At 39.6% G+C, this 1,142,897-nt stretch overlaps 4 protein-coding genes, 8 long non-coding RNA genes, 1 other non-coding gene and 7 pseudogenes across 69 annotated transcripts, besides 32 other annotated features; 12 read left to right on the top strand and 8 right to left on the bottom strand.

The window, feature by feature from the left end:
- Positions 11,456 to 11,654: a silencer, noted in NCBI's record as "fragment chr1:244250689-244250887 (GRCh37/hg19 assembly coordinates)". NCBI's record gives its function as "represses an EF-1alpha promoter that drives an FKBP-Casp9 reporter gene in an ReSE screen in K562 erythroleukemia cells {active_cell/tissue: K562}" and the evidence as "EXISTENCE:reporter gene assay evidence [ECO:0000049][PMID:32094911]".
- Positions 21,563 to 22,063: an enhancer, noted in NCBI's record as "H3K4me1 hESC enhancer chr1:244240280-244240780 (GRCh37/hg19 assembly coordinates)". NCBI's record gives its function as "activates a minimal SCP1, AML or CMV promoter by ChIP-STARR-seq in naive H9 embryonic stem cells {active_cell/tissue: H9 hESC(naive)}" and the evidence as "EXISTENCE:reporter gene assay evidence [ECO:0000049][PMID:30033119]".
- Positions 24,176 to 24,225: an enhancer, noted in NCBI's record as "active region_2833". NCBI's record gives its function as "activates an Ori minimal core promoter by ATAC-STARR-seq in GM12878 lymphoblastoid cells {active_cell/tissue: GM12878}" and the evidence as "EXISTENCE:reporter gene assay evidence [ECO:0000049][PMID:35858748]".
- Positions 30,880 to 31,174: a silencer, noted in NCBI's record as "tiled region #3339; K562 Repressive non-DNase unmatched - State 21:Repr". NCBI's record gives its function as "represses a minimal TATA promoter and a strong SV40 promoter by Sharpr-MPRA in K562 cells {active_cell/tissue: K562}" and the evidence as "EXISTENCE:reporter gene assay evidence [ECO:0000049][PMID:27701403]".
- On the bottom strand, positions 31,131 to 35,377 carry LOC440742 (uncharacterized). 5 transcript variants are annotated; one of them, NR_188394.1, is made up of 3 exons: positions 34,740 to 35,377; positions 34,172 to 34,322; positions 31,131 to 31,962 (listed from the first exon to the last, which is right to left on the bottom strand). It is a non-coding gene; the product is annotated as an uncharacterized LOC440742 (long non-coding RNA). The 5 variants fall into 5 exon arrangements; NR_188393.1 differs by having other exon boundaries at positions 31,131 to 31,721; NR_188395.1 differs by having other exon boundaries at positions 31,131 to 32,843; positions 35,076 to 35,377.
- ZBTB18 (zinc finger and BTB domain containing 18) lies at positions 41,565 to 50,550 on the bottom strand. Of its 9 annotated transcripts, none has more exons than XM_017000060.2 (3): positions 47,597 to 47,758; positions 45,841 to 45,941; positions 41,565 to 45,253 (listed from the first exon to the last, which is right to left on the bottom strand). In XM_017000060.2, the coding sequence occupies exon 3, from the start codon at positions 45,237 to 45,239 to the stop codon at positions 43,671 to 43,673; it is 1,569 nt and encodes a 522-aa protein (XP_016855549.1). In that variant the 5' UTR covers positions 45,240 to 45,253; positions 45,841 to 45,941; positions 47,597 to 47,758; the 3' UTR covers positions 41,565 to 43,670. The 9 variants fall into 9 exon arrangements, with proteins under 9 accessions (XP_016855549.1, XP_005273063.1, NP_001408495.1 ...); XM_005273006.3 differs by having other exon boundaries at positions 45,841 to 45,870; NM_001421566.1 differs by lacking the exon at positions 45,841 to 45,941 and having other exon boundaries at positions 41,565 to 44,453; positions 44,566 to 45,253.
- Positions 46,482 to 46,983: an enhancer, noted in NCBI's record as "NANOG hESC enhancer chr1:244215360-244215861 (GRCh37/hg19 assembly coordinates)". NCBI's record gives its function as "activates a minimal SCP1, AML or CMV promoter by ChIP-STARR-seq in primed H9 embryonic stem cells {active_cell/tissue: H9 hESC(primed)}" and the evidence as "EXISTENCE:reporter gene assay evidence [ECO:0000049][PMID:30033119]".
- Positions 48,430 to 48,519: a silencer, noted in NCBI's record as "silent region_2012". NCBI's record gives its function as "represses an Ori minimal core promoter by ATAC-STARR-seq in GM12878 lymphoblastoid cells {active_cell/tissue: GM12878}" and the evidence as "EXISTENCE:reporter gene assay evidence [ECO:0000049][PMID:35858748]".
- Positions 48,700 to 48,749: an enhancer, noted in NCBI's record as "active region_2832". NCBI's record gives its function as "activates an Ori minimal core promoter by ATAC-STARR-seq in GM12878 lymphoblastoid cells {active_cell/tissue: GM12878}" and the evidence as "EXISTENCE:reporter gene assay evidence [ECO:0000049][PMID:35858748]".
- Positions 50,670 to 50,789: a silencer, noted in NCBI's record as "silent region_2011". NCBI's record gives its function as "represses an Ori minimal core promoter by ATAC-STARR-seq in GM12878 lymphoblastoid cells {active_cell/tissue: GM12878}" and the evidence as "EXISTENCE:reporter gene assay evidence [ECO:0000049][PMID:35858748]".
- Positions 50,800 to 53,358, top strand: LOC124904570 (uncharacterized). Its single transcript, XR_007066975.1, has 2 exons — positions 50,800 to 51,030; positions 51,444 to 53,358. It is a non-coding gene; the product is annotated as an uncharacterized LOC124904570 (long non-coding RNA).
- Positions 50,960 to 51,119: an enhancer, noted in NCBI's record as "active region_2831". NCBI's record gives its function as "activates an Ori minimal core promoter by ATAC-STARR-seq in GM12878 lymphoblastoid cells {active_cell/tissue: GM12878}" and the evidence as "EXISTENCE:reporter gene assay evidence [ECO:0000049][PMID:35858748]".
- On the bottom strand, positions 51,724 to 181,639 carry LINC02774 (long intergenic non-protein coding RNA 2774). The gene is made up of 12 exons (NR_033883.1): positions 181,515 to 181,639; positions 120,522 to 120,631; positions 95,541 to 95,658; positions 93,883 to 93,983; positions 88,949 to 89,020; positions 88,121 to 88,344; positions 73,972 to 74,075; positions 71,607 to 71,805; positions 57,486 to 57,614; positions 55,492 to 55,618; positions 53,750 to 53,813; positions 51,724 to 52,149 (listed from the first exon to the last, which is right to left on the bottom strand). It is a non-coding gene; the product is annotated as a long intergenic non-protein coding RNA 2774 (long non-coding RNA).
- LOC105373258 (uncharacterized) lies at positions 119,527 to 138,924 on the top strand. The gene is made up of 3 exons (XR_949337.2): positions 119,527 to 119,737; positions 132,771 to 132,899; positions 138,726 to 138,924. It is a non-coding gene; the product is annotated as an uncharacterized LOC105373258 (long non-coding RNA).
- Positions 159,500 to 159,794: an enhancer, noted in NCBI's record as "tiled region #14056; HepG2 Activating non-DNase unmatched - State 22:ReprW, and K562 Activating DNase unmatched - State 5:Enh". NCBI's record gives its function as "activates a minimal TATA promoter and a strong SV40 promoter by Sharpr-MPRA in HepG2 and K562 cells {active_cell/tissue: HepG2 | K562}" and the evidence as "EXISTENCE:reporter gene assay evidence [ECO:0000049][PMID:27701403]".
- Positions 174,085 to 174,733: an enhancer, noted in NCBI's record as "H3K27ac-H3K4me1 hESC enhancer chr1:244087610-244088258 (GRCh37/hg19 assembly coordinates)". NCBI's record gives its function as "activates a minimal SCP1, AML or CMV promoter by ChIP-STARR-seq in primed H9 embryonic stem cells {active_cell/tissue: H9 hESC(primed)}" and the evidence as "EXISTENCE:reporter gene assay evidence [ECO:0000049][PMID:30033119]".
- Positions 247,962 to 610,808, top strand: AKT3 (AKT serine/threonine kinase 3). Of its 13 annotated transcripts, none has more exons than XM_047422391.1 (17): positions 247,962 to 247,992; positions 255,759 to 255,916; positions 356,998 to 357,083; positions 357,234 to 357,273; positions 359,428 to 359,518; positions 403,325 to 403,450; positions 434,158 to 434,269; positions 453,004 to 453,148; positions 461,299 to 461,430; positions 483,880 to 483,945; positions 485,302 to 485,370; positions 525,993 to 526,115; positions 535,193 to 535,321; positions 546,098 to 546,312; positions 553,444 to 553,531; positions 586,615 to 586,717; positions 593,707 to 599,317. In XM_047422391.1, the coding sequence occupies exons 7-17, from the start codon at positions 434,169 to 434,171 to the stop codon at positions 593,790 to 593,792; spliced, it is 1,257 nt and encodes a 418-aa protein (XP_047278347.1). In that variant the 5' UTR covers positions 247,962 to 247,992; positions 255,759 to 255,916; positions 356,998 to 357,083; positions 357,234 to 357,273; positions 359,428 to 359,518; positions 403,325 to 403,450; positions 434,158 to 434,168; the 3' UTR covers positions 593,793 to 599,317. The 13 variants fall into 13 exon arrangements, with proteins under 13 accessions (XP_047278347.1, XP_047275142.1, XP_047280288.1 ...); XM_047419186.1 differs by having other exon boundaries at positions 357,234 to 358,328; XM_047424332.1 differs by adding an exon at positions 415,731 to 415,844 and having other exon boundaries at positions 357,234 to 359,518.
- Positions 249,389 to 249,889: an enhancer, noted in NCBI's record as "H3K27ac hESC enhancer chr1:244012454-244012954 (GRCh37/hg19 assembly coordinates)". NCBI's record gives its function as "activates a minimal SCP1, AML or CMV promoter by ChIP-STARR-seq in naive H9 embryonic stem cells {active_cell/tissue: H9 hESC(naive)}" and the evidence as "EXISTENCE:reporter gene assay evidence [ECO:0000049][PMID:30033119]".
- On the top strand, positions 304,641 to 305,836 carry AKT3-IT1 (AKT3 intronic transcript 1). Its single transcript, NR_046761.1, has 2 exons — positions 304,641 to 304,781; positions 305,461 to 305,836. It is a non-coding gene; the product is annotated as an AKT3 intronic transcript 1 (long non-coding RNA).
- Positions 358,215 to 358,716: an enhancer, noted in NCBI's record as "NANOG hESC enhancer chr1:243903627-243904128 (GRCh37/hg19 assembly coordinates)". NCBI's record gives its function as "activates a minimal SCP1, AML or CMV promoter by ChIP-STARR-seq in primed H9 embryonic stem cells {active_cell/tissue: H9 hESC(primed)}" and the evidence as "EXISTENCE:reporter gene assay evidence [ECO:0000049][PMID:30033119]".
- Positions 384,450 to 385,876: an enhancer, noted in NCBI's record as "VISTA enhancer hs545". NCBI's record gives its function as "enhancer in: neural tube[5/7] | hindbrain (rhombencephalon)[5/7] | midbrain (mesencephalon)[6/7] | forebrain[6/7]" and the evidence as "EXISTENCE:transgenic organism evidence [ECO:0001131][PMID:17130149]".
- Positions 473,923 to 474,659, top strand: FABP7P1 (fatty acid binding protein 7 pseudogene 1; annotated as a pseudogene).
- Positions 476,740 to 477,034: a silencer, noted in NCBI's record as "tiled region #1428; HepG2 Repressive non-DNase unmatched - State 23:Low". NCBI's record gives its function as "represses a minimal TATA promoter and a strong SV40 promoter by Sharpr-MPRA in HepG2 cells {active_cell/tissue: HepG2}" and the evidence as "EXISTENCE:reporter gene assay evidence [ECO:0000049][PMID:27701403]".
- SDCCAG8 (SHH signaling and ciliogenesis regulator SDCCAG8) lies at positions 598,950 to 843,000 on the bottom strand. 6 transcript variants are annotated; one of them, NM_001350251.2, is made up of 21 exons: positions 842,801 to 843,000; positions 828,784 to 828,936; positions 827,978 to 828,063; positions 824,385 to 824,498; positions 812,644 to 812,769; positions 805,822 to 805,950; positions 805,547 to 805,642; positions 794,264 to 794,328; positions 793,753 to 794,029; positions 791,158 to 791,254; positions 790,864 to 791,052; positions 782,148 to 782,286; positions 768,349 to 768,501; positions 757,868 to 758,002; positions 754,710 to 754,826; positions 720,178 to 720,320; positions 683,212 to 683,339; positions 680,965 to 681,073; positions 672,483 to 672,614; positions 609,901 to 610,027; positions 598,950 to 599,285 (listed from the first exon to the last, which is right to left on the bottom strand). In NM_001350251.2, the coding sequence occupies exons 11-21, from the start codon at positions 790,887 to 790,889 to the stop codon at positions 599,256 to 599,258; spliced, it is 1,239 nt and encodes a 412-aa protein (NP_001337180.1). In that variant the 5' UTR covers positions 790,890 to 791,052; positions 791,158 to 791,254; positions 793,753 to 794,029; positions 794,264 to 794,328; positions 805,547 to 805,642; positions 805,822 to 805,950; positions 812,644 to 812,769; positions 824,385 to 824,498; positions 827,978 to 828,063; positions 828,784 to 828,936; positions 842,801 to 843,000; the 3' UTR covers positions 598,950 to 599,255. The 6 variants fall into 6 exon arrangements, with proteins under 6 accessions (NP_001337180.1, NP_001337175.1, NP_001337177.1 ...); NM_001350246.2 differs by lacking the exon at positions 805,547 to 805,642 and having other exon boundaries at positions 793,918 to 794,029; NM_001350248.2 differs by lacking the exons at positions 791,158 to 791,254; positions 793,753 to 794,029.
- Positions 602,237 to 602,888: an enhancer, noted in NCBI's record as "H3K27ac-H3K4me1 hESC enhancer chr1:243659455-243660106 (GRCh37/hg19 assembly coordinates)". NCBI's record gives its function as "activates a minimal SCP1, AML or CMV promoter by ChIP-STARR-seq in primed H9 embryonic stem cells {active_cell/tissue: H9 hESC(primed)}" and the evidence as "EXISTENCE:reporter gene assay evidence [ECO:0000049][PMID:30033119]".
- Positions 608,155 to 608,678: an enhancer, noted in NCBI's record as "NANOG-H3K27ac-H3K4me1 hESC enhancer chr1:243653665-243654188 (GRCh37/hg19 assembly coordinates)". NCBI's record gives its function as "activates a minimal SCP1, AML or CMV promoter by ChIP-STARR-seq in naive H9 embryonic stem cells {active_cell/tissue: H9 hESC(naive)}" and the evidence as "EXISTENCE:reporter gene assay evidence [ECO:0000049][PMID:30033119]".
- Positions 608,679 to 609,202: an enhancer, noted in NCBI's record as "H3K27ac-H3K4me1 hESC enhancer chr1:243653141-243653664 (GRCh37/hg19 assembly coordinates)". NCBI's record gives its function as "activates a minimal SCP1, AML or CMV promoter by ChIP-STARR-seq in naive and primed H9 embryonic stem cells {active_cell/tissue: H9 hESC(naive and primed)}" and the evidence as "EXISTENCE:reporter gene assay evidence [ECO:0000049][PMID:30033119]".
- Positions 614,392 to 614,950: an enhancer, noted in NCBI's record as "H3K4me1 hESC enhancer chr1:243647393-243647951 (GRCh37/hg19 assembly coordinates)". NCBI's record gives its function as "activates a minimal SCP1, AML or CMV promoter by ChIP-STARR-seq in naive H9 embryonic stem cells {active_cell/tissue: H9 hESC(naive)}" and the evidence as "EXISTENCE:reporter gene assay evidence [ECO:0000049][PMID:30033119]".
- Positions 616,273 to 616,888: an enhancer, noted in NCBI's record as "H3K4me1 hESC enhancer chr1:243645455-243646070 (GRCh37/hg19 assembly coordinates)". NCBI's record gives its function as "activates a minimal SCP1, AML or CMV promoter by ChIP-STARR-seq in primed H9 embryonic stem cells {active_cell/tissue: H9 hESC(primed)}" and the evidence as "EXISTENCE:reporter gene assay evidence [ECO:0000049][PMID:30033119]".
- Positions 622,740 to 623,034: a silencer, noted in NCBI's record as "tiled region #5448; HepG2 Repressive non-DNase unmatched - State 13:Ctcf". NCBI's record gives its function as "represses a minimal TATA promoter and a strong SV40 promoter by Sharpr-MPRA in HepG2 cells {active_cell/tissue: HepG2}" and the evidence as "EXISTENCE:reporter gene assay evidence [ECO:0000049][PMID:27701403]".
- Positions 623,055 to 623,228: a silencer, noted in NCBI's record as "fragment chr1:243639115-243639288 (GRCh37/hg19 assembly coordinates)". NCBI's record gives its function as "represses an EF-1alpha promoter that drives an FKBP-Casp9 reporter gene in an ReSE screen in phorbol 12-myristate 13-acetate-treated (for megakaryocytic differentiation) K562 erythroleukemia cells {active_cell/tissue: K562(+PMA)}" and the evidence as "EXISTENCE:reporter gene assay evidence [ECO:0000049][PMID:32094911]".
- Positions 644,074 to 645,273: an enhancer, noted in NCBI's record as "BRD4-independent group 4 enhancer chr1:243617070-243618269 (GRCh37/hg19 assembly coordinates)". NCBI's record gives its function as "activates an origin of replication core promoter dependent on BRD2, P300/CBP, MED14 and CDK7 cofactors, and independent of BRD4, by STARR-seq in HCT116 cells {active_cell/tissue: HCT116}" and the evidence as "EXISTENCE:reporter gene assay evidence [ECO:0000049][PMID:35650434]".
- On the bottom strand, positions 734,877 to 738,249 carry LOC124904569 (uncharacterized). Of its 2 annotated transcripts, none has more exons than XR_007066973.1 (2): positions 736,706 to 738,249; positions 734,877 to 736,648 (listed from the first exon to the last, which is right to left on the bottom strand). It is a non-coding gene; the product is annotated as an uncharacterized LOC124904569 (long non-coding RNA). The 2 variants fall into 2 exon arrangements; XR_007066974.1 differs by having other exon boundaries at positions 736,763 to 738,249.
- Positions 752,786 to 752,865, bottom strand: MIR4677 (microRNA 4677). Its single transcript, NR_039824.1, has one exon. It is a non-coding gene; the product is annotated as a microRNA 4677 (primary transcript).
- Positions 782,380 to 782,674: a silencer, noted in NCBI's record as "tiled region #8354; K562 Repressive non-DNase unmatched - State 16:ElonW". NCBI's record gives its function as "represses a minimal TATA promoter and a strong SV40 promoter by Sharpr-MPRA in K562 cells {active_cell/tissue: K562}" and the evidence as "EXISTENCE:reporter gene assay evidence [ECO:0000049][PMID:27701403]".
- Positions 813,484 to 814,220: an enhancer, noted in NCBI's record as "H3K27ac-H3K4me1 hESC enhancer chr1:243448123-243448859 (GRCh37/hg19 assembly coordinates)". NCBI's record gives its function as "activates a minimal SCP1, AML or CMV promoter by ChIP-STARR-seq in naive H9 embryonic stem cells {active_cell/tissue: H9 hESC(naive)}" and the evidence as "EXISTENCE:reporter gene assay evidence [ECO:0000049][PMID:30033119]".
- Positions 830,007 to 831,206: an enhancer, noted in NCBI's record as "MED14-independent group 3 enhancer chr1:243431137-243432336 (GRCh37/hg19 assembly coordinates)". NCBI's record gives its function as "activates an origin of replication core promoter dependent on BRD2, BRD4, P300/CBP and CDK7 cofactors, and independent of MED14, by STARR-seq in HCT116 cells {active_cell/tissue: HCT116}" and the evidence as "EXISTENCE:reporter gene assay evidence [ECO:0000049][PMID:35650434]".
- On the top strand, positions 830,868 to 831,420 carry FCF1P7 (FCF1 pseudogene 7; annotated as a pseudogene).
- On the top strand, positions 843,256 to 974,613 carry CEP170 (centrosomal protein 170). 27 transcript variants are annotated; one of them, XM_017002942.3, is made up of 20 exons: positions 843,760 to 844,001; positions 873,720 to 873,865; positions 877,228 to 877,317; positions 887,077 to 887,155; positions 898,206 to 898,264; positions 898,361 to 898,523; positions 899,847 to 899,981; positions 907,547 to 908,023; positions 912,619 to 912,782; positions 912,969 to 913,262; positions 926,195 to 926,344; positions 929,287 to 929,413; positions 932,925 to 934,757; positions 942,694 to 942,820; positions 956,578 to 956,674; positions 958,934 to 959,104; positions 962,810 to 962,898; positions 969,588 to 969,681; positions 970,741 to 970,792; positions 972,303 to 974,613. In XM_017002942.3, exons 2-20 carry the CDS (start codon positions 873,761 to 873,763, stop codon positions 972,590 to 972,592), a joined length of 4,596 nt encoding a protein of 1,531 aa, XP_016858431.1. In that variant the 5' UTR covers positions 843,760 to 844,001; positions 873,720 to 873,760; the 3' UTR covers positions 972,593 to 974,613. The 27 variants fall into 27 exon arrangements, with proteins under 27 accessions (XP_047291439.1, XP_016858431.1, XP_016858427.1 ...); XM_017002938.3 differs by having other exon boundaries at positions 956,578 to 956,725; XM_017002937.3 differs by having other exon boundaries at positions 956,578 to 956,755.
- Positions 922,230 to 922,928: an enhancer, noted in NCBI's record as "H3K27ac-H3K4me1 hESC enhancer chr1:243339415-243340113 (GRCh37/hg19 assembly coordinates)". NCBI's record gives its function as "activates a minimal SCP1, AML or CMV promoter by ChIP-STARR-seq in naive H9 embryonic stem cells {active_cell/tissue: H9 hESC(naive)}" and the evidence as "EXISTENCE:reporter gene assay evidence [ECO:0000049][PMID:30033119]".
- Positions 922,929 to 923,629: an enhancer, noted in NCBI's record as "H3K27ac-H3K4me1 hESC enhancer chr1:243338714-243339414 (GRCh37/hg19 assembly coordinates)". NCBI's record gives its function as "activates a minimal SCP1, AML or CMV promoter by ChIP-STARR-seq in naive H9 embryonic stem cells {active_cell/tissue: H9 hESC(naive)}" and the evidence as "EXISTENCE:reporter gene assay evidence [ECO:0000049][PMID:30033119]".
- Positions 924,569 to 925,214: an enhancer, noted in NCBI's record as "NANOG-H3K27ac hESC enhancer chr1:243337129-243337774 (GRCh37/hg19 assembly coordinates)". NCBI's record gives its function as "activates a minimal SCP1, AML or CMV promoter by ChIP-STARR-seq in naive H9 embryonic stem cells {active_cell/tissue: H9 hESC(naive)}" and the evidence as "EXISTENCE:reporter gene assay evidence [ECO:0000049][PMID:30033119]".
- Positions 976,726 to 977,229: an enhancer, noted in NCBI's record as "NANOG hESC enhancer chr1:243285114-243285617 (GRCh37/hg19 assembly coordinates)". NCBI's record gives its function as "activates a minimal SCP1, AML or CMV promoter by ChIP-STARR-seq in naive H9 embryonic stem cells {active_cell/tissue: H9 hESC(naive)}" and the evidence as "EXISTENCE:reporter gene assay evidence [ECO:0000049][PMID:30033119]".
- Positions 984,497 to 985,248: an enhancer, noted in NCBI's record as "OCT4-NANOG-H3K27ac hESC enhancer chr1:243277095-243277846 (GRCh37/hg19 assembly coordinates)". NCBI's record gives its function as "activates a minimal SCP1, AML or CMV promoter by ChIP-STARR-seq in naive H9 embryonic stem cells {active_cell/tissue: H9 hESC(naive)}" and the evidence as "EXISTENCE:reporter gene assay evidence [ECO:0000049][PMID:30033119]".
- Positions 997,297 to 1,042,727, top strand: LINC01347 (long intergenic non-protein coding RNA 1347). The gene is made up of 18 exons (NR_029401.1): positions 997,297 to 997,655; positions 1,001,742 to 1,001,851; positions 1,002,919 to 1,003,050; positions 1,006,346 to 1,006,562; positions 1,006,847 to 1,007,000; positions 1,007,445 to 1,007,510; positions 1,009,662 to 1,009,720; positions 1,010,809 to 1,011,331; positions 1,016,916 to 1,017,151; positions 1,019,989 to 1,020,053; positions 1,029,337 to 1,029,460; positions 1,031,319 to 1,031,416; positions 1,031,754 to 1,031,950; positions 1,032,800 to 1,032,968; positions 1,038,504 to 1,038,622; positions 1,039,373 to 1,039,563; positions 1,041,620 to 1,041,677; positions 1,041,771 to 1,042,727. It is a non-coding gene; the product is annotated as a long intergenic non-protein coding RNA 1347 (long non-coding RNA).
- On the bottom strand, positions 1,016,909 to 1,017,151 carry LOC124904568 (uncharacterized). Its single transcript, XR_007066972.1, has 2 exons — positions 1,017,036 to 1,017,151; positions 1,016,909 to 1,016,956 (listed from the first exon to the last, which is right to left on the bottom strand). It is a non-coding gene; the product is annotated as an uncharacterized LOC124904568 (long non-coding RNA).
- On the top strand, positions 1,017,782 to 1,017,885 carry RNU6-747P (RNA, U6 small nuclear 747, pseudogene; annotated as a pseudogene).
- A 265-nt stretch (positions 1,042,728 to 1,042,992) lies between the features above and the next one.
- On the top strand, positions 1,042,993 to 1,044,208 carry LOC102724236 (nascent polypeptide-associated complex subunit alpha, muscle-specific form-like; annotated as a pseudogene).
- Positions 1,044,209 to 1,044,258: 50 nt separating this feature from the next.
- LOC105373249 (putative uncharacterized protein FLJ44672) lies at positions 1,044,259 to 1,045,472 on the top strand (annotated as a pseudogene).
- CICP21 (capicua transcriptional repressor pseudogene 21) lies at positions 1,047,472 to 1,049,304 on the bottom strand (annotated as a pseudogene).
- Positions 1,051,164 to 1,051,541, top strand: SEPTIN14P21 (septin 14 pseudogene 21; annotated as a pseudogene).
- Positions 1,079,738 to 1,079,938: a silencer, noted in NCBI's record as "peak4110 fragment used in MPRA reporter construct". NCBI's record gives its function as "represses an SCP1 promoter by STARR-seq MPRAs in K562 erythroleukemia cells {active_cell/tissue: K562}" and the evidence as "EXISTENCE:reporter gene assay evidence [ECO:0000049][PMID:32103011]".

Raw genomic sequence — 1,142,897 nt, 5'->3', positions numbered from 1 at the left:
CTACATGTGATAGACCTGAAAGTCCAGGGACAATAAGAAAAGCCATCAAAAGAAATTTAAATCTTAATTAATCTAAATTGTTTGCAGTATTATCTCCAGGCTACCTGAACTTCTGGATAATTCCAGGTTTACCTGGAAACTCCTGACTGTCCTAGTAAGTACAGAGGACTGAATATAGTTAACTCTTTCCTTAAAGACTGAGGAATTCTCCTTGATGTCAAGTCATCGTGAACTTCAATTCTTAGTTTTGCTGGATGCCCGTTTTCTCAACTGAGCACAGTGTTGAAGAGCATGGGCTCTGGAGTGAACCTGAATGCAAATGCTAGCTCTGCTCTTTCCCAGTTGCAGGACAGTAATAGCAACTTATTCATAGGATCTTGTGAGGATGGACTGAGATAATGGATATAAATCAATTAGCACAGTGTCTGGCACACATTAGCACTCAATAAATCTTCATTGTTTTATTATTATCACAATCTCCTATTCTACATTAGGAGCTAGAAAAGATCTGTTCATTAGCCTGAATATGGTTATCATACCACCTCTCGCAATCATACCTTTGTTTTCTCAGGCTCAATTCTCTCTGCCTTTAAAATAAGATATATTGGGAGATGGATTAGGCAGGCCAGGAGAGGATGGGGAATTTTACCAATTGAAGATTCCAGAAAGGTGAGCCACAGTTCATTTTTGTTGATATCACCAGTCTGATGAATTATTATGTATTTAGGCACAAAGTCATATTTGTGAATTTTCTGCCATTGCACTAATCATAAAATGGAAATCCACCACTACCTTCTGTTTGCTGTCTCCCAACGCTGGGGTTCTAGTTTCTAAATTAACTCCACATGCAACTAATTATCTCTGGTGGTGGATGAGATTTTTAGATTATTTTTAAAACATTGTTTAGCCTTAAATTACTTTCTAAAAATAGTACGAAAGCAAAGTAAACAAACCAAAAAACCTCGAAAGCACTGATTTCCATGGACCACCGACTCAGGGGCAGTTCCAGACACTAACTCAGGGTCAGCTTCCTAGGGACCCAGGAGTCCCCTCTCCCTACTGCCTGGAAATGGCATTTGGCATGTGCATACTCAACAGGGGCCAAGAAACGGGAAGCTGTGGGGCAGACAGTGAATAAGAAGTTTTCTGATGAAATCAGAGACTTACATGAACTGCATGGAAAAACTGTGGGCTAGGAAACTGACTCCCCACCTCAAACAGGATCTCAGGTAAATCTGATGGGTGAGTCTTAGAACAGATAGATCCTCACAGTCCCCATTTTATGCTTCTTTTAGAAAATGACATTTAATAGCCCAGAGACTTGTCACGTGATGCAGAGAGCATGCACCATCCAGGCCCCTCAGGTACATCTTCCTTCCCCAGGACAAACCCTACCTGGCATGGAGGGGTTAACAAAATCACAGCCCAAGATGGTATGACAGCAGCTTGATTAATAACGATTATCACAGCAGATGGAAAACTGTAGACAAACTTTCCATAGAATGAGTCTACCACAAAATTTCTTGATGAGACAGAAGGATGGTTAGCGACCACAGACTTATTCCTTTACTGAACGGAATAAAATTGCTGAATTTCTACTCACCCCTTTTGATAATTTTCACAGATCTCCAGTGGCTTACATTTGAGATTCAGACCCCTCATTCATGTGTGAAATGTACTGCTTACTATGCGGACGTGTGATACTTCGCAGGGCAGCGAATGGCGCATTCCTCCTTAAATGTATGCGTGTGCATGTGTCTCAGCAAAAGTGACTACAAAGGTGTTCTGTTCAGCACTTCAGCTTTCCAGTGGGTATGTATACTTGGACCTCTGCTGCTGAGAGAAAGCGAGTTTTACACCCACCACCCGAATGGTTTTTGATCATTTGGGTTGTTTTGCTTCATCCCTGCTTTTTGTTGTTTAATTTCGATTACAGCGCAAATAGCCTCAGCAGACGCTAACCATTAATTCTGGAACACAGAGCCAGAGTCTCTTTTTATTCCCTCCCTCCCGCCACAGCCCATCTCAACATGGAAGAGAAAGGACCTTGCCCTCCTCCTTGTGCCACTGTTGGAAGGAGAAAGAGCCCTCCGTCCCCTCACGTCTGCTGCAGGACAGGGGGCCCAAGAGGGCCTCAGCACACTGGCTGCAAGACAGAGACCAGGGACCAGAGCCAAGGCAAGCAGAAAGCAAGAAAAGGCTCCTCTCTTGGATCCAAAGAGCCTCCCGGTGCTGGGTAAAGATGCCAGTCGGTGCGCGAGTCTTCAAATGCTGCTCTGCTCCTCCTGCCCCATACCAAGGGGAGCCCCCTCCGGCAACTTTGCTTAATTAACCTGTTCAGAGAAGCTAGAAAACCCCTTCAGCTGAATAGTCCACAGATTGAGCCTCAACTGCCAGCAGATTCCTGTCATGTGTACTATTCAGAGTATTAATTATCCTATCAAATACTCTGTGTTCCTGCCCCACTCTTAAAGAACCAAAATCCAAAGGAGAATGCATTTGCTAAGCAAACCCCGACACACGCACCTGCACTGTATCAGTGAGAGGCGTTCGGCAGGGGAAGATGTGGAGCTGAGGCATTTCCGTACCGTGGTTTTAAACCACTTGCCACCAAATGGTCCTGGTGAAGGCCGAGGGGCCGAGCCAGAAGAACATTGGCCAGGAGCTTGCAGGTCTGGGCTCCGGTTCCCGCCTTCACTCCTCGCCTGCCTGCCTGCCTGCCTGTCTGCCCCTTGGCCTAGTCACTTGTCCTCCCTCACAATCAGCTTCCCATCTGTAAAATGTGTCAGGAATTCACGGGACTGTTGCAAGAACCTGTGAGATAATGAAGGTGGAAGCACTTTGTAAACTCTAAGGAACTACACAAGTCTAAGGGCCCTGGCCATGTCTCAGTGGCATGACCGTTTCCTTCCTCAGAAACCAATAGGATTGGGAAGTAGGTTAGGGTTGGAGGTACCCTCTCAGCCTCACCTATCCCCTCTGAGATACAGGTGTGCTTACCTGGCCCCACTGATAGTGAGACTACCAAAGATGGCTCCATTAAAAAACAGGGCAATATGAGTTGCCTATTAAAAAGGGAAATATGGTCTGATGAAGGTTCTAAGTAAGTTTGGGGGCCAGAGGGTCAGGGTTTAAACCGTTCCTCTGCCCCTGGCTGTGTGACATTGGGCAAGTTGCTTAACCTCAATAAGCCTCCATTTCCTCAACTGTAAAATGGGGGTGGCCATGACATTGGCCTTCTTAGGGTTATTGTAATGATTAAATGAGAGAACGCATGTTAACCATTTGTCCCAGGACCTGGCTCGTGGTCAAGTCAGTAAGTGTTATGCAACCTGTGTACCATGGAGTTCACAGCAGGCCTCCAGACTTGTTTGTAAATATGGTGGGCATTACGTGAATTGGTGGTGTTCAGCCATTCATTTCAGCCACTTTCTCAAGCCATCCAAGGCTTTGTTCAAATGCTACCACCTCCAGAAAACCTTTCTTGGTCCAGTCCCCAGGTCTGCTCCCCACACTGTACTCATGTCACTTGGTCCAGTCCCCAAGTCTGCTCCCCACACTGTACTCATGTCACTTGGTCCAGTCCCCAAGTCTGCTCCCCACACTGTACTCATGTCACTGTTAGGTCGGGGCCAGCTTCCTTGGTACAGGAACTGCAGTGGTAAAGGGCCCTCACTCACAAAGGCCCACATCTGGCTTCCTGCTCTGCTGTCTTTTGGATCAAGAGACCTTGTATTTTCACTTGGCACTGGGCCCTGCAAATTATGTAGCTGGTCCAGGTTACAATATTTCATTTTTGCCCCAATTCTGTCTTAGAAATTGTGTAATTTGTTGTTCACATGCATTTTAGAATACACAATTTGTCCTCATTATTCATGAATTCCAGAACTGTGACTTTGCCCACTTGCTGAATTTATGTAACCCCCAAATCAATACCGTGGCACTTTCACAAACAAGCGCAGATGTGTGCAGAGTGGAGAAAAACGAATCGCTCTCCACACACGTCCCCACGTGAGGTCAAACAAGGGGACGCTCTGCCTGCTTATTTTAATTTTCAACCTGTAAACAAGTGTCCTTTTTGTGGTACATTTAATGACACATTTTTTGCACCTTTGTGCTTTTTTCGATGCTATTGCTGTTTAAAATGGCCCCCAAGGGTAGTGCTGCAGTGCGTCTAGCATTTCTAGGTGCACGAACTCTGTGATGTGCCTTGAGGAGAAAATACGTGTGTAGATATGCTTCGTTCACCCATGAGTTCTGATGCTGTTGGCCATGAGCTCAATGTTAATGAGTTAACAATATGTGTTAAATGTCGTGTCTGTAAACAGACACACACACGAAGACAAGGTATGTATTGATCAATGGACAAAAATGTTGGGACCAGAGGCTCACAGGAACATAACCCTGTGTTTCCCCTAGGAAGAGTAGTTCAGTATTCACTTGATTCAGTGTTCACAGAGACTTTATAGAACATTACTACCATGAATAACAGGAATTGCCTGTAACTCCTTTAAGGTTGATGACCCATTTTATTTATTTTCTCACCTTCCCATCGTCACCTTGGCCCTCTTCTCAGTGCCTAGGAGAGTGCTATGAATATACTGGTATTCAGAACAGTTATCTGCAGTAAGTGACGATTCAGTCTTCGAGGAAATATTAACAGTTGCTTGTTGATTCCGAGATTGTATGGTTTGTTTCATACTACATCACGTTCCCTTTGTGAAACTGGATATTTGAAAGGCTATTCTGCAAAACCTATAGGGTACTCTCAGTTTTTTCCTTGTTGAAATGAAAAAGTAGAGCAGGAAGTGGTCATGGACTAATGCACCTAGATTCTTTATAGTCCTAAGACAAAATATTGAAGACCCAGACTTGAAACATGTTAAGGAGAGAGTTGTCATAGAGTTCTAATGGGATCGGTAGCAAACTAAGGGGTCTGTATCTTGAGGAAAATTCTGGGTAGGGGAGAGTGCCTACTCTGAGTTCCTCTTGAATGAACCATTTATAAGGGTCACTTGGAATAAATAGCCTGGCGAGAAATGGCATCCACTACTTAGGATAGGAGTTAAAGACTTCTAGAATAAATAACCTACTTAGCATCTATCTAAAGCAGATGGGATTATGGGATCCCAAACCAGGAGTGACCCAGCGTCTGCAAAATGCAGAAATGGATGAAATGAGTTTTCTCAGTTGTCACTAGGATGATGCTCATGTCCATTATATCATAGGCGAGCCACAGGTGAGTATATTTTATTTTCTTTTTTTTTTTAGAGATGAGGTTTTACCATGTTGGCCAGGCTGGTCTCGAACTTCTGTGCTCAAGCAATCCACCTGCCTCAGCCTTCCAAAGTGCTGGAATTATAAGTGTGAGCCACCACACCCGGCTGGTGAGCCTATTTTCTAAATATGAAAAATGTCTATTCTTTGTTGGCTGAGTCCAAAACCTGCTGAGGTCTATCATGATCCCCTTTAGGAAGAAGAGAATTTGACTTGGTTGTTTTATTCAAGGCATTTGAGGAATAACAGGTGTGTCAAACGGAGTCAAAGGAATGAGCACCCGGCACCTGGACACAATTGCTCCTCCCATCCCATCTCAGGTCATCCACCTCCAGGTTCATGGTCCTGGCTGCTGGCTCTGCCTTCCCTCTATGGAGGCATCTCCCATAGCTAGGTAGGTTTCTTCCAAAGTGGCCGTCTTTAGAAATAATCGGCACAGACTATGAGGTAAACAAGTAAGGCTGAGAGAGACCTGCCCCTGAGAAAGACAAAGTTCAGATTTGACAGACAACCCATTGACGAGGCCGACATAAAAGCACAGCAGGTAATAAAGAAGCTAGGCATGTGTCCTGACGGCTGATGAATATAATCTGCTAGACAATGTGTCTTTTGAGAAGAGAAATTAAAAGAGCCTCACCACCCTCAATGACGTGTCTCTTTGGGTTTGGCTGGTAAAAAGCAATAAGCTTATGTGAATTGAAAGGCAGGCAGGAAATAGGAGGTTTCGGCTGAAGGAGCGGCAGTCCATAAAGACCTGGCAGGAGGGAAGAGCAGGTAACATGTGCGGGTCTAGAAATAGTACACTTGGGTTAGAGTGGAGAGTGTGAACTTGAATGTGGGATGGGAGGCAGGAATAAAACCTACATTACTCAATTGAGTGATATGATAAAAGCCCCATGAATTCAAGGTAAAGGACTATGTACTCCAGCAGGAGTGGGGGTTTACTATATATCTTCCAGGAGGAGAAGGATATACTAAAACTGCAATTAGAAAAAGATAACAGCAACAGTGGTGCATAGATGATAGAGGAAAGATGAGAACAGGCAGAGAGGCTGGTCAGGAGACTTGGCAGGGAAGGAGGAGTTGGGGACCTGTGGGCATGATAAGGAGAAGGTTGAGTCTGTGGTCTTGGAGACTGGGTAGATGGAGGTAGGGGAGAGAGGCACAGGGAGAAGGAGGATTCAAAGGCGGGATTTTGCGCCGCAGTGACTGGGAAGAAGAAGTGTTGGTGAGTGAGGTAGAGGGAAGATTTTGGCATGTGGTGTTTGAAGATGCTGGAAGCAATTGAAAGTTGGCAGAGTCTGGATATGACTTCATCTGAATTGCATTTCAAATATTAACTCACCAACCGTTCCGACTTTCTTTGTTACCTATTAACATTTCTCAGAGTATGTCCAGGCCCTGATTTCTCAGACCTGGGGTCATCTAGTCATGGTTTAGCCTGGCTCTGATACACTCGTATGTGTTAAAGATGTTTACCCCCAAAGATTCTGAGTAGAGATTGTAACATGTTTAGACTTCAGGCTACTTTTGGAATTAGTAAAATCTTTATCTTACTCTTTTTGCTACCTCCCTCCCTCAATCTTACCTTTCCAATTACACACACACACACACACACACACACACACACACACACACACAGAGTTGAGTTTCTGTTACTCAAAGCTCAGTGCTAGCAATGGTAAAGGATAGATACAGAGGTAAACAAGACACCACACTGTCTTCAAAAGAGCCTACAATCTGGTGGGGACTCCAATGGTTGGCTGGATTGAGCACCTGCCATGCAATGAACACTAAGCTGGGAGGCATTAGAGGCGAAGTGACCTAGTGGTTAGGCATGGATTCTAGTGCCCTGGAGCCAGATGAGCTGGGCTCAAAGTTTTGCTCTCCTGCTTATTCATTGTGAACACTTCAATCAAATGTCCTGGTGCGTCAGTTTTCTTATTTATAAAATGGGCGTAATAATAATTACTTTGTAGGGTTTTATGAAGATTAAATAAGTTAATAAATATAATCAATCGCAATGTATGCTAGGAGCATGTATGAGTTCTCATTGATGAGTTATTTATGAACTCAAACACATTCCTAGTACATAATAAGCACTCCATAAATGTTTGCTATTATTATCTTTGCTCCAGGTTGCCATGGAATGAAGGAACTACGATGGGGATCGAGGTAAAATCAGTGCTAACTCAACAATATTGCAATACATCTTGTTAGAGGGTAGAGTGAACTAAAGAAGGATGTTGTAAATCTCAATCTGATCCATAATCTCAAAACTGGAGATGATTTTTAAATGGCCGATAATTAAATAATCAGTAATGATTAGAGCTGCTAATACAATTTCTTAATTTAAGCTTATCCCACAAAGAACCATTTAGCACTATTTGATTGTGATAATGAATTAGATTGGCCAGGTATTCTTCCTTTTGATTTTGTGAACTATCCCTGGAGACGTGGCTTATTGAAAAATTCATTTCTAATTTTCTGTGGCTGAAACCAGTTTGCTATAATTAATAAATAAACTGATGGATTGTTAGAGATGTCAAGTTACAGTCAACAACTCACAGCACTGGATGAATTAACAAGAGGTGTATATATGCAGAGTCACATGAAGTCAGCTATGAGGCTGCAAGGATGAGCTCTGCGTTGCACAGAAATGAATGACAACACAGGAGCTGGCTGCTTTCTGTCCACCAAGCCACTATGGTAGAGTCTAGGCCAGGCTGGCTCCCCCTTGGGCTCTCCACAGCACTTTGCCATTTTTTTCTTGGAGATGCTTTTCAATCACTACCTTCAATTTGCCATCTGGTGGACCCCTAAGGACTAAGCTCGGATCAGGCTCCTGCTCAGGCTAGGTCAGGTAAGATGTTTGCCTAGAGTGGCCCTAGATCACGTAATCCAAAGGGAAAATATCAGCCCTAGCCAAAAATGAAAGCCAGAGGTCAGTACCAATAGAGTTGTATCAAGCACCAAGACAAAGAGACAAAAGTGAAACTACAAATGAAAAACCAGAGATAAATCTGAAATCAAACAGATTTGAAGTGGTCCAAGATAGCAAAAGTGTGTATCCCAGGGAAAACAGTCCTGACGTGCAGGAGGCTTCCAGGCCCAATCTTACTGGATACGAGCCTAGCTCTGGACGGGAAGGTAGCTACTTATATATGTGTCTTCTCTACACTAAGCTGTAAGCCTTTTGAAAGGCTTCATGTACATATTGTCATTTTTGTGTCCACCATGGAGTCTGAGATACGGCAGACACTTAACAAATATTTTTTAAATGAATGAAGGAATGGGCAATATAGGTGAGAATGCTACTACCAGCAATACTATTACTAACAATCACTAATAACACCTGTCACTTATTGAACATTGACTACGTGCCCAAAATAATGCTAAGCACAAGACATATATATATATATATTTTTAAATTTAATCCTCAAAAACCTTCTGAAGCAGATAATATTTTCACCCATTTCATGAATGAGTAAACTAAGGCTTAGAGAAGTCATCTCTTCCAAAATTGCACAAATAACAAGTGGCAGAAATAACAAATCTGCAAATAGACATCTCAGTCCATGAGCTTGATTACTCCATTGTACCATTTTGGAAGCCCAACCTTGTTTGAACCTGAATTAGATTCCCAAGGTTGTATAAGAGACTTTCCTATTCTCCTCTTCAGCTTCCCACCCAAACCGAGCTCACCCAAACCGAGCTCACCGCCCCCCTTGTGTACTCTTTGGGCACGTCTCCACCAGAACACTCAATACATTGCCAAATCATTGTCTGTTTAGACGAGCATCTCGACGGCAGGGGCTCTTGTTCACTTATGTTCTCCCATTGTGAGTAGCATAATGCCTGGAATACCGTAAGTGCTGAAGAAAGGTTTGTGGGGTTGATTAATTATTGAACTCTGAATAAACAATGGTCATTTCGAAGACTATGTTCTCTGGAGACTTTTTTGATTTTGATCCATGGATTCCCTCATGTACGGCCTGAATGGTATGAGAGATAAGATAACAGCGCTGTTTCAGCGCCTCTCAGCAGCTGCCTTGGGGGCTGGATTTATTGCCTTCTTGAGTGAAATGTTGGCCTTCAATTTTGCTGAGCTGTCAAGAGCAGTGATTTTAGGTGTGTGGCTGTTGGTTGTCCCACAAGCTAACTTTTTAAGTCAAAATTACCACCCGGCACTGAAATGGAGGTTGGTTATGAGGTGTTAACAGGACCTCTGGGCCACCAAGGAGAAAGGGCTGGGGAAGCCAAGAGAAACACCCAGCTCCCAATTTTAAAATGAAATTAGTAAAATAAAGAAATAAAATAAAATAGTAAAATAAAGGAAGAAATTTGAAACTGTAAAAAATTTAAAGCTTTTAGTGAAAAAAAAAAGGAGGGGATAATGATTAACAGAGCAGGCTTTGGAATTAAACAAACTAGTTTAAAATTCTGATTCCTCAGACTGCCTTTGCGACACAGGGCAAGTTCTTGATGGTGAGCCTCGGCTGTCTTGTCTGTCTTGTCTGGTACTGGGGTCTGTCTCTCAGGTAAGCATTAGCTAATGCATGTGAAGTATCTAAAACCACTCCAACTATATAGCAAAGGCTCAATAAAAGGTCGTTGTTATTCAAACAGTTAAATTGTATTCATTTACTTAATGAAGATTTATTCAGCACCAACTCTATGCCAGACACTGTGCTTTACTCATTGACATAGAATGGTGAGCGAGTACGTGCAGGGTCTGTGCCCTCGTAGAGCTTCATGGTGAATTGTAAAAATAGCCATAGGTTTAGTGGGTTCCCTTTTGGTGCCACCCCACTTTGATGCTGAACTCAGCCATGTGACTGGCTTTGAGCAATGGGATGTTAGACAACATACGCAAGCAGAGGCTTGAATAATGTTTGTGCTCTGTCCTGTCTGGCCACTCATAGAACCCCTGTTGCCACTGCTGTATGAAGAAGCCCAAGGCAGCCTGATGGATGGCGAGAGACACATGGCCTAATTGCCAGTGTCTCACTGGCCAACAGCTACCACCTTCTAAAATGTGGGTGAGGCCATCCTAGTACCATTGTTGTCACTTGACCCACCAGCTGACCATAGACACTTTAGAGAACTCAGCAGAAATCAGCTGATCGGGCTTAAACCAGAAAAGCTACCCAGTCGGCTCATAGAATTGTGAGCTACATAAATTCAAAAAATTTAGTTTTGGGTAGTTTCTTACCCAGCCAAGCTAACTGATACAAATGTATAGCCTACCACAAGGGCCAATAAACGTTTTCTGTAAGGGACCGGGTAGTAAATACTTCTGCTTTGCAAGCCATAAGATCTTTGTTGAAACTACTCAGCTCTGCTACTGCAGCTCAAAAGGAGTCACAGCCAATACGGAAATGAGCCATTGCAGCTGGATTTGGCCTGATGGCTGTTGTTTTGCCGACCCCTGCTCTAGCACAAAAAACAGACATTACTCAAATAATCACAGAAAGAAATGTGTGCATGTAAACTGCAATCGCATCTGAGCAGCCAAGGTTCCTCGTGCTGTTAGAAAGAATGATCAGAGAACCTGCCCCAGGCTGGTAATTCAGTTAAGGTGTCTTGGTTAGATTTCCCCAGAAGCAGACCCTGAGATAAGGATTTGAGGATGAGCAGGCTAATCTCAGGAGCAAGTTAGGAGGGTAAAGAAGTGAGAAAAAGAAGAAAACCAATATGGGGGTAGTTAATCAGCAGGTTACCCATGGACAAGGGAGGCTTAGTCCCCTGGGGCCTCCAGGAGACAGGCTAGGTCCCTGGTCGGGGGCGAGGAAGCTGGGTTATATATTCTGCAACTCCCATCCATTGTTGTTGGAGGCTGATCCTGGAGGTGTCAGTTCTCTGCCGTTCTGTTCTGCCCCCACGCACTCCTGCAGCCAGAGAAAGCACTCGGGCAGAGAGGAGCAGCTTGCAGTGAGAAGCTGAACTGGGAGTGAGGCGTGCCAAGGAGATGTGGGTGGGCACCAGCAGCATCTGCCACAGAAGGCTTCCCTGTGGGAGGAAGGTCTGAGTTGTGCTCTAAAAGATGGGTAGGATGTACAGGTGAGAGAAGCCCCAGCTGAAGGGTAGATGTGGAGGAGGTCGCCTAGGAGGGAAGATACATAGAGAAATTAATAGAAGTCTGGAACTAAGCATTTAGGAAAATCCACATGTAACGTAGGTTGAGCCTGAAAGGAGACTACGGCTGTAGTAACAAAGTACCACAAACTCCATGGCAGAAAACAACCGAAATTTATTCTCTCACTTTTCTGGAGGCCAGAAGTCAGAAGTCAAGGTGTTGGCAGGGACGTGCTTTCTCCGATGGCTCTAGGGGAAGATGCTTCGTGGCGTCACTCCAGCCTCCGGTGGCTCCCCGTAGTGGTTGGTATTCCTGGTTTTCTGGACACATCTCTCCAATCTCGGCCTCTTCACCACATGGCCGTCTGCCCTCTGTGTGTGTCTGTGTCTCAATTTTCCTCTGCTTATAAAGACACCAGTCATCAGATGAGGGCCCACCCCGATCCAACAGGACCTCCATTTAACTTGATTACATCTGCAAAGATCCTGTTTCCAAAGAAGATCACATTCACAGGTGCCGGGAGTTAGGACGTGAACTTATCTTTTGGAGGGAATCTAATTCAACCCGTAACAGAGATGGAGAAGGAGCAGCCACAGATGGGAGGAAAGTCAGGAGAGTGTGATGTACTGGATGCCCCCAGGAAAGCAGCACTTCAAGGAAGGAGCGAGCGTCGTAAATAAGATAAAGAGGCCAGGCGCAGTGACTCTCAGCACTTTGGGAGGGCCGAGGTGGGAGGATCGCTTGAGTCCAGGAGTTCGAGACCAGCCTGGGCAACATAGTGAGACTCCATCTCTACAAAAAATTTTTAAAAATTAGCCAAGCATGGCCACACACACCTGTAGTCCCAGCTACTCAGGAGGCTGAGCTGGGAGGATTGCTTGAGCCCAGGAACTCAAGGCTGCAGTGAGCCAGAATCATACCACTACACTCTAGCCTGTGTAACGGAGTAAGACCCTGTCTCAAAAACAAAAACAAAAACAAAAAACAAAAAACAAATAAATAAGATGAAGACAGGAAAGTGTTCACTGGATTTAGAAACAGTGAATATTCAACTCCATTAAGTTGCTGGGCAGTGAAAGGGAGAAATCGAGGCAAAGGTTTACAGGGTTGAGGGAGGATATTTTTTAAGATGGTGGAGATTGAGTGTATCAGTGGAAAGGAGCCAGTTTTGAGGGGGATGTCGAATACAGAGGTAGCAAGCATAGTGCAGGGTCCTATGACACAATAAGACAGGAGAGGGTGGGTTCCTGGGACCAGGCATCTCTGTAAGAGGAGGAAGGAGGAGTGGACGGGTGTAGGCCCCGGAATTCTCCCCTCTGTGCTTTACATTCCCATTCTTCCTGCCAAATGGTCCCCATTGCCAGTCTTAGAATGAAATCCACCTCGTAACAGCTACCAACTGATCTGCCCCCAGGGAGAGCTGTTATTCCATATTTTCCTAGTATTTCCCTTTTGTGACCCTTTGCCAATGTTTATCAATACATGTCTTTTGTGTCTACCAAGGGCCCTGCCTAAAAAGATTGCACTGACAGGATGAAGCATAAGGCTGCAGGGCTATGGGAGATACATGCATTATCCTATTCATCTTGAAAGCGTCCCCATAAGGAAGCCAAGACAGAATTATTATCTTCGTTTTACACAAGAGGAAATGGAGACTCCAAGTAGTCAAGTGCTCTGGATAAGATCACATGGCTCTAAACCCACATTCTTGGATATTTTGTTGGGGCTTTTTCCACTAAAAAAAAGAAAGGAAGAAAGGAACAAAAAAAGCTGTCTTTCTTAATTTGATATTATGAATTGTTTAGAAGTTACATCAGAACAGGAATATTCTGGTTTCTTGGCTTTCTGGAATTTCCAGGAGGGTCATTTTTTTTCAAGACTGGTAGAGTAACAAGGAATATGTATGGCCTTGATGTCCTAGAAATAATAAAGAGGTCTAGTGTCTTGGAAACTAGACTTGCCTTTCTTAGGAAGACCACACAACCAAAGTCAGATGAAACCAAAGGGGCCAGATGAAATGATCCAAGAACTATTTTCCCATCACCTGAGAGCATTTTCTATCCAGCAAACATTTACCAAGCTCCTATTTTGTGCCAGGAATCGTGCTCAGGACTGAGGGGTAAAAATGAATCTGAGGAACAGGCAGACACACATACATGTCTCATACCACTTGGTACAGGCTACCCTGTGGTCTAGGAACACACTCATGTGTTTGGGGAATGATGATACTTCAAGGAAATTGGTGGGATATAGAGTCTGAGAAGAGAGGGTAAGGAGAGAGATAAGGCCAGGAAAGCAATAATAACAGTGATAATAAAGAATATTTATCTGGCATTTACAGTCTACAAGGAACTTTTACATTTTTTTCCATCTAATCTTCACAACAGCCCTTTGAGAAGTAAACAGAAAAGCAGTTTCCCCCATGTGGGTACCTCTGGGAAATGAGCTTTTCCTAAGCAGCAATATATTCAAAATGCATCCGGTAAGAAATCTACCCATATTATGCTACATATTCATTACACTTGTCTTCCTGAATTGCATTTGACAGCTTTTGCCTAGTTTAGGGGTACTCCAATTTATCATGTTTAACCCAAGCAGCACTCCACAGACTGTCTTGTGCTGAAGGTTCCTAATATCACCAACTAAACTCTGAATGCTGTTGAAGTCTCCAGCCCTGACTTCTCCACATTCTGCCTCCTCAACCAAATGTGTGTTATCTGTTAAGACACAGCTCCAGTCCTTCCTGTTCTTTTGTTAACTGATCCCCGACAACGTGGACACCAAGAATTGATAGCCTCAACTGGAAAACTCATTTAGGCGAATTTCTAAGCAACTCTCCTAACAATGAACTTCCTTCTTAATGAAGTGATTCATACTCTCCATTCATTCATCCATCCATTCATTCAATAAATTGATTGAATACCCACTGTATGCAAGACACACTGATAGACCTTATGAAGGACTCAAAAATAACAAGACATGCTCAAGGTATTTGGAGTCTAATGGGAAAGATAAGATGAGCATGCAGATAACTAACATGTAGGTCAAAGTGATAAGTGAGGCCAGGTGTGGTGGTTCGCTCCTGTAGTTTCAGCACTTTGGGAGGCTGAGGCAGGAGGATCACTTGAGCTAGGAGTTTGAGACCAGCCTGGGCAACATGTTGAAACCCCGTTACTACAAAAAAAATACGAAAGTTAGCCAGATGTGGTGATGTGCACCTGTAGTGCCAGCTACTTGAGAGTCCAATGAGGGGGGATCATTTCAGCCCGGGAGTTTGAGGCTGCAGTGAGCTACGATTGCACCACTATACCGCAGCTGGGTGACACAATGAGACCCTGTCTCAAAAAAAAAAAAAAAGCGATAAATGAGAAAAGAGAGTTAGGTTCATACATCCCTTTATTTCTTCAGCAATCATTTTGTATGCACCAATTATGGGAAGGGAACTATGCCAGGTTCTGTCCATATGCTGCCTCACTGAATCCTCAGGACTTGGAGATAGAGGCTCTTAGCTCCATTCTCCAGATGGGGAAGCTAAGGCTCTCCTTATTTAGTTCGAATGGGAGGAACTTCAAGGAGGAAGTTTTTTGGTTGTGTTGGGGTTTCTTTCTTTATTTTATTTCGTTTGCTGTTGTTCAAGTTTGAGGTTTGGGTAGGATTTTCACATTTAAATGGAGGAAGACTTAACATAAAGCCAATGAAGCTTAACCTTCAGGCATCCTAGCTTACAAGGATCCATTTCAAGGTCCCAGGAAGGGCTGCAGAGCTGTGTTCACATCTCTGTGGATTTTTGTAAGATTTGCCAAAGTGATCTATTTTAGCATTCTTTTTGTTAAAGAGACTGTCCCAAATTGTGTACACTTCAGGTCCCACAAAATCTGGATATGCCTTTGCATTTAAAGATGGAATGAAGCACGTGCAGAAAAAGGGGAACTCACTGAGCAGATGTAGAGGGTGACACGGAGAAAGGTCAGCACATGTTGGGAGGAGTGCGTGTGGCCCTGATGCACAGGAGCAATTCAAGGCTAGAAAGGATGAGGAGATGACTTTCCCAACTCCTGGCCCCAACCACCAGGCTCATCTGCATCTGCCCTCTCCTTTCCTCCTCTTGGCAACAGTGAAAGAGGGATCCCTCCTCCTGCACGGCCAACCTCTCCACCCATGCTGGGAGCCCCTCCCCTACAACTTTCCCTATGGATCATTCCCTCTCCTTCCTGAATCTGGAGCTCCACCTGCTCCAGCTCCTCTGGCCCCTTCCTTGATCCGCCTGTTGAAAGAGAAAGAAGTGGGGAGGGAGGGCAGGGAGGAAGGGAAGGAGAGAGGGAGGGGAGGAATGGGAGCGGGAACCTCTTTTGAAGATTGTCCCTCCCAGGACTCAATCCTCTTCTTTTCCTCCACTATTCATGGCTGAAGTTCTTGACAGACTTGGTCTTCACTTCCTGCTTCCACATTCTCACCTTGAACAACTTGTCAACCCAACCTGGATCCTCCCCATACCAGCACCAACTCCTGGGACACTGCTCTTGTCAAGGTCCCTGGATCCTCCCCATACCAGCACCGACTCCTGGGACACTGCTCTTGTCAAGGTCATTAACAATCTTCTGACTCAGGACAACCAAGAAGTGCTTTTCTGTCCTGACTTTACTTGGTGTCCTGCCTTGGATTACCCACTTCCCTGGGTTTTCCTCCTGCCTCTGTGTCTCTTCCTTCTCCGTCTCTGTTGAAGACTTTCCTTGGCGCTGGTGTCCTTTGGCTTTTGTCTCAACCTTTCTGTTTCTGTCAGTCTCAATCAGTATTTCTCCTCGTGTGTCTCACAGGCACTGACTCTTAGTATGTCCAGACCTGAGCTCACCCTCTCATGCTTCCCCACCCTCACCCAGACCTGAGACCTGCTTGTCCTATGCTCCCATCCCAGAAAACGGCACCACGACCTGCACGCATACCCAAGCCAGAGACCTGTGACGTGGGCTTGTCACCTTCTTCTCCCTCACCCTTCACATCAAATAATTGCCAAGACCTCCTCCCTCAGCACCTCAATGCCTCTTACCTCTGTCAACTCTTTACGCCACCATCCCCAATGCCACAATCGCCCTCTGCCTGAGCTCCTGCAGGGGCTTCATAACCACCTCCCTGCCTCTCTTCTCCCTCTCTCCAATCTTTTCTCCAAACTCCAGACGGAATGATCTTTCTAAAATGCAAATCTATTCATAGCGCTCTCCTGCTTAAACCCTTCCATGGCCTCCCACTGCTCAAGATTAAGCCTGAACTCCCAGACAGGTTCTTCCAGTCTGTTGTAATAGAGACCCACTTCCTCCTGTCTTCACTTTCCCTCTCACAGGCGATGGCTATATTGAACTGCCCGCACCCCCTTATCCCTGGGTAAGGGGTACCTGCTCCATTTGCCTTCCCGTCCCACACCCATTCCATCTTTTCTTGGCTCCCTCCTATGCCTTCTTTGGGTGACTTCAAGTGACTTTAGATAAGTCACCTTTTCCAGGATGCCTTCCCTGACCTCACAGGGGCTCCAGCTGGGCAAGTCCTTAGCACCCTGGTGTGACCCCCTCCACCCTCTGGGGTCCTTGAAAGAAGGACGAGGACTTTGTTGGCAGCACTGTGCACACAGAGGGGATGCCAATGCCTGGTGCGTGGAGGAATTCGGGGAATACGTGTTGAATAAGTAGTGAGTGAAAGATTGGATGGAGCTAGATCACCCAGTGTATTATATGCTAGGCTGGGGAGTTCGTGTTTTATTCTGTAAGTAAAATGGAGCTACTACAGAATTTGGAACGAGGGAGTGAGTTGACCTCGTCCATGCTTTTGAAAGTTTGCACTGGTTTCTAGAAGAACGAGGTAGGAGACTCTTGCAATGGTCCATGCAGGAGGTAATGAGGTACTGCACTAGACACAGGCAGGTAGAAGGCAGACAGAGGAGAAGCAATGCAGAAATCACATTGATGGATCCCATCAACTGATTAGATTTGGGGTTGGGGGAAGCGGGGGCATGCACAGAGCAGGGAAAATGGTTGTGGATGGCTCTGGAATTTAAATCTAAAATGGGGCCAGATGCGGTGGCTCATGCCTATAATCCCAGCACTCTGAGAGGCTGAGGTGGGAGGATCACCTGAGGTCAGGAGTTCAAGAAAAGCCTGGCCAACATGGTGAAACTCCATCTCTACTAAAAATACAAAAATTACCCTAGTGTGGTGGTGCACGACTGTAATCTCAGCTACTTGGGAGGCTGAGGCAGGAGAATCACTGAAACCCAGGAGACGGAGGTTGCAGTGAGCCAGGATCACACCACTGCAGTTCAGCCTGGGCAACAGAGGGAGACTCTGTCTCAAAATAAATAAATAAAATAAAATAAATAAATCTGGAATGGCCAGGATATGATTATTCTCCTACTGCCAACCATCAGAGGGACGGCCTTTGTATCATTTACACTCAGAGACTTTCCAGGAGCCCCCTCAGTTTCTGCCTGGAGCTTCCCTAAGATCTGTACCCTTTGTTTTCTGAAGTTTGAGGACCCCAAGACTTCATGCTTCTACCATAAACCCTTATGTGGAGAGCAAATATTTGCAGAGCATGGGGTAATTATTGTTGTTTTTATGGTTATTTATTCAAACAGAATTTGAATTATAAAATTAACAGTGGCTTGCCCTGGTATCTCATCATACACACACAGAGCATAATAACTCCAACCTCGCCCCCACCAGGACTTTAAAGAATATCTACGGCAGAAAGTTATGGGTTTGGCTTTTTATTTTGTTTTTCAATCTTCAAAACTCTCTTCTCACCCTGCCTCGGTGGAGCTGTGTCTTTGCACACCTGTCCTGGGCAGCTGCACCGGCCATCACAGGGAGGGACATTATGCCGCACTTGCCTAGGAAAAGCAGCCACCGTGCCGGTCAGAGACAGGACCACAAGTCAGGAGGCCTGGCAGGCTCTCCACCAGGTGGAATTGGCAAGAAACTCACGTCTTCTCTGCCTCTTCCCACCAAAGGCAACCTTCAGGGCACAAGGTTAATGTGAACACGATTTGTCATCATCCGGCAGAGTCTCACCGGGGTGCCTGTGTTTAGCAGGTTCACTGAGCTCAGTATTTCTGAAGCACTTACTCCTGCCGGACAAGCAGTTACTGATGAAAGCAGGAAGAATAAAAATGGGAATGTTTTCTCGAAGTGAAGTGGGACTTGCCTGTGGGTGCTGCACTCACAGGTAATGGATCAGGACACACAAGTGACAGTGTGGACCTGGAGGTCAGACCACTTGGAGTCAAAGCCCAGCTCGGCCTCTTACTAGTGTCCTGATGACCACTTAACCCCTCTACAGCTCAGTTTCCTCATCTGTGAAATGGATATGATAAAAATAACTATTCCCAGGGTTCTGATGAACATTCATTGAAATAATCAACATAAAGAACTTAGCGTTTAGCAGACTGTAACCCTTAGCTAGTGTGATTTTTCAACCTCCAGACCCCTTTGGTAGAGTAAATAATTCCAATGGTCACCTGTTCCTATGCTGTTTTTAGAGTTTCCCATCCCCATGGGCTGCTGCTGCTGCTTTTTCTGCATTCATGAGATTTTTTTTCTCTCTTGAAAAGAGCTTCCTGCCAGGCGCGGGGGCTCACACCTGTAATCCCAGCACTTTGGGAGGCCAAGGCGGGTGGATCACTTGAGGTCAGGAGTTCGAGACCAGCCTGGCCAACATGGTGAAACCCCGTCCTACTAAAATACAAAAATTAGCCAGGCGTAGTTGCACATGCCTGTAATCCCAGCTACTCAGGAGGCTGAGGCAGAAGAATCGCTTGAACCTCGGGGGTGGAGGTTGAGGTGAGCCAAGATCACACCACTGCACTCCAGCCTGGCTACATAGCAAGATCCCATCTCAAAAAAAAAAAAAGAAAATAAAATAAAAGAGCTTTCAAAATATACCTGCCTCCAGAAATACTCAGTAACAGCTTAGTAACAGGTGGGCAGATCACGAGGTCAAGAGATGGAGACCAGCCTAGCCAACATGGTGAAACCCCATATCTACTAAAAATACACAAATTAGCTGGGGGTGGTGGCGCATGCCTGTAGTCCCAGCTACTCAGGAGGCTGAGGCAGGAGAATCGCTTGAACCCGGGAGGCAGAGGTTGCAGTGAGCCAAGATCGTGCCACTGCACTCCAGCCTGGGTGACAGTGCGAGACTCTGTCTCAAAAAAATAAAAGAAAAAAGGAAACACTGTACCCATTAACAGTCACTCTGCATCTCCCACCGTCCACCCCACACCCTGGAAACAGCAAATCTGCTTTCTGTATCTGTGGATTTGCTGATTATGGATATTTCATATAAACAAAATGCTTCCTGTATTCTTAAGACAAAACCCTTCTCTTCCACTTGGAAGCAGTAAGCTCCACAGTCAACAGTAGATCTTGGGAATCAGGCCCACCAGGGTCTAAGCCCCAGCTCTGCCACTATGGACTGGATGACAGCAGGTGAATTATCTAACATTTCTACAACTTGCTTTTCTCCTCTAGAAAACAAGGATGATAATCACAAGATCCTCACCCAGGGTTATATGAGGAATCAGTGAGCTGACACTTGTCCAGGGTGCTGTCAGAGATTATTAATATTATTTCCTATTACAGCACACAAGTAATGCAAGCTCATTGAAAAAGATATGGTCAACACAGAAATGCATAAATAAGAAAGTCGAGCCCGGGCATGGTGGCTCACACCTGTAATCCCAGCACTTTGGGAGGCTGAGGCAGGTGGATCACTTGAGGCCAGGAGTCTGGGACCAGCCTGGCCAACATGGTGAAACCCCATCTCTACAAAATACAACAATTAGCCGGATGTGTGTCGCGCACCTGTAATCCCAGCTACTGGAGGGAGCTGAGGCAGAAGAATCTCCTGAACCTGGGAGGCAGAGGTTGCAGTGAGCTGAGATCTCGCCACCGCACTCCAGCCTGGGTGATGGAGTGAGACTCTGTCTCGAAAAAACAAACAAAAAAAAAAAAGAAAAGAAAAGAAAAGAAAATCACCCATATCCCCCAACTGTGCTGTGGGTTGAAGGTCTGTGACCGTGGCTCACCTTAGGGCTAGCCAACAACAGCTGCAGCAATAGCGAGTGTTGAGATGCATGGACAGAGCATGGGCTTTGGAGCTGGACAGACCCAAGCCTGCCTCTCTGCCCTGTCACTCTATGGTGACCTCGGACAAGTCACTTAACTGCCCTGAGCCCTGTGTCTTTATCTGTCATGGTTAATGGGAAACATCTCCTTCCTAAGGTTGATGTGAGAATTTAAAAGAGATGAATCCCAGCAATTTGGGAGGCTGAGGCAGGAGAATCGCTTGAGCCCAGGAGTTCGAGGCCAGCCAGGGCAACATAGCAAGAGTCCCCATCTCTACAAAATACATTTTTTTTAATTAGCTGACCACGGTGGTGAGTGCCTGTAGTCCCAGCTAGTTGCGAGGCTAAGGTGGGAGGATTGCTTGAGGCCAGGAGGTCAAGGCTGCAGTGAGTTGTGTTCATGCCACTGTACTCCAGCCTGGGAGACAGTGTGAGACCCTGCCATAAATAACTAAATGAATAAATAAGATGTTCAATGTCAAATGCATGACACATAGTAGGGTCGCAACAGCCACAGGCATGAGTGGGCCCTGGAGAAGGCAGCACACGAGAAGAGCCATTCAAGTTGCAAGTACCAATCCCAGTGGCGGTGCAGAAACAGGGGAGGAGGTGGGAGACTCGTGGGGCAGTCAGGATTTCCAGAGATGCCAGGAAGGACTTTGCAGGCAGGGAGAAGGTGCTGAGTGCAGCAGGGCTGTGGGCTGTTTTATTTCCCTCCCTAACCTTCACACTCAGTCGCTCCCATCCCACTAGCTCATTCACTCTTCTCCACATCCCCGTGTTCACAGCAAAGCAGCCTGTGGGTGGTGCAGAAGATGGAGAAGTCGTGAGAATAATAGCAACAATAGCAATAGTAATAGCTGGCATTTTTACGGAGGGTTGCTGTGTGCCAGGCACCAAGCCAAGCCCTTTCTCACTTCCTCCTCAACTACGAGGGGGTGGGGAGGGGGCCGAGGGAGCTTCTGCTGTAATAGCCTCTCCGTGAGGACGGGAGACCGCAGAGGGGCTGCTCACGTGCCGACGCGCAGGGATCTCTGGCCCGCACCGGACCTGGGCTCTCCCAGCCCCACCGCCGTGGAATCTGAGGGACTTCACGCTTCTGGGAAAGGAACAACAAAGAAGGCATACACAGAGATTTTGTGCGATTCAGAAAGACTCCAGAGAGTAACAGGCCAGCTTCCCTCCGGTATTGGAAGCTACTCTATGAAACTCAAACTCATAGGCCAAAACTGCATGCTTTTTTCAGAAGGCCAAAGCAAGTCCACCTCAGCTCAGAGTATGCCAAGCTTCAATTAAATGTAAACGGATCCCTTAATGCATAGAAGAGACAAAATAGGGCTGAGGCTGCATGCTGCATTGAGTCCACATGGCACCAGGGAAGTCTGACCCCTGGGAAAGGGCACGTACAGGTTGGCTGCAGGTGCCCGGAGCATGTAAATAATTGGAAATAATGGGGCTCCAGTAGGTACCATCAAATGCGTGAATGGGATTATTCCTAGCACTTCTGCGAGCCACAGATGACTTGCGCCATCTCCTTTACTGTGCTGAGTAGCGACAGATGGCAGAAGGAGAGTTGGGCAAAACCAAGTCTCGTCTCCCCACCATTAACAAGCTGTGTGACCTTAGGCCAGGCACTTAACCTCTCTGGGTCTCAATTTCCATGCTTTTATAAGGCTGAGGAAAGCTCAATTCCCTTCTGGCTCTAAAATCCCTCTTCACCCCTTCTCACATGAACTTTTGGAATTGGCCACGGAGGCCAAAAGAAGCCGTGGCTGCATGCTGGTCTAGACTGAACAACAGACACCCCAGCAGGCAAAGCCTCGTGCAACATGCCAGGGTGTTCCTGAAATCGTAGAGGTAAATCAGCTGATTGAAAACTATATCATAAAAGTTATGGAAGTCTCACTCTGTCGCCCAGGCTGGAGTGCAGTGGCCCGATCTCAGCTCACTGCAACCTCCACCTCCTGGGTTCCAGCTATTCTCCTGCCTCAGCCTCCCCAGTAGCTGGCATTACGGGAGCATGCCACCACGCCCAGCGAATTTTATATTTTCAATAGAGACAGGGTTTCACCATGTTACCCAAGCTGATCTCGAACTCCTGACCTCAGGTGATCCGCCCACCTCAGCCTCCTAAAGTGCTGCACCTGGCCCCTTTAATCTGTTTCTTAACTTGATTTTCCACAGGTGGATTTAATAAGCTTCAGAGTCAGCTGATCTAGGTTGGAACCCTGGTTCCTGGAAAAATTACTCTCTCAACTTCAGTTTCCTTATCTGTAAAATGGTGTTAGTGCCTACCTTGAAACTTTGTTAGGGAAGCTAGCAGGAATTTATGTCGAGTGAAGCAGAGTACGTTAAACATGAGGTGCTCGCCTCATATCAGCTTTTTTGCACGATCCTCAAAGCAAAACACATGTTCATGTGTACTTGCCTTTTTCTCTGTGGTCTCTTTTAGGTCCTCCAGGACAGGGACAATATTTTTATTCTTGGTAAACCCTATAGTGCTTTGCACAACACTTAGTAGAATAAGTGAATTCATCAATGAACGAAATTACTCTTTCGTTTTTCCCTAAGGTTCTGGTCTCTTTTAGGTCCTCCAGGATAGGGACAATTGTCATTCTTGGTAAACCGAGAATAAAACTTTTCTCTCTGATCTCTTTTAGGTCCTCCATGATAGAGACAATTTTTATTCTTGGTAAACCCTATAGTGCTCTGCACAATACTTAGTAGAATAAATGAATTCATCAACGAACGAAATTACTCTTTCGTTTTTCCCTAAGGTTCTGCCTTCCAGAGTTCACACCATCTCACACTTCATTGTTTCTCCCTTCCTCACAGCCAACATCTCTTCCGGGTGGTAGGTTTAAGTCAGTCTCCGGTCGCCGTTTTTGCAAGTCTTAGAGACTGGCCCTTTTAAAAGAGGATTCCTGACATTTGCATCTTGTGTCAGAACACATGCATTTGCATACGTTGGAGAACCTTGAGGCTCCAGACAGCCTGAAGTTAGAAAGTGCTCAGAAGAGCAAGGCAAGCCTCCCCCAGGAGGGTAGGAAGTGGTAGGCACTTACAGTTAGTGCCAGCCAACTCCTTAATGTCCCAGCCAAATTCCTGGGATGGCCAGTCCCAGGAAACCACATGTTTTTATGCTCAAGCTTGTAAAACATTGTCGTAAGTAAATCAAATTTTTGTCCTGCCCTCTCTGCTTACCAGACCAAGAGCAGTGATTATGAATGGCAAGTGGCAAGAAACGGGGTGGAGAAAAACATCACCAGTGAAGACGGAAATGTGTCTGAGAGGTAGGACGGGGGTGTCTGCTTTCTCAGGGAAGCTCCAGCTTCTGTTCCACCTCCTGGGAACCTGCCTGTGTGTCCTAATGTCCACCTAGCCCGGATGAGACTGGACAATCAAATTCATGCTCCTCCCGCTCTCCCTCACTTTACCTGTGGGGGTGTCAAAGCCAGAGAGTGAAGCCATTAAATCAGTGCAACCAGAAAATTCATGAGCTCAGAGAGGGCGGGTTGCCTGGTAGAATTAGTAAACTTCATGAGGTGAGAACCACATTTCCGTTCAGCTCAGTGTTCGCGGTGCGAGACAATGCCTCGCCCACTCGAAGTGTTTGTTGAGGGAGTGGATGCATAGATGCAGGAATAAACCAGTGAACGAACACATCGCAGCCGGCAGTAAACTCAGCAAGCCCTTCAGGTTCCCTTTCAAGGCGCTAAGACTACCCGTTTTGCAGCCTGGGCTACTTAGGGGTAACAGGTGAGAAAATATCTGTTGAAGTTTCCAGGACAGTGGAGAGGGCAATGCGTGGGCAGGTCCCAGGAGAAAAAAAAGGCTGCAGGTGGGGTGGAGCCAGCCGTGCAGGAAGCAAGTGGGAGAGAAGTAGGAGGTGGGTGCAGCTGAGCGCCCGGGGAAGCCCCTGCAGGAAGGGACGTTGGTCAGGCAGGAGGAAGGAGGAGGAAAGAGCACATCACATCTGTGGTGCCCAGGTGGCCACCCAGAGCCCACTACGCCACATAGGCTGTCATTTAATTCCTTCAAGAGCCCTGTGATTTCAGTATTATTATCTCCATTTTATGTCGGAGAAAACTGAGGCTCAGAAATAGTAAGAAACACAACCAAGGTCAAGAAGCTGGAAAGTGGAATAGCGTTGGGAATTCAACCAAGGTTTCGCCAATTTCAAAGCCAATATTCTTTCCATCCTCCTAGCACTGTCTCCTGGGAAAAATTAATGTGAGGGATACGTATCACATTGATACACATCATCCAATGATACCCTGCCTCCACCCTGCCGCCAGCCACCCAGCCCCATCAGTCCCCAAGTCCCGTTGACTTGTTTTTTCTAAGTTTGACTGGGACCCAAACCCTTCTTTCCATCCCTGGCTGGGCTGCTGCCTCAGCCCATTCCTCCATCACCTGTCACGTGGACCACAGCGGTCCTCTCCTGACAGGCCAGCCACCCTGCTTGCATCTCACATGGCACATCCACAACCACAGTGTTCTTTCTGGAGTGCAAAATGGAATGTTTTTCTCCTGCTCTAGGATGAGGCCCAGATCCCCTAGGTCCTGGCCTGGCTGACCAGCCCAGTAGCATCTCTCTCAATTGGATGGTGATCCCCAAAAAGATATGTCCACACCTAACAACCGGACCCTCTGAATGTGACCTCATTTGGAAAAAGGGTCTTTGCAGATGCCATTAAGTTAAAGATCTTGTGATGAGGAGATCATCCTAGATTACCCAGGTGAGCCCTAAATCCAATGACAAGTGTCCTTTAAGAGGCAGAGAGAGACCTGGTGCGGTGGCTCTCACCTGAAATCCTAGCACTCTGGGAGGCCGAGGCGGGAGGATCACTTGAGGTCGGGAGTTCGAAACCAGACTGGCCAACATGGTGAAACCCCGTCTCTACTAAAAATACAAAAATGAGCCGGGTATGATGGTGGGTGCCTGTAATTCCAGCTACTCGGGAGGCTGAGGCAGGAGAATTGCTTGAACCCAGGAGGCAGAGGCTACAGTGAGCCGAGATCGTGTCACTGCACTCCAGCCTGGGTGATTGAGTGAGACTCCATCACAAAAAAAAAAAAAAAAAAAAAGAGGCAGAAGAGAAGACACAGAGAGTAGAAGACCACGTGAAGATAGAAGCAGAGATTGGAGTGGTGCAGCCACCAGGAACGCCTGGAGCCACCGGCCACTGGAACTTCAGGGACAAGGGAGGATTCCCGCATGGAGCTTCTGGCGGGAGCATGGCTCTGGCAACCCCTTAATTTTGGGCTTCTTGCTTCCAGAACAATGAGAGAATAAAGGACTGTTGTTAGAAGGCACCCAGTTGCTGGTGATTTGTTTGGCAGCCCTGGGAAACTGATACACCTTTCCCATCGTGCTCTAGCCAGACCCACTGGACTGAGAAAGATCTGACAGTTTCCTCAGATTTGCCCAGTTCTCTGTCTGGTCCTTCGCACATGCTAACTCTCTGCCCAAAACACTGTTCCACCCGCTTATTTACAGGCTGACTCCTCTTCCCCTGCCACTTTCTGAAGAATCTTCTCTGGCACATCAGCCAGGTTGGACTCCACTTACAGCGCGACCCCTCTTTCGGTGCACTTCACTTTTATAACACTCATGATACTTTATGGTCATTTTTGGTTTCATTGTTTCATTGGCTGGTAAGTAAGTTCCATGACGGCAGGAACTGCTGTATCCCCAGGCCCAAGTGTGCAGTAGCCACTTCGTCAACATTTTCCCTCTACCTTAGTTCCATTTCCACCTCTGGCAAGCTTCCCCCATTATGTGAGGAAAGCCCATTTTCAGCTGGAAATACAGGAGCGAACCCATGAAAATGGGGTGAGGAGGGCAAACAGAGAATGAAAGAACTTAGTGTCATCTTCAGCCCTGTGCCCAGTCACCCCCAAGGCCAGCGCTGCTCCTGGGCTTCCTAGCCGTGTGAGTTAATAAAGTCTATTCTTTCTTCACACTAGTCTGTGTCTGTTTTCGGTCACTGAAAACAGTGACTGAAAGGATCCTAGCAGAGACGATGCTTCCACTGCTTGAAAGGTACCAACTCACACGTCCCCATGGCCTTTCTAAGAGAGAGTTGCTGAAATCCCTATGTTAGTGAGGAACTGGGGTTCAAGGGACCCTGTCATGTGCCCAAGCTCTCACCATCGTGAAGTGGGCAAGCCTGGATCTGCACCCCATCCACGCAGCAGGCAGGCAGGAAGATCAACAAAGGCCTGAAGAGAGGCAGCAGCCCAATGTCAGGCCCGAAAGCCCTCCAAATACAAATCACAAGAATTGGAGTGCAGGCCAGGCACAGTGGCTCACATCTGCAATCCCAGCACTTTGGGAGGTCGAGGCGGGTAGATCATGAGGTCAGGAGTTCAAGACCAGCCTGACCAACATGGTGAAACCCCATCTCTACTAAAAATACAAAAATTAGCCGGGCGTGGTGGCACGCACCTGTAATCCCAGCCACTCAGGAGGCTGAAACAGGAGAATCCCTTGAAACTGGGAGGTGGACATTGCAGTGAGCCGAGATCGCACCATGGCACTCCAGCCTGGGTGACAAAGCAAGACTCCGTCAAAAAAAAAAAAAAAGAATTGGAGTACGAACAGCAACAACAAAACCCATGGTGCCTGAAATGTCCCCCTTTGTTTCCTCCAGAGTCCGTGACACACTGAATCAATGTGTCTCCACATTGACCTTGAGGACTTAATTCTAATCAGGAGCTTCGTTCAATCTCTTACAAGTCTGATTCTGATTATGTTGCATCTTTAGTGATGGGACCATGAGTACCTAAAAAGTGATGAGCCACACGTCCAGACAATCTGTGTTTAGCATTTATTTATTTATTTATTTATTTATTTTATTTTTGGAGACAGGGTCTTGCTCTGTCGCCAGGCTGGAGTGCAGTGGCTCCATCTCAGCTCACTGCAGCCCCAACATCCCAGACTCAAGCGATCCTCCCACCTCAGCCCGCTGAGTAGCTGGGGCTACAGGTGCACACCACCACACCTGTCTAATTTTTGTTTTTTGTTTTTTGGCTTTTTTTGTAAAGATGAGGTTTCACTATGTCACCCAGGTTGATATTGAGCTCCTGGGCTCAAGTGATCCTCCTGCCTCAGCCTCCCAAAGTGCTGAGATTACAGGCATGAGCCACAGAGCCCAGCCTGTGTCTGCCATTTAAAACAAACTATGGGCTGGGTGCCGTGGCTCATGCCTGTAATCCTAGCACTTTGGGAGGCCGAGGCTGGCAGATCACCTGAGGTTGGGAGCCCAATGTCAGGCCCGAAAGCCCCCCAAATACAAATCACAAGAATTGGAGTGCAGGCCAGGCACAGTGGCTCACGTCTGCAATCCCAGCACTTTGGGAGGTCGAGGCGGGTAGATCATGAGGTCAGGAGTTCAAGACCAGCCTGACCAACATGGTGAAACCCCATCTCTACTAAAAATACAAAAATTAGCCGGGCGTGATGGCACGCACCTGTAATCCCAGCCACTCAGGAGGCTGAAACAGGAGAATCCCAGGCAGGGAGACCAGCCTGACCAACATGGAGAAACCCCGTGGAGAAACCCCGTCTCTATTAAAAATACAAAATTAGCCGGGCGTGGAGGCGCATGCCTGTAATCCCAGCTACTCAGGAGGCTGAGGCAGGAGAATCACTTGAACCCAGGAGGCGGAGGTTGTGGTGAGCCAAGATTGCACCATTGCACTCCAGCCTGGGCAACAAGAGCAAAAACTCCATCTCAAGAAAAAACAAAAACAAAAACAAAAACAAAAAACTGTGTGGGGCTGGGCATGGTGGCATGCACTTGTAATCCCATCTACTCGGGAGGCTGAGGGAGGAGGATCACTTGAGCCCAGGAGTTCAAGGTTACAGTGAACTATGATCACACCACTGCACTCCAGCCTGGGTGACAGAATAAGAGTCCATCTCTAAAAATACAAAACAAAAGTTAAAAAAAATTTAAATAAATAAAAAATGAAATAGTGGTTCTCTGCTCTTGGCTCAGGAAAGCCAGGTCTCCCAGGGGCTGGAAAGAGGGACCTTCTAAGGGACAACTTCATTTTCAGACAGTGGCACTGAAAGCACGGGAGAAGGGGAGTGTGACTTTGTCAGTAGCCAGTACCCTGGCTGATGCTCCCGGGTGCTCAGTCTCAGAGGGCCTGGTTCCCATTAACCTGCACTGATGCTCTCGACGCCTCCATGCCCTCGCCTCCTAGATTCCGGTGTTTCTACGTGGAGAACACACATTCCACACCTGCTGTGAATACAGAGCTCTTCAGTGACACGAGTCTCCTTCCTCCGTCCCGAACACGGGGAAAGGGGAGACATCTTCTTTGTTCATGGGTGCTGTTGTCTGATCACCCTCTGTCCCACCCACAGGGCATCTGGATCAGTATTAAATAGCTGAAGGGTCGGCTCAGCAATTGAGTCACATGGCCTCCGCAGCATGGATCAAGTAAGGGTTTCAGAAAAATGTATGTGAACATGCTCCAAGACTGTAAGGTCATAAGGGAAGAAGATTAGATAAGCCAAGTTAAGTGAAAAGTAATTGATATTTTACTGTACTTTTTTTAAAAAAAAAAACAACATTATTTCACTTAACCATTTGGCCATGGGTTAGAAATGAACTCTGGAGACACCAAAAGGGAGAATATACTATTCTCACTTCCAAAGAAATAATATTTTCTCCTCATTTCCCTTTAATTTTCGTTGAGATATGTAAAGAGCCCCCATTGCTTCGTCAGCTCAGCACCAGCCGCATTCTGGGAAACTGTCTGCCCTGCTCCCATGCCCCCTGTGCATGCATATGCGGTGCCTTCAATATGGCACCATGGGAGACTAACTTTTGCTACAACGGGCCTCACCCTTGGCACCGACCATTGGTCAAGAGGTGGGCACCTGATCCAAACGGGCCAATCATAGCCCTCCCCCCAGGATTTGGGAACTGCAACTGACAAAAGAAGTCAGTCTCTCTCTGGGTGTCTGAAAATGAAGGCATGTAAATGCAGAAGCAGTTGGCAGCCCTGTTCCACCATGTGGACTGAGGAATAGAAAATGCCAATCAGCAGAAAGAGAATCAGAGGCAAGGAGAGGAGAGCAAATCCAGACGGCATTTGAGCTTCTAGTTCTAGCTGCTTGCAAGGCCTAGCCATATTCCTCTTTTGGATTCCATTGAATCCAAGTAGCCTTATAATAAAATTCTTTTTTGGCTTAAACTCACTTAAGTTGGATTTCTCTTCCTTGCAACCAAAGAGTTTTAACTAATATGAGAACATAGTCCTATTTCAGTCTCGCTTACATGCTAATCTTAAATTCCTCAACCATTTTACTTTGTGACTTCAAAATGAAAAAAAAAGTGAAAATATTTGAGTTAGACTCTTATGCAAATTAGACTGCAATCATTCTCTTGGACTGTTTCTTCACAGAACACTGATAGCGTTTTGCTCCATGCTGGAATGGATTAAGTACAAGCTAGAAATATAAAAAATGACTAGGTTGGTGGTGTGGCTGTCCATGGTGGATTGTGGCATTTTTATGATTGTCACTAGAAATTTGATTTTCTCTCATTTTAAAGTCCATTTGCAATTGTGTTGTGTTCTCTTTTGACAATCTACCGAAGTCAAATGATCTCTGATCTTTAGGCCTATCAGCATCTCCTTGGACACTCCACATCCCATGAACCACATCCAAAAGCGATGGTCCTTGGTGTGCCACTTCCTGTTGAAGCTGCCTGTCTACCAGAATTAGCCTTTTCAAAGGCAAGGCCCTGTCGGGGAAGGTGACGGGGAGCTGTCCAACCAAGACTCTGTGAAGGAGCTGAACAAACAGAAAATCACTCTGCAAGACTCATAGGAATGACTCCTTAGGAGTCATTCTCTCTGATAGACGGCAACAAAAACAAAGGTGATATTGCCTCATCATCTTTCTTAAAGGTAGGTGTTTAACATTTTTAAAATCCATGGAAGTGGACTGGGTTCGGTGGCTCATGCCTGTAATCCTAGCACATTTGGAGAACAAGGAGGGCAAATCGCTTGAGCCCAGGAATTTGAGACCAGCCTGGGCAACATGGCAAAACCCTGTTTCTACAAAAAAAAAAAAAAAAAAAAAATTAGCCAGGAAGCGCACGCCTGTTGTCCCAGCTACTCAGGAGGCTGAGATGGGAGGATGACTTGGGCCGGGAGTTCGAGGCTACAGTGGGCCACAATTGCACCACTGAGCTCCAACCTAGGTGACAGAGCAAGACCCTATCTCAAAACAAAACATACAAAACAAAACATGGAACTAGACAAGCTCTTGCCTGATATCTACTTAGGATCTCTCAGGTTTCTCCTGTTAAAAAATACAAATAACCCAAAAGCCACTAGACTTGAGCAAAGACAAGGAAGCGTGTGTCTAGCACATGGCCAGCATGCATGGGCATAACTGTAGTTAGATATTAAAACCCGAAGGCTGGTGGAAACAGTCAGCAGCCCGGTCAGTGCCCTCCCTTATCAGAGTGAGTGTGTCTTTGATCCCAATGAGCCTCAGAAGCTTGAGCAGTATATTAGTCATCATTTCTACTCTAATTAGAAAAGATTTCTTTGTTCCCAGCCCAAGTTCAATCAGCATTTCTGTTAAACAGTAAAAAAAAAAAAAATGAAGTTGGAAAAACATTCGAGTCATTTGGCCCAAAAGGTTTATTTTAAAGATGAAGAGATGAAGTCACTTGTTCAAGACTGCACAGCTGGTTATCAGAGGACTTGAGGGCAGAACTCATGTCACTCCTCACTCATAGTTCCAGGTTCTTAGAAACAAGCACTTTTCAGAAAGTGCTCAGGCCCTCACCCCAAACCTCACTGCTCCTGGATAACCCTGCACGTGTCGAAGCTGTAGATGTCTAAGAAATCAAGGGCACTGGCTTTTCTGCATTCTCCAGGGAGAAAGTTCCAAGGCACTGGGGAGCCAGGGCAGCGGGGTTTTCAAAGGCCTGCAGCGGGAGCCCTGCTCACAGGGATGCCATCCAGATGTCCTCATGTCCCCTCTGCACATGAAAGCCTCACACTGCTCCCGTCCCCTCCAGTCCCCCCTGCCTCCCACAGCAGCAGAACTGCACGAGGCTTCCCCCAGCCCCGGGGCACACATTCAAAACACCTAGGAACGCCGCTGGGAACTCCCGCCTGAAAGGACAGGCCGCCGGCTGCAGGGCGCTGAGATGGATGCAGGGACCTGCCCTTTTCCTCCGTCCGCTGGTTGCCTCCACTGGTCATTTGCTGTGGCAGGGCAGAAGAAAACAACGAAATCGCAGGGCACACAGAAGTCAAACTGACACATAACCACACTCAGAGGAGAGGACCCAACTGCTAAGCAGCTTGAATGGGAAAGTGAGAAAAGCATGGGGTTTTCACATAGCAGGTGGAGTTCGATGCAAACCATCCGGAGCGTCTTGCTAATCATTAGCGATGGCACCTTTGCTCGGTTTCAAGGAGTGCAGTTTCAGGGGCAGTGTTCCCCCTTGAGAAAGAGGCGGTAAAAACAATATACATTTGTTTAAGCTTAGGATGTGAAACACACTGATGTCATGTCTCCTTGGCTTTCCAGGTGAAGGATCGCGGTGTCACCTTTAGGATCCCTCGCCTGAAGTCAGGACTCACCTGAGCAGAATGATGGCTTCTCAGTGAATCCCACTTCCCACTTGCATTTCCAGAGACAAGTCTGGTTCCTCTAGATTCACACACACATAAAGAAATAGTTATCCTTCTCCTTGCCCCTGATCTCCCACTGAACAATGCCTGGGATATGTGGGTTTTGGAGTGTCTATCAGGAAGGATGTGTGGAGGATTTCTCGACCCCTATTATTTTCCTTTCTGTGTACAAGGCATGTGTCGGTTGCTACCTGAGCAGAGGTGGCAGCTCCATATAGGCTGGCTAAGAGAAGAAAACTGTTCTCACTCAGATTCTATAAATTACTCGCATTCTCACTTTAATATCAAGTATGATATATATTAGAGTGCATGGTTTTGGCTAGAATCAATTTGGAAGGCTGTCAAATAAAACACAAAATGGGAAAATAAATCCAAAGGAAAATTGATGACATGATTTTACTCCCATTACATTCCACTTAACAAATGCATATGTTTTACAATATCTTTAATAATAATTATTAAACATAGTAAAATACTTCCAAACTTGGCTCATTGCATAATTGTACTTCGAGTGAAAAAAAAATTATCTGAAGTCTTGTCAATATGCCACTTCCTCCTCCCCCAGCTTTTAACAGAAGCAGCCTCCAGTGGAATAATCCAAGCTGTGTTCAAGAAGTTGGCAAGTAGGTCCAATTAAATGTGGTTTTACTGTATTCTGGCGTTTGCATATCTAGTTTGCCAAGAAGTAATCTTTCACAAAAAAAAAAAAAAGAAAGAAAGAAAAAGAAAAAGAAAAAAAATCTGTACTGGCCCAGACACAGCCTGGATGGTGCAATGCTTCACATAACTTTACCCCATGACTAAGATAATCGTTTTTTCTTAAATAGCTGTGGAAAACGTATCATACATCCATCATACTCCTATATGAATCACAGAACACCATCCTTTATGGAGCTTCTTACATTTATGCATGACAAACTGAAATTCATCTTCATAGCTCTGTTTATTTTAATTATTAAACTCAAAAGGGGTTAGCTTTTAGCCACCTGAACTTGATGTATTTATTCAGGTGTACTCCAGTTGGATTATCTGAACGAGGCTATAAATGATCCTATTGACTATTAAAGACCGACCTGTCAAAGCTGCAGTCATACACATTCACAACCCTGGCTACCTGAAACTCAGAGGATAAAATGCTTCTCTAAGCTTTGCAAATGAAATCCCAGGCAGTTCTTTCCTGATGTTTTACACACCCTTGATCCCTTAAGGAGGAGCTGACTCGCGTAGCCCCTTCCAGCTAACCACGGCTCTACATGAACGATCAGCCGTATCCAAAGTCCAGATGGAAAGCTGTCAACAAAGAGACTCCTTCCACTCTGCCTACTACATGATTCATCCCTGGCGTGAAGACAGGCCCGGAGATGGCCCCACCACCCCGACTCCCATAGGTGAGCCAGGAGAGAAGCACAGGTGCCCACTCCCCAAGTCAGCAGGGAGGAATCAGGTCAGAAAGTGCTGGAAAACACACAACCTGGCCTTTGTTAGAAACCATCATGAGCTCATTAAAAACACATGCAGAAATGGTTAAACAAAATTCTCTAAATCTTTTACAAAATTGCCAGTCTATTAGAAGGACTGAGCTCACAGCAAACTCTCCCTTCCAATGTGTGCAATGGAGCAGCTAATGTCCTTTGGACTCTTGTCTATGGCATCAAGCAGAGGGAAGCTTGGGGCGGGGGGTTGTTTGTTTTTGGTTCTTGTTGTTGTTTTTTAACTTTTTTTAGAGACCAAACTGTGAAATATATCAACCAAAAGAATTATTTCACTAAACATGAATTATTATAGTCATTGCCTTAAAAAACTTACAAAAATTACAAAGTAAAAACGGAGATTTGGGTCATTATAGCAAGGGGAGAAAGAAGGAAAAAAATAGATGACTGTGGCTTGAATGCTTTTGTGAGGTGGCATTGCATCAAAGAGCAAAGTGGACACGCTGAATGGGAATTCTGAAGGCATCCAATACGCGGCCCTGTTACGTGAAAAAGTTGGATCGTAAGTTTGACCCGTGCAATATTTACCCAAAGTTTTCTTGTAAGCAGCATTGCACATAGCAGCATTGCATTCCATTGCACTGTGGCCTTTCACCAGGTGCCTTTTTCTCCAAATGGATTTATTCGCTGTGATACAGTATAGCCATAGATTTGCATTACACCACAACGTGGGCTGCACCTGCACATAAAAGAGCACATAGATGAGGCAAGGCCTGAGATTGAGATGCTCTGAGGTGGGCTCTGGCATGGGCCACCTTCTCCTGGTGAGAGTGGAGTAAATCATTTAAATCTCCGGGTAAATCATTTTAATATGTGTGCCTCCCAGGGGAGCTGTGCTGGTTTGTTATTATATATATTAATCATACTTTTAAAAATACTTATGATACAAGAGTAAACATGAACCAACGCTTTCAGTCTTGATTTCTTCAGCCTGAAGAGAAAAAATATCTGTATCCAACTTAGCCTTTGGACTAGTTAATCAGATAGAAATTTGAAAGGGCTTTGAGAGATTTGGGATTTGAGAAAAGAATCACAAGTACAATGTAAGTGATATGAGATGTGTATAGCTAAACACGTACACACCTGCAAAACCCACCTGAGGATGCGGAATCTTTTTCATTACTATGGTATTTTAGTTTTCACATTTCATGCAGAAACTGCTTTCCTGCTTAATACTGAAATAAACTTGAAACTATCAGTGCTTGGTGAATTTAAATCACAAAAACCCACATTGAAAAAAGTCTACCTTGGTAGGAAGGCTTTAGGATAAGGAAAAATTTCGTCTTAGTGCAAAAAAAAATTATTATTGTAATAGTGAGGTCACCTCAAATTTGCATAGCATCTTTCCTCTGAAAGCTTAATGCTTTTGCATATTCATTTTCATGTTATTCTAAAGAAAAAGGTGACACGGGTATGAATATGCTGGTCTTACAAATGGAGAAATGAAGGTATCAGGGTGGGTTTCCTCGGGTGTTTCATTGATAGATCTTCCCCAACTTTCTCTTGAGCCTTCTTTCCAGTAGATGATGCTGAGAGGAGGTGAGAAACATTCCAAGAAACCAAGGCCAATTTTTAGATTAAGTGGAAAAATATTCAATTCTCCCATTTCAGCAGCAAACAAGTTTTGAGGATCCCGTTTGGCTGCCGCCCTCGGTCCATGTTTCATCTCTCCCTTCTGCACGTCCAGCAACAGCTCTGACAACCCTGCAGTGACTAGCTGCAAGGAGCAGTGCCTCGTTGTGGTTGAACAAATAACATGTTTTGGAAACCCAAGCAACCCTTTCGTAGCTGGAAGCAGAGAGGGAGAGTGTGTTGGTCAGGAAGATCCTGACAGGGTTTTAGCTCTTGGTGAGCTGGAAGGAGATGGGCCAAAACATGTCCTCTTTGACACCATCAGAGAACGTTCTGCTGTATGTATTTTTTAAATAGTTGATAGGGTCAAAGTCAGGAAAAGAAATAGTATCATTCCAATCTTAGATTCCATTGGTAAACATAGATCGCAGACAATGGTACATGTAATCATGGTAAATAGATATTTGCATAATGCAAATTTTATCACCTAGGCATAACCAGAATGTTGATTTCAGATTCAGACTTGATCAAAGATGTGCCCAGAGCAAGGAGTTGAGCCTTTGTGAGCCTCTAAGCAGAGAAAAAGTCATCTATAAAATGATAGTACCAAAGGTTTGGGGAAGGTATGAAATGTTTGTAAAGAGCTTTGAGCCGCTTCACCTCCCCATGCCTGCTCCTCCACTTTCAGGATGAATGAACCGGAAGTCACTGTTGCCCCTTCCAGCTGTAAGTTTTTGTGACTTTCAATCAATCACTCTCTGTGGAAAAGCACGTGATGCGGCAGTCTGTAAGCGGGGATGATCAGACATATACTGTAGGTCTACAAATAATGGAAAACAATTGGGCCATGCTGGCCACTGGATTTTTATCATTTGAATAACAGAATTAGTTCATTATTTCAAAAGGGACCAGGCCAGAATGTAAATTTTAAAATTCAGGATACAGATGTAAGCTTGGAATTGTTTTTGGTTAGAAGGCTTAAACGTTCTGTTACGTTAGGAGAGAGAAAAAAAAGCATATATGTACTACTAAATAAGAATAACAATAGGAGGATTGATCGCCTTAGTCTTTGAGGGTGTTACTTGACTGACTTTTAAACAGAAACACTCCAATCATTTAAAATCCTTCCATACTGGTCAAGCCTACAAACCGCCTGTCATACTTTGACTAAAATATTATTTTTACTGCAAGATAAGCACCTTTACAAAGCAAACTGAATACATGATGACAAACCCTCCTTTCCTCCCCCTTTTGCACAGAAGTGATTCTAGTACTGCTTTGAGGCATCCCTCAAGTAAAATAACATATAAATAGAATGTGAGAAATCACCACATTTTCTAGACTTCACACTTACTATGAAAAGCAAAACTTCATTGTGACCCAACATATTCCCTAATTTATTTTTTTCCTTTAACCTAAGGATTTCATCCAATTCGATGTCGTTTATTGTCATGAGCCCCTGGAAAATGCCTCAGCTCTTTCATCTGCATGCTCAGCCCTCCCTCAGTGGGAATATGCAGTTTGCTGGTACCCAGTGGTAAATAGGGCCCATTTCAAATACAGTGTTCATTTTAAATTTGTTTCGATTTTTTCAGAATGGTAGAAAGTCAGACACAAAAACAAACTTGGCTTGAAAATTCAGTTGTGCAATGGTGTCAAAATCACTTGATGCATAAAATTTACCCTCCTATAGTAAATAAAAGGACATTGAGAAACAGAGAGAACTGACTATAAAGTATGAATTTTAGTTTTCATCTCAACAAAAATCAGAACCTAAAGGAATATTCCATCTGCCAGACTTCAGTTTCTTTCGGTTTATTCAGTTGCAAAGTCTTGGAGATTTTGAAGAGATCTTAAACAAATTTTATGCGAAGGGCTCGTGGATAATGACTATGCTTTGAATATAAACCTGTCCCATTCTCCCTCATCACATGCATAAGCATGAGACCTTCTTTCTCAAAAACAGGTAGTTATAAGAATAACTTTTATAAATTAGGTTTTCTTGAGCTATGGTTCTATGCTCAAATTTCTTCTACTTCATAAAGCTTTTAAGTGACACTCAGAAACCATTATAATTAGAAAAAAATAGATTTTTTTAATACACTAAAAACAAATCGTTGGCACCAACGTCTATGGTAACTATGGTTCACAAACAATGACTATTTTTCTTAAATGTTTTAATTACCTATTAGTGTACTATTGTGCTTTTCCAAAAATTATCCAAATACACATCCTTAGGAAGCATTGCTGCCTAGTAAACATGCAGTTGGCATTTCAATATTACCAAACAGCTAATTTACATGATATAGTTCCAAAGACATGGTCCACAGAAAAGGTATGTTTATATTTTGAGGCTGTTTTCAAAAACAAATTTTAAGAGAGTCAGATGAAAAATCTAAATGCTCTTACTTTGATCAAAGATCATTTCAGAGCATTAGACATACAAAAATATTTGGGTCTTTAAAATCCTCTCAAAGGTAAACTGCATTAAATATGATTTTTAAGATAAAATGAATGTGTCCTGTTTTACAGTTTTAAGTAATATATATTTATAAATCATACACGATAAAGATCCATCCTTGTAAGCTGCCACATATCAAAAGTTAGCTCTGGTTTGGCATATAGCATCCATAAATAAGGTTATGCTATTCTTTCAGGTTCATACCACTGTAGATGCATTATGTATTGAAACAACACATTTAATCTGTCCTATAAATGTTTACCAATATTCAAATACGTTTTCCAAGCTCCACTTCATATTAACTACAAATATACCCTTTACAAACATGAATATTTGGGGCAATATGACTTTTTAAAATTCCTATGTAGTCATATTAACCATACATATTGACATTTAATAAAAGCTACTTGATTTAATGATTAACTAAAGAGATTATAACAAACTGTAAATAAGTCATTTCCGTGAATGGACTCTCTCTGGGTGTCACACGGCCTCTCAAAGCCACTCTAAATATCCTCACTGAAACTGTTACTGACTAATGTGCTACATTTTAAAGCCAAATTGGGTTTTCACTCCTTTCTTGCCAAACTAACTAGAGAATGCCTCCTATAGCAAATTGCAAGCTTGACTGCAAACCCATTTCCAAAGATTAGAAAAGGGAGATACCTTATTTGGCCATATGTGCCCCAAAAGTCAAGAAAAATTTTGGTTTTCAAAGAATATATATATACATTTTTTGTGAAGTACCTACAGCTAAAGAAAAGTACCATGATCACATAAACCTAGGAATTATGATGCACAGTACATTAGTAAATGCTAGAATCAAATCAGGAAATTTACCTGGATAATTCATCCCTCTCAAAAAAAATGCTGATTTATTGCAAGTACTTAAATATTTTTAGACAAATACTATCCTATAAGCCTGAATTACCTGGATGATTAATTCAACAATTTATTTAGTGTAAGCAGATACATTATAAAGTATTTAGACTTAAAAAAAAAAAACAACTTTTCATGCCATTGTTCCATTTATATGACCTCATCCTTTCTGATTACAGTGTTTTAAATTTGGAGTTTAGCTTCTTTCACAAGAAATTACAAAAGTTAATTAGTAAAGATTTTTTTAAGGGGTTGGTTCACAAAAATACTGAAAGTCCAATTTCTAAAGTGCCTCTGAAAATGAATTTCTAAAAACCTCCCGTGTCATCAATAAGATCTGATTACTTTAGCTATCCTTTTATAATATTAAGGAAATGTAAGCAAGGGCGGAGGTCCTAGAAGCATAAAATGTTTCTTTTTTATGGAAGTAAACCTACTCGGAGTCAAAAGATAAACGGTTCTACATTTTAAACCAAGGGATTATATACAAAGATATTTTGCCGTGTTTTTGTAGGCAAAGGTACAAAAATTTTAACATAAGGGACAAAATCCTGTCAGTATAATAAACTTGGACTACAGCCAAAATGAAACTCCTAAAAGCTATTCGCTTTTAAAAAATAAAACTATTCCTTTATTTTTAAAGATGGTATCTTTAGCATTTTAATGTCAAGTAATTTCAGTGAAAAGGACGGAGCTTTTCTTTGCCGCATTTCAAATTCACACTCAATTCACTGTACCTTATCAGCAAATTCAAGCATTGCAACAAACAATTATAACAAAAATTTAGGTCAGTATCTACAAATTAAAATATAAAATTATCTCAGTTTCCTAGTCAGAGCATGTGAAACTTTCCCTCGTTATAGTGGAAATCAAAGAATGTTTTAAGCTTTATAGGAATAAAATAGTCATGCCATGCAGGAAATTTTGAGGTCTTAAGACCATTAAAAAAAAAATCTTATATGTACAATGGGATTTCTTGAGTCAAGGCTTCATGGAGTCAGTGAGTCGGTGTGTGTTTTATACGTAACACTTGGAAGTTCGAGATTTTTTAAGTAGTGCCACTTCTTGGTAAAAAAAAAAAAAAAAAAGATTTTTTGATGGTAGTTAAAAAGATTTACTTGGAAAATGATTATTTTGGCCATTTTAACTGTTCTAAAATGTTAATATAGTATTCCCCTTTTTCCAACCTTTCAATAACCTATTTGTAGATATTCATAACAAATGTTAAAGAAAAACTCTATTTGATTCACCTATTAATCTGATAGCATAATTAACCAGAAAGGAAATCCGAAACTAGTATCCTTAACACTTTATACTTCTTGGATCTTCCCTAGGGTACCCCTAGCACACAATGCTGAACCCACATCAATCCAGTGCATAATTGATTATCTAAAGGAAAAAGAAGTTTTCTAAAGTAAATAAAACTACATATTTAAAATATACTATGTATCAGCCAGATGTCAAAGGAGGGATCAGTTTTAATGGTTTCCAACATGATCACATGACAAATTAATTTCCTTTTTTAAATGTGGCAAATAAATGATTCCTTCATTTCACTTACCAAATGTGGCAGTTTGTGTAATTAATATTCTGTTCTAGTTTTGCAAAGAATGTTTTAAGAAGTTACTTCTTCCAAATCATGTCAAAATATTATTTTTATAAGTATATCCAGTTAAGATTGTTAAGATAATGTTCCTTACTTAAAATTAGATGTTAGTCCACAGAACTAAATTCAAGTAAACGCTCAGCATCTTCAGGAAGCTTTGAGATACTCTGACCAGTTACTATAGGAACTGAAAATAAAAAGTCCCCCTCCCTCCCCTTTTTGTAAGCTTGTAACTGCTCAAGAAATTATTCTATGGGGGTCAAATGTACATTCCCCTTTCATGTGAAACAGTATTTGGCTGGTTAAAACCAAGGATGAGTTACATACTTTAAAAATTGTTTTAGAAAAAAAAAAAAAAAGGCAGGGGGATGGAAATTAGGATTCCAAATTATGTTATTATACTTCATGACAAAATCCCTGTGGCTTCCTATCCAAAGCCACCAGGTAGTTGGTAAATGGTCCATTTTCAAACTTCAGACCTTATATCCCACTTCTGTAGGTTAAAAATATTGACCTTACTATAGGCCACTGAATATAAACATAGTTTGACAGTAATAATGTAAAATTTCATAGTCATATTTCTATTTAAGGTTGGAAGTTAGAGACAAGCACGGTTTACAAAACCTCTCCATGCCTGCACCTGACTGCTTGAGCTTAGGGTTGTTTGTGACAATTCCTCTACAGTATCATCCGCATGTGTGAGTGTTCTGTCAATTCCCTACCCAGGTCAACCAGCAATGTTTCTCACCCTGACATGTACCCAACTAGATAAGCATGAAGTTGGGACAATCATAAAAAGTAGGGAACAGAGTTCTTTTAATGGTCCATGTATTTAATTACATGTTTAAATTAAAACTTGAGAATTAAAACCTAGAAACTTTCGAGTTCTCCCAGCAACAAAAAGGATGTATATAGCTAATCGTGAACAATTGCATGCCTGCTAATTCAATTGCCTAGAATTCCAGTCATTAGCCAAGCAGTCTTCCAAATTAAAACATCCGGTCTCCTTCAATTTTCCACTTAAACCAGAACACAGGAGAATAGATTTGACCGATCAACTTAGGATAAAATTACACACGAAAAGTGACTTACGGTATATGGATTAGTAGTTGTACAGTGTATTTTTAACAACCTATGCTGCCACGTAGTTTCATGATTCATGAGTTTCTAGGGAATTACCTCAACATTCTTGATGTAGATTGTGAAAATGGGTCGCATTTTTTAAATGTGCATTTAGTATCTTCTTAAGTGACTAGAATGCTTACACATTTTCCACTCGAGTGATTTAAGGCATTCTAATAATTTCATAAACTCCGAATAGAATTGATATTAAAGATGCCAGGTATGATACATATTTAGAATCTATACACTACATAATCACAATAAAAAATACACACAAGAAATTCTCAGTTCATATAATTTATTGCAGTTAGCACACAGTTTAAAAATTCACCAACACACCAATAGTACAAAACTAAACAGCATTATAAGTTATTCCCCCTCAGGAAAATAAAACATACTATGATTGTCAAAGCTAGATGTCAGTCTAAGTTTTAGAACAAAGGAAGAATGTGAAACTAAGAAAAGGAAAAAGCAATCACTCACAATGACCACAAAAAGAAAATCCAAAAGAAAGTCCGTTTTCTCACAGACATTGATTGTCTTCTCTAAATTAATAAAAATTATTTTAACATAAACTGTATTTTAAAAAAACTAGAAACTCTTCAAGTAACTAAAGATAATGCTCCAAGGCCATTTTCACAGCTTTTTTTGTTTGTTTGTTTGCTTTAAATGCCATTACAGCCAAATTAACACACATTTAACCAAATATTTCCAAAACAGTCCAGCAACACACAATGGAGTTTTCCATTCAGTATCTTAAGCACAAAAATAGGCTATGTTTACAGTAGTTAAGGCGATCAAATTTTAAACAAAAGCAATTAAAAAAAAAAGGGAAAAACAGCAAACGTTTTCCATGCTACTCCCATAGACCTTATTTGTAAGTGCAAGACAGGAAAACAAACACTGTGCAAAATGCTTTTGCCTTGCGTGCTGGTCATTAAAACCACACGTTAGGCTGCAGCCTCTGCTGCCGCAATCCACATAGTCTACTAACCCCCTTCCCCATGTCAATCAAGGCAGTCCAGTCCTTTCAGCCTGGGGCTTTTTCAGTCCATAGAATCTTTTCATGAGTTGGGGGTGGAGGGTGGTGGTGGGGGGGGAGAGTAAGGGAGGGAGGGTAAGGAGGAAGGGGAGAAAAAGAAAAAGGGAGCAAACAAAAAAAAAGAGAGAACGACCTATTGTCAACTTGTGCAGTAGTTATTCTAAGAACGCTCAACTGGGTAAATGTGTACACCTAAACTCTGAGCTGGCATGGGTTTTGTGCAATTAGAAGTTTGTTATAAATGCACACTGCACATGCAAATCTTTAAGCTGTTTGTAAACATTTATATTTTCCTTGTTATGTAGCGAAGTTATCAATTTGCAGCTTAAGTTTTTATTCAGCTTAACAGTTTCAACTTAAAGACAGTGGGAAAGTCAATTTAAATTATATAAAATAAAAATAAAAACAGTGCATTTACGTTCTTCATAACACCAGTTTTTTTTTCCAAATGGTGTTATTTTTCTAAGGAAATTAAATAATTTTAAACTCACTCGTTAAAGTTATACAATGCAAACAAAGACAAAAAATATATTGAAACTCATGCATTTCTGTAGCGTTAATATTTACTTTTCAAGACTCAACTAAGAGCATCAACACAACCTGTCAAGTTCTTTGACACCCCCCCAGCCCATGTAATCAATTACAGTATACAATAACAGTAATTCACATTTTTAAACACACAGTTCAACACTGCTGAAGCTGCAATATCCTTTTTCATCCCAAGCAAACCTTCATAAGACAGTGTCCCAGTGATCCCAGTGTACTTTCAGCATTTCTCTCACTGGGAACTGTCAGAAAACCAGAAGTTGCCACAGAAAGTTTTAAGTCAACTGCTTGTTTAAAAATAGATAATCCAGCATTTCAGAAATTTTCCATTTGGGTCTAAAAGCATTCAGGTTTCCAACAGCCAGAAAAAATTCATGCAATTTGAGACATATAAAGAGGCTAATAAAACTGGAGGGAATTTCTACTTAAAAAAAAAAACAAAAAACAAAAAAACTTTGTTGGGGGGGAAAAAAGAGCTCAAAAGACAATGCAGTGTTGACAAAATTAAGCCATATGAAAGCATTTTGTGACAGGACGATTTGTTTAAAAGGTTCTTATTGGCTTACTTCCCCTATCCCCTCAAAGGAAAAACACCTCTCTATTCTGACTTGCTCTAAAGTTTCTTTTATCAGAATGCTAAATTAGTGAGATTCTCATGCTATTCTAAAGTGCAAAAACAAGTTAATATCCCAACTTTTTATTTCCAGGAAACAAGACTGCTTTTAGACCGTACCACAACTATATAGAGATCTATTTATATATATGTATATATATATATATTATTTATATATATATAAAATTATTTCCAAAGTTCTTGAGAGCTATCTTCTAAGGTCCAGTCTCTGACAGTAGGCAAGCTCAGTGCTTCGCTTTTGACCGACAAGGAGTTCACCAACTCACAGTGGAACTTGCGAATGTGTCTGTACAGGTCCCCGGACTGCGTGAACCTGCGCTCGCACCACTTGCAGGCGTGCGGCTTCTCGCGGGTGTGCACCACGGCATGGCGGCTCAGGTTGTGCGAGTACTGGAAGCTCTTGCCGCACTGGGTGCATGTGTAGGGCTTCTCCCCCGAGTGAGTCCTCTCGTGGCGCTTGAGGGTGTACATGCAAGAGAAAGTCTTCCCACACAGCGAGCACGTGGGCACGTTGACATCGGCGGCGGGCTTGCTGCGGATGCCGTCCTGCTCGCGGAAGTGCGTGCTCAGGTGGATCTGCAGGATGTGGGGGCTGGGGAAGACCTTGTTGCACAGGGGGCACATGAAGATCTGGCCCGCGGGGCTCAGGATGTTGGAGACGTAGGGGAGCAGACTGCTCTCCATGCCTCCCTCCACCTGGACACGCTCGCTCTCTGGGGTCATCATCTCATCATCACTGGCTTTGTCCTCCCGGTCCAGCTCCCTCAAGACCGAGTCCTCCCTCAGGGGAGCCAGATGGGCCGGCTCATACTGTACCCTGTTATTAGTGCTCACACTTTCTTTCACAGTGCTATGTTCCATGTCATAGTCATTAGTGCCAACATCACTCTCATCACAGGAAGCCTCTTTCTCCACCTTCACCTGCACCAGGTTGCTTCTCAGCACGTCCTGTGAAGAGAAATAAGAGCTGTTCAGATTTTCAACTCCTGAAAGGCTGGACTTGACAGACAGGTCCAGCACACAGTCAACATCTGCCGAATCCCTCACGGAGGTGACAGACCTCTGGGACAAAGACTCTGTTGAGCTGCAGGGGCTGGCTACTGTTTTTCCAGCTGCTGTGGCGTGTGGCTCTGCCTCTCCGCCAGCCTGGGGGATGCCTGCTGAGTCTGAGGGCAATCGCATCCACATGTTCCCAGGCTCGGCCGCCAAGTCCCTTTTGCTGGGCAGGATGTTCAATTTTTCATCTTCTCCTTCATCTTCATCACTGGGCAAATCGCCTGCTATGTGGCTGCTGCCATCGGAGAGACTCTCGACTTTGTCCGAACAACTTGAAGCATCTTCTTCCTTTTTGGTGCTGTCTGCCTCCGTGGTGGCTTTCTCTTTCAGCTTCTTTTTGCAGACTTTGACAATGTCATACATGTGGAGATAACTGGCAGCTGCTAGCACGTCTTCAATGGGCAAGTCTTTGAACTGGAGTTTCCCTTCATACATGAATTCAAGCAGGAGAGCGAAAGCGGGGGCTGTAACAATGTCGCTGTTCAGATGAACAATGTCTCTTTTGTCCAGCTGGTCCTTGTAAAAGAGGTGGAAATACATGCTGCATGAAGCCAGTACAGCTCGGTGCGCTCGGAACTGGGCATCTCCCACCAGAACAGTGCAGTCACAAAGAAAACCCTGGTGTCTCTGCTCGCTCAGACACTGTAGCAAATGTCTACTATGGTCTGGAAACTCCATACTGTCTTCATAACCTGGGGAGAGAGGAATTTCTCATTAGAGCCTGGTCAGGAACAACTTTTCAGCGCTCCAGTCCCCATATAAAAAAATTAATTCCGCTTTGGCCGCCGTGGTACATGTCCCTGAATTTTAATCAGGCTTATGACCCAAGCACCACCAAATCACACGGACAAGACCTAAATGCCAGAAGGAAAATGCACACTTTCTGAACTTCCTCACCCCCGCCAAAGAGCTTCCGACGCATCTCCATCTTCCTTGAACCCAAGTTCTAAAAGCCTTCCTTTAACTACAGTCTCTCACTAAGAATAAGAATTTAGATCTCTTCCAGAAGAAATTTAATTAACTCTACTTATCAAATTATGTCCCACAAAACCTACAAAATAGCTTTAATTTCAAAGGGAACAACTCATATAATAAACAAAGAAAAGTCCCAAACATATCCTGGAACATACAAGAAAACTTGTTCAACCATCCTTTTTATTACTTTTGCTACCTGACTGTGCTTAGAAAGCACAGTTTAAACACACACACACACATTTGGCTGAATCAAGAAAAAAAAATGAAATTGCATAATTAGTCCAGAAATTAGCAAACAACTTACTTTTAAAGTCAGGGTGTTACAACAAAAGCCCTGTGTATAAAAACAGATGTTAATGCCTTCAGATTTGCAGGTATAGCACACATGTACGAGATCAGAAGGAGCTGCACCAACAGATGGAAAAGATCATCTTTACTATGAACAAATCCAAAGATTTTTCAAAACGAACTGAGAAAAAAGTAGTTACATTTCTTTGTAGAAACTGTACTTTCAGAATATTAGGAACCAGAGGGGCTTTACTGAACTCCGAAAATTCTCATCTAAACTTTGATCCGTTGCAAGGCAAAATGAGTTTCATATTGAAATTAATTCAAACTTTTAAAAATAAAGGCATACAGCGCTTAAATAAAACTCAAAAGCTTTACAGGTTCAACGTTTTTTTTTAAGCCTTTTTAGAAAAAGAGAACCTTTTTTTTTTTCCTGGTTCTGCCTTACCTCAGCCAACAGAAAATACTTTGTTTCAATATAATTTGATATATTTCTGTTTTCCCACTAGCTTCTATTCTTGCAAATATTCATCATTGCCCTTGTTTTGTGATGAGGGAAAGTGAAATGGAGGGAGGAGAAAGGCAAAGATGTACAAAGGGTCAGAATTCAACTGCAGTGGGTAAACTCCTGAAAAATAAAGAAGACCCGACTTCCCCTTTCCTGTGACCAGAAGCAAGCCTCCACACCACCCATCTCAGCAAGTGCATTTTGGGAATAGATACACTTAATTTAATATTCAGAAATTACTTCCTTTCTTCTTGTTCTTCTACACTTTGCCCAAGACAGACTAAAACTTTATCCTAACCCCAGACACATTCTGCAAGATGCCACTGCTAGAATAAACTAAGATTTACAATACAATCACTTTAAGTGCCCCACAGCTAACATCAATCCTAATCCTTGAGAAGGCTAAAAATAAAGATTGGAGGGCAGCTCACAAGGTAGCCGTGATCAAATTAGGAGGCTGAGAGGACAGAGAGGGACGAAGAAGGAAGCTTATAAACATCTGATCCAGCTGACTGTGGCCATATGGCAGCTGCTGCCCAGATAAAGAGATTAAGAATAGAGGAGTGCGATTACAGCTGTCTGGCCAATTCAGGCAGCTCAAATCTACAAGTTCTAAATTAGTCGCTAACACAAAAACTCCTGCAAATAATTATTGTTATGCTGAAATAAAAGATCTCTTAAATATATATTTGAAAGAGAAATGAGGAAACCAGTCAAACTATTCTCCTGGGGACAAAAGTTTGGTTTTTTTTTCTTCTTCTTAAAAACCTGCAGTTTCAACAGCACTACAGCTGTATGTTTCAGTAGTGCTGCTCAATGTTTTGAAGAATAAAGTTTCACAGAGGAATTAATTATACAACAATCTAGCTGCTTAACTAGAATAATCTTCTCATATAAGTTTGAATGCTGGATTCCAGTTTACTATTTCCCCACCACCACCACCCCAATCAAATCTAAATAGCAGTGAACAACAAAAAAGCATTTTAATCCAACGTGATTTCCAAAAGCAGCATTTTAAAGCCTTTCTTAACATTTCAAAACTTGAAATATTTGTGTATTAAAGTTATTTACTCGCTCAAGTAAAAGGGATAAAAAATTAAAACTAAACAAGCTCAAGACTTTCAACTCCAGTAAGATGTTCATTTAATACTCAATTTCATATATTATTCCTAAACTGGGTTAGAAAAGTAATGTGATTTTTAAAATTAAATAAACAAAACACCAAAACAGAAATATGCTCAATCTAATCTCTTGCTACTCCTACCTTTAGGACACATAAACCTGATTAAGTCCTTTCCTCTGAGTCCTGCTGGCTCCAGGTCTGTTACATCGGTGGAAAAAAAGCAGACTAAGAGAGACAGATGCAAAGTGGAGATGATGTTAGAGAGGAATGAGATACCTTCTCCACCACAGATCCGCACACACTAACTCCCTGTCTGTGTGTTAGAATAAAAGGCTGAGGGATGGCAGGCTGTCAGCTGCTCTGACATCATGTTCAGATGGAAATGCTACCTCCAGCTGTGCTCCTTTTAATGCCATATGCTACTCCTCTACACTCCTGCCACCAGCTTTTTCTTAGGAGAACTTTTCTCTTCTGTTAGTATAAACAAAATACTTCAAAGTCTTCCTTTTTTTCCAAACTTTCTAACAGAAGAAATTGAAAAACTCAGCATATGGAGTTCTACTGTATTTATGGAATAGCAACACTTCTGTCTTAAGTTGGTGGACTGGCTTACATACTGACAGCACACTCAAGCCACGGTGCTATTCAGGAAATCCAGATTCACTTTTATTCAACTCCAACGTTTAGTTTCTAAAGCAGTTTAGGGATATTTTTAAACCAACCCATTTGACATCTCCAGTCCCATTTCAACATTATTACCGCACTTTTTTATTTTTTTCTGCTGAGATAATGGTATACATGTCTCAAATGTTGGCAGACTTGTTCAGAACTATTACTTCAGACTGGTTCACCTTATTATTTCACTCTTATGTAATTACTTATCTACAACTACCTTCTCAGAAAAATTTCTTACACTGCCACAGTCAATGCAAATTTCAATTCTCGGTACCAACAAGCTGAAACTGCACTTTCTGAAATCCTGGAAAGTACTTCAGTTCAACGAGACCAATTAATAAACTGATACAACCTGCTCCAGTCACTTAAAATGAATGCTGCACCTGCATATCTGATCTTTCTGCTCAGAAAAAGCAGAACCTTGCCTTCCCCTTGATCTGTGTCCCTTAACAATCTTTTTTTTCTTTGGGGGGGGGTCACTCTAATGTTTATGATCACAAGAAAATCTTTGTGTGGGGGGAAGCCAGGTCTAGTAAGTTTGAGAACTTTTCAGCCAGTTTGTGGGTCTTTTCTAATAGCTGATGAAACTGTAACGCGACCCGGGCTGGGCTGACCGGTACCGGGCAGGGTGCTGCGACATCTCTGAATGTCAAATACATCTCCTCAGACTCTTGGGAGGGCGAGGGGTAGAAAAGGAACTGGGGCCTGAGGCGCCAGCGTCCCAGCCCTGGTGATAACCACTTCGTTCCCATTAGAAAGCCGTGGCGGAGAGTTAAAGAGTAACAAAACCCGACGACTCCGTCCTGTCCTTCTCGCTTTCCCAAAGTCACAAACCTAACTTTCTCCAACTTCGCGGTGAGTGACATAATTATGAACACTTAGTCCAGGAGACATCCTCGGGAGATCAATTTCTTCCCAGCCACACCACCTATTCTCCACAAATGCCCTCGACCCATTCCAATATATCAGACATTAATCACCCCATTTACCCAGTGGGGTGGGGGGTGAGTGACAGTTTAATGAGTCCCGGGCACCGCAATGGGCCAGCAACTCCCACTCCACAAATCAACCCCTTCACGTCTCGCTACCGCGGATCCATAGAGGTTTTGTGAGGTTGGGGTTTTGTTTTTCAGAGAGGTGGGGGCGGGGGTGCCGAGTGGGGAAGCAATGCAAATCTTTACGTAGTTCGCCGTGCATAAAACACACGGGGAAAGAGGAAGGTTAAAACCACAGGGAAGGAGGTGGAGGGCGCAGAGCCGGTGCAGCAGGAAAACACCTTAAACAACAGAGGAGAAAACAGACCCGGGTCACGGCAACAACAAAAGAAAAGTCGTAAGAAGCAGCCAGCGGGAGGAGAGTGGTTGCTACCGCTTCCCCGATGCCGCGACGCGCGAGCCCCCGGGGCCTCCGGGCAACTGCACCAGCCCGGGAGGGCCCCCTCCCCCGCCGGCCCCCTCCCCCGGGCGCCACTGCAGCTGCACCGGTCCCCGGAGCCGCGGCCGTCCCGGGCGCCACTGCAGCTGCGGCTGCTCCCAAGCCCCCTCCCCCAGCCCGCCGCCCTCCGCACCCGAGAGGCGCCACCGCAGCTGCACCGGCCGGGAGCCCGCCCCGCGCCGCAGCTGCACCGGCCCGCGGGGGCGCGGCGCGGAGCCGGGAACCCGCACCCCGCCCGACCCCGCAGCTGCAGCGGCCCCGTCCCCGCGCCCGGGCCTCCCGCAGCTGCGCCGCCCCCCGCCGCCCCAACAGCTCCAACCACACAAACTAACTCCACTCGCGGGGGCGCCCCCGACCCGGCCCGCCCTCCGCCCGCGCCGCCCAGCCGGCCGGGGCCGCACAGCTGGCGCCCCCCGCCCGCCGGGGTGCCGGGGCGCGGAGGGGGCGCCAGGTCAGGGGCCAGGGGCCGGCGCCGGGACTCACACGGAGCGGCCCTAAGTCACCGCGTCCCCGCCGCCGCCGCGTCCTCCGCCTCCTCCTCCTCCTCCTCCCGGCCGCCGCCGCCGCCGCCGGACTTGGTGGGCTTCCTCCGGCTCTTGCCCCCCTCCCTCCCGGCCCCCCCACCCCCCAATCCCGGCTCCGTCGCCCGCTCCCCCCCGCCCCTCCCTCCCGCCCACCCCCGCTGGCAGCCGGAGGAGCGCGGCGGAGCGAAGAGGGCCCCACTCTCAACGGCTCCCCATGGCAGCAGCCCAGCGGCGGCCGCAGCCTGCCAGACACAGCGAGGGAGCGAGCGAGGGAGCGAGCGCGGAGCCGCCGGGCCGGGTGGGGGGGCGGGGGCGGGGGGGGGGCGGGCGCGGGGGAGGGGGAGGGGAGGGGGCGGGAGGACGCACCACGCACGCACGCGGCGGCGCCGGCCAGATGTTCCCCCCACCCTCAGTCCGCCCCTCTCCTTCCCCTGCCTCCCTCCCTCCGGGCGTTGGGCTTCTGCGATTGACCGAAAGCGGCTGGACCGGCGCTCCCCGCCCGCCCCCAGCCCTCAGACTCCTCCAATGGGAAGGCGGCTCTTCGGGAAGGCGGAGGGGGTGGTGGGCAGTCGTCGGACTGACAAGGGGGCCCAGCCAATGGGGGTGGCGAGCCGTAGCTGCCCTCCCGCGCGTTCCAATCGCAGGCAGCAACTGTTGGGGTGGGCGGGGCTCGGGCGGGCGGGGATCCGGAGCGAAGCGGCGCGGGGCGGAGTCCTCGGGCGCAGCGGCGGTGGCAGCAGCGGCGCCCCTCTGGGTGACTTGGCCGTGAGAAAGTGAAAGGAGCCCGCAGGCGGCGGCGACAGCTGCGCTGGGAGGGGCTTGTTTCCAGGCTCAGAGGCCCCGCGCACTCTGCGGGTGCGGAGCGAGCTTTTCGGTGTGCACTGTGACAACCACAAACACACTTTTGAACGTAGTGGGGCTTGGCTGCTGCGAGTTACGCAGGTATCCTGGAGAGGCAGGGCACCCGGGGACACGGATGACTCGAGGCCGACTTCGGGTGGCTCTCTCTGCTCCTTCCTGTGGGGGTGAAGACGCCCGGGTCCTCGCCGGCCCGTGCGCAGGGGAGCGGGACCGAGGAGCGCTCTCGCTCCGTCCTGCGGCGTCCCGCGCCCAGGTGCACATCGGGGAGCTGGGGACGCAGGCGACTCAGGCAGTTTCTGGGAGTCGTTCTTACGTCATCATGTCACGGGCAGAACAGGGCAGAGCGCCCGCCTTTCTCGCAAAACCCTCCTGTCCCTTGTGTACTTACACTGTTACAAGTAAAGACTTCCCCAAGTGACCAAATTTTAGAGCATTACAGTAAAATTGGTACTTGCAGATGCCTCAGCTTGATTCCTTAATTGATACGTATCTAGCCACAACTTTAAACTACCGAGGGACGATGTAAGACTGCTGTGTCGCTTTTCTTTCCTTCAAATAAACTTTTACTCGGTACCTGTTCTTGGCAATTAGACTGCGTTAATCACAGCCACAAAGACGTGGAAATGTCTGCCGTCAAGAAATTGGAAATCGTATCGAGGCAAGAATTACAAGTAAAAAGTTGAATAACAAGTGGTGGGGGAGGGGGAATGGCTGAAGAAAATAAAATAGAAAAAAAAAAACAACTTCATAGTGAGGAAGTCAGTCCACTAGTCATTGTCTAATGAAATGTGTTTATTCTTTGCTAACAGAACCCAGACTGGCAAGCCTGTTGCTAACCAACCTGCCAGGAGACCTTTCAACTGGGCAAAATGTGCTTTCACTTTGTTCCAGGTCAAATGGGTAAAGTAGCTGGAAAGTATTGTGTGGGCAAATCAGACATGTTGAATTGCTAATGAAGTAAAAACAGGAGCAGACAGAATTCCTGGAACTGAAATAGCTTCGAGATATCTGGTTAGAAACAGTAGTGATGTGCCTACTTTTTTCTCAACCCTCTACGCCCTCATGATTCATCACTGAGGTCAAGGATATCCTATGAAAATTGGAGTTTTTGTATTCCATGAAGGCTTTTGTTGTATCTGTGCTGTCGATGAATTCTAGGTCTTTTCAGTCTAGTGGTAGAAGGCCCAATTTCAGTCTGACCTGTTTCAAGGTAAGGAATAAATGTTATTCACGAATGAAATATACAGGCACACAAAATGAGATGTGAAAAGTATATGTTTCACCAACTAATTCAGGGAAAAAGAAATGTTTGCGTTATCAAAGCTGTTTCTCATCTACTAAAAGTTAAAATTAAGGAGAGTGACAGATCTCTACATGAGTAGACAGAAAGTAATTGATAGTGTCAGGATATTAATTCATGAAAATATTAGTACACTCGGATTATCTACAAAAAGCTTAGAAACTCAGCTGTACTGCATCTAAAGCCAAGGCATAGCTCTAACAAAATGTTTTATAGAATGTACCTGCAAGTAGAGTAACAGCCCCAAAGATATGGAGGAGACATTGATACATCAAAAATTGTAACCTGTGTGTGTATGTGTGTGTGTGTGTATTGTGTTTCCCTTACAGTCATTACTAGAATCCATTTTGGGAACTGAGCAGTGTGGCCAGGAAATATAGATTAAATGGATATTTAAGGAAGCAAATCTGTTGCCCCTCAGTTGCTACAACCATTTTATCCAGAGTCCCCTAGTGTGACTGTCTTTTATGCCCTTTTTTTCACATTTAAATAAATTGTTTTTACTCTCTTGTCTTAAACTGTTTTATAAACTTATCGTACAGATGATACTTTCAATCCTTTGGAAAGTTATCACCATGAAAATTGTGAGTAAAAGTAGGCTGATATCGGAGGAGTCATAATACAGAATGAGTAGTATTTTTATTTAATACCCATTGGAACCCTGGAAGGTAATAAGTCAAAGTCTGAATATCCGCCTCAAGTAAGCACCTCAAAGTAGGGTGTTTACCACTATATAACAGGCTGAGCAAATTACCAAGACACACAGCTACTTGACACCTGTCGAGTTTGTCGGTTTTTTTGTTTGTTTTTTAGCTAATAATCTATACTTCTCCCCAGCCCCCCATAGTGGGGGAGAAAAGGGCAAAAAGTATACATTCTAAGCTCTTGGGAAAAGATACCATACTTTCTTTCTGGAGGAATCCAGTCCTGTATAGTTCTAGTTAATCCATACTTTTCTAGGTGTCCTGAAATTAAAAGTGATACAAATGAATCTTTCTTGCCAGGGAACAAGTTTTATGTGCTAATAACATATTCATTTCAACTAATAACAATGTAATAGTATAAAATGTTGATGGATCAAATAAAATTTAATTTGATGAGCAACTCCATAAAATGAATGTCTGACCTTTAAGTGTGAACCACAGCTCAAATCTCTGAAAAACCTCAGTGTTTTTATTACACTTTATGCAATAGGTCATATTGAAAAAGTTATCTTGGAAACTAGTTTTTGGATATTGATATTTTATAAATGTATTAATTTCCTACAGGAATGGAATGTTTCTTTAAAAATTAGGGAGGCAAGCAACAGTAAAATACTAGGTGTTTGAAGGTATTATATTGATAATATAATAACTATAAAATCTAACAAAACGTAAGTAGAGGTCAACCTGATTTTGAACCTAGAGAGAAAAAATACACTAAACTGGGAAGTGTGTTCAAGCTTCTATGAAGCCCACTCACTTTCAATATTAGAGCATACATGGAACTCTATGAACTTACTTAGTTTTTTTTCTCTCTGTCTCATCTCTCTTCTGGCATTTAGAAATGAACAGGTTGATATGCTCTAAAGGGAAAAGGAAACACTGAAACACAGTTGAGACAGTGATTTAAAAAAAAGTAAATGAACAAACCAGAACACACATCACAACACATTAAGGAGAGTGACAGATCTCTACATGAGTAGACAGAAAGTAATTGATAGTGTCAGGATATTAAACAATTCATGAAAATATTAGTACACTCGGATTATCTACAAAAAGCTTAGAAACTCAGCTGTACTGCATCTAAAGCCAAGGCATAGCTCTAACAAAATGTTTTATAGAATGTACCTGCAAGTAGAGTAACAGCCCCAAAGATATGGAGGAGACATTGATACATCAAAAACTGTAACCTGTGTGTTTTTTTTACAGACAGAATGAAGTGAACAGGGAGCATATTTTATATAGCATCATTCTTAAAATACATATTTTACGTATTTATAATTCTCTATAATACAGTCTAATCTTATCTGTAAAATATATTTATAATTCTGCAAAGCACTTTCTATGTCAAATCATTCCCTGGGTTATAAATTCTGTGATACTTGAATCTATTAAATTCCTAAACTATGGTAAGCCCTAAATTGGAGATAATTCAGCCTGATTCTCAGCCCTGAAGATAGAAATAATGTCATAAACTCTTGAGAAGTCCTTAGCAGATTTGCAGCAGGCATTGGTGGTATGCCAATGAAAGCAGAATGAACCTACACCAGTGATTCAAACCTGCTGAGGCTTAAGGGCAGAGGGGAGCAAAGGATAGTCTCCCTAAAACTCTTTTTCCTGTGTAGCCAGTGTTTTGTTGCTTACTGTAAATCAGTGCTTTTACAGACAGCATAATGGCTGAAGGAGGCCAATACTTCTGGCTTGGTTGGGACTAAGACAGGCCACTTCAGAGAATTTAGGAAAAAAGCAAAGAGGTGTTTCAGTAGCCACCCAACTCACAACCCTCTTCTCATTCTCTCTCCCCCCTCTATCTCCTCCAGTCTCCCCATAAAATACATTATACGTTACAGCATATGGAAGAAAAAAATGCACACAATGATGGCTTTTCTTGTTAACTTTGTACTATAAATATATTCATCATTCACTTTGTATATAATCCCAGGCCACTTTTGAACCCCAGGCTGGCTGGCTTCCTTGCTACACAGGATGCCTTTGTATCATTCACTGGTGGGAGTTTAATCAGTTAAAAATTATTTAAAGGCTATCCTAAACAAAACAAATTTCTAAAGGCAAGTCTACCATCCTTAAGAATCACATGCCTTCAAATACCAGATGTTGGAGTTAATCTGTGGGGTTGAAGGCTGCATTACTTTGGATAATTAAAAGATACACTCGTTTCATCTGTGGGCTTTTTAAGATTTACCATTTAAAATAACCCAACTAAACATGTGACTTCCAGATGAGTAAATTCTACTAAAGAAAGATTTAATATGAACCTATGATATTCAGAACCCCTTCTTCAATGATGGAAGTCTTCAGGGGTATCAATTGTGCTAAAATGTTGTACAATATTAGTAAATAGAAGTTGTTTTATTCAAAATGAGAGGATAAGACTTCTAAATATTTGAATGCTAATATTCTCACTTGTATTACATTGCTTAAATTGGAGTTTGTAGAAATTCGGGTTGCAAATGAACTTAGAAAAGTTGAAATGAACAGAACAAGAGAGGTTACCAGGTAATATTGATGCCTCACACCTACTGTGTGTTAGCTGCTGTGCTTCGGACGCAAAGATACAAATAGCGTCTGTCTGTCTGTCTGCATTCTCCTCCAGGGAGAGATTTTTCCTTTCCTTTTGTGCTTGCTTCACTCTTGAATGCAGCACCTTCTTGGATTTAAACAAGCAGAAAGGAAAATGATACATCTAGAAATTATTTACTAAGAACTTAGTATATGTTAGAGAAACACGAAACTGCATTATCATGGTTCTTGTTAAGTTTCCACCATGTGCTGGGTGCCAACAATACATGAAATAATATCATTCCCTCTTATATCTTCATTATGTATATATAAATGTCATTGTGAATCCACTGGACAAAGATGAGATTTCATTTTTCTTTCAGAGACTAATATGTTGCTGATGCCTAATAAGTGTTTACCAATCTTAACTACTGTAACAAGATAAAATTGTCTTAATACAACTCTTTGGTTATAAAGAAATTCTATAAATTTAACACAAAAGTCTTGATACATACCAAATTCAAACTATTCCCGGTAATAAGAGCAGACAGAAGGTTAAATTTCACTCCAGAAATTTACTTCGCCCTTAGCAATAACATGCAACTCAGGAAGTTACTTCTCTTACAAAGAACTAGCATTTATGCCTAAGACTAAAATGATTATTTTTAAAGTACCCATTTTACAATGCAAATGTGTATCTAAATTAAACTCAGTAAAAATAAGCATTTTAAATTGAAGCTGCAGTAATAGCTTTATGGGAGACAATAGGAAAAGTGGTTCTTGAATATGAACTCAGAGAACACACATTTCACATTCCTTCTAGGGGCCTTGAAGCTTTCTTTGTTCTCTGTCTCTGTACATAAATGTCACATGTTTTAACTGAAAACCCATTGCTCTGAAGTAACTTTACACAACTGAGGCTGTTCAGCAAGGTCATGGCAAAAAAAAAAAGTTTGGGTTCAGAAAAAGAAATTGGACTCACAACTGGTGTACAATGCCACGCCGTACCTTAGCACTTGGGATATGGGACAGATGCAGGAACACAGGCTCACTAAAACAGACAGTGACAAGAGACTGCATAACAAAGACACATGCACAATAGGGCATTTTAGAGACAAATGACAGACAGAGTAGAGCAATATATGGGACAACAGCTTTACAGGGATGGGAGGGCTGTAAAGAATGGTGAGAAGATGGTGACAGTGTAGAAGAAGGATAACGGAAGAGAGGTAAAGAGAAGGAAAGATCCCACTGGGAAGTGGTCTATGGTAGAGGCCATGGTGGTGGCAATGGTGCTGGCAGAGTTGGTGGTGGCAGCAGCAAGGTAAATAAAGCAGAGATGTGAATACTTCTTCCTGGGCTCTGCTGATGTATGCCACTATTTTTTGTCTTGCAAATTATTCTTAAATAATACTTCATGAAATAGCTGGCCCCAAAGTAAAGAAGACTAGAATATACTCAGTTGATTTTGCCAAGAGAGCACTTGATAAAAGAATAAAGAATTTTAAAAAAATAATGTAGACTATACTCAGTATTTAACTCTTTCCAGACATGAGGTTGCTACGATCAGGGCAAGGCGTGTGTGTGTGTGTGTGTGTGTGTGTGTGTACTCACATGCACACTCATATACCTAAGTTACTAGTTTGGCTGGTTTTTCTGGTAAGATTGGCTTAATATGAACTAGATTTTTCTTAATAGAGATAAGAATTTCATAGCACATTCATTGCGTAGTTTTAGGTTGACCTTATAGGGAAATTGTAGGTATGTATTGACATTTCATTGAGTAATTTGAACTATTTGTTAACCTAACTAATCACATTTCAGAAATAAATTCATTCCTTCAACAGCCACTGAATCCCTATCATGCATCAGGCCTGGTTGGAATTACATCAGCCTCTGTACAAAACATCTGGCCTGGCTCATAACCAGATGCACGAACTAGCATTGGAAGGAAACACTCTTGAACTACTTTGATAAAGTGAACCAGGAAAATTCCCATTATCAAAGATACCCACCTATTTTTTGTTTCCTATCTTCCTTGGTGGGATGTAAGCTTCCTCAGGATGGGGACTCTTCTATGATAATAGCTGTATCCTTAGCACCTAGAATGGTGCTTGGCACATAATACGCATTCAAGAAATAGTCTAGAAAGGGAGGGAGGGAGAGAACAGAAGGAAAGAAGGGAGAGGGCAGAAGAGAAGGAAAAGAAAGGGGAAGGCGGGGAAAAGGGAAGGGAGATAATGAAAAGAAATAACTTACACCTTTGCATTTTTCCAAGGCCAGCGGGATTAGCAATGCTTTACATGTTCAACTGCTCCCTTTAAACTTGGGATGAAGGACAGCTTATTATGTAGACTACCAGAAAAGCATCTATTTACTTTTTGGGGGTGCACTCTGACCCAACCTAGAAATATCCCAGATGGATGTGGTAGAGACTTTACTCCTGGGAGAAGCATAGCGATTCTTTAGGATATAGAAGAGATGTTTCATCCTTGAGGCATTTTAGAGGTGAGTTATTCCTCAAACATCGCTTATAGGCATAAGATGTGTTGTTATTTTCATTACTTGGAGGAGAATGTTGAAATGGAATGGCTAAGTGACTTGTCCAAGGCCCCAAATTAAGATTGGTGAGTTGCAGAGCTAGTTCATCAACAATTCACTAAGTCATTTTTCTTCAGATATTTAGGCCACTCTGAAATCAAAAGAAAAAACTCCATTGTTTTTAAACAAATTAGAATCTGCCATGCTTTGAAAACACATAGTCATTTGGGTGTTTATCCTTGAGGATACATCCATGATCTCAATCGAACCACATAAACAAGCTAAAAATATAATGAAAGGAATTATTCCTGACTTTTCAAGTGTAGCTTCAACTACAGACATATGCTATTGGTGGATATAAACGAAGATACCTCCAAGCAAGAAATGTTTTCCCTTTCTGTAGGTCCTATTAAGACAGTAGGGTCCTAGTAGCAGTAAATTTGGTGCAGAGGAACTGATAAAATTATATATTTGGGTGCATCCGGTGACTATGAGAGAGAAAAGATTATATTTTCATTTGCATGGTTTGCTGGGTTTTATTTGGCAGATATAATAACACAGGCTACGCAGAACCCATAAAACAAAGTGAGAACAGCAGCTCATTTGGTGGCAGAATGTAATGGTTGTAGCTAAAGGGCTTACATAATTCATCTCAAACCCTTATGCCTTTATTTATTGTTGTTTAAATGAAAATTAAACTCTTACGGCCATAAGGAGGGATCTGGTCAGACATTTGATTGAGATCCCTTCTTCTTACATAGCTTCTGAGATGATCAGTCTGTGACATTTACAAACAGCTACAGAAATATTCTAGAATGAACATACTTTACCTAAGCATGCTAGGATGTCATTCTTCAAATCCTGCTTTCCTAAACAACTCTAAAACTCCCACAGAATGAGAGTGAGTGGAGAGGGAGGCCCTGTTTGTCATTCTGCCTTGGAATTTCTAGTTCAACTCAGGGCAGTTGTAGGCTATGGTTAAGAGTTAATGTTTAGTATCAGATAATATTTGGTATAATACTTTAGCAGGAGGTGGGGACTAGAGGAACAACACAAAGGAAGGACTGAGGCATGTGATATTGGCCCAGACCACTTCACACAAGTATAATGTCTTTTAGTATTATTTAAAGTATTCATATTATATCATATTGTTAAAAGAATATTTTTAAGGTCATGTTTTTTTATCACTTTATTCTTATGTTAGAAGAGTGGAAATTTTGACTGTCAACTGTGCATACTCTATGGATTTTGCTATTTGGGGGGAGGAATTTTTTTTTTTTTTAGAGACTCAGACTTGAAATATAGTTTGTTAAAGAGAAATCTGTACTGTATTATTAAATGTACATCTGGATAAGTTTTAAAATATCAATGATTATCACACCAATTTAGAGAAAATGGAATGATGTGGCTTAAAACAGGTGTGTAAAATATCATTACATTTTTATTTTCTGCAGATCTCATGGAGGTAACTAACAGATATAATATTAATATATAAACATATAATGTTAATTAAAGTTAATATTAATGCTAGATACAAAAGTTTAGTATTATGGGGCTATTGGAATATTTGGAATTAAATTAGTCTTAAAAGTGATAAATTAACTCTTAATCATTTTTTTAAATGACCAACATACCCTCTCTATACAAGTTAAATAGGTATGAAAATAAATAAATACATATGCCCTAAATTTTATCCGCCATGAGCAAATACACATGTGGCTATTTTGGAAACTGGGTTATCTCTTTTGATTTTAGAACTTCTTCATTATTTTTAGGTAAGTCAATATGGATATTAAAGTGATTAGCTCAAACTTTCCAAATTTGAAAATTTTATGCCATTCAGGCTATTACTGTATACATACATGAACCAATTTTGGAAGGAAAGAGAAATACAACAAGAAAGTTATTTTAAACCATAATTTAATGCAAGTAAATAACTCATTTTCTAAATAATGAGATAATTGACAGAATTCATTCTGCTTTGGTAGTAAGCCCAAGCAGTTTGTGTGCATGAAAAAGAGAGAGAGAAAGCATGAGAAAGAGAGAAAGAGGAAGCAAAGCTTTAATTGTATATTCCTCAAGTTTAATAGGAATAAACTATGAGCAAAAAAAAATCAAGGAACATTAAAAATCAAATAGACTACTATACATTTCCACTTGAAACAAAAATGTTCTTTTCATATATGATAGTCTTGCATATTTACTCTGCTCAGGGAGATGTTTCTTAGCTAGCTCATATTCATCTTTCAATCAGCTGGTTTGATGGCCTTCCACAGGCTGCAGGGAAGATCTGACAAGTGGAAAGAAAAAAAGGCAAGCAAACCCTGATGAAGAGAATTTCAGAAAGAAAGAAAAGAAAAGATCCAAAGGGTTGGGGGGAAGAATGGAAGAAACCAAATAAAATTAGACAATGTTTTAGAAATAAAACAATTATACTAGTTTTCAGTTAGTTCATTTTCCCCCATGCATATTTTGTTTAACTGGAAATGTGTTCTATTATTTTAACTTTTTAAAAAATCTGCCTTCACTAAACTAAAAGCAAGGGACCTAATACGTGATAAAGATGAATATTCAGTAGCTAAAATCTTGATAGCCAAAGGAGGCTGTGCTACTGGCTGTCCCTCCACGAAGAAGTCTGTGGACTTCTGAAGCAAGAGAGTACCAAGAGAACAAATATTTGTTTTCTTTCAAAGACAATCCAGCATGAGGAAGCATCGCTTTCAGAATCGCCTATTATCTTATCAAGGCAACTAGATGTTAGTTTGGTCAGAGTGAATATCCAGCTTCTATTATGCTGAATGAGAGAATGGAATGATTTCTGTTTCACCCCCACCTTCAAGCCACATATCTCCAAAGCTCACCTCCAGCCCAAATGTTTTTCTTTATGCTTTTTACTTCTGAGTTCTTAAAGCGTGTTATTACTATTATTTATTTTTAGTGTTGCAATCTCCAGCAGTCCTTATTTTCACTCAAAATTACAATACAGGGGACTATGGCCAATGCTATGCAGATGGCCAAATAGATAATAAAGACTCAGTTCATGAATAATATCCACTCAGAAAGAGGACAAAAGCAACAGGAAAAAAGAGCCCAAATTGGACAAAATGTGCGTGCTATATTTAAAAAAAAACACACGCGATCATTGTCAGAGATCATTAAGGGTGCCCTGTAGTTTTAATTATATGCCAGTGGCACCAATTTGATGTGACTGTTTGCTCTTATAGTCAATAAAAAAAGTCATAACTGCCATCAAATTTAAATTTAATTTATTTTCTACACAGCCTTTTCTGTTTTCCTTGTTTTTTTTTCTTTTATAACATGAACACTTTTTTGTTAAAAAATGTGTGAAAGATTAATTTGTAGAATGAGGGTGCACAGCACAGGACAGATGGAGCGGGTGGGACATGACAGTTTTCGTCTGTGGCATCATTTTGTTGTTGCTATTGCAAGTGAGCAAAATAAAGCTACTGCTACCGCGATCATTTTTTGGGGGGCCCCTCAGAGAAGGTGTGTGGCTTTTCCCTCTTGCTGGGCCCTGCTGTTTGGGGACGCAGCCACCCTCTACCCTCCACAGCCAGCCGACTTATGAACAGTGTTCATAAGCCCGAGAGCACTTTAATTGTAAAATTGCATTTCTATACAATTGCACCCGACTTTTGTATAAAGCAGAATGAAACACACTTTTTCTTGGTAAGCTGACTGTGTTGAAATGAATTAATGATCTATTCTCTCTGAGATCCTGTAATGTAAACCCAAACGCATGAAACTCTAGATGCAGAAAAGAATTAATTTTTTTTTTTGGCACAAGACAAACATTCTCACATTCAAGGGGATTTTTTTTTAATTTATCAAAAATGACGACGTGCAAGTTTCAATTTTTTGCTTTGGAACAGCCCTAATTTACACATAAGTATTGTAGGAGTTTGCTATTGTAAAGGTTCTTATTGAAGAATAAAGCAATTACCACAGAAAATCACTGTCATATGGCACACACAGACATTCCGAGAAAAAGTAAAACTTTGAGAAGAAGGAAAAGGGGAATTCAGGACAGCATGTGGGAGGGAAGATGGGAGTTCTTTTTATGCACAAAGAGATCCATTAACAATATCTTTATCAGTTTCCTTCTTCCTTGTTAACTGAACCAACTTCCAGTGCCCAGAATATGCGAACGTGATTGCAAATAAATGACTGGGGTGGCAGGGGGATGAGTGAGTGCACATGAAGAGGGTTGGTGGTTAATTCATGGCAAGACACGATTTGCCTGAAAACAAAACCCAAAAAACCTTTGCCTCAAACTAGTTCAGCTTTTATAGTGAGGCAAGGTGGTCTGCAACAATATGTCAGCAGCCACGAATCCCCCACGATTCTTAATTCTCCTACAGTCACGAGGCCGCCTCGGCCTGGACATCAGTGGTTTCTTGTGGATAGGGTATTTGGTATTCCAGTCATTTTATATGATAACGTTATTTTCCGAATTAGACTGTAGGCCTTCCCAGGGAGGGATTGTGTCTCCGAGCAGAGCACGCTGTATAAAGCGGTGCTCCCCAAACGTGCGTTGTTTGGCAAAGCGGCTCTGTGGGGACCCTGGATACCGATCATCAGGGCCATGCTGATGATTCGAATCATGGCATCGTGATTCGAATCATGGGCTTTGGGGGCAGACCATGTGCAGTTGGCGTCAGGTTGCCCCTCGCTATGTAGCTGTACTTTAACTTAGGCAAGCCTTAGTTTGCACTTCCGTAAAAACAGGCATGACGATGATAGCATGCTCTTTAATTATAGGGTTAGTGGGAAATTAAGAGATAGTCCTTTGTGAAGCGTTTAGACAGTGTAAAATGTAAACCATTTAGCCCTAGTTTTCTAGAGGTCACTTTTTGGATGCTTCCAACACCTGATCGCTGAATGTACTGAAAATCCTAAATCTTTGGTATGAAACGTTCCTTATTCTGTTATATTAGGGGGGTAGTAGCATGGACAAATACAATGTTGGAGTGTACCCAGATAGGTGGGTGGGGAATGAGGGAGAAGGATAGATACGATTTTAAAACAAAATAATATAATATTACATGGGGGTGGGGCATGGTCCTTGATGTCATAGAAAATAGGGAGGAAATTTGGTGTATGTATTATGTGCCTGTGAAATAGAGTACACAGGAAACATGATAAAGAAAGGTATCTACCACACATCCAATGTAAAGAGAGTTATCTGTTTTATATTTATTCTAACAGAATGTCTCCACAATTCTATAAAGTAGGAGGCACTATAGAAATGGAAGGTATTAGCAAGTTCTTGCGATTCGCTCAAACACATGCACTGACATAAACAGACTCAGAATAGGGAATATCCATCTCTAAGTCCAATGCGATGAGCACAATACTTGCCGTGCTTACATTGAAACAATAGCAGAGCGTGTTATACTGACACATGCATGTAATTACTTACAGCCATGAATCACTTAATGACAGGTATACGTGCTGAGAAATGCATCGTTAGGCAATTTTGTCATCGTGTAAACAACATAGACTGCACTCACACAGACCTAGATGCGATAACCTACTACACACCTAGGCTATAAGGTGTAGTAGCCTGTTGCTCCTAGACTAAAAATCTGTGCAGCTTGTTACTACGCTGAATAGCGTAAGCAATTGTAACACAATGGTAAGTGTCTGTGTTTCTAAACATAAAAAAAAGTACAGTAAAAATAAGGAATAAAAGATATAAAATGGCGCACCAGTATAGGAGACGTACCATGAATGGAGCTTGCAGGACTGGAAGTTGCTCTGGGTGAGTCAGTGGGTGAGGGCAGGTCAATGCGAAGGCCTAGAACGTCACTGTCCACTACTGTAGACCTTCTGTGAACATGGTACGTACACTTAGGCTACACTAAATTTATTTAAAAATTTTTTTTCACTAGTAAATTAACCTTAGCTTACAGTCACTTTTTTACTTTGTAAACTTTTCAATTTTTTAAAAACTTTTTGTCTCTTTTGGGATAACACTTAGCTTAAAACATAAACATATTTATTGTACAGCTGTACAAAAAATATTTCTATCCATATTCTATGAGCTTTTTTCTATTTTTAAAATTCGTTTTTTACTTTTTAAACTTTTTTGTGAAACGCTGAGATGCAAAGACACACATTAACCTAGGTCTACACAGGGTCAGGATCATCCATGTCACATCATCTTTCACTGGAAGGTCTTCGGGGCAGTAACACACGTGGAGCTGTCATCTCCTGTGATAACGGTGCCTTCTTCTAGAACACCTACTGAAGGACTGACCTGAGGCTGTTTTGCAGTTAACTTTTTTTTAAAAAAATAAGTAGAAGGAGTACACTCTAAAATATAATAATAAAAGTATAGTGTAGTAAAAACATAAATCAATGACATCGTTGTTTAGTATCATTATCAAGTATTATTTATTGTACATAAATGCATGTACTGTACTTTTATACAACTGATAGCACAGGTAGGTTTGTTTATACCGACATCACTGGAAAAATGTGTAATGCATTGTGCTATGATGGTACAATGGCTGTGTCACTAAGTGATAGGAAGTTTTTAGCTCATAATCCTATGGGACCATCATATTTGCAGTTCATTGGTGACCAAAACATCATTAGGTGGCACATGACTGTATTTCTATGCATGCTGATACACAAAATGTAAAGTATCCTTATTTTTCTTTTGCCATCAGGTAAAGTTACATTTATGCCCAAAACACTGGAGAATAGTTAATTCACTGACTACAGAGGAATTCTGATGGGCTAAGACTAGGGTGAAAATGGCAAGCTCTATATGTTACATATGTTTAAGTGTAAACAAAGAAGTGTATACATGAACACATGTGTGTGTCTAAAATTGCATTTTGTATACGCTAATTTTTCCCTCACAGTAGGAAGCTTGCAGTTATTAACTGTAGCAAAGTCTTCTGGTCCCCTACCCCAATAGCTGTTCTCCCCTTCTTCTTTAGTGACAAAACTCTCAAGTACATGACTGCCCCCAAGTAAAGCTTTCCCAGCTTTCTTTGCAGCTAGATAGCTCCCTATGACAAATTCTGGACAATGAAATGCACGTGGAAGTGTTTTGTGCAGTTTACAGGAAGCTTCCTTAAAAGACCATGAATATGCCTTTTGACCCTTTCTTCTTGGTTGCTTTCTATTGTCTGGAATATGGACGTGATGGCTGGAGCTTGGGCTGACATGATGGACCACAAGGATGAGAGCCACATTATAAGGAGGCTGGAGAGGAGAGCTGGAGGAAGTTTCTTAATTTAATGACTTCCTAAAATTACCATACCAGCCCAGGACTGCATCCTTCCCAACTTCGTTTCCATAATAAATAAATCAAGGTTGGTGGAGATATACATTGGTGCAGCCATTATGGAAAACTGTATGGCAGGGTGGGGGGGTTCCTAAAAAAATTAAAATAACACTAATATATGATCCAGCACTCCTATTCCTGGGTTACATCTAAAGGAAATGAAGTCAGTATGTTGAAGAGATATCTGCACTCTCATATTCATTGCAGCACTATTCACAATAGTCCGGGTATGGAATCAATCTAAGTGTCCATCGACAGGTGAATAGATAAGGAAAACATGGTATATGTACAACGGAATACTAGTCAGCGTTTAAAAAGGAGATCCTGTCATTTGTGACATGGATGAACTGAAAGGCTGTCATGCTAAGTGAAATAAGGCAGACACAGAAAGACAGATGCTGCGTGATCTCACTTATATGTGGACTCTAAAAAGTTGAACTCATAGAAGCAGAGAATGGAATGGCAGTTACCAGGGGTGAGGAGAATGAGGAGATGCTGATCAAAGGGCAGAAAGGTTTATTTCTGAGGATAGACTAGCCCAATGTGTTCTGGTTGGCGGGGAGAAGAATGTGGGACCCTCTTCCATGCAATTATTCAGAGACCAATCTTTTTCCATCTCGGCCACCGGAGACTCCAATCATCTTCCATATATGGCCTCCCAAGTCCCCACAGAATAGAAATAGATATCACATAGGATTATACAAGGAGATTTAACATGGTCCATGCCTAGGGTGGCATTTGACGCTTCTACCAACAAGCTATTGGCCAGAACTCTGTTGTATGGCCCAAAATTAACTGCAAGAGAGTCTGAGAAATTTAGTCTAGCTGTATTCCCAGAAAGAACAAACAAGAGCATAGCCTTCTCTTACCTAGTAAATAAACAGAAAATATAGTTTCCAATATCCCTGTTTTAAATTTATTTTCTAAAGGCCCACTTAACAAGGTCCACATGCTCAAGGATACAACTCACTATGTCACAAAATCGTCTTCTTATGTCATCTTAATATTGAAGCATCTAAGACTCAGACATTTCTAATAATGGAAGATGAGCCTCCAGAAATGGTGTGGCTTTGATCTCAAGCCCTGGCCAGCTACTGTTCTTCTTATTCCTACTGTTGCCCTTCTTCCTTGTTTGTGTGCTTTCCCATGATGAGGCATAATTTTTGAACATCTATAGAGGACGTTAAGGAAAGCTTCCATAGGGCTTTATATCCCAGCACTTTGGGAGGCTGAGGCGGCTGGATCATGAGGTCAGGAGATTGAGTCCATCCTGGCTAACATGGTGAAACCCCGTCTCTACTAAAAATACAAAAAATTAGCCGGGCGTGGTGGCGGGCGCCTGTAGTTCCAGCTACTCGGGAGGCTGAGGCAGGAGAATGGCGTGAACCCGGGAGGCGGAGCTTGCAGTCAGCCGTGATTGCGCCACTGCACTCCAGCCTGGGTGACAGAGTGAGACTCCGTCTCAAAAAAAAAAAAAAAAAAAAAAAAAAAAAGAGGCAGGGCATGGTGGCTCACGCTCATAATTTCTCTATTCAGAGTTCAGCATCATTGTCAAGTATTATTTGGGAGGCTGAGGCAGGAGGATCACTTGAGGCTAAGAGTTTGAGACCAGCCTGGGCAACATAGCAAGACCCCATCTCTACAAAAAATTTTTTTAAAAAATTAATTAGCCGGGCATAGTGGTGCACACTTGAGGTCCCAGCTACTTGGGAGGCTGATACAGGAGCATCACTTGAGCCTGGGAGATACAGGCTGCAGTGAGTGCTGATTGCACCACTGCACTACAGTCTGGGAGACAGAGCAAGACCCTGTCTCAAAAAAAAATTCACTTAACTTGTAGTCTGGGAGCATATTGCTAGAGATAACAATGGATCATTGAGGCAGATAGAGCTTTTTCATTTCCTTTTATACTACTGTTGTGTATTTTATAGGCTATTGTTATAAAAAGCTACCTGATACTTGGGCAAAATAAGATCATTTAGGGTATTTTTTTTAACAGGGTGAGACACTTCAAAAACAGACAGTCAGACAGACAGATATATAGATAGAATTCTATTTTCCTCCAAAAAATCAATCACGATGGTTTTATTGAACCAACGTTTCCCACAAATTCTGGACAATTACCAAAGACAATCCATTTCAGGAAACATGATTGAGATAAAAATGATAGATGCAAAAGGAATAATGTTTAAAATTCCATTTCGGCTTAATAATGAGTTTGTGGCCTGCATCATAAGGCAAGTTATTATCCATCACATTTTATCATGAGACTCTTTCTTGCATTTTTATAAAAATTTTACAGCCTCTATTTTCAGAACTGTCCAGAAGATGTTGTTACTGTTCACTGTTGTTTCCTTTGATGGTTTGATTTTTGAAGTTCAGCTTTTTTTCAGAGTTTTGAGGCATATGATAGGCAGAAGGTAAATTTTAGGAGATTTGTCTATTTCTTAGGGGGAAAATGAAGCAAGATTTAACTCTTTGGCTTGTTCACTGGAAATACAAAAATGAATTTAAAATTTTTCTATTAACTAAAATCTGAAGTATTGATGTTTATTTAGGGTACAAGAGGAAATTGTACAAAAATACTTTTCTAAAACCAGGAAACAATTTGAAGTTAAAAATGAAAAGACTTTTGATTTGTTTTTGGTATGTTTCAAGGAAGCCCCATTTGGGGGTTATTTGGGTTTAGAATAACTGGGGTCACATGTCTAACAGTCCTGGCACGTAGCAGGCACTGAAATAGTTTTTGAACCACGAATGTGAATGACGAGGACCCCGCAGGACTGGGAGAAGAAGATCACCAAGAGGGAGACTTGAGAGGCGGGGCGTGGTCTTCGTTTCTGGTAAAGAATGAGAGGTTGCCTGAGAATGCCTAGCCCTGCAGCCCACAGGGAGCCCTAGCATCTCTAAAGAGATGTAGAGGATAAAGTTCCTAACATGTAATTATTCCACTCTCGTCTACCATAAGGAAATCACCAAGTATCTGCCAGAGGTTTGTGGCTTAGAGAAGGAGGAGGGATTGCTCAGCTGCCTGACCGTGGCTCTGAGCTGTAGGAAAACCATCAGGAATTCTTCAGCCCTCCTGTGCCTTCTGGTATGGAGCCAGAACTAGACTAATCCCTTCTTTCCCCCAAATCTTTCTCCATGTGTCCAGGCTTGTAGATCTGACCACGGGCCTCGGTCACTAATTCACGACCTTTAATGCTCATCAGAATCGCCTGGGGGCTTTTCCCACAATACTGGTACCAGGGTCCCACCTCAGACTTACTGAACCCAAATCTCCAAGGATAGGGTCTTGGCATGGGATCCGAGGATATGTGCCTTTTAAAGCCTCCCTGTTGAAGCCGTTGCTCGTCAAAGATCAAGAAACCCTGGCCTGGCTTACCTCTGCAGTTGAACGAAGCATATTGTTACTTGGGGCTTTGAATGCAGTTGTCACAGCCTTTGGTCACCAGCTTGATCTGAAAAGACTAAATTCATGTCCTCAGTCACCGGTGACTGTGTGATCATGAGTGAAATGCTTAACCTCACTGCAGTCTCTGTCCCCACCCCTAAGATGCAGGGACTAGTCTGGGTATCTTTATAACGTGCCACCGTCTTAAACAACTTATCCAATTCCTAACCATCTGGACTGAGTTTCTGTGAACATATGAACACTCAAAAAAAGAAAGACTGAATAAGTGCAGGTGGACTATTAACAACTACAGAAACCGTAACAGTCTGGATACTCATTTAACACCATTAAAAGAATTAATGCATTCCTTGGTAAATAAGTGGTTAGAGTATGATTAAATATGCCTAATATTTTTTTTCTTTAGAAAACCCAGAAAGTACATCATTTCCAGTTCAGAACAACCTGGTCTATAACCAAAGATACTTTCAAACAAGAGGCCAGTCAATGTCAAAACATTGGATTACAGTTGTGAGACTATCAAATAACTAAAAAATGAGATTATCATTTTTCAGATTCCTTTATTATCTCCAGTGCTCAAGCTACAGACAGAAAGGAAAAAAAAAAAAGACTACTTGGGATGAACATTGTGTGGAATTTTTTATTTAGCCTGCTGTCTTTTTGAAATACCGATTTTCATCTATTCTGAGTCTTTTGATATAGATAAGTTAAACTTGAATGAACAGTCTTTTTGTCTAGCTTGCCTCATCCTAATAACAAGAATGGAGTGTGCTTTTTTCCCCTTCAGTAGTTTATAAATAGTCCTTATAAAACTGCCCATTACCTTTTTATATATGCTAAGCTCATTACTGAAAAATTACACCTCCTCACACCTCCAGGCCTTTCTACGTCTAAATGAAACTCTTTGCACTTAAATGTATATGGCAGGAAAAATCAGCAAATACTAATGTTGAAACCCCAAGGGGGCAGCCTGCACACAGATGAAAATATGACCGTGCACATACACAGTTTTTGTTGCATGACACCAGGCCTTGAGGAGAAAACCAAGCCAACCCCTGCATAAGAGATTTCACAGGGGTAAGTAAAAGAACCCAGGGCTCTGGTATACCCAGATTCAGATGTCAACTCAAAAAAGTCCATAGAAACCCTGACGTTGTTTCAAAGCACAGCGTAAGATTAACAGTGCATAAACCACAGCACACTTTTGTTAAATTCACATTTACTTAATAATACATAGCACCAACTTTGCAGTCAGATGTCGAGGCAGCAGGCAAAACAAGTTATTTTTAGGAGTCTGGCCAAGGACCATTTGCTCATTCATGAGAGTGTGCTCTAAGAAGTCCAAAGCCAAGATATCAAGATAGGCCATTATCCAGGCAAAGGCTGCAGGGCCAAACCGCCTCACAAGGGGAGTGCCATCCGCCACCCAGGGAACCAAAGGAGAGACAATGTGTGGTTAACACAGGCCCATTGCTATTATGAGAAAAATAGCCAGGAGCATAACCACTGATGGTGATCAGGGCATTTGCTATTCAAAGGATGGCTTATTGGTTGGTTTGGCTAAAGACTTGGCCAAGGAATCTAACAGGCAAAATTTATCTGAAGACCAATTTACTTCTTAGGAAAGAGAGTCAGGTAAGGGACCAACTATAGCAGCAATTTCAGCTAACACTGAAATGCACCTTGCTTAGTTCCTACTGCTTTGCTGGCAGTTTCCTAACTGTTACCAGAGCTGCAGAACCACAGCTTCCCATTTCATCAAGATGAATTGCAGCAAATCAGAAGTGATTTGGACACACAGAATGCCTTTTCGATGTGATATACCTAGCATGGGCTGGGAAGGAAGAGCAATAAGAAATACCTTGGGGCCAGGTGTGGTGGCTCACGCCTGTCATCCCAGCACTTTGGGAGGCCGAGGCGGGTGGATTGCCTGAGGTCAGGAGTTCGAGACCAGTCTGGCCAACGTGGTGAAACCCCGTCTCTACTAAAAATACAAAAAAAATAACCAGGCGTGGTGGCATGCACCTGTAATCCCAGCTACTCAGGAGGCTGAGGCAGGAGAATCACTTGAACCAGGGAGGTGGAGATTGCAGTGAGCCAAGATCGCGCCACTGCACACCAGCCTGGGGGATGGAGCAAGACTCCGTCTCAGAAAAAAAAAGAAAAAAAGAAACGCCTTGGGAAGTGAAGGATATAGAATACCTTATTCATTAGCTTAGTTGTTAAGGCTTTGTTGAGCTTTTTTTCACATGCCATGTACTGTGGCAGGCAGGAGGGATATCAAGACGCACAGAACACCGCCCTGCCTTCTAGCACTTCCATGCATCCTGGCATCTATGAATAATAATATTGCAAACAAATACGCCACTCTCACTACAGTTCCTTGAGTTTACCCTAAGAGAAAGGGGTTGGAACCTATTCATTTTTGCATAAATGATTCTCTTTCTGACGAGTGTGACAGTGTTGCCCACCCCACTTTCCCTTAGGTGGAGCCTTGTGACTAATTCTGTCTGATGGACTGTGGACCTGTGAATCCTACAGGTCAGAATCGAAGAGGCAGCGCCCAACGCTCCAGCTGTCTCATCCCTTGCCCAGGCAGTCAAGGAAACCTCCTGCCGAGACGGCAGAGCTGCACCGGTTACAGCATGAAGGGCGGGTGCCAGGGAGGGTCACCCAGCCTGCGGCGGACCTCAGGAGTGAGAAAAGGCACTGAGACGTGGAGGTCGTTTTTCGTTTTGTACTGCAATATAGTGCCTGTTTCATACCATTAATAAATGTCTGTTTTGCCTAGGACTTTTAGAGAAGACAAGAAATCACAGACTCTAGAGATGAAGAGGCTTTATGGATTAATAGACTTACCTAGTGCAGATCAATCTCCCAGTGGAAAGAGATCAACTTCTCCCGCTGTGCTTTTTCCTCTCAATCAGTGTGGCTGTCACAGGGACTGTTCCCAAGGCTCTAAGGTGTTGGAGCTGCTGCCTCCCTCAAGCCCAGCTTCTCTGGACACCCCGATGCCTTCGGGTAGTCCAGCCTCAGCGCATCCCTATCTCTTTTCTTCCTAATTTAGTGGAGGCAAGATTGGGATTTTCCAAGTGAAACTTCATTAGTAAGAAATGAAGATAAAATAAGTACAAATGTATAGAAACAGATGGATTTGCTGAGTATAGATTTCTAATCAAAATGGATTTGATCCTCCTTTTCCATAACATTGGGAAGATATGTTTTGATCGTTGCATCCTGAACGCGTTCAGTTCAAACATACCTAAAACAGAAAGGGGAGTCTGAGGTACCTCATGACTTGGACAGACACTGGCTTTGCTTATCTACCCAAGATTACAACAACATAAGAGACACCATCTTTTCTATGGAACAATCATATTCCCTCTGAACAATACAACTCTTCAATAGCAATATTCTCATTAACAATTAATTTGTGATGTTAGAGCACTTCGTATGTTCCAAGTAACAGCTATAGCATTGTGAACAATAATAGTCATTGCTGTATTTTAAGCCTATTCATGCACAGAAGAGAGTAAGGAAGTTCTTTATAATGTAAATGATTCCCAAGTTCTAGAAATTCAGTTTATCCTTATAAATATGACTCAAGTTCAAATTATTCTATTACAATATATAATTGTTGGGGCAACAAGTTTTTATTTAGTTTTCAATTCTTTAAAAATAGAGAATCTATATTGAATCTTATTTTGAGGTAGAAGTGGCCACAGATGGAAAGTTAATGCTTTCAAGGTACAGTTTAACTCTCTGGAAGGAGTAAATCATATTTATTTCTGGTTCAAAAAAATTAAAGAAACTTTCTCTTATGTGTACCTTTTTTTTCCTTTTTTTTTTTTTTTCTTTGAGAGAGAGTCTCACTCTGTTTCCCAGGCTGGAGTGCAGTGGCATGATCTGGGCTCACTGCAACCTCCACCTCCCGGGTTCCAGTGATTCTTGTGCCTCAGCCTCCCGAGTAACTGGATTACAGGAGTGTACCACCATGCCTGGCTAATTTTTGTATTTTTAGTAGAGGTGGGGTTTCACCATGTTGGCCAGGCTGGTCTCGAACTCCTGGGTTCAAGTGGTCTGCCTGCCTTAGCCTCCCAAAGTGCTGGGATTACAGGTGTGAGCCACCGTGCCCGGCCATGTGTACCATTTTTTTAACCTTCTGTAAACCCAGTGTTTCATAGGGGAGTATGATATAATGATTAAGAGCACAGACTCTGGAGGTAGATTCGTGGATTTTAATTCCTCCTCCACCACTTAAATACCTATGTGACCTTGAGCAAGTTCCTCAACCCTCCTGGGCATCATCTAACCTGTAAAATGAAGATCATAACTGTCCCTGTCTTAAAGAAGTACCTGACATACTGCATGCAATTAAAGTGTTTGTTAAATAGAAATGAATTGCCAGATGCAGTGATGCACACCTGTAGTCCCTGCTGCTCCGAATCTCTTGAACCCAGGAGTTCAAGCCTGCGGTGTGCTATAATTGTGCCTATCAGTAACCACTGCTCTCCAGCCTGGGCAACATTTTCCTCTTAAAAAAAGTAAAAAAATTCATGAACTACCTGGGAAGCCAAACACCAAGAATACAAATACTTTATTCTCCATAATACTCCAAGGTAGAAGGCAGAAAAGAAAACATTCCTAGGCCGACCTCCATAAGAGCGATGGGTACAGGCTGTTTAGGGAACTCAAATTCAGAAGACTCTCAGAGCCTTTGGCTAACTACATGACAGCAAATGACTCAGATATGCCAAAGTTAGAATGAAGATTTTCTAGGGCCAGCAGGATCCACTAGAGCACTGCTAGTGGGAGTAAAGCTCATATTGGCATGCCCAGCTCAGCTGAGCACCAACAGAGCCGTGGCATTGGTAGCACACCCACATTTGCACCTCTGTATTAGGGAATCCAAGAGCTCTGACAATCAAAGAGATTTGTTTGTTTGTTTGTTTTCGTAAGTGAAGAACAAACTCATATGGCATCAAAGCTTGTCCTGAACTGAGATGAGGCTATTTGGAGTCTTTATTTATTTCACTGAGTGAATCTTCGTATGTTTCACTGCAGAAACATCGATGAGTTTGCTTATGAGTGCTGCCCCAAGTCTTCCTAGGATGTCATGTTATAGGATTTATGCACCATGTTACCTTTCTAAAATCTGCAAACTCCTGAATTCCGAATCCCTTCTGGCCCCAAGCATTTCAGATGAGGGATTATGGACCCGTACCTTCTTACATGTGACGATTTCTGCTTGGAAGTGGGGAGGTCACTGACAGCTCCATGCTGTCTCCAATGTTGGAATGTGAGCTTCATGGAATCTTCTTCTCTTGCCTCAAAGCCAGAAGGTAGAAAAAAGAATGGAGCCTCCAATGAGAGAGAGAGAGAGAGAGACTTTGACAAAATATTTGAATAGTTCCAGGAAGTCTTTTCTCCTGAAACTACTGCTGTGTGAGTGTGAGGCTTGCTGTAAAAATGTGTAACAGGTGTCTGGATGGGAACTGAGATACAGAAGGCATGGGTGATCAAACCCTAGGGTCTCAGCAGCAGCAATATTTTCCCTCCCTCAATAATCCATGGGTCGAGCGTTAGCCCTAAATAGCAGGAGGGTGTCGGGGATGAGTGTGAAAACATCAGCTCTACACAGGAGGTGTACAGACCACAAACTGCTCTAACAGAAAGGCTCTGCTGCCTCCCACATCGCATTTATGTTTGCATTTGGTCACTAAGTCCTTCCCCAATCTCATCCACCTTGCTTACTCAGAGTATCCCAGAAGTCAGCCAATAATAGATAGTTAAAGTGATGGGCAGACAATTCCTCCCACTCATCATGGGGGCTTGGATCCTGTCGTCGCTGATCTTTCTTATGGATTAGACCAGGTGCCTTCTAAACTTCTCACCTATAAACTTAACAACTCCTACAAAACGATGCCACCCAGATGGCTGCAGGAGCACTGCTACCTCTTGACACTTAGATGATTTTGGCTCAGAGCTCCAAATCTTCATCCTGCAGAAGTTAAACCCCCCACCAAGGAACCTATGAATTCCTGGTATAGAAAATCTGTCTTTCTCATGATCACCTCGTCCTACAAGTGTTGTCACTGGACTGTACCAGAGACCCAGAGGTGAAACTTAATTTCTGCTCCCAGAAAATGCACTCACAAAGAGCAAATTAAGTATGGAATAGACTTATGCAAAGATCTGGAGGGAGGCAAAGAGGATGTTTACATGGCTATGGCTCAAAACAAGTTCAAATTGAATATTAGACATCACAGTGCTTTAAAAATAAAATCACCCACTCTATTATAGGGCACATTTGACTCTTCCTTTTATTAATAACTGTAACCCAGACCATCCAACAGAAAAACAATCTACGTATGCAATTTAATATTTCCTGGTAGTGGTATTAAAAATTAATTTATTGATTTTAACCTTCCTTATTTTATCCAATATTGGGAATTTGAATTTCAACATGTAATCAAAATTTAAAAGTATGAATGATGGTTTTAACATTCTTTTTTCATAATGTCTTTCAACACTGTGTATATTTTACACTGACTGAGCTCATTTCAAGAGCTCAGTAGCCAAACGTGGCTCATGGCTGCCTCAGTGGCCAGCCTGGTCTTCTCTCCACCCCAGCCTCCCTTCTTGAGCCCTTCCTCACCATGCCCACAAATAGTCCCAGGAAAGTTCAAATTCCTCTTGATTTTACAAGCCCCTCCCTGGCATCCGCTCCTATATCCCGGGCCTATTTGTGCTTAGTCAATTTCTGTTTTTACAGAGCCATTTTCCTTAGAAGTGAGTTGGACTTTGAATAGCAATTTCTTTTCTTCTCTTACAGTAGAAACCATTATTATCATCTCAATCCCACAGAGGGGGAAACTTGAGCCCCAAAGTTAAAGACATCACAGCTAACACGGTACGATCATGGCAAGTGCAAGGTCAGCCACAGCTCCTCCGGGGTTGCCTTTCCGCTCCAAAAGGGTGAAAGCACAGGGCCCAGAGCTGTGGACTGGCTGTGTTGTTCCCCTGATTTACTCTCTGGGTCCATCATGAGCCTGTGTGGGGCTCCCAATGTCCTAGGCTCAGTTGGACCTTTGCTCTTTCCTCTCCCTATACTCTCTCTGACAATGAAATCTTTACCTCAACCTTCAGTCCCATATCTCCAGCTGCCTACTAGACACTTCTCGATATTTGCATGTAAAACAGAATTACCTGCCGCCTCTCTCTCTCCGCCCCCACCACCCTCCCACTGTCCTATGTACACAATCCAGCTCTTTGTAAGACATAAGACATAGTCTCTGTCAACCCACAACCCAGGTCACCTTGGCCCTGCACCTCTTTCGTGCTCCACAACCTGCCGACTACAATTTTATAAGTGTGATTTTGAGACTTTTAAGTGGTAAACTGAATGTTATAAGTTTACTAACTTTTAAACACTATTAGAATACTTGATAGAACTTGAGAGTCACAATATTCATAACTCCCAATTTAACCAGATTTATAAAACTTTAAAATCGTTGGAAGGTTTTGTTTGTTAGGGTTATTAACTTAAGCCAGATCAGATATTTGAGTTGCTTAGAAAGCTAATTAAGTGTATTAAGTTTATCACTGCAGTTTAAAATGCTTAAAGGAAACTAATAATTAACATAAATGGCACTAATAGTTTAAGGGGAATTTAGTCCTTTCAACTCAAGCCAGTCAAAAACTACTCAAAGGGCTGGGTGAGGTGGCTCATGCCTGCAATCCCAGTGTTTTGGAAGAGGCTGATGGGGGAGGATCCCTTGAGGCCAGGAGTTTGAAGTTACAGTAAGCTATGATTGCGCCACTGCACTCCAGCCTGGGTAACAGAGAATTTGCCTGAGGCCAGGAGTTGGAGACCAGCCTGGCTAACATAGCGAAACTCTGTCTCTACAAAAAAACAAAACAAAACAAAACAAAAACAAAAAAAAGGCTCTAGGAAACTGGGCTTTTACATTTGTCATTCTAATAAATTAAATATTACACTAAAACGCCCAGGTCTGTTGTGCCCCTTGAAGATGTGGGGAGGTGGCTTCTCAACTCTTTAAGCGACCATGAGGTCCACTGTTGGGCGGGCATCTTTGTTACTGAGTTTGTCAAAGAAGACCACAGTCAGGTCATTTTCCAGTGGTGGCTCAGTGGTGCCACAGCAGGCAAGGAGAGGGGCCGGCGGGGCAGGCAGGATGGGGCGGAGTGGAGAAGGCCCATCAACCTTGAGGGAGGCTGGAGCCCCAGAAAACAGAAGAGCCCTTTGCACACATGCTTCAGCTTGGTGCTATTCCCAGAGCTCTTTTGAGGGCACCTTCTCATCTGCCCTCAAGTGCATTCATTATTCCCAATTGTTCAGCCATGGCAGCTGACACTCCATGAGGGTTGGTGACAAGTTCAAGTCCCAGGCCTACAGGCAACAGAACCTGAGGACCCCTGTGCCTCCTGGGTCCTGGTTCTCAGGTTGTCACCACCACACTCCACTGTCCTGAGAAATCAAACACAAACTCTCATGGAGAAGCAGAGAGGTCCCATGGAGCAGATCAATCAAATCTGTAAGCACATATTACATGACTGTCTTGAGATAAGGCTGAAAAATACTTGCCATGGCTTTCATGCTTCTGTACAGTGTGACTATTGTCTCTCTCAGTGGACTCCATTTTAATGACACAGCACTGTCCCCAGCAGGAGCCTGTCTGGTGAATGCAAGTGGGGCCCGCAGTATTTAAATCACATTCAACACTGTAGGCACTCCAAGATGGAAGGAGAATTCCCTAATTAAAGTTTTGTTAGATGGCTGTCTTCACTGTTATTAATTTTATCAAAACAGGGCTTCCTTATAGTGTTTCAGGGGCACCATCTTCATAGTTAAAAATCTGCTTTTGAGGAAAATCGGGGGAGGGGGACCCAGCACAAAGTAAAGGATATTTCACATATGCTTTAATAAAATAAGAGGCAGAAAAGAAAATAAGGCAGTTAGCCCATGTATATTTTTGTTTCAAAGCCATTATATCTAGGAGACGAAATAAAAGATCAATATATCAGACCCGTTATCAGTTACCATTTTAATCATCAAGCCATATGCCTATCATGTTTCTTTGATAATAGCCAAACACAAACATTGGGACAAGAATGAAGAATTGCTGTACTACTAAAAAAAAAAACCTAGATATTCCTCTTCCTTAGAGCTAACTTTTGCCACTTATTTGAGCTATAAAAACAATAATGTTATATGTAGGGTTGTTAGATTTAGCAGACAAAATACAGGACACTCAGTGTCTTAGTCGCTTTTGTGTTGCTATAAAGGCATACCTGAGACTGAGTACGTTATACAGAAAAAAAGGTAGATTTGGCTCATGATTCTGACGGCTGGAAAGTTCAAGACTGGGAATCTGCATCTGGTGAGGGCATTAGGCTGCTTCATGATGGAAGGTGAAGAGGAGTCAGTGTGTGCAGGGATTGTATGGCAAGAGAGGAAGCAAGAGAGAGTGGGAGGTCCTAGGCTTTTTTTTTTTTTTTTTTTGAGACCTCCATCACCCAGGCTGGAGTGAAGTGGTGCGATCTTGGCTCTCTGCAACCTCCGCCTCCTGGGTTCAAGCGATTCTCCTGCCTCAGCCTCCAAAGTAACTGGATTACAGGCATGCACCACCACGCCCGGCTAATTTTGTCTCAAACTCTTGACCTCAGGTGATCTGCCTGCCTTGGCCTCCCAAAATGCTGGGATTACAGGCGTGAGCCACCACATCCAGCTGGTGCTAGGCTCTTTTTAACAACCCACTCTCATGGGAACTAAGAGTGAGAACTCACTCACTCACCACTCTCCATCACCCAGGGCATTCATCTATTCATGAGGATCACCCCATGACCCAAACACCTCCCATTAGCCCCACCCCCAACATTGGGGATCAAATTTCAACATGAGGTTTGGCAGAGACAAATATCCAAAACGTAACACCCAGTTAAAATTTTCATATAAGTATATTCCACATACTGCATGGGACATGATGCAATAGTTAGGACATGACTTAAACTAAAAAATTGTTATAAAAATGTTCATTGTTTATGTTAAATTCAAATTTAATGAGGTGTCCTGTGTTTTACCTGGCAACCATAGACGTATGGTCATTGTGGTTATGCATGCCTAGCATCTGTGAAATGTCCCCCTCCCTTCATTTCCCTCAAAAGCAGATTTGTTTGTTTGTTTGTTTTGTTTTAAGATGGAATTTCACTCTTGTTGCCCAGGCTGGAGTGCAATGGCACGATCTCAGCTCACTGCAAGCTCTGCCTCCTGGGTTCAAGCGATTCTCCTGCCTCAGCCTCCCAAGTAGCTGGGATTACAGGCATGCACCACCACGCCCGGCTAATTTTGTATTTTTAGTAGAGATGGGGTTTCTCCATGTTGGTAAGGCTGGTCTTGAACTCCTGACCTCAGGTGATCTGCCCGCCTTGGCCTCCCAAAATGCTGGGATTACAGGCGTGAGCCACTGCACCCGGCCCAAAAGCAGATTTTTAATTGTAAAGATAGTGCCCCTGAAACACTATAAGGAAGCCCTGTTTTGATAAAAATTAGTAACAGTTAAGACAGCCACTTAACAAAACTTTAGAAAAAAAATTAAACAGGTAGCACAGGCATAGTCTTCTTTAGTTATCATTTCACTGTTGGATAAAGCAGTCTTTCCTAACCTGATAGAGTTTCCATCTTAGAAAAGTGGAGTCTGGAGGAAGTTGACCAGGGTTACTTAGCTAGACTGCAGTGGAACAGAGTTCAGATCCAGGTCTGTGGAAGTCCAAAGCAGCTCTTCATCATGACCCTGTATCACCTCTCAGACACAGAGCTAATAATGCAGGCAACCATGGCTTTAAAAAAAAAATGTGGTAAAATACACATAACAAAATCTTAATTATTATTTTTTTTTTTGAGACCTAGTTTCGCTCTGTCTCCCAGGCTGGAGTGCAGTGGCGCAATCTCAGCTCACTGCAAGCTCCGCCTCCTGGGTTCGCACCATTCTCCTGCCTCAGCCTCCTGAGTAGCTGGGACTACAGGCGCCTGCCACCACACCCGGCTAATTTTTTTGTATTTTTAGTAGAGACAGAGTTTCATCGTGTTAGCCAGGATGGTCTCGATCTCCTGACCTTGTGATCTACCCGCCTCAGCCTCCCAAAGTGCTGGGATTACAGGTGTGAGCCACCATGCCCAGCCAAAATCTTAACGATTTTTAAGTGTACAGTTCATTAAGTGTTAAGTACATTGACATTACTGTGCAAACAATCTCTAGAACTCTTGCAAAACTGCAACTCTGTTCTACAAAACAACAACTCCTTGTTCTTCCTCTGGTCAGTCTCTGGCAACCACCATTCTCTTTTCTAACTCTGTAAATTTGACTGCTGTAGACACCTCATAGAAATGAAGTCATGCTGTATTTGTCCTCTTGTGACCTGCTTGTTTTTCACTTGGCATAATGTCCCCAAGGTTCATCTGTGTTGTAGCATGTGTCAGAACTCCCTTCCTTTTGAAGGCAGAATAGTATTCCATTGTGTGGATATAGCACATTTTAGTTGACCCAAAGATCCACAGATGAACACTTGGGTTGCTTCCAACTCTTGACTATTGTGAAGAGTATTGCTATAAACATGGGTGTACAAATATCTGTTCAAGACTCTGCTTTCAGTTCTCTTAGGTATATATGCAGAAGTAGAATTGCTGAATCATATGATAATTCTGTTTTTAATTTTTTGAGACACCACCATACTGTTTTCTACAGTGGCTACACCACTTTACATTCCCACCAATGGTGCACTAGAGTTTCAATACCCAACATCCTCACCAACACTTTTATTTTCTGTTGTTTTAAAAATAGCAGTCCTCCTAATGGATGTGAGGAGGGCTCTAGGACGAAATCCGTCTCCATGACAAAATCAAATAAACCATTAGAGTTGATTTTGTTTTTATTAATCTCATTATTTGTTTTGTTGGAATCTGAAGAGATTATTTTACAGAGTCATTTATTCCATTACTATTATAATGAACACTAACATGGTTATTACTAATAGTAATGAGCAGTGTATACTGAGCACCTACTGGAACCAGGCATTAACTGGGTGCTATGCAACCATTCTCATTCAGTCCTTGCAACAACCCTACAAAGTAGATGCTCACCAGTATTGTTTTCATGTGACAGATGAGGAAAAGGCTGCTTAGAGAGAAGTTAAGTAAGTTGTCCAATGTTATGAAACTTGTAAAGCTGGGATTTCAATCCAAATATTCTGACTCCAGCAGGGAATGGAGGCTCACACAGGTAATCCCAGCACTTGGGAGGCCAAGGTGGGGGGATCACTTGAGGCCAGTTCAAGACCAGCCTACGTAGTGAGATGGGGCAATGTCACTACAAAAAAAGTGAAAAAAAATTACACAGGCATGGTGGTGCACACCTGTAGTTTTAGCTATTCAGGAGGCTGAGGAAGGAGGATCATTTGAGCCTGAGAGCTCAAGCTGGCAGTGAACTATGATCACACTATTGCACTCCAGCCTGGGAGACAGAGTGAGACCCTGTCTCTAAAAAAATAAAAATTAAAAAAATAATGAATTATTGTAAACTCACTATTTAAAAACCCAAATATTCTGATTCCTACACATGACCCTTTCGATGGAGCTTCATAAGAAAACACCACCCTCCCACTCAAGATGATCAATTTGAGGGTCATTAAAAATGTGTTGTACCATGGGACCTTTTGAATACGACTCCTTTCAGAGAACTTGAAAGCTTCTTTTTAAAACCTGCTTTATTAAGCTATAATTCACCTATCATAAAGTTCACCCATTTAAAGTGTACAATTCAGTGGTTTTTAGTATGTTCACAGATACGTGCAAACGCCATTATAGCCAATTTTAGAACATTTTCATCACCTCAAAAAGAAACTTTGTACCCTTTGGCCATTGCCTCTCATTCGCCTGATTCCCCCTGCGCCTAAGCAACTACTAATGTACTCTCTGCCTCTGTTGATTTTCCTATTCTCGACTTGCATATGAATTGGATCACATAGTATATATTTTTTTTGTGATTATTGCCCTTGGCATAATGTTTTTAAGGTTCATCCATGTTGTAGCATATATCAATAACAATACTTTATGCTCTTTTATGGCCAAATGAAATTCCACTGTATGGATATAGCACATTTTGTTTATCTATTCACCCATTAATGGATATTTGGGTTGCTTCCACCATTTGGCTACATGAACAATGCTGCTCTGAACACTCATGTTTAAATGTTCGTGTGGACGTGGGTTTTTATTTCTCTTGGCTATATACTGTCTTAGTTTCTTTGGGCTTCTATAACAAAATACCATCAACTGGACAGCATATAAACAACAGAAATTTATTTCTCACAGTGCTAGGGGCTGGGAAGTCCAAGATCAAGGTACTGGCAATGTATTAGTCCATTTTCACACTGCTATAAAGATACTACCTGAGACTGGGTCATTTATAAACAAAAGAGGTTTAATTGACTCACAGCACAAAGCGCAAGTGCTGCACTTTCAAACCATCAGATCTCATGAGAACTCACCCACTATCATGAGCATGGCATGGGGGAGCCATCCCCATGATCCAGTCGCCTCCCACCAGGTCCCTCCCTCCACACGTGGGGGTTACAAGTTGAGATGAGATGTGGCTGGGGACACAGAACCAAAGCATAGCAGGCAGATTCCAAGTCTGGTAAGGACCAACTTTCTGGTTCATAGACGGCCATATTCTTGATATAAACTCACATGGCAGAAAGAAAAGGGAGTTCCATGGGGCCTCTTTTATAAGGACACTAATTCCCTTCATGAGGGATCTGCCCCCATGACCTAGTCACCTCCCAAAGCCTCACCTTCAAATATTGGGCATTAGGATTTAACATATGAGTTTTAACATATAAACATTCAGTCTATAGCATATACCTAGGAGCGGAATTACTGAATTCTATGGTAACTCCATGTTTAATCAGTTGAGGAACTGCCGGACTGTTTTCCAGAGCAACTGAAACATTGTACATTTGCACCAGAAATATATGAGGGTTCTGACTTTCCCATATCCTTCCAAAACTTGTTATCTGACTTTTTTATTCTAGCCATCCTGGTGGGTATAAACAGGTACCTTGTGGTTTTGATTTACATCCCCTGTGATGACTAACAATGTCAAAAACCATGGTATTATTATACTTCTCTGTGAAATCCTGCACACTCTCCTTGCCTCTTGCTGCAGTGACAGACCTGGGTTCAAGTCCAAGCTCTGCACTTAAAACTGTGACCTTGGGCAAATTACTTAATCTCTCGGTGTCAAGGTTTTCATCTGTAAAATGAGAAAAGGCCTGTAAAGCATTGAGATGTGCACCTAGCAAACAACATTCAATACATATGAGCAATTATTATTACAAGGCAGTGAGATAATATCATACATGAGAGTGATTGGTGCTTAAAACACTTCAAATGCTTTCTCATTGCCTACAGAGTAAAACCCAAGGTCCTCAGTATGGCCCACAGGACAAGTCTGATTTGTATCTGCTTCTCAAGTTTTATCTCCCAGTGATCCGCATCAACCTCTAGGTTTTAATAACACCACACTACTTGTAGTTTTTCCAAACACCATGTCTTTTCATATCTCCATGACTCTGTTTATGCCATTCCCTCCGTCTGAAAGCCCTCTCCAGTTTTCTTGGCGCAGTTAACATATACAAATCCTTTAGGACTCAAAGAGATTGGGTTGGGGACTCTTCTACAGACGTTCATTGCTTCCCTTACCTACTGTTTTATATTGAAATGATCTGCTAGGTGTCTATCTCCAATATGCAGAAAACACCTACCATGTACCAGATAATGTGCTATGCTTTGTGCTGTGCAGAATGGCATATATGATTCCCGCTCCCACTAAGCAGAGTTTGAAGGCAAGAAGGGATCAAACTTTTTGAGCCTTGTGATATCCTTAAATCATACTAGCTTGCTGCATAGTAGGTGCTTTAAAATGTTGTCAAACCAACCAGAATCGGATGTGTACAGAAAGGACAGCCCAGCCCAGTTCTGAACTTCCTCCTAATACATGTGTTTTATTGACTGTTTTAAAGAAGCTAATGGGCAGGGCAAATTCCAGGTAAAATTAAGTGTAAGTGTCTCTTAGGCTCATGTCCACCCTTTAAGCTTTCTCTTGTAGGGCCACCAGGCATCAGATACCCAGCGTTGTCTTAGCTATGCTTGGGCTCCTGGCTCCCTCTGCCGTCACTGTTATTTCCTCCTTTCTTTTGGCACTTTGGGAGGCCAAGGCAGGTGGATCACTTGAGGTCAGGAGTTCAAGACCAGCCTGGCCAGCATGGTGAAAGCCCATCTCTACTAAAAATACAAAAATTAGGAGGGCGTGGTGGTGCATGCCTGTAATCCCAGCTACTCTGGAGGCTGAGGCAGGAGAATTGCTTAAACCCAGCAGAAGGAGGTTGCAGTGAGCTGAGATGGTACCACTGCATTCCAGCCTGGGCAACAGAGCAAACTCCATCTCAAACATAAATAAATAAATACATAAAATAAAATCTCTCATATGCTCCTTTCTCTATAGTGTTAGCCTTTCTGACACAGAAGCCCAAATGTGAGATTCTCCTCTCTTATACAGCAAGGAGCTCTTGCTGTCTGGGACACACAGATGACACCACTACAAGGAGAGACATAGCCACTCGACCAGCGCAGAAGCAACATCTAGACTGGCAAATTTCTACCAGAAGTGCCTGAAAGTGCTGATGATTTAAAGTTAATCCAGTTAATATAAAGTTAAACTGGTTAAAAGGATAAGCTCCTTAAAGAAGATTCATTTAAGAGGGAATTTTAATGCTGGCAATTTCTACAAGGCCTTATGAAGAGACACTCTGAGGGCTGAGGAACGTCATCCTCCATTATCAGCATCCTCAATTACAACAATTTGTATTTGTCCTGATGGACATTAGTGGATCAGTTTATACATGTAATATTATATCAGATATGCAATAATATGTAACATAATATTGGATAATATGTTCTGACTAATAAAATTCAGGAGTTCAATCCAGCAAATACAAAGTAGTCCAGGAAGTAAGATTATTTCCTAACGACTATAGCCACCCAACCTCTGGGTTTTTCCCAGTACATGGCCTAGGATCTCTATCAGGGATGACAAGTCTGTGCCCTGTTGGATAAGGATGCGTGACTCTTCCCTACCAGAGTGTGAATCCACAAAGGCAGGTCCTCTGGCATACTCGTCTCTGGTTCTACAGTGCCTAATAGATTCCTTGGCCCAGAGAAAGAACCAGAAACTCTTGTGGAATGGGAGAAAGAAGAAGGCCAAGAAAGAAGGAGAGAGGTAAAATAGAACCCAGAGTTGCCTCTGGCCCCATAGGGCCATAGATGGTCACTATCCAGCAACTTAGAAAGTTAGGAGGAGCAAATGGTATCGTCTGTGCCATCAAACCACAAATGAGATTCCCTTTAGCCAAAAGGTACAACAGTTGCATTAAGTCAGTTTTGCCAAGAGCTCTGTTCTTTCATTTAGTTATCACTTCAGAAGTTACCTAAACTTTTTCTCAGCTACGGGAATGATTAATGCTGTTATGACTGAAGAAGTTACCATAATAACTCCTTCACTGTTCGTAACTTTCTAAAATTTCAGTGTCTTTGGCCAGTGGCTCACACCAGTAACACTTTGGGAGGTCAAGGTGGGAGAATTGCTTGAGCCCAGGAGTTGGAGACCAGCCTTCGCAAAATAGCAAGACCCTGTCTCTAAAAAATTGTTACAAATTAGCCAGGTGTGGTGGCATGCATCTCTAGTGCTGGCTACTCAGAAGGCTGAAGAGGGAGGATTGCTTGAGCCTGGGAGTTGGAGGCTGCAGTGAATAAAGATTGTACCACTGTACTCCAGCCTGGGCGACAGAGTGAGACCTTGTCTCAAATAAATGAATAAGTAAGTAAACAAATAAGTAAGAAATAAATAAATAAATAAATAAATAAATAAATAAATTTCAGTGTTTTGGTTAGAGTTTTCTCCATTTTTCCCCAGCCCAAAGGCAGCTTTTGGGAGTTTGGGAAATAACTCTCACATTACTTTTAATTTGGTAAAAATTAAATCCTCATTCTTTCCCCCTTACGGTAAAACACAAAATGGAAATAAAATATAGAACCAACCATCTTCCCAGGGTGAATCAAGAAGAATTTTGGGTTCAAGTTAGGAAATACTAATTATTCTCTTTTTTCTGAGTCTTTAAAAAATGACGTCTTTTATTACAAATATTGCTTTGCCTTTTCCACAGGCATAATACATTTTACCTTCAAACAACCCAAAGCCCCGGTGCTAAATTATGTTTTCCTTCAAAGAGGATATAATTTCATATTCCACCAGCACAGCATTTTCAGGCTTACCAATTAAGGCTGTAGAAGAAATTATCACTCTTCTAGTTCCAATCCCTCTTACCTAGCAAAAACCGCAGAATGAAATGGAAAGTCCCGCGTAAAGGTTAGGGAAGCACTCCAGTAAACTGAATGAATGAACATGGATGCTAAATTTTGAGAGCACCATGAATGCTGGCTGTGCTTTGCATTAATAATTAGCACAGTGTTCCCTCATAGAGAGGAGATATGTCCAAACTTGGACTTTCATGACAATTACCCTCGGAGTTTCATTTTGCCTTTTCATCTTTGTCAGTGCTGGCACCAAGCTTGCTGTTGTATGTCTGGCTCTATCAAACAATAAAAGTAACCCATTCAAAAAGTCAAACAACAGGAGTGGTTTTTAGGAAACCAGAAGCCAAACTGATTCACCAGGTTGGCCTCCTTCCCAGGGAGAGAGATAATGCTAGCTAGTCGTCGTAGCCGTTAGCCTGGGCAGGAGCAGAGTGATCGCACTTCAGGATTCCCGACTACATGGCTGGCCAGGCGAGTTAAAGAATGTCTAGGGTGAGAGTGATAATGGAGGTGACTCTGGGTTGGAGCAAACCCTGAATTAAGTTGGTACATTCAAAGTTGCCATAGAAACCCTGTCTGAATGTCCTCGCTTCAGCAGAATTGATTTTATGTTTAAACGTTAATATGCCTTCTTATACTTAATGATATACAAAGTAGAAAGAAGATGAATATGGAAGAAAGAAAACATACTCTAACATCTGAAATACTTAAGCCATTAAATAATTTTCCAATACTAAGTCAGCCTTTGAAACTGATTGACCAAAGAAGAGGTAGCGTGGGTTGCCACGACTGGGAGCTGTTTAGGAAAGTCTTTACGCCTTTATGTCAAATGCCGCTGCACTCTCAAAGGCACTGCTGTAATTCAGCGAACCCAGCTTGTACTTGAAGCCAAATGAAATGCAAAGTTGCCTTTCAATAGCAAACCTCACTGAGGAAATGCCAGTTAGCAATTGTGAGAAGTTTCAGCTACTGTATTTTCACAGATTGCATTTTTCCACTCAATGTCCGTGAGAAAACATTTGGAGGCTCTTTAAAAATGGTTACATTATCAATTAATCTATAGTATGTTTTAAATAAATATTTCTATTAAATGTAACAAAAACCGGCATTTGTATTGCTTGCACCTAAATTATCATCATCATTGCAAAGCAGATGTGGAATGCAAGCCGAGGCGAACAATCGGCACTGTAATTTGCCCAGTAACATTGTTTTAGATCTAATTAGTGCTTATGCAGATCCTTTACAAAAATGTGAAAACTGCACCAGGATGTAATTGTTTAATGAATTTAGTGCAAAGCACATCTGCATAAATTCCATTTTAGCTGAAAAAACTAAGTTCAACTGCTATTTGCTCCAGAGCCAAAACATTGTGAATTGTGCCCACTGTGCTTTAGCCCTGCTCTGCTGGCTTGGATATTTCAAATAAATACTACAAAGTTAAAGCCTCCAGCTGCAGACCAACCCATCTGTAGATGTTTGTTATATTTGGCAGCATTGTAGAATGATTGTGCCTTCCTGCTGGAAAAAAAAAAAAAAAAAAAAAAAAAAAAAAGGGAAGGGGGAAAAAACAAGGTTTTGTCAGCAAAAAAAAAAAAAAAAAAAAGTAAAAGTTTGAAATATTCATTGCTCGACAAAAGTTCTGAATTTGAATCTAGTTTACCTAGCAGTGAGTTTTAAACACCTGTTCACATGGGGTCTACCATGCAAACCAGAATACTACCCTTTTTTCCCAGTTCTCCCCAACATTCCATTTCTGTTAAAAATCACAGAAAATTGAATTGGACACAAGTTTACTAAAATTGGAATTTAAGCACTTCCCTTAACTTTTCAGAGATTTTACTAGTCACTTTTTGTGGTCAGTGTTTAAACACAAAAATCCATAACTTCTATAAAAAGACATAAGTTAATTACGGATACTTACATGATTGTCTGGAAAGGGAACACTTCTCCATTTCTGGTTTTTTGTTTTTCCTTTTTCTTTCAGTTTTGGCTTCTCTGTTTTTTTTTTTGGTGCAGCACAAATAAACTGCCAAACGAATACTGTTTGCTCTATTAAATGGCTCCTGTACAAATAGGGGTGGGGTGGACAGCAGGGCTTGAGGATGGGGACAGTGTGGAGATGTTTGGGCCTGAGTTAGAAGAATTCTGTAAAACGATAAACAACAAATATCATTCTTCAGCATCGAGCGCAATGTTCCAATTTAGCCTGAAACAACCCTGAAAAGTATGCCATCGATGTTCTGATGGAACCAGGAATTGTTGTTCTGTTTCGGTTGGTTATCCACTGTAGATCCATCTAGTCTCAGGCTGTCTTAGGTTAAAGTTCCCTGAAACCAGACTCTGTGGATTCAGAGATGAGCCCGCAGCACACTTAAGTGAGGCGTGTTGGTGAGTCACACCTGTGACGGAGTTAGGGCACAAGAGTGGGTGGAAAGAGATGTTGACTTCTGGTGCACCTGCAGCAGGGGCCTCAGCCAACCACACGGGGTGCTCCGGAGCTGGGATGTCCCTTCAGTGTTGGATGGAATTGAGACATTGGGGCTGAGTCTTTTCACCCCTGCATCCATCAGGCATTGGACATGCCACTGGGGAGGGGTGCAGGCTTGGGTGGGGAGTTCCCTTTGGCTGGGGGACATCTATGAGCTGACTGCAAACCCTCCCAAAGGCTGGGGAAATGGTGCCTGGGTCCTGAGCAGGGATCTGGACTGTAAGTTGCCACATCCACTCTCATATGCTTGAATCTACTTACTCTGTATTAACTATTTCACCCCGTCTGGGAACCATGCCTTCAGGATTCTCTTTTTCTCTTGTCCTGGAGAAACTTCAAAAGGAAGGTTAGTGGGAGGAACTATAGTCCCTGTAGCTATAGCTGGTCTTGACTCTATAACTGCTACCCATCCCCTCACTCCACCTCTACCCATTCCATATTCCCCTCACCTCCAGCTAGCACCTCTGCTGATGCAGGTGGCTTACAGAGTGGGGTGGAGCTGAGCCTCATCCCTAGGACCCTGGTCACCTGTGCTTTCAGGCTGTACATACTGCACTTGTCTGTTTATCATCACAGTTTGCCAAGGGGCACCAATAGACACCAAAACAATATGCATAGCAGGCATATCGTTTCCTGCCCCATTGTATAAATAGCAGCCCTACCTCCTCCTGATGATCAGAGTCAATTATTCCCGCCAGGAGGGAAACTCTTTTCCTTGCCTGATAGTTTCTAGGCACAAGGGTGCTGGAAGACCCAGTGGCAGCTATAGCTTAAAGTTTTTTTTTTGTTTTTTTTTTTTTTTTTTTTTTTTTTTTTTTTTTAGAGATTGGAGGTCTTGCTCTGTCTCCCAGGCTGGAGTGCAGCGGTGCAATCATGGTTCACTGCAGCCTCAAACTCCTGGGCTCAAGGGATCCTCCCTCCTCAGCCTCCAGAGTAGCTGGGACTATAGGTATGCACCACCATGCCTGGCAGCTTAAATTTGTGTGTGTGTGTGTGTGTGTGTGTGTGTGTGTGTGTGTGTGTGTGTGTGTGTGTTTTGAGGTGGTGTCTCACTCTGCTGCCCGCAGGCTGGAGTGCAGTGGCGTGATCACAGCTCACTGGAATCTCCACCTCCCAGGTTCAAGCAATCCTAAGCCTCTCGAGTACCTGGGATTACAGGCGTGCGCCACCACACCTGGCTAATTTTTATATTTTTAGTAGAGACAGGGTTTCATCATGTTGGCCGAGCTGTTCTCAAACTCCTGACCTCAAGTGATCCACCTGCCTCGGCCTCCCAAAGTGCTGGGATTACAGGCATGAGTCACCATGCCTGGCCCCTGGCAGCTTAAAGTTTAATGGGACTCTTGCTCTGCCCCCTGGTTGAAGCATTCCCTTCTCAGAGCAAACCCTCTGACCCCACAGAACCCAGAGCAGAAGAGATGCGAGGCACAGATTCCCTAAGCGGGTCGCTGGGAGGGATGGTGAGCAGGACTGTGCCTCCCTCTGTGTTTTGGTTCCCAGATGTGTGTATTCTACCTACCAGGGACACAGTACCATATAATGGTCACTGACTTACGGTCCTGGAGGATATGCAGAGTATCATCTTCAAGCCAGTGCCTGAACCGATCCTTTACAAGCCTGTTTCATCTCTTCACCAGGCCAGCAGCTTCTGGGAGATAGAATATGGGATAGGAGGAGCAGAGCCCATGGTCCAATGCTCCTGCTGCACCTCCTTTGCTGTAAAGTTGATTGCTTGGTCCCATGCATGTGATGTGGGCTCCCATGTCAGTGGAGCAAATACTCTGTGGGCCTTCACATAGTAGCTTAGGCCCTGTAGGCAGGAAAACTAAACTCATACCTGGTCTATGTATCAATTCTCATCAAGATAAATCATTTCCTCTTCTGGAGTGGAAAGGATGCAAGGAATCAACTCCCTGCTAAGTGGCCGTTTGGTCCCTCTGCGGGATGATGCTCCATCTTGGGCTGCGCATTTGTCTCAGTGACTTGCAGTTTGGACATTCAGAAGCAGTAATGACTAAGTCAGCCTTAGTGAGAGACAGCCCATGCTGCTGAGCCCACACGGACCCTCCATCCCTGAGGTAGCAGCCACCATGTTTATGCACCAGCTGTACCAGCACGTAGGCGGCCATGAGAGAGGCTAGCTGACATGGGCGAGTGAGTCGCTTTATAGCGAAGAAGTTGCAGCAGGGAGCATTTGACCGTGGGCTCTGCTCATCCTGTCACTTATTATATCTCCTAGAAGCTGCTGGCCTGATGGAGAGATGAGATGGGCTTTTAAAGGAGCAGATTAGCTACCGGCTTGAAGATGAAACCCTGCATTCTTGGGACACCATCCTCTAGGACCCTAAGTCAGGGACCATTATGTGGTACTGTGTCCCCATAGGTACAATACATGGGCCACTAGTTTTGTGTTCTATTTGGTTGTTCGGTGCTTCTCCTGTAGTAGATGCCCTCTGGTAGGCATTAAAAGGGGATGCAAGGCCTCTGCCCAGTGTTCTATCCACATGCCTCTTCCCCAGAGTCCTTGTCCCTGATATTCCCATTCTTGCTCCTCCCAGGTCCCTGGCCTAGCCTTTTCCATCACCCATGGATCTCTCTATAGGTCACTTTTTTTCCTCAAAAGTGAATGATAACACAGTCCAAAGCTCCTCCTATTGGGAAGAGGATTTTCCCCTCCCTCTGTCTTTCAAGGACACTCAAAGGAGGGACGGCATGCAGTCACTGTTCACTTTTGGCTTGCACCCGCAAGCAAATCTGACTCTTCCATACACTAAGCTTGGCCTTTTTCTTCCTCCATCAGTTGATCAATAAGAGGCTCTGCAGCCCTCACAGTCATGCAGGTGGTCATCATAAATATGAATGGCATGAGAGGGGCTATGTGGCAGGGGTGGGTGACAGGAGGGTCTGGGCCACCTGCTTATCCAGCTCCCCTGTGTCCACCTGCCCTGCTGATGCTCGATTCTGGATGTGCTACTTCTATCTTATGACGGATTGCTCCTAGGCCCACCTGACCTTATGACTTGATGGGTTGAATAGAACCCACATCATCACAGGCAGTCTGGCCACATGGTCACCTGATGTCCCACGTTCATTTCAACCAAGGCCCATTGGCACGCCAGGAGCTATTCTTTCAAACGGTATATAATTCTCTGCTGCAGATGGCATGGCCTTGCTCCAGAACCCTAGGGGTCTACATTGTGCATCTCCTATTGGGCTTGCCATAAACTCCACATGGCATATTTTCCCACTCAGATACTTCTAATAACAGAAGGTCTGCTGATCATACGGTTCAAGCAGCAGGGCTGCCTGCATCACAACCTAGACCTGACGCAGAGCCCTTTCTTGCTCTGGGCCCCACTCAAAGCTGACAGCCTTCTATGTCACTTGGAAAATGTATCAAAGTCATATTTCCAAGGAGGAAAATGCTACCTTCAGAACCCAAAGAGGCTTACCAGGTGATATGCTGTCCTCTTAGTGAGGGGAAATATGAAATGCAGTCAACTGTTCTTTACTAAATGTTCATAGATATGATAGACACCTCAGTGTTTGTGGGGTTTTCTCACACCCTCTGAAGCACATATGTTAGCAGGTCTCTAATTACTTGCCACATCTTGTTAATGTGAACCTATTAACTTGACGTCATCAAATTAGTGGACCAATGTAATGTTCTTCAAGTGTCCAGACAGTCCAAGTTCCCTTTGGACTAAATTATTGCAAGGAGAAGAGTTGATATATGTTTGGGGAGAGATGGTAAATGTATACTGTCATCCACTCCATGTGAATGTAACCTGCTTCTGGCACTCTGTTCTGACAGGAATAGCAAAGAACACATTTGTCAAACCAAGGCCACACACCATGTACCTGAGGATGTGTTACTACGTTCTAGCAAAAACAACTACAACAACAAAACTGTGTCTGTAATGACATCAGAAATTGGAACTTGGAACTATTACTCGGTTGAGTTTGAGTCTGCATAGTTCACATCCTCCAGAATCTTTCTGGTCTTTGTGGGGCCCAGACTGGTGAATTAAATGGGTACTATGATTAGAACCACTACTCCTAGGCACTTTAAGTCTTTGTGGGTGGCACTAATCTCTACCATTCTCCCTAGGATGCAATATTGATTTCATTTTCATTTACTCTTTTGGCCAGGGTAGAGGGGCAGTTTCAGAGTTTTGTTTGTTTGTTTGTTTTTTGAGACAAGGTCTCACTCTGTCACCCAGACTGGAGTGCAGTGGCATGATCATGGCTTACTGCAGCCTTGACCTCCTGGGCTCAAGTGATCCTCCCACCTCAGCCTCCTGAGTAGCTGAGACTATGGATGCATGCCACCATGCCCAGCTAATTTTGGGGGAGCTTTTTTTTGGTAAAGATGGGGTTTCACCACATTGCCCAGGCTGGTCTCTAACTCCTGAACTCAAGCAATCCACCCACTTGGCCTCCCAAAGTGTTGGGACAGCAGCCGTGGGCCACTGTGTCCGGCCAGAGTTTTCCTACTTAACCTTCACTACTACAGTAGTTATCACTCCACAAACTCACAAACCAAGAAATCAATGTGGGGTTCTGCCAAAGACCAAGTATATCCATTCCGATGATTCACTGAGACTAAGAAAATTACCATTTGGTAGGTTGGAAGACCCAGGGGACCCACTGTGAATCAGTCCAGGTCCAGGTCTTTATTAATCACGTGATGCTCATGTACCCTGTTCTAACAGGAGGAGCATGATGATGCTCCAGATCCTCAGGTATTAATGTGAACACAGACCTTGCATCCAACAATCCTGAACATGTCCGAGTATCCCTCTTCCCCAACCAGATGATTACCTCAGTAAAAGGCTATAGGTTCCTTTGGAGAAATATTGGGCAAATCATCATCATATACAGTTGCTATGGTGATACAGGATCCTTCCTCCTAAGGACCCAGGTTATCCTTCAGTTAATGGATTCCAGGTCTGAAAACTGGCGCACATGTAGAAACTAATAAGGGATCATGATGTTTTAATGGGATGGCCGCCCTTGGCCTCTTGATCACTCATTCTTAATTTCTTTTGAGGTACAGATTGAGCAATACCCTTGTCAGCTGCAATCTATCTTGCTCCTAGAAATACCAAGCTCTATTAACCATTACCATAGCTCTCTGCAGAGCACCCCTTCCCAACTCTATCCTAGATGCCCATTATAATAATTGTACCCACCTTGATTCTGCTGGTTAAATCTATTGTTTTGGAATCTTTTCATCCTCATTGCTATCAGGAAGCCCAGTTCTGTAACAACATCTCCCACCATCAGTCCCTGCCTGCAGAGGACAACCAATAGTGAGCTTCTCCACCATATCAGAAGCCCCTTTTATCAATAGATTCCATATTGCTTTGGAGGGGATGTTTTAGGATCCCTTAGAGTACTGGATCCCTATATATTCGTTGACAAATCAGAGAAGTACAGGTGCCCCCATAGTTTCTCTCTGTGTGTCTCTCTCTCCTCTCTTCAGCTACACACACAGATACACATGCACAAATGCACTCAGGCACACACACATGTGGATCAGGATCCTCATGGGATTTCTCTCACTTTCTGTAGCATGATCAGAGGCCTCTCATGTAATATAGTCAGCTGGTAGATTTTCTGGATTGAATAGTATTCCCAGTCTAGCATGCCCACTTATCTGAGCCTTTCGATCTCTTCCTCCATCATTTTCCACAGAAGTTCTAGTAGTCCTGGTAGCTCATCACTCTTGCTATACTTCTGAGTACCAACCTAACAGTGTATTCCCAGAGTATAATCTCCCAGGTCCTTGCCAGGATGTATAATTCTATAGCATGGGAGAGACTTCCCATATCAACAAACTCCGTTGTCCGACTTTATAATCCTTTCCCTCTTGATCTAGCACTTTCAGGACCCAGCCCCATACATACGTTCCCAACTTTTGCTGTTGTATGTTTGCTAGTTCCTACAGATTCTTCAACATATAGTTCCCTTCTTCCCTCACCAGGCCCAACATTTCCCCAACCAGGTTATGCTCTGACTTGGTCCTAGTGGTTGATCTGACAGGGAGTGGATGTTGGGGCAGATCCTGAGGTGGAGAGGGGCATGTGTTGCCTTGCAAGGTGAAGACCTCCTCATCATTCTCATGGAAGTGGGGGTGGGGGTGCTAGCCTCTAACAGGGAGGAGTGGGCCACTTCTGCAGGCCCGAGGACTGCGGAGAACCCAGCTTTTCAGGGCTCACGCAAGAGTGATCAACCCAGATATCCCCATCCCAAGGCTCAGAGTCCCACTTCTTCCCAACCAGGGCCATGATTTGGGTGGAGAATTTGCTGGGATTGAGGATCCCATCTTCTCTGGAGCTCCACTAACCTTATAATTGAGTCCTAGGCATGATCCTCAATTTATTTATTCTTATTATTTGCCTCTGACTTCAGGAGATGGGGAACTCTTCATGTGCTGCCAAGGAGGTCCTCCAACTCTCACACTTTGCCTTAAATTAGTGGTTATTCACTCGCAGCCTTTCATTGTCTTTCTCCAGTGTATTGGTGTCACTCAGAAAGAGCTATCTGATGTCACTGTACTTTTCATTACTATTCCTCTCCATACCCTAAACTCAAGCACCTGAGGACACCTCAATTCATCACTGGCGAATGTTAATAACTGCCCACTAACTATGCCAGGGGATTGTGGATGATCTAATTCCCAAAGTCCATTTCAGAGTAGGCACACTTAGACCTGCCCCCTGGCACTAACTGTCTTACACCGGGTGATAGATCTGAGACACATTTCCATACAAGAAGGGCCTTAGGGAGCATCTGAAGAACAATACTTGGGAGAGACTGAGGGGAGAGCAGGATTCTCAAGCCTCACCTTGGCAATCAGGCACCTGCCGATTCCTAGCACCTCCCGTCTCTTTAAGTTGTCCTAACACCTTCATCTTGCACCCTTTGTAGAGATGATCCAGGCTTCTGTGGTTCTAAAGCAGCTTCTAGATGAGGTAGAGATTAAATCACTTTGGCTCAAAACATTATCCTTTCAAATCAGACAAGTACAGGTGCCCCCATAGTTTCTCTCTCTGTGTCTCTCTCTCCTCTCTTCAGCCACACACACAGGCACACATGCACACAGGCACACACACATATGCATGCATGAATGTGTGCACAAGCACAACACACACACACACACACACTTGCACACATACACTCCTCCCAGAACAAGTTCATCAGCTATTATAAAACTCATGTCCACACCATCGCTTCTCTAGAGATTTGGGTGAGAAAAAGAGGCACAGAAGGCTCTGAAATGATCATTAGATAGCGGTTTCTTTGCTTGTTTTATTGTTGGCTTATTATCTACATTGGCAGATAAAGGGAAGAAGTAAGCAGTGTGGGGGCTGGGAGGAAGCACCAATTTTCCCCCAGGGGTTGTCTTGAGTCCATATTCCTTCCCCCAATTCAGCTTACACTCTTCGCCAGGAAATAATGTGGTTTTAAGTCTCTTCCTCTGTTTTTGTTTGGTTTTGCTTCTTGAACAAAGTCTCCTTGATATACCCCTTCTCAGGAGTGTAGCCAGGCTTCCAAACCTGTTGGATTTATTTTACCATAGGACTCACCACTCTCTGACAAGTACATTTGTAGAATCTAGATCTTTAGTTCACTCTTATTCTCACTTGTTTTTCTTTCTTTCTTTTTTCGTTCTTTTTTTTTTCCTTTTCTTGGTTTTAGGAAAAAAAGCAACTGTGGTTACTGTCAATGTTTATTCTCACTTGAAGATATAAAAGGTTTACCTATTTTATTTTGAAGGATTTTCTCCTCTCCTGCCTCTGAAAACAAGACTGTGGGACCCAGATTACTGATCATAATTATTTACAAAAATTATTCCATAACCTATTAGAAACCACATTACTGCAAGTAGAAAATCTAGCATCTTAATAACATATATTACCATTTAGAGAGAGTGAGAGTGACAGAATGCAGTAGCATAATAGGGCTGGAGCACTGGAAAAATGTTTAGGACTCTGATGAAGGGTCTGTTATATAGGCACTTGTCATCTACACTTTTCTGATGAAAAGCAGGGGGGAAATGACTTTCCTTAGCAGAGCTCCATATGAGCCCTGAAAATAGAGCACAGATATGAGAGCACTGCAAATAAGTGCCTCCAAACTAACCCAAAGCAGGGAACTGAGCCAAGCAGCTTTCTCTATTCATGTTGAGAGATGGGAAGAGTTACAGTGAGTAGCAAAGCCATTAGGCAACCACTGGAAAGAAAAGAGAAAAAGAATATGCCCGCAGCTTAATATAGAATATCTAAGCATTAACCTTCAAAAAGACTCACACAAGTTGGAGAAATGGACACACAAAGAGGATGGGGTTTAACAGGGACTGGAGTGGTGTGTCCAACCTGGGGAAGCAGATACAACCACAACCCTTCCAAGTAGGAAGGTCATTTGCTTTGCTTCAGCTTGCACAGCAGCGTGGCCAGTTCCTCAGCCCCTTCTTAGGGGCTGGAAGAGCCCAGTTGGTTCAGATGTCCCCACTATGAGACCCAAGGGAACTCCTGTTCCTGTCAGATGCTGGGGTCATCTTATTCCCTTGTCAGTGATGGTTCAGGAGCAGATACGGCACCGGTTCTATCCAGCGGTCTCGAGGGGAGACCTCCTGGGGCCTTCTAGGGGAAGGACCTTCACACTTACAAAGAAACATAATGAAAAATGGTTTCTGCCTCCTGTCGGATGTTGTTGTGCCTGCCTGTGTCCTGGTAAGTGCAGTGGTTCTGTTACAACCATGAGACCCACTAACTGAGATCAGCCCACATCAGGTGAGCAGAGCAGGCAGGCGGAAAGCACCTGAGCTTCCAGGATTGCTTCTCTGCTTAATCAACTGACTCTGGCCATGTCCTGTGAGTATTCTCTTTTAGGTAAAATAAGACTTTTTTAAAACTACATTTGTCTGGGCATGGTGGTTCACACCTGTAACCCCAGCACTTTGGGAGGCTGAGGTAGAAGGATTGCTTGAGCCCAGGAGTTCGAGACCAGCCCGGGCAACATAGCAAGACCTCACCTCTACAAAACATTTTAAAAATTAAAAAATTAGCCAGACGTGGTGATGCACACCTGTAGTCCCAACTTCTCAAGAGGCTGAGGTGGGAGGATCACTTGAGCCCAGGAGTTCAAGGCTACAGTGAGCCATGATCCTGCCACTGCACTCCAGCCTGGGTGATAGAGTGGGATCTTGTCTCAAAAAAAAAAAATTTCACTTTTTTTTAAGAACAGTTTTAGATATACAGAAAAATCGAGAAGATGTATAGCAAGTTCCCATGTATCCCTCACCCAGATTCCCTATTGTTAACATCTTGCATTAGTATGGTACATTTGTTACAATTAACAAATGTACCAATATACTGGATATATTATTACTAACTAAGGCCCAGAGTGTATTCAGATATCCTTAGCTTTGCCTAACGTTCCATTCCAGGATCCCACCCAGAACACCACATTACATTTAGTTGTCATGATACCTTAGGCTACTCTGGGTTGCGATAGCTTCTCAGATTTACCTTGACAGTTGAGGAGTAACGGTGATGTATTTTGTAGGATACCTCTCTATTGGGATTTGTCTGATGTTTCTCTCACAATTATACCGGGGTTATGGGGTTTGGAGGAGGAAGACCACAGAGGTAAAGTGCCATTTTCATCACATATCAAGGGTACACACTTTCAACATGATTTATCACTGCTGATACTGACCTTGACCTCCTGCCTGGGGTAGTGTTTGTGAGGTTTCTCCACTATCAATTTACTCTTCCCCCCACCCCTCTCTATACTGTATTCTTGAGATAGAAGTCACTATGGGCAGCCCAACCTGAAGGAGCGGGAAGCGTGGTCCACCTCCTTGAGGGCAGGGTATTTACATAAATTATTTGGAATTCTTCTGCAAGGATTTGTCTTTTCTCCCCGATTTATTGACTTATTTATGCAATCATTTATTTATATCAGTATGGATTCATGGATATTTATTTTATACTTTATGTTGCAATCCAATACTACTTATTTTGTTGTTAAAATTCTTCCAAGTTTGGCTGTTGGGAGAGATACTATTTTTTTTTACAGTTATAGTCAGTTGGGTTTTCAGGTTTTTGTAGACAGAAAATTCCCAATTGATATAGCTTCCCCCAAAGAAGAGTTTGCTAGATCATAAGTTTGCAATAAGTTAGTAGGGTAATGCTTTAAAATTTTTTAGCAAGGTATACACAAACAAGAACATTGCATGAAAACTCTACATTCACCCTTCTTTCTGAACTGCTTGACCCAATCTAATTAGAAAAAAACCAAACAGATCATCATAGTCAGAAAATGAAAACTGGTCTTTGATCTCCTACTAATTGGCTGAGTGGCATCATAAATACAGTGATCAAATTAACAAAACCAAAAACTGGGACACCATAGTCAACTACACTATAAATATTCAATCACCTGTGTAGTTACCATTGGTGACGAATCACTTTTGTTAAAAAATAAAATAAAATCATAGGAAAAATAAAACCACTCACACAATTCAGTGAAAATCCATGTCATCCCTTGCCATACTTTAATATTTGATGTGGCCGGGCGCAGTGGCTCACGCCTGTAATCCCAGCACTTTGGGAGGCCGAGGCAGGTGGATCACGAAGTCAGGAGTTCAAGACCAGCCTGGCCAAGATGGTGAAGCCCCATCTCTACTAAAAATACAAAAATTAGCCGGGCATAGTGGCATGCACCTTTAGTCCCAGCTACTCGGGAGGCTGAGGCAGAGAATTGCTTGAACCTGGGAGGTGGAGGTTGCAGTGAGCCAAGATCACACCATTGCACTCCAGCCTGGGTGACAGAGCGAGACTCCGTCTGAAAAAAAAAAATTGATGTCCAGATGTCTTTGGAGACGCTCATATGTCTGATCACCCAGTGTCATCAAGCAAACCTCTGAGCCTTACTGACAAGTCTTCAAATCTGTTAAAAAAGGGACAATATTTCACTACTGGAGCCACAGGGTTTATTTGTAAAATTTAAAATGAAATGATAACTGCAAAAATGTTTAAAAAACTTAAGTACTATCAAAAAGCAAGGTGTAATTCAACACTATTAACTCCCGATTACACACACTTGTGGACCAATTGGAGGATGATCTAACTGAGCACATGCCACTTCTTCAGTCCTGTTCACAGCATTGGAAATCCCAGACACACCACATTTTTTGTGGTTAAATCAAATAAAAATGAACATCAAGAGCAGCTGAGAAGAAAACAAATCAGGGCATGACAGTTCTGTGTGTGTGTGTGTGTGTGTGTGTGTGTGTGTGTGTGTGTAGTCTGGATGTGGATGTGTATATTTTTGTGTGTGGATGTGTGCGTGTCTCCCTGTGTGTCTATGTGTGGATGCATGTATCTATGTGTCTGTGTGTGTGAATGTATGCAGATGTGTATGTGTCTATGTGTGTCTGTGTGTGTATGTGTGTAAGTGAATGTATGTTTCTGTGTGTGGGTGTGTGTGTCACCATATGTGTGAATGTGTCTCTGTTTGTATGTGAATGTGTCTCTATGTCTGGATATGTGTGTGTCTATGTGTGTATGTGAGTCTTTGTGTGGATGTGTGTATGTCTGTGTGTGTCTACGTGTGTGTGCTGTGTGGGGGTAACATGGGGTACACAGGATGAGCCTGCATCTAGCCTCTCCTGGTGTTGACAATGGTGGCAGTGGTGCTGGATTAAGAAGGGCGGAGGGAAAAGTACCAAGTGATTAGAAGGGGAAGTGGACAGATGGAGCGCGGAATCCAGGTGGCTCTCTGAAGGGCAGAACCACCTCTTTACTGACCACCAACTACCTCCTCAGTCTCTGTCCACAGGCCAGTGGCAAAGCTCCACCAAGAGAAATTGGTCCCAATTCACTCTTTCCTAGGAAGAGCTCTGGTCCCAGTGCCTGAAATAACCAGCAGGGGAGAAGCAGGACCCTCGTCATTAGATACTTACCAGGTTACTACTGCAACTTGTAAAACTCTGGCCCAACTACTAAGGAGGTGAGGGGAAGAGTAAGAATTAGTATGGCCTAGGCTGGGCGCGGTGGCTCACGCCTGTAATCCCAGCATTTTGGGAGGCCGAGGCGGGCGAATCACGAGGTGAAGAGATCGAGACCCTCCTGGCCAACATGATGAAACCCCGTCTCTACTAAAAATACAAAAATTAGCTGGGCCTGGTGGCACACGCCTGTGGGCCCAGCTACTTGAGAGGCTGAAGCAGGAGAATCGCTTGAACCCCGGAGGCAGAGGTTGCAGTGAGCTGAGATGGCGCTATTGCACTCTAGCCTGGGCAACAGAGCGAGACTCTGTCTTAAAAATAAAAAAATAAAAAAAAAGAGTATGGCCTAATCAGATTTTAATGGAAGTAACTTTAGTGAAAGCATGGAGCAATCATGAGTAAAAGAATTTCTAGTGTCTGTGGGACGTGTACAGGCTTTGGGTCTTAAAATTTTTAAATAATTGACTATTTCTAAAACTGCAACATTTCACACTAAAACCTAGATCTCTGGTTTCTCTTGGAAGTGTACCTTCTGGCAATCTTGCCGCTGATCATCTCTTATGGGGACTCTTAGCTGGCGCTAAATGGTGGCAACCTTCTCCTTAGTCTAGTATCTCTGGTTTCCAGAGTTCCCATATACTCTTTGCTTCCTTTCTGTCATTCCCAACCTATTTACTCATTTAAAATACCCTATCTGACCTCAGCATTTTGAGTTTACAGTCTCTGCTCTATGGAGGAGAAGAAAGAAAATAAGGAGAGGTCAGAGGGACAGGCATTAAGATTTCAGATTTCACCAAGGAAACTGGGCTCATGGAAGAAGGTGAAAGGCTAAAAAAAGGAAAAGAGTCTTTTAAAAGATAAAATATATTAAATGAATAACACAAGTTAGATATTGGGAAACCATCCTGACTAAAGATTTCTGAGGCCGGGAATGGTGGCTCATGCCTGCAATCCCAGCACTTTGGGAGGCCGAGGCTGGTGGATCACCTGAGGTCTGGAGTTCAAGACCAGCCTTGGCGACATGGTGAAACCCCGTCTCTACTAAAAATACAAAAAATTAGCTGGGCATGGTGGCAGATGCCTATAATCCCAGCTACTAGGGAGGCTGAGGCAGGAGAATTACTTGAACCCGGGAGGTGGAGGTTGTGGTGAGCCGAGATCATGCCATTGCACTCCAGCCTGGGCAACAAGAGTGAAACTCCATCTCAAAAAAAAAAAAAAAAAAAGATCTCTGAGAAAAAAATTTTGGGGAAATCCAAAAACTATCTTTCTGTGGTGTGGAAACAAAACTACCATAAAAAAATGAACTGGGTTTTCTTTATCATGAAGGACTTTGAAAAGCACATATTTACAAAGGGTTAATTATGCTCAGAAATCCAGGAAACTCTGGAATAATTCCCCCTACGTTAGGATATTATAAAAAAAAAGTTTTAAAATTACCCTGAGACCATTTTCCTATACACAGTTCAATAGCAGATTCAAATCAATCCATTTGGTGTGTATTTTCCCATCTTTAAAAAAGTGACTGAATGCAAATTCTAGGTGTTAGAATTTAAAAGAAAAAACATAAAGAGGGAAATGAGCTTATATGGAGGTGTCTAAGTAAAATAGCACCATTTGATTTAAAATATTCCACATATGCCCCCCCAGAACTCTTAATATTTGAGAATAAAATTAGTGCATATGAACCAGAGACTCATGTGGCCAGAGAGGCTCACAGTGAAATCAGCAAGAAACTGCTTATTCAGCCTCTTCCAACAAAAATGAATTGTTTTGATGAATGAGAATTCTTTAATGAATTACCATATGACATGCCAGTAATTTTTTTAATGTCAAGCAGAGAAAGTTTTTATTTGTCTTTTGTTCAGCCACAGCTACTTAAAAATAATAGAAGGTCATGGCCAGAGACAACACTTTCATTATGGCCCTTGAGAGACAGGATGTGCCTACACTGAACCCAAAGGGAAGGGGATGGGGTGGGTAGAGTTCCTGAATTTCCAACTCTTGGCCTTGTCCTTGTTTTTCTATGTAGAGATGTGTGGTGGTGTTTTATGAATCCAGTGGATGACATTTGGATTCCAGCAGAATCATGTTCAGTTTCTTTCTTTTTAGTTTTCAAAAAATTTTGTGGGTACGTAGTAGGAATCACATCATGGAAAATGGGGCATTCATCTCTTCACGTACTTATCCTTTGTGTTACAAACAATCTAATTATACTCTTTCAGTTATTTTAAAATGTACAATTAAGTTATTATGGACTATAGTAACCGTGTTGTACAATCAAAGAGCAGCATGTCTTATTAATTCTATTTTTTAATGTACCCATTAGCCATCCATATCCAGATTTCATACATTCTACTCTGTCAGCAGAAGTGCTGGGTTGTCACATTTGAGACTCTAGGCATATGGTCGGGGATAGCGTGTGGACAACTTGTGGGATGTTGCCTGAGTGGGGGTGGCTATTAAGGTCAGAGTTGGAAATGAGAACAGGAGGGTACCCGAGGGTCACAGTGAAGTGGCACCCAAGGGCCACTCTGTTATCACTACACTCACACTTCTGACACCAAAGGAAGGAGGGTTATCCCACACCCACCAGTCCTTCAAGTCTTGGTGAACACTGCATGTGTTACAGTTTAACTCAATTCTGATGCTAACTTCCTGGAGTTGGTATCGACCCCTTAGGTTAAGGACTCAGTCCCACAATAAGACAAACTATCTGACTGCACAACAGGGTGATTATAGTTGATAACTTCATCATACATTTAAAAATATATGTACGCCACCAATACGTATCCCCACAGCAGACGCCGGTCACTAACCCCATCTGGTCTTGGCCTCCCAAACTTCTGACTGACTGACTATAAATCAGCTGTTGCCCTGATTCCCCTCCTTGGGTTTGATAATTTGCTAGAATGGTTGACAAAACTCAGGGAAATATTTACTTATGTTTACTAGTTTATTATAAAGGATACAACTCAAGAATAGCCAAATGGGGGAGATGCATTGGGCAAGGGATAGGAAAAAGGGCACAGAACTTTCATGCCCTCTCTGGGCACACTTTCCTCTCAGCAATTCCATGGGTTCACCGACCCAGAAGCTCTCCAAACCCCATTGTTTAGGGTTTTTATAGAGGTTCCATTACCTTCATTATGTAAGCATGATTGATTGATAAAATCTTTGGCCCTTGTTGATTAAGTCAATATCTAGCTCCTTTCCTTTTCCTGGGTGGCGGGGCTAAAAGCTTCAACCTCTAATCACACGGTTCCCCTGGAAACCAGCCTTCATCCTTAGGGGTTTCATAGAGGTCACCTCATTAACATAAACTAAGGTGTGGCTGAAAGGGACTTGTTATGAGTAACAAAAGACGCTCCTCTTACCCCTAACACAATGGAAATTCCAAGCGTTTTAGGAACTCTGCGCCAGGAACTGGGGACAAAAAACAAATATATACTTTTCATTATATCACAGTGTTATGCACGGCAAGGGTACAAATGGAAGAGCACCATCAAAACCGAAGGTCTGGAGCTAAGAGGGCAACATGCACCTGAGATGCCCGACAGGAACTTCCCAAGGGCTCCAATGAGCCAGGACTCAGCATGTGGAAAGACACAGCACTGGCAGATTTGCAAGGAGCACCCCTCTCAGGCCTCACCTTTGAAAGGCATCAACCGTGGCCCCCTTTTACTGCTCAAGTGGACATCTGCGGTTTTTCCTGCCCCGTATCTACCCATCTTCTCACGCTCGATCCACCAGGGTTTTGTGGGGCTAGCCTCATTCCTGGCCCAAGAAGTGGATGTGAGACCTAGGCTGTTCCTGCAGAGCACCAGGTGCAGTGGCCACAGTGACATCTGGGTGGTCAAGCTATCCAGGCGAGGACAATTAGAACAAATGAGACTCAATTCAAAGCCTTTATTTATTTATTTTTTGAGACAGAGTCTTGCTCCATTGCCTAGGCTGGAGTGCAGTGGCTCAATCATAACTCACCGCAGCCTCAGACTCCTGGGTTAAGCAATCCTCCTGTCTTGGCCTCCCAAGTAGCTGAGACTACAAGCGTGCACCACCACACCTGGCTCATTTCTTTTTTATTTTGTAGTGATGGGGTCACAGTACGTTGCCCAGGCTGGTCTCCAAGTCCTGGCCTCAAGAGATCCTCCTGCCTTGGCCTCCCAAAGCAGTGGGATTATAGGTGTGAGCCACCATGCCTGGCCCAATTCCAAGGTTTTTATTGGAACTGTTGGGGAAGGGAAATTCTTTCTGTGGGCATCCTGAGAAGGTGAGAGTCGGTAAGGCCACAGATACCAACATCCACTTGCCACCGTGAAAAGAGTGCTTCCCCAGAACTAAGCTGACCCAGGGGAAACGTGAGCAGGATTCTTAGGAGACCATGTGGGCGCCACACCCCACCAGACCAGATATCAACCCTCCCCTCTCTCAACTCTGCATTCCCATCTTTCTCCAGTCATTTGAGTTGGGATTTCATTCACCTGCAACTAGGAGTCCTGATACTTATCTTAAAGCTGTGGAGTTCTAGGCATGAGTCAAGAAACAGTGCTAGAGAAAAAGAGAGAAAGGAATAGTGAGTTTGAGAGATAAATGAAAGCACAGGTCTTGGGTGCCGCACTGCCATCTCCAGTGAGTCTGCCTTCCTGCCAGAGGGAGTCTTGACTGTTGCGCCCCTTTACAAAACACTTGCTCTACACTTCATTAGGCTGATCAAATCACCTGAAACCCATCCGTTTCAACAGCAGATCTGCATATTATGAAGGTTAATGAGAAGCAGCCACCGTGGAACAAGACACGGCCATCATTTAGCCATGAATTATTTTCCTATTTATTAGAAACAAAGTAACTGTTTAACCAGATAGGTGTTCTGGCTAATAAAATACTGTGATTAATAGAAAGTTAGATGTTACTGTCCAGTAAAATACCCTTAAACTGGACTTGAGTACACAATTTCGTATCTCTTATTTATTTTTATTTTTTCATTTATTCAATAAATATGTCGTGGTGGCTCATGCCTGTAATCCCAGCACTTTGGGAGGCCGAGGTGGGTGGATCACAAGGTCAGGAGATCAAGACCATCCTGGCTAACATGGTGAAACCCCGTATATAAAAATATAAAAAATTAGCCGGGCGTGGTGGCATGTGCCTATAGTCCCAGCTACTCGGGAGGCTGAGGCTGGAGAATCACTTGAACCCGGGAGGTGGAGTTTGCAGTGAGCCAAGATCGCACCACGGCACTCCAGCCTGGGCAATAGAGCGAGACACTGCCTCAAAAAAAAAATAATAAATGAATAAATAAAAATATAATAAAATAAATATGTATAGAGAACCTAATATGTGAAAGGCATTACTCAGGGAGCTGGAGATATAGTGAAGAAAAAAAGAAATGATAATTCTTCTGCCCTTATGAAGCTTATCTTCTAGTGGGAGGAGATCAGTGATAATTTAAAAGTACTTAAGTGCTATGCAGAGAATTAAAATCAATCAATGAAATAGACAGTGACTAGACAATAGTAAGATATTTTTGTAGGAATTGACAAGGTGATTTGAATGGAAATGCAAAGTTTCTATAATCGTCAGAAACATTTTGAAAAGGAATAAAATGTAAGGACTTAACATTACTAGATTTCAAGAGAGTTTTTCTTTCTGGATGTCTAATTTCATCTAGAAATAATACTTGGAGAAATAAATATCACTTTTCAAAGTGTAGCCTACGGATTACTTAAAAGAGCTTTTCAGACAGCGTAGCTTCCTGAGCACCACCCTAAATCCACTGAATCAGAATCTCTAGAAATGGGATCAAAACATGCATTTATACAAACTCCCCAAATGTTTCTGTTGCACAGTAAAGTTTGTACCTAGCAATGTGCACAGGGATGTAAACAAGAATGATTAACCTGCCTCTCAAATCTCAGATGTTCATAGTGAACCCTGACAGTTTCTGGATTTCTTTTCTTTTTCCAGGCTGGAGTGCAGTGGCGCGATCTCGGCTCACTGCAAGCTCCGCCTCCCGGGTTCATGCCATTCTCCTGCCTCAGCCTCTTGAGTAGCTGGGACTACAGGCACCTGCCACCATGCCCGGCTAATTTTTTGTATTTTTAGTAGAGACAAGGTTTCACCGTGTTAGCCAGGATGGTCTCGATCTCCTGATCTCGTGATCCTCCAGCCTCGGCCTCCCAAAGTGCTGGGATTACAGGCGTGAGCCACCGCGCCCAGCCAGTTTCTGGATTTCATTAATTCTTGAATAAATTTTTAACCACTGACTTGATGCAAAGATTTGGTGTTATAGGTTAGAATGAGAACCATGTGCCCTAAAACCAGATGTGAGGGAGGCAATGTTGTCATCCTGTTGTGAAACTTTAAGAATAAGATGTATATTTTCACCAAGACAGAAATCCACTCCCCTGCATGAGCTGGGGGCCTGTGGGAACAGCCAGTATCCCTGAGAGCAAAGCTATGACTCGTCCTTAAATATTTGCACAAGTCCTTGGTCGGCATCTGTGGCACACCTTGTAAAAGAGATGTGTAATGGGTCTACCCAGTGGTTCTCAAAAGAAGACAATTTTGGCCCTCAGGGAACATCTGGTAATGTCTGCAGACATGTATGGTTGTGACAACTGGAAGAGGGGTGCTACTGGCATCTGGTGGGTCGAGGCCAGGGCTGCTGCTACACATCCTACAATGCACAAGACAGGCCTCTTCCCCTCAACCCCAGGAAAGAATCGACAGATCCAAAATGTCAACAGTGGTGTTGTTGAATGTGCTAATTCAAAAACACACCTGCAGGGAGGTGAGCAGACTGACCCAGTGATGGGGCGATGCTCCAACACTGAGACATGAAAGATGAACAGGGAGCCTGAAGTGTCCCTGAGTGGTATTATGAGGTCTTGCCTGCACGTGCATTTTTCCCACTGAATGACGAACTCTCATTCAGTTTGCTTCATCTCCACATCCTCACAGTCAATCGCTTGCTCATTCAAAGAATATTTCTTGTATGCCTGTGTTGTGTCAGATGCTAGAAATCAAACCATAAACACTTCTTGGCTCATAGCCCACAATCTATAACATTTTGTTGAGTGATTTTCCCATTACATTTAAGAATTTTTGTTGGGTACGAATATATGATGGGTAAGATGCCATAGGCTAAATATTGCATTTTATTCTGTGGCAACACAGATGTTTATGATGTGAGAGCTGTAGGTGAATGTGTACTGATTCAATGAGAGTTAACGAACAAACAGAACTGGGAATCCCTAGTTTAAGAATCCAGAGAACTACCTTAAACTGATATGTGAGCAGGTGCTAGGAGTGAGGCCAGGACCACTGAACCCACTGCCATTTATTGACCCCTTAACCTCACAGATATGGGTTGGCTGTGTCCCCACCCAAATCTCATCTTGAATTCCCAAGTGTTGTGGGAGGGACCCAGTGGGAGGTAATTGAATCATGGAGGCCAGTCTTTCCTGTGCTATTCTCATGATAGTGAATAAGTCTCATGAGATCTGATGGTTTTAAAAAGAGGAGTTCCCCTGCACAAGCTCTCTTTTTCTGATAGTGAGTTTGGCTGTGTCCCCACCAAAATCTCATCTTGAATTCCCACGGGTCATGGGAGGGACACAGTGGGAGGTAATTGAATCATGGAGGCAAGTCTTTCCTGTGGTGTTCTCATGGTAGTGAATAAGTCTCATGAGACCTGATGGTTTTAAAAAGAGGAGTTCCGGCTGGGTGTGGTGGCTCACGCCTGTAATCCCAACACTTTGGGAGGCCAAGGTGGGCAGATCACGAGGTCAGGAGATCAAGACCATCCTGGCCAACATGGTGAAACCCCATGTCTACTAAAAATATGAAAATTAGCTGGGCGTGGTGGTGCACGCCTGTGGTCCCAGTTACTCAGGAGGCTGAGGCAGGAGAATTGCTTGAACCTGGGAGACAGAGGTTGCAGTGAGCCGAGATATCGCCTCTGCACTCCAGCCTGGCAACAGAGCGAAACTCTGTCTAAAAAAAAACAAAAAACAAAAAAGGAGTTGCACAAGCTCTCTTTACCTGCCGCCATCCATGTAAGATGTGACTTGCTCCTCCTTGCCTTCCGCCATGATTGTGAGGCTTCCCCAGCCACATGGAACTCTGAGTTCTCCATTAAACCTCTTTTCTTTGTAAACTGCCCAGTCTTAGGTATGTCTTTGTCAGCAGGATGAAAACAGACTAATACACCCACCCTCACCCTTCCACTCCACCCAGGAAGCATAGCCCTGGGCAGCTTGAAATATGACCTCCGGTGTGGCAGCTACAGACCCTGTCACAACCTCCATGATGTCTAGGGCCATAAAATGTAAAAAGAGGAGACTGGCCTTCAAGGGATGGATAAGAATGGACCATAACGATAGAAAATGTTAGCTTGGTATAGTGGGGTGTAGTGACTCCAAGCCACTTGGAAAGACATCGGATTAACCCTCAATATCTATTTTCCCTTTAATAATCAAACTTCCCAAATTTAGTGGGGCAACGGTGACCAAGCTAAGCTTTTTATTTCCCCAATCTTCCTGGCAACAGATGTGCCATATGAGGAGATTGCAACCAATGAGATGTGAGTGAAAGAGACACCTGCCACTTCTGGATTACTTCGGTCCAAGGAAGCTGCTCACTGTGCTTTCTTTTCCCCTCATCTGGGCTGGAACCCGGATGTGGTGTTTGTGAGCCAGTTTTATTGGATGGGGACAGCATCTCAAGGGATGGCAGATGGCAACAGAGAAGGAGCCTGGGCCTCTGGGATAACCCTGTAGAGCAGGGCCAGTGTGCCACCCTGGATGCCCTACTACCTCAGACGTTCATATAAAAGAGAAATAAATCTACTATCTGGTCTAACCCACTGCTTTCCATCTCTGTTAAAACAGCCACACCAAATATACTAACTAATTGAAAAGTTGAATCTGAAACCAAAAGTGCACACAAATCCCAGGTGACCCACCCTATTTCTGGCCTTTATACCAAGTGGGCTCACGTAGTATTATAGAAGGCAGCAATGGTTTCTAAATCCCAGGATCATGGCTTGGCCAGCCACATCAGAATCAGCAAGCCGAGGAGCTTCTTAGAAAATGGATTCTGGGCCAGGCATGGTGGCTAACGCCTGTAATTCCAGCACTTTGGGAAGCCAAGGCAGGCAGATCACGAGGTCAGGAGTTTGAGATCAGCCTGACCAACATGGTGAAACCCTGTCTCTACTAAAAATACAAAAATTAGCCAGGTGTGGTGGTGTGTGCCTGTAATCCCAGCTACTCAGGAGGCTGAGGCAGGACAATCGCTTGAACCCAGGAGGCAGAGGTTGCAGTGAGCCGAGATCATGCCACTGCACTCCAGCCTGGGCAACAAGAGAAAACTCCATCCAAAAAAAAAAAAAAGAAAAGAAAAAAAAGAAAAAAGAAAAAGAAAATGGATTCTGGCTGGATGCAGTGGGCCTGGAGTCCCAGCACAACCCTTTCTCTAGAAAAAAATTTTTTTTTAATTAGCCAGGCATGGTTGTGTGCTCCTGGAGTCCTAGCTATAGGGAGGCCTGCGGCAGGAGGGTCACTTGAGCCTAGGAGGTCAAGGCTGCAGTGAGCTATGATCACACCACTACACTCCACCCTGGGTGACAGAGATACACCCTGTCTCTAAAAAAATGTTTGTAATGGATTCTTTGGCCCCCAACTCTGGAGTTTGCTATTCAGTAAACCCAACTCTGGAGTTTCCTATTCAGTAACCCGTAGAAGGGCTCTAACACCTATCATTTTATCCAGATAATTCTGATGTGCAGCTCCTGGACCATAACACTTACCCCAGGCATTTGCTACTTCCCTGCTCTCAGACCTCTGGTGTTCAGATCACCCTTGGACAGCTGCATTTTCTCCTGTTTGGGGGTCCGTTCGGAGTCTTCTCTCCAGCTTACCATCTTTGGCTCCCTACCTGCTTCTCACCAAGTGTACATCTTCCCCAGGTATGGCATCACCAACAGCTTCAAATAGGAGGCCTCCTACCACCAGCCAATGCCTGGAGGAGCTTCTCCCAGAGCAGCTCGCTGTCCTCCACAGTGCCAGCCTCCCTGCCAGGAAGAGGACTCAGACAAGGTGGGAAATGTGACAAGAAAAGCTCAGCTTGGACTGCCCTGCAATGGTGAGGGTAAACTATGTTGGCCTATTTTGTAATACCTGGAGAGAACCAGGGCTGCTAGAGTCCTTAGGAAATGAAAACCGCAGGAGGTTTTCCTATGTGCAGGCAAAGATTGCAGGCACAGCCGGTCCCAGGTGGTCACTCCCTCCAGCCCAGCTCCTCAACTCATATAAACACAAAGAACCCCTAGCAGTCCCCCAGGAAGTGATCTGCCACTCATGGGTAGTTGAGCCCTGAAGAGTTCTTGGTTACTTCCCTGAATTACTCCAGAGTATTTCTTGGACATGTCCTAGTAAAGATCCCCAAGGAATCCCTCTAAGTCTCCCATTTCCTACAAATCACCTGGAGGGCTTGTTACAACACAGATTGCTGGACTCAACCCCAGAGTTTCATCTTCAGTGGTTGCTGCAATCAAATGCTTGTTGAATTCCTGACCCTCAGTGTGATGCTATTAGAAGGTGGAGACTTTGGTGACTACCAAAGCTCTATCTTCATGAATGGGATCAGCACCCTTATCAAAGAGATTCTGGAGAGCTCCCTTGCCGATCCCACCATGTGAGGACACAGCAAGAAGGTGCCATGTATGAACCAGGAAGTGGACCCTCACCAGGCACAGTGCCTGCTCTGGGACTTCCCAGGCTCCAGAACTGAGAGAAATAAATGTCTGTTGTTTAAAAGCCACCCAGTCTATGGTACTGTATTATGGCAGCCCAAACAGACTCAAACAGAAGTTCTGGGGCAGGACCTGAGAATTTAGATGGCCAACAAGTGTCAGGTGATACTGAGGCTTCAGCAGGAACTTCTTGATGTGGCTCATACGGTTCAGGAAGATTAGTTCTCTCCAAGTGGAAAAGATCAAAAGGGTGGAAAGGGAACTGGGAAGAGGAGACAACACAATATCACGGACAATGGAACCTAGCAGAACTCTTGGATCTGATTCTGTCCTGCACTGGCTGTGTGGCCAATGCCTTTGACTTTGAAATTTTTTTTTCTGTAAAACTGGGGATACAGTACTTAGTTAATAGGGTTGTTGTGACAATTAAGTGAATAGTGTCTATGAAGCTCCTGCAGTGCCTGACTCAGGTATGCAGTACATGGCCAGGAAATGGTATTTCAAGCCCCTACCTCAGTTTCCCACAATTGGGCCCTAGTGAGTTTGATGACATTGTTTAAAAAAAAAAATCTCAGGGGTCATTAGACCCCAAATGTGGATCGACTCTTTTATTATGAGTCCTAGAGTGAAGGAAAGCTCTTATCCTCATAATTTACACTGCAACATTCTATGAACATTTTCTGCTTTACCTAAATAGTTCTCTGTGATCAACTCACCCACTAGACAGAGGGAATGAATTTCATTTTCGTTGAAATTACACATAAAAAAGGGATGTTTTCCAGGAAGACGTCGTTATAACTTTGGTAATTTACATCAGCAGCTGACTTGCCCTGTAGGGAGTTTTCATTGTCCTTTCCAGTGAAAATGTGAGAGGAAGCGATGTGGTCAAAGTCTGTAAAATCCTAGCATTAGCACCCCCAAGAGCTTCAAGTGTCTGCCAGCCCTCCCTTCTAAAACAGCAAAGCTGGGAGCTCAGTTGCCTCCCTATGCTGAGATCCTAGCTTCTGTACATGGAACCTCCTGAAAAATCAACCATGCCTTTTTCTGTTTTTCAGGAGTTGGTTGTACAATTTGTGAACTACCCAGATGTTTTGCTTCTACCTTCTCTTTTCTTGGGAGCCATTTCTTTTTTACCTCTTCAAATCCCTGGTAGAGGTTGGGCACAGTGCCTCATGCCTGTAGTCCCAGCACTTTGGGAGGCTGAGGCAGGTGGATGCTTGAGCCCAGGAGTTCGACACCAGCCTGGGCACCACAGTAAAACCCCGTCTCTACAAAAAATACAAAAATTAGCCCAGCATGGTGGTGCACACCTGTAGTCCCAGTTACTCAGGAGACTGAGGTGGGAGGATCACCTGAGCCAGGGAAGTTGAGCCGGTTTACCACTGCACTGCAGTCTGGGCAATAGAGTGAGACCCTGCTTAAAAACAAACAAACAAACAGACAGACAAATAACAAATAACAAATAAAACACTAGTGGAGTGTTTTTTACACAGTTGGCTCAATAAATATCACTGTCTGGCTGAGTAATGTCTTTGGCCTGCCTTTTCAACATTTTTCTGTTCATAAGCTCCAAAGGAGTCAGAAAAAAACTAAAGGAAAGGACCACCAAAACAGGTGGCACTGATAGATGTGTGGAACAGACTCTGTGAGGCTGGGTGGTGGGAAAATCTTATGAAAGCCAGAAAGATTGACGCTAGCGGCTCAGTAGCCATATTGAAGAATTGCCAAGACTAACCCATCCAGGTTCTTCCCTACCCACTGTTGCTGCGGTAGGACTTTCAGATCCCCTTGCGGTTATTTCACCTAATGGCTTTCCCACTGTGTTCACCAACTTGTTTAGAAAACATTCTTCTCCTACAAAAGGCAGCAGAGTGGGAGGGTGGGAAGGGCTGAGAGCTGAAAAACTACTATTGGGTACAACGCTCACTCTTCGGGTGATGGGTGCACTAGGAGCCAAGACTTCACTACGACACTATATGAGCAGGTAAGAAACCTGCACTTGTACTTCCTAAATATATTTTAAAAAAATTTTTTTAAAAAGCAAACTTTCCTAGAGCAAGGTTCTGAGCAATGAGTCGATGCTCTGTGGAGGTAACAAAAGTGGCCCATTAGGAGCCCACAGAGGTAGTTAAAGTGGTCTATGATTGCAATAGGAGAGCAGGACTAACGAGAGGAAATGGCTTGACTCTGAGCATCCCAATTCATAACCTGTCTCCTTTCAGGGTTTCCTCTTGCAATGAATAGCACCATCATCCATCTAGTGGTTCAAACCAGTAATCCAGGAGTAATTTCTGGCATCTCCCTCTCTCTCAAACCCTCCCTTCTCCCATATTCAATCCAGCATTATGTCCTACCCGTTCAAGTTTAGCACATCAGTATCTCTCACATCAATCAGTTTTCCGTACCTTCTGCACCACCCCTGTCCAAGCCATCACCTTCATGCCGAACCTGTGACAGCCTCCCAGCTTGCCTGCCTGTGGCCATGTCCATCCCTTCCACTGTGGCAGAGCGGCCTTTCCACGTGCCATCTGATTGTGTTACATCTCTTCGTAAAAGCATTCAGTGGCTTCCATTTGCTTTTAGGATAAAGATGAAACTTTACGTGACCTTGCACAGTCTCGACATTGACACAGTGCCTGGTGCGTAGGGGACCCCTTAATAGGTGTTGAGTAATGAATACGCCACATCTAGCTGTTGAATACGTGAATAAATCAATGAGTGGGTAGATGGATGAGTATGCCTTAGGACTTCCCCTTAGGACTGTGCAAAATCTCTCCAGCCACCAGCTGAATCTAGAAGGAGTCTTCATGCCCCGACAACAGACACAAGGCTCTAATTAGAAGCTAAGTCCTACTGTGGCCCGGTGTTGTGGATCTCAGTTCACAAATCACTCTCCTCACACATCCCACACCTGATCCTTGGATTCCTTTTTCTATAACCCACCCTGGCAATGATTGGATCACCTCATGCGTTTCTCTTGATGCATAATCTTACTTCTCAGGACTTAGGATCCTGGCTGTCTTCTGAATATGCTCTCATGATCTATCATGGCTGCTGTGCTCCTCCAATGTTACCCATCCCTTGGGCCCCCTCCTTTCTTTTTTTCCTCACATGGGCAGCTCCTACCTAGCTCAACCTAGGTGCACGGGAAAGGCCCACACATAGCCAAGGCCCTGAACTTTTCAGATGTCTGGGTCCCTGACCCCAGAGACATTAGTTTGGTATCTCTTGGAAGGGTTCCAGAATCTGCATGTTAACCAGCACTCCAGATAATGTATTGTGCTGCAACTAGGCCATAGAACCTACCCCAGGGATTTGCCCAGGAGTGTCTTCTGCTAATTCTCTTCTCTCAGCTCCCTGTACCTGCAGGCCGGATGGCACCTTCTTCTATACCAAAGTCTGAAGGGGATAGCCTAGCTATCCCTGTATGGGCACAGTGGCTCACGCCTGTAATCTCAGCACTTTGGGAGGCCGAGGCGGGCAGATCACGAGGTCAGGAGTTCGAGACAAGCCTGACCAACATAATGAAACCCTGTCTCTGCTAAAAATACAAAAATTAGCCGCGTGTGGTGGCGCACGCCTGTAATCCCAGCTACTCAGGAGGCTGAGGCAGGAGAATCGTTTGAACCCGGGAGGTGGAGGTTGCAGTGAGCTGAAATGGCACCACCGCACTCCAGCCTGGGCAACAGAGGAAGACTCTGTCTCAAAAAAAAAAAAAAGAAAAAGAAATAGTTCTCCCTCCAATACAGTGTTTCTAGAACCATGAAGTACTACCAAACTACAGTTTCATGGATAACATAGTCTAAATTCTATTTGGGACTAGAGTTTTAATAGAACAAGAAACAACGAGACTCTTTCTTCACACTGTATGGTCATTATCATGAAACACGTGATCAGTTTATACTTTACAATTCTGAGTATCCCTCACATAAAAGAACATCTTATGAAGATATTAGCATAGGTTCTGGCACAGTACAGATGCTCAGTAAATATTATTTGAATGAAGAAATGATTTAAATTTTTTCTCCTCCACCAAAAAACACCCTCTCCAATAGTTATATTAATGGGTTGCCTTTGAAATCAGGGTTGACAATTGTACGGATGTCCTCATAAGCACTTTTCCATTTTCTATATTTGGAAGTTGAAGGTCAAACACCAAGCAACTGAATCCTATCTGACTGAAAGCAGACTTACTAGTTGGGCTCAGTGTCTTGGCTTCTGATAAGATGAAATATTAATCAGACCATTGATTGTGTTTTGAAACTGTCTCTTTTTATATCTAAAAGCTATCCAAGTACACTTAAGATACCATGGCTTTCACAGTTTACTCTGAAGGCCCTACCAATCAAATGTTGGAAGAGCTTTGGTTTAAGTCAGATGACTATTTCTTTCATGTTTGGAAAGATAAATGATAATATATCAGGACTGGAAAATAGCGAGGTAGCATGGGATGCTGACTCCCTCCAGTGACCCTAACCTGGAGACACTCCAGAAGAGGTGGGAGGCTGAGTCTGGAGGACCGCAGAGCCAAACTCAGCAACTAACATGGTACAGTGTGGTCTAGAGTGGAAGGCAGTCAGAGCCACTGGACTCCTTCTCTCCTATTGTTCCCGTTTCCCTCCGTTGTATCTGCCTGGGGAGATCCCCTTGTACAGGAACACTAGCCCAGAGCCTAGGGCAAGTGGGGCTGGAGAGGTAACATGAGGGCAACATCAGCACCTGCTGGAATAGGAAACATGGCAGAGACACAGGCAGGCTGGCAGGAGTCTGAGCATCTTCTCCCTGCCACCACCTACAACCACCTTTCCTGAGACAGAAGTCCTGGGTAGTTCCCTGCAGGGGTGGATGATGCAGAAAGTAGGGAAAATAGAAAGTAGTGGAACAAGTATGCAATGAGGGTCTGTTCAACTGTAGAGGGAGCCCCACTCCCCAAACCGAAAGGAGCCTGAAAAGCACAAGCAAGGCTTTCTACCGTCTCCCACTAAAGGCAAACACTGGAGCCAATGCCGTTGAGAGTCCCAACACAATAAAAGATGAGTTCACCGAGAAAAACAGCAAAACCCTGCTCCAGAGGAAGCAAAAGTAATGGGAAAGACAGAATAAGAATTTTAAACGAGCACAATTAATAGCCTCCAACATAAATGGGAGGACATTGGATACCTGCGAGAGGCACAAGTGACTATGAAGATAAAGCTATTAGAAATAGTGTACACAGAAATGTATAATTTTCCAAGTAAAAGATTTGCTGGTAGATTAAATATCAGAATGGATACAGATGCAGAAAGATGTAGTGAGCTGGAATATCAAGTCAGAGAACTCCCAAAGAAAGCATCAGGAAAGGAAAGAATGTGAGAAAAGCTAAGCAGTATGGAAAACAGAAGTAAAGCTGTCACTCTCTGCACAATCGGAGTCCTCAAAGGAAAGAAGAAAAGTGAACAGGGAGAAAAATCCTTGAAGAAATAATTTTCGGAATTAGAGAAAGGTTGAACGCTTCAGAGGAAAAGGTCTCACCCAGTGTTAAACAAGATCGAAAAGGGTGGGGAAAAACAAAATTAGATACTACACAGTGAAACGTAAGAATATCAGTCCTAAAGAGAAAATTGTAAAGGCTGACAGAGGGAAGAAACAGTCACCTTAAAAGGAGCAAGAATCGGATTGCTATGAGAATTCTTGACGGCAGTGGAAGAACATCTTCAAAATAGTGAAGATAAGGAACTTTGAACCTAAACATTTACATTCAGCCCATCTTTTACTTAAATGTGAGTGCAAAATGAAGATGTTTTTAATCATACTGAGTCTAAGGGAAATTTATGCCACAGTTTCATGCCCCTTTGAAAGAATTCTTGGGGGATACACTTCAAGAAGGGAAACTAATCCAGAAAGAAGCAACAAGATATTAGGAACTAAAAAGAAGTAAAGTACTGTTACATGATACAACATGAGGCGATCTTGAAAATACTATGCTAAGTGTAAGGAACTAGTCACGAAAGGCCACATAGTATATGACTCCATTTATATGAAATGTCCAGAACAGGCAAATTCATAGAGACAAACTAATTCATAGATTAGTGATTGTCAGGGACCAACGGGAGTAGGTGGGTAGTAACTACTAATAGGTGTGGGGTTTCTTTTGCAGCGTGGTGAAAATGTTCTGGAATTAGATAGTGGTGATGGTTTCACAACCTCGTGAATATATTAAAAACCACTGAGCTGTATACTTTGAAAATAATTTTTAAATAAACAGATAAAATAAATATTAGGAAAGTCAATTTAAAAACAGAAATAAGCTGGGTGCAGTGATTCACACCTATAATCCCAGCAACTTGGGAGGCTGAGGCGGGAGGATCACTTGAGCTCAGGAGTTCAAGGCTACAATGAGCTACGATCACGCCACTGCACTCCAGTCTAGTTGACAGAGCAAGATCCTGTCTCTTAAAACAAAAACAAAAAACAGATGAAATTACTGCAAATTTGATTTTGCCACAGTACCAAAAAACAAAAAAGCATGAGGAATGATTCTCCCTTCCACCTCCCCACCCAACAAAAATATCTATAGCAGACCAGTCTTAGAGCTCCAGAGAATAGTAACGTGCCAGGAAAGAGGGTGAAGGAAGATGAGACCAAAAATCATACCGTCTTAGTCTGTTTTCTGTTGTTTTTAACAGAGTACCTGAAACTGGGTAATTTATAAAGAAAAGGAATTTATTTCCTACCCTTCTGGAGGCTGAGAAGTCCAAGGTTAGAGGGAGCGCATCTGGCGAGACCCTTCTTGCTAGTGGGAACTCTTTATAGAGTCTTGAGGCAGTGCAGAGCATTACGTGGCAAGGGGGCCTAGTGAGCTACCATGTTAGCTCAGGTCTCTCTTCCTCTTAAGAAGCCACCAGTTCCACACCAGTGATAACCCATTAATCCATTAACCATTAATCCATTCATGGAGCCAGAAACCTCAGGATCTGATCACCTCTTAGCAGCCCCACCTCTCAATACTGCCACATTAAGGATTAAATTTCAATATGAGTTTTGGAGGAGATAGACTAACAATGGTACATATTAAGAGTTTCTTCTCATTCAGGGGAAAGATAAAAATTTTTATACACTTTAAGCATTGATAGGGAAAAAGAAATGTAAGTGGAAATCTAAATAAAGCTGGGGATAACCACCAGAGAAACAGCAACATCTGATGTAGGTGTGCCCAAGCATTTTTCACATATTATAATACATATTTGTTTTTTGATAAATTATTTTCCTTTTATTTATGCTCTTTATAGTCTTAACAAATTCATATACTATATATAAATGAAATATATAGTATATAAATAAAATATATTTTATATCAGTACATAAATTTAAAATATTTTTATTTGCTATATATTTACATATAATATTATATTTATAAGTACACTTTATATTTAAAGTGCATTATATTTGGAGATATATTTTCTATAAATTTTATATCCAGGTAGTAAATGGAGCATTGCAAACTTTTTGGGGTTTTTTTTTTAGAGACGAGGTCTCTCTATGTTGCCCAGGCTGACCTCGGTTCAAGCAATCCTCCTGTCTCAGCCTCATGAGTAGCTGGGGTTACAGGAGCAACCTACCACGCCTGGCTCAAACTATTATCTCTGTGTTTAATGGGGCTGATAAGCAACTAAGCCATCCTTGGATTTCTTCTTGCTAACTGGTATCTTTCTCGCTTGTTTCTCTGTTTTTTGTTAGTTTGTCTGATTCTCACCACTAGAAAGCAAGCTCCGTGGAAAGCATGCTCATTGCCTGCCTGTCATCTGCCTTATCCGGAATGCCTAGCATCTGCCCCACCCGCCACCCTCGTGGGTACCTTCCGTCCCATCCCCCCCACTCCTGGCCGATGGCCCCACACGCCACCCTCGTGGGTACCTTCCGTCCCACCACCCCCCCACTCCTGGCCGATGGCCCCTCCCGCCACCCTCCTGGGTACCTTCCGTCCCACCCCCCCACACTCCTGGCCGATGGCCCCACCCGCCACCCTCGTGGGTACCTTCCGTCCCACCCCCCACACTCCTGGCCAAGGCAGCTACGGGCTGGAAACTTCTCCCAAAAAGCCAGGCCCGTTCAGCTGGGAATCCCCACAAAATGAGAATGAGGGGATTGAAAGTGTTTTTGTTCGAAGAGCTCTGGCATGGAGGCCACAGTCCTTCCATGAAATGTAACAAAGCGGGGCAGTTCACTCCTGAACACTTACCCGCACTGTACAGCAGAAGCTGCTTGGGATGAGCGACTGCTACAGGAGGTACGGGCTTCACCTGCTTTGCACTTTAAATGATTCCCAGCACAGCCTCTTCACAACATGCATTGTCCCTTTGCAGCAGAAAGTTACGTCCAGATTCTCCCAAGCACCACCCCATCCCAGACATTCCTGTCAACACCCTACCAAGAGGGTTAGAGCCTTGCAGACAAACAGATCGGCTTGATGTGGGGAGGGGACTCAGTTCAAGCACAGCCCCTGGGGACAGAGTAGAAGATTTTTTTTCCCTTTTTTTCAGATAGTGAGCATAGTACCCAATAAGTAGCAGACTGTATCAGCAGCTCAAGCTGTGTAGAAGACCGCCTTGGAGGCTGGGCATGGTGGCCTGTAATGCCAGCACTTTGGGAGGCCAAAGCGGGAGAATCACTTGAGGCCAGGAGTTTGAGATCAGCTTGGGCAACATAGTGAGACCCCATCTCTACAAAAAAATTTAAAAATTAGCCAGGCGTGGTAGTGCATGCTTACAGTCCGAGTTACTGGGGAGGCTAAGGCAGAAGGATTGCTTGAGCCCAGTAGGTGGAGGCTGCAGTGAGCCATGATGGCAGCATTGCCTGGGCAACTGAACAAGACCCTGTCTCAAAAAAAAAAAGTGTTGATTACACAAGGATAATAATGATTCCTTCCTAGGACTGGCTATAGGGATAAATGAGAAAACATATTTCAAGTGCCTGACTGTGTCTAGCATGTTGTCAGCAGTCAATAAACAACTGATAAATAGAGTAAGAATGAATGTGCCTAGTCCAGTGTCTGCCTCATGGTTGTCACTTACCAGAAGGCAGCAGGCAGCTCTTAGGAGAAGAGAGAAACGGAAAATCCGAGTTTGAAGGAGGTGGGTCAAGAACAGCAAAGAACTGTAGAGCAGAGGGTTCTTGACAATATCTGTAAAAATAAATTTTTATAAAATAAATTCATCTGGGGAATCTCTTTATTTTGATAAAGTGATTTCTTACTTGATAAAAAAGTCATTATAGAATTGCTTTAAAAAGTAAATCTTTTTCAAGATATCATTCCACGTATCACAATTTTACTTACACGCCACTTCCCTGAGCAAATTTATTTCTTGCAGTGACTCACATCTATATTAATATTTTAAATATCTTAATAATATAAAAATGGTGAATGGACGCTCACTACTTCCCTGGGGAAGATTAGAAGAAATTAGCTTAATTCTAGTAAGAAGGGCTTAGCATAGGCATGAGGAAGAGCATATTGGTATTAAGAGCAGTCACAAACACAACGAAATTAAATTTGTTATGTGAATACCTTCATATAAATCATTAGACACCAAAGTAGCTTCTGACTTTAACGGGCTATTTCAGAATCAAGGGAGTCGATTAGTGGAGATCCCTTGATATTCACAATTTCTATATTTTGCAAATGCACTTCCCATCTCCTTATTGGACATCTTTAGATTGGAAAGGAATCCGAATGGTCATTTCATTGAATCCTAGCACTTTCACAGGTGGCACCTGAGACCCCAGGAGGTGGAGCTGATTTGGCAAAGGTTGCACAGCCAGTTGACTATGCACTTGGGGTGGGAGACCACACCTCGTATAAAAATTTATTTCAATGTTCTCTCTGCTGTACTGTGTTATTACCACCCTTTTATGCTCTTTCACTGCTGGACTTAGTCTATTCCTTCAGCTACACCCTCTATACTAAATCCCAGTTGAACCCCAAACACCTTTCTGAGCCTCGTTGCTCAGTGTCAGTGGTCCCCGGTGGTTCAACACTTTTCTCATTCTACTTTGTCGAGACCCTAATCTTAAAGCAAAGGCTCCATCTCCTTCAATGTTACCTTTGATGGAAAATAAGTTCAACATGTTTAACAACAATATTCATGATATTTGATTCTAGTCATGAGGTGTTGCAGGTGTAACTTACGACTTTCACCATTGAAACCATAATTTCTAGAAATGGAAAGAGTAATGTGAGAAAATATTCTCACCACTGGTGAAAAATCACGTTTTCACAGGGTTTGCAAACAGGGAAATATTTGTGGTTTTGTCTCATATGTTTTGCTTTTTTTGGCAAAAGCAAAAGGCAGTTTTCTTTGCAATGAAAACGGCCTTTCGTTTTCGCCAATGCCTCACATCCATTTTTGCCAAGCAAAAAGCTGTTTTCCCAGGAGAAAACAGCTCAAGCTGAAAGAAAAGTGAAGCACAGTTTGTAAAATTTCCCTCTTAGAAAACAAAAATCACTCCACTCAATGCAAATGCCACCTGAGGGCCCTTGCATGGAGAAAGATAATGAGGGAGTCATGGTTGAACATATATGTAAACAAGCTTATCTAGAAAATAAAAAAAAAAGCCCAAAGTCACATGGGTGGCAGTTTTTAAATTATGCCCAGAATTAGTAGGAGTCCTGTCTTTACCTCTGTGGTCCAAATGTGCCTGCAGAAAACTCCTAACATGCTGTTTGTTGGTTTCCGTATGTCATTTATTCTGGGATGGCTTCTGTATTAATAATGACATTTTCCATCTTGTTATTACACCATGATCCATTTTGACACTCCCCATTTGACACTCCTAATTTGGACGCTTTCCAAATTAGGAAAGGCAGGCATTATCTCCGTTTTATGTAAGTTCGCCCAACATGTAGTGGCAAGGAAGGTGTGTTGCCCACGTGGCTGGTTTACACAAGGAGACTGAGGCCCGCTTGAGTTACTTTGCCAAGGTGATTTAGCGCCGGAATCTGGACCACAGTCCAGGTCTTCCGATTCCCTGTTCTTTGTGCTTCACCCTAGTTCTCTTCATAATAAACTCTGATCAGAATTTCCCAGTGTGACCGTGGAATTCATTCTTATTTTCGTTCTGTTTTGTTTTGCTTTGCATTTCCCTGAGGATGAAATCTGTAAACCTTTTGATGTGTCATAGCATAGCCTTCAGCAGGCCATCATTGCTGCTAGAAAGATAACTTCATTGTGAAAAAAATCTAAAGTTTCCAGTAGCCATTCCCATTGCAAATAGATGATACAGCAACTGTCACCTTTATAGAAGTGGACCATTTATTATATAGAAAAATAAAAAGATTGAAACCAGTTTTGTTGAACAGCAATATTTAATGAGCTATTCCTTGAGACAGCCACTGGGGATTTTTTTTAATACCATATATTAAAACAAAAGCTGTAACCAGATTGCAAAATGACCCTCAAGTTCTTAATTTGTTTAAAATAAGACATTTTTTTTCTAAATTTCCACATCTATCAGAATTCTTGTTTCATAGCTTATTATTTCCCATTCAAGCAGCCACAAAAGATATAAGCAAATATTTTACATATATTTCAATCCTAGATGTGGACATTCAGGTAAATCTTGGTGTGTCGTAAACATACCTCCATTTGCCCCGCTATCCATTTATTCCTAACCGCCCTCTCTGAATAAAAGCTCAAGTCATAGCTCCTAGGAGAGCATTAGACTTCTCTGATCTTCCACCTTTTCCAATTTCTCCATCTGTGCTAATCTGCACAACAAAATTTACCACTTACATCACAGAAATGCACTCTTAAAAATGGTAAAGTTTATGGTAAATTTTATATGCATATTTACTCCAACCAAAAAAAATTAGAAAAAAAGTATGGTTTTATTTTAACCAAGGCCATGTTTAAGTCTAAAGAGTTTAAAAATAAAGCACTTATATAATTTTTTCCCTTAAAAAATGTACCACTTAACTGAATATTGCCTGGATTGTTTCACATGTATACATTAAATCTTTCTAACTCATTGAGAGAAACTTCCTGAAAGCTTAAACCATATCTCAACCTTTTAAGTCTCTCTCAAGACTTCTAACAGTACTGTAGCACAGCAGAGCATACATTCATAATTATTGATTAAAGAGAATTTTCATAAAACACACCTCAATTTGATGCTTCTCTTAAAGGTTTCAATAGATAGGGGGAAGGCAGCTTCATGGAAAATCATAAAATCTCATCTTACTGCATTTTATCTCAAAATTCTCAATTAATACCAATTAACCACTTTTTTTTTTTCTTTTTTGAGGTAGAGTTTTGCCCTGTCACCCAGGCCAGAGTACAGTGGCATGATCGTGGCTCACTGCAGCCTAAAGTTCCTGGGTTCAAGCTATCCTCCTGCCTCAGCCTCCTCTGTAGCTGAGATTACAGGCGCATCCTACCACACCCAGCTAATTTTTTAGTGTTTTTTTCTTTTGTAGCAATGGGATCTTGCTATGTTGCCCAGGCTGGTCTGGAACTCCTGGGCTCAAGCCATCCACCAGCCTCGGCTTCCAAAAGTGCTGGAAGTACAAGCATGAGCCACTGCACCTGGCCCCACTTTATTCTTTATTCTTCATTATGCTTCACATTTGTAAGGAGGAGATTTCACAGAAGCAAAAACAGAGCATACCCTCTGGTAGTAAACAGCAATTTGCAGTAATGAACTCTGATACCTTGGACAGCGCCTTGGCACGTTGTGTGGTTCAACATTCATTCAATTGACTGAGTGGGATATTTGATTAAGTGAGCCTTCAGACAGCAAACAACTAGGAGAAGAGGAGTGGGCAGGGATGGGAGCCGCAGGAAAGACGGCAAAACAGTGATACTCAATTAGTGCATTAGTGCACTTCAGAAACCCCTAGGGTACCACTTGGAAGCCTGAGGCTTCCTGTCTCTGTATATCACAGGAGGCTGGGGGCTCCCCAGAGTCTACATCAGCCAGATGATGGCAGGACATCTGGAGCATGTCTGCCAGTGCTGAGTTGTCCCTACACTGACAAGGGGTGAGGAGGCTGGGGCCAACTCTAGCCCACGTGGCTCTGATGCGTAGAAGCTGCTTGCCTTCCAGCATGCCCTCAGTTCCGCCAGGGCAGGGTCAGTGTCTGTCCTCCTTCCCTCTCCAAAGCGAGTGTTAAGAAGCTGACATTTATCAAAATGAACAGACACCTGCTGCCAGTGACTTGTGCCCTGAATAAGGGCACTCAGAAGAGCATCTAGAGAGTTTGCGATGAGAATCAGAGGCTCTCGATATTAGGAATCTCCACACACAAGTTTTCACTTGCTGTGCATGGCATTTATGATAACCAGCCATACCCCTGCAAGGAGGAAATCCTTATTTCCATGCTTTTACTCTGGGGAGAGGATGGTAAGAAAAAGTCTGCAGGTTTCTTCTTGAGGTATATCCCAGAGTCTCAGCTTTTTGTTCCTTATTTCTCATATACAGCAGTTCATTTGTATTCCACTGGGCTTCTGCACACAAAATTCATCTCTGTGTGGGTGGAAGTAGCCCCAACTTACTTCCGTGCTGTTCACAGAGTTATTTTCATTATTGGTACATTATGTGCTATCTCTGAAACTCACTGTACTTGGAGAAACAAGTGTTGGACTCTGGAGGGGTAAAATCTAGTTTAATTGCCTTAACTCTCTTGTTGCCATCAGGGTAAGCATTGTTCCCCATCACCCCTCATTGCATGTCTATATCACTAAACCTGGGTCTGTACCTTCAGTAATGAAACTGGTGTGCATGGCAGGGACTTAGAATTCAAATTGTGCTCCATGCCCTCCATTTCTATCATGCAACTGCAAATTAGTAAACTAATCTGGCATGTTCCTTAGCCTCTGCTGAAAAACAGTCAGACACCATGCAAGTTCCTAAACTTGATCTTAAACATAATCGCAAACACAAGTGAGGATTTGGCCTGGTAGGGGGGAGAGAGAGCTGGCATTTGTTGAATGCCTTCCATGGGCTACACATTTCCACCAGTCTTATTTCATTCATCATGCCCACGCTAGCTCTAGAAGGTGAATCTTGCTAACATTATCTGGTAGATTAGAAAATGGAGGTATGGAGAGGTGAAACAATTTGCCAATGTTCATGCAGCTAATCAGTGGCCGAGCCAGGATTTCAATCCAGGACTGCCTCCTTCCACATCTCCACCCTTTCTTCCCTGCTCTGCTGCCTCTCCTGGTGAATGCAGGACCTGTGAGACAGGGGCTGAAATGAAGCATCACTTGCAGTACAGCAAAATAAAAAGCCCAGTGGACCTGTTCAGGATGTCACAAATGCATTCCACGCTGCCCTACACATAATGCTGCAGTGTTCACAGAAAGAAGCAAGCCTCCTTTCCACCAAACCCCCGGGGAGGCAGCTGAGGTATAGCTGGGTCCCTACATACTCTTTCTATCATGTTCTCAGGCATTTTAAGGCATGATTAGCCTTAAATTATTCCCTAATATTAGACTCTGGTTTTCCTGCTTCCAGAGATAACAGGATATACCCAAGAGGGCTACAAAAAAATTAAAACAGCATTCCTTTTAAAACTAAGCTTTCAGAGTCAAGAACATGAAAGTTCTGTCTCGACAGGCTCTAGAAGCAGCCTGTCCAGGTCCAAATGTGAGCTCTGCCACTTACTACCTGATGAACCTTGGCCCAGTTGCTCCCCCTTTCTGTGTCTCAGTTTCCTCATCTGTGAGGGTGGGAATCATAACAGTACATATTTCACAAGGTCGTGGTGGGATTGCTCGAGTTAAGCTACGTGCAGCGCTAAGATGCTAGCTGACCCTTGGAAAGGACCTGTTAGCCATTGCTGCCTTATAGGCACATTTTCCCCTTGCCCTTGAGCCAGTGACCCTTGAGAGATTTCTCCGCTTCTTCTAGATCCATGACATGGTTGACAGGACTCCTTACGAGCACTTAGACTTACTGGGCTTGGGAGATTCAGTTTTTGTTTTCTGTTCAATATGCCATTGATACAGGCCTAGGGGCTGGGCATCGTGGCTCACGCCTGTAATCCCAGCACTTTGGGAGACCAAGGCGGGTGGATCACCTGAGGTCAGGAGTTCAAGACCAACCTGACCAACATGGTGAAACCTCATCCCTACTAAAAATACAAAAAATTAGCCAGGTGTGGTAGCGGGTGCCTGTAATCCCAGCTACTCGGGCGGCTGAGGCAGGAGAATTGCTTGAACTCAGGAGGCAGCGGTTGCAGTGAGCCGAGATTGTGCCTCTGCACTCCAGCTTGGGCAATAAGAGTGAGACTCTGTCTAAAAGAAAGAAAGGAAGACAGACAGACAGAAAGAAAGAAAGAAAAGAAAGAAAGAAAGGAAGAAAGAAAGACAAAGAAAGAAAGAAAGAAAAGAAAGAAAGGAAAGAAAGAAAGAAAGAAAGAAAGAAAGAAAGAAAGAAAGAAAGAAAAAAGAAAGAAAGAGAAAGAAAGAAAGAAAGAAAGAAAGAAAGAAAGAAAGAAAGAAAGAAAGAAAGAAAGAAAGAAAGAAAGAAGAAAGAGCGAGCGAGCCTGTAATCCCAGCACTTTGGGAGGCTGAGGTGGGTGGATCAACAGGTCAGGAGATCAAGACCATCCTGGCTAACGTGGTGAAACCCCATCTCTACTAAAAATACAAAAAATTAGCTGGGCATGGTGGCAGGCGCCTGTAGTCCCAGCTACTCGGGAGGCTGAGGCAGGAGAATGGCGTGAACCTGGGAGGCAGAGCTTACAGTGAGCCGAGATCGCGCCACTGCACTCCAGCCTGGGCGACAGAGGGAGACTCCGTCTAAAAAAAAAAAGGAAAAAGAAAGAAAGAAACAACAAAGAAAGAAAAGAAAGAAAGAAAACAAAAAAAACAGGCCCAGGTTCTCTCCTTTGTATCCATGGATTTATCCCTCCTTTCAGGCTTCTGTTATGTGGGAAAGGCAAGAAGGCAGTTTTCAAGGCCTTGTGCTGATAATGCCTCTGACTGAGAATAGAACCTACGTCACATCCTTCTCATTGGCCTTTCCCTGGCATCTCTCTTGACAATGCTCCATTCCATCTTACCCCCATATCCTAGGCCGTGGATGTGTTCTGTGTCCTACGATTGTCTTAGAGCCTCCAAAAGAATCACTGAAAGTTCTTGGTCTCAAGGACCTTCCAGCCTGTATCCTTTTGTTAGTCTTTCAACTTCCTTTGCGTTGACAAGAACCCTACCTGTTGACTGGCTGTCTTTCTGCTGGTAATAGTCTGGCATCCATGTATATATTCAGACAAGTTTGCTGAAGTGGGCAATGTTTATTCTATCCTTGTAGCTTAATGTGGCTGTAGTTAAGAAACATGCCTGAATGTATTCCAAGACAATGATTTGTCCTGTCTCTTTTCTCCTCCATTTTTACAAGTTGACATGTTTGGAAATGTGCAATGAGATGTTTTCTTAAAATCATGTTCAACATTTAAGGATGACTGGCCCACATTTGGGGGGCCACGCGTTGTTTTCAGCACGGCAAAAAATGCAAAGAACAAAGCAGACAAGTCCTCTGCTCTGGTGGAACGTGCATTCTAAGGGAAGAAATGGCCAATACACAGAAGAGGACCAAACAAGCAGGATCATTTGTGTTGAGTGCTGTGGGGGAACAAAGGACGAGCAGGAGGCAGAGCAGAAAGCTGGAGGAGGCTGAACAGGGGGATCTGACAGAGAAAAAGGTGGCAGCACCAGGGCGAGAGTAAGCACGTGGGAAAGTCCTTTTTGAAGCAGTGACATTTAAGTTGAGGCCTAAAGGGAAGAGAGAGCCAGCACTTAAAAGTCAGGGGAGGGCCGGGCGCGGTGCCTCGTGCCTGCAATCCCAGCACTTTGGGAGGCAGGTGGGTGGATCACCTGAGGTCAGGAGTTCGAGACCAGCCCGACTAACATGGTGAAACTTGATCTCTACTAAAAATACAAAAATGAGCCAGTTGTCGTGGTGCATGCCTGTAATCCCAGCTACTCGGGAGGCTGAGGCAGGAGAATCATTTGAACCCAGGATGCGGAGGCTGCAGTGAGCTGAAATCGCACCACTGCACTCTAGCCTGGGCAACAGAGTGAGACTCTGTCTCAAAAAAAAAAAAAAAATTGGGGGGACACATTCCAGGTAGAATCAACAGCAAGTACAAAGTTCCTAAGGCAGAGAAGACTATAATATTCAAGCCAGAGAAGGAGGGCAGGGGTACAGCACAGGATTGGAGATGTGGACAGCTGTCACATCACACAGGGCCTTGGGGACCATGGTAAGGAGGTTGCATTTGATGATGAAAACATGTCTAACATATTAGCAACTCACACCGCAGGCTGGGCTCCCCACGAAGATCCTTCCTTCCTTTCATATGGCAGACACTTCCTCCAACTTTAACAATAATTGCCTACACCAGAATTTTTCAACAATGCTAAATTAAAGAAGAAAAAGCAGAGGAAGGAAGCAAGTTTTAAAGAAACTTTGCCAATCTAGATGGAAAGGGGAAAAAATACATCTTTAGTCCCTGTGCTCCTATTTTTAAAGCTGTGGTGGCTCTCATCTGGTGTGTTAAAGATGACAAAGATTGGTCAGTGAACAGCAAATTCAGTTCCTTTGAGTAACAGTTTTAATTGCTTTAATGTGAATTCTGGGTATCGGAAAGAGAAAAGTTTATCTGTTACAGACCCATTCAAAATTCCAGACACAATTCATTAATTCTTTTAGATAAATAACGTAGTTTGTTCCTTGTTCCATGACCTGAACTTAAATTGAGATAAGACTGGGGTAGCTAATTTCTCTGTTATGCGCTAAAAAATCAGAGTCCAGTGTTAAGAAGCAAAACCTAGAGTAAGAGGGTGGCATAAATCCCTTAGATAAACTAGATATTAAATGCTTCATTCTGTATAATTTGTTAATGTAGGCATTAAATGTCATTGCCCCATTAAGAGAGTATCTATTTCTTCTAGATTGTGGTGCAAACTCTTATTTTAAATAGCTGATCAAATAGTACTTAGAAGATGAATGCCATTTAGTTTTCAAGATCTTTCATTATTTGCTTTAATTTATCTTAAGATCCTGCTCTGCTCTGTGTAACATTCAAAATGAAAAGGAAGACCACACAAGAATCTTCACTGTCCCCACCACAGTGAAGAGAGGAAAAAGAGAAACCCCTTGACTTAGGAATACGAACTTTCTCCCCGGCAGATTTAATTAAATATCTAAATGTTAATAAAGCATTTGTCAATGGACTACTTAATTACTTTGAAAGCAATTCACTCCCCCACAATTCATTTTCCAGATGAGAAAGTGGAGAATCACAATGATTTAGGAAATAATCTCTAGCACAATGCATTTTGTAATCTCTAGCCAGGAAGAAAACATCTTACTTTGTTTTCTTTCTTATAAAATTAATGCTAATCATTGTCCTTCTGCGTATTTGAAGCCTGGAAGTGAAGATCTCCTCAAATTTAGAGAAAAAAAAATCACTTTCCTAACAGCTCCTCTTAGAACAGGCTCCAAATTGCAAAATAAAAATTACAGCATATATCTCTTCTCTGTATTTATATCTTCTGTATTTACATCAGAAGTGAATTTTAATTTAAGAGGCACAGCAACTTGTATTTTAAGAACAAATTAGCCTCATTAGCTAGTGCAAAATGCTGCTCCTCCAGCTATCATTTTGAGATCCTTAAAAATTAGATTTATCTTCCCTTTGCCATCAGAAGCCAATCCTCAGATTAAATGACAGCCTTCAGCCACACATAGAGCTAATATTGGCAGATCAGTTGTTGCTTTTGGTCACTGCCTTTGCAGACATCCAAGTACTAAAAAGGAGGAAAAGCGAAGCCATCTGACACCAGCATTTGTCTGGGGAGCGTTACTAAAACCAAATTTTAAAATGGCTCCTTCTGAGAGGAACTTTGCAGAGGAACAAGCATCCAGGAAGCTTTCTGGGGTCCTGACAGATGAGCAGTTCCACTTAATTCTTCAGTGTTGAAGGGTCGTGGTCAGGGTAAATCTAACGGCTTTGGAATGAAAAGTATGAGAACAATGTAAACTCATTTGTTTTTTAGCCATGGCCCTTCTTTCACTCCCCTAAAAAGACACTTTAATAATCTCATAGCCAGTTTCCCTCCTTGCAAATTTTAGTTCTCCCTTGTAAACTACAGTATATACTTTCACGCTAATTACACTTCAATAATTCTTGAGTCTCCTAGAAAAAAGATCAGGAAAACCCTCTTCCATTTCAATGCTCCATTCCTGTTACTTTTAGGCCCAATCACACTGTCCATTTTTCTCATAAATCAGCCCATCGTGTTAATCACTTTTGTTGCTTTATGCTGATTTCCCTCTAGTTCTTCTACGTCTGTCTGCTTTCAGGATACGCAGATCTGAACACAATATTCCAGGTGTGTCTTTGCCAAATGCACTAAATTACTCCACCTTTCCCTCATGACGTGATGTCTCTACACATACAGCCCCAAATCACATTAGCTTCTGTGGCATATTGCAAACTCGTCTAATTTGTTGTCCAGTCCCTGGTCCCTCTGGCATTACTGTGTTCTGGATTTTTCCCTCTCGCTGGTTACCTTTACAGCTTTTCCCCTCTCTAAATCATTGAGGTTACACCTGTCTGACTTAATTCTCATTTCGTTTGATCCTTTCTATATTTTTAACCTCAGAAACCCTGTGTAGCATTTCTCTTTATTCACTGGTGTGTTTCCAATACTTCCTGATTTAATTTCATCTGCAAATCTAATTAACATGCTGTTTACTACATTTTTTTTTCACGTTAGAAATGGACATGCTCAGGAAAAAAATAGCACTAACAGGGATTCCCGGGGCCCTTCTCAGCTCCTCTCCTACTGGGATAGCCTCAGAAAGTGCAATTAACTTTCTCCGGCCCAGGGGATGACTGTTTCAGCCACTTTACACCATTTTGATGGACAGCTGTGTCTCTACCCTAATCAGCCAATTTGGAGATAGAACAATTACAAAAGACAGCAATTACGGAATGCAGTCTGTCATTGTGAAGATGGAGGTTGAGAGAAGGAAGAGGAAAGAAGAAATGACCCAAATTCAGAGTCAGATGCTAAAAAGATTTCAACCCTACTGAGGGAGTGGACCCAAACAGGGGACTCTGAGAAGCAAAGAAACTCCTAGATTCAGGGAGGGGAAAATGCAGACCTGCTTTTCTAGTAAACCTCCAGCCCATCTCCCAGATTCCCAGTAATCAAAGACCAATGATTGTTTTTTGTTGTTCTTAAAGATTCCAAGAGTTTCTTAAAATCATGCTCTGCTATTTAAACAATTACTCTTAGGCCAGGGACAGTGGCTCACACCTTGTTATCCCAGCATTTTGGGAGGCCAAGGCGGGCGGATCACCTGAAGCCAGGAGTTCGAGACCAGCCTGGCCAACATGGTGAAACCCCGTCTCTACTAGAAATACAAAAATCAGCCAGGTGTGGTGGTGCGCGCCTGTAATCCCAGCTACTCAGGAGTCTCAGGCAGGAGAATCACTTGAACCCGGGAGGCAGAGGTTGCAATGAGCCAAGTTCATGCCATTGCACTCCAGCCTGGGTGACAAGAGTGAAACTCTGTCTCAAAACAACAACAAGAACAACAAAACAATAAACAATTATTCTTAAGGTGTCGTGTTATATCTCTCTGATTTTTTGTTATAATTTAAGTATAATCCACTTTGTTTTTTAAAGTAAATAAGATGACTGGCAAGATCTGTTTCAGAATTATTACAAATCATAGGGCTTTGAAGAGATGTCCTTTTACTGTTTCTTCTTTGGGCTCAGTACTTTCAAGTTCTTGATCTTTTGCTATTCACTTTAGCAATTGTCTCAAAAGCAACACATACTTTCTCCATATCCAGTGAAAAGATCTAAAAGTGGGACACTAACCAATAAGAAAATATTATTTCCCAATTTTAATGGTTACAGTCTTATCAAAAGATTAGAAAAACATCATAAGAAACATAATATGTATCTCCATTTAAATATGTATTTAATTATAATGCTTTCTAATTAAATGTATTTTTAATATGGAAGCAGAAGAACAAAAAAGGCAATATGTTTTTTAAAATCAGGTCTCTGGCAGAAGTCATGTTGGAAACTTATGGAGCTTAATAAAGAAATCCTTCCCAACATAGATTGTACAAACATCAGGAAGGAGAGAGAAACGAACTAAAAGGATTGGTTGCCAGGGAAAACTTTTTCATATTTTGGGGGGAGAAAATCACATTACAGGATCTATTGAATATTTTAAAAAAGTCTTGTACCTTACCTCTCTCCAACTTTCTTCCCTTCTTATAAAATAAGGAAAATGAAGTAGGAAACTACATAAAAATCCAGCTTTCCTGTGAGTATAAAAAAGGAAGAAAAGGGTTATAGACAAGAGATGCCCGAGAGAGACAAGAATTATGAAGACAACCAAATGTTCTCTATCAGGTAAGCTGAAAACAGATTGTAGAAAACTTTTGACACCAAACTTTCCTGGAACCCTGAAGCAAGTGAGTGTGCTCAAACTGGAAGTTTCCACAACGCCTTGGACAGACCCAGGCTTCAGAACATCTGTAGGTGAAACGAAACTAAACATTTTCTCAAGAACAAAATGAGGTAAGTCCAAATTAGATTGAGCATTGACTGTGCTTACTGGCTTTATCCTTTCTTGGACATAAGATATCTGCTCTCTTCCTATCTCAGCTTTCTCATCTGTTAAATCTACTCAAATATCCTCTCCCACTGGATTATAATAATGATCAATTGAATTGATGGAAGTGAAACCTCAAACTTCATACAGAAATAAGACATTTTTCCTAATCAAGATTTCACAAAAAGGCCGAGCACGGTGGCTCAAGCCTGTAATCCCAGCACTTTAAGAGGTTCAGGAGGGCTGATCTCCTGAGCTCAGGAATTCGAGACCAGCCTGGCCAACATGGCAAAACCCTGTCTCTACAAAAAATACAGAAGTTAGCTGGGTGTGGTGGTGTGTGCTTGTAATACCAGCTACTCAGGAGGCTGAGGCAGGAGAATTGCTTGAGCCTAGGAGGCAGAGGTTGCACTGAGCCGAGATGACGCCATTGCACTCCAGCCTGGGCAACAGAGCAAGACTTTGTCTCAAAAAAAAAAAAAAAAAAGATTTCTCAAAAAATGGCCAGGCTTGATGGTTCATGCCTATAATGCCAGCAATTTAGGAGGCCCAGGCAGGAGGATGACTTGAGCCCAGGAGTTCAAGACCAGCCTGGGCAACATAGTGAGATCCTGTCTCTCCAGAAAATTAAAAAAAAAAAAAAAGCTAGGCATGGTGGCCCCTAATCCCAGCTACTTGGAAGGCTGAGGTAGGAGGATAACGTGAGCCCAGGAGTTTGAGGTTGCAGTGAGCTATGATCGTGCCACCACATTCAGCATGGGTGACATGCTGCCTCTTTAAAAAAAAAAAAAAAGAAGAAGATTTCACAACAACTTGAAATGTTTTATTGTTACTGAGAGTGTTTATGGTTACTATTACTCACCACTGGAAAAACATTCAATTCTGTATTTATTAATCCTAAACCAATGATATTAACACTTCCATTTTCAGACAAGGGAACAAATAAGAATTAAAAATATTTAAAATATTCAAAATGTCTATTTAATACTTCATTGCATATAATTCTGATTCTATTTATTCAGTAACAATCTATTTGGAACAATCAAACTTAGTATGCATTTTTCATAGGATTTCAATTATGAATGTTTATATTTTGGAATTATCCTATCATTTAACTGCTTCTAAGTAGTTTGCTATATTCCCATGTATTCTACTTCTTTTCTTTTCTTTTTTCTTTTTCTTTCTTTTTTTTTTTTTTTTTGAGATGGATTCTCACTCTGTCGCCCAGGCTGGAGAGCAGTGGCACAATCTTGGCTCACTGCAACCTCCACCTCCCAGATTCAAGTGATTCTTGTGCCTCAGCCTCCTGAGTAGCTGGGATTACAGGTGCCCACCACCATGACTCACTAATTTTTGTATTTCTAGTAGAGATGAGGTTTCACCATGTTGGCCAGGCTGGTCTCGAACTCCTGACCTCAGGTAATTCACCCACCTCGGCCTCCCAAAGTGCTAGGATTACAGGCGTGAGCCACCGCGCCTGGCCCATGTAGTCTATTTATGACCACATACTTATTACCAATGATGTGAAGTAAAAAGCAAGTCATGCAATACTGACTATATTGAAATTACCAAACATTTGATAGTCATAGTTGAACTGCCAAGCAATGAATGATACAGCAGTATAGTTAAGTTCATTTAGCCACTAGGATTCCTGCAACAACTGGATCAACCATTTTTAGACTGGTTACATATCAATGAACAGTTGATGAACTTTGGTTGCAAATATGACTAAAATTACCCAGACTACAAATATTTACTCTGATTACTGCAATTGTTAACTGATCATGTATTGATCTAACCTAGTATTCATTGGTTAACCTGCAAATGGCCATGCATATAGATGCACAAAGTGTGTTATAATTTAGTTTTAACCTCCAATGACATATAGGCAAGAAAAATACATGTAAAATGTGCTATGAAAAAATTCCAGATATATGTGTGTGTGTATGGAAAGTTGGTATTGCCCATCGGAAGTTTGCTAATAAAATGAATATCAAAGAATATTTGTTAACAATTGAAGGACTCCCTGGTGATTATACAAAGAGATTGAGATAAAATTAGCAATATCCATATGTGAAAAGAAGCTTGAAAACAGATGAATACAGTCTTAAGCATCAAAAATATATACCAGCTGAACGCATTGAGCAATCTTAGCACCACTAAACATGGGATGACTAGGTATTATTTGCCCCGTAATGTGTTGCAATAGGAAATACACAGCACCAGCTATGAAGTATTCTTGCCTAAAAAATTGAACTTGAATCCCAACAAGCCTAGAGATCTAAATACCAATTCACAGGAAATACAGGAGATGAAAGACCAGGTTAAATGTCTTTACAAGCCAACAACGGGCCAAACTCAGAATGCAAGGCACTCTATGGACAAATGACCTGGTTTATCTAACTAATCAGTAACAATGAAAAAAAGAGAGAAAATAAACCATAGAGCCATTATCAGAACCTCGTTTGGGTCCTGATTTGAACAAACAAACTGTACAAATGTACCACTGAGACAAACAGAGGACTCTGAGGCTAGACTAGGAATTAGATGATGTTGAAGAAATATTATTCTGGGTTGTTGTGTGTTTTTAATTGCCCTTGCCTATTAAAAATGAACATTGAAGTATTTCAGGGTAAAATGACATTTCAAATTTACTTTAAAACACTCCAGGAAAGTGGGGAGAAAATATGTGTGTGGATGGCAGGGAGAAAGATGAGACAAAGTTAGCAAAATGTTAGTAATGGTTAAACCTACGTGATGGGTACCTGAGTCTGTCTACTATCTACTTCTTTAGTATGTTTTACATTTTTTCACACTGAAACATTTTTAAATGAGTAAATGAATCTACACTCCATTTAATTGTTTATTTACATAACACGGTGATAGATATCAGCACAGTAGTTTAGGGGAATAGATGGCAGCTTAAATCTTGATTTGCCTGCAAGTTCTAAATCATGAATCTTCAGTAAGTTCAATTTTAAACTGTAGTGAAACAATAGCCCAATAATCTCCATACAGGACTACTCTGGTTTTCATTAAAAACAAAACAAAAAACACCGAATTCTTACCTATCTCTCTTTTCCTCTTTTCCCACTTCCAGCAGACTCACAAGAATGAGTTGCTTTACAGCTACATCATTGTGTCTTCATAACCATCCCACAGCCCTCCTGGTGGGGCAAGGGAGGGAAAACAGTGCCTTAGCACAAACAGGCTCATTGCTAACATGCCTAGGGGCTATGTCTGATCCATGAATTGATGCTTTTCATTCAAAAAAGAGCTGGGGCGGGGGTCTTGCTAGGGGTCTGTAGCTGGTGCATCAGGAGAATGCAGAGAAAGCGGAAGAAGATGAGGTCTTAAAATTAATATATAAATTTCCCTTTAATTTTGTTTTGCTTTTGTAGATGGTTTTATTTTAGGTAAATAGGCTTTACTTTACCACCTCTCCAACACAGTTATTTTTTAAGCCTAGGAAAAAAAATGTATTCCAGTTTACCATGGGCAGAAAAGACAAGCTGCCCCATATGAAGGTGCCCCCGTTCACATCCCGTTGCCATAAATCCCAGCTCACATAGTACTCAAAAGCCCTCCAGGGATAGCAGAGAGGTGTAATGCAGAGCAACCATTCGAAGGGTGGAAGAAAAGCACATCCTGATGTCTTGGAGCTAAGAGAAGGAAAAGGATATTTACACAAGATGAGACACCAATACATTGGGAAGTTCAATGTGCTTAGAAATAGACAGTGGCTGGGACAAGTATAGGGGAATCAAATTGCTCCAACAGATTGCATGTTTCATGCTTAATTTTCATTTAATTCCTGAAGACAGCAGGCGCTCAAGGGAATGACCCACCCTCATCCTCAATCTTCAGAAAAACTTTTGCTGACCCCTCAAACATCAAGGCCTAGAAATATCCTTATTTGCTGCCTTGGATTGGTCATCTTCCATAAAGTACTTATTGATGAGGAGAAACGTTCATTTGAGATTCAGCCACAGAGTAGTGTTTCAGACCAAGGAAGATGTACAGGGTGGACATGTCCAGCCTCTTCCTCTGAACTGATTTATCTCTCATCATCTTTGTGCCCTGAGGGAACAGGAAGCCCTCTCACCACCTCCTCCATCTCCTAGTTGATCTATGTCACAAAAGTACAATTAACAAATTAATGTATCTGTTTTAAGCAGAAACATTTCTGTCAGCTCAGTCAAGAAATGAAGTAAAGTTAAGTGATAGAACTGAAGTTCTGAATAACAAGAATAGTTTTGTTGGGTTCAACATGAGGTTATAACAAAGTAGAAGTAATGGAGAAACTACAATCAGATATGTTTAAATGCCTTTAACTTATTGGGTTTTTTAATTAAATAAGGTAATATATGCAGGGCCAACTGGAAATAAAGACAGCATGTTGCTAATGGTCAAGAACTGGACACCAGGGAGAATTAATTAACCCTTAATGTAGTGGTTCCCCAAAAGTCTCCAAATACATCTAAAACATTCACTGTGCTGCAATGATCATGAATAGAAGCTGATTTATGGTGCTGATTTAGTTCAATATTAACTGGAAAATCTAAATAATTATGAATTTCCTTGGGGACATAGAGTAGGTGACATCCAACCAGTTTTTCTCATTTATAATTTCCCTTGGGGGAAAGAAGCTAGCTAAAATATATGTATAAAATTTAAGACTTTAAGGAAGACTGAGGCCTGATTTGTTTTGTTTCTTCCTAAGAGAAGTTTAGTTATTATTAGTGAGGGTGATTTTTTTAAAATTCTGAATATTGATATTTCATAGACCATAGGTTCATTTTTTCAACAAGAATTTGTGGGGTACCTACCATGTTCAAGAGCATGTGCTTCTAGATTTAAGAACCCAATATTTAATCCCCCTTGTTTAGTTTTTATTATTTTTAACAAGGTAATCGCTTTTAGCCTTCCTGTGACATGACTAGACTTTAGTGACAATAAAAATATTAGAATAATAATTTCTAGCCACTAACAAAAAAGTTGCTTTGTTCTTTCAACTTTACATCTGATATTAAATGTCATTGCCCAAAAGATTATACTATATTGTATTTTTATTCAAGCCCAACTTACAGCATTTTAGAGGAAATTAGAGCCAAGTCCCATTGGTATTTGAAAGTGGCAATATCATGATTTCTCCATATTTTGTATTCCAGCATTTTTTCTCTTTTCCCAACCTGTTCTGTAGACAGGTTTCCAATTTTGTACCACATCTTCAAGTGTGATTCTACAGAAAGTTTTATATAATTGGGGAATACTCATGATATTTCAGAAACAAATAACCCTCTAAGTTGATAACAAATAAATTTTGGTTTAAATGCAAAGTGTACTTTCATTTCCAAAAATCTGACCTTTATTTTTCACAAAACTCCTATGAAGAAGTCCCATTCATGAATTTTATCTATATCATAACAAAAATATCTAATTGCCTCTTCTATGAAATCTGTATTTATCAATTATGGCTTTCTCGGGGAAATTCTAATTTGCAAAAATGCTCCATATTCCAAGCTTTAACAGTTGGAGGTGGATGTCCTTAAGGATGGAGGGGAAAAAAGTTCTTTTTTAAATGGCACATTTACTAATTATAAAATGCTCTTATCTCTCTGCAGCCAAAGCCAAAATGAACATGTGCCTTGTACTAAGAAATCCCAGGATTGTCACAACTTGTGCCAGCTGTTGAGGTTGTGACACCTGTGCCAGCATCGCCAGCTCTGCCCACTGTCATCTGTTCCAACTGTTCCATCTGCACTGTTTGTACCAATTCTCCCATTTCTGCATCTGCACCTTCTGCAGAAACGTTTCCAACAATGCCAGCTGTGTCATTGGTGCCAAATATGCCAGATGTTCTATTTGTCCACCCTGGGCCAAATCAATGCAGTTTTGTGCTCATTAGTTTTAGCTGGTAGATTCTATTTTACAATTTTTTGATTTGTATTTTGATTGAATCCAGGCAAAATCCCCCTTTCAAAGATTTTGTGTCTATCTATCCATCTCTTTGCAACCCCAACTTTATATCTGACAACATGAAGTTGGTCAATGTTATTCCGATCTTATTAAACCAGCCCAATATTAAGTGTGGTAGGGCATTTCCTACCGTGTAAGACTATATATCGCAAAAGCCATGCAACATAGGGATAAGTTGGCAAAGTAATTAAAAAAGAATACACTTGGTTCTGATAAACAAATTGAGAATGCTCAGAAATCAATATGTTGAGCTGATTAGAGTCATCTATGGCATAATGTCCTATTAAGCTGCCTGTTTATTGGTCTTTTAATTGACGGAGTTATACATGTGGATTAATGTTTATGTTACAGACTCCCATTTTCTGGGTTCTGCTCTAGAGAGTATTAACCAAGGGTGCACACGGGTGGTAGGGCCAGACCTCCTGCCCTTGCTGTTTCCTGGTAGAACTAAGCAAGCTCAAAATCTGGTCCTCCGGCTTGAAGCTAGCTTCTCTCTCCTCTCCCAAATGTCAACTCTGCTGCTGCCAGCACAAGCCATTCTTATTCATATGCTCTTCCAGCTTTACAGTTGAAAAAAAAAGGTACTTTCATACTCACAACCCTAATATTCTCCGTCACCACACACCAAAAAATAGCGTTTTTTTCTTTTCCTTTCTCATTCAGGGAAGTCTTTTTAAGGCATCCTAACATTCATCTCTGAATTTTAACCCAAATTCTTTCTTCTCAAATCATTTGCAGATGTGGAGGCTGAGCCCGGCGTTTGCCATTTGAAAAGCAATGGCTTACCAGGAATGCGGGGTCCAGAGGACACGAGGCTACCTCCTATTTGCCCACCCTGGATCATTTAACTTGGCTCTTTCCAATAGTGAAAGTTGCATCCATACACTAATGCTTGAAAGTGTTAATGATAACATTCTTGACAATGGATAATAAGTCAGCTTACAATCATGTCCAAAGATTTGCACGCGGTCTATGTATGTGATGACACACAGTGAAGAAATTATCTCAACAACTTCATTAGGTTTTCCAAATCCACACAGAAAACACTAAGTTTCAGACAGGCGCTGGCTCATGCCTGTAATCCCAACACTTTGGGAGACCGAGGCGGGTGGATCACCTGAGGTCAGGAGTTTGAGACCAGCCTGACCAAAATGGAGAAACCCTGTCTCTACTAAAAATACAAAAATTAGCCAGGCATGGTGGCACTGCCTGTAATCCCAGTTACTGGGGAGGCTGAGGCAGGAGAATAGCTTGAACCCAGGAGGCAGAGGTTGCAGTGACCTGAGATCGGGCCATTGCACTCCAGCCTGGGTGACAGAGTAAGACTCTGAAAAAAAAAAAAAAAAAAAAAGAAAACACTGTTTCCACAGTGAATCCCCAAGTTCCTCTAAAACGAATGAATTTATCAAGGTCTTTGGCTAAAAAATCCCGGTGATATCTTATCTTCCCAAACAAAGGTCCGTATGCTGAGGTGCCAGGCCCATGTGGCAACTGTCTCAGCATGTGCCAGTAGTCTTGTATGAGTCCAGCACCTTCCACTCAATCATACTCTTCCTTTATAGGGTCACTTATTCTTTCTTTTTCCTTTTTTTTTTTATTTTTCTTTTTATTTTTTTTGAGATGGAGTTTCACTCTTGTTGCCCAGGCTGGCATGCAGTGGTGCGATCTCAGCTCACTGCAACCTCCGCCTCCCGGGTTCAAGTGATTCTCCTGCCTCAGCCTCCCGAATAGCTGGGATTACAGGCACCTGCCACCACGCCTGGCTAATTTTGTATTTTTAGTAGAGACGGGGCTTCTCCATGTTGGTCAGACTGCTCTCAAACTCTGGACCTCAGGCGATCTGCCCGCCTCAGCCTTCCGAAGTGCTAGGATTACAGGTATGAGCCACCGCGCCCAGTCTCCGATTATTTCTTAATATACCAAGTCCTTCACTCTTCTCTCCAAGTTTTACCTGTTTCTGATCCTTTCACTTTGAACCTTTTCCTAATCTTCTCTGAATACGTAGAGGAGATTGACTAAATATCACTTAATTGAATTGGTGGCTCTCTATCAAAATGTGTCCAGCTCCTAACTTGAGAGATCCCATCTGAGCCTGCTGACCCTACTTCTAGAAATGCCACAGACGTTTCTATTCTAATTCCCTGCAGTACAAGATGCCAGGAGGCAACATCCTTATTTAGGATTAAAATAATTTGTAACTCGTTGGGAGGGCACCCTGTGCCTTCTTAGTACATTTTAATTAATATAACTTCTGCTCCCTGCTGACAAAGATGTTTCCGATGGTGTTTGGGTCCAACATATTCACCGCCTTCATTGATGTGAGTCACTTGAATCCTTGCAGGAATCCACAAACTTCCTGGTTTCATGGAAAATAGAGAATTGCGTGTTAGAAGTGCCAGGTAGGCATACAGAGCTGAGAATGTTCTTCTTCATCTATCTGGCCCCTTTTATATAAGCTCTTAATATGGTGACCATGAGAACCTTCCAATTTGCAGATAAAATAGAAAATCACACATTTTCAGGTTCCAGTGCAAAGCAGAAAAAGGCCCTGAATGTTTATAGAAATGTGAGATCATTATGTTTAGCTTCCCCTTTTAGATAGTTGTTTTTCTAGAGTGAGTAAGTCACCATGGAGAAAAGACTGTCTATTGATCCTCTGGACATCTGGAGTAAACAGAGAACCTTAGTCCTCTTAAATTTCTCAAGTACTGTTCTACCTGCTTCCCCAATCTCACTGTCCACACTTTCAAATCTGGAAAAGAATGGAAAATCTTAGCTTCTTCATTGCATCATTATTGGGTGTATTAGTATACTATAAATATCATTCTTTGAATCACAAGTATAGTAGCAGCTCTATATTAACATTCGTGAAAATAATGTAAAATGTATTCATTAAAATAGTGTCAGCACAACAACTTACACTGGGTACCATGATCCAGCTGCTACTTCAGTTACCATGTGCTTCAGTTCAGTACTTCAGCTCATTTTCATCATTTTCTCACTCATTTCTATACTGTTATTTTTTAAGGAAAATGACACTATTTGACTCACTAAAGTTCTAAGATTTGCATTTGACTCCTAAATGGAAGTCCTCAAACTCCAATGCTGATGTACATAGATAAACTCTCTACCTCTAGAAATGAAACCTATCAAAATGTAGAAGATTCTCCAGATGTTTTTAATAAGGAAAAGAATGTAGAAGACTTTGAAGGAACAGAAACCGAGGTTAATAGAAAACAAAGTAGGGTAAGGACAGACAAAGAATAAATCACTGCACCAAATCAGTAAGATACATGGGCAGAAGTGGAATGTCCTGGTTAAATGAAACAGAGATCAGAGATCATTAGGAATGAATGACTCACAAAGTTACTGAACCATCGAGTAGAAAGGAGTTGTAGAAAAGCACTAATCCAACCAGAAATCTGAGATCCTGAAAGGTTAAGTGATGTATCCAAGCTCACATAGGCTCATTAATGGCAAATCAAGCCTCGAAAGCCTCTCTTTGTGCCTTAGTTTCTTGATCTGTAGTGCAGGGATGACAATAATAGTACCTAACCCATACAGTTGTTGTGAAGATTACATGAGTTAATGGGAGTAAAGCACTTAGACTAGGGTCTGACAGATTGTAAACACTGTGTGTTAGCTATCATCATCATCATCATCAGGATATTTCAACCTGTGTGATTTAACTTCTCTAGGATCCTACTAACTGAATCTTGCAAATCTCAGCATCAATTTAAAGTCCTACTTTTGTCCTAGCTACTCAGAAGGCTGAGGCAGGAGGATGGCTTGAGCCCAGGAGTTCGAGGCTGCAGTGAGCTATGATGGCACCACTGCACTCCAGCCTGAGCGACAGAGTGAGACCTTGTTTCTAAAAAATATTAAAACTAAATAAAGTCCTACTTTTATCTTGGGCTATAGGATCATCTTATTTGCATAGTTTTATTCTGACCATCAAATTTTGCATTATGAACAAAGAAGTTGGAATCTGAGTCTGGAAGTAAGCAATGGCCCCACCACTCGATTTCCTGTGTACTCTCTGGCACAGGACGCAGACATCCAGCCGACGGAGGGGACTCAGAACTGTCCAAGTTAATGGAAGGAAGCAAAGTCACAATGAATCTAGACTGAGAAACAACACAACAACAGTATTATCTGGCTTTAGAAAGAAAGCACACTCTCCATCAGTAGCACCCTCGCGGGTGCCCAGGAAGATACTTCTCAGTTACCTCTTCTGTGCCGGTCACGGGTATGTGGGTTCTTGCTGAGCAATAGAAAGAACGAGGCCACAGGGATTCCAGGAAAAATAAAACAAAAAACAAAAAAACTCCACTCAAAATGGAATGAGTTAACCATGTTGAGAAATTAGGAGGAGAAGACAGAAAAGAAATTATAGTAGCATATCATAAAAATAATGTCTCATAATTGCAAAGCACTTTATACTTCCCAGTTGTTTACTATGAGCTTCTGATTCTAGGCTTCAGTATTTGCTAGCACACTAGAATCCCCTGGGTGGGCAGCCTCTGAAAAGTAGAATGCCAGACCAATTGACTCACAATCTCTTAGGGATGAAGACCACGTATCTGTGTTTGTCAGAAGCTCGCCAGGCTATTCTGATGCACCCAGAGGGTTAAGAAACCACTTTTCTAAGCTTGGTCTCTTCATGAGAGCAGCCTCCAAACAGATAAATTTCAATGCACTTAAATTAATTATTTAGAACTTCAGAAGTTTGAACTCCAAACATGAAATGTTGCTTCATTGAAAAGGTTGAATTAAATTGGATTAACTTTTCCTTTCTAGGCTCCTGTTCTCAGATTTTTCTTGCTTCATCTGAATCCATTCAAGTTGGACTGAATCTCAAAAGCTAGAGATAGAACATTAGCTCCTGAGTTAGCTCCATATGCTCCTGTAGGAGTCTGCATCTCTGTTAACCTTGTTACAACTCAAGATCCATTACAACAAGTCTTATGATACGTGATGATACAGACGGAAACGTGTTAGAGAGGTGGGCCACTGCACTGGTATTCAGCGCTATCACAAACATACAGTGATACCTAAACCTCATTCATAGCATCAAAGTAGGAATCCATAGTGTGTTGGACATATACTAGATAACTTTCCAAGCAAATGTTTCAAATCATAATTAAAGCAGTTCATAGCACTTTTGTGCATGTAAGAAGAGTTTCCTAACCTGTGGACTGTGGCACACTTATGTGACCCAGATGGCTCATGGGGGTGCCAAGATAGTGACCCCTTCATCCTGGGGACAGCCGGAGCTTCTGGGCTACTTGCCTTCAGACACTAGCAGTCTCACTCCATTGGCCAAGTATTACTGTTTTCTGTATGTGCCATGACGTGAAGAATGTTGGACCCCTGAATAGCACAAGCCAACCACTGGAGCAGCACCCTCTAGACATCCAGATTCCTAGACCAGAAACATGTTTAGAAGAAGGAGGAGGAGAAAGAGGAAGAGGAGGAGGAAGCAGCAGCAGTAACAACGTGGGGTTCACACGTTTTTATTTTGGATATTAATACAAAGAAACTATCACCTATGACTATAATTCCATAAAAGAAAGAGGATTGTTGTGCTATTTCAAAAATGCTTTCATTTTAAAGTACTTTACATCATGCAAGAGACTGCAGCCCAAAGATATGGTACCGATAAAATATTTCACCAAGAGGAATTGAATCTTTTCCTCCTGAATTTTATTTTGAAAACTTTTAATCCTATTGAGAAGCTAAAATAATCACGATGAATATCAATAGCCCCCTTAGCTATATTCACACATTGTTTACATTTTCGCTTTATCTCCATCTAACTTTTCTTCCTAAAGAACAATTTGAAAGTTACAGAAGTCATGTCACTTCACCCCTAAATATTTTCTCATGCATCTCTAAAGAAAAAAATATTCTCCAAAACAATCACAATACTGTTGTCTCACCTAAGACAATTAGCATAAATTATAATAATCTAATAGGCAGTTTATATGTGAATTTCCCCAGTTGTTTAGAAGTGTCCTTTATAGATCTTTTTCCTTCCAAGATTTAATCCAGTTCCATTTATTACACTTGGTTGTTATGTCGCTGTAAATCCTTCAATCTGGAATCCTCCCTGCACATTTAAAAAAAAAAAAAAAGGTTTTCATGACCTCGACTCTTTGAAGAAAGAGAAGTTGTCTTGTAGAATGTTCTACATTCTAAATTTGCCCATGTGCTCATTCAGGTCGAAGGAGCATTTTTAAAAACTCTACAATAAAGAGGAAGGATATAATCTCAGACTAAGCGAACCCGTCTATTTTAATGGAGAAGTTCTCTCCATAGTCTGTCTCCTAACTCCCTGTGAAGCCTCAATAACTTAGTCGCAGAATGGCACTTTCCACAGGCCAGCATTAGGCAACCTTCATCCTACAGAATAAAAATGATTCCACCACAGTCCATCTACCAGTTCAGTGATATCCCTAGAATAAGCCCCCAGGTCTTCAGAGGACCGGCCTGAGTTCTGCCAAAGTTTACTTAGACAGGCACTTGGGCAGTTGCTCCTTCCAATCAATCTAGTAGACTAAGATGATTTTATCTTACCCTAGATGTTGTCTGTGCGCAAAGGAAAATGTTCTGGGGCTCAGGGTCTACTGAACAGTTAATTAAAGACACTAGAATTCTGCATCTGCTGACTTGCCCACGAGCCCCATGCTTTAAAGAGGTGCAAGGCACCCGGGGTACTGCTGAGGACTGGAGCAAGGCTTGCAGATGCCACAGGGTGGAGAGGCTCACGGTGCCCTATCGCCCCCTCGCCTGCTTCCTGAACTTGCTCGGTGCCAGGAATGTCCGAATTATCATATGCCCCATTTATTGCAGACCTCTCCAGTCCTGGACGATAAAACAGAAACATTCAAGCATGAGTGGAGCTGTATCATGGCACCCTGACTTTCAGCAAGGGACTTCTTTAGTGATGCTGATGAGGAGGACAGCGCATGCACACAGAATTCAGGACACAGGACGACTCCAGGCAGGGCCATTGATTCCTCCTGGGACCCATCCACCAGTGTTTGTGGGGTGCCAGTTGTCTTCCTCTCAGAGGCAAGACTGCGGCCCCCCCAGGTGCTGTTCTCCACGCCATCTGGAGCTTTCCCTGCATCCTGTAAGGTGCATTCCATGGCCAGGGAAGAGAGAAGACTTGCAGCTGCTTCTGTTTCCATAGCTGGTCACTCCATTCCTGAAGTTGCACCTCCACCTTGCTGATGAGGACGGAATACGATGAATACGTCAAGGACAGAGCTCACCTAAGTATCATAATTCCGGTGCCAATTTCTTTCAAAGGGGCACTCATCTGCTTCTAAAAAAAGACTTGCCGTGGATTACAACAGACATTGCCCACCTCAGGCCCTCCACTTCCAGCCAGCTGCTCCTGCGTCTGCTTTGTGCCATCCCTGAACTCAGCGCTTCTCCGAGGCCTTGTTGGCTGCGTCTCAGACTAGGTTCAGCCAGAGACGGCAGAGACTGCGCTTGGTGGCCCCATCGCCCTCCCCTCGGCCGGCACAGTGTCCTTTCATTGCTTTCGTCAGCGTGTCCTCGTCATCCACCATGTCTCAACAGGCTGGAGACCGAGCACTGGGTATTTACAGGTGAATAAGACAGGGCTTCTGGTTGAGGGGTTTTAATCAGGCTGGGGAGACATAAGATAATGACCATAGAAGCTCGTGAGAATTTTAACAGAGGGAGGAATTCAAGCTGCCTGGGGGAGGTGGGGAAGATTGCTGCTCAAGCCATGTGGTGGGGAAGCACCAGGCCTTCCCATTTCAGGCAAACTAGACAGTGTGTGCTTTTTATTTCAGGGAATTGTAAGCTTGATGAGCTTGATATGGTGATTGATGAGATATGCAGAGTATCAGAGGGAAGAATCATCAACTTAGAGGTTTCTAGCTGGCAAACATTAGTGCCATTCACTAATAAAGGAAATTCTTAGCAATTGGATTTGGGGCAGGACAGATGAGCCATTTATTCATTTATCTTTCAAAAATATTTCGTTTTTTGTTTGTTTGTTTGAGACAGAGTTTCACTCTTGTCGTCCAGGCTGGAGTGCAGTGGCGCCATCTCAGCTCAATGCAACTTCCACCTCCCAGGTTCAAGCGATTCTCCTGCCTCAACCTCCGGAGTAGCTGGGATTACAGGGGCCCGCCACCATGCCCAGCTAATTTTTTTGTATCAAAAATATTTCTTTAGCACCTGCTGAACTGTGCTAGTTTGGGACATATTGGTTTTGAGTACCATCAGAGTACCGAGGTGAAATGTTAGTTTAACTCATCTTAAACATGAATCAAGCTCAAAAGGGCAATAGGGACGGAGATATCCATTAAGAAGTCATCAAGGCCAGACACGGCGGCTCACGTATGGAATCCCAGCACTTTGGGAGGCCGAGGAGGGCGAGTCACTTGAGCTCAGGAGTTAGAGACCAGCCTGGGCAACATGGTGAAACTCCATCTCTGCTAAAAATACAAAAATTAGCCAGGCGTGGTGGTGCATGCCTGTGGTCCCAGCTACTCAGGTGGCTGAGGCGGGAGGATTGCTTGAGCCTGGGAGGTCAAGACTGAAGTAAGCGAAGATTTTGCCACCGCACTCCAGCCTGGGCGGGAAAACAAAACAAAACAAAAAAAGTAATCAGTGTTTTTCCCAGGAACAAATTCTGCTTCTTCGAACCCTATTTTCTGTTTTGACCATATCCTTTCTGTGGACACATGGTCTCTCTAGCTGGGCTACTGAATATTTATTTAGCATAGTTAGTCACAGAGTGGCCCCTGTTCTGTGGGTCTGGGAGAAAGCCTGCATCTTCCTACGATTCAACTTGATGTTCTGAGTTTTGGAGGTATCCCTTCCATCCCAGCCTATACTCTCCAAATTCATTCTGGAATTTTTTTTAAAGAAGCATCTGAGTACAAGACTGAGACTTAAATAACTATATAATGCTTAGGAATCTCCTATATAAAAAGATCAAACTGTACAGAGGAGTTTATTTTCTTATCACCTGCTATAAGATTATTCATTGCTGTTTTATGGCCGGTATGTTTATCTGGTTTGATAATGGCTATTTTGGCAAAATAAAATAAAATAAATAAAATGTGGTTGTCATCTAGATCTTAGGCAAAACATATGAATTATTTCAATGATGAGACAAGATACCACCAGGCATCATGAGACAGCCTATCCGGATTGCGGGGAAGGCTCTTGCAGGGAGAAGGGGAGGCAAAAGAAATCTCCTGACTACTGAAACTTGCAAATCACAAATTATAAAACAATAAAATCATATCAAATGCCACCACCTTCTTTATGGAACCCATTAAACCATGGTCAAAACAAGGGGCTACATTTCTTGAAGATAAACAAGGCAGCCTGTGTTGTCATCACTTAATTGAACTCAAATCCTTCATTGGTATCCCAAGATGATCAGATACCTTGTAATGGAAATTCCCCAGTTATTAACAGTACAGGAGCACTATTGTGAGCCTAAGTTCTCAACTTGGGTAACAAACAGCATTGCAATCCTCCCTGACTCATCCCTCGGGCTGTTTCACTAGGGCCCAGTAAACTGAGACTTTGGCTCTTGGCCGCTAGCATTCCTCTGGGATTCTGTGTGTCCCACAAGACAAGAAGTCATTTGTAAGATCCAACATGCCTAGCTCAGAAATAAGCACGGGTGTTCACAAACCCTTCAAAAGGTAAACACTGTATTAGGGACCCAATATCTAATAGGTGAATTTAGGGGAAGGAAAGTGTGTTTGTTTCCTAGGTCTGCCACAATAAATGTGCCACTAACTGAGTGGTTTAAAACAAAAGATATTTGGCTGGGCGCCATGGCTCACGCCTGTAATCCCAGCACTTTGGGAGGCCAAGGCAGGTGGATCGTGAGGTCAGGAGTTCAAGAGCAGCCTAGCCAACATAGTGAAACCCCGTCTCTACTAAAAATACAAAAATTAGCTGTGCATGGTTGCACGTGCCTGTAATCCCAGCTACTCGGGAGGCTGAGGCAGGAGAATCGCTTGAACCCTGGAGGTGGAGGTTGCAGTGAGCTGAGATCAGCCGTTGCACTCCAGCCTGGGCAACAGAATGAGACTCCATCTCAAAAACAAAACAAAACAAAAACAAAAACAAAAACAAAAAAAAAACAAAAAACCTCACACACCAGATATTTAACCTCTCACAATTCTGGAAGATTAAAGTCCTAATTCATAACCTGCAGGTGTCTGCTGGGCCACGCTTGTTCCAAAGGCTCCAGGGGAGGAGACTTCCTTGCCATCCTAGCTTCTGGTGATTGCCCGCAATCTTTGGCATTCCTTGGTTTGTGGCCTTGTGTGTCTGTGTCCCTATGTCCAAATTGCCTTCTTCTTATAAGAACACCAGTCATTGGATTAGTGCCTACCTTAATCCAAGACAACCTCATTTTAACTTTATTTAACTTTCAAAGATCCTGTTTTAAAATAAGGTCACATTCACAGGTATCAGGGGTTAGGACTTAAATCTTTTTGGGGGGACACATTTCAACCCACAATAGAAGGGAACTGCAGGTTTTTAGCCTTTGTTCTTTGTCACAAAAGACATAAAAAATTTTATTTTTTACAAATCCTGGAGGCTGCAAATTTTAAGAAAAAAACAGTTTCAAAGTTATGTGAAGCAGAGAGGTATTTTACCATAATTTTAAAATGCATTCTAAATAATTTTAAAAATCCACAAATTTGAAAATGTTATTAGCATTATTAAATTTTATTTTGAACTTTTAACATGTGAGTAAAACATGCTAATAGGACTGATGAAGACGTACAGAGACAGAACCCCGATAGGGTGGCAGTTGTGGGGATCACTGTGCAGACATGCAAGCGGAAGTAAAAAGAATTCTTTGAGCCCCCAAAGATTAGGAATTGGCAGTAATGCTTTTAGCACCTCCATATCCTATCAGTCATTTTAAACATCTAAGATTCCCATTGCAGAAACATGGCACATAGAGTCAGGAAACAAAGGTTATATAGATATTTGCAACCTGTAACTGTCCTAGGATCGATCACAAGAAATTCAGTAGGTGCCTCACATAACTAAGCACTGATCATTGATACTAAGACCAGATATGTGATCTAAATTAGCAAAGACACACTCCATGCTGCTTTGAAAATAATCACCATAGATGTTATGCTTTTTCTTGATCATCTCTTTCAGCAACACCAAATTGCTCTATCACCCTTCAATTCAGATCTCCACAGTAACAAGTTTTTAAAGCAATTTGCAGCATTTCACTTTCTGTGGGCCAAACCCTGCCTGGACAGTCCCTTTTATAATCATGACTTTCTCATGGAGCTAAACAGGTGAGGATCAGCCCCAGGATACTAGAATCTGGAACAAATGGATTTATAGCCACTCTAAAATTGCAGGTAGGCTCTGTCACTCCCACTAATATCTACAAGTCATTGCAAATGGAAAGGACAGCAGGACTGGCCAAATCTATCTTTGGCTTTCTAAAGTCAGTCTCACTGTGCACTGCTCTCTACCAGAGTAAGACTCAAGAATAAATGATTTTAGTGAATGAGTTTTTAAAAATAAATTAATGAATTAACAATTTAAAAAGAGTAAGTGAGCAGCCATTTTTTTCTGCCATTCATCTGAGCTCCTGTGAAATAGTTCCAAGCAAGATTCTGCCCAGTTAAGAGGAGGAAGAGACCTCAGAGGTTGTCTGGACAGGCCAGGTGTGGTGGTTGACACCGGTAATCCCAGCACTTTGGAAGGCCGAGGTGGGAGGATCACCTGAGGTCAGGAGTTCGAGACCAGCCTGGCCAACATAGTGAAACCCTGTCTCTACAAAAATATAAAAATTAGCTGGGCATGACGGCAGGTGCCTGCAATCCTGGCTCCTGGGGAGGCTGAGGTGGGAGAATTGTTCGAACCCGGGAGGTGGAGCTTGCAGTGATCTGAGATCCAGCCATTGCACGCCAGCCTGGGCGACAGAGCGAGACTCCGTCTCAAAAACAAAAACAAGAACAAAAACAAAACAAAACAAAACAAAAGAAACAGAAAAGACATTATCTGGACAGGGGCAGAAAATACTTAAGACTTGTGAACTAAGCCTCCCAAGTCAGTGCCCATCACATTGATTGGCCAAGCTGCACTAGGAGACTCTCCACAGGAGAGCATGTAGAGCACATGCTAAGGTTCTCTATCCTAGAGTAGACCCCTGCCAGCTGGAACTAGCATTTAAGTTTCTCAGCAATTAACAGTCACCCTTGCTTTCTTTCCAGGACGCTCTTTCCAAATGCCCTGACTGTGCTCTGCACAGATCACTGAGTCTGCTTTTTCCTCTGGGTGACAGATTCCTCCAGGCAGGGACCTTCTCATAGTAACCCCTTAATTCAGTATCTGATGCATACTAAATGCTCAGTAAATTTTTGCTCAATGAAAAAAGAAAAACACTATTTCCAGAAAAGACAGTATATGAGGCCTGCCTTTCCAATTTGAGTATAAATTCATTGTATTAGAGTTTAATCAAAGTAGTTAGTTCACAGATTACTAAGACAGTGAGATGTGATTTGTGTGCTTATGTTTTCATAGGGACAGCAGGAGGGGTGGAGTTAAAGTTTAGGGATCTATTTTGGAAAATTACAGGTTTGATGGCAAACTCTTAATTGCCAGCAGAATAGGACGAGGGGTTGGAGTTGGGGTGCATGAGCACTAGGGGGCACTGGGGCCCTGGAAGCAAGCATTTCTCCACTTTCATAAATGACTTAGGCTGTCTCTACTGTTGCTCTTCTCAGCAGGTCGGGCCCGTTTAAGGGTAGCCTAAGGTATACCTCTCATGTGCTAATTACCAACAACAATGGCAATCTCTTTTTAGAGGTGAAGCTAGTAGAAGTTCCTAAGTGGAGAAAGCATTCCTGCTACCATGCAGCGGAGGCGCGGAAGGCAGACTCGTCACCTGTCTGGCTTGCTTCCCTCTCGTCATCCTGTCCCTGCAGCAGGCAGCAGCTGTGTTCCAGTTTTGCCCTCATGGCCTCTGAGATACTTAACTCCAACCTATCTGGTTCTTTTTTCTCCCCACACTCTCCACCATCATAGCAGAGACTCAACGTGTGATCCAAGTTTAGTGCCTTTTTTCCATGCCAAGCAAAGTGAAGTCATTTGGCCTTGGATGAGGTGTCTGGTACACAGCTAGAGGTAGCATGGAGCAAATGAGGTTTAAGATTCAGGGACCCTCACTTGAGGATTCTTCTGAGGCTCTGGGAGGGTGCTCAGCAATGTTGCATTTCTTATCGTGTAAAGTTCTTCATACATGTGTAGACAGACATACATAGACACACGTTCTATAAACTTTGGCCCCCAGGCCAGGATCCATCCCTGGTCTCGCATAAAAGCTCTTCTTGGACTAACACACTGTGAGGCAGCCTGACCTGGCCTAGAAAATTCCATTCTCCAAATCCAATCCCTTAGGCTCTTCCCAGGCCCCACCATCAACAGCCCTCCGTGTCTCCCCATCTGTTTATCAGAGATTACAACTCCTCTCTGATCTTGCTGAGCTTTTCTTGACCGGAATCTGGGGTTGTGCCGATAAGAGCTTCGTGTCTGCCTTGGCTTGCCTCTTCGTTTTTTCTAAGACTTCCTTTGTCTAGTTTTTTGTTTTTTTGCCATGGAGAATCTGCATTTCTCTCCTGTTTTTAAAGGCACATGTCATGATACAAAATACAATTCCATTTGGTAGTAAAAATCACAGAACTACTGAAAGGTTTGTTTTGTTTTGTTTTGTTTTGTTTGAAGCAAGGTTTCATTCTGTCACCCAGGCTGGAGTGCAGTGGTGCAACCCTAGCTCACTGCAGCCTTGACCTTTTGGACTCAAGCAATCCTCCTGCCTCAGCCTCCTGAGTAGCTAGGACTACAGAGGCACACCACCATGCCTGGCTAGATTTGTGCGTGTGTGTATTTTTTTGTAGAGGTAGGATCTCACTATGTTGCCCAGGTTGGTCTCGAGCTCCTGGCCTCAAGCAATCCTCCCACCTTGGCCTCCCAAAGTGCTGGGATTACAGGCGCCAGCCAGGGGGCCAGACCTGAAAGTCTTAATGTAAAACTAGGCAGCAGGATTCAAGGTCAGCCTGGTTGAGACAGATTCCTGAGCATTTGTACCTCCCTTTGAAATGATAATTTGGATTAAACTTCAGATTACTAGTTACCGTCAGTTACTCGATGAGTCCATCTTCATCTGGGCATCTCTCCTTCCACTGGGTGGTATTAGGGAAGCAGCTCTTATGACATCATCTCAGAGAAGGCTTCTCTAAGTTCATCAAAGGAGCAAGCTCTTTCCTACCCCAAGGCATTTGAACTCACTTTTCCCTCAGCCCAAAGTACTCTTATTCCACACTCATGAGTGGGCTGGTTCCTTCTCATCCATCACAACACACTATTAAACATCACTCTGGCTGGGTGCGGTGGCTTACCTCTGTAATGTCAGCATTTTGGGAGGCCGAGGCAGGCAGATCACGAGGTCAGGAGTTCGAGACCAGCCTGGCCAACATGGTGAAACCCCATCTCTACTAAAAATACAAAAATTAGCAGGGCGTGGTGGTGCACACCTGTAATCCCAGTTACTCTGGAGGCTGAGGCAGGAGAATCGCTTGAACCCAGGAGGCGGAGGTTGCAGTGAGCCGAGATCGCACTGCTGCACTCCAGCCTGGGCGACAGAGTGAAACTCTGTCTAAAAATAAATAAATAAATAAATAAACGTCACTCTTTTGAGTGGTCTTCCCTGTCTACGGTAAATTTGCTGTCATTGTCTCAGGCACATTTGTTTCCTTCCCAGACTACATAATTATATAGGTATTTGTTTGTTTACTTCTCTTTTTTTCTGAGTCTTCCTTTATACCGTAAGCTCCATGAAGGCAAGAATTGAGGCCATCTTTTCCTGCATTGTGTCCGCAGCACACACACCACAGTCTCTAGCACAGCATACGGGCTCTCCGTCGATGTCTGCGGAAGGGCTGCTATTGCCATGACAACAGGCCAGATCATTTCACTTGTCCTGGCTTTTTTCATAATCCAGACAACAGAGGCGTAGCACATTTGTCCCAGGCTCGTAACAGCGCTCTCCCTAAATAGTCAGAAACAAGGGAACTTAGCTATTATCAGAGTCTCTTTCCGAGTTCAGGAGTTTTTCTTTGCGAGGTTCCTGGTGTTAGTGTGGCATCTCCAAGGCCTCTGTTTTCTCTCCTACACACACCTTCCCCAACAAGCTGGCCTGCGTACTGACTCAGCAAGGGCAGGCCAGGGCAGATGCACAGCGTTCCGACTGAATGGTCTCACCAAGTTCCACCGAGGGCTCCCTCCACTACCTGAGACAGTGGAGTTCCCAGAGACGCAGGCGTTATTTACATAACTCTCCCCTGCAGAGGAGACAAGCAGCCGAGGTTTGCTTCAACACCAAGGACAGCTCTTCTGAAACGGAGGCAAGGAAACGGACTCGGCCCTGTGCCCCACTCCCTCCTCTGTTAGGGTTCTGGGCCCCTCTTCCTCTGTCATAGCCTCAGAGGTTCAGAGGGCCACTAGAAGGTTATACTGGGTTCAAGGCCAGGTTTCACTCAGCCCTGAGCTCAGGGGCTCTCCCTTGGAATGCTGTATCTCCGACTTATACCTGAGGACACGGAGAATGGAGTATAGGCGGGGCCTAGGGGGATGGGGTGGAGGAGGGGAATCCCAGCTTCTTCCATCAGGAATTTACAGTCTGGTCCAGTCTGGGTTAGTCTTGGCAAAATATTAACTTGGAAGTTATTTGTTCCGGCTGCCTTTTCCTTCTGTTCATTCCTACAGAATGGGGTGTTTACGTGAATGCTGGCTCAGATATCTCAGAAGCTAGAGCTTGCGTCTAAGATTAATGGGAAAAAAGTAGGGTCCTCATATGTCTTGGGAAGCTCGAGGACCCCACTCCTCTATTAGCCATTAAGGGTATGGACATCCTCAGAGACTTGAATCAAAACATGGCTTGGAACCACAGACTGTTCCCCTTGGAACTTTCCCCATGAGGCAGTCATGACATGGTTAGTGGCTCTGAGGCCAGTGCAACTCTGCAGTCCATTTGCCTTGAGAGAGCAATAGAGACAGTTCAGAGGAGGTGAACTCTCACACCCCTGCCTATTGTAGCTGGCAGGAAAAACTTCCAGCAAAGGGTCACACTGGGCAGAATGAACTGTTTCTTAGGAGTTTTGCCACTGCAGACAGAGTGCTGCAACCCAAGGGAGCCGGCAGATCCGTGAGTGCTGGGCAGTGCAGACAACGACTGCAAAAGAGGCCTTGCTCAGATGACAACACTGTGCTGTGTTGTACTTGGATTTTGGCATCCATTGATTGATTGAGAAGATATACAGTGACAAAAAGATGCTATGAATTCAGTAATGCTTTTAAATGGATCTCTATCTCATTAGATACAGAAGCATCTGTACACATTTTCAAAGCATAATGAAGATATTTCTATAAGACATTCCACATATAAATCTTGGTGGATATGTAGATGCCTAAATTCTTTGCAATGCCCCTGCACTGTCCAGGCATCTACAGCCCTCATATTCTAACCATTGGTCCAACATACTATGTCAAAGGGCCTAGCCCTTCAGGTATGATGCAGCCAGCCATCAATATGTTTTATTCAATATGGTGACAAACCCAGGCAGTCGCCATCCCCTCAGGAACCAGAGGCCAGGCAGAGGCTGAGACTGCTGACCCAGTGTTGGGGGCCGGGGCACAGGCCATGGATCAGCTCCAGGGAGGAAGGCTAGCGAGAGCCATGTACCATGCAAGAAATCCACCCGGGAGGCTGGGGCTCAGGTCAGGACTCTGCTTAATAGAGGCTATTAGAGGTAGGGGTGCTAGAACAAGGCAGGCAGCCATCGACGGATGCGGCATCACAGGGCACAGTGGGATGCAGAAATTCAAGGGGCATACAGGAGATCAGGGCTTACCCTTGGAGCTGGTTGGCAGCAAAGGACATTGGCAGGCATAGAAAGTTAGCAGACGTGGCACAGCGTGGCATTCTGAATCTGCAGGGGTATTTGATTGAATTCTCAGAGCTACTGGATGGGGAATCGGGCTGAGATTGCAGACATCTTTCTATCATCAGGATTGATTCTAGGACCTGGGGCCAGACGGAGCCAGCCAGCGAGGGTGTCAGAACAGTCAGCAAGGGGGACTGAAGACCGCGGTGTCGGAGGCCATCAGGCGCTGCTGGCAAGCCTGAGAAAATGGCAGAACACCTCAGCCTCATAAGACAGGATCACTCAGACTCAGAACGTATCAGCACATGCTCCCAAAGCTTCTGAGAACTCAAGTTATTCAGGGAAAAAAAATAGAGCTATGGAATAATTTCTGAGTTTCCCCTCTTTTTGCACTCTACATACATCATTGCATTCTGTGGGGGAAAACATTAATACTTGGGACCTCACTTCCAAAAAAAGAAAATGAGAGTGAAACAGCTTTATGGGCAGAATCTTTGTGGGCTCTCTTGATTCAAATCCTTATTGTAATTCAGGAGCCAGAAGCTTTGCCACGCCGCCCCCACAACTCAGACTGAAGCTGCCTCTCCAGACTGGAAGAAACAGCTCCTAGAAACAGCCCTCTCCCCAAGCCCTACAGAAACAGTTCCACATCCTTTGTCTATGCATCATAAACAGGATGATTAATGTAGATGATGGTGGTGCTTAAAAAAGGATCACTGAGACCCGGGGATGTTATCTAACAGCAAGTTTCTCAAAAACGCTTTTCACAAACCTCAAAGCACTCCCCGCATCAAACATACCCAATGGAGCAGCCATAGAAGGCCAGGAAAATACATTGAGATGAGTAGCGTTCAGAATAGTAAAAAGTTCTAGGGATGACCTAAAGTCAAGACAATGCGCCGTGGTGGGGAGGGAATTCTGCCCTGAGACTGGCATTCATGGACGTCATAAATAAAAACTTTAATAAGAAGGAAAAAGCACAGCCCAGGAGAAGGGCAAGCACATAGCTGGTCGGGAGTCTCATGGTTGCTCTGATAGGTGGCACACACTGCCAGTCCCATCTGAAAAGGATGACTTTTTGGCAAGAGAGGATTATAATTAATTCAAGAGGGAATTTTCTTAGCCGGGCATGGTGGCATGCACCTGTAGTTCCAGCTACTCCAGAGGCTGAGGCAGGAAGATCGCTTGAGCCCAGGAGTTCAAGGCTGCAGTGAGCTAGGATTGCACCACTGCACTCCAGCCTGGGTGACAGAGTGAGACCCTGTCTCTAACAAAACAAAACAAAGCGAAACAAAAACAAAACAGAAAGGATTTTCAGGTGAAGCTCATAAACTTCCTTCTCTTTCATGCTAGCTCAAAAATCCCGTTGAGGCAGTAAGGATTCCTACTCAGGCTAGAGTTCCCACACAGCTCATGCCCTAAGATACACACCTGCTTCCACCCTGACCCTGGCACAGGTACGTCTTCTACAGATCAGATGGGGTGCCCTCCTTATTTTCTTTCCTGCTGGCCACTCTCATTATAGGATAAAGTTTCCATAGGCAAGAGGAGGCATGGCTGGTCCCCTTCCCACTTCATCCCCTCCCTCTCCAACACAGGTAAAGTTTAAAAGGTATAGTTAGTCCCACATGTCAGCAGGGCTTAACAAATAATAAGAATGGCCCCAAGGGCTGGTCATTTACCATCTGCTGCATATGGCCTCTGTGCCGTGTGCTTCACCTGGGAGATACTGCCTACTGGCTTCTCGTGTGGGGGATACATACGGGCTCCGTGCCGTGTGCTTCACCTGGGAGATACTGCCTGCTGGTTTCTCGTGTGGGGGATACATACGGGCTCTGTGCCGTGTGCTTCACCTGGGCGATACTGCCTGCTGGTTCCTCGTGTGGGGGATACCTTTGGCTGCCCGCCTGACCCATCCACTCCTCTCTTCTTTTCTGTGAAGGGAATCCTGACCAACCTCTCCCCCGTGAAACTCAAGTGACACATGGGAAATGGACTCCAACCCATCTCCAGAGCGAGGTGCTGATGGATCTAAATGAATCATAGTGAGCACGTTCTCCCTGCCAGAGATGAGCTGGGGAATGCAGACACAAGCTTATGGCCTTCCTTACCAACTGTGTTAGCCTAGGGACAGGCACACGAGTATGAACCGAGTTGACCAATCGGCCTGAAGGACAGGACCCCTGATCCATGCTTTCTCTCACTCTCTCCATCTGGATGTAAACAGAGGAGTACATTCCCCCATTGCTGTTGGTAGTCATCTGGGTACCATGGGGGAAGCCATTCTGAGAACACAGCTGACACATGGAGACAGGTTAGGTAAGGAATCATCGAGCAGCAGAGCCAGAGCCCTAATCATCTACACCTGGAGCCTGCCCTGCCTCGGAACTTCTTGATATGCGAGATGATAAATACACAGATTATTTAAGCCAGTTTGAGTCAAATGTTACTTGCAGCCAAAAGCATCCAACTGTTGTATCTGGAGTAAAATCCTTCTCCCTCCATCCCTCTCTCTGTCCCTCCCTCTCTTCATTCCTTTCTTCTATCTCCCTCCCTCCTTCCCTCCCTTCCCAGTCTAGCTCTTCTGCTTTTCCAGCTGTGTGACCTTGGGCAAATCCTTTAACCTCCTGGTTTTCAGTGCCCTCATACTGAATGAAGGAGCTGGACTAGAGTAACCTGTAAGATCCCTCCAAACTCTAACATTTATAATAAAAAGATTATATCATATAATAATACTTCTATGAAAAAGACAAGTATCATTATTAAGTAGGTAAACCACTGAGATTACTTCAAACTAGTTCAAGCTGAAAGCAGAGAGTTGCCAAGGCAGAAAAACGAAAAACAAACAAACAAAGAAAAAGATGGCTTGAGAAGATGTGAAGTAACCTCCCATAAACAGCAGGCTTCAAGTCAATGAACACAGAAAATCAAGGAGGTGAAAACCATGTACCCCTGAGAATGAATGAGGTGAAAATAAATTGACCACAAAATCGTATGTTCCCTTTTATACTCAGCCAAATACAGTCACTCTGTTGTGCCTCCTGGCTCTGTCTACCCAAAGAAGATAAGGAGAAAGGGCCCCGAAGCCTTATTCATGAGAAAAGGACAGCAGTAAACACTGGAATGATTGGAGAAAGGAGTGTTATAGGGGTCAAGAGCCTCTGAGAGTCCATCTCCAAGCCATTTTTTTTCCCTTCTGCATTCACATGGATGTTCTGCTCATTCTGAGTCTCTGGTATTGCATGCCACAATGACGAAAGACTGTTTCAGCTCAGAATAGGTTTGCCCCAATAAATAACTGTTTGGGGAGGCTGCTGCCCTTACCTATCTACTGCTTTCAGTAGTAGGGATACGGTCAATAAATCATGAGTACAAGTAACTGGGGAATAAGAACAGGGAAACATTATCCTTAAGAACCCAGGGACAAGCAAGGCATTCTATGTCCCAGGTAGCAATGGCAGTGAGGGTCTGGGAACAGCGCCTTTGGGATCCAAATAAGGAAGGAAAGAGAATGCTTAGTCATGCAGGAAGGAAGAAGAATGCTTAGTCATGCTATCTGGGCTCCTCTAAAGAGGCCCTCCATCATGCAGCATGATTCTGGCATAAAAAGAAGTTCTACAAATAGTTATTGAATTGATGACTAAATTGGGTAAAAATACATCTAAGTGAGTGGAGATACTTTATAGCAACCAGGTAGAGGGGAAATTGAACAAAGGCAGGAGCAGTTGGGGATTGTGTGTGAAAATAATAATGGAGGGGGTCCAGTGCAGCAGCAAAATAGTTATACTAGTGTTTCTCAACCTGGTTGCCCTTAGAATCACCTGAGGAGATTGAAAAATAATAGCCATGATACTTGAACCCCAGCCCAAGAAATTTTTATTCAGCTGGTCTGCTGTGGGGCTCAAGTTCAGGACCTCTGGAGGAGGTAAAAACATGGTTCAAATCAGCTCTTAAAATTGACTTTTCAAGTACAGAGTTTTGACAAGCAGCTGCTAGGGTGTTCAGTGTGATATGAGCATGTTTCTGCTTTTGTCTCTGCCCGCCACTGAAGACCTCCCCTCCACAACCTCATGGCATCCTCTTTATTTACAGGTTAAACATCCTGGAACAGGGTGGAAGTGGTGGCTCACCCTGTAATCCCAGCACTTTGGGAGGCTGAGGTGGGAGGATCGCTTGAGCCCAGGAGTTTAAAACCAGCTTGGGCAACATAGTGAGACTCTGTCTCTACAAAAAAAAAAAAAATTTAATTAGCTGGGTATGGTGGTGGGCATGTATAGTCCCAGCTACTCAGGAGGCTGAGACAGGAGCATCACTTAAGCCCAGGAGTTTGAAGTTACATTGAGTCGTGATTGCACCACTGCACTCCAGCACCTGCCGTACAGAGACCCTGTCTAAACTAATAATAATAATAATAATTCTGGAACAAATCAATGGCTTTCTTATGCCTTCCTTATCTGCGATTCATCAACAGCAATGTCATCCTTCACACTCTGACATGTCCCAGGGAAATTTCTGAACTCCAAAAATGATGATTAAAAAGAAAAAACAAAACTTTTCAGGAAATTGAGTCATGAGCACTTGTCAAAATTTCCTTTCAAATTTGATTCAAAAGAAGAGTCCAGAAACAGACCAATTGAGAGGATTTCTCTCTTGGTAGACACACTTGTAGGGGCAAAGAGAGGTTTTTGGAAAAGAAGACCTGGTTCAAGATCATTAAATTCTTGGCTGACAGTCAATTGAGCGGGTAGAATGCTAATTTCTCAAAGGTAGGCTCTCTAAGCTCATTAAAGTCTATTTTAAAATTGCTTAAGCATTTTATCAGAAATTTTAGTATCTTCCCAGAAGGAAATGGAGACATACATCATGAGAAAAGTTTTCCCCAGACCAGGTCTGGGACAATTTTTCCTCTAGAGTAAATATCTTGCAGCTCTCAGACAAGAGGGCATTCCCCTTTTAAAGCAAAGGAAATCATTTGGCACTATCCTCTACTCAACCCTAACACCCATAAGCCATGTCTTCAGACTTTGTAGGAAAAAAGATTGTCTGATCCAAGATTTCTATACCTGACAACAAATTTTTCATATGTGAGGGCAAACTAAAAATATTTTTGTTCTGCAGGGATTCTAAATGTATTCCACTTTATTCTCTTTCTGTAAAACTCACTCAAGGAAGTACTCTAACAAAACAAAAATTAAATTGAAACAAAATTCCTAGAAAGAGGGAAGCAACCTGTAAAATAATTACAATGAAAAATTAAGTAAAATTTAGAGTTAAATAGGTGATGAAATATTTTTGTAAAATATAAAATAAGACTCCTTAAAATAGAAACTGTTGTAAACAAACAACAGTAAAAAACAGCACCATCACCTCCAGTCTCTTCTGTGACATCTGTTCCCTGTCATGTGGCACGAGAGAGTATATACTTGAGAGGCCCATGAGTCTCCTGCCTGGTAGACTGAATTCTTTTTCACTAACTGATCTTGGCTTTTAGCAAAATGCCTCTTCCCTCAAGCAGCACCAAAGGTTGAGATGTTCTAAGCTCACTCCTAAGCATGGCGGTCCTTAGGAATAACCCTGAAAAGACTATGAATAAAGCCAGAGATTATAGGAAGGGTATAAATACAAAAATGCCCCCCTAATCTCAACGCAGAGAGCAATTTTCAACTCCTCCAAAATAGCTTCTACAAAGAGGCCAGAAAAGCAATGCCTAGTACATAGTAGGCAATCCATACATGTTTTTTGAAAGGAATCAATAGAGTTTACCTGGCTGACTTACATTTCCACTGCAGTGACGTAAAAGAATATATTGGTAAGTAGCATACAACCACAGTAAGTAATTGTAACGCTATCTTGTTATGTAATTTCTTAGAAGTCAAATCATAAGATTTGAGGGCAGTAACTTTATTCCTGACTACATGTCTACATGTTTGTGGGCTCCAGAAAGCTGTCATGAAGCCTGCAGACACTCAATGAGCCAAAGGAAGAACGCTTCCCCAGATATTGTGCTGTGGAGGGTCAGGCGTGGCGTTTGATTCATGAGATTGTATTTTCAAATACATTCATTCAGCGGAACAAAGTACAGGTAGCCCCTTGTATCTGTGGGTTGCACATCCATGAATTCAACCAATTACAGATCAAAAATATTCGGGAAAAAATGCGTACTGAACAGGTACAGACGTTTCTGTCATGTCATTACTCTCTAAACAACACAGTATAACATCTATTTATATAGCATTTACATTATATTAGATGTTATAAGTAACTAGAGATGATTTAAAGTATACAGGAGGATGTGAATAGGTTATATGCAAATACCACTCTATTTTACATAAAGGAATTGAACATGCATAAATTTTGGTATTTGCAGGAAGTCCTGGAACCAATCCCCCACAGATACTGAGGGATGACTGTAGTGTGTGTTGTTCAAACACAGTTTACTTAAACACTTATTGAGCCTTTAGGCAGTGCAAGCATAGTGTTGAGTACTTGGTCTCTACATTTTCTGAATTATTGTTATGCCTTCTCATGTGACCATCATGAAATCCTAGGAAGGAAGCATGGATTATTATCACCATTTTACAGAAGAGAGAACTGAGATCCTGTGGGGTCAACTCTCTGGTCCAGAGTTAAACTCTGTAGCACCAGGATTGAAAGGTGGATCTTTCGACATATAGTCCAAGGACCAGAAGGAAAAAACAAAGAATGCAAGATGCAGCTACCCAATGACCTAGAAGAGATGTCCATGAGCACATAAGGTATGTGGACCCACCGCAAAGCCCCAGCCACTCACCATGCAGCCCTCCCAGCATCTGATTCTACTTAGTTCACATATACTATGTGCGAGGTACAATGCCAAGGAGTTTCATGCACATTTTTTCATTTAAACCAATAATCTCTGTGAACCTACGTGGCTATCCTTTCTCTCCCTTGAATGTCTCAAGCTTTTTCCCATCTTTAGACATTTGTTCTCACGTTTCCTTTTGTGCAATGCTCTTCCTCTGGGTCTCAACACTCCCCAGAAAGGCCTCCCTTGAATACCTCATTTCAAAGTTCTCAAATATTTTGACTATTTCTCAGGACTCTTTTTCTATCAAAAAGACAGAGGGATTTTGTTTATATGAGTTATATCCCATCAATATTTCCTTAATAAGAATTAAAACAGAAATTTTAAAAATTTTGTTAATCCACTTAAAATAACAACTTTATTACATGACAACATAAATCACATATTTTTCTGAGAAATGAGTAGATTTGTCCAGAGCAGTTAGTGAGAAGAGTAGCATTGGTTTACAGTTTTGCAACTTTCTTTAATGTCTAGCCTAATAGAAAACAACTCAATTCTCATCAGTATCTCTCTCATCATTCAGTCTGCTGGGATGTATTCTTTTGGTTGAAGTAATATGAAGAAAATTTGATCTTGCGCAGTTATATAATTGGAAAAAGGAGGAGTATGTTAATAGCTTTTTCAGATAGTTGTGTATATTTTTCTTTGATATTATACCAACATTTGATATGTGGGAGTTTCTAAAAGCTTAGTGGCAATGTGGAATCTGAAATTGTATGAATGAACGTTTCTACTCTATTACACTAAAATCCACTGGCACACATGCACTTAGAATGGATCTTTTTCCCATTTATGATTTTGTAACATTGTGTACTGATCATTTGAAAAATAGAAGTTGACTGAGCTATGGAGATCTCTCAAATGTTGACACATTGTATTACACAAAGTTTAAAAAATCATGTTCATTAATATCAACATTGATCTCATCAGAAAAGTATTTAAGCACTGAGATTCTGTCAAGTTCAAGGTGGAAGATATAAGATTTCTAAAATTCCAATCTTCACTTGTAAGTTCAAACTTCATTACTGGCAACAAATACTTTCAGTTTTTTTTTTTTTTTTTTTTTTTTTTTTTGAGAAAATGTCTACCAGTTATCCAAGTCAGAATAACAATAATTTTTCTGTCAATCATCTTTTAAGTAAAAGTGGTATTCCATGATATAAGCAGCTAGTTTAGCTAGCAACTCAAACAACTGCACAAATGCTTTTCCTCAAGATAACTATAGTATTCTGGTATGTAGCAGAAATACTACATGCATACTTCCCATTTTCCTCCAGAATGTTTTTTAAATGTGTATTCAAGGGTTGAGATTTAATAAAATTTAAACACTTCAGTATTTCATCAAGAAAACTCATAAATGAAAGTGGCATATTATTTGTTTGTTTTTAAGAACGTATGGTGGTAAAAGGTACAATCACTACTAGTACAGTTTGGTGGTATTGCTTCACTCTTGCTGAGGTGCAAGCAGTTTTACCCATTATGACTTTTATTTCATCAGTGCAAATGTAAATACAATGAAAAAAGGAGGCCAGGCATGGTGGCTTATGCCTGTAATCACAGCATTTTGGGAGGCTGAGGCAGGAGGATTGCTTGAGCCCAGCAATTTGAGACCAGCACTAGCAACACAGTAAGACTCTGTCTCTACAAAAAATTAATAAATAAATTTGCTGGGCATGGTGGCATGCACTTGCAGTCCCAGCTACTCAGGAGGCTGAGATGAGAGAACTGCTTGAGCCTAGGAGGTCGAGGCTGCAGTGAGCCATGATCGTGCCACTGCACTCCAGCCTGGGCAACAGAGCAAAACTCTGTCTCAAAAAAAAGGAAAGGAAAGGGAGGGGAGAGGATGAGAGGGGAAGGGAGGGGAAGGAAGGGGAAGGGAAGGCAGGGGAAGGGAACAGGAGGGGAATGGAGGGAAGGGGAGGGGAGGGGAAGGGAGGGGAAGGAAGGAGAAGGGAGAGGAAGGGAGGGGAAGGGAGGGGAAGGGAGGGGAAGGGAGGGGTAGGGAGAGGAAGGGAAGGGGAGGGAAGAGGAGGGGAGGGGAGATAAAGGTAGGGGATGGGAGGGGAAGGGGAGGGGAGGGGAGGGGAGATGAAGGAAGAGGATAAGAGGGGAAGGGGAGGGGAGGGGAAGGGAGGGGAGGGGAAGGGAAGGGGAGGGGAAGGGAGGGGAGGGGAACGGATGGGAGGGGAAGGTAGGGAACGAAAGGGAAGGGGAGGGGAGGGAGGGGAAGGGAGAGGAAGGGAGGGAGAGGGAAGGAGGGGAAGGGAGAGGAAGGGAGGGAGGGAGAGGGAAAGGAAGGAAGGGAGGGGGAGGGAGGGGAAGGGAATGGCAGGGGAGGGGAGGGGAAGGGGAGGAAAACATCTTAGCATTATTATGAAAATTATCTTGACTTTGTGGGCTCCCTGAAAGGGTTTCAACCTCTACCACTACTCCCTACCAAGAGTCTGCAGACCACATTTTGGAAAGTGCTGCTCTTTCTGAAGGGTCACCTGTGATTGCGGCTCACCGTGGTCACTTTCGTCATCGTACTCACCATAATATGTAATTCTCATTGTGTCTCTTACCTAATATCTGTTTTCCCCATTTGAATATAAGTTCCATGTGAGAACTATATCTCCAGGCTTAGTAATTGCCACATTGTAAATTTTTAATTATTTTTGGTTGATCAATGCATTTTTCTCATTTTCCGTATAAACAGGCCGACACTAGGGGGGTTAGTGCCTTGTCCCAAGCTCATAGTGAGAGGAAAAGGTAGGACCAAAGTTTGAAACTCAGTCTCCTGCTTACTCTTCTGGACTAGTCTTCAAAAACAGTAAGTTAATTATTAAAAAAAAGCTTCTACAAAATCACATTTTATTCTTAGCTATAATAAAAAGAAGATTTCCATGTCTGCAAGAACTAAAGGATGTCTTGCTGACATTTGTTTGGTCGGCTGGTTTTATTGTGGGAAATAATGCCATCATGCCCAGTTAGAACCCTGGTTTTTAGTGGCAGTGTGCTTCTGCCTATCTATGAGCTTGGAGCAGAGATGTTTGAGAGCGGAGGGCCAGGTGGGAAGGGATCGTTCATAGTCTACAGCGTGGGGGAGGAGTTACATGCCCAGACAGAGACAGTTCAGTCCCAGCTATCCCCTACTGCCCATAGCTCACAATCTCCTGCCCTACCTTCTCTCTAGCCAAAGGGAGTTTGAAATTCAGAGGACCCACTAGAATGCAGCAGCAGTGAGAGGTTACCAACTTCATACCACTCACAGACACGTAAAATGTTAAACTAAGAACCTCATTCAGACACACGCATACCTTCTCTCTCACCTAGCCACTCCCATCCGGGTTCAGTACCCACTCCAACATTCTGAATTTTCCAAAGGCTACATGGACGGAGGCACAAAAGGACCTGAGGTCCTGTGGCTCAGAGTGACCAGGCTTCAACTCACCTACTTTTGTTGTAGGTTGTTTTTTTGTTCTGTTTTGTTTTGTTTTTGTTTTTGAGATGGAGTTTTGTTCTTGTTGCCTAGGCTGGAGTGCAGTGGCACCATCTCAGCTCACCACAACCTCTGCCTCCCAGGTTCAAGTGATTCTGCTTCAGCCTCCCGAGTAGCTGGGATTACAGTTGCCCACCACCACACCCAGCTAACTTTTTTTGTATTTTTGGTAGAGACGGAGTTTTACCATGTTGGCCAGGCTGGTCTCGAACTCCTGACCTCAGGTGATCCGCCCGCCTCAGCCTCCCAAAGTGCTGAGATGACAGCCGTGAGCCAATGTGCCCAGCCTGTTGTTGTTTTAAGAGACAGGCTGGAGTGAAATCCTAGCTCATTGCAGCCTTGAACTCCTGGGCTCAAGTGATCCTCCTCCTCAGCCTCTGGAGTAGCTGGGACTACAGGTGCATCACCATGCCCAGCTACTTTTTACATTTTTTGTAGAGATGGGGTCTTGCTGTGTTGCCCAGGTTGGTCTCAAATTCCTGGCTCAAGCGATCCTCCTGCCTTGGTCTCCCAAAGTGCTGCGTGACCTACTTTAAAAGGCATAACAGGAAGCCAGAGACCCGAGTTCTAATCCTAGTCATGTAGCTATTTTCTCCACCTCAGTCCTCTTACCTGTAAACTGATAGATTATGCACATAAAAGGCCAAGCATCAAATGTTTGTTCCGTTCTAAGATAAGTCATGGAAAGCTCTGCAGCAGAGTGAAATCCCTATGCCATCAGATCTGAATCTGCATTTTAAGAAAACTCCAGCGTATGCTTGGAGTTTTCTCTTTTGCACAACCCCTACCTTTTTCATAAGCTGTCCCTCCTTAACCACCCCGCAGTTCGGCCGCATGCTGTGCAACTGGCCCGGGCGGTAAGCAATCAGAAAGAAACAAGGAATGGGCACCGCGCTCCCCTCTATTTGGAATCACGAGGAGGGCCTGGGGCGGCTAACATGGACCGAGCTGCGGGGAATCACAGGCCCCTGGGCCTCCTGGAGCCTCCTGGATGCAGAGCCCGGTGCCCGCGGGGAGGGCGCAGCGGCTACAGGTGAGGCCTGCCAGGGGCCGCGGTGGTGCCCTTCCGTGTCCACGGGGTTGTGTTCCTGCGCCACTGGCTGCAGGGAAATCTTCAAAGGCATGAGCGGAATGAGCCGAGGCTGCAGCAGTGCATTATCAGCCGGCTCGCTCCCTTTCACGGCCAGGGCCATAATCCCCTCTTTGTGCTCCCTGAGTCATTTATAATTCCTCTCCCTTTCCAGGTCCAAAGACACGCAGGAGACCAGCCTCCTTCACTCGTTAAGTCCTTCTCTGTCATGCACGGGGTAGCTCTGGGCCCCGTGGCAGAGATTCCAGCAAGTTCCTCGACCCACAGCGTCCCAGGCAGCTCTTCCCACACTCTCCAGTCTGGGGGTGGTGGTGCATTCTGATGAGGGGAGGAAGTGGCCCGGCCATAGCCTGGGGCCCGAGAGGGGGCCTCCCAACCCAGCCCTTTCAAGAAAACACTTTGGGGGCCCCTTAAAAGTTAAAGTGGCTCTGCTCAAACAAACCAACAACAACAACAACAAAAAAGGAATCCACACTAAGAGGTCCCAGGGGAAAGGATTAGAATTAGCCCTCTCTTTCAGACTCACTGGCTGCTCAGGATGGCAGGATCCGGTCCAAAATTGCAGGGTTAGGAGGAAAACAGGGCAGCTGGGACTGAATTTTCTACTCCTGGGATGACTATTGTCTCTAATATTCCACAGGATGCCACTGGGTAAAACTTAGAATAAGAAAGGCCTTCAAGAGAGAAGCAGAAAGAAAGATTCCAGCAGGGTGCATGGTGGCTCACGCCTGTAATCCCAACACATTGGGAGGCCTAGGTGGGTGCCTCACTTGAGGTCAGGAGTTCGAGACCAGCCTGGCCAACATGGCAAAACCCCGTCTCTACTAAAAGTATAAAAATCAGCCAGGCGTAGTGGCAGGTGCCTGTAATCCCAGCTACTCTGGAGGCCGAGGCAGGGGAATCGCTGGAACATGGGAGGCAGAGGTTGCAGTGAGCTGAGATCCCACCACTGCACTTCAGCCTGGACAACAGAGCGAGGCCCTGTAAGCAAGCAAGCAAGCAAGATTCAAAGGTGGAGGTTGGCAACCAGTAAGGAAAGAAACGAAGACACAATGATAGCAAACTTTCCTTGAACACCATCTAGATCTAGACGCCAGGCACAGGTAGGGCTCGAATTGCACCACATTCTCTGAGTGTGAGATACATCATGTTATTCCCATTTTGCAGATGAGGACACCAAAGCACAGAGGTATGTGTTAAACGAATTTGGGATTGAATGGAGGAACTCTGCTTAGTACCACTCCTTGTCTGTTTTGCAAAACCTGGCTAGTTGGCAGGCCCTCGGGAATTTAACAGTTTGAGGAAAATTCTAGCTCAGAAGCTTACACAGGCCACGTAATCTCTTTGAGCCCCAGTTTCTTCATCAGGAATGAGAGTGATAATTGTTGACTTTTCAGGTACGTTGTGAAAATCAAATGAGATCATGTGTTTGCATGAACTTTGCAAAGTAGAAAGCATTTAGCAAATATAAAATAATTTCCCATTATCCTAGTCCATCCCTGGAGGGAAGGCCTTAACCATATCTGCTGAGAAGGGCACCCATGTGTACTCATCATCCATCAAAGAAATTTCTACCTCCACCATTTGTTATATAGACATTGGAAAAGCCCCTTTTCCAAGGGGGCCTCCTTCTTTAACAGAATTCCTTCTTCAGTACGTTGAATATACAACTGAATTTCAGTTGCTTCCCACAGGTATTTCCTTATAACTTAGAAGCAAATTAGCAGGCATCATGATGAGTCTATGGTTAATAACATGGTCTAGGGGAAAAAAACAAAAAAACAAAAAAACAAGCCTGGCTTTTTTAAGCCTGGGGACTGAGCTAGGGAAGTCACTGACTATGTCTTTATTTGCTGCTCTGGTCACAGCTCTACAATGATTAGGGTGAGATTTTCTCAGGCCCACCCCTGCCTTTTAAATCCTGTATGAGGGCATATCTGAGAAAATCAGTCAGGAAAGCTTCGTAGAGATGCTTCTGGAAAGAAAAAGGGAGCATGCAAGATTCTGCACATATCTGGCCTGGAAAGGGAGTGAGTCTTCTGCAACATAGTTGAAGGCAAATGCTTCCCTAGAACTCTAGAACTGGCATACGAAGATCTAAGCCCATACAACAGAGTGGAAGAAATGGCTTCCGCAAGGCACACCATGGCATGGGCTCAAGAGTACTTCAGACTTGTGGATATAGCTGTATGCACACAGCAGGAAACCTTTTAATGGATTTATTGGTAAAGTTATTGCCTGTTGCCTATTACATGAGTATCTGTGGCCTATGAAGGGCAAGCCAGGCTGGGTGTGGTAGCTCATGCCTATAATCCCAGCACTTTGGGAGGCGGGCAGATCACCTGAGGTCAGGAGTTTGAGACGAGCCTGGCCAACATGGTGAAACCCCGTCTCTACTAAAAGTACAAAACTTAGCCAGCCATGGTGGTGCACCCCTGTAATCCCAGCTATTCGGGCGGCTGAGGCAGGAGAATCACTGGAACTCAGGAGATGGAAGTTGCAGTGAGCCAAGATCATGCCACTGCACTCCAACCTGGGTGACAGAGCAAGAATTCATCACAAAAAAGAAAAGATGCAAGCCAGAACTCTTTTTTTTTTTTTTTTTTTTTTGAGGCAGAGTTTTGCTCTTGTTGCCCAGGCTAGAGTGCAATGGCACGATCTCGTCTCACTGCAACCTCTGCCTACCAGGTTTAAGTGATTCTCCTGCCTCAACCTCCCGAGTAGCTGGGATTACAGGTGTGTGCCACCATGCCTGGCTAATTTTGTATTTTTAGTAGAGACAGGGTTTCACCATGTTGGTCAGGCTGGTCTCAAACTCCTGACCTCAGGTGATCCGCCCACCTTGGCCTCCCAAAGTGCTGGGATTACAAGTGTGAGCCACCGCACCTGGTCACAAGCCAGAACTCTTATGAAGACCTGAGAGTCAGGAAAAATTTGCATCTTTTTAAAAAGCGGCATGCTTTTTTCTGTATGAAAATTTGAATTCTGAAGTTGAGAATATGTTCCTTAATTTTACAATTTACCATATTTCCCATTTTCCTCTGGTAACCAAGAAACTGAGATCCAAATTTGTCAGTCCATTTTAGCAGAAGTGTAAGATTTTATGATTTTTGGATTGTGGTCCTCCAATCCTATCCATATTTTCCATAGCCTGATTCAATATTTTGTCCGGTACTATATAATATATATAGTAGATACTGTACCCAGACCATCACGGAATGTGGTAAAAATATATATATATATAAAATAAAATAAATGTTTCTAGGACCATCTAAGTGGGACCCTGGGGTTAACAAACATCTAAGAAGAGCTGGCTGGCGCTGGGAGCCTGGCTCTTCCACTTACCCATGAAGGCATTGACTTTATAGGAATTCAATGAGAATTAATGATGCAGCTGCTTCAGAGAACTGTAAGCTACTTTAGAAGCAGAGAACTTCTCAGTAAAGCCCCAAAACCAAAGAAGTTCATATTCTTCTGAATCCTAGTGATGGTCCAGCTCTTGATGAAAGCGGCCTTGCCTCAACCCCTGCCATGCTCTGCTCCTTCCCACCCACCTCAGCCCCGTGGCTCCTGTTGCTTTGTTTTCACAAGGTGGTTTGTTTTTCATATAACTTACAAAATTGTCCCTTGGACTTCTGAATTAAGAATGTCTAGGTGGCGAAGCAAAATCCAAATGATAAGACGCAATAGTACGTATTATTATCATTATTTGGTATATGAAAGAGTCTGCTTGTGTTTCATAATGGAAGACTGGCAAGTAAGGTACTGCTGTCTGAATATTTCCCATTAAGGTGGCAGGAGATGAGACAGCACCAGGGTCAGTGCCACCTGAAGCTAAATTATCACTTAATATACATAGTGAGCAGCTGATGTCCAGAAGTGAGCATCAAGCTCCTTGCTAACATGATGAGCAATGGCCATCTGTCCCCACAAAGCCAGGCAGCGTGACCTTCAGTCCCAGGCATTGCTAGCATCATTCTTTCCCATGATGAAGGACGAGAGAAAGAGCTGCTCTGGTAATTCTCTGTTATTAGCAACAAGAAAAACCAAAGTTCTTGTCCCTGTTTTTATTACATATTTTCTCCTAAAAAAAGAAATAGAGGGAGAATCAAATGGGAACCTGGACAGCAAGTTAAAGCTTAGAGCTGTGTGATTCTATTTCCTTAGAAGGACGACATATGCATACACTTAATATGCAGTCAAAGAGCAAAGCAGTGCACATGCATTATACTGGAAATTCCTTCATGTTTTATTAATTTAAACTACATGAAAATATCTAGCTGGAACAAAAGCCACAGCTCGAAACCTCAGGCCACTGAACCTCTATTGATGAATGGCGAGAGTCACTCTAATCTCTGACTACTGTTGTTGGCATAGAGAAAGTAAACAACAATAGAAGGAGGTGAGAACAAATCACTACAAAGATATAACCTTGCCAGTGAGGGGTTTGTAATCTGGATTGACTCATTAAATTCTTATGTGAGTTGAATGCATTCCCCCATTTGTGTCCTGCATTCTTTTCTGTGTCTGTCATACAAGGGATCGCTAGCATCATCAGAACAAAAAGCGAGGGAAAAGTAAGTGGCTGCTTCTCGGTGGGAATCCAGCATTTGACAGAGAGCAAGATAACCATGTCCAAGATCAACAACACCAGACATTAAAAAATGTTTCTCTAAGCCTGAGCGGTTCTCACAATATCAAGCAAATATGTATGCAGTGTGTTATTTTTGTAAAGAATTCTATTTTTCCATAACCTTTTACTTAGCTCTCAGGATTTTTTTAAGTTTTTTTTTTTTTTTAAAGAAAAATGTAAGTCATTTCCTAAGAACTTGGCTTAATAGACCATTTAAAGAAATAGGAAACATATAATATAGGGGTTGCTTGGTGCATCCGCTTAGCATGTGTTAGATCAGGAGAAAAAAACAATTAGCCATGGCTTAACGGTAAGGATTATTCACTGTTGCCCTCACGAGAGTCTGGAGGGGTGGGTGGGTGCAGGGTAGTTCAGCAGCTCAAGGGTCCCCTCACCGGCCAGACTGTTCCTGTGCCTCTGTTCCACCATGCTCTGTGGATTGGTTTTTCATTCTAATATTTGTCAGCTCAGAGTCCAAAGTTAGCTAACAAAGCTTCCGGTATCGTATTCTCTCACGGGCATCCCCAGCAAGCGAGAACTGGGCAGAGGCAAAAACATTTTGCCCTTGCTGGGCTCCCTTTGGATTCAGGAAGGGAAGCCCTCTGTAGACTTCTCTTTGCATCTTATTGGCTGCACTGGGTCTCATGGCCATACCCAGATCAATCACTTAACACAACGAAAATAAGTTCAGGCCCATCATGATTCACTCCTGGAATAAAATCTTTGCCCAATACCTGCTGGAGGTGGGGGGTGGCGGGGGAAATTATGGGCAAATGGCTATTGCATAGGCACAGAACCCTATCCCGACGTCTATCTCAGTAGGCCAGGTCACCTCCTCCTCATTCTCCAAAACGCTTCCATCCCATGGCGCTTCCTTGAAACTTCTCAAGAATGGCTCATGTAAAGTAGCTGCACACCAGGTGGGATATTATATTTCAAATCTGTTTCCTTTATGTTTCCATATATTTTCCTATTATTTTTCATTCTTCTGTTGGTCTATGTATGTAATTTTGCTTCTGGCAGCATCTGTCTCTTACTCTTTTGTTTGTTTCTGAGCCTTCTCTCCTATCACCTCTCATGTTTGATAATCTTTTACTTGTACATCTACTCATCCTATACTTCTATTTCACTAAAAGTACAGAAATGTAGGTAAGTCTGCTTATGGCTCCTATATTCAGGATTATATTGTTAAAGCTGTGACTTTGGCCTCTGGGATCAGAGCTGCCAAGAGCAAGACAAGTTCCCTGGCCAAGCGCTCTCGAGGGCAACAGAGACTGGGGCCAGAGGCCAGAGCTGAGCACTCACTATGGGGGCTTGCGACTAGGCTGGGAAGCCCAAGAGGGTCCCTTACTCATTTATTGCCCATGAGCAACCGATACACTTAGTTGGGAAACACACACACACACACACACACACATACACACATACAATCTTCTTTGAAAGAAGGGTTCCTATCAGACTGTCCAGTCAATAACAGCTACTTTCCTCCCCTTCCCCAGTGCAGGGCCCAGCTCTGTACCAAAAACAAACCTGACCTGAAGCAGGACAGGCTCAAACAGCTCAGCTCCCACACCCTGGCTCTTAGGGTTTGTCCAATCCCAATAGAACATAATAAGGAAACTGCTGATTTCCTTAAAAAAGAAAAAAAAAAAAGGAAAGAAATCCAAATCTGCCTAGGTTAACAAAGAAGGGAGGTTCTCCCTGTAGGAAGAGGCAGCAGGATTTGGAAGCCCAGGTTATTGTTCTCTGCGAAGGCTCACTAATTATCAACCGCCCCACAGCCAAGGCTGGCCTTGCCGGGGCAGGTTGGCAGAGGGGCTGCATTCCCTCCCCGTGTGCCCATGTCACCTGCTTTTTGACCTCCTGGGTTACAGCTAAGGCGAGGTTGCAACACATAAACAAGAATTTTCTAAAGAGACAAGAAGATGGCAGTAAACAGAAACGACTTCAATTTAGCTTCCTGCAAGTCTCCTCAGGGTCTGCCTGCAGCCTGGCTGTAGCTCCCGTATATCAGAAGCCATCTACCACAGAATAACAAAAGGGGGCTCTGTGGAATGCCAAAGGCCAAAAGCAGCTCAAGACACCACAGCAGTGCTCCTCAACCGGGAGCAATTTTGCCCTCCAAGAGGTATTTCACAATGTCTGGAGACATTCTTGGTTGTCACAACCGGAGGTGATACTACTGGAAATTAGTGAGCAGAGGCCAGGGATGTTGCTAAACATCCTGAAATGCACGGGGCAGGCCTCACAGCATGGAATTTTCTGGCCCCAAATGTCAGTAGGGCTGTGTTTGAGAAACGCTGCCCTGGAGGAAGACACTAGTTCACCTTTGTAAGAAAAACAGGGGACTGTGAATCTGATTCTGCTAGCATGAGCCCACCACCGTCACCAACCTGGAGGCTTCTAGGGGAGGAGAAGAAGGGCAAGAAGGACTGTGTATTAGAAAGTCACCAGTAATCACTGCAGCTCACAGGAGAGGAAGGGTGTGGTTGCCCCACACTAAGCCTGAGTAAGAGCAGACTTCAAGAAATCCATACCAGCAGCTTGACACGGGTCCTCTGGAATTTAGGAGAAAGAGGAGCTGGTAACCGGCTCTTCCAGGGTACACATCTAAACACAGGAGTCTGACTAGCATTGGCAGAGCAACCAGAGGAAAGACTTCATAGGGAGGAAGCTACACTTCTACCCACAGCACAAAAGGGCTGGCCTTGGGGTGCCATTAAAAAAAAAAAAAGACTCTACCTACAAGGACCCTCTGGAGGAACAGACATCCCCCTGCACAGGGACAGATTGCTAGGATCCCAGGGGCTGAGCATGACCCACAAACACATAGCCAGAGGAAAAGCATTGCCAGAAACAGATTCCAAGAAGGAATTTTTTAAAGACATGGGGTCTTGCTCTGTTGCCCAGTCTGGAGTGCAGTGGTGCAATCATAGCTCACTGCAGCTTTGACCTCCCAGGCTCAAGCAGTCTTGCCTCAGTCTCCCCAATAGCTGGAGAAAGGATTTCTGAGAAACTCGCAAAGGGACTCAAGGAGAGACAGTCATTTTGGACATCGGTCCCACCCAGAAGGGACCACTGCCAGACGTCAATGGTGTCCCTAACTCCCTGCACCCCACCCAGTGCCTGACCCTGGGGAGCCAAAGCAGCCAGCCAGTGAGCGTGAGATGAGGGAAAGCAAGGAGGGAAAATGAGCCGGCCGTGTTCCTCCCTGGCGGGTTTCTAAGTAGAAAGAAGGCCCAAGCTGCGGAGGAGAGAAGCTGTTGTATGATAAAAATATCACATTTTGAAATTGCACCAGGCTGAACCAGAGACATATGATTGTCAGACTGGACTGGGATTTTGGTTCTCTGAGAATAACGATCCAGGAATGTAAAATGGCACAGCTTCGGTGGAAAACAGTATAGCGGTTTCTCAAAAAGTTAAAAATAGCATTACTATATGATTCAGCAATTCCACTTCTGGGTATACACCCAAAAGAATGGAAAGCAGGGAACTTGAATAAAGACATTTGCACACCCATGTTCACATCAGCAGGGTTCACAATAGCCGAAAGGTGGAAGCAACCCATGTATCCAACGACAGATCAAAGGACAGACAAAATGTGATACAAACCTACAGTGAAATATGATTTGGCCTTAAAAAAGAAGGAAATTCCAACACACACTACAACATGGATGAGTCTTGAGGACGTTATGCTAAGTAGTATAAGCCAGTGACAAAAGGACAAACATTGTATGGTTCCATTTATATGAAGTACATGGTCAAATTCATAGAAACAATGTAGAATGGTGGTTGCCGAGGGTTGGGGGAGGGGAGAATGGACAGCTAGTGGGTCGTGGGTGCAGAGTTTCAGTTTGGGAAGATGGAAAGAGTTCTGAAGACAGGTGGTGGGGACGGCTGTACAATGATGTGAATCTACTTAAAAATGGTTAAAATGGTAAACTTTATGTTACACATATTTTACCACAATTTTTTTAAAAATTGGAAACAAAGAAACAAATAATAACCACCAAGGTTATGTGATCTGACCAAGACTTCTTCCAAAGAGCAAGTTAGAGTGAGGTCATAGAGTAAGTTCAGTGGGATCACTGGGGTGAAAATGAAGTCTGCTTCTACCTGCCTCTTGAGAAGTTCTGACCTGTTTAATAAACTAGTTACTCCTCTTTAATTCTCTGCCATTTGACAACGCCCCAGACTCCAAGCATCTTTTTGCTGCCGGCCCCTCAATCTGTCTTCTGAGCGCTAATTTGTGACCAGGACCTCCATGTCCTTGGATACTTATCACTGGTGGTGTCAAGGAAAGGAAACCACATTTCCAGAGAGGCACACCTTTGCAATGACCCAGCTGGGCTTTTTTCTTTACGTTACGTAAAATTGACTCTTTTTTTTTTTTTTTGGTACGTGGTTCTATGACTTTTAACACATGTAACAGCTTTGCTTTTAAAATCACAATTATACCAGAACCCCTCATAGTTATGGAGTGAGGAATCAGGATTACCTTACAGTGACAAAGAAAAGCCCTGTATCCCAGTCCTATGGCTGAAGTTCCTAATACTTTCTCCCAGGACTTTCAGGCGCAAAACCTTCACCTGCCTTGCCCCTTCTTCTACTCATTCCCCCATTCAGGGCTGCAGCACAGATCAATTGGGTTGTAGGGTGGGCACAATTTTCTGAGGGCTGGAGAGAGCTCCACTCTCTTCCCTCCCACAACAGAAGGCAAACACACTGGAATGCAAGCTCATGAAAGTGACTTTATGTAGGCATAGCCTTGAATCTGTCCTCACACATTTCAACGTTGGTGCTTTGTTATTTGTCATAAATTGTTTAATGGATACGCTACGCAAAAGATATCAACAACCTGATGACTGAGAAGCAATGCCAGCTATTAGAGAGAACTTTGATCTGGTTTCATATCCTAGCTCTACCACTTCCTAGCAGGGCTTTGTCCTTGAAATCTTGGTGCTTCACAGTTTTCATCTGTAAAGTAGGTCTACAGTTTTTACGGGGATTAATAAGATAAAGCACTTCACACAGAATAGGTATTCAATAAATGACAGCCTTCTGTGCACGTAGGTGTGACCTCAAATGGAACCGTGGAATTGCAACAAATAAAACCTCTCTCTACTTTTACTCGGGGTCTTATAGAAAAAAATTAAGAGACTCTTTCTGCTCCCATCACAAGACTAATGTACATGTCACAGTGCTTCCCTGGATTACATGTATCTGTTAGGGTGCTTTCAGTTCCGAGAACAGAAAACACAGCTAAATGTACCTGAAACCATAGAGCAGGTACTATCTCACACAACAAGACTATAGGTGGAACAGTTTTCGGGTTAATCAGTGACTGGACCCATATCTATGCAATTAGGGGCCTGGAGTCTTCCCTGCTTTCTCAGTGCAGTGACTTTTTCTTCAGGATGGTTGCTGCATGGTCCCAGCATGTCTGCAATAGCTCCAAGGACTTTATCCTTATACAATAACACACAGGGGGAGGAAAAGGAGAAGTGTCTCTAATGTGTTCTTTTGAAAAAAAAAAAAAATCTTTTCACAGAAGACCACCAGTCAGCAATTTTCCTTTCATATCTGGTTGACCAGAATTGGGAAATGTATCACATGCCCCTGCTTAACCAATTACTAGCAAGGGGAATGAGGCCAGCTGGAATGGCTTGGACTAATCAAAATTCACCCCAGGAGGGAGGTGGGGCTTCTTCCCTGAGTACTCGGGAGAATGAGTAGAAAAACAATTACCAAAAATAACATCTCTGAGGGCAGGGGCCAAATCTAATGTTGCATTTTTGCTTAACAGAGGGCTGTTTAATAGATGCTCAATAGACGATAATTGACATAGCCATTCAGAGCCTTACAAAAGCAACAGACTGGTATAATAAAAGACTTTAAAAGCGTAGGTATATCCCTGATTACTAATCACAGACAGCAAATGTCTGGTAAGTCCCCCCTACATCCCTTGGTAGTAAAGCATGTCTCCTGGCCTCTCGGAAGGAGTTACTGGTCTAAGGAAAGATGGTATTTCCAATTGATGAAAATCTGTAGTTATTCACTAATTTGGCAAATATTATTGAACAATTATATGTGCTAGATTTGGGGACACATTGTTGAACTTGATACATATGGTCTGCATCCTCAGGAGCTTAAGGGGGTGAAAAAGATATATTAAACAACAAACACTATATTTATGGGCAATTCAGAAGACTTGTAAGTGCTAATGAGGACCAGGATCCAAGAAAGGTCTAGGAATCAGAAAAGGTTTTACTGAGGAGGGGCTATTTAATGTAACAGCAGAAGAGGAAGTTCCCTTCATTCAATTAGAAAAAGTTCCACTGGAAGGTTACATTTAAGGAAATCTTTGCATGCAGGTGTGGAGTTAAATGTTAATGCAGACAGAAGGAATGACTTATTTAAAACATTCAGCAATGAATTAAGAATAAGGAAGAAAAAATAACCAGAGGTGACATGTATTGCCGTAGTGTTTGTCAGAAGACTTGAAGCTTTAATTATGAAACAGAAAATCAAGTTTGAATACCTCCTTAGTTGAGAAAATTTAAAAAATCTCTCCATTCTCATACTTCAACACTTCATATCACTGGCTAGTGACAAGGCTTAAAATAGAAAGGGTCAGTTGCTTTACAGTTCAGTTCTATACAACAACTTTTCCCCCACAAGCATCTCAAAGTCTTTTTTTTTTCTGTCACAGCTGATTACATGGAAAGACTTTATGACTACATATCTTATGATGCAGTTGCAAAATAATTATTTACTTATAAAATAAATATTCAGCCATTAATCTAGTTTTTAAAAATAGGAATTTACCTTTTATGTAAGACTTTGTATGAGATATCTGGCAACTCTCAGAAAAACAGGTCTCTCTCATTATGGTAACTGGATACATTTCAGCAGTGTGTTTGTGTGTGCTTGTCTTGCTGGAGAGGGGCCCTAAATCAAGCTGGCAGGTCCTCAAATACCGTCATTTTATTCAACATCTTTTCAAAATCACATTGTTGAGAAAGGCTGGGTGCGGTGGCTCATGCCTGTAATCCCAGCACTTTGGGAGGCCGAGGTGCGGGGGATTGCTTGAGGCTGGGAGTTTGAGACCAGCCTGGCCAACATGGCAAAACCCCGTCTCTACTAAAAATACAAAAATTAGCTAGGTGTGGTGACACCACCTGTAATCCAGCTACTGGGGAGGCCGAGGCATGAGAATCACTTGAGCCCCTGAGGTGGAGGTTGCAGTGAGCCGAGATCACACCACTGCACTCCAGCCTGGGCGACAGAGTAAGACTCTGCCTCAAAAAAACACTGATGAGAAAAAAGAATCACTTCCCCACCAGGGCCGCCGTCTGTGTGAGTTTGCATATTCTTCCCATGTCTATATGAGTCTTCTCCAGGTACTCGGTTTTCTCCCACATCCCAAAGATTGCGTGCATGTTAGATAAATTGGTGTATCTACAATATCCCAGTGTGAGTGTGGCTGTGTGTGTGAGTGCACCCTGCAATGGGATGGCATCCCATCCAGGGTCCAGGGAGGGTTCCCAGCTGCTGCCCTGAACAACCAAGAGGGACTCTGGCCACCCTCAATCCTGAACTGGAATAATCAGGTAAATAATTCTTACTTGTTTTTATTAATCTTTCTTAAGTGTGTCTATAGCTCACATTTATTTCAATATTTAATATTAGAAGGGCGTTGAGTCTTTATTTAGAATTTTGGTAATGTTTTTGTGACCACAAATATGCCATAAGAACTTGCTTGTTTATATCATTTAGCCTATGGTAAATATTTTTGTTATACTTCGTTTCACTTAAAGTTGCAGTTTCCAAGAGCTATCGACCACGTTCAGACTTAACTGTACTGTAACGTGTGTTTTTTCTCCATTGATTCCTACTAGGGTAATAAAATTGTCAACCTAAGGGAACAAATAAATTCTAGAAGTAAAGGCTTTCTACACAGTTGTTGCAGGAATACCAACCATAGGCTCTGGAGACGAATGGTTTAACAACTCACCATTGGCCAAATAAGGTCTCACCCCTGCTGTATTTGCACATGCTGTTCCATTAGCCCTAAACCATTCCTCTCACACCACTGTCGCTCATGCTTTCAATGGGACCAAAGGCTCAGCTGACCACCATAGAGTCAGCGAAGTCGCTTGTTAAATACAGGTTCCCTGCCCTACCTTCGAAGATTCTATTATAACTCGGTAGAGGAGGGGGGGGGGGGCAGAGAATATGAATTTTTGTCCCCTCCCTAAGTTCCTTCCAAAGCACCAGCAAACTGAGAACCAGCGCTAACACCCTCTCCAAATACCACTTTCTCTGGAAAACTCACCCAATCCTCTCAGCCTCCTCTCTGTTCTCCTAAACATCATATACTTGTAACCTGACTTTGGCACTCAGCACACCCAACCATGTACTTCCCTGCCTTTCCTCATCCTCTCCCTCATGAACCCCTCAAAAGCAGATCCATCCGCTTCCTCTTCCAATTCCAAGCACAAGGCTCAGAATCTTTGAACCCTTCACACATGGTTGTGGACTGAATCAGTAAATAAACAACTTAGGAAAAACACGTTCACTATTTCTTGAAGATAAACAGGTTTAGTTGGGGGCTGGTCCTTTGGAACTCAGGTGTGTCTGTTGGAACCCTCTAATGTTGCTCCTTTCGGGTGGGCTCTGTCTCCAGGAGCAGATCACCTCCCTGCGGCCCCACGGGGATAGCCCTTCTTCTGTGAGCTCTGACTTCAGGCTCCACTCCAGGATGCTTTCGCTTTCCTTTGACTAGGAGTGGAGTTAAAACAGTATTAAACTTTAACAACAGACGTTTAATTGCACAAATTGCAGCCTTGAGAGTCCAGGTTCTGAAAAGCATCGAATTTGAATGAAAGAGAAACATGTGTGATTTGGGGGAGAATTCTGAGTACATTTTAATAGGGTTCTACCAATTAATTTATCTCCTGGCTTCCACAAACACCATAATAAACTTGTCATTTTCTGAGAATTAACTCTTCGATTAGACGTGTCTGGACAATTGCATATTAACAATCTTCTGAACTCGTCGCCATAATGGGAGGACAAAGTGGATGAATGCAGAAAGAAGAAACAAAACAGGGGCCGGCAGCGTTGGGGCGCTCTTCTGCGGCGCGCTACAGCCGCGCTGCTGTGAGGGGACTGAATAAATGGGAGGCAACGCTGCCTCTTCCAAAAAACCGAGAAAGCAACCGGAGGACGTAGCCGCTCAGGAATGCCTGCGTCGTGATGCTTATTGACCGACGCAGAGCTTAAGTCTCGCTGCCTACGCGTTCACAATATAAACAGGAAGGATTAGGGTGACCCCACGTCCCCAAAGACTGAAGCAGTCCGAGGAAAGCTCTGGTTACCTTGCATCCTGAGCAGCCTGCCCCTTGATGACAGATGTCCCAGATTCGGGCATTCTTTTGTGGCTCATGGGAAAGCACGGCTAATCCGTGCGAGCCCGCGCGCTCGCCCCTCGGCTGCATTCAGCTCGCTCGCACAATGCGCTGGCGGAGCTCCCCGGCCTCGGGGGCCCGCGGGACGCCGGCTCCCCCCACCCCCAGCCCCGACCTCGCCGCTGGGCTTGGCGTCACCTCCACGTGCGTGCGCGCCTCGAGGTTCTCGGTGCAGAAGCGGGTGGGCGTGGGCGTGCGGGGAGAGTGAGAAGGAAAAGTGCTGGCTGCATGGAGAAAAGGGAAAAGCAAGACGGATCAGGCTGCTGTTTTTCTTCCCACCTGTTCTTGCTCGCTTCTCTGTTCTACCCAGGCTCTCCCCCACTTTTTAAGCCCTCCCTTCCCCGCCCTTCTCTCCTTTTCCATTCTCTTCGCACTTTTCAATGCACCAGGCTATAACAGCCTTGCAGGGAGTGGCTGAATTGTAAAGACTCTGTGAAGTAGGTACATTTTGCAGATGAGGAAACTGAGGCACACACGAGCCCAGGGGGCACTGGATGTGGAACCAGGCCTCCAGAGCGCGCTTTCTCCACCACTAAGCTGCAAGTTGCTGATGTCCCTAGCAAGGACTTCCCTGTTACCTGCACTGCCACCCTGCCGTAAACACATCTATGTTTCCATCTCAGCGGCCTCATTTAGCGAGAGCAACGAGTTCACACGCCAGTCAAATGGAGAAGACGTGGAAGAGACGGTTTCGTTTATCAGAGCATTTTCCACCAGCAAACCTGGCCCGGGTGGAAGTTCTCTTGCTTCAGTAAGGATGCAGGTTCAATGAGCGCTCTCACCTCCACCAGCTCCACTTTCCCCTCAAGGAACTGAGGAAGAATCCCTACCTCTGAGAAGGGGGTTTAAAAGCCAAGGTGTGAAAAACAGGGATGAAAGAGGGGGTTATTAACAGATGACAAATGATCTCCTTGGTATTCTGGAAAATACCGGAAGTAATATGCTGCATACCTGGGAATAACGTAATAATTCTGAAAACAACAAGGCAGGAAACAAAATCCGGAAAGTTCAGGGAGATTTGTAAAGATTTTAGAGCATGAGTCAGAAAACTGTGTTGAATATGTTGGAGCAGGGAGAGGGGGACGTTTCAATTTCATTACAGATTAAAGAAATGAAACAGCACAGAGATATCAGATTTCACCTATGAAACAGGGAGTGGAGGTAAGATCTAATGATGTAGAATGTGCCATGTCATATATTGCTGGTGGGAGTGCACTTAAGAGATGATTTGGAAATACTTATCAAATGCCTCAAAATATGTGTATTTTTGACCCAATAGTTCTATTTATGGAGTTTTATCCTAAGATCATAATTTACAATATGCCAGATAACTTGGATAGAAGAAGGGTCAATGTGCTGTTCTTAATACCTAAAGAATGGAAACAGATCCACATGCCCATCAATAGGGAACTGTTTAGAAATGTTACAGTAATCCACACAAACGAAAACTGTTGGCGACATATTGGTAACAGAAAGAAAGCAAATTTGCATATCACAGTACCTTTTTTGAAAAAAAAAGTATAAGGAAATATGTCTGGAAGAGCGTGTAAAATGTTAGCTGTGCTTAAAGGCTGTGAATGAGTTTTATGTTGTCCTGTGTTTCCATATTTTCCAATGTATCACCAATGAATACCTATTATATGAGTAATAAAGAAAATTGAAATATTGATTTTTGAGGAAAAAACAAATTTCTCTTTCTCCTTAATAATTGATGAGAGCAGCTTCTGACTCAAAGGCAGGACAAGTCCTCCAAGGAGGCGAGAATACTCATCCTGCTATGTGACTTTCATCATGGAATGAGAATCTTGCCACATGGGTGTCAGGTACCCATGCATAAGCATGTCCTTCAGTCAACAACAGAGAGTCCACGGGTCTTAGGTTCACACTGGGGAATTTAACTGAAAAGTGCTGTTATCCCATGCTTGGCCAATGCCTATCCAAGAGAAGTGATATTCACAGAGGACAGTCCAGGCGGTTTGCTGACCACTTGATCCTGCAGGTGTGCTTAGCACGTCTTTACTGCACAGTGGTAAGATCATTAGCTCTGCACAAACCTCATTCAACGAGCACTCCACAGAAATGCCTTTCCTGGGTTATGCTTTTATGTTTTACCCTTGACTTCCTTCTGGGTTTGAAATGAAGAGACCTTTTCTAATGGGTGCAGCACACCAACATGGCACATGTATACATATGTAACTAGCCTGCACGTTGTGCACATGTACCCTAAAACTTAAAGTATAATAAAAAAAAGACTTCAAAAAAAAAGAAAAAGAAAAACACCTTTTCTATAAATCCCTTGCTGCAGAGGTTTTGAATGTTGTACACTGTCTCTGTGTGTTGACCCTGCTGATAAAATCCCCCCAGAGCAGTGATGTTTAAACCGAGCTCCCAGAAGCTGCTGTGGGGGCTGAGGGACCAAGGTCCTTTTCCACCAGAGGACTCTACCTTTACTTGTTCTATCGCAGATGCCAAATACATGGCAACCACAGAGCTGCTTAGGAAAGACACAATCTGATACCACCTTGATCAGAGCTAGTTTGGGATGCTTTAAAAGAGGGAAAAGAAATTCAACACAGATTTAAGTCACTGCTTCTGGAGGTATGACCTCACTATTGGAAGATTCTAAATGTCACTGAAACAAGCCAAAGATCATTTTTTTAAAAGAAACAACAAAATGGCCAGACGCGGTGGCTCACACCTTTTAATCCCAGCACTTTGGGAGGCCGAGGCGGGTGGATCAGGAGGCCAAGAGATCGAGCCCATCCTGGCTAACACGGTGAAACCCCATCTCCACTAAAAATACAAAAAATTAGCCGGGCGTGGTGGCAGGCGCCTGTAGTCCCAGCTACTCGGGAGGCTGAGGCGGGAGAATGGCGTGAACCCGGGAGGTTGCAGTGAGCTGAGATCGTGCCACTGCACTCCATCCTGGGCGACAGAGCCAGACTCCGTCTCAAAAAACAAAACAAACAAAAAAAGAAACAATCAAATAAGCCAGGCATGGTGGTGCACACCTGTAATCCCAGAATTTTGGATGGCCAGTGCTGCAGGATTACTTAAGCCCAGGAGTTTGAGACCAGCCCAGGCAACATGTTGAGACATTAGTCTCTTTAAAAAATAAAAGGAATACAAATGATATTGTGAAAATCAGAAATATATACTATATTTGTCTCCCAGGACTATAGTAACAAAGTACCACAAACTGGGTGGGTTAAAACAACAGAAATATATTGCCTCAAGATTCTGGAGGCTAGAAATCTGATGAAGGGTGTTCACAGTGCCATGCTCCCCAACACAGATAGGGGAGAATCCTTCTCGCATCTTTTAACTCCTGGTGTTGGTTGGCAGTCCTTGGCATTCCTTGGTTGGTCGATACATCATTTCAGTCTCTGGCTTCATCACCACATGCCTATCTTTTCCTCATGTGTTTCTCTGCTTTTCTTGTAAGGACACCAGCCATATTGGATTAAGGGTCCATCCTACTCTAGTATGACCTCACCTTAAGTAATTACAACTACAACAACCCTATTCCAAGTAAGGTCACATTTTGATGGGCTAGGGATTAAGACTTCCACATATCTTTTAAGGGGACACAATTCAACCCATAATATCTTCCTACAGAGCTAACTTTTTTAAAACCAACTGTCTGATCTTGTGTAAATGATATTTGTATCTTGAAATAAAATTCCAACGACTACATCATACATAGATTAAAAAGCTATATCCCAATGGCCGGGCGTGGTGGCTCATACCTGTAATCCCAGCACTTTGGGAGGCCAAGGCAGGTAGATCACCTGAGGTCGGGAGTTGGAGACCAGCCTGACCAACATGGAGAAACTCCATCTCTACTAAAAATACAAAATTAGCTGGGTGTGGTGGCTCATGCCTGTAATCCAGCTACTCTGGAGGCTGAAGCAGGAGAATCGCTTGAACCCAGGAGGCAGAGGTTGTGGTGAGCCAAGATTGCACCACTGCACTCCAGCCTGGGCGACAACAGCGAAACCCCGTCTCAAAAAAAAAAAAAAAAAAAAATCAATGTTTAGTTTCTTCATATCTAACCTGAACAGGGATGGACTAGAATAGGAAAAAAAAAATAGAGTGTGCTTCCAATGAAGCCATTAAAACAAACTCCAAAGCCATGACTATGAACAGAGGGGAGCCACTGTGGGACTGTAGGCCTCAGTATTTGGGGTCCTGGAGTGCATTGTCTGTCTGTGCAGTGGCTCACTGGCCACATCATCCACTGTGAGCGCATCACCCACTACCATAAGCCTGCTCTTCCACTATTCTCCTTGACCAAGCATGGCACCACCATCCTCTAGGTTATTCAGACAAACCGTCTTGACTCCTTCCTATCCATCTCTTCTACCAAATTAATCTCCAAGACTTGCCAGTTCTCCCTCATAAGTATCTTTTGAATCAATGTCCTATTAAAAATAAAGATTGGCATTTAGTACACACTTAGCTCATCTCAGGCACAATTCAAGTGCTTGATTTGTATTAACTGTTTTAATAGAGTACAACTCTATGTAGTAGGTACAAAGACTACGTTGATTCTCAAGATGAGGACATGGAGGCACATAAGGTCATATTAAATAACATTGTCAAGGTCATACAGTAAAAAAAGACAGAGCCTGGATTCAAACCACAGATGACTGCCTTCTGAACCCATCCTATTCTTAATGACAGTCATGTACAGCCTGGAAAGCCTGTTACTCTCCCCTAAAAGTTGACATTCCCCGTCAGAGCTGAGCGTTTTATACCTCCCACCTCTTTACCCCTTTCCTCCCTCCCTACCCTCAGCTGATGACCTTGCCTTCCTAGAGAAACTAGAAGCCACCAAATCTATAAACTGGCATTCATCAGTTCCCAGCTTTTCTTTTCCTTTCCTTTTTTTCTTTTCCCTTTCTTTCTTTCTTTTTCTTTCTTTCTTTTTTTTCTTTCTTTCTTTTCTTTTCTCTTTTCCTCTCTTTCTTTTTCTCTTTCTCTCTTTTCTCCTTCCCTTCCTTCCTTCCTTCTTTCCTTCATAGAGACAGGGTCTGGCTCTGTCCCTTAGGCTGGAGTACAATGGCACAAACTTGGCTCACTGTAGCTTCAAACTCCTGGCCTCTAGCGATCCTCCCACTTCAGCCTCCTGAGTAGCTAGGAATATAGGCATGTGCCTCCATGCCTGGCTAACTTTTGTTTGGGGTTATTTTTGTGGGGGATAGAGATGGGGGTCTCTCTATGTTGCACAGGCTGGTCTTGAACTTCTGGGCTCAAGTGATCCTCCCACTTCGGCCTCCTAAAGTGCTAGGATTACAGGCCTGAGCCATTGTGCCCAGCCAGTTCCCATCTTTTCTATCACCCCAGTTATAATGGAAGAAGTATCTTTCCTTGCTCTTAAAAAAGCCAGATTTTGATGTATTTATTTATTTATTTGTGATGAGGTTGGAACTGTCACACATTGAAGACTACCTTTCTTTCTTTGTTTTTTTTTTTTGTTTGTTTGTTTTTTTGTTTTTTTTTGCCATGGCTAATCCTTTTATTACTAGTATAACATTGTTAAAGTTTTTTTTTTTTTTAATTTTACTTTAAGTTCTGGGATACATGTGCAGAACGTGCAGGTTTGTTACATAGGTATACATGTGCCATGGTGGTTTGCTTCACCCATCAACCCTTCATCTAGGTTTTAAGCCCCACATGTATTAGGTATTTATCCTAATGCTCTCCCTCCCCTTACCCCCGACCTCCCTACAGGCCCCAGTGTGTGATGTTCCCCTCCCTGTGTCCGTGTGTTCTCATTGTTCAACTCCCATTTATGAGTGAGGACATGCAGTGTTTGGTTTTCTGTTCCTGTGTTAGTTTACTGAAAACAATGATAAAAACCAGATTCTTAACCTGGGGTCCAGAGACCCACAAGAGGCTCACGGGGAGAATTCAGATGTTTTGTGAATTTAGGTGGGAAAAATATTACAGATGTTTTGTGAATTTAGGTGGGAAAAATATTACATCTCTATTTCCACTAATCCAACAAACTACAGTCATATTAGCAAGACTTTTACCTCTGAGCAATAGAAATCACAGATGTTTTGATATTGCACTATAGTTTTATGGATATCTCCAAAGAGCAAGTACATCACAATGCTCATCACAATTTCAAAATTATAGTAGTTATTAGACCCATACACATTACTATATATGGTTGTCTTTTGGGGGGGCTATTTTGACTATTAACCCCCTCCCCAATCTCTAGATTCATAAAGCCAACTCTCTCCTATCATCTCTAGTTGACTGTCTAATAAATATCTCAAAGTTAATCCGTCTAAAACAGCTCTTGATTCTCCTCCCCAAACCTGCTGCCCATATCTCAGTATAGAGGTTCCATCATCCATTCAGTGGCTTACACCCAAACCTAGGAGTCATTCTTCATTCCTTCCTCCCTTTCTCTCATCCCCCATTAGCAAGTTCTGTAAGTTATGGCTGCCAACTTCTTAGTCCACCCCCTTGGAACCACCTGCGGCCCTGATCACTCCACTCAGCCTCGCAGAACTCCTTTCTGTCCCCGAACCCTCCAGGCCTGCTGTCCCCTTGGGGTCATTGCACTCCCTCTTGCTTCCTTTTGCCTCTGCAGATTCTCATGTGTCTTTCACTTCCTTATCCTCTGGGCCTCAGCTCAAACGTCATCGACAGCATATTTTCCAACCTGTCACTGTATTTCCACACAAGTTGCTTGCTTGTTTCCTGTCTGTTTCTCCCTGCTAGAATGTGAGCTCCATGAAGGCAAGAATCTTGTCTGTCTCATTCGTTGATTACATAAGAGACCATTAACAATGTGTTAAATGAATAAATGCTTAACCAGCCACTTAATATGCAGTTCTTTTGAAGATTAATCAAAACAATGCAAGTTAATCCCTCAAACTGTCCCACCTCATGGGGAGTGCTCAGTCAGTTCTCCCCCAACAGAGTCCTCACTTTCTCATGATGCCACCACCACCATGGAGATGATCCATGCTTGGTCTGACAAATGCGTCCTCTTAGTGACACAAACACAAAACTGGAAATCAATTGAAGTCACAAAACAGAATACGGCATGCACAAATAGAAATGCCTTTAGGGAATGCAGGGTCAATTTGCTAAAATAAATGCAGATCAGAAAGAATACAAATTTGGAGGGAGGAGATCCTGCCTGGGTTCAAGTCCCTGTTCCTTTCCTTCCCACCATAGTATGTTAGCAATTTATTCAATGCCTCTGAGCCTCAATGTCCTAAGCTGTACACAAGGGTAAAAATACATACCTTACAGGTTGTGAATGCTGGGTGAGATAACAGGGTACACATAGCAAACTCTCTGTACAGTATCATTTTCATTTACCACTATAGCGAATCCCCTAAAAAGAAGCAAGCACTTACAGTTGCAAGGAACCTTACAGAGCTCCTATTTTGTCTTATTTTATGGTATTTAATTTCAGAAATAATGAAGATTTAAAAAAAAAAATCCATACACAGCTGGGCGCAGTGGCTCACGCCTGTAATCCCAGCACTTTGGGAGGCCGAGGCGGGTGGATCAACAGGTCAGGAGATCGAGACCATCCTGGTTAACACAGTGAAACCCCGTCTCTACTAAAATTACAAAAATTAGCCAGGCATGGTGGCGGGCGCCTGTAGTCCCAGCTACTCGGGAGGCTGAGGCAGGAGAATGGCGTGAACCCGAGAGGCGGAGCTTGCAGTGAGCCGAGATCGGGCCACTGCACTGCAGCCTGGGCGACAGAGCGAGACTCCGTCTCAAAAAAAAAAAAACCAAACCAAAAAAAAACAAAACAAACAAACAAACAAAAAAAACTCCACACACTTTACAGAATAGGCAGTTGCAAACAAGGAGAATTTACCAAGAATTTTTTTAAGGCCATAACAAATTTCTTTGTTTCTTGCTAGCATTGCATTTGAACGAATCCTTTCCCCAGCAATCATGCTGACTTGGATTCATATCTGTATTCAGCTTAGACTCCCACTGTTCTTTATGGGTAATTTTCAAATCTTTCTATAAAAATCGACACGCAGTTCCTATTGATAAATAACAGCCTCAGAGCTTTTACCTCCTGCACACTATTTTGACACATCACCACCCTGAAGAAGATTTATGTTTAAAAAAAGTAATTTGTCTAAAGGAAGAGGGTATTTTCAAACCATACTTCTAAAAAATGTCAAATAACAGGAATAAAAGAAGAAATGAGCTTTCGAGTAAAAGCACCTGAATAAAATAAGTCTCAAAAAGAATAAAGAGATCAAGAGATAACATAAAAAGGAAAATTAGGATCTAAACATTTATTAGAAGTGGAAAATGAAAGTGTAGCTGCATTCTTCTCCAGTTGGTCAAGTGACATGAAAATGTTCATGAAACAGGAAAAGCGACGATTTCAAACTGGTGGCTTTACCCTTTGAAAGACTCTCTCTCTCTTTTTTTTTTTTTTTTTTTTTTTTAGAATTTCAGGATTATGAGAACAAATTGCTGGAGTTAATATGCAGATACAAGTCCTTCATTATAGGTGATTTCCATTAGTAACTTTAATAAAAGTTATTACAACTTCAAATAAATACAGGTAAGAAGTCAAGTTATAGTCTAACCCTAACTACAAAATGTGAATCACTAAGGCATTCTATTCAGCGAAGAACCTAGTAATTTGAGGGTGCTCAAAGATAAAAATTGTAAGTGCCACCACAGTTATTCCTACACAATTTTGACCCATAGTCGCCTTTTTTTCCTGGCTAACAGGATTTTGTTAAAGAACCCCAAACAGCTGCTGATGTTAGAAGGGAATCTCTTATTGATCGAAGCCCTTGAAACCAGTTTCTTAATTAAAGGGAAACCTTTTTCCCCAAGAACTTATTACTTAGCAACCCTTCATTGTTTATGTGAATCTATCCTGAAGTCTCTCATTTTAATTAAAAAGAAAAAATCATTTGCCATTCTATTCCTCAATGTTTGGTTCTGTTGCAAATACTGTCCCACATTCCATCTCCCTGCCCTAAAAAATACATTCTTTTTCTGATTAGAAGCACCTTCACATGGGGCTAGGTATGGTGGCTCACGCCTGTAATCCCAGCACTTTGGGAGGCCAAGGCAGGCAGATCACTTGAGTCCAGGAGTTCAAGACGAGCCTGGCCAACATGGCAAAACCCCATCTGTACTTAAAATATATTTTAATAAACCAGCAGAGTGTGGTAGTGCATGCCTGTAATCGCAGCTACTTGGGAGGCTGAGGCATGAGAATTGTTTGCACGTGGGAGGCGGAGGTTGCAGTGAGCCAAGATCGTGACTACACTCCAGCCTGGGCAACAGGGCAACAGAGTGAGAGAAAGAAAGAAAAGAAGGAAGGAAAGAAAGAAAGAAAGAAAGAAAAAGAAAGAAAGAAAGAAAGAAAGAAAGAGAGAAAGGAAGGAAGGAAGGAAGGAAGGAAGGAAGGAAGGAAGGAAGGAGGGAAGGAAGGAAGGATCTTCACATGGGCAATAAGCTAGGACTTTCATTCCAATCAACCCGTTCCTGCAGCTGTTTAAATCTTCATGCTCCAGTTTTGTTTGTCCATATTAGGGCTTTTGCCCATCAAGCTCTTTTGGTTTGGTGGCTAGTTATAGAAAAGAGGTTAATTTGAGGGAAGACTATTGGGTACCCAATAAAACTGGTATCCCTTTGGATGCTTCTAGGCTAACACTCTAGTTATTTTCCCTTAAGTCAAGGTACTTATACAACTTCCAGAAGGTTTGCACAACTTACTACTGGTATACAGATTATAGAATTAAGTAATATAGAAAAAAATAACAGCCATATCAAACCATGAAGCAATAATTTGGACTAAAGTTTGGATTTTTTTTAAGTATTAAAAGATGCTGGCCAGGTGCAGTGGCTCACACCTGTAATCCCAGCACTTTGGGAGGCTGAGGTGGGCACATTGCTTGAGCCCAGGAGTTTGAGACCAGCCTGGGCAACATGGTGAAAGCCTGTCTCTACAAAAAATACAAAAATTAGCCATGTGTGGTGGTATGTGCCTGTAGTGCCAACCACTCAGGAGGCTGAAGTAGGAGAATCACTTGAGCCCAGGAGGTTGAGGCTGCAGTAAGCTGTGTTCACACCTCACACCACTGTACTCCAGTCTGGGTGACAGAGTGAGACCCTGCCAAGAAAGAAAGAAAAGAAAAGAAAAGAAGGAAAGAAAGAAAGAAAGAAAGAAAGAAAGAAAGAAAGAAAGAAAGAAAGAAAAGAAAGAAAGAAAGAAAGAAAGAAAGAAAGAAAGAAAGAAAGAAAAGAAAAAGAGAAAATGATGTTAGCTTCACGTGAAAGATTATTATATTAATTCTATCTCTATGTCTGTCATAGTTCTCCATAACAAAATATCCCAAAAGACTAACATCTATTTGTTTAAGCTGATTTTGACAATAAACAGTACAAAGCACATTTAGTTTTGTTAACTATAAAAAGATTGAGCTTGCATATAAGACACAAGTTCCTGAACAGAAAGGCACAAGAATAACGAGAGGCTACCACAGCCACCCCTGGAACAATGGTGAGCACTCAATTCTTTTCAGGAAATGTGAGAATCATAAATGGAGACATTTGCAAACAGGAGAGGCAAATTTAAATTCTGAATGTTTAGGAACTAGCTAGTCACAGGAGGTTGTAATAGGTGAATTTTTGAGGGTCCTCATACCTCAGCCTTCTACATCTGTATATATGTATTCGTAAATATCGAGTTGTAATTTAAAAATTCAATCAGTCATTATTATCTAGTCTGTATTTGAGATTTTAAAAAAACAGATATCTGGAAACCTCATTTAATGCCATGAAGAGAGAAAGAAATTATACAGCCTAAAGCACTATAAGCCTGCCACCTTATAGAGCACTCATATTCTCAATTACTGAAATAATTTAAAATAAAGTTGGTCATTTTCTTCCCTGTTTGAGTAGCATATGTTACAGTCAAGAGATTTGCTCACAAGTTTTGCCATCTTTCTGAATTTTCCTGTCCTCATTATTTTTTAAACATGTCAATAAGAGCAAACATAGATTGTGCACTTACTATGTCCCAGATATGATATGAAAACACTTCGTGTACACTCTTTCCCCTGCCATAGTGTCCATTTGACAGATAAGAAGCCTGAGGCATGTAAAGAATAAGTCACTTGCCCAAGGTTTTTCAAGGATGGATCTGGGATTTGAATTTCTGGTGAAGCAGTCAAGGTTCTTAGCGGCAAAAATAGAAACTGACTAGCTGGTTTTCGCGAAAAGAAAAAATTATTTAAAAGATGATATGGAATTTCCAGGAGGGCTACAAAAACAGCCATGAGAAAATGGACAGGAACGGCCGAGCAAGGTGGCTCACGCCTGTCATCCCAACACTTTGGGAGGCTGAGGCGGGCGGATCACAAGGTCAGGAGTTCAAGACCAGCCTGGCCAATATGGTGAAACCCCATCTCTACTAAAAATACAAAAATTAGCTGGGCATGGTGGTGGGCACCTGTAGTCCCAGCTACTTGGGGGGCTAAGGCAGGAGAATTGCTTGAACCCCAGAGGCGGAGTTGCAGTGAGCCGAGATCACGCCACTGCACTCCAGCCTGGGCAACAGAGAGAGGCTCCATCAGAAAAAAAAAAAAAAAAAAAAAAGGGACAGGAACAAAGGGAAGCTATGCAGGAAGAACCACAGGCCCAATCATGCTACTAAACCAGCCTGGCTGATTCCACTGTGCAGTTACATTAGACATGAGTGGCAGCGACCTGCAGCCCCAACAATGCTAGCACTGGGCACTGGACATTGATGCCAACACCACTGCTCTTTGATACCTTGGAAATCGGGTTTTACAGCTACCACTGCTGCCACCAGAAAGAATCTTTCACTCTACCTGCATTTTTGTAACACCAGATCCTAATGTGAAATCTGGAGCAGGTGAGTCCATTTGGCTGAGTCTAGGTCATGGGCCAGACACCAGCAGCAAGGAAGACTGAGAAATGAGTAGTCTTACACTTTTAGCTTCTCAATAGTGAGGGTGGGATCTAACTTGCATCAAGATTCCCATGGTGAGAAATCTCCTCCTAAGAAGAAAAAGGCCAGATATTGTTCATCACCATATCTTAAGCCATTTATGCCTAGTATTCCATTATTGGAACTTTAAGCTTGTGGGAGTTATTTATATCCTACTGCTCAAGGTCATCGCCAAGGTCTGATTTTTCACAAAAAAATTTTGCAACCTCCGGCATAAGTGGGTTTTAAGCATTTAGCGTAATACCTACCGCTAAGTAGTTGTTTAACTAATATATGTGAAACGAAAAAATGAATGTATGGTCCAGTTGTCTCGGGGAGGGACACAGGGAAAAGCAGGAAAACACTATCAATAGCTAATAACACGATTGACATGGGCAGACCAGAAAGCGCATGCAAGTGAAAGTTACAGGTAGTGGACGAGTTAGCCTGGAGCCCCTCCTCCAGCACACGTGGAAACTGCCAAGGCTAGCACTGGTCTGCTTCCTTACATCCTGGGTATGTCATCTCTACCAGCGGTCCAGATCCTCACCCACAGCAAGAAGGCAAATCTGAAGAGCCCCAAACCCGCAGTACTGGTGACTACAGCTGTTGCCAAGCAGACCAGAAACAACTCATTTGAAAGCATGGAGAAAGCAGTGAGTGCCACCTAGGTACAAAAGGTTTTCCAGGCATTATCTCATGTAATCAGAACTTCAACACTGTGAAGTAGCTACTCTTTTTTTTTTTTTTTTTTTCTGAGAGAGTCTCGCTCAGTCGCCCAGGCTGGAGTGAAGTGGCGCGATCTCCGCTCACTGCAAGCTCCGCTTCCCGGGTTCACGCCATTCTCCTGCCTCAGCCTCCCGAGTAGCTGGGACTACAGGCGCCCTCCACCACGCCCGGCTAATTTTTTGTATTTTTAGTAGAGACGGGGTTTCACCATGTTTGCCAGGATGGTCTCCATCTCCTGACCTCGTGATCCACCCGCCTGGGCCTCCCAAAGTGCTGGGATTATAGGCATGAGCCACCGCACCCGGCCGAAGTAGCTACTCTTTGCAGCTCCATTTTACAGACTAGAAGAGCTAAGGCTCGGGGAGATCAGCTTGCCCAACGTTATATAACTAGGAATTGGCAGAATCTGGCTTTGAGTCATATCTCATTGGCTCCACATCCATCCTCTTAAGCGCTACACAACACTATACAACGGAAACTTAAACTATAAAAATAGGTCATTGCGGAAAGCATTTCTGTTACAGAATTTACTAGCTTCACTGTCAACTTATCTCATTATTTCTTATTTCACATTTTTACAGGAGAAATCAGCCTACACTTGAGCTGGCTCCTGTGAGGGAAATGGAGGGCTGTGCTTGATGCTCTCCAAGGTTCTGAAAACCAATGTTTGAAATTTAAAATTTAACTGCCAGAGTAAAGGTAGCATCATTTTATATTGGCTCTTCAATTTTTACACCCAGGGCAAAGCCATCTGTGAGCGGATGAAAATGAAATAATTATGAAATTTAGGCAGTTCTTAAGAAACTAAGTTTTCAACACACCCACATCCATTCACTAAAATTAAGGGATATGAACTCTGAAAACAGACTTCCTTTATACATTTTTGGCTTTTCTCCACAGTTATGAAAGTCAATCCATGCCAGTAATGTCTAAAATCACGATGGGAATTTTTTGAGTGCCGCAGTAAATATATTCTCTTGGATATGTATCATCAGTCCTGGAATGTTGCTGAGGCCAGAGTAAGCATCTGGAACCAGGGTACCTGGTGGCATAGGCAAGAAACAGCCAGTGGGGTGAGGATCGGAATCAGAATTGGCAGCCAGAGAGTCTGGAATAAGAAAAGAAATCAAAAGGAAAGGAAGGGAGTAAAGATCTGAAATAAAGAAAAAAATACCCTAAAAGCTTGAAAGGGGCCAGGCAGAAAGGAGATGAGGCTGTGGCCAGTGGCAAGTCATGGCTTTCAATTCATGGGGAGAAAGGTATCATCTGCTGTCTCTTTACTCCTAATACCAACTGCAGCGATGCTGTTTCTTTCCAAGTCTTTCTACATAGCTCCACGGGGGTTGACATTGGGCTGGACTGACATCTGCTGCTACTTCTTGCTGCATTCTGTGCTATTTGGAGATATTCTATTGATATCATCCTTCTTTGACCTTGCTTCACTCTTCCCCCTCCCAACTCTCCTTCCGCTGTCCTATTTGTAGCAACCGCTTTAGTCCACTAACAAGGGCTCTTTTATCTATTGGTCCTGCTCTTGCTTTTGTTTCTCTTGTCTATTTGGAGTTAGCTTCTTGATAGAAAGCCAGCACAAATTCTCTCTTGTCCTTGAGAAACTGTTGAACATAGCTGACTTGTTATAACCAGCAGGTAAAAGGATAAGCTAATTCTATATTTCACAGTAGTCTGTTTAGCAGCCTTAAACTTTAGCTAAGCAAATAACCATTTTCCTTTGCAGAAATTGTCATCCTGCCCTTATAATAACAATCCCAAGCCACTGAGTTGCAGAGACCACATGTGTTTAGAATAAATAAATAAAAAGAACTGAGCTCCTGTCATATGGATTCTGGCTTAGGCTGTTTGGATCCTGCCACTGCAGCTGAAGATGGGTTGCTGCTTACAGAATACTAATTGCTATTACTATTCTGAACTGATCTCTCTTGTGAAAGAAAAAAATATGAGAGAAAGCTGATTCTAGGTTGGTCACTCGAAATCCTAATCTAAGTTGGGAGAAATTCTATGTGCCACTTATATACATGTATTCACATAGGTAGGTAGATAGATAGATAGATAGATAGATGATAGATAGATAGATAGATAGATAGATAGATAGATAGATAGATTACACACAGATGCAAATATAAATGTATAAACATATATATATATCTCCAGAATTTTTACTGAGATTCTTTTGTGGGTTTGTACCAAGTCAGAAGTATCATGTCTTTATAGTTACAAGTTTTGTGTGCTAACTTAGTCACAGCAGCCTGTCAACAATATTTACTGTGGGCTCAAGTGTACACAGAACAGTAGAGGGCTGATCTTATTATTTGCTTGGCTCTATTTAGATAGAACAAATTGACCTGAAAGTCTGTTTACCAGAGATTTATCATTGATCATGTATTCTTTGATGTACCTTCTCTTTCGTGGATTTAACATCAGATATTAGCAAACCTGAAGATAAGAGGAGAAGTATTTATCCTTGTACCTGGAGAGAGGTTTTTCAGGTTTGGTGGGAAAGCTAGGAATTTGGAATCAGGGGACCTGGGACTGAACCCTGGCCCTGCTACGTTGCTGGAGCACAGGCAAGTGACTGGCTATTTTTGAGCTCTAGTTTACCACCTATAAAATAAAGGTAAAATCCCTCTCCTGACTACATCACAGGATTATTATCAGGATTAAGTGAGACCATAATATGAACCAGCTTTGTAAACTAAAATACTCTACAAAGCAAGGGATTAGTAACTATGATAATAATTTAACACAGTGGCTATGAAATGGTACAAGCTGTCAGGATTAAGGATCACAGTTCAGAGGATGGCCACTTTAAATTATTGTCAACCTATTTTCCCAAGCACCAGTTAATACTATTATAATAAATTCAAAATACACTTCAATTTTCTCCTGCTGGGATTTCATTCCACTGGATGAATTGTTCAAAACTGAAAAATCATTAGAAGGGGAAGGAAGTAATTTGATTCAACAAGGATCTTTTCATTTTAACAATATTCTTTCTAATGCATATACGGTAAAGAGGATCATTAAAATAATCTAGAATATATCTGAAAAAAGCTTACCAAAAAGTGAAACAGTTCTGCATATTTTCTGGTTAATTACCTCCTCTCAGGTACCAAATTTATAATAGGACCATTAGGGAGATTTCTAGAGAGATACATCCTCAGTGAAGAGCATTTGAGTACTTGAATGTTCTAAGAGACATTAAAGAGCATTCTGAGAGTGTTCTCTTCAGAGGCATGCTCTTCAGGAGATGGCCCATTCCTTGTTTCTGGCAAAGACTAAATGAACTTACCACAGAAGAATGGAGGAGGGGGTTCAAATACTAGATCAAGGTTTGGGCTAGATCAGTAGTTACCATTTTAGGCTTGTCAACCTTTTCCCGCAAGTTAAAAAAAAAATCATCAGCTATCACCATCGTTTCATTTTAAAAAATGCAGAGGGTATTTTAACACTGAAAAAGTGGAATAGGTATAATCACAGGATAAACAACAATCCTCCAAATACAGATAGTCCCTGATTTAACAATGGTTCCACTTCACAATGGTGTGACAGTGATACGCCGTTTGGTAGAAACCATACTTCGAGTACCCATACAACCATTCTTTTTTTCGTAGTCAGTATAGTATTCAATAAATCACATGAGTTACTCAACATTGTCATTAAGTAGGCTTTGTGTTAGATGATTTTGCCCAACCATATGCTAATGTAAGTCTTCTGAGCATGTTTAAAGTAGGCTAAGCTAAGCCATGATCTTTGGTAGGCTAGGTGTATTAAATGCATTTCCAACTTACAATATTTTCAACTTATGATGGGTTTATCATCAGTGTATACCCCATCATACGTCAAGGAGCATCTGTATAATAATTTAGTTTTTATTGAAGAACTGACTACATTGTTCTTAGAGTTCTTGTTTTATTGTGAACCTGAAAAACTTCCTCTGAGGCCAGCACCTGTTGTTGGGCTAATATTCGGTAGTAGTTGGGAAGTCCTTTCAACCTGAAAATACTATGATCACATAAACATATTTAAACAAAATTATTTACTATTTTTCTAACACAAAATAACACTTTTCAATTAGAGTATGTGAGCAGCTATTTGTAAAGCTATGGATGACTTCAAATTTTGAGAGTCTCTGCCATCAGTGAGAGTTTTGATGAAAAACAGTTTGATACTTTCATCACTTAATTCTGGTTACTCACCATCACACAATGAATTCACTTAAATAGCTAACAGAAAGGAAACTAGAAAAAAACCGATTGCAGACTGTTCTCTATTGATAAAATTGCACAAGCTGTTCAGATATTGTAACAGAGGACATTTGACATTTTCCCCCAGGTGTAAGGAGGTGGCAAGTTCAATTTCTCAGGATGTTGCACTGGTGATTTCAGTTGCTCTTTGCCAGCGGTGTGGAATTCATCTGCGGTTTTCTATTTCTATTAGCTGTGAGTTTCTCTGCATTCAAGTTCCATCTGAGAACCCGACTAAACTTAGCTCATTTTAGAGAGAACAGCTCCCACTGGGAAGGTGTCACTGGATAAAGTCTCATGACCTAGGTGTCTGAGAAATACAAGCTCTGCAGTTTTGTTCCTTAGGAAAGAGAAAAAAATGTATGAAAATATCATCTTTGTTTTTCATACCCATCATCAGATATTTACTAGGCTGGGCCATTTTATACAGAAGCACAAGAATCATGATAAATTGTTTCTCAACAGAACAAAGAATTTTTTAAAACAACTGATGTGTTTCCTAAGTGGAATGAACAAGATTGTGGCTGTGTGATAATATTCAGAACTTTATAAACGTGCTATACATAGCCATTTCATTTCGTGTTTTAGGCATTCTCTGCCCAGTAGAGTGGCTGAAATGCATAATAATTGTTTCTGTCTAAATCAGGTTTCCTTTTTTAAAGCTCCTGGAGGGACTGAGTTGATTTCTTGTCCTTATTTTCTCCCCGTATTACAGCCTATCCTGAACATCAGCAAATGTAGGATAATGAGTTCAGGGAAAATTAACCCATACCATACTAAGGCTCATACATTCATTCAATCATTTACTTGACCATCATTTGCTGCATGTCTACCCCATGGAAGGCACTGTGCTAAATTCTGGGGTTACCAAGGTGAAAAAAAGATTTCACAGTGTGATGGGATCTAGGTTGGCATGTATCAATCCAAAAGTGGTCAGGCCAGTGTTTCTCAAAGTTGAAACTTTTTTTTTAACCACGATCTACTGTAAGAAATAAATTTAATATCTCGACCCTGTACTCGTATACATGCATATACACATCTTCATGCACAGGTACTTGTACAAACACAGGCACACCATACTCAACTGAAACAAAATTTTTACAAAGCAAACTTCCTCTTTCTATACGTGATACACTGCATTATTTTCTCTTCTATTTCATTTAATTTGTTTTAAAGACTGATATGGCCAACTAAGTTGATTTTACAGCCCACTAATTAGTCACAATTTGCAATTTGAAAAACAGCAGTCTGGGAGTCTTTTGCTGTAGCTCCGTAAGCCGCTAAAAACATCAAGAAGTATATTGGACATGAAAACAAAAGACATTACTGAATTATATTAGAGTACTTCACCTGATTTACCTTAAGAAAGATATTGCTCATCTGAAAATATGGGACATTCTTTGACATGGAAGTGGTAAGCGTAGATCTAATTAGGTACCACTTTATAAAGGGTAGTAAATTTAAGGCCTTGATTGTATAGCAAATGATGGTATATGTGGGAAAAAATGAACAGATAAAAATTCCTTAAATTTAATCTTTTGTTCTGTTTCCATTTGCCACACTTGCACATTACATCTTTTAGAGACTAAAGGGAAGATCAAGGTGATGCAAATATCTGACACAGTTAGAAGTTTTCAGACATATGTCCAAACATCACACGAAGCAGCAGAGGAAAATCCAAGACACAAATGTGCTAATTTTTAAATACATTCAGAGACTAATTGATAAATTGCCTCATCAATGTCTAAAATATTAGTGTTATAACTGTTTCATATTTTTCTCAGGTATAACTGCCTGGTTACTTCATCTCAGTCTCCATTGGATTGCCCACTGTGGCTTGCTCCCTGGATTGTTTTTGTTTTTTTTTTTCCTGCATATTCTCTTTAGGGGATCCATCCATTCTCTTGCTTTGAACTTTCTCCTGAATGCTGAGGACTGGACAGCCAACCCAGATCTCCTCCAGGCCCGTTAATCAACTGCCTATTAGGCTGATCAACCTGGGGGTTCTATAGATACCAGAAAACAAACATATCTGAAGTGAAACATCCTCTTCTCCCGTAATAAATTATTGCTTATTTCCCAATGCTTCCTAACTCACTAAATATTACTAGATCACATCAGCCTGTTCCTACCTAGGAGTCATCCTTTCTCAGGTCCCAAAGCCAATCAATCAAGTCCCTCAGTTTTGCCAATTCTACCTTTTCAATATATGCTTTAATTCACCCCTTCTTCTTCACACACATTGCTGCTGTCAGTTCTGGTCCTTGCCACCTCTCACTGGTGCAAAAGTCTTCCAATTAGTCTCCTGCCCCTGGCCTAAGCCCCTGAGCCACATAGGCCAGGTGGAGGGTCTTTCAGCTCCACTGTCTTTGGGAAGCTTCAAAGTGCCTGCCATACCCACTACCCTCCTCCTAGGGCATTCTTAAGCCAAATTGTTGTATGTTACCACAAGCCCCACACCTGGCCACAGCTGATGAAAGAATCTGCCCCAGTGGTAGCTGATGGATCACAGACCTAGGAGGAGATCCAGCGTCAGAGACCTGCCCAAAAGTGGGTAGGGGTGGGTGAAGTGATTTGGCTGTGTCCCCACCCAAATCTCATCTTGAATTGTAGCTCCCATAATTCCTATGTGTTGTGGGAGGGGCCTAGCGGGAGGTAATTGAATCATGGGGGTGGGTCTTTCCTGTGCTGTTCTCATGATAGTGAATACGTCTCACGAGATCTGATGGTTTTATAAAGGGGAGTTCCCCTACACAAGCTCTGTTGCCTGCTGCCATGTAAGACGTGACCTTGTACCTCATTCTCCTTCAGCCATGATTGTGAGGCCTCCAGCCATGTGGAACTGTGAGTCAATTAAACCTCTTTCCTTTATAAATTACCCAGTCTTGGGTATGTCTTTATTAGCAACATGAGAATAGACTAATACAGTGGGGGTGCTCTGCACTGGATTAAAAGTGGCTGCCAACCAAATCCTCCCTCTTGGAGAGCTAAGACACAAAAAGAAGCTGCAAAAAGCAGTTGCATCTCTGCATGAGGAGGCACCAGGGACTGCCCAAAGCTGAATGGGCAATAGGACAGCACAGGGGCCAGAGCTGTCTAAATAAGAAAAACGGGAACAACGTCATTCCTGTTTTTATGAGGTCTAGCTGTGCAGTGATAGACATGGTTAGATGTCTTCCCTACTCTCCTCATGAATCCTTTCAATCATCCCCCATGAATTAAGCAAGTTTCTATTGCTTAAACCTCTAAGGAGCCCAACATTGCTCACCTCTTCCAATTCATCTCCTATGTGGCTGTAAATGAGTCTCCAAAATACAAACATGGGGTTCGTTCCTGCCTTACAATTCCTTAAAACTTCTCCTCCCTTACAGGACAAATATCTCGAGTCCTGAGCATGTCATACCATCTGGCCCTGGCTTTTCTCCCTGGCCCAAGGCTTCTGCCTACACTCCAGCCCAGGTGAACTCTAGCCTATGCTGTGCTCTCTCACATGCCTGACTCTACGCACCCTTCCTTCGGCCTCAATCCACCCTCTTGTCCCCCTGATAAATTCATTTTTCAAGTTTCAGCTCACACACTCTTCCCTCGGTAACACCTTTCCCCCAGTAACACTGTTTCCCAGGCAGTGCCTTCTACAAACTCCCATGAAAGCAATCATCATGTACATCGTAAACTTTCAAAAACTTGTAGTTAGTCTGATATTGCCTCCAGCTCCAGCCTCTGATACGCTTCCAGCTGGAATGGGAAGGCAGGGCTTTGTTTAGTAATTCCTAGTAGCCTTAATTCCTTCCCTTATTGAGCAAATACTTACTGGACACTTACATGCACGAGGCTTTGAGGATGCAACTATGAACAAGACAGGCACAGTCCTTGCTTTCCCAGAGCTACAGTGTGGCAGGGACAATTGGCATTCAATAACACAATGTGGTGGGTGTTATGTTACGGGCAAAAGAGGGTATGTGGGAGGCAACAGCACAATTGGAGAAGGCTGTTGTAACCTACAGATATTCACATGAGACCTAAGTGAGGAGCAGGGCTCCACAGAAAAGTTTTGACAAAAGAAGAAAAGGGGAAAAAACAAAGAAAGATGTCAGCAGAAAAGAAGCAGCACATGTAAAACCATTAAGGTAAGAGAAAGCTTGGTACATTCATATAAAAAAAATAAGCTCTGTGGAGCTTAGAGTGTCCAAAGGTGAGTGGCAGGTGACGAGGTGGGAGAGAGGGCAGTAGTCAACCCACTGGGGGTGTTTGGGTCATGCTATTGACTTGGCATTTTATTCTAAGGGCCAGTGAGGGCTTTTAATCAGGGAATCTGATTTTATTTTTAATGATCAACTAGCTTTTGTATCAGTTAGAGGTGAGGCAGGGAGGTGAGTTAGACGGCCATTGGAATAACTTAGGTAATCTGTGGTGGCAGTGGAGGTAAGGGAAGTGAATGAAATGGGGAGATGAAGGGGCTGAATGATCAGGACTTGGTGACTGGTTCAATGTAGGTGTGGTGGCCTTGTAATGTGTCAACTTGGCTGAGCTGAACAACCTGTCCTGGAATTCCCTTCTGTGTATATTTCCCGTGAAGGTGGCCCATGAGAGAGATTCTGGTGGGAGACTTGGAGGATGGAAGTGAAGCAACAGCCGTCTTGTAACTCACACACACTTCATTGGTGGAAGTAGTGGCCGGGCCTGCTACTGCTCCATCCTCTCCTGGACCCTCCTGTGGCTTCTCCCACTGCTGATCCAGCTGTGGGTGTCCACTCTCTAGCTCACACTACCACGGTCAGAGGCAACAAGACCTGACCCGGGTCTCACTCTGTCCGAGGGGGCTCCAGCTCACGTTTATGGGTCCCAGGCTATTTTTGTTGTCCTCTTTACATCTACCTTTCCCTTTTGACTGCCCATTTAGAGGACTTTAAGTTCCAACATCAAATGCAAAGAGAATAGCCTTTCAGAGAAGCATAACCATAACACTATGTAAGATCAAGTCCCTGTAACAAGTCCTTTAACATGTGTGTATGTACGTGTGTGCTTTCTACTTAAATCTATCAATAAATTAATATATATGTAAAATACACACACACAAATCTTTTGGCGGTTCTGTTCTCTGATAGAACTCTGGCTGATGTAGTAGGGTTGAGAGATACTGGTATCAAGAATAATTTCTAGGTTTCTGATTTGGGCAACAGGGTGGATGGTGATGTTATTTTGAGAAAGAGAAATCTTGGGTAAAGAACATGTTTGAGAAGAAGATGAAGAATTCTCTTTTGGCCAGGTGAAGTATGAGGTACATGCAAGACATTCAGTTCAGCAGGTGATCAAACAAGGCAGGTCAGAGCTTGAGACTTAAGCAAACAGCATCAAACATGCCCAGTCGCAGTAACAAAATTTCAAAATAAAAAGAACCCAATGAAAAGCCTCTTTAATAAGTTTTAATAATCCTGTACAATAAAACTCTAAAGCATCAGGGTTTTTTCTTATTCAGTATACAGTGAACATTAAAAAAAAGTGTTGAATAGTTGAGAGGCAAATTTAGTGTTTTAGAACATGATAATAGCATGTGGCTTGCTAGTTGCTTATGGATAACCCAACTTTCTAATAGTTTTCGTAAGTTACTAGAACACAAGCTTTATTAAAATTATAAACATTATATCCATTTTCTTTAATAAAGAGTAATAAAGATTCTCCTCCCTAGCTCCAATTAGGACTTTGATAGTCTCACGAGATTCCCACTCCCACTTTCCCAGATTAAGAGAGCACAAGCAACTGCTTTTACAAATGTCCTCTAAAGATCCCTCCCAAAGGGAAATGCTCATGACAATGAAAAATGGAGTAGGAAGAGAAGGAGATGATGTATCTCAACTTCATTTATACCTACTAACCTATTTTCTCCCTATGATAATGTTTTTTTTAATTGTCAAATAAAAACTGTGGCCAGGGGCAGTGGCTCACGCCTGTAATCCCAGTACTTTGGGAAGCCAAAGTGGGCAGATCACAAGGTCAAGAAATCGAGAACATCGTGGCCAACATGGTGAAACCCTGTCACTACTAAAATACAAAAAATTAGCTGGGCATGGTGGCACATGCCTGTAGTCCCAGCTACTCCGGAGGCTGAGGCAGGAGAATCGCTTGAACTCAGGAGGTGGAGCTTGCAGTGAGCCGAGATTGCGCCACTGCACTCCAGCCTGGGTGACAGAGCAAGACTCCGTCTCAGAAAAAACTGTATATATTTATGGTGTATACCCTGATATTCTGATATACTTACACATTGTGCAATGACTACGTCAAGATAATTAACACATCCATCACCTCACATACTTTTTTGCATGTGTGATGAGAGCATTTAAAATCTCCTCTCAGCAATTTTCAAGGATACAATCCATCATTATTAGCTAGAGTCACTATGCTGTACAATAGATCTCTGGAACTTACTCTCTAACTGAAACTTCCTACCCTTTGACCAACATCTCCCCATTCCCCGGGCACACTAACCTATTTTTATGATGTGCGTCTGATGCTATTTTTTAAAAATTGATTGTGTCCTGAATTCTTTCAGCTCTCAGGCCTTTAGATGATGGTGCTTCTTTTTCAAATGATAACAATGACCTAGCAACCTGTGCAAATTATTAAATCTTTCAAAACGTGCTCGTTTTTCTAAGGGAATAATATATGTGCGGAGAGCCTGTCTTATTACAAAAATGCTCTTGAGATTCCTTCAACTGCTCTAAATAAATAGTTGCAGGGCTCATATTTGCACACACTCAGTTTCAATATCAGGATGCCACTATAAAAAGAACCCACCCAAACATGCCTTTAATACATTTTAAGAATTCTATATAATAAAAATCTGAAGGCCGGGCATGGTGGCTCACGTCTGTGATCCCAGCACTTTGAGAGGCTGAGGTGGGCGGATCACCTGAGGTCAGGAGTTCAAAGCCAGCCTGGCCAACATGGTGAAACCCCGTCTCTACTAAAAATACAAAAATTAGCCGGATGTGCTGGTGGGTGCCTGTAATCCCAGCTACTCGGGATGCTGAGGCAGGAGAATTGCTTGAACCCAGGAGGCAGAGGTTACAGTGAGTCGAGATCTCACCACTGCACTCCAGCCTGGGCAACAGAGTGAGATTCTGTCTCAAATAAATAAATAAATAAATAAATCTGAAGCCTAAGGCTTTTATAGAGTAAAAATATCACATGATCTCAATATCCTTCATAATAGATTGTTAAGTTTCATTGCACTATGTGAGACAGGTCAGTATTCAGTTCTCATTCTTTCCAGGGGTAAAGGAATACACAGAAATCAGGCGATATGTGGTAACGTAGAAAGCAGCTGTGTCAAAACTAGAATTTACAACTTTTAATTCTTAATACTCAGGCTATTCAAGCCACAGTCCTGCAAAGTCTGCTTTCCCGATAATAAATGTTAACTACATTATTTATCTGAATTGTAAAATGAAATCTACCATAGAATTCCATTTATTGCTTTAACTAGAAAATTGAAAAAATACAATCCAGGTGAATACAAATATTAAAACTGTAGATAATCTTTTTTTACAAATTGAAAACAGCTTAATTAAACCAACAGAGCAGGTAAGGCAATTCTGTTATTTAATGACAACCCTCATCTGTTTGAAATAACCACCTTAATAATCAATACCGTGTTGAGACTTTCACCTAGCATTTATTTTAAGGGATGTCTTGTTTTGAACAATCATTTTAAATCCTAGTAAACTGAAGAATTAATTATCAAGCACGGAGGCTCAGCAAACTAATGCTTTAGTCTGTCAAACCATCTGCTCAGGAGCACCCTTCTCCAAATCTTGGCATTATTGAGGATGGGGGAGCACACTGCTTTCGATGCTTCTGCTGGTATACAAGTTGCTCCTTGATATTTAACCATTCCATCTTCCAAATACACAGGAAGAAATTCAATCTCAGAAAGAAGTTCATCAAAGTTCTGGCTCCCTTGGCACTCACAGTTAGCACCACAGTAAAGCTAAGCTTTCTTTAAGGGCAGGGACCACATGTTAAGATAGCTTATCTATGCAAATGAGTATTGTCCCTCTCAAAGTAGGGTCTATTTTAATCCAACAATTCTTCTATTCGTGTCATTTTAAAAATTCCATTCTTGGAATTTTCTTTCACATTATTTTGCATATTTATTCTCAAACAGTGGGAAAGAATCCTAATCTATTTAATATGGTTGGGTATTTCATGGTAAAATGTTATATAATTGTACACACCAACAAGACAAAATTTTATTTTATTGTTTTTAAACTGACTCAGGAGGCAATTCAAAAAAGGACTTCCAAAAATATGTTGAGCCAAAGACAACATGATTTGAATAAATATATAGCTTCTTCTGGGGGCTGCTTATATTTGGGTGTAAAGTACTATCTCAAAAAAAAAAAAAGAGTTTCATGTCCCTAAATATACCCCAAATATTGACCAATTGAAGTGTAAACCTGTTGCTTCCCTCTTCTGATAACAGTACACTGATCTCCTTTGAAAAAAGCCCCTCTCACCCACTCTCAGTCCATTTAGCCTGGGGAGGGCTGGGGCGGGGGCAAGGGAAGTGCACAATTCAGACCAGATCAACCAGGCACATTCCATCACCCATGGCTGCAATAATTGGTTCAGGGATGGGCCCTAACCCCAAGCTAGGCTAATGAAATTTAGTTCCAGGACTGTGGCTGAAATTACTGAAAGAGATAAACTTGGTTTCTTTTACATTCTTACCAAGTTAAGAATGTAAACCTGTAACTGCTAGAAACCATTATGGGGAGACCTTCCTGAGAATGTAGCCAGTACAGAGTAAGGCGGAGCTGAAAGATGGAGAAAGAGAATCCTGATAACATCAAGTTGCTAGATCCAGCTCAGCCTGAAGCTAGCTCCCTGAGCTTTTCAATTATATGAGCCAACACATTTATTTTCTGGATTTATATCCACTTGTGTGTTTCCATATGCATGGGTTCAGTCAAGGAAAAACCAAAATGTTATAGCTTCTACGCACATATACAAACATAGTGTGGCTTATGTTGTGCCCGCTTAGCTTGTTATTGAGTTACTGCTATCTTTAAGCACTTGCGTAGTTCATTTCCAATTTCATAGCTGCACAAAGGGGTTTTAATTTCTGATCTATTTCACAGTGCTGTAGATTTACTGGTGGGGATGGGGAAGAAAAGGTGGTTAACCTTTAAGGTGATTTTCATCAATGACCCCTTATGTTTGAAATGAAATGATTTTGAGTAAGATGTATCCAAAGCCAGTGATTTTAACTTACCAGGCTAAGAGAATTTAAACCAGAAATCAACCCTGACATCTTTTACTTTCCCTGTGTGTTACACAGCCTTCCTTTTGCCACGCAGGTCAGCAGCCCTTCAAGTCTTTCTGGCAGGATAGTTTCTGGGCTATCATAAAAGACACTCCTGGTCTATGATATCTCAGCACAGTAAACCCATTACAGGCTGTTTTTCTGCAAGAATCTGATCAATAGATCTGCTTCCCCAGGGGTAGAGAAAGAACTAACAGTGAGTCCTGATAAACCTTCTCTGGCATTGCTCATTTCCTCAAGTGCTATACATGGAACACACTTATTACTTCAGTCCTCTGCTATTAATAAGCCCTTCTTGAGGAAAAGCTAAAAGCTCTAATTCCATCCAGATGCAAGCAGTATGCAATACCAAGCACCTCTTTCCTGATGTTCTAGCAAAATTACTAAGAGTACATCATGACTCATGCGTTCTCCAGCATTCCTCTCTGCACTAAAATCTGAATCCAGGGAATTTGGAGCAAGGTGCCTCTTGGCAATGGACTTTTCAGAGACTGTAACTCACACTGTGGCTCTGCCATATACGGTCTCTCCTCACAGAGAAAGGCAGTCACCATTGAAAAATTCACTCAGGAGTTCAGCTGCACATCTTTAAAGCCCCTCAGAGAAAAAATGCGATGCGGCTCACTGCAAACCCACAGCATCTTCAAAAGATTTGTAAACAAGTCCTTTGCTGCAGACTCCATAATACTACCACTCCACATGCAAGGAGTCCAAAAAGCTTTCTTCTGTTAGATTCAGTGGAGATAAATAACCGTGCACCAAGCAGCCTTATACATTGAACCGAATGCTCAGACACAATACAATGATGTGTCTAAAATTTCTACCTGTTCCTTTTTCTACCAGAAACCCAACCTCCTGAGTACCTCACTTGCTCTGTGAAACTTGCCTCTCTGTCCTTTCTCTCTCTGTTCCTTTCCACAGTGATATTCTGGATAGTAAGTGCTTCTGAGAGGCAATAATAGTATTGGATAGCTTTAGTACGGTTTTCAAGAAGAATATTCTGGAATCTTTGTGATAGAACGTTTAGGAAAAAATATTTCAACCATCAAAACTTATAGGAAGAGCTTTAACTAGAACCTACCCTACCCCACCCCATCTCACTCCCAAGTAAGGCTACGTTAAGGGGAATACCTGTTCAAAGGAAAAACAAGTATATGGGAAGCTATCGCCTCTGTCTTGGAATAAGTACTACCTGTTTGCATAAAATTATAGCAGGAAGAGAAAGAAAGTAACCCCTAGGAAGTGTGAAAAGGGCAGGGTGTTTCTAGAATACTCTTTTTCCTGTGAAGTCTATTTTGGGGAGGGCAAATGAGGGGAAGAGGTAAACGTTTTACTAAAAGTGTGGATGTTGATATAAAACGTTGTTAAGGAAGACACTACTTAGTCCAAAAGTTGCCTCTTATTCTTGGATTCATTTCAAATAAAACTTTCTGTTTAAGATCTTTGAAAGAATTGTATTTATTTATTTATTTTGAGACAAGGTTTCACTCTGTTGCCCTGGCTCACCGAAAACTCAGGCTTCTGGGCTCAAACCAGCCTCCTGCGACAGCCTCCCAAGTAGCTGGGACTACGGTTGCGCACCTCCGCACCCAGCTGATTTTTCTTTTCTTTTTTTTGAGATAGTCTTGCTCTGTCACCCAGGCTGGAGTGCAGTGGCATGATCTCAGCTCACTGCAACCTCCACCTCCCAGGTTCAAGCAATTATCCTGCCTCAGCCTCCCGAGTAGCTGGGATTACAGGTGTGAGCCACCATGCCTGGCTAATTTTTGTATTTTTAGTAGAGACAGGGTTTCACCTGTTGGCCAGGCTGGTCTTGAACTCTTGACCTCATGATTCACCCGCCTTGGCCTCCGAAAGTGCTGGGATTACAGGTGTGAGCCACCGTGCCCGGCCCACATCCAGCTAATTTTTAAATGTTTTGTAGAGATGGGGTCTCGCTATGTTGCGCAGGCTGGTCTCAAACTCCAGGCCTCAAGCAATCCTCCTGCCTCAGCCTCTCAAAATGCTGGGATTACAGGCGTGAGCCACCATGGCCAGGCTTTAAAAGAAATTTCTACACGTTACCCTAATAGTTGGTTTGAGTTTTCTTTTGTTATTATGTAATTTCCAACTTTGAGGAAACTACTAGTATTTATAGGTAGAATTCACAAATTATGCAAATTGAAAATGTAAGAAATCTTTAGTTGCAACATTCACATCACCACCTAGAGTGACTAATTTTTCCAAATTAGTAAAGGAAGTTAGAACAATGAGTCAGTGAGTGGATCACCCTAATGAATAAAAATAAAATTTATGTTTTTCCCAGATGGACTGTATTTTTAAAATATTTATTAAGGTTTATTAATTTTCTGCCTAGATCTTGTTAATAGTTTTTCTCCGTATGTGATTCCACTCTTCAGTATGCTATAATATTTATACATGCACAATCCAATATTAGGTCACAGACATGGAATGGACCTTGATAGATAATCCAGACATACAAATAGTGAAGTATATTTTGATTTACTCAGGACTACAGACAGGCTAGCACCTTCTCTTGCCACACTTGAGAACCGTTTCAATATTTAACACAACCTTTAAGAAAGAAAGTCTGTGCTGCTTATCTAAATACCATCTACTAAACTATACATACAGTGAAGCCATTTATATGTCTTTTTTAGACCTCGTCAAATTTTACACACAATTAGATTGGCGTAGCAGGTCTGACTCTATGTTAAGGAAATGCCCTTATTATAGACGGCAGCAAGTATATGAACACACTTAAGCATTGTTTCTTTCTTTATTCAGCAAAGCTTCTTGAGCACCTGCTATGTGTCCAGCACTGTTGTAAGTGCTGTGGTGACTGAAGAAGACATGGTCTCTATTTTCAGAGAGATGCCTCAGTATAGAGGTGGCTGTGTAAACAGCATCACGGTAAAGGCTTTCCAAAAGCATGAGGGAATGGCTGTTGAGTGACTTGTGCACACACTAGAAATTATAAGCCTTCAGTTTGTTTTTTGTTTGTTTGTTTTTTTGAGATGGAGTCTCACTCTGTTGCCCAGGCTGGAGTGCAGTGGCGCAATCTCAGCTCACTGCAAGCTCCGCCTCGTGGGTTCACGCCATTCTCCTGCCTCAGCCTCCCGAGTAGCTGGGACTACAGGTGCCCGCCACCACGCCCTGCTAATTTTTGTATCTTTAGTAGAGACGGGGTTTGCACCATATTGGCCAGGCTGGTCTCAAACTCCTGACCTTGTGATCCACCCGCCTCAGCCTCCCAAAGTGCTGGGATTACAGGCGTGACCACCGCGCCCAGCCGCCTCTAGTTTTAAGGGGCGAAGAGTTATGAACAAGAGAGGCAGCTGGGCTAACGATAAATAAACTTTTAGGTAAAAAACAAACAAACAAACAACAATCAACAAAAAAAACGCGAGGCGCGGTGGCTCACTCCTTTTAATCCCAGCACTTTGGGAGGCCGAGGCGGGCAGATCACGAGGTCAGAAGATCGAGACCATCCTGGCTAACACGGTGAAACCCCGTCTCCACTAAAAATACAAAAAATTAGCCGGGCGTGGTCGTGGGCGCCTGCAGTCCCAGCTACGTGAACCCGGGAGGCGGAGCTTGCAGTGAGCCGAGATCGCGCCCCTGCGCTCCAGCCTGGGCGACAGGGCGAGACTCCGTCTCAAAAAAAAAAAAAAAAAAAAGCACCAAAATTAGATTAATAGTGTGGCCATAATCTTTTCTTGAAGAGAAAAGTTGAAGTTTGAAGGGAAAGACGCTAAAAATCCTCAGGGAATCAGTTTAGTAGCGAAGCAACGTGGAGATTGAGAGCACAAGAGTCTACGGGGACTTAAACACCAAAGTTCAGGAGCTGCGTAGAAGCCCAAGTATATTTCACGCAAGCCTAAGCAGATGAGTGCGGTGGAATCAAAGAGAATGATAAAGTCCCCTCTTAATTAGAGTAGCTGAGTCTTGTAACCCAGAAACCTTTTAATGCCAACCTGGCTTAAAGTCTCAGAACTCTCCTAGAAGTGGTCCGACTCCAGAAGAGTTAAGGATCCTTGAGTTCGATTTCCTTCCTTCTATTGCTTGTTGCAAATTCTACAGGAAAATTGGGGCTGGAGGAAACCGTGATTACAAATAGATTAATTGTAAAGGTGCTGTATTTGCCTAGGTATTTATATTTCTTTACATTTTACTCTGCTGTAGTCCAACTGACTATACTATTCTTCGACACATGTGCAAAGCCCTTGCAATTGAGAAATATATTTGTATAAAAATATATGTGATTAAAATTAATAATGTTTTTAACTCAGTTAATTATGCTTATGGGATTCTTGGCTCTTCGGGGGCCGAAGTACCATAAATCTGCACCCCGTCCACACACACTCATACCTGTAAAGACAGCTTATCTTAAACGCAGGCAAGATGAAGTAACAGGAACAGCTAACATCCGTTGGTTTTTGCTATATGGCAGACACTGTATTAATTATTTTGCATGTTGTATTTTAATTAATTCTCTCAACTACCTCAGAATCTAGGAACCATAGTTATCATCATTTTATATCTCAGGAAACTAAAAGGAAATTTGCACGAGTTTGCACAGCTGGCAAGCAGCAGAGCCAGAATTCCAGGCCACAGGAGATCTGACCCCAGAGCCCACTCTGTCCAGGATCACACGGTACAAATTTACCTCCTTTTTTGAAATATAAGCAGCAGGTAGGTACTGTCTTCTGAGGAGCAAAAAGGAAAGGAAACTAACATGGGTTAGAAATGTGAAAGTGGAAAATGAATGAAAGTTGTGAAGAACAGAGAGACAAAGAGCAGAGCTCAAACAAGACACATAGAGGCAGGGCATGGTAGCTTATGCCTATAATCCCAGCACGCTGGGAGACTGGGGCTGGAGGACTGCTTGAGGCCAGGAGGTGAAGACCAGCCTGGGCAACACAGTGAGACCCTCGTTTCTTAAAAAAAAAAAGAAAAGAAAAGAAAGAAAATTTTTAAAGGCACATAACAAGAATGTCATTAAAAATAATTTTAGTGAGGTTAGCCAGGGTTCTCTAGAAAAGTAGAACCAACAGGAGATAGATAGACACATGATAGATAGATAGATAGATAGATAGATAGATAGATAGATAGGATAAATGATAGATGAGATAGATAACAGAGAGAGATTAGAAAGATAGATAGATAGATAGATAGATAGATAGATAGATAGATAGATAATTTATTATGAGGGATTGGCTCAGGTGATTATGGAAGCTGATAAGTTCCACAACTTGCCATCTGCAAGCTGGAAGCCCAGGAATGTCAGTGGTATAGTTTGAACCCAAACCCAAAGCCCCAAGAACCAGGGCAGCCAATGTTTGTCCCAGTCCAAGTCCAATGCTAGAGAACCAGGAGCACCAATGACCAAGGTTAGGAAACATGAATGTTCCAGCTCAAGAAGAGAGAGCAAATTCACTCTTTCTCCACCTTTTTACTCTGTTGGGTCCTCAGTGAATTGGATAATGCCCACCTGCACAGGTGAGGGCAAATCTTCTTTACTCAGTTTACCAACTCAAATGCTGATCTCCTCCAGAAGCATCCTCATAGACGCACCCAGAAATTACGTTTGACCAGCTACCTGGGCATCCTTTCGCCCAGTCAAGTTGACACATAAAATTAATTGTTACATTCCATGACTACCTTGCTCCCTTCCTATCTTGTTCCACATTGTTGAACTCTCTTTATTTTATTCGAGAAAGCTATCACAGCTTGTATTTTTGCTTCTTTTTAATCTTGATCACTTCCTACACTGGTAGTTCTGTTTCCCCTCAGTGTACACATAGCACAAAGCTATACCTCGCACATAATCAGCACACAAGAAGCACTTATTGAATTAGTGATTGAATCAATTGACTAATGTAACTTTCAAAACTAGAGGCTCTGTTCCCAATAATGTCTTTACCAGTCAACTATAATTTATGTTTGTTCTTCTCTAACAACAGGAGACACTACCTAGCACTTATTCTCATGGCTTTCATCTCTGCCTCTTGGGCTTGTAATTCATATTTGCATGGCAGTCAAGACCCAGGGCATATGGAAAAGAGGAGGTTGCACTTAAAGAGGGAAGTATGGATCTCATTGAGATCAAAGAGAGACTATTTTTGTTAGTAGCTTCTGTGCTACTTAAATTTGTCATTAAAATCATTTCAGAATCACCTCCTCAGAAGAGGTGAGCTTTTTTGAAGGAATACGTAGGAAAAAGGTGATGTCAGATGGATAAGAGAATTTTGTTTCCACCATCTAGGGCCATGTGGAAGCACACGAGGAGGTGGAAGTATAAGGCAAGAGTGGGAGTGTTAAGCAGTTGTGATTTAAGAGCGTGGAGGTAGCAAATGTGGGAAGACGAGGGAATGACAGCACTCAGTTTAGCAGTGGGCTTAGCAATCTGGCAATAAACTGGGAGCTAACAAGGCCCACCTGGAGTGGTTAGTGACAAAAGAAACATTTGTAGCTCACCGAGAAGATTTAATTGAGGAGAAAATAATATGATGTTTGGCTAGCATGAAACTCATGCTGTATCTTGGACCCAACTTCTTTTGGAATTTTGAAACGGGCAAGAAGTGACTGACATGTTTGTGCTTCTGGACTGAAAACTTGTTTCTTTGGTGGTATTTTAGCACCCATGCCAGCATTATCGTTATTTGCTCCATACTGATTGTATCCTGGTTTTCATGTTTCTTAACATGAGACATTTCATTATTACGATCTTTCTTATTAAAATTGTTTTATTTTATTATTCGATTAACTTCTTGGCACAGATGTACTTTTTATGCTAATCATAGATTTGTGCCTTTTTAACTTTTTATTTTCCATCTTTTTCATGATAGTTCAACTTTGCTTGGTTATTTTATTTTTTTGCTGTATACTTATAAAACCTGTCTTCCATATTTAGTCATAAAAGATTCATTCACCTTAGAGATTCCAATATTCATTTTTTTAAAAGCCTACAGTCCATCTGTTACCATCTCCTCAGATATTAAATTTTATTACCCTTTGTTGTTTCCTGCAACTTTTGGCAGAAGAGACTATTCTCCAGTAAGCTCACTTACTTCATATGGCAAGAAATATATCAAGTTTTTGTCAGCATTCGCTATAGACAAATTATTAAGCATGTCCAAAAAAATGTTTATATTTACCACTTTTTATGTCATGGGTGCAGTGTGTAGGGTGGGGGATAAGTAGATCACAGATACAAAGGAAAGTCATGGAAATTGGAGTGTTGTATTAGTTTTCTATCACACTGTAACAAATTACCACAACAATGGCTTAAAACAACATACATGTATTATCTCACAGTTTCTGTAGGTCAGGAGTCTGGCATAGCTTAGTTGAGTCATCTCCTCAGGGTCTAGGCTGCCATCAAGGCATCAGGTGGGGTGCATTCCTTTCTGAAACTCAGGACCTTCTTCCAAGTTCATGTGGTTGCTGGCACACTCTCATTCCTTAAAGCTGTAGGACTGGGGCTGGCTTTCAGCAAAGCCACTCATGACTCCTAGAGACCATACACAGTTCCTTGCCATGTGGCCCCCTCACCGGCCTTTTCACGACATGATACCTTGCCTCTCAAGGGCAGCAGGGTACCTCATCCATTCTGATAAGGTAGAGTCCCATAAAACCTAATGCATACTCACAAGAGTAACCGTCCCCAACATCTTTGTGACACTAGGAGTCGATAAAGATCACCCTGACTCAGTGGAATGAGACGCTCCTCCCTTTCTCCTCTGGAGTTATGTCAGGGGAGGCCTAGAGGCCAGTAGAGGAGATTCAGGGCTTCCATGATCATCCATCATGCTATGGACTAAACTGTGTCCCCACAAAATTCCCGTGTTGAAGCCCTAACACCCAAAGTGACTGTATTTGCAGATGAGACCCATAAAAAGGTAACTAGGGTTAAATGAAGTCATAATGGTGGGCCTCTGATATGACAGGATTAGTCTCCTTATAAAAGGGGACACCAAGCCGGGCGCAGTGGTTCACACCTGTAATCTCAGCAGTTGGGAAAGCTGAAGCAGGAGAATCGCTGGAGCCCAGGAGTTTGAGACCAGCCTGGGAAACCTAGGGAGATACTGTCTCTACAAAAAGAATCATTTTTTTTTAATTAGCTAGGTTTGGTGGCACACCAAACTTGTGGTACCAGCTACTTGGGAGACTGAGGTTGGAGGATCACTTTAAGCCCAGGAGGTCGAGGCTGCAGCCTGCACAACAGACCAAGACCCTGTCTCAAGAAAAAAGAGAAAGGACATCAGAGAACTAGCACATGTGCATGTGTCCTGCCAAGTGTCAGGTTCCAGCCTATGCTGAGGTCCGAGGGGAGTGGGTGGATGGGTAGTGGATAGCTGAAAGAACACTCAAGGGGGCCATAGGCAGGTGAAATATGGCTTTTATTATGTTCTCTCTCTGCCAGCCTTTGTCTCGGCTGCCCGATCCGGCTGCAGCCCTTCTCAGCAGCTGGCTCTGCGGCTCCTGCCACCCCTACGGCTTTTCCTTATAGGGTTAGCAGCTTCACTCCTCTCTCTGGGTGTGAGCCGTATGTACAGTGTCAGCAGGGCAGTTATACCTTTTACAGACAACAGTGGCCCAGAGTAAGTATGAGCTTACATAAACAGGTTATATAATGAGTGCAGTTGGGTGCCTGTGCTCCAAACTTGCTGAGTCACACTGGCCCAGATGTCTGCCTTGACCTATTCTTGACTAAAGCACATCTATTTTCCTTACAGCATTCTCTTTCTCTCTCTCTCTCTCTCTCTGTATCTCCTTTACTCATGTATCTGACAAAGGACTAGTACCTAGAGTATATAAAGGACTATCAGTTCTTTAAAAACTCAACAGTTCAAAACCAAACAACAGCAAAAAATCCAATTAGAAAGTAGACAAAGGACAATACATTTCATTCAAGAGGATATGTGAATGGCAATATGTACATAAAAAGATGGTCAACATCACTAGCTGTTAGGGAAATGGAATCTAAGACCACAATGTGCTATCACTACATATCTATTAGACCAGCTAAAATGAAAAATAGTGACAACATCAAATGCTGACAAGGACACAGGGAAGATGGATCTTTCATACATTTACATTACGGATGGGAATGTAAAATAGGACAACCACTCTGGACAATACTTTAGCAGTTTCTTTAAAATCTAAACATACATTTACTCTGTGACTCAGCAATTGCACTCCTGAGTATTTATCTCAGAGAAATGAAAACTTATATCCACACAAAGACCTATACATGATTATTCATAGCAACTGGATTTTTTAATAGCCCCAAATTGGAAACAATCAAAATGTTCTACAATAGGTAAAGAGTTAAATAAACTGTGATACATCCACACCATGGCATACGATTCCACAATAAAAAGGAACAAACTATTAGCACATGCAACAACTTGGATAAATCTCAAAAGCATTATGCTGAGTGGGAAAAAAATAATCTCAAATGGAATACTTCATGATTCTATTCATGAAATATTCTCAAAATGAAAAAATATTATAGCAATGAAGAACAAATTAATGGTTGACAGGGGTTATGGATAGTTGAGAGGCAGGGTGTGTGTGTGACTATAAACCAGTAGCACAAAGGAGATCTTTATGGTGATTAAATAGATCTGTATCTTGATTCTGATGGTGGTTATATGAATCTACATATGTAATAAAATGACATAGAACTATACATGCACGTTATGAGAGTGTCAATTTCCTGGTTTTGCTATGGTACTATTGTCACATAAGATGTAACCAATGGGGAAAACTGGGTGATGAATACAGAAGACCTCTCTGAAACATCATTGTAATTTGCTGTCACTCTACAATTATTCCAAAAATAAAAAGTTTCAAAATTTGAAAATATATGTGTGTTTATGTATGTATGTATGTATCTATTTACTGGTAAAATTACTACAACCTTTAGGTGTTTTGTTTTGTTTTAATGATTTTTGAAGCCACTAATTTAGGACAAGAATATTTCTGTACCTCTACTGTATTACCCAGTCTGTGTATTGGTGGGATGACCTTGAGTAAACTCCCTGAACTTCTGTTTCTGTAGTTGTAAAATTGGGATAGTTATACTTTACATGCCCTCTGAGTTTTTCTAAGGGTCAAACAAGGTAATGTGAAAACCCCAACTCTCTACCTGATAAATGACAGACACTGAGTGAAAATTAATTTCTTTCCTTCCTTCTTGTTTTTCTTTCACTTTGTATTGCATTACTTGATGAATCCTTATTTTCACCTGGGTTTCAAGTACAATTCTGGCTCCATTATATCATGGTTTTCCCCTTTCTCTTTGATATAACACTTTTCTTTGGTCAAGGTACAGTGGCTTTAACTGAGAGAGTTTCTACAATTATGAACCTTCTTGAAGAGGACTTGCTTAGGTTTTGGGGGTTTTGTAAAATTCTTTATTTTTTCCCTTTCTTGAAAATTTCAGATGGCTCTTTTCCAATGCTTTGCTTAGGTTTTTAAAGGAAATGATTTAGCTGGGTGCAGTGGCTCATGCTCCTGTAATCCCAATACTTTGGGGGGCTGAGGCAGGAGGATTGCTTATGGCCAGGAGTTCAAGACCAGCCTGGGCAGCACAGTGAGACTCCATCTGTACAAAAAGTAAAAAAAAAAAAAAAAAAAATAGCCAAGTATGATGGTGCGTGCCCAGGAGCTTGAGGTTGTGGTGAGCTACGATTGCACTATTGCACTCAGGCCTGGGTGACAGAGCCAGACCCTGTCCACCCCCAACCCCCCCCAAAAAAAATAAAAAATAAAGATAATGATTCACAGCTTAGATAGATAAACTAAAAGTCTGATGGATAAAAGGAATGGAAGCTCTTTGTAGAAATGTTCATTCAAAGACTGGAGCAGGCGATGACTAAGATAAGCCTTGAGTGTCTTTTTGTGCCATAAAGTAAGAAAACTATGCAGAACTAATGGGATCATGTCTAAAGGAAACAGAAGCCTAACCAAATGTATTTCCACAGGTTAAAAATGGCACAAATTGGGCATCAAAAAGGATTAGTAAGAAGGAGGCATCCAAGACAGTATAATCTCCTTAAATTCCCCGAAAAACATAAACAGCAACTAAGATAGCGAAACAGAAGACTCATGAGTGATCTCTCACAATAACTCTAGGTGACAAGTATTTTTGTGGTCCCCCAAGTACACAACACCCTCACCTACAGGATGTGAGCAGTATCAGTATTTGCATTGGAGGAAAAAAGTAATGACCAATGATCCTCTAATGGCCTTGAGATCATGACAGCAACAAAAGTCACCATGTGGTACTCACTACAACGTGCAAGTTCATCTGAGAACAATGGCTGAAACTGACAGGGGGGTCTGCAGGATAAAACTTATGGGCAAATTCACAGGGACCATGTTGTAATCAGGCCTAATGATAGAAAAGATCAAATGGAGCAGTCGGGGTCTCATAAACTCTCAAAATTAACAAATTAAATCTCCTCTACAAGACAAAATTCTGCACTGAGGGCAAACTACTGAAAAGAGAATCCAGGTTAGGCAGGATTTGAACTACAAGGGCAAATAAAGAGAAGATCTAGTTAAAAGTTGGAAAGCAAAGTAAGGAGAAAAAGGAAACAAATCTTAGAAATTACTTTTGGTCACTTTGGAGGAAAAAAACCCCACACAGATTTTTTAGATCTATAGAGCAAGAAAATATCTTCTGCACTTCTCCTAAAAGTATAGGAAAAAAGATTACAGTGAAATTTCTTACAAAGTTATTATAAGAAAAAAAGAAAACAAGAGTAGAATAACATGCCTGTAGATAATAAAATCATGCCAGAAAAACGAGCCCATAAAAAAACTCACGAAAATTATAATTTAATATTTTTAAAAACTAAAAAAATAAAAGCATGGTAAAAATTATTAGATGACAACACATATCAAAATCAGCAAAATTGAAAAAATCAGATAATTATTGAAAACAAATATTTAAGAAAACAGGTGACAGAACTCAAGAAAGAATTAGAAAAAATAAAAATAATTTTAGAAATAAAAACAAAACCAGAAGGAACACACATATGCTTTAAGAGAAATAGAAAATGGAAATGGAAAAGTTTTAAAAAATAATAATAAAAAAACACATTAAGGAAAAGATAAGAATTTGAAAGAAAGACAAAGAAGATAAACAAAAGGCTAACATTCATGTAACAGGAACCTGAAAGAGAAAATGAAAACAATAGAACAGAATAAATATTAAAAATTATAATTCAAGGCACAGCACGGTGGCTCTTATCTGTAATCCCAGCACTTTGGGAGGCCGAGGCAGGAGGATCTCTTGAGGTCAGGAGTTCGAGACCAGCCTGGCCAACATGGTGAAGCCCCATCTCTACTAAAAATACAAAAATTAGCCAGGCATGGTGGTGGGCGCCTGTAATCCCACCTACTCGGGAGGCTGAGGCAGGAGGTGGAGGTTGCAGTGAGCTGAGATTGCACCACTGCACTCTAGCCTGGGCAACAAGAGTGAGACCCTGTCTCAAAAAAAACAAAACAAAAAAAAAAAGTTTTCTTTAATTCAAAAAAACTTTTTGAAATAAAAAATGACTTGAAACTATATATTGAAAGGGTACACAACTAGTAAAAATGTTGGATTTTTTTTTGTAAAAACAATGCTTCAGACTTCAAACAAAAAACTAAGACTCTTGTAAGGAAGGATAAAAGGCAGATTGTCATCAGAGTTTTCTACAGCAGAAAATGTAAATCATGGATTTAATATCCAGGCAAAATTAATTTCAAGTATGAAGGTCACAGGTAAGTTGCTACAAACAGGCAAGAACTCACATAATACTATTCCCATAGGGACGTCCAGAAAAATCTACCAGGGCTTCAAAAAATAAAAAAGACTAGCGAAACATCAAAACAAGAACTAGTGTTGAGCCCTATGTAAGTAAATAGTCACATGAAGAACTGAGACCAAATGACAGGGTCTACAATCATGATCTTACAAGGTCAAATCCAGGATGAAATAGCATAAAAAGTGATGTTAAAAGCACTTTATAGTGTTAAAGGCTATAGTCACAATGAAGATATAATAGTTATTGATAGTTATATACCTAATAAAATAGCACAGATTTTCACAGAGCAGGAACACAGAAAAGAAAAGGAGAATTAACAAACATGCAAATAATAGAAAAATTTAGCAGATTCTTAAAAGAAAGAGATAGATATAGAAAATAGACAAAAGCCAATATACATATAATAGGAACCAAAAAGAGGAAACCGAAGCAATAGAATACAGCAGAAAAGGAGAATTAAGAAACATACACATTTTTGCAATCTACTCATCTGACAAAGGGCTAAGCTCCAGAATCTACAATGAACTCAAACAAATTTACAAGAAAAAAAAACAACCCCATCAAAAAGTGGGCAAAGGATATGAACAGACACTTCTCAAAAGAAGACATTTATGCAGCCAACAGACACATGAAAAAATGCTCATCATCACTGGCCATCAGAGAAATGCAAATCAAAACCACAATGAGATACCATCTCACACCAGTTAGAATGGCAATCATTAAAAAGTTAGGAAACAACAGGTGCTGGAGAGAATGTGGAGAAATAGGAACACTTTTACACTGTTGGTGGGACTGTAAACTAGTTCAACCATTGTGGAAGTCAGTGTGGCCATTCCTCAGGGATCTAGAACTAGAAATACCATTTGACCCAGCAATCCCATTAGTGGGTATATACCCAAAGGATTATAAATCATGTTGGTATAAAGACACATGCACACGTATGTTTATTGTGGCACTATTCACAACAGCAAAGACTTGGAACCAATCCAAATGTCCAACCATGATAGACTGGATTAAGAAAATGTGGCACATATACACCATGGAATACTATGCAGCCATAAAAAAGGATGAGTTCATGTCCTTTGTAGGGACATGGATAAAGCTGGAAACCATCATTCTCAGCAAACTATTGCAAGGACAAAAAACCAAACACCGCATATTCTCACTTATAGGTGGGAATTGAACAATGAGAACACATGGACACAGGAAGGGGAACAACACACACCGGGGCCTGTGGTGGGGTAGGGGGAGAGGGGAGGGATAGCATTAGGAGATATACCTAATGTTAAATGATGAGTTAATGGGTGCAGCACACCAACATGGCACATGTATACATATGTAACTAACCTGCACATTGTGCACATGTACCCTAAAACTTAAAGTATAATAAAAAAAGAAACATACAAATAATGGAAAATTTTAACATAGTTCTCAAACCAAGACAGATCACAGGGATAACAATTTTAGTGAAGCCACAGAAAACCTGAATACAAAAATCAATGAGGTAGATGTACAGGTATATATTGTGCTCTCAAGCCCGATACTAGAAACTACCTACTTCTTAAATTCTCATCAATGCTCATGAAAAATGATCATATCAAGCCATAAAGAAAACCTCAATAAATTCCAAAGAATTGTCTGACAATAATGCAATCCAACTAAAAAATAATGAAATTTTAAAAAACCAGAAATCTCTTTCCTCCAGAAACATTCAGTTACAACATTTGATTCAAAGAAGACATACAGGCTGGACACAGTGGCTCACGCCTGTAATCCCAGCACTTTGGGAGGATGAGGTAGGTGGAGCACTTGAGGTCAGGAGTTCGAGACCAGCCTGGCCAACATAGTGAAACCCTGTCTCTACAAAAAAATTAGCTGGGCATGGTGGCAGGAGCCTGTAATCCCAGCTACTCGGGAGGCTGAGGCACAAGAATCACTTGAAGCCGGGAAGCGGAGGTTGCAGTGAGCCAAGATTACGCCACTGCACTGCAGCCTGGGTGACAGAGCAAGACTCCATCTCAAAAGATAAAAATAAATTAATTAATAAAATAAAATAAAATAACACAACACAAACAACATACTTTTTGGACAAATAACTATATTTTTCAAAACAAAAATATTTAGGGAGAATAACAATGTTGTTTCACATTTTTGCAAACTTCTTTAATGTCTAGCTTCATGTAAGACAACTGGATACTCCTGTCTGTTTCTGCATTCAATTTGTTGCAATATGTTGTTTTGGTTGAGGTATGTGAAGATAATCTGGCTTCACACAGTTATGTAGGTGGAAAAAAGAGGAATATGTTAATATCTTTTTTGTATACATGTGGATATTCATCTTTGATACTATACTAAAACTTGGCAAGTGGTAGTTGCTTAAATGTTAGTTAAAATGTGGGAAATGAAATCGGATCAATTGAACTTCTCACTGTTAAGTACATTAAAATCCAATTATCTATCTAGCAATTTGAATGGTTCTTTTACCTGCATGGCATCATGCGTTCATCATTTGGAAAGTATTGGCTTGCTGAGTTTTGTAGATATATTACATTATACAATATTGAAAAAATATAGTTGTTCATATCACTACTGATCTCATCTATTGTAAGCTGTCAAGTTCATGGTGACAAGTACAATTTTTCCAAACTTCGAATTTTTACTTGAGAGCTCAAATGTTACCATTGGCAAAAAATACAGCAGTAATTTTCCTTGAAGTGTCAGGATCACCACATTGATTTTTGAGAAAATTGCTGCCATATATCCAAGTTTGAATTAACATATTTTGTTAGTTGTCCTTTTAAGTAAAAGTGGTGTTTCATTTAAACATTTAAAAAGTGGCTAGTTCAGCTTGCAACTAAAATAATCCCACAAATGCTTTTACTCAGGACGTTATACTTCAATATGCAGCAGAAGTGCCTTATATGTATTTCCAACTCAATAAATCAAATATTTAAGTGACATATATTCAATAAAATTAATATTTCACTCCTTGATCCAGAGATTTTTAAGTGAAATTTGAATTTTTTTTTTTTGCAAGTACATGTTGAATGGCACTGACTACACCACAGTTTGTTGTGAACGCCTTGATTTATGCTAAGGCAGTTTTTCTCCACCATCACTTTTACACAATTATTGCAAATGTCCCTACATGAACAAGGAAAATAAACTTCTAGTATTATTATGAAGATGGTTTTCATCTCACAAACACCCCTGAAAGGCCTTTGGATTTCCAGGGGTCCATAGACTACACATTAATGAGCACTGGTCTAAACTCTCCAATTAAAAGGCAGAGGTTATCATACAGAGTTAAAAAAAAAAAAAGCAATACCAAACTATATGCTGTCTACAAGAAAGACACTTTAAGTATAAAAACACAAATTGGTCAAGTAGATGAATAATAAAAATATACCATGCAAACACTGATCCTGAAGCAGCTGGAATGGCTATACTAATATTAGATGAAGTAGACATCATGAAAAAGTATATGCCCATTAGTAAAAAGGGACATTTCATAATGATAAAGGATCAATTTATTAAGAAGACATTATAATCCTGAATGTGTATGCACCCAATAACAATGATACTAAAGACATGAAGAAAATATGGCATAACTAAAAGGAGAAATGGTCAAATCCCCAATTATATTTGGAAATTTCAACAGCCCTCTCTCAGCAATTGATAAAAGAAGTAGATAAAAAATTTGTAAGGATATAGAAGCCTCAAATAACATTAACAACAAACCTGACCTAGCTGACATTTGCAAAACAATATATCCCACAACAGAAAATATTCTTGCTTTTGGCCAGGAGCTGTGGCTCATGCCTGTAATCCCAGCACTTTGGGAGGCTGAGGCAGGTGGATCACTTGAGGTCAGGACCCACTGGGTCTCTTCCACAACACGTGGGAATTATTGGAGTACAATTCAAGATGAGATTTAGGTAAGGACACAGAGCCAAACCATATCAGCTCCCATCTCAACAAACTGAAACAAATTAAACTCAAAGCAATTAGAAAGAAGAAAATAATGAAGACAAGACCAGAAATCAATAAAAATAGAAAATAGAAAAGCAATAGAGAAAATGAAGTCAAAAGATGGTTCTATGGTTCTATGAAAATATTTAAAATATTTTTCTTTTTGTCTTTTAAAAACATAATATTTGTATTAAAATTAATAAACTTCTATCTTGACTGATTAAAAAATAAATGAGATTCAAATTACCAGTATCGGGAATGAAAGAAGGGCTATCACTATAAACATATTGATTTTAGGAGGAGTGTAAAAGAATGTTATGATTAACTTTATGCCAATAAATCCAACAATTTACCTGAAATAGAAAAATTTACTAAAAGACATGAAATGCCAAAACTGACACAAGATGAAACAGAAAATCTGAATACCTCCATATCCATTCAATAAACTGAATTTTTCAAAGTCTTCCCACAGAAAAAGAACTCCATGCCTACAGAGCTTTACTGGTGAATTCCATTAAATATTTGAGGTAGAAATAATATCATTTAAACACAAGCTCTTTCCGAAAATAGAGTAAAAGGAACACTTCGCAATTCATTTTATGAGGACAAAATAACCCTGAAAACAAGACATCACAAGAAAAGAATACTACAGACCAATATCTTTTATGAACAGAGATGCAAAATTCTTTTAAAGAATAGCAACTCAAGACCAGCGATATATAGAAAGGATAATACAATGTGACCAAATGGGATTTATCTAGGGAATGCAAGGTTGGTTTAACATTCAAAAATCAACTAACGTAATTTACCATCTTAACAGAACAAAAATAAAAACTAAATAAGTATCCCAATAGATGCAAAAAATGCTTCGAACAAAATTCAACATAAATTTATAATAAAAATTTGTAGCAAACTAGGAATAGAAGGAATTTTTCTCAACCTTATAAAAGGCCCCAATGAGAAAACTACAACTAACATTTTACTTAATGGTGAAATACCCCACCTCCCCTCTCCATTTCTATTCAACGTTATACTGGAGATTCTAACCAGAATAATGAGGTAAAGACATAAAAAGCATACATATTTGAAAGAAAAAATCAAATTGCCTATATTTGCAGATGACAAGATCATATACATATGGAGCTTACATAAAAGCTATTAGAAATTAATAAGTCAATTTAGCAAAGTCCTATAAGATCAATATACAAGTATCAATTCTATTTCTACATGCTGACAACAAATTACCTGAAATTTTTTACTTTGTTAAAAAAGTACCATTTATAATAGCTTCAAAGACCATGGAATACTTAAGAATAAAATTAACAAGCATATGTAAGACCTGTAAATTGAAAACTAAAAAAAAAATTGTTAAGGAAAAATTTAAACTACCTAAATCAGTGAGATATGCCATCATTATGAATTAGAAATTCAATTTCTTTTTTTTCTAGAAATCTGATTTCTTTTTTGCTTTTTTTTGTTGTTGTTGTTGGTTGTTTGTTTTTTGAGACAGGGTCTCACTCTGTCACCTGGGCTAGAGTGCAGTAGTGCCATCTTGTCTCACTGCAATCTCCACATTCTGAGCTCAAGTGATCTTCCCACCTCAGCCTCCTGAGTAGCTAGGACTACAGGTGTGCACCACTATGCCCAGTTAATTTTTTTGTTTGTAGAGATCAATCTGGGCAACATGGTGAAACCCTGGCTCTACAAAAAATACAAAAATTAACTGGGTGTGGTAAAGCAAGCCTGTAGTCCCAGCTACTCCAGAGGCTGAGGTGGGAGAATCACTTGAGCCTGGGAAGTCAAGGTTGCAGTGAGCCATGATTATGCCACTGCACTCCAGCCTGGGCGACAGAATGAAGTTAAGCAAATGGCCCATATAGTCCAGCTATTGCACTCCTAGGTATTTACCAAAGAGAAAAGAAAACATACTTCTACCCAAAGACCTGTACGGGAATATGCATAGTAGTTTTATTCATCATAACCAAAATCTGGGAATAAGTACAATGTCCATCAATAGATGAATAAACAAATTTTGGGATATCCACACCATGACTCCCAGCAGTATTATGGAATAAATAACTGACACACACAGCATGGTTGACTCTCAAGAACAGGATGCTCCGCAAAGACAGCCAGGTACAAAAGAGTACATATTGCATGATTCCCTTTACATGAAATTCCAGAAAGGGCAAAACAAAGCTATAGTTACTGAAAGCAGACAAATAGTTCCCTGGGACCAGTTTCCTGGTGAGAGGTTGACTGCAAAAAGGCACGAGGGAGCCGTGTTCGGTGGGTGGAAATGTTCTTTATTTTGACTATGGTCATTGTTACACAGGTCTATACATTTGCACAAATCTCTTGGGACTGTACATTTAAAATAGCCAGACATGGTGGCACTCACCTGTAGTCCCGACTACTTGGGAGGCTGAGGTGGGAGGATCACTGTAGTCCAGGAGTTCGAGGCTGCAGGAGCTATGACTGCACCACTGCACTCCAGCCTGGGCGACAGAGTGTGACCCTGTCTGAAATAAATAAATAAATAAGATGTTGTATCTTATATAAATAATCCTTGAATAAAGTTGATTTTTTATAAAGAAGCTAGAAATTCAAATTTTTAAACTATGACATTTGCTGGGTGTGGTAGCTCACACCTGTCATCCCAGCACTTTGGGGGGCTGAGGCAGGAGGATTGCTTGTGGCCAGGAGTTTGAGACCAGCTTGGGCAACATAACAAGATGTCATCTCTACAGAAAAAAAATTAAAAATAAAATTAAAAGTTAAAAAAAACGACACCTAATTCAAACTTAAAAAAAAACCTTTTAGACTAAGGTCATGGAACTGTGACCCAGAATTCTGCTCTACAGTTTACCAAGTGTAGTAGCCAAGGTTTTCCAGAGAAATAGAACCAATAGGAGATATAAAATATATATATATATAATGTATAATATATACATATATATGTAAGATGTATAATGTATGTGTTTGTGTGTGTGTGTGTGTGTATACATATATATATAGAGAGAGAGAGAGAGAGAGAGACAGAGAGAGATTTATTATGAGGAATTGGTCCACATGATTATGGAGGCCAAGAAGTCCCACAATCTGCTGTCTGCAAGCCAGAGACCCAGGGAAGCCAGTCATGTAATTTAGTCCAAATCCATGACCCTGAGAACCAGGGAAGTGGGTGGTGTACCTCCCAATCAAGTCTGAAGGCGTGAGAAGGGGGTTTCAGGGCTGGGGAAGCGGAGTGTGGAGGAGAGGAGCACTGGTGTAAGTTCTGGAGTCCGAAGGCCTGAGAACCAAGCACTCTGATGTCCCAGGGCGAGAGATGATGGATGACCCAGCTCAAGAAGAGTGAATCTGTCCTTCCTCCAGCTTTTTGTTCTATCGGGTTTTCAACAGATTAAATGATGCTCTCCCACATTGGTGAGGGCAATTTTCTTTACTCAGTCTTCCAGAAACATCCTCACAGACACACCCAGAAACAATGTGTTACCAGCTCTCTGGGCCTTCCTCAGCCCAGTTGTGACCCAGAAAATTAACAATCACACCAAGTTTTCTGACAAGTCTCTTATGTTAACTTTACAACAACTATTGATTTAAATACTATTATTATCTCAATTTTACAACGAAGTCTCATTACATATTTTTCCCAATTTCACACATAACTCTTATATAGCAAAGCTGGGACACAAACCAGAATCTCAACTTTTCAAATCCTTTGTCTGATCCATTCCATTTTACAGTTATTAACAGGTTTTTCTAAAAAAAAAAATTAAGAATCCTAAGTCTCTTCTTCCTTAACACAATGATGAAATTAATGAGCAAGTGATCTCAAGCTACATCTAATTTCCTTTTTTCCTATTGTTCAACAGGAATAGTCTTGTACTTAGCATCAGCATAGATCCCTTGAGTCCTTAACTTATTTAATACATTTTTAATGCAGTAAGTCTCTCCCCAGTTCAAGTTTCTCTTCTTAGGAATCTCTTATGACTTCCCTCATTTTGTACTCACAGGATTAGATCTCTTTTATATCGCATACTGTTAACAAGGGTAACATGGCAGCCCAAGTCCTAAACTCCATGATCTAACTAAAGAATAGAGAAACATAAAATATTATGTAATTAACATCTTTAGTAAAAAACACTGTTCTTCCACATTATACCAATGTAAGGTGGGCTACTGGAAAAGGGGTTATCAAATGGCAAAATAATATTTAATAATAAGACAAATATAACAATGTATCTATAAATTGTTATGCTTATAAATACGTATACACACATGTGCCTCAGAGTTCCTGTACTCAAAACAAATTTGGAACTTAATAAAATGTATATTAACATTCTGAATGTATTTCTAAGTAGGAATTCTTAATCAACCTGGAACAAGAGACCCTCCTACGAAATACAAAGTAGTAACAGGAATTCCTGTTTCCAGTTGTTGTGATACAAAAAAACACAAAGTGTTTTTCCTAGTCTTTCACTCAACAATCAACATGGAATATTTCTGTGACCTCGGTCACCGAAATCTGCGGAGATTTCTCCCTACCAAGCAATCTTCATAGCTTCTCCTGTGGATACCAGCTGGGTGTCCTCTAATTCAATTCAATTCTGACTCTATCTACCTGGAGATAGCATTACATCCTATAGGTTGAGGGCTCAGTCCTACAAGACTTCCCCCAAATTCAGATGCTAATCATAAGTAGTAGGTTGTCACTTACTCTTCTGACTGGCTATAAATTGGGATTCTCACAGCCCCCTCCTTGCATTCTTAATTTGCTGGAGCAGTTCACAGAACTCAGGGAAACTTTTCACTAAGGAAAAATATTAAGCAGTGCTCCTCAAAGTCAGGTCCATGGATTAATGTCAGCCTGTGAGTGTTCGCTCCCAGTCCAGAAGACAGAAGTCCAGGAACTGAAAGGAAGCATTCTGAAAACTTTACAACAATTTGACAGAGTACTTTTATGTCTGTCGAATCCAAAAATAAACATGTGGGGTTTGTATTTTGCATGTCTTTGTTTTTTTCATTTAATTTTTTCCTCTAGTAATTCATGTTATTGTACTTTTAAAAAATACTAGGCTGTGATGATTAAAAGAAAAAAAAGACAAGTCTTTCACCACAGATAGTTTAAGAAGCACTCTATTAAAGGAGGTACTTCTGGAAGGATGATCCAAGATGCATGAAATAATGGAGAGGAAAGAAAATGGTAACTATTTGTATAAACAAAACAATTAGTCACTGTATCAACATTAATAATAATATCTTGTGGGGATTTTAAAAAATGATATTTAAAGATACACTATTGCAAAAATATATTCAATTGGTAGGTGTGGAGATAATAGGGTTCAAGCATTACAATTATGGAGACCAAAAAAGAATTTTTTTGTTGTTGGTTTTTATCCCTTCCATCACTCTAGGAAGAGGGTAAAGGTACTGATTACCTTTAGGCTTCAAAAGTGTAATTGTGTGTGTTGTGATTTCTAAAGTCATTACTAAAATAATAGACAATGAGATTAGTTGCCAAATTCATAGAGGAAAGAAAATGACAAGAAGAAATCAGTCAAAAGAAAGGTAAGAACAGTGTCAGGCTAAGGGTCATACACATGTACCACTAACAGGCCAGGACACAAATGCGAAGTCAGGTGTATTAGGGAAACTTGAAGGCAGAGAGCAGCTGCAAATACCACCCAGGCTCTCACTTGTCAGTATCACACAGGGAGGCACGCCTGAGGAGCAGAGCTCCAGCGGAAGGATCCTGTCCTCTGCGATTCTATGTATTCATAAGGGACATGGAAGGAGGCAGGGGTCACCAATGAGGCCCTCTAACAGTCAAGATTTCCTGGTCAAGAAAATGATCTTAGGTTAGGGGGTTCTGGAACTCAGCTAATAGTATTTTCCAGAAACTTTATGTGCTTTTATTGAGCTAGTTTCTTCCAAATGAGCTGCTTGTTAAGCTACAGAAAGTGAAGGTGAAAATTAGGACCAACTCTTTTAAAAGGAGAGGAAAAGGAGGCAGAATTAACAGAAAATCTCAAATAGGATAGTGATTTTTTAAAAACACAGTTTTGTCAATTGTTATATTAAATGTAAATGAACTAAATCCTCTGGTTAAAAGACAAAAATTTCAGACTTCACTTTAAAAATCCATACAAAGCATAAGTATATAAAAAGGTTTAAAATAAAAGGACAAAAAAGGGTGCTCTATGTAAATACTAACCAAATAAAAGCTGACATAGTCACACATACATACACACACACTCAGATATATATGTATATTACATGTATATACCTATATGTATATATGTGTATTACATGTATATACCTATATGTATATATGTGTATTACATGTATATACCTATATGTATATATGTGTATTACATGTATATACATATATGTATATATGTGTGTATATATATATATACTTATAACCATATGTGTGTATAGCTCTGTTGTGCTCTGTCTGTTGTCTCTTTTTATGCACACACACACACGTGTGCACACACAAACACACAGGAACACATACACTCATGCATTGTTTAATGACAGGGATGTATTTTGAGAAATCTTTCATTAGGCAATTTTGTCATTGTGCAAACATCACAGAATGTACTTACACAAACCTAGATGGTATGGCCTACTATATACCTAGGCCTACTACACACCTATTGCTGCTATGCTGCAAACCTGTACAGCATGTTACTGTGCTGAATACCATAGGCTTACTGGTAGGTATAACATAATGGTAAGTGTTTGTGTATCTAAACATAGAAAAGGTATAGTAAAAATACAGTATTATACTCTTATGGGATGACTGTCATATCTGTGGTCCATTATTGACCAAAATGTTATTATGTGGCACATGACTGTGTGTGTGTGTGTGTGCGCGTGTGTGTATATGTGTGTGTATAGTTTTCAACATGAGATGAAATAGATACTATGGTCAAAAGCATTATTAAAGAGGGTCGCTTCATAATAATAAAAGGTTCAATTCATCAGGAAGCCATAAGAATTCTAAATTTGTATGTTTCTAATAACATTGCCTTAAAATACATAAATAAAAAACTGACAAAATGTCAAGAAAAATAGACAAATTCACATCAGAGTAGAGAGATTTTAACATTCCTCTCTCAGTAATTGATAGATTATGGAGACCAAAAAAGATCAGTAAAGATATAAAAAATTTTAACAATATGCTTATAATTTTTTAAAAATTTTATAATGAACATATATAGAACACAACACCCAACAGCTGCAGAATACATATTCTTTTCAAGCACACACGTAGAATATTTACAAAAATTTACAAAAAGCTGGGACTGGGACACAAAGCAAGCCTCAATAAATTTTAGGATTGAAATTGTGCAAAGTATATTCTCATATTTTGGAGAATTGAGAAATAAAATTCTAAGGAGAAATCATAACACAAAAATTTTTTTGAACTAAAAGGTAATTAAAATATGACATCTCAAACATATAAGACATCACTAAATACGTTATTAGAGAAAAATGTATAGATGTACATCCATATATTGAAAAAGAAGGCAGGCACGGTAGCTTACACTTGTAATCCCAGCACTTTGGGAGGCCAAGGCTGGAGGATTGTTTGAGAAGAAAGGCTGAAAGTGAATAAGCTATTCATCTATCTCAAGAAGTTAGAAAAAGAACAGCAAAATAAAAGAAAGTAGAAGACAATAATAAAGACAGCAGCAATTAATGAATTACAAAACAAGTATAAAATAAAGATAGTCAACTAACCCCACATTTGCATTTTTTAAAACACTGGTAAAATTGACAAACCTCTGGTGAGAATCAACCAGGAGAAAGAGAAGGAGAAAGAGAGTGCATTAATAACCAATATCAGGAATGAAAAAGAGGATATTACAGATTCTTAGACATTAAAAAGAAAATAAGGAAGTATTATAAAATCTTTGTCAATAAATTTGAGTTTAAATGAAATAAATTCCTAAAATAATCACGATATATTCATTCAACAAAATATCACATAGCAGTAAAATGAAAAAATACAGCCACTCACAACATAGATGAAACTTAAATACATATTATTGAGAACAAGGAGGAAATAAAAAATAAACTTACATATTAACTGATACATCAGAGGAAACACCATGATGAGAACCAAAGAAATGATTATCCCAAAGATGGGGGAGTGGGTAGTGGTTACTCTTGAGGGGAGAGGGGCTATGATTGGGGAAGAGCACAGTGCATCCTGGAGTTCTGCTTACGCTGCTTTCTGGACCTGGGTGGTATTAATAGTTACATAGGCGTTTGCTTTAAAATGATTGGATTGGGCAGATCACGAGGTCAGGAGATCGAGACCATCCTGGCCAACATGGTGAAACCCTGTCTCTACTAAAAAAAAAAAAAAAAAAAAAAAAAAAAAAAAAAAACTGGCCGGGCGCGGTGGTTCATGCCTGTAATCCCAGCACGTTGGGAGGCCCAGGCGGGCAGATCAAGCGGTCAGGAAATCGAGACCATCAAGGCTAACACGGTGAAACCCCGTCTCTACCAAAATACAAAAAATTAGCCGGGCATGGTGGCGGGCGCCTGTAGTTCCAGCTACTCGGGAGGCTGAGGCAGGAGAATGGCGTGAACCCGGGAGGCGGAGCTTGCAGTGAGCTGAGATCACACCACTGCACTCCAGCCTGGGAGACAGAGCAAGACTCTGTCTCAGAAAAAACAAAACAAAACAAAACAAAAAAACTAGCCGGGCTTGCTGGTGCGCACTTGTAGTCCCAGTTACTTGGGAGGCCGAGGCAGGGGAATCCAGGGGAATCACTTGAACCTGGGGGGGCGGAGCTTGCAGTGAGCCGAGATCGCGCCACTGCACTCCAGCCTGGCGAAAGAGCGAGACTCCATCTCAAAAACAAAAACAAACAAAAAACAACAACAACAAAAAGATGATTGCCAATCTACATACACATTTTATATACTTTCTACATAAATATTACATCCCATAATTTTTAAAAAATAATACAGAACTAAAAAGAAAGTCATGTGGGTACATTATTTCACTCATTAGTTCTCTCTCATTCAAACACAATATGTTGCACACTCTAACAAAAGCATTCTTTTCTAAGTTACTAACACATGATTATGGAGGCTGAGATACCCCATGATTTGCCTTCTGCAAGCTGAAGACGGAGGAATGCCAGCGGTACAGTTTGAAGACCTGAGAACAGAGAGCCAATGGTGTAGATCAACCTTGTCCAACCCGCGGCCTGAGGGTGGAATGCGGCCCAGGATGGCTTTGAAGGCATCTGAACACAAATTCGTAAACTTTCTTAAAGCATTATGAGATTTTTTTCTTTTCTTTTTTTTTTCTAGCTCATCAGCTATGATTAGTGTTAGCGTATTTTATGTCTGTGTGACCCAAGACAATTCTTCTTCCAGTGTGGCCCAGGGAAGTCAGAAGATTGGACACCCCTGTAGATTCTAGTCCTAGTCTGAAGGCCTGGGAACCTGGAGCACCAAGGGCAGTTCCAGCTCATCAGGCAGAGTGAGAGATTCCTCCCTTCCTCCACTTCTTGTTTTATTCAGGCCCTCTATGGTAGGGACTATGATCAGCCACACCCGGGGAGGGTATGTGCTTTACTCAGTCTACTGATTGACATGCTAATCTCTTCCAGAAACCCCTTTACAGACACATCCAGAAAGAATGCTCACTAGATGTCTGGGCGTCCTCTTAAACATAATTAGCTGAGGGTGGTGGTGCACACCTGTAGTCCAAGCTACTCAGGAGGCTGAGGTGGGAGGATCACCTGAGCTCAGGAGTTTGAGGCTGCAGTGAACTATGATCATGCCACGGCACTCCAGCCTGGGCAACAGAGCCAGACGCTGTCTCTAAAAAAAATTGAAAATTAAAAAAAAAGAAAACTCTTAGCCAATAGGGCTGAAATATAATCTCTGTTTGGAGTCCAGTCTGTGTAACTCTTCTCTTTTTGTCAAAGTTCTGCTGATGCTCTTCTAGTATCTCACACTTTTTTATTGGTCTATGCTTCTCTGCCACTTCCTCATGTTTGGTTCTTTATTATTATTTGTGAGAAATGCTCCGTGTTTCTGTGACTGCTCAAAGATTACTTCTTTTGAAAGTCTTTTTGGAAGGAAAAATAGCTTCTAACTGGAGAGTTAGGTAATGAAGATGCTTTTCTATTGGATATAAATGTTGTCACCTGGTGCATCATTATCCAGCCTTTCTAGGGTTCCTATTTCATTTCCACCATGTTGTAGTCTCTACCACAGCACACTTAACTCACAATTTGGGGCTTGTTTTTACATGCATTAGTTAGATATTAAGTATCGGGTGAATTGGAGAAAAGCATCAGGTTAATTATGAAATAAATGGGGAGAAAATGTAAATGGATCTAAAAAGAATTTTTGAATTTGAGTATGTTGTATTGTCGAGATATGTCCTTTAAGTCTGAATTGAAGGATGTGGCAAATAGTGGTGTGTTTTTTTTATTTCAAAGTCAGGACATGAATCATGTAATTGGTAAATGGATTTAAAAAGCGCTCCGGCATCAGGATTTAAGAAAGGCTTCTGGTGAATGTAGAAACAAAGGAAGATCAAGTGAGGGAAAACCGAGTTCCATCTTAAAATCTGATGTTTTGGAAAAGAGTTGGGGGTAGCTGCAGGTGGCAACCCTTGAAACAGTCATTGGGCAGTCAGGGGTGGGAGTCTGAAGGCATGTTTTGAAAATTTTAAAAGTAATTCTGGAATAAGGTATCTAATGGGAAACAGACTTGCTTCCTGTTGTTTCCCATGGCACAGGGATAATCATTTAAGAATAATTGGCAATCGAATAATTGTTATTTAACTTACAATGGAGACCATTGTAAGTTTTTCTTACAGTGATTTGGGTTGATATATTTAAAAATTTACCTCTTCCTCTTTCTAAAGTCATGATGTTACAATTTGAAAACACATTGATTGAATTTGGGGCGGTCCTCAAACACGACTAGATTCAAAAGCTGAATAGATGGGTTGACAAATGAGGACACTGTTACCAGTTTAATCCCCATATGGGCCAATTAGTTTCACATAGAGAAGAACTCTGTTCCAAAGCCACAGATTGCACCATTAACCCCAGTCAGCCGTCTCCAAATTGAGTGTCATTGATCACAAGAGGCCCAGGTATGAGTGTCGATAGCTCAGCACAAACCCATCATCACCTCTGAGAGCAGAGCCCTCCTGTTATCTCATACATCCCTCATCCCAGACATGCCAGAGAATGTTACAGTAGGTTGGAGAAGTTGAAGGCCCCTCTGTGCCTCCACTTCCTGCACCCCACAATGTTATTATAAAAGGTGAAAAATTGTAGTTACGTAGCTTCCATTTTTGTATGAAATCTACATGCTTTAGAGGAAATTGATAATAGCATTATTGATAAGCAATATGACTGACAAGCAACAAATGATTTACGAATTCATTTCATTAACACTTAAGGGTACCTCAGAAATTCTACCATTGCCTCAAACAGCTGAGAAAAGCCAAATACGTGTTTTATAGCTCTTAGAACCTTATTACTTCTGGCTAGTTTGTAGAGTAATAAAATTTAATGTCAGGAGTAGAATTATATTAAATGTGAAATCTGTAAAAGATGACACCTAAAGTACTCGACTGGTCTAAAATGTAAATTTTTCTTAATCTTGTTTATTCTCAAAACAAACCAAATCATACCTAACTTCTTGCTACAGAAAAATTTCAGTGCCATCCTTAACTTGGGACTCAGCTCAGCCTGCAAAATCATCTCAAGGAGTAATTTGGGGTAAAATGAGGTCAAATTAAGGTAATTTAAAAATAGACATAATAAAAATAGTGCCATCCCTACCATCACTTCTACAAACCTATAAGAGATGTTGTGATATATGGATTCATTTAGCATACTTATCTTTTGGTAATAAAATGTAATTAACTTCATGATAAAACTGATTTTAGCAAAAAGCTGATGCAGTTTTTCTGTGTAACAGAGCCAATACGCTTGGTTTTTTTTATGAATCTTTCGAACAAAGCCAAACATTTGGAGAATAAAGGAACAATGATTTAAATCCAATGGCTGGGGGTCTGGGTAGATTTGTGATCCACTCCTTCTCAGGCAGGAATTACCTGCATACAGGACTAGAGTTCAGAGATATTTTCTAAATGTTGGAACGACTGTATTTTTCTTTATCTTCTGTCCGTGTGATGTTTCTTTTTGCATTCCTTGTCACTCTTGACTTGCTATTTCTTATCCTAAAGAGACACCCAAACACTAAACAGTTTTCCCTCCCTTCCAAAAGTACTATATAGTAAAGGTTTCGGAGAATTAAATAGCTAACCCTTTCTCCCCCTTGTAAATCTGGATCCCAATTGAGAAATACAATACAAAAAAGAATGGACACTGGCAAAGAAAATAGCAGCTTGACATTAGTAAAAGCTGGATTGGAGGATGTGTATTAGGCCCACAGACAAATGGGCTTGCAAACACTTTCCCCTAGAACCAGAACAGTACATGCCACACCCACAGGACAGGCCTCTTTTGGTATGAGGGAGCATTTGGGCCAACCCGTCTTCCAAACAGGGGACCCCAGAATGGGCTAAGTGCCCAGTACTTTCCCCCGGACTCCTCCATCAGATAAGTCTCTGGTGAGGCGGGAGTCAGGGATGACACAGGCTAGGAATGTAACTTTCATCCACATGGAAACAAGAGGGCAGAAAGAAAGGAGGTTGTCCCACCACACAGCTATTCGTTCTTTAAACTTGGATTTTCCCAAGGCATGCTGGAGTTCCTTCCTACAGTACTGACGGTGATTCCGAGGGACCTGTGCTGTCATAAGGTTGATGTGTTTTCTCAAGTTGGATTCCCAGTGAGACAGACTCTGGGATGGAGACAGCACTGCAGGAAGTTTGTGGGGTGTGCTCTCACAATCAATGACTGTCCGGGGTGAAGGAGGCAGGATTGGGCAGGGGGAAAGTGCTGTGCAGTCACAACAAAGACCCCAGCTGATCTCCTGGTAGGGGCTGTGGGGATGGGAGAGACACGCCCAGTGTGCCCATCTTTATAGGCCAGCGGACTCCTCCTGAACTGAGGCAAGGGGGCTGGACTTTCCACCTTCAGACCGTATGGTCACTGAGAAGGGGGTGTAATTTGCGGTAGAGTGGCTCTCTCAGTAGATGGCAATTCCTAGAAAAGGGGCTTAAGTGTCAGTGGCCAACAGTTCCAGCAGCTGGTGAAGTGGCTGCTTCCATCCTGAAAGGAGGGGGCTGCGGATCCCGGCAGTGACTGCAGCATCCACAACTTCAATGAAGGAAGTCGAATGCAATACATATACCACCTAACGCTCAAGGAAGTAAACTGTGTTATGGTTCTGTCTTCATCCTACATTATTTCCAACAGGCATCCAACAAGCATTACCACGTGGCCCTTCCTCCTCCATGCCATGAAGCATGAAACCTGTCACATTTCTCCCAGCCCTCTACAGAACTCTATCTACGCACATCCTTTTCACATTCACTCGTGTTCCAGAGGTGTACACCCTCCCTTCAAGGTGTATCCCTTTCTGTTGATTTTCCTCCCATATCCTTCAGAATCATTCCTTAGTATGTGACCTATTTTTCCTTCATTTTCAAGCTCTCCCTCTCAACTAGTTCTTTCTTTTCCCCCATTTATATTATCTAGTTTCTCTCATTCTTTTTTAAAAATTGTTTAAAAAATTTTTAAAGAGATGGGGTCTCACTGTATTGCCCAGGCTGGCCTCAAACTTATGGTCTCAAAGGATCCTCTCACCTCAGCCTCCCGAGTAGCTGCAACACCATGCCCGGCTCTTCATTCTTAATTTTTTTTAAAAAAAGAAGTTTCATCACCTTGGATCCCTTTCTGGCTATCATTCATTTCCCAAATTCAGGTGTGTAGGAAATGTAACATTATTTCTAGAACTCAACTCCATTTCTATTTTGGGCCTCCATTTTGCTGCGTGGTTGGAAAGTTCCTATCTGCCTGGGATTGTGATGATGCTCTGGAGGGAAGGCAGTGGGGAGAGTGACTTGCATGGGAGCAATTTGTCTGGACAGAGAAGGGCTACTTGTCTTGGTTGTCTGTTCATACTGTTGTCCTCTGAGATATTGGTCATCTTGATTGCCCCTTGATTGTTTGTCCTCAAAGTTACTTCTGATCTGTTCCTCTCTCCCCTCATTTCCATTTGCTGGTGTGCTGGAACCATGATGCTGATCCTGCACCATTGTAGGGCATGGAATCGCAGAAATCGTCCTAAATCCTGTGCAAACTCAGAAATCCTGATCACACTGGGATTACTGTGTTGCTGCCCAGGTTACACTGGGCCCCAGGATGCCCCGAGGGGCCTGCCTTCATTCACCATCAGGACATATCTACATCTGGTCCTTCCTTCCATCTAGGCTCCCTTAAGGAAAGGAAGCACAACTTCCCTCTTCTTTGGGAATCCTGAAGCCTGTCAGGTTGTTCACTCATCCTCTTTCTTGTGCTGTCCCCATGGGGCAGGTAATAGAACCAACCTCTCTTCCTCCTGCTAGACTGACATTCTTTCTAGTGGTGGTGGTGGTGGTGATGTGCATGAAACCTTGTTCTTACAGCATCACATCTTCTCCCTCATCTACTGTTTTAAGCCCCAGAGTCATTTCTATTTCCCACTGAGGGCTAGGCTTCTGAAACTACAAAGCCAGGAAAGGTCCTTTCGTCATTTCTCTGCTCTGTCATCTGCTTCCTGAGGCAAGGATCTTCTAGTTCACTCGACAGCCAGTAAGGACCATGGGGAGTCAGAAACTAGGGAACAACAGTTAATATCCCGGACTACTGTAACGTGCAGCTAGATGTAAGCAAAGTGCCGGCACAGAACTTGGCTCCCAGCAGGTTTCAATAAATATCAGTTTCTCCCCTCATCTCTCCTTGTTTCCCTCTTCCTCAATTTAAAGGCAGTTCAACGAAGCTTTCAATCCCATTACACCATGAAATTACTTCAACCAAGGTAAGCAATGACTTCCCAATTGTAAAATTCTGTAGGCAATTATCAGACTTGATCTTTTATTTCACCTCTGTGCAACATTCCCACTGCCAAACGCTGCCTTTTCTTGACATTCTGTCCCACCTTGGCTTTCATAACTCGTTTTCTCTTCCCACCTATTTGACTTTTTTTCCTCCATCTCCTTTTGCCCTCCAGTGTTAGTGCTTCCTAAGGTTTGGTTCTTATATCACATTGCTATTCGGAGCCACTTACCCCACGCTCTGATGCAAGCCTACATCCAGACCAAGTCTTTTAGTCAGATCCCTCCATTTCCATATTCAAAAGTGCTTCTGATATTAAATCAGTAGAGCGCTCAGTGGAGCACTTTGCACAAAGTAAGAACTCAACCGTGTTAGCTATAGTGTGGATTGCTCTATCTACCTGGAAGTCTCACAGGTGCATTTGCATTTTAACATGTCCAAAACGACTCATCTTCTTTTCTCTTCATAACCCGGCCTCTTGCCAACCTTATTCTCCAAAATTAGCAACAATAACCATAGTGTGTGCATGTTTGTCCATACACACACAGTCCATTCCTCCTCCCAGTGCCAGGGAGGGGAGAATTCTGGGCATCATCCTTCACTCCTTCTTCTATTTACTACCCCTCTGCCCGCCAACTGATCACTCATTCCTGTTGATTCTATATCATAAGTTATTTAAGAGTCTTCCTTCTCCCTCTCCACTGCTCCTGCATTCATATAGACAGCTCAAACTGGACTTGAATTATCGTATCACTTATGTCACTGAGACCTTCCCCCACCTATTTTATTTTCTTGGAGTCCCCAGTGTTATTCTCTTGTGTTTTTTGGGGTGCTCTTTTCACTGCAGGAATGTCCTCCTCCCTCTGCCTGATCAACTTTGGACCTCATTTTAATGCTCAGCTAAAATATCAATAACCTGTCTTTAGGTTGACCTGACTTACTCCCTCTCATTTCACTATTAATTGCTCCCAATGGTGTGTTCTCATACCCTTTTATACATATTTCTCTCATAGCACTTATTTGTTTTATAGTCACTTATTCATGTTGGTCTCCCTGGTAGCTGGAGCTTCTTGGAAGGAGACTCTGTGTTGAACTTAAATCGATCTCTAGACCTTTATCTATAGAGAGAGTCAAGAAATGTTTATGGAATTAAGTTGAAGTGAATGCCAAAATACAAACTGTATGATCTAAGGCTTAAAGCATTTTATCAGGGAAGACAATGGGACTAGGTAAATATGCAAATAAGTTTTATGATACCCTGAGTGGAGATTTAAGAAAAACAGGGTTATCATAACCACCATTAAGGAGAGAGTGCATGAAGAGTAATGAAAATTGGAGTCTTTTTCCTCACTCTTCATAAGTTTTCCCTTATGGATTATTTGAAGAAGCTTCTGCTCATAAATACGATTTCTAGATGTCACATAACTCAAAGACTTTCTCAGATATTTGGAAGAAGAAGACAGCTATAAGGAAGTAACTTTTCAGAAGATGAGGGGTAGAAAGAGACAAGGTAGGCAAACATGACATGCGTATTTATCAAATTGTTATTCTCTGAACATTGTATACTCAAAGATCCCAATAGCACTTTGAATGAAGCAAGAAAAAGTTAAGGAGTTTAAACTACGCCCCAAAGTCCAATATTTTCTCAATTTTTAATACCTTGATAAAGAACAAAGGAAGGCAAACCCTCTCTTTGGTAATCATAGACATTAAAGGGAAATCAAGGCAGTCTTACATTATTTTTAAAAATCTGGCCAGGTGTGATGGCTCATGCCTGTAATCCCAGCACTTTGGGAGGCCAAGGCGGGCGGATCACCTGAGGTCAGGAGTTCGAGACCAGCCTGGCCAACATGGCAAAACCTCCCTCTACTAAAAGTACAAAAAAAATTAGCCAGGCATGGTGGCACACACCTGTAGTCCCAGCTACTCGGGAGGCTGAGGCAGGAGAATCACTTGAACCTGGGAGGCGGAGGGTGCAGTGAGCCAAGAATGTGCCACTCCACTCCAGCCTAGGCAACAGAGCAAGACTCCATCTCAAAAAAAAAGTATGCAAAAATCCATCATTTATGATTCATGCCTGCATCTAGAGGTTTTCATAGCTCAGCATGACCTTTGTGCAAGTGACCGACTCTCATACAAATTGTACATTTATCCTTTTTTATACTTGATTTTGTGGCATCTATATCATAGCATCTTCTGAGATAAAATTTCAAAGGGTTCAACTTTAAATTGCTTAATAAAAAATTTGAGAAATTAGCTAAGGGCAAGAGTCTCTAAAAATATTTAATAGTAACGTAGGTAATAATGTATGAAAAAGGCAATTTGTTGGAACATATTTATCAAACAGAAATACAAATATGTAGAGAAGACACTATTTTAATTAATTTTGTGCCTTGAACACCTGTTAAATATCTTATTCAGTAATAGCTGATAATTTTTTAATACATGTGAGCACACATCTAAATAAGCAACAGAGAAAATAGTTACAGCATAGAGAAGATTTTTTTGTCTTTTTTTGAGATAGAGACGTGCTCTGTCACCCAGGCTGCAGTGCAGTGGTGCAATCATAGCTCACTGCAGCCTCAACCACCCGGGCTCAAGTTATCCTCTCACCTTAACCCCTTCAACCACCAATAGCTGGGACTACAGGCGTGAACCACCATGCCTGGATAATTAAAAAAAATAACTTTAGTAGAGATAAGGTTTTGCTATGTTGCCCAGGCTAGTCTTGAACTCCTGAGCTCAAGTGATTCTCCTGCCTTGGCCTCCCAAAATGCTGGGATTACAGGCATGAGCCACTGCATTTTGAATGAGGCAAGAGAATATGCTTTTTAATAGGAATTTTAAATTGAAGTTTCAACTGAGATCTCAAGATACAAAAGTATGAAATTTCAAGCTTGGTCACTATTATGAAGGAAAGAATTCAAAACCAAATCTATGACTCAAATACTCTCATCCACTTAAAACATATACAATAGTGGAGAAAATTCAAGATAGGTTTGTGGAAGGGAGACTTGCACTCATCACCTCCTGTGCAGAGAAAATGGAGGATGTTTCTTCGGCTCATGCCGGGGACTTCCACGGGTTTCCATTGATTGTGTGGAGAGCTTGGAATGTGTTTCCTGCAATGGGGGTTGGATGCAGGGCAGGGGCATTTTGTGGACTGGGATCTGACTCCCATTCAGAAAACTGGGAAACAGGCTGCCCAACTGCTTGGAAGAGAATGGCCTGCTGGGCAAAGAATGTTTCAATGTTTTCTGTAGCCCAGAGTCCTATGGGAGGGAGAGAACTTGCCTGGAGCCATCTGGAGTTGCGCCTATGAGACTTTCTCCCAGAGGGGTGAGAAGACTCCAATAGGACTGAAGAAACTAAAGCTGAGGGGCCATCAGGAGCGCCAGCTGAAGGTAAGGGTGCATTACCCACATCGCAGAGATTGCAGTTAGGGTAGCCCAGAAGCAACTCTCCGAAAAGCCCCTGGACAGCTAGCATGAAGCACATGCCGGCAGCCTCATGGGCATGCTACCTGTACGGAATACAGGCTTGTGTACTTGGCTTAACGCTCTGCTCTCAAAAAGTTTTAAATTCTTAACTCTTCTCCAGCAAGGGGCCCAGCATTTTCATTATGCACTGGGCCTTGCAAATCATGTAGCTGGTTCTGTGTGCTAGGCTGAGAGAGTGCAAAGCTGGCTGACAGCGGTACCAGCTGGGTAAGAACTGTTTTGTCCTTCACCCAGAGACTGACTTGTGGAGTGGAAGAGGAAAATAAGATAGAGAAATAGAGAAGCTGAGCCTGCCTGCTTTCCCCACTACAAAGTTTGAATTCTAAATCAAATTCAGAGCTTTGATTCAAATCCAATTACTGAATCGAGATAGTGTTTGCAATTTAAAATGGTCATAGTTCTGTCTAGTCAACAGAAAAATTCTGAGACTGATTTTCTCCTACTATAAAAAGCCAGTATTATTTAACAAAATAGCACAGAATCAACAATTGAAGGACTTCATAGAGGGTTAAAATAGTGAGATGTAGATTTGAAACTTTTCAGTTAATTGTGAAAGTGTTTTGATTGGCAGAAGAAACTGTGTTTTAAAATGGATGGGGAAACTTTCTGGAACAGGACAGTATTTACATGAGATAACCGAGGAAGAAGTTGAGGTAATTATCCAGGTGAAGGTTGGAAATTTACTGTTGTTATTTCACTGCTAGCTGTTGCATGGGAAAGTCCAATCCCCACAGAGCTGATTCAGAAACAACTAGAAATGCACACCACCTCAGGAAGTTAACATTACATACTAAAATGAGGCTGTAGGATTATAATATGTATTAATTTATCACATACCACGATTCTCCTGCACAGCCAGGAATAATAATTGTGTATGCTTGTTGCTTTGGAATTAGAACATGAATTCTAGCTCGATGCTCCACAAGCAGTTATTTATTAGTGGTCAGTAACTTTTTGTGACCCAAGTGTCCTGAAATATTAAATGTAATGTCCAGAGATTGCTTAAGTTGCTAACAGATTTAGCCGTCTGACAATGAGAATATGAACAAAAAAAATTCATTCATACTCTAATAACATAGCAAAAAAATAAAACCTGAGAACAAAATAAGAGGGAGGTTTCCACAGGGCTTTAAGTAACCCAGATTCACACAGCACCAGATTAGTGATATATCTGGCCCTTGGCTATGCTCATATGTTCTTGTACAGGCACCTGGCCTGTGCCTTAAGAAAGACATCAGGACTTTGGGAGGCTGAGGTGGGCGGATCACGAGGTCAGGAGATCGAGACCATCCTGGCCAACATGGGGAAACCCCATCTCTACTAAAAATACAAAAATTAGCTGGGCGTGGTGGCAGGCGCCTGTAATCCCAGCTACTCGGGAGGCTGAAGCAGGAGAATCACTTGAACCCGAGAGGTGGAGTTGCAGTGAGCCGAGATCATGCCACTGCACTCCAGCCTGGTGACAGAGCCAGACTCTGTCTAAAAAAAAAAAAAAAAACAGAAAAACAGACAGACAGACAGACAGACATCAGGGAAAGGGAGAAAAAGACAATTAGTACTGATAACTATTGTAATGAACTGTGTGCCTTAGTCAGTTTGGGATGCTGTAAGAAAAATATCACAGATTGGGAGGCTTAACCAACAGAAATTTAAGCTATACTCCTTTAGAAATTGTTCTATTAATCATCTAGAATATATTCACTAATTACAGCTGTAGACTTAACGTGGTTATTTCAGAACCAACTGTGGCAGAGAGTGCCAATATAGATTTTTGTATTTGTTTGTAGCAGCTATTGTTAGTTTAACATAAATATATTCACATTTATGGTAAAGGAATCTTAGCTTGCTGACCACTCACTGTGTTTTAGATACTAATATTTCATAAAATTTAATTCACATAAGTTGTTGAAGTAGTTGTAACTGCCATTTCACAAATAAGGAAATATAAGGCTTAGAAAAATTAAGTAACTTGCCTGAGATGAGACAAACTCTGCAGAGAGAGGATTTGAACTCTGGTCTGCAAGTCTCCAAAGCACTTTTATGTTCTTTCCAATAAATCACGTTACATCCCAAGAGGAAAATACTATATAAACTGTACATAGTACACAGATTTATTAGAGCCGTCATTAGAACATTAGAACATGTATTTCTTCCACAAACAGGTATTCTGTGTCTGCTTTGTTCCATGCCCTCTCCTAGGATGACACACCCTTTCTATTAAGACAGAAGAGCAGTAACTTAATTTTTGTTATGTGATGCCCTGGTCTGAATTTTTGTGTTTCCCCAAATTCATAGATTGAAATCCTAACTTCCAAAGTGTGTTAGTAGATGGGGCCTTTGGGAGGTGATTAAGTCATGAGGGTTTGAGCCCTCAAGAATGGGATTAGTGCCCTTATAAAAGAGGCTCAAGATGGCTGGGAACATTAACTCATGCTGGTAGTCTCAGCTACTCAGGAGGCTGAGGCAGGAGGGTTGCCTGAGCCTAGGAGTTCCAGGCTACAGTGAGCTATGATCATGCCACTGCACTCCAGTCTGGGTGACAGAATGAGACACTGTCTCTAAAAAAAAAAAAAAAAAAAAAAAAAAAAAAAAAAAAAAAAACAAAGAAAAAGAAAAAGAGGTCCAAGAGAGTTCCCTCACTCTTTCTAAAATGTGAAGACACAGCAAGAAGTCACCACCTACAAACCAGGAAACGGAACCCTCTTTAGACACCAAATCTGCTGGTGCCATGATCTTGGACTTCCCAGCCTCCAGAACTGTTAGAAATAAATTTCTGTTCTTTATAAGCTACCTAGTTGATGGTATTTTGTTATAGCAGCCTGAATGGACTAAGACATTAGATGCTCTGAAATTCTAAATATCCTTCCAGTTTTAGTTACTCCCAAGAAATGGGGGAAGTACCAAGAAATAGCTCAGTATCAAACTTAGTCATTGGTAGTAAAGAAGAATGAACATTTTTCTTAAAATGAATAAATAACTAATACTGAGAAATGTTAATCTTAAGAATATTTGGTGTAATAAAGAATGAAGGCTTTCTTTGCAAAATTTAGGAGGGACATTCCCAGGGATGAACATGCTGGCTGCACTCCATATTACTGGATGTGATAACAAAATAGAGAAGAAATCTGCCACACACTCTGTATGGAGTACCGACATACCACAATCGGCAGATTCTACCAAATTCATACCGGCATAGTCTAAGAGAAAGAACAACGTTATTTAAATAAATAATATCCCTAATCAATAGTAATTCAATAACAAAATCAAACATGCTTTTATTATGGAAACTTATGAAACTACTATAGTCCACAAGCAAAAATTGAACAGAAATAAAAACTTATAATTCTTCAAATACATGAAGCCGAGAGTATATAATCCATTCTCACATACTGAATTTTAGGGTTTAATCCACCTAAGATTTAATGCAATCTGACCAGACTGGGAGAAATATTTTGAGGTAGTATGGCTCATAAGACACATTCAGTTCTTGTAAATATATTGATGTTAAATTTGGGAACAAATGAACATCTCACTGATAAGAGATATCTAGTAATTCAGTAATTCCGGATACTCTGACTCTCAAAAGTTAAGTATTTAAAGTTTCAGACACTCTTTTTAGTGCTGGTGTCATAAGGGACTATTTTCTTAAAAATAAAAAGCAAGTTGGGGTACTATGGAATAAAAATATGACCTATTTTTGTGTTTTACAGCAAGAAACCTGTAACCCAATAATTTTACCAATAGTGACTGTGAGAGGTCTGATAATTATGGGAATACATTATGTATATTTTATAGATACAACGAAAATAGGACAAAGTCTGTTTATTCATCAGCTCATAGCATGCTGGGAAATATGGGAAAAGGGGAAAGGCATGGTGCAGGACTTTCTCTCAGACGGACTGTGTTATCTTAAAATGGCAAATTTTGCTCCAGGGTGGTCAGGGAGACAAGTTTCCCTTACAAACGGAGAAAACTGACTTTTTTAAAAAACCCTTTTATTTGGTTTCCTACTCCTGTCCACAATCCCAACAGATGCACAGTTCATAAAAGATGTGAACCTGGAAGTATAAATATTAATACCACACAGTACATAAATACCAGGGGGCTACAGTATAAGAAAATGACTACCATAAGAGAGTTGTCAAGACATAGAAAAGCAGAGAATGAAGTGCATGTCAGGAGGAGGAACTCTTCTGCAGAAAGAAGCCACAGACATTAACAAAAATGTTGCAGTGGGAGAAAGTAACAGGTACATCAACAAGGCTAGAGCCACGTGGCGGGATAATAGGGATGCTGCCCAGGTGTTTCCAGAAGCGATAAAACTTGTAAACTTTTATAATTTTCTGAAGTGCGCTGCATGGTAAAATATGGTCATTGTGCAAAAAAGTTGTCCCCAATGCAGTCTCAGGAGTCACTGACTTCAAAATAAAGAAACGGTCTCTTCGTAGTAAATGTAGTACCTCGTGGCTTTCCCAAAGTCATTGAAAACGAATATCCCTAAAAAGGGTGTGATTTCAAGAGTGAATTACGATCCGCCCGCAATCTGTGTACCGTGTGTGGACGAATGCTTGCAGCGAGCGGTGCGGAAGGCTGTTCAGAGAGGTGTTTTTGGTCTGCCGTGGTCTCCTGGGATAGTCAGGAATGATTCTTGCTACGGGCTGACCCGGGTTCCCTCTTCCCCGAGGTGCAGGGGGTGGGGTCGGCTTCTGGACTGCTCCGCGCTCTCCGGTCCCTACCTCATTGGGCACCGCCCACTTCGTGGGCTTCCAGGTGCGAGCCCTCGCGCCGGGCCCATCTCCCCAAGGGGCCGCGGCGGACTGGAGGAGACGCCCGGGGCCTGGCGGCGCGCGCGTCCGCGGCCAGGGCGGGTGGGCGGATGCGCCGAGGAAGCGGCTGGGCGAGGAGCCTCCGCTCCCGGGCCTCGGGTGCCCGCCAAGGGCCACGCGGGCGAGGGGGAAACCCAGAACTTCCCGCCCGGGAGCGACTGCCCCCGCTCCCGGCTCTGGCTGGCTAGGGGGATGTTCTCGCGAGAGGAGAGGGGGCGCGGGGCACCGCTGGTTTGGGGGCGCGGGGAAGCCTGAGGACGAGGGCCGGGCAGGGAGGGGAGCAGAGGCGGCGGGCAGGGCCGGGGACGCGGGGAAGCCGCTCCCGCCAGTCGCCGAGAGCCAGCCCCTGACGTCAGGAGTTTTCCTCAAAGTCAACAACAAGCCCCGCGGCGACGGCGAGAACCGATCGGCGGCGGCCCCGAGCGGGAGGAAGGAGGGGGCGGGGAGGCGGCGGGGGGTCCCCTCAGCGAGGCGCAGCCCGGGAGGAGGCCGCAGAACCCCTCCCCGCGCCGGGCGCGCCCCGGGGCCCAGAGCCGCCGCCCCGCCGGCGTGACCCGGCCCCCGCCCGAGCGGTGTTTTCTGGTGATGAATTTGTAGCCGATATCCGATTCCCATGTAGAGTCTCCGCCTCCTCCTCTCCCCGCCGCCGCCCTCTCTCCTCCCTCCCCCTCCCGCCGCCGCCGCCGCCGCCGCCGCCTCCCGCTCCAGCTCCGCGGCCCGGCCCGGCCGGCTCCCTCCCTCCCTCCCCTGCAGCCCTTCGCTTGCCCTCCCGCCGGCCGCACCGGGCTCCAGGAGGCCAGAGGCTCTGTGGGGTGGGGGGAGGACAGGAGGGGAGGAGGAGGGAGGGGGGACCCCCGAGTCGCCCCCTCTCCTCCCCCCGCCCCCCCCCGGCTCCATCCTCCGCCGCCGCCCGAGCAGCTGCGGGGCCGCCACCGCCGCCGCCGCCGTTGCAGGTAACAGCCACCGCCCCCAACTCTAGCCCCCTCCCCGCCTGGCCTCCACTCCCTCCGGGCCCCGGGCCCCGGTCCGCCCTCCCTGCCTCCCTCAGGCGGGGGATGGCGGCGGGGTGGGGTGAGGCGGGGGCTTCTGGGTTGTCACCGCGCCGGGGGCGTGGGCGGGGGCTGGGTCACCGGAGGCTTCGGGTGTGGGTGTGGAGGCCGGGGGATGCCCAGCGCGGTTGACACCGACACCCCCCGCTTTCCGGGGAAAGCTGGGGGGCGGCGGTGCGCAGCGGGCCGGGGGAGGGGTGTTCCCGGCCTAGCGGTACCGTCTGTGTCTGGGCTGCCCCGGCCCGGCGCCTGCTGTCTGCGCAACTCTCGCTCCTTCCCCTCGCCCCTCCCCGCCCGGGCCGCGCGGCGTGGGGAGGGGGCGCCCGCCTGGACCGGGGGCGGCGGCGAGGTTATATAACGCGTGGAGCGCCGGTGTCAGTGTGTTTGGGTTGGGGGGAGGGAGCCGTCTGCCGCGCGCCCTGGCGCTGAGGCTGTCTGCGCGTGGGGTGGGGTGAAGGCGAGGATGCACAGGCGTCCCCGGGGTCTCCTTCCTTCCCCCACCCTTCCCCGCCACTGGCGCGCAGGAAAAGACGGCACTGGTGGGGTGGGGGGGGGGGTGTGTGTGTGGGAGGTGGGTAACGTGCTTGTCTGTGTTTTTAATAGTAGTGGGGTTTTGATCCGCTTGGGAGTTGTGTGCTAAGAATAGAAATGTGCGGAAGATGCTGGGTTTGGCTGATCCAGTGATGCTGTCGCTGCTGGCGGCGGCGGCAGCTCTGGCTGCAAGTAAACAGACCAGCCTCTTCCTTGTCCACCTCCTCCGGCGCATCGGTCCGCATCAGCCATGATGCCGGTGGGGCCCTTCAGAGCCCAAAGTTGAAGCCTAGCTGGTTGCTGTGTTGACCCTGACGCCGAGGCGGGGTCACCATCCCTTGTTTGGGATTTCCCGGGAATCTACAGTTAGCCTAGAGATAAAGAATCTCGTTGGGGCCAGGTTTTTCCAATACCGGTATTTACTGTTTATGTTCTGAAAGCAGAGGAAATGCTTACCCACAAGTCAAAGCTGGGATGCTCACATTTCTTCCATCAAAATAATGTTGTTATGAAAATAAAACCAACTCATTTCACCAATGTGGCATTTTGGTTGAAAGCCTGGTAGTTTGCAATTGATGAAGTTTCCAAATAGAAAGTCAACAGTGAAACCTATGCATCTATATTGGGTAATTTCTAGCCATAATAAAGTGTTCACACTTTGATTTTAGTTGAGGCTAAAGTAAAAAATAATGGCTTTTTGTAGTTAATACATTGGCAGTTGTCTCAACAGTTTAGACATGTGTTCCGTATTTGGTAAAGCATGGTCATATATGTCTTTTAGTAGAACTATACATCACTAGGCAACCACTGGGTTTTGTCAGTGGTTGAAGCTGACAAATGAGTGAAACTCATTGGTTTAGGTTATGTATTTACTTAGGAAAACGAAGGTGGAAGAGTCTAATAAAGATGGTGTAGGAAATGAAGATTAGTCTTCAGAACTTGAGTATCACTTGCAAAATATGTATAAACGAATACAAACATTCCGGGGGTGGTTGTCTAAAACATGAAAATATTTTATAATTAAAATAGCAACTTATTACTAAGTTACTAGTTTTCCAAGGTTTATGACTTAATGCACAATTATATGCAAGATATATATCCGGACTGTAATTGTTTTCCTTTTGCCAGTACATTATCTTGACTTGGAAAGTTTACCAAGGAGATAGTACTTGAAAGTTTACAGGGAGATGGTACTTGAAGATCTTTTTGTTTTCCTTACTAGGGTTGACCCCAATATCTTTGATTGGCTTGAGGTTCCAGTTTTAAAGTGAGGGAGGACAAATATTACATGAATGAGACTGTTGAAATTTAGATGAATGTAGGGTTTTAGTTTTCAGTTGTGTATTTGCATTGTGGTTTTGCAGCATGTTTTCTTACAGCGTTTTAAAAATAGTCCAAAGTAATCCTGCAAAAATTGTGAAATTATTATTTGTATTCATTTGGTTTTCTTTCCATAATTATTACTGGAGTGAATTGTTTTCCAATTTAAAATTAATTTTTGGCTTAATAATCTTGACATCGACTCTAAATTGTATATGTCAGAGTACTTTAAGGTTTTGCTTTGGACTTTTTAAAAATTAATTTCATAGCTGTAAAATATTTTAAATAAGATTATATTTAACAAATACTGGAGTGTGAACTGTGTGCTGGTTTAATTAAAAACTTTTAATATTTACATTTCATTCAGAAAATCACTGTCAGAAGGAATCTGTTTTCAGAATCACTGCAAATCTAAATAAACGTGTTGATTAAACTTACTAGGGAACAAATGGACTTAGCATAGAGACTTGTGGAAAGTAAGGACTTATTTTTTAAGCTGTAGCTTTTGATGTAAACATCAGAAATTTTCTCATAAAAATTCAGTGGAAATTTCCAGCTATCTGGGTTTCTTTAAAATGAGGAACCTGTTTTACAAATTGATTTTGTAGAAGTTTAGCCTTTACTTAAACTTTGTGTATTTTCGTGAAAAGATAGCTATGTTTTCTTTTGTTATTATATCTTTTAGTTCAAGAATTTGTCCTTGGGAAGGTAAGGCAATCACTGTTAACAACTTGTTAGTTGGATGCTTAGCATGATTTGATAGGAGCTTGTCTTTATAGTGTGATTAAGTTTTGAAGTGTTAAAAAGAAAAATTTAAAACTATCTTAGATTTGAGCAACAAAATGCAAGAACTGAAAAACCATTTTCATTTTGAGCAAATCAGTCTTGTGATCTGACTGGCATTTTTATTTTTAAGTTAATATGCATTAATAATACAATTAATTTTTGTTAGAAGATTTGTGTTACTCCAGGTTTCAGCATGTGCATCAGTATTTTAAATCCTGGTCACACAGCATACCTTCTTTTGGAAAGATAGTCCTGAATCTTCCGACAACAAATACTTTGTCCTGATCTTTTACATGGGATAGGATTAGATTCAGTTTAGAGTTAATGCTAACCAATGCCTGGTAAGCAGTTGCCATGTGCCAGGCACTGTTCTATGTGCTTTACCTGTATTCATTTAATCTTTCAAACAACCCCTGCTACACTTTTGAAAGTGATTTTCACATAAGAAAAACTTATTGTGGCATTCTAAAAATACCTTTTATTTAAACTTTCCTAATTCTGCAACACTTCTAGTGTTTTTCTTGTTTGTACCTATTATTACAGTTAACAGTGATAATTCTAAATTTGCAAAATTTGGTACAATAATTTCCATAGCATCAAGTTAATAAAAGTGTATTGACTGGCCCATTAACATCACCTTTCATTTGTTTAAAATGCCAAATTAAATAACTCAAATGTTTACAGATTTTATTATAGCATCATAGTCTTTAATCAAATTAGATGTAAACTCATTTTCTCTGCCAAGTAATCTTTGAATACTAATGGGTAGATAAAATTAATATATGCTTCTTGACTTGTTGATGTGTTTTTTAGTTCTGTTTCTTTTCAGTACTCTATCACCAACTACAGGTATTTCTCATTTCTAAATATTATGAGAGGAAAGTAAAAAGATTTACTAGAAGAAAACACTAGAATTGCAAATGATAATTTTTCTTCCCTATATTAGATAATTCCTATATATATATGGATGGATTTAAAAAAATTTATAATTAGGGAGATTCCCAAGACAGATTTTAGGAGGATTTTACATGTATATTGGAATCTATATTAGAAAGCTTCTGACTGTATTTGGGGGACTAGGGGATGGGAGGGGAAGGAGGACAGTATTTTTCCAATAATGGAGCTTAGCCCAAATTTTGTCTTAGTTGAAATGCTGTTTGAATGTTTTATCTTCCAATTATCAAACTTTTGAGGACATGAACTATGTATGTATAATCATGTCTTTCACTTATGATGCCATCTATATATGAAGTAGATACTCCGTAGATTTTAACTTGCAGAATCATAAATATTAGCTCTGGAAGAGCTATAAAGCTATTCAGAGTTCATCTAATGCTATACTTTCATTTTTATGGCTCCGGAAACTGAGGCACAGATAATTAAAGTGACCTTATACAGCATCACTCTGGGTGGGGCAGGGACTCAAGTTTCTTGGTCTTTCTGGTGCTCTTCCTAATACACCATTGTGATGAACCTTGTTAGAGGATTCCATACCTATTGGGTAGCTCAGTTTAATCTGGGGGTAAATTCTGTCAAGCTGATTCTTGGTATTTAATGGACCATATATCAATTGCATTTTATATGTATGTATGGATTTTTAAAAATTTATGATGAGGCTCCCAAGACAGATTTTAAAATGATTTTACATGCATATTACAAAAATATGGCCAACTGTGCAACCAAATTCTTTTTCTTTTCTTTTCTTTTTTTTTTTTTTTGAGACAGGTTCTCACTGTAGCACCCAGGCACGGTCACCACTCAGCATAGCCTAGACTTCCTGGGCTCAGGTGATCCTCCCACCTCAGCCTCCTGAGTAGCTGGGACTACAGGTGCCTGCCACCACTCCCAGCTAATTTTTGTATTTTTTGTGGAGATGGGTTTTGCCATGTTGCCCAGGCTGGCCTTGAACTCCTGGACATAAGTGATCCTCCTGCCCTGGCCTCCCAAAGTGCTGGGATTACAAACTAATATCCCTTTTTGACACTCTACAGCAACAGACTCATGGTGATTTTGAGGAGTCTCAGCCTTACCTATAGGTTCTGCCTGTGACCTCATAATACATGAGGCTGGTGGTCTTGCATTCAGCTACATAGCTTTTGTCAGGCTATTTAGTCAGGCTGTCTAGAGAATGTTTAGTCTTGATTCCTGACTGTTAAATGGTTAAGCTCCACACTTAATTTGCATTGAAGAATGACCTGTAGTCTAATTTAGCGCTAGGTTGGGAGTCTAACACTGAACTTAACTGCTATGTATCATTTATCACAAACCAAGTTGAGAGAGTATGTTTGTGTAGTCCATCTATCCATTTTTCTAGTTATCTAAAATTTATGATATGATTCTTGACCACATAACACTGGTGTACCTGGACCACATTTTTTGGTCCCCTTCTGTGCAAATGGATTTACTAATTTTATGTTGGCATTTTCCTTTTTAGTTTGAGAGTGACAATAAGCAATGACCCTGTAAAACTCATTGCTGTATATGGGAGGGTGTTTTTGAGGACTTTCCCGCATACATCTTATGAAGAAGACCCATGGGATAAATTCGATGTTTGTCCCAGGAAAAGTTGTATTTCTTCTGAGGAACTTTTTTTGCTTTTTAAAAAAATTTGTGCAGCGTGGACAATATAGCGGGACCCCATCTCCACAAAAATTTTTTTTAAAAATTAGCTAGGCATGGTGATGCCTGCCTGTAGTCCAGCTCCTCAGGAGGCTGAGGTGGGAGGATTGCTTGACCCCCATTGGAGGCTGCAGTGAGCTATGATTGTGCCACTCTACTCTAGCCTGGATGATGGGGGGAAACCCCATCTCAAAAAAAAATTTTTTTTGGATACTGTAAATAGGAAAGCCTGTTGTGTTTTGTTATTTGCATTGTCTTCCCAAGAGCTCCATGCCAAATTTGTGACGTATCTTTCCCAAGTATGTATGCCTTTACTCTGACTTCTTTTTATCTTAAGGCAGTATAGTTTTGGAATGCAGGCTCTGGAGTCAGACAGCCTGGGTTCAGATCTTGGCTCCACATTTACTAGGTGTGTTGAAATTGAGCAAGTTGGTTTATCTGTGTGAGCCTCAGTTTCCTTGTCTGTGAAATGGAATTAATAGTATCCTCATAAGGTTATAAAGATCACATAAGAATAATAGATGTAAGTACCCGTAACAGTTCTTGGCACATCTTGAGTACTAAATATTTTTTTCTACTTTCATATTCCCTTTGTTTCACTTTACTTTATAATAAGTACATAATATGAAATCAATTATTTTTTAATCTCCTTAAAATATTTCTTGGAACAGGCAGAGTAAGAATACGTAAATGATGAGTTCTTGGTACGTTGTATTTTATATCACTTAAAGTATTCACGACTGGTTGTGGTGGCTCACTTCTGTAATCCCAGCACTTTGGGAGGCTGAGGCGGGTGGATCATGAGGTCAGGAGTTTGAGACCAGCCTGGCCAATATGGTGAAACCCCGTTTCTACTAAAAATACAAAAATTAGCAGGGCGTGGTGGCGCACACCTGTAGTCCCAGCTGCTTGGGAGGCTGAGGCAGAAGAATCGCTTGAACCTGGGAGGTGGAGGTTGCAGTGAGCAGAGATCGCGCCACTGTACTCCAGCCTGGCGACAGAGTGAGATTCCGTTTCAAAAAAAAAAAAAACAAAAAATTTACAATTGCTTCTGAAATTACAGGGATTTAGGGCAATTAACTTTCATTCTCTTCCCTCTTCACCTCAAATACACATCACCAAACAAATTTTCTCTATTATTTGGGTAGGCGTGACTGGTTTTCTTAAGACTTTTTTGTTGCAACCTCTTAGGTTAAAAGTTTCACTATCATTTGAAATTGGTCACAAGACTAGGGAAGTGCTTTCATTATAGAACTATTTAATAAATAAGTTCCCCAGTTTGAAGAGCCAGACTTTTATGTGAGGTCAGGCCAGTTGAAGACATTTACAAAGAATTAGTTGTTTGTTATTGCTCTGTGAGTTGCAAGAATGGAAAAAAAATTCTTTCTTCAATACTTCCTTCCAGGCTGAGTCATCACTAGAGAGTGGGAAGGGCAGCAGCAGCAGAGAATCCAAACCCTAAAGCTGATATCACAAAGTACCATTTCTCCAAGTTGGGGGCTCAGAGGGGAGTCATCATGAGCGATGTTACCATTGTGAAAGAAGGTTGGGTTCAGAAGAGGGGTAAGTGCTCCGCAAACCAAAAATAATACGGTTGGTAAGAGTGCTAGCAGTGAGTGGTGTCTTAGAAGTTGATCTTTTTTCTGATACTGTTAAACTGTGTCATGCTATGTCTAGTAAGAGAGAAATGATATATTTAACGTGTGTTAGGAATTTGCTTGTTATTAAGGGATTTTTTTGTAATTCTTGATTTTGAGCATTTATAATCTAGTTAAGTTAGGTTTGACTTTCTGGTATGTTGTGTGTAGCGTGTTACAGAAAGTGTTGTATTTTTCTGTGGTGTCTACAGGTTCTGTAATCTGGAGAGATATCTTTAGAATCATTTAATATATGTAAAAGTACGATCCTATATGCATTTAATCACATGTAAATATATAAATAAGAGAATTAAGCCAGTTTGAATGGTTGTAGGGGAATGGCTTAAAGTAGAAAAGGGGAAAGGGTTCACCCGCAAACTCATGGATTAATCCCATAAATTTGGTAAGTAAAGTCCTGACGTAAAAGGCCAAATGAGGACAAGGATTTTTTGTGTGTGTATGTTTATGTTTAATTTCGTATTTTTATTTTTCATCATCTAGGTTTAATACACCTTGTTCACTCCTACTTTAGATAAATAACTTAAGCACATTATTATTTTTTATTATTAAAGGAAGAACCCTTCGATGTAAAGCGGTTTATCATCTGTGAGATCACCTGCTTATGTGGTCAATATATTTATTAGAAATTTAGAGTTTAGATTAGTTGCTAGGCAACTACTGTTTACCCACATGGCCACGTCGAGTAGGATGAGGACTGTTCCATTCTCAGAACCTTTTAGTTCCTGTATATCTACTTTATGGTTACAAGTTCCCTCCTAATATTGATTTTAATATTTTTTGAAGGTCTGTAGTAAATACCTATCCTGAAAAGCTGTTGTCATAGTTAAATGTGATTATGGATTATTTTTTAAATGAGCCTTATTAAGTCGTAACTTACATAATAAAATTAAGCAATGTAAAGTCATAATTTGATGAGTTTTGCCAGAGATACACAGTAGTGTAACAAACACTCTGAAAACGATATAGTGGTTATTTTCATTAACCCGAGAGGTTCCTTTGTTCTCCCTTGCAGCCCAGTCCTCATCCCTTAACCCTGGCAACCACTTTATCTGCTGTTACTATAATTTTGCTTTTCTAGAATTTCATATAAATGGAATCATGCAGTACATAGTTTTTTTATGGCTGATTTCTTTTACATAGCATAATACTGTTAATATTCATCCATGTCTTGTATATCATTAGCTTTTTTTTTATGGTTGAGTAGTAGTTCATGGTCTGGATATATCACAGTTTATCTGTTAATCACTTGTTGGACATTTGGGCTGCTTCTAGCTTTTGGTTAGTACGAATAAAGAGTCTGGACATTAGAGTGCATGTCTTTGTGTAATGTGTTTTCATTTGTCTTGGGTAATAACTTAGGAATGATATTGCTGGGTCATATGGTAAGTGTGTGTTTAACTTTATAAGAAGTATATGTTTAACAAACTGCCCAGCTGTTTTCCGATGTGCCTGACCATTTGTATTGTCAAGTGTAATTTCTTTCAATGTCATTCTCCTGTTATAAATTACGAAAGCATTTTCAGATTTCAGTGCTTTATAAAGGCTTTTTTGATTTACTTTTTAAACGTATTTATATTATTCTACTTTTTTTGGAGGGGGATGGCAAATCACTTGAACCTTTTTGAGTTTTACTTTACTAATCTCTAAAATCTGCTTTCACAAGATGGTTTTGAGGGTTAAATGAGATGATGGTTGTGGATTTATTTTGACAGTTCTAACACAATGTAAGCTGTTGCTATCTCCACATATTTATCAAAGGTTTAGGATGATTCTTTAGTCTGTTTAATTAATTATATCTTTGAAATACCATAATAGAAAGTATTTAGTCCATGGACTATAGAAAAAAAAATGAATAAGAATTTGCCATCATTTTTCTAATAATGTGTATGTGTTTATTTTGAGATGTGTATGTGTATGTGTTTCTAATAATGTGTATGTGCTTATTTTGAGATGAATAGTTGCATAAACATAAAAATTTGAATAACACACAAAGGTATAAAATGAAAAATAAAAATCTCCCTATCTTTTCTACCTCCTTTGTCAGAGATAATCATTTTAGAACTTTTTTTCCTATTTTTAATTGTCTCATCATTATGCCAGTTTTTTATATAATATACTAAACTTTAACCTTCAGTAACCTAATATCTCCCCATTGTGAAAAATAGAAGGATTTAACTTTTAATACTGATCCTACCTTCTTCCTTTTATTTTTTGGTTGCCTTTATGATTAAACTTATAGCTGTTTAACAGTTAACTTTAGAGTGTTCAGACATTGTCTCTAAACTTGCCACTTTATAAGTTGTAAAAAAAAAAAATTAGCTTTTCTCCTCATCTTTCCCTTGAATTCCTCACATTCCCTTTCCAGTTTTTCAACTGTAACATTTATTTTATATGTCAAGGTTTATAATAGTTATACTTGCTGATTCTGAAAAGCAGTTAAAATATTACATTATATAAATAATATGACTAAACAAAGTGGTATGATGAGATTCTTAGAGAGCAAATGGATTTATTTTATTTTACTTTAAGTTCTGGGATACATGTGCAGAACGTGCAGGTTTGTTACATAGGTATACATGTGCCATGGTGGTTTGCTGCACCTGTCAACCTGTCACCTAGGTTTTAAGCCCCCCATGCATTAGGTCCTCATGCTCTCCCTTACCTTGCCCCCCACCCCCAGCAGGCCCTGGTGTGTGATGTTCCCCTCCTTGTGTCCGTGTGTTCTCATTGGAGAACAAATGGATTTCTTACGCTCTCTTTGTACTCCAGAGCTGCCATACTTTAATTTGGTTTCTAGTTTGGACTGTGGCTATTTTTCCTGGATTTTCTTTATTTTTATTTTATTTTATTTTATTTTTTGAGACGGAGTCTCGTTCTGTCACCCAGGCTGGAATGCAGTGGCATGATCTCGGCTCACTGCAACCTCCGCCTCCCGTGTTCAAGTGATTCCCCTGCCTCAGCCTCCCGAGTAGCTGGGATGCCACCATGCCAGGCTAATTTTTTGTATTTTCAGTAGAGACGAGATTTCACCGTGTTAGCCAGGTTGGTGTCGATCTCCTGACTTCGTGATCTGCCTGCCTTGGCCTCCCAAAGTGCTGGGATTACAGGCGTGAGCCACCGCACCCGGACCTTTTCCTGTATTTTCTGTTTTTTTTTTTTTTTTGAGATGGAGTCATGTTCTCCGTCTCATCAACAACAACAACAAAAAATTGATATAATAAAGTTATAATATAGTTATTACTTTGAATATTAGTCTTTTTTCGTAAGACTATATGCATCAATTGTTGTTATCTCCAGATATAATCTGATTTGTACTTTTAATGTGAGTAAGTTGCTTTTCAGTAAATATCTTCTTGGAAAATAAAAAAAGGGCTGAAAGATAAATATTCATTATTACGTAGGATAAATGCTTTCCTAACCTTGGTTATTAGTGATATATTAATAGTGATATCCTATTTTTTACACTTTTCTGGACAGTTGAAAATGATAAGTATTAATTGAGATAACACATTACCATAGTATTGTTGGTGTTAGAAATGGCAATAAAAGAAACATCACGGAGCAAACATCAAGTAAAGTATTGTCTGCGTTTTCCTCCTTGATGGATCCAGGACAGCTCCTTACAACTTGGTTGCACATCAGCATAGGAGGCATCTCTGTATATATTAAATACTTACTAAATGATCTTACTCAAAGACGAGCCTGTAGGTATGTTCTAGGTGACTCTAAATCTCTAAATTGGATTTCAGCACTTCTCTTAATTTTTTCCCTTATAGCTAGTGGTAATATTTGCTATGAAGGTACTTAGTGTATTAATAAAGTAGGAAATTTAGCCAGTTTAAAAGGTCTAAATTATAGAATTAAATAAATTGCAATAGTATTAATTAAGGGCTTATTATAATTTATTAACTTTCATTTGCTTAATAAAATTTCATAAAAACCTAAGTAGTCTTTTATAAATGTGGAAAGCTAGTTCCTTGATAATAAGTTAAAATATAATGTATAACTAGTCAATTCATAATGTTACTGTTTTGAGATTGTCATAAATCTAAGAGGTGATTTTTATCATTAAAAGCATTTTGATGAAAATGTTCCATGCTCGTGTTACTTTATTCTACTTTTTGTATTAGTATCTAACAAACTGAACTTTCATGTTGTATTCTCTATGTGTAACCAGTTTTGGCTTTCAAATAACTTTTTCCCTTAGTTTTCTTTGTACTGACTTTGTCCTTTGAATAATATTTTTCTTATATTCCATGAAATGGTTTATTTAGATGAACTACAGTGTCGGTATTTGGTAATGCCAGGATAAAGATTTTGTGTCTATGAGTTGTCTCACAAGATAGCTTAATTCTGCTGAGCAAAATATACTTTAGCAACATAAAGATTGTGAACTTGGTTATGCTGTAAGATGTGATTCTTGTTATCTAGTCAAATTTAACAAGTTGTTACAGAAAACAATTTACATTTTTGAGTGTTTATCTAAGTCCAGGGGTCTTTTCTTCTCCTTTATTTTGTGCATGCATGTGTTTTTTTTTGTTCATTTTTTATTCACAAAATGACTTTAGAAATAAGTTATAAAATGATTAGGAGAAAGAAAATGACAGTATGATTTCCTGTTTACTACCCAGCAGCAAGCTTTTTCCATAGAGAGTAAAGAGCTGTGGTAGTGACTGTGTAAACCACATGGTACATTAGAGAAGCTCACTTTGACTGTTGAGGTTATACATGGAGAGTAAACATAAGAAAATTAAATTTATTTTCTAATGGTATTGAAACTCTGAGATTTAACTAATGTATTTACAATACTGTGAAATTAGCTTTTCTTAGAGTTTCAATGTATTATTTTTGAAAGTTTCAACCAATAGAACCACATGGAGCAAACCATCAAATAAGCTTTCATATACATTTTGAAGTTATTTATAGAATTGTAAAGTTGCTGTTACACACACACTTGCTCCTTCTCAATCAACAATCAAGTTTTATGTATTGATTTTGTAAGTTGAAGTCTCATGAAATTCACTTATTAATGTTAGTTTAAAGATTTTCTACATAGATGGTCAAGTTATCTGCGAACATCCACAGTTCTGCTTTTTCCTTTCCAATCTTTATGCCTCTGATTTCTTTTTCTGATCATATTTCACTGGATAGGACCTCCAGTACATTGTTGAATAAAAGTGGTAAGAGTGGATATTTTGCTTTATTGCTCATCTTATTGGGAAAGCATTTATTTTACCACTTAAGTATCACATTAGCTGTTCCTTTTCTGTTGCTGCCCTTTATCAGGTTGAAAAAATTCCCTACTATTCCTAGTTCGGAGAGTTTTTATCATGAGTGGTGGTCAGTTTTTTCTAAAGATTTTACTGCTTCTATTGAAATGGTCATTTGATTTTTTCCTTTTATTCTCTTAATATGGTGAATTACTTTCATTGCTGGAATAAATTCCATTTGGTCATGGTGTATTTAAAAAAATATATTACCAATTTGGACTTACTGATATTTTGCTAAGGGTTTTTTGCATTTACAAGAGTATTGATCTGTAAATTTCTTTTCAGTTTTGATACAGTGGTTATGCTGGATTCATAAAATAGGTTGGGAAGCACTTGTTTCTCATAAGGTGGATTGTATTTTTTCTTCAGTGTTTGACAAAATGTATCAGTGAAGCCATGTGGGTTGGAGCTTTCTTTGTGGGAAGATTTTTGATGATAAATGAGATTTCTTTAGATACAAGGCTATCCATATTTTCTATTTCCTCTTGTGTCATTTTTGGTAAATTGTATTTTTTAAGGATTTCCTTTTCATCCAAGATGTTCGTCTAAGTTACTGGGTGCAAAGTTTTTAATATTCCCTTATCCTTATTTTTATTTTTTTAGTAGAGCCAAGATTTGCTCCATTGCCCAGGCTGACCTTGACGTCCTGGGCACAAGTGATCCTCCCACCTTGGCCTCCCCGAGTGCTGGGATTACAGGCTCCCTTATCTTTTGAATGTCTGTAAGATCTTAGCGATATCTCCTTATTAAATCCTGATATTGGTAAATTATATACTTGCTCTCTTTTTTCCTTTGATAATCTTGCTAGGAGTTTATTCATTTTATGAAATCTTTTTTTTTTTTTTTTTTGAGATGGAGTCTCGCTCTGTCACCAAGCTGGAGTGCAGTGGCGCAGTCTCAGCTCACTGCAACCTCCGCCTCCTGGATTCAAGTTGATTCTCCTGCCTCAGCCTCCTGAGTAGCTGGGATTTACAGTCATGTGCCACCATGCCTGGCTAATTTTCTACTTTTAGTAGAGACAGGGTTTCTCCATTTTGGTCAGGCTGGTCTTGAATTCCTGACCTCAGGTGATCCACCCGCCTTGGCCTTCCAAAGTGCTGGGATTACAGGCCTGAGCCACTGCACCCAGCCAACTTTTTAATGATTTTTTAAATGATCCATTATGTGGTCTTATCATTTGGTCTGTCTGTATTTTATTTTTTGGGGGTATAGTGTTATAAATATCTAGTCAAGATGATTGGTAATGGGTCATAGTCTTCTATGTCTTCACTGACTCGTTTTTTTTTTTTCCTCTAGTTCTGTGACTCAGTGTTATAGTCTCCAGCTATGATTGTGAATTTATCTGTTTCTCTCTTTAGTCCTACCTTTTTAATTTTATATATTTTGAAGCTCTATTATTAGAGGCTTTTTTGTTGTTATATCTTCTTGATGTATTGCTTCTTTTATCCTTATGAAATGTTCACCTTTTTCTCAAGTGACACTCTTTATCTTGGAATTCAGTTTGTGTGATATTAATATAGTAACTCCTGATTTTTTATGATTAGTGTTTGCATCTTGTATCTTTTCAACTGTCCTATTATATTTAGTCTTTGTTTTGTATTTAAACTGTTTCTCTCGTTGACAGCATATGTTTGGGTCGTGTCTTTTTTAAAAAATCTAATTTGACAATCTTTACCTTTTAAATGGGAGTTTTTAGGCCAGTCATATTTAATGTAATTATTGATATGATTGAGTTTTCTGTTTGTGTCATGTGTTCTTTGTATCTTTTCCCTATTTTTTTGCCTTTGTTAGGATTTAGTATCTTTTCAGTATCCTATTTTATCTCTCCTATTGGCTTGTTATTTATGTGTCTTATTTTAAAGCAATTTAAAAATTTATAGTTAATGTTATTGTTGGTGTGGTTGAACTTAGGCATACTGTTATTTTTTTAAAAAAATACCTCTCTTCATACTTTCTTATCTTCTTTTGAGTTAATTGAATTTTTTTCAGTATATTCCACTAACAGTATGCATTCTCAACAGGAGTGGTAATTCTCCTATAGGGCAATCATAGGTTCTTGGAAAAGGGTACAGAATATCCTTTTATATTACAATTGTTTGTGGCTCTCCAATCACATTATATAAACAGATATATCTTTGGTATTAAAATTTCTTGGTGGGGACCGAAGTGATTTAGAGGGAGTTTTCTAAAGAGGCTCCTTAGGTGAGCCAAGGAAAAACCTTTGATAAACAGTTCTGTCATCATTTTAGCTTGCATTGCTTTTTTAGGTATTGTTCTAAGGTAGTGGAATACAGAATACATGTACAGGTTTGTTATATGGATAAATAACATGTTGTAGGGGTTTGGTATACAGATTATTTCGTCATTCAGGTAATAAACATAGTACCCTATAGGTAGTTTTAAGATCCTCACTTTCTCCCACTCTCCACCCTCAAAATACATCCTCAGTGTATACTCTCTAAAGTACAACCAGGGTGATTTTGGTCCCCAGAGGACATTTGGCAATGTCTGGAGACATGTTTGAAATGATGTGGGGGTGGGATTGCTACTGGCATCTAGTGGGTAGAGGCCAGATATGCTGCTGAATGTTCTATAATGGACGGAATAGTATCCCATGGCAAAAAAATTTCCAGTTCAAAATGTTAGTAGTGCTGAGGTTGAGGAACTCTATTCTTGAGATTACAATATTCATTCTTAATTTATTACAGTCTATGTAGGGTTAGTATTTTACTGCTCCATATAAAATATAAGACTCTTCCAATGCTATATTTATATTTGCCCCCACTTCTGAGAGTGCCTTGTGCTGTTGTTCTCCTGTATAGTATATCACCATGTTATAAACTCTGTTATAATGTTATATATTTTTTGCCTTATTCATACGTCTTTTGAAAAAGAGCAGGAAAAGTATGGTCATTTACACTTATATACCTATTTTCAGTTAAAAAATTTTTTTCCTATAGATTTCATTTTCTGTCTGATATTTTTTTTCACCTGAAGAACTTTTCCTTAGCTTTTTTTTTTAAACTTTTAGTTTCCAGAATACATTATTGGTTAGATGTTATATGGGTAAATTGCGTGTTGAGGGGGTTTGGTATACAGATTATTTCGTCATCCGGGTAATAAGCATAGTACCCTATAGGTAGTTTTAAGATCCTCACCTTTCTCCCACCCTCCACCCTCAAAATACACTCTCAGTGTATACTCTCTAAAGTACAGTGTGTACTCAAATGTGTACTCAATGTGTACACAAAGTACACCCTCAGCGTGTTCTTGAAACATCGAGTATACATTGTCCATGTGTACTCAGTGTTTACCTCCCATTTACACGTGAGAACATGTAATATTTGGTTTTCTACTCCTTCATTAGTTTACTTAGGTAATACCCTCCAGCTCCATCCATGTTGCTGCAAAGGACATGATCTCATTCTTTTTTTATGGCTGCATAATATTCCATGGTGTGTATGTACCACATTTTCGTCTGCTGTTGATGAGCATTTAGGTTGATTCTGTGTCTTTTCTGTTGTCAGTAGTGCTGTGATGAACATATGTGTACATGTGTCTTTATGATACATGTATGATTTATATTCCTTTGGTCATATTTTCAATAATGGAATTGCTGGGTCTAATGGTAGTTCTGTTTTAAGTTCTTTGAGAAATTGCTGAACTGCTTTCCACAGCGGCTGAACTAATTTACATTCCCACCAGCTATCAAATTAGAATCCTGTACAATTTAAAAAATCCTTCAAAATGAAGATGAGCCCAGCCACAGTGGCTCAAATTAGAATCCAAACTATCAAATTAGAATCCTATATACAGTTTTAAAAATCGTATATGTGGCCGGCTAATTTTTAAATTATTTTTTTATAGAGATGGAGTCTCAATATGTTGTCCAGGCTGGTCTCAAACTCCTGGCCTCAAGCGATCCTCCCACCTTTTCCTCCCAAAGTGCTAGGATTGCAGGTGTGAGCCACTGTGGCTGGGCTCATCTTCATTTTTGAAGGATTTTTTAAATTGTATATAGGATTCTAATTTGATAATTGTGGTTTTTTTATCATTTTAAATATGTCATTTCATTTTCTTCTGGCTGCCATGGTTTCTGATGAAAAGTCACCTGTTGTTATTTTGACTTGCTGTTTCCTTATATAGTCATGTGCCATTGATATGGTTAGGCTTCGTGTCCCTACCCAAATCTCATCTTAAAAATTGTAATCCCTACGTGTCAAGGGAGAGACCAGGCGGAGGTAATTGAATCACGGGGGCAGTTTCCCCCATGCTGTTCTCGTGTTATCGAGTTCTCATGAGATCTGATGGTTTTATAAGGGGTTCTTCCCCTTTAACTCGGCCTTCCTGCCGCCCTGTGAAGAAGGTGCCTTCTTCCCCCTCACCTTATGCCATGATTGTAAGTTTCCTGAAGCCTCCCTAGCCATGCTGAACTATGAGTCAATTAAACTTCTTTCCTTTGTTAATTACCCAGTCTCTGGCAGGTTTTTTTTGTTTGTTTGTTTTTTGATATGGAGTCTTGCTCTATCACCCAGGCTGAAGTGCAGTGGTGTGATCTTGGCTCACTGCCACCTTTGCCTTTCAGGTACAAACAATTCTCCTGCCTCAGCCTCTGGGACTATAGGTGTGTGCCACTGTGCCTGGCTAATTTTTGTATTTTCATTAAGCGACGGGGTTTCACCATGTTGGCCAGGCTGGTCTCGAACTCCTGACCTCAGGTGATCCAGCCATCTCAGCCTCCCAAAGTGCTGGATTTACAGGTGTGAGCCACTGCGCCCGGCCTCAGGCAGTTCTTTATAGCAGTATGAAAATGGACAAATACAGCCATATAATGATGTTTTGGTCCATAACAGATTGCTAATGATGGTGGTCCCATAAGATTATAATACCATATTTTTACTGTACCTTTTCTATGTTTAGATATGTTTAGATACACTAATACTTAACATGTTTCAATTGCCTACAGTATTCAGTACAGTAACGTGCTGTACTGAGATCTCCCTCTCACTTTCCAGCTATTTTGGCAGCTCTGAACTCTGTCTCTTCAAACTAGTAAGACTTTCTGAGTTCTAGCCATTCCACTCTAGTTTCAAGGAATGGGAGAGCGCCTTGAGTAAAAAGCCACATCAGTGCGAATCTCATTTGTAGCTCCCTTCTTTACAGTCAGTTTCCTTCAATTTCTGCCTGCTTTTGCAGCTTTTCTACTGCCTTCAAATTGTCATTCTTTATATTTTATACAGAGTTTATAATTTTATATATAGAAGGGTTAGTCTGATACAAGTTACTATACTACTACTGGAAGTGAAATTTTGCTAGGTATGTGTTTTAATGTATAGATACACAAATTTATTTAAGCTTCATGATTCACATACTGCTGTATTCCAATTTAATTCTTAAATTATGAGGAGAAGAAGTTTGTGAGAAGTAGGAGTACAGTTTATAAAAATTTATCAGAAATTATGAGTACTACAAGTTATGAGGTGTATGAAACTAATAGTTTAAACCGAGTTTGAATCACTTATCTAGAAAGATAGCTTTTTCTTAAGCTCATATGTAGAATTTCAACCTAGAAGTGACTTTAAAAGTTATCTAGTCTTTTTTTTTTTTTTTTTTTTTTTTTTTTTTTTTTTTTTTTTTTTAGTTTTAGGGATGAGTCTTTTTATGTTGCTCAGGCTGATCTCCAACTCCTGGCCTTCAGGAGTCCTCATGCCTCGGCCTCCCAAAATGTTGGGATTACAGGCAGGAGCCACTGTTGGTGGCCTCTCTAGTCTTATATCCATTCATCTGACAGATTTCAAAACTGAGGCCATATTTCAAGTTAGGTATAGAGCCAGGATTAGTACCTGAGATTTCTTTTTTGCTGATCTTAGATACTTCAGATTTTGTTTCTTTCTTGACGTTTAGGAATAGATTGAATTTCTTCAAAAAATATTTTGTATCTTGTTGGGGGGGAGGGGCTCAGAAGTTTTGGGTGGAAAGATTTAAAATCCTCTGAGTATGGAAAAGGGGGAGTATCTTCCACCTTGTGGAATCCTCACACTGTGTGAGTAATATTATTCACTGCTCTACTTCCCAGTGGAGAATGCAGAGAAGCTGTACCTCTTGAACTTGTGTTTTCTCTCTTTGAGTAACTGTTTCCATAGTTTCTATACCCTTTGACATAGAGAAACTTTCTTTAGTTTGTGTTCGCATTTTATAATCAATCACATTACCTTTTGATGTGTGATAGCCCTGCACCTACCACTAATTTTCTGTGTTTTTGGTTATGCTAGTTTTTCGGCTTGGCATGTTTTTTCCCCTCTGTCTTTTTAAGTGAAAAATCTCCTGTGTCCTTCAAAGCCAAATTATTTACCCAGATCATGGTCTTACAAAATTAGAATGATTTCTTTTGTCTGTATAATATTGCAACAATTTCCTGTCTTGACCTCCTTATGACTTTCTATTGCCTTGTTATTACATAGATCTGTTATTTCTCCTTTCCATTGTAACCTCCTTGACAGCACTGTGTCTAATACAACTTTATATTTTGTACAGTTTGTAATTTTCCTTCTGAAATACAGTTCACCATTATTTTGAGCACGGTAGTCTCTTAATCAGTATGTGATACAAAAATGGGGAAGAAAATAATGATTCTAGAAGTTCAGATAACAGTATGTCACAGATATTAGGGCAAGGAACTAGAACTGGGACAGCTGAGGCAAGGTAGGAAACACAGACTAGATCACAGTTATGAAAGCAGCCTAATGTTCAGGAGAGAGTTTCGGTAAGGGCAGCACTGGAATTCTAGAACCATGTTGTATATCTGTCAAATTTTTGTGTAGCAAAACAGAACTGACAGGGTAGGAATTGGTAGATTTGACTGAATGGTTATTCCTGACAAAGATAGTGGGTTGTACCCTGATTGTCCCAGAATGGACTAGTAAATAAGGTATCTAAATTAGGTAAGTAGAATAAAAGATTGGGAATATTGTAGTTTTTATGGTTTGGAAGATTAATGCGTATTTTAAGGGTAATTTTTGCTTTACTCTTAGAACGGTAAAGTACCTCTGATTTCATGAAACCTAACTTTCTAAGCCTATAAGAAGAATCTTTTCTACTGTGTTTCTAATGGATCACTTATCTTAGATATTGTGGGCAACTAAAGTTGCACTGTATCTGTTTCATTATTTAACAGCTCTGAGCACTGGTGGTCTTTGTTTGCCCTCCTGAGCAATATAAAACAAGTTCTGTTTTCCAGTTTATAGGCCTTCGGATTTTTCGAGATTGCTATCCTGTCTTCCCTAAAATCCCTCTTTCTAAGCAAAGTGCTCTCAATTCTTTATTATGTTTATAATTATTATAAGACACGGTTTGCAGCCCTCTCATACACGGTACAGTTGTCCCCCAGTATCCACGGGGGGTTGGTTCCAGGACTTCCTGGAGATAGCAAAATCTGCTGATGCTCAAATCCCTTACATAAAATGGTGTAGTATTTGCATACAACCTGCACACACCCTCCTGTATGCTTTAAATCATCTTTAAATTACTTACATTACCTAATCCACTGCAAATGCCATGTAAAGATTCTATGTAAGTGGTTGTTACACTGTCCTGTTTAGGGAATAATGACAAGAAAAAAGTCTGTAAGTGTTCAGTACAGATGATTTCTTTTTCCTGAATATTTTTGATCTGTGGTTGGTTGAATCCACAGATGGGAAACCCACAGATATGGAGGGCTGACTGTATTGGTATCTTACTGTGGAAATAGCTCAGTTTGTCAATGTTTCTCTTACAGCGTAGTGCCCAGAAGTGAATCTGTTACTGCAGATGTGATCGGTGCAGGGAAAAAGCACAGTGAGACTGTTAGCCTCTTCTCATAGTCTGTCACTGTAGGGGCCTTCGGTGCGATTAAAGGCTGTAGCCACTTTTTCTCAGTTTTACTCTTTAAGGGAACTTTTATTATGTTTTGATTATATAAATCATTTATAAAGTCAGTTTATTGTCCAGATGTTACCAGTTTACATTCCTAGCACTAATATGTGAAGGGTTCTACTTTCTTATACCGTAGCCATTGCTGGGTGTTACTCTTTCTAGTTTTTGCCATTGTATTGCTGTTTTATTTTACATTTCTTTGTTACTGAGGTTTAACGTTGCTTAAATGAATTATTATTCTTGTTCTTAGTTAAGTTTTAAATATGAGGCCTATCCTTAAACATGTATAAATTTTATGTTCTTATTTATTGGTAAGAGCTTTTTGTGTATTGAGAATACCTTTATTTGATTAATCTTTTTTGTTGTGAATATTTTTCTAGTTTGAATATACCTTTTAATGTTACGGTATATTTTTGCCTTGTAAAATTTTTTAGTTGTTAAGTAGTTTAATATGTCAGACTTTTCCCATTCAAGGAGACCATTGAGGTCATACTTACAAACTCTTCACCTTTTTCCTTTGAGCATCATTATGATGAAAACATTTTGTATTATCTAAGTAATATATTCTCCTTTAAAAGAGCCAAGCAGTAAATATATAGGGTATCGTGTGATTCCTTTCTTCCATATTCTTTCTCAGAAATAACCACTGCCAAGTATGTCATGCCAATATAAAGCTAAAATTTTTAAGAAGTACTTAAGAACTAGAAGAAAATGCCAAATTATAGGTAGTATTATCCCCTTGTCAAGAGATTCGGATTGAAGAGATTAGGCAGGGATAGGAAGGGGGATAATTAAGAAAATGAGACTTTTACACTTTATTCTGTGTAAACATTGCATCTTTCTGTTTTGCCTCACATTACATAAATGATACCGTAATCACTTACTATGTCTTGGAGATTTATCCATGCCATGGGAACCTGGAACTCGAAAAAAGTGACTAGTTTGACTTAACTTGCTCTTAGTGAATCTATTCTTACTTCTTGTCCATCTACAATTTCAAAGTACATCTGATGCTTGAAACAAGACTAGAGTTAGGGGCACAGACCACCTGCACGGTCAAAAATGCGCAAATCACTTTTGACTCCCTCACAACTTAACTACTAATAGCTTGCTGTTGACTGGAAGCCTCGCGGATAACATAAACAGTCCATTAACACACATTTTATATATAATGTACTGTATTTTTACAATGAAGTAAGAGAAAAAATGTTATTAAGAAAATGTATTATTTTTCATCAAGGGGAAGTGGATCATCATAAAGGTCTTCATCCTTGATGTCTTCAAGTCAAGTAGGCTGAGGAGGAAGAGAAAGGGTTGGTATTGCTATCTCAGGAGTGGCTGAGGCAGAAGAAGCAAATCCAGGTACAAGTGGAGTCATTCAGTTAAACCCATGTTATTAAGGGTCAGCTGTACCTATATATGTCATTTGAGTGTAATGGTTAAGAGGATGGGACTGAATTCCAAATCCTGGCTTTGCCATTTATTAGTGTCTGTGGGCACAATCCTTAATCTGTCTTAAATTTCTGGTCTGTAAAATGGAGATGATAAAAGTGCCTACTTTATATGGGTATAGGAATCCAAGCTCATAATGTGTGATTAGCTCTTATCAGACTGCATGGGACATATTAAATAGTAAATAACTATTTAATAATCTGTAGAATATTACTAGTTTGACATCAACTTTACTAATATTTAGTATTTAACTCACCCATTGTTTACTTCTATATAGACAGTCGGGATACTTGCCCTTTTAAGTTTTGTTGTTGTTGTTGTTGTTGTTGTTTTTAAAACATTCTTCAGATGCTTTTACATTGATCAAAAATCACTGATGCTGACCGGAACTCAAAGTGATAAGCTACTTGCTAACTATCAATATCAATGTTTTCATTATGATATTTCTCTTTGGAGAAGACCAGTGTAAAAGAGGAGTTGATCAGTATTCCTTTCCTGTCAACTGACCTTCATGTTGTACTCTCTTCCTCAGGCTTCATCTTTCTTAATTTAAAAATTCATGTTTGTCTGTAGTAATTACAAAAATTCATTATAGGATTTCCAAGTTCTAATAGTTGCTTTCTAGATTTGGTCTTCATTATGATACTGCTCCTATATTTTTCAACACTTTTTCTTAAATGAAATAGTACTAAAGCGACAAGTACGTACATACATTTTTTTCCTCTCACTCAGGATTGGGTAAGACCAAATAGTCATATTTTAATTCTTTGGTTAAACTTTATGATTAAAAATGCTTGCTGTGTAAGAATACTAATTTCCTTATCTTACACAGTTAGGAGCTAAGACATTTCCATCTAAAATTCCTGGGTCAAGAAATAGAGGCTTAAGTGTATTTTTTTAATGTGGAATACAAACCAGTAGAAAAGCTAAAAATGAAAATGAAAGTAACAAAAATTGGGAAGAAAGGGCAGAGGGTATCTTAATTTCTCAATCTTTATAGTAAGAAGTCATTTGATGTGGTTAATAGGTGATAAATCAAGAAACATCCACAATGCCAAAAATATTAAAAGTGGCTGTTTATGAGAAGTGGAATGGAGAATGAGGTCTTGTGTATATGTGGTCCTGTGTGTATGGGAATGGTGGAAGAGATACTTTTATTTTTGAGTCTTACATGCTTTTATGTACTACTGAGTTATCACTTTCTACCTGTATTAGTTAATAAAACATCCTACAGGATTCCAGTTTATAAAGATAAAAGCATAGTTTTATATGTTGATATATGTATAAAAATGAATTGGATGGAAATATACCAAAATATAATAAGTGGTTATTTCTGGGTATTGAGTTTTTTCCTTCCTTATATTATTTTGTATTTTGTAAAATTTCTGAAATGCATGTATTTTATTAATTTATATAAAAATTGTTAAGAGAAGTTATTTAGGACTTCCTAACATTTAATTTAATTTGTCCCGGGTTTAATTTGTTGTCACACTTACTTGGCATCAGAATGTTTGCTTTTTGTTTGTACAATTACTAGAACTTTTTTAAATTAAAGGAATTGTACATCATAGTCTTTGCATGCTTAGTAAGGTTGGCATTCTGCTGAAAATAACAGAAAACCTAGCCAACAGTAACAACAAAAAAGGACATTTTCTTTTTTTCCACTTAAGGGTATAGGTGGGCGGTTATAGTTAGCAGATCAGGATAGAATCATCAGAGATTGAAGCTATCTCTGGTTCATCACCGTTAGCTTGTTTGCTTTTCATATACTTGTTGCTTCAAGGTTTCAAGATGGCTGTAGTAATGGGCATTACATCTCTGTTCAAGGCAGTCAAATGGGAGATGGCTGGTGTCAGCCACACTGTCCCTTATATTAGGAATGCAAAAGCTTTCTCCGAAGCTCGCTATCAGACTTACTTTTCCAGAACTGGGTTATGTGCCACTCCTAGCTGTTAGAAGGTGAATATTTGGCTTTCAATTTCTGTAGCGGGAGATGGCAAGAGTAAAGGGGTTTGGTAATTGATGTTGTGTTAGACAACCAGCAGTCTGCTACAAAAAGTTTTGGCAAATGTAACTAATGTTTGTACTTCAGTTCTCAATCAGATACCCAGGAGAGACAGTAGCCTTTCTAGAGGTCAGATTGAAAATTTGACATACCAACATTCTCTAAAATTTACTCTTGTCGGGTATTATTCTGAAATGTAGCCATTTTGTCTGGTCCTAGGAGTACTAGGTTTATGCTCCTTTCTTTTTTTTTTCTTTTTTGAGATGAAGTCTCACTCTGTCGCCCAGGATGGAGTGCAGTGGTGCCATCTTGGCTCAGTGTAACCTTTGTCTCCCGGGTTCAAGTGATTCTCCTGCCTCAGCCTCCCAAGTAGCTGGGATTACAGGCACCTGCTACAACACCTGGCTAATTTTTGTATTTTTAGTAGAGATGGGGTTTCGCCATGTTGGCTAGGCTGACCTCGAACTCTTGACTTCAGGTGTTCTGCCTGCCTTGGCCTCCCAAAGTGCTGGGTTTACAGGTGTGAGCCACCGCACCTGGCTATGCTCCCTTCTTAAAAAAAAGATAGTTTTGGTATCCTGAAGTGATAATGAATTATGGGGTACGTTTGGTAAATTATTTCAATTAGTTTTATTCCCCTTGTAGAATCCAAATTCCTGTTTGTAGCCGGTAATCTGAGGATTGTGAATTTTTAATGTAACAAGTCAATTATATAAGGGTTTTCATTGTTGTTTTTAAGTTACAGTGTGCAATGAAACGGATAGTCACAGGTTTTACAGCTTATGACTCCACCTCTACCAACCCAAATAATGGTCAGCCAAAAATATCCAAATTACATAGTTTGAAGTATTAGGTGTTACAGTTACTTGGATTGTCTTAAAGCCACATATTTTAATGGTTATTATCCCTTATTTTCTTATTCCTCTGTCACTGACTCCTTTTAAAATACTTTATGATGCAGATTTGAATAGTTGTCATTGTGATTTTTTTAAGTTCTGGGATTCATGTGCAGGACATGCAGGTTTGTTACATAGGTAAACGTGTGCCATGGTGGTTTGCTGCACCTGTCAACCCATCATCTAGGTATTAAGCCCAACATGCATTAGCTATTTATCCTGATGCTCTTTCTCCCCTCATCCCTGACAGGCCACAGTGTGTGTTGTTCCACTCCCTGTGTCCATGTGTTCTCATTGTTCAGCTCCCACTTAGAAGTGAGAACATGTGGTATTTGGTTTTCTGTTCCTGTGTTAGTTTGCTGAGGATAATGGCTTCCAGCTCCATCCATGCTCCTGCAAAGGACGTGATCTTGTTCCTTTTTATGGCTATATAGTATTCCATGGTGTATATGTACCACATTTTCTTTATTCAGTCTATCATTGATGGGCATTTGGGTTGATTCCATGTCTTTGCTATCAGGAATAGTGCTGCAATGAACATACCTGCATGTATCTTTATCATAGATTGATTTATATTCCTTTGGATATATACCCAGTAATGGGATTGCTGGGTCAAATGGTATTTCTGGTTCTAGGTCTTTGAGGAATAGCCACACTATCTTCCACAATGGTTGAACTAATTTGCTTTCCCACCAATGGTGTAAAAGTGTTCCTCTTTCTCCACAGCCTCACTAGCATCTGTTGTTTCTTGACATTTTAATAATTGCCATTCTGACTGGTGTGAGGTGGTATCTCCTTGTGATTTTGATTTGAATTTCTTGAATGATCAGTGATATTGAGCTTTTTTTTTTCATGTTTGTTGGCTGCATGTATGCCTTCTTTTGAAAAGTGTCTGTTTATGTTCTTTGCCCACTTTCGAATGAAGTTTTTTTTGTCTTGAAAATTTGTTTAAGGTCTTTGTAGATTCTGAATATTAGCCCTTTGTCAGATGGATAGATTGCAAAAATTTTCTCCCTGTACATTGTCTGTTCACTCTGATGATAGTTTCTTTTGCTGTGCAGAAGCTCTTTAGTTTAATTAGATCCCAGTCGTCAATTTTTGCTTTTGTTGCAATTGGTTTTGATGTTTTCATCATGAAAAGTTTGCCCATGCCTGTGTCCTGAATGGAATTGCCTAGATTTTCTTCTAGAGTTTTTATAGTTTTGGGTTTTATGTTTAAGTCTTTAAATCTGTATTGAGTTAATTTTTGTATATGATGTAAGGAAGGGGCCCAGTTTCAATTTTCTGCATATGGCTAGCCAGTTCTCCTAGCACCATTTGTTAAATAGGGAATCCTTTCCCCATTGCTTGTTTTTGTCAGGTTTGTCAAAGATCAGATGGTTATAGACCTGTGGTCTTATATCTGAGATTTCTATTTTATTCCGTTGGTCTATGTGTCTGTTTTGGTACCAGTACCATGCTGTTATGGTTTCTGTAGCCATGTAGTATAGTTTGAAGTCAGGTAGTGTGATGCCTCCAGCTTTGTTCTTTTTGCTTAGGATTTGTCTTGGCTATTCAGGCTCTTTTTTGGTTCCATATGAATTTTAAAGTAGTTTTTTCTTATTATGTGAGGAAAGTCAATGGTAGTTCAATGGGAATAGTATTGAATCTATAAATTATTTTAGGCAGTATGACCATTTTCACGATATTGATTCTTCTTATCCATGAGCATGGGATGTTTTTCCATTTGTTTGTGTCCTCTCTGATTTCCTTGAGTTCTCCTTGAAAAGGTCCTTCACTTCCCTTGTTAGCTCTATTCCTATGTATTTTGTTCTCTTTGTAGCAATTATGAATGGGAGTTCATTCATGATTTGGCTCTCTGCTTGTCTGTTGTTGGTGTATAGGAATGCTTGTGATTTTTACACATTGATTTTATATCCTGAGACTTTGCTGAAGTTGCTTATTAGCTTAAGAAGCTTTTGGGCTGAGATGATGGGATTTTCCAGATATAGGGTCATGTCATCTGCAAACAAGACAGTTTGACTTCCTCTCTTCCTGTTTGAATACACTTAATTTCTCTCGCATGATTGCCTTGGCCAGAACTTCCAATACTATGTTAAATAGGAATAGTGGGAGAGGGCATCCTTGTCTTGTGCCAGTTTTCAAGGGAAATGTTTCCAGCTTTTGCCCATTCAGTAAGATACTGGCTGTGATTTTATCATAAATGGCTTGTATTTGAGCTATGTTCCATAAATACCTAATTTATTGAGAGTTTTTAACATTAAGGGATGTTGAATTTTATTAAAGGCCTTTTCTGAGTCTTTTGAGATAATCATGTGGTTTTGTTTTTAGTTCTGTTGATGTAATGAATTATGTTTATTAATTTGCATATGTTGAACCAGCATTGCATCCTGGGAATGAAGCTGACTTGATCGTGGTGAGTAAGCTTTTTGATGTGCTGCTGGATTCACTTTGCCAGCGTTTTATTGAGGATTTTTGCATTAATGTTCATCAGGGATATTGGCTGAAGTTTTCTTTTTTTGTTTCATCTCTCCTGGGTTTTGGTGTCAGGTTGTTGCTGGCCTCATAAAATAAGTTAGGGAGAAGTCCCTCCTTTTCAATTGTTGGGAATAGTTTCAGAAGAAGTGATACTAGCTCCTCTTTGTACCTCTGGTAGAATTCAGCTGTAAATCCATCTGGTCCTGGGCTTTTTTTGGTTAGTATGCCATTTATTACTGCCTCAATTTCAGAACCTGTATTGGTCTATTCCTGGATTCAGCTTCTTCCTAGTTCAGTCTTGGGAGGGTGTATGTGTCCAGGAATTTATCCATTTCTTCTAGATTTTCTAGTTTATTTGCATAGAGGGGTTTATAGTATTCTCTGATGGTAGTTTGTGTTTCTGTGGGGTCAGTGGTGATGTCCCCTTTATCATTTTTTATTGAATCTATTTGATTCTTCTCTCTTTTCTTCTTTATTAATCTAGCTGGCGTTCTAGCTATTTTATTAATTTTTTAAAAAAACCAGCTCCTGGATTAGTTTTTTTTTTTTTGAAGGGTTTTTAGTGTCTCTCTCTCCTTCAGCTCTGCTCTGATCTTGGTTACTTCTTGTCTTCTGCTAGCTTTGTGGTTTGTTTGCTCTTGGTTCTCTAGTTCTTTTAGTTGTGATGTTAGGTTGTCAACTTGAGATCTTTCTAGTATTTTGATGTGGTCATTTAGTGCTATAAATTTCCCTCTTAACACTGCTTTAGCTACATCCCAGAGATTCTGGTACATTGTCTCTTTGTTTTCATTGATTTCAAGGAACTTCTTGATTTCTGCCTTAATTTCATTATTTACCCAGGAGTCATTCAGGAGCAAGTTATTCAATTTCCATGTAGTTGTGTGGTTTTGAGTGAGTTTCTTAATCTTGAGTTCTGATTTGATTGTGCTGTTGTCTGAGAGACTGTTAGGATTTCAGTTTTCCTGCATTTGCTTAGAAGTGTTTTACTTCCAATTACGTGATTGATTTTAGAGTATGTGCCATGTGGCACCAAGAAGAATGTATATTCTGTTGTCTTTGGGTGGAGAGTTCTACAGATATCTATCAGGTCCAGTTGATCCAGAGCTGAGTTCAGGTCCTGAATATCCTTGTTAATTTTCTGTCTTGATGATCTATCTAATATTGATGGTGGGGTGTTAAAGTCTCCCACTGTTATTATATGGGAGTCTTTGTCTCTTTGTAGGTCTCTAAGAACTTGTTTTATGAATCTTGATGCTCCTATATTGGATGCATATATATTTAGGATGGTTAGCTCTTGTTGATTTAATCCTTTTACCATTATGTAATGCCCTTCTTTGTCTTTTTTGATCTTTGTTGGTTTAAAGTCTGTTTTGTCAGAAACTAGGATTGCAACCTCTGCTTTTTACTGCTTTCCATTTGCTTGGTAAATTTTCCTCCACTCCTTTGTTTTGAGCTTATGTGTGTCTTTGCCCATGAGATGGGTCTCTTGAATACAGCACACTGATGGGTCTTGATTGTTTATGCAGCTAGCCATTCTGTGTCTTTTAATTGGGACATTTGGCCCATTTACATTTAAGGTTAATATTGTTATTTGTGAATTTGATTCTGTCATCATGATGTTAGCTGGTGGTTTTGCAGACGTGTTGATGTAGCTGCTTCATAGTGTCATTGGTCTTTGTATTTCAGTGTATTTTTGCAGTGGCTGGTAATGGTTTTTCCTTTTCATATTTAGTCTCCCTTTAGGAGCTCTTGCAAAGCAGGCCTGATAGTGGTGAATTCTCTCAGCATTTGCTTTTGTGAAAAGGATTTTATTTTTCCAAACTAAGCCTATGAAGCTTAGTTTGGCTGGACATGAAATTCTGGGTTGGAAATTTTTTTCTTAATGTTGTATATTGGTCCCCAATCTCTTTTAGCTTGTAGGGTTTCTGCTGAGAAGTCTGCTGTTTGTCTGATGGGCTTCCCTTGTAGGTGACCTGGCCTTTCTCTCTGGCTGCTTTTAACCTTTTTTCTTTGAGTTTTGACCTTGGAGAATCTGATGATTATGTGTCTTGGGGTTGATCTTCTCATGGAGTATCTTACTGGGGTTCTCTGGATTTCCTGGATTTGAATGTTGGTCTGTCTTACTAGGTTGGGGAAGTTCTCCTGGATGATATCCTGAAGTATATATTCCAACTTGGTTCCATTTTCCCCATCTCTTTCAGGTACCCTAATCAGTCATAGATTTGGTCTTCTTACATAATCCCATAGTTCTCAGAGGTTTTCTTTGTTCCTTTTCATTCCTTTTTCTCTAATCTTGGGAAGATAGTCTTCAAGCTCTGAAATTCTTTCCTCCACTTGGTCTCTTTGGCTATTTATACTTGTGGTTCCATTGTGAAGTTCTCGTGTTGTGTTTTTCAGTTCTATTGGGTCATTATGTTTCTCTCTAAACTGGTTATTCTGGTTAACAGCTCCTGTGATGTTTTATCATGGTTCATAGCTTCTTTGCATTGGGTTTGAACATGCTCCTTCAGCTCTGTGAAGTTTGTTATTACCCACCTTCTGAAGCCTACTTCTGTCAGTTCATCTAAGCGTTCGTCTAGTTGAGTGCCCTTGCTGGAGAGATGTTGTGATCATTTGGAGGAGAAGAGGCAGTCTGGCTTTTGGGGTTCTCAATGTTTTTTTCGTTGATTCTTTCTTATCTTCATGGGTTTATCCAGCTTCGATCTTTGAGGCTGCTGACCTTTAGATGGAATTTTTGTGGGGACTTTTTTGTTGATGCTGCTGTTGTTGCTTTCTGTTAGTTTCTCTTTTAACAGTTAGGGCTGGGTGTGGTGGCTTACGCCTGTAATCCCAGCACTTTGGGAGGCCGAGGCAGGTGGATCATGAGATCAGGAGATCGAGACCATCCTGGCTAACACAGTGAAACCCTGTCTCTACTAAAAAATACAAAAAATTAGCTGGGCGTGGTGGCATGCGCCTGTAGTCCCAGCTACTCAGGAGGCTGAGGCAGGAGAATTGCTCGAACCTGGGAGGCGGAGGTTGCAGTGAGCCAAGATCGTGCCACTGCACTCCAGCCTGGGTGACAGAGCAAGACCCCATCTCAAAACAAAACAAAAAAACAGGCCCCTCTCCCGTAGGGCTGCTGCAGTTTGCTGGGGGCCCGTTCCAGACCCTGTGCGTTTGGATCCCTCCCACACCTGGAGATGTCACCAGAGGGGGCTGCAGAACAGCAAAGATGGCTGCCTACTCCTTCCTCTGTGATTTCTGTCCCAGAGGGGCACCGACCTGATGCCAGCAGGAATGCTCCTATATAAGGTGTCTGGCGACCCCTGTTGGGGGGGTCTCTCTCAGTCAGGAGGCACAAGATCCAGGACCTGCTTAATGAAATCGTCCAGCTGTCCCTTGGCGGAGGGGATGCACTGTGCTGGGGATTGTCACACTCCTCTGGACTACCTGGATTCCTCAGAGCCAGCAGGGAGAAAGACTTAAGTCTGCTGATCCACAGAGACAGCTACTGCCTCTCCCCGCAGGGGCTGAGTCCCAGGGAGAGCAGAGTTCCATTCCTAAACCCCTGCTGGAGTTGCTAAAATTCCTGCAGGGAGGCCCTGCCCAGTGAGGAGGGATGGGTCAGGATCTGGCCTGAAGAGGCAGTCTGGCCACAGTCTGCCACAGCCGCTGTCCTTGCTGTGGAGAATTTCTCCTGGGTCCAAACCGTCCAGTCTCCCTGGCACCAGCAGGGAAAAAACGGCCAACTGGAGCTACAGTGCTGGCTGCTGCCCCTCCGGAGCTCAGTCATCTTAGGCAGCAGGCAGCTGCAGTGATGGCTGCTCTCCCTTCCCTGGGGAGCTTAGTCGTCTTGGACAGCAGGCAGCCGCAGTGATGACGGTGGCCCCTTTCCCTGGGAATTCGGTAGTCTTAGGCATTCTCCAGTTGAGTGACCGCCAAACATCTGCACAGCTCTGCGCTTGGCACGCAAGGCCCTGGTGGCATCGGCTCATGAGGGTGATATCCTGACCTGACCCACGGGTTGCACAGATCTGTGGAAAAAACATGGTTTCCTGGGCAGGGTAGCACAGTCACTCACTGCCTCCCTTGGCTGAGGGTGGGAGCTCCCCTTTCTCCATTGTGGCTCCCATGTGGGCCATTGCATCACCCTTCTTTTCCTCACTCTCCATAGGTCGCGCCAACTGCCTAGTCAGTCCCATGGAGAGAACCTGGATATCTCAAAGTTGCTGGTGCAGGATTCACTGGCCTTTTTTGTTCTTGGTGGGAGCCTCTGGCCACAGCGATTTCTATTTGGCCATCTTGGCGCCTGTCATTGTGATTTTTATGGACTTCTGCATAACATATTGCTGAATAAAATTATCAAATTAGACTTGTTTAAAAAATTTAAGTCTTAATTGTTTTCATCAATTGTTGGGTAAACTTTATGTTAAGTTTTCTTACCAGTTAGAGATACTATATTTATTCAACACCAAGCCATTTTTTCTTAGTCCAAAAAAGTGTTATTGCCTTATACTTTTGAGGAGTAAAAAATTGTTCTTGTAAATGAGCATGTTTGTATCTAGTTTTTGGACAAACTAATTTCTTTATTTACTTCTAGCGAAATATGTGCCAGAAACTGGGATGTGTGAGATACTGAGATGAAGAAACACTTGCCCTCATGGAGTCTAGAGTCTAGTGGGGAAAAAAGACTTCAAGATGAGTCAGTTTCCTCATTGATAAAATGGGGGTAATAGTACCTATCTACCTCATGAAGGTTATTGTGAGGATTAACTGAGTTAAATTATGTAATAATGACTTAGAATTTTGCCAGGTACATAGTAAGTGTTCCATAAATGTTGGCTGCTGTTATTATTTCTGCAAAATCGAGATTTGTATAAAGTGCTGTGGAAGTGCAGACTAAGCAGGGGTTGACTTTCTAGAAAGTTAGGGGAGTGATCCAGTTTTAATCTGCTCTCAATCCTACTTCGTAGTTTCCTTGTGCATAGTAAGTCCTCAAAAACTGTTGAATGAATGAATGAAGCAAAGAATGAGAATATACTTACCTAAGTGGGATTGTTAAGACAGCTTCTTTAAACATCTTAAAATAGATGTCAATAAAATTTGAAGATGCAATATTACAATTTAGCATTTATCTTCCATGCCTGAGTTAATTCATGGATAGAATTCAGAATATTTTTTCAAGTAAGTAAATAATGGAAGATAGTTTAAGAAATTAAAAAGCTATTACTTTCAGCCAGGTTTTTGAAACAAGCTGGGTTTTCAGACTGTTTGTTTGTTTGCTTATTTATTTATTTGAGACAGAGTCTCACTCTATCACCCATCTGGAGTGCAGTGGCACGATCTTGGCTCACTGCAACCTCTGCCTTCTAGGTTAAGCAATTCTCCTGTCTCAGCCTCCTCAGTAGCTGGGACTACAGGCATGTGCCACCACGCCTGGCTAATTTTTGCATGTTTAGTAGAGATGGGGTTTCACCATGTTGGCCAGGCTGGTCACAAACTCCTGACCTCAAGTGATTCGCCCACCTCAGTTTCCCAAAGTGCTGGGATTACAGGCGTGAGCCACCACGCCTGGCCTCAAACAGTTTAAAATATTATTTTCTAGCAGGGTCTTGAAATACAAGTATCTTATACTACAGACTACAGATATTATTCATATATTTTGGCAGTGTCGTGTTGTTGTAGATCATTATAGCTACATCAGTTACCAATGCTGTGTAATGGACTACCCCAATGTTTATTGCCTTAAAACAACAATTTATCTTTTTTTCATGATTCTGTGGTTTGAGTCCATGGTTCTCTTGGAGATGTCACCTAGAGTCATTCCTATGGGTGCACTTAGAAGGGTAGCTGCACTGAACTAAAAGATGGTAGAATGGTTTATTCCTGTATTTGGGTCCTTGGTGCTTGAATGTTGGCTCAGAGTGCCTCAGTTCGCCTCCATGTTGCCTCTCTCTAGCAGGTCATCCTGGATTACTTTAGAGCATGTTACTAACTTCTAAGAATGGAAGCCACCAGTTCTTCTAAAGACTAGTTGCAGAAGTGGCAGATCATTGTTCCAATACATTTTACTCGTGCAACAAGTCACAAGATTCACCAGCTCAGATTCAAGAGGAGGGGAAATGGAGTCCATTTCCTCATAGGAAGAATGATAAGGAATTTATGGCCTCCTGTAATCCACCATGGTAGCATAGCACCTTATTATCTTTGATTAGACATTTGTAGCCTATCCTCCTTATCTGCCCTTTCTCCCTTTATAAGTTTTATGTTTTATCTTTTTTCCCTTAATTTTCCATGAATGTTTGTAGTTTGTCTTCTGTTTCACTGATTCAGATTTCTATTCTCTTGATAGAAACTATTTCTTTCTACGGTGGATTTTTGTTCTGCCTTTGTGTTGTTTTACTTTGCCTGTATGCTTTTCTTATCTTTTCTAGTTTACTAGTCATGTATCCTACATTTTAGATGCCTTTTCTTGATATCATTTAATTTTAACTTTATGTAATCTATTTAAAAATTTTTCTCAGAATATAAATAATAGTTGCAGTAGTAGAACTAAAGGTAGTGTCAGAAACAGTAGGGTGGTGCCTACCATGTTATGTTAGTGACCCTGTGTCTTTGGTTTAGGGATCTAGTGGAACATGACCAGCTATCCCCTTTTGCCTGAGATACCCTCAGCTTTTGATCATCACTACTGAGTTTTTACATGTTTTAGTGAAACTATGAATTACTCAAATGTTGTGATTTAAAATGTGGAAGATAAGCTGTTGATATGCTAGTTCAAAAAGCAATTCAAACTGCTATGTGACCTAGAAAAACACCATCTTGACTCATCTAAAGGTGGAATGGCCATTAAGCTGCTATTCCCACCAGAAATGGAATTATAAGCCAAAAACTATCATGAACTTTTCCATCATATGAGCAAGCCATAGTAGAAACCAAGTAGGGTCTTCTGATGACTACATCCCTGGCTAACATATTGTCTGCAATTTCATGACAGACCCTGGTGCAGAACCACCTAGCTAAGTCACTCCTTTCCCACAGAAACTGTATAATAAAACCTTATTGTATTGAAAATACTAATTTTGGGGGTAATTATAGCAATAGATAATAGAGATTTTGAGCAGGGCACGGTGGCACACAGCTGTAATCCCAGCACTTTGGGAGGCTGAGGTGGGTGGATCACTTGAGCTCAGGAGTTCGAGATCAGCCTGGGCAAGATGGTGAAACCTCATCTCTACAACAACAACAACAACAACAACTAGCTGGGTGTGGTGGTGCACACCTGTGGTCCCAGCTACTTGGGAGACTGAGGTGGGAGGATCGCTATCTCTAAGTTCTTGAGCCTGGGAGGTGGGGGTTGCAGTGAGCTAAGATTGTGCTAAAAGTGACAGAATGAGATCCTGCCAAAAAAAAAAAAAAGCAATATAGATTTTGGTATCAGAGTGGTTTTGTTTTGTTGTAACAAAAATGTAGTACTGTCTTTTGAATTTGGAACTGGCTACAAGCTTGAAGGATTTTGAAACATTAGTGAAAGCATGTAGAGCCTTGAGTTGACTGTTAGTAGAAGTTTGAGTAGAAGTAGAAGCCTTTGAGAAGGCTTTGCTCGAGGGCTTAAAGGAAAGTGAGAAAAATATTAACGGAAACACGAGGAAAGGGGATCCTTGTTCTGTGGTGGCAGAAAGTTTAGCAACTCTGTCATGTGCAATAAGATGGAAAATAGAAAAATGTAACCTATGAATGAAGTGATCTAGCTAAGGAGATTTCTTATCAGAATGTTGAAGAAGCTACCTGGTTTCTTCTTGCTACTTATGTATAAAATGTAAAAGGAGAGAGATAAGCAAAATGAAATACTATTAAAGAAAAAAGAGCAGGGAACTGTAGGGCTTGAAAATTCCCAGCCTCTTCGTATGATCATTGATACTAAAATTAAGAAATGGGTTCTAGAAAAGATCCAATCTAGGACCCTCATGGGAAAACTTGATCTACAGATCAAGCTGAAGATGTGACTTTAATGTCCTTTAAGACCTTAGAAATATCCAGGTGTTTTGAAGTTGTGACTTTAAAGTCCTTTAAGATCTTAGAAAGATCCAAAGTGTTGCCTCAAAACACCTGCTGGATTTCAGAATTGCTATGGGTCAGTGACTCCCACACACCTCCTAATTGTCCTTTGTTTGAACAGGAGTGCTGATCGTAGTTTTGCTATGCCTTATGCATCACTGGTCTTGAATTCCTGACCCAACAGAAACTGTGAGATCATAAAGGCTTATTGTTATTTTAAAGTGCTAAGTTTTGTGGTAATCTGTTATGCAGTGATAGATAGCTAATGGAGTGACAGTTAAGTTGAATTTGGGAGGCTGATAAGATGGCAGCCTGGCAACAGAGGCAGGTAGTGGGGTTGGGGGAGAACATTTGATGCAGAGTAAAAATAAGATTTGTGATTCCAAAGGTCATGAATTGTTAGGATCATGGGATGACTGTGTATCATTGGAAGATGTAAGCTCAAGAATATTCATGAATATGTGTTCTATTAAACATTGGTAAGAAGAGTTTTCTGACCAATAATTATTTCTAGGAACTACAAAATTTTATATGTAGAATGAGGAAGAATTTTTTCCATTTGTTTTATTCTTAGATTGTAAAGTTATGTTTTTATAGCTTATATTCTCAGGTTAGTTTATTTATATTGTAAAAGTATTTAAAATAAATGTTAGATATAATAGGGTTCTATACTTAATCTAAACTAAATCTCTTCAAGATAAGCCCCTCTATCAATTTACTAATGTTTACAGTGATTGGAAAGAAGAGAATATTACTTTCCCTTTTAACTTTTTATTTTGAAGATTTAAAAATATATAGAAAAGCTGAATGTATTGTGTTCATGAGCACAAAAATATCCTTAACATTTTGTCACATTTGCTTTACATATATTTAAAAATTTTATTTTGTGACCTGATCTCACTCTGTTGCTTAGGCTGGAGTGGATCAAAGCTTGGTGCAGCCTCTAACTCCTGGGCTCAAGCAATCCTCCTGAATGAGCCTCCCAGGTAGCTGGGACTACAGGTGTGCACCACCACCTGGCTAATGTTTTAATTTTTAAGAGTTGGGGTCTCACTAGATTGTCCAGGCTAATCTTGACCTCCTGGGCTCAAGTGATCCTCCTGCCTTGGCCTCCAAAAATGCTGGGAATACAGGTGTGAGTCACTGTGCCCAGTCCATATACTCTTTAAAATTTTTAATTGAATCATTTGAATGGAAGCTGTAGATATCACTTTATCTCTAAGTTCTTCTAGCATGAATTTCCAAGGTTAGGCTATTCATAATCACAGTATCATTAACACAACTAAGAAAAATCATATTTCATAATTATGCCTAATATGGTAGTCCATAAAAGTTTATAAATTTTTTAAAATCCAGGGTCCTTACACTATATTTGGTTATGTCACCTGAGACTGTTTTATTCTAGAAAATAAAAATCTAACGTTATATTGCTTTCTATGACACTGATTCTAATTTTTTTTTTATTATGTACTTTTTTTCTTTTTTTTTTATTTCCATAGGCGTTTGGGGAACAGGTGGTATTTGGTTACACAAGTAAGCTCTTTAGTGGTGACTTACGAGATTTTGGTACACCCATCACCCAAGCAATATACACTGAACCCAATTTTGATTCTAATTTTTTTGAGGGTTTTATATCACTTGTTTTGTGAATATCCCACATTCTGAATTTGTCCAGCTTTTCCTCATTGTTAGATTCAGGTTGAACCTTTTTTGGTGAGAATACTGCATACATGATACATACTTAATCAAGAAGGTGACTGCTGGATCTCTTCACTGTAAAGATATATTTTTCTCTTTTTTTTTATACTTTAAGTTCTAGGGTACATGTGCACAACGTGCAGGTTTGTTACATATGTATACATGTGCCATGTTGGTGTGCTGCACCCATTAACTCGTCATTTACATTAGATATATCTCCTAATGCTATCCCTCCCCCCTCCCCCCACCCCACAACAGGCCCCGGTGTGTGATGTCCCCCTTCCTATGTCCAAGTGTTCTCACTGTTCAGTTCCCACCTATGCCACCTATGAGTGAGAACATGCGATGTTTGGTTTTTTGTGCTTGCGATAGTTTGCTGAGAATGATGGTTTCCAGCTTCATCCATGTCCCTACAAAGGACATGAACTCATCATTTTTATGGCTGCATAGTATTCCATGGTATATATATGCCACATTTTCTTAATCCAATCTATCATTGTTGGACATTTGGGTTGGTTCCAGGTCTTTGCTATTGTGAATAGTGTCGCAATAAACATACGTGTGCATGTGTCTTTATAGCAGCATGATTTATAATCCTTTGGGTATGTACCCACTAATGGGATGGCTGGGTCAAATGGTATTTCTAGTTCTAGATCCCTGAGGAATCGCCACACTGTCTTCCACAATGGTTGAACCAGTTTACAGTGCCACCAACAGTGTAAAAGTGTTATTTCTCCACTTCCTCTCCAGCACCTGTTGTTTCCTGACTTTTTAATGATCGCCATTCTAACTGGTGTGAGATGGTATCACATTGTGATTTTGATTTGCATTTCTCTGATGGCCAGTGATGATGAGCATTTTTTCATGTGTCTCTTGGCTGCATAAATGTCTTCTTTTGAGAAGTGTCTGTTCATATCCTTCACCCACTTGTTGATGGGGTTGTTTGTTTTTTTCTTGTAAATTTGTTTGAGTTCTTTGTAGATTCTGGATATTAACCCTTTGTCAGATGAGTAGATTGCAAAAATTTTCTGCCATTCTGTAGGTTGGCTGTTCACTCTGATGGTAGTTTCTTTTGCTGTGCAGAAGCTCTTTAGTTTAATTAGATCCCATTTGTTAATTTTGGCTTTTGTTGCCATTGCTTTTGGTGTTTTAGACATGAAGTCCTTGCCCGTGCCTATGTCCTGAATGGTATTGCCCAGGTTTTCTTCTAGGGTTTTTATGGTTTTAGGTCTAACATTTAAGTCTTTAATCCATCTTGAATTAATTTTTGTATAAGATGTAAGGAAGGGATCCAGTTTCAGCTTTCTACATATGGTTAGCCAGTTTTCCCAGCACCATTTATTAAATAGGGAATCCTTTCCCCATTGCTTGTTTTTGTCAGGTTTGTCAAAGATCAGATGGTTGTAGACGTGTGGTATTATTTCTGAGGGCTCTGTTCTGTTCCATTGGTCTGTATCTCTGTTTTGGTACCAGTACCATGCTGTTTTGGTTACTGTAGCCTTGTAGTATAATTTGAAGACAGGTAGTATGATGCCTCCAGCTTTTTTCTTTTGGCTTAGGATTGACTTGGCAATGCAGGCTCTTTTTTGGTTCCATATGTACTTTAAAGTAGTTTTTTCCAATTCTGTAAAGAAAGTCATTGGTAGCTTGATGGGGATGGCATTGAATCTATAAATTACCTTGGGCAGTATGGCCATTTTCACAATATTGATTCTTCCTATCCATGAGCATGGAATGTTCTTCCATTTGTTTGTATTCTCTCTTATTTCGTTGAGCAGTGGTTTGTAGTTCTCCTTGAAGGAGGTCCTTCACATCCCTTGTAAGTTGGATTCCTAGGTATTTTATTCTCTTTGAAGCAATCGTGAATGGGAGTTCACTCATAATTTGGCTGTTTGTCTATTATTGGTATATAAGAATGCTTGTGATTTTGGCACATGGATTTTGTATCCTGAGACTTTGCTGAAGTTACTTATCAGCTTAAGGAGGTTTTGGGCTGAGACCATGGGGTTTTCTAGATATACAATCATGTCATCTGCAAATAGGGACAATTTGACTTCCTCTTTTCCTAACTGAATACCCTTTATTTCTTTCTCCTGCCTGATTGCCCCGGCTAGAACTTCCAACACTATGTTGAATAGGAGTGGTGAGAGAGGGCATCCCTGTCTTGTGCCAGTTTTCAAAGGGAATGCTTCCAGTTTTTGCCCATTCAGTATGATATTGGCTGTGGGTTTCTCATAAATAGCTCTTATTATTTTGAGATACGTCCCATCAATACCTAATTTATTGAGAGTTTTTAGCATGAAGGGCTGTTGAATTTTATCAAAGGCCTTTTCTGCATCTATTGAGATAATCATGGTTTTTGTCGTTGTTCTGTTTATATGCTGGATTACTTTATTGATTTGCATATGTTGAACCAGCCTTGCATCCCAGGGATGAAGCCCACTTGATCATGGTGGATAAGCTTTTTAATGTGCTGCTGGATTTGGTTTGCCAGTATTTTATTGAGGATTTTTGCATCGATGTTCATCAGGGATGTTGGTCTAAAATTCTCTTTTTTTTGTTGTGTCTCTGCCAGGCTTTGGTATCAGGATGATGCTGGCCTCATAAAATGAGTTAGGGAGGATTCCCTCTTTTTCTATTGATTGGGATAGTTTCAGAAGAAATGGTGCCAGCTCTTCCTTGTACCTCTGGTAGAATTCGGCTGTGAATCCGTCTGGTCCTGGACTTTTTTTGGTTGGTAAGCTATTAATTATTGCCTCAATTTCAGAGCCTGTTATTGGTCCTTTCAGAGATTCAACTTCTTCCTGGTTTAGTCTTGGGGGAGTGTATGTGTCGAGGAATTTATCCGTTTCTTCTAGATTTTCTAGTTTATTTGCATAGAGGTGTTTATAGTATTCTCTGATAGTAGTTTGTATTTCTGTGAGATCGGTGGTGATATCTCCTTTATCATGTTTTATTGTGTCTATTTGATTCTTCTCTCTTTTCTTCTTTATTAGTCTTGCTAGTGGTCTAACAATTTTGTTGATCTTTTCAAAAAACCATCTCCTGGATTCACTGATTTTTTGAAGGGTTTTTTATGTCTCTATCTCCTTCAGTTCTGCTCTCATCTTAGTTATTTTGTTGCCTTCTGCTAGCTTTTGAATGTGTTTGCTCTTGCTTCTCTAGTTCTTTTAATTGTGATGTCAGTTTTGGATCTTTCCTGCTTTCTCTTGTGGGCATTTAGTGCTATAAATTTCCCTCTACACGCTGCTTTGAATGTGTCCCAGAGATTCTGGTATGTTGTGTCTTTGTTCTCTTGGTTTCAAAGAACATCTTTATTTCTGCCTTCATTTCGTTATGTACCCAGTAGTCATTCAGGAGCAGGTTGTTCAGTTTCCATGTAGTTGTGTGATTTTGAGTGAGTTTCTTAATCCTGAGTTCTAGTTTGGTTGCACTGTGGTCTGAGAAACAGTTTGTTATAATTTCTGTTCTTTTACATTTGCTGAGGAGTGCTTTACTTCCAAGTATGTGGTCAATTTTGGAATAAGTGTAGTGTGGTGCTGAGAAGAATGTATAATCTGTTGATTTGGGGTGGAGAGTTCTCTAGATGTCTATTAGGTCTGCTTGGTGCAGCGCTGAGTTTAATTCCTGGATATCCTTGTTAACTTTCTGTCTTGTTGATCTGTCTAATGTTGACAGTGGGGTGTTAAACTCTCCCATTATTATTGTGTGGGAGTCTAAGTCTCTTTGTAGGTCTCTAAGGTCTTGCTTTATGAATGTGGGTGCTCCTGTATTGGGTGCATATATATTTAGGATAGTTAGCTCTTCTTGTTGAATTGATCCCTTTACCATTATGTAATGGCCTTGTTTGTCTCTTTTGATCTTTATTGGTTTAAAGTCTGTTTTATCAGAGACTAGGATTGCAGCCCTTGCCTTTTTTTTGTTTTCCATTTGCTTGGTAGATCTTCCTCCATCCCTTTATTTTGAGCCTATGTGTGTCTCCGCACATGAGATGGGTTTCCTGAATACAGCACACTGATGGGTCTTGACTGTTTATCCAATTTGCCAGTCTGTGTCTTTTAATTGGAGCATTTAGCCCATTTACATTTAAGGTTAATATTGTTGTGTGTGAATTTGATCCTGTCATTATGATGTTAGCTGGTTATTTTGCTCGTTAGTTGATACAGTTTCTTCCTAGCATTGATGGTCTTTACAATTTGGCATGTTTTTGCAGTGGCTGGTACTGGTTGTTCCTTTCCATGTTTAGCGCCTCCTTCAGGAGCTCTTTTAGGGCAGACCTGGTGGTGACAAAATCTCTCAGCATTTACTTGTCTGTAAAGTATTTTATTTCTCCTTCACTTACGAAGCTTAGTTTGGCTGGATGTGAAATTCTGGATTGAAAATTCTTTTCTTTAAGTATGTTGAATATTGGCCCCCACACTCTTCTGGCTTACAGAGTTTCTGCCGAGAGATCAGCTGTTAGTCTGATGGGCTTCCCTTTTGTGGGTAACCCGACCTTTCTCTCTGGCTGCCCTTAACATTTTTCCCTTCATTTCAACTTTGGCGAATCTGACAATTATGTGTCTTGGAGTTGCTCTTCTTGAGGAGTATCTTTGTGGCGTTTTCTGTATTTCCTGAATCTGAATGTTGGCCTGCCTTGCTGGATTGGGGAAGTTCTCCTGGATAATATCCTGTAGAGTGTTTTCCAACTTGGTTCCATTCTCCCTGTCACTTTCAGGTGCACCAATCAGACGTAGATTTGGTCTTTTCACATAGTCCCATATTTCTTGGAAGCTTTGTTCATTTCTTTTTATTCTTTTTTCTCTAAACTTCTCTTCTCGCTTCATTTCATTCATTTGATCTTCCATCACTGATACCCTTTCTTCCAGTTGATCGAATCGGCTACTGAAGCTTGTGCATTCGTCACGTAGTTCTCGTGCCATGGTTTTCAGCTCCATCAGGTCCTTTAAGGACTTCTCTGCATTGGTTATTCTAGTTAGCCATTCATCTAATCTTTTTTCAAGGTTTTTAACTTCTTTGTGTTGGGTTCCAACTTCCTCCTTTAGCTCTGAGAAGTTTGATTGTCTGAAGCCTTCTGCTCTCAACTCGTCAAAGTCATCCTCCTTCCAGCTTTGTTCCGTTCCTGGTGAGGAGCTGCGTTCCTTTGGAGGAGGAGAGGTGCTCTGATTTTTAGAATTTTCAGTTTTTCTGCTCTTTTTTTCCTATCTTTGTGGTTTTATCTGCCTTTGGTCTTTGATGATGGTGACGTACAGATGGGTTTTTGGTGTGGATGTCTTTCTATTTGTTAGTTTTCCTTCTAACAGTCAGGACCCTCAGCTGCAGGTCTGTTGGAGTTTGCTGGAGGTCCACTTCAGACACTGTTTGCCTGGGTATCATTAGCAGAGGCTGCAGAACAGCAAATATTGGTGAACAGCAAATGTTGCTGCCTGATTGTTCCTCTGGAAGTTTCGTCTCAGAGGGGTGCCCGGCCGTGTGAGGTGTCAGTCTGCCCCTACTGGGGGTTGCCTCCCAGTTAGGCTACTCGGGGGTCAGGGACCCACTTGAGGAGGCAGTCTGTCTGTTCTCAGATCTCAAGCTCTGTGCTGGGAGAACCACTACTGTCTTCCAAGCTGTCAGACAGGGACATTTAAGTCTGCAGAGGTCTCTGCTGCCTTTTGTTTGGCTATGCCTTGCCCCCAGAGGTGGAGTCTACAGAGGCAGGCAGGTCTCCTTTAGTTGTGGTGGGCTCCACCCAGTTCGAGCTTCCCGGCTGCTTTGTTTACCTACTCAAGCCTCAGCAATGGCGGGCGCCCCTCCCTCAGCCTTGCTGCCGCGTTGCAGTTTGATCTCAGACTGCTGTGCTAGCAACGAGCGAGGCTCTGTGGGCATAGGACCCTCCGAGCCAGGCATGGGATATAATCTCCTGGTGTGCCGTTTGCTAAGTCCGTTGGAAAAGCGCAGTATTAGGGTGGGAGTGACCCGATTTTCCAGGTGCTGTTTGTCACCCCTTCACTTGGCTAGGAAAGGGAATTCCCTGACGCCTTGTGCTTCCCGGGTGAGGTGATGCCTCACCCTGCTTTGGCTCACGCTTGGTGCACTGCACCCCCTGTCCTGCACCCACTGTCCGACAATCCCCATTGAGATGAACCTGGTACCTCATTTGGAAATGCAGAAATCACCCGTCTTCTGTGTCGCTCACACTGGGATCTGTAGACTGTAGCTTTTCCTATTCGGCCATCTTGGAACTGCTCCCTATTTTTCTCATTTATAAATCTGTGGGATGATTGTTCCCAATAGCCTTTTACCTCCATTGATGATATTGCCTGAATCAGTTTTTACGTTATGAATTATAGGGAAATTGCTTTTTAATGGCCATATGTAATCCATATTTGAGATCCATATTTGCAAGGAAAGATGCATTACTACCACTGAAAGAACCCACTCTTGCCTTTTCTTTTTAAAAGTTAATATATTATTTGGATCATGGATTTGAAGGTATTTGAGTTCCATGTATGCATATTTTCCTTAATGAGTAATTTTGAAAAACTGATTTAATTTAAAACAATAAGTTAATGACAGATCTCTCAGATAGTTTTAGAACTCCTAACAATGAGACACATCAAATAGCTATGTGATATTTATTGAGACCCTACTAAGGTACAAGGAATCACACTAGATAATACAATGTACTTAACATTAAAAGTTGTAGTCTGAAAGTACTTACCCATTTAAGAAGATAAGACACATATGCATGTAAAGATGGAAGTATATTTGTGGCAGGAAACCAAAATGCTAAATGACTGGTGTAGTCAGTTAATGCTTTTGGTATTCACAAAGCTAGCACTTTCAACTTTGATGCTTGCAAAGCACTGCAGGTATATGAAGTGTCTTGATTATGCTTCTGACATTCTGAACTGGGACCTTTCAAGTGTTTTTTTTCCCCTAATAAATACTTACCAAGTACATGCCTATCATGTTATAGCAACTAAAGAAACAAAAAGAATAAAACGTGCTCCTTGCACCTGGACATAGTTATTGGGTGAGATGAAAAACATAGCAACCTAAAATCATTTAAAAAGTGCTATAGTAAAGGTATCTACTTAGTGCCATGGTTCTATAGAAGGGAGAACTAGGAAGTCATGTTCATTGGGTGATGGGTGTGTGGCAGGAAAGGCTTCACAGAGGAAGGGGCATTTGAGACTGATAGGAATTTTTTTGGGTGAGAAGGGAAGAAGGGTGTTCTAGGCAATAGAAAATAGGAAGCATGCTGAGGAGTGTGTGTGTGCATGCCATGGTTTTAGGGAAGACAAGTGATGCCATTTTCAGAAAATTTGGGAGTAGTCCTAATTTGGGAAGGAAAATGGTTATTCACCCTTTTGTATGTGTGTTGTAATTTTGCCTTATATTGGAGAACAACACAGTTTTAATGATAGATATAATTTTTCAGAGAAAGCATATGGAAAATGAACATTGAAGAATGGACTGAAGAATGAATATGAGAAACACACACTTTACTAACAGGGAATGAGAGGAAAAGGAGACCTCTTTAGAGAAGTCCAACAGCAAGAGAGCTAAAATGGATTATAATGTCATTGAACCAATGGGCAAGATTTTACAAGAGGATAGTGAAATAACGCCACATACAGCGGTGTGCATGAGGAAATGAAATTAAAGGGGCCATTGGATTTGACAATAAAAGAAATATCATGAATTCAGTTTCAGGGATTTGAGGGGAGGGAGGAAGCTAGACTTTTGGGGAATAAGGGAAGAGTGATGCTTAAATACCAGATTTAAACCATTCATTTGAAAAATCTGTCAGTGAAAAGTAGGAGAGCAATAAAGTGAGCAGCTTGGTTAAGTGAAATATTTTTTTTAAGTTAGAGAAAATTTTTGTATATGTGATGGCAGAGGGGAACGTGCTAGTGTGGTAGGAAATACTATAGCTGGCAGAGAAAGAATAAGATGGAGTGAAGGTTGGGAGGAGATGAGAACATAGGTGATGGGGTTAATCTTTGAAAGGAGGAGAGGCAAACTCCCAGTTGGTCCAGAGGGAAGGTGAGCATGAGGGATGAGCAGAGGGAAGGAAGAATTACTGAGGAACAGAAGAGGAAAAAAGAGGGAATTTCTCTGTGATGGTTGTGATGTTCTCTGTGAATTTGGAGAAGGCAGAATCATCACGGTTTTAGAACTTCCTCTTCTATTTATGTATCCCGGGAGTGTGAATGAAGAAATCTCTGCCCACCTAACATAACCTATAGTTGGTGAGTGGTATGGCAGAAGTTTGAAAAGCCAAGGGAGTAAAGTTGTGGTATGTTCTACCATTAGAAAAATGTTAATACAAACAAAATATCAGGCAATGTAACACTCTAATACTATTTAAAAATGCAGTTATTGTACAGCATGATGACTACAGTTAATGTATATTATATTCTTTTTTGTTTGTTTTTTTTTTTTGAGATGGAGTCTTGCTCTGTCACCCAGGCTGGAGTGCAGTGGTGCGATCTCAGCTCACTACAAGCTCCACCTCCCAGGTTCACGCCGTTCTCCTGCCTCAGCCTCCTGAGTAGCTGGGACTACAGGTGCCTGCCACCACGCCCGGCTAATTTTTTGTATTTTTTAGTAGAGACAGGGTTTCACTGTGTTAGCCAGGATGGTCTCGATCTTCTGACCTCGTGATCCATCCGCCTCGGCCTCCCAAAGTGCTGGGATTACAGGCGTGAGCCACCGCATCCGGCCATGTATATTGTATTCTTGAAAAATGCAGATATAGTGGATATTAAGTGTTCTCACCACAAAAATGATAACTATGTGAGGTAATGCATTTGTTAGCTAGATTTAACTATTCTACAATGTGTATATACTTCAAAATATCATGTTGTATGTGGTAAATAAGTGCAATTATTGCTAATACATAAAGATTTAGAATAACCTTATTTAGGAACACTAAATGTATTACTAGTTTAATTTTAAAAGTTTTGTTACAGTAATTTAAAAGTATATTTTAGATAGACAAAATGATTAATTGACCTAATTTTAAAATGTTTCAAATTTTGCAGTGTAGTGTTATTTTTTAACTGAGGGCTTCTCTCTGAGACTAGTCAGTACTATTAAAAATTTAAGCAGCACAAATCCAACTCAAGCAGTCAAGCAAAAAATTAAAAGACAGTGGATATGTTAGATTAAGTAAATGGGAGTCCAAGATGGACTGATCTCAGGCATGCGTGGATCTAGAACCCTGATGATGATGTCAAGGGTCTTCTTCTGCTGTGTGGGCTGGCTCTGTTTCCACCTGCCATGGCTTCATTCTCAAGCAGGCTTCTGTTGTGTGCTTATAGCCTCAGGGCAACGTCATCACGGCTCACTGTCTGAAAGGAAGATAGACTCCTTCTCACCAGTTATATGGTAAATTTCAGAGGTGACTCTGTGTTCCTCCTTATGTCAGTTTTTCATCCCTTAATGTATCACGGTAGCCAGGAGTCAGGGGGATGGCAAACTTGATTGTCTGGATCCTGGGTTATGTGCTCATTTCTTGAAGGAGGTCACTGTGGTTATGAGTTGTCGGGGAGTAGTGGCTTTTAACATTTTTGGCACATTTCCTTTCAGTCTTATGTGTGTGTGTGTGTGTGTGTGTGTGTGTGTGTGTGTGTGTGTGTGTACATGTACGTCTTTGTTCTGTAACAAACCAAGTTGTCAAATGAAAGCCTTGTGTTGAAATCACATTCCTTAGGAAGGAATTAGTCTTTGATTGCTTATATAAGTGAGTCTTCACAACTTTTTTAGTTTATGTTTTCATAAAGATGCAGTGGAAGCCTTTTCTTTTTTATAAGTAAAAGTGTTTTTCATGTACATAACCTAATATTTTTAAGTCCTTCACAAAAATGAAGTAACTCTATGTGGATAACTTCAGTAGTAACAAAAAGAAACAAAACAACCATCCTGTCCCCCACTTGCCCCACCAACCTGGATTTCTCCTTGGGATTATGAAAGCAGTATGATGGAAGAGAAGGTACAGCTGGCTTTGGAGGCAGATAGATCTGGACTTTTAATGTTGTTGGGAGGATTTGAGATAATTACATAGAATCCTTAATATAGTAGTGCTAGGCTCATAATAGGTGCTTGATAAGTGATAACTGTTATTATAATTTTTTAAAAAAAATTATTGAGACAGGGTCTCACTCTGTCACCCAGGTTGGAGTGCGATCATAGCGCACTGCAACCTTGAACTCCTGGGCTCAGGACATCCTCCTGCCACAGCCTCCCTAGTAGCTGGAACTACAGGTGTATGCAACCATGCCTGCTAATTTTTAATTTTTTTGTAGAGATGGGGTCTTGCTGTGTTGCCCAGGTGGGTCTTAAACTCCTGGCCTCAAGCGATCCTCCCATCTTGGCTTCTGAAAGTGCCAGGATTATGGGCATGAGCCACTGTGCCTGGCCTGTTAAAATTCTTACTGATAAGCATTGACTTTTTTGTTTTGCTGAAAAGCACTGGATGTGAATGAAGTCCTGGGTTTTAGTCCTAACTCTTTTGGTAACCAACTGTATGCAACCAAAATATAAAACTACTTGACACACTGGGCCTTTGTTTTCTTGCCTGTAAAAATAAATGGATGGATTAGAAATTTTGTCTAGCTCTAAATTTCTACTATTTAATAGAGTAATTTGGGTTACACAAAAATATAAAATAGAAGGAATCCTAGTATACTGTAGGAAAATTAATGATCTTGGTTTTGATGTAAAACCAAGAGTTCCAGCTTCTCTTCCCAAACTTGCTAAACTTTAAGAACAACAATAATGACTGGAAAGTTTACAGTAAAAATGCATCTTATTTATGTTCAATAAAATTTTGTTTTGATTAGTGTCCCTAAAGTCTCTTCTAGCTCCAATATTTGATATTTCCTTTCCAATAAATTCTAGCCAGGAATATTACTTTAAATTATAAATGTATAGCTATTTTCGTCACAGCTGCCTGTCATGGTTTCGTTTGCTACCATGTCATGTAGCGTAGAGGGGTCATATGGAACTTTTTGTAACAGAATTTGACTCTACCTTACCAGTAGTTAGGCTTAATAGTGTATTGTGTTGGAGTATACCTGAGGAAAGAGAAATTAAGCCAGCAAAAAAGTATACAAACTTACAAAAAGGAAAATTCTGACCAGGCATTTGGAAATGAGCTGCGGCCTTTGGGGTCTGTTAAGATTCCTACAGTCAAGCCGGGTATTATTTAAGATGATTGTGAAAACCAAAGGAAATAATGTATGCAAACTTTTTAGTGTAGTATTTTCCATATATATTAGCCCCCACTATTGTTTTTATCCTATAGGAATATTTTTCCTCATAACAGATTTCAGGAACTAACATAAGATCAGAAAGAATAAAATTGTAGTTTGGGGTTTCGGTTGGCCTTCTTCAGTTTTTGGATATAAGATTCCAGTAGCATCCATATAAAAATTGCATTAGATTTTCCATTGGATATTTGCTGTTGACTAAATGTGGCTCGATAATTTTTGCAGGTCACTACTATAAGACTAGTGCTTCAGCTTTTTTGAAATAGTAGATTAAATTGGTAAATATGCAAAACTGCCCTTGGTTTTTTGATGCTCCCTTCTGCAGGTTCTGCTTTATGGCTATCATGATCTGAATTTGTTTCTTTATTTCTAAGTAGCTCTTCTTGAACTCTGTTTCAAAGAGTTTCCCTAACCTCAGAATTCTCACACCTGGCTGATTGGCCTCTAGGGAGTATTCAGAAGGCAGTCTTTGTGCTATTATACTTTTTTGTTGGCTGGATAAACATCAGTAGTGTTTAAATGAAATAATAACCCTGAAAAGATTTTTATTACCGTCTTTAAAACTTTATCCATGGCATGGCAAGTCCTGTTTCATTGAACATTTACATATGAAATACATGGGTTGATGGAATTATTAGGTCAAAAATGGCTTTTAATGGTTTTTAAGTAGTGAACAAGAAAATTTGAATTATCTTTTTTTCTTTTAAGGATTTCATTCTTTGTTACAATCTCCATATCTCTCATAGTTCAGAGATAATAGAAATTGTTTTTAATATTCATTCATTCATTCAAGAAATGTTTATTTAATACTCATTATGGGATAGGCCCTGAGGAATAACATAGATAACATACCTTATATTTTAAAAAGCTAGTAGCTCATTTTAATTTCATTTCAGAATAACTTTGTAGCTGCAAAATAAGACTAGTTTAAGCTATAAAGTCAATTAGCACACCAGTGAGTTTTGGGTAGGCTAGATGGTAAACTTCATCTTTCCAACATACTTAGCTTTATTTAACTTGATGTTTCTGAAGTGTTTTGACCTATTCAGCCATCACCCCTACTGAACCCACTTTCAGAAATAATAGTTAAGTATTTGCTAGGTTTTCATTAACTGGAACTGAACATTATTAGGTTAATTATATGATATTTATAGGGCAGAAATGGTGCATATCATTGTATTTTATGGCTTATCCTAACTAGTTGGGTGATACTGTCTTAATTTGCCTAAGGTAGTTCTGGTTTACTCTTGTCGCTCCAGTGTGATTATTATACATAATCTCTCTTTTTTTTTTTTCCTCGAGACTGAGTCTCACTCTGTCGCTGGGCTGGAGTGCAATGGCGCGATCTTGGCTCACTGCAACCTCTGCCTTGTGGGTTCAAGCAATTCTCCTGCCTCAGCCTCCCGAGTAGCTGGGACTACAGGTGTGCGCCACCACACCCAGCTAATGTTTGTATTTTTAGTAGAGACGGGGTTTCACCATGTTGGCCAGGATGGTCTTGATCTCTTGACCTCGTGATCCGCCCACCTTGGCCTACCAAAGTGCTGGCATTACAGGCGTGAGCCACTGCACCTGGCCCATAATCTCTTCCTTAAATCTTAGAAGTGCCCTGGGTGAATTATATGGCCCTCTTATAGCTAACACTCTTAGTTAGAAAACATATTATGTGCCAGGCAGCATTGTAAGCATTTGATATATATTAACTGAGGCCTCACAACAGCCCTGTAAGGTTGGCACTGCTTTATCCTTGATTTGCAGATGAGTAGACTGAGGTACAGAAAAGTTAAGTAACTTGTCTAAGGTTGTACACCTAGCAAGTAGTAGGGTCAGGATTCAAACACAAGCACATTTGGTCCTGGAAGGTATACTCCTAAACAGTGTGCTTTTCTGGTACAGATGAGATTGCTCAATGAACATGTTTAAGAGAAGGATGAGAGGATAGCACTCTGGAGAATACTGACATTTAAAAGCAAGTAAAGGAAATAGAAACTTGGAAATAAGACAGAGAATAAGAGCTAAAAAAAAAGGAACTTTAAGTTATAGACAGAATTCAGTTACTTGGATCCCCCCACTCCCCAAGAATTGTCTTCATCCTTTTTTAACTAGAAAGAAATATTTTTCTTTTCACTATTTAATAAGTGCCCCAAAGTGCTAGATAGTTTTCCTTTGAAATATAGTAAAAGAGCATTTATTGAAAGCAGCTTGTTTATGTGTGCTTTGTTTAAAAATTAGAGACATTTTATTTTTTCTTAAGTAACAGAAATCAGACTTTCAAAAAAGCTCTTTAAACCTAGACTAACTTATTTATGACAATTTTGTCATATATTTGAAAGTTAATTTTAGGAAAATTACAGAGCCTTTTAACCACCCTATGGCCAGACTTCAGTGTTGTTCTTTTTATTTCTACCTCATTTCATGTTGAGTCTTAACTTCGCTGTCTCTCTTTATCATCCCCTACCCCTAGTCTGAATGTTGAAGAATGCTAAAGTATATTTTATTGCTTCATTGACTAAAACTATGTTTCTAAAACTATGAATTTGCTTAATGAGTCAGCAACTGTAACTATAATTAACAGTATAGTTTTTACAACCATAGTTTTGTGGTAAATGTGCAGTTCTCAGAATTTAAATGTAAACGTTCAATGAAATTAAACAAAACCCAAATCTTCATGCAATAGGTAGTATATATGTATTCAGTAAGGGTCACCAAACATTAATTGAGGTTCTATTATGGTTAACTTTTCTACTTTGTACTTAGGGATAAAAAGATGAGTAAAATTGTTTCCTGCATTTTTCCCCACCCATTCCCTCCCCATTTTCTTTCTTTCCTACCTTCCACAGCCCCATTGAGTGTCTACTTAATGTGCCAAGCACACAGTATATAAAGATATAAAGAGCTCAAGGATGTAAAGATAAATGAGGATCTAGTGCCTGCCCTAGTTCAGTTATCCCTTAGGAAGACAGACCAGTCCTATGTCAGTCAGCTCAGAAAAGTGCAATAACTGTTGAAGCCAGGGCCACACCCAGTCTTGTCTGGGTTCACTACCCCACTTTCCACTCATACTTTAGCGATGAACAGAATTTAAGTCATCTAAAAGGAGGAGCAAGATTAAAACAGTGAAGGAGGTATGATGAGTAACAGAAAGGAGCTCATTGGTGACTAATGAAAGAGCAACTGCTGTGTTAAGGGGTTGATGACCATATTCGCCAGTGTGGAGTTGAAGGTTAAGGAGTGAATGGGAAATGAGAAAGTAGACTTCAAAAAAGCTGGATGTTGTGGAGAGGAATAGAGAAAATTAGAGGTTGAACATGTAGTAAGAGTGAGTGAATATTTTTTAGAATGGGGAGATAAGTGTGTTTGTTTGCTGTCTAGGAGTGAGCTATAGAATTGTCCAGGTGAGATGGAAAGATAACAGAGAGAAGATATGAGAACAAAATCCTGTAGGAAATTAGATAATATCAAGAACATAAATAGAAGGCCTGGCACAAAGTCTCATGCCTATGATCCCAGCACTTTGGGAGGCTGAGGCAGGCAGATTGCTTGAGCCCAGGAGTTTGAGACCAGCCTGTAACATAGCGAGACCACATCTCTACAAAACAAAAAAAAAAAAAAAAAAAAAAAATTAAAAATTAGCCAGGTGTAGTGGTGCATGCCTGTAGTCCCAGCTATGTGGGAGATCAGGAGGCTGAGGTGGGAGGATCGCTTGAGTCCAGGAGGTCAGGCTGCAGTGAGCAGTGGTCATGCCACTGCAGCACTCCAGTCTGGGTGACACAGTGAGACCCTGTCTTAAAAAAAAAAAAAAAAAAAAGGGCCTGGCACAGTGGCTCACGCCTGTAATCCCAGCACTTTGGGAGGCCTGTAATCCCAGCACTTTGGGAGGCCGAGGCAGGCGGATCACGAGGTCAGGAGATCGAGACCATCCTGGCTAACATGGTGAAACCCCGTCTCTACTAAAAATACAGAAAATTAGACGGGTGTGGTGGTGGGCGCCTGTAGTCCCAGCTACTTGGGAGGCTGAGGCAGAAGAATGGCATGAGCCCAGGAGGTGGAGCTTTTAGTGAGCCGAGATCACACCACTGCACTCCAGCCTGGGTGACAGAGTGAGACTCCATCTCAAAAAAAAAAAAAGAAAAACTGTTTTTTGGTTTTTTTTTTTGTTATCCTAACTTTTGAATTACTTCATAAAGAAGTTTAGTGATCTATTTGATTATGTAGAAGCTCTTCTGATAGTTATACATGCTTAATCATTTAAGAATAATTAAAGGAACTATATTGTCATGTTATCAGGCATTCCTTTATGAAAATGTTAGAAACTCCTCTTTCATCTATACCTTCCCCACTGTTTAACCCTCCAATCAAAAGCACATATTCTGTGGTAAGAACAGAGAATATCTATTTTAAAGGTCATTTGTGTCAAATTGTCCTAACTAGCTGTTGGGATTGGGAGGTGCTATTTGGGTCATAAATAGCAAGTTTTCTCTCCCAATAAAGCAATGTCTGAGAATCCCAAGATTCTCATTTAGTAGATCTGGGTTGAGACCTAGAAGACAGTTAATTCATTTAGCCACCAAATGTGTATTGAGTGTCTTCCTATTATATATTTATTACCATATTGTGTAGGTAGTGTTAGAAGACATCCCAGGTGCCTACTCTGTAACTGGCGGAGAGATAATAAACAAACAGGATAATTTTATATAGTGCTAAGTTCTGTGAAGAAAGTATACCATGATATGTGCCAGATAATTACCTGGCAGGGGAAAGGAGAGAGAGAGCTTTGCATAGAGTGATCTTGGGAGGTGTCTTTTGAAGAGATAACTCTTATTTTTTATCTTGCTTTTTTTTTTAAAAAAGTATTTTTTAGGTTGTAGTAAAATATATATAACATAAAATTTACCATTTTAACCATTTGTAAGTGCACGTTTCAGCGACATCAAGTACATGCACATTGTTTTGCAACCATTCACCACCATCTGCCTCCAGAACTTTTTTCATGTTGTGAAACTGAAACTCTGCAGCCATTAAACAGTAATTTTTTATTTTCTCTCTCCTCTCAGCCCCTAACAACAACCATTCTTTCTGCCTTCTTAAATTTGACTGCTTTAGTGCCTCATGTAAGTGGATCGTACAGTATTTGTGTGACTGGCTTATTTCACTTAGCGTAGTGTTTTCCAGGTTCATCCATGCTGTGGCACATGTCCGCATCTCCTTCCTTCTTAAGGCTAAATAACACTCCATAATATGGATGTACCACATTTTGTCTGTCCACCTTTGAACTGAGATCTGAAAAATGAGAAGGGGCCATGCAAGAACTAGAAGAAGAACGTTACAAGCAGAGGAAAGAACATGTGCAAAGGCCCTGAGATAGCAATAAACTGGTTGGTGGTCTAGGCCAGTGTTGTCAGAATATATTAATAGTAGAGAAAAGTGCCTGGAAAGAATGGTATTAAATGGGATCAGAGATAGACATACATTGGCCGTATTATTTTAGGCTTTGAAAGACCTTGGCTTTTAAGTGGAGTGAGAAGCTGCTTATTAGGAAGTTTTAAGTGGGGGAGTGACTTAATCTGATTTCCATGTAACAGCAAAAGCAAAAATCACCCAGACTGCTGTGTGGACAAGCATCCTTGTGGATTCTAATGCAAGTCTGTGATCGGACTTTGAGAAATACTAATTTAGTCCTTAAGTCAGTATCCTGAGATAGCTGATTTCAAAAGAGCTCTCTCAGGGCTTCTGACCAAAAGTGACAGATTGGCTACACCTGTACATCTCTTCTTATTTCCTAATCCCTGCCTAAATGGAAGAAAGAAATCAGAGACTGGGAGAGGTTACAACAGGAGACAGAAGCTGCTATACCTCTTTCAAATAAGCAGATGGACAGGTAGTGACTGACTTTGCAGAGGAATCACACAGTACCTGTAAGTGCACAAAAATACCTGTAAGAAATGCAGTACTGTGTTTGTCCGAAGCTCCCAAGAGTCTCAGCATTTGGAGGCACCAGATACTAAGGAAGATAGGGGTCAGAAATGGAGCTGAAAACAGGGGAGCTGGTCGGAAAATCTGTGTACACTGACAGGTGGACCCCTACGATTTTCTCCCTATGTGCCCTTGTGGATGGGTGAGTCCCTTCACTACCAACTCCCTGGCCTCAGGAGAACAAGGTTTATTCTTTGCAAAATTAATGAAGAGCTGTCTGGACTTTGAAACCAGGGGCCGTGGATTGTTGCTTGGTTTAAAACAAGGAGATCGGCCGGGCGCGGTGGCTCACGCCTGTAATCCCAGCACTTTGGGAGGCCGAGGCGGGTGGATCACGAGGTCAGGAGATCGAGACCATCCCGGCTAAAACGGTGAAACCCCGTCTCTACTAAAAATACAAAAAATTAGCCGGGCGTAGTGGCGGGCGCCTGTAGTCCCAGCTACTTGGGAGGCTGAGGCAGGAGAATGGCGTGAACCCGGGAGGCGGAGCTTGCAGTGAGCCGAGATCCCGCCACTGCACTCCAGCCTGGGCGACAGAGCGAGACTCCGTCTCAAAAAAAAAAAAACCAAAAAAAAAAAACAAAAAAAAAAAACAAGGAGATCAAGGGAAACCTACGCCTGAACTATAGAAGTGTTAGCTCTCTTCCTCTGCTCTCCTTCCAGAACTGCACAGTCAAGCCTGTCCTATCCTTCTCCTGTGGAAGACTGAAGATAACAGCATCTTCAGATACTGATAGGCTTTCTGCTGAGAGTACCTTAAGTGAATTCTACCAGTCGTTAAGCCCTGTTTTCCCACACAGATCTTTCAGTTAGTTCTTTTCAGGGGCTTATTCTTAAATATGAGCAAACAATCTAACACCATTGGTCATCTGGGGGAAGACTCCAACATTAAAAAAAAAAAAAAGTAGACATAGAGAGGTGGAGAGGGAGTGATACTTGGAACACTGGGAGAAAACAGATACCATAAGGGATCAAAAGAAAACTTTAAAAATCTCCAGTATTATCAGAGAAGACATGTATTTCCTTCCCCACTTAAATGATAGTGAACACATATAAAAGCAGAAATCCATGAGGGTAAAGAGAACGAGATGAGAGATGACAGCAGGCAAACAACGTCAACTAAATATTGGAAGCTGAGAACCTGGTGCGTGAGTGGTAACAGAATTTAGCAGAGCTGAGAAAGCAGAAAGTCCTATGGTGTGGGTAGTTGTGCAAAAACTGGTATTCTTTTAATTAATGATGTGCTTTGCTCTATTTGGACTGCTGGGTTCTTATTTTTGAGCAGTATGCTCTCTCCCAGTTGAAGCTGTTAATGGGCTGTCCACCAATGGAGAAATCAGAATGATTAAAATGTAGTTCTTGTATTTTTATGGTTCTCTTAAGCAGTCATGCATTATACTCTTCTTCTTGTGTCTGAGCCAACATTTCATAGGAGTAGATAACACCCATTTCTGGTGGCACTGACAGCAGGGTTGAAAAGAATGTTATAAAAGAAAATATGAATAACATTTAACTTAAGAATATGTTCCAAATTTTGTTTGTAAAGTAGTTGTTTAAAACTTGGTAGTTCTTTTTGATATAATGTTATAAATGGCAGTTATCCTAGACCAAACTTTAAAATATGTTTCATTAGCAATTAAATGGGCATTTGTAAGTTCCCAGGGAAACCTAATCACATTGTATAGTATTTTTTAATGAAGAAACACTAGCTGGGTACAGTGGCTTATGCCTGTAATCCCAGCACTTTGGGAGGCCAAGGTAGATGAATAGCTTGAGTCCAGAAGTTTGAGACCAGCCTGGGCAACATGGTGAAACCTCATCTCTACAAAAAATACAGAAAAATTAGGTGGGCATGGTGGCTTGCGCCTGTAGTCCCAGCTAATTGGGAGGCTGAAGCGAGAGGATCACCTACGCCTGGGAGGTTGAGGCTGCAGTGAGCTGAGCCATGATCGTGCTACTGCACTGTACCCTGGGTGACAGAATGAGACCCTGTCTCAAAAAAAGAAAAAATGCTTTTTAATGGTAAAATGGCTACATGGATTTAGATTTAGACTTGAATTCAAGTCCTACTTCTACCATTTTTCTGCTATGTAACCATAAGTAAATTTCTAATGTTTCTGGGTCTCAGTAGAATGAGAATAATATCTAATCAGAGGGTAGTTGTGATGATTAATGGATGTTAAAGTAGATGAGCTACTCAGTCGAGCTCCTAGACCCTAGGGAGTCAATAAATAGTCGGTTTTCTTCACCCTTTTTTTTTTTTTTTGAGACAGTTTTGCTCTGTTGTTGAGGCTGGAGTGCAGAGTGCAGTGGTGCGATTATAGCTCACTGCAGCCTTGATCTCCTGGGCTCAAAGGATCCTCCCTTCTAAGCCTCCTGAGGAGCTAGGGCTACAGGTGTGCACCATTGTGTCTGGCTAATTTTATTTTTTTATAGATACAGGGTTTCACTGTGTTGCCCAGGCTGGTCTTGAACCCCTGGCCTCAAGAGATCCTCTCACTTCAGCCTCCCATAGCATGTGGGATTATAGGTGTGAGCTACTGTGCCCAGCTGTTGTTTTCAGTTTTACTCTTCTGTGGTATGTGGTAAGAGGGAGCATTTGTTTTCTAGAGCCTGCAGCATGTGTGGGTCAGTTGAAAATGTATAAAAATTTTGAGTTACGCACGGTGGCTTGTGCCTGTAATCCCAATACTTTGGGAGGCTGAGGAGGGAGGACTGCTTGTGCCAGGAGTTTAAGACTAGCCTGGGCAACATAGTGAGACCCTGTCCCTAAAAATATGTAAAAAAAATTTTAAAATAAAAATTTTGAAATGCAATTTGTGTCTTAAAATTCTGCCTTATTTATTTGCAACGTGTGTTTCTTGTCATGTATTTGCTGCTGTATGCTGGTAGAAAAAGCATAGAGAGTGGACTCAGGCAGTCCATGCTCTAGCCTCCTGTTCTACTCTGAACTAGATGTGTGACATTGTAAGTGCTGCTGCTTCACTTCGGGTGTTACTCCTGATTTGCACAGTGAAAAGTGTTTTATTACAAGATGATTTCTAGAAGTTTGTTTCTGTTCTGACATTAGATGACCTGTGATATGTGAAGCTTAAGACATCTTTTTTCATTACTGGGTTTATACGGGGTGTTGAGGCTTGTGATACATTTACTGTTATAAATTCATTTTAATGTGTTTGGAGGACTTGAGATGATTGGAGATTATTAGATTGATAGCTGATGTTTGGCTTTATTATTGGAAAATAGTTCTAGCTACGAAACCTGTTTTTGAGTGAAAGTATGCTAGGAATGGCCATTGCTTTTCTTCCTACAGAGATAAGTGATCTCTTGGTGTTGTACACATGAAGCTCTCACCTTTATTTTTAAAGTCATGGATTTTACCTTGGCTCCTATAAACTCTTCTCCCCTCCCCCATGTAGCTGTAAGCATTCCTACTCCTAGGATGATTTGGAATGTGTGTGTTTCAAATCATGTTTAGTGATTGTAAGGCTAATCTCAGCTTAATTATCACTGCCAAAGGAATCCTCTGACCCCCAGGGCCAGATCATGTTGTTTGCTTTCATGGTATATTTTTCCCTTTTCATAGTCCGGGTTATATATATAGATGTATAATTCCATAATATCTTGTCAGCAAAACTGGAAGCTCTGGGAGGGCAGTGACTGTATCTCTTTTGCTGACTTTTATCTATAATGTCGGGCACATGATTGGCAGCATTGGAGACATATTTTTGAGTTAAGTGAATAAATTGTTTCCCCACAAATAATAAATTAATAGAAATTTAATGGTAAAAGCTCAAAATGTTTATTAGAATCATGATGGTAGCCTTTGTTATTACCAGTGAATTTAAAAGGAAAGAATAACCAAGGTGTTTGTATAAATGACTTATTATTGTTTGTGCAAGAACAGTGAACGTTCCCTAGTACAGGAAGCAGCTTTAAAAAACTGCTGGCAGAACTAAGAAGTCAGACTGTCCTTGACCCCTAGATCAAATGTTTTTGAGCCTGAGTTTCCTTAAATCTTCTTCAGTTGAGAATAAACATTTTGACAAAATAGAAGATTTATTCTGTTAATTTTTGGTCTTCATAAACCTAACTAAATTTGCTAAAACAACAAAAACTTTCTAATTTTTACTAGTTTTGTTTTTTAAAAAGTTTGTTTCCTTTTAAGTGCATAACACTTTAAAATGAGCTCAGCTGTATTAGCAGATAAACATGTTGATTCATTTGGTCCAGAGCTACTGAATGAAGCTTGCAGGAGCACAGTTTGTTCTTTATGCCGCCCAGGGGCAGAATGTTTCTCTTCCTCTCCTCCTTATTGAGAGAAGGGGACTGGAATAAGTGACTCCTCTTATTTAGGTTTGCCTGAATTGTTGACGAGGGAAGGGGGCAAGATTTCTTCACCATTTATCCTTCGTCTCATTTAAATTCTGTTCATTAACATAAAGTATATGCACTCATACTGTGATATACATGTTGAATTATTAGTGTCATATATTTACAGTTTTTACAAAACCATTTTACTTAATGCTCTGGTTTGAGTAATCTGTTGTTTAAAGGTATAATGAATCAGAGTTGTTTTTAGGCGTATTGCGTTTTTGAGGATGGACTTAATTTTGGAAGCAAAGAGAAGTATGTTCTATCCAGTGGAGTGGAGTTGAGATAATAGGTATGCAGTTCGCCTCTCATACCCATTGTGGGTTCTGCATCTGTGGTTCTATCAACTGTGTGTCAAAAATACTTGAGAAAAAAAAAAAAGAATGGTTACGTTCATACTGAACATGCATAGACTTTTTCCCCTTATTTTCCCCTAAACAATACAGTGTGACTATTTATATAGTATCTACATTGTATTAGGTGTTTTAAATAATCTAGAGATGATTTAAAGTACAGGCCTAGCTTGTTTTATTGCACTTTGCTAATACTGCATTTCTTACAAATTGAAGATTTGTGGCAACCTTGAGTCGAGCCAGTCTATCAGTGCCATTTTTCCAAGAGCATGTGCTTATGTTGTGCCTCTGTGTCACATTTTGGGTAATTCTTGCAGTATTTCAACTTTTTCGTTATTATTATACCGGTTATGGTGACCTATGATCAGTGATCTTTGATGTTACTGTTGTAATTGTTTTGGGGCACCACGAACCATTACCCATGTGAGGTGATGAACTTAATAAATGTGTATGTTCTTAATGATCCAGCAACTGGCTGTACCCCTGTCTCTCTCACTCCTGAGACACAACAATATTGAAATTAGTCCAGTCAGTAACCCTAAAATGGCCTCTACATGTTCAAGTGAAAGGAACAATCACACGTCTCTCTGGAAATGAAAAGCTAGAAATGATGAAGCATAGTGAGGAAGCTATGTTGAAAGCCAAGACAGGCAAAAAGCTAGTCCTCTTGAGCCAAGTGAATGCAAAGGGAAATTTCTTGAAGGAAATGAAAAGTGCTATTCCAGTGAACCCATGAATGATAAGAAAGCGAAACAGCCGTATTGCTGATAAGGAGAAAGTTTGAGTGGTCTGGGTAGATCAAACCAGCCACAACATTTCCCTAAACCAAAGCCTAATCCAGAGGCAGGCCCTAACTCTCTTTAATTCTATGAAGAGAGATGAGAAAGCTGCAGAAGAAAAGTTAGAAGCTAACAGAGGTTGATTCATGAGGTTTAAGGAAAGAAGCCGTCTCCGTAACATAAAAATGCAAAGTGAAGCAATCAATGTTGATGTAGAAGCTGCAACAATTTATCCAGAAGATCTAGCGAAGATCATTGATGAAGGTGGTTACACTAAACAATAGATTTTCAGTGTAGACAAAACACTCTTCTATTTGGTGAAGAAGATGTTATCCAGGACTTCATAGCTAGAGAGAGAAGTCAATGCCTGCCTTCAAAGCTTCAAAGGACAGTGACTTTCTTGGTCGTAGCTAATGCAGCTGGTGACTTTAAGTTGAAGTCAGTGCTCCTTTACCATTCCAAAAATCCTAGGACCCTTAAGAATTATGGTAAATCTGTATTCTGCCTGTGCTCTATCAGTGGAAAAAGAGAGCCTGGAAGCCAGCACATCTGTTCATAGCATGGTTTACTATTTTAAGCTTACTGTGGAGACCTACTGCTCAGAAAGATTCCTTTCAAAATATTACTGCTCATTGACAGTGGACCTGGTCACCCAAGAGCTCTGATAGAGATGGACAAGGAGATGAATGTTGTTTTCATGCCTGCTAACACAACATTTATTCTGCAGCCCAGGTATCAAGGACTAATTTCAACTTTCAAGTCTTATTATTTAAGAAATACATTTTCTAAGGGTATGGCTGCTGCCATAGGTAGCAATTCCTCTGATGGCCCTGAGCAAAGTCAGTGAAAAACTTTCCGGAAAGGACTCACCATTCTAGATGCCATTAAGAACATTCATGAATCATGGGAGGAGGTCAGAATATCAGCATTAACAAGAGTTTGGAAAAAGTTGAATTTCAACCCTCATGGATGACTTTGAGGGATTCAAGACTTCAAAGAAGAAAGTAACTGCAGATGTGGTAGAAATAGCAAGAGAACTAGAATTAGCAGTGGAGCCTGAAGATGGAACTGAATTGTTGCAGTATTATGATAAAACATTAATGGATGAGGAGTTGCTGTTTTTTATCTGTTTATTAAAAAGATTTTTTTAAAGACAAAGTCTCATTCTGTTAGGCTGGAGCAGAATACAGTGGCACGATCCTAGCTCACTGCAGCCTTGAACTCCCTGGCTAAAGCGATCCTCCCTTCTCAGCCTTCTAAGTAGCTAGGACCACAGTCACACACCACTGTGCCTGGCTAATTTTTTAAAAAAATTATCTTTTGTACAGACAGGGTCTTGCTTTCTTGCCCAGGCTGTTTTCGAACTCCTCGCTTCAGGCGATCCTCCTGCTTTGGCCTCCCAGAGTGCTGGGAATACAGGTGTGAGCTACCACCCCTGGCCAGGCATTGCTTCTTATGGATGAGCAAAGTAGGTGGTTTCTTGAGATGGATTCTACTCCTTGAGAAGATGCTGTGAACATTGTTGAAATGACAACAAAAGGATTTAGAATATTACATAAACTTAATTGATACAGCAATGGCATGATGTGAGAGGATTAACTCAAATTTTGAAGAAAGTTTTACTGTGGATAAATAGTATGACACGTTACAGAGATATATTTCATAAGGAAGAGTCAATTGATGTGGCAAACTTTATTGTCTCATTTTAAGAAATTGCCACAGCCACTCTAACCTTCAGCAACTGCCACCCCAATCAGTCAGCAGCCATCAAGGCAAGACCTTCTACCAGCAAAAAGTTTATGACTTGCTGAAGGCTCAGATGATCCTTAATTAAGGTATGTGCATTTTAAAATCATAATGCTGTTACACAGAAGACTATAGTATAGTGTAAACATAACTGTCATATGAACTGGGAATCCAAAAAATTTGTGTTACTCACTTTATTGTGGTGGTCTGGAACAGAACGTGCAATGTCTCGAGGTATGCCTGTATACAGGATAATGTGTGTAGGTTATATGCAAATACTATACCATTTGATATAAGAGACTTGAATATCTGTGGATTTTAGTATCCTTAGTGGGTCCCGGAATCAGTCCCCCCCACGAATACCCAGGGATAGCTGCACTCACACATAATGAATTTATAGTGGAAATTCTATGAAATGTATATAGAGTTGTTATAATATACCTAGGATGATCATTGGTATTTCGGAATAGCTTTTAGAATATGACCAAGATACATGACATCTACTATTATATAAACCTGTGTTTGTTTCAGCATGTTTTTTTCCTATGTTTTGTTCCATGTTAGATGTCATGAGTTTGCAAAGTATAATAAGCTATATTCCCTGCCTTCAAGTAGCTTACCATCCATGTACCATTTCCCAAAGTGTACATCATTAGCAGGTAGGTATTCCTCAAAAATAGATTATTGTCTCTGATTAAGTTTCAGAGATACCTGGATTAATCAAAATTGAAAGTTTTTTTTTAGAATAGGGTTCTCAAATGCATACATTAGGGAATTCCAGAAAGCGACTGTATGTTGCAAGGTTTTCCAAGCTTTGTCGACACACTATTTTTTTTCTCATGAAACTTCTGTGGTGGGATCTGAGGGGAATGGAGGTGGGGAAGAGAGTGGCAGTGGTGTTTTTAGGAAGAAGATTAATGTAGGAGAGGAGTGGGAGGAACACCTAGGACAGTAGCTGTGTACCTGGCCTAGGTTCCTCAGTCCAGATGGTAGCAAGTCTGAAGACAGGGAGAGACTTCTTCCAGAAGATGAAATTCATAGAAACCTGAGGCAAATTGGTATACTCAAAGGAGCTTTGTCAGACTGGAGAGTCTGGGGTGAATTGGGATAAATATATAGTAGATAAGTATGTAGAAAACTAAAGAAATGAGAAACAAATTATTAATTGCAAGGGAAACAAAATGTTATGCAGGAAAAGAAAAGTAATTATTGTTTACTGCTTGGTTCAGCTCTGAATACCCTATGTAGTTATAATGACATAAGCCTCAAATATTGATCTAACCAAAGTTAGGATTGTGTTGAGACATCGGGGGTGGGAAGTGTGGAGGATGCCAGGACCAGGAAACAGCTATATCTCAAATTTCCTCAACTGGCAGTCACTGAATAAAGAAAGCTTTTGGGAAAAGGAAATATTGGAGAGGGAGCTGGGACTAGTTTTTCATAACAAGCCTTGTAGATCTAGTTAATTTAAAAAAATGTGCATGGGTAACATTTATTTTTACCTTTATCAGATATTTTTCTAGATCAAAATTTTTACAATTGTTTTAGCTTCTCATTGAAATGTTGTCTTACTAGGTTAAAGTTTCACGTGTGTAATTGGATTTGAAAAATGTAAATTCACTTTGTCGTTGCCTTTATGATTTAGCTACAAAGATCTTACTTATGGATGAGATGATGACTGGCAGTTATTCCACACCAACCACTCTGGGACCAAGGTTTTCTAGATTAACCTAATCCTACAGTCCTTTTATTCTGTGTTTCCCACTCCTACATTTTAAACTTTGTATCTGTATTATGCTCTTCTGTGCTTGTTAGAATACACACTGTGTTCTCAGGTCAGTTCTTACATGGGCCTCTTCTTTTTTTTGCCTTCTTTAATTTCCTTTTCTTCACAGCTTTTTTAGCATGTCAGTAGCAGAGCTGACTTTATGTAGTGAGAAGCTACTGTGTGCTTCTCTCTTGACCCTTCTCCCCAAACATGGATGGAAGGGCAGAACAAGAGACCTGTGGGTGAGTAGGAAGGGCTGAGGAATGCCATCACCCTCCAGCATTTCTGGTTCAACAGCTTCTAATCATTTTTACCATCTCCACCGCGCACCCCCCCACCCCGTGCTTTTAATAACTTCAAGTTTCATGATTGACTGGTTTACTTTTATTTGCTTATTACATACTTATTTGTTGGATTCAGAGCTCTTAATTGTTAGTAGAAATGAACTTACTAGTTAACTTTTGCTAATTTAAGTATAAACAGAATTAATTGAAGATATTTGTGGTTTCTTGAGCTGATGGAAAGGCCAGGCTATTAAGATTGGGGCTGCACAGCTAGGAACAACAATACCACCATTCCTAAAATAGCTGTAGAACAACACTTAAATAACTGACTATCCTGCTTTTAAAGACTGCTATTCTTTTTTTACAAACTTGTAGGTTGAGAAATTTTTACTTCTATTTTCAATTAGAAGTCTTTGGGAAAATTATGGGATGACTGGATTTGTGTATATCTATAATCCAGAGATAAGGAAAAAGAGGAAACACAGATTTTCAGGAGATGGAAGCATAACTTTGTTCTGCTTTGTGCTTGAATACCTCTTTTTGATCAGGGTTAGAGGATAACCTTAGGTCAGTGCATTTCCCTTGTGTTTTTGTTAACAAAACATAGTTCAGATCCCTTGATTAAAACCCTCCACTGGTTTCTTGTCTCATGAAGAAGAAAAAATCCTAACTGTTCTTGATGATCTTTAAGGCTCAGAATGATCTGGACAGAGGTATTTACCTTGAAGCTCATAAAGCATAGGCCTTTCTCACTTGCAGAGTATCTTTCTGAAGCTGGACTAAATTGGTTAAGGCCACTGTACTTTTCCACTTTGTCTTCTTTCCTGTCACACACCCTATCCTTTCAGGCTGTGTTGGGATGGACAAAAGCAGTTCTGGAGTCCTAAGGAGAAGATGAGTGGGATATGTTTCTGTGACCTGCAGTCATTTTAAAGTTTAGCTGTTGCTAGCTGACTCCATGTAAGAATACCTTCCAGGAATTTGATGGCTGTGCACTCTGGCAGTGCAGCTGGCATGGTTATAGGGTGCTTGGCCGAAGGTTTGCATAGCAATATGAACGCATCCTACGACACATCTAGCCAACACTGGAAGACTGTGGGTAATGGACGAGAAACCAAGATTGACTTTTTGCAAGTTTTTAAAAATAATCTTCTTGTAACTCACATGTGAAAGAAACATGAGAGGTTTTCACAAATTCAGTAATTTGAGACATTTACATAGCATCACCAATAGTTGTGAAGCTGAAACTTTAGTTCTAAACTATAAGTAGTAAAAAAAAAACGTTGATTCTCTATTGTAAACAAAAGACAACTATTTTCTGTGTTCTCTGTGTAGAAAATTATATTATAAAATTGAGGTGGGGCTGGGCACGGTGGCTCACGCCTGTAATCCCAACACTTTGGGAGGCCGAGGCGGGCAGATCGCAAGGTCAGGAGATCGAGACCATCCTGACTAACACGGTGAAACCCCGTGTCTACTAAAAATACAAAAAAAAAAAAAAAATTAGCTGGGCATGGTGGCTGGCGCCTGTAGTCCCAGCTACTCACACCTGCGGCTGAGGCAGGAGAATGGTGTGAACCCAGGAGGCGGAGCTTGCAGTGAGCCGAGATTGCACCACTGCACTCCAGCCTGGGCGACAAAGCAAGACTCCATCTCAAAAAAAAAAAAAAAAAAATTGAGTTGGACAGTGGCTTGTACCTGTAATCCCAGCTACGGGGGAGGCTGAGGCAGGAGGATCACTTAAGCCGGGAGTTGAAATCCAGCCTGGGCAATATCGTGAGACTGTGTCTCTACAGAAATAATAATAAAAAATAGCTAGGCGTGGTGGTGCACTCCTGTAGTCCCAGCTACTCGGGAGGCTGAGGTAGGAGGATCCCTTGAGCCCAGGCCTTTGTGGCTGCAGTGAGCTATGATTGTGCCACTGCACTCCAGCCTAGGGGTGGGAGGGGGAGCACAGGAGGCCGTGAAGGCCAGCCCTGCTGGCTGTGGCTACTGTGCGTGGACCAAGAGCATGTGCAGCATGAGGGCTATGGTGGTGCCCAGAGAGCAGTGTCCAGCGTGAGGGAGATTGTGGTGCCTGGAGACCTGGCAGTATCACCCGGCATGAGGGAGATGCTGGTGCACCGGCTGTGGATGTGAGCTTGCCTGGTGCCAGAACTCGGAGGGGCCAGACTCTAATTTAGTACTTTTTTATGTGATTGGCAGTTTCTAAAAATTTGTAATTTGATGTCGTTTCCTTTCTTATTCTGAATAAATATTCAATTTAGGACCTAAATTTGTTTTTATAGTTTTATGTTCCTTTTTTTTTTTGAAGAGGGCTGTTCCCCCAATTTTATAAGCTTTAAAATTCCGTTAAAACCTGGATTGACCCCTGGGTTTCCTTGTCTGCCTTTTTAATCTTGTCTCATACTCACCCCCTCATTCCCTGCAGTCTAGGCACTTTCATCTTTCTGTTCCTCAAATGGATTATGTTTGTTCTCATGTCAGGATTTCTGCACTTGCCTGGTCTCCTCTTTCCTTAGCTTTTTGAAGGATTTTTCATTATGTACTTCTCAGGACGGGTGTCTTCTCAGAGAGTCTTAGAACACCCAATCTAAAGTATCTTTTCTCCCTCCCTCATCTCTGTCACGTCATCCATTTTGTTTTCATAGCATTTATCAGCATCTTTTTTATTTGTTTATATTTTTGTTGGCTGTCTCTGCCTTTTAGAATATAAGTTCAGTGTATTAATATGAGAGCTGTATTGTTCACTGCTGTCTTCCCAGAGTCTAGAATAATGGCTGGACTTATTAGCATTCAACAGGTATTTTTTGGATGAAAAATTACTAAAAAGCTGGAATTTGTACATTTTCCCATGGGTTTATTTATAATACTAGCATAATTTCTTATTGTTAATTTTGTGTTTGTGTATGGTACTGCTTTCTATTATCAATTGTATAAACTCGTTTGATCTTTTCTGCTGAAAATGTTGACTAAGTTATTATTTACCATTCATTTTGGTTAAACATATTTTGTTATAGACTATTCAAGCAGTCAGAAGACTATAGAGAAGAATAAAGTGAGCACTAAAGTACCCATGTCCTAGCTTTGTCGTACTTTTTCACCAGATTTTTTTTAAGAATTAAAAATTTTTTAAGTTAACTTTTCATTTACAAATTTTTAAATTTTTTTTTAAAAATTCACCTTAATTAACTGAAGTTTATGCATTCTTCTCTCATCTTACTCCTCATTTTTCCCTACTTACCCAGAGTTATACCTAGTCCAGATGAAGATATAGGGTGAGGTACAGAAGGGGCCTGAGCACAGAAGCTTCTGTCCTGTGGAGTTAGGGTATGCCACCCTGCTGGCACATGGATGCCATCACTAACCCAGAAGTTCTTCAAGCCCCATGGTTTTGGCTTTTATGTGTAGACATAATTAATCAAATCATTGGCCATCGATGATCAACTCCATTTCTAGCTCCTCTTTCCTTCCCAGAGGTTGAGGGTGAGGTGAAGCTGAAAGTTCTAACCCTCTAATCATGCTTTATTTAGTCTTTCTAGTCACTGGCCATTATCCTGAACCGATCTAGGGACCCCACTCACCAGTTCACTTCATTAATATACAAAGGACACTCTTGTCACTCCAGAAATTCTTAGAAGCTCTTGTTTTAGGAACTGGGGATTGAGACCAAATTTATAATAAAAGATGCTTTATCACTCCTATTACTCAGGAAGCGGGAAGAGCTTTAGGAGCTCTGTGCTAGGGACCCAGGAGCTTGGGAGGAAGATAAAAATACATATTTCTTGTAATATTACAATATCACAGGCTTGAATACCAGGGTGTGAGGATCATTAGAAGCCATCTTGGAGGGTAGCTACCAGAGTCTCATATATTTCCTTATAAAATACCTAAAGTTCTTTCACATTTACTGCTTCTTTAATCCACCCAGAATGGGGTGTGTATGTGTGCATGCGTGAGTGCCCATACGTGTATTGTGTATGGTGTTAAAGGAATCTAATCTTTTATTCTTTCAAAGATACGCTAATCGTCCCAGTTCCATTTGTTAAATAATTCATCAGCATTGTTCCATTTATATATGGGTTTGCTTCTGGGTTCTCTGTACTTCTCTGCTATGATCTGAATGTTTGTCCTTCCCTACCTCCCCAAATTCCTATGTCGAAACCTAATCCCGGATATGATAGTGTTAAGAAAAGGGGCTTTGGGTGAGGTGATTAGGTCATGAGGGCTCTGCCTGCATAAATGGGGGCAAGAAGGTACCCCAGTGAAGTAGTTAGCTTCTTCTTCTGTATGAGGACACAACAAGAAGGGTGCCATCTATGAAGAATGGGCCCTTCCCAAACATTGAATTTGCTGGTGCCTTGTACTTGGACTTCCAGCCTCCAGAACTATGAGAAATAAATAAGTTGTTTCCTATGTTTATAAGCTCCCTACTTTATGGTATTTTTGTTACAGTTGCCCAAGCAGACTTAAGATGTTTTCCTGTAGCCTATTTTTCTATTCTTAGGCCAATACCGCTTTACAAGTTTTGATCTCTCTTAGGCAAGTCTCCCCTTTTTGTTCTTCATGTTTGGCTTGGTTCTCTTGTCTCCAAAGGGCCATTAAGAGAGACTAGTTGGCTGGGTGTAGTGGCTCACACCTGTAATCCCAGCACCTTGAGAGGCTAAGGTGGGCAGATCACTTAGCCCAGGAATTTGAGACCAGGCTGAACAACATAGCAAGACTCCACTTCTACAAAAAATACAAAAGTTAGCTGGGCATGATGGTGTGCACTTGTAGTCCCAGCTGCTCAGAAGGCTGAGGTAGGAGGATTGCTTGGGCTCAGAAGGTCGAGGCTGCAGTGAGCTGTGATTGTGCCACTGTGCAGCAGCCTGGGTGACTGAGCAAGACCCTGTCTCAAAAAGGAATGATTAAATAAATCCATCAATCCATGTGAATTTTAGAATAGTTTTCCAGGTTTCATCAAAAATCTTGTTGGAATTTTGCTTATTTTAAGGAATATAAAAATATGACCTTTTTAACTTAAAAAGTAATAGATACTTACTAAAGGTATTAGATACATTTAAAAAACTGTTAAAAAAATCCATAGGTCTGTCACTCAAACATCAACATTATTGTGGCATTAGGAATCCATAAAGATTTGATATTGTAAAAGTGAAATCATCTCTGCAACAAAAGGTATATACTGGGTAAAAAATAGGGTTAATATTCTTATACAATGTGTTTCTATAAATCATTAAGAAAAAGATAAATGACCCAATAGAAGAAAGGACAAAGAATGTGAAGAGGCATTCGACAGAGGAGGGAAGTACAAATGGCTAAGAACAAATAAAAAGAGGAGGAAAATGTGAAGTAAAACAAAATGAACCAACGCTTCCCCATTTTTACAGCATTGTATATGAAATGAAAAAAGTTGGAGACAGTCTTAAGTACTCACCAAAAGATGAATGGACAAATGCATTCATTCGTACTATGGAATTCTAACCAACCATTAAAAAAAGATTATGTGCTAACATGAAAGAATGTCTACGGTTAACTTTAAAAATGTAAAGTAAAACAAGGGTTTATATATGTGGTATCATGTTTATAAAGAAAATTATATATACATAATTTTTTCCATAGAAAAAAATTTTAGAAGGCTGTATAGCTCTATTAACAGTAGTTACCAAGAGTGTAGGAGTATGCCATAGAAGAGACTTTAACTGTATTATTTGGATTTTTTAAAAAGAATTATGCCCTACTTTGCAATTAAAACAAATTTAAAACATTTTTGGTGTAATTCCTCTTAGTGTTTGTTTTTTTCCCTAGGCATAAGTTTATTTACTTATTTTTTTAAACAGTAGTAATCTATAGAAAGGAACAATTGTGTTCTTAAAATTTTTCACTCAGTGGAAGGATTCATTCAAAGGAATATTTGAATGCAAATTGGAGTTAGAATCAATCTAGGTTATAATTCCAGATCTACTGAAAATTTTATCTTGACATAATTCAGCCCTGTATAAAAGTTAGAACAATTACAAAGTTTATATGCTCATTACTCAAATTTTAACATTTTTCCATAGTTGTATTATCTTTCTTTTTTCCTCTTCTTCCTTTCTTCCCTCTGTTCCCTCTCTTTCTCCCCTTCTGTATATATTTTAAATATATTTATATAGATTTTAAACATATTTTTAAATACTTAAATATATTTATGTTCAAATATATAGAATTTTTTCCTGAACCATTTTAGGGTAAATTTGAGACATGATGCCTCCTTTAGTCTTATATACTTAAGTGCATGTTTCCTGAAACAAAAGTGGTATCCTACATAATTATAGTTACCAAAATCAAGAAATTAACATTGATATAATATGGTTATGCAGATATTGCCAATAATTGCCTTTATAGCTCTCATTCTACAAAAAATAATCTTGAATCATATGTTGAATTCAATTGCCATGTCTTTCTAATAATCTTTAATCAGGAGGCACATCATATTGATTTGTCCTAGTCCTAGTAATGTTAATTTTGATCACCTGGTTACAGTAGTGTTTACCAACTTTCTTCTTCATTATAAAGTTATTTTTCCTTCTTTATAATTAATAGGAATCTTGTCGTATGATTCTTTGAGATTATGTGAATATCTGGTTGCTCCTCAAACTTTGGCCCACCAATTTTGGCATCCATTTAGGGTTCTTACTTGAATACATTATTAATGATTTATGGTAGTTTTCTAATTCTGACATTCCTTTTTCATTTTAGTTGGCTTTTTACTATAAGGAGGAAATTTCTTTCTCCCTCGTGAATTCTGTCTTACTCAATGGGTTATAATCTTTTACTATCATCATTTATTTTGAAATGCTTAAATGATTCTAGATTGGGCCCATGAAAGCACTTTCAGGCCGGCTTTTAAATTCTTTTGACATGTCTCCATCAATTTTTGAGGACTTGCTGGGACAACAAGATATTCCAGTCTCGTCATATACTTTCCTACCTCTAGAAGCAGCTCTCTAGGGAGCTCTGGTTCTTCTTAGTGGAAAATAGTATTAACTTTCCTTTATTTTTAATTCTTTTATTTACCTTTGTTCTTCATGCAGTATTTTTCTTTTCCTTATCCTGTCCTGATCCATTCTATTTTTGCATGAATACCGTACTGTTTTAATCATTTAGGTTTTGTATTTTGGTTAATTATTTATCTTATTAAATATTTCTGTGTATTTGACACTAGTGAGAAACCACTCTTGCTTGTCCCCTGGAACCTTATGATCTCCTGTTTCTTTTTGATCTGTTTGAATGTTCTTCTCATTCTTCTTTTGAATTCTTCCTGGATGAGATTTTTAAAGGGTAGAGTTCCCTAGGATTCTCTTTTTGCTCTGGAAAACCAGGCATTGTCACTGCTCAGGTATTGCTGGAGGAGAATCTACACTGTAGGAGTCCCTACAAACTTTAGAGACGGTTTGACAATATATATCAAACTTACAAATGTATCTTCTCGTTTCTGGAAGTGGATCCTATAGGTAAACTTAGGAATGTTTGTTATGTGATATATACAAGGTGATTCCTACAACTATTGTGTGTAACAGCAAACGATTTGAATAGTATCAACAGTAATCCAAAAAGTTTGTTAACATTTTTCTCCCTTTTTCTATTCATATCTGCATGAGGCTGGATTTTCTTCATATATGCCAAGACAACATACAGCATCAGAGTAGGGAAAAGCCCAAATGTCCATTAATAGGAAATTGGCTAAGTAAATCATGGTACAGCAATACAATGGAATATTACATAGTCGAAAAAGAATGGTAGGATGAGGTCCATTCAGTGACAAGAAAAAAAAAAGAATCGGAAGAATAGTATTTATATGGAAAATCATGGAAAAACCTCAATTTATGTAAAGGAGAGGAGATAAGATGTTATAGTTGTATTTGCTTATATTGTCATAAACTCTGGAATGAAAAACAACTAATATTTTATCCAGAAAGCAGGGTTAAACAGGCAGATGGATGGGTGTGATGAGACTTTTTACTGTATACCTTTTTAACGTTTGATTTTTGACATACACATGTACAATCTGTTTAATTCAGTTTTAAAAAATGATTTCCAGTATAACTTAAACCTAGTTTTGACACAGCACACACTTATACTTTGTACCTCTAAACCATTGGCCTACAGCACAGTATTCTTAACACAGTATGGAAAGCCTTTTGTCTGTCTCTATAGGATGATACTCTGCAACTTCCAGCTTCATCCTTTACATTCTAGTGACACTGAATTTCTGGTAGTAGTTCTCCACATGTGGTACTGTTTTATATTTGTGTATGCTTTACCTGTATCTTCTTCATATCTTTTAAGAATCAGTTTGTGTCATCTTCTCTGGGAAGCTGGCCTCAACCTTTGCAAGGCTTAGTTGAGTGATTCAGTCATAATACTCTGTATAATTGTCTATTATTGCTCTTATATTGCATTGTAATCATTAGCTTTTTTATTGTACTTAGACACAGATAACCAAAGATTTGCTTTAGTGTATTTTTTTCACTGTATTCCCAGTAGAAAAGCATTAATGTATGTTATTTGATGTCTTTTTCTGCAGGGTAGTTGCCCTGCCTCAAACAGCTTATAGTCTTTAATGGAGACATGCAGGAATGCAACTAACATAAGAGAGAGTGTACTAAGTGAGGTAATAGGCAAGGTCATACTTTTAAAGGAAGCCAGTCTTTGAAATGAATCTTAAAGATGGTCCCAGAGTCCAGATGGAAACATTCTAACAGGGCCTATTTAGGAGCCCCAGATAATGTAGGGGTAGCTTCAGTATAAAGGATACATGCCTCAAGGTGAGTCAGGGAGAAAAGGAAAAACAGGGACAGATTGTGAGAGGTCTAACATTCCAGTCTAAGGAATTTGAATTTGAATATTATCTTGTGGGTGAAGTAGGATTCTTTAATGCTTTTGAACGAGGAATCAGTATCTGTACTTTCAGGATGATTTTATGCTTTGTGTAATGTCTTCCAAAAAAGATGAGAGATGGGGCACCTGTTAATATATTTTATATTATAAAGTACAGTGTTGAATATGGGATCAAAAAAGGAACAGCCAGCCACATTTCCAAATCCCATGTTTTTGACCAGATAGTCCCTTCAACCTAGAATTATGTCTCATTCAAGCAGTGTGATTCTATTCATCTCAAGTTGTCATAAGAAAGACAACTTATATGTTACTTCCACTAGTGATCCCTGATAAATTCCTTCCAAATGTTATTAATAACTGTATCCTGTTTTGACTGCATTGTATTTATTTCTGTTACAATTTTTCTCATACCCTACCTGTTTTACAGTGCAGGGGTCCCCAACACCCATGCTGTGGACCAGTACCAGTCCATGGCCTGTTAGGACTGCCCCCTGCCAGGCCACACGGCAGGAGGTGTGCATTACCACCTGAGCTCCACCTCTTGTCAGATTAGCTGTGGTGTTAGATTCTCATAGGGATGCAAACCCTATTGTGAACTGTGCACGTGACAGATCTAGGTTGCACTCTCCTTATGAGAATTTAATGATAAATGTAATGCACTTGCATCATCCCCAAACCATCTTCACTCCCCACCGCCCCCGTCTCCCCCCAATCCCATGGAAAAATTGTCTTCCATGAAGCCGGTCCCTGGTGCCAAAAAGGTTGAGGACTGCTGTTAAAGTGTTTGCCTTAATCACAACCACAATTGCTTCCTCCTGGAAACCCTTGTTTTACTTTATTTAACCCACTCGGGTAACACTTATTACATTGTATTACTGTCTGATGGTTTTCTGTTTATTTCACCAAACATTTCTTAGGTGCCAGACCTCAAGGAAGTCATTCTTTGTCAGTTCATGTGTTTGACTATACTACTTGATTATTATTAGATATACGAATTCCTTAAGGGCACCTTATCTTTTTTTATTGCACTTAGCACAACTCATGATACATTTAGGCACTCAGACATATCAGAGACATCAGCGGAACAGTACTGGTTAAAAGTTGAGTTTAAATTCTGGCCCTATCACTATCTCTTGGATCCACTGTAGGGAGGTTATTTAGTCTGTGTAAGCTATAATTTTTTCTTCTGTAAAATGGGGGAAATAATAGTTTCCATCTGAATTAGTCTGTTCAAGCTGCCATAACAAAATTTCATAGTCTAGGTGTTTTCTCACAGTTCTGGAGGCTGGATGTTTGAGATAAGGTGCCAGCATGATGGGGTTCTGGTGAGGGCTCTCTTTCTGGCTTCTTGCTGTGCCTCACATAATGGAGAGTGAGCAAGCTCTTTTGGGTCTCTTCTGATAAGGGCACTACTCTTATGAGGGTGAGGGCCCCACCCTCCTGAACTTCATCTAACTCTAATCTTTTCCCAAAGGCCTCATTTCAAATATCACACTAGGGGGTTAGCGTTTCAACATACGGATTTTGTTACAGTCTTTAGTGGAGACAAGCAGGATTAATTAATTTATGGAAAGCATGCAGCAGTGTGCCTCTAACATAAAAAATGTCTTATTTAACCTGTCATCATCATCATCATTTTGACTTGGCCTAAAATTTCGCATATGGGCTAGTGGAGAAAAATTAGAACTAATTTGGTGATTTTGCTCTTCATTGATGGAAAGTATGTGATAACATTCATTAAGAAGGGCAATGTAGGAAGAAAGAGACAGTTGTAGGCATGCTGTGGAGAGATGCTTCCTTCACTGTATCAGTAGAGAAGAAGATGGTTGTCAACCTCAGGTTTATGGATGAATCCTCAGTATGCTGTAAATAGAAGAAAAGAGATGCTTTAGTGTTCTTTATATCTATGTGGCCTTTAAAATGCAGTCCTTTAATTTGTTTTTATTCAAATCTTTATTTTTTATTTTCTTTTCTCTGATTTAATTGATAGATCGGGTTTTTCAGTGAGCCTGGGAAAGCAGAAGTACCATTTTTATGTCTATAAATAATACTAAATTTATTTTGCTGGATTTTGTAAAGTTCTGTATTAAACATTATGGATCTTAAATATATTTTGGTATTTTAAAATTAGAGTATAATCAGTTTCTGTTCTCTAGCCTTTGGATTTAGACTTTTTCTTCTCTAAGTTAATGAGTCCAGGACTGATTTTGTTAGCCTTTCTGGAGCTGTTAAGAATTCCTATTCTTTCGTTTTTGGTAGTCATTGTCTCCACATTTGCTTTATGGAGTCCTCTTTGGTGGATCCCACAGGTGGGGAGGAGACACAGGATTCATAAGATGGCCGGTGGGTGAGTGACTTAGAATTTGGGTTAGAACTGGCCGGGCGCAGTGGCTCATGCCCGTAATCCCAGCCCTTTGGGAGGCCGAGGTGGGCAGATCACAAGGTCAGGAGATTGAGACCATCCTGGCTAATAAGGTAAAACCCCATCTCTACTAAAAATACAAAAAATTAGCTGGGCGTGGTGGCAGGTGCCTGTAGTCCCAGCTACTTGGGTGGCTGAGGCAGGAGCATGGTGTGAACCCAGGAGGCAGAGCTTGCAGTGAGCCGAGATTGAGCCATTGCATTCCAGCCCAGGAGACAGTGTGAGACTCTGTCTCAAAACAAACAAACAAACAAACAAATAATAGGAACAAGGACGGGTGCGGTAGCTCACGCCTGTAATGCCAACACTCTGGGAATTTGAGGCAGGAGGATTGCTTGAGTTCAGAAGTGTGAGACCATACTGGGGAACATGACGAAACCTCGTCTTTACAAAAAATACAAAAATTAGCTAGGCGTGGTGGCACACACCTGTAGTCCTAGCTACTCAGGTGGCTGAGGTGGGAGGATCCATTGAGCCTGGGAGGTCGAGGCTGCAGAAAGCCATATTTGCACCAATGCATTCCAGCCTGGGTGACAGAGCAAGACCCTGTCTCAATAATAATAATAATTGGAATACAATGTGAAATTTGGACATTACATTGTCTTGGTGAAATCTGTAAATACAATGTAATGGTTTTGAGTTTTTTCCTTATGTGAATTTTATTAATAATTTATATGGCAGAGCTATCATGCCATCTGTATGTACTAGGATGTTACCAAAATACATGCAGTTGACAGTTTGGGAAAGCATAGAGCAAATAGTATATCCTAAGTAGATCTTTTCTTTGGCTGTAGTGGTTAAAAAGATATCCTTAAATTGTGGTTTGGGGCTTTTCTTTTTTTTAAACAACAAAAATTTCAACTCTTAATAAATACTATTTTACTTGTGATAAGAAGGCAGGTATGCTTCTGGAACCACAGAAATCAAACTTGAGAGAAAAAATACAAACAATTATAGAGAGACAGTCTCTGATTAACATGAACATAAAATAACCATCAGGTGACAAACCTTTTCACAAGAAAAATGATCTGTGCCCAAGATCAATTTTATAGACATTAACTCAAAGCTGTGATTTTATACACAAAGCAGTATTGTAGCAATGGTATAAACACAGGAAAAATTCTTGTGAAAGGAGTGGAGCCTGCAAATGTGGAACTATGTGGAAAAGGGAAAAGTTTGTAGTATGTAGAACTATGGCAGGTGTTTATATTTCACAGTGTAAAAAATAAACTTAAATTGATATACTGGTTTACTAATGAATTTATGAATTTTCAATGAATTTATGTAGAGCTTATTCTGTTAGATGGGACTAATAGTAAGAAATACTACAAAGTAGGAAAAGTTTGTCTCTAGGACCCTTTTGTGACCTTTTTTTTCTTGCTCTTTCACACTCCTCATGTAATGGTCACCATCCATAGATCCTTCTCTGTTCACTCTGTTCAAAAGAGATCTCCAAGACCTGTAGGCTTTGTTAAGTTATCTTAAAAATGATGAATAAACACACTAGAGTATTGATGGATTGTTTCACATTTAATTGGGACTCTTGAAAGTCCAAACAGAATTTTCTTATGGTAAAATTCAAACATTGACGTCTGTTAGGGGAGATATTTATAGAGAAGAGAACTTTTTGAGTCTGCTCCTTAATTTACAACCTGTTGTCAGTTGGGAAGGAAATTAACATTGTTAAATGCTTATATGCTAGTGTCTGGGTGTCTGTGCTAGGTCATACACAGTATAATTTGATTCTCACAATGAGCTTGTGAGTATGACATTCTTATTCTCATTTTATAAAACTTTTTTTTGTGGGGGGCGATGGGGTCTCACTGTGTTGCCCAGGCTGGGGCACAGTCACTATTCACAGGTGTGGTCATGGCTCACTGCAGCCTGGAACTCCTGGGCTCAAGCTATCTTCCCACCTCTCCCTCCCCAGTAGCTGGGACTACAGCTTATTCAAGTTTTATAAGAGATAAACTGAAAGAGGCATAGAAAGATGAAGTGACCTTCCTAAAGAGGTCACAGTGGAGGTAAATCATTAAAATCAGGATTTCAGATTTCAAAGCGTCTACTTTTACCACCAAGCCAGTATTTCATAGTCATTTTACTCTTCTGTTTTACTCATACTCGGTGAACATGACAATATCTTTAATTACCCTCCAGAATTCCTTTACATGTCTCTAAAGAGATGATTCTTCAGTTTCTTTTTGTTTTATATATATATATATATATTTTTTATATATATATGTTTTTATTATACTTTAAGTTCTAGGGTACATGTGCACAACGTGCAGGTTTGTTACATATGTATACATGTGCCATGTTGGTGTGCTGCACCCATTAACTCGCCATTTACATTAGATATATCTCCTAATGCTATCCCTCCCCCCTCCCCCCACCCCACAACAGCCCCTGGTGTGTGATGTTCCCCTTCCTGTGTCCAAGTGTTCTCATTGTTCATTTCCCACCTATGAGTGAGAACATGCGGTGTTTGGTTTTCTGTCCTGGTGATAGTTTGCTGAGAATGATGGTTTCCAGCTTCATCCATGTCCCTACAAAGGACATGAACTCATCCTTTTTTATGGCTGCATAGTATTCCATGGTGTATATGTGCCACATTTTCTTAATCCAGTCTGTCATTGTTGGACATTTGGATTGGTTCCAAGTCTTTGCTATTGTGAGTAGTGCCTCAATAAACATATGTGTGCATGTGTCTTTATAGCAGCATGATTTATATTCCTTTGGGGATATACCCAGTAATGGGATGGCTGGGTCAAATGGTATTTCTAGTTCTAGATCTCTGAGGAATCGCCACACTGTCTTCCACAATGGTTGAACCAGTTTACAGTGCCACCAACAGTGTAAAAGTGTTCCTGTTTCTCCACATCCTCTCCAGCACCTGTTGTTTCCTGACTTTTTAATGATCGCCATTCTAACTGATGTGAGATGATATCTCATTGTGGTTTTGATTTGCAGTTCTCTGATGGCCAGTGATGAAGAGCATTTTTTCATATGTCTTTTGGCTGCGTAACTGTCTTCTTTTGAGAAGTGTCTGTTCATATCCTTTGCCTGTTTTTTTGATGGGGTTGTTTTTTTCTTGTAAATTTGTTTGAGTTCTTTGTAGATTCTGGATATTAGCCCTTTGTCAGATGAGTAGATTGCAAAAATTTTCTCCCATTCTGTAGGTTGCCTGTTCACTCTGATGGTAGTTTCTTTTGCTGTGCAGAAGCTCTTTAGTTTAATTAGATCCCATTTGTCAATTTTGGCTTTTGTTGCCATTGCTTTTGGTGTTTTAGACATGAAGTCTTTGCCTATGCCTATGTCCTGAATGGTATTGCCCAGGTTTTCTTCTAGGGTTTTTATGGTTTTAGGTCTAACATTTAAGTCTTTAATCCATCTTGAATTAATTTTTGTATGAGTTGTAAGGAATGGATCCAGTTTCAGCTTTCTACATATGGCTAGCTAGTTTTCCCAGCACCATTTGTTAAATAGGGAATCCTTTCCCCATTTCTTGTTTTTGTCAGGTTTGTCAAAGATCAGATGGTTGTAGATGTGTGGTATTATTTCTGAGGGCTCTGTTCTGTTCCATTGGTCTGTATCTCTGTTTTGGTACCAGTACCATGCTGTTTTGGTTACTATAGCCTTGTAGTATAGTTTGAAGTCAGGTAGCATGGCATCCAGTTTCTTTTTGAATCACCACATGAGACCATTCTGCTTGTCATTGATTAGTCTTACTTGAACCTTTTGTGGTATTTTTAGCTAAGAGTATATAGAAATGCCTTGTTAGCAGAGATGACTGACAACTACAATATTCAGTTCTAAATATATTGTTAGGTTTTTGTTTTGTTTTGTTTTTTGCAGATAGCTAACTCTGAAGTTTGTACTTAGAGCAAGTAAGTATTGGCAAGTTATGTGTGAATAATGTTTGGAATTATTACAGCAAGAATTAACAAATTTCTTGTTATCAACACTTTAGAATAGATGTATTCAGTATTATAAGCAGTCTTAAAATATCCATTCAACAAAGAGTTACAAAGTACTTACATGTGCCAGGGCTATGTTAGGTTCTGCACAGAATAGAACATGGAAAACACATGGTCTGTGCCCTCAATGAGAAGGTAGTTTAGGAGGGAGGCAAACATGATGTAATTAATAGAATACACTCTAATAATCATAGTAATGGAGGTGTGTAGTAGGAAGAGTGGGAGCAATAGGAAAGGAATAGTTAACTGCATTTGAGGGACTCTGGGAAAGATTCAGAGAAGAGGTTGTAGTTTCAACTGAGGCTTAAATATTTTGACTACAAGAACATTCGTGGTCTGCTTATACATTTTACATATACAACATTTGCACAAACAGCATTTCCCTCACATGTACATATGAATGCAGTATTTAGCTTGAACATCTAGCCTCTTCCTTTTTCCCTGAAATCATGCATTATCATGTGGATTCTCCTCCCCCCATATATCTTTTTAGAAGACTTCTCTCAGAGCTTCTCAGTTGTTTCCCTTTAGTTCTCTGCTCTCCAGCTTTTAAATTTCTCTGGCTTTTGGAAGCAGGCAGACTCTGTTTCTACAGTCTTTAAAACAGTAATGAATGAAGAATGACAACGGTGGTGGGAAATGTAGAAGAGAACAGAGTAATGGAACTAGGTCCCTGAATATTTGATCATTTTTGCTGTCCCAAAAATGTTTTTTTTTTTTTTCTATTTAGAATAATCTCCAGGCTTAAAAGTGTGACTAGGTATCTCTCAAACACAAAATGAAGTTAAGAAACAGCTGTCTGGAAAGGAACATTGTATTCTGTGGTATACTATTTTCTGGCACATTTTGGTTGTAAGGCTTTTTGGTGATACAAAGGATTCCACTCTGATTGAGCTTACATATACATGCCTATCTCTGTCTTCTCATATACATGCAGCTTCTCCCAGACAGGCACATTGGTGGATGTTAAAGCAATTAGTTTTACTTGAAAAAAAGTATGATACTATGGCAAGAGCTCTGGATTGGAATTAGGAGACTGAAATTCAGGTCCTACCTTGACCTATGATTAATTTGTTCTCTTTGAGTTAGTCAGTTAACCTCTCTTAGGTTTCAGTTTTCCTGTTTATTAAATAATGGGATAGGATAATGCCCTCTAAGGCTTTTCCTACCCCAGAAATTCTATCATTTTACTATTGATGGAGTTGGCTGTTCAACTCACAAATCTTTATTGAGTGCTTCTCACCTTCAGGCACTGTGCTAGGTGCAGTCAAAAAGAGACATAGAGGAGAGAAGTAGATCAATGGAATATAATTGAGAATCCGGAATTTAAACCATACATATATGGCTAATTGGTATTCAACAAGGATGGCAAGGCGATTCAGTGTGGAAGAATAGTCTTCAAGAAATGATGATGGGACAACCCGATTTCCACATATAAAAGAATGAATTTGGACTCCTTACCTCACACCATGTGTAAAAATTAATGCAATGTGTATTAAACACCTAAATTATAAGAACTAAAACTCTTAGAAGAAAACATAGGGGTGAATCTTTGTAATTTTGGATTGGGCAATGGTTTATTACATTTGACACCAAAAGCACAAGCAGTCAATGAAAAAGAAAGTATACTTCATCAAAATAAAAAACTTGTATGTCAAAGGCCGCTGTCAAGAAAGTGAGAAGGTCTTCAGGAAACAACAATTTTTAAGAAAGTGAAAAGAATAGAGTATGGGAGAAAATATTTGTAAATCATGAATCTGATAAGGGCCTAGTATCCAGAATATATTAAAAATTCTTATATCTCAACAATGAAAAGACAACCCAATTAAGAAATCTGAATAGACAATATGAATATTTTCTCCAAAGAAGATAATCAAATGGCCAATAATACATGAAAAGATGCTCAACGTCATTAGCCATCAGAGAAGTGCAAATTAAAATCATGTGAGATATCAACTCACCTATTAGGATGTCTGTAAACAATGATAAACAGTGTTGGTGAGGATATGGAGAAATTGGAATCCCCATACGCTGCTGGTAGGTTTGTAAAATGGTACAGCTGCTTTGGAAAACAGCAGTTCCTCAAAAACTTAAAACATAGAGTTGTAGGTCTCAGCAGTCTACACCTGGGTGTATTTCTAAAGGCATCAAAGTCATATGGTTGTACAAAACTTGTATGTGAATGTTTGTAGTAGTAGTATTCGTAATTGCCTCCCAAACCACAAATGTCCAATCAACTGTAGAGTGGATAAGCAAATTATGATTATTCATAAAATGGAGCATTATTCAGACAGAAAAGAAATGAAATAACCTTGAAAAGCTCGGCTAAGTGAAAAAAACTACACACAAAAGGCTACATATTGTATGATTCATTAATATGAAATATCCAAAATAGGAAAATCCTTAGGGACAGAAAGTGGTTTCATGGTCAGGAGATGAGGGGATGAGGGAATGGAGAATGACTGCTAATGAGTTCTGGATTTATATTTGGGGCGATGAAAAGTTCTGGAATTAGTAGTGGTAGTTGCACTGCCTTGTGAATGTAATAAAAACTATGGCTTGTATACTTTAAAATGGCGATTTTTATGGTATGTGAACTATCGCTCTCTTTTTTTTTTTTTTTTTGTGGCGGATCACTGTCTTGCCCGGACTGGAGTACACAGGCGTGATCTTTGCTCACTGCAACCTCTGCCTCCTCGGTTCAAGTGATTCTCCTGCCTCAGCCTCCTGAGTAGGTGGGATTACAGGCGCATGCCTCTACACCCAGCTCATTTTTGTATTTTTAGTAGAGATGGAGTTTCACCATGTTGGTCAGGTTAGTATCGAACTCCTGACCTGTGATCTGCCCACCTCTGCCTCCCAAAGTGCTGGGATTACAGGCGTGAGCCACCACGCCCGGCCTATATCTCAGTTTTTTAAAAGTTGTGGCACCTAACTAAAATGAACTGTTTTTGATAGGGATAGAGAAGGGTTCTGTAGGAGTATACAGAATGACATTTTGACCTACTGTGTGAAGTTGACAGCAAACTCCTGAAATAAGTAATATTTCAACAGAGACCTGAAAAATGAATTGGAGTTACTCATGTGAAAAAACTGTTAGCAATGGAAATGAGGAAACATGTAAGAATATATCAGTTAAAATTAACAGCTGAAAGCCAATTTTAGCTGTAACAGGTATAAGCTCCTACTTGTGTCACTATGTAAGATTTTGTCAAAGACTTTTTGCCTTAAGTAATGTAATTATCCATGGAGAACCATAGCAATATAATATTTGTTATAAAATATATATATTATATATATGTATGTATATCTCCTAGCTTCTGGGGAAAACAGGGCATTTATTTTTTATTTTTTGATTCTAAATATTTTTAAATTATAGTTTATGGCATTTTATAATTTTAAATATTCTTGAAGCCAGAACTAAATTCTAGAGTTTGTTTATGCTTTATTTTTTTCCCCCTCTCTATATATTTTATAAGGCAATTTTCTAAGCTTTGATCCTATGGAAATTTTACCGTTTTCATTACTTTTGACAGTTTGAGATTAGTTTCAGAACCCTGTAAGCAAATAGTAAATATAATTAGGGAAAATTAAAATATTTCTGTTTCCTGGTAGGCAATAAGACATTAAGAAAAAAATTCAGACTTATACCAAAGTAGAGGCAAGTATAATCAGCACCCATGTAATCATCACCAGCTTCAAAAATTTTCAACTCATGACCAATCTTATTTTATCTATATATCCACTTACTCCTTTACCCACTGGGTTATTTTGAAGCAAATCTCAGATACTGTATCATATGTAAATTTTTTATCTCTAAATGACAAATCTTTCAAAAAATATATACTATTGGGTATTTTTTTAACTTGAAAATACTTCTTTCTTGTGAAGTATTAATTAAAAAGTTATCTATTAGTGGAAATACTCTATATAGTTTTTTATTTGCTTATATATCCATTCTAATAAATATTAGGTATGTTTATAAAAATAATAAAATTGAGGTTATGAGAATGTGGTTCATATATTAGTCTATGCTCATCTTTGTGATTAATTATGATCAACGAAACCATAGGCATGATAAAACTCTTCTCTATAGCCACTGATTATCTCCTTTTATCATAACCAATGGCCTTAACTCTGTTATGCCTTCTGGGTGTGTCTATCATTTAATTTATTGATTGCCCCCTCCTCATTGAAACATTCATCTCCCATGGCTTCCCTGATGTTTGGCTTTCCTGTTTCATTGCTGCATTGGACTGTGCTCTTTTACTGACATACTTTCTTTTGATACCTACATAATGTGACTATAACCCATCCTTACTCTGTTCTTGAGCCTTTTCTGCCCTCTGCAAATTCTTAGCTCTTCTGCTGTCATGGCTACAAATCTTCTTTGTGTATCAGTGAATTCCAGGTACTTATTAAAATAACAAATCAAAGAACTTCTCTTTAGTGTTGTAGTTGAAAAAAACTTCCCCATGGGTATGCCATTGTCATCATAAGTTCAGATTTTTAAAAACTGAGATTATCTTCTTTTTCATTAATATCAATTTCCTTTCAGCTTTCCTCTACTGACAAATCACCAGACTAGAAACATTCATATCTTCTACCTACTTCAGTCCCCTGTGCACGTGCTATTATCTTCTACTGTTAATTATTCCTTCAAAATACATGCTATTTATGTTTTCATTTATTGCCTATTCTAGGCATTTTCTTCTTCTAGGAAACTTTTCTTCACTACTCTAGTTGCCTAAATGTTCATCTCTGTGATTCCATAAAGTCTATGTGTTCTCCACAATCAAGATAATATTTTATGTGTCTTTTCCTCATTTGAATTCAAGCTCTTGAGTGGCTGAGATTGGAGATTGGGGGTTGTTTATGTTTGTGCCATAGAACATGAGACATTGTAATGTTTGTTAAATGTTAATTGAACTCCTAATCTCTTTACCTGTATTACTGCAATATCTACCTAAGGTCTTGCCTTTCCCTGGCAGAACATTGTGTATAAAGTAATCTTAATTCTTTGTGAAGCCAATGAAGACAGTAGATTCTCTATTAAAGTACCCTGTACATTTCCATCATAGGACTAATTGCAATTTAAAATTATTATTAATTTTCTTTTTTATTTTCTTTCTCCCCCTGGGATACCCTCTGTAATGGTAGTCTTACACACAGTAGGGCCTTAGTAAATGTTTATTGAATATGAATGGATGCCCCTCCTCACCAGTTGAGAGCAGTGCACATATATGTAATACAAATTATTTAACAGTGATTACAAACCTTAAGCCTTTGCTCTATTTGCTACCAGACTGATTTTCTAAAATAGTGTTTTTAAAAGTTCACTCAAACTTACTCTGTGCCAGACTTACAATAAGTTTTGAGAATACAGGCACAAATAAAGACATAATTCCTGCATTTTATGGAATTTGGAAATAAAGAGGAAGAAATGCTTAAACCTCTTTGGACAGGCCAAGAAAAGCTTTGTAGAGGACACCTGATATCTTTAAGGTTCTTTTCAGCCAAAAAATTGTATAATTCACAGGTGCCCTTTTCTGTGGCAGTAGGTAAAAACCTTGGTAGCTGCAAAGAGAAGACAGCTGCCAGCAGGGTATTTTTGGCTGTTCCTGAGGCTGCCCTCATTCTGATTAACTTGAACGTTTACTTCGGCCTGAGGAGTAACTTTGTAACTTAAATCTAATTTCTTACTAAATAGAGATTATTTTTAGATTATCCATTATTTTGTTAGCAGAGATAATTGAAAGGAGAATTTAGTAATGTTTTCTGTGACTTTACTGAAGCCAGTTCAAACTTTATTGTTTAATTTTTGTTTGGTTAACAAGGGAATCAGGAGACATTAGCACTTCCTACTAATAATACATCATATAACTTATTTATCCTGTTAATTTTCTCTTTCAATCCCGCTAGAATGTAAACTCTATAAGAAGGGATTTTTGTTCTTCGCTCAATAAATATTTGTGAAATGAATACTTAGGAAGTCATTGGTAGCCTTACCAGGGTAGTTTAAATAAAGTGGTGGAGATGGAAGCTGGTTTACATGGTTGAGGGTTGCCTGGGTTTGCGGTTCAAAATCAAACAGTAATAGTAGTATTTTTTTTTCTTTTCCTTTTGAAAGTTTGGTGGTAAGGAAGATATTTATGAAAATTCTCTTCTTAGTCACTTCTATTTCTTTTTACTGCTGGTAACTTATAAAGGCTTTTAAAATTAACAAGTCCTCTTGTTTCTTTTTAAAATTTAAATAAGTTTTATACACATTAAATGTATTACTGTAAGCCATATAATCTCAAATACTTAGGACTTTTTAGATTTTTAGAATAAGTAAAACTTTTAGGTATTTTTCTCTTTACCCTAAACACAGCCGTGAAATGATGTATCAATAAGTGGTTTTGGATTATTTTTTAACATCAATAAATATGCACCAAAAGTAAATATATGTATAAATGAATTTACATTATTCAGAATTCTAGAATTAGACATCTGTCTAATGAATGCTGTTCTAAATGTTGCTAAATGATTAATAGTAATTAAAAGGTTAAATACAAGCTGGAGAAAGCTTTGAATTTTGAAATGTTTGCAACAGCTAGTAATCTGACTGATGCAGACGTTTTTGTCAAAGTTGAAAAAGTTAGAGCTAATTAATTTCTTGGGAGACATATGATGAGATTGTAGGTGTGATAACATATTTGAGTAACATATGGTAGTTATGGGGCACCTTTCTAATGACTGAGCAGCCAGTTAAATATAGACTTTTTTGGTTTTATTTATTTTATTACCATTCTTTGTTACTGTGTATTTTTAAACCAATTTTGTTTTCTGTAATAGAGGTCAGTACTCGGGATTTTAACAATTTATATTTAAAATGTTAATAGGAATATGGTACTTCTCTTTGAAACTGAAATAAATTTTAGTGAAAGTTTTCTTAAAAATACAGCTATTTCCTACCAACGTATTTGTGTATTATACTTTTAAGATTAAATCAAATGTATAGGGAATTGTACTCTCAGTACACAGTGTTTCACTGAGATTACTATTGAATGAGTACTTAAAAAATGTTACTTTTGATACACGGCACAAATGTATTTTTTTCCCATAAGGATTCATTATTTGCATTTTGACTAATTTTCTTCCAGCCCCTTTTACTTTATAGAGTTTTATTTCAGTTTCTGAATATTAATAATGACAAATGACAACAGATTAAAAGGGAATTAAAATTATTTTTATATCTGTTATTAAAATAGTATCTTAACACCTTGGTAGAGAAAATTTTGACATGAGAATTTTGCAAATAGAGGCATAAAGTAGCGACTTAGATGTTTTTATTTTTAAAGTTTGGAATTTTACCAAAATTTATATGATTGTAATCTGTTGTATAAGCCCCAAATTTTCTGTCATTCAGAAATATCGGCAGTGAAATCCGAGTTCAGGGTAAAAATGTTTCTGTTGTGCTGCAGAGCCAGCCACTGGAGGGTGTTCATGTTAACTTCGTAGTCTCAGTATTCTGCTGATTAGATTGATGAAAAAGTGAAGACTGTCCATTTACAAGTCTTTTGAAATTAAAGCAAAAGTACTATTCGTGTCTGAAATGGAAATAAACAGAAAAGGAGTTTTAAACCTTAAAGGAAATATGATATTTAAATTCTAAAATTAGTAAGCAAATAACTTTCTTTTGCTTTTTACTCAAAGACACTGGTCAGTAATAACTGTAATTTTGAATATACTTACAAAATTATATGCAGTTATGAGGTTCTGATAAGTACACAAACATCCCAAATTTATTTACTAAACTTTTTTGACATTGTTCTAATCGTTTTCATTTAAATTTGAGTATGCTATAGAATTTTGATGTGTACATCTGCTCTGTGACTCCTTCCTTATTTTAAATCTGTTGCAAAATTTTCCCCAATCAGTTGGCATGCTTTTAAGCCAGTAGTGATAAACAGATATCCATGAAGGGCTGGTAGAGTCTTTTGTCCTGAATGGGTTTTGAGCTCAAGCCTAAAGTAAATATTAAGGTGAACTTCCAAGTGATTCACAGTAAAGCACTAGCTTCTCATTCATTGAATATAATTGATAAAGTTTGTATTATTACATAGTTATGATAGGATTTTAAAGACAGCAGGATTCTCTGAAATATAGCTTACCAATTGGAAAATTACTTTAGTGTGATGTATTCTGAGGCTGTAAAGTTTATATCATTTTTAATTGATAAAATTGTTCTAAGTTCTTATTAGAATCTTGAGAAACAAAAATTCTACTGAGTAGGCTGTTTATTCACTTTTTAAAAATGTATGCGAATTTCAGTAGAATAAAATGATGATTTAGAAATTGGTTTTAGTTTATTAGTTAACAGTAGTAAAATAAACTTTATATTGTTTTTCTTTATTAGAGTAATAAGCCGTACAATTTTGTATAGCTAGTAGGCAATACTTAATGGAGAATGAGGGGATAATTTTTCATTCAGTAGAAAAATTTGATATTTGATTTCATAGTTGAGTAATTATACTTAGAAATATCAATTTTTTGCTTTCATAAGTTGTTAAAATATTTTCTACTCAGATAAGTCTGTCTTTATGTCATAAAGTAAGTAAATGACAGATATCAGATCCATAAGCCAACATTAAAATTCACTATAATATACTTGGCCCTAATCCTGAAAGCTCTGGTTCGTTCTAGAAATGTTTCTGGAACAGTGAGTACATGATTTTGGGAGATTAGAAGATTTACATTTTAAATACAGTGTCAATGATCTTTACCTTGCCATGCATAAATTGTGTTGCCAGATGTGCTTAGGTCAATGTTTTAACCATTCACATATCCTGTTTATTTTATGAAATTATTTCATGAGTCTTGAAGTGGGACTTATGATTGAAACGAAGGGTTTGAGAGAAAGTATGTTAATAGTCTTATTAATAGTACGGAAAACAGTCCGTTTGGAGCATGATGCGCTCTGTCACATAGAAACAGTTTTTGGATGCTTTCATAGCCATCTGTAGAGGGTGGATCATTGATTATACATCAGTCAGATAAAAAAGATAATTTTGACATTATCTCTTCTTCCTGAAATACCTTGCTTCTGAAAAATGTGTGTTAGCTTGATCAAATTATTACAAAGGAGTTTCAAAGGGGGTATTTAATAAACATATTACATAGCAAATTTATTGTCTATGATTTTTAGTATTTTCTGTTGACATAAATTTAGGAACAGATGATCAGCAATCTAAACAGAATAAATGATTATTTTTCCCCTCTAGGAATGAAAGATAACTTTAATAAACATAATTTAAGTATCCATTTCACATGATTTAGTCACTAAATACATGCCAGAAATTCTTAGACACTCAGAATTCCTAAGAAGATATTAAACGTATTCTTCAGAAATTTGGGGGTAACTGTAGATGTTTTTATTCATTTACAGTTGCCAGGTATCCTGACCAAAATGTGTTATTTTGACGTTTAGAAATTGTCCTAGCATCCCAATTTCTTATGAGGTACTCAGTTTGGATTAGTGACAGTGCAACGTTGAGACAAGAGAGATTCCAGGATAAAGGAATCAAAATTCTGTGCCTTTTTGCTTCAGTAAGAAAATACTTATTATATTTCTTAAAATGTGTACATATTTTTTAAAGTACATTCATCTTTCCTTAAAAAATTTAACATCATTAAGTTAATAGTATCTCTTCCCAGCTAACAGTTACTTCTTATTAAATATCCAACGTGGTGCTATGGGCTTTGCTTGTAGTTGTCATTTAATGTGTTTAAATGGTTAAGGGTAAAGTAACTCATGTGAGTGGGATCATACAATATTTTTCCCTTTGTGACTGGCCTATTTCATTTAGCTTAATGTCTTTAGGGTTCACCCATTTTGTACCATGTGTCAAAATTTCTTTTTTTAAGACTGAGTAATGTTCCATTGTATGTATATGCCACATATTGTTTATCCATTTATCCATTGATGGTCTTTTAGTTTTTATTTGTGCGAAAATGCATTCATTTTTTCCATATTTTTAAAGGATGTTTTTACTGAGTAAGACAGTTCTAGGTCAGGGTTTATTTTCTTTTACTCACTGAAGATAAGCATTCCTCTGTCTAAATTATGATATTTAGCTTGTCCATTGAGTCTTTATTTTTGGACATCGTATTTTTCAGTTCTCAAAATTTGTTTCTCTTCCAAATTAGACATGTCTCTTGTATAGTTTTATATTTCACTGAGGAAAATTTCAAGTTTGGCTTCTGTTTTCTTGTACATAGAGTAAATGTAGTTGTTTCATTTACACTCTGTGTCTGATACTTTCAGTATTTGAAGTCCCTGCTCTGGTGTCTTGGCTTATTAGATGCTGGTTATAAATACTGGCTGTGCTGGTTATTATTCATGTTAGTTATGTTACATAAAGGGGCCACAGATACTGACCCATTGCTCTAGGTGAAATACAGGGCTGGGTTCTTGCAAGTCTCTGGTCACGTCTTCATCAGCTGATCAATTACATAACCTGGTTTTATGTGTGTTTCTGTTTGAGGACATCTTATTTAATATTATTTATTAATTAACATTGAACTCATGGCCATGAACACTATAACTCATGCCTGAATGAAGCTTATTTAAACAAACATTTATTCTCCATAAGGCATATCATAGCCTTCTTTTGCTGAGAAACACTAGGTGAGACTTCAACACTATACATGAGGGCCATTAAACTGAAATCACCAACAGGAAGCACAAAAATGTGAAAAACATGGCACTAAATACTGTGAAAAGGACATTGTTTGTAATAGGAGAGCTGAAGGAAGAAGGCTGAGTGACACCTTGTTCAGCCTCATGTGAGAACATGGGCATCAGTTTATTCAAATTTTTTTGCTGCTCTATGCCTGCAAATGACCCCTAAAGCACCCAGATTTTTTATCACAAATAATTTTAGGTGAGTAGGTGAATTTGCAAATACAGAATCCATGAATAATGAAGATTAAATATGTTAGCTGGGCATAGTATTTGAAAATTATTTGTAGAAATATGAAGCCTTGGGTTGGGCATGGTGGCTCCCATGGTAATCCCAGCACTTTGGGAGGCTGAAGCTGGAGGATCACTTGAGACTAGGAGTTCAAGACTAGCCTGGGCAACATAGCAATATCCTGTCTCCATGACAAAAAAAAAAAAAAAAAAAAAAGCCAGATATAGAGGTACATGCCTGTAGTCCCAGCTATTTGAGAGGCTGAGATAGGAGGATGCTTGAGCCCAGGAGGTTGAGGCTGCAGTGGGCAAAGGCCACACCACCGTACTCCTGTCTGGGCGACAGAGTGAGACCCTGTCTCTAAAAAGACAAAATGAAGCCTTGAGTAAAGTTATCTTCATTTAATATCTGCTGGATGCCTTGGATAGCAATCTAGGAGTAGCCTAACCCAAGTTTAAAGCCTAAAGTTTCCTGGTCCACTCAGGTGACATGAATCTAGGGTGCAGATCTGTGCAAGATTTAGTTTATTTTTTGGTTCCCCATTGACATTAACGATCAGCCATTTGTGATTTCAGCTTAATGTGGCAATTGACTTATCAGAGTCCTAATTTTGTCTTACATTTTAAATTGTTCTCAGTGGAGTATTCATCTGAATTATTCAATCTGATATTTACAGAAGCAGAACCTTCCTTTTATCCTTCTTAATTTTAATTTCTCCTGCCTTGTGATTTTCGTATTACCATCTCCTCTTTTTCCTTCTTCTTTCCTAGGTTTGTGAAGCATTTACTACAGTTGTTATAAGATTAAATAACTGTTCTCATTTAAGTACATTTCTTAAACTTACACTAAGATGTGACCTTCAGATTGCTTTAATAATGTAAGAAATAAGTTCATTTTAAAAAGAAATCTGGATGTTGGAACAAGACCTTGAATTTTTATTTTTTTTTTCTTTTTAATTCATAATATTATTCATTACCCATCATGTTATTTTGGGAAGGTATAGCATAAAATATGATTTAGTAATTTAGCTTTCACCTAAGTTTTTATTGTACTTTATGATATAGGACTGGCTGTCATGAAAAAGTTAAATTTGATGGACATTCTCTCATCAAATTTGTCCTTGTATTATTTTATTTTATTTTTAATTTAATTTAATTTAATTTAATTTTATTTTTTGGTGAGACAGGGTTTTACTCTGTTGCTCAGGCTGGAGTGCAGTGCAGTGGTCCGATCATAGCTCACTGCAGCCTCGACCTCCTGGGCTCAAGCTCTCCTCCCACCTCAGTTTCCTGAGTATCTGGGACTACTGGTGCACACCACCACGCCCAGCTAATTTTTGTAGTTTTTTATAGAGACGAGGTTTTGGCATTTTGCCCAGGCTGGTCTTGAACTCCTGGACCCAAGTGATCCTCCTGCCTTGGCCTCCCAAAGTGCTGGGATTACAGGCATGAGCCACCTCCCTTTATTCTGTTTTTCAGGGAGCAGCCCCACTGATCCTACTTAACTTAAGTCAGAATGATTTGGCTCTTCTGCTCAGAAACCTCCTGTAGCGTCCCATATCAGTAAAAGCCGAAAGTCCTTTCAGGAATCTATAGGACTCTAGATGAGGTGTCCCCAACCCCCAGCCTGTGGACAAGTACTGGTCCCTGACCTGTTAGGACCTGGGACACACAGCAAGAGGTGAGCGAGCATTACCACCTAAGCTCCGCCTCCTGTCAGATCAGATGCGAGGTTAGATTCTCATAGGAGTGCGAACCCTATTGTGAACTCTGCATGCGAGGGATCTAGGTTGCACGCTCCTTACTAACTCTAACTAATGAATCTAATGAAATCTAATGCCTGATGATCTGAGTGGAACAGTTTCAGCCCGACACCTTCTCCCCCTACCTCTTCCAAGGTCTATGGAAAAATTGTCTTCCATGAAACTGGTCCCTGGTGCCAGAAAGGTTGGGGACTGCTGCTCTAGATGATCTGGCTCCTCATTACCTCTCTGATCTCAGTTTCTGCTACTTCCTGCTTCATGCTCTTATTGCAGCTTTTTTGTCTTCCTGGAACATGTCAGGCATTTTCCATCTTAAAGCCTTGCTATTCCCTATGTCAAGAAAACTCTTTCCCACAGGTATCTATATCGAGCTTCCTCACATCGTTTTAATTTTCCTTAAAAGTTGCCGTCTCAATGAGACTTCCCTTGGTTACTTTAGTCTTCCCCAAAGTATTATATTCCCTCCTTTGCTATATTTTTCTCCTAGCATTTTTCGTACTATATAACCTTTTTTCTCCCCCATGGAAATATAAACTCCGTGAAAGCAGTGATTTTTGTCTACCATCCTCCCAGTGCCTGTCAGAGAGTCTGGCACTTAATATTTGTCAAGTGAATAACAAATGCATGAAATTTATTACCATAACCTATTTAAGAGCTTTAAGTGTTAATTAGATAGCTGGGTGTGGTGGCTCATGCCCGTGATCCCAGCACTTTGGGAGGCCGAGGCGGGTGGATCACCTGAGGTCAGGAGTTAGAAAACAGTCTGGCCAACATGGCGAAACTCCGTCTCTACTGAAAATACAAAAAAATTAGCTGGATGTGGTGGCGTGTACCTGTAGTCCCAGCTACTCGGGAGGCTGAAGCACCAGAATCGCTTGAACCTGAGAGGCGGAGGTTGCAGTGAGCCGAGATTGCGCCACTATACTTCAGCCTGGGTGAAAGAGCAAGATTCCATATGAAAAAAAAAAAAGTATTAATTAGATAAATCTGTATCAAAAAGTAAGTAGAGACTGCAAGTGTAAGAACTTTGACATTGCATTTATTTTTATTTTGAAATAATTTCAAACTTAAAGAAAAGTTGTAAGAATAATGCTTTTTCTTCTTTATCTTTTTTTCTGAGATGGAGTTTCGCTCTTTGCTGCCTGGGCTGGAGTGCAGTGGCACGATCTTGGCTCACTGCAGCCTCCGCCTCCCGGGTTCAAGCGATTCTCCTGTCTCAGCCTCCTGAGTAGCAGGGATTACAGGCACCTGATACCACGCCCAGCTAATTTTTGTATTTTTAGTAGAGATGGGGTTTCACCATGTTGGCCAGGCTGGTCTTGAAGTCCTGACCTCAGGTGATCCACCCGCCTCAGCCTCCCAAAGTGCTGGGTTTACAGGCATGAGCCAGTGCACTGAGCACATAATGCTTTTTCTAATGAACCATTTGAGAGTGAGATGCTCCTTTACTGTTGATTACTTTGGTGCATTTTTGTAGCATTGACATGCTCTTATGTAAAAAGAGTATAACTATTAAAGCAAGATATTAATAGTGATATATCAATCACTACCATCTGATCATCAGACCCCATTCAGATTTTGCCAATTCTTTCGATAATGTCTTTCATTGCAAAATTCTAACCCAGGATCTGTGCATTTGATTGTCAGGGCTCTTTACTCTCTTCATGTGGAATGGCTTCATAGTCTTTCCTTTTATGGCTTTTATGCTTTTAAAGATTACATGCCAGTTATTTTGTAGAGCATCCCATAATTAGAGTTTGTCTAATGTTTCTTCCTGATTAGATGTAGGTTATACATTTTTGGCAGCAATGTCACAAAAGTGATGTTTTGTTCTTATTGTATTCTGAATTGATACTCAATTTTGGTTTATTCCATTATTACTGATGTTAACTTTGATCACCTGAAGGTAGTGACTACTAGTTTTCTCCACTGTAGAGGTACTCTTTTGTCCTTTGTTATTATTTTCTAAGGAGGTAATTTGAGACCATGTAAATATTATGTTTCTCTTTGACTCATTAGTTTTAGCATTTATTGATGTTTCTTGCCTAACTTAGTTGTGACTAAGATGAATGTCAAGTGGTGACTTTCTAATTTGTTGTTTCTTCAACATTCATTAGTTGGGATTCTCTTATAAGGAAACTCTCCATTCATAGATTCATTATTTATTTTTATCAATATGGGCTCATGGATTCTTGTTTTATTCAACAAATGAGTCATAGTGTTTTCGTATTATGTATTTTGATATCCAGATTGTCTCAGATGTGGCCAGCGGGATTCCCTTCAAACTTCTGTGCCCTTTAACATGTCCCCATCATTCTCTGAGCACCTTCTTACTCTCTGGCACAGTAAGATGGTCCCAGCTCCGCTTGTGATATCCCTGCTTCAGCCCTGGAATCAGCAGTTTTCCAGAGACTCTTGATTCTTTTTTGTGTGGAGAATGATATTTAGAACCCTAAATCTGGGTATCAATTGTGTTCCCTGTATTGAGTGTCACTGTTGTCAAGCTCTTTCATTAAAAATAAAATTAGGAAATAATTGTATGACATACTCACTTATTCTTACGATTTCTGCATCTGTATATTAAAAACTGAATTTGTATTGACATTTCAATTTCTATCTCACACCAAAGAGTCCATTCTAGCTTCATCCTTTTTATATTTGTAACTTCCAGTGAGAAACAGGGGTTCAGTTATCTACAATATATGACTTATATGGTTCATCTTCTGTATATAACCAATCTCTCAATCATGCTGGCCACTACTTCTTGTGGTCACTTCCTTGATTGGGCTTGACCCTTTTCTCCTAGCTTCCCCCTACAGTACCAGCAGATTCTTACTTCCTTTGGCCATGCCTAAATACTTAAGAAAAGAAAGGCCTTCACATTTTAATGCATACTTTGGGGATTCCCATATCCCACCAAAGCTTATGCTTTGATCTTTAGGTGGAATTGCTTTATGATAAAAGGGTTCTTTTACTGTTCATTTTGGATGATGTGGATGAGTCTTAGAGTTTTATTCTGGTCTTTACAAATATGATTTGCTATTTTCTAAACTTATCTAATGACTAACTTAAGGCTTGTTATGATAAGATTATAAGAAAACACTTTGGGGAATCTTGAGAGTTTTCTTTGTAATTATAATTTATAATTCTGTAACATAGAGAACATGATTAACATGAAGCTCTAAATGTATCCAATAGTTTTGCTTTCTTATCAGTGAATCTATCAGTATACTAGTAGTAACTGGAGAATTTCAAAGATATGCTTACACTTTAAACCCTCAATTTCCAGTGCTTCAGGTGGGTTTGCACATATGACAAGACAGGCAAGGAGTAAGAAGGAGCCAGTATAAGAATTAAAAAGGAGACCGGGCACGGCGACTTATGCCTGTAATCCTAGCACTTTGGTGGCCGAGGCGGGCAGATCACTTGGGCTCAGGAGTTCGAGACCACCCTGGGCAACATGGCTAAACCCTGTCTCTACTAAAAAAAAAAAAAAAAAAATTAACCAGGCGTGGTGTCGCCCGCCTGTAATCCCCACTGCTCTGGAGGCTGAGGCATGAGAATTGCTTGAACCCAGGAGGCGGAGGTGGCAGTGAGCCAAGATTGTGCCACTGCACTCCAGCCTGGGGGACACAGCGAGACTCTGTCTCCAAAAAAACCAATAATAATTAAAAAGGACTTGAGTGATACATTTATTAATTTGGCAAATATTTATTGATGATTTCCTACATATCAAGCTGCTCTGCTGGAAGACTGTAAGTCAAAATAGGGTTCTTGACTTCATGGAATGGTTTCCTCACTTCAGCATTTTTGAACCCGATCATTCTTCCTCGTCATAGCAGGCTGTCCTGTGCGCTATAAGATGATTAGCAGCATCCCTGGCTTCTGCCCGTGAGGTCAGCTGTCTCCAGCCTTCTTGGCACCGGGGGCTGCTTTCATGGAACACAGTTTTTCTGTGAACCTGGGTGGTGTGTGGGAGGGGGGACGGTTTTGGGATGAAACTGTTGCACTTCAGACCATCAGGTATTAGTTAGATTCTCAAAGGACCATGCAACCTAGATCCCTCGCATGCACAGTTCACAATAGGGTTCGCACTCCTGTGAGAATCTGTTGCCACAGCTGATCTGATAGGAGGTGGAGCTCAGGTGGTAATGCTCGCTCACCTGCTGCTCACCTCTTGCTGCGTGGCCTGGTTCCTAACAGCCACCATCCGCGGCCCAGGGGTGGGGACCCTGCACTTGGTAACAGCACCTCCTATCTCTCCATCCCTCAGCACATTGGCAGTAACCAAGAATGTCTCTATGTGTTGCCAAATGTCCAGTGAGGGTGGGGAGCACATCACTACTCCTGGTTTTGAGTACCACTGCTCACAGTAAAATCAAATGCAGATACAGGCATTCTACAGCTAATCATTCAGTGTAATTATCAACTGTGGTAAATGCTAATTATGGAAAGTACAGAGGGCCATGAGACTGTAACCAAGAAAATAATGACTCCATAATAAATTTGGAGTTCAGTCAAACAAATCAAAGTTTCCCTTGAGTGTATAGTAGGTATTTGATGTCAGAAAAGAAACTTAAGACATGGTCTTTTACTTTAAGGATAAGCTGGCTGTGTATCTTCCAAACCAGTACCCTGTTGAGAGTGAAAGCGTGCTCTATAATAAGGAAACTGGGAAAATAAATAGAGATGAGGCAAATTGTACATAATCTACTTCCAGGCTTTCATTATCTACCCAGAGAATAAGACCAGTATATGAAACACACAGAGAATAATTCAAGACAGTATATACATTAAGCGCTAACCTATGTCACATTATTAGAAGAGAGGGTTCATTGTTACTTCTCCATCTTTGCTTTATAGAAGGCTTCATGGGAAAAGATGGGATTCTAGCCCTTCAATTTAGTTCTGGAGGTTTGCCATAAAATATCTCAATGTTCCTATTCAGTTATTTTACACTCTACTACCTAAGCCCCTAACCTGTTCAAGAGTTGTGTTTGACATAGCAGACAATAGAGAACAACTGGAGAGTCTTGATGAGGAATATATTATGATGAAATGGTTACAACTCCTAGAAGAAACATTCATTTCTCTACCAACCTTGATCAGCATTGAGGTACAAAAGAACAGTATTATACAACTATCAGATGTACATACTGAAAGGACATTTCTTTCTTAAACCAAATTCTAGAAGTTTTTTATTGAAAACAGATTTCCTAGGGTCATTTGTGTGTATATATATCTAAGGGGACATTGTTGGCTTGTTTCTCTTTCAATTTTTAGGTCAATTTTGAAGATACTAGATTTTGAGAAACTATGTTTAGGGGAAAGGGGAAGAAACTGTAGGAAAGTGAAAAATCGTACGCTTTTAGGTTAGTGCTAATCTGCTTACGTAGGAACTTTCTGCATCCAAATACCTTGCTTTATATTCCCTAGCTTTCTTTTTAAAATGTTGCTTTTACTTTAATTTTTTACACTGCTTAAGACCCCATAGATTATACATTTATTTAAGTTCATAGTCATGGAACTTAATTACTTTTAAAAAGGTTTAGGCATGTTCTTTCACTTACTCCTTAGAAGCAGTTCGCATTCTTTGTGTTGCCTGTGAAATCGGATGGTGATATAGGGCTTAAATTTTGAAATATGGGACATTTGGAGAACTTAAGGCAAATCAAAATGGCATAACATGATGGAGGAAGCATGAAGACCTTGTGACTGGTAGAAACAACAAGAGGATGTAGGAAAAGACTATGTATTGGGAAAGGGGGTAGAAACTATGCCAAAATTCCATTTGCCCACTTCAGATGTCTGCTTGGGACGAAGTCTGTGCCTGGGAAAAGGGATGAAAACTTTAACTTCCTTTCCCCCCACACTTTCATCCCAAGAGCCTAGAATTAGAGCTGATTTAATGGTACTAACTAGTACTGTTAAACTAACTAGTACTGTTAATAGACCTTTATGACAGCATCCTCAGAGTTAACTATTTATATAATTGTTCTCTGGAGCAAAGCATTCAGAGTTCCCAGAAGCTACAGTGAATTTCACACCACTTATAAACCAAGGGACTACCTGCAAAGTGTTTCTGTTATTTTAAAATCTAAAGTCTATTTGAATTTGAAAAAATAAAATGAAAAGTTGAAAATACCAAATCTAAGACTTGTGTGTAATTGAAATGAGGTTGTTTTAGAAAATTAAATTTGGCAAGTGATTAATGCTTAATAAGGAGTAATTGTTTTATCTATTTTAGGGAAAAATTAATTTAACAAACCTATTATTATGTGAAATTTAGGTAATGAACATGGGCAGTACATAATTTCCGTAACATTTATAGCATCGACCACAAAAAGGCTGAATTAGTGTCATCAAATACAAAGAATGTTCATTTCAGAATCAAAGCTGTTCGGAAAGCAGTGCTCATGGTTACTATAATTAATTCAACATTTCAGGACTATTTAAAATTGTTATGTCATATCACTTTAGTAGATATACCTTTCAGATGCATATATGCCTGATTTTGGATAAGTGTATTTTTTGTACTTTTCAGTTTAAAAATTTTTTTCTTAGTTAAAAATGTTCTCTCATTTAATGATTTTTGGTTTTGTATCAAAAGCAAAGAAACTTTCAGTTATCTCTTAAATAATAAAACAGAGGTCGCCCAACCTGCACTGTTTTGGACCCTGTATACAGCATTAACCCAGCTCAACAGCTGGCTGTGATTGGCTAGCCAATCAGAGTACCAATTCTGTAGTGTCCTCCACCTTTCCCTGAAGCTAGTAGAGTTTTGGTTGAGTGGGGTATAAATGTGAATAGCAGATTAGCTAATTAAAATGGTCCTAGATAGTTGTAGGCTCCAGTGCTGAAGTTCCTGGAGGATAATCCAACCTCCCTAAACTCTCTTGATACCGAAGAACTCACCTGGAATAGCTACAGCCTACTTTTCTGTCCCCCTCCCCACCTTCCCTGCAAGCTCTCTTCCCCTGTGGGCTGGGTCCTGTTTCAGCTCTTCCATGCATGTCTCAGGAACTGTTCCTGTAGACAAAGGTCCATTCAGCACTAGAATGCTTTTTCCAGGCTGCATTTCTAAATCTGAGTCCCTGTGTATCTTCCAGATCAAAGTGCCCCTCTCCCCACAACAATGGACTAGATTTGCCAGGGCCTCATAGCAGAATATCCTGTCTGACTCTCTCTTCACTAGACTAAGGAGAAAAAATAACAAAACAAAAATGAAGAATTTATTTTAAAAGATGAATATAGCATTCCCCCCTCCCCTAAAAAGAAATGAGCAACTATTACTTACACAAAATGTAGATACAACTGTATTCCTTGTAGGATTACTTATTAAAGCTTTCTTGATACGTAAATCTAAATCCAAGCGTTTGGCATGAATGTCTGCTTCATTTATCATTGCCTTGGATATGCTTTAAAGAGTCTGTCACAGCTGGTCTACAAATGGATTTTTGCACACACCAAAACTTGCCTTGTGGCAAATGTTTTATAAAAGTTGTATAGAGGCTTCAAATATTGTTCTTCATGATTCTTTGCTGCTAATTTTCCAGAAGTCCTTCTCTTTCAGAGTCTTTTTTTTTTTGAGAAGCATTTAAGAAAATTATGTTGAGTTTGGTGTAAATTAGAGTTGTGACAAATTATAGAGCAGTTTTCACAAGTAAAATTGGGCCAGTTAGCTCAGAATTAGAAAATTAATCTTTTTCCAAAGCATTATCTCACTTTCTGTGTGTTTGTAGTGTTTATAGACTGATAGTATCAGTACCAACAGCTAAAACAAAAGTCAGTTTTTTTTCTTTTAAAAAACATTATTTCTTTTTAATGAACAGTTATTGAAGTATTGGCCTTAATTGGCTAGGTGTGGTGGCTCATACCTGTAATCCCAGCACTTTGGGAGGCCGAGGCGGGCAGATCACCGGAGGTCAGGAGTTTGAGGTCAGCCTGGCCAACACAGTGAAACTCCGTCTCTACTAAAAATACCAAAATTAGCCAGGTGTGATGGCAGGCACCTGTAGTCCCAGCTACTCGAGAAGCTGAAGCAGGAGAATCACTTGAACCCAGGAGGCAGAGTTTGCAGTGAACTGAGATTGTGCCACTGCACTCCAGCCTGGGCGACAAAGGGAGACTCTGTCTCAAAAAAAAAAAAAAAAGATTAGCCTTAATCAACAAGCATTTACTAATAACTTACCGGTAAAGAGTAGTATATTCAGATTTAAAACATTTTGAAGAAATGCCCAGAAGTGGAGGACAAAGGCATTGAGCTTGCTGTCCTTGTAAAATACCGTGTGTGCGTGCGTGCGTGTGTGTGTGTGTGTGTGTGTGTGTATACGTGCATGCATGTGAGAGGGGAGAGAAGGTGGGAGAAGGAGGCATACAGTAGTTGCAAGTTAACATAATAGAGAATTTTTAAAACCTTAGGACACATCTAAAGATGATACAAAATGTATGTTAATGCAAGATAAAATTTGGTTTATTAGGGACAGTGAATTATGATTTGAAATAATTGGGGCAAATTTAACCAAGTAGGGTTAAAGCATTACTTTGAAGGAAAGGAGGGTATTAAGCAGTACATAATTTTGAGCTAAATTCATAGGCAAATCAATTTCTATTTAGAAACTGAAGCACTTTCTTTATAAAAGCATGACTTCGCCTCTTTATTTGCTCAAGTATATATGAGGCCATATTGCATTTAGCCTATATGAGAAGGAGAAGAAAGCAGAGAAGGAGTTATGAGGGAGATTGGAAGAGAATAAAAAGATCACTTCACTTTAGATGCCAAGCAAGAGCAATTATTACAGCATTATTTCAGGATTCAAGGACAACAAGGCCTGTAAAGAGGCCACTGATAACCTCATTGGTGACTTTGTGGAGATCAGTAGTAGTGATGGTAAATAGCAAATTGGCAGGAGTTGAAGAGTGAATGGATACTGAAGAAATGGAGACAGTAATCATAGATTTTTCTTCTGAGTTATTTTTTGATAAAAGGAAAGAAAATAGATTACAGCAAGCCAAAGAAAGATGATTTTTGGATGGGATGTTTTGAGCATATTCATAGGTTGAAGGAATGGAGTCAAAATACAGAGGGAAATTCAGAAAGATCCAAGAGAGAGATTCATCATTTGACATAATCAAATCTTAGATGACAGTAAAGATGGGACACAAGAAAGAGGGGTTAGTTCTTGAAAACTAGAATGTATATGACTTCCTTTGTTATAAGTAAAGGGGGTATTCTGAATGTTTGAAGTAGAGAGCTGGGAAGTTGAAGTTATTCACGTTTAATGGTTTCCCTGCTTTCTAGGAAGTAGGGATATTATAAAATGAGAAAGATGGGGTTGGGGGAGAGGGGTTTGAAGAGGGATAAAGAAGATGTGGCATGATTCCTTTAGAAAACAATCATGATCAAGTCAACTAGAGATGAATGAAATAATTTCCCAGGTTTGCATGAATTATGATAGATTTATTTGGTTTAGTTTCGTGATTTAGTATAGCAGTACTCAGAAGAGTTCCACATAAAATGGATTATATCATATACCTAGGATGGAGACTGATAAGATGTGTATAATGAAAGAAAAAGTGGATTAGAAAAATATAGAATGATCAGGGATTCCATAGAATGAGACAAGTAGAAGGGAACTTTTCAACTGAGAAAATAGGGAGAGAATGAAGGACTAGAAGTGGTAAGGAAAAGGAAGGAGGAAGTTCAGTAGAACTGAGGAAATTATAATATTAGCTTAAAATATTAAAGTATTCATGCAACAGTGTGTGAGGGCCTGCCATATGCTAGGTACTGTTCATTTGTATTTACAACAGATGAAGTACCAAGTAGTACTTCAATGGAGTTGCCACTAGATGTCACTCTGATTCGTATGGTAAGGCTAACCTTGACACGTACTCAAGATTGGGGCTTTGAAAGTCAGACCTGTATAAACAGGCAATTTTTAATAGCCTATGCAGATCAATTATTATCCAGAAATCTTATTCATATAACTAAACTACTTTTGAGAGAATATTCTCATGAGAACAAAACCTCTCAAATTTGAAAACTTCAAGTTATTAATACTGTGTTTGCATTATTGATTTATTTTTATTATCTTAATCACACTAAATAGTATTTCTCAGTGAACTTTAACATTTTCTGAAATTCTACATTAAAGTTTGTGAATTTATTTTCTTTATATTGTTTTATTTACTTATCTGCTGAATTGGTTCTGGTTTTATAGGGACTAATGAATTTTTATAAGCACTAATAAAGCTGCTTCTTTCTAAGTGGTGAAGATTGTGCATGTGAACACCAAAGTTGTGAGTATAGTTTTACACTGTGTGGCCTTCCTATCAACTAGAAGGAAGAACACTGTCTATCCAACTCTTGTTTTTTTTTTTAAGTCCCATTCTTGTTTTCTGTTCAATCAGTATAGCTTTGCCTCTTTATCTTCATGTTGAAATAAAGGGTCATGTTTAGAAAGCTTGTCAGAATTCCTGCCTATCCACAATTTTTTACAACTTGGTTCTTTCAAAACTCTGAACAATTTTGGATAGCTATGCAATATAAATATTAAAACACAAAAAACCAGACACACCAGCAAACCATGTTGATTTCCACTGAATCATATAAACAATACCCAGGCATGCTATATGTTTTAAAAGATATATTTATGTTTGTGTATCTTTTAATTTTTTCTTCATTTGACAGGGGAAAGATGTGAGATTATACAGCATTGCTAGAACCGTTGGGCCTTAGTATAAAACAATTTACAGGTCATTATGGTTGAAAAAGCATAGCATCACATTTTTTGCATGTGCTATGCCTAGGTATATTTCAGTGCTTGCTTCAGACATCGTTTCATTACTGACTCTTACCGATCCTTGTTATTCATTATGGTGTTAAGTAATTTTTAGCCATGTTTGCAAGAAACCTATACTATGTCTTAAGTGAACTGTCTTACATTTATCCCTTTTGATTTTTTTTGTGTTTATGGATAAAGTCAGTTTACAATAAGTTTAATGTGGTTTTCTATGGTAATTCCCAATGTGATACTAAGAGTTTCATTTGCAAAGGTACCTATTTACTAAGCATGTTGTTAGGTGACATTTTGGTCTGTTCATTGAAGATATCTCCCTTTAATCTCTTCATTGTGTCTTGGGAAAGAAGTCATTTTGCTTTGGACAAGTGAACGTGAACATGCTGCATTTACTGGGCTGTACTGGGTAGAATACAAGTACAAGAGAGAAGGTCAGTTACAACTTAGCAGCAATGGCAATGTAATTTTACTTTCCCCAAATTTTGTTGAAGCAGTCATTAAGAATTACACTCTATAATAAAAAAAGCATGAAAATATGATGCAGAAATCTCCGTTAATGAAATTCCTCTTGAAATTATCCTCTAATTCCCTTTTAATTCTCAAATTCACTTTGCCGTATAACTTTCAAAATGAAACTTCTGACATTTTTGTTTGTTCTTGGAAAAAGTGTTCATTTCTTTGCAGTTTTACGGTGAAAATAATATCCTATATTTCTTTTTAGGAATATATTCCTTTGTTGTGCTAGGAACAGTAAGTTTATTTAGATAATAGCCATCTACACTCTCTATCTCTAATCCCCAAAGGCCTTAACCTCCATTAGGAATAAATGTAGATTTTTGTTTGCTTGAAATAGCTTCCTGGGCATGTAAAAACCCCTTTGACATCATTATTTAGGGGCTCCCATCCTCCCAATGGAATCACAGCCTAATACAAAAACTTTGCAGCTGGTGAGCTCCCAAAGCCCCTTTTGATGATTGTTGTTAAACTCAGCATGGCAGCTTGCAGTTGTTCCTTTCCTGTACTGCCCCCCACCCCCCATGTTCATGTTCTTCATGACAATAAGAATTCTCCAGAGGTAAAACACAGGGCTGAAAATTTCTGATGTCTCCTTCATCCTCTGTTTCTTCTCATTCATTTCCATTCTAAGCATATTTATAAAGTTTAGTGGAGATTATCAAGGGAAAGATTCGTTCTCTCTCTGTCTCTAATAAACTAATTTCTTTAAAAACAAACAATTGAATATGAAAGCATTGAATATGCAGAGGTTATGAGACCCCTCATCTTTTCTGTAGAGTATGTTAGTTTCAGGTACATTAGAAATCAGAGGTCCTGGCTGTGACTTAGTTCAAACTTGGAAGTTTCTTATGTCATACTGTGTTCTTTATTGATAAAGTGAGGGGACAAATAACCCAAGCAAGTGGTAATTAAATGATTCATTAACTCAGTGACACACTAATTGACCAGAAATTTTCTCTAAAGTTTTTGTTCTAACTTTAACTGGCTGTATCAAGTATAGGCTTATGTTGGTATTATTTAGGGGAAAAAACATTTATCACTCAAGATAAAGCATGTTTAGCTCATTGAAATGTAAAGACAGAATACATTTTAATAGAACAATTACATATGATATGATTTAGATATTATGAAAATAACAACCATAATTGAGAAAGATCTAAAAAGACCTGGGACTGATAGGCAAGTTAGAAATGGACGTTAAATTATTGAAAAAAACATACGGAGACAAACATGTTAGAAAATAAAGTACTCCCTATGTTTGAGTTTAGTAAAATAAGCATTAAAATAGGGCTAAATGGAAACAGAAACAAAGCAAAGTAAAAAATCATCGAATGAACCTGAAAGATCTTTTTGATTCCACATAGGGAATTTGTTTTTTTGAAGTTTTTGATACCTGCATTAAAGCTGAATTTTAGAGTTAATGCAGATTTTGCTACATTAATTTTTTTGAAGTTCTGAATGCATTGAGTTTTGGAAACTATTTTCAGGATGAATACTACGGGTACTGCAGATGCTCACTTTATATAATTATGTGTCTTGAATTAATTAAATCCAACTTCAAAGGCATGTATCGGAAATTCCTTTGCATAATAAAACCTCCATTCCTAGTGCCAGTGATAAAATGAGCAGCAGAATGGTTTAGCAGGGGTGTCCAGTCTTTTGACTTCCCTGGGACACATTGGAAGAGGAATTGTCTTGGGCCACACGATGAGCTAAAAAAAAATCAAAATAAATCCTATAATGTTTTAAGCTCGTGAATTGTGTTGAGGCGCATTCAAAGCTGTTCTGGGCTGCATGTGGCCTGAGGGTCACAGGTTGGACAAGCTTGGTTTAAAGGGAATAGGGACAAATTCTCATTCCAGAGAGCTGAGTACTGACTAATATCATCTATTACCACATACTTTTGTGACCCTGGGCAAATCACTTTTCCTGTTTTTGTAAAATAAGGAGGATTGACCAAAATCATCTCTAAATCCATACATGTTTTTAGTATGCTCTGATCATTTTAAAATAAATAATTTTGACATCATATCTCGTTTTCTTAAAAATTGATATGCCCAATACTCTTATTTTATTTTTGAGACAGGATCTCCCTCTGTTGCCCAGGCTGGAGTGCAGTGGCATGATCATAGCTCACTGCAACCTCAACCTCCTGGGCTCAAGTAATCCTTCCACCTCAGCCTCTTGAGTAGCTGGGACTGTACAGGTGCACACCACCACGCCGGGCTAATTTTTAAATTTTCCGTAGAGGACGGGCTTACCATATTGCCCAGGCTGGTCTTGAACTCCTGGGCTCAAGTGATCCTCTTGCCTCAGCCTCCCCACCCCAAAAAAATCCTGCTAGGATTACAGGCCTGAGCCACTGCCCCCAGCCTACTTTTATTTTAGAACTGAGAGCTTCAGTAAGATCATAACAGGAAAATTTAAAATCTCCCCCATTACTTGTAAAAGAACATCTTTTTGAGAAATTAAAACAATTTTTTTTTTTTAATGAGCCAAGGACTCATGAATACAGTGATCACAAATGAGATCCCCTCATGGTGATGAGAATAGCCATTTCAGAAATTACCACTGAACATAGTAAAGAATACTGGAACTAATAGTTGGTGGTGTAAAATGTGATCAATCAAGAGAGTCTATTTCTGTTATGTATAATAATTTTTTTTTTTTTTTTTTTTTTGAGACGGAGTCTCGCTCTGTCACCCAGGCTGGAGTGCAGGGGCGCGATCTCGGCTCACTGCAAGCTCCGCCTCCCGGGTTCACGCCATTCTCCTGCCTCAGCCTCCCAAGTAGCTGGGACTACAGGCGCCCGCCACTACGCCCGGCTAATTTTTTGTATTTTTAGTAGAGACGGGGTTTCACCGTTTTAGCCGGGATGGTCTCGATCTCCTGACCTCGTGATCCACCCGCCTCGGCCTCCCAAAGTGCTGGGATTACAGGCGTGAGCCACCGCGCCCGGCCAATAATTTTTTAAGGTAAACTTTTTCTTAAAGTATGAGATACATAAAAGTGAAAGAATCATAAGAATACGGCTCTGTAAATATTCATGAAGTAAGCACACCATGTAACACCTATATTTAAAAAACAATATTACCACTACCTTATAAGCCTTCCCTTCCTCTACCCTTACAGTCACTATGTCCCACCAAGCAAACAGGATGACTTCTACAGCATATATTAGTTTTGCCTGCTTTTGAGTATGAAATCATATGGCGGCTTTTTCAAAATTTTATTTGTGAGATTTATTGATGTTGTTGTTTGTACTAACAGTTCATTCAGGCCCATTGCTGTATTATATTTCCACTGCATGACTAGACCCTAGTTTATCTGTTCTATTTTTGGATTTGTTTTGTTTTTACATTTTGGCTGTATGTCTTTGGGTGTGCATACATACACATTTCTGTTGGCTATGTACCTAGAAGTGGGGCTGCTGGATCATAGAACGTGCATATGTTCAACTTTTGTAGATGCTGCTAGATGCTTTCCTTAAGTGTTTATTCTTTATATTCCAGCAGCAGTTTGTAAGTTTCATTTGTTCTATATCTTCACCAACACTTGGTGATATTGTTGGTAGAGATGGGCCTCTTCCTATGGTTGCTGAGGCTGGTCTTAAACTCCTGGGTGTAAGCAATCCTTCCAAAGTGCTGGGATTACAGGCATGACAGGTGTAGCATCAACCTTGGCCAGTAATGTGGTTTTAATTTGTATTCCCCTGATAACTAATGAAGTAGAACTCTTTTTCATATATTTACTATTCATTTGGAGTACTAAAAAAATTTTATGACACTTGCATTTTAAAATATTAAACTTTCCTATGTTAAGAAGGGCTGTTGTAAATTAGTTATTTTCTAAAACATTTGGCATAATCATTCAGTCTATCTCTGTATTTGATAAGTTGTGAAATTCTTTGAAAATATTTTTTTCCTTAATAAAACTATGTATTTCAAACCATGGAATTGATTTCAAATGCTACCTTCTGAGTGTTATTAAGACTATTTATTCATAGTATTTTTGAAAACAAGACTAGAAAAAATGAAGTGTTTTAAACAAACAGTGGTTTTTCCTTCCAGGGAAGTCTTCTCCAGGAAATTTCTTTGCCAGGATGGTCAAGTCCCTTATATACAAAGTTTTTCTTCCAGGGTAAAATTATTAGGCATTGTAGAGGGTATAATTAAAAGTTGATCTGCCTAATTTTAGGTTTACCGGCCAATTACAACCTTATCATTGAACACAGAGTTTGGAAGATTCTTGAGCAGTATTTTAGAGCTGTTTTTGAGATGGAGACCAACTTTTCTATGTGCTCCTACATTTTCGAGCCTTCCGTGCACTTCCTTTGGATCTATGTGACTAATTTCTGGCCAGTGAATTGGGAGTGAAAATAGTATGTGTCACTTTGGCCTGAGTCAGTTAAGAGCTACCTCCTTCTGACCTCTTCTGTTGCAGTGGTGAACATGTACATGTTCTAAAGTTTATGTAATAAGCTAGTGTTTGTTGTTGCAGTCAATGTTAAGTAACCTAACAGAGTTTCATTTTCGTAAATGGTCTACACATTAAAAAAAAAAAAAGATACCCTGGAGCCCCTGAAGTATTTTTATGCCCATAATTTTTTGTGAGGAGAGTGCTGCTTTTAAAAAAGACTAGGGTTTGGAGAATATTCTTATGAGGAGAAATCGGTTTATGATGGGAAAATGAAAAAGGACAAACGTTTGTTTTATCATTCTACCAAATGAGAAGAAAACTTTCACAAAAAGAAATGTTTAAGGTTTCTGATTATCAGAGTTTTATTTATTTATTGAGATGGAGTCTCGCTCTGTCGCCCAGGCTGGAGTGCAGTGGTGCCGTCTCGACTCACTGCAACCTCCACCTCCTGGGTTCAAGTGATTATCCTGCCTCAGCCTCCCAAGTAGCTGGAATTACAGACACCCAGCACCATGCCCGGCTAATTTTTGTATTTTTAGTAGCGACGGGGTTTCGCCATATTGGCCAGGCTGGTCTTGAACTCCTGACCTTAGGTGATCGCCTGCCTCAGCTTCCCAAAGTGCTGGGATTACAGGTGTGAACCACCATGCCTGACCTCTGAGTATATTTATTATTTACATAAAATCCGATTCTTTTTATAACATTAAAATGATTTTAACTAGTTTTGCTTTTTTAAAAAAATTTTCAATTTAGAAAGGTGGTAACTATCAGAGAGGCATATGACACAGACATAGTGGCCCCTTGGTATCCACAGGGGATTGGTTCTAGGTCCCTTGTGGATACCAAATTCCAAGGATGCTCAAGTCCCTTATATACAATGGTGTAACATTTGCATATATTGTTCTATTGTTATTTTTTACTGTTTTTTTTTTTTTTTTTTAATTTTCTATCTGTAGTTGTTTGAATCTGTGGATGAGAAACTCATGGGTTCAGAATGGCCTATCACAAACTGAGGATTATGGAAAAATACTGTAGTTTACAGGTATTTTTTTGAATACTGTTAATACACAGATTACTCATAGTCTAATTGGAATAAAAATATTGAGAAAAATAAAGTCCTTTTCATGTTTAATTTCTAATTCTTTGCACAAAAGTAATTTTTTGGAAAAGCTGTTTCTTGGTTTCATTTTAGAATTCCCAGCAACCAAAAGTAAGCCTGAGTTTGTACCAAGGTAGGAAGTATTTTATGTTTTATCATGTCTGCTAGTCTTGTTCTATTAAATTACTTAAGCAACTTTTTATTATAGGAAATTTGGAAATGTGAGATGTTTAGCGCAAGGAAATGATCTTAAATGGAACAAAGCTGGTTAAGAAATTGAAATGAATAAAAAGCATGTTATGAAAATATGCAACACTCTCATTGACCTAATTAAAATAGCTTATATAAGATTATTGTTGGACTATGTCTTATAAACTTACAAGGGAAATCTTGATTCCCTCTCTTTAACTCCTTATAGTTATTGCCAAGATTAATATTCTTACATGTATATTTTTACAAATATGTATGATAGAATGGTCACTGTAAAAAAGTTCTATTTTTAAAAACATTGGCATGAGAAAAAGGTGAATGCTTCTTAATAAAGTATTGGAATAATTATTTATTAGTGTTACTGGAAATGGGTGATTCAGTGTCACTTTTTGGGTAATGTGGATTTGTTTTGAGAGAGAAACAGAGAAACAAGGAAACAAAAATCAACAAAGACTAACAAAATTTCTGCCCAGAATACAGGTACGTGCTTGCATGAAACAAAGGTCCTATCATGAAAATACTAAAAGTCTTTGAAGAACTAGGCTGGAGTTTATACTGTTAGTGTTCTTTATTGACGATATATGGAACATACAGTTATATATGTGATGAAGTTAACATTAATGATATAAATTTCCCAGATGTAGGGCTAACACTTCTTCAAAAATCAGATTTCCAGGTATTTCATAGCTTGAACAAATATTTGATGAGACCCCTCCCCTGAAATTTTATACCCTAGAACTTAATAAACATGCCTGGAAATTTTATGTAGATGAAGGATTGGGGTTTCTAGAGGTCATGGCATAAGTCATTCTTTCCTACCTGGCCTTTGTACAATACCAGATACAAAATGAAGAGTAAAGATAGAGGCCAGAACGTACCTACTAATGATAAAAGTCCAAGTGGAGGTCTGAGTTTGAGAGCCAAATGACCTGCTGATTGAATTGCAGAACCAGGCCAACTTTTTCAAGCACTCTTCAGGTAATATAAATAAGACAGTGCCATAGAGCAGGGATCTTTATGGTTTTTGTTGCAATTGTAGCTACTCTGTGATTGTGATGCAAGAAAACAGCCATAGACAACAGGTAAGCTAATGAGTGTTCCAATAAAACTTTATTTAGAAAAATAGGCATCAGCCTTTTGTAGTTTGCTGATCTCTTGCATAGAGGAAAAAGACACATTTGCATTTTCTGCAGCCTACTAGTTTCAACAGGAAGAAAAGGGGCCCAGCAGAATCCTGCATACCAAGGATTTTTCCTCACCAGTTTTTCACCAGATTAAAATACTCCATCTTACCAGAATTAGAGGGAGTAAAGGGAGAGAAAGAAACCTGAAATAATACTAATGAGCTCTCCTTGTAAGAAGGGGGGCAAACGCTTTTCTCACAAGTCCCTTGACACTAGAATTTACTCTGTTACTCAGGTATACTGCCTTTCCAGTGGACTCAAAAGAACCTATAAAACACAAAGTATTACTTTGTACTGCATTTTCCAAACTTGAGAGTCTAAGTGTTTTGGTGCTAATTTTGGCGTAGTTTCTCTCATTTTTTGGTTAGTGATAGTAAAACCATGTAATGAGCTCCCAGGAAGACCCTTCTCTTCCGGCCACATGTGTTGACATGAGGACATGCCTTTGGCCTATTTTGGGCAGCTAAGATTACTCTGTGGATTGATTCATATTTTTTGAGTGCCTACAAAATATGAGGCATTTTGATAAATGCTGGGGATACAATAATGAGCAATAGTGATCCAGTTCTTACCCTCACAAGAGCTTGTGCTGTGTAACAGAAAGGGCTCTAAAAAGAAAAAGTGATTTCTAATTTGAAACCTGAGGGACTAGCAGCACATGCCAAAGGGGACAAAGTTCAGCATGTTCCGGGATTTGGGGAAAGCATTGTTTATCTGGGGAACAGAGTGTAAGGGGAAAATGGAGATAGATAGCTGAGGCTGGAAAAGGAGGAGGGAGCCTAGGTTGCAAAACCTGTGTAAGCACTTGGGTTTTGTCAGATCAGCAGGACGTGGTTGAGGGGCTTTAAAGCCATAAGATGATGTGAATGATCTCTGTTTTTGAATATGTTCAGTCTAGGTTAGAAGAGGCAAAAATTGAAGACCTACATTTGTACTGTTCAACAAAGTAGCCATGGGCCAAAGTGGCTGTTGAGCACTTGAAAGGTAACTAGTGTGATGAGGAGTGAGTTTTACATTTTTGTTAATTTTGATTTAAAAATTTAACTTAAAATTTTAAACAATATGTTTTCCTTTAACTTTAGTATTTTGATTGGACTACATTTCACATAAGTTATTGAAAATTTAGAGTGCGAATTGACCTATATTATAGGTGTAAAATTCACACTGGATTTTGAGTTCAAGATATAAAAAACAAGAATGTAAAATATCTCAATTTTTTCTATGGTTATATGTTGAAATGATCATATTTTGGATATACTTGGTTAAATATATTATTCAGTTAAATTTTACTCTTTCTTTTTGCTCTTTTATGTATGGCTTTTAGAAAATTTAAAATTACATGTATGTGTCACATTATGTGTCTTATTGGACTACTCCGGCCAGATTCCAGTTCAGAGGCTCTCATAGGAATCTAGATGAGAGATCACCATGATCTGTGCTAGGGTTGTGGCAAAAGCATAAGGTTTGAGAGTGATCTAGGAAATAAAACATAGGATTTGCCATTTGATTAAATGAGAGATGGTGAATTCGTTATAAAGAAGGAAAAGGGAGCCTCCAAGCACAAAAATACAAGAAAATGTATGGTAGCGGAATGGCAGATTCAGACATGTAAACAAGCAAAAACAATGCATGTTATTTTTTATTGACAAACTAAAATAATGTAGTTAAAACAATATTCTTCTACCATTGGATTTTAGCATTTTTAATGTTTGCTTTTTAGTATATACTACCTAATTGCTTCTTTAGAGTTACATAGTTTTGCATTTCTTAGATTGTAACTGAACACTAAATTTTACAGTGTGTAATGGTTTACCATCTTTATTTCCGTGTCATTATCTGTTCATCCTCAACGAGTACTAAGTGGGAAGTGGGACTGGAGACATTTATGTATACTTTTGAGCACATAAATTCTCTAAACATTTTCAAATTTGATAATATAAAATTTATTTACATTTTCTTTAAGATGAAGCTTATTCCTTCTTAAAAGAACAAGTACTTTATTTACATGTGAAGGTTTACTAGACACCTCCCTAAAGTTGAAGCCCTAACAGTATCTGATGAATGTTAAACGTTTAATACTTTCCCCCATTGTCCTCCTAAGAAATAAGATGCATTTCTAGCTTCATTTTCCAGTCTCTTAAGCTTATGAAAGTAGTCGAGACAGTTTGTTGACCCCAAAGAGACCTTTTAGTCTCTGGCTTGTTAGACAACAGGGTCTGTAGTCTTCATTGGCATTCAGATCACAGGCAGCCACTGGGCTCAGTGCAAAGCCAAGCACAGCTTTAGGATTTAGACAAAGCCACCCTGGCAAAGGAACCCAGTTGTCAGGGTAGCTGGCTGTATTGTAAAGAACTGTTGCATAATGGAGAGACCAAGTAGAACTATTAGGATGCAAATGTGAAAAAAATGGTGGAGCTAACCTGCAAAAACAAACATTTCTTTTTTGGTGAAGAGTCTAGTCATTGTTGCTTTCTTCTGTTTTAACTTCTCTGGGCCAGGGATGTAGTCGGTGCAATTTGAGTATATTAGTTATCTTCAGTCATAATGCCATCCTATATTACTTTAAAATGAACAGTTAATTTGTAGGAAGAGACCACAGTACTTCAATGTTTTGGAATCTTTTCATAATTTACAAGTGCATCCTACTTTAGTCTAGATCAATTTTATATGTGATTTTTATTCTAGATTAGATGGGAAATCCTTTTTGCTCCTGATTTTATTTCATCTGATTTATAACAAAATATTGTTCTAATCATTGCCATCCAATGACTTCTCCCTGTGGATTCTCATAGTTGTCCTATTTATTGTAGAATTTTTGGCTCAAGAGGAAAGCTACTGAAATCCTTAAAACAAGAATTGCTTTATTTTACTAATATCTTAAGGAAGTCTACCCTGTCCCTTTTCTCCTTTTCACTTTCTTTTGTTTGTTCATCCCTGTATTGAGTGCTCACTTTTTCTTTTGCTTTCTACTTCTTCATTAGTTCTTTTCTTTCTACTTTTCATCTTTCTTAGCAAAACATTGTAGAACCCACACTTTGATAAATGCTGTGGTAGGGAAAGGGAATACTAGTAAGAAGAAGAAGAAGGAATAACAGAAGGGGCTCCTAACCTGGATTTAGGAGTCAGGGAATAACAATTACACCCATGCCTTACTGAGCTGTTACTACACGCCAAGCACTATTTTAGGTGTTTTACCTGAATTAATCTCATTTAATTCTCATAGCAACCTTATGAGGAAAGCGCTATCACCCCCATTTTGCAGATGAGTATGAGGCACAGAGAAATAAAGTGACTTGTCCAAACTCACATTTTGTGTATGATAGAGCCAAGAAAGGCTTTCTAGAAGTTTTGAGCTTGAAGCTGAGATCCGAAGGTAGAGTAAGAGTTGCCTGGTACACTGTGAATGGAAGCAGGTTATGGGAAGAGGGACCAGCAAAAGTGTGACAGAAAGGACTCTTGCACCTTTCTGGAAGTGAAAGTAGATTAGTAGGGTTTGAGGGATTCTGTGAGAAAGGGACTAGTGAGAAATGATGCTGGAAAGATTGCTCTATGTTCAGATAATTTACATATGTTATTTGTGTGTGACGGTTCATTTATTCAGCAAATACTTGTGTCTATGAAATGCCAGTTGCATGGCTGTTATCTGTTGGGAAGGTGGAAAGAAAATAGCAATATAGGGGTGGCATACATCTGGATGAAGTTACGTGGACTTTGAGGTGTTTTAAAGTAGATGAATCTTAAGCAAAGTCTTAGTACGTCTGTTTTGTTTCAAATCAGCATATGCCTTGACTTTCTCATTTTGTTAGGCTTCCATTTCTTTATCTTCGAACTTAGTACTTGCAAGGCTCCTAATTTCTTTAAGATTGCTGTATAATACCATTCACTTCATTCTTGTTTTGGTTTGCCTTTGAAATAGCTTTAAGAACAAAATACCTCTATAGCTGTTATTTTTCTGACTTTTAAACCTTTATTGGTAGGGCCATTCTTTTTTCTAATTCTTGCTTCTCATTTTCTTCCAGGACTATGATTCCTTCAGCCTTCTTTAGTTCCTTTCTTTCTAGTAAATTCCATTAACAGTGGGCATCAAGTACAGCCATTTAAGGCCTTTTATGTTTTTCTTGACCCCAGGTTTTTGGAATCTGAATGTTGATTTATCACTAAGACAATGATTGGTAATTGTAATTTCTAACATTGATTACTCACTATGGTATGTGCCAGGCACTATGCTAATTGGTTTATATAAAATAACCTAAGCTTTAGAACAACTTTCTGTGGTAGGTGTTACCAAATTATTATCATCCAGTTTTCTAGTGAAATGGGAGTTTCAGAGGGATTGTTATCCAGGTTACACTGATAATAAGTGGCAGAGCCAGGATTTGAATCCATGTATTTGACTACAAAGCATATACTTTTTACCCCCATCTCAAGCTTTCTGTCTAGCACTTGCATTTTCTTATTTTTACAGATTAAAAAAAGTATGTGGCAGATGGTTTAGGCTAAATATAACCAAAGCTAAATGCATCTCCCCCTAAATTACTTACCACTGTACTTAATATTTATTTAGGATGTATTTTGTGTTTAGCACTAGCACAAGGAAGAATAATTTTACTTTTTAATAATATTTGAAATACATACTTTGAACTTCAAATTCATTCTCCCATTCTATTTATTCTTCCATGGCATTGTCTCAAATACCTGTCATTGGCTTCTCTCCTCTACAGTTTGACCCATCAGTTGGGTTTACATTTGTTTCCCACAGGTGATTGTGGTGAGCATGCACCCACTTTTGCAGCTATCTAATAAAAAGATGGAAATAGTTGGACAACTCATATCAACTATGAGAATGACTGGTGATGACTGATAGTAAGAGCTGGCTACTCATGCTAACGTTTGTTGCTAGGTATGTTACAGTAGTCTCTAATAAAAATGGTGGAAAATGTTATGAGAGGAAACGCAACGAAATATTTTTCTGGGTATAAAGTAATGTTACAAATTGCTTTTGGTATGAGTAGCCAGTTAAAGTTTCAAATATCATACTTAGATGATATTTTTAGAAACATGTTGAAAAATAGTCATGTGGTGCAGAATGATGTTTCAGTCAATGATGGACTGCATATATGACAGCGATCCCATAAGATTATAATGGAACTAAAAAATTCTTATTGCCTAGTGATGTAACATCATAGCACAATGCATTACGTTTTTATGGTGATGGTGGTGTAAACCAACCTATTGCATTGCCAGTTTTGTACAAAAGTGTAGCACATACAATTATATACAGTACATAGTACTTGATAATGATAATAAATGACCGTGTTACTGGTTTATGTATTTATTATACTGTTGTCATTTCAGAGTGTACTCTCTCTGCTTTATTTTCTTTTTTAAAGGTTAACTGTAAAACAGTCTCATGCAGGTCCTTCAGGAGGTGTTACAGAAGAAGGCGTTGTTATTGGAGATGGCAGCCCCATGCACATTATTGCCCCCAAAAGCCCTCCACTGGGACAAGATGTGGAGGAGGACAATGATATTGATGATCCTGACCCCGTGTAGGTCTAGGCTAATATGTATGTTTATATCTAAGTTTTTAACAAAAAAGGTAAAAAAAATTTAAGTAGAAAAAAGCTTATGGAATAAGGATATAAAGAAAATACTTTTGTACAGCTGTACAGTGTATTTGTGCTTTAAGCTGTGTTACTGCAAGAGTCAAAAAGCTACAAAATTAAACAGTTTATGAAGTAAAAAAGTTATAGTAAGCTGAATTTATTATTGAAGAAAGAAAAATATTTTGTTATTGTAGCCTAAGTGTACGGTGTTTATGAAGTCCACAGTAGTCTACAGTAATATACTAGACCTTCATATTCACTCACCAGTGATTCACCCAGAGTCACTTCTAGTCCTACAAGCCCCATTCGTGGTAAGTGCCCTATAGAGGTGTGCCACTTTTTTTTTTACCCTGTGTACTGTATTTTTACTGTACCTTCTCTATGTTTAGATTTGTCTAGATACACAGATACCATTGTGTTAGAACTGCGTATTCAGTACAGTAACATGTTCAGATTTGTAGCCTAAAAACTAGGTGTTTCTATGATGTTCACTCAGTGAGGAAATTGCCTAATGATGCATTTCTCAGAATGTATCCCCATCATTAAGCAATGCATGACTGTAATGGAGTAATGTGACCTGGTATTCTTTTTCCTTTTTATAGTTCACACTGTATATTTTTAAACAATACTTCAGTGTTTCAGTTTATTTGTGAACTTTGATTTGTGCACTCATTTACACATTCATACATACATTGATTCACTCCTTCATAAATACTTTATTGATGAAATATTACTTACTGGAAGTGCCAGTGAGGTACAGGAGATACAGCAGTACACAGTGCTGAAATAGTCACAGCCCTCATGGACTTGACAGTGTGTTTATCATTGGATTGGATTTAAGAGAATTAGCTAATTTTTTTCTGTTGAGAGTTCATGCCATATTTGACTTTTGGATTTTCTGAGATTTATATTAATACATTTGAAAATTTTGGTTTTAGAATTAGGCTAATGGTTACAGTTGTACCTCAGTTTATTGTGCTTTGTTTAATTGCACTTTGCACATATTGCATTTTGTACAAATTGAAGGTTTGTGGCAACTCTGTTGAGCAAGTCTATCTGTGTCATTTTTTCCAACAGCATATGCTCACTTGATTAGCATTTTTAGCAATAATGTTTTTAATTAAGATACGTACTTTTTAAAAGACATAATGCTATTGCACATTTAATAGACTATAGTGTAGTGTAAATATAACTTTTATATGAGCTGGGAAACCAGAATTTCATATAACTTGTTTTATTGCCATATTTATTGTAGAGGTCTGTAACTGAACCCAAAAGGTCTCTGAGATATAACTTGTATATAGATTTTGATTTGGTCACTACATATGTTTATGATTGTTAGCTTATACTTATTGGCATTCTGAAATTTTCCTTTTTTCACTTAATATTGTTTTTGTGCTCTGTCCGTGTGCAATGTAGTTACAGCTGTAGCTAAAGCTATTGGTAGGTTATGCCTTTTAGCTGCTGTATAGTATTCCATTTGAATATGTAGCACTACTTTTTATTTATTCTTTAATTGATAGACTTTTAGAATATTTCCCCTTTTCCTCTTCTAGTCAGTTAATACTACAATAATTGAGGTCTCTTATGAGTCAAAACTTTAAACAGCTTTGAAAGAGAGCTATCTTTTGTCTCATTAATGTAATTTTAAAATAGAAGTATTTGAATTTTGCCTTTAGTATTTTTGATATTTGGAGAAAGTTCCAGTTGACTTAGTTTAAATGGAGTCTAGTTTGTGTGCTTTTCATACCTTACCAGTAAAAGTCCTGAACTGGTCATTTTACTTGGAGTGTATGAATTGGCATAGCACAGTACTGAACAGGTAAAAGGAAACAAAGTATAGGAAAGCAGCTAATTATAGTAATTGCAGCTGGTTTCAAAGTACTTCTAACAGTTTGTGCATAATGCTTACTTGAAAGCATCAAATGGGTGCTAGTTGTGAAATAGAACACCTGTTTGTTGTTGAGCATGTGTTTATGCAGATGATTGTTGTTGTCAAAGCACCTTGATGTAGAGTAGTCCTGTTTACATTTACATTCTCCCCAAAGGATTAACAGTGTTCTCTCAATAAATTTGCAGTCTATTCTCCTCTCAAAGGCTGCTGTTTGGAGGGTGGTGTGAAAGAGGCAACAAGTGCTTGCTAATCACTTGAATATACATAATTAGCTGCAGTCTGGTGCACTGGATTCTTTGTAGAACCATAACAATACTGATTGGCAAATGCACATAACAATAGATGTGTCACCATATAGTCCTTGAGAGTGCTGGTTGTTTGTTCATTGGTATTTATTACTTATTTTTCTCAACATGAGTTAAATTTTTATTATCAGTACACAAACTCTTTTCCTGTTCTTTTAAATGAACCAGTGTGTTATATAACAACTCCGTCATCACTAAGAAGCAGTGTTGTAAATTTCTAGACTACCTAGAGTCTGAGGGTATTATTTAAAAACACATTTGCTGTATTTAGTAATTCCAAAGATTGAGAAACGTCCAGTCAGCCACCATCTCTTCCCTTTGGTAGGCTCAGCAAGGGAGTGGAGAAGCTTTTTAATGGAAGAAAGAGGCAGCTTTAGGTATGCTGTGGTTGGAAGGCTGTTGGCATGGGAAAGCTGGAAGTGTGGGTATCTTGTGTGACTGGTCTGGGGAACATCTTAGCTTTTTCTGTTTGGTCCTTGGTTGTCATTGCCCAAGTCCTGACCGTTCTGGGCTCTTGGCTGCAGAGCTTGTGGTTTGCCATCCTGCGTTGGTTGCAAAGGTTGTGGCTCAGAGTTCTGTGGTTATACATGATCTCACTGTTGTCCATTTTATATTCAGCCTCTCAGTGGGTAGTGTTGTTAAGATGAGGCGAAATTTATTTAGAAAAAATATGTAAATCTATATGAGGAACAATATTAAGTAAATAATGTAGATGGCATGTGAATATGACACAAATTGTGAAGGTGGTAAATGAAATTAGGAAGAAAGGAAAAACCGTTACATGGTAATTACATATGAGGCATTTCACTGAGTGTTTTCCCATTTTATTTCATTTTATCCTCTTCAAAGCTCTATAAGTACAATATCATAATCCTGAAATTATAAATGAAGATTCTGAGGGTTAGTGAAGTACATTGGTCCATGGTTGCACAGCTAATAAACAGGAGCTGGAATTCCAACCCAGAGCTTACTGACTTGAGCTTACTGACTTTTGACTCTAAAAAGAGGCACAAACTATTAGTTTACAAATGTGATCATTCCATGAACTGAGATCTTTCAGTGCGTCACTTCTAGTGCCTTCTATTTCTCTTCACAGAACACTCTTTTTGGATAAAGAGGGTTTAAAAAATAATCTCTCTATTGATTTTTAAATAGCTGCGGTGGCTAGCTTCCAAGTCTGCAACTATGTACTTCCTTGTTTCAAGCTGGCCTCACTATGTGTGTAGAGGACGCCTTGGCTTATCCTAGTTACTGTTGCTGTACTGAGACCATCCAGTAAGAGTGACTCAGAGCTTGCCCATTACCTCTTCTTGCCCCTTAGTTCTTGCTGTATATCAAAGCAAGTGTTTTCTAAATTCTTGCAGACTCTTTGTTCTCTATTGCCTTATTATTGGTGATATTGCATGCCATTTATCTTAAACGTATGGATGGTAGAAAACATGAGCTGCTACAACAACATAATATATATCTACAGCAGGCTATTATATATATTTTTTGCTTTCATTTTGGCATGTGGTAGATACTTACATATAAGAGTTTATGCTATGAGCAGAAATAATCGAAATGTCACGGGATCCTTCAGGTGTCACTCTGCCAGCCGGGAACCATTGTGGCCTGTGGCGCCCCTGCTTGAGTTTCACTCACTCCCACTGTGCTCGTTCCACCCACTCAGCCCGGCAGGCTGCACTCAGTTCGCCCAACCCGGATCCCACGCCTGATGAGGGCAAACCAGGCTCAGAGCACTGAAGGGTGTGTGAGAGAGCTAACACAGGGTCCGGCCAGCTGTGGTGGGGCAGGCAGCTCTGGGTGCTGGCAGAGGTGCCGGCTCCTTGCCAGGCTGCAGCTGGAGCAGGCGTACCACACGTAGTTTCTGGTGCAGGTGCTGGTGTCTGGAAAAGGGGGATGCGGTGGCACCTAAAAACTTGGGGACGCCAGCAACTGCAGAGCCTCAAGGAGTGGGTCAGGCGTGCTCTCTCATTCTCTCCACCCGCGGCTCGGCGAGCAGGGGGAGCAGGTTTCAGCTTGTTCAGTCCCACCACCTCACCCCAGCCGGCGGCTCCCAGGCTGGCCCAGCTCCACTGCCACTTCCTGTCACATGGGGCAGCTGCCCAATGCAGGCAGAAGGCAGGAAGGCTATAGTGTTACAGCCCTGGCTTGGGAAATCCTGATGTCTCGGCCCCCAGAAGTGTCACTGCTTTTCACTCCTGCAGTCCAGCAAATGGGAGCATGTCACCACCACAGTTTGGTGAGTTGGCCAGGAAAGTGTTGCAGCCCTTTTCATGCCCACTGTTGGGTGGGTCCCGAATTCTGGTCCTTTGTCCAGGAAGAATGAGGTTACGTGGACAACTGGAAGGTGAGCAAGGTGGAGAAGTTTTACTGAGTAGCAGAACAGCTCAGCAGAGAGGAGACCCAAAGCGGGCAGCTCCTAAGGGTAGTCCTTACTTACCTTGAGTCCAGCTGAAGCTGGGGTTTTTATGGGCTCAAAATGGAGGAAGTGTGTGCTGATTGGTCCCTGGGCAGGAGGAAGTGCGTGCTGAGTGGTCCATGGGTGGACCTGGAAAAAACACCATTTCATTGGCTGAAAGGCGTAAAGGAAATTCTCCCTCCAGGTTGTGGATTCCAGCTAGAAGGAGCAGCCAGGTTTTCAGGCTTCATGCTGTGTGTGCCCTGAAGGTTGGGTTTCACTGGGGACCTGTCCCAATCTGCCTAGGAATTTGTCTGCCTCCTGCCACTATCACAATTTTATTTCTGAAATACACAAATATTTAAAGCTGTTAGGAAGGTGTCAGTAGAGAGACTTGGAAAATACAGGCAAGATGAAAGTAAATTATTCTGGTAATAAAGTGACCCATTCTTATTAGGGAAAATGAAAAATATACATAAAGAAGAACACTGTAATCTATCATTTATTGTCCAGAGATATTACTAATATTTTATGTCTCCTTAATCTTTTGTCTATGCACATATTTTTATTTTTAAAATACAACATTTGGAATTTTATATCTTGCTTTTTTTCTCTTAATATTATGAACGTTTTCCCATATCATTAAGGACTTTTAATAGCATTTTATAATTATTTACCTAACAGTTCTCCCTGATCATTAGACAGTTAAGATAGATTTCAGATCTTTTTTTAAGGTAGATTTTTATGAGTGAAATTACTGGCTCAAAGGATATGGTTACTTTCATGTCTCTTTATAATCTATGAGGTACTTGATTTTTTTCCTGGAAAGGCTGTACCCATTTATGTTCTCACCATATTCTCATGCTTTAAACTCAGTGCATATGCTCTTATTTTCACTAGTATTTTGAATTCCACCCTTTTAATCTTTTCAAAATCTCAAATCATTACCTCTCTTGTATTACCAGTCTCTCCCTCTCTGCTTTATCATTCACACCGGCATATAAAGGTGCAATAGTATCTTCCATCCTAAAAAGAAAAGCCCCCTCTTGACATATTGCTTCCCATTCTGCTACTGCCTCTATTTCTGCTTCTCTTTTAATAAAATTTTATTGCATGGTTTGTCCACACTGGCATCTTTCATATTCTCACCTTGTAGTTAATTTTCTGCCCTAAACTCTAGTTTATTTGGATTTCTTACTCCTCTGAAGAGTCTAGTAAAAATCATTGACATCCGCGTGAACATTTTTCTCTTTCTTTTTCTCCATCTCTTAATATCATTCAGCACAAGTAGCAACTCAATTCTTGAAACCCAACCTTGGTTTCTCCTAACTCATTGGCTCTTCCTTTCTGATCTTGTATCAGTTCTTGATACACTACCTGATGCCTACTTATTGGAGGGCCATGTGACTCCATGGAGGACTCCTTTCCCTAAGGAAAAACTAAGTTTCCCTGAAGTCCTTTTTGTCTCTAATAACTTTTTACCTCTTCTGGGATGTCTGGCATATGACTCTTGCCTTAGAGTCCATAGACTGCAAATGAGTTTGTGCTTTTAATGACACGTACTTTAAAACTCATTGATCTTAGTTTTATTAAGTCTTTAGATTTTTGAAAATTTTCTTTCAAGTGGTTATTCTTTGAAATCGTGAAGAACTGACAGCATATGACCAGACAGTTTTTCTACAAAAGCATTGGGATTGCCTGTCCTGTCCTATCTGTTCCCATAAAGTTTTAGGTGAAATACAAAGGTTTATGATCTAAATTCACAATTGCTAGTATGATGCATTAGCACACCATAAGTTCACAGTACTCTTTGCACTATATTCCTGAATGATTAAAACTTACAGCTGGCATAGTATCAAGTGCTGGCTGCCCAAGTGTCTCCCTCACAACCTATAGATAGAGTTTATTGCCTGTCACAGAAAGGGAGTACACCACCTGGTTAGAACTTTGGCGGTTTCTTGGAGGGAAGAAAGCAAGGATAGTATGTACTGAGAATCAAAGTTTGGTTGAGGTTGAGTGAATACTGGGTGTGTGTGTGTGTTTGATTAAAATTGGATGATGACCATTATGCAACAGCAAGGGATTCAAAAAATCTTACATACTGTTGGGGCTTTCTATTGAATCGTTGATGCGTGTTTCAGGAGTTTGCTGTGATGAACAATCAAACCGTTTGCCAGGGTGAGGCTCTCCCTGAATAGTCAAGTCATGTTAACGTACACTGTGAGTTGTTTAGGGAGTTGATAGTTTTAGTCTTCAAGTTGTATGTGGTTTCTGTTAAACTATTAATGTCATAGGACTACAACATACTACTTCAAGCTCTTAAAATGGCTTTCCCTTATTTTTGAGAGATGTAGCTGAGTGCTGCTTATAGTCAGGTCAATTCTTATAAAACACCAACATCCCTCTATGCCTAAATATCAAATCAGTGTTATAATTATTTTTTTAAACTAAGATTATATCAAATTTTTTAGTTTGATACTTACAAAATAGTTATGATGCTTTTTTTTCTTGGTTCTCTTTTTTTCTTTGCTAGAAAGACTTTGAACTATAAGGATGGAGGTTCCTTTTCTGCAGACTTAAGAAAGAGGATGTGAAACTTGGTGTCATGAGTTCTAAATACCTCAAGTTATTGTTGCAAGAATAGGGTTTTCAGTTTTGCAATTTCAGCCTATAAATTACAATGAAGAGTAAGAGTCCTTATAATAATAAACTTTTGGGGCTGGGAGCAGTGGCTGACACCTGTAATCCTGGCAATTTGGGAGGCTGAGGTGGGAGGATCATTTGAGGCCAAGAGTTCTAGACCTTCCTGGGCAACATAGCAAGACCCTATCTCCACAAAAAGTGAACAAAATTAGCCACGCATGGTAGTGCATGCCTGAAGTCCCAGCTACTTGGGAGGATTGCTTGAGTCAGGAGGTCAAGGCTGTGTTGAGCTGAGATTGTACCATCGCACTCCAGCCTGGGCAACAGAGCAAGACCCTGTCTCAATCAATCAATCAATCAATCAACTAACTTACTTTTGGTATTGTATGCTGATTTATGAAGGTTGAACCTAGGATTAAATGTTGTCTTTTGTCTGCCCTTTATTTTTCTTCCCTTAACAGATGCCATGTTGAGCTGCCTTGTCCTGATTTTGACCCACAATGTGTATTCAGCCTCAGCACTTATTATGTAGGTTAGGCTCCTTTTAAATGTTAATGTTTCACATTTATGCTTGTGTGAATTGCTCATTTTCTGTCATAACCTGGGGGTATGGAAGGAATCTGTTGAAGACCAAGGAGGTGGGCTTTACCACAATACTGACATCTCTTCTCAGCTCAGGCAGGGAGCCTTGGCTAGGCCACCTATTGCCACTGCCTAAGTAGAAGGTGATTGGCAGAATCTTATCTGCTTTGCTTTGACTTTTCATTGCCAGAGTTTGTTGAAGGATGCCAGATGTTTGGGAAAACAAGTTTCTTTTTGCTTTCTATCCCTATTCTTGCCAAATTCTTACCTGTTTTTTCATGAGGATGCCCTGGCTTGCAAGAAAAAGCAAGAAAAATAAAAACATAAGTTTGATTCTTAATTTGAGCATTCTGACCCATTTTCAGCTTTATATATCCTTGGTCCATTTTTCTTCCTGTTATTTTGACAACTCTCATGGCTGTGGGACTGAGTGCTTGTTCATAGATAAATGTTAACTTTCTTTTGGGTTGAAAAAGAGAATATTGGTTGCTAAGTTGAGCAACCACAGACTGAGATTTTCAGAAAATTGACAACTTCTTTTGAGAATTTACCTGTTGTAAGTTATAGAAACTGAACTTAAATATTACCAAACAACCATATTAAATATTTGCCATATTTTAGATTGTTCCCTGCATTAATTGAGTTCACTTTATAGGTGTAAAATATTTTTATATTTAGTAAGCAGATCAAATAATATTAACCCCACAACTTTTTCCCACACGTTAAAAAACACCTGACTCTTCATCCAGATAATTTTTCCAGATTTCACCACTGGAATTTACTTATACATCCTTTAATACCTAAATAATCAGTCTTGTTCTGATATTATCTGCCTTTCGTAAATAATTGAAATGGATTTGGCTTACATATTGGGGCGTGGGTTAACCTCCAGTTGGAATTCTAAATTTATCAAACTTAAGATCTGTTAAAATGCCCAGCAACAGAATAATTAAAACAGATTTGAAAAGATGAGTAGCACCCACCAGCATACTAGACATTAATGTTGGAGGTATGAAATTCCAGACATTAATGTTGGAGGCATGAAATTCCAGAGCTGCCTGCACTAGGCCTTTATGAGAACTAACCTTTTAAAAAGGCCAGTAGCTTTCCTAGTCTTCTACGAAGTGCCAGATAGATGAGTGAATGTGTATAAACACCTTTCTGTGTGTACTTTTTAGCTATTACTTTGAAAATTGTAACAACATATATATTGCTTATCCATTTTGAATCAACTGTGACATCTTTTAGCCATGTATATGTGGCATATGTATTGTTTTCATTAAATCGTCGAAATTATATAAGCCAGTTACCACTTTTCACTAATTTTTTTTGGCAATGGTATTTTGGAAGAATTAAATATATTTGAACTGTATATTGAAGTAGTCAAAGTGACCTTCAAAAGGAATGTAATGATCTTAAATATAATATTTTATCTTATTTAGTTGTCACAAGGACCTTATTTCTGTGGTTATGCCCCCGACCCTTAACCCTTGCAAATCTCCGTATGCAGTGAGCAGTGTTACTGCTGGAGTATATTATTCTTGTCTCTGAAGTAGAGACACAAAAAAGGCTGAGTTCTGTTCTGTTATTCTGCTAGATTGGTCACATATTCCTGGAGAGTGGTGTTATAATTTTTTTTCCTGCATCTTTGCAGATAGCACAGTGCCCCCATGGAATACTTCACTCACTCTAGTCACTGGTGAAGTCCTACTCATCAACCCTTCAAGTTATAGCTCAAGTTTCACCTCTTGTATCTTGTCTTCCCTTGTCACCATTTGAAAGTAAACTCTTCCTTCTGAAACTGTCAACACTTTCCAGAACTTTTCTTACTGCCCTTATTGCAGTTTCATTTCTTTTTCTCTTTTTTTTTTTCTTTAAAGACAAGGCTCGCTCTGTCTCTGAGGCTGGAATGCAGTGGCCTTATCATAGCTCACTGCATCCTCAAACTCCTGGGCTCAAGCTAACCTCCCGAGTAGCTAGAACTACGGGCATGCATCATCATGCCAGGCTAATTTAATTTTTTTTTTTTTTTGGTCTAGACAAGGTCTTGCTATGTTGCCGAGGCTGGTCCTGGACTCCTGGCCTCAAGTGATCCTCCTACCTCAGCCTCCCAAAGTTCTGGGATTATAGGTGTGAGCCACTGTGCCCAACCCTACTTTTGTTTCTTGTGTACCTGATTTTTCTTCTATATTGTAGGATATTTTATAACAATAGTTGCCTTTTCTTCATCTTTTTTCCCTCAGAAACTGGAAAGTATTTTGTTGGCCAGAGATCTGAATGATTTAAGAATGATTTTAGTTTAAAATTCAGTTTTTTCTCCCAGGAGATACTGAGCTCTTAAATTAGTATTTCTTAAAGGGAGGGCAATAGTCCACCTGTATTAGAACCCCCTTAATCCTTGGTAAAAGTGTAGTTTTCCAGAAAATGAAATTAGAACTTGTGGGTCTGGATCCCAGAAGATGGATGCATTTGTATTAAGTGCCATGGTAAGTCATATTTACACAAAAACTGAAGATTCATTCCCTTAAATTATTATGGAAATAAATAAACATTAAGATACCATAAGTCTTATAATGTAGGAAAAAATTCCTTACTTTTGCATTTGAAAAAAATATGCTTTTGAAAACTAAATTCCTTATTGATTCTCTGTTTTTGGTCTTGATTACTGATTTGCTCACCTAATAGTTCTCTAATGTATGTAGGTTTAAGGAACTAAAAATAGAGATATTACTGACTGAACTAGTTAGTATGTAAAGTAGAAAATGGTACAACTGCATACTCAGTAACGGGTAGTTTTACCTTTTTCTGGATTCTTTTTTTTTTTTTTCCCCTCAATTTTTCTAGATTTTGGCCTACCTTGTATTATCTTGTTTGTTTGGTGTTAACTTTTTCTTTTGAGGACTGCAGGGATGACAGTCTTGTTTTCCTCTCCTGTATCACACAGCATTGTTACAGTGGCTCAGAAAAGCATTTCTGAATACTTTGAGGATTATTTATGTTTGTTATAAAATGAAATTTGTTGTTTCTGACTCGGAAAATAAGGATATAAATTTCATAGGAATGCATTTTAAATGAAGTTTCTTGAGAGAGACAGCTTTAACTTGAATTTTGCAGCAGCATCTAAAACGAAGCCAATGAAAACACCTTTTTTTCCCCAGACAGATATTACTCTGTCTCTCAGGCTGGAGTGCACTGGTGCATTATGGCTCACTGTATCCTCCACTTCCTGTGCTCAAGTGATCTTCCACCTCAGACTCCCAAGTAGCTGGAACTGCTGGCAGGTTCCACTATGCTTGGCTAATTTTTTTTTGTATTTTTTGTAGAGACAGGATCTCTACCCAAGTCTCAAACTCATATGATGTCCTCAAGCCCTCCCACCTTGGCCTCCCAAAGTGCTGAGATTACATGCATGAATCACAGTGCTTGGCGTCAGTGGAAACACTTTACTCTTGATTGTGCCATTTTCCATAGGGGTTGGTGGCTGGATTGTACTTTCTAGTTGTGAAAGTAATGGTGAGGTAATGGCTTTGAGTCTAGGGATCAGATCCTTCAATCAGTAGTAATATAAGTGAGAAGTATTAATATGACATAGTGAATTATCTATAATTTCTAGAGAACATTTAACTTGCATTCTTAGATCTGGAGATGGAGGACCGGTTGATTCAGACTACATTGGCTTCAAAGTGATAAATTCTATATTCACCTCTACTAGGACATATAGAAAAAGAAAATAGCTTTGAAAGTATGGCTCTTTCTTTCTTCTTTTTCTGAATAGTGACAGGCATCTATGAATAGTGATGAATTCAGGAAAACTCCTAGGCTAGACGTTATCTTGACAGTTGGTGGACAGATGCTCCTGATTTGAGTGTGAGACTGAGGTATTCAGAAAGCACTTCAAAACACTCTCCTATGCCAGCTAACATTATTTTCGTTATATTGTGATTGAGTTTTTAGTTGCTTTGTAATAATCCCTCAGATAAAGGGCCTGGTGTGAGCTGGGAAAAATGTTTATGATTTATTTTGAGCATAACAGCATATAGTCATTTTTATAAATTGTTTTTCAGACCTTATTATTACTTGTAAACTAATGTATTAAAACACATATTAACATATTAACAATTTCACATTGAACATTTTAAATGAAAATAATAAATGTTAATGTTTAAATGAAAAGTGGCCTTGATAATTTTGAAAATGGGTGCCCAGACTTACTGCATTTCTTGAGAAAGATTAATTGCTTCCTAGACAGGGTTCTTACGGTGATAGTTGTTTTTACATTGCTCATGTCTAATATAATATTTGAGGTATAATTTGCCATGGTATTTCTTTTTCTGAGTTAGTTGATGTTTTATTGAAGACATGAATCATTATGTGATTCTCTCCATTTAGGAAAAAATTTTCCATCTTTTTCAGTGGGGATTGGGCAGGTCATTCTCATCCAGGGTTCTCTAGTTTAGAATTTGTTCTTCTTAGTCTGAAGGAAGTTGTTGACTTTTTATGTGTATTATAAGGGCCTTCTTTAACTTCGTGCTTTGGTCTGGGGGTGTGATGATTACTAGAAATGGTGAAGTTATGTGATGGGGGAAATGCCTTTTATAAAACAAATTTTGGCAATTATGTTGTTTTCCCCTTAGCATTTTATTCATATGCATGTACTCAGAAGCATGCACAGAATATTTAGACATGTTAACATTTAGATGGAGCTGCTTTGATGGAACTTTATATTATAGAGTAAATTTAGGTTGTTGCTATTTTAATGTATATCTTTTTCTCTGAAGTTTTATAGTATAATGTTTCTTTTTTATGATAACCAGTTCAAATGTAAGCATAATATAATAAAACCTTAAGCTCGCAGTCTAGTCCTTGCAACACGAATATATATAGCAGATGTGTCAAAATATATGAATTGTTCTTAATGTTAAACTTTTGTTCGTGAGAATAACGTAACACCTGCTGTGACCTGCTAAGCTGTGTAAATTTTAATGACTGTAAAACTGAAATGTATTCATAGCCAAAATGTGTTTGGAAATTATTTGGAATGTCTTATGCTTGGCTCCTTTAGAGATTTTGTTATATAATATGTAGAAATTTAAATCTGCTATAAAAGTTGAAAATTATTATAACGTCTATGTTACTTAAAAGTTATCTAGAAAATTATAATACCTAGGTTACTTATATCTTTTCTTAAAAAAGTTATCTGTAGGGTAATCTCACCTCTGATGTGCCTTGCCTGGAAGCAACAGGAGTGTTATCTAATACTACACAAATTTGTTTCCTTTTAGCAGTGGCATTCTTTTAATTCTACAAATATTTTGATACCTTCTAAAAGTAGGTAGGATTACATTGGCATAGTAAATTTCCCAGGGTTATTAACTCCTTTTTCTCTCCATTATGTAAAAAATAGTAAGAAAATATAAGAATTATAAGGGTACTACTAGTTTATATTTGGTAGTATAGTAGTGGAAAGGGAATGATCCCTTTCCTCCCCATCATAAGGGTTATGGCCAACACTCCTATAACAAAATACAGAGTAATAAGAGAAAAGCATAACAAATCTGTTTAATTATAGTTTTACATGACACAGGAGCCTTCAGAGTGAAGACCCCAAACATATGGGACAACTATCCATTTTTCAGTGCTTAGGTTCAGTGAAAAATGGACAGCTATGTAGAAATAGGACTGGACAAAAAGGTTATGATCTAATATTAATAGACTGCATATAAAAACTCACCAAGACCTGTCTGTTCAGATTCTTCTTGGCCTCTCTCTTGTAATGTTTCTTCCTCCCAGGTATGGGACAGGACCCCTCTGATGAGGGTCTTATGACCTATATTATTGGGACAAGGGTAGGTCAGAGAATTTCTAGACAGAATTTCTGTCTAGGCCAGTTCCTAGACAGAAAGGTGAGGGGAAGGTTAGAGTAGTAATTGTAGTTTTTATGGCTGGCTTTGGAGAAGAGAGATCTAGTCTTTATTATCTGCTTTGGTGAGGAGGAATTCTGGTGTCTGTACTTGCTTTGGGGGAGAATGAGGGGCAAGAGACAGGAGGGCAGGAGAAGATGAGAGAGATCCAGGTTCTGAGGCTGCTTCTGATACCTTCCAGTGCAAAGTACTTTGTGTGCTGAAGTGCCATATTTTGGAGTATTGTTTTCTGAGCTCCAGCATTAGCCCTATTTGCCAGTAGAATATGGTGTGGCAAGTACTTTAAAAGAATGCTTTACATGCTTATTTTCTCAAGAGTATATACCGTGAGCTTTTCGGAATAGTTGGACCATCTGGGAATACGTAAAAAATAAAAGGAAAAGGACAAGAGATTATTGCATTTTGATTGGCTCCAAATTGTATTAACCCTTAATATTTATCTACTTTATAATTTTAAGATACTAATATTTGAGGAGATCTCTTTATTCGAATTACTGGTTTAAGATAATATTATGATATTAACAAGTCTCTTTTTTTCTCCTCACATCTTTTAGACCAGAGCAGACAGGCCAAGTCAGGCTGAGATCCTATTTATGATAAAAATCATAGAACTCTATGTAGTATTGATAAAACACATGAAGATTATATTATACTTAGCTTTTAATTATATTTTGACATTTGCTCATGTTTGATTTAGAACTTTTTTTTTTTTTTTTTTTTTTACTATGTCTTTTGGTCTCATCAAAAAGATTTTAAGATCCTTTTTATTTTGGCAAAAATATATGTAACATGAAATTTACCATTTTAACCATTTTTAACCATTTTTATTTTTATTTTATTTTTAATTTTTTTTGAGTTTGAGTTTTGTTCTTGTTGCCCAGGCTGGAGTGCAATGGCACGGTCTTGGCTCACTGCACCCTCACCTCCTGGGTTCAAGTGATTCTCCTGCCTCAGCCTCCCGAGTTGCTGGGATTACAGGCATGTGCCACCATTCTCCGGGCAATTTTGTATTTTTAGTAGAGATGGGGTCAGGCTGGTCTTGACCTCCTGATCTCAGGTGATCTGCCCACCACAGCCTTCCAGAGTGCTGGGATTACAGGTGTGAGGCACCGCGCCCGGCCACCATTTTTAGATATACAGTTGCTTTCATTTCTTATGTCTCTCTCTTAACACCAAGGTTATTAAGTAAGTATTTAAGAACATACAAGAGATGTTCAGTGTAGCAGAGATTGGCCAAATCCGTTTGCGCGTAATACACCTACTCTGCCCTAGCACCAATCTAGACTGTTTTTTGCAGCTGTCTTGGAGTTAGGTGTGGCCATACGACTGAGTTCTGGCCACTCACATGTGAGCAGAATTAACGCATGCCTCCTCTAGGCTTGGGTCATGAACATCTGTGTTCAGTGTTCTTTCTCTCTTCCCTTCTGATGGCAGTCATGAAACCAAGGAGATGGAAGAGCCTCTAAAAGGGAGGATTCTAGGTCCTTCAGTCACTGCCATTGAAAGGAAACATTGTTTTGACCTTACATGAGCCAGAAACAAAACTTTCATTGTAGTAAAGCACTAAGTTGTCATGATTTACCTCTCTCAGCAGCCAGCATTACCTTCACTGATACACTCAACAGTGATTTGAGTATGTAATTTAGTTTACTCAAAATATACTTCTCATTTCTTAGCAATTGGAATTGGTAGTCAGGAAAACTAAAGTTGAACTGAGGAGTGAGAAATTGGGGTGTGACTCCAGTTGGAGGAAGACTTGGTGTGGAACTCGATGAGATGAATAAAAGATAGAACAATTTGGAATGTTTTGTTAGGGAATTGATACAAAAAACTTAAAGTTAGCAGAGAGTTATGTGAATAAATTAGAGTAATTTTGGGAGTTGTAGGAGTAGGGGGGCATTATGAAATAAGAAAAGTCTCTGAGAGTTGGGATAGGATTTAAACACTATCGGTTTTTTTAAAAAGGAATTTTGCCACATTCCACATGCAGCTTGCAAATGTTTTTGCAATGACTGTCTTGACATATGTGATACTCAGAAAAAGGTGGAATGTTTAAATGAATAGAACTGCATACCTTATATATCTTGTTTGCTGGGAGTTAGATTCATTACTTGAATAATTTCCCTAATGAGTCATTCCCTTAGGGGAATTATCCCTAAGGGAATTATCCCCTTAGGGAATGACTTATCCCATGAAAATAATTGGATTATGGCTTGTTTTGTGCATATATGAAATCCAGTTTGTTGGACTTCTACAACACCTAAATATAGGTGAAATTTACCTTGTGTTTTGGACATGCAAAATATTGGATAGAATATTTAAAAAGAAAAAATTCATCAATTCATTTTGCTAGCATTTACTCTTCATAATTGAAGCTGAGGCTGGGTGCGGTGGCTCATGCCTGTAATCCCAGCACTTTGGGAGGCCGAGGCGGGCAGATCACGAGGTCAGGAGATCGAGACCATCCTGGCTAACACGGTGAAACCCCGTCTCTACTGAAAAAAAAAATACAAAAAAGAAAATTATCCAGGCGTGGTGGTGAGGGCCTGTAATCCCAGCTGTAAGGGTAGCAGCCTCGGGAGGCTGAGGCAGGAGAATCACTTGAATCCAGGAGGCAGAGATCGCAGTGAGCCAAGATCATGCCACTGCACTCCAGCCTTGGCGACAGAGAGAGACTGTCTGAAAAAAAACAAAACAAAACAGTAGATAGGTAAAATGTTTGTGGCTTTAGATAGCTTTTTTTTAAAAAAAACTTTAAAGTGAAGATTTAATAATTATAAATTAAAAATACACTACATGACTCACTTGATGTTTCCAATTTTCATCTCCTATGTAAGTAACGATACAGAGAATGCATACAATCGTTGGCTTGTGGACATCCATGTCCCCAGTTGTGTGTATGTTGGAAATGGTTATAAGACATGGGGATTTTCTTACCTCCTGTTCATAATTGCTTCAGCTACAGATCAGATTCCCTTCTAAACAAATGGTAAGAGACCACCTCAGCTGAGCCTTGGGTGGTGTTTTAGGAGCAATTGCTACTCTACTTGAAAAGGAAAGGTCCTCTGTTTTCTTATGCATAGCATCCAATGTAAAATGAATGTAGCTCTCTTCTTTGACCTTACTCTTATTTGCATACTTTAATGGGTGTAATCATAGAAATGTTGCATATTCAGCATAACTGGATTCTAACTTATAATTTATTTTAAAAATAAAAGTACTGTTAAAAGGAATTTGAGATTCCAGGATTTCTTACAAGTATAATGTACAATGTATGTTTTATGATCGAAATTAGCTGGACTTGAAGTCAAAAGAACTAGTTCAATAACATGTGTCTTAACTTGAAATCTTGGTTTCCTAATCTGTAAAATCACCAATATACTAGAATCTTGGTGTTAAAAGTAACCTATGGGGCAGTTTGATACCACCTTTAACTCAGAACTCAAATTTCTTTTATAACATCTTTGATATGTGGCCGTCCAATGATAGGGTGCTCAGTGTCTCATTCTTTAATCAGGTGCTTATAGCTTTGAAACTCTTGAGCATAGAATACTGATGGTAATATTAATATCTGACTTGTCTCTCATATGAAGTAAGGAGAATGAAAGCAAATATTAAAGTAGCAAGTAGTAGTTATACAGTGCTTTTTTAACTAATGACATGTGGGAACTAGTTACCATTTGTATTAATAATTTTTTAAAATGATAAACTAAATTTTAAATCTCTGACAATGACCATTGGAACCCAGCCTGTTTATCAGGTGGAGTCTGCCAGTGCTTCCAGTATTTTTGATACTACCTAGTCCTTGAAAATTAAAAATCTTGACCCACAATTTAAAAGCCACTGGGTATGACTCTTGGGAAGACATTTCGATTACCTAGTATACTAAAAGACTTTAATACAAATTGAAATTATATGGAAGTTACTTAAACATTTCTAAAGTAACACTAAACCACATTCTTTAATGTATTATGTGTCATGGGTAGCATTGCCTGGAAGAGGTAGCAGCAAGCTGAGTTTATGAAGGAAAAAAACTTCTGAGTGAGCTAAGGAGCTGGTGGGTAGAGTGTGGAAGATGGAGCAGACAGACTGAGATCCATCCAGGCCTGGGAGGGGAATGGGAGAGAGACCAGGGACAGAAGCCAGACTTGACACAATCCCTGAAGAAGATAAAAGAAAGTGATTTAATCACCTTCCAGATCTTACTTGCAAAAGGGCTACCTGTATTCTTTGGATGAAGTGTTAGTATTATTAGAATGACCCATTTTTACTTGTGTTAGCTTCAGTGGATCTTTGTTCCTTGTAACTGAAAGAGTTCTAATAGAGCACTAAGGTTAAAGACAAGTATCAGGGGTAAATATTTGGCTGAGGCCTGCTTCTGAATACTATTCTAGACATGACCTCTCCTCTTTTCGTTCTTTTTTCCACAACATCATTATAAAATATGAAGTAATCCTTTTTAATTTCTTGTCTTTCTGAATTTAAAATTCTATGTTAGGTATTCTCATTGCTTGATTTGTGTTTATTATAGAAATGAAGAGTTTGTTTTAAACTATGCATTACTCGAATTTCTGCTGAGGAAGTCCATATCCATATGTTAGGTTTTTTGCATCCCAAAGTCTTGGATTAGGTTTTGCCATCATTGTTAGTGTATCAATAGACCACTGCATTATTTTCTTAGTGGTATGTCAGTCTTTGACTTAATATTTGCAAGTATTTAATAATACCCCATACATTATAAATTAAATTGTATTTGGTACCTGCTAGATCTTATGAGAAATTATTCACATTTAATAAGAAAACAGCAACTTGTTACTTTTGTGGCAGATATGAGCTCTTAAAAGATGCAACGTAGGTAAATAAAAATGAGAATGTTTACCAGACCCACTAGGATCATTTGGTTCTGTAATTCTTATTTATGAACATTTTCTTACAGCTTTGTTCTAATTTAATTATCCCTATTCCCCTTTAGGTAAAGGATATCAGAATTGTGATTATATGAAGAAGAATTCTTCTTAAAAATCATGTATTCTTGGCAAATATTTCTTATTAGAAGCTTTTAAAACAGTCTTAATTTTTCCTTACAGACAAATTTTTCTGCAGTGTTGTCATTGATATAATCAAAATGGTTTCAGGTAGTTCAGAAATTGTTGACAGACTTAACTAAGAAAAACTTTTGATCAAATGGTGTAACAACACCTTTCCTGGACAAAGCCATCATTATTCTGTTAAATTTTCAGATCTTATATTCACATCCCATTTACCCTAAGTATTATCACTAAATGGAGTATTCAGTGTACACACATATCCTCAACTTGATTTTCCTAAATGGAAACAATTTTTTTTTCTCCACTAAGAATGGCTTTTTATTCATATGTGATAAAAAGATAAGTCATTTGGTAACACCTTTGAACCTGTTTTCAAAATAATGAAAAGTTTCTCTTCTAAAAATACTTTTTTTCTTTCCCTCGTTTATTTAACAAGAAGAGTTATTATGTAATGTTTTTCTGCAGATTTTTAGAAAAAGAATGATCTCTCTCCACTTTGTAGAGAATGATCCCATTTTTTGTTTAACACCAGATAGTATCATGACATTGTTAATACAGTAGGATTCACCCAGTTTGAAAGTATGCAGAATCAGACTTCTGTTGTTGGTCACATATTTCTCAATCAAAACATCTGTCTATGTCGAAACCAAAGTCGGCCCAGTATAATGAACTTTTAAGACCCATGTTAATATTTAAAAATATTTGGTAAACTGTAAAGCAGTATACAAAAGTGAATATTTTTATCCAAGGTGTAAATTGGTCATATGGCCCAATACCAGTAGCATAAAGGGAAGCCACTATACTAGTAGTGGGTGACCAAGTTTATTTCTGTTAAGCCAAAATGGAGATTTATTGTAGAAAATTATTAGTGGTACTTTCTGGATGAAGCCATTCCTTCTTAATGTAATTATGCCCAATTTCCTGGGTGGAGTCACAGTCTTTCTTCTAAAGACAGATTACTTCAAGCTTTAGTAGGGACTCTTAGTTCTGTCTTGAACTAACAATACCTTAAAATATTCTGCTTCTTCATGTCCCCAAAATATTGATCAGAAGGATACTTGTGGTCAAATGGATGCTGTAGAAATTCAAACCAGTGATTTTACTCCACTTGAAATTTAAAGGATTCATATGAGTTCTAGTTGAGTATGTCAGTTTTAGAACATAGTTTATATTGAGTAAACACAGAATATTTTACCTAAAAGGGTCACACAGATGTCATTACAGTGAATTTACTTCTGATTAAACTAATCTTGTTCCCTATATATTTTGATATATATTGTGCCATGATAACCAGTGTACTATTAGTGTTATTAAAGTCTTTCTTCAAATAGTAGATTTTTATAGAATTTTGAAGTAGACAAAATAAGTCAATTTATGTTTAGATTTAAAAAAAATGTGAAAGCTTTTCTATATTCTCCTCCCCGTGCCAGATAGGTGCTTGGCACAGAGTACTTAATAACTATTTAATAAATGACAGAATTTCTTTTCCTAAAATTTTTAGGACATATGCAAGGAAATTTCTCTTGCATCTAGGTTTACTGATGTATATGAGGAAGAGTTACATCTGCTTCAGTGAAATACAAAATTAAACCAGGTGATCTTTCTGAAAAATTATTCTTATGGTGACATATCAGAAATCTTATCAACAGCTATAGTTTATTCTGTTGGAATTTTCAAAATACACTGTGCCTTAACTTAGAAACACTCCAATGAACTTGTATTCATTAGTGTTTTGTTGAGTTAAAGAAAAAATATCTGTACAAAGTGGACACATTGTTTAATTTTGTTTTGCATTTTACTAGATTGCAGTGCAAGGCCAATAAATTAAACCTAGGCAGTTCTCTTGCTAATTACACACAACTTATCTTGAGTATCAGATATTCAAATCCATTTTATGAATATGGTAGAGAGAATAACAACTGTAAAACAAAGCAGTGTGCATGTAAGTGACTGTTAGCGTGCATTTCAGAAAGGATAAATGCTCACCATATGGTACAATTACTGTGTCCAAGTTTTCAAATTAGCTTCTCTCATCCTCCTTATTACTGTCTTTAAAAAGAGAGGAAAAAACCCAACATGATTTATCTACTCTGCAGCAGAACTCTTGACGCAAAACAGCAGCCCAGTTCTGTCCAGTTTTTTTTTCCCTTAGCATAATAGAGGCTGTCGGACTTTTTTATACTAATTACTGTGTGAGCCTCAGATGAACCCCCTTCAATTCACAGGGCTTTGTTAAGGGAGGAGCTGTCAATGTGTCTGCCCGTTTGCAGCTGTGCTGTGGCTTTAGCTTGCTTAACATTATGCTGCTTTTTAGACTTGACAGAAGGGATTTTTTTTTTTTTTTTTTTTTTTTTTTTATTAAGGCAAAGCAGCCTTGTAGCGAAATGGTTTAAGCAGCTGCATTGTAGGGAAGCACAAAGAAGTTATTATTGTGTCTGTTTAGGGGGGTAGGATGGAGGGGGAGATATTCGGCTGCTGTTGATGCCGATTGTTGACTTGCCATCTGCCAGATAGGGAGAAGAAAAAAATGACAGCTCCAGCAGGGTGTTCAAGAGGTTGTTTGGAGAGACGCATAAACATGTGCAGATGTCGAACTGAATAATGGCTAGAACTTGAGACGGTTTATGATGCTGCTGATGTTTGTGCATATACAGAATGAATGTATGTGTGGATTTGGTTAACCAAGGGTACATACTAATTATCATTGTTTTCCTGCATCCCCCCTCCCTTATTTCGTTAATTAGTTTAGGGGTTTAATACTTCCTCTTCTCTCCCTTATTCATGTCTAGTTTTAGAAAGCAACTTCTTTAAATGGCAATACAAAGTTTCTTATTTCTCCGTGTTGATGGTAGATAACCTGTTTGGCTAATGTTAGGTGTGTACTGCTAACTGCCAAGAGGAGCTTTTGATGAAGGAATCAGTCAGGTGATTTGGTGTGATCTTAATGCATACATGAACGTTTTAACACTAGTCGGCACATAAACTATTTTAAACTGAATCGATTTGTTTCATAGCCTACCACTAGGGGTGAGGTAGAGAGTACCCAGTTTATTTTGTAAGTAATTCCATAATACTTTGAACTTAAATGTCGTTAGTTGTGAAACAAAGTTATATAGTAACCTGGCCTTTTTGATCAGTACATACTCTTTTTCTCATGGTTGTCATGGATTCTATAAATGACAAGCGTGCATTTTTATCAAGCATTAATGAGTTGGTTGTATATTTCCTTCTGATACATTCTTGACATTAGGTGTTAGAGATTTGATATATCTGGAATGTTTTCAAATGCTGTGATAACATTTATATTTAGATGGAAGTGAGCATGTTTACTTAAATGTCTGGTTTATTACTTTCACCTTAAATAATTGAGAAGAAACAGTGACCTTAGGTAAAAATTTTCCATATTACTTATTTTCTAGAACACCAAAAATTTTTGTAACATTTCAGAACCAATCAATATGAATGGAATAACTAGAAAACAAAAAAGAGAAGCTCTGACTTTTCTCCTTTTTTCTTTTTTCCGCCCAATGTGGACTTAACATTTCAAAAAAAAATATGTGTGGAGAATTAAAAAGTGCTTATGTTGACTTTTGGAACTCATGCCTTCCTAAAACATTTAAGGTTTTGTTGCATAATTATCAAGCAGAAATTGCCCAAAGCATGGTTGAAAGGCCAACGTACTGACAGAGCTTCGTGTCCAGAGTAATGTCTTTCTGAAAGAATTAAAGGAAGGTTATCTGTTATTTTCTGCTTTTCATAAAGAAATAGAGGTCAGGTCTATCTAGAAAAAACTTTCTCTCTCACCGTCAGTTTTTACTCAAGTGACTCTAATCCGTGTTTGCTGAAAAGGCATAGAAAATCATCAGCCACCTTGACTTTTCCTTTGTCTCATGTATTTATTTCTTTTATATAGGTGGCCGTGAATATATCCATATTTGTGTGTAGGATTATGTCCATGTATTTACAGTTTCATAGTCAATCCTAATATCCCTACCAAGTTTGGAGGCGAGCAGTATGCCATTTTTTAAGTAGAAGGTGTTTGTTATTAAAGTGAGAGGGTATGGTTTGTCAGTGGTCAGGATATTAATGAGTGACTGGGAAAAGCAAGCTTATACCAACTTTTATACACAAGCAAACTTGCAGGTCTATGCTTTATTAATGATATGTTACTTCTGATTCTTTCAGAGCCATTTGCTAAATCTTAGTAGTACAGGCAAGTATACATATTAAGGTGATTGAAATATTAAAGGCAGAATGTCTTTGAAGTTACAAAGACCAGATTTAAATATCACTTAACTTAGATGAGTGAATTTACTCATAGTCACTTAAACTATTTAAATGTGAATTTCTTCATCTTTTGAAAGAAGGAAACAATACTTGCTATTCAAGGATCTTGTGAAAACAAAATGAGATAATATATTTAGAATGTCTTGAATGAATTCAGTAGTAGCTGTTAGTATTTTTATTAGGTGTTATGTGCAAGTCTAGAGCTCTGTAGCTATTACAATTGGAGTATTTATATAATGCTCTGACTATCATAGAATAAGAATACCAAGCTGTAGAGGCTGTTTGAGAGAATGGTCACAGATAGAAGGTTGTTTCTTGGAACCTTATGTTTATTTAGGGATATATGATTGTTTTATAAATGTGGAGGGAAATAAATTATTTAAAGAAAATATAAAGAAAACAGTTGGATAAAAGTATTTCGGATGTATGGTATTAGTGGTTATTTAGTGATGATGATTTCAAATTTTGTTCTTTTGTTTGTTTGTTTTTGAGATGGAGTCTCACTCCGTCACCCAGGCTGGAGTGCAATGGCATGGTCTGAGCTCCCTGCAACCTCCACCTCCTGGGTTCAAGGGTTTCAAGCGATTCTCCTGCCTCAGCCTCCCGAGTAGCTGGGACTACAGGCACGTGCCACCACACCTGGCTAATTTTTGTATTTTTAGTAGAGACGGGGTTTCACTTTGTTGGCCAGGCTTGTCTGTAACTCCTGACCTTGTGAACCACCCGCCTTGGCCTCCCAAAGTGCTGGGATTACAGGCGTGAGCCACTGTGCCTGGCCAGCTGATTTCACATTTTGTTCTACAAAATTATTTTTCATACTTAAAAAAGTAACCTCAGTTTATTTTGGAGCTGAACTTTTCTCTGCTACGGCCAGTACTTAAGCTGTATTTGGGTTATTATCTTTAAAATGAGACTTTGGAACACCTAGCTAAAAATAATATTTCTTCTCCTCATGGAGGTTTAAAGCATTATTTGATTGTCACAACTCTTTATTTTGCAGATGAAGAAACTAATTAAGCTCACATAGGGATGAAAGTGCTGAGATAAGCAGAAGTGTTTTCTTAGAGAAGTAAAGAGGATATGGCTTTGGTCGACATGAGGAAGTCAGTAAACCTAAAAGTATGATTAATTCCCATACAGATGTAGGTGGTGGTTCTTTACATTTTTCTTTTCAAATTGTTTTCATCCGGCATTCCACGCTAGTAAATATTACTGAATAATTTTGGATGATGAGTCAAGGGTTGTTGTACCTGGGAGAGCCACCTAATTTAGTATTTAAGAGTCTTTCATAGGACGGGGTATAGTGACTAAGAACTTCTATTTTGGTTTAAAAGAATAAATTGGTTACACTAGAAAAATAACGCTCACTTTTGAATGGAGTGCTAGTAGCTTCATATAAGGATATTTTAATGTTTAATGGCACATGGTGATGGATGCCAGTATTTCTAGACAGATAGTTAAGTGTTACAGTCTAAATTTATAAACAAATAATTTTTGTTGTTTTTTATAAAAAACAACTTACAGTACCAAAGAAGTGGAAATATCCATAGCCTATGAAATATATCACAAATGAGGATGAAACTGTAAGGACATTTTCACAAATAAATGAAACCGTACTTGGTATATTTTCAGGATAATTCAGAAAACTTCAGAAACTTCTAGCTTTAATGTATATTTGAATTGTGCCTCATCAAAATACTGCATGAATAGCAATTTTTAAAAATATTGGCCAGTATGTTGAAAACAGAGTATTTCACTGTCTGACATATTGTTTAAGGCATCTTGCTAAATGTTTTGGCTTAAATTTTTTAATGTGTTTTAGTTCAAAAAAATCTGATTAAAGATGTGGGTAAACGTGGTAGCACTTTTTAGAACAGAAGATGATTAAGATACAAAGGCAGGAAAAGCATAAATCGTGAAGTTTGTCTATTTTTTTGGCCAAGCAAGTCACTTATTTGCTTGAGACTGGAACACAGCATCAAAGTTCATAATTTTATACTTCTAAGGAAGAACGCATAGAACAGCAGTTGTTGTTTCCTGGCATCTTTTTGAAGAGATATTTAAACGTAAGTATATATATTTATTATAGAAAAGAATTTTATAAAATGACCTTCATTCCCTTCCCTGAATTTGTAGTATGTTCAACTGTTAAGCTAGTTCCTTTTACCTTTTGATTTAGTAAAGAAGGATTTTAAATAGAATTTAAATTTTTATGATCTTAAAATATCCATGATATTATATACTTTAAAAAGAATAAGACTGTTTAGTAGTTCAAATTTTAAAAATCTAATTTATTCAAAGTTATGCTAAATAATGGCATAGTTCCTGAGTGGAGAACTACTATACTTTGAATTATAGAAGCAAGGACTTTTTTGAAAAAGTAAATACAAAACCTAAATAAAACACATTTTTACTAAATGGCAATCAGTGTCATCCACGTGAGATCTTGCTGTGTCAAAGTAAATTTGCTGTTTACCTGCTTGTAATAATTTTTATCTTCCTTCAATAGAAGCTCTTTTTTTTTTTCTTTTAATGCTAGGTTTTGTTTTTTTTTTTCTATATGGGAGAAGTGGTGGGACCTGGAAAGTTGGATAGTTACTAATTAACTTGTATGTAAAACTCTGACATAAAGATTAGCACTTTTTATATTCTTAAAGTAAAGGTCTATCATACCACTGGATTATATAGGGTAAGTTACTCAGTGTTTTGTATATAAAAAAAAAACTTTGATAAGTGAATGCTAGAAAACTTTTCCTTTCTGTGAAATAGCAAAAGGAATAAAACACCCAGTGTACATTGATTGACTTAGATTCTAGAATGGATAATCCTTATGCTATGTAAAGATTCTTAGTGTAAGAATCAGTTATGAAAACTCAGTGAGTGCTTCAACTCCACATTGCCAATTTGTCATTTGCATTATATTTCATTAATAAATGAGTGATTTGTAACAAACGAGTGTATTGGTATTGGCTGCTTTTAAGAAGACACTTTGGAACTGAATTGTTATCCTCCTCAAATTACTTTGTCTTTACTGAAAGATTGTATATTTAGATGTCCTGCAGTTTTTAAAAACAAATTATTCTACAGAGAGCAAAACAGGAACTTAGATTATTTATGCAATGTAAAATTCTTATATACTTTTTTATTTTATTGTATTTTGGATGACTTCAGTGATACTGATGATTCCATGCATTTTCCTTCCTGATGCCTTGGTTTTAAGAAAATCTTTCCTTTCAAAGTCACTGGAAACATTTGAAAACAGCATTATTATGCTTACTGAGGTACAGATAATGATGAGGAAAGAAATATGTACGTATAATGAGCAAATATGCCCATTTCATTTTAAGAAATTTGTTTTTATTAGTATGATAGGTAAAGATTGTTTTCTGAAATTTCTATGTGTTAGGTAATACTGCCCTCAGAGGGCCAAGGTAAGTAAATTCATTTTTAACATTGAGAAGCAGCTTTTCTATTTATATTATCTATAAGCTTTCTTTGGGGAGTACTCAAAATTATTTATTTGAGTAATTGAATAGTGTTTGATTTGTGGTTGCATTTCTTTGATTTGTTGTGTTCTTTTAAAATGTTTGTGCCCTTCAATTCGACGATATCATTTAAACATGTTCAGTTCTAGTCTAAGAAAATGTTAACATGACTGGCCATAAATTGTCAAATTAGATGGGTTCATAGAGAGTATAAGAAAATTACCTGGAAAAGTTAAGATGATTTTACTTGGCGGGTGCGTTTTAGTTTTTGTGTCTTTGATAGCAGATATTCTAGTATTCAAAATTATTTGAAGCCACACTTTTTAATATAGAGCAGTATTCATTAAAATGGAAGCATAGATTCCCTTCAGTTTTAAAAACTTAAGCATAATCACATCTTTCAAATATAATATGAATCAAGAGTAATTTACTTTGCTGTATATGCAGTGGCTATGTATAAATATACTAGAAGTTGAAATACACTTATTCCTGTGCACTTATAAAAGCATACGTTTTTAAAGTAGAGGTAAAGACCTGATATTGATGTGTGACTTAACACTTCTTTGAATTCAGAATATTGGGGATTAGATGATGATTAATTTTTGTAATAAGAAAGGAAGAGTGGGGAAGGCCTGATGTCAAAATAATGAGGTGTTCAGCATCATGCTGTATATCCATGTAACAAACCTGCACATGTACCTTCTGAATCTAAAATTAAAAAAACCCAGAATAATGAGTTGTGTCCTTTTTTCTTTTTGTATGGAGTAACTTTCTTATAATTTGAAAGAAACATTGCAATGTTTAGTAGTAAATTCAGTGGAAGGCTTTTGATTTTTTTGCCCTATAGTTAGTTGTTATTGAATTAAGAAAGATGATTTCTGTGACAGTTGGTATTGTCAGTCTTTCACTAGAGATTTCAATGAGTTAAACATAAGCGACACTCAGTTCATTATTCTTAGTAATGAGGGATGAAGACAGGACATAAGCAAAGTGAATAACAAAAATAGAAATTTTATCCACAAAAAATCAATACCTCCTTTGCTCAGCTAATGTGCAATAGTGATAGTCTAGACAAATTAAAGAAATTCCATTTTATTTTAAACACTCTAGTTACTTTTGTGTAGTCTAACATATTGTACATATTAGGTACTCACTAAATCTCCTTTGATTGGTTTCCTTAGCCTTACTCTGAGATGTTTTATTCAGTTAACAAATGCTTACATAATGCTTGCAGTGAGCTAGATGTTGTTCTACATGCTTTACAAACTTTAATTTATTTCTCCATTATTATTGTCCCCATTTTCCAGAAGAGGAAGCTGAGACCCAGAGAGATTAAACAGCATTCACTGTCTCTCACACAGCTAGTGAGTGACAGAACTGGCATTTGAACCCAGGCAGTCCAGCTTGAGAGTGTGCGCTCCCAACCACTCTTTGAATCTTAACTCTGTCCTTTACTAGCTTGTCCCAGTGTCTCAGAGCCTCAGCATGGCTCTCTGTGAAAAGTGAGAATACTGCAGCACCAGTCTCAGTGTTGCTGTGAAGAGGGCTCTGTAAGTGAAGCCTGAGCACAGTGCCTGGCTGAGGACATTCATGTTTCCTTTTCTTCCTTGCTCTTACCTCTTCTTCCTTTCACCACTTAACATGCTGTGGTACAAGACTCAATCAGTACATTGTCTAAGGAGAACAAAGGAGGGAAGAGAGGAGTTATGAAGGGCATGGATTCATCCTCAGAATAGTGGAGCTCTCGGTTTGATGCAGTGCCATTTTAGGGTCCATACTACTAGACTTTTCTTAGAGGAAAAACTCCTTGGTAAGAGTCTAAGATAAAGTCCTATTAGTTTTTATTCTGTAGAGCATTGATGTTAGTATAGGAGTGGGATGGGTGGGTTGAACCACCTGAGAGTTTTTTCAGATGGCACAGACCACCTCCTGATGAGCAAGCACTACAGCCTGCCTTCTCTGCAAACTCCCAGTTAGTGCTGTAGTGAGGCACCATTATTGTTATTTGTCATATCCATCAGGCATGTTCTAACAGAAAAGTGGATTGAACCATACGAGGTTGTGTTATAGAGAGACTTCTCTGTTTGAGAGAGCTTTTCTGACAGGAGTATAGTCTTTATTTCAAATGGTGGTAGGTTTATTTAGTCATTGAATTAATGGTTATTGCCCACCTCTGTGGTAGTTTCTTGCGTTATGGACTCACTGCTTCCATATTTGGTATTCATTAAGGTTATTTACTGCAGTGTATATGCCATGTATGATATTATATTTAGATAATATAAGGTGGTAAAATGGGAAATATTTACAATAAGGAAGTTTTAAAGTTTCTGATGAAATTATATTTTTAAATTGGTCTATATTTATAATAGTTTAAAATTCTATGACTACTTTTTGAAAATGGTGCAAGAATGACTTTGTGTTAAATCCGGTGTGTGGAACTGGAAACTCTGCTCTAATGCAGTAAACAGATTTTTAAAAAGAAAGCTCTGCTTTCACAGCCTACAAGGGTGCAGATGTAAGCAAAATAATAACTTAGCTCACACTTAACCCAGCAGGAGGCTGCGTACAGATTGAGTAATTCTCCACAACATACCTACTGCTATGTAAACTAAAGTCACCGTTTATTCTTCATTAAATTGCCAGGATGCTTTCTGTTGGCTAGTCCGTGTGGATGCTTTGTTCTCTGTGTCTCCACCCAATGCCCCTGTGCCTTCCTTACTCACCTTGCTTTTCTCTTAGAGTAAAACTGGGTACTGTAACTCTATTAAGATGTTATTGTGTTTAAGAGAATAATTTAAAAGCATCACTTTGGTTAAAAATGTAATGTTTCCTAAAAACAAGTGGAACAAGGATTTGATTAGTCAATTTACCGAATATCATGAAACAAATACCAGAATACTTAAGGGTAGATGATAATTATGCAGTTTTCTGGAAAACAAAAGAAAATTGTAAAGCAGATAAAAGTACTAACAAACCAACCATACTGAGATCTTAGAGAAGTTGCCATTCTAACATCTTGTGGTTGGTATTCAATGCATAGGTATTTTTCTCATCATCTCATCAGCTTCAAAGCAAAACATGGACCCCAGCTTTCTTTAGGAAGCCGATATGAAAACTATACTTCATAATATTGCTTCTCGGACTTTTGGCTAAGATGAAGTGAAAACTGTACTTAATGTAAAAATGACAAGTTCATGCATTATGCATTAGAATGAGAGTTTCTTGACTATAATATACTTTTCAAAATAATCATGAGGGAACATATGTGGCAAAGCAGAGGAATGTGGGTACATCTGGAAAGCCTTTAAGACATCTCGGAAGCACAACACAAAATCACGAAAATTGTAAACACCTTCCGTGTGGCCAGCTGCAGTGGCAACATTGACCAGTCCAAGAGCAGACAAACATCTCAGTGACCCAGAGTTTACCGGGTGAAATAACCATAAAGAGAAATTCAGGTGTTTAAAAATCTGACCTTATTAATCAATATTATGCAGAAATCAGTGAGAAAGACAAGAATGGGCAATAATCTTAAAACCTGAAACGTAAAGATGTGTTATTTATTATTCTAGATGAAAGGGTAGTAAAGCTATTGCCTTGCTTTTGCTTGTGTTATTGTGAGGCTTCAAGGAGGAATGCAGGATGATGCAGTGCCTCATCTTGGAATCAACATAGCAGCAAATCGAAGAATCCTACGCTGATATTCTTCCCAGTCCCTTCCCCACAGTTAGACGTCAAACCAACAAATATCATCGACTACCTTTTTCTGAATCCACATGAGATGCTATTTAGAAATGCCAAAGAATAGGGGCTATTGCCATCCCCAGTATGACATTCTGGATCACTAAGAATGGTTAAAGAAATGGGAGAAATTTTCACTTAAAATTTTAATTAGTCAACTCATCCCCTTTTCTTCTCCACCTCTCACAGCTGCCTACTAGACTTAAAGCTCCACGAGGGCTGGGACTATGCTTGTATCATTTATTAAAGCTCCATGAGGGCTGGGACTATGCTTGTATCATTTATTGCTGCCTTCTTAGTACTTGTACATATTTTGACACTCACCGAGTATTTTTGATTGAATAACTGTTAGCCCGTTTTTCTTAAATCTAAGTAAAGATGTTTAAAGTGGCTTTTTTGATCTAGGTGGTCTTGAGCAGCAGCACCTTAAAATGAGTGAGCTGGGCAGGAGTTCATAATGCTTAGACATTGCTCAATTTTCACAGACTATCAACACACATCCAAAGCTGGTTGATGACAAGTGGTCAAAGACATTGCATAGACATCAGAATAGAATTTAACACTTTTCAGTTGCCTGAGGGCAAGGAAAGAACATGTTTCAAGACTCAATAAAAGATAAATGATAACCTAAAAATTCAGGTTTTTAGGAGTTGGAAAATCTAATCAATATATGTATTTAATAAGTACCTATAATATGCAAAATCACTTTAAAAAGTTACATTTCATATTGTCCCTGTGCAGTTGAAAACTTACGCTAGTTTATTGCAATGTAGATAATATGAACAAAATTCTTCAGGATATTTTTCTTTTTCTTTTTTTTTTTTTTTTTTGAGATGGAGTCTTGCTGTGTTGCTGAGATTGGAGTGCAGTGGTGCAATCTCGGCTCACTGCAACCTCCCGCTTCCTGGGTTCAAACAATTCTCCTGCCTCAGCCTCCCGAGTAGCTGGGATTATAAGGGCCCCGCCACCACGCCCGGCTAATTTTTATATTTTTAGTAGAGACGGTCTTGCCATGTTGGCCAGGCTGGTCTCTGACTCCTGGCCTCAAGTGATCCGCCTGCCTCAGCCTCCCAAAGTGCTGGGATTACAGGAGTGAGCAACCACGCCTGGCCCAGGATTATTTTTAAGACATCAATAAAACATGGTTATGATAAGTTGAGTGAGAAGCACATTTCTTTGATTCTCTAAGAGACATGAATAGGCTTCCACTCAGAACTAATTGTACTCCTCTGTATAAAACTGTAATCAGTAATTTTAAATACTGCAAATGTCTTATTATATTTATTGTCATGCATTTCTTCAGCAACTATAATTGATTACTGATATTTAAGATGTATCACATAATTATGGACTATACAGTATTTTTTGTGCTAATATTTATTTATGAAATCCATTAGTAGAAAAGATTTTGCCATATTCTTTTAGGTAGTTCATATGTGAAAATTTGGTGTCTGTCAACAGGCAACTAAATATTTACTACATTGTGAATGATGAAATTAAATAGATTTTATGCTGAAATTAACATTGTATCTGTTTTTGTCTTAGGTAAAAATTGGCTCATGAAGACTTTTATTTAAGGAGTATTGCCAAAGATAGTTTCTTGAAGCATGTACATTTATTTTTACTGAAAACTGCCTTTTTCTGGTTTAAAGCTGCTCTTTGAAAATTCATAAAATGTTTATATTTTTATGGTACTGTACATTTGTGTGTATCATTTATAAAAATTCAGAAGAATCTGACTTCTGCTCTTTTCTTTGGAAGACTAGTTTACCCCTCTGATATCCTGATATTCAAAAGAACTAAAAGTATTAGTCAAATTAATACTGTGTTTAGATGTTGGATAACCTCTTCATTTCCTTACATAAAATACATGTTTTATATACCTGACACTAGCCAAAGAGACTTAAAAAATTCATCGTTGCCTCATTTATGTAAATACTTCTGAATAAGTGCAGTACTGATTAGTAGAACATTTAATGTGTGGTTTGTAGTTGGATTATAAATTATATTATCATAAGTGGTATTAGTATTAGTATCACTTGCTAACAACCAAATCAAATACTTGAAATATGTCAGGTAATGTTCTAAGGGCTTTTTACATTATGTCCTTACAAAAACCCTTTGGTGGATAAAAACTATGATTTCTGTTTTTCAGATGAGGACCCTGAGATGTAAAGAGGTTAGGTTCATGCATCTAATAAATGATGTGATTAGGATTCAAACCCAAGCTGTGTGACTCCAGAGTCCTTGCTCTTAACCATTACATTGTTCTGCCTGGAGCATTTTAATGATGAGGTTGAGTGGGAAAGAAACTGAAGGCTAATTTGAGAAGTTTGTTGACCTCGTATTGATCACAACAATTTGTTGTACCTTTTGTTACACAACATAGCATTGGTTTAAATTAAAATTTCTTTTATTCTGAAAATGTGACCACATGCTTTTCACATTGACAGTATGGCCAGCTTTTTTTTTTTTTTTTTTGCATAAATTCTATGGCTCTCTCCCTCTGTAAATAATAAAGATTGCGAAAGAGGTTATTTTTTCATTAACGCATGCATTAAGTATAGATGTAATCTATACATTTTTTTCTTCAGAGATGTATAAGGACAAATAATCATACATGGTAAAAACTTTGTGACTTTGCTTGTGATTAAACATGAAAATTAAATATTTAAAATACAGCATTCTGAGGAAAGCTGAGCTTATACTTGTTTTAGCTTTATGATAAAACAGTAACATCTATTCCTGACATACATGTGAGGATGCTCCCACCGTCTTCCTTATGCAGTGATTAGCTTTGAAGACTATGTTACAACAAGTTTGAGTGAGCATTGGTATCTTAAAAAGCTAGCACCTGTATCGGAAAATTAGAATTTTTGTTTGTTATGCAACTCTTGATAATTAGGGTCTTTTTTTTTTTTTTTTGCATTTTTTCTTAGGTAAGAAGCATATTTTTAAAATGGTGATTGTGTTGTTTCTAATTAAATTCTAAATGAACTAAATGAATTTCAAATGAATTTTATGGGATTTGTGAAAAATAGTGCTATGGTTTTATAGATTTCTTTTCAATTGGATTGTATCTATATTTGTTTAGTTACATCTCAGTGAATCTACCCGATTGTGTTTTTAGCATAGTCCATGACAGTTGAAGGTAGAGATGAGTATTTCTGCAGTATTCTCAACCAGTACCCAGCTCACTTCACATCTTTCTACCTTTCATGAAGTTAGAATTAGAACTAGGTTCTGGAACACAATGTAGCCTTAAAAAGGTATCAGATATTCATCAACATGATCTATTTGTGAGGTCACAAGGCTGAATTATTTCTGAAGATCTTTTCCATTTGCATGTCTGAACAAATCTAGATATTCCTTAGTTATTCTAGATGAAAGACTATTTGCACATTTTAATCAATCACTGTTTAGTCCAGAGATGTACACTTCTAGCTTCTGCCTTGGCGCTTACGACTTCAGCTTTTACACTTACGACTTAAGCTTTTAAAAAATCAAAATGTGATTCTCAGTAGAGTGTTGATGAATAATGAAATAAAATGTTTATATATGGACTAATTTAGGTTGAAGATTATTAAGTAAAAATACAGTTTGTTGTTATCAGGTGAATGGTAGGAAGTGAACACTGTCAACTTTTTGGTGAGCTCTGGTTTGAGAGTATATAATTCATGATAAAGATGATTTATTTGAATATCCTATCCAGATCTTTTAGGTGGAAAGTGAGCATGAGTCTAAACTCATACCAGGTCCCATCTCAGGTTGTTATTAAAGACTAAGCCTGGCCGGGCGCAGTGGCTCACGCCTGTAATCCCACCACTTTGGGATGCCAAGGCAGGTGGATCATGAGGTCAAGGGATCGAGACCATCCTGGCCAACATGGTGAAACCCTGTCTCTACTAAAAATACAAAAAATGGGTGGGTGTGGTGGTGCGCACCTGTAATCCCAGCTACTCGGGAGGCTGAGGCAGGAGAATCGCTTGAACCTGGGAGGCAGAGGTTGCAGTGAGCCAAGATTGCACCACTACACTCCAGCCTGGTGACAGAGCAAGACTGTGTCTCAAAAAAAAAAAAAAAATAGACTAAGCCTGAGGTCCAAAATAATGCAGTATTTTTACTCAGCTGTGGAAATTCAGGATGTTTTCTATGGTCAAAATTTACTCAAAATCATTGAGATCGTTTGTTTTAACTACAGGGAATAAGTTATTAAGTGAAGTAAGAAAGGTGGCAAAGGTCCAGAATCTGAAGTTATTAGGACTAAGTAAAACCATGAATTCTAGCAAACAGTTTCTTCCACCCTCATAATTTACAAGTAGGATTCTCTACCATTTACAGTAGTAATGTGGATTTTCCTCTTTGCATTCAGAAGGTGCTAACTGAATCTGTACATGTCCTATGCCAAGAACTCAATGAGTAAGTAGTAGTTTTTAGCTCTGTTAGCAAGCCATTGGTCATAGTGTTTAGGAGCTGTATTTCCTAGGACTGCTGTCACAAATTAATAAAAAGTGGGTGGCATAAAACAACAGAAATTTATTCTGCCACAATTCTGGAGGCCAGAAGTTAGAAATCAAGGTGTCAGCAGGTTCACACTCACTGAGAAGGCTCCAGGGGAGAACCCACTTGTTGTCTCTTCTTGCTTCTGGTGGCTCTAGGTGCTCCTTGGCTTTTGGCCCATAGTTCCAATCTTTGCTTCTGTGGCCACGTTCCCCCTTCCTTTTCTCTGTGTGTTCAGTTTACTCTTAAAAGGACATTTGTAATTGGATTTAGGGCTTACCTAGATAATTCTCCAGGGGAAAAGTCCATCTTCTCAGAATCCTTAATTGTTAATCACATGTGTTGCCATATAAAGTAATAGTCATTCTTTTTTACCATAAGGTAATATTCACAGGTTCCTGGGATTAGGGTGCGTACATCATTCGAGGGTCCACCACTCACCTCACTACCAGAAGCCAGTATACCAGAATCCTTGCTGGGAAATGTATTTGTTTTGGTATTGATAACAGCATACTTCAACATAGGTATAGCTTCCAGCAAAAGAGTGTGAGAAAGAAGTGGAAGCACCCATGAAGATTATATATATATATATATATATATATATATATATATATATATATATATAGTGGAAGAGGTTGGGTTGGAAGTCTTAACCAGTTGTGACTGCAGTGCTTGCTGAAGGTTTATCTTGACGATACATTTACTATTTGGATGTATATTGGTGGGTGTCCATTGAACAATCTCTTTGGGATACTTGGTACATCATAAATGCTTCTTTTTTGACAAGACTTTCCATTTTAACCAGGTTGTGTTTTAAATTGGTTAAAACCTATGGGCCATAAACATAAAAGTATGATGCAATTTGGGTTTGATGCATCATGTGTAAACTTAGATGCAAATTCTGTGTTTAAAATAAAAGATTGACTTTTAGCAGTCCGTCTTAAAAGGATTGGTGGCAGGGAGTGTACTTTGTTCTGGGTACTTAGCCTCATAAAAGCTAGGACTTTCTGTCCATATTTTAGAACAACCTGACAACACGTGCCTTATCTGAACTCACACTGCCTCAACTTCTGAGCTAGAGATGAAAGTGTTCAGTTCCTTTTCGAACAGCTAGGCACCTGAAATCTGGTATAATACTGGAATTAAGCTCTATTAAGTTGTCTTTTTTTTTTTTTTTGGTCCAGCCTCTGTAACAAATTAATAATGAATGCATTCTAAGCATCTTCTCAGAAAGTTAATTCATATTATAGGTGAAAAATGACAAGAAAATAGATTTAGTAGTCTTTATTGGAAGTTTGAGATCTACTTCTGGCTTAGTATCACAGTATAATTGTTGATTAACCAAATCAATTTAAAATTATTTAAAAAGTTTGTGAGAAATAATACTTTTTTAAGGAAGAAGGGAAATTCTTTAAAATTTTTCTTCTATGTGAGTGAGTACATCACTATCTTGGTATACTGTATTACGTTTGAAGGATGCATAATACATTTATTTTTAAATAGCTTTTTGGCAACCAGAAGTCCTGCTATAGATCATAGAAAATATTTTAAAAGTTTAAAAATCTGCTTAATAAAAAAGATACAAGATTTATATAATGATGTTTTTGTGTTTTTCATCTGAGGATGTACATAGAGGGAAATTATGCTTAGAAATGAAAATTTGATTTCTTTTAATTTTACATTTCTTGAATAAGTGTATTCAGTACTATTTTAAAAGAAGAAGAAATGGTGTTATTCCGTGTTTTCTTTTGTATTTTTCAAATGGATCTGATTCATTTTATTTTTGGTATAATTATTAAACTATTGTGATTTACCTTTACAGAGTTACAGCATATTGTACCAGTATAAATCTCTTATTGCTGTACAACAACATTTGAAGTCTAAATATGTCATTAATTGGAGAATTAATACCTAATGATTTTGAATTTTATATAGGAATAAATGAAATGGAAAAATAAAATAAGAGCAATTAAGGAATTATTTTATTTTTCAACGTGGGAATTGTGTATTAGGCATTCTAGTTTTATAAATTGCCTTATTAAGTCATGTGCTTATTAATATTAGGGCCGTCTTTTTTCAGTAAAATAAAGTGAAGAGCATCACTTTTTTTTCTTTTTTCTTTAAATTTCTTTTTTGCCCTTACATACTTATGTGGAGGATACTGATCTACGTATCCTCTATTTATTCATTTGTTTAATAAATCATGATTGAGCATTAAGTGGTGGGCACCAGCTTGGGCATGTAGAGTATTATCACCTCAAGGAAAACAACTGACAGTATATGCTGTCACTGATGGAAATTGAGCTTTTAAGCAAAGATTAAATTTGGGAAAACAGATCTCTCGTTATGAGCTTGTCAGCTTTCCAATGTTTACTTTTTTCATGAGACTGGTATTGATAACAAATGTGATTGTATAATGAAATGTGTCAACATTAGGAAGATCAGCATAGCACGATAAGCCAGGGTTTTCTATGTGACCAATGCATAATGTTATAAAATTATAGACAGTGTTAAAGATTCATTCAAAGTCCAGTATAGATCAATGGATTTTCACATAATAGTACAGAAAGTTCATTGTTAAAAGTTTCAAGTTCTACATTGCAACTAACCTTTTAGAAACTAACCCTTGTTGAATTCTGGTGTAGTATCAAAGAATGATATCCATAACTATCTGAATATTTTTCCCTTTTTCAGCTTCATATCTCTTTGAGCCAGATTTTTTCCCCCTAAATTTAAACCAAAACAACATACTGCAGCAGGATGTTGAAGGCAGGAACAGCTAAGAAAATTAAGCTGTCTTCTATTAAGCCAGACATTAAATAGATTTGTAAAAATGGAAAGCAGTGCTGGTCTTTGCATTTTTCTTTCTTTAAAGAAAATAGTTATTTTTTATAAAAATATGTTATTTGTTATATGTAATAAATTTATTTTCAAGTGAAGTAAAACATTTATAAAATCTATTTTCAATTTCGAATAAAGTAAACATAGATAAAAATCTACATAATTTGTTGGTGCTCTAAGTAATATTTAAGGATATAAAGAGATTCTAAGAAGTTTAAGAATTGCTGATTCAGAGGAATGATTCCACATCTGAAATACATGTTGGGGTGAGATTGCCCTTTATAGTAAAAGATTTGGATTACATTTTATGGTAAGAGACTGGACTTTACAGTAAGCAGTAAGGAGTCACAGGATATTTTGAGCAGAAAAGTGATAAAGTGGTACACACAAGATTAATCTGGAGGTGATAGATACATTAGGATGGAAGTGGGGAATGTGTAGAGTGGGGAAAAACAGTATTAACAGAAGAGTAGATATAACGTATTAAGGGTTCAGTTGATTGGGCTCAATCAGAGAGACTTGTGATGGCAGTATTGACCTAACTGTGATAAGGAGGGGAACCTTCAGATGTTGGGTTTGAGTTTGGGTCACAAGAAGAAGCTGATTTGTAGGGAAAATTGAACTGTTTGCAATTTTTTTGTACTTCTTTGCCTAAGCATTTGAGATTTAATCAGCAGGTAGAAATAACCAGTAGAGAACTGAATCAATACCAGATAGCCTTCTAGCTCTTGTAGCATCATGGAGCACCTCTGTTGCTTAAAATTAGAAGTTGTCCTTTAGTAGGTAAGCAAATTGTAATGTAGTTGCTAAAAATGTGTATTTTGGTGGCTAGGTGGTACCTTATGTTAAGTTCTAATAAAGTATACATTTATTGACTATTATGTTCTTGACACTGTACCATATATTAATAGTTACTATGTTTGTGTATGTGTGAGTTTGCGTATCGTTGAAAGCCCTGTTAACCCATGTTCTTTCGTTTTCTTAAGTACAGCATTGCAAAAAGGTTATTTTTCTATGAAGAACAATAAAATGTTGCTTAAACAAGTTACAGTCAAGATTTATTAATGAAAATAGACTTTTTTCTTTCTTTTTTGAAAAAAAAAAGACACAATTAGTGGAAGAGAAACATCTATTTCTTGCCTCTCTTATGATAAATGTTTTTAATGGAAATTCATTGATACTGTGTGGATGATTTACCAAGGCTTTTTAAAACAGCTGAAAATATGCTCTAACAACCATCTGATAAAATGAAAAACTGAACAAAATGTGTACTCAGATGATTCTCTGAAGGAATAATGGTGCAAATGAATTATCAAAGTGTGAAATCATTAAAAACAAAACATGTTTGGGTTTTTATTGAATCTTAATTGTAGGCTTATGTATTTTCTTTTGTAAGCTAAGTTAAAAGAAAATTGAGTAACTAAATTTTTGGAGGCCAGTGTTGTAGGACATATATTGTACCATAATTTATTTTTTGCATAAAAGCTGCTGTTCATTTTTTTCAGCATTAACATGCGTGCTTTCCTCATGTAGGAGAATATATAAAAAACTGGAGGCCAAGATACTTCCTTTTGAAGACAGATGGCTCATTCATAGGATATAAAGAGAAACCTCAAGATGTGGATTTACCTTATCCCCTCAACAACTTTTCAGTGGCAAGTAAGTTAATTATAATTGTTGATTCATCTTGTATTTATTTATTTTTATGATTTTATGTGTCAGATATCTTAGGCTATATGAGAAACCTGTGAAAAAGTTTGGGTTTATATTTAATAGAGAAATTTTCAGCTTTGATAGAATTTCAGTCCCTTAGCATAGAGGTTATCGATAACATTTGGTCTTATACAATGCAATAGAGTTTAATATTTTTATGTAGAACTTGAATGTGATAAATATAATTCCCCAAATACATACTTCAAGTTTTTGTTTATAACATAAAAACAAGGACCTTTGAACTTGGTTGTTAGATTTAGCATGATTATAAGATGTTGTGGTACTTAATGCACTTTAATCAGTTTCCTGTCATAATCTTAGCTCTTTTGATTGTGTGATGAGAAACAGGTGATTTATATTAGAAATCATCTTCTGGGGAGATTTTATGTTCGTAGTTAAATTTTTCTTCCTTACAAATATCTAACAAAAATGTTTAAAACTTACTTAGAAATTTTGTATTTGCATGAACATAGCACAAAATAAACTGAAAGATGACAATGATGATAATGACAATGATTATTATTGTTATGTTATTACCAGGCTCTTCCAACTCTTCAAATATATTGATTAATCAATTAGAGAATCTTTGTGTTAATTTAGAAGTAAAGTGTTTTAAATTACGCTAAGTTAAACTTGCCTAAGATCTAGCTCGTCTGTATTATTAAGCTAAAATCTTTAACGAGACAATATCCTTAATTTTGATTTTGGTTATATGTTATCTATTAGCCATATTTGGGAAAAAAAGATACAAGGGAAATTTGAAGCTAAAAAATGCAATAATATAACAAAAAATTCAAGAAAATAAGTCTTTGAATGTTACAAATTTCATTTTACCATTATAAAAGCCGTGATCTTTTTTTACTCCTATTGTTTAATTCAGGTTAGCCCTTATTAGTGGGTTAGAATGGCTACTGTATTTTTTTTAAGAAAAAGATAAAACAATAAACCAAAGGGTTAAAAGATTTGTGAAGTCATTTGAACGATATGGATACTAACTTAAAAAAAAAAGCTTTCTCTGTTTATATTAGTGGATTCTTAATATAGATATTTTTTAAATGAGATCACTATGAAGTGTGTGTGTTAGTTAAGGAAAACATCTTTTTTCCCACCAAAATGCTCATTAGATAATAATGGTTTTCTTTCAATAGAAAATTATTTTTTAAACCCTATTGTCAACTGAAATAATATATTGTATTTTGTATTGACTTAAGAACAGATTTTCATTTTAAAGACTTTTTGAGTGAACATTTGCTTTAAAGTGATAGAAATTAGCTTTTAGAACATAAGCAGCATACATTATCTAAATGCCCTACCTAAAGCCAGTGTAGCTTTTTAGTTTATCCATTTTACCAGCAAATGTTATTGGTTTTTCTGAAATAATTTATAAAAGTACAGAATTCTTGTATCTGCTGATCAAAATGCAGCATTTTTTGACCTTATGAAATTTCACACCCCAACGAGTTTTAAAGACATACTGTATGTCACAGTCTGCCAACATCTGCTCCAACACTTCCACTGGCAGAGGCTGAAATAAATGCTGCACTCTTGGGGAAGGATCCTATTTAGTGACTGACAGTCAGCTTATTTATCCATGAAATAAATACTATCTGACATCTGTAATCTTGTATAATCAAGTAGCTGTAGGTAGTTGACTCAAACTAACAAGTAAGTTGTAGGTTGGCTCCTTAGTTTTAAAAAGTATTAGTAACATGGATCTTACTCTAAATAAATTTTTAGAAATTGATTATTACTAAAGCTTGACTTACCGCAATCTTCAATTCTGTAATAACAGTTATGTGAGGAAAGAATGAGTCTACTGAAATGGATACTAGCTGAAGAAGTAGTTCAAATTCCAACCTGGCCGCAAGCTGCAAGTAATAGGACCTTGGGCAGATTATTCTCTGAAACTCTGATCTTTATGTAGTTTCTTCATCAGCATGTTAGAAACATTTGGATTCAGTGGATTTGTAAGGCCCTTTTTGTCCCTGACATTCTGTGATTCTGTGGGGTGGACTTTGAGCAGGTCCTTGAAGAGTGAGTAGGAGTTAAGCAAATTAAAACAGAGAAGAAGAATATTCCAGGCAGAGGGCAATGAAGAATGTCTTTATGAGGAATTAAGGAAGGAACAATTGGTGCAAGAGAGGGTTACTTCACCATTGCTTTTTCCTTTGCCCTAGCCCCCTTTAGTACATTTTTAAAAAGATAATTTTACAAGGTATTTCTAAGGTATGTTGGGAAATGTTATATATATATATATATATATATATATATATATATATATATATATATATATCAAATTGTAGCTACCAAAGGGATATATATATCCCTCATTTTTCTGATAATTAAAGATATTACTTCATATTTAATCAATATGGGTTTTAATGAAATTTTACCAAAATAGGCTTTTTATTTATATGAAAAGAACAGAGTATGAGAACTGTAAAGGGGTTTGAGAACTTCCAATCTTAATTAAATTTTGAATTGCTTCCCTCCTGATTTAAATTTTTCAAAAAGATAGTGTTATACTCATTGTTTCCACTTCGTATCCCACTGCAGTCTAGCTTCCTCCCTTACTCACTTGATTGAAACTACTTATAATAAATTATTGAGTGACCACTTAATTGCTAATGTAGGGGAAAAGAAATATCTTTTCTTACCATTTCAGGTTCATGGCTGAGGCTCCTATAACAAAAGGAAGATTAACAAGAGAAAAACACACAAATTTAAGTAATAAAACTTTTATGTGACAATGCAGCCTTTGGAATTGAAGACCCAAAAAAACACATAAATTTTTTTTTTTTTAGACAGTCTCACTCTGTCCCCCGGGCTGGAGTGCAATGGCATGATCTTGGCTCACTGCAACCTCCGCCTTCCGGGTTCAAGTGATTCTCCTGCCTCAGCCTCCCAAGTAGCTGGGATCATAGGCGCACACCACCATGCCTGGCTAATTTTTGTATTTTTTTTTTAGTAGAGATGGGGTTTCACCATGTTGGCCAGGCTGGTCTCAAACTCGTGACCTCAGGTGATCCACCTGCCTTAGCCTCCCAAAGTGCTGGAATTACAGGCATGAGCCACCATGCCTGGCCAAACTTGTGTATTTTTATGTTTAGGGATGATGAAGAGGTGGATAGTCATAAGGACTAAGGGCTTATAATGGTAATAAACTGAAGGGAACTTAGTAAGGCTTGTTTGTCAGATTCTTTTCTCTGTCCCTGTGTCTTCAGGAATAAGGATATTCCTTCCCTCTGGGTATAGTATGGGCATCTCTCATATGGGGATCTTATGACCTATTTCAGGGGAAGGTCAAAAAATTCTTGCTAAGTTTTATGACCTGTCTCACGTGAGAAGGATGAGAGGAAGGTAAGAATGGCCTTCCTGCTTTTGCTGTTTTCTCAAATGCTAAGGTGCTATCTTTTGGGAGATCATGTCATGAACCCTGTCAGTAAGTCTAGTAGACATCTTTCAGTTCTTATTTTTCCTGGATTTATATCTGGGCTGCATTTTATACTGTTGATCACCATCTCCTTTTTGACCACTCCCACTGTGTTCTGGGATATACCTCTTTCCTGTTCCCCCCTACCCCTTAGGCTAATGCACAGTTCTGGTATTTAACAGGGTTCTGGTTGAAGACCCTTCACACTTTGTACTTTCTCTTGGGCGGACACGTTGACTTTTGGGGTTTCAGTTGCAACCTTGTGTGCAGCTTACTCCCACACTTAAATCTCTAGGCTAGGCCTCTCTCCTGAGCATTAGGTTACTCTGTTCAATTGGCTGCTGGACATCTCTACCTAGATATTTTTTGACCAGGTACGTCCTAAGATAAACTCAAGATAATTTTGTCTATTTCTTCCTTTGTACTCAGTATCTGAGTTCTGTCTCTGCCTGATCAAAAACATGGATCCTTTCCATGCCTTTTTTTTCTCCTTCACATCTTTACCCCACTCCCAATCCATTTCTAGTCCTGCTGATTCTGCATATTTCTTGAACCTATGATCCTTTTCTATAATCACCCCAGAATGAGGCCTCATCATATCTGCTGTAGATTCTTAACTAGCTTCTCTGTTTCTAGTTTGTACCACTCATACTCTTTCTTCACGCGGGTATCAAAGTGGTCTTTCTAAAATTATATCATAACTATGCCATTCCCCTGTGAAAGCCCTGCCTTGGATCATCATTGCCTACTGGATAAAGTTCAGCTTTCTTAATACATCATAGATCTCTTCAATCTGGCCTCTACTTTCAACTCTTGCAGGATCTCTCTTCTGCTCTACAATTATGTATCAGCAATACTGAACTGTTTATAATTCCCTGTACAACCTATGCTGCTTTTCCACTCTGAGGCTTTGTTTATGCTGTTCCCTTCGATTGGAATGTCCTTTGGTCCTCTATTTGCCTGGATACTTTTCTAAGACTTAATTCAGATTTTAATTCCCATCCCTATTCCTTGCTAAATTAGTCCTCTCTGCCCTTCTTAAATCTATTATCTTCTGCTGTTAACACATTGTTTCTTGGTTATCTTGTTCCTGTGCATGTCTCATTCACTGATCAGTAAGTTATTTTAGGGGAAAGAGCTTAGTCTTATTTATCTTATATCTCCTAGTGCTTGTATTTTATGACTTAACTTTTTAAGTGAACATCTGAAACATCTAGTCGAGATTTCTCTTTTTTTAGGTGAGAAAAATGAAGCCTTTAGAAATTCAGTGATCTTTTTAAGGTTGCCTTACTAGGTAGTAGTAGTTAAGTATCAAGAATAAAACTCAAGTGTCTCGACTATCACATAAATATTACTCCCCTCCCCCACCCCTATATTATAACATTTCCCCTAGATTTATGGTGATGAGACCTGATTTGGGGCCCCATTTCCAGCACTTAAATTACTAGGTATCCTTTGACATGGAGAATGGAAACTCCACAAGGCCTGTAGAATGTGGATAGCAATATTTGACGTTCACCCTTCTTTGGGTGGATCACATAAGAACTATTAATATATAGGTGCCAATGTAGTGCTGTAGAAATGTAAGTAAAAATAAGGTTTTTCAAGCATAGTACATCTCTAATCACAATTATGGTTTGATGGATTTCTAAGGATTGTAGATTGAGATATATACAAGAAACATGCACTTTAAAAAATAATATAGGATACATACATTGTCTCAGGGCTGCATTTTATTTTACTTTGAGTAAAACAGTTTGTCTGTCCAGGAGTCATGGTCTTGCTAACATTTTGACAATTTGTATGAACCTCTCTTGAGTTTACTAGCTTGCTCAGTTCCAGAGTGGGAGTAGTTCCCACATGGAGGACGTGTGCATTTGCCCCTATGTCTTGGGCTTATCCTACTTCTGATCAATTCCTTCTTATTCTCTGTGGTGGGATGGGAGAAGTGCCAGCCTGTGTCCTAAGAAGCCTCTCCTAGAATTCTACCTTATTCTATGCTGCAAATATTGTCCCACCCTGACAATATGCTTTTCTTCTCTGAAACCTTTCTTCAGTCCCTTCTTAAAAAATAGGTTATTTCTGCATTTATAAGCACAATTTTAAAAGATGAAATATTTACTCTTTTTTTTCTTTTTTCTTTAAGTTTTTTGTTTTTTAAGACAAGATCTCACTCTGTCACCCAGGCTGGAGTACAGTGGCACAATTACAGCTCTCTGTAGCCTCAATCTCCCAAGCTTAAGTGATCCTCCCACCTCAGCATCCTGAGTATTGGGGACTACAGCTGCATGCCACCTCATCTGGCCAGTTTTTTGTAGAGACAGGGTTTCACCATTTTGTTCAGGCTGGTCTTGAACTGGGCTCATCAAGTGATCCACACCTTGGCCTCCCAAAGTGCTAGAATTATAGGCATGAGCTACTGTGCATGACCAAAGTATTTACTCTCTAACCGACTTTTCTCTCTCTCTTTGCAAGTAAGGGAATTATGGGACTTAAACCTACTAACAAACATCTTTATCTCATCCCAGATGCTTGGGTGGCTAAGGTGGAAGGATCGTTTGAGACCGGCCTGGGCAACATAGAAGGACCCTGTCTCTTTAAAAAAAAAAAAAAAAAAAAAATCTTTGAATAAATATTATATACAGAGATTTTAAATATGTAGAAAAATCAGTTGATTCCTATTAATACTTCTAGTGGACATACATGGGGATAGAGAAAAAGCTTATGACTTGATTCTTAGTCTTGTGTAACAGATAATACAACCTAGAATAATAACCTTGTAATTCTAGAAAAACTACAGACTATGTAAATATATACTATATAAATGTACATGAATTATGAGAGATCATAATAATTCACCTTCGAAGTGTTGATTGATCATTATACCCATACCTGATAGTGAAAGGAATATATAATAAAATTTTTATATGTAAGAATTTGTCATTGACTATGGAAGACATTCACATAGAACATATAGCAGTGGGAGGAAAAATAGGATTAATTGCCAAAATGAATTCTGTAGAAAGTAGCTGCTGTAGAAGTTGAGAGAAGCAATAGGTAAGTGTTGGCGAGGTTGACTGAGAATTTACTCAGGAGATGGGGTTAACATGAGCCCTGAAGAAGAGGATTTGATTATGTTTTTGTAAGACAGAGGACAGTCTCAGGTTAACAACATAAGCAAACAAATGAAGGCAAGTATTAAGGAGTAGCTTGTTTTGTGAATGGTATAGGCAATATCCTAGATGGATGGAGAATTTATGCTGGAGGAAAAAAAAAAGCTCAGATTAGAGAGTTAGTAATCAGATTATGGAAAGTCTTAAATATCAATGTGATGAAATTTTTGAACATCCGGTTTCCAAATCAGTATTCAATTTTTTTAAAAGGATGTACCTGGTTATAGTGTGCAGTGGAGGGGATACATCCTTAAACAAACAGGCTGCGAGTCAGTCAGCAAGATACAGTTTAGTCCTCATCCTTTTCAGTCTTACTGCTACCATCCTAGCTCAGTGCTTCATCACTTCCTTTCTGGATTATGTTAAGTCTCCTGATCAAGTTCTTACCTTCAAATATTATCTTTTCTGGAATATTTGGAAACAATGCATAAAATAGATTCATCTCCAAAAAAAGTTCCTTTGCAAATACCGTTCTCCTTGCTTAGAAAAATTTCAGATGTTCTCCATTTTTGACAAGGAAAAGCTGAATTATTTTTTAATATATATCCACAATTAAACACTTGCCCAAATAATAACTGTGTTTATAGCCTATATCTTTTCATTCTTTTTTTTCTGTTACTCTTTAATGTTCTATACATTTTCTTTTTGACATACATTGCTATATTCTGGTCAGGTTTAATTACATACAAAATTCCTAACCCTGTGTTTGTTTTTAATGATTTTTAGATCATTTAATCATTTTATCACTTGAAGATTTGGTGCTTTCTTTTTTTTCTTGATTTACTTTATTTAAAAAACATTTTTAATTGATACATATTAGATGTACATATTTTCGGGTACATGTGATTATTTGATACATTCATATAATGAAATCAAGGTAATTGATAAATCCATCACCTTAGATACTTGTTTTTTTCTTTATGCTATCAAATTTTTAGACAAATGGAAAGTTATATCTGTTAACAGGTGTATCCCACTGTAAGGAATAGCTGCCTTATCTTAAGAAGTGAATTACCGTAAATTTAATCAAATTTTGCTTCTCGCTTCTATTTTCATAGGTAGTGTTATGTTCAGATATTTGCAGAATTTAACCTTAAACCAAGTTTAGAATTGGGAATGGAGAAAACCTTTGTAAAAATTATTTTAAAATGAGATCATTTTTAAGAAAACTATAATGTAACAATGTCACATATTTCCTTCTTCAGGCTCCAATTCAAATCATACTCCAATTTGAAAAGAACAAAAATTCCACAAAACGTTCATTCTTTCCTACTTTTTCCTTACGTTGTACAACAAATGTGGAAAGAAAAAAAAAACAGAAAAAGTGTATCCCATCTTAATGAAAATGACTGCGGCAGTCAAGAGTTTCAAATCCAGCTGCCAGGGGTGAAAGCAACCCTCTGCATCTCTGAAAGATTTCATCAGTGTTATCTCCTTTATAATCATAACTTTTCATGTGTATCATCTGAGTTTCTTATTAAATAATCTCACTATTTTAATAGTTCCTTCATTATAACACTACAGGTGATCTGATCAGATTTCTGTTTTAGAGCCTGCTTCCTCTTCTTTAGTAGCTTCCACGATCTCCCAGCCTTTTCCTGATTTGTATTCCCAAGCCAATCATTTTAGTTACAGTCTTTACTTTCTGAGCCTCTTTTATCAGAATATAAGGAATGGGGGGGCTTATTTAGAATCAAAGGGAATGGTAAACTTGTAGAAGACAGTGACCATGCATACTCATTTTAAAAATGTCCCACAGCATTTATTACAATATCTGGTATACTGGAACATCATTGGACTTGTAGTCAGAAGACCTGACTTTGGGACTAGGTTCTACTGCTTTACTAGCTATGTGATCTTGGGCAAATCACATAACTTCTCTGATTTTCATTTTGCTCATCTTTGAACAATGGAGCTAATGATACCTTCTTCACAGGCTTACAGTGAGGATCAAGTGAGATCATATAGCCGAGTGGTGTGGCTCACGCCTGTAATCCCAGAACTTTGGGAGGCTGAGGTGGGTGGATCACTTGAGGTCAGGAATTTGAGAGCAGCCTGGCCAACATGATGAAACCCCCATCTCTACTAAAAATACAAAGATTAGCTGGGCTTGGTGGGGCACACCTATAGTCCCAGCTACTGGGCTGAAGCAGGAGAATTGCTTGAACCCGGGAGGTGGAAGTTGCAGTGAGCCAAGACCATGCCACTGTACTCAAGCCTTGGCGACAGAGCAAGACTTTGTCTCAAAAAAAAAAAAAAAAAAAAAAAAAAAAAAAAAATATATATATATATATATATATGAAAACAATTTGTATGTTGTAAAATGCTATCCAAATAGTATTAACGTAAGATAGAAGGTACTTAGTAATGTTTGCTGAATTAACTGGCAATCATTCCTCCTTTAGCTAAATTACATTGGAGTGAGGAGGAAACCACTTTACTGAGCTTTCTTTAAAGAGTCTTAAAGGTTTTAGAGAACTTGCTTACAACAGTCTGTTGCAGTTGAGGCCAAATACTATTGTTTGGTTGGAGGAAAATTTCTAGTTTCATTTCATGCCTAGGACTTTGATTAGTCAGGGCTATTCTTTCTTAATGACTAAACAGAGTGAGGTACATTCCCAAACCCTGCTTATGGCCTCCTTCTGGCCAAAAAAGAAGACATCACTATGGCTAAAGAAGTAACACCTAATTCTGTGAAGAAAGTCAATGGTAGCTTGATGGGGATAGCATTGAACCTATAAATTACTTTGGGCAGTATGGCCATTTTCACGATATTGATCCTTTCTATCCATGAGCATGGAATGTTTTTCCATTTGTTTGTGTCCTCTCTTATTTCCTTGAGCAGTGGTTTGTAGCCTTCCGTGAAGAGGTCCTTCACATCCCTTGTAAGTTGTATTCCTAGGTATTTTGTTCTCTTTGTAGCAATTGTGAATAGGAGTTCACTCATGATTTGGCTCTCTGTTTGTCTGTTATTGTTGTATAGGAATGCTTGTGATTTTTGCACATTGATTTTGTATCCTGAGACTTTACTGAAGTTGCTTATCAGCTTAAGGAGATTGGGGCTGAGAAGAAGGGGTTTTCTAAATATACAATCATGGCATCTGCAAACAGAGATAATTTGACTTCCTCTCTTCCTATTTGAATCCCCTTTATTTCTTTATCTTGCCTGATTTCCCTAGCCAGAACTTCCAATACTATGTTGAATAGGAGTGGTGAGAGAGGGCATCCTTGTCTTGTGCTGGTTTTCAAAGGGAATGCCAAGAAAGAGCCCATATAGCCAAAACAATCCTAAGCCAAAAGAACAAAGCTGGAGGCATCACGCTACCTGACTTCATACTATACTACAAGGCTACAGTAACAAAAACAGCGTGCTACTGGTACCAAAACAGACATGTAGACCAATGGAACACAACAGAGGCCTCAGAAATAACACCACACATCTACAGTCATCTGATCTTTGACAAACCTGACAAAAACAAGCAATGGGGAAAGGATTCTCTTATTTAATAAATGGTGTTGGGAAAACTGGCTAGCCATATGCAGAAAACTGAAACTGGACCCCTTCCTTACACTTTATGCACAAATTAACTCAAGATGGATTAAAGACTTAAATGTGAGACCAAAAACCATAAAAACCCTAAAACTGTAAAACCATAAAAACCCTGGAAGAAAACCTAGGCAATAATATTCAGGACATAGGTATGGGCAAAGACTTCATGTCTAAAACACCAAAAGCAATGGCAACAAAAGCCAAAATTGACAAACGGGATTTAATTAAACTAAAGAGATTCTGCACAGCAAAAGAAACTATCATTAGAGTGAACAGGCAGCCTACAGAATGGGAGAAAATTTTCGCAATCTATCCACCTGTCAAAGGGCTAATATCCAGAATCTACAAGGAACTTAAACAAATCTACAGGAAAAAAGTACCCCATCAAAAAGTGGGCAAAGGATATGAACAAACACTATGCAAAAGAAGACATTTATGTGGCCAACCAACATATGAAAAAAAGCTCATCATCACTGGTCATTAGAGAAATGCAAATCAAAACACAATGAGATACCATCCCACGCCAGTTAGAATGGTGATCATTAAAAAGTCAGGAAACAACAGATGCTGAAGAGGATGTGGAGAAATAGGAATGCTTTTACACTATTGGTGGGAGTGTAAATTAGTTCAACCGTTGTGGAAGACAGTGTGGCGATTCCTCAAGGATCTAGAACTAGAAATACCATTTGACCCAGCAATTCCATTACTGGGTATACACCCAAAGGATTATAAATCATTTTGCTATAAAGACACATGCACACGTATGTTTATTGCAGCCCTATTCACAATAGCAAAGACTTGGAACCAACCCAAATGACCATCAGTGATAGACTGGATGAAGAAAATGTGGCACATACATACCATGGAATACTATGCAGCCATAAGAAAGGATGAGTTCATGTCCTTTGCAGGGACATGGATGAATCTGGAAACCATCATTCTGAGCAAACTCTCACAGGAACAGATAACCAAACACCGCATGTTCTCATTCATAAGTGGGAGTTGAACAGTGAGAACACAGGGACACAGGGAGGGGAACATCACACACCGGGGCATGTTGAGAGATTGGGGGCTAGGGGAGGGATAGCATTAGGAGAAATACCTAATGTAGATGACAGGTTGATGGGTGCAGCAAACCACCATGGCACGTGTATACCTATGTAACAAACCTGCACGTTCTGCACATGTACCCCAGAACTTAAAAGTATAATAAAAAAAAGTAAAAAACATTTATACAAAAAAAAGTATTCAATTAACATATATTGATTGCTAAAAAAAAAATAAATAAGATCTAACACCATTGGATCAGAGACAAGAGTTTGGGTGAGGGCAAGGGGAACGGGGTATAGACCAAATTCTTCAAACCCTGGGCTTTGGAAGACAAAGCTGCTGCAGGCTGAGAAAGACCTGTGTGACTGTTGTTATTCCCTTTTTAGTCAGAAGTTGTTTTTTCTTAAAGTAATAAAATCCTTCAGTATTTTTCTGACTGGTTGAAGAGGATCCTATCCATTGGAGGAAAAATTAAAGGTACTTTGCTTCCTAGATTACTGCTTTATTGAGAGGTGGAGGATGCAATGGGGATTGTTTTTAAAGGAAGGCAGGCAAGTAGTTATCAGCTTCAATAGTTTATACTGAGGACATAGAAGAGATTCCAGCATGACCACCTTCCTTTATTCCTTTCTTTTTCCCTCTTTCCTTTCCTCTGTATCTGCCTTCCCCCCTTTCTGTCTCACTCAACTTTTTCGAAGGTCAGCAATCAACTATTACTTGTTGATAGGTGCTTAAGTAAGGGAATACCCTACATATAATTAGTATCACTCAATTATTTTTAAATACTTAGGACTCCTTCCTTGATTTTCTTTTCTAGCCATCTCAAATAACAACCATTTGCACCTACTGTGTTTTGAAGTTTTCTACCTTGTGTGTATGTGTTTGACTTAAAGTAACACAATTTGGAAACATAGGAGTCATCAAAATTAATATTTAAATATATTTTTTAGGAAGTCTAAATTGTAATGAATATTTAGGAAGTTTTTATTGAGGGTTATTATGTTCTCAACATTGTACCAGGTACTGAGGGGAAAAAAGAAGGAAATAAGGAAACCAACCTTTCTTTGAGCGTTACTATGTATCAAGCCCTTTCACATATGTTTTCTCATTTTATCTTCACAACAACACTGTGAGGTAAGTATTATGCTCCCCATTTTAAAGGAACTCAGAGTGGTTATATGACTTGCTTAGGCCACTGTTTGGCAAATGGCAGAGCCCACAGCATGAACCCATGTCTAACAGAGTGAACCTAGAGTTTTGTGTTCATTTTCTTATTCCACAGATACAAGATCTAGCCCTTGGCTTTAAAGAATTTATAGTCTAGTAGCAAAAATATGCCACAGACCCTTGGGATTGGTATTTTGAGATGTTTTATGGCTAAGTTTTGAAGGGAGTTTTGCAATTAATACATGCAGTTACAATTTAGGAAAAAGAGGTATCATTAAAGACAGAATCATCAAGAAAAGCTTCTTTGGACATTGAGATTGTTTGGAGAAATAGTAAGATTTCAAAAGATAAAGTTACTTTCCAGGTAACAAGAATAGCATTAATTTGAAAAATTATTTCTGAGAAACTTTGGCTGAATTTCTTTTCATCTTGTCAAAGTAAGTGGGTATGAAATCTTCAGAAATGAATGAAAGCTCCAGATGGTATGTTATGTCCTTATCCCTGTATAGAGTGAAAAATATCAAATGAGGAAAAAGAATAAATGATAGGAATAAATATGGCGTTTGAAATACTTAGCAGAATGCCCTAATCATGTCAGACATTGTTTTCTCAGGGCCACAGTTAGGCACTAGCTACCCTGTTTGTTAGCTTACCTCGTGTTTTATTTGTAGTTTCTGTAGTAACATTGCTGTTCATCTTTTCTCCTGGTAGAATATAAAATAATTTTACTGACAAATAAATACTCCATTTTAAAATCCTACCTACAGAGTTTTTAAAATTTAAGCTAAAAAGGTTATAAACTGTAGCTTGGAAGGTGGTACATTATCTCTTTATATATTTATTTTTTAAAAATTTGCCTTCTTGTATGTAGGGAAGTTGGAGTATTGTGGATGGGAAGTGGAGGGTGGGGTAGGAGGATCACCACCTGCAGCCTGCGTGTGATAAGGCAACTGTAGTGTATTTACTGTATAATTTTTTTATGACCTTATTAAACGTATAGATTATTTTGGTTAAGTTGAATGTAGATAACTATTTGATTTACTTGTTGAATTTTTTTTTTAGTGTGTCATTTTAAACTTAAATTTATAGTTTCTAGAAAGAGGATTGTGCGTAACTAGTTTTTGAAATTGTAATTAGAAAGATGATTGTTTGCCCATTATATTTGGTGTTTTAATCTCATTTTATAATTAATACATCGGAAATTAGGAGGGCAATTAAGGAAGTAAAGGAAGAAAATTAACATTTTTAAAGAGCCTGCTTTTTACAAGGTGTTTTATTTGTGTAATTGCATTTTGTCATCACATGAAAAACATGAAATAAATATTATTACTTAAAGGAAAAAAAACTAGATAATGAATCTGAGACCTAGAGAGACTGAAAAACTTGCCCAGAACCTCAAAGCAAGTACGTGGCAGAACTGTGATTTGAACTCTAACACCTGGTTTGAATGCATTTAATCATATATGGTGTTCAGAGATGACAGCTCTCTTCAAGTAATACGTCGTCAGCACCCATAGAACTTTCGTGCTATGCCACGTATCACCCAGTGGGTTAATAGTGGACTCTCATTGTTGTCAGGAGTTGTATTATATATAATAGCGAGACTTCTTTCTGCTAGAGCAAAGGAACAAATATAGATGTCGTAGATGGGTGGCTGATAAATTTGATAGAGTTTTATTATGTAATGTTGAGCCAGTCGCTTAACCATACTGGGACTCAGAATTTTGTCATCTGTAGAGTGAGGGAGTTAGAGTGAAGGATCTCTAAAGTCCTTTCTTCTAATTCTAAATTCAGTGGTTTGCCTATCAGCAGCAGATAATTATTTCTTGAAATATTGAGTATATTGTGGAGTAGTATAGTAATAAATTACCACTTGTTGAGTACCTTCTGCCTCGTATTTTACATACATATATATATGTACATACATACACATATATGTGTGTGTTAGTAAGATATATTTAATGTTACTAACATCTTTGGAGGACAAACAGTCTATTTTATAGCTGGAGAAACTAGGTTCATGGAATTTCCCAGTGGCAAGGAATTCTTTCAGAGATGGAGCTGGGAGATAAACCTGCAGCTTTCAAGTTTCCAGACCAGTGCTTTTTCCATATTCCTACTTAACTAATGGATCTCTGACTACCTTACAGTAGGGCCTTGAGGTGAGAGGTTTTCCAGTGTGGGCAATTCAGAAGATATGGGTTTTCCATGCCTCTAGACTAGTCTGTCTGTCTGTATCATGGATCAGATCTTGTCATTCTTGACTAATACATGAAGATGTATTTGAGAACTTTTGGATAATTCCATTTAGGGAAACAGCAGCTTAATGTAGATGATTCACTAGTATGTGAAGATTTCAGCATTGCTTTTCCAACTAAGTCATAGAAGCCATAGGGGAGACACTGATTTTTTTTAGAGGCAGAATCATCTGAATATTTGCAGTAAGTTATATAATCATTGCATTTTTAACAAGTTGAACTTGAGGGACATGTTTTGTTGCTTCCTCTGAGTTGATACATGCTAAATTATTGGCTTTCTGATTTTTTCACCCCTATATCTTTATTTTAATTTAAAAGCGTTTATTATACTTTGAGTAAAGTTAAATGAGGCCTAAGGCCACATTGGGAGGAAGAACCTTTAAGCCTTGGAATTTAGGAAAGATACAGAGGCGTTCTTTTGGGTTGGAAATAATACATAATCAAGCAGATGCTAATGAAAAAATGAAATGCAGGGGAAGAGAAAAGAGACTAGGGTGCCTGTTTGGAAGTTTTATAGAGGAGAGTACATTGCCCCTTTATTACAATAATGTTTCTGAACTATAATAAGGTCTTTCATTGCAAGTTCAGCTTTTTTCATTCATTTGTTTTGTGCTCTGCTTCCTCTGTTACTAATTGTCAGCACAATAGTCTTCCAACTATGAAGTCTCAGTGTCCTTTTGGACCAATTTGTCATTGTCTTTCTCCCTCACCCCCCAACCCATGCACTCAGAATCTATTACTATGGTTGCATTTTTAGACATTTTTAATGTTTTAAAATGGCACTGCTTTTGAAACCTGCCAGAATAGTTCATGATAACTGAATCATCCAACCAGCAACAGTTATTGCTTCCAAAAGCACACTGATAAAGTTTCTGTCTCTATAGGGTGTTCTTATAAGATAATTAAAAATAAACATGTAATAATCTTTACAGCACTATTTCATATGCATTGTTTCCTTTGAACTTCACGTTAGTCCTGTGTAACATTTTGTTAAAATATTTTTGTTAAACAGTATTATTTACAGATTTACTGTTTGCCTCATAAATTGTTTGATATTTCTATGCCTCTAGGAAGTTCCATCTCTCTTCTTTACCTATTGATGGGTCTTTATTTTTATAGACAGATTATTTTATTATGACTAAGGAATCAGCAAAGTTGGCTTAGACTGACAAGCCTGAATAAATTCTGATATTAGACTCCAGGCAACTTTAGTTACATGTTAATTCATGTTAGGTTTTTAACATTTTGGCCAATGAACACTTTAAATGTGTTCTCAGCCTTGTTCCAATAATCTGATACTGACAGAAAGACATTATTTAAATATAACTTCTATAAAGAAGTCCTGAAGCAGTGTAATATTACTTGACAACTTATCTGTCACTTACAGAACTTTGTCTTATGTGATCAGAGCTTGTTGGTGCTTTTACATATAATGTCAATGAAGATGGCAGTTATTTTTAATGCATGAATACTAAATAAAAGATTGGTCAGTTTTCTCTGGGAGAAAACATATTTCAGTTCTCTATCACCTGTTTGTATCAATTTATTCACATAAAACTAGAAAGTGAAATACAGTTGACCCTTGAGCAATGCAAAGTTTAGGGGCTTCAACCCTTGTGTAGTCAAACATCCTTGTTCTAACTTTTGACTCCCCCAAACTTAGCTACCAATATCCTACTGTTGCCCAGAAGCTTTACCAATAAACAGTTAATTGATACATATTTTGTGTATTACATGCACTATATACTGTATTCTTATAATGTAAGCAAGAGAAAATGTTATTAAGAAAATCATAAGGAAGAGAAAATATATTTGCTATTCATTAAGTGGAAGTGGATCATAAAGGTCTTCATCCTCATTGTCTTCTTGTTGAGTAGGCTGAGGAGGAGGAGAAAGAGAAGGCGTTAGTCTTTCTGTCTCGGGTGGCAGAGATGAAGAGATGTGGAGCGGGTGGAAGGAGAAGGCAGGAGAGATAGGCACATTTGGTGTACTATTATTGAAAAAAATCCATGTATAAGTGGAATTGTGCCGTTCAGACCTGTATTTTCCAAGAGTTGACTGTGTATAAACGTTATTAGAAAGAAAGAAAACTTTACTTCCTTTCATAAACAACCAACATCCATCCTAAAAACAGTATGTGATACAAAAAGAGACATGAATTTAGAGCTAGAAAACCTGGATTTGAGACTCAGTTTTACCACATTAATGGCTTGATGATTTTGAATAAGTGATTTAGACATTAAATAGCTTCCTTTTTAAAAAATTTGTGAACTGGAAATGACCATACTTTAGAACTCAGCTGAGAGGATTAAGTGAGGAATAATGTATGTGAAATCTTAATGTAGTGAATCAACTGATAATATGCTAAGATAATTACTTAGTAGTTACTATTTAAAAAATAAATTTTGGAGAAAGATATAATAGAAAGCAAAATTTTCCTACTGATTTAAATTGGCAGAGATTTAAGATGAGATTTTCCCCCCATTCTTCTAGAGATCAGTGAAGGAGCTGATTCTTTTACTTTACTTCATATAGCTTGCTATCTATCAAACCAGATTTTAAAATGAAGTGTTTTTATTGTTTTTGTTGTTGTTGTTGTTGCTGTAGTAAATACCCAAGAGGCCTTTTTATGTCTGTGGTTGGAACCATCTTTCAAAGCCAGGCTAACTTATTTGGAGTTAGAATTCCTGAAGGCAAAGAAAACACATCTATACCTTCCCCTTAAAGTTTAAAGAAGTTAGAGAGTGCTTTCCAAAGAGGTGGTATTCTGATAATGACTGATAGGCTATCTCTATATTTGACTTTTTTTGTTTGTTTGAGACAAGAGTCTTGCTCTGTTGCCCAGGCTGGAGTGGAATGGCGCGATCTCGGCTCACTGCAACCTCCGCCTCCCAGATTCAAGCAATTCTCCTGCCTCAGCCTCCCAAGCAGATGGGATTACAGGCACCCGCCACCACGCCCAGCTAATTTTTTGTATTTTTAGTAGAGATGGGGTTTCTCCATGTTGTCCAGGCTGGTCTCGAACTCCTGACCTCAGGTAATCCACCCGCCTCAGTCTCCCAAAGTGCTGGGATTACAGGCATGAGCCACCGCACCTACCCTCTATAGTTGATTTTAATGGAATTACTTGATTTGTTTATAATCCTCCACAATTCATTGTTTATTTGGACAGTGCTTTACTCTGGATAAGTAGACCTACCTTTTTATTTTTCTCCAAGGGGGAAAAATCCTTTATTCTTTACATCTACTCCTTTCACCTTTTCCTGTGGAAAAAAAAATATCTCAAGTATTAGAGCTGTTGCTCCAAAATCAAAAATATGATTAGGATTCAAAAATATCTATTTTTTGAAAAGTATGTTTTTTGAAAAATATATTTTTTCATATATATGAAATATATAAATATACATTTTATGAGAAAAAAATAAGTTGTGAGAAATTATATTGTTTCTGAAATGTTTCCTGAAGCTTTTCCTAGAATTCAGTCTGTATGTGCTTAGATTTTGATGAATAGAAAAGAACTATGAGAAGTATTCCAAATTCCCTGAAACTTAAGGAGTTCCACTCAAAACAGTCAAATAAATCACAGCATATGATGAAGTACCACCATATGGGATACAAATAAGTGTAGTAGATCTTCAGGGATAGAGAGTATGAGTTGGAATAAGAGAAGATCTTGAGTGACTAGAATCTAAGTAAAAAGGAAGGGAGTATGTGTCAGGTGAGAGAAACAGCATGAGTTGTTAAATCCTGAAGTTAATAATAATCAGATAATTTTTAGGGGACAGTGAAGAGACATGTTTATTAGCAGAAAGTACTTATAGTTTGGCAGTGAGGAATACAGTTTGAAACTTTTTGTTTTAATTAATGGGGCTTCCTTATGAATAGCTTTGAAAGTCAGGCTAAGAAATGTATTTGAACATTGTCCTGCAGACAGGAAAATATTTTTGAAGAGAATGACATACAGTTTAAGAATTTGGGTAGGACTCATCTTACTAGTAGTATGTAGGACAACTTAGGGAGAAGGGTAGAAAAGGGAGACCACCTAAGAGGTCATTTCAGTGATGAGGATTTTGATAGTAAGTTCCCGGGTTGGGTGTCAGCAGTGGACAAAAAAAGGATGATTCCAAGAGTCATAACGAACAAACTGTTAACATGAATGTTGGTGGCTTAGCCATGAGGGCTGAAAGAGAAGGACGAGCCAGAGATGACTGAGGAAGTGTTTCTTGGGTGATTAGGAAGATGATATGGAAATAAAATAGAAAAACTGTACTGGTATAGTAATTTTCAACTTGGAAGCTGAAACAAACAAAAACAAAACCCTTTTGGATATCTTGAGGATGAGGCAGTATAGGGCATCAAAGGAGATGCTAGTTTTGCCATATGGGGATGGAGCTTGATGAGAAGGGCCGTGACTGAAGAAGCAGGTTTGAGAGTCATCAGACATCAGGTGTCAGTCGATGCAGAGCTACTGGGGAGCCTATCTATAATTAAATCCAAAGTCCTTACCAACTCATTGAAGATCTTTCTAACCTCATCTCCTACCTTTTTTCCTAACTTACTTGACTCCAATTACACTGGGCTTCTTGCTGTTTCACAAATCCATCTGTGGAATCCCTCCAGCTGTGAGTCTGCACTTAATGTTCATTCTGTGTAACTTACTCTTCCCGAAGGTAATCTGCATTGGCCTCTCATTTCATTAGAGACACCCTTTTAAATTAATCTTTCGAAAATAGTATCACCTCCCGTTCACTTCAACTCGTTGACCTGCCTTATTTTTCTTCATATTGTTTATAAGCACCTACTATGTTATAAATTAATTGTTTTGCTTGTTTATTGTTTGACTACTCATCCCCTCAGTAAAATATAAGCTTTATGGAAAATAGGCACCTTGTTTTGTTCACTGCTATTCAGTGCCTAGGTTACTGGCTGATATACTGTGGGTACCTAACAAATATTGTGTAATTAATGTCTAGATTTACTATGGGAAAAAATGTCAAAAATAAAAGCATAACAGAAAGGTCTGAGCCTTTGGAAGGTAAAGGTCTGAGCCTCTACTTTGGAAGTAGAGGCCCTAAGAAAAACTAATGAATGGTATGGGATGGTAGTAAAACCAGGCAAGTCAGTGTCATGGAGGTCAAGGAAAAGGGACTCAAAGGATAGGGAGCCAAGAACATCAAATGCTGCAAAGAAATGAAAATGAGAACAAGGAAAATATATCTGATAAAAAGGAGACTGCAGTAGAGTGGTGGAAACCAGAATTTAGCTAATTGGTTAAGGCATGGGTAACAAAGGCCAGCCTTGTAGATTATTTTGAGTGATTTACCAGCAAAACGAAGGAGAGGAATGGGGCAGTTAGCGGGAAGAGGAGCAGCATTTAATACAAGTGCTTTAAAGAGTGACTTTGAGGCTGGATGTAGTGGCTCACGCCTGTAATCCTAGCACTTTGGGAAGTGGAGGCGGGCTGATCACCTGAGGTCAGGAGTTTGAGACCAGCCTGGCTAACATGGTGAAACCCCGTCTCTACTAAAAATACAAAAAATTAGCTGGGCGTGGTAGTATGCGCCTGTAATCCCAGTTACTCAGGAGGCTGAGGCAGGAGAATGGCGTGAGCCCAGGAGGCAGAGGTTGCAGTGAGCCGAGATTGTGCCACTGCACTCCATCATGGATGACAAAGCAAGGCTCCATCTCAAAAAAAAAGTGACTTTGAATCTGCATCTTGGTCTTTGTATATGTTTATTGTTTATTTCACTGTGGTATGTATGCACTGATAAGCTACTTTGAAGATACGTGAGTAGAAATTGTCTCATTGGTACAGATGGAAATCTCGAGGCATTTAAGTTGTAAGTTACTTCTAAGTGGGACCTATGCAATTGGTACATATGGACATAAAGATGGAAATAATAGACACTGCGGACTCCAAAAAGGAGAAGGGTGGGACAAGGACCAGAAAACTACCTATTGAGTACTATGTTCATTATTTGGGTGATGAGTTCACTAGAAGCCCATATCTCAGCTTTATACAATACACCCATGTAACAAACCTGCACATCTACTTCATGAATTGAAAATTTTTTTAAAAGCTGTATCACAATCACATCTAATAAAACTAATCTTTAGTATTACCAAGTACAAATTCATATTCAGATTTCCCACTTGTTGCCTAAAACTGGTTTGTTTAGACCAGAATGCATTAAGGAGGACCACGCATTGCATTTGGTTTTTATAAATCTTTTAAGTCCCTACTAGTCCAGCAGAGTATTAGACTACCTTCCTCACCCCTCTTTTGGGTACATTCACTTATTAAAGAGACTACTTCATTTGTCCTGTGAAAGTTCTGTCTTATGGAATTCTCTGATCGTTTCTACGAGGTGTCATTTAACTTTTCCTCTACCTCTGTATTTACTGTAAAAGGAAGTTAGATCTAAGGATTCCATCAGATTCATATTCAGAATTTTTATCAAGATTGTTTCCTTCGTGAGTCTGTGTACTTCATATTGCGTTATGTCAAGAGGTACCTAGTATTTGGTTGACCAGCTCTTAGTAATGCTATCATTGTTCACTGGGTTACGGTGGTGACAGTGTCATCTCTTCATTATAAACTAAGTTTCTCTCATGTGGTTACCAGATAATCTGTGGTTTGACATGTTGGCACTATGCAATATTTAGTCTTAATTAGTTATTTACCAAATGATTTTACCATTGGTGATTTTTGCCTGAATTAATTATTTTATTAGGGGTAGATTATCTTTTAGGTATTTTTTAACATGATTTCAATTAGCCAAGGCACAGATAAATTGGGGCAGTATGTTAGTCATTCTGTTTATTTATTTGAGACCAGCCCTGTTTAGGCATAGTACCAGAAATCAAATAGTATGGACCTTCCCCTAAGGGAATTTTCAATCTAATGTACATTCTTGTTGAATTGTTTAAAAATTTTGTTATCAAATCCCAGTTTCATCATGTTTCAAATATAAATAGCTTTTCTTAAAAATAGACCGGGCACAGTGGCTCACGCCTGTAATCCCAGCACTTTGGTAGGCTGAGGTGGGTGGATCACGAGGTCAAGAGACCGAGACCATCCTGACCAACATGATGAAACCCCATCCCTACTAAAAATACAAAACTTAGCTGGGCCTAGTGGCGCACGCCTGTAGTCCTCGCTACTCCGGAGGCTGAGGCAGGAGAATTGCTTGAAACCCGGGAGGCGGAGGTTGCAGTGAGCCGAGATCGCGCCACTGCACTCCAGCCTGGTGAAAGAGCAAGACTCTGTCTAAAAAAAAAAAAAAAAAAAAAATCTCATAATTATTTTTCAGATTTTACCATGTTATGTAATGAATGGTTAAATATCCTGTGTACATCTGAGTAATTTACTTCTGTTTCATGCATTATGACTATAAATAAACTGCTTATTCTGGTGTATGAGTACAATGGAGTTTTATGCCACTATTAAATATAATGATGTAGATCTTTATTTACTGAAATGGAAAATATCCAAAACATATAATATCATCAATAATGGTCTCATTTTTGTTTCTAAAAAGTGCTTAGAATAGGTCTAAAAATGTATGTATTCAAACACTAATAATGGTTATAACTGAATGGTAGGATTATGAGTATTTTTATTTTGCCTATACTTATGTATGTATTTTTCTGTATTAAGCATGGATGATTTATACAGTGAAAGTAAATCAAGAAATATGTTTGAAAACCATCTTGCCCACACAACAATTTGAATTCAGTAATGTCACCAAACTGTATACTTAAAATGGTTAAAATGGTACATTTCATGTTATGTATATTTTACTACATTTTTAAAAAGCCCATGGCTATTATACTGCAAAAACCAAAATCAAAGCCAAAAAACCAACATGCCTAATTCCTTGAGTCCACTAGATGTTTGCATGCCTCTTATAATTCTTTTAGTAAATGCCTTATGTCATTTTTATATTTTAACTATTGTCTCAAAATGACCACAGTACGTTTATTTGGAATTTCAAGTAGGCAGAAAGTATGCCAAGAACAGTTGTTCCAGAAGACTCTTGAGGTGTATGTTTGTTTAATTAGAGGCAGGATTCGGTGGGCAAACAAGACAGAGAAATGTTGATGGGGAAAATATTGGCTCTGTAAGTGTGCTTTTGGTAAATGGTAGTATCTGTAGTGACCATATTCAAAGAAGAAAAATGTGTTAGGAGAAGTTCACATTAACATATCGTGACTTCAAATTCAACTCAAGTTCATAAATAGTATTTCATGTTAATTCCAAAGTGGTGGTTTATGATAATTAAAATGTCACAATTTGGAATGTGGATGATGAAGTGAAAAACATCTTCTAGAGGGAAATGTAATGTTAGTAATCCAGTCTGACTCCCATTATTTATTGAACCCCTTGTATTATGGAATCAAATGTAAGAACTTTGTCTTCTCTCCTATTTGCTTATGTGGAGAGAGATATGTTGAGTTTGGGTGATAAAACGCAAATGGTTCAGACAAAAATAACTAGCAATGCGGAGCTGGATTGATGTGAGTCTGCAGATCACTTTTCCATTATTAGTAATTGAACTTTTTTTAATCATTAACTTCATTGGTATTGGAGAATGTGAGAGCCAGCAGTGAAAGAACCCAAAGGCTCTCTTGCCTTCCTTTCTGCTATCCTTACCACTTTCTTTCCCTTCAGCTTCTCATTCTAAACCGCCTCCCGTTACTCCTACCTGGAGAAACGAGATGTCAAGGATCAGCATCCTGCTAGGGGATAACCCTCATTCCTGTCCATCCCTATACTGTGGAGAGAACCAGAGGCAAACACATTGGAGCCCTCTCCCGCTCAAACACTGTTATCAGTTGAAACTTATCCTGGATTTGCTTATATGAGAAAAAGTGTCATAGATGGGAGAAGGGCCAAGCACGGGGAAGGTGTAGAGAAGGTATAGAAGAGGGAACAGACATTCCTATGGCTTTGACAGATGATTACTGATTTTTAAGGCATTTTTCCTAGCAGTGTATTCTCTTCAGAAGAGCATGGGATTGGGATTGAGATAGACTTGGAATAAATCCTTATATAATGACTCACAGTTGTGTGTTTTGGGGCAAGTTATTTAGCTTGCCTGAGTCTTGTAAATTTGCTCATTTAGAAAATGGAAGATAATAACACCTTTTAGGTTTTTCCTTTGGATTAAATGAATAACATTTATGCACCACTCTTTGTGCAGTGCTTGGAACGTAGTGATCACTCAACAGTTATCTGCTGCTGGAATGCTCTCTACCAGGACACCTGCCTCACCTAAGTCACCTTCCGCTCATTGGATTAAATGAATCTCTTAAAGGTTGATGTATTGAGTCTTAAATAGGTGTTATGCTTTTTTGCCCCTAGTGAAAACATTAAACAAAAGATAGAAATGCTTTTTGTCCCCTTCAGAGAACCTCCATGGTGTATCATATTTTTAAGACCTGAAAAATAAATTTGGTTTATGGTCATCATAACTCACAGCCAGCATTATTTCATTATGTGATTTAATAAAAAATGGAATCTGGCCGGATGCAGTGGCTCACGCCTGTAATCCCAGCGCTTTGGGAGGCCGAGGTGGGCGGATCATGAGGTCAGGAAATCGAGAGACCATCCTGGCTAACACAGTGAAACCCCGTCTCTACTAAAAATACAAAAAAATTAGCTGGATGTGGTGGTGGCCACCTGTAGTCCCAGCTACTCAGGAGGCTGAGGCAGGAGAATGGCATGAACCCGGGAGGTGGAGCTTGCATGAGCCGAGATTGCGCCACTGCACTCCAGCCTGGGCAACAGAGCGAGACTCCGTCTCAAAAAAAAAAAAAAAAAAGGAATCTATTATTATGCCTTCGTTTTTCACATTGGATGTTATTTTAGAAAGAATAAAATTAGTGTTTAAATGGCTAAAGAGGTTGGTTGAAATTAAACCTTTAAACATTTTAATCTAAACAGATGATCTCTAAAAATTTTTTTTTTGGTGTATGTATTTCTTGGTCTGACATGTTGCAGTCTCTCTAATTGGGTTTCAGGTTTGCAGAGTAATTACAGCTTTGTACAGACTTTGTCATCTGTGGCTCAGAATGGTGTAAAGTAAGCAGAACATTTAAAATTCAGCTTGTGGTTCATGTTGCTCAGTAGAGTTTAACTAGTGTATAACTATCTAATATAAGTAACAGTGTAACAAATAACACTGAGAAGTAGATGTTATAATAAGAGTTAGCTACCTGGCATTTTGTATAAGCACATTTACTTTACTGATGCATATTAAATGATTCTAAAAATCGTAGATAATCATTTGGTTAATAGCTTTTTAGAATCTCTATCCAAAGTTTCTACTTCTGATTTTTAAAATTTAAATTGCCCTACCTTGCGTTGGGAATCTTTACGTAACCAAAAGGCAAATATTCTTCTAAAGAAGTATTGGCTAATCCATTTATTAACCACCATTTCCTTTAAGAATCATGTGTTTCTGATTCCTTATTGCGAACATGCAAGAACTCAAAAGTTTTTCTATTTACTCGATCACTGGTTTTAACATGGTAATTTAGAGTTTTAACTTTTTTGAATTTGGATTCAGCTTTTTAAATTACATTTGTTTTGTACAGCAACAAACCATAAGACATTGTGATATTCTCTTGGTAGTGATCCAACTACCACTTGAACATCTTGGTGTAGAGATGAAATGTGTTTGTAGAGTATTTCATACTGAGACCTAAAAAATATAGGTTTATTTCTATTATACTGTTTATTTGTAATTACACGTAACATTATTTTTGTTGGACTAGAGGGTTCACAGGACCTGATTAAACCCTTTATAGCATAAATGAAATACTACTTTATAATTACATGGGTAGAATGATCAGTAGTATGGTGTGTACCATGAGCTCATAGAGTTTCCTACTCATTTTTGTGTGCCCAGCATTTTGCATAGTGCTTGGCCCATAACTGACATTTCATATATGTCATTTGGTTCATGAATACTTAGCAAGTTTAGTAAGAACAGTGAAGTTGTGCATAACTACTTAGTCATTATGTTACTATTTTAATATTTTTCCAAACCACTCTATACATAAATACAGGTATTTTATTCTTTTCTAAGCCATTCCTTTTCAGTGATCTGCTTGAGAATGGTAATTATAGTAATATCTTTTATTGTTTTTAGCAGCCTTATAAATTATAGTAATTGATATTTGGAATCTTATAACAGCACTTCGAGTAGCTTCTAAAAGTCTAGTGTTGAGAAGTTCTTTAAATTATAGCATTTAAACTTCATTTAGGTATAGTGTTGAAAATATGCTTTTAATTCATGATAGTGCTTTTAAAGATGATAAACCTGAGGGCTTAGATATAAAGTACTTTCAAAAGGATCACACAGCTGATTGTGTTAGAGCCTGGATTTGAATTTCTTTCTGATTGCAGAGTCCATTATCTTAATTACCTTATATCACCATAATGGGAACCTGAAGTAAAACTGAAATAGTGAACCTCAGACCGGGCATTCTTTCTTTGCTTCTGTGCTGTATTTCTCTGTACCCCATAGTATTTCTCTTGGGCACGCCCCTCATTTAAGTGTCTGTCCTCCATTCTTTACGTTTAAAGCCAGCCAATCAGTTGCCCAATCAGGGTATTTATTGTATACTCCTATGTCCTGTCACTGTCCTAGGTGCTATAAGAAGAACTGTGCACACAATTCCTAACTTTTAAGTAATATAGCTAGTGAATTACTGGCTGGAAATTTAATAGGGCTTTTGAAAAGAAGGATATGGGGAGGAACAGTTGGCTTCAAAGAGAATCAGACTGATGGGCAGAGTCAGTCATAGGAATTGGTTGGCTCTTTATTAGTATAAATTAGTATAATGTCTTTGGTATTTTAAAACTTAAGTCTTTCAAATGAACAATATTTTTGCTTATTTTTTGTGGAATATATATTTTGTGTTTTTTAACTTTCATATTTCAAAAAATGTCATGCTGCTATACAAAGTTGAATTGTGATATAATAGATTTTATGACCTATTGATTCTACCACCTTTTCATTGTCTTGCACATCCCCAGGTTCTCACTTTCCTCCATACCCATTTTAAGTTTCTTAGTTGAGTATCATAATCACTCCCTTGCCTTGCATTCTTTATTCTTTTCTGTCTTCTTGCTTTGACAAACTTACTTGGTTAAAGTACAGCCTTGCTTAAATTCATTACTCTATGTTCCTCACCTGTACACATGCAGCTGAATATATCTGGGTATATCTGGGAGAAAATACACAACCATGATCTCTGTTATTAGTTTAAATTCTTCATTATTAAATTCAGGTTGGTCCTTCATCCTTCTCGGCAGTCATGGTTGGTCTCCTTAGCCTATTTGTACTTTGATTTTCCCAGAGTGCTATTTCATATCTTTTTTTCTTCAAAGCCTGATGGATCCTTTTGCAACGTTATTCCCGATGACTTTATATCCTAATTCACTGAAAAAAACAGAAGCAGTGAGAAAATAATTTCTACCAGCTTTTACTTGCTTCTGTACTCCTAATTGCATTTGGGCCCTTATATCTTCTCTTTTATTTTATTACTAAACTATTTATACTCCTGATTAGAGCTACCCCTTTACTTGTCCAGTAAATTTAATCCCTTCTTGCTTATATAGGTACATTGCTTTAGAAATTATCTTTTGGTAGCATCAAAATTACCTTCTTTGTTGGATTATTACTATCAGAATTCATTTGGAAAATGTTTATTGAGTACCTACTATGTGTCTGGCATAGTTCTAAGTGCTAAGAATATATGAATGGAGCTTACAATCTAGTTGAAAAGACAATAAGCAAAAAAGATACTAAAAAACTTCATATCAAATGTTAGAAAATGGTAACATGCTATGGAAAATAAAAAATAGAGCAGGTAAGAGAAGATGGAGGGAGAGTCCTAGGTAAGGGGTGCAGATTGCAGTATTAAATAGGATGTCTAAGAGAGCAGCTGTGCGGGTGTGTGAGGGGGGAAAGAATGTTAGGCAGAGGGCAAAAAGCTCTAAAGCAGAAAGAGTGTAGTGCATTGTTGAGGAAATGCAGGGAAGCCAGGGTGGCTGGCAGAGCAGCCTGAAAGAGAGTACTAAGGAAGTAGGTCAGAAACTTCAGTGGGGTCAGTGGGAGGGTCAGATCACGTAGGACACCTGCTGATCACTTAAAGGCCTTACTCATCTATTCTTAGTGAACTGAAACACTGCAGAACTTTTTTGCAGATCTTCATTTTAAGAAGATTTCTGGCTGCTGTGTTGAGAACAGACTGCAGTGAGGGGCAGGGAAAAGCTATTCTAAGTTTTTTGGAATCATCAGGTGAGAGACAATGATGGCTTAGTCTGAGGTAGTGGAGGTGGTGAGAAGTTATCAGAAGCTGGTTATGTTTTTAAAGTAGAAACACCAAGATTTGCAGGAGGAGTGAATGTGATGTCAGGGAAGAGAGGACTCCAAGGGAATTCTTGGGTTTTCAGCTTGGGCAATTGAAAGGATGGAGGTGTCATGTGAGATAGAGGAAGCCACAGTAGAGGTTGGCAGAAGAAGGAGCAGGGTTGAGAGAGGTCAAGAGTTCACGTTCGGACATGTTCAGATGTCTCCCAGAGCACAGTTTCTGTCTTTAACTTACATAGTCACTCAGCATCTCTAAATAGGAAGAATCTTGTCTTAGGGCAGCCGGGAGGTTTAGGCATTGGGCACACAGAATCTGAAGTAGAATTATAGCAGTGGAAAACCAGTTACGAATGGTCTCCCACTTACAGTAGTTCATGGTAACGATGTCTTACTTTACCGTGCTCCTGACAGCAGTACACACTCAATGGAGATTGTATTTCAAATTTTGGATTTTTGTCTTTTCCTGGGGTAGTGATTTGCTGTGTGATACTCCCTAGTGATGCTGGGCAGCAGCAGCAAATCACAGCTTGCAGTCAGCCACGTGATCACAACATGCACAGTAGATACTCTACAGTGTACTGTGTTGCCAGCATTTTTCTGGATGCTCTTAGTTTTTGTGTTTTCTCATCTCATCATGTCGACAAAACACCCATCTATGTGTAATATTCAATACTTTACTACAAAACAGGCTTTGTGTTGGATGATTTTTGTCCAACTCTAGGCTAATGGAAGTGTTCTGAGCATGTTTCAAGTAGGTTAGGCTAATCTATGATGTTGGGTAGTCTAGGTGTATTAAATGCATTTTTGCCTTATAATATTTCTGACTTACGATGGTTGTATTGGAATGTAACACAGTCATAAGTCGAGGAGCACCTGTAATGACAAATAGTACCAGTATCAAAAAGGAAGATCAGTTTATGTTTCAGCCTGGGTGATGGAAAATTATGAAAGCCAGGAGGAGGAATGAATTTTAGGGGGAAAATACTGAGTTTGGTTTTAGGGGTGGTCCAGTAATTCAACCAGGTAGAAATATTCACTATGTGTTTAGACACGTGTGTCTTAAAGTAGAACTGCAAGGTGAAAAAAGTTTGGATTTTGATATTGGTAAACTGAGAGATGATTGCTGAAAACATGTAAACTGTTAGAAAACTAAGCAGAGACCCTTGGGTGAATGATTTCTCTCAGTGTAAAGGGCCAATAAAGAGCTAATCTGGGGCTGGATACGGTGGATCAAGCCCGTAATCCCAGCACTTTGGGAGGCCGAGGCGGGCGGATCACTTGAGGTCAGGAGTTCGAGATCAGCTTGGCCAACATGGTGAAACCCCATCTCTACTAAAATTAGAAAAATAAGCTGGGCATGGTGGTGCACGCCTGTAATCACAGCAACTTGGGTGGCTGAGGCATGACAATCACTTGAACCCAGCAGGCAGAGGTTACGGTGAGCCGAGATCGCGCCACTGCACTCCAGCCTGGGTGACAGAGCGAGACTGTCTCAAACAAACAAACAAACAAAAACACAGCTAATCTGAGTAAAGAATTGGAACTATAAAGAGATAGAAATGGCAGTTGATAGTTGCTAATGATGGAGATAGGACACAGCAGATAAGCACTGAGAAAAGACTTGAAGTTTTCAACGGAGATAAATTAGTTTCTTCCAAAAGAGCAGAGTCAGCAGACAACCCTACCCTATTTTTTCTTGGTGTCCAATACCATTTATCCTTTAAAGCCCAGCTCAGATGTATGCCAAATAATAGTTAATGTTTGTTGAAAGCTTATAGGTCTCATATTATGCTAATATTAGATGAACTTATTATTAATTCCTACATCAATTCTATGATGTAGATACTGTTTCCCACTTAACTGTTGAAGACTAGCGAGTTTAATTAATTTGTCCAAGTTTGTGTAGTTAATGGTACGAAAAAATAATTGAATCTACGCACACCAGTGTCAGAGAATCCATACTTTAGGCTCATGTTTGTTGACATCTTCCTAGTTATTCAGTAACAGAATTTAATCATGTTTAGAGTGACTGGCTCTTGGGGCAGTGGATACTAAGAGTTACAGGCAGTTTATATTGTCAAAAAGCTTATAATCTAGGTAAGGATAAGTGATATTTGTCATTTTCTTAAAATGATAAGTAATACTGTAAGATAGTCTATGGTAAGTGACACATGAGGGATATGGTAATAAGTAAAGAGAATAGAGAGGATGAAATGGTCAGTCTAGGGCGAGGTGTTATGGAAGGTTTCATGGAAGGAATAATATTTGATCTGGACCTTCAAGGATCAGTACTATTGTGACTGCAGGTGATGCATATGGATAGAGGTAAAATAAGTGAGGAAAGTATTTCAGATAGCAAGAACAGCTGGAGCAAAGGCATAAATAAATGAAAGAGTTAAGATGTGTGTTTGGGGAAAATTATATAGTCCAGTTGAGGTGGTTAATGTGGCCAGAATGGGTGAAGGATTGGAAAGGAAGACTAAGGTCAGGCTGTAAATAATCTTGAGTGGAGAACCATAGAAAGCTGTGAGTTCGCACTGGGTTTTGTTTAAAATAGAACTCTGTAGTTCTCAATTATTTACTTCTTGTTTTAAATATATCCATATTTAAAGAAACATTTTATTTTATTCTTAGAATGCCAGTTAATGAAAACAGAACGACCAAAGCCAAACACATTTATAATCAGATGTCTCCAGTGGACTACTGTTATAGAGAGAACATTTCATGTAGATACTCCAGAGGAAAGGTAAGAAATTCACTTGTTTTCATTTTGTGAAAAAGCAACACTCAATCTAAAGATGTATTTGTATCTGACTTTATTATTTGTAAATATATATAAATATATTTTTTTAAATGCTATAGTCTCTAAATTCTTGCTTCTGGCATAATACATGAATAACAGTGGCTTACAAAATAATATTTAATATATCAGAACCTCTGGGCATGCTAGAAGATATACTTTCAGAGAAACAGAACATTTAAAGGTTAAAATATAAATTTAAAAAGACATTTTTGGCCTGGCGCGGTGGCTCACGCCTGTAATCCCAGCACTCTGGGAGGCTGAGGCAGGTGGATCACAAGGTCAGGAGATCGAGACTATCCTGGCTGACAAGGTGAAACCCTGTCGCTACTAAAAAAACACACACACAAAAAATCAGCCAGGCGTGGTGGCGGGCGCCTGTAGTCCCAGCTACTCAGGAGGCTGAGGCAGGAGAATGGCATGAACCCAGGAGGTGGAGCTTGCAGTGAGCCGAGATTGCGCCACTGCACTCCAGCCTGGGCGACAGAGCGAGACTCTGTCTCAAAAAAAAAAAAAAAAAAAAAAAAAAAAAGACATTTTTATAGCCAAACTACCTTTTTTAAAAAATTGTATAATTGATTGTATTCATACTTGAAATTCCAAGGCTAGTGATAGTAAAAGATTTCAAGTAACATGCCATTCTAAATTAGTTGTAAGTGGCTGTCTGGAGCACTAAGTTGCTAAGGATTCTGAGATTGGGTCTAAGGAGCGGGAGAGAGGATTAATTAGCATTGACTGTCATTATTACTAAAGTGGGTAGTGACAACACTGTAGTAACCAACTCATCAACTTCATCAGGTCCACATTTTTATCCTCCTGATCTATCAGTTTTTACAACCACTTCCCAATTCTATATCTGCTCACTCTGATACTGAGTTAGGTCCAGTGACCACAGTCACAAAACCACCATCCTGCACATGTTATTATATTTGATCCTAATCAGCAACTTTGTGAAGTTAAATCTTATTAGCCTTATTTTCCAAATGAATACACAAAGTTTTAACAGTCTTGTCTAAAATTTTAATAAAAGCAAAATGGTAAAGTATTATTTTAATAACACTTTTGATCAGTAGAGTAAATGGTAATGTATGATTGATTAAGAAATATAGAAAAGAGTTAAGCACTGATAATATTTTCTTTTGTGCACTTCCAATCTTACTATGTGCAGACGTAATTAGGCCTTTCATATAGATACAGTTCTGGGTATGGGTCCCCGAACTCTTACCCTGCCTGCACACCCTCCCCTCCCTGCACTGCCTCCCTCCCCGCACACCCTCCCCTCCCCACCATTGATCCTGGGCCTTTTCTCCCTTGATAATTAATACTGAGCTTTCAATTTGTTGATATGTCCACCCATAATCCATAATCACTAAGTTGGGCTAATTCCTATGTATCTTTTCAGATCTGAGCTTAAAATGTTATTTTTCCTACAAAACCTCTGACTCTAATAGACTAGGCAGGTTCCCCTGCTAGGTACTTAGATATTTTTCTTTGTACCTTTTCTATCAATCATATTATAACTGTAATCCTTGTTTGCCATTCTCACTAAACTTGAAGATTCTTGACAGCAAAGATGATGGCTTCCTTGCTCATTTAAAACATCTTTTGCACATAGTCCATGGCCCAACACAGTATTTATTGACTGGCTGGATGAATGGTACTTTTCCCATGTCAATATATATTCTTTGAAAATGTTATTCTTAGTGGATTTTTAACATCTGTTGAAGCACAATTCATTTTGCCATTTGTGTTTACAAAGCTGGATTTCTGTCAGATCTTAAGACTCTAAAATCCTCTGCTGTTCCTGTAATAATATACTACTCTTCTGAACAATCAGTTTTCATTTGCATTTATAACTATAAGAAAAAACAGTATTAATACAAATGAAAAACAGCATACTCATATTTGCCATTGGTATGTGCATTTCTATATACCTCTAGAATCTGGTGTTTGGACATTCTATATGACTTGATTTTTTTTTCTAAATTTTTATTTTATTTTATTTATTATTATTATACTTTAAGTTTCAGGGTACATGTGCACAATGTGCAGGTTAGTTACATATGTATACATGTGCCATGCTGGTGCGCTGCACCCACTAACTCGTCATCTAGCATTAGATATATCTCCCAATGCTATCCCTCCCCCCTCCCCCCACCCCACAACAGTCCCCAGAGTGTGATGTTCCCCTTCCTGTGTCCATGTGTTCTCATTGTTCAGTTCCCACCTATGAGTGAGAATATGTGGTGTTTGGTTTTTTGTCCTTGCGATAGTTTACTGAGAATGATGATTTCCAATTTCATCCATGTCCCTACAAAGGACATGAACTCATCATTTTTTATGGCTGCATAGTATTCCATGGTGTATTTATGCCACATTTTCTTCATCCAGTCTATCATTGTTGGACATTTGGGTTGGTTCCAAGTCTTTGCTATTGTGAATAGTGCCACAATAAACATACATGTGCATGTGTCTTTATAGCAGCATGATTTATAGTCCTTTGGGTATATACCCAGTTATGGGATGGCTGGGTCAAATGGTATTTCTAGTTCTAGGTCCCTGAGGAATGGCCACACTGACTTCCACAATGGTTGAACTAGTTTACAGTCCCACCAACAGTGTAAAAGTGTTCCTATTTCTCCACATCCTCTCCAGCACCTGTTGTTTCCTGACTTTTTAATGATTGCCATTCTAACTGGTGTGAGATGGTATCTCATTGTGGTTTTGATTTGCATTTCTCTGATGGCCAGTGATGGTGAGCATTTTTTCATGTGTTTTTTGGCTGCATAAATGTCTTCTTTTGAGAAGTGTCTGTTCATGTCCTTCGCCCACTTTTTGATGGGGTTGTTTGTTTTTTTCTTGTAAATTTGTTTGAGTTCATTGTAGATTCTGGATATTAGCTCTTTGTCAGATGAGTAGGTTGTGAAAATTTTCTCCCATTTTGTAGGTTGCCTGTTCACTCTGATGGTAGTTTCTTTTGCTGTGCAGAAGCTCTTTAGTTTAATTAGATCCCATTTGTCAATTTTGGCTTTTGTTGCCATTGCTTTTTGTGTTTTAGACATGAAGTCCTTGCCCTTGCCTATGTCCTGAATGGTAATGCCTAGGTTTTCTTCTAGGGTTTTTATGGTTTTAGGTCTAACGTTTAAGTCTTTAATCCATCTTGAATTGATTTTTGTATAAGGTGTAAGGAAGGGATCCAGTTTCAGCTTTCTACATATGGCTAGCCAGTTTTCCCAGCACCATTTATTAAATAGGGAATCCTTTCCCCATTGCTTGTTTTTCTCAGGTTTGTCAAAGATCAGATAGTTGTAGATATGCGTCATTTCTGAGGGCCCTGTTCTGTTCCATTGATCTATATCTCTGTTTTGGTACCAGTACCATGCTGTTTTGGTTACTGTAGCCTTGTAGTGTAGTTTGAAGTCAGGTAGCATGATGCCTCCAGCTTTGTTCTTTTGGCTTAGGATTGACTTGGCAATGCAGGCTCTTTTTTGGTTCCATATGTACTTTAAAGTAGTTTTTTCCAATTCTGTGAAGAAAGTCATTGGTAGCTTGATGGGGATGGCATTGAATCTGTAAATTACCTTGGGCAGTATGGCCGTTTTCACGATATTGATTCTTCCTACCCATGAGCATGGAATGTTCTTCCATTTGTTTGTATCCTCTTTTATTTCTTTGAGCAGTGTTTTGTAGTTCTCCTTGAAGAGGTCCTTCACATCCCTTGTAAGTTGGATTCCTAGGTATTTTATTCTCTTTGAAGCAGTTGTGAATGGGAGTTCACTCATGATTTGGCTCTCTGTCTGTTGTTGGTGTATAAGAATGCTTGTGATTTCTGTACATTGATTTTGTATCCTGAGACTTTGCTGAAGTTGCTTATCAGCTTAAGGAGATTTTGGGCTGAGACAGTGGGGTTTTCTAGATATACAATCATGTCATCTGCAAACAGGGACAATTTGACTTCCTCTTTTCCTGATTGAATACCCTTTATTTCCTTCTTCTGCCTAATTGCCCTGGCCACAACTTCCAACACTATGTTGAACAGGAGTGGTGAGAGAGGGCATCCCTGTCTTGTGCCAGTTTTCAAAGAGAATGCTTCCAGTTTTTGCCCATTCAGTATGATATTGGCTGTGGGTTTGTTATAGATAGCTCTTATTATTTTGAGATACATCCCATCAATACCTAATTTATTGAGAGTTGTTAGCATGAAGGGTTGTTGAATTTTGTCAAAGGCCTTTTCTGCATCTATTGAGATAATCATGTGGTTTTTTTCTTTGGTTCTGTTTATATGCTGGATTACGTTTATTGATTTGCGTATATTGAACCAGCCTTGCATCCCAGGGATGAAGCCCACTTGATCATGGTGGATAAGCTTTTTGATGTGCTGCTGGATTCGATATCACCACAGATCCCACAGAAATACAAACTACCCTCAGAGAATACTACAAACACCTCTACGCAAATAAACTAGAAAATCTAGAAGAAATGGATAAATTCCTCGACACATACACTCTCCCAAGACTAAACCAGGAAGAAGTTGAATCTCTGAATAGACCAATAACAGGAGCTGAAATTGTGGCAATAATCAATAGCTTACCAACGAAAAAGAGTCCAGGACCAGATGGATTCACAGCCGAATTCTACCAGAGGTACAAGGAGGAACTGGTACCATTCCTTCTGAAACTATTCCAATCAATAGAAAAAGAGGGAATCCTCCCTAACTCATTTTATGAGGCCAGCATCATCCTGATACCAAAGCCTGGCAGAGACACAACCAAAAAAGAGAATTTTAGACCAATATCCTTGATGAACATTGATACAAAAATCCTCAATAAAATAGTGGCAAACTGAATCTATATGACTTTAGTGTAATATCATTGAAGACTTAGAGAGGGTTAGTGTGAGTTAGAAAAACTCTCTATTTTTAATATTCTGCCCAGTCTAAAATTTTTACCTGTCATAAACTAAATCTGTATATCTCTCACCTGTCTTATATTTATTTCAGTACATGATATAAGGGTGGACTCTATTTTTTTCTCAATGGCGAGCCCATCATCTCATCTCCATTTATTAGATAATCCATTTTTTTCTCACTGATTGTGGATAACACATATACATATTTGCGCTTTTAGGATTTAGTCTTTTTTTCCCCTTTGACCTTTCTGTACTCTAGCATTAACACCACATGGCCTTAATTAGAGAAACTATAAAATTTTTAACTGTTAATATAGCAACATATCCCTTATTTTTTTTAACAAAAATGTTCTTAGCTACATTAGTGCATTCTTTTAAAAAATTATGGTAAAAATTACATAATGTGAAATCCTCTTTCATTTTTAAGGGTATAATAGAGTATTGTTAACTATGTGCATATTATTGTACAGCAGATCTCTAGAACGTTTTCATCTGGCATGACTGAACCTCTGTTCCCATTGAACAGTAGCTCTCCATTCCCATACCCCCAGCCCCTGGAAACCACCGTTCTACTTTCTGCTTCTGTGAATTCGACTACTTTAGACACATCACATAAGTGGAATCATACAGTGTTTGTCCTGTTACTGTCTTACTTCCCTTAGTATAATGTCTTCAAAGTTAATCCATGTTACAGCATATTAGAGGATTTTCTTCTTTTTTAAGGCTGAATAATATTCCATTGTATGTATATAACACAATTGCCTTCTTTCTTTTTTTTTTGAGACAAGGTCTTGCTCTGTCAGCCAGGCTGTAGTGCAGTGGTGTGATCATGGCTTACTGCAGCCTGGAACTCAGGCCCAAGGGATCCTCCCAGCTTAGCCTCCCCAGTAGCTGGGACTACAGCCACACACGCAACTAAGTTAATTTTTTTTTTTTTTTTTTTTTGTAGAGACAAGGTTTCTCTGTGTTGCCAGGGCTTGTCTGGAACTCCTGGCCTCAAGCAATACTCCTCCCTCGGCTGGAATTACAGGCATGAGCCACACTGCCGGCCAATACATTTTCTTTATTCATTCATCTGCTGATGGATATTTAGATTGTTTCCACCTCTTGGCTATTGCGAATAGTGCAACAATGAGCATGAGAGGGCAGATATTTGTTTAAGTTCCTCATTTCACTTTGTTTGAATAAATATCCAGAAATGTGATTGCTGGTTCATTTGGTAGTTCTACTTTTAAGTTTTTGAAGAATCTTCATACTGTTTTCTGTAGCAGCTACGTTATTTTACATTCCCAACAATAGTGTACAAGGTTTTAATTTCTCCACATCCTTGCTGACACTTACTTATTTATTTTTTATGTTGTTGTTTTTTTAAAAACAACAGCCATACTAGCAGGTGTAAGGTGATATTTCATCGTGGTTTTGATTTGTACTTCCCTGATAATTTGTAATGCTAAGCATTTTTCAAATACCTGTGTATCATTTGTATGTCTACTTTGAAGAAATGTCTATTCAAGTCTTTTGCCAAGTTTTTACTTGTGTTTCTGTTTTTTGTTTTCGCTACTGAGTTATAGGAGTTCCCTATACATTTTGAATATTAAGCCCTTATCAGACATATGGTTTGGAAATATATTCTCTCATTCTGTAGTTTTCTGTTTTGTTCTGTTGTTTGCTGTGCAGAAGCTTTTTATTTTGATATACTTCTACTCATCTATTACTGCTTTTGTCAGCATCAAGAAATCATTTCTAAAGACCAAATTATGAAGCTTTTCTCCTGTGGTTTTTTCCTAGGAGTTTGTAGTTTCATGTCTTATATTTATTCTTTGATCCATTTTGAGTTGGTTTTGTGTGTGGTGTAAAATAAGGCTCCACTTTTGTTCTTTTGCATGTTGATACCCAGTTTTCTCAGCAGCATTATATTTCCACATTGTGTTAGTTGTGACGCCCTTGTCAAAGATCATTTGACTGTATATATATATGGTTTTATTACCTGGGCTCTCTGTTCTGTTCCATTAGTCTATATGTCTTTATGCCAGTACCAATCTGTTTTAATTACTGAAGCTTTAGAATGCATTTTGAAGTCAGGAGGTATGAAGCCCTCAGCTTTTTGCTTTCTCAAGATTGTTTCAGCTGTTTGGGATTCTTTATGGTTTCCATACGAATTTTAGGATTTTTTTTTTCTGTTTCCGCAAAAATGCTGTAGGATTTTGAAAAGGATTGCATTGAATCTGTAGCTTACTTTGTGGTGTTGACATCTTAACAATATTAAACCTTTCAGTGCATGAACATGGGATGTCTTTCCATTTATTTGTGTCTCCTTTCATTTCTTTCAGCAATGTTTTGTAGTTTTCAGTGTACAAATCTTTCACCTTCTTGGTTAAGTTTATTCCTAAAGTACTTTATTCTTTTTTATGCTTTTGTAAATGGGATTTGCCTTAGTCCCTTTGGGCTGCTACAACAAACTATCATAAACTGAGTAGCTTATAAACAATAGAAATTTATTTCTTACAGTTCTGGAGGCCAGGTGTTTAAGTTCAAGGTGCTGGCAAATTCAGTGTCTAGAGAGGGCCCTCTTCACGGTTCATAGAAGGTGTCTTTCCCCTGTATTGTCACCTAGTAAAAGTGCCAAAGGAACTCTCTGAGGACTTTTCTATAAATGCACTAATTTAATCTATGAGTTCTATCATGACCTCATGAAGGCCCACTTCCTAATACCATCACCTTTGGGGTTAAGTAACCCAAAACATTTATTCTTTGTAGACCTAGTATCTGCAGACAATAACAATTTTATCTCTTCATTTCTGATAGTTTTATGTATTATTTCTGTGTGTTTTAAAGCAATGTTTAATAATTTTGATCATAGCACATATACCTTTTTTCTTAATTTATTGGATACACCACTAATTTACTGTTAAATATGATTTGTATATGTACTTTATTATGCTGCACATGACCATCCACAATATAGACAAAGGTCATTTTTCTTTCTTAACAGCTAACTACTTTCACTGTCACAACCATGGCCACGACACTCACACTCACATACAGAGACACATGTGCATGCGCACACGTATGCCTCGCCCCCAACATGTTCCAGATACATTGAACTCCTTGTTGTTTCCCAAGTACTAATGCTATACTGTGCTCTTACATTACCTGTAGCTCTTTCCTTCTTGCCCTTTTGTCCCTACTGCTAGGAACACCTCGTATCCTTTGCTTGTCTCTTGCTCATCCTGGTAAGTACCAATTCATTTTTCACATCTACATTCAAGAATTACCTTTCTTTTTGGGTCCCCATCACAAACTTTTATTATTGTTAGAACACCACTGTACTTAGCGTATACTTGTATCATTTTACCCATAACATTTTATTATACTTCCCCACAATACCAAGGCTCCCCCATCAGACTGTAAGTTCTTCCTAAGCCATTCCTTTTTTAAACTTTAGTAGCACACATGTATTAGACATTTAATTAAATATTTATTAGTAAGTAACTAATCAGTTGGTGAAAATTGATTTTTGTATGAAGTAGTATATGTACTTTTAAAAGATTAATGTACTTGTTTCATAGGGGTCTCCATTCTGTTTTTCAAATTAATTACATTTTTAAACATTATTTAGGAATAAAAAGATTGGATGCCCTCTTTCAATTAGTCAGGTACTTTGGCCTGATACTTTTTTGCAGGAATTACCCCCCCACACCCCCCCGCCACACCCTCACCAAATGGTGTAGGGTTATAGTTTAAGTATCATGAATTATGGTGAATTATGTAATTTGGGTCAGTAGTCCAGCTAACTACCACTAGTGAAGCTGGAAAAGACTTTTGTTTGTTTTTGTTTTTTAAAAAGACACCAGAGAGCTGATAAGGCTAAGATTTATTGGGCCAAAACTGTATTGAAGAAAGAAACCCAGACAGTGAACCTACTTTTCCTTTTGGGTTACCTGCTAGTTCTTGAAGTGGTATTGGAGATGGAGAGATTTTGAGTAGCTCCCAGAGCTGGGAGTGATATTTTGGAATCTAGGATCTGCCAAAGAGGAGACATGGTAAACCACTACATTTTGGTATTGGTAGCTTAAAGGACTGTACCCTGTAAGAAAGAGTAAACTGGAAATAGATTTGCTTTGAGAGGATTGACATATAACTATAAATTATTTCAGTCCTGAAATTGAGTGAAGGTGATTCAACTTTGCTAGTTTTCTAGGAGCTTGCTAAAAGCAAATGTAAACTCACTCTAACAGAAGATTATATCTTCCTAGACCTCACATTACCTCAGTTTTCATGTGTTGTGTCCAGGACTTGTTAAAAAATGAGTACACAAAAATTCAACACTATGTGGCCAAAATAATAGAGGAAAAAAAAACAGACAATAGAATCATATTCATAGGAACTCTAGATAAAAGAACTATACATTAATTAGTATGTTCAAGTATGTTAAAATTGTTTGATTCTACAGAGGGAAAGTATAAAAAAGAAACAAATGGATAATAGCTTTCATTTGTAATCAAGGTAAAATTAAAAAGAAAGAGCCCCATAGAAATTCTAAAATTGAAAACAAAACATTTGGAATTATGAGTTCTAGCAGATGGCTTTAATAGCAAACTAGACCTCACATTAGAGAAAATTAGCGAACTCAAAAATACGTCAGAACAGAACGTTTATAGTGAAACATGCAAAGATAAGAGGATAGAAAATAAAAATAATTAAGAATAGAATGTAAGATAAAAACAATGCGGTGAGCATGTCTTACATATATATAACTGGAGCCTTAGAAGGAGAGGAGAGAATAGAGCAAAAAGTATTTGAAAATATAATGATTGAAATTTTTTAAAAAATAGTTAAAGATACCAAACCATAGTTTCAAAAGTCCTATAAATCTCAAGTAGGAAAAATATGAAGAAAATCCCTAATCTCATTAGACTATTAAAAAACAAAGATAGTGGGAAAATCCCCAATGTAGACAGAGAAAAAAATGTTTGCTTTCAGAGCAGCAGCATGTAGACCAAAAGATAATGTCAATATGTGGGATGGAATAATAATGAAATATAATTGAATAATGTTCCCAAATAATGGAATATTTCCAAAGATGATGAAATGATATCCCCAAAGTTCTGAAAGAAAATGAGTGCTAAGAAACAACTATTTTCCATGAATAAAAGTAAAATGAAAATATTTTCAGTAAAAAATTGAAAGAGGCTGGGCATTGTGTCTTATGCCTATAATCCCAGCACCTTGGAAGGCTGAGGCAGGAGGATCACTTGAGCCCAGGAGCTCAAGACCAGCCTGGGCAACATAGTGAGATCCTGTCTCTACTCCCTTCACCCTCCAATAATTTGATAAGATTTGTCACTAGCACACCTATAATAACTAACCTAGTATTCTTTGGACACAATAAGAATAATCTCAGGAGGATAAGTACAGAATGGAATGAAAAACAAAATGCTTAAATAAACCAATAAATAAAAGTAAGCATTGATTTTTAAATAATTTATGTTGTGTTTTAATTATATAAGTGAAAAATATCTGAAGTAATATAAATTGAGATCCTGACAAAAATGGAGTTAATTTTTTGTGAGGTTGCTGTATTTTCTGGTAAGAGTTAAAAGTATGGACATTTTAGACTTTGCAAAGTCAAAGTTAAATATTATAATTTAAGTTACAATTACTAAAAAGACAGTGAGAGTATGATGGCTACCAGGCTAATTGGAGGAGAAATGGAATTAGAAATTATTCTGGCATATATTACATAAGTGGACCATGTAAAGCTAAGGATATATATAAAAATAATTGCAAAAAAAGACGACTGAAAAGCCAACAGGAAAATTAAAATGGAATTCTGAAAAAGTGCAAAATAATTTAAAAAACAGGCAGGAAAGGAGAAAAAGATAAAGATACAGGTTGAAAATAAATAGATTGAAAAAGATTGATCATGGAAACAGTAAGCATAAGAAGAATGGATTGCCGTATTATATCATTTCAAATTAAATGTATTACCATAGATTACTAGGATACTTTATAATGAGAAAAGTTTCTGTTGAACAGGATGATATAGCAGTCATCAACACATGTAACAGAATTAAAGGGATAAAAATGGGCAATTTCACAACCATATTTGGAGATTTAAAAATTCTCAGCACTTGGTAGAGGAGCTACACAAAAAACTAGCTAAGGCATAGAATAACATTGTCAACCACCTTGATATACCTAGTATTTATAGAACACTACACTCAAAAGTGGCAGAAGAGACGTTATTTTCAAGTAAGCATGGTACATTGATCAGGATGGAACATATTCTTATCAGGATAATGCAGTCCTCATAAAATGAGTTAGGGAGGATTCCCTCTTTTTCTATTGTTTGGAATAGTTTCAGAAGGAATGGGACCAGCTCCTCTTTGTACCTCTGGTAGAATTCAGCTGTGAATCCATCTGGTCCTGGACTTTTTGTGGTTGGTAGGCTGTTAATTGCTGCCTGAATTTCAGAACTTGTTGTTGGTCTATTCAGGGATTCAACTTCTCCTTGGTTTAGTCTTGGGAGGTTGTATGTGTCCAGGAATTTATCCATTTCTTCTAGATTTTCTAGTTTATTTGCATAGAGATGTTTATAGTATTCTCTGATGGTAGTTTGTATTTCTGTGGGATTGACGGTGATATCCCCTTTATCATTTTTTATTGTGTCTATTTGATTTTTCTCTCTTCTTTATTAGTCTGGCTAGAGGTCTATCTATTTTGTTGATCTTTTCAAAAAACCAGCTCCTGGATTCATTGATTTTTTTTTTGAAGGGTTTTTTCATGTCTCTTTCTCCCACTATTATTGTGTGGGAGTCTAAGTCTCTTTGTAGGTCTCTAAGAACTTGCTTTATGAATCTGGGTGCTCCTGTGTTGGATGCGTCTATATTTAGGATAGTTAGCTCTTTTTGTTGCATCGATCCCTTTACCATTATGTAATGCCTTTCTTTGTCTCTTATGATCTTTGTTGGTTTAAAGTCTGTTTTATCAGAGATTAGGATTGCAACTCCTGCTTTTTTTTTTTTTTTTTTTTTTGCTTTCTATTTGCTTGGTAAATATTCCTTCTTCCCTTTATTTTGAGCCTGTGTGTGTCTTTGCATGAGAGATGGATCTCCTGAATACAGCACATTGATGGATCTTGACTCTTTATCCAATTTGCCAGTCTGTGTCTTGTCATTGGGGCATTTAGCCCATTTACATTTAAGGTTAGTATTGTCACATGTGAATTTGATGCTTTATGATGCTAGCTGGTTAGTTTGACCATTAGTTGATGCAGTTTCTTCATAGTGTTGATGGTCTTTTCAATTTAGCATGTTTTTGCAGTGGCTGGTATCAGTTGTTCCTTTGCGTGTTTAGTGCCCTGTAGTGGTGACAAAACCTCTCAGCATTTGCTTGTCTGTAAAGCATTCTATTTCTCCTTCACTTACGAAGCTTAGTTTGGCTGGATATGAAATTCTGGGTTGAAAATTCTTTTCTTGCCTGTAATTCCAGCACTATGGGAGGCCAAGGCGGGTGGATCACCTGAGGTCAGGAGTTCGAGATCAGCCTGGCCAACATGGCAAAACCCCAACTCTACCAGAAATACAAAAAAATTAGCCAAGCATGGGGGCAGACACCTGTACTCCTAGCTACTTGGGATTCTGAGGCAGACAATCTCTTGAACCCAGGAGGCAGAGGTTGCAGTGAGCCAAGATTGCACTACTGCACTGCAGCCTGGGTGACAGAGTGAGACTCCGTCTCAGAAAAAAAAAAAAAAAAAGAATTCTTTTCTCTAAGGATGTTGAGTATTGGCCCCCACTCTCTTCTGGCTTGTAGGGTTTCTGCAGAGAGATCCGCTGTTAGTCTGATGAGCTTCCCTTTGTGGGAAACCCTACCTTTCTCTCTGGCTGCCCTCAACATTTTTTCCTACATTTTGACTTTGGTGAAACCTGGCAGAGACGCAACAAAAAAGGAAAATGTCAGGCCAGTATCCCTGATGAACATCTATGCAAAAATCCTCAGTAAAATACTGGCAAACTGAATCCAGCAGCACATCAGAAAGCTTATCCACCACGATCAAGTCAGCTTCATCCCTGGGATGCAAGGCTGGTGCAACATACACAAATCAATAAACGTAATCCATCACATAAACAGAACCAATGACAAAAACCACATGATTATCTCAATAGATGCAGAAAAGGCTTTCAACAAAACTCAACTCCCCTTCATGCTAAAAACTCTCAATAAACTAAGTATCGATGGAATGTATCTCAAAATAATAACAGCTATTTAAGACAAACTTACAGCAAATATCATACTGAATGGGCAAAAACTGGAAGCATTCCCTTTGAAAACTGGCACAATACAAGGATGCCCCCTCTCACCACTCCTATTCAACATAGTATTGAAAGTTCTGGCCAGGGAAATCAGGTAAGAGAAAGAAATAAAGGATATTCAAATAGGAAGAGAGGAAGTCAAATTGTCTCTGTTTGCAGATGACATGATCGTATGTTTAGAAAACCCCGTTGTCTCAGCCCCAAATCTCCTTAAGCTGATATGCAACTTCGGCAAAGTCTCAGGATACAAAATCAAGGTGCAAAAATCACAAGCATTCCTATACACCAATAATAAACAGCCAAACCATGAGTGAACTCCCATTCACAATTGCTGCAAAGAGCTTAAAGTACCTAGGAATCCAAATTACAAGGTATGTGAAGGACCTCTTCAAGGAGAACTACAAACCACTGCTCAAGGAAATAAGAGGACACAAACAAATGGAAAAACAACCCGTGCTCATGGATAGGAAGAATCAATATCAAGAAAATGGTCATACTGCCCAAAGTAATTTATAGGTTCAGTGCTATCCCCATCAAGCTACCATTGACTTTTTTCACAGAACTGGAAAAAACTACTTTAAACTTCATATGGAACCAAAAAATAGCCCGCATAGCCAAGACAATCCTGAGCAAAAAGAACAAAGCTGGAGGCATCATGCTGCCTGACTTCAAACTATACTACAAGGCTACAGTAACAAAAACAGCATGCTACTAGTACCAAAACAGAGATACAGACCAATGGAACAGAACAGAGGCCTCAGAAATAATACCACACATCTACAACCATCTGATCTTTGATAAACCTGACAAAAAGCAATGGGGAAAGGATCCCCTATTTAATAAATGGTGTTGGGAAAACTGGCTAGCCATATGCAGAAAACTGAAACTGACCCCTTACTGACACCTTATACAAAAATCAACCCAAGATGGATTAAAGACTTAAATGTAAGACCTAAAACCATAAAAACCCTAGAAGAAAACCTAGGCAGTACCATTCAGGACATAGGCATGGGCAAAGACTTCATGTCTAAAACACCAAAAGCAATGGCAACAAAAGCGAAAATTGACAAATGGGATTTAATTAAACTAAAGAGCTTCTGCACAGCAAAAGAAACTATCATCAGAGAGAACAGGCAGCCTACAGAATGGGAGAAAATTTTTGCAATCTATTCGTCTGACAAAGGGCTAATATCCAGAATCTACAAAGAACTTAAACAAATTTATAAGAAGAAAACAACCCCATCAAAAAGTGGGCAAAGGATATGAACAGACACTTCTCAAAAGACATTTATGCAGCCAACAAATGTATGAAAAAATGCTCATCATCACTGGTCATTAGAGAAATGCAAATCAAAACACAATGAGATACCATCTCACACCAGTTAGAATGGCAATCATTAAAAAGTCAGGAAACAACAGATGCTGGAGAGGATATGGAGAAATAGGAATGCTATTACACTATTGGTGGGAGTGTAAATTAGTTCAACCATTGTGGAAGACAGTGTGGCCATTCCTCAAGGATCTAGAACTAGAAATACCATTTGACCTAGCAATCCCATTAGTGGGTATATACCCAAAGGATTATAAATCATTCTACCATAAAGACACATGCACACGTATGTTTATTGCGGCACTATTCACAATAGCAAAGACTTGGAACCAACCCAAATGTCCATCAGTGATAGACGGGATAAAAAAAGTGTGGTACATATACACCATGGAATACTATGCAGCCATAAAAAAGGATGAGTTCATGTCCTTTGCAGGCACATGGATGAAGCTGGAAACCATCATTCTCAACCAACTATCACAAGAATAGAAAACCAAACATCCCATGTTCTCATTCATAAGTGGGAGTTGAACAATGAGAACACATGGACACAGGGAGGGGAACATCACATACTGGGGCCTGTCAGGGAGTTGGGGGCTAGGGGAGGGATAGCATTAGCAGAAATAACCTAATATAGGTGACGGATTGATGGGCACAGCAAACCGCCATGACACATGTATACCCATGTAAGAAAACTGCACATTCTGCACATGTACCCCAGAACTTAAAGTGTGTATGTATGTGTGTATGTGTATATATATATACACATAACATATATATATACACACACACACACCCAACATACACACACACACACACACACACACACACACACACACACACACACATATACACATAACATATTCTTGGTCATAAAATAATTCTGAGTACATTTTGGAAGATGAAAGTTATATGGTGTATGTTCTGTAATCCACAGAATTAATTAGAAATCAATAACAGTAAGACAATAGATGTCAATTACTGGAAATTAACATAATTTTTTATAATCATTGGGTCAAAAAACTCACAAGAGCCATTAGAAAATAATTTTAAATGAACAATAATGAAAATAATACATATCAAAATTTGTGGGGTGTAGCTAAATGAATGCTTAGAAGGAAATTTGTAGCCTTAAATACCTGTATTTGAAAAGAAGAAATTTCTCACATCGTTAACTTAAGCTTGTATCTTAAGAAACCAGAAAAATAAACCAAAAGAAAACAGAAACAACAGCAATCAGAAATTAGTGAAATAGAAAACAGAAAAATAGTAGAGAATAATTAATAAAACCAAAAGTACTCTTTGAAAAAAATTAATAGAATTGAAAAACGTTTTGGGGTATTGTTAAAGGAAAAAGAGGGAAGACACAAATTACTGACATCCAAGAAAACATTAGAAAACCCAATATCAATGAATGGAAGTGAATTAGTAATTAAGAACCTTTCCTCAAAGGTTCCAAGCCCAGACAGCCTTATTGGTGCGTTCTGTCAAACATTTAAGTTAGAAATTTGACCAATCCTCTACAAGCTGTTTGAGAAAATAATGAGAAGGGAGTACTTCTCAACTTATTTTATAAGGCCACTGTCACCCTCATTTCAGAAATCAGACAGAACTATTTTAAGAAAAGACAACTATAGCCCAATACACTTGTGAACATATGCAGAATTTCTTAACAAAGTATCAACAAATTAAACAATAGGTAAAAAGCATAAAAGCTTAAGTTATGTGGCCAAATGGAGCTTCTCCCAAGAATTCAAAGTTGTGTTAACATCTGGAAACTATTAAGCTAATTTCACCATATTAATATGATAAAGTTAAAAATCTGTGTGATCATTTTATAGAGATACAGAAAAAGAATTTGACAGTTTTATTTTCTTTTTCTTTTCTTTTCTTTTTTTTTTTTTTAGACGGAGTCTTGCTCTGTCACCCTCACTGGAGTGCCATGGTGTGATTTCAGCTCACTGCAACCTCCATTTCCTGGGTTCAAGTGATTCTCATGTCTCAGTCTCCCGAGTAGCTGGGATTACAGGCTCCTGCCAGCACATCCAGCTAATTTTTGTATTTTTTGTAGAGACGAGGTTTCACCATGTTGGCCAGGCTGGTCTTGAACTCCTGACCTCAGGTAATCCGCCCACCTCAGTCTCCCAAAGTGCTGGGATCACAGGCATGAGCCACTGCACCTGGCCTACATTTGACAAAAATTCAACAAACTTTCATTAAAAATATGCAGATGGCTAGAAATAGAATAGAACTTAGTTGATTAAGTAAATGTTATATAGAAGATCTACAACTTACATAATATTCAAGGGGGATGAAAACAATGTTATTCCTAACTTGTGAAACAAAGCATGTATGCTGCTGTTTACTTTCATTTAACTTTGTACTGCAGGTCTGATCTAGGGCAATAAAGCAAGAAAAAGATGTAAAAAGCATACGGATTGGAAACAAGTAAAGCTGCTCTTGTTTGCATACCACATGGTTGCATGTGTAGAAAATGCAGAAAAATAAGAGTGACTGGAACTAATAAATGAATTTAATAAAGTTGCAGTATACAAAGTCAATATACAAAAATCAATTGTATTTTTAAATACTAATAAGTACAATTAGAAAGTGAAATAAAACCCTCCACAATAGCATAAAAGAACAGTCTTGTGTCACTTAATGACAGTGATACGTTTTGAGAAACATGTCATTAGGAACATTGTGTAAACATACTACTTGGACAAACCTAGATGGTATAGCCCACCCCATACCTAGGCTATTTGGTGTAGCCTGTTGCTCACAGTTTACAAACCTGTACAGCATGTTAGTGTACTGAATACTATAGACAATTGTAATGCAATGGTAAGTATTTATGTATCTAAACATATAAGCATAGGAAGGGTACAGTAAAAATACAGTGTAATAATCTTAGGGGACTGCCATCGTATATGCAGTCCATCATTGACTGAAACATTGTTATGTGGTGCATGATTGTATGTAGGAATAAATTCAGTTAAAGATGTGAAAGATCTTTACACAGAAAATTACAAACATTGCATTGGGAAATTAAAGACCTGTATAAATGTAGAGCTATACCATGTTCATGGATTGGAAGATTTAAATGATTACGATGGTAGTTTTCCCAAAATTCATCTATAGATTTAATGTAATTCCAGTCAAAATCCAAATAGACTTTAAGAAGTAGACAAGCTGATTTTAAAATTCACATGGAAAAATAATGATCCTTGGTCTGATAACCAAATGTCAAAAAATAAATGCTTGATATAAATGCTCCTGAGACTGATTGTTCAAACTACAAGCTGTATCCTTTTTTTTAATTTTTTCTAAGAAATTTACTATGATCTGGAAACAATGAAAGGTTTTGGCTTTGAAAACCTTTCCTTGGAATGTCTGTTGGACCTCATAGAAATCTTCAGGATGTCAATGATGGACTTAAAATAGCTAAGCAAAACACTTCTAAAAACTGCAGCAAACTTTTAGGGGGTCAACTTAATAGTTAGGATTGGCCAAGTGCGGTGGTTCATGGCTGTAATCCCAGCACTTTGGGAGGCCATGGCGGATGGATCACTTGAGGTCAGGAGTTCGAGACCAGCCTGGCCAACATGGTGAAACCCCGTCTCTACTAAAAATACAAAAATTAGTCAGGCATTGTGTCACACGCCTGTAATCCCGGCTACTCAGGAGGCTGAGACAGGAGAATCACTTGAACCCACGAGGTGGAGGTTGCAGTGAGCTGAGATCATGCTATTGAACTCCAGCTTGGGCAACAGAGTGAGACCGTTTCCAAAAAAAAAAAAGTAGGATATATATATGTACAGACAAATAAAATTTAACTTTTCATGTAAATGATTTTAACTCGAGTTTTCAACAATTTTTTTCTTCTCTTTTTTTCTTTAACATACTTCCAAAAAATGCTACTACAGACTTTAGGCATGTGGTGAATGAAATGCTCTTAGGATTATTTTCACTTTGGGGTGATGGTGAGAGTGTATGCTTATCTGTGTTGAGTGTGTTTGATCTCTGAATAGATTTTATTTGTATTGATTTCATAGTTTATAAAAGGAAAATATTTAAATCATTTACCATCTTCTATTAATGGGAAATTTTACTCATTTTTATAGGGAAGAATGGACAGAAGCTATCCAGGCTGTAGCAGACAGACTGCAGAGGCAAGAAGAGGAGAGAATGAATTGTAGTCCAACTTCACAAATTGATAATATAGGAGAGGAAGAGATGGATGCCTCTACAACCCATCATAAAAGAAAGGTAGAAAATAATAACTTATTCCCAGCACAGCATTCATTTGTCTGGAAGAAACATATTAAAAGCTACCATTTGCAGAAAGATGTCAGCCAGTTTTCTTACGATATGTAAATATATTGGTGGGTCTTATTCACATGAATCTGAAATACCTGTTGTTGTTTAAAACCAAATAGGTGAACATTGTTTCAGTGATCCAGCACTTTAGCACTGAATGCTGATAGGGCTCATGTGTGACTGATGTGCCATCACACTACTTTATAATTTGCATTTTTTCCTTATTATTTTTAATACAATTTTAGAAACTTTGTAATAAAATGTTTTCCCTGATGATTTGTTCTTTTCCATTTCGCATTTCGTATTCTCCCGAAAAGCACGAGCAGTAATGGCTCGGATGTACTTCCTGATTGGTGCCCTCAGTCATAGTAAAGTCAGCAGGAAAGTGAACAATCTTGGAAACAATAACTCTTATTTAATGGCTGCTTCTGAGTCAGTAGGGAAATAGACTTTTCCTTCTCTCAGTGTTCCAGCATAATAAGTACGAATTTATATTTTTATGAGCAATATAAATTTTTTCATTGCAATAGAAAATTGAAAAGCAATTTCCTTATTACAAAAATGATATTTTCATGATTAAAGATAGAGGTGTTGAGATAAGCTTGCCATTTATCACTTTAGAATATGTTTGATTTAATAGGTTGTAAATTAATCTTCAGGGAGGAAAACACAAATTTTCAAGGTATTATCCATGAAATTTGGTATTAGCACAGTGATTAAGAACTCTTTGGAGATAGACTGCCTGAGTTCATATCCTCCCTTTTCCACGTTAAACTTGTGGACTTGGTGAAGTTACACACTCACAACATAAAGTTAATTATCCTTTCCTTATGTGAATAAGAATAATATTCTATACTTGATCTGGGCCAAATGTCTGAGATCCCTTTCTGTCTTCATTGTAGATTTCTACTCTGTTTGTTTGTTGAACTGAATCCCTCTTTTCTTTTACGTCAATTTAATCTGCCTTGTTCCTCCATCATTGCAAAAAGAAAAACAAAGTCTAGCTACACCCACCTACCTACTCAGAGATAAGAAAGCTTCTTTTGTACATGTGTAAATTATTTCATTTAAAATGAAATGAAGAATAGTGTAAATCTGATATGGTTAAGTATTTGAACCCCAAATTCAAAATACCTCTATGGATTTTTCTTTTTGGAGACTCAGTTGGAGTAAAAAATTCTAAGAGAAGATGTTTTAGAGTGATGTTTATGTTTAATTATCTTTATGTGGACAAAGAATAGTAGCTAACTTTAATAGCTAATATTTATTGAGCACGTATTACATAAACACTTTAAACATTTTTTTTTTCATTTTGAACTTCAACTATAAGTTAAGTACCATTATTATTCCTGTTTTATAGTTAAGGGAAATAAAGGATGGAAGGATTAAGAAATTTTCCCCTTAATTACACACAGGGTGGGAGCCAGTACTTAACCCCAGGCAGTAAGATCTGAACTCCTCCCTTTCTAGCACTAGGTTGTGATAGTAAAGTTCTACTGGTTTTTTCAAGAATTTACAAGCTTTATTATCAATTGAAATTAACTAATATCCAAATGTCATATAAGGACAACAGTTTTTCATAATATTTTGAGAAACAGAGTATAGTCATAAGAGAATATCTGCATAATTTTGTTTCTAATATAACTTCATTATAAGCATAAAAATTATAGAGATTAGAGAGGCTCAAGATATATGAACCAAGAAAAAGAAATAAGCTGTATATTGACGTGTTACAGTATACAATTAAAAGATCTTATATGTTTGAAGTTCTGTTAACTTTTTTGAAATAATTTAAAATAGTTCTAAATTACTGCAGAAGTTAGTGCAGAAAAAGAACATTTGTACCACTACTAACTCCATAACGGTCCTAATGACTTAGCCTCAAGTGGTAAAATATTACTGTCATTTTCATAAGATAAATGATTCTAGAACTATACCCTTATGTATATCAATTATCATGCAAAGAATTGCAGAAGTTTGGATTATTTTTAAGACTATAACCACACATTGTGAAATAAGAATATTATTCTAATAATTTATAGGATACATTTCCTTCTTTAATTTTTGCCAAATGGCAATAGGATTAAAAGAATAGGTACTGATTATGATGGCTATGGTGACAGTTGTCAGACTGCTATTTCTTGCATGAAATAGGGTTCGTTACCTCCCTTAGTGGTGGATTATCGCCACAGTGTCTGCTCTGCCAGTTAAAAACTCAATTGGAAAGGAAGGATGTTGGGTGTAAAGAGGCAAGGGCCTCACAGACAGATTTAAGTGCTCTTCTTTGTTTGAATTAAAAGAAAATGTGGTTCTATGTTTTAATTAAAAGATAGCGTTTCAGAGGAATTTGCTTAGAGAACCCAGAAGTGCCTAATCTTGGTCAGCCAAGCTACCATTCTTGTATGCCTTGTCAAGTATGTGAAGGGGCATAGCATAAAAGGATAAAAAGCCAAGTGAGAGTCAAAATTCTGCTTAATTTTTAACAGACTAGCATAAGCTTCTCTGGGATCAACTGGCTATAATCTCATGATTTACGTTTAAAGTATAAGCAGTGCCTCCTGCTTTCCCACTAAGTTTGACTCCAGTTCTTGGGATTGTATCACCTAATTCCTGGCTGTAGTAACTCATACCAGTGGCCAGTATCCAGAGAAAAAGAGAAGGAAAAAAAGAACAATGGCCAGACCTGCTGAAATCTCATGATCTCACACTGCATGAATCTGCTTATTTAAAAGGGAGAAGCGACGTAACCAATGTAGAAGTTGACTAATAACATTAGCTCCACCTCTTCCCGTGAGAAAGAGCACCAGGAGAAGTGGGCAGAGATGGAGGCAAAGGAGTGAACTTCGTCAGAGCTCTTTTCCTCTTTCTACTTACTTGGTTTTGCTGTTACATTGTAAATGTATCTGGAATTTATCTTTTTTTGACCAAATATGCTAATACTGTGGTATTCTTGGAAGTTCTTTATGTTCCTCATTGATTATATGTTTATTTTTAATCTAATTTGTGGGCTAGACAGTGTCTTATATTCTGGTGTGCCTGATTTGAACACATTTATTAAGCATTTGTTATATATGCCCATGTATCTCTTTACCTAAAACAGCCACGTAAACATGTAAAGGGAAGAGTGTAACTGTAAAGTATTTCCCCAATAAATTCTTAAGATCAGGCTTTGGAGGAGGATTATTTTTCTGGAGAGTATTCATACTCCTATATTTTTATTAAAGACTTACTGTGGCTGGGCGTGGTGGCTCACGCCTGTAATCCCAGCACTTTGGGAGGCCAAGGTGGGCGGATCACAAGGTCAGGAGATCGAGACCATCCTGGCTAACACGGTGAAACCCCGTCTCTACTAAAAATACAAAAAATTAACCAGGCGTGGTGGCGGGCGCCTGTAGTCCCAGCTACTCGGGAGGCTGAGGCAGGAGAATGTCGTGATCTCAGGAGGCAGAGCTTGCAGTGAGCCGAGATCGTGCCACTGCACTCTAGCCTGGGCGACAGAGCGAGACTCCGTCTCAAAACAAACAAACAAACAAAAAAAAGGACTTACTGTATCTTTTTCCATAACATCATCCAGAAGACCAAAACATTTTGTAATAGTGTACATTTCATTTGTAAAGACTACACAATTACTGTGTATACCATTCTGACCATGAGCATTTGATAGCAAAAATACCTTTTTAATTTCCTGAAGTTCTGTCAAAATAGATGGGAAATCTGTTTCTGATTTTATCACATACAGTGCTTTTTAACTAATAGTAATTTCCATGTAAATTCCCTTTTTTTTAAAGATTGAGAGTCAAACTGACAAGCTGTGAAGTTCAGTGAAGGCTGTCATACTTTTTTTTTAGCCTCATTGTTCCTAAGAATTGCAATTTTACTATTTACTTATTTATTTATTTTCATTTGAGACAAGGTCTCACTCCTATCACTTAGGCTGGAGTGCAGTGGCACAATCGTGACTCACTGCAGCCTTAACTTCACAGGCTCAGGTAATTCTCCCAACTCAGCCTCCCAGGTAGCTGGGACTACAGACACCTGCCACTGCACTTGGCTAATTTTTGTATTTTTTTGTAGAGACAGGGTTTTGCCATGTTGCCCAGGCTGGTCTCAAACTCATGCACTCAAGTGATCCACCTGCCTTGGTCTTTCAAATTGTGGGATTACAGGTGTGAGCCACCACGCCCAGCCAAGAATAAGGATTGCAATTCTTAAGGAATATAGTAATATTTTATAATTAAATATTGTTTTCAACTGAAAATGTCATAAAGCATTTTACAGATTGTTTTCTAATTTTTACCCCCCAATAATTCAATTTCATTTTCTATGATATTTAATAATAAGGCACAGCAAGTATTATTTTCTAGTGCTTTTAAATAAAAAAATGAGGAACATACTGTCCAAATGAAACTTTGAGCAATAAATTGACACTCTGGCCTGGTTATGAAAATAATGTTTCTGAGTTACTTGCCATGTGTATTAGGGTTCTCTAGAGGGACAGAATTAATAATATATATATATATATGTGTGTATATATGTATGTGTGTGTGTGTGCGTGTGTGTGTGTGTGTATATATATATATATACACACACACATATATATGGAGTTTATTAAGGAGTATTAAACACACGATCACAAGGTTCCACAATAGGCCATCTGCAAACTGAGGAGCAAGGAAGCCAGTTTGAGTCCCAGTGCTGAAGAACTTGGAGTTGATGTTCGAGGGCAGGAAGCCTCCAGCACAGCAGAAAGACGTAGGCTGGGAGGCTAAGCCAGTCTAGCCTTTTCATGTTTTTCTGCCTGCTTTATATTCTAGCCACACTGGCAGCTGATTAGATGGTGCCCACCCGGCTTAAGGGTGGGTATGCCTTTCCCAGCCCACTGACTCAAATATTAATCTCCTTTGGCAACACCCTCACAGATACACCCAGGATCAATATTTTGCATCTTTCAATACAATCAAATTGACACTCAGTATTAACCCTCACGCTGTGGAACAAACTACCTCAAATTTAATGTCTTAAAACAATAGCCATGTAAATATCTCATGATTTTGTAGTTTGGGCCACTCTGTTGGTCTTGCATGCATGGCTCTCAATCAGCTGCCTACAGCTTATACATGGGTGGGCTGGAAAATCCAACAAAACCTTCCTTATGTGTCTGGGGCCTTGGTGCTGACTGTTGGCTATGGTGTCTTGGTTCTCCTCCACTTGGTCTCTCTCTCGGAGTGGTAATTTATCTTCCAGGGTCTCTCCACATGGCCTCTCTCTCCAGCAGGATAATATGGACTAACTGACAGCATTAGAGCTGGCTTTCTAGAGCTTTCCAAGAGAGAGAACGCATAAACTGCCAGGCTTAAAGGCTTTGTCTGTTACTGGCATAGTATCAGTTTGATCATATTCTGTGTTCAAAGCAAGATACAGGGTTAGCCCGGGGAGAGAGAAAGTTGACTCCACCCCTTCATGGGAAGAGTGGAATGTGCATACAGGGAGAAATGGGAATTTGTGGCAGCCATCTTTGCAGACTACCTAGCACAAATAGCTTGTTATGTAGTATTCCCTGATTTTTTCTGCTCTATTAATGCAATTAAATCTAATATTACCTGTTATTTGTTCAAATGACACTAGCTGATTTACTATATTTGATATTTAGAGCTACATGTTTGATTTTTAGTTGAATTAATATATCTTATTATTTTCCCTGCTATCTCTTTGCTACTTTATCTTTGAACTAGAGATATTATTGAATGTAAGACACTTTAATTTGACATTTGGGGAAAATTATAAAAAATATGAGCAGCAAAAAATGTTGAAAGTGAACGTAGGCATTTCTAAAATTTTAAGAATTTTTATGTAATATACATGAGAGATATTGGGATGTAGTTTTCTTGCATTGTTTTCCTCTCATTTTGGTATTGTCAAAAAATTGGGGTTCAGCCTGGGAGACCACATGGGTTCTTGGCTTCACACAAGAAGGAATTCAAGAGCAAACAACAGAATAAAGTGAAAGCAAGTTTATTAAGAAAGTAAAAGAATGAAAGGGTGGCTACTCCATAGGCAGAGCAGCCCTGATGGCTACTGGTTGGCTATTTTTGTGGTTATTTTTTAATCATATGCTAAACAAGGGGTGGATTACTCCTGAGTTTTCTGGTGAAGGGGCAGGGAATTCCCAGAACTGACAGTTTCCCCCGTTTTCAGACCATACAGGGTAACTTCCCGATATGTCATGGCATTTGTAAACTGTCATGGCACTGATGGGAGGTTCCTTTGGCATGATAATATATTATAATGAATGTATAATGAGCAGTGGGGACAACCGGAGGTCACTTTCATCACCATCTTGGTTTTGGTGGGTTTTGACTGGCTTCTTTACTGTATCCTGTTTTACCAGCAGGGTCTTTGTGACCTGCATCTTGTGAAAGGAGACCTGCCAAACTCCTATCTCAGTATCAGGATGATGCTTGTCTCAGAATGAATGAGAAGTATTCCTCATTTTAATTTTCAGAAAGAATTTGTATAAAATTGGTGTCATTTCTTGTTTAAATGTCTGTAGAATTCACCAGTGAAACCATCTGGGCCTGGAGTTTTCTTTGATGAAAGGTATTTAACCACAGACTCAATTTTTCTTAATAAATATGGGGTTATCAAGTTATCTGTTTCTTTCAAAGAAAGAGCTTTCAAAGCTTGAGACTTTCAAGCAATTTGTTCATTTCATCAAAGGTGTCAATTTTATTGTCAAAATGCCATTTATAATAGTCTCTTACGTTTCTTTTAATATCTGTAGAATCTGTAGTGATGCCACCTCTGTCATTCCTGATATTGGTAATTTGTGTCTTCTCTATTTTTCTGACCAACCTGGCCAGAGGCTTATCAATTTTTATTGATCTTTTAGAACTAGCTTTTGGTTTCACTGATTTTTTCTCTACTCTTTTTCTTTCTTTTAAAAATTTAATTGATTTCTGCTCTGATCTGTATCATTTTCTTCTAACTCTTTTGGGTTAACTTGCTTTTTTTTTAAGTTTGTTAAGGTGGAAACTGAAACAATTGATTTGAAATATTTCTCACGTTTACTTTAGATAAATGATAAACAGAAAAAAAAAGTTATAAAAGGCACTAAAATTTTCAGTGACTTGTAATTTCAAGATAAAACCCAAATACTTATTTGATATTTATAAACCTCTAAACTGAGTTTAAATTTATGTAAACTGATCATATACAATTACCTTCTCTTCTCTTCAAAAACCTATTAATATGAAAGTAAAGGAATTTCAAAAGGAGGCAAGTCCACAAAAATGAAAAGCTGGGTCGGGGAGGGGCATTAGGGCACAAATGCCTTCAAAAGTTTGGAAGTTTCTGGAAGAATGTTGATAGAGCAGAGCAGGAAAAGAGTACATAGAGGGGACTGTAGAGAACAAGTGGCACGTGTGACTGGCAAAATCCTCAGGATTACCTGACTTAAGAAAGAGAAGTGAAACTGAAAACAGGCACATTAATTAAAGATATTCTTCTTAGAGCTCCCTTCCTTGCTGTTCTGAATTGCATAAAGTACTCTCTCAGGAATAACAACTGCTTTCTTTGATTTATTTTAACTGAAGTATACGAGGTTCTCGACATTTCTTATAAATATATCCTATATCTCTCTCTTTCTTGGATTTTATCTTTATTTTGCTAGAGTAAATTCTCAGATAGCTCCTTCCAAAGCACTGCTTTTTTAGGCATATTTGGAAATGTTTGTGTGGAACATTTTTGATTATCACATTTTCTGGGGGTAGCAGCACTACTAAATCCTTGAAAACTTGAGTCCTTAAAAATGAGTGAAAATAATTTTTTTCCTCCTTTGCCCTTTTACACAACTGATAATTTCGCTGAGGAATTCTAGGTTCAAAATCATTTTCTCCAACATCTGAGAACTGCTTAAATTATTTTCAGCATCCATGGTTGCTAATGAGACAGCCAATGCCAGTCTGATTCTTTTTCATTTAAATGTGCTTATAAATTGGTAAAATTTGGTTTTGAGTGGATATTGCAAACACATATATATATGCTAACAAATAAATTGCATCAAATACTTCATATTATATTTTTTAATTTGTATTTTTCAGACAATGAATGATTTTGACTATTTGAAACTACTAGGTAAAGGCACTTTTGGGAAAGTTATTTTGGTTCGAGAGAAGGCAAGTGGAAAATACTATGCTATGAAGATTCTGAAGAAAGAAGTCATTATTGCAAAGGTAACTGATTTATTAAAGTTGATTACTAAATTTTTGTTTGCAGTGTGCATGTGTTTGTGGGCTCATGAATTTACATGCTAATGTATGCAAATTCCATTAAACAACCAAAATATGGTTGTAGACTACTGCTACAGTAATTTTTGTGTATTAATATTTGTAATTTTTAAAGTTTTCAGACATTCATAATATTTGTATATTATATACTAAAGCTATTCTCTTAAGGAAATAGAAATGTTTATGTTTGCATGTTTGGGAGAATGTTTTGTGATCTATATCATAATTATACTAGGATTGCTTTTTAATAATTTCTCCTATCGTTCTGAATTTCTTATTAAGATTGACTAGTGTAGATGATTTTTACTCATAAATTCTAAAGCTTATATAACATTGAATGGAAAAACATCCTAAATAGATTTGAAAATACTAGAATGGTGAAATTAAAATAAATTATTTTAGGAAGACTTACTTCCCACCCCCATACCTTTATTCAGCTTAGACCTTTTTAAATAAATAACATGTTAATGATGTCAGTTCTCACTCAGAGTTCTGAACAAAATCCCAATTCCCTCAGGAGATACACTTTACAAATTGGTCCATGCTTTAAGTCTTACTTAATTCAACAAATGACATAAATTACTGTTATACTTTATGGACTACTTCAACTTCCAGTTATTTGCTACTATAGTTTCCTCATCTGGAGTGTATTGCCCCTTACACTTTGTGAAACTTTGTTTCCCTGTCTTTGTACATTTGTTTTGACCTCAACTCCTTTACAAGTCAATGCCCCTATTGGAAAGAACATTGGCTTTGGAATCATACACACCTAGGTTCACTACTCACCTAATAGTCTTTAACAACCAGTACTTTTTAAAGCAGTACTTTGGGGAAGTACTGGTCTCTTAGGGGCATTTGGAAATGTTTATGGGGGGCACATATTTGCTTATCACAGTAACTGAGGAGGAGGGGTACTTCTGACAGTTACCAGGTAGAAGCCGAATGTGCTCAATATCTTGCAGTGTGTTGGGCAACCAATCAGAGCCTTAGTTTTTTTCATTTAAATTGGTATAATAAAACCTCTGGACAGGAATATTTTGAGGATTGGGATATGTAAGGTATTTAGCATCCTAGCTGGCACTTATTATTAATTAAGCTGATATTTTCTGGGAGGTAGTATAATGTCAGGTAGGTTTTGCTGCTTAGTAAGTGATCCAACTTTTTATGCCTTTATTTTCTTATCTACAGAGTGGGGCTAATAGTAGTACCTGCCTCATATGGTTATTTTCAGGGTTAAATGAATAGATAAATATAATAGTACATGCCATCAGTATTAAATAAACTTAACAAATTAAATTACAAATCAAATGAAATTAAAATATGCTATTGTTATAAATATTTGCTATAATTATTATTACTATTATTACTACCTACTGTGTATTATTACTACCTACTGTGTATCAAGCATCAGTAAATATCTATTCCATTCTGTTTTTTCTTTTATATATTAGCCTCACTTGTATCCCATTATTTAATTTCTGTTCATCAGACTGGGGAATATCCTATTAGACACTGTCTTATCTCACTACTTACACTTTTCTGAGTAACTGTACAGAACTACGTATATTTCACAAATGATAGACTATTCTGATTGAAGTAGTGCCTTGCTGCTTTCTCCCAACAAATCTATTTATCGTTTCTTGAAAGAAAATATGCTCATTTATAGCAAGATGATTAACACTATGAAGATTTGGAGTGTGACAAGACCTGGGGTTTGGTTCCTGCTGTGCCCTTCTCAGAGCAACATATCAGGGAAGAAATGATTTTGATATCTTTTTACTGGTGATGTTAATTTTGATTGCTTGACTACAGTGGTGTCTACTGTGTTTCTTCACTTTAAAGTTGCTATTTTTTCCATTCATAAGTAATCAGTATCTTAGAGGAAATACTCTGGGACTATATAAATAACCTATTTTTTCTTAAACTTTTAGGTACTAATTTTAACACCCATATCAGTGGATTTTGCCCATAATAATTATTACTGTTGTGTTCTAATGGTGATTTTCTATTTCCCTCATTCCTTATACATTTATTCTTAGTTAAGCTAAGGGTTTATCAATTTTGTTAATCTTTTCAAAGAACCAACTTTTGGCTTTGTTGACTTTTCTTTGTTTTATCTGTCTTTGCTTTAATCTTTATTTTTTTTTCCTACTGCTTGCTTTGGGTTAATTTATTTTTTTCCTAGTTCCTTAAGTTATAAAGTTAGATTGTTGATTTGCAATCTCTCTTATTTAGTATAAGCATTTATGGCTTTAAATTTCTCCCTTAGCACTGTTTTTGTGGCATCCCATAAATTTTAGTCTGTCGTATTTTTGTTTTCATTCATCTCAAAGTATTTCTAATTTCCTTTGTCATTGATTGTGTCTGTTGTTTAATTTCTACAAATTTGGGAATTTTCTTGTTTTCTTTATATTCTAACTTCATGTTGTAGTTGGAGAAGATACTTTGTATTTGTCTTTTAAAGTTTATTGAGACTTTATTTGTAATCCAACATATGATCTATCCTGGAGAACGTCCCCTATGCACTTGAAAAGACTGTAGATTCTGTTGTTAGGTAGAGTATTTTGTGTATATTTAATAGAGCATTTTGTGTATATGTCTTAGATTTAGTTGCTTTATTGAGTTGTCGAAGTCTTCCGTTGCCTTACTTCTTTCTTTCTGGTTGTTGTATTCATCATTGAGAGTGTAGGGTATTGAAATCTCCAACTATTATTGTAAAATGGTCATTGCTTTCTGCAGTTCTTTCAATTTTTGCCTCATATATTTTGATGGTCTTGTTATTAGGTATGTAAGTGTTTATTATTGTTATATCTTGCTGTATTAACTTTTATTAATAATATCTTTTTTTGGTGTTTTCTGGCCTTTTCATTTAAAGTCTATTTTGTCTGATATTAATATAGCCACCCCTTTTCTCTTTTGGTTACTATGGCAGTACCCCCTTTAGCTGCAGTTTTGCTTTTCATGGTTTGAGTTACCCCCAATCAACCACAGCCTAAATATAGATGAGTATAGTAAAATAAGATATTTTGAGAGAGAGACCATATGCATCACAATAACTTGTATCACAATATATTGTTATAAGTTTTCTATTTTATTATTGTTGTTAATTTACTTTTAATAGTAGCTGTTAATCTACTTTTAATATCCATTTATAAAGGATGTGCCTAATTTACAAATTAAACTTTATCTTAGGTAGTATGTGTAGGAAAAAAACACAGTATATGCAGTTGGCTCTCTGTATTCCATATCCATGGATTCAACCAATGTGGATTTAAAATACTCAAAAATAATAATACAAGAATAAAAATATTAAAAATTAAAAAACCAATGTATTGTAACAGCTATTTACATAACATTTACATTATATCTGATATGATAACTAATCTAGAGATGATTTAAAGTATATGGGAAGATGTGCATAGATTATATGCAAATACTATGCTATTTGATACTAGGGAAGTGAGCATTTGTGGATTTTGTTATCTGCAGGGGGATTTTGAAACCAATCCCCCATGGATATCAAGGAATGACTTTATAGAGTTTGGTACTATCCATGGTTTTAGGCAAATACCAGGGTCTCAAAACATATCCTCCACTAATAAGGGGAACTGCTATATTTTCATGTAATAATTTTTTCTCTTTCACTTTTACCCAGTTTGTGGCTTTTGGAGACAGCATGGAATTGGATCATTCTTATTGTTTGTTTAATCGACTTTCCCAATCTCTTTCTTTTGATTGGAGAGTTTAGTCCATTTATGTTTAAAGTGAGTCGTGATAAGGACTGACTTCGGTCCTTTTGCTATTTATTTTCTATATGCCTCATTGCTTTTTGTCCCTCCTTTTCTACATAAATGCCTTCTTTTGTGTTTAATTGATTTTTTAGTGAAACATTTTAATTCTCTTGTCATTTCCTGTTGTGTATATTCTATAGCTATTTTCTTTGTATAGGTTATATTTAATATCCTGAAGTTATAGTACTGTAATTTAAATTTATACCACCTTAACTTTAATAACCCTCAAAAACTCCACTTCTTTACAATTCTGTCCTTACTCCTTTCAATTGTTGGTGTCTTTAAATTGCATCTTTATGCATTGTGTGTCCAAAAACAAGACTACTAATTTTTTAATGTATGAGTCTCTTTAATCATGTAGAAAGCAAAAAGTGGTATTACAACACAAACTTACAGTAATACTAGCTTTTATATTTTTTTGTGTATTTAGCTTTACCAGATCTTTAATTCTTCATCTGACTTTAAGTGACTGTCTAATGTCCTTATATTTAAACCTGAAGGGTTTAATATAACTCACTATAGCTTTTCTTGTATGACAGGTCCAGTGCTAATGAACTCCCTCAGTTTCTGTTTACCTAGAAATGTCTTGATACCTCCCTCATTTTTTGAAAGATAGTTTTGCTGGATTCTTGCTTTAGTTTTTTTCCTTCAGCACTTTGAATGTATCAACCAATTGCCTTCTGGCCTTCAATGTTTCTGATGAGAAATCTTCGATAATCTTATTAGGGTGCCCTTGTATTTGATGATAAGCAAGCAAAACAGACTCATTGCTAATATGGAAAAAGTTCGAGTGGTCTTGATAGAAGTTCAAACCAGCTGCAACATTCCCTTAAGCCAAAGCCTAATCCAGAGCAAGGCCTTAATTCTCCCAATTCTGTGAAGGGTGAGAGAAGTAAGGAAGCTGCAGAAGAACAGTTGGAAGCTAGGAAAGGTTGGCGTGTGAGGTTTAAGGAAAGACACCATCTCTATAGCCTAAAAGTGCAATGTGAAACCACAAGTGCTGACACAGAAGCTGCAGCAAGTTATCCAGATATCTAGCTAAATAATTGGTGAAGATGACTACACGAAACCACAGATTTTCCATGTAGTTGAACTTAGGACTTCCTTAGAAAGGAGAAGTCATTGCCTGGCTCTAAAGCTTCCAAGGGCAGATTGACTCTCTCAGTAGTGGCTATGCAGTTGGTGACTTTAAGTTGAAGCCATTGCTCCTTTACCATTTCAAAAATCCTAGGGCCCTTAAGAATTATGGTAACTCTACACTGCCTGTTCTCTTATCAGTAAAGCAACAAAGCTTGGATGACAAGCACATCTGCTTACAGTATGTTTTACTGAATATTTTAGGCCCGCTGTGGAGACCTCCTCAGAAAAAAAGATTACTTTTTAAATATTACTGCTCATTGACAATGCACCAGATATACAAAAGCTCTGATGGAGATATACAAGGAGATGAATGTTGTTTTCATGCCTGCTAACCCAGCGTCAGTTCTGCAGCTCATTATCAACGTCCATTCTGCAGCCCATTATTTCAACTTTCAAGTCTTATTATTTAAGAAATACATTTTGTAATAGACAGTAATTACTGCCATAGATAGTAATTCCTCTGCTGATAGATCCAAGGAAACTTAATTGAAAACCTTTTGGGAAAGATTCACCATTCTAGATGCCTTGAAAAACATTCAGTCTTCATGAATGTTCATGGAAGGAGGTCAGAATATCAACATTAATAGGAGTGTGTAAGAAGTTGATTCCAATCTTCATGGATGAGTTTGAGGGGTTCAAGACTCCAGTGGAGGAAATAACTGCAGAGGTGGTAGAAATAGCAAGAGAACTAGAATTAGCAGTGGAGCCTGAAGATAGGACTAAATTTTATCAGGCCCATGATGAAACATGAACAAATGAGGATTTGCTTCTTATGGATGAGCAAAGAAACTGGTTTCTTGAGATAGGATCTACTCTTTGAGAAGATGCCATGAACATTGCTGAAATAACAGCAAAGGATTTAGAAAATTACATAAACTTAGTTGATAAAGCAGTGGCAGGTTGTGAAAGGATTGACTCCGATTGTGAAGAAAGTTGTGCTGTGGATAAGCAGCATGGCATGCGAAAGAGAAAGCCTTTCTTGGAAGAGAAAGTCAATATGGGAAACTTCATTGTTTTCTCATTTTAAGAAATTGCCACGCTGGGCATGGTGGCTCATGTCTGTAATCCCAGCACTTTGGGAGGCCAAAGCAGGCAGATCGCTTGAGGTCAGGGGTTCAAGACCAGCCTGGCCAATATGGTGAAACCTTGTCTCTACTAAAAATACAAAAATTAGTTGGGTGTGATGGCAGGTGCCTGTAATCCCAGCTACTTGGGAGGCTGAGGCATGAGAATTGCTTGAATACCAAGATCGTGCCACTGCACTCCAGCCTGGGTGCCAGAGCAAGACTTCGTCTCAAAAAAAAGAAAGAAATTGCCACACCCACTCTCACCTTTGGCAACTGCCACCCTGATCACTCAGCAGCCATCAACGTCAAGAGAAGACCTTCTGCCAGCAAAAAGATAACAACTTGCTGAGGGCTCAGATGACCCTTAGCCTTTTTTGGCAGTCAAGTATTTTTAAATTAAGGTATATACATTTCTTTAGACATAGTGCTGTTACACACTTAATAGACTACAGTATAGTGCAGTGTAAACATAACTTATATGCACTGGGACACCACAAAGTTAGTGTGACTCGTTTTATTGCAATACTTTTGTTGTGGTGGTCTGGAACAAAACCTGACGTATGCCTGTATGGAAAAAAAAAAAAGAGGCTATTTGGTTGAGACATGAAACATTGGTTCTTGAGAAGCCCAGGTCTATTGATGTAGAGTAACCTTTCCTTCATTACAGGTCTGACCATACTATTTGATTGTCCCATGAATAATATTCATTTACTTACACCATTGGAAACACCAAATTGGCGTTCAGTTTTTAGGATTTATCAATAGACAAAGCACCGAAGACTTAAGTATAGTTACAGAACAGACTGAAAATGTTATAAACCCTGTCAGTGTAAAAGAAATGGTATAGTTGATGGATGTCAGCTGAAAGCATGTTATAATTTTTTTTTTAAAAAAAAGCAAGAATGAATTGGAGGCCAGAGACAGGGTGATGGAGCCACCAGGGTTGCAAAGGCAGAGGTTGATGGAGCCACCATGGGCCTAGAGGACAGAAATACAAATTACTGAGGATTAGTTACAGACCTTGAAATCGAATTTCCCTTGCTGGGTTTAGAACTTGCTTGGAATCAGTGATGTTTTTATTTCTTCCAATTTCTCCCTTTCTGAGTGGGAATATCTGTCCTAGGCCTTTTCTACCATTGTATTTTGGAAGCAGATAACTTGTTTTCTAGTGTGAGAGGTCCACAGATTTAGAGGAATTTTGCCCCAGGGTGGATTATGCATAGAGTCTCACCCATTCCTGATTTGGGTTATAACACTTGGGACTTTTGAGCTGATGATATTTAAATGAGATTTTGGACTTTGACTTGATACTGCACTGGTTGAGACTTCTGGGGATATTGGCTGTAAAGTATGGCGTATGGGCTATAAAGTACATTCTTTGGTCTGAAGACATGTAACTTGGTGGGGGTGCAGTACCTTCTGTTCCAGTCATCTTACGGTATTTTGAGCTTTTGTATCTACCATTGGGTATGCAAAGCCCAATCCACTGTAAACGTCTATTTCCAAGAATTACCATTTATAGCTTCCTGGGGATAGTGGCAGTAGCTCAGTGTAGTGTATTTGCCAACTATATATGGGAGTGGGGGGACTTTTTTCTGGGGAATATATGCCATAGTCATCTGCAGTCTCTTTCTCCCTTTCTGGCAGACAGGATGGCTCTTTCTGGAATTTTGTGCATCAGAGGGTACAAGAGGAATATATCAATGGCCAGCCCATCTCTGTCTGCATTGCTGCATATCTCCCATATCTTTTTTATTTTTATTTTTGGAGACAAAGTCTCACTCAGTCGCCCAGGCTGGAGTGCAGTGGCGCGATCTCGGCTCACTGCAAGCCCCGCCTCCTGGGTTCACGCCATTCTCCTGCCTCAGCCTCCTGAGTAGCTGGGACTACAGGTGCCCACCACCACGCCTGGCTAATTTTTTGTACTTTTAGTAGAGACGGGGTTTCACCATGTTAGCCAGGATGGTCTCGGTCTCCTGACCTCATGATCCACCCGCCTTGGCCTCCCAAAGTGCTGGGATTACAGGCATGAGCCACTGTGCCCGGCCAATATCTCCCATATCTACTTATTTTGGGGACCCAGATAGCCACCTCAAACAAGCATGCTGGGACATCCACTTGCTGGTTCCAGTCATCTCCTGATCCTGAAAGAAGTTCTTTTGATGACCATCAACATGTCCTACTTTAATTCACCCCTTAAATTCCCATAATGATTCTCATAGAGCCATGCCTCATTAATCACCCATCCATTTATTATTTATTTTGTTTACTTATTTATTTTTGAGATGGAGTTTTGCTCTTGTTGCCCAGGCTGGAATGCAATGGTGCAAACTCAGCTCACTGCAACCTCTGCCTCCCAGGTGCAAGAGATTCTCCTGCCTCAGCCTCCCAAGTAGCTGAGATTACAGGCATTCACCACCACACCTGGCTAACTTTTTGTATTTAGTAGAGGCGGGGTTTCACCATGTTGGTCAGGCTGGTCTCAAACTCCTGACCTCAGGTGATCCACCTGCCTCGGCCTCCCAAAGTGCTGGGATTACAGGCGTGAGCCACCATGCCTGGCACATCCATTTAATAGTCTAGTTTTTCACTGCCTGTCAGCCTGACCATATGGCCAGGCAAATGGCCACAGCCCATTCATGGGTGTACATCCACACATGAAGGTTATGTTTGTTTAGTTCATCCATCATTGCAAGGAGAACAATGTACAATTGAGCCCTTTGAGCTGATTTGTTGTTCTTTCATCAGTTTCACATCAGTCAGTTATAGTGTGACAGCCTTCCAAACAGGATGCTGGCTGATTACCTTTGAACTGCTATCATCTGTAAAACAAGCCACTTTTTGGTGGTCAGTGAGAGCTCTTTGTAAGACACTAGCATTTGAACAGTAGGATGTGGCAATAGGATCTGGTAGCTTTACAGATGGTTCCAAAGTTGATCTGGAAGAAAAGAGGAGGCCAAGCGTGATGACTCATGGCTGCAGTCTCAACACTTTGGGAGGCCAAGGCAGGAGAATCGCATGAGTCCAGGAGTTCAGACTCAGACTCAGCCTGGGCAACATAGTGAGACTCCCATCTCTACAAAAAATAAAAATTAGCCAGGTGTGGTGGCATGCCTCTGGTGATACCAGCTACTCATTTGGCTGAGATGCGGGATTGCTTGAGCCTGGGAGGTCAAGGCTGCAGTGAGTTGTGATTGCCCCCACTGTATTCAGCCTGGTTGACACAAAGTGAGACCCTGTCTCAAAAAAAAAAAGGTTTTCTTCTATTGAATATGGTAAGTGTCTTCTTGCATTCCTCAGCACATTCCCGTTAAGCCATTTTCATTTTGTTATTGGTACTCGTTAGAGTGTTTCTCTGACATTACCCAAGACATGGATATTTTAGGTTTTAGGATTATGTTATGTCCTTCAGTCATAAAGACAGTTGCAGTTAATGCCCGGGAGCAAACCAATAATCGTCTCTCTAATGATGTGTTCTATACTTTCTTGTCTGGCCCATGGTCCCAGTGGTTACTGCTGGACAGCATTCATGGGCTTTTTGCCATAAGCTCCAGTCTGAGTTGCAGATACTTCTAAAATCATATCTGAGTGTATATCGTAAGGACCCAAAGGCATTAATTGAGCCACTGCAACTTAGATAATAGCCTGCTGTTGTTTAGGTTTCCATTCATATGTGTCCTTTCAGGTAGTTTTACGGATTGGATTTAGCACTAGTCCCCAGATACAGAATTTTTCTTCGCAAAACTCAAGCAAACCAGCTGCAGTGAATGCTGCTTGTTTACTTTCATGGTTATGTAATAAGAGCAATTTAATTTTAGTTGCCTGTAGAATGTTATGGGTGGTTCCTGCCCAGGTTATTCGTAAGAATTTCACAGTTTGGTTAGACCCTGGGGTATTTGCTGGATTTATCCTCCAGCCTGTGGTATTCCTGTGAGCCACCACTATTTTCAAGTTAGCCCTAGCTTGTTCTTAGGTTTCTGATACCGTCATAATGTCATCAGTGTAGTATATTATTGTATTCTGGACCTGTATCAAGTCAGAATCCCTTCGAAACAAATTATAATGGTAAGCTGATAAATGCAGATAAACCTGCAGCACTGCAGTAAGTATAAATTGGGATCATTCCCACTAGAAGGCAAAGTGCAGTTGTTTTTTTCCTGAGATTGGGACCAAGAAAAAAGTATTTTCAAGATCAATCAGTATGTCTCTCTCTCTTTTTTTTTTTTTAATTGAAACAGGGTCTCACTATGTTGTCCAGGCTAGTCTTACACTCCTGGACTCAAGTGATCCTCCTGCCTTGGCCTCCCAAAGTGCTGGGATTACAGGTGTGAGCCACTATGTCTGGCTGAGTATGTCTCTTTTAGATTGTTTTATTTTGAGAACTTCTGAAACCATGTCAGAGACTGCTGATGCTGTAGATGATACTATATTATTCAAGTCTTGATTATCTGCTGTGAGTTTTCATGAATAATTCACCTTTTTCATGCACGACACAGAACTTGTTGGTAACAGCACTCCAGTGTCGAACATGTCATTAATTCATGTGCTAAATCTCTTTTGGTCCACCATGATACTGTTTCAAATTAACAACCTATGTGAGCTGGGGAAGTTGCACAGATTCTCATTTAGCCTGTTCTGACTGAAGGGAAAACTAACAAGCTTTCTGCAGTATAGTAGCTGAAGTTTTCCCTGGTCAAACATCATATCCTTCCCCAAAACATATTCAGGTAATGTGGATGCAAGTACTTCCAAGATTCATTCAAACATACTAATTTTCATCCAAATTTTAATTTAATCCTATCAGCCATTTCATCCTCATATCCTGTCTTTCTAGTTATTGCCTCTGCTAGGATTTTACCAATAGGTTTTGGAATCAGAGGCACTGAATTCTATGTCAGGAACCCCTGGAAGGTTTCTTTTTTACCTTCTATTGTACCTACAGGTGTGCATATGGCCTTCAGTCCCTACTAGGAGATTAGTTAAAAGAAAGCCCTGGTTCTGTGTCAGTCCTCATCCTGATTAATTTGGTAGCCCATCACCTCTGATGATTTGAACTGAGGTTCTTCATTGTCATTTTTGCTTCCCAGCTTGGTGCATTCTTTGAAATTAGGGTGCATAGAGTGTTTGTTTAGGGCCCTTCAGTGTTGGGGGACTAAGAGGCGCTCCCATTGGTAAACCTAACTTCTGATAGTGCAGCATTAAGACCTTTGTGTTAACATCAGTGTCCATTTTATTCATCCCATCTCTTAGTAACCGTTTAAAACTTCATCCTGCTTGGGACTTCGTTGACTATCTGTTTTGTGTTACCCATTCACTTGTGATTCAGTCTTATTTTCTTAGCATCTGTAAGACCCATATTAAGAAGCTGAGACAACAAATCTGACACATTTCTTGGACCATTGATAGATTTTGCAGCAGTTATATCAGATGCCTGCCTAGCGGGGCCCCTTCAGTCACAGTATTTACCATGATTTAAAGGGCATATTAAGGATGAACAAACATCCTGATGACCATGAAGTTAATCCAGCATGGTTTGCATATGCAGCTTACCAGCTATGTCATCTATGGAGGAGTGCCACTTGGCATTTAAAGGAGGGGAAGGACCATTTCCCTTTTCAGGGTAAACAAATTTTACAGTGGCTTTTACCCAGTCCACCAGACTAGCTGTCCCTTTAGGAACAATCTATTGTGTGTTTGGATCATGTACAACAATCCATGATTGTTCAGTAATAAGGTTCCTGCATCAACCCCAAGCAGACTTCTTCATTCTGCAACATTCAGAATCAAAGATACTGCTCCCAAGTTAGTCACTCTCACAATCTATTTTCTTAAATGTTTTTCAGGAACCCGATGAATACCAGTTCACAAGGCAAGATAACTCCTTCACACATAACCCCTGCTTCCAGTACTGTCTTGGTTTTGTCACCCACCATTTGGACAATGTTCCTGGTGGTCAAAGGCCATAGATATACTGTCTGTTTTTTTCAGCATAATTTTCCATTGGGTTTATCCTGGAGGCTAACAGCCATAGCTCAAGCTAACCAAAATCCAAGCTTTTTGAGCATCAGGATTTCCTTAACACTCTCTCTTACTTTCATTTTAGCTGTTTTAAAATACAGCAGACTGGGCCAGGCGCAGTGGCTCACATTGGTAATCCCAGTACGTTGGGAGGCCAAGTCGGGCAGATCACTTGAGGCCAGGAGTTTGAGACCAGCCTGACCAACATGGTGAAACCCTGTCTCCACTAAAAATACAGAAAATTAGCTTGGCTTGGTGGCATGCGTCTGTAATCCCAGCTACTTGAGGGGCTGAGGCAGGAGAATCACTGGAACCCAGGAGGCAGAGGTTGCAGTGATCTGAGATCATGCCACTGTACTCCAGCCTGGGAGACACAGCGAGACTCCCTCTCAAAAAAAAAAAAAAAAAAAAAAAAACACAAACTGCAGTGGCAATAAGACCAGCAGCTCCTCACTTCTGTCTCTAAAGTGGGGAAAGGGCAAGGGTGGAGGAGGCTTTCTGTAATACCTGGAAGCTGACCGACAGAACTTTGATGAGTACATGAAGGCTCTAGGGATGGGCTTTGTCACTAGGCAGGTGGGAAATGTGGACAAACCAAGAGTGATTATCAGTCAAGAAGAAGACAAAAGGTGGTGATCAGGATTCAAAGTATGTTCAAGAACACAGAGGTTAGTTTCCATCTGGGAGAAGAGTTTGATGAAACCACTACAGATGACAGAAACTGCAAGTTTGTTGTTAGTCTGGACAGAGACAAACTCATTCACATACAGAAATGGGATGACAAAGAAACATATTTTATAAGAGAAATTAAGTATGGTGAAATGGTTATGACTTACTTTTGGTGATGATGTGGTTGCCGTTCACCACTATAAGAAGGCATAAAAATGTTCATGATTTGGAGCTGGAAGAGCTCTTTAGTTTTCCTCTTTACTCAAGTCTCAGTGCTATCCTGCTGTTACAGTATGGTTGATTAAATGGTTATTCTTGGTGTGGAGGTGGAAAATGGTGATTTAAGAGTTTGTTATTCCAAGCAGTTAGCCTAATTTTAACCTGGAAGTTTATCATGTTTTATAATTAAATTTTTGTCTTAAAAAAAGTGGATACATTTTATAATTTCCTTTGAAATGCAAATCAAATTGGAATAAAAATCTTACATGTGGGGAAAAAAGTACACGTTACCAGTGGATTGTGTATTTAGCTTGTTTCTCATCATTTTGCATTTCTTTATGTATCCAGTGATCTAAGTCCTTGAGATTTTGGTCTGTCATTTCTAAATTCCATTGACAACTTCTATATGTAGTAACAGCACAGTACAGCTGCCGTCTCATGCCATTGGTGACTGTATACCCATTTAGGCATCAGAGTTTGTCATTGTCTGCCCTGTCATTCTTCCTTTTTTGAAACAATGTTTTTGCCATGCTTTAATGAGTCCTACTTATGATGGCAACTGTGTCAGCTGTCCCTAAGACCACTCTCAGGCTCAGTGAGTCATGACTCACAAGACTCAGAAAAGACTCATGGTTATTGTTTATGATAGTGAAAAGTACAGATTAAAATCAGCAAAGGGAAAACCACATAGAGCAAAATCCTGGAGAAACCAAGTGCAAGCTTTAAGGTATCTTCTTCCAGTGGAGTCACATGGATGATGTGGTGAAATCAAGGATCTCCAGAGAGACAGACACAATCGGATACATATACATATATGAGAGAGAATTCACTGGGAAATTGGCTCATGTGATTATGGAGGTTGAAAATTCCCAAGACAGGCCATCTGGAAGCTGGAGACCTTGGGATGCTGGTAACGTATCTCCGTCCAAGTTCCCTGGGAAGCTGATGGTGTAATTCTTAGTCTGAGGCTAAGGGCCAGGAACCTGGGTTTTGGTGGGAAACTAGGGAGTTGCTGGTATAAAGCCTGGAGTCCAAATGTCAGAGAGCCTAGAGTTCTGATGTCCAAGGACAGGAGAAGAGGAGTGTCCCCATTCCAGGAGAGTGCCTTTTCTTTGCTTTTTTGGGTCCTATTTGGGCTCTTAGTTGATTGGATGGTGTCTGCTCACATTGTGGGTGAATATTTCTCACTCAGTCCATCAATTCACATTCCAGTCTCCTCTGGAAACACAGAAACAGCTATTAGTAATGCTTTACCAGTTCTCTAGGTATTCCTTAATCCAGTCAAGTTGACACATAAGTGCATCTGTGATGGTTAATTTTAATTCTCCCAGTAGTGAAGTGTTGTCAACTAAAGAAGCTTACCTGAGCCTTGGTGTCCAGGGTTTTTATTGGAAGTCAGTCACATAGGCAAGCAGTACCTTCATGACTGCCCTGAGATGCTCAGATTCCAACCTCTCAGAGCAAAATCAGGCACGAAGTATTAATCATGCATCCTGTTGTTTGCATAAACTATCTAGTCAAACTGGTACCATGTGGCCCAAGATCTCCAGCATACAAAAATACTCTGACCAGGCAGAATATTTCAGAGGCTCAGAATTCATTTCCCAGGAGTTGGCCAACGGCGCCAGTTCTGAAGACTGACTTTTTTGGGAATGTGTAGAGTTTGGGCAACCCAGGCCTGATGTGTTACCCTTTTTCTGCACGTAAGTCCATTAAAATAACCCAATGCGTTTGCTTGATTACTGGCATCTCTTTTTCCTTGGACTCTTAAGTTCTTACTGGTGGATCTTAACTGAAATCTCTTAACGTGATCAGCCAGTTACTTTGTTCTCTTCTTTCATATTCTTTTGAACCTCTGTATTAAACATTGCATCAACGATTGTGGTTTATTGTAGGAAGCAGATAATGGTTTGATCTGCTATACCTTCATCAACTGTCATTGTTCTATTGGGAGTATGATTTCAGTGATTTATGTTCTAGAGTTATTTCATGTAGTTCGTGTAGCTTCTATTCTTCAGCAGCATGCACCAAGGTTATTCGTTATTTACTAGTTCATTCACTCATTATTTCAATAAATATATGTCGAACACCTAATTATTTGCTAGGTACTGCTCTAGGCACTGGGACCATTTGAACGAATAAAACTGACAAACTCCTCTCCTTTGGGAAATTTTATTCAAGTCAGCAATTAGAGAATAAATAATACACATAATAAATAAACCATAGAGTATGTAATAAACTAATCCATACTTACAGAGAAAAGTGGAGTAGGGAAATAAGGAATAATGATGGTAGCGATTTTGGGGACTTAATGCAGTTTTAAATAGCATGACTATGGAAGGCCTCACTGAAAGGTGAAATTTCAGCAAGCATTTGAAGGAGATCAGGAAGCAAGTCCTTTAGATATTTTGAAGGAAGAATGTTCCAGCAAGGGGAAATAGCAATTGAGAAGGCCCTGAGGAGGGAGCTTACTTAGCACATTCTAACACATTCTTTGAATAGCTAGGAGTCTAGCATGGTGTGGAACAAGAATGGTGTAGGATGTTTGTAAGGATATTGGCTTTTACTGTGAATGAAGTGGGAAGCCTTTGGAAATTTTTATGCCGTGTAGTTACACAGTCTAGTTTTCAGTATCACTTTGGCTGCAGTGTTGACAATAGACTGTGGATTGGAAGCAGATAGTTTGCTAATTGCAGCAGTAATCTAGATAATTGATGATAGTGGCTTGTACTAGGGTAGTAGCAATGGAGGTAGTGATGATAATGAGACCTTGGGTGTATTTTGATGAAGAACCAACAGGATTGCTTGACAGATTGAATGTAGAGTATGAGTGGGAAAAAAAAGGAGTTGGAGATCATTGTTAAGATGTTTGGTCTAAGCAACTGAAAGCATGGTATTGCCATTCACTACATTGAAGTTGACTGCAGGAGAAACTTTTCAAGGGGAGATTTGGAATTAGGTTTTAGATATGTCAAATTTGCTATTTTTGTTAGATACTCCAGTTTATGTCACTGATTATACATCCATGCCAAATAGGCATTTTTTAAGTTTAGGAAAGAAGTCTAGATTTGAGGTATAAATTTGGAAGTCTGTCAGCATATATCCTGTATTAGAGCCATAGTCTGAATGAGTTTACCAAAGGAAGAGTGTACCCAGTGAAGAGAATTCTGAGGACTGAGTCCTGGAGATGCTTACAGAATAAGGGTTTCAGAGCAAAGGAAGCAGCAAATGAGACTGCGGAAAGACAACCACTGAAGAGGAGGAAGATGAAGAGATTAGGATGTCCTGGGACCCAAAAGAAGAACACGTTTTCAGGAGGAAGGAGTGATCAAATGTGTTAAATGTTACGTTTATGGCTTCTCTTCTGAGTAGGAAGTAAGATCGCATTTTGAAAGTGTGAACGAGTGAGGCTGAGATAAAGAGAGACAAATAAATGAAAAGCTCCTGTGCTTGGAAGTCAGCACAGACCTGGGTTCTAGTCTTAGCTTAGTAGCTTGACTAGGTAAGGGTTAGTGTGTACATTTAAGTATACCTACCAGGCAAGGAAGAAGGCCTGGGAAAGATTTGAAACAACCATCCTGAGAAATTGAAGAGTGACCTAAGTAGCGATGGATGAAAGAGGCCTCAGAAGATTCAGCTGAGTTTTTAGGGAGATTCCAATGGTGTTAGTCAATATGTTTGTGTAAATTTATCTTTAGATGTGAAATATAGAGTTAAGAGGGTAGAGATGAACTTGTCCCAATACCGCGTATGAGAGAGGCAGAAGAAAGACTGGAGTCCAAAGTGATTATATCATGATGGAAGTCAAAGGAGTTCATTTGGCCTTCATCTAAGGAATATTTGGAACTGGAGCATCAAGAACAAAGTATCAAACACAATACTCGAGAAAGGCGCAATAATGTTTGTAGTTAACAGAGAACAACGGTGCTTTCATCTCCATCAAGGTGAGAAATCTTCAAAAAAAGGAATAGAAATCAAGGAACAGAAGACAGTCTGACAGCTGGAGAATGGAAGAAGTATTAGAAGTCATTATCTGGGCCAGTGCTCAAGTTTTCAAGAAACAAAAGTTAGAACCCAAAATTTAGAGCTTGATAAGTGTGACATGTCTCCTCTGGCAGGAAAAAAAAAAGTATACATTGCTAACATATGGCTTGTTGAGACAGTGGAAAAGTAAATAATAATCACTGGTAATCATTGTTTAATTTGTAAAAGTGTGTCATATCACTACTCATCAGGGAAATGCAAATCAAAACCACAATGTGATATCATCTGTATTAGTTCATTCTCACACTGGTATAAAGAACTGCCCAAGATTGGGTAATTTATAAAGAAAAGAGGTTTAATTGACTCACAGTTCTGCATGGCTGGGGAGGCTTCAGGAAACTTACAGTCATGATGGAAGGGGGAAGAGGCATGTCTTGTGTGGTATCAGGCGAAGAAAGGGCGAGTGTGTGAAGAGGAACTGTCAGACACTTATAAAACCATCAGAGCTCCTAAGAATTCACTCACTATCACAAGAACAGCGTGGGGGACACTGCCCCCTGATCCCAGTCACCTCCCAGCAGGTCTCTCCCTCGACATGTAGGGATTATGGGGATTACAATTCAAGATGAGACTTGGGTGGATACCTAACCATATCATCATCTCACCCCAGTTACAATGACTTTTATCAAAAAAACAAAAAAATCACAGATGCTAAAGGGAACTCTCCTATGCTGTTGGTGGGAATGTAAATCAGTATAACCACTATAGAAAACCATATGAAAGTTCCTCAAAAACTAAAAATAGAACTACCATATATATATCCAAAACAAAGGAAATCATCATATCGGGGAGACATCTACACCCTTAGGTTTATTGCAGCACTATTCACAACAGCCAAAATATGTAATCAACCTAAGTGCCCATCAATGAATGAAAGGATAAATGCGATATATGTACAGAGTGGAATATTACTTAGCCATAAAAAGAATGAAATCACGTTATCTGCAGCAACATTGATGGAAATGGAACCCATTATGTTAAGTGAAATAAGCCAGGCACAGAAAGACAAATATTGCACATTTTTGTTCTTATGTGGGAGCTAAAAAACGGGATTGCATCAAGATAGACAGTAGATTGGTTGTTCCTAGAGGCTGGGAATGGTAGGGGGATGGGGAGATGGAGTTGATTAATAGGTACAGAAGTACAGTTGTAATAAGACCTAGTGTTAGATAGTTCAGTAGGGCGACTATAGTTAACAACCACCTACTGTGTATTTTAAAATAGCTGGAAGAGAAGAATTTGAATGTCTCCAGCATAAAGAAAAGTTAAAGGTTGGAGGTGATGAATATCCCCATTACCCTAATTTGGTCATTACACATATGGAATGTGTCAAAACAACACATGTACCCCGAAAATGTATACAACTATTATGTATCGAAAAAACATGTGCCAAAGTAACATTTCTCTACCCTCTTCCCGTTTCTCCCACCTGATTCGTGTCTTCCTCTAGGTCTCATTTATAGCTCTGGGTGGATGGAGGAAATGGTTTAGACGGAATGTGTCTTGATTTCAACTAGACTTGTGGTCAATTTGGAGAAAATAATGTGAGCAGAGTACCTAGTGAAGTAGATAGTAGGTTGTTTGAAGATGGGAGGCAGTTTTGTGAAGTAGAAATGACCTTTACTATTGAACTTAGATGTGGGATCAGTTGGTGCAGGGATTAAAGGAGATGACACTCATGGTGTTCTTGATCATTAAGGGTAGAAATTTTCTTTTTCTCCTCTTGTTTGCCCTCTCCTACACCTCATTCCCTCAAATAACCTAATTACCACAAAACATCGAGAGGGTCAAATGAAAGGAGAACTTTAGATCGTGTGTAATAGAGGGTGAATGATAAATTGGAGAGGATTGGGAAAATAAAATATTAAAAAGACTATTCTTCTGCCTGAAGAAATAAAATCCCATTCCCCCTAATTCTTCTATGAAAGAAATTAGATTTAAAAGTTCATTATTTACTATTTTACCATGGATAAATATATGTAAATTTGTATTTCAAAAGCTTTTCCATGAAAAAAATACATTGTATCCCCAAGCATTTCTAGAACTCTTCATAATTATGATCAACAGATGGATTTTTTAAAAGGCATCACATTGTTTTAGTCACTGTTTTACTACTGTTATTTTTAACTTTTTGTTTTGACATGTTGCTTTTAACTGTAATTAAAAATTATTAGCATCTGTGTTTACTTTTTAGCTTGCGCATACCTTATCTTCATAGCAGAAACTAATTAGTATGTGAAATACAGTACCATTAAATATGCATTAATGGGAAGAAATTCTAATCTGATCAGCTGTAAAATATGTTAGAAAATACATTTTGGTATGTACATGGTGTTCATTCCAGTTCCATTCTCATAACAAATACTGTTTTTGCTTTTGCCTCCATACGTCTTTACTTGGTTCCTTGGATGTGGTCAGATTACAAATTTAGGGGGTAGAAAAGTCTTCCCTCATGAAAGTTACTAAGTGATTTAGAAAAATAACTATTATGCGTGATAAGCCTGTTTTAACAAAATAGAATGTAATACCCCACTGAAAATATTCAAAGCACTAGAATATCTTTTCTATTTCTAAATAAATTTCATACATACTTTTCTCTAGTCTTTTCCTAATTTCTTGACCCAGATCACTTAACATCTTAAACCACAACAGGTAGATGTTATCTTCTGTGAATTTCTTTCTGAACTGCCTATTAAAATGTCTGTGATTCACTCTCATGTTGGAGGCATGTAACTTTTATATTAGCACTGTTAACTTTATATCTCAGAACTATCCCCTTTTTCTTTTTCCGCTGCCACCATAGTAGTCCAAGCCATCCTCACTTCTCTCTTGGGGTTATGTAATGCTTTCCTAATTGATCCTTCTTAGAAGAACGTGAGTAGACTTTCACAAACATGTCACCCCCACCCCATCACTTTCTCTATGTCCCACACCATCACAATACCCAACTTACACTCTACCAATAGCATTGGTTCTCCCTTACAGCCCCGTTGACAATAGTGGATAACCTCCACTTTTTCCTTAATATCACTTATCAGAAAGAGTAATTATTTAAGTTGGATAATTTACTTGTTTGTGTTTTCCACTAGCCTATGAACTCTGTGAGCAATGGGATCTTATTTTTTTTATTAAGTTACCTTATACCAGCACTGTTCTTACCAATTAGTGAGTGCACATCAGCAGTTTTTTTTTTAAGTGAATGGACTTGGTTCAGTATATCACAAAATAGCCACTTGTATAATGCTTAATTATGTATTTCATATTCCCTCTGTGATGCTCATTAACTGTAGTATCCCCTTCTCTGGTTTTTCCCATTAACACTGATCACCATGTAAGTAGAACTAAAGCTCCATGAGAGCAGAGAATTTTGTCTATTTGTTCAGTGTCCTGTCTCTGATGTGCAGACGAATACCCAGAAGATACTTGTTGCATATGTGTTGAAGAAGTCGGTGGGTGGGTGGGTGGGTGGATGGATGAATGAACTCTTGCACACTTGACATCTTGGAATTCTTTCCTATGATACACAATTCAGTTCAATAGACATTTATTAGGTATCTGCTGTATGCTTACCATTATGTTAGGCACAGTGTATATGGAAATCAGTAAGTTCTGGTGTCATTTCTGCTTCTGATTTATTTTGTTTTACAATGTTTGCTATTCTAATTAACTTAGGAACTATAGTACGATATGACATTGGCTTTCAAATTGAGCACTTAAAACTGACTCCTATAAAACAAATAAGACTGAGATGATTTCATGTTTATGCTTTCCTTCACTCGTTGTTAATTATACTTTCTGTTCAGACACAATTGATCTTACCTTCTTTGAATGGTTGTGGGATCTTAGCTTCTTTGATTAATCTAGTTATCATTATCTTTCGAGTTTAAGGTCAAATATTTTTATAAAGATAACAAATATAATGCAGTGTCCTGATGTTTTGCTTTTCATGTCTTTCTTCCATCTAATTTTGATTTTCTGACAGTGTTAAGAAATTGATTCAGCAAGGGCTTTATTTAAGATCTTGCCAGAAGTGAAGAACAGAGATGCTGTGTTCGTTTCAGCAGTTGTCTTCCTTTCGTTTCTTCTTTAAGATAGTGTTACTTTTGAAATATGAAACATTATCTCCAGTTCTCCATATGTTGAAGAAAACACTAGTTTGCTTTTGATATCAATATGAGATTTATGCCCAAAGTTGGGGAAAACATTCTTAGTTTATTTTTGGTTTGAAATATACTTACATTTTAAAATGATCACCTACAGTAGGAGGGTTGTGAGCTTTTTTTTTTTTTTTTTTTTTTTTTAAGAAAAGCACATTAAACCTGTAGTCTCTGGAGCTAAGCTATGAGGACAAAAAAGCAAAAGAAGGATACAGTGGACTTTGGGGAGTTGGGGGAAAGGATGGAAGCAGGGTGAGGCATAAAAGACTACACATTGGGTACAGCATATGCTTCTCAGGTGATGGGTGCACCAAAATCTCAGAAATCACCACTAAAGAACTTATTCATGTAACACCACCTGCTCCCCAAAAACCTATTGAAATAAAAAAAAATGTGTAACACCCACGCCCCCAACCAAAGGAAAAAAAACAACCTGTAGTCTCTGCTACTTGGGAGTCTGAAGCGGGAGGATTCCTTGATCCTCAGGAGTTTGAGCTCAGCCTGGGCAACATAGCAAGACCCTATCTCTAAAAAAATAAATAAGGAAGCATATAAGGCTGGGCATGGTGCCTCACATCTGTAATCCCAGCTACTCAGGAGGCTGAGGCAGGAGTAATGCTTGAGTCCAGGAGTTCAAGGTTACAGTGAGCTGTGATTGTACCACTGTACTCTATCCTGGGCAACAGAGCAAGAACTTGGCTTTAAAAATTAAGACGCAAATTAAAAAGCCACAAGCAGAAAGGTATATATTTTTATACTCTGTTCCTTTCTATTTCTAAAATGTGTAATTTAGAACTAAATATTGCATGTGTATTCTGTGTTCTAATAACTAATTTATTTAAAGTAGGAGACTTTTAAATTCTTTGATATTTATTGGGAAATATATCCTTTCATCCCCCTGAATAAAATGTATTACAAACATGGAGATATTAAATTACCTCATGCAGAAATATTAGTTGATAAATTGTTCCCTTCAAGGAGGAAAGCTCAATATTTAATTTTCTGTGTCCCTGATAATTTTCTGACTGATTTTTGTATCATTATTGATATACTTTGATTAAGTATGAGTGAATTTATATGAACTTATACAATCATCTGAATTAAATCATTAATTTGAGTTTTTTTGTATTTTGGTGGAGAGAATGCTGAGTGGTAAAGGAAGCATGCCACTGTGTTTTAAAATCCTTTTCAATCTCTGGGCTTAACCTCTTCCAATTTTAGAGAAATAGTGAAATTATTATTATCAGTGCTCAAAACATATATTGAAGGTTTGCTTTTTTTCTTTTGTAGGATGAAGTGGCACACACTCTAACTGAAAGCAGAGTATTAAAGAACACTAGACATCCCTTTTTAACAGTAAGTGACTAGAGGACAGATGTTATAATCGTAACATTTGAAATTTAAGGAATTTTATGTTAGAAATTAAATTGTGAAAAATACTATTCATTTAGATATCTCATTTTCTTTGTGGAAAGAACGTAAGTCAAATTTCTTATAACTTATTAGAATGTATGGATTTTTACAGTGTGTATGCATTGATAATTCCTCCCATTATGCATTTATTACTTTTTTGAGAATTTTTTTTCTCCCATGAATCTCTTGCCATTAAAAACAAAAACAAACCATAGAGTTAATACATTACCTCTGGCATTTTAAGGAGACTATTGAGGAAATGGCTGATTTTTAAAAATTTCTTAAATGTAAAGATTTTATGTTTGTTTTATTGGCTTCTGATAAATATCTTAATGATCAGAAGCATTTCTTCAAATATGGAAGGCAGAAATGTTTATCGAATATATTTTATAGAAATGAGACTTCTTTGAGGGATAGAGTACTTTAAGAAATATGGGAATGCTAAATACATTAGAGGTGGGATAAGCCATGCTACGTTTTTTTCACTAGACAAAGTATAAACTGATTATATGGTATGCCTACAACTTAGTTGTCTTGAAAGAAACTGGATTTTTTAGTTCTGTTCTTAGATTCCTTGTAATATAGGGATAATTGGTAAAGTTTCTGTATTTTCTTGGTTCCAATGAACTATATTGAGATGAAAAATAATAGCTAGACTTTCCAAAGTGGAACCCTTTACACTGTTTGGAATATCTGAAATAGACATTTTCAGAGCTGTCAGTAGATACCTAGACTTACTTTGCTACCTTTTTTGGTGTGTTTATTGTCTAGTGTAATAAGATAGCATTTGGGTATTTTTTAATAACCTATATATAACCTACAAAATTATATAAACCAACTCTGTTAGGTTGGGTTCTGTTGTGCACTCAATATGCAAAAAGTGATGTTGTCATTGTATTAGAAACCTGAGTGTAACAACCGTAGCTACATTCCTAAGGAACTTCAACTAGTGTAATTTGTTGGCCACGCTGTGAGGTTGCATGGATGAGAACCTTGAGTACTAATGCAGCTTCAAATCAATGGCAAATTAGATTGAGAAGTGCTTGTTGCAATTAAGTTTACTTTTACTTGAAATTTTAATTTTAGTTTTTCTTGTAATAATACCTATTGTGAACTAAACATTTGTTTTATGTTTCTCATAAACTCTTAAGCACTTTTAAGTAGTAAATAAACTCTTAAACAATAACAATTCTTTTCATCTTTCATGCTTACTATTTCTATGTGTTCTATTTTTAGTACTATTATAATTATAAGAATACAGGATTATAATGTAACATTTTTTCTTTTTTTTATTTCAAGTCCTTGAAATATTCCTTCCAGACAAAAGACCGTTTGTGTTTTGTGATGGAATATGTTAATGGGGGCGAGGTGAGTCAAGAAGTAAATCCAGTATTTGCATGGTAGTATTTTCATTATTTTAAAAACATTACTTAAAATACAAGTTACAATATAGCAGTTCTCCATTTCTTGATAGGAATTTATGTAGCTCTTAATACTATTGAACAAATGGGAGCGAAATTATTTCTGATGAGATGTAATGATTGTTTTTATATAACTACATTTATATGTTGGAAAGCATAATCATATTCTTCTTTTTCCTGTGTTTTTAAATGTAAAAAGTTTTAACAGAAGTATGATTTTTGAAATCATGTTATTAAATTTTGAAAACCAGAAATACAAGATTTATTGTTTCACAAAGTTTCTTTTCAAGTAGGCTGTGAACATGGTCAAAAGTTATTTTACCCATTCTAAACTCAGTGGAACAATAGTCCATGGGCACATTATGGCTGAGTTTTCTCTTCTTTATAGTAGAGTACTATGACTATATATATATATATGTGTGTGTGTGTATGTATATATGAGGGTGTATATATATGTGTATATGTGTATATATATGTATGTATATATGTATATGTATATATATGGGTGGGTATATATGTGTGTGTGTGTGTGTGTGTGTGTATATATATATATATATATAATTTTTTTTTTTTTTTTTTTGAGATGGAGTTTCGCTCTGTCGTCAGGCTGGAGTGCAGCAGCACAATCTAAGCTTACTACCACCTCTGCCTCCCGGGTTCAAGCGATTCTCCTGCCTCAGCCCCCCGAGTAGTTGAGACTACAGGCGCGCACCGCCACACCCAGCTAATTTTTGTATTTTTAGTAGAGATGGGGTTTCACCATGTTGGCCAGGATGGTCTCGATCTCCTGACCTTGTGATCCATCTGCCTCAGCCTCCCAAAGTGCTGGGATTACAGGCGTGAGCCACCACGCCGGGCCTACCATGACTATATTTAAGAGACTGACAATATTTTGGAGATAAATTTAATATTTTTATTAGCACATTTCACTCATTCCTTTATTCCTTCTCCTTTCTCTTCCTTGGTTTTGATCACAGTCAATGTGAGGGAAAAGTAAATTTACTGGAAAAGCTAACTGGAAATATTTTTATTGTGGGCTTTCTGAAATAAATTTAATTATTAAATAGGGTCTTGTTTGTGTCTCATGAACTTAAAATATTCTTATTTTCCAAAATAAATAATTAAATATCCTTTATGGAATTTTTTTCCTGTAGAATTATCTGATTTGCAGGAATTCGTTTGTTGCAAAACTTCATTCATTCAGGGCTTGCATGGTGGCTCAGACTTGTAATCCCAGCAGTTGGGGAGGCTGAGGCGGGTGGATCACTTGAGCTCAGGAGTTTGAGACCGGCCTGGGCAACATAGTGGAAGCTTGTCTCTACAAAAAATAAAAAAATTACCTGGACATGGTGGCACACACCCAGCTCCTGTACTCCCAGCTACTGAGGAGCTGAGGCGGGAGGATCACTTGAGCCTGGGAGGTCAAGGCTGCAGTGAGCCATGGTCATGCCACTGCACTTCAGCCTGGGTGACAGAGCATTACCTGGTCTCAAATAAAAAAAAAAAAATCAAAACCCAAAACTTAATTCATTAATTTGGTAAACACATTTTGAGTGCCTAGGCAGTATGGGTTTATGAAAATGTGTTAAGATATTATCCTTGCTGTGAAGGAGTATATAACTTCCCTTAGTGTATTACAAATTAGAATGCATAGTGAAAGACCTAACTTCTAATAAAGTCATAAAAGAAAATGCTTTATGGATGATCTAGCACTTAGAGTAGGCTTAATGAGATTTCACCCAGGGAATTGATGTAAGAAGTTGTTTCAGGCAGAGAGGATGGGATGGGCAGAATCACTGGTGGATGATAGGACAAGATAATTAAATAATAATAACCCAGGAATACAGAACTGGGCCCTTGCAGTAAGATGTCTGAGAAAATACGAAGAAAATGGATGTTGTGGAACTGTAGGATTGGTACATCTTTTTTTTTTTGAGATGGGGTCTGGCTCTGTCATTCAGGCTGGATTGTAGTGGTGCCATCTCTGCTCACTGCAACTTCCACCTCCTAAGCTTAAGCTATCCTCCCATCACAGCCTCCTGTGTAACTGGGACTACAGGCATGCATCACCATGCCTGGCTAATTTCTGTATTTTTTTGTAGAGATAGGGTTTTGCCATGTTGCCTAGGCTGGTCTTGAACTGTTGGCCTCAAGTGATGCACCCACGTCAGCCTTTCACAGGGCTGGGATTACAGACGTGAGCCATCACACCTGGCCATATTGTTACATCTTAATGACCAATTAATTAGATCTTGGTAGAAACAAAAAGGTACAATGAAAAGTGATTTTTGGTTGGAATTTGGGAGCCTTAGCAGATACAGTGCAATTATGAAGAACATGTTAACCTTATAAATTTGGTTTTGAAACAGTTTTTCGTAAGCTTTTAAAGTAATGTATGTGTGGAACTATGATGGAGAGTGGATAAAGAGTCAAAACTGTGGATGCAGTTTTGGCAGCCATTCCCATAAAGATTATAATTTAAGTTATGGGGGTGGAAATGAAATTGATGAAACCTCTTACATCAGTATCTATCAAAATTTAAAATGCGCTTATACTTGGACTCAGCAATTTCATTTCTAAGAATTTATCCTACAGACGTACAGATGCACCACAGAATGATATATAGATAAGTATACTCATTGCAGCATTGTAGCATTTTAAATGAGCATTCGTAAGGAGTCTGCTTAAATAAAGTTACATTCATGCAGTGGAATCTCTATATCCATCTGAAAGAATGAGACAGCCCAATATGGGCATTAATAGAAGTTAAAAAAACTAGGTGCAGACGAGTATAAAGCATACTTCTGTTGTGTTAAAATAAAATTAGACCGTAAACATGTGTATATATGTTTGTCTATTGATCGAGTATCTCTGAAATTATGCACTGGGTATTAGTGCTTGTCTTTGGGAAAATAAACTGAGTGGCCAGGGATAAGATAGGAGGAAGACTTTTCATTTATGTATTTTTCAGTATCTTTTGTGTTTTGTGCCACATACATGTATTATCTAATAGTTGAAAGTAGACAGACAAATAAATGGTTGGATGAATGGATGACCAAGGGAAACAGTAAGACAGATAAAACAGTCCGCAGACAAAAACTTGGAAAAACACTATTAAATGTCTCTCTTTTTTAAACGGTATTGTGTGTTCATGTCTATAGTAACAATTTTCACATTGTTTTACAATTACCTATTTACTTGTCTGTCTTTCCCATCAAAGTGTTAGCTTTCTAAGAGGCTTGTTCACGGTATAACCCTAGCATCTTATTCACTGCTTGTACATAGTTGGTGCTTCACAAATATTCATTGGATTATTTGAATGAATAAGTGAACAAATGGATGAACATTCCCTCAGGGATTAGGGATAAGAGAAGTTAGCTAAAAGGGGTAAAATAGGAACTACTGAGGAGTAGGAAGAAAAATAGAAATTGATGTAGTATACAGTTTATTTTGTTAAAAAAGCTGAAAGTGTAAATTTAGGAGAGGATATCTTTTTATTTCAAAAATACATATGTATTAAGTCTTTGTGGAAGGCACTCTGGTAGATATCTAGGGCATAGAAATCTGAATTAAACATAGATCTTGCCCTCAAAGAGTTTATAGTCTACTGGAGAAAGGGTACAAAAATAATACTAAGTGTGAAATAATTATCACTTCTATCATAACAGATAGATAGATGGTGGGACTTTGGTGGGATGAGGGAAAGCTTCCTAGAGGGCGCTACCTGGCATCTGCACTTCTTTTCTAAACCCGGAGTACTTAAAGATTAATTAATTGATGATTATTGAAAAAAATTTTACACTAAAAGCAGATTTTCAGATTAGCCAGATGATTTTCTTTAGCATTAATACTCCTACATTATTTTTCTTGTTCAGCATATCTTTGTTTTTCTTCAGAATTTCTGTTTTGGATTGGGCTATAGATAAGTATTATTTAATATTTTGAAGCAAGTGAACTGATTCTCTAGGGTCTCACTCCATCACCCTGTCTGGAGTACAGTGGTACAATCTCGGCTCACTGCAACTTCTGCCTCCTGGGCTCAAGCAGTCCTCATGCCTCAGTCTCCCGAGTAGCTAGGATTATAGGTGTGCACCACCACACTTGGCTAATTTTTGTATTTTTAGTAGAAACGGGGTTTGGCCATGTTGGCCAGGCTAGTCTTGAACTCCTGACCTCAAGTGATCTGCCCACCTCGGCCTCCCTGTATGTGGTGTATAATTTTAACATGCGTAGGTAATTACAGTGTTGGTACACACACACACACACACACACACACACACACAGAAAATGAAAAGTTATTTATATTTAATAACTTTAGTAGGAAATAGAATTTTATATATTTAACCTCACAATTTTTTTTTTTTTAGATTATCAGATGTATTTTAAAATAGTTATTTAGTTCTTGGAGTATAGTAGGATTATTTCAATTCTTGATTTATCATGACTGGGGAGGAAATCTATGCTTGATGTGTTTATCCTTGTGGCAACTTGTTTAATTTTGGTTTTGCTTTGGGTTCACCTTGCCATTTATGCTGCCCAGGGATGCCTTATAAAAATGCAGAAAACGACCAGGCGTCGTGGCTCACACCTGTAATCCCAGCACTTTGGGAGGCTGAGGCGGGCAGATCACGAGGTCAGGAGTTCGAGACCAGCCTGGCCAACGTGATGAAACCCCATCTCTACTAAAAATACAAAAAATTAGCCGGGCATGGTGGTGGATGCTTGTAATCCCAGCTCCTTGGGAGGCTAAGGCAGGAGAATTGCTTGAACCCAGGAGGCGGAGGGTGCAGTGAGCCAAGATCACGCCACTGAACTCCAGCCTGGGTGACAGAGCAAGACTCCGTCTCAAAAAAAAAAAAAAAAAAAAAAAAAAAGCAAAAAACTTAATTACTGTAGAAAAAGTATTAAACATAGTAGTTATATTTTTGAAATAGGTTTAAAGTAAGGGAAACAATAAACACACGTAAACAATTCACACTAGCACAATCCACACATATACCAAGACTCAGCCAGTGGGGTAGGATCTGTATGGCATCTAAGGACTTGAGCGTGAGAATACTGGCCTTTTGTAAGCAAGCTCTGGTAAGTTCATAATACCAAAATGGCAGCACACTCAAATCTTTTTATATCAAGTTTTTGCCCTAAGATGAGCTCCTTTAGTGGCCTCGCTGAAATAACTAGCCCAATTTTTACTCAATTTATGCTTATTGTTCACTGATTTTTAATTAACAATAGCATCTTCTTCTTAGTCTATGCTCTAGAAAGTTTACCTTGAATTATAATTTGAGTTAGGGGTTTAGCATGCTCTTGATTATGCTTGTGATTTTTATGTGTTTGTCAATATAAGTCACATGCCATGTAGCAATGTTGAAGTCAATGATGGATAGCACAATGGTAGTCCGATAAGACAAACATGCACAGGTTTGTAGCCTAGGAGCAATAAGCTATACCATATAGCCCAGGTGTGTAGTAGGCTATGTTGTCTAGGTTTGTGTAAGTCACTCTGTGATGTTCACACAATGATGAAATTGCCTGTATTAGTTCTCACACTGCTGAAAAGAACTGCCCCAGACGGGGTAATTTATAAAGGAAAGAGGTTTAATTGACTCACAGTTCCGCAGGGCTGGGGAGTCCTCAGGAAACTTACAATCATGGTGGAAGGGGAAGCAAACATGTCCTTCTTCACATGGTGACAGGAAGAAGTGCTGAGCAAAGGGGGAAAAGCTTCTTATAAAACCGTCTTGTGAGAACTCGCTGACAATCACAAGAATCACATAGTGGTAACCACCCCCATAATTAAATTACGCACCAGGGCCCTCCCATGACATGGGGATTTTGGGAGCTACAATTCAAGATGAGATTTGGGTGGGGACACAAACTATATCATTCTGCTCCTGGCCCCTCCCAAATCTCATATCCTCACATTTCAAAACACAATCATGCCTTTCCAACAGTCCCTTAAAGTCTTAATTCATTTCAGCAATATCCCAAAAGTCCAAGTTCAAAGTCTCATCTGAGACAAGGCAAGTCTCTTCTGACTATGAGCCTGTAAAGTCAAAAGCAAGTTAGTTACTTCCTAGATACAATGGGGGTACAGGCATTGGGTAAATACACCCATTCCAAATGGGAGAAATTGGCCAAAACAAAGGAGCTGTAGGCCCCATGCAAGTCTAAAGTCCAATAGTGCAGTCATTAAACCTTAAAGTTCCAAAATGATCTCCTTTAACTCCGTGTCTGACATCCAGATCATGCTGATGCAAGAGGTGGGCTCCTATGGCCTTGAGCAGCACCACCCCTGTGGCTTTGTAGGGTACATCCCTCCTCCCAGCTACTTTCATGGGCTGGTGTTGAGTGTCTGTGGCTTTTCCAGGTGCACTGTGCAAGCTGTCAGTAGATTACCGTTCTGGGGTCTGGAGGACAGTGACCCTCTTCTCACAGCTCCACTAGGCAGTGCCCCAGTGGGGACTCTGTGTGGGGGCTACAACACCACATTTCCCTTCTGCAGTGCCCTAGCAGAGGTTCTCCATGAGGACTCTGCCCCTGCAGCAGACTGGTCATCCAAGTGTTTCCACACATCCTCTGAAATCTAGGTGGAGGTTCCCAAACCTTAATTCTTGTCTTCTGCACACCAGCAGGACCAACACCACATGGAAGCTGCCAATGCTTGGGGCTTGCACCCTCTGAAGCAATGGCCTGAGCTGTACATTGGTCCCTTTTAGCCACAGCTGGGACTGAAGCAGTTGGGATGCAGGGCACCATGTCCCAAGGCTGCACAGAGCCGGGTTGGGGGGCCCTGCTTTTGGGCCCTGGCCCTGGCCCACAAAACTGTTTTTCCCTCCTAGGCCTCTGGGCCTATGATGGGAGGGGCTGCTGCAAAGGTCTCTGAAATGCCCTGAAGACATTTTCTCCTTTGTCTTGGTGATTAACATCTGGCTCCTTGTTACTTATGCCAACTTTTGCAGTGGGCTTGAATTTCTCCCCACAAAATGGGTTTTTCTTTTCTATTGTATTGTCAGGCTGCAAATTTTGCAAACTTTTCTTCTCCGCGTTCTCTTCAATGCTTTGCCACTTAGAAATTTCCTCCACCAGATACCCCCAAATCATCTCCTTCAAGTTCAAAGTTCCTTAGATCTCTAGGGCAGGGGCAAAATGCCACCATTCTCTTTGGTAAAGCATAGCAAGAGTCACCTTTACTCCACTTACCAGTAAGTTCCTCGTCTTCATCTGAGGCCACCTCAGCCTGGACTTTATTGTCCATATCACTGTCAGCATTTTGGTCAAAGCTATTCAACAAGTCTCTAGGAAGTTCCAAACTTTCTCACGTTTTTCTGTCTTCTTTTGAGCCCTCCATACTGTTCCAGCCTTGCCTGTTACCTGGTTGGAAAGCTGTTTTTACATTTTTGGGTATCTTTACAGCAGCACCACACTCTCTGTGGTACCAATGTACTGTATTAGTCCATTCTCTGTTCTCATGCTGCTGTGAACTGCCCGAGACTGGGTAATTTATAAAGGAAAGAGGTTTAATTGACTCAGTTCTGCAGGGCTGGGGAGACCTTAGGAAACCTACAATCGTGGTGAAAGGGGAAGCAAACATGTCCTTCTTCACATAGGAGCAGGAGAGAGAAGTGCTAAGCAAAGGAGGAAAAGCCCCTTATAAAACCATCAGATTTCATCAGAACTCACTCACTATCAGCAGAACAGCATGGAGATAACCAGCCCTGTGATTCAATTACCTTCCAGTGGATCCCTCCCACAACACATTGGGATTATGGGAACTACAGTTCAAGATGAGATTTGGGTGGGAACACAGCCAAACCATATCTGCCTACCAGCAAGTTTCTCAGGCCATATCCCAGTTGTTAAGTAATGCATGACTGTATTTGGAGCACTAAAAATTTTTGATGAAAGTGAATTGTGAAAGAAATGTTGGCTGTGAAAAATCAGCCCTAACTTCTTACGGTCGTATTGGTACAATGGAATTTCATCATAGTTGCATGTAATTTATATGAATTCAAAGAAGTGGGCTCAATAAGATATAGCTGAGATAGACAAGTTGATTTAAATGATGTGATTATTCTGCTCTTTTTCTCAATTTCTCAATGAGTGTATTTACAGAGTGACCTTAGGATGAGAGATATAAATTTGCTATTCTTTACTCCTTGTTACTTCCTACTTTCCATGCATAGAGCTTCATGGAATATAAACTCTGGTGTTTTAAAATACAAAACTTACATAAAATGTCATTGAGTGCATTGTAACTGCAGGTGTTCATTTAAAGAAACTATTTTCTGGCCAGGCCTGGTGGCTCATGCCTGTAATTCTGGTGCTTTGGGCAGCTGAGATAGGAGGATTGCTTGAGGCCAGGAGTTTGAGACCAGCCTGGCGAACATGGTGAGATCCCGTGTCAAAAAAAAAAAAAAGTTAGCCATGTATGGTGATGTGTACCTGTAGTCCTAGTAAATTAATCAGGAAAGCTGAGGTGGGAAGTTCACTTGAGCCGAGGAACTCAGGGTTATAGTGAGCCATGGTTGTGCTACTGCACTCCAGCGTGGGCAACAGAGTGAGACCCTGTCTCTAAAGAAAATAAAAGAAAAAAGACTATATTATTGTACCAAAGATAGAAAACTGTCCTGGGTTTAACTATGTCGAGAGATGACAGTATGTTGGTCTCCAGTGTAATACCGTTCTAAGGAATGTTTGGGAGTGATTTGATTATTTTTGATACCTTATGGATTAACTTTATAATCTAGTACATTATCATTCATCTATTAAATAATGAGCAACTTCTGTGGGCTAGACCTCAGAAGATTCATAAATAAGGAAAACATACTATTTTTCCTTTGATGAGTGACTTACTGGGGAGATAGATGAGAAAATACTTGTATACACTGCAGTGACATGGTTGCTCTGATAATACTGGTTACTGTGCATGGAGAGAATGAGCACTTTAATGAACCTGAGGAGCAGAGGAAAGGAAAGCAAAGGGTGCCAGAGTAGGAAACTCTTCTTAAAAAGTGGTTGCTAGGCTAAGACGTAAGAATAACTATACATTATATCACTAAGGTTGGGAAGGAGAGCATTCCTACACAGGTAAAATGGCATGTGTAGAGTACACAGGAGCAGACAGGTTCCCCCACCCACCGAATATAGCACAGTGTGGATAATGCATAGAGTTCTGCAGAGGAAAGCCAGAGAGTCTGCACAGGTAGTCAGAATCACATTAAGACAGATCTTCACTCTCAAGTCATTTAGATGAAGGCAGTGGAGCATCATGGAAGAATTTCTTTGGGGGAAATGTTTAGAAAGAATACTTGGCAGTATAGAGGTTGAAGTAGAGAGGACAAAAGTGGAAGCAAGGAAAATACTTGGGAGGTTGCTGCAGTTAGAAGGTTTTCAGTAATTCACTTATAAAAATGATAAGGTTGTCGGATGTGGTGGCTCATGCTTGGAATCTCAGCACTATGGGAGGCTGAGGTGGGTGGATCACCTGAGGCCAGGAGTTTGAGACCAGCCTGACCAACATGGAGAAACCCCGTCTGTACTAAAAATACAAAATTAGCCAGGCCTGGTGGCGCATGCCTGTAATCCCAGCTACTTGGGAGGCTGAGGCAGGAGAATTGCTTGAACCTGGGAGGTGGAGATTGCAGTGAGCCTAGATTGCACCATTGTGCTCCAGCCTGGGCAACAAGAGCAAAACTCCATCTCAAAAAAAAAAAAAAAAAAGATTATTAATTGAAGCAGTGTTAGAAGGAAGCAAATTCTAGTAATATTTAGTTATTAGAATCACCAGGATTTAATGAATAAATATGCAGAGAAGTATCATATGATTTCCTGTTTGCTGCTTGGGGAATTGTGGATACTGGAGTATTTATAAAAATAGAAAACACAGGGAGAAGAATGAGTTCTTAAGCAGATCATGCTATATTTGAGGCACCTAGTGTGGCAGCCAAGGAGTGGGGAGAGTTAAATCAGAGATACAAATAGGCATCATGAGCAGTGTTAAAACCCAGGAAGTGAGGAAATATCCAATGTGAGGAAAGTATGTACAGTTAGAACATCAGTGGCCAAGGATGGTGCCTGGAAATGCCAGAGTAAGGCATGCTGTAGACACAGCTGTAGATGCAGTGAGACTAGTGCACAGGTGTAGAGGCAGAGAGAAGCCTAAGGAGGATCCTGGGCAGGAGGAGCCAGACAAGAGAAGCCTTAGAAGTTAAGGAGAGATTAGGTACAACAGAGTATATTAAATACTGTACAATGATAACTGAGAATTGTCCATTGGATTTGCCATCTAATAGTTCCTATGGAGACTACCAGGGATTCTTCCTTTTCTGGTTTGGTACAAGGTATGCACCTTGGCTGTAGTACAGAATGTAAAAGGGTTGGTTTGGAGCCCAGTAGAACAAGGTTGTAAGAGTGAGTTCAGTGCAATTTCAGTGGGGCATTTGTAGAACTGATTGTAAAATCTCTCTAATAATATGACCAATCACACTGCTAATATATCCAGGCAGCTCTCTTTTTATTCCTTAAATGTTACTAAATTTACATGAGAAGCAGAAAAATATCCTGGGAGAATAAAGTAGACAAAATTGACTAAGGAGGTGTTTTTGTTTTCTTTGGTTTAGGAAGTCTCTACTTAGGACTTGTTTCCAAAATCTTACTCATAGCTTCATTTATTTCAGGCTTATTTGTTGGACCTCTGCAAATCTCTCTCAAGTCTGAAGTTTCCTGAAGTTAAAGATTCATTAGGGGAGTAAAGGAAAATCATTGTGTAGAAATGCTATTCATCTGATAAATTCTTCACATTCCTCTATTTTCTTTATGTAGGTTGTAATGAAGCTAACAGTTTCAGTTATGTACTACTATTTTTGTCCATACTTAGTTCATTGTAAACTCTATATTAATTTCTTTGATAACATGTATTTGATTTTTTTGCAATACGGCTTTCAGGTTCTTGCCATTCTTGAGATTCTCATGCTTATTCAGATTTCTCATTTGGCTGGCATTTTGTTATCAGTGAACCAAAATTATCTCATTTTAAATTCACATAAGACAAAAGCACCAGTAGTCAGTATTCTAGTTCTCCTTACTAATTTACGGAGGTGTGATCTGGGTGATTTTTAAATTAATTTAATTATCATTTCATATTCATAGTGATGATTTTTAAAATTTTACAAAGTTTTCAGGTATATAAACATCTTTATTGTCAGGTGTCTGACAAGCTAATTTCTTTGCTAACTATTTTAGTTATTAATATATTATGTAGGTTGTATCAGAATTTTGTTTTTCACCCAATGCTTTTTCAAAATTCCCAAGTCAAGAAGGATGCATTACAATGTTTACATTAGCATCTAAAGGCAATGTAAAGTCGGGAAGCATTTTTAGTATATAATTTCATAATTCAAAGACATTTTTAAAAAATGAATGGTTAAACCAGTATCTCACTGCATTAAATGTAATTGAATGCATTGAATTTAGTTATTAGGAGATGTTATTACAAGCCTCAACATGTAACATGCTTGCTTACAAATCTAAAATCTCAGATCAAGTGGCTGGAACTGCAGGGGCCTGCCAGGCATCTGGGTATTTACATGATTCCTTTCCATGTGGTTATGGCAGAGCATGGCCATTTCAAGGTAGTCAAACTTCTTACACAAAGGCTGGCTTACCACAGAGTGGGTATTTCAAGGGAGGGAAAACAGAAGAAGCAACATATGTATAATTGGAAACCCTGAGGAGGAAAAAGAGGGCAGTGACACAAAACAGTATTTAAATATCAAAAACTATAATCTGAAAACATACTTACAGGCTTTTGTGTTCTCCATTTTTCACTTAGCATAATACTTTTAAAATTTATAGATACTGTTCCATATATCAGTAGTTTGTTTCTTTTTATGGCTTTGCTCCGTTGTGTGATGTACAGTCATATGTTTATATAGTTGCCCCTGGATAGACGTTTGGGTTCTTTACATTTTGGGCCTATTAGAATAAAAGCTCGTGAATATTCCAGTACAAATCTGTGTGTGAATATATATTTTTAATCTTCTTGGGTAAATACATAGAAATGCAATTTCTGTGTCATTTGTTATGATCAACTTCATTAAAAACTGCAGACTCTTTTCAAAATCAGCCATACCATTTTGCATTCCCAGGATGTTACTTGACAACATCACCACACTTGGCATGGTAGTCTTTTTAAATTTTACTCATTCTGGTGGATGTATAGTGGTATTTTTTAGCTTCAATTTGAATTTCTCAAATAACTAATGATATTGAACTTCTTTTCTTATTCTGATTTGCCATTTATACATCATCTTTTTTGAAGTATCTTAAAATCTTTTGTCTGTTTTAAAAATTAGGTTGTTGTCTTAATATTGAGTTGTCAGATTTATTTATTTCATGTAAGGGCTTTATCATATATATATTTTATAAATATTTTCTCCCATTTTATAGTTTGTCTTTTCATTTCATAATGGGAAATTGTTCCAAAATACACTTTTGTTGTAATCTATTGTAATCAGCATTTTAATGCATAGTTAGCATTCAGTAAAATTAATCAATTTTGACTGTACAATTTAGTGAGTTTTGACAGCTGTATAAAGCAGTTTCCCATCACCACAATCATGATCTAGAATGTTTCTTTCACAACAGAGCCTCGCATGTCTCTTTAAAGTCAATTCTCTCCCCTCACTCTCACCCTGAAAACCACTGATAGGCTTTCCAACCAGTATGAAGGGCAGACTTCTAAATTAGAGGAAACACAATTCATTGATTATTTTCTCTTATGATTTGTACATTTTGTTTTTAAAACATCTTTTTCTAACTGAAGTTTGTTAAGATTTTTTTCTAAAGTCAAAGCTAGACCTGTTGGGTGGTGGCAGGTCGGGGAGATTTTCTTTTATGCTTTCTTCTAGAAGTGTTAATAGTTTTAGCTCTTGCATTTAGGTCTATGAGCCATTTCAAGTTAATTTTAATGTATACTGCTACATAAGGGTCATGTTTCATTTGTTTCTTGCAAAGTGATATCTAACTGTTCCAGCATATTTGTTGAAAAGACTGTCTTTCTCCCATTGAATGATTTGGTACCCTTGTCAAAAATCAGTCATATATGTGTGGGTCGATTTCTGGACTCTGCATTCTGTTGTATTGGTCTATATCTATCCTGAAACCTATACCACACTGTCTTCACTATGCCACACACTTACTTTAGAATAAGTGTTAAAATCAGGCAGCTTGAATCTTTCAATTTTGATATTCTTTTTAAATTTGGTTTTGCTATCCAATTTCCTTTGCATTTCCACATAAATTATAGAGTAAGCTTGTTGAATTCTACATAAAAGCCTCCTGGATTTTAATTGTGATTGTGTTAAATCTGTTGATCAATTTGGGGAGAATTGACAGTTTCACAGTGTTGTCTTCTGATTCATAAATATGGTATATGTTTTCCCATTATTTAAGTCTTTAATTTCTTTCAACAATATTATGTAGTTTTTAGTGTACAGGTCTTGAAAGTTTTAAAAATTTATCCTTAGGGATACTTTATAATTATTTTATGTTTTTAAGTTATAAATGGTTTATCAGTCATTATTAAAAATTTCAATTTGTAGTTGATTCTTGCTAATATATAGACATACAGTTGATGTTTACTTATTAGCCATACTAATATTAGTTTTAGTAGTCTTTTATTGTAAATATATTGGATTTCTCTATGTAGATGATCATGTCAGGTGAGAACAAAGACAGTTTTACTGCTATTTTCTAATATGTGTACATTTCCTTGCCTTATTAAACTATCCAGGATGTTTAGAACAGTGTTAAAGAGCAGGATAAGAGCAAATATCCTTGCTTTATACCTAATTTTAGGGCAGAAGCATTCATACTGTCACCATTAACCATGTTGTTAGCTGTAGATTTTTCGTAGATGCTCTTTATTAAAAGTTGAAGAATTTCTATTAGTAATTTGATGAGTTTAAATAATCTTAGTTTGATTAGCTCTGCTTCTTTGTTCTTATGGTGGTAGCTTTAGGGTTTAGAATATGTATCTTTTCTCATCACGGTAGACTTTCAAACAATATGCTGTGTCACTTTACCTGTACTGTAAGAACCTTATAACAGCATACGTCTATTTTCTTACCTTCTATCTGAACCTTAAAAGGCATACATCTGTTTCCCTGCCTTCTGTCTTTTGTGCAGTTGTTCTCAGACATTTTACTTCCATGTATTTTTTAACCTTTACAATACACTGTTTTTGCCTTAAGCAATTATCTTTAAAATAATTTTTAATAGAAAAAATGTTTTATATTCATAAAGTAGTCATTTTAAGTGTTCTCTTTTCCTTTGTGTTGGTATACATTTTCATCTATTACATTTTCCTTTTGCATAAAAACTTCCTTTAGCATTTGTTTTTGTAGTGCAGGTCTGATAGCCGTAACTTTTGTTAGCTTTTATTTGTGTGAGAAAATCTGCATTTTGTCTTAAGATGTTTCCCTTTCTTTAAAACAGTTTTGCTGAGTTAATAACAAATTATAAATAATTTGTACATATTTAAAGTGTACAATCTGATAACTTTTGACCCATGAAATCATCACCACGATAAAAATAACATCCCCACAAATGTTCTCCTATACAGGAGATTTTAGGAGGAAAGGTGCATTTGAACTAAATCTTCAAGAACAGGTATGTTCCCCAAATAAGATTAGCTCATTCAATCAAAAGTATGTATTAAATGCTTACTGCGTTCGCTAGGATGAATAAAACAGTCATGATTTCTAGAAGGAGATGCATATTATAAAATAATAAAACAAAATAAACCCAATAAATATAATGGCAACAGAGTGCTGTAGTATGAGAGAGAATGATGGAGAACCTACTATAAATTTAGTTATCTCTTTGAGGAAGTAGTGTTAGGTTGACATTTGAAGGGTATGTGGGAAGGAACTTCCTGTGCTCTGATGAGAGAAGCCTGTTGAGCATGAGACTTTAGGGCACGGCTGTAGATGCAGTCATCTTTTTGCAAGGATGGGCTGAATACCTGTTCACTTACTAAACCGTGGGAGTACAGCTACACTCTAGTGCAGTTCCTGTTAGGCTATTATGAGAGAGAGTTATGGAGAAAATTTCTTCCTAATAGAATGATGAAATATGCTTGTATATTTAGTAGTTTGAGTTAATGCATTTTACATTACTGTATTCCTATAGCATGGCTAAGCTTAACAATAAAAAAAAACTATGTAGTCTTTGCCTTTATAAAGGAACTTAACTTGATAAAGATAAGCTCCCTATTTTAGCAGCAAATAATTCACTTTCCTTTTTGAACAAAGATAAGATTATTCAACTATTATATATGATTTTTAATACTTCCAATGAAAATATTTTACCTCAAAAACCTTAAGGATGATTTTTCTTATAATTTTTTGAGAGGTATTTCTGAATTTAATTTTATTTTTTGCAATACATATTTATGAAGAATATAATATGTGTCATATACTAGGCATGGTGCTGAAGATGCAAAGATATGGTGTACTGTCATAATTTTCTCATTTTCCTATGCCTTTGCCAAGAAAAAAATAGAGCATTAAATTTATAATAAGCATAAATCAGTACATTAATTATTAGTACATTTATTTGAAACCTTTGAATAATTTTTTTCTATTGCAAAAGTGATAATGTACATTCATTACAGAGAACTTCAAAAAGCCAAAAAAATTATTTTAATTCTGTCAAAAAAGTTCTTATTGAATGCTGCTTTCTTCAAGGCAGGCACTGTACTATGTGCTTAGTATACTACATGAGCAAGACAGATGGTCTCTGCATTTAAGAAGGGCATAGGCCAGGCCCAGTGGCTCATGCCCAGCACTTTGGGAGGCCAAGGCAGGAGGATCACTTGAACCCAAGAGTTCAAGACCAGCCTGAGCAACATAGGGAGACCCTGTATCTACCAAAATAGTTAAAAATTAGCCAGGTGTGGTAGCCAGTGCCTGTGCTCCCAGCTACTCGAGAGACTGAAGTGGGAAGATTGAGTGAGCCCAAGAGGTTGAGGCTGCAGTGAGCCATCATGCGACTGCACTTCAGCCTTGGCAACAGAGTGAGACCCTGTCACCAAAACAAAACAAAACAAAACAAAAATGCATAGTATTCTGGGGAATGGATATTAAATAATTACAAGTATTTTTTGAGGTATGAAACAGAAGATAAAAACCACTCTAAATCTTACCATCTAGAAATAATTGCTAATACCGTGTTAATATATTTTCCACTGTTTATACTGTACACATATTTTCAATTTTATCATTTTAAAATATGTTACTTGTTGCCTACTAATTATGTAGATACACTTTAACTTATTAAAACCTTCCCAAATCATTGAACGTTTAGGTTGTTTTCATTTTTTAGTCAACTTAAGTATAATTTACATATAATGAAATGAACTCATTTTAAGTATATGATTAGATGACTTCTGACAAACATATATATGCATGTAGCCCCCATCACAATAAAAATATAAAACATTCTCATTGCCTCAAAAAGTTCTGCCATGCCTCTTTGCAGTCAGTCTTCCCTGTACCCATAGTACATCCACACGTGGCCCTAGGTAGCCATTGGTCTGCTTTCAGACACTAAAGATTTGATTCATCTTTTTAAAAATGTCACAGAAATGAACTCATACAATATATACTGTCTTGTATCTACTTCTTTCATTCTGCGTAATGTTTTTTGAGATTGTTAACTTTGTTGCATTTCTCAGTCATTTATTTCTTTTATTGTGAAGTCATTATCCTTTGCACAGCTATACCACCATTTGTTAATCTCTCCCACTGGTGACGTACATGCGGATTAATACCAGTCATTGCCTAATATGAATAAAGCTGATAGGCCTGTTTCTTTTCTCTTTAATTAATACTGAAGAGTATGATTGTTGGATTTATGGTAAGCATATGCTTACATTTTACAAAAATTTAAAACTGTTGTGTCATTTTACAGTCTCAGCATTAATGTAATGAGAATTTTAGGTGTTCTGCACCCTCACCAGTGCTTGCTGTGGTCAGTGGTTTTCATTTTAGTCATTCTAACGAGTGTGTGGGAGTATGTTACTGTGGTTTTAAGTTGCGTTTCTCTTATGACTAATGATAGGAAATGTCTTCACTCAGACTTTTTGCCATTGCATATACTTTTGTGACCTGTCTATTCAAATATTTCACCTATTATTCGGTTGTTCATCTTCTTACTGAATTATAGGAGTTCTTTGGATGTTCTGGTTACAAATAGTTTGCCAAATATTTGTATTACAAATGGTTTCTTCCAGACTGTAGCTTGCCTTTTCATTTTCTCAGTGATGTCTTTTGAGGAACAGACGTTTTTAATTTTGATGTCTTATTTATCAATTCTTGCCTTTTATGGTTTTCACTTTTTTTGTGTACTGTCCAAGAAATGTTTGTGTACCCCAGGTCACACATCTTTCTCCTATTTGTTATGTGTCACGTGCTATATAATAAGTTTCTGTCAACAGTGGGCCATGTATATGACAATACCATAAGATTATAATGTAGCTGAAAAATTCATATTGCCTAGTGATGTAAATGTTGTAAGTCATACTGCAGTGCATTACTCACATGTTTTGGTGATGCTGGTGTAAGCAAACCTGTGCTGCCGGTTGTGTAGAAACATAGCACATGCAGTTAGATACATAATACTTGATTGTGATAGTACATGACTGTGTTACTTCTTTATTTTATATATTGTACTTTTCATTGTTTCTTAAAGTGTATTACTTTCACTTATTTAAAAAAAAATAGGTAACTGTAAAACAGCATCAGGTGGGTCCTTCAGGTGATATTCCAAAAGAAGGCATTGTTAGCGTAGGAGATGACTACTCGATGCCTGCTCCGAAAGACCTTACAGTGGGACAGGATGTGGAGGTGGAAGACAGTGATACTGATGATCCTGACTGTGTAGGTTTAGGCTAACGTATATGCTGTGTTTTCATTTTTAACCAAAAGTTAAAGACGTTAAAAAAAATAGAAAAATATTTATAAAGATGTAAAGAAACAATATTTTTGTATAGCTGTACAATGTGTTCATATTTTAAACTGTTATAAAAGAGTCAAGGCGTTTTTAAAAATTTTAAAGTGTATAAAGTGAAAAAGTTATAGAAAGCAAAGGTTAACTCATTACTGAAGAAAAAAATAATTTTAATTATTTTATACATTATACAGTGTTCATAGTCTACAGTAATCACCTAGGCCTTCATATTCACTCGCCACTCACTCACTCAAAGCAGCTTCCAGTCCTACAAGTTTCATTCATGGTATTATAAATGCAATAGACAGGTATATCGTTTTTAAATCTTCTATATCATATTTTTACTGTACTTTTCTAGATGTGTTTAGATGTGCAAATATCATTGTGTTACACCTGCCTAGAGTATTCAGTAGGGTAACATGCTGTACAGGTCTGTACCTAGAAGTAGTAGGCTATGCCATTTAGGTTTATGTAAGTAAACCCTAGGATGTTGTCACAATGATGAAATTGTCTAATTGCACATTTCTCAGAATGTATCCCCATCATTAAGCAGTGCATGACTGTATTTTCTTCTAAAACTTTTTAAGTTGTACCTATTACATGTATAGGTCTGTGATCCATTTTAATTTTTATGTATGCTGTGAGCTAAGAGTTGAGGTTCATTTTTTTCCCCCTACAGACATCTTGTTCTTTCACTATCTTTCATTGAAAGGGCTGTCCTTTAGTCAGACATGGGGGCTTATACCTGTAATCCCAGCACTTTGGGAGGCTGAGGCAGGAAGACCACTTATGTCCAGGAGTTCGAGACCAGCCTGGGCAACACAGCAGGACCCTGTCTCTACAAAATAAAAAATTTAAAAAATTAGCCTGGACTGGTGGTGCAAGGCAGAATTGGGAGCATTGCTTGAGCCCAAGAGGTTGATGCTGCAGTGATCCATGTTCATACCACTGCATTGCAGACTGGACAACACAGCAAGACCCTGTCTCTGATTGTGTGACTTGGGTACCTCTGTTGAAAATCAGTTTGTCACACATATGGGTCTGTTTCTGCACTGTCTTATTCTGTTTAATTGATCTTTGAGTTTCTCTTTACATCAGTACCACGCTAACTTGATAATTGTTGCTTTGGGAGTATATTTTGAAATAGAGAAAAACTTTGTTCTTTTTTCAGAATTGTTTTGACTCTTCTGTGTCCTCTGCATTTTCATATAAATTTATTATCATGTCAATTTTTACAAAAAAGTCTGCTGTAACTTTGATTATGATTGCATTTAATCCATAAATCTATTTAAGAATATTGAGTCTTCTAATCCATGGACACACACTCTGTTTGCTTATGGATTTCTCTAATGTCTATTGAAACACTGTAGTTTTAGTGTATAGGTTTGTATAATTTTTCAATTTTTCTTTACCTATTCCAATTTTTTCCCATTTACAATTGTTTGCTGTTAGCATATAAGAATATAGTTGGTTTTTATATATTAACCTTGTATTCCATGGCCTTCCTAAGCTCACTTATTAGTTCTAGAAACCCTTTTTCTAAATTTCTTTGAAATGTCTATGTAGATAGTCTTGCTCTTTGTAAATAATAGCAGTTTTACTTCCATTCTTGTTTGTATGGCATGTATATATTTGTCTGTTTAATTGTCTATCTGTCTATGCATCTTTCACTGCCTGTGACTGCTAGTGCAGTGTTGAACAAAAGTAGCGAACATTGTGTTTTTGTTCCCTGTCTCGGAAAAGATTAAGTCTTTTATTATTAAGTGTGATGTTAGTCATAAGTTTTTCATATATACCTTTTATTAGGTTAAGTTCTCTCCTATTCCTAGAATATTTTACCATCAGTGGACATTGACTTTTCTTTAAAGGTTTTTGTGCCTCCATTGAGGTGATCATATGGTTGTTTATTTAGACACGGAGTCTCACTCTGTCGCCTAGGCAGAAGTGCAGTGGCGTGATCTCAGCTCACTGCAGCTTCCAGGTTTATTCCCAGGTTTAAGTGATTCTCCTGCCTCAGCCTCCCAAGCAGCTGGGACTACAGGTGCCCACCACTGCACCCAGCTAATTTTTGTATTTTTATTAGAGTTGGGGTTTCACTATGTTAGCTAGATTGCTCTCGAACTCTTACCCTCAAGTGATCCACGCACCTAGGCCTCCCAAAGTGCTGGGATTACAGACACTGTGCCCGGCTTTCTTTTTAGTTTGTACATTTGATAAATTACATTGACATTCAAATGTTAAGCCAGTCTTCATTCTTGAGATTAACCATCTTTTAGTCATAATGTATTATCATCCTTATATGTTGTTGGAATTGAATTAGAGAAGTTTTGTTAAGTTTTTACATCTATGATTTTGAGGGATATTGATCTGTACTCATCTTTTCATGTAATAGTTCTGTCTGGTTTTGTATTGTGGCAATGCTGGCCTCATGCAACGTGTTAACAACTGTTCTCGTATTTTCTGGGAGTGTTTCTATAAAATTGTAATTATTTCTTCTTTAAAGGGGTGGTGGAATTCATCAGTAACTTTTGGGAGCTCCAGTTTTTATTGTGGGATGACGGTTAACTATAAACTCGTATTTAACTTTTTTTCCCATTTTGTGTTCCGCTTAGATTATACCATTTCACATACATCCTAAGATCCTTTCACTGGTATACTTTTATTTCCTCCTTCAAGCCTTTGTACTGTTGTTACAATACATTTTACATTTGTATGTGTTATAAATGCCACTATGCATTATTATTTTTGTTTTAAACCAGTGATTATCTTTTAAGGAAATTTAAAACAGAAGAAAAATTAATTTCTGTTCCCTGACACAGTTACTATTTCCAATATTTTCTGTCCTGTGGGTAGATCCTGTTTTCCATGTGGTGTCATTTTCCTTCATTCTGAAACATTTTCTTGAACAATTTCTAGTTCAGTGTCTCTGGTGGTGAGTTCTCTAACCTACATGTCTGATAATGGCTTTATTTTCCTCTCATTTTTGGAAAGATATTTAGCTATGTATGAAATTCTAATTTGCCATTTTTACATTTCATTACTATAAAAATGTCACTGTACTTTCTTCTGGCTTATACAGTTTCTGTCAAGAAGTCTGCTTTGTTCCTCTGTGCTTCATGTGTCTTTTTTTCTGTGGTCGCTGTTAAGCTTTTCTGTTTATTACTTCCTTTCAGCTATTGATTATGATGTGCCTTGGTATGGTTTCCTTCACAGTTCTTTGGCTTAGGGTTTTTTGTTTGTTTGTTTGTTTTTTGTCTTTTTTTTTTTTGAGACGGAGTCTCGCTCTGTCGCCCAGGCTGGAGTGCAGTGACGTGATCTGGGCTCACTGCAAGCTCCGCCTCCTGGGTTCACGCCATTCTCCTGCCTCAGCCTCCAGAGTAGCTGGGACTACAGGCTCCTGCCACCAAGCCCAGCTAATTTTTTGTATTTTTAGTAGCGACGGGGTTTCACCATGTTAGCCAGGATGGTCTCGATCTCCTGACCTCGTGATCCGCCCAGCTTGGCCTCCCAAAGTGCTGGGATTACACGTGTGAGCTACCGTGCCTGGCCAGGCTTAGGGTGTTTTAAGCCTTGTGGATCTATAAGCATATAGTTTTCATTCAATTTGGAAAATTTTTGAATATTGTTCTGTAAGTATTTTGTTACTCATTTCTCTTGTTCCATCCTGAGAATCTACTTATTTACATGTTAGACATCTTGATGTTATCCCACTGTTTACTAATGTTCTCTTCTTTTTTTCAGTCTTTTCTCTGTCTTTAATTTTGGGTTTTTCCCCCTGTGTCTTTAAGTTTACTAATACTTTCTTCTCCAGTGTCTAGTAACATCTAGTATATTTTTTATTTCAGACATTTTCATCTCTTGAAGTTTGATTTGGGACTTTTTTTTTCATCTTCATCTTATGTGCTTCCCTCTACCTTTTGAACTTTTATATTTTCAACAGCTATTTTTTATATTTTCAACGGCTAATTTATTATGGTATTCGTGTAATTATATCTTATGTGTCATTTTCTCAGTCTGTTTCTATTCATTGATTAGTCTCCTGATTATAGGTTATTATTTTCCTGTTTCTTTTTATGTCCGTTAATTTTTTATTGGATGCCAGACATTGAATTTTACATTGTCAGATGCTGGAAGTTTGGGGATTAAAAAATATATTTAGGCATTATTCTTATGTATAAACAGTATGATCCTATCAGTGCTTGCTTTTAAGCTTAGTAAGACTGGTCTGGAATATCCTTTGCTCTAGCACTAACACGGCTGCACTATTGAGGCAGTATTTTTTTAAAACTCTGTTAGATGCCATAGTTTTTAGGAGATCTTTCTATTTTGCCATGTGAGAACATGAAATATTTTTGCCTTTCTGTTAGCCTGGTGATTGTTTCATCTGGTCCTTTTCAGTGGCTCTTTCCGTAGCTTTTCCCCACATACAGGTGCTGCTCAATGAGACTCCGAGGCAATCCATTGTAGATCTCTCGAGCTCTGTCTTTGGTACTGTCTTCTGTCTAGTTACCTGTCTCATGAATTCTAGATACCTTGGTCTCCCCAGTCTCTGAACTCAGTATCATTAAATCAAGGATCCTCGTAGGCTCTTTTTGTTTTGTTTTGTTTTCCTCTCCCTGTGTTACAGCCTGGACATTGTTTCTAGGTATCCAGCTGGAGTAATCATAACTATCACCTTATTCATTTCCCTTTTCTCCTGGGCAACTGTAGATCTGTGCATTTAGTTATTTATCCAATTTTAGAAAATTTCAGCCATTCTTTTTCAAATGTCTTTCTCCTTTCAGTAATTTATATTACACATGTGTTAGATTCATTGATACTGTCCAACAGGTCACTGAGGCTTTTTTTTCCCAGTTGTAATTTATATCGATTCTTTAGCTATGATTTCACATTCAGAAGTCCTTTCTCTTTCAGTGTCGAATCTGTTAATTCCATCTAGTGAATTTTTTATTTTAGATGTTGTTTGTTTTATCTCTACAGTCTCATTTGTTTCTATTTCCCTTTATCTCTTCTTTATGTTCATGTACTATTTTGAAGTCAGTATCTATTAATTCCATCATCTCTGATTTTTAGGTATGTTTCTAATGACTGATTTTTCTCTTGGTTATAGGTCATATTTTCTTGCATCTTGTCATGTTTAGTAAACGTTGATTGGATGCTAAATCATTTGTTCTTGGGGGTTTCTTTTTTTAATTTATTTCTTCTTGGCTTTATTGAGGTATAATGAACAAATAAAATTGTATAAATTTTAGGTATACAGTGTAGTGATTTGATACGTGTATGTATTGTGAAAGGATTGCCACAATTGAATTAGTGAATACGTCTGTCACCTATCAGTTACCTTTGTCTGTGTGTGATGAGAATACCTAAGACCTACTCTCTTAGCAAATTTTAAATATACAGTACAGTATCATTAACTATAGTCATGATGCTGTACATTAAATCCCCAGAACTTACCCGTAACTGGAAGTTTGTACCATTTGACAAGTATCTCCCCATTTTACTTACCTCCCTACCCCAGCTCCTGGCAACCATCATTCTACTTTCTGTTTCTGTGAGTTTGATTCTTTTAGATTCCCCATATAAGTGGATCATACAGTATTTGTCATCCCTGACTTATTTTACTTAACATAATGCCCTTGAGGTTCATCCATGTTGTCACAAATGGTAGGACTTCCTTCTTTTTATGGCTGAATAATATTCCATTGTATAAATATACCACATTTTCATTATCCATTTATCTGCTGATAGATGTTGCTTCTTCATATCCAAGAAATCTATATATATAGAGTGTTTCCATTCTTGGAATAGAGATACCTGCAGTCCTGCCTTAATTACAGTGAATAATGCTACAGTGTATGTGGGAGTACAGATATCTATTTGAAATATTGATGTCATTTCCTTCAGATAGATATATATACCTAGAAGTGAGATTGCAGGATTATGTGATAGTTCTATTTTTCGTTTCTTATGGAGCCTCCATACTGTTTTCCATAATGGCTATACCAATTTACATTCCCACCAACAGTGCACAAGGGTTCCCTTTTCTCCACATCCTCACCAGCACTTGCTATCTCATCTTTTTTATAATAGCCATCCTAACAGGTGTGTGGTAATATCTCATTGTGGTTTTGATTTGCATTTCTCTGTTGACTAGTGATCTATCTTGAGCACCTTTTCATGTATCTGCTGGCCACGTGTATATTTTCTTTGAAAAGTATATTCAGGTCCTTTCCCTATTTTTTGATCAGATTTTTTTTCTTTTTTCTTTTTTTTTCTTTTTTTTTTTTTTTTTTGAGATGGAGTTTTGCTCGTGTTGCCTAGGTTGGAGTGCAGTGGCACAATCTCGGCTCACTGCAACCTCTGCCTCCCGGGTTCAAGCGATTCTCCTGCCTCAGCTTTCCGAGTAGCTGGGATTACAGGTGCCTGCCACCACGCCTGGCTGATTTTTGTATTTTTAGTAGAGACGGGGTTTCACCATGTTGGTCAGGCTGGTCTCAAATTCCTGACCTCATGATCCATCCTCCTCAGCCTCTCAAAGTGCTGGGATTGCAGGCGTGAGCCACTGTGCCCAGCCGAGTTTTGTATATATTTGGGATATTGACCTCTTATCAGATATATTATTTGCAAGTATTTTCTCCCATTCCATAGGTTTTTGACTCTGTTGATTGTTTTCTTTGCTTCACATAAGCAAAGAGATAAATAGTAGTCCCACCTATTTATCTCTGCCTTTGTTGCTTGTGCTTTTGGTGTCATATCCAAGAAATACTTGCCAAGACCAATATCAAGGAGGTTTTTTTGGTATGTTTTCTTCTAGGAGTTTTATAGTTTCAGGTCTTACGTTTAAGTTTTTAATCCATTTTGAGTTGGTTTTTTGATATGATGAAAGATAAGACTCCATTACATTCTTTTGCATGTGTATATCCAGTTTTCCTAGCACTATTTATTGAAGAGATTGTTCTTTCTCCCTTATGTATTTTCAGTACCCTTGTCAAATGTTTGTTGACCATATAGGCATGGATTTATTTTTGGCTTTTGATTCTCTTCCATTGATTAGATAATTTGAGTTTTACGTGAGTTACTGGATTTTGTTTTCTTCTGTCAGAGTGTTAGTTTTTATTCTGGAAGGCAGTATTTACAAATATGATTGATATTTCAGTATTGATGTTAGCTTTGTTCGTGTAAGTTCAGGTTTCACTCTGACTCTTGAGATATCTACTGAATGCCTGAGAGTTCAGTAATGACTCTTCTCTGACTGCCTAAAAATTGAATGTCTCTCAGCTCTGCGTGAGCTCTAAGAGCTACTACATATTTACAGCTTTCCTTTCCTTCTCTGCTTGTCCTCATAAAGTTAAACCCTACACATGCATTGCTTAGTATTCAACTGCAGACTCAACTGTGCAGATTCTGTATAGCTTCCTCCTCATTAGTGTTCTGTCCTGCAAATGCCATCTACCTCATCATCCTCAAAATCTGATGTTTATCTTTTCAGCAGTGAAACCCTTGAATTAGGTTTGTGATTTTTCTTCCTCAATAATGTGTCAGAAAGTGCCCCCAGACAAAAGGTGGATAATCATATGGCTCACCTCATTTGTTTCTGTTGTAACAGGTACCATCGTCATGCACTTCCTCTTGTCCAGTATCTAATGAGAGTTCTTTTATATATTTGCTCAGTTTTCATCTTCTGTTTTAGATATGCCCATCAAATGTTTAGGGCAGTTGGGTAAGTTCAGTCCTGTTGACTTTTCACTCATATATTCTGGTTCTTAACTAGTAGTTAACTAAAAAATATAAAAAATTTGAAATTTAAAATACTAAAAAATCTGAAATTTATCGTATTATATTGTGAGGTAAAAATCTAATTTTTCTTCAACCTGGTTGGAAGGCCGTTTTCACATTTTTCTCAATGTATATACTTCTGAAAATATCCTTGTGTAGAAGATGGCTTCTATATTTTTATGTATGTATGTATGTATTTATGTATGTATTTTTGAGACGGAGTCTTGCCCTGTCACCTGGGCTGGAGTGCAGTGGTGCAGTCTCGGCTTACTGCAAGCTCCACCTCCCGGGTTCAACCAATTCTTGTGCCTCAGCCTCCTGAGTAGCTGGGATTACAGCGCCCGCCACCATGCCCAGCTATTTTTGTGTGCTTTTGGTAGGGACGGGGTTTCGCTGTGTTGCCAGGGCTGGTTTCGAATTCTTGAGCTCAGGCAATCTGCCAGTCTCGGCCTCCCAAAGTGCTAGGATTACAGGCGTGAGCCACTGTACCCAGCGTATATTTTTATTTTTTAAGGAAATTTCTAGGAGAGCAACTACCGAACTTTAAAAATTATCTTGCTATCTATTGCCAGATTGTTTTGCAAAGACTGTCTGTTTACATACTAGCCACCAGTGTATAAAGATGCTTATCTCACCTCACTTTCACTGACAATACTAATTTTTCATAAATTTAAAATTGCCCTTTTTTAAGTTTTGTCTCTGTTACATTGATTATTACAAGGTGGCCTATGTTCATATACATTAATAATTTGTAGCCCTCTCAGGTTAATTGTACCTTTACCCAATTTTTTGTGTTTTAGTCTTTTAATTTTTTTTTATATTAAGAATATGAGCTTTGTCACATGTTATAAATACTCCATTTTATTTCTATCTTTGCTACTTTATATGGCTAAATCTACTGGATTTTCCCTTCATTATTCCATTTCTTTTTTATTTTTTTCAACTTTTATTTTAAATTCAAGAAGGTACTTGTGCAGGTTTGTTACCTGGGTATATGGCCATGATGCTGAGGTTTGGCATACAAATGATCCCATGATCAGGTACTGAGCATGGTACCCAACAGTTAATTTTTCCACCCTTTTTAACCCCTCCCCTCCTCTAGTAGTTTCCAGTTTCTATAGTTACCATATTTATGTCCATGAGTACCAATTGATTAGCTCCTACTTATAAGCAAGAGCAAGCAGTATTTGGTTTTCTGTTCCTGTGTTAATTCACTCCGGATAATGGCCTCCAGCTGCATCCATGTTGCTGCAAAGGACCGGATTTTGTTCTTTTTACGACTGCATAGTATTCCATGGCATATATATATATACACCACATTTTCTTAATCCGGTCTATCCATGTCTTTGCTGTTGTGAATAGTTCTGCAATGAACATGCAAGTGCCTGTGTCTACTTTATAGAACAATTTGTTTTCTTTTGGGTACACACTCAGTAATGTGATTGCTGGGTCAAATGGTAGCTTTATTTTAAGTTCTTTGAAAAATCTCAGAATTGGTTTCCATAGTGGCTGAATTAATGTACATTCCCACCAACAGTGTTACAAGCATCCCCTTTTCTCTGCAGCCTTGTCAACATGTTATTGTACTATTAGACCGATTATTGTTTGACATTTTAATGGCAGCCATTCTGACTGGTATGAGATGATATCTCATTGTGGTTTTGATTTACATTTCCCTGAAGATTAGTGATGTGCAGCATTTTTCATATTTGGTGGCTGCTTGTATGTCTTCTTTTGAGAAATGTCTGTTCATGTCATTTGCTCATTTTTTATTGGGTTACTTGTGTTTAGCTTGTTCAATTGTTTAACTTTCTTATACACTTTGGATATTAGACCTTTGTCAGATAGTTTATGAATATTTTATCCCATTCTGTAGGTTTACCCTGTTGATAGTTTCTTTTGCTGTACAGATTCTCTTTAGTGTAATTAGGTCTCACTTGTCGATTTTTGGTTTTGTTCAATTGCTATCGAGGACTTAGTCATATAATTTTTTCCAGTGCCAATGTCAAGAATGGTGTTTCTTAGATTTTCTTCTAGGATTCTTATAGTTTGAGGTTTTACGTTTAAATCTTTAACCAATATTGAGTTAATTTTTGTATATGGTAAAAGATAGGGGTCCAGTTTCATTCCTCTGCGTATGGCTCACCAGCTGTCGAAGCACCATATATTGAATAAGGAGTCCTTTCCCCATTGCTTATTTTTGTCAGCCTTGCCAAAGATTAGATTATTGTAGGTGGCTGGCTTTATTTCTGGGCTCTCTATTATGTTCCATTGGCCTTTGTGTCTGTTTTTTTACAGTACCATGCTGTTTTGGTTGCTGTAGCTTTATAGTATGGTTCGAAGGCAGGTAATTTGATACCTCTAGCTTTCTTCTTTTTGATTAGGATTGCTTTGGCTATTCTGGCTCTTTTTTGGTTTCTTGTTAATTTTGTAGTTTTTTTTTTCCAGTTCTGTGAAAAATGATGTTGGTAGTTTGGTAGGTATAGCCTTGAATCTGTAGATTGCTTTGGGCAGGGAAATATGGCTATTTTACTGATATTGATTCTTCCAGTCCCTGAGCATGGAACGTTTTTTCATTTGTTTGTGTCATGTATGATTTCTTTTAACGGTGTCTTGTAGTTCTCCTTGTAATGATCTTTTACCTTCTTGGTTAGATGTATTCCTGGATTTTTTTGTGTGTGTGGCTATTGTAAATGATTTGGCTCTCAGCTTGGATGTTATCAGTATATAGAAATGCTACTGATTTTTGTACATTGATTTTCTCTCCTGAAACCTTGCAAAAATCATTTATCAGTTCTAATAGCCTTTTGGTGGAGCCCTTAGGGTTTCCTGAGTATCGAATCATTATCAGTAAAGAGAGATAGTTATACTTTTTCTTTGCCTATTAGGATGCCTTTTTATTTCTTTCTTTTACCTGATTTTCTCTGGCTAGCACTCTCCACTAATATATTGACTAGGAGTGGTGAGAGGGGGCATCCATATCTTGTTCCAGTTCTCAAGGGGAATGCTTCCAGTTTTTGCCTGTTCAGTATGATGTTGGCTGTGGGTTTGTCATAGATGGTGCTTATTATTTTCAGGTATGTTCCTTTGATGCCTAGTTTGTTGAGGGTTTTTATCATAAAGTGATGTTGGATTTCATTGAAAGCTAATTTGGTTTATGTGGTGAATCACATTTATTGATTTGTATATGTTGAACCACCCTTGCATCCCAGGAATGATGCCTACTTGATCATGGTGAATTAACTTTTTGATGTGTTTTTCAATTCAGTTTGCTAGTATTTTGTTGAGGATTTTTGCACCTGTGTTCATCAGGGATATAGTCCTGTGATTTTCTTTCTTCATTGTGTCTTTGCCAGGTTTTGGTATCAGGATGTTACTGGCTTTGTAAAATCATTTTTTTGGAATAGTTTCAGTAGAATTTATACCACCTCTTCCTTGTACCTTACATAGAATTCAACTGTGAATCCGTCTTGTTTGGGACTTTTTTGGTTGGTAGGTTTTTTTTATTACTGACTCAGTTTTGGAACTCGATATTAGTCTGTACAGTGTGTCAATTTGTTCCTCATTCAGTCTTGGTAAATTGTGTGTTTCCAGGAATTTATCCATTTCCTCTAGATTTTCTTGTTTGTATGTATAGACACATAGCCTCTGAGGACCTTTCGTATTCCTGTGGGATAAGTTGTAATGTAATCTTTGTCATTTCTAATTGTGGTTATTTATATCTTCTCTCTTTTCCTTTGTTAATCTCACTAGCAGTCTAGCAATCTTCTTTATCCTTTCAAAGAACCAACTTTTGGCTTCATCATTTCATTATGTGGATTTTTAGGTCTTAATTTCGTTCCATTCTGCTCTGATTTTAGTTATTTTTTTTTCTTCTGCTAGCTTATGGGTTAGTTTGTTCTTGTTTTCCTGGTTCCTCTAGATGTGATGTTAGAGTATTAATTTGAGATCTTTCTAATGTTTTGAGGTAGGCATTTAGTGCTTTCAACTTTCCTCTTAACACTGCTTTTGCTGCGTCCCTGGAATTTTGGTGTGTTGTGTACCTATTTTCATTTATTTCAAATACTATTTTTATTTCTGCCTTGATTTTGTTGTTTACCCAGAAGACATTCAGGAGCAAGTTGTTTAATTTTCATGTAACTGTATGGTTTTGAGATACCTTCTTGGTATTGATTTCTGTTTTTATTCCACTGTGGTCCAAGATTATGGTTAGTATGATTTCAGGGTTTTTTTGTTTGTTTTTCTTTTTCTTTTTCTTTTTTTTTTCTTTTTTTTTTTTTTTTGAGACTTACTTTAAGGACGAGCATGTGGTCAGTCTTGGAGTATTGTTCCATGTGCACCTGAGAAGAATGTATGTTCTGTGGCTGATGGGTAGAGTATTCTGTAGATGTTTTTCAGGTTCAGTTGGTCAAGTGTTGAGTTTAAGTCCAGAATGTGTGACTTTTCTGCCTGAATGATCTCACTCATGCTAGTAGGGTGTTGAAGTCCCCCACTATTATTGTGTTGCTGTCTATGTCTTTTTGTAGATCTAGTAGTACTTGTTTTATGACTCTGGGTTCTCCAATATTGGGTGCATACATATATGTGAGATATATATATGGAAGATATATGTGTGTGTGTGTGTGTGTATATATATATATATATATATATATACACACACATATACATGGAAGAGAGAGATATATATATGGAATATATATACATACTGGAAGAGAGAGAGAGATATATATATATATGGAAGATATATATGTGATAGTTAAGTCTTCTTGTTGAATTGAGCCCTTTATCATTATGTAATACTCTTCTTTGTCTTTTTTTTTTTTAACTGCTGTTAGTTTGAAGTCTGTTTTATCAGATGAAAGAATAGTGATTCCTGCTCTTTTTTGTTTTCCATTAGTGTGGTAGCTCTTTCTCCAAACCTTTACTTTGAGCCTATAGGTGTCATTATATATAAGATGGGTCTCTTGAAGACAAGCCAGATGGATGAGTCTTGTTTTTTTATCCAACATGCCACTCTGTGCCTTTTAAGTGAGGTGTTTAGACCATTTACATTCAAAGCTAATACTGTTATGTGATGTTTTGATCCTATCATGAAGTTATTAGCTGGTTGCCTTACACTTTCTAGTGTGTGTTTTTGCTTTATAGGGTCTGTGGGCTATGTACTTACATGCATTTTTGTGGTAGCATTTATTTTTCTTTCATTTCCATATTTAGAATTCCCTTAAGGATCTCTCATAAGGCTGGTCTAGTTGTAACAAATTCCTTTGTGCTTGTTTGTCTGGAAAAGATTTTACTTCTTATTCACTTATGAAGCTTGGTTTGGCAGGTTATGAAATTCTTGGTTGGAATTTCTTTTTTTTTTTTTTTTTTTTTTTTGAGAAAGCTAAAAATAGGTCCCCAGTCTCTCCTGGCTGGTAAGGTTTCTGCTGAGAAGTTGACGGTTGGCCTGATGACATTCCCTCTGATCTGCCCTTTTTCTCTAGCTGCCTTTAAGATTTTTTTTTCTTTAGTGTTGACCTTGGACAGTCTGGTGATAATATCCTTAGTGATGTTTATTTTGCATAGTATCTCACAGTTGTACTCTGGATTTCTTGTATCTGGATATCTGTCTCCCTAACAAGATTACCAAAGTTTTCTTGAGTTATTTCCTCAAATATATTTTCCACATTGTTAACTTTTTCTTCTTCTCTCTCAGGAATACCAGTAATTTGTAGGTTTTATCACTTTCTGTAATTCCATATTTCTTGAAGACTTTATTCATTTTTTAAAATTATTTTTTCTTTATTTTTGTCTGACTGGATTAGTTTAAAATACTGGTCTTCAGGCTCTGCAAGTCTTTCTTCTGCTTGGGCCGGTCTATTGTTAAAGCTTTCAGTTGTATTTTGAAATTCCTTATGTGAATTTTTTCAATTCCAGAAAGTCTGATTGATTTCTCTTAAAGATGCTTATTTCTTCCTTCATTTCCTGGATTACTTTAGAAGTTTTTTTTTGTTGATTTTCAACTTTGTCTTGGATCTCATTGGGCTTACTGCAATCCCTACTTTGAATTCTTTATCTGTCATTTCTGAGTTTCCATTTTGGTTAGGGACCATTTCTGTAGAGCTAGTGTGATCCTTTGGTGGTATCACTACATTCAGATTTTTCATAGTGCTGGAATTCTTACGCTGCTTTTTTCTTATCTGGAGACCCTAACACTTGTAACTTCTGTAATTATTTTCATGCAGGTAGGATTTTTTCTTTCTTTTTCTTTCCCTATAATGTTATTATATATTTTTTTCTCCTTTCCCTTTTCTTCCCCTCCCTTCAGAATGTGACTATAGAGAATTCTGGGTAGGGTCTTTGACTTTGTTTCTTTAGTCCTCTGTGCTGCTTTTGGCCAATTTTATTTTGGGCTGTGGCATTTGACCTGCAAGCCTGTAGATGGCACTTAGAGGTAAGAGCTAACTGCAGCCAACATGGCTTAGTGTATACCTTGATACTTGTTTACTGGCAGAAGCTCTTTGTTGCCACAGGCTATGGCCAATTCATGGAATGTACCATGGTCTGAGCTCACTGCCCAGCCCCAGGGTCAGGGGGTTGGCAGAGGGCAGGAATGGCAGGGCCAGACCTGACAGGTCCACCTACAGGTCCCCTGATGACAGACACAGGCACTAGTGCCGAGGGAGAATGCAGTGGGTGGCCACCAAGGGCCCAGAGATGTGCCTAGTAGTGTAGCTGGGAAACCTCCTCAGCCCCAAGTTCTCTGCACAGGGATAGGGGATGGTCTAAACTTCTAGTCCAGGAGAGTAGGTGCTCAAGATGCCTAGAGCATGGAGCAGAGACCCCCTGCACTAAGATCTCTGCATAGGAGGGGTGGGGTGACTCAAACTCCAGAAGCAGGCAAGGAGGTGCTCTGAATGCCTAGGGATCTTCCTGGGTATGGAGCAGAGAGAGCTCTGCTTCACCATAACGTTATGTCCAGGAGGAGTGCGGTGGCTCAGGCTACTCAACTAGGCAAATGGTTACTCTGGATGCCAGAGATGTGCTTGGAGATGGAGCAGCAAGGGCCCTACTGCACCACAATCTCAGGAGAACAGAGTGGGTTACCCGGCAATGGCACATGCGAATCTGTTCCAGGTTGCCAAGCTGAACGTGACTGCAAGTTTTGCAGCCCAGGAGAAACTGCAGCTGTAGCGGCTCTCCTGCTGCCCCAGGCTTGAAAGTGGGGAAAGCACAATTCTAGCCCTGTTGTTGGGGTACTTTCCACAGTTTTGACTGTGAAGCCCCTATCCCATTCCAGAGCAGGTGTTTTGATCTCTGGTCCAAGACTGACATGCCTGTGCAGCCACACTGCTGGGTCACCAAGGAATGGCTGAGTTTTTATGTGCCCAAATTTAAAACATTGTCCTGCTCTTTTTCCCGGGTCTGGAAAAATGCCTTCAGCTTTTTCCGTCACAGTGACTCCAGGCCACTCCCCAAGTTAGCTCCAGGACTGGGAGAAACAAAGTGCTCTCCCTTGGCCTAGGTTGCTTGGATCCCCAGTGGAAGGGTGAGTCACAGAGGGAGGCTCCTTGCCTCTCTCATGCACTGGGGCTTCACTTAACTTTTATCAGCTGGATGCCGTCAGTGGGGCTGTTTGCTGGCCTTCTCCTCTCTGGGATCTGGAGTGTACGTCATGATTCCAGTAGATTCCTGTTTTCCTTCTTGAATTAAAGCTCACAGAGTTTATCTTTATCTGCTATCTTGCTATGTCCAAGTGGCTGAGGCGTGCAGAAAGCCTCTAACCCACCCTCTTGGGGAAAAGCAAAAAGTCTATTTCTTCCATTTCTTTTATGCTTAGAAAATTCTTCTTCATCTTGAGACTAGATAACCACTTACACATATTTTCTAGTTTTTTAATTTTATATTGGACTAATACATATAAATTTTATTTTGTTATGAGGTGAAAATTAAATTTTATGTTTCTTCAGAGTTAATTATTGTTGCACTATTTGTCATTTTCCTGTATACTTTATCATATATTGTCATGTTCAAGTATTCTGTATTAAATTTTTATAACCTAAAATAACCTGTTCCTTGCTTCATTATTTCTTTGGTGTTTCATTTGTGTACCTATTCCATATGAATTGTAGTTATATAAGTCAATTTCTTTAGACAAACCTTTTTCTTGAAGGCACTATTTAATATGTTGCACAGAAACCTTCTGGTTCAATAATACCTTGGCTCACCTCATCCATTTTTTTAAAGGAATGGTGTATTATTTCTACCTTCACATTCTCTTTTCAGCCCACCTAAATATGACAACTTACCTTTGAAAAGTAACAGATGACCTAATTCCTAAGTACAGCAAATGTTCCTGTCTTTCTGAAACTTTATTTTCCCTTCACTTCTTGTAGTCTTGCTTCCTTTTTTTATATCTCTTAGTATTCCATCTGAATGTCCTGTTCTGCTTTTTTCTGTCCTATGTATAGTAGTACCCTAAGATTCTGCCTTCACTTATCTTTTCAGTTTTTACTGAATTCCTAGACTATTCTTTGCTTTCTCAGTCTTAACAATATCCTTTCTATGAATGATTCCCATATCTACCTTCATGAACTTGCAAAGCTGTGTTATCAAATGCCTATTTAGATATCAGCATGTCAAAATAAAACCCATTGCTCCTCTGTCCCCATTCCCATTCTTTTCCTTTATATCAGCATCTACTCAGTCAGCCATAGAGAAACCTCAACATCGTTGATTTCTCCCTTGACCCAAGTGGTAAAAGCTAGTTCCCTCTGGAATATTGATTCTCTTTATATGTCTGTTACTACTACCTTAGCTGATGTCCCTCAGAAGCTCTCTGCAAGCTCAAATATAACTTCTGATATTTCCAAACATGCTTATTCTTTGAATGTCTTTTCTGCTTTATAATAATTACCGTAACTTTAGTAGAAAAGTTTATGTATCTGGCTCTTGTAACCAGATAGTGATGTCCTTGCAGATTGGTACGGTTTTCTCTCATTGTGTCTGCAGCTTTTCATAACAGTGGTGATCAGTAACTTTTTTGTTGTACTTTAAAAATTGTTTAGCAGTCTGTAGTCTCAGGCATTTTTAGTTGATTCTCTCATTGCTACCCGAATTGCCTTTTTAACATTATGCTAATTATTTTATTTTATTTTTAAGTTCCAGGGTACATGTGCAGGATGTGCAGGTTTGTTACATAGGTAAATGTGTGCCATGGTGGTTTGCTGCACCTATCAACCCATCACTTAAGTATTAAGCTCAGCATGCATTAGCCATTTTTCCTGATGATCTCCCTCCCTTGGCTCTGCCCCACAAGCCCTAATGTGTGGTGGTGTTCTCCCTGTGCCCATGTATTCTCATTGTTCAGCTCCCACTTATGAGTGAGAACAAGCGGTGTTTGGTTTTCTGTTCCTGCGTTAGTTTGCTTAGGATAATGGCTTCCAGCTCCATTCATGTCCCTGCAGAGGACATGAGCTCATTCCTTTTTATGGCCGCATAGTATTTCTTGGGTTATATGTACCACATTTTCTTTATCCATCTATCATTGATGGGCACTTGGGTTGATTCCATGACTTTGCTATTGTGATAGTGCTGCAGTGAACATATGCATGCACGTATCTTTGTAGTAGAATGATTTGTATTCCTTTGGGTATATACCCAGTAATGAAATTGCTGGGTCAAAGGGTATTTCTGGTTCTGTGTCTTACAGCAATTGCCACACTTGTCTTCCACAGTGGCTGAACTCATTTACATTCCCACCAGCATTGTAAAAGTGTTCCCATCTCTCTGTAGCCCCACTAGCATCTATTGTTTCATGATTTTTTAATAATCACTATTCTGACTAGTGTGAGATGCTATTTCATTGTGGTTTTGATTTGCATCCTCTAATGATCAGTGGTGTTGAGCTTTTTTTCATGTGTTTGTTGGTCACATAAATGTCTTCTTTTGAGAAGTGTCTGCTCATGTCCTTTGCCCACTTTTGAATGGGGATTTTTTTTTCTTGTAAATTTGTTTAAGTTCCTTGTAGACTCTGGATATTAGACCTTTGTCAGATGGCTAGGTTGCAAAAATTTTCTCCCATTCTGTAGGTTGTCTGTTCACTCTGATGGTAGTTTCTTTTGCTGTGCAGAAGCTCTTTAATTAGATCCCACTTGTCAATTATTGCTTTTGTTGTAATTGCTTTTGATGTTGTCATCATGAAACATTGCCCGTACCTATGTCCTGAATGGTATTGCCTAGATTTTATTCTAGGTTTTTTATAGTTTGGGGTTTTACATTTGTCTTTAATCAATCTTGAGTTAATTTTTGTATAAGGTATAAGGAAGGGGTCCAGTTTCAGTTTTCTTTATATGGCTAGCTAGTTCTCCCAACACCATTTATTAAATAGGGAGTGCTGGCCAGATGCAGTGGCTCATGCCTGTAATCCCAGCGCTTTGAGAGGCTGAAGTGGGCAGATCACTTGAGGTCAGGAGTTTGAGACCAGCCTGGCCAACATGGTGAAACCCCATCTCTACTAAAAATATAAAAATTAGCCCAGTGTGGTAGCACATGCCTGTAATCTCAGCTACTCAGGAGGCTGAGGCAGGAGAATTGCTTGAACTTGTGAGGTAGAGGTTTCTGTGAGCCAAGATCATGCCACTGCACTCCAGCCTGGGTGACAGAGTGAGACTCTGTCTCAATCATTCAATCAAGCAATCAATCAATAGGATGTCCTTCCCTATTGCTTGTTTTTGTCAGGTTTGTTAAAAATCAAATAGTTGTAGATATTTGGTCTTATTTCTGAGTTCTCTATTCTGTTCCATTGGTTTATGTGTCTGTTTTTGTTACCAGTACCATGCTGTTTTGGTTACTATAGCCTTGTAATATAGTTTGAAGTCAGGTAGTGTGATGGCTCCAGCTTTGTTCTTTTTGCTTAGGATTGTCTTGGCTCTGTGGGTTCTTTTTTGGTCCCATGTGAATTTTAAAATAGTTTTTTTCTAATTCTGTGAAGAATTTCCATGGTAGTTTATTGTGAATAGCATTGAATCTATAAATTACTTTGGCCAGTATGGCCATTTTCCCAATATTGATTCTTCATATTCATTAGCCTGGAATGTTTTCCCATTTGTCTGTGTTCTCTCTTATTTCCTTGAGCCGTAGTTTGTAGTTTTCCTTGAAGAGGTCCTTCACTTCCCTTGTTAGCTGTATTTCTAGGTATTTTATTCTCTTTGTGGCAGTTGTGAATGAGAGTTCATAAATGATTTGGTTCTCTGTTGTTGTTGTATAGGAATGCTTATGACTTTTGCACATTGATTTTCTATCCTGAGCCTTTGCTGAATTTGCTTATCAACTTAAGCTTTTGGACTGAGAGGATGGGATTTTCTAGATACAGGATCATGTCATCTGCAAACAAAGACAATTTTACTTCCTCTCTTCCTATTTGAATGCTCTTTATTTTTTTCTCTTGCCTGATTGCCCTGGCCAGCATTTCCAATACTATGTTGAGTAGGAGTGGTGAGAGAGGGCATCCTTGTCTTGTGCTGGTTTTCAAGGAGAATGCTTCTGGATTTTGCCCATTCAGTGTGATATTTGCTGTGGGTTTGTCATAAATAGCTCTTATTATTTTGATGTATGTTCCTTCAATATCTAGTTTACTGAGAATTTTTAACATGAAGCGATGTTGAATTTTTTTGAAGGCCTTTTCTGTGTCTATTGAGATAATCACGTGGTTTTTGTGTTTAGTTCTGTTTATATTATGAATTACATTCATTGATTTGCATATGTGGATCCAAATTATGCTAATTTTTAAGCTAAAATTCTTTCATACTTATTATCTACAGAAAAAAAATTCATGCTCTTGTCATGTTAGTAAAGATCCTAACCAATCTGATCTCATCTTTTTTTTCCAGAAGTCCTATTATTTCTCTGATTATATATTATTTTTTGGCTACATGTGTTCCCTACATGTGTTTTCTTGCCATTGCTATTTTTCCTCTTTAGTATTAATGCTTTCTAAATTTTTATTAATCACCTACTATGTGCAGGTACTGTCCTAGGCTGTGTTGGAAATACAAATGGATAAAACTTGAGTAGCACTTTTTTGGAGATTTTTCCCTTAAATTTTCCATTATGAAAAACCTATTCTTCAAAACTTAGGTAAAGCTTTTTCTTATCTATCAAGTCTCCTTACATGATGCCAGCACAGATTAATCCCTCTTTGCCTTCAAAGTACTTTTAATATCTGAGTTATAAAATGTTATCACAACCCTCTTTTTTTAAAAATCAATACCTGTGTCCTCTTCATTCATATTGCTTAATGGCAGGAATTGTCTTTTGTTTAAACCACTTTATTGAGTTATGATTGATATACAAAATGCTGTATATATTTAATCGGAACAACTTGATGGGTTTGGAGTTAAGTGTATACTCATGAGAATGTTACCGCACTCAATGCTTGGAATCATAAGAGATTCTGTCTTATCACTGTATTCCCTCTTTCTCTTCTCCAGTGCCCAGCAGTGACTTTAAAATAATTGATACTCACTAAATGAATGCTGAATTGAAAAGTTGGTTCAGAGCCAAAGTAGAAACTGAGAAGGATTAGCCAGAGAGTTAGGAGGCAAATCAGGAGAGAGTCATATTACCAAAGCCCAGAAATGTGTTTCAAGAAAGAGGGCAGTAGGTGATGTCCTAAGCTTCAGATTTGGAAGAAGCAGTGCAGACTGTAAATAGATTATTGGATTTGGCGATTAAGAGGTTGTTGGTTATCTTAACAAGTTCCATAAAGTAGTAAGGGTACACATCAGATAGCAGACTGAGAAGTAAATTCTTACCCTTAAATATAATTTTTAGCTGATATATTTATAGAAATTGGCTGGCAGACACATTGAAGATACATAGTCTAAATAAAGATCTAGAATCTTGCATATATTATATCGATTTAGGGAGGATCCATATTTTTTGTAAAGTTAAATGAGTGGGTAAGTAGGCTTGACATTCTTTTAAGAAAATTTAGAAACCTAATCACTATTTTCATCTCATTAGAAGACTACTGCAACTCCACATAGAGATCACACGATCTTTTCATCAAAGTTAGTGATATTTTGCATGGCAGAAATTATTTTAACCTGGAAAACATGGCTCCTTCTACTTTCTATCCTTGTTAGGCTGGTAATACATTGATAATATATATCTAACTATATGAAATGAATGAATTTTTTAAAATATCCCTGAGTAATTGTATAAATGACTTGATTTTTCACATACTGTATTTGATTATTTGGAAGACATACTTAACATTTCTGTAATCAGAATGCCTTTTAGAATAGATCATGTGTTATAGTTTTAACTGACAACCTTTTTTACCTTGGTGTTTTATAAAATGATGATGCAGTCCCAATTCGTAGCATATGAGATTTGATAAAATACAGTAATATAGTAGGAAGCATTAAAGTTTAGAGACTGCAAAATATTTTAGTTTTAATATAATTATTGTTGTGCTACACTTTTTGGGGCTATAGGTGATATTTTCTCTCTCTCTCTGTTTACTATGCCAATGGGTCATGCATAAAGCTTATCTTATAATATGCTGTTAAGTGAAGGTGGGGGTGGGAATGGGGAAGAATGAATTTATAGGGAACCTGTTTTATGTTACTTGAAATAATGACTTTGGTGTATGCAGAACAAATCTTAGTTAACCATAATTTTCACCAATTTTGTAGAAACATTATGAGTCAATGATCCATGTAAGGGAAAAATTTCTGATCTTGCAGTCAAGGGTACATTGGCTGATTGGTTCATTTTTTTCACAGACATGTATTGTGTATCTATTAATAACCATGATACCTGGCAATATACTCAGCACTGTAAACAATCTTTCATTGTTCTGAGCATGTTTCAACAACAAAGATTAATAGTCAATTCACAGTGCCTGAAACCTGCTCTTTCTTCATGTATGTTGTCCAATTGAGATAATATTTGTAGTTTCTTTAATGAAGAAGTGGCCTATTGGAGAGCCGTGTACTTGGTCACAGTAAGCACCCAGTGAATGTTTGTTGACTATCGAATGGTATATGTTTTAAGAGGTTGACTAGGAAATGGATGGGCTTATAGTTTTAGTGATAATATGAGAAAGGACTGGCATTGTAGCTAATTATTATTGAAAATAGAATATACATTGAGAACTGCAATAGGAATAATGGATGTTTCTCAGTTCATTTTGGGCATTACTAAAATAAATTAAAAACATAAAACCTTAAAGTTTCTCACCATAGAAAATGTCAAATTATTTTCTATTTTCAATAATAATTTGACTTTGAAAATATTTTTAGAGATATCATGATTAATCAAAAATTGTAGAATATAACAAGTTCGCGTAAATCAGTTTCAGCAAATTGACAGTCTTGTCTTTGAAATCAAATAATTAAGTGAAAATATATCTGTGCTTGTGTTCATTTATTTTAGTAATATCTCAATACCTAATCCTTGAAGAGTGAAGCAACAGTATAGTGAGGGGGAAACTGCAATCTGATGATGCATACCTTTTTCCTCTGGTAACTGAAGGTTAAATGGGTAGCAAGCAGAATGCCTTAAACAAGATTGGTATATTGATTAAAACGCTGATTTAACAGCTCGCAGTTTCCCCTTGGAAACCTGGAAAAGATAAGCCAGCTGCTGTCTAAGAGTGCTCAGTGTCCACTGAGAGTACACTATCTATCATCACAATATGGTGATGAGAGGTGTTTTATGTTTGTGTTAATTTCCCCCACTAAATCAGTAATTATTACAATCCTGTCCCTGCTGTTTACCCTGCAGCTGTTTTTCCATTTGTCGAGAGAGCGGGTGTTCTCTGAGGACCGCACACGTTTCTATGGTGCAGAAATTGTCTCTGCCTTGGACTATCTACATTCCGGAAAGATTGTGTACCGTGATCTCAAGGTAAAAAAAAAAAAAAAGTAATCAAAATTTGTTTTTGCAGAGACTATAGGGACAAACATAAAGTAATTACAAAGTTATACAGTTTTGAGAAAAGCAGATTTAGTTGGGAAAAAAGCACTATGTTTAAAAATTTAGTTCACTACATTTGAAGGAAATTTTATTCACTAACATGTATGTAGTTGATTTATGTGTGAGTTTTTGATTTGCAAAGCAATTTCTGCCCGACTGCTTGGATCAAATAAAAATGTTAAACGTGATTAAGTCAAATAAATTCACAAGTTACACTTAAAACAAGTTTTATTATGTTTACAGAAATGTTTTATGAAGAAACATAGTAAGACTATTGGAAGGAACATATTCATTTTGATTTTAGCATTAACTTTGGGTGGTTTTAAATACCTGAAGCATTTTAATATAATAACCATTTATTAATGTGCCTCGTGTTTTATTTATGAAAGCACTCTATTTTTTCTGTTGGTAATAGTGTTTTGACTGCTGTAAGTTCCATTATGATGAGACCCTTAGGGTAGCTCAGGATTGGCAAACTTTCTATAAAGGGCAGATAAAATAATTTAGGCTTTGCTGTTCGTGTATAGTCTCTTTTGTAAACTACTCAACTCCATCATTGTAGGGTAAAAGCAGCCTCAGATAGTATGTAAATGAATATGTTTGGCTATGTTCCAGTAAACAAAATAGGCGATGGGCTCAATTTAGTCCACAGGTTGTCATTTGTTGATCCCTGGAGTAACTCATACAAGGTAATAGTAATTCTCATGACAGTGTTATGAATTAGGTTGGCGACATTAAAGGAATTTGTACCACGACACATTTTGAATAAATTCTAGATGTTAGTCTTTCTTTTGTAAGAAGCAAATTGTGTATAAAATTTGACACAGAATTGCCTTATTGATCAAATACTATTTCATGTAACGTAATGATTGGTAGAAACAGAAGTTACATGAGGCTTTTATGAAATTCTGTTTTGTTTGAAATGAGGTATATAGAAGCTATAAGATGTTGTATGTAGGAAGAACTGAACTATGTACCTATAAAACATCTAGATCAGAGATGACCAACTGTCTAAGTGCCAAAATGGGCTAAAGATTAATACAAATTAATAGTTTGATTGTATTTAGCCTGAATCTTTTTATAACTAGGAATGTGGCAGAATTCAGCATTCATGTATCTGCATGGCCAGATAATCCTATACTGTCTAAATGTCTTAAATATCAATTTCTTTAAAGGAATTAGTTATGTGGCATGACAAAATGTGTTAACTTTCCAAATATACTTAGAAGTAGTTAGCTCTGCTCTTCCTGAGTCCACTTCTCGTATTCCCACTACATGTTTTATGAATCCTATTTGTAGGGGTGAAAAGGGGAAGGATAGAAGCATGGAGGCTTAGATTTAAGGAAATTATAACAATTTTGAAGTAATAGGTAACATCCAGAAAGCTTAAATTCAAAAGATTGAATTATTAGCCTAAAGACTGCTAAAGAAAAGAATGTTCATTTGATTGCAGTATTGATTATGGTCTTGGTCAGTATTTCTTCTTTAATCATTTCTCATCAAATGAATCAACATATTGAGGGTATGTGTGTGTGTGTTTTCAGATGGAGTCTCGCTCTGTCGCCAGGCTGGAGTGCAGTGGTGCCATCTTGGCTCACTGCAACCTCCAACTCCCTGGTTCTGGCGATTCTCCTGCCTCAGCCTCCTGAGTAGCTGGGATTACAGGCATGTGCCACCACGCCCAGCTAATTTTTGTATTTTTAGTAGAGACAGGGTTTCACGGAGTTGGCCAGGATAGTCTCGATCTCCTGACCTCGTGACCGCCTGCCTCGACCTTCCAAAATGCTGGGATTACAGGCATGAGCCACCATGCCCAGCCAACATATTGGTATATTGAAGCTCATTAAATGAGTTCCACTGCCCCATTCTTTCTGATGATGGAATTAGACTAAATTTGTCAAACTGCAATATAAAGTACCTACTTTATATATGAATATCAGTCAATTAGTTACCACGTGCACAGTTCACCAAGTTTACTAGACAATTAAGTGGTCTCTGCTCCCTGAGTTTATTTCTTAAAAAATATAGCCTTAACTTAAAGACCTAAGTATATAGTTAGCATAGGACAGAAACTGTAAAGGTACACCTAGAAAAATCCATGTAACATAAGAAATCAAACATCCAAAACTTACACACATGTTATTTGTATCCACAGTAACAGGATTATTTATAATACAATGACATATTTTAGGTAAGATCACAGAAATTTTGAGCTGGTCTTTAATTTATAGGTGATCTCCTTCAAACCTAGAAGCCTAGTAAATGACTTACTAAAAGTAATGACCTAAGTTGATAGCAGTCAGGGTTTTTGGAACTCATGAATCCTAGCTCCTTATTGAATGTTCTTGTCACTATATCATTCTGACTTCTAGAGTTGAAATGAAATTATAGAGGGGGGATGCATTGGATTAACTTTGGGAAATCTTTGTAAGCCTAAACTTCAAATTAAACTGCAGAAGGTAAGAGAATGAGTGTTTCAAATATATTTATACCAGATGTATTAAAGAACATTATCATGAACTGATTTAGGTACCCACTTTGATCAGTCTCAGATTTGTCTCTGTTCTCATTACTAATAACCTTGACTTTGTTCAAATGCAAATCCAATTGCTATGCCTACAGTAGCAGCACTTCTCAAGTAAATCCATACCCGTTTGCCGCTGTCTCATTCACATTGGAGGCAGAGCCTTCTTTTATGTGCAGGTTAACTTAAGATATTTTTATCAGTTCCTGTTTCCTAATAAATTAGTGTTTATAGCAACAGAAAAATTGTTGAAGCCTTTGTTGTACTTTAGAAAGTAAGTTCATTTAATTTGTCAATACACATCATGTAATGAAGTTTTATTTTTATTAAGGACCCAAATTCCTTGTGATTACTTAAGGAAAACTGCTGTTGCTTCATGATTGCCCAAAATTTCGAAGAAATCTCTTCAAAGACTTCTTCAGTAGTCCAAATTATATGTTAAAATCTTCTTTTCTGCTTAGCTCTTATTTTACAAATACAACCAATGACCATGGCCATCTAAGCACAGCGTAGGCTGAACAGGGACATTTGCAAAGGTGAATATAACTATATTGGAAATCATTAAGAATTAATTTCTTGCTAGTTTATGGGAGAAAATAATACATAAGTTGTTGCTATTTCCTATTTGTAGAACACCTAATCTTGTTTTCCACCTAATGTGAGAATAGTTAACCATTTACAGTATTAATATGAGAAAGCACCAAATAAATTTAGGTACTTTCTAACACTCAGTAATGGCACGAAGGGGTGGCTTCAGAGAGTTTTATCATAGCCCTCCTCGTCCTCATCAGCTCCCTAATGTTCACTTCAAATAAATGCAGTTTGGGTGGGGAAAGCATGCTTGCTTTGCTTGCTGAGCTTCAAGACACTTTCCCCAGCTCCCACTTCTAACTAGATGGTCACTGGATTTCCCCCTATATAGAAATCTTAAGCCACTGCTCTTCATTCCTTCCACTTCTAAAATAAAATTGTACTGGTATTGGACTATGTACCTTATTCGTAATAAATTTGTAAATAGCCTGGCAACCTATTTGGGGTCTGTTTACATGATGAGTCCTTTTCTGGATTCAGAGGTTGAAGTGAAGAAACGTTTTTCTTTTGGAATTTCAGCATTCCATGGTCATTCAGTTTCTGCAGGTTAGCTTGTGACATTTTGGCACTGGATGCCCGTAAACTTAAACTTGCAATGTGCAGAGTAGGAATTCCTTACTACCTTCTTGGGCCTGAGTGAGTCTTGGTGCCTAAAACTGAGTTTGATGTATGTGGGCTAAAATGTGGTGTAAGAGTGAGTAACAGGAATTGTTTATTTCTATTGCTGCAGTAGTCATCGGAGCCCTTAGGAACTGCTATTTTCATTCCTTTGTTTAATCACAATGTCAGTCGTTTAATTAAAATGATACCATATATATGGTGTTTTTAAACTTTCAAATATTTAGTCTGGCCTACATTCAAGCCTAGCTTCTCAGACTGGGTGCTACAAACAGGTTACAACCATGCCTCGGCCTGCAAAGTGTTCAGAGAAGCTTCCAGGCCAGTGAGTTCTGGCTTCAAGCATCTTGTCCAGTTAACCTGGTATGCCCCACAACTTTAAATTGTTATTTTACTGTGAAATGTAAAAGGTTGGGAAGCATTGTATTAAAGACAGCTAGGATTTTTAAAGTTTAATTTTATGCTAGCCATCAGCAAGAACAGGAGGAAACATAGTAATTTTTGTTACAATTTTGTGCCCACTAAGCACAGGAAAAAAGATTTAAAAATCTACCATTTCTTCATATACACACTGAATCAAGACCCTCTGTCAAGTAATGCCTGTCCACTTCAACTGGGCAAAAAATGTTACCCTTTTTTTTGGTGGAAATTCTATGATGTATTATGTCTAGTGTTTTTTTTTTTCTCTCTCCTCAAAAGCATGACCTTTTAGATAACAACCCTCTGATAGAAATAGTAAGCATTACTTAGATTTTTAATATACAATCTTGTTTCTTATGACTTCATATTTGACTTCATCACTACTTTTGTTAGTGGATGCATCCATTAAGCATAAGCATGCTGCCCTACTCTCCATCTTGGAAACTGAGATTGGCTGTGAATATTAAACAGATGCATGTAAAGTTTCATAAATTTAGAGTACCTAAGCAGTCAGTGACAATATGCATTACATATTGTCTGGCTAACAAAGGGAAGAAGGAAAGTGATCTAGAAGAGAAGACTAAAGAAAGATCATTTGTAAATATTTTTCTTCCTCCTTTACGCAGTAGAAAGATTCCTAAAAATGTATGACTACTGTAAATAATGTAAATACTACTTACATTATGTTAGTGTTAAATGAACCAAGACAGTGATTTCCAGATGTTACTGATATATCTAGGCCATTGATATGCTTTGGAAAGACTTACAGGTGTTTCTGTGCATTCTGCAGGTTTACGAATCACCCTACTAATGGTCCTTGTATTTTACAGAAACTCTGTTAATGCATCCTGAGTAAAATTATCATGTATTGTATAACAGAACTGTACATTTTATTATCTCCTGATTTATCTTTATACAAGATTAGATTTGGGGATATTATTTTTTAAGCTAATATTTTGGTGGACAAGTTTTAGTCATTCATGCTCAGCAAAACAACGTTTTAGGATGGTGAGAGAAGACAAAGTAATTGATAGAAGAATGTGGACACTACTTCAAAATAACTGGGAAATTATGAGGCTGGGCACAGTAGCTCAAACTTGTAATCCCAGCACTTTGGGAGGCAGAGGTGGGAGGACTGTTTGAACTCAGGAGTTCGGGACCAGCCTGGGCAACATGGCAAAATACCATCTCTTAAAAAAAAAAAAAAAAAAAAAAAGGAAGAAACAAACAAAAACTAGCAGGGCGTGGTAGTGGTGTGCGCCTGTGTACTTAGGAGGCTGAGGTGGGAGGATCAGTTGAGCCTGGGAGGTTGAGGCTGCAGTGAGCTGTGATTGTGCCACTGTACTCCAGCCTAGGCAACAGAGCGAGACCCTGTCTCAAAAATAAGAAAATTATAAAATATTTGTGTTTTGTTTTTTTGAGACAGGATTTCACTCTGTCACCCAGGCTGGAGTGCAGTGGCACCATCTCTGCATATTACAACCTCCCCACACACCTCGGGCTCAAGTAACTCTCCCGCTTCAGCCTCCAGAGTAGCTGGCACCACAAGCGCATACCACCACGCACAGCTAATCTTTTGTATTATTGGTAGAGACAGGGTTTCACCATGTTGCCCAGGCTGGTCTTGAACTCCTGAGCTCAAGCGATCTGCCTGCCTCAGCCTCTCAAATTGTTGGGATTACAGGCATGAGCCACTGTGCCTAGCCTGTGTTTTGTTACTTAAAATAAATTATTGCATATTGAAAAGTATTTTTAATGCAGTCATTGAGCCAACAGAAATGTTTTATGGGGTTCCACTCTTGAACTTTGTTCTTTTCTTTAAAATACAGTGTTTTTTAGAAGAGCCCACATCATGACAATTTACAAATAAGCCATTAAACTCTTCATGTTTTAAGAAAAGATGAGTTCATTTATTCAATTCTTATGGTATGTTAAGTTTGCATTTAGCATCTCATTTCTCAAAACTGTCACATTGGATTGTTACTGTTATTTACTTTTGTTTTATAGATGAAATTGAAGCACGTAGAAATTAATAATATGCCCAAGGTCACACAGTGAATAAGGGATAAAGCTCAAATTTTAATATGAACCCTCTGACTTGAACCCATAGTCTTATCCATTTTGCTCTCTACTGCCTCCCAGGCAGTATGCTACCAGTCCCCATGGCCATGACCCTTACCCCATCTCTCTCAGTCATCCCTTAGGCTTATCTTATTTCTTACTATATCATTGTAATTTTTTTAAAAGCTAATTTATAAAACAAGTAGGGTAACCAGCTGTCTTGGTTTGCCCAGGACTGCCCAGTTGTAGCACTACACGTCCTGCATTCTTTGAAACCCCTCAGTTCTGGGCAAACTGGGAGTTGGTCACCCTCAGCCTATTCCTTACCCAAACCTATCCTTGCATCTCATTTCATTCTTCTTCTCACAACCATGATCTGAGGCTCAGAGATGAGATACGAGGTTACAGAATTAGATGCAAGTCAGAATTTTACACACACGTACACACACACGGAGCTAGGTATTAAAAAGCAGTGTTTATACATTTTGGTTTTTCTGTATCCAGCCACTTCAAAAATAGCTTTGTCAAAACGTGGAGAAATAGTGCATCCTGTCTGTCATGTTTCCATGAAGACTTTCCCATGCATACAAAGCATGTGAGGAGTATTGGCACATTACACACCAAACTAGATGGGAATGGAATGGTGTAAAAAGTACATTCACATTTTGTTCAATATTTTGTATTATTTGGAACTTTTATAAGAATTGTTAATGTATTATATTAGTAAAAGAGTATTCACTAAAGATCTTCAGCATTTTATATATTTATAAAGCATATTTTTAAAAATTAATAAAAGGGCATATACATTTTTATTCAGTAAAACAACAGAAGCTTTAGTATATACTTAACGTTTCTCATTATGGCAAAGTGGGAGGGAGGAAGAAGAGAGGTTGTTTGAAAGAGGTGGAAAAAAGAGAGAAACCAGAGGCTGAGAAGAGACAGACCAAGGCAGAAAGAGAAAATAGGACAGTTGAAGACTCTTGATGTTTCTGATTGGTTTCAATATACAAGACTTATTGTCATTTGTGCAGATTGGGTTTGGTTTCTAGGTTCTGGCTGGTAGAGAAACAGGAATATACAAGATAACTGAGTTTGGATAAAATAAAAAATTTTAATTTGGTGGGGCATGGTGGCTCATGCCTGTAATCCCAGAACTTTGAGAGGCTGAGGTGGGTGGATTGCTTGAACCCAGCAGGTCAAGACCAACTTGGGCAGCAAAGTGAGACCTTGTCACTATAAAAAAATTAAGAAATTAGCCAGGCATGGTGGCACGTGCCCGTGTTCCCAGCCATTCAGGAGGCTGAGGTGGCTTGAGCTGCTGAGGCAGAGGTTGTGGTGAGCTGTGATTGCACCACTGCACTCCAGTTTGGGTGGCAGAGTGAGACTCTGTCTCAAAACAGAAATTTTTTTTTAAAGGTTCAGCAGTATATTTTATGTGTTCATTCAGCTTTCTGTAGAAAAAAATTGAAGCCAGACTTACCTCTGTGAGACATGCTATACATGAAATGTATATCAAGCATTTGGTTTAGTTAGATGGCACATTGAAGTACTATAAAAAAGGACTTTTGTCTGTTCTGAACTTTGCTTCAGTGAACACAACTTGCCTAACTGTATTTAGTGTCTGGTTTATAAGACATTTGACAATATGGCAGAGAGTATAATAACATATTTTATATGACTGATATGTTTATGTTCTAAAGTGGAGATCTGTTTTAAATTTGATATTAACTTCAGAGTCCAGGTACATTCTTTCAAATGTCATCACATTAAGGAGTAGAATAAGAATCTACTCCTCAAATAAAAGTTAACTATCATTTATCCTGTTAATATACTTTTCACATTTTGTATATTTTTTCAGTATGACAGAAGAAATACCTTTAGGTTGTGTCTACATGACTAGGCAAAGTTTTATGGGCCCTGAATACATAAGGCTGTATGATCATAACTCAGAACTCATCTGTATCTTTGTTTGATGATAATCATAATCTTAGGTTCAAATTAGCTCGAGGGGAACTGGCTGGTTACATTGTTATTTCTAATTGTGTTGGCTTTGCACAAATTCCTCCTCTCTTACATTTCATAATTTTCCGCTTGAGGCACATGATCCTGTTACTTGGTTAAATCTTTAAGATTTTCTTTGGTGTTTTGAATTAATGGGTTCAAAGAGGGTCCAACTTTATAACATTTATGCTATATATTTTTATTAACTGTTGAATGTTTGACTTTGATATTCTTTTTCTTTTTATATTTAAAAGGGTTGGTATTTCTTTATTACAAAGAACTGCAAAAGAGGATATCGCCTTACCTTACAAAATAAGATTTAGGTTTGATTTACAAGCACCACCAAAAAACATTTCTGTAAGTGAATATTTTATAATAGCAATAGATTCCCAGGAGAAATTGTTGAAACCATCTGTATATATCTAGAAGAAGATGCTCATCTCTTTGGGATTGTTTAGATCACATTTTCTTTTTTAAAAAAAGAGGATTGATGTTTGCTTTGAAAAGTTGATTAGGCTTTAATTTCAGAACTTACAAAATAATGGCTCTTAAAGCTATATCACTTATTCCCATCGGTTTAAAAATAGATAATTTTATCATCGTGAAGTATTTGATAAAACATGTTTCTTTTTACACGTGAAGCAACAGAGTTTGTAAGTACTGAGCGTTCTATTAGCTACAACTATGTCCTGTTTCCAAAATACCTTACTCAGCATTCAGTAGTTTTTTAAAATGGTATTTTCATGTTGTTGAAGACTATAGAACAAATTATGTCATTTTTCTTAATACACAGTTGGAGAATCTAATGCTGGACAAAGATGGCCACATAAAAATTACAGATTTTGGACTTTGCAAAGAAGGGATCACAGATGCAGCCACCATGAAGACATTCTGTGGCACTCCAGAATATCTGGCACCAGAGGTAGGCTTCGGTTCCATTAATAGGAAAGTAACATTGACATAATGATTTGCAAAGTAAACCATTTAAGCATTAAAAGTTAACTGTAGTATCTACTACTTTTATCTATATTTCAACCTGAATCAAAATTTTTTGGCTCTTAATTTGTTATAATGGGGTATTGTAGGATCAAGAATATACTGAAATTAAATTTTATAAACTATAAGCACAAAGGTACTAGCTATAGTCAGTTAAATCAATTTTTATTTCTTGGCCATATCCATTTTATCTTGGCTATACCCATTTTGATTCATTTATTAAAATAGAATAATTGATTTCAGCAAGAGTATTTATATTTATAAACCATCTTGGACTTTCCTTAGAAACAACAGTGGTTTTTAATTTATAGTATTGTGGGTTTATTTAAAATTATTTTATTGGGAAAATTATTGAAATGACAGTAGCTACATTTTGGAATTTATGTCAGAGGAAGCTCCAAACTGGTAACTTCCCTGTGCTAAGGGTTCCACAATAATTTATTAATTTGTTTATTCAACAAATATTTATTGTGTATCTGCTGTATATCAGGTACTTTTCTGGATGATGTGGTTACAGGCACAACACAGAAAAGGATCCTAGTCTCAGGGAACTTAACTTTCAGTGGAGGGAGACAGAATAAAAATAAATAAATAACATAATGTCTTAAGTTTCATAAACAAACAAACAAAAAAGCAAGATTAAATGTAAGGGTGTGGTGTGGCTGTTGTAGATGGTGTTCCAGTTACTAATGCTGTGTAACAAACCACCCTAATACTTAGCAGTGGAAAACAACCATTTTATATAAAATAATGGATTTTCTGAATCAGGAATGCAAATGGGCACAGCAAGGATAGCTAGTTTATTCTCCACTATGTATGAGGTCTCAGCTTGAAAGACTTTACAGTGAGAGCATGATTCTATGGCTGGAGACTAGAGTCATCAGGAAGCATCTTCACTCACATGTCCGACAGTTCTGCTGCCTGTCCACTGGTACCTTATTTGGGCTGTTGGCAGGAACACTTACATGTAGCCCTTCTCTCCATGAGTCTGGACTTCCTCATAATGACAGTTTCAATGCAGTCAGACTTCTTTGGCTCTGAGCCCTAAAAGCAAATGTCCTAGGGAACACATTAGAAGCTGCATGGTGCCTTTGTTTCCACCTAGTAAACCATCAAGACTATTAACTTTTTAAAAACTTGATTTCACAGATATTTTTATAATTGGAGTACAATTCATATGCCATAAAACTTACTCTTTTAAAATACACACTTTGGTGATTTTTAATATGTTCACAGAGTTGTACAACTATCATCGCTGTCCAATTCCAGAATATTTTCATCACTCCAGCAAGAAACCCCATACCCGTTAGCTCCTCATTCTTCCTTCCGCCACAGGCAACCACTGATCTGCTTTTTGTCTTTATAGATTTACCTATTGTAGACAGTTCATACAAATGGAATCATACAGTATGGAGTCTTCTGTGACTGGCTTCTTTCACTTAGCATAAAATTCAGTGTTCCTCCCTGTTTTAGCATGTTATACTTATTTCATTCCTTTTTATGGCTGGATAATATTCCATTATATGGATATACCACATTTTGTTTATTTGTTCAGCAGCTGATGTACATTGGGTTGCATCCATTTTTTGGCTACTATGAATAATGCTGCTGCTATGAACATTTGTTTATGCATCTCCTTTTATGGCCTATTTTCAGAAGTCACACAACATCATTTCTGTCATACCCTTACTCCCTGAAGCAGTTGTAAGCCTGCACAGGTTAAAGTGGTAGAGACAGAGACCACACCTTTACATTACAGAAGAGCATGTGAGATGGGAGATACTGCCACAGCCATCTTTGAAAAATAACATCTTTCACAGATACTATGTTCAGCGAAAGTGATGGTTGATGGAAAGTGATGGTACCTGTTGCAAAGGTAAAAGGGAAGAGCTTTCCAAAGAGAGCAGCTGGTGCTCCATTTCCCCTCAAACTCCAATACAGTTATTGTGGCTATAGGCAAATAGGGAGGTGTTAATATTTGATGTGTGAGGGTAACTATTTAATGAGCATCTACTATGTGCCACCTGCTGTGTAAGTGCATTACAGCTATTATTTCATTTAACATTTGGAATAATCTTTGATGATAGATAGCAAATGCAATTTTTTAAAGGTGAGGGATCATAAGATCAGAATATTTAAATGTTATCTGTACACAGCTAAGAGGTGGTAGAAGTGTAATGAAGATTCTAATTAGTGTGTCTGACTATAAAGCCCACTTTTACTTTTTAAACTACATACGTCCTGGCCTCAAAAAATCCTAATTTGAAGACCACTTACAAATATAAATAATCGTAATTTTTAAATGAATGCTTTGTAAATGCCCAACAGGAAAAGGTAATCAAAAGAAATTAGGAAGTAAAATAAATCCCCAATGATACTAGCATTCCTTAAACATAAAGTAACTCATGCTGGTCTATTATTCTAATACTTCTTTTCAACTAGGGATTACATTTACATTTCAACAATGTTAAGTTATTGTAAATAAGTGCTACTATTTAAAATACAATAAATTTCATACTATTATTTTCTTGCCAAAAATATAATTTTCTCTCTTTAAAAATTTGTAGTTTAGAATTCTCTATTTTTGTGGTTTAATTAGGTAAAACTTTAGTAACACTGTTTCTTGTTTATTCAAATAAAATATTTTCTAGAATAGAATTGTTTTTATAAATGTCACAAAAAATTATTTGTTTCTCTGGAGTTCAGTTACCCCTGCTATAAATTTGCTATGGAAGAAGATATGCCATATTTAGAATAACAAAATTAATTGTGTCACAATTAGGGTAAATTATTTCTGAAGAAGATGAATACATCTCATTTAAGAAGCAGATGATCTGAGAAACAAATATATTATTTCATATGCAGTGTCATCAACTGAAGAACAAATTAAGAATCTAATGCAAGAAGAGTCCACTTGTTTCTGAATGGAAAGTTTATAGTTGCCACAAAATTATCAGTTTCTCTTTAAAGACAAGAAAACATTTCTGTATACCTTTTTTAATACTTCAAAAGTCTGGTCTTTAAAAACAGTTTGTATACCCATCCTTGGTGGATACACATTGATTCATAATTCAAATCTGGACACCATGTTTTTATAGGGAAGAGTGATTATTGTTGTTATTATTTGAGTATGAGAAATCTTGAAACAACTTACGAAATTGTAACTTTTATATTTTAAATGTTGTGTCACATATTGCATTTTTAAACTTTGACTGTGTTTACCCTTAAAAAAATAAGAATTTAATTCCTTTATTCTGGTCTTCAGCGTGGACCATTTTACTGAGGGACACTCATTCATTCATCAAAGAATTATTTATTGAATATTAAGTATCAGGCATTACATTAGGTACTGGGAATACAACGATGGTAGAAGATGTTTTTGCCCTCAAGTGGCTTGCTGTTCACTGAGGTGATAAGACATGGAAAACAGTTATTACTGTGCAAGAAAATAACTGCTTTACTAGTTCCATACAGTGGAGTGGAAGGAAAAGGAAAAGTGCTTAAGCCTGCAGGGAGGGTCCGGCAGTGGAAAAGGGGAAGCAGGAAGAGAGGAGGCTGGACACATAGATAGGGATTGAAATGTAACAGTTTTAGATTTGATCCTGTGGGCTAGGGAAAATTACTTGTGAATTGAGAGCAAGGCGATACTGTGATCAGATTTACATGGTCAGTGTTAGGGAGCGATTGGCAGGAGCTGAAGCCAGCCTCTTCCTTTTACCTCAGATGGTGTCTCGCACTTTTTTTGGACCTTGAAATTTCTAGTACATTACCATTATTAATGCTGGGCTTTTCGTGACAGTACTAGAAGTAGTAGTTGTGTATCAGATCTGTAATACATTCTTGACTACTGCTTCTCTTGTGAATGACTCACTGTCAACATTTTCCCCTCTGTCTTTACAGAAGATTTGTTTACACATTATGTAGGAATCTTGCTGCAACCTATACTTCATCTAGCAATAGTGTTCCTTCGCCTTTTACGTTGTTTTAATCTGGTATAAAGACAGGTGAAGGGTATTTTGAAGATACTTCACAAAGAGTGTTAGAAATCAGTTTAAAGCCAGTTTATTAAATGTCCAATGTCAGATACATGGCAGGTTTTAAAATAAACTTGAGTTTTAAGTGAACTTAATTTGTTTCTTATGGCAAATTAGAAAAACATAAAACTTACAGTATAAATATGCCATTTGTTGAAAAAAGAATATTTTTAAGGTATTTGTTCTCTTATCTCTTTTGATGAAGAATGCAGCTTACAATGCAGTTTTCCAACTTGGGAAGCATTTAACAATACTGCTAATGTAGAAAAGGCTAGCTTTGTTTTGTTTTGTGTTTTTAACAGGTTACAGCGGTTCAGTTCTAGCTGGCATATGCACTGTGCATTTAGTGTGCTACATCTTGAAAACTGCATTTGTATGTATAGTTTTAAATGAATGTACTTTTGCTCTTTTGTACATTCGAAGGAAATAAACTTATAGTAAATTATGGACCATATGATATCTTGAGGGGATTTTGTTTTTATAATCTGTGCTGTATTTTCACACCTAGAAATTATAAAAGAAATTAGAAATCACATATAAACTCTTACTGCTAAATTTTATTATTTGATTTGGCTCCTATTGAATCCAAACCATTTTATGCAGTGCTAATTATTTAGAGTCTCAGCTTTGCTCTTGAGTTAGCAGTACCTGATCCACTTTCCAACTGTAAAACAGTTTGAAAATCAAATGTAGCTTACATGCAAGACCCAACAAAATTAAAAGTGTTAAGTGCGTTTTGGCAGTTCACTTTTATTATGCCCAGTCCTCAAATGTACCAGCAGATAATCATCTGAATGTTAGTTATTTTTCACATGCTTATGTGATCACACAAAAAGTACATGCTAAAAAGAGGCAGATGGTGACAGATGGGGAAGGTTGAATAAGGTGGTTTTGGAAACCTAGAGAAATGCACTTCTGTAATAGTGTAAAAATAAAAATTATTTGATAATCAAGTTAGAACTAACAAAGATTGCAAAAAATGACTTGATTGTTGGGAAATATATCTAGCTGTGGTTGCTATTGAGAAAAAAATGCATCTAATTTTATTTCATCTAAATGTAAAATGATTTGTTTTTCCAGTGGCTGAAGTGCAGTATTTGATGCATTCTTTTTAGTTTTTTAGAACCCCATTCTTAGAAAATGTTTTGCTTGCCAAAATTTTCCTGATTTTTTCTTTGAAACCTACTATCTTTAATATCTTGCATATAATGTAACATTTTTAAAATAGCTGAAATAGATGAGAATATTTTGACAACTATTTTGATACAAAGATTTGCTCAAAGTCATTGTGTTAGCTCATAGTACACATGGAGATTAATTTCTATATAAATTAAAAACCAAAGATATATATTAACTTCCACAAAAGGTAGTAAAGGCAGTGCCAGGGCATGGACTAGTGTTGTAGGTGTGGGAAATAGTTAGAAGCTAACTTGCTTGAAATGTATTAAACAGAATTTTCTTTATTTTAAATCCAACAAAGAATAAATGTAAAATATGTCATTTTGTGGGTGCTGCCAATGTTGTTTTTAGGAGATCTGAAGAGAAATGAATGAGGCTAAAGTTACATATGTTTGCACATTTAATCTGTAGGTAAAAATAGTAGCACATGTAGTTACATTCTGATTAGTCTTTGCACAAAGTCCTACTATATTCCAGCAGATTGTAAAACTAGTCTTAGAATCTCTATGCTTTTTGTGAAAAGAAAGAGTTGTTTTAGTAGCCTTTCTAAAATTGTGGACAACCCTAACATTTTATTTACTTATTGATAATTCATATGATATCTCTCCACCTGGGGTAATTTTGAAAACCTTCATCTTCCTGGGAATTCAGAAAAGGTCTCATCACCATGATTAAAGGGAACATTAAAGGAGTAGAGGGATGAGTTCAGATAGAAGCTGTCTGCTCTATAGTTAGAATTCATGTTTAAGAACTTCTAACTCTCATATGAGTTGGCTTACTATTTAGTTGAATATATTTAATTTCTTTCTATAGTATGTTGCTATTTTATATGATTTTCTGGGTAATATTAAAAGCCATTCCATTTTATCTCATAATTGGACATTGTTTAAATATGAACTAAAATGGAATTAACGCCTCTCAATGTTTATAAGTGGCATCTTTTACTTACTTAGAGGTCTGTCAGTTCTTAAAGTAGCTATTTTTCGCCCTAACTTCTTTTCAATGTTATATGGTCTTTTGGCTTTAACAGAATATTTGCATTCAGTACTTCGGTGTGATTCTAGTTTAAGCATGAAGTTTAATTTTAAATTCTCTGTACCATGAGAACATATACAAAACTAACCCTAACTGGAAACACTGGTGATTACCTATAGTATTTTACAATGGCTATTGTTACTTGGGTTATGAAGGCTCAGTTTCTTGGAATCCCATAATGTCTATTGCTTCAGAATAAAAAAGAAGTATAGAAATTTCTTGGAAGATATGTGTAAGTATGATCTAATCATCATTATTGTATCCATTTAGCCTTTCTCTTGTCAAAGGATTTTTCCTGTGCTAGCCAGAGTTTGCTTTTGAAAGTACGATGTTAACTGTATACAAGTATTTGTGTGTGCTAGGAGAGGTGGCCATAAAGCGTACAGCATTCTAATTCATAGCAAATGGCATTGACAGTTGCTGTCACTTAAGAACTATTAAAGCAGTTGAGAAATAGTTATAAAATATATATTTATGAAGAAAATACCAAGCAACTGTAGAATTTATAATCTTATGTATTGAAATGGATACTTTTCCTGAAGCTGCAGTTTACTTTAAAATCTGAATGAGAAGATTTATAGGTCTTTTTTTCTTAGCCCATACCTGTGATGTTAAGAATATCTGAAGGGCTCCCATAAATGATAAATGATACAGATGTATGTTTAGGTATAAAACACACATCTATCAGTTACCTGAAATGTAAGGCTACCAGAAAAAACTTTTTTTTTGAATTAGTGGTAAATTGGTTCATCCAAGTTCGCAGTTTACTTTCACAGCATAGGTGTGCAGACAGTTTGTTTAGATGTTTAATTTTTTCCCCCATCTGTTCTGTCAGGATTATTGATTGAGCAGTAAGCCACTCCAGGGCATACATAGCCTCCTTATAATTGCTTGCCTTGGGTGCATTGTGTGGCCTGGTGGGCAAGCTGAGAGAGGGGTCCCTTTAACCTCCTAGTAAATCCTCCTGGTAAACAAATATTGTAATGAATAGTTTTTTTTTTGTTTTGAAAAAGCCCATTAGCCAAATAAATATTTACATTAGTAACTTGAATTGGTAGTATCATTTAAAAATATATAGTTTCTCATTCAATATCATTCTTTGAAATTAATAACAATTCAAAAACTAATGTGTTTTAACTCACCTGGCTGTTTTATAAATGTAAGTGTCTTCATCAAATATTGATCAAATATTTCCAGGATATTTAATGTTAATTTGTATCTGCTGTAACCTCCTTGAGTCTTAGGTTTTATCGTATCATAAAGTAAAGCAGTTTCTGGCTCCTATTAGAAATACAGCCTTGTTTTCTAGACTTTGTGCTCTGTTTAAGTTTTCATTTGATGTGACCTCTCATCATTTTTTAACAATTACATTTTTTTGATGTTCCAAATCTCCTCTTTCATCTCTGTTTGGGCATTTGTGTTAAAGGTAGGTATAATGTACAACTACATCTGTGGTTACAAAGGACTGTAGGGGTAGAGGAAATACCAAATGTCTGCTTTCCTATTTAAAGTTTGGGTTTCATTTACAAGTCAGTAATGTTGGTTTTATGGAAAGGAGACAGAAGTTATTTCTTCAAGATAAATCTTTCACTGGATTTTTTCAGGAGCATATTTTGATCTGCATTTATATCCAAATTATATGAGAAATTAACCTTTTAATGAAGTTGAAATATGCTCTACCATTGTTGTACCTGTCCATTATACCACTGTTTATCATACCTTTCAGCCAGCCCTCACAATAACCATGAAATAAATTAGCCTTTTAGCTAGAAAAAAATGATCAGAGGTAGCCAGAAAGAATTTGCAATCCTTAAGTTAAAAAAATGTAAATTTTATATGTTATGTATTTATAGAATAATAAGTGCTTTGAGTAGAGGGAGAAAAATTGTCTTCTTAAAATAATGTGAAAGAGGTTATTGGATTCGAATTGGTTAATTTGGCTGTGGGATTTCCAGAGTATTTGAAAGTATTGTGTTTTGAAATAATTTAGATTCAGGAAAGAGAAAGGATATTGTTTTAATAGTGGGAACATATGTATCCACATGTAGGATACTGTAATCATTATTTATGTATGTTTCATCTTATAGCTGTTTGGAGATAGGATTTGGACAAAAATCTTTCTAATTGATAGTGAAGTCTCTTAGGTAAAGAGGGATTTTAGTTGTTAGGGTGTTTTCTTCTCAGCATTGCTTAAGTTTACATGTCAGGAAGACAATACGTTACATCAGTTTTGTTCAATACAAAGTAATACGGCAAACAGTTCTAATTATAGCATTATGTATCTGTAGATCAATTAAGGCACGTATGTTCAGAGGCAAAATCACTTATTTTAAGAATCGATATTCATTTTACAAAGCTAAATAAAATGTATTTTATTTTATCAAACAGATTTTTTTACAATGCAGTTTTATTTTTCAGTTGCTTACTTCTCTTCAAAAATAAAACCCCCCTTTTTTATGTACTCACTTTCCCTTCTGGCTGCAAACCAGGTATTTAAAAAAAATAAAGGATTGCCAGTTTTGCCAGCTGGGGATGAGAACCCGGCTGGTGAAATGTGGGTTCGGGAGGCAGTTAATCCAGCTTTTATGCTTTTTATGGTTTTATGAAAAAAAAAAGAGGTTAAAAACCACATTTGGCTCCTTTTCGTATATGCCACTGTTGTGTTGGTGTTGTAGGAATGTAGTTAAAGGTTACTTAGATATAAATTTTTGGTTGTTATTAGTTAAAATCTTGTGTCAATTAGATAAAGGCCCACCAACAGTGCATTGTACTAATTGGCCATGAGCGAGATCCTTGAATCATCAAAAGTCAGTGGTATTTTAAAATAATACATGCAGCATTTCCTTTAACGTAAATATGAAGTAGAATTTCTTCTGCTTTTTTAGGTTATTTTTTGTTTTCTATTTGTTCTCAAATTACTCATTTCAAACAAGTAAAAATATGACATTCTTTGCGCTGATGATGAAAACTAGAATTTGTTGTTCTTCCAGAAAATGTTTTTTTGTTAGTTTGTGATTTACAAAACATTTCTAGAAAAGCATAGGATCTAAACATGTGTTCATATCTTACCAGTGAAGTTTTCAGTTTTTTAGCCGTAAAACAAACATTGATATAATTGAATTAAAAATCTTTTCATAATAGAAATGCTTATTGAATAGATCTTTTAAGTAACATATTTTTTCTTATAAATTATATCCTTTGTCTTTAAATACCCTACCAAAGTGCCTTTCATAGTATTTTTAGGTAATCATAATGTAACTGTCAAAAATATCACCTGTAATTCTGTGAGATTATTGGTAAATTTTAAATAAAAGTCATGTAGGAGTAATCTTCCAGAAAATATTTAATTCGAAGCAAGAAAGTTTGGAACACAAGTACTGCTTTGTCCTTATCAAATGTTCTCCTTTGTAATCGGTTGTAAGTGTTTTTAAATTGATAAATTCATATATTTGGTTTTCCCCATCTGGTTTTCCAAAGCTGAGAGGATCAAATAAAATAAGCTTTAAGATTATCAAATATAGTTTTAAAATAAAATATTCAAAGTTGCATATAGATGAGGAATATTCCATTGGATGAAGAACAAATCTGATAAAAAGATAAAACCAAATTTTTCCTGGGGCAAATGGTAGGTTACCATGTTACCATTTGAACAGGTTGCTCCAGCATAGGCAAACGGATACTTTTGTATCATTTCTAACTAAATTTATTTTACGTGTAATATATTTTGGGAAAAATTTAAGGACATATACCACACAGATATTAAGTCCATTTTTTTTGCTGTAACAGGAATTTTTGTTGTGAGGTATAAAGCTGTGGCTATCAAAGTTTATTACAGCTCGTACCATAAGCTTTTATATTCACTTTGTCTCTTAAATAGTTCCAGAAAGAGTTGAAACATACAGGGGCATCCAAAGGTTTTTCAAAGTTATTTTAATGGTTGTCTTGCCCTGTAGACTTCTCCATTACATTGCCTTTGTTTACTACTGTCTTTCACTGTTTAATTTGTATTACTTAGTTCTTCTTAAGGCAAGAATGTACAGTGCACTTTATGTGCTCTATAATCAGCACACCCTAGCTCTGAGTTGTTACTTGAAGTCCACATGGGTGGAACCAGAATGAAAAAGTCAGTAGGCCTAAGAAAAAATATGTAAATATGCTAGCTAACGTTTTTCATTTGATCCTTATGTATATTCATGTACTTGGGATTTTTTTTTTTTTGTACGACCTGCCCCTTTTTTTGTACACTGGCCATTTGTGGATATATATTGAATATTTCACATATTTGATGTGATTTGTATTTTTTGTAGGATGCTTCACAGTTTAAATGTCAAGATCTCAGACTACCTAGGCTTTGAAAGTTAAGATTCATTTTTATGTAAAAATCTTATGTTTTATGAATAATGCTTTAAAAGTTAACATGTAATAATTAATCTTTTTACTGATTTCACTTTTAGGTGTTAGAAGATAATGACTATGGCCGAGCAGTAGACTGGTGGGGCCTAGGGGTTGTCATGTATGAAATGATGTGTGGGAGGTTACCTTTCTACAACCAGGACCATGAGAAACTTTTTGAATTAATATTAATGGAAGACATTAAATTTCCTCGAACACTCTCTTCAGATGCAAAATCATTGCTTTCAGGGCTCTTGATAAAGGATCCAAATAAACGGTAAGCCTCAAATAACGCTTAGTGAATTACTGATGAATGTGGTTAAAAATTGAGATATGGAAATTAATTCAAATATAACTAACTCCAAGAAGCAATGTATTTGGTGTAGACATCTTCCCACTGAGATCCTGACTTATTTTTAACTGCATAATATAGAACATTTAAAAATTTTTCTCAACTCTTTCCTAACTTGGAAATTTTATGCAGATTTACCAAATAAGGATTTTGAGAGTTTCATTATCCATATTATGAGTGAAAATTTCTTAATTGCTCTGTTACTTGATCTTGTGGGGATAGAAGAATCACTTTTCTTTCTTTCAGTCTCTGGGCCTTTGTATTTCTTATAAAAGGAATAGACCTATTTTTCAATACTCTCCTCCCACCCGCAACCTGTGTTAACATATCTAATTGCATTTTTTTTTTTTTTTTTTTTTTTTTTTGAGACAGAGTCTCACTCTGCCACCCAGGCTGGAGTGCAGTGGCGCGATCTTGACTCACTGCAACCTCTGCTTCCCAGGTTCAGGTGATTTTCCTGCCTCAGCCTCCCGAGTGGCTGGGACTACAGGCACCTCCACCACGCCTGTCTAATTTTTGTGTTTTTAGTAGAGACGGGGTTTTGCCAAGTTGGCCAGGCTAGTCTTGAACTCCCGACCTCAAGTGATCCGCCTGCTTCGGCCTCCCAAAGTGCTGGGATTACAGTCGTGAGCCACCGCACCCGGCCTCTAACTGCTTTTTTGTCATTTGAAAATAATCTTTTCTATGCATAGCTGAAAGAGTTGATGGCAAAAAATAATTGTACACACTTTTAATTTCTGTTTTTGTAGCTACAGCTATGAATTGAAGAACTCTATGGCTCTTGCTGCTTTGTTCAATGAGCTACAGTATTTTTATTCATGTTTATACATTCATTCATATTTATAAATTCATAAATCATATGTGAAATGACTATTAATATTAAAATGTTTCTTAATATGTGTGTTTGTATATGGATATATCTGCCTTCCCATCTAGGTATCTGTGCATATCAGTATTTCTCTGAGTCTACTCATTTGAAGCATAGATGATTTCACATATTGTTGAATATTTTATAATACCTCACATAGAGTTTTATGAAAATGTTTTACGTATGGTTGATGCTCATATATATATATATTATATATATATGAGTGGGTTAATGAGTGAATCCCAAAAAGTTGGATTTTTAAGTCTATCTGAGAAATGGTTTTCATTGTATTCTTCTAGCTTTTAACCTTGTAAGGAACATGGCTTTATCTTCAGCAGAAATAAGCAAACATAATAAAAGAGATATTGTCTTTCTGCTTTGTGAAGACTCATTCAAGAAACATTTTGTAATCCTAGCTGCAGATATTATTTATATGTGTAAAGTGATTTTGTTTTCTTCTTCAGAGCACTTTCACAGCTATTAATTCCCTTGCTTTTTCAGGAGCCTTGTTGGGTGGATAGGGGAGATACTATTCTTATTTCCATTTCATTGAGTTGAAAACAAAGGCCCAGAGAGGGTTAGGTGATTTCTTCAAGGTCTCTCAGAACATTCATGCAGACCAAGAGTAGAAGTCAAGTTTCTTGGTGCCTATTTGGTATTTCTTATGTATCTTATTTACAATGCAGCAGTTTCTCAGTTTAAGTTTTGAAATGTGTTCCGTTTGATAGCGTTCTTTTACAATTAAGTAAGGAGCAGCACCCGATGATAGGTAACTTTAAACAGAGTGGTGACTTTTATCTTTTTTTTTTTTTTTTTTTTTTTTTTTTGAGAGGGAGTCTCGCTCTGTTGTCTGGGCTGGAGTGCAGTGGCGCAATCTCGGCCCACTGCAACCTCCGCCTCCTGGGTTCAAGCAATTCCCCTGCCTCAGCCTCCTGAGTAGCTGGGACTACAGGCGCCTGCCACCACACCTGGCTTTTTTTTTTTTTTTTTTTTTTTGGTATTTTAGTAGAGATGGGGTTTCACCATGTTGGCCAGGATGGTCTCCATCTCCTGACCTCGTGATCCACCCCCCTCGGCTTTCCAAAGTGCTGGGATTACAGGCATGAGCCACCGTGTCCAGCCGACTTTTATCTATTTCATTTTTTGGTCTAATATTTGGCTTGGTATTCGAGGCAGTGAATATTTATCTCATCGTTTTCTTATTCCTGCAGGCAACTTTGACCACCCTTTACTTTGTGGCCCTCTTTATATAAGTGGCTAGTAGAACAAAATGTACTTGTGGTTTTCATGTGTATGTCTCATTCATTTTTTTTTATTTGTCAGCCCACTCCATGAATAGCACATAGTCGGTACTTAGGAACTATTGAATGAATGTGAGGCAAATTCTTAGAATGTTAACCGCCTAGTATGTATTAATAGAACAATTCCTAACTGTTTGTTCACCAGGAGGTTGATATTGATCTAATGAGAAGATGCAGTATTTTCAATGATCTAATAATTTCTTTTATAATAGATGTGTCAAGCCCCTCCACTGCTGCATCAAAATACAGAGAATACAAGGATGAGTGAGATGAACCAGTCTCTGCTCTAGATGTTCATAGAATAATTTGGGGCACAAAACATATACTCACAGATGCTCAGGTCAAACTACATACAAAGTACTGTTGAAATTATTGGCTTTGTCTAGGGGATTGGGGGACTTGAGCTGGATCAGAAAGGAGTTTGAATTTGCATTGGCACTCAAGCACAGAAATTTACATGTAGAGTATAGCTAGGATTGCAAAAGAACATGGCATTTGAGAAGTTCAGTGACTAGAGTGTAGAATATGAGTTGGGTAACACTGGGAAATGAAGCTGATATATTAGATTATAAGGATCTTAGGTTTCTTAGAAAATATTTAATCTTCATTCAGAAGAGGGTGAGATACTGCTTAAGTGTTTAAAGCAAGGGATAGTATAATCAGATTTGTGTCATGAAAAGGTAACTCTGGCAGCTTTGTCATGGACAGATTAGATGAGTGAGGATCCAGGGGCAGGCAGAGCAGTTAAAAGTGTTTATGGGGCCAGGCACAGTGGCTCACACCTGTAATCCCCGCACTTTGGGAGGCCGAGGCAAGAAGGTCACTTGAGGTCGGGAGTTCAAGACCAACCTGGGCACATAGCAAGATTCATCTCTACTAAAAAAAAATAAAATGCTGGGTATGGTGGCACATGCTGTAGTCCCAGCTACTTGGGAGGCTGAGGTGGGAGAATCGCTGGAGCCCAGGAGGTCGAGACTGCAGTGACCCAAGGTGACACCATTGCACTCCAGCCTGGGCAATAGAGTGAGTCCCTGTCTTTTTTTTAAAAAGAATATTTATGGAATTGTTCAGATAATAGATGGATTCCTTCCTGAAGCAGTAGTACACAAGTGATAGAGGTTATGATTAACTAGAAACTATGAGGAAGTAGGAGGAGTTAGGAATCCCTCTGAGGTTTCCAGCTAGGGTGATTAACAGACAGGGTATGCAAACCAAGGAGGCTTGATGGGGCTAGATGTTGATAATAACTTTGGGTACACTGAGTCTGAAGTTTCTATATAAAACCAAGATGGAAATGTCAAGTGAGCAGCTGGAAATAATAGAATGAATGCTTAAAAGAAACACAGTAACTGACTACATGGATTGGGAACCATAACTATATCTAGGAGGTAGCTAGAGCCAAGGCAGTAGTGGCAAGGGTAGTGGATAAGGAGAAGAGGGCCTAGGACAGAATCTTAGGGAACCTCAGTTTCAGGGGGAGAAAGAAAAGAAAGCTAACAAGGACCTTGAAAAGCCTTTGGAAACATAAGTAATGATAGCATTATAATACACCTCTTCATTTTTTCTACGCAGCTATTTTAAATACTACTGGAATTTTTCTGGTATTTCTTATTGAATTGCTGTTAGTTCTATCCAAGGGTCAACTATCATTTTGCTTTTATTTCTTAGTCTCCATCCTTTCTGTTCATTCTGTTAGCCCCTCCTTTATCTTCCTATGCGGAGTTGATAGGAAAAGCATGACCTCATGTATTCAGTAACATTAGGAAAATGTGAATTCTGTGATGTTCCTAATAGTAAAGGAATTTGTAGTAGCTGAGGATTTAGTCTGGCATTCTGATACTGGAGTTTAGTATTCTAGACATAAATATCTTACTTCAAAGCATATTTTGTTATTATTTTTGAAGTCTTAAATTGTATATTAGAGAGTCATTGACACTGAAATTTTTGACAGTTTCACACATTGAAGAAGTGTGTTAAAGAATTTCTCCTAGCTTCTAAAATGGAAGTCTGATTGTATTCTCAGACTTTGCATAGTATTCATAGCTGATATTTTAGTTTTATATGTATTTGATAAATATAGAATAAATGCTGGCTATGTTCAAAACCAAAGTATTGCTAGAAAACTTGAGGAGTTACAAAAATGGATAACTAAAGCTGGATTAAAACATTTTATTTACAAAATGATTATGATTCTCCACTCCAACTCCCATCTCAAGTACAATTCAAATGAAAACAGTATTGAAATAAACTACAACATAAGTGTAAGAAAATGCCATGGAGCTTTGATGTTTCTCATGCAGACTATGTTGACGCATGCTTGAAAATATTAAATGCTTTTCAGAAACGTGTTTTGGTGCTTTTGCTTCTCTGGTTCCCCAAGCACAAGCTTAGAATGCCTTTTGGATAATCCAGCACTGATCTTGCCTTCAAAGGAGTTTGCAGTCTCCTGGGAAAGAAACCTACACAACTGAAATAGAATGAAAAAGAGGGCAGGGTCTGAAATGCTGAGCTCTCACTGAACACAGAACTACCAGTCTGAAAATTCCAAATGCAAACATCGAACAGCACTATTATGATCAAACCTAAAAGTGCCATCTCTGGGGTATAGTTCATTTAGAGAATTCTATAAGGATCTGGGAGTTGGAGACCCAGCTGGTGGGAATTATTTATCATCACTAAAGATATTCAGGTATCAGTTGACTGTTTTCCATTTTAATTGTGTGTCAAAGGATACTAGGTCCTTCCCAGTCATGTGTTTCTTAGATCTAATAACCAGAATTCATTAGAATTATATAATTATAAATGATTTCTGACCTACGATGGCTTGACAATTTTTTGACTTTATGATGGTGCGAAACTGATGCGTATTTAGTATGCTCCTCAACTAATGATGGAATTGCATCCAGATAAAACCATCTTAAGTTGAAATGTGGGCTTATCTAGACATAACCCATCATTAAGTTTAGGAGCATCTGTATTTGTTTTCTATGACGTATTTGGTTTTCTTCCAACCCAGTGGTGTTTTGGAGTTAGCATATACCAGCTCTCAAGAACCAACTGTTAAATTTTCACCAATTTTATGAGCTGGTTGTATATTATAGTCATTACTAAAAATTATATAAATTTACTAATAATAGGAAAATCAAAGGTCATAAATACTAAAAAGTCATTACTCCTTAATTTGTTATGTTTCACTGTTATCTGTATTTTTGAGATTAGTTATGTCTGCTGTATCTGTTTGGACATAATATATAATGGTTTGCTACTATGCATCTCTTCCTGCCTACATGTTCAGTGACATCTTATTGGTAGCTCGAAACTGGCCACAGTGGAAGAATTTATACCGCCAGAATTGGCAAATACTATGAGTTGGGGCTGCACTTACTGTTTTGTTGACTGTTTAGACTTAAGAGAAAATATTAATAATGCAGATTCATTACATTGTAAATAGCACCAAAAAATGAATCTTCTTCCACCATCCCAAAGTTACTAAACATTTAGCAAAGAAATCACTCACATAACTGACAAGTGAAGTTCTGAAGTCTCCATTGTATCACTTTCAGCTTTGACTTTAACATAAACAAAAATGTCAACCAATATTCATGTTGGAACTAATCGTAAGTTTCATCCATTAGTGGCTTTGGCGTACAGCAGAAATTAACAAGTTTTCTGTGAGAATCAGGTGACTAATTTACAATACACAACATTGTATGTTTTATGATCTTTGTAAATTTTGTGTTTTGCATTCTTTATATCAGTAAAATTTAAATTTATATGTCTGGGGTGTGGTGGTGGCTAGGTCAGGCAAGGTTTGGTCCCAGCAGCTCCATGGCTGCTCTGCTCTGAGCATCTGGTATCTACTGTGCCTTTGAAAAAAAAAAGAAAAAAAATTATATTTGTATAAATGCATGATTGCTCACAGAGAGCTGGTTGTTAAGCACTTACCAGCACATATCATTTCTAATAATGAACAAGTCCAAATAAAGCCTACTATATAAAATTCAGATTTAAATAGGTTTATTTTATCTTCCTTTCCTTGTTCTTTTCCCCTCTTTTCCTCCTGTTCTTCCTATTTCTCACTTTTAGTTCTTTTATGCTTAGTAATATATACTATATTAAACTGAATAAGCCAGAAAACACTGAAATTTCTTTACCTATTATTAGTCCATTTTCATTCTGCTATGAAGAAATACCTGAGACCGCATAATTTATAAAGAAAAAGGGGTTTATTGGACTTACAGTTCCACATGGCTGGGGAGGCCTCACAATCATGGCAGAAGGTGAAGGAGGAGCAGAGGCACATCTTACAGGGCAGCAGGCAAGGGCATGTGCAGGGGAATCGCCCTTTATAAAACCATCAGATCTCATGAGACTTATTGACTATCATGAGAACAGCATGGGAAAAACCTGCCCCCATGATTCAGTTACCTCCCACCTGGTACCTCCCATGACACATGGGGATTATGGGAGCTACAGTTCAAGATGAGATTTGGGTGGAGACACAGCCAAACCATATTCCTATGTTGTTTCTAACCCTTGCAGTGACCCACCAGCAAACGTTATCATTCCCCACTCTGCAGATGAGAAAACTGAGGTTAAGCCTCTTTTCTGTTGTCACACATCTCATAAGTGCCAGACATGATTGCCTCTTCCAGATCTATCTCTAAAGCCTCTGCTCTTTTCCAAATACCATACTGTTCTGAAGCTAGTTCTTACAAGCATATTAGGAAAAATAGATCTTATAGCAAAAGCTTTTTACTTTTAGAGCTATTTATCCCAAGAACTGTTTATTACACAGAAAATTACACTTTCACAAAATATTTTTTGTTATGCTTTGAGCTTATGTAAATGTTTTATACTTACTTAATTTTATTTCTGTTCTCATAGCCTTGGTGGAGGACCAGATGATGCAAAAGAAATTATGAGACACAGTTTCTTCTCTGGAGTAAACTGGCAAGATGTATATGATAAAAAGGTAAGATTTCTTTATGGCATAGTGTGTATATATTTTGGCTGCACTGCTAAAATGAATTTATAGCAAAAATATTTTAAGTGAATAAAAGTTAATGATGTAATGATACTTTCCATTTTACCGACATTTAAGTGATTATTGAACTTCTGTGCACAAAATTTTACTCATGATTTTGACTCCCCAAATGCCTCTTGAGATTTTGCTCAACATGATCACAGAATTTTTCTATTTTTTTCCCATAATAATTTGTTTGCCTCTCATTATTTCTTTAATTTTAATAAAGATACCAAGTGTTAATTTTTCTTTAAGAAAACTAGTTAAAATTTTTTAATTTGCCCTTATGTCTTTAATTTTAAAGTGAACACTTCAGATTCATTTATACAAATCCTTGTTTTAAAAGAAATTTAAAGAAATTTGTTTTTAATATTTAATGAAGGTAGTAAACACAGTGTCTTACTTTGGACTTCTCTGTCATTTGAAACAGAACTTTATTGCCCACAAAATTAATACTACTAGGCCAGGCATGGTGGCTCATGCCTGTAATCCCAGCACTTTGGGAGGCTGAGGTGGGAGGATCACTTGAGGCCAGGAGTTTTGAGACCAGCATGGGCAACACAGTGAGACCCCATCTCTACAAGAAAAAAAAAAAATCAACTGGGCGTGGTGGCGCACTCCTAAGAAGGCTGCTAAGGCAGGCAGGAGAATTGCTTGAGCACAGGAGGTTGAGGCTGCAGTGAGCTGTGATTACACCACTGTACTCCAGCCTGGATGACAGAGTGAGACCCAATCTCTTAAAAAAAAAAAAAACAAAAAACAAAAAACCACTACTAATTACATATGTTTAGTTTTATTGTGATCTGCTTATTACTTTTTATTCATTTATTTATTTATTTTTTGAGGCAAGGTCTCTGTTGGCCAGGCTGGAGTGCAGTGGCACGGCACGATCACAGCTCAGCAGCCTCTACCTCCCCAGGCTCAAGTATCCTCTCACCTCAGCCTACCAAGTAGCTCGGACTGCAGGCATGAGCCACCATACCTGCCTACGTTTTTGGTACTTTTTGTAGGTTTTGCCATGTTTCCCAGTATGGTACTGAATTCCTGGGCTCAAACAATCCTCTCTCCTTGGCCTCCCAAAGTGCTGGATTACAGACGTGAACCACTGCACCCACCCTTCTTGTTCTTAGTACTGCAATTTTTGCTTAAGTTCAGGAGCAGGAAATTATTATGTCTGTCCCCCCCTCCCCCTGCTTTTTTTTTTTTTTTTTTTCCCCCACTACCTCAGATATTGTTAGTACAGACAGGGATTTTGATACTTTGATTTTCAGATGCTTGTATAAAATGTTTACTATGAAATGTTTTTCATTCAATAATCTACTCCGAATTTTTCTGTAATTATTTTTAGTTCATCCATTTCAGTTTATTCCAACATTTCATATTTTTCTCTGAAACATTTATTAGTCAACAACATTTATTTGGGGTCTGTTATGTGCCAAGTGTTCTTCTCTGTTAAGCCTTAAGGTAAACATAGAATTATGTCATATGAATTAGATGAGTTAGGAGGAAGTAACACAAGCACTTCATGTCTGTATTATGTTATTGGTTACTGGGAGTATGGTGATTTTCTGTTTCTTGTAACTAGGAATTTAAAATAGGTGCATCATATTAGACACCTCTACTCGATTCAACTCACATATCTTGAGTTTCTACTATGTATAAAGTACCATGTTAAGTACTGAATCCTTCACAACCTTTATGAGAAGCACTTGAGCATTCCTAAATGTTTATTCACTTCTTACAGACAATTTTATATCCACTTAGTATCACTGAGGATGTTCCTTATGAGTTGCATGCATATATAGGAATGCCTCTAATGAGCTGTGTACTGTTTTCATCGTGTCAGTACACTACAAAAGAACCTGGAAGGAAGAAGGGCTTGCTGTCTCTCCCAGAAATCATGCATGGTTTTATTTTTAATAAATAGCTAATAATAAGCTACAACTAAATATCATCCTTTCTAGACACCCTCTTCTAGGAGGACTTACTCCAAAAAAAAAGAAGAGGAAAAGAACCATTTCTTTAAGAGACAATGGTTGAGGTACCAATGTGGCCCTGTAAATTCAAGGAAGGGCCAAAATATGGACCTTCTTAGTCCTGTGAGGAAATAAGATTTGCTACAACGTTTCCTTATCTCAGTGTTCAGCTATTCATGTTGAATAAGAGTTTGGCCCCACCTGGAGAAAGCTCTGAGAGCCCAACCAGTATACCAGTAAGGAAGCAAGGCCTGTCCTATCTCAGCTCCACTGGGTTAGACATGCCCAGTGTAAAGGTGATAGTAAGACAGCCAGGAGCTACCATGTGGGAATGGAATTAGGGGAGCCAGCAGCTCTGGCAGGGAGGAGGAGCTGCCTAAACACCTTCTGATGACATGTAGATAAATTCGTTCAAGTTGTTATAATTATTTTTTTTTAATGGGTGCCACTTAATTTGAGCAAAGGTGTTAAATATCTTGCATAAAGAAGCACAACCCAAAATGACTGTTTCTGTAAACAATAGATTGGTCGTGGATTGGTGCCATCTACAGGCTTACTCACGGTGTCCTGTGTGACCCGCGAGGCTCTGGTGTTCTCTGCCGCCCCATATATACTTGAAGGAGCAACTTTATTATAGCAGCACTTTTAAATTTGAGTTTCTTTCTAAAAGGAAAATGTGATTGAGTCTATTTGGGTTTGTATCATATCACAGATGAACATGAAATTAATTTTGAGAACCAGCCTGGGGGTTAGTAGCTGTTTTAATGAATTCAGTTAAAATTTCAGTGTTTTAGTGTAAATTACTAAATAATTTATAAAATAAAACATTTTAATGGAGTCCTTATATCTTTAAAATGTGTAATTTATTGTAAAAGTCAATTCATTCCTAAGATCAGGGATTATTGTTACATTTTTATTGTTTTGATAAATTTATTCTTAATTTATTATCACATAATTATTGGTTATTTTTCTACTTATTGCTGCACATCGAGAGGTGATGGCACATCTAGAGATTCTGGCATCTGTTGAGGAGATCTGAATCTCTTTCTAGGCAAAGTAAAAAGTGAAAGTAATCTTAATTACAAGTAGCATGATGTACCACTCTAAAGAGCACAGTATCAAAACATGAAAGAACAAAGTTGGATCCTGGTCCTGGATTTGCTTCTTGCTTTCTTTGTGGAAATGGACAGGTCATTTACTCATGCAAAAGATATGATCCTTTAACTACCTTCAAGCTTTTAAGATTCTCTAGCAGGGTGTTTTATAGCATGAATTTATCTAGATTAATGTCTATATAGATTTCTACGTAAATTTTACACTCTGTCAGTCTGCTAAGATTTTGTGTGAGATTGTGTTGAATCTGTAGATAAATTTAGGAAGAGCTGACATCTTAACAATGAGTCTTCAGATCCATGAATGCAATTTATTTCTCCATTTATTTAGGTGGTCTTTAATTTCTCACAGTAATGTTTTGTAATTTTCAATGTTTAAGTCTTACACAAATTTTGTTAGGTTTATCCTTACGTGTGTTTCATGTCTTCCAAGGGAAATGATATTTAAAATTTCATTTTCACTTTGTTTTACTGCCAGTATATAGAAATACAGTTGGTTTTTTCATATTGACCTTTTCTCCTGCAGGCTTGCAAGAATTAGTTGTAGTAACCTTTTTTGTAGATTACTTACAATTCTCTGCACAGACAATCATATCTTCTGTAAATAAAGTTTTACTTCATTTCTAATCTGTATGCATTTCCTTTCTTCTTTTGCCTTGCTGTATTGGCTAAGACCTTCATTATAATGTTGAATAGTGGTAAGAGTGAGCATCCTGACTTTGTTTCTAGTCTTAGGGAGAAAAGCACCTTTTACCATTAAATATGATGTTAATGAGCACATCTAGCAGCCAGATCTGGGTTTCTAACTATTATTCTCCAATAAAAGGAACCAAGGCTCCTTGAGGACGCGACTGATTTCAGCACTAGTATAGGGGGAGAAAAAAAGATGAGCGTGGAGAATTTTGTGGTGTCAGAAAGTAAGGAGGGAGCCTTAAAAAAAAAAGGCAAGACCTAGAAAACAGCCCAAGCTGAAGGGTCCTGTAGCAGAAGCTGAAACAATTTCAGTAATAAAGTAAATATAGTGTTAGTTTATGATCCAAAGGATGAAATATGTAATCATGAGTCTATATTGCATAAATAAGTGATTGATTGTCTAAATAAAGTGTTGAGAGGGACATGTCTTCCTTACAGATGAATTCCAATTAATGTAAAAGAGGTGAGTAGAGTAGAAAATCAAATCACCATTAGAACTCCAGAGTGAAAATTGCTCATTCAGAATTCACCTATGAATATTAAAATTAGTAAGCAAAAGTTTAGGAAAGAGGATATTTCCATACTCTCAAGATATCTCCCTGTGAACATTTATCATTTACAAAGGTAAAATGACTAACTTTACAGTGGAGAGATCTGGAAAACACAGTTTTAACCAAGTGATCACGGTTAACATCACCAGTAAGTAAGATGTTGACTTCATGGAACCCATGATAAGATGCTCTGAGAAGGGCACAGTACTTTTGAAGTGCTCTCCTCCAAGATGCATAACCTCAGTATAATCATGAGGAAACCTGAAGAACTCACAGGGAGGGACATTCCTCGAAATACCTGGCCTGATAACTTTAAAAGTGTTAGCCTCATGATAGGCAAAGAATGATGATGGAACACTCATAGATTGGAGAGACTAAAGTGGCATGATGACTTAACTGCGATGTGGGATCCTGGGTTGGGTCCTGGACTAGGCAGGGGCATTGGTGGAAAAACTGGTGAAATTGAAATAAAGTTGGTAGTTTAGTTAATAGTATTGCACTGATGTTAATTTCTTTGTTTTGATATTCATACTATGGCTATACAAGATACAGAGGAAGGTGGGTAAAGGGCATATGGTAACTATGTGTACTATATTTTTGTAAGTCTTCTCTAAGTCCAGAATTATTTGAATATGTTATAAAAACATGATGTTATAATATAGATGTTTTATGCCTCCTTTATCAGATTGAGGAAGTTCTAGTCCTAGGTTACTGAGAGTTTTTAAAATCATGAATGGGTATTGAATTTTATTAAAGCTTTTTCTGCACTTACTGCAATGATCATATGGCTTTTCTCTTTTATGTTCTGTTAAAATGGTGAATTAACATTGATTTTCCAAAGTTGAGTGAACCTTGCATTCCTGTTGAAAAAAACCACTTGTTCATGATGTGTTATTATATATTGCTAGCGTTGGTACATTGTATTTCTAAGGATATTTGCATCCTGAAATCCTGAGTGATATTACTATGTCATCTTCTTTTCCTAAAATGTCTTTGTATAATTTTCACTTCAGGATCATGTTTGCTTTTTAAAAACAAAAGGGGAAGTACTCCTCCTTTCTCTTTAATTTTATTGAATTGTTTGTATGGGATTTGTATTATTTATTAATGAAATATTTGGTGGGATTTACTAGTGAAGCTCTCCCTAGACCTGGAGTTTTGTCTTTGTTGGTAAGTTTTTCACTGTGAATTCAATTTATTTAATAGTTACAGGGCTGTTGTGGTTATCTGTTGTTACTCAGATGAATTTTGCTCTTTGTGTCTTTCAAGGAATTTATCATCTAAGTTAAGTTTCTCTCTAAGGACTGTTAGTCATGCTTTGCACATTTTGATGTGCTGTGTTTTCATTTCAAAAGAGTTTTAATTCCCCTTGTGATTCCTTCTTAAGGGTTATTTGTAAGTGTGTTGATTAATTTCCAAATATATGGATTTTTCAGATATCTTTCTGTTACTGATTCCTAGCTTAATTCTCTTTTGGTTGGAGAACATATTTTATATGATTTTAATTGTTTTACACTTTAAAAGATTTGTTTTATGGCCCAGAAAATGGCTTATGTTGCTGTATGTTCTATATACACTTGAAAGAATCTATACATTGACCCTTGAACAATGTGGGAGTTACGGGCACCATGCTCAAAAACCCAGTAACTTTTGACTTCCTAGAAACTTAACTACTAGTAGCCCACTGTTGACGAAGCCTTAATGAACAGTTGATTAACACATATTTTGTATGTTATTTGTATTATATACTGTATTTTTATAATATAGTAAGCTACAGGAAGGGAAATATTATTAATAAAATCATAAGGAAGAGGAAATATATTTACTATTCATGAAGTGGAAGTGGATTATCGTAAAGGTCTTCCTCCTCGTTGTCTTCATGTTAAGTAGGCTGAGGAGGAGGAGGAAGAGGAGGGATTGGACTTGGCTGTCTCAAGAGGTGGCAGATGCAGAAGAAAATCCGGGTGTACGTGGGCCCATGCAATTCAATCTCATGTTGTTCAAGGGTCAACTGTATTCTGCTTTTATTGCATAAATTGTTCTACCAGTGTTCATTAGGTCAAGACAGCTGGTAGTATTGTTTATGTCTTCTATATTCTTACTGATTTTCTGCCTACTTGTTCTATTGGTTTCTGAAAAAGATAGTTGATGTCGTCAACTATGATCGTGGACTTTATCTTTTAGGTTTTGCCTCATGTGTTTTGAAGCCTCATTGTTAGTTGCATACATATTTAGATTAAGGATTGTTTTCTTGGTGAATTTACCTCATCTTTTTTTCTTTTTCTTTTTTTTTTTAAGAGATGGGGTCTTGCTATTTTGTGCAGGCTGGATTTGAACTCCTGGGCTCAAGCAATCCTCTTGCCTCAGGCTTTTGAGTAGCTGGGATTGCAAGCATACATCACTGCGCTCATCTTTACCTCCTTATCATTAGGAAATGTTCTTCTGTATAGATGGCAGCAATATTTGTTTTGACATCTACTTCATCTGATATTAATATAAGTACTCCACCTTTCTTTTGCTTTTGTGTAATATATCTTTTCCCATCATTATACCTTTAACCTATGCCAATTATATTTAAGTGGATATTCTTTTAGACAGCATATAGTCAATTCTTGTTTTTCTGTTATTCATTAGAAAATACGACTTAATGTAATGGGTAGCCCGTTTTCATTTAATGTACTTAATGACATACTTGGGTTTAAATATACAATCTTGCTGTTTGTTTTTTTTTTCTTTGTTCCTTTTTTTCTCTTTGTCTGCCTTCTTTTGGATTTGTTGAATATTTTATGGTTCCATTTTATCACTGCTATTGTCTTCTTGTATGTCTGTTTTATTGTTTGGAGGTTGTTTCTAGAGTTTGCAGTACACATGTTTAACTTAGTCTACCTTGAGTCATAACCAATTCTCATACAACAGCATATTTCTGTTTCCTCCATCTATTCTTTAGGCTATTATTTTCTTACAGTTTACTTTCACATATGTTAATAAACACCACAATACATGGTAATGGTAATTAGATTTTGCTTTAGATAATTATATTTTAAAGTGGTTGAAAATGCTACACATTAACCATTATTAGCACTCTCCATTCCTTTACATAGACTATGCTTCTACCTGCCGTCATTGTTTTCTTGATTATAAGGCTCCTTTAACTCCACTTCCACCTCCCTGGGTTTGGAAAAATTCATGGAAAAATGTGTTTGAAGGAATACAGGATTGGGAAATGAAGGAAATGGGACATTTCAGAATGGGAAAACAATGTGAGAAAAAAAAGTAGTAACAAGAGAAGTGAATGAAGATATGCTGACTGGAGGAACTGGGAATCTGTGGTGGATAGAATCTGGATGTAAACAGCGGACAGGTGGCCTGTGAATACACTGCGGCTTCTTGAAAGTCGACCTCGTATGTTTGCTTGATCCACTTAACAGAACTGTAGATGCTGAAGTAAGGAAATGACACGCAGCAACTGGATTTTTTCAAGTTTTGTTGGAATAGACTCTTATGGAGAAGAGCCTGGAAAAGGGAATCTCATTAAGAGACTACTGCAGTAATACAGTGTTAAGTGACAGAGCTCTTACTAAAGCAGAACATAGGCAACAAAGGGAAAGGAAGTGTGAATTCCATAGAAATTATCAAGAAATTGAGGACTCCTATTTTAGTCTGATAATACTGGGGAAAATACTGGGAGAAAGTTTAAGGAAGAGGATTATAGCTGGTTTTTGGTAATTAATTTCAGATAGAATTGTCTAATGGCTAGAAATATAGCACTTCTGGGAGTTAAAATGGAAATAAATATGTCTGGAAATTCAGAGTTTAATTAGAGCTGTGGAAATGATTAAGGAGGAGAGGGCTAAGGAAATGGATAGGAGAGAGGGAAGAGAAAATTTGAAAGGGAAGTCAGGAGGGAGGGAAGCAGTGAGAATGTGGAAGGTTGGGATTGAGTGCTGGAAAATATTCATGGTCAATAATGGAAGTTGGTTTGAGGACACATTTTTGCAAGGTGTATCAAGATCATTTGTGAAGCATCGTGCCAGAGTTGAAGTGGAACTTTCCTGAGTTGTGACTTTCTACTTTCTGGTTGAGATATTCAGCCTGAAGAGTTCGGTGATTGATGGCAGTTACGCAGAGGTTAATGATTGTAAGCTACTGCTTTACAAGTGAAGCAAGGCCAGAGGAGTAGAACAGATGCACCAGCGGAAGAGAGATGAAAGGCTGAAAATAGGTTTCTATTTGATACTTCCCTTATCACACTCAAATAATGGCCCACTTTTAAACTTGGGGTCAAAGAAAGATGTGTTCCAAATACCTGCTAGACATTCTGATGGCTAAGCCTTACAATTAGTGTCTTCTTTTGGTCATGAGGCATTGTACTTAGGATATAAAAACACAAACAGCTGTCAAAACCAGTGTTATTTCTGGCATAAAATGTATACAGTTAAAGCTTTAAAAGCCTTCAAATTGGGTTAGGAAATATAACTAGATGTTCCTTACAAAAAATCTCACCTAGAATAAAATTACACAGCAAACTGGAAAAAATAAGAATGAGGAAAAGCTTAATCATCAAATGACACAAAAAGTAAACAGAGGCAACAATAATAATTTGAGGCTAAGTAGATTTCAGATATTAAACGTGATAAGTAGATCATGTGTAGCATAAATGAGAAACATATTTATTTGCACCAAATAACAGCATCTATATGCACAAAACAAACACTATTAAAAATGCAAGAATTAACTCAAGATGGATTGGAGACATAAATGTAAGACCTGAAACCATAAAAAATTCTAGAAGAAAACCTATGAAAAATTCTTCCGGAGATTGACCTAGGCAAAGAATGTGTGACTTAAGTCCCCAAAAGCAAATACAGTAAAAACAAAAATAAATAAATGGGGCTTAATTAAACTCACAAGCTTCTGCACAGCAAAAGAAATCATCAACAAAGTAAATAGACAACTTACAGTTTGGGAGGAAATATTTGCAAACTTTACTTCTGAAAAAGGGCTAATACCCAGAATCTTATAAAGAACTCAAATCAGCAAGAAAAAATTCAAATAATTCCATTAAAAAGTGGGCAAGCAACATGAATACACATTTCTCGAAAGAAAATATGTGCAAATGGCCAACAAACATGGGAAAAAATGTTCAACATCACAAATCATCAGGAAACTACCAAATAAAACCACAGTGAGATACCATTTTACCCCAATCAGAATGGTCATTTTAAAAAAGTCAAAAAACAATAGATGTTAATGTAGATGCGGTAAAAAGGGAATGCTTACATGCTGTTGGTGGGAATGTAAATTAGTACAACCTCTGTGGAAAACAGTATGGAGATTTCTCAAAGAACTACTAGTAGATGTACCATTCGATCCAGGAATTCCACTAGTAGGTATCTACACAAAGGAAGTCATTCTATACAAAAGGATACATATACTCATATGTTTATTGCAGCACAATTCACAATTGCAAAGATAGGGAATCAACCTAAGTCCTCATCAGCCAATGAGTGGATAAAGTAAATGGGATGTGCACACAGACACACCTTGGAATATCACTAGCCATAAAAAAGAACAAAATAATGTATTCTGCAGCATATAGATGGAACTGAAGGCCATTATCCTAAGTGGGGTAACTCAGGAACAGAAAATCAAATACTGCATGTTCTCACTTAGAAGTTGGAGCTAAGCTATGGGTATGCAGAGGTCTACAGAGTAGTAGAGTGGACACTGGAGACTCAGAGTGAGGGGAGGATGGAAGAGGGAGGTGAGGGATGAAAAGTCACCTGTTGGGTACAACGTACACTATTTGGGTGATGGGTACACTAAAGCCCAGAGTTTACCATTATACAATTCATCCATGTAACCAAAAACCACTGTACCCCTAAAGCTATTGAAATTTTTAAAATATATTTTAAAATAATTTTAAAATATATTTTAAAATTATTTTAAAATTTTAAATATATTTTAAAATATATTTTAAAATTTTTAATTTTATATTTTAAAATTTATGCAAGGGAGCTGATAGAAATACACTTACTTAACATGTCTAGAGGTTTATCAGTTCATTGATATTTACAAAGATCTGGCTTTTGCTTTTGTTAGTTTTTCTCCATTGATTTTCTGTTCTCTGTTTCATTGATTTCCGCTCTAATTTTAATTATATCTTTTCTTCTCCTTACTTTGGATTTAATTTTCTCTTTTTCTAGTTTTGTAACCTGAAAGCTTAGATTATTTGTTTTCGATCTTTTCTAATTTGTGCACTCAATGCTATAAATTTTCCTCTAAGCATTATTTTAACTGTATCTCACAAATTTTGATGTTTTATTTTCATTTAGTTACAAATAGTTTTAAGTTTTATTGAATTATTTAATATGTGTGTTGTTTAGAAATGTGTTGTTTAGTCTACAGGTATTTTGGAGCTTTCCAGCTATCTTTCTGTTACTGATTTCCAGTTTAATTTCATTGTGGTCTGAGAGCATACTTTTATATGATTTTTAAAAATTTGTTAAAGGTGCATTTTATGGCCCAGAACATGGTCTGTCATGATGAATGTTCTGTGTGAGAAGAGAAGAGTTACATATTCTGCTTTTCTTGGATAAAATATTCCATAATGTTGATATTAAATCCAGTTGATTGATGGTGCTGTTTAGTTCAGTTATGTCCTTAACTGACTGGGGGGACATGTTGATGTGTCCAACTATAATAGTAGAGTCATCTGTTTCTCCTTCCAGTTCTATCAGTTTTTGCCTCACGTATTTTGATTCTGTTGCTAGACACATACACATTAAGGACTGTTATGTTTTCTTGGAGAATTGGCCCAGGTATCATTATGTAATGCCCCTCTTTATCTCTGATAGTTTTCCTTGCCCTACTTTGTCTTAAATTAATATAGCTCCTCCCACTTTCTTTAAATTACTATGAGCATGCCTATCTTTTTTCCATCCCTTTACTTTTAATCTATCAGTGTCTTTATATTTAAAGTGGGTTTCTTGTAGACCATATAGTTAGATCTTGTTTTTTTTATCTACTCTGACTGTCTCTGTCTTTTAGCTGATGTCTTTAGACCACTGACATTAAAAATGATAATTGATACAGTTGGATTTCTTACAGGTTTTTTTGTTTTTCTTTTTGTTTTTGGAAACGGAGTCTCGCTCTGTTGCCCAGGCTGGAGTGCAGTGGCACAATCTGGGCTCACTGCAAGCTCCGCCTCCCGGCTTCACACTATTCTCCTGCCTCAGCCTCCCGAGTAGCTGGGACTACAGGCGCCCACCACCACGCCCGGCTAATTTTTTGTATTTTTAGTAGAGATGGGGTTTCACCATATTAGCCAGGATGGTCTCGATCTCCTGACCTCGTGATCCGCCCACCTCAGCCTCCCAAAGTGCTGGGATTACAGGCGTGAGCCACCGCGCCCGGCCTTCTTACAGTTTTTTATCCATTGCCCTTGCTGTTTCTTTGTGTGTGTGTGTATCCCATTTTTATTCTGCCTTCTCTGGTTTAATTGAGCATTGTATAAGGCAACATTTTTCCCTCTCATAACATATTAATTGAATAAATTATGCTTTTTTAACTTTTTTTAACTGCCAGCCCTTGAGTTTGAAGTATACACTTATAACTAATTCAAGTCCTCTTTTAAATAGCACCATTCATTTCACAGATAGTACAATTGCCATAGGTACTTTGCTCTTGTGTAGAATATTCTATAAATGTCAGTGATAGAATTGGCTAATAGTGTTAAGTCTTCTGCATCTTTACTGATAGCTTAATGGCTTGCTTTTATCAGTTACTAAGAGAGAAGTGAAACCTTCAACTATAATTATGGCGTTGACTATTTCTGTTTATAGTTCTATCAGTTTTGACATTTTTTTAGTTCCATGTGTAGATGCACCCAAATTGTAGTATTGTTATATCTTTTTGGTAGTTTTACCTCTTCATTATTTTGGTTAACCAATTTATTGGTGTAAAGATTACAACGGAAATAAATGAAATCGATAATTGAAAAGCAATAGAGAATAATGACCGAAACCGAAAGTTGGTTATTTGAAAAATCAGCAAAACTGACAAAACTTTAAATGGATTGACTAAGGAGGAAAAAGAGAAAAATGAAATACTGAATCAGAAATGAAAAAAGATATTACTCCTGACTTGAGAGAAATAGAAAGGGTTATAAGATGATACTCTGAAGAAGTGTATGCCACCAAGTTGAGTAACCTAGATGAAATGGACACATTCCTGGAAATACACAAATCACCAAAATGACTTAAGAATAAATTGAAAATCCAAATAGACCCCGTAACTCTTAAAGAAATAAAATCACTAATCGCAAACCTCCCACCAAAGAAAAGCCCAGGGCCAGTTGGCTTTACTGGGGAAGTCTACCCAACACTTAAAGAAAAATTAATGCCAGTCCTTCTCAAACTCTTCCAAAAATTTGAAGAGGAGTGAACACTCTCTCACTTGCTCTATGAAGGGAGCATTATCCTGATGTCAAAACTAGAGGCATTATAAGAAAAGAAAACTACAGACCAATGTCCCTAATGAATACAGATGCAAAATTTCTTAACAATACTAGCAAACCATTCAGCAGTATAATTAAAGGATTGTACACCTTAACCAAGTAGATTTATTCCAGGAATGCAAGGATGTTCAACGTATAGAAATTAATCAGTGTAATGTCCCACATTAATAGAATGAAGGAGAAAACTTGCATGATCATTTCAACTGATGGGCAGCATTTGACAAAATTCACTCCTTTATGATAAAAACAGTAAAAAGAAAAAAAAGCTAGGAATAGAAGGAAACTGCCACAACATTATAAAGGTCATATATGAAAAATTCTTGGAAAGACTGTCCTTTAAGGGATCATTTCTATAGTTTGGAAAACCCTCAGCTCACATTATATTCAATGGTGAAAGACTGAAAGTTTTTCCCCTGAGATAAGGAAGAAAACAAAGATACCACTTTCAACATTTCTGTTAACGTGACACTGGAAGCTGTAGCCAGAGGAGTTAAATAAGAGAAATAAAAAGCAATCAAATTTGCAAGGAAGAAATAAAACTACCCCTACTAATAGGTGACATGATCTTATATGTAGAAAACCCTAAAACATACACACACACGTGCCACACTTGTGCTTAGAACTAATACATTCAGTAAAGTTGCAGGATGCAAAAGCAAGCTAGAAAATACATTGTATTTCCATATACTAGCTATCAACAATGTAAAATTGATCTTAAGAAGATCAATTTCATTTAAAATAGCATCAAAAAATGTCTTAGGAATAAATTTAACCAAGGAAGCACAAGACTTATACACTACCGACTACAAAACATTGCTGAAAGAAATAAAAGAAGACATAAATGAATGGAAAGACATCTCATGTTTATATATTGGATATTTAATTTAAGATGAGAGTACTCAAAATGATAATACAGATTCAGTGCAGTTTTTTCTTAATCTTATGGTAGAATACTATTCAAGAATAAAAAACAACTCAAATTTATAAGTATCAATATTGATAAATCTCAAAAAACAAACACAGAAAAACAAAATACTGAGGATATTTACAGAATACCGTACTACAAAAACTGAAAATGCACCATAAAAAGCATTGTATTTATGACAAAATATATATATGGGAGAAAACTATAAAAACTTGCATGCAAATGATATGAAGTAACTTCAGGACAATATTTGCTTGAATCATAGGTGATTGCCATTCTCACAGGTTAAAATGGTTGAACATTTCCAGGTGCAGTGACTCATTCCTGTGATCCCAGCATTTTGGGAGGCCAAGGTAGGAGGATTCCTTGAGCCCAGGAGTTCAAGACCAATGGCAAAACCCCACCTTTACCAAAAATAACAAAAAATTAGCCGGGCATGGTGGTGCACGACTGTAGTCTCAGCTACTCAGGAGGCTGAGGTGGGAGGATCATTTGAGCCCAGGAGATCAAGGCTGCAATGAGCTGTGATCACACTACTGCTCTCCAAGCTTGGGTGACAGAACGAGGCCTCATCTCAAAAGATAGAGAGAGGGATGGATAGATAGATAGATAGAATGGTTGAACATCAATGAGTAGGAAGAAGGTAGGTATTTAGCAGTAACTATTTTACATCTGAAAAAAACAGATGTTTGAAAATACATATAGTACAATGTTAACATCCATTAGATTTGGTTATCTTATTTTCTACTCTTAATGCTTAAACTAGTTCTTTTTTTATTTTCAATTCAAGTGTAAGTTAAAAGAAATAGAACACCAAGCTTAGGCTACTCAAGAAAATTGAAGAGTAGTAATGACCCCTTTGTCATTTCTGATTGTGTTTATTTGGATCATCTCTCTTTTTCAGTTATTCTAGCTAGCAGTCTATTTTGTTAATTCTTTCAAAAAACCAACTCCTGGATTTGTTCATCTTTTGTACTTTTTCTGCATTTCAATTTCCTTCAATTCCGCTCTGATTTTGGTTATTTCTTGCCTTCTGCTAGCTTTGGGGTTGCTTTGCTCTTGTTTCTCTAGCTCTTCTAGTTGTGATGTTACATTGTTAATTTGAGATCTTTCTAACTTTTTATGTGGGCGTTTAGTGCTATAAACTTCCTTCTTAACACTGCCTTAGCTGTGTCCCAGAGATTCTGGTATGTTGTATCTTTGTTCTCATTTGTTTCAAAGAATTTCTTGGTTTCTACCTTAATTTCATTATTTACCTAAAAGTAATTCAGGAACACGTTGTTTAATGTCCATGTAATTATATGGTTTTGAGAGAGTTTCTTAGTATTGATTTCTGTTTTTATTGTGCTGTGGTCTGAGAGTGTGGTTGGTATGATTTCAGGTTTTTAAAAATTTGCTGAAGTTAAACCATCCATGTTTGCAGACAGTATGGTTCTATATACCTAAACAACCCGATTTTCTCTGCCCAAAAGCTCTACAATCCAATAAACAACCTAACAAAAATTGACAAATTAACATAAGCAATATCTCAGGATACAAAATCAATGTACAAAAATCAGGATTCCTATGCAACAACAACATCTAAGCTGAGAGCAAAATCAAGAATGCAATCCTATTCACAATAGCCACAAAAAGAATAAAATACCTAGGAATACAGCTAACCAGGGAAGTGAAAGATCTTTACAATGAGAACTACATAACACTGGTCAGAGAAATCAGAGATGACACAAACAAATGGAAAAACATTCCATGCTCATGGTTGGGAAGAATCAATATTGTTGAAATGGCCATACTGCCCACAGCAGTTTACAGATTCAGTGCTATTCTTATTCAAACTACCAAGGACAGTCTTCACAAAATTAGAAAAAAAAACCAAACTATTTTTAAATCCATGTGGACCCGAAAAAGAACCCGAATAGCCAAGGCAATACTAAGCAAAAAGAACAAAGCCAGAGACATTACATTACGCAACTTTGAACTATACTGCAGGCTATAGTAACCAAAACAGCATGGTAATGGTACAAAAACAGACACATAGACCAATGGGACAGAATAAATAGCCCAGAAATGTCACACAGTTACAGACATCTGATCTCTGACAAAGTCAACAGTAAGAAGCAATAGGGAAAGGACTCCCTCTTCAATAAATGATATTGCGATAACTGGCTAGCCATATGCAGAGAAGGTGGAAACTGGACCCCTTTCTTACACCATATACAAAAATCAACTCGAGATAGATTAAAGACTTAAATGTAAAACCTAAAATTATAAAAAATGCCATATAAGATAACCTAGGAAATACCATTCTGGACATAGACCTTGGCAAAGACTTCATGACAAAGACTCCAAAAGCCATTGCAACAAAAACAAAACTTGACCTAATTAAAGAGCTTCTGCACAGCAAAAGAGACTATCAGCAGAGTAAACAGACCTCTGCAGAATGGGAGAAAATATTTGCAAACTATGCATCTGACAAAGGTCTAATATTCAGAATCTATAAGGAATTTAAACAAATTTACAAAAAAAAAAAAAAAAGCTCCATTACAAAGTGGGCAAGGGACATGGACAGACACTTCCCAAAAGAAGACATACATGTGGCCAACAGGCATATGAAAAAATGCCTAACATCACTAATCATTAGAGAAATGTAAATTAAAACCACTGTGAGATACCATCTCACACCAGTCAGAATGGCCCTCATTACAAAGTCAAAAAATAACAGATGCTAGCAAGATTGTGAGAAATGGGAACACTTATACACTGCTGGTGCAAATGCAAATTAGCTCATCCACTGTGGAAAGCAGTTTGGCAATATCTCAACTCAAAGCAGAATTACCATTTGACTCAGCAGTCCCATTATTGGAATGTAAATTCTTCTGCCATAAAGACACATGCACACATATGTTCATTACAACACTGTTCATAATAGCAAAGACATGGGATCAACCTAAATGCCCATCAATTACAGATTGGATAAAGAATGTAGTACAGATACACCATGGAATACTATGCAGTCATCAAAAAGAACAAGATCATGTCCTTTGCAGCAAAATGGATGGAGCTGGAGGCCATAAGCCTAAGCAAACTAACACAGGAACAGAAAACAAAATCCCGCATATTCTCACTTACAAGTGGGAGCTAAACATTGAGTACGTATCAACACAAAGAGAGGAAGAGCAGACACCAAGGCCTACTTGAGGGTGGAGGGCAGGAGGAAGGTGAAGATCAAAAAACGACCTACCAGGTACTGTGCTTATTATCTGGGTGATGGAATGACATGTACACCAAACCCCCCCATGATATGCAGTTTTCCTATATAACAAACCTACGTGTGTGCCACTCAACCTAAAATTTAAAAAATAGAGAAAATTGAAGAGTTAAGAAAGGAGCAGTAGCTAAAGGGAGCATGTAGAATGGGTGATATTTATTTCATACACTCAGGAATGATCCAAAAGGGAGTGTGAAATTGGAGCTACATAGAAACAAGTAATATTTAAGATAAAAACATACAGATAGTAAGATGTAAAGTGAGTAAATACAGAAAAAAATGTAAGATCTCTGAAGCATAGCTAACCTATAGAAAGGAGGTGGGATACCCTTGTAGTGACATCAATTGGAAAGAAGTAAGACGCCCACCAGAGCAGATGTGTTTATAAGCATTTAGGCAGAAAGTTATGGTATTTAGGCAGAAAGTTATGGTAGTTTCTGACTGAAGGCCTCAAATTCTCTCTCTCTCTCTCTCTCTCTGTGTGTGTGTGTGTGTGTGTGTGTGTGTGTGTGTGTGTGTGTGTGTGTGTGTGTGTGTGTGTGTGTTTTAAGAGATGGAGTCTTGCTGTAATGCCCAGGTTGGAGTGCAGTGGCACGATCACAGCTCGCTGCAGCCTCGAATTCCTGGCCTTAAGGGATCCTCCCGAATAGCTGGGCCTACAGGTATAAGTCCCACCATCTTTATGGCAGAAGTTCTGCCTTCTTATTAAGAGTGAGAAGAATGTTTTATGGTTGATATTAGAAGTTTTAAGACAGTGACTGTCACATGTAGGGATAGGCTCAGAGGGAGCTAGAGAGAAACCCAAGTAGGGACCTATAAAGAGGTACCGATTGCTGGAGGGCCCAGCTGAGGTTGAAAATCCCAAAGCCCAATTTTATGCTGACTGCTAAAGCCTTGTTCCTCGAAAGAAAAAATTATAATGATTATAAAACATAATTATATAAGTATTATATAAAGCACAACTTAGAAAAGATTTAAGAGGTATTCTAGGAAGATTGATTTAGAATGTTTGGATTATTTTGAAATGGATCTTAATACTTATTGCATTCCTACTTATCTTTCAGAGATTTCCTTCAGAAAAGAAGAAAAAATCTTGCCTCTAGAGAGTAATTTAGGTACTTTATAGTTTATTTTGGTCACTTGGTTGATACTCATTTCAATAGGATGGCAACTGATTACATAAGTAATATTTTTATCTATCATGTGCAAGGCACAGAGAGGCCTCAATGAAATAATGTCTCCTCTGAAAGGGCCTAAGTGAATCTTCCAGACCTTACTATATTAATTTTAAGTGTTTCGGTTTATTCATTAAACATCTGTGTTTCTGTTTGAAGATTAATCTTCATATCTGTCCCAGATTCTAAGTTAGGACTCTTAGTATTTATTATTTTCTTACGTATTTGCTGTTTCCAGTGTTATTCTTTTGTTAATTTTTTATTGAGATAATTCACCCTTTAAAGTATACACTTCCATGGTTTTTAGGGTCTTGACAGACTTATGCAACCATCACCGCTGTCTAATTTGAGAACACTTTCATTTCTTCATTTTTTTTTCTTAAAGATCCATGTTTTCGTCTGGAATAATTCCTGTTCAGTCTAAATTTTTTTTTTTTTTTTTTTTTTTTTTTTTTTTTTTTAACCATTTTTTGTAGTGCAGCTGGCAAAAAATTTGTTTTCTTTTATGGGATGATGTCTTTATTTTGCCTTCATTCTTAAAGGATATTTTTACTGAATATAAAATTGTGGGTTGATAGTTTAGTGAGTACATATTTAAATATTTCTTCCTTGCAAGTCATGTGGTATATTTCACTGGCTGTTTTCAAGATATTTTTGTTTGTGTGATGGCTTTGTAATATGTCAGTTGACTAGACTGAGCCACCTTTCCCAGGATTCCTTTTGCTATTTAAGATTCTCGTGGGAGATTTGGAGGATAGACGTGACGGAACAGCCATTTTGTAGCTCATTCATGTTGTCTGCTAGACCATCTTATTGGTACGTGGCAGTGGTCAGGCCTGCATCAGCTCCACCTCCTCCTGCATCCTGTTAGCCCTTGAGCCTACTTCTGGGCTGGAGTGTGTGTTTAGCTCCATGATGAAAGTCCCAGCTTTTGCAGGATATCCACACCAGCAAGGTCAGGCGGTACGAATTAACACGGGTTTCAGTCTATCCTCCTGGGCTCCAGCTTGTGCTTCTAGATTCCATTTCATCTTTCCTCTCCTGGCTTTGCTTGCATCTTCGCTTCTCAACTTACTGTCCTATGGACATGAAGCCTCAGCAGTGAACTTGGAGACAACAGCCTTACAGAGACAACATAACTAGCTCCCACAATCAGGGAAATTCAGTTACCTGTAATCTCTTTACACACACACAGAGTAGTTCTGCTTCTCTCATGGAACCGTGACAGACTCTGGTTTTAAGCCTTTTGACTATAATGTGTTTAGGTGAGGTTTTCTATTTATTCTGCTTGGAGTTGCCTGAGCTTTTTGAATCTCTTGCATATCCTTCTTTAACTTTGGAAAACTTTTAGCCATTATTTCTTGAAATATATTTTCTGTCTTATTATCTATCTCTCCTCCTCCCCCTCCCTCCCTCCCTCCCTCCCTCTCCCTCTCTCTTTCTTTCTTTCTTTCTTTCTTTCTTTCTTTCTTACTTTTGGAAGTTGTCCAACAGGTATGAAGTTCTGCTTGTTTTTTCACATTGTTTTCCTGTGCTATTCAAATTGGATAATAATCTCTGCTGGTATATCAAGTTTACTGACTCTTACATAATCTCCAATGTGCTCCAAGCCCATAGAGAGAATTTCTTATTTCAGATATTTTATTTTTTTTTATTTTAGGTTTTTCCATTTGGTCCTTTTCCTAATAGTTTCTGTGTCTCTGCTGAGATTTTCAACTTTTTTACTCATGAACATATTTTACTTTACGTCATTGAAGATAATTATAAAGTTGCTTTAAAGTCTTTGTCTACTAATTTCAACATGAGATCATCAGAGCATCAGTTTCCTTTGATGTCTTTTTCTAGTGTATGGGTTCTGTTTCCTTTGTTTTTTTAATGCTGAGTCATTTTGGAATATATCCTGGGCATTGTGACTGGTATTTTGTGCCTCTGAATTCGGTTAGGTTGCAGCAAAGAATACTGAATTTTTTATTTTCTTAGGCCAGTCATCATGGATGAACTCAAACTGCAAACGCTTTCTTTTTTCCAGTGGGTTAAGATTCCAGGCTGGTTTATTTAGACTTCACTAGGAGGCTTGGAGCCTGCCCTGTGCATGTGTGGTTCAAGAGTCAGAGATCTGGGCAGACTTTATACTGAGATTTTAGGGCTTCTTCTCTTTGGCTGCCTCTTTTCTGGAATTTCACCTCCTTCACTTAAAAGCTGCTGTACTTGTTCAAGCTCTGTCCTCTGATTGTTCATGGCAGTAGAACTGTGGGTTTCTAATTTAAGATTTTTACCCTAAATGGCATAAGCTGGGGCCCACCTTCAGGCAAAAAGCCGTAAAAATGAGAAATTCATTTGGTGCCATTCCTTATTCCTAGTGCCCACCTCCTCTTTAGTACCTGCCTGTTTTTAGTTGCTTCCCAGAACCTTTAGATTGTTTTCATGTCTTTCTCCTGAGGTTACAGTTATATGGAGGAGGGTTAATCCAATCGGAGCTGCTTGACCATGATTGTAAGTGAAACTGAGTATTTGTTCTTAATTATGCATTATTGCATGCCAGATGTACACCTTTTCTTCATGTGGCACAGCAGTGTTTTGTATTCATGCAAGGAAGTATCTCACAGATTCACGTTTGTGCAACCTTCTAAAGAGCTTGTGTGAGAGAGCTTATTTAAACAGTGTGAATTACCAGTGAATGTTATGGTTAGTTCAGTGCAGCCAAAACATAATTCATGGCTGTTCCCCTTCTCTTTTGTCCCAATTCTCAGTAACAAATTCAGACCTCTTTTTAGAGAACGTGTAATTTCATTACCTTTTGACAATGCCTTTTAGACTTCACTAGGGAGCTTGGAGGCTTCCCTGTGCATGCATGGTTCAGGAGTCAGCAGAGGCTGGTGCCTGGTATGTATGGTTCAGGAGTCAGCAGAGGCTGGTGCTTGGTGTTTGGCACCAGTGGCCAAAACACCAAAGAACCTCCTGTGAATATTTTCTTGTCTTTACTCACCAAATATTTAGTGCTTTTCTGTAAGTCATGCACAACATAATGATGCTTCAGTCAACACACCGCATATACCACAGTGGTTCCATAAGATTATAATAGCGTATTTCTACTGTACTTTTTCTACATTTAGATACACAAATACTTACCATTGTGTTGCAGTTGCCTACCGTATTCAGCACTGTAACGTGTACAGGGCTGTAGCCTAGGGCAGTAGGCCATCCCATATGGCCTAGGTGTGTTGTAGGTTACACCATCTAGGCTTGTATGTAAGTACTCTCCATGATGTTTGACAATGACACAATCAACTAACATGCATTTCTCAGAAGAGACCCCTGTCATTAAGTGACACATGACTGTAGTTTATGGTAAGTATTGTGCCAACAGCTAGCCTTGCAGAGATAGCTAAGATAAAGTCCCTGTCTTCAAACGGTTGCTTACAGTTTAGTAGAAGAGACAGATAAATAAGCAGGCGATTTACATTTTCATGTGATGCGGGTTGTGTTTCAGAGGTGGTAGAAGTATTTCAGAGGTTGCCTGACCCAGATTTTAAGAGTAAAGGACCTGTTATAGAAGCTGCAGTTAGGATTGGATTAAAATTAATTGGGTGGTGGTTGATATTGTGATGCTTTAGTATGACTTTAGTATGAATATTTAGGGGCTCAGTGTTTTCTTCATCTTAAAATGAGGGGATTGGACTAGATCTATAAGATTATTTTCAATGTGAATATTTTGTCAGTTTAAAGACACATTGAAGAGATGCTCAAAAAACATACTTCTTTTTTCTTTTTAGGGAATAGAGTATTTCAGATCATTTAAAGTCCTGTTTGAGAGTTTACCAGGCTAACAGGAAGTACTACTTGTGATTTCTTTGCCTGTTCCTGTTCTGATGTTTAGCTGCCCAGTACAAACCTGCAAGGGGAGCCTTGGATATCCAATTGGTTTCTGAAAGGTGTGTGTGTGTGTGTGTGTGTGTGTGTGTGTGTGTGTGTGTGTGTGTTCGTCCTTTTTGGAGCCAGAGCTTCAAAACATAGCTTGCATCTTCTGTGTCCTTCATAAAATTCCAGTTGGTTTCCTGCATTCACTTAATTAGTACAGCACCTGGGCATAGTAGCTCTGGATAAATACAGGTTCTTTTCTCCAATAGCTTCCTTGCAGAACATAGAAATTGCTGCCTGCCCCTATGCCTCAAATTGACCTTCTACCTCTTCCTCCTCAGCTTTTAAAGCCCCTATCTTTCCTTCTCACCACAAGTTCATCCCCCAACCCAAATGTTCCCTATCACTGGGTCTCTCCAGCATTCATCTGGTGTGGTATTAAGAGAGTGGCTGTGGCTGTCAGTGCTAGAACCTGGACAGAGAGAGAGAGAGGGTCTTGGTCACGTCATCTTTACAGAAATATAATAGGAATTTCTCTATAAAAATAATAGATACTTGTTAGAAGCTTTAATGTTATATTTTTTATTTATTTCTGGTTTAATAGACCTTAATGTTACTGCCTAGTAACCTACCTACATTATATAGCCTTTCTGTGTATGTGTGTGTATCTATTGAAACAGGTCCCAAGTTTTTTCCAGTTTATATGTAGGCTGCATTTTTCTTTTCTTTTCTTTTTTAAATTTTTGAGCCAGGGTCTCTCTCTGTCACCCAGGGGAGTGCAGTGGCGCAATCACAGCTCACTTCACCCTCAACCTTCCACCTCAGCCTCTCAAGTAGCTGGGATCACAGGCACATGCTACCATACCTGGGTAATTTTTAAATTTTTTTGTAGAGATGGAGTCTCTCTATGTTACTCAGGCTAGTCTTGAACTCCTGGCCTCAAGTGATCTGCCCAACTTGGCCTCCTACATTGTTGGAATTATAGGCGTGAGCCACTGTGCCCAGCCTTACATATATAGGCTTTTATAACAAAATTAGCTTGTAAGTTGGAAATTGCCTTTATGTCATTTCTCCCCAGTCTGCATACTTATTCAACTTTTGCTCATGTTCTTGAATATTTCTAAGAGAAATAGTGATTAATGGCTGCCACACTGCTGATGTTGGACAGAGCCTATAAAATCAGCTGAAGAAGGGAGAAAGTAGATTGTTTCACTAGGCTCTTAGTGAAGTTCTGATAGTTATAATAAATGCAACTTGTCCTTTAACACTACTAGGTGCAAAATCTTTTTGTTACCCTCTCATGCCTTTTAAAAAGGCTCCCAGTGTTTCACTAATGAGAGCCCTTTTGTTGTAATTTATAGGTGAATCCTCTCCAGGTATAACTGAGATCTTCAAATAATGTATCGTATCTATGGATGTTTGTGAATAACATCACCTGGGCATAAACCTACAGTCAATAGGATGAGTGCTTATGAAGTTATTTTTGAATGAGAAAATTTATCACAGAAAAGAAAATACAAGTTCCAGTTTCTGGGGATTACTTTTTAAAGTAATGCAAATCATCCATATCATGTGTTAACAAACCCCTCAGAATTCCAACAAGGAAAGCAGATGTATTAATTAAACATTTAATGTCTTTTATAGTTAAAGTACTCATTTTGGCAGGTCTAATATTACGATACAATAGTGGTATATTAATTTGTTATATACCTTGGGCCCCTTGGTACATTTTATGTAGGCACAAGATTAACAGCATGAACTTCAATTATTACTGTGTAGTTTTGTAAAAATGAAATATAATTATTTTAGTTTCTAGTTTTATGTCAAGAAGAATTCATTGGTATGGCACAGCTTAGCATACAAAGTAACTAAATAATGTATGCCACATACCCATTAGTTTTGTTAGAAATAAATCCTCTTTTATACTCCTGCTTTTCCAGTACATGCACACCTACATATACACAAAGCGTGAAGCCAGTATTTAGTAGAGATTAAATAAACCAGAATCTCCACCTATGATTGACTACTTTCTCATGTTGTTTCAGAGAAGTGAAAATTATAGCACCAGATTACTGTCTCTGGGAAATCTAAACATGCAATAGTGTTGGCAATTCTTTACTGCAAACATCTATGTTCACTGGATTTTGGACCCTATATGCCAACACAAAGTGGTGGAAATAACCACAGTTGTTAAGGCAATTAAGATACCACAATCACTGTCCACATCAGCTGTCCCAGAAAGTTTCAAGTTCTCCAGTCTATTTCTTAAGCCCCTGGAAGGAACAATAGAAGAAAGAATATAGATATCTGATAGTAGCACGTGACTTGTTACTAAAAAAGGTCTGTGGAATCTCTTACCTTCAGAGACCTTGGTGTTCATGCATACACTCATGGAATCATTCCAGCCATACCAGAAATACCAAATGTGACTTACTCTAACAACCTTCAGAAAATTATCTCTTTGTTCTTTCATTGACACTTTTAGGAAGATAGTAAATGGTAGAGTGATTTCATAGCATTTAAAATTTGATAAAAGATCAGTGTGGAAAGAATTTAGGGAGCTTCAACGTTGCTGTCACCATACGGACTTGAAGTTGCATATTTTCAGTGAGATGAAATTGATGTCTTGAACCCAGAAACTTTATCCTCTTGTTTAAGATCACTGAATACTACATTTTCTGAAAGCAAATTGGTTTTCAAATAAAGATTTGTTTCAAGTTTAGTGCATTTGTCAGAAAAATATGTTGTTTGCAGTTAATGACACTATAGCTGTTCATTGAGTTGATCCATAAAAGTAGCTGAGATTTACAGAAATATATATGACTATCTTTTCTAAATGGGAATTTACATTCAGTCAGTTGACAGAAATGTTTTGAGAGATGTGGTTAGAGGAAAAGAAGAGATGAAGATACTGGTTTAAAGCTGAAATAGGAAATTAATGTATTTATGTGCTAGGGCTGCTGTAACAAAATACCACAGACTGGGTGGTTTAAACAACAGAAATTCATTTTCTCATATTTCTGGCGAAAGTCCAAGATCAAGGTGCAGGCAGGGTTAGTTTCTTCTGAGGTGTCTGTCCGTGGCTTGCAGATGGCCGTCTTTTCCCTGTGTCTTCATATGGTTTTTCCTTAGTGTGTCTACTTGGGTGTCCAAATTTCCTCTTCTTGTAAAGATACCAGACTGAGTTAAGACATATCCTGATATCTCATTTTAATGCAGTTACTTTTTTAAAGACCTTATCTCCAAATAGAGTCACATTCTGAGGTACTTGGGGTTAGGGTTTAAACATACTAATTTTGGAGGGACACATTTCAACCTATAATAATACAATATTTGAAATTTGTTCAGCTGTTGTTTAAAGTAAATATGAGGGGACTTCAAAAAGTTCATGGAAAATGGTATTAAAAGATAAAAACAGAAAATATAAACTTTATTTCTCAACATAAGCTCCGTCAAGTTCAAGACACTTTTGTAAGCCATGATACCAGCTAGTTAGTTCATCCCTAAAGAGCTGAACATCCTGGTAATTTACCTATATCAGTGCAGTCTTTTTTTTACATTATTAAGTGAAGAAAAACTAATACTCTTTAAAAGCTTTTTTAAGTTTAGGGGAAAAATAAGTCAGAAGGAGCCAAATCAGGACTGTAAGGTGGATGCCTAATGATTTCTCATGAAAGCTCTCATGAAATACCCCTGTTTAATGAGAGGGATTTAGCAGGAGCATTATCTTGGTGGAGGAGGACTCTCTGGTGAAGCTTTCCCAGAAGTTTTTCTGCCAAAGCTTTGGCCAACTTTCTCCAAGTGCTTATAATCAGGTGTTATCATTCTCCTGCCCTCCAGAAAGTCAATAAGCAAAATGCCTTGAGCACCCAAAAAACTGTTGCCATGACCTTTGCCCTTGACCTGTCCAATATTGCTTTGACTGGACCATTTCCACTTCTTCATACCCATTGCTTTATCTTCAGGATTATACTAATAGAACCATGTTTCATCTCCTGTTACAATTCTTCAAAGAAATGCTTCAGGATCTTTATTCCACTTGTTTAAAATTTCCATTGAAAGTTCTGCTCTTGTCTGCAGCCGATCTGGGTGCAATGGTTTTGGCACCCATCAAGTGGAAAGTTTGCTCAACTTAAATTTTTCAGTCAGAATTCTGTAAGCTGAACCAGATGAGATGTCTATGGTGTTGGCTGTTGTTTCTGCTGTTAATCATTGGTCCTTTTGAATTAGGGCACAAACAAGATTAATTTTTTCCCTTGCAAATTGATGTGGATGGTCTGTCGCTGCTGGCTTCGTCTTCCACATTGTCTCATCCCTTCTTAAAATAAGTTATCCATTTTTAGACTGCTGATTTATTTGGGGCATACTTCCCATAACTTTTCATAAAGCATCAGTGATTTAATCATTCTTCCACCCAAGCTTCACCATGAATTTCATGTTTGTTCTTGCTTCAATTTTAGAATTCATGTTGCTCTTACAGGGGCTCTGTCCAAACTGATGTCTTATCCTTCTTAGTCCCTCAAACTTGATCCTGTACAGTCATGTTATAACAAATCAGTATGAGTTAATTTTGGTGCAGAAATTTTTTGAAATCTGTGCATGGTTTTTTCATAATACACATTTTCCATAAAGTTTATGAAGACTACTCAAGAATATTATATATTCTAGAAATTTGTAATGAAATCTGAAGTTGGGGCATTCTGATGATTTTTGTGGGACTGCTTCTGTTCAAGTACTGTGGCAGTTTTTTTTTGTTGTTTGACGAGGTCTTGCTCTGTCACCCAGGCTGGAGTGCAATGGCATGATCTCGGCTCACTGCAACCTCCACCTCCCAGGTTCAAGTGATTCTTCTGCCTCAGCCTCCCAAGTAGCTGGGACTACAGGCATGTGCCACTACACCCAACTAAATTTTGTATTTTTAGTAGAGATGGGGTTTCACCATGTTGGCCAGTCTGGTCTCAAACTCCTGATCTGCCTGCCTCAGACTCCCAAAGTGCTGGGATTACAGGCATGAGCCACTGCACCCAGCCATACTGAGGCAATTTTTTACAAGCCCTACCCGACAATGTTCCCCATATACATAATGTAGGGTCTTTGCTTCCCTACAAATGTTTATATTCCACTGAGTTGTCTTCACCTTCAGGGACAGGGGAAGTGGAAGGGGGAATAATGCTTCCTAGAATGAATATCTTGACTAATGTATAGAGAAACAATCAAAAGCAAAAGTAGTTTTCATTCAAAGCCTTCACATTGTAAATGCTACAGTAAAAAGACCTTGAGATCAAGAAACCTAGGTTTTTGCCGCTCCAGTTCTTATTCGTATAATTTTTGGCAAGCCATTTAACCAGTGTCAGCTTTAATTTCCTGATCTCTAAAAAGGTACACTACATGCTCACTGACGTCTTACTCAGCTGCAAGACTGAATGATTGATTCATTTATTCCGCAAATATTGTTGAATGCTACTATGTGGCAAGGACTGTTTTAGGAGTTGGGAATATCACATTAGTGCAACACAAAGTTCCAGAGGAGACAAGTGGGAAACAAATAGCAAGATGGTAAATTTAATCTTACTCGTATCAATAATCACATTAAATGTAAATGTTCTAAACACCACAATTGAAAGACAGAGATTAGACTTGGTAAAAAGCAAGAACTACCTATATGCTGCTTATAAGAAACCAACTTTAAATGTAAGATATAAGTAGATTAAAATTAATAGAACAGAAAATTATATACTATGCTCAACCTAATCAGAAGAAAACTAGAGTGCTATATTAAATCATATGAAGTAGATTTCAAAGCAAGTAATATTGCTGGAGATAAGGAGGAACATTTCATAATAATTAAGGGAGTCATTTCATCAAGAAGTATTAACCGTCTTAGTTATGCATCTAATAACAAAACAAAATATTTGAAGCAAAAACTAATATAAGGAAAAATAGACACATTTACAGTTACTATTGGACAGTTCAATATCCATCTTCAAATAATTGATACAGCAATTGGAGAGAAATTGGTAAGGTTATATAGCAACTTGGGCAATACTATCAGTCAGCTTGATCTAACTGACATTTATGGAACACGCTACCCAACAGCATAAGAACACTTATTTTTCTCAAGGTCACAGATCATTTATCACAGTGTACCATATGTTGAGCAAAACAACTCCATGAATTTTAAAGGATTTAAGTACTGTAAAACATTTTCTCTTTGAAGGAAATGAAATTAAAAAAACACAGATCTATGGAAAATCCCCAAGTTCTTGGAAACTAAATATTAATCCATGGATCAAAGAAGAAATCAAAGGGAAATGAGAAAGTATTTTGAATGGACTGAAAACGAAAACACAATGTGTTTAGCTGTGATATACAGCTAAAGCAATACTTAAATTTATAGTACTAAATACAATTTATAGTACTAAAAGATATTTTTAAACATTAGAAAAGAAGAAAAGTGTAAAATTAATGACCTTAGCTTCTATCTTAAGAAACTAGGACTGGGCACAGTAGCTCACAACTATAATCTCAGTACTTTTGAAGGCCAAGGTAGAGGAGTTCGAGACTAGTCTGCACAACATAGTGAGATCCCATCTCTAAATAACAAAATATTAGCTGGGCATACTGGTGTGCACCTGTGGTCATAGCTGCTCAGGAGGCTGAGGCAGGAGGATTGCTCAAGGAGGCTGAGGCAGGAGGATTGCTTCAGGAGGCTGAGGCAGGAGGATTGCTCGAGGCCAGGAGTTTTGAGGCTTCAGTGAACTATGATCACATCCCTGCACTCTAGCCTGGGTGACAGAGCCAGATTTTGTCTCTAAAAAACAAGAAAAAGAAAAAGGAATTAGAAAAATAAGAACAAGTTAAACACAGTGTAAGCAGAACAAAGGAAATAAAGATTGGGATAGCAATCAATGAAATAGAAAACAAAAAATCATAGAGAAAATTGATGAAAGGAAAACTGGGCTTTTGAGAAGATCATTAAAATTGATGTATTTCTCACCTGACTGAAAAGAAAAGTGAGAAGACAAATAATAAATGTTGACACTGCTACAGATTCTATTGGTATTAAGTGGATAATATGGAAGCATTATGTATAACTTTATGCCAATAAATTCAACTATTTAGCTGAAATGGACACATATGTTGAAAGATACAAATTACCAAGAAGAAATAGATGTCATGAATAGCCTTGTACCTGCTAAAGAAATTATAGTTGTGGTTAAGATCCTTCTGACAAAGACACCAGACCCACATATTTTCACCAACGAAGTCTACCAAACATTTAAGGAATATTATCAGTTCTATACAAATTATTCCAGAAAATTGAAGATGAGAGAACATTTCTCAGTTCATTCTGTGAGGCAGGTATTAACTTGATATCAATATGCAAGAGATTTTTTTTTTTTTTTGAGATGGAGTCTTGCTCCGTCGCCCAGGCTGGAGTGCAGTGACGCGATCTCAGCTCATGGCAAGCTCCGCCTCCCGGGTTCATGCCATTCTCCCGAGTAGCTGGGACTACAGGCACCTGCCACCACAGCCGGCTAATTTTTGGTATTTTTAGTAGAGACGGGGGTTTCCCATGTTAGCCAGGATGGTCTTGATCTCCTGACCTGGTGATCTGCCTGCCTCGGCCTCCCAAAGTGCTGGGATTACAGGCATGAGCCACCACACCTGGCCCGCAAAGAGATTTTTAAAAGAATGCTATAGACCAATATTCTTAATGAATATATATGCTAAAATGTTTAATTTAATTTTAGCAAATCAAATCTAACAATAGATACAAAGAATCACTACCAGTGTGGTCTGTTCTAGGAATATAAGATTGATTTAACATTCAAAACCAATCACTATAGTTCACCTATTAACAGAGTACGAAGGAAATGATTATATCAAATGATGCAAAGAAAAAACTAAGAAAAATCCATCCTTTTTAAAACTTATTTAAACAAAAAATGAAACGCTCTGAGTGAATTAGGAATTGGGTTTTTTTTTTTTTTAACATGGTAAAGGAAAACAATTTGACAGTTTCTGGAAAAGTCAAATGTATACCTACCATACGGCCCAGCCATTCCACTCCTTAGTATTTGTCCTAAATAAATTAAATCATATGTCTACACAAAGACGTGGACATAAAAGTTAATAGCAATTTTGTTTGTAATTGCCCCAAACTGGGAGCAGGCCCTGTGTTCATTGACAGATGAGTGTGTCCATTGTGATACATCTATGTACTGAAATATTACCCAGCAAAGTGAGTAAACTATTGATACATGTGGTGACATGGATGAATATCAAAGTAATAATGCTAAATGAACAAGCCAGATAAAGAGTACATACTCTATGATCCATTTGCATAAAATTCTTTAAAATACAAGCAAATCAGTCATGGCAGAAAGTATGTCAGTCATGGCCTGCAGGGGATGGGAGGATGGAAGTACACATGGGCACAAGAAGACATTTGAAGTGGTAGATGTTTTCATCATCTTGATTTTGGTGACAGTTTCATGGGTATATACATATGTCAAAACGTATCAGTTGCATGTTTTTTGTTTGTTTTTTTGAGAGGGTTTTACTCGTTCGCCCCGGCCGGGTTGGAATGCAATAGCATAATCTTGGCTCACAGCAACCTCTGCCTTCTGGGCTGAAGTGATCCTTCCACGTCAGCCTCCCAAGTAGCTGGGACTACAGGCGCCCGCTGCCACACCCAGCCCAAGTTGTATATTCTTAATGTGTGCTGTTTAGTGTATGTTAATTACGCATCAATAAACTTTTTTTTAAAGTCCTTGCCCTCGTGGAACTTATATTTTATTGGTGATGAACATTGACAGTAACAAATACATGTATATCATATGTGTGCATGTATACGTGCCTGTGTATCAGATGTCGCAAAGTCTTGAAGAAAAAGCAATGTGAAGATAGAAAGTGAGGGGGAGGATAGCTGTTTAATGTAAGAAGGCGGTCAGGAAAGTCCTCAGTACACGTGGCATTTGAAACAGAGACTATTTTAAGCTCCCCTATAATCTTTTGAAAACTGTGTTAAGATAGGTTTCAGTTTGTTAAAGTTACAGGTCATCATTCTCTCATCTAAAAGGACAAGTTTCCCCTAACTTGAAGGCAAATTTAAATTTTTGACATCACAAAGAACCAGATGAAAAGGATGGGGCAGAGGTGAGCAAACCTACTCCTAGTGCCCAAGAGAAGCCGATTCCAGCCACAGGAATTTCTTGTGGTTAACTTCTGATTGGAAAGATAAAGACCTATTTTGTGAACATCTGTAGAATAGTAAATCAGAAAAACCCAACCAGAATTCCAGTCTTCCCGTTTTCTGCCAGATAGGGGCAATTACCCCCTTGGTTTTCTAAAAAAAATAAAAAAAACAAAATTGTTCCAGCCTCTGTCACCTCTGGGGTTCCCTGTGCGTGTGCATGTGATATGTGAGGCTGGTGTGGAGAATTTAGCCTGAGAGTCAGAGGGAGGGTTTCTAGCAGTGGAGTGACCTGCTTGCTCATGTCCAGGGGATCCAGCAGGGCAGCTAGAAAGAAATATGGTCTGGCACAATGGCAGGCTTCTCCTTGCCACTGGTGGAGGAGTTTGTTTCAGTTTAGGGATTAGTCGCCATTACCAGCTGATCAGTGGAACGTAGAGTTGGTTCATCCCCAAAGGAGTGCTTGCTAATCATGAAGACCTTAGAATAGCTGTGTGCTGGGGGTAAACAGAAAGAATTATAAAAAGAAGAGATTAAGAATGCTTTGTAGCATGTACCATAAACTGAAATGTCCCTTATTTTGAAAACCTGCTTTTAATTCTGCTCATCCCACGATTCTTAAAAATATAGTTCTGTCTAGAGAATAATTTAAAGATTTTCCTTATTATTTAACATACATTTGGTGACAGAAAGAGTGGGAAAATGCACTGATCTCAAGCCAATTGTGTATTTGTTTTTGTAAAATTTTTATAAAACATGCTGATTTCTGTCATTCTGTTTGCCATGTTCCTATCCCCGTGAGAACTGTATTCTAAAGCAGCATCCCCTGTTCTGAATGATACTCTGCAGAGCACGCACTCTGACCCTAATGCTCTGGGACTGGGCATCCTGTGCTAGAAGGAACCTGTGGGTTCCACCTGTCCCTCAAGGCTAGAGCCCTGAGAAGCAGGAGCCTCGTGTTAGCTCCTTCTCCCTCCCAACCAGTGGAGGTTCACAGGGCTCCGGCTCCTGAAACCTCCAGTAGCCCGAGACTTTCCTTCCACCCCCACCTTCCCTAACGCCATGCCTGCCGCAGGTGCAGTGCGAATGAGATGATTCCTGCCCTGTCAATCTCAGGGGAGCTACTCTTAATCTCTTCTGGGCTGTGGTCCCCTTTGAGGATCTGATGAAAGCTGTGGGCAAGATTTTGCATGTAACGTCAGGGGCTACCAGGAAACCCTTTTCCAGAGCAGGGCAGGCATCAATGCCCATCTCTTATCAGCAAATTCTTAGCAAAGTACAAAGTTGTAGTTCTTTACGAAGGGCAAAGGCAGCACTCTCATCTGTAACCTGGTGATAGCTGTATTATTAAGTTGTATTTTTATTACTACCCTCTTCAGCTAGCACTAGAAAGAGGTTGCCCGAGGAAGAGCCCACATCCTGGCACACTGCTCCCCATCAATATGGTTTTGCATGTATGTTTGTTATTGGGGAAAAAAACCAGCACAGATTTTTCAATATCCCTCTCCCGTCCTATTCAATGGTTTTCTTTTGTTGTTTTTCGTGATCCATTAGATTTTATACAGAACCACCAATTACCCACCGGTTGGTTTAGACTGTTGACTGGGAAGCCAAATATCATGTCTCCCTTACCCAGCGACTCAGCATTGTAGACTTTTGTTCTGTTCATTTAACTACGTGCTCTCTGCTTTTTTCCTAGAAAGGAATTTTCCTGAATTGAAATCAGTTAATAAAACTCTTTTTCTTTCTTTTTACAGCTTGTACCTCCTTTTAAACCTCAAGTAACATCTGAGACAGATACTAGATATTTTGATGAAGAATTTACAGCTCAGACTATTACAATAACACCACCTGAAAAATGTAAGTAAATTTAGAAGGCAATTGATAAATTTCTAATATAATTTCTCCTAATGTAATTGAAGAAAACAGTCTTTTAAAAACTCATCTGATATTTTCAAGATCAAATTCCACAGTGACTTACTCCATTCTATTTAAGAATATTGAATATTGAATTGAATTTAAGAATATTGAGTTCCCAGTGGTAATATCAAAAGACTGCAAGAAATGCTTTTCTGGGTAGGACAAATTATATAGAGAGAAATTGTAGATGAAATTACAGACTAGCTCTTCCTTACTGTTCACCAATAGATTGTTTTGACACCAACTGAAAGGATTGTGAAATAGAGACTCCCCTCTTTCCTAGACTTCGTTCATTCCCACATAACCTTCAGAATTTTGCCAGTTTTGGTCTCCTACTTACTTAATAGTTTTAAAATTCATGTAGAGTCACTCCTTTTTACTTAGCTCTCTCTTAAATAGTATTATCTGTGAAGACATAATTTAGTTTGCTAATACTTTTGGATACCTATAAATTACATATTTATGAAAACTGTGTGTTCATGTACCACTTCAAGTCAATTCATATACATTAGTATGTCTCACACTTGGAGAAATACCATAAATAAGTGGAGCTGTAATGAGGGAAAAGGTGATCAGACATAATTGATAAACATTTTCATGCTGACAGAGGTCTGTGTGTATCATCATTAACTTAAGAATGTGGATAAGATTGCGTTTCAGGGCAATATTTGGATGGCTGCAAGAATGCTTCAAGTTACACATCTTTGGGTTCACATCATAGTTTTTCTTTCCTTTTCTTTTTGATTCCTTCCCTATATGTCTTCTCCTCTCATTCCTTTTTTGGAGGCAGATTTATCCATAGTGCTGATGTGGACTCAGTGTCCGGGAGAGGGGCGATTGGAGGCTAATGCTGTGCCAGAGATGGTCACAGGCAGCAGATTCTACTGTCGAGAGGCAAACAAGGGGTCATGTGGGCCAAGAGGTCTTAATCTTGGGACCATGGTCTGGCCACAAGGGGATTGTGAACACCCTGAAAGTGAAGATATGATGACGTGTGTGTGCTTTTCTTTCTTTAGATTCACAAAAAGTTAAGGTGCTCCAGGTCCTGAAGTTGGGTCAGCCATAGCCAGAAGCAGGGCTTACCAACTTGACCGATGTCCAGGCTAAGTTGTGAAATACCAATCCATTGAAGTGAGCTACTCATGGTCAGTCCTGTGGTGAGGCAGAGTTTCCACTCAATCTTGTGCCATTGCTAGAATTTTAGAATCACTAAGAGTCACAGACAATGTTGGAAAGCCTGTGGAGTCATGGGCAAGTAGCTCAGCGCTGAGTAGAAATCATGGGCATAGGCCTTGGCCTCTGTCCCCAGCATAGACTGTGGCATTAGAATTGTCCAAAATGCTGGGTAACACCAGTGAGTTTTCGGATCGGCCCATGGGCAGTTCCTGCCATACAGCCTTTGCTAGGCCCTTTCATTTGGATATAATCCTAACTGTAATCAGACCACATCATTCCTCTGCTTAAAACCTTCCGGTGCCATCCCATTGCACTCTAAATCCAAACTTGCTCACACTGGTTTGCACAGCACTGACTGATCTGGGCCCTGTCCACCTCTCTGACCTCTTCCTGTTCCATCTTCCCCCACTGTCCCTGGGTTCCAGCCACACCTCGAACATGCCACACGTCACCATGCCTCGGGCTCTGGGGACAGTATTTATGGTGTCCAGGCCTGGAATGCTCTTCTTCCCTGATCTTACTTGGATGGCTCCTTCTTGTCCTTCAGCTCTAAGCTTACATGTCATTCCATCAGAGAACCTTCTTTGACCTCCTAGTCTGAAGAGCATCAGTCTGACAACATTCCCTCTCTCTCTTCATTCTCTGCATTGGCACCTTGACTTGCTGGTATTTTTCTGTTTGTTTGGTTAGTGTCTATTTCCGCCACTAACATGCAGTGGGTTGGAGAGGAAGGATCTAGTTTGTCTCATTCGTTATTAGCCCAAGCTCCTAGTTAGATGCCTGGCACAGTGTGCGTATTCAATAATACTTGTTAGGTGCATGAATACACAGAATATGGTGAGGGCCTAGGAACTTCAGAGCCGGGAGGACACCCAGGCTTGCCTCCCCTCTGAATATCCAAAGCAGATATTGGGATAGGAAGGTCTTGACAGGTCTCTTTCCTCAGTCTCAGCCTCTGAGAAAGTTTCCATTCTTAAATAGAGCATTTGGCATTTGCGTACCTTTAGAGCAAGTAAATATGTTATTTTGGAAGTCATAGAAATAAGAAGGCTCTAAAATGTCAAGCCAGGAGTAGATATTTTACTTAAGAAAGCTAAAAGTGAAATCCCAATTTGGGACATGGAGTGAGGCTGAAAAAGCCCAGGACTCAGACCTGGGGAACCTGCCTTGTGTCCTGCCTGTGCCCCTTACAGTTCTGGGCGATGGCCGGTCACTTTGTCCCCTGGAAAAGCAGGGAGCAGGGCTGATAGTCTCTCAGTGGCGTTTTTGTCCTCCCGTGTGCCTGAGAAGCCGTCTCTTTAGGAGAGGCACCGAGAGTTCTGCCAATTTGAATCACCCTATTTTCAATTCTGCTCAAGCACCAGATTGGCTAGTCCATAGTGTTACTGTATGCTGTGGGCCAGTCCATTTAGGGGGATGATAGGCCCAACGCAGCAAGCACCTGGCTGCAGGGGTGGTGTAGTGGAGGGCCGGCGGACAGGGCTGACTAATGCGATGCTCAGAAATGTGAGACTAGAAAGACCAGAGCAAATCAAAATGGATTTGGGTACAAATAAGGTCAATTAGAAACTGTTGTATATGACTCTTAGGCTAGTCAGTCATTTTTTCATGATTGACTTGAATTTCAAAGCCCTAGCTTTCAAGGACCAGAATCTCTTCGAAATTCATCTTACCTGCTTTATTCCTTACTCGACACCCGCGGGGCACTTGTCCTGATGAGAATTTGTCATTAGTGTGCATTTTATTGCTCAATCTCTAGGACTTCTAAAATGAGACTGAAATGTTAGAAGGTGTTAGAAGTCCCCCAGCACAGTTTCTAGAACATAATTTGAACCTAGTTCCTTGGCTTCATTAATCAGCAATATAAAAGCCATCAAGAATGTTTTTCCTGGCATGTCATATTTTACCACTGACAGCACCTCTGTTCTTAAATAACATGTGTCATTTCAGACATGGATCATGCTGTAAAAGCCCTACAACCTTGGTGTCTTTAAATGATAATAGGTTCACTTCTAGATTGAGACAGAGATACCTAGGAAGCCTGTACATTGTAGTAACTTTCAAGATGGTTATCAAAATCCACCTGCAATTGTAGGACCACAAAAGTCTGGCTTTTGTCTAGGCGCAGTGGTGCACACCTGTAATCCCAGCACTTTGGGAGGCCAAGGCGGGTGGATCACTTGAGGTCAGGAGGAGTCTGAGACTAGCCTGGCCAACATGGTGAAACCCCCTCTCTACAAAAAAAAATACAAAAATTAGCCAGACGTGGTGGTGCATTCCTGTGATTCCAGCCACTCGGGAGGCTGAGGCAGGAGGATCGCTTGAACCCGGGAGGCAGAAGCTGCACTGAGCTGAGATCACAACATTGCCCTCCAGTCTGGGTGACAGAGCAAGACTCTGTCTTTTAAAAAAAAAAAAAAAAAAAAAAAAAAGTCTGGCTTTTGTGGGTGTCAGAAATGGGGTGTGGTCCTGCCCTGCTCCTGGGCCCTGGACAGTACGGAAACGAGAGCCCAGCAATGTCATCTGTTTCTGACAGGGCACACCGCAATTGAGGGGTGGGGAGGGCGCTATGGACTTGCTGTGTTTTTCCCTATTCAGGACCTCTGTAGCAAGGAAAGTCAGACGGAAGAGCTCAGCAGAGTATGCCCAGGCAAAGACTAGCATCGACGCATCTGCAGGCACCTCTGTTCAGCAGCCTCTCCTGCTGTCTGTGTGGCTCAGCAGAGCGCAGCGCTCAGCACTGGGGGCCATGGGGCCCTGGGCTTCCTGTCTTAGGGGAGCAGCCTTGATGGTGGTTAACTGCAGCTTCTGGGTTCTTCTAGGGCAACGGGGCAGTATTTTTAGTTTGACAGTTCCTGGATACATCCTAGATTCCCTTAAGGAGCAGATAAAATGAGAATCACTGAAACCTTGAACGGTGATTACATTCAACATAACCTTTTTCTTGCAGCTTTGAATAGTTTAACTGGTAAGAAACCGTTGCAGCTCCCTAAGTGCTAACACACAGAGGTTTTGTTGATAAAAGTCCAGGGTAGTACCATTCGTTAGCAATTGTCTTCCCACTTGCCACCTTGCTTGTATAAAACAGAATACAGTTATTGTTTAGAACAAATCAGCAGTTAGAAAGGCAAAATGTTCCATTTTCTACAAACAGCTGCAGTGACATGCCAGATTGTCCTCACTGGCGTTAATAATGGAACAGATTTGGGAATGTGTCATCTTTCGTTATCGCCATTGATGGTCCTCCTCCTTCCTCTTACAGAAAAAGAGGGTTTCTTTGAGATCTGGTCGCTTTTACTGCCATATAATGCCATTTGTTAAATGTTCTAAGAAAATCAGGCAACTGATGTTCCTTGGATGCAGGGATTCAAGGGATGTAGCAAGTAGAGTTGATCATTGTCTTCTTTTTCCAGATAAGTGTTTTTGAAAAACATAGTTCATGTTCATTATCATCACTATTCCCTATGCACAGCCTCTCACAGCAGGAACTAACTTGTGTACATTGACAGGCTCCGACTCAGAGTCAGCTGCCACTTCCTCCAGCTCCCCTCCCACCGCAGCCCCTGCCCAGGCTCTCAGCTCTTTTAGGGCCATGATCAGATGTTCACGCCTCATTGTTTCCAAGCCTGACAACAGAAAGGGGCAGGAATGATGGAGGGAGATCATTGGCTTTAAAGAATATCAAGGATTGGGGCCCTCAGGGATATCTGTGAAATTTCCTAGATTCAGAATTGTGATGAATGTGTTACTGAAGTGACAGAATGAAGGCTGTCTCTCAATTCTTAGCTGACACCAGCAAGAGTCCCTCCTCTTCCAAAAGGGTGTCTAGCACCTGCCCCTGTTGAGCATCTGGCTAACCTGGGTGCTGAACCTCGCCGGGCTGGAATGAGTCCTGGCCATGGCCCCAGGAGTCCAGGCAGCTCCTGCCCTTCCTGGCTGAGCAGGACAAGCACCAGGCTCCCCACTGCTGTCCAGAGCCAGCTGCAGGTTTGCTGTGCAGAAACACTGAGTAAAATAAAGCTGTTGGTGAGGAAAATTGTTTATTTGAAATGTGATTGGCTCATGTCAGAATCTGAACATTAAGGTTTTAGCTGCCCGTATTCTCTAGAGAGTTTTTATACTCTGGGGCTCAACCACGGGTACACCATCATTCCCAGCTCCTTCCGTTTTTACTGTAGCTAAAAATACTGCTGAAGGTATTTGATCTAAAAGATGTGTGTGACTTGCTTGGTACAAATATTGGAACCAATAACTTTATAAGGAGGTAGAGATTTCCCCAAATCTCAATACCTTCTAGAAATGCTGACTGCAGTTACAGTGGTCTATTTGCAGAAGAAGAGAGGGCCTCCGAGTTCAGTGTCTTACACAGAGCAGGGAGCCACAAATGCTTCTTGATGGATCAGTTCTCACCTAATACGAGGATATCTTCTGGTACATTAGGGGTCAGAAATTTTGGCTAATGCCAGCTTGATCCCATTTCTAGAATCTTCTGCATTAAGAGTGGGATACAGAAAAGAAAAACAGTGATACAAGAATGGAAGTGTTTATTCTTCAGACAAAGGCAGAGCCCCCTCCTCTTCGGAGTGACAGAGTCAGAGCCTCAGTGCAGTGGGATCTGGCCTGTATGCTTTCTTTGTTTACACCCACATCCAGCGGATGCTCCCTGGAGAGGTTAGAATATTCAAAAAAATTGGTAATGTACTTCCTATATGGGTTTGAGGACATCGAATTATTTTGCTTGAAGAGAAAAGGGTTGAGTATTGGAAAGATTCACTGATTTCCATTGCAGGACAGCATATGATTAAACAAGCTTAGAGGCAAGCACGGGGGATTTAAAATGGAGCACCTCCCCCAGGAGACTGTGAGGCCAGGGGGCCCTTGGGACTTTGTTCAAAGTTCTGCGGTCCTTGGGCCTGACGGGTGCTCAGCCCAGAGCAGATGCGTGGGAGCGCATGTTGACTGAGTGGCTGACCACGTGGCCACATACCAGGAAGAGCTTCCAACAGCACAGGACTGTCATCACAGGACATTTATGAGAACAGGGTGCTGATCATCTGTGATCTTTGAAATACAGGAAACCAGGAAAGCTGACAGGAGGAACACTGTGATTGTCAGCGGCCTGTTTTGATGCCTTTCAAGTCTCTTCCATTGTTTCCTGATGAGCTAGGACTCAGATGTTGACATCCTTCCCTCTTTTTCTTTCACTTAGTCCCTTCATGCTAAAGTTTTATCATAGGGAAATTGGGAAAGGTGAGTTAAGCCAGATGCTAGATGTTGAATGAAATTTCATAAGAAGCTTTATTTTGCAGTTGCACTTAAAGCATCACAAAGAAAAAATATAAGCACTTGAAGACATTCGATGATGAATTCTATACAGACTTTGGATGCTGTGGATTTCACTGACTTGCAGTTTTGATATATGTGGTTACATGAAATGAAAGGTTACTGAAGACTGCTCCTTCTTAAAAACTTCTGTTTTCTTCAATACCATTTTTTTCACTGTTTCATTGAGTCTTGAAATTTTGATGTCTTAGAGATGATTCTATAGTATTATTTCTTCATAGACTATGTATTTATGAAAATCAGATGATTTTTGAAGTATAATTACTCTACAGCTTATTGATGAACACAAGTTTATGGGAGCTATTGCCTCTGTTCATCTTTCCTATGTTCAGAGTTTAAAAAACATAGACTAGAGATAATGTTGCAAAAAATGAATGTGTAAAATTAAAATAGATGTTTCCTGCCCACAGATGATGAGGATGGTATGGACTGCATGGACAATGAGAGGCGGCCGCATTTCCCTCAATTTTCCTACTCTGCAAGTGGACGAGAATAAGTCTCTTTCATTCTGCTACTTCACTGTCATCTTCAATTTATTACTGAAAATGATTCCTGGACATCACCAGTCCTAGCTCTTACACATAGCAGGGGCACCTTCCGACATCCCAGACCAGCCAAGGGTCCTCACCCCTCGCCACCTTTCACCCTCATGAAAACACACATACACGCAAATACACTCCAGTTTTTGTTTTTGCATGAAATTGTATCTCAGTCTAAGGTCTCATGCTGTTGCTGCTACTGTCTTACTATTATAGCAACTTTAAGAAGTAATTTTCCAACCTTTGGAAGTCATGAGCCCACCATTGTTCATTTGTGCACCAATTATCATCTTTTGATCTTTTAGTTTTTCCCTCAGTGAAGGCTAAATGAGATACACTGATTCTAGGTACATTTTTTAACTTTCTAGAAGAGAAAAACTAACTAGACTAAGAAGATTTAGTTTATAAATTCAGAACAAGCAATTGTGGAAGGGTGGTGGCGTGCATATGTAAAGCACATCAGATCCGTGCGTGAAGTAGGCATATATCACTAAGCTGTGGCTGGAATTGATTAGGAAGCATTTGGTAGAAGGACTGAACAACTGTTGGGATATATATATATATATATAATTTTTTTTTTTTAAATTCCTGGTGGATACTGTAGAAGAAGCCCATATCACATGTGGATGTCGAGACTTCACGGGCAATCATGAGCAAGTGAACACTGTTCTACCAAGAACTGAAGGCATATGCACAGTCAAGGTCACTTAAAGGGTCTTATGAAACAATTTGAGCCAGAGAGCATCTTTCCCCTGTGCTTGGAAACCTTTTTTCCTTCTTGACATTTATCACCTCTGATGGCTGAAGAATGTAGACAGGTATAATGATACTGCTTTTCACCAAAATTTCTACACCAAGGTAAACAGGTGTTTGCCTTATTTAATTTTTTACTTTCAGTTCTACGTGAATTAGCTTTTTCTCAGATGTTGAAACTTTGAATGTCCTTTTATGATTTTGTTTATATTGCAGTAGTATTTATTTTTTAGTGATGAGAATTGTATGTCATGTTAGCAAACGCAGCTCCAACTTATATAAAATAGACTTACTGCAGTTACTTTTGACCCATGTGCAAGGATTGTACACGCTGATGAGAATCATGCACTTTTTCTCCTCTGTTAAAAAAAATGATAAGGCTCTGAAATGGAATATATTGGTTAGAATTTGGCTTTGGGAGAAGAGATGCTGCCATTTAACCCCTTGGTACTGAAAATGAGAAAATCCCCAACTATGCATGCCAAGGGGTTAATGAAACAAATAGCTGTTGACGTTTGCTCATTTAAGAATTTGAAACGTTATGATGACCTGGCAACAAAAAGTAATGAAGAAAATTGAGACCTGAGTGAAGATAAGAAATGATCTTTACGTGGCAAAATGAACACATCTTGAGTATTTAGGAAATGGGCAGTGAAGGCTAAGAACCTGGTGTGTTTCTTGGGATCATGGTACATTTATCACTGAATTAAGCCATCAGGGAAAAAACAACAAAAAAAGAGAACACCTCCAGCTTTTCTTTTTCTGTATATACTCATGTCCCCCAGATTCCAACATTTCTCACTGAAAGGGGGCATGTATGCAAACCTCATCTTTCTCCTTCATTAATGATGATCTTCAGATTAAACCCTTTGGTGCTAGGAGCTGACAATTTCCAAAGCAGCCTGTGAAGTCCTAGGGGCTGGGGGCCACTCTTGCGGCAAGCAGAAGGCCATCCTACTCCGCGGAGTGATCATGGAAATGTATTTTAGTTAAACTCTGACAGCTCCCAAACGGAAGACTACAGCATGACGTAGTATTATGATTGCATTGTATGAAAGAGCAAGTGACTTTCTAAGTAGGATGAATCATATTCATATGCAGATGTCTTAGCCTCTTGACGCTGGAAGTGTGGATTTATAGCTATGAAACCACTGCTGGCAGTGGGTGGGCCACTGGGACTGACGGGGGTTAAAGGGCATTTTACTAAGGCAGCTAAGACATATTCAGACATCAACGTTATCCTTCTTTTTCATATTTCTACCTGAGTGAAGTTCATCCTTAGTATTGAGTAGGAAGTTACAGTAAATGGTAGTTCATTCTTACTTACACACATAGCTAATCTTTTTTTTTTCACTTGGAATTATGTTGAATGTTTCATTTTGACAAAAAAGTAGACTAGAAGGTATGTTCTTTAAGTTGTCTTGCATCCATTATATAAGAAAGAAACAGGTGAGAGGAAGAGCAGAAAGCTGAGACTGGCTGATGTTCAGAGCACTTACTCCTCTAGAGGGAAAGCATGACACCGAACACTAAGCACACAGCTTTTTGTTGTTTTGGTTTTTTCTCCCGCAAATCTTAAAGTGATTCCCATGACCTTGGCCAAGGACACTTCTTAAAGATTAATGACTGGCACTGACATTGCCCCAGGCGGGCCACTCCTCACACTGGCTCTCAGTTCCCAGCCATGCCTGGGGCTCAGTCACTTCTATTCCACCCTCTGAGACTCCATTGGTGTCACACAAGGTGTCTTCTTGGCTTTGATTTTGAGAATCCCCTATTTTCACTTCCAGATCTGTCAGCTGCCATGGAGGAATAATAGAAAACCAGAAATGCGTGTAGAGGGAGATTTCTAAAACTTCCCTTGTGTCGCCCATAGTTGTAGTTTTGGGTTCTGGCAGGTGGAACACCCTGAAACCTGGAATCATTCTATGAGAATACAGTTCAGACTTTGCAGACTCCAGCCCATACTAACTGTCATGAAGCTTGACTTCTTGTCATAATGCAGCCATCTTGGAGGAAATTGGCCATTTCTGCTTAGATGGTTGGCAGGGTCGCGCTCAGCTTTGCTTTCTACACTAATTACATAGCATTATTCAAGTATTGTTTTCCATTTCCCATCCCTGATTTCCAGCTTCTTAAAGCTGACTGTTCTTGCAGGGGCCACTTGCTTCTCCTAGAGTACAAAAGTAAGGGCCTTCCTTACTAACTGCAGGGTCTCTCTATTACACCTCAACATACACACTTTGCTGCTACTGTTTGTACTGTCTACAGTAGAATTTCCTTATCTTGCTCCTGGTAGTGCATTACAGGCAAGCATGAAATGTAAAGTATTTATTTAAATAAAAAGAAAACCTCTAAATTGGTAATTGAATTACCTCCCTGTAGCTTTATAGTTTGTGACATTTCTTGACCTTGCTAGTTCTTTCATTAGATCTGCGCAAGATCTAGTCATCTGGTTAAGGATTTTAAGCAGATGCAACTATAAACCCAAGAAACTGTATTACTATTACTGTTGGTCATACTAAACCTGTCTATTTCCTGAAGTATATGACCCACAAGGATGTGGAATAACTAGGAGAAACTGTTTTTGTACACTGTACATCCTTAGTATTTTTACACGTATATGATAGGGATGAACATGATTTTCCTTCGTACAGACAGCTTAAATAAAGCACTATGTCAATCTGCTACTTCTCTGTTTATTGTTGTTGGATGTGGTTCTATAATCCCCCCAAATTAAATCTTCTTTAATGAAAACATGATTTTTAATAGCCCCAGCTGGTATTAACCTACCTTGTATAAAATGTGACAGGAAAATATAGAAATAATTCCTTGTAGCTCACACACACACACATAGGGGATCATTTTTACTTCAGTGAAATGGCAGTAGTGCGGTTGTGCAAACTTTGATGAACGGCTGCTTCTGAGGGGAAACGCTGACCTCTCAGCACTGGATTTAGGATGGATGTACTGTGAAGCCAGGGATGAAGGAGGTCTCAGACCCTGGGGACATTCAGACCCGAATCATCTATACAACACACGGTTTGGACCCAGAATCTGAAGGAATGTAGCTTTTCATTAACGTCTTCCTGATAATGTACTGCTCTGCATATTTCCTTTCTTAGAGTGTATTTCTAACAACATGTCATGGCAAATTAACAAACTTAGACGTGGGTGATGTAGATGGGTAGGATGGCTGGACTGCAGTCTGACTTCACGTTGAATCATTCTGGATGGGGCCTTTTTCTGATTTTACCTCATAAAGCTACTATTGTAGAAACTTGGCTTTGCTCCTGTGACGAAGCCAGACAGAGGAATGGCTTTTGGGACCAGAGTGAGTCAAGCATGTATGTGTATGTCACACGGCCAAATTTGAGGGCATTCTCACATGTGCTCTTCTCTCAAAACCACTGGGGTTGACAGATCCAGGAGGCTAAAAAAAAGTGACCTCTATAATTCTTTAAAGGTGCTATTTTTAGAATATTGTATAATTTATTCACAGTATATCTAAAACAGAATTAAGGACAATTAAAATATCTTATGTGACAGCCTTTATGTCTAGCACATTTGATGAAATAAAAAACTTCTGAATCTGAATAGAAGTTCTACTGTTTCAGGCTTGAACCTTTTACATGCTCAAGAGATTCAAATGGTCTCTGTGTGTAGATCATGCCACCGCCTCCAAAGCCTAATCCACATCACTTCTGAGAGGCAAGGCTGAGCATATGGTGACATCAGCTCTGTGTTGAGATGGTGATGAGGATGATGGCTCGCTGGCCAGGCAGGGCAGCCGAAGGTCAGGGACCTGTCCTAACTAACTGCAGCCTTGCCTTTAGTGTTTGTCATTCTCAGATACAACACGGTATGTCCAGTGTCCGTTTTTATTACTTTAAAGCATTTGAGGGCTTAATTGTGTATAGTAGAAATACTATTTTAGACAAATAATTATCTGTGTACAGATATTTGATATACTCTAAGTAAATTTTCTAATTTCACTAAGTACGTTTTTAGGCTCCTCTCAAATACTGCGTATTGAAGAAAAAAATCTGACACCACCGAGCCAAAGATGCTTTTTTGTCTGTTTTCGTTGTTTAACAGAATGGAAAGAGTAATGCATAGTGCTTCCTGGTGTCTCCTGATTGATTGATTGTGCACAAAGTAGGACGATAAATAAATAAAATGGAGTCTGATGGGACATTGATTAAAGGTGAAGGATGATTGATATATAGATCATGAAAAGAAAAATGAATGGCAGGAAAAAAAGTTTGGTCCTTAATATACTTTGGCCTAGTTAAAATATGTGCCTTTTTGGTGTGTTTTGTTCATCACTACAAGATAAAAAGGAAACATTACAACTCAAGTCTTTAAAAAGTTCATTTATTGAAAATCATATGTATAACCTAGCATACGAATGAGCAGATTTAAACACATAACTTCAAGCCATTTCTGAAAACATACACCAGGAGCTCTGCTCAGCTAGAGTCAGACTCCAGCTCCAGCCCGACTGCGTGCGGGGACAGCGCCCGCGTTGATGAGGACCAGCCCCACTGCAGGCTGAGGCGGTGTCACCCTGGGAAGGTCGTGGTGCGTTGTGGCATATTAAGTCTAAACCAGATGAATGTAAATATCTCTTTGTAAATCATTTATTTCACTCTGTTCCATCCAGGTCAGCAATCAGATTGTGGCATGCTGGGTAACTGGAAAAAATAATAAAAAGTAAGTTTCAATAGCTCATGTTCTTCAATGTTATTTGTCTTCTCATTTGCTGGTTTAGTCACCTTTTATGATGAAAACTGTTGTTGGAGAAAAAAACCTGTTGCTAAAAATGTGGAAATTATATGAAAAGTTTGTGCCTCATCTTGTCCACATCAAAGCCCTTCACATATGAAATAAGGTTAACTGGTTTAATGGGTTAAATTTGAAGACAACCTAGACAAAAGACACGCCTGCCTCTTAAATAAGGACAGTCTGGTGTTAGGACATGGCCAGAGAGCCATCTCTTCTGTCCGGGAAAGGACACATTGATTTGTGCCATAATCTGTTTACTGAAAATTTATCTGACCTTAACGGCAGGTAATTCTAGAACAAAAACAGGGTGTAGGCCAAGTGCCCCTAAGAAATTCCTCGTGAAACAATACAAGCTGAAACACCTCCAAATTTGTAACTGCAAGCAATTTATTGTAACCTATGAAAAAGTACTTTCACATGGAAACCTCACATGTGTTGGAAGAGGGGATTGGGTGTACTGAGGTCTCTTAGTTTTACGCAGATACAAATGTTCCAAAGTAGCTTCATGCAGATCAGGTTGGGGGAGAATCACAAGTTCAGAAAGTATTGAATACTGTTCCTGGCCTCTGCTGCCATGGCTGCCCAAATTAGTTTAAACCACATCAGGAACTAGAGTCAGAAGCCACTGGAAATGTTTCCACTCCACAAAGCATGTCTGGAGTTTCTACTGTGCACTGTGTGGGAAGGTGACTGGGCCACAGTCCTCGCCCTCTAGATTGTGAAGTCCAGAGAAAAGCCAGGATGGTATTTTCCAAATCCCGGTTTCTACGTCAGATAAATTGGGACGCACTGCAGGGCCAGGGGCCCAATCTGGTCCCTCTTTCTTTAGTTAGGAACCATCTTCCAAAAAGAGAAGTGGGCCTGCCCCTCTCCAGTGAGGATTTTCCAAGCTGGACTCCAAGGGAGGACTCTATCAACCTAATTTAAGCCATCATTAACATGGGGATTTCCAAGACAGGGCAATGAGTGAAACTGAATCCGCATTCAAGAGAAATATATGAACATCAGCCTGTTGCCTTTTATGAAAAATGAGAAAAAGTAATGTTTACATTTCAAGTAGATTTCCCAGTGTGTGAGAGACCCTGAGGACAACTTTTTCTTGAACAGGTCTGTGAGTAGTGGGGTGGTCTCAGCAGGGTAGTTAGAGTAGGTGGGGGGCCTGGCCTCAGGCTGAATGCAGGTGGGGCTCCGGCAGGAGGCCTCACTCCTCCTCGTAAACCTGCCATCCCATGCACACAGCCCTCCCAGGCCCGTGGAGCCAGGTGGACAATTTCCTGGGCCCACGGGATGCTTTGTTCTCCAGGCCCTGTCTGAGTGGCCCATGAGGAGTCCACCCCATGCACTATGCCCTAGAGCCCTGCCATTGCAGAGGGGACTCCCTTCTGTCCTCAGTGGGATACTGACAGCACGGAGACTGCCACCAACACGATCTGATTGTCAAACGCAGGGTTTGCACCAAGCTGACGTGCCCTCCAGGCCAGGTGATCGAACTGACCCAGCACAGTCCTGCTAAATGACTGGTTTGAATGGCCCTCCACCCCTGCTCCATGGATTGGCCACATAAGGCAGGTGGCCTGGTGGCCTCGCTCTTGACACAGTGGCTTCCTAACTTTAGAAATGCTAGGATGACTGAATACAAAAGGGATAAGCATAAATCCCAACAGATAACACTTCAAAAGAAAAACAACCCAACAGTGGCTCACACCTGTAATCCCAGTGCTTTGGGAGGCTGGGGCAATAGGATCGCTTGAGTCCAGGAGTTCGAGACCAGCCTGGGCAACATAGTGAGACCTCATCTCTACAAAAAAAATTGTAAAAATTAGCCATGTGTGGTGGCGCACCCCTGTAGTCCCAGCGACTCAAAAGGCTGATGTAGGAGAATTGCTGTAGCCCAGAATTCAAGGCTGCAGTGATGAATTTTGGGTAGAGAACACACCCACGTACACACAATACAGAATAGGCGTAAAGACCTGAAGTAAAAGTAAAATGTGTTGCGGAATTTTTTGATAAGCTCCAGGAAACAGGCATTTCTCATGATGAGTCTACATAATGCCTGTGGGCTCCCAGGCCACCTAGCAATTTATCACTATCGGAGCTGTTCCAGAAACGGGTGACCTCCTGATTCCGTGGGCCTGCATGGGGGTGACACAGATGTACGGGCCTCACCAGGAACCAATCAAAAGTCAGCCTGATTCCTTCCTGCGGCAGATCAGCCATGGCCATCTCTATGGGCTTTGTATTTCCTGCGGTTCAGGTGAGAAGCCCCATATCCATCCCCACTTTCACACTGTTGAACTTACCGTTCACTGCTCAACGCCCCCCCCCCCACCCGTGCCTACAGCCGTGCCTGACCCATGGTGAGCGTTCAGTCAGCACTGGAGGGCTGGATAATTTGTCCTAGGAGGTCACCGTTTTGTCGCCTCCATTTGCTGACTCTTTGGTAACACACATTTCTCTGACCGAGACAGAAGCCTTAGTTACTGCCCACATCTGGCTTGTCTGCCATTAGGGATATCCACGATGCTTATTTCCAGGAAGTCCTGTCATCAACACCACAGTGATCATGGTCTCGTCCAGGAGAGTAGAGCGTGCGTATGCCAGTGGGACATGAGCCCTCAGCCAGTGTCTCCCGTCCTTCTGCCCTTCCATTTGTCATCATGGCCCTTGCTGTGGCCCTCCTGTGGCTGTCCTGCAGCTCAGAGGGGGGCGACAGGGCGCCCTGGCCACTGCTCCCCTGCCGTGCTGTCCACAGGTGGTGGAAACGTGCCCCCATCTGCAGGCACACAGCTGCTAACCCATTTTCTTTGTTCTCATTTTAAATCCTATCGGAGTCATCTCTCCACAAACCCTGCCTCATTTATTTCTAAAGTTTGTTAAGTTCTGAGTGTAAGAAATCAGTTGCTCTGGGTGACCTGAACTGTTCCCCAGGCAACCACACTGTGGGGTCCAGCCAGCCTTTGCTGCTGCTTTGTTCCCAAACCAGCCAGAAGTGGCAGCCCGGGGAGATGGTGGCACCCCTCGCCCCTGCTCACAGGAGACCTGCCCGGGCTTCGCACTTCACTGTCTCCGTGGGTGGCTCTAGCCAACCCTTCTGAAGGTAACAACCCCTTCCCCCCCTGCTGTCCGCTCTGCTCACTGGCACGCTGTCTCTGTTTGGCCAAGTCAAAACGTGGTCCTGTTCCTTGTGTGTCTGGCAATAAAGCATCCATTTGTAACTGGAGAGGGCAGGCCCCTCCCCCTACCTCCATCTGGGGCATTTCAAAGCTGGCCCTGAGTTGACAGAGCTCCAGGGCAGCCCCTGCCTCGCTTGGTGGCTCGCCTCCCGCCTCCGCCTCGTGTTCTGGGCACCGGGGCCAGGGCTCGGCAGCTGTTCCAGCCAGGCCCGGCTCCGCCCGCACCCGCTCGGGTACCTGCCCCCATCCACACATCCTGTGGCCTGAGAAGAAGTTCATTTCCCTGCCCAGCCACTTCCCAATTCCATTCACTTCATTTCTCTGGGCCTTATTTTTCTATCTGTACAAAATGGTTATTTATCTCAAATGGCCCTTTCAAGCCCACAATGATCTCAGCACTAATCCTGTTGGTTTCATAATCATCTGTGCTGGGCTCTGGGTAATATGAGGCACTTCCTTTTAAAGGGAAGCTGGTTCTTTCTTTTTCTCTGCCAGAAATCAAGTGACATGAAAGCTAACACATGTCTCTGAAGCAACGCAGAGCTGAGATTCGAATCCAGGCAGTTTGACCTCAAAGTCCAGACTCTCCCATGCGAGGCTCTCCTGCTTGCTCTGGCAGATGAGGGGCAGCCAGTTTGATATCTACGGAATTAAGCTGCCAAATTGGGAAGGCAACCTGGATGAAATAAGCCACGTGAGCTCTGGCTCGCCACCAACGCACTGAGGAGAGAGGTGCCCTCAGCATGCTGGGCAGAACGTCGGGGAAACGCGGCCTTCGAGCAGGACCGCCCACCTGTCAGAAGGGAGCACTCCTCTACAGAGCCGAGGGGCAGTCAGCCACCCTCAGGCCCCTGCGGCCCTGCTGTCCCCAGCACAGCGACTGAAGTTCTCACTGAGGGGCCTCGTCCCCTCCGGGTCAGGCCTTTCCAGGAACCTGGCTCTGCCAGCTGCAAAGCAGGCGGGGGCTCACGGTTAAGGCCATCGCAGGGCAGCGGCCATTCTTCCCTCCTGGCTGCCCGGCTGGGCCCCTGATAACAGCCTCCACACCGCAGTCAGAGTTCAAAGCCCTCCTTCCCTTCCACCGCAGGGCTTGGCTTTGCTGCTTCTGGGCTCCGAGAAAGGAACAGGGCCGCAGAAACCAGAGGAATGGAAAGGTATCCACAGAGAAGGCCGCCTTGCAGACATGAAGTGGGACGTTCCGTAAGACAGCATCTCGAGCTGGACTTGGCGGGGAGAGGGAGGCGGCCCCGCACAGGCCAGGGAGGCCCCAGCACACATGAGGCCGGGGTGGAGGCCCTGGCTCTGCGGTGCCACCTGTCCTCCCCAGGGCGCACCCAAGCCCAAGGGTTCCTTCCCAACCGTGGGGTCTGAGTTTGTCATCTTCCAGCTTTCTCAAGTCCCCTGAGTCATGAGAACTTCCTCTACACACAGGCAGGTCTGTGTTTTATATGAACCATGTTTCCATGGTAAATAGATTTTAAGAATTCCCAAAGGACAGACAGTGTCACCAACAGCAGAGAGTGGAGCCTCTGGCTGCCTCATGTTTGAAAGTGTTAAAAATAAAGACAACACTGACATTTGGGGTTGTAATGTGACGGAATTACAGTCTTTTAAAGGCAAGAACCACTTATCTACACTACATGCAATATTCAGTGTTTTGTTCACTTGTCTAATTGGATTAAAATATTTAGCTCCCTTTAAAATCTTGATTGTGAATTTATATTGTGAAATGTAATGTCTGACTCAGGAAGCAATAAGTAGAGTGAATGTATCTGAAGGAATATAAAATTCAATTGACTTTTCTCCCATGATTCTTATTCTGAAAGTACTCACTCTTGGACAAAGTGAACTGTTAACGGAAGAGCAAGTCTGGCTAAAATGAAGCCCTATGCGCTTTTCAATATTAATTATACACGGGGCGCTCAGTCAAAAAACAAAAAGTTTAACTGTCTGCTGTTGGAGGTGTTTGGGGAAGTTTCTCCGAAGGTCGCGAGATGCTTATGTTAGACATGCAGCACCCAGGGTCTTGTGTCATTTTTTAAAAACACTCAGGCAGCAGGGAGTTAATGACATTTTAGCTGCATATGTTCAAGTTTATTTAAAAAAATATGCAAGTCACTTTGGTTGACAGTGTCTTGTACACAGTTTTGAAAGAATCAGGGCAAACTTTAACAGAGTCAGTTTTTATTTGAAAAATATTTTCTGGGAATGTATCAGTGTTTATTTTTGAGACTGACAATTCGGGTGAAAATCAGGATAAAAACAAAAAAACAACAATTTGGTTGAAATCAAATTGTTTGTTTTCATCTATTTAGAATTCTTTCCAAAAAATCTTGGTTCAGGAGGAGGCTTTTTAATTTATTTTATTCAATGTATTTGCTGTTCTATTCAAGCGCCATCTGTCTTACAGGTAGCTAACTTTGTGGTAGCTCCTAAGTCAGCTGGGCGAGGCCCCCAGGGCTCCTGGAAGGACCACAGTAAATTAGGTGACACCTCCAAGGCCTAACATGGGCAGCCTGCAGCAGCTCCGCCTTGCAGCCAGGCCTCCCTCGGCAGGGAGTCTTGCTCCCTGAGAGCTGTCACTTTTCTAGAACCTCCCTTCTCCCTTTGCTTCCAGTTGCAATGGGCCTTTCCTCCCTTCATCATCTTCTGTGTCTCTGTGTCCCCTGCTTGTTTTCGGCTCTCTTCTATGAGTCCTTTGGTATAATGAGATAATGTCGATGATCTTGAATATAATCACATATGGCTGCTGGATCCATGCACAAGTTTAAATCAAATTAGAAAGTAAATTCACTGCCAAGAATGCTTAAAAGTCATAGGGCCAACTGATTAACCACTGACAAGTCAGTTTCCGACTCTGTTTTCTAAACTGTAAGTGATTCATATGAGGGGACTAAAAGGGAATCACTCCCCAGATTGAACACTGCAGACAGAACCAAGCAGCCTGCTCAGGATACGACGGCTACCAGAAAATGCAAGTCAGCCAAAACCGTATTCATTACCAAATAAGAAAGCAGACACAGAAAATCATCTTGATGGTTGAGACCATCCTCTAAGTGGACAGATAATTTCTGTTTTCCCCTGTCCCAGATGCCATTCTCCCCAAGACTCATGTTTCCTCACCAGCTGGCTCCAACCTTCCTAGCCAGATGTTAGAGCCCCCAGGCTCTGGGCCGCAGACCCCTGACCCTGCTCCAAGCTGTCAGGCCCTGCCCAAACTCCCCTGAGACCCACCACCCTCACCCCGAATCCCCCTCCCCCCACCCCCACCACCAAGGTTTCAGCCTCCCCCAGCCAGGGCCTGCCTCTCAAGAGGGCGAGAGTGCGACTACCCAGCCCAGTCTCAAACAAAAGACAGGCCAGGGTGTGTGTCTGGAGGCCCTGACCCTCCCGGAATACAGAGTGTGGGGAACTGCATCTAGGCAAAGCTGGGCTAGTGCTTCAGTGTCTGTTTCTCCACAAGGACAAGTAAGAGCCATTTCATGACATTTAAAAGCTATTTTCTTGAAGTTGTTTCCGAACCCAGGTGAGGCAGGAGATCAATAATGCCATTATTTGTAGTCACCCTAAACTAAGAACAAGCCAAGAGGCCGGGCAAAGCTCATGCCTGTAATGCCAGCACTTTGGGAGGCCAAGGTGGGCAGATCACCTGAGGTCAGGAGTTCGAGACCAGCCTGGCCTACGTGGAGAAACCCAGTCTCTACTAAAAATACAAAATTAGCCAGGCGTGGTGGCAGGCACCTGTAATCCCAGCTACTTGGGAGGCTGAGGCAGGAGAATTGCTTGAACCCAGGAGGCAGAGGTTGCAGTAGGCCAAGACCATGCCATTGTACTCCAGCCTGGGCGACAAGAACAAAACTCATCAAAAAAAAAAAAAAAAAAAAAAACAGCTGGGCGCAGTGGCTCACGCCTGTAATCCCAGCACTTTAGGAGGCTAAGGTGGGCGGATCATTTGAGGTCAGGAGTTCAAGACCAGCCTGGCCAACATGGCGAAACCCCGTTTCTATTAAAAATACAAAAAAATTAGCTAGGTGTGGTGGTGGGTGCCTGTAATCCCAGCTACTTGGGAGCCTGAGGCAGGAGAATCACTTGAAGCCGGGAGGCGGAGGTTGCAGTGAGCAGAGATTGCACCACTGTACTCCAGTCCGGGTGACGGAGCAAGACTCCGTCTCAAAAAAAAAAAAAAAAAAAAAAAAGCCAAGAAACGAGCCGAGAGCTTGAGCCAGTGCCCTGAGTCCTGCCCACCGCAGACAGCGCCGGGGAGCGGGGAGGATGGGGGTTCTCGTGGCCAAAAGCATCCATGTGGCAGCTACCACTACCAGGGGCTCCCTCTGCCAGCCATGTTGTTGTGAGTGTTTCAGAATTCAAGCAGAAACAATTAGAATAATGAAGCCTGCCAACAGGCTAGACACTTCCTGTTGGAGGCCACAGGCCAGCCTGAGCCCCACCACCAGGGGCAGCGGGGCTCAGGACCCAGGACAGGGAGGGAAGGAAAGGGGTGGACTTTGCTTTGGAACCATTGCCCGACCCATTCTCTTCTGGGTATTAAGTGGACAGAGATGTTTAGAGTTTGACATGCAAAATTAAGTTAAGCTTAACTCATCCAGGCTGAGAAAACGGAAGCCTTTAGTTAAACCATCTCTAACCCGGACATGAGGACAGCTCTAACCCTCAGCTGCCCAAGATCTGGACCCACAGGCCACTCCAGGAAAACAGAGAGGGTGGCTGAGCACTCCGGAGCCCTCAGGCGGCACCGCATCCAAAATACCTGCTCGAACCTACAGCAGCCTCGCCCACATCATGGCTCAGCAGAAGCCTAACTCACAACTCAAGCTGATTCCATGACAAGAAGGCATCGCAGAGGCTGAAGCCCACTGACAGCCCCTACCTAGAGGTGAAGGCCAGGCTTAGCCAGAAAAAGCAGGCTCTGGGTTTAGATATTCAGCAGAGAGCTTGCAAACCTGGATCCCTGCCTCCTCTCTGACCACTAGTATTTGCAACTGAAAGCCAACATTCCCTCTACCAAATTTCTTTTGTCATGTTCATATTAAAATAACTCCAAGTGTAATATTTGAATCTGAAAGGCCGCTTTAGAGATGAGCCAGATGGGCCAGTATCAGATAGCACAGGAATGGGCAAATCATTGCTGTTGCTTCAGGCAAAAGAAGAAAGAAAGACCTGCTAGTTTTTCTGAGGATTTTTTGAGGTTTGGGGTTTTTTTAATGCGTTTTGTGAAAATTTTGCAACTCATTTGGCAATAGCCAGATTTTTAAAGCCCTGGAAGAAGCTTCTAAGCATCGGTGATCCATGTTAAGATCTAAGTGTGCTGTAAAGCAGGCAGATGGGGAGTTAAAAGGCAAAGCCCACGTTCTCCTGATCTAGTCCAGAGCCCAAAGGAAGCTGCCGTGTGCTCCAGCTTCCACGGAAGACTCCCCACAACCTGAGGTCTGACAGAGTTCTTGGCTTTAGAGGCTGAAGATTCACTCATGCCAGGAGTCACGGTCCCTCCCTCCTATGTGACAAGAGCCTAGTCACCTGCCAGGAGACCTAGTGGCTCCAGTGGTCCTGATCTTTGGCTGGCCAGGCCTAAAGCAGGTGCTGCTGGGGCCCTCCCTGGGGACCTGCCCACAGGGCTGGGTTCTGGGCTGGGTCTGGTGGAGGATGAGGGGGTCATCCTGAAAGCAGAGGGGAGGGGAGTGGCACTGGTCCCACAGCTGCTGCTCTGCAGGCCTCTGCCTTCCCTGAACCTCTCCCAGGACCCTCTGAAGATGAGGGAGAAAGGAAACACCCTCACACGTCCTCAGCCTGTGTGCCCAAGGGCCCGTGGGGCATCCCGCCTGCACTCAGCACTCCCAGTAGCCCGTGAAGCCAGGCGTGCACCATGCCCACTGTGCAGAGGAGAAACTGAGGCTGGAAAAAGGCTTAAGTTACTTGTCCGAAGCGGGGGCAGGGGATTCAGCACAGTGACACAACCTGGAATAATTCTCTGTTCTTTCCAGCTCCAAACACTTCAGAGGTTTTCAAAATGTAGTGTCGTCCAGAATCATCCCAACAGCTTGGCAAAATTCAGGTTCCAGGGCCCTGCCATGGAGCGTGCCAGGTGAGGCCTCGCCTCCTAGATTAGCTGTGGCAGTGCGGCTGTGGCTCGGACTTTGAGCGGCCCGCTCCCCCACAGTCCCTGGGAGCAGTCTCAGAAGCATGGGGACAGTAGAGGCATTTCCACCTCCAGGCCTTAGCTCCGTGGCGCCTGGGTGTGCTCATTTACTGTCTGTGAACACATGTTTGGCAGAGGGATTTTGGACCGAGTGGGAAAAGTCAGTACTTACAGGTTCCTTGAGCACAGGGTCATTTTGTGAGGAGAATGAGACTCCTCTTCGTTTTCATTTCCAGATGCATTTTTCATATTAATCATTCCAAGCACTTACTGCCTGAAGTCCCCAGGGCACTCACAGAGCACCTGGGTGCAATCCTAATTAAAGGCGGAGGCCTTGGTCAGCCCACGGACCACCTCATTATCCTAACAAACTGCTTGACGGGGCAAAATGCACAGCCTCTCTGACAGGAAGAGAAGCGATTTAGCAAACGAGGTTTCATACTGTGTTCCAAATTCACCGGGACACTTTCCTTCCTCCCTTTTCCCTGCTGGTGGCCCCGGATCTAACCTGAATGGGGAAAGCCTGGGCTGTGGAGTCAGGCTTAGCCTCCGTTTGCGGTGTCCCTACTTGCCAGCTGTAATGCTTGTCTGGGCCTTAGTTTCCCTATCTAAACCATGAAGACAATAAAGTCAGCATCGCCTGCTTGTTCAAGGGTAAAGGGAATTAATGCATGTTCTGTGTGTAACACTGCCGGGTGCTCTGCAAGCACTCCAGATATTAGCCCAGTAATCAGTCAGCTAATTTAGGATGAGATGCCTGCCTTCCATTCAAGACGACTTTGCTAATTGGGAACACCTCTTTCCTCAACCAATTCAAACCATACACGACCTTCAGAGGCAGCTCAAGGCCACCATCCTCCAAAAAGCCTGTTCTGCCGCCCACGGCCGTCCTCCCGCTTCTCCCTGCTCTCGCACCCTCCGCAGCCTGCACGGCGCAACTTGGCACTCGGTGTGGTTCGTTGATTCGCGGGCCGGGGTCTGTTCACCTGCACGGACTTTAACTCCCTCACCAGGACGGGCCCATGGCTCCGCTTCTCTGGGTCCTGCACTGTGCCCAGCACAGTCTTCGGGACCTCCCTCCCAGCTTACTGCTAACCGATGTGATCCGTGAGAAAGCCGGCCTGTTGAGGTGCATAAAAGATCCACCTGTAGACGCCCGCCCAAGGACTCCCACCTGCGCCGCGTTCTGCACAGTACCTGGGTCCGCAGCCGGTCCACCTCTTCCGACAGGCTCTGCCTCTCCAGGAGAAGCTGGTTCTGCTTGCTGAGGAGCTGCACCAGCTGCTGGGCTGTGGCCTGGCTGTGCTTATCCAGCTGCCTTAGCCTGGAGAAAAATCCACCGCAGAATTAAAGAGGGATAACGTCAGCCTTTCAACAGGCCCAGGGGCTGTGTGTATCTGAGGGAAGCCCCTGATAGGGAACCATGAGCAGGACGCCTAGGGTGACCCTGAGGTGCCAGGCTCTGGCTGGCACTAGGTCCTTGGTACGCACTGTGTGAAGGTAACATTCTAGCAAATGTGCGTGGGAACTGGGAGCCATCTCAGTACACTATCAATTAGAAAACACGCAGATAAGTGGGGTAAGTAGAAGGAAAAGGAAGCTTTGAACTCCCAAGCAGAGGTCAAAGATGAGGGGCCTAAATGCCGCCATTGTTCAGCTGGAAAGGTCTCTGGCAGGCTGAGCAGACGGCCGCCCCGGCTGGGGAAGTGGGTGAGGGCCGTGGAAACACTGAAGTAAGGGTTTTCCATTATTAATCACTCAGTCAATCACGAGCTCCGGCATCGCTGACCAGATGTCTTTAAAGATCCTAAATTTGTCATTCTGCTGATGGGCGCTCCTCTCCAGACTTGCTAATTCACTCAGACCATTATCCTCATCTGTCCACAGTCGGCTTCCTACAGCCAGCAGCACAGTCACCCATGGAACTGTTGGCTTTGGATTAAATGTGGAATTGAACGACTACCCAGAAGTGTTCTGGAAAGAAGCGAGATGTGTGGCCTGCCTCACCGTCCTCACCCATCAAAAGCACCAGCAGGCACGTTAACTCGAATTCTCACAAGGAAAAGGCCATTAAAGCTCAAGGTGCATTTCAAACTCCAGGCTACTGAGCCGAAGGCCTCGTGGGCCGTTCTGCGGACACCGGCCTCTGGCTGCCCTCAGTCCGGGCTCTCCTGGGACTCCGGGCACAACTAAACTTACACGGCCACACGTTTGGGCCTTCGGGTTGGGATAGGTTCCTTTACAAAAAAGGCCGCACATGTGGGCACAGGTACCACTGCCCTCTGGGAAACCCGGCGATGGTCGGTACCTGCCTCCGGCGCTGCTCGGCCCACACCCTCCCATTTCCCCACGGCTCCCCCGGCCCTGCCCCATCGCCCTGCTCAGCCTCCGATGGATTTGGCTAGAGTCTTTGGTCCAGGGGCCCGAGCCCCCAGCCCTGACCCTTCCCCAGAACGCACCATGACTCCCTGTTTTCAGCCACACCCAGCGTTGTCCGGGTCTGCGGGGCGCCCTACCTGTGCCGGGGGAGGCGGGAGCAGCAGCCTAGGACCCCGCCCAGGCAGAGCCGGCACTACGCATGCTCCCAGGAAGCCCCGCCTCCCCGGGCTTGGCACCTCCGACTGCCACGCCCACAATTCCGCACCACCGCCCCCCTTGCCTGTCCCGACAAGGGCCTCCTGCTGCCCGCAGGTTCTGGAGAAAGTGTAAGGACTAAGGGACGCCCTGGCGCCTCTTTGGAGCCTGGGCAACAGCCAGGCCCTGCCCTGCCTCCAGGATCAGGCTGGCCTCAACAGAACAGCAAAGATCCTCCATCCAAGTAGGAGTGTTTCCCTGTGTGTGTGATGTATATATATGGTGATGCTCCAACACCCCACCTCATCCTTCCCTCTGATCTTGGAGGAAAAGTAGGTTTCCTTCTGGCAATACCTAAGGCCATCGCTGCTCTGGGAAGCCTCATCGGCCCCTACCCGTCCCCATCACGCTGGGGCTGAGGCAGCCTTTCCTGGGAGCTACCCTCAAAGCCACCCAGTGGATCACAGAAGCTCTCCTGCAAGGCCCCAGGGGGGGGCCCGGGCTGTCCTGAACAGTGAGCGGCCGGGAGAGAGGAGGACGTCCCGGGCCAGCGGACTGGGGAACCTGCCTAGGCCGACCCTCTGACACAGGCAGGCGGCCACCATTCATCTGAGCACCTGCCCTGCTGTGGGGCCCAGGAGTGGGTCCCATTGAAGAGACAGAGATGGTAACAGCTCTTTTCCTTGAGAAGCAGACAATCTGATGCTTCCGTATTTAAATTAGTGGGTGGAAAGCATCATTCGCCCTTGAGCTCTGGAACCCTAAGGTGGCTTTTCCCCTCCGATGAAGGCCTACCTGTGGAGAGAGCTACTGGCTAAGAGCAACTGAGGTAGCCCCGTGGCTTCCTGCTTGCTCGAAAAGAATGGAACAGAAACGTGACAAATGACATCATGACATTGCTGCATGGCAAGAAGGTGCCAGGAAACGTGACAAGTGACACCATGACATGGCTGCATGGCAAGAAGGTGCCACGAGCAGCCATTGTCCATGTGGTCCCTTGCCCTGTGCTTGGATCAAATGAGATGATGGTCCTTTGGACCGATGGGCTCAGTATGTGGTTTTGAACTCCTGAAAAGGGATGGCAGCCCATCCAGGGCAATGGGCAGGGCCAAAGCCGCTCTCACAGCATAAACACCGGTCACGGCCGGCCACCCTGGCTCCACCTTCAGCGATGGGGCCGGTTCTGGCCTAGACCTTCCTCCTATGGAGCCCTCAGAACCTGGAGGAGGTTTAGTCCAGAGTGCTTTGCAACCTGGGGGCCTGGGAAGGCTATAGCGATTACTGGGGTGGGAAGGAGGAAGGAGACACCACCCAGACCCCGCTGAATCAAGTGCCTGGGTGTGAGCCCCACAAGACAGCAGGGGACCAGCTGACCAGGATGTCCACACACAGAAGCACCCCTGCTGTGAGAAGTGAGATCCCTAAGAAGGGGCAGCTCTCCCTTCACAGCTAAGAGCTGAGGATGGATTCCAATTGACTCAATTTTTAAATCAACTTGAACACTCCCAGTATTACAAATATTGGGAAAAGAGATTTTTTTTTTTTTTTTTTTTTTTTTTTTGGAGGCAGAGTTTTGCTCTTGTTGCCCAGGCTGGAGTACAATGGTGCGATCTCGGCTCACCGCAACCTCCGCCTCCGGGTTCAAACAATTCTCCTGTCTCAGCCTCCCGAGTAGAGTAGCTGGAATTACAGGCATGTGCCACAACGGCGGCTAATTTTGTATTTTTAGTAGAGACGGGGTTTCTCCATGTTGGTCAGGCTGGTCTCAAACTCCTGACCTCAAGTGATCCACTCGCCTCAGCCTCCCAAAGTGCTGGGATTACAGGCGTGAGCCACCACGCCCGGCCCGAGATTGATTTTTTTTTTTTTCTTGATACGAAGTCTTGCTTTGTTGCCCAGGCTAGGGTGCAGCGGTGCTATGTCAGCTCACTGCAACCTCCGCCTCCTGGGTTCAAGCGATTCTCCTGCCGTAGCTGGGATTATAGGCTCCTGCCACCGTGCCCAGCTAATTTTTATATTTTTCGTAGAGACAGGGTTTCACCATCTTGGCCAGGCTTGTCTTGAACTCCTGACCTCATGATTCACCCACCTCAGCCTCCCAAAGTGCTGGGATTACAGGCATGAGCCACCGCGCCTGGCTGAGATTTTTTGAAAGTTATTTATTTTTGGAAAAGCCTCCAACCCTGCACAAACCAGCCTACCCTCTGTTAATGGCTATTTCATTGCCATCATTCATTCAGAAGAGATTTCTTGGGGTGTCCTAGACACATAAGCTCTCTTTTCTTTTCCATGGTGGTTACTGCTCTGTCATATTTGTGGTGTTGAGTTCACCTCTTCATCCACCCACAGTTTCAAATAGCACTGTTGATGACTGCTAACACCTTGAGCCCCTGGGCTCACTGCGCCACAATTACCTATGTAAATTTCATTAATAAACTACCTGTTAAATTCAATAATTATCTTAATTAAAAGTTCACTATAGTCCTAGGAGGTACATGCTAGTATCATCCCCATTTCACAGATGAGAAAACAAGCTGAGATGTTAATTAACTTGCACAAAGTCACACAAGTAATCGGTAAAGCTCGGAGTCAAATCGAGCCAGCGCCCAAGTGTCCTTAACCATCGTTAATGGTGGTTAACTCACTGAGTTAATTCACCAAACGAACCAAGCCTTGCTAAACACCTCTCTTCTTCTGCTTCTTCTTCTTTTTTTTTTTTTGAGATGGAGTCTTGCTCTGTTGCCCAGGCTGGAGTGCAGTGGCATAATCTTGGCTCACTGCAACCTCTGCCTCCTGGGTTCAAGAAATTCTCCTGCCTCAGCCTCCCAGGTAGCTGGGACTATAGGCGCGCACCACCACACCTGTCTAATTTTTGTATTTTTAGTAGAGATGGGGTTTCACGATGTTGGCCAGGCTGGTCTCTAACTCCTGACCTCGTGATCTGCCCGCCTTGGCCTCCCAAAGTGCTGGGATTACAGGCGTGAGCCACCGCGCCCGGCCAACACCTCTTAAGGGTCAAGTACTGATTTAAGACCTGGGGGTCCATCAAGAATGACAAATGCTCCCGGCTCTCGGGCGGTTCCCGGCCAATGGAGGAGAGACTCACTTGTAAAAAAAACATGCTCAACTCAAACAGGACACTGAGGCATGAAGAGAAATGGCCAATATTGCAGATGAGAAGCCTGGGAGGGCTTGCGCCTGCTTAGACATGGCTCATGATCGTCGTATGCTGAGCACTTTTATGTCGGGCACTAGACTTACTGTTTATTTAGCACTCACAATTCCATGAGGCAGGAACTAATTATTATGCCACTTTAAGGTTAAGGAAACTGAGGCACAGACAACATGAATCATTGATTCAAAGTCACTCAGCGGGCAAGCTGGGATGGGAAAGGATGAGTGGGTGCTTTTCTGGCCAGGGCCAGGGGCGGGGCCTTCCCACTTCGGGGCCGCACTGCAAAGGCCAATGCGTGTCTGGAAACTGCAAGCTGTGCAGTGTGGCTGCACCAGAGGCTGCAGGCTGCTCAGAGGAAGGCGACGCTGGACTCTGTAGCCAAACCAGCAAATATGGACTTCGTCCTGCAGGCAATGGCAGTGCCATTTAACAGACAGAGGATGGCAGGAGGGATCGGCCTGGCGTAGAAGAGACGTTCTGGGGTCAGGGCGAGTCCGAGGTACCTGTGGAACACGCACCCACCAGGCAGCTATGCAACTTGGGGCTTAGGAAGGGCCGAGCTGGAGCTCTAGCTGGGTGGGCCAAACCTGCTGGGAGGCGAGACCATGAACGTGGGGGCAAGATTTGCCTGGGAAGGGTTGGCAAAGATTGTCAGTGTGGGGAGTTTGTTAAAAATGCAGCTCTCCGGGCCCGCACGACCCCCCTAGCTGAGAAGCTCTTCTGCAGTGAGAGGGAAGGGCTCGCCCCAGGATAGGGGTTAAGGAACCTCCGCCTTCAATGGCTGGCAGTGGACTGGAATCCGGCAAGACACTGAGAGTGGGATCCTGGAGGGAGGAAAACTGGGAGACGGAGGTCCAGGGAGGAGAGGGGTCAGGGCGGAGTGGCCGGTTTGTGGGAAATGCCACCTGGTGGCGGAGCGCCCTGCGGAGCCTCCTGGCTGGGGCAGAAGCCAGATTTCAGGGGCTGGAAGAGAAAGCCTCTTCTGGTGAGGGGCTGGGCTGGCGGGGAGGTCGCGAGACGGGGTGCGGAGGGTGGGAGCCACCGAAGCCGCTGGGGAGGAGGCACTGGAGGAGAGAGGGGCAATCTTCACGGCAGAGGACGGCGGACTTCCCAAGGGAGGAGGGCGCCTTAGGCAGAAGACTGAGACCCTCCCCCCGAGGCAAGAGTGGAGGCGGGAGCAGGGGCGGGTCGCGGAGGGCGCTCGTGCTCAGCAGCCTCCAGGATCCCCCACGTAGAGGGCACCGCTGTTTGCGAGAAAGGCGACGAGGCAGCGGGGTGGCGGCGGGGACGCTGCTGCGGGGACGAGGGCGCCGGCGGGAGGCAGGGACACGCCGCCCAGCCCAGGGGGCGCGCTCCGAGGAAGACCCGGGCGCCCGCCGCCTCCTCCCCGGGCTCCGCAGCCGCCGCCCCGTGCCCTCCACCTGCGACCTTCACCCCCCTCACCGTCGCCACGGGCCTGGAAACCTCTTCCAGCGTCCGTTTCAGGGCGACTGTCGTTTTGAGAGAGTGCAATTTCTTGTTCTGTGTGTCTTGTTTTTAGCCTTTTCTTCTAGGAGGCATTAAGTCATGAACGGGGCGAGGGGGTTTGCCATCATGGGGCCCGCGGAGTCTGTTTAGGCAGCAGCCCCCGCTGCAAGAAGCCCCCCACAGCCTGCGAACCACACACGCCCTCCATGCGGCAGGAAACACAGAATCGTCCGATTTCAGAGCTCAACCCCTAATTCAGACCCTTCTTTCCCGCGCCTTTATCTCATCTTTGCAACAGGCAGGGATTGCATCCAGGGCCCCCAGGATGTGGTTGCTATCTTCACTGTGCTGTCATGGAGCCCTGGGAGCTGTGGCCAGGCCCCATCAGGGGCAGGAAGCCAGTCCTCCTCCCAGGAAGCCCCTGTGCTCCCCGGCCCTCACAGCACAGCGTAGGGTCCGCGGGTCCATGAGGAAGGACACTTGAGGGAGCCTGCACCCAGGCTGGTGCGGCCGTCCTAATCTCAGGCACAGGGTCCATGTCCTTCAGGATCTGCAGATGAACAACTGCCACCCCTGCCTGGGTAGGACTGGGGACCCTGAGGGAGAAAAGCAGCTGCCCCATGCAGGGGTAGAATGGGCAGCACGGGCTCCCCTTCCACGCAAGGGCATCCCAGGAATTTCAGGCGTGTCAGGGGCAGCAGTTACCATGGGAACAAACACGCCCGGGTTTCTAAAGGCAGATGCTGATGAAATCACAGGGGACTCATAAGAGTGCTGGGCCCAGGCAGATCTCCATTGGTCCAACAGCGATCCTCTGAGCCACACCCTGCAAGCATGATCAGAACCAGCATTTAAAAAAATATGCAAGGCTTCAAGATAAGATGGAGCAAGTGGTGAAATACAAAACAACTTTATAGAGCTGAGTGGGCTGGGGAAAATATCTTATGCAAAACAGAAGCGGTGCAAGCTGCCAGCTCTGGTCCTATGCTTCAGACACTCATTTGCTATGAATACTGTGAAAGCAAGTGAATACATAGATTTAAATTTTTTTATGTTGTATGTGATACATACAAAATATATGCAATGTATACATAAGTCATGAGGTATAATAACCAAATGAACACTTGTGAACCTAGCACCAGCTCCACAGGGCCACTACCAATGGATTTCTTCTCCAGGCCAGCCCCTTCCTTCCCCAGAGGGGGCCTATATCCTTATGCGTGTATGTTTTTCAATGAGAGTTTTTTGCTTCACTGGACAATTCCCCCTGGGAGCTACCTACGGACTACAGTGGAAGGTTTTAGTTGTTGTTTTGGGGTTTTGTTTTGGGTTTGGTTTTGGTGGTAGTGGTAAAATCCTTTGTTCTGAAATGTTTTCAGACCAGAGCCTCCTCCCTGTGGTCACTCTGACTACAGCTAAGATTGTCCTTCCTCTTAGATAAGTGTTCTCAAAGTGCTTAGACTCACTATTTCCCTGGGAGCGGCGTCTTCCTCATGGAAATGAAGAACATTTTTCAAACAACATATGGATTTCAAAGGTGCAAATACATGAACTGTAAAATATGCACTCACTTTTCTACTCCTCCCAGTGGCCTCCTCTAATGTTTACTGAGCATTTACTAAATGCCCAACATTGTAAGCATTTTACATTCCCTAATTTAATCCTCATAACAATACTACACGTTACTTTATCATCTGCATTTTATGCATGAGAGAAGCAAGGTGCAGAGAAGCGATCATTTGCCCAAGCGCACACAAGGTAAGGCAGAGCCAGGATTACCTAAGCCACCAAGGCCACAGAGCAAGGCCCACAGTGCGACTCATCACTCTCCTTCTTAGACTCTGTACAGGTCTCTCACTCCCCTTTGGTCCCTCTTCCTCCTCCATCAGACCTTCAAATGCTGGTGTGACCCAGGGCTGGGCTCAGTGCTCTCCTGACTGGAAATGTTCCGCCTGCATGATTTTTAAAATCTACACTCATGACTCCAAGTGGAGAGGCCAAGGATCCTGAGCACTTGATCTCAGCCTCGGGCCTCTCTCTTGCATTTCCAAGCCCACCTCAAACTCACCACCTGACACACTGGAGTCACCTTCTAATGCTCCTCTCTCTGTGACCCTCTCAGTGGGTGGGACCACCCCTAGTCACCATCCCCACAGCTCAGTCTCCTGGTTCCACAGATGAGCCCTCTAGGCCTTCTGAACCTCTCCCATCCCATCCCATCCCACCCACCCATCCATCCATCCCACCCATCCATCCATCCACCCATCCATCCACCCCACCCATCCATCCATCCATCCATCCATCCCACCCATCCATCCATCCATCCATCCCACCCATCCATCCATCCCACCCATCCATCCATCCATCCCCCATCCATCCATCCCCCATTCATCCATCCCACCCATCCATCCATCCATCCATCCCACCCATCCATCCATCCCACCCATCCATCCATCCATCCCACCCATCCATCCATCCATCACACCCATCCATCCATACCACCCATCCATCCATCCATCCCACCCATCCACCCATCCATCCCACCCACCCATCCATCCCACCTATCCATCCATCCATCCACCCATCCATCCATCCATCCCACCCATCCCACCTATCCATCCATCCATCCCACCCATCCATCCATCCATCCATCCATCCATCCATCCCCCATTCATCCATCCCACCCATCCACCCATCCACCCATCCCACCCACCCATCCATCCCACCTATCCATCCATCCATCCACCCATCCATCCATCCCACCCACCCATCCATCCCACCTATCCATCCATCCATCCCACCCATCCATCCATCCCACTCATCCATCCACCCATCCATTCCATGACCTTCACTCTTGAAGTCCAGCTGCCAGCACTTCACATCCAGGTTCCTGCACAGCCTTCTCATAGAGTTGTGTGCTTCCACACGGCCCCCTGGAATCCATACTCCCCGCAACAGCTAGACTAGAAGGATCTCTCTAAACAAAACTGCAGCCCTGCCTCTCTGCTTGATGATTACTTATAGCTCTAATCCTAATCCTATGAGTGCTGAACTTGGAAATGGGGGACATCACAAGCTAGCTATTTTACCTTAAGCCTGAGACTGAGTATCTCTCTCAACCTCAGGTTCTCCATTTGTAAAATGGAGAAAATAAGATCTCCAGACCTGAACCATCAACTCTGAGGGTGGGGCCCAGCAGCATGTGTTTTAATAAGGCCCCTGGATGACTCTGATGAATTCTTAAGCATGAGAACCACTGGTACATTCTAATTCACAGTATTAATCACACATACGAAATGAGTTCTTCTGGAGAATAATTTTTGTGTGGCTTCAATTTTCATCATCAAAACAACCAACTGTCTACATGAAAACTCTCCTAGTCTGCTCCTAAAATACTCTGGCGTCAGTCATGAGAACTTAAGTAAATCCTGTGATCACTTTGAATCTCAGTTTCCTCACATGTGAAATGAGAGGAGAAAACTAGAAGTGAGGTCGGCAAACTTCAGACTACAGGCCACTGCCTGTTTCTGTATGATCTGCCAATTGAGAGTGATTTTTACATTTTAAAATGATTTTTAAAAATCAAAAGGAGTATAATATGTGAACACTGCATGAAATTCAACTTGCAGCGCCCCTAAATAAACTTTCATTGAAACCCAGCCATGCCCATTCATTCACGTTTTGTCTATGGCTGCTTTTGCACCATAACGGCCGAGTAGCTGCGACAGAGAACATATGGCCATGGAGCCTACAATATTTATTACCTGACCTTTTAAAGTTTGCCAGCCTCGGGGCTAGAAGATGACTACATTCTCCTCCAGCTCCATATTTCTACAATCCTATTACTTTACAGATTTTACTGTGTTCCTATCTTCAAATATCGCTAGCTATTTACATAGCAATACACCTAGTCAGCAAGCTGAAGTTTTGAAAATGCAATTACTGCTCTAGGTCATTAATTCTAGTGAATAAACCATGTTAATGTAAAGCTGTATTACTTTGTTCCAACACTTAACCATTGCTGCGGCATTTTACATAATTCCATCTCGTGAACGAGGTCCTATCAGTGAGAACAAGCAGTGTGCTGAGGCTTCCGGAACACGCTCTAGCCCATTATCCTTGCTCAGAACATTAAGGCACTTTCTTTTTTTTTTTTTTTTTTTTTGAGACAGAGTCTCACTCTGTGGCCAGGCTGGAGTGCAGTGGCACAACCTCGGCCCACTGCAACCTCCGCCTCCCGGGTTCAAATGATTCTCCTGCCTCAGCCTCCCGAGTAGCTGGGACTACAGGCACACACCACCACGCTCAGCTAATTTTTTTTATTTTCAGTGGAGTTGGGGTTTAACCACGTTGGCCAGGATGGTCTCGATCTCTTGATCTCATGATCCGCCCACCTCAGCTTCCCAAAGTGCTGGGATTACAGGCGTGACATTAACGCACTTTTAGTGGCTGGTTTGCTGTTTACATTTCCCGTGCCTAAATCTACCCTATTCAATAATGGTTTCAATAAAGGAATTCTTCCTGAGGATCGTGCAGTGGGGAGGGGGTACCACCTTCAATGAAGAGAATGTATGTCCTGTACTGCCCCTTTCCTGGCTCATTCTCTCAGATTCCTAATTAGCCTTGGCTGCCTGCAGAGGAAGAACAGGGGGCTCCTTGGGGATGCCCCCAAGTGATGGGGGGATCAAGTCCTGCTCTTCTCATGAAAAGAATCATATTATGTTAGGGCTGAGAGGCACCTTAGAGAACATTCAGTTCAGCCCATTATGGTGAAGCCAAGAAAGTATAAGTGACTTGCCCAAGGTCAGGCAGCCTGTCTGTAGTAAATCTGGCGCTAGAGCCCACATCTCTTGACTCTAAATCCAGTGAGCTTTGCAGCATCTCAAAATCCTTTTTTGAAACGCCCGACATTCTTCTATTCCATGTCAAACTTGAGAATTTAAGGGAAGGACCCTGAGAGAGAGAACACGCTGGGTAACCTTCTGGGCAGCAGCTGACACCAGTTCATTTTCCGAGGCCTGGGGGCGGGAGAAGAGGGAAATCCCTAGGCCAGGGATTCCCCAATGAGCTCAGTGAGGAGAACCAGACTTGATTTTAATTCTTTTAAAATTTCCAATCTATTGTAGACTAATGGTTTTGTGGAGTACAATAAAAAGGAGGAAGCAGTGTTTGATTGTTTTGAAAATTTCTGACTCAATTTCAGTTCTTGCCTCATCCCAGACCAGTAACAGTTTGAGGACCGTACTCTGGAAACCACACTCTGAGCCACATTGATCTCATCCACAGACTGGTGTTGGCACAAAGGATGCAAAAGAGGCCAGAAGCTTGGAAGACCATGTTGGGAAGCCCACAGTGCCACACTGGCCCCCAGTGAATGGGCCCATGGCCAAGGGGACACTTTCAGCTCTTCAAGCTCCAGCACAGCTGCCTCTGACAGGAACCTAAAGCCTCTGACAATATCACCGAGGCTCTTCAAAGACCAACTTCTTCAAACAGTGCTTCTACCAAAAAGGAGGCACAGCTTCATCTTAGGGCAATTAGATCTGTTGAATCACTACCTTGTAACCTTCTTAAAATACAAGTGCTATCGAACCAAGGCTGAGTTTGTAATACCTTTGGAAGACTGGGCATGAATAAAGGATCCTGACACCATGAAACAGGAGTTGACACGTTATGAATCTTAGACTTTGAAGAACCTAGAAGACCATCTGCCTGAAGTAAGAGTTACCTTAATCAGCTTTGTCTCAAGCAAGAACAGACTAATGGTGAGGATAGCCCCACTGTGCAAAGGAAATGGGACAGAGGAATGGAAATTGTTGAAAATCAGAATCTTTGCAGAGTAGTATCTATGCTGCATGTGGCTCAAGGCCATACAGAAGCACCAGCAGGAAAACCCACACTGCCACGCACACTGTACCCTACCTCACCCTAAAGCCGTCCTTAAAAATGGGTTTATTTGGAAATAATGTCAAACTTATAAAAAGTTGCAAGAATATTACAGAGAATACCAACATACCCTTTATTCAAATTCACCTACTGTAATAATTTTGCCCCATCTGATTGATTACGCTCTCCTGCCTTTCTCTCTGTGTGTGTGTGTGTGTGTGTGTGTGTGTGTGTGTACAGAACCAGTTGACAGTAAGCTGCATGCACCATTGCCCTTTTATCTTATATGCTACAGTGTGTATTTCCTAAGGATAAAGGCATTCTCTTACAGAACCACAGTATATTACCAACTACAGTCAATTTCATATTGATCTAATAGCTTCATCTAACCTACTGAATTGGATTCTAATCTTGTTGACTGGCCCAATAATGTTCCTTTCTTCCCACTCCAGAAAAGATCCTTCATACTTAGTTGGCATGTCTCTATTTAGACTTCTTTAACCCAGAGTGATTACAAGCCAGTTTTATTTTGTTGAATGCTATTTGCAACTGAATTACCAATAGTCTTAACGGAAGACATGGAACTATCAGACGCATGGAGGTCCTGTTCAGTTGCCATCTTGGGTTTGGGGGGCACACTGCTGTGTTTTCAGGAAGTTTCTGTTTGAATGGGGACTTTCTGGTGCTCCCAGAGACTAAAACCCTCCTGGTGTGGTCCCAGAGTATGTCACGTTCCACACTGTGGTGAGGTCTTCCTCAATTTCCTTCATATTTGACCATTCTTGGGATAGTCAAACTAGCCACAGAGGTGTGATGGCATAAGATTGGGCCCACAGCAGCTAAGTAACCAGATTCAATCACTACAGCCCACTTATTGGCACACATCTTAATTAGGTTTTAATGCAAGTAATTTGATAACAACTCCTGGCCGTCCGCTACGGAACCGTCAATGCTGAAAGCTTTTTATTTAGCTCCTCTTCTGTCCAAACCAAGGCAGCCTCCCCGCTGACCCTTGTCAAAGAACCCCATCTGCTGGTTGCCACGGTAACTGAAGGCGACCAATTGAGCTGAACAGAGTGACTCAGAAATAAAATCTGCAGCCAAAGGAATTCTGCAAAGAGCAATAAATCATTCAGTAAAAGGGGGTCCTCCACACACTGATGAGTGTTGGGATAATATGATGGCATAACTCTTCCAGCTAGAAGGTCCATGACAGATCAGAGTGATTAGGCCTGCTGGAGGGCTCATTTGGTTTCTAGTGGGTTCCAGCAGCAGACGAGATGGAGCCTGCCCAGTTGTGTGCCACTGTGGGGGAGAAGGAATACGCGGAGTCAATTTTTAATATTTGGGCTGCAAAATTTTGCTTTTTGAGGAGTGGCAAGAGAACCAGTCTAGGCTTCCAACACCCCTTCCTCTATTTTTCAAAAGTAGCACACGTTCACAGAATGCCCCATTTTAGCCCAAAAAGCACCTTGAGCCTTGAGGAAGGTGACAAAGAACAAATACCAAGATTGCTTTGCAATATGCCAGTTTAGCACCATCTCTCTGTCATCAATCAACTTTTAGGTGTTCCAACCAGAAACCCTCTGTGTGCATAAGCCTTGGGTCCTCGCGAAAGCAGGGGAGAGCCTGGGATTCAACTCAGAGGCCCCAGAGGATCTCTGAGGATGATCTGAGAGCGGACGAGGGGTTTGTCTCTCCCCAGGACTGGGTCAGTGTTGCTTATGGAGCCCCATACACATCCTTCCCACATTAAGATTTCCTGAGTAAGAGGCGCCGGAGGGAAGGGGGAGCAGGGGCCTTCTTCCAGGCTGCTCCCGGTTACAGTACACAGTGGCCCCTCACCCCTCACACCACAGGCCATGGGTCCCAGTCACAGCCCCCACTCCTGGTGAGCACCTGCTGGGTAGACTCGGAAACCCCTGCAGGCAATAGAAAGACCCCCGCCCCAGACATGCTAAACCATCCAGACAGTATTCACTGCTATATGTCCGTCTCTTGGTTGTGTTGGGAGAAGCAAAGCTTAGTGGCGGCGGTAGAACTGCCCTGATAGCAAATGACAACAGGAGAGGGGCTGTAGGACAGGGCTCAGGGCCTGTGCGTGTCCGGGAGGGGCTGCAGGACAGAGCTTGGGCCTGTGCGTGTCTGGGGGCGGCCTGCCCTGCCAGCTCCTCTCCTCCCAGGCTGAATGCCACCTTTTACAGAGGTGCATTGGCAGGATCCGGACATTCCCCCAATCCCTGACCCACATGGCAATGGGGTACCCTATTACTAAGTCATCCCTAGAGATAATTTTCTGCTTCAGAAAAGAGCAACTGCTAAACAGAAGGTAGATTTTTCCCCGATTCTAAATGCTGCCAATAAAATGCTTCAGTCTCGGAGTTGAGTGAAATTCCGTTGACGGAGTTAGGAGCGGCTGTGCACGTTCAGGACGAGCCTCCTCCCTTACTCAACCAGTCCGAGGAGGAGCGCATCTAGCCGAGCCCTGCGCTGCCACGCCGCGTCCCGGGAGCTCCCAGCCTGCCTTCCACCCCACGCTGGGCAATTGTGCCTCTGCAGGTGGAACAGACCGCAGGGCTCCACGTGCGCCTCCCGCACGCCAGCACCTGCTCTCGGGCCACCGCGGAGCGCTCCAGGCAGGAGACACCCCTCTCCCTCGCCGGGCAGGGTGGCCTAGGCGGCCAGGTCTCAGCGCTGCCGGGCGGTGCACCGTCCTCTCGGCCTCCCTGCCCACCCAGACCTCCCGGCGGCTGCTTCGACTCTGGATACTAGGCCCGGGCTCGGCCGAGTCCCGAAGCCGCGCGAGAGGGCCTGGAGCCCGCACCTGGAGGGCAGCCGGCCGGGGCTTGGGGAGGCTGGGTGCGGAGCATCTGGCTCAGGCGACTCCACGGGGGCTCGCAGGGCCTCTGGACTTTGGCAGAAGGAGAGGATTAAACCGGGATGACGGTTGAGAGGAGGAGATGGGTGAAAGCTTCATTAACTCCATGCTCACGTCCCAAGTTCTTTCCCCTGAGAGGCAATGAGTAAAAAGGTTGATTTCCCCGCGATGGGAAAGGTGCTGCGTGATTGCATTTGCTTTTCTTACCTTTTAATTCCTTATTTGTAAACCAATGAATCATTGTTTGTCAGTGATCATGAAGGACTCAAATTTTAATAAACAGGAAAAAAAAAATCTTGGCTAATAGGCCAAAGAAATACTGCAACCCGTTTACATTTCTATGTTAGTGATTAAGCTTCTCATGTGACTTAATTGAAACTGGCAAGGATCTTGAGAACTCAAAGAAGTACTCCCCCGGCCCCCCCCCCCCCCCCCGCCGGCAACTCTCCTCCAATAACCAAACTCATTTGTAAGACCCCTCCTAAAAAGTGCCATGGAAAATGGAGCTTCCTGATTCCATAAAAATATTTTCAGTAAGTACTGCTTCATGACAGTTGTTCAGACTTGAATTCCCTTCCTCTCTTTACAAAGTTACCGTTTAGTTTCACTTCTGAGCCCTACTTCCAATTCTTTGTCTCTGCTCACTCTCCCGCTTTCTCCTCCATATTTCAATTCCCAGACACTCTTGAACTTTTGCACACGCTGCCAGTTTGAGCCTGCACAGAATAATCAGTATATTAATTCCACTCGGAGACAGTGAGATTTTTCTAACACAATCTGCCCAACCTGAACTCTTTCCTTCAGAAACACTTCGCCTTTAAAAAGAAACTTCCCAGCATGAACCTCATAAGAAGCGACATGTAACAGACAGTGCATGTGGCGCTGGGCATGCAGCTCAGAATTAAAAGAGAATTTTTTACTTTGTTTCTTCAGTGCCATGTGCATAATGTACATGTGGATGAAACTGACATCAGACATTTAAAGCAAGAAGGGGTAGGGGGAGGGGGATGTGATGGTGGCGGGAAAGAGAGAGAAAATATGTTGATAAAAACAGTAACTTCTGTTAATCTACATTTTTCAGTCACTGTCTTAATTAAGAATGTTAGGAAATATGTTGCAGTTTAATTGCATTGTTTCAAGAAATTCTAAGACTGACAAATTTGGGACCATGTACACTTGGAAGGTAAAAGAGATTAAAGTAGGGATTTCTTCCAATTGGTGGATAACAATCAAAATTATGCTTTCTACAGACACACCCCCCACACCCCCGCAGAGATCCTAAACTCGGAAGACAAAGTAAGAATATCCTAGCACTTAACATGTTCAGCATGAAATGAGTTCTGAAAATTTAAAAACGTGTTTTAAAACCTAGGTATATGAGATAAATTTTAAATACAAAGAATTGACACAGGAGAAATAGTACTTTATCTGAAATTTCTGGTGGACATTTATGTTTGTAGAAAATATTTATGAAGGAATTTGGTAACAATCTTCAAGTGATTTTCAGATGACCTTGTTTAAGATAGTAAAAGTTGTTTGCTGGAGTCACAAATCCATAAAAATAATAACAGTTTGAAGACACTTGAGATTTCTAGACTTGTGTCCTGTTCTCCTGCTGGAGTTCAGTCACACATTCTCCAGGTTTCATTTCTTTTTTTGAGGAAGCCTTTGCATTGTTCCACAGCAAATAAATTAGAATGTATTTTCATTGCTCGAAGTACCTTTGAGGGAAGCTGCAGTAGGCATGACAGCTTCCTATTTCCCACAGTTGACCATAGGTGACTCATTTTCAGCCTGGACACAGCTGACCATAAGTGAATTCATTTTTAACCTGGATGCTGCATTTCTTACTTGCTTCCGTTTTTGGGGTCATTGCCTGTGAGAAAGGAGGAAGGGCACTCTGCCCCCATGGTGTGCAGCACAGACCAGGTACTGACCTCTTTCTCCAGCCCTGGACTTAGAAACAGACAAACAAACAAAAATGCCCACCAGGTACTGACCAGCTACTCTCAGGGACTCAAGCTGATGACTTAATTCAAACTGGTTTGATGATTTAGTCAGATAAATGGACAGGTTCTTTGACTGAATCAACTAGCCATTTTATCTTCCATTAAGCACAATGTATGACACACCTGGAGCCTCAGGCTTTGTTATCTACCCCAGAGAGGAGGCAGACCTAACTATATCAGCAGCTAAAGACACTGCACTGCATGTGCCATGACCCTGAAACATCAACAAAACAAGATCTGTTTGCCCTAAAAGGCAGCTGAAATGTCCAAAGAGCCTTCCTATGAGAAGAAACTCACCAGATCTGTTCTAGTTGTGAGGTCTCACTGCTTCTCCCGCCTCCAGCCTCCCAAAATAAGAATGGCCTGAGAACCTGACCACAGTTGAAATACTGCCCATGTGTTGCCAGCCTCACAGTGTTTCAGTTCTCCAATTTACAGTATATTCATACAGTATTTAAATTATGTATTAGAGAGTAGAATCCTGAGGTCTCAAATTGCTGAGTAAATGGCACCTGTGACCTAATAGTCCAATGCTTTCACTAGTATGAAATTAGAATAATTTTTTTTAATGCCACACATGAGGTCCAAAATAGTGATGCTACATATTTCTCATGTGCTTAACACCTAGGACGACGTAAAACTCCCAGTTAACTCATTAAGAAATGAAAGATTTTCCATCTCCTGAGGCTTCTGGGAATTCTGATGGGTGGATACATCATCCTCCCTCCACCCCCCAACCCCTGATAGCAGGGCAGCCTCCTCCGAAAAGGCCTTTGTCAAGAGGCACGAAAAGCTGGCCTGCTGAGCCTGGACCCCCCGTGGAGGGCCGAGGGAGAGGACACAGAAGAGGACTGGGGCATTATTAATTACCAGATTAGGGACAGAGTAGAGTTCAGGCAGACACAGAGGCAGACAGAACCCACGAGCGTAATAAGTTGAAAAGTTCCGAGTCAAGTCTCAGAGTTCGAAGAACATTAAATGAAGAATACATAATACTGGGGGAAAAAAGGGAAGCAGTACCCGCCCGAGGGCCAATTGCCTCTCCAGCAGCGGCAAGGCTGTTCCTGGGCTCGCAGGACCATTTGTTCCATTACACAATCTCCTGAAGCCATTTAGAGAGAGCTCAAACAACTGCCTGTACCAACACGACACATGGCTTCCCATCCCGACTCTGCTAATCCAGACGCTCCAACCATCTTTCCTTAAGATGCCATATGGTTGGCAGAAGCCTGTAGATCTAGCAGCACATCTGCTTGTACGTTTCTTCTTCCCTCCATCCCCCAACAAAAGAGGGATCGAGAGACAGACTGAGGGGAGAGCATGCTTGTGTACCTCTGCCTATACAGATATTTCTTCTTATGCACTCTAACAACAACAACTATGAAAGAGATGACCAGGAAGTATTCAGGGCTCGATCATTTTTAACTAGAGAACATAGCGATTTTTCTTTTGCTTGTTGATGCTATAGAAGAAGATGAGAAAAACAAAGGGTGGACAGTCTCCTTTCTCCCAAGGATGGTGACTTTAAAATCACTTCAAAGCTCGCTCTCTCTGGGAATCCTTGTGATGCTGTCTTGCCACAGGAGGGGGACAGCACCCTTGCCTGAATCTATTTCTTCTCTTCTTTTCGGTCAAGGAAGACAGACAAGCTGAGAAACTAGCAGATACCCAGAGCCTGCTTTGTTAGCAAGCACAGCACGGCTGTATGCTAATGAGTCGGCACCGACACAGGGCTTTTTTGGTGTGATGAGCAAAGATTGTTGACACCGTTGAAATCCTGGCTCCCCTGGCCTGTGAGTGCACGGGCTGCTTCCTTGGAATCCAGCCCCCAGTGAGACAGGCTGCAAAAAAAAGAAAAAAAAAAAAAGGAAAAGGAAAAAAAAATTCTACTCTCCTAATGACTGAAATCTGGCCATTTGTAACTTAGAGCAGTTGGGAAAAGTGGGGGCATTAGAAAAATATTCCATCAGGCCAGGGATCAAAAGACACAGGTGAAAAGTATGGGTTTCCTCTGAACTAGAAACGAAACCTGGTGAGCACATGTGAGTGATGACGGCCAGGATGCTTTAGGAGCAAAAACCCAAAAGGCGGAGTGAGGGGGATTCTGAGGCCCCAGCCCCGTCGGGGCAGCTGGAGCACTTGCGCCACATCTGGGCAGAAGGCACTGCACACATGGGACAGCCTCGTTGGTGGCTTCATCTCAGTCAGGTGAAAGGCGAAGCATCTGATCTCCTTGTAAATCTGTTTAGACCTTGTGTTGTTAACCAGACATGGTTTTTCTTGTGTGTGGAACTATGATCCAGTGAAAAAACAAAGCAAATATTCTACTGTTGCTATACTTTTTTTTTTTTGGTAACAAAGAAGGGTGGAAAGGGGAGTTACATATTTTGAGTATGGGGCATGTTATCTGAAGTACCCCTTTACTTGCCAAGAAACTCTGAGAGATAGGTATTATTATTCCAGTTTAATAGATGAGGAGACTGAGGCTTAGAAGACTAAAAAAAAAAAAAAAAAAAAACCAACACTTTCGCAAAGCCCTGTAGCTAGGAAGGGACCAAACTGAAAAGGCCATGCCTATCTCCTTACAATACGCTAGGTTCCAGATGCACACATGCACTCGCAGGCAGATACATTACCTCATGAATATGCCCAGGGTCCAATATGCCAATCTGAGCAGATCACTGTGAGCTGGTGAGCAATAAGCTAGTTATCATTAGTATGCAGGCAGGGGCATCAAATTGTAAATTCAGTTTACTTGTAATCCACAATATGAATGAAAATTCATGTAACTGAAATGTAAAAACATGAGGAGTGACTGAAAAAGCACTGAAAATTATAATAAAAATCAGAATTTATCCACTCAAAAAAGTATGCCCTTCAAATTATTCACCTTGAGGACAGCATGTATATTTCAACCACACTGCCATTGCCTAGGACTCTGCTGACATGTTCTTTTATTTGGAACTGCCTTCATAGCCAAGGGCTTAGTGGTACAAATATCTTTTGTAGGTAGCTACATATACAAGTTTGTGAGTGAGGATGTATTAAGTGCATTTCATCAAAATCATACATTTTAACAAAAAAAGCATGCCATGGATGCTATACTACTCAAAAAAATGACAAATCAGCCTAAACTAGATAATATGAGTCCAATTCGACCGTTAATAAAGTCAAGAAACTATTATTAGCAATTCTCAAGGTTATCATCATTGATATGTGGCTTTGTAGAAGGATAAATCTGAATTTAAAATAGATCTGGGTCGAAATCTGAGCATGATCCTAAGCAAATCCTTGTAAGCCTATCCTTTCATTTGCTCTATAAAATCATACTATGTCTCTCACAAGATTGTTATGAGAATTGGAGAGTATATAAAGTGACTGGTGCTTAGTAGATCCTCAGTAAATAAACATACAATCATTATTATTTTCACAGGGTGCTTCAGAGCATATACGAAGTACTTTTCACATACGTTAGCTCAGTCAACTCTGAAACCCAGCTCTGTTATGTAGGAAGTATTTCTTCTATCTAATGAATGAGGTAATTGTGATTCAATAATAAAAATAGCAAAAGCAATAAACAATATGTATTGAGCTCTTTCTATGTGCAGTTACTGTACTAAATGCTTTGTCAGCCATTTTATTTTTATTAATTAATTCTTTTAGAGACAGGGTCTTCCTCTGTCATGCAGGCTGGAGTGCACTGGCATGATCACAGCTCACTGCAGCCTCAAACTCCTGGGCTCAAGTGATCCTCCCACCTTGGTCTCCCAAAGCACCGAGTTTACAGGTATGAGCCATTGCACCTGGCCGCATTTTAAAATCTTAACATCAGGCCAGGTACGGTGGCTCATGCCTGTAATCCCAGGACTTTGGGAGGCTGAGGCGGGTGGATCACCTGAGGTCAGGAGTTCGAGACCAGCCTGACCAATATGGTGAAACCCCATCTCTACTAAAAATACAAAAATTAGCCAGGCATGATGGTGGACGTCTGTAGTCCCAGCTACTCGGGACACTGAGACAAGAGAATTGCTTGAACCCGGGAGGCGGAGGTTGCAGTGAGCCAAGATCATGCCACTGCACTTCAGCCTGGGTGACACAGCTGACTCCGTCTCAAAAAAAAAAAAAAACCTTTGAAGAAGGTATTATTGATAATATTATGATCCTCATTTTATGGACAGGGAAACTGAGGCTAAGAGATGCTACAATATCTTGCCTAAGTTCACAGGGGTAGTAAGTGGTAAAGCTGGAACACAATCCCAGGTCTGTCTTCTAAACCTATTATTGCAGCAACGGCTGGAAAATCCTGTGCCCTTTTGTCCATACAACAAGGTCCTTGGGTGGAACTCACGTAGAGCTACTGGGCATTTGATAAGGAAGTTTTGTAGCACAAAAATCCTTGTCCTTACCAAATTTCTGTGTATGCTACCAAACTTTACAGAGTTCATGGTTCAATCATCCTATGTATGTTGACATACACTCATACATGTGTATGAACACTGGGTGCTCCCTACAGCATAGTTAAAAATTAAGGCAGTGTTCTTTATAAGATGGCAGGACGTGACATGCGTTTCAATGCTTCACACACAAATACACACCAACAAAGCTGTCATTATATATGTGGAATCTGATTTAACATAACTAAAATTGTCAGAAATTTCTTATCAAGAGAATAGTCTTTCAGTAAAAATGAACTATCCAGAGAAGCCTTCCAAATCAAAATTATTTGCAAAGGATGCTAGAACATTTGGAGGTTCCTGATCAGATGCTGATATGAAGAAATGTAAACGGGTGGATCTCAAATGTGGATTTGCGGTGCACATATGTGCTTAACCAGACAACTCTCTCCGAATAAAGCCACTGGGCTTCTCTTGTGAACTCTCCTCTTGTATCTGATGATAGAAGAAAAGGATGCTGGAATCTCAGCTGGGTTGTTCTCTACCATTCTGTTCACTCCCTCACTGGTGTCTCCTTTATCTGACTGGAGCTGGACTGATTGCTATAAGCCAAGTCTCTCTCACTGGTTCTCTCCTCTGGTACCACAGCTTCCACACTCCTGATTTCACTGCTGACTTCAATCCAGTTCAAAGTGGAACATGGAACAGGATTTAAAAAGACAAACAAAAAAATGAAAGCCTTTGCTATCCCTCCAGTGCTTCCAGATTCATCAATCTTTGATCACATAATCAGTCAACGGTCAATAGCAGTGTCCAGGAGGGTCTACGCACAATAGGTTGTGAATGGAGATGTGTTACCTGGAATTTAGCGCTGTTTGGGCACAAGGTGCCCCCCAGGTTTCCAACTTTAAGGGTATAAATCTTGAAGGCATCTAGAAAGGATTCTGGAATGCAGCATGAGGAAGCAGCACTCCTATCCCTCCAGAGTGGAGACCTGCATATTAACTGCTCCACCCAGAGTGAGACCTGGTTCCCCAGTGGGAGACACTGTCAATTATCTGCCTCTCATTAATTTAATAGGCTGCAATAGTCCCGGGTTGTACCGCAAAAACAGAAGTATTGTCATATTCTAACTTTGGTAACAGTACGGGCAGAATGAACTTTCCCTGCTGGACTTGAGCACCTTCCTTAGTCAGCTTGTCTACTCTCGATAGGACCTGTGTAACATCACCTCCCAGGCATAATACAGGCTCATTTCCTATTACAGGCTGCTTCCTGTGCTGGACACTTTAAACAATTCACCTAGCTAATGTTTGTTGAGTACTTACTATGTGCCCTGCACTGTTCTTAACATTTCTGTGTAATAACTCATTCAATCCTTGAGAGAAGACTGTGACACAGGTAGCACGACTGTCATAATTTTACAGATGAAGAAGTTTACTCCCATGTTAAGTAGCTTGCCCTAAAATCGCATAGCACAGAAATAGTAGAGACAGGATTTGAACTTAAACTGTCTGAGTTCAGAACCTGCACTGTTAACTACTCTTCTCTCTAGTGAATCTCAGAGGCATTAAGTAGGAAAGGGTATGAGGCCCAGCCTACCAGCCATGGGAATCTGTGACATTTAGCCTCTCTAGGCCTGAATTCCTTCAAAGTAAAATTTAATTTTAACAATACTTCTCCTATATACATCACAAGGTTGTTAGAAGATCACATATATCAAATAAATCAAATATTGATATATATCAAATGCCAGTTCTCACCATCTTCATCAGGGCCTCATAAATTGCCATCCTTTGGGTGTTAACTGGGGCCCCCAAAATGAAAACCAAAGTCCTTTGCTTTGCCAGTTGAATACAGGAGCAAAGACTAGCTCATAGCGCATTGCTATTTCAACGCTTTTACCAAAATGGTCTCAGATGAATTGAATAGGTAATGAAATTAGCCAGCCCCACTAAGATAGAGAGTGAGAGTCTGCCCTAGAATAGGCTATGGAAAAATGAGCGGTATCTTCTCTTCAGAAAGCCCTGAGGTCATGCTAGTCATCTGCCTGTGGTACACCAGGATATTAAAAATAATACCACAACAATACGCTGGACACAGTTAACATGATGAAAAGGCCGATGAGATTATACATAAAAAAGAAATGCTGCCTTTCTGTTAGAGACAGAAAAAAGTGTTAATACAAATGAACAGCTGTTTGGGAAGAAAACATCATTTCCAAAACCCAGACAAAGCTCTGTTTATTACATTTCAGAGACATTTAAATTATAGTGTCTGAAAAACGATCCTATCATGGGTATCTGTGACACCTAAATTATCTGAAAATCTGAAAGGTTAAGCCGAAACAGAGGCTGTGTGAAAGACTAACATACAGAAAATTCTTTTTTCTCAAAGGATGAGGTGAATAAATCCTTTGCATGGGATAACTGAATGAGTACTAAGTTTCAGGACTAAACTTTTTGAATATCCAATAGAACATAGTACATTCAAAATTGATTTAAAGATGTTAATGTATGCTCTTCCAAAATTCGAAAAGCCAAATTCACGACTCCCATTGGCCTGTTGCTGTTCCTGTGTTCTTCACGCTGGTTCTCCTGGCTCGCTACTGCCTCCAGCTCCAGGCCTGTCTCAGATGCTCCACAGAAGGCCTGGTCAGCTCTCTCTGCTCACAGTGCCAGGCCAGGCCTATCATGGGAGGTGTTGGGCATGGCAGCCACTGAAGCAGGCTTGGGCAGGAATTTGTTCCCACCAGCCCCGACCCTCCCAAAAGAGACCATGACTCACCCATGCCTTTTCCATGGACTAGCATGTACCCAGCCATCTCTAGGCATTTCTAGAGAATAAACTGTCACACTTTAGTAAAAAAATTCTAGCTAAGGAAAAATAAAGGAAACTGTATTTAGTTGGCCCTAGGGAAAGTGAAACAATGATCAAATGATTGATCACACTGGGAGTCACTGTTACAGTCCAGTAGAGGTGGAATGCTGTATCTTTGTCCAGTCGATTCAATTAAAATACAGACATTAGAATGGAAAAACAACACACAGAAGAATACTCAAGTCTGTAATCACCTGTGACATGTACTGGAGCTTTCAATCTAGGTATCCTCACGATGGGGTGACCAGGACTTGAATGCCAGTGGGTCATCCAGCAGGAAGGAGTCTCACTCACCCTATGCAAGCATGCTTGCCTGCCTGCCTGCCTTTTCCCTCCATCGACTTCTTGTTTATTGTCCTATCTTACTTCCTACACACCTCACACGGTGTTGTGCAGCTTAGTTAGTCTGCGAAGGCTTGAGATTTTTCTGATGAAAGGTGTTATGGTGTTATGTAAATACACAGTATTATTTTGTCTTTATTCCAGCAATACTGGTTTGAAATAGTTCAATGTGTGTAAATATGTGTAATAATGTGTATTAATTTGATTTTTTTTAGCAATTCCTTGGCATCCCAGTTAACTAAGTGGCAGCAACCTTACTTGCCTGATGAAATATTAAGTATAGTTACAGAAAACTATTAACTGGTCTTTGTCCCTTTCAAATCAAATGCTAACTATATTAGTCTTCTAAGCACTTGTAATAATCTGCTTGAATACTAGACAGAATTACCAAGTTGTGACCTCCCATGAATAAAACAGAGGTATATGCAAAGGTTAAGGTTCATAACATAGCAACTAGCCCACCCCAGAGGATGGGAACAGGTGTGTAAGCTCCCCGAAAACAATTCGTGTAACTGGAAAACCTAAGTGAACAACATTCAGAAAAAGCACCACCAATGCCACCACATGCTTCAAACTCTAATTTACAAAAATCACTTTTAGGATCAGGTGTCAAACAGGGCCATGTTAATTGTGATAGCCACTTTTGTTCCCCTCTAGGAACAGCATTTCATCCAACCATGTTAACAATTTTGGGTCAAGAGGACATGAGCACAGCAACCCAACTTTCTACACAAGGCTCTGAATGAAGGGTTATTTTCAGCCGTCTCTCTAGCCAATGGCACCTACCCCTGCTGGCTCTCACGGGAACACCGAGAGTTCACATCCATCCCTTGGATGGGTATTTCCAAGAGATTTCATGATTTAAACAGTCTATGTGGCCATGTGCCCTACTGGCAGAACGGTCTCATTACCCTCCCTATCGAAGATGTCGGAGTACCACCCAGGCAAACAGAGTCAAAGGTGCAGGCTCTGGACTCATCACAAAGACAGGGAGAAGATGTCAGTGGATTACTAAAAACTCAAAAACCTAATCATATGGTGAATTTAATGAGTAATATTACCATGGATTACATTTTTGTTACATATATTATTTTTTCCCTCCCAAGATAAAAGTCTGGTTTTAGACCCATATTGTGAGTGGACTGTGCTATATTAGGCATTACAGGAAGCGGTTTCCATCAGGCTGGTCTTGGGGCTGGACAGACACAGGAGCAGCCCTGGCTGGCTGGGCAGTCAGGAGGTCCAGCAAGGCACAGAATCATGTCCTCATATTGGGGATGTCAGGGCTGTCAGCCAGAAGTCATGTGCTTCTTCTCATTTTGGGTCTTAAGTCTAAAATTGTTTTCTAAAGTGTGCAATCCAAAAAAATATTAGAAGAGAAAGGGCCTTATTCTCCTCTGCATACACTGCCTCTCCCTAGCCATCAAGTGTTGCCACTCTACAGAGCTCCTCTTGGCCTTCTCATGCTTACCTGTTCCTTCTTCTGTGCCCTACCCATGGCTCTTACCACAGTGCACTATGACTGTCTGCCTCCTGCACTAAAATGTTAGCTCCTTGAGAGTCAGGACTGAATCCTGCTGGTACCCATAGCATCCAGCACAGTGTCCAATACATGCAGCTGTTGAATGAAAGAATGCATTTTTAAGAACAGCATCAGTGGACTTGACTGTGTTTTGAAAGCTCCTATTGGCCCTGGATCAGATGTCACAGGGTAAGGGGAAAGATTTATTTATCTTTTAAAATAAACAGCTTTCAGAGAACCACTGACAAAACCATTTCCACCTTTGGTGGAAGCAGAGAGTTGGTTGCATGTGTGGCAGTCATATACTTTTTTTGTCTTCCAAAGAGCCTAGGGTTTTTTTTTGTTTTGTTTTGTTTTGTTTTTTGCCAAAAGATGAGAGAAGGCAAATATCTTGGTGCAGAAAAGGCCTTGGGGACTTTCTAGGTAAACAATTTCACTGGCAGCAGCTGGGGACCCAACAGCACTATGATATTGCTAAAGCTGTTTAAATGCAGTGCACACATAGGTGCTGGTGTCTTCTGGCTGTACAAAAGGTAGGAGTTTTAAGATAATGTGAAAAAAATACAATGTAAATTTGTTCTACTATTCATGCATTCATTTTTGCTCAGCAAATATTTTCTGAGCACCTACAATGTCTTCTTTACTGGGCGTTGGGATACAGTGGAGAACAAGACAGCCAAGATTTCACTCCAAGGAGGTTGCATAGTTGTTAGCAAGATGACATTTGTGAAAAGGATGTGTGTATGACAGTGTTAGGAGGGAAACCTCACTGGTTACTGTCCTTACCTTCACAGCCACACAGCCCCTTACCTAAAAAGATATTGCTTTCTGTCATGTCTTTATATGCACGAGATGACTTTTGCTATCATTTGTTTATGGAGGGTTATTTTTAGAGGCAGGGATGATAGGAACGAGAACACTGGAGCTCACCACTCCACAGGTTCCTCCTCTTCTAGATCATGCATCCCAGCTCCTGCAGTTGGTTGAGCCAGGTGACTTGAGTTCTGGCAAATGGGGAAGGGCAGAAAGTAGTGGGCTCAATCCTCGGCCTGGCCTCCAAACCTTTCCTGCAGCCCCCTTCATTCCCTCTGTGCTACACTGATGCAGGGTTGAGAAGTGGTGGAGAGAGGGTAAGGTAAAGTGAAATCTTAGAGTAAAGAACCAATGGGATAAGATCTCATTCCAAAGATGTTGTGTTTCACTTACCTGAAGTCCAAGTACCTCTTATGAGCTCTGATCACAGTGGCTACCAAAATATATTAGGTATTAGCCCTTCCCCTCGAAGAGGTCATGACCCATTTGGGCTCGGAAAAGACCTTTGCACATGGGAACAAGCAGTAAATATGTGTGTGAGGGCTGTGGGCCAGGTGGAGGTGAATCTTCTTAGAATTGAGAAGAGGAATTCATCCAAGAAAACACCTCCCTTGACGCTAAAGCTCTGTATAGTATTGAGTTTTAAAAATGTACCATGGTACATTTAGACGCACCAATAGTCCAGAAATAAGGAATGGGATGAAAATGAAACAGACTGCCTCAGTGGTAACAAAGGTTCCAATGAAATAAATGTCAGAACTCAGCAGAATGGTCATGTAGCTCAGCTCTGTCTGACTGTGCCAAGAAAGAGAAAACATCTCTCATCAGTGCAAATTTTTTGAAGATGAAGAAAATGGACTTCTGAAGCCTCTTAAAGACTCTGAAAGTCATGCCACAGATACAGTTACAAGGAACTGGTAACTCCTCAAAACCATGCTGCGGAATTAAAGCAAAGACTTCAGATGCTACTCTCCCCAAACAGAATTCATGGGGACCTCGAGGTCAGTGACACCTTTCAGAGCACAGACTGGAATAGTCAGAGTGACCCAATGTACTCTCCCTTTGATCAACCTTACATTTGACTGCATTTTAGTAAATTATCCATGTAGTTGTATTTTGACAGCTCTCTTTACAGCAGTAAAACAAAATGTGTGCATCGCAAATGGCAAAGATTCAAATTTCAGCTATGTTTATCCAAAATAGCGCTGAACTGCTTCTGTACTTCTGCTATACTGCCTACAGCTTTACGGAAGGGAAGACAGATGGGATGAATTTAGCAGGGAAACAGCTGTGGCTTGAAGAAGAGACAAGCAAAAGTTTTGCTATCAGGCTTCATTATGTATCAAGGTACCAGTAAAATGTGTACCCGTAAGGCAGCCAAAAAAGTGTTTTTCATTTGACTAGTGATAATTACCTTTTCTCAACAGCTGACAATGTTCTAAGTAGCATTAAATAGGTATAATAATTAAGCAATAAGATACAAGCGTCAGTGCCTCACTGGGAATTGTGGTTTTCTTCAGGTGTGCTGGGAGGCACAGGCTAAGAGGCCACAGACTTCCACCACCTGAGAAAGGGAACAAGCCGAACACGCTGCCGTCAGGGGTGCAACAAACAGAAAAAGGAGAAAAAGCTACACAGGGGAGAGGGAAGCTGGGGACTTATTGGTGTGGCCACAACATTACCGAAATAGAGTTAAGTCAATGCCCATCTCCAGTATTTCCATCTCTTTCTTCACAATAAACATGCTTCAGTCACACTTTGTTCCAGTCAGCTAGGGCTGCTCTACCTATAGCTTGTGAAAATGGAAAATTGGGCTTTTGGTCCTCTGAATCATCTTTATCCATTTTTAAATGTCCAATCAGATGTTCTTCAAAATGGACCTGCTTCAACTTTCTGTGAACAGGAAATGTCCAGTTTTGACATGACTGGCGTGGTGATCAGTCACACTGTGAGTTGGGTGGACTGTGAGTGACTGTTCCCTGCTGGCGCCAATTCCATTCCTGCGGGTCGCCTCAGGGAAGGCTGACCAACATGCCACCAGAATCCTCCCGGAGATCCTCCTAGAGAAAGTAGTGCTCGCTACACACACTTTGTGTTTAAAATAAGAAATCATCCATTTTGTGAAAAAAAAAATCATGCCTCTTTATCTCAATAGAGGCTTCTATATTGGGTGACCAAAAAATAATATAATGTATGAGCATTATTAACACCTGATAAATTGTTCTAATAAATAGATTCTTTACAAATCTAATGTATGTCACACTGGTGAATAACATCATGTTCCACTCAGATCAATAACATTAATATTGCCATGGTAACAGAAGGGAGAAAGGCAGAGAAAGCCTTAAAAAAGAACAAACAAAATAAGACCTATATGCAATAATCCCTTGAGTGACAGTGACATTTGGTAGTACAAATTTTCCTAAACAGCTTGGAATTACCACGTCACCATTTATTACCATTGAGTGGTAATAAAAAAAAGCATTAGCATACTCAGAAGCACGTGCAAACTGATTAGAAACTTACTAGCTTCTCGAGGCCTGGGCAGGAGGATCACTTGAGGCCAGGAGTTCAAGACCAGCCTGGGCAATGTAGTGAGACCTCATCACCAGAAAAAATAAAAATATCAGCTGAGGGTGTTGGTACGCCTGTAGTCCCAGCTACTCAAGAGGCTGACGTGGGAGGATCACTTCAGCACAGGAGTTAAGGCTGCCACGAGCTATGATTGTGCCACTGCACTCCAACCTGCACAACAGAGTTAAACCCTGTCTCTTAAAAAACAAAAACTTATTAGCTTTCTAAATATTTTAGTATCACCTTCCATTCCCACTCTTCCAAAAGGTTGTGTTTTCTTTCATTTTAGGTACAATTATTTCCACCCCCCACCCCCCAAGCCTTTCTGTAATACACCTCCGTTCTTCAGTGACTTGTTTCTGGCAGAACGTGCTGAACCTCTGGCCTCCTCCACCTTATTGAGTCTTGAAAAGCCCCATGTTAGCCACTGATTTTCCAGGTTCAACAGGACCATCTTCTCTTTAGAGGCAGAAAGATACTATGAACTTTCAGTGAGAGCACAAGCTTTCGAGTCAGGCAAACCTATTTAAATTCTAGCTTTCCCTCCTAGGACTGTGCAGCTGTGGCCACACTTCCTCCCTCCGAGCCTCCACTTCCTCAATCATAAATTGGAAGAAACCTTGAAAGACTATTGTAAAGACTATTGTAAAGTACAGTAATGTCTGAGTGAATTGTCAATAACTAGGGACTACTTTTTTCATTATGGGAAGGAAAGGCTTTACCAAATTGTCCTTTCTGTCACTCTTTTATTTCAGATTATTGCCCCTCTGCTTTTTCTTCTCACTCTCCATAGTCTGCCTCAAATTTAAGGTAACATAAACACATTTGAAACTGGTAATATTTTACTATCTCCACCACATTTTTCTCCATCTATCAGAACACAAGAATTTCCCACATAGAGATATTCATGCAATAGCTTAAGGCACGTATCTTGGGACTCAATTCAGAAACTGATCAGACGTCCCTTGTAGGAAAACAGTGGCAGTTTAGTGGCAGGAATGCCGTTTAGAGATCACTGACAATGGGAATATAAAACAATGCCATATCTGACTGGAATCACAGGAAGCGCTTCTAAAAATTTTTACTATTATGGGAGCTAAAATATTGCTAAGATTCTTCAAATCAGCATCCCTTCTTCCCAGAATTGGCAGCCACACTGCCCAGGTTCACGTTTGGCATCTATCACATAGTAGCTGTGTGACCTTCAGCCTGTTACTCAACCTCACTGTGCCTCAGTTTCCTCATTGTTAAAATGGGGATATTGCTAGTACTCGCTTCATGTGGTGGTTATGAAAATTCAGTGGGTTTAAAAGGTAAGTGCTTAGAAGAGGAGCTGGTACATAGCAAGCACGCTCTAAAGTTAGCTGCTGCTACTACAGTGATGAGAATTACAATGACGATTATTATATATTTATTATATCTTACATAATTATATATTATATAATAACAATTATTATTGCAAGAGGTGTCAGGAAATTTTTACATGGTAGCAAGAAGCTTAACACAACATTCGGTGCTGTCAAACTGTGGAAATTAGGGAATCAAGGACAGGGCCAGAACCAAGAATTCTTGAAACACAAAAGCAGAGGCCAGGGTCCCTGGCCAGGGAGGCTAAAGGATGGTTGAGCTTCTTACAGCAAAGACCTTAAGATTGTGTGTGCTGAGTAGTCAGATGTCTTCACGAGAACACTTCTAAAATTAGTAACTCACTCTGACCCACACAAAAGTCAAGATGAGGACAGAACTGTATCTTGTGTCTTCGTCATTTTGGGATGGGTCCTGAAGGTTTCTGCAGGACCTCTATCCATACCAGCACACCTGACAATTATATTTCTGCCAGAGAGTGATGCCTAACATATTATAGCCAAATTTTAAAATCTGTTTAGAAAAGAGACGAAAACACATATTAACAGACTAGCAGCAATGCTGCCTCACAGTATAAGTCAATAAAATCCCTGTCTCCTGGTTTCCTCATATTGTAAATGGTAATAACCACCCTTGATAACCACTTAACAGAGGGATTGGAGAGTGCCAGCTGAAATTTGCAAAGTACGCTTGAGGTTGCAATTATGTAAACATCGAAATGATCTCTCTTTTAAGAATGAATTTTGAGCGACTTAAATCAAAGTGTTAAGGACAAAAGCTTCATAAAATGCATGAAAAATTGGACTTAGATACTATACTTTGAAATCAACCATCAGCATTACAAATGTCACGTATGCACCGACTGTTACCAGCAGAGAAGTTCAAAAGTAAATACACCGCATTTGACAACCTAATCCTCAATGCATGATGCTAGTCAATAATGGGAAGCCACTGCAAATATGGAAACTGACAGGCCAAGCAAAGCAAATATATTTTTACTTAAACGGTGAATTCTTTCTGTACATTTTCTACAGGGCTCCTATAAGTCATTTAAAATATTCGGTTCTGAATGACCACTTTAAACAGAAAGAATGATGCTTTGGATCTAAAACCGATGATTAAACAATGCGGACATTTACATGAATTATTTTTGGTTTTGTGATAATTTTCATTGTTGACATGACACTGAGAATGAAACTTCTTTTATGGCTTCAGGATCAACAGAATAGACACATGCTATTCTGAATATGAATATTTATAAGATTTTTCCTTAAAGAAAAAAATATGAAATAATCAATAAATTATTTTTTTACAAAATAAGGTGCACTCAACCAAAAGAGAATCAAAGATCTGTTGATTCCTCAGAAAGCATTAATGTTTCTAGCATGCGTGATAAATACCTACGAGTCTTCCGCCCATTTTCCTTTTTGGAAGTTCATCACTGTATATTCTGTGACAATCTGCTCCCCTAGAATTTGGAATTTGAATAAAACAGATTTGGTTGCTTTTTCCTCAGATGAATGCACAAAGACCCTTAAAAACAAATGTTCTTTAAAAGTGTGATGCCTGTATTTAACATTTATTAAAGATATAGCATCTACCAAAAGATTTTCAAGCTGAACTCTAGGTCTTCCATCCCAATTCTACAATAGAAAGTTAAATATGATCAGAATACATGGTCCAGGAAAAGCACAAGAACGAAGAGATAAAGATGGAAGATTGCCCCCTAAATACAATAAAATAAAAAATAATCCCCTACCCCTTTACCAAAACCAAGCCAATTGCCCTCCCTCTACCCCCTTTTTAAATGCTGGGAATGACCCACTTTAACCTAGGCATATTGGTATAAAAATAAAAGCAAAAAATCTAGCTTTCTTGATGTATTTATATGAAAATAAACATATAGGCACAGCTAATAGCTCACTCTAATTTCTCTCTAAGCAGAGCCTCTCATACAGGTTTACTATTACATTCAGAGGCATGCATTTTTTAAAAATACTATTTACTCTGCCACTACATCTCCAAATTTGTCATCTGACTATATTTGTACAGCTTCGTTAAACTAATCCCCAGAAGTGTCCCACGTCATTTAGCTTTTGATAACCTGAAAAGCCCAGTGACCCTGGGTCATCTGCATGACCCAAAGCCAGCCACAGAATTAATAAGTGAATTTCCCTACCAACCAGGGCAGGCTCAAGGATGAGAGCAGAACCCGATGACTCTTCTCAGACCTAATTATGTCAGGCTTTCCTGTTCAGTAAACCAAAACAGGGAGAGAAAACTGAGGAGAAAGGCTTTCCACCAAGATAAATTCTGCATGCTCCCGGTTCATTCGATGAATAAGGAGTTGGAAGATCCAGAAAACTAGGATGATGGAGACTGAACTGACTGGGTCCATGCTCTGAGCTCCCACAGCCTGTAGACCAGCGATCAGCCCACGCCAACAGTCCTTGCTCCTGCAACACGCATCCCTTCGGTCCAGAGGCCATTCTGACCCACTTGTTTGTTTCCTTAGGGGCCACAGCGATGCCCAACCAAATATTTGGACAAATGAGAAAATAATTTGTTGAGTAACATTATCAAATGTACTTTGCACTTGAAATGTGGCACACACAGAGGGTTCTAATAAAGTAAATCACGTTTATATGCATTACAAGGGGAACTTACTATAATGAATTATGTTGCTAAGTGAAGAATGACTACTTAACTAATCCATTTTGTAAATATGGATTTAATATGTTGGGTTTGCTTAAAGTGAGATATACTGACAACAGTTTGGCTTTCTATCAAGCTGGATTTGGAGTAAGATATTTTGAATTAGGTCATTTATTAAATTTCAGAGCCTCTAGTCTCTCAACATGATCAAGTGTGATCAAGATAGATGGAAATAGGCTAGGTGCGGTGGCTCTCGCCTGTAATCCCTGCACTTTGGGAGGCCAAGGCAGGCAGATCACTTGGGGTGAGGAGATCGAGACCAGCCTGGCCAACATGGTGAAACCCAACTCTATTAAAAATACAAAAATTAGTTGGGCATGGTAGCCGACACCTGTAATCCCAGCTACTTGGGAGGCTGAGGCAGGAGAATTGCTTGAACCCAGGAGATGGAGGTTGCAGTGAGCTGACATAGCACCACTGCACCCTAGCCTGGGCAACACAGCGAGATTCCATCTCAAAAAATAAAAACAAAAATAAAGATAGATGGAAGTAAAGCAATTAACGTTTAGCAACTGGCCTACTTTTTCATGTTAGGGCAAAATAAAACTTCAAAATTCCCTAGGAATTTTTTGTTAAAGCTTTCAAAAGTTTTCATTTCTTCATTCTGAAATAGATTTCCTCCTTTCAAAATTAAACTTTTCTTTTAAAATGTGCCCTAGATTTTCCTTGTCTTATGAATTACAGCATTTTAATCATAAGTAGTGTATATAATTTCAAAATTAATATTGCTTTTGGTTATTGAAAACAAATGAACAGTTAGAAAATTACGTCATGGTGGATCTATTCATTTTGTCAAGCAGTTTATTTCCACCGTATCTGGGAAGCTTATTCCCACCGTATCTGGGAAGTTTATTTCTACCGTATCTGGGAAGTTTTCTCTGGTTACCCCAGACACCGACCACAGTGGAGGGTGCATCTGTCATGCTGACTGAAATCCTGACCAGGTGAACGGTCCACTCTTGCAAAATGCTATGCTGCTCACTAAACAAGATAACAGGGACAAACAGAAGATAGTACAGGAGCACAGGCTTTAGACATCTCAGTTGTTGAATAATGTAACTTCTCCAACTCTCCTTTGGCTCCTTTGGAGAACACGGTTATTATTATTATTAACCACAATATGTGAGATAACATATGCTTAGCTGGAGCAGATTCCTATTAGCCACTCAAAAACGGCGACCTCTTCCCTTACTCGTGCTTGTTCCGACATGCCCAAACGGGTACAGTGATGTAGGCTGTGGTGCACGGGGGCTGTGGGGTAAGGAAAGAAGTGCATTCCGAGTGGATGCATTACCTCCCACAGTTCCAAGATAACCAAACGTGAGCGAACCAGGCCTCTCTGCCTGGCTGAAGGGGTATGAGTCCCGGGAAGAGGAAACTCTGATTTTAGGCCTGTGGAAATCAGTTCCCAGATGCTCTGCTTGGCCTCTGTGTCTCAGTTTCATAGTTTCAAAGGAAGACAATACTAATAATTCATCTTGCACGGTATATATGAAAAGAAGTATCTTTTTCATGTTTTAAAGGTCATTGAATATATAACAGCTAGATAGTTAAAGCAAAATACCATATTCATCAGTGAAATAGAAAAGTTTAGCAGCATTCATCTGTTCTCATTTTAAATTTACCACAGTATGTAAATTAGAGGATTTAAAAAAGCATCAGGCAAAAATCTGAGCTAGGTGCGAATGAAAAGCACAATCAGAAGCAAATTTGTGACTGCTTGAAGTTAAGAGTTTGCCAAATGGGATGGTACTTAGATTTTACTACTAATCTGAGTTTATGTAAAGCCAATAGAAAGATCCCAATTATTGTTATATACCCAGAGTAGGAATTTGCTGCTAAACTGCTGGAGAATATAGGTCTCAGGTTGGCTTTTGTAAACATCTTATTTTATGTGCTGAAATTATCACAGGAATACTACACACTGAGCTGAACTTTAAACACTCAGTCCTGGTATTATATATACAGTCTGAAGAAAATAAACCAAATAAAATTTGGATTACTGGCTGAATTACCTGATTTTAAAAATATTTTGCTGGAGTTGAGAGAATCTATTTAGCCAGGAAGAGCAGTTATTCTATCAACCGAACATTTCAAAATACGATTGATGGCAAAATGAGATAACCTGATCATTCTTAACAGGATTTTCTTACATCCAGAACATTCACACTGTATCAGAAATGTACAGAGGCGGGTTTGTGATTCACACTCTTGTAGAGCTCAGTGGGCCAATATGTTACATTGAGACATCAGCCTACTATTTAAACAACACCCTGTCTGGTTTCTATGGCACAAACTACCTTCAAAAACAAAATGAACCATATTAAATGAAGCCCAGGGAAAGTCAAGCTCAGGAGTGCTGCCATAGTCTGTACTCCGAGTCAGGAGACCTGGACTTTTATGTTGCATTGACCCTGCAGTCTTGGGCTGGGGCCTCAAGCCCACCAAGAAGAGTGTAATTTACCAGCCACTGCAGAGTACAGCCGGTGGGATGGAGACAGATGCCCACCTGAGTGCCAAGCGAAACCTGCTCCAAATTTTGTGATCCCCAGTCTGAATTCCCAAAGTCCTAGAATACTGTTGATCACCTCCTGCACCCTCCAATAACATCATGATATCTCATCAACTCCGGAAAAGGAGAGTCATAAGATAAATGTATTTTCTACTTCACAATGCCTAATCATTCAGAACACTACACTTTTTGAGTGCCTACTATGTTCCAGGCACTGTTCTAGGCAGCAGGAAATCAGTGATGAACAAGACGGATGAAGTCCTTGCCTCGTGGCACTCACAGTTCAGAGAAGGAAAACAACAGAGTAAGAAGAGTCACTCAGTTCTTCAACGTTTTGAGAGGCTGCTAAAGGATCAGACCTAGAACCTTGCCTGGCACAACAGAAGCCCTCACAGAATAATTGGATCTGCTTCTCAGAAAAGAAATAAGTAAACATTAAGTTTTATATAAATTTTATGAAGGTTCACAGCCCATCTATGCATTTCAGTGTAAGAATCTCATTGCAGGCTGGGCACGGTGGTTCACACCTATAATCCCAGCACTTTGGAAGGGTGAGGCAGGAGGATCACTTGAGTCTAGGAGTTCAAAACCAACCTGGGCAACACAGTGGGACCCCATTTCTAAAATATATACATATATATATAGCCAGGTGTGATAGTGCACACTTAACAGTCTCAGCTACTCAAAAAGCTGAGGGAGGAGGATCCCTACAGGCCAGGAGTTCGAGGCTGCAGTAAGCTGTGACTGCACCACTGCACTCCAGCTTGGGTAACAGAGCCAGATACTGTCCCAAAAAAAAAAAAAAAAAAAAAAAAAAGAGATGAGATCATCTCAAGGGTAGGGAGAAGTCAAAAAGGTATGACAGAGAAAGAGATAGAGGAGTCTAACTCTGTTTGCAAGGGTTACTAGGGGAGGTAACAAAAAGGGGAAGACGAAAAACCCCAGCTGAGCCTGTTACTGTTTGCATTTCCTTTTACACAACTAACACATGCTTAGTGCAGAAAACTTAGAAATGGCCAGAAAGTGCAGTGGAAGAAGGCACACCAGTAATCCCAGAGAGCACTACTATATTCCTTTCTGGTGTGTGGCCTACTGTCTGTCTGTGTGTGCACACACATGGAAACGCCTGAGCATGCACACGCAGGTGTAACGAGATGTAACAAGAGGGACACAATTTTATTCAGCAGCTGTGTGGTTGTCAAAGGGCCTTTGATGGAAGGGTTTTTTAACTGTGGGTCATGACCCTTTAGTGGGTCACAAAATTACTTTAGCAGGCCGCAATCAACTTTTTATTTTATTTTTTGAGACAAAGTCTGGCTCTACTGCCCAGGCTGGAGTGCAGTGGCGTGATCTCAGCTCACGGCAACCTCTGCCTCCTGGGCTCAAACGATCCTCCCACCTCAGCCTTCTGAGTAGCTGGGATTACAGGCACGCACCACCAAGCCTGGCTGGTTTTTGTATTTCTTTTTTTGTAGAGACGGGGTTTCTCTATGTTGTCTAGGCTGATCTCGAACTTGTGAGCTCAAGTGAGCCACCCAACTTGGCCTCCAAAGTGCTGGGATTACAGGCATGAGCCATCGGGCCTGGCTTAAATTTCCTTTAGTATATATACGTAAGTGTCTGTATGCATGTGTGTACAATGTGTGCTTACTCAAGAAGCAGGCTACTCTGAATATGTCCATTTAAGACAAGAGTTGTGGCAGAACTGGATGGTTCTGCATAATAGAAGGGGGTGAAGAATGTTTGGCTCCTAGAAATATGAGAAGGCAAAGAATTAGAAAGTTATAGGGTTAAGGAAAGCGGGAGATAGGACAAAAAAAAGTTCCAAGTTGGGAATGCACCCAGGAAAGGATTATGGAGGGGAGAACTAAGTATTAATGGAGATTGTTATGTTGTTTCTAAGGGAGGTATGGCATGAATGTTTTCCATCTTACAATATCTTCAGTAAAATCCATGCTGATCAGCAGTACATTTGTGCCTATGAAATCTTTAGGGAAACTCAAGGAGATGCTGAGCTCTATGTACAAACTGACATGGGGCAAAATTTGAGTCTACATGTGTGAGATACACAAGCTAGAGTATGAAGAAGATGTGACATTTGCAGTACATATCCATCTATAGATCTATAACTATATACCTTCTGTGTATGCAAAAGATGAAATAATGTATACTACTTTTACCCTATTTCCCCTTAGGGGATATATTTTGAACATTTTGTCATATCAATAAACACTTCTTTTTCAACAAGTGATTTTAGCAGCATTTTAGAATTAAATGCTATATTAATCCTAACGCCTGTAATCCCAGGATTTTGGGAGGCCGAGGCGGAAGGATCACCTGAGGTCAGGAGTTCAAGACCAGCCTGGCCAACATGGTGAAACCCCGTCTCTACTAAAAATACAAATATTAGCCGGGCGTGGTGGCGCACACCTATAATCCCAGCTACTTGGGAGGCTGAGGCAGCAGAATTGCTTGAACCCGAGAGGCAGAGGTTGCAGTGAGCTGAGATGGCACCACTGTACTCCCAGCCTGGGCAACAGAGCAAGACTCTGTCTCAAAACAAACAAACAAACAAAACCAGGTTATATAACAAAACAAACAAACAAAAATAAACAGGTTATACATACCCTATGCTGTCCACTCATATCTCTACTAAAACAGGGGCTAGCAACGCTAGAATACATGCTTTCCCACGAGACAAGAATCCCTGGAAGTCAGTGATTGATTTATCTTCCATATCTCCAAGGTCTGCAGAATTCCTATCATGTAATAGGTATTCAATCACCTTTGTATTTTTCGCTGGTTTTCTGTTTCAAATGAACCAAACTATACAGCAGCTTAAAGGAGTTGCAAAATAGCTAATGAAGCCAGGGGAGTTCAAACCCTAATGGTGTGGTGGAAAGAACTGAGGACACATATGGAATCAGCCTATATTAATCCTAACCATTACCTAACAACTTTTAAATGAAAACAATGTCAGTTCCTAGAGAATCATTCATTAATTCAATACACTTCCATACACTGGGACTTCAGAGATTGATAACACATGGTTCACATTGAAGACCTCACAATCTAATGAGGAGAGAAGGACATCGAAGGCCATGAATACAGTGCTCTAAGTGCTGGAAAACAGAGACGTCTACCATAGGAACAAGGTCTGACTAACTGCCTAGAATCAGGGAATGTTGGCCTCTAGAGAAAGCTCATGTTTTTAACCCTGCCCCTACCCAACCTCAAAAATCCCACCCTGAAAGAATAGTTCTGGTGAGAAATTTGGCAATCAGATCCAAATACGTTTTCAAGCTCTTCCTTGGAGCCATTTATTGAAGTGGAAAAGACAGAATCCCAAGATGGGAGTGTGGACCTAAGGGGAAAGGGCCAAGGGACTGCCCGAGTTGCCACATTTGCAGTCACTGAGGCCTCCCTACTCTAGGCAAAAGGCCAAAAGGAGCCCAGGACTCCATGGTCCAGTCGGGCCTAACAGGAGGTAACCCTGCTAGTGAACACAGAGGCATAATTCAAAATGAGAACTACGAAATGCAACACTAACACTATGTGTTAAGGGCCATGTGGAAAAACTGGGGCACTTCCAGACGTCGGTCACAAAAATAATGATTTTAAAGTGGAAGAGATACAGAAGTTAAGTATATTTGGTTTGAACAAGAAATGATAATGTGTTTCCAAGGATCGTCTTCCAAGGGCTGTTCTGCCTGGCTATGTGAAAGAAGAAACGTGTTTCCCAGCCTCAAGTCTATGCTATCTCCTTCATCTATGATACAGAAATCACTAGCAATATGTAAAAAGCCAAATTTAGCTGATTTTTTAAAAACAAAACTGTCACAAATTTTGCAACTTACCAATTATTCTTTAATGTATCAGCCACTGGGGGAACCAAAAGCTTGGAAAATATATAATTCATTCCAAATGGTTATCATAAAATTTGTAAAGTCAGAGTCATTTATGTAACTGCTAACAACCTTAGCAAGTCGCTCCATTAAGCATGACCTACAAACCTTGAAAAATAAGGATCAACTAATAACACAATGAGTTGTTAAATAGCCTAAGTAGAGCCAGGCAGCCACTCCAGTTATAATGAGATCAAAGCATATTTAATAGTGTGATTAACACTTACTGAGTGTCCACTGGATGTGCATCATTATACAATAAAACTATAGATTTTTATTACTTCATAATAGTAATTAGACACACATATAGTGAGTAGGTTTTCCAAACATGAAGATATACATGAGAGGTTATAAAATATTTTTTAAATGTTGCACATACACATCAAGTTCTGCTTTTGTCTCATTTTTACCCTTCTACAATTTTAGGAGATAAAAAGGATGATAAAATATGATGATTTTTAAAAAGAAGATAAAAAGGACTACAAATTCATTTAGTAAATGCCTTCTAAGGGCCAGGATCTGAACTATAGGCAAGAGATACAAAGATGACCAGAGTATGGTTTCTGTCCTTAAGGAGTCACAGTCTAAACAAGTTGGACAGTCAAAGAATAATTATAATGTCCTGTACATTTGAGCAAACTGCTGTCTGAACGAAGTGCTGAGTAACACAGAGAGTGGCATTAAGGAAGCCTGTACTGGAGATGATGGCTGACCTGTGTCTTGGGAAATAAGAGGTCTCTAGGCAGGGGAGGAAAAGGTCTTTCAGGCACGAGCACCCGGACTGTGAATTCTGAGAGACAAGGGTTAAGTCTTACACATCTTTTCAACCCCAAAGCCTACCACAGGCCCCTGTTACCATTGTTAGAACACAATACATATCTGAAGAATGTATGTATGTAGAGTGAAAGAACTATAAATAAAATAAATACATGAACAAACACCAACCACCTCTCTACTTTTATTCACACTTGATTCTAGATTCCTGAGAAGAACGGAACAACAGAAAATCCCTTTTCAGAGCTCATGAACTATAAAGAAAAGATGTTTACTCTCCTTGTTTGCTACAGCCAGATTTAGTAATGGACATAACCAAGCCCTGGAGGACCTGTTTCTGTCTAAATCTATGCCTTGACAAGGTCCCAGAAGCCTGGATGAACCACACCTCAAGCTTCACCTGTGGATGACACCTCCCATTGTTCAGCAATGCGGGTGCCTGCAGCAGCTACAGCCATGAGCAGCTCTCCCAACCCATGAGTTAGGAAGCAAGGACTCGGGAATCCTGCTGCACACTATGCTATAAGGGAAATAAAGCCAAAATAAAAGCCACGGTTGGGACAGGAAGGGTGAAAGATGATCACAAAGCCACGCAGAAACTATTTAGCTCCTCTAAGAAATGCCACAGGAAGCCATTTACATGCTTAGTTTGGTGACATGTCTCCAAGAACCACCCCACAGGGAAGTTTGTAGCTCTTCACACCATATCCCCTTACCCTTCTTTGTAAAGTTTTAAATGTTTACAAATATTTTTATTTATATTATTTGAACTATAACTTAAATTTTAAAAATGGTTAATAATTCTGAAGACTTATCAATGCTTTTAATATCCTAATGTACATTCTGACTCTCTAAAAAGTACATAGTTTATGCAGTATGTTCCAAAACTAAGATATCATGCAAACCTTTTTTTCAAAGACTATCTGTGAAGGACGGATTGTCTGTAAAACACATTTGCAAAAGTGCTGCCCCACCCCTTTGAGTCACAGTGTAGCAAAGGAGTAAACAGGCAGTTATGTAAGATAGTGTGTGTGTGCGTGCGCAGGCACACACACACTATAATCACCATCTTGATAGATACTAAGACCTAATTAAGGAAGAAAAATAGAATGGATGCTCAGATCCCCTTCCTCCCCCAAAATAAAAGGAAAAGTGGAAGGATTATATTCACCCAATTTAGAGAGAGAATAGTTGTTCATTACCTATTGATTTGTTCATTCCTCATTTAGCGATGAGACTTAATACATTCATAATGCCTTTTAAGAATGAGGCATGGTTTTTTTTTTTTTTTTTTTTTTTTTTTTGAGACGAAGTCTTGTTCTGTCACCCAGGCTGGAGTGCCGTGGCGCGATCTCGGCTCACTGCAACCTCTGCCTCCTGAATTCAAGTGACTCTCCTGTCAGCCTCTGGAGTAGCTGGGATTACAGACACGGCCACTGTGCCTGGCTAATTTTTGTATTTTTAGTAGAGACAGGGGTTCGCCATGTTGGCCAGGCTGGTCTTGAACTCCTGAACTCAGGTGATCTGCCCGCCTCAGCCTCCCAAAGTGCTGGGATTACAGGCGTGAGACACCGTGCCCGGCCAAGCATGGGTTCTTAATCCAAGAGTTTCCTAAACCCATTTGAAGCTATTTGTATTTTCAGCCATACAGTCTCCTAAGAAAGTAGTCCTTCCATGACTTTTATGCAAGGAGTCAATCAGGTCCCCATCCGAGAAAGCCTGGCTGCAGCCCCAAGCAGCCCCAACTGGGCAGCAGGTCACCTGAAAACCTGTACATGAGGTATATTCTCCAGGCTGAACAGTGGCCGATGCTTTTATTGCCAAGTAGCTATGGATGGTTTGCTCAGTATATAAAAGCTCCACTGGCCCAGCTTCTGGGTGGGGTGAGGCTGATGTTCTTAAGCCAGGAACAGAGAAAGCAGAAAGGAAACAGATAAAGTTCCCTTTCTTCTGCCTCCAAGTTGGCCTTTCTCTGACACAAAGAAAAAAATTGGTCAGGTGCAGTGGCTCATGCCTATAATCCCAATGGGAGGCCAAGGTGGGCAGATGGCTTGAGCCCAGGAGTTCGAGACCAGCCTGGGCAACAAAGTGAGACCTTGTGTCTATAAAACATACAAAAATTAGCCGGCATGGTGGTGCATGCCTGTAGTCCCAGCTACTCGGGAGGCTGAGGTGGAAGGATCAATTTATCCCAGGATGTTGAGGCTACAGTAAGCAGTGATAGTGCCACTGCACTCTAGCCTGGGCAAGAAAGACAGTGAGACCCTGTCTTAAAAAAAGAAGGAGGAAAGATAGTGCATGGAGAATGCAATGCACATTCTTCTTAACCAGTTATTATGTTATACATCTTTACTTGTCTGACTCAGGTAGTTCCTTCCAAAGTACAGTAGAAGCTCTCTAAATGGAGCACCACTTACCCTGATCACCCAACAACTAACCCTTTCCTTTTCCCTCTGTCAAACACATGAATGATGTCCACGGCACACTCAGTGCTATGGCCAATGACTGCTACTCACCAGCACAAATGGGCGCTTGTGCTCCCAACAGTTGTGCTCTACTTCCTAAAGTCAGCCATGTTTCTTCCCAAGCCTGTGTGTGCTGCTTACATAAACGTAATTCCATGTTTGCTGAATTCAGAAGTATGATTGTTAAAAAAAGAGTTGCTGATTCTATGAAAACGCAGTGGAGTGATTTAGAAGCATTCAACAAAGCTGAATTTCCACCCCCCAACACAAAAAGTTTGTCCAATTAGGTGTGCCTGAAATAAATGTAAAAGATTTGGTGGGCAAGGGCCATTAAAATAGCAAATTCTGCATGAAGGCTGTTTCCCAAGTGTCTTTATGTCCTCACTTAGTTTGGAGAAATCAAAATTGGGTGCAATAAAAGATGTATTTTGGGTGTTGTTTATCCAGGGCAAATGACATGGCATGCCAAATCAGGTGATCCTTACACACAAAAAATATGCCTCAGCCCCACATATCCATCACCTGTCATGTATTTTTTGACCTTCCAATTAACCATCCAACTTCTGGTCTCAAGGTCACTGGACAAAATAGCTTCTGGTAAACATCTGATTATTTATGTCCATTGTATATTTTCCTTTTCATCATTAGTACTAGTCCACCTCCCTATTTCTGGAAGCATATAAGTTATTGAGTGGGTACAGTAGAAAACACTAGACCTGATGTCAGAAAACGGATTCGAGTCATTACTTGTATTCTTTGGGCTTCCGTTTTCTTATCTATAAAATGTGGTGCTGGGGATGGGGATGGGAATGGAGGGTGGGAGTAGACGACAAGAGGTGAAGTTGGACTAGATAATCTTTCAGGCCTCTTCTGATTCTATAAAATGCCATTCTACATAACTCGGGTCATATAAGACAGGCAGAGCTCCTTAAAAATTTATTAGTCTTTAGAAATACATTAGAAAATAATATTTGGAAAAATATGTTTGTTATTAATGTGAGAATAAGTAAATTTACTTGAGATAAGTAGACTTTTTTAGGAATTTTAATTTAAAAGAAGAAAATATAAAAGTAACCACATATATAAATGATTAAAATAAGATTTAAGTTGCCAACATAAAATAGAAATTGATATCCTTATAATTTGAGAATAAGAAAAGATCTAAAAGATGTTATATCTTAAATGTCCATGCTATCTATAACAAAAAACAAACTTTTAGAAGAAACTATTCTTATTAATTTACAGTTCCAAAGTGGATTACAAAGTTGCATTTCTGAGAATACCATGCAGTATAAAATTAAATAATATTCAGTATTAACTTTAATTTCACTAACAACAATTATTGATTGGTGGAAATAAATTACCCAAAGAAACAAATGCCACTTTCTTTCAGATCTTTAGATCTGGCCAGGCGCAGTGGCTCACGCCTGTAATCCTAGCATTTTGGGAGGCTGAGGCAGGCGGACTGCCTGAGCTCAGGAGTTTGAGACCAGCCTGAGACCAGCCTGGGCAACATGGTGAAACCCCATCTCTGCTAAAATAGAAAAAATCAGCTGGGCATGGCAGCATGTGCCTGTAGTCCCAGCTACTCAGGGGGCTGAGGTAGAAGACTCACTTGAACCCGGGAGGTGAAGGTTGCAGTGAGCCAAGATCACACCACCGCACTCCAGCCTGGGCAACAGAGCGAGACTCCATCCCAAAAAAAAAAACAAAACAAACAAACAAACAAAAAAACTTTAGTGCCGCAACAGAACTAAAATAAAGTTAAGCCTATGACGTAATCTAAATCACACTTGAATTCCTTTACTAGCAATGTGGCTTGTCAAAAATAAGTATTTCTAGATAAAAAGAAAATTACTGGAGCTCACTACCTCACATATTGTTTTGCTGCTTCTTTCATTTTAATTATTAATTAAAATGGTGTCTGAATTACCTTCTGTGCCACAAAAATTATACAAACTAGGCTCATATAGAAACATAAGAAGTTTAAATCTAAGTACACATGATCCTTTCAAATAACCATTTGTCATTTGTCAGTGGGAAGAATAAAAACAAGCGTAATTTTCAGTTTGTGTGCTGCCTTGGAGTCTATATCAATTTCAAGTTTTCTTTTATGATTCAGCTATTCCAAGAGTTCCAAGAGTCTGAAAATATTTCATTAAAAATTAATGTGTTATCCACACAAATGGCAAATATTGAAAACTAGGAATATAAATAAAAAATAATAAAAATAGTAAGTCTACTAATACTGAAGAGGAAGGAAGACAGGAGGGGAGGAGAGCATGTGAAAAGGAGAGAGATTTTAAACATCCGGTTTCTATTCTGGACCATTATGGAAACAGACAGACACAGCAAGCGGAAGCCAAATTTATTCTTGGGCTCTGACAGGATTTGTTTTCGATCTTGTCATTATTTTTACTATATTCTTCCTAATAATATTTCTCCAGTGTTCTAGATTTCCTGACCGACAATACCAGTCTCATTAAGAGCTTACAAATGAGAACTGTGGAGGATTCAGGCACACTGGTGGGGTCTAGCTGCCTTGCGAGGTTACCTGCTGGGGCTTTAAAACTTTCCCAGGAACTCTTCTGCACTAAGGCACACAATTATGTGTGTGCACATGGCCCCCATCCTATGCAACCTTCCCAAGTCCCATTGAGTGATTTGCCTAGGACCTAACACACAACCTCTGGCAGAGCAACAACCACCTGGTGTATCATAAACAGGTGAAGATGAACAAACAATGCCCATTTCACTAACACTGGTACAAAGGCAATAAATTCCCCATGCATCTTCTTCGCCCTTTTTGTATGAATTGTTCCAAGTTAAATAGCAAGCAAATACTTTCCTTATTCTATCTCAAACCTTTCCCTTTACATGTCACTGAGAGAAAGTTACACTGCTTATCAAACATGCAGCCATGGACACACACTTGTTCCTACATCAAAATAAAACACAATAGAGCTCCTCTACACAAAGATAATGAGGGAACTATTTTGAAAATATGAAAGATTTGTTTAATGCAGACTAGAAAAACATCTCTTTGCATCAAAATAAGTGTCCCTCTTTATTGCATACTGATTATTTTCTATAGAATTTAAATTGTACATAAAATTATATTTGTGCCTTGTTTAATGTAAATTGATTGTCTCAATTATTGGGAAAGGATTTGAATTTTAATGGACTATTTTGCTGGAGATATGCCAAGCAAATCAGCAAAAACTCTAATAGCTCTAGCTGGAGGTACACAGCCAAACATTTAAATCAGGAAGAAGATGTGGTTCCAAGAATTGACACTAAAGAAGTAGTCTGAAAAGGTTTGTAAGCTTTTCTCCATGAAGAAGAAATCAGCTTTAACTTTCAGTGTTGGAAGATTCTGTGACTGTGAGGCTGTCATTTGGTTTCTGTCTGAAAAAACTGGAAAGATCCACACATGAGTGGAAAGAACTTTTGTGGCTATACTTTTTTTTTTTTAATGTTCTTTTTCCCTACAGATTAGGTTATCTATGAAAATCAGGGCTTTACACTGAAGGCAGAACTGACGTAAAATCCAGAGGCACTGTGTCATGCAAGCACTGAGACACACTTGAATGGGACGCTTCCTTGTCTTTGGGAAGGCCACACCAGGAGGTTGGCTGTAGACGCATCACAGCCACATGCCACGTAGTTACTGCTTGACATGTCTCCTTCTTATAATCCAGAGTCTATGACGTCAAACAAATCTCCTCCATTCTTACTATCACAGGCAAGAGCCGACCTTAGCCATCTTGCTACCCAGACGGTTGCAACATTTTTATTGTTCAATTACAACCAGTGATACCAGAGGTGCAGATACACATCTGCTGCAAATTGCCACCCTTCTACTAAAATCCTTTTCACAATTCCTCAATCTCAAGAAACACTGTTGATATAGATGTAAAAATCACCTCTTGGGGTAATATGATGATCTATTCACTTACACAGCAAAATGTACACCTCATTATTAACCAACATGAATTCATTTTGAATGCTACCAATTTGAGGTATTTTGTAAAAATACGAAGTTTTATTATAATAGTTTCCATCTTTAAAGAGCCTCTTTTTGCCACAGAGAGCTGATAGTACTAATATAGACACACATATAGATGTTATAACAGCACAGAATATAAACTAAGCTTTGGGCCAGTGAATAAAGATTTCTTCTGTTATTCATCAAACTTTTCTGAATGAATTTCTATGATGTTAAAGAATCAAGCTCAATATAAGACATTTCTTTCTATAACAACATTCAGAAAGTCTAGAAAGGGTCATAAATTATGATCAATGACAGTTGTGACTCCTCCTATGTGCTGATCTGACTTGTATAAAACAATCTCAATGTTAAGATACTCCAAAGTCTGTATGATATATCTGTACCTATATTTACATATATATATTTTAACAAACCTAGAGTTTTCTGACAACTAGATTTTTGATTAAAATTCTTTGTTCCCTAATTAGTACATCTCAGATTTTAGGTAATAAAATCTAGCCATATGAATTTGAAGAAAATGCTACTCCTAGGCACACCATTTACCATTTTACTGTAGAAGAGCATAAATTCTGACCACAGATTTCCTTCTAGAAATGAAGAGAGTATTCTAGAAATGAAGAACCAAAGCAACAGGACCGTGAAAAGAGAGCAGGAAAGTAATGTAAAATTGAGGGGAGTATCAGACAAAGAAAAAGATAAAAAAATAGCAGAGAAGTACCATGGGCTGGTTAGAAAACAATTCAGCATGAACAGCACGTTTGGCATCTTAATACCCATCCATCCCCTGTACCCACATTTGCAGAGGACTGTGTGAGCTTCACTTAGCAGCCAGAGTCAGCAATACATCAGCTAGATGGATGCCTACTTTCTTTTAATGACACATTTGCCTAACATATAAATATTAAAATTTACATTTGTTGGAAAAGAGTGACTCAAAAGCCTCTTTAATGCTGTTTTTCTATATTCATACAAAATGCCTTTAAAATACCGGCTCCTTAAAGCTGACTATTTTCCATAGATAAGAAGGAGAAAATGGTTTGGCCCATGTTCATATACAAAATAAATTCTTTTATGGATAATGGCCATTTTTAAACCAATTAATTTCTAGAAAACAAAAGCCCAGAAAATATCACCAGGAATAGATCATCAAGATATTATCACAAAACCAAACATTGACTTTAATCTGCTCAATTCCCATCACCAGCAGCCTGCATGCTACACACGGCCAAAACAATGCACGAAACTGCTCTTCCCCCTTAAATATACACATTCAGCTCAACAAAGGAAAACACTCTTCAAAAGCACGAAAGGCATTGCTTTCCTTATGTAATCACCTCAGAAGTTATTTTGTTCAAAATTACCAAAGAAATGTCAAAAAGCCATGGTATCCCACAAAGCAGTTAATTCATTATGTTTGACTGAGTCTAGATTTCAATCCTTTGTGCAACATCAAAAGTGCACAATTGGAACACTGCTGCCTACAGGGCCTTACACACAGCTCCAACCCCATGTCAATGCCTTCCAGCCATTTCCCAGAATTCCTGGAATTCTTCCTGGAACTGACCCATAGGCTCTCCGACAGGCAAAGTGAACTGCCCTTCCCAAGTCAGGTGAAAAGGGTCTGCCTTGGAACAAAACCTCTCAAAGGCAGCCTGAAATTCAGTGTTTCCTGAGACAAAAGCAGGGTCCTGTCTAGCAGCAGAGCTTATTTAGTTTTAAAGGAAGACCTGCTAGTTAATGTTTTTCTTTTCCTTTTTTTTTAATTTAATAATGATATACTATTAAGTGTGAATTGCAGAATAAAACCGAAGAACTTATTTTATTTAACAAAAACATACGTCGTTTTGTACACGCCAGGCAAATGCTAAGCTCATTTAAGCCTCATAACCCTATGAGGTGGGACCTTTTCCGTTTTTCTCTCCTATAATGAAGACACTGACTCACCCAGGGGTGAAGTAACTTGCACAAGGTCAACAGCAGGTTCAGTGGTGGGACTGGCACTAGAACCCAGGCAGAAAGCTCCGGAAACTGCATATCATTAACCATTATGCACCATATGCTCCATTAGCAATTAAAAAGTCTTTTTAAAAGCTCATTTAGTCTTGCTACAACCTGGGAAGCTTTCTAAGACACATTAGCCTGAAAGGCCCCTAGTAGAGAGAGAATTTGACTTAGATGTAACAAACACTGTCACTTGTAGTCCAAGCCCCGCTGAGAGGCTGGCTTGCTGGGGAAACTCAGGTAGTTAAAAGCATGGGCTCTGACATCAGATAGCCCTGCATTCCTAGACTAACAATGCCACATATTAGCTATGTGATGTTGGGTAAGTTATATAACTTCTCAGAGCCTCAATTTCCCCCTCTAGAAACAGAAGGCAATACTACTATCTCTACAGAATAGCTCCAATGATGTGTGTGTGTGTGTGTGTGTGTGTGTGTGTGTGTGTGTGTGTGATGGAGTCTCACTCTTGTTGCCCAGGCTGGGGTGCAGTGGCGTGATCTTGGCTCACTGCAACCTCCGCCTCCTGGCTTCAAGCGTTTCTCCTGCCTCAGCCTCTGGAGTAGATGGGATTACAGGCACCCACCATCCCACCTGGTTAATTTTTTGTATTTTTAGTAGAGACAGGGTTTTACCATGTTGGCCAGGCTGGTCTTGAACTCCTGACCTCAGGTGATCCACCTGCCTTGGCCTCCCAAAGTGCTGAGATTACAGGCATGAGCCACTGCGGCCGGCCAGATGATTAAATTTAAAATGGTAAACTGGGTGCAGTGGCATGCACCTGAGGTCCCAACTACCTGGGAGGCTGAGGTGGGAGGATCACTTAAATCCAGGAGGTTGAGGCTGCAGTGAGCCATGACTGCACAACTGCACCCCAGCCTGGGTGACAGAGTGAGACCCTGTCTCAAAAAATAAAAAATAAAATAAAAATAAAAGAAGAAGCAGTCACCAGTATTGTAACACATTATCACACATTGTTTTCCATTCTTCCACGCCTCACCTTCCATTCCCTCACTCTCACTGCCCAGGGACTACAGCCAAAATAAACATTCATATTTAATCCTTGCACAGGTTCTAAGACAGTAGGAATGAAGGAATTGGCAGCATCTTCATTGAAGTCACTCACTTGGTTAGTTAACATATCTTAAAACAGATATGGAAAGATACAAACCAGAGGAATGTCATAGGAATGGAAGTAGTTGGATAATGCGAGCAAAATCACTGGTGAAAATGTCAATAAACTCAGAGATCAGAAACAAACTGCAAAGTTAAAGATAGGCCATGATCAGCAGAAAGTTATCAGGAGCCACTCTGGCTCACCAAGTATGAGAAAAGCCTCATGGTACTGAAAACGCTAACATCACAGAAATGTCTTTCCCTTGTTTAAAACCCTTCAAAGGCCCCTCTCAGAGTGCTCAGAAGAAATCCTAAACATTTTTACATGGTTCAAGAGAAAGACTCCTCCAGGTCTAACTTCTGAGGGGTCTACCTCCTACTAGGAGGTAGGCAGGTGCACGCGCACGTGTGCATAGACACACACACACACACACACACACACACAATCACTCCCACTCTAACAATGGGCAAAAGCCAGATAATCTTCAAAATCATATTTTTTCTTGAGCCAATCAGAGAGCTGAGGTTGCAAGGTAACTAGCTGATGTAAATTCCAAAAGGTGACATGACTCTCTGAAGGCAGAACAATTGAACCGTTTTATCTTTGGCATAGCAAGGAAAGGGGAAATGGCCACTGTAAAAGTAGATAAAAGGAAAGCAGCCAACCTTTTAATGGGTTCTTAAAGTGTGGGCTAGTGTGCCAGCCTGGAATCCATGGGAGCCCCAAACACAAGAGGACAAGAGAAACCTGCACTCATTATTGAACACTTTTCCACAGCCTTCCTCCCCCCGGATGCGCACAGGAAAGATTGAAGGCGGGGCAAAAAAACCCACGAGCAGCTTCCCCCTCCGAGGTGGGGCATGAGGACATCCACTGCCCACTGACTAGACTATTTTTTCATATGAAGCAAACGCCTCAAGCTCCCGGGGGAGGGGCAAGAAACCTTCTCAGGAAAAAGGCCCACTGCCTCCAGGAGAAGGTGAGAGGCAAAAGCTGTCTTCCTCTGGGAAATGGGTGGAAACCTGTTGCCCTGATCCTAGGAAAAATGTGAACTGTCACTGAGGGAGGGCAAAAGCAAAATCCATTAGTGGTGTGATGGTTAATGTTTAAAAAACAGCTTTCTGGCCGGACGCGGTGGCTCACGCCTGTCATCCCAGCACTTTGGGAGGCCGAGGCGGGCGGATCACGAGGTCAGGAGATCGAGACCATCCTGGCTAACACGGTGAAACCCCGTCTCTACTAAAAATACAAAAAAAATTAGCCAGGCCTGGTGGCGGGTGCCTGTAGTCCCAGCTACTCGGGAGGCTGAGGCAGGAGAATGGCGTGAACCCGGGAGGTGGGGCTTGCAGTCAGCCGAGATGGCACCACTGCACTCCAGCCTGGGCGACAGAGCGAGACTCTGTTTCAATACAAAAAAAAAAAAAAAAAAGAATTCCTCCATGTCATTTTAGGATTTGACGATAGATATTATTTCTCAAAAGAATTGTGCCCTGTACCTCCAAACCTGGGTGACATGCCAGTCTGATGTACACAGAGAGCATCCTGGGTTTACTCTTACCGTAGTCTATTACACCTGTATGATTACCGTATACCTCCCGCACTGGATTCGAAGCTTCTAAAGGGGAAATATCATGTCTTTTTTCCTTTTGTACCTAGTGCTGAATGCATGTTAATAAATACAGGGATACATTAATAAGTTAGAAGGTGCAAAATAAAGCAAAAGACAGGCAATCTAGGTTTTCACATTTAATATTCAATGTTTAAAATTGTAGAGTCTAAGGCAAAGCAACAAACACAACTACAGAAATGAAAAATCAGATTTAATTTAAAAGTTCTAAGTTAAATTTTAAGTCTTAAGAGTTAAGATAATGAAAATTCTAATCAGTTCTGGATCTACCAAAAAGATAAACCAAAGAGAGAAAATCAGCTTTAGAGAGTGAATTGACTGAAAGAGGTTTACATTGGATATATGGAAGAAATTTTTCAGGGACTTTCAGCACTGAAATGTACCTTTTTTCCCCTCTGATATAAGAACAGAAATTTACCTATTCTGTCTTTTTGCGAAAAGACCTTTCCACAGATAGGTGTTTAATACTCACAGCCTCTTGTGGTTCTTTGTACAATGCTAACATGGGTGTAGCAATTATTATTAATTGAATATTTTTGTATTATCCACAGTTAATTGTAGAAAAAGCAAAAATAATAAACATTATAAAAATATTAAAATTGGCAGGTTATAGATGGTTTGTCAGAATTTTTGCCTCCAAACAGGCATTAGTTATTTCCTAGTACTAATATAAAATTTTCCCTCCCAGGAGTAGAAGTTAAACTCTGTTAGCCTTTTGTTTTTCTGTTCCTAAAGACTTAATGAAGTTACAATTAGGAATTTAAAAAGAGTGTTCCTCTCAGATGAATGTAGTTAACTGATCTTTGACAAACAGCAAAAGTAGTAGAATAGAGCAAAAATAGAGTTTTTAACAAATAGTGCTAAAACAACTAGATATCCATATGCAAAAAAAGAATGAATCTAGACAGAGACTTTACACCCTTCACAAAACGTAACTTGAAATGGATCACAGATTTAACTGTAAAACACGAAACTATAAAATTTATAGAAAATAACATAGGAGAACATCTAGGTGACCACAGGTAGGACAATAGCTACAACACCAAAGGTACGACCCATGAAAAAAAGTTGGGGCAACCCGCTCGGGACCCCTTCCATGCTGTGGAAGCTTTGTTCTTTTGCTCTTCACAAAAAACCTTGCCACTGCTCAAAAAAAAAAAAAAAAAGTTGATAAACATGATATGATATCATACAGAGCATGTTCAATGGTAGAGATATATCATGTGTTCGTCCAAACCACAGAATGTACAAAACTAAGGCTGAACCCTAATGTAAACTATGGCCTTTGGGTGATTATGATGTCCCAATGAAGGCTTATCAATTGTAACAATTATACCACTCTGGTGGTGGATACTGATAATGCGGGAGGCTATGCATGTATGGGGTATATGGGAAATCTTTGTACCTTCCTTTCAATTTTGCTGTGAACCTAAAACTTGCATAAAAAAATTTTTTAGAGTGTTCCTTATTCCTAACTATGCTGAAAATACGATTGTAAAGAAGCAACTAGATAGATATATCCCTCTTGAAATTTTACTTGGGGCTCATACTGAAAATTTTCACCATCGAATAGAGGACACACACACACACACACATTCACATGTTCACAAACACTTAGAACATCATAGGCATATCCCAAGTCGTGGTCCAAAATGTCGTTCCATAAATCAGTTGTTGAAAATTCAAAAGGCATTTTGCCTTAGAAATAACATTATGTAAACATGGTATTTTGGTTCACAGACTAACTCACAAGAGTCAATTTAACCTATAATATAAATAAACAACCATTTAGAATCTAAGTCTCTGAAGTTCCTGCTGCAATCCCAGAATCCAGAACAGAGCTCAGCATGTATTAAGGGCCTAATAAATATGTTGAATGAAGGATATGAATGAATAGCAATGTGAAACATTTGTTAAGCACTAACGTTGTGCCAGGAACTATTCTAAAGACCTTTTTGTGGATTATTTTAGGCAGTTTTCACAACCTACAAGGTAGCATTTTGGAGATCAAGAAAGTGAGGAAGATGAAGTTTAAGATTAAGGAATTAGCCCATGGAGCTACAAAGCAGCTACAAAGAAGTAAACTGAGGAAAGCCCAGAGAACTTGGTTTTAGGAAGGATGCTGTTACGTACGATGCATACTATCTCTCTACTTTTGGCTTTAGGTCTTAAAAACAAAGGACTAGATCTTGAAGGTAGCTTAAAGCATGTAAGTTCCATAAGGACAAGGCTGTCTACGTGTCCTTTGATGTATCCCAAGCACATCAGCAGTGTATAAGCACTCGGTAAATATTTGATGAATAAATCAAAGGGTGTCTTTTTCTTTTTCCTGGGTAGTGGGCCTATCCCAGGCAAAAGTGTAACATCATTTCTTTGGCATTGTCCCAACTTTGTTTTGTTGCCTCCTTTTCCCACTTAATGTTCTCCCTGGTAATCAGTTATAGCAGCTGCCTTGTCCCAGCTAAGGTAAATGCACAGCCTGCTTTAAATAACTCATTATCCATTCCCAGATCAAAATTCTAACTCCCACAGAGTGGCAAAGCTCCCAACTTATTGGGAGGGCAGCAGTCTGATCTGGCCTTCCCACCACAGTATAAACAAACGTGACTTCCAGTCCTCACAGGGAGTTCTCAATGCATACAACTGGCTCATTACAAAGGGACTGTTTGAACCCCAATTGGCTTACAATTTTTGAATAATTTGAAAAGGATAAACTTTTCTATGTGATTTCTAGTATTCGATTGTCTGTTGTTAGACCCCTTAGATGAGACAGCCTCCCTAATCCAAACATGTCAGTGGTCCAGTGAAACAAACTCTAGGGATAACGGAACATTTCAAAACAAGATGTAATAAGATTCTTTTCTAGCAACATATACATCTCTTACCATTTCTTCATAAGAGTATAATTTTATATTATAAAATAATGGCATATAAATCTAATTTTGTTAATTTGCTCTTAATAGCATGTTATCAGTTACTTAAAAACAAACATTTGCAAGGAGCAAATCAAAGGACTGCCTCTCTACAGCAAATTGCTGAGGTGGTGGCAGGAGGCAGGGATCATATATCTGCTTTAGCAAAAGAGATAATGGGTGATTCATTTCTGTATTACAAGTCATACGGGACTTAAAATGTAGTTACTGGGAAACCATTATACCACTGATGCAAGTATGCAATACTGCACCGTAGGGGGTTAACAAAACAATCCAAAACAAACTAAATTATTGTGATGAAGCTAAATTAACAGCAATTTATAATTAAAAGCAAGAAGAGCAGCATTTGAAAATGAAGATGACCTCAGAACAACGCTGATAACCTAGTAATAATTAGAATCCTTTCCCCAAATCATCAAAAGTCAAACTAGCAGCGCTTATGTTACATCACACAAGCTCTGCCGGGTGTGGAGGCGGCCAGTAGAATATTGCATTAGCATTCGCAGTAAGTTGTTTTGGCTTATAAAAACCAAATTTTAGTACTTTTAAATTTTTTACTTAATAGATTTTGAAACTGTCCATAAGAATTGACAAAAACACCTATACTCGGGGTGAGTCTTCTGGTCATCACTACCCAGGGAGCTTGGGTCTACACCTTGATCACTTTTCTAAGCAAAGGATGAACAACTCAAGACTGCCCCAGGGGCAGTGGAAGTTTTTGACCATACACTCCAAATCTCAATAACAGACCTTTAGGTCTATATAAAACAGAGAGAACAGGAGACTTAAACAAATAAACACTTTAAGGGCAGCCAACTCCTGTCTAGCCTGCCAAGGGAGGCTGGTTCCTCAGGAGAGACTTTCTTCTTGCATCTGGGTTTCTGGAGGCATGGCAGCAGCCAGGAGTGACCTCCCAGGAGATGGCAGGTGCTGCCATGGCTACTCTGCACTGCAGGATTGCAATACTTAGGCCAGCCCAAACAGAAAGGAAGTCTGCAGCCACGAGAGTGCGGCAGAGTATATCCTTTTTTTTTTTTTTTTTTTCTTTTGAGACGGAGTTGCACTCTGTTGCCCAGGCTGGAGTGCAGTGGCGCGATCTCGGCTCACTGCAACCTCCGCCCTCCGAGTTCACGCAGTTCTCCAAGGCAGAGTATATCTTTTACATCTTTGTGTCTCCAGGCCTAGCACAGTGACTGGTACAAAACAGATGCCCAATAAACACAGAATAAACTAAGTCTGGCATCAGGTTACCTTTCCAGCACCGTATCCATAAGCCTGCATTTATCAGCTCATATAATCTCTTCTGCTACAGCTGCTGCGATGGCAACGGAGGAGGTGACCCTTCGCCCAGTTCACTATCATTTTCTGCTCAGTGCTTGGTATCCCAACCCACCTCTCTTCTCAGGAACCTTATACGCCGCACTTTGTCTACCTCAGCGTCTCCAAATTTCTTTTGACTCTCAAACCCCCTCCATAGAAACACATGGAATTTATTAAATCATCTCATTATTATATATAATAAAGAGGAACTTTTTAAGTAAAAGCATTTCATTTAAAATAAGCATAAGTTTGAACTTTGTAACATAAAATTTTAATTTTCCTGTGCAATAAATAATGCCACTATTTCATTTACATAAATTAAATCCATAGTGAATTAATTATGAAAGAAAAAGGCACCATTGGCTAATAACGTCTTCACACCAAAAGATACTCTAAAACATAGATTTGAAATTAAACCCATGTTATAAAATCAATAACAAATAAAAACAATTTCATGATTTGTTTTGAAATGTTTGCTTTTTGAATATAAAATTCAACTGCTACTGTTACAGCTTTCTCTCTTTTTTTAATTTTCCCATTTTTTTAAAACTTTTAAGTTCAGGGGTATACGTGCAGGTATGTTATATAGGTAAACTTGTATCATGGGAGATTGTGAAGAGATTATAACTGTCACCCTAGTATTAAGCCGAGTACCCATTAGTTATTTGTCCTGATCCTCTCCCTTCTTCCACCTCCTCCCCTCAGGCAGGCCCCTGTGTCTTCTGTTCCCCTCTAAGTATCCATGTGTTCTCATCATTTAGCTCCCACTTACAATGAGAACATACGGTATCTGGTTTTTTGTTCCTGCACTAGTTTGAAGAATAATAGCCTCCAGCTCCATTCATGTTCCTGCAAAGGACTCTTTTTGTTTTTAAATTATGAGATAAAGATTAAGATTTCAGGCTTCTATTTTCAAGCACTTTTCTGAAAATAGTAAATAGTGTTAATTCCCCAAATTAAAATGTCAAATTAGATAGAAATCAATATTATAATTTGTATTTTTAACATTGGCTTTTGAAGAATCAAATTTCTATGACAAACATAGAACTTACGGATTTGGTAAAGATCATCCTGAATCTAGTTTATAGAAGAATTACCTATTTTAAACTCATTACTAGATTGTTACACTTCGATCAGAAGCTGCATGTCTTTAGACAATGGTTTTTATGGATATACTTTAAACAATATATTACCATACAAAAGGGGGAAAAAACTCCTGTAAAACTGTGTAATTGACGAAACCCCCGGGATTACTGGGAGTCGGTGACAGTGAACGCCCAGATGAGAGGACACAGGTGCTCAGCAGTGCTCCACTGGCTCTGGGGCTTGTCCACTCTGTATACACTGGGGGATTTTCACACAGCTCTATTTTCTAGGGAGAAATAGGTGAATTGATACTTACTTTAAAATAAAAACAGAAAAAAAAAATGGCACTGCCATCTTTAACATGAATTCCCTGGACTGCCTTTGTGGACACCAGGGGTTCCAAACCACCAGTTGAAAATTTAACTTTCTTCGTTTTTACAACTTGAATGATCTTTACCATCATTTGAACATTAAATTCATGGCCAAAACGTAACGCTTGATCTCATCCCAAACCCAGGCCATCTCAACCCCAAACCAGCTTCTTTAGAGTGTTCCCTAGTTCTCAGTAAGTAGCAGCACTAGGCACCCATTGCTCAGGTCAGAAATATGGGTGTCGTCCTTGACACGCTCCTCTTCTCCACCCAGCACTGCCAATCAAGTAACTCCTGCTGGTTCTACTTCCTACACATTTCGCCAGTGTTTATTTCTGTCACCAATATTAGCATTCCAGTCCAAGCATCATCATTGCTTGACTAAGTCCAAAAACTCCCTAATCGTTTTTCTGTTTGTTTGATTTTTTAGACAAAGTCTCGCTCTATCACCCAGGCTTGAGTGCAGTGGTGCCATCTTGGCTCACTGCAACCTCCGCCTCCCGGGTTCAAGTGATTCTCCTGCCTCACCCTCCCGAGTAGCTAGGATTACAGGCGCTCGCCACCACACACAGCTAATTTTTGTATTTTTGGTAGAGACGGGGTTTCACCATGTTGGCCAGGCTGGTCTCGAACTCCTGACCTCATGATCCACACACCTCGGCCTCTCAAAGGGCTGGGATTACAGGCGTGAGCCACCACGCCCGGCCCATAACTGGTCTTGAGCAAACACGATGGCTCTGTTCCAATCTGTTATCTATTGTGGAGTTAGAATACAATTTTTAAATGCAAATCTGATCACATCTCCTCTATTTTTTAAAAAATCTTTTGATTTCTTCCCATTAGTAACAAGATAAATTTAAAGGTCCATGATAAAAACATAAAGACCAGCCCGGTGCGGTAGCTCACGCCTGTAATCCCAGCACTTTGGGAGGCCGAGGCTGGCGGATCACGAGGTCAGGAGATCCAGACCATGCTGTCCAATACGGTGAAACCCCGTCTCTACTAAAAATACAAAAAATTAGCCGGGCGTGGTGGTGGGCGCCTGTGGTCCCAGCTACTCGGGAGGCAGGAGAACTGCGTGGACCTGGGAGGCGGAGCTTGCAGTGAGCCAAGATTGCGCCACTGCACTCCAGCCTGGGCGACAGAGAGAGACTCCGTATCAAAAAATAAATAAATAAAATAAAATAAAAACAAAAACATAAAGACCCTGCCTTTAGGTCCAGCCCTTTCCTACCTCTCCAACCTCATTGTATGCCACACTTTCTGTTTTCCTTTATGTTGGACACACAGTTCTTGCTCTTCCTCCAGTACTATGCTTTCTTATCTCAGGAACTTCCATTTTATAGATTTTCTTTCTCTAGAACAGGAGTCAGTAAAATTTTTTAGGAGAGGGCCAGATAGTTTGCCAATTCCTGATCTAATCCCACTGCTTACCGATTCAAATGTCATGTTCTCATTGAAGCTTTTCTTAATCAATGTTAAGTGCCCTGCTGGGGACAGTGGCTCACACACCTGTAATCCCAGAGATTTGGAAGGCCGAGGCGGGAGGATGGTTTGAGGCGAGGAATTCAAGACCAGACTGGACAACATAGCAAGACCTAGTACCCACAAAAAGTTTTAAAAATTAGGCCAGGCATGGTGGCTCATGCCTGTAATCCCAGAGGACGCCGAGGTAGGCGGATCACCTCAGGTCAGGAGTTTGAGACCAGCCTGGCCAACATGGGGAAACCCTGTCTCTACTAAAAAATACAAAAACTAGTTGGGCGTGGTGGCAGGCGCCTGTAATCCCAGCTACTCCGGAGGCTGAGGCAGGAGAATTGTTTGAACCCAGGAGGCGGAGGTTGCAGTGAGCCGAGATCGCGCTACTGCACTCCACCCTGGGCGACAGAGTGAGACTCTGTCTCAAAAAAAAAAAAAAAAAAAAAAAATTAGCAGAGCATGGTGGTATGTACCTGTAGCCCTACCTGCTTGGAAGGCTGAGGAGGGAGGATCACTTGAGCCCAGGAGTTCAAGGTTACACTTCAGCCTGGGCGACAGAGTGAGATATTCTCTTAAAAATAATTTTTTAAAAAACAAGTTCCCTTATTAAATGTACTTGTACCACAAAATATATTTCTCCTTCATAGAACTGGTCATTACTGTACAGTTGGCCCTTGAGCAACATGGGGGTTAGGAGCATCAACCCCCTGTACAGTCAAAAAATCCATGCATAACTTTTGACTCCTCTCAAATTCAACTACCAACAGCCTACTGTTGACCAGAAGCCTTATATTGATAACATAAATGGTTGATTAACACATATTTATATGTTATATGTGTTATACACTATATTCTTACAATAAAGTAAGCTAGAAAAAATATTAAGAAAATCATAAGAGAAAATACTTTTACAGTACTGTACTGTTATATATTGATGCCATAAGTTTATAATGTCTGTTTATAAGATGAATCATCTGAAATGACAGGCGGCTGCAGCTGCAAACTTCAATCTAAGCTACATATCCTGCAATGCAACTTTTGCTTGTAACGTCATGACTTTTCTCTGCTTCTTGGAAGTACTTCCAACATCACTAGTGGCACTTCGTATGGGTCCCACGGTGTTATTCAAGGTTTATGTATTGCACTAAACATGATGAAAAATACACAAGAGCTGCAATAGATCACTTGTTATTGCAATAAGCAATTTACTGGAGAGAGAAACTGTTCACATGCAGACGATTTAGTCCACACAGCGTTTTCAGTGGATACTTACAATACTTGAGCTCCTCGCAATAGCAACAGGAGGTGGTTACAAAATTATCACGGTAGTACAGTGTGTGCTACAGTTAACTTCATGCAGTTACGATCTAATACTGCACCTTCACATTTGACATTTCTCTCAATTGCAGATGGTACCATGTATGATCTGTGTTTGTGTGTGTAAGTTTGGATAAATTTTAACTTTTTATAATAGATTTGCATATATTTTATGGTAGTCAATGATAAAGACCAGTATCTACAGATGTTTTATGTATTCATGACATACTTAAATTTAAAACTTCTTTTCATTATTTCTAGGCTACATGGTTTGTCTGCAGGTTTTTTCAAATTGTTGCAAATCTCCAAAAAATTTTCCAATAAATTTATTGAGAAGAATCTGTGTATAAATGGGCCCAAACAGTTCAAATCTGTGTTGTTTAAGGGTCAACTATAATTAATTAGACAGTTATGAAATTCTTTTGCTAATATCCATCTTCCCTATAAGGATGTATACTCCATTAGAGTGGGAACTATATCTACTTTGCTATTTTATTCCAGCATGTGGTAGAAAATGTGACACACAGCAGCAATCAATCAATCAATCAATCAATGTTGAATGAACGAACCATTAATTTGCCACCTGACCTTCATTCGGCACGTTTGTCTTTCTTAGGCTTAGTTCTCCATCTGGAAATGGAGATGATAAATGCAGCTACTTTCAAGGTTGCTTCAAGGTACATAAGGTACTATGTGTGAGAGCATTCTAGGAACTCTAAAGCAATACACAAATGTAAGAAAATAAATGGAAAGATGCCCCAGGTGCACAGGACTGGGGCAAAGGCTGGCCCAATGGCCAAATCCTCTGGCTCATTTTGTTGGTCCTCTAGCTAAGAATGGTCTTTACTTTTTCCAAGGGTTGTAAAAAACACAAAACAAGGAAGACTATGCCACGGAGACCACGTGTGGCCTGCAAAGTCCGAAATATTTACTCTCTGGCCCTTTACGGAAAACGTTTGCAGACCCCTGGCCTACAGAAGTGCCTGGGCTTAAGTAAACATTTTAATAGTGAATGAATAATTATTACTTTGCAAGTATATCCATATTTTGGTATTTTGATAACTGACAAGCAGTGCCATCATCTGACTGCCTGTCTTCATTCAATAAAGCAAGTAATCAACGTAAAAATACCTCCCCCCCACCCCAGGCTAATATGCTTACTTTACATTTAAAAAAATACAAGGAGTCTATAAATATTTTCATTTCCTTCAATTATATCAAGAACTGTTTTTGAAACAGAGAAGGCATGGATGGCTGGGAAATGGTGTGGGGATGCCGAGCTGGAGGCCACGCGAACCGTGTCCACTGGAAGGGTGGCTGCTATCATCGTGCATGCGGTTGTCATGTGGAAGTCCAAGTCTACAGAAACCTATTCACTGTCTGCTGTGAAATACTGAGATTATTTTCTGCCCAGGGAATCCATTATCACACAGAAGTGAGAAATGGCACATGGATAAAAAATAGTAAGAGGCTGTGTTTATTGCCAAAAAAAAAATCCCCATTACTGCACAAAAAGAAAAGGATTTTGGAGTCAAAAGATCAAGATTCAAGTCTGAACTCTACCACTTATTCCATCTGTCACTTTGAGCAAACCTATTAGCCTCTCTGAGCCGAATTTCTTCATCTAGAAAAAGAGAATAATAATTATTGATGACATTTAGTGGGTGGCCTTTATGAGCCATGTGCTTTGCCATATTATATTTGATCTTTCCATCAAAATGCAAAGTAGATATGATTAGCGCCAATATATAGGTGAAGAAACAGTCACTCAGAGAACTTAAGTGACTTGCTCAAAGTAACACCACCAGAAAGAAGTGAAGGTTTTGTTTGTAGTCAAGTTCTGACTCTAGCAATGCTATTAGTGCAACCTCTGATAAGATGTTTAACCTCTTTAGACCTACTATGTGCTTTACCTTACAAAAAGCATATAAAATCTAATTTCTAGGAGAGATAATTTGAAATTCCTCCATATTACAATATTACCAACTTACACCTTAAAGGAAAATGGCTTTCCTCCATTCTTCCATGTTAAATCTAATTCTATGTCTTCAGAGAATAACAAAAAGAGGATGTACTCTCCTCTTTGTATATAATAAGAACAACCTAAATTAAGGAAGCATAAATACATAAAATAAAGTATTAGATTTTGAGCATGTCACAAGTAGCATAATGATGATGAATTCTACTTATTCCGCAGCAATTCCCCTTCAGTGTGTAAACCAAACACATTCAATATGCGGCACATGAGTTGACATGAAACCTTGATTACCTTTGCTTCATCGTCTCATGTACTCTCCCATGCTGGACACACTGTTCCTCCAATTCTTCATTTCTTCTCTGTAACTTTCCCAATTTATCATATGTATACCTTTTTTCTTGACTGAGTTGAGCTATTTCAGATCTAGAGGTGAAAACACAAAAATAATAGATGTTAGAAGTTCTTATTACTAGGGCATATTGTTATTATATAACCTTAACATTATCTTAAACTCCACACTTAAACATGATAGCATAATGAAAACTACATCCTTTGCAAAAGAAAATATTTCAGAAATGGCAAGATACATTGTAGAGACTCATGTGTTAGACAGAAAAAGGAATAACAACTTACTCTAACAGAAATGGCTTCCCTAAGGAATAAGACAAACATGATAATGATCAAATCTCTTTTTTAAAAGACTGTCATTCATTTAACAAATACTTACTGAGTGCTTGTTATAGGCCAAACACTATGCTGTCAAAGAAGAAACCCTAGGCCTAATTTCTATAACAGAGTTTCTTTTAATTAACATAACCAGTTTAATGGCACACAGTTAAAATAAAAATAGTTCTTTAATGGTTAATTTTATGTGTCAACTTCTTTGGGCCATGGTGCCCAGACATTTGGCCAGACATTATTCTGGACATTTCTGTGAGGGTGCTTTTTAGATGATATTAACATTTAAATTAGTAAACTTTGAGAAAAGCAGATTGCCGTCCATGCAGGCAGGCTTTATCCAATCCACTGAAGGTCTTAATAGAAAAAAGATTGACCTCCCCTGAGCAAAATGGGAATATCTTGTTTTTCGTGTCTTAGATGACAATCCAAGTCTCAAAATTTGAAGATCAGAAAGATGTTTATCCAAGAAAAATTATATTCCTTTCCTTGTATTAAGTAAACTCTAAATTACTGCCTACTGCCACCATCTCCTCATGCCCTAATGCCTAATCAGTTAGAATGGAAAGTTTAAAACTCTTGTATATTATGAGTCGTTTTCAGGTTAATGATTGGATTGTTTTCTGAAGACTCCTGACATAAAATTAATTCCCTTCAAAGAAAGAATTCTTCCAGTAGGCAAGATAGCCTTTTCTTCCTGGTCAGAAAAGGATTTGGATTTGCTAAGGGAAATCTTACTTTACAAATTGTTCATCCCAAGGACCAGGCTGCTCACGTGTATGGAGCAAAAACTCTTGCTTTTAGTTCACCTCATTCTTCATTTTGTTTTCATCTTGGTTCAAATGTCATCCAAAAGGAAGCTTGCCCTGATTGATACCTTGCAGTTCTCAATATGTCAGCACGTTTTTTGAAGCTACCTCTAGCCTTTATGCATACATTAGCTTATAATTTATTCTTTTAAATTGTGCTCTGTGCCTTGTCTTTCCTACCATATTCTGTATGAGAGCATGGATTATCTCATTTTCAAGTTCAGATCAAGTGCTCAATCTACATTTGCTTCTCCTAATAAGAATCTACCCATATTTGAAATAGTCCGAAAGGAGTTAATAATGACTTACGTTTCTCCTTTCAGAATCACATACAATACAAAAGAATTTAGAGGCAGTTATGATAAATTTTTGATCTGGTATCCCTTCCAAGATTAGTATCTCCTATCATACCATGCACTAAAATAAATTTCAAAAGAAGAAAAAAAATCCTTAAACCAGATTAGAAAAAAATGCAGAACATTGATCTTTTCCCAGGCACTTTCCAAGCAAAAGGCACTTTTAAAAAGAAAAATCACAAAGAAAAAAATAGATTTTACAATATAAAAATACAAAACTTTTATGCATAAAAAAATCACATTTAAAATATATCATAGGTTTGTGTGAGAGTATTCATTGTAGCATTGTTTCTAGAAACAACCTTTCTTTGCAACCCATAATCTGGAAACTTAACCAAGAAATCTATCAACAGGAGCTTGGTTATGTTACTTATTATTCTGATAATGTGGCTATTTATAAGTGATATTTATTGATCTAAAACTGTGACATATTAGTAACAAAGAGAAAACATTAAAAGTCAGCATGTGTAATGTGATTTCATTTTATAATTTAGAAAAATATTTTGACATGCATACCAACTATTAATATTGGTTATTTCTGGATGGTAGGATCAGGAATGTTTTCTCTGTTCTGTATTCATCCTTTTCCATACTTTCTAAATTTTTAAAATAGATATGTATTTTATTTGTTTTAAATAAATTCATTCTGATTTTGAAAAAAATCATAATAAAACAAAATGTAGATGTCACTGGTGGGGGAGGTTGTGTGTGGAAGGAACAGGGAATATATGGGAGTTCTGTACTTTCTGTCCAGTTTTGCTGTGAACCTAAAACTGCTCTAAAAAATAAAGCTTATTAATTAAAATCAATGTAAACAACAGGAAATTATTTACAAAAATAAGACAAACATTAAAAGCATAATTTAATGAAACACTAACTGCACTCTCCATCAAAATTCCAATTAAAAAGTATAAGAAATATTGAAAATATCTACAGAAGAAACACAAATGATCAATACCATTTATAACATATTCAATTTCACTATTATTCAAAAAATAGCACAACAAAACCAGATACTACCACCAAATATTTACTGCATGCCACCGTATAACAAACAGTGAAATCCATCCTTTACATTCATGATCTCAATTAATCCTATAAGGTACTTGTAAGGGTTTCTTTTCTTTTCTCTGTGAGGTAAACATGAAGTTGAATAATTTGCCTAAGGTCATCCAAGTAGTCAAGCCCAGATATTACTTAGTCCACCTCTAAAGGGGTGGTTCCACCCACCTGTGCAATATTGCCTCTCATGCTTTTTTAAAAAAATCTCACTTCTTTGTAATGTTATTTACTAATATGGCTACATATACAGTTATTAGAAGTTAGTGTAGTACTTCAGCAAGGTAAAACACATCAACACCCTTAAAAGGATTAATCGTCTTGGACCAGCAATTAAGGAAACAATCAAAAATTTAGATTTAGGTACAAAGTTTTTGTTGTATTATTATTCATAAACGGTTAAAAATTGGAAGCATCTTAAAAGCCTAATAATTCTTATACACGCAAATCATTTAATAAAGTTTTGTTTTCAGAGTATTTACTGATATAGAAAAATGTTCATTAGATATCAAATGAAAAAGCAGACGCAAAACTGTATATACGGTATAATCTCAATCACACTATAAATGTACACAGACATACACATGAAAAATGACTGAAGGGAAATATATCAGAGGTAAGAATAGTTATCTCTAGCTGGTAGTGGCACAGGAAATTTTCCTTAATTCTTCTTTGTATTTTCCAAATTCCCTGCATTGAGGATGTCTTACATAATCCCAAAAATATAAATGTTATTTATAAAGTACACATCACTATCAAGTGTGTATTGCAACAATCTTTTTTTCTGCTTCACATTTTTGTTTTTTTCTTTGTTTATAATTGTAATTTGCCTACCAACTTCCATTTTTCAATAAAAATTTGACATATATGCCTGCACATCATCCTTTTTCTGTCTGCAGCTCACGATATGTTCCTAGAACTAGTAGTTTGCAAAGCTCAAAGAGTAAACTTACAAGTTTTCTGTTAGTTAGGAGATACATTTCTGGCATGATTATCCTGTGTCATATAAAAGGATAATTGACTCTAATCCATTTTCATAGAAAATTCAGGCAATTTCTGGCTTTACAGAAGCATGAACTTTCCCCTGTATTTTTATATACCAGTTATGTTGCATAATTGCATTTGCATGAAATATATTTTACTACTATAATTCGGATTAAAATGATAATTGCTTTCAAAGGGAAATACAATATCTTAATTTTTTATTCTTTTAGGTTCTAGTTTGACTTTTGGTAACAATTAGCAGAGGCCAATATCAGTCTCCTCTTGTAGAAAATATAATTTTTATAGTATCCCAACCTAACATCATCTAAACATGCAAAGGAAAAAAACAGTTCAACCGGGTGTGTGTTCTTCACCTCAATTAAACTCACACAGTTGGATACCTACTGTTGCCAAAACAGTAATATAATTTACACATTATAGTCCACACAGTAAAACTACACTAAAAGTCATTTAACAATATTTATAACACCATAAAGTATAGTGTTAAAATATATGAACTGCAATATGTACCAAAATTATAAAATTTGTTTCTCATCATCAGTGATTAAAACCGGGATCATTGCTCTAGCCTCAATACTCACAACCCTGGTGACAGATTAGAATTCAAATCTTAATGATCAATTTACAATTAACAAGATAGAAGTGAAACAAATTAAACCAACCATTATATATAACGAGACCCCATGGACTCCCATTGTTCCTCTTAATTACAAAACGCAAATCACAAATACACAATGGGCAGTGTTAGACATCAGTCCACAAGCCTCACAACCCAGAAAGTGACAATGACAGAAAAGAAAGAAGCAAAACCACATAGACCCTGGTTCTATGCTCTATCCTGTTCTTTTCAGTGTGCAAGAGGTGGAAGCTAAAACCTAGCACACACTTCTCTCCACTCTGTGGCTGGCAGAGGCTCACTCCCTGCCAGCACCCAATCCTTCCAGCTCTCCCAGGCCAGGTGTTAGATAGCACTGCAAACCGCACTGCAACGTTTTACTGCTGATTCATCTAAGCGCGTGGGGAGAGAGAACACTTCCTTCACTTTGATAAAGAAAAATCACAGTTGTACCGAAGATATTTAAATAGCTCCGTTTACCTCCTTCAAAAAACAACCCCATAACTATAATAAGCTCTCAGAGTACTGGGGAATACAGAAGGAAGGATAGCGAAAGTTTATGTGAGCTTCAACTAAAATCAGCCAGAATGTCTGCCTGGTGCCAATTAAAAGCAAAATGGAATTAATTCTCTTGCCTGATGGTCAAAAACAAGCTATACAACATGCACAGAATCGGCAGTTCATTTTAAGTTTTAAAATGGGACGTGCCATTCACAAACCCCGGGGTTACAGACACCACTACGTGCAGTGTGGAGTACACAGAGCGCGCAAACTACTGTGCTAATCACTATGGAGGCTTCCAGAAAACAGAAGCAGTCGTCACTGCCATAATGCGACTTACGGTCTCCTTGGGGAGAAAACACATACAACAGACACACACACGGAGGTACCATTTCAAAACATTTTCACAGAGCAACAGAGCAGCCTAGCATGAAGCTGGGGCAGAGAGTAAGGGCGTACGTGCACGCCGAGCCCATGCTCTCAGCTTTCCCGTCATTCTGCATGGGCTTCAGTCAAATGACTAGATCTGTGAGTTTAAAATCTTGTTTTAAATGGTAGGAATCTATTTGTTTAGTTGGTATTTTGAAAAACAAGACTCTTAGAGTAATGTTGCTAGTAACAGAGGAAGGAAAAATATGTCTTAATTATTGCTCAATACAAAATAAATACACTTACTTTTCAAGAAGAATTTTACTGTAATACTCTGAGGAAAAGCTGGACCAAAATTACCATATGGATTGCATAAGTATAAATTTGGAGACTGAGTTTCCACAATGACAAAACTTTAGAAACTCCAAGATTTTCCTTACCTCAAAGCACAGGGAAAATTATTTATCCCAATAGTTTGGCATGGGGTATGCAGAGGCACACTCCTGGAGGGCTTCTTCAGAGTTTACTACATTAATAATTTGTATTTTAAAAGAAGCAGTTTAAGCCCTTCAAGTTTTATAGGTGGTTTCAAAGCAGAAGGTAACATCAAAATGGAATGTAAAACTTAACATGAATGAGTTATTGAAAATGTCATAGTAAGAAGCCAGGGAGAAATGAAACTGGAACTAAAAGAAATTAAGAACAAACAACCCTAAAATCAAAATTTGTCCTATTCACTACCTTCTTGTGAGGCACACAAAATGCACTTTTCGTAAGTTTTAGGGGCGCTTGAGAGTTTTAAAAATAGTAAGTAACAATTTATCAAGTGTTTACTACTTGCCAGGCCTTGGTTGAGTCAAATTGTAAACTTAGAGTAGGTGCCTGCTTTAATTCATCAGAGTTACAAAATACAACTAGATCCACATTTTCCTGATCTGGCTGTTTTAAAAAGGCTTTCATTGTGGCATAGACTTATGTCCGTCGGAAAATGACAGTCAGACTTTCCCTGGCAAAGACAATAGCTATGTAAAGTGATACCCAAATTACCAGTCAAGACCCTTAAAAATGCCACCAGTGAAAATAATAGCAGCTACTGTGTATTACTATGTGTCAGGCACTGTGCTAGGCACTTGATACGTGTATGTATGCGTATCTATATACACAATTCTAATTCCCATAACAATCCTGCAGTGTGGCTTTAGAAATGTTTTTACAGAAGGAGAAGCTGAGGTTTGGGGAAATGAGGCCATGTACCCAAGGTTACAAAGCTCCAAGTGGGAGAGTGAGATTCAAACCTAGTTCCTCTGAATTGCCATGTGTTCTTTACTGCACACTGTCAGCCATCAACAATGGGACAGACTGGCATCAGAAGTCAGATCAGGAGGTGCGAATAGCACCACACCTATTTGTTTCATTCATTCATCATTTATTCATTAAATGCCATCTATGTCAGATACAAAAGAATACATCCAATTTACAAAGTACTGTTCAGGAGCTGGAGGAATGAGAAGCAGGAGGAGCAATAGAGGTTCTGAGTTAGACCAGTACAGGCTAAGATGACAGATCTAGAGGAGGAAAAAGAGGGCCTAGGGGCACAGAGTAAGTTAACCGTTACATGCCAAGGACGCTTACTTCTCCACGGAAATTTAAAGGTGAATTTTTCCTTCCCAAACTTTCTCATCATAACTACTGTGGCTTGAATTTTCTTTAGCAATAGATGTAAAATACTGTAATTACCATAAGAAAGAACGTATACTTTGGAACCAGAAATACCTATGTTAGAACCGTAGCTCTCCCACTCACCAGTTATTTAAACAGTTTTGGTTTCCTTATCTGGAAGATAATAATTCCTGCCTCAAGTTGTGGTGAGAATTAAATAACATACCAAGCACCTTTTTGTCTCTTTTATATAATAAATTTCCCTAATTAGGTCTCCTTGGAGAGCAAGATCACTAATCATTCACAAACCAATTTTAGACCTAATACATTTATATAAAACCCAGATTGATATCATTTTATCCCTAAATGATACAATCTTGTTTGTTTGCTTCTAACAAATTACTTTTGGATCTATGTGGTGCAAATCAAGTATTTCTGGTTAAGAATAGCTACTGTTGATATTTTATGGGTCTCTTTCATGACAAAATCATTTGGTTTTCTTGGTCAAATTTCCTTGAAATATCTGGTATTTTGGCACCTAGGTTTTCCCCTACCAAAATACAATCTTAGTATACGCTAGGAAGGTGCGCATGTCAGAGTACATTCTTGGTGGTTACAGGAGCCTCTGCCTTCCTGGTGAGCAGGGAGAGTTGGATGCACGAGCCCTCTGATTCCCCAAAAGATTCAGGGATGGGGGTTCTATCAGCTAAGACAGCTTGTTGATGCAGGATTCCAAGATGGAGCTCAGAGTGATCAGATATGCCCTGATACTCCCAGAAATCCTTCCCGAATGAAACATCTAGGTCAGTAGTTTGTTTGCTGAGCCATATTTCCTGCTCTCAATAGATCTATGTGAGTTTCAGAAAAATGCAGAAAAGAAGACACACAGGCAATTTTTTCATTGAGTTATCATATAAAGTAGTATTTGACATCTTATCAGTTATGTGAATATTGCCTTCTATAGTTCAATTTAAAGTGATTCTGTCCAATGTCTTTCATTTACAAAAGAAGAAACTATAGTCCAAGTAGGTCAAATACATTTGTCCAAGATTATTCAGTTACTGTCGGAGCTGAGATGGGGAGTCGGGCTTCTTGCAGTTTAGAATATGAAATAATTTATTCATTGAGATAATCTGACTAGAAAGTGTATAGAAAAAAGTCATTAAGATTCCAATCAATGGATTTATAAAAGAGTAGTATGCTATAAAATGAATGATGGCTGTTCTATTAAAATATAACAATTTTAGGAGAAGGGAAGAATAGTTTTGGTTTATTTATTTCAAAGTACCATCTACTTTCATTTTTATATATACACATTTCATCTGTTATCATTTAACCTAAAGACAGCTTTTGTGTTCATGGTGAATTGTAACAATAGATTAAAATGTGTTAACCATACCTATGTAAGATTTTATAACTGCTTGATTTATCTGCATGTTTATGTTATTACCATATTGATCCTTCTTTCCTGAAATTTCACAGTTTTCAATTCTAAACATTGAAATGTCAAATAATAGTACATACACATAACCATGAAAAAACATAAAAGCGTATAGACAATTAAGAAAATGTCCATATGTAGAAAATATTTTCAAAGAAAACATCAGCAGATACCTAATTTTGACATTAGACTATAAAACAGTGCAAATGATGTTTTTTAAGGAAAAATTAGAGTAATCACACAAACAGTGCTCTTGAAAGTATTCTATAACATCACCTACCTGGTTTTTTGAGAGATTTGTTCCAGTTTCTTGGCTAATGTACAGCATTCTTCCTTTAACTTTGTCAAAAATGTATTCTGGGAGGTCAGCAACAAATACTGTTCATTTTCTAGAAATAACAATAAACCCCCACCAACATAAGATGTTTATGGTTGTCGCTCTGCAGTGCTTCCATACATAGAGTGGTAAAGTGCTTAGACCCCTACACATTTCCAATAAGCCACTAGATCACCTTCAATGTCCTAAGTCAAAGGACTTATCATCTGGAAAGACACTCAATCTTGGGAGTCATTTATTTTCAACATAATTATACACCAGAAACATTTTTCATCATACCAGCTTGGTGTAACATTTTAACATGTTAATAAAGTGTCAAATACCTCAAGTGGAAGAATAGATGCTTATATCTTTGCAATATGCAAGATATTATATTTTTATTTTGACAATTTTACTATAAACAGAGTGTCAAAAATTATCACAACCAGATAACTCAAAACTAAAATCATCGAGGAATTCTCTTCTACACTGTAATTCATGCTTTGTTTCATATTTGCACACATGGTTTACTACCACCACCACCCCCAATCTTGCATACACTTCTCTAATTATGAAGGTAAAAATGTGTATTTTCTTTAGAATTTTAATTTCATTGTCAACAGCATGAGCTTCAATGGAGATCTGGTCAAAGAAATTGAAAACAGTGTGATTTTGTGTATGTGTGTACAAGACAAAAGGAAATGTTCTTAAGGCGGTTTTAACAGTTAAATACATTCTAATCTAGTGCTTAGATTCTGCCCAAGACTCTGATCACTAGGATCATGCTAGCAGTGGGGGCAAAAACAATAATTTATCCTACAATTGCCTCTTTTTGTTTTTAGAGGAAAAACTTCTACTAAACCTGGTGAATTTTCGTTTCTTCTGGCCAAATGCTGTTGGAAGAAAATCTCTACTGAAAGTGATAGAGGGAATTATGTGAGTCAATATGACATTTGCCTCTTCATAAGTAAATAGATTATTTAATGACTTGCCTGTTGGCAATTTTTCACCCATAGGATAAGAAATAATTTCTTACTGTGTCATCAAATACAATATATTAATACATTAAATCATATGAAAATTACCTCTAAGCATAAGTTTTAAGAGGCCTTTATTTCTTTTCAATTTTAGCCAATGATTGGCAAAAAGCATATAGCATACAAATCAAAATAAATCAAGGCACTAAAATTAAGCAACATTTTTCTGGAAGAGACAGGATCAATTAAACTTTTGTTTTAATAGTACAATCAGTGTGGAGTATGTGGTGTGGAATTATAATGACTGACACTGTCTTGTTTTGACTAACACTGTCTGTGAACACACAACTCAAAAGTGAAAGAAACTACATAATGCTCTGACTGAACAAATCAAACTGTCTATTTTCAAAGTGCATTTTACTTTCAAATTAAAGGTAAAGAGTTACTGGCCAACTCAGTCTGCAGAATAGTGCCAATGTGATGAAAGATGGCAATTTTTAGCCAAGCTGCCAGCTGTGGTCAGTGCCTTGTATTAGTGAATTTTAACAGCAGTTGTGAGAACTTGAAGAATGCAAAGGATTAAACATCACTCTAGATTGGGTTGGGGGAGGTGGGGAAATCATACAAATGCTAAAAATGTTCGAAGCTGCAAAGATTAAATAAAGGAACATATCAATTTGGAGCCACTGAATTACATCCAGCTGCGACAGTGAATTAAGAACCGATTAATGGCTAAAGCTTTTCTCCAGTTTGGATGCTGAAGCAAACTCATTAGGCTTTTAGAGTAGCTATAATGTGTGTACTGTGGGAACTGTTCAATGCTATTCAGGAGACTCTAACTGTAAGCTCAGAGCATTTCCCGCAGAGCTTCTGATGCTATTTTCTTTATATAACATGTGTGCCTGAAAACCCAGCCAAAAACAAGCCCTTTGTTTTTCTACTTTGTTGTGGTCTCTCTCAGCTTTACGTTTCTTGAACACAGGTAAATAAACTCATAATCCAGATGGTGCAACAGATGTGAGAGCAGCACTCTGAAATCAACAGACAGTGGGCAATACTTTCCATTTTCTCTTTTAAACGCTAACTAATATGTAATTCGGAATCTCCGGTGTAGTTAGCATCTGCTCCCTTCGGCCAGCCAAAGGTTACAGGTGTTCCTGATGTCATTTCACAGTAAGGCGTGGGCCTGACTTGTGAGCTAGTGCCCAGGCTCTAATCTTTCCCTACCACCTACCAGTTTTGTCATGCTGGGCCTCCATTTGCTGTATCTTCTGTGTCAGCTCCTGCTCTCTTTGCTGGGCCTGAAGGGCTTGGGCCTTTGCTTCCTTGCTAAAGCTCTGCTGAATGCTATCTTTTTCCTGTCTGCAAAACAGAGAGGAGACATACAGAAATTTAATCTGCAGATGCACAAACCCCCATCATGTCCCCTATAGACCAGAGAGAGCTGATACGTAGTAAATTGTTAAGCATAAGAAGACAAGGACCTTTCTAATGACCCTCCCCCACTTTAGGGGGAAGATCCAAACAACCTTCCATACAGTGTTAAATACGTGCCATGAATCCAAATGGACTAAAGTGTGCAGTGTCAAAACATCATAACAACTAAATAATGGTATTTTGTAACTTTAAAACACAAAACTTTTTTCTCTAATATTCTTAATGTTTTACACTATCAATGAATGTTTCATCTTCTGAGTGGTCAATCTTTCCCAGAGATACTGGAACTCTAGGAACAAAACTTAAATTCTTAAAACTAAGCTTTGTAGACCACCTCTGTTTTCACTCTAAACTTAAAATGGAATCTTAAATATAATGCAGGAGCCTCTATCTAGAGGCGAGTAAATGATTCTGCAGTGCCACATTCATGTTTTCACTAAATATCTTCACACATCAGGCCATATAATGTGAATATGAATACAAATATGAATACGAATAACTTCCCCCAGCACTTCATAATAAAATCCCTCGTGGGTCACATTGAAAGAAATTGCAGGATGAAAAGCTTCTGTAGTCAGACAACAACCCATCGTACTGTGATAGGACACTGACCTATCCCACTGGGTCAATAACCAAGCACAGTGGCTCCAAAGAGAGAAACTTCCTAAACAATTAGAACCTGGGGAATGCAAAGGACCTCAATGCTGGCAGCACTGTGGATACTGACAGTGTGTGTGTGCATGTACATGTGCACACACACACACACACACACACACACACATATTAGAATGGTTCTTCAAACTCTAAATATGGGTAAGTGATATTAGGGTTTCCTTCAATTAACTGACTTAGTTATTTCTAACTCCTGATCTCCTTGCGGGCATTTCTCATCCATGCTGCTTTAGTTTACTAATTGAGATATTTACTGCTTAGCCTTTGCCAAACTAAAAATAAACAATTCCATAAAGCTATCACTACTAGTCTATGTACCGCTGTGGAACTTCAATTCACTGGCTTCTAATTATAAAGCAACATAAGGAAAGCCTGTATTAAAATTGGTCAATGCATGTGGTCATGTTGTAGTATAAAATTCTGGAATGAAAATACACCCACACCTCACTCAAATGGAATCATCGGGGGTCCATGCTAAATGTGAAATAAGGTCCTGTCTGGTACTTCTAATAACAACACCTCCCCCCGGGATGTGGTCCAAGGTCTTGCGTCGCACTCGGTTCCAAACCAGTATATACAACAAATGGATAGTCAGACTAGGCTACTTTTTGCCTCCCCAGTCACACCATGTATTTTCTGGCCATGGATCACTGCACATGTCTCTTCCTCTTCCTGGAAAGCCCCTCCACCTGCCCACTCAATCCCCCTGTAAGATGTATACATACAACTACCCGCTTCAGGCCTAACTCAAAATTCTTCCCCTCTCCTTCCTCTCTCCTGAATTAACTATTCTTCCCTCAATGACCTCAATATATGTTGTGTACATCGTACAAAGATAGTATTTATCACACTTTAGTTATTGTTTAACATGTCTGCTTCGTTTGTCATCTTTATCTCTCTATACCCTCAGCCCAGCCTCAGTGCTTGGCACACAGGAAGTGGGTGGTGAATATTTCATGATTGGATGTTGTTATACTCTTGTCATAGGGGAAAGGAAGGCTGCTATCTTAACGTGTAGCTGGAGAATCTGCTTAAGTCTTACGAGAGGAGGCAAAAACTTTTCAGACGTGTTAGAAAAAGGTGCTTAGAAGAGAATGGTTCTAATGGCTCTGCCAGCTGGAGACCGTGCTGCTAAAGGAGTCAGCTAAAAAAACAAAAAGCCCTGTCAGACCATCCCCAAGTCAGACCCCCTGCCGGGGCAGGAGCCAGAGATAGAAATCTGGGGCTCTGCAACCCCTAACAATTGGGTGACATAAATGCATTCTCCAACACCAATACCCATCTGAAAGTGAAAGGGGCACTATTAATAATTATACCAAGATAACAGTCACAACTGAAACTACCCATCACAAACTGGTACTTACAGTTCCCCAATGTAAAGGGGTTGTCAATCTCACCATCATTCTTTAGAATAAGCTGCCTAATTACTGATATTCTAAATTGACTATAGGTCAGGCACGGTGGCTCACATCTGTAATCCCAGCACTTTGGGAGGCCAAGGTGGGCAGATCACTTAAGGCCAGGAGTTAGAGATCAGCATGGCCAACAAGGCAAAACCCCATCTCTACTAAAAATACACAAATTAGCTGGGCGTGGTGGTGCATGCCTGTAATCCCAGCTACTTGGGAGGCTGAGGCATCAGAATCACTTCAACCTGAGAGGTAGAGGATGCAGCGAGCAGAGATTGTGCCACTGAACTCCAGCCTGAGTGATAGAGTGAGATTCTGTCTCAAAATAGATAAATAAAAATAAAAAATAAATTGACTATAGAAAAGAACTACTGTCATAATTGAAGTCCTTTTTATAAAATAAAACAATTTAAAAGACTTCTACCAACAAATGTTGAGTTACACATCAACTGATGTTTCTCGAATCCTTCCCCAAATTTCCCTCTATTTGGGAAACTATACATTATGTTTCATTGCCTAGAAACATGACATAGTCTTGCTTTCCAACCTCCTTTCCCCTTCCACTTTCCTATGTTGCCTTCTCTCCTCTCTTGCAGGTTCTGACTTGGTAGGCTTTTTATAAATTCCCAGAATGTTAGAACTAAAAGGGAACCTCAAATGTGTTTCATCAAACCCTCTCACTTTACAGTTGGAAAAAAAAAACCTACTTAAAAATCCCCAAGGGTCACAAAGAATTTGAAGTCTGCTTATAGGTTGCATAGTGAATGATTTAAAGGCAGAGGTAGGATTAAAATGTTTTTATTTGGGGAATCCTATTTTATAATACTCTAGAGCAGGGGTATGCAATCTTTTGGCTTCCCTGGGTCACACTGGGAGAATCGTCTTGGTCCACACATAAAATACACTAAAACTAATACTAATGATTGCTGATGAGCTGGGAAAAAAAAAAGGAAAAGAAAAGAAAAGAAAATCACACAAAAAAAATCTCATAATGTTTTAAGAAAGTTTACCAGTTTGTATCGGGCTGCATTCAAAGCTGTCCTGGGCCGCCAGTTGGACAGCTTACTCTGCTTGCGGCCTGGATGGTTTTGAATGCGGCCCAACACAAATTCATAAACTTCCTTAAAACATTATGAGATTTATGCACGGGCCTTTTTGTTTTTTCCTTTTTAGCTCATCAGCTATCATTAATATTAATGTCTTTTATGTGTGGCCCACAATTCTTCTTCCAGTGTGGCCCAGGGAAGCCAAAAGATCAGACACACTGCTCTAGAGGTAATACGATAATGGATTGAAAAAATTATAAAAAGCACGTAGGCATTCAAGGAGCAACTAGAGAAGAATGTAAATCAATGCATTAAGTATTTATCATAACTCTCTTATGTGAAAGGCACTCTGCTAGGCACTGGGTCAAATAAAGATAGATAAGACATGCTCCTTGCCCCTAGCAGGGAGTTCAAAATGGCCAAACAGAAAGTAGATGGCAAAATACTTCGTAAGAAAGGTATAAGGGGAAAATTTACCAAAGCATAACAAAATGAGAGTCAAATCCAGCTGGGTGTGAGAGCCTGGTGAAGGATGGTCAAGCCAGTCTCTCCAATTGGTTTGCTTTAATTCCCACTCAAAACACTGAGTAAAAAAGAATTTCTTGGTAGTTATGGGGCTGAAAGATTTATTCACAATCACTCAAAACGGGAAACAACTTAAACGTGCATCAACTGTTCAATGGATAAACTGTGGTATAGTCTAACCATGGCTAGGAAGGGTAGAAATAACAAGGAACAATGCCACATACAGCACTTGGCTGAACCTCAAAAGCAGTACACGTAGTTTAAAAAGCCAGACACCAAAGACATATATTATGATGTCATTCACAGGCCATTCAAGAAAAGTAAACACTAAGGGACAGAAAGTAGATCCGCGTTGCCAGGATTTGGAAGTAGGAGAGGGGTACCAGGGAGCAAAAGGGCACAAGGACATGTTTTGGGTGGATATAAATGTTCTTCTATGTTATGACTATGATCTTTCCACAATTCTATATATTTGTCAAACCATATTTACCTGCACAGTTAGAAATTGGTGATATTTTATTATATTTAAATTTACCCCAATAAAGCTGATCTTTAAAAGGAGCAAATCAGTGGCTTACACCTGTAATCCCAGCACTTTGGGAAGCTAAGGCAGGTAGATCACTTGAGCCCAGGAGTTCGAGACCAGCCTGGGCAACCTGGTGCAATCCATCTCTACAAAAAAAACTACAAAAATTAGCCAGATGCGGTGGTGTGTGCCTGTAGTGCCAGCTACTCAAGGAGCTGATACAGAAGGATCACTTGAGCCCAGGGAGGTTGAGGCTACAGTGAGCCATAACTACACCACTGCACTCCAGCCTGGGCGACAGAGTGAGACCCTGTCTCAAAAAATAAAAAAATAAATAAAAATAAATAAATTAAAGGAGGAGCAAATGGTCTAGAATAGGAACATCCACCTTTATTCTCCAAGTTATTCACATCACCTGTAATCCAGGCGTATGTAGGCCATGTCAATGTTTTCTTCATAAAAATTCAGAATTAAAGGAGTGAACAAGTACTGGCTAGGCCTCAAACACAGATTACATATACATGGAAGCATAGTCATTCCTTTTTACCAATTATAGTTCTGGTTGATTGCATTTTCTAAAAATGGTCACAATGATATTTACCATCCCACTTTTTAGAAACGGCACTGAAGCATTAAGCTTATATTTTTGATACTCAACTTTTTCATATCGTTTATTATTTTAAATCTTGCAATTTAAAAAATGTTCATGTCACAGAGCAAAAATGATTTGTTAAGCAGATTTTTTAAAGTACATTTTCTAATGATGTTAAATTTAGCTCAACAATGACCCTGGGACAGAAAAAATGAAAGGCTCAAGTCTGGAACAAGGACCTGGTAGTTGTGGGGTTGAAGCACCAATCCCACCTTCCATGTTCCTACTCACCTTTTTACTGATGTCTGAAGTTCCAATGTGAGACATACAACTCTTTTGGCTAAAAGGTGTTTCCCTTTTAAGATAAAATTTTGTGAGCTTTGTGATAGTAGCATATTGGTATGAAAAAACTTGTGAGAATTTATAACATGCTTACTGGCTGAAAATCATTAAGGAATACAGACAGAAGGGGCAGGGAGGTGCTGGGTACCGATGTGAGTTTAGACAGAAAATGTACACCTGTCCCAATATTGGTGCTATTAGCTTTGATAGCTTGATTAACATCATTGGTGTGCCAGACGATATTTAACAACAGGGCTCCAGGGGACAGGAAATCCCTCTTTGGTAGTATTCACCAATTTTCAGTGTAGACACTTCCACCATGCTCTATTTTCAGCTACCAAAGTGACATCACTGAATACCAAGTTGGGAAGAAATACACATAATTGGCTCTCATGGGCTGGTACAAGTCAGACTCAGCAAAACAGCAGTTAGGTGAGCTGTCCCAGGCCTCTCTACTGTAAAGTTACTCCTTTCCTCTCTGTATCAGGTTGGCACAAAAGTAATTACTTTTAATGGCAAAAATCACAATACTTTTGCTCCAACCTAATAAGTAAGAGGTAATTTGTTGGGAGATGCCTAGACTATGCAAACATCCTATTCTTCATCGAGCTCTCATCTAATAGTTTTACATCCAAAAATGACTTTTTTACTCCATTATTCTTTCTCTATTTTTTAGTTAACATTGTATTATAAGAAAGAGCTTTCCCTTCTCTCTCATTTATTAATTCATTAATATCAGCATGGAGTCATGGATTCATATCTTATTCAGTGGGTTATAATCCATTATGATTATTATTTTTATGCTCAATTTATCCTGGATTTGGCCAGGGGGAACCCTTTCAAGGTGGTTCCTACGTGACATGTCTCTATTGTTCACGTGGCTTTCTATCTCCACAAAATGTTGCAGGCTCATCTTGTAATGTCCTTGTACCAGTCTTGGAATCAGCATTTGACCAAGGAGCTGTTTTTGTGCCTTTAATGGAGAATGGTATTTAGAAATCAGGATCTGTCACTAGGTGGTGCTCACTGCTACTGCAAAATCATTGCTTCTAGGTCACCTTGGTGGACTAAGTCTGGATATGAATATACATGTAAGTGTATAAATGTGAATATAAATATAAATATTTGTCTGTATCCTATATGAATATATGCATACACATTCATACTGGTCTTTCCAATTACAATCCAACAACATACATAGAACCTTGTCTCCCTTTTTTCCATAATTGTAATTTTTTCCTCAATAGTAAGAAACTTGGTTCCTATTATCCTCAACATACTTGTTTGTTCAAACTTGGAATACACAGAAAGTAGTTTCAAAATTAATAATCTATGGAAAGCAAATCTACTAGTAACTAGATTTCAATATTTGCTTATAGTTTTGTTTTGTTTTGCCTTGTTTTTTAAACAAATGTATAGGTACTTTTTGAGTTTATTCTCTTTGTGCTCTGGGAAGATGACACCTTGAGAGGCAATGGAGTACAGCCAAACTCACAGAGCTAGAGGGTCAGAGTATGGCATCTACCACCTTATCACCTGTGTGACTATAGACTAATAACTTTCTTCCTTTAATACTGGGGTTCTTCATTCAAGCAGAACAAAAAGAAAATCCAACCTTAAAGGACTAATCCTTTTAAGAAGCTACTAATTACTAATGTTTACACATAAGCTAAGGTCTTTACATGCATTCTTTTATTTAATCCTCATACCAACCATATAAAGTAGGTTCTCTTAGTATCTTCACTTTATAGATAAGAAAATGGGAGCCTAGAGAGGTTATACAGTATGTCCAAGTTCTTTAGTTATTAAAGGTTACAGCCAGGAAATCCAGGGCTATCTGACTCTAAAGTCCACAGTGAATCACTATGCTTCAGTCTCTTCTTTTATCAGGGATGTAGAGAAATGAGAGAAGGTTGAAAGGATAACAAGTGTCTATTTCAATTATCTATATGGGAGTGTGCCATTTAATAGCCATATTATCCATCTTGACAGCCAAATCCCAAGCTAGTTCTCCTTCTTCTTTCCCTGTTGTCCCCTAAGCTATTGGATTACTTTCTCCTACAATGACACCATCAATTAGTTGTGTCCTTCTCGAAGACATATATTCACCTTTGCAAAAACATTGAAAGGTACCACAAACACATCTCCTGCCTCAAGTGGCCACAGACTCTAGAAAAGATAAGACATGTGCATCAATCTGGAATCTAAATCCATGGAGAATAGGAACCTTTGTTTTGCTCACTAATTTATCCCGAAAATCTGGAATAGTGCCTGGTACACAGTTGTGTGGTCAATGAACATTTCATGAATGAATAAACGAATGAATGAATGATCAACTACTAAAAGACGGAAAGTACTAAGTATCCTCACAGGTGTAAGTATCATCCTGTCTACTGACTACAGTCAGAGAATATGATAAGATAATCTCTATTTTTGCAAGAATTTATTATTATTATTGAAAATAAAACAAAACAAAAACAATAATAAAATTGGTAGACAGCATGATGTCTTCCATGTTTCAGAAGAACCCAAAATTCTATGCTTATTTACAGCTAACAGGGGCTGTATTCCCTTATTTGAGCAAATGTGGAACTACTGAGAAGAAACAGAAAGGAAAACACAGGAATGAGATTCTGGAATCTCTACTTCCTTAAGTATGCAAAAGACTTAATGGCATATTTCCTGGAGTAAATTACTTCTATTTTCTTCATTGCAAAGTATGTCAGAACTTCAAGCACAATGTTGAAAGATGAGTTATCAGATCAGAGAATGAGTCACTTCTAGGGAAGAAAGCAGAAACAGAAAGGAGGTCAACTTCTTTCAAGGGAATATACACAAAAGAAAGGAAATATTTAACAGAAACATCTCTAAAAATAATTTTCCCTCCAAAAATGTTCTTACAGTATCTCCAAAATAATTTGAAAACTTACCTTCAAGGCAAAAGACAATACAGTAGACTAGCTATTGCCTGTTTCTATTACATATGCACAATTCCCATCTACTTTTAAAACAAAACCACAGACTCTATCAACTCCAGTTACTAGCGCATCACCCTTTGCATGTCTGTACTTTCTATTTTAAAAGGCACATTCAAATGCACCGACCTCTCTATTCTTCATAACATCTCTGTGGGGCAGAGAGATGGAACAGATATTCCTGTTTGATAGATAAAGTGTCTCAAACTCGGGAATTAAGAGATTTTTCTCAAAGCCATGCAGCTAGTAAGTAGCAAAGCTGGAATCCAAATCTGTCTTCTCACTCCAAGTCCAGTGTTCTTTCCATTCCATGGCACTGCCTCACATGATGGGTTTGTTTAATCAAACAGTGGATTGCGCATCCATTCAACAAATACTTAAGCAACTACTTTGTGCCAAGCACAAAAGTATGGGGATGCATCAGTGTGCAAGATGTAGACCCTGGCCTCAGAGAGTCTATTGTCTAGTGAACAAAATAAACGAGTTTTGGGGAAAAAAACAACTCATGGTACAGTAAATATTAAAGTAGGGCTAAATTCCTGCCATGATACAGGTGGAAAGGATAGGAATTGGGGAGTAGCTGGGGACAGGGAGGAAGGATTTCAGGAAGCTTAAAAAAAATCAGAAGCTTAAAATATGAGTAGTAATCTGCCATACAAAGAATATAAAGAAGATTATTACAAGTGAAGTGGACAGTTTGTGCAAAGACACAGGGTGGAGAGATAACCAGGTGCCCTGAGAACACTGCAAACAGTTTTGGCATGACGGGATGCTGGAGGATATATGTTGTGGGGCAGCAGCGCACAGTTGGTGGAGGGGAGATTATTGAAGAAAGACGAGACTTGGAGATGTAGGCAGGAGCCAGAACATGAAGCTATTTTTAAGGCCCTCGTCCTGAGGGAAATAGGGAGCCAATGTAGGGTTTTAAGCAGCGGAGTGTTGTGATCACACTCGTGCTTTAGAAAGATCACTCTGGCTGCAGTGTGGGGAACAGATGGGGAAGGGACAACATTAGAATCAGGGAAAGCACTTATTACTACAGCAATAGTAAGAGCAATTTCTGTAATGGTTTCTTTAGATACGGTAGATACCATAGGTAGATACTGAGACTGAACAGCCTCAGTGCATTTGACAATGCACACTTCATTAATTTTCAGTCTTCAAATGTTTTCAATAGCTCAGGGTGCCTGATGCATTAAGTGATTGCATGGGGCAAAGATCCTGTGAGATAGTAAAGCACTACTGTATCCTATTATACAACACCCTGAGCCCAATTCATCACCCTAAATAATAAGGCCAAATATGCTATTACCTAAAATAAATTCGATCATGATTTTGCCTTTGTATCTTCATATTTTCAAAAATTCATATTTTCCATTTCAATTTGTCTGTATAAACTAATGACTTTTATGCATTCTTGGCTTTCTTCTCTGAAAAATATCACTTGATCTACAAATTCCCAGTAACTAATCCCTCTGATGAGTAACTTCAAATCAGGTATCAGTAGGATCAATATGCATTCTAGTGGCGTTTCTATAACATGTCAATGGAAATGCATTATTAGCAAATTGTAGCATAACAGTTTCTATTCTATTCTATTCTATTATTCTATTATTAAAATGTTTTAGGAATTAATTTCTAGGATATAATATTAAATGGGGAACATGTTGGTTCCCTTGTGGCTATAAAATTTATTCAGAAATATGTATAATAGTAAGAATTATAATTTATATATTTTTTATTATATTTTATCTCATAAGTATGACAGAGTAATGCATGCATTATTTATCTAGAATGTTGAGAATATGTTCCACATACGAGAATTTTCCAGGTATTAGATCCACAGAATTCTCGCCATTTACAATAGAAATATGTCTAAAATGTGTTAATTATGTCTGCTTTCTTAAGCAAACTATACCAAATACAATAAGCTCTCCTTAATAATTAAGGTTCATAATTTAAAACAAGGTAGGCATACTTACTGTTGCTATTCCTTTTGCTAGTAAGTGCCTATGGATCGTTGCTCATTGCCAGATCTTTAAGGGCTTAATAGAGTGGCTAGAAACAGAAGGCATTCAATAATATTTATTGCAAGGAAGGTCTCAGATGTTATTCTAAAGAACCAAAAGCATACTGGTCTTCTTATAATTCTTTATTGGTTGGTTTGCTGTGATTTGCTGCCATGTTTTTTTATTTTGTTTTTAATTTTTTTCCTTTTTGCTTTTTAACACCTAAAAGTGTGTTAGGATAGTTCCACAGATGCTGCACAGAAAAGTGCAAGGGCTTTGTGATAGTTACTTGCTTCTTAAAAGTACGTTTTAATTTATACCTCAATTTACAGCTATATTTCAAACTAGCAAGAAGTCTAAGTTTGGGACAGGCACGGTGGCTCACACCTGTAATCCCAACACTTTGGGAGGCCAAGGCAGGCAGATCACCTGAGATCAGGAGTTCCAGACCAGCCTGGCCAACATGGTGAAATCCCGTCTCTACTAAAAATACAAAAATTAGCTGGGCATGGTGTGCATGCCTGTAATCCCAGTTACTCAGGAGGCTGAGACAGGAGAATTGCTTGAGCCCGGGAGGCGGAGGTTGTGGTGAGCCGAGATCATGCCACTTCACTCCAGCCTGGGCGACAGGGTAAGACTCCATCTCAAAACCAAAAAAAAAAAAAAAAGAAGAAGTCTAAGTTTGAGTAAGTGGGGAACTTCTGTAATAAAGATAGTAGAATTTTCATTATTGCTGAGATGGTGTGCCTTTGGTCAAACATCCAATGTGCATGTATACAGAAATTACGGCTGTATTCTATGGACTAGTAACCTTGACTTGGCAACAAGACCACTGTAGTCCATTTTTAGAGTTTGATTGAGAACTCTGTAACCTCTCCGTCTTTGCACACAATTCTGGAGGTAAAAAGCACTACATCTACAGAAGAAAAAAACTGACGTGAGCCCAAGTTTTCTGATTCCTACTCCACTATTCTCATTCCTCTAAATAAGAAAATTCTTTTCTTGATACAATAATTAAGTCACTTTCTTCATCAAAACATTTTGCCTTTTAGTCATTTTATGATTTAACATTATTTCTATTTGACTTTGTAATACTTGCTTATAACTATTCTTATCTACATCCTTAATTATTTCCTCTGCTTCAATAACCTGTGTCTGCTGGATCTTTCTCTTCCTCTAGCCATTTCTTAGTCTTCGTCCTCACCATTCCTGTAGCTACAGAGCGGCCCTTTCCATTCCTGGAAACCTGCTGCTTCCAGCCTTCTAAATCTATCTTCAAACTAATTTCCACAAGGTAGCCTGCCCTGACTATATCCAAACTGAGGACTTTGTGCTCTGAGAAAATAAATATAAGCAACTGAAATCCTAAAATACCCCTAAAAACAATAGGATACTTTCAGCCTTTATCCCTTCGCATGTAAGCTCCACTGCCAGCAGGGCATCTGTACACAAGGAGGCAGAAGTTTAGAGAACAGGCTTTGGTGTGTGCTAGACTTAGCATCAAAGTTGCAATTCCTCCACTTAGCAGCTGTGTGCCCTAAGTCAGTGGTCCCCAGCCTTTTTGGCATCAATGACTGGTTTCATGGAAAACAATTTTTCCACGGACCAGGGTAGGGGGTGTGGGGATGATTCGACTGCATTCCATTTATTGGGCAGTTTATTTCTATTATTATTACACTGTAACATATAATGAAATAATTATAACACTCACCATAATGTAGAATCAGTGGGAGCCTTGAGCCTGCTTTCCTGCAACTAGACAGTTCCATCAGGGGGTGACGGGAGACAGTGACAGATCATCAAGCATTAGATTCTCATAAGGAGTGCACAACCTAGATCCCTCACATGCGCAGTTTACAATACGGTTAGCGCCCCATGGGAATCCAATGATGCTGCTGCTCCGACAGGAGATGGAGGTCAGGTGACCCCGAGTTGGGAACTCCTGCTCTAAGTAAGTCACATAACCTACGACTCAGTTTTCTTGAATGAAAAATAAGGTTAATAACAGTACCTCTCCTCATAGGACTATGAGGATATTACATATAAAATACTGTTAGTACAGCACTGACATATAGTAAGTTAAAAAATATTAATTAGTACGTATTATTACTATTGTTATCCTTATTATTTCCTAGAAGATGACTACTCAAACTGAAACAATCAATATAATTATCTCAAAGACAGCCTTGAGGAAAGAATAAAAATTTTCCTCAATTTCCTGACATAAGCTACACAGGGGGAGGTAGCATTGGCCAGCGTTGCACACACAGGGCTGGGCCTCAGCCCTGGCTCCACCATGTGCTAGCTGTGTCACGTCAAGGCGGAACCTCATCTCAATCTAAGCCTCTGTTTTCTCATTAATAAAATGATATTATCAGGATTATGTGGGAAGCTCCACATGAGGCAACCGGCAACGTCCAGCCCAGATCACCATTTGAAAGGTTCCTAATTGTCTAAATCCAGTTAACAGATCGGCATCTAGTTATTTAACTGTCAAATTTATTTTCAACAACTCTTCAACATATAACGGCAAAGATGGGAGAGTAAGATATAGAAGAACTTATTATAATGTGATGCTGGTATATTTAATCACTCATCTGCTCTTCAAGTAATGGCCAGTAAGTGGTAGCTTCCTCTCTCTTCCTCCTCCTCCTCAAAGTGGCGATTCTTCAGAAAAAGACTAATCAATATGAGTCCTGGCTACTGCCTCCAAAATTCAAGAAAAAGATGACATGATTTTCTTGTTTTAATAAAATGGTTCCCATTTTTGTAGAAACAATTCAGGGTTTAAGCTCATGAGAATCTAACTTCATCTCTGCTGGGCATTGTGGGAAAGCTGGAAAACTGAGTAACAAACGTCTAGGGCTGTGACGTCTGGAGTGGCAGCCACTGGCCACGTGGGGTTAGTAAGCACTTGAAATATGGCTAGGTTGGATCAAGACATGCTGTAAGTGCAAAATACACAAAGGGGTGTGAAGACTTAGGAAAAAAATTTAAAATACGTCATTAATAATGTGTTATATAAATCACATGTTGAAATACTATTTTCTATACATTGGGTTAAATAAATTATGTTATTAAAACTAATTTCACCTGTTTCCTTTTGCTTTTTTTTTTTTTTTTTAATTGAGACAGAGTTTTGCTTGTTGCCCAGCTCACCGCAACCTCCGCCTCCCGGGTTCAAGCGATTATCCTGTCTCAGCCTCCTGAGCAGCTGTGACTACAGGTGTGCGCCATCATGCCTGGCTAATTTTTTTGTATTTTTAGTTGAGACAAGGTTTCCCGATGTTGGCTAGGCTGGTCTCAAACTCCTGACCTCAAATGATCTGCCCACCTCGGCCTCCTAAAGTGTTGGGATTGCAGACATGAGCTACCGCGCCCAGCCTCCTTTTACTTTTTAAAATGTGGTTATTTGAAAATTTTAAATGACATGTGTGGTTTACATTTTGTGGCTCCCTCTGTATTTCTATTGGACAGCACTGGTCTGAGTGCCACTCCTTTGTCTACCACCCTATAGCAAAGCAGCATTTTAAATCCTGATTCCACAAATAAAAATAACCAGGTGCCCAAAACTACTAAACGTAAGTGCCTCATGAAGATATCAAAACTCATAATTTTCAAAAACTATTAAAATGACCTTTTTTAACCTTGATAAGTTTCTCATTTAATTCAGCCACTCACCTATGATTTGAAAGGAGAAACAAAGGAGAAGAATTCTGATAGAACACTAAGAACAACCGAAGCTGAAGTAGTCACCATAGTATACCAAAATGATCCCCTTCATTTTTTTTTTTTTGTAAATCAGATTTGGTTTGAGGCAACTCCCAAAAAACATATTCACATTTAAAATTAAATTACAAAGTATTATGAAAAAGTTAATCCATACAGCCAAGCTGGCAAATTATTTTTAAAATGTTCAGTTATGTACCTGGGTCACAGACTCCTTCCTAATAAGTGAATGTAAATAAAATTGGAAAATCTTCATCATTGGATAGTGTTTCTATAATTTTTAAATGGCAAATAGACATGGATTTCTTTACTCAATCTCTAGTAATCATCCTTATATCATTCATTACTTGTTTCTAGTAAGAAACGACTAGTTTCAAAGTTCATCAAGAGGACCTTGCAGTCATATTAGCTTGTCAATCAATGTGTCAGCCAGTTTAGTAAGCTATCCCACTGCCTGGGGATTTAATCTGTTGCCTTTGTAGTTTTCGCTTATTCCCAAACATTTTCTGCACCTTGAGGAATACAAATAAGCCAGTGAATGGTTTCAAACTTTAATAAAAATTGCTGGAGTTGATTTATTGAAGGAAATGTAATTTGAGAACCCAGAAAGCAGGGCAGGTGGGAAAGCTAGGAGCACACATAGTAAGTCTTCATGAGAATCACAATTCCAGTCGTTATCATTACAAGATGGTTATTTATAGAAAACCTCACCAGTAGAAACTGCTTGACATAATTATAAATTATAGGCACCTCCAAGTGTATTTACAGAAAAATTAGCACATTATGAGTGCTAAACTTCCCGACTTCCAGAGCTTATTGCCCATGAGTTGCTCCATTTCTTCCTAACACAGGAAAGAATACACATAAAAGGGAGGAATATTGCCATATCATGGGTTGAAGGAAAATAAAATCTAGTGCAGTCTGACTTAGTGGCCCATACTTCAAATTTGTGCCAATAATTCCTGGCAGGAGATTGCCTAAAACGTTTATACAGGAGAGCATCCACAATAACATCTTATTCTATGAAATCTCATTCAGAGTCATGCTTTAAAAGGTGTCTAACTTCAATGAACTGACTGGCAATCTAGTTATGTAATTGTCAAATTTGTTTTCTAGAATAAACACATAATTTAAAATAAATAGAATTATCACATAAAGGCAAAGTTGGGACAGTAAGATATGGAAGAACTTGGAACGTGACTCTGGCACAGCTAACTGTCCAGCTACTCTTGAAGTCTGGTCAAAGATGCTTCCCCACCCCACACCCCCATTTTAGAGAAATGACTAAATGAAAATTGAAAGTTACCAACCTATCTACTCTTTCCATGAACTGTGTGTGTTCTAATGAAAGTGAAGTTGCGGGGCAGGGTGGGATGGAGTAGGGTGTTGCAGAGGCACTGATGAGATACAATAACGAATAATCCCCATATGATAGTTTTCAGCAGTCCTACTACAAATTAGTTTAGTTCAGTTTTTCCCCAAGTGTATTCCTAAAAACGTGATTCCTGGAAGATGTGTGGAGATTTGATAGAAAAGCTTCCATAAGTCATATAAATTTCGGAAACACTGAAAACTAAATTCCTTTCTAAGAGAGTCACAGTGTGCACTAACATATTAAAAACGCTGAGAAGCCCTACTGTCAAGAAACCTGGTTTAGCCTGTTGAATACAACTTTCCAAAAGGAACTGGTGACAGAAGTTATTTTTCACAACATCCACCATCAGAGGCAATATAGTGTAATGGATAAAATCGTAGTCGGGAGCCTAGCTGCCTAGGCTTCAGTGCCTACGCCACCACTTAGCAGTGCTGTGACTTGGGTCAAGGTACTAACCTCTGAATACCTCAGTTTTCTTATCTGTAAAATGGGGCTTATGGCAGAATCTACCTGGTAGGGTTATGTGGGGATTAAGTGAATATGCCTATTACAGGGTAAGCAGCGTTTATGCGGGAGGTTATCTTTACTACCACTCCCAGAGGTAGTTCCAAGAAACGGGCTGAGTGCCATGGCTCATGCCTGCAATCCCAGCACTTTGGGAGGCCGAGGCAGGTGATCGCTTGAGCCTAGTCAGGAGCTTGAGATCAGTCTGGCCAATATGGTGAAATCTCGTCTCTACTAAAATTACAAAAATTAGCCGAGTGTGATGGTGCACGCCTGTAATCCTGGCTACTCGGGAGGCTGAGGCAGGAGAATCACTTGAACCCGGGAGGCGGAGGTTGCAGTAAGCTGAGATCACGCCACTGCACTCTAGCCTGGGCGACAGAGTGAGACTCCAGCAATAAATAAATAAATAAATAAATAATAATTAAAAAAAGTTCTAAGAAGTGAACTTCGTAATTACTGTTTGCAAGCTAAAGAACCTTTGTGTTTTGTTTGTTTCAAGAACCAGTAACCGTGTGCCAAAATCCAAAAATAATTTTTTTTTCCTTTCCAAAACAGGCTGTGAAAGACTTGCACTGAAGGGTTTTAATGGGGTTTCTCAGACAAGTCATATCATCAATGAGAACAAAGAAGTATAATGTGGGATGCAGGAAGAGCACTAGACTTAGAGAAAGGAAACTTAGACTCTACTTTTTGCTGTCACTCAACCACCGTTGGTATTAGGAAAATCACTTAGCTTCTCTCAACATTCTCACACATTATAAGTGTTGAGCTAGATGAGAGTTTCATCAATTCATTTAAGATGATCATGAGTCACAGAAAGTTTATAAATTTATATACTATTTTCTAGATTTTACACACACACGTATGTGTATATGTAATTACATAAACCTTGTCTGGTAGGTTGCAGGATACTTGTGGAAAAGGATCATGGGCTCTTTATTTTGAAAATTTACATAGTGCCTAGTGCAGCTAGAACAGAACATGTGCTCAATAAATGTTGACTGAATACCTGCTTAGCAGCAATCAACTTGTTATCCCTTCATTCAAAAAAATTAAAGACTCATATCACAAAAGACACTTTACTAGGTACAACTAAATTTACATATTTCTGGGAAGCTATTGGTTCTACCTATAAGAAGTTTACAATTTAATTTGTGATATGACTATCAAATGATGACACTGATTGTTGCAGTTTCTTTTTACTGTCTTTCAATTTGAACCCCGTAGTTCAAGTGAGTTTTATGTTATTATTTTAAAAAGCAGCACCATGCTAGTAGCATTATTATATAAATAAATTTGGTAATTATGATGGAAGAGATGGCAAAATCAGTACACTATAATCAAAGCAAGGATACTCCAATCGATTTTATATAAAATTTTAGATTAATAAGAAGTTATTAGATAAAAATTCCTTAACAAGTGGGAGAAAAAAGTACATTTTGCAGATGACTTTAAAATACAGGTCATCAACTTCCTTTTACTAGAAGAAATCACTAACCATTTTTCCTTCAAAATATAGTTGTATATTGCCTCATCCAGATTAAAAAAAAAGAGACCAAAATTGATGATCTTGATATACAGCACAGGAGTAAATCAACATCTTCTATAACTGTTAATCTGATTTCAATTCTTTATATTTACTGACAAAAGCATGCCACGAATCACAGACATTCTCTCTAAACTCAAAACATCCAGCCTTAATCAAACGTAATCTATTTGATCCAGGCAGTTCTGAGAAAAGGAATGTCAATACAGTACTCATTTACTTTGTGTGTTTAATCTCTGTGAGCAGTGTGCAGAAACTTTTGTGGATTATTTACGAGATCTTTAAAACCTCAAAATAATTGTGCATTGTCATCATTTTTCCCGGTGATAGCTTCTTAATAGCTCCTCCTCTATTGGCGTCTCTTTGTCAGAAATGTAATGTAGTAAAATTTTCAAGGAAAACTGTGGTAGACAAGGGCCCACATAAGTGGTATGTATGAATTGACCACACAGAGTATTAGCAGGGCTATCTCTGGTTTGCAGTGGAGAAAGTTACATTTTAATAGGTCTTAGAAAACAAGAAAGTCCTCATTTCTTGCTCCACTGTATGCGTACTGTTCCTTTTGTAAATTGTACTTGGGTTTGCAGGTGTCTGCCCAAAGGCAGGTCACTGAAAGTCAATGAAAATCAGGTCAACCTCAGCAGCAGAAATTAACCTGCAGATTGTGGCCAGCAAATGTGTATTTTAAAGAGCATTATTCCTACTGAAACAATCAAACCGGACTTCACAAAATGAACAGAGATCCAAAACAACAAAAGCAACCAACGGCATCTATTCTAACATTGCAAATTTCTTAGATATTACAGATGTCACCCAACAGTGCATGCATTTGCTTTCCATATGTGAACAAAACTGAGGCATCACAAGATAAATTTGAATGGAACGTTAACCTTCACTTTAAATTTTTTTCTTTTCCTAGCTGACGACATAATTTTAGTATTATCATAATGGAGCTTCTGGCTGGAAAAAATTAAATTAATGGATGGATTTAAAAAAGCTTAGAAACTTAAAAAAATAAACAACTTTCAAATATCTATACTGGATGGTGTCAAGAGCCAAGATGAATGTATTTCAATCGCAACTTCCAAACTAAACTCACAAATTACTACCATTATGCTAAGTGTTAGCTACCCCACTGTGCAGTTTTGCTTTGTGAATTTTTACCTTCCTCTATGAACACTTTTAGCCACTGATCGCACAGCCTTTCAATGTTTTCTGCCTTTTCCTTTAAATAAACTGGCTCTGGCTCCTTCCATCTGGTTCCCCTTCCGTCAGCAACCCTGCACCTGTTCACACCTCCTCTCCTGTTGGATTCCACTGAACATTTCCTCCTCTGCCAGGGCTATTCTGGCACTCGCAACCTTTCTGTCATTCAATCCATCTGTCAGAAGTGAACTTTGTTTACCGCAAGCTTCTGCTTTCTTCTTCAAGAAGCAAAGCCCCTCAAGGTCATTGTCAAATGAACTGTCGGCATGGATTTAAATCCTCTACTGCTAACCAGCAGAAGATGAAGTTCTGTTGTGTAATGTACTTGTGAAAATTACTTTTGGGTTCAGGAAGACAATAATTTGGAGTCAAAGTAGTAAGACATGGTGTTTTAATGATCATTTGTAAAACCAGACAGCTGATATGTATTTTCTTCATGTGTGTCTGCACTTCTCATTATACTGAGTATGAACTATATGTCTAAGAAGCAAAATAAAAGTTTTAAAGTGAAATCAAAATATCATAAACAAGTTTACACTATATAAAAATTGCATCATACTATATAGCATTAACTTGAGGAATAAATATTTTCACTAATGAATTAGCCAAGGGAGAGAGTATTCCAATTAAGAAATTTTACACTGAAAGGCTTAAAATGTACAAATATGTACCATTTCAATTATAAGCTATATATTAACACACAGCTCCATTACTGCTTTGAAAAACTTAACCCATAATATACAAATCAATGCATGTATATTATAAATTCCATCATTTAAAAAACAAAGTTCTGTTTCACTAATGTTCAAATATATGCTGCCAAGCAAACACATAATCTATCTAAAGAAATGTAAGTTGTATCAATAGTCTAGTTCTGTGAAAAAAATAAACTCATAGAAATTAGGTGAAAATTATACTCTCAATTGAATTTATTTTGTGGCATCTATAGCTATCAAGTATTTACTCTCCCTTCATAAATCAGACATGAAATCACTCTATGTTGAATTATTTACTGGTATTTTAGATATCATATTCTTTAGGAAAAGGGCAAACCAATGACTCAATTCAAATTTCTTATAAGAAAATGGAAGATCATTTTTTAGGAGAAAATATATGGCAAAAAAGTAACACTGTTACAAATGTGAACTTAAACGTGAACCTAAATGGCACTTCATTCATAAGGCTGCTTTTATATTTTGAAGGATTATCCCAAAATTTAATCTTATGGCAGATGCTTGTATCAAGTAAAATCAATCAAGTCTGTAAAATTTTCTAAATTTTTAGAAAAAATAAAAATTAAATATTTCTTATTGATATAAAATTGAATGTCAAATTTATTAACAAAAGCAGTGGAGAAAACGTGGAATTTAAAATTTAAATCTTAAAGTTCTGACTGATTAAACAGTTATAATTTATGAAAAGGATTTTATCAAAGCAGTTTTTCAGACATATTTTTAAAAATTGTGAGGCTAAATTAAAAACAGAAACAAAATCAAAAAGATAGGTTAAAATCTAAGTACTGAGACATGCTTCTTAGCTATAATTTCAATTTTATTGCTGACCTTCAAAATACCCAGTGTCATATAAATCATTCTCATGTAATATATAATGTAATTTAATGTATGGATTTTCTACTCAAAATATGAATTCTAGGAGGTGTTTTCTTCTTCATCTTCCTAAAACATCCTTTCTAAATAATTTCTCTTCATGTGGAGGAAATTTCAAAAATATTGATTAAGTTTTCCCAGCAAGTTTGTTACTGCTTTTCTGGATATTTTTCCTTTAGTGTAATCTGTGCTTGACAGTACTTTGGTCACCTGGATCCCTGCTTCTGAATAGCAGTGAAACAATCCTGGTAATTTGATCACTTCCATGGTCTGATTTGCTGTATAAAAGAAAGAAGCATTTGCAAGATGCTAGTTTAATAGAGGCTGCTTAAATCACCGTGAAGGAACTCTTCACTCTGAGTAAACTGCGTTTCAAAAACACACTAGTAGCCTTCTTTTGGATAATTTGTATGATACGAACATAAACAAATGAAAAGCACTCAGTTTTAACATCACTTCCAGTCACACACAGACACGTAAATGCGATACACACATACACTTTTCCATAAACACGCAAGAAAAAGAAACGGGAAACGAAATCATTACTTTTATAAATGGACTAATTCAGGAACTCAGAGAACACCGTTAATATTTACCTGCTTAATGCGTCATTGCTTATCTTATCTTTCAAACAGAAAAACTAGGAAAAAGTTTAGATAGTTTGATACTAACACCTGAAACACAAATTTTACAGGGGAAAAAAAAAAAACAGAAAAAGAGGCATTGAAGCAATGTTGCCAGGTTACACTACCGAAGAGTAAAGCCGTTTCTAAGGGCGCTGCTAGGTGAAGGCGAAGAGCTGATGTCACTCACATTCTTTAATAATCAGTTTTCCTAAAACAGCATATGGACGTAGGATGGAAGGTAAAATATTTAAACTCCTTAATAAAGAACTGACCTTAATTTATCTACATTCTGAATGAGACTTGCAGTTCTGTTTTTCTAAGAACTGTAAATGATGAAAATACTGTAATTTTCTCTGGTTTATTTGTTTTTCTGCCTATATATTTATGAAGTCTTTTAACGACAGAGGATATTCATTTTTCCACCCCCTTCCTCAATTACCTTAAGGCAAGACCTTCTTTCAGATGTGGAAATATTTTCAGGGCTGCAGGACAAAGAACTGGGATATTTTCATAGAGTTGATCAAGGGGGAAAATGAATTTGCGAGATTCTGTTAAGAGTAAGAAGAGACTAAATGACAACTTTAAATCTGCCACAATCATTTACTAATGTGCTGCTATATCAAATAAGTCTAATTTTTTGACAGCACCAAATTAGATTTATTGCAGAAACTGCTGCATAAATAGCATATGGCTATGTTATACCACCTATTTCAAATCCTGTAATGTTTCCCCCTCCCCCTCCAAAATGAATAAATTGAGCCAAGTTATAAACCTTCTGCAAAAAAAAGAAATAGACAAGTTCAAAAGCAGATGTAGGAGATCTGGATTTCTTTGTTAAAGTCGTCGTTTTAATACAAACGTCCCAACTCTATACTTCAAGAACCACGACTACTTAATAAGTTATCAAATTTTAACAGGTCAGTTTTCTCTTTTATTTGCAGAATGAGTTGGTTTGATTTTTGTCTTAAGGTTTTTGGCTCTGAATTATGCTTATATTTTGATGTTCAACCCACAGTTACATGGGGGAAAAAAGAAGGGCAAGTGACTCTGAATCAAACACAGCTTAAATGAGCTTATGAAAAATTATTAAGTAGAAATGCCTGTATCACATGGTTGCTTTTAGTTTTTCATTTTGTGAAAGACATATGTGGTAGAAAGCATATAAAAAAAATCTTTTCTAATTTTAACTATAGCCTTGATACTGCAAACTTTTTGATGCATAAAATGTATAAAGTGATCATTCCATGTGCCACACTGTATACATTAGATTGCCAGAACCATACAAACAGCAAAAATCAAGGTTCCATGGTAGCTGGAACTGAAAACTCACAGGACAAATTCAGAGATGGACAATTCTTCCTTTCTCAGTCACTATCCCAATGCCCACCCCCACCCTCCAAGTTTGACACAATTCAACTCAATTTTCCTTTTTGAACAAAGTTTCAGTTCTTCTGTAGATGGGAAAGACATTGCAAGGTCTTATCTCAGACCAATGGGCACACCACTGCAAACATCATGGCACTCGGCTACCCCGCAGACTCCCTCTCTGTGGTCAGTCTTCCCAGCTGCCCTATCTGTTACTGTCTGATTAGTTCTGCTAAGGAGCCCCTCCCCTGCCAGCTTTCGGTGCCATCTGTTCTACACAAGATGGCTGCTGCCCAGCAACCTAACACTGCCCTCCTACCTGGCACCCGGCTACCATCCTTACCCCAAAGTGCTAACACAGGTTCTCACTGCTGGCAGAGTCAGGATTTCATTACTACTACTTTGACAAGTGCAGGGTTGTTTGTAATTTCTCTTTTATCCTGATTTTGATTGTACAACCACCTCCCACTGATTCAGTTTGCTTCAGTTTTGTTGCTCACAGATTTTACTCTCCACATTAATCTCCCTCTGGCATGTTACTGCATCTGTTCCCTTTTTTATTATTAATTTTCAAATTCCCACCATTTTTGACAAAAAGGAGGTAATCTACACTCTGTTTCTGCCCATTTCATTTTCTTTAATTTGGAAGATAAGTATGAAAGCATGCCAAAGAAGTTAATTCTCCGTTAACAGTTTATTTGCTGGCATCCCTCAGCCTTTGTACATGAAAAACAGATAGGAATAAATGTTGACTGAATCACAGCAACATAGTCCCAACCATTCCTGCATTTAATGAAAAGCAAACATATGAAACGGCATCTAAAAAGTTGATTAGTTACGTGAGTTGTCGCATGCTGCCATTCTTTTTCCCACTTTTAACAGATAATTCTTTGTGCAAATCAGTTTGAGTGTAGGATCTGAATTTGGGTTCCTCCACAGTTCTGATCTGGGCTCGATTTTCACTGTAGATGGATTTTATTATTCCTTAATATCATTATCATCTTTCCTCAAACCAAACGTTGTTAACTAATTCAATAGTGAATGATTCCGAACAAATGCCTGACTTCGGAAATAGGCTAAGAATAGAGAACTGCCATCACTGTAACAAAGCAGAACTTACAGAGCCCCTAGGGCACAGAGCTGCTTCCATTAGATATTGTTTTGACAAAGAGTTGATATCAGGAATGGCAAGATAGTTTGCCTTCTAAAGACAAAGAGGATCATTTAAGATGTAGAAAGAACAATATATTACTCTGTGCCCCAAATAGCCTTGCCATAAAGAGCTTCAGTCAGGTGGTCATGCCCTTAATTGCTCTAAAGTTTTCTAGACGGATCAATACACTGACTACTCATTAATTTATTTTACCTGAACTCATATTAAAATCATTGGAGTACCTGAATAGATAAGCCTCAGATTTACAAAACGCTGAATGAGTTAAAATGATTTTGCATACTCATATATATCCTCATAAAATCACAGTTAAGGTCTGTAGGAAATCAAGTACAATAGGGGATTTTCCCCAAGGTGACAAAAAATAATCAGAAATAGAACTAGGACGACTGTCAAGCTCAAGCAACGTCCAGCCTGGTGAGCCACACTTCAGATGAGCTACCAGGCAAAGGCCTGGTGAGCCACACTTCAGATGAGCTACTGGGCAAAGGGCAAATCCGGAACACTGCCCAAACCACTGCCCAAACCCACTCTGAATGCTTCACCTTGACCGCCTACCACCCCCACCTCCTGCACACATTCCAATAGTGACTTGCTCTTTATTTTGTTTACCTCTTTTGTTCATATGGTTCTAATGGTTATTTCCTCAACACTGGGTTCATTCTTTTGGTAAATCTCCTGGTCAGGAATAGGCTTCTTGAAGTTAGATACAGGAAAGGTGTCAAAGGGATGCCCTGCTTATTCACTGGTGCCCACCCTGGGGAAGGAATCCCTTTGATATTCTGAAAACCAAGCAGCCTGTGGCTCTCTCTCTCTACCCTCCATGGCTTGGTCAAGGCAGGAGATGCTCAGCCCTATCACAGGTGACCCTGCCTGCTGGGGAGAGGCCACACAGAGCCAAGGTGGAGCACACTCTTAGCTCAGCTAGATGGCAAGCTGCTTCCAAACATTTTCTGACCTGTTTGGTGCCTACTCTCATCTCCCGAGACTGACTGCATCCTTTGCTTGGTGGCTCTAACAGAGTTGCAGCATAATAAAAATGTGTTTACTTGAAGTGGGCCCTGGTCTCCCATGAGACATGGCTTGGGAGAGGGCACTGAGGAGACTGAATATTCCCTAAGCCTCTTACTTGCTCAGGATCCTTAAAATGAGCTTTAATTCCAAGATTTATCAATCAACAAATCACGATGTACTTTGTGGGTATCACGGAAACATTAAATAACAAGGCAGTAATGCCTAACAACTGATGTAAAGAACACATTCACTAGGAGGAGGTGTTTAAGAAGAAACTAAATATCAAAGGCGGGCACAGTGGCACGCACATGTCATCCCAGCTACTTGAAAGGCTCAGGAGGGAGTTCCGCTTGAGCCCAGGAGTTTGAAGCCAGGCTGGGCAATACAGCGAGACTGTGCCTCTAAAAATATATATAAAAGAATGTGAATTAATTTTAGAAATTTACCGGAAGAAATTAAACATCAAGGTGATGGGCTTTTGTTATATTCCTTTTACTTTAAAAATAATATTGGAGAGCAGAACTTTCTTTTAGAGACATACTCTGGCTTAGGGCTACTATGAGAACAATTCTATGTTTTTGCTTTTTCTTTCCTATTTTCATTGAACCTGATGCTCATTGTTGTTGAGTCAGGCAAGTGGTGTGGGCAATACATTCTCGGTTTCCTCTGGGCTTCTTCAGGAAATGAGTTGGCTGCCGCTGCCACCATGCTCCAGGCTGTGGGCCTATGTGGCAGGGGAGATGAGTGCATCCCCAGTGGAGATTTTCATTGCATTCACATTTGGGCTTCACAGAACTGAGAGGAGCGAGCCAGGGAACGTTAAGCAGAACCTGCAAACACACATTTCCTGGCACTGCCTGACTTTCGAACCTCTCCCGCCCCGGGCCACACTGAGACCAGGGTTCTTAGCCCTTCAAACAGGTGGAGCAGAGCAGGCTCAGGCAGTGTGGTGTCCACCAGAGCAAAATGAAATGCCTTTTCTTTTCTGGCTTTCTGACAGCCTGTTTTCTCTGATACTGGGTGGGGGAAGGAAAAGAGGACGCAATTTAAAACAGCACCAAGGCCATCTATTTCAAGCCTTGAAGATGTTGGTTGCACATATATCCATTTAAAATTATTTTTGACACATTCTCTGCTTAATTTATTCATGAAAGGAGTACAAGAAAAAAATGAGCTTAACTTTGAAATGGAAACTTTAGGCTAAAAATTCTTGAATAAAACTCAGGAGGAAAAAAAAGATAAAGTTCACTGTAAAATAGCAAGAATATACATCAATGTTATAATATCCTCTTCAAATAAACAGATAATGAGTTTGGCTTTTTGACCTAAGCTTGTTGTTATCTTAAGATGAGTTCCCCCCAACTTTTTGTTTTAATTTTCCCAATAATAAAGAGCAAAGGGAACTTTACTCAATGTTTATAGAAAATCTGCTAAACACCCAGTGCCTGACTTGGTGCTGGGGGCACAGAGATGAAAGAGACCTGCTTCCTGGTCTGGGTGCTGAGATTTTACAACACCAAAAGTGTTTCTATCTCAGTTTGAAACAAGCTTTTGCCCTTCATCCCCTGCCTACTCTCCTCCCTCCTGGATGCCCAACCTCAAGCTTCCCCTTCGGAGGCTCGGCTTCCTCATCTATAAAGGACTGTTTTTTCTTAGGCTTGCTGGAAGCAGTGAGAAGCATAGCATCTCAAGCTTCTTGTGGTAAATGATCAGCATATTTGTTTTAATTTCTAATCTTTTGCAAATAGTTTTTTAAAACACAATAAAAATGAATTACTAGAAAAAAATTTAAAAGATACTCCCCCAAAAAAAGCTCATTGATCATGCGCTTGAAAATTGTGACAATTTAAAATTGATATAAAATTTGCCAAATACTTCTGTAGATTCCGGTACTTATCTTGCCATAGACACTAACAAGCAGCCATCATGGGCCACAGCTGGAACAGCACTATGCAGAAACCAAGCACAATACATGTGCATGCTAGAGATTTAGCTGTGCTTCTTTCTTTTTATATTCTAAGAGTTTTCTAAGTAAAACAACAAAGAGACCCTGTTGTTGTGAAGAACTGATGATGCCTCTTTGGACTTATCACATGTTGACAATGGAGAATATCATTTTCCAACATACATGGACAAAAATGTGCACTTCACTCCCCTCTCTCCACTTGAAACCATTTCTTAGAGGAAAAATCAGGACTTGCATTTTTATTTATTATTTTTTTTTTGGGGGGGGGAGGGGGGACAGAGTCTCGCTCTGTCGCCCAGGCTGGAGTGCGATGGCAATCAAAGCTCACTGTAGCCTTAAACTCCCAGGCTCAAGCAGTCTTCCCAAGTAGCCAGGACTACAGGCACGCACCACCACGTAGCCTCCCAAATAGCCAGGACTCAGGCACGCACCACCACGTAGCCTCCCAAATAGCCAGGACTCAGGCACGCACCACCACGTAGCTTCCCAAATAGCCAGGACTCAGGCACGCACCACCACGTAGCCTCCCAAATAACCAGGACTCAGGCATGCACCACCATGTAGCCTCCCAAATAGCCAGGACCCAGGCACGCACCACCACGTAGCCTCCCAAGTAGCCAGGACCCAGGCGCGCACCACCATGTAGCCTCCCAAATAGCTAGGACTACAGGCATGCACAACCATGCCTGGCTAATTTTTTAATTTTTTTTTTTTTTTTTTGGTAGAGCTGGGGTCTCATTATGTTGCTCAGACTGGTCTTGACCTCCTGGCCTCAAGTGATCCTCCCACCTTGGCCTCCCAAGGTGCTGGGATTACAGGCATGAGCCATGGCACCTGACCAGGGATTATATTTTTAAAAAGACAACAAGGGCAACAGTGCAGATACTTGGTGTTTTACTCACCCAGGATCCCTGACACCTTTCCCCTAGTAAGAGCACTTCCCCTTACTTAGTGAAACTTTCTTCCCTTATTCCATGTGGTTCTGAAGAGGCTACCAGCCACAGCACCCAAAAGTGCGTGTGTGTGCCCAAGGGTGATCCTAACCAAAGGTTTTGAAATTGGAAGTGAAGGAGCTAGGAAGTCACATTCTTACAGTTTGAAATCAAAGGTATTTCCTTTATCATCAATTTCAGAATGAAAGATGTTTTACTTCATGGTATGAAAGAATCTGAAAGAATTAGCAAAATTCAGATAGAAATTGAGCCCTGTTCTGGAAAGTTAGAATATGATAGCATGCTGGCTCCAGGAAACCCTGAGTCCAGCTGCACCTGGATTGTACATGGTCTAGTTATAAAAATTTATCAATTTCTCCTTTTTGGATTTCAGTTCACCCAAAAAGTCCTGACTCGTATGGATAGGCTGGGAGGTCAAACAATTAATTTCAAGAAAATATCTGTACTAGAGGCCGGGCACAGTGGCTCACACCTGTAATCCTAGCACTTTGGGAGGCTAAGGCAGGCAGATCACCAGAGGTCAGGAGTTTGAGACCAGTCTGGCCAACATGGTGAAACCCCGTCTCTACTAAAAATACAAAAATTAGCCAGGCATGGTGGTGCCTACCTGTAATCCCAGCTACTTGGGAGGGTGAGACACGAGAATTGCTTGGACCTGGGAGGCAGAGGTTGTAGTGAGCCAAGACCACACCACTGCACTGCAGGCTGGGCAACAGAGCAAGACTCTTGCTTCAAATTAAAGAAACAAATAAGTAACTGTACTAGTTACTATGTGGAAACTGAAAGCCCTGGAAAGGCAGCCTCTATCACTCTCCCCACATGATCTATCCATCATAACAGGTTAACCTAGTGACTCCTCTGCTGTACCCTTTTCTCACTTTCAAAAAGACACAAATCCTATAGGTCAAGTTGCTGTCTCTCTAGGTCACAGGTCAGATCTTCCCATCTGGATCACAAAAGTAGGTCACAGTATAATACCTGTTTGGTGGACTCTCACTTAGATTCCTGCTCTGAGAAATTCTTTGAAGTACATACATATTATTAAAAAGATCATTTATGTAAAAGGAGAAATAAGAATTTTTAAGGTTTTGTACTTAGGGCAATCCGAGTTCTAAATTCTCTGGATAATAAACAAAAGAAAGCTTCCTGCAGTAGTTCCCCTCAAGATCAGATACAAGAAAAAAAAAATGCAGGATTTAAAAAAATGTGTTTCAGTACATGGGCAAAAGGTATGGAAAAGAATGTCTCAGTAAGCAGTTAATAAGAATCACATAAACGGTAAGAAGTGGTTGCTTTATTCAGCCATATCGTAAATTAACCCAACCACGTGTGTATAAATGGTAGTCATATGAGCGGCATAAGCCACCGCCCCTGGCCTAAGATGAATACATTCTTAACCTCCGAGGTGATACCTATAGCTCTTTACAGATATTTGGACATGTCAAAAATAAATACTTGAAAAATTTCTACTTTTTAATAAAAGCCTCTCTTTCTTCTTGGGTGAAAATTAAGTAAGGGAGTAAAGTAGAATGACAATGGCATTATAATATGTTTAAATGACAATGGCAAATAATGGGCCAAGGGAAACTATGTTTCTTAGGAAAAATTCAAGCCAAAATTCACCGTCACGTGTCATGCATAAGGGAGCAGCTAACACTTCTTTCCTTTCTTTCTTTCTCTCTCTCTCTCTCTCTCTCACTTTCTTTCTTTTTTGAGATGGAGTCTCGCTCTGTCACCCAGGCTGGAGTGCAGTGGCGCAATCTCGGCTCACTGTAACCTCCACTTCCCGGGTTCAAGAGATTCTCCTGCCTCAGCCTCCTGAGTAGCTGGGACTACGGACGTGTGCCATCATGCCCAGCTAATTTTTTGTATTTTTACTGGAGACGGGTTTTTACCATGTTAGCCAGGATGGTCTTGATCTCCTGACCTCGTGATCCGCCTGTCTCGGCCTCCCAAAGTGCTGGGATTACTCCTGACCTCTCGCGATCTGCCTGCCTTAGCCTCCCAAAGTGCTAGGATTACAGGCGTGAGCCACCGCGCCCGGCCGGAAGAAGCTAACATTTATTTCTATTATAAATTCATGTTACTGATTTTCTAAGTTGTCTTTTTCAGAACAACTGCATTAATCCATTTCTCTAGTAATTTACATAGAATTACAGCTTAATGGATAAGGGTACAAGCTTTGCAGGCAACTTACTGGGGTTCAAAACCTGCTTCGATAACATATCAGCTGTGTAACCTTAGAAGACTCCTTTCCTTCTCTGTGCCTTAGTTGCCTCAGCTGTAAATTACAGAAAATAGGAGTCTGTACCTTATAGAGCTATTGGTAGGATTATATGAGAAGCTCTCAGCTTGGTTCCTGGAACAGCAGGGGCTCAGCAAATGTTAGCCACTGCTGTTAGCTATAACTCTATTATTTTTTAAAGAGCTGCTACATGTAGCGTGGTACCACGCAGATACTAAGACGAATATATTGTTGTTGGTGGTGGTGTTTTTGAGATGGAGCTTCACTCTTGTTGCCCAGTCTGGAGTACAATGGTGCAAACTCAGCTCACTGCAACCTCTGCCTCCCGGGCTCAAGTGATTCTTGAGCCTCGGCCTCCCGAGTAGCTGGGATTACAGGCTTGCAACACCATGCCTGGCTAATTTTGTATTTTTAGTACAGATGGGGTTTCTCCATGTTGGTCAGGCTGGTCTCGAACTCCTGACCTCAGGTGATCCGCCCGCCTCGGCCTCCCAAAGTGCTGGGATTACAGGCATGAGCCACCGTGCCCGGCCTAAGATGAATATATTCTTAACCTCCGAGGTGATACTTGTTAGGTGTCTGTTTGATCGCTGTGTGTACTGTATTTAACTTACTCTTATACATACATGCACACCTCCCAAATACCATCGATTCCCCTACACGGAATGCCCTTCATTCCCATTTTCCTATATCCAAATCCTACCAAAATCAGTAAGAAGTAATCTGTCTCTCCCCCTGTAATCCTTTTCTAGAACCTCCCTTCTGGATCTTATCATTTATCTTACCGACTACATGTGTATGTTCTTTTTCTTACTTTTTTCTTTAATTTTAGAGACAAGGTCTTGCTCTGTTGCCCAGGCTGGAGTGCAGCAGTGCCATCACAGCTCACTGCAGCCTTGACCTCCTGGGCTCAAGCCATCCTCCCACCTCAGCCTCCAGAGCAGCTGGGACTATAGGCGCGCACCACCATGCCCAGCTAATGTTTGTATTTTTTGTGGAGATGGGGTTTCGCCACGTTGCCCAGGCTGGTCTCAAACTCCTGGGGCTCAAGTGACCTGCCCGCCTCAGCCTCCCAAAGTCCTGGGATTACAGGTGTGAGCCACCACACCCGATCTACTCATGTATTTTCTTCTCTTCCCCGCTAGCCTGTAAGCTTCTGAAGGGCAGCAGCTGAGGCCTCTTTATCTTTCTATCTCCCTTCATCCCTAGCACAGCGTCTTATGACAGAAAATGCTCCATGTAGAACGGGTGAATAAATGGATGAACATTTTTAAATGTACCTGAAAGTCTGTTATGGAAAAAGAAGAAGTTGTTTGAATAATATTAACAGTAATAACTGGAAGAAAGCAGCCTTGCTTTGTTTTCATACATGCTAGGCTAGACGTGTTTAGTGAACATGCTTACGAGGCACTTGTTTCAAATACTGTCATTTTTTTTTCCCCCAGAGATGCGGTCATGCTATGTTACCCAGGATGGCCTTGAACTCCTGGGCTCAAGCGACCCTCCTACCTCAGCCTCCCAAGTTTCTGGGACTGCAGGTGTGCACCACAGTACATGGCTTCCACTGTCATCTTTTAATTATGCGGAACTCTAGTTTAAGAGTGAGTGTGTGTGTGTGTGTGTGTGTGTGGTTTTTAAACACGTACATGTAAGTGAGAGGCCTGGTGCACTTTACTAAACCTACTTGCATTGTTTGTTAGAATGATTATCATTTGATTCTGATATACTTAAACATATATATTTACACAAAGTTAAAAATTTAAAAAAGTGATTATTACAAAATCATAATATAGTATCATAGAGACAAGTAAAATTCTCAATAAAAAATTTTAGCCTTATCACCTTCTTATACTTTGTACTCTGATATTTGTGAGAAGATATTTATTTGTATAGCAGTACTGAGCTTGAAAGAATAGTCATACATTTGGAATACAGTCACCATTTTCATTAATGACTTACTGAGCTCCAACTCTGCAAAGTGATGAGCCAGGGGCTCTGAGAAATATAATACTGATAAGACCTCTCCTCCTACTTGAAGAATAACACATTCCAGAAGCAAAAAATAGCAAGTACACAAAAAACTTCCAAATATTAATTCTTTTTTTTTCCACATTTTGCTTTTTCCTCCTTTGAGTAATTCATTTACTCAAATGCCATCAGCTCAAAGTGGGAAGAAGGATTCAAGGGGAGAAGCGCTCCTTTCTGACAAGAATCAATGGGGAGGCCTAGGTAGAAAAATCAGGATTTCAGGGAGACCTTGGTAAGAAGGTAAGATTATAATAGAGCTAGAGAAGGTCAGAGGGGTATTCTAGGTATAGAGAACAGCAAATGGAGGGAAAAAGGGGAGCTATGTGTACTGACATTTGTCTGGAAATCAGCAGGTAAGAGGGTTTCATCTTAGATGAAATAAGACTGGAAGGTTGAGAGCCTATCAGGATGACCTCACATGCCATGTTGTCATTTGCCTTTCTCTAATAGAGTGGCACCATGGAAGGTTTTCAGAGTATAGCAACAGAGTCAAGGCAGAGGCTTATGAATATTCACCGGGCAATGGTCAGCAAAAGAGACTGGAAGGGTGTTGAGACAATTTTGATAACCTTTGTGAGAGGTCAGCAGAACCTAAGTTACAATGAATTTAAGTGGTGGGTCTGAAGGTCATTTCAATGAACTTTCTGAAGTTCAAACTAAGGAAATACCTTAAACAAAAGATCATCCAAGCAATTTAAATGCCTAATGTCCAGATATAGGAACTTAATAATGGGTTGTCTTAAATCATTATTAGAATCATTGATTATCAGAACTGGAAGGAAACTTATAAATCATCTAGCCTCACCTCATTTTATAGGTACATAAGCAGGCCCAAAGAGTTAAGTAATTTGTCAAAAGTTGCAAAGAATGCCTGGAGTGAATGCCTACAGAAGATACTATAATTCAGGTTTCTTCAATCCTAGGCTGTCTGGGGACCTCCCCTAAGAAAAGTATATGGTTTTAATTGTTACTGCCCCCTGAAAATACTCTTCGAATCATTCTTCTTTATTCTTTTCTTATATATTCGAAGACCCCATTTCAGTCTTATCGGCTGGTGGCTGTTCTTCCATTGTTCTTTAAAACATGATCCTTTCTATGTGCTTTTAACCACTCCCTTAGCTACAATGAATACCTTTATGTAAAAGGGATCCAGATCTAAGCCTCTAGTCATGACCTTCTCCTCACACCAAGCCAACATTGGACATCTCCACTGGGGTTGCACAATGAAAAGTATTCTTTTCCTCTGCTACCTCTTTTAAGTTCCTCAGTTGGCTTAACAGATCCTCTAGTCAATTTGGGCTAGAAAACTTACAGTCACCTTTAATTGTGTCCTCTCTTATTCATGACTCCAAATACCTTCTGAAGATACTACTTCCTTTCCACTTCACGGGACAGCCACAGCCAAGGGCTTCATTACTCTCCCCCTGGACTATGGTGCTTATATTCTAACTGGGGTCCCTGCCAGTCATCTCTTCTCAACCCATCCATTTTTCACAAAGCTCTTCAATTACCTTCTTTAAATACATATTTGAATCTGTCATTATTCAAGCCCTCTTGACTTCTTACTTGAACTAAACAGCCTCCTGAGGAGTTGGTACACTTTTCTGTAAAGGGACAGATAGTAGATATTTTAGGCTTTGAGGACCATATTCAACTCAAGTGTGGTAGTGCCATACATAATAAATGAAGGATAATGGTAGCATTTTCCAATCAAACTTTATTTATAGATGTATAATCTTTATGTGTCAAAAAATATTGTTTCCCCTTTTTTTCATCCACTTAAAAATATAAAAACCATTCTTAGTTAATGGTCACACAAAAACAGATGATGGGTCAGACTTGACCCATGGGTTGCAATTGCTGACCTTGGGCTAACTGGTCTTCCTGTCTCCTAGATCAACTCTCAAAGCTCACTTTCCACACTGCTCTCTGAGTCCAGCTCCCAACCCAGAAAGTCAATCATGTTGACGCTCCTGCCTAAAATGCATTAAGAGTAACTCAGAATGGGCGAAACTCCGGAGATGGCCCATAAGGCTCTTCTGCTGGTCCCTGCTCCCCTTTCCAGTCTTATCTCCTACCAAACACCTAATCTGATAGTAGAGTTTCTGTTTTCTCCCATCTTTATGTCTCTGTATATATTGGTCTCTCTACCTGGGGTACCCAACCCACTTTCTTCCACTTTCAGAATTCTTACTCATGAACTCACTAATCAAGATTGCTGCCAAATATCTCCACCTCCCTGACTATCCCTTTTCACTGTCAGCTTTCCCTGATATCAGCTTTCTTTGACTATCGCCTTCACCTATGGTGTAGAATGGGCCAATCCCCCTCCCTATGTGCTCCTGTGGTAATCATCACTTTTATCATTGCACTGTTGTCACAGTCTATTACATTTGCATATACAGATGTAGCTTCTTTACTAGAGTATGCGCAATCTAAGGGTAGAAACTGAGTTTTATTTTTTCTCTCTATGCCTAGGACCAAGCAAAGTACTTAAAACATAGTAGGTGCTCAGTAAATATTTGTTGACTAAGTGAATGTTACACTCACCCATTTGGGTCCTTTAATTAATGCTAAATTTCTATTTTCCATTTTTTTTTTTTAGAGACAGGGTCTTACTCTGTCACCCAAGTTGGAGTGTAGCGGCGCAATCACAGCTCACAGCAGGCTTGAACCTCAGAGTTCAAGTGATCCTCCATCCTCAGCCTCCTAAATAGCTGGGTCTATAGGTGCACCACCATGCCTGACTAATATTTTTTGTTTTTTTGTAGAGATGGGGTCTCATTGTGTTGCTCAGGATGATCACGAACTCTTAGCCTCAAGTGATTCCCCTGTCTTGGCCTCCCACAGTGTTGGAATGACAGGTGTGAGCACTGCGCCTGGCCTCTATTTACCGTTTTAAAATCCCATAAGGAGAAACACCAAAAAAGTGGTAGGCTATTTTTCTTTTAGGTTGATGTACAGATCTCTACTACAGTTTTTAAATTTTCTTTGCCTCTAAAGATTTGGATCCTTATTTCATCATTACTTTAAACACGGTTTTCATATTCAATTTTAAACTTTGTTTAGAATATGCCATTTGAAGTGTTTAAGTTGAGACTGTGTGGTAAGGTGTTATCTGCGTGGGAGTTATGTATTTCAGCTGATCTACACTGAAAAAGAACGACACAACATTTCTCAGTCACACACCTGAGTATACTGAATCAATAAAGTATGGTGAGGGGTGGCAAACTTCAAAAAAAAACCAAAAAAACAAAAAAGTACTATATATCAGAAATAGCCCAACAACCAAATCACATTGTCAGTGCAAAGGGGAGATATACACAGTTCCTTGCATTTCTAATTGTCATCTTTAAATTTATGAATGTGGATTTTATAAAACATGAATATAGACTAAGCATAAAATGCTTACAAAAGAGTACCGCACTTAGAAAATAATTTTTATTTCCTGTAAAACTACGTTTAAATTTTAGTAGAATTGGTTTAAATAAAGCTCAACAAAAAAAAAAAGCTTTCTATGGAACCAAGCAAAACCGTTTTTCTTAAGAACAAAGGAATTAGTTACCACTCGTCCATTTTCAGCAGTTGCTGCATCTTAATATGCTCTACTTGCAAGAAATTGATCTTGTCAAACACTATAAATTGATACTATACGGGAAAACTCTCTACGGACTTTGACTTCAGAAATTAACTCTCTGAATAAGACAGAATGGCAAAAGGGGCAAAACCAGCATTAATATTTATTTACTGAAGCTCAGCCACACTGAGACATTAAAAGCTGTCCTATTTCTGAGGTTTAGCAGTGCTTAGCACACAAATGGTTGGTTCTGAATAGAAGTCTGACAGAAAAGAAAAACTATTAACATTACCATGATGAAGCTAAATTCTGAAACTTCTAAGATTAAATAGCCACAGGAATTATGCTAACGTTATGTTCTCAGTTCTACAATGACAATAGTTTAAATGAGCATTAAAAGAACAGTTATTATTCTGCAATATTAAGCAATTTTTTTCTCATATATGTGTTTCATCTATTAGGATTTTTTTCTAGATACCAGACATGTATTAATAATTTATTTTCTTTCTTTGCTTTCTCTTTCTTTCCTCTTTCTTTTATTGTTTAAAAGGGAAGATGTCAAATCATTTGGAATATTATCATAACAAAATGTTTTATACAAGGTTTGATTTTAACAGAACCAGAGGCATCTTAACACTCACCCAAAACTTTGGGAGGTTCACCAACCTCTAGAATATTTTTTTCTCCAAACGCAGGCTGTTCAAGTGGTGCTTTTCTCCATCTGTTAGCATACCGTGCTCAGAATTACATTGTCATATTTAATGTAAAAGGGATCAGTCCCCTTTCATAGTTTAAATTCAACATATTACTATGATTGGAAGACCAATGTTTTTCTAATTTATAAACCAAACCAAATATCATGAACTTACATGTTTATTTAAACAAAGTTCTCTCTAAAAACTGAAAAACTTTAAGAACTGAGCAACCCCAAAGGCTTGATGTGAACACTGCAAAATCGTAATAAAACTCAAAGTGAAAAGAAACCACATATGATAAAGTGAAATATCTACTTTCTCTTTTGAATTTTTCTTTCCATGTGTGTATTTATGTGTGTGTGTATGTGTGTGTATGTTTTTTTCCAATGCAGCAAATTCACAATGCTTACAACCTAAAGAGTCTTACTGTAATTTAGGGCCGAGCTACATATTTACTAAAGTTGATGACAATGATGATCACATCACAAAATCTCATGATGGAAATGAAGTAATTTGAAACCTCAATGGTGTAAGCCTGGTTATAATAATGATTTGAACATGAGCAGTGCCAATCTATTTCATCTCAAAATTTTACACCTCCTTAGGATGCAGATTCCTTATTTTGTATCAGTTCCATTTCAATTTGCATCTTACAATTTATTTACTTTGTCTCTCTCACCACTGACAGTATTTTATTATTTTCCTAAATGAATTCCTCACATCCTTCAGTTCAAGATTTTTATTAGACGTAGAATTAGCAGAAGAGGTAGTAGTGGTGGTAGGAGAAATATGTCATTTCGCTTATATTGATAGAGAATCACCTAAATATTTGAGCATTGTAGATGAAAGGTTTTGTAATCTATCAGTAATTCCCTGCCACACTTATCATTCACATGTCTGGGTGTTTTGCTTACCACATCTCCACTTTTCTTAATATGCCTGAAAGCTAAGTGTGAATTGAATGACTAAGACTAACTCTAACAACTGTTTGGAAGCCTGTGGCAAAAATCAGTGGAATGAAATCGGTGCTATGGCGCATAATGGGATTAGGGAGTACCTGGTGAGGTGCAGTTGGTGCTCAGATTCGCCCAGCAGTTCTGTTAGTCTCAGGCACTCCTCTCTGGCCAGGGCTGCCTTCTGCTGCTCCTGTTCCAAGTGTTGTTTGCTTTCATCCAGTTCTATTCTCAATTTCTCTATTTCCTTAGGTAGAGAGAAGGGGAAAAAGCATCCATATAAAATACATGCACTTGAATTCAAAATTAGCTCATTTTTATTTTTTGCCATGAATTTCAATTTGATAAAAAATTATTAGAAAATTTAGGCTAGCTTCCATTTTATGACAAAAGGAATTAGCACATCCAAAAATGCACATGAATGAGGTTTTATTTTGGATTGTAAAATGAAATCTAATTTTAAAAATGAAATGATTAAATGAGAGTAGTCAAAGTGGATAATTGCACTTTCATTCTAAGAGTCGTTCCCTTTAAAAAGTAATATTTACTTAAAATACCACTGCCTTTAAAAAGTAACATTTTTGTGTGAGATTCAATCAGACACATGCAGTGATTTACATCAAGTATGTACTTTTTATTCTAAAAGATAAATTTATGGCTTCATTTGGGTGTTTCAAAACCCAAATTAAAGGTAAAATAAATAAGAGAGATTTTCGAAAAATGTGAGGTGTAAAAAATGGCATGATTATGATGTTCAATATTACTTGGAAAAAATAATCCAGGAAAAAAAAAAGCATGAGAAATTTAAGCATTGAGAGTGTATGAGATTTCTGAGCTAAAATAATATTTCCATTTAAATTTGCAATTTAAAAAGTCAACAAGAACACTCTAAGACAAATATGAATATATAAAATTTATGAAGGTTTATTTTTTGGTTTCGGGATGAAATTATCCTTATCTTACTGAAACTCAAATATTTCAAAGCAAAAATATCTTATATAGGCCATAATTTTAAATAATTTATATATTAAAGTAGAAATATTTATTTATCAATAGAACATCTGTAAAATTAAGCCAAAGAAAATAAAAGATGAACCTTTAAAAATATTTAGGCTATTAAAACAAGAAAAAAAAAAAGAAAGGGCAGAAACATTTTCAAATTCAGCAGAAAGCAAGAAGCAAATTTGATACAGAAAAAATTGCAACCTCCTTTTGGAAAACAAAATCATGTGTAAGTAGAGGGATTTAAATTTAGTATTTAAATAAACTTCCAAATTTCCTCATGTCCTTATTCAATATTCTGAACAATCTCCAACTACATTTGATACATCATGGAAGATAAATTAAATAATTCATTTACATTTTTTCTTGAATTCATAACAGTATAAATATTCAGTTTATCTCCATCAAAACCATACATTAACCAACAATATAATAACTTAGTACAGTTCTCAAATATTGGCTTATTTGAAAAACTGTGAAATAATTGTATCATTTTCATTCACTGTAGATTTTCTGTATCTTTCAAATTGGAATACTAAGTTAAACTGACTTATTTCTTTAAAATACTGTGTTATTAAAGTTATACCCATATATTTCCAATTTCATAATTAAATATAATTAAAGAGATAAAAATAATAAAGACTATTAAATTTGTATTGTTTAACATTTATAAAATTAACAAAAGCAAAGAAATACAGAATTGGAATTATAGGTTAACTTTAAAACTTCAAAAATTTATTCATTAATTTTCTTACACAGTCCTATATGTAAGAAACTATACTAAATAATATGATGAATTCAGAGTTCCCATCTCTAAACTCAGTAGTTAATAATTCATCTGGGTAAATGAGACATAGATACACAAGAAGACTATCAAAATGCAAAGCATATAAAAACACCAACTGAGTTATAGAGAAAATTCATGCCTCAGTAGCCAGATGAGGGATATATTAGCATGAGCAAGAAAAGTGAGAAAGAAGTAAGGGCACAAAAGCTCCGGAGTGATACTTTAGATCACATTATGAAAGCTCTTTAATTGTAGATTAATAACGCTACATTTTTCTTATAGATAATAGGGTGACATTAATGGTTTAAACAGGTATGCAATATGACAGAGGTTGAGCTTGAGAAAACTGGATCAATGTGTACAATCAGTTTAAGGTGGCAAAGAATGGCGGAAGGGAGACCATGAAAAGATAATTGCAGTATTCCAGACATGAGGAGTGGAGGGACTTAAAACAGAAATATAAAGAGAAAATGGTGATTTTATGGAAATAAAAGGAGAGGAATCAGAAGACCAAAGATTACTCCGGAATTTTGAATTGAGAGAAGACAAAAGAATGACAGAATAGAAAATGTATAAAATTCAAAACTTTTTTAAAAAGAAAAGATACAATTTTTGTAAGCACTATGCAACAATAACAACATATGTACCTTACACTGGTAATTAGGTTTTAAGTACAAATTAGCTGCTTTCTTTTCCTCATGTAATAAAAAGTCAAGGGTTGCGTTGCCAAAACAGTCCAAACACAGAGGTAAAGAACATGGGTCTAACAGCCAACGCAAATCAGGGCTCCAGACACAGCTCTGGCACTTTTCTGTGACCTTGGACAAGTCATTAGACTATCATACAGTTTCTTCCTCCTAAAATCGGAGTGATAACAAGCTTCTAAAGCTGTTGTGAAGATTAAATTAGGCTAGGAATACTTAGCAGAGTGCCTAGCACATAGTAAAATCTGACTAAAAGACAGCAAATATCATTATTACTGATTTTTCCCTCTGTCTTTCAAGAACAGCAAAGTGACAAGAAAAAATGACCCACCTAAGAATATATGACTATCTCTAAAGAGTTCTCAATTTAATTCATAAAAGTTCCCCCTTCTCAATGAAGCAGTATTTTGGTGAAAACTGAATAAAACTTCATCTATTGTAATTTCAAAATGTGAAATGCATTTTTGTTAGGAAGATGGAAAATTACTGCCTGCTTCTGATTATCCATGCCAGTGAAAGAGCTTATTGGTGCAGATAATCAAAATCAACAAATAATCTAACCAGCTGGACCAGGGCTCAACACTTACTCCCTGAGTCAGGAAAATCTGCCATGGCACCAAGTCCAACCGTTAGAAGAGAAATCTCTTGCCAGAAATGCCATGCTCCCACTGGCAGGATAACCCTTTGCCTCACCCAACTAGGTCAGGGCTGCTTCCCTGGCTGTATATAGTAGCTTGGGGATGAAAGACCAACAACAGCCATAGGCCAATTGTACATTACTCTCAAAGCACACTATTAACCTGCATGTCTACAGTGCAGTTTGATGTGGCCATCTTTTGGCTAACTGGGCAAAGGCAGGTCCAGATAGCTTTACACCTTATCAAAAGGTATCTTTCAAGTCATGACTATAACCACCAGAACAACTCAAAGTAGAAACTGTTAAAAGTGGTCACTGCAAGAAAACAGTACTGGGGATCGAATTTGGAAAAGGGAGACTTGATGCTGTTCATTTATATCCCTCCACACTGTAGGAAGTTTTTTTCTTAATCATGGGCATATGTTAACTTTCTTTTTATTGTTGATTAAATTTGCCCATCAAAGTAATGCACCTAATTTAAGTTACATAGTATTAAATGGCTCATAACAAGGAACAGCAGTGCCCATGGTCTACCTCCCCGATTTCAAACCTAATCTCCAATGGCATGCACCATTAGTTCTTCTGATGTTTATCTTCACATTTTTAAAAGACAAACTTATACTGCTATTTCTTAAGTTTTCAATATTAGACCTTTCTTACGTGAAGAAGGGTGACAATTTAGGTCTCGCACCACCCACCCTACATACCCACCTCATGCTCCCATATAATGATTTTGGTTAAAGCATTAGTCAGTAGTTCATTTACATTATAATGATTATGAAAAATTTGCTCACTGCTGAGACAAGCATTATCTTGTTTAAATTAATTTTCTTATGTATCATTTTATTATTTCTAGAATTGTCTAGTTTTTTAATAGTTTGTTTTTCTAGATAACTGACATTTTCCCCCAAATATTCAAACATATCTGTTAAACAATCATCAATAATTTTTTTTAAATGAACATATTAGATAAAGTGTATGTTCTTTTAAGAACTGGATATATCCTTCTTGGCACCTTATGTATGGCCTGGTTGATCTCTATCTTCTGTCAAGCCTTCCCTATGCTCTTTTAGGGTTCTCTGTTTTCTGTGTCATAAGTCATCATGTTTCTCAATTTATTCCCTTTTTTGGTCGAAGTACAATCTCCAGGTAGCTTTAATAAGAAAAGGTACACGAAAAACACATTTTCGAGTATTCGCCTGCCTGAAAATGCTATTATTGTATGTGTACACTTGATTGTTTGGCTGGGTATAAAACTCTATTTTGAAATTAGTTTTCATTCAGGATTTTTAAGAACTATTCCACTGTCTTCTAGATCCTAATAGTACAACTGAAAATCCCTAGGCCATCCTGATTCTTAGTACTTGGTCTATGATTTACATTTTTTTCTTTCTGGAAACTTTTACAGTCATCTCTTTTTCCTTGTCATTTTGAAATTTTGCAATGCTGAATCTTGGAATGGAGCTGTTTTTCATTCCTTGTGCGCAGTTTTCAGTGAGTCCTTTTCAATCTGAAGGCTTATTTTTTTCAGTTTGAGGATGTTTTCTTCTACTATTTTAAAATATTTTAATGCCATACACTTTAGCTCCAGGACATTAGTTGTTGGATTGATTATCTCATTTTCTTATATTTTCCATCTCTGTCTTCTGATTGTAACTTCTGGAAGATTTCTTTGACTGATGACACCTCATTTTGAACGTTAAGAAAATTTTCTACCCATTTTGTATTTCTATGAGCTATTTCTTGTTTTTACGGACACTTTTTTACATAGCATGCTAATTTTAATCTATGAATATAATATTTTACCTATTAGAATATACAGTATTTAAATGTTTTCCTTTGCTTATTATATGTTGCCTCAGTTTCCTCCACATTCCTTTCTTGTTTGTCTGATTTGGACTTTCCATTATGTTGTAGGTTTTCCTCAAATACAGGATAATACTTGGCTATCCTTTTATATTTAAGAATGAGGCAGTTAATAAACGTGTGGGTTTAATAAGTTTTGGGGTAATATGATAGTTTATTTAGACTGTTGTTCAGCAAATATTCACTCCCATCTCCCTTCCACTGAGAGTGGAATACCTTATGTCTCCCCAGGGACTTTGGGCTTAGCCATATAATTTCATTTGGCCAGTGGAATTTGCATGGCTATAATGTAAGCAAAAATCATAAATAGATTTATGTTTAGCTCATGTTCTGGTGATTAACCATGAGAAGTGTATGCACTGGGTAGCCGCTGCCCCTTTGGCTTAGACCACAGAAAGAATACATGGAGATCAGATCCAAACCCCAACCATGGCCCAGACAATGCACAACCCACGACCTGAAGCAGAAACACCCAGTCAAATACAGCACAGATCAGCCAAAGCGTACCTGACCTGCAGACTCATAAATATAAATATACATGATTGTTGGTGCAAGCCACTGAGTTTTGTCAATATAAAATTATTACTTGAAAGGAATAAGGAGTGTTACAACTATACATCACCTTAGAATTCTATTTGATATTTGAAACAACTGCATGAAACATATAGGGCAGGTATCTCTGTTTACACATATAAGAAATTTTGGGTTGAAGACATTGAAAATTGTCTAAAGCAGTACACTCAAGCCTTGAACCAGATCTTCTGACTTCACTGCCTTCACCACATCGTACAATAAATTATGCAGTTGCTTTCAAACATTTTTTTGGCCAAGATCCATAGTAAAAAATCCATTTTAAATCACAATTCAGAGACACACACACATATAAATGTAAGAAGCATTTCAAGAAATAATATTAACTCTTACTATGTGTGATGTGCTCTGACATTTCCTATTCCATCTTATTTTATTCTACTTTTATTTTATCTTATCTTATATATATATTAAGATATATATATAGATAGATATAGATATAGATATAGATATAGATATAGATATAGATATAGATATAGATATGGTTCCCAAGTAGCTGGGACTACAGGCATGTGTCACCATACCCAGATAATTTTTTTTTAATTGTTAGTAGAGACAAAGTCTCGCTATATGGCGCAGGCTGGTCTTGAACTCCTGAGTTCAAGCAATCCTCCCACCTCAGCCTCTCAAAGTGTTGGGATTATAGGCATTAGCCACTATGCCTGTCCAATTCCACTTCTTAAAAAAAAACATTTCTTGCTTCAATCTATAAAATTGATTTCACAATCCTACAATTTGAGAAGCATTCTGTATTTCAGATAATTAAAATATATTTTTTACATAAATTAAGTAGAACCAAATAAAAAGTTTCATTAAAAGAAACTCTACTATACATTTTTCCTGATTTCCTAAGAAAAAATATCCAAAGAAATGAATGCAAAACCTATTTGAAAAATTATATAACATCTTAATTCAAAAGGATAAATTTGCCTGGAAAGAAAAAGAAGCATAAACTATAATACCTCAATGGTAGTGATTTATTCCTGCTAGTAAACATTATGTGACTTAAAAATTATTTCGCCATCTTTAATATAGGGTGACTTGTTTGTGTAACAGAAGATGAGAATGGGGAGAAGAAAAATTACAGAACAGTAAGAAGACTAGATCCAAAAATCCTCGCAAGTTAAAAGAAGGAACTGGTGGATTTGAGGCTGACAAATTTTGACAATGTGAATTTATCACTCAGAAGCCAATGGATGAATTCAAAGAATATATTTCCAAAAGTAAGGTAGTATATAATACTGAAAATTGAAACATATAATCTATCACTTGGGAGAAAATAATCATTTCTATAAAGTTCGGTGTGTGTAAAATATGAACTCATTGGAAATTTAGTATTTACTAGTTCATACTTTTATTAACTTATAGATGTTAAGATTGATTTTGTCAAATCATTAGTAAATTTTTGTCTAGAGCTGCACTAGCTTGCTTTGGCTATTTAAATTTAAGCTAATTAAAATAAAGAATTTAGTTCCTTACTTGCATTAATCACAGTATAAGTGCTTGGTATCCACATGGTGATTCCATGGCTACCATATTGGAAAGTGCAGGTATAAAATATTTTCATCATCACAGAAAATTTTTTGGCATAGCACTGGTCTAGAATATAGCAAAATTTATTTCTAAGACTCATTCTCCAAGCTAGACACTTGGGGAACCAGCCTATGTGAACAAAAGGATATTATAAGTAGAAACTCATTTTAGAAACAGCCAAAAATGATTATCCTCTTCACTGTAGCAGATGCAGAAGGTTGCTGATACCATTCTAGAAATCCTGTTCACGGTTACCATTGTTGATTGCACATAACGCTGACTTCATGCTTTCACTGTGGACTTAATAGTAACACTGATACCAGCTATCACTTTTGAGTGCTTACCATGTACCAAGCACTGTCTTAGCATTTTATATTTTAAAATTCCATTCTGTGTTCATGACAACCATATAAAAATAAGTATCCTATTCCTGTTTTACAGATGAGAAAACTGAAGCTCACAGATGTTAAGTAACTTACATAAGATTATACAGTGGCAGAGCTGAGATTCAAAACGGAGTTAGTCTGATTTCAAGTCCTATAATCTTTCTACTACACCATATTGTCTCCCTAAACAATCCTAGATACAAGAGAAAATAAAGAGGAAATGACACAGTCTGCCTTCTAAAACCTCTTGGCCTATAATGTGACATAGGTGGAAGACACAAATAGCACAGAGACAAAGGAGAAGATACAACCCAGATGACATGGGTCAAGTATCATGCTACCAAACACAAGGATCTCAATGTGCAAAGCCCTGGGCCTGGTTCACTCTGAAGAAGCATTTCTGCAGGAGACTTTAGGGCTAGTGACTTGAAGACGTCCTGAGGTTTGGATTTGCTTAGCCTCAAGTCCCACTGTCTACACCTTTTACAACATGATGAACTCCACGCCAGCCTAAGAATCAACGTGCAACTTAACCTTTCAGCCTTCCCAATAAAATATGCAACATTTTTGTGGAACTTTTCAGTTTTCCAATTGCTTCCAATGTGGCTATTTAATCAATCCTTACTCTAAGCAAATATTCTTTAAGGAATTTTAAGAAACTTTTTTTTTCTTTGCATAATGTTAACAGAAGTGGCATCAACTGATCACTTAAATTCAGAAGCACTTCCTCAGAGCTAACGTAGCTCTCAGCCAAAACAAGTGTTCAAAACAGATGAAATGGAACTATGGCAAGAAAGAAGTGCCTTTCTAAAAGTATGTGTCTAAAGAAGAGAAGAATTTCAGACATCTGATATAAAGCTGACTGTATTACATTGCGACAATACGGCAGACTTTTTGACTAAGCCAAGTTTACACCACTGTTCTGTCATGCCAGGAGATTCAGTGGCAAAAGAATCATTACAACTCTGCGGTCAGTTTACAAAAATGAGTTCAGGTGATATCTCTACTTTTTTGGGACAGGTTTAATAAAGACTTTATGTTTGCTAAAAATGGAAAAAAAATTGCTTTGCACTCTTATGAATGTAAGTTTCTAATCATCATAGACAAAATATCAGGCCATTCATTAAATCTGCAATTTTTTTTCTTTAAAATAATATAGGGCCTTTTCTGCCCCTAATCCTATCATGCTTTTTCAGTGTTCTAAATGAGTAAAATATTAACAATGTTCAAGGTATTGTATGCTGACATATTTGCATACATAGATAGAGATCTTGACTTTTTATGTCTGCTGATGCTAGGAGCAGACATAAAAGGTGTAAAGGAACATTAAGATAGCCCTGGATGAGGGAAAAATCTGAAATAAGATGTGATTGTTGGAAAGCTATAAAAGAGAGGTGAAACATTTTTCAAACGATGCATTGCAAAAGAGTTGTTAGGGTAATGTGAATATCGCCAAGAGTAACTGGGAGAGGTAGATTCAGATTACAGATTGAAATGGATAAAGACAACCCGAAATTGTGAGTAAAAAGAGATGAAGTGAAAAAAGACAATGTTGAAATAAATAGAAAAGTCTTAAAATAATGAAGGAGTCAAATATATAAATCTCCTAATTGTTGACCACACCAGTTATCATCTGTCAATGGTGTGGAGTTTTAAAATTGTCTGACAATAAGTTTTGCATTGGTTCAATACCAGAAAATGTATCAAGAGCTGAACTATAAAAGACAGCCATCAATCACAATGTTAAAAACCTACCACTTCAGAAGCACACCTGTCTCTTGCCCAGGTTGTATCCTTCATTTCTTACTTTTAAGGTCCCCTGTTTCTGCTCTTGAGTTTGATGTAAATGGCTCTCAAGAGATGCAATCTCTTATCACCCTGCTATGTGGTACATTTCATCCTTGTCTTCAAACATTACCATCATAAAATCAGATGGTTCATAGTTACTGCAATAGGAACATATAGTAGAGTTGCAACATGTAACAGAAAGAGATAAATGGAAGAAGTATGGGTGACTCCATCCACCATTCAACTCAATGAGTGAATGCCTTGGAGTGAGCATGAAGAGTGAGACATGACTCCACTGAGCCCTTGGTCGGTCACAGTACATGTGTACCTTTCATAGTATGACCATCTGACAACACTATGTGGTAATTTCATCTAAGAAACACGTATATTTTTCATACAAAGCACAAACATTGCCAAACACAAGTCAACTTGTTTATCGACTCCCCATTTGATTCAACAGCAATCTATCCCAACAATGAAAGTAAAGTGATAGGGGTTAAAATCTTTGAGATAGGGTATGAATGTCTCCAATGTGGCAGGAATATATGGCTCTAAATGCACATAAAATCAATACAGACAAATCCATGTAGACCATTAAATTATGAGGAATTTATGAGATTTTTTTAAAGTAATTTGGTCACATGCAATATTCAACCTTTTAGGCTGAACTTGGAACATAACCCCCTCCTGAAATGTCACTCCACTGGGATGAAATACACTGAGTTTATCTTAGTAGTAGGATTTATTTCACTGGCTTCACAAATAATTTTTATTCTAAGTTTATAAACATTCCAGAGGTTGAAGGGACCCGTTATACCTTACTACACTTACTAGGAGAAATTCATTGTTTTTGCCTTCACTTGTGAAGATTGTAGATTTGTCCCTACAAATATCAAGGGTCTGATATCACTGTACAGATTTTGAAAGTGGCTTCCTAATTCCGCTCTTCCCCCTCACTCAGCTGGGAGTTGACTGTTTTTAGTATCTGACTACTGGAGGACTACAATGTTTACTGTATCTGTAGGAAAGACATCCCAGGAATGGTGCTCAATGACTTACAAACCCACCTAAATGAACTATCATCCAAGAGAATGTTTCTATGTTTTGTTCAGAGCTGTATCACAAGAGCTATGTTAACGAAGGTAATAAACTCAAAACATTTTGGATATTTGGCAGTTCCTTGTTTTGCAAAGCTGGTAATTCTATGGCATCTATTCTACTGCACATACTATAAAATGCTATATTGGGACATTTAAATATGATGGTCTTATAATGTTTGTGGAGAGAACATAACTAAAAAGACTAATGTAGACCTATATTCCTTTGCTTGGTATACATATAAAAGGAATCCTTTAATATGCTATGACCACCCAAATGTTATGATTTCTAAAGAAAGAAAGGCTCAAAAAAGTAACAGTTTGGCCCTTCTTTTCTTTTCTCTTCTTCTTCTTTTTTTTTTTTTGAGACAGGGTCTCATTGTCTTAGTGTCACCCAGGCTGGTGAGATTACAGTTCACTTCAGCCTTAACCTCCCCGGCTCAAGAGATTCTCATGCCTCAGTCTCCCAAGTAGCTGGGACTACACGTCTGTGTCACCATGCCAGGCTAATTTCTGTATTTTTTTTGTAGAGACGGGGTTTTGTCATGTTGCCCAGGCTGGTCTTGAACTCCTGGGCTCAAGCGATCCTCCTGCCTTGACCTCCCAAAGTGTTGGGATTACAGGCATGAGCCACTGTGTCTAGCCAGGTTCTTATTTTCTAGAAGGAAATTATGTCAGCCATGTACTTGACATTCCAATTTAATGAAAGAAAAAATCATTTTCCACTTAAAATGTTAATATATAAGACTAATTTTATACACATGTATATTTACATATAATATTTAGATATATACATCTATTTTAAGATATACATATATATTATATTAATATTATACATGAATGCATATATTAAATATATGTAATATATTCAAGTTGACTTATAATGCTATTTAATAAAATAGCCCTTAGTACATTAGTAAACAAAAGTACCAGGAAGAAACTGGGACTCCTTCCTTTCTTCCCTGAGACCAAGCCATGATCCCTTCCTTGGCAGAAAAGCAGAAAGAGGGTGACTGGTGAAGATCACCCACTGTTTCTGAGGTGAAAGTCACCAGTGTAAAGGTACCTTTGACCTGTGTTTGCTAACAAATTGGCACAATTTTTTAAAATAGCAACTCTAAATTTACTTTATGTAAAAAAAAAACTACACCTAACCCTGACCTAATCCTTCTGAAAGCACTTCAAAAGGATTTTCTCATGCTACACTAGCTGTATTCAAATCAAAAATAAACCTGGAGTTGCTTCTTTCAAAATGAACTGCAAAAAACCAGGAAAACAATCTTTTCTGGTGGGACATCTCCATATAAAAAAAGTAGTCTTTCCAATGGCGAATAAAAATGAAAAATCTAAAAAGTATAAAAGCTGGTAGATAAAAGAATTACCAAAGAAAAATTATCTTTAAACAGTTACCCAAAATGCAGGAAAACATATCACAGCATAATAAAAGGAATATTCATTACAGTTATTGACTTTTATTACCATTTGACAATAGTTTTTTTTGCCAACTGAGAAAAATCATCCAAAAGCAAAAATAAAATATAATAAAATAATTCCAGTTTAGGAAAGCAAACTGTTAATTTATTCCCTTAAACTATTCCTTCCCAAGCTCTCAATTCAATACAATAAATATTTTTGAGCACATACTATGTGCCTGCTATGTGCAATGTGCCAGACATTATACATATATATATGATCCAGATGGCCAGATAATTTTATATACATGTATATATACCTACATATACATATGTGCACACACATATACACACTATATATGAATAATATCCAAGCTATTTCACTCTTCACTTTCTTTTGTAACTATTAAAATATTAATTGATTCCCTATCATTTTGATAAAAAACAAGTGCAAGTCCAATGACACATCTAAGGTACATCATTTCCTCCTCAAATTTACAATCATCTGGGCTACAGTAAATAACAGAAATTATTATGATACTCTTATTTAGTTTTCATAAAAATTTACAGCAGGAAATTATAAGTATTAATATTAGGGCTTCAGGACTCAGTAAGTGAAGTCTAAACATCATTTTCACATTATGTTGTTATATTTTGGGCTAATTATATTCACTTATGTCTAAACATTAAAGTTATTAATTACTCAATAGAGTAATTGCATTGAAATTATATTGAAATATAAGATTAAAAAAACTTGGTCACATTGCCCACTACTAATTACAGTGGTGTAGCTCCTGCACCATTCCCTATGTGTAGAAATATGGCTAAACACAAGTAAAAACCAAGACTAAATATAAAAACCACACTAAAGCAATTTTAATAAATAAGAGAATGACAGGCACTTTCAAATAAGATACAGATGCTTTCACTATCTATAAAAATAAAATAAATTTAAATGAACTGAAAATATTGCTATTCATAAAGTTATAACTGATTTTGCCTTAAGAAAACTTCATAAGTCAATTTAAATACAAGAAGTTTATTATTGACTTCAAGTTTAGAAAATATCTTTTTCATTATTAAATGTATTTACAATGCTCTCAGATTCTCATCATGAGGTTAAAAATACTTAAAAACCAACAAGGATGCCATTCATAATCCTAAATTAAATAAAGTTTTTGAAACAGTTTGTTCAAAATTGACACTATTACCTTAAATGAAGAGCAGCCTAAAGGTCATTTCAAAATGGAATTTCAACAATTTTCTATACTTCTACATATGCTTCAGATGGAATATTTTCCCAGATACTAAAATTACAGGAAAATCAACATACATGCAGGCATACTCTTCAAAGCCAAAAATTTTTCAGTGTAGATATAAAAGTATTGACAACTACAAAAGTCACAATTTCCAAAGAAAGCTGGATAATTAGTCTGCTACTATTGCCATAGTAAATATAGTTTTTTAGATATGGTATCTGCTACTAAAAATTATTGTGTAAAAGAAATTGGCCCATTTATTCTTAACCAGAACAAAAGGCAATTTTTGGCAAAATTATTTTGTCTCTTAGATGGTGTACACATTTTTATTACTTTTCTACTATCACAAATTAAAACTCTTATACCAAATGGTACTCTTACAGAAACTGTCTAGAAAATAATCAAATATTCTGATTGCTAAAGGGAATATAAAATGAAACTTTTGGCTTATTTTGTATCTAACTTCCAAGACTTCGATGTACAGTATTTACTTAGCAAATACAATTTCTGTTCTTTAAATACTGTGCTGCTTATATTTTTTTCTAAAGTGTACTCCTATCTAAATGGTCCCAAAAACATTTGGGAGTAAACTTCCCTGTGAAGATAAAATATTTTGTTTCATAAAAAACAAAATAGGCCTTTAGGAAAAAAACATGCAGTTAGGGACACAAGACACCTCAGTCATCATCTTAATCTATCGCCTCACTTTACAGGTGGGAACGTGGGATCCAGTGAAGTTAAACCACTCGCTAAGCCCACTCAACTGTACTAGAACTCAAGCTCCAGACTCTTCGCCGATACCCATTTCCCTTCAAATGTGGAATAATGCCAAGCCACAACGCTAACTCAGTTACAAGCATAAATAAGCTTCTATTGGTAATAATTAACTTTTCAATGCAATAAAGAAAACATATCGTCTGTTTCTCCTCAGACAACTGTTAATCAGCAAGAACTTTTTCGTTTTGCTCTTTTATTCTCTTATTAGTTCTGTCAATCTCTGACAACTAGAACAAATGTAAGACTTATTCTTTTTTTTTAAGCAGCATCTTAAAGCCATACATACTATTTCTTAATTTAGAGGAAAAAAAATGCATTTTCTTAGGTTTGGTTTTTGTCAATATTACTGTTTGGTATAGGTGCTAGGACAAAAGAAAATGTTTATTTTCTCTCAAACCAAGAAAACCTCAAATGTTTTTCCAGTTCAAACTAAATGATTTTGTTTTATAGGAAACTGTATTTTAATTTTTCGCTAAATGAACTTCAAACAACTGAGAAAAGGAAGTCATATTCTTGTAGTCTGGATCACTTAATAGTTCAGACCATGGAATACAGCTCCTCTTCTTGCCTATACAAACACACCGGCTCTGGCTGAGGTCACCTCTCTCTACCTACCTACCTACCCAGTTTCTGTTACTCCTTGGTGTACCTAATTACAGAGAACATCAGTATGAATGCTCTGGTTCCCAAATCCTAAGGAGAGTAGCAGAGGTAAAGCATTACTAAAAACATACCTAAAGCATTCTCACCTATAGGCTCTTACTAACATTTATGCTTGGATGCAAAATATTCTGACCACCCAAACAGCATGTCTGTGTTCAACTTACCTTTAAGCTGTTACTCTGCTTGTTGGTGACACAAAATAATTCCTCTTCCACTGGAAAACTGGACAATTTAACCTTATTTTGTTGGAAGGTTTTCACCAAAATTAATGACATGTTCTTATGTGAAGAGGAAACAGCAATTTTAACAACAAAACTAGGTTTATTTATAGAGACATAACTGATTGAAAAAAAAATCCTTCTGTACTGAGACATGGTGTACGTGATCTCACCTTATGGGGAGTTCTTAGAAAACTCACTTTAGCTGTGGGTTATGTAAATATTTCTGTAAAATTCTATTTGAGGAACTTAAGAATTTATTGAACTTGGTTTTAACTCAAAAATAACCTATATTTTCTAACTAATTTTAGCAAGCAGCACCAAAATGTGAAGTAGATTTTTAGCTAATATTTTGAGTGTGTTATTTTAAATTAACAGCTTCCACATACAAAGGAGTAAACTCATCTCTTCAATTTATTGACAATCCATTCTATTCCTATGTATGTATACAGCTTTTCATAGTTTAGAAAACACTTTCACATACATTACTGAATTTATATGCTGTGATAATTAGAAAACTAGCAAAATTCCTGCTTTCACCCATTTTCATAAAGAAAAATAAAATAGGCATAGAACAGAGAGATATAGGGTAAATGATTAGGACAAAAGACTTTAAAATGGAGAGTAAGTCAATAGAATGAATAGGAGAAATCTCAAAAAAATGATTTTAAGACTCAAATTTCCAATTTAGCCCATTTATCCAGGTTATCTAGATGAACAAAATGGAATTTCAGACAGCCCCATTTCAATTTTGACCTCTCATTGGGAGTTTCCCAACACGGGTTTATATCCTGCCAAACTACAAATCTGCTCCATATTTACAACGGCACTTTGATTTCTTAGCCATCCATGCCCGATTTCCTCATTGCCCACCATCAAGGCAAGCTTCTGTCACATGGTTCATCGGTATCTAGGCAAGCTACTTACACACAGTAGGCATAAAAATAATTTTTTTATTTGACTAGAATTATTTTGAAGAAGGCAATGGTCTGGTTCTTAAACAGAAAAATAAACATGATCTGGTTCTTAAACATCAATTAGAACAAATCACATGGAAGACAGAACAGCAAATATCAAATTACAAGGAAGCTGCAGGTCATAGGCTCTGTGATGCTCTCTGTGCTATACTATTTAGACCACTGACTTTAATGAGGATGCCACCGATGTGCTGATCAAATGTGTCTGTGACACAAACCTCAGAGGAAGAATTTATTATGGCAATATGTTGAAAAGAGGATCCAAGAGAGCTCGGACAAGCTGACACGACAGGCCCAAACGAAAATGACCAAGTTCCAGACAGGTAAATGCAAATGTCTATATTCACCACCCAGTTGTAGGTCAGCAGATGCGTGCCATGAGGGGTTTTAATTGAATTTTAAGCTCAATAAGAATTTACAATGAGACATATTTGATAAACAATAAGGCAAATGATAGTTGGCTCTGATGCTAGATTAACATAAGCTTAGGCAATAGCTCCACTGCTATGCACTGGGCAGTTCAAACTAGCAGTCTCATATTCAGTAATCATCACGACTCTGGAAAGCAATGTGATAAAATGGGACACAGATGGGAGAGAGATGAAGGTGGAAAAGCTAAGGATCACAGTATTAGTAAAACTAGTAATTATTAGTGTGTATTGAGCAATTATTACATGTCATGCATTGTACTATGAGGTTAACATAGATGACCTAAAATTTTACAAAATCCTATAAGGTAGGCATTGTATCTATCCTCATTTTACAAAGAGGAAAACTGAAGCTTGCACATTTTCAGTAACTTGTTCAGATTCATTGGGTAGTGGGTAGTAAAATGAGAAATTTACTTGAGGCAGTCACTTGGCCATCTCTTCACCTACCTATCCATCCAGTTACTGTGTTACTTGAGGCAGTCACTTGGCCATCTCTTGACCCACCTATCCATCCAGTTACTGTGTTACTTGAGGCAGTCACTTGGCCGTCTCTTCACCCACCTATCCATCCAGTTACTGTGTTACTTGAGGCAGTCAACTGGCCATCTCTTGACCCACCTATCCATCCAGTTACTGTGTTACTTGAGGCAGTCACTTGGCCATCTCTTGACCCACCTATCCATCCAGTTACTGTGTTACTTGAGGCAGTCACTTGGCCATCTCTTCACCCACCTATCCATCCAGTTACTGTGTTACTTGAGGCAGTCACTTGGCCATCTCTTCACCCACCTATCCATCCAGTTACTGTGTTACTTGAGGCAGTCACTTGGCCATCTCTTCACCCACCTATCCATCCAGTTACTGTGACCCTAATTGCAATCAGGGCACTGGGGCACTGAATACAAAAGAGAATAAGACAAGTAAAAGTCTCTGTCCTCAAACAACCTACATTTTAATGGAAGAAACTGATTGTTTAAAAGCAAATGAACAATAAAATAATAAAAAACTTATAATAAGCTCCATGAAGGAGGGGAATGAGGTGCTGTGAGAGAATAACAGAGTATACATTAGTAGCCAGTGAAGTAGAGACATTGAATTGGAAACCAAAAGAAAGAAAAAGAGCTGGTTAAGCAAAGGAAGAGTGGGAAAGAATATATGTGGAAGATGTTTGTCCAAAGGCCATGGCATGTCTGAGAAGCTAAAGGCAAACCACGGAGGCTCCACTGAATGGACAGGGGAAGGGTGGATGAGAAGAGGGTGGAAAGACAGGCAGTGGGGAGATTATGCAGGGCCTTATAAACTGTAGAAAGGAGTTTGGACTCATGTTTCTAAATGCAAATGGGAAGCCATTCCAAATTGCTAAATGGAAGAGCAATGCAATGCAATGCAATTCACGTTTTGCTTTCGCAAATGTGTTGAGTATGAATAAAGAGGGCATAACTTTATGAAGCTAAGGTTGTGATAAGGAAAGATGATAATAAACAAATGAGTAAGATATGGAGTAAAATAAAGCAGAAAGGGGGCAGGAGTACTCGGAAACTGGTTTACAACATAAAACAAGGTAGTCAGGAAAGTCTCACACAGATGATTTCAGCGATGACTTGAAGGGTTATTTTGTGATCCACAGGATATCCCAGAGAACCCGGCGAAGAAAAGAGCAAGTCCAAAGGCTCTGAAGTGGTCGTGGGGGCAGACTGGTTAGCACCTTGCTAACCAGTGACATAAACCTGAGAGGAATAATTTATTATGGCAATATGTTGAAAAGAGGATCCAAGAGAGCTCGGACAAGCTGACACAACAGGCCCAAACGAAAATGACCAAGTTCCAGACAGGTAAATGCAAATGTCTATATTCACTGCCCAGTTGTAGGTCAGCAGATGCGTGCCATGAGGGGGTCACTGTTTGACTTTGCCTTTGACTGCTACTGAGGTAGGAACCACTGGATGGTTTCAGAAGGGTGACAAGATCAGACATAGGTTGTTTTTTGTTTGTTTTTTTGTTTTGTTTTGTTTTGTTTTGAGATGGAGTCTCACTCTATTGCCCAGGCTGGAGTGCAGTGGCGCAATCCCGGCTCACCGCAACCTCCACCACCCGGGTTCAAACGATTCTCCTGCCTCAGCCTCCCGAGTAGCTGGGACTATAGGCACCTGCCACCGTGCCTGGCTAATTTTTATATTTTTAGTAGAGACAGGGTTTCACCATTTTAGCCAGGCTGGTCTTGAACTCCTGACCTCCTGATTCACCTGCCTCGGCCTCCCAAAGTGCTGGGATTACAGGAGTGAGCTACCTCACCTGGCTGATGAAAGTTTAACAGACTTTCTCTGGCCCTTATGCTGTGAAGGGGCTAGATGAGGAGAAGCAGGGAGCCCCAGTTAAGAGACTGTTGCTGGCCAGGCATGGGGGCTCACGCCTGTAATCCCAGCATTTTGGGAGGCCGAAGTGGGCAGATCACAAGCTCAAGAGATCGAGACTATCCTGGCTAACACGGTGAAACCCCATCTCTACTAAAAATACAAATAAAAAAAAATTAGCCAGGCATAGTGGCGGGTGCCTGTAGTCCCAGATACTAGGGAGGCTGAGGCAGGAGAATGGCGTGAACCCAGGAGGCAGAGTTTGCAGTGAGCTGAGATCGCGCCACTGCACTCCAGCCTAGGTGACAGAGCGAGACACCATCTCAAAAAAAAAAAAAAAAAAAGAGACTGTTGCAATAACACAGCTGAAGACGACAGTACCTTGAACTAGACGGTAGCAGTGGATATATGTGAAGAAGATATATGGACAGAAGAAAAGCATCTGAAAAAATGCTCAGTACCATTCATCACTAGGGAAATGAAAATTAAAACCACAATGAGATACCATTATATACTTACTAGAACAACTAAATATAAAAAAGACTGATCAAACATTTTCAACACATATAACTGCTAAAATATGAGTATCATTATAAAAGGAGTTATTCTCATCTTGATTCTAAAACTTTCCATCAGACATAGCACAACAAAGACTGACCTAGGAGTGAGAAGCTCAGTCATCTCATTTAGATACTATCACTAAGTATTCAAGGTTTGTTCTTAGCTCACTATGCATTCACTCAATCAACAGATAAATATCTGCCGTAGGTCTCCTCTGTGCCGAGTACCGGACACACAATGAAGGGTAAGTTAAGACCCTGACTTTAAGGACCTTACAGCCACTTCTGGCATGTCATTTCAGTTTTGTGGGGCTCTGTCTTTCCTTCCTCATCTGTTGCACCCGCTTGTGCCCTCCAGGTACACACAGAACAGTGCCTTTGTGACTCTGTCCTGTTTTCCTGAATGGCCTTCACTTCCCACTCTTGTTCCCTCCAGACTGGGCTAAAATATGACTTGGATGATATATTTTTTTTCTAAAATAACAACTTTATTAAGATCATCCACACACCATAGAATTCACCCACCGAAAGTATACAATTGAATAGTTTTTAGTACATTCACGGAGTTTAGTACATTCACTGTGAGGCCGCCATGACTATAGTGCAAATGGCATCTGTGGAATTGTGCAGTGCACAGCCTGTAGAACAGTATGGAGCAAGCCTGTTCATCTGTATTAGCAATGAAATCAATTTTAGAGAATGTGGCTCAAATCTATGGGTAAGTAGGCTTCCAATGATTGAACTTCAGAATTGGACTGACGTGCTAACACTCTAGTCACCAAGAGGAAGGAGGAAGGTGCTGGCTAACACTCCTCCTCCTTAGTTACTCTAGGGAATAAATCTCTACCTGGACATGAAGTTCAGGACTGAGGAAATAAAATAGTTGTGCAACTATTACCACAACCGATTTTAGAACATTTTATCACCCCAAAAGAAACTCCATGCCCATCAGGAGTCCCTCCCATTTGTCCCCAATTTCAGACCTGGACAATCACTAATCTTTCTGTCTCTATAGATTTGCCCATTCTAAACATTTCATATAAATTGAATCATACAATATGTTGTCTTTTGTGACTGGCTTCTTTCATCTAACATGATGTTTTCAATTGTAAGTCTACCATGCTGTAGAATGTATCATTACTTCATTCTTTTTTACTGCCATGTAATATGTATCTATATACACACACCCCACATTTTATTTATCCATTCATCAGTTGATAGACATTTGGGGTATTGGCAGTTTGGGGCTACTATGAATAATGCTATGAACATCCGTGTAGAAGTTTTTGAGTAGCATGTTTTGATTTCTCTTGAGTATAGACCCAGGACTGGAATTGCTGGGTCATATGATATCTCTATGTTGAACATTTTGAGAAACTGCCCGAATATTTTTCAGCCTGTATGACTTTAAATTCTACCAGCAACTTATGGGGGAGTTCCAGTTTCTCTACATCCTCACCGACACTTGTTATTATCTGTCTTTTTTATTACACTTATCCAAAGTAGATGTGAAATGGTTTCTCATCTTGGTTTTGGTTTGCATTTTCCTGATAGCTAATGATGTTGAGCATCTTTTCACATGTTTATTAATCATTTGTTAATAATATAGTTATTATTAACATATCTTCTTTAAAAAAAGTCTATTCGGATCTTTTGCCCATTTAAAAATTGAGGAGTCTTTTTATTATTAAATTGTAAATGTACCTTACATATCCTAGATACAAGTCTCTTATCAGATACATGAGTTACCAAAAATTTTCTCCCGTTCTGTGGGTTGTCTTTTTTCTTGATAATGTTCTTTAAAGGTCAAAAGTTTTTAATTTTGATGACATTCAATTTATCTATTTTTTTTCTATTGTTCTTTGTGCTTTTGGCATCATACCTAAGAAACCATTACCTAATCCAAAGTCACTAAGATGTATGCCTATGTTTTCTTCTAAGAGTTTTCTAAGTTTAGCTCTTACATTTAGTCTTTCATCCATTTTGAGTTAATTTTTGTCTACACTATGAGGTAGGAACCCAAGTTCTTTCTTTTACCTGTGGGTATCAGGTTTTCCCAGCACCATTTACTGTAAAGTCTGTTTGCTCCCTATTGAGTTTTAATATCCTTGCTGAAAATCAATTGACTGTAAATGTGTAAAATCTTTCTGGACCCTCTCCCGCCACAGTAGGCCACACCCTTTGCTGAGCCCCCAGCACATTTAACTTCCTCACCAAACTATAAGAGTTGTTAAGAGCAGTAAATATATTTTTATTTTTCATTGCACCCCTGTGCGTATTTGTTTGCAACACATAATAGGTTATCACTAATTATTAGTTAAATAAATGGCTGCATGGAAATAAGGTAATTACTCCCAGCTGACTCACAGTCTCATCATATACAGAATGGAGGAGGTGGACTAAGTTATTAAAGTCTTTCTGACCCTTGGTGCCCACCAAGCCATTGCTCTTTATTATCTGAAGCCTTTCCTTCCATCCTTTATATGTGGCCATTGAAATAGGAAAGACTAAAGACAAAAGTTACCTTCTTTTTTTTTTTCTTGGTTTTTTGAGACAGAGTCTCGCTCTGTTGCCCAGGCTGGAGTGCAGTGGCACGATCTCAGCTCACTGCAACCTCCGTCTCCCAGGTTCAAGCGATTCTCTTGCCTCAGCCTCCCAGGTAGCTGGGAATACAGGCATGTGCCACCACGCCTGGCTAATTTTGTGTATTTTTAGTAGAGATGGGATTTCACCGTATTAGTCAGGATGGTCTCGATCTCCAGATCTCATGATCCACCCACCTCGGCCTCTCAAAGCGCCGGGATTACAGGCATAAGCCACCACACCCGGCCCAAAAGTTACCTTCATAAATTCCATTGCTATGTGGGTAAGAAGCATCTTCTGAAAAATGCCAAAGTACATAAAGTTATTATTATATATTATTATTACTTTTCAGACAGGGTCTTGCTCTGTTGCCCAGGCTGCAGTGCAGTGCATGAACACAATTTATTGCAGCCTTGACCTTCTGGGTGTGAGTGATCCTCCCACCTCAGCCTCCCATGTAGCTGGAACTACAGGCACATGACACCATACCTGGGTAATTTTTTGATTTTTTTTTTCTTTTTTTTGTAGAGATGGGGTCACACCATGTTGGCTAGGCTGGTCTCAAACTCCTGGGCTCAACGATTCTCCTGCTTTGGGACACCTGAAGTGCTAAGATTACGGGAGTAAGCCACCATGTCTAGCATGAAGTTATTTTCGACAATCAGCAGTGGTTGTAGGGGAAAAGGGATTTTCATACCAGTAATGGTTTTTTAAAATCCATTATTGTGGTTCCCTTCTGAAAATCCTGATGCATTATTATACTGATGGATAGGTGGTCATGTTTGCCTCTTCTGAGTTATAGTTTAAGGTGAAACAGTATAAACAGGAAAAAAAAAGCCCAATTCTTCTTAGTATAAATGCCTTTAGAATGTCTTCCTCTAAAGTCTTTCCCATTTTCTCTTCCCACTTCCCCCACCACCCCCCCGCCACTACTTTTCTTTTCTCTTCTTGTTTTTATAACTAAAGATAATTCTAGCATCTTTCTTGCTCTCCTAGCCATTGAAGTAAGTCTATGGTATGTCAAATTCAGCATTGAGATACTTCAAACTTCAGGTTCTGCTCAAGAAAAATCATTAGTAAGTCACAGTAAGGTTATAGATTAATAAGATATATAGAAAGCTATATATCTACATATAGATTTAAAAATACATACAGATATTTGATGTATTCGTTAGTCTGTGTTGACGCCGCCTTTAAAATGAAACATGTCTGGTTCTTATTATATAAAACCTTGCATAGCTTAATTTGCTATACACATAGTGGACCTTCAGTATATTAGGGAAGAAACACTGACCCTCCTACAGTTCTACGATAAATTTAGTTGAAAATGACACCCTAAAGTTTCTAATGCAAACTAGGATATGACAATCACCTCTCCATATGAGTGAATTCAGATTTCTTTGCAGAACATTCTAAGCAAGCTAAAGAAGAATCCACACCAGGTGCGGTGGCCCAGGCCTGTAGTCCCAGCACTTGGGAAGGCAGAGGTGGAGGGATGGCTTGAGCTCAGGAGTTCAAAACCAGCCTGGGCAACATAGCAAGACCCTGACTCTACAAAAAAATACAAAAAGAATTAGCCGGGTGTGGTGGCATGCACCTGTGGTCCCAGCTACTTGGGAGGTGGAGGCGGGATGATCACTTGAACCCAGGAGGTCAAGGCTGCAATAAGCCGAGATTGTGCCACCGCACTCCAGCCTGGACAACAGAGTAAAACACCAAATCCCAAAATAATAATATTAATCATAAAGAAAGAAAGAAGAGTCCAACAGAAAAGGTAGCATTTGAAATAATCTTTCGAGTAGAACGATTCTTTCTCTTCCATCTCAAGATCTCCTTAAAAGTTTATTTTTACCTCCCTCGTTTCCTTGGCAGCCACACTTTCTTTAAAGATATGAGCGTCCCCTCGCACTTTAATGGGAATTTTCAATGACAGCTTGACTCATGAAGAAAGGCTAATACTACTACTTGTATAATTTATTACCATGGAGAGAGGGTAGGGGACAGAGAGAGAGAGAGAGAGAGAGAGAGAGAAGGTATCAGGACTTCAGTTGTAAGTAGAGAGATTTTATACAAAGAAGAATTTTCCATTCCTATAGGAAACTCCAGAAATTTTCAGGGATGGCAGAAGGCAGGCCAGAAATAAAGACCCTGCAGCTTTCTTGTCTTTTTCCTAAATGTAAGTGTAACAAATCCACTTAAGTACAGATGTTAACACCAAAAAGAGTTAAATTAACTTGACCATCTGTTAAGAAGAGTAATATGAAAACTCTAAACACCTTGCAACTCATTAACACTCAGGAGCAGCCTAGAGTTAGATCAGGAATCTCTGTGTAGGGTGATCTGTCTCACACTGTGTGTCTAACACTCATGAACAGCCTAGAGTTAGATCAGGAATCTCTTTGTAGCGTGGTCTGTCTCATACTGAACTCCAGTGAGGGTCAGAAAAACATGCCAGGGATCTGTAAAACCTCTAAGACAATTGCAAAATTGTTTTTGGTTTCATTTTGATTGATTTTAAAAAGAACTCCCAGAGCAAAATCTTAAGATGATCATATTCTAGGTCATCTGTGTCCAGAACTACCACAGCTTTTCATTCCATGCTTGCATTTATGAGGGCAACAAGTGAAAACAGAAAGTGAAAGCATTAACTATTAATGGTGCGTTTCTCTAGTGGGAATCCACCAATGTATTCCTGATCATCATAAGTTCACACACCTAAGAAACTCTGGCCGAAGAGATTTACTTTCACAGGTCTTGCAAAAGCTGGTTACTCTCGCACAATACTACCTTTGACAGTTTGCCAGTGCCTCAAATCTTTCCAGTAGAAATTTTAATTCAGAGTGGGGCTTTAATCCTTGTTGCAAATTAGATGATGTCTGTCTTGTAAGTAAACTTAACTCTTTACAAGGCTAGACATTTTATTGTTCTATTACCAATCATAACGAAAATGTCTAAAATTGCAGATGACAGTCAAAATTCATTTTTATAATCTTAACAAAAGTGTCATGTTTATAAAGTGAAAGTGAATAACTGGAAAATACAGAATAAAACTTGAGGCTCCATGCAATTTCTGTTGATTTTATGAATATTTAATTCACAATTAAGAGGGGCAAAGAAATACTTCCTGTGTTTCTAGAAATGCAAGAATTTACAGCTGGAGAAAACTTTTGCTACCACTTGTCCAAGCTTCTCACTTCACTGGGAAATAAACTGAGGCTCTGAGAGGTTTGCTCAGGAAATTAGCTGGAAAAGCTAAATCAGAAAGTCATGACTTTGTACTCATGGTCCTTAAGTAAAGTAGTACCCTGTATGATCTGTGTTTCACCTTTCATCAACAGTCATGTGCTAATCCTCCACAAATCAAGATAATTGTCAATTCTTTATTTCTAGGAAAACAATCCTATATGACTCTAACACTGTAAATAAAATGACATTTTATTTATGTTATCTGAAATTTGAAAAATCTTAAAATTTTTCCATTACATAAAACCTACTACAAAGCAAATGAAATACATATGCATACATTCCCAAACGATACCATGACTTCTGTGCCTGACTGCAGGGCATACAGTATATTACAAGGAGACAATTATATTGGGATTCTGAGTGTTACTAAAACCCATTTTCTATGAGCAATCTATTACAACAGAGAAGTGGCACTTGAAATAATGGAGGTCAGTTATACAAAAATGCTATGGAACCAAAAGACACATATGTTCTTGGATGCACCCTCCTTTTTCACCCCCATTCCTTTGCTCAAGCTGCCATGTTGAACCTTCTAACCAAATAAATTTCTTCTTCTATCCGTGCTGGGCAACATTCTTTTTTTTTTTTTTTTTTTTTTTTTTTTTTTTTGAGATGGAATCTTGCTCTGCTGCCCAGGCTGGAGTGCAGTGGCACAATCCCAGCTCACTGCAACCTCCGCTTCCTGGGTTCAAGCAATTCTCCTGCCTCAGTCTCCCGAGTAGCTGGGATTACAGGCGCGCGCCACCACACCCGGCTAATTTTTGAATTTTTAGTAGATGCACGGTTTTACCACGTTGGCCAGGCTGGCCTCGAACTCCTGACCTCAAGTGATCTGCTTGCCTCAGCCTCTTAAAGTGCTGGGATTACAGGCATGAGCCACCACGGCTGGCCCTAGGCAACATTCTAACCACCCTGCAAGGATGTTATCTTTCCCCTCCCAAATTCCCATGCCTTTTGCATTTTGCTGATAGCTACTATGTTCTCTTTGACATATATTTATTGGCATACCTGGTTTACATACTCCTTTCTGACAGAAATTGATTATAGCTAAGTAGAGTGCACATAATATATGGTTATTGAATTAAAGCAACATATGAAGTTTAGGGCAAAAGGGCTCTAAATCTGTCATAGTGGCTGTTCTCAAAATCTAACTTACTATCATTTTCCCTTACAGGTATATGTAAATGGCCACAGTAAAGTGATCACTATGAAGAATAAGGAGCAACACAGAAAAAATGCTTAAGATAATGTTAAATGAAAAAAGCAAAAACCAAAACTAGAATCTATTTATATTTGCAAATATTATAGATGCATATGTACAAAAAGTGGAAGGTAAAACAGAAAAATAAAAACAATTTACACTGTTTGGGTGATGGAACTACTGGCTTCTGTTAATGTGCTTATGTTTATACAATAAATTTTTTTAAATGTATGCATATGTAGTAATTAGTGATATTTATATTGGATATAGGTACTAATATTTCTGGACTATAAACAAAAAGAAAGCATATGTAGTTGTCTTATGTCTAATGTCTCTCAGCTTGTTGGGCTGCATGGACACATTTAAAGAACTGTCACTACCTGGTAGCTACCAGAACTGCAGAGTTGGTACCTGAGAAGGCACTTTGCAAGTTGGCAGTTGGCTGGTAAGTCAACTTTTACAGTCAAAACAAGCATGCAAAAAAATGTTCAAAGAACCAAAACACATGTCATCCACTGAAACTGAAAATATAGCAAACATTATATTTCTTCAGGGCACACAGGAATATTCTTAGAGTCCAGTTTACAGTTTTCTATTCCCATCCAAAGGCAAATATTTATTTCTTAATGTTTCTCCTATAAGGCATATTATTTCTAAGAAAGCTTGTTTTATTTCCTATTTGTACTCTTATCTTCTAAATATACCTAAATTGCTATTTTCAGATGTGTTGTCTCTGCTTATACATTTGATTTTGTAAAATAAATTATTATGTTAAACAGCATTATCATCTTTGTTGGAAAATCAAATAACAAGCAGAAATTAATAGATTCTTTTTTTGAGCATGTTAATTGAAAAGTCAGTGTTTCTATGAATGAGGTATACATACCCTGCCTCAGAAAACAACTGCCTAAATCATTAACAACGTGACTAAATGCTAAATGCCCCAATGATCTCCAACTCGGTATTATTCACTGGATTGATTTGGAACTGCTTCTTTATGCAGAAAAATTGAATTATATTTTTTTACTGCTAATTTTGTGATTTTACCAACATGATGATTTTAGATGAAGAAAGTAATTTGGCACAGCATTTTAGAAAAATAAGTTCAATCAATAACTTAGACTTTTATTAAATGAACATATTTTAAATTATTTGTATAATCCAATAAATCCTACTTGTCCCATTCAAGCATCATCCAGGACAAGAACAAAAGAGGCTGATTTATTAGACATATGTTAGGCTGAAGAATTTTCTCAGAATTCTTGGTTAGGCTGCGATAAGAACACAAATTTCTCTAAGTATGCTGAACAATGCTTTAGGGCATACTTAGAGAAGATGCTATAAAAAAGCTTTATTGCATCACACACATGGAACCAGATTCTCCCTCTCATGGGCTGTAGCCAGCATGAAGTTCACACTACATTAATTTGCACTTGTCGATATGCTGCTTTGCAAGTATTCTTAAGGCATGTTCTAATGTGTACTCTGACTCCTCAACTAGAATATAAACTCCCTAAGGGTAGGACCTGGGTCTCCTAGTTATTACCCCCACAGTGTCTAGCATACTGGTCTGGGTAAGCCAAGCCCTCTGGAACTGCTGTTGTCTTCGTAGGGAGCAGGGACAAGAATGTGCTAAGTCTACAGACTGAAAGAGGGTGTGAAGAATACTGGAGAGCAACTCTGTCATCACCAGGACCGAGTGATTACATGTACCAAAGGCAGGCCCAAATGGCCCCTCTCCCAGTCATTTTGTAGAGGGAGAAGTGAGACTGCAGGTGGTAGTTGGATAAGTTTCTGAAGTCTGGCTCTTGAGAAGTCATCCATTATCTTAGCATATTCCCCAAAAACCTTCTGAAAAAGAGTACACAGCTTTAAAGACACAAAGCAGAGAATAGAACGGAACAGGATTTTACTTTAATCTGTAAGTGCTAGGTTTCAAGTAGAAAAGACTAACACTGCTGTTACCCACTTTTAAAAGATACAACGATGTCTTTCTAGGACGCTTCCAGAATCAAATAGAAGACTGGACCTCAGAGGTCCATGAGCTGGGTCTTCAGGTAAATCATATTGCTGCTACTATTTAAAACTAAAACTTCCAGGGAAAAGGTTCCATGGCCTGTTGCAGCAATTTCAATCTCCTTACTGTCAGAAAATTCTTGTTTCAGGCTATTGTGATTTGTAGTTGCTGTAGTTAAATCCCTTTGTTCTTGTTCTGTCCATATTGAAGACTCAAATCAGGTGTTTAACTTTTTCCTTGAAATAATTTGTCAAATCCTTGAAGATGTGAAGCAATGTTGAAGTCTTCTCTAAGTAAAAGGTACAATTCTTCAACTTTTCTTTATTGCTTTTATATTTCTCTAACTTTAAAAAGGACTGACATAGGCCGGGCGCAGTGGCTCACGTCTGTAATCCCAGCACTTTGGGAGGCCGAGGCAGGTGGATTGCCTGAGCTCAGGAGTTCAAGACCAGCCTGGGCAACACGGTAAAACCCTGTCCCTACTAAAAAACAACAACAACAACAAAATAGCTGGGGGTGGTGGCGTGCTCCCATAGTCCCAGCTACTTGGGAGGCTGAGGCAGGAGAATTGCTAGAACCTGGGAGGCAGAGGTTGCAGTGAACCGAGATTGCACCACTGCACTCCAGCCTGGGCGACAGTATGAGACTCCGTCTCAAAAAAAAAAAGAAAGAAAAAAGGACTGACTTTTAGGGCTTGCAGGCAGGCCTTCTTCTCCTTACACAAAGCCATACAATATAGATGCACTTCTTCCAACAGTCTAGTTAATTCAACTGAATTTAGGCGATAATTCCTGTGTCCTTACACTCCATCCTTAATGTCAGTGTCCAAGTGCTGAATCACTGCTGTAGATATGAGCAACCCTCAAATCCTTTTTTGCCCTCATTTTTCCAGCCAAAATTTTTGGATCTATTTCTTTTGCAGAGATACCCCACCCTGAATATTTGCTTTGATTGCTCCATTAAAGTCATTTCAAACTTGATGTTTTCTACTCAGTAGTAGCCACAACTCCAAAATTATAATTTATACAATGCCGGTAAAAAAAAAAAAAGAAAGACGCTTTCTATATCAGCCTTCTTATCTCTGAAAAATAAAATTGGAACCAACCTAAAAACAAAATTGTAAATATAAAATCATACGGTATTTACACTCCCATCCAAGCCACTAGTAAGTCATGTGCCACTAATAAGAAAATGCCATGATTATCAGTGATACACTCGCTGAGTAATGCCATTAGATTTTTAAGAGACTAAAGATGTGGCACATTTGTTATACTGCAAAATACTCTAAAACCATTGTTATTATTTAAGATACATGGGTCTTCAAACTCAAAGCTCAGCATCCTAGTAAGTCAGAGGAAACTTAAAAAATACAGTTGTATTTCTATACTCAAGGTAGGGATTGGCAACTTTTTCTGTAAAGGGTCAGACAGTAAATATTTTAGGCTTTGTGGGCTATATGGTCTCTACCACAACTCCTCAACTCTGCTGTTGTTGCAGGAAGTAGCAATAGGTGATACATATATGAGTAGGTATGGCTGAGTTCTAATAAAACTTTATTTGTAACATAGACAGCAGGCCAGACTTGACCTATGAGCTGTAGTTGGCTAACACTTTTTTATGAATACTGGGCACATTAGCATATTGAATATGCATATGTGTCTGTATATGTGAGTGGGGATATATACACATATATTAGTATGCAAAATCTCCATTTGCCCATCCCCCTGGTTATGGCAGTTTCTTGGGCACGTGATCAGTGCAGTCACACATGTGCTGTTCAGAAGGGTCCTTACACTTGCAGTTTAATACTCTGTGGTCAATGTCTTGAAATTATTAGCAATTGTATCTTAGAATTGTGTTTTTTTTTTTTTGTTTTGTTTGTTTTGTTTTTATCCAAGACAGGGTTTCGCTCTTGTTGCCCAGGCTGGAGTGCAGTGGCGTGATCTCGGCTCACCACAACGTCCGCCTCCTGGGTTCAAGCAATTCTCCTGCCTCACCCTCCTGAGTAGCTGGGATTACAGGCATGTGCCATCATGTCCGGCTAATTTTTTTTTTTTTTTTTTGTATTTTTAGTAGAGACGGGGTTTCTCCATATTGGTCAGGCTGGTCTCAAACTCCCGACCTCAGGTGATCCGCCACCTCGGCCTCCCAAAGCGCTGGGATTACAGGCGTGAGCCACCACGCCCGGCTAGAATTGTGTTTTGTAGGTGTACTCTGATGGAACAATGGAGACTGAACTCCTGTATGTGGTCTCATCTTTCCACTGCCTCACTGCAGCCCTACGCAGTTCTCAGAAATATACTCCTCTCCAGCTTCCTCTATCCCGCCCTGCCCTGCTGCTGGGGTGGGTCCCTCCACCTAGGGTGGGACCAGGGCACTGGGGGAGGTGCGTATGTCACTGGGGGAGGTGTGTGTTCTCCTGTGTCTTTTGCCCCTGGCAGAATCCTGAATGTGTGTTTAGAGAGGATTGAGTCAAGTGTGCCCATCCCTGCCATCTTAGAGCTGGACAGGGAGGTAAGAATTCCCGCCCCAGGCCGGGCGCGGTGGCTCATGCCTGTAATCCCAGCACTTTGGGAGGCCGAGGCCGGCGGATCAAGAGGTCAGGAGATCGAGACCATCCTGGCTAACACGGCGAAACCCCGTCTCTACTAAAAATACAAAAAAAAAAAAAAAAAAAAATTAGCCGGGCGTGGTCGTGGGCGCCTGTGGTCCCAGCTACTCGGGAGGCTGAGGCGGGAGAATGGCATGAACCCGGGAGGCGGAGCTTGCAGTGAGCCGAGATCGCGCCACTGCACTCCAGCCTGGGCGACAGAGGGAGACTCCGTCCTAAAAAAAAAAAAAAAAGAAAAAAAAAAAAAATGCATGTCCAGCCTGGGTTGGTGAGGGAGGAGGGGCAAGGAGAGAGAGACTGAAGAAGAAAGGAAAATGTTTTATATTTTAGTTCTTTTTAATATCACTTCTTTCCTGCTTTCTGAACAAAAGGGTCCTGTATTTTCACTTTGCACTGGGCCCTAATCAAAGGTTAGCGGCTATAAAGAATCGTCTTCTCAGATTAATTTACCAAAAGGGAAGTTGACAAAAAAACTCTATTTCTGCATCACTCATTTCAGGTCAGCTCATCCTTGTCATGTTAGGGCCTCCTGCAACATGTCCAAATCTTAAATACAAGGCTGTGAAATTAATGCTGAATTTGGGGTTTCGGATGCGAGGAAGCTCCTTTTGGGATATGATTATCAGGAATGCTGCGTGGTAGCCATTTCCTTCACATACTTTGCTGTAGGATTAATTTATACCTCTTTAGAATGACAATGAGGCATTTTATAAAAATAAAGCATAATCAAAACATTATGTACAAAATTTAACAGACAACAACAAAGAAAGATGAAATTTTACTAAGAGTTCTGTTTATTTCCTATTAAAAAGGGTAACACCAGAAAATTGGACATACAAAAACATACTTGTTCTCCTAATTTGAATAAACCAACTGTAAAATCAACATTTTTGAGACAAAGAAATGTGAATATAGGCTGGGTGTTATTTGATATTAAAGAAGTATTGTTAACATTGTTAGGTATGATAATGACATAGTATGTAAAAATATCCTTCATAGATCCACATGGGTATTTATGAGTAAAATAACATAAGGTCTGAGATCCATTTAAAATACTTCTGCAAAAGAAGAAAAAGAGGTAGAGGAAGAAGACAGAAGAAGATGAAGATGAGAAGGTGGAGCAGAAAAAACATGACAAAGAAGATGAAGGTGACGATGAGGACAGAAGTAGAGAGAAAAAAGTGAGATAGATGGAATAGGATTGAGGAGGAGGACTGGCAAAATGATGAGTGATGGAATAGGATTGAGGAAGGGGACTGGCAAAATGATGAGTGATGGAATAGGACTGAGGAAGAGGACGGGCAAAATGATGAGTGTAGGTGATGGAAATGTGAGGACTCATTACAATATTCCCTATACCCTCATACATGTTTTTAAATTCCCCTGATCGAGTGTGTGTGTGTGTATAACCATTGCCTAAAAAAATTTCTCATAAAAATCAAAGAGCATATTTCACATTCTCCTCCATACCAAATGCCTCTTTTTCTGGTGCAAGAAGCATCCTCTGAGGCTGACAGGAATTCTCTAAGCTGAAGAGATACAAAGGAGTTGATGGGAAGGATAATCCGCCCATCGGTTCCTGACACAATATAAAGAAGAAAAGAAGAAAGTGGGTGGAAGCGACTGCCATTGTTACTCTCCTAACCTTTCCTTCTAATTATGCCAGAGCCAAGGCTCAGGTCACAAGGAAAATTATTTTGGTGGTTAACCATTTGCCCTATTTTGTATACATCAAAAAAGCTGTTGTTCTCACACATTCCAATCTCACAGTTTCCCACCCACTTTAAAAATGTATCAAGTGGTCAGATGAACTAAAATATGAATAAAATGACTATATTATGAAGAACACCTTGTTTGCAAACCTACAGATAGCCTGCTTGTGATGCTGAATTGTAAGATACACAACACTTAAACATTTAATCTACTTTATATTATTGTAGGTATTTCAGATAAATGCTCAACATGCCCCGCTTTTAAAAGTTAAATGTAAATTTCTCTCTTGAGTGCAGATGGTGGCCAAGCAAAGTAGTTCTTTGGTCTCACAGACAGAAGGTCAGGTCATGGCTGAAAGACCAAAGAACAATTGCTGCTTTGCTACTCCAAATCATCCATGGAATGAGACACCACGACTTCTTTTCTGAAACTGTCTGTTCAATACAAAACAGTTAAAAAGAGTACCTATAAGATTTCCTCACATTCCGTCTGGGAAAAAAAAATGGTAACAAGCACATCACTTCACAACACATCACAAACATCTTGTAACTGTTCAGAGGTTTTATTCCTAAAGCTGTGACCTCCTAAAAAGGCACATCTCTATCTAAAAACATACCACTAAACGTCATTATGAAAACTACTATTGTTTCACTATTATCAGAAAACGTTTACAAATGAAAACTGCTCCTTGTAAATCCTGCAACTTTAGCCTCCATACCATCACGGATTAATTAAAATGAGATTTAATACTGCAAATACTTCTAATATTGCAAATGCTTCTAAACAAGTTATTCCTTTACAAGTGATATTATACTCCTATTGTCCCTGATCTTTTTTCCTCTAGAAAATTATAATGGAATTTTAAATAACTGAGACTCTTTCCTGATGTATTTTTGCAGTTAGTCCAAAATATTATGCTGTCAGAATGCTGTAGAATAATACGAAAGGCCAAAAGTATGCCAATATATTGATTCCTTTTTAAAAAATTACAATATATCAGGAAAGAAAAGTTATCTGTGATAAACTTAGTAGACCTAGGCCTTCAGTCCCTGACAGAAAGCATTTTCCATTCCACTATCAGGCACGCCCCCAACTGGATGCAATAAAATGTTTCATTATTTGTACATGTTAATAATTAAAAGTCTTCTGAAAATGTAAAACCCATTACAACACCAAATATAGTGGTACAAAAGCAGAATTTTACTTTGGTTGCCAGGATTTTAATTTAGTACTAAGGATTTCAGTTATGACTTGAAAAGCTTTTTGTTCTAGTCTTCATTATCACTTTCATTTTCAATACTTTTCCCAATTGTCTTTGCATCATTTGTTGTAAAGACTTCATTGGCTCAAAAGAGAAAATATGTTGGAAAATATGATGAAAAACCTCGAACTAGAAACATATTTGAAAAAAAACTTATTTGGAGCGACCTACTTCTAAATTCTAAAACAATTATTTTAAAATATTGACACTAAGAACCCAGTCTTACTATTTTAATTGAATAAACAACCTGCTTTCATTGAATACAAAGAATGAAAACCTTCAAGGTCCTGTACTGTAACATAAAAATAGAAAATCAAAAGTCAGCCTATTAGAACTGCCTCTCTAAAAACTTTATCCATGTTGTCAACTAAAATTGGAGTTATCTACTTCATCTCAATAAAGATATAACATAAAACATCTGTTCAAACTGAAATTAAAGTACGCAGCTTTTATCCACTAACATTTCTAATGTCACTGTATTTAGGCTTCATGAACAAACGTATTCATGGTTATCTTAGTTAAAACTGGTTTCACTCTGCCAACAATCAATTTGATTGACATATTTACATATCAACTCATCTCATCTTACGAATTTTAAACTTTTTCATTTAAAATTGGATTCAAGTTGGCATCTTTCAAGAACTTTATGTATGTATATTTTAGGTTCAAACTGTGCATTAGAACATTTCTTTTTACTTTTGTAAGTAATAGATACACATATCCAAATGTATATTTATGACCTGTCAGATTGGAATTTTATATGCATGCTGTTGTATTCTCACCATTCATGTGAAAGGTGATAATTTTAGGCAACTATAAAAGAAATTTTCCTAACAGTGTAAACTGGATCATCCCATTAGTTAGAAACAATACAAATAAATAAATTAGGAATAAAACAACATCAACTTGAGAAAGAATGTTACTCATATCTATAATTGCTGCAATTATGCTGTGTCCTCTCTTACCTGATCTTTAATTTCAAGATCCCTGTTAGTTTTTGCTCTGAACTCTCTGTGCTCCTTTTCTGCCTCATCCTTCTCCATGTTGGTTTTATTCAGCTGATAGCGCATTTCTCCACACACCTGTTAGATTGTAAAAAACTGGATGATTACCTGCTGGAATCTACCAGGCAATGCCTGCAATTAGATCTTTTGGTGCCCCCTAGAGGTCATATAGATAAAATACAACAAAACTTTTCTAAGAATGCCATTTTCTATTAGACTATTCAACGTAGCTTGTTAAGATTCAGAAGCAACACCAGGGATTATTGATTCTAACAACTTGAAATTACAGATAAATAAATGCATAACTAAGGAATTTAAGTAATGTGCCCAAGATTATTTTATATAACAGTTTCAATTGCATATTATCAACCAAAATGCACTATCATCTAACCTTTAAATAGGTAAAGTTAGTAGTTAAAATGTTAAGCTATGTTATTATTCATTCACATTGATACAGTTAAATATTCACTCTATATTACAAAGTTTTCTTTTAAAGACTTCATCAGTTATGCTCTTTAAAAGGAAATGTATAAAGGAATTTTTGTCTGCTGATAGATATACTATTGATATCTAGGTCTGTAATATCCAGTATTGACTGCAAGGTTTGCAGATGTCATCTTATCATACACAATATGAGGTATTCAAGTTAAGGAAGATTTTCTGGCAAAAGCCATAGACTGGAACTAAGCACACTATGCACTTATGACTGTAACATTCAATATAAAAGGAAAATATGCATTTAAATGAAATAATTGTAATACGGCACCAATAATGAACACACATAGTATCTTAAAAGTGTTGTGTATCATCCTCTATACTTAACACTAAGAACTTTGTTTTATTTATTTTTTCGAATCTAGGACTGCTACAGAAATGGAAATATATTTGAAAAGTGTAATTAGCAGATAAATCTAAACAAGCAAATTATGGGCCTTTTGAGAGAACTGAGAACCTATAGAAAGTTCAATTAATGTACAAGTCAGCTAAGTTGGCTTCTAATTTACAAATATATGGCTCTTAATATATTATCTCACCGTTATGCTTTCTTGGAACTTTTCAAGTATTTGGTATTTCTCCAAAAATAATGATTTTGGAAACTTTAGAAATCAGTTTCATCATTACTGAGGTATTAGAATAGACTAAGGTATAAAACCTATATGCATTTAAGCTGGGTATGGTAGCGCATGCCTGTAGTCCCAGTTCCTCTGGAGGCTGAGGCAGAAGGATGGCTTCAGCCCAGGAGCTCAGGACTGCAGTGTACTGTGGTAGTGTCTGTGAATAGCTACTGCACTCCAGCCTGCACAATACAACAAGATCCTGTCTCCAAACAAACAAAACAGAACCTTAAAAGTAATTTTAAAAATAAATTAATCTATGTTTAAAAGCTATAGTGACAAGACAGAAGAAAAAGTCAACAGGCTTCTCCCTAGTAGCCCTCAGAAAGCTAGAACAATAATGAAGTTATTAAAAATTCTATTGGAAGTTCAAATGCCTTCAATGTGAGAGAGTTTATTCCTCCGATTTCAAAAATTATAAATTTATAAAAACTATTAATTTTAAACCTAAATAAAAATTACAAATTCAGAGTGACAGGAAAAAAATGAGGAGCCATACTTTATTTTCTTTCTCAATTGTTCACTATTAATATTTATGTCTATGAATAAAATGGAATAAAACCCCGAACTGATAACATCAGAAGATAATAATTATACAACCATGATGTTTAAAACCCAACACCAATACAAGCTGGTTATGTAAAAACTGTTTAAGCAGCAGGTCTTATTTAAAATTATTTTATCCCTTCATTTCACTCCTACAGTTCCCTGCTTTACTACTTTCAGTTCAGCATTTGCTATGTTTATCCACAGCACTCAAATTCTATTTCAAATAAATTAACACATTAAATTGAACCAGAACTATGTTATCTCCACGTTGGAAGCAACTTCAAGGCGATTTAGTCTAATCGCTCTTCTGATGTATATGTCCTTTCAGCTAGTTCTTGAGACAGAGAACTCTCTCTCTGCTGTACTGATTTCAACAGAAAGCTGCCTCTCTATTATCAACTGAAAACTGTCTTATCATAGCTTTCACCTATAAATCTAGGTTAAGTATTCCCATCCTTCTGAACTAATTCCTTCACTTCCACCCTATCTCCACACAAAAATTTGAGCTTCTTAAACTTCTACATTAGCTAATAGGAATTTTTAAAAGCAAATGGAGAATTATAGAAACTCAAGAAAAAGGGTAAAATGGCTCCCTTTCCTAATACATGTTAAAATTAATTTTAATTACTGAATTATAGAGCAACAATGGCATTACAAATATGTCAAAATTTAGGAAAATCCATTGAAGAATAAAAGGTAATATGCAAAGAGTATTTTAAGCAAATTATCTGTGTTTTTAGTGGTAAAAAATAAATTGATTTTATTAGTTTCTTAGTTTTAAAGCAATTAACTATTGAAATCTAGATGGACTTCTAGTATTTCTTACAATATGTATCTTAATCATTGCCAGTAAAGACCATTAAACATTTTAGTTCTTGATTCACGAACCAGTGATGCCCATAGCACAGACAATGTAGTATTTTAAAGTATAAATTTAAGCACCAATAAGATCATGTAGTATTAGAATCTTTATTTTAATGACCAAGTCTGAAAAGGAAAAGGAAGTGGAAGATTTTTTATGTCAAGCACACCTTTTAAGTTGTCAATATATGTCTTTGGCAATTATTGTAAACACCAACCTTATGCTATCTACGGCAAAAACAAAGCACTCTTAATTAATTTAGAAAAATGAGGTTTATCAAATATTCAATAATTAAAGTAATATAACTCTTATTTATTTGTAAGTCTGTCTCTGCCACTTAACCCTTAAGCTCTTCAAGGCCATGACTGGTGTCTAATTCATCCTTGCACATGCAATACCCACTGAGGGGCTGCATGTAGTAACTGAATGTTTGCTGAGTAACCATTAGGTGGCCTTTTATTATTCTTGAAATCACAAAACTTTTCTACTCCAAACTTCCTCCTGATAACAGTAAGAGTTTTGTACATTAGGAAAACATTTTTCAAAGGAAATATTTCCTTAAGTAACGATTACACTAAAATCTCTTTCTGTACCTTTGTGACATCCATTTCCCGAGAAGCCAGCTGGCTTTGAATTTCCTCCAGTTGATTAATAGCTGAAATCTTTTCCTTTGTAACCTTTTCCACCTGGGCCTCCAGTTGGGCAATATTCTGAGACAAGATCAACATCTGTAAGGGAAAATAAAAGTCCTAAACAATAATGTCATTTGACAAATCAAATACTAAAACTTTCTTGAATTAATAGCGTCTCAGCATAGTCACTGGGCTCTGTGAGCCATTTCTCTGTGGATTGGGTATGTTCATTTTTCTCCTTCCTCTATTCACCTATGCCCAGTGAACTGAAATATGTACTTCTCTCCTATTCATTCCCCTGATCTCTAACCTCATTTTGAAAAATGTATAACAAGATGATAAAGTCAAGGTTTTGGTTGAAACCCTAAAGTGACAGTTATCAAACACCCAATTAAGTTATGAAACAGAGTGCCATAAATAAATTCAGAGGAGATACAGAAGCATACAACTCTTAAACCCTTCTTCCACATGGAAGGTATAAAAGGACTGATGGGGAGAGTTAAGGAGGAAGTTCTTTAGAGAGAGCAACTGGTCTGCTATGGCTCCCACTACCCTTCCCGCAAACCAACAAAGAAGAGGCTCTGTGCAGTGCCCTTTGTTGGTAAAACCCCAACCGCCCCCCTATTATCTAGTTCTCCCTCATTTCTCATGTAGGTTTCAGCTCAGCCATTATCTCCTCTCCTCTAGGAAGTCTTCCTTGACTCCAGTTCCCAGCACAAAATAGGTGACCCTTCCCACGTTCAGGGTTGATATTCAGCTTGTGTGCACTGAGACAGTCATGCCTGTTGTTTGTAGCCTGTGTCCACTCTCACTGTTTCCCACACTGTAAAGATTAATATTTTGAATATCACTATGGCATGTGCTCCTACAATCTCAGTATATATACCTCCATCACACCACAACCTCTGTGTACCTCAACCACAGTACTCATCCCACTGTTTTTAGTTGTCTGTTTCCTCATTAGAGTAGAAGTTCCTCAAGAGGTACCAAATATTTGATGAATGAGTAAATACTTAGAATAAATGGCTTTCCAATGGACTCTATGGGTATTAGGTTCTCAGTTTTTCTTCTCAAGATTAGAAATGCTTTCTAGATCTTAGATTTATCCTTTATAGTTTCTGGTTTCCAATTATGTTTTGTTCTTTTCCAGGAAGTCACTCTTCTAGGCTCTTAATGTCATACTGTACTGGCAGTTTTTAAAATGTAGAAGCAGCAGAACATATAGGAATACCTATCAATTTTTATCTGTTAAAACAAGAACTGGTGACACATTTTAAATAATGATGCTTGAAACTTACCATTGTATGCTGACATGGGTGTGAATTCAGTTTTATAACTTAAATCAATTACTAAAATTCTATGATAAAAATCAACATTGAACCAAAGTTTTAGTAAATTAAGAACCTGACATCAATAAAACGAAGATAGGTGTCTGCCTTCGAACTACAGAACTAGTTAAAGTTGACCCTATGAAAATAATTTAGGCAGATATATTAATTAACTTTCTGAAGGTAGTGGAGAATTTCATATTTGACTTATGGTTTTTTACACATCCCTATCATCAAAGGATTGTCTACAAATCTAATTTTCACATACAATTAGCTTTACTAATAACAAACTAAAAAATATTCTTGGGCACATTACAATATAAAACTAAGGTTGAAAAGAAGTTAAATATAACATCAAAAATATCAATTTCATTTCAATTTAAAATTTCGAGTTCATGAGCATATATATTATGAATGTGTAATTATAGCTTTTCTGGAACCATATGACAGGAACAAACTTTAATTACCAGCTACTAAAAATCATATTTTACTTATTTATGTGGACATACATAACTGATGGTAAACAACATTGTATGGTTTTTGAAGTAAATATACCGACATTTATTTTGCTAATTATAAATTCTAGTCCATTTCTCTTCTAAGGCATGTCACAAATCTCTCCCCTTCCTTAGGATTCCTCCCTCTGCCACCCATCATTCCCTTCCTCTGCCCACTAGCTGTCTGCTCCCTCCTGCCGCCCACCCCACTTTCTGAGGTCCTCTGCCCACTAGCTGTCTGCTCCCTCCTGCCGCCCACCCCACTTTCTGAGGTCCTCTGCCCACTAGCTGTCTGCTCCCTCCTGCCGCCCACCCCACTTTCTGAGGTCTCCCCTCCTGTTGTCACACCTTCTTTTCCTCCCCACCCACCATCTGGAAGTCAACATTACACGGCAGGAGCTTCTCCATCCACATCTGTTGCAGAGCCAGAAGTAACACAGACACAGCTGCAACACTGCTGGATGTCCAGGACGTTGACATCAGGTGAGTCCTTTAAACTTTGACAGGGGCAAGGAAGAGACAAGGACACCCAGGTTGGGAGAGGCTGATAGAAATTTCTGCAGAGCAGTCCCTAGTGTATTGAACCTGGTATGAAGCTGTACTCCCTATGCAAGAGATACAAGAATTAAGGATTTTAACAATGGATACTGTCAAGGAAAGCAATTGAGAAAACGTGTGGACCTCAGGGGGTGCTCAATAAATAAATGATCAATGACTGAATGAAGTAACAAAGCTGAGTGCTCAGTGCAACACCAAGGACCATTATTGAAGATAACACACAAACTCACAGCAAGAACTGTTGATGGGGAATGATTCAAACCTGTCTAGGTAGAAGGCATCTGTTCTCCGACAGCTTCCCACACAAATGGAATTTAAAAAAAAAAAAAAGAAAAGTAAGGGAGGAATAAAAAAAACATAGAAAGAAAGAAAATCTATACGTTTCACAAGTATTCCTACAGTTAGGAAAGCAGAGATTCTTGTTCTAGCACTAACTTTAACTGCCTAGCACTTACAATGTTATGATTAACTGGTCAGTCATTATGTTCTTGGGCCAGGCAGTGTGATATGCATTCTCTCTTTAAATCCCCTTAGAAAGGCCGGGCACTGTGGCTCATGCTTGGAATCCTACTGCTTTTGGAGGCTGAGGCAGGAGGACTGCCAGGAGTTCAAGACCAGCCTGGGCAACATAATGAGACCCCAATTCTACAATTTTTTTTTTTAGTTAGCCAGGCAAGGTGGCACACGCCTGTAGTCCTAGCTACTTAGGAGGCTGAGGCAGGGGGATTGCTTGAGCCAAGTAGTTTGAGGATACGATGAGCTATGATCACACCACTGCACTCCAGCCTATGTGACACAGTGAGACCCTGTCTCTAATAATAATTAAATCCCCTAGAGAAGGAATTATATGGAATTAATTTTCATTTGAAAAAATGAGATTCAGAAAACTAAGTAACTTGCCCAAGTTCATTCAAACTAATAAGTAAAAGGTAAAGCTGGGCTTTATATAAAAGTCTGTCTGCTTTTACTAACATGAAGGGCCAAGAAATCTATCCAAGAAGGCTCCGTCTCTCTTTCTCTAAAACAACAGCCACAAGCTAAAATTTATTAAATGCCCACGGTAAGTCAGACATTATATTAGATATTTTCTAAACATTATCTCACTTAATCCTATCAATTCTTGATGTATTATTAACTTTATTTACTCCTCTGAAACTTAGAGAGGTTAAGTGAATTGTTCAAGGTCACAGAAAGGTCAAGCTGGATTCAACTCTAAATCCTTTTACTCCAAAACCACTTTCTGCCATTTCCTGGTGAGAGCTGGGACCTCAGTGCTAGGACCACTGTGAGCTCTTTATTCATACATCTTTATTTAGAGCAGGATCTTGAGATCAAATGTCAGCCAGGGCTTACTAGGGACAAAATCAACTTCAATGACTCTAGCTCAGATATGTATTGTATCGAATAGAGATCCAGAAATAAAGCCACACACATACAGCCATCTGATCTTTGACAAACTTGACAAAAATGTGCAATGGGGAAAGGATTCCCTATTCAATAAATGGTGCTAGGATAGCTGGCTAGCCATATGCAGAAGAATGAAACTGGGCTTTTACCCTTTACCATATACAAAAATTGACCCTAGATGAATTGAAGATTTAAATGTAAGATATCAAACTATAAAAATCCTAGCTGAAAACCTAGGAAACACCATTCCGGGTGTTTCCTACATGGGCCTTGGGAAAGAATTTATGACTAAGTTCTCAAAAGCAATTGCAACAAAACCCACCAATTGACAAGTGGGACCTAATTACACCAAAGAGCTTCTGCACAGCAAAAGAAACTATCAACAGAGTAAACAGACAACCTACAGAATGGGAGAAAGTACCCACAAATTATGTATCAGACAAAGGCCTAATATCCAGAATCTATAAAGAAAGTAAACAATTGAACAAGCAGAAAACAACCCCATTAAAAAATGAACAAAAGACATGAACAGACACTTCTCAAAAGAATACATACAAATGGCCAACAAACATGAAAAAGTGCTCAAGATCACTCATGAATGATATGGTTTGGACTTCTGCCCCCGCCCAACTCTCACATCACACTGTAATCCCCGATGTTGGAGGGGGGCCTGGTGGGAGGTGATTGGATCGTCGGGGCAGTTTCCCCCTGGCTGTTCTCATGATAGCGAGTTCTTACAAGATCTGGCTGTTTAAAAGTGTGTAGCGCTTCCCCCTGCTCTCTCTTCCTCCTGCTCCAACCACAGAAGACATGCCTGCTTCCCTTCCACCATGACTGAAAGTTTCCTGAGGCCTCCCCAGCCATTCTTCCCGTTCAGCCTGCAGAACCATGAGCCAATTAAAGCTCTTTTCTTTATAAATCACCCAGTTTCAGGTATTTCTTTATAGCAGTGCGAGAACAGACTAAAACACTAATCATCATAGAAATGCAAATCAAAACCACAATGAGATCCCATTTCACACCAGTCAGAATGGCTGTTATTCAAAACTCAAAAAACAACAGACCATGCAGAGAAAAGGACACTTCTGCTCTGTTGGTGGAATGTACATTAGTTCAGCCACAGTGGAAAGCAGTTTGGAAATTTCTCAAATAACTTAGAACCTACCATTCTACCAGAAATCCCATTACTGGATATATATTCAACAGAAAACAAATTGTCTTACCAAAAAGACACATGTACTTACATGTTCATTGTAGCACCATTCACAATAGCAAAGACATGGAATCAACCTAGGTGCCCATCAAGAATGGACTGGATAAAGAAAATGTGGTACATATACACCACTGAATACTATGCAGCCATAAAAAAGAATGGAATCAGGTCTTTGGCAGGAACATGGACGCAAGTGGAGGCCGTAGTCCTAAGTGAATTAACGCAGGAACAGAAAATCCAATACTGCATGTTCTCACTCACAAGTGGGAGCTAAGTATTAGGTACTCACGGATATAAAGATAGCAACAACAGAAACTGGGGATGACTAGAGAGGAGAGGGAGGGAGTGGGGTAGGGGTTGAAAAACTAACTATTGGGTACTATGCTTATGTAGGGGGTGACAAGATAATTTGTAAACCAAACCTCAGCATCATGCGATATACACAAGTAAAAAACCTGCACATGTACTCCCTTGAATCTAAAAGTTAAAAATAAATAAATAAATAAATGATACATAAAAAATGTGCTGCATTTCTGTCACCACCTTTATTCATGAAACAACTGTCAGTAAAAGAGAGGTTCTGTTACATATGAAGGCACCTGGAATACTGCCAGGCACACTTCAGCCTTCGTTTTTCCTTTCTTATCAGGAATTCTCATCAACATACTTCTACACAGTAGAACTACTCAGCAAGGCAAATGGTTTCCAGCAAACAACCAAAAAATACAAATTTCCTAGGCGTGAACAATAGCTGGTGTTTGCTATTGATACCATTCTCTCTCACACAACACTCAATTCGCAACTTCATCTCCCTTCCATGTCTTATTCATATTGGTTACAGGTGGCGTTCCTTCCCCCATACTCTGCGTTTCTAAACCCCATCTATTCTTGGAAGCTCAACGAAAATGCCATTTTTTCCCCAAAGCCTTCCATGATCTCTTGCAGACAATCAGTTCTGATCCTCTGAACTCTCAGCATTTTAGCCATAACTTCCCAATGGCATAGGGACTTTTTTCTTTTCCTTGTAATTCATTCCTTCATTCATCTAATATATACTGAGCACATTTTACATGAGAGGAATGTGCCAGGCATTGAGGATGTTACATGCAAGGGACTCACTGAACTAGGGGAGGCAAGCTATTCGACATGAATTTGTAATGAAGTGAGCTATGGGAGCCCACAGGAGACGGTCCCAATTCAGCTATGGGAGGCGCGGAGACGAGGTGGTACCAAGAAAAGTTCTGGGCCACGCGCAGTGGCTCACGCCTGTAATCCTAGCACGTTGAGTGGCCAAGGAGGGTACATTGCTTGACCCCAGGAGTTCGCGATCAGCCTGGGCAACATGGCAAAAACCTGTCTCTATAAAAAACACAATTAGCCAGGCATGGTGGCACACCTCTCTAGTCCCAGCTACCTGGGAAGCTGAGGTGGGAGGATTACCTGAGCTCAAGTGGTCGAGGCTAAGTGAGCTGTGAACACCCCACTGAGCTCCAGCCTGGGTGACAGAGTGAGACCCTGTCTCAAATACAAACAAACAAACAAACAAACAACTCTGAAGAATCAGTTAAAGAGGGCAGAGGAAGACTCCTCTAGGCAGAGGGCAAAGCACATGCAATATCCTGCACTGGAAAAAACAGTATGGAAGAGAGGCATATGTACATGCTTGGGGAAGCACAAGTAGGTCAGTGTGGTGAGGGTGCAAAGAAGAAAAATGAAGGAACATAAGACCGGAGAGCCAAAGAGAGGAACAATATTGTAGAGTCTTCATGCTATGATAAAGGATCCTAAATTTTATTCAAGGTTGCAGGGAGACGTGAAAGGAGTTTTAAAGCAAGAGACTGACATATTGAGAAAGATCATCCCAGCTGCAGTTTGGAGAACAGATAGGAAGGAGGTGAGACTGGAGGCAAGGACACCACAGGGGCTATAGGAACCATCCAAGGATGAGATATGGTAGCAGTAGGATAGAGAGACAAGGCAATGTAAATGCTCAGGGGCTTAAGTCTTAGAGCCTGGTGATGATGAGATGTGTGGGGTGAGAAAGACGGGGGAGAAAAGGGTGACAAGATTTCTGTGCTGGATAACTGGATAAATAGTGGATCCACTGGGATAGGAGGTGGAAAGTAAAGCTGGTTTGGGAGCTCAGTATACAGTTAAGGATCTAGAAATCAAATAGCTTTAGTCTTGAAGCTTTAGGTCCTAAGGCTATATATACATGGAATTCAAGCTATAGTACTGCTAAAGACACCTAAATCTTTAGCTCCCTGCTAAACTCCAGAACCTCCTATCAAGCTGCTTTCTGGATGTGTCTCCTTTATTGTCTCAAAGGCACTTTAAACTCAGAGTAATGTAAAAAGCACACATCATCATTCTCCCAAATCAAGAATATGAATTCAAAGAAATCATAGAGAATCTTTTAAGGAGAATAAGACTGAAAAAAAATCAGTAAATATAGTGTAAACAGATCTTCAGTGAACATAGCAATGGTAATTTCACTGGCTGTGGCATGGAAGTTGAAATGCAGTGGGCTGAAGAGTAAGTGAGAGGTGACAAAATAAAGACAACATGTATGGACAAATCTTTCAAGAAACTCGACTATTAAGAGAAAGAGTCAAAGAGGGAGATGGAATTACTGACGTGGTTTCCAACCTTGGCTGCACATTGGAATCACCTAGGTGAGTTTCAAACACACTGACACCTGGATGCTTCTCTCAGACATTTTGATGTAATGGGTGTGGGGTACTGTTTGGACAATCAGATTTTTAGAACTTCTTGCGTGCCAAAAATTAAGAACCACAGATTAGAAGAAAGATTGTTCCTTTCAACAGTAAGAGACATCTGAAAATATTTTCCTGAGGATAAGAAAGAGACTGTAGTGAAGGAAAGATTGATTCAGAAAAGTGGAACAAACAAATGGAATGAGTTCCTTGAGGGGGTGAAAGGAGACGAGGTCCATGGGAAGGGGAAGGGATTAGGAAGACACCTTTCCCATTCAGACTGGGTTGGAATACAGGTGAAAATTTATTTTAAGGCATGGACAAGAGAAATAGTTGAGGTGGTCATCACCCAACGGCTTCCATTTTCTTTGTTAGTTAAGTAAGGCTCTCTGCTGAGAATAAGAGGAAAAATGGTATTATAGAGAATTTGAGAAGAACAAGTGATTTGAAACAGTCTTTAAAGAAATGCATTTAAGATACCATCACTTCCCACCTGGACTACGATAATCACCTCCAGACCTGGACTACGATAATCACCTCCAGACCTGGACTACGATAACCACCTCCAGACCGGGACCACGATAATCACCTCCAGACCTGGACTACGATAACCACCTCCAGACCGGGACCACGATAATCACCTCCAGACCCGGACCACAATAATCACCTCCAGACCTGGACCGCGAAAATCACCTCCAGACCTGGACCGCGAAAATCACCTCCAGACCTGGACTGCGATAATCACCTCCAGACCGGGACCGCGATAATCACCTCCAGACCGGGTCTGTGATAATCACCTCCAGACTGAGACCGCAATAATCACCTGCAGACCTGGACAGCAATAATCACCTCCAGACCGGGACCGTGATAATCACCTCCAGACCTGGACTGCGAAAATCACCTCCAGAGCTGGATTATGATAATCACCTCCAGAGGGGGATTATGATAATCACCTCCAGACCTGGACTGTGAGTCACCTCCAGACCTGGACTACGATAATGACCTCCAGCTGATCTCCAGGCATCTATTCTGCTTCTCCTTCCAATCCACTGACAAAATGATTTTTCTCAAATATAAATGGCATCGTGACACTGACAAATTCAAAGCCATTCAATGGCTTTCCATCCCTTTTTGGACAAAATTGAAAATCCTTCATATGGATTTTAAAGCCATTCATGATTCCATCCCAACATAATTCTCCAAACTCATTCCCACTACTCTGCTCCTCTCTCTCTATGCTCCACCCATCAGGGCCTTCTCCAAATTCCTAGAAAGTGCGATGCTTTCCAGGTCCAGAGTCTTGGGTGTGTTATATTCCTGGGCCTGAAACCCTCTTCCCCTCTTCACCTGTCCATTCATCAATGCTTTCAGGTCTCATTTTCAACATCTCTTACTCAGGAAAGTCTTTCGTGACTGCCTAGACAAGGTCAGATTCCTGTTACACATTCCCACGATATCCTAAACCGAACCTTATGGCTTTATCACAATGATGATCGAAAACTCACTTATGAAAACATTTGTGTAACATCTACTTCTCCTACGAGTTTGTAAGCTTCATGAGGAAACTGCATCGTTCCTGTGACTACAACATTCCCAGCCCCTCTGGTTAATATCTGTTGAGTGTGGAATGAATAAGAGAGAGGAAGGCAAAAGAGGACTGCTAGAAAGCACTGAAAGGACCGTGGACACCGAAGACCTGGAGTCTACAGCCATGTCATCTGCAAGGCTGTGTGATTTTTACCAGCAGAGATCACCAATCCAGGGCAGAGAAGGTAGGTAGTAGGGTTTTGACAGACACAATTTTTAAAAATGGATAAGAAGACAAGGACATTTACAGGAAATGCCTGAGTTTACTCTTATTAAGACTTAAAACTCATAGGGCAGAAGTTGTGATTTTTCTCTTTACATATCTTTAGGCCTCCACATTGCTTTGCACACAGCACATACTCAGTATATACTTACTGAATAAGTTAATTATCACACATTGAATCTGATAACAACATAGCATTTAGAGTACAAGCTGTGAGTCCACTTTTAAAAACAAACATGTAACACAGTTGTTTTGGTTACTTGATGGACCACAACTTGCTCAATTCGAGTCTAGTTAGCAATTTTAAAGCTAGGTCCCACTCAACTCTGTATTCTAGTTTGTGAACTCCTTTTCAAACACTGCTTGTTTCATGTTATCTGTTCCTTTTGCCTTAAATCTCTCCCTTCATCTGGTTACCGTCATTATTCATCATGTAATTTGTCAGAACTGATTTCATACAGAGTGCATAATCACTTTTTCTTGGTTACTCAGTTCCTTACAAGTGTTTCATCTTCTGCATATTTAATTTAGGGGTAGGAGATAATGCAGGGGAAGTCATCTCTCCTTGATTTAGCCAAGGTTGAAATAAAATCTGGGTATCTTCATAGCACGACTCTGGGAAACACGAGAGAGGGAATCCAACAGAATGGCAGGATTTAAAGTAAATTTTGTAATTTCATTGTATGGAATCTAACTGATTATTTTATTTGAAAAGATCAGCATAAACTATTGAGAAATATATGAAAAGATAAAACATTTTTATGAATTCTAAATTATACGAAATTTAACTACTTATATAATAACGATTTTAAAATTTAAAGTTCATTCAAGAACTCCAGCCTATGGAATCATCAATGGCATCATAAAAAACCTTTCTTCTGCAATGTGGATAACAGCAGAGTCCTTAAGTACCTTTGATCCCATGTACTCCCTTTCTTTCGTTATTTCCTTTTTCATCATGTCTTTCTCAATGGCCCTTTTCTCTTGCTGAGATGCAAGTTCTTTTTCAAGTCGCTCCGCCTGCCTCTCCAGCTCCTTCCTCAACTGGTCACACTGGATTAAAGCCTGCCAGGATAGAACAGATTGAAAGAGGAGGTTAGAATTTGGAAAAAATATAGGTAAAATGACATAATTAAGCTTTAAGTATATTTAAAATAGCAAAAACTCACTATAAAGCCCATTAGAATAATTTTTTATTGTTTATCAATACCACTTATTGACCTAAAAGAGTATCCAAATGTTACATTTATTGACATATTTCAATTTTCATGATTAAAGCCATATTAATTAATCAATGACAAAATTCAGGTAATGAACCTTGATGACGGCCACAGATGAGTCAGAATTTTAAAAAAGGGAACCAGAAACACCAAGTGTTCTAATATTTTCAATTATATATCATGTTTATACTACACGAAATACGTAAGTATCCAATTTAACTGATTTCTTATTTGCTCATGGATAAAAATTATTGGAATACTTCAAATGATAGATCAAAATACTAAAATGAAATGTTGAATATATCATTACACACAGGCATCTTTTGTTTAATACTATATAATAATCAAGTTTCCTTAAATATAACTAAGAGAAAATTTAGTTCACTCCCCTTAAACATACAACTGAAGTAAAAATTATGTAATAATCGTAAGTTAAATGGAAAGACTCAAGACAGTATTCACTACTTAGTTTTATAAGGATCTTCCACTTCTGGTAAAGTTCATGATTGTCCTTTACTGTAAATTTCCCACTCTGCATTTCCAGAAATAAAAAATCTCTAACTTCATTTTGGCCACTTTTACAATATCTTTATTTATAACACCCAATAATGAAATATGACTTCAAAAATCCCAATTTGGGGAGGTCTTTTTTTGTATAAATATATGGGGTACAAATGTAATTTAGTTACATACACAGATTGCATAGTAAAATCCCAATTTTTAAAAATCCTAATAAAAGTAAGGTACTATAGTATCTTATAGTCTTATTCCAGTGGCCCTTATGTACAATATCCACCTCACACAACCTCTCTTTTCCCCTGAAATGGTAGAAAGAACCCCAGGTCTCATGTGACTTACATGCTGTATGATTAGAAATTTCATAGTCACATTTGATTTTAATGGAGATGGAAATGGCCTTAGTAAGCACTGTAAGTTTTATGCATAGTTATGCTTCCCTCTGGTGAAAGCTATAATAAATACAGACAATAAATATCTAGGATATGTGAATTTTCCTCTCTTCATCTGGAAAGCATTAAACTCCAGTTTCTTTTGGTCTCTTCTGAAAAGTTTCTATGCTCCCAGGCATAAAATATAAAGGTAAAATTCAGTTGTCTCAGATTAACTAATAAACAAATACAATGAGTAAAAAGTGATTCTTCTAGGGAATTAGTCCCAAGTCAAAATTCCAGCCGAGAATGCCTGGAAAAGGAAATTTTAAATTAGATATTAAAATAAATGAAAAGGCATACTTTTTCTATAATTTAAGCCCTTGGAGCTTGAAATATGAATGAGTTACTTTTGTGATTCAAAATGTAATTGCTCTTGTGAAAAATATTTCACATGAATTGAGTAAATGTTCATAACTCTCCCTGATATCATGAATGCTACTGGTATGAATAGACAAAACGCTTACTTAATATAAACCAATATATCCAATCAGAAAGTTTTCAACTGAACAAAAACTCAGGAGTCATCATCATTAAGTATAGGAACAGCAGAAGAGACTGAAGATCTAAAACCAGGCTACCATGAAAGGCACCTACAGAATCAATTCAAAGAACTCAGTCAACTAAAGAACAAGCAACAGTAAATAATCCTGGCAGGATAAGAGGTGTAATGCCAAGATAGGATGATACAGTGAAAAGCACAAAGTGAGAAGCTGTAAAATCATGTAAACAAAACCACTGCTGAGGCCTTGGTTTTGTGGATGGTCTTCTCTCTATTAGGAATGGCCACCACCAATGGCTGATGATGAGTAATGGGCAACAAAACACTGAATAAAAATATTAGGTTAAAAACTGGTTATTGGCTGGGCGTGGTGGCTCACGCCTGTAATCCCAGCACTTTGGAAGGCTGAGGCGGGTGGATTGCTTGAGGTCAGGAGGTTGAGACCAGCCAGGCCAACATGGTGAAACCCCGTCCTACTAAAATATGAAAATTAGCTGAGCCAGGTGGTGCGTGCCTGTAATCCCAGCTACTAGGGAGGCTGAGGCAGGAGAATCGCTTAAACCCAGGAGGCGGAGGTTGCAGTGAGCCAAGATGGTGCCACTGCACTCCAGCCTGGGCAACAGAGTGTGACTCCGTCCCCAAAAAACACACAAAACAAACAAACAAACAAAAAACTGGTTACTGATGTCTCTTAGCGTGTAACCAACAATTCCATATTATCAAATAGCTTCTAAGGCCGGGCACAGTGGCTCATGTCTTTAATCCCAGCACTTTGGGAGGCTGAGGCAGGCGGATCACGAGGTCAGGAGATCGAGACCATCCTGGCTAACACGGTGAAACTCTGTCTCTACTAAAAACACAAAAAATTAGCCGGGTGTGGCGGCGGGCACCTGTAGTCCCAGCTACTCAGGAGGCTGAGGCAGGAGAATGGCGTGAACCCGGGAGGCGGAGCTTGCAGTGAGCTGAGATCGCACCACTGCACTACAGCCTGGGCGACAGAGCGAGACTCCATCTCAAAAACAAACAAACAAAACAAACAAACAAACAAAAATAGCTTTTACTTTTATTTGCTTTGATTTTAACGTATATGTCCGGTCACAGTGAAGAAAACAGAAAAGCGTAGTAACACTTGGAATCAGAAAAATGATTTATTCTTTCTAAAGATAACTCTCTCACACTGGACCGCACATACTAAAAGATTTGGGTCTAGTAAACAATTATTTATACACTATCTCCATTAAAGCTCTCTCTTAATTCTAGAGTTTCTTCTCCTAGTTTCAGAATCCCTGTCGATTGAGTACCCCTATAACCATTCAGTAAAGACATAATAACTGACTTCTCAAAGGCTAGGTCAGTAAACAATCAACTATCATCAAATGATTATAATTTTAATTTCTACAAAATTATAAATTATAATTTTAATTTCTACAAAATTATAAATTATAATTTTAATTTCTACAAAATTATAATTATAATTTTAATTTCTACAAAATTATAAATTATAATTTTAACTTCTATAAAATTATAAATTTCTATAAAATTATAAATTATAATTTTAATTTCTATAAAATTATAATTATAATTTTAATTTCTATAAAATTATAATTATAATTTTAATTTCTATAAAATTATAAATTATAATTTTAATTTCTATAAAATTATAAATTATAATTTTATAGTAACTGAATGCTATAAACAGGCAATTACCATTAAATGATAGATCTTTATAGGTGACAAAGTTAATTTGGGGCCTGCGGCTGTTATTTCTCTCAGTAGTTCCCAAGTCCTGGCTTCTCTCCCTTTCCCTGAACACGGCCCTTTCCTTGGTGGAAATGGCTGTAGGTCTTGAGAAGTTGGGGAATTATACATTCCCCCCACCCAGCAGACTCATTCCTGAAGGTACCTTTTCTTTTCTGGGAAATTTCTTTAGCTGTGGTCATTCTGTGTTGACATATTAACACTTTTTTTCAAACACAGTTTATTGGACTTGATATTCCCAGTCCTGGTTTTATTAAGCCAAAGGGTAGGCACTACTATCTTAGGCAGTCAAAATATTTTCGAAAACAAAATTTATATCTAGTCAACTAAAATTTTAAAACAGGAAACCTATTGTAGATCATATAAAAGTCCTTCCCAACTGCTAGGGTTAGTTTTCAAGAAATCTTTGTGACAGAATAATTCATAACTAAGGAATTAAGATCTTATGAAAAATATACAGCTCACACCTTTGAACATAAACTTTAAAGCTTACAAACATTTTTATTTTTATGAATAAAGCCCACAAAATTAAAAAGATTAACACATTTCAAACATCTAACTTATGAATAATGCAAACTATTGATTTTAATTTATAAACCCTTGCTAACCAGAAATTTATCAGTCTATCCCTATGTACCATTTTTCAAGATATTTACACTTCTTTTGGGACAGATAATGTGCAAATCAAGAAGCGTTATTTTCTATCCTTGTGACTATAACCAAATAGTCAATGCTTTTCTGATTTTATTTTTAATCCAGGTTTCTAATTCCTGCCTTTCTGACTCCCTGTAATCCAAGAAACAGAATAATTTGGATATTTGAAAAGGGAGAAAAAGTCTTTGTAAATATTTGTTCAACCTACCAGGCTGCTGTTTTAAAAACTAATCTTCAGAATATCACATGTAACCCATAAATATGTACAATTATTATGTATACATAATAATTAACTTTTTTAAAAAGTTCACACCACTTACCCACAAAGATATATGGCAGGATAGGTCTTAGCAAATTGGAAATACATACTTTGTTCAAGTTGTTATGAGTAAAAAAGAAAATTTTTTTTTTCCTTAGAGGGTTATATCATTACAGATATGCTTATGGTAACTTCATGCCACAGCCTGTGCCTTCAGGCCTTTACACATACCTCTCAACAATTTCCCTTCCAACACAAGCAGGCAGGCCTAAGGCCTGGTTAACCTTTTCATCTGCTTCGTGTAGCTTTTTATCAAGGTGTGACTGCACAAGCCTCTACTTTTTCTCTCCATTTAGTCCCAGGTGAATTCTTTTCCTCTTTTAAAATTATCACCAATTGAAATAACTTCCATTTTCAAACAAAAATATTTATTGAGCACCTACTAGGTGCCAGATACTTTGCTAAGTGGTATACATGGATTATTTAACCCTCTCAATACATTTTAATTGGTTCTTATCACTCAATTGAAGAAACTGGTACTTTGAGACATTCAGTAACTTGCCCAAATCAGAGACCTAGAAAGTGGTGAGAGTAGGGAGTTTATCCAAGGTAGTTCCACACAAGAATGTTTGCATGGCATTATATACTTCTCAAGTTATATATTTATTTTCTTATAAAATCCTCAGGCATTTTCACTGCCACAAAGAATGTAAATATATAATTCCTTCTATTTAGCATGTGATACCCAAATGCCACACTAGATGGCAACAAACGTCAAGGAACTAAACCAAGTAACCATTTCATCACTCAGTAATATAAGTAGTTGGGTTTTAAATTAAAATATGTATACCACCTGGCTTTTTAATGCACTTAGAAAGCAAAAATTCTAGTGTGTTTCAACATACCTTCTAGATAAAAAGTACTAGACTTGCAATACATTTTGTCCTTGCATTCATTATTACTAATTTACTGAAAATGCTATAGATTCCTAATGAACAATAGTGTTGCTTGCTCTCAGTTATTAAATTTTTTAAAAAATTAATTACAAATTTCACATTAATAATAATTGACTTCCACTGAACAAACATTTATTGTTAATTAAGACGTAAATGGTCATGTGTGAAATACAATGATAGATGTCACAGACCTGATTTCAAGGTCTTCTGGTGGAGAAAACTGTGTAAACAACTACCAAAATTATACACCACATCAACAGGAATACAGAGGAAAAAGAAGTTAATTCAAACAAGAAGGGGCTGGGGAAAACTTCAGGAAGACTGCCACTTGAGTTGAGCCTCATAGATTGAACAGATACTTCATAGATTATTACAAGGCAGAAAAATACAGCATGTGCAAATCAATGAAAATGGCCAACTGCAGGTCATGTTCTGGAAACAGTGAAGGTGACATGAAAGAGTAGAGTGAAAGAGAAGACTAGCAAAGTTAGAATGGGGCCAGATTTGTCTTTTATTCTACTGCAAGAGGGGAGCTACCTAAACAGGGAGATTTATAACTCAGGAACTATAAATGTTATGAGAGCACTGTGAAAAGTATGCTGGAATTAGATGAAATTTGAGGGAAACCAATTAGAAAGCTATTGTAATTGTCTGCATACTTGGTATAAGAATACGTGAAGTATACCACTGGACACGGTGGCTCACACCTGTAATCCCAGCACTTTGCGGGGCTAAGGAGGGAGAATCAGCTGAGCTCAGGAGTGCAAGGCTGTAGTGAGATATGACCGCACCACTGAGCCTGGGTGACAGAGTGAGGCCCTGTCTCTGAAAAAAAAAAAAAAAAAAAAAGCATGTGAAGATGTGAAGCCTTGAACCAGGGCAGTGGTATAAGAATGAAAAGGTAGGCATAGTTAAATAGAAATTTGACTCTGAAGAGAGAGAGAAAGACCTTGGGAACTGATGGAATGTCAAGAGCAAGCATAGGGAAGAACCGAGATGTTTTAAAGAATGCAAGCCAGGACTGCGGTGAAGATGGTGATGCCTTTGTTTGAAGACGATCATAGAGAAAATGGTAGAAAGAAAAGGAGTGGTAGATGGGAAGGCGGAGCCAATGAACGGTTTGGTTGTGTAGAGTTTCAGACGCCAGCAGTGTATCATCCATAAAAAAAGATCTAGTAGCAGCAAAACACGTAGGGCTGGGGCTCAGGAGAGCAGTTAAAGCTAAAGGCATAATGTGGGTGTATTCACTGGTAATATTTGGCCACGTGAGGAGAAATGAATCCCAGGAAGTCAAGGCAACATGGGAGGAGGGCTGGGAACTAACTCTGAGGAACGTCCACACTTAAGACTTGTGGAAACCAAGAAACAAGTTAAAAGAGACTTAAGAGTAGACAAGAATGGTACAATGTGGACCCATGAGAGTAACATATCAGCTAAATCAAGGGAAAGAGATGGTATGTTATGATAGGCCAGTTAACAGGGTTCCAAATCTATAGAGTTTAAGTCCAATGAGGATTGAGATGAGGTCACTGGGTTTGGTAATCAGGAAGTGACCAGTGATCATGAAGCGAGCACTTCAGTAACATAAAATCAGGCTACAGTTTGTTCAAAGCCTGGCTGCGATGCACTCAGAAGTGAAAGGAAAGCTACCAGGGTGGACAACTGTTGTGAGATGTCTGCCAGTGAAATGAGGAATGGACGGTAATAAACGAAGTGAAAGATGATCACAGGAAAGCTGCTTTTTGTTTACTTAAACAAAGGCTGTGGGCAGGATGAGGGGGAAAAACAGTGGAGAGAAAAGGATAAAGGATGCAAGAAAAATGTGATGACATAGAAGTGGGAGACATCAAAAACGGGGAGAAAGATGTTCATCTTGGGAAATAAGAGGGCCAGAAAAGAAAGGAGAAATAAGGAGAGGAGACATTCGAGGGATGAGAAGATGCTGAGGAGGCTCTTGTCAGTTGGTCCTAATCTTAGTAAAGTGAGAAGTAGGTCATCCGAAGAAAGTGACGTGCCAGCAGTGGAGTTGGAAAAGTGAGGAAAGTGGAGTTCCTGACTAGAGTATATAAGGTCTTCAACTGCAGAGAAAAGAATTGTTCAACAGTACCTACAACCACTGAAGGTGACTAGTATTACTCTTCAGTGGAACTCATTAAGTGGCTTTTTTTTTTTTTTAAGATGGAGTCTCACTCTGCTGCCAGGCTGGAGTGCAGTGGCGTGATCTCAGCTCACTGCAACCTCTGCCTCCCGGGTTCAAGCAATTCTCCTGCCTCAGCCTCCCGAGTAGCTGGGACTACAGGCGCACACCACCATGCCCAGTTAATTTTTGTATTTTTAGTAGAGACGGGGTCTCACCACATTGGCCAGGATGGTCTCAATCTCTTGACCTCGTGATCTGCCTGCCTCAGCCTCCCAAAGTGCTGAGATTACAGGCGTGAGCCACTGCGCCCGGCTATTAAGTGGCTTTGTTAAATGACTTCCTTTAGCAATGCTTGGGAGGCTTGAACTAGCTATTAAAAAAAAAAAAAAGTGTGATTGGGCCTAATTTTCACTGGGTACTTTTGCTGGCAAAGTAGGTAAGCTGGAAAGATAAGAATAAAGGCACTGTAGAGTGCTAGTGAGAACTGAGTTGCAATTTCCTTCCTCAGTGGATATTTACTGAGTACCTATTTATTATGTGTTGAGATCTACGCAAGATGCTACGGATTTAACAGTGATCAGGGTGGAGAAATTCCGTAACACCAGAGATTTTGTAACCAAGGGACTAGTGCAGACTGATTAACCATTGTTTAAGTTGTTACAGATAGCACTGAGCCAAAATTGCAAGTCATGTAGTCCAGGCATGTGCAATGGGAAAAAGCTTTAACCTCCTAATTGTTTTTACTTTATTTTTAATTTTTGTTGAGTACATAGTAGATGCATATATTTCTGGGGTACATGAGAGGTTTAACCTCCTCATTGTGATTACCACCACCCTGGCAGACTGGCTGCACTGGTATCACCTGGGGCTACTTAGAAACACCTCTGAAACCAATCTTCCTGATCTTGCCGCAGAACGAGGAGACAGATTTGAGTGTGGCCTCTTGCCTCCTTGCCAGTCAACTTGCAATAAAGCCTTTTCTTTTCTTAAAAGCCAGTGCCGTAGCATTGGCTTCTATGTGCATAGGGAAGCAAGCCCTTGGCTTGGTGACAATTTTAAAGTTTAACAGAGATTTCTCAAAGAACTTAATATAGAGCTACCATTCAACACAGCAATCCCATTCCTGGGTATATACCCCAAGGGATATATATCATTATACCAAAAAGATACATCAACTCAAATGTTCATCACTGCATTATTCACAATAGCAAAGACATAGAGGCCGGGCATGGTGGCTCACGCCAGTAATCCCGGCACTTTGGGAGGCGGAGGCGGGTGGATCACTTGAGGTCAGGAGTTCAATACCAGCCTGGCCAACATGGCAAAACGCTGTCTTTACTAAAAACACAAAAATTAGCCAGGCGTGATGGTGCACACCTGTAATCCCAGCTACTCGGGAGGCTGAGACAGAAGAATCACTTGAATCTGGAGGCGGAGGTTACAGTGAACCAAGATCACACCACTGCACTCCAGCTTGGGCAACAGAACAAGATTCTATCTCAAAAAAAAAGACATGGAATCAACTTAGGTGCCCATAAATGGCAGATTGGATAAAGAAAATGTGGTACATATACACCAGGGAATGTATACATCCATAAAAAAGAATGAAATCATGTGCTTTGCAGCAACATAGATGTAGCTGGAAGACATAATCCTAAGCAAAGTAATGCAGTAACAGGAAACCAAACACCATATGCTCTCATTTATAAATGGGAGCTAAACATTGTGTACACATGGACATAAGCGTGGCAGCAACAGACACTGCAGACAACTTGGGGGAGGAGAGAGGGGGGCATGGGCTGGAAAAGTACCTATGGGGCACTATGCTCAATACCTGGGTCCACCATATGTAACAATCCTACACATGTACCCCTCTTTCAAAACTAAAAGCTGAAATATTTTTTTAAAAGTTTAATGAAGGATACAGACAAACAAGCAATAATAATACATTTTGATAAATGCTATATAAGTAGTGGTTCTCAAATGGAGGTAAATGTGCCCACCAGAGGACATTTGGCAATGTATGGAGACATCTTCAGTTGTCACAACTTGGGGGAGGAGGGTAAGCTACTAGCATTGAGTAGGTAGAGGCTTCTAAACATCCTACAATGTGCAGAACAGCATCCAAAGCAAAGAGTTACATAGCCCAAAATGTCAATAGCACCAAGGTTGAAAAACCCTGCTATAAAGGCATATAAAGGGTACATCGAATCTAGACAGAAGAGATAAGAGGTTTCCTAGAGGGAGTACCATGTAGGCTAAGATAAGTAAGGCTAAAGTAATATACAGGCAGTGGAGCAGAGAAGAATGCACATGGCACATACAAAGACTCAGAGGCTGGAGAGAGGATGGGATAATCAGCAGGGTTATCACCACCACCGCTATTTATTGAGAAATATTTTGTGCCTGCCTGGGTTTGTATAAGATAACCAATATACATTTTAAAATGCAGTCCTCATTCACAATCCTAGGAGTCACATATTTCTCCATTTTACAGATGAGGAAAAACTGGGGCACAGAGAAGTTAAAGTAACTCGTCCAAGGTCACACAGCCAGTGAATGGTGGGGCCAGAAGTTGAATCTAAGTCTGGCTAACTCTAGTAAGCCCATGTTCACCCCCTAAGCCCTCCTGCCTTTGACGATAGCTGAGTGTACTGGGAGACAGGGCGCGAGAGGAGGAAAAAAGCAGCAGCCTTGGAGGGCAAAAGGGAGCCACATTAGGACAGACCACGGGCATGGGAAAGAATGTGGAGACTGTCTTGAAGGCAGTGAAAATTCACCGAAGAATTTTAAATCAGAGTCACATGATCAAATGTGTCTTTAAGAAAGATCGCTTCTGGCTGCAGTGTAGGGAGTGGAACGAAGGAGGGAGGCAAGCTAGGAAGAAGTGTAATAGATAAATCCAGAGATTACTTAGCTTCCATAAGAAAAGTGTTAATGAGGGAAAGAATTCAAGAAAACGTTAGAAACTCAGATCTGTACTTAGTGACTGGTTAAAAGTTAGGGGTGAAGGACAGGGTGAAATCCAGTTTTCTGATCAGAGCATGTTAGTGAGTAAAAGTGCCATCCAGTAAGAGAATACAGAAGGGGCAGCAGATTTGGGAGAGTGAATGTGTGAGTTCAATTTGAGATGGTAAAATTTATGTTTAAATGGGAAGAAAAGAAGACCAGCCTGGACACAACAGATAAAATGAGAGATAAAAAGAAAGAATGCTGAAGAACTAGAGGTGAAAATGAAGACATGGAGTAGATTTAACTTTGATAGGGAGGAAAGAAGAGCAAAGGCCCTAGTCAGAGAGTGTGGTTTCAGAGAGATCTTAGGGGCATTTCAGTTCATGCAGGATGTTAGCGTAGAAGTAGGGGATATAGTAGAGTTAAGGAAGCTGAAGAGTATTAGTGTTTTGTGTATCAGCAACATGGAAATTCAAACATTTAAGGATGATGAAAGAGATAGAATGAAGAGGAAAAGGATCAGATGTTAAAACTTTTAAAAAGGGGCCAGGCGCGGTGGCTCACGCCTGTAATCCCAGCACTTTGGGAGGCCAAGATGGGTGCATCACCTGAGCTCAGGAGTTTGAGACCAGCCTGGCCAACATTGTGAAACCCTGTCTCTACTAAAAAAACAAAATTAGCCAGGCATGGTGGCGCATGCCTGTAATCCCAGCTACTTGGGAGGCTGAGGTGGGAGAATCACTTGATTCCAGGAAGCTGAGGTTACAGTGAGCTGAGATTGCGCCATTGCACTCCAGCCTGGGCAACAAGAATGAAACTCTGTCTCAAAAAAATGATAATAAAAATAAAAATAAAATAGAAAGGGTCAAAGAGAGCCTTCTCAATTGAGAGATTTTATTGATTAGGGAGGAGAGAGACAACACTGATTTCAAAGAGGAGTGTGATATGGTTTGGATACCTGTCCTCTCCAAATCTCTCATGTTGAAATGTGACTTCCAGTGTTGGAGGTGGGGCCTGGTGGGAGGTGTTTGGGTCATGGGGGTGGATCCCTCATGAATGGCTTGGTGCCCTATTAGTTATCCTGAGGTCTGATTGTTAGAAAGGGCCTGGCCCCTCTCCTCCTCGCTCAGTCCTGCTCCCTTGTGAGGCTTGCTCCCCTCTGCCTGCTGTCAGAGTGAAATCTTCCTGAGGCCTTACCAGAAGCATATGTTGGCACCATGCTTCGTATGCAGCCTGCACAACATGAGCCAAAATAAACCACTTACTTCTCTTTATAAATTACCAATCTCTGCTCTTTCTTTATAGCAATGCAAAACAGATTAACACAGAGCGGTAGCTTAATTTCAAAGAGGAATAGGACCTGAGAGTAAGTGCCAAAACAAAGCCCTGGAAATGGCAGTCAGGAGTGAAGTAACTGCGGTTTCCTCCATCACACCCACCTGAGACGACTTGACTGACACAAGGGCCTTCACTGAAGGTTTTGAAACATGGCATTGAGGGACAGCTAGAGCTCACAACAAATGAAGAAACAGGAGAGTCTGAGGAAACAGTATGTTGGGGAGTTTGGTCATAACTGAACCTAAGTTTCAAAAGGCATGAGGGTCAAACGGGAAGAGTTATGGATGAACTGGATAAAGACAAATGGACATAGCAATGGCTGACAAGAGGCTTAATGCAGAATTGAATAGCCCTAATTTTTTTTTAACTTTTATTTTAGGTTCGGGGGTACATGTGAAGGTTTGTTACATAGGCAAACTCATGTCACGGGGTTTTGTTATACAGATTATTTTATCACCCAGGTATTAAGCCCAGTACCCAATAGTGATCTCTTCTGCTCCTCTCCCTGCTCCCACCCTATATCCTCAAGGAGATGCCACTGTCTGTGGTTTCCTACTTTGTGCTCATAAGTTCTTATCATTTAGCTCCCACTTATACGTAAGAATATGCAGTATTTGGCTTTCTGTTCCTGCGTTAGTTTGCTAAGGATAACTGTCTCCGGCTCCATGCATGTTCCTGCAAAAGATCGGATCTCATTCTTTTTATGGCTGCATACTATTCCATGGTGTCCATGTTCCACATTTTCTTTATACAATCTGTCAGTGATGAACATTTAGATTGATTCCGTCAATTTCGGTTGATTCCATCAATTCCATCGTTTACGTTTGCTATTGTGAAGGGTGCTGCAATGACAATTCACATGCATGTGTCTTTGCAGCAGAATGATTTATATTCCTCTGGGCATATACTCAGTAATGTAGCCCTAATATTTTAATAAAACACTGAGATTCATATATGGTTTAGACCAGTGCTATCCAACAAAACTTTTCATGATAATGAAAATGCTCTATATCTGCACTGTCCAATATTTGCTACACGTGGCCATTAAGAACTTGAATTGTATGCTAGTGTGTCTAGGGAAAATACATGCAACTTTAACGGATTACGGTGTGGCCCCCAAATACAGTAATGAATCAACAGTAACCTCCTATTCTTCAAAGTGCCTATAACACCGTCCGATCACTAAGTATAAACTGTTATTCTCATTAAGTATGTTTGAGTTACCTTACAGTAAGTCCAGACTCAAAGATGCTACTAAGACCGGGCGCAGTGGCTCACGCCTGTAATCTCAGCACTTTGGGAGGACGAGATGGGCAGATCACCTGAGGTCATGAGTTCCAGACCAGCCTGGCTAACATGGTGAAACACCATCTCTGCTAAAAATACAAAAATTAGCTGGGCATGATGGCCCGTGTCTGTAATCCCAGCTACTTGGGAGGCTGAGGCAGGAGAATCACTTGAACCCAGGAGGAAGAGGTTGCTGTGAGCCGAAATCGTGCCATTGCACTCCAGCCTGGGCGACAGGGCAAGACTCTGTCTCAAAAAAAAAAAAAAAAAAATGCTACTAAATATGTATATATTATTGTCTTTGGTATATTTGGATTTTCTCAAAACTTCCCAATTATTGAGGAAAAACATTTGTCTTTAGTCATATACGAACACATACAAACTAATGCCTGGGTGTTAAGATTTTTGCAGCATTGCAAATTATCAGCAAATAAAAAGATTAAGCATATAGGTCTCTCAAAGTATTATACTGTACTACATTCTCTGAACAGTGATACAACAACAGTATTTGCAGAGCAGTAAGAATTCTCCAAATAGCAAATTTGTTTAATTCAGAAAAGTCAACATTAACAGATTGATAATTCACTTTGTGTGTTTGAAAAACAAAGTTTAGTTATAGAAGAATAACCAAATAAATACTCAGAAGAAAAAAGAAAAAAAAAAGAAAGACACTTTTATTTGCATCTTATTAGACTTGCCTTGGTTTTTTCAAAATTGGCTTCCTCAGATATTTGCAAAACTTGTTTCACCTGTTCATAAGCACTTGCTTCTCTTTGCTGCGTATCTGCCAAGCTGCTCCTTACGGAAACTAGTGCAGACATCAAGTCATCTCTTTCTCTGTCAGCACAAAAAGAACATTCAAAACAAGAAATGATCAAACGATCCTGTCCTCATAAGTCAGGGAGAGAAAAGCATTAATATGTATTAGAAGAGCCAGGGTAGGCCGGCTGAGCACATATGAAATAAAGCACACCCCAGAGAAAGACCCTCTGTCCTCACTTGGCGAGCGGCGGGCGGAGCAGCCAGAAAGGCTAAGAGCCTTCGTGGCAGGACGGCATCTGTGCGGGACAATCATCTATTGTGGAGAGGGCTGCAGGGGAAAGCCCAGAGAAGAGCAAATTAGTTTTTTAAAAGTGGGGGGAGGTGCTGAAAAGGAAAAATGCAGCAAAGTAGGGAAGGTACGAATTGTAAATCAAGGTAGCAGTCAACATTTTAAGGAAGGACTGAGGCTTTGTCCATGCAGCAGATTCTCCTCTCATTTACTTGAACAAATATATGTCCTTTCCTTTTTATCTTTCTCCACAATCCTCTTTTTTGCACTTCTCTTTCAATTACATTCTTTCAGTTACTTATGAACACTTGTTGTTGCTCAATGATTAGTACTGTTGAACTCCTCCAATCTCCTGGCTATGCATATAACATTCACAATTTAACACAATCTTATCCCACTGGGTTTGATCATTGCCAAGACCCACCCTTCTTCAGCAATTCTCAGAAGTACTCTATCCTAAGCTGTTTATTGGGAGTAGAAGTGAACCAAATGCCAAAATGCTCTGGCATGTAAAATAGCAAGGATACAATCTCATTGATTAAATAAGTCCCATATAAAATATTCTAGGATATTTGCAATTTATCAACTGAATAAAAATATCCAGTAGACAAAGAGAAAGTGAGGCAGGAAACTTTCAAGACATAAAAAGCAAAAAATGTATGCTGGACTGTTACATATGGTGTTCCCTGTTTTGTTAAAGAGTTGAAGACTAAACCACGGTTTCAAATTCATTTGAAATAAATGCTTGCAGTTTCCTTTTCATTGCCAAGGTCTAAACTATGAGAAAAGGGCCAACTATGATTTTTTTTTAATTAGCAAGTTTTAAAGAGTCATAGTGTAGAGGATTATAAACTCTGCTTGAATTACTTTCAGAATTAACCAATGATTCAATTTAAAACATCTCTTAAAGGTAAAATAAACTATTTGTGGTATTTGGAAAGCAGCCACATTTGAAGAAACATGTAATACTGAACAAAGTTACAATTATTAGCAGTTTCATAAAAGCCCTTTTTGTTTAAAAAAGAATAAGTTGCTGCAAATATAAAATTCATGGAAGCAGAGTGATCTTCACTTTAGAATTTCCTGATTTGTTTTAAATTGATAAAAATAATTTTTCTTCCAAGGAAATGAAAAAAGAAGTAAATTGTTTTAATCGAATATAATCAAACACAATTACTATGTAAAAAAGTGGAAGAATCAAGGCAAGATTAAATTATCCTAGTTAAGTAAAAAAATAAACACCAGCAAAATTGAATATGTGTCTATTTGCATTTCCATAAAAGTTCTATAACGTAAAAGGGGTCTAGCTTTATCAAGGATATGCAATCCAGTTAGGATCTATGATTCTAAAAGAAAAGAAAAATTCACTCTTTAAGGACAGCAAGTCAATATAGGCATCTTACAGTCACCTTTCTTAAATCACTAAGACTTAATGAAGAGCAAAAGTAACTATTCAATGAGATTCTTATCTGTTCCTGATACCATGCAGTCACCAAAGCCAAAGTTCCAAGGAAAAAGAATGAACAAAAAAGGCCAGGCGCAGTGGCTCACGCCTGTAATTCCAACACTTTGGGAGGCCGAGGTGGGCGGATCACTTGAGGTCAGGAGTTCCAGACCAGCCTGACCAACATGCTGAAACTCTGTCTCTATTAAAAATACAAAAATTAGCTGGGTGTGGTAGTGCGCACCTGTAGTCCCAGCTACTTGGGAGGCTGAGGCACAAGAATTGCTTGAACCTGGGAGGTGGAAGTTGCAGTGAGCTGAGATCGTGCCACTGCACTCTAGCCTAGGTGACAGAGCAAGACTCCATCTCAAAAAAGAATGATCAAAAAAGCTCAGTGTTTATAAGTATGCAAACAGACAGATCCACAACAGGATAAAAATCTAACAAACTTGCTGCTTATGGGAAACTTACGTTTAATAGACTTTATCTATTTTCAGAATATCCTCTTGTCAAGAGTAGTGTTTGTCACACAGTAGATGCTCAACAGAATAAACAACAAGAAAACAAATAAATGAATAAAGAGTCTGCTATAGGATGGTGTCAAAAGAGGTGAGGTAAAGCTCCCTCTCAGTTCTAATATTTCATGATCTAAACTGAAAACATTACCTATTTTGAATTAGAAACTAGAGTTCAGTCGTTCTGGTTCAAAAGTGTTTCAGAATATTAACTCACCAAATTTAGACTATGGAACCACAGAAAATTATCAAAGATAAAACTCCAATATACAGATGTCTTGTTAGGCCCATCATTCAACAGTGAGACCACAAAACGATTACACTCAAACTCCACGTAACCACTGGGCTGACACACTCCTCCTTTCTGTAAGGCAAATGCAACGCATGCTTCAAGGTAGCTTTGAGCCCACCTGGGAAGCTTGCAGGTAGGTAGTCATTTTGGCAATTTAGGATTATCTACTCATTCACTCAGGTGTTACTAAATCTTGGTTTTGGTTTGGTTTTGTTTTGACTCAGCCAGTCCACATAACAAATAGCAGCAAGCAACCCCACAAATAATTTTTTTAGAAAGAGCTCTGGGCTGGCAGTCCCCTCTCCTCAACACAAGGCCTTGCTTCCTACTCCATTCCTGTGGCCATCTGGCTTCATCTTGTCTGAGCTTTCATTTTTTAGCCCACTTATCCCCTGGGACTAACAGTGCTACTTATATAATCTGCCTTTCAGAAACAGCCGATTCCAGCCACCCAGGGTAACTGCCCAGTTAGCTACAGTCCTGCTCTAGATCCCGCAATCCACAGGTCCAGCCCAGAGCCACACCTGAATGAGGCTCTCACAATGGGAAGCTGTACAGACACATGTGGCATATCAATGTGAGAGTGAAAGGGCAGTTCTCCAAATTACCATCCTCCATGGCAAATGTTCTATGAGTGCTTGGAAACACCATGTGAATGTGTTGATGAATGTAATCAAGGAGCTTCTTGACGCAAAGCCAGCAACACTGTGTTAACCCTGCAACATTCCATGATCCAGATGAAAGAGCAGCTGAGGCAGAAAGATGACGTAAAGATCATGAGTGTTCTGGGGTGAAAAGCATGTACTTACACGCACTAATGAGCATGTAATATTTAAGAAACTTAGCGCAGCAATCAGGGCCAAAAGGACTGAGAAAGTCCCTTAACAATCTCAGCCAAGTGTTTAAGCAAAAGAGTTGGTCTAATGTATATGCATGAGCTCCACCTTGAAATGTGGAGTGGCTAAGAAATGTCTTATAATTTCTAAATTACTCCAGTTATTATTAATTTTAAGCATTATTAGGTATCACTAATAAGTGTTACTACACCGTTTTTAAAAAGAAAGTCTAGAAGGCTGACTACAACATTTCTTTGTTCCTCATTTCTGGGAAGTTCCTGCTGTAGTCTTTTAAAGCCAGCTATGCAGAGCAGGCCAATGATCCACTCCAAAATCACAAGCTGGACTAAAGCCCCAGAAAAGTACCCTTGGAATCTTTTCTCTTTTTTGAAAAGTATAAACTTCTCCAAGGTACTGTGAGCTACAGAAAGGAATTTAAGCAGTTCCATCTTGGTTACCATGTGAAGGTACTTTGATCATTAAGCAAGAAAAAGAGGTTACTGTTACTCTTACCTCCCTTATGGCATAAAGAGGCCAAGTGAAAGGCGAAAGGTCGGAAACAATATGAAGACTTCAAATCAACATAAAAAATATATCCAATGTCATCAATAGTTGTTAAGTATATTCTCCAAAAAGTCCTTGAGTCCTAAGAAACCACCAGAAACATATGGGTGGCCTGGTCTCCAAGTCATGCCTGATCCCCTCCTTGTCAACTGTACAAGCCATTATTTTTTTTTTTTTTTTTTTGGAGACAGGTTCTTCCTCTGTTGCCCAGGCTGAAGTGCAGTGGCGCAATCTTGGCTCACTGCAACCTCCGCCTCCCAGGTTCAAGCAATTCTCCTGCCTCAGCCTCCCAGGTAACTGGGATTACAGGCGTGCACCAACACATCCAGCTATTTTTGTATTTTTAGTAGAGATGGGGTTTCACCATGATGGCCAGGCTGGTCTCAAACTCCTGATCTCAACTGATCCACCTGCCTCAGCCTCCCAAAGTGCTGGGATTACAGGTGTGAGCCACCATGCCTGGCCATCAAGCCATTCTTGTTTCATGAATATATATTCAAAATAGTAAATGCTAAAGGATGCAACAAAGGAGCTGAAAGCTGCTGTCACAATACCACATTTACAAGGAAACTTTTGATTTATCATATTTAAGGTATCATTTTTAAACATTCCATGTTAAAGTCATTCAGGTAATATGATAACAGCTTATGGAGGGGGCAGGCTTCTAACTATACATAAAACTAGAAATCCAAACCCAAAAGGTGCTGGACACTCTTCAAAGTTAGCATAGCACTCAATATTCAGCACTCTGCATTAGTTAAGTTAGGCCAAGAGAATGATACAGAAGAAGAATTCATTGACAATAAAAGCAGAATCCGCTCAGTGTTAATAGGTTTAATATCCTTTCTGTCATTAATGCAGAACATGAGACAATGATATGCTGACAAGGCAGAAAATTGAACTAAGTAGGTTGACATTTACTTTAAGAGGCTAAGAGCTCAAATTTAGGATAGAGACAAAGGAATACATAACTGATCAAGAATCTTAATTTCTGAATGACTGCCAGGCTTGGAAGTAACCAAAACATTATAGCTTCCTTTAAAAATATTTTTTCATAATCTAGAAGGATAATATAAAAGGCAACATAATAACTTGTTATTTCTTGGCTGAGTTTTTTTTTTTAATTTTTAAATTTTTTGTAGAGACAGGGTTTCCCTATGTTGCCCAGACTGGTCTCAAACACCTGGCCTCAAGTGATCCTCCTGCATCAGGCTCCCAAAGTGCTGGGATTACAGGCATGAGCCACTATGCCTGGCTTATTAGTTTTGCTAGACTACCTAGTTTTAAGCTCTGCCTCTTTTTATTTGCAACTTTTAATATGCTTTCCTCTTTCTAAAATTAATTTTTAAATTATATTCTCCTTGCAAAATTAGTTACCAATATTGTTAAAGGCCTATTTGACACCCTTTCAATTTCATTGCCTTCGTCCACCTCTCTAGTGGTTATCTCTGTTAAATATTTAGTGTTTACACTTTCAAATATTTTTCTGTGCATATCTATGAACCTCGAAGGGGAAAAATGTAGTATGGTTGTATATGGACTTAAAAAATACAAAAGGTTTCATACTAGATTTATCTTTAGCCATTTTGTTTTGTTTTCTTGCAACAATATATTTTGGAGATGGTCCAACATTAATACACATAGAACTACTTCCGTTTTTCATACTATGCACAAAATGACATAGTTTATCTAAACCATGTTTAGTTACTCTCCTTTGAACGATATTTAGGTTGTTCACATAATTATAAACAATGCTGCAAAAAGCATTCCCTATACATACCCCATTATGCATGTACTTGAGTTTTTTCTTGAGGGTAGATTTTGAAAAGTGAAGTGCACAATTTGAATATGAATGGACAGGACTAATTTACTTCCAAAGTATTTCCACCAATTTATGAACCCACCAGCAGAGTGAAAATACTTGTGTACTCATGACCTCACCAACTCTTGAAATTATCAATCTTGTTCTATTTTGTCAGTCTGACGGGTTGTTCTTTAATTTTTTTATTGTATTTCCTCAAATACTAATAGAATAAATACATTTTCATATGCTGACATCTTCCTCTTTTATTGCTCACTGATTTCTATTCTTTACCTACTTTGCAACTAGGCAGCTTGTCCTTTTTGTTTGTTTCAAAGGAAATTTATTCTATTGGTCTTTTGTCATGTATAGTGCAAATATTTTTTCTCAGCCTTTTAACTGAATATGTAATGTTTTATTGTAAGGGAATTTATTTTTTAATAGAAACAAATGTATCTTTTTTTCCCTTATGACTTCCACTTTTCACGTCATCCTTAGGACTATAACCCACAATTATAAGATATTTTTTATATTTATTTCTAATGCTTTTATAGTCTGAATTGTATCTGAGCCTTTAAACTACCATGAATTTATTTTTGTAAGGTACAGCTCTGTTCTTGTTTTTCAAATATAAACAGGCAAATTTTTAACTTCTCTGAACCCCAATTTCCCTAGCTATAAAACGGGGGTAATAATATGTACCTCATGAACGCTTGAAGATTTTTAAAAATGATGTTCTTAAATCTCCTAGCACAGTCGTTGACATATAATAAATGTTTACTACATTTTTTAGTTGTATCTGAAAATAGTTAATACATGTTTAATAGTTATATTGAGACTATATGAATAAATTAACAACATATTGAATACTTAAAATACTTAACAAAAACAGAACCAAGCAGTATAGGTCATAAAAACTACCAGTCGGGCCGGGCGTGGTGGCTCACACTTGTAATTCCAGCACTTTGGGAGGCCAAGGCGGGTGGATCATGAGGTCAAGAGATCGAGACCATCCTAGCCAACATGGTGAAACCCCGTCTTTACTAAAAATACAAAAATTAGCCAAGCATGGTGGTGGGCGCCTATAGTCCCAGCTACTCGGGAGGCTGAGGCAGGAAAATCACTTGAACCCGAGAAGCAGAGGTTGCAGAGAGCCAAGATTGCGCCACTGCACTCCAGCCTGGCAACAGAGAGAGACTCCGTCTCAAAAAACAAAAACAAAACAAACAAACATAAAAAACTACCAGTCAGTCCACACTGGAAATTCTATGTTCATATAACAATTAGTAGGTTAGGTCAGGTGTGGTGGCTTATGTCTATAATCCCAATACTTTGGGAAGCTGAGGTGGGAGGATCACAGGAGTTCAAGAACAGCCTGGGCAACATAGTGAGACCCCATCTCTACCAAAAAAAATTTTTTTAATTAGCTGGGTGTGGCGGCACATGTCCGCAGTTACTCAGGAAGCTGAGGCAGGAGGATCGCTTGAGCACAGAAGTTCAAAGTTGCACTGAGCTATGATTGTGCCATTACATTCCAGCCTTGGCAAAGGAGTGAGACCCCAACTCGAAAACAACAGCAACTCACCCCCAACCTGAGTGAGTTAGCCATGTGTGGAAATCACAGCTAGAAGACATATTGATCATTCTTGGGAGTATAGAAGGTACAGAATGGTTTTAATATTTACTGAGCATTTACTATATGTCAGGAAGTGTTTTAAGTACTATATAGGTTTTCTCTAGTGACCCCTCAAGGTAACTCTATGAGTTAGGTACTTATGTCACCATTTTAAAAATGAGAAAATTGAGGCACAAAAAGGTTAAGTAACTTTTGCAAGGTTCCATGGTAAGTTGGCAGTAGAACCAGAATATGAACCCAAGCAGTCAGTTTCAAAAGCAGTACTTCTGGTCACAGGCTAACCTGCCTTAGTAAAATCCCAAAAAGGTCTTAAATCTGAAGAAGCAGGTATTTTCCTCCAAACAACAGAAGATGCCAGGCTCAGAGAAGAAAAGGAATTTGTTGAAGGTCAGGACATGGAGCAAAATCGGTCTGACCTTAATGACCACAGAAGAAAGGAACCTAAGTCAGTTGAGGACAAAATGGGGCAGAGCTGATGAGAGACTTCTTCTAAAAGGAAGTGATCTGGGGTTATTTAAGTGAGCACAGCAGATAGAGAGAGGTGACACTGAGCACAAAGAAAAGTAGGGGGCATGGAAGAACATACACTATAAACTGCCACTGGGTTCTATATTACATAATAATTCTCAATTTCCACAGAATAAAATTTTCACAGGAAAAGGCCTCCTCTGGAATAGTGAAAACAACAAAACAGATGTACGAAGAGAATTGTTTCACTCAGCTTAGACGAAAACTTGGACAACACAAAAGGTCATCTGTAACTTGTTCTCAGTTAACCCTCAAATATCAATAGTGGGATACAGTGGGTCCTTATAATACTCCTTACAACAGACACATGATGAAGATGTGGTAATAACTCATTCTACCTGAAGTACAGCAGAAAAATCCAAGATATGGCAAAACCAAAGGAATTTCTATTACACTCAGTTTTGCTAAGAATAGTATTAGATTTGTAATCATAGATTCATAGAACTGGACAGAATCGTAAAGAACTGTCTAGTTCAATTCTCTCACTTGAAGATGGACTGAAACCAAGAGATACTATTATCTGTTCAAAGTGGCATGGTTTCTGTTCAAAGTGACATGGTGACATGGCAGAACCCACCCATTTGTCTTCAAGGAAGCTATAATGAAGGAACCTTTTAAAATCCACTGTATTTGAAGATTAACAATAATCACATGTGACTTAGCATAGGGCTAGAAGAACACAATGCCCCTTTAAAGGCAGAATTTTCCATATTGCCAAAGTCTCCGTGCGCGTAGAAGCATACTTACTTAACCAGTCTTTCGATGGTCTGCATATGAACATTAGTATGGGTTTGGGAAAGAACAGCTTCATGCTGAGCACATTTCAAACAAAGACCACCAACACGGTTACAAGTATTAGCAGCCAGAAGAAATTCTTTATGCTTTAGTTGCTCTTTAAGATCTTCACAAGTTCTCTGATATTCAGCTAAGTCGTTCCTAAAAAGAGGGTGAAAAAATTCTAGAAAATGGCCAGGTAAAATTACATGACTTTAAAATGAATCATCATAATGTTAACTACTACTATCGTTTATGGGTACTCACCTTATGCTTTAGTTTACGTCCAATACCTTATTAATTTTTACCACGACCCTGAAACTTTGGTGTGGTGATTCTAATTGACACGTTGAATATGATGAGACTGGAATAAATTACATAATTAGCTTAGGTTCTTGTAAGATTTTAATATAGATTAGAATCCGCCTGACACTGGCTCTCTTGTCCCAGGATCCAACCTCCATTAATGTTATATTAACCACAAAACAAAAATAAAACTCCAAATATAAATCCCAAATCATTTTCCTTAAAAAAGGGGTGGGGTAATATAAGACAACATACTTGAGGTGAGGAAAATACCCTATTTCAAGCATTAATCTCTTAAAATTTTTAGAGTGTCTTAAAAGTTCACATAAAAAAACATGGATTTTTATCCTTGACTAGTTTATTACTGCCCATTTTTCTTCAGGAGGAAAACATTACTGTTAGATAGATAATTATCTAACGACAAACTTCTACAAAGATCTGTTTCAAAAGAAAGTAAGTTACAGAAGGAAGTTACATAGAACTTGCCAGTCATAAGATTTCAGGGGTAGTAGCTATTAGCTGGAAACATACAGGCTGCTAAAGAAAGGGCTGGGGAATGGTGGGGGTGGGGGTGGTGTGGGTGTGGGTGTAGTTTTTGTTTGTTTTTACTTTATCAGCTCACCTCTGGATGAGGTTTTTCTCCAAGGTGACTTTTTAAGGATTAATTGACTAGTACATGGGTTGTATTTTCCTACCTTATCCCAGTAAAGCTGCGCTAAAGTCACCTTGGCAACTGAGCTTCCTTGCCTAGATGGTTCTTTTGTACTTCAAAAAAAAAAAAAACAAAAAAAAACTTTCTAGCTGAAAAATGAGACTACTGAAGGCAGGAACTTTATCTCCATCTCTGTCTACTCTCTGTTGTCATTGTCAAAGTCTCCACGCTCAGGTGCTGTGGCCATCTTAACTGGCTCACTGTCACAGAGGAGAAGCCAACAGCCTGGCTGTCAGACAACTGTTGAGATTTTGGGGGCTTTCAAGCAACGCAGGAGAGGCATAAAAGACCCACAGGCAATCTAAGGGTTAAAAAAAAACTTTGGAATGGCATTCCAAAGTTGAGGGGAAGAAAAATGAGCTGCGTCTACCCTATCCCCAAAATAATAACACCAAGATGATAAGTTTTCTTTTTCAATATCATGTAGGGAATGTCTGACTTTCAAAGGCTTTATAAAAAGAACTTGGGAAGCACATTCCAAAGTCAAAGGGTCCCCATTACTAATTTTGGTCAGCTCCAAACTCAAAACACTCAAGTAGATTTGGTTACTAGAAATGGCAAAAGAGAAAGTTAAAAAGAAAGTTGAAAAGAAGACTGATTTTATTTATTTATGAAAATGCCTCTTTAAATAATCTTAAATTATAGTAAAAGAAAATGAAGAAACAGAAGGATTCAGAGAACAAAGTCTAATTCATTACAAGTTGGTATTTTAATGTAATTAAAGATGAAATATCTGGATTCTGAATGAGACAAAATAAGTCACATTCCCTTAAGTACAATGATCTAGAAATACATCACTTTAAAAACTAAAGAATCAAGTCGTAAATAAAATCAAAATAAAATAAAATAGGACAAAAAACAAGAAAGCAAAAATTAGAGTATTTTTTAAATGTTAACATTTCTTTGTAAAAAAGTAAAAATCTCTAAGAGAAATCCTAAAACTAATCAGGGTAATCTATGAAAAACATAAGAACATTTAAAAAATAAACAACCATGTACAGTGAAAGCTATGAGTTCCAGCTCGGTTTTTTTTTTTTTTTTTTTTTTTAGATGGAGTCTCCCTCTGTCACCCAGGCTGGAGTGCAGTGGCATGATCTTGGCTCACTGCAACCTCTATCTCCTGGGTTCAAGTGATTCTGCCTCAGCCTCCTGAGTAGCTGGGACTACAGATGTGTGCCACCACACCCAGCTAATTTTTATATTTTTAGTAGAGACAGGGTTTTACCATATTGGCCAGGCTAGTCTCGAACTCTTGACCTCAAATGATCCACCCGCCTTGGCTTCCCAAAGTGTTGGGATTACATGCGTAAGCCACCACAATCAGCTGAGTTCTGGCTCTTAGTATTACTCTAGTTATGTCTCTAGATAGGCTATGGCCTGGAAGATTTTAAAATTTCAAATTGGACTTATTAAAATAAAATTATAAACAATATTTCAAAGTTTATTTGATTTAAAATTACTTCATTACTACTATTTAAAAATAATCTTTAACAACAAAAATATTAATTCCTGCTGTCTTTTTCTACTCATTATACATAAATCACTAATGGTTAATCTATAATATATAGGTCTTACTGGGATCTCTAATAAATAGATTCTATAAAAAGTACATGAATATTCATCATATATACTCAAATTCATCATGTATACAAATACTCAAACTATTATATTATCATTGCAATTTTAAAATTAGATGAAGACTATCTACAGAGAAAAAATACTAATAATTTGAAAACTAAAGTGCTTTATTTTCATTATTTTACTTGAATATCATAATTTCTATAAGAGCAGTTAGTGATTCTTATTTCTTTTTTTTTTTTTTCTTTTTTGAAATGGAGTCTCACTCTGTTGCCAGGTTGGAGTGCAGTGGCGTGGTCTCAGCTTACTGCAACCTCCGCCTCCCAGGTTCAAGTGATTCTCCTGCCTCAGCCTCCCAAGTAGCTGGGACTACAGGCACGTGCTACCAGGCCCAGCTAATTTTTGTATTTTTAGTAGAAACGGGGTTTCACCATGTTGGCCAGGATGGTCTCAATCTCTTGACCTCGTGATTCGCCCGCTTCAGCCTCCCAAAGTGCTGGGATTACAGGCGTGAGCCACCGCGCCCGGCCGTGATTCTTATTTCTACAAGAAAACACAAATATTTTACAACTGATGAAGAAATGGGAACGTGATTTGGAAAAGAACTCAATTTTAGGCCTTTCATCCTTTAATAATCTGAGGAAATTTTTTAAAGTGTATTAAAATGTCATCAAGTAAGTCTGATAATGACTAAAACTAGAAGTTCAGCAAACATTCAAATATATTTTAAGATCATTATGCTTTTGGTATGACTATAAATGGACGATTTCACTTTACCTCAAAAACTTCAATTGGGATTCCTCAATTTCACACTTTTCCTCATAAGTAAGTTTTAGCTTCTCCTATAGAAAAGAAAAATAGAAGTACATTTTTCTCTATGTCCTGTATTTTATAAGTAAACTTTAATTTTTAATATTAAACTCAATTTTTTTCTTTTTACCCAACGTGGGGGAAACATGTCTTCTTAGAAAATATTTTCCCTAGTCCACTTGAATTTTTCTATTTTTATTGTGTGAATGCCTGCAAAGAACCGCTGAGTCATAAAATTGATTTTCTTTGTCTTTCAAAATTGCATATATCAGGTCTTATCCCTAAAAGTGTGACTCTGGGGAAAAACAGTTATAACCCATAAGGTCCATGAGGGCAAAGATCAAATCTTATTAGAATCCTTCATTGTGGCTGTTGAATATTTGACATATAATAAATATGTGCTAGATGAATGATCAAAAGTAAAGTTTTATATCACATGATGATAGACTAACTCCTACAAGCCTCTGTTGGTATCCAGTTATTCTTTCATTCAACAAATATTTATTGTGTATCTAAGATGAAGGTGGCTTGAACTGCAAGGAACTTACGAAATATCCCAGAAAGGAATAGAAAAATGAAGAATTTCAATTACAGTTGACCCTTAAATAACATGGAGGTTAGGGTCATTGACCCCTGTACAGTTGGAAATCCATGTATAACTTTTTTTTTTTTGAGACAGAGTCTCACTCTATCACCAAGGCTGGAGTGCAGTGGCGCAATCTCAGCTCACTGCAACCTCCACATGCTGGATTCAAGCTATTCTTGTGCCTCAGCCACCCAAGTAGCTGGGATTACAGGCATGTGCCACCACGCCCGGCTAATTTTTGTATTTTTAGTAGAGATGGGGTTTCATCATGTTGGCTAGGCTGGTCTCGAACCCCTGGACTCAAGTGATCTGCCCGCCTCAGCTTCCCAAAGTGCTGGGGTTACAGGTGTGAGCCACTGCGCCTGGCCCCATGTATAACTTTTGACTCCCCCAAAACTTAATTACTAATAGCCTACTATTGACTAGAAGACTTAACAATAATATAAACAATTAACACATATTTTGTATGCTATATGTATTACATACTATATTATTACAAGAAAGCAATCTAGAGAAAAGATAATGTTATTAGGAAAATCATAAGGAAAAGAAAATAGTATTTTCTACTCATTAAATGGAAGCGGGTCCTCATAAAGGCCTTCACCCTACCATCTTCACATTGAGTAGGCTGAGTTGGAGGAGGAAAAGGAGGGGTTGGTCTTGTCTTCTCAGGGATGGCAGAGGCAGAAGAGATGCAGGAGTTAGGAGGGAAGGCAGGAGAGGCAGGCAAACTTAGTTAACTTTATGGAAACACGTGGTAATTTCTGTCTCACTTTGTTATGCTCTTTAATTTCTCCAAAAATGTTTCTATATGATATCTATCCTTCTTCCATTTGCTTTAGTTTCAGTGCCTATATTATAGAAGGGTCCACGTCATAAAAGAAGTCAAAAGCAGTCTTGAATAATCAGAACCCTTCTGCCAGATTATCTCATGTCAATTTGTTTCCTGGCACTGATTCTTCTATGTCTTCTTCCTCATTTTCTGGCACTGGTTCAGGAGCACTCATCTCCATCAACTCATCTTCTGTTAAGTCCTTTGTGTGGTGTCTATTAGCTCTCGAATTTCTCCAAGATCTCTATCTTGAAACCCTTCACTCCCAACCTTTTCCACCACATCCACAATCTCTTTCATGATTTCCTTGATTGACTGTTGTAAATCTTATAAAGTCATGCACCACATTTGGACAAAGTTTTCTCCAGCAGGAATTCATTGTTATGGGTTTGATGACTTTCATGGCTTTTTCTACAACAATAATGGCATTTTCAATGCTGTAATCCTCTCACACTTTCATGATGTTCTTGCTACTGGGGTTCTCTTCCATTGTGTTGAAAATGCTTTCCATAGAGTACCCATATGTAATAAGCCTTAAAGGTCCTTATGACTGCCTAGATCTTGAGGCTGAATTAGAGACATTGTGTTTGCAGGCAAGGAGACCACTTTGATGCCTTTAGTGTTGAACTCATGGGGTTCTGCGTGGCCAGAGCCATTGTACAATATCAAAAAACTTTAAAAGGCAGTCTCTTACTGGCAAGGTACTTCCTAACTTCAGGGACAAAGTATCAATGAAATCAGTGTAGAAAAAGGTTTCTCATTGTCCAGGCCTTCTTGTGGCACAACCAAAAGACTAGCAGTTGGTGTTTATCTTTTCCCTTCAAGTCTCGTGAGTTAGGAGCTTTATAGATAAGGGCAGTCCTGATCATAAACCTGAGTACATTTGCACGAAACAGTAGAGTTAGCCTATCCCTTCCGGCATCAAATCCTGGTGCTCACTTCTCTTCCTTACTAATAAATGTCCTTTGTGACATTTTTTCCCCCAGAGTAGAGCACTTACATCTGCATTAAAAACCTATTCAGGCAGATATCATTTCTCCTAAATAATTTTCGTCCTTTTTTTTGTTTTGTTTTGTTTTGAGACAGATTCTCACTCTGTCACCCAAGCTCGAATGCACTGGTGCAATCTTGGCTCACTGCAACCTCCACCTCCTGGGTTCAAGTGATTCTCATGCCTCAGCCTCCCGAGTAGCTGGGATTACAGGCACGTGACATCATGCCCAGCTAATTTTTGTATTTTTAGTAGGGACAGGGTTTCTCCATGTTGGCCAAGCTGGTCTTGAACTCCTGACCTCAGGTGATCCGCCCACCTCAGCCTCCCAAAGTGCTGGAATTACAAGTGTGAGCCACCACACCCAGCCTCTCCTAAATAATTTTCATAATTGCATCTTGGAACTTGTCTGCTGCCTCTTGGTCAACAGAAGCTGCTTCTCTTGTTATCTTGACATTGTTAAGACCAAATCTCTTCCTAAAATTATCAAACCATCCTTTGCTGGCATTAAAATCTCCAGCTTTATATCCTTTACTTTCCTTTTGTTTTAAGTTGTCATAAAATGACTTTTTTTTTCCTCAAATTATATTAGAGTCTACAGGTATGCTTTTCTTATAGAAATCCTGTACCCATATAAAATCTGCATTTTCCATGACAGATAAAAAGGCATTGTGCAAAAGTACAAAGTTTTTGTGCGTGTTGGCACGGCTGCAGTGATGGCTCTACAAATTTCCTTTTCTTTTTGTACAATGGTCCTTATATTGGATTAATTTATCTTGAAATGGGGCAACAGACTTGAAATGGGGATGCAGACTTCAATCTATGGAACATATCAAGCAATGTAACTTTTTCCTGTAATGTCATGAATTTGCTTCATGGGAGCACTTCCAGCATCACTAGTGGCACTTTGCATGGGCCTCATGGTGTTATTCAAGGTTTACAGTATTGCACCAAACATGATGAAAAGTACACGAGAACCACCAAGAGATCACTTTTTACTGTGATATGCAATTTACTGGAAAGACAAACTGTTTATGCAGAGATTAACTGGTGTCACATGATGTTTTAAGCAGACACTCAAAACACTTGAACTCACCACAATAGCAATAGGAGGTGGTTATGAAATTCTTATAGTAGTACAGTATGTACTACATTTTACTTTATGCTGTTATAATTTAATACTGCATCTTTATGTTTTTTTGCATTCCTCCTGAGAATGACTCCGTGTACAGTCTGTGATAGTGTACATAAGTTTTGAAAAATTTTAACTTTTTATAACAGATTTGTGTATATTTTATGGTAGTAGATGATAAAATAGACTATTACCTACATATATTTTATTCATTTATGACATACCTCTTTCTTAATTTTTTCATATTTCTAAGCTACATGGTTCATCTGCAAGTTTTTTTAAATTGCCACAAATCTCAAAAAAAATTCTGGTACATTTCTTCAGAAAAATACACATATAAGTGAACCCACACAATACAAACCTATCTTATTCAAGGGCCAACTGTTCATAAATTGCTCTAGTGAAGTATATGGAAACTGAAAAATTTAGAGAGGCAGGAACTCCTAATTCAGCCAAAGATAAGTAAAGAAGGCCTCACAGAGGAAATGTTAAGATTTGAAGGATAATTTCCAGTAGAGCAGAAGGCACAGAGGTTGTCCAAACCATGTTTGGAAAGTAAGTAGATCAGTATCACAGGAATGTAAAATGTGAGGTGGAGAGGTGATTGGAGATGGGCAAAATAGGTAAAGGTGGGCCACAAGAAGAATAAAAATATCAAGACTTTTATTTGGTACACATGTCTCCTGCACTTTCCCTCTAGAAGAAACACTGGAGGGCCACTGAAAGCTTTTTATCAGAATTGAGTCTTAAATCATAATTGAAGTGTGAAGAAAGGGAAACCAGTAATTACAAATACATAGGTAAGAGATAAGCACATGAACAAAAGCAATCAAGCAGTAGGAACTAAAAAGAAAGGATTTAGTATAGAAATATTTAAGAGAAAAACTGAGAATTTTATGACAGAATAGATATAGGGGAGAAAAATACACTAAAAATAATCCTGGGTTTCTGAAGTGAGCAATCAAGTGAATACTGGTACTAAAGATTTTTTTCAGACCAACAAAAAAAAGCAAAAGGGAATCATAAAAATAATTAATTCATGGCCAGGCACAGTGGCTCACGCCTGTAATCCCAGCACTTTGGCAGGCCAAGGCGGGCGGATCACGAGGTCAGGAGTTCAAGACCAGCCTGGCAAACATAGTGAAACCCCGTCTCTACTACAAAAACAAAAATTAGCTGGGTGTGGTGGCATGCGCCTATATTACCAGCTACTCAGGAGGCTAAGATAGGAGAATTGCTTGAACCTGGGAGGCGGAGGTTGTAGTGAGTCAAGACCATTCCATTGCACTCCAGCCTGGGCAACAGAGTGAGACTCCGTCTCAAAAAAAAAAAAAAATTAATTCAAAGAAGACAGAAAAAGAGGTAAAGGGGAACAAATAAGAGATAGGTAAAGAAGAAGCCAAATAGCAAGATGGTGTATTTAAACTGAGTTGTATAAATAATCACAATAAATGTCAGTGGTCTAGATACCCAAATTAAAAAGCAAATATGGCCAGGCACGGTGGCTCATGCCTGTAATCCCAGCACTGTGGGAGGCCGAGGCAGGCGGATCACCTGAGGTTAGGAATTCGAGACCAGCCTGACCAATATGATGAAACCCCGTCTCTACTAAAAATACAAAAATTAGTCGAGTGTGGTGGCATGTGCCTGTAATCCCAGCTAATTGGGAGGCTGAGACAGGAGAATAGCTGGAACCTGGGAGGCAGAGGTTGCAGTGAGCCAAGATCATGCCATTGCACTCCAGCCTGGGCAACAAAAGCGAAACCCTGCCTTTGTGTGGGGAGGGAGAAAAAAAAGCAAATATTGTCAGATTGGATAAAAAAGCAAAACCCAACTATATGCTTTCTATAAAAACCCACTTCAAAAAAGATACAAATAGGTTAAAAGTTAAAAGTAAAAGGAGGGAAAAGATATACCATGCTAACACTAATCAAAAGAAAGTGACATTGAATCAAAATACAAAACTCATGTGTTTTTCTCTACACTAGCAATTAGGAGTTAGAAAATAAAAATTTGGAAGATATGTGTCATTTATGATAGCATAAAAAATAAAAAGTCAGGAATAATTCTAATGAAAGATGTATGAAACCTTCACTCAGAAGACTATGAAAGGTTATTGACAAAAATTAAAGATGACTCAAATAAGTGGACTGATATGCAGTTTACAAGGATTAGATAATATCATAAAATGTTGATTCTCAAATGACCTATAATTTATAATTTAAAGCCATCTCAATCAAAATCCCAAATGACTTTTGGAACTTCACAATTCTGAACTGTATTTGGAAATGCTAAAGGCCAAAGGATAAAGAACAATGTTGGAAGACTTGGTCTGCCAGATTTCAGGCTATAACAATCAAGACAGTATAGTATTAGCACAATTAACTAAAACACAGTCCAGTAATAGACCCAAATATATATGGACAACTTATTTAGGAGAAAGGTACTATCATAAAGGCAAAGGACTACCTTTCCAAGAAATGGTGCTTGGATGTATAAACACATAGGAAAAGAACAAACTATGACCCCATATACAAAAATAAATTCCAGGTAGGTTGTAGATCTAAATGCAAAAAGTAAAACCATAGGCCAGGCATGGTAGCTTGCATCTGTAATCCCAGCATTTTGGGAGGCCGAGGCAGGTGGATCACTTGAGGTCAGGAGTTCAAGACCAGCCTGGCCAACGTGGTGAAACCCCGTCTCTACTAAAAATACAAAGTTAGCTGGCCGTGGTGGGAGAATCGCTTGAACCCGGGAGGCGGAGGCTGCAGTGAGCTGAGATTGTGCCATTGCACTCTAGCCTGGGCAAAAAAAGCGAAACTCTGTCTCAAAAAAAAAAAAAAAAAAAAAAAAGGCAGGGTGCGGTGGCTCATGCCTGTAATCCCGGCACTTTGGGAGGCCAAAGCGGGCGGATTGCCTGAGGTCAGGAGTTCGAGACTAGTCTGGCCGACATGGTGAAACTCCGTCTCTACTAAAAATACAAAAAAATTAGCTGGGCATGGTGGCATGCGCCCGTAATCCCAGCTACTTGGGAGGTTGAGACTGAGGAATTGCCTGAACCAGGGAGGTGGAGGTTGCAGTGAGCTGAGATCGCACCACTGCACTCCAGCCTGGGTGACAGAGTGAGACTCCGTCTTAAAAAAAAAAAAAAAAAAGTGAAACTATAATTTCTAGAAGACTATGTAGAAGAATTAGCTTCATGATTGTAGTTGGAAAAAAACTTTTTTAAAAGGACATAAAAAACAACTACATAATTAAGGAAAACAAACTGAAGTTCTAGCCATCAAAGCAAGCAAGCAAACTATCAAGAGAGTTACAAGCGAAGCCACAGAGTGGGAATATATATTTATAATATGTATACTGACAAAGGGCTTGCATTCAGAATATATAAAGAACTCCCCAAATAAATATGTCAGATACATACCTTAATAAAAATAATAAGAAGGATATCTGAATAGGCGGCTCACAGAAGAGGCATCAAATGGACAATAAATGTATGAAACAATACTCAATCACACTAGTAGTTAGGGAAATGCAAATGAAAATCACAAGATAGCACTATAAGTTCACCAGAAAAATTGACAATACTATATGATTAGTAAGGATATGGAGCAAAGGTATCACTCATGTACTACTGGTAGGAGTGTAAACTGATAAAACCCCTTGTATGGGTAGGAGTGTAAACTGATAAAACCCCTTGGAAGGTTGTCATTACCTACTCAAGTTGAACACAGACATATCCTGAGAGCAAGAATTCCACTCCAACATACATATGCAACGTAAATTTGTGTCATACACACCAACAGATGAAAGAATGTTCATAGCAGCACTGCTCACAATAGCTGCAAACTGGAAACAACACAAACGTTCCTTGACAGCAGATGGATAAAGTCATATGTTCATATAGCAGACCCACCAAAGAAAATGAACAAACTTCGGCCAATGTAACAACATGGATGAATCTAACAAATATAATGGTGGACAACAGAAACCAGATACAAAGAATACATACTATACAATTCCACTTATATAACATTGAAAAAACAGAACTCAAAAGTGTTTAATGATGCATACTTGAGTATTTTCAGAAAATTCAGGATCATGATTAGCTTTAATGGCATGAAGGGGCAGTAACTAGGAGGAAGCATAAAGTGGTGATAATCACATAGGTGTTCATTTACAGATAAATCTTTGAGCTGTAAATTTTTGTTTTGTGTACTTTACTGAATGTTATGTTAAATTGTGTCTTAGAAAATATAAAGGAGGAGGGTATAATCAACCAATGTACATGTTATACAAAGCTGCTACTAGGTTTAGAGCAATGAGGACTGATGGCTGGAAGTCATTAATGACCTTAAAAAGAGCAGTTGGGGCCGGGCGCGGTGGCTCACGCCTGTAATCCCAGCACTTTGGGAGGCCGAGGCGGGCGGATCACGAGGTCAGGAGATCGAGACCACGGTGAAACCCCGTCTCTACTAAAAATACAAAAAAAAATTAGCCGGGCGCAGTGGCGGGCGCCTGTAGTCCCAGCTACTCGGGAGGCTGAGGCAGGAGAATGGCGTGAACCCGGAAGGCGGAGCTTGCAGTGAGCGGAGATCGCGCCACAGCACTCCCGCCTGGGCGACAGAACGAGACTCCGTCTCAAAAAAAAAAAAAAAAAAAAAAAAAGAGCAGTTGGGGTGGACTACAGGGGGACGAAGCTCAACTGAAGCATACTGAAGCAAGAATAGGAGGTAAAGAAGTGGAGACATAAATATAGACAACTGCTTGGAAAAAGTTTGGTATGAAAAGGAGAATGTAGATGTAGGGTGATAGTTGGAAGTGAATGTAGGGTCAGGAGAATATATTTTGGGTTTGTTTGCTTTATGGGAGCTATTAAAGAATATATTCTGCTAAGAATAAACTATTGGCCGGGTGCAGTGGTTCACACATGTAATCCCAGCAGTTTGGGAGGCTGAAGATGGTGGATCACTTGAGGCCAGGAGTTTGAGACTAGCTTGAGCAGCATGGCGAAACCCCATCTCTACCAAAAATACAAAAATTAACCAGGTGTGGTAGCACATGACTGTAGTCTCAGCTACTTGGGTGGCTGAGGCAGGCGAATTGCTTGAACCCAGGAGGTACAGGTTGCAGTGAGCTGAGATTGCGCCACTGCACTCCACCCTGGGTGACAGAGCTAGATCCCGTCTCAAAAAAATAAATAAAATAAAAAGAATAAACCATTGATAGGGAAAAGATACAAGAGAAAGAAAAGTCCCAGAATGAAACCCTTGGAAAAAGTGAAAAACACTTGTGAGGTAGAGCACACAAATGCAGAAATTGACCTTTTTCATAAACAAGGAAAAAAGATGAGTCTCCAATAGTCATAAACACAGTGCTAGGGGGAGGCATAAAAGAGAAAGGAATTCTAATGCAGAAAAGGGAAGAGAGAAAACATGCTATTCGGGAAAGCAGAATGAGAGGGCGCATTTCAACTATACCCTGAAGACTGGAAACATTTCAATAGGTAGAGGGTAAGAAGGGAACATTTTGGGGAGGGAGGACTGCATAAACCAAAGCCAGTTCTTCAAAGAGAAATGAAAGTGGATTATAAATTTATGAAGCAGCAACTGGTGAGTGGTCTGCATGCCTACAGATAAGATTTGTAAGAGTGACGGGAGAAGAGTGAGGCCGAGTACAGTGGCTCATGCCTGTAATCCCAGCACTTTGGGAGGCCGAGGCGGGTGGATTACGAGGTCAGGAGTTTGAGACCAGCCTGGCCAACATAGTGAAACCCCGTCTCTACTAAAAATACAAAAATCAGCCGGGCATGGTGGCGCACACCTGTAGTCCCAGCTACTTGGGGTGCTGAGGCAGGAGAATCGCTTGCACCCGGGAGGCTGAGGTTGTGGTGAGCTGAGATGGCACCACTGCACTCCTGCCTGGGCGACAGAGCAAGACTCTGTCTCAAAAAGAAACAAGAAACAAAAAACAAAAGACAGGAGAAGAGTGTGAAACTAGTTCGAACATTAGTTTGACGCAAATTGTGGATGACTTGAGACATTGGTCTTTATCCTATAGGTATTAAGTAGCTACTGTAAATTATTCAGAGAGGGAAAAAAAAGATACAATTTACTTAGTCTTTCCAATTTTCTTTTTTGAAGAAGGATACTCTTTCCCAAGTAGAATGAAGCTTGGATTAGGGACTAAGACAGGAGAGGGTGACTGGGCAGAAAGAATCTTTAGAAAACTATATCATCTGTGGATAATAATGAGAACCTGAACTATGATTCATTCTATCTTCCCCTGGAACATTCCATTTACAGTGTTAATCTCACTCTTTCATCATTGTTGATCAACTCTGACATGTCAAATTTAATGCAAAGAAGACTTCAGGTTAGCAAGAGAAGAATAAACGTCTGTTACATACATAAAAGGATTGAAAAGTATTATTTAGTCTTAAAATAGAATTGTTTTTGACGCTTTGGGAAATTAGGACGTTCAAAGGCAGCTGTGGGGGGGGGGGGGAATTTAGAAAGTCACAGTATGCCTAGGAAAGATACACACTCAGAAACATCCTGAGAAGACTGTAAGCTTTCACCTATGGCTGATCCCTAGGCTCAGAGCAAGCCTGGTTAAATGGGAAAAGAATGTCCCAGCACAGACCCAATCTGAAAAGACTGGGAGAGGTGGGTTGTTCTCTCTCTCTCTCTCTCTCGCTCTTTCTCTCTCTCTCTCTCTCCCCCCCCCCACCTTTTGGGGGGAGTGGAGGGTGTTTGTTTTCAGCTCCTGGAATTCAAGGAAATCTCTGTCAAACATTAGCTGAACATGAGCTAATAGAACAAAGACTTCAATAATCACACGATATGGAATAGTCTTCACAAAAATAGTATGGAAATGTCTCAAAACAAAAGGAGTATTACAGCCTTCAAAAGTAAAATAAGACAGCAAATTCTAGAAAAGAAGGAGTTAAAGATTTCCAGAGTTATCACATTACAATAGGGAAATGCTCAATTTTCAACAACACAATAACAAGGAATACAAGGAAACAGGAAAACATGCTCACTCAAAAGAACAGGATAAGCTGACAGAAACTACGCTCGAGAAACCACAGACATCAGACTTACTGGGGAAAGACTTTAAAATGACTGTGTTAAACACACTCAAAGAGCCAAGAGACAAACATGGACAAAGAACTAAAGAAAATCAGGAAAACACATTATAAAAAGGAACCAAACAGAAATTCTGGAGCTAAAAAGTATAATAACTGAAATAAAAAATTTATTAAAGGTATTCAAGAGCAGATTTGAGCAGGTAGAAAAACGAATTGATGAACTTTAAGAAACGACAATTAAAATGATCAAGTCTGAGGAGCAGAAAGAAAAAAGAATGAAGAATTACCATATGATCCAATAAGTCTATTTCTGGGTATATACTTAAAATAATTGAAACAGGGATTCAAACAGATTCTCATATGCCAATGTTCACAGCATAATTATTCATAACAGTCAAAAGATAGAAACAACCCCAATATCAGTCAATAGATGAATGGATAAAGTTTGGTAACATACATACAATGGAACATTATTCAGTCTTGAAATTTTGACACATGCTACAACAAAATGAACCTTGAAAATATTATGCTAAGGGAAATAAGCCAGACACAAAAGGACAAGTATTGTTTAATTCCACTTATGTCAAGTATCTGAAATAGGCAAATTTATACAGACCGAAAGTTGAAGAGAGGTCATCAGGGGTTGGCAGGGAGGGGAATGGAGATATTGTTTAATACGTCCAGACTTTTTGTTTGAGATGATCAAAAAGTTCTGAAAATGGATAATGTTTATGATTGAGTGACATGAATGTACTTAATGCAGATAAACTGTACGCTTAAAAATGGTTATAATGGTAAATTTTGTTATATATATTTTACCAGAATTTTAAAAAAGTACAAAAGAGAAAAAGAAAAAAAAGATGTATAAGAGAAAAGCACCCAAATACTCACCAGTTCTAGCTGCTCACCAGCAGATGCAGCTTTGCCAAAATCTGCATTGTCATGGGAAAATGGTCTTTTGGAGGTTTCGCCCACCCCAGAATCTTCACCTGTTGTAATCCAAGAATTGTGCATGTTTCCCTAAAATAAAATGTGCCAGTAACTGCAACTGAATTCAACTTTAAATAAACATGCATATTTTACAAATAAAATACCTATTCTTACCTATGATGAAAAGAAAAAGCATATGCTTCTACACTACAGGTCAAGAATCACTTCACATTTTCAGGCTATTAGGGTCATATTCTACAAGTGTTGCAAAGTAAAATTCCTTCAGGTACAGGCAGTAATCTAAATATGGGCAAAGAGGGCTAGATTTCAGCGCATTCAACAAATGGAATTATTCTTTACTCCTCTGAAGACATATACTCTTGAAGCACACACCTCTCTCTTAGTTTGTCTTTCATGTTCCATGTTTCATAAATGCATGGCTAATAATAATTTTTATCAAAATGCTGCTTTCTATGTTCCAGACCCTGTTTTATGTATGTCATATATATTAACTCATTTAATCATTACAGTTCTATGGGATAGATAGGTTTCATTGTTGCCTCCATTTTATACAGGAGGAAACTGAGTCACATAGAGTAGCTGAGGGTCACAGAGGTAGGAAGTGGCTAATAAGTGGCAGCACTAGAATCTGAAACCTGTCAATCTGAATCCAAATATATATGTGGTCTCTGTCCCTGGTTCCTGACACAGAATTCCTAAAACCCTGTAATTTCCTGAGTGACATGGGTGATAGGAGCATCTTTCGTTAAAATATTTGGTCTTAGTCCCGGGTTTCTGACACAAGTGCTTCTAAGACCCTTAGGATCTCCATGGTGATAAGAGTATCCTTTCGTATGCTAATAAGATGACTGGTGGCTGCAGTCCATGATTAGAAGACTAGAACTTACAGCCCCACTCCCCCACCTCAAGGGGGGAAAGGACTGGAGATTGACTTAATCGCCAACAGCCATTGATTTAACCAATCATGCCTATGTAATAAAACCTCCATAAAAATCCTATATGATGAAGTTCAGAGAATTTCTGGGTTGGCGAATGCATCCACATGCCAAGAGGGTGGTGTACCCAAACTCCACAGACAGAAGCTCTTCTACTTGGGACCAGCCTGGACCCTGCCCTACGTGCCTTTTCAGTTGGCTGTTCATTTATATCCTTTATATAATAATAAACCAGTAATAGCAAGCAAAGTGTTTCCCTGAATTTTGTGAGCCATTATAGCAAATTATCACACATTAGGAAGGGATTGTAGGAATCCCCAATTTACAGACAAATCAGACAGAATTGTGGATAACCAAGAGACCTACTATTTGCAGTTGGTATCTAAAGTAGCAGGCAGTCATGTGGTACTGAGCCCTTAACCTGTGGGTCTGATACTGTGTAGTGAGTGTCAGAATTGAATTGAATCACTGGACACCTAGTTGGTATCTACAGAGAAACAGAGAATGGCCAGGTGTAGGAGAAAACAAACCCAAACATTTGGTGTCAGAAGCATTATGAGAAAAAGGAACAGTTTTTTCCTTTAAAGTCCTTTATTATTACGATCTTCTGCCTTTCCAGAAAAATATTTATCTTCAGTAAAAAGAAACAGTGCATGTATGGTGATAAACAGAGTTGACATGCAGCCTGCATGCCAGGGATTCAAAAAGGAAGAAGAGTAGGCTCTGTGACAAACCACAGAAATGTGTACCATCCAAAGGAAGCAGCCACTACTCAATTCCAGTCAATCACTGCCATGTGGCAGTGAAAATTCATATTACCAGATATCTGGTCCTTCATGTGAAACACTATTAAACACTGGCTCAAAATTTATCAAACAAACCAAACATGCCTGAGTTGAATTTAGTGTACCCATTGTTAGTTGCAACCTCTGTCACCCTCTCAACATTCAATGTAGTAAGCAGCCCAATGATCTGGGGAATTTATGTGTACAAGAAGGATTAAAATACGTATATTAATTTAATTCAACAAATAATTATTGAGCACTTGCTAAGGGCCAAAGGATATGGTAGTAGTCACAAGACAGGACAGGTCCCCAGACACTGACCCATACTGCAGTGTCGCATCATGCTCGAACGTGGTAAACTACATTCACCTAAAGTAGTACTCTGACAGTCTATTTTATATTCTTCTGGAAGTTCAGTTTAGTGCAAACATTTGTGTAACACCTATGGTGTTCAGACACTGTGCTAAGAGCTTGGAGGACAAAAATGAGCAAGATCAATCTTAGCTCCAAGGAGTTTACAGTCTAATAAGGGAGACACACACCTAGGCAGGTAATTTCAATTTAATAATGTGAGTGCTAGGCCAAAGGTGTGCACAGGGGCCTCTGCCAAAACACAGGAGGGATACTAAGGGCACCCAGAAATCCAAGGAAGGTTTTCCAGAAAAAAATTGACACTGGTGTGGTATCTTGAAGGATAAGTAAGGGTAAGCTAGATGGAAAGGGCATTCGAAGAAGAGAGAACCTCATGATAAACATCACAGAGGTATGGAATAGCATGGTGCCTGCAGGGGGGTCTCAGAAAATTCAGCATTACTAGACGTCAAAACATAAGGTGATGAATGTCAGAAGATGAAGCTAAAGAATCAAGTAAGGGACTTGAGAGTATACCACACCATGGAATGAGTCTGCACTTGATTCTCTCGGTAGAGTCAAATCCCCTAAGATATGATTGCATTTAAAGTTGTTTTTGAGATCAATGAAGGAGGGTGGTACTAATTTTCTATGGAGAAATTGGAGGGAGCATGTAGACCACAGATCACTAACTTATGATATAAAATATTATCATTCTTTGGAAAGAATTGCTAGTCTAACGGACATTTTGTTCTTTCACAGATAGTTTTAAAAAACTTGAATGCTACTTAACCAAGATGTTTTTAAAAACCTAAGTATGTTAAATCCTTGAAGATCATTCAAAACCTTTGATTTCTTAATTGGGTGGCAGGGGATCGGGGGGCGGGAGCGGTGGTAAGACAGGGGATGAAAACAAACGTGAAAAATATTGGCCGAGAAATTTTCTCCTTAAGAAAAAACTCCTGGATCTTTAAAGAAGGACACATGACAAAATGTTGAATAAATAACATGTTTTCGTATTATTTTGATTTTGTGAACTCTAGAGAAAAGCTTTCCATGAGGAAATATTTTATGAGAAGGCAAAGTGATGAAAAATCAGGACAGGAATGAAATATACTTTGAATGGCTTGCTTCTTTAACTTCTAGGTCATAAACTAGACCAAAAGTTGAAAGTCTTACAGGCTACCATCAAAGTCCAGGGCTACAAGCAGGAGACAATAAAAAGGAGATTCTTCTCTTTTCTGCCAGGGAAAACTTCTATCCTCTGCAAACAAAGATGGTTTGGTTCAATGTCGACAAGCTCTTCCTAACTTATGCAGAAAGGCGGTATAATTTAAGGTTCTACGGGGTGTATTTAGAGAATTAGATAGTCCTGGGTTTGAATCCTTGCTTTGCCATTATCTAGCTCTGTGACATTAGGCCAATTACTTAGGTTACTTAACAGCTGTGTACCTTAATTTACTCCTCTGAAAACAGAGATAATAACACCTGCCTTGTGTGGGTACTGCAAATCTGAAGTAATATAACGTAAATAGTTTGACACAGTGCCTCGCACATTATAACCATGTAGTCATCAATAAATGTTAGTTATTACTATATGAGATGGTTAATACTGAGTGTCAACTTAACTGGATTGAAGGATGCAAAGGATTGATCCTGGGTGTGTCTGTGAGGATGTTGCTAAAAGAGATTAACATTTGAGTCAGTGGGCTGGGGAAGGCAGACCCACCCTTAATCTGGGTGGGCACCATCTAATCAGCTGCCAGCGAATATAAAGCAGGCAGAAAAACATGAAAAGGTTAGACTGGCTTAGCCTCCCAGCCTACATCTTTCTCCTGTGCTAGATGCTTCCTGTTCTTGTACCTCAGACAGCGGGTTCTTCAGCTTTGGGACTCAGACTGGCTTCCTTGCTCCTCAGCTTGCAGATGGCCTGTTGTGGGACCTTGTGATTGTGTCAGTTAATAAGTTAATACTACTTAATAAACCCCCTTCATATATATATATTATATCATATTAGTTCTGTCCTTTGAGAGAACCTAATACACCATATAAATGTTTCAATTATCTTTTTTTTTTTTTTTTGAGATGGAGTCTTGCTCTGTCGCCCAGGCCAGAGTGCAGTGGCGCAGTCTCAGCTCACTGCAAGCTCTGCCTCCTGGGTTCACACCATTCTCCTGCCTCAGCCTCCCAAGTAGCTGGGACTACAGGTGCCCACCACCACGCCCGGCTAATTTTTTGTATTTTTAGTAGAGTTGGGTTTCACCATGTTAGCCAGGATGGTCTCTATTTCCTGACCTCGTGATCCACCCACCTTGGTCTCCCAAAGTGTTGGGATTACAGGCGTGAGCCACTGCGCCTGGCCACCTCAATTATCTTTCTTAAAAGGCATTATGAAACACTGAAAATCTATATTGAAATCAGCAAACTTCAATATAGCAAGGGAAGATTTAGCACCAACATTTTAATTGACTCATTACAAAAACCCCTTCCCCCCAAAAGAAGATATTTCTTGATTTTTTATATTTAAGATATCCTAAACATTTTTATTCATGTTACAACTTGTAACACAGCACCATGCATGTATTATTGAAATGTCTGGTTTTTTGTTTGTCTTGTTTTTATTGAGGCAAGGTCTCACTCTGTTGCCCAGGCTGGAGTGCAGTGGCGTGATCAGGGCTTACTGCAGCCTTGACCTCCTGGGATCCTCTGACCTCAGTCTCCAAAGTAGTTGGGACCACAGGTGTACATCAGCATGCTCGGCTAATTTTTTTTTTATTTTTAGAGAGATGGGGTCTCACTATGTTGCCCAGGCTTGTCTGGAACTCTTGGGCTCAAGTGATCCATCCGTTCGTGTGATCATCCTTCCAAACTGCTGAAATTACATGCGTAAGACACTGTATCTGGCCTTGAAATATTTCAATTCACTTACACAGGTAAAACGTGGGGGTAACAATTCAACAACAACAAATAACAGAAGATTAACATTAAAATAGATATCAAGGTCATCTGGCATATCTGCAGTAATCATTTCAATACCTGCATTATATTTAGCTCACATGAATGTTTAAAAAACAACAAAACCTCTCTAAAACCTTATCCTTTCTATGATTCTGACTGTAGTTTTGTTTAGCACATTTTCTTTGCTCATGCTGCAAGGCATGTGTGCTCTGACCATCATTTCCTTCCCCTTTTGCATTACTCATTTCTCTTGCCCTCTGATTCACTTGTCTGCCTAATTTCCTTTCTCACTTCACTTCCCCTTCTTCCACTTCTTTGGCATTACATAAATACTGAGGACTATGAATAATTGAATCACTGCTTGCTAAGTGACCACGTGTTTGGAAGAAAAGCAAATGAATATTTTTAAAATAAGCTACTTCTAAGTATTTTCTATATGGTGATATCTTCCTCAAATTGACATTAAAATCATAAGCAACTAAGATGGAGTTTTTACCACTAATAATTATACAAATCTTCAGGAAAAAGTTATACAGTGAGGAGAAAAGAACTGATCACAAACTTAAATGCAATTGCAGAAAATTAAACTGAAATACTAATTAGCCCACTTCATTTATCAGAGTTAATACACTCCTATACTTCTCAATAGCAAACCCTAACATATACAACTCCAGGATTATAAACCAACTATCAATTCAAGTTAAAAAAAAAAAAAACTTCAAAAACGAAAATTAGAGGATATCCCAATGAAACATCAAGACTTTCATGTTTTCTTAACAGCTGATTTACTAATGACGACAAAGTCAAAACCACCAAAGTAAACTGCAAAGTGAAGCTGGAATAGGCAAGTATGAAAACTTCCACATGGAAAGTTGAATTTGTCCCAAAAAGCAGAACAAGCTGTGACTATATCTTATAGCAAAACAGTTACAAAAAGTTTAAGACAAAAGTACTCTGATAAGTCATAAGATTTAAGCACTATTTAAATGTCACCACAATAATTCTCTGTCACAGAATTATAGAGATAATCTGACCCAACGTTCTTCAAACTCTGGGCCACTGACATTAGAATCACTTAGGCAACTTGATGAAAGTTTAGATTCCTAGAAGCCAACCAGACCAAGTGAATCAGACTCACAGGGGATGGAGTCCAGGAATTTGCACTGAAAACTCCTGGTATAGGTTAATCTTCTCAAATTACCAATAAAGAAATAAAGGACATACGTGATTAAGCTATGTAAAACCTTCTAAAATTACTTGCTAAACACCAGCCTTCTTAGGGAAATGGGAAGACTAACATTTTGATTCTTGGATCCTAAGGCCAACATTTTTTCTGCTACATCATGCAGCTAATTAGACTTATTAGATTTCAGACCTCAAGGAAAATTTAGAGAAATCCAACAGAAATCTAAGTTAAAGTTCTGAACGGTTTCTAGACTTAGCAAAGTCCTTCCTGTATAACACACTTCCTGCTTTCAGACCGGCTCTTTCCATATGGTAAGGCAGAAACGGTATGCTCAGAGAGGAAACTGTAGCAAAATATCACAAGATCGTTTCATCTGAGGATTCATTCCACCACAGTGAAGTTTGATATTTGAGGTCTCAAACAAATACCAACATAGTACTTTGGCCACACTTCAGGGAGAAAATCTAAGCAGCGAAGAAGGCGAGGAGAGAGGGCAGAAGGGAATATTCACACTAAAATAAAATTTATGATTTAAAATAATGCTCACGGATGCATCCAGAAGTGTTTGTTCCCTCAGTGTCTCCTCTTGTCTTTGAGATTTTAGCTGTTGCTGGAGCCCTTCGTTTTCAAGCACAACTACTTGTATTTTATTTTTCATTCCAGAGAGTTCCTCCTATAATAAACAAAACCAAACACATTAAGCATTATTAAGCAGTGTTTTTATTTGTTGATTATTAGAGGGCACAGCATGATATAAAGTACGGAAGACTTATGTTCTCCTTTTCCTGAAATATAATTATATGTTTAGACAAACAAGGCAGCCTAACATTAGCTAGATAACAAAGAGAAGGCTGGGGTATATAGTAATGGGCCTGCTGGTGGCATATCACAGAAGTGTGTCGTTTCTGACAATTTCCTTTTCTCCAAGGAATCGAGGCTCAAAGAAAAGCCTTAATTAAAAGGGTTATCCAAGAGATTTTAAAGAATGGAGTAGATTCTGAAAAATAAGATATATTATTACTCATGATCAAATACCATCAACTTGTTAAAAACTGATGGAAGATTAAATAGAGGGAGGCTCTGAGATAGAAAGGCATAGACGGGAGTGATGATTATCTATGAAATGGTAGCCAAATAAGAGAGAATTGTAGTAAAACATTTCATGGAGAATTGTGAAAGAGTATTTCCTTGGCCTCACAGGGTGTAATATAAAGAATTACAAATCAATAACAATTAAAATTACAGGATGTAACATAAGAAATTACAGGTCAACAATCATTAGAATAGCTATTGAGTGGCACCTCAGTCTCTGGAAAAACGTTTCAATAATATCAACATATCAATCATATAATACTTAACCTAATATTCACTACTAGTGCAATCAAAAGCTATTGTACAACATGTGAAAATTCCTCTCAATTATTATTTTTTAAAAACCCAAAGCTATAATAAAAAGCTGTAATTTAAAAAATATTGTGGACTTTGAATTTTCAGTCTGGAATGTAATGAGCTTGGAACACCTCACTCCCATCTTCCCAACAGGAAAAATGTTGAACAAACTGAAAATCAACAACTCTTCTTAGATCCATCAGAGAAATGAAGTCATAGGGAAAACTGCTGCCCCAAAACTGAAGAGATGGGTGGACGCTGAGACACAGAATTTACAGGAGGAAATCAGAAACCTCTGTAGGAGGTAGAAAATCTAAATCATAATTGATGACTTGCTGGAAGCTCAGTGTCAGCAAGTTTGAGAGTTAAAAATTCCAGACCGGGCGCGGTGGCTCACGCCTGTAATCCCAGCATTTTGAGGCTGAGGTGGGCAGATCATGAGGTCAGGGGTTCAAGACCAGCCTGGCCAATACGGTGAAACCCCATCTCTACTAAAAATACAAAAATTAGCCAGGTGTGATGGCACACGCCTGTAGTCCCAGCTACTCAGGAGGCTGAGGTAGGAGAATGGCTTGAACCTGGGAGGCCAAGGTTTCAGTGAGCCAAGATCACGCCACTGCACTCCAGCCTGGGTGACAGAGCGAGACTCCGTCTCAAAAAAAAAAAAATTCCAGGAAGACCCAGTCATAGAAGGACTGCCCCACTTCCCCAATTTTATCTCCAGGACACTACCAGGTTTTCACAGTAAAAACTAGAAAAAAATCCCCTTATGCAACCTAAAGGAAGAAGAAAAGCAGCCAGTTTGAAATATGCTTGGCATGTTGCATTCCTTGTAACAGGCCTGCCTCAAGGGAAACGACTTTACCAGAGCCTAACTGACTGGAGGGCTGCTGCCACCTAACCGGCCTAAAAAAAGAGAAATCCAGCTCCAGCCCCCTCTTGCATTCCGTGTGGGAGAGGGGGCCTCCGGCTTCCTCTAGCTATCTCGTCTAACTTAAAGGGCAGGGGAGACTGAGAAGCACTTGTGAACGTCACAGCCCAAGGCAAAGGCTTTACTAAAAGACTTAGATCTAGTCATAGGACTATTGAACGCTTCCCTCTACTCCCACATCTAACGACCACATCACTATGGCTCCCGTATACTGACAGAGAAATTCAACAGAAAGAACTGCATATCTCAGACTATATTTAGGAAGAACTCACTAGGGTAATCCATAGACAACAGAAGAGACAAGACCAGGACACTGAAGGAAATTTTAGCCTCTGACATGTACGGTGACAGCAAACACAGCCTAGCTTCCAGCCAGATAAACATAAAAGCTCATGCTAAAGGCCTACTTACCTCAGTTCCTTTTACCAAATATGTCATGTCCAGCATTCATCAAACAATTACAAGACATGCTAAAAGACTGAAACACAGTTTGAAAAGATTTAACAAGCATCAGAAACAGTCTGAGATAAGGCAAAGATGTTAAAATTATCAGACCAGGAATTTAAAATAATTATGATTAAGGCCAGGCACGGTGGCTCACACCTGTAATCCCAGCACTTTGGGAGGCCAAGGTGGGAGGATCACCTGAGGTCAGGAGTTCGAGACCAGCCTGACCAACATAGTGAAACCCCATCTCTACTAAAAATGCAAAAAAAACTAGCCGGGGGTGGTGGTGCATGCCTGTTATCCCAGCCACTCGGGAGGCTGAGGCAGGAGAATCACTTGAACCCAGGAGGCAGAGGTTGCAGTGAGCCAAGATCACGCCACTGCACTTGAGCCTGGGCAACAGAGTGAGACTCCGTCTCAAAATAAATAAATAAATAAAATAATTATGATTACTATGTTAAGGTCTCTAATAGAAAAAATAGACTATATGCAAGAACAGCGGGGTAATATAAGCAGAGAGATGAAAACTCTATGAAAAGAAAATGCTCAAAATAAAAAACTATTAACAGACATGAAGAGTGCCTTTGAAAGGCTCATCAGTAGACTGGATATAGCTGAGGAATGCATTAGTAAACTTTAAGAATTGTCAATAAGAATTTCCAAAAAAGAAGTGCAATAAGGAAAAAAACTGAAGACAGAAAAATTATACAAGAACTGCAGTACAATTACAAATTGTGTAATAAATATATATATATACATGTATATATATATATATAAATAAACAGGGACACAAAAAAGGAAAGAAAGGAAAAGAAGAAACATTTCAGTCAATAATGACTGAAAAATTTCCTGAATTAATGACAGGCACCAAACCACAGATCTAGGAAGCTCACCGAACACCAAGCAGGATAAATACCCCCCAAAAATACACTGAGGAATATCATATTGATACTGCAGAAAATCAAAGACAAAGAGAAAAATCTTAAAATAAGCCAAAGTAAACAAACAAACAAAGAAAACCCAAAAATCAGGCCGGGTGCGGTGGCTCATGCCTGTAATCCCAGCACTTTGGAAGGCCGAGGCAGGCGGATCATGTGAGGGTCAGGAGTTCAAAACCAGCCTGGCTAACATGGTGAAACCCTGTCTCTACTAAAAATACAAAAATTAGCCAGGTGTGGTGGCAGGCACCTGTAATCCCAGCTACTCGGGAGGCTGAGGCATGAGAATTGCTTGAACCCAGGAGGCAGAGGTTGCAGTGAGCCAAGACCTCGCCACTGCACTCCAGCCTGTGCTATAGAGCGAGACTCAGTCTCAAATAAATAATAATAATTAAAAAACAAAAATCAAACAAACAAAAAAACAAAAACCTTACCTACAAAGAAGCAAGGATAAGAATTACCTGGGAGTACTTTGCAGAAGCCGTGCAAACAGGAAGAGAATAAAATGAATCTAATTTTTAAAGTGTTAAAAGAAAAAACCCACCAACCTAGAATTCTGGATTCAGCAAGATTAACCTTCAAAAGAGAAAGAAAAATATTTTCTTAGACAAACAAGAATTGATGGAATTTATTGCTAGCATATATGCCTTGCAAGAAATGTTTAAAAAAGTTCTTCAGAAAGGAGAAAAGGTGATAAAGTCAGAAACTGCCATCTACATAAAGAAAAAAAGAGTATTAAAGAAGGAATAAGTGGATATAAGATAAAATATTTTCTTATTAATTTGACAGATGACACTTTGTGTTCAACATCATAATTGCAATAGTGTTTGTAGTAATTTTAGTTTATGAATAACTGAAGTTAATGGCAGAAATGTTATAAAGGATGAGAGAGGGCTTGGGAATTCTGTTATAAGCAATTTATACTATTCAAGAAGTGGCATAGGTTTACTTGAAAGTAAACTTAAGTTAGTTATAAATATTTACTGCAAATAACAACAGCATCAATCAACGGCTACCAGCAAAGAAAAAAAAAAAGAAGTACAATTGATCAATTGATATGTGAATTGGAAAAAAATGCAATCATACAAAAATTAGCTGGTTGTGGTGGCTCACCTGTAGTCCTAGCTACTAGGAAGGCTGAGGCATGAGAATTGATTGAACCCAGGAGGCAGAGGTTGCAGTGGGCCAAGATGGAGTCACTGCACTACAGCCTGGGCGACTGAGAGAGACTCTGTCTCCAAAAATAAAAAATAAAATGCAATCATATAAAATGCTCAATCAAAGCCACAAAAGGGACAGGTGCAGTGGCTCACACCTCGTAAGCCCAGCACTTTGGAAGGCTGAGGTGGGAGGATCACTTGGGGCCAGGAGTTCGCCACCAGCCTGGGCAACATAGTGAGACCCCATCTCTGTAAAAAAACATAAAAATTAGCCAGGCATAGTGGTGCATGTCTGTAGTCCTAGCTACTCAGCAGGGAGGCGGTAGGAGGACTGCTTGAGCCCAGGAGTTCTAGGCTGTAGTGAGCTTTGATTACGTCACTGCCTAGGTAACAGGGCAAGACTCTATCTCTAAAAAAAAAAAAAAAAAAGCCAGAGAAGGCAGAAAAAGAGTGAATTTTTTTTAAAGAAACAAAAAATAAAGACAATGAAGATAATAGTAACAAATGTGTTATACATTGATCCAATCATAACAATAATCTCTTTAAATATAATGGTCTGAATATACCAACTAAAAGATAGAGACTGTCAGAATGGTTAAAAAAAAGAACAATAAACTATATGTTGTCTACAAGAAGCCTATAATAACTGGGCAAGGTGGCTCATATCTGTAATCCCAGTTACTTGGGAGGCTGAGATGGGAGGATCCCTTGAGCCCAGGAGTTCAAGACCAGCCTGAGCAATATAGTGAGACCCCATCTCTAACCAAAAAAAAAAAAAAAGAAATCTCAAAACAAAAAAAAAAGCCAATTATAAATACGAAGACACAGATAGATTTAAAATAAATGAAGAAAGATGTATCATGTTAACACTAATCAATAGAAAGTTGGAGTAGCAATATGAATTTTAGACAAAGCAGACTTCAGACCAATGAAAATGATCAGAGATAAAGAGGTACATTACATGATGATAAAGAGGTCCATTCACCAAGAAGACGTTACAAGTCTTAATGTATATGTGCCTAATAAAAGTGTATCAAAATGTATGAGGCAAAGGAAAACACATGAATCCACTATTACAGTTGGAAATTTCAACATCCCCTGTCAAAAATTATAAAAATCACAAAGGGCACAATTGAAATGAACAACAGCATCAATCAACTGGATCTAACTGACATTTATAGACTACTTCATCCAAGAACAGCAGTACACACGTTTTCTTCAGGCTCACACAGAACATTCACCAAGACAGACTACAATGTACAAACCTTAACAAATTTAAAAGAATAGGAAAGTATGCTGTCAGACAACAATGGAATTAAACCAGAAATCAATAACAGAACGATAGCTGGGAAACTCCCCAAATACTTGATGATGACACAACACTCTTCTAAATGACACACATGAATCAAAGAAGTATCAAGAGCCATTTAGAAATATTTTCAACTAAGTAAAAATTAAAATACAACTGATAAAAAGCTATATACTTATTAAAAGGATGCAGCAAAAGGAGTGTAAAAAAATTAGAAAAGAAGAAAGATTTCAAATAAATAATCTAAGCTTCTACTTTAGAAGTTGCAAAACCAATAGCAAATTAATTCCAGAGTAAGCAGAAAAGAACATATAATAAAAATTAGAGTAAAAATCAATGAAATTAAAAATAGAAAATCAACAGAGAAAAACAACAAAACCAAAAGTTGGGTCTTTGAAAAGATGAATAAAATTGATAAGACTATATACAGGTTAAGAAAAAAAGAGAAAATATCAATTAGATTCTATCATATACTAAGATCAGAAGTGAAAATGGGGCTATCACTACTGATCCCATGAACATTAAAAGGATAATAAAGAAATGTTTAAAAAACAGGATAACAAAGAAATACTATGAACAACTCCATGATCATGAATTTAGTCACCTAGATGAAATGCACCAATTCTTTGTAAGACACAATCCATGAAAACTCACAGAGGGAGGAATAGATAATCTGAATAAACCTATATTTATCAAGAAAATTAAATCAATAATTAGCAACCTTTCAAAACAGAAAGCACCAGGCCCAGGTAAGTTCACTAGTGAATTCTATCAAATATTTAAGAAAGAAATTATACCAATTATCTATAATATATTTCATAAAATTCAAGAGGAAGTATTTCCTAACTCATTTTATGAGGCCAGCATTAACCTAATACCCGAACCAAGTGAAAACATTACAAGAGTGGAAAATTACAGATCAATATGTCTAATGAACATAGATGAAAAAATCCTCAATAAAATACTAGCAAATCAAATCCAACAATGTAAAAAAGAATTATACACCAGGATAAAGTAAGATTTATTCTAATTACACAACATTGGTTCGACATTTGAGGATCAGTTAATGTAATCCATCATATCAACAATGTTGAGAAGAAAAATCATAATTTTAACAGTAGAGGCAGGAAAAGCTTTTGACAAAATGCGGCAGCCATCTATGATAAACACAGATGGTCCCTGACTTGTGATGGTTTGACTTATGATTTTTTTGACGTTATTATGCTGCAAAAGCAATATGCATTCAGTAGAAACCATAATTCAAGTTTCAAATTTTGTTATTTTCTCAAGCTAGCAATATGTAGTATAATATTCTCTCATGATGCTGGGCAGCAGCAGTGGCAGTGAGCTGTAGCTCCCAGTTAGCCATGCAATCACAGAGGTAAACAACCAATAATCTATAGTATATTCAATGCATTTTCAACTTACAACGAGTTTATCAGGACGCAATCCCATTTTAAGTCGAGAGGCATCTGTACTCTCAGTAACTAGGAATAGAGGAAACATTCTCAACTTGATAAAGAACATCTACAAATAACCTATAGCTAATATACTTTATGGTAGGAAAGTAGTTTCCCACTAAGATCAGGAACAAGGCAAAGATGGCCCCTCTCACAACCATTCAACATCATTCCAAAAAGTCTTAGCTAATGCAATAAGACAATTAAAAAAATAAAATCTGGCTGGGCACATTTGCTAAAGCCTGTAATCTCAACACCTTGGGAAGCCCAGGCAGGAGGACTGTTTGAGCCCAGGAGTTCAAGACCAGCCTGGGCAACATGATGAGACCTCAATTCTACAAATAATAATAATAATAATAAAATAGCCAAGCATGGTGGTGTGCACCTGTGGTCCCAGCTACTAGGGAGGCTGTGGTAGGAGGATCACTTGCGCCCAGGATGTCAAGGCTACAGTGAGCCATGATTATGCCACTGCACTCCAGCCTGTGCACTCCAGCAAGACCCTTCCTCAAGAAAATTAATTAAAATAAATGAAAAATTTAAAAAACACAAAATCTAAATATATTGGAAAGGAGAAAATAACACTGTCTTTCGTTTGCAGACAATATGCTTGTCAATGAGGAAAATCCCAAAGAATCAACAAAAAATGCTGGAACTAATAAGTGACTTATACCAAGGTTGCAGAATACAAGGTCAATATACAAAGTCAATTGTTTTCTTCTATATTAGCAATAAATAATTGGAATTTGAAATTAAATACATAATACCATTACACTAAAAAATAAAATAGGTGGCTGGGCACAGTGGCTCATGCCTGTAATCCCAGCACTTTGGGAGACCGAGGCGGGTGGATCACGAGTTCAGGAGTTCGAGAGCAGCCTGGCCAACATAGTGAAACCCCATCTCTATTAAAAATACAAAAATTAGCCAGGTGTGGTGGCACACACCTGTAGTCCCAGCTATTCGGGAGGCTGAGGCAGAAGAATTGTTTGAACCCGGGAGGCGGAGGATGTAGTGAGCTAAGACTGCAACATTGCACTCCAGCCTGGGTGACAGAGCGAGACTCCACCTCAAAAATAAAATGAAATAGGTATAAATCTCACAAAATTTGTAGAAGATCTATTTGAGGAAAACCACAACACTGATTAAAGAAATCAAAGAAGATCTAAGTAAATAGAGATATTCCATGTTCATGGATAGGGATACTCAATAGTATCAAAATGCCAGTTATTCCCAACTTGATCAATAGATCCAACACAATTCCAATCCAAATCCTATTTTGTGGATATCGACAAACTGATTCTAAAGTTTACAGGGAGATGCAAAAGTCCCAGAATACTCATCACAATATTGAAAAAGAACAAAATTAGAGTACTGATATTACCCAACTTCAAGACTTAATGTAAAGCTACAGTAATCAAGATAGAGTGATAGTGGCCAAAGAATTGACAAGTTAATCAATGGAACAGGAAAGCCCAGAAATAGACCCAAAAATATGGACAACTATCCTTCAAACATGATCTAAATGTAAAATAAACAATTATAAAATACTAGAAGAAGAAAGGAGAAAATATAGTGAACCTGGATTTGGTAATAAATTTTTAAACACAAAGTTAAAAGTACAATCTATGAAAGAAAAAAATTGGTAAGTTAAACTTCATTAAAATTAAAAATTTCTGCTCATTGAAAGATACTGTTAAGAGAAGTAAATGCCAAGTCAAAGACTGGGAGAAAATACTTGAAAAAGACATATCTGATAAAGGACTGGCATCCAAAATACAGAAAGAATTGTTGAAACTCAACACTAAGAAAACGAATAACCTGATTTTAAAAATGGGTGAACGACCTGAACAGACACCTCACTCAAAGATGTTACATAGGTGGAATATAGGCATAGGAAAAGATGCTCAGCATCATTTGTGATCAGGGAATTGAAATTAAAACAGCAATGAGGTTCCACTACACATCTATTAGAACAGCTAAAATCTAAAACACTGACAACACCAAATGCTAATGAGGATATGGAGTATTAGGAACTCTCATTTACTGCATAATGCATAACGGTACAACCACTTTAGAAAAGTTAGGCAATTTCTTGCAAAGTTAAAATTAGTCTTACCATATGATGCAGAAATTGAGCTTCTTGGTATTTACTTTAAAGAGGTAAAAACAGATGTCCACACAAAAACTGACACACAAATGCTTACAGTAGCTTTATTCGCAATTGCCAAAACTTGGAAGCAACAAAGATGCCCTCCCATAGGTGCACAGATAAAAAAGCTATGGTATATTCATCTAATTGAATACTACTTAATAATAAAAAGAAATGAGCTATCAAGTTATGAAAAGACAAGGAGGAAACTTGAATTCATATTACTAAGTATAATAGGCCAGTCAGAAAAGGCTATATACAGAATAATTCCAAGTATATGACATTCTGCAAGTCAAAACTATGGAGAGAGTAAAAAGATCAATGGTTGCCAGGGGATGGGAGGGAAGGGGCGGAGGGGAAGAGGGATGAATAAGTGAAGCGCAAGAGGATGTTTCAGACAGTGAAACTATTCTATATGATACTGTAATGGTGGATATATGTCATTATACACTTGTCAAATTCGTAGAATGTATAACACAAAGCTAATGCAAACTGAGAGACTTAGATAATAATAATTTAACAATAGTGGTTCATCAGTTGTAACAAATGTGCCACACTGATGCAAGATGTTAATAACAAGGGAAACTATTAGGTGAGGGATGTCACTGAAAGGAGGATACAGGACTCTATGTGTTTGCCATTCAACCTTTCTATAAACCTAAAACTGATCTAAAAAATAAAGTCCATTAACTAAATAAACAAAATCTTTCTAAACCACTTAAACATTATTTTAATTCTATTCTTCTCTTACTAAAATGTATCAAATTTACACTCTGTCTGACAGTCAAGGCTTCCGTAATCTTCCATTTTACCAGTTCAGGATTACTTTCATTATTTCTATGAGACATTCTCCACTGCAGGAAGATAAAGTAGATGGCTTATGGCCCCCACAAACCATATTCATCCTGAATACTGTGTTTCACTGTTGCCATTCTCTTTATGAAACTCATCTCCCTTCTGCTGATCTAAATGATCCTATTCCTTTAAGACTGGTTTAGGCCGGGCATCGTGGCTCATACCGGTAATTCCAGCACTTTGGGAGACCAAGGCGGACGGATCACGAGGTCAAGAGATCGAGACCATGCTGGCCAACATGGTGAAACCCCGTCTCTACAAAAAATACAAAAATTAGCTGGGCGTGGTGGCGCAGGCCTGTAATCCCAGCTACTGGGGAGGCTGAGGCAGGAGAATAGCTTGAACCAGGGAGTCGGAGGTTGCAGTGAGCGGAGACTGTGACACCGCACTCCAGTCTGGCGACAATGCGAGACTCCATCAAAAAAAAAAAAAAAAAAAAAAAAAAAACATTGGTTCAAGATCTCTCTCTCCCATAGAAACATTCCCAAAGACAGTAGCTTTTCCTAACCTTCTTCTCTTATTATAATTATAGCTTATACCAAAAAGTAAAGGCCTATACTATGTTCTCTAATGTGCTCCTTATGGTGTTAATAGGGAATAGTTCTGTCTTCTCAACTAGATAGTAAATTTATTCTGCTTTATATCTTTCAAGTTTTATCCACAACATCTTAGGGATTAATAGAGTATTGTTAATGAAATAGTTCCTAGGATATTATTTCAGCTTTACTGGTAATCCAGGACCACGTGTATATTAATAACTGTGTCCTCCAAGAACAAACAGGAAATTACATGTTAAGATCAGAAACTCCCCGGTAAAATCAGGACAGTGAAACATCTAAAGCCTCCTTAAGTTACATACTGGCCTTGCATCTTAAAATGTCAACAATATAATACATAATATCATATACTATATATAAAAACATGATACAAGAGATATCAGTGATTCCTATAAAAATATCATACAATCGAATACACTGATACTAGAAAGAAAGAAAGAGGGAGGGAAAGAAAGAAAGAGAGAAAGAAACAGAAAAAAAAAAGTAAAACACGACATACTTCGGGAAGATGAAAAGGCTCTATTAGCATTAATGACATTAGCAAACTGCACGCAGTTGAGCATATAACCTTCTAGTGTCATAAGCTATATATGATGTGTTTGGTTTCTTGATCATTACTGTCAGTACCCTATGAACCATTCTCATTCAAAGTCAAAGTAAGAGCCTTAATACTGACAGCGGAGAAGAATTGGTCTACCAGTTTAGAATCCCTGATTGCTGTACCACTGCTCCAGTAGGTTGACAAGTATGGGAGAATGATTGGTATTTGTATTCCAAAGCATTTGCCATTTGCTGGGCTACAGCAAGCGGGGTGAGAAGGAAAACTTCTGAAATATGAAAGCATATTATGAAATCATTAGACATAGTAATGAACTACTGGGAAATCAAGCAATCAGAAATGGTATGGTCAAGAGCATCATTCCCAAGTCTGACAAGCTCTTGTGACACATCAGTCTCTCAATCACGTAAGAATAGCAATTGTCAATGTATTGCTACAAACATGAAGATTTATAGCAGCAAATTTTAATACAATCTATAGTTAATATAAGCTTTCATTTATTTAGTTTTAAATTCTTAATGAGAAACTTACCTTGCAGAACTTAACTTCTGCCTCTAAATGATGAATATATTGAGACTGGTCATTAATAGTATGAACAAGGTCGTGCATAGTAGGCATATTGGTTTCCTCATGTTCTAATGACCTCTATGACAAAAAATAAATAAATAAATACATAAATACATAAATTTTAAAAAGCCAAATTAAGCATGTTTGGATTTAGCAAAGAATCAGTTGTTACCTTCTCCATACTCAATTTTGCACTGATGTGATATAAACATAGAATCGATCACAATGTAGCTTATAGTCTTGATATAGTTTGGATGCTTGTCCCCCACAAACCTCAAGTTGAAATGTGGCCCCCAGCATTGGAGGTGGGGCCTGGTGGGAGGTGTTTCGGTCATGATGAATGAATCTTGGTGCTATCCTCATGATAATGAGTTCTTGCTCTGAGTTTTGGTGAGATTTGGTTGTTTAAAAGAATGTGACACCTCTCCCACTTCTTGCTCTGGCTCTCACCACATGAAATGCCTGCTCCCCTTTCACCTTCCACCATGACTGAAAGTTTCCTGAGGCCCTCACCAGAGTGAGATGCCAGTATCACACTTCCTATACAGCCTGCAGAACCATGAGCTGATTAAACCTCTTTTTTAAATAAATTACCCAGCCTCAGGTATTTATTTTTAGCAACACGAGAATGGACTAATACAAATACTTGCTTCTCTATCCTATAAATTCCACAAATACACAAGATTCATGGATGTGAATATCATTTTTTTTAAAGATGGATGGTGAAAGTGGTTATAAAAAGCACATATAGTGAATGGAAAAATGCTGGGGTAGCAGTAGTATAACTGGCTTGGAATAAACTATTTTAACAAATTGGAAAAACAACATTCCATTCAGTAATGCTGAGATACAAGGGACAACTCTCTCCAAGAAACTGCCATGGAAGAGGATTTGCTAGCTAAAACTGCAGCAGCTCCGTGAAGGAGAGATTCTTTAGGAAGCGTTTGATGCCAAGCCAGTGTCAATGCGATGAAATTCCATCTCAAAAAAGATACATTAGCAAAATGTAGTTTTTGATTTTTGGCTCTAGTATTGAAGGCAATTCAAGTGTATGGTGTTCTGGAGCATAGAACCTCCAAGAGTAGAACCCTAAAGTAGAGACACACTGCATTGAGGGGTCCAACGAAGAGATTTCAAAAAAACGCTAATGCTATTTTAGCTCTGTAGCATTCCTGGAACTGACTGTTAATGTATAGCTTACCTTATCCTAAAATAGTTTGTAAAATCATATACCCATCACATAATTTTTTTTTTAAAGGATGAGGAAATCAGGAAAAGGTAAAACAAGGGTCAACCAGTTAAACAAAGCCAGAGGAAAGCTTGAAATGAGGCACAGTGTCTGTTTCTCAGCCACTCTCTTTCTCAGCACAGCAGACATTTTAAATGATAATCAAGTACCAGCTATCATGGCAGAATAAAATAAAATAGAGCTTTGGTTTTTTGGTATATTTAAGAAATTTAAAAACCAAAGTAACTCTAATTAAATGAATTATCTGTCCTGAGTAGAAATCAAACAATTATAATCATCCTCCATTAATAGCAATAGGTTCAGAAGATAGGCAAATATAAATTACTACTATGAGTATACAGGAGGAAGTCAATGTGAAAAATAAAAAGCTCAAGCCAATATTGTATGAAAAATGTTCACATGAAATCATTTGTGTCTACTTTGAAGGGCTTTAGTTTAGATATCTACATTTTAAGACAATAAGTAATAACTTTTTTTCCATCTCAACAGTGCCTCAGTTTTACTCTCAATATATGCATGTATTTCTAATATGTTATACTGGCTATGAAAGTGCATTCTAAAGGTATAATCTTAAAAAGCTAATTATTACTATTATGGTTTATAATTATTACATGTAGGCTGTATACATATAGAGTCTAAGTTCCATTCTTTTACATAGCTCCATATAAATAGACTTGTGTATTTTAAAGTGCACTCTGTATGTACTAAACTGATTCTCTTAGTGAAGGTCTTCCTGCCTGTCTGGATTCAGTAAGCTCCATAATATCACTGCTCAGACTTTAAAAGGCAAATAAGCATGTCTGAGCATTCAACAGATAAAGCAACTTCATCTAGTAGATTTAAAAGCATTCCACCAGTCTGTGCTTAAGAGCAAGCTAGAAACCAGATGTCAATAGTAATAAATTCATTAAATGATGAGATGTTTTACTAAAATTATAAAATCTGTATCTATAAATTTAGAATATGCATATGAAGTACATTTCTCTAAAGTAGGAATTAAGCTTAAAAGTATGTGTCAGCCTGGAATGGAGTGTTCGTATGGGAGTGATACTCTGATATTTCAGTGGTGAAGAAAAGAAAGTGACATGTCTCCACACTTTTCAGCATACAGGCATTGTATTGAACTAGAAAACACATTGAAAATGTGAGGTGGTTACTTGCTGCTATGCATGTTATGTTTATGTAACACTTCATAGGTTTCTAAAGAATTTTAAGTATGTAATCTTATCTCATTATTCCAAAAACTCTGTGAGACAGGCACAATATCTTAGAGAGTATGTGATAGACCCTAGATAGAACTAAGCCCTTGACTATTATTTTGTCCACTTAAATCTGGTCCAGAGTGCTTTCACTCACATCTATCTCAGCCTTTAGCATATAAAATGCTTTAATCAGAAATAATACACTCTGTCAAAGCAATAACAAACAACTTCAGAAGAAATACAGCACCACTTCTTATATATCATACTATTTTATAACCATATATTTTAACATATAGAACATTACATATTAAAACGTATTATTTTGAGGCCAGGCGCGGTGGCTCACACCTATAATCCCGGTGCTTTGGGAGGCCGAGGCTGATGGATTTCCTGAGGTTCAGAGTTCGAGACCAGCCTAGCCAATATGGTGAAACCCCATCTCTACTAAAAATACAAAAAATTAGCCTGGTGTGGTAGTGCACATCTGTAAACCCAAATACTAGGGAGGCTGAGGCAGGAGAATCGCTTGAACCAGGGAGGCAGAGGTTGTAGTGAGGCGAGATCATGCCACTGCACTCTAGCCTGAGCAACAGAATGAGACTCTGTCTCAAAAAAATTAATTAATTAATTAAAAATAAAATGTATTATTTTGACACTCAAAATTTAAAAAATATTACAAAGTAGGGCTACAATTATAATTAAGTAACTTCTAAAAATGATCAATAATAGATATGACCCTCTAAAAAAGAAATTACTAAAATAATGACTTTATCTTTTACATATATTCTGACATATAATTTATTATATTAATTTATTATATATTATATATTTATATTACATATTTTGCTAACAGTTGCAAAATAAATTCTCCAAACTATTCCCTTGCTCCCATTTTCCAAGTGAATAATAAATTTAAAAAATCAAGATTCCCTCTGCCATGGAAATCTATTTTTTCAGCCAAAATAATCAGAGGGAAGAGAATTACTTTTAATGTTTTTCACTATTAGTATGCCATGCTTAAATTTTTTCTGCAACATGTACTACAAAATAACACAATACAGTAAAACACAGGAATGCTTTGTCAACTTGGAAAAGTTGATACTTACCAAGGGGGACATTTTTCTTCTTCTTGACGGAGATACTTCACTTTCCTTATCTGCTTGTTGGCGCAACAAATCTTTGAGCTGATTAACTATAGAGCAAAAGCAGAGGGTTTATTAACCTTATTTGAGATCCATGGTTTCTTACCACCCATCCATCCTTCCAACTAATAAAAATTGCTGATATATTATGCATCAAGAATTCTGCTATCAACTGGGGATACAAGACCAACATAAAAAAAAAAAAAGAATTTCTACCCCTTAAGAGCTAAGAATCTAGCAAGGAAGAGAGAGACACTAATAGATATAAAATAAGTTTGTATGTAGACCTAAAGCTATGCACAGTGCTACAAGAAGAGGAAGAAGCTAATTGTGCTTGTTTTCACAGAGGAGATAACACTGCAAGGATAAACAGGAAGGAGTTCACCAAGCAGAAAAGGATAAGAAAAATTCCAGTTAGAAGTCACTGCACATGTCAAAGCATAAAAGCATAGAGAGGAGGTTATTATAACTAGAATATGAGTTGTGAGATGGATGATTAGCATGAGAAGTACACAAAGATGAGCCGAAGAGGCAGGTTAGAGCTATCTTAGGAAAACACTGTTATTTTATAACTAAGAATTTTGGACTTTAGCCTATAAGCATTGGGAAGTCAAAGGAAAACAAGATTAAGCGAGGGAATTAAATTATCTGATTTGTGTTTGAGGAATAACATCATAGCAGCAGAATGAAGAATGAATGGAGTTATTATTCTACGGAGTTTAAAAAATTCACTATGCATCATTCAGACTAGGATTGACATTCACACTCACCAGCATGGCTCTGTTGTAATTCGGGCCAGGCTGTCCTGGCGTCCTCATTTCCCACACTGGTGCTAAAAGAAAGATTTGGTGCATCTTCTCCAATAGTGACATCGCCTTCTTTCAGGGCACATGTCAGTTGGTGAATGCTTCTGCTGGCATGTTCTGCAAGAACAACCTGACGAAAGTTAGGACCCATGGAGTCTGGTTGACCAAACGGACACTTACTCAGGAAGGCAGTTTTTAAAGGTGAAATCATTATTTCTCGTACTTTATGGAAAAAACGCAGAGTTCTGTTTCTAGCTTGCTGAGGGATGTGCCAAAGATGGTGAGAGAAGATTAACTTCATGGTTTAGAGGTAGGACTTGATGATCTCTAAGGCCCCTACCACTGTAGCAGTTGATTTCACTACATATAGCACCACCGGCAAGGATTAAATGACAGAACTCTTCCCACCAGCTCCCATTAAACAATAACTTGCTAAGGGAAGTGCTCTCCTTCCCACCATGCCTGACTCCTTTACCAACTTGGAGACAGAGGGGGACGAAAGGAGCAGTGGGGAGGTGGGAAGAGCCAGCAAAAGGGACTGCGTCACACCCAGTTCCAACCTAGGGAAGCCTCATTGTCCCTGGGGACAGGAAATCCCTCCCCCACCAAGAGACATCCACATGTCTGGCCTAGTTTTGATCAAAATTTGCATAGCTGAAGTGCTTATAGTGGCAGCCCCGGCGGTACAGCTCTTTCTATATACTGCTGGCCAACCACACCTCATAGATTCTTGGTTAGTGCAACTGACCACCCCTAGAACACACAAAAACTGTCTAAAATGAAGTATTTTAAGGTATATTACTGTGATAGTTCATCTCTAAAAATAGCCTCCAAGGGGTTGCAGCGAGCCGAGATCGCACCACTGCACTCCAGCCTGGCAAGAGAGCGAGACTGTTTCAGAAAAAAAAAAAAAAAAAAATAGCCTCCAAGGAACCCAGCCTCATTCCCTTGTTCTCTTCTAATCTGAAACTGACTGGGCCTGTAATCTGCATTAACCAATAGAATGCAATAAAAGTTATACCATGTCACACCCAAGCCTCATCTTTAAAAGGACTGGCAGCTTCTGCTTCCTCTTGGAATGTTTGCTTTTGGGAGCCCTAAGCCGCTATGTAAGATATCTGACTACCCTGCTGGAGAGACCTGTGAAGAGCATACGTGGAGAGGAAGAGAGAGGCCCTGAGACCCCATGAAGAAAGAGAAAAGCCCTCCCCGCACTGCACCCCGCTGCCCCACTCTGACAGCCCAGTCCTCCAGAGGACTCCAGCACCAGAGGCACGAAGAAAGAGAAAAGCCCTCCCCGCGCTGCACCCCGCTGCCCCACTCTGACAGCCCAGTCCTCCAGAGGACTCCAGCACCAGAGGCCCTCTAACTGCAATGGCACGAAAGAGACCTGATTCATTACCAACCATGTATAAAAATACATTTATAAACATATATTCTGTAGGACCTTGAAAAGCAGTTTCCATTTTGTCCAAGTGCACTGATTTCAAAGTTTGGAACAGAAACAAAAGCAATGTTAGTACTTAATAGAAAAAAAAAGTCTCTGTTATACAATATCTAATACAGTTTCTTTACTTGCAGCAACTCATTTTCTACTTTGATAAAAGAAAACATGTATTTCAGGTCAGGGTTCGACAATGAAATTCTATTACTCAACTATACAAGAGACACAGTTAATTTATCACCATATTTTTCTCCATACCAATCCTATGTCCACACAGATCTTTCTTTGAAATGAATTTGGCGCTGATTACTAATGAAAACTGGCCTCCTCTGACTCATCATGAGTTTAAGGAAGTTCAGATAAGACGCATTCCTGGTTTTGGGAATATATGAAACTGTGATAGTTTTACAATAACTTAGTATTAGAAAATAGAATAGAAAAGCGATTTGGTCATGGAAAAGGAAAATCAAAGTGTTACATGATAAGCAATTCAGTTCATGGAGCTTTAGATTTATGCCCTTAAATCCACGAATAAAACACTTATCTTTATTGAATCTATTAGAAAGGAACGAGACAGTTTGACTAACATAAAAATGTATTCCAGGTAAAAGCATTGCACCGTTGGTGATTACGGAAGAAACAGGAGTGTGGTGTGACCATGAGGAAGCAAAAGAAAATGAGGAACTATACAACCATGAAGCAAACGCTTAGTCTCAGAGATCAGAGGCTTAAAGAAAAGGATAGATTAAAACCTAAAGAGAAAGAAAAGAAGGATCCCAGCGCGTTAAAGGAAAGAGAAGTTCCGCAACACCTTTCCTGATTATTTTGCCAATATAATACACAGCTGGGCCCACCTTACCACATCCTCGTTGATACCAACTTTATCAACTTTTCCATAAAAGCCAAACTGGACTTAGTGCAGTCAATGATGGGCTGTCTGCATGTCAAGTGTATCCCTTGTATAACTGATTGTGTAATGGCTGAAATTGAGAAATTGGGGCAGAAGTATTGAGTGGCTCTAAGGATCGCCAAGGATCCAAGATTTGAACAATTACCATGTACACACACAGGAACCTATGCACATGACTGCTTAGTACAGAGAGTAACTCAGCCTAAGTGTGTGTAAGTGTTACATTGTGCCCACAGTTGACCGGGACTTTTTTTTTTTTTTTCTTGAGAGGGAGTTTGGCTCTTGTCGCCCAGGCTGGAGTGCGATGGCGCAATCTCGGCTCACCGCACCCTCCGCCTCTCGGGTTCAAGCGATTCTCCTGCCTCAGCCTCCCCAATAGCTGGGATTACAGGTACCTGTCACCACGCCCGGCTAATTCTGTATTTTTTTTTAGTAGAGACGGGGTTTCTCCACGTTGGTCAGGCTGGTCTCAAACTCCCGACCTCAGGTGAAATCCGCCCGTCTCAGCCTCCAAAAGTCTTGGGATTACAGGCGTAAGCCACCACGCCCAGTGACCGGGACCTTAAAAGAAGAATCCATAAGATTCCTGGAATTCCTATCATGTATATTTCTTTTTTTTTTTTTTAAGACGGAGTCTCGCTCTGTCGCCCAGGCTGCAGTGTAGTGGTGCGATCTTCACTCACTACAACCTCCGCCTCTCAGGTTCACGCCATTCTCCTGCCTCAGCCTCCCGAGAAACTGGGACTACAGTTACACGCCACCACGCGCAGCTAATTTTTGTACTTTTAGTACAGACAGGGTTTCACCGTGTTAGCGAGGATGGTCTCGATCTCCTGACTTTGTGATCCGCCTGCCTCGGCCTCCCAAAGTGCTGGGGTTACAAGCGTGAGCCACCGCGCCCAGCATTTTTTTTTTTTTTTTTTTGAGACGAAGTTGCACTCTTGTTGCCCAGGCTGGAGTGCAAGTAGTGCAGTCTCAGCTCACTGTGGCTCTGCCTCCAGGGTTCAGATGGTTCTCCTTCCTCAGCCTCCTGAGTGGCTGGGATTGCAGGCATGTGCCACAGTGCCCAGCTAATTTCTTTTTTTTTTTTTGTATTTATAATAGAGACAAATACTTTTGTATTTTTAGTACAGAAAAATACACCTCGGCCTCCCAAAGTGCTGGGATTGCAGGCATGAGCCACCGTGCCTGGCCTACTCACTTTTTGATGCTGTTTTGAAATTGATATTTTGTCTCATAAAAATTTTAGTCCAGGCACAGTGGCTCATGTCTGTGGTCCTGGGACTTTGGGAGGCTAAGGTGGGTGGATCACCTGAGGTCAAGAGTTCAAGACCAGCCTGAACAACGTGACAAAACCCCATCTGTACTAAAAATACAAAAAAGGTTGGCAGGTTGTGGTGTTGTGTGCCTGTGGTCCTGGCTGCTGGGGAGGCTGAGGCAACAGAGTTGCTTGAAGCCGGGGGGCGGAGGTTGCAGTGAGCCGAGATCACACCACTGCATTCCAGGCTGGGTGACAGAGTGAGACTGTCTCATAAAAAAAAAAAAAGAAAAAGAAAAAAAAATTCAGTGATGGTCAAAGGGTACAAAATCTCAGACAGGAAGAATATGTTTTATACTTTTTTTGAGTTCTATTGTACAGTGTGGTGCATATACTTAATAATGGAGTATTACACATTTCAAAATTGATGTTCTCATCACAGAAATGTATTGGAAGTATTGGATATGTTAACTAGCTTTATTTAATTATTCCACATTGTATCCACAATTTATGACATCACTTTGTAACCCATAAATTTATACAATTATAAATTGTCAATTTACAATAAAAAATTTTTGTTGCGTTTTTAAAGAAGAAATGTATTCCATGGAGCTTTCAAATGACTTCACCTCTAAGGCAAGGGATAATTATTTATTTATACCTAGTCTGAGTAAAAGCTAATAAACTATATTAGGAAAAAGAAAAAAAATATGGAAAGAATTTGCATAGTTAAAAGCCTCTGTAGGCAGAGTTCTTTCATCAGATTACAAGAAAGGCAGGAGTTTTTTTTTTTTTTGGAGACGAAGTCTCCCTGTTGTCCCCAGGCTGGAGTGCAATGGTGCGATCTTGGCTCACTGCAACCTCCGCCTCCCAGGTTCAAGCATTTTTCCTGCCTCAGCCTCCCGAGTAGCTGGGATTACAGGCATGCGCCACCACACCCACCTAATTTTTGTATTTTTAGTAGAGATGGGGTTTCACCGTGTTGGCCAGGCTGGTCTCAAACTCCTAACCTCAGGTGATCCACCCACCTTGGCCTCCCAAAGTGCTGGGATTACAGGAGTGAGCCACCATGCCCGGCCTAGGGCAGGATTTTAAGAGCACTTTTCATTCCTTTTCTAATGTTCTTGTTTAATCTTTTAGAATTTATAACATTCAAAGACTACATGTTAAATTGCACTATGAACATAATATTACGTGAAATAATGAGCTATTGAATTCAACAACTATCCCAAAGAAAAGTGACACACAAGGCTTTAGGGTTTGTTTGTTTGCAACTACTGATTTCAGAGTTACTAGGGTCAGAGAGGAAAAGCAGGAATTTGCAAGAACTGTGCCCTAAAACTAAAACTACAGAGTTGACATTTTAAAGTCATTTCAACGCTACATTTCAAAACATGCTAAGTGCTTTTCAAATACATAACAAACCAGCATAATTATATACTATAACAGATAAACACAGTTAATGTGAAGAAGAATAACACTCAGATGATTCAGGACAGATGAAATCCCATGGCTCTTCAACTGGAGCCATTGCAACTGAAGCCCCCATAATCCTTATTAAGAGCACTACTCCCCAGATGCAGTTATCTGCTCCTTACATTTAAGGAAACCAGATTAGACAGAAGGTTCCAGTTACCGTTTCCTATCCAACTGCTAATGGGACACAGCTTTATCTGTTTCTAACCAAGAGAGAGAACACACTCATTTCCTCTTCTCTCCTGAGAGGACAGTAAGGGTATTTCACAATGAATGCATCCTGATTTCTTTTCCCCAGCACCAACCAGGAACTGACTATAAACTTAACTATGACTACAGACACAAACAGGACCCCTGAGTCCTACAGATCACATGAACGTAAGTGCAAGTAGATAATATTTCTGCTAATGCACTATCCAAACATCAATCAGTACAATGAGCACTTAAAAGGTACCTGAGCTAATGGCTGCTAGCTAATTTCAGTCTGTCTTGTCCATTTTCTTTCTTCTTTTTTTTTTGAGATGGAGTTTTCGCTCTGGTTGCCCAGGCTGGAGTGCAATGGTGCAATCTCGGCTCACTGCAACCTCCGCCTCCCAGGTTCAAGCAATTCTCCTGCCTCAGCCTCCTGAGTAGCTGGGATTACAGGCATGCACCACCACACCTGGGTAATTTTGTATTTTTGGTAGAGACAGGGTTTCTCCATGTTGGTCAGGCTGGTCTCAAACCCTCGACCTCAGGTGATCCTTCCGCCTCAGCCTCCCAAAGTGCTGGGATTACAGGCGTGAGCCACCCTGCCTGGCCTGTATTGTCCATTTTCTTAGTAAGAGTTTCCCTACTTCCTATGTTCTAACTCTTAGGTCACCACTGGGCCTGTCTTCATCAAGATGTTTTTGAACAAAATGCAAGTATGTCTCAGTCTAGGAAGAATCACCACTTAAATACACACTATGAATTATTAATTTCTTCATTCTCCATCTGTCCTGGGAGATGTGAAAGAGAATTGCCCTGGTGACAGGGAGGGGGACCACTCCCTGCGAAGCGCCCAGCTGTCTCTGAGAGAATATGCAATGAACCATTCCTCCCGAGGCCGAGATATGAGATGCACTGCAGCTCCCAGCACAAGCTTTGATTAGGGCAGACATGCAGAAAAATAAAACCACAGTGAGATAAGAAATACATGTCTATCTACACTTGACTGGGCCTCAGCCTGGTTCAGAAGATTGCTGTCACTGTTTACTAGGGGACCAACAGGTAACACTACCAAGATATAAACAGCAGAATCAAAAAATCAGACAATGTCGGCTTTGTGAAAGGCAATTACAATTGTGAAAGAGATTACAAGTACTATGTAGAATACTTTTTTGTTTGAATCTCAAAGAAAATACTATCCTAAGACTCTAATAACTGAAAACATGCTAAAGTGGTTGGCGCCAGGAGTAAAAGATAATCTGATAAAGAATGTAAACATCTTAAGAAAGCAATGTCTGGAAGACCATTAAAGATATGTGGGTGTTGGCAAATCCAGGAGATTGGCTATATGCATTCTAAGGGATACACCTGGTATTTCTTTGGCATCAGTGGAGAGGACTGATGCACCTGTCACTTTCCACTGATAAAAGAAGTAAACCTAGCCAGGCTGGCAAAGAACATAGGTAAAATCACCAGCAAATACAATCTGTATATCCTTACTTGTAATTACTGTAAAGTAGGATTCTTGCAGATCAAGGGCTACAAGCAAAGCCTGTACTTCTAGATCGTGATTTCTCAACCTCAGCACTATTGACAGTTTGGACCTGATAATTCTCTTTTGGAAGGGGCTGTGTTGTGCCAGTTTAATAGCATCCCTGGCTTCTGCCTACCAGAGGCCAGCAGCACTCATCTCCACCCCCAATTGTGACAATAAAAAAAAATCAATAAAACAAGACAGTTTTCAAGTCAATAAAACGAGATCAATAAAACAAGAGTTTTCAGTGTTGAGGGGAGACTTGCTATCACTCTGACCACATTACATTGTAAGTGTTGCCGCCTCTTGATGGAAAATGAGCGTGACAGTGAGCTATTCTGCCACAGGAGTGCTGGTGGGGAGGACACAGCCTGAGACCGACAGTGCCATGATGGGACACATCTGATCCAGGTGTCAGGAATAGGTGTTATATCTATCAGAAGCAAGAGCTCAGATTCATATTTAGCTTTATTTTGTTTCAGGGCCTAAAAGCAATATTTGCCCTAAGGCCATCCCTTTAAGTATCCAGTGGGCTTTGATGAAGTTCCGCCATCATCAGGATTGCTTCAGCCAGTGCACAAGGGCATTTCTAGCTACCTTGTCTACTTTTGGACTCTGAGAAGAGTTATCATCAAGTAAAATGGTGAAAATCTTAGCACAAACTGGCAATGTGATCAGACCATAAGTCTTTAAACATCCCAGGAGAGAATATTATTACTCTCAGTATCTCAATAGTTTGAAAAAAACTTACTCTATACCTATTTCTGACAAAGAACATGAAAAAGTACCCCTACAATCTCCTAACACTGAAACATACCTTTGATTTAGATTATTCCAGGGATGACTATTTACTTGTAGAACACTCATTTCTTTTCTGGTTGCTAAATCCTGTCTTTTGCCAATTTTATCTCATCAGTAGTAGGAAAGAAAAATTGAGATTGTACTTTTAAGTTCTAGTAAAATAAAAGATCATAAAAGTTAAAGGCACTAAGAAGAGCCACATGAGGCCAGGCACAATGGCTCATGCCTGTAATCCCAGCACTTTGGGAGGCCAAGGCAGGTGGATCACTTGAGGCCAGGAGTTCGAGACCAGCCTGGGCAACATGGTGAAACCCTGCCTCTACTAAAAATAAAAAAATTAGCCGGGCGTGGTGGTGGCACCTGTAATCACAGCTACTCGGGAGGCTGAGGCAGGAGAATCGCTTGAACTCAGGAGGCAGAAGTTGCAGTGAGCCAAGATCACATCACTGCACTCCAGCCTGGGCAAAAGAATAAGACCCTGTCTCAAAAGAAAAAAAAAAAGTCGGGCACCGTGGCTCATGCCTGTAATCCCAGCACTTTGGGAGGCCAAGGCAGGCAGATCACCTGAGGTTGGGAGTTTGAGACCAGCCTGACCAATATGGAGAAACCCCGTCTCTACTAAAAATACAAAATTAGCCAGGTGTGTTGGCACGTGCCTGTAACCCAGCTACTCGGGAGGCTGAGGCAGGAGAATCGCTTAAACCTGGGAGGTGGAAGTTGCAGTGAGCTGAGATTAAAAAAAAAAAAAAAAGAAAAAGAAAAGCCACATGAATATATAAAACAAAAGATGAATATGTATAATTTGAATTTTATCAGCAAAAAACCCCTCATGTTTATGTGTGTATATTCCTATATAGTGCATATGGCAAACAATATTTAAAAATCCAGAAAATATTTGAGAAAAGCAAAAAAGAAATACAAGTTTTATAAGAAAACAGGAATACTTATTTGAGTTACACATATGTTTTCTTAAGACAGCCAGATGATATCACTGCTGGCTAATACACTGACCAAATTGTTGGCTAGTAAGACTAACACAGCCCTTCTACAATTGTGAGCCACTTTGCAGGATTTGGATAGATGTGCTAATCATATACAAGCAAAACATAGAAAGTCAACCTTATCTTTGGTTTTCTTGAACTACATCAATTCGTAAAGACAAGGCCCATCCCTGAGATTATATATTTTCTTCTCATATTCATCCTCTCACTTTCTGTGTACCTGGTTCAACTCCTTACTCTCATTTCCATAAGACAAAAACATAGCCCTTAATCATTCATCTGGTCCAAACAAGTGCTGATGGAAGGAACATTAATGATCAAAGGGTCAGAGAGTGGTGTCTAAAGGGGAATCAGGCTCTGGGTGTGTTTTGCTTGGCTTCCTTCTTGGAAGAAAAGAGGGAGGAAAAGAGGGAAAAAGAGAGAAGAAAAAAAAGGAAGCAAAGAGGGAGGGAGCAAGGAAGAAATTGAAATGTTTTTAGAAAAAGCAGAAACTGCCCAATTTGGCCATAAGCCTCATCATTTCCCTTAATGTCTTCCACTGACTCCATCATACCTTTTGATCATTTGCTTGGCACCTAAAGGCAATAATTCTCACATCCAGTCCAAACTTTTCGTTTTACAGTTGAGGAAACGGGAATCCAAGAACAGTGTGTTTCACTTGCCTAAGGTTACCCAGATGGTTGTCAGCAAAGCAAAAGTAAGTGCAGTGACCTGGCTCCCAGCTCCACATTCTCTCCTCTGACCCCACCACACTCTTCCCATAAATTCATCTAAAGGCTGAAACACCAAAATGTTGACAGAAAAAGGTAAAACCAGAATGCAAAATGTATATAGAAAATCATGAGTTCCTGTCATACAAGAAGTTTGTTTCATTTTTCCTTATACTCACCCAACCAAAGGTGGCTAGGAATGAGGTGAATAGGTGAGTCATGTATACAGGTGTTGTTGATAAAATTGTTATCTATTCCCAACGCTGCAGCAAGAGATGAGACATGATTCTGTTATTAAGGCTAAAATACTGCATTTCTAGCAATTTTTCTCCTTTCTGATATCCCCTTACACTCAAGTGTGCAGTACTTAAAATAGAGCCTGGATTGCCTATAATTGTGGCTTTTTTCACCCTTTCTTGGCTATGAAATAGTTCATTTCATACCTCTTGGCTTTATACAACGATGTATTGAATTTAGAGAAGGCGCATGTGCTATCTTGCCCACTTACAAATGTAGTTCTCGGCCATTCTGTGGTTGTTGAATTATAACTACCCATAGAGTAAATGAACACCTAACCTTACTGCCAAGAGACCTCCCAAATCACTTCCAGTTCTAGATTAAATTCTGTGGTTCCCAGGATACCCAGGACACATACACTTTTAACCACACTGGAAACTTTCAGACCATTTACTATGTAGGAATAATACAACAGATCTGTGGGGGCAACAAAGCCTTCCGGTTTTTCTGCCAGAACTCTCGTTTTGAAGAAGAATCATTAAATGTCTCCAATTTCTTGTAAAAGGGCATAGGCGACCCAAAGCAAGAGATATCTTTAGAGAAGTCAAACAGCAAATCCACTGAAAAGTGTAAGGGAATGGATGAAAGGTGAATGTGGAGCTGCTCCAAGATCATCAAGGTCAAAATGAGGCAAGGATCTCATTTTAAAAGCAAGAAAGTAAACGCTGACTCAGTTTTCACATTACAACTTCAAATTATTGATATACCATAATAGTACCAAAATTAAAGAAATGAGGAAAATATCTTTTTTTGTTTGTTTGTTTTGGAGATAGGATTTCACTCTTGTTACCCAGGCTGGAGTGCAGTGGCGCGATCTCAGCACACTGCAACCTCCGCCCACCGCAACCTGCGCCTCCCAGGCTCAAGCAATTCTCCTGCCTCAGCCTCCCGAGTAGCTGGGGTTACACGCGCCTGCCACCACGCCTGGCTCATTTTGTATTTTTAGTAGAGACAGGGTTTCTCCATATTGCTCAGGCTGTTCTCGAACTCCAGACGTCAGGTGATCTGCCCGCCTCGGCCTCCCAAAGTGCTGGGATTACAGGCGTGAGCCACCGCGCCCAACCTCATTTTAAAAACAAGAAAGTAAATGCTGACTCAGTTTTCACATTAGAACTTCAAATTTTGATATACCATAATAGTACCAACATTAAAGAAATAAGGAAATTTGTTTTTGTTTTTGTTTTTGTTGTTTTTTGAGACAGAGTCTCGCTCTGTCGCCCAGGCTGGAGTGCAGTGGCGCGATCTCGGCTCACTGCAAGCTCCACCTCCTGGGTTCATGCCATTCTCCTGCCTCAGCCTCCTGAGTAGCTGGGACTACAGGCGCCCGCCACCACGCCCGGCTAGTTTTTTGTATTTTTTTTTTTAGTACAGACGGGGTTTCACCGTGTTAGCCAGGCTGGTCTCCCATCTCCTGACCTCGTGATCCGCCCGCCCCAGCCTCCCAAAGTGCTGGGATTACAGGCGTGAGCCACCACGCCCGGCCCCAGGAAAAGATCTTTTTAAAATGGAAGTACGATCACGGAAAATAGGGAAAGCATTTTGCATTTTTATGCGGCCACTTCCTGGCTGAATATCAATGAAGGGATATTAGTAGTGACTACATGTGCAGTTATTTACAAGCTAGAGGAAAAACCGGTGAGGAAAGACCAAGACTGTTTATTAGGCTTCCATTAATCATAAACTACGCAAGGCATTTGGGGAAGTAATGGTGGGTAGACAAAACCAAACAAACCAACAAAACCAAAACAAAATAAGACATAGAACTTTAAACTGCATTTTATCTTACTACATAGTAATACAATTCTTAAATTATTAGGCACACTCAAAATAAGGAATTTCCACATAACTCCAGCATTGTTTATTAAGGAACAGAATACTTTACTTTAAAGGGAATTATCAGCCGGGCGCGGTGGCTCACGCCTATAACCCCAGACTTTGGGAGGCTGAAGTGGGCGGATCACTTAAGGTCAGGAGTTCTAGAGCAGCCTGACCAACATGGCGAAACCCAGTCTCTACTAAAAATACAAAAATTAGCCGGGCATGGTGGCGCGTGCCTGTAATCCCAGCTACTTGGGAGGCTGAGGCTGGAGAGTTGCTTGAATCCAGGAGGCAGAGGCTGCAGTGAGCCGAGATGGCACCACTGCATTTCAGCCTGGATGACAGAGTGAGACTCCATCTCTAAATAAATAAATTATACTACTCAAAAATAGCAATTTATATTTGTGAAGAACTTCTGACTGTACTTAAGTTCAGAGTTAATTCTGTTTTGTTTCCTTCCAGAAGCTGTTATATAAGCTAACATACAAAAATAAAAGTGCTACTAAATAAATGATATGTCCTGAAAAACCCATAAACATTTCAGGTTACATTTCCTGATTCACTGTTAAAATTATGAATACGTTTTTTTTTAAGTTGTTTAACTTTTTCTATCCTTCGTATTTGCTCTTGGTGAAATGTTTCCACTACCTTATATTGTTATCACACTAAATTTAAATTTTATTTCAAACTAATTTTAAAATGTATTATCCTTAAATGAAAACCCTTCATTCTGTAATTATTGAAAGCAGTACCACTAGTATTAAACATATTACTATAACATTAATTTAAAATGAACCCCTTTACTGCGTCAAAATGCCTAATGTTAAACAGCCTCCGACAATTATATAAAGACTTAAAATAAGGTCAAAGGAAGAGAAGCATCAGGAAAAACTTTCAATGAAAACAAAAAATTTTTGCCAATCTTAAAAATTACAATTACTCATATCATTGTGCACAGTATTTTTCTTGCTTCCAAATGAAAAGTTAGAAGTGCTTATTTTGTATCTAACAGCTCTTGAAACATCAGTAGGTTGAGGAAGGTGTTCATTAAAACCGATTTTTTTACTCCTGCAGTTTGAATACTGAGAATGTCGACAGTTTGTTAACACAATTGACAGATGTAACAATACATAGTAACCCTTATAAAATCTAGAGTCATGAGAAGATAAACTTTCTAATATTGAAAAACCTTCACTTTGCTTTAAGTAACAAGTATAAATAACAATTAACATTTAATGAGTGCTTGTCTAGTAAGCACTGATCTTTACCCTTACTTTCTATCATAGTAATCTATAATTATTTTTTTTTTTTGTCTTTCTCCCCAACTAATCCAGAAGCTCCATGGGGATAGGAACTTTGTCTTGTTCCTTACTGCATGCCTAGCACCTAGTATGCTTAACACATAGTAGGAGGCACTGACACATAGTAGGCATATTATGCAGAACAACACATGCTTCATAACTTAGTATTCTCAATGTCGCAAACAGTCATGACCTAGAGGCTTATGAAAATGCAACAGAATAGAAAGCAGAGTTTATTACATTTAGTAGAATAAAAATTCTTCAGTGAAACTTATAGTTTATATGTACACATATGTCCCATATAAAATTTATTTCTTACTATAGGTAAACATTTTAAGAAGTCTTAAAATCACTGCTTTATGGGGATTATTTCATTTGCTCCCCACAATAACCCTATGGACAATTCCATAACTTCCATTATAACAGAATCGAAATTTCTAGATGTTATATATGCTGTCCAAGTTGACAGCGCCATCTAAAAGTACAGACATTAAGTCCAACAGAGCTTAAAGGAAAATAAATACAGACATTATTTGTACAGATACTTGCTCATATGGTAATGTGGTAAGAAAATCTAAATTAATAAGGTTTTGATAATAGTAATTATGGCTTGATTAGTAAATACAAACATAGGCTTTGAAGGCAAGCCTGATAATACCTGGCTCTGCAACTAACCAGCTGTGTGGGCTCTGGCCTGTAATTCAACCTCTCTGAGCTTCGCTTTCCCCATGTGTAAAATATTCACACGATTGGTGTAAGCTGCAGATGATTTACTGTATGTAAATAGCCTAAATCAATTAAAAGGGGGCTCTTGTGATTAAAATAATTATTAGTGTTTCCCCCCACTGATCCCATAAATCACATTCAATCCACTGTGCCATAATTTAAATGTGTAAAAACTGTGAATCAGACTTTTATTGGATTAAATAGCAACGTATGGGAACTGAACAAAAATGGCATAGAGCTATCCAAGAGTTTCTGCTGTCGCCGGTTGAGAAAGATGCCAAGTTAAGATCAAGGAGTTGATTGAGGTAACTACGGGAATCTGAGGAAACATCGTTGCTTAACTGTAAAAACTAAATCAAACTATTTCATCCTCCTCAAGACCACAGCAACATCCATCTTGCTCCTCTGTAGCGTGGACGGGGCAGAACCCAGGTGTTAGGAAACGCACCTGGTCTGCTCCCGCCCACTAGGCCCTGGGCACCTCGGGGCTAGGGACAGAGGTTTGGAGCAACTCACCCCGGAGACTCCGTTGATACTGCCCCAGAATCTCCTCCAGGGTAGAGTTCTCCGGGGACTTCGCCATGCACGCACTCTAGGCCCAGAGCTGGGAGTTACGTGGGGAAATGTCCAGCTTTCTCCCTTCCGAGAACAACAGGCCTGTGGCCGGGGAGCGCCCGCCTGCTTCCTGCCGCGGCTGTCACAGGGGAGCCTAGAATCCCGCACAGAGCTCTTGGGGGCTCTTCCCACCCACTGGCCCTCGCTTTGCACGTCGGGAGTTGTAGTCCTCACGTTCAGAACCTGCAAGCTCGACAATCCTCAGGGCCTTCCAGTTACACTACAATTCCCAGAAACCACTGCGCTCCAGGCGCTAGCTTGGACGGTTTGGCTGCCAGAGCCTGCTGCCAAGAGACAGGCTTGCAGGCCCCGCCCTTTTCCTCCAGCCCAGCCTGGTTTAGTCCCGCCTCCATCCCACTCTTCAGCTGCCTGGACCACCCAAATGACAGAAAGGGCTCACTGAAGGCCTTGACGCTTCGAAATTTGCTAATATGCAGCAGTTGATCCCCAGGCTACTCAAGGACGCAGATAGTAAACTCTGAACCCTGCTTCAGTTGCGAGATTTTTTAAAACGGTCGAATAAATCTTCAAGAAATAGAAGCTCTAAATCTTCCAAACAGCCTAGATTGTAAAGGCGGCCGACACTACAACTCCTAGCATGCCCAGCAACCGGACCTTCACTTGGAGTTGGCGCTCTGCCCGCTGGGAACTGTAGTCCTTGTTGGTTGCGGTCCCACCTAACGCCGAGGTCCTCTTCATTGTTCAAGCTGGTCTTTCGGGGCACGCCTGCGCAGTGGGCAAGCTGGAAAAGCGTGTGGGTGAGACCCTCGCACAACCCCTTTTCATTGTCTGTGTGTGGCGCCTGCGCAGTAAGGGATCGTTGGAACTGGGCAGGAGGGGATAGGGTCCGGCTCCTCGCCCTTTCCCGAGGCGCCTGCGCACTAGGCAGTCGGTCTTTGCCGTTACCGCTATGTGTGGGGCGTGTGTGGAATAACGTTATTGCCCAGCGGAGCTGAGGGCCCCGGAGCTCGACCGCAGCGGCAGCGACGACAACAGCGGCGACGACGACGACGACGAGGTGGGGGGAGGACGGCGTGCGAGAGACTCACGGGACGCGACGCGCCCCGCCTCCCCCGTCCGGTCCCTCTCTCCACGGTAAGGGGTAAGTGATGCGATCGGCTGCTCGGTGTAGGCGCCGCAGCCGCAGCCACCGCCGCGGCTGCTTTCCACATCCTGCTCCTCGGGTTTGCGGCGAGGACTCGGGCGCCGCCCGCCGCGGGGCGGGGGTGCGGGGCTGGACCGCGAAGGGGGCGCTTCCCGGGTGCTCCGCGCGGCGCCGCCACCCCCACCCTCTGCCCGCCTGGGACCCGGGGCTTGACGGGACCACCCTTCCCATCCCCCACCCGCCGCCCCCCGGAGCTCCAGTCCTGCGGCCCCCCGGCTTTCCCGAGCCCCTTGCTGCCGCCTCCGCATCCCCTAAGTGCATTGAATCATTTTCAGCTTTCGACTGGCTTTGTGCAGCCCTCCCCCCTCCGCCGTAGCAGTTTGCGAGGGGTGCGGGCGGAGCATTGGAGGGAATGGCTGCGCTGCCGCTGGGGAAGGGATTTTTCCCCCATTGGAGCAGCTCCCCGGGCCAATCCCTTTTGTGTGATTGGTTTTGGGGTGTGAGGCGGTTGGCGAGGTCAGGCGAGCAACCTTTTGGACGCGTTGGGAGGGCGTGGAAGACGCGGTGTCATGCACCCTGCCTGGCGACTGCACCCCGTGGAGGCTCTGGCTCTGTAGTAAACCCGGGGGAGGAGAGAGTGGCTTCCTGTCGGCTTCATTGTCCTAGGATTCAGATGTAGGGTTTTGGTACGTTTCGCTTCCATTTTATGCAAGCGATGAAAAAATAACATTTGCAGCTGCCTAACACAGGGCGGGAAGACGTGGGATTTGTATACTAAGTCACAGAATCTCTGTTCGGTGGTGTTTCGTAGAGTTTTATTTATTTATTTATTTATTTATTTATTTATTTTGAGGAATGTAAGGAAGACAGGGACTATGCCTGCTGGAGTCCAAGCACTGCCAAGGTGATCAATATAAAATTACTAGGTGACGTTGGAGCCTGGGCTAGAGAGGGCCTGACAACGAAGCTGTTGTGTCAGGGAAATGAACAAGCAGAATTGTTTTTTCATTGGGCAGGTAATGCATTTATGTTCCTGAGGGAATGGATACATCTTTCCGTTTATTTTTTAAGCAAGTAAAACAAACAAAACAACTGGCCCAGTACATTTCTGTTACCGAAGTTGTTAACTCATTTTTATTCTCTTAATGAAAATTCAGCCATTTGGGAGGAATTTGGCGAAGCAGATGATACATTTGATTGAAAATGCATATTTTAAAATGATTTAATCCTTAAGCTTACAATGTATGCAGCCGTTTGCTGGCGTTGCTTCTTAAAACACACCAGAAGAGAGAATAAAGCAGGATGGGGAGGAGCAGGTGGAGGAATAATGGGAGAGGAGAGAGTGACATTATGACTATAGTATCTGGATCTTCACTGGTATAACCCTAACTGGGTATGCTTCAGAGACTTAGGAATTCAGCTCTGGAAACAGTACACTGATGAATAGCAACTTATGTATTTTTCTGTTATTATTTTTTAAAAAGTAAAACTAGGGCTGCCTTTAGCTCTTCCTAACTTTGTAGATAACACGGAAGAGCCCAAGTGCACTTGACAGAGGAAGACACTAAAACTCAGAAAGTTAACTGACTTGTCTGCCCAAGCCAGACAGTTAATCGAAGGCAGAGCCAAACGAAACTCAAGGTCCATTCTGCAGAGTGATCTTTCCTGTGTCCCCCTAGCCCTTTTACCTTGTGAAAATGTATGGAAAGCTTCTCTATGTGCTCCCTGAGTAGGCTGTGACTATCACTGAACTTGATTCTCACCGTGATTAATCTAGTTCTTGCCTTTGTGATGTAAAAGTAGTAATCCTCCTAAAATGGACCTTTACTTTCATAAAGTAACTTACTACATGAGGAAAGATGTCCTAACATGTGCTTTTCATAAAAACGAAGTGTTGCAGTGTTTTCCCTACTACCTAATGGTAGCTACTTAACGGTAGGTTTTAATATTATTTCTTGAAAATCAATAGTATTTTATAATAGTATGATGATCAACTCTATAGGCTGTGTTAAAAATAAAATTTCCGCATAACAAGAACCTATGATGTTTATTTTGCCACAGTTAATGAGTTGTAATCATTAATGAGTTATTAGTGATTACTTTTAACTTAAACTAGAATTTACATTTTAAGATATATTAACTTTATGTTTTTTATTGGGTTGATTTTGCCATAAAGTGCTTTTTTCTTCCCTTATAATTTTAATCGTTTAATTTTACGTTGCATTTTAATAGACTTCTTTAAAGGATTTATTATTTATCTTAAATTTCAACTTTAAAAATCTGTAACTAAATTTCAGTATGTGGGATTATATTCAATCATGCTTTAAATGTATTTTACTGGTAAATTTCATTGTGTTCTGAGATTATTTTGTATGGAAATAATCTGCCTGTTCCCTATTTTAACATTAGAATAGTGAAATTTATACTGTAAACCTTAGCATACATTCTGCATATTAATGCTGTTATGGTACTTTTTAAAATTCTGTGCTTCGTGATTTATTTGATTTGTTCCAAGTATCAGTTTCTTGTTCCTTTTTATCTACTGAAAAAAAGAACTAGTTTTATTATTGTATCTGATTGCAATTAGATAATGCTCATCTAGTACTAAATATTGTATATGCTTAAGCTTTTTTGTCAAAATGTTTTTTATTCCACAAAATTGTATTCCTGAAAAATATTTTTTCTATACTAATTAATAGGTAAAGACTTTTCTTTCTTATCTGTCCCAAACACTGGGATGTTAAGCAGTGTACTCTTCAACTAAGTATCTGACAGACAACCTGATATTTAATTGCTAACTAAAGTATCTGTACAGTTGCAAATTATTCTGGAAGTATAACAAAAGAGCAGTTACGTGCCATTTGAAGAATGCTTGGTGAGTAGATAGTATTGACTGGAGCATTCAGTGTTGATCTGTTTCATTAAGAAATGGGATACTTTTGATGGGAAGAAATATCTTTATTTCATTAATAACCAAAATTTCTAATCAGATACCCTAGGTTTTTATTTACTTACTCAAAAATTTCATAAAGGAGTGTTCAGCAGTGAGTTAGCCATTGTGAGAGATAAAAAACATCTGTCTGGTAGTGTGGTTGATTAAACTGGATATATTGTCCAGTTTAGCAGAAATGTTTTAGCCAAAGCCAGTGACATAGCCAATGTGTGTTGCTGTTAAAGCCCACTTTTATATCAAATAAAGGTGGAAAAACAAAACAGCAAAAGCAAAGTTAAAGAAAACCTCATAAAATCTACTTACATACAAACAGGAATTGCAGAAAGTATAGAAGTGGAAAAGAATCCCAAGCATGCATTGTTGAGGTCTGAAAAACAAATGACACATAGCAGAGAACAAGTCATTTTTTAAGTATATCCATAAGTAATAAATGATATAGAAAATATTACCCTTTGAAACACAATATTTATTGAATCGTTGAATAATACCTACCAAATTTTGAACATTTCCTAGGTGCCAGGAAGTTTATGTGTGTGTGGTGTGTGTGTATTTAATTTCTGCAACAAACTTCTAAATTAAGGTATTATTTTTACACATTGAAAAAATTTGAAGCATAGAGTTAGTGAATAACTTTGCCTCTGCGTTACACATTCCTAAGTGATAGGGCCTATAATTGAACCTTTGTCTTTTTGGCTAAAGCCAAAATTCTTTCTACTCATCTTTTTTAGTAAGTTAAAGGGTACCACTTATTTCCTTACTCTGGTTCATAAAATTTTAGAATTCAAGGGAACTTTAGAAGTCAGCTCATACAATGTATCACCCACTACTAATATCTCTGAGATGTTATTGGGTCCAACTTCTCCACAAACCCTTCCCTGGGCATAGGAAAGCCTGTTTAGCTTCCAAAAAGTGTAATAGGAAGATCTCACTTAAATTGAGCTAGTAGCTGCTTTTACTATATAACTTCTTCCCACTGGTTGCAATTCAGTCTTTAGGAGTAAGATGAAGTAAGGTTTTTCTCAATATATTAGCTAGATTTTCTCTTGTCTAAATGTTAGGACACCTCCAACTTCATATGGTTTCCTTTGCCATCCCTCACATCTCTCAGCTGGATTCAATCAGTTTTGTCAGTGCTATTCTTTGTGTTCTGATCTTGTTTCCATATTTAATTCTGCAGTTATGGTCTGAATGCAAAGTGCAGTGAAATTGTCCCTTTCCTTATTTCAAGCCATACACTTGTGTTTAAAGTCTAAAATTGTATCAACTCTTTAACAACAGTCATCTCTGCTAATTCAAAGCAAAAAGCAGAGAGAGAGAGAGAAATGTTACATGGCTTTTCAAGTTATATTTATGTAATTCAAGGTACTATTTTTTGAGATTTTGTTCTCCTTTTCTAATGTTCATAAATGGCCTTTATTAAATGATAGTGTTAGTAACACCTATTAAGTAATGATAGGTTAAGTTTCTTTTGATGTTGGTCATGGGGTTTTGTTTTATTTTAGTGTTCCTGATTAACCAATAAAAAGTTGGCAGCCTTATGTTGATTCTTAATTTGTTTTCTGAAAAATTGGTCTGGAAACCACTGATGTAGTCAACATAAACCAACATTTTTACACTTAGCTAGATTTCTCCCATTGTGTATAAACACACAGGTGATGTTTTTAAACCAGTATTTTACCATTGCCTCCTATTAAATTTCATCTCCGTGAACGTAGCTATAGTTAAAACTTGAGATCTTCTTGAATCATGATTCTGTCATCCAAGGGATTAGCTTTCCTTCCTGGCTTTTTGACATTTATAAATTCAACAAGCCAAACTCTTATGTCTCCATCCTGGCCATATACTTAATATAGCCAAGGACAAAGCCATGCACATTTATAAATAGAATGAATGTTACATAAATAAAAGATGCTGGGAGGAAAGGTGACACAAAAATAATGAAAACCATTCGGATGGGTTTTTTTTGTTTGTTTGTTTTTGGGGCCTTTTTGTTTGTTTTTGTTTTTGTTTTTTTGAGACGGAGTCTTGCTCTCTCGCCAGGCTGGAGTGCAGTGGCTCAGTCTCGGCTTACTACAACGTCTGCCTCCTGGATTCAAGCTATTCCCCTGCCTCGGCCTCCCGAGTAGCCGGGACTACAGGCACGCCCGGCTAATTTTTTGTATTTTAGTAAAGACAGGGTTTCACCATGTTGGCCAGGATGATCTTGATCTCCTGACCTCATGGTCCACTGCCTAGGCCTCTGAAAGTGCTGGGATTACAGGTGTGAGCCATGGCGCCTGGCCTTGTTTTGTTTTTTAAATTAAAGAGAAAACCATTATATCCTCCAGCAGTAAAGGAATTAGATGAAGTTTACAATATACTGGAGGATATGGATAATTCTTTTACGATGTAAAGTCAAGTAAGGATAGATGCTATGAAGAAAAATTAATCAAGGTAAAGAGACAGTGGTAGAGGACTGCTGTTTTACATTTGTTTTCAAGTGTTCATTCAGGTAGTTTTCAAATAATATTTTGAAAAGAAATAATATGAAAAACCTTTTCACCCTACATCTTATCTGCTGAGTTACCACTTTTGCCAATCCAGTAAGTAGCTATTTTTATTATTTCTTATGTATTCTTCAATGAACTTTATTTATTTATTTATTTATTTATTTATTTATTTATTTTGAGACAGAGTCTTGTTCTGTCGCCCAGGATGGGGTACAGGGGCAGGATCCCAGCTCATTGCAGCCTTGACCCGCTGGGCTTAAGCAATACTCCCACCTCAGCCTGTTGAGTAGCTGGGACTACAAGTGTGCGCCACCATGCCCAGCTAATTTTTTGTAGAGATGAGGTCTCACTATGTTGCCAAGGCTGGTCTTGAATTCCTGAGCTTAAGTGATCCTCTTTCCTCAGCCTCCCAAAGTTCTAGTATTACAGGCATGAACCACCACGCCTGGCCATGAATTTTTCTTCACCTCAAGCAAATATAAATACATATTTTGTGTCCCCTCTATGACACAAAAAAATAGCCTCTTTATCCACTATGCTACACCTTGAGAACTATCTTAGAGTGGTTAGGGAATCCCTCTTTCTGAGGTGACATTTAGCAGAGAACTTGCATTAGGTAAGGAAGCATCTTGTAGGTATCTGAGTGGAGAGTATTCTACTCAGGTGCGGTGGTTCTGAGGCAGGAATGGGATAAGTGAATTTGGAGAACACTGTGGCTGAAGGTGAGTGAGGAAAAGGTGCTTATAGGAGGAAATGAGGTTGCATAGAGATTTTATTCATTGATTTTAAGTGCTATGAGCATTCATTGGAGGATTTTGAGCAAAGCCAAAAAATTGGGTTATATTTTTAAAGAATGGCTCTGGGAATTCTTTAAAACACTGGGAACCATGAGATAAGCTAGGAAATGATTGGAATGATCTGGTTTAAGAGACATTAATGGCTTAGACTAGAGCGACAGTAGTGGCAATAGTGAAAGTTACTAGTTTCTGGCTTTAGAGAGTCAAATGTTTTGGATATGTTAAGTTTGAAGTGTCTGTTAAACGCCCAAGTGGACACATCAGGTAGGCAGTTAGATATGTAAGTCAAGCATTCAGAGGAGAGGTTTGGACTGAGGATAGTTAAATGTTAAGCATCACCAGTAGACTTAAAGGGATCTCTTGGCTAGGGAGTTAGACTGAGAAGAGATCCAAGAATTGAGAATTGGTACTTTCCACATGGAAAGCTGAGCAAAAGAGAAGGCGCCATCGAGGAGGATTGAAAAGTGGACAGTGGGGTGTGAGGAAACTGAAGAGTGTGTTGTCCCACAAGCCAAGTAAAGGAAGTATTTTTAGAGATAAGGAGTGATCAGTCCCCTGTATCACCTTTAATCACCTAAATACTTCATAAGAAATCAGGCAGTATCCTCTTTCTTTCTGAATGGTCTCTGAGAAAGCAATTTCCTTTTTTAAATCTGGTTTATCAACATGAATGTTCACAGTTATTCTCCCCTGGCAACTACTAAATCTAAAGCCCTGAACAAAGTTTTACTCATAAAGAGGCCAATGCTGTTTCCTACGTGGATGAGTATGGCAGCTGCTGCTGCCTCTGATGTTTGAACAGGAGAAGCGATGCTGTTTCATAGGAAGAATTTATCAGGAAGCTAGTGATAGTCCAGCTACCTCAGAGGTTTATTGTGGTAGCCAAACGAGGTAGATGTAAAAACCAAATGAAAGGTATAATTGCAGATAGGGGTCTCCTTCCCTTATTGCCCCAAGTGTGGTACCAACTTGATAGTGTTAGATTTGAAGAACTATGTTGGCAAATAAAAATATTTTTCATTTTGAGTCTGTAGGAATAGTTTTTTACTTCCTATGCACTCTATCCCGATAGGCAGTTTCGCACATCATTTTATAATATTCTTGAGGGTAGAGAAAAGGGCTAGAAAGAGGATAAGAACAACCAGGGCAGGCGCGGTGGCTCACGCCTGTAGTCCCAGCACTTTGGGAGGCCGAAGCGGGTGGATCACCTGAGGTCAGGAGTTCGAGACCAGCCTGGCCAACATGGTGAAACCCCGTCTCTACTAAAAATACAAAAATTAGTCAGGCGTGGTGGCGCAGGCCTGTAATCCCAGCTACTCAGGAGGCTGAGGAAGGAGAATTGCTTGAGCCCAGGAGATGGAGATTGCAGTGAGCCAAGATCACGTCACTGTACTCCAGCCTGGGCAACAGGGTGAGACTCCATCTCAAAAAAGAAAGAAAAGAACAACCAGGCTTTGAGATAATAGCTTTTTTTCCCAATCCTAAACTCATCCTTTAATTCTAAACAGTGTCTAAATAAAGAGAATTGAGGTAGAAAAGTAAGCAAGTTAAAAGGCTTCCTTACTTTTTTTTTCCCTAGGCCAGCCAGGAAGACTTTCTTCTTTTAACTGACTTTTTTCTGGAAAGTGTTCAACTGAGTAATGGTTTGTCACATGTTACATGGAATAGAAAAAGTGCAAATTCAAAGCTTAGGGACTGGTTAGGGGTTTTGAACTCTAGGCAGCCAGCTAGAAACTGATTTGAGGAAGCAGGAGGGTGGGGGAAATGAGTCTGCTTGATGATAATAGGGGTAAAGTGCAAAATACTTATTTTGGTGAAAAAGGAACATCGCAAATACAGGACTTTTTGTGGTAAGCTTTTTGAGGCAATAGGACTATAACTTCACAATACATAGGTATCTTGCAGACCTTATATAATATGATTTGCTATGGCTGGTCATTAAATACTTCTCCTTGGATAAAAAATGCATATAATGCATTGCAAATTGAAGGCCATTTTATTTTTTATATTACAAATCTAATCCTAATACATGGCAGAAAATTTAGAAAACAAGATTTTCTACCATTAAGTACTATCATAATCCCACTAGCCAGTAACCCTGTTATGTATTCTTGTCTATTCTGGTTTAATTTGGTAACATTTTATCATGAAGTTAAACTTTCTGGCTCTAACTTTTAATGTGGCATAGAATCTGTCTTCTCAAACATGTAATCTACTTACACACAATTTATGAAAATTAAATGTATTTTTAAAATTGTAAACAACAGGCCGGGCCCAGTGGCTCATGCCTGTAATCCCAGCACTTTGGGAGGCCGAAGCCAGCAGATCACTTGAGGTCAGGAGTTCAAGACCAGCCTGGCCAACATGGGGAAACCCTGTCTCTACTAAAAATACAAAAATTAGCTGAGCGTGGTGGTGCACACCTGTAATCCCAGCTACTCGGGAGGCTGAGGCAGGAGAATCGCTTTAATCCAGGAGGCAGATGTTGTAGTGAGCTGAGATTGCTCCACTGCACTCCAGCCTGGGTGGCAGAGCGAGACTCTGTCTCAAAAAAAAAAAAAAAAAAAAAAAGTAAACAACACTGTAATGGACATTTCTAACTCTGAATTTCTGTGCAAATCAATGTTTTTCTTTGATTTCAACAAATTATGCTTAAAATACAATGCAGATACAAATGCAGAATTCTACTAATTAAACCTTTTCTAACTTTTTAATAAAATTACCCCCTCCAGTTTATATCAGTTTATTCTTCTACCACTGGCATATGAAACTGTGTGTTTCTTCACCCCTTCATCAGTGCTGAATATTACGTATCTTTTTTAAAATTTGCTTTCTTTTTTCTTTTTTTTTTTGAGACGAGGTCCCGCTCTGTTACCCAGGCTAGAGTGGAGTGGTGTGTTCATGGCTTGCTGCAGCCTTTACCTCCTGGGCTCAAGGGATCCTCTCCGCTCAGTCTCCCAGGTAGCTGGGACTGTAGGCATGGGCTGCCATGCCCATCTAAGTTTTTTTGTTTTCTTTTCTTTTTTGTGTTTTTTTTGTTTTGTTTTTTGTTTTTTGTTTTTTGTTTGTTTGTTTTGTTTTCTTGAGATGGAGTCTTGCTCTGTCGCCCAGGCTGGATTGAAGTGGCGAGATCTCGGCTCACTGCAACCTCTGCCTCGCGGGTTCAAGCAATTCTTCTGCTTCAGCCTCCTGAGTAGCTGGAATTACAGGCACACACCACCACACCTGGCTAATTTTTGTATTTTTAGTAGAGACGGGGTTTCACCATGTTGGTCAGGCTGGTCTTGAACTCCTGACCTCGTGATCCGCTCACCTTGGCCTCCCAAAGTGCTGGGATTACAGGCGTGAGCCACCGCACTGGCCAAGGTTTTTTATTTTTTTATAGAGACAAGGTCTCATTTTGTTCCCTAGGCTGGTCTCAAACTCCTGGGCTCTAGCAGTTTTCCTGTCTCAGCATCCCAAAGTGGTGGGGTTACAGGCATGAGCCACCCAATCTGGACAGTTTTGCCACTTTGATGAACAACAACCAAAAAAAAAAACCTTATTTAAATTTCTTTTATCAATAACACTTGACATTTTTTTAAAATGTGCTTATTGGCCATTGTATTTCTGATCTGAGTTGCTTGTATGTGTGCCTTTTGCACACATACATTATATTCACTTGTTCATCATTATATTCACTTGTAGCAGATTCTAGGATCACCATACTTCTGTTGTATCACCCTGCTTCCCTCACTTATAACAACTTTTGGGTAACAGATACTGTAAAATTTTTTCCCAGATTGTCATTGCCTTTTAAATTTGTTATTTTTACCCAACAAAGATTTTAACATGTATATAGTCAAATTTCTTATTTCCTTTTCCTTATGAAATAATCTCACTACATGAAATTTTATTAAATACATGCCTATCATATTTGTGATTTAAATTTTTACATACAAGTGTGTTAATTGATTTTTTTTTTTAGAATGTATTTAGTCATATATAGCCTGCTGTGTCAGTTTATTGTGTAACTCTTCGGAGTTTTTACTTTCTTTTTTTTTACTTTTTGTGAAACAGGGTTTCACTTTGTCCTCCAGGCTGGAGTGCAGTGGGGGGATCTCCATTCACTGCAGCCTCGATCTCGTGGGCTCAAGCCATCCTCCCGCCTCAGTCCCCCAAGTAATTGGGAATACAGGGCACATGCCACCAGGCCCAGTTAATTTTTTCGTGTTTTTGGTAAAGATGGGGTTTCACCGTGTTGCCCAGGCCGGTCTCAAGTTCCTGAGCTCAAGCTATCTACCTGCCTGAGACTCCCAAAGTGCTGTGATTACAGGCGTGAGCCACGGCTCCTGGCCCAGAGTTTTTACTTTCTAAACTATTTGTTTTTTAGTTTCCTCTTTTCACTAGAGTTAAATTGGGAGGTAAGTTTTTGAGGGTGTGTGTGTGTGTGTGTGTGTGATACAAGGAGCTCTCTATTTTGGGCAGGGGGGTTATTCTAGATTTTTTTCTTTTTTTTGTAATGAAAATTCTCAAATGTACAGGACAGTTGAATTTCACAATGACTACTCATATACTCACCATCTTGATTCTACTAGGAACACGATAGCAGTTTTATCACATACCTAGCCATTTATTTATCATTCCATTCATCAGCATATCTTGTATTTTGATGCATTTCAAAGTAAATTGCAGATATTAGTATTTGTGTGTGTTTAACTAAAGTGTTCTTAAATTAATTGAGGCTAATTATGTTTCAGTTTTACATTTTCCGAATGTACTACTGAAATATTTTCCAACCAATCACTGTTATATTAAAAAAAAGACAGTTAAAAAATGAACATACTGGTTTTCACTCCAGTAGTGTTGGTGAACTAGGTGTTTCTGTAAACAGGTAGCTAAATTGACACAGATGACATTGAGTTATTCCTTTTGGGGGTAGGGCATTTGTGTATGTGTGTGTGTGTGGTGTCTACTTTTAAAGAGGAATGATGGACGGGCGTGGTGGCTCCTGCCTGTGATCTCAATACTTTGGGAGGCTGAGGTAGGCGGATCACAAGGTCAGGAGTTCAAGACCAGCCTCGCCATCATGGTGAAACCCTGTCTCTACTTTAAAAAAATACAAAAATGAGCTGGGCATGGTGGTGTGCACCTGTAGTCCCAGCTACTCGGGAGGCTGAGGCAGGAGAATCACTTGAACCTGGGAGGCAGAGGTTGCAGTGAGCTGAGATCGCCCCACTGGACTCCAGCCTGGGCAACAGAGCAAGACTCTGTCTCCAAAAAATAAATAAATAAATAAATAAATAAATAAATAAATAAATCAGAATGGTAAGTTGAATTTTGTTTTTGTTTTTTAAGCTAAAGAGCTATTTAGGGAAGCTTATATTGTTTCTCTGATCTAGAGGTTCTATCCTTTAGTGGCAAATCCAGGAGTAAATTATTCATTCTAAATTTTATATCTTACTACATTCCACTTCCACTGTCCCCCTACCCTTCTTTACCTACATGAGGAATTCTGTGTTGGTCTATTTAGTAAAAAATGAGAGCCCTTGCTTTATGTTTTACCCTATGACTCTTTCCTTCCTTCCTTTCTCCCTCCCTCTCTCTCACTCTGTCGCCCAGGCTGGAGTGCAGTGGCATGATCATAGCCTACTGCAGCCCCAAACTCCTGGGCTCAAGCGATCCTCCTGTCTCGGCCTCCTAAAGCAGATAGGCATGAGCCACCACGCCTAGCCTTTTCTCTATGATTCTAAGTGGTGTATAACAAATTCCAGAATGTTAAGGATCTGCTATAGAGAATCAACAATTCAAAAATTTAGGACCGGGCGCAGTGGCTTATGCCTGTAAAGCTAGCACTTTGGCAGGCCGAGGCAGGTGAATCACCGGAGGTCGGGAGTTGGAGACCAGCCTGACCAGCATGGAGAAACCCCGTCTCTACTAAAAATACAAAATTAGCTGGGCGCAATGGCGCATGCCTGTAATCCTGGCTACCTGGGAGGCTGAGGTAGGAGAATTGCTTGAACCTGGGAGGCGGAGGTTGCAGTGAGCCGAGATTGCGCCACTGCACTCCAGCCTGGGTGATAGGGCAAAACTCCGTCTTGGAGAAAAAAAAAAAGGATTCAAAATTTATAAATTGGAGAGGCATGAACAAATAGAATCCAAGTCGGTGAAAGGTAAATAAAGTAAAGTTTAGAACTTGGGGAGGGTACCATACCCTGGGGACAAGGGGATGGGACTGCTTGGTATCTGGCAGAAGCAGGTCTAGTGTTTATTGTGAGTAACGTTTAGAACATAACTCATTGGCCGGGCGTGGTGGCTCACACCTGTGATCCCAGCACTTTGGGAGGCCGAGGCAGGTAGATCATGTGGTCAGGAGATCGAGACCATCCTGGCTAACACGGTGAAACCCCGTCTCTACTAAAAATATAAAAAATTAGCCGGGCGTGGTGGCGGGCGCCTGTAGTCCCAGTTACTCGGGAGGCTGAGGCAGGAGAATGGCGTGAACCCGGGAGGTGGAGCTTGTATTGAGCAGAGATCACGCCACTGCACTCCAGCCTGGGCGACAGAGCGAGACTGTCCCAAAAAAAGAAAAAAGAACATAACTCATCACTAGAATCTGGCACCTTTTCCTAGTGGATATTGGGTCGATTCCAAATTAACGTCCTCTGCCCTTCAAATATAACAAGATGAGGGTAGGAATAGTTCATCAAAGAATGCTGTTTTGACAACCATTTGCTTTCATCTACTTCTCAGATGTCTGTTTTTACCACTAGGATTTCTAATGTTTGACTTTCCTTTCTCTCTTGTTCTTGGGCCCAATTTGTAGTCTCCTCCTCCAGTCTGCATTCTAAATCAGTACATTGTGCTTTTCCTGTGCTCTAATATGTTTTCTATTTCTTTCTTTTTGATCTTCCTAGTCAACTTCATAGCCCACTCCCCCTACCCTCCTGTATTGTCACCCCATGCAATCCAAGCTGAAGGAGTCTATTTGAGAGATTAGAAAATGTATACTTTTTTTTTTTTTTTAATGAGAGGGAGTCTCACTATGTTGTCCAGGCTGGAGTGCAGTGGTGAGATCTCGGCTCTCTGCAACCTCTGCCTCCCGGGTTCAAGGGATTCTCCTGCTTCAGCCACCCGATTAGCTGGGATTACAGGCGCCTGCCACCACGCCCAGCTAATTTTTGTATTTTTAGTAGAGATGGGGTTTTGCCATGCTGGCCAGGCTAGTCTCAAACTCCTGACCACAAGTGATCCACCCGCCTCGGCCTCCCAAAGTGCTGGGATTACAGACGCGAGCCACCACTCCCGGCCTACATTTTCTTGATATAGTTAAGATAATCTCTTTATAGCTCTCATCATATCATCACCTTCTTTTATATTTTAAAATACCTTTATAGAAGGTGAAGCATTCTTATCATGTTTTAATTCACAAAGCAGTCATTTTAGTTATAATGACATTTTGGTAAAGAAAGGGATGTCGTTAACATTGTTTTATAAGGCGATTAAATTGCTAGTGTCTGGTTTTTCTGTTTTGCACATTCTAGTTTTGTAGTCTTAATGTGGAGCACACCTGTAGTTTGCAACACTTGGTCTGAACCGAATCTGTGATTCAAAATATTCGTATTCCTTAGTACTTCTAAGTAATTCTTGCAAAAAGTTGTGTTTCATTAACTTTTCATTTTTATGTTCGGAGGCACCCTCCTACACAAAATGAAATTTGCCTTCTACAATTCTCTGTTCATTTAGATATTATTAAAACTTTGAACTTTGTTTTCATAGTGTGAAAATGGAATATTAAGCACTTTGTTGTTTGAATTCGTGCTTCTGGCTGGGCACGGTGGCTTACACCTGTAATCCTAGCACTTTGGAAGGACGAAGCGGGAGGATCATCTGAGGTTAAGAGTTCAAGACCAGCCTGGCCAACATGGTGAAACCTCATCTCTACTAAAAATACAAAAATTAGCCAAGCATGGTGGCAGGCACCTGTAATCCCAGCTACTTGGGAGGCTGAGGCAGGAGAATCACTTGAACCCAGTAGGCAGAGGTAGCAGTGAGCTGAGATCGTGCCATTGCACTCCAGTCTGGGCAACAGAGCAAAAACTCTGTCTCAAAAATAAATGAATAAATAAGTGCATCTTAATCTGTGCACAGTGAAATCTGCAGAATTTCAAAAAAAAAAAAAAAATACAGATACCCATACCTTACCAGTTACATTATAAGTTCAAGTCTTCAGGTATGAAGCCTAGACATATTGATAAATACATACACACATAGAAGTGTTCCTGTGTGTAAAAATCTCCGCAAGTGATTCCAGGTCTAAGAGCCATTAGCTTAAGGTGATCTCCTTAACTAAGGGTTGTCTTCTAGGGAAATAAGGTGGAACGTCTAACCGTGATGGTGAACGGCTTCACTTTCAAAGTGAGGAGATGAATCTTGGAACGGATCATATGGATTGCTTATTGCAATTCTAGTCTGATTTATTTTGTATTAAATGGATTGTATTCTTTTTTTTGAGACAGAGTTTCTTGTTGCCCAGGCTGGAGTGCAATGGCGTGATCTCAGCTCACTGCAACCTCCACCTCCCAGGTTCAAGCAATTCTCCTACCTCAGCCTCCTGAGTAGCTGGGATTACAGGCATGTGCCACCATGCCCAGTTAATTTCGTATTTGTAGTAGAAACAGGGTTTCACCATGTTGGCCAGACTGGTCTCAAACTTCTGACTTCAGGTGATCCACCCTCCTCAGCCTCCCGAAGTGCTGGGATTACAGCCCGGCCAGATTGTATTCATATTACCAAGTAATCAGAAAATTCCCAGTGAATTTTATGTCAGATTTCTAGTATGGCTATTGGCCTATTGATAAAACTTCACCAGAAAAGTTTATATTGTGCCACTATTACCTATTAATATTTGCTGAACATTTACTAAAGTTTCAGGCATCCATACAAGGTACAAGAGATACCAGGATTACTAAGTAATAGCCACTTTACTCAAGCAACTCAGTTTATAAGGGAAAATAGACAAAAATGAATATATTTTGTACAAAGAAGTTTAGGAGTTGCTGTAGGTATATGTGAAGGGCAAGATAGGTGGTCAGAATTGAGAGGCTGGGAATTCTATGGGTGTTTTTCTGGGGGAAGTGATTGCTGGAGAAAGCTCACTATGAAAGGTCTTGGGACAGCATAGAGCTTTCATTTTCAAATTCAGTTGGACATGGAATACAAGGGAGGAGCAGAGTAACATGGGGAGATAACAGGGCTTTTTACTCAAAACTGAAGAGTTTGAATTCTATCTTGAACTCTATAGGGAGCTATTGAAAATTAGGGAGTGAAATTATTACATTTACTTTTATAAATGTAATTTTGATAGCTGGATAGAGGAAGGATTTGGAGAGTGGGAGGCTAGAGACAAGGGATTCAGGTAAAAGAGTTCTGCAGTAATTTATTGGTAAGAACCAGTGGGATAAGAGGAAAGGCACAAAGAAAGATATTTAGGATGTGGAATCAAAGGGACATAATGACTTACCTAACTAAAGCGGGAGTGGGAGAGAAAATATCTGGTCAGTTGGTGATGCCATTCGCTAAGACGGGGAGAACAGGAAAAAAGGCACATTTCGTTAGATGAAAGGGTTCTTTCTGTTTTTTAAAAATTAAATCTGAGGAGTCCAGGAGGACCTTGAACTGGAAATGACTCGTAAGCAGAGGGAAGGTCTGATCTTGTAAAAAAGGTTTTGACTTGAAATTATATGTGTAACATTATAATAAGCAATATTGGAAGCCCAGGGTTTTCAAAGAAGTCCCAAAGAGATTATGTATAGGGAAGTAACCCCGTAAAAACAGAATTTAAAGAAAAAGTAGACACTTTCAAAGAGATTGAGGCGTGCCCACAGAAGTGAGAGGAAAGCAGACTGATACTTGTAGAAGGCAAGAATGGTCAAAGATATTGAGAGGTAATTTAAGATAGCAATACTAGAGATCATTAGATTTAACAGGAGGACATTTTCAACCATGAACCGTTAGCACCATAGTTCAAATTCCAAAAATTACTTTGACTTTGGAAATTCAAATTTACTACTAATATGTGGACTGAGTTCTGTTATAAAATTACTTTCTGATTAGATGATTTGATTTTTTCTTTAATACATGTATATATACCATACACTCTAGTACATTTGCTAAAAGAAAATTCAAATATAATGAGGAAAATTATACTTTTAAAAAATGATCTACCATTAGGTTTTGGGTTACTTCCACTTGTTGGCTATTAATACCAATAATCTTTTATCTGTGTTAGCTTCTGTTTACCCTCAAAATTGCAGAAGCTCTTCTCTAAATGAAATATATCACTATTCTTTTTTTTTTTTCCAGGGCAGTTCACTGTGTTGCCCCAGCTAGAGTGCAATGGCACAGTCTTGGCTCACTGCATCCTTGACCTCCTGGGCCCAAGCGATCTTCCTATCTCAGCCTCCCTTGTAGCTGGGACCACAGGTGCACGTCACCACACCTGGCAATTTATTTATTTTTTTTATTTTTTTGTAGAGACAGGGTGTCACTTTGTTGCCTAGGTTGGTCCTGAATTCCTCGGCTCAAGTGATCGTCCCACCTCGGCCTCCCAGTGTTCAGTGTTCTTTAGGCTGGCTGTGCCTAGCGATTCCCTCCCTTAAGAGAATTCTTGTATTTCACCTTCTCAGAAATAATCAAACTACAGAACAATTCCATTGAACTGTTACATACCTCATGGCATTCTGGTAAAGATAAACCTAATCACTTTAAACATCCATAGCCTAAGAATTACAGTATATGAAAGAACAGTCTTGCCAATACAATGAATATTTAAAAATTTTAGACAAAAGATAGACCCGATTGTTTATATAATTTACTACTTTGTATGAAAGTCATAATGATGCTGTCTTTTTTAAGATGGAGTCTCGTTCTGTTGCCCAGGCTGGAGTGCAGTGGTGTGATCTTGGCCCACTGCGACCTCCACCTGCCAGGCTCAAGCAATTCTCCTGCCTCACCACCCCCAGTAGCTAGGATTACAGGCACCCGCCACAAGGCCCAGCTAATTTTTTATATTTTTAGTAGAGACGGGGGTTTCACCATATTGGCCAGGTTGGTCTCGAACTCCTGACCTCAGGGTGATCCACCCTCCTCGGCCTCCCAAAGTGCTGGGATTACAGGCGTGAGCCACCATGCCTGGCCTATAGTGATACTATCTCAATTAAATTAAAATACAAAGCACTTTATTTTCTTTTGATTAGATTAAAATTTTCTTTTCCAGCATGCATTATTTTATCAGCTATTCTGCATGTTTATATACTATAAGTATGAGGTATTTAACGAAAGCGATCCTTAAGGTAAATAATAGTGTCATTTGTTAGTTTGAGAGCTGAACTAGCTAGAGTGCCACTAGCCATATATGAATATGTAAATTTAAATGAATTAAAATTAAATGAAATTTAAAATTCATCTTTTTAGTTGTATTAGCTGTATTTCAAGTGCTCAATAGTTAACACATGGCTTGTGGCTAATGTATTGGACAGGAATATTTCCATCATCACAGTCTGTTGCACAGTGCTGGTATAGAGATATTTATAAAAATTATAATTTAACATGAAGATAAAAAGAAAAACTGCATAATTTAGGCTAGTAATTAGCAACTTACTGTTATACAGTAAAGTGTGTTAGTGATATATTCACTAAATACATTCTTGCTTAAAATAGACTCTGAGACGTTTCAGTTTTCTACACTTTGAAGTTTCAATTCACTTTTCATATGTTATACTGATAATGCAATGGAAATGATTTGTACCCACCTCCCAAATAGTTAATGTATAGTGAATCAGAAAAGGTATTGAAGATGAACAGAAACCATTTTTAAAGGGCACAAGAATTAGTGATATGCTAAAATTAATTGCAGACACATGGCAGAGAAATTGTTGTCCTGCGTGAGCTAAGAACAGTGAATCAAAGCATTTGACTTTCAGGATCGTAACAGACCCTTAACCCAGACTGCTTTCCTCCCATTGTCACTCCCTCCTGTAGACAGTTTCAGGTCTTCCAGACAGCTTTGTGTGGCTTTTCCTGCTCCTAGTGCTCTATGATCTGACAGTTTTTTAGATTTATAGTTATTTAGTGAACCTGGAGATAGTTTACTATTCTTTCAGAGTCTAGGTTTCTAATCCATGCTATACCCCAGTTTACTAAATTTCCCTCGTTTCTCTAGATTGATCCGCTGATTTTTGGCCAGCTGATTTTTGGTTTTTGGTTTTAATAACTGATTGATTCTTTCTTGTCTGTGAACTTCTCGAGGAGAGAATCTTGGAGCCTGCTGGTGGCCAAACAGGAGGCTGAGAAGATTGAAAATAGGCTGAAATTTACATGAACTGTCAGCATTTATTGCCCAAACAGAGTGTTAGAGAACTCGTTGTTAAGTTAAAATATATTGCATATCATCATACTCCAACTGTAGCCAAATCCGAGACTGGCAGAATCACCTGCATCATTTCGAGGTATATTTAAGAAAAATACAAAGGAGATAGTGATTTGTGGGAAAAGCCCCATATTTGGTAGCTGAAGGCCCAGATTTGAATCTAGGTGGTTCCTGTTTATACTGCATTTGTAACCTTGAATAAGGCTTTAACTTTAGTTTTCTTAAGGGAAAAATGTTTCTTGAATGCTTGTTTTGGGAGTTAAATGAAAGAATGCAAGTATTAATAGAAGCAATTAGCACAGTTACTGGCACAAAGGAGGTACTTGATAAATGTCTGAATCTAAGTCAATTGATTTTTTGGTGTAAAGCAACAAAATTATGCTTTAATGAGGGTAGTACAGTTCTACAAAAGCAAACAAGTCAGACTTTACGTGTTTCATAAACTGACAGGGAAAACCTAGCAAGAATTTTTAATGCCTAGATAATTTATGGAAAAGTATAACTTGTTTTTTCTTAGGTATTTTCTTTAAGCACTTTATTGAATGTTTTTTATGAAGAAATCTTTAATTAAATCACTGGCTTGCTAGCTTTTCCCATCAAATCTAAATCTTCTGTTAAAAATATATAATAAACTCAGACATAGAATATGTGGTGTGGTATTTGGAATGTCATCTTCACTTATTTTTATGAGAATTTTTTTTTTTTTTTAGTTTTAATGCTATATCAGATTTAAGTTGCAGCTTATATTTTTTCTTTAAACCTATTTGCTTTAATTGCCTTTCACAAAAGAATTAATAATGTATATGGCAGATGATAAAGGTAAAATTTAGAGTAGTCATTCCAGAATAATCATGAGTGTATGAAAGCAGAAATTTTCCCAGTAATGAGTTTGTTCACATGAGCATGAAACAAGTATCTTGGTAAGTATCCAAAAAAAGCACAGCTGTGGATTTATCCTTTTGGAGTAACTATAAAACAAGGGTGGAGATTTTAAATAAATGAATTTTTTCCAAGAGTATATTTCATTATGTGTGCCAGATCAAATTAATTATACAGCAGAGCTGAATTTTTGAATATGTTCTAAGCATATGTCAGTTTCTCAAAGATATTTCCGTAGACCACCCCGGCCTGAAGAGCACCACCCGAGTTATCCTGTCCTCTTTGTTTTTTCATGTTTCTTTCTTCCCACTGCCCCTGAGGTTTTCTTATTCATTTATGTAGCTATTTGTTTATTTTTGCTGCTGTGAGATTAGGAACTTTTTCTATCTTGATCCATTCTCTTTCCCCAGTATCTTATAGTGCTTACTACTTGTGAATGAAGAAACAAACTGGGTTTTATTTTATAGTACTCTATAAAATGGGGTCCTCATGTGTAACAGTATATAATGTTTATGTCCATTTTCTCGAACTTGAAGAATTTTTGTAGCTAAAACCAATTATGTCTATATACACACCTATATGTGAAATTCTTAGAACAGTGCCTGATTCATATTAAGTAGTCAATAAATGCTACCAATTATGAATAAAACCATTTGCTTTTATAATATATGATTTGCATTTTACTTGATCCTGAGTTACTATGATGTATGTTTGGACTTTATTTGATAATGAATCCTTAGTTGAAATGCCACCCCTAATTATTTCTTCATTTTCAGAAATACGTGGCATCAAAAGACAGACTTCTGGTGTTGAGGATATATTTTCTGTTAGGGACTTTTTAGGGGTGAAAATGTAAAATAGGATTCCTGAATTTATACATTTGTTTAAAATTGTATCTTTTAGATACTTGGTATGATGGGGTAAAAAGACATGGCATAATTACAGATGCCAGTTGATGCAATGCCTTAGTGTGTTTATTTCAGTTGATAAGCTTTACTGCTGGTTCAGATTACAATTTTGTAAGGTGAAGTGTATCACTTTTAACCCCCCTTTGTTTAGATTTTCATTGATTTTATTAAGAAAACCAGATCATCTTTCTCCTACGATTTATTCTTTCAGGAAACAAAGCTATGTCCTGGGCCAACCCCATGGAGAATATTGTCACCCTTTCATGCCTGTTGGTACCAAAAGAAAAGTTGTCACATGGATGCCTAAGTAGATAATATCTTATTAAAATGAGAAATGCATAAGCTAGAGAAAAGCATTTCCTACTGTGTAGACGATAGTCCTAATGTGAGGCCAGCTATTTCTTTCTCTACTGTGTAGACCGATAGTCCTAATGTGAGGCCAGCTATTTCTTTCTCTGCAATAGCAGGAGTTGTGGGGTGAGAGGAGGTTTAATCTTTATAAAGCCATCTGGTGATGAATCAGCCAGCCAATTGCCAGACCATAAGGATAGACTGCCCTTAACATGTGTTTTAGCTCAAGTAATTGTATACACTGACTATCATTTATAGAATAATGATTTTTTCTCAGGCTTAATAATCTGAGTAAACCAGTTTCTTTTTATGGGTGATATGGTGCACTATTTTGTAGTTCTCTTGTTATACTGTCATATATCAAGTGCACTTACTTATTATTGCCTGTCTCAACTTAAGTATTATAGTAATTAACATCATTCAGACCCCTCTTGCCATCATTCCTCGATTTGAATGATATGTGAATAGGAACAACGTTTTAAAATATATATATATATATATATATATATTTTTTTTTTGAGATGGAGTCTTGCTCTGTTGCCCAGTCTGGAGTACAGTGGCGTGATCTTGGCTCACTGTAAGCTCCGCCTCCTGGGTTCACACCATTCTCCTGCCTCAGCCTCCTAATTAGCTGGGACTACAGGCGCCTGCCACCACAATCGGCTAATTTTTTGTATTTTTAATAGAGACAGGGTTTCACCATGTTAGCCAGGATGGTCTTGATCTCCTGACCTCGTGATCTGCCCGCCTCGGCCTCCCAAAGTGCTGGGATTACAGGCGTGAGCCACCGCGCCTGGCCTGAAATATTTTTAAAAAGCAGTAAAATGTATGTAATTTTAAACCTGTGTAGTGAAGCTGTGTGCTCTGCTCAATAGCTGCAGAGTTTTTCTTTGTTTCATGTTTATTTAGAATGTAAAACTTAGATATTTACATTTTAGTCCATTAAATCATGAAAAGAACTCTGATTTAGCAGGAAAGTCAGTTTTTAAAGTTAATGATAGCTTTAAATGTAAATGTAATGATAGTTCCATGTAAATGGAACTGTGATGCTGGGCCAGTGTTCACATCCATCTGACACCCAAGTGTCTGAGCTTTCAACTTTTCTCAGATTGCTAGTGAAAACAGCTTTATGTGACAAAAAGATAAAGAATAAGAAAGAGACAACCGAAGAGGACTATAACTAGGATTTTTTAATGGCTAGATTGAATTGCTGTCAAAGGTTAGATGATTAATTTCACCTCCTGCCCCTGGAAATTTCTAGGTTATCCTCACTTCAAGACTTGTAGCAGCTCCAAAGCTACTCATTCATTGAAAAATAGCTTGTCAAATGCTCACTGTAGATGAAACATTGGGGTAGGCTCAAGGGATACAAAGATGAAAAAGTGTCTCTGTATTTCAGCTCTGTGCTGGTTTAGAATGATACCATCCCTACCGTCACCATCCATGTCTGGAGTAATGACAACCTCCTGTTGTTCTAGTAACACCCTAGGTTTATCTCTGTCATGGCATCTACTACCATTCCCTGCAGTAGTGAGTTCCTTGAGGCAAGATATTTTTGTTTGTTTTATCTTTATGTGTCCTTGATCCTCAGAGTGTCTGGATTCCGCAGGCTTCTCAATAGCTGTTGAAAGAAGGGAGGAATGGAGGAAGACAGTTTTGCTGCCTTCAAAGAGCTCATCAACTTGAGGTGTAATCATATCGTTACAGTATAGAATTATTAATACTAAAAATGATACTTTAAATTGTAGCATAATGTTTGAACAAAATATTGTGGGACTACAGAGAAAAGTATGGCTAACTCTGCCCTGGGGGAATGGGAATAAACTTACCAAAAAGCAAATCTGTTAGTTTTGTACTTTCTCATACTCTTTGAGATTTCCTAAATGCTGAAATTGATAAGCACAGAAGATAGAGACTGATATAATTTTGTATTATGTCTAGTCTGCTTTCAAGAACAAGTACTACAGTATTAGAAGAGACACTGAAGGCCAGGCATGGGGGCTCACACCTGTAATCTCAGCACTTTGAGAGGCTGAAGCGGGTGGATTGCTTGAACTCATGAGTTCAAGACCAGCCTGGGAAACATGGCAAAACCCCATCTCTAAAAAAATACAAAAATTAGTCAGGTGTGGTGCTGCACACCTGTAGTCCCCGTTACTCAAGAAGGTGAGGTGGGAGCCTGGAGCTTGAGCTTGGGAGGTGGAGGTTGCAGTGTGCTGAGATCTTGCCACTGAACTCCTGCCTGAGCAATAGAGAGCCAGACCTTGTCTCAAAAAGAAAAAAAAAGAAGAAGAAGAAGAAGAAAAGACAGTGAGGATTGCTGATGTGGAAAAATGGAAGAATTTGGGGGTTTGCTTTAGGTGTATTATTAATCACTTTAAATGAAGTGCTGGAATTACAGGCATGAGCCACCGCACCCAGCATAAAGATGGTTTTAATTCTGTCATTGATGTATTTGTCTTCTGTATGTGTTTTTTCTTTTATTCTTTTATTATTGTCTTTTTAAAAATTGAACTTTTTTGTAGTGTATCATTTTGATTTCCCTTTCTTTCACTGTATATTTTTAATGTATTTTCTTAGTGGTTACCTTGGCGATTCCAATTAATATCTTAAACTTATAAACCTAGTTTGAATATATCAATTTAGTTTCAAGAGTATACAGATACTTTGCTTGTGCACATCTCCATTCCTCCCCCGTAATATTATAATTGTCACAAATTACACCTTTATACTTTCCAGTAACATATTATAATTATTGCTTTATGAACTTGTTTATTAAACCATATGGGAAAAACAGAAGTTACAAACCATATGAAAAGTATGAAAACAGTGGATTTATATTTAGCTTTATAGATACCTTTATCAGTGGTTTTAAAAATTTTTTTCACAGTTTTAAGTTACTGTCTAGTGTCCTTTCATTGCAGCCCAAATGTCTTTCACATTTTTTGTAGGGCACTGTACTGACAAAAAAAAAAACTGTGTCAGCTATTGTTTAACTAGAAATATCTTAATTTCTGCTTGCTTAAAAAAAATAATAATGATGATAATAATAATAATAATGATGATGATGATGATGATGATGATGATGATGATGATGCTTGAAAGATAGTTTTGCTGGGTATAAAATTCTTGATTGACAGTTTTTTTTTTTCTTCTCCTTTCCCACTGCTATCCCACTGCTTTCTAGTCTCCATAGTTTCTGAGAAGAAATCTGCTGTTTATCTTACTGAGGCTCCATTGTACATGAAGAGTCACTTCTGTCACTGTTTTCAAAATTCTTTCTATTTCTTTAGGTTCTGACAATTTGACTGTAATGTTTCTTGTGTGGAGCTCTTTGAGTTTATCTGCTGGTAGTTTATTGAGCTTCTAGGATGTGTGTATTGATGTATTTTGGAAGTATTTTTCCATTAAGACTTCAAATACTTTTCTGTCATATTTCCTTCTGGGACACCTATATGTGTATATTAGTATGTTTGATGATATCCTACTGGTGCCTCAGGCTCTGTTCATTTTACTTCATTTGTTTTTCTGCTTCTCATATTGAAGATAAGACAGCCTCACTGTTCTTATCTTCAGGTTCACTGAACCTTTCTAACTCCTCCTCATATCTGCTTTTGAGCCCCTCTATTGAGTTTTTCTTACTTCAGTTAGTCTGCTTTTTAGCTCCAGAATATGTTTGGTTCCGTTTCATAATTTCTGTCTTCCTACTGATATTCTCATTTTTTTCATACACTGTTTTGCTAATTTTTTTGTTGATGGTTTTCTTTAGCTCATTCAACATATTTAAGACAGTAGATAGTTGATTTAACACCTTCAACTAATAACTACAATGGGCTTTAACGGGAGAGTTTCTGTCAAATCTTTTTTGTTGTTTCTTTATTTTCATTATGTTATTTTTTGGTTTTTGAGAACTGTATTTTGTATCTTATTTTTATTTATTCATTTGTTTTGAGGCAGTGTTTCACTCTGTTGCCCAGACTGACGTGCAGGGCATGATCATGGCTCACTGCAGCTTCAACCTCCTGGATGCCACCATGCCCAGCTATTTTTTTTTTTATTTTTCATAGATATGAGGTCTCATTATGTTGCCCAGGCTGGTCTTGAATTCCTGGGCTCAAGGAATCCTCCTGCCTCCACCTCCCAAAGTGGAGAGATTACATATGTGGGCTACCATGCCCGGTGAGAACTAGACCTTTTAAACATTATGTTGTGGTAGATCTGGAAATGTAATCCTTCCACTCTCCAGGGATTGCTGAATCTTACTTGTTGAGGGTTAAAGTGATGATCTGTTTGTGACTTTTGTAAACTGTTTTTGCAAGGTGTGTAGTTTTTGTTATAATGTGGTCACTGAAGTTTCTTCTGTTTCCTCTGTGGTCAGCTATTGACCTGATAAAGATTGCTTTCAATATCTGGCCTCAAAAAGGAGAAAGAAAAACAAACACACACACATTGTCTTTATATAATAAATTCCTTGGAAGTTTCTTAGGTCCGTGGGTATTGAAGTAGGTGGCCAGCTTTTGTATTGGTTTCTCAGTAATCAAAAGCAACAATGAGATCATGCAATCCAGTATTTGGAAGACTAGTTCCTTTTTGTGTACCCTGGCTCCAGGAAGCCACACTAGGAATGCAGGAGGCTGTCTCCAGGCTGCTTCTTGGAGCTGTTGGGATTGTGGCTGTGGAATGAGTGATAGCTGCTACCATGAAAGATGGCAATTCCATGACATTTGTCACCCTCTTTTACCATACGCCAGAGTTCCAAAATAGTCACTTCAGATCATTTCTGTCAATTGCATCTTTAGATGCTATCTTCTTGGCCTTTTTTTTCCCTCCTTACAAGCAGGATACCTGAAATGCCGAAACGTAATGTATATATTTTTGCAGTCATTTAGAAAGCATGAGGGACTGGTAATTTAATTCAGAAAGCCTATTCAAAAACCCATGTCTATTTGACTAATCCAGAAATTCTGGAAAGAAATATACCTGCTATCACATCTGGTTAAGACCTTGGTTGTGTTCTGTACAAGTTGCAAACCCACAGGCTCCTTTCCCACCATTTAGCGGAACCTGAGTTGAGTCACGTGCCTTGGCTACTGAAGAAACCACCAATCAGGTTTTAGTTTTATCCATGTGTGGGTGTTAGTAATATCCAATTAGTAGAAAAAGAGTGTCTTAATACTGAGGGACCAGTCGGAAAGCTGTCTGACAGGGAGAAAGTCTCATATAAAAACAGACAGTAGCTTCCTGTTATATCACATTCCCACTCAGCAGAGAAGCTGTAAGTGGACTCAGGGTCATTCCCCAGCTCAAGAAATAAATATTCCACATCTTGAGTATTAATGTGTTTTGTTTGTATTTTTCAGAAACTATGTATTCTTTTAAGTCTTATTAAAGTCAAGATGAAATATGTAAAAAGCCATTGTTTTTATTTTATTTTATCCAACTGTATAATTATTGTATGTTTATATTGTACATATTAGAGCATATGAATAATGCTTATTAACTCTGGGACTTTGCTATATTAAGAAACTGTTTCTGTTATCCGTATTTGGCTGTCATGTTTTAGTTTACTGTATGTAGGCTGGATTTATTTTCTTTTAACATGTCTTAATATTGGGTTTTGTTTCAGTTCCCTTGAGTAAACGTGTAACTGTTGACCTGTTTATTCATGTTGTGTTTTAAAATCGTCCCCTGAAAATACAGTATGCAAATTATATACTATATTTAGATCGGAGGGCTTTTTTCTCCAGTAAAATTTGGATTCACCTTTATAGACTTGGCCAGGAAGTATATATTCTGAACCAGGGAAAGAAATGCTAAAAACCAAATTGACAAAGTAGACAGATGGAAGACCAACAACATCTGCATTAAGAAGTTGAGTAAATGGGAGATTTAATAATCCACATAAATCAACTATATCAAATAAGCTGAGGAGGGAGTACGAGTTGATTGTTGTAGCTTTACAGAAAATTATTTACTTGCTTTGATGAAACCCATTGTTTTTTCATGTGTGTATAGATAACATATGATATTCAAGATTTTACCTTAACATAAAGTTCTGCATTTTACAGGATTTTGGTTTAATATATAGAGATATATTTCTTATTGCAGAATATTTCATTTTACTGTAGTATAGTTTGCCTCTAATTCAAGTGTAGTAGAATATACAGTTGAATGGGAAAATATTTACAAGTATTATTCTTTTGATTCATAAGAAAGAACTTGAGTGCAAACTGACATTATTCTTATTTTACTGAAGAAGAAACTAAGGGACATGGGATAAATAGCTAGCCTAAGGTCATGCAGAATAAAAAGTGGTGGAACCAGGATTCAGACTCACATCTGTCTATATGACTCCAGGGCTTATTCCCTTAATGACCAAGCCCCATTCTCTAGGATAACTATTCTCAAAGCTCTCAGTCCAAAGGCCTTCGGTAAACCTTACAAGGGTCCACAGGGTCAAAACCTTTTTCGTAATGACATCAAAGCATTATTTGCCTTTTTTATTGTATTGACATTTGCCCTGACATTACAAAAACAATGGAAGTTTTTGGCTCTTTAGCATAGATCAAAGTAGTGGCACCAAATTCTCCAAGGAGTAATTGTATTCATCATTGCTGTATACTCCTGAGTTTGTTTGTTTGTTTTTTAAGCCAGTTTCACTTAAGAATGTTCTCGATGAAATGGTAAAAGTTATTAATTGTATTAAATCTGACCCTTGAATCACATCTTTTGAATATTCTATGTGACTAAATAGAAGTATGCATAGAGCACTTATGCTGTATACCAAAGTGCTGTGGTTTTCTGAAGGAGAAATTGTGTCCTTATGTGAGTTGTCTGCAGAACTAGACTCTTGATTTAATAAAATACCACTTTACTTTAAACAAATGACTGAGAGACACATTTTGGTTATATACACTTGGGTGTTTGACAGACAACGTGAGCTTGTCACTTCAAGGAATTTAAGTGACAGGATTTTTTTTTTTTGACCAATGATAATATTTGAGCTGTCAAGAGGAAGTTAGAATTTTAGAAAACTTGATTCTGCCATCATGAGCTTAACAGCTTCCCTGTACTTAAAAGACTTTTATGGTAAGATAGGTGGTAATATTAACGAGTGTGATGTTTTAAAATAGTATAATGAAACACGTCAACATTTGGAAGATCTTCATTACTCAGGAAATCAATATTTTCCCAAGGACCAATACGTGGTGTTACAAAATCCCATCAAAATATAAGATGGATTTTCTTTTTTTGTTTTTTTGAGACGGAGTTTCACTCCTGTTGCCCAGGATGAAGTGCAGTGGCGTGATCTCAGCTAACTGCAACTTCTGCCTCCCGGGTTCAAGTGATTCCCGTGCCTCACCCTCCCGAGTAGCTGGGATTACAGGTGCACACCACCATGCCCAGCTAATTTTGTATTTTTAGTAGAGTCGGGGTTTCTCCGTGTTGGTCAGACTGGTCTTGAGCTCCTGACCTCAGGTGATCTGCCCGCCTCGGCCTCCCAAAGTGCTGGGATTACCGGCGTGAGCCACTGTGCCTAGCCATAAGATGGATTTTCCTATAACATTGTGTGAAAAGTTCATTAATATGGTTTCAGATTCCATATTGCAAAAAACCTTCAAGAAATTACTGCTTATATAATTTTTATGTAGTATCAAAGAAATTACAAAATAATTACAATTATTTGAAAAGCCTATTAAATTACCTCTCCCTTTTCCACCTGTTTATGTGTATGAAGCCAGGTTTTCTTTATATAGTTCAAGTTAAGCAGTATATGGCAATGGATTAAATTCAAAGCTGATACCAGTTTTATTTTTTTAAGGTAGACATTAAAGAGATTTGCAAAATGTAAAATAGTGCTACTCTTCTCACTTATTTTTGTTTTGGAAAATATGGTTACTTTGTTATAGAAATGTTAGTAATTTTTAAATGAAATTGGGTTAATGTTATCTTAATAAATACCAGTTTCATTTTAATATGTAAACTATATATATACATACATATATGTGTATATATATGTACATGTCTATCTCTCTATAGATATATATATATCTAGATATATATATCTAGATATATATATATCTATAGAGAGATAGACATGTACATATATATACACATATATACACACGTATATACATATATATACGTGTATATATATAGATATATTTATATCTAGATATAGATATATATATCTAGATATATATATCTAGAGATAGATATATATACGTGTGTATATATATCTAGATATATATACGTGTATATATATAGATAGATAGATAGATATGTATTGCCCATGTAAACAAATGCTCTTTGGAGTTCATTTTTTAAAGAGTATAAAAGGGTCCCAAGAACAGAATGTTTCAGAATTGCTGTTCTAGGAAAACGTATTAAGACAATAAAGTACATGTGAGGAAAAAGAAATTGAAATTGCATTCTGTGGTTTACACCTGATAGACAAAAGAGCAATTTATTTGGTCAACATAGTTCTTAATCAGGTATCATATATACTTACTGAATTCATTGTGTCTTTCTCAAACCATTTGTACCTAAGACATTTATTGGTACAGTATTGCTATTTTTCTAATACTAACATGATGCTAACATGAGCATTTACTTGAGGATTATAGACCTTTATAAACTGTGCTAAAAGGCTTTCAGAAGTATGAAAACTATAAAAGTTTGCTAGTTGAGCACCCACTTACTGCCTTAGTCTCTTCCTTTTTAACTGGACTCTTAGTGGATTCCGTGGGCTTACTTCACTGATGAGAATTTAGTATATATGTCATTTCCTGGGACCTGTGGACAGTTCATTTAATTAAGTATAAATGTTGATGAACGCAGTTCTATTCTTAGGCCTTCCAGTGTTTGGTGAATAGCCACTAAAGCTAAAAATATCTGAACGTATATTTTTCTTCATGTTTCTCTTCAGGATGACGTAGCTTTGCCAAAGACTTAGAAGCTAAGCAGAAAATGAGCTTAACATCCTGGTTTTTGGTGAGCAGTGGAGGCACTCGCCACAGGCTGCCACGAGAAATGATTTTTGTTGGAAGAGATGACTGTGAGCTCATGTTGCAGGTAATTGTGTCAAGCTTCTCTATATGTGTTTATTCAAAACTTGAAATTAGTGTAAAATCTTTTTCTACTCCTTTAGAAAACAGTGCTATTTAGATTTGAACTTTCTCTCCTTTTAGCTCCAGCTATCATTCTAATTAATTTTTTGCCCCCTTGAATCATCTAAAAAAAGTTCTAAGTCTTGAAGATTCAATTTAGAAAAATAAATTCTCAGAATAAAGAAGTTTATTAGTAAGCAGAAAGTTTCACATTATATGCTTTTAAAATAAGACATTGCAAAAATCAGCATAGCATGGAGTAAAACTGAATTTTGATCACTGATACTTCAGTGATAATGGAAGTTAGTTTCATCACTTTTAGAGATGTTCATTATGATACCTGCCAGGAGTTCAAGCATAAGTGAAGATTGTTGACAATTTTTAAAAGTAAATTTTATTGTGTATATTTAAGGTATACAACGTGATGTTATGTGATACACACAGATAGTATAAAAGTTACTGTAAGTTACTCCAAGTAAAATGGATCCTCAAGAGTGCACAGCCTCAGGAAGAGGGTCTCTATAGGGGTAAGAATCAGATGGAGGAGGCATAGATTCTTACAGGGAAAACACTATAAAACAAGTTCATCCAACCTGAGGCCCAGGACGGCTTTGAATGCGGCCCAGCACAAATTCATAAACTTGCTTAAAATATCATGAGGTGTTTTTTTTGCAATTTTTTTTTTTTTTAGTTCATCAGCTGTTGTTAGTGTATTTTATGTGTGACCCAAGACAATTCTTCTTCCAGTGTGGCCCGGGGAAGCCGAAAGATTGGACACCCTTGCTATAAAAGGACAGGGACTGGAGTCTTTCATTCTTACCAGAAGTTTAAGTAACAGGAAAAAAAGGGCCTGGTCAAAATTGCCTATCTTTGCAGTTTTAAGCTCAGATCAGCTAAGGTTTTCCCATTAGTATCAGAAACGTGATTAAGTTAGCAGTCTTTGTTAGGATTTAAATTATGTATTTCTGAGAGATTTTTATTAAATTTTCATTGAAATATCCAAATGGGTTGTGAATATCAAGTTGTCATGCACCTTCTGGTTCAGTTTAATCTAGAGGAAATGTGAATTTGATTATATAGAAATGAAAACAGTTTAATGCTTAAGTGGTTAGATATCCATTACATATTCTTCCTATTCCCTCAGTTTTCCTTGACTCGGTCACTAGATGTATTATGTTCTGTAATCTTGGTCTTCTGCTTAATTCCTGTCATGGGTGCTGAAACACATTGATACTTTATATACATTTCATAATAACTAAAAACATAGGAATTTTTTTTTCATTGGCTGCTTTTTTAAAAAAATAGTTACACAAATGGGATTGTCTTATTCTGTGAGTACTAAACTGATCTTCTTTGCCTTGAGTTCCTGACTACTCTTCTTGAATTGTTACTGTCTTTATTAAACAAACAAACGATGTATTCTTGTGATCCCACATAACAGGCCCACTCCTCACTCCCTAATCCCCAGAGTTGTAATGGCATCTCACTCGACTCAGTGGACTCTGTTGTTCTCTTAGGTCTTAAGTGTGCTCTGTCTTTTGCTGTAGGTGTTTATGTACCGTCAGTGTTCACCATAAGCAGTTGGAGGGCGGGGTACATTGTAGATTAAGGATATTCCAGATTTCAAACAAGTTGTTCACTTAGTGAAGCAGCCTGTCCTAAATTACTTCCTCCCCAAATCACTTTTTCTCAATATCCCTCATCTGTGTTTATCACACTCCTTCGAAAGCCACCATTCTCTGGCTCCATGAGTAGCCATTTGACTCCTTTAGTCCTATATCTAATGGTAACATTTCACTTTGCTTTGGAATTTGCCTTTTCTCAACTCTAATTTAGATTTTTTTCTTTGAATTTCAGTCCATTGTCCAAAGGATTTCTGCCCTTTTCCTATGTACTCTTTTCCTCAGAGAGAGATTATTTATGAGGATCCATTCAGTATTTATTGAGAGCCTACATGTACTTGAAATCTCACTTCTCTTAACAACATTTGGAGGTTTTATCCTTAGACTAGATCAACTTGATACATCAACAATATGGTGAAATTATTTTGCTGAGTGGTGCGTTGTTGCTTCTTGCCAACTTAAGAACTGAATTTAGTATTTCATTAGTTTAACCAGATGAATAAAAATTCAAAGTAATGAAAACAAAAATGAATTTTAAGCAATTTTTAGATTTAATGCAGGAGTTTTTTTAAATCTCAAGTTGGTCCACCCTCAAGTCTCTAGCAATTAATCACTTCACCTTTAAGTTGTCCTACTGGTTGCTGTTTCTAGCGGAGGCTTCTGCTCCTGGCAAGCTGTGATTCTCTCTGTATTTGCTTGTCTCTCTACTTTTCAGGGTGGTAATTTGCCTTGTGACCTCAGGTCTCTGAAAAACTAAGATGAGTTTTTGGTTTTCAGTTTGTTCAACATTTTTCTTATTATGAAGATGGGAGCGATGACTTCAGATTCTTTCCATGTTGGACCAAAAATTGGAAGTCATGTCTGTTCCCCATTTTTGATACTCTCTTTGCTTTTAGTATACCAGGGTTCACACAGTAACCCCGTAATACATGGTGATCAAGTTCAGATTCACTGGTTCACAGACTGTTTCTTCTGTGACTATAATGATATTTCCTTTCAATACCAATTTCCACAGGCTTATCGTTCTGCTTTTGGGTGCTTCCATCTGCAGACAACTTACTAAGCTCTGGAGAGAGACAGAGAGAGAGAAAACTTTAAAAGAAACTTAAAAGCAATTTTCAAAAACCACAGTTTGCCATTAAAATACCTTTCTTTTGACTTTCAGTCCCTTTCCCTCTTAGAGCTGTCCCGTGAATTCCAGTTTTAGAGCCCATATTTTAAATGAAGATAATTTTGTTCTGAAACATGTCATATTGTGTCCCTTTTCCTCTAAATCTTTGGACTCTTTGAATAGTTTATGCTCATTTTTTGTTTTGAAAGAAGAAAATCCTACAAGGTAAATGTTTTTTACAATAAGATATGTAAAACATGGTAAAATTATAATTCACATGATTTCTCTATAACAGTTTTAAATTTAAAAAAATTAAGTTAATACATTCAGCGAAGTCAGCTGATGTAAATTCTTAATAGAACATGTGAATTTAGTAGAAAAGAATATCTTTAAAATTTTATGTTTTCCTCTTTGGGCAGTGATGCTAAAAAGATTTTGTTGTATAGTGGCACCGTTTTAATCTCATTTAATCCACACTTACTTTGATATTTCCCTATATTTACTGTCCTATTAATATTAGGTATCTAGCCAAAATGTGACTGGTATTTATTCTAGTATTTTCTTATATTTATTAACTGACAACATTCCTTTCAGTCTCGTAGTGTGGATAAGCAACACGCTGTCATCAACTATGATGCGTCTACGGATGAGCATTTAGTGAAGGATTTGGGCAGCCTCAATGGGGTAAGTCAATGGTTTATTTTTTGTCTTGTTTGAACATTTGTTTAATATTGTAAGAATAAAAATCAGATTACATTTCCTAGCTACATTTTCTTTTTCTTTACTTTGTATGTTATTTTCAAATGCTTATCAGGTACATAGCACTTTGGGGACCATCCAATAGAATATGAAACTAGCCCATATTCCAAAGAAACTATAAGCAGATGAATCCAGAAGGTGGTTGTCATTGTCTGTGATGGCTAAAGAAGACTTCTTTAAGGAGTTGGAACCTAAGCTTGACTTCACTATATGGCTGTAATTTATATGAGGGAAAACGGTAAAAAGTCATGGCAGTGAGAATGCAAAAAAGTACTCTCAGGGACAGAGAAGTAATGGTTAAGTTTAGAAAATAAAGATGGAGCTGGGGCCGGGCGCGGTGGCTCACGCCTGTCATCCCAGCCCTTTGGGAGGCCGAGGCGGGCGGATCACGAGGTCAGGAGATCCAGACCATCCTGGCTAACACGGTGAACCCCCTCTCTACTAAACATGCAAAAAATTAGCCGGGTGTGGTGGCGGGCTCCTGTAGTCCCAGCTACTCGGTAGTCTGAGGCAGGAGAATGGCGTGAACCCGGGAGGCGGAGCTTGTTGTGAGCCGAGACAGCGCCACTGCACTCCAGCCTGGGCGACAGAACAAGCAAGACTGCGTCTCAAAAAAAAGAAAAGAAAAGAAAGATGGAAAGGTGCCAGAGAGTAGACAACTTTCTCTGCTAGGGTAAAAAAGGTGAAACAACACAACCATTTGCCTTCACAAATATAGCACATTATCTAACCGCCATTGTTCATTATTCTTGGAATTCATACTTTGAATATATTTTTGTGTTACTGAAGTGAATTTTTTCTTATTTCTTCATTTGGTCTGTCTACATTTGGCATAATATAAGTAGCTACAAACTAAAAAGAGTGCTGAAGTATTGAATTATTTCTTTTATTTCAGTTTCTTCATTTGCTTATGGTTCTGCTAACACAAGCAAATACTGTGTTGTTCCTATCTGTGCTGCTGAAATTCTTAAAATGAATTTAACAGAAATAAGTGCATCCCAACTGCTTCAGACTATTCATGCTTTTCAAATGTACATCAAACATTATGTACAAGAACATGCAGAAATTTGGCAAATATGGTAATACATTTTTTTTAACCAATTCTGAATTGGCCTGCTACTGAAGGACTTTTATATTTATTCTTTGAGATAAATACAAATTTTTTGTAGGCATGTTTTCCTGTTGGTTTTATTCAAGCCTTTTTTTTTCTCTGTTGGTTTTATTCAAGCATTTTTTTTTCTCAAAGCATGTAGAATTAAGTGTATGTTCTTCATGTTTGCCCTGAAAACTCTCACATTTAGCATTATCCACCTTTCCAGATTGATGCTCCATCATTACATTTTCCCTTGCTCTTCTTCCAAACAGTAGTCTTCCTGCTATGCTATGTCTTTCTTCAAATAATTTGTTAGATTTTCTTCAGTCTACTCTTTCTCCCATCTGCCTTGCCATTTATAAAAGTTTTACACATTTTTTAAAATAAAGCTCAAATTCTACTTCTTTTTGAAGAGATGAAACAAAGGCCCGTTTACTTAGGAATTTTAACCTGCTGATGTTGACATGTTGAAAGGATTAAAATTAGCAGAGATAGGCAAAGTAGGTAGAAACTGTTGTAACATTAGGCATGAATGTTAGCAATTTTGATTCTCAACTCCTCTTTGCTAGAATTTCTCTCTTCCTTCTCCACACATAAGCCTTTGTGTCCTTGATCAGCCTGGTATTAAATCTACTTTTATACCTCTGTAGCTATGCTGACTTATGAGCTCCTGAATAAGTTCATGTGCCTTCTGCTTCTGTGACCACAGTGCCTAGCAGAGGGCTCTGCACAGTGCATGAACCCAGTAAATCTTTCTTTAGTGGAATTGAATTAATTTTCTACTTGAAGAATTTATAGTGAAAAATTTTAACTTCTATATGTGGAACATTTTGACAATGTTATATTGTCTTTAAGTCTAGAAAGTTTCATCTTGACAACAGATGAACAGTGGTAGTCTGTATGTCTTTACATTGTTATTTTGGAAAATAAGCAGCGGGAATTACATCAGCATTTTAGTCTTTTAAAAGCCTATGCTCAAATATGGAAATTACTTGGTATTGGTTCCAAAAATAATCAGGTGAAACATGACATTTTTCTAGGTTGGCCTTTCTTATAATTTGATTATACTCAATAATATTGTGAAAGATACTAACTCATGGAGAGCGACATCTGCATTTTAAGCTTGAAATCAGGACCAGGATTTGAAACTCAGATCTGTTATTTATCAGCAGTGTAACCTGGGACAAATCACTTAATCTCTCTGAAATTCAGTTTCCTCATATATACTACCTTCCAAAGTGTGTAAACATGTAATGAGTTGAAGTTTATGAAAGCAAAGATGCAATGCAGAATCTTGCTTCAGCTATTAAATGATGAAATAATTCCTGCTCTGTAGTATTGTTATGAGGATTAAATGTAACAGTACATTTGAGTGTGCGCTTAGTATAGAACTTTAAAGCATTACATAAATGATAAATATACTGTTACCCAAATGACAGCCTAAGAAACATGCCACAAAGGTCTTTAGCAGCCAAAAAATGTCAAAAGTCTATGAACTACCAACTATCATGCATTTTAGTCATAAGAGAACTTGTAGACTATTATTCGCAGCCTATTTACTCTTATTATCCATATTATTCTAGAACTTTAAGTATCAGGTTAAAAGTAGTACTTTTGGAGGTAGGAGGACACAGTGTAGTGGTTATGAACCCAGCTTTGATGTCACCTTGGACAAATTACCTAAGTTCTCTATTCCTCAATTTTTTAAAAAATAGAAATAATAAAATGGTACTCACAGGTTGTGTGAGCGTGTTGTATGTGTTGTAAAGATATAAATAAGCTAATAATTTTAAACAACAGTACATAGTAAGCATTCAGTAAATGTAAGTTATTTTTATTATGGTAAGAAAAGCAGCAAAGACAAGTTTAGCAACCTGTAGCCTATATACTTTTCAAAGAATTCACTGTTACTGTTTAGAAAAATCACTTACCAACTAAATTCAACTTAAAAGTGATCATTTCCACTCCTGTCCCCTTTCACCCTAGCCCAGAATACACTCCCAAGGGACCTAGATCTACAATTTACAGAATTGCCACCAGAAATGAGGTTGTTCTGCCTGAGAAAGCTACAGTCGGTTCCGTTGCTGATATTTTAACGGGCCATTTTCCTGCAAACCCATTGAAGGTTCTCTTTCTTTGGGAACCCCTGTTTGCCTTCAGTTCCCCCTGCCTCCTCCACTGGGGCCCTTGCCCCTCTGGTAGCCACCATGGCCTCTGCCCTACCCCTCCTGTGCCATTGCAAGCCTGCCATTTGTTACTGGACTGCCCCCATCAGCAGTCTGTGTTCCAGACACACTGTGTCCCCTTTGCACACTAGAGTTCCTGCCAGCATCAGACCTGTGTGGTATAGAGTAGAGAATGGTCTTCACTAAAGGTTGAAAGGAAAGGTTAGGGAAGGAGAGGAGGCTTTTGTAGCTGGCAGAGAGATTGAGGTGGTTGTGCTCTGTTCACTTTCCCAGATCATCAATACAATGTATGCTGGCTATATGATTTTATACTATCAATTGTGTCATGTAGTTGTATGTAAATTAAATAGGTATTTATTTAAGTTTGGTTTGCTTCTGTGGGGTTAGTGGTTTGAATGGAGGAATTTCGGGAGCTGGTTTAGCTTGGGCACCTAATCTTGATGTGGAACGCTCATAGGATTTGTAGTTCAGAGACCTGATTTCGAATCCCAACATTGCCACTTCTGGACTCCAAGATCTTGATGATTACTTCATTCTCTTTGCCTCATTTTCCTCACCACCAGGTCTCTACCTGGTGTGTTGAAATGGCACTGACAAAGAAACAAAACTCATTTTTTTTCCCGTATCTAAGTTATTAAAATTTGATCTAGTTAAATGATTTTTCCTCTGGCTCTTTGAAATTTTCTCTTTCCCATTGGTAATTTTAGACCTTCAGGAGACTATTTCCTCACAGATGTTTTCACTTGCATTTTTTGTGAACTGAAATTTTGTGTCTGGCTCATATTTCCTAAGCCTTTTTAGACTTTAGGGAATAGTTCTGTCATAAATGGCAGCATGTTAAAATTATATGTTTCTCGATCTCTGAAAGTGCCTAGTACACATGTTCAACACACAACAGGTGCTTAATATTTAAGAGAGTTATGCAATCTTAAACTTAAATGGATCTTCTAGGTCATCACAGGCCTTTTGAGTAAATGTGGTGTTTTAGGTTATTAGAGACAAGTTTCAAATAAAATTGGCTCAGAATTTCAGAACTGTAGCACTCCTCTTCAATACTGTATCTAGTTATCTTTTGCCTACCAGACATTAGTAAATTAACATTTTCTTTCATTCTTTTGCATCATTTTCCTCAGTTCTTCTGTTTTGTAATTAGAGTCATGCATCCCATAACGGCAGACCACATACACGGCAGTGGTACCATAAGATTATAATGGAGCTGAAGAATTCCTATCTGTGTTACAATTGCATACAATATTCAGTATAGTAACAGGCTGTATAGATTTGTAGCCTAGGAGCAATAGGATATACAATACAGCCTGGGTGTGTAGTAGGCTATACTATCTAGGTTTGTGTAAGTACTGTAAACTCTATAATGTTCATACAGTGAAGTAAATCGCTTAGTGATGTGTTTCTCAGAATGTTGCCCCATTGTTAAGCAATGCATGACTGTATCCTCCGAATACTTTAGTAAACTCAAGACATAAGTTTTAAAACACTGAAGTCTTCATTTTGGAAATGAACCTGAAGTTAGAGTTTATAAGTCTCTGAAGCCTTTGAATTTTCTTTGTATTACAATTTCAACCTTTCTTTAAAACATGTTGGAAGCTTGTGATTTAGGATTACTCATAAATCATTCTAGGATATAATCTAGAGTCTTAATGGTATTCCCCTATCTCTATATATATGCTTGAAACTAAGATTGTAACTTTTTCTGATTTCTTTTGTAGACTTAAAACTTATTTTATGGCATATTACAAAGAGCTATTTATGCATAGAAATATGAGAGTTTAATAACCTAATCCCTTTAAGTATTTTACTGTAACTACCTCATCATGGAAGGGCAGTCTTCTCAAATAAGCTATCATGGCCATCTCAAATCTAATAAAATAGAAGATGATAAAAGCAAAAAACCAAACACCAGATGTTCTCACTTATAGGTTGGAATTGAACAATGAGAACACATGGACACAGGAAGGGGAACATCACACTCTGGGGCCTGTTGTGGGGTCGGGGGGAGGGGGGCAGGGATAGCATTAGGAGATATACCTAATGCTAAATGACGAGTTAATGGGTGCAGCACACCAGCATGGCACATGTATACATATGTAACTAACCTGCACATTGTGCACATGTACCCTAAAACTTAAAGTATAATAATAATAAAATTTAAAAAAGGAAAGAATAAAGTAATTTTTTAAATTTCAGTTTATCAAAGAAAAACTTGTTGGGTGTTTATTTGATGTCTGCATAGGCAGTTAACCATAACCTTTGTTCTGTGTTCTATAAATTTAGCAAATTCTAGGCCCTTAACTCTCAGTATGCCAGTAAAGATAGTCATCACCATTTACCATCTGTATCTAGTATCAGGGGAACCTACCCCCGATAATTCAACGTTATTTCACATAGGTTCTTTTGTATTTCCCTAAGTGTCAGCTGGTCTGAGAAATAAAGGGAAAGAGTACAAAAGAGAGAAATTTTAAAGCTGGGTATCCAGGGGAGACATCACGTCAGCAGGTTCCGTGATGCCCCGCAAGCTGCAAAACCAGCAAGTTTTTATTAGTGATCTTCAGAAGGGGAGGGAGTGTATGAATAGGGTGTGGGTCACAGAGATGACATGCTTCACAAGGTAATAAAATATCACAAGGCAAATGGAGGCAGGGCGAGATCACAGGACCCAGGTGAAATTAAAAATGCTAATGAAGTATCATGTCCCACTGGGCACGCATTGTCATTGATAACATCTTATCAGGAGACAGGGTTTGAGAGCAGACAACCAGTCTGACCAAAATTTATTAGGTGGGAATTTCCTCGTCCTAATAAGCCTGGGAGTGCTACGGGAGACTGGGGCTTATTTCATCCCTTATCTCCAACCGTAAAAGACAGACATTCCCAGAGTGGCCATTTCAGAGACCTCCCACTAGGAACGCATTCTCTTTCTCAGGGCTGTTCCTTGCTGAGAAAAGGAATTCAGCGATATTTCTCCTATTCGCTTTTGAAAGAAGAGAAATATGGCTCTGTTCTGCCTGGCTCTCAGGCAGCCAGACCTAATGGTTATCTCCCTTGTTCCCTGAACATCGCTGTTATCCTGTTCTTTTTTCAAGGTGCCCAGATTTCATATTGTTTAAACAATTTGTGCAGTTAACACAATCATCACAGGGTCCTGAGGCGACATACATCCTCAGCTTACGAAGATGACGGGATTAAGAGATTAAAGACAGGCATAGGAAATCACAAGAGTATTGACTGGGGAAGTGATAAAATGTCCATGAAATCTTCACAATTTATGTTCAGAGATTTCAGTAAAGACAGGCATAAGAAATTATAAAAGTATTAATTTGGGGAACTAATAAATGTCCATGAAATCTTCACAATTTATGTTCTTCTGCCATGGCTTCAGCTGGTCCCTCCATTCAGGGTCACTGACTTCCGGCAATAATCCAGTGGACCCTTTTTTAAAAAAAATATTGTACAAATAATTTACAAAAGTAAAAATAAAAGGGTAATTAAAACAACTTGAAATTTTAATAAAAAATTAGACATGACAAACTCAAATTTTTATTCCATATTTTCCTGGTGTTTAAAGGTATATACTACCCAAAATGGGCAGTGTTGTTTGAATGCAACTAACTGCTCATCAGTTGACATGTATTCACCTGGAACATATATCCATCTTATAAATGTTGATTCCAGATCTCAAGTACTGTATGTCTTTAGTTAATTCTAGTGTATTATTTCTGGTGCTTCTTGTTCTTGCATGGTCAAAACACAGTGTTTTAAAAATTTTGGCTGGGCGCAGTAGCTCACCCCTGTAATCTTAGCCCTTTGGGAGGCTGAGGCAGGTGAATCACCTAAGGTCAGGAGTTCAAGACCAGCTTGGCTAACCTGGTGAAACCCCATCGCTACTAAAAATACAAAAATTAGCCAGGCGTGGCGGCAGGTGCCTGTAATCCCAGCTACTTGAGAGGCTGAGGCAGGAGAATCGCTTGAACCTGGGAGGCAGAAGTTGTAGTGAGCTGAGATCACGCCATTACACTCCAGCCTGGGCAACAAGAGCAAGACTCCATCTCAAAAAAAAAAAAAAAAAAAAAACTTTACAGCTTATAATTTTGTTAATAGGATAGCCATCTTTTTTCCTCCATAAAGTGCAAAACACTTATTATTTTTAGATTTATAAACAACAATTAGAAGCTCAATCCAATAATTTTATGTCTACATCATCTCTTCCAGTCACCTTTGTATAGATACTTGTGTTGAGAATATGTCCACTTACATACTATATCAAATAAGTATTGGAACACAGATGTGAAAAAAGAAGGCTGTCAATATTTCTTTTAAAATATGACACTTCTTTTAAAATGAGGCTGGCGATGGTGGCTTACACCTGTAATCCCAGCACTTTGGGAGGCCAATGCAGGAGGATTGCTTGAGGCCAGGAATTCAAGACCAGCCTGGGTGACATAGTGAGACCCCATCTACAAAAAATTTAAAAATTAGCAGGGTGTGGTGGCACAAGCCTCTAGTCCCAGCTACTGAGGAGGCTGAGGTGGGAGAATCACCTGAGCCTGGGAGGTCGAGGCTTCAGAATGAGATGTGGTCCATGCCACTGCACTCCATCTTGGGTGACAGAGCGAGACCCTGTCTCAGAACCCCAAAAACAAAACCCCCACAAAACCCAAAATCATTCAGATTCTTTTTGAAAAATACTACGTGATTCTTACTGAATGACTAACTAGATGAAAATTTCTTTTTTTTTCATGGACACATTCTTTCTCATTGATTCTTGCATTAGAGAAAATGTGTCTATGACTGTCTTCATTTGAAGACACAGAGTCTGATAATTTTGCTTATGCTATCAGCTTTATCAACATTATCATAGTGTAGAATCCCACTGTCTCTTGTATTTATCTTATAATTATGAAATATCTTCCTGTTTTCTTCTCTTTGCCTTTATGAATGTTAAATCAGAAATTCTGGATTTTCAACTGTGCTCTTTAATAGGTGAAAAAAGAAACCCCAAAATGTATAAAGATTTTATCTCCAGATGTCTTTTATACCTTCTTGGAAAGATGAGGAATATTTTGGCCACTGCAGTAAGATAACTAAAGAATGATGAAATAGTGATTTATTTCACTATTGCATCATGCTCGTAGGTCTGTGCTTTTCACTACAGTAGCCACTAACCATGTGTGCCTGTTGAGCCCTTGAAATGTGGAGTAGTCTAAATTTTAAAGACATAGTACCAAAAAAAGAAAAAAAAAAGAATATGAAATACCTTGTTAGTTTTTATATTGGTACTTTACTGAAACGGTACTATTTTGGATATATCAGGTGAAATGTATAATATTAAAACTAATCTCACCTCTATCTTGTTTCCTTTTTTATGTGCCCACTAGAAAATATAATTTGGCCAGGCATGGTGGCTCACACCTATAATCCCAGGATTTTGGGAGGCCAAAGTGGGCATATCATTTGAGCCCAGGAGTTTGCGATCAGCCTGGGCAACATAGGGAGACCTTGTCTCTACAAAAAATACACAAAAATTAGCTGGGCATGGTAGCATGCACCTGTAGTCCAGCTACTCAGGAGGCTGAGGTAGGAAAATCACCTGAGCCCAGGAAATCAAGGCTGCAGTGCACCATGATCGCACCACCGCGACCCTGAAAGAAAGAGAGAGAGAGAGAAGAAAGAAAATATAATAGTAAATGTGGCTTACAATATTTTTTTGTTGGTTATTGCTTCTGTTATTCTTTTGTCTTATTATTTGGATCACTTTTAGCGTTGTTTGGAATAATTGATGAGTAAATATTAAATAGTTGCTAGGATGATAAAATGGCAGAATTTCAACATATCAGAAAAATAAGATCACTGAAACCTTATAATGTATGTGATTCCTAAAGGGATCCAAAGGACCCATATGACAACTGCAAAATAAATTGAGTTTTATTCTATTTTCTTAAAGTAAATTTTCTTCTTCTTCTTTATAATAATTCCAAAAATAAAAGTAATGAAATGTCAATGCTTACACATAGACAGAATTTCTCAAAAAGCTAAAATTGGGTTGAGCAAACCCTGATGGTATATTAACAGTTAAATATTTTACCCTTTGCGGTTTGCCAGCTTTAGATTAGGAGCTTTTCTTGGCACCATTTTTAGGAACTATTCTAAGTGCCTAAATTCATCTTGGCAGCACTGGGTTCTTTGTGTGTTACCAGTAAGAGAGATAAAAGGCTTAGTATAAAATCATTTATCAGCCTACAGGCTGCATGGCACATCTTATGATACTCAGGCTGTATTAGCCACCGTATGATATGTGCTTTTAACTCTCAGATTTGAGAATTTGCTTATCTGAAATGTAAGAATTAATACCTCATACGTAACCTAACATCTTTTTTTGTTTCCTTGTAGACTTTTGTGAATGATGTAAGGATTCCGGAACAGACTTATATCACCTTGAAACTTGAAGATAAGCTGAGATTTGGATATGATATCCTTAAATGGTTTTATGTACTTATTAAATTTATTCAAATATGTTTACTCTGGTTTAAGTTAACATTTTTAAAACACAATTCACAATATAGATATGCCAGAATTTCTATTTATTGGGTGCATTCCTATACTAAAATACATATATATTTTTAGTTATTATGCCTGTTCCTAAAAGTAATCATGGAAAAGTTGGTGGACTCAGCTTTTTTTTTCCCTCTCTCTCTCTATTTATGTAGTTTCAGCATCAGTCTCACTGAAGTGCTATTGCATATATAATTTGAGCATCAAAGAATGTAACTGGGGAGAGGACAGGGGAATGTTTAATTTTAGTCCAGCCTAGGGATTGCTTTCAGGTGGAACATGATGCATGAATCAGCCTCCTGGGATGAATGTAAGAATTTAAACCTACTTTTCCTTCCATCCCTCCCGTTAACTGTTTTATGCATCACAGCTATATTGCCTATTAAATTCAAACTTTTCAATATCCTGTGTCTTCTAAGACCTACGCTCTCTGATTAATCCACATTATGCATTTAGTGTGTATTTAAAATTCTTATGTTTAAAATTAGGAATCTAATAATTGAACAAGGACATGACTGTATTAAACTGCATGGGGCAGCGTGAAGAATCTCTAGTGAAGGGAAGGAGCATGATTGCAGAAGAAGAAAGACATTTCCATTCATAGTAGGCAAGAAGCTTTGTAAAAAGGATTTATGTACATTTAATTAAAATACAGCTATTCCACATAATGCTGAAGGTTGTTTTTTTTTTTTTTGAGTTTTAGTTTTTTTGAATTACTACTTTTATTGGGACTTTGGTAATAAAGAATGTATTAAGCATAGCAATTTGGATGGACTTTTGTCACCGTAGCAGAAAAAGCATAGTCTCAGCTAAATAGAGTAGATGCTTAAAGTAAATGTATTAACACTATAAAATTGTTCCTTGACATTTACGAGAAATAGTCCAGGTGCTGTGGCTCACACCTGTAATCCCAGCACTTCGGGAGGCTGAGGTGGGCAGGTCACGAGGTCAGGAGTTCGAGACCAGCCTGACCAATGTGGTGAAACCCCGTCTCTACTAAAAATACAAAAAAATGTTTTAAATAACCAGTCATGGTGGCACGCATCTGTAATCCCAGCTACTCCAGAGGCTGAGGCAGGAGAATCGCTTGAACCCAGGAGGCAGAGGTTGCAGTGAGCCAAGATCACACTACTGCACTGTAGCCTGGCAACAGAGAGAGACTCCATCTCAAAAAAAAAAAAAAAAAAAAAAAAATTACGAAAAATAATATTACAATTTTTTAAATTTTAAATCTAAAATTAAAGTTTTGTAGCATACTTTATAATGTTCACACTTGCAGAGCCAAAGGAATATACAAAAAGCCAAACCATTAAATAGTAATACTTGTATATATTTTAAGTCTTTAAAAAAAATGCTTCATGCAAAATAATTAAGAATTAGCATTAAAGCCTTAATGAATGGGTGTCATTTTCTACCAGCCTAAGTTTCATCAAGAACAAATACAAGTATATTTTGAATTTAGATACCTCCTTTAATCCATTTGGCATCAACTGTTTCAAATCATGAGAAAAATACTAGGAAATTTAAGTTTTAGTAAAACTCTGTCAAGTTAACTTTGAATTTTATATCAAGAAGAAACTATTGAGAAAAAAACCTCATGCTTTTACACAATAGTATACTATTTTCTTAACAGCAAACAGACATTTTTCTCTTACGTACCAGCTCATAATATGTCTGTCTAAAATTGTTGGGACGGATGTTTTGTCCCAAAGACTTTCTCAGAGTTGTGCACTTAGTGTTGAGCCATAACTACTGTCTGGATGCCCAGAGGAGGCACATATAATTTTATTATTTTAAAATAGCATCTGTTAGCCAGCCACGGTGGCTCATGCCTGTAATCCCAGCACGTGGGGAGGCTGAGGCAGGCGGATCATGAGGTCAGGAGATTGAGACCATCCTGGCTAACACAGTGAAACCCCATCTCTACTAAAAATACAAAAAAATTAGCCAGGCATGGTGGCGGGCGCCTGTACTCCCAGCAACTCAGGAGGCTCCTACCTCCCACCTCAGTAGGAGAATGGTGTGAACCCGGGAGGCGGAGCTTGCAGTGAGCCGAGATCGTGCCACTGTACTCCAGCCTGGGCAACAGAGCCAGACTCCGTCTCAAAAAAAAAAAACCATCTGTTATAGTGGCAGAAATTATATTATATACGTAATTTTAAAAGCAGGTTTTATATATTTACTTGTTTCTGTATTTAGCTATGCTAGATTGAAGACATTTTTGTACTTTATTCTAATTAAAATTAATCTTAATAGGCAGTCTATAAACTGCTATACTTTGGAGAGGAAAACTATTTTGATTAAAAAGCTACAGCAGGCTGGGCGCAGTGGCTCACACCTGTAATCCCAGCACTTTGGGAGGCCAAAGTGGGCAGATCAGTTGAGGTCAGGAGTTCAAGACCAGCCTGGCCAACATGGCGAAATCTCATCTCTACCAAAAAATACAAAAACTAGCCTGGCATGGTGGCAGGTACATGTAATCCCAGCTACTCAGGAGGCTGAGGCAGGGAGAATTGTTTGAACCTGGGAGGCGGAGGTTGCAGTGAGCCAAGATCGTGCCACTGCACTCCAGCCTGGGTGACAGAGCAAGACTCCGTCTAAAATAAATAAATAAATGAAATAAAATAAAATGCTACATCAATAGAAGGAGCAATTTAACATGGATCAAGACTAGAATTAGGCAACATAAGTCTTTTTTGTAACTGGAGAAATAAGTGATTTGGAAAAGCACATACTCAGTGAAATATACAAGCTTTTAAAATGACCGTAAACTCATAAGGAGTACTAAAATGCTGCAGTAATCAAGAAAAACTTCAAAAAGTGGTAATAAATCTTCAGGTAGCCAAAAATGAGGCTGATAAGGAAAAGTTTATTCATTTCCTAATTATTTATTAAATGTCTCCTATGTGCCAGGCATAGTCCCAGTGGTTTGGGAAATATAACTGTGAATAAAATAGATCATAATCACTGTTCTCCTGTAGCCTACACTTTAGTGGGGTTGAAGGGACTGACAGCACACACTAGAAGTGAGGGTATTAGAGGATGGTAAGTTCTATGGAAAAAAGTGAAAGTGGGAGGCAGAGAGCTAGTGTTGGTAAGTGGGAAGTTAGAGTTTTAAAAAGAATATTCACGAAGACCTCAATGAGAAGCCAGCACTGGGGCAAAGATGTGGAGAAAGTAAAGAAGTTAGCCATATGGATATATGGAGATATTGTCCTGCAGACAGATGAGGGTATAGTACAAAGGACTTGAAGCAGAGACATGTTTGACATATTGGAGGAATAGCATTTAAAAGCCAGTGTGGTTGGAGCCAGCAAAGAACATGAGTATATTAGGAGTCAGAATATATCAGTTCTCGTAGGACATTATAAGGATTTTGACTTTTATTCTGAGTGAAATGGGTAGTCTTTGGAGGCGTTTTTGTTTTTGTTTTTTTTTAATCGGAGTGATAAATGACATACATCTAAAAAGATCCTCTGGCTACTCTTGTTCAAAGAAAACTAAGGGTGGAGTGGGCAGGGGTATGAAAAGAGAGACCAGTTAGGAGGCTATTGCAGTAGTTCAGGTGAACGGTAAAGGAGGTTTGGACCAGGGTGATATATCTGGAAGTAGAAATGAAAGGATTCTGTGTATATTTTGAAGATGTAGCCAATAAAGTTTTCTGATTAGACTGGATGTAGAGTAAGAGAAAGAGTCAAGGATGAACCAGAATTTAGGCCTGAGCAATATGAAAAAGGAAGGCATCCTTTTAATAACTGATAGAGAATTCTGTAGGTAGAGCAAGTTTTGTGGAGAAAATGGGAAGAATCATCTCAAAATACTAGCTTTAGACTTAACCAAGTTTTCACATTTTTCTGTTTTCTATTTGATTTCTGTTACCTTTATTCTAAACTTTTTTCTAGGTAGGAGCTGAGGTCATTCAGTTGAGACCTTTCTTTTCTAATACTGGTGTTTAGAGCTATAAATTTTCCCCCAATTACTACTTTAATGTTTCTAATTTCCTTTTTTATTTTCTTCTTTGAGTCACAGATTATAAGTTTGTTTAGTTTCCAGATATTTGGGGAGTTTTCCAGATATATTTCTGTTACTGATTTCTAATTCCATTTTGCTCAGAGAACATACTTTGTATGTCTCAAATCCTTTTCAATTTATTGAGACTTGTTCTGTGGCCCAGAATATGTTCTATCTTGGTAAATGTTCCATATGTACCTAAAAAGGATATGCGTTCTGCTATTTGGGGGTTGGAATGTTCTATAAATGTTAGTTAGGCCAGGTTGGCTTGGTGGGTGTTCAGGTCTGCTGTATTTTACTGATTTATTGTCTTCTTACTCTTTCAATTATTAAGAAAGGGGTATTGAAATCTCAGGCTATAATTATGGGTTCGCCCCCTCCTCCTTGCAGAACTTTTTGCTTTGTCATTTGCAGCTCTTTTATTAGTTGCATAGACAACCTGGATTATTATGCTATCTTGATGAATTATCCCCCTCTATCATTATGCAATGACCTGCTTTATCCATAATAAGATTCTTTGCTCTGAAATCTAGTTTGTCTTAATATTATAGTTGTTCCAGCTTTCTGTTGTCTACTTATATTTTTAATTTTTACCCTGTTTGTCTTTACCTGTAAAGTAGGCAGCATATAGTTGTTCTTACTTTTTTATCTGATACGATAATTTTTACTTTTATTTGGTGATGTAGGCCATTCACATTTATTGTGATAATTGATGTGGTTAGTTTTAAATCTATCATCTTGAAATTTGTGTCCTGTTTGACCCATTAGTTTTATGTTTTCTCTTTCCCTGTTTCTGATTTCATTTGAGTTATCTGAATAGTTTTTATTATTTCATTTTATCTCCTTTGTTGGCTTATTTGCCGTAATTTTTTGTTGTTGTTTTAGTGGTACCTTTAGGACTTATAATTTGTCTTTAATTTCAAGTTTTATCTTCAAGTAACATTATACCACTTTACATATTGTACAAGAACATTACAACAGTATACTTTCGTCTTGACCTTTGTGCTATGATGTCATGTATTTTATTTTTATGTGTGTCACAAACCCCATACTACATTGTTATTAGTAAAAAGTCAATTGTCATTTAAAGAGGTTTAAATAATTTTTAAAATCTTAAAATACATATTTTAAAATACATATTTTTATACCCATTGTACTTATGTCTGAAACCCACGAACCTTCCATTTCTGGTATTCTTCATCCCTTTGTACAGATCCATATTTTCACATAATGTCAGTTTGTTTCTACCTGATGGACTTCCTTCAACATTTCTTGTACTATGGCTTTGCTGGTGATGAATTCTGTCAGCTTTTATATGTCTAGAAAAGTATTTCATCTTAGTTATTGAAAGATAATATTGGCCGGGCATGGTGGCCCACGCCTATAATCCCAGCACTTTGGGAGGCTGAAGGCAAGCGGATCATGAAGTTGGGAGTTTGAGATCAGCCTCGCAAACATGGGGAAACCCTGTCTCTATTAAAAATACAAAAATTAGCTGGGCGTGGTGGCACACACCTGTAATCCCAGCTACTCCGGATGCTGAGGCAGGAGAATCTCTTGAACCCAGAAGGCGGAGGTTGCAATGAGCCAAGATCGTACCTCTGCACTCCAGCCTGGGCAAAAGAGAGACTCCATCTCAAAAAAGAAAAAAAGTTACTGTTGCTGGGGATAGAATTCGAAATTGGCTTTTTCTTATTTTTAGCACTTTAAAGATGTTGCTCCACTGTATTCTCACATTATTTTCCTTTGTCCCTGGCTTTGAACTGTTTGATTATGATGTGTCTTGGTGTAGCTTTCTTCTTCTTTCTTTTTTCTTCCTTCTTTCTTCTTTCTTTTTTCTTCCTTCTTTCTTCTTCTTTCTTTTTGTTTGTTGTTTTTTTGTTCCTCCCTTGGGGTTTGTTGACCTTCTAAAATCCTGTGGCTTTATAGTTTCAATCCAATTTGGAAAAAATCTCCATTATTTATTTTAAAATTTGTTTATCTCTTCTGGGTTGATTTCCATTGATTAATTTTTACACTCATAGTAATTTTTTATTAGATGGCAGGCATTGTGAATTTTACTTTGCTGAGTGTTATGCATATTTTAGTATTTATATAAGTATTTTTGAGCATTCTTCTGGAATACAAGTTACTTGGAAACAGTTTTATCACTTTGAGTCTTTCCTTTAAGATTTGTTAGGCTTCTAAGATTGTTCTGGGCTAATTATTCCCAACTACTGAGGCAAGACCTTTCTGTATGTTCTACTGTGGGGGGTCAGTAAACTCATTGACCAAATCTGGTCCTCAGGCTGTTTTGTTGGAACATCGCTATGCCCAATCTATTAACATATTTCTGTGGCCACTTTTGCTCTACCGCTGCAGAGTTGAGTAGCTGAAGCAGAGATCACGTGGCCTGAAAAACCTGAAAGATTTACTATCTGGCCCTTTACAGAAAAAGTTTGCTGACTTGTGCTCTACCCAGTGACTCATGAATCATGCATGAGGTTTTACAGTCTAGCTGTTGAGAGTAGGTACTATTCCTGGCCCTATGTGTGGGCACTGGGTACTATTATCTCTAATATTTTCCAGAGACTGAAAATCTCTGGAATTCTCTTTCTGTGCAGGCTTGTCTTCAGTACTCAGTCCTGGGAATTCCAGTAATGTTGATTTGCTTGGACTCTTGACTTCATTTCCATCACAACTCAGGGAGTCTGCCAGGCTCTGTCTGGATTATTCTTCCTCACAGTGTGACCTAGAAACTTTCACAGGGCAGTGAGTTGGGGCAGTGATTGGACTCTTGCTTTGTTGCCCTTCTCTGGGAGATCATTGTCTTTTGTTGCCTGATGCCAATTGTCTTGTAAAACATTGTATCATGTGTTTTACCCATCTTTTAGTTGTTTAATGTAGGAGAATAAATCCAATTCTTTTTACTCCATCTTATCCAGAAGATTGAGAAGTTGATTTGGGGCATGTTGAATGTAAAGTTGAATCCAGGGGTGAAGTAGAAGCTAAAGATATGAATGTGGGGATTTTTATTATATAAATAATATTTAAAACCATAAGACTGAATGAGATCATTAAGGGAATGAATATAGATTGATAAGAGGTTCAAGGACTGACACCTGGTACATTCCAATATTAAGAGATGGGTGAGATTAGGAACCAGTAAAAGAGACTAAGGAGAAACCACTAATGTGCTAGGAGGAAAAGCAGAGTATAGTATGGTTTCCACATTTTGTGGGAAATTATTTACACATTACTTAAATATCTTGAATCACAAGATCCACCCGCCAATCATTTTAATCATGTAAGTCATCATAAGTAAGAACCCAGTACCTTCTATTTTAAAATTGTGATTTATGTATTTTCCCAAAGAAGTTGTATATTCCTGCATAATGGCCCACAAAATGATTGGGTTAGTCATATTAGAAACCAGGTTAAAGAAAACTCCAATACATCATATCATAGCATCTAAAACTATAATTAATCTGTACTTCCAGCACTATATATACCACTGTTTGGTAGGCTGTCAAGATAACGGCTGCTGAATGATCAAGGGGAAGTTAAATGTAAGCAAAAATTAAGAACTTTCATTCAGAGAAGTTAAGATTTTTCCTTATCTATGTGGTTGATATCCATAACAAAACATGAGCATATTAATATTTTTCAAATTTCAAAAATAGAGGACATTTCTCAAAGCTTAAAAGAACTAAATTTTAAAAATTAATGGAAATGAGCTTTTTTGGATGAAAAAATGAAGTGATAGAGAAGTTTAAATCAGTTGTTTGAAAACTATGTTTTTAAAGAACAGGATCTTCTACAAGTTGGAAAGATAATCATCTCCTAAAATAAAATGATACCTTTTTTTGAAGGTATAGGCAAAATTAAGCAGATAGATAAAATTTTCCCCTTAGAAAGTTTCCTGCTGTTAACTTTCTTTTAAACCCTTATTGTCTCCTAGGACCTACCTTACTAATTCTCTGTGGACTCTAATTTATCATAATTGTATGTTTTATTATCAATTGTTGTTAAATGAGGGAAAATTTCCATATTTGTAATGAAAAGGAAACATTTTTGGGTAACCTTAAGAATTTCTAGGGATAGCCTTATTATATGTTTTTTTAAATCACATGTATGAAATATATTAATTTTGAAAAATATGTTTTTCTGATCTTTCCTTGTATGAAATAATTTTATTCAGGTTTTCTTAATTATCTGACATGATTTTTGAAAGATATGTTTACAGTGATATCTGACACTTCATATTTTAGGTCATACCCCTTGGAATAACTAACGCTGTTTAAAGTTTCGCTCTGTTTTTTATTTTGTCATTAAAATAAAAGAGTGGGAGGAACCGTATCTAAGAACACATTACTAGTATTCAGGGGAGTTTCCACAGTCCTACTTTTAGATAAACATTTCTTGAATAAATTGACTTAGGTCAGTACAGGGGGATGGCTTAGAATAGCAATCATAGTTTTATATAAAGAAGTGGAGAAATAACCTGTCAAATTATGATTTTTTAATAAGCAAGAATTCAAACTTTTTATAACTTACTGATATCATGCGTTATTCTACCTCTGTTTGTCATTTTTCTTGATTAGCAAGTTAAAAATAGCTACATAGGCCTGCACCACTAAGAAGATGGTAGCCTTGGAGGGAAAAGCTGGGGCTAGAGCAGTCTCCAGATCTCACAGTTACACCAGAGTTCCCAGATGAATTAATGACCCAAACAAGAGGCTTCTTGAGGTCTTCTTCGTTTCCACACACACAAACATTTTTGGAAGGTAAAATGTTTGAACCTGAGAAGGATGGCTCCTCTCAAGCTCTCCATGACCTGAAGAGTGTCTAGGTTTAAAGAGGATACCCCAGACGAGCCCTGGGAAGTTGCCTTCAGGCACTCCCAGGAGGTAAGCTTGAAGCACCCGAAAACCCTCACAACAGGCTGAAATCACTTGTGTTTTCCATGGAAAAAATGGTAATGACTGTCCATTTTTAATGCCTTTTTTCATAGAAAAAGTAGGAATGCTATGAATTTTCTCTAGCTGTTTATGAGTTTTTTGCGGATAAAACAAAGTTACTAGACAGTATTATTATTATATTTAAAGCAAAGTTTTTACCATAATATTGCTTCAGGGAACTCACATCTGTAACCACATCAGATAGAAAGCAATTTTCAGAAAAGAATGAAAAACTTCAATAATATCTGCAGTAGTCATGCCCTAGTGTTTTTCTATATTATATATATGTGTTTATATAATTCATATTATATAAATATGCGAATGTATGTATACTTATTAAATTCTAGGTTTTTTCTTATAATAGCTTAATCACATTTTTTGTCTTTTTAAAGAAATTTCAATAGCTTTAGGGATACAAGTGATTTTTTGGATACATGGATGAATTGTGCAAGGGTGAAGTCTGGGATTTTAGTGTACCCACCACCTGAGTAGTATACACTGTACCTCAATAGGTAGTTTTTCATCCCTCACCCCGCCTTCCGGCTTCCCCACTTCTGATTATCCAGTGTTCATTATACCACTCTGTATGCCTTTGTGTACCCATAGCTTAGGTCCCACTTGGAAGTGAGGACATGTGGTATTTGGGTTTTTGATTCCTGAGTTACTTTACTTAGAGTAATAGCCTTCAGTTCCATACAAGTTGCTGCAAAAGACACTATTTCATTCTTTTTTATGGCTGAGTAGTATTCCATGGTGTATATATACCACATTTTCTTAAACCACTTATCAGTTGATGGGCATTTAGATTGATTCCATATGTTTGCAATTTAGACATTATCTTTTATTAAATATACTTAGTTATGAGATGTGTATTTCCATATGTACCAGCAAATATATACCAGTGTATGAATGTGACAAAAAGGAAAATTTTAATATTTCAAAGCTATAGGAAAAAGCAATGTAGATTAATAGGAGAGCCCTGGCCTGGGATTCAGTTGACTAGACTCTTGTTTTGGTTTCTGTCCGTCCATTACCCAGGTTCTTTATTTATGAAACAGGAGGGACTAATGGAATTGAACAGAATATTTCCCAAAACTCTTCATATTTACAATTCTGAATTTTTATTATTTTAACAAGTAGAAACCTAGAATAAATACTCACAAGTTTCCTACTTCCCTTATGCTTGGGAAGTCATCTTTTTCCCCCAAGTAGTCATGATAGTTACAGCTTTCTACCCTCGAAGTCATGAGTGCTCTGAACTGGTAAGGAATAGAATTTAGTACATGGTTATAAAAGTCCTCTCATTACAGAGTTAAGTAATGGTGGGAAATGTGACCTCTACTCTTTAGTGAATAGATCTTTTTAATATACAGAGGCAGTGTTCTTTTTGGTTTAATAATGAAGGCATTCATTGTATCTAGCACTTGGTTCTAATCTCATCTTGGTATAGTATCCATTGTTTGATAATGTAATACGACCTTGATTGCAATTCATGGGGAACAGTCATGGTTGTGGTTGCTGTAAGGACCCTAATTATAGCATTTCTTTTGCACTTGCAAAATGAACTTCATTTTTATCAATGCTTATGAAGTTTGAGTAATCAAATTCTTTTAGGAATTGCTGTTGGTTAATCATTGATGAGATATTTCCTTACATTTTTGTGATTAGCTCTCAATATAATTTGATGCATGTACTTTTTCTTTGTAGTTATCTCATATTATTGTTAGTGAAAATTGAAAATGTCTCTGTGCTCTGATAAATTACCCAGTTGTTTGCTTCTTGAGGGCCACCATTACTTAAAATTAGAAAACTTGCTGGATCTTAAGATTTTTAGTATTTTAAAATGAAAATGTTTACATTGGTGACCATATTTTAATATTTAACTATTCAGGGGAAATATAATAATTCTGCTGTAGTTACCTGTTGAAATAGAACAATTTCTAAATTACATTTGATGACGATTTTTAGCTCAATTATCAGAAATTTGAGGTTATATTCTTCCTTAGCCCCGTTTACATACAAATCTTTTCACTGTAGTACAAGGAGAAATGAGGGTCCCTGAAGAAGCTCTTAAGGTAACAGTTTTTACTTAACTTCTTTTGCAAATCTACTCTTCACTATGGTTGATTTTACTTCTTGATGTTTCACTTCCATTTTTAAATGTTTTATAGCATGAGAAGTTTACCATTCAGCTTCAGTTGTCCCAAAAATCTTCAGAATCAGAATTATCCAAATCTGCAAGTGCCAAAAGCATAGATTCAAAGGTAGCAGACGCTGCTACTGAAGTGCAGCACAAAACTACTGAAGCACTGAAATCCGAGGAAAAAGCCATGGGTAAGCTGGCCTCTCTCGAAAGACCATCTTTATACTTGATCTTGAAGACACTGCATGCTTTGTTCTCAGAAAGTTGGCTATGTCCATATAAAAATAATTTATAATAGTGATAATTTCAGAGTGTGTTTTAATGCTACCAGTGCTTTCATTAGGAAACATTATAAAACACATAATTATATATAGCAGTTATATATAGGTGTGCTTAATATGTTTAAATGTTTAAGAGAAGTAAATATGGTCATCCTTCAGTATCCGTGGGGGACTGGTTTCAGGACTCCCATGAATACCAGAATTCACGATGCTCAAGTTCCTTATGTAAAATGGCATAGTATTTGCACATAACTTGAACACATCCTCCTGTATACTTTAAATCATCTCTAGATCACTTATAATACCTAATACAATGCATACACCTCACTTCATTTGTTTAATAGTACTTGGCATAAGGCAAATTTAAGTCTTGCATTTTGGAATGTAGTGGAATTTTTTCCCCCAAAACATTTTTCATCTGCAGCTAATTGAACCCATGGATGCAGAACCTACAGATTCAGAGGGTTAACTGTGTAGTTTACCTTATAATATTTTTATTATTTCATGTTTGTCTGCATTTTCTTCTGCAGCATAACAACGAAAACGAATTAAAAGAAAAATTTTTTAAATCAAATGTGGCTGTATCACCATATAATAATTTACAATTCTAGGCACGTTATAAAATGCCTTACATAAATAATCCCATTCAAACAGAAACAAGTTTTTAAATGAATAGGCATTACTACATTTGCTCAAACAAAAAAATGTTAGTTCTGTTAAGAACTAGTTTTTGTGTCCTTGGGCTGGAAAAAAATTGGAAAATAGCTACTCATGTGAAAATTTACTTTAGCTTTGTCTTTTACATTTAGTCTTAATGAGCCATTTCTGATCAGACTGGTTTTGTTCTTCCCTAGTTGATTATTGTCTAGTTTCAACAAACTTGTTCTTCTGAGGTCACTTTCTGTCTAAATTCAAGTAAAATGCCATTTGTTACAAGCAGTTCAGTTATATAGCAAACAACTCATAACACCTTAACAAAAAGCTATTGAGATATGTAGCACGTTGTGTTACTTAGATACCACCCAGTGGAAATCTTATTTATTTAGTCATGTCCAACATTGTATAAGATCTTCCACAAATACCGAGTTAATTCAGTATAGAGTACATTTTAGCTATCAAGACTATACTTTGCTTTTTAATTTAATTAATCAAGCAGGCAGTTCTAGCATTCTGCGAAAGTGTATTCTTTTCTGTTTCATCTGCTTTAGACAGATTTTTCCCACCTCTTTCCAGATATTTCTGCTATGCCCCGTGGTACTCCATTATATGGGCAGCCGTCATGGTGGGGGGATGATGAGGTGGATGAAAAAAGAGCTTTCAAGACAAATGGCAAACCTGAAGAAAAAAACCATGAAGCTGGAACATCAGGTAAAAAAATCTCAGTCACTGTGACATTAAGTGGATATTTTGGGAAGTATCTGTAATCTAAGCAAACAGCTGTCTACCATGAAAAGAGATGATCTAGTATTCTATACTTTGATTTTTTAAAATTGATGAATGTTTTAATGGCCTTGTTATTTTAATGTAAAATTTAAAATTATGTGTGATTATAAGTAAAGTATTAATTTTAATATCTTTATAAAGCACTTCTATTTAAAATATTTTTTACAGTTTAAAGGAGATGTTAAGATTTGGAAAGTAGATTAATGATATAACTAGGCATTTTAAGTTTATAAAAATAATTATTAAAATATATCAATTAGACCAAAATTGTAGGCATTAATTTTGCGTTTTTATTAGATCCCCAGAATATAATCATATTTTTAAAATAAATTAATTTATTCTTTGAGATGGGATCACACTGTGTTGCCCAGGCTAGTCTTGAACTCCTGGACTCAAGCCATCTTCCCACTTCAGCCTCCCGAGGAGCTGAGATTATGGCACACACCATCTCATGTCCAGCTTAATCATATTTTTAAATGAACATTTCCCACTTTGTTCAGAAATGTGATATGAAATTACAAATTCTTCAAAACCTCAGTGTGCTCATTGTAATGAGAAATGGCAGCAACAAGATTAGTTGAGTTTGGCAGCCAGAATGAAAAAATAGTTCTGGGTCAGATTCTCAGATTAATAGTCAAGGAACACATTTTTGATATTTCTGATATTGTTAATGGAGTGGTTCAGTCCGTAAACCAGAAAATCAAGACTTCCAGGAAATGAATGGAGGTGTCAGTTGCCACATAAGGACCTTGCAAAGACATGAGAACAGAAAGATGGAGCAGCCAGTTTTTGAGATAACAGCAGACAAGGATCCAGAACTGGAGGAATTAAGTACAGGCACCTGGGCTCAGTATGGAAGACTAAGTCTGGCTCTGAACCAAGGATAAATTCCATGAGAACTCTTCTCACTTTTCTACTTTTCACCCTAATTCTACAAGATAAATAGGACATTTTTCTTAGCTGGACAATAAGAACATTGGTTCTTTAGGTATGCTCTAATGGATACAAGTCTAGAAAAGCGAGCGTTATCAACTTCATCTTACAGTGCCCAAGGCTGAACTTGTCAACTTTGCAAATAAATTCCCATCCCAGCTTTATTGTTTCTGTCACCAGCAGTTTTCTTCATGCCCATGCACAGAAACAGTATTACTTAGCACGCTTTCAGATGTAAATAACAAATGCTGCCTGAGACTAAACAGGGAAGAAATTTACTGGCTCACATAACTGAACCCCATGAGGGTTGTTTACTTCAGCATCTCAACAATGTCGTCATCAGCTAGCTAGCTTCTCTCCGTCTCTCAGTCTTGCTCTTCATAGTGGTTGCAGACTGAGGAGTTTACCCTCACTCTCATAGGCTGCCTGCCAGTAGCAGGAAGGGGTACATGCTACTTTGATCACATCCAACAGGAAAGCGAAAACGTTACTTCCGGAAGACCTTCCAGAATTTGGAAGAACTTTGCCAAAAGTTCTTAACATCTCTCATCTCATTGGCCTCTCACAGGTTCAGGAGAGGGTCACCTGCTTATTTCTGAACCAATCCCTGGCAAGGCAAGTTAGATTATCCTTAAACCAGTCTTGCTCACCTTGAAGCTGTGTGTGATGTTAGTTTTCCCCTAAGCCACATGATCTATGTCAGGAAAGAGTGGATGCCAGAGATTTTTGGAGTCCTTTGAGGAGGAAAGAACAGGGAAAGGATATTGAAAGAAAACCAAGGATGTCTGCTTTATTTGTAAATTTTGAGTGTTCCCTTCCCTTCACCTTGTCTGTCTAATCCTTAGGTCTGTTGCCTTTCCCCACGCTGCCCGCCGTCCTGAGTCATGATTGGGCTACCAACCTGGTTTCAACCCTCCTGCAGTTTATTTTGTATAACACATCTAAACTGATCTTTATTTTCTTTGTTCAAGAAACTACAATGACTGTCTTTTGCCTGCCAAATAGATTTTTAAACTAAGTTGTTCATGTCAGAGTTTTCTAATTTTGTCCCAGTTTCCATGGTCAGCCTTACGTCCCATTACCAGTTGTTTGAGTGGTCTCTCCCAATGCATCCCCCATAAATTATGCTAATTCCTGCCTGCTCTTTTCCCACAGACATAAATACACACATACATTAAATGACAAAGAGATACATTCTAAATGATGTCTGTATATTTATCGTCAGTACGTTACAGTTTCATTCATTATGTTGTGTGTGTGCCTCCTCCCCACAGCTAAACTATACATGTCTTATTCAAGTACCGCATAATATACTATCACTGTGCCCTAGAGCCACCTAGTACTGAGAGGGGGAAAGATTTACCAATTAGGTGATTAAGAAAACATAGCTGAATATAATTATCACCAAACTCTGAAAATCAGTATGATAGTAATTTTTATCTTGCCGTTAAAATTTTAGCCCTCCCCTGTCACACACAAAACAGCTTTTGAAATCTGAAGCGCGTAACTTCTAACATACAGTGAAGTGTATATGTAATTTTTGTACAGAAGGCACAACCATGATTTACAGTAATAGCTAACACTTCAGTAGGGTTTACTTTATCCAACATTCTTCTGAGTGCTTTGTATGCATTTATTTAATCATCACAGCAATACCTAAAGGTACAGTTACGGTGATTTTGTAGATAAAGAAACTGAGGCATACTGAAATTAATTTACTTGTCAAAGTCACCCAACTACAAATAATGGAGCTGGGATTTGAACTTAGATTGCCTGACTCCTGAGTCCACGCTCTTAACCATAAGAAGTTTTAATATTTCAGCCATCATTACTCTTGTAAACACAATCACTCTAAAAGGATATACTTCATAGGGTACAAAGATTTAAACAAATACTCCAAAATCAAATAGCCATAAAAATTGATCCCTCCTAGCTCAGCATAATAAAATAAATTTCAAATGTGAAGCATCCAGCAATACTTTCATCTATATGAATGTAACTGAATTCTCAGCTTGTGTACTCTTTCTGCTAGATGACCAAAAGCCGTCTCATGATCTTGGGGTTCTTTTTGAGTAATAATTCAGTGATTTATGTCTTGTGTCAAATTCCTTAAAGTGCCCTGTCAGATACAGCTGATTAGTAATAGCCTTAAGAGACTCTCACTTGCTTTCTTATGTTAGTATGAGGATATTACTGTTTCAGATTTATCATTTGCAGCTTTTTAAAATATAGGATGAGGAAAATAGTTTACTGTCTTGTAATAATTTATGAAGCCAGCAGAAATTGTAGAATCAGATTTGAAATGTATATCAAGTGTTCTTTAATGTGGTCATTTTGAAATTAAGGTATTTTTAAAAACTTAAACTTTTTTTTTAAGTTTCAAATTGTGGAATATACGTGATTAGTTTAATAATTTATCCTGTAGCATACTCTTAGTGAAAGCAAAAAGTGATTTGCTTCTTCGTTATTAATTTTTAGAGTTGCATTCCAGAAAGGATAATAGAGTGTTTGCTACCTAGTAATTTTTAACGTTCCTCTCTGTGGGTTCATATATATCCAGAAACTCCCGAAGACTTGCCATATAGCTTAAAAAGCCCTGGTTTAAGCAAATACTTACTTTAGAGCAATTTCGTTCTCCAGAAATTGTGTGACTATTTTTAATCGTATTAAGACGTAAAGTTTGTCCTCAATTTATTTACAGCTATGCTTTTCTACCTCCTAACTTGGTCTCAACAATTAATTTAGGTTATAATTAAAGGCCTTTAACTGTTGCACACATTTTGAAATGGCATGTGCAACTGGGAATCATAGATTTTTGGCTCTCTCATGTTGATTTTTAATCCAGCGAAACTAAATTTGGAAATTTTCAAGTCGTAGCTCCTTTTAAGCAAAAGGAGCTTCCCAGTCTTCTTAATTTGACATGCTTGAACAGACTAGGTTAGATGGATGTCTTAAGCAGAATGAGCTGTTATAATTATAGTCCTTGTCATCTCAAATAAGTTTAATATTTCATTGAATTTAGTACAGAAGAATGAAAAGAACATTTATTCTGGATGAAGTATAAGTATCCCTTATAACATATTGTGTTAAGGTAACACAGTCATAAAATACCTTAAGAACATAAGCAGATTATCACCAATTGCTTTTCTGATTGAGATATATGGAATTAATTATGGCATAATCAATCATTAAATAATTTTTTAAAATCTAGTAATTGAGATTAATAATATAATATTAGTCTAAACAAGTATTTACTCTATTATTTAGTTTCATTTGGTATAACAAAATGAGTTTTGAAGATAGATGAATGTTAAATTTCTAAATTCCAGAATATGTTCTGTTAGTGTTCTGAGGGAGGAAAGGTGTTTTATTTTTCTGTGTTGATTAGAAGACCCCTTATAGTTTTCTATTAGGTACTTCTCAAGTGTAGTTGGACCACACTTCATCTGTTTTTATCATCTTTAGGGAAATGAATCCTTCCACATAATGAATTTTCCAGATGATTGAACTTTACTTTTACAGTTGATAGTTTTTTTGAAGTTTAACCATTTCCTAAGTTTCTATTAAATTAATTACCCATATTACCACCTTCTTAAGCAGAGAAGTTTCAGTATAATTTAAAACTTTTTCTTATGACTCAAAATCATCAATCATCAATATCAGTATTACTATTATATATATCAATAGCAATAGCAATATTGATATAATCAATAATCAAATATATTAGTAATATAATAATACTGATACTGCCTTACAGTAATGTCCTCAGGAGACTGTAGTATATAAGACTGTTTGCCCTATATACTGAATGGTACTGGACTATCATGTTTTTGGGGCCATTTGTCTGCTCTTGTTTTTCATCTTGTCTCTACCACTTGGTGCAATTTGTCTGTCCTTAATCCTCACTTTTGTACCCTGCCCAAGGTTTGCTACATGTGATCTGAGTAAATAGTAAAAACCTCTCGGTGAAGATCTTAACTGTTAGTAATGTTTATGAATATTCAAGGATAGGCATTGTCATATCTGTCTTGGGTTTTTTAGAGTTGGGTTTTGGTATTAGCTTTTTGTCTTCCTGATTCTCAGCTGTTTTTGAAGGTGGAGGGAGAAGCATTTATTTGTGTACCTGCTTTGTTCTGGGTAACTTACATGATCTCACTTAATACTCATCTCACTAAATCTTCACAACAATCTTATGGGAAGATACTGTTTTCTCACTTTATGATGAGGAAAATGAGGACTACAGACTGATTAGGGATAAGATTTATCTGATTTCAGATCTTGTCTGGGCTTTGCATGAAACCAGGCTGCCTGGTTATGATCATCAGATCATAGTCTGCTGCCTTTCCACTCTATTGTGCTACTTGACCTGGTTAGGTACTTGATTTCTAGATGAATTAGTTATTAACTTGTATAAGTCTCAAGTTTCTAGCTTTGAGTGAATGCGAGTTTGAAGTAGTACTAACATGGGAATGGTGACCTTCAAAACAGGTGACCTTGATAAGTGCTATATCCCTGGCCAGCTTTTTTGTGTTGCTTCATAGCTGAGCCACATCAGTTTTATTTAGCTCTCTGTATAGTGGATCAGTTTTATTTGGCTCTCTGTGTAGTGGTATTAGAAACTACCATCTTGACGTTGTTCTGTCACCTGAAGGATGAGCAAAGCAAAAACAAACTATATGTATATATCTATATGGGGGGAGGGAGAGAGGACAGGTTTATGAACCAGTTGTACTGTATGGACTTGATCAAGTACAGTACATTGTGCATAGTAAAAAAAAATCAATGTCTGAAAAAATAGAAAAATAACATTAATGAACTATTAATATATGAGAAGCAGTTAATACATTTTATTCTAATGGAAATTTTAACTAACATGACTTCAGAGTAAACACTCACAAGTCCAGCTGAACATTTTATTTTTAAGAAAAAGACAAATTAACTCTTTAATCAAACATTTTTTTAAACTTAGGTCATGTCATATAAATGTATGATTATTTCTCTGATAATGTAGAGTTTTTCCAATACTTTTCTTTCATGTTCAGTGATAGGAAAGCTGAGTAGATTTTAAAAGGGATAATTTTTCACAGTGAAAATTACAATATATTCTTTCATATTATATGTTCTCTTTGCCTTGTGTTTAGATTTTTTTGACAATTTATTATTATTATATTTATTGTGGAAATGGAGCTTGTTGTCTTCCGTGCCCTATCCCACACATTTGATTATGAAAGAGAGATGTTACTATATCATTCTTCTGTAACCTAAAAGCAGTCAGGTTTTATATTATTTCATATTCAGACTGCTGTCAAGAAACCAATTATAGTACCTGACAGATCCCACTAAAATTTAATTTTTGAAAAGATGTTTCAAAAGACCAAACGCTTCACTTAATTAGAAAATGTTTGGAAACAACCTAGTCTCCCTGTATTGCCTTGTTTTCCTAATAAATTGTCTGTAAGTGATTTTTCTATTAATCTGTTTAAAAGCAGAATTTATTTTTGAGCTTTAGGGAAATATGTCTCATTTCAACTTGCTCTTCATTTTGATAATGGACATGCTTTGCTTCTTCAACAACAGGACAATAGCATCTTTAATTTTTTTATTTTGCATTTGCGTACCGAAAACGTTTTAGTTGTCATTTTTATTTATGTATTTTATTCATAAATGCATCTGTTTCTATACTTTTGTATTAGATTCTGAGGCAACAGAAGAATAGTGATAGTGTTCCAGAGTTGCTTGCTCCTTCTGCCAACTCATGTTAATCTGAGGTTTACAATTCAGCTTTCCTCCAAGGAATTTTGACACTTTTGCATATTCTGCTGTATGGAAATGTAAACTTCCAGAGTTATTGTCTGGAAACTGAATTTCCTATTTTAACCTTATTTCGTTCACACTGCTGCTTGGATTGCAAACCACATGTTTTAGTCTTTATAAAATGTTTGTATCTTCTTGCAAGGATCGCACTTCAGCAATATCTTTGTCATTCTGAAAGTAATGTTTCCGAATGTAATGGTGAAGAATGGTAAGTGGAATCATTACTTCCAGAAGATCACTTACATATTTACTTCATGTTTGTATTCTCATTTGAGCACCTATTCTCCTTTGGAGCACTACATGTGTTCATATATATTTCAGATATCTCATCTTGGCGACTTGAGAAGGGAGTTCATGGTTTTTCTGTCACTTTTTATATATACATTGAACATGCATCTCCATCTACATTTTATTTTAATTCTTTTGGACCTTGATGAATTCTAGATCCAGGTTGGAAAAAATATGGACCTAGCCATGCAAGATCCATTTCTTAACTGCTTTGCTCTCATTTGCCATTGCTGCTGCTTATCTTCCATCCCCTATTGGTAATCAAATCGCATGTTTATAATCAAGATTCTTTCTTCTCTGTGACATTTGTTCTGTGATATAAATGCCATTGGTTTTCATCCAGACTGTGATCTGCCTTCTGGTTCTCACGGAGTAGTACACATGGCCATTACCAGACTCCCTCAAGTGCCAGAAGCAATCAAATATTTTGAATTTTCTCTTATTTTTCTCATTAGGGTGCGGCATAGATGCCAAGCAAGTTGAGGAACAATCTGCAGCTGCAAATGAAGAAGTACTTTTTCCTTTCTGTAGGGAACCAAGTTATTTTGAAATCCCTACAAAAGAATTCCAGCAACCATCACAAATAACAGAAAGCACTATTCATGAAATCCCAACAAAAGACACGCCAAGTTCCCATATAACAGGTGCAGGGCATGCTTCATTTACCATTGAATTTGATGACAGTACCCCAGGGAAGGTAACTATTAGAGACCATGTGACAAAGTTTACTTCTGATCAGCGCCACAAGTCCAAGAAGTCTTCTCCTGGAACTCAAGACTTGCTGGGGATTCAAACAGGAATGATGGCACCCGAAAACAAAGTTGCTGACTGGCTAGCACAAAACAACCCTCCTCAAATGCTATGGGAAAGAACAGAAGAGGATTCTAAAAGCATTAAAAGTGATGTTCCAGTGTACTTGAAAAGGTTGAAAGGTAAAGTGATTTGATCATTCAGAACTTCCTACTTTACGATAAAGAAAATCTGGTCTTCATTTACTAGACTACTAGTAGATACTTACATGGTAGAAAACATTCTGCTTTTTTCAAAGGTTATATTTAGTCTTAAAACTAAACAGGAAGCTACACTGCCCATGTCCAATTTCCTCATTCAAAATAGTCTTCCTTCATTTTCTTGACAAAACCAGATTGGTTTTATGAGCTTATATTTATGCTATAAAACATGTTTCTTTTTCTTCTAGAAATATAAGATTTATTAAGTTTACCAGTAGAGTTCCCTAGAAGATGAGTTCCATCATTTTCTTGATTTAAGGAAAAGATATATTCAATTCTGTTCTCTATTGAGATCAATATCTAGATTCTGAAAGAAATTTTAAGTCATTTGGTCTGAGCCAAAAGTTCTACTTTGGTAATGCAGTCACATCATTGATGGAGCGCTTCAAAGTATTCTCAGTGGTTACTCATAAAACAAAGATTTTTGGTTTAGAAATATTTGGTAGGATCTATTAATCCAGTTTTAAAATTTTTTTTAATATTAGGACTTCATGAAAATTAGAGTTGAATGTTCATTTTTGAAATAGTTATATATACTTTATTTGTGTAGAACTTAGCCAAAATTAGTACAATTTGTATGTTTGTACACTGATGTATCAGCTGATCAGTTTTTTCTCATTGGTTTTGCCAATTAAATTTATTTTAGAATTGAGTATAGATTTATGTTACCCTATCTTTTATTTAATAAGCTATCTATAAGGAAAACGATTTTGAACAAATTGTGATTACACGTTTAGCTGACCATTCTGTTACTATATTAGGAGTTTTTGTACTCCTAACACTTCATCTAGTACTTGAGCATGTGATAGGTACTAATTTGAAAACAATGGGCGATTTCTCTGTCAATGACAAGACTGTCCCTGATTTAATCTGTACCTTATGTCCTGGCATTCTGATCAAGTAATGAAGAAATAGTATTTGTATACTTATTTCTGATTTGCTTCTAAGACATTTCCGGACAGTGAGATGATGTGATTACCTAATTATTTGTTGGAGCCTATCACAATATTTAATTATAGTTATCAGCAGTTACCTGGCATATGTATTTTTGAGACATGATTGTGACATTTTACTTCTAGACAATACGTAATTGAGACATTTTGTTTCTGTAGGTTAACACTCACAAACACATAGGCTGTTTATATGAATTGGATAAATAATATTGATCTCCTAGTACAGTATAAGAGGTAGCTGAACCTTGAGAATTTAGAAATAACTTAGACTTTTTAAAACCACTCTTAATAAACAAAAACTGAGGTAAAATATCCTTTTAAAAGGTAATCATTTTAAAAATACCTTTATTAAACCCATTTATAACTTAGTCATTATAACTATTTTCTATATTGACTATTATTATTACTACTATTTTTTTTTTTTTTTTTTGGAGACAGAGTCTCGCTTTGTCACTCAGGCTGGAGTGCAGTGGCGCGATCTCGGCTCACTGCAAGCTCCGCCTCCTGGGTTCACGCGATTCTCCTGCCTCAGCCTCCCGAGTAGCTGGAACTACAGGCGCCCACCACCACACCCGGCTAATTTTTTTTATTTTTAGTAGAGACGGGGTTTCACCGTGTTAGCCAGGATGGTCTTGATCTCCTGACCTCGTGATCCACCCACCTTAGCCTCCCAAAGTGCTGGGGTTACAGGCGTGAGCCACCGCGCCTGGCCTGTATCGACTATTATTTTTAAGCCATTATTTTAAAACGTTCTGTCCTCACAAGCCCATTTGTGGGCCTAATTCCAAATAGAGGGATTAATGTCCACATGTATACTATATCTGTATTTTAATGATTAGATCTTTTAAGCCCTTACTAGAAATTATGTAATCATATTACTGTTGTCCTTCAAAGTTGATTTATAGGTAGACATACATTCCAGTATGGTGCCAGTGTGAGAACTCTTCTTTTGGATTTGCCTTCAGACCATTTTACAAGCCATTGAAGATAATGTTTTTGTGAATATAACTCATTTTTTGATCCAAGATAGACTCATTTTACTTTTCTGGACATGTGTATAAATGACATGTGACTTTCTCCAAAAGTCAGAGCTTCCATCATTAGATAACAATTTTCCATGATTTAGGATATAAAAAGTATATAGCCAGACTCTAAATAAATGTAATTATAGCAAATAATAAAAATTTTACAAAAATTAGGTTTTCAGCAACTGTTTAGATCAAAGAATTGAAAGTAGGCAAAACAAAACTAAAACAAAAAACTTTGCTCCTACAAGAGTAAAATGCAGGTGCTTTGCGACAGTTTGGAAAATAAAGCCCATACACTTTAACCCTTTAGGAGAGTTGCCACTGTTTTAGGCCACACCACTGACTTGTTACAGCTAACCTACCCTAAAAATATTAAAAGGACTTCAACATATTTAGGCATGGTTAATGATGAGCAAAGGAAAGAAAAGAACTTGGTGAGGACTGTTTCCTAGTGACTTTTTTAATGAGTAGAAACAGAAAATTGCAGCTGTGATGAGATGTTGACTTGTATAACCCTGACAAAATACAAGAGGGAATGGTAATTTTCCAAAAAAGAAAATGACTAATTTATAAGAAAAGTTTTGAACTACAAGTTATAGGAAAGATATTTGAAAGGGCCTGACACCACTAAGTGCCAAATTTTATCTATTGGAATCAATTAAATTCTGTGAAGATGGTATTTTCATTAAAATCTTTCTGTATGTGCGTGATCTGTTATTCTTATGGTACAGCAAATATTGGAATTTAGTTATTTTCAGCTTTTAGAAACTGGATTCCTTTTCAATAGAGCCATTACAACAATGAAATAGGTTGTAAAATCTAGTGTTTTTAATGAAGTCTATATTTGAACTAAGGAGTTTGTTTGGGCTTGCCTTTCATCTGCTATCTGTTATTCCTAGCTTAATTACCTGAGGCAGGGATTTCATTAATTAATCCCATTTTTTCTTTTCAGATTGCATTTTGAGTAGTCAACAATTTGAAGAAAGATCTTCAGATTTGTTGTCATATATGATTTTTATAGTATTAATCACTATTACTTTGATAGACATGATCTCCAAATCACCTTCATTTTGATCTTACTCCCTTTGTTTCCCTTGCCTATTACTTTTCCAAGACATGACCCTTTTCTGTGCATTCCGCAGTTCTCTCTTCTGTGTCTTCTCATTCCTTTTATGCACCACATTTTTATAACTAGTGTTTCTGTGTTAAATCATTGGGACCAGTTAGTAATCTCTAAATTCATTAGGAACAACCTATAAACATTAACACTCAACTTCCCTAGACATAGGTCATTTGCTTCTCCCACCCCCAAGTCTTTCGTGTCTGATCATTATTTTGTTTGGTACCATATTATTCAGTGGGTGTTCACATTAAAATTTGTAGCCCAGGTAAATTTAAAAATCAGATTTAGTCCTGGAAGCATTAGAATGTACCTCGTTGACTAAATTCATTCATAGCTAAAGAAGTTTAAAACTAATTTAAGCTCTGATTTGTGATTCCATTTAAAACATGCACAGAATAACTTGACTTTCTAATAATTTCATGCTATAATAATACAATATCATTTGATTATTTTTATCATATACTTATTATTTAGGTAATGAGAATTTTAAATCAGGAAAAAAATAATTTTTGTGTCATCACATCCAAAACCTAACAGAACCATTAAGGGTAACTAGTGGCTTTTACTTGCTCTAAAATAGAAAAACCTTTGTTAAAGAGGTGATCTTTCAAAATTCCGATATATTCTAACCTGATATGCTTCCTGGGGAAAATAGCTGGTTATATTGAGCACCATGCTGTTTGCCCAGTGGTCCTTAGATCTAGGTGGAGATTTCATAGATGACCCTTTGCATTGATAGACCTCTCAGCATGCTTTCTTTAACTCTGAAGCCACTAGAGTTTGGAGTGCAAATGCAGTTTTCAAAAATTCTCATAGCTGGAAAGATATGTGGAAAAAATTTTGCAATAATTAATGGGGACTACAAATTTGAATCTTTTTAATAAAAAGGAAAAATATGCTGAGCTTCTGAAAGTACTGAACATCAGTGAAGCTTAAGATTCATCACATTTTTACCATACTTATGTTCTCATTTCCTGTGTAACAGTAAGCATTTCAGTGACATTACCCTTTTTCTTGTCTTTTTTCATCTCTAATGCTAGAGTCAAATTTTTTATTGCTAAATAAGATGTATAATTTGAAGGCAGAATTAATGTTTATTGATGTTAGGAATACAAATATCGCAGAGATAGAGCATCAATTATCTATTAAGACATTGATGAAACATTATAAAGTTAAAATTTGGAGAAAGGCGATCCTATTCAGTTGTTTATAAAGGACCTCATTGTTAGTTGATAAAATTTGAATGTAACCATTGCAATTGAGCAAGTTTGCCGAGCCTGTTACTGAAGAGAACATATGACTTTGGATTGAAAAGGAGGAGGGGAGCAAAACAAATAGCACTTTTGTATATGCTTCTAAATTTCTACATGGGACTTTTTCCTTCTCTATTGTGTGTTTTCTTTTTGTATCCAGGAAATAAACATGATGATGGTACGCAAAGTGATTCAGAGAACGCTGGGGCTCACAGGCGCTGTAGCAAACGTGCAACTCTTGAGGAACACTTAAGACGCCACCATTCAGAACACAAAAAGCTACAGAAGGTCCAGGCTACTGAAAAGCATCAAGACCAAGCTGTTGTAAGTCAAACTGCTTTTATGATTGCATTCTTTGATGAAGACAATCCCAGAAAAAGAAGGTCGTATTCTTTTACTCAAAGTGCGGGAATCTTGTGTCAGGAAACTACATATTCAACACCACATACAAAACTTGAGAAAGCAAAGTCTCCAACAGCAGATGCCAAAGTGGTTTCTTTGTCTTTACAGACTAGCTCTGCGCATCACAGAGGGGGGCATGGTGTTCCACATGGGAAATTGTTAAAACAGAAATCAGAGGAGCCATCGGTGTCAATACCCTTCCTACAAACTGCATTATTAAGAAGTTCAGGGAGTCTTGGGCACAGACCAAGCCAGGAGATGGATAAAATGTTAAAAAATCAAGCAACTTCTGCTACTTCTGAAAAGGATAATGATGATGACCAAAGTGACAAGGGTACTTATACCATTGAGTTAGAGAATCCCAACAGTGAGGAAGTGGAAGCAAGAAAAATGATTGACAAGGTAAATAATTGAAATTTGAGTGTGATCTTAGTTGTTGTGTGGTGTATTTGACTGGTGGAAATTATTGGAGAGTCAGCATGAGATGTTGTCATGCAGTCAGTGGTATGTGAATTTTAGGGTTTTGTTAGGGAACTGCAAGACTTAACAGTAAGACCAACATGCTTTGTGATTTTATTTGCTGATATTCTGAATTTACCTGAGTTTCATACATAAAGCTCTGTACATTTAAAAGGTTTGGACCTTTTAAATTTGTGTAAATTAAAGATAGGTTTTAAAAATAGTATGCTTTGGACATTCTTGCTTTGCATTTGCTTAAAAAATAAAAAGAAACAACCAACAAACATTGCTATAACTCTGTTAACATAAATGTAGATATTAGCCAATAATAGTTAACCACAGATTTCCTACCTGCTGATTTCATGTTGGAAGATGAAAATACTTATTTTAGCTTTGTTCTTTGTCCGTATGTTTTCTTAATTTCTATTCACTGCTGTCATTGGTGGTAGAAGAGAAGTATATGAAAACAAAATCAGTTGTTTATGATTTAGTTTACTAGTTTAACCACGTATATGACCAGTCGTGATAGTTACCTACATTTCAAGTGTATTCTTTGATATTATTGGTTAGCGTGTGTAAGGATTGTTGCATGGTTTAAAAAGCAATTTTTCTCAGTTTTGCCAATGGTCGTGAAAGGTTGACTTTAGAATCAGCTATCAAGGTTGCCGTTGAAAGTAATGGCAAAAACCGCAGTGACTTTTGCACCAACCTCATATTACCTCTTGCAAAACAGCAGTATCCGTTTGGCTAAACGTTAATCTTTTGTTTGAATTCTTGTTACTCAAATCCACTCCACGGGTTAGCAGCATAAATATTACTTGGAAGCTTGTTAGAAATGCAGCTTCTCAGGCCCATCCTATATATACCAAGTCAAAATCTACATTAGAAATGAGATCTCCAGTTGACTAATGTGCACATTAACATTTGAGATGCACTTATTTAGATGATGAGTTTCTGGAATGGCCTCTTCAGGGAGGAGGGCAAGATAAGATAACCCTTTGGGATGCAGGAAAAATATTAGAACTTAATGTTTACTTTTATTTTCATATTTTTAATTTTTATTTTGGATTGTGTTCTATAGTGTATAAAATCTCTTACTACACTGTAAGAGAGTACGTATAATTTCTAAACATACATTTATTGTGAAGTACATGCTTCAGGTTTACCACTGAGCTGCTCAACTCCAAACTTTTAGAGACCCATTGTCTGGGAAATAGGTGAGCAATATTATAGTTGTTAATATGAAAAGTATAGTGTTTAAGAAACATCTGATGTTTCTTAATGACTGATCATAATGGCTGATGTTTTCCCATTAAAAGATTATTTTGCAGTGAAGGATTTTATATGTATATATATATAGAGAGAGAGAGAGAGTGCAATTTAAGAACATGGACCCTTGTAAGCAGACAGATCTGGGATTAAATATAAACTTTGCATGTGCTTGTGTGTGCCCTTGGGTAAAGTTACCTCTTTAAGCCTCAGTTTCTTTTATCTCTGAAACAGAGGCGATATCACTAGATTATAAAAAGAATTCAATAAAACATGTAAAAGGCTTATCACAATACCTATCTTATTATATTGCTTTATAAGTGTTGCTTTATCATTACTGTTATTAGGAGTTTCCACATTTGAATCTCTACATAAAGTACTGACAAATCCCAGAATGTTCTTTCAGCACTGAAAGGGTTAAATATAAAACCACAATGGAAGTGACAGTGTGAGGGGCTAGCTTGGCCAGGACAGCAGAAAGCCAAGAAAGAAGTCATTGTAGCAGATGAAACTCTTCAGGAAACTGCTGGATAGAGAGGGTGGCCACAAAACCTGTTTTACACCTGTTGCCTACAATTATCATAAGCATCATTTTTTATTCTCAGAGTCCATTTTGACAGCAAATTATATGGTCACACTGTGGATAGAGAAACCCAAGACTTTAGAGCAGGAGTCATTTAAAGGAGTAATGGTAGTGTGTGACTGTGTACATAGTTCAAAGTCATTCTTAGTTTGTATAAACCAGAAAATGAAGCTGAGACCATATTGCTGGGAAGAACAAAGCTCACTACATTATCTTGTGACTACCAAAGAAAAAGAGCTAAGATTCCATTAGCTTGAATCCACATAAAGCTTAAAGCCAAATTCGGGCTAATTAAAGTCAGGCTCTGGGAAAACAAAAGCATAAAAGCAGTAATCATGTCTGAGTAAGATGAAGTAACCTGTGGGTATGAAGAAAACAAAGACCAACAACAGCCAGAAGGAAGGCAGAAAAAGCACTTTGGGAGGATAGGAGTAGATACAGGCATCATATCAAGTTGCCTGGATGAGTGTTGTCATCCAGTTTCTCCATTTTGAGGTTTGGGTGTGTGGGATTGAAGTTGGGGCCATCAGCTGTTGTTTGTCTGAATTTAAATGTTCTTTGGTCCTGGAAACGTTCATGTGGTCTAACTCTTCTTTTCACGTCATCATTTGAGATGTGTTCTATTTCATTGATTCATTTATTTAGCAACTTTAATTCAACATTAACTATGTGCCAGGCTTTGTGTCTACGAGAAGGTGATTCACAATGAAAAGACTGAGCTCTTTCTCTCAGGAAATGGCTGTGTACTGGAATAGATATACACAGACAAAAACCAAGACTTTAAAAATAAAGCTGTTGGAGGAAAGCTACCAATAGCTTCCAAGAGGAGATCTCAGGTCTTCAGAGGACATTCCTTCCTCAGAGAAGTCTTTAGTCATTCAGTTAAAAAAAAAAAAAAGTAGTCACTGTCATCAACTTGTTTCATTTTAATCATAAGCTTTATTACTGCTTCACCAGTTCACTGTTTATTCATTTGCCTCCCTACTCCCATTGGAAAGAGACACAAACAAATGTAAACTCCATGACTGTAGGAACCTAGTGCCAGCATATAAAATGTCCTCAATAAATATTGCCAGCTGAGCTAGTCGTGAAACATACGTAATTAATCCCATAACAGGCATGCTAGGTAGAGTTTTCCAGAAATATGGAACAGCCTATTCGAAAGCACAGGAGCACACATGACTTGTTCAGAGGACCACAGTTACTTTTGAAGAGATGAGATTGGACTCGATATTGAAGTTCATTATATATCATACTGAGGACTTTAATGCCGAAGGCAGTGGGGAATCATTGAAAACATTTAAGTAGGGCAATGACATGGTCGAGTCACTGTCAGAAGTGTGAAGTATGGATTGAACATTGGAAATGCCAGAAGCACAGAAGGCAATCTAAAAGCTGCTGTCATGTCCAGTAGTCAATTAGTTAATGACTAGATCTTAGGTAAGAGGCCTGGGCTAAAAATACAGATCTGGGAATTATTAGACAATAGAGGGCAGCTGTCTTAGTATGTTTTGTGTTGCTATATCTGAGACTGGGTAGCTTATCAAGAAAAGAGGTTTGTTTAGCTCACAATTCTGCAGGCTGGGAAATTCTAGAGCATAGCTCCACATATGGCTGGCTTATGTTAAGGGCTACATGCTGGGTCAAAACATGGTAGAGAAAGTCAGAGGGGAAGTGGACATATGCAAAAAGGCAAAACAAGAGGGGCTGCCTCACTTTATAACAGTCTACTGTGAAGGGAACAAATCCATTCCCATAAGAACAAGAACTCACAAGATAGCATTAATATATTCATGAGAGATCTGCCTTTTTGACCCAAACACCTCCCATTAGGCCTCACCTCCCAACACTGTCACACTGGCAATTAAACTTCTACATGAGTTTTGGCAGGGACAAACCACATCCAAACCATAGCAGTAATTGAATACAAAATAAGAGATGAGATTAATCAGAGAAAATGTATAGGGTGAGAGCAAATAAAGTATGAAAATCTCAGCAACACCAACATTGATGGACAAAGGAGAAGGGGGAACAAAGGAAACTGAAAAATATGTAACAGGAATAAGAGAAAACCAAAGGAATATGTAGCATCTTGGAATAAAAAGCAGAGCAAAGAGAAGTCAGTAAGCAACAGTATCACATGACACACTGATGTTAACTATGATGAGCACAGAATGCCTTTTCAGTTTTTCTCCAAAATACATTGTAATTCTTGGGCTAAAGAAGATGAGCAAACCGTGTATTTGCATCTTACCTTGGGAAGAGTTGCATAGCATTAAAATAGGATTTCTTTAAAGAGATGACCAAGCTAAACTGCTGTATCCTTATTTTTCTGTGCTGGTAGTAGTTAAAAGATAGTGAACTACCTACCCTCTTTTTCTGTCGCCAAGTTATGAGATTACAGCATTTGGGTTTGTATTTTGGGGCTGTCTCTCTCAATAGATCACCTTATTTTATGCATGTCCTCAAATTCACCTTTAAAATGTTAACACAAATACCTGATATTGATAAAGACCTCTTAAGTTTTACATCTAAGTTTACATGGAAATACACTATAAGAAAGTGCTGTTGACTGCCTAGATTAAAGGCATTTATCTCTCATACTAGTAATTATCTCTCCCAACCCTCTCTCCCTTGGCCTCTCCGATAACTACCTTCCCATCACAGTACCAGTTTCTTCTCTCCACTCTTCCATCAAAAGAGATAACCACTGAGGCAAGAGGAAGACCTTGTCAGGGTTACTTCCTAACCTCCTAAGCTAAATAGGAGAAACTTGTGGTAAGAACAGAAAGCTAAACATTAAAGGAACAAGAAAAAATGATCATTGTGGAGGGCTTGAGGAACTATCCTCTTAAAAGAAATATTTCTCCTCATAAATTTCATACCATAGACCAACTCTGCCAGATACTTTTCTTGTCCTGAGTTTTGATTCTTGTTCATTGTGTCAATATATCTCCCCTACAAAGCCTCTTACTAGCGTCTTTTCTTCCCTCATAGGGCCTGGTCACTGCTGGTTCTATAAGCAACAGTTGGTAGGGAAGAATCTAGAGCCAGGAGACCTATAACAAAACTAGAAACATGGGAGGAAGAACATTTACAGCAGTGAGTCAAACAGCTCAAGAAAGTCAGTGCTGCGGATCTGGACCCTGTAAAAATATTCCAAACCCTGAAAGTCACAGCAAGATTTAAGATGAGATCCAAGTAAGAGCCAGGGAAACGATGATAAACCAGAATCAAAATCTATGTAGAAGAAGGCAGGATGTCCAAAGTCCACTCAGATAGAGAATTAGATGTGCATGGGAACTCAAGGAGTAGGAGATCAAGTGAGAGCCTTGGACAATAGGAGAAGACTTTGACGACAGTCAGCATTTTTATTTTTGACTGAGCAATTTTTTCTGTATTGAGAATTTTTTCTTTTTAATTTCTACCAGGAGAGCTTACTTTTGGTTTCTCTGATTAGTTCTCCTCAACCCTTCTTAACCTCTGCTGCCTCCTTCCTGGGTATAAGAAACCCTCTCCTGCTGTGTTAATTTCCAAAGCTTCACGAGGGAACCCTCACCTTTTATTCAGCCAGACGCCTAACATAATAGGTTTGTCCTCATTTTCCTTTCTCTCTTATTGTATGAAATTCTATTTATTTTCCTCTTTGAGGAAATTGTGCCCTCAATCTAATAAGCTCTTCCTTGTCTTTTTGGCATGCCTAGCTTCTCATAATTCATTTTATTTATTCCTTCCATCTTTTTATTGTGGAAAATATATATAAGAAAATTTATCGTCTTAGCAATTTTTAAATGTAGCGTTTAGTGTTATTAAATACGTTTAAAATGTTGCACAACCATCACCGCCATCCATCTCTGTAACTTTTTGTCTTGAAAAATGGAAACTCTATACCCATCTCATAATTCACTTTGAAGTGGCTTTTACTCACCACTCTATTTAAAGTAGTTGCGTCATTCACTTCTTATATCTCTCCATCAGATTGCCATGTTGTGTTTTCTTTATAGAACTCACTTCCGTCTGGTTTATTTTCTGTTTGTTCACTCTAAGATTTTGTTATTTGTCTTGTTCACATCGTATCCCTTGTGTCTAGAACAGTGTCTGGCATGTAATAGACACTCAATAAATATCTTTTGAATGTGAATGAATGAGAAAGAAAAATTTGTGACCTGCTTTTTCATTTGTTAGCATTTGTGTATGATTCGTTGTAGATTGGCTAACTTATTTCAATGAATTTATAGATTAATTAAATCCAACCATGCCCCCACAAAGAAATTTTTCTGCATTTTTATATGCTGAAACTAGTTTATATCTTGATTCCAAAATAACTTGTTAAAATATATAGTTTAAAACCTTGTATATATTATAAACTTAGCTTTGTAATATTAAGTATGAAAGCAGCAAAGATAGATAGTCTCAGAAGAAGAAGAAATGTATAAATTTTGGGGAGATGCTGTGATAAATAGACTAGACTTACCTTTGAGTTCCTAGCGATACCTACCTGACAGCTTCCAGCTGGAAAATCTGCTTGGCAAGGAAAGGGGAATATGATTATTGATGAACTTCCAGCTTATAGGGACTGTAAGAGGGGATACATGACCAGGGAATGAACCATAAAAGGGAGAGAAATTGGACATTTAAATTTTAGAGGAATTAGATGAGATCTAAGTATAATTTGAAGATATGAAAGAAAGAGCAAATCGAGAAAGATGTAGGAAGTGATGGGAGGGAAGAGATTATGGATGTAAGACTTCTAAGTAATGGGGAGAATCAAGGACACAAGGTAGGTTAAGAGGGAAGACAAAGATTTAAGAACATGTTTTCACCCAGACAGGAGAGCAAAGGAAGAAGACAGAGGCTGAGCGCAGTGGCTCACGCCTGTAATCCCAGCACTTTGGGAGGCCAAGGCGGGTGATCACGAGGTCAGGAGATTGACACCATCCTGGCTAACACGGTGAAACCCCCTCTCTACTAAAAATACAAAAAAAACAGCAGGGCATGGGGCATGAGCCTGCAATCCCAGCTACTCGGGAGGCTGAGGCAGGAGAATCGCTTGAACCCGGGAGGCGGAGGTTGCAGTGAGCCAAGATTGTGCCACTGCACTCCAGCCTGGGTGACAGAGCAAGACCCATCTCAAAAAAAAAAAAAGAAGAAGAAGATAGAGTCCCATTTAAAGAAAATATGAGGTAAAATTCATATAATATGAAATTGACTATTTTAGCCATTTAAAGTATACAATTCAGTGGCTTTTAGTACATTCACAGGGTTGTACAACCATCAGCACTATCTTAATTTCAGGGCATTTTCATCACTGCAAAACCAAATCTCATGATCATTAAGCAGTCACTTCCCATTCCTTCCTCTCCCAGCCTCCTGGCAGCCACTAATCTACTTTTTGTCTCTATGGATTTGCTTATTCTAGACATTTTGTATAAATGGAATCATACTATATGTGGTCTTTTGTGACCGGCTACTTTCACTTGGAATAATGTTTTCAAGGTTCACATGTGTTGTAACCTGTATCAGTACTTCACTCCTTTTTTTTTTTTTTTTTTTTTTTTTTTGAGGCAGAGTCTCGCTCTGTTGCCCAGGCTGGAGTGCAGTGGCGTGATCTCGGCTCACGTTATGCGATTCTCCTGTCTCAGCCTCGCTAGTAGCTGGGACTACAAGCACTTGCCACCACGCCCGGTTAATTTTTGTATTTTTAGTATAGATGGGGTTTTGCCATGTTGGCCAGGCTGGTCTCAAACTCCTGACCTCAGGTGATCCACCCGCCTTCGGCCTCCCAAAGTGCTGGAATTACAGGCACGAGCCACCACTCCCTGCCCATTCCTTTTTATGGCTGAATAAATATCTTATTGCGTGCATAAACCACATTTTATTCATCCATCCATCCACAGATGGATAATTGTGTTCTTTCTTCCTTTGGCTGTTGTAACACTGCTGTGAATGTGCATGCACATATATTTATTTGTGGACCAGGATAAATTATAAAATGTCTCTCCTGACTCCCTTTCTGTGCTCTTCTAATAATTTTGTCTGAATTTTAAATTTAAAAGTTGATTACAAATATGTGATAAAAATCACAGTGTTAAATATTCACAATAACTTATTCCATGGAATTTTAAGGGATTTTTCTTTTTAAAAGTAAAATTAGATTTTCATAGACAATTACAAAAATAAATTCCCCTCTTAAATCATCCTGATTTAGTTCCTTGACACTAGTGGCTAGAATTCTGCATAATTCTTAATTCTTAAAGTGTCAAATTATTTTCATGGGCCATGGGAACCTCTACTATTGATTTGATCCAACAGAGACCCTGCTCTCCTTACCCAAGAAGTCTTTGCTCATTGAGGAGGAAGATGTTCTGGTTATCTGAGGTTGAAACTTGAGTACATTTTTACTTGGACACCTTGATGTGATTGATATACTAATGCAATACTGTTTTTCAGTTGTTACTTTAAAATAAGATTGTAGAAGTTAGATGTTTAATCTGCCATTATATTTTTCATTTCTGTGGGAATATGAATTCTGAATTCCTACTGATTTGGATATTTTTTAAACTAATAAATTAGCACTATTGCTATTGAATTATCATTTTGCTCTACATTGTATTACTATAGTTTTATGCCTACATCTTACCCCACGGCGCTTCTCTTCTTTCACAATGGTCTCTATTTTCTGTCACAATCAGCAAGCTTCCCGTATCTGATGTTACTAAATGTAAATTTTGACCTCTCTGCAAATATTCAATAGGTAGGATATTTATCTGCATGAAAGTTGACCCTGTATCCCCCATCCTCACCATTCTGATTTCAGAATTGGACACTGTGCATCTTTGCACAGACTGAGCTTTTCAATAATAATGACTATGATCATAATATGCTAGTGAAAAAAATCAGTCAAACTTTTCATAGGTTTGGTTTGTATTGTACGAGTTTGTTATCTGGAGAATGTTTAGTCTCTTTAAACTTAAAACTAAAATCTAAAAATATCGTTTGGTTCTTATGGATATTTGGTTTTAATTACAGAATATTCCTGCATGGTTCTTTCAGGTGACAGCCTCTTCTTTTTATAAGCTCCTTTATCAGACGTAACCTCCTCAAAAGCAAAGACTGTCATACAGATTTTGTAATCCCCTGCAGTGGCTAGCCAAGTAGCCTGTGGAGAGTAAGTGCCATTCCTCAGTAACAGGTTGTTAAAATTGTTTACAGTAGCCACTGAGCTTTGGATTTGAAATCCCAAAGTGAAATGCCAAATATACAAATGTATTCAGAAGAAAAGATTGTTTCATGATTGTTGGAGTGGGATAGGGAGGGAGGTACTGCCTTCTTACCCCAGACCTAAAGGCCATGGCAGAGGGGTTGTGGCTCACTCCACAGAGATGTATCTACTCGGATCGGGGGAACTGTAGGAGAGAATATGTGAAAGCCACTTCCTACGCCCAGTACGAATGAGTTGTCTTTAAACATCTGCCAGGCCCAGACAGCTCTCCATGCAAGTGCAAGTTCACAAAGGAGTTTTCACCTCCTGTCCTATTCCGCCTTCCTTTGATCCTACTCTGGAAGAATTAGAAACTGGCAAACTTGGGGTGCAAGCATAAAAATTAGGTGTCTCATCTCCTTCCCCACTGTGGACTTCTAGCCTACAGAAGTTCCTAGCTGAATGAAAGACCTAGATTTTGTACTATCTCATGTTTGGGATTTGGATTGAGACCAGACCAGAGAAGAGAATCATGAGCCTAGAGGTGAGATACTATGTTGGAAATACCTTTGAGGCCGGGCGTTGTGGCTCACGCCTGTAATCCCAGCACTTTGGGAGGCTGAGGCAGGCAGATGATGAGGTCAGGAGATGGAGACCATCCTGGCTAACACGGTGAAACCCCGTCTCTGCTAAAAATACAAAAAATTAGCCAGGCGTAGTGGCGGGCGCCTGTAGTCCCAGCTACTCGGGAGGCTGAGGCAGGAGAATGGCGTGAACCCGGGAGGCGGAGCTTGCAGTGAGCCGAGATCGCGCCACTGCACTCCGGCCTGGGCGACAAAGCGAGACTCTGTCTCAAAAAAAAACAAAAAAGAAATACTGTTGAGCCTTCCAGCAGGTGGGATGACAGTAAGCAACAGTCTAGATAGTTGGTAATTGAAGTGAAGCCTTGCATGTTCCTAGGTGAAATCACCTGGGAATAGAATCTAAAATGAAAGGTGAGAGAACCTAGCATACTTGGTCTTGGTTTTGAGGAGCTCTCAAGTTCTGTACAATTATCAGCTCTTTTTTCAGACTGTAGGTACCTTTTATAAGTGTGAAAAGTACACTAACTTTAAGTATATAGACAGTATAAACTTTATATATTTGTTTTCACATAAAAGTTGTCACAGGTGGATGTGTTTCTACTTAGAGGCAGAAACGCATAGATATGGATTTCAATCTGGGCTGGTAGTCATTGCTATCATTAATTTTTCAAAACGCTATCAAAACAGATGTGAAATTTGAAGGCTTCTTTCCCCACACTGTAGTAGGTCAGGCCCTACCACTTGTTTGGAGAAGAAATAATTGTTACTTAATAATGTATGTATAGCTGTCTCTGATGCTTTAAAAGGAATCTGTCGAACGTCATCGAAGTATTTTCTGTCCGGCTTCAGCTCCCCTTCCTCACAGGATTAGTTCGTGTGTTTTTTGTTGTCATTTCAAAGTGGTGTCAGAAGTGATTTAGAGAGGTTCATGATATTTTATTTGAAACTGCTGGTGCTTAGATGTTTGAGGAAATCAAGTTTTTAGTGTGGATTAGAATGAAATATTCATCAGAAAATCACTCAAGATAATTTCTAAATTACATGTCAAAGAGATGCAAAAATGCAAGTACTCATGTGGTTATTTTAACTTTCAAACCTGAGTTAGATTTTTGTTAGTAATTATAAAATAAGTAAATAAACTTCAGTAAAATTGGAGTTCAGTGACTTGAGTTAGGAGTGATTAACTTTTTTAAAGACGGACACAAATAACTTGAATAGCTATAATTTGCTTTCTTTACAAGTGGGGGTTAAAGGTAGAGGACACAGGTTATACTCTGGTTTTTTCACTGCTGTTAAACTTAACGCTAATGTTAAGCAAAACGAAGCAGTTTTTGTTTTTTCCCTTCTGTACATTGTGCTTCCATGTATTAAAATTCATATTTGATTTAAAATAAACAATACATAATTTGCTCTTAAAGCAAAGATAATTTAAATATTGAGGAGTTCAAGAGAATATTAAATCATAATTCTTGACAATTATAGTTATGTTAGAATTAAATATTAAGTAATAAGACCATCTAGTGGTAAAATTTTCAAGTTTTAGTGAATGAGAAAGTCTGATACCTGTTTCACTAAATATGAACTTTAGAGCTTATCAGATAGCTGTACTATAAGACCATTAAAACTTTATGTCTAGAAAATAGTTTAGCCTGAGGTAGCTTCTCCTTATAGAAAATGAAGGCTCTCTGGTTATATCCTAAAGATCCTGTCTGCAAATTGCTCATTCAAATGCATGATATTTTTCTAGATTGTAATAATCAGAGCCACAAACAATAACTATAAAGAATAAAAATTGGGAACACAGTGGAGATTTAATAGCAGAATAGAATGTTAATATTTATATGCCTAAAATTTTTCCAATCTATTCTGTGACATCCAGGGCCTATTATGTGCCAGGAAATGAGTAAGACTCAGGTCCTGCCCATAAAAGAAAAGCACGCCATTGTTTGTCTTTGTATTTAGAACTTTTCAGAAGTGTTGGACATTGACAACTTGCTTTTTGAAACAATTAATCTTAAATAGGCCTGGAATCTGCATTTCAAACAAAGGTCTTTAAGGGATTGTTAGGCAAATACAGTTTGAGAATTATGCTATCTACTATGTCGCAATTATACAATAAAATGGCATCTTAGAAAATTTCATGCCTAAATGTAACTCAGATGTGTAAATGGTAAACATTTGCTAGGGAAGGAACAGATAAAATCAGCCACATGTTTATGGTTTTTCAACAAGTGTCACAAAAATAATAGAGCAAAGAAGCTGAAAAGAAACTGAAGAGATACTTTTTTCTAACTCTTTGCATTGTTGTACTGTTTAACAACATTATTAAATCTTTTTTTTTTTTTTTTTGAAACAGGGTCTCACTTTTTCGCCCAGGCTGGAATGCAGTGGCGTGATCTCAGCTCACTGTAACCTCCGCCTCCTGGGTTCAAGCTATTTTCTTGCCTCAGCCTCCCAAGTAGCTGGGACTATAGGCACATGGCACCATGCCCAGCTAATTTTTGTATTTTTAGTAGAAACGGGGTTTCACCATGTTGGCCAGGCTGGTCCGGAACTCCTGACCTCAAGTGATCTGCTCGCCTCGGCCTCCCAAAGTGCTGGGATTACAGGTGTGTGCCACCACGCCTGACCTATTAAATCTTTTAACAAATAAAATATGTCTTGAATATTTTTTTTTAATCGAACAGGACATTTGCTAAATGTTAAAAAAAGGATAGTTACTTTCGGCCAGGCATGTTGGCTCATGCCTGTAATCCCAGCAGTTTGGGAGGCCGAGGCGGGCAGATCACCTGAGGTCGGGAGTTCGAGACCAGCCTGACCAACATGGAAAAACCCTGTCTCTACTACAAATACAAAATTAGCCGGGCATGGTTGCGCATGCCTGTAATCCCAGCCACTCGGGAAGCTGAGGCAGGAAAACCTCTTGAACCCGGGAGGCGGAGGTTGCGGTGAGCCGAGATCACGCCACTGTACTCCAGCCTGGGCAACAAGAGTGAAACTCCGTCTCAAAAAAAAAAAAGGATAATTACTTTCACATAAGCTGTGACTGCCTGCTTTCGTTTCTAGCTATCACAATTAGCTGTTACTGTCATTCAAGAAGTTTTCCTTAGTTTTGAAATTAACTATTAAAATTAATTTGGAATATTTTTATTTGCCTCTGAAGTTAATTATACTATTCACATATTAATCTTGTGTTCAGACTTTTCGTTTTCATTTATAAAATAATTTTTCCCTCTAGGTGTTTGGAGTAGATGACAATCAGGATTATAATAGGCCTGTTATCAACGAAAAACATAAAGATCTAATAAAAGATTGGGCTCTCAGTTCTGCTGCAGCAGTAATGGAAGAAAGAAAACCACTGACTACATCTGGATTTCACCACTCAGAGGTATACATCTCTTCTGTGTACCTATTTGAATGCATAAAGTATAAATTCTTTTTTTTTTCTTGTCTGAGACAGAGTTTCACTCTGTTGCCCAGGCTGGAGTGCAATGGCAGGATCTCGGCTCACTGCAGCCTCTGCCGTCTGAGTTCAAGTGATTCTCCTGCTTCAGCGTCCCAAGTAGCTGTGATTACAGGCGTGCACCGCCATGCCCGGCTAATTTCATATTTTTAGTAGAGATGGTTTCACCATGTTGGTCAGGCTGGTCTCGAACTCCTGACCTCAAGTGATCCACCCGCCTCAGCCTCCCATGGTGCGAGGATTACAGGCATGAGTCACCGCACTTGGCCTGAATTCTTATCATTTGTAAATTACATTATTTTAAGCAATTAATGTATCTCCTTGTAAAATGCTTCTAAAAACTAAATTTTTATAAATTTATTTTCTAATGAAAGCCTAAAGCAATTTTGCAGTAATTCAACTTTAATTTTTATTAGGTGTTAGAAATATTCATTTGTCAATGAGGAAAATATTAGGTTTCAGTAAGCAGTTAATGAGCTATATGCTCATGGTTCTGATTGGCATTATGAGATAAAACAAGAAACATATCCTGCTTATACTTTCTTAGAAGTATATGTTTCCTGTATATCATACCAGGAAACATGTACGAGGGCACTGCCTGATAGATACAGTTTATATAACTCAGTAACTGCAAATACAGTACAGCCCGGGATATAATTAGAATAATATGAAATTAATTAAGGATTGCTTGGTTAAGATAATTACAGAGTCAGTATGCATAGTAGAGCTAGAAAGATCTGACCCAGAGCTGCCACTTTTAGCTCAAAGCTTTTGAATCAGTCACTTCTCCCTTATCTTCTGTTTTCTCATCTACACAAATGGCATTTTTGATAAAATATTTACAGAGAATTTAATGAAGTATATAAAGCATCCAGCATAGTACTTGCCTGAGATTTATGCACTTAACAAATGTTTTTTACCTTTATCAGAAATGATATTAGAATTTCATACCACATTGATGTGTCAAAAAGAAATGTAAAAAAGTATCTAAGGCATAAGTATTAATTATTATTTATTCAGATAATAAGAGCTAACCTTCAATGGAAGCTTTCGTTCTCTGACTCATGCTATATTGTCTCTCAGGAAATGAGCTAATTTGTAATATACAAATATAAATTAATAGAAAATAGGAAATAAAAGAAGAAAAAATATAAAAGAAGAAAATCAAGGTATAAATAAAGAAAATATAAATAAAATGTTACATTTGTATGAAGTATAAATAAGATTTGTTTCTTACATACAGGTAAATAGACCTATATGTTTGTTTGTTTATTAATGTTAAAATTGTTTCTTTATATGGCCTATTTCCTGAAAACTGTCAAAGCAATTACTGTATTTTAGTGCTCATTATTTCCCTGTGATTGGGAGAATTTTTATTCTGGTTTCTGTTTTATGAGATACTTAATTTACTTATTGAAAGCAGGTGATAATTATTTGAGGCAATATGATGCCATTCTGAGTAACCCAGGAATGGTTTTGGTAAATGTGAATTTAAATAGACTCTCTTCTTTCTTCTCTATTCCTTCAACCCCTGCCAAGCAAAAGCTATAGCCCTGGTAGGTTCCTTTGTAGGAATTACCTAACATTACCTAACAGGACATTTAGAACACTCTTCACAGAATGGTTTTACATACGCGTGTGTCAGTGACGCTCATACTGTTGGTATTCTTAGCATGGTCCACATGGCTCTGGTACCACCTTCACTGCTCAGAAATGTGGGCAGGTAACAGAAAACCTTGGATGGGATTAAGGATGCAGCAGGCTTTGGTATCCTTAGGAGGCTTCACTGTATGTGTGTCATTCTCTATACTTACTATTCTGTTTTTTTGAGACGGAGTCTCCCTCTGTCACCCAGGCTGGAGTGCAGTGGTGCCATCTCGGCTCACTGCAACCTCTGCCTCCCGGGTTCACGCGATTCCCCTGCCTCAGCCTCACAAGTAGCTGGGACTACAGGTGCATGCCACCACGCCCGGCTAATTTTTGTGTTTTTCGTAGAGACGAGGTTTCGCCATGTTGGCCAGGCTGGTCTCGAACTCCTGACCTCAGGTGATCCACCCGCCTTGGTCTCCCAAAATGCTGGGATTACAGGCGTGAGCAACCACACCTGGCCTGTACTTACTATTCTTACCTACTATTCTTGAAATCTTATAGTGATTTATCTATTTGAAGTCTTCACTTCTTCAGTGTTTAGCTTGTCATTATTAATGTATTAAATCTGGCACTTTTTTTTTTCTTTTTGAGACGAAGTCTCGCTCTGTTGCCAGACTGGAGTGCAGTGGCACGATCTCAGCTCACTGCAACCTCCACCTCCTGGGTTCAAGCAATTCTCCTGCCTCAGCCTCCCAAGTAGCTGGGATTACAGTCATATGCCACCATGCCCAGCTAATTTTTTATTTTTAGTAGAGACAGGGTTTCACCATGTTGGCCAGGGTGGTCTCGATCTCCTGACCTCATTATCCACCTGCCTCGGCCTCCCAAAGAACTGGGATTACAGGCATCAACCACCACACCCGGCCCAAATCTGACACTCTTAATAAAATATTTGTTGTGACTAGTTGGTAATAAAGTTTCCATCGTAGCTTTCCACTCCCTAGTTGTCATTACAGTTTTCATATGAAGCCTTGGCTTGTCTTGGATTTTCATTGAGAGGTGTCATTTTTAGTAACATAGTTTTTTTCAGAGAAGATCTTTATTTTCTAGAGAATTTTTATTTTATATAAGAGAAGATGTAATCAATGATAATATAGCAAGGTGAGGTTTAATTATGGGTTTGTATGGCAAGTTAATGTGACTAAATGAAATTGTCTTTCATGAGACTCAGATATGACCAGGCTGCATGATTTTGTTTTCTTATTTTTCTCCTTTAGGAAGGCACATCTTCATCTGGAAGCAAACGTTGGGTTTCACAGTGGGCTAGTTTGGCTGCCAATCATACAAGGCATGATCAAGAAGAAAGGATAATGGAATTTTCTGCACCTCTTCCTTTAGAGAATGGTATTCTCTTTCTCTCTTTCATTCTTTATCCCTTTTTTCTTCTCTTTCTCCATTTCTCTCTCTTTCTCTTACTCTTCTCTGCTTTTTTGTGAATCATATATCAGTTGTTATTATAAAAAACAAGCCAAATCTATATAGTAAGAAGTAAGTTAAACCTAAATAAACATATTCACATATTCTCATGCTGATAAATGAATTCATTTTATAAGTAAAAGGCTGATTTTTATTAGATATTGTATATTTTGAGGGATTTTAAGCAGGGGACAAATTCAAAGTGATAAAACTCTTTTTTGAGAAATTTTGTGGACTTCGTAAGTTGAGACTTCCTAAGGACAGGTGGACAGACACCAGCTTGGATTTAATATTTCATTCCGAGGCACTTTTCATTTTAGTTGTAAATTTCTGCTGTTGAAAATAAGAATGGTTTTTAAATTTTGTCTTTACTTTTAAATGAAAATTCTTCCTACTCTTTCTGATATGCTGATATCTTAAGATATGATTTTGACTAATGATGCAGCTATTATTCAAGTATAAACTTAACTGAAGATAAGGAAATAATTTTTAGATGAAGCATATATAGGTGTGTGTATATATTACATAGAAAGATGAAGCACATATATATTATATATATATAAGTTAAAATTTAAAAATAAGCTGAAGACAGGTCCAAACGATTTCATTCATAAATACAACAGATATTTATTGAGTGCCTACTTCATGTGGTACATTTAGTGAAAAAGAAGTTAATAATCTTACAAATCTATGTAGTATGACTTTTATTACCTTTTATATTTCTGTGAACAGAAATATAAAGGCTTTTTAAACAAAATGAAGTTGTGTACCTTCAAGGATTTCATTATTACTTTTTGTTCATTAGTTTTCTAATTAACAATAAGACCCTGAAAGGAGGATGAGGAGATGATGGTCAAAAGGTACAAAATCTCACTTAGACAGGTGGAAGAAGCTTTTTTTTTTCCTGAGGTCTGCTGCACAGCATGGTGAATATAGTTAATAATATAGTATTGTACATTTTAGATGTTCTCATCACAAAAAGTGTTAACTCTTTGAGGTGATGAATATGCTAAGTAGCTTGATTTAATTATTTCACATTGTATTTATGGTCAACATTTTATACACCATAAACATATACAAATATAAATTGTCAACTTACAATAAACAATTAAAAAACTTATCCAAGTTGAAAAATAAATACTCACTTACAGTTAAAAAGCAAAAAGACCCTCAATGAGATTTTGTATGTGGCTTTTATCTGTTTTCTTAATTTCATTCCGGTTGAAAATGGAAATTTGTTTTGTCTCAGGCTTGTGGCACCCCAAAAATCTGTTTTAAGAATTTTGTAAGTATTAGAAGTATTTGAGGAAGCTACATAGCAGTGTACTAGAAAAGCTACGTCATTTATTTATATTAGAATCTAGAAGTTATTGATAGTATGACCAAAAATTCTTTTGAGGGAACAGAGTCATTTGGTTCGTATAAACTGTGTTTAGGAAACAAAGAAACCAGACAGAAGGCTAGATAACTTTACCAAAGAATCCGTTATAAAATTATTAAGTATTATCTGTGAAAAGCAAAGTTCTACCCTTGTTATAAAAAATAATAGACCACTTAGCTTTCATGATCTCATTTCTATGTCATCATATTTAAATGAACTTATTTACATAAGCTGATAAATCTACTTAAATAATAAAACGTTTTTGTTAAGCATATTGAATGTATATGAGGAGGGGGCAGTATGAGAAATACTGGAAAAATACAAAAGGGTAAAGTAGCCATTACATTCTAGATGCTTCAGTTAGCACTAAGGAGATAAGATATATGAAAGAAGAAACAAAACAAGATATAACATGATTAATGACTAAAGTTAAATCTATCAGTTCAGTATGGATTTTCCTCCATCACATCCATTGTATTGATATGATATTTAAATACTAAACTTTTAGGATTGTAAAGAGGAAAAAAAAGACCCACAGAAGCTATATCTAGTATCTTTTCTCCATTTATCCCTAAAAGATTAGGAAGCTTTATATGTTAATTTATATTTCCCTGAAAAGATGTTTCCCTTTTCTCAGAAATACATTCCATTTTTAATAGTCAGGAAAATCCTTAAATATTCTCAAATTCTCTCAGGTGGAAAAATCAAAATATATATTTTCTCATTGGCTTCTACTTGAAAAAAAAGAAAGGGATTTTGTATTTCCATATGTGGCATTAATAACCAGAAGACTATAATTTAAAAATTCCTCAATTTATAAAATTTTGCTATGTCCTAACTATGAAAAGTCTGCTGTTACATACTTACAATTTTTAAAATTCTTTTAATCGGCTATAGATTTTTTTAAAATGTTGTTAAAAGTTCTGCATTTTTCACTTTACTTAGGAAATCCAAAATTATCATTCTTTCAAGTAGATAATACTTTTTAAAAACTAGTTATGTTGTTCTTCTCTACTATGTAGTTGAAAATATAGAAAATAAACAATGTTTATTTGACATTCTCTGTATAAATCTACAATAGATTCTGGTTTTTTGAGCAAACCTCAAGGATGGAAAGTTACAAAAGTGAGAATGAACACAGTGAACTTCCCTTCTATAAAACACATTAAGAGGAAAGAAGAGCAATATATTTAGGTTTAAGATCAGATGACCCTTTTATACCATTATGACTATAGTTAATAACAATGCCTTGGGTATTTGAAATAGCTGAAAGTAGATCTTAAATGTTCTCACCACAAAAAAGATAAGTACGTGAGGTAATGGATATATTAATTAGCTTGACTTAGCCATTCCATAATGGTATACATATATCAAAACATCATGTTATACACCACAAATATATATAATTTTTGTCAATTCATAAATAGAAAATTAAATATATGAAAGGAGAAAAATGATCAGATGACTCTAATTTTCATCTCATACAATTGGCCTTCCTGACTTCTCTAGGAATTGCTTATTTGTGCAGCTTGAAATTGTACTTAAACTACTTCGTCACAATGCTGGCTCGTTTGTTTTGTATACTTAAGTCATTTTTAACTTACATCTCAAAATGTAATGTAATATAGCTGGCCCTCTCTAGCCATAGGTTTTGTATTAGTGGGTTTTGCATCTGTGAATTCAACTGAGGATTGAAAATATTTGAGAGGGGAAAAAGAAATGATTGCGTCCCCACTGAACGTGTGTAGTCTTTATTTTTTTGTACTTATTCACTAAGCAATACAGTATAACAACTATTTACATAGCTTTTACATTGTATTAGGTATTATAAGTAATCTAGACATGATTTAAAGTATATGGGAGGGTGTGAGTAGGTTATATACAAATATTATACCACTTTATATAAGGTACTCAAGCATCCTTGGGATTTGGTATCCTGGGGGAATAAGGGGCCTGGAACCAGTCTTCATGGATACTGACAGACAACTGTATGATGCTCCTTTTATTTTTATTTTATTTGTCTTAATCAATTCCTTCTTTGTGGTTTTTATTTCATAGAGACAGAGATCAGTGAGTCTGGCATGACAGTGAGAAGTACTGGCTCTGCAACTTCCTTGGCTAGCCAGGGAGAGAGAAGGAGACGAACTCTTCCCCAGCTTCCAAATGAAGAAAAGTCTCTTGAGAGCCACAGAGCAAAGGTTGTAACACAGAGGTCAGAGATAGGAGAAAAACAAGACACAGAACTTCAGGAGAAAGAAACACCTACACAGGTATACCAGAAAGATAAACAAGATGCTGACAGACCCTTGAGTAAAATGAACAGGGCAGTAAATGGAGAGACTCTCAAAACTGGTGGAGATAATAAAACCCTACTTCACTTAGGCAGCTCTGCTCCTGGAAAAGAGAAAAGTGAAACTGATAAGGAAACTTCTTTGGTAAAGCAAACATTAGCAAAACTTCAACAACAAGAACAAAGGGAGGAGGCTCAGTGGACACCTACTAAATTGTCTTCCAAAAATGTTTCAGGTCAGACAGATAAATGTAGGGAGGAAACTTTTAAACAAGAATCACAACCTCCAGAAAAAAATTCAGGACATTCTACAAGCAAAGGAGACAGAGTGGCACAAAGTGAGAGCAAGAGAAGAAAAGCTGAGGAAATTCTGAAAAGTCAGACTCCAAAGGGAGGAGACAAGAAGGAATCCTCCAAGTCATTAGTGCGACAAGGGAGCTTCACTATAGAAAAACCCAGCCCAAACATACCCATAGAACTTATTCCCCATATAAATAAACAGACTTCCTCTACTCCTTCTTCTTTAGCATTAACATCTGCAAGTAGAATACGAGAAAGAAGTGAGTCTTTGGATCCTGATTCTAGTATGGACACAACCCTTATTCTAAAAGACACAGAAGCAGTAATGGCTTTTCTAGAAGCTAAACTACGTGAAGATAATAAAACTGATGAAGGACCAGATACTCCCAGTTATAATAGAGACAATTCTATTTCACCAGAATCTGATGTAGATACAGCTAGTACAATCAGTCTGGTTACTGGAGAAACTGAAAGAAAGTCAACCCAAAAGCGAAAGAGTTTCACTAGCCTCTATAAAGATAGGTGTTCCACAGGTTCTCCTTCCAAAGATGTTACAAAATCATCATCTTCAGGTGCTAGGGAAAAAATGGAAAAGAAAACAAAAAGTCGTTCCACAGATGTGGGTTCAAGAGCAGATGGTCGTAAATTTGTTCAGTCCAGTGGGAGAATAAGACAGCCCTCAGTAGACTTAACAGATGATGACCAAACCTCTAGTGTACCTCATTCTGCCATCTCTGATATTATGTCATCTGATCAAGAAACTTACTCTTGTAAACCTCATGGACGGACTCCACTTACCTCAGCTGATGAGCATGTACATTCCAAACTGGAAGGAAGTAAAGTAACGAAATCTAAGACTTCTCCGGTGGTATCTGGTTCATCTAGTAAATCAACCACCCTTCCAAGGCCACGACCTACCAGGACTTCCCTCTTGCGCAGAGCACGACTTGGTGAAGCTTCAGACAGTGAACTTGCTGATGCTGACAAAGCATCTGTTGCTTCTGAAGTATCCACAACAAGTTCTACATCAAAACCTCCCACAGGAAGGCGTAACATCTCTCGGATTGATTTATTGGCTCAGCCTCGTAGAACACGACTTGGCTCACTGTCAGCTCGTAGTGACTCTGAAGCAACAATTTCTAGAAGTAGTGCCTCTTCGAGGACCGCAGAAGCCATCATTAGAAGTGGAGCCAGACTAGTACCATCAGATAAATTTTCTCCTAGAATTAGAGCTAACAGTATCTCTCGACTCTCAGACTCCAAGGTCAAAAGTATGACCTCAGCTCATGGCTCTGCTTCAGGTAAATTGGATCCAGATTTCTAATAGCATTAGCATGTTGTATATTTGGGGGCTCCTTTTTTTTTTTAAAAAAAAAAGTAAGGTTCTAGTTGTCTTCCCAAGATACTCATTCAAAACAAAAGTTATGATATACGGGGCAGCGGCGGTGGGGGGTCTATAAAACAGTTTTATTTAGCATAGTAAATGGAAAATCAGAAGTTATACATACTTCCAATTAGAGTCCTGGCGCAAAATAGTGATTTCAAAACTAGGAATTCATTGAGCTGATTTAGGAGTTTTAATTTTCCAGTTGGTGCTATATTTGGATGTGTGTGTCAAAATTAAATTATCTGGAAGTATCTGGTTTAAAGTATAGGAATTAACATTGTGCTTCTAAAAGCATGTGTTTAACCTTTAAATATCCTCACATAATTCAAAGCCCTTAAGAACTTGAAGAAAAGCAGTATATGCTTTATTACTCCTTTCAGAGTTAAATGAAATAATCAATGTTTTCTTTTTTTTCCCTACCCATTTTGAAATGTCTCACATACTTTACCTATACTTTTTAAAGTTAAATCTGTTTATAGTTGGAGCAGGTGAAAACTAACCTTAATTTATTTCAGTGGAAGAAGATGGATTCATGGGGAATCACTCAGCGTATATTGGCCAAACTGGGCTGTAGAAATTTAACTGGTTATGAGCATTATCTCACAAAGTGCTGTTATATCATTTAACTCTAGTAATTAGGTGTAATTGAATATAATAACTACAAAAACTACTTACTTTCCACCAGAATTTAACTGATGCTGTTATATTTGTTTGCTTATGTGCTTTGTATTCAGAGCTGAGGCCATTGAGATACATGTGTGACCAAAGAGTAATGAGGTGGATATTTGTTTGTGTCCTATATGCATGTTCTCATTACTTCATAATGAGCCTCATATGTGGACGTGGCTGCAAAGGCCAGTGTGGGAGGCCAGCTGTTACAACGGACATGAAGATGTGTGATTATTTTCAGTAGGCAGACATCTAAGTAAGCCCTAAGTCTTGAGTTAAGAGTGGAGGGGAAGTTGATATGAAATTTCATCTTTTTATTTTTGATTGGTTTACATCTACCACACCATCTCCTACAAGACCCTAAAGGAACAGTACTTTGCATATGATACTTTTTTCACTTTTCTTCCTCTTTTCACTGCTGCTTTCCTCCACTCCATTCACCTGTATCTCTTTGCTGGTCAGTGGGTTTGGTAATGATGGTCACTGTCTATGGTAGAAATGGACGTAGGGTGAAGCCAGATAGCATATAATCATGATTCCAAAAAAAATAGACAACATTTTCCTTATTACCCCAGTCCTCATTTCCACACTTGAAGCTTTGGTTGGTGGTTCACAAATTTATTGCCAAATATTTTAAAACTAACTACTACATTTTGGTTTATTTTCATTCTGTTTTTGGTTATGGCTCTACTTCAATTCACATTTCATCTGTGCTGCATTTCCTGATGAAATTTCTTCTGCTGTACTCCTTGTTTTATCACCTCATCTCCATTAAGATATGTATGTATTTTCCTGTCTTAACATAATTTCTATGTTACCAGATAGCTTGGAGTACCTCTTAACACATGATGTGGTTTTATTCCTCGATATTTAGGATAAGGCTTGAGATGCAAGCTAAATATGATTACTTCAGCAAGTCTAAGAAACAACTGTAAGATGCTATATATAAAGACAGATTTCATTTTCTGCTTCTTTGAATACAGAACTTGATAAATACTCAGTTTTCTGTGTCCAAAAATAACCTTGAATTGTGTATGAAATTCCCTAGGACACATTGATGTATATGATTTTAGTCTTTTCATACTTACTAGCAGTATATTAAATAATTAGAATCATGGAATTTAAAAGTTAGAAGGGTTATTCTCTTAAGGGAACCAAGGCCAAGAGAGGAAATAACCTGCCCTGGGCACATGGCAGTGGCAGGGGCAGAATAAGAATCAAAGACTTTTAATCCCCAGCCTGTTTTTCTACCGTATCTATTCTAGCTCTAAGAAATAGTTTCAGTGTTTACTTGTATGCAAGCTTCCAGAAGACAGCTAGAATCTACTGGATTATTATCAGGAGTATATGCAAGGTCAATATACAATATAAAGGTTTTGGTATTGTTTACTAAAATCTTTGCAGTTCTGATGTTTTACCCAGTTTATATTCTCTATTCCACCTTATGAGTGTAAAGCCATATTGTAATCTAGGATTGTATATTCAGATTCTCTCAAGATACCCACTTATAGTATTAGACCTTATCTAGGACAGTGGCCAGGATCTTTCCTTCAGTGAGAACATACTATAATAGCTGTATGGAAAAGGTGGTCAAACAAACAAACCTACCTGTTTGATTTTGCTAATTTGGTGCCTTTGATATTATAACATTTCTTTTTAAGATAATTATAATATTTTGAATGGAAAAAGAAAAGCAAAATTTTAACTTTTGAAACATGATTTAAAAGAATGTTAAATCATGCCGATCAGTGTTGCTGTGCACAGTATAAACTTTAAAGACCTTGGAAATAATCTGAACCTAGCACTTGTGATATTGTCCCAATTGGATATGTAAAAATAATTCCATAATGTTTCCAATTCCATATTTTAGATGATGTCTCTAAAATATTTTTAGGCCAGCACAGTGTTTCATGCCTGTAATCCCAGTATTTTAGGGGAGGCCAAAGTTAGAGGATTACTTGAGCCCAGGAGTTCAAGGCTGCAGTGAGCTGTGATCACACTACTGCATTCCAGCCTTGGACAAGTGAGACCCTGTCTCCATTAAAAAAAAGTTTTTTTTAAAGAAATGTATGTGATAAAAATAGAAGATTGGAAATCTCAGATTTAGCAATATGAAGAGAAGAGTTCTGTATGTTTCTCTGATGTAATTTGCAATTTGCTTCTAGGAGTTTAACTAGTTTTTTTTTCCCCAAAACATTCTTTCAGTGCTTCTTTTTTTTTTTTTTGAGACGGACTCTTGCTCTTGTTGCCCAGGCTGGAGTGTAATGGCACAATCTCGGCTTACTGCAACCTCTGCCTCCTGGATTCAAGTGATTCTCCTGCCTCAGCCTCCCAAGTAGCTGGGATTACAGGCGTGTGCCACCATGCCCGCCTAATTTTTGTATTTTTAGTAGAGGAGAGGCTTCACCATATTGGGCAGGCTGGTCGGTCCTCCCGTGTCAGCCTCCCAGAGTGCTGGCATTACAGGCATGAGCCACTGCGCCCAGTCTCCTTCAGTGATTCTTGATATCAAGTTGTAACTGAAATATCCAGATTTATTTTGGCAAGATATATTTAAATTTAAAGACCTTGAATTATCAAAATAAAGCACTTGGTTTTCATTATGTTTTAAGTGCACATTTTAGAAAATAAAAACATTATGTTAATATCCTTAGAATTTTTTGAGACTGTTTGCAGTCCCTTTTTAATTCTAATCTTCAAAATTTATAGGCAGTAGAAATTAAATGTTAGACATGCATGGCTTGAGTTAACTCTTTCTCCAGGTCAAAGGACAAAACAGAGCATTGTCAGCAGTTTTTCTCCCCAGCTGATCTTATTGCTGAATGCTCATAAATATACATTCAAAACATGTTTGTGGTAATTTTCCACTAAAATATTCTGATATTGTATGAAGATGCAATGTGTGTTTTCTGAAGCGTGTTTGCAAAATCTATAGTTGTATGTTTTAATGCCAACAAAGAAATTGGAACATTCACAGAAATATGATACTAACAACTCTTTTTTTCCTTTTTAAGTCTCTAGACATCATAAATGATAGTATGTTTTTGTAGTGAATATAGTAGTTTAGTACTACAACACAAGAGGGAATGTTGCCTATTTTATAATTAAAAAATAAATTTTGTAATGAATGCTGTAGCTCTAGCTACAAGCTTAATCAAGCCCATCTTGGAACTTTCATTTTAATATATATGCTGTCTAGGCCTTTACTAACGAATAAGTCTCTTAGAGATAGGCATTTCAGACACCTTCCAATGCCTTAGTAATATCAACCCATCAAATGAGCCTAATAATATATTAAGAAAATCAAATTTATTTTTATAAATTGTTACTTAAGCTGAATAAAATTCAAGAGAAAGAAATAAATTTTTTCTTCAACACAGGTAGATATCAGAAAAACTATCATTACATGAGAAATTTAGGATGTCTTTTTAAAACAACTTGGCTGGGCACAGCGTCTCATGACTATAATCCTAGGACTTTGGGAGGCTGAGGCAGATGGTTTACCTGATGTCAGGAGTTCGAGATCAGCCTGGCCAACATGGTGAAACTCCGTCTCTACTAAAACTACAAAAATTAGCCAGACATGGTGGCAGGTGCCTGTAATTCCAGCTACTCTGGAGGCTGAGGCAGGAGAATTGCTTGAACCTGGGAGGTGGAGATTGCAGTGAGCCAAGATGGCGCCATTGCCCTCCAGCCTGGGTGACAGAGGGAGACTCCATCTCAAAAACACACACACACACACACACACACACACACACACACACAAAACCGGAAACAAAAATGTAGAATGTATACAACACTTGGAATAACAGAGAATTCGTTTTGAACTCTGGGAGTCCATAGACCTGGCTTATACTTTGATTTCAGCAAGGTAAGACCTCTCTGGGCCTGTTTCTTCTCTTTAAATGGAAGAATTTAGACTCATGTCAAAGGCCATTCTTCTAAAATTTTATGAAATAAGTAGATGGGGGGAAATTTAAAATATTTTAACTTGAAGTTTATTTGGTGTTAATTAGCAGGTGATAGGGAATTTTCTTTAGAAGAAAAAAGGTTAGGTAGCTGCTATAGTTTGGAAGCAAATGTTAAGAAAGAAAGTTTTGAAATAAATTCTTTGAGAAATAACAGGTTAGAGGGCCTAGCATTGAACTCCCTTTCCCAGTCCCTTCTCCACCAGTAGCCATCATTTCACTCAGTCTCAGCTCTGCTCTTTGTCGTTACGCAGACTGTGTCCAGAGTTAACTGGAGCTTTTCTTCATAGCATCCCATGTGTGATATGTTTTCCACTGGCAAAGGGAGCTCTTAATTACTTAATGATTTTTAATCACATTTTTATTTCTCTGCTGTATGCTGATTATCCAGTTTCCTCCTCAATTTTAAAGAACATACCTAAAGATGTTACCTTTTACTTTTTAAAATATGCTGTATTCGTTTGATTTTTTTCTTTTTGTTTTGTTTTTGTTTTTGAGATGGAGTCTGGCTCTGTCACCAGGCCACAGTGCAGTGGTGCGATCTCAGCTCACTGCACCCTCCGACTCCAGGGTTCACGTAATTCTCCTCTCTTAGCCTCCCGAGTAGCTGGGATTACAGGCGCGCCCTACCACGCCTGGCTAATTTTTGTATTTTTAGTAGAGATGGGGTTTCACCATGTTGGCCAGGAGGGTCCCGATCTCTTGACCTTGTGATCCTCCCACCTCAGCCTCCCAAAGTGCTGGGATTACAGGCGTTAGTTAGCCACTGTGCCCGGCCCCTGATTGCTTTTAAAAGATATTATTAGTAGCTTTACTATTCTTACTGACTTCTAGGTAGACCAGCCTATGAAAAGAGATGGAAAGTTTGTGAAAAGGAAGTTTTTCTCGTACTTTTTTCCTCAAAATGTAATTGCATTTTGATCCTAAGCTCAGACTATTAAAAGTTGATTCTAGCATGGCTCTACTTATATGTGATCACCTGACATTTAACGTATATTAATAGCACTTGGTACTCAATTTCTCCTTCTGCTTTCATGTAGTCTGCCACGAAATGTATCAGCCATCGATGCCATTCTTTCTAAGTTACCTCAAAATTAACTGTCTGAGTTTTATCATACTTACGTTTTCATATGTTCTGCAGTTATTAAAGCTCTTTGTTAATTGCTTTTCTTTTCTCTCTAGTTTCCAATCATATGTATAGTGACCATAGTTGCCTCATCAAAAATCAGAACATTTGATGTAACAAATGATTTTTTTCTTATTTATGAACACTATTGTAAGATAGCACAAGAAACACACATTTAGCATTTAATGAAATGTTTTTTTGAAACGTACAAATTTGTTTACACTATTTCTGATTTTGCCTGCCGTATTTCTTAATTTTTTTCTAAACCTCTTTACTCTTGTTCTAAACTTTTCCTAAAATTGGTTTCAAGTCTCAGGATCACTTCAACTCACAGAAGTTTTTTTATCTAGAAATGAGCACATTATCACCATGGTAAAAGTATTATCTATGTTAATAAATTATCTTACAGTGTTAAAATCAGAAATTATATTTAAGCTCCTCAAAAAAGGTCTATGACTAATTACCTAGTATATGCATTTGCATACACTTTTACAGAGAGCCATGAACTTTCTGCATATGTTCATTCTGTCATACCTATGAATGAATCTAGTTCCAAACATCAGGATCTGTAAATAGGGGTGTGAATAAGGACGAATCGATAGGCTCTAATTTATGGCATATTCCTCGTTGTAGAGTTCTCTGTTTCTTAAGCCAGTTCTGGTGGCAATATATGCCAGTTTTATCTGAGAGCAACCTCAGCCTTAGAGATCCCCAGCTGAAAATGTAGTTTTTGGAGGAAAAGACATAAAAGGCATAAAATTAGAGTGGAGGAATTTCTGGATTCTGTGCAGCTTAGGGTCAGTTTCTATTAAAAAGGAAGAAGATGCTAAGGTTTTTTCACTTTAAACACCAATAACATTTAATGCTTTTCACTAGGTTTCGGAAAAGTAAATGTTTACATCCAGGAATTCTTACATTTTTTTCAAAAATATTTGTTAAACATTTGCTAGCCAACACTCAGCTAAGTGCTAGGTATACATTATTGGATTAAACAGACATGGTTCCTGCCCTTGTTAGGTTTACCAGGAATTAGCCATTATCTCTCTTTTTACCTCTATTTATGCTTCACAAATTATTTGTATGTTTGATTCTCATATTAACAGTAGTAAAGTGTCTGCCTTGTCTTCTGATTTTTTAAATGTGTGAGCAATACCATTTTTTAATGTCTTTACTAACTGTAAATAAGAAAGTGATTGCCACTTTCTTTAATGTGACTCTTCACAGTATCTCCTGTGCCTTCAGTGTCAATGGTTGTGACAAAAGCTTGTACAGTTTTGCTTTTTGTAGATTTTATGCCATTGTCTATTTTCACCATATGCTTTCAGTGTCAAAGCAGCAGAGAGTTGTACTGAAGATGCTTTGTTGTGTTTTTTTACCACGTAAAAAGATTTTTTCCAACCATAGCGTAACAGGATGTTGAATGACAGAGGTAATGTTTTTTTTTCTGCCATAAAGGCATAATTTCCACAGCCGGAATTATGCACATCTGTATGTTGGGAAAAGAGAGTTTTTACCATCTCCATGTTGAAAGTCCATGTGGCATGAGGAAATCTTTTCCCTTGTTTTTATTTTTGTTGTCGTTGATGTTGTTACTGTCTTTTTTTTTTTGAAAAATTCATATTTTCACTCAAGTAAGAAATATTTGCAATTGAAAAGTACTCCAGTTAAACATCGATGGATAGAGCTTGCTTAGTTGTTTATCATTAGCGAAATTTTTCATCTGAATGTTTACTCACCACACTATGGAAAACATGGTCTTCCAATTGTTTTTGATTCTTCATTGTTTTTAATTCACCGAAGTGTAATGTTTCTATCTCTAAGGAGTAGTAGACTTATGGTTTTTGTGAGGTATGTGTACGTCAGTTATTGAAAATTGTGCCGTGTGTGCGCTCTCATGGTGTTTTGAAGTCATGACTTTTATTTTACCTCCTTTAAATGATAACATAATAATTCTTTTTTTAATAATTAAACTAATTTAGTAAATTCAAGATGGAGGCGCTTTCCTACTGATTATGCTTCCACCTCAGAAGATGAATTTGGATCAAACCGTAATTCCCCTAAACATACCCGTCTACGTACTTCTCCAGCCCTGAAAACCACTCGCTTGCAGAGCGCTGGATCAGCAATGCCTACTAGTTCTTCATTCAAACACCGGATTAAAGAGCAGGAAGACTACATCCGAGATTGGACTGCTCATCGAGAAGAGATAGCCAGGTTGGTTTTCAGGACTTATCTTTAAGAATTCAAAATTTCTATGAACATTACAACTTGGTAACAAAGTTTAGCTTGTACTTGATTTTTACTAATAGTCTAAGAACTGAAATCCACAGATAACTGTGAACTCCGTTTAGTCAGTAGTATTACTCTCTATCCAGCTTTTTTTCTTTTTTTTCTATGCCTATACCACTAACATATTGTAGAATTAATTTATTTTGACCTTTTCTGTCTCCCCCCCTCCCTTTTTAAGAATTTCTTTTAAAGATGGTGATAAGTAAGTGAAACTTTGAAAGGTAGGCAGTATCAGATCTACATAATTAAGAACTGCAGGCAATTTATGGATTACTTTCCTTTAAACTTCCAAAGATGTAATAGTATACCTTTTAGAGATGTGGCTACTGCTCTCTGGAGAGAATTAGGGTAAGCAGATTTTCACTCATACTTTATGAGCTCATTAAGTATGGGCAGTTCAACCGTTTAGTAAGTAAAACAAAATATGACTATTTTGAAGATTAAATCTGTTTATAGTAACCTTTAGATTATGTACAAAAAAAATTTATGCTGCAGATATGATTTTTAATTAATAACTTATGGAAATTAATAACTTACTATGGCTGAACTTTGAAGAGAGATTATACTCAAGCAGATACTATAGTAGTTAAAATATAAGGATTTTTTGTTTAAAGTTTGTGAGATGTTAGATTTTACTGCAGTATACCATATGTTACCTAAACATTTTCACTGTATACATACTAAGCTTACTTCTGTCTTTAAGACCTTAATCTTCAAGTTGTATACTTGAGGACATTATTAAAGAGTTTATACATAATATTTCATAGATGCTTTTAAAAAACAAGAAACTTTTACTCTATGTTAATGTTCATCTTTTTTGTTCTTTATTTCATTGACTTCTGTGAATTGTGTTTTTTCTGGCTCATTGGTTTGATGTAATGTTTAGTTTTTTATTTTTAAAGACTATTCACTTGTCATCGCTTTTATTCTTGGAGAGAACATGCCTTTCTAATCTCATCGTGCTGCTTAAAACATTTTTGCTTTATCATACAAATAGCTTTTTAGGAGAGTAATTAATGAAGCATTTTAAGCCAGTTGTTCTAGTTAGAGGAAAGGCATATATGTACTTTGGGATCCATGGATCATTATGGGCCAACAAAATGCTTGTAGTGAGAGCATCTTGACACATTTTTTTGTACTTCCAGGCGCTGCTAGCAACAACAGGTCTTACTCTTGTCTCATCATTTTTCCCCTTCCCTTGAAAAAGATGTCCAGCTACACAAGATCCAGTGGTGCCTGTATGTCTAGATGCCTCCTGGCAGGAGGCCTCCTCTCTCAAGCTCCCTCTACCCCAAACTAGAAAGACTAAAAACCTTCTTCTGAGCCAAATACACTTCCCTACCCCCAAATAAAAAAACAGTTGTAATACAAAGAGAAGAGGGAATAAGGGCTATACACTGTATTTTCACTTGGTTCCATTTTGCTATGTGCATAGTGTTACTATTATCAATGTGTACTTTTTATTATCTATGGCAGGACTTTAAGAACAGGCTATTTAACCTACAGTGATGTTCATGCCTTATCCCTCTAGTTTGTCAGTAGCACTATGCTAATAAAACTTGCCTTTGGGATTTTAATTTTTCAAGTTATACTTTCTAGCTATATATCTCAAAGCCAGAGAAGTGGTTTTTTTGTTTGTTTTATGTGGAGAAAAAAGGAGGGTGGTGGAAGGAAGGAAAGATACAAAATATGGAAGGAAATGTGGATATTTAATGTTTCTATAGAGCAGTGATAAGTTTGCTTAGGGTGAGAAAATGTATTTTCAAATGGCTATGAATCACAAACTAAGTAGAATATGAGAAATAATTTTATTTATTTAAATGAACTACTGTCACCTAAAAGACTCCTGTGCTGAGAGCAATATTTGAAGAGTAATAGATAAAGACACTTTTATTTGAAAAAGATAATAGTGATTTTTAATTTATTACAAAAATGTTTTATGCTTTAGCATACTCTTTCTGTTTAGAATTTAGGACTATTTCACTTGATCAGCACTTTGTTAATCTGTACATAGTAACTGTTTACCTGCATTTAAATTTAAAGCACAAAAGCAAGCTCCATTTAGAATATGAAGTGTATAAGCGAGATATGGCATATTTGGTCTTCAGTTTGATGAGGGAAGGTTTCTTTCAGGTATCCCTGATGCATATGCTTTGGTAGCTCCTGCCTCAGTTTCTCTGTTATGAAAACAGATATTGACTTCCATCGAGTAGGAATGTAAGACATGATGCAGGTTTTTATGAATATTAGGGTAAACAGAGCTACAATACCAGCTTTACAGATAACCAAATGAAATACATTCAACCTAAAAATTATACTGGAAGATTATCTACAGTAACACCTCGAAGATAGTACAGGTTTGGTTTCAGACCGCTATAGTAAGGCAAATATCTCAAAGCAAGTCACACAGTTTTTTTTTCCTAGTGCATGTAAAAATTATGTTCACACTATACTGTGTGCAGTAACACTGCTTCTTAAAAAAAGTATATACCTAAACAAGTAAATATTTTATTAGTAAAAAACAGTAGTGATCATCTGAGCCTTCAGTAAGTCATCAGCTTTTTGTTGGCATAGGGTCTTACATCCCTGCTGATGACTGTGGACTTATTCAAGGGCAGTGGTTGCTGAAGGCTGGGATGACTGTGGCGATTTCTTAATTAAAAGAAGACAACAGTGAAGTCTGCCACGTTGATTGACTCTTCCTTTCATGAAAGATTTCCTTGTAGCAATGTGATGCTGTTTGATAGCATTTTACCCAGAGTAGAACTTCTTTCAAAACTGCAGTCAGTCCTCCCAGACCCTGCCGCTGGCTTATCGACTGAGTTTATGTAATATTCTGAATCCTTTGTTGTCATCTCAACAGTGCTCACAACAGCTTCACCAGTAGATTCTATTGCAAGATACCACTTTCTTTTCCCATCCATAAGAAGCAACTTCTCATCTGTTAATGTTTTATCACGAGATTGCAGCAATCCAGTCCCATATTCAGGCTTCACTTCTAACTCTAGTCTTTCTAGTTCTGTTTCTGTTTCCACCATATCTGCAGTGACTTCCTCCACTGAAGTCTTGAACCCTCAAAGTCATCCATGAGGGTTGGAATCAGTTTCTTCCAAACTCCGGTTAATCTTGATATTTTTACCTCCTCCATGAATCACAGAAGTCCTTAATGGCATGTAGAATGGTGAATCCTTTCCAAAAGATTTTCAGTTTACTTTGTCCAGATCTATTAGAGGAATCATTACCTATGACAGCTATGTCTTGCAAAATGTTATTTCTTAAATAAAGGAATACATTTTCTGCTTAGAAGACAAAACGGGCCAGGCACGGTGGTTCACGCCTGTAATCCCAGCACTTTGGGAGGCCGAGGCAGGCAGATCACGAGGTCAGGAGATAGAGACCATCCTGGCTAACACGGTGAAACCCCGTCTCTACTAGAAATAGAAAAAATTAGCTGGGCATGGTGGTACGTGCCTGTAGTCCCAGCTACTCGGGAGGCTGAGGCAGGAGAATTGTTTGAATCCGGGAGGCAGAGGTTGCAGTGAGCCGAGATTGTGCCGCTGCACTCCAGCCTGGGTGACAGAGCGAGACTCTATCTCAAAAAAAAAAAAAAAAAAAAAAAAAAAATGGCTGGGCGCGGTGGCTCACGCCTGGAATCCCAGCACTTTGGGAGGTTGAGGCGGGTGGATCACGAGGTCAGGAGATTGAGACGATCTTGGCTAACATGGTGAAACCCCATCTCTACTAAAAATACAAAAAATTAGCCGGGCGTGGTGGCGGGCGCCTGTAGTCTCAGCTACCCTGGAGGCTGAGGCAAGAGAATGGCGTGAACCCAGGAGGCGGAGCTTGCAGTGACCCGAGATGGCGCCACTGCACTCCAGCCTGGGCGACAGAGCGAGACTCCGTCTCAAAAAAAAAAAAAAAAATCAAAATGGCTCCTTGATCCATGGGCTGCAGAATGGATGTTAGCAGGTATGAAAGCAACATTAATCACCGTGTACATCTCCATCAGAGCTCTTAGGTAACCAGGTACATTGTCCATGAGCAGTAATATTTTGCAAATAATCATTTTTTTCTGAGCAGTATGTCTCTACAGTGGTCTTAAAATATTTAGTAAACCACACTGTAAATATGCCATAATCCAGGCTTTATTGTTCCATTTGTAGAGCACAAGCAGAGTAGATTTAGCATAATTCTTAAGGGCCCTATGACTTTTGGAATGGAAAATGAGCATTGGCTTCCAACATAAAGTCACCAGCTACATTAACCCCTAACAAGAGAGTCAGCCTGTCCTTTGAAGCTTTGAAGCTGGGCATTGCCTTCTCTCTGGCTCTGAAAGTCCTAGATGGCATCTTCTTCCAATAGAAGGCTGTTTTATCAACATTGAAAATCAGTTGTTATTATAACCATCTTAATCAATTATCTTAGCTAGATCTTCTGGATAAGTTGCTACAGCTTCTATATCAGCACTTGCTGCTTCTCTGTGCACTTTCATGTTAGGGGGATGGTTTCGTTCCTTAAGCCTCATGAACCAACCTCTGCAAACTTTTCTTCTGCAGTTTCCTCACCTCTGTCAGCATTCACAGAATTGAAGAGAGTTCAGATTTTGCTCTGGATTAGTTTGGCTTAAGGGAATGTTGTGGCTGGTTTGATCTTCTATCCAGACCACTCAGACCTTGTCCATATCAGCATTAGGCTGTTTTGCTTTCTTATCATTCCTGTGTTCACTAGAGTAGCACTTTTAATTTACTTCAAGAACTTTTCCTTTGCATTCACAACTTGGCTGTATGGCACAAGAGGCCTAGCTTTTGATGATTGCCAGAATAGTAAGACAGAATTTAAAATGGTTCCATGGTTGATCAGATGGGAGATTAGTGGGAGTAGGGAACACAAAAGGCATGGGAAAAGAAGATAGGTTGTATTTTGGTCATACTGACACCAACATGCCTAAAGGATAGCCCTGTGAAAAAAGCTAGCAGACAGTTGAACTGCGGCTGTGAAACAGGAAGCCGTGAGGGCTAGACTCATCGTTGTAGTCATTCGTAAAGAGTAAATACTTGGAGCTATTGTAGTAGATGGTATCACCACGGAATGGTGAGGGAGCTGCAAATGCGGCTGAACTCTGAGATAACCTCAGTGACAGGGATGTGGTGTAGCTGAATGGTGAAGAATATGGACTCTGGACTCAGACCATATTCTTGGTCTGAGATTCAAACCCAACTCGACCACAAGGTCTGTGTGACCTAGGATGAGTTAATTAAATGTGTTCTAGTGATCTCATCGGTAAAATGGACGTAATGGTGCCAACCTGAGAGAGTCGACAAGTTGATGCACATACTTAACCTAGTGCTTGACATATAGTCAGTAGTCAATAAATGTTATATTTAAGAGGGATACAGAGAAAACCGTGGTTTATGATTATAGTTAGAACTTTATTTGGAGCTTTTAATTTTGTGTAGATCTCACACGTTTAAATTTATGAGAATCCAGATATAATTGGAATTTCAGAATCAGCATTACATTCTACAGTTTATAAAATGCTGGGCTTACCTTATTTGTGCTTAAGAATCCCAGCCAATGCTTTGTTCAAATTTCCGTCCAAACTTATTTATTAAAAAATTTTTTGTCCTCCTAGTAAAAACAGTGGTATATAAGTAGTTTGTTTTTTAATATTAAAGTGATCGTTAAATAGCTGTGTCAGCTGGGCGGGGTGGCTCACGCCTGTAATCCCAGCACTTGGGAGGCCAAGGCAGGCGGATCACCTGAGGTCAGGAGTTGGAGACCAGCCTGGGCAACATGGTGAAACCCCATCTCTACTAAAAATACAAAAATTAGCCGGGTGTGATGGCATGCACCTGTAATCCCAGCTACTCGGGTGGCTGAGGCAGGAGAATCGTTGAAACTTGGGAAGCGGAGGTTGCAGTGAGCCGAGATCACGCCACTGCACTCCAGCCAGGGTGACAGAGCGAGATTCTGTCTAAAAAATAGATGTATCACGGAACACCTATCAGTCTCGTTCCCTGATTTGTTGGCCCCAAATGAAACTCACTTGGCATTGTAAGACAAAAAGCTTTTATTATTACTAAGTCTTTTACACATAATTTTATTAGTGAAATTCAAGTAAAAAGAATACTGATCAAATATATTTGAAAACATTTTAAAATAGAACTGTGGTTTATGTTTTTCAAAGCCTAAAATATGTACAGTTAAAGTTATGAATGAGTGATAATCTTAACAGTAAAAAACCAAATTACTTGTAATTTTACTACATTATTAAAAGCTTTGTGCTTTTATTGTTTTGTTGGTAGGAACCAATTTAATTTAGTTGTCAGAATTCAATGGTGTGGGTTTTCTTATTGTCTGTAAGGTAATATAATGCTTTTCTGTGTATTGCAATTCAGCTAACAAGTCTTCAATTATAATATAATTGAAGGATATACTACATTTTGGGTTGTAATTGGAGGTGAGCTTTGATAATACCAAAATGTTTTTTGTTTTGGAGAAAATATTATGGATATAAAAACTACCCTAATCAAGCAATAAGGCATATCTGCCAAGTCAGTTTGAAGACATCATTTGTGGATTGATAATATCTCAAGTCTAGGCCCTGTTATTTTGTTGGGCTAGGTCAGATCCAAACAGCAAGAGTAGGGAAATAAACCACCTGCCCACAGGTTCAGATGACAGTGATTCTTCAGTTTCTCTGTAGTTTTCCACATTTCCTAGAACTTCATTATTCCTTCCTCATAGTCTGTACCTAAGTCTCTAAAAATACTCTGGCTATCTCAGGTCTTGTTTATTGAGTAAATACTTTGCTGTCAGATGGCGTCAGACCATCTTCTTTTAACCTGCCGATTTTGTCTCTGGTGGAGATAGCATAGGTTTGCTAAAACCTTTAAAGTTATCCTCTTAATTACATCTTTATTTGTGACTGCCTCTGCTTATCTGAAGCATATTCATCAGTCTAGTTTCGAGACTAGAATCTTTCTACATTTTACCAAATGTAACTTATCTGTAGCGATAAACATTTCATTCACAATAATGGGAGGTGCCTTTAAAAAAATTAAATCTCTATCTCTTTTGATGGCTAGAAGTAGACTCCATGTACTTTATTCAAACTGCTTTTCTAATCAGGCCACTCATTAAATTGCTCTTGCTGCCCAAAAGAAACCTCCAATTTCAACTCATTATTATCCCATCCTAAATCTTTTGTGGCTCAGTGTAACTCTTTCCCAGTTCTCCATACTTTTGTTGCATAAAGAATGGGGTTTGCCAAATTTTTTTCATTAAGGTCTTCTATTATTGAATCAAAATGCCACTAACATCTAACAAATTAACTGACAGTTTCCACTGATGGAAGAGAAAGATCTTTCCTTATCATTAGGAAACTTTTTTTTGTGAACCTTCTTTATAGTTGGTATGTAAGTCAAATATATGAGTTAATCAATACATGAATTAAACTTTGAGCCTCTTGCCTGGACTTCTTATTCTTTATTGTACTGTGAGATCATGGAATCATTCATAACTATTGCTTTGTAAATACTAAATAAATTTTTAAAATTATGTTATTTTATTTTGAGACAGAGTCTCACTGTCACCCAGGCTGAAGTGTAGTGGCGCGATCTCAGCTCACTGCAACCTCTGCCTCCCAGGTTCAAGCAATTCTTGTGCCTCAGCGTCCTGAGTAGCTGGGATTACGGGTGTACACCACCATGCCTTGCTAATTTTTTTTGTATTTTTAGTAGAGATGGGGTTTCACCATGTTGGCCAGGCTGGTCTCAAACTCCTGAGCTCAGGTGATCCGCCCACCTCGGCCTCCCAAAGTGCTAGGATTACAGGCATGAGCCACCGCGCCCAGCTGATACTGATACCAAATAAATTTTGTTGAATAAATGATGCCTAGAGTCTTCCCAAATTTGTCTATGTCTCCTTTGTTTTTTGTTGTTGTTGTTTTGTTGGATTTTTTTTGAGACAGAGTCTCACATTCTGTTGCCCAGGCTGGAGTATAGTGGCATGATCTCGGCTCACTGCAACCTCCACCTCCCAAGTTCAAAGGATTCTCCTGCCTCAGCCTCCCGAGTAGCTGGGACTACAGGCGCATGCCACCATGCCTGGCTAATTTTTTGTAAAAGTAGAGACAGGGTTTCACCATGTTGGCCAGACTATTCTTGAACTCCTGACCTCAAGTGATCCACCTGCCTCAGCCTCCCAAAGTGCTGAGATTACAGGCGTGAGCCACTGTGCCCAGCCTCTTTTGTTTTTTAAAAGATACCTAGCTCGTTATCAGTAGGCCCTGAATAGTTTAAATGCTTAAGATTCCAAATTGAAAATTTTTAAGTCAAACTCTAAAAATTTTTACGTAGAAGTTCCTTGTCTTAGCCCCATTTTTACCTAGCTACAGTTAATTTTTTTGGGAAAAAAATTAGGATGTGAGAAATTGTATTTCTGTTTTATCATAATAGCATTATTCACTGTATAAGATACAGTCATCCAGTAATGAAACATTTCAAGGATCCATATATGGAAGTCAGTATTGCTTGTTTATATTCACACCTGCATATGTTGATTTCATTATACAATATTTTACCTCATTTTGAAAGTCATGGTTTAAGATACAGAACTCATGTGAATCACATTTCTAGGAAACCTTAAGTGAATTTCTTAAGATCTGCTTGAGCTGTTTACAGTGGTAACACATCTGTATGAAAGGCATGTCAAGAAGAACTGAAGATGAGATGTGGCTTCACAACAAGCCAAAGGCTGTATTAAAATTATGTGCTGTCTAATAAAAAAGAAAGAAGATATCCAGTTAAGTGGCAGAATAGCATAAATGTGGTTATGTTCATTGCTTTTAACAGCTGAGAAAAATAATCTTGAATAATGGGCCAAAACCAGGAAAAGGCTTCAGGGGAAAATGTAGTTACAAGTATTTACAAGGCATGTACATTTTTTAAAATTATAGCCTTATCACATTAAAGCCACATCTGGGTACTTTTTTATATACTAATAAAAATACTGTATTTTTATTTGTAGGCAGTGTAGTAATAAGAATACTGTCTTTTATTTGGAGATAGCATTTCCAAGTATGTATTTGACTTTGCTAAGCATTCATGCTTCGTAGCCAATGATACTGAGCATTCCATCTGGAGTGCCTCTAGATGGGGGATTCACAATTGGTCTTTACTGGTTAGGGGGGATTCACAATTGGTCTTTACTGGTTAGGGGGGATTCACAATTGGTCTTCACTGGTTAGGGAACATCTAGAACTTTTTGCTCATGCACAAAGTAAAAACCTTACATGTGCTGTTATATAAGTCCCGTTGGTGCCTGCATTCGTGTACTTTTTAACTTGACTTCTTACCGCCTCTGTGTGCTAGTATAGGGTCTCTTACAAGTGTACTTTTTCCTGCATTGTATAAGCAATGAGAATTTTAAATGAAGTGAAGTTAATTTGCTAATATCTCGGGTTTTTTTTTTTTTTTCTTCCCATGCCTTGTAAACCTTGAACCACTATACTTGTTCTATTTGAGGTGCAGGGGAGAGCATGAGTGAGTAATCACTTAGAAGGAAAAATACAAGCTAAACCAAATACTTAATGAAACAAAATTTGTTTTTACCCATGGAAATAAAAAACATTTTTTAGCCACATGCTTATGAATTTTTACTTTATACCTGCCTTTGAAATTTTGGGGCCTGATACAGGATCCTTGACTCTTTAAAAATAATATGGCTCTTCATTATTTGGCTGACTGGCTTTTATACCATTAGAAGGAATTGGGAAGGAGAGGGGTCGCTAATCTCTTCTGCGTTCTTCGCGAATCTCATTCCCGTGACCTCTGTTCAGATTAAAAGTCTCCCTGGTGCATCCTATTATAAATCATACTTTTTTATGAATCGCTGACCATATTTGTCACCATTGGGGAGGCAAATAAACCTAAAACACAGAGCCTGTGTTCCAAACGAGTTCATAATTTATACAAGGATTAAAAGCTAATTCATATCATTCTTACACCTTTACATCCTCACAGCTTAGCTCCCACTTACAAGTGAGAACATGTGGTGTTTGATTTTCCATTCCTGAATTACTTCACTTAGAATAATTGACGTTAGACTTTTTTTTCCTTATATTTTCTTTTTCCAGTTTTCCTGAGTACCTTTCATTTGATATCCCCTCTTTCCTCTTACAAAACTTTTTTTGCTTACTAAACTCTTCTAGATAGTGTGGAAACCATGAGCTTTTCTGGAATGACCCTTAAATGTCTCTCCTTAAACTCATTTTACATTTTAACACTTCTGGTCATTTACAAACTAGACTAAATTATTTCTTGAAAGCTGAGTCATTACAGTTATGATCTCTTAGCCCATGTTAAAGTAACAGGAGGTTTGACTTGCGGTCATAAGCTTTGGTTTTAGGATTCTAAAGCTAGTATACTTCATTAATAGCCCACCAGTTGCTTTTTTCCAGTAATATCAAAGGAAACTTAATTCCAGAGGTTCATGTGTGTATCCTCTGGAAAGTTTTACATGTAAAAACGTTTGAAAATGAATGTGCTATCAAAAAATAGGGCAAATTTTTGGCTGGGCGTAGTGGCTCACGCCTGTAATCCCAGCTCTTTGGGAGACCAAGGCGGGCGGATCACAAGGTCAAGAGATCGAGACCATCCTGGCCAACATGGTGAAACCTCATTGCTACTAAAAATACCAAAATTAGCCGGGCGTGGTGGTGCACGCCTGTAATCCTGGCTACTCGGTAGTCTGAGGCAGGAGAATCACTTGAATCCAGGAGGCAGAGGTTGCAGTGAGCTGAGATTGCACCACTGCACTCCAACCTGGCAACAGAGTGAGAGTCCACCTCAAAAAATAATAATAAGGCAAATTTTTAAATAGCTAATTTAAAACAATGTTTTGTTGGCAGTTTAAATCAATGAAGTCTGATAGTTTGTTTCTACTATAGTTGTAATAATATATAATCTTGCAAAGATTGTGTGTTTAATTGGGTATACACATAACTAGAACTCTAATTTTTAATATATCCTTTAATCTTCCAATATACCCAAATGTACAATTATTTTTTCCAGTATACAACCCTTCAGTGAAAAAAAAGTGTTATGACTGAGATAATTTACATAGGAAAATTATAAACTTTATGACTTAAAGTACATTTCTCATGTTATCTCACCATTTTTTCTTAAGTAATGCATACTTATTTCTACAGAATTGTTGAAATTGAGTCAGTGGTTCTGACACTTGGGAAAACATAAAGACTAGGACTAATGCTAGAGAACTGAACCCTTCTGTTTTGTTCCTTCAGCACTATTTTCTTATCCATATTTTGTAATAAAATGGAATTAAATGTGAAAATATCTATTAGGTTTTCAAATCAACAATATATGTTGTATATACGTTAAGAATTGCTCATTTTAATACATATTTTACTATATCACATGTGGAGATTGCTGTTGTCCATGTTTTTTCTAATTAATTTATACTGTTTTCCACAAATATTAGAAACTTCATTGTACAGATCGTCTGCATAAAAAATCCTTAATGAAAAATAGAGTTTTGGATACAATGATGCTTATCTGTATTTTATCTCATTAAGCTTGGTTATTCTGTTTCTTATTCTAGTTCATTTATTTTGGGGAATTGCAAGGATTTGCTATATTATATAAGGGAACACTTTAAACACATTTCAAAAGAATCACATCAACAGTTAATATGTTTTAAAAAATTATATATGGAGCAATCATGTGAGATGTAGCATGACATAGTGAAAAGATCTAGTTATGGCACTTAACTATGTGTGACCTTGGCCAAAAAAATGGTCGCATGTCTTCTCCTGTGCCTCATTTTCCTCATCTGTAGAACAAGATGATTAATACTTCTCTTACAGAGTGGTTGTGGGAATTAAATGAGTTGAGGACTATGAAGCTGCTTTATAATGTACTCATCATATTATAATGGTGCCTTCTGTGTATTCTAAGCTTCATGGGGACAAGGACCCTGTCTGCTTCTTCATTGCTGTAGTCTTTAGGACTTAGCACAGTGCCTGGCACATCATAAGCAATCAGTAAATATTTGTTGGTGTTTTTCCTGCCTCTTTGTGTTGATAAATAAATGAGGAATTAACTGACGTTTTTACAAAGTTTATATATTGACCATAAATTGGTTCTGTTGGTCCATAAACTTCAACTTAGTTCCCTTTTTAAATCTAAATTTTTATGTAATTACTAATGTGCTTGAAAGTCTTTCAAACTCACATTTTGCATAAGTTTAAAAAATGTTACTTTAAGCCAGGCATGTGTCTGTAATCTTAGCTATTTGGGAGGCTGAGTCGGAGGATTGCTTGAACTCAGGAGTTCGAGACCAGCCTGGGCAATATAACCAGACCTCCTAGGCTCTTTTTTTTTTTTTTCTTTTTAAGTTACTTTGTATTTCCTTTGGATTTTGAAGTTGCAGAAACTTTCATATATACTTTTAATAATATTCTGTCATTCCAAAACCTTCCCTGTGGAAATAGCCACATCGAGTTTATGGGCAGTAGATGCAGCTTGGAAAACGTTAATGTCTTATTGAAATGAAATGTTTCTCAAAAAACAAGAATATCAGTGGTAGGTTTTGTAAGTTTGTCCCTCTTAAAAAAAACTCTAAAAGAAAAATCTCTATTTTCACCTTTGATTATCACAGGTAACAGTTATTTAGTTCTTCAGTCCATGTAGGTAAAAATGCAAATGGCTTTATGGAAATGAGTACTAAAGCTTGGATCCAGTCCTGCCTTAGCTACATCTAAAGGTGTGATCATGAGCAAGCCATTCAGGTTCTCTGAGATTGTGATAAAGTCAGATGAATCCTACCTCAAAAGAACTTTGTGGGCCTCAAGTGACATAACATGTACTAGAAAGTGCTGTGCATAGTGTAAAGTGCTCTACGAAAGAGTGCAGGGTTCTTAATTTCTTGGTACTGTAGACCCCTTTGCCCATTTTGTGAAGCTTGTAGGGCCCTTCTCAGGTGTAAACATAAAAGAATTACAAAGAAATCCAATTATATTGAAATTCAGTTATCAAAATATTTGAAAGTAAGAGTAATTTATGGTTCTTTATTAACATTAAATAAAATGTTATTATTGTGTGTTTAATGACTTCAGTAGTTTTGAAGCAGTGATGACCATAAATGATGTTTAAATATACCCGTAGCAACTGTAATGTGATCTCTATTGATGACAAAAATCACCAGTATTGCTAATACCACTGTGATTTGTTGCCTGTATTTATAATTGAAAGAAATGCTAAGCGTCACTTAGAGGTTAGTGAATACATTGTAATTGTTTTTTCTCATTTAAGTTCATGAACTGCTTGAATTCTATCCATTATTCCCCAAGTTTAAGACCCCTGTGATGTATTAATGCTAGTCATTAACACAGTGTGTGTTAAGGGCATAGCTCTACTCAAGGGCTTTTAAAGTACATTTTTCAAGGTGATATCTTGTAGGTTATTTGGAGTTTAGTTTCATTAATCTTAATTTTGGAATTAAGGTTTAAGACTGATTATCAAAATAGTTAATAGTTAATTTGGGGTACAAATATTTAATTAGATATACAACTTACATGACTGATTATCTCATAAATGATTGTTTTTAGAGCTGTTTATTTAAAAGGGATTAAACTTCTTTTCTAAAATTATTACCAGGATCAGCCAAGATCTTGCTCTCATTGCTCGGGAGATCAACGATGTAGCAGGAGAGATAGATTCAGTGACTTCATCAGGCACTGCCCCTAGTACCACAGTAAGCACTGCTGCCACCACCCCTGGCTCTGCCATAGACACTAGAGAAGAGGTAGGAGATCTTCATGGAGAAATGCATAAGGTTCTTTCTTTTCTTTATTTCTTTTGCTTTTAGCTTTTTGCTTAGTTTATTTCAGTTATGTCCACCCTCCCTGTTTGCATGAAGCTCTGCATTTTCCAACTTTGCTTTAACAGTTTATTTTATGTTTTTGTAACAAAACTAGTGAAGGCTAACATTTGGTCTACTATTAACACGAAGCTGGAAAATTCTTTAGAAACAGCATTTTGCCTGCTAATTCTTGGTCCATAGCTTCACTTGAAACATGAATATAAATGGTATTTTGAAAAGCAACCCAAAATTTGATAAATGATGGTATAAAGTTTCTATAAAGTTTGACTATGAAAATGCTCCAATTAAAAATATTTTTATCACTAGTTAACTAGAAGATACTCTGATAACAAAGAGAAAAATCCTACAGTTTCACTGCTTTAATAATTCTGTTGATAAATACAAACACATACACATAAAGATATTTTGAAAAATTGAAATACATATGTAATATACACACATATAAATACATATTCAGAACATTTTCATAAAGTCTGGAATGCAAGTTACCATGTATAGACTATTACCCATCCAATATCAGGGCCTCTTACAGTATAACTCCAGGAGGCACCATTTGCATAACATTGCTCCAGACAGCACCTTTAACATGTAATACAAAATTAATGGTACTCTTTGGCCATGTTGGCTGCTTTGATTTGGGGCAGAAATGTAAGCAAAGGATTGGCATTTAAAAGAATGAACTTCTGTGTTTGGAGGTTGGCAAACTGGCCTTGCTGCCAGTTTTAATACAGACCAAAGAACTAGGAATGGTTTTTACATTTTTGAATGGCAGGAAAAAACATCTAAAGAATACTAATTCGCAACATGAAAATTACATGAAATTCAAATTTTGGTATTCATAAATAAAGTTTTATTAGAACACAGCCACACTTATTTAACTATCATCTATGGCTGTTTCTTTGCTACAGGGGCAGAACTGAGTAGTTGAGACAGAGATTGTATGGCTGCAAAGCCTGAGGTTTTATTATCTGTCTCTTTATAAATAAAAGTTTGCCAGCCCCTGGTATTGATTATTCTGCTTCTTCAATTTTACAAGATAATCCTAAATAGTAGGCAAAAATGGCTAGCCTTTTTGACAAATTTAATTGTGGTAAACTGTGCTAATAATATTTTCTTCATTTGCTTTTTGTCACATTCTTTAATCTGATTCTTTAATGGTCACTTTTTTGTTTGTTTTCCTTCAATGTGTTGTTTAACTTAATAAATGATACTTCATCAATCTGTGTAGAGTTTTGTTACCACATTGATCAAATGTAACTGTAAATGAAATCATCCTTATTGATGAAAACCTTAAGGATCGTCCTGGTGGCAAGACATACACAATTCTTCTGGTACATTTAAAATGTTGAAGATATTATTTTCTCAGCTTTCTAACTAAATTTTACCTAACATGATTATACATTCACTCAGACCCAGTAAAATTACTTAAACATTTCATTGAATAAACTTTATTTTCTTTTTGTTTTATTTCAGAATATTGTACTAGGTTGAGTCCCTCTTCAGTAAACCCGAGTTACTTAGTATTGTATGTCTGTGATTTGCACTATAGATGGCAGTATATCATTTCTATTAGAATGTGTAACTTCTATAGCATTGTTAAAAGTTTATTTGACTAAGATCAAAATATTTATTTTGTGGATTAAAAAATATTTTCCTTTTGTAAACTTAATTGGAATTTGCAATTTATGTATCTTGTGAAGAAATTTGACACCTGGATTTGGGGAGGAAAAAACAAGATAGGAAACTAAAAGAAAAAGAAACATTATTTTACACTGGTAAGGCAATGTGAGTAAAATGAACTCATTGTCCATCTACATGGCTCAGCTTTTTTTCTATTTACCATCTGTTTTCCATTTGGAGAAAATCTTATCCATGGAAGAATTAAATTTAACATAGTTATATATTTTGGATTTTGAAAATAAAACCTGTGTAGATGAATCTCGATTTTATAAAGGAAATACATTTGAAGTGCTTATAAAAAGAAAGAGTAATTGGTTTATTGAAGATGTTGTGCCTCTGTTACTACTTGAGAATGGAATAACTTCTGTCTAATCATAAAAATTGTAATGCCAATATTGGTACTTTTTCAAATTACTGTGTTCTCATAAAGGTTTGCTTTCGTCCCATTAGTTGGTTGATCGTGTTTTTGATGAAAGCCTCAACTTCCGAAAGATTCCTCCATTAGTTCATTCCAAAACACCAGAAGGAAACAACGGTCGATCTGGTGATCCAAGACCTCAAGCAGCAGAGCCTCCCGATCACTTAACAATTACAAGGCGGAGAACCTGGAGCAGGGATGAAGTAAGTAAACTATAAATTTTAACATGTGGCAGAAGCAGCATATTCCATAAGTAAGAAAAGGAGGAACCATTCAGTGAGTAGGGCTGGGGAAAAAGTGATTCTCCTTAATGAATGCAATGAAATTTCACCATGACATCACATCATATACAAATAATTATGTCACTTAGAGGTTAGCGAAAATAATACTGTAATTGTTTTTTCTCATTTAAGTTCATGAATATGAATTTAGTTCTTAAATTCATTCTCTAAATGAATTTAGTTCTTAATGCATGAAAAACTGTAAAACTTTTACTTAAAAAATACAGACAAATATCTTTCAATATTGTACTAGGGAGTGATTTCTTAAGAGAAACACAAACTTTTGGCCTTAGAAAATTGAGACATTTGAGTATATTAAAATTAAGGACTTTTTCTTTATTAAAAAATAAAGAAGGTAGAAATACAAGTTACAAACTTTTGCAAAACATACAGCCTATGAAGGATTAGTATACAGTATATATAAAAAACTCCCTCCAATCAATTAAAAAACACAATAGAAAAATCTGCAAAGACGTGAACAACATTTCACCAAAGAGAAAATACCGAGGCGGGCAGATCACCTGAGGTCAGGAGTTTCAGACCAGCCTGGCCAACATGGTGAAACTCCGTCTCTACTACAAATAAGAAAATTAGCCGGGCGTGGTGGCATGTGCCTGTAATCCCAGCTACTCAGGAGGCTGAGGCAGGAGAATCACTTGAACCCGGGAGGCAGAGGTTGCAGTGAGCTGAACCCACACCACTGCACTCCAGCCTGGGTGACAGAGTGAGACTCTGTCTCCAAAAAAAAAAAAAGAAAAAGAAAATACTTAAGGCCTACAAAACATGAAGAGAAGTTTAACTTAACAAGCATTCAGAGAAACGCATGTCAAGACTACAGTGAGATTATAATCATTCAATTGTTGACATGTTAAAGTCTTAAAATGTTAAGTATTGGAGGAAAGGTAGCTACATAGGCTTTCTTATGTGTGGTTGGTGGAGGTTAAGTTGGTGCCGCAGCTCTGGAAAACAGTTTGACACTATCTCCTAAAGTTGAAAATAAAGACATCACATGATCTAGCAATTTTCTTGCTAGTATATGTACAAGAAAAACCCTTTCCCATTGACAGTAGAAGTTACATTTATAGTAACATTGTTGACAGTATCAAAAACTTGGAAACTGTTTACATCAGCTGAAAAGTGAATGTATAAACTGGTATATTCCCAAATTGAACAATAATAGAGTAATAAAAAACTCAAAGATATAAAGGAGTTTCTTCATAAAAGAATGGTTATTTCAAATACTACTGTGGAAAGAGGTGATTTATGAACAACACACAGAGGTGGTATAGGCTTAAGGGCTGGGTAGAGGAATAATGTAGAAAGAAACAGTTGACCAGAAGAGATTGATCATAGATTAATATCTGTGGATCCCTGGATTTAGGAATAAGATCTTGAGATTATTATGTAAGAATATGTATGTTTCTCATGGTACTGAGTAGAAAAAGATCTACCTGGTAGAAAAGTATGCAACTAGCCCGAAAGTTACAACTGAAGTATACTAAAACGTTTTACAGCATACTTGATCTGTCCTGGCCTAATAGTTGATTTGTTCTTGGTATCAGGAAAAGAGCCTATTCTCTAAACTTACTCATAATCATTCTGTCCCGATGTCTAGGAAGACAAATTTCTCCAAACATAATAAAAAACTATGTGGAAGAAGTGTATGTTTTTAAAGAGAATGGAAACATCTAGATTGATAGTTATCTCAAGGTTGATATCAGGAATTTATTTAATACTTTGTGACAACAAACTAAACTTCATGAGCAAAGAAAAGAGAAATATCCTATTCTGTGTTGCAATGTTTCCTTAGACTCTCCTGCCCTTTCTCATGCCTTCCTAATTTGTATATGTCTTCCATCCTTATTTGATTGTTTTCTTAAGGCCCACAAAAACCATTTTGCTTATTTATCCTTTCCTTGACAATGTTATTTTTCACAACCTAAATAAACTTTTATTACCCACTAAATTCAAATCCTTGTCATTCTGAAGTTAGTTCACGTTTTTCCATGATCACTTCCTTATTTATGCCACTCATCAATGAACTCTCTTTCATTAGAATTCTTTTTTTTTTTTTTTTTTAATTTTGAGAGGGAGTCTCGCTTTGTCACCAGGCCGGAGGGCAGTGGTGCTATCTCCGCCCACTGCAACCTCTGCCTCCCAGGTTCAAGCAATTCCCCTGCCTTAGCCTCCCGAGTAGCTGGGACTACAGGCACGCACCAGCACGCCCCGCTAATTTTTGTATTTTTAGTAGAGATGGGGTTTCACCATGTTGGCCAGGATGGTCTCGATCTCCTGACCTCGTGATCCACCCACCCCAGCCTCCCAAAGTGCTGGGATTACAGGCGTGAGCCACTGCGCCCGGCCTCATTAGAATTCTTGCAGCACTGAGTCCCAAAATTTATGTGAACGTCTCTTGTTTTGTAGGCCTTAGGCTTTATGATAAAACATGTAATCGTATTCCCTGTATATTACCGTCACCTCTCCCAGTGGTCTTTAAACCTTTTTGCCTTCTAGGGCCTTATTTTCTGTTTTCTTTCAGGCTCTGGATATAGTACTGACAATATAAGGAGTTCATTTTGAAACCCACAGCTAGACTCAAGTTTTGACCTTTTTCTACCATGCTTCGTTAGCTTTGCCTTTCATGATTTGGCCTAGGGCTTGGCAAACTTCAGCCCATAGGCCAAATCCAACCTGTCACTTGTTTTGTAAAAGTTTTGTTACAACACGGCTATGTCCACATGCATAATTTGCTCATTATTTATGGCTGCTTTCACTCTGCAAAGGCAGAGTTGAGGAATTGTGGCAGAGACCCTATGTCCCTCAAAGACTAAAACCTTCACCCTCTGGCTCTTTACAGAGGTTGGTGACCCCTGGTTTTGCCCATGCATCTCAACTGGGGTAATACCAACACTCAGTACAAAAACTTACTATTTTGTGTAAATTTTTCAAAATGTGTGTTTCCCACTAGACTCTTTGCTGAAGAACAAGGATTGTACTCTTCTTGATTTCTGTATTCACATTACTTAGACCCTGTGTCCCTCAAAGACCAAAACCTTCACCCTCTGGCTCTTTACAGAGATTGGTGACCCCTGGTTTTGCCCACGCATCTCAACTGGAGTAATACCAACACCCAGTATAAAAACTTACTATTTTGCGTAAATTTTTCAAAATGTATCTTTCCCACTAGACTCTTTGCTGGAGAACAAGGATTGTACTCTTCTTGATTTCTGTATTCACATTACTTGGTGAAAGAATAAATAATAAATTTAGTACTCTAAGTTATTTGTATCTTCTCTTTTATAATTCAGTTGGAAGTAAGAGAGACAGGATCACAATATTAATTGAAGATAAACTGAGGATAAAATGGATTGTGTTTGGAAACTGATATGACCAAAATAATACGGAAACTTTGACAAGTTATTTAATAATAAGAACTCCTTTGTTAATAGTGTTTCTTTCACTTTCTCATTTTAGTTACATATTAATTATATTCTTCACTGGTTTATAATTAAAATAAGCATAAATACTAACTGCCCCTAACTATAGTGACTTGTGACTAGTGATCTCAGTAGTTATACAATACAGGGGTAATATTTTAATATCTACTTTTTTCTTTGGCTGTTTCAGGTCATGGGAGATAATCTGCTGCTGTCATCCGTCTTTCAGTTCTCTAAGAAGATAAGACAATCTATAGATAAGACAGCTGGAAAGATCAGGTACATGTACATATAGCTTTAACTTTAATATCACCTCACTTTGCTTTTTGCTTTTTCTCAAGGTTAAAAATGTATCATCAGAATGAATATGTTTACCTTTGGAAAAATTTGTCCCAAAGTAAATATCTATCCAGTACTACTTTATAACTTTAAATTTATTAGTAATTCAAAACATAAATAGACTTACAGATTTTATTCAACAGTACTTCAGAAATCCATGCTGCTATTGCTTATTTCTGATTCCTATAATTAAAATTTAAAATGTAATGAAACAGTATTTGAACATGGTTTGTGAATTGTAATATTCCACACAAATATAATTCTATATTGCTTATATATTGAAATAATATATTTTATCAGCATTTGATGAGTACCAAGAAGCCATTAAATTTTTTCAAAAACAATTTGAAAAGCACCATTTGAAAATTAAAGTATTCTTAAAAACAGTCTATTTAACTTAAAATAATCTGTTTTAAGTTACTGTAAACGAAGTTCGCATCATCTTCTAGAAAAATTGAGAAATTCAGAAGGAAATGTAGAAAGTTGGCCTATATAGGTAAATTTTACTTGGCATGTTAAGAAACAGAAAGAGCTTTCTTTTTATCTTGAGCCTGTATCTTAAAAATTTCTTAAAGGTGGCCGGGCATGGTGGCTCATGCCTGTAATCCCAGCACTTTGGGAGGCCGAGGCAGGCGGATCATGAGGTCAGGAGATCAAGATCATCCTGGCTAACACGGTGAAACCCTGTCTCTATTAAAATTCAAAAAAATTAGCCGGGCGTGGTGGCGGGCGCCTGTAGTCCCAGTTACTCGGGAGGCTGAGGCAGGAGAATGGCGTGAACCCGGGAGGCAGAGCTTCCAGTGAGCCGAGATCGCACCACTGCACTCCAGCCTGGGCAACAGAGTGAGACTCTGTCTCAAATAAATAAATAAATAATAATTTCTTGAAGGTGTACCAGACTTTCTCTTCACTTTATTGCCTCCTAAAAGAATATTAATTTAAAATTCCTTATGTTAAAAGTAATGTATTCTGCACCGTCTTGTCCCATTTTTCTATTTATTTTAAAATGTGTAGCTTTTTAGCAAAAGTAATACATCAACATGGTTAAAAAATATGAATATTCCAGAAAAATATTTATTATATCTAATAGTGGGTGTGTTTCCCCACTCTGGGTTCATTTCTCAACCGTCTATACAAACTTGATCATATTTTATCTACTTTTGTACCTTGATCTTTTCTCTTAATTAGATCTTTACTTTCCCCAAAGAGTATGAGTGAAATGTATTGACAGACCCCTCCATATTTGATTGGCATATGAGGCATGCTGCCTTAGTGAAAAAATAGCTGAGTCTGGGTGCAGTGGCTCATGCCTGGTAATCCTAGCACTTTGGGAGGCCAAGGCAGGCGGATCATTTGAGCCTAGGACTTGAAGACCAGCCTGAGCCACAAAGCGAGATTAAAAAAAAAAAAAAAAAAAATTGGCTGGGCATGGTGGCACATGCCTATAGTCCCAGTTATTTGAGAGGCTGAAATCGGAGGATCACTGGAGCTCATGAGTTCAGAGTTACAGTGAGCCATGATCATGGCACTGCACCACAGCCTGGGCAACAGAGCAAGATCCTATCTCAAAAAACAGCAATAGAATGTTTAAAACGTTTGGCTTTTCGTAAAGAGTACCTTGTACATATAAATAATGTTGAAGGTGTTTTTAATGACTACCATTACGTACCTATCCATTGTTTTTTTAAAGGGAATTTACCTTTATCAATTCCCATATATTCTTATGAATTTTAAATAGACTTAATTTTCTACAGAATAATATTTTAATATTTACTTAACAAATAAGTATTAGGTACATTCTAGGTACTTTATAATTAGACATTGACAAAACAAAGACCCCTGTTCTCATGAAATTTACATTCTATATCATGTAAACCAGTCAGCTTGTATTAAGTTAGCTATTTCTGCTATCTACACATGATTTGACTTAATTTCATTATTTCACTTGAATATTACCTGTATTTTACTACCCACATTTTCTATTTCCACTTGAAGCCCAATAACCTGCATCAACTTTTTCTTATTATTAAAATCACTGGTTACACTGATGAGATAAAAAGTATAATAACAATATTAATTTCAGGTATAAATTGGAACCTTATTAACTAAAAAATTTTAAGGCTTATAATTGATTTTAGAGAAATTAAATTAGTTGAATGCTGTTTATAAATACCACATTTTATAAATCCTGATAGGGCTTATAAATGAGTCCATTGTTTTTCTTTTACTCACACTCAGTGATTAAGTAATTAGCACCCTGTTATTGTCTTACGTGAGATATAGTACATGTTTTCCCCTAGTGACTCCATCATTCCTAGGTTTACTTCTTTCACAAGTAAGAGAATCCCCTTCACCGTACAACCCATTCACCTATGATTTGCTAATATATCCTATGGCCAGAGACAAATGAAGTCCACCATTCCCTGGGGTAAAGCCTAACTGAAATTTGTAGGGAAAAAAATTTTAAGCTTAACTTACTAGTTTTTACACATGAATAAACAAATCTATAGGCCTCAATCACACAGCTGCTTATTAATATCATGATTTGGCTCAAGCATTCATTGTAGTTAAATGTAATATATAATTGTTATCATTTTTATTTTAGTTCCACTAAAATTATTTTCTAAAGCTGGGGCATTATGGAAGGATTATTAACCAAAGAAATAAATAAATGAAATAAACATTGGTTAAGATCATCTTATATGGGAATAAAGTCTCCAGACTCATTCATTCATTGAATGATTTTTGACTGTATGTTATTTGTCTAGCACTGTTTTTGATGTCCTCACATTTGAGTGTAGAAGGCAGGTAAACAGTTAATTATAGTTCAGTGTGTTAAGGGAAATATAGGATGGTTACTATGGAAGCCCATAGCAAGGGCACTTGGGAAATTCAGAGAAGGGCTCTTAGAGAAATTGCCATGCAATTTAAGTCCTGAATGATGAGGAGAGGAGTTACTCAAAAGCTATGTGAAGTGAAAGGGCCAGAGTATGGTGAGAGATGACACTAGAGAGATGAGGATGGATCTGTTTTGGCAGAATTTGTTAAGGAGTTTGGATTTTATTATTAAAAACCATAGGAAGCTAATATATCCAATATGGGTCCTCTTGATACACCAGTGCTATCTGTAAAAATATCATGAGAGTCTTGTATGGTCATGTGGCTTGCACCTGGAAAACCCTGGAGTCTCCTTACCTGTAAACAAGTACACAGTGTTTTTTCATCCTACCTACTGAAATACAGGTCCGTCCCTGCTAACTGGAGTCTTAACCACTCATTCATTTATTCAGCAGATGTTCACAGATTACCTGCTGTGTACCATTCTCTTCCTTACCACGGAGCAGCTTTCCTACGTTCTGTAGTCTCCCCCAAAGAAAAATATTTTTTGTAGCTTTGACATTGAACTAAAATTGAGAACAAAGAAGACATTGCTGATGGATTGATAACCTGTGTTGTCTCAGAAAGTGACAGAATTTATAAAGTTTAAAAAAGGATGCATAAAAATGCCTCAATAAAGTTATACATAAATACAGAATGTTTAATGTATTTGAATTGCCTTCAGTTCGAGTGTTGAGTTTTACTATGCATAAAGCACTATGGCAGGCTTTATGGAAGGTAATGAGGATAAAACCATTTCTATTATTAAAGAGTTTCCAGTGTAGTTGGCAAGGTGAGGCACATATGCAATCAACTGTCGTACAAGATAGCGTATAATAGATTAGTGCTCAGTTAGAGATATAAAGGCAAAGGAAGGATCACTTTCACCTAGGAGGTTTAGGGAAGGCTTTGGGAAGAAGATACTATTCAAAGGTAGGTCTGAGTTGTGATAACCAAACCTAAGGGGTAGAGACCTGGGCCTTCTGCGTGGAAAGTGCCAGGGTAGTTTGAGAATCAACTGGTCTTTAAGCTTTGTGTCAGGAGTTATAACCTCAAATGTCTACTGGGGTTCATCCTAGAGGCATGCGTACTTACATTGTATGAACACTGTCTGTGGAATCCATTTTTAAATATTTATACAGGAACTCCTGTTGTACAGCATTCTCATTGCATTCCATGTGAAAATGACCCCCTTAGGTTGTGTAGCATGGCCTTGCATTGGTAGACTCTCAATTCGCAACTCCGCGTTCGCATGTTTTAAGGGCTAGTACTAGGGAATTGGTTATGGCTCATAGAATAGGAGCCTGAGACTTCTGTTTGTTTCCCTAAAACCAATGGCTTTATCAAAAGTATTTTAACTTAATTCTTAAATTATTGAATGAAATAAGCTTTGGAATTTTATGTATTTTCATGCTGAAGTTTAGCTTATTTTGAATCTATAATATAATCTGAATATCACTTTGAAAGCTATGATTTTTTCAGCTTAAAATTGATAAGGACCTTCAAACAAAAACAAGTTCTGGTCATTATAGCCTGGTCTAAACTAATTTCTTGGTCTGGTTTTCTGATTCTCTAGTATTTAAATATTAAATATTATAGTAAATATTATAGTAAAGTTTATTTCATAATGCCAAAATGACAAGTTTGACTTCTTAGATCTGTTCTATTATATATTACAAATTGTTTTTTGTTTTTTTGTTTTTTTGTTTTTTGTTTTTTGTTTTTGAGATGGGCTGGAGTGCAGTGGCATGTTCACAACTCACTCACTCAGTGCAGCCTCGACCTCCCTGGGCACAAGCAATCCTCCCACCTCAGCCTTCTTAGTAGCTAGGACTACAGGCATCTGCACCACACCTGCTAATTTTTTTGTATTTTTTATAGAGACGAGGTCTCGCCATGTTGCCCAGGCTGGTCTCGATCTCCTGGCATCAAGTGATCCACCCACCTTGGCTTCCTAAAGTGCTAGGATTACAGGCATGAGCTATTGTGCCTGGCCAACAAACTGTATTTTAAAATAAACCATTTATTTCTTCAGGGGGGCATTTTTTTTTCAGGGGCAACCCGTGAAAAACCCATTTTCACCAAAGGTGAAATGTCTATGGTTTAACAGTTTTAGATCCACAAACACTATACTCAGTAGCCATCCTCTGGAAAAATTCACTGAATTTTTAGCACTGTGTGGCTAAACAGAGTCTTTCTCTATTGTATAAGTCCATTACAGTTCTAAGCTGGTCCATGAAATAGTCATTATTTCCTTATTTTCCATCAGTCCTAATGCTGCAAGGACTCTTTTACAAGAACATAATAATTTAGAAAAGATGGCTGGCAAGGGTGTTCATTTTTTTGAGTTTAGAAAATTTAATAAGTAGGCCATAAGAATATTCTTATACCAGATTCTAGACCCGTTGCCACCTTAAGCAAATGTTCCAGACTTGATGTGATGTTAATGAGTTTCATGTTTTTAAATAAGGTAAGTCTGGCATGTTGATCTTTGAAGAAATACCAGCACAAATATTAACTTAGTTTACTACTTAAATGCTGATCAGCTTGCAGTAGTAATACATTTACATGAGGTTATATAGTGTTGTTTAAACTAGATTTCCAGGCTTACTGAAAAAAATTTAAAAGAAACCAAAAAAGTAGCTAGTATTTACATCTAAGACTGCTGAATCATGTCTGATAGACTCTAAAGTGTTAGAAAAGTGTCCCACATTTGAAAGACACGTCAAAATTTTGTGGTCCTTTATTTTATAAGTTATTTGATGTTAGGGTAATGATAGGATAATTATCTTTATTGGCAATTGTTTTTATCAAAAGGGTAGCATCCTAATTCCTAATAGGTTATTATGTGCAAGTATACTAACACGAATTAACAATTGTTAAAGAAAAGCACAGTAAGTACTCCCAATTTTTTGTCTTCAAAATAATATACACACTTTTCTTGATCGATAAGGTGCTTATTCCCATATAAAGAGGTCTTAACAGACACAATTGTTTATACCTAATTCAACCTATTTTCATCTCACTTATTCCTATACTGCATATATTCTGTCTGAATAAAATTGCATTTTCTTTATAAGTGACAGTTACACAGTCTTTTCTCCTTATACCCAGGTGATACATGTTGTTCCAAGATACCCACTGGATGCCTGACACCACAGATAATTCTAAAACCTAATATACTGTGTATTTTCCTACACATACATGCCTATGATAAAGTTTAATTTATAAATTAGGCACAGTAAGAGATTAACAATAGTAACTAATAATAAAATAGAACATTTGTAACAATATACTGTAAAAAAAAGTTATGTGAATGTGGTCTTTTTTTTTCTCTCTCTCTCTCTCCCTCTCCCAAAATACTGTAATAGTTACGGACCATGCTTGACTGCCACTAACTAAAACCATGGAAAGAGAAACTGTGGATAAGAGGGCATTACTGTATTGTAAATTATAAATATTAAAGTTTTGAGGTCATAACATCATTTACATTTGTTTTATATTTTGTTTTCAATAAAGAATAAGATAAACAGTAAAGAATTTATGCATGTATTAATAAGCATTCAATTGGAGCTCATACACATGAATTAATTGGTACTGTTGGCTTAGTATTTTAATTCTCAGTTTATGCGGTGGTTGGTTTTTTTTCTTTGTGTACCTTTGAAAAGATACATTGCTTTGGTATTATTAACAAAAAAGTAATAGGTTTTTAAAATATAAAAAGTTATATGCTTATGTTTTTTGATTTATAGAATATTATTTAAAGACAAAGATCGGAATTGGGATGACATAGAAAGCAAATTAAGAGCCGAAAGTGAAGTCCCTATTGTGAAAACCTCAAGCATGGTATAGTAATTTTTCTTGAAGATTAAAACATTTTAATAGAGTTTTATTTTAAGGAAAAGACCCTTATTTTTGAGCTGTTCGTTGATTTGCTTTTTCAAAAGAAGATATAAATGCAAAATTTTGGGAAATTTTATTTCTTCTACTGACTCACAGGTTTAAAATGTTGATTGTTTCAAAGTTGCAGAGGGTATGAAGGAGGAGCCTTTTGTGTTTCTTACTAGTATAGATTGTTCTTGTAATAATTAAACATTAGAAACATGAAATTTTTAAAGAGAACCAAATCTAACATGAAAATATTAAGTTGACATAAGTCGTTTCCGTTTACTTAATATAATGCTTATCTTCTTTTTAAAAGAATTTGTACAGATTTTCATTGCTCAGAATATAATTATAATATTGAGGTTGCAGTTTATATGTTTTTACAAAGATAATTTGAAGGCATTTTTACATAGTTATTGCAAGGTTGATTAATAAGAATTTTAAAAATCTTTGCGGCCGGGTACTGTGGCTCACGCCTATAATCCCAGCACTTTGTGAGGCCAAGGAGGGCGGATCACTTGAGGTCAGGAGTTGAAGACCAGCCTGGCCAATATGGCGAAACTCTGTCTTTACTAAAAATACAAAAATTAGCCAGGCATTGTGGCGGGCGCCTATCATCCCAACTCCTTTGGGGGCTGAGGCAAGAGAATTACTTGAACCTGGGAGGAGGAGGTTACAGTGAGCCAAGATTGCGCCATTGCACTCCAGTCTGGGCGACAGAGTGAGACTCGGTCTCAAAAAAAAAAAATCTTTGCTTAAATAGTAGTAAATGTTAAACTTTTCATCTGCTACAATCATCTCACTGAAAAAGTTATTGTATTTCATTTTAGTTTAAATATTTTAATTTGAATCTTGTTTGCTAGATATCATAATTATTTCATATCATGTTGCTATTAATGTAGTAAGTACCATGTAGATAATATTAAGTGTTCCAAATAAAGTGAGAGTGAAATTCATTGCTTGTAAAGTGATAACATTTAGCTAAAAGTAGGCTAATTTTTGTTATTGCTTTCCCTGCAGGAGATTTCTTCTATCTTACAGGAACTGAAAAGAGTAGAAAAGCAGCTGCAAGGTAAATTTACTACTGAATTAAGTATAAAGAGCTAATAATTTAGAATAAGTGCCTTCTGAGTGGTATTTCTTAAAATATTGTTAGGATGTTATTTGATTAAATGTAATGACATACATAAAATACAGAGTTCAAACATTCACATTATTCATAAAAAGGAATTTTTTTAAACCCAGTATAAAAATTTAAAATGTAATAAAGATATATGTTGGGCATATTTTAGTTCATAGGTTTGACAGTAGGCTAGATGTCATAAACTAATTGAAATTTTTTATGTATTACATATAAATAATATGTGAAAAATATATAATAAAGTTGTGTTAATTAGCATTATTTGTGTGATTTGACAGTTCTTAAATTATGTTGGTGGTGTAACCTGAAACAAACTTACATTCTAATAGAAATAATAGTTGTTTGGTTGACAAGAAATGAGTACATATTGGCCATAGAGACCAGAAGAGAAAGGAGAGAAGAAAGTGAAAGAGGCTGCCCTCTAAACTTGTCAGAGCTGGGCTGTGCATTAATGCCTATGTATGTCTTGACCCAGAAGTCCCCAGTGGTACAACAGGCAGGTTCCATAGTCAACTGCTAATTCTACTGAGTCTTTATCTATCGAATAATCATAGGTACTTATGTGGATCCTATCAAAATGATTTTTCATCTTTATTTAGCCCCAACACACCTAAGGGTTATGGTACACCCCATGAGTAAAAGTGGCTTGCTAACACAGTGCTTGTTAGCTGGTAGACTGGGGGTATACTTTTAAAAGTCCCTTCTACATGATTCTTACATCTATGTTACTTCCTTCTCCCAACTCCCTACTCTGCCCAATGCCAAATTGAAAATCACCGCCTGAGAACTTTCCATGTCAACCCAAAGATCTTTTGGACTGAAAGCTGACCTTTAACTGACCCCTTCCATATAGGCAGCAAGTCTGTTTGGCTTTGCAAGCTGCCCTGTGATATTAGTCTGTAGGCTCTGAGGGAACCCCTGTATCTCAGTGGTGTATACAGCTGATAACCCTAGCACTCTGGCCAGGCTAAATGACCGTATTCTATGGTAGCATTCAAAGTATGCTGATGTTCTTCTGGCCTCTCCAGCCTTGAGGTTACTCTGAACCCTGACTTAGCAGCTAATACCTCAGTTATCTGAGTGATGTGGGTTTAGATGTTTATTAAAAATCATATTCAGTATTTTCTCGGTCCTCTCACAATAATGAAGACAAATTTCAACAAGATTTTTCTTGAATTCCACATCTTCAAATACCAGACTTACAAGTCTCTGAAATGCCCGTAAGTGCCACATCAAAGGACCCAGAGAAAGTATTCAGGGCTGGGTGATTTACAGTACAGCTACAGAATAACTAAGAATGGAGTTTTAAATATAATATTGGAAGATTAGCCACATTTAAGATCACATACGCACTGATAGTTTAAATATTATCCAAATCATGAACAGTGTTTATATGTGAATGTAACTGCATCTAAAATTATTTCCTTTTCCCGCCCTTTAGCAATCAATGCTATGATTGATCCTGATGGAACTTTGGAGGCTCTGAACAACATGGGATTTCCCAGTGCTATGTTGCCATCTCCACCGAAACAGAAGTCCAGCCCTGTGAATAACCACCACAGCCCGGGTCAGACACCAACACTTGGCCAACCAGAAGCTAGGGCTCTTCATCCTGCTGCTGTTTCAGCCGCAGCTGAATTTGAGAATGCTGAATCTGAGGCTGATTTCAGTATACATTTCAATAGATTCAACCCCGATGGGGAAGAGGAAGATGTTACAGTACAAGAATGACTTTCTCTTGATTGTTGAAAAATCATTACCTGTGGAATGGCTAGGAATATTGGAAGCAGCATAGTGTTGATGTACGCAAAACAAGACAGCTTGGTCAGCTACAATCTTGGAATCCCTGTCTTCTTAATTTTATTTATTTATTTTTGACGTATAATGTAGTATATCAATCCTTTCAAACTATTTAGATAACCACTTGATGCACAAATAGGAAAAAGCAGATTGTGGCAGTGTCGCCTTTTGTGGTTTTATGATTTTCAAATTGAATTTAATGATTACACCCTTTCCCTTCATAGATCTTTTTTCTTTTTTTTAAGCCATGCTGTGACCTACAAGCAAACTAAATAGCCAACATTTCTGAACCCCTAAGTCTCCTGTGCCAAGCTGCTCCCTGAAATGGACTTCTTCATCTGTACAGATTTGTTAAACCATTCTATTTGCTTCTTAATAATAGGATTTATATTAGTACTCATTACCATTGGACACAATGACATAAGTACTCTCCACAGTAAAGCAGACCTTTCACAACAGTCACTCTGTGTCCTAAAATTTTCCAACATAGATGTGATTTATATAACTTTGTTGATACGTAAATTGTCTTGGGGTTTACGGAAATTAACTATTATGTTTGCACTAAGATTTGCTGGGAGTGGTAGGTGGACATATCTATATATCAATAAGGACTAACCGTCTTTTTTGTACATAGGAGATTGATAATACTGTATTTGTTTTAAGCCCACAGTGTTTTACTCCACTTTCAAAAAGATCAATTTGGCACTTTTTTTCATTTTTTTTAATGGAAATAAGATTTGGTCTCTCATTTTAGGTTAAATGATAACTAGAAAGATTAAACTAGACAGATAGTTTAGGTGGAGTATATTTTTAAAACTCAGAACATGTATATTGGTCCTGTGTTACCAAGTTTATATGTGACAGTTGAAAAAGAAATTCCCTTGAAATGATCATGAGGTTAAAATTTTCTTCATTAGGGGACTTGGAGAACCAGTAGTCGTAAGATTAGTTGATAGTTTCACTCCCAAGCAATGAATTGCTTCTGTGTGTTTCCCTGTAGGACTCAATAGTAAATGCTGTCTGTCTTACACATTTATAAGGACCCTGCAAGACGACGACAAAGGCCTTTGGCCTGTGCTACTAAACAAGAAGCCTATGAAAAATTTCTTCTTTAAACTTGTTTTTTCTCTTTCCAGTAAGTTCACATTTGGATAATTTTAAAAAGAAAAGTAATTACCTTTGTGTTTCCAGAACACTATAATTGGGGTGTATCTTAATTCAGTTAAATATTATTAGTAGACCTGGATTTTCCCCCTTGACCCCATCAGTCTATAAAGGTTAAACTGCAACTTTTATGAAATGGTCTTTAATATTTCCACAATAATCCTGTGCTATATTTGTTTTAAGAAACAAAGTAACTCTATACACTTCAAGACTTTACAGGATTTTTTAAATCCTGTATTGTTGGATCAATTAATAAAGATGCAAAAAAACTTTATAGAGATGTAAAAACAAAACTATAATGGATCTCCTATTTTTCTTTAAATACAAAAAAAAAAAGGTAAATGAACTATTCTCCTTGTAAAGCTAAATTCCCCATTCTGTCTAATAAAGGAAGACTGAAAAAAGGTTTTAAAGAACATAAATGGAAAGATACAAATGCTTTGAAGGAATAAACGAAATGTTAAAACAGGGTCAATCCATTTGAAGAAAAAGTTGGACAAAATAATCAGCATTGCTCCCTCTTTTATTTAATATTTGGGTACTGATTATATCCACATGGAAGTAGAAGGTAAGGAGTTTAGGAAAATACTAGAATCTACTCTGCTTACATTCTTGTTTAAGTGTTTACACAGTTTGGTTCAATTATAAACATTTGGCCTTTTACTATGTTATTTTTATTTTGTATGAATACATTATCCTCCTTATTTATTTTTGTTACATTTATTACTTATGTTATTTTGTTATGCATTTACAACTCCATTTTTAAATAAAGTGTTTCTGGAACTTTATACAATGATTGTATATTTTATTTCTTTTACCATCTTGCTTGCTAATACTTCATCAACTTATCAAATGATTATAAACCATTTCCCAAGGCTTAGCAAAAGAAAGAATCCTCCAGTTCTATTAATATGTGGTTACTGTGAAATCTCTTATTAGTTTGACTATTTAAAGAAAAAAATTTTCTTAGCAGATTCTGATCAATATAATTCACTTAGCTTCATGTCCTAAAGTAATGTGCATGTACAAGGTCTTTATTTTTAACCAGCTTTAGATCATCAGAAAGCTTTATGACAGTGATGTATTTGGGGAATAAAGTAGAAATTTAAAATACTTTTGTCATCTTAAATTCAATAACTGTCAATTTATACTGTTTTTTTTTTATCCTATCAAGCTCAAGAATCTTGAATGTCTCATTATTATTATTCAAAATTATAAGTTTCACAGCTTAACCTTTTGAGACTTTGTGTGTTCTGGCCCTTTTCTTACGTGCGTATCTATGTGTCCCATTATAGTATCTACCACCATTTACAAGTTTCTTGACCACCATGAGCTTTTCATCCTTCTGTACCCTGCGTCTTCCTCCCCTTCCTTCCTGCTTCAAGGTCCCACCAACCTCTTCATAAAGCTTCCTCCACTTGACCGCACCACAAAGGGCTGTGCCACATGCGTGCATTTTCTCTTCCCTTCCCCCATGACATATACACGTTTCTTCCCTGGTAACTAAAGTAATCTTCATTTCCTGGATAGTCCCTTTGCTTTGAAACATCTGTGCCGTTTTGTCTCCTTCATCTCTCCTTGGATTTGCTTGCCACATCTCTGCCTGAAAGGATTCTAACTTGGAAAGGAAACCAAACTTGGAAGTTTGAGATCCAGACCCGCTCCCTCCTAGCTATCAGTGTGTTCCGTCCTCCCATCTGCAAACTTAGGACACTAGTGTCATTATCCAAGTCCCTTTTAGTCTAAGTTGTCTATGACTTTATGAAATGTTCTCCTTCAAAAAGCTTTTTCTGATTCTTTGTCATTTCAAATCTTCCTTTTCATTGTGTTTGCATAACCCCTTTGTGTTTGCATAATACAGAAAGTTCTTAGAAACCAAAATAAAAATGTATTTAATTGAATCAGCATCAATTGAGATGTACGTACTTACTTTCAAGAAACAGTCTATTGGGAGATGGCTGTGTAAACAATTCACTCTAAGGTGAGGTAGAATGGGATCTCTACACGTAGGAGACAAATGCAGCCTTTTTTTTTTTTTTTTTTTTGTCTTCTATGTTTAGGTAAGGGGGACAGGCAGGGAGCCAACAACCACAGGCATCTGGCTGCCAGCAAGGGTTTGGGGGAGGTTTATGAAGCGTCTTTGTCTTTGAGTGATGGTCTCTCATGTGACAGTAGTCAAGCCTGCTTCTTCCTGTAAGTCTTTAACACGACACAGTTGTTTACATGCTTTCATCACAGTTAGTTTCAAAAACTACATGGTTGCTGTTTTTGTGTTTTACCCCAGTGCTCTAAAAGCATCCTAGCCTACGTACAGAAATGGCTCAAAGCCTCTTAAATGGAAATGGAATTGGTTATGTTCATTCTTTTGCTATTTCACTATTACGTTTGTTGCTGCTTTTCCTGAATCTTGACCATAAGGAAAAGTTCCCCGTCAGCCACATTCTGTCTCTAACACCTCACCACCTGGAACAGATTCTTGTTGAATATTTAGTTGTCTTTAACTCTTGTGCATCCTGCAATGTACAACAAACATTTTGTAGATTTTGTTAATTAAAATATTTTAGAGTTATTATGACCACTATAACTTACTACTGCTACTGTGAGGTCTAACCTTGAACTGAAGGATGAAAAATTATTTAAATTTTGAAGCATAGTACATTAGCTCTAGAAATGCTCAACACTAGTTCAGCAACGTCATATTTAGAGTAATTGAAACAAATATAACAAGGAGTGAGGGGCTGTTTTTTCTAGGCAGTATAATAAATGCTTTACCTGCACTGTCCCTTTTAATGCTCACACCTCATTAATAAGCTGTTACTCCTGCATTAGAGATGAAGGAACTGAGGCAGCAGCCCAGTTGGGATTTGATCAACACGTATTTGACTTGGAAATCCAAACTGTTTATAACCATTCTCCACGGGCTGTCACCCAGCAAACAACTGGTAGAGCCTAGACAAACCAAGTGACTTGTATTCACCCTTTACAGCTTTGTCTCGTGACCACAGACCCGAAGAGGTCACCAGGCCCTTCCTCTGCTTTTGAGTAGAACTTCTAGAGCTGGGGATCCTGACATTTCTCCTAGTAAGCTTCTCTACTGATGACAAGCAATGACCAAATGCTAAGAATGTCTTTGTTATGTGAAACAGATTCTTTGAAAGAGATAATGAACTGTCTCCTTGAAAGCTGGATGTTGGGTGCTTCAGGAAGAATGCTATGAAGAACCACGTCGGTTTATGAGCTGACTGTACTCTCCACTTGTTTTAAAGAGGTGAAACCCAGGGCTGCCAATAGAAACTCTGGTGACTCCACATCAGAGCTACGTGACCAGTGAGCTGCCTCCCAAGGTATTTGTTACAACACTTGTCTCTGAGCAAGGCCAAATAAAATGGAGTAAAAAACCACCCCTTGGACTAACAGAGCATGACCATGGAAATTTCTCAGGACAAACAGTGGCTGGAGTGTAGCAAGGCAGAAAGCAGCATGGTCTTAACCTGACACTTAGAGATAAAACAATAAAAAGTGTAGGGGGCTCCTATGCCAATTTGCAATAATGAGCAAGGGTAGTGACAGTTGGATTTTTCTTGAATGAGAAAAATTTCCATCAAATTTGAAACGAAATAAACACACAAAGTCTCTGTGCTATTTCCGTGGTAATGTTTGCACCCAAGTCTCTGGAGCTCTGGCTTCTCACTTGCTTTTCCATAGTGTCTACTCGGTGATGAAAAGCAGCATTTCATGGCCAAGACTTTCAGCTGTTTGGCAAAGACCATCATGTCCAGCATATGGAGGATCTGTGAACTTTGCCACGTCTGCTTCCTGTTACCAGTCTGTCTATGTTTATAGCCCAGAGTCTTCCCTTCGAGAGAAAAAAAAAAATCAATTTACCCTAAATTTTAATTGCCCTATAAGACTTCATAATATGAACAGCATTTTCAAAAAGGCACAAAGAAAAAAATGGTACAACCACTTTGGAAAACTAGAAATTCCTTATTAATGTACACCTACCACACAACCCAGCCATTCCACTCCTAGGTATTTTACCCAAGTGAAATAAAATCATATGTCCACAAAAACACCTGTACACAATGCTTATAGAAGCCATATTTGTTATAGCTGGTAACTGGGAACATTCCAATGTTCACCAACAAGTGAGTGGATCACAAATAGGATGTATCACAAATAGTGAAACATTCATAAAATGAGATTCCGTTCAGCAATAGAAACGAACATGCTACTGACACACACAGTAACATGGGCCGATTTCAAAAACGTGCTGAGCTAAAGCAACCGACCCAAAAAAGGGCATGCTTTATGAGTCAATTTATGTGAAATTCTAGAAAGGACAAAACACTGATAGTGACTGAGAACAGATCAGTGCTAGTAGGGTGGGAGGTGAGAGGAAATTGCCTACAACAAAATCACAAGCGAGTTTTTTGGGCATGGCGGCAGCTATTCACAGGAGTGAGTACATGTCATGAAACTCACCAGGTACATTTAAAATGATTCTTTTTATCATATGTAAACTATTTCTAAATAAAGTTGATCCATGTTAAAATGGCATGGATAGTTCTCTGTAACTTTGATGCACATAATTACTTCCTCAAACTGCTTTTTGGGGAACATGTCACCTCTTTCTCCTGCATTGCTGTACTGATTCTTAGCTCTCCAAAGCATCCTATTACTAGGAAGTGTCACTGTGACTTTTCCAGAGCTACTGCTTTCCTCTCCAGGGTCAATTTAGGAATCAAGCAGCTTTCAGAGGGAAGAAGTTGACTTTCACAGGACAAAAGCAAGCAATGGTCATTGTGAAGGGCCATCATTGAACTGTATTCCTTTTCATTTAGCTCCAGCAGGTGTAATAAAGTGTGCTAACAGACTGTGGTCAGCTTGGGTTCCGTAGTCTACTATTACCACTTGGAGAGATCCCTGGTTCCTCATCCACACCACCAACAGATGAGCACTAGGCTGACTGCTGAACATATATGCGGTCATTTATTTAAGTATCTCTATGATCAAGCATATTAGGTAATCATCATCTATATATTCACAGGAATGAATATAGTCCTTGTCCTTAACGAAGAGGAAGTTCAAACCCTACCACAAGAGGCAAATACATAATTTTAACACAATTTGTGAAAAAGTTTTCAGCCCAAATTGCTCCCTTCTACCTAGCACTAGGCTTAAAGACTGACCAAACTGGTATTGAATAAATGTTTATTGGATGGATGGATGGATGGATGGATGGATGGATGGATGGATGGATGGATAGATGGATTAAAAGGAGCAAGCAGGCCGAGCATGGTGGCTCACGCCTGTAATCCCAACACTTTGGGAGGCCAAGGCGGGTGGATCACGAGGTCAGGAGATGGAGACCATCCTGGCTAACATGGTGAAACCCCGTCTCTACTAAAAATACAAAAAAGTAGCCGGGCGTGGTGGCGGGCACCTGTGCTCCCAGCTACTCGGGAGGCTGAGGCAGGAGAATGGCGTGAACCTGGGAGGCAGAGCTTGCAGTGAGCTGAGATCGCGCCACTGCACTCCAGCCTGGGCGACAGAGCGAGACTCTGTCTCAAATTAATTAATTAATTAATTAAATAAAAGGAGCAGGCAGAATTCTGATCTCAGTTGTGTCTGAACTAAGATTATGCACTTGGGGCTGGGCACAGTGGCTCACACCTGTAATCCCAGCACTTTGGGAGGCTGAGGCGGGTGGATCACTTGAGGTCTGGAGTTCGAGACCAGCCTGGCCAACATGGTAAAACCCCATGTCTACTAAAAATACAAAAATTAGCAGGGCGTGATGGTGGGTGCCTGTAATTCCAGCTACTCAGGAGCCTGAGGCAGGAGAATCACTTGAACCTGGAGGCAGCGGTTGTGGTGAGCCGAAATCATGCCACTGGACTCCAGCCTGGGCTGGGCAATACAGTGAGTCTCTGTCTCCAAAAAAAAAAAAAGAAAAAGAAGATTATGTACTTAGTTTGAAGGAAAAGGCTTCAGGGAGCCCCCACTATTACAGATTCTGTCTACAAATCACATGGGCCTTTCCTTGGCCTCCTCTCTGGAAATATAAAGTTCCTGCAGAATCAGCAATTTCTTAGTAATTCAGTAGTTTGGTCAGATGTTCCCTCATTGGAAGGAGTGGCAACAACCCTGAAGGACACCAAGTGCTAGCAGGTAAAAGGGCAGACGACGGGTGAGCGGGAAGGTGGGGAGGCAAACTTAACTCATCCACAGCTTTCTGAGAACAGCTGGGAGGGTAAGAGGAGGTGAAGCTGCCTACTTTCTTTTGATATTTCTAAGTACATGCCCCCAGATCAGACCTCAGGTCACCGTATCAAATTATAATATTTGGCTGATGTTCTCTAGAGACTCCTTTGTTTTATGTTGTTTTTCCAGACATGCAGTTCCAGAAGAGTCCACTGTGCTTGCCACCATGGAAAACTGGCCAATGGCCTGAGTGGGATTTACTTTTAGCCAGGTTGTGCTAAGCTGTATGAAAGCAAATATAAATTTCAAAAAAAGAGCCGGAAGACAAAAGTACTGAGCCTCATGGCTTGGATGCAGAAACTGATATTTGTATCAGGAATCTGCTCTGTTGGAGAGAAACTGAAAGCTCTAACCTATTAGATCTCAGAGGTCTCCATATTTTGCTTCTCATGAAAGCACACTAAATGCACAGTCAGTATTTTAAAATGAGCCACACAGTGGAATATTACTCAAATATAAAAAGAAATGAAGCACTGATACATGATCCAACAAGAACGAACCTTGAAAACAGTACGTCAAGTGAAAGAAGCCAGCCACAAAAGACTACAGATTGTATGATTCCATTTATATGTAATGTCTATGAGGGAAAATCTGTAGAAACAGGAAACAGACTAGGGCTGACTATGGCTGGGCATGGGGGGTAGAAGTGGGAGGTTAAGAGTTACGGTTAAAAGACACAGAGTTTTTTTTGGCATCATGAAAAGATTCAAAATTGATTGTGGTGATGGTTGCACTGCTTTGTAAATACATTAAAAACCATTGAATTGGCCGGGCGCGGTGGCTCACGCCGGTAATCCCAGCACTATGGGAGGCCAAGGCGAGCAGATCACAAGGTCAGGAGTTTAAGACCAGCCTGACCAATATGGTGAAACTCCGTCTCTACTAAAAATGCAAAAATTAGCCAGGCGTGGTGGCACTCGCTTGTAATCCCAGCTACTCAGGAGGCTGAGGCAGGAGAATCCCTTGAACCCAGGAGGCAGAGGTTGCAGTGAACCGAGATCGCACCACTGCACTCCAGCCTGGGCGACAGAGCGAGACTCCATCTCAATAAAACAAAAAAAACCAATGAATTGTACAATTACAACAGGTAAATTATTGCCTATATATTTATAACAGGTATGTGAATTATCTCTCAATAAAATTGTTAACAAAAAAAGAAAATAATGAATGATGCATCTTGATATGGTTTAGCTCTGTGTCCCCACCCAAATCTCACTTTGAATTGTAATCCCCATTACCCCCACGTGTCAAGGGCAGGACCAGGTGGAGGTCATCGGATCATGGGGGCGGTTCCCCTAAGCTGTTTCGTGGTAGTGGGTGAGTCTCACGAGATCGGATGGTTTTATAAGAGTCTGGCAATTCCCCGTGCTTGCACTCATTCTCGCTCTCCTGTCACCCTGTGAAGAGGTGCCTTCTGCCATGGTTGTAAGTTTCCTGAGGTTTCCCCAGCCATGCAGAACTGTGAGTCAATTAAGCCTCTTTTCTTAAAAATTACCCAGTCTCAGGTATTTCTTTATAACACTGTGAGAATGGATACATGTCAGGTGAAGACGCAACCGGTTACGGTGCCATGAAAGTGGCCAGTTTTGCATTTATTTGCATTCCTTCTTGCCTGCATGTCCTCTAGATTTTCCTTTGTATTGGTTTTAACATGCTATTGGTTCCCTCATTAATTAATGAGTTAAATAAAATCTTGGCTATATGTGTTCGTTTTTTTTTTAAAAAAGCAAATGGGATATTTCTCATGAAGAGTTTTAGTTTATCAAAATGAATCATACTGGAAGAACTGGAAAGAGTATTACTATCGCCACTCAAACAAGCAGCTACAATGTGCTGACACTGTATTGGGTCCTTCAGTACCTCATTTAATCTTCACAATAACCCAGACTCTTACACAAGAATTCTTAGTCCTATGTTATAGAAGAAGTAGAGGCTAGAGCCAAATAAAATACTCTAGGTTACAAAGTAAGGGAGAGAGTCGAAATCTGAACCCTGGTCCAACTGACTTCTTCAATCCTCTTTACTTTCAGTCATAAAAAGACAACATATTGTAATTATAGTAAAAAGCTAATTGGTGGTTAGGAATCTTGCAGCTAAACTTAATGTGTTATTGGTTTTGTGCAAGTGCTTTCAGCTGTAGCCTCAGTATTTGTAAAATGGGGTGGAGGCGATGTTGAGTAGTTGAGCTCTAAGGTATCTTCTTGCTGTATTAGTGGCTGTTCTGTGGACTTCAGCTATTGTTCTCTTCGCTGTCTTCCCCCAGATTTCTGGAAAAAATGTTTTGTTAGCTCTTTGTCAGTAATTCTGCCTCTCTTCCTGTTCTGCTTAATGAGTGACTCCCCAGGTGTTTACTCTTTCGTCCAGAAGTTTTTCTTCTTTCAGCTGCTTCTCCCAGAAATGTTCAGTCCTATTGCTTCACCATAATGTTTTGCTCATTTCACTTCTGCCCACGTAAAGGCTGCCAGTGATTCAGGCTGGATCAGTATATCCTGGTGATTATGGTATCATTTCCAGGAAAAGGGCCAAGCACTTACCGAACCCCTTCGTTATGGCAGGTGCCGTGTGGCCAGTGCAGTATTGTGAAAGTTTGTTTTCCCCATGTTTCTCCCTTTGGCTAACCCAATTGCTCATGCATTGCGGGGAGAGATGTGGCAGGGTAGAAAGCAAAACCCACTGCAGTTCACTCTGGTTTTGAGATTTTCAGGACCAACGCGCTTAGTAGAATGTATATGAGTTTTTTTGAGATGGAGTCTCACTCTGTCGCCAGACTGGAGTGCAGTGGTGTGGTCTCGGCTCACTGCAACCTCTGCCTCCAGGGTTCAAGCGATTCCCTTGCCTCAGTCTCCCAAGTAGCTGGGACTACAGGCGTGCACCACCACACCTGGCTAATTTTTTGTATTTTAGTAGACACGGAGTTTCACCATGTTGGCCAGCATGGTCTCGATCTCCTGACCTCGTGATCTGCCTGCCTTAGCCTCCCAAAGTGCTGGGATTACAGGCATGAGCCACCGCGCCCAGCCTAGAATGTATATGATTTTTTTAAGAGAAATGAAAAGGAAGCAGATTCTCATGCTTTGATAGAATGTCTTAGCTGGATGTGAAGAAAGGATTACTTCCACACTAAAAAATGAGGATCCTAGGTCCCCAGAGAGGTCACCGCAGAGCCACTGGGGAGACAACGTCCCGAGAAAAAGCTGCAGCAGAGTGTGCCTGGGCAGCTGGGGCTGCGGGCAGCCTGGGAAAGAGGCCCCTTGGCCTGATGTCCACATGGAAGCAGCAGGGACCCCTAGGACTCACGGGTCAGGCTCCCGGGACAACAGGCTCTCCAAGGTAACTCCTGTGCAGAGCTTGACACCGTGTGGGAGTTTGTAGCATATCTCGGAGGGGGCAGTGGGATACCTCGAAAAGATTGAATTCAAGCATCTTCCCAGTCTGCTGTGAAGGGGAGTTTGAAATAAAAATTCAGCTGGTTTAGAGAAAATGTGATATTTTGTGCATATCCAAGTTTCTGTATTGTGGATTGATACATAAATATATATATGCATATGTAAAGAGAGATAGCTGTTTATATATATTTATATAGATCTATCTATAGCTATACCTCTCTCTGCATATATATACATAACTCTAAATATATACGTGTGTGTATAGATAGATATACAGATATATGTGGAGAGAAACAGAGCCTATATCTAGGTAATCTAACCTTAACCTTTAACAAAATACTGATGTAGTTCTTTTTCTTTTTTCTTTTTTTCTTTTTCTTCAGAGGCAGGATCTGGCTCTGCCACCCAGGCTGGAGTGCAGTGGGGTGATCATAGCTCACTGTAGCCTCCACCTTCCTGGGCTCAAATAATCCTCTCACCTCAGCTACCAAGCAGCTGGGACTACAGGCATAAAACACCATGCCCATCTAATTTGATTTTTGTAGAGGTGGGGTCTCACTATGTTGCCCAGGCTGGTCTCAAACTCTGGAGCTCAAGCAATCCTCATGCCTTGGCCTCCCAAATTGCTGGGATTACAGACGTGCACCACCGTACCTGGTCTGTGAGGCAGCTCTTACTGCCATTTTCTGGGGTGAGGAAACAAGCCCAGGCAGATTTGGTTATTTACTTCTCGCCCCAAGGCCAGAGGAAGCAGAGCCAGGGTTTCAGCCAAGGTCACTTCCTTTGGGACAATCTTGCAAATGGAGGCCAGGCAAGGTGGCTCACACCACTAACACCAACATTTTGCGGGGGGTCTAGGCATCCAGATCACTTGAGTCTAGGAGTTTGAGACTAGCCTGGGCAACATGGTGAAAACCCGTGTCTACAAAAAATACAAAAAAATTAGCTGGGTATGTTGTTACACACTTGTAGTCCCAGCTACTTAGGAGGCTGAAGTGGGAGAATCACCTGAGCTGGGAGGTCCAGTCTGCAATGAGCCCTGATCACATCATTACATTCCAGCTGAGGCAAGAGTGAGAGCCTGACTTTAAAAAAAAATGAATAGTGCCCCACTTTCACTCCCCGAAGTGTTTGCATTTGGTTAACAAATTTTAACTTCATCCACATTTGATGACCACAGCGCTCTCCATCACTTCCTGCTGCCTCATTTTCGAAAGCAAAGAGAGTAGGAGGAACCCCTGGTGCTTGGGGCACATGCCCTGCAGGGTGCATGCCCTTTACAAAGTCATGGGAGCTGCGGCTCCAGGAGTCAGACATCGAGCAGCTTGGAGCATTTGGCTTCCTTCCTTTGCGTGCCTGGAGCATTCACAGAAAGCCTGCACAGCAAGCGAGAGAGTGCTGGGGAGGGTGGAAGCTGTTTGGATTAGGGTCCCCAGGGGTTTTGTGGTTCAAAGCAGGTGGAGCACATTTTGAGGGCCTGATGATGTATACCATTTAGGAAGCCATTTAAAAGACAAAGAATACAAAAGTATGAATACAAAATTTGGCAGTAAAGTGAATATTTAGAGACTAGAAGTCACAACAAACCAAAAGTTTCAAAAAGCTGGGGGGAGAAAAGCCACAAGATCACCAAATCCAGGAAAAATAAATCTCTACAATTTTTCCTGGATTTAAAAAATTTTATTTTCAATTGACAAAATTCTGTATATTGTTGGCAACATGTTGTTTTGAAATATGTGTATATTGTAGAATGGTTATTAAATTGAGCTAATTAACATATGCCTTACCTCACATACTTTTCATGTTTTTGTAGTTCAAACATTTAAAATCTACTCTTAGCAATTTTTAAGAATACAATTATGTTGGCTTTTTTTTTTTTTTTTTTTTTTTTTTTTTTTTTTTTTTTGAGACGCAGTCTTACTCTGTCACCCAGTCTGGAGTGTAATGGCCCGATCTCTGCTCAATACAACCTCCACTTCCCAAGTTCAAGCGATTCTCTTGCCTCGGCCTCCCAAGTAACTGGGATTACAGACACGTGCCATCATGCCTGGATAATTTTCGTATTTTTTTTTTTCAGTAGAGACCCAGTTTTGCCATGTTGGACAGGTTGGTCTCGAGCTCCTGACCTCAGGTGATCTGCCCGCATCAGCCTCCCAAAGTGCTGGGATTACAGGTGTGAGCCACCACGCCCAGCTCAATATATTGTTATTAACCAGAGTCACCATGTTTTACAATAGACCTCTTGAACTTATTTCTTCTATTTCACTGAAATTTTGCATCCGTTAACCAACATCTCCCCAGCCACCCAGCCTCTGGTAACCACCACTCTACTCTCTGTTTCCATGCAATCGACATTTTTAGATTTCACATTGTATAACAGTGAAACAGCAAAAGAACATAACTAACTCCATTATTGTTTAAGGGGCCTTCACCCATTCCAGCATATAGGCTAGGATAATTTTAGAGCACGAGATAAAACACAAAAACAGCCATCTGAGATTAAAGGAGAAGTATGTAAACTACATTTTGTTAAAGATTTATAGGAGTGGAGCACAGTGGCTCACACCTATACTCCCAGCACTTTGGGTGGGAGGATCACTTGAGTCCAGGAGTTCAAGACCAGTCTGGGCAACATAGTGAGACCCCATATTTACAAAAAAATGGAAAAATTAGCCACACATGGTGGCGTGTACCTATAGTCCCGGCCACTGGGACTGAGGCAGGAGGATGCTTGAGCCCAGGAACTTGAGGCTGCAGTGAGCCATGATCATGCCCCTGCATTCCAACCTGAGTGACAGACCAAGATCCTATTAACAATAAAAAATAAAAAATAAAAAGATTTATAGGAGCATTGTGACCTGACCAAAAGCTAAGACTTTCCCCACCTTCTAGGGCCCTTACTGGCACCCAGATGTCTGTGGTCAACAGTCACCTATTGATCCCATGCCCCTCCTCTTCCTTCTGCTCTTAACATAAAAAGAGACTGAAATTTATCCTGACTTAAGGTGGCACTTTAGGATGCTATTATCTTCTTGGTTTACTGGCTCTCTGAACAAACCTGGCTTTTGTCCCACCAACACTTTTTTTTTTCGAGATGGAGTTTAGCTCTTGTTGTTGCCCAGGCTGGAGTGCAATGGCAAGATCTGATCTCTTGGCTTGCTGCAACCTCCACCTCCCAGGTTCAAGCAATTCTTCTGCCTCAGCCCCCCAAGCATCTGGGATTACAGGCACGTGCAACCACGCCTGACTAATTTTGTATTTTTAGTAGAGACGGGGTTTCATCATGTTGGTCAGGCTGGTCTCGAACTCCTGACCTCAAGTGATCCACCTGCCTCAGCCTCCCAAAGTGCTGGGATTACAGGCGTGAGCCACCACACCCGGCCTGTCCCACCAACTCTTGTATCTCATGTTTGACTTTTGGTGAGTACCTGAACCTGGGTTTGGTTACAACACATAAATGAGATCATGCAGTATTTGTCTTTTTGTGCTTGGCTTATCTGACTTAGCATAATATCCTCCAGGTTCATCCATGTTGTCACAAATGACGGAATTTCCTTTTTTTAAGGATGAATAGCATTCCACTGTGTATATATGCCGTACATCCCACATTGTCTTTATCCACTCATCTGCTGCTGGACACTTAGGATGCTTCCATATCTTGGCTATTGTGAATAGTGCTGCAATGAACATGGGAGTGCAGATGTCTCTTCAACGTACTGATTTCACTTCCTTTGGATAGATACCCAGTAGTGGGATTACTGTAGCATGGCAGTTCTATTTTGAATTTTTCAAAGTATCCCCATACTGTTTTGCATAAGGGCTGTAGTCATTTATATTTCCAGCAATAGTATTGAAATATAAATAACTATACAAACTTATAAATATAAATCATCTCCACATCCTCTCCAACACTTGCTATCTTTCGTCTTTTTGATAATAGCCATTCTAACAGGTATGTGGTGATATATTATTGTGGTTTTACTTTGCATTTCTTTGATTAGTGATGTTGAACTTTTTTTTTTTCATATACCTATTGGCCATTTGTATGTCTTCTTTTGAGAAATGTCATTTCCTGTATCATCTGGCTATATTCTCTTTGCTGGCCCCAACATGTGACGACAATTTTGTAATATCATTTTCCATGGAGAGAAGAGAAAGATACTCAGTCTTTCCTCCGGCGCAGTTGATCAAGTTTGTTTTTTATGGTAAGACTTCACACATAGGTGTACTTGCTATTTATCGTATTGCTATAAGTTTGTGCCAAAGAGGCACAGGAGTTCTGATGAATTCTATTTTCTTTCACTATTCCCATCAGGAAAGAAAACTGATGAATGGTACATTTATAAATGTTTATGTTGCATTCACAAGCATATTCCTGGTGAAAAACTTACTTTTGATGAGACATTAATAAAAATCTGCTTCTCTGTTTACAGTATTAAGTCAGGTGATTGAAAGGTTATTTACCAAGAACTTCAACTAGACTTCTTAACAGCAACAAAAACTAGAATGCAGAGGACTAATTTATATTGTTTATGGATGTATATTTATGTAGAAGAAGTAAGAAAGCAGATGTGGGGATGATATACACTAATTTTTTTTTTTTTTTGAGATGGAGTCTCGCCCTGTTGCCCAGGCTGGAGTGCAGTGGCACAATCTCGGCTCACTGCAACCTCTGCCTCCCATGTTCAAACGATTCTCCTGCCTTAGCATCTCGAGTAGCTGGGATTAGACGCACTCGCCACCATGCCCAGCTAATTTTTTATTTTTAGTAGAGATGGAGTTTCACCATGTTGGCCATGCTGGTCTCGATCTCCTGACCTCAAGTGATCCACCTGCCTTGACCTCCTAAAGTGCTGGGATTACAGATGTGAGCCACTGTGCCCAGCCCATACACACGAATTTTGAATAGAGTTATATCCAGGGATGGAGGGAAAGAGAGGATGATGCACACTGGGTGAGGCAGTAGCTGGACTGTAATATTTTGTTTATTAAGTAAATAGCATGTTTACTGAAAAGATGGGTTTGAAGCAAATAAGATAAAATATTAACAGCTGTTTTATCTTGGTGGTATACCACACAATTTATCATTTTCTGTGTCTTTTGTATGCCTGAATTGTTTCACATTTTTAAAAACTGTTTTAAGATATATTTCCTTTTCCCGTTCATTATGTTTAAAGAATGCCAATCAGTTAAAGGACTGAAATTGAGAGTGAATTTCTGGTATTTCTGATCAAGGAGAGTAAATCATTGGATCAACTTCTCATAAACTTGGTGGAGATAAATGTAAAAAGAAAAAAATGACGCTGAACTTCTTTTCTGAAACTGAGCTAGCACTTCCGAAAAGAGCAAAATCACAGAACCCAGATCCATTAAGCTTGTTCTTTGGCTCATGCAATTACATACACGAGTTCTTACATCCAACATTCAGACCTCTGTATCTCCTGCTTTGCATTCAGGAACATTTATAGTCAATGAATATCTGAATACCTAATAGAATTACTAATGGTGATTTTGGAATTCCATTTTTCTAAGTTTTTTGTTTGTTTGTTTGTTTGTTTTAATACAAAGTTCCTTTGGTCAATGACTTAGCTGTGGTCTCGCCTAGATACAGGGAATGGACTTCTCCAAGTCCCCAAGTATCTCTTGTGAGTTCATCACACGGTTACATAACATATTTCCCTGGCTTATTGCCTTAATTGGCCTCCAGAATTTTCTAATTTGGGAAAGTGTTCCCAGAAAACAAGATAGAGGGATTGGGAAGAGTGACACAGGGAAGGAAGGAAGGCAAATGGGAGTGCAATCTCAGCTTGTTCACTCCTGGAGGCAGCTGAGGCATGACTGCGCAGGGGCTCCTAATGAGCCACGGAGTGACTTCAGAATGGACGGCCTGTGCGCCTGAAAGAGGGAGGGAACCTTTATTCATCAATTTCCAGCTCCGATTCTCCAAGGGGTGTTCTTGGGGCATGAATTCTCTTGTGCGTTGGGATGATGCTTGTGTGAGTGCTGGGCCGATTGTGGCAGGTGTTCCATGCTGTGGTGTCAAAATGCAAGAGATATGCTGCAGCAGAGGGGAGGTGCTGGGAGGTTTCATCTGCTCGAAGCTGCTTGCTCTAGCAATAGCTAGAGTAAGAGATGGACGAAGGGTATGAGCCAGGGCCTAAGTTTTGTGCCATCAGGTGATCCTGAGAAAATGGCAATCTCCTGGGTTGTGTGAAACGAAAACCTACTGCTCTGCCCTTCTTCAGTCACACAAGAGAAGACAAATCCGTGTGTTGTTCCTGTCACTCAGGGGGCAAAACCGCACATCAGGGTTGCTGACTTTTAGCACTGAAAATTATTATTTTTTATTATTATGTGTTTGAATCAAACAATATTATATGAAATAGGCCATGTCCTGGTTTTCGGAGAAAGCAGTAAATCCATTCCAGAGTCCCTCGGGAGTGTCCCAGTGCAATGCATTTGGAGAAAATGCTCTTCATGAAAGGCCATTAGGGTTATTACATCCTTAATAAAATAGGCAAAAAGAAGGCATTTTTCCCCTTTTACATTTTATGTTATAAGTGTGTGTTGGCCGGGCGTGGTGGCTCACGCCTGTAATCCCAGCACTTTGGGAGGCCGATGTGGGCGGATCACGAGGTCAGGAGATTGAGACCATCTTGTGAATGGTGAAACCCCGTCTCTACTAAAAATACAAAAAATTAGCTGGGTGTGGTGGCGGGCGCCTGTAGTCCCAGCTACTCGGGAGGCTGAGGCAGGAGAATGGCGTGAACCCGGGAGGCGCAGCTTGCAGTGAGCTGAGATTGCGCCACTGCACTCCAGCCTAGGTGACAGAGTGAGACTCCGTCTCAAAAAAAAAAAAAAAAAGTGTGTGTTATAAGGATAATGATGATGCAAGGGCTTCATTAGGACAAAATGTTGCCTAAACTGCATTTTTTTTTTTTTTTGAGACAGGGTCTCACTCCCATCACCCAGACAGGAGTGCCGTGGTGTGAACATGGCTCACTGCAGTCTTGACTTCCCTGGGCTCACTTAGGTGATTCTCTCACCTCAGCCTCCCAAGTAGCTGAGATTACAGGCGTGCACCACCACACCCAGCTAATTGTTCATAGTTTTGGTAGAAACTGGGTCTCACCATGTTGCCCATGCTAGCCTCAAACTCCTGACCTCAGGTGATCCACCCTCCTCGGCCTCCCAAAGCGCTGAGATTACAGGCGTGAGCCACCATGCCTGGCCAAAACTGCATTATTTATCTCGATTTTCAACTTTGGATTCTCTAAGTAGCCATGATTCACCCTCACTGGATTTGGAGAAAGCAAAAAAATACGTGAAAATATTTTTTATCTTAGACTCTAAGATCATAATGAGAAGCTTATAACTAAGGCTGTCTTACAAACACCTGCGATAACCTGCTAGAAATGTCAATATCAATATACACGCCATGTCTGCACCTGTCTAGTTACAACTGTTGGCTGCACATCTGGGGAAACCGAGGAAGAATACACCCCAAAGTGCGGGGAGCCTGATGAGTTCACCAAACCCCAGGCTACCAGGAGGAAAGGAAATCCCTGGAGCCTTGAGTTAGGTGGTTTTTAAATAAAACAGTGGGCAGAATTATTTTGTGCTTCAATAGGAAATGTATGGGCATCCCCTCACCAAGAGGCTCTATGTCATCCTGCTGAATTGCTTGAAAAAAGAACCCAGGCAATCCACGCATGACAGAGTCATAATGTTTTGTGAGAGAAATGAAAAGGCGTTTGGGGTGTGTTGGGACTGACATCTGGAAGGGAATCACGTGCGGCTCCGTACTCTATTCCCGTGACTCCAAAATCAGAGACGGTTGGCAGAAACAGACCACTCACCGAAGCCAGGGGCGGTGCCAGGGGAAGACAGGAGGCTGATATTTGTTGCTGAACACCCATCATGCGCCACATAGTGAAGTGGAAAGTGGTTGCTCACTTCTAGGTTTGTCTGTCTCAAAGTGAGTGTCCCGCTGCTCCAAACCACGCAGGGTCCGGCTACCAGCTGCGCCCGCTGCTCTCCAGACATTGAACAGGGATCTCGGCAGTCTCCAGGCCTCAGGGTCAGCCTGGTCGTAAGGGTCTCGGACTCAACCCTGGCAGCCAGCTGGGATCGCTTCCAGGCAAGGGTCACAGGACATTACATACTGTCCAATTTTATCTGAGTCAGCGAAAGAGCTCATGTTGCTCAAGGAATTCTACAGGGATTTGCCCAGAGTGGAGTAGGCTAGAATGAAAAACTAGCACATCGAAGGAAGAAAAATAACTTCAGTGTTTCCAAATTGTGTTTCTGGATACCTGGGATCATGAGACTCTAGGAAAATCTGATCGGCTTTTTGTTGTGTTTCATCCCAAAGCAGCCGGCTGACTAAGAGGATGAGACCATTACCGTGAACCGCAGCAGCAGCAGCCAGGCCATTTTCTATCCTATGTTTTAACTGGCAAAGCGCTGCCATATACTTATGTCACAGAATGCTCAGAATAACTCTGTTGGCATGTTTTACTGACCCACCACACAGATGAGGAGAGATGGAGTGTACTAGTGACCTCCCCACAGTCAGAGCTTCTTTGTGGTAAGGCCGGCGTTACCACCTGGATCTGTTGACTGTGGCTCCAGGGGACATTCTGTGACACGGGAGAACCTGAGTTGAGACCGACTTCATCCAGGGTGCACTGGGAATCTGCCTGTGTATCCCACAGATGTTTCAGGCTTACCATGTTCTAAATTCAACCCCTGATCTCCCATCTTACACCAAGCCCACTCTACCTGCAGCCTTCCCCACCTCAGTTACAGCAATGCCATTCTTTTTTTTTTTTATGTGTTTTTGATAAATCTATTCTCCCCCAGCTTTATTGAGCTATAACTGACAAATACAATTATATAAATTTTAGGGGTACAATGATGATTTGATATGTTTATATATTGTGAAATGATTACCATAATCAAGTGAGTTAAGATGTCCCTTGCCTTCTGTGGTTATGTGAAAGGAAAATAAAATCTCTGGGACCTCAAACCCCCTATGGCAAAGGGAAAAGTTAAGTTTGGGAGCTGAGTCATGCAAAAAACAACAATGACAACAAAAAACAAAACCTGCTTTCCTTTTGTTCCTAGACTCACAGCTGCAGGATAGAAGGCCACATACCTCTCCAGGTGGCTTCCCTCACCCTGTGTATTAGTTCATTTTCATGCTGCTGATAAAGACACACCCGAGACTGGGCAATTTACAAAAGAAAGTGGTTTAATTGGACTTACAGTTCCACGTGGCTGGGGAAGCCTCACAATCATGGCGAAGGCAAGGAGGAACAAGTCACATCTTACATGGATGGCAGCAGGCAAAGAGAAAATTTGTGCAGGGGAAATCCTCTTTTTAAAACCATCAGATCTCGTGAGACTTATTCACTGTCAAGAGAATAGCATGGGAAAGTCTTGCCCCCATGATTCAATCACCTTCCACCAGGTCCCTCCCACAACGTGTGGGAATTCAAGATGAGATTAGGATGGGGACACAGCCAAACCAGATCACCCTGACAATGTAAGATAACTAACAGCTTATCTTCACGGGTGTGGAACAAAGACAAGACTAGAAATCATCCCTCTGCCCACCCCAAAACAAATGCATATTTGACTTCTTTCTCTACTCTATTTTTATCTTATGTAAAATGCAGATTTACTGAGCGTGACAAGAATGTGTAATTGACTGTTCCTCTATACCCTCCTCTCACATGTAACATGTGAATTCAGTAAGCACTAATGAAAGTTTCACAAGAATATAACCACTTATCTGGCTACCTACCCACTCTTTTCTTTCCTTTTTCCCCTCCTGCTGCTCTTTCCCCTTTAAATATTGAAGTCTTCAAAACCCTCTTTGGAAAATACATGGGCCACAGATTGTATGGGAACTTGTGTTTCTTTTTCCCAGTGCATCCTCAACCTTGGCAACATGAACCTCTAAATTGATCAAGGCCTGTCTCAGACACTTTTTGGTGTACAATTACCTTCTGTGTGTGTCTGTGTGTGGTGAGAACATTTAAGATCTGCTCTCTCTTAGCAAATCTCAAGTATATAATAATCAGTAACCATAGACACCATGCTGTACAGTAGATTTCCAGAACTTATCTTCTATCTGAAAGTTTGTACCATTTGACCAACCTCTCTCCATTTCTCTCACTCCCCAGCCCCTGGCAACCACACCTCTCATCTCTGCTTCTAAGTTTGACTTTTTTAGATTCCAAATGAGTGAGGTCACCCAGTATTTCTTTCTCTGACTCTTTATTTCACTGAACATACTGTGCTCTGGGCTCACCTATGTTGTGTCAAATGATAGGATTTTCTTCTTTTAAGGCTGAATATTATTCTGTTGTGTATATATACTCCATTTTCTGTATTCATCTGTTGACAGACAGGTTGATTCTACACCTTGGCTATTGTGAATAGTGCTGCCATGGACACGGGAGTGCAGATATTTCTTTGAGATACTGATGTTGTTTCCTGTGGATATATATCAGAAGTGGGATTGGTGGATCTCATGGTAGTTCTATTTGTAATTTTTGGAGGAAGCAGCTCCATATTGTTTTCCATAATGGGGTACTAGTTTATGTTTCCACTAACAGCTTAGAAGTGTTCACTTTTCTCCACATCCTTACCAACCCTTGTCATGGCTTGTCTTCTATAGTAGCCATCCTGACATGTATAAGGTGCTGTCTCATTGTGGTATTGATTTGCATTTCCTTGATGGTTCATGATGTTCCGCATCTTTTCATGTACTTGTGGGACATTTTGGTGTCTTCTTTGAAAAACGTCTTCAGGTCCTTAAGCCAACTTTGTTTTTTCAGTTACCCAAGTAAGCAAATAAACAAACAAACAAAATCCTTACAGTCATCGTTGTCTCTATTTTTCTCTCACACCCACATTCGATTTGTCATGAAATGCCATGAACTTGACCTTTAAAAATATCCAGAATTTGGCCACTTCTCACCACCCTCACAGCTGTCACCCTGGTCTGAATCACCGTTGACATTTGCATGGATTCTTGCAATGGCCTCCTAATTGGTCTCCCTGCTTCTTCCCTTTGTCCCCAATATAATAGCCAGAGTTATCTTTTTTTTTTAGACAGGGTCTTCCTCTGTCACCCAGGCTGGAGTGCAGTGGCACCATCTCTACTCACTGCAACTTCCACCTCCCCGGTCTCAAACGATCCTCCCACCTCAGCCTCTGGAGTAGCTGGAACCACAGGCAGGCACCAGCATGCCCAGCTATTTATTTTGTAGTTTTTGTAGAGGTAGGGTTTTGCCATGTTGCTAGGCTGGTCTCAAACTCCTGGACTCAAGGCATCTGCCCACCTTGGCCTCCCAAAGTGTTGGGATTACAGGTGTGAGCCACCGTACACAGCCCAAGGTGTTTTTGTTTTGTTTTGTTTTGTTTTGTTTTTGAGATGGAGTCTCACCTGTCGCCAGGCTGGAGTGCAGTGGCACAAACTTGGCTCACTGCAACCTCCACCCCCCAGGTTCAAGCGATTCTCCTGCCTCAGTCTCCTGAGTAGCTGGGACTACAGGTGCACGCCACCGCACTCAGCTAATTTCTGTAGTTTTAGTACAGATGGGTTTTCACCATGTTGGCCAGGATGGTCTCTATCTCTTGACCTTGTGATCTGCCTGCCTCGGCCTCCTGAAGTGCTGGGATTGCTTACAGGCGTGAGCCACTGCGCCCGTCCCAGAGTGATCTTTCAACAGGTGACTTAGATAATAAGTCTCTGCTCAGAACCCTGTACTAGCTCATTTCACTCAGTGTAAAAACTAAAGTTCTTACAACGATGACAAAGTCCTCTTTGTTTGTCCCACCCCATTGCTGTGATGACCTCCAGTAGGAGGAGTAGCTACTACGTGCTTCTAATCTACTCCAGCCACCCCGGCTTCCTTACCACTCCTCCGGCATCTCAGGCACGCTTACTCCAAGGTCTTTGCTCTAGATGTTCCATCTTCTTCAAATGCTCTTTCCTCATATTTTGCTTAGCCAACTCCCTCACCTCCTTCAAGTCTTCTCGGGGTTTGAAGAACTGAGAACTGTCTAACACCACATCCTGCTCCGTATCATTGCATTCCAACCCTGCACGCCCGATTCTTTTTTTCTACAACCCTTATTTCCTTCTATGTTACTATATACAGGTAACCGGTAAACTGCGCTATTATTCAAATACATACTCTGACCCTCTCAGGAGGATTATCCTTTCCCCACCCCATTGGCCTTGGACATGGCTACGTGACTGGGTCTGATTGCTGACATAGAAGCAAAAGCATTGTTACTTGTAGGCAGAAGTTACAGGAGCCAGCGTGTGGTTTACCATGTTCTTTATCCTGCCATAATGCCTTTTGCATCTGACTTCTTTCACTTAGCAGTAGTATTTTTGAGTTCACCCATTTTTGAGTTTATGACACCTTGTTCCTTTTCATTGCTGAATAGTATTCCAAAATGTGACTGAACTACAATGTGTTTATTCAGAGTTGCAGATAATGGCTACTCCATCAGGCTGGGTCCTAGAAAGATGACAATCTGTCACAGAGCTGTAGTTAACCAGTAATTGTCAGGTCTCATGGGTCAGAAATGAACTATTGTGCTAGAAGCCACTGAGATTCTGCAAACTAACCTAATTGATGCATATCTGTGTTTTCTGCTCATTGATGGATCAGAAGCATATAGAAAGAGTTTGGAGTGTAGCAGGTCTTTAATAAATATTTGTTAAATGAATAGATGCTGAGGAATGTGATTTAAGGAATGGCAGGAATATTCCAGTCTTGAAATATCCTTCCCTCTCTGCTTTCTGAAACTTGAAACTGTAGTATTATAAATGTACCCTTTTAGGTTAAGTATTATTACTCACTTTTAACATTATTAGAAGTATGCCATAATTGTTTTAATTAGTATTTTTAGTATAAATGATGTGTTAAACATGATTTGGGACAAAGAAAACACATGCTAGTAATTGGAAAGAGTGCTAAAAAATTATCTCTCTATTCGTCAAATGACTTACAGGTGAATAACTCCTGTTCTAGAAACTGAACCGTAAAAAAATTGGGCCCCCTTTTTAAAAATCATTACACAATTTATCTCTGATTCTCAAACTTCTGTTATCATTAACATTATTTTTTAAGTTTTATAATTTTTTTTTTTTTTTGAGGCAGAGTGTCGCTCTGTTGCCCAGGCTGGAGTGCAGTGGCGCCATCTCGGCTCTCTGCAACCTCCGCCTCCCAGGTTCAAGCCATTCTCCTGCCTCAGCCTCCCAAGTAGCTGGGATTACAGGCTAGCGCCACCATGCCTAGCTAATTTTTGTATTTTTTAGTAGAGAAGGGGTTTCACCATGTTGGCCAGGCTGGTCTCAAACTCCTGACCTCAGGTGATCGACCTGCCTCTCCTCCCAAAGTGCTGGGATTACAGGTGTGAGCCACCGTGCCCAGCCAAGTTTTATAATTTTAAAATAGCTTTATTGAGATACAATTTACATATAATAAAATTTGCTAATTTCAGGTATACAGTTCGATGGCCTAAAATAATTTTTTTTACACAGAGTCTTGCTGTGTGGCCCAGGCTGGAGTGCAGTGATGCGATCACAGCTCACTGCAACCTCTGCCTCCCGGGTTCAAGCGGTTCTTGCGCTTCCGTGACGTCACAAGGGCGCGCCTTCCGTGACGTCACAAGGGGCGCCTTCCGTGACGTCACAAGGGCGCGCCTTCCGTGACGTCACAAGGGCGCGCCTTCCGTGACGTCACAAGGGCGCGCCTTCGCCGACACCATAGCGGTGGGCCTTTGGCGACGTCAGAGGCGCGGGTGTTCGCCTACGTCACTGGGGCGCTACGGTGCCTGGAGCTGGGCGGTCTTCTCGTCAGAGTGGGGACTGGTGAGAGCGACCTCCCCGCCAGGTCCTGTGTGTTGCCGGCTGAAGAAGGGTAGCTGAAAAATTCAGACCCAGCACAGTGTTTATGTTGGTCAAAAATAGAAAACTATGGCGCGGCCGAGGCGGGAGGACCCTTCAGGCCAAGAGCAGCCTAGCAACATGGCGCAACCCCATCTCTGTAGTCCTACCTCAGCCCCCCAGCTACTTGAACCCAAAGATTCAAGGCTCCAGTGAGCTATGATCCCACCACAGCATTCCAGCCTGCGAGATTGAGGTAAACCCTGTGTAAAAAAATTAAAAAACTATCCAGGTGTGCAATAAAACATGAGGCTGGCTGGGCCCTACTGTAATCCCAGCACTTTGGGAGGCCGAGGCGGGAGGATGGATGGCTTGGGCTCAGGAGTTCGAGACCAGCCTGGGCAACATGACGAAACCCCGTCTCTACAGAAGATACAAAAATTAGCCGGGCGCGGTGTGCACCTGGCCTAATTTTTGTATTTTTTTTCTAGAGATGGGGTGGGGTGGGGGCTCGCTATGTTGCCCGGGCCAGTTTCGAACTCCTGAGTTGAGGCGATCTTCTCACCTTGGCCATCAGAGTTGTCGGGATTACAGGTGTGAGGGACAGCGCCCCACCTGGGTTAGGCTACTTAATAACATAAGAAAGTGCTCCGCCAGGCTCAGTGGCTGACACCTGTAATCCCAACACTTTGGGAGGCCGAGGCGGGTGGATCACCTGAGGTCAGGAGTTGGAGACCAGCCTGGCCATGGTGAAACCCAGTCTCTACAAAAAATACAAAAATTAGCCGGCCGTGGTGGCGCATGCCTGTAGTCCCAGCTACTTAGGAGGCTGATAAAGGAGAATTACTTGAACCCGGGAGGCGGAGGTTGCATTGGGCCGAGATCGCACCACTGCACCCCAGCCTGGGCGACACAGCGAGACTCCAAAGTTTGACACCAGCCTGGGCAATGTAGTGACACCCTGTCTCTACAAAACAAACAAACAAAAACCCAGGCATAACTGTGTCCACCTGTGGCCCTAGCTAGTTAGGAGGCTGAGGCAGGAGGATCACTTGAGGCCAGGAGCTCAAGGCTGCAGTGAGCTATGATAATCCCACTGCTTCCCATCCTGAGCAATAGAATGAAAGCATGTCTCTAGCTAGCTAGCTAGCTAGCTAGCTAGATAATTGATACGGAGTTTTGTATCAAATTTTTTCCCTAGATTTGAGCATGTTTTTCTAAAGTAGCATTCAATACATCAGCATTTTACAGTGTTATTATTTGTTAATATGATTATGTTTTTCTGAAATACAGTGTCCTTTACAAAAGCAGTTTTGTCTTTCAAAGGACATAGATAAGGCCCTCAAGTGAATTTGTTTGATGTTGGCGACCTTGGTACCATTTTGTCCACTTGATTGGAAAAGCCAGTCAATAATCTCAGGTCACTGTTGGCCTTAGAAGAAGAGCCCAAAGGCAACAAGCAAAGGCGCTGGTGTCCAGTCGCCTTCTAGAAGCATTTTCACTTTCCCTTAAGGTTTCCCTTGATGAACATAGAAGTACTGTATGTAGAATTGACCCAGTGCTGCCCTGGCAACTTTGTATATTAGCCCAAATTTACATTTCTTACCTTTATGAGAGGCACCCTGGTAGGCTAGTGGAGTTACACACAAAGTCTGATCTCAGCTGCACTGTCCAGAGATGCAACACGGTCCAATCAAATAACATTCTCTGAGCCCGTTTCTTTAGCTGTGAAAGAAGAATAACACCCATCTAAAAAGGCAGCTTATTGTATTTGATTGGTCTTTTATTTTCTATGAAACTGTGTTTAACACAGTAATTATTTTCATTTGTATACTACATTTGTGTTGTGTTTTTGGTTTTAGTTTTGTTTTTGAAATGGAGTCTTTCTTTTAGTGGTTTTTTGTTTTGTTTTGTTTTGTTTTTGAGATGGAGTCTTTCTATTGTCACCCAGGCTAGAGTGCAGTGGCGTGATCTCCACTCACTGCAACCTCCACCTCCCAGGTTCAAGTGATTCTCCTGCCTCAGCCTCCTGAGAAGCTGGGATTACAGGTGCCCACCACCACGCCCAGCTAATTTTTTAAATATATTTTTAGTAGAGATGGGGTTACAACATGTTGTCCAGGCTGGTCTCAAACTACTGACGTCAAGTGATCCACCCGCCTTGGCTCCCCAAAGTGCTGGGATTATAGGCATGAGCCACCGCGCCTGGCTTGTTTTAAAATAAGGGTTTCTTGGCTAGGCATGGTGGCTCACACCTGTAATCCCAGCACTTTGGGAGGCCAAGGTCAGTGGATCACCTGAGGTCAGGAGTTCGAGACCAGCCTGACCAATATGGAGAAACCCTGTCTCAACTGAAAATACAAAATTAGCCAGGCGTGGTGGTGCATGCCTGTAATTCCAGCTACTCAGGAGGCTGAGGAAGGAGAATTGCTTGAACCCAGGGGGCAGAGGTTGCAGTGAGCTGAGATCGCACCATTGCACTCCAGCCTGGGCAACGAGCAAAACTCTGTCTCAAAATAAAAAAAAGATTTCTTAAAATGATATTTTCAGTATTTTATAGATGATGTGTAAGCAGCAATCTTAATAGGATGTTACCCGACACTTTGCGAGACTGGCAGCTGATTTGATCCAGATGTCTCTAATTCTTTTTTCTTCTTCTTTTTCTTTTTCTTTTTCTGTGTTTTTTTTTTTTTTTTTTTTTTTTTGACAGAGCCTTGCTCCGTCCCCCATGCTGGAGTGCAGTGGCACGATCTCGGCTCACTGCAACCTCCACCTCCCGGGTTCAAGCGATTCTCCTGCCTCAGGCTCCCGAGTAGCTGGGATTACAGGCGCGTGCCACCATGCACAGCTAATTTTTTGTATTTTTGGTAGAGACAGCGTTTCACCATGTTGGCCAGGCTGGTCTCGAACTCCTGACCTTAGGTGATCTGCCTGCCTCGGCTTCCCAAAGTGTTAGGATTACAGGCGTCAGCCACTGTGCCTGGCCCAGATGTCTCTAATTCTAACATGAGACGTATTGCAGGATCATAGCAGAGTGAGTTGCTGATGTATCCAGAAGGAAACGAGCATGGAACTCTCACGACAGCTGTCCTGAGAAGTGTGTGTGTGCTGTACTTGAATATCTCACTGCTCATTTATACACAGGCTTTCTGGTGACTGAGTTAACAGTATCTGTTTCATAAATAATGTAGCCCTCTTTCTTTCTTTCTCTCTCTCTCTCTTTTTTTTTTTTTTTTTTTTTGAGACAGGGTCTTGCTCTGCTACCCAGGCTGGAGTGCAATGGTGCAGTCTTGGCTCACGGCAACTTCAGCCTCCTGGGTTCAAGCGATTCTCCTGCCTCAGCCTCCCAAGTAGCTGGGATTACAGGCATGCGCCACCACGCCTGGCTAATTTTTTCTTTTTTTTTTTTGAGACGGAGTTTCGCTGTTGTTGCCCAGGCTGGAGTGCAATGGCACAATCTCGGCTCACCACAATCTTTGCCTTTCGGGTTCAAGGGATTCTCCTGCCTCAGCCTCCCGAGTAGCTGGGATTACAGGCATGTGCCACCACACCCGGCTAATGTTGTAGTTTTAGTAGAGACGGGGTTTCTCTATGTTGGTTAGGCTGGTCTCAAACTCCTGACCTCAGGTGATCTACCCGCCTCGGCCTCTCAAAGTGCTGGGATCACAGGCATGAGCCATCACTCCTGGCCTAATTTTTGTATTTTTAGTAGAGAGAGGGTTTCACTCTGTTGGCCAGGCTGGTCTCGAATTCCTGACCTCAAGTTATCTGCCTGCCTCGGCCTCCCAAACTGTTGGAATTACAGGCGTGAACCACCATGCCTGGCCAGCTCTAGTTCTTTAAGCCTACATGTTTTGCACTTGTTAAAAGTATTTGAACATACAATTACTCAGCTTCCCTTGTTGACGTGTGAATTTTGTATAATCTTATTTTTTCCAATCTAAGCTTTATTTTATCCCGTTTCTTCTATATTTGTATAACTTTAGGCGGCTATCTTCATTGAAAGTTTTTTCTCAAAAGCCTTAAGATAGAACATAGTTCTTGGCAGCAATTTGAAAGTTATTTGAGGAGAAGAGGAGACTTACAATGATGATTCAAATGAAGGAAACTAAAAAGTAATGAAGCAAGGCAGAGGAAAAAGCAGTATTCACTTGAGCACATCCCAAAAGAATAACATTTCAAATGTAACTAGGAAAAAGTATGCTGAAGTTCGCAATACAGAAATAATTATTAATAAGATAGCTTTAAAGCCCTGCTCAGCTTTTGAATGTTGGGAATTGACCCAGAGGTGGCTGTAACCTAAGATGGTTCCTTCAGTAATGACCATTTTTTCTTTTTCAAGATGATGATTATTCCCCACCTTCTAAGAGACAAAGACCAACGAGCCACCACAGCCACCAGTCCCAGAACCCGCCAATGCTGGGGAACGGAAAATGAGGGAGTTCAACTCTGGTAAGTTCTCAGCGAAATCCATGACCTTTTCCTTTATCTTCTGGACTCTCAATGTGACTGATGAAAGTTACCACATGCTCTGCAGGGGGAAATGGTTTAGCATGTGTTACTACATCTTAATCACATCTTTGTAAAGCCAGGAGCATTTTACAAGTCATGTTACAGACATTGTTTAAACATAGTCTGTATTTACCAAAGTATAGGACGTTGTATCATCTCATATTAATTAGTTAGTTGGCTCAAAATGAGTGCTAATGACTTAGTAATTCAGTGATTTCTGTTAGCTTTAAAACCTTTATTTCAGAACTATTTCACCTCTTGGTTTTCATTTTTGCTGTGTGTCACTGCCTGCCGGCTGCTAATTTATTAACTCCCAGTGAATCATGTGTCCTGTGAAGGGACTGAATATTAGTGGCAATTTATGTTGATGATTTGTATTTTGAATAAATAGTTTGAATACATAGAACATTAAGCTTGTATACATTTTGAAAATAGTATTTTAATATTCTACTGTGTCATAGTTACAATGATTGGATATATATTGAATTTATATGTACTTTAAGTTGTTATATGTTTATGGTCTTTAGCATTCTAACGTGCAATTGTGTATCTGTTAAGTCTTTTTTTTTTTTCGAGATTAGACTGATTTATTGAGGCGTCTGTTTGATGCCACATTAAGTGGCCCAGGCTTTGTGTAGGGGTTGAGGTTAAAGCAGGAAGAAGGGTGGTGAGAGGCGGGGCACCAGGGTTAGGTTGGAATACCTGGGGGTGCTCTGAGGCTCCCCAAGTTTCCCTGGTCTTGGCCGGCTGTGCTGCTGGCCTGGGCATCTGATGGGCCTGCAAGGGTGGTCCAGGGGCTAGGGCAGGGACTTTGGAGTCACGCCGTTGGCTTTGAATCCAGACTCCTACGCTTGGTAGCTGTGAACTCTCCATGCCTCAGGGACCTGCAGAACTGAGCTCTGTCTGAGCCAGGTTCCATCCAGGCACTGTGCATCCATCCAGAGGGGCACTGCCTCAGGCTGCTCGCTATTCACTGCCTTCCCAAGCAGACCCTTGTCTCCTTCTAGGCCCTCACAATCCAGTGGAGGAGACGAAACTCATCTGCCTCTGTCCCTCTGGGCACGCCTCATGCCAGGTGCATCTGTGGACAGGGGCCACGCTCCTGGGCTTCCAAAGTTGGAGAAAGCTGCCAGGCTCAGGTGGGTACATCACAGCAGCTGCTGCCCTCTGAACACAGTGACAAAAGAACACTCTGGGCCTGGAGCCCTGGTCTGGGGCATTGGGCAAGGCTGTTGCACTTCTCTGATCCCATTTCCCCATCTGGAAAGTGCGCTGATTGTATCTCCCTGTGGGCACTGAGGGCTCAGTGTTAGTTTGATAGCCAGCATCTGGGGTTTGGGCTGTAATTCCCCATCAGCCCCATAGCTGCGGGGAACCAGGGACTTTGCTGGGATTACCCTAGGCATCAGTTTAGCTTCCTGCCCCTGGCTTGGGCTCAGCACCTGAAGTAGTCTAGGGGGTAGGTGGTCCTGGTGGGGGCTGGGGCTTTTACTCAGACTGAGGTCACACCCAGAGCCAGAAGTCTTGGTGCCTGCTCTGGGCAAAGGTGCCAGCCTGTGCGACAAGAGCGAAACTCCGTCTCCAAAACAAAAACAAAAAACCTTGCGTCATTTCAAGGGGCTCACACCTCCCTAAGGGCCTGGTAATTGGCTGGCTCTGGCCTGCATCTGGCCCCGAGGGTGTAGGTAACACCCCACCTTACCTGGTTTCTTCCTGCCAGGGCCAATCTTCAGACCTCAGGACTTTGCAGCCTATCCCACCTCCCCTCTGGCCAGCCTTGAGCCCTTGTGGGTCCAGCACTTTTTCCAGGCTGTCTCCTGGTTGTCCTTCTGCCTCGAGGCCTGGCTCATGCTGCTCCCCCTCCCACTCTCCAAGACCCACAAGGACCACTCCACACCCAGCTCAGCCCCATCCCCTCAGATAGTCCTTTCTCTTTCCTCAGGTGGCCAGGTGCATATCTTGGTGTGAGGACCTTCACTGTATCTGGGAATGCCTACTGGTTACCTCGGTAACAGAGAACAAGGCATTTGCCTGATATGAGTGTCTTGGTTCACTGTCTACATGGCTAGGGAGGGAGTCAATAATAGGCTTTTCACTTGCTGCAAGGGCCAGTTCTCCTGGCCCCATGGCTCTAGGGATGGAGGACGCTGCAGGAGATGCACTGCTCACTTCCCAGCTGAGGACTGTGGGTCATCTCAGGGCGATTTCACAGTCCCCACATGCCCCACCCCCTCAGCTCTGCAAATACCAAGCAGTGCAGCCTGCCTAGGGGATGATGGGCTAGAGAGTGCCCAGGTAGTGCCCAGAGTGCCCTTGGCAGGCCCCTCACCTGGCTGCTTCCACAGCTCTGTAGCAAGAGTTCTAACCATTTTTGACCGTGAAGCCTGCTGAGAATAAGAGCTGTGGACTGTTTTCCCAGAAAGGCATGTACATGCTCTCCACACAAAACCTTTCATCGTGGCCAAGCACAGTGGCTCATGTAATCCCAGAACTTTGGGAGGCGGAGCCAGTCGGATCACCTGAGGTCAGGAGTTCAAGACCAGCCTGCCCAACATGGCGAAACCCTGTCTCTACTAAAAATACAAAAAATTAGCCAGGTGTGGTGGCAGCCACCTGTAATCCCAGCTACTCCGGAGGCTGAGGCAGGAGAATCACTTGAACCTGGGAGGCACAGGTTGTAGTGTGGTGAGATCATGCCACTGCACTCCAGCCTGGGCGACAGGAGCGAAACTCTGTCTCAAAAAACAAAACAAAACAAAACCTTGCATCCTTTCAGGGGGCTCACACCTCCCTAAGGGCCCAGTAATTAAACCCTTTGGGCCTGAGGGTGAGAAACTTTGTCTCAGTTCTTCCCCGAGTGATCAGCCCAGGGGTAAGGAAGGAGAAGCCAGAAAGCAGGACCCATGAGAAGGGCCCCCTCCTGGAGTTTGAGGCCCACTCCCTCCTGCCCCTGCCTCTCCTCTGTCCAGGACTCCTCCCTGCTCTGCCCCACTCCTGGGGCCATAACCATGGGGAGCTGTGGTTTTCTACAGGCCCCTGGGCACAAAGTGGACAGGCTCACCTGGAGGCGATCAGAGTAACATGGCAGGAAGTGAGGGGGAAAGCCGCCCTGGAACTGTGCCTCTCTGCCCCCTGACGTCACTGGCGTGCACTCCTCCCTCCCCTCACTCAGGCAGTGGCATGAGTTCCACGTGAGTGCTGTCCTGCTCCCTCTGCTGCCTCTTTTTTTCCTTGGGGCTGCCATAACACTTTCCCTTCCCCAGCCCTGCCAACCTGGTGGGACATTGGGCTTCCCTCTCACAGGGTCCTGGGGACAGGCCCATCCTTTATCATACCCACAGAGAGACCCTTTTTTTCTTCAGGACCTGGGGAGCAGCCAGGTTCCATGAGTTAAATGCAGATCTGAACCAAGCTGGGATTGGGGTACACACTCTCCTCTACTGAAAAGTAGCTAGGGATTCCAACTAGGTGAGAAGGAGAGTGGGGCAGAGCCAGACCAGACAAGGACTGATCACCTGGAAAAAGCCTGCCATCAAAGGTCTTGGCAAATGCTGGGTGCAGTGGCTCACTCCTGTAATCCCAGCACTTTGCGGGGCTGAGACAGATGGACTACTTGAGGCAAGGAGTTCGAGTCCAGCCTGGGCAACATGGCAAAACCCCATCTCTACTAGAAATACAAAAATTAGCTAGGCATGCTACACTCCTGTAATCCCAGCTACTCAGGAGACTGAGGCAGGAGAATCACTTGAACTGGGGAGGCAGAGGTCGAAGTGAGCCGAGATTGTGCCCCTGCACTCCAGTCTGGGAGACAGAGTGAAACTGGCCTCAAAAAAAAAAAAGAATATGGCCTTGGCAGAGAGGGGCCAGCCCAGCAGTGCCTTCCCTTGGGTTTCTCCTGGGTAGGCCTCTGCCATGAGGAGGTGCTTCCTTCTGCCTGTCCATGGCCCACAGCAATGGAATGTCTGCTTCTGGGGCTTGGGTGGGAGACTGCTGGCAGAACTGGAAACCTTCAGGTGGGGTTTTTTTGTTTTGTTTTGTTTTCGAGATGGAGCGTCGCTCTGTCACCCAGGCTGGAGTGCAGTGGTGGAATCTCAGTTCACTGCAACCTCCGCCCCACTGGGTTCAAACAATTCTCCTGTCTCAGCTTCCTGAGTAGCTGAGATTACAGGCATGTGCCACCATGCCCGGCTAGTTTTTGTATTTTTTGTATAGATGGCATTTCACCATGTTGGCTGGGCTGGTCTCGAGCTCCTGACCTCAAGTGATCCACCCACCTCGGCCTCCCAAAGTGCTGGGATTACAGGCATGAGCCACTGAGCCCAGCCCCTTCAGGGGGGTTTTGAGGCTTCACTACAATACTAGTTTCCTGTGGCTGCTGCAACAAATTACCACACACTTAGTGACTTAAAACAACCAAAATGTATTCCCTTACAGGTCTGAAGGCCAGAATTCTACAGTAAGTCCTACTGAGTCAAGGTGGGAGCAGGGTCGGTGGCTTCCGAGGCTCTGCGGGAGAATCCGTTTCCTGGCGGTAGAGGTGGCCTGCACTCCTCAGCTTGTGCTGCCCGTCTCGAATGACTGGAGTTTCCTGCTTCTGTCACTACACCTCCCACCCTCTCCCATCACCTGCTCTGCTCTTACAAGGATCCGAGTGAGTACATCAACCCCAAAAGCCAAAGACCCTTAACTTCATTATATCTGCAAAGCCTCTTTTGCCATATAAGGTCATGTTCACCAGTTCCCGGGATTAGGATATGGGCATCTTGGGGGCATCAGCCTGCTACAGCTAGGCTGCAAAACTGTTACACCCTCCTGGTGTTACAATGATTGGGAGAAAAAGGGTTGGCATTTTTTGCTTAGGGGTCCCTCTTAAACTTGTATCTGTAAGGTCGGGGGTCCCTCTTAATCTTGTGTTTTTGTTTTTGTTTTTTTGAGGTGGAGTCTTGCTCTGTCATCCAGGCTAGCAGTGGCGTGATCTTGGCTCGCTGCAATGTCTGCCTCCTGGGTTCAGATGATTCTCCTGCCTCAGCCTCCTGAGTAGCTGGGACTGCAGGCGCCCGCCACCATGCCCTGCTGTTTTGTATTTTTGGTAGGGACGGGGTGGGGGTGGGGCTAGGGAGGGGGGTTTTGGCTATGTTGCCCTGAGCTCAAAGCGATCCGCCTGCCTCTGCTGCCAAAGTGCTGGGATTACAGGCCTGCACCACTGCACCCGGCTGCTGTAAAGTCTTATTTCACACAGCTGAGACATGTTTTAGGAAGTTTGCTAAAAGACCCCGGGAGACCGCCTCATTGTGACCTCCCTGTTATTGTGTTTAATTTGATTGAACTTTTCTGCCCTCCTGCTTTTCAGCTTCTCTAATAGTCTCCCATTAAACCAATTCTAAGAACCACCAAAAAGGGGAAATTTTTTCTTGAAAGCAGTAAAATGATATGGACCGTTAGAATGTAAAATATATGAAATAAGTCATTATATGTTAGTGCTGCTCTGACATAGGGACGTATTATTGAGAAGCAACTTTTGCTTGATTTTCAGAGAAATGGAATAATCGTATCGCTGATCTATGTAAACAAATTGAAGAATTGTCTGAAAGAAAATATGGTATGTCTAAACTGGAAAAGTCCTGTAATCTTATGTTCATGGGCGTTTACACAATGGAGTTACTGTTCATCATGGGGGTACCGTGGACAAGCCCAGGGCTGCCGGCGAGTCATGCCATCCTTACACGTTTCTCCTTGTAAGGTGCTTTGTAGTGTCTACACACTTTGTTTCTAGATTGCTGCAAAGCTGAGGAAAAGTTGTATTTCTTTAGTTATTAGCATTTCTTTTAAACTTTCAGTATGGAGATTGGAAATTTATTTACATATTTATTGCAAAGCCCTGGATCTTAGGGATTTCATTGAATTATTTATTTATTTTTTTTGAGACGGAGCCTCACTCTGTCGCCCAGGCTGGAGTGCAGTGGCACGATCTCGGCTCACTGCAACCTCCGCCTCCCGGGTTCAAGCAGTTCTCTGCCTCAGCCTCCTGAGCAGCTAGGATACAGGCACCAGCCACCATGCCTGGCTGATTTTTGTATTTTTAGTAGAGACGGGGTTTCATGATCTTGGCTAGGCTGGTCTTGAACTGCTGACCTCCTGATCCACTCACCTCAGCCTCCCAAAGTGCTGGGATTACAGGTGTGAGCCGCCACGCCTGGCCAAATATTATTTTTTTAAATGAATTGTTTCTCTTAGTCTGCTTTGTTAAATTTGGAATTCATCTGGGCGTGGTGGCTCACACCTGTAATCCCAGCACTTTGGGAGGCCAAGGCAGGCAGATATCTAGGTCGGGAGTTCGAGACCAGCCTGACCAACATGGAGAAACCCCATCTCTACTAAAAATACAAAATTAGACGGGTGTGGTGGCGCATGTCTGTAATCCCAGCTATTCGGGAGGCCAAGGCAGGAGAATCGCTTGAACCCAGGAGGCAGAGGTTGCGGTGAGCCGAGGTTGCACCGTTGCACTCTAGCCTGGGCAAAAAGAGCAAAACTCCATCTCAAAATAAATAAATAAATAAAATGTTCAGTACTCACCAAGGTGCCCCTATTGTCTCTACTTTTATCTTGATGCATCACTGAATTGATGTTAGATTTCAAATTCATCATTGTCCTTACACTATTCTATCCTGAAGCCACCTTTATATAGTGATGAAAGAAATTAGTGATTTGTTATTATCCTCTCTCTGTTGGTATACATCAAATGCTCACCTAAAAAGAGCAACAACCAGTGGAAAACACATGATGTTTTTATTTGGGTGACTATTTACTTGTAACCTACTAGCAAACTATAAAATTGTATGATATGCAGAATTTTAACTGAATTGCTTTAAGTGAACATTTAAACATGATAAACAATATTGATGGTATTTATGTTAATATACTTAAAATGAACATTTTTCTTCATCATGAGTAATATAACCTACTCCTCAATGAAAACCTAGCATTAAATTTGCTAATGAATTCAATAACATTTCCATAATATTTTTAGTTACATGCTTAAGGTTCTCTTAGTGTTTCTCCCACTTTTTAATAGCTTATGCCTTTTTCGCCTTTGGTTTTTTTTGGTTCATTTTAAAGCAAAAATCTCACAACATGTGATATCTGGAAACACTGTAACCTAGTGGTAAGACCATAGGCCCTGGGGACACAGGCTGGCCACGTCTCTTCTCCTGTCTGAGCTTTAGTATCCTCTTTTGTGGTCGTGAGAACTGAAGATCTGTCCCGAAGATTTGATAAGATAGTAAAGTGCTTCACATAATACCAGACATATAAATACACAGTAAATGCTTCCTCCTTATATTTTTATTGATTGATTGATTGAGACAGAATCTTGCTCTCTTGCCCAGGCTGGAATGCAGTGGCGCGATCATGGTTTCTGCAACCTCCACCTCCTGGGTTCAGGCAGTTCTCTTGCCTCAGCCTCCCGAGTAGCTGGGATTACAGGTGCCTGCCACCATGCCCAGCTAATTATTGTACTTTTAGTACAGACGGGGTTTTACCATGTTGGCCAGGCTGGTCTCGAACTCCTGACCTCATGATCTGCCTGCCTCGGCCTCCCAAACTGCTGGGATTACAGGTGTGAGCCACTGTGCCCAGCCTGTCTTTTCTCTTCACACCCGCAGTTCATGATGAAATATTAAATATGTACTAGTGGATATTACTTTGCTGAATATTGCCTAGTGAATATTAAGTATTTATTCTCACCTTTCAGACATGAACTTATGAATTCAACAGGTGAAGATTTACAACTTGATAAATCAGCTTTGTGAGGTATGTCTTCAGTCTTAAGTCAGATTAGAAGATTATGTGAGGTAATTAACACTTAACATTGATTTAATGGTAGCTTCCACATGAAATAGTATGCCTCTAAGTATTAATTATGTCCTAGGACAGGAGAATTCATGTTGTCAAAATTCTCATACTCTCTAGAACAATAAACTCATTTTCTTTTTATTAGTAAATATTGCATTTATGGGTAGACAAAACTGAAAGAACAATATTTGTTCTACTTTTGAGATGCGAGATTCATCTGGCATAATGCATTGAACAGGTTATTATTGAAGTCTACACCAGTCAAGTGAATAAGCATTCATCAAATGTCCATGATATGCAGGACATAAGTTTTCTTTTAGAGTATGGAACCATGCATATTATCTTTTAATTAGATGATTTAGTTAGATATGTTTTTAAAGAACTAGAAATGTAATTGATTTTCTTGTTTTGGCTCTGGAGTGGAGTGGGGACGAAACAGAATGGATTCACGCTGTTTAGATTTACTAAAATGGAAGGATTGCAGCAAGATCATATCCCTAGTCTCCCCATAGCAAATGTCACCTGCTAGCTGTTTTTTTTTTTTTTTTTTTGGAGGTTGAAGTTTTGTTCTGTCACCCACGCTGGAGTGCAGTGGTATGATCTTAGCTGATGGCAAGCTCACCTCCTGGGTTCAAGCAATTCTCCCTGCCTCAGCCTCCTAAGTAGCTGGGATTACAGGCCTCTGCCACCACGCCTGCCTAATTTTTGTATTTATAGTAGAGTTGGCGTTTCACCATGTTGGCCAGGCTGGCCTTGAAGTCCTGACTTCAGGAGATTCACCCGCCTCAGCCTCCCAAAGTGCTGGGATTATGGGTGTGTCACTGCACTTGGATTTAATGGGATATTTCACTACAGACTTTGGTAAACAGAATATTAGCATGTTTGGTGTTCTTTTTATTTTACTCATACTATTTTTCTTTGGACTCAATCACAATAACAGAATTAAAGATCAAAGTGTAAAAGTTAAACACCAGTACAGATTCAATAATTATTCTTTTCTACATACTGTGTTTAAATGATATCCCTTTTTCTTTTTGTTCTTATAGCTCGAGCTGTAAAAGCCAAAGGTCCGGTGATGATCCCATACCCTTTTTTCCAGTCTCATGTTGAAGATTTTTATGTAGAAGGCCTTCCCAAAGGAATTTTTTTTTTTTTTTTGAGATGGAGTTTTCACTCTTATCGCCCAGGCTGGGGGGCAATGGCGCAACCTTGCTGGTCACTGCAACCTCTGCCTCCTGGGTTCAAGAAATTCTCCTGCCTTAGCCTCCCAAGTCACTGGGATTACAGGTGCCCACCACCACACGAGGCTAATTTTTGTATTTTTAGTGGAGATGGGGTTTCACCATGTTGGCCGGGCCAGTCTCGAACTCCTGACGTCAAGTGATCTTCCCGCCTCGACTCCTGACATCAAGTGATCTTTCCGCCTCGGCCTCCCAGAGTGCTGAGATTACAGACGTGAACCCATGCCTGGCCAGGAATTTTGTTTTTCAGGAAGGCTTTCTACTAATGGAATTCCTGGCCTTGAGAGGATGTTACTTTCGAAGGAAAGGATTTTTTTGTTATTAAAAGGTAAGATTCCTGGATTCTTATTGGACTGTTATCTCTGTTATGAGTAATCCATCTTTAGTCATTCACCACTAGGGTTGTATTTAATTAAGTCTGAGTTATTTTATGGTGGTGTGGTTTTGTTTTGTTTTGTTTTTACCAAATTTTGTTCTCATTGCCGTGGCTTGAGGGCAATGGCGTGATCTCAGGTCACCACATTCTCTGCCTTCCAGGTTCAAGCAATTCTCCTGCCTCAGCCTCCTGAGTAGCTGGATTTACAGGCATGTGCCACCATGCCTGGCTAATTTTTTGTATTTTTAGTAGAGATGGTGTTTCACCATGTTGACCAGGCTGGTCTAGAACTCCTGACCTTGGGTGATCCACCCGCCTCGGCCTCCCAAAGTGCTGGGATTACAGACATGAGCCACTGCGCCCAGCCTGGGCCTGCTTCTTTCTCTTTTTCTTTTTTTTTCATTAGCAGCTTAAAATTGGTGCCTTATTCAGACACAAGCAAAAGGACATTAGCCCAGCTTTGGAAATAGGTGAGAGGCCATCTATGATTTTCCTAGTTTCTCCTCCCCCTTTGCTTTTTGCTCTCTTGTTAGTATATTAATTGTTTTCACTCTCTGAATCTTTTTTCCCCATTTCTTTGGCAGACATTTTTACTTGTCTTGGAAGAGTAGGTGAAGAGCTGTTTTTAGGACTCTTTGAAAGGGTACAGTATGGGTGACAGTCTTGGCTAATGGTAACATCCAGGGAGCTGGGGTCAGCGTGAGCTGGAATCAGTTCAAATTAGCAAAGCACTGGCACTCAGTGGCAGGAATACAAGTGACTGCAAAGTGTTAAACACATCTGGAAAGGGATACTGACATCATCCTCAGAATCTGTGGGGAGTTCACATAGCCAGTTAAGACCCATTCCTCTTTGACCCTGTAAAGATTCTTTAAAGACTAATACCCTTAGTGGTTTTCTAGCCAGCTTGCCTGCTCATTTATCTTTGAGGACGACATGCCTTGTGGAGCTCCACAGGCCCCAGAGGGGTATGGATTCTGCATTTGAAAGTGCTGAAGCTGAGAGACTGGGTCTTGGTGGACCCCAAGAGGTCTGTTTCTCCTCTACTCATTGTTCCTTTTTTTCCCAGCAGCTGGCATTGCTGTTTAAATGGGTTGTTCTTTGCTGTTTTAAGTTGTTTCATAGTGGTGTGTCAGGATTTGGGTTTTCTTAATACTTTCCAAGCTGGTGACTTGAGTGGTGGTTAGGGAGGAACTGTTTTAGGGCTGTTCTGGAGCTATTGAGGTCAGGTGTCTAGATACTCCCAGCTTGTCTGTTGAGGAGAATGCTGTTCTCATTGTGCTGCCTTTGGTGGTGCTGTGTGTGGCTCTTTAGATGTGGGTGGAGGTGAGCTGGGGGAGTTAATGAGATCTTTTTTAGGTGCTTTTGATAAAGTAGCCTGCACTACAGGATTCACTGTGACTTTTTTCCTTAACCTATGCATTTCTCTCTGCTAGCTTTTGCTGTCTTTCTCATGCCTTTCATTTTCCCAGCTCCTCTTAGTTGAATTAACCTAAGTGCTCTGCTATGGTTTAAATGTGTCCCCCAAAGTTTATGTGCTGGAAACTCAATCCTCAATGCAACAGTTGGGATGTGGGGCCTAATAAAATAGCCTTCATGAATGAGTTAATGTTGTTATTGTGCTAATAGATTAGTAATCACAGAGTGGGTTTATTATAAAACAGAGTTCAGCCCCCTTTGCCCTCTTGCTTTCTTGCACTCTCTTTTCCTTCTGCCTTCTGTAGTGGGATGATGCAGCAAGAAGACCCTTACCAGATGCAGGCCCCTCAACCTTGGACTTCCTAACATCCAGAACTGTTAAGAAATAAAATTTATTCCTTTCCTTTCCTTTTCTTCCTCCTTTCCCTTCTCCCTTTTCTTCCCTTCCCCTCCCTCCCTCTCTCTCTCCCTCCCTCCCTCCTTCCCTCCCTTCCTCCTTCCCTCTTTCTCTCTTTCCCTTCCTTCCTTTCCTTCTTTCCCTTCCTTCCTTTCCTTCCCTCCTTCCCTTTTTCCCTCCTTCCCTCCTTCCTTCCTTTTTTCTTTCCTTCCTTTTTTCCTTTTTATAAATTATGCAGTCTGTGGTATTCTTTTATAGAAGCATGAAATGGACAAAGACTCCATTTTCAAGAGCAAGCACTTTTGTAGTTTCTGAGCGAATTATGACTGCAAAGGAAGTTCTTTAGGTAGCCTCAGATGCACTACCTAGGAAGCATGCTACCAAGCAGACCTAGGATCTAGGATTTGATCAAGTGCTGGGCAACATGATACCTCAGCAATTTAGCACCTCCCTATATACCTCCAGTTGGCTCAGCCCATCAGGGCTAAAACTACCCCTCATATCCTAGTGTCTCTTGTAGGCAGAAGCCTTGCCTAAACCCTAAGCTGCTTGGCTCACATTCTGTCTTGTGCTTTTTTTGTAGGGGGTTCAAATATACACAAAAGAAATATGTTGAACCTCCATGCACCCAACCCGCAGATTAAGCAGTTACCTCCATTTTTCCAGATTTGTTTCGTCTGCTTCAATCTCCCTAAAAATTTATGTTTGTACAGGAAAGACTGAATAAATAGCTAATTCTCCACCCTACCTCTCATCTTAAGTCACTTTTTAGAGTAGTAAGTTAGTGACCTAGTAACCTTCCCTCTACTGACCAGTAGTTTTTTTTCTGAATACCATTATGAACTCAGATTATTGTTTGCATTTGATGTATTTCAGGCCATTGCAGTCTATATTGTTTTGGATGCTTACATTGTCTCATCTAGGTTAATAATTATCTCTTCAAGTTGACTTTCATGTCTTTTTGATGTGATCCTGTTGGACTTTGATGGCTTCCTTGCTTTCTGGCAAAAAAGATGTTCCAGGATCAATATACTGCACCATACATGGAGTCAGCCATTTCTCTAGGGAACCTTGATTCCTTTTAGTAGAGAACACAGTTTGAGGTCTTGGACTGAATGACTTTTGTGAACCTCCTCTCCTGAGACTACAGCCTGCATCCCTGCATATAGCCTGTTTGGAGCTCTTGCTGGGCACCAACAGATCTCCTAAAACTGCTATATAGTTCTGCCTCACTCTTACAAAGATTCATCTCTTGAGAGTTTTGTGCTCTACCCCCAGATGTGGTCTTTCTGGTTCTGAAGCTTTTGCTTCAGTCACCCTGAATTTTGCCAGCCCTATGCATGCTATACCTTGGATTGCCAACTTGCCCTCACTGAAGCCAGTTTCTCTGGTTAGAATAGTTGCCCCAACCCATGCCCAGTACTCTAGTAAACAAGGTTCTACCTGGGCTTAGGTTAACTTTTGCTCCTTTGGCCCTGTGTTCTACCAGCATTCCATTTATCTGAAACTCTCCCTCATCTTAAGAACTTATCTGTTCTTTAATGATTTACTGCTGCTTCCTGGGTTTGAAAGAACCCAGTTCAGGAGTTTCTGTTTTAGTTTGAGATCTCATAGGCCTGTCTCATCAGGTTGGTGTCAGCCCAGCTAGGATTAGGCAGAATTGGGTGGGGGCTGTAGTGCATTTTTGGCACAGCATGTACCTGTCTGACTAATTCTCTGTCTTTTCTTTCCTGTTGCAATTCATGGGTCTTAGCATCTTCTGAATGGTGTTTAGTAGGTCATCCTGTTGATTTCCTGCTAGGGAGTAGCATACTCTGGCTCTGTACCATTGGCCAAGGGACTTAAGGGTAGATGAAGGGCTGCAGTTTTGTTAAATGGAACAATATGAAGAGATGGCATTGTAAAAAAAAAAAAAAAGGCTTGGCAGCAGGGCCCATTTGAATGGTTGGTCCTTGGCTCCTTTGTTGATATAGGCAGATCCTTGATGGGAATTTGGAATGATCCCAAATATTGTAGATCACTGGTACATCAAGTCATCCTCAAGGTTGTCTGTGTAACAGTCTTGAATGATATTTTGTCAGTCTTTGGAGATTCTCTGTATAGGGTTTAATCATTTAGTTATTTCAGTTGAGCCTGTTTAGTTTCTTTGCAAGGAGATAAGAAATGTGAAAGAGATGCAGACATTAGGGAAAAAAAGTCAGGAGCCTTGTTTCCCCACCCTCTACTTGGGTTCTGGAACTAGACTCATAGGTGAGTAGTGAGGAGCTGGGCCCAAGCACATTAATCCTAGATCTAGCTCTGCTTTGCGCTCGCTCCAGTTCTTGTATCAAATTCACTTCAAGCCACCCAGAGTAGTATGTAGAGGAGTCATTCAGGACCGTGCTTATACTTCATTGTATCAAATGGGAGATCCAGTAATTTATAGCCTATTGTTTCTGGAGCCTGGAGATGGCTCTGCATAAGATTTGCTGAAGCAAATTTTATTACATTAGAAGAGAACCTAGCTGGCTGCATCCTACACTGGAAGCTTTTAGCTGCTAATAAGGAGGTCATGTAAAGGTCACAGAATGACTCTGGAATCCATTCCCCACCAAGAAAGAATAATGACATTCTATGTTGGCCTCTTTTCATTTCCCTTTGATTTTGAGTAATAAATTCTCTCCTCACTTCCCAGCTGAACTGTTTGGGAGTCTCTATTCCCTAGAAAGACTCTGGTCACATACCCATCAGATTAAATTAGGTGAAAACTCTTTGGCCTTCATGAATGTTGAAGGATTTCAAAGGGCTAATGGAAATTCTTCTAGAAGTAACTGCAACCTCCGCCTTCCGGGTTCAAGAGATTTTCCTGCCTCAGCCTCCCGAGTAGCTGGGATTACAGGTGTCCACCACCATGCCCAACTAATTTTTGTATTTTTAGTAGAGACGGGATTTCACCATGTTGGCCAGGCTGATCTAGAACTTTTGACCTCAGGTGATCTGCCCGCCTCAGCCTCCCAAAGTGCTGGGATTACAGGCGTGATCCACCGTGCCCAGTTAAACTTCAGTTTTTCATGTTCCATGCATAGGTCAGGGTCTTAGGGAGTGATTCATTCTAGCAGAACTCCCTGGATTTTAAGGCAGATGTTCCATTTATTAATTGACAAAGGAGGCATATTTCTCCCCTGGTAACCCAAAGATTTAGGTCATTTTCCCAGAGACTCCATTTCCACTGTGAGGGTTCTTGGAAAACTAAGCAGAGGATGAGGAAAAGTCTGTGAACAAGCTTGCTGGTCTCTCCCTGTCCTACAAAAGAGCATACCTCTTCTGTAACCAGAAGGCCCTTTTGATTAGTCAAGGCTGGACAGACTGAGATTGGGGGTGTGTGTGTGTGTGTGTGTGTGTGTGTGTTTGTGTGTGTCTTGAGACAGGGTCTCACTCTGTCACCCAGGCTGGAGTGCAGTGGTGAGATCAGAGCTCACTGCAGCTTCCACTTCCTGGGCTCAAGCGATCCTCCTATTTCATCCTCCAGAGTAGCTGGGACTATACGAATGTTTTACCGCACCCAGTTCATTTTCTAATTTTTTGTAGAGATGAGGTTTCACTGTGTTGCTCAGGCTGGTCTTGAACTCCTGGCCTCACGGAATCCTTCTGTCTTAGTCTCCCAGTGGGCTGGGATTATAGGTATGAGCCACCTCACCTGACCTGCGACGATTTTTCAACAATGTAATTTCTCTTTTACAGAGCCACCTAAGCTGAAGATTCCCTTGAGAACAAGTACTGTCCTGCGGTTTCATGGCCCTTCTTCCATTTGTGGTTCTTGCGAAGTGGAATTTAAATGACATCTTATCAAGATGGATAAACCCTAGTTTCCCAGTGCTGGAATATAGAAAATGGATGGACAAGTAAATCCCACTCAGCACCCATAGTCCAGGCATGGGGACCTCAACACACCTGAGCCCCAGACATCACCTTTCATTGTGAGTAGCTCTGAGATGACACTTCTGCTGTTCCCAATTCCAGCATTAATTGGATTAGATAGTTATTTTATGAAGAATTTTCATATGCCACAATCCTGACCATATCTTCAAGTGAACAGAAAAATTCTATTAAAAAGTCAACCTTCTGTCTCACTCTGTTGCCCAGACTGGAGTGCAGTGGTGCAATTATGGCTCACTGCAGCCTCAACCTCCTGGGCTCAAGCAATCCTCCTGCCTCAGCCTCACAAGTAGCTGGGACTACAGGTGCTTGTCACCACACCTCACTAATTTTCCCATTTGTGTTATATGTGGATTCCACAGGACTGACTTCGAAAACTTGAGTATGCGTGGATTTTGGTATACACAGAAATGGGAGAGCTGGAACTAATCCCCCCATATACCAAGGGACAAATTGTATCTGTTTCTACAATTATACAGTAGGAGACATTATGTTCCATGACAATGGTAATTTTTAATGACAGTTTTTAATTGAGTGAAATTACCATAAAAATAATAATAGTAGCAGCTAATATTTACTGAGCTGTTACTAGGTGCCTATAAATAGCATAGATTTTTAAATTCTCCATAATTCTTCCTTATTTCACTTAACCACTCTATCTTAAATTACTCATGCTTGCCTCAGTAGCACACATACTTAAGTTGGAACAATAGAGAGATTGGCATGGCCTCTGTGAAAGAATGACATGCAAATTTGTGAAGCATTCCATATTTTTTTAAAAAAAGAGAAAAAAATTACTCCCAGATTTTCACTGTGTTTGTGCATATGACCTTTTGTTTAGGTTGAATTATATCCAAAGATGAAATTTCCAGAAGTGAGATTACTGTGAGTCACAGGGCATGAGCATTCTTATTACCCTTGATGTAAATTGCAAAGCTTTCAGGCATGGTGGCTGTCAGCCTGTAATTCCAGCACTTTGGGAGGCTGAGGTGGGAGGATTGCTTGAGGCCAGGAGTTGGAGGAGGCAGTATAATGAGTCACTGTCTGTATGATTTAAAAAAAATTTCCAAGCTTTATGCTGGAAGGCTTATATACATTTTAAACACCACTAATACTACAAGAAAATGGCCATTTCACTGCACCTTCGCCCACACAGGTATTATAATTTAACAAGTTATTTTCTGTGTGATAAATGAAAGACCTCATATTATTACTTTGTCACCCATTCTTTTTTCTTTTTGAGGCGCAGTCTCGCTCTGTCGACCAGGCTGGAGTGCAGTGGTGTGATCTTGGCTCACTGCAACCTGTGCCTCCCAGGTTCAAGCGATTCTCCTGCCTCAGCCTTCTGAGTAGCTGGGATTACAGGCACATGCCACCATGCCCGGCTAATTTTTGTATTTTTAGTAGAAACGTGGTTTCACCATGTTGATCAGGCTGGTCTCGAACTCCTGACCTCGTGATCTACCCGCCTCGGCCTCCCAGAGTGCTTGATTACAGCTGTGAGCCATGTGCCCAGCCTATTTGTCACATATTTTATCTTTCCTTATGTTAGCTTATTAGCTTTATTTCTTTATTGTCCTTTTTTTTTTTTTTTGAGATGAAGTCTCGCTCTGTCTCCTAGGCTTCAGTGTAGTGGCACAGTCTCAACTCACTGCAGCCTTGACCTCCTAGGCTCAGGTGATCCTTCCACCTCAGTAGTTGGGACTGTAGGCACATGCCACTATGCCTGGCCAATTATTTTTATTTTTTTATTTTTACTAGAGACGAGGTCTTGCTTTGTTTCTTAGGCTGGTCTGGAACTCCTGGCCTCAAGCAATCCCCCCACCACCCCCTCCCAAAGTACTGGTATTATAAGCATGAGCCACCATGCCTGGGGTATCTGTGTCTTTTCCATTTATTTATTGAGTTACTTTGTCTTTTACTAATTCAATGATCTGTTTAATCTTTTATTAAATTATAAAAATAATAAATACTTTTAAATAAGTGAAAAATGTCCTTCACTCTTTAGACCCATAATCTTATCTCAGGAAATAATTGCAATTGAGAAAATGGTCCATATCCTTCAAGATACATACATGGTGATTGAACATCACTTCATATTTTCATATTTCGTGGACATTTGTGCCAATACCTATTGATCTATCTTAATCCTTTTCATGGTTGCATAATATTTTACTATATGGATGTATCACAATTTACCAGTACCAGTCAACTGCTGGAGGCATTTAGGCTCCTTCTGATATTTGCTTTGAACTCTTTATATAATTAAAAATTAACCCCCTCAGCCAGGTGTGGCAGCTCACACCTGTAATCCCAGCATTTTGGAAGGCTGAGGTGAGAGAACTGCCTGAGTGTAGGAGATCACCACCAACCTGGTCAACATAGTGACACTTTGTCTCTACTAAAAATTAAAAAAAAAAAAAGAGCTACATGTTGCAGTGCACACCTGTAGTCCCAGCTACTGGGGAGGCTAAGACTGGAGGATCACTTGAGTCTAGAGGGTTGAGGCTGCAGTAAGCTATGATCACACCATTGCACTTTAGCTTTGCTAAGAGCAAGACCGCATTTCTTAAACAAAATAAAAATTAGATGGGAATATTGCTCAAGCCCTGGAGGTTGAGGCTGCAGTTAACTGTGATTGCACCACTGCAGTCCAGCCTAGGCGATAGAGCAAGACTCTTTCTCTAAAAATAAAATAAAATAAAAATTAACCTTCTATCATATTTCCCAGTAACACCTTCCCTCCTACATTTCTCCTAGAAGCCCTTAAATTTTGTTTTTCACATGTCATTTAAAACTTTTAAGTGCTGATGTCTGTGTCATCCCTCTTTTTTTTTTTTTTTTTTTTTTTTTTTTAATGTCTTTTTTTCACTTCTAGCTGGACCTACCATGAAAGACTTCTGAATCCAGGAAGAGAAACTGACTGGGCAACATGTTATTCAGGTACAAAAAGACTTCGACTGTAACTCAAAAATGATCAAATAATAGTGCATGCATCAAGTGCAATGGGAAGCTCTTCTGGAGAGGGAGAGAAGCTTCCAGTTAAGGTGACATTGAAGCCAAGTCCTGTAAGATAAGGAAGAGTTGTATGAGAGTGGGGAGGGAAGGGGGAGGTGGAGGGATGGGGATTGGGCTGGGATGGGATGCAGTGAGCTGCCCAGGCAGGGAAACCAGCACTATACAGACCTGAACAATGAAGATGGCACATTTTGTTCAGGGAATGGTGAATTAAGTGTGGCAGAAATGCTTTGTAGAGACAGTAATTTGCTTGTATGGAATTTTGCGCAAGAGACCTCATTACAGTTTCTAATTTTTTGATGTTATCATGCATCACTGCCCTTGTCAGATAGTATCGTGATCACAATAACATCAAGCATAATATTTCATTGATTCTCACAAAAACAGGTGGGTGCCACAGTTATCCCCATTATATGCACAAAATGATGAAGACTTGGGGTTAATGAGCTATTTGCCCAAGCTCACCTGAATATTAAGACTGAGTCAAATGTTAGTCTGGTCTGACTTTAATGCTTGCCTTGTTCATGAGCACCATGCATTGCCTCTCCTGTGCAGTTAAGCAGGTAGACAGGTGAGAGAAGATCCCGTGTGATATCGGGCGAAATTCACCCCTGATATTTCATGTAGGTTCTTTTCTATTTTCCCTGAGTGTCGGCCGGTCTGAGAAATAAAGGGAAAGAGTACAAAAGAGAGAAATTTTAAAGCTGGGTGTCCAGGGGAGACATCACATGCCGGCAGGTTCCGTGATGCCCCCCAAGCTGCAAAACCAACAAGTTTTTATTAGTGATTTTCAAAAGGGGAGGGAGTGTACGAATAGGGTGTGGGTCACAGAGATCACATGCTTCACAAGGTAATAACATATCACAAGGCAGATGGAGGCAGGGCAAGATCACAGGACCACAGGACTGGGGCGAAATTAAAATTGCTAATGAAGTTTCGGGCACGCATTGTCATTGATAACATCTTATCAGGAGAAAGGGTTTGAGAGCAGACAACCCATCTGACCAAAATTTATTAGGCGGGAATTTCCTTGTCCTGATAAGCCTGGGAGCGCCACGCGAGCCCAGGGCTTATTTCATCCCTTATCGACGACTGTAAAAGACAGCCGTCCCCAAAGCGGCCATTTCAGAGGCCTCCCCTTAGGGATGCATTCTCTTTCTCAGGGATGTTCTTTGCTGAGAAAAAGAATTCAGCAATATTTCTCCTATTTGCTTTTGAAAGAAGAGAAATATGGCTCTGTTCCACCCGGCCCACAGGCAGCCAGAGTTTAAGGTTATCTCCCTTGTTCCCTGAAATTGCTGTTATCCTGTTCTTTTTTCAAGGTGCCCAGGTTTCATATTGTTTAAACAACTTGTGCAGTTAACGCAATTATCACAGGGTCCTGCGGGGACATTCATCCTCAGCTTATGAAGATGACTGGATTAAGAGATTAAAGTAAAGACAGGCATAGGAAGTCACAAGGGTATTGATTGGGGAAGTGATAAGTGTCCATGAAATCTTCACAATTTATGTTCAGCGATTGCAGTAAAGACAGGCCTAAGAAATTATAGAAGTATTAATTTGGGGAACTAATAAATGTCCATGAAATCTTCACAATTTATGTTCTTCTGCCATGGCTTCAGCCGGTCCCTCCGTTTGGGGTCCCTGACTTCCCGCAACACGTTTCTCTCTACTCACAGACTTCTGCCCAAATGTGTGTGCAGAGTTTCTACACCAGTTCTCCAACTCTCTGGATACCAACCGCGTATCCCACAATTCCATTCTGACACTACCTAGAGTTAGCGCAGAACCCACAGGTTAGGGGCTCAGTCCCACAAGACCACCCTCACTTCAGATGCCAGTTGCAAGTCCTAGGTTGTCACCTGTATTTTGACCAACCAGTTAGAAATCAGGGTTTCCCATGACCCTCTTCTTGAGTTTAATTATTTACTAGAACAACTCACAGAACTTAGAAAAACAGGTTTTTTTCTTTTCTTTTTAAGAGACAGGGCCTCGCTCTGTTGTCCAGGCTGGTGTGCAGTGGTGCAATCATAGCTCATTGAAGCCTCAACCTCCAGGGCTCAAGTGATTCTCCTGCTGCAGCCTCTCAAGTAGCTGGAATTACAGGGTTCCCACAACCACATTTGGCTAATTTCTTTTATTTTTTGTATAGATGGGGTCTTCTTATGTTGCCCAGGCTGGTCTCAAATTCCTAGGCTCAAGTGATTCCGCCCACCTCTGCCTCCCAAAGTGCTGGGATTACGGGCATGAGCCAGCGCATCTGGCTACCTTATTTTTCTATTACTGGCTCAATGTAATGGCTCCATCTCAGGAACAGCCAATGAAAGAGATGCACAGGACAGGGTAAGTGGGGAGGGGCACAGAGCTTCCATGCCCTCTGTTGGGCACACTACCCTCCCAGGACCTCCTTGTGTTTAGCAACACAGAAGCCCTCCAAACCCTGCTGTTTGGGTTTTTATGGAGGCATGATTGATAAAATCATTGGCCATTGGTAGTTAAGTCAATCTCCAGTTCCTTTTGCCTCCTGGAGTTCAGCAGGTGAGGCTGAAAGTTCCAAGCCTCAAAAAATGTGGTTGGGGCCAGGTGCGGTGGCTCACTCCTGTAATCCTTGCAGTTTGGAAGGCTGAGGCACATGGACCACTTGAGGTCAGGAGTTTGAGACCAGCCTGACCAACATGGTGAAACCCCGTTTCTACTAAAAATAACAACAATTAGCTAGGCATTGTGGCACATCCCTATAATTCCAGCTACTCGGGAGGCTGAGGCAGGAGAATTGCTTGAACCCGGGAGGTGGAGGTTGTAGTGAGCTGAGATTGTGCCATTGCACTGCAGCCTGGGCTACAAGAGCCAAACTCCGTTTAAAAAAAAAAAAATGTGGTTGCTTTCTCTGGCAGCTAGCCCTCCTCCTGAAGCAGTCTAGGAGCTTGCAGCCACCCTGTTAGCTCAACAGCATCCCACATGCATTCTTACCATGCTGCAGATCTGAAAGACCTTAGAGGCCCTTGTCTCAGGAACCTGGGACTAAGACTAAATATCAAAACAGAAAATGCTCCTATTACCTCTGTCACGAACGGCTTTATAAGAGCTTTGGAAGCTGTATGCCAGGAACCAGGGGCAGAGACCAAATGTATATTTCTTTTCTTATATTGGAGACAGAGTCTCACTCTGCCACTGAGGCTGGAGTGCAGTGATGTGATCATAGCTCACTGCAGCCTTGACCTCCTAGGCTAAAGCAATCCTCCCACCTTAGCCTCTCCAGTAGCTGGAACTACAGGCATGCATCACCATGTCCAGCTGATTTTAATTTTAATTTTGTAAAGGCAGGGTCTTCCTATTTTCCCCAGGCTGATCTCTAACTCTTGGCCTCAAGCAATTCTTCCTCTTTGGCCTCCCAAAATGTTGGGATTACAGATGGGAGCCCCCATACCCACCAATCACAAGGATCTTTATAAGAGAAGGAGGTAGGAGAGTCAGAATTAGAGAAAGTGATGTGGTAATGGAAGAAGAGGTCAGAGAGGGAGATTTGAAGATGCTGCACTTCTGGCCTTGAATATGGAGTCACGAGGTAAGTCAAGGAATGGGGGTGGCTTCTAGAAGCTGGAAAAGGCAAAGGAGCACATTCTGTCTAGAGCCTCCCCCAGAAGGAATGCAGCCCCTCTGACACCTTGACTTTAGCCTTAATAGACCTAGTTGGGCTTCTGGCCCCCAGAACTGTAAGATGGTAGATTTGTGGTGTTTGATGCCACTAAATGTAGGGTACTTTGTTGTAGCAACAACACAAAATGAACATGAAGCTGGGACCTCATGTTACAGTTGCTCACGCCTGTAATCCCAGAACTTTAGGAGGCTGAGGTGGGAGGATCGCTTAAGCCCAGGAGCTTAAGACCAGCCTGGGCAACATAATGAGACCTCATGTCTAAAAAAAATTTTTTTAAAAGGCCAGACGCAGTGGCTCACGCCTGTAATCCCAGCACTTTGGGAGGCCGAGGAGGGTGGATCATGAGGTCAGAAGTTCAAGACCAGCCTAGCCAAGATGGTGAAACCCCATCTCTACTAAAAATACAAACATTAGCCAGGTGTGGTGGTGGGTGCCTGTAATCCCAGCTACTCGGGAGGCAGAGAATCACTTGAACCCAAAAGGCAGACATTGCAGTGAGCCAAGATCGCACCCTTACACTTCAGCCTGGGCGACCGAGACTCCGTCTCAAAAAAAAAAAAAAAAAAAAAGCCATGTGTTGTGGCATGCAGCTGTAGTCTCAGTTCCTAGGGTGGCTGAGGCGGGAGGATTGTTTAAGCCTGGGAGGTTGAAGTTGCTGTGAGCTGTGATTGCACCAGTGTACTCCAGCCTGGGCGATAAAGCAAGACCTTGTTTCAAAAAGAAAGAAAGAAATGAGCATGGTGGGAATGGGGACAGATGGCAGTGTTAAGTAGAGTGGTCAGGGTTGGCCTCATAAGTGAATATTGAGCAAAAGTTTGAAGCAGATGATGGAGCTGGCCAAGGTGCTGAGGGAAGAGCATTGTAGGCTGAGTCAACAGGATAAAGGCATTAGGAGGAAACTCTCTGGTGTGTCTGAGGCTCTGGAAGGAGGCCAGTGGAGCAAAGAGATAGAGGGAGCGAAGTCAGCGAGGAGGCCAGGGAGTTGCTGGGCTGGGATCGGTACAGATCGTGTAAGCCCTGGGATGCTATTGCTGGGGCTTTGGCTTTTACTCTGACTAAAATGGGAACCACCGAGGGCTTCTGAGCAGAGAGGCGACGTGATCTGTCTCCTGATTTAAAAGCACGACCTGGCTGCCAAGTTGAGAAAGACTATGGGAAGATTTGGGTAGAAGCATGGGGGCCAAGCTGTGGCAACATCCCGGTGGGAGATGATAGTGATCCTGACCGGGTTCACGGTGGTGGTGAGAGATGGTCAGAGCCTGGATACATGTTGAAGTCAGTCAGTAGGATTTCCTGACAGACTGGATGTGAGCTGTGAGAGAAGGCAGTGGTCAAGGTTGAGTTTGATTCTGATTGAATTATTAAGTAATTTTAAAAAACACTACTGCCTTTCCCAATCCTACCAAGTAAAGGATGCTAGATAAAAGAAATCTCAGGTCAGGCCAGGTGCAGTGGCTCACACCTATAGTTCCAACAGTTTGAGAGGCAGAGATGGGAGTATGTTTTAAGGCCATGAGTTTGAGAGCAGCCTGGGCAACACAGCGAGACCTCCTCTCTACAAAAATAAAAAAAATAAATTTAATAAAATAAAATAAATATAGCCAGGCATGATGGTATGTACCTATGGCCCCAGTTACTCATGTGGCTGAGATGGGCAGATCTCTTGATTCTAGGAGTTTGAGGCCAGCTTGGGCAACATAGCAAGACTTCTCTCTCTACAAAAATGAAAAAAAGTGCCTGACATGGTGGTACTTGCCTGTATTCCCAGGTATGGGGACAGCTGAGGCGGGAGCATCTCTTGAGCCCAGTTGGTCAAGGTTGCAGTGAGCTATGATTATACCACTGCACTCCATCCTGGGTGACAGAGTGGGACCCTGTCTCAAAATACAAATACAAATGAAATCTCAAGTCAGACCAGTCCCTTCTAGGCTATGTAGGCCTTGTAACCACATAGCTGCATGATCGGGTTTGTGTGGCTGTGGATGAGGAGACCCCTGTCCAATTGTTGGCTATGTAATCAGTTTATTTTTCAATATAGTAATCAAATATATTTCATCATACTTGATGGTCTCAGATATGTGTGGATTTTGGAATTCCCCTTGGAACAGGTTGTAACATCTTATTGGCTCCACAACTCCATAATTTTTTTAATCTGATCAGTTTTTAATAAGATCAGAATTGATATTAGACTACTTAATCGGTTTTGTTAATGAGAAAATGAAATTGTGTTGTTTGCATTTTATCCAAGATGGGTGCCATATTGGCTAAATCTCATCAATACTTGAACAAATGCAAAATTAGAGCTTCTTTATCATGAAACACGATGTAATTCTTGAAGAAGATGCCATTTCTTTTTTTTCTTTTTTTTTAAGATAAGAGTCTTTCTCTTGTCACCCAGGCTGGAGTGCAATGGTGTGATTTTGGCTCACTGCAACCTTCACCTTCTGGGTTCAAGCAATTCTCCTGCCTCAGCCTCCCGAGTAGCTGAGATTACAGGCGCCCGCCACCATACCCAGCTAATTTTTGTATTTTTAGTAGAGATGGGGTTTCACCATGTTGGCCAGGCTCCTCTGGAGCTCCTGACCTCAGGCAATCTGCCTGCCTCAGCCTCCCAAAATTCAAGGAGTACAGATGTGAGCAACCACGCCCGGCCTCCATTTCTTTTTTGTAGTCTTTAATAAACAGCTGCTATCATTGCAGACTTGCTATTTAGGCACTTAGGAATTTTTCACTAGAAGGCATGTAAGTAAGACCATGGGCATTTGTAATGAATTTAGCATTCATTCTTTGACTACATGACTGTCCCCAGAGCTGTAACTTTATTGAATTTTTTAGAAGCCATTTAGCTAGCAACTGAGCCTAACCAGCCACTCACCGTCATTATTCAGTGCTCTTTTATTATTGTCTATTTCTCCTCCAACTTGGCTACACTCACAAAGTGATAAAAACTTGCATTTGTTTTCTTTCCTTTTCAGAGACAGCGTCTTGCTCTGTTGCTCAGGCTACAGTACAGTGACATGATCATGGTTCACTGTAGCCTCAAACTCCTGGGCTCAAGTGGTTCTCTCACTTCAGTCTCCCAAGTAGCTGGGACTAAAGACATGTGCCACCATGTCCAGCTAATTTTTTATCATAGAGACGGGATCTTGCCACGTTGCTCCGACTGGGCTCAAAACTCCTGACCTCAAGTGGTCCTCCTGCCTCAGCCTCCCAAAGTGCTGGGATTACAGGCAGGCATGACCACCTGTGCCCAGCCCCCTATTATTATTATTTTAAATAATAGCTTTATTAAAATATTCACATACCATTCACTTTATTTATTGAAATCTGCAATTCAGTAGGTTTTAGAATATTCACAGAGCTGTGCATAGATCACCACAGTCACTTTTAGAACCTTTCATTACCCTATAGAGAAATCCATACCCCTTAGCCACTACCTCCTACTCTCCCCACCTACCTTCGCCCCCAGCCTTAGGCAACCATTGATTAATTTTTTTGTCACTATAGATTTGCCTAATCTGGACAAATAGAATTGTACAATATGTGATCTTTTGTGGCTTTTTTTCCCTCTTAGCACAGTGTTTTCAAAGTTCCTTTATGTCATAGTGTGTATCAATATTTCATTCCTTCCATGGCAGTATTCCATGGTAGAGACACACTGCATTTTGTTTATCTGTTCATCAGTTGGTGGGTATTTGGGTTGTTTCCATGTATTCCATGTATTGGTCATTATGAATAATGCTGCTGTGAAGATTGTTGTACAAGTTTTTGTGTGGACATATATTTTTATTTTTCTGGGATATATGCCTAGGAGTGAAATTGTTGCATTATAGGATGACTGTACATTTAGCCTTTTGAGAAACTGCCAGACTGTTTTCTAACGTGGCTACACCAGTTGGGTGCAATGGCTCACACCTGTAATCCCAGCTACTCAGGAGGCTCAGCTAGGAGGATGGCTTGAGCCCATGAATTCAAGACCAGCCTGGGCAAGATAGTGAAACCCTGTGTTGATTTTTTAAAAATCCAATTAAAGTGACAAGAAAAGAAATACCCAAACAAAATGGTTACACGATTTTATGTTCCCACCAGTAATGTATGTGGGTTCCAATTCCTCCACATCTTCACTGACATTTTTTTTTTCTAGATAGGGGCTTGCTCTGTCTCTCAGGCCGCAGTGCAGTGATGCCATCACAGTTCACTGCAGCCTTGACCTCCCAGGCACAAGTGATTCTCTCATCTCAGCCTCCTGAGTAGCTGAAAATTACAGGTGTACGCCACCATGCCTGGCTAATTTTTATATTTTTTTGTAGTGATGGGATTTTACCATGTTGTCCAGGCTGGTCTCATACTCCTGGCCTCAAGTGATCTGCCCACCTCAGCCTCCCTAAGTTCTGGAATTACAGGCTGCCACCATGCCCAGCCTTCACCAACATTTGCCATTATCTGTTTTTTTTTTCTTCCTTTATACCTTAAAGCAGTATAAGAACAAGTGTCTTCAATGATAGGAAACAGTATAATCCCAGGGCATTGGGAGGCTAAGACAGGAAGATGTCTTGATGCCAGGAGTTTTTTTTGTTGTTGTTGTTTTTGTTTTTGTTATTGTTGTTGTTGTTGTTTTTGACAGAGTCTAGCTCTGTCACCCAGGGTGGAGTGCAGTGATGGGGTCCACTGCAACCTCCACCTCCCAGGTTCAGGTGATTCTCCTGCCTCAGCCTCCCGAGTAGGTGAGACTACAGGTACACGCCACTACTGCCCAGCTGATTTTTGTATTTTTGATAGAGTCAGAGTTTCACCATGTTGGCCAGGCTGGTCTCGAACTCCAGGCTTCAGGTGATTTGCCTGCCTTAGCTTCCCAAAGTGCTGGGATTACAAGCATGAGCCACCATGCCCAGCCTGATGCCAGGAGTTTTAGACTAGCCTGGGCAACCTAGCAAGACCTTGTCTCTACAGAATATTTAAAAATTAGCCAAATGTGGTGGTGCCTGTGTATAGTCTCTCTCCCTCTCTCTTTTTTTTTTCTTTCTAACTTTTTGTGACATGGTCTGGCTCTGTCACCCAGGCTGAAGTGCAGTGGTGTGATCATGGCTCACTGCAGCCTGAAACTCCTGGGATCAAGTGATCAATCCTCCCACCTCATCCTACCAAGTAGTAGGGACCACAGGTGTATGCCACCCAGGTCTTGCTATGTTGCCCAGGCTGGTCTTGAGCTCCTGGCCTCAAGCAATCCTCTCACCTTGGCCCCCCACAGTGCAAGGATTACAGGTATGAGCCACCATGCCTGGCCCCTACCCTGCCTATTGAGAACCAAAAGAAGAATCCAAATTCTCCTTAGCTCAACTCGAGCCATTTCCTGATTGCTTCATCAGCAAGGAGCTGGTTATTGGGCTGTCCAGGCCTCCCAAGCAGCACAGAAATGAGGTGAAGGAGTTTTCCTGCTCCTCCACTCTGTAAGGAGTTGGAGGGTGATGTTTACTCGTTTGCAGAGAGAGATGCCTTGTAGGCACCTTAGGATGGAGAGGACCCTGATTCCAATGTCCTTTTTTTCTTTAGAAACAGGACCTTGCCCTGTCACTCAGGATGGAGTTCAGTGGTCCTATCATGGCTCATTATAGCCTCAAACTCCCAGGCTCAAGCAATCCTACCATGTCAGCCTTCCCAGTAGCTGGGACTACAGGTAAGCATCGTGACACTCAGTGAATTTTGTTTTTATTTTGTTGTAGAGATGGGACCTCAGTATGTTGCCACGGCTGACCTTGAACTCCTGCACTCAAGGGATTTTCCTGCCCTGGCCTCCCAAAGTATTGGTATTACAGGCATGAGCCGTTGTGCCCACCGTTTCTGGTTCTTAACCTTCTGCCTTCCTCTTCCAGTTTTAAAGAATGCTTGTAATTACATGGGCTCTCCTAGATACTCCAGGATAATCTTGTTTTAAGGTCAACTGATGAGCAACATTAATTTTATCTGCACTCTTAATTCCCCCTTCCTATGTAACTGTGCTGTGTAACATAGGACATGAGCAATTGGTGGCAGTGGGGGTTCTTACTTTGGCCACCACAGTAACTATTTTATGCCAGGTACTCAGCTAAGCACTGGTGAATTAAGCATGAATAACACACACTCCCTAATCTCCATCCATTCATGGGAGGAGCACCTCACCTGCCATGCTCCTGAGAATCTCGGGAGTCAAAGAAGTCTTCTGTGAGGAGGTGATGCCAAAGCGGACAAGTGACAGAGGAGTCGAAGCTAGCTAGGAAGAGAGTAGAGGTTTAAGGGGAAGTATATTATAAGCAGAGGATATTACCCACTTCAGAGACTCCCAGAGGAGAAAGAGTGTGCGTTCAAGGGGCAGATGAGGCTCAGTTGGACTCCATAGCAGATGAAATGGAGAGGGGCAAGCAGTGAGGCTGCCTTGCAAGGCAGGGCAGAGCAGGGGCTGTTAAGGAGTTTGGACTTAATCCCTGAGGCAAGGAGAAGTGATGTAAATGGGGGAGTAACATGATGAGATTCATGGATTAGAGACATGGCTCAGGCTGCTGTAGAGAAGGCACCAGGGAGAGCAGATGGCTCAATGGGTGTGCAGGAGACCTCTCCCTGAGTTTAGGGAGAGGTTTTTAAAACAGAAGAAGTTTGAGTAATTTAAATGATGATGGGAAGGAGCTAAAAGTGGGGGATAGGTTAAAGATACAGGAAAGTGGGAGGAAGAACTGACAAGTGAGGTTCCAGAGAGGGCAGGAGAAGAGGAGATTCCCATAGGGGGATTAACACTTTCTTTTCTTTTTTCTTTCTAAGACAGGGTCTCACTCTGTCGCCCAGGCTGGAGTGCAGTGGCACAATCTTGGCTCACTGTAGTGTAGACTTCCCAGGCTCAAGGGATTTCTCCCACCCCAGACTCCCAAGTAGCTGGAACTACGGGTGTGCACCACCACCACACCTGGCTAATGTTTCTTTTTTTGGTAGACACAGAGTCTCACTATTTAGCACTGATTGGTCTCCAACTCCTGGCCTCAAGCGATCCTCCTGCCTAGGCTTCCCAAATTGCTGGGATTACAGGCATGAGCCACAATGCCTGGCCTCTGCTAGTTCCGTATTCTCTAGAGTTGTCTTTACTTTGTGCTAGTGTGTCCCTCATTGTGCTGATCCTCTGTAAAAATTAATACCTTTTTTTTTTTTCGAGATGGAGTTTCACTCTTGTTGCCCAGGCTGGAGTGCAATGGCGCTATCTCGGCTCAGCGCAACCTCCACCTGCCGGGTTCAAGCGATTCTCCTGCCTCAGCCTCCCGAGTAGTTGGGATTACAGGCATGTGCCACCATGCCCAGCTAATTTTGTATTTTTAGTAGAGATGGGGTTTCTCCATGCTGGTCAGACTGGTCTCAAACTCCTGATCTCAGGTGATCTGTCTGCCTTGGCCTCCCAAAGTGCTGGGATTACAGGTATGAGCCATTGTGCCTGGCCAAAATTAATACTTTTTATATTAAATTTACATATATATACGTTTTTTCTTTTTGATACCGGGTCTCACACTGTCACCCAGGCTGGAGTACAGTGGCACAACCTCTGCTCACTGCAGCCTCCACCTGCCAGGCTCAAGCAATTCTCCTGCCTCAGCCTCCCGAGTAGCTGGGATTACAGGTAAGTGCCACCACACCCAGCTGATTTTTGTGTTTTTTGTAGAGACGAGGTTTCGCCATATTTCCCAGACTGTTCTCAAACTCCTGAGCTCAAAGCAGTCCACCCACCTTGGCCTCCCAAAGTGCTGGGATTACAGATGTGAGCCATCTTGCTCATTCTAGTTTAAACTTTTGAGTGGTTTGTGTCTCCTGATTGGACTCCTACAAATACAGAATTGATGCTAGGAAGGGTACCAGGAGATAGACGCACACAGATGGGATTTGGGAATAGGTTTGGTTATCCAAGGAGCAGTGCTGAGCTCCTTGCTAATGGGATATGGGATGCTGGTGATTTCCAGGAAGTGACCGCACAATGACTCAAGCTACCACATACTGTTGATTGTGAAATGCCAGTTGAAGCATATGTCCTGCGAGCTTAGGGGTGCTACAAGTTGACCACTGCAGCAGTAAAGATGACTCTGAAGAATGGCGTGGGATGGATCCTTTCGAATGCATTTGAGCAGCGGTCTCCAACCACAGGGCCACAGAGCTGGAGGTGAGCAGCAGGCGAGTGAAGGGAAACTTCATCTGTATTTCTAGCCCCTCCCATCGCTTGCATGACCACCTGAGCTCCATGTCCTGTCAGATCAGCAGCAGCATTAGATTCTCATAGGAGCACAAACTCTGTTGTGAAGTGTGCATGCGAGGGATCTAGGTTGTGTATTCCTTATGAGAATCTAATGCCTGATATTCTGTTACTGTCTCCCATCACCCCAGATGGACAGTCTAATTGCAGGAAAACAAGCTCAGAGATCCCACTGAGTCTACGTTATAGTGAGTTGTAGAATCATTTCATTATATATTACTGTGTAGTAATAATAGAAATAAAGTGCACAATATATGTAATGCACTTGAATCATCCTGAAATTATTCCCTCACTCCCAGTCTGTGGAAAAATTGTCTTCCACACATTCACTCTGTTTTTTGGTAGAGGCAGGGTCTTAATATATTGCCCAGGCTGATCTCAAACTCCTGGCCTCAAGTAATATACCTTTCTCAGCCTCCCAAAGTGCTGAGATTACAGGCATAAGCCACCACCCTCAACCAAGACTTTCTTAAACCAAATAAAAATTAAGTGAGATTACTTGAGCCCAGGTGGTCAAGGCTGCAGTGAGCCTGATTGCACCACTGCACTCCAGCCTAGGTGACAGAATGAGACTGTCTCAAAAAATAAAATAAAATACAAATTAACCCTTTATGACATTCCCAGTAACTTTCCCTCCTAAGTGTTCCCCACAAGTCTTTGAATTCTGTTTAATTTTCACATAACATTTAAGACATTTAAGAACTTATGTCTGTCTGTGTCATCCCTTTATGTCAAAAGATGTCTTTTTGTCACTTCCAGCTGGATCTACCATGAAAGACTTCTGAATCCAGGAAGAGAGACTGACTGGGCAACATGTTATTCAGGAACAAAAAGATTTGGACTGTAACTTAAAAATGATCAAATAATAGTGCATGCATCAAGTGCAATGGGAAGCTCTTCTGGAGAGTGAGAGAAGCTTCCAGTTAAGGTGACATTGAAGCCAAGTCCTGAAAGATGAGGAAGAGTTGTATGAGAGTGGGGAGGGAAGGGGGAGGTGGAGGGATGGTGAATGGGCCGAGATGGGATAGCGCAAACTGCCCGGGAAGGGAAACCAGCACTGTACGGACCTGAACAACGAAGATGGCATATTTTGTTCAGGGAATGGTGAATTAAGTGTGGCAGGAATGCTTTGTAGACACAGTAATTTGCTTGTATGGAATTTTGCCTGAGAGACCTCATTGCAGTTTCTGATTTTTTGATGTCATCATCCATCACTGTCCTTGTCAAATAGTTTGGAATAGGTATAATGATCACAGTAACCCCAAGCATAATATTTCATTAATTCTCACAGAATCACAGGTAGGTGCCACAGTTATCCCCATTTTATGAACGGAGTGATGAAGCCTTAGGAATAATGAATGATTTGCCCAAGCTCACCTGGATATTAAGATTGAGTCAAATGTTGGGTTTGGTCTGACTTTAATGTTTGCTTTGTTCATGAGCACCACATATTGCCTCTCCTATGCAGTTAAGCAGGTAGGTGACAGAAAAGCCCATGTTTGTCTCTACTCACACACTTCTGACTGAATGTATGTATGGAGTTTCTACACCAAATTCTTCAGTGCTCTGGATATTAACTGGGTATCCCATGACTTTATTCTGACACTACCTGGAGTTAGCACAGACCCCACAAGTTAGGGGCTCAGTCCCACGAGGCCATCCTCACTTCAGATGCCAATGGCAAGTCCTAAGTTGTCACCGTACTTTTGACCAACCTGTTACCAATCGGGGGTTCCCATAACTGTCTTCTTGGGTTTAATAATTTGCTAGAACAGTTTACGGAACTCAGAAAAACAGTTTATTTTCTTTTTTTCTGAGAGAGAGGGTCTTATTTTGTTGCCCAGGCTGGTGTGCAATGGTGCAGTCATAGCTCATTGCAGCCTTGATTGTCTGGGCTCCAGTGGTTCTCCCACCTCAGCCTCCCTAGTAGCTGAGTGTACATGCCTGCACCACCACATCTGGCTAGTTTCTTTTATTTTTTGTATAGATGGGGTCTTGTTGTGTTGGCCAGGCTGGCCACAAATTCCTGGTCTCAAGTGATCCTCCCACCTCAGCCTCTGAAAGTGCTGGGATTACAGATGTGAGCCACCACATCTGGCCAGTTCATCTCCTATTACTGGTTCATTGTGAAGGATACATCTCAGAAACAGTCGATGAAAGAGACGTGCATGCTGGATGCAGTGGCTCATGCCTGTAATCTCAGCACTTTGGGAGGCCAAGGTGGGAGGATCGCTTAAACTCAAGAGTTTGAGACCAGCCTGGGCAACATGGTGAAAACCTGTCTCTATAAAAAATTAAAAAAAAAAAATAACTGGTGTGGTGGTGTGCACCTAGAGTTCCAACTACTAGGGAAGCTGAGATGAGAGGATACCTTGAGCTGGGGACTGGGGAGGCTTAGGTTACAGTAAGCTGAGGTTGTGCCACTGCACTCTAGCTTGGACAAAAGAGCCTGATCCTGTCTCAAAAAAAAGAAAGATACCCAGGGCAAGTTAAGTTCGGAGGGGCACAGAGCTCCCATGCCCTCTGTTGAACATGCGACCCTCCCAGCATCTCCTGTGTCCAGCAACCCTGAAAGCTCTGCAAACCCCTTTCAGGGTGTTTATGGAGGCTTTATTATGCAAGCATGATTGATAAAACCTTTGGCTGTTGGTGATTAAGTCAGTCTCCAGCCCCTCCTCCTCCTGGAGTTCAGTGCATGAGGCTGAAAGTTCCAAGCCTCTTATAATGTGGTTGCATGGTAATCAGCCCTCCTCTTGAAGAAATTTAGGAGCTTGCAGTCACGCAGTCATCTCAACAACATCCCCAAATGCATTCTTACCATGCTGGAGATCCCAAAGTTATTAGAGGCTCTTGTGTTAGAAACCTGGGACCAAGACCAAATATTAAAACAAAAGATGTTCCTGTCACATCTGCCACTGAGGTCTTTGTAAGAGCTTTAGAAGCTCTGTGCCACGAACCAGGGACAGAGATTAAATATGTATTTCTTTTCTTTTTTTTGAGACAGAATCTCCTGTGTCATCCAGGCTGGAGTGCAGTGATGTGATCATAGCTCACTATAGCTTTGGCCTCCTGAGATCAAGCAATCCTCCCATCTCAACCTCCCAAGTAGCTAGGACTACACATGCATGTCACCCATGCCCAGCTCATTTTTGTAGAGTCAGAGTTTCGCCATGGTGGCCAGGTTGGCCATGTTGGCCAGATGGGGTCTTCTTTTGTTGCCCAGGCTGGCCACAAATTCGTGGGCTCAAGTGGTCCTCCCACCTCGTCCTTGTAGAGATGAGATTTAGTTATGTCGTCCAGGCTGATCTCAAACTCCTGGGCTAAATCGATTGTCTCACCTCAGCCTCTCAAGTAGCTGGGACTACAGGCGCATACCACCATGTCGGGCTAATATTTATTTTTATTTTTTTCTAGGGGGGGTTCTCACTGTGTTTTTCATGCTAGTTTCAAACTTCGGGCCTCAAGTGTTCCTCCTGCCTTGACCTCCCAAAGTGTTGGGATTCTGGGTGGGAGCCACCATGCCCAGCAATCACAAGGGTCTTTATAAAAGAAAGAGAGTAGGAGATTCAGAATTGGAGCAGGAGATGTGGTGATGAAAGCAGAGGTAAGAGAGGGATCTGATTTGAAGATGCTTCACCTCTGGCTTTGAAGATGGAGTCAGGGGCCATGATCCAAGGAATGGGGGTGGCTTCTAGAAGCTGGAAAAGCCAAGGGAACATATTAGAGTCTCCAGAAGGAATGCAGCCCTGCTGACACCTTGACTTTAGCCTTAATAGACCTAGTTTGGGTGTCTGGCCCCTAGAACTGTAAGATGGTAGATTTGTGGTGTTTTAAGCCACTAAGTGTAGGAAACTGCAAACTATGTTGCAGCAGCAAGAAGAAATGAACATGAAGCCAGGCATGATGGCTCATGCTGGTAATCCCAGCACTTTAGGAATTTAGGCAGGAGGATCACTTGAGGCCAGGAGTTCAAGACCAGTCTGGGCAACATAGTAAGACCTTGTCTCTACAAAAAATGAAAAAATTGGCCAGGCGTGGTGGCTCACGCCTGTAATTCCAGCACTTTGGGAGGCCGAAGCGGGCAGATTACCTGAGGTTAGGAGTTCGAGACCAGCCTGGCCAACATTGTGAAACCCCGGCTCTACTAAAAATACAAAAATTAGCTGGGCATGGTGGCACGCACCTGTAATCCCAGCTACTTGGAAGGCTGAGGCAGGAGAATCACTTGAATCTGGGAGGTGGAGGTTGCAGTGAGCCGGGATCGCACCGTTACACTACAGCCTGGGCAAGAAGAGTGAAACTCTGTCTCAAAATAAAATAAAATAAAATACTAAAAAATTTAGCCAGGCATGGTGGCATGAACCTGGAGTCCCAGCTACTCGGGAGGCTGAGGTGGGAGGATCGCTTGAGCCTGGAAATTTGAGGTTGCAGTGAGCTGTGATTTCGCCACTGCACTCCAGCCTTGGTGACGGTGAGATCTTGAAAAAAAGAAAGAAGAAAGTAAAGAAAGAAGAAATGAGCATGGTGGGCATGGGGACAGATGGCAATGTTAAGTAGAATGGTCAGGGGTGGCCTCCTAAGTGAAAATTGAGTAAAGACTTGAAGGAGGGGAAGGAGGTGGCCAAGGTGCTGAGGGAAGAGGATTGTAGGCAGAAACAATAGAATAAAGTGTCTGAGGTGTGTCTGAGGCTCTGGAAGGAGGCCCATGGAGCAGACGGAGAGAGGGAGAGAATTAGGGGAGGGAGCCAGGGAGTTGCTGGGTGGGGATCAGTACAGATCACATAAGCCCTGGGAGGTTATTGCTGGGGCTTTGGCTTTTACTCTGACTCAGATGGAAACTGCGGGAGGGTTCTGAGCAGAGAGGCGACATGATCTGTCACCTGATTTAAAAGCATTCTCTGGCTGCTGAGTTGAGAAAGACCGTGGGAAGATGTGATAGAAGCATGGGGGCCAAGCTTTGGCAACATCCAGGCGGGAGATGATGGTGGTCCTGACCAGGGTCGTGGTGGTGTTGAGAGATGGTCAGAGGGGAGAAGTAGGGGAGGAGGCCAGGGAGTTGCTGGGTGGGGATCTTTAGTACATGTCGAAGACAGTCAACAGGATTTCCTGACAGACTGGATATGGGGTGTGAGAGAAGGCAGGGGTCAAGGTTGAGTTTGATTGTTACTGAAATTATTAAGTAATTTTAAAAAACACTACTGCCTTTCCCAATCCTACCAAGTATGGGATGCTAGATTAAAGAAATCTCTTCAGGCTCATTGCAGTGGCTCATGCCTGTAGTCCCAGCTGTTTGGTAAGCAGAGGTGCGAGTATCTTTTAAGGGCAGGTGTTCAAGACCAGCCTGGACAACACAGCAAGATCTGCTCTTTACAAAAATATTTTTCAAAATTAAATAAATGTAGCTAGGCATGGTGATGTGTACTTGTAGTTTCAGCTACTCAGGAGGCTGAAGTGGGCAGATCTCTTGAGGTCAGGAGTTTGAGGCCAGCTTGGGCAACATAGCAAGATCCCTCACTCTACAAAAAAATTAAAAAAATAACCAGGCATGGTGACACTCAACTGTACTACCAGCTACTGGGGAGCTGAGGCAGGAAGATGGCTTGAGCCCAGGAGGTCGAGGCTGCAGTGAGCTGTAAGTGCACAGCTGCACTCCAGTTTGGGTGACAGAGCAGGACCTGTCTCACAATACAAATAAAAATACAAGTAAAATAATATCTCAAGTCAGAGCCTTTTGGCTCTGCAGCCCTTGCAACCCCTCAGCCGTGCAGTGGGGTTTGCATCCCTGGGAATGAGGAGACCCCTGCCCGGTGTTGTTGCCTGATTAATCAGTGTTTTAAAACATATATTAATCGGGGTGGGCGCGGTGGCTCACACCTGTAATCCCAGCAATTAGGGAGACCCAGGCGGGTGGATCACCTGAGGTCAAGAGTTCAAGACCAGCCTTGCCAACGTGGCGAAACTCCTTCTCTACTAAGAAAATACAATAATTAGCTGGACATGGTAGTGGGCACCTGTAATCCCAGCTACTTGGGAGGCTGAGGTAGGAGAATCGCTTGAACCTGCGGGGTGGAGGTTGCAATGTGCTGAGATTGCGCCACTTCACTCCAGCCTGGGCAAAAGAACAAGACTTTGTCTCAAAGAAAAAAAAAAAGTAATATATCAACATGTAATGGTTTTATTATTAATATGTAATGAATATTAAATATTTTAAAAATCTTGTATTATATCAACATGTAATGGCTTTAATATGTGATGAATAATATTTAAAAAATTGTGTCTTATTTTCTAGTTTTAATATAATTATCTGCAGAAAGAAATAGTCTTAGAGATCTTCAATAAAGTTAAAAAATGTAAAGGGATGTTAGACCCCAAAAGATTGAGAATTTCTAGTTTAGAAATATTCAGAGTAAGCCACATACAACTTGCTACTTGAACTATTTTTTTTCTTTGCTTTTTATTTTAGGAGATGGGGTCTCACCCTGTCACCCAGGCTTGAGTACAGTAGTGCTATCACAGCTCACTGCAGCCTTGAACTCCTGGGCTAAGGATCCTCCTACCTGAGCCTCCTGAGTAGCTAGGACTGTAGGTATACATGACGATACTTGGCTAATTTTTAAATTGTTTTGTAGACACGGGGTCTCACTTTGTTGGCCAGGCTGGTGTCAAACTAATGGCCTCAAGTGACCCTTCCACCCCTGCCTCCCATCCTCGAGGCATGTGCCACCACAAGGAGCACTTGTTCAATTTTCTAAAAAAAAAATTTCTAAAGTAAGGCTGTGGGATGATGGCAGGAAGATCAAAGAAAAACAGAAGAATAAGTTAAAATGACTTATGCACACATATTCTTTTGACAGCAAGAAGAACATTTAGTATATACATTCCTTACAAACAAACAAAAGGCAGATAAACAATGTTGTATAGGAACTTCAACACACACTGTACAATATTCCCACTTTGCTGACATAAGTTATGGAAATTTCATGGTTTACTTGAGTGTCGCTACCAGTATTTTGCTTCTCTGATGATTTTTATCAACTTCCTCATCTGTTAACTTCTCTCCAAGGTATGTCATGTCATGACATACTGCCTCTGCACGAACGTGGCCAGTGTCTTTCTATTAAACATGTAGAATGCTTTCCTAATTTCTCTTTTTACTGTCTGTCTTTGTGTTCTGCATTTTCCTTACTTTTATTGTCAGAAACTCCAGAAAGTCAATCGTACTAATTTATCACGATTTGCTTTATTAATTTATACTTTGCTTATATGGAATTTTGCCCAGCAGACCTCATTACAATTTCTAACCTGTTTTATTTTGTTTTTTTTCTGAGACAGGGTCTCCCTCTGTTGTCCAAGGCTGGAGTGTAGTAGTGCTATCACAGCTGACTGCAGCCTCAACCTTCCAGGCTGAAGCGATCCTCCCATCTCAACCTCCCACGTGGCTGAGACTACAGGTGCTTGCCACTATGCCCAACTAATATTTGGAATTTTTGTATACGTGGATTCCAGAGGGGTGACAGCGAAACGTGAGTAAGCATGGATTTTGTTATATGCAGAGATGGGGGGCTGGAACTAATTCTGTATACTGAGGGACGACTGTATATGTTTTTACAATTACGCTGTAGGATACATACTGTTGCATAGCCTTGAAAATAATAATTTTTAATTGAGTGGAATAATAATAATATTGATAAAAGTGGCAGCTGGCCAGGTGTGGTGGCTCACACTGGTAATCGCAACACTTTGGGAGGCTGAGGCAGGAGGATGGCTTGAGGCCAAGAGTTTGCGATAGGCCTTGGAAACAAAGGGAGTCACCATCCCTACAGAAAAATACATGAATTAGCCTAGTGTGGTGGCATGTTCCTGTAGTCCCAGCTACTTGGGAGGCTGAGGTGGGAGGATCACTTGAGCCCAGGGAGGCTGAGACTGCAGTGAGTCATGATCAGGCCTCTGCACTCCAGCCTGGGTGACAGAGTGAGACCCTGTCTCAAAACAACAAAAAAGTAGCAGCTAACATCAACTGACCTTTTACCAGGTGCCTATTGATACCATAGTTTAATTTCTTATAACTGTTTCTTATTTCACTTACCAACTCTGTCTTCAGTTACTCCCAGATTTTTACTGTGTGTGTACAGATGACCTTTTGTTTAGATTGAATTGTCTCCCCAGAAGTAAGATTACTGTGAGTCATGGTGAATGGACATTCTCATTACCCTTGATGTAAATTGACAGGGTTTTGGGTGCCTCCCAGCTATAATCTTAGCACTTTGGGAGGCTAAGAGAGGAGGATTGCTTGAGGCCAAGAGTTGGAGGAGGCAGTATGGCAGTATGGTGAGACCCTGTCTCCATTATTTTAAAAAATGGACAGGCTTTACCCTGGAAGGCTTATACACAATTTAAACACCCCTCATAGTATAAGAAAGTGCCCATTTCACTGCACCTTTGCCAGCACAGGGTATTATAATTTAGTAAGTCATTTTTTGTTTGATTATTTTACATAGACAAAAGAACTCATATTACTTTACTTGTCACATTTCAACATCTTTCCTCAGCTTATTAGCTCTATTTCTTTTCTGTCTGTAAATGGTTGTTGTTGTTTTGTTCTTTGAGACAGGGTCTTGCTCTGTCACCAGGCTGGACTGTAGTGGCATAATCATGCCTCACTGCAGCCTTGACCTCCCAGGCTCAAACTTCCGCATTCCGAGTAGCTGGGACTACAAGTGTGCACCACCACCCCCAGCTAACTTTTTTCTTCTTTTGGATAGAGACAGGGTCTCACTGTGTTGTCCAGACCGGTCTCTAGCTCCTGGCCTTAAGCAATCCTCCTGCATTAGCTTCTCAAATTGCTGGAATTTCAGGCATGAGCCACCATGCCTGGCCTGGGCTAGTCCTGTATTCTCTAGAGTTCTCTTTACTTTGTGCTAGCCAATCTCTCATTATGCTGTTCACCTGTTATAATGAATAATTCTCTGTATTAAATTTTACCACTTTAAACTTTTGAGTGGTTTATGCTTCCTGATTGGACTCTGACTAATATGTTAGGAAGGGTCCCAGGAGATAAACCCACACAGATGGGATTTGGGCATAGGTTTGGTTTCCCAGGGGGCAGTGCTGAGCTCTTTGCCAGTGGGAAATGGGATGCTGGTGATTTCCAGTAGGTGACCTCACAGTGACTCAAGCTACCACTTACTGTTGATTGTGACGAAATGCCAGCTGAGGCACATGCCTTGGGAGCTAAGTGGTTGCTGCACTTGACCACTGTGAAGACTGGTGTGGGAAGGGTCGTTTCGGATGCACTTGAGCAGGGGTCCCCAACCCCTGAGCCATGGAGCCGCAAGGAGCCACACAGCAGGAGGTGAGTGGTGTCGAGTGAGGGAGTGAGGGAAGCTTCGTCTGTATTTACAGCCACTCCCCTTTGCTCACATTCCCGCCTGAGCTCCACCTTCTCAGATCAGCAGCAGCATTAGATTCTCATAGGAGAACGCACCCTGTTGTGAACTGTGCATGTGAGGGATCTAGGTTGCGCTGTCCTTATGAGAATCTAATACCTATTGATCTGTCACTTTCTCCCATCACGCTCAGGTGGGACCATCCAGTTGCAGGAAAACAAGCTTAACACGCCCACTGATTCTACATTATGGTGAGTTCTATAATTATTTTATTATATATTACAGTGTAATAATGGAAATAAAGTGCCTAATAAATGCAAATGTGCTTACATCTTTTGGCCCAGCTCCTACCTCCTGGCAGCCTCTCCAGGCCCAGAACTTTCTCCAGTCAGCCTCTACAGACCAAGCTCATGACTCACAATGGCCTATTTAGGCCCATACCCTACGTCACGGCAGTCTCCGCAGATGAGGCTACTGCCTCACAACAGCCTCCACAGGCACAGCTCCATCGTTACAATGGCCTCTTTAGACCCAGCTCCTGCCTCCCAGCCTTCTCTCCAGGCCCTGAACTTTCTCAAGTCGACCTCACCAGGCCCAGCTCATGCTTCTTTGCAGCCTCTCCAGGCCCAGCTCCTGCATCTTGGTGGCCCCTCCAGGCCCAGCCTCTGCCTCCCGTCGGCCTCTACAGTCCCAACATCTGTCTCACAGCAGATTCTTCAGGCCCAGCATCTGCCTCACTGTGGACCCCCCAAGCCAAGCTCCCAACCTTTCAGCAGCTTCTACACACCCAGCTCCTGCCACCCAGTGGCTTCTTTAGGCCAAGCTCATGCTTCACAAGGGCCTTTCCAGGCCCAACTTTTGTCTCATGGCAACCTTCCCTGGCCAGATTCCTGCCTGTCTCCCAGCAGCCTAGACAGGCCCAGGTCTTGCCTCACACTGGCCTCTCTACATCCAGCTTATGCCTCACGGTGGCCTCTCCAGGCCCAACTCCTGTCCCAGGACGTCATCTCCGGGCCCAAAACTTACTCAAGTCAGACTCTCTAGTCCCAACTGCTGCCTCCTGGTGGCCTATGAAGGCCCAAAATCTCCTCAAGTTGGCCTCTCCAGGCCCAGCTCCTGCCTCCTGTCAGCGTCTAGAGGCCCAACCTCTGCCTCATGGGGGCTTCTCCAGGCCCACCTCTTCCTCTTGGCTGGGTCTACAGGCACAACTGCTGCCTCACAACAGCCTTTTTTGGCCCAGTTCCTGTCCAGCTCATGGCGGCCAATGTAGGCCCAAAACTTCCTCAAGTCAAACTCTCCAGGCCCACCTTCTGCTTCCCGGTGGCATGAACCGGCCCAGCTTTGACTTGAGAACAGCCTCTGCAGGCCCTGCTCTTGCCTCCCAGGGGCTTTTTCCAGGCCCAGCTCTTGCCTCATGGCAGCTGCCCCAGGCCGAATTTCTGCCTGCCTGCCAGCAGCCTCAACAGGCACAGCTCCTCCCTCACAGTGGCCCATTTAGGCCCAACTCATGACTGTCAGGCCATTTCCAGGCCTAGTGCCTGCCTCGTGGCTGACTCTTGAAGCCCAAAACTTCCTCAAATCAGCCTTTTGCCCAACTTCTGTCTACTGTCGGACTCTACAGGCCAGCCTCTGCCTCACAGTGGACCCTCCAGACCCAGATGGTGTCTCACTGTGGCATCCTCAGGTGAAGCTCCTGCCTTTCGGCAGCCTCTCCAGGCCCAGCTCCTCCTGCCTCCCAGTGGCCTCTTTCGGCCCAGCCCAGCTCATGCCTCCCGGCGGCCTTCCCAAGCCCCGCTTTTGACTTTCCACCGAAAGTCCCAGCCTCCTGCCTCCCGAAGGCCTGCACAGGCCCAGCCTCTGCCTCACAGCGGACTCTCCTCGCCCAGCTAGCTGTCGCCTCACTGCGGCCTCCCGAGTCCAAAGTTCCTGCCTCTCGGCCGCTTCGGCAGGCCCAGCTCCCGCCTGCCAGTGGCCTCTTCAGGCCCATGGGGCTCATTCCTCACAACGGCCTTTCCAGGCCCAGTTTTTCCCTTCCGGCGGCCTCTCCGGGCCCAGAACCTCCTCAAGTCGGCCTCTCCAGACCCACTTGCATCCTCCGGGCGTCCTCTCCGGGCCCAGCTCTTCTTCCTGGTTGCGTTTCCAGGCCCGACTCCTGCCTCTCAACAACCTCTTTGGACTCAGTGCCTACCCATCTCCTGGCGGCATTGGTCGGCCCACAGCTTCCTCAAGCCAAGCTCCCGAGGCCCAGGTCAGGCCTCACGGTGGCCTCTCCAGGATGAGCTGCTGCCCTCCGATGGCATCTCCAGGCCCCAAATGGTCTCCGGTCGGTGGGCTCCTCCATGCCACTGCTGCATGCCACTGCTTGGGCCTCCATCCCAGCGACTGCTGCAGGCCCAAGTTGTCCTGAAGTCGGCCTCTCCCGGCCCTGCCTCCCAGCAAGTAAGCAAGCTCTTTTGGCTCAACTGCCCAGCTCCCAACCGCCTTTCTAGGCCCCGAACTTTCTGCAGCCAAGCTCTGAGGGCCCACCTCCTGCCTCCCGGTGGCCTGTACAGGCCCAGCACTGGTTGGAGAACAGCCTCTGCAGGCCCCGCCCTTGCCTCCCAGGTGCCTCTCCAGGCCCAGCTCTTGCCCCCACGGCGGCCTCCTGGGGCCAAGTCCCTGCCTGCCTCCCAGCAGCCCGCGTGCGGCCCAGCTCCTCCCTCACGGTGGCCTGTTGATGCCCAACTCATGCCTCTGGCACCCTGCCCAGAGGCGTGAGCCCCTTGCCTCACACCGGCTCCTCCCACGCGGACAGAGGTCAGCGTGAGCCCTTGCCTCAACAGGCCACCGTGAGGGAGGAGCAGGGTCGCACGCGGGCTGCTGGGAGGTAGGCAGGGACTTGGGCCTGGGAGGTCGCGGTGGGGCGAGAGCTGGGCCTGGAGACTCCCCTGGGAGGCAACAGCGGGTTTTGCAGACGCTCTTCTCCAGCCGGAGCTGGGACTGTTCAGTCACTGGGAGAAGGGATGTGGGTCTGAAGAGCTTGGTTGCAGAAACTTCGGGGTCTACAAAGGCCGGCGGGAGCTGAGCCAAAAGAGCTTGTTTGCTGGGAGGCGGGAGATGCAGCCAGGAGGAACAGCTGGGCCATGCGGGAGGCAGAGGCCGGGCCTCCTCAAGTCGGCCTCTCAGACCCACTTGGCAGCCTCCCGGCGTCCTCTCCGGGCCCAGCTCTTCCTCCCGGCTGCGTCTCCAGGCCGGACTCTGGCCCGACTCCAGGTCCCAACAACGTCTTTGGACTCAGCTCCTGCCCAGCTCCCAGCGGCCCTGGTAGGCCCACAACTTCCCTAAGCCAAGCTCCCTAGGCCCAGCTCAGGCCTCACGGTGGCCTCTCCAGGCTCAGCTCCTGCCCTCCGATGGCATCTGCAGGCCCCAAACGGCCTCCGGTCGGTGGGCTCCTCTAGGCCCAGCTTGGGCCTCCTGGCGGCCTCTGCAGGCCCAAGTCGTCCTCAAGTCGGCCTGGAAGTGGGCCTGGAAGAGCAGCAAGTTGGCCTCCCCGGGCCCAGCTCTGTCCTCTCGGCGGCCTCTCCAGGTGCAAAACTTCCTCGAGTCAGCCTCTCCAGGCCCAGCTCCTCCTGCCTCCCAGTGGCCTCTTTCGGCCCAGCCCAGCTCATGGCTCTCGGCGGCCTTCCCAGGCCCCGCTTTTGACTTTTGGCAGCCTCTTCAGGCGCAGAACTTGATCTCCAGTCGGCCTTTGCAGGCCCGGCCTCCTGCCTCTCGAAGGCCTGCACGGGCCCGGCCTCGGCCTCACAGCGGACTCTCCACGCCCAGCTAGCTCTCGCCTCACTGCGGCCTCCCCAGTCCACAGCTCCTGCCTTTCGGCCACTTCGGCAGGTCCAGCTCCTGCCTGCCAGTGGCCTCTTTAGGCCCAGCTCATTCCTCACAACGGCCTTTCCAGGCCCCGTTTTTCCCTTCTGGCAGCCTCTTGGCCTCTAATTTGTTTATCTTTTGTGTATAAATCCCAAAATATGGAATTTTGGAATATTTCCACCATTATATATTTTGGTAGGTAATTTATTTGGAGTGAGTTTCTGCACCATGCCCGATTTTTTTATTTTATTTTCCTTATTATTTGGTGTTAAACAGGTTTAATGATGGTCATGGCAACTTTTTGGCACAGTGAAAAATATCGCCCATGATCAACGTGTTCTGTTCTGGGGAAGGGGGCAAAGGCAGGGTGAATCACTTTCTTAAAAAGTATAGCTCAAGTTGGGAGTGCAGAGGGAATGGGGAGAAAACCCTCCCGCTGCCTGTGTCGAAGTGCAGGAGCCCCCACCCCCATACTCACCTGAGTCCAGCCCTTCTGGGGAAAGAAGGGGTGCATGAACTCCCCCTAGTCCACAGGCGCCTCCCTGTGGCCCAAGGCCCTCTTCACACTCCATCTTGTAGCCCCAGTAGGAGCTATTTTCCGAAAAGTGAAAAGCTCTGAAGGTCCCACAATTCATGGTATGTACAGGGGCTCGGAGGAGGGAAACTGCCCAGCTTTCCCCCGGCACAGCTGCAGGGGTAGGGGGTATAGATAAGAGGAGCAGGCCTTGGCCAGGTGTGGTGGCTCACGCCTGTAATCCCAGCACTTTGGGAGGGGGAGGCAGGCAGATCACGATGTCAGGAGATCGAAATCAGCCTGGCCAAGATGATGAAGCCCCGTCTGTACTAAAAATACAAAAATTAGCCGGACGTGGTAGCGTGCACCTGTAATCCTAGCTACCCGGAAGGCTGAGGCAGGAGAATGGCGTGAACCCGGCGGGAAGAGGTTGCAGTGAGCCAAGATCGCACCACTGTACTCCAGCCTGGGCGACAGAGCAAGACTCGGTCTCAAAAAAAAAAAAAAAAAAAAAAAAAAAGAGGCAGGCCTTACTCCGTCCCAAACTGAAAGGATTAAATGGCTTTACCTGGGAGAAGATAACCATCCTGCCCTCCATTGCTACCCCCACATACTGTCCATGTTCTCAGGGGGTACTGTGAGTCCTGGGATCTTTGGGGTTGCCCACCTGCCTGTGGTAGTTATGGAGACCCCCAGGTGTTGAGGCAGGGCTGGGGTGTCCCCTTCCAACCAGGCTGTCAAGGCCCCAACTCTGGGGCAGAGGCAGTGGCAGGGCAGCCAGGGTTGCGCCAGAGCCTGAGCAGGTTGAGGTGGGGTCAGGCAGGGCTGGGAGTCAGGGCAGGGGCAGCAGCAGTGGACCCGCTATGCACACATCTTCTTCTCCAAGGTTTGTGTGCAGAACATCCTGCCCATGCTGCCCCAGCAGCTTCAGTTGGCACCTGCCCCAGTCCAGCCTCGGAACCATGCAGCGGCTCCCAGCGGCCCTGCACCCACCACCAGCATCCGTTTCACCTGCAGTTGAAGATCCGTGAGGTGCCCAGAAGATCATGCAGTCATCAGTCCCACGGAGCAGCCCGCGAGGCTGAGGCTCCTCCCACTGGACCGCCCCCCAACTGGCACCACTGCTGCCCCTGCCCCTACTCTCAGCCTCACGTGACTCTCGGGCACAGGCAGTGGTGGGGCGGCCAGGGCAGCGTCAAGAGTCTGAGCCAGGTGAGGTGCGGTCAGGACCCCCACAGGGCTGGGAGTCAGGGCTGGGGCAGAACAAACCTTGGAGGGGAAGATGTGTGCATAGTGGGCCTGGAGGGCGGCTGTGGCCTAGTGGACAGGAAGAAGCAGTGGGCCTGGAAGAGCTGCATGATCAGGGCCGGCACTGGTCCAGGGCACGTGCAGTGAAGAGGACAGCGCCTTCTTGGTCTCCGGTTCCCTGAGCCTGTCCTCGGCTTCTCCACCTGTACAGGCAAAGGGGAAGCTGTCCCCATCACACATGGCACACTTGGGGGTGTTGGGCTTTGGACTGCAGCTGGAGCATCTTCTCATCTTGCATTTGGGCGTGGTGGGGTCCTCCAGTGTGGGATCCATGTCCGTGGGGTTCCCTCTGCCCCGACCCCGAAAGCCCAGTCAATTTCTCTTCAGGCTCTGCCCCCCGGGTGGCTCAGCCCAGCTCCTGCCTAGGAAAGCCTTAGTGTTGGGAGGGACCCTGATGACTGAGGAGCCTGGTAGCTCCAGGTCACCCACACTTTCAGGTCTCTTGCACCAGAAGGTGGCAGGATCCATTGGGAGGAAACAGGTCACCTTGGAAGGCATCCCTGGGCCCCCATCCCCAGGGGTAGGGGCCGTAGGGGGCCCGCTCTGCTGCCTTGACCAGACTCCTGGGCTTTGAAGGCTCCTGGGCCCAGTAAGAAGGAGGTGGGTGCCAAGGTTGAGGAGGAAGCATCCAAGTATGTGTTGGAGGAGGACAGGGTGGGACCATAGACTTTGCCAAAAGCTGCAGGTGGATCGGGGGACCCTGGGGGCTCAGGATCCAGCAAGGGGCGGCAGGAGTAAAGGAGGAAGGAATGACAGGTGCAAATACCTTCCCACCAAAGCCCTTGTTGCCCTCTGGCTCCTCCCCAGAGTTGTCCCCACTCTCAGTCGGTCACCCACTCCTTGAACTTGAGATCGGTGTCGGTGGTGCTAAAGCCATCATCAGCAATGACATCATCACCCCCTCCTCCTCATGGATGACCGTGTGCTCCTCGTCACTCGCTGTGTCCTCACCGGCCATGTGCTGGGAATGAGCAGCTCAGGTGGGCAGCAGCAGGGCTGCCCACGGGTCACCTCCCTCACCAGGGGCTGCAAAGTGGCCTGGAGCTCCATGCTGAGTAGAAGGCTTTGGGCCAGAGTATGATGCAGTGCCAGACACCACCTGTGTCAGTTCCCGTAGTGCCTGGCGGTCTATTTCCCTGCCGTCCAGGCTGTGTACCCCTCTGTGGGAGAAGGCTTGGGCCAGGCTGAGCCAGGTTCCCTGACTGTGTGCAGCTGTTCTGCCCCACAGAAGCTGCTCCTTGGTATCCGAGCTCTGGAGTGTTTGGGCTGCAACTGACAGGAGTTCAGAGGACACCCCAGGGGCAGTGGCAGTGCCCGTCTCTGATATGCTCCGCTCCCACGAGCCCTTGTTACACTCCTGCTAGCCCCTGGCTTGTGGGCTTGGCCTCTGAGCTGGACTTCTTTCGGTCCTTGTTGCAAGTGGGCCACCTTCACCTGGAAGGCCAGGTTGTATTTCTGCATCTCATTGGGCCCCAGGGTGTACCACCGCTCGCTCAGCATCTGGCTGATGGTCTGGTTATCCTGGTTAGGGTGACCCTGGTGCGCCCTGCCAGGGCCTGGTGCCGCTTGCTGAAGATCATGACCGCCACTCATGGGCCACCAGATGTGGTCCTTGTCCCATTTGTTGGGGTTGCGTCCATCCTTATCAGAAGATGAGTCCTGTTCCTTGCGCAGGGCACTGAGGGACTGGGCCTGACATCATCTGAGTGGTAGAGGCAACTGGGTGTCAGGAGACATGATGGAGAGGAAAGCATCATCATGGTCATTCTCTGTCTCACTGTCCAGCAGGGACTCTCCTGAGGGGCCCAGGGCTCCTCCTCCATGGTGGGAGGTGAGCTTTTACCAGGTTCCACCACCCGCAAAGTGTGTGGGGTTGCAGGCCCTGGGCTTTCAGGGCAGATGGCTCCAGGGGGCCGCCCAGGGTCAACACTCCCTGTCCCACCTGGTGGACGCTCATGAGCAACAGCTGCCAACTTGGCAGGTTGTTTTCTCTGGTTGGAGGCCACTGAGTGACTGGCAGGTTGCTGGGCCTCGTGTGGCTGCGGGGGGTGCGTCAGGAAGGGGATGGAGTACCAGGGGAACACGGCCACAGAGTGAACTTCCACATTCCTCCACACGAACATGCTGACGCCACGGGAGGCCTCACTGAACGCAGGCCTGAGGGCCGAGTACTTGGTCCGGGCAGGGGGTTCCTGGCAGGGGCTCACACCTCCTCGCCCCCTCCTCAGCCAAGGTGGCTTGGGCCCAGAGAAGGGGAGGTTGGAGAGGAGCAGAAGGCCAGGCCTCAAGTTTTGTTTTTTTTGTTTGTTTTGTTTTTTGTTTTTGAAATGTAGTTTGACTCTTGTCACCCAGGCTGCAGTGCAGTGGCACGATCTCAGTGGCCTTCATACCTGGCTAATTTTTTGTATTTTTACTGGAGGTGGGGTTTTGCCATGTTGGCCAGGCTGGTCTTGACCTCCCGACCTCAGGTGATCCACCCACCTCGGCCTCCCAAAATGGGATTACAGGCATGAGCCACCGCTCCCAACTTCATTCATTTTTACTTGAAAAACTCCCTTAAGCATTTTTTTAAGGTAGACCTACTGGTCCTGAATGCCCTCAGCTTTGTTTGTCGAGGAAACACGTTACTTCTTCTTTCTTTCTGAAGGACAGCTTTGTCAGACATAGTATTAGTTGCTGGCAGTTTTTTTCTTTCAGCACTTTGAATGTATTATTCGATTCTGTCCTGACCTGCAAAGTTTCTTTAACTTTTGACTATTTGATTATATTGTGACTTGGTGAGTATCTATTTGGTTTGAACCTCTTTAGGAATCTTTAAGCTTCATGGATTTAGATGTCTAAATCTTTCCCATGATTTAGGCAGTTTTCAGCCATTCTTTAAATAAGCTTTCTTCTCCTTTCTCTACTTTCCTTCTCAAACTCCCATAACCTGACAATGGTTTGCCTAATGGTGTCTTGTTGGCTTTCTTTTCTCTGTCTCTTTTTTTTTCTTTTTTTTTTTTTTTTGAGACAGAGTCAGAGTCGTGCTTTGTCACCCAGGCTGGAGTGCAATGTGTGGTCTCGGCTCACATTGCACTCCAACCTCCGCCTCCTGGGTTCAAGCGATTCTCCTGCCTCAGCCTCCCAAGTAGCTGGGACTACAGGTGTGTGCCACCACACCCGGCTAATTTTTGTATTTTTAGTAGAGATGGGGTTTTGTCACGTTGGCCAGGCTGGTCTTGAACTCCTGACCTCTTAATCTGCCTGCCTCGGCCTCCCAAAGTGTTGGGATTACAGGCTTGAGCCACCACGCCCAGCCTTCTTTTCTCTTTTTTATTCTTTTTTTCTTTGTTCTCTGACTGGATAATTTCAGAAGATCTATATTCAAGTTTACAGATTCTCTCTCCTGTTGAAGTTTACTATTGTGTTATATCACCCAGTCTGGTCTTGAACTCCTGGGCTCAAGCGATCCTCCCACCTTGGCCTCCCAAAGTGCTGAGTTTACAAGCATGAGCCACTGCATCCAGTCAGTCCCAGCACTTTGGGAAGCTGACGTGGGAGGATCACTTGAGCTCAGGAGTTTGAGACCAGCCTGGGCAACATACTGAGAACTTGTCTCTATATTAAAAAAAAAAAAAAAAAGTCTTTGGGAGGCCAAAGCGGGAGGATCACCTGAGGTCAGGAGTTCGAGACCAGCCTGGCCAACATGGCAAAACCCCATCTCTACTAAAAATACAAAAATTAGCCAGGTGTGGTGGCACACACCTGTAGTGGTGGTGCATGCCTGTAGTCCCAGCTACTCAAGAGGCTGAGGCAGGAGAATCACTTGAACTGGGAGATGGAGGTTGCAGTGAGCTGAGATTGCACCAGTGCACTCCAGCCTGGGCAACAGAGTGAGACTCCATCTTATAAAAGGAAAAAAGAAAGAAAAGAAAAATTCCATATCTGAGTGTTTACTCCTGAGTTTTTGAGATTGTTATTAAGATCGTGCTCTACTGTGATGATTTAGGTTTGTTTGATAATCAGAAAAAAGCATATTCTTTTGGGTGTTCAGCCACACTGCTTTGGTGTCACAACTGCACATTGGTTTCACAGTTGCAGGACAAATTCGAGCATCTTAAAATGATTCAACAGGAGGAGATAAGGAGGCTCGAGGAAGAGAAAAAACAACTGGAAGGAGAAATCATAGATTTTTATAAAATGAAAGCTGCCTCTGAAGCACTGCAGACTCAGCACTGATACAAAGAAAGACAAACATCGTAAGAAGCAATAGTTTCTCTTACTATTCTGAGAGCCTTATCATTCTACATCCCATCTTCCTGTGAGATTGTCTTTGTAGCATTTAACTCTAATTGCAGTTCTCTTTTTAAAAATTGGCTTGCTTATTGTATATTTTCCCCAACTAAAGCGTGAACTCCTAGCAGGGCGTGGTGGCTCATGCCTGTAATCTCAGCACTGTGGGAGGCCGAGGTGGGTCGACTACCTGAGGTTAGGAGTTTGAGACCAGCCTGACCAACATGATGAAACGCTGTCTCTACTAAAAATACAAAAATTAGCTAGGTGTGGTGGCTGGGACCTGTAATCCCAGCTACTTGGGAGGCTGAGGCAGGAGAATCACTTGAACCCTGGAGGTGGTGGTTGCAGTGAGCCGAGATCTCACCATTACACTCCAGCCTGGGCGACAAGAGCAAAACTCCATCTCAAAAAAAAAAAAAAAAGGATGAACTTGAAGGCAGGTCCTGTGTCCATCTTTTCAGATTCTGTATCCCAGCACTTAGGACATAGACAAACACGAAGATGACAATCAATATTTGCCAAAATGAAAAAACAAAAGAAACATGTAACATCATGTAAAAGAAGCTGGTTAGGTGGAGAAATTTCTTTACCATAGTCTTGCTTGTGGATCCAGTAGTGACTTTTACATTTTATATCTAAATAGAAGCTGGAGGCTTTGTTGGGTACTCATAGGCATAAAATATTATGTTATTTATTATAGAGTTAAATGCTACAAAGACAAATCTAATTAATAGGCCTATTTTCCTTTTTAAGTTCTACTCATAATTTCTTCATAGTTTTTATGATAAAAGGTTGGATTTTGATTAGAACTCCCATGCTTTTGTGTCAGAATTAAAACTGGTATTAGAATAAATAATTCAAAAGCTAGAGAAAGAGTACAATGAGAAGCCATGAGTTGCATTTGAATTATAATATTATGTCTTACAGATTTGGGGTATATGCTAAAGTTACCAAAGTTGTAGAAAATAAGGCTGGGCATTGTGGCTCACATCTGTAATTCCAGCACTTTGGGAGGCCGAGGTAGACGGATCATTTGAGGTCAGGAGTTCAAGACCAGCCTGGCCAACATGGTGAAACTCCGTCTGTACTAATAGTACAAAAATTAGCCAGGCGTGATGGTGTGCACCTGTAGTCCTTGCTACTCAGAAAGCTGAGGCAGGAGAATCGCTTGTACCCAGGAGGCAGAGGTTGCAGTGAGCAGAGATTGTGCCACTGCACTCCAGCCTGGGTGACAGAGTGCTATGAGTCACCACACCTGGTATGAGCCACCGTGCCTGGCCCACAATGACTTTTACACATGTTGTTAAATCATCTTACAGATTTTATAATTTGGGGGAAGAAAAGTTTTACTAAATGGTCTTTTAATGGAAACTCTACAAGAACCAGAATCTTTGCTTTGTTCACTTATGTATCCATTCCTAGGCCTAGAAAAATGTCTGACACATAGCGGCAATTATTCATTGAATAAATGGACCCAGCGATAGTACATTAGCTGTGCTATATGCATACATTAAAGATGTAGATTATTGACTTTCAAAAGATAATTAATGTAACTTCTTACTGCTTCTGAACATGTTTGTGAGTTATATTGCTGAGGGACCTTTATCTTCTCATTCTTTCATCTTAACCCAGTGTTATAAAATTGAAATCACCAATATTATTCCATATCTAAAATTAATATCTACCTTGTAAAAAATATCACTCTGCTGCATTTGACAATAGACTTTTTAGGTAATAATGATGCAATCCATAGGGTTTTTTGGGGGCACAGAGGGATTCATGCTAACAGAACATTTTATTTTCTATTTTCCCAGAGCTGTAAAACATGAAATTGGGGTAGTATAAGGCATATTTTTACTCTTTTTATAATTTTTTCTAAAAAAAATTAGTGTTTGTTCCCTATATAACTTTTAACTTTATAGGTAAATATTTGTCTCTTTCAGCTCCAGTTTTATGTGAAATAGAGTTTTCAGATTTATGTAGCATGGAAAGTTTTAATACGTCAGAGTTACTGATTTTTGCCATTTTCTCAATTATTTCTTTTTTATCTTTAGTTGATTTTTTTGTAGTGACACATTTTGTTTCTAGTCTCATTTCCTTTTGTTTATATTCTGTGTATATTTCGTTTTTGGTTACTATGAGAATTACATATAACATCCTAGAGTTATAACATTTTAATTTGAATTTATTTCAACAAGTTCAATCACATACCAAAATTCTACTGCTATACATATAGCTCTACTCTTTTTATGTTATTGATGTAACAAATTATATCTTTATTCATTGTATACCAGCTAACAGATTTACAGTTACATTTTATGCATTTGCCTTTTAAATTATGTAGAAAATAAAAAGCAGAGTTAGAAACCAAAATTACAATAGGACTGTTTTTATGTTTGTTTATGTATTTACCTTTACCAGAGAGCTTTGTATATTCATACAGCTTGCTTATTTACTTATATAGTTATTGCCTAGAGTTCATTTATTTCAACCTGAAGGACTTAACACTTCTTGAATGGCAAATTCAGGGATAAATGGATTTTTTTTCAGTTTTAAAAAAAAATCCGGAATTGTCTTAATTTCTCCCTCATTTTTGAAGGATAAGTTTTCCAGCTATAGATTTCTCAATTGACAGGTTTCTTCATTATTTTAAATATATAATCGACTGCCTACTGGCCTTCAAGGTTTCTGCCGAGAAATCAGCTGCTAATGTTATCTGGATCCCTATCTGTGAGAGTTGCTCTTCTCTCTGAGTTTTCAACATTCTCCCATTATCTTTTGTTTGTTTGTTTTTGAGACAAATAATTGTACATATTCATGGGATACAGAGTGATATTTTGATACATGTATACAATGTCCAATGATCAAATAAGGATAATTAGCATATCCATCACCTCAAATATTTGTCATTTATTTGTATTGTGAACAGTCAACATTCTTTCTTCTAGTTTTTTAAATTTATAAACATTTAAATTTTATTACAGAAATTTAAATTTTTTGATTCTGAAAAAGTCATATATGTATGCAACATCGTTTTATCATTTATTTATATATTTATGCATCTTTCCTTTTAGTTTTGACAGAGATTTTCTATTTTATTATTATTTCAAAAGAACTCTTACCTGTATTTATTTATCAATTATATTTCCCTTGTTTTTTCCTAGTATATTAATTTATTTACTTATCTTCTAAAAATCCTCCATATAATCTGTTTTGTTTCCTTTCTATAATTTCTTCAATGATTAGTTCTGTTCTATTTTCCATTAAAATATTTAAATCTCATATGAATTTTTGTCAGATTAGAAATTTAGGGCATTTCTTAATTTCTCTATATTCTAGCTTTTGACTTTTTTTTTCTGACCTAAGAGGTATTTAGAGCACATTTTAGATTTTTTATTTTGACTAATCATTTAAAATGTGTACTAATCTTCAATTTAAATAAAAAACTGGTCTATAGTGACAAAAATTACAAATGAGCCTGACTAATAAATTATCAGCTGTGTTTATATGTATAAGCATGCACAGATTTTGGTAAGTATGTACATAGTATATTGGTGAGCTTATTTTTGTCATTCTTAACTCATTGTGTAGTCTAAACGCTGGGGAAAAAATAAAATACAATAATCAGATGGTGTGAATAAGAAAATTGTTCTACTGTTTGTAAACCAAGCAACGGTTTTAACTGCTCCCCTCTTCCTGATTGACTTCCAAAAGGGATTAATCCATATTGGGTCCTATCATATATGTCACGGTATAACATCTCCAGCTATAAAATGGAAATTTGAGAATAACTTTGCTGCTACTCAGATACATTTTATTTCAAAAACATACACTAAGGTGTTGCTGTTGGATCTTTCCAAAAACATATTCACACAGAACTTTCAATCACACTGAGCCATATTTGAACAATCTTTCAGGGTCAGCTCTGGCATAAGCTAACATTATACCATTTAACTCAGAAATTTCTTTAGTATTTGATTAATGAGTTTATGTTTGATATGTAATGTAATTTTCTAATGCTAAATCAAGTGGTAATTTTGTTAGTCAAGTTGATTTAGTGGCTTGGGAAGAAAGCTTTTAATGTTCCCCTAATTTTTCTTACCTTTGACATGATCCTTCACTGTCTTATTTTGCTTACTGATTTTTCTTTTTTTTTTTTTTTGAGACAGGTTCTTACTCTACCACCCAGGCTTGAGTGCAGTGGTGTGATCACAGCTCATTGCAGCCTTGACCTCCCAGACTCAAGCTATTCTTCCACCTCAGCCTCCCAAGTAGCTGGTACTACAGGCACATGCCACCAAACTTGGCTAATTTTTGTATTTTTTGTAGAGACAGAGTTTTGCCAAATTCTCAGGCTGGTCTGGAATTTCTGGGCTCAAGTAATCCTGCCTTGGCCTCCCAACATGCTGATATTACAGACATAAGCCACAGTACCTGGCCAGTTTTCTTTTTTTAAAAATCTATTGGTTATTAATTTGAAGCCTTCCTTTTCATAGCTGTGCTCCTTAATTGGGAGCAAACATGAATGGACCACAACTTAGCCAATTTTCTATATACAATCTTTGCCATCCTAATTTAAAGGGATATTAATTCTTTCTTTTCCTCTTTCATTCCACAAACCTGTATTGACTACATCTAAGTTCTAAATGGTGCACTGGATGTTGAAAAAGTTGATGAGCAAGAACAAAATTCCTCCTTTCAGGAGACTTACAGTTCAATATGGGAAACATAATTTGTTAAAATATAAAAGTGCAATTGTGTTACATGCTGTACGAAGTACATGTTGACATGTGAGTATATAATAAATGGGCTGGAGGCCAGAGGATTGCCAAAGAGAATGGGCCTCCTGCTGAGATGAAAAGTTGAGCAGGGATTAGTTGGCGAAAGTGGAGGGACGACTCTTTCTAGGCAGGAGGAAGAACATGTACAGAACCTCTGAGGTGTGATGCGACAAAGTCTATACAAAAAACTGAAGAAAGGTCTAATGTGGCTTAAATACAGAAGCCAGTAGGAGAGGAGTTGAAAAGAGGCTGGAAAAGTAGAAAGTGTCTGCATTCTGCAGGAACTTATATTGTATAAAAAGAATTTCTCTTTATTCTAAGTGCAATGTGAAGCCAATGAAGTGCTTTAAACAGGTGATGCGATTTGATTGAATTTATTACTTCACTTAACAAATATTCATTACATGCCCACTGTTTGTCAGATATTGCTGTAGCCCCTGGTGATACAGTAGGGAATAAAACAGGCAAAAATCCCTGTCCTCTTGCAGCTTATAATGGACTGCAATGTTTAATATGTCAGAGGAGGTCCACGGAGGAGTGACTTCTAAGCAAGAATCTGAAAAAAATGAGGATATCTAAGGAGGGAACAAATGGTTCAAAAGCCCTATAATTGCAAGCAGGCATGATGAAGCAATTGTAGTTGTCCTGACTCTCAACACCGTGGAACTCAAAGGAGATGGAAAGATTCTTTCTCTCCCTCATATATTTTCTCTCTGTCTATATATATAGAATATGAGACATTTCCCTGATCATTATGTGTAATTACAATTACATATATATATGTTTATATATTACATACATATATATATGTAATTGTAATTACACATAATGATCAGGGAAATGTCTCATATTCTCAGAAATAAGCAATATAGCAATTACTGTTTTTTACATTTTACAGTTACAGTTTCAGAGAAAGTTTGATATTTATCTAAAATTTTTCAATGTATGAACTTTTTCATTTGGCAAACCATAATTGTACATATTCTTGGGATACAGAGTGATATTTCTTTACATGTATAGAATGTGTAGTGATCAAATCAGGGTAATTTCCACTAATTTAAAATGCCACCTTTATGTTATTGTAATTTATATATATACTATATATATACACACACACACACATATATATATACATGTCCACATACAGTGTGTGTGTGCACATGTACACACATGCATATGTGTATATAATGCCCAGTATAAGCAATGTGCACAAATAAAATTAGCTAACAGAGATAGTATAGAGTGAGAGGAGAGGCAGATTAATCTTTGAGGAAAAGCACAATTTTATGGCTGAATGGAGAAAGCTGAGGTGGTTTCTAAGATGGAGAATAAGACGAAAAATGTAAGTACGTTGTTTGACTGAATTCAAGAAAGAAGGGTAAAAGAGAAGAAAGTAGTGGTCTTATCATTAAATGCCACAGAGAGGTAAAGATAAAAACAACGTATTGTTTTGGGTTTAGTAATTTAAGGGTTACAAAATTCCGTTTTGGAGGAGGAACAGATTCCATGTCCACTAGAATGGAATGAACAAGAAATGGAGGAGGAAAATAGGTAGTTTTTCAAAAGTTTTCAAAAATATGAAAAGAAGAAATGAAATGGTACTTGGAAGAGATTGTTGAAATGGGAGAGACTATGGTGGCTTGTTTAGAAGCAGTTGAGATAGATCCAATTGAGATAAGAGATATTGACTATATAAACAAAAGAATGACAAATTAATAGTGTAATGGATAACTTGACTTTGGCAAATATTGTGAATTTTTGTGAAAGTACAACTAAAAGGCAATGTCACTCCAATAATCGCCAGAGTAATCAATTTGCTTATTGCTGTCCCTTTAAATATAGTTCTCTGGTATCAACTAACATGTTTTTAACTAATGATGCTTCTTAAAGAAAAGGGAAAAGACCTTTTTCTTTCTTTCAGTCCTCAATGATTCACTGCTTCATCTCGCTCCACCAAAGATAAATGAAATCTACATCTCTTATACATTAACAATGCATGACAATTTATAAATAGCTAAATTTTTGGAGCTAACTTTAAGTACCTGAATGGAATTTAATCAACCCACTAATCTCCTTCTCACTTCTCAGTTATTTATCAAGTTTATGTCAAGGGACAAGGAAAAATTATCCAAACATTGTTTAAAACAATCATCATTAATTAGTAACACTTATCCAGGGGGGTTTTTAACCTTTCCCCCACTCAAGGATTATTCTAATGTCAGAGTAGAATAAAAAATAAGTGCAGCGATGCTGACTCTTCCAAGCTTAACATTTCTCACAAGTCAATTAGCTTTGTACTGGGAGGAGGGCGTGAAGGGCTGCTTGCGGTAGTTGTGTAGCAGCAGCACAATGGCCGCAGACAAGGAAAACAGTTTCTAGGAATTCCTCGTATATAATTTTATATTTTTGACAAGATTAATGACCCATGCTCCCTTCCTCTCCATTTCTTTTTTTGGAGTTCTGTTGGTATGTAGTTACTGTATTTTATTAAAGGAAATTAGCCTTATCTCTTATTATATTTTAATAAAGAAAATTATTATATTATTCCTTTATATTTTTATTAAAGGATTTTATTATTATTATTAAAGGAAATTAGCCTTATCTCTTATTATATTTTTTATGACCTTCAAAGTAGTGTCTCTGCTTAAAAGTGTACCCTGGCCGGGCGTGGTGGCTCACACCTGTAATTCCAGCACTTTGGGAGGCCGAGGCGGGTGGATCACGAGGTCAGGAGATCGAGACCATCCTGGCTAACATGGTGAAACCCCGTCTGTACTAAAAATACAAAAAATTAGCAGGGCATAGTGGCGGGCGCCTGTAGTCCCAGCTACTCAGGAGGCTCAGGCAGGAGAATGGCGTGAACCCGGGAGACGGAGCTTGCGGTGAGCTGAGATCGCACCGCTGCACTCCAGCCTGGGCGACAGAGCAAGACTCCGTCTCAAAAAAAAAAAAAAAAAAGTGTACCCTGAAGCACACATCAAGCGACATGTAGAGTTCATAAATTCTGGCCAAATGGTCATACCTCAAACCTCATCAGCACTAAGGCTCTTTACTTGCACTGACAAATATTGAACGCTGGGGAATTTGGAAATGATATATAATATATAATATTATATATATAATGGATATATAATATATAAGATATAAGATATAATATATATGTAATAGATATACAATGTTATATATATAATAGATCTATAATATTATATAATAGATATATAATATATGTACAATAGATATATAATATATAATAGATATATAATATATATATAATAGATATATAATATTATATATATAATAGATATATAATATTATATATATAATAGATATATAATATTATATATATAATAGATATATAATATATAACTTTCCATGTGATTTTCCTCTTAATTTTTTTCTAGCTGATCCATATGAATTCCTCTTATTAAGAAAAATAAAGCATCCAGGATTCAATGAAGAACTGACTATCACCTTGTTAATCATTCAGAAACATGTTGCAGACTTAAGCCATTTTTGATATAGATACTGAAACAATTACTTGCTAAGAGCAAACTTGAAGGTATGGATAAGGCCCTGAGTCATCTTCCTGAGCTGAATGATAGTTAAGCTGAATGTACGTATAAAATATGATTTTCTAACCACTTGCTCGCCAACAAGGAAGACTTTTAAGTAGAGCAGAACCTGAATAGACAAGACATTTCTTTCTTTTGGTAGAAAATGATTTACCATCACTGTCTAGTTAATTGTAGACTAGGTAATTTTAACTTTGTGATTTATTGCCAGAGACATTTTCTTCTGTACTGTAAAGTGTGTGTCAAAAAAAAGTAGCGATTTTGGAGGATTAGGGGAGTTTGATAAATTGCCTGCAATTCTGGCAGTATGAACTGCATATTAATTTCTCTCTTTCAAGAACATTTTTATTTATTAATTCCTTACAAAAACTCCCTGAACTTTGGAACAGCTCTCAATTGCCTGTATTCTTTTTTTTCTTATTATGGTACTCTTCTAGAGATTTGGCTTGCATCTATGAATAAGCCAGGACATCTTCAGAAATTGTCTGATTAAAAACACCACCAATGGAGTTGCATTAAATTTGTATTGCTCTGACTAGTGAAACACACACATCTATGTTGCTGAGGATATTTTACTGCAGTTTGAGTTGTAATAATAGCTCTGTTTAAGATCCGTCAGTCACTTGAATCTTCTCTAAGGCTTTGTATGTTAGAAGTTAATTTTGCCTTCTTACAAGGCCACATTCTATCTTGTAACTAAACAACTGAATTTTATGTCTTAGCGTAGATGGTTTATTACTTTCTGGTTTTTCTTTAGTAAGAATCCTATAAAAACACTAGTATTTTTCTCTGAGTTTAAAATTCAACACATGCCTACTGATATGGTTAGGCTTTGTATCCCCACCTGAATCTCATCTTGAATTGTAATCCCCATAGCCCCCATAATCCCCACAGGTCAAGGGAGAGACCAGGTGGAGGTAATTGAATCATGGGGGCAGTTTCCCCTGTGCTGTTCTTGTGATAGTGAGTTCTCACGAGATTTGATGGTTTTATAAGGGATTCTTTCCCCTTTGCTCGGCACTTCTTCATGCTGCCTTGCGAAGAAGCTGGCTTGCTTCTCTTTGTCTTCCGCCATGATTGTAGATTTCCTGAGGCCTCCCAAGCTGTGCTGAACTGTGAGCCAATTAAACTTCTTTCCTTTATAAATTACCCAGTCTTGGGCAGTTCTTTATAGCAGTATGAAAACAGACAAATACACCTACTATGTAAAACTTAAAATACAAAAAAACAAAACATTATCTCACTAACATAGGAGCTAATATTTTGGTGTACTTTGTTTAGTATTTTATATTAAAAATATGTACATATATATTTATATATAATTAAGAACATGTATGTACAATCGTGCATACATCATGTACATACATCTACTTAAGAAAATAGCTATGTAATATACCATTACTCAACTAGATTATAATTTTTTCTCCATTTATTGTAATTTATCATTTTCTACTTTTTTGTTTTCTCATTTTTATTGCATAATATTTAATTATGCAAAAAATACATTAAATACATTGAAAATATATAGTGTAGCTATAAGAATAAAGAACGATGGTAAAACAAATGCTAATACCCACTACCTGACTTAAAGAATATGATACTATTTTTTTCCAATTGAAATCCCCTCAACTACTCAGAATTACTGCTATCCCTTTTATCCTTTCATTAATTTTCTTCTAGTTTTCTCACATGTGAATCTATTTCTAAATACATTTCTTTATTTTGCAAGTTTTTGGACTTCATATAAACGTAACCATATTGTATATATTCTTCTTCAGCTTCTTTTTCACTAAACAATATGTTTTGCTGATACTTACATTCATATGTACAGTAATAGTTGATTTATTTTAATTGCTATATATTATTCCATTGTTAGAATACACCAGGATTTATTTTTACTTATTTTTTTTGCTGGAAAATTGGGTGTCTTTTTTATTTTTTGATATAACAAACAATGTTGTAATCATTTTGTATTTACTTCCTAGTCCACTCCTGTAAGTTTCTCTTGAGTACATACTAGCAATGAAGATGCTGAGTCACTGCATATACATACTCACAACTTTATTCTATAATGTAATATTCTATAAAGTAGCTGTATCAGTTTATACTTTAACCAGTAATGGACAAGATTTTCTGTTACTTCCCATCTTTGTTAATTATTACTTTTAGACTCTAACTTTTATCAGGCTCATGGATGTAAAAAGCATCTCAGGGTGGTTTTAATTTGCATTTATCTGCTCATCTATGAAGATGAGCTTCTTTTCATATAATTATGAGTCATTATTTTTGTTTTGCCTTCTTTTGTTTATGCATTTTGCTTGTTCTATGTGTTATTTTTCCTGTTGATTTTTGGGGGTTCATATATATTCTAAGTGTATATTTATTCACTCATATATATGTTGCAAATATTACAGTTTATGATTTGTCACCTTATGATATCATCCAAATAGAGAAGCTTTATATTTTGATGTAGTCATATGTTCATTTTTACTCCTTAATGTTTGTTTTTCTTGGTTCTATGACCTACCAAAAGTAACAAAAATTCTCATTTATTTTTAATCTAAATGTTTTAAGTATTTTCCTGGAATTCACCTTGAATTGATTTCTATTGGAGATAGGTATCCAATCTAATTTGCCTCATATGGATAACCGCTTGTTCTATTACTGCTGTAACAAATTTCTACAAACTAAGTGACCTAAAATAACACAAACTTGTCATCTTACAGTGTACACAAGTCAGAAATCAGGCATGAATTTTAGTGAACTAAAATCAAGTTGTCGACAGGCATGTTTCTTTATGGCGGCTAGGGTAGAATCCATATCCTGGCCTTTTCTATCTTCTAGAGAACATCAGCATTCCTTTTCTCATTGCCTCTCCTCTCTCTTTTTAAAGCTGGCAATGTCACATTTCTCTGACCATTCTTTCATTGTCACATCTCTCTCTGGACTCAGCTAAGAAAGGTTCTCCATTTTTAAGAATTCATGTGATTAGACTGGGCCCATCTGGATAACCCAGGAAGATCTCTCCATCTCGGTTTGCATCCTTAATCACATCTGATGAGCCTTTATTGCATTCAGTGTAACATATTCACAGGTTCCAGGGTTAGGCATGGGCATCTTTGAGGGCCATTATTCTCCCTACCACATTATTTGCCTAGCATCTTTCATTACATTGTCCATCTATTTACTTACTGATTTCTAATGACATCCAAATCAGGTACAACATTTTATGTAAGCATTGTTTTTATTTTTATGTTATTCCACTAGTCTATTTTTCTACTCATGAATTATGGTACATGAGTTTATTTTTGCAACTTTAAGCTCAATAACATGTTTTAAGATTTCCTCAACTTTCTTTTTCCACTTCTTCAGAAGTTGACTCTTTTGGCCCTTTGGTCTTCTGTACACATTTTAGAAATGCTTTGTTGAGGACTAAGAGGAATGCTAAGATTTTGATAGGAATTTCATTGATTTTTGAGTATATTGGCATGCTACAATGGTTAGTGTTTTATACATGAAAATAATATATCCCTTCCTCTTTTCCTAGTATCATGAGATGTTTGTTAGGCAGACATGAATATTGAGTTGTATCAAATGTGTTTTTCTGCGTTATTGTGGTGGTGATGTGATTTAGCTCCTTTAGTTAATGTAATGAATTACATTTGTAGATTGCTCTAACTATTGAAACAAGCTTGAATTTCTGGAATAAGCCCAATGTGATATTTATTCAACAAATATTCATTGAGTATACCTAGTATGTAACATGCTTTAAGAATACGCCAGTGAACCAAACAGAAATATCTGACATTACAGAACTTAACATTCCAGTATTTGGAGACAGACGATAAAAAAGTGAACATGTATATTTACAGTTTGTCAAGGAATGATAAATGAAGACTCTTAAAGTAGATGGGGAATTGGGAGTGAAGTCTGTAAGTTAAATAGGGTGGGCAGGAAAGCTTCACAGAGAATGGGACATTTAAGAATAGACTTGAAGGACAGGCAAGAGCAATCTCTATGTTTATATGGGAGAAAAGGTTCCAGGCAGATGCAGTAACAATGGAAAATATCCTGAAGTAGGATCATGCTGGAGTTTTTGTGGAGCAGCAAGGAGGCTAGTGTGACTGCCACAGAATCACCCAAGGGAAGATGAGAAGATCAGACCAGACCAGCACTTGGGCATCTAAATGGGAAAAGTTTCTCAAGCCATCATAAAAATTTCACTTTTACTATAAATACTACGAGAAACCATGGATGTTTTACAGTAAGAAAGGTGGCATAATATGTTACATGTTTTAAACAAACTCTATAGCTTCTGAGTTGAAATAGATTGTAGGGGCTCATGGCAGAAGCAGAGGGAACATTTAGGAGACTACTGTAAAGAATATCATGAAAAGAACAAACAACGCTATGTAACATGCTTAAATGGACTGAAGAAGATGTATAAAATCAAAATGATGTTACCTTCACACCTTGAATCAGTACGATAAACCCCCCTCCCCAATCACAAAAGAAAAACTAAACACAAAAACCAGGCTTTGGTTGCTCAGACAATTTTACAGGTGAGTTCTAGCAAACAGGCAAAGAATGTTTAATTGCACTGTTACAGAAATTCTTCTGGAGACAAGAAAATAAGACACATCACCCAACCAATTTCATGATAACAATGTCAATGTATAATAACAAAAAAGTGGATCTCCAAAGAAATAAATTTATTTAGAAATAAACAAGGATTATAATCTGAGATATTTGTGCTATGATGAATCATAGGTGCATCCCAAGAGGTTGAGGTAAGGAAAATATTTAAAGACAAAAAGAAGTCTATGCAAGCTGTTTTGAAACAAACATCATTGGTCACAGGGCCTGATGCAGGAGCTGGTGTTAACTTACTGGCAGAAACAGCCATTGCTAGGCCAGTGTTCTTGTGAGGGTGGCTTATCTGAAATGCTGCAGTCTTGAGGAATTTTTTATGATAGGTCCTATTATAGAGACACCTACAGGATGAGCTGGACAAACAGAGTGTGCTGGGTGGGCAGAAATTTCTTGTGAGTTTATAGAAAGTCCTTGTGATAGTGCTTATCGTGGACACACACACAAGATCCCCTTTTTCACGACCCGGCTCCACTTTGCTTTGGGTCTGATGTAAGTGACTTTGCCTTGTCATTGGCAACTTTCACTGTAGTATAATCTGCACATTAAAGTTACCTAACAATAGTACAAAGAAAGAAAATTAAAGGTATATCTCTTTCAAAAATATAAACCCCAAAATTGTTAGGAAATTGTAGTGAGTATAAAAGATAATTCATTATAATAGACATCTCAAGCTTCACAGAATTCTGACCTTTGCTACACTCTCATCCACAATCTTTTCTCCTAGTAAATGGCAGCTCCTTCTGTTAAGTTGCTGAGGCTTCTTATTGCTTTTTTCTTCAAATAACAGTCAGAACTGAACAACTGTAATCATCCTAGTCCATACAATTGTTATATTTTCATTTAAAGAAGATCAATGTGTGATTCTTTTTTTTATATATTTCTGGACAATTCTTTATATTTTAATAGTAGTCAGAATTTGATCAGGAAAACAGAAGACATCCTATGTATTATAATGATAAAAGTTTAATATTAGTTAGGGCCTTATGCTATTATTGGAAGAGCTTGGTGAATAGATATTAGAAAAGCAGCTAGACAAAATCAGAAGAGGTCTGTTTTATATCAGAGATCTTAGCCTGACAGTCTAGAGTGTGGGCACAGAACCCAAGCTTATAGGAATTTCTGAAAGGTCTGTAAATCTTATCCAGATGGACAGTGGGAGCTCATAAAGAATTCTGCGAGCCATCACATCTGTCAAACCTGCTATGTCTAATCCTTAAGCCTGCTTTATGTGAAGACCTCCTCTTCACTCCTCACTTCCAGCTCTCATGAGTTTCTTTCATAGGCAAACCCAAACCTGGAACAATGTGCCTGAAGACTTCGGGTGACACAGTACCCAAACTTAAATAGGAGGGGAGCCATGGTGGAAGTGGCCATCCAGCACAATTTTCTTGGTCTTTACTCATAGTTTTGATTCCTTAAAAAAATTAACCACATTAAAATATGTGTTTCATAATCTACATCTAATAATACAAATATTTAAAGTCTTTTCAAGTTTGAATATGCTACCCATGTTGCTGCTACCCCCATTTTGTGTGTGTGATTTTTGTGTGTGTGTTAGAAGCTCATGACCTTTGAAACCTGCTCTTATGAGCTTGCTTTGATGATTTATTTGTCCAGAGAGGATTTTTTTTCCTACCTAGCATTTTGGACTGCTATCAACCTGAGACCACTTTGAATTAAATTCTCAGCTTGCAAATTTGGAAGCCACACAGATTGTGTGAGTTCAGGCTGAAACCTGTTTGAGAGCTGGATTCTGGCTATAAACTCCACAGGGAACATTTTCTCTCTCCACTCAGAGCTGAGACCATAGGGAAATTTATTTGCTAGCTCTTTTTGAAGGTTTATTTAATTTATTTTTTTAATTTCTAGTACACGTGCTCACTGAAGGTGTAATACTTATGTGAGAATCTCAAAATCAGTTGTGTTCTTTGTATGACCCTGGTTTTGTTTCCTCCTGCTCTCTTACTTTCAGTGTGTCTCAGTATGTCTGCTCAATATGTCATCTTAAATTTCAACTGAGGGTGGATCTTCTTCCCAGCTCACTCACATGGTTCTTAGCTAGATTCAATTTCTCTCCATTTGTAGGACTGAGGACCTCAGTTCTTCACTTAGGGTTGGCTACAGGTAATCATCAATTTCTTGTAACAGGACTTACACTGGGCCACTGACAGCATGCCAGTTGGCTTCATTCAAATGAGAGGGCAAGAGAAAGAGAGGGAGAGGGCACAAGATGAAATTCACAGTATCTTATAATCTAATCTCAGAAGTGGCATCTCATTACTTTTGTTCTATTCTATTCAATAGAAACAAATACCTGGGACCAGCTTATACTATAGGAAAGAGATTATATAAGGGTATAAATACCAAGAGGTAGAGATCATCAAGAGCCATTCTGGTAGCAGCCACAATATCTTATCCAGAATATTTCTTATTCAGGCCTTCAAATGTGCTGTCTTTTCTGGTCTAATGGAAATGAAGCTTCCTTCCATAAAATTTTCTTCTCCTAAATTGTACTCTGGCTCTCTTATCACATACAAACGTCTATGTTAGGTATTTGTGTCTGTCTTGATTCTTGGTAGGCTTTTAAACTCTGTGAATGTTGGACTGTGATGTAGACATCATTTCACCGCACACTCTGTAACCACCAAACCTTAGCAGCTTATTCAGTAAGCACATACTTGGCTCTTAATGAGTATTGCTTAAATTGATGAATTGAATTAGTATTTTACCTTCTCTGTTGCTTAGCTAAGCAGAAGAATTTGTCATTTTTTTAATTTAGTGACTGGTTCTATTAAAAGTTACCTTTGTTTATATCATTTTGTTATACTAAAGCACAAATGTATAAGGTCAAAAAACATTCTCAAGATTTTGTTTAAACCACAGCCGTCGGTTGTGTATATTTATCTCTTGTTTTCATATGCAAGATTTCTCCTGAAATGGGCAACAATTACAAGAGTTTTTTTCCTCTTCTGAACTAAGAAAATAAGTATTTAATTCACAAGTTTAGAAAAGTGAACCTGAAAAATCACAGGGCTAGGTGGGTCATGAGGCCCACTGGTACATGATAGTGTTGAATGTGGATTAGAATGAACTCCGTGGATTAGAATCTCAGACCATAGGCAAACATTTACTTGTTTTAGAATAAGCACATTTGAGTCTGCAATAAGTATTACTATTTTTAAGTTGAAAATGTAATTGGTTTCTAATAATAACCATATTGGCTAGCATTATTTCAATCGTGTTTAATGTTTTCCAATGTCATTTCATGTCAGATATCTCTCTTGATTCTTAGTAACAATTTGGACAAGACAGCAAATGCTATTGTCCAAGTTTTCTAAAGAAGAATCTGAAGTGAAATGACATCAAGAGACCTATCAAGACCTGTATCCAGGAAAAGGTAAATCTGAGCTGAAATTGTAGCCCTTGTAAATTACCTACGTGACATACCAGATAGTGTTCATGATCCATTTAGTACTCTGTTCTAAAAACGAGACAATATCCATTTATTCACTTGTTCATTTATTTAGTGTTTGTTCAGCCCTTACTGCATATTCCAGGCACTATTCTGACTGTGGCAGGAGTGAACAAACAGGCATGGTTCTTACTTGCATGTAATTACAGTCTTATAGTGAAAACAAGTGTTAAACAACAAAATCTCCCAATTATTTTAAAATTATAAACTTGATTCGATACTATGTGGCCATATAATTGTTCCTAATTTGGTTGGAGAAGGGAGGCAGTTAGGGAAGCCTTCCCTGAGTTAGTGCCATTTAACCTGATTTATGATAGATGATAAGTAATTTGTCAGGGGAAAAATACTCCAGGAATAAAGAACAGGTACAAAGGTCAGGTTCTGGGAAGAGCTTGTCTTGGTCCAGGAACTAAAAAATGTTAGAGTGGCTGGATCTGGGAAAGAGACAAAGAGTTATTAAATGAGGCAGCAGGCTTCAGCAGGTGCCACATTGCTCAGGGCCTTGTAGGCCATGCTAAGGATTTGGGATGTTAATGTCAGTACAAACAATTGAGTCATAAGCAGAAAGTAAAAGCATGATTCCATCAAATGTTATTCTCTAAACAGTAATTTTATAAATACAGGTTAAATGTGTGTGGTCCCAGCTACTCAGGAGGTCCCAGCTACTCAGTATTCCTTTTCAACAAATATTACGTGCCTACTATTAGCCAGGTACAGCCCTTAGCTACTTTGAATGAAGCATGTATTACAAACTGGCAGAATTTCTTAAACAAAGAATCTAAAGTTGTTTATACACCATAATCTCAGTATTTTATAAATTTCTTGAAATTATTTTTATTTACACTGCTTTGCAGAATTTTAACTGGCTTTGAAATAAACAATGACAATAGTCCTCCATGTTACTAGTTTCAAATTTTCCCAATACCTACTAAGACATTACTTAATCCACAGATTTACTGTCAATAGTTTGTATCAAATTGTGATAACATATTTGAAATTAATATTTCAAATTAAAGCAAAATCACAAATTTATACTTTATATTATGAATGAGATTCACAAAAGGAGCATGATAATATATTCTGTTGTCATCACATACAAAATAATAACATATAGAGTATGAATCAATAATTTTTCAAATACAAAGCTATTACAATTAGGAATACAAAGAAATCATAATTAGGAATACTTCTACAATATTAACACACAATAGTGGTAACACTTGCAAAATGATGGTGGTGTTTTTTTTGTTGTTGTTGTTTTGTTTTGTTTTCCCCGACAGAGTCTTGCTCTTGTTGCCCAGGCTGGAGTGCAATGGCGTGATTTTGGCTCACTGTGAACTCCACCTCCTGGGTTCAAGCGATTCTCCTGCCTCAGCCTCCCTAGTAGCTGGTATTACAGGTGCCTGCCACCACACCCAGCTAATTTTTGTATTTTTAGTAGAGATGGGGGTTTCACCATGTTGGCCAGCCTGGTCCCGAACTCCTGACCTTAGGTGATCCACCAGCATCGGCCTCCCAAAGTGCTGGGATTACAGGTGTGAGCCACTGCGTCCAGCCAGTGGTGGGTCTCATATCTCAATGTGGACTTTTACTAACTCCCGTTGCCTCAGTTTCCTCATCAGTTGAAAGGAATGAATGAAAGATATGTGTTTTTCATATTACCAGGTAGAGGATAAGGAGATTTTAATTTTCTTTTTTTTTTTAACTTTTATTTTAAGTTTAGGGGCATTTGTTACATAGGTAAACTGGTGTCACAGGGGGTTATTGTACAGATTATTTCATCACCCAGGTATTAAACCTAGTACCCAATAGTTATCTTTTCTGCTTCTCTTCCTTTTCTCACCCTCCACCCTCAAGTAGACCCCAGTGTCTGTTTTATTCTTTGTGTTCATGAGTTCTCATCATTTAGCTCCCACTTATAACTGAGAGTATGCTGTATTTGGTTTTCTGTTCCTGCATTAGTTTGCTAAGGATAATAGAAGGTCCATCCATATTCCAGCAAAAGACATGATATCATTTTTTAGTGGCGGCATAGTATTCCATGGTGTATATGTACCACATTCTCTTTATCCAATCTGTCATTGATGGGCACTTAGGTTGATCCTATACTTTTGCTATTGTGAACAGTGCTGCAATGAACATTTGTATGCATGTGTCTTTATGGTAGAATGGTTTATATTCATCTGGGTATATACCCAGTAGTGGGATTACTGGGTCGAATGGTAGCTCTGCTTTTAGCTCTTTGAGGAATCACTATTCTTTGCACAATGATTGAACTGATTTGCACACCCACCAACAGTGTATAAGCATTCCCTTTTCTCCATAGCCTCACTAGCATCTGTTATTTTTTGACTTTTTAATGATAGCTATTCTGACTGGTGTGAGATGGTATCTCATTATGGTTTTGATTTGCATTTCTCTAATGATCAGTGATGTTGAACTTTTTTTTTGTATGTTTGTTGGCTGCATGCATGTATTCTTTTGAAAACTGTCTGTTCATTCCCTTTGCCCAATTTTAATGGGGTTGATTGTTTTTCTTTTGTAAATTTCTTTACATTCGAAATGTTTTTATTACTAAGTTGAGCTGCCTCATTCTTAGTATGGTTTTTCACTTTAAAAAGCATAAGGGTGGACATGGTGGCATATGCTAGTAATCCCAACTACTGGGGAGACTAATACAGGAGGATTGCTTGAGCCCAGGAGTTCAAGACTATAATGTGCTATGATCATGACTGTGAACAACCACTGTACTGCAGCCTGGGCAGAGTGACATAGTGAAACCACATCTCTAAAAAAAGAGAAAATGTAATTTAAATCTTTAAATACATATGTATATGTGTGTATATATGTATATATATTGCATATATCAGAAATGGTTTGTAGTTTCCATTCACAGCACATAGTAAAATGTCTTAACCTCCTCCCTCCTCCCTATGTGTGTTTTTCTAAGTGTGCGTCTTTTTTACCTTAATTTTTCTCTTAGTGTCTCATAGTCTTCCTAGGTCTCCCTCTTTCTTCTGTCTTTCACACACACACACACACACACACACACACACACACACGCATGCGTACACGCATGTACCTTGAAAAATAGCTTTTCTTTTTCTTAAAACTTCCCAAAGCTTTCATAAAATTAGCCCTCAGGCACTCTTACGTATCTCATCCACTCTTCTTCCTCTCTCCCCTTCCTGAAGCCATTTGTAACTTACTCTATTACACTAGGAAGGGGAAGCAAATATTCATATTATTTTCTTGTTATATCCTTAGCATTACTAGACCTTTGTGGTTTCTATGGATGAGGGACATAATATTTATTGATTTATTCTAAACTTCAGTCACTCATAATATACCCTTTTATTCCTCCTTCTTCTGTGATATTGGGAGTGTATAGTTGTCATTGTGACAAACCCTTTGCTGTCAGTATCTAAAGTGGGAATATAATTGAGGACTAGATGTTCCTGTTTTATATCCTACAGGGCTGGCATCTCTAATGCTGAAAGTACAACAAAGTGCAGTGGTAGTCACTGAGTGTTCAGCCATGCTGGGTCATCACAAGAAAAGGAGATCGTCTTCCCATTCCTATCAATGACCTCATCTCTACCAGATATATAACTGGAAAAACAATGCATTTGCTTAAACATCCACAGTGAGCCACACTTGTTTGGTGTTGTGGGGAAATGATGGAGAAGCATCCTTGTTTATTAAGGATCCAATTTTGATAGGCTGAGGCATATTTTTCCTCCCAAGTCTGCACATGGTCATGCATTAAATATTAATGAGCATCTTCTCTCTATCAGGATTTGGGGGATATGTTCACCTCTTGGGAGGTGAACATGATAAATAAGATCCTTTCTCTCATGTAGCATTCTCTCCATTCTTTTTTTTTTTTTTTTTTTTTGATAGGGACTAGCTCTGTCACCTAGGCTAGAGTGCAGTGGTGCAAACATGACTCGCTGCAGCCTTGACCTCATGGACTCAAGTGACCCTCAAGTGATCCTCTTGCCTCCACAACATCCAGCTAACTTTTAAAAAATTTTTTGAAGAGAAGGTTTTGCCATGTTGCCTCAGCCTCCTGAAGTGGTGGGATTACAGGTGTGAGCCGCTGCACCTGGCCACATTTTCTTTCCATTCTTGTGGAAGGCAGTAGTCAGCAAAACAGTTAATCAATTGAGAATATATTAGGTTGTTGTAGGAACCATGAAAAAATAAAATAGAGTGTGTAAAGAAGGCTTGATGGCCAGGAAGCTTTTACAGGGAAGTGACATTTGAACTGAGACCAAATACTTAAAGAAGCCAGTTCTTTGAAGAGTTGACGGGAAAGTATTCCAAGAAGTGGGAATGGCAAGGGGAAAAGACTTAAGATGTAACCTCAGAATGATTAAGGAGGAGCATGGTACAAGAGGATGTCAGAAACATAGCCAGGAAAGAGAGCTATGCTTAAGTATTAGGATTTTATTCTTTGCAAAGGAAAAGCCCATTGAAGCTTTAAAGCAAGGACCTAAGAGTTAACATAATTTTTTAAGGTACCTTAAAAATTTTGCTGAATGAAAAATTCATTGAAGTGAGTCAGGAATGTATGATTTTGGACAACTGACACAATGCCTGAGGCATAGTTTCTTCATATGGAAATTGGAGACAATGATCATATCTACCTTAGCGGATTATATAATGAATTATTTTCCTAGGGCTCCTGTAATAAAGTACCACAAACTGGGTAACTTAAGCAACAGAAATTTATTGCCTCACAATTCTAGAGGTGAGAAGTCCAGATCAAGAAGCTGGCAGGGCTAGGCTGCCTGAAAAGGTGCTAAGGAAGGAACTGTTCCAGTCCTCTTTCTCTCCTTCCAGTAGTTCCTTGGCTTGTGACAGCACAGTGTCAATTCTCATATGGCATCCTCCCTGTGTGCCTGTCTCTATGCCCAAATCTCCCTTTTATTTAAGGACAGAGTCACAGTGGATTAGAACACCCCCATAACATGAAGATTGCATGAAATTATATACATAAATAATTCAACAACATAGCTTCCAAATAGAAAACACTCAGCCTTTGTCATCTCATCATTATTTGTTTCCACCTTTGTATTACTGGTATAGCTCTAGTCTTTTGAAAGGTGCAGTTACTCATCTTTGTGTTTTCCACTCCTTTATAGCAAAGTGTAAGGTGCTTTTGCAAAATCCAGTACTGCATATTTGAGAAATGCTTTTTATTCCTACACATACTGCATATACTGTTACACAATTCGATTTTGTAGGTCTAATGAAGTTGGTCTTTCTATGAGTTCCTATGGCTAAAAATAGTCACAATTGTGTATTCCAGTAAATTGTTAGAATGAAGGAAAATAGTTTGAGTGAAATTATCAATCTGGTTTTTCTGACTTCAGCTGTGTGTCATGTTTGGTTAGTCAAGAGAAACATCTAATGTGAGGCCCCTGGAGGACAGCTGATAAGTAAGCATACCAAGTAGAATGGCTACTGGAAAAAGTGTGCCAGCTAGAGAGAGAGAGAAAAGAGAAAGTTAATTTACCATTTGCTCAAGTAAGGAATGATCCACAAATTCAACAAAATCTAAGTAGTCTTAAAGGACATGTCATTGACAGATTTATCTTCTAGTCTCCCACTTTGTCTAACACTGCTTCAAAACAAAGCAATTTACTGAACCCAGTGGTCTCATTATTCTGGAGGTTTATAAGGTTAAAAATACCTGGAGTTTTGGGAGCAGCAATAGCACTGAAGTGGGATATTAGTAGTGATGCGTGTGTTTGCAGCACCTGTGAACACACAGAGACTGAAGCTTGAAGGCTGATGACACTGAGTTAGGGGAAAAGATAAAACTTTTTATTAGATTTTTTTAATGTCAAGAAGAAAATTATTTATCTCCACATTTCTTGAATATTATCCTCTTACAATTAGGTCAATGATTCTCACCCCAGTTATACATTAAAATTACCTGGAGATATATAAAAACTATCAATGTTCTACTCTTCTACAGATTAAATCATCATCACTGAGGGTGGCCCTCCAGCAACCAGGTTTGAGAACCACTTCAGACCAGAATTTTTCTCTGTGCCATTCAGTAATGACAAGATAACTGTAGGATACGCAAATTGCAGAAAGACAACTGCAAATTATTTCGCTTATCCCCAAACAGCTGAACTATCTTAAGCCTCATGGCTACTTTAGAGTGACCAAATCCATGTAGACGCCAGAAGTTGTGTCATACACCTATTTCAAGGGACACATAGAATTTACCTATATATACCTACCTCAAGGGTCATGTCGGTTTACCATTCCCCTAAACAACAGCTTAATAGTATAAACTGCTGAACTGCTGTCTGCCTAATATTTATTGTGGCTATACTTCTTCTTTTCTGTATTAAAGGCCACTGCTTCTCCCAGCTTGCTCTTTGTTCTCCATCATCTGTTGTAGGTCACTTGTGCTTTCTGTTTTTAACACCCGTGTTGCTGAAGTCATTTCTCCAATTCATGATCCATGAAACTACTTCAGCAGTGAAAATGGCACCCCTCAGGTTCAAGTCAACATTTTTATATTTCCCTCCAGGTCAAGATCCAAGCTATGGAAGAAATCAGGATATGTCAATTTTCTAGAGCAGCCAAGTTTTCTAAAAGTCTACCTAGCCATGTAGTTATGTAGCCTCACTCTCACTTAAACAAAGAAAATTAAAAAGCACACCAGAAAAGACTTTTCTTGTTAAAAACACATGTTTATTGTAGAAAATATAGTAAGGAAAAGAAGAAAATATAAGGCAACTAGAATTTCTCTAGTTAGAGATAACTATTATTTATTTGAGTGTGTGTATATATCTATATATATATATTGACCTTCAGCTCTTATGTACTAGATACACACATCTACTCTTTCATAAGCTTTTTTCACAGAATAGATTATAATCAGTTAGTTATCACCACAACATTTTCTTCTTGAAGACCTTCTGGAATGAGGCATTTGCTTTTCTATCTAGAGACCCTATCCTTTCAAAAGGTCCTTTCTCTGTGGAAAGAGCTATTCTGGCCACAGTTACTGCCAAGAAACGAGGTGTTAGAAAAGGCCTAAAGTTAAGTGCAGAACTGCTGTGTTTTGATGAATATTCTGTTGTTTTGAGAGGAGGTAGAAGCATTCTCAGCTTCAGGATGTTTGCTCACTACTCATTAGTCTCTCTGAGAAGTAGCAAACTTCAAAGGTTAAGTATGAAGAGATGAATTGTGTAATGCCTAGATGTCAGTAGCGGAGAAGGTATCTGAACAAAGTCAGAATTTTATCCCTGTCTCCATGGGCCTAGTGTGAAGAACAGTCATTTGTGTAAGTGGGTCTTTGTGTATATGGTACTGAATCAGGTCACTGAGTCAGAAACTTAGAGCTGTAAGGAAAGTGAGGTGCTCTCCAGTCCAGTGTTCTGGAATTTCTTCTGCAGTGGCCCCCAACAGCAGGTGGCAGCCTCGTCCATGATTGTATTCTTAAGTGACATGGTATTACTCTTTCTATTTGCAATCCATTTCACTGATGGATAGTTCTAGAGATCTGAAATATTGAGATTTAGCTCAGTGTTGTTTATATGAAGATAAATTCCGCTTTCCAACAACTCTCTTGTATGTGTCTAATGTCTGCCGCATGGAATGTCACAGATTATGCTTCATACTTGTCTTCCTGAGTCTTCTTTATCCCGAACACGCTGAGTTTTTGAATGGTTGACATGCCAGCTGGCTTTCTGCAGATGTACTTCTCGTGTGTAAATTTCCTTCTCTGTGAGGTATTCATATTGAACATGACCTCCAAGTGTGTTTGGGTCTGTGCAGAAGACAATAGGACTGTGATTTCTGATGATTAAAACCTGGATTGTATGTTACTGTCATCAGACACTGAGATTGAGTTAGCAAGTTTTATAGCATCTGAGTCGCTCTGTTGGAGGAAAGTGCATGTGATGGGCATTTGCTTGCTTCCCCACCAGATTCTCTACCTTCACCCTTCCTGCAAGATTCCCTAGGAAGCTGACTTCTGCTGAATGCAACACTCAGGTTCTCTGCTTCCTAGATTCTAGTTGAGTTTGGTCCATGGGAGGCCTTGGCAGAAATTTTGAGAGTAAGAGCAAATAATTACTTAACCATTAGAAAAAAATAACATGAATGTGTCCTTCTATCCATGGCCTCAGTTCCTGTTGGGGAGCCTCGGTGCCAATCCCTCGGTGCGTCACCATTTCTAATTAGTTCCTGTTTTAGTCTGCTTTTGCGCGCGCGCGCATGTGTGTGTGTGTGTGTGTGTGTGTTGTTATAAAGGAATACCAGAGGCTGAGTAATTTTAAAGAAGAGAGGTTTATTTGGTTCACAGTTCTGAAGGTGTGCAAGAAGCATGGTGCCACCATTTGCTTCTGGTGAGGGCTTTAGGCTGTTTCCACTCATGGCAGAAGGGGAAGGGAAGCTGGCATGTGCAGAGATCATGTGGCGAGAGAGAGGGGTTTGTGCCAGGCTCTTGTTAACAACCAGCTCTTGTGGGAATTAAGAGAGCTAGAACTAGGTGGGCACGGTGGCTCACGCCTGTAATCCCAGCACTTTGGGAGGCCGAGGCAGGCGGATCATCTGAGGTCAGGAGTTTGAGACCAGCCTGGCCAACATGCTGAAACCCCGTCTCTACTAAAAATACCAAAAATTAGCTGGGCATAGTGTTGGGCACCTGTAATCCCAGCTACTCTGGAGGCTGACACAGGAGAATGGGTTGAACCCGTGAGGTGGAAGTTGCAGTGAGCCAAGATCGCACCACTACACTCCAACCTGGGCAGCAAGAGTGAAACTACATCTCTAAAAGAAAAAAAAGAGAGCGAGCAAGAACTCACTTGGATGGCACCAAGACATTCGTGAGAGGTCCACACTCAGGACCAAAACACCTCCCATTAGGCCCCCCCTCCAACAATGGGGATCACATTTCAACATGAGTTTGGAGTGGTCAAATATCCAAACCCTAGCAGTTCCCTTAACCCTGGAAAGAGACCTTTCATTAAACTCTTTCTGCTTAATCCTTTGAGAGTGGAACAATTTCCTGCTAGGACCGTGACAGATAGAGGGACCATACAGATCACTAAAATGCTGAGGAATTTTTCAAATGAACTGCACCCAACAGACCTCCCTGATTCTGAATATATCAAACCTTTATTTTTTATTTTATTTTATTTAATTTTTTGAGACGGAATCTCACTCTGTCGCCCAGGCTGGAGTGCAGTGGTGCGATCTCGGCTCCCTGCAACCTCCACCTCCTGGGTTCAAGCGATTCTCCTGCCTTAGCCTCCCGAGTAGCTGGGACTACAGGCATCCACCAGCACGCCCGGCTAATTTTTTATTTTTAGTAGAGACGGGGTTTCACCATGTTGACCAGGCTGGTCTTCAACTCCTGACTTCATGATCCGCCCACCTTGGCTTCCCTAAGTGCTTGGATTACAGGCGTGAGCCTCTGCACCCAGCCAAACTTTAAAAAAAACCCCAAATAGTACTTTGAACTTCACCCGCAGGGAGTTATTCAAATTGGTTGTCAGCCAGTTATTTCAGGTTGTTGAGATCATCTGGCTCTTGATCTTATTAATCATCTTAGCCTTCCCTTTCAACAATTTGCTGACTTTGTGCAAATTTTATTAATATGTGATCTCTGTCTTTATCCATGGAGAGGCAGTATAGTATCATGAGGAAAAATAGACTTTGGAGTAGGCAGAAATTAGGTTTGAATTACTAGCCACGAGGCTTTGGAAACATTACTTAAACTCTATAAGCTTCAATTTCTTTACCTATAAGGTAGGTATAAAACCCGAAAGTTTTGACATGAGTTTAGTAAAACTGTCTGTGAAGCCCTTGTGGACTGCTTGGTCCATGTAGGCATTTGATAAATGGTGGCTTTATATAGAGGAGGGAAATGCAAGCTATCTCAAAAAGAAATCAGGGAAATAAGAATGCCATCTGAAATCTGTCATAGGAGAATGAAAGGAGCATAGACAGGTTTTGAGTGTGGGGTGAGGAGTAGGGGAGGGGAGGAGATAAGTGAACTGCCCCTCAGACTTCCAGGGAGGAGAAAAATGATGTCACTGGGAACTGCAGTCATTTGAAAAGATAGCAATCAAGCATTTCTTTCGGAGCCCTGTTCATCTTTCAGTGGCTTTGCTTCTCCAGATGCTTTTGCTCCTTCAATTATCTCTGCCTTCTCCCACTTCCTGTCCAACCATCTCTTCCCTTCCTTAATTCACAATTTTTCTCCCTCTTTTCAAGGCATAGTGCTTTGATTTATAAATTAGTTCTATGTTTCTGTTTTCTAATTTATTAGTTTCTGCTTTCTTATTTATTTATTTTGAGATGGAGTGTCACTCTGTTGCCCCAGTTGGAGTGCAGTGGCATGATCTCGGCTCACTGCAACCTCTGCCTCCCAGGTTCAAGAGATTCTCCTGCCTCAGCCTCCCAAGTAGCTGGAATTACAGGAGTGCGCAACCAAGCCTGGCTAGTTTTTGTATTTGTAGGAGAGACAAGATTTCACCATGTTGGCCAGGCTGGTCTGGAACTCCTGACCTCAGGTGATCTGCCTGCCTCAGCCTCCCAAAGTGCTGGGATTACAGATGTGAGTCACCGTGCCTAGCTTTCTTTCATATTTATTAATACATTATTTCCACTTTCCTAAGGATAGTTGTTGTTCAACCTTTACTAGCTTTTTTGTTGTTCATACTTAATACATTTATTTTTATTGTGCTATAGCTATTTCCCACATGTGATTTTTTTTTTTTTTTTTGAGATAAGATCTTGCTCTGTTGCTGAGGCTGGAGTGCAGTGATATGATCATGGCTTGCTGAAGCCCTGAACTCCTGAGGTTGGGTGATTCTCCCACCTTAGCCTCCCAAGTAGATGGGATTACAAGAAGTACCACTATACCTGGCTATTTAAAATTTTTTTTTGGTGTGTGTGGAGATGGAGTCTCCCTATGTTGTCCAGGCTGGTTGTGAACTCCTGGCCTCAAGTGATGCTGCCACCTTGGCATCTCAAAATGCTGGGATTACACATGTGTAATATTTTTATTATCACCATTTTCCACATATTCTGGAAATTTTATTTGGATTTCTTTTTTTTTTTTTTTTTGACAGAGTCTTGCTGTGTCACCTAGGCTGGAGTGCAGTGGTGCAATCTCAGCTCACTGCAACCTCCACCTTCTGGGTTCAAAGAATTTCTCCTGCCTCAGCCTCCTAAGTAGCTGGGATTACAGGCATGCGCCACCAGGCCCTGCTAATTTTTGTATTTTTAGTAGAGACAGGGTGTCGCCATGTTGACGAGGCTGGTCTTGAACTCCTGACCTCAAGTGACCTGCCCACCTTGGCCTCCCAAAGTACTGGAATTACAGGCATGAGCCACTGTACCCAGCCTGGATTTCTTTTTGACATAGAATTATTTAAGAGAAAGCTTTTAAATTTCCATGCCGTAATTTCTAGTTTTGTTGTGTCATAATCAGAGAATATAATCTGTAGCATTTCTACAGTCTCTACTTTGCTTAGATGTTTTTGCGGTGGGGTGTGTAATATGTACTCAATTTTGTAAACATTTTATGGACATACAAATTTCAATGTTTACTTTTTCAGGCTATAGGCTTTGCTACATAATTTTTGTGTATTTTGTGGTTCTCATATAGATTTTTAAATTATCTTTTTGCTGTGATAGAGATTAGAAGGGTAAATTAATGTCTCATTTACCATCATTTTTCTTTCTGTATTTCTTTTCATTTCCTGATGCTTTGGCTTTATGAAATCTTTATGTATAAAAATTGTGCACACATATCTTTATGCACAGTGTTTTGGATTTTACCCTTCATAATGAGCTTTTTTCTCTCCTTTGAATTTGACCTGGCCTGGTGTTAACAGCCCAGGTGTAAAATTCCAGTGAGAAAGAAGTCTGATGAGGAGTCAGTAGGATCTTTGGGTTGCTGAGAACTGCTCAGTACCACGGACAGCTCCCTGCACTCCAGGAAACATCCTGATTCAGTGTCTTGAGTATTGTGAAGCACAGTTAGAGCAGAAACATGGAGAATCACCTTAAAATGGCAAATTGGCTTCTGGTCTTGCATAAGACTTCATTGAGGCCTAATGGGCTATGCAGGTCTACTGTCCAAAGTACAGAGGTTATTCCTAGTGTCTTTAATATTACTGTCCCTTTAGGCAAGATTATCCTTATGATAAGGGAGACTGAATTAAGCTATTTTGGCTGAGGCATATTTTTATAAATTCATCCAATTAGCTTCCCTTGTTGTAGTTTTGGCTCGCCAAACATTGTTCTGATTATAATTTAGCATCCCATATAATTTCATCTGCAGGGAGAGTCTGTACTAGGCATGACGATGCTTACATATCAGCCCATGTGACTGCAAGAGTCTCAGTATAATTTGATAACATGGCACTCAGATTCTAGACATTATTCTCTGTGTGCTTAGTGAGTGTGATGACATAACCTTCAGAAAGATTCATCCTTTCTCACATATTGATAAATCAACTTTTACATCTACAAAGTTGAGAGCCAGAAATTAAAACCTTATTAATTCACTAAGGCATCCCTATGACGGCAGTCTTCCAACTAGCTCCATTCTGGGGCACTCTGACATCATCGTACACTTTCCAATGAAAGCAGGGAGTGTATGTGATTAAAGGGAGAGCCCTGTGGCACTCCTGAAAAATCTCCCCTCCCAGTTCACATTGACTTATTAACCAACACTCATGATCATGTGAAACTCTAGAACTGGATCTGGGTGCCTGGCAGGATGACATGGTGTGAGGCTCAAGCAGCACTGTGGGAATTCAAGCATCTGTTTATTTCTGAGAGAAAAAGTGTAAAGCAAAATAATATCTTTTAACAAACATTTGTATTTGACTAAAAAGGAAGCAAGCACTTAGAATTTCTGAATTTGCTAATTGCTCTTCTGAGCTGAGAATATCTGTGTTGAATATTAGTCATTATCCAGATTTGGCACAGAATAATCCCGAGGGTTAAATGACATTGTTCCTACAGTGGGCACCTGAAGACTGGCTATAAAAGCAATCCTGGACAGGGGCGGTGGCTCACGCCTGTAATCCCAGCACTTTGGGAGGCCAAGGTGGGTGGATCACGAGGTCAGGAGTTCGAGACCAGCCTGGCCAACATAGTGAAACCTCATCTCTACTAAAAATACAAAAAAATTAGCTAGGCATGGTGGCAGACACCTGTAATCCCAGCTACTTGGGCAGCTGAGGCAGGAGAATCACTTGAACCTGGGAGGCAGAGGTTGCAGTGAGTCGAGATTGCACCAATGCACTCCAGCCCAGGCGACAGTGTGAGACTCTGTCCAAAAAAAAAAAAAAAAAGAAAAAAAAGAAGAAAAAAAGAAAAAGGAAAAAAAAAGGAAAAATAAATAAATAAGTAAATAAATAAATACATAAAAGCAACCCTAACACTACTGAGGCTATGACAGTGGCACTTTGCTCTTCTGTTAGGACCTTGGGAAAATTTTTTCCCCCTGTATACAGTATAATAAACTTGGTTCTTATTTCTCTTTCTCTCCCCCTCATTTTTTCTTCCCTCCCCACTACCACATGCACACACACAAATAGACAGATTTGTTTATATTTGACTTTCTAAAAACCTGTTACTAGAAAGGCACATTAATACATTTCTCCTGTGCTGATAGTAATCAGGCAACTCTGGTTTCTATCGGAGGCAATTTCTTACGTATTAAATGCCAGAAAAAGGGCATCCCTCCATTTTTGTAGAGAGCCTTTCTTTATGAAGACTAATGACCACATTAGTTAGTCAGTCAGTCAATAATACTTACCAAATGTCAGTAGAGCAGAAGTGAACACCAACAGAAAATCACATTTTACAAATGCAATTTACTTGGTATCCTAACATGCCATGTCATAATAATTATTGAGGCTTTTCTTCTCTGCTGCATTGGTCTAATGAATGTGGCTAGAAAAATATGGGTGCCCATGTAGCCTCCTGGAAGCACCTGTATGACTTTTCTAGAAGCGAGGTTCCTGGATAAAGATGAATTTTTAAAAGCTGGAATGAATGAGCAGCAATAGCAGGAGGAGAAAAGTGAGTGAGGGCTCTCCAAGAAGCCATCTGGCAGGCTAAGGGTTCTGAGGGAAGCTCTGGTTTCAGAAGCAACTCAGGAATTACTTCTGTCATATTAGGATGGGATGGTAGGAGATTGGGAACTCTAGGGACTAGAGGTCATTTAATTTCCTGTCTACAATCCTTAGAAGAGGTTTTGAGACTTGCAACCTAGGACCTTAACTAATCATCTTCCCTCAGAATTGATAGAATTCTTTATTATACATGTTAATATCAGATTAGTCAGGATGGGCTAGATTATGCTGTGTTAACAGCCATTCTCTAAATCTCTGTGGCTCAACAGGGAGCTCTGCCTGTCATGGTCACTTGGGACCCAGGCTTTGGGTATAAGGCTACAGCACATGGAAAACGTATGAATGTCTCTCAGATTCTTAAAGCTTCTGCTGGAAGTGACATGTCATTCTGCTCACAGTTCATTGGCTAAATGAGTCACGTGGCTCTCTCTAACTTCAAGGATGGTATGAAATTGCAATCCTACCATGTTTCTAGAAGGAGAACCAGCCCTAATCACAATGCTACATGTTTATAGCTTGCCTTATAGAGTTTACTGTATTCTCCTGGTATAATTTTCTTACATGCTCAACTGGAGAGGAAGCTCTTAAATAGAAAAAAATCACAGTAAATTTCCTTTAAGAGATCTATTTTACAACTCTGGCATGATGGAGCACAATGGAGTCCTTAGTAATGGACTCCATCTCTTCCATCAGATCAAATCTTGAGAACTGAAGTTAAAATTTGAATAATGAAACCAAAGGAAAAAAATTAAATGAATTTTAAGACAATTGAGATAAGAAGAACTGTGGCATCAGCATAATTCAATTTAATAATGTATTAAATATTTTGCAGAAAAGTGAAAAGAAATTGATAGCCAAATCAATGCAGCATTAAGTCACCATTTGGTCTAATTTCTTGCTGAATTGACAAAACAAAACACTAGTTTAGTTATATAAACATGGCTGATGTTTATACAAACAACAGAATTTGCTGGTAGCATTATCACTGGAAAATAAGATGTGTACTTAATTCTTGTATGTTCTGAGCCCATCTAGGAAGAACATAAAAGACGAAGAACAAAGCAATCACAGGATGTTATCATGAAAATATCACTTTTGGCTGGAGTAAAGTTTTGGCTAAATGTGGCACTAGTATTTATTACAGCTCACCTTTTTATAATGAAAGGCTATGGACTGAACATTCTTATTATTTCCCATTTTCTTACCACTCTATCCCAATACACATGCACATGCATGCACACGTGCACACACACTGGCACCCACACCCATGCATGTGGGACACACAGAGCAGCCCAGGCGATTTCAATTGTTGGGAGCTTTGCTTTTATTAGGTATTAGTCTATGGACTCGCTTTCTCTTTAGAGAGACTAAGTGAAACCAAACTCATTTCTACCCAGTTAGCCTGCTGGAACCTGTAACAGTTACTGTAATGTTAAAAGCAGTAAAACAAAATAAAAACCAGTCAGTTCACTTACTCCCGAAGTCCGCAGTTTGGTGTTCAGCTTTAAAACGTGCTCTGGGCGTCCTGTGGTGGCTACCAGAGGCTTTGGTGAGTCATTGTCAACCCAGTGGCTAGAGAAGTGCTGGAATGCCCCTCTTAAATACAGAACCACGTTTGTCCTTCAGAATGGCTGCTTGAACGAATTTATTGCTCAACTTGAAAGGCCATTTTTTATAACCCACTGCAGTTGTGCTTCATGGGTTTCTCCACCTATCCTGTGAAGTGTATTGGGAAATTAATTTTGTAGATTTCCTCACACTGCAGTGACTAGGGAAATCACCCATTCGTTATTATCTAATGAGGAGAAAGTGGAAACATCTAGAAGCACTGCTCCCATCCTCCTCCCCAGCCCACACAGACACCTACCTCAGGCCCTCCCTGTCCCAGGTGAGCAGAGGGCCCCACCTTCAGAGGTTGCCTCCCTTCCACCTTCACCAATCCTATGACCAGATTATCCCCAAGGAAATGTCAATTTCCAGGCAGCAAGGGAATCATATAAAGATAAGATCATTGAGAGATTTTTTTCCTCCGTGATTGGCAGTTTATATTTTCTTGGGTCTACAAATCTGACAGCATTTATTAAATTTTCTAGTTTGATACTGACCTCTGTCTGATGCTGGGCTGTCACCATGCCCAAGACTGAGGGGACCCACAGTCTAGCTAGAAGGCATGGATCAATTCCAACTGTCCTACCCCTAGCCTGTGGGCAGGAGAAATCTCTCAGGCTCTGGCAGAGGAGTCCCAGGGGCAGGATGCATGATCTTCCACTGTGCCTCCCAGCCATGCTGAGCAGCAAAGCAGACCATGAGCACGTCTCCCTTAAATTCATTTGCTTGATTTGTCCTTGAGTGTCCTTGGATGGGTTTGTTCCCTCCTTGTCCAGTATGTCTTGGTCATCCTGATTCCTGGGCTTGGCTCCCAGGTTGATTCTTTCCCTGACACAAAACAGGCACTATGGGCAAAGACACCTGCAGCCTTAGAGAGACCAGAGATGCTGGATGTTTCCTGTTAGCACTCAGGAAAGCTCAGAGCCTTTGATGAGCATCTTTTGATCCATTAGTTAAAACCACACTGGGTTCTTTATACTGGTTAGTTAGCTCTGGGCTATGGATTGTGGCAGACATTTATTTCTTCTTTGGATTCACCTGGATTTTCTGCAATGGACATGTATCGATAAAATACATGGTGCTTTTCAGAAATTGCCCCATCATCATGTTGCTGTTGTTGTTATTGATATTGTTGTTTCTGATGGATAGAGATCTAGGCCTGACACTCCAAGAAGTGTGAACAGCATTTACCTTGATAAGCATTCCTACATCTTAACCCTTGGGAATTTTAAATAGAAGTGTTCCGTGTGATTAAATTAACAGGTTTAGAGATGGGTGTCCTGGTTATTTCCTTTATTCTCCTCCTGGTAGCTGCCTGCACTCACAGCATGTTGGGAATGGTGATTATAAATGTAACCATGCTCTCTTCTTGTAAGTGGAGAGCCCAGGTACCTCTTATCCAGCATGTGACCCTCTTTCTACCTCAGGATAGTCATACTCTTAGGCTTCCTGGATTTATTCAGGGGCCAAAGGAGTGGTCAAGGTCCTTTTTGTTTTGCCCTACTCCCTTTGGAAAACATTTAGTTTATGCCCATGTTACAGATTGCAAAATACAGGCACATATTCTCACTAATGTGGTCTGCATGTCCCTTTGCAAGGACATGCAATGTGACTTCACTACTCCTTTCATCAAGAAAAGGAGCCTCTTGGCCAGGCACGGTGGCTCACGCCTGTAATCCCAGCACTTTGAGAGGCCAAGGCAGGTGGATCACGAGGTCAGGAGATGGAGACCTCCTGGCTAACACAGTGAAACACAGTCTCTACTAAAAAATACAAAAAAAAAAAAAATTAGCCAGGCGTGGTGGCAGGTGCCTGTAGTCTCAGCTACTTGGGAGCCTGAGGCAGGAGAATGGCATGAACCCAGGAGGCAGAGCTTGCAGTGAGCCTAGATCGTGCCACTGCACTCCAGCCTGGGCAACAGAGCGAGATTCTGACTCAAACAAAAAAAAAAAAAAAAAAAAAAGAAAAGAAAAGGAGCCTCTTTACCCTAATCTGGGCAAGCCTTGCAACCTGATTTGCCAAAAAAATATGAAGGAAGCAATGTGATGTGATTTTCCAGGCTAGAATGTAAGAAGCCTTGGAGCTTCTGCTTTTACTGTCTTCAGATGCTGCCTGAAACCACTGTAAGAAGCTCTAACCTACTGGAGGATAAGGGGTGAGCCCAAGAGCATCAAGGCTCCCATCAACAGCCAGTCCTGTGAGTGAGGCCATCTTGGACCTGCCAGCTCAGTAAACCCTTTTGCTGAACACAGCCCAAGGAAGGAACCCTTGCAAAATGAAATCATGTGGTCAGTTTGCGGGGTGGTTATTACACAGCAGTAGATGATTGAAAAGGCCCAGTGTCTTCCTGGGGACTGAAACACCCACCTCCTGTTCATGTTGATACACGGTGAGCAGAATATGGATGTGGGAGTGGTGTTGGTTGCAGGTGAGGTAGAGAAGCAGTGAACAGAGCACGAAGACCTTATGTTCCAGGGTCGGGAGTTTAGACTTGATCCTAACAGCAGCCATAGGCGGATTTAGGCAAGAGAGTAACGTGGTCAGATTTTCATTTTAGAAAGTTACTCTGACATCCATGTGGAGAATGAACTTGAAGGTCACAAGGCTGATGGAGCCAGGAAGACCATTTGGGAGGTGATTGTAGTAATCTACTTAAGAGTTCATTACGAGCTGGGGAATGGGGAGGTGTTAGAGAAGAGAAAATGGATTTGAAGAGCTGAGGGATGTTAAAAAGGCAAAAGTGGGCCAGGGATGGTGGCTCATGCCTGTAATCCCAGCACTTTGGGAGGCCAAGGTGGGCAGATCATGAGGTCAAGAGATTGAGATCATCTGGGCCAATATGGTGAAATCCCCTCTCTACTAAAAATACAAAAATTATCTGGATGTAGTGGCACACACCTATAATCCCAGCTACTTGGGAAGCTGAGGCAGGAGAATCGCTTGAACCCAGGCAGCGGAGGTTGCAGTGAGCTGAGATTGCACCACCGCACAGCAGCCTGGTGACAGAGCAAGACTCCGTTTAAAAAAAAAAAAAAAAAGGAAAATTGTTGGGACTTGCAATTAATTGGGTGAGGAAACTGAGTGGCAAATGGTCTCAGCTCTACACATGGAGAGCCCTGGGGACATAGGGAGAGCACATTTGGAAGGAAAGATGATGATTTTAGTTCTTAAAATTTTGTTTGTGGAGAAGGCATTCAGACAGAGAATTCTGTTGGGCAGTTTTATGTAGAGAACTACATCTAAAGAGGTCAGAAGTGAACTTCAATAAAATTGAGGTGACCAATGATCATCAGTTTTAAAGAGGACATATTTTCTTTTTCTGTTAAAGGGAACACACCTATGAGTCAGAAAGCCAGGCTTTTATTTTTTCTCGCCAAAGTTATTGTACAACCTACAGAAGAGAGTGTAAACACTGGTCTTTAAGATGAATTGTAAAGCTCTAAAGAGAATAAGAAAAATTGTGTTTCATGATTTATGATGGATAACATTTTAGAGTTGATTTCATAAGAGAATTCATTAAGCCAATAGACAACCATGGCATTTTAACTGTAGTGTTTAAGTATCTTTAGCTCTGATTTTTTAATTAGCAGAAGCAAATAAAGAGAGCTTCGTTTTAACCATGAGAAATCTCTCTTCTGTACTTCATGTGACTAAATTTGTCCAGATGCTGCCGTTCAAATAATCACAGCGATTGCCAACATAATGGTTAATTTCCTGAGAAGTAAGTTCATGCTTTGCCTCAGTTTGCTCCCCTGTAAGATCAGACAGAAAAATAAGAATAAAACCGACTAATAGGTATTGATTGCCTCTGGAACAGCTATCAATATAAAGAGCCAGACAAAACGCATAATAAAGAATTGTGTTAGTGCCAGAGAGACTTTAGAGATCATTTGCCCATCTCTTTACCTTCTCCCACTTCTTTCTGTCCCTCCACCCCCCAGCTCTGATACAGACACACGGGATATTAGTAAAGGATAGTATTTGTTGAGAGCCTTTTGCGTGTCAGGCACTGCTTCTAAACATTGTATAATACCAGCTCATTCAATCTTCAAATCAATGCTATACAGTAGGTACTCTTCTTCTTTTTTTTTTTTTAAATTTTACAGCTGAGGGACTGAGGTATGGAGAGGTTAGGTCACTTGTTCAAGGACACCAAGCCAGTCAGGGTGCCACTGGACCTAAGACAAGGTAACCTGGCTCTGAGACCAACCCCACAGAGAAGTATGTGGATGCTGACAACACTGTAGGAAGTTACAAGGAGCAAAAGAATAGCAGCCTCAGCCCTGAATTCCACTGTAAGCTTCCCTCTAATCTTCCCTGCCTCACTCTCAATCAAATAAAGAGCTGATCAGGAAGCAACTATGCACGGTCTTCCCCTCCACACCTCCAGCCCCAGCTCCCTTCCCCAGACTCAGTGCCAGCCTGTGCCAGCCCCCAAGATGGCAGTGTGGAGCCATGCACTAGGTCTGCTGCGCACCCAGCAGTCGGCTGTGGGTTCTTTGCATCTGTCAGAGTCCTGGCAGGAAATGGTTTCATTCTCAAAGGGTTAACTAGGAAGAATTTAGTGAAGGGTCTGTTTACAAGGTTCAGGAACTAACTGAAAATGGTGAAGCCCCCAGGGACTGGCACTGGAGCTTCCCCACAGGAGCTGAGGCCAGAGAAGTATACATCCATTGTTGTTTTAAAGAGTGGTTAACTATCTATTTGCTCTTACTTCCAACATTTCTGCTGGGGCCTTGCATTGAGCAAACTCAACTGTAATCTAGAGAGGAGGGACTCCTGAGTGGCACATTCAGTGGGAGTCAGCTTCCTAGGGAATCATTTATTTATTTATTATTTATTTATGAGACAGAGTCTCACTCTGTAGCCCAGGCTGGAGTGCAGTGATGCGATCTTGGCTCACTGCAACTTCTGCCTCCCGGGTCCCTGTTCAAGCAATTCTCCTGCCTCAGCCTCCTGAGTAGCTGGGATTACAGGCATGTGCCACCATGCCCAGCTAATTTTTGTATTTTTAGTAGAGACGGGGTTTCACCATGTTGGCCAAGCTGGTCTTGAACTCCTGACCTTGTGATCTGACTGCCTCGGACTCCCAAATTGCTGGGATTATAGGCGTGAGCCACTGAGCCCTGCCTTCCTAGGGAATCTTGTAGGAAGGACAAAGGTAGAGAATCTGTCTGATGGCAGAAGCAAATGAATGCCCATCACATGCACTTTCCTCCAACAGAGCAACTCGGATGCTATGAAACAATGCTAAGTGAGTCTCAGTGTCTGTTGCAGTAATATTGTACATACTGTAGGTCTTAATCATAGGAAATTACATGCCCATTGCCCTGTGCGCGGACCGGAGCACACTTATGGGGGGCCCGTAGTCCTCCTTTCAGACATCTTTTGTTTCTCTGCCCAAACAAGTGGCCTTCCCATAGAAGACTGCCCAGAGAACCCTATGGCAACCCTACCCTCTTATTCCACTTTATTTTTCTTCAAAGTGTTTATTACTCCCTGTTGTTATGTTAGACTCTATATTTCTGTATTTGCTGTCCTCCAACTTGAAAAGAACCTCTGAGAGGGGAGGGACTTTCCTGGTCACATTCACTTGTCCCAGCACCTACGATGGTGCCTGACATATCTCAGGGGCTCCTTAAATATGTATTGCTTGACAATGGGTATCATGGCTCAGCCTCCTCTGGGGTTAGGAGGCTGGAGGAAAGAAACTTTAGCATGAGTGCAGTGAGAGTAAAAGAATCCAGCAGCTCTAATCAGGGAATGAATCTGGTGTGTAATAGGATCTCAAGGCTTGACTCCTAGTCTAAGACCATTTCTGGAGTTTGCTGACTTGATCCCCATGCTTCATCATTAGCACTTTGCAGGGAAGGAGCTGAGCGTGGATCTTGACTCCGAATTGGCTGGGGCAGGCAAAATCGGGGGCACGCTTGGTGTTGCCCAGGCTCCGCTCTGCCTAGACACACGTGAGGGCCAAGATCTGGTTTGTGTTTCATGAGCTCTCCCAGGATGAAGACCCAGCCAGGCTGTCTGAAGAAGGGGTGTTCTTGAGTAGGAGGGAAGGTCTGCTCCAATACGAAAAATCTAACAATAGCATAGTCCTTAAGAGCTTGAGCTTTGAAGAGGGAGAACAGACCCATTTAAGGCACGAAAAATAAAGGAAACTCTTGAGTCCCTCCAAGGAAAATTCCAGCCACCTGGCTAGCCTCAAGAAGTAGATGAGCACCCTGATAAGTAAGAAGGTAATAATAGCTTAAAACAATAGTCAAGAAAATTAGAGCCACGAACTAATCTTAAATGACGAGTTAATGGGTGCAGCACACCAACATGGTACATGTATACATACGTAACAGACCTGCACGTTGTGCACATGTACCTAAAACTTAAAGTATAATTAAAAAAAAAGAAAATTAGAGCCACAAAATGTTTGTTTCCCTATAGAAACTAGAGATAACATCTTAACATATGTCCCTGAGTTGTTTTGTAGAAATCCAGACCCCGCTAAATGGAAAATACCACCTGTTGGCTCGTAGATCTCAGATAAGGAGGAACTGAGGACTGAACTCTCACAACTGTTCTTTGTTCTAAATTTCTTTCTGAGGGACCTGGAGGAAGTCACACCCACAGGCCAGAGCAGAACATTCCTTTCTGCTGACCCCAAGTTTGTAGCCAAAACTTAAACAATCACAAATCAGAAAATCTTTGGGTTTTTGTTTGTTTGTTTGAGACAGAGTCTCACTCTGCTGCCCAGGCTGGAGTGCAGTGGCACGATCTCAACTCACTGAACCCTCTGCCTCCCAGGTTCAAACGATTCTCATGCTTCAGCCTCCTGAGTAGCTGGGATTACAGGTGCACACCACCACGCCCAGATAATTTTTGTATTTTTAGTAGAGATGGTGTTTTGCCATGTTGGTCTGGCTGGTCTCAAACTCCTGGCCTCAAGTTATCCACCCACCTTGGCCTCCCAAAGCGCTGAGATTACAGGTATGAACCACTGCACCTGGTCTCAAATCAGAAAATCTTTGAATTCATCTAATGTTCACCTATCCTGTGGGCCCTCACTTTGAGATATTTTGCCTTTTTTGGCCAAACCAATATGTAGCCTCCATGTATTGTATGACCTTGCCTGCAACCTCTGCCTTCCCACCTTTAAAAACCCTTACACATAAGCCATCAGGGAGATTAGGCCTTAAGGATTAGCTGCCTGATACTCCTTGCTTGCTGCCTGCAATAAATTCCTCAACTTCTGTCTCAGCAATGCCGATATCAGTGCTTGACTTTGATAGGCTGGGTGGGTGGACCCGAATTTGGTTTGGTGACCCTTTGAGCTTAGATTCAAAATTCTAGTTTTGTCACTCTGCAGTTTTGTGATCTTGAGCAAGTTACTTAACCTCTCTGAGCCTTGTCTGTCATGTGTAATGAAAAGAGCTATACTTACCTTGTGAGGTAGTCCTCAGGATTCAGTGAGATAATAAGTACTCACTAAACAAAACTCGTTATTACAAAAGAATCACTTTGTCTCTGAAGTGGGCAATTCAACCCATTTCTAGGAGATTTTAAACTTGATTTTAGATATTTGGTGTGATTTTGTGAATGGGTTTATCGTTAATAGCTTTCATGCTCCAGAATTTTCTTGAATAATAGGTTTTTGCAAAGTGCATTCCGTGGAATACTCATTTGGGTGACGTTAATAGACATCACTCAAAAGCTGGGTGAATATTACAATGTTTACTTCATCTGTAACAAGCTGAGTAGCTACAGTACATATCTAAGAGGGGGCTCTAATTCTCAATATTTTCCAGATTTATTAGATCACAGACTTTTCTTTTAGTGAAGTGCTTAATGAAACTTAAGTTCTGTGAAAAGTACTTTGAGAAATATTGCTTTAAAAAGAAAAAGATTGAGCCCTGTATCAGGGGAATTATCTAATATTATATTAAACAAAAAAGTCCCACTGAAGAAAATCATCTTATTGTTCATAGACCTTAGTTTAGGTATTGGGGCCAAAGGATGGATGACCATTTCAAATGATCCAGGCTAAACCAGCCTGGAGGAGAGCTCAAAGTCTGATCTGGTGAGTAAGTTGTGAAGGGAATATGATGAAAAAGTGCACTTCTATTGCAAAGAAATCACGAGCTAGGTTTATACGCTATGCTGTGAATGGCCAATAGATCATAAATTCAACAGTCTCCCTGTCACAGCTATGGTAATGATGACTGTTTAGGCCTTAGGGGAGCTTTAGGGAGAGGCAATTTCATACTTAAGTCACACTGACTTAAAAAGTGAAATATTTGAAATCATTGTTGAAATCACGTGGAGGTCGTCAGCAAGCAGGTGAGGTTGGAATGCCTATCATTTTCCTCAAGCTCACGTCCTCTCATTTTCTTATTTGAAAATCTATTTGGCTCAGAAAGTACACCTAGGGTTAGTCAAAAATCACCTCCTGATGTTCCTTTTAAAGGAAGCTTCCAAGTTATTTGAATAGCTTCCAAGTTATTCATCGAGAAACAAAGCAAATTCAAAGATTATGTCCGTAGGCACAAACTGGATTTTAAGAAATCCTGGCTGCATAAACAATTGTCTTATAGAAAAGAATTTCTGTTCCTCCTTTCCCTCCCCTTGTCAATCCTATTTCTTTCAGACCTGGGTTCAAACACTAGCTGTAGAGGCTATAAGCTATTGGAAGCACATTTGAGCCTGAAATAAACTGAACCTCTTCTGCCTTGGTTTTCTCACTTGTAAATGGGGATTTTTATGCCTACCTCAAAGGTACGTTGCAAGGATAGAGGGACAGAAAGTTCAGCAAGTGGCCAATGAATAGAAGTCTGGTTTTCTGAGCATCCTTGCAGCTGCAGGCTTCAGTCTACCAGAGAATGTGAGGTGTTATTCTTCTAGGGCAGTGGTTAGAAAAGAAAATGAAAGTAGCAGTACTCTTTTCCTAATTCAACCATAGATGGATGACCAGAATTTGTAATCCATAAGGTAGAAGCTGCTGTGCCTGAGGAAATAGAAAGTGGGCAGAGGTGGAGGGGCAAGGTAGGGAGTGGAGTGGAAGGTAGGGAGAGTTTGATCCTAGCCTGCACTGCTCCTCAGAGGTACTTTAGCCCCTTTGGAACAGTATTAGAAAATCATGGCTCTATCAACTCATGTCTGAAAATCAATTGCTATTTCAGAGCAGGAGGTGACCAATCTTGGAAATAAGGAAGGGAGAGAGGCAGCCAAGCCAGCAGCTCCTGGAGCCAGCTCTTGGAAGTTCCCCAGGAGCTGTCCAGTCTTATGTCATGTCTAGTCAGCAGAGTCCCAAAGAAGCTTGTCATTCTCTAGGCATTTGTGCTTACATTCTGATGGGCCTGATAGCAGGGAGATGACATGGAGCCCAGGCAGAACAGCTGAGATTTCTACTGGTCATGACCTCCATCTTCTCCTTCATACCTTTCCTACCTTTCTTTTTCCATGCATTCAACAGACATTTATTACCCAATAAGTGCCAGATAGTAAGCCAGGACCTGGGGAGAGCAGATGAGTAAGACACCGTCTCTGTCTCTCAGGAACTCTCAGATTCTTAGGGACACATGTACATCCTAATAAACACAGTGCATCTCATGAATGTGTAAGTTTAAATTATTGATATAGGCACACACAGACAGAGGGACTTCATTCCCTGCAGGTTCTGTAGTATTTCATGCCCTTGCTGCTCACATCATCCTGCCTTCAAGGAATTTGGGGGGATGGTAGACTGAAAGTGGCCCTTTCTGCATAATTCTTCTTGAAAATAAACATTTGATCTCTTCTTAGAGGCTGACTATACTGAGAGCTACCACTCCTTGGCTGCTTATTAGCCATTGGGTTATTGCTAAGCCCTTTACATATGTTATATCATTTAATTGTATTGAATCTTCACCATAACACTTCAATGGAAATATTTTTCCAAATAAGGAAAGGTGAGACTCAAAGTAGTTGTATTAGTCTGCATTGCTATGAAGAACTACCTGAAACCGGGTAACTTATAAAGAAAAGAGGTGGGCCAGGCGCGGTGGCTCATGCCTATAATCCTAGCACTTTGGGAGGCCGAAGTGGGCAGACCACGAGGTCGGGAGTTAGAGACCAGCCTGGCCAACGTGGTGAAACCCCGTGTCTACTAAACACACACACACACACACAAATTAGTTGGGTGTGGTGGTGCACACCTGTAATCCTAGCTACTCAGGAGGCTGAGGCAGGAGGATTGCTTGAACCCTGGAGGTGGAGGTTGCAGTGAGCCAAGATCACACCACTGCACTCCAGCCTGAGTGACAGAGCGAGACTCCATCTCAAAAAAAAAAAAAAAAAAGAAAGATGTTTAATTGACTCTCAGTTCTACAGGCCATACAGGAAGCATGGCTTGGGAGGCCTCAGGAAACTGACAATCATGGCAGAAGGTGAAGGGGAAGGAGGCACGTCTTACTTGGCTGGAGAAGGAGGAAGAGAGCTAAAGCGGGAGTGCTGTACACTTTTAAACAACCAGATCTCATGAGCACTCTATGATGAGACAGCACTGGGGGATGGTGCCAAACCATTAGAAACCACCCCCATGATCCAATCACCTCCCATCAGGCTCCACCTCCAACACTGGGGATTACAATTCAACATGAGATTTGGGTGGGGACACAGAGCCAAACCATGTCAGTAGCAAAGAGATTTTCCCACACAGCTAAAAAAAAAAAAAAATGGCAGAATCTGGATGTGTGCTTAGGTTTGTCTGATTCCCGGTACACTCCCCTATGCCATTTCTGATCTGCAAAGAACCTGATCCCAAAGCCTGATCCCAATATGATCCTAGAGCCAAGAGATGAGGCGTGAAGTAGCCACCTACTTTGTGTGCTTTCAAATCAGATATGGCAAGATTCTTTGAAAAATCAGTCAACTGGATTAAGCAATGCCTAAGTATGAAAGGATCCTTAGAGGAACTAAACCATTTCTTCATTTTGCTCCATGTTCTTTCTGTGGCTCTACCAAGTTTGTAGGTTAAGAACAAGGCATCAAAGCTTACTGAGTTTTTCTTCGACACTGAATTGACTCGTTTTCTCAAGAACAGGGAGTCATTGCCCTAGTCTCATCTCATAACATTTACGTTTCTTTCTTTCAACTAATGGAGATGGTGCTCCCTGCTCTCTCTAGGAGACCGCAGGACCTAGATGATAACCTGCATCCCTAATCCTAAAGGGAGCCTAAGAGCAGTAATGATGGCCCTCTATTTGCAATAGATTACACTTTTCCCATATAAAGCTCTTAGAACTGTCACTGTGAATGATGTGCTGATTGGAGATAATGGTGACAATGATAATTTTATAATTGCACTTTGTACCTCTCATCTCCTCCTGGAATCACAAAAGAATTTGTACATATCCCTTACTCAAAATAGATCCATTAGTTAAACTATTATAAGATAAAAAGGCTACAGATAAAATGCTGCCCATTGAGGCCCAGAGGGGAGAGAGCCAAGTGGACTTAGAAATCCCCAGCCCAGTGCGGTGGCTTATGCTTGTAATCCCAGCACTTTGGGAGGCCAAGGCGGGCGGAATACCCTGAGGTCAGGAGTTTGAGACCAGCCTGGCCAACACGGTGAAACCGTGTCTCTACTAAAAATACAAAAATTAGCTGGGTGTGGTGGTGGGCGCCTGTAATCCCAGCTACTCAGGAGGCTGAGGCAGGAGAATCACTTGAACCCAGGAGGCGGAGGTTGCAGTGAGCAGAGATCATGCCACTGCACTCCAGCCTAGGCGACAGAGTGAGACTCTGTCTCAAAAAAAAAAAAAAAAAAATCCCCATATCACCATTCACTGTCCTTTTCTCCAGAAAATACCCCATTTCATATAACTGTCTAAACAACGGTTTAAGGTCTACACAAGATTGTGAAGTGAACCTGCAGGATTAGGAGGGTAAGGATTCCCACCTAGGTGGGCTCACTTGCTCTGCCATACCTGGGTAGGATCCCAGCCTGCTTCTGTGATTGTCAGGAGGCACCAAAAAGGCTACCCTAGGTTTTCTGTCATTCGGCCCAAACATTTCCTCTGCTGGGCAAATGTGGAAGAGGCATTAAGCTGGTGCTCTCACAACTGAAAGGAAAGCAATTCTCTTTCTGTTGTGGTTCCTTCCTCTTTGGACTCTTTTCTTCCATTCCAGCCTATCCCCTTCTTGGAAAAGCTATTCTACCAATAGCAGGGAAGAAACAGCCCTGTGTACCTGATATGCTACCCTGGGCACAGGCGATCGGACCAGGGATAGACACCTGAACTGATCTGGGCAGATGCCCTCTTCTGGCCATTGAGAATTGACAGCATCAGACATCTAGAACATAATAGTATTTTAAAATTCTGCAGGGACATCCACCAGGCTGAGGGGGACCAATTTTGTTTTAAACATGTATCCTGAACTTGGCCGGGCATGGTGGCTCATGCCTGTAATCGCAGCACTTTGAGAGGCCAAGGTGGGCAGATCACTTGAGGTCAGGAGTTTGAGACCAGCCTGGCCAACGTGGCGAAATCCTTTGTCTATTAAAAAATACAAAAACTAGCCAGGCGTGGTGGTGTGTACCTGTAATCCCAGCTGCTGGGAAGGCTGAGGTAGGAGAATTGCTTGGACTGGGGAGGTGGAGGTTGCAGTGAGGTGAGATCATGCCACTGCATTCCAGCCTGGCCAACAAGAGCAAAATTCTGTCTCAAAAAAAAAAGTATCCCAAACTTGGAAGTAAAAATAGGATGACTGCACGTCTTTCTAATGCCGTACTGGAAGGTTGCCTAACAAACCACCAAAGCTTTTTTTAACTCTCTAAGGGAATGTACTTTTGTTTGACTTACTATTTACTATTGATTAGGGCCCAGACTCTGCCAAGTTACATGTTAATTTTTGTCTGGTAGAGATACAAATGATTTTTGTCCTGTAAAAAGATTTTATTGCTCTACAGGACATTAACGAGTGAGGTTTCCAAATTAGCAAACTTATGTCAGCATGCTGTTTCTGATGGTCTATCCAAATCTTTCTCCTTCCAATTCTCTTTTCAAACAGCTTTACCATCCTCTGGTTCTTTCTTTTGTGAAGTAAACAGATCTTTATACGCACTCCCTATAGACTTATATAAGAATCATGTTTTCACTTTTTGAAAATGATGCTTTGACAATTCCACTGAACAGGCTGGGGAAAATTTTATGAGAATTGTTGGATCCTGCTCAGAAGCAAAAAGATAAAACCAGGCTGTCCTCTATCATGGCTGATCTGGGGTTCATTCCCAGAAATGAGGGTCTTGGATCAGGGTCAAATATGTGGGTGGGGTGGGCTCAATTGCTGAGATACCCATCTCATGAGGAAGGATGGGACCCATATTATGGGAAACAAAACAGGAAGAATGAGAGTGAAAAGATTAATCCTTTCACTAAATTGGGAAAACAGGAGAAAGTGTTGGATAAAGAAGGAACTTTAGCACAATGAGCAGAGACAAGACGGTAAATGTTCCTTATCCAGTAATCTCTGATGAAAGGCCAGTGCTCACATCATTAGTAATGTCCAGAACTAATAATATCAGTAGTAGCAATACTCACAATGTAAATAAGTAGCTCTCATATTTTGATTGCCAATAGTGCTAGCAACCTTACATGTATCACTCTCTACCCCAGCCCTGTTAATTGGTACTATGATGAAGAAAGAGACTCAAAGAAAATAAATATGACTCACTCGCGTATTTTTACACAGCTAGAATTGCTACAGAAAGGATTAAAGCCAAGTCTATCCAACTCCACAGTCTATGTCCCTCCCTCCCTCCCTCCCTTCCTTCCTTGCTCCTTCCTTCCCTCCCTTTCTGCCTCCCCCCCACTTCCCTCCCTATCTCAAACATCTATTGAGTGTCTACCATGTGCCAGGCACTGTGTCAGGCTCTTGGGATACAGCAATAAGCCAAGTCCTTGCTTTCAGGGAGTTTACATTCCAGTGAGAGGGACACAGAAACAAATGTATCTCTATGGCAGCAAGTGCTATGAAGAAAATAAGCTTCATTTTTATTGTTTGACGCCCATCATGCAGGTTTCCCACAGTCCATCATCCCCACTCCACCCCCCACCCAATGTAGTGCTTTCCTCTGTCCTGGAGAATCGGAAGGACTTCACAGCAACATCTGCAGTCCCTTTGTTTCAGTGACTTTGGCACAGAGAAGCGGACACAGTGGCAGACAAGGCTGCTGGAAGCTGTCAGGCTACTGGCAGCCAAAAGCTTAATCACACGTTCCAAAGGCAGTGTGTGTGTGATGTTGCATCTCTGGCCCTGGAAGGGAGACAGAGGTCACCTTCTTGGGAGTCAGAGTTGGCCCCTCAGCTGCCAGGGGTGCAGCTGAGCAGCTTCAGAGGACTGACTGCAGAGACCAGGAAGGGGCCATTCACTCTGATGGGAATTGGGAATCATTGATGCTCGAGCAGGAGGTGAGTTAAAATTCATGCTAAGAAATCAGCATTCACATGTGTACATATTTAAGTCAGGATCTCAGTGAAGAGGGCATGACAGCAGTGAAAACAGGTGCCAGACCTGAAGTAGGCTACCTTATTGTTGCTGCTTCACCTGTTGCTCTACACACACACACACACACACACACACACACACACACACACACACACACAATTCCAGAAGATAGTAGGACAGTAGCAATTTGAAGGCTCTGCCTGAAAAGCATTTGCTTAAAGTGTTGGGAATTTTTTGTTGGATTGTTGTTTCATTCATAGGGCTTCTAAATTTCACTTTTGCATTTTAACCATTTCAAGGAATTCCCCCTGATTTTGAGTGTGAATGGGTATAAAAGACCAGGGGTTGTTAACCAAAAGCCTGGAACATTCAGGTGAATGGCTGTTCTGCAGAGAAGGAGGGAAACAGCAGGGTGAGATGGACGGCCAACCTTCAAAGTCCTTACACAGTCCCGGCCAGGATAATCTTTGCCTCTCCCTTCTACTGGGGAAAAGTCTGGATTGCTAAGACCAGGGTCTCTATAGTGGCATCTCCAACACTCAGGCCCAGCTTCACGGCTGGGTTCCTGTTTTTTCATTTGCTCATGCCCCTCAGTGGTATCATCTGACTCAGCTCCTTTCCCTCCTGTTGGGCCAGTACTTACAGTGGGTCTCCTGATGAAGCTGAGTTCATGGGTTCATGAGCCCAATTATCACCATGCTGACCGCACCACTAACCTGGCTCCGTGTAGTTGCAAACTTGGCTGCACATTGGAATTCCCAGGGAGAGTTTTAAACATCCCAACGACCAGGCTGCAATGAAATCAGACCGATGAAATTAGAATCTCAGGGGTGGAATGGGACTGGTAATTTACAGAATCTCTCCAGCTGATTCCATATTCAGACAAGTTAGAGAACCAATGCCCTCAGCCCTGAGAGTGAGGGCTGGTCTCATGAATCCATTCACACAGATGGAAGTGCATCCTCACAGGGGTCAGGCCTCACACAACATCGGGCATGTTGGTAGGCATATGCCTAAGTTTCTGTGCAATGAATGCATGCCTTACTGGTGATGCGTCAATAGCAAGGCATTCAGGGGAGAGAGTACCCTGCCTCAGTGCCTAGCATGAGACATGTATCCAGGACCATGTTTTTATTCCCATCTGATGGATGAGAAAACTGAGGTTCAGAAAGGGTAGGCAAAATCCCCTAGCTCACCTGGCTGGAAGGGGGCAGAACTTCCCTGTACGTGCTGAGAACACCACTGTTCGAGCAGAGGGGAAACCTCTGCAAATTTCACTCTGTGTTCAGTGGGTGACTTGCCAAAATGACTTGCCAAAGCCCTTTAGGGCCAATAAATTAGAGTGTTTGCATCAAATTTCCATGCACAAGAGCCAACTCAAAACCTTAGATCCAATTCCATTGGTTCTCATAGCTCTGAAGTGGACAGATGCTAGTAATAAATCCTACAGGCTGATGGCAGGACTTTGATATATAATATTAACTCTGATCTGCCCTTGGTGGTGGTCTGACTCAAGACAGAGGGAATATTAAAAGCAGTAGTAATCCTTTTAAAAGTTCCATGCGCTTCTGCCCAGATATCCAGGGTTTCTGGCTGAGTTAGCCTGCAGAAGCAATTGTGCCGATTAAGTGATGTTGAACCACGAGAAAGTGTCTTCCCACTTAGCAAATCAAGGGTCCGTGGGATGGAGAGAGAGGAGGGAATAGAGTTTGTCACTTGGGCTATACTGACCCCAGTGGTGATGTCTTCCCTTTGATGGGTGGTGTTGGGACAGCAAGGCAGTCATCATTTAGCCCACTAGTGCTAAGGCGGAAGGCATCCGCAGTGTGTGGTCTGGCATCCCCAGGCAAAGACGAGAGGATGGGCCCTGCAGAGTGTTTTGGGTTAGAAACAAGCTGAGTGAACTGAGTGTTTCTTCAGGGAGCGCACTACAGATGAGCCGACAAATCCACGACAGTGGGGAGTGAGGGGAGGCAGGGACACAAATCCACAGCTGACTCACCCGGCACATTCCCACCTTCTCAGCATAGAAAACCACAGGCACAAACTGACCAGAAGGCCATTCATCCATGGGTCTATCCCGTGCCTTGATCAGTCTCCCTAAATCCCACCTTTGCCAAAGTCACTCCAGTCTGTGAATTTTCCATGACTTCCTGATGCATATGGAAAGATGTTCAGACTCCCAATCTGAGGTCCAATGCTCTCCAGAATTCCATCTTTCCCTACCTTCCTGGAATCATTTCCCATTGACTTGCCATCTACCTGGGCAAGCTGGAATGGCTGCTTTGGCTGTCTTCTGAAAATGCCCTGAGGTGTCTCTGCCCCAGGCCTGTCTCCTCTGCCCCCAGAGCTGCCCAGGCCCCTGCTTCCTACAGAGACCAGCTCACAGTCTTCTTGTCAGTGGTCATCTAACAGTGGTCTTGTAAAAGCAGAGCAAGTTCCAATCTTATTTATAACATTCAGCAGTTTTTTTTTTTTTTTAGAGCTGATGTCTTGCTCTGTTGCCCAAGTTTGAGTGCAATGGCTCAATCACAGCTTCACTGCAGCCTTGAACTCCTGGGCCCTAGTGATCCTCCTGTTTCAGCCTCCTGAGTAGCTGGGACCACAGGCATGCACCAGCATGCCCACCTAAACACAGTCTACCTTTACGTGTGTGTGTCCATCCATCACCAGATGCTCACGGAAGGTAGGGCAGAAACATTTTGAAAAATAATTTTTACCTTTGAAGAGTAATCTTAATGATAACCTAGCAGGTGCTCAGATACATCAGGTCGATTCACTTCCTATGACTGTATAACAAATTACCACAAACTTGGTGATTTAGAGCAATGCCCATTTATTATCTCAGGGTTTCTATAGGTCAGAAGTTTGGGTGTTGCATGGCTGGATTGTCTGTTTAGGATCTCACAGGGTTGAGATCGGGGTAGCCAGGGTTGTTTCTCATCTGGGGCTCCAAGTCCTCTTTGCAAGCTCACTGGTTGTCAGTAGAATTCAGTTCCTGTGGTTGTAGGACTGAGGTCCCCATATTCTTCTTGCTGTTTGTCAGTCTGGGGTGCTCCCAGCAACTCAAGGCCACTCTCAGGTTGTTGACACAGGGTGCCAACATCTATCTTCAAAACCAGTAGGAGGATTTCTCTTGCACTGAATCTCTTTTGCATCTCTGACATTCTCAGTCTCTGACCTCTAGATCCAGATTTAAAGGGTTCACTTGATTCTGTGAGACCCACTCAGGACAATTATTTTGTTGTGCGTCCCTTTTTCTGGGAAGTGGGTCCACCACTTCTATCAGGTTCTTAAAAGGATCTGGGAATGTTCACCCATCACAGACATCCACACCAGGCCAGTTAAGTCAGAACTGCTGGAGATTCCACATTCTCCTGGGCAGCCTGGGTAGAGAACCACCTATGTGGAAGGAACACTGGGCTCCAAAGATAAGGGGCCTTGCATTTTATTTCATTACCAGTGTCTATTGGCTCTGAGACCTTACAGAAATCACTCAACTTCTCAGGGCCTCATTTGCAAACACGGATGATAATAGTAAGCTCCATCTCTCACGGTTGTTAGGAGGATTAAAAGTGTATAAAGATGCTCTGCAAGCTCTGAAATATTAGCCAACCGTCTTGTCAGTGTGAAGAGACACTGAAAAGTGAGGTGGGACACAGCATTTTAAGTGAAAAAGAAGGGAGAAGCTTATCTTTATCAAAGTTAAATATTAGATACTGAGTACTTTGTAAAGTCTGTTGCTGCTGGGGATCAGGCAAATTGTTATAACCTTCCTGGAAGGCAATTTCCCATAATTATCAGCAGTTTGCAGAATATCCAAGCCATTTGACCCTAAGATAATGTTTCTAGGGATTTCTCTTAAGGATTTAATCAAGGACACATACACAGATTATAGCAGTTCACAATTGGAACCCATCTATTTAACAATAAGGGATTGTTTAATTACACATGAAATATTATTTAAACATGAACATTATATTGCCTTTAAATATTTGACATGGAAAGAAGCTTAAAACTCAGTCCTATTTCCTTATCAATGTTCTATCAACAAGGGGCAGGAGGTGTCACCTCCTTGGGAATCAGAGTTGGCCCCTCAGGTAGGTGTTTGGAGCTTCCAGGTAGGGGCTGGGGACAAAGTGTGGATGGGGCACCTGCTGGACCTGTGGCGAGATCATCAGGGGTTGCTATTGGTCTCAGCAAGGGAGTGAGGCTGACCGGTTCTCAGCTGCATTTCAGAGAAGGATGAAATGCCCTAATCAGAAGTCAGCTCCCCTCATGACCCTGGAGGGAATTCTGCCCACTCACAGACCCTTTCTTATTCTGGGCCTCTGCTGTTATCTGGGTATTGCTCCCTGTCACAGTCAGTTTGGGGACTGATCCTCCAGGGAAGTCCTGGGACCTCTCGGCAGGCTGAGTGCTTCTCCTTTGTGACTCCCCTGCCATGGCGGTTGTGCCCCTTCTTACCTTCTACAGACACGACTTTTCATGGGCTTCTTCCTTTCTCCCCACCGGTAAATCACCACCCTTCAAAGGCAGGAACTGTCTCTATTTCATGTTAGTATCCTGCGGGCCTGGCCCAGAGTAGATACTCCAAAAAGCTTGTCCTGAACTGAATGGGCGTGAAGCCGGGGCCTGTTGCACTGTGTTGTTGTGGGGCGGGGTGACTTCCAACCACACTGGGAGCCATCTCCCTCTCTCATTCCGAGGGAAGAGTCCACAGCACAGATGGGCGCAACCCAATGTCAGGAGCTGACACTGTGATCAAAGAAAATCATTTCCATTGCTCCTGTAAACGAAAAGAGTCAAACTCAGTAAAATATTTGAAGAGATGTATTCTGAGCCAAATATGAGTGACCACGGCCCTTGCCATAGCCCTCAGGAGGTCCTGAGAACATGTGTCCAAGGTGGTCGGGGTACAGCTTGGTTTTATGCATTTTAGAAGGGCATGAGACATCGATCAAGTACATTTAAGAAATACACTGGTTTGGTCCAGAAAGGTGGGACCAAAGCGGGAGGAGAGGGGCGCTTCCAGGCTATAGGTAAATTTCAGTGAGTTTGTCTAAAGACCTGGGATCCATAGAAAGGAAATTTTCAAGTTAAGATAAAAGATGGTGGGGACCAAGGTTCTTTTGAAGTCTTATAGAGGCTGTCCTCAGAGACAATAGATGGCAAATGCTTCCTATTCAGATCTTTAAAAGGTGCTAGACTTGGCCAGGCACGGTGGCTCACACCTGTAATCCCAGCACTTTGGGAGGCCCAGGTGGGTGTGGATCACAAGGGCAGGAGTTTGAGACCATCCTGGCCAATGTGGTGAAACCTCATCTCTACTAAAAATATAAAAATTAGCTGTGTGTGATGGCGGGCATCTGTAGTCCCAGCTACTCAGGAGGCTGAAGCAGGAGAATTGCTTGAACCCGGGAGGCAGAGGTTGCAGTGAGCCGAGATCATGTCACTGCACTCCAGCCTGGGCAACAGAGTGAGACTCCGTCTCAAACAAAAAAAACAAAGTGCTAGACTTTCAGTTAATCTCTTTAGGATTGGGAGGGCCTGGAAGAAAAATATCTAGCTATGTTAATAGAGATTCTTTACAGATACAAATTTTCCCCCACAAAGGACAGCTTTGCAGGGCCATTTCAAAATATGGACAAAAAAGCCTATGTTTTGGGGTAAAATATTTTGATTTTCTTCCTTGTCTCATAATGTTATGACAGAGTCAGGTTGGAAAGTAAGTCACAATATATAGGGTTAAATAAAATCCATCTGATGAGAATTTATGGTTTGTAGGACATCACTCCCCAGACCCTTTAGATAGGGAATTTGGGTAAGATAAAAAAAAAAAAAAATCAGAGCTTAGTCTTCACTTGCAAGGGTGCCCCTGTCTTCCTCCACTCTCCATCCCCAAGCTGGGCTGGGATTTCTTGAGCCAGATGAGTTGAAGATGCTGCAAAGTTAAAATGGCCTTGCCTTCCTGCGCAGTCAGGTGGAGCACCCCCTTCCCTCATCTGGGCCTGCTGAGCAGGGTCTCACTGATCCCCGCACTGTGTGTCCCTTAGACCTTTCCTGAGACCCAGCCCTTCCCCTGGTGGAAGGGAGAATTATTTGAAAAGTGTGGGGTTTGGTGTCAGACAGACTGGGACCCAGGTCTAGGCTACTGAACCAGTGAGCTGTGTGGCTTTGTGCATGCTATTTAGACACTCTGAGTTTTAATTTCCTGATTTCTAATTGCCAGACAGGTTGGTTGGGAGGAACAGCTTAGGTTGACCTATGAAAGCATTTGTAGACTCGGAAGTGTTCACATGGCACTTTGGATCAAATCGTTCCTGCTGCTTCAAACTACTGTGTGATGAGTTTCCAAAAATCATTGCCTGTGATCTGCAGGCTCGTTGTATGTCACAGATCACCAGATGTGCTTCCATTCCATGCTTGCTTCTGCAGTCCTGTTCTAAGCTCTGGCCTAATATTCTTCCCGCCCACGGAGCTCTTGCCACTGCCTCACTGCAGAGACTGGAACCCTGTCCTTTAACTCCCAGCTCAGAGTGTAGGGAAGTGTTTCTCAAAGTATTCTCTGTGTTATCTGCTTCCAAATTGCCTGGATATTGGTTAAAAACCAAACCTCTGGTTCCCCTTCCAGACTTAAGGATGAGAATTGGCTGTGAGAATGAGTGGGAATCTATGCTGTTGTGAAGTTCCCCACAGGGATCTCCTGCATCTTAAGGCTCAAAGACCATGGACCTAGCCCCTGGATACTGGGCATAGGCATCTCAGATGCTGTCTGTTTCTTCACTTCCCTGACTGGCCTGGGCTCTGGGGTTGGGCCCTTCCCATTTCTGGATTTGTGATATTTGTCTTGTATCCCCTTTTATCATAGTGTGCTTTTGCTTACAAGTGAACAAAAACCCAATCCAAAATGATTTAAACAAAAAGAGCACTTATTGTAAAAGTTCAGAATAAACTGCCTTCAGGCATGGCTTGATCCAGGGGCGCACACTGTGTTACCAGGAGGCAGTTTCTCTCCGCCTCCTCACTTGGCTACATTTTTCTCTCACTTGTGCATCCTGAGCCATTCACAGAGCTCAGGAGGATGAGTGTTCTGATGGAGCAGGGTATGCTTGTGGTTAGTGCCATCAAAAACAGAATGAGATAATGATATGGCTCAGATGACTGGAGGAACACCAGGGTTCTTGGTCTAGCACACGTTTGGATAAAATGACACGGACACACCTGGAGTGGTTTTAAGGAGCGAAAAGTTTAATATACAAGAAAGAAGGAAGGAAGAAGAAAACAGCTCCCCAGTACAGAGACAGAGGGAGAGGGGATTTGAACAGAGAGAAAACCCCGGTGGGCAGAAGGGATGTGGGGGGAGGGCGTGTGTGTGGTGTAATCAGCTAGTTATATGAGGAGGCTGGAGGAGACGGTGCTGGCTTGCATAGGGCTCAGAGGATTGGTTTGACCAGGCATGTCATTCACATAGCCTGCGAAAAAGCTGGCCCTCACACTCTAGCCTTTTAAGATGCAAATGCAGGGCGCCATGATGTTCTACACACGTGGGGATATGTGGGGGTGGCCATGTTGCCAGCTACCTGTTGGGGCAAGGAAGAAACCTGGAATCTCCATGTTTGGGTGGACTCAGTTTCCAGTGGCCTGCATTTGCATATCAAAGCTTGCCAGTGGCTCTTAGAGCTGGCGCTCTCCTGTTAGACGAGAAAGGTTTCTGGATCTGCTTTAAAAGAAACAAAAACTTCCCAAGGACCTCTTTTCCTCTCTATCTGCCTAAAATAATTTCTTAATAACTTCTATAACAATAAGGGGGTGGTCCATTCCCACATGTAAATTGAGGCTTTTCCCAGAAATAGGGTGAATAGATGCTGAGTTACCCCAGTCAGCAAATGTCCATTTATCTCATTTGTGAACTCTGGACTCTGCACAGAGACTGTGGTGACACAGGCTGTCCTGTGACCCTGTGGCTGGGTCAGCTCCTGTGTCTGCGACAGGATGCCCTGAGTCCGCATGGATTCCTCAACCCCACACCCTGTCCTACTCTTAGTCAAGTCAGCCATGCCCCTCTGAGGGCTACGCTGCTTCAATAGGCCTGGCTTCCTAAGTACCTTTCATGATCACCCAGGCTCATACCCAGAAGCAAAGCAGAAATTTCTTTTGAGATCCAGGGTGGGAAATGGTCAGTTGAATTGAGTTGCAACCGAAGGTGAGGAAACGTCTTTTATGAAAACCCATTTCCCTCTGTCGGAGGTGATTTCAGTCACATTTTCCAAGCTCAGGATAATTTACCCCCTACCAGGGTGCACTGCAGAAGGTCTGGCTGGAAGGCCCCGAGCACAGGAGTTGATTGCTAGCTGCTAAGAGGCTGCGCTTTGTTCCCGAAGGAGAAAGCTGCAGGTTAAGAGAACATTCCCCACCTTGCCAGGGGTGACAAAGCAGGGGACTGCTTGAGGGCTGACACTGGAGTTAGAGATAATGAAAGGAGAGGAGCAAGAAGAAGCCAGGGCCTGGCTCGGCATCTCACCGCATTGGTGGGGAGAGGAGCTGTTCACCTTCTCGCACCTGTTGTTGGGCTGAGACAGATTTTCAGAGAGCAATGCCTCCTGGACAGAGGCTCTTCCCCACAGGGCAAATGTAATTAGTTGAGAGAAAAACAAAGTTCTGAAACCCTAATTAGGTGCAAAGCCCTCAGGCTTTATACATCTAAACAGCTAAGGAACAGAGGATAAGATTCTCCAGTCGGCACTCCCTTGCCAGTCCTGGCTGAGCTAATGGTGAAGTGAGAGCTGTGCCACAGATCCCATGGTTGGCTTTTTGTTGTTGTTGTTATTTCAGACGGAGTTTCACTCGCCACCAGGCTGGAGTGCAGTGGTGCAATCTTGGCTCACCACAATCTCCGCCTCCTGGGTTCAAGTGATTCTCCTGCCTCAGCCTCCCGAGTAGCTGGGACTACCAGCGCCCGCCACCATGCCTGGCTAATATTTTGTGTTTTTAATAGAGACGGGGTTTCACCATGTTGACCAGGCTGGTCTTGAACTCCTGACCTCAGGTGACCTGCCCACCTCAGCCTCCCAAAGTGCTGGGATTACAGGCGTGAGCCACTGCACCTGGCCCCGTGGTTGGCTTTTACTCCTTCCATTCTGCCACCCTGAAGCTGATCCTCTGGAATTTGCTTGTTTTTGGTGTGTCCAGAAATGAAGGTCTATCAGCTCTTGAAATTGGGTTGTTTTAAGTAACTGATGTGCCGGGATGACAGTGAAGAAGACAAGATAGGGATTCCTCTTCCTAAACTTTAGGGCCTGAAGGGACTCCTCATTGACAGCAGATGGGATTTTTAATTTCACTCTGGGATGGAGGAAGTGGAGAGGTGATCCAGGCTGGATTGAAATCTCTCAAGCCTGGGAGATTTTGCCCAAAGACTTGTGACATGGGAACAGTAGAAACATTGGGAAAATTGGACTTTCAGGTCAGCATTCTGGGAATTTCCCCAGTCTTCCCAGGGTGGGATCATCTGGCCCCAGTTATGGGAATAATTCCACATAAATAGAAGATGACTTGGGAAGTCAGGGAGGAGGTGGAGGACCACTGTTCTGATCAGCCTCCTTCAACCTCACAGTGGGGTTGGTCTCAGATGGTGCCCAGGAACCTGCCAGCAGCGGCACTTTGATGGCACCAAGATCGTGGGTGCAGGGACCCAGAATTGCTTCCTACTCATGTCTCCCAAGCCACTGAAAAATGGAATATCAGTGAGGAATATCTTAGAGGGCTGCCTTTGCTCCTTTTGCCAGAGAACCAATATTGGTTATGAACAATTGGGCCGCATCTGGAGTGCAGAAAAATGAATATTTTAATAGTGCTTCATAGGGTATCGTAGCATCTTATAAAAAGTGGCCCATCAAATTATTGATTCAATCATTTAAAATGCATTAGCAGGGGATGCCTATCAGACTAAGACATCCGTGTTTCTGATCCAGTGAAAAGGGTCCAGGTAAGGAACACATATTAAGCCTCTTGGCATCCTTGTGTGAGCACGGTGCATGACGTGGCCGTCAGTATCATTGTTTTCTTTGAGTTTTTGCTTGAGTGTTGAGATGTGTGAGGGATAGAAGATCCTTATTTGCTTCTAGTCCTGACCTACACTGTCCATTAGGGAAATAATTTGTTTTCTTGAACCCATCATACGAATAATTTTGTTTTTAATCAATAGAAACAAATGGTCTTTATTTAACTAACAAAAAATTCCAATGAGGCCAGGCCACATAGGGGTTTCTGTAAATGTCATATCATTTCTGTTCTGTCCCCTCAGCTAAGAGTATAAAAAGTTCAGGCTACCTCCAGGGGCTTTTGCCTACTTAAATAGTATTACTTAGAGATGAGCTAGTACTTGGTTTTAAAAGTAATTTTTTTTTCTTTTTTGAGACGGAGTTTCGCTCTTGTCGCCCAGTCTGGAGTGCAATGGCACAATCTCGGCTCACTGCAAGCTCCGCCTCCTGGGTTCAAGAGATTCTCCTGCCTCAGCCTCCCAAGTAGCTGGGATTACAGGTGCCTGCCACCATGCCTGGCTAATTTTTGTATTTTTAGTAGAGACAGGGTTTCTCCATTTTGGGCAGGCTGGTTTCAAACTCCTGACCTCAGGTGATCCGCCTGACTGAGCCTCCCAAAGTGTTGTGATTACAGGCGTTAGCCACTGCTCCTGGCCCTAAAAGTAACATTTCTAAGCTTTGTACTTACGACACCAAAAACACACAGACTGACATCTAAGTAATTAAGTCAACCATTAAGATGTTTAGTTATGTCATGCAAAATAATAATCTCCAGTGAGTTCTCAAAGAATTCAATAGTTTGATATTATTGCCAGCCCAGCCCTTACTGAGTCCTCTTATAAATCTTAAAGAAAAATGTAAGATTTTTAATTTTTAAAGATTTAAAATTTTTTAATTAAATTTTTTTTTTTAGGGCTGGACTCTTGGTCTGTCATCCAGGATAGAGGGCAGGGATGCCATCACTACCCACTATAACCTCAAACTCCTGGGCTCAAGCAATCCTCCCACCTCAGCCTCCTGAGTAGCTGGGACTACAGGCATGCCCCACCACATTCGGCTAATTTTTAAAATTTTTTTGTAGAGACAGGGTCTCACTATGTTGTCCAGGCTGCTCTCGAAATCCTGGCCTAAAGTGATCCTCCTGCTTCAGCCTCCTGAGTAGCTGGGTTAGATCCTGGCAAATGAAAGGGCCCCCAACTTTGAACTACCTTTGGGGAAGATCTCACTGTGTTCCCTTTGGGGACTGAGGATGTGGTTCAAGAGAGAAGAGTGCACTCTAGGCAAACCTGCTAATTCTGTTCCTCAAAAGAAGGCAGCGAGAGGAGAGAAAATGCATTTCTGTTTGCTGCCTAAAGATTTATTTGCTTGTATTCCTTCGGGAAATGGAATGACTCTGTGTGCCTGGGTTATAGTTGATGGAATAAAGCATCATTTTATGCTGTACCTGAGAAATAATATCTGAACCTACATAAAAATAATAAAGTGGGTCAGCTCCCTCTGGGAATGTTCTGTGTCTGCCCCTGGACTCCCACTTCCATGAATATATGTGGATAATGCCTGCCATTACTTTATAGTTATGGGCCTGTCAACCCTATACGTATTAATACATCCCTAGGCTTTCTTGTAGTTCCATAAGGTAATAAAAACAGTTTTAACAGAATGCCATATATCCAGTTGGACATTTCTTAAAAACAAAACACTCTCTGCTGAATTATAAACTGTTGCACAGGATAGAGGCTGTTTTGCAAGGGCCACCGCCTACCCGCCCCCACCCAGCCTGGCCCCCCTAGTATCAGGGCTTAAGCTGGGGCAGGACTGGCCTGTTGGTGATGCCTGTGAGTCTGAGTTCAGATGACTCTGGAATAGTCCTTGGTTCTAGGGCCCATTCTACACTGCTGAGTAGTTCCTGCCTGCCCACCTTTGCTACTCTTTCACTTTATGACTTCAGGATGATTTTTTTTTTTTTTTTTTTTTTTTTTTTTTTTTTTTTAGACAGAGTCTTGTTCTTTCCCCCAGGCTGGAGTGCAGGAGTACAGAGGCATGATCCCAGGTCACTGCAACCTCCGCCTCCTGAGTTCAAGTGATCCTGCCACCTCAGTTTCCCGAGTAGCTGGTATTACAGGCATGTGCCACCACGCCCGGCTAATTTTTGTATTTTTAGTAGAGATGGGGTTTCTCCATGTTGGCCAGGCTGGTTTTGAACTTCTGACCTCCAGAGATCCACCCACCTCAGCCTTCCAAAGTGCTGGGATTAGAGGCGTGAGCCACTACGTCTGGCCTGAATTTTTTTTCTTGAGTCCTTGGTCTCAAATTGAAAAAAAAGAAAAAAATAAAATAGCCATCACCCCATTGACCCTGAAAGGAATGGCTCTGTTAAGTACCCATTACGTACCAGCCACTGCTGTCGGCACCTTATGTGTTTTAAGTCATGACATATATCATCATAGTAACCCCAACGAGGCAGCTGCTGTCATTGTTTCTACTTTGCATATGAAGAGGGTGAGGGACTGATGGGATAGGTCATGTTCCCAAAAGCACATGATCAAGACAGAAGTCCAGGCGGTCTAGCTCCAGAACCTAGCTCTTCATACACTAGCGCCTCCATCAGGAGCAGTTGCTTATAATATGCCTGGGACCCTTAGAAACACAAGACCAAGGAAGCTTCCTGGATTCCAAGCTGCTATATTGCCTCTGTAGCTCCCTCAAAAGGCAATTTTATTCACTGAAACTAAACAAGGCCAGTTGCTGTGGCTCTGGCCTGTAATCCCAGCACTTTGTGAGGATGAGGTGAGAGGATCATTTGATCTCAGGAGTTTGAGACCAGCCTGGCCAACATGGGGAGACCTGTCTCTTCCTAACTAACTAACTAACTAACTAACTAACTAACTAACTAAATAAATATTAGCGGGATATGGCTGGCCAGCTAGTCAGGTCCCAGCTACATGAGAGGCTGAGGCAGGAGGATCCCTTGAGCCTACGAGATCGAGGCTGCAGTGAGCTGTGATAGTGCCACCACTACACTCCAGCCTGGGCAACAGAGTGAGACTTCATCTCAAAAAACCAAACCAAAACAAAATTAAAAAACAACTACTACTAAACAAACCCCCACTGAAATAAAGCCATTTCAAGTCTTCTATTTGCTCAGCTCAGTTGAGCCTTGATGTCCCACATGCTGTTGCTGGGCAGAACACTTTGATTTACTTTCATCCTCCCAGCTCAGAAAACATTCTTAGGCCCATACGAGCCATGCCTGATGACCAACATGCAATTATAAATGCTAAGATTGTAAAAATAGGAGGGGCTTTTTTGCTCAGGAGTTTCCCCTTTCTCCTTCCAGGCCAGTCACTCAATTTCTTTGTTTTTTTTTTTTTTTGAGACAGAGTTTCGCTCTATCGCCCAGGCTGGAGTGCAGTGGTGTGATCTCGGCTCACTGCAAGCTCCACCTCCCAGGTTCATACCATTCTCCTGCCTCAGCCTCCTGAGTAGCTGGGACTACAGGTGCCCACCACCATGCCCGGCTAATTTTTGTATTTTTAGTTTCACTGTGTTAGCCAGGATGGTCTCGATCTCCTGACCTCGTGAGCCGCCTGCCTTGGCCTCCCAAAGTGCTAGGATTATAGGCATGAGCCACTGCACCCGGCCCAGTCACTCAATTTCTTAATGTATAGTTTCCATAAGTAAGTAGTGTCCCAGCCAGGCGCGGTGGCTCATGCCTGTAATTCCAGCAATTTGGGAGGCCGAGGCAGGCAGATCATCTGAGGTCAGGAGTTTGAGACCAGCGTGGGCAACATGGAGAAACTCCCACTCTACTTAAAATACAAAAATTAACTGGGCATGGTGGCATGTGCCTGTTGTCCCAGCTATCTAGGAGGCTTAGGCAGGAGGATGGCTTGAACCCAGGAGGTGGAGGTTGCAGTGAGCTGAGATTGCACCACTGCACTCCAGCCTGGGCGACAGAGTGAGACTCCACCTCAAAAAAAAAGAAAAAAAAAAGGGAAGTGTCCTTATGAAGCCATCCAGTCAGACTTTTCCAAGCACAGAAATGCAACACACAGACACACAGAGCAAGACACTAGTCAGGGCTCAAATCCTGGCACCACCATTGGGCAGCAGAATGACTTTCAGGAAGTGACTTAACTTCTGTAAACAGTTTCCTTACCTGTAAAATGTGGATGATATTGGTACCTACTCCACAGTATTCTTAAGAGGAAGCATGCAAAAAAAGAAATGCTTAGCACACTTCCAGAAACATAGTAAGCACAGAATAAAGGAGGCTGTCATGGTTATTAGGATCATCTCATCTTTGCTCAAATACTTTCAGTGATGGGGAGCTACTGGCCTCCTAAGCTTGTTGGCAAGCTCTAGTTCAAGGAGTCTTAGGATTCTAGATATGGAAGGCCAATTAATCCAACCTCATTCGTTCCCTGGCAAGAAATCTGAGGCATGGAAAGATTAAATGATTTATCCAAGGATGTACCACTAGCCAAGGGCAGGGCCAACACTAGAACTTCAGAGCATCTGATGTCTGCTCTATGTCCTTTCCTTTCTTCAGTTATGACCAAGTCTGCCTTCCTGTCATTTCCCCTACAGGTCCAACTTTCTTTCTTTTTTATTTTTTGAGACAGAGTCTCGCTCTGTTGCCCAGGCTGGAGTGCAGTGGCACGATCTCAGCTCACTGCAAGCTCCACCTCCCGGGTTCACGCCATTCTCCTGCCTCAGCCTCCTGAGTAGCTGGGACTACAGGTGCCCGCCACCCCACCACCATGCCCAGCTAATTTTGTTTTTGTATTTTTAGTAGAGATGGGGTTTCACCGTGTTAGCCAGGATGGTCTTGATCTCCTGACCTCGTGATCTACCCGCCTTGGCCTCCCAAAGTGCTGGGATTATAGGCCTGAGCCACCGTGCCCGGCCCAGGTCCAACTTTCACCCTGTTATGGTCCCTGGCAGTACATCTTAGATACCCTAAAAACATGAGTGTTGAAGTGAGAGTTTGCATGGCCCATGAGCAGACTGTCATAAATACTAGAATTCTTGCTTTTGTCTTGGCACTTCACAGATAGGAGATGGAACCACAGGAGCTGCCCTTTGTTTTTGAATGTGGCATGGCTCTGCTATTTCTTATATTTCCTTTTCACATTGTGTTGAAACAAGCTCTTGCTCTGTCACCTAGGGTGAGTGCAGTGGCATGATCATAACTCACTGTAACGTCGAACTCCTGGGCTCAAGTGATCTTCTCACCTCAGTCTCCCAAGTAGCTGGTACCATAGGTACTTGCCACCATGCCTGGCTAATTCTTTTTTCTTTTGTAGAAACAGGGTCTCACTATGTTGCCTAGGCCAGTCTTGAACTCCCAGGCTCAAGTGATCCTCTCTCCTTGGCCTCCCAAAGTGCTGGGATTACAGGCATGAGCCTTTGGGCTCAACCTTGTGTTCTATCAAAAAGTAGTCTTAACACACAATTCTCCATATTATTTTACCTGGACTTGTTTTGAGTAACACTTTATTCACCCTTCAATCTGTCAAATGAGTGTCTACTCTTTGCCAGACACCATGATATACAGAGGAAAAGACATGCTCTCTGCTCTCCAGATGCTAACACAGTAGGGGAATGACAGGCCCATAAATGACGGCAGTTGAGCAATAATTAATATGCTGGAGATAAGATGGGTGCAAGGTTCCCTGGAGCAGAGAGGAAGGGGGTTCAATCTGTCTTGGGTTAGGGATGGAGGTAAGAATGGAATGGGCTCTGGAGGGGAGACGGCTGAGGAGGTTATCTATGGCTGTGCAGGAGTAAGTGGTGCCATTTACTGTGGCAGAGACGGGCTAACTGTTCGAGCGTCTGTCTCCCCTTCTTCCTGTGCTTACCAGTGATCTTTGTGGTCAGGAGCCCAAGTGACTGAGGCTTAGACAAGAAAATCTGAGCAGAAATGATGCCTGCGACTTCACGGCCTGGCTCACAGACTCTCTACCTTGCAATTCTTTGTGTGCCTTCTCTGTGTCCATGTGGACAAAGACAGCAGATGGGAAGCCATATGTCTGTCGCAAGATGGAAGGGTCTGGGTGCCTGGCTCAGATGAGCGCCTCCTACTGATCACGAATGTGTGTTCTGGGCTTTATGTTAATGAGAAATAAGCCTCTATTGTGCTGAGAGCCATTCTACATTTTGGGGTTAATTTTGTTGTTGAAGCAGTCAGTGCCACCTCTAATACTGTGATTACTAAACTCAGAAGTTTGGATTTATTTATGCCATGTTGAAACCAACCGAACTAACCATGCTGGTTTGGAAAGATACAACCAGTAACCCTGGCTTCTCAGTGTATTAGCCAGCAGACTAACTTGGGAGCTAGACTCACAATATGTTCCTTTCCTGGAAAATTCCATTTGAGATATATTGGGCTCTTTATCCTTAAAGAAATCATCTTAGCCCTGATTGAAATGTTCCTGTTTCTCCTAGATAACATGGCTTACTTTAGAGCAGGTTGCTGCTGCTAAAAATCTACAGCTTGCTTTTTTTTTTTTCTAAGCAAAAAGGAAGGAGCAGGGGAAGCAACTTTATTCCCTATAAAGAGGAGGAAAAGAGGACTCCCAGCTTATGCATGAGTGTGGAGAAGACAAGACAGAATTTTGTCTCATGCCAGTATGACTTTTCAGCGTTTTCCCTCCAGTTTGCTAGACTTCTCACACATCTTACTTGATCTTAATCAGATCATATCATATTTCATTATATTTTTATTGTTATTTTGACAGCTCTAACACAAAATTACCCATGGAGTTGTATGTTTACTGACACATCCAAAAAAGGAATAAATTGGAGAACTTAAAAGAAAAAAAAGATGTTTGGATATTGACACTCTTCGGGTACATAAATGTGCAACAGATTTTCTATTCATTTATGCATCTGTATTAGTTACTATTGCAGCATAACAAATCACTTCAAAAGTTAGCGGCTTACAACATCAATCATTCGTCTTCTTGTAAAGTTTCTAAAGGTCAGGAATGTGAGAATGGCTTAGCTGGGTGGTTCTGGCTCAGGGTCTTCCATTAGGCTGCAGTCAAGATGTTGGCTGGGAATGCCATCATCTCAAGGCTTGCCTGTGGCTGGAGGATTTGCTCCACAAGGGTTCATGTACATGGCTGTTGGCTGGAGGCCTCAGTTCCTCATTATGTGGGCCTTGCCATAGGGCTGCTCACAATACGTCAGCTACTTCCACTCAGACTGAGAGATTCAAGAGAGAGTGAGGAAGAAACTGTGGTGCATTTTGTGATCTAGTCCCTGAAATTATATGCCTTCACTTCTGCTTCATGCTAATTTTTAATACTTTTTACATTTTTGTTTTTGTAGAGATGAGGTCTTGCTACATTGCCTAGGCTGGTTTAGAATTTCTGGCCTTAAGCCATCCTCCTGCCTTGGCCTCCCCAAACTGGGATTACTGGTGTGGGCCACCATGCCTAGACACTTCTGCTTTGTTTTATTCATTAGAAGTGAATCACTAAATCCAGCCTACACTTAAAGGGAGAGTAATTAAGTTCTATTTCTTGAAAGGAAAAGTGTCAAGGAATTTGTGTGTGTGTGTGTGTGTGTGTGTGTGTGTATATTTTTTTTTGAGACAGAGTCTTGCTCTGTTACCAGGCTAAAGTGCAGTGGCAAGTGGCGCTATCTCGGCTCACTGCAACCTCCAATTCCCTGGTTCGAGTGATTCTCCTGCCTTAGCCTCCCAAGTAGCTGGAGTTACGGGCATGTGCCACCACACCCAGCTAATTTTTGTATTTTTAGTAGAGATGGGATTTCACCATGTTGGCCAGGATAGTCTCGATCTCCTGACCTCGTGATCCACCTGCCTCGGCCTCCCAAAGTGCTGGGATTACAGGCGTGAGCCCCCATGATCGGCCTATATATATCGTGAAACCCCATCTCTACTAAAAATACAATAATTATCCAGACATGGTGGTGGGCACCTGTAACCCCAGCTACTTGGGAGGCTGAGGCAGGGTAATTACTTGAACCCAGGAGGCAGAGGCTGTAGTGAGCCAAGATTGCACCACTGCACTCCAGCCTGGGCAACAGAGCAAGACTCTGTCTCAAAAAAAAAAAAAAAAAAGAAAGAAACACACACACACACACACACACACAAATTCCTTGACATTTTTCCTTTCAAGAAGTAGAACGTAATTACTCTCCCTTTAAGTGTAGGCTGGATTTAGTGATTTAGCATAAAGCAGAAGTGAAGGCATACAATTTCAGGGACTAGATCACAAAATGCACCACAGTTTCTTCCCCACTCTCTCTTGAATCTCTCAGTCTGAGTGACGGCACCCGACCTGTGGATGTGTTTTAAAGCCATGACAGCATCCAATATTGTTCTAGTAACTCTTTTGTACCAGGCACTGTTCTAGGTGCTGGAAACCCAGGAATAAAGAAAACAATGAGGTTAGGTGCAGTGGCTCATGCATGTAATCTCAGCACTTTGGGAGGTGAAGGCAGGAAGATCGCTTAAACCCAGGAGTTTGAAACCAGCCTGGAGAACATAGGGAGACCCCATCTCTACAAAAAAATAAAAGCCAGACATGGTGGCATGTACCTGTAGTCCCAGCTACTTGGGAGGCTGGGGTGGGAGGATCACTTGAGCCTGGGAGATCATAGCCGCAGTGAGCTATGATTGTGCCACTGTACTTCATCCAGGGTGGCAGAACAAGATCCTGTCTTGAGGGAAAGGGAGGGGAGGGGAGGGGAGGGGAGGGGCGGACGGGTCAGCTTGGAGATGTTTTCAGCCCTCTTTCTCCACTACAGGGTATAATATCAATCAGTTATCTTTGCTGATTGCCTACTATGTCTCAAAATGCAAAGAAGGAAAATATTATATATGGAATGTGGAGTTGAGGACATACCAGAATTATGTTTTTCACCTGATATTTCTCAATCATAAATATAACATACACATTTAGATGTGCTTCATGCTGTGTACTTATGAGCGTCAAAGAAACCTTTGTGCAAACAAAGATTTACATTTTTCCCACGAATTCTGTTTTCTAGCCAACATGCTTATTTATAAGTTGCAGATAGACTAAAAAGTAGAAAACAATGAAAGAAACATAACTTTTATGACATTGACACAATGAGCTACTTACGACTCACGATAAGAGTAACTATAAAAAATTACATTCTCACGGCCAGGCGCGGTGGCTCACGCCTGTAACCCCAGCACTTTGGGAGGCCGAGGCGGGTGGATCACGAGGTCAGGAGGAGACCATTCTGGCTAACACGGTGAAACCCTGTCTCTACTAAAAATACAAAAAAGTAGCCGGGCGTGGTGGCGGGCGCCTATAGTCCCAGCTACTCTGGAGGCTGAGGCAGGAGAATGGCGTGAATCCAGGAGGCAGAGTTTGCAGTGAGCTGAGATTGCACCATTGCACTCCAGCCTGGGCAACAGAGTGAGACTCCCTCTCAAAAAAAAAAAAAAAAAAAAATTACATACTCACTGTAGGATTGATTAATTCATGTGAGTCTTTTAAAACTACAGTTGACTCTTGAACAACATGGGTTTGAACTTCATGGGTCCACTTATAAGTGGATTTTTTTTCAACCAAACTTGGATCAAAAATACAGTATTCCTGGACAAGAAACCCATGTACACAGAGGGCCAACTTTTTCTGTACACAGGGCTGAGTATAGGACTTCAGTATGGTCAATGTGGAATATGTGGGGATTCTAGAACCAATCTTCTGTGCAGCAGAGGGAAGAATCTACTCCTTTTGATAAATGGATAAATGGATAAATGGATAAATGGAAGTAACCTTGGGTAACCTTGGATGCTCTGAGATGTACCAACTCTGACGTCAGAGAAGTAATGCCTTAGACTTCTAGGAGCCAACTCTACATAACCTAGCAGCCCTGAGCAGGATGCAGGAGCTGAAATACCCACTGAAGACTCTTAGAATCACACGTCAGAGGTCAGAGGCAGAAAGGTCATTGAACATGTACTAGTCCAACCTCTCCATTTCACACTGTAGAGACAGGCTCAGAGAAGACAGGGGACTCACTCTACATCACTCAGTGGTAGGTGGCAGATGTGAGATTGCAACCCAGATATCCTGGTTTCAATCCTGACTTATTTCCCTAAAACCCACTTTGCCTCTTGCAGTAGCAGTGCCCAAGGGGTGCTTACTGAGCAGGGGCAATGTCATGTTTCCAGAGGGAAAGGCAGCTGGCTGTCATTAACTTCTATAGCACTCCTATTCTTTGCAAATTGCCATCCAAACATTTTGTGCAATGTAAAGGTAACCAATATTTTTGATAACTTACTGTTGCTAGGAACTGTTCTCAAACTCATTTAATTATCATAAAAACCCCATGAGGTTGGTATTACTGTGATCCCCTTTTCATAAGCAAGGAATCAAGGCACTGAGAGGTTATGGTAGAAAGTGGCAGAGCTGGTGCTCAAATCCTGACAATTTGGCTCAAGGGCTCATGCCCTTTAGTGCTAGATTATAACTAATTCTAACTCCCCTGCTCACTGACAGTGTTTCTCCCCTATGCTGAGGCTGTTCCTGGTGGGATTCTTTGCTTCTGCTACAGATGGATTCCTCCTGTGTTTTCCTAATTAACCTTCAAGGCCTACAGCAACAGCCCAACCTCATCCAGGAAGTCTTTCTGGATTTCCTCCAGGTTGTGAGGCAATAATTTTGCGGCCAGATCCTTGAAATACTCCTTATTTAGCACTTTCCTGCCCCTCAGTGCAGCAGAAGCTCTCTTTATACACAGGTGAATTACAGTCTAAGGCAATGGCACCAGGAGTGGGCTAGAAAAGGGAGCCCTGGGCTCTAGTCCCTGTTCTGCTACCATCCTGTCTAGTGACTCTGGAAAGTCTGTCAAACCATCTGAGCTTTTGAATCTGTAAGACGAACTGTTGGCCGTTCTGTAATCCCAGTGAAATGATTGATTCTGGTAAGACTTGTCAGTCTTAGCAGTGTCTTACCAGACTTAGCAGTGTCTGCTAAAACATGAGGTGGGAAGATGCTGGGAGCAGGCTGCTTGTGTGTTTCAATCTGTCACCCCACAGATTGCTTGCTCTGTACAAATGGAAAGCTAACCTTTCATTTGGAGAGACCTGAGGTCACCATCTCAACTAAGAGGTTGAGCATCATTAAACAGGGGATGGTGTGAACTTGGGAGCCTCTTGATGTGACACAATACAAAATGCACTGCAGCATCTATGAACATTTTCTTTTTCTTCTGACAGATTTATTTAGGTATAATTCATACGTCACACAATCCACCCATTTAAAGATACAATTCAAAGGCTTTTTATATTCACAGAGTTGTACCACCACCAGAATCTAATTTTAGAACATTTTCATCACCCCCAAAAGAAGCCCCAGAGCCACGAGCAGTCATTTCTCTATCCCCCTCCTACCAGCCCCAGCCCTAGGCAACCACAAATCTACTTTCTTTTCTGTGTATTTTCTTATTATGAACATTTTATGTAAGTCGAATCATATATTATTAATATGTGGTCTTTTGTCACTGGCTTCTTTCACCCAGGATGTTTTCAAGGTTCCTCAAGATATCAGCACTTTATTCCTTGTATAATATTCCATTGTGTGAATATGCCACATTTTATCTTTTTTTGTTTTGTTTTTTTTTTTTGAGACAGAGTCTTAACTCTGTCACCTAGGCTGGAGTGCAGTGGTGTGATCTTGGTTCACTGCAACCTTTGCCTCTTGGGTTAAGCGATTCTCATGCCTCAGCCTCCTGAGTAGCTGGGATTACAGGTGTGTGCCACCATGTCCAGCTAATTTTTGTATTTTTAGTAGAGACAGGGTTTCAGCATGTTGGCCAGGCTGGTCTCAAATTCCTGACCTCAAGTGATCCACCCACCTTGGCCTCCCAAAGTGCTGGGATTACAGGTGTGAGTCACCGCACCAGTGAATTTGCCACATTAAAAAAATCTATTATTTAATGGACAGTTGAGTTGTTTTCCAGTTTTCGGCTATTATCAATAACGTTGCTATGAACACTTGTTACAAGTTTTTGTTTGGACATGTTTTCATTTTTTTTGGGTGTACACTTCAGAGCAGAACTGCCGGATCAGGCGGGAACTCCATGCTTCGTATTTTGAAGAGCTTCCAGATTGTTTTCTAAAACTGCTGCACTGTCTCATATTTGTACTTAAGTTTTCTTGTCAAGCATGTTTAATCAAGTTAATCAAGACTTTTGACATAATTTCTGGTTTTGGTTTATAGGAAACATTGACAGAGAAAAACATTAACGGACACCATGAGGGGGCAATGAAGCAAATCTATAAAGTAGGACATTCTATGACTGGCCTGAGTGCTTCAAAAAGTCAGGGTGCCGGTGTCCTGACGGAAGAGGAGTGGTGGTGACTGTTTTAGATTAAAAGATACTGAAGAGGCCGGGTGCAATGGCTCACGCCTGTAATCCCAGCAGTTTGAGGGGCTGAGGCAGGTGGATCACCTGAGGTCAGGAGTTCGAGACCAGCCTGGCTACCATGACAGAACCCTGTCTCTACTAAAAATGCAAAAATTAGCCAGGAGTGGTGGTGGGCGCCTGTAATCCTAGCTACTCTGGAGGCTGAGGCAGGAGAATCGCTTGAACTCAGGAGGCAAAGTTTGCAGTGAGCCGAGATTGTGCCTCTGCACTCCAGCCTGGGCAACAGAGCGAGACTCTTGTCTCGAAAAAAGAGAAAAAAAAGATACTAAAGAAACATGACAACCAAATCCAATGTGTAAACCTTAATTGCATTCTGGTTAGAACAAAACACCACCAAAAGATGTTTTGGGGACAAGTTAGAATATTTGAATATTTATGGGATATTAATGGTATTAGGGAGTTAAAATTTCCTTAGATATAATAGTAGTACTCTGGTTAGATAGGAGAATGTTCTGATTTTTAAGAGATGTGGCCAAATTATTTAGGGGTTTTAAGTGTCATGATCTCTGCAACTGACTTTCAAGTTGTTCAAAAATATCACACACACACACAGCGATAAAGCAAGTAATCGCAGCTGTTAGTTTTTTAATCGAAGGGGTGAGTATGTGGGTGCTCAGTATATTCCTTTAGCTTTTCTGACTGTTGACATTTTTCATAATAAAAAGTTGGAAAGAAAGGCAACCACACGCTCTATGATTGATAATTTAGCCATCTCTCCCCTGTTAGACTACAAATCCCTGAAGGTCTAGGGCCTGACTCTGTACCTCTGTAGCCAAGCCTGGTGCTAATGCCTCAATACAGGTGCCTGGTCCTTAACCAGAGGCAATAGAGACATTTCGCACAGACCAGCAATTCAAAAAATGCGGCTGCAGTTGAAGAAGACATTGTCATTCTTCACTCTTTATAGCCTTAGCTTGGAAAATGAGAGGGTGGTAATTGCAGTCATGTTCCCGATGCCTGCCGGCGAAAACAAACTTTTCTAACTTTGCTCTCAGAGCAGTTGATGCAAAAGAAAATAGAAATCAACCAGCCTCCCAATTAGCATCACTCATTTTAATTTGATTGCTGTTTCTGCCCAAGAGAAAGCAAGTTAGCTAAGTAAAATCCTGAAACAACACATAACCCCTGGGCTACTGCACTCATGACTGTCCTAAAAGATACAGGCTTTGGAAAGGTCCTGGGCAGATGTGCATCATTCTCATTACATAGGGGATGGTGACTGTTGTAGATTAAAAGATAGGGGCATTTCAAAGACTAGCCCTGGCGGAGGGTATGATCCTGGGGATATTACAGAAAAGTTAGGGTCGCCTGGGCCAACTCAGTGTAATCCTAATATAATATTATTTCAGCCTTCCATTTTCTCCCTGTCCCTCATAGGAGATGGGAAATCATTGTCCTCTGCCAGTATAGCTGCTTTCATTTTGAAACATAAATTGAGCCACTTTTTCTCTATAGTATTGGTTTTAGGATTATGGAGTGAGCACTAGACATAGAACATGTACCTCAAGAGAAACTGAAAATCCAGTGCTTGAACTAGGTAAGTCTATGCGGCCATTTCTCATTCAAAGATAGCACATCTCAAACCTCTTAGAGACACCTAATTGCAAATGTTTTGCCTTGTTATGTCTATAAACCGATAAAATGTCCTAGACATTTCTTACTTTTGGAATTAAATCTATATTTCTCAGATCGCTTACTTCTAGCCCCTTGTGATACAGAAATCCTATTTCATACAATATGTCCTATCAGTTTTTGGAAAGCATAGTCACTACGCAAGTTGTCGCATAGCAAGAATGGGCTGTTTTCCCTGGTAAAGAACAGCTTCATTTTATCCAAAAGCCTGATCACACGTGCTAAATTCTAAGAATAGTGATTTAAATATTGTGCATTTTTGCTAAGTCATGTATTCAAACCATGTATCAATCCAACATATATTAAACTTTTATTTGCAGAAAATATGGTGGCCATTGCTCTACTCACATGCTAACCCTGTAACCATTGTTCTGAAACAATCCCTTCATTAACAGAATTTAGGCTGTGTACAGGTGAAACTGGTCTCCATTGAGATTTCTAGGAGGACAAAATGAACTCCATTAAATTTCACACAAGGAAAAGAAAACTGAGACAAAAATCTTTGCCCATGGCAATATTTTCTAAGGTGTGTTTCAGAAAAAAAATTTGTGTTCAAACTGATTTGGGAAAAGCTGCATACCAAGTGCCTCTGCTGAAGGTCTCAATGCACACTAATATATCGAAGGCTTAAGAAAGTCCTATAGTGAGAGGCCGGGCACGGTGGCTCACGCCTGTAATCCTAGCAGTTTGGGAGGCTGGGGCGGGCGGATCACGAGGTCAGGAGATCGAGACCAGCCTGGCTAACACGGTGAAACCCCGTCTGTACTAAAAAAGAAATACAAAAAACTAGCCGGGCGTGGTGGCGGGCGCCTGTAGTCCCAGCTACTCGGGAGGCTGAGGCAGGAGAATGGCGTGAACCCGGGAGGCGGAGCTTACAGTGAGCCGAGATCGCACCACTGCACTCCAGCCTGGGAGACAGAGCGAGACTCCGTCTCAAAAAAAAAAAAAAAAGTCCTACAGTGAGAAATCTGTTTAAGTCTGTTTTACTTCAGTGTCCTCTAAATTTATTGGCCCACAAGATGTTTTGTAAAAATTGCATAACATCACTTAACATCTCAAGGAAGACACTTTGGGAAATGTTAACCTTTAATTATGACAAAGAACAACATGATACTCAAAGTATAAAAAAAAGTTAGGACACAATCAGAGAAATTGGAATGCTAACTGAATGTTTGATAGTAACAAATTAATACTTTTTTAAAAGTATAATAATGAGATTCTGGTTCTGTGGAATTTTTTCCTTGAGTTGTTAACACACGCTGAGTTATTTACACATGAAATGATTTAATATCTGGGGTTTGCTTAAAGATAATCCCAAGTGAGGCAGTTCAGGGTAGTCGGCTGTACGAATTGAGATCAGACGTCAGTTGATAACTGAGCATGAATTTTTGTAAAAGAACATGGTCATGTTTTTAAAAATTCTGACATTGAAGATCGGAGTGTCTGAGTATTTTTTTTTTTTTTTTCAGCTAAAACAGCGGAAGAGGTGATTTATTATATGGTTGTTACACTCGGCCACAAATAAACACAGAAATAGTCCAGAATGTCACAGGTCCAGGGCAGAGGACCGAGATGGGCAGTTTTGTTTATGAGCAAGTTGGGTCTCAGAGGTGATCGGCGATCAGAGGGCGATGAAGGTCTAGATCCATTGAGACAAGCTCTAGGCAGTAGCATGTAGTCCCACAACTTGTACCAGCATCCCCAGCGTCTGGTGTTCCATGTTTCTGCTCCTGTGGCCTCCACGGTGCAACAAGCTAGCGGTTTACTTGGACCTCTGCCTCATCTTTCTTCTTTGGCGCTTCAGCCTGCGCGTTCGCTTCTTCCTCCACTTGGCTCTCGTGGCGCAGAGGTTTCCAAGAAAATGGCGCTAAGGTCGAGAGCCTGAGTATTGTTTTGATGACAAGAACTTGCTTCAAAAAGTATCTCTAAGTAACTTCTAATTTATAGAATAATAGTAAAATGAGTATTTCTTTTTATTATTATTTTTTAAGACAGAGTCTTGCTCTTTTGCCCAGGCTGGAGTGCAGCTATACAGTCTTGGGTCACTGCAACCTCCACATACTGGATTCAAGCGGTTCTCCCACCTCAGCTTCCTGAGTAGCTGGGATTACAAGCATGCGCCACCATGCCTGGCTAATTTTTGTATTTTTAGTAGAGACAGGGCTTCACCATGTTGGCCAGGCTGGTCTCAAGCTCCTGACCTCAAGTGATCTGCCCACCTTGACCTTCCGAAGTGCTGGGATTACAGGCGTGAGCCACCGTGCCTGGCCCAGTAAAATGAGTATTTCTAAGCAGATGCTAAAAACCCGAAGTAGGAGCATTCCTTAGCATCCAGCTAAAGGCTGCCACCGTGCAATAAGCACTTGCTAATTAATACATTGACATGGTGGAGAAGTGAGGGGTATTCCAGTGCATTTTATGCATCCACACACTTTATTTCCATGGGTGGAATTTGTGAGAATCCAGAATCTTAAACCAGTAGACTAAAGGTCTCGTTTAACAAGTTATGACTAGGAGTCCAAGAGACTTTATATAACATGGTAAGCTCTAGTGGCGCAGAGGCACAATGGAGAAAAGGACATGGCTTTGGAATCAGATTATTGGGTTTGCCTCCAGGTATTAATACTCTCTAGCTATGTGGTCCTGGGCAAGGGACTTTAGATCTTTTTGCTGTTTCCTCATCTATAAAGTTGGAATAACAACAATAATAATATCCTCCTTAGAAAGCTGTTGTGACTTTTAAACCAGATAATCTATCATAAAACACTTAGTGAATATATTTATTTATTTATTTACTTTTATTATTTATTTCTTTGAGACAGAGTCTCACTCTGTCGCCCAGGCTGGAGTGTGGTGGTGCGATCTCAGCTCACTGCAACCTCTGCCCCTTGGGTTCAAGCAATTCTCGTGCCTCAGCCTCCCAAATAGCTGGGACTACAGGTGCCACCACCACACCCAGATAATTTTTGTATTTTTAGTAGAGACAGGGTTCCACCATGTTTCCTAGGCTGGTCTCAAACTCCTGGCCTCAAGTGATCTCCCTGCCTCGGCCTCCTAAAGTGCTGGGATTACAGGCGTAAGCCACCGTCCCAGCCACTTAGTGACTATTTCACAATTATCCATCATCATCGTCATTGCCATCAACATCATCTTTCTAGGTAGTTCATGGCAGGGATGGCTCATGTTCTGAGTAACTCTTAGTTAAGTCCTCTCATTACTGAGTAATCATGAACTCACTGTCCAAGGTGCAGAGAGGCTAATACCATTGGACCAGCTTTAGAGAGAAGAAAAGCTTTATTGTGAGTCGCCTGGCAAGCAGACAGGAGGAAATACTCAAATCTGTCTCCCTGCGCTGGGGTTTGGGTTGGGTTTATAAGCATAAGGTGATGAGATGTGATCTGATTGGATCTTGCAATGAGATTTGAGATGATGCTGGGAGGTAGGATCTGTCTGGATCCTGCCATGGGGTGATGCCAGAGCTTGATCTAAGTAGACCCTGGATCCTACCATGTTGTATCCACTTCTTAATTCAGTCCCTTCCCCTCAGTCTGAGCTCTTAGGTTTCCCCCTATGGTTGCACACTTGGTTCATCTGGGCATGCTCAGCTTATGTGACCTTCAATCTGTGCTTTATGACAACTGAAAAGCAACTACCACATTGTGACATGAAAGCTGAGCCAGATTGGTCTGGTGTGGTCACACTCTGAGCCCGTGCTTCTCAGCAAAGAATGGGAAACTGTTATGAAACTAATGGAAATATGTAGCCACAAAGAGTTTCAAAGAGACACAGAATACTTTTTTTTTTTTTGAGACAGGGTCTTGCACCGTTGCCCAGGCTGGAGTGTAGTGATGTGATCTCAGTTCACTGCCGCCTCAGTCTCCTGGGTTCAAGCAATTCTGCCACTTCAGCCTCCTGAGTAGCTGGGACTACAGGGGCATGCCACCATGCCTGGCTAATTTTTGCATTTTTAGTAGAGACAGGGTTTCACCACGTTAGTCAGGCTGTTCTCGAACTCCTGACCTCAGGTGATCCATGCCTCAGCCTCCCAAAGTGCTGGGATTACAGGCATGAGCCACCACTGTGGCTGGCTGAGATGCAGAATACTCTTTTATCTATGTTAGGAAGTATGTTTTCCCCTTTGAACAGCCTTTCTTACAGCTTGTTTAAATGAGAAGGGCAAGTGATACCACGTCAGTCTACCATGTTGAAATAGAAATTGGGTTGAATTCTAAATATTAAGCCTTTATAAGTAGCGTGTTAAATACTATTGATGATGTAGATTATTCTAGTTTTAAATCATTGTAACATTCCTGAACAAAGCATGCATGGAATGAATATTTACATTTTAAATTCTAATTTTTATAATATATTTTATAATAATTTCATATATATACCACCTAAGGAAAAAAAAGTCAAGAGTGATTATGCAGTGAGGGGCTTAGGCATCTAAATATTTATTTCAAGCAACATTTATTCTTTGCATATCTTTAATTTCCCTGCACAATTCCTTTGAGAATTTAAATAACTGTTAGCAAAATGTCAAGGGTTCGATCTAGGTCCTATTGCTCTTTGCACAGAAAGCCAATCACTGGGGCCAAGCGCAGTGGCTCACACCTTTAATCCCAGCACTTTGGGTGGCTGAGACAGGTGAATCGCTTGAGCCCAGGAGTTCAAGACCAGCCTGAGCAATATGGTGAAACCCTGTCTCTACCAAAAATACAAAAATCAGCCAGTCTCATAGCCCAGCCTCAAAATAAATAAATGAATAGATTAAAATAATAATGAAGAAAGCCAATCACGGAGACAATGAATATTGCCAAGGAAAATACTTTAATTGATTGCTGCAGCCAAAAAGATGGGAAATCAGTTTCAAATCCATCTCTGCAACTGACTAAAATTAGGGGTTTATACAGCAGTGAAGGAATTTAACTGCATGTAGAAGAACAGAATTAGAGAGGGGTAAGGAAGAGGATTTGGTCAACGGGAACTATGTGTAGGTGAACAGGAATTAGGGAGGGGTCTGGCATCTCATTGTCCAGATGCAGTGATCTAATAAGTTTCAGTTCTTTGATACTATCTGGGAGGCCTGATGGTGGGTTTCCTAAGAAAGGAACTCAGATAAGACAAATGTAAGTTTCTCAAGTTTTAAGACCAGAGGGGTCTATTTCTATGTTTATTTTTTTTTAACTCATAAACTTCAGTTCTATGGGGATATTGGGCTGGTTTCATAATCAATTCAGATGATTTGGGGCAGTTAAATTGAAAGTATGCATATGTTTTAAAACTTCAGGTTTTTGCATTTCCCTGGGAATGTCACAATGATTCCTTGGGACTTAAAAGAAAATCTGCCTCAGATATTCAGAAAATTTTAGCAATGTAAGCACCTCCTGATTTTCATTCCGATCACGAACAGCAGTGGAAGAGTAGCCTGGTCTGGGCTAAAGGCTTTGTAAAATAGTTTCTGAGCAAATTATTTCACTTCTGCTAAGCCTTGGGTTATTTATCTATTAAAAAAATTTTCAATGGCAGTATTTGATTCAAGAGTTAGAAGGTATATGAAGTTGAGCATATAACATGCTAAACACTAGTCATTATTATTAATTATTTGTGAATAATCGTTAAGTGACTTATAGGGTTTTAAAATTTTTATTTTAGAGACAAAGTCTCTCTCTGTCACCAAGGCTGGAGTGCAGTGGCACAATCATAGTTCACTGTAACCTCAAACTCCTAGACTCAAGGGATCCTCCTGCCTCAGCCTTCTGAGTAGCTAGGACTATAGGCATACATCTCCACACCTGGCTAATTTTTTATTTTTTTTATTTTTTGTAGAGACAGGTCTGCTATCTTGCCCAGGCTGTTCTTGAACTCCTGGCCTCCAGTGATTCTTCTACCTCAGCCTTCCAAAGTACTGGTATTACAGGCATAAACTATTGTTCCTGGCCATCTAATAGGCATTTTTAAATTGGTTTAGCTTGATAGGAAGTTTTGAAATGCTGATGAAGCCTGTCAGGTTCTTCCCCCTTTGGAGATTATGTCCGCTTTTGGCCTACAAGTTGGGAATGGAAAGGTTGTATGTTCCTCTCTCTTTGGAGTAGCATGAGTTTAATTCAATATGTTACTTTATAATCTCAGCTCTCTGAGGACCTGAAAAATGTTATTCTCTTGAAGACCTTTTCACTTGTTCTGGTTGTAGAGGTGGTAGTAACATTCTCTTGTGGCTTTCAATGTCCTAAACTAAAGTGGAGCATTGAGTGGTCAATGCTACTCACCTGACCACTGCTGAGAAACTGTTCATGGAAAAAGACATTAGACAGTGAAGTTGGACCATTGCCCAGCTACGTGAATCACCAAAAGAACTGATCATCTTTAAAAAAGATGTATTTTAAAGGTACCTTGGAAATATGTAGGTCAGCTTCTTCAACATTCACTCTATGGTTTCTGGCTAGTGATCAGGTTGTTGGATACATTTCCTAAAAGAGCCCAAATCCAGGAATGCTTAGTTGTATAAAAATGTACATATCCAAGAAAAATATGGTTCTGTGGGCATCGTGATCTGTATTTCAAAGAGCAGTGGGCTTTGCCTTTCTTCTCTCCTTTCCATTTCTCTTTTCTTTGTGATGAAAACAAGGAAAGAAATCCGCAAACCTTAATCAGAAAGCTTTTATTTCATTTAAAATGGCCAGTATAGGTAGATTTGTTTTCCCAGTTTTGCTTCGAAGCTGGCACTTGCGGATATGGTTTGTTTTCTCAATTTGTAAGCAAATCATCCTATGTCATCATAAAATGTGAATGAGTGACCGAGTCCACAGCCCTTTGATTGAGGACACACTCTTTATCTCTAAAGGAAATTTCCTAAGCTATTTAGTCCTTGAGATTGCTAGCTGTCCTTTAGGATATTAAATGTCAGGGAGTTTATGACACTTTTATTACTTTGTTAGAATGGCATTATATAATCTCAGCCACGTGTATTCTCTCTACCTCTTTGACCTCCTTATTCTCCTGAGCTCCAAATCTGATAATAAAAGGAACACTTAGATTAAAAATAAATAAATTTAACTAGTCTTTATGCTCTCTATTTGTTATTAATCTCCCACTTCCTACCTCCAGCGGATGGCTCTTTATTCCTGTAATTTACCTTTGAGAGTCAGGTTCTGCAGAGAATAAGTGGGAATTTAAAATGGTTTACGTCTGATGGTACAGTATTGTCAGAACTTGCTGGGGTAAGTTGAGAGCTGAATATCCTAATCTATCTCAGGCCCCAATTCTCTCCCCAGATATGGGAGCTGACATTCATTCAAATTGTTGATCTAGAGGGTAAAAATATTTGAATCAAATTAGGGTCAGAGAGAGGAGACCCACCCTTTTTTTGAAAACACAGCAGTAGCTGATCATCAATGAACAAATAGTTACACTCACATTCTTCCAGGCTCTAATCCATTTTTCTCTGCTCCATTGAGCATGCAGAAATAAAGAGCTCTTGGCCAATGCAGGGACGACTTTTGCATTTCTGGTGTTTATTTATGATCATCTGGAGTCATTGGCTTCAGGCTAAGTAGATTTTTCCTGGTCCAGTCATGTAATTGAAGGGGATATGCACATTAGAGAGGCAAGGAAAACTATTGCAAGGAGTGGAGGGGGAATGCGAGAGACTTACTTGGTTCTAAAGCAGATGCAGTTTGGAATATAGTCCTAGAAAAATAGGATCCACTTTGCATGACAAGGGAAGAGCTGAGGAATAAACATGAGGTCAAGATAAGAGTGAGCAAGTCTCATTTGTTTAGTCCCAAAGAATCTCCTGATTTGGGCACCAGCTGGACTGAATAACAGGTCTCAAACCACAAGGCAATCTGCATTCTCCCAACTAACTAATAGGAAGGCCGGCCTAAAGAGCAATATCCTAGATGAAGCTAATTTGTATTTCATCATCCCCTTCACACTTGCTTGGTGTCTTTAAGAATCAAGAATATCTTAGTGTCCTTGGCAATTGGCACAATTGTATTTAACAGAGGAGCAAAGACTGCTGCAGTCTGGACACTGGAGCTATCTTTGAATAGCCAGAAACCAAGCAGGGGAATTAAGCTCGGCTAAATGCCATGTCCTTACTATTAGTCTTGGGCCAACAGGCCAGGCCTATTCGTTACCCTTAGTACTGAGTTGGAAATGTATCTGCAAATGCCAATGAGAATCTCAATCTCTCTCTCTGTCTCACACACACACACACACACACACACACACACACACACACACTCTCTCTCACATCCTGGAAAAGTTGTTTGAGCCAGGGCTGTCATTTAAACAGTTTGCTATGTCCAGCTGTATAGGTACCTTTTTTGTCTCAGTTGGCTTGTCCGCAACCCTGGCATGTGATTAAAGGGAGCATAGGATTAATGTCCTTCTTGACAAGACCATCAGTGGCATAAGACCAGGAGATAATTTATTTTTAAGAGCACTATCAATCTGAGCATGATTTGTGGCTGGCTTTCCAATTGGGCCACAACCCTCAGGAGAAGCTCCCCACTCCAGCCTGGCAACAAATACATTCCTCACCTTGATGAGTCTAAACCTCAGACAGCAGCCAGAAGCTGAAGAATCCCATTGCCTCCTCTGAAAGTGGGAGACTTTATGCACAGAAACATACAAGAGCAGGACCAAAGGCAGGGACCACACTGTGTCCACCACACCATCTCCAGCACCTAGCATCCAGCCTGGCATGTGGTGAGTACTCACCAACAGTTGGTAGCTAAATGATTCTAATAAATGATTGGATGAATGCCTGTAAATTCTTTAAGTTTTAGCCTCAACTTTATTTGCAAGCTTATTGGTAAAGCTCAATCCAAATATTTATATATGACTTATAATATGCAGAATTTCCTTAGCAGGGGTAGGGGGACGGGGGAGAATTAATATGGAAGTGGCAAGACACACTTTTTTTCCATGAAAACAATTATTAGTTTTGCCAGAAAGTCAAAAGCAGTGGTTTTCAAACCTTACTAATTACTAGAAACATTTGAGGAGATTTAGAGAAATACAGATTCACTAGGTATTTCCAATTCATTGTTTTTTTTTTTTTTTTGAGACAGAGTCTCACTCTTTTGCCCAGGCCGGACTGCAGTGGTGCTATCTCAGCTCACTGCAAGCTCTGCCTCCCGGGTTTACACCATTCTTCTGCCTCAGCCTCCTGAGTAGCTGGGACTACAGGCACCCACCACTGCGCCCAGCTAATTTTTTGTATTTTTAGTAGAGACGGGGTTTCACCCTGTTAGCCAGGATGGTCTCAATCTCCTGACCTCATGATCCGCCTGCCTTGGCCTCCCAAAGTGCTGGGATTACAGGCGTGAGCCACCACGCCCGGCCTCATTGGTTTATGACTGAAACTGACCCGGGTGGCCCATCAAACTGATTTTTATGGTTTCTTTTGAATAAACATGGAAATTGACACTCCTAGTCTTGAAACTTGAGAAAGTTGCATTTGTCTTATCTGAGTTCCTTTCTCAGGAAACCAACTATTCAGCCTCTCAGATAGTATCAAGGAACTGAAACTTACCAGATCACTGCATCTGGACAATGAGATGACAGACCCCTCACCCTTCATGACTGCCTAACTGACTACGTGCTTCCTGTTGACCAACTCCTTGTTCTTACCTCTCCCTATTTCCTGTTTTCCTGCATGGTTACATTTCTTCCCTGCTATATAAATACCTAATTTTAGTCAGTCAAAGAGATGGATTTGAGACTCATCTCCCATCTCCTTGGCTGCAGCACCCGATTAAAGCCTTCTTCTCTAGAAATACTCATTGTGTTAGTGATCGATTGGCTTTCTGTGTGGCAAGCAGTAGGACCTAGACTGAACCCCTGATATTTTGGTAACATGATGGGGCCCAGTAATCTAGATTTAAAAAAATTCATCCTAAGACCTTCTTTTGATGAGCCAGGTGTTGGGAGCTACTGGCTTAATGTGTCCCACCTTCCTAGTGAATGTAAGTATGAGCTCATTGCTGCACCAGGTTTTTTTGTTTTTTCTTTTCTGGATGGTGGCATTTTAATATGAACAGGACTAAGGAGAGGGGACTAAGTTGATTTTAAAGTGAAAATTGTGAAATATGGGCAATTTGTCTTCAATATTCTGCTTCTTTGCTGATATGGGCTAAATTGTGCTCCCCTACAAATTCATATATCGAAGCCCCAACCCCTTACTAGGGGTTATTACTTCATAATGTGACTATATTTGGAGACACGGTCTTCAAAGAGGTAATTAAGGTTAAGTGAGGTCATTAGGATGGGGCCTTATTTCAATATGACTGGTATCCTTTTTAGAAGGGGAGATGAGGACATGAATACCTATAGAAGGAAGACCATATGAAGACACAGGGAAAAATATGACCCTTTGCAAGTCAAGGAGAGAGGTCTCAGAAGAAAGCAACCCTGCCAACACCTTGATCTCACTCTTCTACCCTCCAGAATAATGAGAAAACAAATGTCTGTTGTTTAAGTCCACCAGGCTGTGGTGCTTTGTTATAACAGCCCCTGCATACTAATATATTCTTTCTGGAACCCTCTCTTCATGGGGAAGGCAAGGACTGTTTTGCACCTCTGAGGTCTCCTCACAGAATTCCTTCATCTGGGGCCATCTACTTCCAGATGCATGCCTTTTATTCAATTCAGAGATCATCTATCAACTCATACCACCTAAAGTGCTGTTGCTGGACAGGCATGGGGGAGCCAAGAAGATGCTGTTTGAAGGTTTTCATTGCCCATCACAGTGGACCTGTCTGCAGGTCAGTCCCAATGGTGTTTGCTAGGTGACTTCTATAACCTGATCAACAAATTTCTGTCTGGATTATTGTAGATCTTCTAGTCTAAATGCTTTCTTTAAGAATGATCACCAGCCGGGCACGGTGGCTCACACCTGTAATCCCAGCACTTTGGGAGGCAGAGGTGGGTGGATTACCTGAGGTCAGGAGTTCAAGACTAGCCTGACCAACATGGAGAAAACCTGTCTCTACTAAAAATACAAAATTAGCCAGGCATGGTGGCGCATGCCTGTAATCCCAGCTACTCAGAAGGCTGAGGCAGGAGAATCACTTGAACCTGGGAGGCGGGGGTTGTGGTGAGTTGAGATCACACCATTGTACTCTAGCCTGGGCAACAAGAGCGAAACTCCATCTCAAAACAAAACAAAAGAACACCAAAAAAAGAATGATGATGAAAGAGGAGCTCCTTGGGATCATCAATATTTTCTTATTTATTTTTGTATCTTCAACATCTAGCAAAGTAGTTAATACAAAGGCAATGCCCAACACCCTCTTGTTTTCGGAATCAAGGGGATCACCTTGCTTCGTCTCAAATCCTGTTGGTGTCTGAGATCTCATTATGTATTGACATGGCAAGTTCCTTACTTAGCATAATGATTAGGGCATATAATTTAGAAATACATTATAATTAATTTATATTACAAATATATTGATTATGATGCTAATAAGGAAATAAGAATTTCTTATTTATAGTGTTGGTACAGTCTTATTTCCATTGGTCTTAGCTCTGACCTATGAAAATCTCTCTTGCACTTGAAATCCATTTAGCATCATGTAACTTTTTGCACCTTACTATGTGGTAGGCACTGGGTATACAGTGGTGAACAGATGTGATTCTCACCCTCATTTAGGTAGTCTAGTAGTGGGGACAGATTAAAATCTAAATACAAAAATATAACCACAGACTGCGAAAAATGCTCTGAAGCAAATGTATGTAAGATGCCATGAGAGAGGCCAACAGAGCCATTTTTTTGTAGAATGAAGACTCAGAGAAAGGAGCTTTGAAAAGTTGCATTTAAACTAACGTCTGACAAATGAGTAGCCATTACCCAAGGGAGAGGAGGGGAAAGAATATTCCACTTGAGGGTGCAGCATATGTGGAGACCCTGAAGTAGAACCTAGTCACATCCAGGAGCCAGAAGGTCCCAGTGTGGCTGGGGAGAGGGGTGTGTGGGATTGAGCAAGGGAGGGTGGTGAGCAGTAGCACTTTGTACATTTGAAATGGTCATTAGCATTGTCGACATTTTCCCCTCTAGTTTCACCTAAATGGTGAACTACCACCTTAAGAGGATGTGGTTTCTGGTCCAGATACCTTTCTCGGTCTCTCTTTGCCAAGCTTGTGCTTGGCTTGAGCCCAGATGGACAATCCTTCCAGCACCCCGAAGAACTTGTGTATCTATCCCTGGTAGCTTATCTTGTATGTCTTAGTATCTTCTTTTTTTTGGGTAGCCTTCTGACATAGGAGATGGGGTTCTCAACTAATAAGAATACATGAATAAACATATGCTAATCATTGGGGGCCAGGCACAGGGCTGATGCCTGTAATCCCAGTACTTTGGGAGGCCAAGGCAGGAGGATTGCTTGAGGCTAGGAGTTTGAGACCAGCCTGGGCAACATAGTGAGACCCTGTCTCTGCAAAAGATATAAACATTAGCTGGGCATGTTGGTGGACGCCTATAGTCCTAGCTACTTGGGAGGCTGAGATCACTTGATCTCAGGAGTTCAGGGCTGCAGTGAGTTATGACTGCACCATTGCACACTCCAGCCTGGGTGACAGAGTAAGACTCTGACTCAAAAAAAAAAAAAAAAAAAAAAAAAAAGAAAAGAAAAGAAAAAAGAGAAAAAATATGGTTTGGGTCATACCTTATTTCTTCCTTTGTTAGTTTCCTGCCCTAACAGGGTTTAATCAGGACTTCACTTTTTACCTAAAATATTGTAGCTGTGTCTTCACTCCCATCCTAGACCATAAACTCCTGGAGCAGGATCCAGGGCTGCTCCAAGGCTGGGACCTCATCACCGGGATATTTCCCTTCCTCTTATGAAAGTCTTCAGATCTGCTGTACAATTGCTACAGAGTGGGCACAAGGCAAATGTTGTAACTAATAGTGGAAATCAGAAAAAAAAAAAAAACCCACACAAATCTATGCTAACTATGCGTTTTGACCTAGAGGGGATTTTATTTTACATTGCTTTCTGCCTTATTAAAGATATTAAATGGTTTGTGATACCAAGGTCCAGGAAAGGTATCTTTCTAGTCATGTTTTTGGTTAAAAAGACACAGATCAGCCAGTCACAGTGGTGCACACCTAAATTCCAGCACTTTGGGAGGCCAAGGCAGGTGGATCACCTGAGGTGAGGAGTTCAAGACCAGCCTGGCCAACATGGTAAAACCCTATCTCTACTAAAAATACAAAAGTTGGCCAGGTGTGGTGGCAGGTGCCTGTAGTCCCAGCTACTCGGGAGGCTGAGGTGGGAGAGTTGCTTGAACCTGGGAGGTGGAGGTTGCAGTGAGCCAAGATTGTGCCACTGTATTCCAGCCTGGGCAACAGAGTGAGACTCTGTCTCAAAAACAAAACAAAACGAATCGATTAAGACAGCAATTTGACGCTTGATTTGAAGATTGTCAGGGACTTTGAGTCTTTGTGGAACATTGTTAATTAGTAAGTTGTGCCTTACAAGGGCTTTAGTGTATTTTGTAACAGTAATCTTGTGGTTTATAGTTTTCTTTGGTTCTTTCAGAAGTTTATCACTTTTGACAGAATTGCTTTCTTATTTGAGTTACTGAACTAAATGTATCCCTTTCAAAGGGAAAGGATTGTGTCTTATTCAATGTCATGTTTTAACACTTGGCATAGTCCCTGGCACAAAGAAGTGCTCATAGACATTTATTCACTTTATTTTGGAATTCTGGGATGCGTAGATGCTTGCTGAAATATTCCTGTTTATATTATGGTGTTAATTACATTGTATTGAAACTTTAAATGTAACTCATAACCTCAGGCCATCATAAGGTTTTTTTGTCCAGGTCCTCTGGTAGCATGAGGAGCTTAAACTGGGAGCAAGTACCTTGTCCTCTATACTATACTGGACTGGGAGTTCCCCACTGAGTTCAGACTCTTGGAGAATAGAGTCTTTTCTTACTTAGCTTCATAATTATTTGACACCGTCCTGGGTATAGGGTAAGTGGTCACCAAATGTTTGTTGAAGGCTGTGAATGAATGTATTACCAGAGAAGGAATTGTACTGGTTCTATGGTTGTGATCACTAGAACAGTGAGTGGTCCATTCTGTAGAGATTCACTTCTTCCTTAGAGTCAGCTTCTAAAGCGTCTGTTCTCAGGCACTGATGATAAGACTGTCTAGAACAATCTTCCTTGAGCATTAAATCAGCCTGTCAGAGGGGATCCTGTGGCTGTCTGGGGTTGAATTCTCTGCTGTGCCTTATATGGGGAAAAATCATGTTCTTTTGCTGGGGATGCAGTTTGAAGGGTTCCTCTCAGCCTCAGCAATCTCAGGGAGCATCGACCATCTCCAGAATCTGTGGCAGAGATACAGACATCTTGTTCTGAATGCAAACATTCCTATAACCCCGGGGGAAAACTGTATAGGGAAGGTCAGAACAAGTCCTGCCTGTAGTAGAAACTGTCAAGATGCTGTGATTAGAGTGATAAAGCAAGCCCTCTACACTCCACACACACCCAAGAATGCTTCCCCTATGCCGTAGAACCTGCAATCCTTATCACTTCTCAAAGACTGAGAAGTCTAAGGAAGGTGACACATTTGCTAGTTTACACAGTAGCAGGGATTATTTTAGGTAAGGTACTCATATATTTTAAAAAATCCTGTATTAGATTGCAAGAGTAAGTGTCAACAGGGAGGCAGGGCAGTGATCGGAGGTAGAGCTTGGAATTAGGAAGGAGAGAAAGAGCGAGAGGGAGAGAGAGGGAAAAAGAAAATGAGTATGTGTGGGGTGGGAAGAGAGGAAAAACAGAGAGAAAGAGTAAGAGAGTCCATTTTATGCTAAATCCTAAATGGAACCCATGGGAATCAGAATACTAAATTTATCTATGTCCTTATCTTATACTTGTTTTGTTGTTATTAAATCTTAAGTTAACGTGGGGAAGGGCAGAAATAAACTAAATATTCAAGTTTCAGGTATCGAAACAAAACCCTGAAAGTTGGCAAAAATGTTAGTTAGCCTTCCGAGGGTGGGAACTTATTTACTACTATATCCTTAGGGTATATAAGAAGTATACAAGTACCTAGGAGGCCCTGGACAAATATTTATGAATAAGAAAATGAATGGATCACTACCAAACAATTTAAAGAATAGTTAATATCAATTCTTCACAAACTGTTCCAAAAAGTAGAATAGGAGGGAACATTTCCCAGTTCATTCTATGAGTCTTGTATCACGGTAATACCAAGCCAAAGACATTGAAAGAAAAGAAAACCATAGACCAATATCTCTTATGAATATAAAGGCAATCAACCTCAACAAAATTCTAGAAAAAACAGCAACATACAGAAAGAATTAAGCACATGGAGAAGTAGGATTTATCCTAAGGATGCAGGGTTGGTTTAACATTTGAAATCAATTAATGTAATACACCATATCAATATGATAAAAACCAAAAACCATGTGATCATCTCAACAGAGAAAATATTTGACAAAGTCCAACATGCTTTCTTGATAAAAACAGTGAACAAATTGGGAATAGAAAGAACTTCCTCAACCAGATAAAGGACGTCCACAAAAACCCACAGGGATATATTGTTCTTATTTCTATTTAACATTGTGCTGGAGGTTCTAGCCAGGGAAATTAATCAAGAAAATGTAACAAATGGCACCCAGATAGGGAAGAAAGAAATAAAACTATCTCTGGTCACTGACAACCTAATTATGTATGTAGAAAATTTTAAGAAATCCTCTAAAACACTTTAAAAACTAATGCATGAGTTCATCAAGATTTCAGAATATAATATCAATATGTAAAGATTAATTATATTTCTATACACTTGCCACAAACAATATTAAATGGAAAGTAAAACAATTACATTTATAATAGCGTCAAAAGGAATAAAATACTTAACAAAGAAGTGCAAAGCTTCTGTGCCCTGGAAAGTACAAAAGATTGTTGAAATAAATTGAATAAGATTTCAATAAATTGAAAGAGATTCCATATCCATAGACTGGAATATTGTTAAGATGGAAGTCCTCTTCAAATTGATCTACAGATTTAACACAATCCCAGCTAGCTTCTTTGTAGAAATTGACATACTGAGTCTAAATTTCAGAACTGCAAGGGACTCAGAATAGCTAAAATAATCTTGAAAAAGAATAAAGTAGGAAAACTCACACTTCTGATTTCAAACTTATTATAAACTAATGGTAATCAAGAGAGTACTGCCATAAATGAGTAGAATTGAGAGACCAGAAATTAAACCAATGCATCTATAGGTAATTGATTTTCAACAAGGGTGCCAAGACCATTCAATAAGGAAAGATGCTTATGGTGCTAGGGCAATTGGCTATCCACATGCAAAACAATGAAGTTGGACCCTCGCCTCACACTAGGTACAAACATTAATTCAAAATGGATCAAAGACCTAGATGTAAGAGCTAAAATTATACAACTCTTAGAAAAGAACATAGAAGTAAATCTTCAAGACCTTCAATTTGGCAATGGCCAAATAGAGCAAAAGCACAAACAATCATATAAGAAAATATCAATTGGGTTTCATTAATATTAAAAACTTTCATACTCCAAAGGACACTATCAAGAAATTGAAAAGACATCCTGGCCGGGTACAGTTGTTCACGCCTGTAATCCCAGCAGTTTGGGAGGCTGAGGCAGGTGAATCATGAGGTCAGGAGTTTGAGACCAGCCTGGCCAACATGGTGAAACCCCGTTTCTACTAAAAATACAAAAATTAGCTATGTGCAGTGGCATGTGCCTGTAGTCCCAGCTACTCGGGAGGCTGAGGTGGGAGAATCACTTGAACTCGGGAGGTGGAGGTTGCAGTGAGCCAAGACCATGCCATTGCACTCCAGCCTGGGTGACAAAGTGAGACTCCATCTCAAAAAAAAAAAAAAAAAGACAACCCACGGTATGGGAGCCAATTTTTGAAAGTCATATGTCTGATAAGGGAGTTGTATCTAGCACATATAAAAACCTCATACCACTCAAGAATAAAAAGAGAACCAACTCAATTAAATAATGGGCAGAGACATGAATAGACGTTTCTCTGTTATTTATACAAATGGCCAGTAGCACATAAAGATGCTTGATACCATTAGTCATCATGGAAATACAAATCAAAACCACAATGAATCACTTCATACACACTAGAATGGCTGTAACAAAAAAGTCAGATACAAACAAGTGTTGGCGAAGATATGGGGAAATTGGAACCCTCATATGTTGCTAGTGGAAATGGGAAATGGTGCAGCTACTTTGGAAAACAGTCTGACAGCTCCTCAGAATGTTAAACATAGAGTTGCTTAAGGACTCTGCAATTCCAGGTATATATCCAGGAGGAATAAAAACATATGTCCACATGAAAATGTATACCTGAATGTTCATAGCAGCATTACTTATCATAGCTGAAATAGCCGAAAGTTGGAAACAACCCAAGTGCCCATCAATTGATGAATGAATAAAGCAAATGTGGTAGATCTGTACAATGGAATACTATGTGGCTAAAAAAGGTCCATAAACATCACTGATATATACTACAACATGAATAAATCTTGAAAACATGATGCTTAGTGAAAGAAGTCAGTCATGAAAGACCACAAATTAGCATTGTATTTATATAAATGTCTAGAACAGGTACTCTATAGAGACAGAAGGTAGATTAGTGGTTGGCTATGGAAAAGGTTGATAGCAGGGTTCAGAGGTGATAGTGAAACACTATGAGGTTTCTTTCTGGAGTGATGAAAATATTCTAAAATTGTGGTAATGCTTGTACAACTCTGAATATACTAAAAAGCACTTAATTGTACACTTTAAATGGGTAAATTGTACACTATGTGAATTATATCTCAATAAAGCTGTTACCAAAAAAGGTTATCAATAACTTGAGAGTTTGAGAATTTAAATAGTCTGTTATAAAGAGAACTATATCAAGTATATCCCAAGTTCTAAAATTAATAAAATCTTTAGAAATCACAAAAGGTTTTACTTTTTCTTTTTTAAAATTAAGTTCATTAGGGTTGAGCATTCAGACTGCTTTGATTGACTCTGAAGTCCTACCCAGCTCTCAGATTCTGTGGAGCTATGTTTTAAAGAGGAAATTCTTATCAAGCAATGTTGAGACAAGTAAAACAACATGATGCGTTTATATACATTTCTAGCTGGTAGAGTAGAACTGGGTGAAACTGTGACAGCCTCTCTAATTCCTATAAAGCTGAGCTCCCTGGTGGCCCAGGCTTAGCACAGTGTGGCATTCGCAAGAGCAGCAACCTGACATTCAGCAGCGATTTTTGAAAAGCAATTTTAATACTATGAATAATTCCCTAGATCATTCTCAATACGGAGCAAGCTTATTAAAATCTTTTTCCCACTTGCCTGTCTTTCTCAGCAACTCATGAACATGACGGTTACTCTTATAGTTTTTTCCTCCTTTATCTGAACTGAGCCCTCTTTCCTGCCCCACCCTCCCAGGCTCTTTTTTTTGAGATGGAGTCTCGCCTCGTCGCCCAGGCTGGAGTGCAATGGCCTGATCTCGGCTCACTGCGACCTCTGCCTCCCAGGTTCAGGCAATTCTCCTGCCTCAGCCTCCCTAGTAGCTGGGATTACAGGCACGCACCACCACGCCCGGCTAATTTTTTGTATCTTTAGTAGAGACAGGGTTTCACTTTGTTGGCCAGGCTGGTCTCAAATTCCTGACCTACAGATCCGCCCACCTTGGCCTCCCAAAGTGCTGGGATTACAGGTGGGAGCCACCGCGCCCAGCATTTTTCTCCTTTTGAAACTCTTTCCAATTCTGTTCTGGTGGCTCCTTTTTATTTTTAATGCCATATTATCTGTCTGTAGTCTATACTTATTGACCCAAAATTATCTGCCGTTTCCCATGTAAATAAACTCAGCCCACTTTGCTGCCTTTTAACATCCCTCCTGTCACTTATTACCCCATTTTCATACATCCAAGAAAGGTCACAAAGACAGAATTCACCTTAACATGCAAAAGAGGGGAAGTCGCTGTAATGTTGCTTTTCTGGTGACACTGCACAATACATCTACAAATTAAGAGGTAACAGGTCAAGACTGGAGGTGGAGGCACCTATGCGAAGAGGAAACGGCCATCACTCTGTGCTTTCTGGAATCTTCTATCTACGAGGGCATCCAGAACATCAGTTGCAACTAGGAGAAAGATGGCTTAGTTCTCTGTGTACTCAGTGACTGTCAACCCAGTTTGAAGAAAGGTTATTTAAAATCGTAGAAGCCATGGCTCCTCCATTCACATTCATCATCTTTGGTGGTCTGACCCCAAATCTTTAAGGTCCATGAAATTAAAAGGCATCTTAAAGATCTAGAAGAATCCAAAATGACTTATCTAAAACAGGCCTGAGGATGATGCTTCAAATGCCAACATAAAAACAGGCTGAAGGGGGATAAGAACTCATTAATTCCAGGAGCATTCAGGTGGCTTTTCAGGTTATTTGTCAGTCAATAGCATTTATTGAGTGATTGTCCTCTGTGTATCAAGCACCAAACTAGCCTTTAAATTGCATGTTCTGCACAGAGAACTCTTCCTTACCCCCGGTCACGATAAGTATCTTTCTCTGCAAACAAACTACTTCTGGGCTTTCTGTGGCATTTTGGATATCTCTGAACAGCAGTTAAAGAGATTGGTGCTCTAATTTCACGAAAATACAGGAGGCAGAGATTGATCTCCTTGGTTCCCCCGCTTGCTCTCCTCTACGTTGGTTAGAAAAATTTGTTCAAAGATGAAATCCACACTGGGAAGGCTCAGGTTGACTTTAGAAGATTTGCTTGATTAAAAATGTTTTGTGTTTTTTTTTGTTTTGTTTTGTTTTTTTTGAGACGGAGTCTCGCCCTGTCGCCCAGGCTGGAGTGCAGTGGCGCGATCTCGGCTCACTGCAAGCTCCGCCTCCCGGGTTCACGCCATTCTCCTGCCTCAGCCTCCCGAGTAGCTGGGACTACAGGTGCCCGCCACCACGCCCGGCTAATTTTTTTGTATTTTTAGTAGAGATGGGGTTTCACCGTGTTAGGCAGGATGGTCTCGATCTCCTGACCTCATGATCCGCCCGCCTCGGCCTCCCAAAGTGCTGGGATTACAGGTGTGAGCCACTGTGCCCGGCCTAAAAACGATTTTCTGATGTGCTATCTATTTCTTAGGTTTTATAAGAGATATATTTCTACTTTGGTATCTTTCTTTCTTTTTTTTTTTTTTTTTGAGACAGAGTCTCGCCCTGTCACCCAGGCTGGAGTGCAGTGGCGCGATCTCGGCTCACTGCAAGCTCCGCCTCCCGGGTTCACGCCATTCTCCTGCCTCAGCCTCCCGAGTAGCTGGGACTACAGGCGCCCGCCACTACGCCCGGCTAGTTTTTTTGTATTTTTAGTAGAGACGGGGTTTCACCGTGTTAGCCAGGATGGTCTCGATCTCCTGACCTCGTGATCTGCCTGCCTCTAGCCTCCCAAAGTGCTGGGATTACAGGCATGAGTGGTAACTTTCTTTGAGAAAAGACAAGAAGTTTCCTGTGCAGATATGTGAGCATCACTGTTTGAAATGTCAGTGGAGTTCTCAAGGGAAGATGTCAGCAACGTTCAATCAGTTAATGAGTCTAGAGTTGTTTGGCATCTGCACTCATTGAGAGAATAACTTTTACAAGGGCCAAGGAACCAGCTATTCTGATTTGAA

This window comes from Homo sapiens, chromosome 1, assembly GCF_000001405.40.
Source record: "Homo sapiens chromosome 1, GRCh38.p14 Primary Assembly".
NCBI lineage: Eukaryota > Metazoa > Chordata > Mammalia > Primates > Hominidae > Homo > Homo sapiens.
The sequence above is the reverse complement of the archived record's forward strand: the minus strand, read 5'-3'. Positions and strand labels throughout refer to the sequence as shown.

What these genes read in the sequence shown, in the direction of transcription:
- AKT3 (NM_001370074.1), top strand. Translation starts at nt 255,871, where the DNA reads ATGAGCGATGTTACCATTGTGAAAGAAGGTTGGGTTCAGAAGAGGG. An exon ending in TTGTGTACCGTGATCTCAAG is followed by an intron (nt 526,116 to 535,192) that starts GTAAAAAAAAAA and finishes CTTAATACACAG; the next exon opens with TTGGAGAATCTAATGCTGGA. An exon ending in AAGATGTATATGATAAAAAG is followed by an intron (nt 553,532 to 586,614) that starts GTAAGATTTCTT and finishes TTCTTTTTACAG; the next exon opens with CTTGTACCTCCTTTTAAACC.
- SDCCAG8 (NM_001350248.2), bottom strand. Translation starts at nt 842,867, where the DNA reads ATGGCGAAGTCCCCGGAGAACTCTACCCTGGAGGAGATTCTGGGGCAG. An exon ending in CAGAAGTTAAGTTCTGCAAG is followed by an intron (nt 812,770 to 824,384) that starts GTAAGTTTCTCA and finishes TGTTTATTATAG; the next exon opens with GAGGAACTCTCTGGAATGAA. An exon ending in ATCTTGAAATTAAAGATCAG is followed by an intron (nt 720,321 to 754,709) that starts GTAAGAGAGGAC and finishes TCTCTACCTAAG; the next exon opens with GAAATAGAGAAATTGAGAAT.
- CEP170 (XM_047435483.1), top strand. Translation starts at nt 873,761, where the DNA reads ATGAGCTTAACATCCTGGTTTTTGGTGAGCAGTGGAGGCACTCGCCAC. An exon ending in ACTGTGAGCTCATGTTGCAG is followed by an intron (nt 873,866 to 877,227) that starts GTAATTGTGTCA and finishes CATTCCTTTCAG; the next exon opens with TCTCGTAGTGTGGATAAGCA. An exon ending in TAAGCTGAGATTTGGATATG is followed by an intron (nt 887,156 to 898,205) that starts ATATCCTTAAAT and finishes AGCCCCGTTTAC; the next exon opens with ATACAAATCTTTTCACTGTA.